The sequence below is a fragment of the Microcaecilia unicolor genome, chromosome 1 (genome assembly GCF_901765095.1).
Source record: "Microcaecilia unicolor chromosome 1, aMicUni1.1, whole genome shotgun sequence".
In the NCBI taxonomy this organism is placed as follows: Eukaryota; Metazoa; Chordata; class Amphibia; order Gymnophiona; family Siphonopidae; genus Microcaecilia; species Microcaecilia unicolor.
Window position 1 is genome coordinate 311,208,399 of NC_044031.1, and position 1,153,433 is coordinate 312,361,831.

Here is a 1,153,433-nt window from a genome sequence, read left to right on the forward strand (position 1 = left end):
TTCTCTCTTTTTCTGCTCCATTTCTTCATTGCTTTTGCCTCTCTCCTGTGTACTATATCACTGCCTTGACTGTGCTTTAAGAGATTTTCATTTGCCAGCACAGTTAAGCCGCCAGCACTAAATTCACCTTAAAGTCAACCAACCATCGATCAGTTTTCAAGGAAACTCAGAGAAGACAAAACTTGAAGCAGTCACATTAGACGCACACAAAGTCAATTTCAGAAATAACCATTTATTCATTACAATGTTCTGTTGCCATTGGTTGCAATAGTCTTTATACAGCTGTCCTGTATGTAACAGCAAAATGCTCTTGATTGGCAACTATGAGAAATGCTTTTGTCATGTTATAAATTTGGATCATTGACTGGAAGTTCCTTAGTAGGGTGGGAGGAGGCAACACCAAAGAGATGCCCTGGCCCCGGGTTTGGTTTGAAACACAAATTATTGCACAGAGACACGCAGGCACAGTTTGGTTTTAACGTTCATTTCGATTTGAACTACAATGGTATGAGACACATTTCAGACACCTCACCCGGGAAAGAAAAACAGAGGCTTTTCAAAGACACTGCCAACATATTTGGGAATAGGGCACATTTGTGAATTTTGATATGATCCACTCTGATTTAGTTTGATGAAACTCTTGCTATAGATTAAGCTGCGATAGTCTCATTAAAACAAAGTTTACAGTCCTATGTTCAAAGTATCTCAGAAATTCAAAAGCACTCAAGGATAGATATGAAAATGATCTTGCTACAGCTTCTGAATATCTGCAAACAGGAAAAACTGTTCAAAGCTTCGGTACTCATATTTCAGGTGATAATTTTGGAATGCCCCCTTGAAGTTGTTGTCATCCATCCACCTCCCCTCCATCCCAAACACAGCAGTAGTTTTAGATTAGATTGTAAGCTCTTTTGAGCAGGGACTGTCTCTTCATGTTCAAGTGTACAGTGCTGCATATGTCTTGCAGCGCTATAGAAATGATAAGTAGTAGTAGTAAGTTTGAGACAGCAAACCTATGGCTCTCATGGTCCATTCTCTAGTTAGTCCCAAGGAATAGGGGTGGACCAAAAACAAATTTGCAGCCAGTGTGTGTGTCTGTGTGTGGAGGGGGTAAATAAAACATCTTTATTGAGCACCACTTCTAATTGTAGACCTGACATGGGGCCATGTTTCGGCGGGAATTCCGCCTGCTTCAGGGGTCACAACTATATCCTCTGGTGGGTGCCAAAACCAACCCAACTCCTCAAAAGGAACAAAAACAAATCAATGTTACAGCTCAATGTACATCAAAACATCTTCACAAAGTTCTCAGTGCATCGGATGCCAGAGTGCTAGACACTGAGAATATGCATCTCCCAAATGTCCCATTAGTCTAGCTGAACTGTTGAAGGTCAGTTAAGTTGGACTAGTTTTTCCACCCCCCCCCCCCCCCCCCCCACAGTTCCAGCCCTCACTCAGTAGAAACCTTTATTGTACAGTAATCTTATACTTTGTGGAAATTCAGCTGTTTGGATATTTAAAGCAGCAAATGATAGGTTGTTTGTAATCAATCTAAGGAAGTCACAACTAAAGAAAATAATAATAAAATAAATAGTTCTTGGTTTCCCTACCAAGAAATTGGGGACAATAATACATGTTACGCAACTGAAAAGAATGGGGACAGACAACTCATGCAACAAAAAGAACAAACTGACAGCAGGCCATTCGCTGAGGAGGCTGTGTGGTTATGTGCTACACAGTTTAGAACTTAAGGTATCCACTATAAAACTGGGATATATATCAAAATATTATAGCCACATTCAGATTGATCAGTCTGATTCAGGCTGCCTATTAATTGATCGTTGGGTGACTCAGCCAGGTTCATTAAAGAACTACTGCATCAACAACTTGGTGCATACATAGAGAGGCACTTTCCTTCCTTCAATGGGCTAAAATGTAATAATAGCTATTTGCAAATGAAAGCTATTTTCTGTCTTTTCCCATGTGCAGCACTATGTTTTAGCACTACTCACCTGTAGGTTGATATTTCAGTTTGGCTGACTTAAGTTGAACTGCCTTTTGGTTAAACGTAAAAAATTTGTACACTCCTTGCTACTGGAAAGGAAGAAGCTTTCTAGTTTCTTTTTGAATAATAAAATATTTCTGTCATAACTGTTTTTGCAGTTTAGAATGAGGGAGAGGAGAAATGCAAGGAACAATTCCTGTCCATCAGCTACTTGCTACCTAACAGATTTTGAACCGAGTGATCCTAATACATTATTGGCACTACATTTAATGAATTGGAAATGCGCCAGAACACAACCTTACTTCACTCTCAGTACACATTCCACAGTAACAGTTATAGAAATGGTCGCTGTCCTGGATTTGCTTTGCCAGTCCTCAGGTACACCAATTTCTTTCTTTTTGTGAAGTCTCTTCCACCTACGTCATTGTGCACTGATGCTGCTGTTTCATAATCACAGTGCATGAATTTAGAAAGTAAACTTCCACTAGGATTGGAAAGTCCTAAAACTATATGCATGAAAGGCAGGACATTAGCCAAACCCCTAGTAAATAGTAGGACATTTCTGTATTTTTTGCCAGGAGGAGGGGAAGCCTTCCCCCCCCCCCCCCCTCCTTGGCAGACATTCCAGTTGCAACTGAAAATTTAACACTGAACGAATGAACACAGCTATTCATGGTTTACGGATCTGAACCTGATGCTAGATTTAACAAAAAAATGTTCATCCATCATTTTATAATCACACTAACATACTCTATAATCCAGAACACGATGTAATTATGCATACCTAGTTTCAGTGGCAGCCTCATGCCCAGCGTGACACTTAGGTATGGCCAGATACACAGAAAGGCACAACCTGTCACATTGTCTAGAGAGGGAAATGCAGTAGCAGAAAGAGCTGATTTGACATAAAATGCTACTGTAGACTCAGAAGGAAAAATGGAGCAGAATATTCAAAACAGAGAACATAAATTGTATTAAAAAAAAAAAAAGCTTAATTATAACAATACCTTTCTCTTTCTCCACACATACAAAGTATGATTTGTATATGGCTGGGACAATTTAAAGTCCCCCCCTTAAATCAGTTGGTCACAGTACTCATAAATAATTAAAATAAAGATGTAAAAAAAAAAGTCTTCACTGGATGACAAGAAGGTTTCTGTTTCCAAGGCAACTGGCTTCCTGGGGCCTAGAGGCTTATTTTGGTGATGCGCCACAGAGGCCGGGGAAAGCGGGGAGAAAGACGCAAGCTAACAAGTCTCAAGAATCCCTTTTTACAATCTCAACCACTGTTTCTAGCAAATCCCTTCCAACTTATCAAATGCATGCCATCCCAACATGGTTTTCTAAATATATATCTACACGTTTATGTCTCTGTTCTCTATCTTTTTGACAGCACAGCAGGGTCCCAATGCTTAGAACACAGGATCAGGACTCTGGGGAATGAGGAGGTGATTCCTAATCCTTGTTCTGCAACTCCTACATGGAATGTATCTTGGAAACATCATCTTACAGACTTGGTTTTCATTCCCAGTCCTGGGGGGGGGCTGCCAATGAATCAGGTTTTCAGGATGCTCCCAATGAATATGCATGAGAGAGATTTGCATACAACGGAGGCGTTGGGCATGCAAATCTTTCTCATGCATATTCATGATGGTTGTTCTGAAAACCTGGCCCAGGATCTTACAGTATCTATGCATGCTTTAGTGTATCCAACCATAACTGAGTTACACAAGATTAAAAATGTTCTTTTTTATTTTAACACGCACAGTACATATGTCAGACAAATGGCACATGGCTGTACATTCCAAAGTTTGATTTAATGATTACAATACCTGCATAGATCAGGGGTTCCCAACCCACTCCTTGGGACACACCTATCCAGTTGGGCTCGCAGGAGATCCATATTGAATATACATGAGATAGATTTATATCCCAAGAAGGCACTGTATGCAAATCTACCTCATGGATGTGCCCCAAGGACTGGGTTGAGAACCCCTGACATTGGTACAGGTTTGCTGCATACAGCTGTGAGCTTGATATGCCTGGAGCATGCACTAATTTCTCCAATGAAAAGCACTCTGATCTCCTACCTGCTTGAACTCTGGTATATACATTCAAATGTTGTGTTATGTCCATTCAAGTTCCAAAGCAAAGTGTGTATCTAAAGTTTGTGAAAGCCCCTTATACTCAGCAGCTCGCCATATTTTGGCCTTTATTCTGTAAAATACCTGAGACATGTACATGGTCAAAATTTGGAGATATTCAGTCTGTTGCATTTTGCTCATATTGTGCAAGAAAGATATCCAGGGTTCTTTGGGGGGGATATTTAGCACTAACCCCTGGAGATTTAGCCCTGTCTGTGATTATGCTTTTCTTTGAATTCTTCCCACTTTTACACAGTAGAATAGTGCTTCTCAACCCAATCCTTGGGGCACACCAGTCAGTCAGGTTTTCAGGATAACTACAATGCATATGTATGAGATAAATTTGCATACCAAGGAGGCAGTGCATGTACATCTATCTCATGTATATTCATTGTGGATATCCTGAAAACTTGGCTGGCTAGGTACACTGCAAGGAGTGGGTTGAGAAGCACTGCAGTAGGGTCCTGCATTTTAGCATTCATTACAACTCGTGACAGCCACAGGGATAAATAGACATTAAAACAAGCCTTGCCCTATTGACTGGCTCTCATTGCTCCATCTCAGAAAGGATGTGAAAGGCAATTCTATAAACTGGGTGCCCACATTACTCATGTGTTACACGTGTACATACAATCCCAGCACTTCATTCACGTATGTGCATACAATGCCACATATGTGGTAGCAGGGTGCCAAGCACTATTCTGCAAATCACCACTTATTTTAGAGTTGGTATTTGCAAAGGGGATGTACACAGGGACAGAGCATGAGTAGGCCATAAGAGGGGCTCCCACTGTAAGTTTCAAGTGTCCTTTCCACCTTTAGACACCCACATTCATTCCAATTCTATTGCTGCCTAAATGTTAAGTACACTTATACTGGGTTATATTTGTATATTCTTTAACCGAACCTAGGCACCTACCCTCCAATATGCAATTGGCAGCGGTGAGCATTTAAAATACCAGATAGTTTAGCCCCTAATATTCAAATTCTGGGCCATGTCTGGGCACCGACACTGAATATCGGGGGCTAAATGAGAGCGGGCTGGCTGCCAGAGCTTATGCAGCCCACACGATATTTAGCTGGGGCCCACATAAGATAAGCAGGTGAAATTAAATTCACCCTCTTATGTGGGCGTCAGCTGAATATTGCTGGCACCCTTATAAACCCTGGCTCCTCTCTAGTGCTGCTCCTGACTGGCCCACTTTTTTTTTTGGGGGGGGGGGGCAGTGGGGGGCTGGTCAGAGGCCATATTCAGCAGAACTCCCTGCTTTAGTGCCACTGAATATTGGACGGCAACCGACCATTTAAGTGGGCAGGAGCAGCTCCTGTCCACTTAAATTGCTTTGGATATCAGTCCCCTAGTTCTTTTATGGACCAGGCTCCTTCCACCTGCCCTTGGTGTGCCTAAATGGCTGCACCCACTTATAGAATTGCCACCACAATGGAACTAAAAAAGATTCAGAGAAAGGTGACCAAAAAAAAAAAAGATGACGGAGATGGAGTAGCTCCTCAATGAAGGGAGGCTGATCAGGTTAAGACTTTTCAGCTTGGAAAAGAGATGACTGAGAAGGGGATATAATGGAAGTTCATAAAATTCTGAGTGAGGTGGAACAGTTAAATAGGGGATGTTTCTTTAACCCTTCAAACAGTGCTAAAACAAGATGACACTATGAAACTAGCTCACTGAAAACAAATGGTAGAAAGCATTCTTTCCATGCAGCTCATAATTAAGCTGTGGAAGCTGTTGCCAAAGACAATCAAAGCAACCTATATAGCAGGATTCAAAGGAGGTTTTGACAAGTTCCTGGAGGAAAAGTCCATAAATATTATGAGCCACATAGAATTTGAAAAGCCATTGTGTTTCTCTGAAAATGAGATATAAAAAAATAGATCTAATTTTGGGATATGCTATGTATTTGAGACCTGGACTAGCCACTGTTGGAGAAACGATGCTGAGCTCAATTGGCCTTGGTCCGACTTAACTTGGCTCATCTAATGTTCTTATGACCCAAAATATTCATGTAGTTAAAGTGGCACTGCAATGAATGAAAAAAATTTTTTTTTGCATGTAATTGAAGATCTTCTTTTAAAAAGGATGTTTATATGTCACCTGGATCTTTTATATCAAGTCACCTTGGTGGAGCCATCTTTTTGTGTGTCCTCTTTCTGTCTTCCAGTCCCTGGCTGGCTGAGCACCAGAGGACATCAGGGAGAGAATGTGTACTACTTCAGGATGAGCTTCATTTTACATAGAACACAGAGATGGGAATTGAGATGTCCAGGCTGGCATGCGCTCAGTTCTGGTGATATTTTAGAAAGGGATCTGCGATTTAGAGTCTTTTCTAAAATACCTGCAGCAGTACATGTGTATTTGCTGGCAGTACTTGCAGGAGCAGCCATTTTACAAATATACACGTGGCAAAAAAAAAATCAAAGGAGGAAACGCAGCAACTTGGTATCACAGCTTACACATATGTCAGTCATTTTTGCCAACCTACACAATGACTTCAGTTAAATACAGAGGCCACCATCTTTTATTTATTTTCAATTTGGAGAGGGAAATAAACAATAGGGGATTAAAGACTAGGCCTCCCTTAATCCTTCTTGTATAGGGGCTGCCAAAAGTAGCACTTTTTAAAAACTATACATGCCAACGAGCAGATGTAAATCGCCATATGGAAATATTAGATCCTATATGTGTATTACCTTTCTGAAATGGGAAATATGTGTGTAGATTTTTGAACTGCTCAGGTCACACCCAACCTACTCTTCCAACACACCTCACTGCAATTCCTATATATTGTGGACATCCATGTGTAAATTGAGCCCTTTCTTAAAACAGCCAACCATTTACATGTGGATGTTGTTTCCATGCTTGAGTATTCTGTGTTCTTATACAGGAAATTACAAACTCATGCACACATTCAGACAAATATATAAAATAATCCATTAACTAGGCAAGTGCTTCTTCCAGGAAAAAACACCAACAGCATTTTTCAAAACCCTTTACTTTAGGAACTAGTGGCCTGTCTGAAAGCACCACCTCTGCCTGCTGAAATACAGGTGGGGGTGGGACATCCTGTAGACACTTGATTTTCAAATATATGCAAACTATTTTTCTCCAGCTTGCCCATCTACATTAGCAGCTGCTACAAATTATACAGAACATTGGGGTGGAAGTCTGGTTTCCCTTTGAAAATGAGAGGCAATATACATGGGGATTGCCCTCATTGTCTTCAGGGTTGTTTTTTTGCAGGGGCGATTTATTTGATTTACTGCCTGGAACAACTGCCTTCATCCCGGTCTGAAGTCTGTTTTTGGCGAGTGCTTTGGTTACAAATAGAAGTCAATTACATATATTGCCCCATTGAAAAGAAAATGCCTCACATTGCTTTAATCTTGTACTTAGGTTTGCAGATGGTGACAATAACTCAATAACATTACAGTCTCCAGCGAGACAAACCCTGTGCACACGTGCACACACACACACACAAGACCTCAACTGTCCTTTAATAAAGGGGTGGATTACTAGGTGTTTAACCACTGAACATCTACCAATGAGCTCCCGCCATTCCCTGATCAAAGCCCATTTCCCCTCCCTTGGCTTCTCCACAAAAGGCAGAGCTGCAGGGGAACACTAGCAATATTTTCCATCCCTTTGTGGAAACATCAGTTAAAATAACAGCTTTCCCGATGGGAAATCAGAGGACAATTTAGCAAAATACCATTATTGGGAGCACAGTGTTATTGCTTTATTATGTAGTGTGATTTATAACTGGAGGGACGAGCTGAGCGATTTTTTTTTAAGTAATCTAACATCTCTCAGCCTCAGGAGATAGCTAAAGAGATTTTTGGTGAATATGGGAATCTCAGAGCCCAAGGAGTGCTAGGCTTACCTGTCAGTGAGAGACATCTGGAAAGATCTAAACAGTAAGAGGGTAATTTTATGTAAGGGCACCTAAGATAATTGCACAGGAAGTTGCCTCTTTTATATGACCACATAGGTGCCTGTGTATCTTTATAAAATGCCAGCACAAATCTAGCCCACAGGGAAAGGTTTTTGATGATCTTAATTTCCATACTCCATACAATACTTTTGTACAATTTTGCCTAAGTATCACTGCACTATTGGAGTTTCACATGTGAGGGGATAGCAGAGTGATCCATAAACTACTCTGTAATGCGGCTCTCAGCCTGCTAGGGAAAAGGGCAGTATGGATGTACATAGGGAAGTATGGATATACATAGTATAAGAAGTCCAGGCTGCTACCCGTCCCACACAAAGTACATCTGTATCACACAGGCACATCTATGCCCACATCTTGGGCATATCTGTGTATTCAGCAGGTTAAAAAGCAGATTTGTAATCTTCCATGGTTTAGAAAGCCAATGATCACGGTGCCACAAACCATACACCTTTCTCCTTCAGAATACAAAACACCTCATCTGATCTAGGCATGTCACATAATCAGCTCTGTGATGGGCCGAACACTCTCTGACTTAATGCCACATTTTCATTCCCCATGTTTACAATGAGAAGCCTGAGGAATGCATTTCTTTATCAGTTTGCCAGATATTGGCGATAGCCTAAAGCAGAGAAAACAAAAATGATCTGTTCCAGTAAGCCAACCTGTCTGTCAAGTTGGGCTATGTGCCAGACGACTGCATTCATTGTTTTTAGCACAGTTCACATCATACCATCCCTGAGCACCCATCTTGAGCTCCACATACATCTCATATATACCCTTTCACAAAAAATATGAACTAGATAGGGCATTGGCAAATAATTCACTAGTGAGATTTTCATTTTAGCTTTACCGCATGTATAGAAGAATATTATATCTGTATCTATAAATGTATAGATATAGATATTTGTTGTATCTGAGCTTAAAGATACATTACCGTAAACCATTTTTTAAAATAGTTTTTCTTTTTTATGCCAATCTGGCACATTTTTTTATCAAAATTAATGCTAGTCATATAATATTCTCTAAAATGTGTTTTTGCATCTGGTGCCTTTGGGCTTCTAAACAAAGAGTTCATATCATCAGAATAACACCATTGCCAAAGAAATAAATAACAATAAAAAATAAAATAAAAAAACAATTCAGTTCTACTTTTTGTTCATAGCAGCTTTCTGAAAACATTCAAACATTTCTTTGCCAGATGGCTTGCGGTGAATAACCAGTCTCGACGGTCTCTTGCACATCACAGTCTTGCCTGTTCCTGGGTGCCATCAGGAAATAGACGGTTCATTCTCTTCAAAGGTTGCCCAGTGCTTATGTAGAGGTTGCTTGTGAAAAATATATACGTGTATTTCGCTCTGTGCAATTTCTCTGGACGGTCAACCTTTTATTTCACTTGTTAATCATTCCTTTGTCTAGAAATAAACAGATACAAGTGTGCCAAAAACTGCTCCTGTTCTTCCCATTTTATAAATTATTCAGTTTGCTTTTCCATTCTTTTTTTTTTTTTTTTTGGTGGTAGTTTAATATTTCTGGAAGCAATTTCTGGGACATCCCAAATAGAGGACATAAAAATAAACCAAACTAGAATTTTATGTACATATATACACCTATCTGTATTATGTCAGCTTATTTTTTTACTCTGTCTAGGTGTTCTTTATATACATATATAAAACACATAGATGGAGTAAATATCTCTGATGGTTTCTCTCCTTCTCCCCAAGCTGCCTGGCTTCCCACCTCCCTCATTCCCCGTTCTCTCTTTCCCATTCCCCCAGGTCTTGCTTTTAATTTTACTCACACATGTCCAGTCATGCTGCTTTATATTGCTTCACTCTCTCACGCAGTGAGGTAAAATAACTTATTTATGTATCTGTGTTTTTTTTTCCATGCCAGTGTGTTACTTGGCTCTGCATTATTTGCAGGAAGTGACTGATCTTGGCCCTCGCCTCTCAACCCCTTGGAATTCTCATCTGTTCCTTCTGCTAACACTGTTGCCAAACTCAACATTGGAGTTCAGGACAGAGCCACAGTTTGCTGGCATCCCCCTCTCTCCTCCTCCTAGCTTGTCTCCACTGTCCTGGCTCGGAGCCTTCCCTGAGGATTGGGCATCTTTGCAGAAGTCCGTGACCCAGGATGGCATGGAGAGGAAGCCTTGGGAGTCCACAGCATAAAATTGTTTTGAATCTTTGCTCCGAGAAGGGGCGGCTGTTAAGCTGCTGGTGCTGCTGCACTTTTTCATAATGCCAGATGATCCCAGGGAAGGAGGTGGAGAGAAGAGGGAGGTGAGAGACAGGCTGCTCAGTGTCTCTGACTGCTCGCTGGTGCCCCTTAGACTGATGCCTACACCTTCTTCATCGGAAGGGTCCATGGAGTCATGGAGGGTGCACCCGGGGCTGGTGCTGCCTCCGCTACTGTGGCTTCGCTGGTGTCTTCGGATGCTCTGGAGGTTGAAAATCTTTCGGCTTGGCCTGGTCTGCATTAGGGAGGTGGGAGAGAAAGGAAGAGAAGTCCTTTGGGAGGTGGTGACAGGACACAGCATTGGAAGGTCCAGGGTGCACTGAGGCGAGTCGCTCAAGTTCAAACTTTCTTCCAGTGTGGTCTGCAGGCTGCCCTCAGAGCTGCCACTGCCGCTGTCTAAGGAGGCATCGCTTTCAGTAGCCTGCAAATCATTGTGCAACAGAAAAACCACTATTGGTTATCTTACATAAAGGTTCACGGTTCAAATGTATTTGATATAGTACAAATCAGTAGCTGCCTAAGGGGGGAAGTTATCAATGCGAGCTACCATTAAGATGTGTTATTTTACTACTAACTCGTGCTATTTTAGCACAGGTTCCATTTTATATGCAATGAGCCCTAGGCTTATATCTACTAAAATGTGCTAGTAAATGGGCTTAGTAAGTGCTGATGCGCTACTCCCATTTCTAGCACGCCCAGGAAAGAGGGCAATTCCCAGTATTTCTCTTTCAGATTGTGCGTTAATGTTCATAATTGCACGCACAGCCTGAAAAATATTGATGGGGAAGCGCTTTGGGCTCCTGCATTATGGATGCACTAATCAGTTAGTGCATGATAGCTGGGACATACTAGCTGGTTAGTTTGTCCATGCCCATTCTCTGCCCCGGACATACCCTCTCCAGAAAATAAATAAATAATAAAAAAAGAAATACCATGCACTCAGCTCATGCAAACTAGTTACTTACTGTAAAACGCTTGAACACGCTTTGTGCCAAGTGTTTTCACGTGCGCTAAGCACACATTCCCCTGATTCTATAAAGGTCGCCAAAAATTGCATGTGCAAATTTAGGCACAAATAGAATAATAAGCAGTTATTGGTACTAATTAGATTTAATTGGGAACGACACATGTAAAGTTAGGCACAGAATCTGTGCCTAAAATTTACAAGTGGTCCAATAAAAGAGGCATGGAAATGGGAGGGTCATGGGCAGAACTGGGGCATGGTTTTGAGGGCACCCTGCCATAATAACCCTGACAAAAAAGCCCAGACAAAACAGCCCTTGACAAATGGCCCAGAACAAAACAGCCCTAGACAAAATAGCCCCCTAGAAAAAAATAACATCACAAAAAAAGATTATAAACTAGAAGTGAAATCTTCACTGATAAAGTATTAGTTAAGAGTTCCAACACAGTCTGTTTATCTTAACAAAGGCATTTACCCTAATAGACTGCGTTGGAACACTTAACCTAAAACTAGTTTTATCATTATTACCTATAAAATTACCTTGAATACAGGGATCCTGTACAAGTAAATTTGGGCAGATCCTCTTGAGTGCCGCAAGGTAAGTTTTCCCCCTGTCTGGCACTGTCCGGGTTACTTTGTCAGAGGCCATATTCTGGGCAGCCAGATCGGGCCCTTTTGTCAGGCTAATTTGTCAGGGGCTATATTGTGGGTCCCAGAAAACAGCAAGGCAACCGATCTGCAAAATCCAACGTGGAAAACAAACAAGCAGATCAGTATAATATCCCAAAAAAACTTTATTGAAGATACCGTGTATAAGACAAATGCCCGACACAGGCCGTGTTTTGCCCAATGATAGGGCTGCGTCAGGGGCTATAATAAACGATAAACATATTGAATTATAAAACATGTCAATTCTTAAAAGTATATACACGGTATCTTCAATAAAGTTTTTTTTGGATAGTATACTGATCTGCTTGTTTGTTTTCCACAGGGGCTATATTGTGGACAGGCCGTTTTGACAGTGGCTGTTATGTCAGGAGCTTTTTTGTCAGGGGAAATTTTGTGTTGGGGCTTTTTTTGACAGGGCTTTTTTTGACAGGGCTATTTTGACCGGGTACCAGTTTCGAGTTACATGCATAATTACAGAACAATGGTGCTCCGTGCATAAATTTAGACACAGGTATTTGCACCTCATTTTTCTTGGTGCAAATGGGTGTGTATTCTATAAACTGCACCAAACTTTAGGCGTGCCTTATAGAATACCATGTATGCGGGTATTTTTCAGCGCCAATTTTTTAGGCATCATATTAGAATATAAACCATTAGGGCTTAACATCCTTTAGCAGGCATACCCCCTAGTTACTAATAACAGGGGTTAACAGTAAAATAATACATGTTAATAGTAGCCCACACTGATAACTTCCCCTTTAAGTGATTTACAATGTACAAAGCAAAACATAAAACATGCATGTCACAATCCAGATAAACAGTTAGGGGTCCTTTTACTAAGGTGCGTCAAAAAATGGCCTGCGCTGGTATAGACGTGCACAGGTCCATTTTTCAGTGCGCCTGCAAAACAGGCTTTTCTTTTGGCCGAAAATGGACGTGCAGCAAAATAAAAATTGGAGTGCATCCATTTTGGGCCTGAGACCTTACTGCCACCCACTGACCTAGCGGTAAAGTCTCATGTGTTAACCGGGCGGTAATGGTCTACACATGTACAATGCTGATTATCGCTGGTTAGCACCACATGCTGGTGGACGCATGTAAAAAATGAAATTACCGCCTGGGCCTTGCGGTAGCCGTGCGATAGTTCAAAATTGATGCACGTAGGACACGGATATGCACCTACGCGTCTTAGTAAAAGGGCCCCTTAAACAGTAAAACGATGACAAAGGAAAAAAAGAAATAGCCAAACCAAATAAATGGCATTCAATGACAAAGAAAGGCAGGCAAGTCCCAAAGACTCTCAGGACTCCCAGGGGCCCCACGGCGCTTCCTGTCAATCCCTGCCATTGATCCTTTAAAAAGTCGCAGCGGCGGCAGTGAAAAAGCAGGCTTGCCTCTAACCTTTAAGCCTTCCCTTCTCTTTCAGTGTGCACTGTGCCGCCCTTCTATGATGCAATTTCCTGTTTCCATGTACCGCCCTGATATTCAACAGCACTATCTGGGTATGTACCATTAAAATTCAGGTTAGACCCAGTCAGCGTGACTTAACTGTCAAGGAGCCCTCTACATGGTTAAAGCATACTGAACATGGACCCCACAAATATTAGAAAAGTTGGTCCATGGACTTTGTTGGCTATAGGTTTACATGACTAGTAATTTCTTTGGTCTGACCACCCCCTTCCCCCATTTCAGCCTGATGAAGAGAGAAGCAAACAGGAGATGGTACTAAACACCCTGCACTGGTAGCAACAGAGCTCAGTAAATATCAAGTGCCGATGAGGAGTACATTATGCCTTTCTCATGCCTTTTTTTTTTTAATTTTACTTTGCTCTGAAGGGATGAGAATAGAAAATGCAGCTCTGTACAAAATATATCCCTACTTTTTTGGGGTAATGTATTTTGTAGACATGTATGGATTTATAGTTCTAACGTTAGATGTCTTAGTTAGTCCTCTATGATGGCTCTTTAGCAGCATCCTTTGTTTTGTATAGAATGCATTTTGCTGTGTTTATCCCCTACTTTTAAAAAAATATATTTTTAATGGAAATTTTCAGAATATATTTCTGAGCAATGATGACAGATTAGGAAAAATTTTAACTATATGAATTTTGGCACAATAACAAAATGTATAAAATATTGGTGACTAATTAACAGAAGAGAGAAAGACATTCAGTTTCTGGGCATCTTAAAATGTAAAGAAACACTTTCTATAAAGCATGTCATTTGGAAATCCTTAGTTCTGGATTACTCTCTTTCGGTCAAAAATAAAAACTAATTTGATTTTTAAAATTTCCATTTCTTTAAAACTAGTGATTAACCACTGGAAGGGTAACGCAAATTTATCGGTATACATGTGGTGGAACTGGGTTCTTTGGTACAGAAATTTATGAAAATATATTAGAAAGCAAATCTCCACTGAACAATTACATTTTTCGCAAATGAAAGAAACTGGATCCCCTTTTTGATATGTAGTATATCAAATTCTACAGACCCATTTAGGGGCCCTTTTACTAAGCTGCGTAAGCGTCTACGCATGCCCAACATGCGCCAATTCAGAACTACTGCCCGCGTGGTAATTTCATTTTTTATGCACGTCCACTACGTGCGCCGGAAAATATAGTTTATTTTCCGGAACTCAGCGCTAACCGGGCGGTAATCGGCATTGTATGCACACTGATGATTACCGCCCCGGTTAATGCGTGAGACCTTACCGCTAACTGAATGGGTGGCGTTAAGGTCTCAGATCCAAAATGGACATGCGCCAATTTTCATTTTGCTGCATATCCATTTTTGCCCAAAGTTTTCGTAAATGAAAGAAACTGGACCCCCTTTTTGATATGTAGTATATCAAATCCCACAGACTCACTTAGGGGCCCTTTTACTAAGCCGAGTAGGAGCCTACGCATGCCCAATGTGCACCGATTCATAACTACTGCCTGGCTACCACGTGGCCTGGGTGGTAATTTCATTTCTCACGCACGTCCACTACGTGCACCGGAAAATATAGTTTATTTTCCTGGGTATGGCACTAACCAGGTGATAATCGGCAATGTACGTGCGCTGACAATTACCGCCCAGTTAACGTGCGAGACCGTGTCGGTAAGGTCTCAGGCCCAAAATGGACGTGTGCCAATTTTCATTTTGCCACACGTCCATTTTTGGCCCCATAAAATGGTTCTGTGCGCGTCCTAAACATGCACCTACACTAGCGCAGGCCAATTAAAAGGACCCCTTAATTACTTGTTTTTGTTCATAGTTCATTGTTAAATGTACCACATTTACTCCATAGACAGAACATGCGGAAGCTACTGGAGGCAGAGAGCGGGAATCCAAAAAGGTACTCATACCTGTCTGAGAAGCGAGCAATTGACACTTGGAGACCGTAATGAAGCCCACGAGCCCTGCGGAGAGATTTTGGGAAGGCTGCTGTGGCAAGAGTCATTCTCATGAGCAGGCTGGGTGGAGGAGACCGCTGGATGGAAGAATTCTGCTGTCACAGGTGAGAGTGGGCTGGAGGTACCTGAGGAATGGGGAGCAGGGGAGACTGACAATAAAGTTGAGGTAGCAGGGTATGAATAGCAATAGTGCAGATGCTTACTACTGCCCACTGAGGACTGTCAACATCCATATACGAGACGTGTTTAAGGCAGATTTAAGGTTATCAGTATTAGCTTAAACTGCAACACTTACAGCATATAGTATTCCCAACTGGATGATTTTATGCAGTGAAAGAACCATTATAGTTTAGAGTAGCAACCGGAGAACTTAACGATATCTGGCATTGCACAAATCACCTATCATATTTTAGACAAAATCCTAAAATGTTGAACAATGCTGAGGTTTTTCTCTCTCCATTTTTGTACACATCTTTCTGTTTCTCTATTCCTGCCTATGTCCTGTTTGTATCTTTCTCAAATTCAATGTTTGCTGTTATTACCATAAAATCATAGTAAAGATTCTACAAGGTGTATTTGAATAATATTGTTGGTTTTTTTTCTGTTCTAAGGAAGCTGTTATAAGGTCCAGGTACTCATAGGTGCCAACATTTCAAAATGATTGGGGGTTTCAAATACAATACAAATTACCCCTCCCTGGACACAATGAAGGAGCTTGCTCAATTTTGGGAGTTCTCAGCACTCACTGGCACCCACAGAGCTGGCTTATATGCAGGCACTAAAATCATCTGGAGATACAATGGGGAAACACTGTTGAAATACAATGAAAACGTCACCTCCAAACTCCTCAGTCTTGGTTGAGTTCATCATTAATCCAAGACTAATTTAAGATGAAAACTGGAATACACAAACATTTTCAAACCTCTACAGTATTATAACAGGGAACAAAAATGGACACATTAGATGGGCCTGAAAGCCTCGATTCCCACTAAGCAGCTTTGAGCTGCACGGGAGTCTTCTGCTGATGCTTCTACCAGTGTGGGGAGGTGCGATGCTATTACGCTTTTAATTGCAAGGCCCTCATGACAGAGCAGGATTTCAATGCACCTCCCTCCATCGACAAGAACACTATCGGAGGACTCCCGTGGAGCTCAAAGCTGTTTAGAGGGAACCATGCTGACAGTCCTTATTTGCAGTTATATTCTATTTTAATATTCTTTGCGAGACTGGATCTTTTTCTTTATGTAAGCAACAGCACTGCAGGATAATAAATGCCACTTGTCCACTAGTAAAACAGTAACATTGCAAATGATGGCAGACAAAGACCTGTTTGGTCCTTCCAGTCTGCCCAACAAGGTGGCCAGTTATACCTGTCACTCTGTGCAAATTACACTCCTTCATAATTAAACACTGGTATCGTAAACAGGGCAGTTGGCAATTCACCTCCAGGCCAACCATATACAGACAGTTATATCTATTTAAGCCAAGTGGTATTTATTTATTTATTAATTAATGTATTTATACCCCACATTATCCCCACAAACATGCAGGCTCAATGTGGCTTACATAAACCTGGGGAGAGAGAGAGAGAGAGAACTCCGGGTGATATCAGATACATATGAGAACAGTAGAAGTAGAAGGGCAAAAAAGAAAGGATACTTTACATATAACAGTACAAAAGAATTGGACTAAACAGGATCCACGTATGCCAGCTGGCAGAGGCTATAGTCCTACATTGTTCCCGGAGAAAATGCTTTGGTATAGCAAATGAAATAAACAATATATGATTCAATAGTCCCCCTCCTCCCTCCTAGCTCTTAACCTTCATCACCTCCTTCCTGCCATTAACCCATCACCATTCCTCCTAAGTGCACCCCGTCTTCGTCGCCCAACCTCCCCCACCCTCCTCCGTACTCTCTTGCTCCTCCTCTTGCTATCCGCTGGTGACATTAATCCTAATCCAGGCCCCCCTCACCTGTCCTCCTCCTATCCATGCAAACGATTCCGTAATGTCTCCAATCTCGTCTCTATCCCCCTCCTCCCCCCTCTTCCCTCCCCTTCTCTTGTGCCCTCTGGAATGCCCATTCGGTCTGCAACAAACTGCCCTTCATCCACGATCTCTTCATCTCTCGTTCCCTTCAACTGCTCGCCCTAACTGAAACCTGGCTCTCCCCGGACGACTCGGCCTCAGTCGCGGCCCTTTGCCATGGAGGCTCTCTCTTCTCCCACACTCCCCGCCCAGTTGGCCGCGGTGGAGGCGTCGGGCTACTACTTTCGCTCTCCTGTAGTTTCCAACCCCTCCTCCTACCGCAGTCTCACTGCTTCTCATCCTTTGAAGCACACTCCAGCCGGCTATTTTACCCATTGCCACTCAGTGGCAGTCATTTACCGCCCCCCTAATAAATCCCTCTCTTCCTTCCTCACCGATTTCGATGCCTGGCTTTCCGTGTTTCTTGAACCCTCATCTCCGTCACTCATTCTCGGAGACTTTAACATACACGTTGATGACCAATCCGACCCTCACGCGTCTCAATTCCTCACTCTAACATCCTCCTTCAACCTCCAGCTATGCTCCACCGCCTCGACTCACCGAGACGGCCACTGTCTTGACCTCGTCCTCTCCTCCTCCGGCTCCCCCTCCAACTTCCACACTTCAGCTTTTCCTATCTCGGATCATCACCTGATCACCTTCACACTTCTTCACACCCCACCTCAGCCCCGTCCAACTCTAACCACTACCTCCAGGAACCTCCAGGCTATTGACCCTCCCACCTTATCCTCTTGTATCTCCAATCTCCTTCCCTCCATCTTGTCCTCCGAGTCTGTCGACAAGGCTGTCTCCGCATACAATGCAACTCTCTCCTCTGCTCTGGACACCCTCGCTCCATCCACCTCCCGTCCCACAAAGTGTACTAATCCCCAGCCTTGGCTGACCCCTTGTATCCGCTACCTTCGTTCCTGCACCCGATCTGCCGAACGCCTCTGGAGGAAATCTCGCACCCATTCAGATTTCCTTCACTACAAGTTCATGCTATCCTCCCTCCACTCTTCCCTATTCCTTGCCAAACAGGACTATTACACCCAACTGACCAATTCTCTCAGCTCCAACCCCCGTCGTCTCTTCGCCACCCTTAACTCCCTCCTCAAAGTGCCCTCCGCTCCTACCCCCCTCACTCTCCCCTCAATCACTGGCCGATTACTTCTGCGACAAGGTGCAAAAGATCAACCTTGAGTTCACTACCAAACCATCTCCTCCTTTTCACCCTCGACCAACCAAGCCAGGCCTCTTTCTCCTCCTTTCCAGACATCACCGAGGAGGAAACCGCTCGCCTTCTTTCCTGCTCGAAAAGTACCACCTGTTCCTCTGATCCCATCCCCACCAACTTACTTAACACCATCTCTCGTACTGTCATCCCGTCCATCTGTCATATCCTCAACCTCTCTCTCTCCACTGCAACTGTCCCTGACACCTTCAAGCACGCCGTAGTCACACCTCTCCTCAAAAAACCATCACTTGACCCTACCTGTCCCTCCAACTACCGCCCCATTTCCCTCCTACCCTTCCTCTCCAAAATACTTGAGCGTGCCGTTCACAGCCGCTGCCTTGATTTTCTCTCCTCTCATGCCATCCTTGATCCACTTCAATCCGGTTTTCGCCCTCTACACTCGACAGAAACAGCACTCTCTAAAGTCTGTAATGACCTGTTCCTTGCCAAATCCAGAGGCCACTACTCCATCCTCATCCTCCTCGATCTCTCCGCCGCTTTTGACACTGTCAATCATGATCTACTCCTTGCCACACTGTCCTCATTCGGGTTCCAGGGCTCTGTCCTCTCCTGGTTCTCCTCCTATCTCTCCCACCGCACCTTCAGAGTTCACTCCCATGGATCCTCCTCCACCCCCATCCCGCTATCTGTTGGTGTTCCCCAGGGATCTGTCCTTGGACCCCTTCTCTTCTCAATCTACACCTCTTCCCTGGGTTCCCTCATCTCATCTCATGGCTTCCAGTATCATCTCTATGCAGACGACACCCAGCTGTATCTCTCCACACCAGACATCACCGCGGAGACCCAGGCAAAGGTATCGGCCTGCTTAACCGACATTGCTACATGGATGTCCAACCGCCACCTGAAACTGAACATGTCCAAGACTGAGCTCATCGTCTTTCCACCAAAGCCCACTTCTCCTCTTCCTCCACTTTCTATCTCAGTGGATAACACCCTCATCCTCCCCGTCTCATCTGCCCGCAACCTCGGAGTCATCTTCGTCTCCTCCCTCTCCTTCTCGGCACACATCCAGCAGATAGCCAAGACCTGTCGCTTCTTCCTCTTCAACATCAGCAAAATTCGCCCTTTCCTCTCTGAACACACAACCCGAACTCTCGTCCACGCTCTCATTACCTCCCGACTTGACTACTGCAACTTACTCCTCACCGGACTCCCACTTAGCCATCTATCCCCCCTTCAATCTGTTCAGAACTCTGCTGCACGTCTTATATTCCGCCAGAACCGATATACTCATATCACCCCTCTTCTCAGGTCACTTCACTGGCTTCCAATCCGTTACCGCATTCAGTTCAAGCTCCTCCTTCTTATCTACAAATGTACTCAATCTGCTGCCCCTCACTACCTCTCTACCCTCATCTCCCCTTATGTTCCCATCCGAAACCTCCGTTCACAGGACAAATCCCTCCTCTCAGTACCCTTCTCCACCACTGCCAACTCCAGGCTCCGCCCATTCTGCCTCGCCTCACCCTATGCCTGGAACAACCTTCCTGAGCCCCTACGTCAAGCCCCCTCCCTGCCCATCTTCAAGTCTCTGCTTAAAACCCACCTCTTCAATGCTGCCTTCGGCACCTAACTCTTACCTTCAGGATATCTGGACTGCCCCAAATTGACTGCCCCCATCGTATCGTCTACTCACTTGTCCTTTAGATTGTAAGCTCTTTGAGCAGGGCCTGTTCTTTTATGTTAAATTGTACAGCGCTGCGTAACCCTAGCAGCGCTATAGAAATGTTAAGTAGTAGTAGTAGTAGTCCGGAGTGGGTTTATTATTATGGCTGCTGCACAGTCACATGCATTATCAATACACAATCCAACAATATTGCTAACTAACCACATTTTGCTCACTAATTTCAACCTTAAGATGTCTTCCCTTCCCTCACTGAGATACACAATCCCGGCGCTCATAGCATATGATATGAATGTGATATAAAATCCACACTTGATCCAGACTACTACTACAAATCATTTCTATCCAGACCTGCCTTTTTGCCATTTTCGGGACATAGACCGTAAGTCTGCCTGACAGTGGCCTTAATTCTTAACTACTAAATGTGATTATCTCTGGGGAAAAGGTGACTAAAGACTCCAGAAACAAAAAAGTGAGGTTGTAATGAATTCTTTTGGAGTGAACAATTTGTAATGTAACAGGCCAAACCCCATCCTTTTAAGTGAAAAAAATTAAAAAATGTACAGAAGTTCAAACGTAACTTTTTCAGACTGCTTATGGACCCTTGACATGAAACAAATCAGCCATTCTCAGCATTTTGAATCCACTACTTTAGTCACCTTGTCCCAGAGAAAGTCACAAATTTGCAACTGAAGCATCACTCCAGCCCATCATAGCATATCAGCAATATGTATACTATGAACAAGCTGTCAGCGGTGGACCTACCTTATATGGCAGCTGGGGCGAAGCATACCCCCTCCAAGCAAAGGGGTGCACGGAGTAGGCACACGCAGTCAGCTCTGGCGGTCCCCTGCCCCCTCAGACTTCAACTTCATGTTCCAGGGCAGCGGATCAGCAGAACTGACAGCGTGCACTTGCTCTGCACACCCCCTTGCAGCCGGCACCCAGGGTGGACCACTCCCGTCGCCTTGCCCTGGGTATGCCGGAGCAAGCTGTTCAAGTGTCTTGTCATGCCACTCTCTTTGGACTCTGAATTACTTTGGTGTATTCTGCTAAATGTGGTAGCTGGGCTCCAGAAGATTTGGTCTTTACATTTCAATAATGCAACAAAAGTTGTTATTAGGCCCAAGATAGAAAAGCAACACTGCTTATCTATAAACAGTTGTTCTCTGACAATAGCAATTCACCAGTCACACAAGGGGGTGATATCATTCTGACGAAACTGAAACAGAAATAGGTCAACTGTCAGATCCGGCACAGTTTTAAAAAATATATAAATTAAGTACCACTACCTTGATGGGCAGTGGTGCTGATTATATGTGGAAATTGCCCACTGCTGGGAGCTATACATGCAATGGTACATAAGTATTGCCTTACTGGGACAGACCGATGGTCCATCAAGCCCAGCATCCTGTTTCCAACAGTGGCCAATCCAGGTTAGAAGTACCTGGTAAGATCCTAAAACAATACATTTTATGCTGCTTATCCTAGAAATAAGCAGTGGATTTTCCTCAAGTCCATCTTAATAATGGCTTATGGACTTTTCTTTTAGGAAAACTGCTTTTACTACATTCTCTGGCAACGAATTCCAGATTAATTACACATTGAGTGAAGAAATATTTTCTCAGATCCGTTTTAAAATTACTACTTTGTAGCTTCATTGCATGCCCCTAGTCCCAGTATTTTTGGAAAGAGTAAACAAGCGATTCATGTCTATCTGTTCCATGCCACTCATTATTTTATAGATCTCTATCATATCACCCCTCAGCCGTCTTTTCTCCAAGCTGAAGAGCCCTAGTCGCTTTAGGCGTTCCCAAGTCATCCCATCCCCTTTATCATTTTCGTCGCCCTTCTCTGTACCTTTTCTAATTCCACTCGTATCTTTTTTGAGATGCTGTAATCAGAATTGCACACAGTATTTGAGGTGCAGTCGCACCATGGAGCGATACAAAGGCATTATAACACCCACATTTTTGTTTTCCATTAATTTCCTAATAATACATAACATTCTATTTGCTTTCTTAGCCGCAGCCACATACTGAGCAGCGGGTTTCAATGTATCATCAACGATCACCCCTAGATCCCTTTCCTGGTCGGTGACTCCTAATGTGGAACCTTGCATTACGTAGCTATAATTCGGGTTCCACTTTTCCACATGCATCACTTTGCACTTGCTCACATTAAACGTCATCTGCCATTTAGACGCCCAGTCTCTCAAGGTCCTCTTGTAATTTTTCATAAACCGCTTGCGATTTAACAACTTTGAATAACTTTGTGTCGTCAGCAAATTTAATTATCTCACTAGCTACTCCATCTCTAGATCATTTATAAATATGTTAAAAAGCAGAGGTCCTAGCACAGACCCCTCTACCCTTCCTCCAATGAGAATACTGACCACTTAAACCTACTCTCTTTCTATCTTTTAACCAGTTTTTAATCCACAATAGAACACTACCTCCTATCCCATGACTCTCCAATTTCCTCTGGAGTCTTTCATGAGCTATTTTGTCAAATGCTTTTTGAAAATCCAGACTCATCAGCTTTGAATATAATTTCTGGCACTAGTATCTCTCCCAAATCTTCCTTGATGAAGTCTGAAGCAAAGAATTAATCTCTCTGCTATGGCTTTGTCTTCCCTGAGTACCTCTTTTACACTTCAGTCATCTAGCGGTCAAACTGATTCTTTTGCCGGCTTCTTGCTTTTAATATACCTAAAAAAGTGTTTACTATGTGTTTTTGCCTCCAATGCAATATTTGTTCAAAGTCCCTCTTTACCTTCTTTATCAGCGCTTTGCATTTGATTTGCTATTCCTTATGCTGTTTCATATTATTTTCAGTCGAATCCTTCTTCCACTTTCTTAAGGATTTTTGTTTAGTTCTAATAGCTTCCCTTCACCTCACTTTTTAACCACGCGGCTGTCATTTGGTCTTCCTTCCTCTTTTTTTAATACACGGAACATATTTGGTCTGGGCTTCCAGGATAGTATTTTTGAACAGTATCCACACCTGATGTAAATTTTTGACCTTCGCAGCTGCTCCTCTAAGTTTTTTTTCACTGACCCATTTCATCACAATCTCCTTTTTGAAAATTAAATGCTAATGAATTGGATTTCCTATGTGTACTTACTCCAAAGCTGATATCAAATCTGATCATATTATGATCACTGGTATCAAGCGGCCCCAGCACCATTTCCTCCTGCACCAGATCATGTGCTCCACTAAGGCCTAGATCTAGAATTTTTCCTCCTCTTGTTGACTCCTGTACGAGCTGCTCCATAAAACAGTCCAGTTTGTTAGCGTCCCTAATTTCCTTTAACAATTCTATCTTGTTTCTTAGGCTTCTGGCATTTGCATATAGTCATTTCAGACTATGTTTGTTGTTCCTATCTACATCTTGCTTAGCGGATGACAGTGTTAATTTGCAATCTTTTATCTGATTTTGATTTAAAGACACCTGGGAGCTCATTTTCAAAAGAGAAAAATGTCTAAAAAGTGGCATAAATCTGCATTTGGACATTTTTCTCACAAAAACATCCAAATTGTTATTTTCAAAACCAATTTTTAGATGTTTTTCTATGAAGTCCGTCAGAAGTGCGTTCAAATCACAAGGTGGCGTGTAAGGGCTATATTAAGGGTGGGATCCGGGTGTTCCTAACACTTGGATGTTTTTGAGCCATAATAGAACAAAACAAAAGTGTCCAACTAAAACTAAGACGTTTTGAGCTAGACCTGTTTTTATAACGAATAAGGCATAAAAGGGTGCCCTAAATGACCAGATGACCACTGGAGGGAATCAGGGGTGACCCCCCCCCCCAATATCACCCCCCCAGTGGTCACTGACCTCCTCCCACAAATGTGAATAAAAATATGATTTAACAGCCTCTATGATGGCCTCAGATGTTAGAGCCAGGTCTATTAGAAAAGCATGCAGGTCCCTGGGTGGTTTTTTCAAGCTCACCCATTTGGGTTTCTGGGTTGGGCTGGGCGGGTGGGTTGGCTGGCTTTCCTTACCCCAAGCCTCAGGACGCCCTTCCTGAACCTATCTTAGCACGCCCTGGTGGTCTAGTGGCCTCTTTGGGGCAGAAAAGAACCCTATTCTTTCCAGTCTGCTGCTGCTGACCTGCTCGCTGCCGCCACTTCTTCAAAATGACTGCCGAGATTTCAAGCAGAAGTCTTGCGAGGCCACTGTATTAGCACATCTAAAATTTAGGCATCTGCATAACTTATAGCATACTATAAGTTCTGCTAGTAAGTGGAACCCCACCAATGTTCTGTCCATGTGTCTGCCCCCTGCATTTACATGCTGTCTACTATAAGTTAGGTGTGCTGTGACAAATTAATGCTTAAGTTCCCTGCTGGCACTTCCATGTGAAAGTGTATACTTATGTGCATAAGTGCTAGTATTATAGATATTTTACATGCAGAAGGGGTAGGTAATATGGGCACCTAGATTATAGAATTGCCTTTAGCATGTATTAGTTATGCAGTTTAAGTTAGGATTGCTTTTTTGAAGGCCTAAATTGAACTGCTAAGCTACAAGGTTAGCAGCTGAATATTATTATTATTATTATTGTTTGCATTTGTATCCCACATTTTCCCACCTCTTTGCGGGCTCAGTGTGGCTTACAATAAGATATGAATAATGAGAATACAGTTGTTACAAATTGGTTATGGGTTACATTGTACAAGTTATGCGAGATAATCGAAGTATCATTAGGAATATCACAATGGGACATCAACATTGAGACTTTGGGAGGACACAATGGGAAGCTTAAGGGCAGTGTTAAGACAAAGGGGCACATGGTGTACATATTTCTGTAAGTATATGTATGAGTAATGTGGAATTAGGGGGATGAGAGATCATAAGTGGATGTGTGATGCATTGATGTAAGTGAGTGTGGACTCTATGTGTCTTGGTTTTTTCCGTAAATTGTCTCAAACAGATGGGTCTTCAGTAATCTGTGGAAGGATGCTTGTTCGTGGATCGCTCTTAAGTTGCATGGCAGTGTGTTCCAACGCTGCGTGCTGCAATGAGGGCAATTCGCTAAGTGGGTGCCCTGCTCCTGCATGGTAAGAACTTATTCTACAACGACATCTCAAGCAAGTGCAAATGTCTGCGTCCAGGATGCACTTTCCATCACTTATGCTACTATTTTATAGAGACACGATAGGCACCTATGGTGCTCGTTTTCAAAAGAGAAAAACGTCTCAAAAGCGGCACAAAGTGGTAGATGGACACATTTCTCACCAAAATGTCTAAATCATGATTTTTGAAAAGTCAGAATTTGGACACTTTTCGCTGTGTCCAAATAGCAAGGGGGTGTGTTGGAGGCATTTTTTGGGCGGGAGATTGCCAGGACTTAGGCAGCTTACAATCTGAACGTTTTTCTGTGATAATGTAACAGAAAAAAAGGTCCAGGGCGCAAAAAAAAAAAGTTTTTATCTACACCTGTTTCAGTCATGATTAAGTCTGAAAAGGTGCCCTAACTGACCACTGGAGCGATTAAGGCATGTCTCCCCTTAATCCCCCAGTGGCCAATGACCTACTCCCACCCCCCAAAGATGTAACAGTGACAGTAGATACCAGACTATGACAGCTCCAGATATTATGGTCATTCCTAAGAAAGCAGCAAGCAAGTGGATGGAGCAGCCTAGTGGTCAGTGAAGAACAGGACCTAGATTAAATTCCCACTTTAACTCTTTAATTTCAGTACAAATATGTGTGCCCTTATTGAACATAGAGTGGAGGAGTGGCCTAGTGGTGGACTTTGGTCCTGGGGAACTGGGTTCGATTCCCACTGCAGGCACAGGCAGCTCCTTGTGACTCTGGGCAAGTCACTTAACCCTCCATTGCCCCAGGTACAAATAAGTACCTAAGCCGCATTGAGCCTGCCATGAGTGGGAAAGCGCAGGGTACAAATAAAAAAAAAAATACAGTGAGCCGATCTGCTTTGGTGTTCCTTGGTCGGCTGCCACCTGGGGCGGATCGCCGCTGTGCACCCCCCCCCCCATGTGCAGCATGACCCCCCCCCCACCCGGCGCATCACCTCCAAGCACCCCCCCCCCCCCAGGTGCACTGTTCTTACCTCCTGAGGTGCTGGGAGCAGCTGCGTGTCTGTCATCTCTGCCGGTTCCCTGCTCCCTCTGCCCCAGAACAGGAAATAACATCAGAGGGAGCAGGGAACCGGTGGAGCTGACAGCCGCTTGGCTGCTCCTTGCACCCTTCCTGCAGCGTGCACCCAGGGCGGACCGCCCCCACCGCCCTCGGTACGCCGCTGCCAATTTGCAATATCTGTGTCTAAAATAGAGATCTCTGACTCAGAGAGGAGGACAGTGGATTATTCATAATGATTAAGGGTCTTTAGAGATAACCACTGTGGTCATCCTGAGCTAGGACATGCAAGGAGGGAGACTTCAATGGGACAGGAGGGAATGGGGCCTATGATTTATTCAACTTATAAAACTGATCCATGCAGGTAACTGATTAGTCTAAATAGCACAGCTCACAGGAGCATAATATACGCTTAACCATAGAACATATTTTAAACACTTTTACAGTATTATATAGGCTCACTTAGCTATTCATTTCACAGCTAACTATACTGACTCTCACTCTCTGCATGTTCATTTTTATTGTTGTGATTGTTTTGCCTCGCCTTCTTTGTTGTTTAAAGAAACCCACAGAGAGATCAAAATTGCTCTGGAGAGGCAAAATTCAATGAAAAGCAAACTACTGAATGAGAAATACGCCTCACACTCACTAAGGAAAGGCTTAAGCGACTAGGGCTGTTCAGCTTGAAGAAGAGACAGCTGAGGGGTGATATGATAGACCTCTATAAAATACAGAGTGGAGTGGAACGGGTAGAGGCGAATCACTTGTTTACTCTTTTCAAAAATACTAGGACTTGGTGGGGGGAGGGTAAGTAGTAAATTTGAAATAAACTGGAGAAAATATTTCTTCACTCAACTTGTAATTAAACGTTGGAATTCGTTTCTGGAGAACGTGGTAAAAGCAGTTAGCTTAGCAGGGTTTAAAAAAGGTTTGGATAATTTCCTAAAAGAAAAGTCCATAAGCCATTATTAACACTCGACTTGGAAAAATCTATTGCTTATTCCTAGGATAAGCAGCATAAAATCTGTTTTACTGTTTTGGGATCTTGCCAGATACTTGTGACCTAGATTGGCCACTGTTGGAAACAGGATACTGGACTTGATGGACCTTTGGGCTATCCCAGTACGGCAACACTTATGTTCTTATACTGTCAGGATGATGCCACTCAGGAGGGTGATCGAAGGAACTGATTGTCTTTCAAGAATCTGGCTCTTTGTAACCTTCTTCCATCCAGTGGATCAGAACCAATCGTAGGACATATCTGCCACCTTTGCAATATGATCAGATCAAAAATATAATTCTCACCTGGTTTGTTCTGATGCTTCAGCCAGTTATCCCATGACTGGGCTGGGTCAAAGGCACAGTCTCCATTTCACATGACTGTTCTGAAGTTGGAGATCCTACTATACTTGTGAGGGGGAAGAAATTTTCATTATAACCTCCAATTCCAAGGGAGTCTGGACTGTCTTGATCATCCTGTGGAGATATGCAGTGATGTCTAATGAAAATATATCCACAGCAGCAGTAGGTTTTGTAAGGGCAAATGCAAAAATGTGATGTAGGTACATATTTCATAATATATACGGGCAAACATGTAGAGTATACATACATATTTATACCTTTTTCAAAGCAGGTACAAATTTGTAGGTCAGCAGTTGGAGCTGGTTCTGAGATTCTGTTTGATGAGGGCATATTGGTGCCCTGTTGCCTTTATAAAATAGTTTTAAAATTGCCTTTTTTGAACTACCCACATACAGTGGTGGAAATAAGTATTTGATCCCTTGCTGATTTTGTAAGTTTGCCCACTGACAAAGACATGAGCAGCCCATAATTGAAGGGTAGGTTATTGGTAACAGTGAGAGATAGCACATCACAAATTAAATCCGGAAAATCACATTGTGGAAAGTATATGAATTTATTTGCATTCTGCAGAGGGAAATAAGTATTTGATCCCCCACCAACCAGTAAGAGATCTGGCCCCTACAGACCAGGTAGATGCTCCAAATCAACTCGTTACCTGCATGACAGACAGCTGTCGGCAATGGTCACCTGTATGAAAGACACCTGTCCACAGACTCAGTGAATCAGTCAGACTCTAACCTCTACAAAATGGCCAAGAGCAAGGAGCTGTCTAAGGATGTCAGGGACAAGATCATACACCTGCACAAGGCTGGAATGGGCTACAAAACCATCAGTAAGACGCTGGGCGAGAAGGAGACAACTGTTGGTGCCATAGTAAGAAAATGGAAGAAGTACAAAATGACTGTCAATCGACAAAGATCTGGGGCTCCACGCAAAATCTCACCTCGTGGGGTATCCTTGATCATGAGGAAGGTTAGAAATCAGCCTACAACTACAAGGGGGGAACTTGTCAATGATCTCAAGGCAGCTGGGACCACTGTCACCACGAAAACCATTGGTAACACATTACGACATAACGGATTGCAATCCTGCAGTGCCCGCAAGGTCCCCCTGCTCCGGAAGGCACATGTGACGGCCCGTCTGAAGTTTGCCAGTGAACACCTGGATGATGCCGAGAGTGATTGGGAGAAGGTGCTGTGGTCAGATGAGACAAAAATTGAGCTCTTTGGCATGAACTCAACTCGCCGTGTTTGGAGGAAGAGAAATGCTGCCTATGACCCAAAGAACACCGTCCCCACTGTCAAGCATGGAGGTGGAAATGTTATGTTTTGGGGGTGTTTCTCTGCTAAGGGCACAGGACTACTTCACCGCATCAATGGGAGAATGGATGGGGCCATGTACCGTACAATTCTGAGTGACAACCTCCTTCCCTCCGCCAGGGCCTTAAAAATGGGTCGTGGCTGGGTCTTCCAGCACGACAATGACCCAAAACATACAGCCAAGGCAACAAAGGAGTGGCTCAGGAAGAAGCACATTAGGGTCATGGAGTGGCCTAGCCAGTCACCAGACCTTAATCCCATTGAAAACTTATGGAGGGAGCTGAAGCTGCGAGTTGCCAAGCGACAGCCCAGAACTCTTAATGATTTAGAGATGATCTGCAAAGAGGAGTGGACCAAAATTCCTTCTGACATGTGTGCAAACCTCATCATCAACTACAGAAGACGTCTGACCGCTGTGCTTGCCAACAAGGGTTTTGCCACCAAGTATTAGGTCTTGTTTGCCAGAGGGATTAAATACTTATTTCCCTCTGCAGAATGCAAATAAATTCATATACTTTCCACAATGTGATTTTCCGGATTTAATTTGTGATGTGCTATCTCTCACTGTTACCAATAACATACCCTTCAATTATGGGCTGCTCATGTCTTTGTCAGTGGGCAAACTTACAAAATCAGCAAGGGATCAAATACTTATTTCCCCCACTGTAAGTGTCCTGTTATAAAAATACAGAAATACACATATACAGCACCTTTTTTACCCATCGGCATCTACACCTGCTTTGAGTCACACATAACCCCTGGCTTGCTTCTCACTCAGATCTGGAGTTTGGAGGAATAGTATTTACCTCTCTAGTGTTCAAAAGAACTTCCTTTTCCAAAACCTTTGAGTTTCAGAGGGTGGCTCCCTAATCAGCTCCTGGTGAATGCACAGATTTAAAAAATCTGCCACTTGCACATCTGAATGGCAGTGGTATAGCTACGGGTGGGTCTGGGTGGGCACAGGCCCACCTAGCAGTGGCACCACACTCCCACTCCCCCCCTCTTCCTCCGACGACTCAGTATATGCCCTCATCTGTGAACCCTGATCTGGTGTATCTCAGAGACGGCCTCAGCAATTCATTTTCGCTTCCTGTGCCAGCCTGGCAGGCTTCCCTCTGCTGCATCTCACTCTCATTAACATCACTTCCTGTTTCCTTACTGGCGGAATATGGCAGAGGGAAGCATACCAGGCCGGCACAGGCAGCAAAAATGAATCACTGTGGTCACCTCTGAGGTACACTTGGGGGGGGGGGGGGGTTCAGAGACAGGGGGAATTACTGAATACAGGGGGGAAGGAGGAGCTGAGGGGAAGGTACCCCCCATTTTATATATCTATGGGGAGGGAGCACGGAAGGACTGATCCAAGTTAACTCTAGGCCCACCCAAAATACTAGGTCTAGCTATGCTACTGCTGAGTGGTACTACTTACAAGTGCAAGTTGCAAAAATCACATCTTATATGTGCAGTTTATGGAAAAAAACCCATTAGTGATGTCTCTTTTTCTTTATAAATTGGGATTTCTGTTATGCATGGCGCCAGATATATGTCTTTCTTCAGCAGCACTGTTTGTATTCTATGAATGTCTCAGTGCACACTGATCCTTTTATGAAATACTTCCATAGTTTTAAAATGTGGCCTTGGTTATCTATTTCGTCATCTAGAAGTTATCCTTCCTAAGGGCAATTTTCAATGCCCTAGACCCCTGTAAATGATTGAGTCTGAAAACTGTTCTTGATGTGGCTAAAATATATATGAGGAACACACGGATCACACACACACTTTAGCCAGGTTGTGAGGAGGCATTTCCAGAGGTGAGTTTGGGCCAGAGGAATAGAATACAAATATTTTCAGAAGTATGCAAGCTATTTTACCCCTCTTCACCATGCACACGAAAGAGCAAAGGCAAACTTTATGGCCACTTTTAGGATGGGTATTTTATACTAATCTTCCAAGAAAACGCTTATTATACTTTTTGAAAAGTAGTGAAACATACAGTATGAACATCACAAGGACTCATTTACTTTACAACTATGCAGTTTATTTGGAAACTGCCCTCTGTATGTAGACCATACAGCATCAGGGAACTGGATGCTTCAGAGGCCTTGGTCAGCTGGAATTTACTCATACTGTATAAATATTTTGGATGTTTTGACATTTTGGTTGCATGGTAAGTTTTACTTAAAAAATATATTTGTTTTAGAATAAATTTTTTTTTATTTAAATGCTCATTAGAGGCTTATGATGAGTTCAAAAAGTGTCCACAGGTTTGTGTGTAACCCAATGGGGGGGGGGGGAGGTTCTGTATGGAAGCATTGCTTCTTCTGTTCTGGTTATAAATAACATGGGGCAAAAGAGTTGCACTGTTAGAGGCAGAGTGAGCCTCTTTTTTTCTTCTTCCTATATACAGTGTGCTCTTGAACAGTGAAGAGACTGATGATCAGTCTTATACAGATAGAGAAGGAATCTGTGTTCCCCAGCATCTTTCCAAACCATAAAAAAAAAAAAGACTACAAGTTATTCAGGCATGTAAAATGTGTAGGTGCTTTATAATAAGATAATTGGTGCTACAACGAATGCCCCATCTAATGCTGGCTGGAGCAGACATGAGCCTCTCCCCCAGTACAAGAAGATGTTTAACACTGCACTTAATAGCCCACATACTGTAGCTAATTCCATTAACAGAAGTCACCACTCCATTGATTTCAACATTGTCTTAATTGCCTTCTCCAAATATGAGCAAATTCGTGTATGCAATGAGCAGAAGGTAAAGAATAACAAGCCCTGTAGAACTCCGGCCATGCATGACCCACGGCCGGAACAATTACTCTTGAACTCCGAGATGGTGAGCGGAGAAAATCTTTACATCAGCACCAATCAATTCAGTCCTTCTGAAATAGCCACTAGGGCCGTGAACCTCTAGGTGCTCTTCCAACGTAATTCAAAAAATGCTTACTGAAGTGTAATGTTATCATTTTCAGTGTGAAGAACCCTTTTATTTTACCTTCTTCCTTGTAATCTTACTCCTGGTTCTAAAGATAGTGAGGTTCCCTGTTAGCTCTGCAATTTTATAACACCAAGACTAAGTGAGAAATATGAAGAGCTGTCTATTTAAAACCCATTTTATACTCAACATAGGCAACAATGTGTTTTTATAAAACAGGGTCCAATATTCAGACTGTGGGAGGTAGCCGGGCAGCCTCTCGCGGTTAGTGCTCAGCAGAGGTGGCAAACAGGGCAATTGCCCTGGGCCCCTATACCATAGGGAGTCACAAACATGCCTCATTAAATGAGGCATAGGCTGAAGGCCAGCTTTTGGGCCCCCTCCCCCTTTTCTGTCCTGAGCCCAGATATTCAATGCTGGGCCGTTTCCAGTGACTGGCATTGACTATCCGGTATATTTTTGGCTGTTTAGAACATAGCTGATGAAGTCGATATTCAGCACTGGCTGGCTAAGTTCATAGCAGACAAAGATAGACCTGCTATTGACGCAGCCATCGAACTTAGCTGGTGATGCGTTGAAAATTGTCGGATAGCTGGTTATATATCAGGCGTAATAACTAGCTATCCGCTAAGTGCTAACTGAATATTCAGTGCGAGACAGCAGGCTACCTCCCGCTGAATATCGGCGGATAGCCAGCTAAGTACCATTTAAGCAGCCGGATGCCGTTCCCGGCTGGTTAATTGGTTTTGAGTATTGGCCGGCAGGTTCTCAGATCCAGCCTCAGTAGCACATAAATGTAAACACATACATTTTCACCTGGTCCAAATGGCGCCTGAGTGCCCAGATTCCTTTATAGTTGGCATTGGTGTGCCTAAAATCCATGCACTGCGGTTACACATACCGTAGACCTGGTGTAACTGCCGGCAAGGGCATGTACAGCTTCCAGTATTCTGCATGTTACATGTGGAAGTGGGAGACACACCCAAGTCCCGCCCCTCTCCTCCTTCATCTATGCCCCCTTGCAGTTATGCATGATAGCATGTACACACACCCTTACAGAATAGTGCATAGGGTGTCTGCATGTGTACATGGGAGACCCGCCCATGTCCCACCCTGCCTCTCCTCCATCTACACCCCTTAGAGTTATGCATGACAGCACATACAAACACCCTTATAGAATAGTGCGTAGGGTGCTTGCATGTGTAAGTGCTATTTCTCCCTGCATTTATGCATGCTGGGGGCACGGAAATGCAAGTACATATTTATAGAATTGCCCTTCACATGTGCATGATAACTGACATGTTTAAAACCTTTTTTTTTAATGGTTAAATATTTTTATTCATCCAAAGGTTAGCAACAGCAGTCTGCAAAAGTGACCAAGAAACAAATACAATAATGCATTTGGTGCAAGTTGAACAGTTTGGAAAATTGCAATTCCTCCATCTCCCCAATCCCCCCTCCCACCCATACACAATAAACTATCAGTGAGCAATTCCAATCCACCAAAGAACCTCTCTTCCTCCCTCCCTCCCATCTCCCCCCCTCCCCCCACACACTACAAATTATGATCAGGAGAATGGGTTCTTATTCCTCCTGATAAAGAGAAAACCTCAAGGGAAATCCTGAAATCCGTTAAAGATGCAATTTGTTTAACACAAAACCTTGTGCTCTAGGAGGCAATAGGGTAATATAGTCTAACCCAGAGAGACGAAAATGATTCTCTTCTCTTAAAGGAGTAATTAGCACTACATAGTTCCATCAACATTACAGTATGCAATTGAGCCCTTTAAGACCAAAACGAGGGTGGCTCACGTCCAACCCATACTTGTAAAATACATTTTTTCCATGACTTACGTGTCAACAATCATTTAAGTTTCAAGTTTATTATTTATTTACTATCCCTCCCTAGGAAGGCCTTCTGGTCGGCTTACAATCTAAAATAAAGGCGAAACAAGAAAGTAGAGAGATGGGGTTTAGACAAGACTTTCAGGATAGAGGGTAGAACTACACTAATAGATAGGATGGGGGGGGGGGGGGGGGGAAGAGGGAATGCCACAAGTATCTTAGAGATTTCTTCCAATTCTTTTTACCCACCTCTCGCAGACCAAATTCCCCATTGTGGTCCAGAAGGGCGCCTACAGAGGAGCAGGGTATTAGTTGTCCCACCACTCTGAAGAGAAAACTGAAAAGTCGCTTCCAAAAAATCCAAATAGAGGGACAGTTCCACATAGTATGAAAAAGGAGGCTTGTGGAATGTTGATTTAGCACAGGAAGGGGTAACCAAGAGACCCATGTGACTCGCTTGCCTGGGTGTCACATTAGCCTCAAGGAAGCACCCAAAATTGACACTCAACACAGCTGAATAGACAACAGCATGAATTTGTGCAATGGTGTGTGTAAGATCGAGGGTCACCTCTGTGCCCAGGTCCTCCACCCATTTCTGTTGTACAGTGTGAAAATTCGCCTACCCACTTTTCTGCAGTAGTCGATTATGTAGCTCTGAAATCAAGAACCGATGGTCCACAGAGGTGGACAGTCAATTCCGCAAAGTCATACTGTAGTGAGTGGTAAGTCTAGGTTTGGGAAGAGAGTTAATATAATGGGATAGTGGGTAATATGTAAATAAATCAGTGGGTTTAACAAAGGAGGTCTTGAGTAACTCAGAGAAAGGCAAGCGAGAGAGCCATTCTCCAGCAACACGTGCGTCAAATGTGATATCCCATTTAAGACCTTTTTTATACGTGTAAATGGTACCTAGGTTCTCTACAATTGACCCCTAAGTCTTCCTCTTTTTTGTTTAATAACCCTACTTTGTATTTTTACAGTTCTATAATGTATCTTTTTTATGCATCAGACCTAAAACTGCAGATCTTTCTCTAATTAGGGCCTTGAATTGGTAAAAGGATTTCCTTCTTCCGCTATTAAAAGGGAAATGTTAAAAGTATTCATTTGAACACCTAGGGAAATGTTGAACAGATATCTTAAGGAAATTTTTGGACTTAAAGAAGATACTATTCCCCCTTTTTCCCAGGTATATTATCTTCCAAATAAAACAACAGAAGCACAATCGTCTACTAACCAAGCTGAACTTCCTTTGGATGTTTCAGCCATTCTTGAATCCTCTGATGTGGATTTGGCTATTCCCTGTACTTTACTGGCAACTGTTGCGTTAACTTTGGATAAAGTATGAATCATGAAAATGTTCTTTAAAAACAAAGATAAAGAATTTATAGGTCTCAAAATATCAATATTCCCAGATGTAACAAAAGAGACTCAAAAACGACATAGGCAGTTTTTGCTGCTTAAGCAAGGAGTCCTTCAGATTGGAGCTACTTTTCACCTTCGATATCCGTGTAAATGCATAGTCAGATTCCAATCAGTTAAATATGTTTTTTTTGAGCCATCTCAGCTTACAGAATTCCTTGTAACCAAACGCTCTTTGGGATTTAGAGAATGTTAATGTTTATTGACATTTATTAGAGCTCTGTAAAGTAAAAGACACTTCTATGTTAGACAGGTTTCTAATTACTTTGGAATATGTTCTATTTTTTTTCTTTTTTTATTCCACTATTGGTAATCTTGGATCCAAAATGAGAACTTAAGTATATTTACATATTTAAATTTTTTTTGCCTTTTATTTTGCTATGTTCCTTATATTAATTATGTTTGTAATATACTTTTCTGTACAAGCTTAGGCTTGATAATGATTGTTTATCAATTATATTTGAAATTAAACAAACAAAAAAAAGTATTCATTTGTACTACACTGATTTTCGGAACACTGTGCTTTGTCACATTACCCCAGGATTTGGATTATAACTGAATGATCATCATTCAAAGCCTTTTTTGTGAGATCTTTATTGATCCCTAACACAGGCAAGAACGCCAAAACACAGGCTGTGTTGGGTCCTCAAATAAAATTTTGGTTTCTACTATCCTTGCCTCCAGTTGCTGTTTCATCGGAAGGCCACTTCATTGTTGATTTGGTTTGCTGCGCTTTGTGTTGCTAATTCCTTTTAGTCTTCTTATCCTATATAATAATTTCTACCTCCAACGTTCTGAAGCTGACTCCCGTGGCACTGAGGGTTCATAGGGTCCGTGCTGCCTCTAACCATCTGTCAAAGGCTGACCACTGAGAGGGAAGGGGACGCAGCATAGTTGCCAGGCAAAGCAACAAAACGTCAAACATGAGGGTGTCGTTGTCCCTCCCTTCCAGTTCCAGGCCCCCCTCCTTCCGATGTTTAAAAGTCATCTTCACTTACCAAGTCAGGGTTATGGCAGCCGCCAGCAGCGGTAAAAGGCGTGCAGGTTCGGCCCTTTTCTCTCTCTCAGCTGTGGTCCCGCCCTTGCGGAAACAGGAAATGAGGGCGGGACCACAGCTGAGAGAGAGAAAAGGGCCGAGCCTGCACGCCTTTTACCGCTGCTGGCGGCTGCCGTAACCCCAATAAAGTTAGTCAAGATGACTTCTAAACTTCATAGTGAGGGGGACTGGAACTGGAAGGGAGGGAGGAGGGACCCTGGAACTGGGAGGGAGGACCCTGGAACTGGGAGGGAACCTGAAACTTGGACAGAGGGAGGACCCTGAAACTCGGAGCGAGGGAGGGGGGGGGACGACCCTGAAACTCGGAGGGAGGGAAGGGGATGACCCTAGAACTCGGAGGGAGGGGGACGACCCTAGAACTCGGAGGGGGGAGGGGGGACAACCCTAGAACTCGGAGGGAGGGAAGGAGGGGGGACGACCCTAGAACTCGGAGGGAGGGAGGGAGGGGGGACGACCCTAGAACTCGAATGGAGGGAGGGAGGGGACGACGACCCTAGAACTCGGAGGGTTGCACACATTCTCAATCTCACACACATACTCTCTCACAGACACACTCGCACCCAGTCTCACTCACACACACACACTCGAACATTCACTCTCTCTCTCACACACAGTCACTCTCACACACACTCTCTCAAACATACACACTCCGAGGAAAACCTTGCTAGCGCCCGTTTCTTTCAGAAGTGGACCTTTTTTAATAGTATTCTCTATAAATTGCCCATCCGTGTCTGGATTGAAGTATGTGTGCGCTTCGACAAAGCAAACACTTTTAGCCAGAGTGAAGGAAATATTATGCGGGGAGGGGGAGAAAGAAACAGGAAGAGGGCAGGGTAGGAAAGCAATGCCTGCAGACTGAAACCACCTGTGCTGCTTTTTTTCTTTTTGTTTTGTCTGCATGAAAGGCAGGTATAGGAAAAAATGCTTGGGGGCCATCAAACCCACAGATAGTTTTCAGAATGAAACCAGCCATGCTGTCTCCAGTTAAAAATTAGCTACAAGGCACATGGGTGCAAAATACCCATGGACACCAAAACTTTGTGGTATGGGCTGTCTGAAAATCACCCCCTTAAAGTCCATCCCTTGCTGATAGCACCTGCCTCCTATGTCATCTTAAAAAAAGACAAAGGGAGACGGGGCCATGCAAAAGCTTAAAAAGCCAATTATTTTAAAAAGAAACACATTTTAGAGGGAATTCAATGAATAGCCCCAAAACTTAAGCGCTGAAAAAATTCTGTACTAAGCGCTATTTTACAAAGGGTGTGTGCATTACGTAGAATAACAGCGCAGATTCTGAGCCTAACTTTTGGGTGCCAGACTTATGTTTGCTGAAACCCGGTGTAAATGCTGGCACCCATTAGACACGGTTAGGCAATATTCTGTAATTTCATGCACAACTTTTTGGAATGCCCCCGACATGCCCATGGCCACACCCCCTTCTGAGATACACACCTTGGGAGTTAGGTTCTGTGCCTTATCGAATAGTGTTCATCCAGATGTGAACACAAATTATAATATGCGCCTATTAACATCAATGCACGCAGACTGAAACTACCTGTGCTGCTTTGTGTCTTTTTTTTTTTTGTCTGCATGAAAGGGAGGTGTAAGAAAAAGTGCAGGAATAGTCTGGCCCCACAATCTTTTTTCTCTGTTTTTGCTGCCACTATTTAAACAGCAGCAGCAGTGGTGGCGTATTGGATGGCAGTGGGGAGAGCCTGTTGTGCGTCTCCTGCTCCCTCAAGATTTTGGAGGGTGCCATGGCACCCATGGCTCCCCCACCCCCCCCCCCCCCCCCCCCCCCCCCCCCCGTTCCAACTTCTATGATCTACAGTTTTAATGAGTTACATCATGGTGCCTGACAGCTCATAAATGTGTCTGCGGAGACTCAAATCTGACCAAGCTCCCAATTAACAAATACATTTTACACTCTAATTTAACACTGAAAGTCAGAATTAGTTTACAATGAAATGCCATGCATAAGTTATGACAGAAGAAGTATAAGTCAAAACTAACCTTATTGGCAAGGTACTGACATTATAAATCTTCAGTCTTGCAAGATTATCTAATTGGCTCAGAAACAGAATGGAAATATACAATCTTCTATGTGATTTGTCCCTGTGACAACTGATGTACCTATTTAGACTGCTATTTTTTTTTAAGTAGTTTGGGGTAGGATGTGAGTAATCAGGGCCTGCCGATAGCAGATCCCCAACACCTCAGAGATGGATGGACCAGTTCTCAGAACCATCGAAGCGTGATGACCTTTGAAGACAGAGAGGCTCTCCACACACCAGCCAAGGAACACACATTAAACCTGTGTCCGGACTCCTCCCCCTGGGATCAATTGGGAGAAACTCGGAAAGCATTGCTGTCCTCCCCACATGGTAGCCCCTGACTTGAACAGGCCTCGAAACGTCGGATCAGATGTTCAACCCCACTTGCCAGGAGGTCTAGGAGGCGCCACCATCTACTTGTAAGACCCTTTTCCCCTTTGCATCCGAACCAAAAGCAGTCTACATATATCCTCTCAGAGACAAGGCCATTATAGTACCTAGAGGACTTCTGTTAGTTCAAAGCGCAACGCGTCCAGGGCACGTTGGAACCTTTACATGCCGTACGTTGTCTTCAGAATCAAATCCGAAGCAGACAAAACTCCTCCTAGGACTGCATATCCTAACAATAGCTAGCTACCTCAACAGGAGCCCTACCACAAGATGGCCACAACACTATACCCATACTATGCAACCCAAACCATACAGTCAGACACACCACCTTCCATCAAATAAAAAAAAATCGAACAAAGGAAAAGAACCACCCAAAAATCAAACACAGCAGTCGACAAAAAATGGACCAAACCAATCCAAGAAACCAAAGAAGCAGCAACTAGTGGAAATTCCCAAAAGCTCAACAACAGAAGAAAACTACCTTCCAATTCCAGTGGGATACATAAATGCTAGATCAACAGTAAATACAACAGAACTGTAAAGGACTGGATAATGGAGAAGACCTCGGACTAGATTTCCTCAACAAAACATGGATCCACAATAATGAAGATCCCATAATCTCAGACCTCTGCCCCCCAGGCTATAAAATTCTACACTGGACCAGAAAATGGAAAAAAAAAAGGGGGGGGGGCATCGCATGAATCTACAAATCCTTCTTCATGACGGAAACCATTGCCAAATCCATAACACCGCAACTCAAAATCACCTCGATCAGAAAATCCCCACTTAACCACCTATGTTGCATCATATTCAATAGACCAACAGGAAACTGGAGAGCAGCCCAGACAAACCTTATGGATTTTATCTCTAACACATGTGTAGCAAACCCAAATGTGATACTAATAGGAAGCATAAACCTACATCTAGAAGATCAACACACAGACAGCACAAGAGAATTCAACAAATTTCTTCAACTATGAGAATTCCAAAGGCCACCACTGACTCCAACCCACTTAAAGGCCATTCACTAGACAAACTAACATACAAACTATCAACAGATCAGAACTTCTCAATAAAGAACCAGAGATGAACAGAAACCCCCTGATCTGACCACTTTAAACTAAATATGACCCTTTATTGGAAACAGATGGGAATTCGCCAACCACAAAGCCGAACCTCATACAAAACAAGAGGAAAAACTGACACAACATTCTAGATCTCCATGTATGAAAATCAGTGGTCATCACCAACTAACTCCACAGAATTCCTCTCAGAATGGGACAAGATGCACTAACATCCTAGACAAAATAGCACTCATACAAACCAAAACCTCACAAAAACACAGTCCAATCCTGTGGTACAATGAGGAACTGAAAGAACTAAAAACCCATTGTAGAAGACAAAAATAAGCATTGAAGAAAAATAAAAATGAATCTACGATAGCCAAATGGAAGGAAACACAGAAGAAGTACAGACGCAAAATAAGACAAGCAAAAAGAAAATTCTACAAGGAACACATAGGTCCCAACTATAAAGACACAAGGAAATTATACAAGATAGTTAACAACCTACTTGACACCAAAACAGTGACAACACCTAACGAAGGTACCCCACCAGCAATTGAACTAGCCAGATATTTTGAATAGAAGATCATCAAACTACGAGAAAATCTACTTCAGGAAGATACCAACCTCACAACCTTTATAGACGAACTAGATCATCAACTAGAGGAAACACCAGTGGATAGGACTTGGACATCTTTCACCCATCTTTCCCCTGAGACAGTAGCTCAAACTTTAAGAAAGTTCTCTTCCACTTACTGCTTACTAGATACATGCCCCAACTATATTATGAAAGCACGCCCTAACCATTTCATTGAAGAACTCACAACCCACCTAAACTTTATGTTCCATATAGGACAATTCCCAACGGACAAGGGTAACATTCTGCTCACACCCATTCTAAAAGACACAAAGAAAACCCACCAATGATATCTCAAACTACAGACCAGTTGCATTCATACCACTAATGACCAAGACGATGGAAGGTACAGTGGCAAAACAACTAACGGAATAACCTCAACAAATACTCCATATTACATTAATCCCAGTCAGGCTTCAGACCCCACCATAGTACTGAAACAGTGCTGATCACACTTATGGAAAAATTCAAATATGAAATCGCAATAGGCAAAAACATCCTATTATTCCAGTTTGACATGTCGAGTGCATTTGACATGATGGACCACCAAATCTGTAGGAGGTTTCTGTGTAGAAGTTAGGAACTGGAGGGAAGACACATGGTTCAAGGGTTTCCTGATCACCAGGTCTTACCAAGTGAAGTCAAACTCCGTAATCTCTCCACCTTGGAAAGCGGAATGCAGAGTCCCACGGGGCTCACCACTCTCACCTATACTGTTCAACCTAATGATGGTCCCTCTGGCCAGGTCCTTATCCAAACAAGGCTCCAATCCCTTCATCTATGCTGATGATGTAACAATCTATTTTCCCTTCAAAAACAAATCAGCAGAAATCATCTCTAATATCACAAATAGCACAAAAACCATAGAATCGTGGCCTTCAGCCTTCAAGCTGAAATTGAATAGGGAAAAAACACACTGCCTCATACTCTCATCCCCATACAATATACTGACGTTACACAACCATCAATGCTTTGGGATCATTGCTCCCAATCTCAGGGATCCTAGGATTCACCATAGACTGCAACTTATCGCTCGAAAACCAGACTAAAGCCACCACAAAGAAAATGTTCCACATAATGTGAAAACTTAAACGCAAAAAGCAATACTTCCCAAGAGATGTTTTCCACAACATCATCCAAATGGCTCTAGTCCATGTGGATTACTGCAATGGAAAATCGCACATGCAAATTTGGGCAGGCACTTAATTTGTGTATGTAATTTAAATGAGCAAGCTAATTAGTGATAATTATTGGCTTTTTAACAAGCAATTATTAGCACTAATTAGATTTAATTGGTATTTATGCATGTACATTTAGGCATGGTATCTGCACCTAAAATGTACACACGATCTGAAAAAGGGTCGCGGAATAGGGGCATTTCTAAAATTTATGAGCATTGCTATAGAATAATGGGGATATGCACCTAATGTTGGCATGCACATTTGCACCATGTTTCAATTGGTGCAAATGGCCATGCTTAAAGTTAGGTGTGATTTCCAGGCATAAGCGCTATTCTATAAACCACGTTGAACTTTAAGGGCAGCTTATAGTATAGTGCTTTTTTGGGCACCATATATAGAATTTAACCTTATCCCTGGGAATCTATATATGGTGCCCTAATTTCTGTGCGGAAACCGAAGGATTCTATAACAATGCGCGTAACTTAATTGGTTAACTAGCTAATCAGCACTGTTAATTGGAAGTTAACAAGCAATTATCAGCACTAATTAGCATTAGCGTATTCTGTAACTTGTTGTGTGTAAATCCTGAGGCACATAGTTGAAAAGGGGATATGGCCATGGGTGGGACATGGGCGTTTCTAAAATCTATGCGTGTTTCAGAATACACCAGCCCTGTGCCTAATTTAAGCGTCGGAATTTACATGAAGTAATACAGTAAATGGTTGTGATTACATTTGGTCCAGTAGACAGGCGCTTGGGGTTATTCTATATACTGCACAGAAATGTAAACCTATTCTATAAAATTTAGGCGTACTTTACAGAATATGCCTAGGTGTATTTTTTTCCGCATGGAATTTTCAGGTGCTATATACAGAATCTAGCCTTATATGTATAAATCCACGATTGGGGCAAATCTATAAAGTGTGTCAAAAGTTACCACCAAAATACTGGGTACTAAGTACTAATTCTGTAACAGGATCTGGACACCTAAAGTCTGTTATAGAATCCTAGTAAAAGAGGTCCGTTTCCAACAGAAAGGAAACGGGCGCTAGCAAGGTTCCAGGACCCCCTCCCCCTCTCCGAGTTCCAGGACCCCCCGCCCCCTCTCCCCTCCTTCCCCTCTCCGAGTTCCAGGACCCCCTCCCCCTCTCCCCTCCTTCCCCTCTCCGAGTTCCAGGACCCCCTCCCCCTCTCCCCTCCTTCCCCTCTCCGAGTTCCAAAACTCCCCTCCCCCCCTGCTCTTCGAGTTCCAGGACCCCCCTCCCACCCCTCCTATTCGAGTTCCAGGACCGGCCCTCCCCTTCCAGTGGAGTTCCAGGACCCCCCCCCTCCCCCCTCTGTCGTTTCAGGACCCCATCCCCCCCTGTCATTTCAGGACCCCTCTCCCTCCCCCCTGTCGTTTCAGGACCCCTCTCCCCCCCTCTGTCGTTTGCTGCATGCAAATTATCTCATGAATATTCATTGTGGATATACTGAAAACCTGCCTGGCTGAGGTGCCTCCAGGACCAGTTTTGGGAACCAGTGTGTTAGAAAATACCAGCACAAATTTGCATATTTATATGCTTAAGTGCAAGGTGTGCAAAATCTCACAGATATTACTGCGAGACTGGTCCTGTGACAACAGGTGATGATGTTTTATTAAGGTGTATCCTGCTTCAAGAGAGGGAGACGGCTTGTTGGTGCTGCGGCTGTGGAATTGAGGTGCACCAGGGCGTAGAGCCAGGAGGCAGTGGGTGATACTAGAGGCATGTTCTAAAATCTCCCTCTCAAAAATTGGGCTCCCCTTGGCAGCTCTGCTTTACCCTGAAAGTGTTCCTTTACTGGAATTCCCAAAGTAAATATGAAAGTCTGTAAGGAGCCCTTACCTTCATCTCCTTTGTGTTTAATTGGCACACACTGTGATCATCTAAGCTCAGGTCATCAGCCAGTGCAGAAGAAGATTTGTCTGAGGTCAGGGAAAAGGCTTCCATTTCTGCCAACTGAACCTGAGGAAGGACAAATCGCGCAATGTTGGGTATGATAGACACTGGGAAGCTTAAGATCACTACAGACAGCCTAAGCCTCCTTTCTAATCCCTATCTCTAAAATTTTACTAACACCCTTACTTTTATGAGATCTAAAATTTTCAATCTAGTTACTATCAATATACTCCTTTAACACAGTAACTACGAATTAGATATATCACAATCCATTTTTTATTTTAATAATATCAAAAACTATCTTAATGAACATAAATGCTCTATCGCATTTTACTCAGTTTTCCTATTATCACATCATTCATACATTCCCATTCATACAACACAGCTGTCACAGCTTAACACTGTAGCGCAATACAAAGATAGTCTCTACATTAGATTACTAATGAAATTGCTTCCTCTCCACTGAGTCCTGTGAATCTTTTTCCTTTCCCTTTATGGATCCTTAACATTATAGATAAACAGTTCGTCATTTATCACCATTATCTTATAAAGAGTTCAGTCATTTAAACCCATATGCTTATTTTAAGCTCTATTAGCTCAATGCTGATCCATAAACCACTTATCTTGAAAGCAACTTTGTGATGTATTTCTGTCCTTGTTCTCCTGTAGTTTTTCTCTGTATTCTTTTCTCTATATTCCTCATACGTGTCCTGTCATTGCTTCAGACATCTGGTGGAGACCCACCCGGATTAAGCAGTCGATACTATGCTATAAGTTGAGCCCCTGAAGATGCTATCAGCGAAACGCATTAGAATGCGTAGGGTTTAACTCGGATTGAACAAGGGAACACAACAGTCTGTTCAATAAGCGATGGAAAGAAAGGAAAAGTCTACAGCTGGCCTGAGGATGTACAACGTACAGGGCACGTATGAGGAGTATAGAGAAAAGAATACAGAGAAAAACTACAGGAGAACAAGGACAGAAATACATCACGAAGTTGCTTTCAAGATAAGTGGTTTATGGATCAGCATTGAACTAATAGAGCTTAAAATAAGCATATGGATTTAAATGACTGAACTCTTTATAAGATAATGGTGATAAATGATGAACTGTTTATCTATAATGTTAAGGATCCATAAAGGGAAAGGAAAAAGATTCACAGGACTCAGTGGAGAGGAAGCAATTTCATTAGTAATCTAATGTAGAGACTATCTTTGTATTGCGCTACAGTGTTAAGCTTTGACAGCTGTGTTGTATGAATGGGAATGTATGAATGATGTGATAATAGGAAAACTGAGTAAAATGCGATAGAGCACTTATGTTTATTCATTAAGATGATAGTTTTTGATATTATTAAAATAAAAAAACGAATTGTGGTATATTTAATTTGTAGTTAGTGTGTTAAAAGAAAAAATTTATTAAGGGATATCATGACGTAGAACATCACAGATGACAACTGGTTGCAAAAGGAAACCAGATAGCTACGTGCAATATGATACTGTAGTGTATAAGGTTAAGTGCTGGTACTGGTGCCTTACTTATTCCTATATTGAACAGTGCTATCCTTTTAACTAGGGCCAGTGAAAATATGGCTGATTGGCGACCATATTGGGATTAGCGCTTCTCTGTTTAAAGTTAGGCCTTCTATTTACCAAGTTTAATTTTAAATGCGTAACTTCTAAGAGTTAAATATTGCCGCTCAATATACAGTTGCTGACTCCACATCTGTCCCTCTCCAATGTGAGCCCCTTCTTCTGCAGATAAAATCTGATCATTTAGCAAGTTAGACAGCCTAGCTTTAGCCATATAAGTGCTGAACATACACACATTAACATCTTATTTGTTGCTAATGTGTGTATTTGTCACTTGCTTTGAATGTTAGGCCCATTTCTCACATACAGTTTTTAGACACTTTCCCCCCCCCCCCCCCCCCCCCAACTGCCACAATTGTTTTTTTAGAGCTTTACTATAACCTCTGCTGAGCAACAGATTCATCTAAGCTCTTATCCCCTCCCTCCAAGCATTGCACTCAGAGCATAACTTGCTGCTGACATTTCCTTTCTTTATTCTTATTACTGCACATTTGTAATATTTTTGTATTGTACTTATTTGTTTCTTCTCTAGTGGGTTATTATTTTTTTAAACTTATTTTTACTATCAGCTGTCTGAATTTAAAGAGATCCTATGCTACTCTCAAGCTACAGTCTCCCAGGATAACCATCAACCTCCTGGACTGTGCATTTTTCTATTCTTTTTTTTCTCAGAAAATTTCTTGATTCGTCTTCCAAATATCAGGAAGGCACTTCCCCGCTCTTCTCCCCCTCCCCCAACTGGCACAGTAACCTCTTGGAGAATCACTACAGCCTCTGGTGAGCAAGAAATTATAGCTTCACCTAAATACTTATCTCAGAAGGTCAGCAAGAAGTACACTAACCCCCGGATTCTATATAGCACGTCTAGTGTTCTGCACTGAAATCAAAGCATATTCTGTAACAACATGCGTAACTTGATTGACAAGTCAATCAGCATTGTTAACAGCATTTAACGAGCAATAAGCACTAGTTGGCAATAATTAGAATGTATGTGTACAACTCCCTAAGCGTATTCTGTTAACGCACTGCACCTAAATTTTAATGCACACAGGCAAAAAGGGGTGTGATTACAGGAGGGAAATTGGGTGTTTTGTGGGCGTTTCAAAAATTTACATGTGTTATACAATATGGCCCTCTGCGCCTAAATCTGTGCTGGTATTTTACGCCACATTTACATTGGTGTAAATGGAGGCGTATAGTTTTAGGCACTAGGATATCAACTAAGCGCATTCTATATACCCACGCCTAAATCTAAGCACCACTTATAGAATATGCTTAGGTGGAAATGTTTTCCGCATGGATTTTCTAGGTACCATATATAGAATCTGGCCCTAAAGGGATAATATTCTGAAGGCCACCTAGGTATAAAGTCAGCAAGCAGTTTTGCAGCCATAGACTGATAAGTAATTTATAGACAAAACAACATAGTGACAACAGGACCCAATGATCCCCTGATTCTATATAGATCACCCAAATTTGGGTGTGGAGCCCAAATGCACAGGTAAAGTAATTAATCAATTGGGTGCTAACAACTAATTACTGATGCTAATTGGCACTAATTTGGGTTTATGCCCACATCTGCCAACGTACTATTGTATAACACTATGCGCACCAAGTGTCTCATGTGCAACCCAAAAGGAGGCGTGGTCATGGGAGGAGTATGGGCGGATCAGTGGCGTTCCAAATATTTAGGCGCAGTGTTATAGAATACTGGGCTTATGCGTCCAGGATTTGCACTAGGGTTCAGCAGGCAAAGTTGGGTGCAGGAATCCACTCTAAGCAACTATTCTACAAATAGCACTCAACCTGGAACACCCTTTACAGAATAACGCTTAGCGTGGAGTTTTCCCAGCATCATTTATAGAATTTACCCCTGAGTTTGCATCTTCTATTTCTGGCAGCAGAGGAAGGAGTGGGAGGGGTGTACACACAGATCAGAATATACCTTTCTAAGTAGGTACTTTACTCCCACACTTGGATCATAATCCTGGGGATGCCTCTTTTTAATTTAGGCAAAAGTTTGCCTATTGTAAACCCCATATGTATATTTGGCTGTGCTGGGGAGAGCAACTGTTAGACAGGCCAATTTACTGGGGTAAATCACTATTTATACAAGTAAATTGGTATGAAAATTATCTTCTAAGAGTGTAGCTGGCTGCTCTCTACTCCAGTGGCCAAGTGTGATCTCTGCTACAGTGCTAGCAAAATAGATCCTGAATCATTTTCAAACCAGAATCTCCCATTATGGAGCACACTTTACTAATCACTATACCACTGGGCTATGTGTTTTTAATTATATTCTCTTCTTTTTTGTTTTTTTTCCAGAAGATTTCATTACTCGTTTTCCACTTCTTATTAGACAGCTAAAATTGGTTGTAATTCCTTTCATCTAGCATTATTTGGGTATATCACAGTAATTATACTAATGATGGTAGTGCCTTCCACAGGTAGCAGATTAACATTTTTTGATCCAACTCTGCCTTCCAATTAGAAATGCAAATACCATATTAAAGGGGCTCCCCCAGATTCTGTATATCATTCCTCCTATGACTCCCTGTTCTTTCCTTCCCACCAGGAGTTTTCAATGCACCAAAGTTTGATTGTCCCTCCCTCAGGCCCTCTCAAAAGCAATTTTTAACCAGAAATTACTTTGTTTGGCAGTTTTTAAATTGGGATTTAAAATCTTAGAATGCTTTCGATAAAAATTAGGAACAGAAAAAAAAAACCCCAAGCAGCGTTTAGTATCCTAAGGCTCAGAAGATCCATTCAGGTCCAACTGATTCTTATTTCTCAAGATGTTTTAAGTTGATCAGAGGAAGACCAACCAAACTTCCTGAGGTATAGCTTTCTTTTTTATTCACTTGATTCTCAGAAAGGCTCAGTCTGATTCAGGATTTTCCTTACATTACTACAGGGTAATGGTGTCCTTGACCACTGTGCCTGAGCTTTCTAATCACCCTTTACTTCATATTTAAGTATATGGTATTGCAGACTTCTAAATGACTTTGCTATTTGTCAAATGCAGCAGCACCTTTTAAATATAATCCGCTTGGTACATCCCATTAATGATGTTAAATCTTATCACCCCTTACATGATCTTGAATATATTTTCTTTTCTCCATTTATGACCTTGGTTCCCCTTTCTTCACCCCATCCCTCATCTTCTCATAACCACAGAAGAAATATTACCTCCTGTTGGTCATGGTTACATTTCTCACACACAGGTGGCGATGAATAGTGATGGAAGACGGAGCCTGATAAGTTATCAATAATCATTAATTCCCCTTCAAACGAGTCCTTAATTATCAATGACACACTGTCCAGCCACAGGTTCTCCTAGAGGGATGGAAAGTTTTGGAAGCAGAAATCGTAAATGGGGAAGAGAGGGAAAGAAAACAAAAAGGTAATGTCTGGTACACACTGCAAGTTGAGGAGGCTTCTGTTTCCTCAAACGAAATAAGTCATTCTTAAAAAAAATGGTGAAGGATTTCACATAATAAAGACAGGCTCTCTCTGGAATCCAAAAGAAAAACCAGAGCTATAACAACAGATGTCATATTTAGGTGTCACTTCCCATTGCAATCTGAATCATGATTTACAATTGTGAAATATATATGGTTGAGTAGAATTCAGCAACTTTCACTGCAGATACATAATTAAATTATGAATCCACCCCTGCCCAAACTAATAAAAATTAAAATGACCTCCTTCAGCTCATAATTTAGTTTTCCTGCAAAAGGACCTGAGAATGCCTACCTGTGCAGGGGAATAACACTTTCGACTGATATGGCCCTCACTAGCTGGTCTCCCTCCTCTGGTGCCTATATCCAAGCCAGAGCCCGGTGACCCTGAGCCTTGGGAACAGAACCCATGAGCCAGTTCCATCTCAATTTCAGCATCCAGCTCAGCATCTTCCTGGGCCTCCTTATTGCTATCATCCAGATGCTTCATGAGTACAGCCACCACCACATTGATAAGCACGAACTGCGCAGTCAAGACAAAACTGACAAAGTAGAGTGGAGAGATGAACTGCAGATTGCTAAGGCAGCTGCGGTCATCGTTAGTGCAGTCGCGCAGAGTATCCTATGAAAAGAGGTAGAGGCCATAGTTTGACTCCAACTTGACACTGTTAAGACAAAGGACTTCAATATTCACATAAAGAACAATAGCACACGCTACGTCATTCATTGTCTGATTCACCCTCTATATCATGCTAACAGTTTTCTTCAACCATGCATCTTGAATTGCATGCATTTGTTGATGAATATACCTTCTTAATCAACACCTAGTTGTTCTAACTAACTCATGTGTCTCTTGCCTTCTATATATCATTTCTGCTTCGTCTTCCTTCAATAGCCCCTCGCTAGTCATTACCTTCATTATTCCATTCCAGTTGTCTCCAGTAGAAACCTGAAAGAGTGTCAGGAAAGCCATCCCAAAGTTTTCAAAGGTGGCATGACGGCTCATGCCCTCACATGGATTGTCATCATTGCACACTGAAAAAGCAGACATGGAACAGTTCCTCAAAATTAATGTCTATCACCAAATAATCTCACTGCATTCTATCATTGATGAAAAACAGTAACTTCAGTTTACCAATGCTTAAGAAGGCAGGCATCCAAACACTATGTGAATTCATTGTTTTGGAAAAATAGGTATCAAACATATAAACGGCAAGTGACCGACTCACCTGCAAATGCGCAGTACAGACTTCCCTCTCTGTCCCACCCTCGCGTCAAGACGTCAGAGGGCGTAACAGAGAGGGAAATCGACTCGGACTGTCGGATGCCATCGCCGCTGCCGCCTGGAAACGAACATCGCGCGAACCAACCTCCACCCTCCCCCCCCATCCCCGCTCCCACCCCCCTCCGTATCGGGTCCCCTGCACTGGCCTGACAGCACCTCTCACCTCCGTGTGGAAGCGCTGCAGGCAGCAGCAGAGTGATCTGCTGCTGCCTGTAGCGCTTTCACAAAGAAGTGAGAGGCGCTGTCAGGTCAGTGTAGGGGGCCCAGCACGGAAGGGGGAGGGAGCGGCGGCGAGCAGGGTAGCTGGAAATGGGGTGAGAGCAGGGCAGAGAGGAGGGCTGCAATACTCGCCCGTTTTTACGGGCTTAATGCCTAGTGTATATGTATATATGTATATATATATATACACACATATATATATATATTTATAAAAAGAGAGAGAGATCACACAAACACACACATATTTTAAAGCAAAGGACTTATATGTGTAACTTTGGAAGTTACAAGGATAAATCTTTGTGAATATTGGCCATATGTATCTATGCATAAATAAGTGTGTGTTTGTATGTAACAGGATATTTTATGTCAGTAGCTGGAGTAGCACGTGAATCATTTGCATTGGCATATCCCCAATGGAAAGTGCTTAAAAGAGTTCTGTATTTTTACTTTTACGCACTTTAAAAGGTTTAAGTGGTGAGGAATTATGGACTTGAGTATTTCTGAAAGACAGAAAAAAAGAGGGTCGCCAACTTTTACCTACAGCTATTGTCTGGAAAGAGTCCTCTTGAAAGTGATGCTCTCTCTTTGATTCCTCTTTTTTGGCTAGATCATTTTTAAATGATGTTTAGTTTGACTAATAAATTTATATTAAATCACTTATCACCTAAATTTATATCATAAGAAATACAAAAATCGGACACTTGACAAAGAGTTTCTAGCTAATTTGCAGATAGCTTTCAATTGTCAATTACTGATCTATGTTTAGCTGGTTGGGCGGTAGAATTAGGGGGATTATGATGATTATGTTAATATCAATAATGATTTAATTTGTATTTTGTATAATCCCTTGATGATATATTTCAGTGTAAATGTGTGAAGACTTGATATTATACTTGAAATTTGTATATGAAGGAACATTATGTCAGATATCTTCTTTAGTAATCATCTTCAACAATTGTTTGGTTAAGCAGATTATAGATGTCAAGTTAAATTAAATTATAATGGACTCTTAGAACATGATGTTTAATGCATTTTATAATATCCTGGCCTTCCGGTAAAAGATCATCTTGATTTCATAAGAGTTAGCACCTCCTTAACTGCTTGAACAAATAGTGAAGACAATAGTGAAAATAACAAAAGAAATCATCTAACAGTTCATAATTGAGTAAAAGGATAAAAGAGGAGCCCAGGTATGAGTCTATAAGGAGTATAAGCAGGGCGTTTTGGGGAATCAGCCTGGAACACAGTTATTTTTATTTTAAAAACTTCTAACCTACTTACAACCTATGCGGACACCATAATAACGTACATATTAAAAAAACAAATACAAAACAAGAAATCAAACTCAAGATGCTGCCATATAAATTTTCCATCAATACAGTTAGACTATAAGAACATAATTGCCATACTGAGTCATACCAAAGGTCCATCTAACCCAGTATCCTGCTTCCAACAGTGGTCAATCCAGGTCCCAAGTACCTGGCAGAAATTCAATTAGTAGCAACATTCCATGCTACCAACCTATCTCAATAACAGACTATGAACTATTCCTCAAGGAACCTGACCAAACCTTTTTTAAAACCAGATACGCTGTTACCACATCCTCTGGCAATGAGTTCCAAAGCTTTACTATTCTTTGAGTGAAAAAATATTTCCTCCAATTTTTTTTTTAGAAGTATTTCCATGTAATTTCATTGAGTGTCCCCTAAGGCCTTAAGAAAAAGCTGTGTTTTTAACAGTTTCTTAAATTGCAAAACACCAGCACTTAAATGTAACTAGCTAGATAGTGCATTCCACATCAGTGGTCCAACCTGAAGCTCTTGTCGCATCATAGTGCATGGTTGGAACCAAATCCAAAGTAAACTGAATGGCAAAATCATATCTTACTAGAAGAGACGCTGTTGACAGTCTTAATAAACCATGGTACCTTAGGATGAACGATAGACAAAACTTTGCATTGTACCCTATACTTTACCAGCAACCAATTCAGTTGTATTAACACCAGTATAATATGATCAAACATAGAGGCTCCCACAACTAATCTTGCATTCTATACAATTTGGAAAGCCTTGATCCTGTAGTCTGGAACACCCAAATAAAGGGCATTGCAATAATCTTTTTCAGTATAACATGCTTTTTATCACATTTCTAAAGTCAATTGGACATAGCATAGGCTTCAATCTAAACAACAGACATAGATGATAAAAAGCTGATTGTATTAGTTTCACAATCTATTCCTTCATTGTAAGCTGGGCATCCAAAATTACCCCCAACAATTCTCTCTCCTTTTTCACACATACATCGATCTCTCTCACATGAATAATCTGAGGCCAACATTCCTCCCTCATCCTCAGTAGTATAAAACTCTTTTCCCTACAGTTTTAAAACTTGAACTTTCTGCCACAGCCTACCCACATTAACAGATAGCCTCTAGAAGGCACAGCAGGACCTAATTCAGTATTCTTTCTCACCCGCCCTCCCCAGCTCTGGCCCACCTCTAGCACAAACCTTCATTTATAGTCTTAATTTATAGTCAGTTATTCTAATTTGGATAACAAGGGAGGAGTCCTCTTATAGAGTTTTAATTACATTTCATTACTTTCTAAGAAGCAAGCACTAAATAAATCACACAATATACCATATAATCTAAAGGCTCTTTTATATTAGTCTAATAACCTTACTACCTTAGCAAGTTTTAAATTATTAAAGAACTCAATAATATTAAGATGCAGATAGCAGTCCAGCAGCGAAAGGGGTGCTATCCAGTCTTTTGCATTGAGTGCCACATGTATAATTATCTCCCAGTTGGTGAGAGTTTATATGTGTGTGCCCGATGCAAAGAGCTCTTAGCTCTCAGAGAACAAGTCCATTCTCTTGAGGCTACAGCAGCAGACTTGGAGAAGCTGAGGGAGACAGAGAGGTACATAGAGGAGACCTACAGGGATGTTCTAGAGAAGTCTCACCTCCAGTCTGGGAGCCCCCCTTTGCTGCCTTGGGAGTTCTTAAAAAAGAAGAGCATCACCCTGGTGAAGTAAGAAATAATCTTGTTGCCACGACCTGCCCACAAGGTGACGCACTATCCTCTTGCACTGAGGCTAAGTCTCCAAGAACTTCTGCCCAGGCGGGAAGGGTTAGGACAGTTGTTTGTAATTGGTGATTCGATCATTAGGCATGTAGATAGCTGGGTGGCTGGTCAACATGAGGATCGCCCGGTCACTTGTCTACCTGATGTGAAGATGGCAGACCTCATGCATTACCTAGATATGATTTTAGATAGTGCTGGGGAGGAGACAGCTGTCTTGGTACATATGGGTACCAATGAAATAGGAAAATATGGACGGGAGGTTCTGGAAACCAAATAAAAGTTCTTAGGTAGAAAGCTGAAGTCCAGATCCTCATTCCACGCACAGAATTCAAGACGCAGGCAAAACTCCAGAGTCCAAAGTCTCAATGTGTGGTTGAGATGATGGTGCAGGGATGAGAGATTTAGATTTGTTAGGAACCAGGCAACATTCTGGAAAAGGGTGAGCTTGTACCAAAAGGATGGACGGCACTAACTTTTATAAAGGAGATAGAGCAGCTTTTAAACTAAAATGGGGGGAGGGGGAGGAGCCAACAGTCGCTCTGGAGTGCATGGTTCGGTGTGGAGTATCTATGAAGGATACTATTCAAACAGGATCTATAGGGAATCTCATTAGAGAGGTTTCAATAATGGTGAAAGAAAGCCAGCAGTGTCTAATGGGAGAACAGAGTAAAGGATGCAAATTATCCCTATCAACTTCAAAGTATCTTATAGATGCAAGGAAAAGACACAAGTGCCTGTATACAAATGCTAGAAGCCTAAAAAATAAGATGAGAGAGTTAGAGTATATAGTACTTTCATGAAACAACTAGCCACCCTCCTGGGGCTACCCTATGGCCACTTAGAAGGTCTATCCCCAGCATAGCTCAGATCCGCCTACATCTGCTGCTTGTGTTCTACTCTAGCACCATCCTCCTACTGACTGGGTCCCAACTGCCTCTGGACGAGTCTCCTGCTCTCAAATTATTCCCCGTGATTCCTAGGTTACTGGGGCCACATTCTCAGTGGTCCCACAGTTTCTAGAAAGCACCCACAGACCCAACACACAAATCACTAAGATTCTTAGTCAGTCCAGACAAGCAGAGGCAATAAATTAAAAATGTTTATTGTCATGAAAAATTGGAACAATGAACAGAAAAGGTGCAATCAGCAAACAATAACAGGTAACTGAAATATGGAACAATTATAACACTATCTAAACATTTGTTTACTATCTGAATAGCATTTGGGGAGATCAAGACATATAGCTGCACACAGGTTATCAAATATAACTGTTCACATGGCCTCAGCAAAGAGATCTTTCTTTCTCTTCTCCATGGCTAAGATTGGAGAAAAAGCCAGTATATCCTAGCTGAATTTGAGCTCCTGGGCCAATCAGAGCACAGAACACCATTTTTTTTTAAAAGTAGCTGGCCACATCACTGCAGGTTAACGTCTTCTCTGTGTTAAACTAAAGAAGGAACAGTCATTTCTCTATAGCAGCTGTATACATAAACATGCACCACCTGCTGGTCAAACTAGAGAAATACACTTCATGAAGTATTCTTGTAATTCATTCACCAAAAGCACTAAATGAAGAGGTTGATATAATAGGCATTTCAGAGACTTGGTGGAAGGAGAAGAATCAATGGGACACTGTGTTGACAGGGTACAAATTATATTGCAATGATAGAGGGGATCAAATTGGAGGGGTAGAGTAGTGCTATATGTTAAAGAGGGAGCTGAGTCAAACAAAATAAACATTCTACCTGACACAGATAGCAGCAAGGAATCATTATGGATAAAAATTCCATGTGCGGAGGGAAGGAGTATTCTTGTAGGGCTGTACTACCATCCACCAGGACAGAACAAACAGACAGAGGAAGAAAGAATTACAGCAATTAGGAAAGCTGGCAAATTGGACAACGGTATAATAATGGGTGATTTCAATTACCCCAATATTTACTGGATAAATGATACATCAGGGAGCGGCAGGGAGATAAAATTCCTAGATGTAATAAATGACTGCTTCTTGGAGTACCTGGTTCAGGAACAGACAAGAGGGGGAGCCATTTTAGATCTAGTACTTGGTAGAGTACAGTTTGAGCTACAATCTGGAATGAAGCCACAAAGGAAATCTACTGTAGAGCATTTCATTTTCAAAAGGGTGACTATGATAAAATGAGGAAAATGGTTAAAAAGAAGCTATTTCAAGCATGCTGACTTTAGTAAAATGGGGGAATACCTGAGGAAGGAGCTGATGGGCTGGGAGGACGAATGAGAAGTGGAAAGCAGTGGTCCACAATGAAGCGAATGCTACATACCTGTAGAAGGTATTCTCCGAGGACAGCAGGCTGATTGTTCTCATGAATGGGTGACGTCCACGGCAGCCCCTCCGACCGGAGATCTTCACTAGCAACAGCGTTTGCTAGCCCTCACGTGCGCATGCACCGTGCGCATGCGCGACCGTCTTCCTGCCCAAATGTGCTCGTGTTCGTCAGTCCAGTACATAGCAAAGAATTTAGTCAAGGGAAGACACAACTCCAAAGGGGAGGCGGGCGGGTTGGTGAGAACAATCAGCCTGCTGTCCTCGGAGAATACTTGCTACAGGTATGTAGCATTCGCTTTCTCCGAGGACAAGCAGGCTGCTTGTTCTCACGAATGGGGTAGCCCTAGCCCCCAGGCTCACTCAAAACAACAAACAGGGTCAATTGGGCCTCGCAACGGCGAGGACATAACAGAGATTGACCTAAACTTATCCAACTAACAGAGTGCAGCCTGGAACAGAATAAAAATGGGCCTATGGGGGTGGAGTTGGATTCAAAACCCCGAACAGATTCTGCAGCACCAACTGCCCGAACTGACTGTCGCGTCAGGTATCCTGCTGAAGGCAGTAATGAGATGTGAATGTGTGGACGGATGACCACATCGCAGCCTTGCAAATCTCTTCAATAGTGGCTGATTTCAAGTGGGCCACTGACGCCGCCATGGCTCTAACACTATGAGCCGTGACATGACCCTCAAGAGTCAGCCCAGTCTGGGCGTAAGCAAAGGAAATGCAATCTGCTAGCCAACTGGATATGGTGCGTTTCCCGACAGCCACTCCCCTTCTGTTGGGATCAAAAGAAACAAACAATTGGGCGGACTGTGGGGCTGTGTCCGCTCCAGATAGAAGGCCAATGCTGTTTTGCAGTCCAATGTGCAGCTGGCGTTCAGCAGGGCGGGTATGAGGATGGGGAAAGAATGTTGGCAAGACAATTGACTGATTCAGATGGAACTCTGATACCACCTTCTGCAAGAACCTAGGGTGAGTATGGAGGACTACTCTGTTATGATGAAATTTGGTATAAGGAGCATGAGCTACCAAGGCTTGAAGCTCACTAACTCTGCGAACTGAAGTAACTGCCACCAAGAAAATGACCTTCCAGGTCAAGTACTTCAGATGGCTTGAATTCAGTGGCTCAAAAGGAGGTTTCATCAGCTGGGTGAGAACGACATTGAGATCCCATGAAAACTGTAGGAGGTTTGATGGGGGGCTTTGACAAAAGCAAACGTCTCATGAAGCGAACTAAAGGCTGTCCCGAGATCGGCTTACCTTCCACACGGTAATGGTATGCACTGATCGCACTAAGATGAACTCTTACAGAGTTGGTCTTAAGACCAGACTCAGACAAGTGCAGAAGGTATTCAAGCAGGGTCTGTGTAGGACAAGAGCGAGGATCTAGGGCCTTGCTGTCACACCAGACGGCAAACCTCCGCCATAGAAATAAGTAACTCTTTTTAGTGGAATCTTTCCTGGAAGCAAGCAAGACCCAGGAGACACCCTCGGAGAGACCCAAGGCGGCAAAATCTACGCTCTCAACATCCAGGCTGTGAGAGCCAGAGGTTGGGATGCAGAAGCGCCCCCTGAGTAATGAGGGTCGGAAAACACTCCAATCTCCACGGTTCTTCGGAGGAAAACTCCAGAAGAAGAGGGAACCAGATCTGATGAGGCCAGAAAGAAGCGATCAGAATCATCATGCCTCGGTCTTGCCTGAGTTTCAGCAAAGTCTACCCCACCAAAGGTATGGGAGGATAAGCATACAGGAGGCCTTCCCCCCAATCCAGGAGGAAGGCATCCGAAGCTAGTCTGCCGTGGGCCTGAAGTCTGGAACAGAACTGAGGGACCTTGTGGTTGGCTCGGGTAGCAAAGAGATCCACCAAGGGGGTGCCCCACGCTTGGAAGATCTCGTGTACTACTTTGGAATTGAGCGACCACTCATGAGGTTGCATGATCCTGCTCAACCTGTTGGCCAGACTGTTGTTTACGTCTGCCAGATATGTGGCCTGAAGACACATGCCGTATCGGCGAGCCCAAAGTCACATTCTGATGGCCTCCTGACATAGAGGGCGAGATCCGGTGCTCCCCTGCTTGTTGATGTAGTACATGGCAACTTGGCTGCCTGTCTGAATTTGAATAATTTGGTGGGACAGCCGATCCCTGAAAGCCCTTAGAGCGTTCCAGACTGCTCGTAACTCCAGGAGATTGATCTGAAGACCTTGTTCCTGGAGGGACCAACTCCCTTGGGTGTGAAGCCCATCAACATGAGCTCCCCATCCCAGGAGAGATGCATCCGTTGTCAGCACTTTTTGCGGCTGAGGAATTTGGAAGGGACGTCCCAGAGTCAAATTGGACCGAATTGTCCACCACTGCAGGGATTGAAGAAAACTGGTGGACAGCTGGACTACATCCTCCAGAGCCCCAGCAGCTTGGTACCACTGGGAAGTTAGGGTCCACTGAGCTGATCTCATGTGAAGATGGGCCATGGGAATCACATGAACTGTGGAGGCCATATGGCCGAGTAATCTCAACATCTGCCGAGCTGTGATCTGCTGAGATGCCTGCACCCAGGAAACGAGGGACAGAAGATTGTCAGCCCTCGCTTCCGGAAGGTAGGCACGAGCTGACTGAGAATTCAGCACAGCTCCTATGAATATGAGTTGTTGAACTGGAAGAAGGTGGGACTTTGGATAATTTATCACAAACCCTAGTAGCTCCAGGAGTCGAATTGTCATCTGCATGGACTGTAGAGCTCCTGCCTTGGAGGTGATCTTCACCAGCCAAACGTCAAGGTAAGGGAACACGTGCACTCCCAGTCTGCGTAGAGATGCTGCTACGACAGCCAGGCATTTTGTGAACACCCTGGGCGTGGAGGCGAGACCAAAGGGTAGCACACAATACTGAAAGTGTCGTGTTCCCAGACAGAATCAAAGATACTGTCTGTGAGCTGGCAGTATCGGGATATGAGTGTAAGCATCCTTTAAGTCCAGAGAGCATAGCCAATCGTTTTCCTGAATCATGGGGAGAAGGGTGCCCAGGGAAAGCATCCTGAACTTTTCTCGGACCAGATATTTGTTCAGGGCCCTTATGTCTAGGATGGGACCCATCCCCCCTGTTTTCTTTTCCACAAGGAAGTACCTGGAATAGAATCCCAGCCCTTCTTGCTCCAGTGGCACGGGCTCGACCACATTGGCGCTGAGAAGGGCGGAGAATTCCTCTGCAAGTACCTGCTTGTGCTGGAAGCTGAAGGACTGAGCTCCCGGTGGGCAATTTGGAGGCTTTGTGATCAAATTGAGGGAGTATCCTAGCTGGACTATTTGAAGAACCCACTGGTCGGCGGTTATGAGAGGCCACCTTTGGTGAAAAAATTTTAACCTCCCCCCGACCGGTAGATCGTCCGGCACGGACACTTTGATTGCGGCTCTGCTCTGCTGGAGCCAGTCAAAAGCCCGTCCCTTGCTTTTGCTGGGGAGCTGCAGTGGCCTGTGGAGGTGCACGCGGTTGACGAGAAAGCGCGCTGGGGTTTGGCCTGGGCAGCAGGCTGGCGAGAGGGAGGATTGTACCTACACTTATTAGAAGAATAGGTAACAGTCCGCTTTCCCCCATAAAAACGTCTACCAGTTGAGGTAGATGCTGAAGGCGTCCGGCAGGAGAATTTGTCGAAAGCGGTGTCCCGCTGGTGGAGCTACTCTACCACCTGTTCGACCTTTTCACAAAAAATATTATCACCCCGGCAAGGAGAATCCGCTATACGCTGCTGGAGCCTATTCTCCAGGTCTGAGGCGCGCAGCCATGAGAGTCTGCGCATCACCACACCTTGAGCAGTGGCCCTGGACGCGACATCAAAAGTATCATAAACACCCCTGGCCAGGAATTTACAACACGCCTTCAGCTGCCTGACCACCTGCTGAAAAGGCTTGGCTTGCTCAGAGGGGAGCTTGTCCACCAAGTCCGCCAACTGCCGCACATTGTTCCACATATGAATGCTCGTGTAGAGCTGGTAGGACTGAATTTTGGAAATGAGCACTGAAGAATGGTAGGCCTTCCTCCCAAAAGAATCCAAGATTCTAGAGTCTTTGCCCGGGGGCGCCAAAGCATACTCTCTAGAACTCTTGACCTTCTTAAGGGCCAGATCCACCACACCAGAGTCGTGAGGCAACTGAGTCCGCATCAACTCCGGGTCCCCATGGATCCAATACTGGGATTCGATCTTCTTGGGAATGTGGGGATTAGTTAGTGGCTTCGCCCAGTTCGCCAGCAATGTCTTCTTGAGGACAATATGCATGGGTACTGTGGACGATTCCTTAGGTGGCGGATAGTCCAAAAGCTCAAACATTTCAGCCCTTGGCTCATCCTCCATAACCATAGGGAAGGGAATGGCCGTAGACATTTCCCGGACAAAGGCCGCGAAAGAGAGACTCTCGGGAGGAGAAAGCTGTCTTTCAGGAGAGGGAGTGGGATCAGAAGGAAGACCGTCAGACTCCTCATCTGAGAAATATCTGATGTCTTCCTCTGCCTCCCAAGAGGCTCTGCCTCCCACGAGGCCTCACCATCAGTATCGGACACCAGTTCATGAACTTCAGTCCGAAGCCGTGCCCGCCTCGACTCCGTAGGAATATGACTCCCGTACTGGCGGCGATGGAGCTCCCTCCATTGATGTCGTCAGGGAGTCCGCCTGGGAGGCAGCCGATGCCGGTACCGCTTGGGGGACCTCACCACGGACGAGGACCCAGCCATCACCTCAGTCGTCGGTACTGGCGGTGCAAGTACCCCCGGCACTGGTGGAGAAGGGCGCAACAGCTCTTCCAGGATCCCTGGAAGGATGGCCCTGAAGCTCTCGTTCAGAGTGGTTGTAGAAAGAGGCAAGGAGTCCGGTACCGGCGACGAGCTGCGAATCTGTCCAGGACGCGGAGGCGGTACCGGACTGTCCACAGGGGAGCGCCATCGACACCTCCTGAATGGAGGGTGAGCGGTCCTCCCGATGTCGACGCTTGGGTGCCGGAGGCACCGGCGACCCAGAGCTCTCGGTACCACGTCTGGAAGGCAACCGATGATGATTCTTCTTAGCCTTCACATGAAGCACGACACTGGTACCGAAGAGGACGTGGAATCCACACGTCTCCTGTGGGCCGGGTCCGAAAGAGGTCGATCCCGGGGGGTCTGTACCACAGGAGCCCTCGAGGCAGGCGGAGACCTAATCGAGGGCTCACCGCCACCAGCAGGGGAATGGACAGCCCTCACATGCGCTCCGGAAGACGAAATACCCTACGACGACATCGATACCACCGATGACCTCGGTATCGTAGACACTGGATCACCGGCAGAAGAGCTGGGTACCGCAGACGTCGACGCACCGGACGATGACCTCGGTACCGAAGATGTCGAAGCACCGGATGAGGCCCTGAACAAAAGCTTCCACTGGGCCAATCTCGCCGCCTGAGTCCGCTTCTTCAAGAGAAGACAGAGAGTACAGGCCTGGGGGCGATGCCCGGCCCCCAGACACTGAAGGCACGAAACGTGCCTATCAGTGAGGGAGATAGTCCGGCTGCACTTTTTGAAGCCGCTGGGAGGCTTTGAGGACATGGGCGGAAAAATCACGCCGGCGAAGTCAAAATTCGCGATGACTAATGGCACCAAAAAGTTAGAACAAACCCGTACGGGTGGCGAAAAAGGCAGCGCCTGACAACGAAAGGAAACTTACGGGAAAAACTCAAAATAAAAGGAAGTTTCTTTTTAAAAGTAAGAGACACACGACGGAAAATACAAAAATCGGACACTTCTGAACGGAAGAACGCTGCGAACAGACGCAAGGGGTCTCCTTGGGGCGCAGACCGACCAAAAAAAACAGCCGTCCTGAGCTGCGGAAAAAAAGAAGACTGACGAACACGAGCATGTTCGGGCGGGAAGACGGTCGCGCATGCGCATGGTGCATGCGCGGGCTAGCAAACGCTGTTGCTAGAGAAGATCTCCGGTCGTAGGGGCTGCAGTGGACGTCACCCATTCGTGAGAACAAGCAGCCTGCTTGTCCTCGGAGAAAAGAAGCTATAAATAGGGCCACAAACCTTTATGTAAGGAGAATAAATAAAAGCAAGAGAAAAAGGAAAAGATATGGTTCTCCAAGCAAGTGGTTGAGAAAATAAAGGCTAAACAGTTGGCGTTCCAGAAATACAGAAAAACTCAAGAAGAGGAACAAGGAGAGGAATACCGGATGAAACTGAAAGAAGCCAAGAGGGAGATACGTCTGGCGAAAGCGCAAGCGGAAGAACAAATGGCTAGAAAGGTGAGGAGGGGTGACAAAAATTTCTTCAGCTATATTAGTGAAAGGAGGAAGACTAAAAAGGGAATTGTGAGAGTGAACGATGCTGCGAACTGCTATGTAGATAATGATGAAGAAAAAGCAAATTTGCTATACAGATACTTTTGTTCTGTTTTCACAGAAGAAAATCCTGGAGGAGCACCATGATTGACTCGCAAAAGCACATATGAGAATGGAGTGGATATAGCACCGTTCACAGAAGAGTGTGTGTATGAACAACTTGAAAATCTAAAGGTGGACAAAGCCATGGGACCGGACGGGATCCACCACAGGATATTGAGGGAGCTCAGAGATGTTCTGGCGGGTCCTCTTAAAGATTTGTTTAATAAATCCTTGGAGACGGGAGAGGTTCTGTGGGAGTGGAGAATGGTGGATGTGGTCCGTCTTCACAAAAGTGGTGAAAGGGAAGAAACTGGAAACTACAGGCCGGTAAGCCTCACTTCGGTTATTGGAAAAGTAATGGAAGCGATGCTGAAGGAAAAGATAGTGAATTTCCTGGAAGCCAATAAGTTGCAAGATCCGAGACAACATGGTTTTACCAAGGGTAAATTGTGCCAAACGAATCTCATTGAATTCTTTGACTGGGTGGCCGGAGAACTGAATTGTGGACGTGCTATAGACGTAATCTACTTAGATTTCAGCAAACCTTTTGACACGGTTCCCCACAGGAGGCTCTTAAATAAAATAGACAGGCTGAAGATAGGACCAGACGTGGTGAACTGGATTAGGAACTGTTTGACGGACAGACGACAGAGGGTGGTGGTAAATGGAATGCGATCTGATGAGGGAAAGGTGAGCAGTGGAGTGCCTCAGGGATCGGTGCTGGGGCCGATTCTGTTCAATATATTTGTGAGTGACATTGCCAAAGGTTTAGAAGGTAAAGTTTGCCTTTTTGCAGATGATACTAAGATTTGTAACAGAGTGGACACCCGGGAGGGAGTGGAAAACATGAAAAAGGATCTGCAGAAGTTAGAAGAATGGTCTAAGGTTTGGCAATTAAAATTCAATGCGAAGAAATGCAAAGTGATGCACTTAGGAAATAGAAATCCACGGGAGACATATGTGTTAGGCGGTTAGAGTCTGATATGTACAGACGGGGACAGGGATCTTGGGGTGATAGAATCTGAGGATCTGAAGGTGACGAAACAGTGTGACAAGGCGGACGCCGTAGCTAGAAGGTTGCTAGGCTGTATAGACAGAGGTGTGACCAGCAGAAGAAAGGAGGTGTTGATGTCCCTGTATAAGTCGTTGGTGAGGCCCCACCTGAAGTACTGTGTTCAGTTTTGGAGGCCATATCTTGCTAAGGATGTAAAAAGAATTGAAGCGGTGCAAAGAAAAGCTACAAGAATGGTATGGGATTTGCGTTACAAGACGTACGAGGAGAGACTTGCTGACCTGAACATGTATACCCTGGAGGAAAGGAGAAACAGGGGTGATATGATACAGACGTTTTAATCCGCAAACGAACCTTTTCCAGAGATGGGAAGGCGGTAGAACTAGAGGACATGAAATGAGATTGAAGGGGGGCAGACTCAAGAAAAATGTCAGGAAATATTTTTTCACAGAGAGAGTGGTGGATACTTGGAATGCCCTCCCGTGGGAGGTGGTGGAGATGAAAACGGTAACGGAATTCAAAAATGCGTGGGATAAACATAAAGGAATCCTGTTCAGAAGGAATGGTTCCTCAGAAGCTTAGCGGAGATTGGGTGGCAGAGCCGGTGGCAGGAGGCGGGGCTAGTGGGTGGGAGGCAGGGCTAGTGCTGGGCATACTTCTACGGTCTGTGCCCTGAAAATGGCAGATACAAATCAGAGTCGGGTACACACATAAAGTAGCACATATGAATTTATCTTGTTGGGCAGACTGGATGGACCGTGCAGGTCTTTCTCTGCCATCATCTATGTATCAGGCATGGGCGTTGTTTAAAAATCCCATCTTGGAAGCCCAGAACAGATGCATTCCACATATTTACAAAGGTGGGAGGAAGAGAACAACAGCCAGCATGGTTAAAAGGTGCAGTAAAAAAAGGCTATTAGAGCCAAAACAATGTCCTTCAAAGAATGGAAAAAGGACCCAAATGATGAAAATAAGCAACATAAGCACTCAAGCTAAATGCAAAGCATTGATAAAGAAGGCTAAAATAGAATATGAAGAGGAACTTGCCACAGAGGCAAAAACTCACAGTAACAACTTTTTCAGATACATCAGAAGCAAAAAGCATGCGAGGAAATCTGTGGGATAAATGGGCACTCAGAAAGAACAAGGCCATAATGGAGAAAATTAATGAATTCTTTGCTTCAGTCTTTAGGGAAGAAGATGTAAGAGATCTACCTGTACTGTAAATGATTTTCAAGGGTAATGATGCATAAGAACTGAAAGAAATCTCAGTGAAACTGGAAGAAGTACTGAGTCAAATTGACAAATTAAAGAGTTGTAAATCACCTGGACTGGATGGCATGCATCCAAGGGCACTGAAAGAACTCAAACATGAGACTGTTGATCTGCTGTTCGTAATCTGTAATCGATCGCTAAAGCCATCCACAGTACCTGAAGATTGGAGGGTGGCCAGTGTCATGCTGATTTTTAAAAAGGGTTCCAGAGGTAATCTGGGAAAATATAGACTGGTAAACCTGACATCAGTGCCAGGTAAAATAGTGAAAACTATCATAAAGAATAAAATTATGGAACATATAAATAAACATGGTTTAATGGGACAGAGTCAGCATGTGTTCAGCCAAGGGAAGTCTTGTCTCACCAATTTGCTTCATTTTTTGAAGGTGTGAACAAACTTGGATAAAGGTGAGCTGGTTGATGTAGTGTATTTAGCTTTTCAGAAACCTTTCAGTAAAATTCCTCACGAGAGACTCCCAAGAAAATTAAATAGCCATGGCATAGGAGGCAATGTTCTGTTATGGAGTAGAAATTGGTTATTAGATAGAAAGCAGAGTACCCTCAATGGAGGAGGGTCAATAGTGGAGTGCCGCAGGGATTTGTACTGGGACCAGTGCAATTTAACATATTTATAAATGATCTGGAAATCGGAGCAATGAGTGAGGTAATTACATTTGCAGATGACACAAAACTATTCCAGGTTGTTCAAACATATGTGGACTATGAAAAATTGCAGGAAGACCTTAGGAAATTGGAAGACTGCACATGCAAATGGAAGAATAAATTTAATGTGGACAAATGCTAAGTGATACAAATTGGGAGGAATAATCTGAATCATAGTTACCTGATGCTAGGGTTCACCTTAGGAGTTTGCACCCAAGAAAAAGATCTAGGTGTTGTTGTAGACAATACGCTTAAAGCCTTTACCACACTCAGGCCATGTATATTGTTTCACTGCAGCATGGATTCTCTGGTGGACTGTGAGGCTGTCCTCAATGATGCTTTTACCACACTTTCTATATGCAATTGTTTTAACTTCTGAACGGATTCTATTCATTGCAAGACCTGTCCACCAGAGAATCCATGCTGCAGTGAAACAATATACATGCCCTGAGTGTGGTAAAGGCTTTATGCAGAAGGCAGACCTCAAAATACAGAAGAAAATCCACAATAGAGTGAAACCATTTACATGTTCTGAGTGTGGTAAAAGCTTTGGTTGGGAAAAAAGCCTCACACACCATCAGAGAATCCACATATACATGCACTGAGGAGGTAAAAGCTTCAGTTGCAATGTTATAAAAAATAGAAAGCTTGGCATCAGGTAGAATAATGGAAAAGTGATATCCCAGAGGGCACCCTAGGGGGCACTGCAGTGGACTTCGTAAAATGCTCACAGGTACACATCTCACCACTGCTCCCTTACCTTGTATGCTAAGCCCCACCCAAAACCCACTACCCTCAACTGTACACCACTACCATAGCCCTTATGGGTAAAGGGGGCACCTATATGTGGGTATGTACAGTGGGTTTCTGATGAGTTTTGGAGGGTTCACAGTTTCCTCCACAAGTGCAACAGGACTGATTCTATAGCAGTTTGAACTTTGTTATCCTCTGTGAATGCTTTCCTGTGACTGAAACTTTTCTTATGGTCTGTATCCTAATGGCTTGATTTTGTACGTTTTGCATTTGGGCGTTTTTTTATTCAAAAATGGACTGAAAAGCAAAACGTCCAAATCACAAAATGTTTTTCAAAACAGTATTTTCAAAAGAAAAAGATAGACATTTTTGTTTGTTGAAAATGACCTTCTTTCCTGTTCAGAATTTGGATGTTTTGTGTAAAACGTCCAAATTCAGATTTACATATCGAAAATGCCCCTCCACGACAGTTATGCGCGTAAATTCTAATTAATGACAATTAGTGTCAATAATTGCTTATGTGCAAATATCGGAACTGATTGGCTTGTTAAGCTAATTAAGTTGTGCATGCAAATCTAGAATATGACTGGATCTGCACACTATATAGAATCCAGGGGTATATGCCTTCCTAAAGCTATATTGAAAATTATCCAATCAATTATTCTCCTCCACAAATACCACTAGTTGTTTCAAAACAACTTTCTCAATAAACTTTCCCCACCAATGGGACTACAGAAATAGGTCTATAGTTTCCCACAATCATAGGATCTAATTTCTCAAGTTTTAACAATGGTTTTACTGTTGCTTGTTTTCACACAGCCAGAAGCTCACCTTCTGTAAGAGACTTATAAGCAATACAAGTTAATGCTGGAGAAATCCTATCAGATAATTGTTGTATAATTCCTGAAGAACAAGGATCAGATAAAAACCTAGTAGGAGTAATAGTAGAAACTATCTTTTCAATCTCTTGCTCACTGACTTGCTCAAATTGTACCCAACTTAATTCCAACACCTGTATATTCTGCTCATCCCACCTATCTGAAAATCTCCCACCTTCTTCTCTAAACTAACTATCTTATCCACCAAAATATCTGCATAGGCCATTTCATTAGGACATTAACTCTCATACTTATCCTTATACCCATCAATTAGATATTGTATCGTATGATACAGCTCACTTGGCCTATTCAAAGCACCATTAACTTTTCTATAATATTTATTTTTCACCCTTTCACAAAAGCTAAGATACTCAAATGTAATTTATAATTATAATAATCATCCTGATCACATGATTTTCTCCACTTTCTCTCAGCCTGTCTTAACTCTGTCTGTCAGAATTCTCACCGGTTCTGTCCTCCAAGGACACAGTTTATGTCTGTTGTTCTTTACCATCATTCTCATTGGAGGCACTTTATTCAAAGCACCACTTAAAGTTTTATTCCAGTTCTCCACTGATTCATGCTCTGTACTCATATCATCAATATTCAAGTTAGACACCAACTGATTACCCAAGTCCTTAATCTCAGATTGAGAACGGACATTTAACACCTCTTCACAAAACTGTGTATTTCCATTCTTCTTAATAAGTCGCAAAGCAAAAGATATTAACAAATGACCTGACCAAGCAACAGCTTTTACAACTGGCAACTGACATAAGGCTTGCATCAATCCTGGAGATAAAAAAAAGAGGACATCTAACACATGGCCTACACTACGAGTAGCTTCATTAATAATTTAAATGCAAAGCTGACAATAAATAAAAAAAGAACATGATCTCTCTTCAGAAACAGATCCTGCATAGGTGTACGGTGGCCTGACTGTTTGGGGAGGCTAAAGGTCAGGGGCAGTGCCAGGGGTGGGGGTGGGGCTTACATCCATAATTATCTGACAACACAGAAAAAAATAAGTAAAACAGTAACAAGTAATACCTTTTATTAAATTTAGATATTAGATATGTATCATATGTCAAAGAATAAAGTGGTTGCTGAAACAGTGATGGTTGAACAGTATAGTTGGAAGGAAAGTGCATTTCTACAGAATAGGCAGCCAGAACGTTTGGATGACACAAAAACACCAGTGCTAAGGTCCAATTTTCAGAGTGCAGAGATACCAAGGGTGTCCCATCCCAAATGTGAAAAGTACCACCCCAATTAGTGAGATTCAAGGTTAGCAAGTGAAAGTTGAGCTACTTCTGAGAATGCTATGAGCTAAATCAAGTCCAAATTCTAATATTAGGCATATTGAAAAGTAATACAAAACCTTAAAGTCACTCAGGACCCATAAAGCAAATTGACTGTAACATAAGATAGACATATATTTATTTTATTTGGATTTGCTCACACCTTTTTCAGTAGTAGCTCAAGGTGACTTACATTCAGGTACACTGGGTACTTCATGTTCACTAACTGACCAGCTGAAAGGCACTATTCAAAAAGTGTTCTTTAAACTGAAATTGATTAGACAATTAAAAGATTTTGTTGTCTTATTCAAATTTTAGAACAGCAGTGCAATGTTTGATCACACTACTGTTAGATTATTGTAATTCTCTGTGCCTAGGCCTACCAGTTTACAGAATATGTGCTTTACAGATAGCTCAAAATGTGGCTGCTGACTGCTAGCTAATGTCTTATGATTCGCTCATATAGGGCTAGATTCTATATATGGTGCCTTGCTTGATTTTAAAGATAAATTACATATTACTAATAATTGTTCTGCAAGTTCATTTTTTATTTCTATCAGTACTCTGGGGATGTATACCATCAGGACCAGGTAATTTGCTATTCTTGAGTTTGTCAAATAGTCCCATTACATTTTCCAGGTTTACAGAAATTTGTTTTATTTCCCCAACTCAACACCATTAAATATCATTTCTAGCACAGATCTCTCTCTCACATCTTCCTCAGTGAAGACCAAATCAAAGAATTCATTTAGTCTCTCCACTATGGCCTTGTCCTCCCTGAGTGCCCCCTTTACCCCTTGGTCATCTAGTGGTCCAACTGATTCATTTCTAGCAAACATACCTAAAAAAAAGTTTTAATTATGTGTTTTTGCCTCCAAGGCAATTTTCTTTTCAAAATCTCTCTTTTCCTTCCTTATTAGCACTTTATACTTGACTTTCTATTCCTTATGCTGTTTCCTATTATCATCAGTCCGTCCTTCCATTTTCTGAAGACTGTCCTTTTAGCTCTAATAACCTGGCCAAAAAGCATGTGGAGTGTAGGCATTATCTGGCTAGGGGTGCCTATGACACTTTTGATATTGCATCTATACTCTCTGGCATGGGTGTGGGATGCATAGACTCTCATGGATGCGTTTCAAGAGAGATTAGTGGATATGCCCTGCCGAGTGGACAATCTGTTTGGAGAAAAGGTGGAAGAGGTCCATTGACTCATTTAAAAATATACAGACACCATCCACACTCTGTCTCAGCATCCCCCATCTACGTCTTCTTCAACAAGAAGATTTTCGAGTGGGCCTAGGCAGCGATCCTATTACTTGCAGAGGCGGTTTCCGCTTCCTATTCGCTCTACTCAGGCTACCCAGGCCCAGTGTCCCAGGTCTCGCCAACCCCATCCCCAGAAGACTCAACTGGCTCCCCAGTCATAGCAGAGCAGGGGCTTTTGACTGGCTCCAGCAGAGCATAGCTACACTAAAGGTGACCATCCCGGACAGCTTACCAGTAAGGGGGAGGCTGAAATTTTATTATCACAGATGGCCCCTTGTAACCTCCAACTAGTGGGTTCTTTAAATAGTCCGTCTCGGTTATGCTGTGAATTGGTGTAAATGGCAATTATTTATTTTTTTTTACTTGTTACATTTGTAACCCACATTTTCCCACCTTTTTGCAGGCTCAATGTGGCTTACATATTACCGTTAACAGTGTTAGCCGATTCCGGCCTGAACAAATACATGGTATGAATGAATACAAAGTGATATTGTGGTAGAATGAGGTACGTTTGGTAGGTACAATTGGGGGGAACTTAGAGAGGGAAAGGTGGAAGAACGTGTCTCATCAGCTCTCAGCACAAGCCGGTACTTGTAGAGAAAATCTCTGCCCCTCTACAGGCTCAAGCATTCAAACTTGTGCCACGAGGGGAAGAAAGGAAGGCGTTCTATTCCAGGTACTTTCTTGTATCTACCCATATGCTTTAAAAGGAGCTCAGTCCCATCTCGTGTGCCTTTACAACTGGTTCCTCCTGGTGTCTCCTGGTTCCTGCTTTGCCAAGTTCTGCTTGTCTCATAGTTCCTGCTTGCTGAGTCCAGCTTGTCTCCTGGTTCCTGCTTGCAGAGTCCAGCTTGTCTCCTGGTTCCTGCTTTATCAACTCCAGCTTGTCTCCTGGTTCCTGCAGCTTGTCTCTTGGTTCCTGCTTTGTCAAGTCCAGCTTGTCTCTTGGTTCCTGCTTTGCCAAGTCCAGCCTGTCTCGATTCCTGCTTGCCAAGTTCCACTTGTCTCCTGGTTCCTGCTTTGTCAAGTTCCTGCCTTGCCAAGCTTCAGCCTTGTCTCCTAGCTTCCTGCTGTGCAAGCTCTTGTCCTGCCTCCTCTCCTTCTACTCTGGAACTGACCTGTCTGCTGTGGTTGAGAATCTGGCTATGGTCCTAGGGCTCATCATCCAGGATCACAACAGCTTGAGAAGGCCATGAGCTCGACAGAACAACTATCTGGGGCTCTGCAAATGTTGATCCATTAGACTGGAAATATCCAAGGGCTAAATGTAGCTCTAGTGGCAGCCTTGCCTCCTGTCACAGAACCAGGACTGGCTGTTGTCCCAAGTGGCATGGGGATCCGCGTCACCCCACCTTCTCGCTTTGATGGGAATCCAAAGACCTGCTGTGGGTTCCTGACTCAATGTCAAGCAAGAGACTTCGTTTCTGATAGGGCCAAAGTGGCCTATCTCATTTTCCTCTTTACTGGTCCTGCTCTTGCCTCAGCCTGAACTAAACAACCTGACCGAGTTTCTTGTCCACTTTTGTAGGTTTTTCGAAGAATCTGACAAAGCTACCTCAGTGGCCATGGAGCTACTGAACATGACAGGGGTCACAGACCCTTGATGACTATGCTGTTTCGTTCTAGAGCCTAACGGCTGAGCTGGAATGGAATAATGAGAGCCTAGCTGCTGTGTTTTGGCAAGGTGTATCCTCCCAGATTAAGGGCGAACTGGCTGGACGTGAGCTCCCTATGAATCTCGATGATCTAATTCTACTATGCATACGAATGGATATCTGCTTCCGTGAGAGAGCCCCAGAGTGCCAGGCTACTCGCAGGCCTATTCATAGTAACATAGTAACATAGTAGATGACGGCAGAAAAAGACCTGCACGGTCCATCCAGTCTGCCCACGATAAACTCATATGTGTATACCTTACCTTGATTTGTACCTGTCTTTTTCAGGGCACAGACCGTATAAGTCTGTCCAGCAGTATTTCCCGCCTCCCAACCACCAGTCCCGCCTCCCATCACCGGCTCTGGCACAGAACCCGTATAAGTCTGCCCTCCCCTATCCTAGCCTCTCAACCACCAACCCCTCTTCCCCCCGCCACCCAATTTCAGCTGAGCTTCTGTGGATCCATTCCTTCTGCACAGGATTCCTTTATGCCTATCCCATGTAAACATGCACCTCCCCCTTCGCAGTCTGCTTCACGTGCCAGCAATAGTGAACCTATGCTGGTGTAAAGGCTGGGGCTATCAGACCAAGAGAAGTAGCGGCAATGGGCACAGGATTTGTACTTGTACTACAGTGAGAAAGGGCACTATGCCCACCGCTGTCTTAAGAAGCCGGGAAGCTCGAAAGTGTAGTTCTGGCTGGGGAGGCAGGATTAGAACCTTCTTGGCAAACTCCCCACACTCAGTTATTAGTTCCAGCCATAATTGACCTGGAACCCAAGTTCTTCACAAAAGCATTCATAGATTCTGGAGCAGCATGCAACTTCATTGATGAGGTCTAGCATATTTTCACACAATACTTGCTTCGACCCATCCCCATGTCCTCTGTCTATGGGCACATTCAGGGGGCCATCAAGACCAAAACAGTCCCACTCAGTCTCCAGATTGGGGTATGGCACAGGGAGGCTATAACACTGTATGTTCTACAAACATAACCAACAAATTGACTGGGATCAGGGTCATATAGCAGCTTGGGGTCGGCCCTGTTAAGGACGGTGCTTGAGTTCCATTACGCTCGCCATGTCGATGGCTAGCTGAAATTCAGGAAGACCCTATCTTGGGCCTACCAGAAGTTTGTGGATGTATTCTCTAAACAATGGGCTAAGACCCTTCTATCTCAGTGAGCCTATGACTGTCCCATTGAGCTGTTGCCTGGGAAAATGTCCCCCTGGGGCAGAGTCTACCCGCTTTCGCACCCTGTGACCAATCTGCAGCAAGGGTTCATCTACATCTTAAAACGCCATCAGCCCAGTTTTCCCCTTGATTTCTGCTTGCCAAGCTTCAGTCTTGTTTCCTAGCTTCCTGCTGTGCCAAGCTCTTGTCCTGCCTCCTCTCCTTCTGCTCTGGAAGTGACCTGTCTCCATGGCAGAGAATCTTGCTACAGTCCTAGGGCTCACCATCCAGGATCACAATATTCTGGAATTATCCTCCAAAGATCCATGGAGCCTGGCCTGTTTTGTGACCCTCACCATGCAGAATGAGGGATCCCTTCTACATCCCAACCTCCAGTCTCTGGCCCTCATGGCTTGGATATTCAAAACGTAGAATTTAAATAACTGGGCTTGACTGAGGGTGTCTCTTGTTTCTTGTTGGCTTCCAGGAAAGATTCCACTAAGAAGTGTTACTCTTAAGTGGAGAAGGCTTGCCATCTGGTGTGGGGGCTAGGCCCTAGATCCTTCCTCTTGCTCTACACAAAAACTGCTTAAGTACCTCCTACATCTCTCCGAGTCTGCTTTGAAAACCAACTCTGTAAGGGTTCACCTCAGTGCAATTGGCGCTTGTCATCACCATGTCCATTTCTATACAGCTTTTAGTTGTTCGCTTCATGAGAGGTATGTTGTTAACAAAGCCCCCTACCAAACGTCCCACTGTGTCATGGGTTCTCAAGGTGGTTCTCTCCCAGCTGATGAAAGCTCCTTATCAGCCTCTGGATTCCTGTCATCTGAAGTATTTGACCTGGAAAGTTGTGCTTCTGGTGGCAGTCACTTCAGCTCGCAGAGTCAGTGAGTTCCAAGCCCTGGTAGCTCACCCGCCATATACCGAATTTCATCACAATATTCTCCGCACATGCCCTAAGTTCCTTTCTAAGGTATTGCTGGAGTTCCATCTTAACCAGTCAATTGTTCTGCAAACATTTTTACCAAAGTCTCATTCTCAACCTGATGAAAGTGTACTGCATACCATAGACTACAAGCAAGCCTTAGCCTTCTACCTGGAATGGACTAAAGCCCATAGACAGTCCACCCAGATTTTTGTTTCTTTTGACCCAAACAGGATGGGGGTGGCCATTGGCAAACGTACACTTTCAAATTCTTTCAGTTGCTCTGCATCATCACCCTTAAAAACCATTTCTGGTAGTTAGACCTCTTACATCTTCGGTAATGACTAAAGCAGAGTTCATTCAATCTCTTCACTGTGGCCTTGTCCTCCCTGAGTGCCCATTTTGCTTCTTCATGATCCTTCAAGGATCACCACTTTCACCAACCCTTTTCAATCTAATGATGACACCATTAGCCAAAACACTATCCAACCAAGGCCTTAATCCTTTTATTTATGTAGATGTCACGATTTATATCCCATTCAAACATGACCTAACAGAAATCACTAAAGAAATCAACTACAGCTCCCATATTATGAACTCATGGGCGGATGCTTTTCAACTAAAACCATAGCCCGGTATAAGAGGCTTGGGAAGGCTACACCTCTCCAGCCACAGCAGGATGGATCAACTGTTTCTACAGAAATGCTAAATAGTAGTAGTAGTTGAGTCCAATCTTAAATAGTAGCAGCTGCAGTGAAAGCCGTCTGTAGCCTTTTGTAACCAGTTGTAATTTGATTACCTGCTGGGACAGCAGAGCGGAGGGGGGGGGGGGGGGGGGTTGGCTGGACTTGTCCTGGGTTGCCATGGAGATATTTAACTAGGCTGAATTCCTGCACATGAGCACTTCATACCAAAGAGAGTTGCACTGACCCCTGAAATTTTAAAAGTGCTAAAAATAAGTTTTAAAAGTATTTGAAAGATCATTTTATTTTCATTATAGTGTTTGGAATATGTCCACTTTGAGAATCAGGTGCTCAACATTAAAAGTTTATATTTATTTACTTATGTATGGCATGTTATCCCACATTAAACATGAATTAGGATGTTTTGTGGCTCTACATGAGAATTGTGATATTATGATCCCTTGTTTCATATTGTTGACGGTCTGCATTTTCCGTATGGGTCATGGTATGTTGGTGTATTAGGTTCTGCCCAGTGTAATATTTATGGTACAGTAAGGTTCTGAGTGTGTTTTTGCACAAAGTTGTGCATAGTGTTTTCCAGTTGAGTGACTGTGGTTAGAATATGCTTTGAGCAACCACTTTTTTCTTTGACATATGATACATATCTAATATCTAAATTTAATATAAGGTATTAATTGTGACTTTTATTTTTATTTATTTATTTTTTCTGTGTGTTATCAGAAAATTATGGATTTAAGCTCCACCCCTGGCCCCACACCTAACCCTGCCCCTTTTAGCCTCCCCAAACAGTTGGGCCATCGACCGCCTATGACTAAAACTCAATGCAGATAAAACACAATGTCTCATCATTTCATCACAATACAATAAGTACAAACCCACTATTTTAAGTACCCCAAACTTTACCCTTCCTGTTTCAGAGAGTCTGAAAATTCTAGGAATTACAATCGATCAAAACCTTACACTAGAAAACCATGTGAAAAATACAACAAAGAAAATGTTTTATTCAATGTGGAAACTCAAAAGAATAAAACCTTTCTTCCTAAGAGAAACATTCTGCAGATTGGTACAATCATTGGTACTAAGCCAATTAGATTACTGCAATGCTATCTATGCCGGTTGTAAGGAGAAAATAATTTAAAAACTTCAAACTGCACAAAACACGGCTGCCAGACTCATATTTGGCAAAATGAAATATGAAAATGCCAGACCCTTAAGAGAAAAACTACATTGGCTTCCATGAAGAGAACGCATTGTATTCAAGATCTGCACCCTGGTTCATAAGATCATACACGGTGAAGCCCCGGGGTATATGTTAGGCCTCATAGATCTAGCAACTAGGAACTCCACTAATTCATCATGTACCTTCCTGAATCTTCACTATCCCAACTGTAAAGGACTAAAATATAAATTAACATATGCATCTAGTTTCTCCTATATAAGTACGCAAATCTGGAATGAATTACCAAAATTAATCAAAACTACTTACGACATAATAAATTTCCGTAAACTATTGAAAACCAATTTATTCAAGAAAGCATACCACAATAATTCATCCTACATGCCAATTAACAAAATGTACACTGTATATATACACAAAACATAACTCTTTATTTCCTAATTGTTTATATCAATTTTGTCATGTTTCGAAGTTTAATATTCCTGATTGTTCAAGCTAAGTTTTACTATGAATGAAGTTTAATCCAATACCTTTCATATCTCATTATAAAATGAACTGTTCTTACCTAAGTGGTAGTAGTAGTAGTAATCCATTCTGCCTCCTCTAACTTAACTATGTATTTCTCTTTTCCGGAACTGGTAATCACCATTACGGAACTATGTAAGCCACATTGAGCCTGCAAATAGGTGGGAAAATGTGGGATACAAATACTACAAATAAATAAATAACGGTCCCATGGATTTCCTCACAGGCTTTCTGCTTCTGATGTACCTGAAAAAGGTGTTACCATGAGTTTTTTGTCTTCCAGGCCCTGTTTTATTCTGTTCTAGGCTGCATCTACACAGCTAGTATTTATATAGTATCAGGTTAATTAGAATTTTAGTCTCAATGTTTCAGGACCTGATTATCCTAGCTTTGTTATTTTCAGGGAGCCTGGTAGCTAGGGAGTCACAGATGTGAAAATATGAAGGTCTGCTTGTCCTTGGAGAAAACAAAGATACTTACCTGTAGCAGATGTCTGAGCACAGCAGGCTGATTATTCTCACATACCCTCCTAACTCTCCTAGGAGTTGAATTTAGTTGTATTCTTTTTGCTTTTTCAACTGACAGGGGTACCTGCACTCACGTGTGGAAGAGAAGGCACCCGCGAATGCATGGTGGGCCGCTGCTAGAAGCTTCTACAATACTCGCTAGTCAATGTCTGAACCGGGCTCCGTCGAATGACATCACCCCAGATGTGAGAATAATCGATCTGCTGTCCTCAGAGAACATTTGCTACAGGTAAGTATTCTTGCTTTATGCGGCTGCACCCAAGCAGGCATAAATGTCAACAGCTTCAATCTAGGCATACTATTTGTCACTTTGCCTCTTGAATTTTATAAGACAGAGACAGATTTTATATCAGACATGGAGAGGGGAATTTACAACATGGAGAATTCCCATAGTATTTTAAAAGAGGCTCTACCAAACGTAGAGCACCTTGTCAAATAGGTGTGGGACTGCACATGAATATCTCCCTTTGACCAGAGATAGCAGCAATTAAAAAAAAAACTGCACATTGTTTTTATTTAGATTTTGCTCACACCTTTTTCAGTAGTAGCTCAAGGGGAGTTACATTCAGGTACACTGGATATTTCTTTGTCCCAGGAGGGCTCACAATCTAAGTTTGTACCTGAAGCAATGGAGGGTTAAGTGACTTGCTCAAGATCACAAGGAGCAGAAGTGGGATTTGAACCGGCCACCTCTGGATTGCAAGACCGGTACTCTAACCACTAGGCCACTCCTCCACTATACTGCATGTGCATGGAAACAGTTTTATAAATTCCCAACTCATTATCTGCCCGCACACTCTGATCATCCAATTGCTCCTCCCTGACTCCTCTGCAGCATTTAATTCCCCTTGACTCCCCTGTTCTTCTGATGCCCCAACAAGAAAATCCCCACCCAATCACCTTTCCCTTCTTCCACCTGACCCCAAGGAAACTTCCTTTCCATCCAACCTCCTCAGAAGACCCCCCCCCCCCAAACACACATACACACAAGACCCATCATCTCCTGATCCCAACCCAAGCCTTACTAAGGCGTTCCTGGTGTCTAGGGTGAGCAGAAGCAATCCCCAGTCGCTCATGCTCTCCATGATCTTAGTTTCAAAATGGCAGCCAAGATATCTATCTGACTGTAATCTTAAAGTATTACAACTATGGATTAGGCAGCAAGATTACAACTAAGGATCATGGCTTCCTGGAGGCAGGTATAAATGCCGACGCCCAGATTTTTTCACATCAATGTGGATTAACCTTGTAAGATGAGAAACCGGGCTGACTCAAGTGGTTTGGTACCCTATCTTTAGGTCTGCATCAGTTCCCTCGCTGTCCGCATTACCTTTCTTCCAACAAGTTCCACCCTGGCCGCCCATAGCAGCTCCCTTACAGTCAGTTCCTGCCCACCTAATGGTTAGTGCAGTGGGCTTTGATCCTGGCAACTTGGGTTTGATTCCCACTGCAGCTCCTTCTGACCTTGGGCAAGTCAGTTAACCCTCTATTCTCCTAGGTACAAAAACTTAGATTGTGAGCCCCCTAGGGATAGAAAAAGTACCTATAGGCACTGTGTATATCTAGTAATGCTATAGAAATGATTACTAGCAGTCAGCAAATCCAACCTGCCCACATGCATTAGTTCCAGCCAGCTGTTGCATGCCTACCCACATGCCTCAGCTGCTTACCTTTTAACATCTGCACTAGCATGCTGCTTTGCTATTTTCACGGTGTTCCCTTCCCTGCATTGCCGCAGGTTTAAACACGTTCTCGCATTTAAGTATGTAAATGTTCCAGAGGCAGCACAGGGAGAACACAGCGGTGACAGCAAAACAGCATGCTATGCTATCATCACTGTGAAGAGTGAGCTGGCGAGGCATGCTTTTGGTGCCCTTGAACTGTGGCACTCTGAGTCAGTGCCTCACCACACACAGGTGGAGGAATTCTATAAAGAGCGTCCAAAGTTGGTCGTAGGGAATATCCAAGCCAAATGCTTAGCTTGGCTTCAAGCACCCAACTTTGGGCACAAGAACTTACTCCTGCTGAAACCTGGTGTAAATGCCAGCACACAACCAATGGTAGCTGGGTGTATAAATTACCCTATTCTATAACACTGCGTCTAAATTTTGGGAATGCCCCCGACACCCTCAGGCCGTGTCCTTCCCCTGGCCACGCCCCCTTTTTGAGCAGTGCATAAGACAATTTAGGCGTGCAGTGTTATAGAATAGTGAATGGGCAGATCCGTGCGTCAGTCCTGACAGCCAATTGTCAATAATTAACAGCTCATTAACTAATTAGTTTGCATGTGGATTTGAGAGGGAGGCTTCTGAAATAAAGGTCATAGTTACGTATGTGTCTTTATCAAATAGAATAGAAATAGGCGCCTGCTTGGCTTACACACTCAGGCTATCTGTTATAATAACTACCCTCCACAAGACCATACATAGTTTTTTAAATTACTATTCTCTCTGGAAAAAGTTCAATCATTTCAATGAAATCTGTTGAACATTCTTTTGAACTCACTTGATTACCTAGTAATTAACGGATAGCTTAAGTAATTTTCTGCTGAAGAGTCTTACTGGTTCTTTTGTTGCAGCTTTTTGAATTGTTGGTTAATTTAATTTATATGTTTATTTTTAATTATAATATGTCATTAGCACTTCTGATTGTTGCTGTTGATTACATTTGTACATAGTGTTTTATCACTGTTTGCAAATTGCCTTAAGGCTTCTCAGATGATAAAGAAAAAGTAACAAGTTTAAATGAATAAACAAGTCGCTGCAATCTGTTTTTTTCTTTCTGTTTGTAGGTGTTCCTTTCTTTAGAGAGGGGTGGTTAACTCAAGGGAGCAGTTAATCAAGGTTTGATCTCTTATGGATTTTTTTAAAAATTTGTGGTATATCTCAAGGAGCCTTCATTTTTGCAAGAAACCGTATTAAATAGTTCTTCAATATGCAGACGTTGGCCTTGAGTAACTCAGATTGGGGGGGGGGTGGGGCTAATTTTATAAAACCAAGTTACTCACCTGTAGCAGGTGCTCTTCAAGGACAGCAGGCCAAGAATTCTCACAGCTGGGTGATATCATCCGATGGAGCCCGGTGCGAACGCTGACTAGCGAGACTGAGAACTTTCTAGTAGTACTGGTGCCTTCCCGCCCATCGTGCAAGCGCAGGTCCCTCAGCAATATACAATAGCTAAAGAATACAACTCCAAGGGGAGGAGGGAGGGTATGTGTCCTGCTGTCCTCAGAGAATACCTGCTACAGGTGAGAAACTTTGCTTTCTCCGAGGACAAGCAGGCCACGTATTCTCACAGCTGGGAATCCCTAGCTACCAGGCTCACCGAAAACAACATTAAGGACTTGAAACGTTGAGGTGTGGAAGTCAATTAACCTGAAAATATTCAAAAATTAACTCTGAAGATGCAGCCTGGAACTTAAAATTGGGTTGGGGGGAGGGGCTTTTGGATTCTAGACCCAAACAAATTTCTCAGGACTGCTTGCTTGAACCAGCTACCATGTCAGGTATCTTGCTCAAGGCAGTAATGAGATATGAACGTGTGTACAGATGACCACACATCTTTGCAAGTCACCTCTATGGAGGCTGACTTCAAGTGCCATGGCTCTGCCCAGCCTGGGCATAAGTAAAGGAGATGTAATCTGCTAGCCAATTAGAAATTGTGCGTTTGCCGATGGCTGTTTGCGTCAAAAGCTGGGTGGACTGTCTATGGGGATATGACTGAGGTCTATAAAATCCTGAGAAGTGTAGAATGGGCAAAAGTAAATCAATTTTTCACTCTTTCAAAAAGTGCAAAGACCAGGGGACACTCGATTAAATTACAAGGAAATTCTTTCAAAACAAATAGAAGGAAATATATTTTCACTCAAAAAATAGTTAAGCTCTAGAACTTGCTGACGGAGGATGTGTTAACAGCGGTTAGCATATTTGGATTAGAAAAAGGTTTGGACAAGTTCCTGGAAGAAAAGTCCATAGTCTGTTATTGAGATGGACATGGGGGAAGCCACTGCTTGCCCAGGATTGGTAGCAAGTAATGTTGCTACTAATTCAGTTTCTTCCAGGTACTTGTGACCTGCATTGGCCACTGTTGGAAGCAAGATAGTGGGCTACGTGGACCATTGGTCTGATCTGGTATGGCTATGCTTAAGTTCTTATTTGGATAGTGGCAGCCTGCTATCCACATAACTTATCCAAATATCTTAGAACAGCCTTCCTCATAATCTGGTAATTGGGCTCAAGCTCTATAAATCAAAGAATGTGCCTAGGGTGGCAGAAAATAGGGAGGAATTAAACCCCAGTGATCACTACTTTGTAATACATGTCCTGTCTCCCATCTTCTCAGTGCAAGACATTAGCCTTTTGCAACGCATTTCACACAGCAAATATTTTATCGCTCAATGGACACAGAACTCAACTTGTGGACGGTAACTCAATAAAGTCCATACTAACAGCTACATGCCATTATGTGCATAAATCATTTGAATAATAGCACATATGTGCATGAATACCAAAATTCCTCCTAAGCGCTAATCTGTAAATACTTATCTTACACTTATGTATTTTACAGGTAGGCGTATACATAGGCTGAGCATATATGGAACATGGGCAGGACTCATACTATACTGTAAGTTATATGCATACCAGAGAAACTTAGGTGCGCACACATCCCAGCTCTATGGCTGGCATAGTGTTCACACCTAACTTACAGGCACACATTTTTGCTGATAAGGACACGTAAAAGTGAATTGATCTTTCACTTTCAAAAAGTACAAAGACTAGGGGACACTCAATTAAATTACATGGAAATGCTTTTTAAAAAGAAATAGGAGGGAATATTTTTTCACTCAACAAATGGTTAAGCTCTGGAACTCATTGCTGGAGGATGTAGTAACAGCGGATAGCATAAGTACATAAGTAATGCCACACTGGGAAAAGACCAAGGGTCCATCGAGCCCAGCATCCTGTCCACGACAGCGGCCAATCCAGGCCAAGGGCACCTGGCGAGCTTCCCAAACGTACAAACATTCTATACATGTTATTCCCAGAATTGTGGATTTTTCCCAAGTCCATTTAGTAGCGGTTTATGGACTTGTCCTTAGGAAACCGTCTAACACCCTTTTAAACTCTGCCAAGCTAACCACCTTCACCACGTTCTCCGGTAACGAATTCCAGAGTTTAATTACGCGTTGGGTGAAGAAAAATTTTCTCCGATTTGTTTTAAATTTACTACACTGTAGTTTCATCGCATGCCCCCTAGTCCTAGTGTTTTTGGAAAGCTTGAACAGACGCTTCACATCCACCTGTTCCACTCCACTCACTATTTATCATGTCTCCCCTCAGCCGTCTCTTCTCCAAGCTGAAAAGCCCTAGCCTCCTTAGTCTTTCTTCATAGGGAAGTCGTCCCATCCCCGCTATCATTTTCGTCACCCTTCGCTGCATATCTGGGGTTCAAAAAAGGTTTGGACAAGCTCCTGAAGGAAAAGTTCTAAGTCTGTTATTGAGATAGACATAGGGAAGCCAATGCTTGTCTGTGGAATTGATAGCATGGAATGTTGCTACTAATTGGGTTTCTGTCAGGTACTTGTGACCAGGATTGGCCACTGTTGGAAGCAGGATATTGGGCTAGACGGACCATTGGTCTGACCCATTAGGGCTATTCTTATTTTCTTATGAAAGTAGGTGCCTACATTCCTTTACATAATAGACACCTTCCAGGCATACTCTGGTGCCTCTTTATAGGTGGCTAGTTATAGAATTTATTCCACAATCCTTATCCCTCTTTCAAACGTTCATGCAGAATTAAACAAACCTTTCTCCATCTTTTAAAACTGACAACGAAATGTGAAAAATGTTCAAAGGGGTCCAGACTTTCTGTAGCCACTCTACACACACACACACACACACACACACACACACACACATTAGTAAGAAAGAAGGAACTGTGGCATTAATAACAAGCTAAACAGATAAAATTCTTTTCATTCATTAGCTTTCCAAAATTGACTTCGATTTTTCTCTCTTATCTTATTGAAAGAAACGGCAGAGCATTGTTGTTACCCTGCTATAACCCCCTGGTTCAATTTCTGAAGAAAAACTAAACCTTCAATGAGCACTAATTAATGTTCTTAATCAACAAAGGTAACTCCATAAGAATTAGACGTTGTTGGCAAATTTGATAAGCAGACTGGATATTCCAAAATGAAAGAAAACTGATTGGTACTTGCTATAATTATTCTAAGGACCTGTTAAGACTCTGAAAAGAAAGTCAAAGCCAAAACCTGGTGAGAATCATGTGATCTTTGGAAATCAGCAAAAATATTTGAATTAATGTGTTTACCTTTATATAACTTTACACCTCAAATATGTTATTAACTTGTTTTTAATTGTAGGGATGACCTCCATTTCTGTCTCTGTCCAACTCTCCTGTGTTCCTTAGAAAAGACATCAGGCTTTATTTATTTAATTTATTTATTTAACTCTCTTTCTTGGCCTCCTTTTATTTTGATTAAAGTTAATCTATATAACCACAGAAATAAAGATCAACGAAGTGTAAGCAATACATTGTATTGGGACTAACAGTAATTTGCAACTAGCTTCAATATGCTCTTAGTGCATTTTGCACTAACCAAGAGACTATGGCATTTGTAACTTGACTGATGTAGGGTGGTGTCCATGAAATCACTGCTTCACAACACATTTTCCAGTAGTGGCAGCATCCTTGTCACATTTGGCTGTTGCCTGCACATCGATGGTGGGGGTTAGTCAGGCCACACAGTGAGTAGGAGAAAAGCTGCTTAGATGTCAACAGCCATTAGGCCTCATGATGTTACTGGCCTACAGTGCAAAACACTAAAATACCTCCTCCTTTCTTTTCCCTGCCTCAACAAGACAACTGGGAGGGGCCAAGGAGCTGCCCAATTGCCTGTCCATTAGATAATGGGAGGAACTATCAGCCAATTTGAAGCCTGAAGGTGGGCCAAGCTGGGTGGTGTGAAAGCTAATGAGGAGACACAGCCTGGGTGCTGACCTGCATTCTTTGCACCTTGTGCCATCAACAAATGTGCCACCCACTCACTCTCTTATTTTCTCCTTATAAGAGGTACAATATAACATCATGAATGTGATAGTCTGGCCAGTATGTATTACTTTATAAGTGCACTGCACTGGTGCTGACTTTCATTCATTAGCTTTGTCACAGCATTAGGGGTGGGAGAGCCTGAGCCTGGGCCATACTCAGATCAAGAAAGTCCTCACAGACATACTTATGCTTAGGAGCTAAGGCCTCCAGAAAGGTTCATTAACTGTAAGACCATAATTTTCAGGGGCCTTATGAAAGGACAAAGCTTTAACAGCAGCCTTAATTTCATTCTCCAAGATTTTGTTCTGCTCCTGGATCACATCTGGATGGTCTATCATACTAAGAAATTCAATAATCCAGCTGGGAGAGGCACTCACTTCACTAGCATACAAAGCTGTATAATAATTTTTAAAATGTGTTAGAATTCCTGCATCTGTGGACATGTGAAAGGAAAGTCTATAAATGGGCACCTGAATTTACAAACCACTTGCGTGTGCAAATGTACAGAATACTATCACTTTTGCAGTTAAGTGTACACATGCATGTAAGTAGCAGCAGGGTGACTAAGCACTTTTCTGCAGAGGTGTGCATAAGTGATGTGGAGGGGCATTTTCGAAAGAAACGTCCAAGTTGGGATTTGGATGTCTTTGTAAAACGTCCAAATCTGGGGGTGGGGAAAAGCGTATTTTCAAAATACCAAGGACGTCCTTAGATTTGGACATCTTTGACTTTTGGCGATTTTCAAAACCAAAGACATCCATATCTAAAACGTCCAAATGCAAGCCATTTGGATGTGGGAGAAGCCAACATTTGTACTGCACTGGTGCCCCTGACATGCCAGAACACCAACCGGGCACCCTAGGGGGCACTGCAGTGGACTTCATAAATTGCTCCCAGGTATACAGCTCCCTTACCGTGTGTGCTGAGCCCCCCCCCCCCAAACCCACTACCCCAGCCCTTATGCGTGAAGGGGGGCACCTAGATGTAGGTACAGAGGGTTTCTTGTGGGTTTTGGAGGGCTCGCTGTTTCCTCCAGAAACGTAACAGGTAGGGAGGGTATGAGCCTGGGTCCGCCTGTCTGAAGTGCACTGCACCCACTAAAACTGCTCCAGGGACCTGCATGCGCTGTCATGGACCTGAGTATGGCATCTGAGGCTGGCATACAGGCTGGCACAAAATATTTTTAAAGATGTTTTTTGAGGGTGTGAGGGGGGTTAGTGACCACTGGGGGAGTAACAGGAGGTCATCTCCGATTCCCTCTGGTGGTCATCTGGTCATTTCGGGCACCTTTTTGTGGAGTGGAGGAGTAGCCTAGTGGTTAGTGCAGTGGACTTTGATCCTAGGGAACTGAGTTTGATTCCCACTACAGCTCCTTGTGACTCTGGGCAAGTCACTTACCTCTCCATTGCCCCTGGGTCAAAATAAGTACCTGAATATATGTAAACCGTTTTGAATGTAGTTGCAAAAACCTCAGAAAGGCTTACATATATTCAAGTCCCATTTCCCTTCCCTTCCCCCTTATTCGTTAAAAAAACATGTCCAGGTGAAAATGTGCAAGTTTTACTTTAGGATGTCCCGGCTTTTTTCAATTATGGCTCAAAGACGTCCAAGTCCTGCCTTCACCATGCCTCCGACACACCCCCTTGAAATCTGGACGTCCTTGCGACTTCAGTTAGAGACGTCCAAAATCGGGTTTTGATTATACCAATTTCGACGTCTCTGGGAGATGGACGTCCATGTTCCAATTTAAGTCGAAAGATGGACGTCCATCTCTTTTGAAAATGAGCCTGATAGCACATAAAGGCAAGAGGGGCATTGACATGAGTGGAGCATGGGAGGGGCAGGGCTGCAACTTATTCATCTAATTTACAGAATACTGTGAGTTATGCATGCCCCTGCCGCATTTGTGCAACTGCAGCTAACTCTAGGTCTCTAACTGATATAGCTAAGAAATAAACAAGAGGCATACACATGTAGGCTTGCTGATGCCACATTACGTTAGCATTCTATAACCAAATCTGTGCGGTCAGATGCCGATATAGAACAGGCTCTCGCTGAGTGGCATCGGGTCACTTAAAAGGAGGCACCCATTCATAGAATGTCCTCCTATGTGATTAGAAATATCCACAAGGTACTCAATTCTTTCTCCTGTCTTTACCCCTTTAGATACTGAGGCCCCAATGCTCAAAGCTCCGGTGCTATTCCAAATAGCGCCGTAAAAATACCACTGGAAGAGCACAGAAGAACAACACCCTAATGCTCAACTCTAACGAGATGCAAATATAGGCACGCTCACAGGATTGTGCTTGGCGCATGCTCAGAAAAGTTCAGCAGTAAGCTAGGCTCCTATGCACATGCACCTGGTAAAACCTGAATCTGAAGCACACATTGGTGTCTGTTTTCTGTGGCCTAAATATAAGCGTTTTTAATTGGGTTTTTTTTTAGCTTGCCCGCTTATATTTACACGCAGGAAACAGACTCCAACATGTGCTTTCGCTTGGGTCTGCTGTTTCTCATGACCAGCGCTTAAGGGCTTGCAGGAGCTTACTTCTGCTTCCAAAAGCAATCAAAACTAGCAGATTTTGCAGAAAGAATCATGAGAGAAGTATGAGAATCATGGGAAATCCTCTCTTCCAGCATCCCAAATTCTGCTCCGACCTGGTGTTGTTTTTCGCAGCAGTAAGGCAGTTTTGTTTCAAGTGCTCTTTTCTGAGCATTGAGGAGGAATACAAAATGAGCTCATTAACACGAGCTTGACTACATTTGCATGCTATCTAAACTAGTGCCTGGTGCACTCGTCGCTTCCTGCGCTAGACCCCTCTATAACATTCAATGCAGGTAAGTGCAGGCGCTAGTATGGCGCTAATGGCCTCTAGCTTCCGCGTTTACTTTTGAGCACTGGGGCCTGAGCAAGCAAATGACCCTGCTTATTAGTCTCGTCATAGCAGTGTGCCTTTTGTGTGAATAGGAATATTCCTGCTCACTTACTCAAAATCAAATTATATCAGTACTTAAAAGTGTTGGAGCTGTAATGGAATTCGGATATTTCTTCCTTGCATGCTGCTCTAATCACTTTATTTCAGTCTCAAGTTCCTGAAGCTCTAAATGTTGACAATAATGGAGCCTGATGAAAAGGTGATAATGGCTCCACAGAGGACAGCATTAAAGACATCCCATCATGTTTCAAAGTATCTAGGGAGGGGGGAGGAGGGGGGGAATTACAGTGAAAGTAATAATTATGGTAGTCTGGCGATAAAATCTCCATGATACCGGAGTAAGAATAGGTGGAGGAATGGTCTGAGACAGAAATGGGAAGATTGTGAGTTTCCCAAACACTCTGCAAGAAATCATTAGTAAGGAAAAAAAAAAATAATCAGCTCTAGTATGAGTTTTATGGAGAAACGAAAAAAGTAAGATCCTTACCATTCAGGTGCTGGAGTCCCCAAGGGTCTTTCTTAATGGAATGTACTGTTTGCCATGTTTTAAAAGGTCAAAACTGGCAGTGAGACTGCCTATCATATATTATATCCACTGGTAGATTGAAGTCAACTCTCCCCGCCCCCCCCCCCCCCCCTAAAATCAAGGATGAGTTGTTAGCCTTTTTAATAGGGTTGGCTATGAAATGATAGAACTCAGGAGAATCCAATCCAGGGACATAAATGTTAACAAATAATATCTTATTCCCAATCATTTCAATTTCAACAGCAACCACCCTATTTCTTTAAGTAAAACAGCACTTTCTATCTCTTAATGGGGTTATTAAGATGTTTGGCTTTCGGAGAAATAATCCTATAGATAATGACGAGGTTGTCTTATACACCTAGAATTATATATCAATAATGAGAATAGATCAAAAGATTAGGGATGCTGTATGCTGAGGTTTACACTCCATAATGGTACACACAGAAGACAGGAGGAGGTACCTTGGATACTTCAAAAATAAACATATTACAATACAACATATGAACCCCTGTTTGCTGGTAGTGAGTACTGGTCATAAGCAGCATTTACCAGAACTAGAGACAACACAATTATCCATTGTGCTTCTTCTGCTGCACATGGTTGGGGGGGGGGGGGGGGGGGTGTATGATTAAGGTCTACAAAATCCTGAGTGGAGTGGTGTGGAGCGGGTGGAGGTGAATCGATTTTTCACTCATTCAAAAAGTACAAAGACCAGGGGACACTCAATGAAATTGCATGGAAATACTTTTAAAACAAATAGGAGGAAATATATTTTCACTCAAAGAATAGTTAAGCTCTGGAACTCATTGCCGGAGGATGTGGTAACAGCAATTAGCGTATCTAGGTTTTAAAAAGGTATGGAAAGTTCCTGGAGGAAAAGTCCATAGTCTGTTATTGAGCTGGATATGAGGGAAGCCACTGCTTGCCTGGGGACTGGTAGCATGGAATGTTGCTACTAATTGGGTTTCTGCCAGATCCCAATGACCTGGACTGGCCACTGCTGGAAACAGGATACTAGGCTAGACGGACCACTGGTCTGACCTAGTATGGCTATTTTTATGTTCTCGTGACATCTTATGCCTCCCCAGGAAAAAAATTCATCAGACTCTTCACCCAGAATCAACATTCACATGCACACACTCACAGAAGCACACATACTGCAAGGAAGCATCACCCCATGAGGAACACTATCTAGAGGTGTCTTGTGGGTAGGCAAAGGATAAGATGATAAAAGGCAAAATCACTCAGAAAACCACAACTGGGGCAACTCTATAAACTGACGCCTCAGTTTAGGCACTCCAATACCATGCGCATGGCACCAACTCTATAATGGAACCTTGTTGCCAAGATGCTGTTACAGAAAAGTAGTGTTATGTCAGAATTGGTACACCCATGTCAATGGCAGGTGTAGGTTGTCACTCCTAAGTGTGCCAAGTGATGTGGTATTTATACACTATGCACATAACTGGGAGACACACCCATGCTCCGCCCATGTGTACACCCTCTTGCAGTTTACACACTATGGGGCTGATGATCAAATTGCCCAGGCTGTTCCAAACAGCGCTGAAAAATTAGCACTGGAACAGCGGTGTGCATGCAAATTTGTGTGTGCTATTAGTTTTGATCATGGGGGTACTTCTGTGGGTAAAGGCGGCATACAAATAACATAAAATAAATAAATAAATAAATTGTGCCTGGGCATGTGTCCAAGGCACAGTCTTCCCACAGAAGTTGTTTGACAGGTCCAGGCTGTAAGAAAAAAAAGCAGTCTGGTGGACCTCTAGCTCCTGTAACCCCCTCAACACCAAAACCTGTCCCTGGTGGACCAGTGGGCAACCCTACCCCCACCTGCCCTGGTGGCCACCTAACCCCTCCATACCTTTAGAAGGGAGGAGAGAGTAGCACTCCCTCCTCCTGGGGCGCCGCCTTCAAAATGGCAATCAGGGCTTCAATACAGTATTGAAGCCCCACCCAGTGCATCCTAGGTACTCCCTTCTCCCTTCTAAAGGTACGGGGGGGGGGGGGGAGGGTTGGGGGCATTAGGCCACTAAGGTAGGTGGGGGTAGGGTTGCCCACTGGGCCACAAGGGACAGTTATTTGGTGTCAGGGGGTCAGGGGCCTAGAGATCCACCAGACCCCAAGATCCTGTGTCCGAATTCTGGACAGGGCTTCCCATTCCTTCTCAATGCTCCACAAACCCCAACGCCAGCTCTGAGCTGGAGTAGGGTTTCCCACAGCAGCAATGCCCTTGTTTGGTGCACTGCCCACTGAGCATTGAGGAGGAATGCCCTGTTTAGCATAAATTTGCATGCTACTTGTGGTCAGAGCCGGCAAGCGCAATGCTTCATGTGGTCTGATCACGGGGCGGGAGCAAATGCAGGTGCTAGTATGGCACTAATAGCTTCTAGAGCCCACGTTTGCTTCTGATCACCGGCCAATATGGCACTTAGCAGGGCTGGCTCAACCCGGTAAGCATGGCAGGGGGGCGCCAACCTCTGGAGGGTGCCACCACGCCATGCTTACCCTCGCCACTTACCTCAGCTCCCGGACCCCGACAGCAGCCCAGCCTTTGGTTTCCTGCTCCGGTACCCGCACCGCCCTGGGGGATTTAAATCTTGTATTTAAATTTACCTCCGACGTCGCAGCAGTTGCGCAGTGTCAGTGAAAGTGCTGCCCGACGTCTATAGCCTTCCCTTCGCTCATTCGTTCCCTCTCAGTGTCCCGCCCTCGCAAGGATATGATGTCAGAAGAAGGCGGGACACTGAGGGAACAAACGAGCTAAGGGAAGGCTGGAGGCGTCAGGCAGCACTTTCACTGATGCTGCGCAGCTGCTGCGATGGAGGTAAATTTAAATACAAGATTTAAACCAGAGAAGAAGGTGGGCAGGTGGACATGGGAGCGGGAGGGTAGGGGAGAGAGGAGCATTGATCGATGGACATGAATGGGAGGGCAGGGCCCAGGGAGAGAGGAGAAATTGTTGGACATGGAGGGGAGGGGGGCAGGGGAGAGAGGAGAATTGCTGAATATGGATGGATGGAGGAGGGAAGGGGAGAAAGGAGCATCGATGGACAAGGATGGACATGGATGGGACGGCAGGGCCCAGGGAGAGAGGAGAAATTGTTGGACATGGAGGGGATGGGGGAAGGGGAGAGAGGAGAATTGCTGAATATGGATGGATGGATGGAGGAGGGAAGGGGAGAAAGGAGCATCGATGGACAAGGATGGACATGGATGGGACGGCAGGGCCCAGGGAGAGAGGAGAAATTGCTGGACATGGAGGGGAGGGCAGGGGAGAGAGGAGAATTGCTGGATATGGATGGATGGAGGGAGGCAGCCGGGGAGAGAGGAGAATTGCTGGATATGGATGGATATATGGTTGAAGGGCAGGGGAGTTGCTGGACATGGGTGGATGGAGGGGAGGGCAGGGGAGAGGAGAGTTGCTGGACATGGATGGATGGAGGGGAGGGAAGGGAAAACAGGAAGGAGATGCACACGGATGGCGGGGAGGGAAGGGAAAACAGGAAGGAGATGCACACGGATGGCGGGGAGGGAAGGGAAGACAGGAAGGAGATGCACACGGATGGCGGGGAGGGAAGGGAAGACAGGAAGGAGATGCACACGGATGGAGGGGAGGGAAGGGAAGACAGGAAGGAGATGCACACGGATGGAGGGGAGGGAAAGGAAGACAGGAAGAAGATGCACACGGATGGAGGGGAGGGAAAGGAAGACAGGAAGAAGATGCACACGGATGGAGGGGAGGGAAAGGAAGACAGGAAGGAGATGCACACGGATGGAGGGAAGGGAAGACAGGAAGGAGATGCACACGGATGGAGGGGAGGGAAGGGAAGACAGGAAGGAGATGCACACGGATGGAGGGGAAAGAGAAGAAATTCTGGACATGGATGGAGGGGAGGGAAGACAGAGGAAGGAGATGCACATGGATGGAGGGGAAGGGGAGAGAAGAAATTCAGGACAGCTCCCTTCCCAGGTCTATTCATGGTGGTCCAGTGGAGGCAGGTCCATTTGTTCCTACCCCTAGTGGTAGCATCTTCAAAATGGCTGCTGTGACTACTACTACTACTACTACTACTACTACTATTTAGCATTTCTATAGCGCTGCAAGGCGTACGCAGCGCTGCACAGTCCCTGCTCAAAGAGCTTACAATCTAATAGACAAAAAAAAAAGTAAGCAAATCAAATCAATTAATGTGTACAGGAAGGAGGAGAGGAAGGTAGGTGGAGGCGAGTGGTTACGAGTCAAAAGCAATGTTAAATAGGTGGGCTTTCAGTCTAGATTTAAAGGTGGCCAAGGATGGGGCAAGACGTAGGGGCTCAGGAAGTTTATTCCAGGCGTAGGGTGCAGCGAGACAGAAGGCGCGAAGTCTGGAGTTGGCAGTAGTGGAGAAGGGAAAAAGTGGCCATAGGAATTCATTGCATGCTGTGACCTTGCGATACTACTGAAAAGGGTGTGAGCTAAATCTTAATATATAAATGAATACACAAACTTAAGTTTAACCAACCTGGGCAGAGGTGACCCTAGGAAGAGGGTTTGGGAAAAAGTTTCCATATAAAATACACACAACTGTGCATAATGTAAACTGGGAAATCTGTACATACTAATGCCAGGCGTAAAAGTGAGTGCAGTCTTTCCGTGGGATAATAAAGGAAAGTACAAATATGTTTTCCTTTTGGAAAATGGTGTAACTTACTAATGTAGTTGACTTACAAGTTAGATCTGTTAAACCATTATTCTCCAAATGTATATTATAATCTCTAGTTAATTATATTCTGCTCCCAGTTATTCCTCCCCCTACTAAAGCTATTTTGGGAAAAAGTGGCCATAGGAATTCATTGCATGGTTGTCCATTTTTCCCTTGGAATATCTAGGACTGCAAAATCAAGCTGGGAAGGTTTATAGACAATAAATATCCAAACTTTTCTAGGCACCTGTATCTCTGTAATATATGTGTACTGCAAAAGATAACATTCACTCTAGCAATCTGATTTTCTCTTCTCTTTTTAACTTCAATTTCCCCTGTACCCAAGAAATTCAGTTTACAAATGTGCTTTTCTCTGTCTCTCTGGGCTCTCAAATTGTGCTGTAATCCAATGACTTCTTAGATATGGGACATAAGAGGTTAAAAAGATGAAGAGATAACAAGGATCCAGTCAGTGTCTCTGAGAGTGACTTCCTGGCCGATAATGGATTGAAAGGAAAGTAGGGGGTGGGAAAAGTTAATTAAGAAAAATGTAATTGGGCAAAGTTATTAGCTTCCCACCCACGCACTGCATGTATCTAATTAGTTAATATCCTGTCACATAACCAGGACTCCAGTATACCTATTCCTCAGCCCAATCACAGAAAAAGGAATTACAGTTACTATACCCTGGTGACATAAAGGGAATGAGCTATGGTTAGTTAACTTCTCTCAGAAGCTATGAAACCAGTGGTCATTGCAGCCAAAGGGGTAAAGCTTTCACTTTTGTACTGTCTTGTGGGGTTTTGGCTGTTATATGGATACTGTCGGGCCAGAAATCTATCTAAACAGCTCAATACTATTTGTGCAATAAAGGGGTGAAGCAGGGTGGAGTGAGGACAGGCCATAAAATTATCTAGATAGTGGAGATATCCAGCCATTATCTAGAAAAGATAAAACATTTACAATAGACCTGTCTAATAGCAGGCCTAAACTATGAGGCCGATATTCAGACCGTTGGAGTTAGACCAGCTAACTCCCGCAGTTGGCGCTAAAGCGAAGTTACTTACCTGTAGCAGGTATTCTCCGAGGACAGAAGGCTGATTGTTCTCACATGTGGGTCGGCGTCCATGGTGGCCCCAGGAACGGAGATTTTTTTCTAGTAAAATCTGAAGAGCTTTGCGACAGCCAGCAAAGCACGGGACGGATGCACTACGCATGCGCGACCATCTTCCCACCTGCGCGCATCCGTTCCCGCCTCAGTTATATTAAAAGCATATAAAGAATAAAACAACTCCAAAGGGGAGGTGGGCGGGTTGCTGGGAACAATCAGCCTGCTGTCCTCGGAGAATACCTACTACAGGTAAGTAACTTCGCTTTCTCCGAGGACAAGCAGGCTGCTTGTTCTCACATGTGGGGTATCCCTAGCCCACAGGCTCATTCAAAATAACAAAGAAAGGTCAATTGGGCCTCGCAATGGCAAGGACAAAACAGAGATTGACCTACGAAGAAACAGCTAACAGAGTGCAGCCTGGAACAGAACAAAAATGGGCCAAGGGGGGTGGAGTTGGATTCTAGACCCCAAACAGATTCTGCAACACCGACTGCCGCGTTGGGAGTCCTGCTGAAGGCAGAAATGAGATGTGAATGTGTGGACAGATGACCACGTCGCAGCCTTGCAAATCTCTTCAATAGTGGCTGACTTCAAGTGAGCCACTGACGCTACCATGGCTCTAACACTATGACAGATCAGCTTGGGCATAAGTGAAGGAAATGCAATCTGCTAGCCAATTGGAGATTGTGCGTTTTCTGATGGCGACTCCCCTCCTGTTGGGATTGATTGAAAGAAACAAACAACTGGGCGGACTGTCTGAAGGGCTCTCTTGCAGTCCAAGATATGCAATCTGCTTTTGCCAGGGCGGGTATGCGGACGGTGAAAGAATGTTGGCAAGATAATTGACTGGTTCAGATAGAACTCCGACACCACCTTCGGCAGGAACTTAGGGTGTGTGCGGAGAAGTACTCTGTTGTGATGAAACCTGATATAAGGTGCATGCACTACCAAGGCCTGAAGCTCACTGACCCTACAAGCCACCAAGAAAATGACTTTCCAGGTCAAGTACTTCAGATGGCAGGAATTCAGTGGCTCAAAAGGAGCTTTCATCAGCTGGGTGAGAAAGACGTTGAGATCCCATGACACTGGTGCAGGTTTGACCGGGGGCTTTAACAAAAGCAAACCTCTCATGAAGCCAACAACTAAAGGATGTCCAGAGATAGGCTTACCCTCTACACGGCGATAAGCACTAATCGCACTAAGGTGAACTCTTACGGAGTTGGTCTTGAGACCAGACTCTGACAAGTGTAGAAGGTATTCAAGCAGGGTCTGTGTAGGACAAGAAAGAGGATCTAGGGCCTTGCTGTCACACCAGACGGCAAACCTCCTCCATTTGAAAGAGTAACACCTTTTCGTGGAATCTTTCCTGGAAGCAAGACTCGAGAGACACCCTCTGAAAGACCCAAGGAGGCGAATTCTAAGCTCTCAACATCCAGACCATGAGAGCCAGAGACTGGAGGTTGGGATGCAGAAGCGACCCCTCGTTCTGGGTGATGAGGGTTGGAAAACAATCCAATCTCCCTCCAGAAGAAGAGGGAACCAAATCTGACGCAGCCAGAAAGGAGCAATCAGAATCATGGTTCTACAGTCTTGCTTGAGTTTCAGCAAAGTCTTCCCTACTAGAGGTATGGGAGGATATGCACACAGAAAGCCTGTCCCCCAATGCAGGAGAAAGGCATCTGACGCTAGTCTGTCGTGGGCCTGAAGTCTGGAACAGAACTGAGGGACCTTGTGATTGATTTGAGTGGCAAAAAGATCCACCAAGAGGGTGCCCCACGCTTGGAAGATCTTGCGGATTACTCCCTTGTTCAGTGACCACTCATGAGGTTGCATTATCCTGCTCAGTCTGTCGGCCAGACTGTTGTTTATGTCTGCCAGATATGTGGCTTGCAGAAACATGCCGTGATGGCGCGCCCAGAGTCACATCTGGACGGCTTCCTGACACAGAGGGCGAGATCCAGTGCCCCCCTGCTTGTTGGTGTAATACATTGCAATCTGATTGTCTGTCTGAATCAATATGATTTGGTTGGACAGCCTTTAGAGCTGTGAAAGCCTTTAGAGCGTTCCAAATCACTCACAATTCCAGGAGATTGATCTGAAGACCTTTTTCCTGAAAGGACCAAGCTCCTTGAGTGTGAAGCCCATCCACATGAGCTCCCCACCATAGGAGGGATACATCCGTCGTCAGCACTTTTTGTGGCTGAGGAATTTGGAATAGACGTCCCAAGGTCAAATTGGTCCGAATCGTCCACCAATCCAGAATTCCGGAAGTCGGTGGATGATTGGATCACATCCTCTAGATCTCCCACAGCTTGATACCACTGGGAGGCCAGGGTCCACTGAGCTAATCTCATGTGCAGGTGTGCCATGGGAGTTACATGAACTGTGGAGGCCATGTGCCCCAGGAGTCTCAACATCTGCTGAGCTGTGATCTGTTGAGACGCGTATACTAAGGACACTAAGGACAGGAGGTTGTCCACCCTTGCCTCGGGAAGATAAGCACAAGCTGTCTTTGTGTTCAACAGAGCTTCAATGAATTCCAATTTCTGAACTGGGGTGAGATGGGACTTGGAATGATTTATCACGAACCCCAGAAGTTCTACTACCTGAATAGTCATTCGCATGGACTGCTGAGCACCTGCCTTCAAGGTGCTCTTCACCATCCAATCGTTGAGGTAAGGGAACACATGCACTCCCAGTCTGCGCAGTGACGCTGCAACTACTGCCAGGCACTTTGTGAACACCCTGGGCGCAGATGCCAGACGAAAGGGCAGTACACAGTACTGAAAGTGCTGAGTTCCCAGCCGAAATTGCAGATACTTCCTGTGAGTTGGAAGTATCGGGAACATGTGTGCAAGCATCCTTTAAGTCCAGAGAGCATAGCCAATCATTCTCTAGAATCATGGGAAGAAGGGTGCCCAGGGAAACCATCCTGAACTTTTCATGAACTAGAAATTTGTTCAGGCCCCTTAGATCTAGGATGGGACGCATCCCCCCTGTTTTCTTTTGTACAAGGAAGTACCTGGAATAGAATCCCAGCCCTTCTTCCCCTGGTGGAAAGGGCTCGACCGCACTGGCCTTTAGAAGGGCAGAGAGTTCCTCTGCAAGTACCTGCTTGTGCTGGGAACTATAAGAATGAGCTCCCGGTGGGCAATTTGGAGGTTTGGATTCCAGATTGAGGGTGTATCCTAACCTGACTATTTGAAGAACCCACTGGTCGGAGGTTATGAGAGGCCACTTTTGGTGAAAAAATATCAATCTCCACCCTTACCAGCAAGTCGTCCGGTACGGACACTTTTACTGAGGCTATTCTGAACTGGAGTCTGTCAAAAGCCCGTCCCTTGCTTTTGCTGGGGAGCAGAATGGGCCTTGGTTGCACGCTGTTGACGAGAATAAGCGCGTTGGGGCTGAGCCTGAACAGGCTGCTGAGAAACAGGAGTGTACCTACGCCTAGAATAGGTATAGGGGGCATTCCTCCTCCCACCAAAAAACCTCCTAGATGAGGAGGCAGTAGCAGAAGGCACCCGGTGGGAGAGAGAATCCATAGCATCATTATGCTTCTTGATTTGATCAACTAGATCCTCTACTTTTTCACCAAAAATATTGTCCCTCCAGCAAGTAACATCCGCCATCCGCTGCTGGACAGAGTGATCCAGGTCAGAGACACGCAGCCATGAGAGTCTGCACATCACTATACCTTGATCAGCAATCCTGGATGTCACATCAAAAGTGTCAAAAGTACCCCTGGCCAGGAACTTGCGACACGCCTTCTGCTGCCTGACCACCTGGCGAAAAGGCTCGGCCAGCTCCGTAGGGAGTGCATCAACCAAGCTGGACAGTTGACGTATCGAGTCCTGCAAGTGTACACTTGTGAAGAGCTGGAATGACTGGATCTTGGCAGCGAGCATAGTGGCCTGATATGTCTTCCTCCCAAAAGAATCAAGAGTCCTAGCTTCTCTGCCTGGGGGCACCGAAGCATAGTCTCTAGTACTCCTGGCTCTCTTGAGGGCGGAATCCACCATCATGGAATTGTGGGGTAACTGAGACCTCATCAACCCAGGTTCACCGAGGATCCGATACTGGGATTCAGCTTTTTTCGGGACCACGGGGCCAGACAGAGGGGCTGACCAGTTTCGCATAAGGGCTTCCTTCAGTACCTTATGCAGAGGAACTGTCACAGCCTCTTTAGGTGGAGAAGAATAATCCAAGATCTTGAGCATCTCAGTCCTGGGCTCATCCTCAACCTCCACAGGGAAGGGAATAGCCGTAGCCATTTCCCGGACAAAAGAGGAAAAGGACAAACTCTCTGGTGGAGATAGTTTCCTTTCTAGCGAAGGGATCAGAGGGAATCCCAAAGGACTCATCACAAGAGAAGTACCTGGGATCCTCATCTGATTCCCATGAGCGCTCCTGCTCAGTGTCGGATAAAACCTGAGTTAAGGTGCTTTGACACTGGACCTGCCTTGATGTCGAGGAACGATGTCCTCTATGGCGATGTCGAGAGGTCGATGCCCGGTCTGACTGTGGCGACACTCCCTCCACCGACGTCGAAGGGAGTCGATCTGGGTGGCAGCCAACGTCGCGGTCAGGGACCTCACCACAGGCAAAGGGCCAGACACTGCTGCTGCAGCAGCAGGTACAGAAGGAGCAAGCACCTCCGACACCAAAGCTGACTGTAGTAGCAGTCCCTCCAGAAGTTCTGGAAACAAGGCCTAGATGCGCTCGTCGAGAGCCGCCATCGGAGAAGGCTGCAAGGTCGGTGGGACAGGCGGCGTCAGAATCCTTGGAGGCTCGGGAGCACGTACTGGGCTGCCAGGAGACCGACGCATCGGCACCTCCTATATCGAGGGGGAGCGATCCTCTCAACGCCGACGCTTCTCGGGTGTCGACTCTCGATGCCCCGGAGCTCCCGGTAAAGTGTGTCGAAGGAGAATGATGACGGTGCTTCTTCGCCTTCACTCAACGCCCGTCATCAAGACTCCTTGGTACCGATGAGGACATGGAATCCTCACGTCTCCTCAGGGCCGGGTCTGACGAAGGGCAGTCCCGGGGGGCCTGCATAGCAGTAGGCCTCGAGACAGGTGGAGACCCACTTGATGCCTTGCTGCAAGTCAGTGAGACTGCAGATCACCAGTCTATAGGGTTAAGTCTAGGTAAGCCTATGAGGTGCAATAGATCAAAGCCAGAGAGGCGAAAATCCATCCGAGTGGCTAAACTGAGCTGGGACTGTGAGGTAAAAGAGATCCGAGTCAGAGATTATGGAGAGCTAAATCTGTGAAGATAACCATCACTGAGAGTGTGCAGACAAGCATAAAAGAGACCAGACCATGAGGTTAAGCACAAAAGAGAGGAGCGCCTCCTGCCCACTTAAATTGCCTGAGGCTGGCTAATCCCCAATATTTCAGCAGTACTGAACTGGGCAGTGCCACTGAATATCATCTCTGATCGCCCATTAAAAAAATGGGCAAGTCAGGGGCAGCACACGAGGTGGTGTTGAGGAGGATCCGGCAGTTATGCTCAAAAGCTGTCCCAATTCGGCCCACTTAGCTATGCGGGTACCGGCACTGAATAGGGGCATTGGGGGCGAGTTGCAGCAACCATTTGCAGATGGCAGCCACAAGGCATAGGAGTGAGGAGGTTTCACTTCTGCCCACCACACCCCCACTAGGACCACTAGGGATATAGGTAGGCCCAGGGGACTTGCCTAGACCTTGGGTGGGTGCTCGTTTGAGGGAAAGGAGGTGTTTGAGTCTGGTGGGCTGAGGGGAAGGGGTAGGAAGGAGGAGGACTTTTTGCGGGGGCTTGGAGGGGGACCAGGGATTCTTACAAGTTAAAAACTGTCTTATGCAGGCTCTGGCTGAATGTCGGTCGGGACCCGCATAGGCTGTGCTGGCCATCTCCACCAAAGTTACCATCCAGTATTCAGTGCCTGGACACGGCTTGGCACTGAATATCCAGAGCTAATCTAGCCAGTGACGATCAATATTTTAAAAACGGCTGACTGCCACCAGCTGAATACTGGCTGCTTTGAGTCTAACAAAGAAGTGGAGTGGAGAAGGGAATTTATGTTTTTGAGAACTATAATTTTCTCCAGAATAAAACAGAAGCACCAGAAAGCAAAGCATAATGAAACAGCATAGAGGAAAATAGCATGCAAAACTGCAGTACCACAGAACTGCTAGAGCTACAAGGACAGAGGTCTATATTCCACATTCATTAGCTGGAAACAAAAAGGGAAAATATATAGTACTTGTAGTTTGAAGAAATATCCACCAGGTAGTTGCACCTCAGGGTATTTTGAGCTGCACACTTTTTGATGCTGCTCTTGTGCGTTTGTTTTGTTGCTTTTGCCCCTCTTTTGGGTGCTACCCTGCTCCGCTGCTGGTAGGTTGGGGGGTGGTGGTGGGTAGGTTCCCGAGGGGGGGTGGTTCTTATTTGTCTTTTTCTCCCTTGCTTTTTTTTTCTCCTTTCTGTTCTTTCTGGGTTGTAAATGCTTAACATAGAAACATGACGGCAGATAAAGACCATATGACCCATTGAGTCTGCCCATCCTCTGTAACCCCTACTTCTTCCTGTTCCTAAGCGATCCCACATACTTATCCCATGCCTTTTAAAATTCTGGAACAGTCCTCGACTCCACCGGGATATTCAGGCCTCCACCGGGAGGCCATTCCACGCCTCCACCACCCTTTCTGTGAAATAATACTTCCTTAGGTTACTCCTAAGCCTATTCCCTCTTATCTTTGTCATATGCCCCCTCATTCCAGAGCTCTCCTTCATTATTTAAAAGGCTCTCTTCCTGTACATAAATGCCCTTGAGATATTTAAATGTTTCTATCATGTCTCCTTCTCTCCCTCCTCTCTTCCAGCGTATACATGTTGAGGTTCATAAGCCTGTCCCTATAATTTTTGCATTCAAGACCGCTTACTAATTTCGTAGCCGTCCTCTGGACCGACTCCATCCTTTTTATATCTTTCCGTATGTGCAGTCTCCAGAACTGCATGCAGTACTCCAAATGAGGCCTCACCAGAGACTTATACAATGACACTATCACCTCCTTTTTCCTGCTGGTCATGCCTCTCTTTATGCACCCAAGTTGGTATGCTCTGTATTGGTTGGTTTTTGTTTTTTTTTTTGGCAAAATTGTGAGGGCACTTGTAGTTCTTGTCTTTGTTTGATCTTTGCTTATTTATGACCCTGTTGTGTATTTTGCTTATACTTAATAAAGCCTTTCATAATTTTTTAAAAACATAGCTAAAATATACCAGCTTAGAAGCTAGCAGGACTATGAAGCCAAGGATCTGCATAGTGCACCATCACCATCCGCTGGAGACAGAGAAACTGAGTGTTCTAAGACTACACAATACTCTTAAGAGATGAATCACCAAGAACTATTTATTTCTCTGTGTCTAGCTACTGGTCAATAGGTATAGCCCACAAGTTCTGGACTGATCTGTGGGATGCCAAGGAAATCTATATTAATTTAAATGCTGGCATCAGTGGTTAAATTAATGCAGTTAGCACTGCTGCTTAAAACTGACCCCTTTATTTTTAGATTCTTAAAAATGTAGGACCTGATATTCAGTGCAAAGCCTAATCTGTGCATTGAAACGGAATATCCATGTCTTGCCTGGCCACTAGAAATTGCCCGGGTACCAGACAACATTCAGTGCCAGGACCCTGATAATTACCCAAGTAAATTGGCACAACTGTTTCTGCAAACTTACTTGCCTGGACAGGTATCCAGGAACTGGCACTGAATATCAGCAGCGACCGGATAACTGCCAGGTCTGCCCCAACTATACCCTTGGACCACCCTGGCACTGACTGGATAGCTCTATAGTGGTCTTCCTGGATTTTCAGCAGAAGAATCTAGTTATGTGCTGCTGAAAATCCATGGAATACCCAATCAGTGGGAGATAACTAGGTAGGAGCCTCTTCTATTCAGTTATCTCCTGCAGAATATTAGCTCTGTAATTTCTCCGCAAATTCTCTACCTAATCATCCATTCCCAAAACGTTCTATTAGAAAGACAATGCCCTCCCCCCCAAAAAAATCACTTACCCAGCTTGCCAAATAGCTCCACTCCCAAAGCAGCATAGATAAAGAAGAGCAGCATGAAAAGGAGGCCAAGGTTTCCTACCTAAGAATAAAAAAAGAAAACAGATATTTCTTATGAACCACCCGCAACCTAAAAAGCTATCAAAGTGGTGTACATTCAGGCACAGTATGTATTTTTCAGTCCTTGGAGGGCTCACAATCTGTGTTTAATCTGGGATAACACCTGGGTCACCCCAAACTGGACACAGTCAGCAAGAAAATCAGATACATTACATCCACAAACTGCACAGAACAAGGGCTTGGGGGGAGGGGGCTTTAGAACAGTGCTTTCCAGTTCAACTAGATGGATCCAGATTTTGTATAGTACAAAATTTCATGAAACATTTCCATACGCCAGCTGCAAAACAAAACATCACACTCAGGACAAGCTGACCACTTAGTTGCTGTTAGCAGGAAGGAAACGTTCTTAGACAGTGCTGGATACAGTGATCTTCACAATTTTTCAAAATAAATAACAGCTCTTTTAAGAAAAGCAATTTCATTCATTCATGCATTCAAACAGTCACTCTGGCTTGACTTTATGGAGCACATGTTTATTCAGCACACTGATATTGTTATGCTGCTTATTCAGTCTTCAGAGTATCCTGATTATTATAACAGGAAATATGTGAACGTGATGTGAAGAAATCTGTTTCACCCTAAATTTGTATATTTACTTACTTACTATATTTATATCTCGCCTACATCCAAAGCAAGTAACAATATTCACATACATAGTCTTAAACACATAACAATCACTAAGCATATGAAGCTAAAACATGATCAATAAAATGGTCATAACCAAAAAAAAGAAAAAAAACCCAAAGAGAACAAGAGTCAATCAGATAAATCTTCATGTAGTCAAAAAGGCCTTCACAAACAGATGCGCTTTTAGCAGCCGCTTGAATTGTTGAATGTCTTCATATGATCTCAGGTATACTTCAATTGCTGACTGTGGTGTTTAAAGTTATAACTGGATACCAGTGCTCAAAATCTGAGTTTAAACTGCTCACCAGAACTTATTTGTTTTCAAAATTTATATTCCCCACAATCTAAAATACTTGACAGATGACAATAAATAAAAACAAACATACACGATATCAATATGATATCACATACAATACATGACAAAACAAAATCTGCTACCTAACAAACATTCCTATTATATATCCCTTTCCATATTACTGACATTCAGTTTCAAATGCCCACTGAAATATAATGTTTTCAAAGCCATATCCAGGTGGCCAATATTCAGCACAGGTATCCGGATCAAACTATCTGGGTACGGGTACCAGAATAACTTCTGACTCCAACTTAGTTCACTTTCCAGCCTGCCCCAGCACTATTTGGTTTCTATCCACAAAACTGCTGCTGAATTACGGGCCTGTTCTCTCTATACCACTTTTCCATAAAAGTACATCAAAGCACTTTACAATAAAACTACAATAGTAACAGGTATAAAACAAAAAGTACATATCAGAGTACTTAAAAAGCAAAGAAGAGCAAATGAAAAGGGAAAATAAGGGGGTGGGGGTGTCAAAAGGCATCTGTGACAGTACTGCTTTCCCCATAATCCATCCCTAACCTGAAAGCTTGTGTAAAAATAAGATCTTTAGTCCCAATAGAACGGTTTGATATTTCCTGAAAACATGTTCCTTATTTATCTGCCTACCTATCTACAGTATCTATCTATGTGTGAATATGTGGAGAGCCTGGTTGAATCACGCTGACCAAGTGATTCCCGGATTTTCTGTAACACATAATTGGATAGTATTACTGAAAACTGAGGAGACCATCGTGGCACTAGCCGGTAAGTGCAGATGTGGTCTGGGGTTATAGTGTGGGTGAAGCCGAGGTTTACCTAAACAGCAGCGATTTTCAGTCTGCTAACTAGGTAAGTTCCTGGATAAAGCTAGGACAAGAAAAAGACTGTTCTGACTTTATCCAGGCAGTCATCTGGGTGTCGGTCTGAATTATCAGCTGGCCACCAGGAATGACCTGGATATTTATTTATTTGTTACATTTGTATCCCATGTTTTCCCACCTATTTGCAGGCTCAGTGTTCAATGTTGATGTCTGGATTAGGTCTAGCATTGAATCTCTAGGTCTGAGTGTGCTTGTGATAGTCAGCACTGTAAAAATTGCTGACCAACGTGGGCTGAATATCAGCCCCCCCCCCCCCCCCCCAAAAAAAAAGAGAGGGAATGAATATAGTGAATTATCTGTTCTTGGACAAATGTTGAATATTTTGTGACGGTCACTGGTTATTTTCTGGTGAATTTCAAGATCTACATTCTAAGACATGGTTGACCTTCCCACAAAATCTGAACCTCATCGATCCACTTTCATAAAAGTTGTTGTGCCTTTGGAGAGGCTGACAGACTGAACCACTAGACAGACTGACAGACTAGACTGGTGAACAGTAAAAACGATTTCTCTCTCTAGGGAGCCCTGCAGATTCTATAACGCCCAGGGGGCTAAGAACAAAGTGGTGTCAAGGAGGCAATACGTCTGAGCGGGTCCAAGGAATTATTTCTGACAGATCACCTTTCCCTCTGTATTTTGCCAGTAACATATACAACTACAAGCAGAAAGTTCATTAATTAGCCTAGGAGAGAAGTAAAAGTTTGTCCCATAGAGAAGAAATTGGCTTTGAGGGAGCATATGGAACTGTACTTGAGGCTTTGCTGATCCAGAGAACCTGTCAAAGAAAACTACTTTGCAGTTGTGGGTGAACAGGGATATCAAACTATAATCTTGAGGGGGGGGGGGGGGGGCTGCAAACCAGTCAGCAGTGGTGTACCAAGGGCAGAGCAGTGGGGACAGTCCGCCCTGGGTGCACGCTGCAAAGGGGTGCAGGGAGCAGTCAAGCGGCTGTCAGCTTCGCCGGTTCCCTGCTCCCTCTGGCATATACATGCATATAGAACATTAATAATAATAATAAATAGCAAATATTACTCTGACTTAAAAAGTAGATAGATATAACACATATAATGCTAGAAAGCATAAATGTAAAATATACAACATATCACATTTGCTTAAGCACAAAAAAGTAAAATATCACTCAAAACAACATAATATCTTAAAACTCATAAGACATCTATTCCCAATAAAACATACCAGAGAGAACATACATATATAACATAGTAGAAATGGAACACATACCTATGCTGTGATCACCACAAACATTCCAAGGGGATGGAGGTCTGGTGGACCCTCAGACCCCCCCCCCCCCCCCGAAAGGCAAGGCCCTGGTGGCCTAGTGCCCCTCCAAGCTCCCACACCCCCAGATACTGACACGGGGGAGGCTGGAGGTGCAATGGACCTCCAACCCCCAAAGCCCCCAACAGAAGAGAGGGCTGAAGGTCACCAGATTTTCAGCCCACACCTGATGGGCTAACCCACCCCACCCTGTGGTCTAGTGATCCTGAACCCTACCCACCCGTATCTTTGGATGCCAGAGAAGTGTAGATAATAACTACAGTCAAAGGGCAAAGGCCATAAATTGTGAGGCCCAAGAACTTATGATCTGATCTGATATCCTTACGGGCAAACAGGCCTGGGAAAGAAGCATAAATAAACATGAGAATGTGGTTTAGCAGGTGAGGGAAACCAGATAGTTTTGAAAAAAGACCACATGATCCCAAGTAAGTTAACTTGCTGAAGCCTTGTAAATCATTGTTAAACACAAGTGCTTAAAAATAGCTGTTTCAGTTCAGTACGTTGGAGTGATAGCTACAGAAAGCATATGTATGCAGTAGTTCTATCCTCCCATGAGAAAATATTAACTGTATCAATACTTGGTAAGTAAATAAATTACTTTTCTCATAAGCGACAACCTTGGTCTTTTATCTCTACAAATTGTGGATAACTGGTATATGTAGATTTGGAGAGGTGGTAAAAAGACCTAAACATTTACAGTGAATTAATTCATTCATTGGTAGACTCCCGACGTGGATTAGCGGGGAGCTTTATGGTGTTCGGATTCAAGCTGCAGGATTCCCGACACTCCAACAGTGTTGTTTAACACAAAGATTGGTAAGTGACATCTTTAAATTTTTTTTTAATGCTAGGTCCTATGTCACTATTGTCTGACTAGGTGTTTTAAAATAGCAATAATCCCTGGTAGGTCCTATGGTCTGATCAGCCGTGGCTGTTTATAAAACATCAGGGTATAACACAGAGTTCCTAGTAGATCCTAAGTCTCGTTTGTCAGAATAGGTGTTTTAAAATACTAGGTTTTTAATATACATATAATGGCTACACCCCTTGATCAGATAATTAAATACTTTCCTTTAGATAAAAAAGGACTTACTAAATTAAATAAAAATGGTATAAGTGGAATCAACAGCAAACTAATTTTTGCTGGCCACCAAATGGCTCATTTGAGGGTTCCCTATTGAAACAATTAATTGCTTACAATGAGAAACAGAATAAGGGAAAATCCCACCTGAAACATTTACAAGCTATTAATAACTGGATTTTGGTGGGTGAAAAACAATTAGCATCCCAAAATTTACCAGACGACACTAAATTTCCACCACCATTGCCCACAAATCCATCATGCCCTCCTTCATATGAGCTGGAATTGAAGAATTCTGTGCCCAGGGGATTGTCCCAAACTAAATTACTTCCCTGTGGCACGGCTGTAGGATATCAGAAGCTGTATCCTGATTTAATTGATATGACGGATGATACCAAGAAAATTCCCATAAACACCCAAACCACTACTACTGTCAAGATTGCGGGAGTCATGGATCTCATAGAATTGAATCCCGACGACCCAGAAGATACTGTTGAGACCGCCTCTAATGTGACGTCTCCCAGCCATTGCTCAGACCCATTAATCGATCGACCTATGCCTCATCGTACACCCGTGTATCCCAGGGGGACGCCCTTGGGACCCATGGGTTTAACATCGAGGTTTCAGGACATCGCTAACAAAATGCGAAATGATATGGATACCATTCGGCATAGTCTCACTAAATTACCTCCTTACCGTCCAAATCCCCATTCGGACGGTTACCGAGTACATAACCTCCCCCAGCGGGTTAATTTCTTGGGGACAGAACACCAGAATGTCAATGAATATGTTGCCCCACAGAAAAATTCCCCAAATACAACTAAAGTACTGCCTTTGCTTAATAAACAGTCTGGCGGTATAGCCCACACAGAATACACTCCATATTCTAATGTGAAATTAAGTAGTTTAATTGAACAACTCCCCGATTTATCCGCTGGCAGTACCAAATGGATTCATAAATTTGAGGCACTAACCATGGGCTCCACATCAGCCATAGGAGATATTAAAGCCCTTTTAGGACGTATACCACAGGCCAATGTAATTGATCTTTTCAACTCGTAACCTCTGATCTTTATGTCAGGGACACATTCTCTGAGATTAAGGGCCCTTTTTGGACAGCCGTCCGCAATCGTTATCCCACGCGCAAGGACTTTTCCGTCCTTACTTCCCAGCATTGGGAACCTAAAGAATCCATTGAACAATACAAGCTTAAATTACAACAACTATATAGAGAAGAGACAGAGGAGTGTTTTGATGCCTGAATAGTCTCCCTGTGTTTTACAATTTATTTAAAGAAACCTTACCTTCTAAAATCAAGGAAGTTCTAGATAATACAGTTGGTATTTCACAGAAGTGATGGCCAGAAATGAAAGAACACATTCTCCATCATTGTAGGTTATTCACAAAACAGAGTCAAAAACAGGGTAAAGAATTACAAAAATTGCAAACCCACCTTATGTCACTTCAGATCAAGCAGATAGAGCAGGAAAAACCTCCTAAACACAGGCTAGGGTCTATACCTATACCTAATGATGATCCTTTAATTTTTGATAGGTATGAGCAGTTTCCCCAACAACCCGAGGACTTTCCTCAAAATACAAACCCGATCATGTATATGAGGGGTAGAGGAAGAGGAAATTCTAGAGGACGTTTATGGTGATTTCCAGGGCGTGGCTGATTCAGCACCGGTCCCCAGGATTATCCCAGTCCGTCTCGCCGGCCTAATATCCAATGTTGGCAGTGCAATAATATTGGCCATTACGCCTCTGAGTGCAAGAGCGGGGGCCCTAATCACAAAACCCGATCACGATATCAGAATCCTGACTCACGCCCATCCTTTCCTTTATGGAATCCTGATAATCCAAATCAGCCCCAGTGTCTAGGAGTTGTTCACACTACTGCAGGATAAAGCGATCCCATGGTTACACTACATATTCAAGGTATTCCAGTTTCCTTTTTGGTTGATACTGGAGCCTCACTCACTGTTTTGGCCAATGCCCCACCACAGTTAGTAAAACGACTTAAATTATCTAAGGAAAACATTACCACTATGGGTTTTAATGTGCCTACTGATACACCGGTGTTAGAACCTATGACAGTACAATTTGCAGGCCAGGAAATAGTTGCTCCATTGTTATATGCACGCTTATGCCCTGTCAACCTTTTAGGATGAGATTTACTGACTCAATCTAAATTCCAGATTCATTTCGATTTACCTTTGCCTACTGTTAATACTTCCCTGATTTTTGCTGTTGCTACTTATGGGAATCGCCTGATTCACCCTATGGTGAAGTAAAAACTAAACCTCACCAAATAACATTACTAGATGGTTCTGATGGTCCCAAGATTAGTCAGTATCCGTTGAAATCTGAGGTGTTTTTTCTTCATTGCATACTCATACGTAAATGGAACCAGAGAGGTATATGGTCTCCTCTACTGGTCACCCTTTGAGTCATGTGCCTCTATGGAATAAAGTGTTCGAGGCGTTACAAGAACGCCATAAGAATAATTTACGTACAGCTATTACATGGATTAAAGCTCATCAAGAAAGCGTTTTTTCTTTTGAAATTAATGGTAATCACATGGCAGACTATTTGGCTAAGGAAGTTACAGAAATTCAACCAGACTGATTGATGGATAGTCAGACCAAACAAACCCAGATAATGCAGGGATTGGAGTTATATGAGGCACTGCAGGCTTCAGCTACCAAGACAGAATAGAGATTGTAGCAACAAGCAGGATGCAGTTTAAATTCCCATAGTCTATGGGTGTACCCTGCTGGACAAATTTGTGTAGCACAACAAAATTTATTTCTGTTACTCCATTCATTACATTATCCTTTGCATTTAAGTGCTAGTACTATGTATGATAACCTTGTTTCTAAAATCTGGGCACCACAAATGCTGTCAATGTGTCATACTGTCGTTAGTGGGTGTTAGAAATGTTTTTTGAACACTCCCAAACGTGGAACTGTGGAACCCCCAGGCCATTTACCAATTGTGCAAGGTCCTGGTTTGCACTGGTACTGTGATTTTACAGACATATTAATACCAGTCAAAGGAAAAAGATTTTTGTTAGTCTGTGCGGATGCTTTCTCTAAATGGGTTGAAGCGATTCCCTGCACCCGAGGTAATGGCCCAGGTTTTGTGCAATGATATAATCTCCAGATTTGGTATTCCCAGTAAAATTACTACTGATAATGGATCACACTTTGTTAATGAATTGATTCACACCTTGACTGCCAAATTAGAAATTACTCAGTGAGTATTTACAAACCCACCAGTAATGGCCTGGTTGAAAGATATAAGGGTTTGTTAAAAACAAAATTACGGCAGCTCATGGCAAATGGCATTGAAAACTGGCTAGATGCCTTGCCCCTTGCACTGCTTACTTTGCGTGCTACTCCTTCTCATGCATTAAAATTAACCCCTTTTCAATTGTGCACTGGACGTAGAATGCACCTCATTGCAGGTAATCTTGATCATTGCTTGCCAGATCCTTACTCGGTTTACTGGGATCAATTACAGAATGTGATAACCTCTTTGTCTTGCCATTCACAGGAAACGCCAGGCAAAAGGGGGGATGGTACAGCAAATCCCAAGGCCTTGAAAATAGGAGATCTAGTACACTGCAAACACTACACCCACAAAACTTGGAAAGACCCTGTTTATGTTAGACCTTTCCGTATTGAGGCCTTGTCAGCCACTGTGGCAAAATTACAGGATCATATGTCCAGGGTCCATTTGAAAGACATTCGCATCTATCATTGTCCTGATGCTTCCGACACAACCATGGCTGTAGACTCAGAATGCCATATCACTGACCCAGCAGTGTCTGGAACCACACAATAAATATTAAGTTCACTGTTATTGGACTCTTGTTTGTTCTTACCTTTGTTTTAGCATTAACTTTATTTTTATTTATTTGTTACATTTGTATCCCACATTTCCCCACCTATTTGTAGGCTCAATGTGGCTTACATAGTACCGGAGAGGCCTTTGCAGACTCCAGTGTTAACAAATACAAAGTGATGTGGTAAGATAAAGTTCATATGGCACAGCCACATTAGGAAATCGAACAGCGGAAGAGTTGTGTTATGTCCATTACGTACTTTAGTTTTGTTGTGCTTCCAAGATCAGGTATTTACGTTGGATCGGTAGGGTATGCCTTTTTAAACAGGTTGGTTTTTAATGTTTTCCGGAAGTTTAGGTGGTCGTATGTTGTTTTCAAGGCTTTTGGTAATGCGTTCCAGGAGAAACTGGATGCGTAGATTGATTTGTATTTAAGACCTTTGCAGCTTGGGTAGTGCAGATTTAGATATGTTCGTGTTGATTCGGATGTGTTTCTAGTTGGTAAGTCGATCAAGTCTGTCATGTATCCCAGGACTTCACCGTAGACAATTTTGTGAACCAGGGTGCAGATTTTGAAAGCAATACGCTCTTTGATTGTGAGACAGTGTAGTTTTTCACAGAAGGATTTTGCGCTTTCGAATCGCGTTTTTCCAAATATAAGCCTAGCTGCCGTGTTTTGAGCGGTTTGGAGTTTCTTTAAAGTTTGTTCTTTGCATCCCGCATAAATTCCATTGCAGTAGTCTACGTGGCTTTATACCATTGATTGTATCAGGTTGCGAAATGTTTCCCTCGGGAAGAATGGTTTCACGCGTTTGAGTTTCCACAATGAGTGGAACATTTTCTTTGTTGTGGATATAGCTTGGCTTTCCAGTGTTAAGTTGCGGTCCATTGTAACGCCGAAGATTTTCAGGCTGTCTGAGATAGGGAGGGTGTGACCTTGGGTGTCGATGATTATCGGGTTGTCCGTGTTGTGTTGGGATGAGAGGATGAGGCAGTGTGTTTTCTCTTTATTGAGCTTTAGTTGAAATGCATTTGCCCATGAGTCCATGATGTTCAAGCTGAGTTTGATTTTGTTAGTGATTTCTGTTAGTTTAGTTTTGCAAAGAATGAATATTGTGACATCGTCTGCACAGATGAAAGGGTTAAGGCCTTGGTTAGATAAGGACTTGGCTAGTGGGGTCATCATTAGGTTGAAGAGGATCGGTGATGGTGGTGATCGTTGTGGTACTCCACAGTCTCCTTTCCATGGTGATGATATGTTTGAGTTTGATTTTACTTGATATGTTCTTGTGGTTAGGAAATATTTGATCCAGATAAGTATGTTTCCACCAATCCCGAACTTATCTAGTAGTCTTATTAGTATATTATGGTTTACCATGTCGAATGCGCTGGACATGTCAAATTGGAGGAGAAGGATGTTTTTGCCTGTTGCTATTTCCTGCTTGAATTTGGCTAGGAGAGTGAGTAGTACTGTTTCGGTGCTGTGGAGGGGGCGAAATCCTGACTGTGATTCGTGTAATACTGAGAATTTACCTATATAATCTGTAAGTTGTTTGGTTACCATGCATTTCATCAGTTTGACTACCAACGGGATAGATGCTACTGGACGGTAATTAGTGATTTCATTTGTTTCTTTTCTTGGTATCTTTTGGTATTGGGGCGAGTAGGATATTGCCATTTTCCTTAGGGAAGAGACTTGCTGGAGCATGTAATTTAGGTGGGATGTGAGGTCTGCTATGAAGTGGTCAGGGGTGGTTTTCATTAGGTAGCTTGGACAGGTATCTAATTTACAGTGAGTGTTGGAGAACCTGCTGATCGCCTGGGTAACTGTTTCGACGGTCAGGAGGGCAAAGTTTGACCAGGTTCGATCAGCCGGGTATTCTTCATTAAGGAAGTTTTCGATGTCAGTGTTGTCCTGAGGTAGCATGTTGCGTAGGTTTACAATTTTTTCATTGAAATACTTGGCAAGCTTATCTGCAGATGGGATGTCGGTATTCGTTGTGGTGACCAAGTTGGTGTCTAGGAGTTTGTTCATGAGCTGGTATAATTTCTTCATGTCTTTGTAATCAGTCCCTATTTTAGTTTTATAGTATGATCTTTCGGTCCATCTTTACTAGAAAGACTCCACATTATATCTGTTCACTATTATATATTTGCTTACTATTATAGGACTTTTTACTTATTTTTACTTTAGTCATAGTTTTGTTATTATTAGACAAGAACTTTATTATTTTTGTTTAGAATAACCACTAGTATCATGCCATTTGTTTACTATTCACTCTTTTTATCTTGGCCACTCTTACCCACTCCAGTGATGTAGAGGGGGACTTTGACTCCCTTGTAACCATTAATTCAGATGACTTGGATCCCCAGGAGGTGGATAGATATTATGCTCTGGGACACTATCCAGTTAAGATTACTATAAAATCTAATGTAACTGACGAGACAGTCACGTTGCAATTGGATGTTTGTAGTATAGCCTCTTGTGGATCTTTAGAGTGGCAACGATGGTATTCTAAATTCTATGTTTACCTATGCACTTACACTGAAATGAGTAATTATGCATCTCCCTGTTCACAGTGGTCAAATGTATGGTGGTACACTGGACCCAATTATCCAATCAGTGGACACCACGCTTGGGATAACCCTTTACGTACTAACACGGATCCTATTGGCTGCTTTCGTACTGTGGTCACTTCTCCCTCACTATCCAATACTGTGCTGAGCAATCCCTTGATGCCCCAAATCCCTGAAACAAAAATTCCCATCAGAATTCTCAACGTAAGTAGTCTAAAGGAAACGTTTTCTCTTGAAACTGGTTATGGTGACACAAATTTGTGGATAGATTGGTTACGGTTCTCAACCCATAGTTTGAATTTATCTGATTGTTATGTTTGCTCCTCCTCTCGCCCTGAGCCCTTGGCTGTTCCTTTCCCTTTGAATCTTATAAACGATTATAATGGAACGATGTGCATGCTAAAATTGCTCCAAGATACTAAGAATAACGATAAATCTTTCCTTTTCCTCAGTTTACTATTTCCTGAATTACCCAAAGGTGCGAGGGTACCTCCGGTGTTTAAGACACCTGTTTCTGGGACAATATTCCAGACATGAATGTTGAGAAAAAATCAAAAATTCCTATTTTGTAGGAAATTTATCCTTATGTAATTCTAGTCCATTCCCCGGTGAGAAACTTGACTTTTCAAGCTTTTCACGTCCCCAAGCAGACATCTGGTGGTATTGTGGAACTAAAACCCTGTATCCCACTTTACTCTCTAACTGGTATTGGCAGTGTGCTTTGGTTCAGCTAGTAGTCCCACTCACCACAGCATCTTGACATATTGATAAACCAGTCCCCTCTAGAAGGAAAAGGGATCTTAAAGGCTCCTTGGATGATAGGATTTACATAGATTCTATAGGTGCTCCTAGGTGGGTGCCAGATGAATTTAAAGCTCGCAATCAAATTGCTGCACGTTTTGAATCTTCATTATTCTGGTGGTCTACTATTAACAAGAACGTTGACTGGATTAACTATATTTATTATAACCAACAGCGTTTCATTAATTATACTTGAGATGCAGTTGAAGGCATTGCTGCCCAATTGGATGCTACAAGCCGGATGGCTTGGGAAAACCGCTTAGTCCTTGATATGATATTGGCAAAAGGAGGAGGAGTTTGTATCATGCTAGGAGGACAATGTTGTAGCTTTATTCCTAACAATACTGCACCTGATGGGACCATAACTAAGGCTTTGCAAGGACTCACTACCTTAGCTGATGAACTTGCTGAGAATTCTGGTGTAGATACCACCTGAACTGGGTGGATGGATGTGTTGCTCACTTGATCACCAGAGACTGCTCAAAGACTAAAATACTACAGATTCTTTTAGATTCGTATTGGGTAAATAAAACTCTATTAGTACTTTAAATGGAGAGTGTATGTCATTGTTTCAACTACACAAAATCTAAAAAGTATTCAGCGTTGGTGTCTCAGCTTACAGCTCTTTGTGGATTTTGTGAGGGCAATTAACCTGAGTCCCTGAGGAAAGTATTGAAACCCGCGGTGTCGGGCGCAACCAGGGTAAGCCTATGTGGACTGTAAACTTCAGAGACATGGACATGGACTAAAAATAAGTTTCGTTTATTATTCATTGAGCACATTGATTTTGAGCACTCATGGGTGTTTGCAATAGCATCTTAAAAAATTCACAATTAAGAGATAGCCCTTTGAAGAGATGCTATGACATTAGGCAAAACAATCAATGATATTGCCTTTATAAGTGGTGTCTCCTGAGGGTTCTCTTTAAGAGTATATATAAAAATTTGCATAGATACAAAGAATAAACGAATAAAAGAAAGTAAAAGGTATTGCTATTAGCAGGCACTTAGTTATGGTCTTTGATTTTGTAGTTTATTATTGTTTCAACTACACAATGATTAAGAAATATACACACTAAGTCAGATTAGGAGATATGCACACTGATCAAACCATCTAACTAAAAGAAAGCTATAAAACAGATTATATACACACATACAACATCACTGGTCAGGAATCTCATGCCCTTATCTCATCAGATGGGAGGCCCATTGCAGCGAAAGCCCGGTCTCCTTATGACCAGGAACAAGTCCTCTGCGCAGTACATCTACCCACAGATGAGCCTCAGAGCTCCACTGCAAGAAGGCCCCCTTTTTATTAAGCTAAAACTTATCCAAGAATGTACATGAGGATTCAGTCATACGCTCTCAGTTCAGGTAAACAAACCACTGGCCAGGTGGCTTATCTCCTGAACCTCAAGCATACACCGCCTCCCTCCTGCACAAGCTGGCTTCTGAGACATTCCAACCTGTTCTTGAGATGTGCCTTATCTCATACATTATTCTTGAGATGCGCTTTATCTTATACATTGTTCTTGAGTGTGCCTTATCTCATACATTGTTCTTGAGATGTGCCTTACATTCCAGCCTGTTCTTTGAGATATACAAGGAAAGTCACTTTTGGTCAAAGACAGAAGATTTTAAAAATGTATTATCGATCAAAGCAAGACTGAAAAGCAATCCTTAATATTTTCCATCACAATGGACAATATCTTTGGGAAATGGAGAACCTTTATCTGGTTTAACCACACTGATAATTGTGATGGCTATATTTGTACTCCTGGGCTGTTGTGTAATACCTTGTACCAGAAGCTTAGTACAACATTTAATTGAAACTACTTTAAGTAAGAGAGAACCCATAGGACACTATGTTCTGTATGAAAAACTACATGTTAACACAGATTGCAGATTATGTTGATGATGTTTAAATCTTTTATGATTTCCTTTGTCTAGCATTGTTATCTTCCTCCAAGATCATTTAGATGGGAAGATATTGTAAGTAACTACTACTACTACTTATCATTTCTATAGCGCTACTAGACGTATGCAGCGCTGTACGCTTGAACATGAAGAGACAGTCCCTGCTCGACAGAGCTTACAATCTAATTAGGACAGACAAACAGGACAAACAAGAGATAAGGGAATATTAAAGTGAGGGTGATAAAATAAGGGTTCTAAACAAGTGAATACGGGTTAGGAATTAAAAGCAGCATCAAAAAGGTGGGCTTTTAGCTTAGATTTGAAGACGGCCAGAGATGGAGATTGACGTACCAGCTCAGGAAGTCTATTCCAGGCATATGGTGCAGCAAGATAAAAGGAACGGAATCTGGAATTAGCAGTGGAGGAGAAGGGTGAGGATAAGAGAGATTTACCCAGTGAGCGGAGTTCCCGGGGAGGACTGTAGGGAGAGATGAGAGTGGAGAGGTACTGAGGAGCTGCAGAGTGAATGCACTTATAGGTCAATAAGAAGAGTTTGAACAGTATGTGGAAACTTGGGGAGAGGGCTAATATGAGCATAACGACACTGGTGGAATATTAGTCGTGCAGCAGAATTTTGAACAGATTGAAGGCCAGGGGAAGGTTGCGGAGGGGCACATTTCACTATAACCACATTGTCGTGTTACACATAGCCCGATATCTGTAAAGGGGTTGACATGAACTGTAACTCACATCTACAATCCCTTTAACCCTAATATACATTTGAAAAAGAACCTATTGCTCCCCTCCAGAATGGATGGAACTACAGCAAGGGTTCAAAGCAGTGAAGCTATTTCTTTCGAAGGCCTTCAAGGGGGGGGGGGGACTGTAGATAATAAACACAGTTATGCACCCTGGAGTACAGTCAAAGGGCAAAGGCCATAAATCGTGAGGCCCAGGAACTTATGATCTAATATATCATTAGGGGCAAATAGGCCTGGGAAAGGAGGAAGCATAAACAAACATGAGAATGTGGTTTAGCAGATGAGGGAAACCAGATACTTTTGAAAAAAGACCAGATGATCCTGAGTAAGATAACTTGCTGAAGCCTTGTAAATCATTGTTAAACACAAGTCAATAAAAATAGCTATTTCAGTTCAGTATGTTGGAGTGATAGATACAGAATGCATATGTGTGAAGTAGTTCTATCCTCCCATGAGAAAATATTAATTGTATCAATACTTGGTAAATAAATAAATTACTTTTCTCATAAGTGCCAGCCTTGGTCTTTTATCTCTACAAATTGTGGGTAACTGGTGTATGTAGATTTGGAGAGGTGGTAAAAAGACCTAAACATTTACAGTGAATTAATTAATTCAGAAGAGAGTAGCACTCCCTCCTCCTTCCAGCCCTGCCTTCAAAATGGCAGCACCCTGCCCTGCTCAATGCATCCTGGAATGTGATAGGTGGGGCTTCCATACCATATAAGGGAGGTTATACTTTATACGGTATGGAAGCCCCGCCCAGTGCACCCCAGGATGCACTAGGCAGGGCATGGTGTCGCTATTTTGGAGGTGGCGTTGCAACGAGAAGGGAGTATCACTCCCTCCTCTGGCATCTAAAGATATGGGGGGAGGGTTCTGGGCTGCTAGACCAGAGTAAGGGTGTGCTCTGCAGCCTCTCTTCTTTTAGCAGGAGGTGTTGGGGGGAGGCTAGAGGTGTCGATGTATGGGGAGGTGAGGGAGCTTGGGGGAAACTAGTCACCAGGGTCTTGCATTTGGGGGGGGGGGGGCGGCACTGGACCTCGGGACTGATGGTGGCAGCCCGGGCTGCCTGGTATGGACTGGGCAGGGGGGGTGGAGAGGAAGAATATCGCTGTGACAAAACAGTGGGTTTGTAAGCCTGTAAACTGTAATAATTATTTCTTGAAGTGTATTTCTCTAGTTTGGCCAGCAGGTGGTGTATGTTTTATGTTTAAAGCTGTTATAGAGAAATGACTGTTTCTTCTTTAGTTTAACACAAAGAGGAAGTAACCTGTAGTGATGTGGCCAGCTACTTTTAGAAAATGTTGTTCTGGGCTTTGATTGGTCCAGGAGCTCAAATTCAGTCTGGAAATACTGGATTTTTCTCCAGTCTCAGTTTGGAAGTAGAGAGAGAAAGACCTCTTTACTGAGACCCTGTGAGCAGTTATATTCTGTAACTTGTGAACAGCTATATTTCCTGTACTTCACAGGCACTATCCAGGTAGTGATAAAATGTTTAGTTTTATAATTAATCCTTATTCAGTTACCTGTTATTTGCCTGTTCAATATTTTTTATGACAATACATTTTTTTAGTTTATTGACTCTGCTTGTCTGGACTAAGAATCCTGCTGGTTTGTGTGTTGGGTCTGTGAGTGCTTTCTAGGACCTATGGGACCACTGGGAGTGTGGCCCCAGTAACCTAGAAAACACCGGGTATAACTTGAGAGCGGGAGACTAGCCCAGAGGCAGTTTAGACCCAGTTGGTGGGAGGTGGGTGCTAGTGTACAGCACATGCCCAAGGTGCAGGCAGACCTGGACTGTGCTGGGGAGAGACTCACTAAGTAGCCAAAGGTTAGTCCCAGGTGAAGTAGCTAGGCATTTCGTGAAAAATACCTTAACCCTAATGCCAGCTCCGAGCTGGCATGGGGTAAGGCGCTATTCCACCCGTAAGATCAGAGCACAGTGCTCTAATCATAAGGGCGGAATACCGAACAGTTACATTTAAATGAGCTCTGTGGTATTCCCTGGCGTGCTTGCACCGGACCTCTCTGATCATTACGTGCTGGTAAATGTGGGCGCTAGTGGCCTGTAGCACCCGCATTTACCTTTGATCATTGGGGCATCAGAGCTTCAGTTCAGTCGTGTAGATTTTTGCAGAGACTGTTCCTGACAAGCATAGTCCAAGGGTGGGATCTGGATAGTTTGAACACCTGATCAGTGGGAGGTGGGCTAAAGATGCAGCTCTCTGCTGTGTCTGAGAAAAAAGACATTCTCAAACTGCTCTGAACTTGAACTGAATGTTTGTTTCTGGAAGGAATTTTAAATCTTTTCTGTTTTTTTGTGCATGAGTATCGGGACTCAGCAGTTGCTGTGCAGGACTGTACCAGAATGTGATTTCTCCACATTAACTCTTACTGTTGTTTTGAGGGTTACTCTTCTGAGTCTTATGCCAGGGTGCTGGGAAAGCTTGTGAATTTTTTGGACTCCTCAGCAAAAGCTTCTGAGCTACATCTGGCTTGGTAGAGGTTGGGAGGAGACAGGGCCACCGAGAGACAGAGCCGGTCCCAGGGCAGAGCTGCTGCAGCTGCTGCCCCCCCCCCCCCCACACACATTCAGGCTGTTACCGCCCCCTGCCTTTATGCATCGGTGCATCTGCTCTTCCCCGGCCTCCAAGGGGAGCCCAGCGCCGGGGTCTGTCTCTCTCCTGCCCCTGTGTGCTGGGTCCGGGTTATTGCATTATGAAGCGATACAAAGGCATTATAATATTCTTGGTCTAATTTTGCATCTCTTTCCTAATAATTCCTAGCATCCTTTTTTGGCCACCAACACACACTGGGCAGAAGATTGCAGCATATTGTCTATGACGACACCCAGATCTTTTTCTTGAATGCTAATTCCTACTATAGGTAAGTAACTTAGCTTTCTCCAAGGACAAGCAGGCACAATATTCTCACATGTGGGACTCACTAGATACCAGGCTCACAACATAAATGAATTTTTGGCAACTAAGTAGATAATGAGCCTGGTGGAAAAAAAGGGCTGGAGGGCTTGTCCAAACTGGCTGTCATGCCTAGAATGCTGCTCCAGGCAGTAGTAAGCAGTGAAGGCGTGGTTAGACCACATAGCCGCCTCGCAAATTTCTTCAATGGAGGCAGAGTGGACATGGGCTAATGAAGCCACCATGGCTCATATTGTGAAAGATTAGCCCAGTCAAGTATACATGTGGGAGACACAATCAGCCAGTCAAGTACATGTAGTACATTTGTTGATGGGTGTCCCTAATCTGTTAGGGTCGAAGGAGACAAAAAGCTGGGAGAACTTCCAATGAGGTTTTGTATGCTCCAGATAATAAGCTAGAGCACGCATGCAGTCTACGGTATGCAGTGCTGCTTCTCCAAGATGAGAGTGTGGCTTAGGGAAGAAGACAGGAAATACAATGGACTGATTGAGGTAGTTCCACCTCAATCAGATCACTTTAGGGAGGAATTTGGGGTAGGTTCAGAGAACCACCCTGTCGTAGTATAATCTAGTGTAAGGTGAGTTTGCCACAAGGGGAAGTTTGCTTACTCTTCTGGCAGAAGTAAGAGCTATTAAGAACACTGCCTTATATGAGGAACTTCAGAGAACAGGAATGACGTGGTTCAAAAGCAGGTTTCATGAGAGCTATGCAGATGACACTGAGATCCTAAACCACAGGCAGCTGGTTTGATAGGAGGTTGGTATGAAATAAACCTTTCATGAATCTTACTATCAAGGGATGAACAGAAACTGGTTTATTATCAACTTTGAAGTAAAACGTGATAATGGCACTCAAGTATACTCTGACAGAGTTAGTTTTGAGGCCAGAATCCGAAAGATGGAGGACATGCTCCATATGGGTATGCAGAGAGCTCCTAACAGGGTCAAGTGCTCTGACTGCACACCAGAGGGGAAAATGTTTCCACTTGAAACAGTAACATTTCTGTGTAGAAGTTTTCCTAGAGGCTAGGAGTATCCTACAGACTCCGTAAGGAAGGTTTAAGGAATGTAAATCTATGTCATCAGGAACAAGCCATCAGGACTAAAGAGCGAGTGTCTGGTTGAAGAAATTACCCCTTGTTCTGTGTTATTAGGGTTGAAAAAAGATCTACCCTCAATGGTTCCTTGGATGATAACTCTAGGAGAAGAGGGGAACAGATTTTACAGCCCTGTAGGGAGCAATTAGCATCATGGTCCCTTGGTCTCGACGCAGTTGAGAACAGTTTTCCCTATAAGAGGTAGTGAGAGGAAAGCGTATATAAGGTGTGTTCCCTGGTGGAGAAAGAAGGCATCTGGAGCTGTACAGTGGGAGAATATATCCTGGAACAAAAGTGGGGAAGCTTGTTGTTCTGAGAAGTGAACAGGTCTTGGGGTCCCCCCACTGCTGGAATATTCAATAAACTACAGAGATGCTGAGGGACCATTCGTGAGGCTGAAGAACTTAGTTTAATTTGTCTACCACACTTACAAGGTCCTGTGTGTCTCAATAGTGGGGGTCAAATAATTAAATAGTAAATAGTTCTCCACCAGTAAAGCGAGGGGACTGCTTAAATAAGTTTTAACAATTCACTCTTATAAAAGACCTCAGTGGTGACTGGTTTCATATAGAGACCCTTGTCCTATGACTCACCAAACTCATCAATGGTCTTTTACCACGCATGTATGCTGATGACTCCCAAATCTACCTTTCTACCCCTGATATCTCACCTTGCATCCAAACCAAAGTTTCAGCGTGCTTGTCTGACATTGCTGCCTGGATGTCTCAACGCCACCTGAAATTAAATATGACCAAAACCGAGCTTCTCATTTTCCCCCCCAAACCCACCTCCCCGCTCCCCCCGTTTTCTATTTCTGTTGATGGCTCTCTCATTCTCCCTGTCTCCTCAGCTCGAAATCTTGGGGTCATCTTTGACTCTTCTCTCTCCTTCTCTGCTCATATCCAGCAGACCGCCAAGACCTGTCGTTTCTTTCTTTACAACATCCGTAAAATCCACCCCTTTCTTTCCAAGCACTCTACCAAAACCCTCATCCACACCCTTGTCACCTCTCGTTTAGACTACTGCAATCTGCTTCTTGCTGGCCTCCCACTTAGTCACCTCTCCCCTATCCAGTCGGTTCAAAACTCTGCTGCCCGTCTCATCTTCCGCCAGGGTCGCTTTACTCATACTACCCCTCTCCTCAAGACCCTTCACTGGCTCCCTATCCGTTTTCGCATCCTGTTCAAACTTCTTCTACTAACCTATAAATGTATTCACTCTGCTGCTCCCCAGTATCTCTCCACACTCGTCCTTCCCTACACCCCTTCCCGTGCACTCCGCTCCATGGATAAATCCTTCTTATCTGTTCCCTTCTCCACTACTGCCAACTCCAGACTTCGCGCCTTCTGTCTCGCTGCACCCTACGCCTGGAATAAACTTCCTGAGCCCCTACGTCTTGCCCCATCCTTGGCCACCTTTAATCTAGACTGAAAGCCCACCTCTTTAACATTGCTTTTGACTCGTAACCACTTGTAACCACTCGCCTCCACCTACCCTCCTCTCTTCCTTCCCGTTCACATTAATTGATTTGATTTGCTTACTTTATTTATTTTTTGTCTATTAGATTGTAAGCTCTTTGAGCAGGGACTGTCTTTCTTCTATGTTTGTACAGCGCTGCGTATGCCTTGTAGCGCTATAGAAATGCTAATAGTAGTAGTAGTAGTAATGTAATTCTAAGCAAAATAAATACACATCTCAATAGTGGGACCCGCAACCAACATAGGCAATATTTCGCCAGAGGCTGCTTCAGGGTATGGTTCTCTAAGACTAAATTTATCATTCTTCTTCCATACATTTAAGAGGTCTTTTATAAAAGTGAATTGTAAAAACTTATTTAAGCACCCCCTCAACTTTATTGGTGGAGAACTATTTACAGCATTGGGTTTGATTTAGGTTCAATTTGTCTGCCACAGCATTCTGTTTGTGCCTAGGTAAACAGCTCTTATAGAGATGTTTCAAGAAGCTGCCCAAGTCTATATCTGGATTGCTTGCTGACAGAGGTGGTAAGAACCTGTTCCTCCTTGTTTGTTCGTGCGAACGACTATTACCTGATCGAGGATGCAGTCTTGGAAAGTTCTGAGGGCATTTCAGACTGCTCGCAATTCCAGGAGGTTGATATGATGTCGTTTCTCCCGTGGGGACCCTGTGTGTGGAGACCACTGGGGTGAGCACCCAAATCTACAATGGAGGCATCCATAGTAAGGACTGTGTGATATGGAGGGTGCTGAAACAAAAGACCCCCAGGTGAGATTCTGGGATATCATCCACCACTGAAGAGAGTGGTGTAGCTGTGGAGTGACTCAAATAGTATTCAAGTGGCTTGGGACCACTGAAAGGAGAGCATCCATTGTGGAGGTCGGAAGTGGAGTCGAGCCAATGGAGTTACATGGCCTGTTGAAGCCATGTGACTGAGTAGGCGGAACATCTGATGAGCAGACACTTGGGTGGATTTGAACACTTGAGCGGAGAGATGCAGTATGTTGTTTGCTCTTGTTTGAAGAAGGAAGGCTTGGCCTTGAGTAGTATTGAGGTATGAACTGGTTGAAGATGTGATTTGGGGTAATTTATCACAAACTTGAGGAGCCTTATGGTGGATAGAATGGAGGTGTGTGCCAACTCTTGTGAGGCTGCCTTGATTAACCAGTCATCAAGGTAGGGGAAGAAGTGTATGCCCCACCTGCAAAGAGTTGCAGCTACCACTATCGTAAAGACTCGAGGAGCTGAAGCCAAGCTGAACAGTAAGACTTTGTATTGATAATGCAGAGTCCTTCAGTGGAAGCGGAGGCACTTTCTGTGTGCAGGGAGAATAGGTATGTGTATGCCTCCATGAGATCTAGAGAGAAAGCCAGTCATTCATTTGTATCATGGAAAGGAAACCATGCAAAACTTTTCTTTGAGCAGAAACTAAGTCTCGCAGATCGAGAATTGGTCATACTCCTTCCGTCTTTTTTGATATGAGAAAGCATCTGGAAAACAAGGTGCCGGTACTCATTGTGGGGTACTCATATGACTCCACCCCTATTATAACCACACCCCTTATACCAGCCATAGCGCATATAAACAGATATCATTGAAAATATTATACTAGTATAGGAGAAAAAAATAATGTGATTTTTTTTCATTAGAAATAATTTCTGTAAGCTGTTACAGCTCCAGTATACCCAGTGCAAAATAAGACAGCAGATGTAAATTCTCAAATTGGACATATTCCAGACACTAAAATGAAAATAAAAGGATTTTTTTCTACCTTTGTTGTCCGGTGACTTTGTTTTTCTGATCATGTTGGCTCAGTATCCGATTATGCTGCTATCTGTCCTCTTAACTCCGTTTCCAGGGCTTCCTTTCCATTTATTTCTTTACTTTCCGTCTTTCTTCTTCATTTCTTGCCCTACATCCTTAAGTAAAAGCTGGGTCCTTCGCAGACTTGACTGTCCAGTGGATCCAGCTTCTGCCTATTTTCTACATCCATGTGCAGTTTTTCTCCTCTCTTCCTTTTCCCTCACCTCATCTCCTTCCTCACTCTTCCCTCGCCTCCATCCATGTCCAGCATTTCTTCTCTCTCCTCCATCCACCCATGTCTAGCAGCCCTCCTCTCCCCTGCCCTCCCCTCCATCCACCCATGTCCAGCAGCCCGCCTCCCTCCCCTACCCTCCCCTCCATCCACCCATGTCCAGCATTTCTTCTCTCCCTTCCCTCTCCTCCATCCATGTCCAGCAACCCTCCTCTCCCCCCTGCCCTCCCCTCCATCCACTCATGTCCAGCAAGCAACCCTCATCTGCCCCCTGCCCTCTCCTCCATCCACGCATGTCCAGCAACCCTCCTCTTCCCCCTGCTCCATCCACCCATGTCCAGCATTTCTTCTCTCCCTGCCATCCCCTCCATCCACCCATGTCCAGCAACCCTCCTCTGCCCCCTGTCCTCCCTTCCATCCACCCATGTCCAGCATTTCTCTTCTCTCCCTGCCCTCCCCTCCATCCACCCATGTCCAGCAACCCTCCTCTGCCCCCTGCCCTCCCTTCCATCCACCCATGTCCAGCAACCCTCCTCTCCCCCCTGCCCTCCCCTCCATCCACCCATGTCCAGCATTTCTTCTCTCTCCCTTCCCTCTCCTCCATCCACCCATGTCCAGCAACCCTCCTCTGCCCTCCCCTCCATCCACCCATGTCCAGCAACCCCCTCCCCTCCATCCACCCATGTCCAGCAACCCCCCTCCCCTCCATCCACCCATGTCTAGTGACCCTCCTGTCCCCCTGCCATCCACCTATGTCCAGAAACCCCCTCCCCTCCATCCACCCATGTCCAGTGACCCTCCTGTCCCCCTGCCATCCACCTATGTCCAGAAACCCCCCTCCCCTCCATCCACCTATGTCCAGCAACCCCCCGTCCCCCCTGCCCTCCACCCATGTCCAGCGACTCTCCTCGTTCCCCTGCTCCCCCTCCCTCCAGCCACCCATATCCATCTGAGCCCCCCTCCCCGACCCAGTCCCCACCTGCCTACCAGCTCCGTGCCGCCAGACAACCCTCTTCTGCCACCTGACCCGGCCGGCACCTTACCCAGCATTTAAAAAAATTTACGAAGCGGCGGCGCGGTGCCTCGCGTCGGAGCGTAAAAGAAGGAAAATCACTTCGTCGGCCGGCCTTCCCTCACTGTGTCCCGCCCTTGCAGAAGTTACATCAGAGGGCGGGACACAGTGAGGGAAGGCCGGCCGGCGAAGTGATTTTTCTTTTTTACTCTCAGACGCGAGGCACCGCGCCCCCGCTTCGTAGATTTTTTTAAAATGCTGGGTCAGGTGCCGCCCGGGTCGGGTGGCAGAAGGGTCGTCTGGCGGCACAGAGTACGCGGAGGGACCCTGTAGGCTAGCTCGGGGGAGGGAGGAAGGGAGGACAGCCAGCTCCAGCACAACGTCGGACCTACAAAAAAGGTGCTGGTATGCTGTACCGGCGCGTACCAGCACAAAAAAAGCACTGAATAAAACCCTCAACCCTTATCTGGCGAAAGAACTGGTTCTAATGCATTCCGCCAGAGGAGGGTGAAGAGTTCCTTTTGAAGCAGTGTCATCTGGAGGGAGTTCAAATGAGACTCTCTTGGAGGATGGTCAGGAGGTATTTTTTCCCCAATGCAGAGCGTAACCATGCTGTATGGTAAGTAGCATCCAATTGTCAGAGGTTATGAGAGGCCACCTCTGATGAAAAAGGATGACTCATCCTCCTACTGGTAGGTTGCTTGGCACAGACAACTGTATGGTGGCAATGCTATCTAGGAAGGAGTCAAAAACTGGGTTGTTGTTTAGACTAAGAAGGAGTCTGAGATTTTTTTACCCCACTACTGCCTCGGATGTGAGTGCTGAGGTGTAGCCCTTCAAGGTGGAGAATGAGTAGGAGTGTAATGATGCTTATACATATAGTAACTGGAGCGACAAAATCCCCCTGCAAATCTTCTAGAAGAAGAGATAACAGAAGTTTGTGGCCTGGATAGAGTTTATATAGTACCTGTATGTGTTTTAATTAGGTCAGCCACTTGTCACCAAACAAATTGTCTCCATGATAAGGGATGCCCGCTAGATGCTCCTAGATAGCAGACTTGAGGTTGGAGACCTTGAGCTAGGAAAGATGCCACATTGCTACTCCTAAGGCAAAAATGTGTGAAGAGATATCAAAGGCATGCCTTGTCAGATATTTATGACAATCCACAAGTTTCTTGTGAAGCTTATGGAACTCAGGGGGAAGGAATTCTACAAAGGACAGAGTACTCTGTACTAGAGATTTTAAATAAATTGTGGAATAAAGTTGATAATCTAATAAGTGATTGGTTAGCATTGAAGCATTCTGCCAAGAGTCCAATGTTCTAGCTTCTCTGCCTGGAGAAGCAGAAGCATGAGATCCATTTTAAAGCAGATTCCACAGCTAAGGAATAATGAAGTAGCTGAGTTGTTTCAAAACCAGTGCATTTCTGTATCCTATACATTGTATCAATTTTCTTTTGGGCAACTTGAACTGTCAATGGAGTCTTCCTGTTTTTGAACAGTATATTTTTCATAATTGTATGAAGTGGAACAGTGATTCCTTCTCTAGGAGGAGAGTCATAACCTAGAGCCTCAAAGAGTTTTGAACAAGGTTCTTGCTCTGTTTCTAATCTGAAAGTTATGGCTTGAGCCATCTCACAGACAAAGCCAGGAAAGGATATACTTTCTTCTGGAGACCTATGTCTCAGTTGGCGGAGAAGGATCAGATGGGATACCACAGAACTCTGAGAGGTCCTGTGGGTCTTAATCTGTCTGCCAGGAGGGGTCCGAGTCTGACTCTTCAAAGTGCTGCTCATGGAAAGTATGTGGAAAAGAGTGTCGAGGTTAGAGAAAGTTCCTCTGCCGATGTTGACGCACTTGTTGGTGGGGTTTGTACTGCCCTCAACGCTTGTCATCGAGCCGGTGTGCAGGACCTCTCCCGTGACTGTCTCTCAGATATACTGACGGGCTGGGCTCAGGCTGGCACAAACATCCTGTCAACCTGTATAGACTGTGAATGCAGTAGCCCCGAGAGCTCCTCCTTGAGCGTACCCAGGTTTCCTCCTGTAGTGTAGGTGTCAGTACTAGCTGAGAAAGCGGTGTGGATGCAGCTTGAGTTATAGCCTGTGCAGGCATAGGAGATCTCAAAACCTCAAAGGCTCTAGACGAGAAATTAGTTGGAGAGGAGAGTGGGTCACTGCAGCATGGACGCTTCCCATGCACTGAGAATGTTGATACAGGGGAGGTGTTGCAGAGTACCTGAAGGGAGAATGATGGTGATGCTTCTTAGGGTTTCTATGCTGAAAGTCCCTCGATGCACATAGTATCAACAAAGAGGACGCAGAGTCCTTACATGGTCGCAGTACCAAACCCAATGTCAGACCATCTCGATGTTGCATCGGTACATCCAATGTCAATGCAGGTTTTATGTCAAGTGCCAAATCCCCTGCCATACTTGAGGCAGATGTGGATGTTGATGCAGAACCAAAAAGATTTTCACACTGGACTCTGTGGGTTTTAAGGGTCCTCGCTTGCTTGCACAGAGACCACACTGTACGTTTCGGTGCTCTGGATGCAAGCACTGAACACACCAGTTATGGGGGGGTGTGCCTGAAATAATCCCATTACATCGAGTACACTTCTAAAATCCACTTGGCACCCTTGTTGACATGGAGGGAAAAACGGCCGACGCAAGGTCAAAAGGCTCTTTGGCCTGGGGAACTTGAATAGTCGCGTACCCCAAAATAGTTGATGTTGCCCTGGCAAAAGAAGGGCTCAGAGGCCCCAAAGGCCAAAAAATAAAAAATGAAAAATCATTTAAAAAATGAATGAACTGGACAAAATTAATACAGAAAAAGAAGAATATGAAGAACAAATATCCCGAAAAAGGGAAGGCACCAAAAAGAAGAAAGTTTGATGCACTTGTGAGGTTAGAAAACCAACTTCTCTGCTTCCTGGAAAACGACAGACTGCTGGTCCCGCACTCGCGTGTCAGGAGGAAAGGCACCCATGTAAACATGGTGGGGACACTGCCTCAGAGTTTTAAAGCGGCAGTGCACTATGACAGTGTCCGCACCGGGCTCTAAGGATGACATCCCCACATGTGAGAACATTATGCCTGCTCGTCCTCGGTGAATAAGTACCCAGAACAGGGGGTTACATATGTTTATGTTTATTACAGTCTTGATATACCGCCTTTGCTTTAAAAAAAGATCATAATTTTAAAAAGTAATCCCCAGAGGATGAAGGTATTAGGCTTCTTGTCAATAGAATTACATAAACTTAAGTGTACATGTGTCCTTCTTGGCAGGAAATGGTGAAACCTAAGATGAAACCCAAGGTGTTGTCAGGTGTAATTCACAATTGACTTAACTAACTACAATACACCACTACGCGTCCCTGACTATGAATGTCTTTTTTTCTCTTTTTTTTCTTCAACTGTTTGATCAGATTAATATGTTAAGATTACTATTCTTGTCATCTTTTTTAACACCAATTGTATTTTTGTAACCTGAAATGGCGTTGCCATTACAGGTATTTGTAAGCCACATTGAGCCTGCAAGTAGGTGGGAAAATGTGGGATACAAGTGCAATAAATAAATAAATAAATAAATTGAGCACTCCCAATATACCCATGCATGGTCAGTTTCAATCCATAGAAAACTAGATGTTGACTATAGTTTTTCTGAAAAGAGTAGTGCTATAATCTTACATCAATACTGTCGTTCTGTGCCACTGCTCCTTCATTAATACTCATCTCTTGAGGTTGAGGGAGACAACAGGCAATTGTGAGTGCAGGCTGCTTATCCATCAAGAAATCCTCTCTTGAACTAACTCACAGCTTGTTACCCAAGTGCTTGTGTATGCCAATCTCACTCAGAGAAGCAGCATTCTGAGCTGCAGGGAATCCTGCAATTAGTCTAGACTGAGATGACATTTCTTTTCAGACTCTGCAAGGATGGTTGGGTATGTCAACAGTGATCACAGAACTCACATCCCAAGTGTGGGAGATGGAGTCTGACTGATGAAGAAGGAAACACTGAGACAAAAAAAAAAGAAGAAAAGAAATATGAGGAGATTTTAAACAATAAGAGAATGGGAAAGAAGAAAGGAAGGAAAAGTTAAGACTGTGGGCAGAATTTGAAGGCATTTGCAGCCGATGAGGGTTTTTTTTAAAGCTTTGTTATGCTGTGGTGAGGAGAAAAAAGTTATAAGAACAGTGCTGAGAACATGCTTTTATTCTGAAACTGAAAAAAGGAGGTAGAATTTTGAGCTCTGAAGAAGTCTACTAGAGATAGTTCAGAATGCCCACACTTAGAAAACTGGATACAGGATACTGAAAAAGTGCACAACACTGCAGAAAAAGCCTTTGGATGCCTTTCTGAAAGTCAATGTTTGGTCAGTAATGATGCTAGTTACACAGGTATACAACAGGACGCACGGTTTATTGTGTAGGGAAAAGGTGTGTGTTCCGAAATTCTGAGCATTCCTTTCAAATGTGCATGTACTCTATTTTATAAAGGTGATACATATGTATACATTGGTACTTTTTGAAAAATTTTACTTATTAGTTTTTGAAAACACATTTACAAATATCCTCATTACACAACAACTTAACTTACAAAGTTACAGTATTCTTTTCATTTTTAACTACATCATCTACTCTTTTTACCTCTATCCCCCCTACAAACCTCACAACCCCACTGGTTTTACATCTGCTCAAAATCATGTGCAACCCTCAACTAACCTGACTTTTGAGACCTGGGGCTTGTGGAGGAGAGTGCTTGATGGTGGAGATTGGCTCATCTCTCTACCAAATCCACCTCCACTGGGAAAATATTTGCTTTTCTGAACGATTCTTTCTTTTCTGCATGTTGACAAAATTCAACATCATATATACATAAGTGTCACTAAATACACATATATGTCCCTGCAGTTTATAGAATTGTTCATCATATGAAAAAAAAAACCCACAGCATATTGTCACTATCCCCTCAATATTCAAAACCATTTAACCGGCCAGGTGCTGTTCCTGGCCGGTTAAATGGTACTTAGCCGGCTATCCATTATATTCAGCTGGAGACAGTGTGTATAAAATAATGAGTGGAATGGAATGGGTAGACGTGAATCGATTGTTTACTCTTTCCAAAAATACTAGGACTAGGGGGCACGCAATGAAGCTACAAGGTAGTAAATTTAAAACGAATCTGAGAAAATATTTCTTCACTCAACGTGTAATTAAACTCTGGAATTCGTTGCCAGAGAATGTAGTAAAAGCAGTTAGCTTAATGGGGTTTAAAAAATGGTTTGGATAGCTTCCTAAAAGAAAAGCCCATAAGCCATTATTAAAATGGGGAAAATCCACTGCTTATTTCTAGGATAAGCAGCATAAAATGTATTGTACTGTTTTAGGATCTTGCCATGTACTTGTGACCTGGATTGGCCACTGTTGGGAGCAGGAAGCTATGCTTGATGGACCTTTGGTCTGTCCCGGTATGGCAATATTTATGTACTTATGAATATTTCTGGTTAGCAGCTAGTGGACAGCTGGTGAGGTCAGAGGCTGGGTGTTTTGGCACCCTTATTCGCTGGTGCCCTGGGCCAGAGCCTCATCCGGTCAAATGGTTAAACCGGCCCTGTTCCTTCCCTACACACAATGGAAACCAAAGAGGGAGAGAGATAGTCAACCTGTAAAGAAGGGCTCTTCATAGTAAACTCCTTATTCTATAAACTGGCACCTAAGTACATGCATAAGTTATAGAATACTAGCATTTATGCATATCAATGATACCAATTATTGGCAGTTATATACATATGTGCTAGGCGCTATTCTATAAGGTACATGCCAAAGTCACTTACCTCCTAATTCTATTAAAGTTGCTAAAACTTGCATGTACAAATTTAGACAAGTGCTCAATTTGCGTGCACAATTTAACTGAATTATGAGCTAATTAGCACTGATAATTGGCTTAACCACCAATTATTAGCACTAATTAGATTTAATTGGAATTTATGCACGTAAACTGCGTCTAAATTTTATGCACGAATTGAAAAGGAAGGCGAGGAAATGGAGGTTCATGGGAGGAATGGCAGCATTCCTAACATTTATGTGCACTGTTACACTGTTATTGAATGGGGGGGGGGGGGGATTATGCATCTAATCTAGGTCCATACATTTGTTTCAGTTGGTACAAATGGCTGTGCCTAAAATTAGGCGCGATTCCCAGGCATAAGTGTTATTCTATAAACTGTGCTTAACTTTAAGTGTAGCTTATCAAAGAGTGCTTTTTCGGCGCTGATTTTTTCGTCATAACTGTGAGGGGGCATATTCGTAGATGGAGCACGGGTGGGCTATGGGCTTGTCGCCAAGCGATGCATGCAGTTTATACAATACTATTAGTTTCAAATGTTGCACTGTTCATTTGGTATGTGAACTTACACAAACCACTGATGTGTCATAAGTAAATGTGCCTATGTTTTGGAATACCAATATGATTCAAAAATGCTTAGGCGCATCCTGAAGCCACTGTAGAATGGGCATTATGTGTGCCCCATTGTAGCATGTACATCTTGGTGCCAGGTTATAGAATTGCCCCCTAGGTGACTCCTCCGTCCCTTAGGAAAAATGTACCATGAATAGCATTTGGACCGAAATAAAATTCAGGGGAGAGAGTGGACAAGTGCACTGCAGCCTTTCTGGGAAAAATACAACCATATCCTTAAAGCCAGCAGTAGATACTTGTGCTTTTCTGGTCTTGGAAGCATTTCTCCAGGGAACTGACTTGTGCTTTCACAGTCTGAGGAAAATGTTGCAGTACCAATAAACTTGACGGGGTGTGGGGGAAGAATCACGAAAACAAGGCACATGCTAGCCATTTGTGATAATTTCCAATGACTGCCTGATGGGAATAAGTTGTGAGAAGGGCCTTAAGTAGCTTATAACCAGACACCAACAGCAAAATACAGAGGGCCCAATACTTAAAAAAAAAAAAAATGAACCCTGAGCTCCTACATTTAAGTACCTAAGTTAGGCTCCCAAATTTGAGACCTATTTCCAGCCAAACTTAAGAGACTAAGGGGACGATATTCTGCCGGCGGGAGACAGCTCGCATAAGTGCCATGATTGGTGCTGACCCCGGATACTCAATGCTGGGCTATTTCCGCTGACCGGCATTGAATATCTGTTTTTGGCTAGTGCTAACTTAACTGGCTAAGTGAATATTCAGCGCTGGCCAGTTAACAGTGGGCAAAGATAGGACTGCTATTTATGTGGTCCAATTTGCCTGCTAAACTTACCCAGTCGGTGCTGAATATTGCTGGTTATCGCGTGATATAGTCAGTTAACTTTTCAACAATGACTGCGAATATTCAGCAGAGATACCCAGCTATCTCGCACTGAATATTCGCAGTCAGATGCCAAAACGTTATTTAATCAGTCAGTAGCCGTTTCTGACCGGTTAAATAGCTTTGAATATCGAGGGGGGGGGGGGGGGGGGGAGTAAGTTTTCAGCTGAAAATTAACTTTAAGTTATGTGGTCCATATTCAACAAGGTTTAATCGGGCAGGAGAGGCTTCTGCCTGGTTAAACCCCACTAAGCTGGCCAGCAGCAGATAGTCAGCAGGACTTAACTAGGTAGTGCCACTGGATATCTCTGTTACTGTCCATTCCCTAACTGGCTAGGTTAAAGGGTGGGCTAAGGGGGGAACTTGGGTGGAGAGCATTTAGTCTGTTAGTGGTGATATTCAGTCAGCTAACAGGCTAAATAAGCCCCTAAAGTTGGGAGAGCAAAAAGCTGTCAATGCCAGGATCTGAATCAGCAAACAGACGACGCAGACCAGCAGATAGTAAAGATAAGAAAGTGCCCAACGTGATCACGTTTCGCCTTCACAAGGTTGCATCAGGGGCAAACTATAGGGGATTCAAAATAATCCTTTCCCTGTTAGTTTAGAAGTATGAGCAAAACCTTGAATGGTGCTTTTTATGAGAAGACAAGCTGTTATTTTACTCATGTCATTAATTTTGAGTTTTAAGCTTGACATTTATATCATCTGCATCTTTACGATGTTTATACAGTCCAGTGTGATTGTATAAATTAGACTGCTGTTTGACAGACCCCTGATGAAGGCCTGCATGCCGAAACACGGCCCGTCTCAAGTATATCTTGTTAGCACCTCCTGCATGTTGGATTTGAAAAATAAATTTTTGCCATTGACCATCTTGGGATTTGTTCATGAAGTCTTCCACTCATGTGGTTCTTTGACTTTTTGTGGAAGTTTTGGTCTCCTGTTTTGTCTCTTGAGTTAATGAGGATTCACCACTAAGGTATAAACTTGGCTTAATGTAACTTGGCCTTGAGCTGAAATTTGGAAAAGGAGGGCAAATCCTTAAGAGCCAAACTAAACACATCCTCTCTGCAGGAGAAACGAGATTTGGGTGGTGCTTTGTGACTTCAGGAATGGCCAACCTGCGATCTATTAATTTATCTACTTTTCCAGATGTCTGGGAAGGCTGAGTTCACATGAGCCCTAGAGATTCATCCTCCTGTTCCAAATTTCAGCTCAAGGCCAGTTACAATAAGCAAAGTGATGACTCTCCATTTGACACCATTCTGGGTTTTGCTCATAACTAATAGGGGAAGGATTATTTGGATTCCCTATATTTTGCCCCTGATGCAGACTTTGTGAAGGTGAAACGTGATCACGTTAGGCACTTTGACTAAAACTTTTTATCTCTACTATCTGCTGGTCTGCTTTGACTGTTTGCTGATTGAGCACTCACAGATCATTGCCTCTCTGTGATTCTTCAATGCCAGGAGCTGTGCATGCCCCGGTACTGAATATTTCGGGTAAGGCCAGCCGACGGCTGGAAGAGGCTTACAAGCCACTTACCGCAGCAGGTTGAATATTACCTCCTATGCTTATAAATTTAGGCCTGCCATTCATTTGCCTAGATTTATAAACCCAATTTATGACCTTAGTGTTGAAAATCAGTGCTAAGCTCCTAATTTTTTTCTCCTGCCCTACATCCGCCCCGTTGCCATCCACTTTTTATGCTCCTAAATTTAGGAGGTTAGTGAAATTTTGAGAATATATTTAGGCACTCACCCTAGTAAATTTTAAAAAAGGCCAATTTAGGAGTATAACTTTCAGCTACAAGCATAAATCCTCTGAATATTGGTTCCAGAATGCCCATTTTCCTTACCTGTGGAAGAGCCTGGACTACAGTGTCTAGTAAGGCCCTCATCCCTGTTGCCATTTTCAACAGCTTCAGTACTAGCAAAACAAAAGGATATGGAAGAGGCATTTAATGTGACCAACACAGTGAACGTCTGTTACACAAAAACAGTAATTACAGATTTATGGGAGAGACAGTAATGGGCAACCCAATTTTCTTTTGCAACAGTCAAGATGCTTGGTTATGCATGCCTACCAATACTGAGAACACCTACTCTGAGAATTGTATAAGAACCTTCTGCAGTTTCCAGTCAGCCAGTATTTCTCAGTATCCCAGCAGATGGTGGGCATGCAGTCTGTGCAGGTCTGGTAAGCCTCATTTGGGGGGGGGGGGGGGGGGGGGAACGGTATTATTGTGGTTGTTTTGAACTCCTTCAGGGGTTTCTGTTTAAAACAAAAAAAACCTGATTTTGCAAGTTGACTGTTCTGTTGTCTGAGCTTCGGTGTTTCGGGGGGTGTTGGTCTATGGGGGCCATGTTTACCCCTTGGGGTGTTATACCTGGGTGGCCAGGTTCCTCCCCCCTCCTGGATTGAAGAGGACTGCAGTATGCCTCTGCTCCTGTATTCCAAAGGAGCTTTAAGTGCCCCTAAACAGCTCACGGCAACTAGCTGCAATTAAAAAAAAAAAAAGAAAGAAATTTGTGGAGGGCAGAGTGCTGATTGGGAGCCTCAAGCTCTGTGTAGAGGTATCCCTGCTTAACCTTTTTTTGGCAGCCTTTTTCCCCAGATGTTGCAGCATGCAATCCCTGTGGCTCAGCAGGGGTGTAGTCACAAAAAACACTTATCAAAGTCTCACTCCTTTCCCCTTTTCCGACTTTACCCCATTCCTATGGAAGATAGGGAGGGTTTCAAACCTCCTATAGTGGATGCAGGGGTCACTAAAAAGACCACTATCCCTATGGACAGAGGCATTGTGCTTAAGGACTCCGCTGAGATGTAGTTTTGACCTCTTGGTGCTGGTGGTCTGGTTGCAAGAGCTTGTTTCAGGTGGGGGGCCTTCAGCACACGAGAGGTTTAGGGACGCCTGTCGGTATTGCCTCAGTAGAACCAGTGGGACCCAGAGGAGTTGTTTTATTCAGCGAATGGAACCCTTTCATGGAGGTCATGAGAAGCTCCTGGGCAGGCCAGGAATTTGCTATGAAGGTGTCCGGGTCCTACATCTGGTGGCAGTAGGAGCATGGTTAAGGGATTTTTAACAGAGGTGGACCCAAGTTACCTCCGACCAGTGAGTCCTCAAGGTCATTCACAATGTACTAGGACCGGTGTTATTTAACATATTTATTAATGATCTTGAAATGGGAACGACAAGTGAGGTGATTAAATTTGCAGCTGGCACAAATCTATTCAAAGTTGTTACAATGCATGCGGATTGTGAAAAATTATAGGAAGACCTCAGGAAGTTGGAAGACTGGGCATCCAAATGGCAGATGAGATTTAATGTGGACAAGTACAAAGTGATGCACATTGGGAAGAATAATCCAAATCATAGTTATTTGATGCTAGGTTCCACCCTGTGAGTCAGCACCCAAGAAAACGATATAGGTGTTATCGTGGACAATACACTGAAATCTTCTGCCCAGTGTGTGGCAGCAGCAGCCATAAAAGCAAAGTCTGCTAGGAATTATTAGGAAAGGGATAGAAAATAAGACGAAGAATATTATAATGCCTCTCTATTGCTAAACGGTGTGACCACACCTTCAGTATTGTGTGCAATTCTGGTTACCGTATCTTAAAAAAAAAGATATAGCAGAATTAGAAAAGGTTCAAAGAGGGATGACCAAAATAATTAAGGTGATGGAACACCTCTCATATGAGGAAAGGCTTAAGAGGTTAGGACTCTTCAGCTTGGAAAAGAGATGGCTGAGGGGGGATATGATAGAGGTCTACAAATATACTGAGTGGTGTAGAATGGGTAAAATCAAATTTTTACACTTTCAAAAAGTACAAAGACTAGGGGACACTCAAGGAAGTGTATCAGTAGTTAGTGTATCTGGGTTTAAAAAAGGTTTGGATAAGTTCCTGGAGGAAAAGTCCATAGTCTGCTTTTGAGATAGAAACAGGGAAGCCACTGCTTGTCCCTGAGATCAGTAGCATGAATCTTGCTACTATCTGGGATTCTGTCAGGTACTGTATCTGTGACCTGAATTGGCCACTGTTGGAAGCAGGATACTGGGCTAGATGGACCACTAGCCCAGTATGGCTATTCTTATGTATGTTCTTATGAAAATTCTTCACCTCCTTGGATCTCACAGAGGCATATCTTCATATTCCGATTTACCAGGTCCATCAGAAGTTTCTATGTTTTGCTGTCTTAGGGATGCATTTTCAGTTTTCCATGCTTGCGACAGCCCCTCAAAGTTTTTCCAAGGTTATGGTGGTGGCGGCAGTGGCGCTTTGTAAAGAGGGTGTCACAGAATGCCTGTCACCCACCTGGGGTTATCCCTGCAGCCACTTAGGGGGGGGGGTCTGCCCTCAGCACTGCTTAGGTCCACCTGCACCTGAACATGTGCTCTACACTAGCACCCTCCTCCCAACAACTGGGTCTCAACTGCCTCTGGGAGAGTCTCCTGCTCTCAAGTTATCTCTGGTGTTTTCTAGGTTACTCGGGGCCATTCTCCCAGTGGTCCCACAGTTCCTAGAAAGCACTCACAGACCCAAACCATCAGGATTCTTAGTCAGTCCAGACAAGCAGAGTCAATAAACAAAAAAAAGGTTTATTGTCATAAAAATATTGAACAATGAACCATAAAAATAGGTGGAACAAAAACAGCACACAATAACAGGTAACTGAATATGGATCAAAACTATCTAATAATTTAGTCACTACCTGGATAATGCCTGGGGAGTACAGGAAATATAGCTGCTCACAGGTTACAGAATATAACTGCTCACAGGGTCTCATTAAGAGATCTTTCTCTCTCCTCTCCCTGGCTGAGACTGGGGAAACAACCAGTACAACCTGGCTGAATTTGAGCTCATGGGCCAATCAGAGCCCAGAACAACATTTTTAAAAAGTAGCTGGCCATATCATTGCAGGTTACTTCCTCTCTGCGTTAAACTAAAGAAGAAACAGTCATTATTCCCTGTGACAGCTTTAAACACAAACATGCACCACCTGCTGGCAAAACTAGAGAAATACACTTTATGAAATATTCTTATAATTCATATGCTAGAAAGTTCACCATTTCGCCACAGAGGGCATTCTAGTATATTCCTATTTGGACAATTGGTTGATTCAAACAAAATACTTTCAAGAAAGCAAGCAGGTTACTTTACAGGTGATGCAGTTTCTGGTGTCTCTGGGTTGGATTATGAATCCAGTCAAGAGTCACCTTTGCCCATGCAGGTCCTCGAATATTTGGGGTACAGTTCGGTAACAGGTGGGTCAAATTTTCCTTCTGACGGCGAGAATTCTTAAGCTGCAGGGTCAGGACCATGCTCTCTTCTCAGGGTGAACTCTCAGGCTGCTGAATTACCTTTAGGTTTTGGGGTTGCTGATGGCTACATTGGAAATGGTACCCTGGGCCAGGCCTCATATGCGTCCTCTACAGCAGTCCCTGCTCTCCCACTGGTCCCCTCAGCAACAGGACTTGGAGATGCAGCTTCCTCTCTAGGAAATACCAAGGCGCATCCTACAGTAGTGGCTCTGCAGGGCCACTTTCAAGAAGGACATGATCCTGGAGTGGATGGTAGTGACTATGGATGCCAGTCTCTTGGGCTGGGGAGCCCATTGTCTCGGACAGGTGGTGCAGGGATGCTGGATAGCGGAAGAGTCCTGATGTTCTATAAACTGACTAGAAACTTGGGTGATTTGTCTCGCTCTGTTGGAGTTCCAGCAACTGCTAAAATGAAGATCAGTAAGGGGGCTCACTGACAATGTCACAACTGTGGTCTACATCAATTGTCAGGGAGGCATGAGGAGTCATCTTGAGGCAGTGGAAACAGCAATCATGTTACGCTTGGTGGGAGATTAATATTCTTGACCTCTCTGTAGCTTATGCGGCAGGTAAAGACAATGTGCAAGCAGAAGTTCTGTGCAGATATACTCTGGATCTCAGGGAGTGGTCCCTGGGCAAGGAAGCCTTCAAGAGCATAGTTTTGCTTGGGGCTGGCTGATGATAGATCTGATGGCAACATCCAGCAATGCTTGTGTGCTCTGGTTCAACAGTCAATATTGGGAAGCTTGGTTGGAGGAGATCAATGCATTGCTTCTTCCATGGCTGGTCCAAGTCCTGCTGTTTGTCTTTGTCCCATGGCCATTGGTGGGTTGGGTCATTCAGTGAACAGAGTTGAATCCTGGCCTGGTGGTTCTGGTGGCTCCGGATTGGCCATGCAGGTCATAGAGCGGGTACCTGATGCATCTGGCAGCCGGTGCTCCTCTTTGGATGAATGGTCTGCTCTTTCAGGGTCCTATCAGAATTCCAGACCTGTCTCAATTCTTACTTACAGTCTGGCTCTTGAAAGGGTGCAGTTGCAGAAGAGAGGTTATTCTGCCACGGTAATTGCCATCATGCTATGGTCACAGAAATGGTCTACTTCCTTGGCCATTATAAGGATTTGGTGTAACTATGAATGCTTGTGTCAGGAAAAGGATTGTTTGCTTGTGCATGTATCGGTTGCGGAAATTTTAGATTTACTTCAAGATAGTTTGGACAGTTGTTTGGCCTTGGCCTCCCTGAAGATGCAGGTTGTGGCCTTGGCCTATTTCCATGAAAACATTTAGGGAAAGTCCTTGGCAATGATTGTGGATGTGGTGCATTTTCTTTGTGAAGGGGGGGAGAGAGGGGTAAGCCCTTCATTCCCTCATGGGACCTGAATCTCACGTTTGTGGCCTTGGTGGTTCCTGTTTTTGAGCTGCTGGCAAAATGTACCTGCAAGGATATCACTTTGAAGACTGTTTCTGGTTGCGATCTGTTTGGCTCAGAAAATGTCAGAATTGCAGGCCTTGTCATGTCAGAAGCCCTTCTTGCTTTTTTCCCTGGTAGAAGGTTTCTTTAAAGCCAGTTTTGGGAGATGCTGCTGGGGACGAGCAGCAGCATCATATGATGCGATTAGATGTGAAGTGAGTTTTGAAAGAGTATTTAAAGAGGACTGAGGAGTTTTGGTGTTTGGATAGTTTGTTTGTTTCCTCCACAGTGATCCCAACAAGGGAGCGGTGGCTTCAAAGGCGACTATAGCTACTGAAGAAAGCCATTATGTTAGCTTATCTCTTTAAGGGGCACTCTGCCCTGTAGGCTCTTAAGGCACACTCCACTAAGGGGTAGCTATCTTCTAGGCAGAGAGCAGTTTGATTCCACCACAGGACGTTTGTAGGGCAGCGGTGTGGTCTCCTTTGCACTCATTTGTGAAGCATTACAGGATTGATGTTCTGGAAAAGGAGGATGAAACCTTTGGTGAGGCTGTTTTGATTTCTGGTCTCCGGGACTCTCGCCTGTAATGTGCACTGCTTTGTTACTTCTCAAGCATCTTGACCAGTCTGGAGGATTGCTAAGGAAGGAGAAATTAGTTCTTATGTGCTAATTTTCCTTTATATCCTCCAGACCGGTCAAGAATCCGCTCTTCATTTGAAAGTGATGGGAGATACAGAAGTGCAAATGGTGGTTAGGGGGCCAGTGGTGGTTAAGGTTTCTGTCGGTGCTATGCTAGCTGTTTCTGGTTCTTTTTTTGACCTTATTCTGTTCTTTACTGCTGTAGATGTTTAATTAAAAAAAAAAAATCAGTTATTAAGAAGCACTTCTGCTAGGCAAGAGTACAGCTGAAGGTAGACTCACTTCATCTGCTTTGTTATAGAAATAAAGGCTGGCTGGGAACTGCATAGAGTTCTTATACAATTCTCAATCAGGTGTTCTCAGTCTCCTTCTGCTGTTAGGTGTGCAAAACCAACCATCTTTACTGGTTTGGATGGTCTAGAGGAAAGAAAATTAGCAGGTAAGACCTAGCAAATGCCCTGATGGCATGTGTTGGAATGACACTAGATGAAATCTAAAAGAGATCTGCACCTTGATCTCTCAGACAAAGACAGAAACTGCCAAATGACTAATGGTTGGCAATGAAGTTTCTTTGGTGCCAAGTCTTATCATAGATAAGCAGGTACTAATGAAATGGCAAGTACAGAAACTGAGTGTTACAGGGAGAATAAGGAAAAGGGAATGCAGGAGTTGGGTAAAATCCCAATTTGAACTATATACAGTCATTGTTTGGGGAAAAAAAATCAAATGTCAAATGTTGATCTGTAATCTATTCAGAATTTTAAATGAGTGGATTAAAATGAAGAGCTAATTAAAAAATAATAATTTTGAGAGTTAAAATTGGGTGTACATAATCCATTCCCTCTTAAAACTGAAAATATGTATTCCAAGGATAGAGTACAAAAATTTCAAAAGCTATTTACATTGAATGTGTATCTGTCTGCTTAGTCTTCAGTCATATATCTCTCTCCCTCACCCTTGCATTCTCAATCCTTTTACCATCTTTTCCTCAGTGTGTCCCACCAAGCCTTAATTATCCTCCTTAGTGCCTGCCCCTCTCATTAACCCTCTTGAGGCTCAATCATTGCTCTTCAGCCTTATTTTTAACCTGCTCTCAGCAGATTGATAGTAACATAGTAGCACAGTAAATGACAGCAGATGTAGGTACAGTTGAATCTACCACTCCATGCAGGTTACCTCCCTCTATAATCTCTCTTTTAAAAAAAATTTGTGTGAATCATTTATATTTTACTTTGCGTGGAAAAATTCTTGTCACCGTCTTACCATGACTGCACCCGAGTACAGCAGTGCCCGTGCCCAGCAGTGATGTCTTCCACCTCCACGCAGGCTCTGATCCTGGGGCACGCATGTGCACCACAGCTCCCAGATCTGATGGTGGAACGGTGGGGAGGGGGCACACCTGAGTACGTCTGGGTGGTGTCAGGGCCTTAGCACTCTTAAGGAAGCTCAACCCTGCTCATAGAGCCTCCGCAACAAGTCTGGTTCTTGCTTGCCTTGTTCTTGGTTCCAGCCAAGCTTCACTCCTGGTTCCTGCTCAACCTTGTCGATCCTGGTTCCTGCCAAAGCCTTGTTCCTGAGTTTCTGCCTGGCCTAGTCTCTGAGTTTTGGCCATACCAGTTTCATGCTTTTGTCTCTCTTCATGGGCCTTGAAGGTGATCTGTCTGCGCAGTAGGGACTGTGACTGTGGTCCAAGGGTTCACCACTCCAAAACACAATAACTTTTAGTTCATCCTTTTCCCATATAGGTTGCCAATCCCTTACCTCCCCAAACCCTTCCTCAGCCTCAGTAGCCTCTCAGCATTATTCTCCCCATTGGAGATCAGCTGTCCTCTAGCTTCAGCAGCTCATCCCAGCCTGAATTCCTTTGTGTGTTGGGAGAATGGGCAGGGAGAAGCTCCTTTCAACAACTGAAAAGAGATTCGAAACTGGGCTCTCAGCAGAGGGGTTGTCTGGCTACTTGGCAACTAACTCATAAGCTGACTGGATGATGAGAGCCTTTATAACAACACACTGGGATGCTTAATTGCTGTTCCCTTCTCCTCTCCTGCTCATGAGCATAACCCTTCTGTTTTAGATACAGAGCTTCCAACAAAATCTGCTTCCTGCCCTTACCCCTGGCAATGCGCAGCACTCTCATGATGCGGATGATGGTGGGGTTGATTGGCAGAGCTGCACTGATCTCAATCTCTTCAAGAGTGATGCCCATAACAGATAGAAGCACAATAGCCAAATCCAGCTGGTTCCACCTGAAAAACAAAACAAGTACCAGCTTTAAAATATTAATAAGCTGTGCTAAGGTTTGCAGTTAATGCACATTAACAGCAAAGGTTAACACACAGTAACTGCAAAAGCTTTTCCATTAATTACTGGGGGTGTTCCAAGTATTTTGAGGTAGGTGGCTGTGTTGTTAACACCAATCCATAGTCACTAACACACCACAGCATCTGCCACATTAGCAGTTAACTCATAATGACTTCTATGTTAACTGACCCTCTCAATTCCATACCTTCTAATATGAATTTCCATATGTAGAGAGTAATTTTATAACAAGGCATCTGGTTTTGGAGGACAGGTAGGTACCTCCTTAAGCACCAACGTGTCTTTATATGATACTAGCAGAAAAGAAATCACACCTTGAATTCAGGCATGGACATTTACTCCTGCTTGCGAGCATATGTAAATTTTCATGCACTGAGTATGCACGTAAATTAACATAATTTATCAACTACATGCGTACTTGTGAACTCCACCCAACTTTGTGCCTATACATGCCATTATATCGATGTCCACACTTTTATGATAGTTGCAATTCTATAAGAGGCCATTAGATGCATTGTCGCCCGGATTCTATATATGGTGCCCAAACTTGTGTGCGCAAATTTAGGTGAGCACCCAATTTGCACACATGATTAACAAGTCAAGTAGAACCACTAATTGGGTGCTACCAATTATTGGAATTAATTGGCAATAATTTGGATTTGCGCGTGCATCTTGCTAAGCGCTATTCTAAAAATATGCATGAATAAATCTTTTCGCATGCAATTGAAAGGAGGTGTGGCCATGGGAGGGGAATGGACCGGTCAGGGGTGTTCACTAAAGATGATCACAGTTTTACAGAATTTGGGGGATTTGTGCCTAATTTACACATGAGGATTTATACCAGGTTTCATTTGCTAAAAGTTAGGCGCAGATTCTAGTGCTACGGGTTACTCTATAAATGGTGCCCGACTCACAGTCCCATTTATAGAATAGTGCTCAACATGCATTTTTTTTTGGCAGCCAAATTTGGGAGCCTTTACTGAATCTAGTCCTATATGACCAAATATACGTGTAAAAGACTTTATAAAATTATTCCCTACGTTTTTAATGAAGCAATTAGCATGCACTAACTTTAAACTCACATTTAAACCTGCATTAAATATGTAATATAGTTTAGTAAATGGGTCGCCAACTAAAAGTACCCTTTCAACTCCATTCTTTTTTCCAGTTCCCTACACTCCAATCCCAACCTTGATTCTCCTCTTACGATTCATACACAACTTGCATGAGAAAATCAGCACGTCAGGTCTAATGTTTTCCTACAAAAGTGCCAAGTACTACAGCGACCCCCAATGGCTTGGGAAGGCAGAATGCTGAGCCACCCGAAGTGCCATTACTGTGGCCAGCCTGTAAGGCATCACTATAAATGTTATCTCAATAGCATTCTCAGTCTTGAACAACCATGGCTGCACAACCTTGAATTAGAACATCAGCTCAGGTCTTTCTATTATGTGGCATTATTAGCAGAGACCATTGAAGTTTGGAATTTGGAGTAATTCTTGCAGACTTTCACTGCTGTATGCTAAATTATGAGGAAAGATTTGTTACTTTATGCTCAAAGTAAACTCTAGTTAGTACTTGATTTCCTCATACTGATATTTTTCTTATTTCCTTTCTCCATTCCTCTTTGTGGGCTTGATTTTATAACAGGACCCCTATGTGAGAAGTCCAAGAATGGTGCCTGTTTTATAAAGACCAAAAGGCTCAGGCTCTGTTTTTCACTTTCTGGAGTTATATAACTATGACTTTCAAGGAAAACCATAAACACTTTATAAAGTTCCCCAAATTCCAGATAATCAGCATCAGCGTAGAGCTGGTCAATGAACAGAGTGCCCCTTTGCAGACTGGATTAAAGCTCTCGAGTTAAAGATGAGTATAAATAGTTAAAAATAGCGTTTGCAAGATACACATATCGAACAGTTTCATATAATAACAGGAAGGAGGTGGTCACGGAACCAATGAAGATTTAGTATATAAGACACTGTGTATGAGTGAATTGAGCACAGTGCATTAGCACTGAGGTTCATCGACCAGCTCTACACCGGTGCTGATAACTATGTGGAATGCGGTGCTAACTATGTGGAATTTGGGGAACTTTATAAGTGGTCATGTTTTATAAAGACAACATAGATACCTATATGCCTTCATAAAATGGGCTTCCTAGATCGAGCAGTAATAGTGCACAAATGCTGACGCACAAATTTATACAATGTCAAAGTTGGAAAAAGGCTCCTATTTTTTTATACAGGTGACTAAGAGGCTCATTTTTAAAGCACATAGACTTACAAAGTTACGTGCTATCCCCCCCCCCCCCTTTTTTTTTTTACAAAGCCACACAGTAATGCTGACACAGCCCATTCACTTTGAATGGGCTGTGTCTGCATTACCGTATTGGCAGCCGCTAGCATGGCTTTGAAAAAAAGGGGTGTATGTGGGTGGGTATGTAACTTTGAAAGTCTGTGCACTTTGAAAATGAGCACCATAGGCACCTATATGACTTCATAAAACAGACTCCCAGAGTCAGCCCCAATATTGTACAAATTCTCATGCACAAATTTTTTTTCAGAGCACCTATAAATTTGTGCATGAGAATTTGTACAATATTGGGGCTGACTCTGGGAGTCTGTTTTATGAAGTCATATAGGTGCCTATGGTGCTCATTTTCAAAGTGCACAGACTTTCAAAGTTACATACCCACCCACATACACCCCTTTTTTACAAAGCCATGCTAGCGGCTGCCAATACGGTAATGCAGACACAGCCCATTCAAAGTGAATGGGCTGTGTCAGCATTACTGTGTGGCTTTGTAAAAAAAGATTTTCTAAACTATGCAAGTACATACAAGATAGTACATGGCCACAATTACAATCTTGTATGTACTTGCATAGTTTAGAAAATCTTTGTACATTGCAACTCTATTCCCACTTCACCTGAACTACACCCTGGGAACACCTATACACTGTCCATTTAAAAGTGTGCCTACTTTTTATGTGTATATACCTGTGTATAATTTTATGAGTTTTTTTTCTCTCTTTTTTTTGTATCAATGAATATTTTATTTTCAAATGTAAACAACAAAGCATACAAGTAGAACTGTAAACTGAACCAGAAAACCTCCCACTTTGCCAATACCTTAGCACCCAATAAACATTTATGAGTTCTTTTTTCTGTGTATAAAAGATGCAGAAAACACTTTATAAAAAAATATTCCATTAAAATTATATTTTGATGATGGTCAATGTCGTTCCTGTTCAGAATGAAACATCCATATGACTTACAGCCTAGCAGGGTGTGATATCCCAGCATTACCCACCTATCCTTGAAGAAACGCCGAAGTCCGAATGCTACCAGTTTCAACACTGCTTCCAACACAAAGACGGTTGTGAACATGTAGTTACAGTACTTGAGAGCTATCTCTAGAGACTAGAGAGAGAGAGAGGAGAAAAAGGGGGTCAGAGGTCATATGTATTCTCATGTGGAAGTGTCCAATGCCAGAAATCTAGTCTACAGTACATACTATGGTCAGGTACATTTGGCAGGAAAAGTCTCCTTTGGAACAGGGTGTTGGTGAACACACACATCAGTACTGTAGCATCCACTGTGTCACTTTATCTATACTATGGTACCTTGAAATAAAAGTATAATTGCAGCTCTCCTCCCCCCCCCCAAAGAAACCCCTGAAAAATGGCTTCCAGTTAGGAGGTAGCACCAGAAGGCATTAGCCTATAATTGAGCCAATACTCAGTCATCACAGTGGACCATTTTTTTTTAAACACCAGCTACAGTGGTCAAAATGTTTCTTGATATTCAGAACCACTATCTAGGTAGTGGCTGCACTGAATAACCTGTTCTATTATCTGTATAAGTTATCCAGATAGCAGAACAAATGTTGTTTCTATCCAGATATGTTCTGGAACCACTCTGATTCTGCCTACGCTCATCTCTGGCATTACCTGCATAGTGCAGAGGCTACAGTATCTGTACAGATATTCGGAAGTATTATCCGGATAGTACTTCTGAATATCCCGGTCAATAGCACATATGGATAGCAAGTGCTGTTATCCTGATAATTCCCAAAGATATATACTGAACTTCCACAAATTTCACATCTGCCTCTGTAAACATCTCAATGAAGAGTATGAACTCTTCATTGAGATCTTTACAGGGGTGTCTCAGCTGCTTATCTTAGCTATATTGCCTAGTGAGGCTCCTCTTGATTTCTGCTCCTGGCTTGCCACTTTGGGTCTGTGCATAGCAGATAATGTACAGTTGCCTTTGGCTGAATCCAGCCTCTCTCATTTCTTTTGAGAAATATATGGAGTGGGTGCGATTGGGAGTAGTTCTCCCTTGAAACCTGGATATGAAACCTCGGCAATTGGATTTACAGACTTCACAAGCATTAATTTCTCTTGATGCTAAGCACAGTTTTTGCCAATTTGTAATTTTTTCTCAATATCCTTTGTAGCTTAGTAGTTTTTTTTGGACAGCTGATTAGTTGTGGAATTTTGTAAACCTTCTAGTTCTTATTTCTCCATCTAAGAAACCTGTTATATGAATGGTGCTCCATGATGGATTGTGAAATTGCAAATCCTGGTGCTCTGAGGTTTCTATTTTTCATATATAAGAACTTTTTACTAAGCTCCCTAGGAAACAGATATTTAGCGAAGTTATTTAAAATTTCCTTCATGTTTGGATTGCCTGCTATCCTCTGTTTTGCATTTTTCTGGTCTAAAATATTCCCCATGTCACAGTTTCTCTAGAAATTATGGTGAGAAAAGAGGAAACTTGAAGAATAAATTCCAAACTTTATTTGATGATATTAATAACCTAAGGCACTCAAGAGCAAAACAGCAGAGCACACGGAAAGCCAAAGGAGCAGGAAGATTCCACCTGAATCCCTGGCAAATACACATAGCTTCTTATAACATAATTAATACCGTCTGGTACATGCTCTATGCCCTGAGCTAAGGACCCAAGCAAGGACTCTTGCAGTCTCTAACTCATAATACGTACATTGTGATCAGACATTTGTAGGTACAATATGTAATAACTGGAAAAGCTAAAGCAAGAAAAGTAAGCATCTACAGAAACAGAAAACATTTCTGAAGTTAGAATAGAATGCTATCTGAGATAATGCTGCTCTAGACAGATTTCTATCTGATGCCCGATATATTTATTTATGTATTTATTATATTTGTATCCCACACTTTCCCACTAAAAGCAGGCTCAATGCGGCTTACATAGTAATAGGTAACACAGAATTTTGTTATGTAAAGTAGGAAATTAAGTATAACATAATAGAAGGATGGATGGGTAGTAAATGGATGGGTAGGTAGGTAGAGACAGGTGATAGAGAGAGGAGGGTAAGGTGGGAGATAGATTATGGGTCCATAATTCCCTTCCACTTGCATCACTCACCTTGTAGAGTAGGGATAATGAGGGTAATTCTATAAAAAAAGAGTCTATTTGGAGCATATTCTATAAAGGAATGTAGACACCTATTTTCTTGTATAGAATACTAGCATGGTAGGGCAAATATGTGAGTATGTTTTAGGCACAATCTCACACCAGCCATAAAGCTGGTGTAAATGCACGCACCTAGATTGCTAAAAAGCACATGTAAATTATAGCTCTCTATAATTTATGCATATGTGTGCTCTGCCCATGCTCCACCCAGACTCGGCTCATGTGTGCATCTACCTTCAAACTACACACCACTGCATTTACGCATGTATGCACATATACACACATATAAATACAATATTCTGTTCACTTATATGCACATGTATGTGCACACATACACTCAAATATACCATATTATACACATTCGGATTATTCTTTCCAATGTGCATCACCTGCAGATGATAATTGTTCAAGGTTGTTAAAACGTGCGGACTGTGAAATATTGCAGGAAGACCTTAGGAAATTGGAAGACTGGGCGTCCAAATGGCAGATGAAATTTAATGTGGACAAATGCAAGGTGATGCACATTGGAAAGAATAATCCGAATCACAGTTACCTGATGCTAGGGTCCAACTTGGGGGTCAGCGATCAAGAAAAAGATCTGGGTGTTGTTGTAGATAATAAGCTGAAATTGTCTGCTCAGTCTGCGGTAGCGGCCAAAAAAGCAAACAGGATGCTAGGAATTATTAGGAAAGGGATAGTGAATAAGACTGAAAATACTACAATGCCTTTGTATCGCTCCATGGTGCGTCTGAACCTTAAGTATTGTGTTCAGTTCTGGTCACTGTATCTTAAAAAAAATATAGCGGAATTAGAAAAGGATCAAAGAAGAGTGACTAAAATGACAAAGGGGGTGGAACACCTCTCGTATGAGGAAAGGCTAAAGAGGTTAGGGCTCTTCAGCTTGGAAAAGAGTCTGATGAGGGGAGATATAATTGAGGTCTACTAAATCCTGAGTGATGTAGAACGAGTAGAAGTAAATCCTTTTTTTACTCGTTACAAAAGTACAAAGACTAGGGGATACTCAAGGAAGTTACATGGAAATACTTTTAAAACAAATAGAAGGGAATATTTTTTCACTCAACGACTAGTAAAGCTCTGGAACTCTTTGCCAGAGGAGGTGGTAAGAGTGGTTAGCGTATCTGGGTTTAAAAAAGGTTTGGACAAATTCCTGGAAGAAAAGTTCACAGTGTGCTATTGAGAGACATGGGAAGCAACTGCTTGCCCTGAGATTTGGTAGCATGGAGTGTTCCCACGATTTGGATTTCTGCCAGGTACTTGTAACCTGGCTTGGCCACTGTTTGGAAAACAGGATAATGGGCTAGATGGACCAATGGTCTGACCCAGTATGGCTACTCTTATGATCTTATGTGCACACATACACAAATATGTACCATATTGTGCTCACTTATACCCATGTATGTGCACTCATACACATCATATTCTGCTCATTTATACACATGTGCACACCTACACATATATATAGATACCATATTCTGCTCACTTATACACATTGTGCACTCATACACACATATGATACGCTCTGGGCCTGTGGCAGGCTGTTGATCCTGGCGTGTTGCCTGTGCGGCCGCCTCCGGCATTCTGTGGCAATCCTCAGGCTGGGCGGCCTGTTTGCTGCTTGGCCTTGCGATGTTTGCTGATGCCGACTTCATATGTGTGTGCTGAAGACCTGCTCTTAAAAGAGCAGTAGTAAAGAATTCCGGGAAGCCGGTGGAGCACCACTTCCTGCCTTGGGGGAATTTGATTGAAGTTCTTGCCTCCCCTCATTGCCTTCGCAACAGGTCTCCTGCTTTGGTGAGATATGTATTGCAGTTGTTCCAGCCTCGTCTCCAATTCAAACCAGCCTTGTCTTCAGTTGTTCCAGCCTTGCCTTCAGTTGATCCAGCCTTATCTCCAGTTCAACCCAACCTTGCCTTCAGCTGCTCCGGCCTTGTCTCCAGTTCAACCCAACCTTGCCTTCAGCTGCTCCGGCCTTGTTTCCAGTTGTTCCAGTCTTATTTCCTGCCTTGTGCAGCTCCCAAGGGTTCTTTTCAGGGCTGCTCTCCTGACTTGTGCAGCCCCCCAAGCGCCCTTTTCAGGGCCACTTTCCAGTCTAGCCCGGCGCGGCATTTTCTGCTACATCTGCCTCCCCTGATCCTAGTCTAGTGACTCGCCTGTCGCCATTTGGGGCCTACCTTGCCATATGTTTGTGTAAGCAGTGTCAATGCAACTGCAGCCTAAGGGCTCACCCTACGAGTACGTGACACCAGCATGCTGAGACCACTTTTAGTGAGGTGGCAAAATGGCCACAATTTCTTTTTTTCCGTTAATGGCCATGTGCTAATTTCCCAATTAGTGTATGGTCATTATTGCGTGAGCCCTTATTGCCACCTATTCTGTAGGCAGTAAGGGCTCATGCACTAACCCCACACTAATCAGCAACACACAGCGATTTACTCGCGTTAACCAATTAGTGCAGGGTACGCCTACTTTCTGCCCTTAAATATGCCCCTATGCTAAAAAATATTTTATATTTTTTAGCGCGGGATTGGCATGCACCAGTCCCAGAACTATCGTGGAAAGCCTGAGCACGTCCCGTGGTAATGCCTTCTAGCACGCTTTAGTGCTTACCGCTGTTTAATAAAAGGGCACCTTACAGTATTAGTTACTCAGATATGAAGATGATTGGGCAAAATCATTCCAACTGAAACTGAACACTGAAAAAACACACTGCCTCATCCTCTCTTCTCAACATAACAAGTACAAACCCACAACGATAAATACCCCAGGACACACCCTCTCTTATCTCAGACAGCTTGAAAATACTCGGAGTCACACTCGACCGTAACCTTACTCTCAAGAGCCAAGTAAACTCTGTAATAAAGAAAATGTTCTATTCAATGTGGAAGCTCAAACAATTAAAACCTTTCTTCCCAAGGGAAACCTTTCGAAACCTAATTCAATCAATGGTCCTAAGATATGCAGATTATTGCAACGGAATCTACACGAGATACAAAGAACAACTAAGAAAAAAACTCCAGACCGCCCAAAATACAGCAGCCAGGTTGATATTCAGCAAAACACGCTTCAAAAGTGCCAAACCCCTTCGAGAAAAGCTGCATTGGCTCCCAAAGAACAGATCATCTCCAAAATCTGCGGATCATCTCCAAAATCTGCACTTTAGTCCACAAAATTATATATGGCATAGTCCCAGAATACATGATAGACCTCATAGATCTACCAATAAGAAACAGAGTTAGGTTGTCAAGATCATACCTAAACCTACACTACCCAAATTGCAAAGGACTGAAATACAAAAGAACCTATGCATCCGGCTTCTCCTACATAAGCGTACAACTATGAAATGGCCTCCCAAAAGCTGTGAAAACAATACATGACCACCTGAACTTCAGGAAATCACTAAAAACCAACCTCTTCAAAAAGGCCTACCCCAACGATCCTATGTAAACCTCTTCACCCAGAAACACAGCATGCCTAACGATCGTACTGGACCCTCCACATATACCTCATTTGATCACTATACAACCTTGTTATTTGCTATCAACCAATTGGGCAAACGCCTTGATGGTACTATGTAAGCCATATTGAGCCTGCAAATAGGTGGGAAAATGTGGGATACAAATGTAACATAGTAACATAGTAGATGACGGCAGAAAAAGACCTGCACGGTCCATCCAGTCTGCCGAACAAGACAAACATATGTGTAAACCTTACCTTGATTTGTACCTGCCTTGTTCAGGGCACAGACCGTACAAGTCTGCGCAGCAGTACTTCCCACCTCCCAACCACCAGTCCCACCTCCCACCACCGGCCCCGGCACAGACCGTACAAGTCTGCCCTCCACCATCCTCGCCTCCCAACCACCAACCCCTCTTCCCCCCACCTGCTCTGCCACCCAATTTCGGCTAAGCAACAAATAATAATAATAATTGGGTTCTAGTCCTTGGATGGTTTAAATTAGCGCCACATATTTTAGCCCTTCAGTGTGACGGCCTCAAGGGTGTCATTGTTTAAAATGTTACTATACAACATATTTATTTAAACACATATAACAGGCTACCCTCGATACAATTGATAACAGAGCTCTGCACATGAGACAAAAGATCAGACTGGAATTTAAAATAGGCCACTATAACAGACAAAGACCAGCACCATTCAATGTACGGTGCTGGTCTTTATCAGTTTCCACAGATATATCGATTTGAGGTCCTTCTTAAAACTCTGAAAATAAGTCTTGCTTTCTTATACAGAGCCATATAAGAACATGATGCTTTCCTATTTTTCTCCAACCTAATCTTGGAAGGAGGCAGCGGAACTAAAAGAGACTCCTGACAGGATTTTGGTGATTGTGATGGCTGAAAAGGCCCCACTGCTGAGGCCAAATAGAAAGGCAAACCAGTAAAATAAACTCTGAAGGTAAATAGAGTCTTCAGATTCTCACAGAGAAGGGAAGACAATGCTTGACCTTCAATAATGGTGTCACATGATCGAACTTCTTGGCATGATGTAAAAGCTTCCCTTTAGTATTCTGATGGGGCCATTTTACTATGCTACATTAAGCAGTTAACATGGAATTTAGCACATGCTGCTTGCACACCCCTGTGCTGAGTTCACACTTAGCACGCGTTAATCTCACATTAGCTGACACATGCAGAATTCAGGCAGGGAACAGGTGTGTGGAATGGTTGGAGAATGCACCTTACACTTAACAGTTAGTATGATTTGGAAACCTAACTGTGTTAATGCATGCTAAGTGTATTTTGTATGTGTTCACGGCAAAAGCAGATACTGGGAATGCCCACAAAAGTTAATACAGAGGTTCTGCTTTACCACATGCTCATTTTGATAACTATTACCAGTAACTGCAAAACTTTGTCATACTTTAGTAAAAGGGCCCTATAATGGGGGGGAGGGGGGTGTATATATGTGGTGTTGAGGGAGCATTCCAGAGAATCGGGGTCTGAAGCATGATGATTTGTGAAAGAAATCAGTGATAATGAAAGAGAAAAGATAATATTTATCAAAGCACAGTTTTCTTCTTGCTTACTCTGCACTATAGCAGAGAAGGTCAGAGGTAAGTTCCACTTCTTACTCATCATTGGACAGTTCTTTGCTTATTTACCTTTAAATGCTCGGCATCACAGGCTAGGATAGCTCCTGTCTTCTGAGACTCTCCACAGGTAAAGGGCATTGCATATGTAATAAGATTGTTTGAACACACTGAATCTAATTTACATATTAACTACAGTGTAAATTTGCATTAGGGTTGATGTCATCATATTGAAAATCTGACCTGTTAGGGCTTGTAGATCAGAAGAAATGGGAAGAATGTAGGATGAACTTAGGGGTTGTTCCAGGGAACAAAGGAAGTTGGAGGGGGAATATTGAAGAAGAAAATGTACAGAGAAATAAAAAAAGATAAAAAGTAAAACCAAGGAGAATGGCAGTGTGTGTGTGTGTGGGGGGGGGGGGGGGGGAGGATGGAGTAAAGAAGGTGAGAGATTAGTACAAAAAAAACAGAGAGAGAGGCTGAATTGAAACTGTAGGGACAGTGATAGACATGCAAGCCTATTAATTAGTACGGTCACGTTTTTTTCTGGATGTACTGAGGCAGAACACTGCCGACACTGCTCTCTATTTATATGGATGAAGCTGTTAAAGCAATTATGCACACCATCTTATGGAAATAATTTTGTGCAATTAAGTCAGGACAGCTCATAAGGTAAATGTAACCAAGCTAGTAAGTATTTTTTATCAGACAGTAAGGATATATATAGAGAGGCATTTTCAATATGGCGCCTAATTCTGATTTTGGATGGACATTTTGTGAAAAACATCCAAAAATCTAGTAGCGAACATGGCCATTTTCAAATTTAAAAAAGTCTAACTTTTTGTTTCAAACATGGCCATTTACTAGTCATTGTCGTGCTCAGTGTATCTATCTTTTAGGACCATTTTCAGATAAAAACAAAAGTCCAAGGGAAAAATGCACAAAAACAAGCCATTGGAGTGTGTGGGGGAGGGGGCCAGTATTCTTAGTAGACTGGCTACACAGACATCCCAGCAGAGCTCTGGGGCTCCCTTGGGGGCACTGGAATGGACTTCACATAAAAGGTCCCAGGTACACATCTCACCATTACCCCCATGCTTATATTGTATGGTGAGTCCTCCAAAACCCACCAAAACCTTACTGTACCCAACTATACACCACTACAATAGCCCTTATTGTCTGCAGGTGTCACCCAGCGACCACTAGGCTACTCCAGGGACCTGCTTTCTCCTCTAATAGGAATGGCCATAACTTCTGAAGCTGCCATAAAGGCTGGTATATACTGTGTCTTTCACATCTTTGTGGGGGGTGGGAGGGGATCAGTGCCTTAGTCTTTTCAGTGGTCATCTCGTCATTTAGGGCACCTTTTTGTGACTTAGGCATGATTGAAACAGTCTAGACCAAAATGCCCAACTTTTAGCCCTGGACACTTTTGCTTTGTTCCATTATGGCAGAAAAATGTCCAAGTTTTGTGAACGCCCAAATCCTGCCCACAGCATGCCCCCTTGTGATATGGATGCACTGCAAAGAAAAATCATGATTTGACTTTTTTCAGATAAAAACATCCAAATGCCACTGTATGCAGTTTTTGAGACGATGTTCACTTTTGAAAATGAGTCCCATAGTATAAAGAGAGAACAGAGATAGGTATATACAGAGAGACACATGGGGAAACTATGATAGATAGATAAGATACAGATGAATGACAAATGCATAGTTAAAGATAATGAAATAGAAAGATATAAATATATCTAGATAAACAGGCAGACACCTAGAGAGTTAGTCAGGGCCCGTCCCTCACACTCACTCACCATTGGCTGGTTATAGTGTTCCAGGGACATGGTGACGACGTTGAGGCAGATGATTATCGTGATGAAGATGTCCAGGTAGTGGCTGGTGCAGACCGAATGGATGAGAAGGCGGGCAGGGCAATAGGTGGCATAATAAGGCAAGCGCTGAGCTTCTGCATGAGCAGAGGGGGAAAAATACGGGAGAACAATGAAAGGGAAGAGGGGTGAGAGAAAGGGAGAAATATGAAGAAGGAAAGAGAAATTGAAAAATATAGGAGAAAAAAAAAGGAAAACAAGAAAAAAGCATAGGGGGAGGGGGGGGGGAGAAAGAAAACGAGAGAGAGAGAGAGAATAAGGTTAGTACTGCTTCAGCATGAGATGTCTCAGTGTGAAATGCCAGTCATTAAGGACTTCATGCCGTAAAAATAGAACTTAAAATCATAAAGAAATATGTATATGGCTCCAACACTGTCACAGAAGATCAGAGAACATGAGGATACATTATAATTAGGCCTTCTGGTTTTAGGTTTTAACTGGTAAAGACCGATAAACTTAATTAAATAAATACTGGAAAACCCTGCTTCCCTTAATACTCTCTCACCCCTCCCCTGCTTGTCTCATATCATCTACTCTTTTTTTTTTTGCCTTTTCTGTGCTAGTGACTTCTATATGATACAAATGTGCATATTGATTCAACTGAAAAAGGTCTCTAACAACGGTACCTGTAGCACAAAACCACCAATATTTTGTTTCTTCAAAAATCCTCACATTAGTTAGAAAATAAACATCTAAGGACAGAAACCCTGAGTATAAGGAAAACAGTGGTGAAATGGAGTCTAGGATAAGGAATATAATTATTGCAGAATCAAGACAGGAGACAGGGGTCCAGAAGCTCTGGGAGTGACAGTCAGGATGCTAAAGGGTCTCCACACTTTATCATATCTTGGGTGGCTGACAGCCTTCTGCTTTCTCCTTTCTTCCCAGGAGACTCTGAATATGATGAACAGAAATGACATGGAATGATGCAAATTACCTCCTGATATAAAGGACAGTTCTAAGAAACAATATCACCAAAACGTTCAAGATCACACAACACAATAATGAACTAAATGATGGCAGAAAAAGATAAAAATAGCCAATTTAGTCTGAACAGTTGTGATTCACACTGGGTAGATGAACATATTCAAATTCCCATATGGAATCAAACACTAACCCAACCTCCCCCCCCCTCCCCCATTTGCCTTCCATAAAATTTCCAAGCATGCCCTGATGCTGATAAAGCATGGGACTCCATCACCTCCACCGGTAGGCCACTTCAGACCTTGTCTCGTTCCTCAGTAATCCCTATAAGTTTCATACTAAATCCAGCATCCAGATTCCCTTCCATGTTTTATGACCAAGTTCTCTAATAATCCACGTAGCCACCAAAACTAGCAAAGCCACTGTCCAAAACATCTGGTCTTCCCATGTTTTCTGAATTTGGGGTTTCAAGCATGGTCATCCTATACAGGCATGGGCTGTTTGTTTATACTTTGAGCCCCATCTGTAGCATTATTTTGAAGGGCTTTGCTACCCCTCTTCTCTCCTACTTGAAAAAGAGAGGCCCAGAGACTCAAAATAGAAATTTAAGCATCCAATCTTGCCACGGGTGGCTAAAGCAGAGAGATACTGTTTGCCCTTAACCACTGCTTGGACACTGGATGATTACTTAGACTGAATAAGGAAAGTGAAAGGAACATATGTCCTTCATAATCAGAGCTCCCACCTATAGATGCAGTAAACGTACACCACAGCTTGTAAACCAGAGGACACCCCTAAATACTCTTCACATTCCTGTCACAAAAATTTAGATATACCTAGGAACAGGGCAGTGTGTGTTTGTACAGCATTCCATTACTAGCATTAAAATCAAAGTGACACACTGGTAAAAGTGCAAATCTAAAATTGCATTTATTTACTATCATGGCGCTTGCACCTCATCCAAAAGCAACCTTCGCTAGGTCTACAGTGCCATAGTTGTATGTCTGGATGCACATTGCCTTGAGTAATTGGTATGGAAAGCAATTTATATAGGGAGGTCTTTTACAAAGGTGCAGTAGTGTTTTTAGTGTGTTAAACGTTAGAAACACCCATAAGAATATTTTTAGCTCGCACTAAAAACGCTAGCACACCTTTGTAAAAGGATCCCAAAATGAGAAAAATCAGTAAAGCAGTTTGCTTTTCTAGCTCCTCATGGATTTTCTTCATTTTTAACCCTCTCCCTTCATCCATGAAGGATGGATAGACAAAAGAGTTACCCATTCCATTGATCCAATTTCCAACCAGCTGTGACAGAGAGTTGTAGTTTATACAATTCACTCATAAAGATGAGGCACATAGTATGACCCTAAATCTTTAAAACTGTCATTAAAATGTTACGGAAAAGAAACGTTAAAAGAGGTATAACTAAATAGGAGACAATAAATAACACTGGAACAGCAAAATTTCTATTTAGACTTTTCAATTTCCATCTCATGAAATCCTGACAGCATCCAGGCTAAAAAACAAATATAGAGTTATCACTGAAAAAAAAAAATTAAAAGGAACTGTGTCACTCAAATGCCAGATCGCTGCACTATGACATCAGAGATCATGCAAGTCAAATCCCCACATACCCCCACCCCTGATATTCAATCCGCGGTAGTCCATGGTTATAAAGTTGCTGACATCTGCAAGCTGAATTAGGCCCAGATATTCAATGCCAGGTTTAATCAAGGCACAGAATTGAATATCCGATTCATGTGTGGCTGCCAGCTGATATTCAGACCATTGCCCAGATAACTAAGCTTAGCTCGAAAGGTTGGTGCTTGGGCCGATTCTATTTTATTTGTGAGAGACATTGCTAAAGGGTTAGAAGGAAAGGGTTGCCTTTTAGCAGATGACACGAAGGTAGAGAACAGAGTGGATACCCTAGAGAGAGTAGAAACCAAGAGAAGAGATCTCCAAACATTAAAAGAATCGTCAAAGGTCTGGTAGTTAAAATTTAATTCAAGTGCAGAGTGATGTACTTGGGGTGCAGAAATCCAAAGGAGATGTACCAAATAAGTGGAGAGAGAATGAAAAGCACATCTCAGGAGAGGGACATTGGAGTGATGGTGTCTGAGGATCGCAAGGTGACGAAACAATGCGACAAGGTGGTGGCCATGGCCAGAAGGGTGTTAGGTTGCACAGAGAGGTATAACCAGCAGAAGAAAGGAGGTGTTGATGCCCCTGTATAAGTCACTGTGTTCAATTTTGGAAACCGTATCTTGCTAAGGATGTAAACAAACTTGAAGCAGTTCAGAGAAAGCGCCGAAAAAGGAGTGGAGTTTGAGTCACAAGACGTATGAGGCGAGACTTGATGACCGGAACATCTACAACCTGGAGGAAAGGAGAGACAGGGGTGATATGATACAGACTTTCAAATATTTGAAAGGTATTAATCTACAAACAAACTTTTTCCAGAGAGGGGAAGGTGGTGGAACTAGAGGACATGAATTAAGGTGGTGGGGGGAGGAACTCAGGAATAACATCAGGAAGTACTTTTTCACAGAGAGGGTGGTAGATACTTGGAATGTCCTCCTATGGGAAGTGGTGGAGATGAAAACAGTAATGGAATTCAAAAATGCTTGGGATAAACACAAAGGCAGTGGAGTTCCTTGGTCGGCTGCCACCCAGGGCAGATCGCCGCTGTGCACCTCCCCCCCCCCCCCCCGGTGCAGCGTCATCCGTCCCTCCCAGGTGCAGCACCACCCCCCCCCCCAGGTGCAGTGTTCCCCCCCCCCCGGTGCATTCTTCCTACCTGCAGGGAGCAGCCGTGCGGCTGTCGGCTCCGTTGGTTCCCTGCTCCCTCAGCCCCACAGCAGGAAGTAACAGCAGAGGGAGCAGGGAACCAGCAGAGCCGACAGCCGCGTGGCTACTCCCTGCACCCCTCCTGCCGCGTGCACCCGGGGCAAACAGTATCCACCGCCCCGCCCTTGGGGCACCACTGCACAAAGGAATCCTGGTTAGAAGGAATAGATCCAACAATGCTTAGCATTAGTCAGTGGCGTAGCCACAGGTGGGCCTGGGTGGGCCGGGGCCCACCCACTTAGGGCTCAGGCCCACCCAACAGTAGCACATGTTTAGCAGTAGCTGATGGGGATTCCAAACTCTACCAGCTGAAGATTTCCCTCTGATGGTATTGAAAATGGTGTGCTCCACGTTACTGGCACCTGTGGATGCTCAGTTTTCAGCGCATGCCTGCTGCAGACTGCCAAGGTGGAGAGAAACATTTTTCCACCAGCTTAGATATTTGGGGGGGGGGGGGGGGGGGAGGAGGAGAACACTTGGTGCCCACCCACTTCTTGCCTAGGCCCACCCAAAATCTGCTATCTGGCTACGCCCCTGGCATTAGTTAGATGGCAACACCAGAAATTGGGAAGCAAAGCCAGTGCCGGGCAGAATTCTACAGTCTGTGCTCTGATCATGGATGGGCAGATTTGGATGGGCTGCAGTTGAGGTTTCGATCAGAAGTTCAGAATTTGGAGAATAAGGACAGTGCTGGGCAGACTTCTATGGTCTATGTCCCAAAAACGGCAAGGACAAATCAAGATCAGGTATGCATATGAAATATCACATTGTACCTTATGCTATGAGTTTTCATTTTTGAGCAGACTGGATGGACCATCATCTACTATATTACTATGTTATTATCAGGCTTATTTTCGAAAGAGAAGGGCGCCCATCTTTCGACACAAATTAGGAGATGGGCGTCCTTCTCTCAGGGTCGCCCAAATCGGCATAATTGAAAGTCGATTTTGGGCATCCTCGACTGCTTTCCGTCGTGGGGACAACCAAAGTTCATGGGGGTGTGTCGGAAGCATAGCAAAGGCGGGACTGGGGCATGCACATGGGCGTCCTCGGCTGTTAATGGAAAAAAGAAGGGCGTCCCTGATGAACACTTGGCCGACTTTACTTGGTCCTTTTTTTTTTTACGACCAAGCCACAAAAATGTGCCCTAAATGACCAGATGACCACCGGAGGGAATCGGGGATGACCTCCCCCTACTCCCCCAGTGGTCACTAACCCCCTCCCACCCTAAAAAAATGTTTTTAAATGTTTTTTTCCAGCCTCTATGCCAGCCTCAAATATCATACCCAGCTCCATGACAGCAGTATGCAGGACCCTGGAGCAGTTTTAATGGGTACTGCAGTGCACTTCAGGCAGGCGGACCCAGGCCCATCCTCACCTACCTGTTAAACTTGGGGTGGTAAATGTGAGCCCTCCAAAACCTACCACAAACCCACTGTACCCACATCTAGGTGCCCCCCTTCATCCCTAAGGGCAATGGTAGTGGTGTACAGTTGTGGGGAGTGGGGTTTGGGGGGCTCAGCACACAAGGTAAGGGAGCTATGTACCTGGGAGCTTTTTCTGAAGTCCACTGCAGTGCCCCCTAGGGTGCCCGGTTGGTGTCCTGGCTTGTCAGGGGGACCAGTGCAGTACAAATGCTGGCTCCTCCCATGCCCAAATGGCTTGGATTTGGTCGTTTCTGAGATGGGCATCTTCGGTTTCCATTATCGCCGAAAATTGGGGACGACCATCTCTAGGGACGGCCATCTCTAAGGTCGACCTAAATGTTGAGATTTGGGCGTCTCCGACCATATTATCAAAACGAAAGATGCCGCCCATCTTGTTTCGATAATACGGGTTTCCCCGCCCCTTCGCAGGGACGTCCTGCAAGGACGCCCTCAGGAAAACTTGGGCGCCCCGTTCAATTATGCCCCTTCACGTATTATTAAGATGGACTTGGAAAAACCCACTGCTTATTTCTATGATAAACAGCATAAAATCTGTTTTACTGTTTTGGGATCTTGTCAGGTACTTGTGATCTGGATTGGCCACTGTAGGAAACAGAATACTGGGCTTGATGGACCTTCGGTCTGTCCCAGTATGGAAATGCTTATGTTCTTATGAGTTATCTGCAGCAGGGTCCATATGAATAAAATTGGCCCTGCAGCAGATAACTCGAACTGAGCTTTAGTAAAAGAGCCCCTAAGTGAATAGAAGTTAGGATAGCCTTTTTGCTGTCATAATTTTGTGGTCCTTTTACTAAACCACACTAAAAAGTGGTCGGTGGTAGTTATAGCGTGTGGGTCTCCTACGCGCTCCGGCCACTTTTTAGCGTGACTTGAAAATGGCCGAATTTCAATTTTTTTTCTATTAATGGCCATGCGCTAATTTCCAAATTAGCATGCGGCCATTACCACCTAAGCCCTTACCGCCTCAAGGGCTAATGTGCTACTCATACGGTAATTGGGCAGCACACAGCAATATGCCCATGTTGCCTGATTACTACCGGGAATGCCTATTTCCCACACCCAGCGCTAGAAAATAAAAGTAATTTTCTAGCACCGGAAATGGTGTGTGTCAAAATCAAAAACTACCGCAGGGCGCCTGGGCGTTCCCAAGGGTAGTGTTTTGCTGTGTGCTACCCATACGATAGCCCTACCACACCTTTGTAAAAAGGGCCCTTTTATCTGGGCACTGACCTTGTTAGCAGGCTTAAAATTGCCGCTAACCAGGTAAATCCTTGCTCTGCCTTGACTCTGTCCCCAGATAGTGCTGCTGTGGTCAGAGCTCATATTCAACAGCACTTTCCAGTTAAGTGTCACCGAATATCTGTGGCAGAGCCAGCCAAGGCAATTTAGCTGGATAGGAGCCTCTCCTGTCCACCTAAATCATGTTGAATATCTATCCCTTAGTTTTAGAATGTTATTTTATTTCTGGATGAGTTTTATATTTCATTTTAGTTTTACAGAAGCTCCAGCTTCTGTCACTTTCAGATTCCATGGGTGAAAAGCATGATTTGAGAACATTTACTATGGGCTGAAGACACATTCATAAGTGCACTATGAGGTGAATTGTTAGGAATTTGAACAGTAGGATAGCTATATGCCCAATCTGACGATTTATTGGAATCAACCAAGGACAAATATTTTTTAAATGTTTGAAAGCTACTTCAACTTTGGGGGAAGAGAGATTTTCAAAGGGTATAGCTAGACAACTTTGAGAGTTAGTCAGCTAAACTTCTGTAGATTCTGCAGATGAAGACCTCCCTTCTGGATGGCTAAATTTAACCACCTACTTTGACTAGGTATCCAAAAGGAATAGACCTAAAAAAACTGGTGGCCCTAGAGGTGAGGTTAGGTCAGGGAATGGAAGTTAGGTGTTCATATTTAGTAGAATCACTTGCACTCATAAACCAAGTTGGCTAAATGTAAGCTAATTTTCAGCTGCAAATCTAGGCATTTTGGTTTGGCTGAAAATGAGTTTAATCTACTCAGCCAAAATTTGTCCAGCTAAGTAAGGCATTCTGGATATTCTGAAAATTGATCTGATAAGGGAAGATAAAAAGAAAACAAACATACACCGCTGAGCAGATGAGATAACCTGCTAAATTTACCTGAACATCTCTCATTGAATTTCAGTTGCTCTTACCCAGTGCTTTTTTTCTATCGTAAATGGTGCCGGTACTAGAATACCAGGCCACCATTCAGGGGTGAGATGATCAGAGGGACCCAATCCATAACGGCCAGGCACCCTGCAACCAGTCACAGAATCTATGACAAGGCAGAATTGGTGTGTAGGGCCTGAGCTCTTTCATTAAAACCTGGGAACCATGGGTCAATTTTTGCAGACAATGAAAAAGGTGCCGGTACTCAGTACCCCCAAGTACCTTCTCAAAAAAAGCCCTGCTCTTACCCATCTAAAAGTGTGGTTGAATATTTTGCTAAATTTAGCTAAATTATCAGAACATGTGTCAAATTTTCCTAAAATGAAGTAACACACAGCGAGGGTTGAGGGTGGGCCTGCACAATAACAACACAGCTGGACAAAGGTGTAAAACTGAAACAAGTGCTTTATTAACAGAAATCTGAGGTCTGTTACATCACAGGGCCAGGAACACAAGGTGAAAAGTCAATTTGATTTAGTGAACACAGTCTTAACCAGGGCCTGTGACTGACAGGGCCCAAACACAGTCTGAAACTGTTGGCTGCCACGCCCCAAACACAGTCTGTAAGTTCTTCTCGTTCTCTGAGTTCCAGGTCTGACTCCAGCCAGACCCCAGAACAAGGCTTACAAGTCTCAAATCAAAAGTTGGCTTACCTCAGAGCCAAGTCATGGTTGCTAGATACAGGTTGTAGAGGCACCTGCTAGGGCTTCGGTTCTTCCTTCCCTGGGCCTCTTGAACCCCAGTTTGGCCCTACTACCTTTTAGACAACAAGGCAAGCGATCTGCAAGATCCAACATGGAGAATAAATGAGCAAAGTGACATCCAAAGGATTTTATTAGAGATATCATATATAATTAAGTTGCCCAACATAGGCCGTGTTTCACCCACAGAGGGCCTGTGTCGGGCAACTTTCTTATATATGATAGCTCTAATAAAATCCTTTGGATGTCACTTTGATCTGCTCGTTTATTCCCTACTACCTTTTATACTTCCTGGTTCTTGCACCTTCAGCACCACCCCTCCCATCTCACTTCCTCCCTGGGCAGGACTAAAGGTTTTAAGGTGGCTCAGGCTATCTGAGAGCCTATACTTAAGGGTGAGAGGCAGTGTTCTATATATTCCCTCAAAGGCAGGGCTGCCAAGGGGGCCGGATCACTGAGAGAAAGCATTTAGCCACACCTCTAGCTCCACCCCACTCCTCCCAGTCATGCTCTAGCTCCACTTCACCTCCCAGTCAAACCCCCAATGCCCACCCACTTTACTTCTTGACTCCTCTTCTGATGGACCTCTGTTGGCAGCAACAAGCAGCTTCCCTCTCAGGCAGTAGGGGATGGCTTAGTAAAATGTCATCTCCTGCTGCCGTGGGACCAGTCTTGCAAAATAAGAGCTGTGAGATTTTGCAGCTCTTATTGCAAGACTGGTTCCATGGTAGCAGGAGATGACATCTGTGCACCCCAGCAGGAGATGACCTGCGAAAGCAGGAGGTCTGGAGGTCTGCTCACAGAGGTCTTTTACAAGACCCATTTTATTCCTATGGATCCTGCTGCAGACAACATGTGCTAATCTTTAGTAAGAGACTCTCTTTGTTAGTGAACAGGCTCATTTATCGGGGGGGGGGGGGGGGGGGGGGGGGAGAGTTAATAAGCTGCAGTAAAATATGGCATTTTATCACATCTTGGTGTAACACAGTAGTAACTAACCTGTACAACAAAGGAGCACTGGGTAATGAATGCCTCAGTAAATGCATACTGCAACTTATGACCAGTCTCACAAAATTCGAGTCTGGGGGGGGGAGGGGTCACTAATTCACAGTCCAATACTCCCAGGGAGCCGCCTTAAAGTGGCCAGATCTTTTCAAAACAAACATATTCTCCCCCACCCCCCAACAGACCTGCCCTGGAAGAGATCCTCCTCCAAAGACCCCCACCTCCACAGTAGGCTCTCCCAAGCCCACCTCTATCAATTCCTGGTGGTCTAGGGGGTCTGGGCAGACACAATCCCCAGTCACTTCTGCCGCTGCTGGAGGTGAATTCAAAGTTGCAATACCAAAGTGCCACTAGAAGGGTAAAAGGCAAGCTTAATAATGAGGTGCTTTGCATGCTATGAATCTCATGATTATGCAGCCACTAATAACTAGAACAATCCACTCCACATACGTAAGTATAGCTTACAAAACTGAAGATGGAAAATACTCCAATGCTGATAATGTGCAAATCCTTTCTTTTCTTTATTCTTTCAAATTATATATTTTGTATATAAAATTTGAAAGGATAAAAAAAGAAGGGATCTGCACATTAATTATCAGCATTGGAGTATTTTCCACCCTCAGTTTTGTAAGTTATTCTCATTATTATGCAGCCCATCGTGACTTATACTAATAAATAACATGCTATTTTGCTGTTTAACATATTAAGGGGACAACAATAACACCCTAGTCTAAATGGGCCTATTAGCTAACAACACACATGACCATACACTAGTGCATTAATGAAATCTGATAAATGAAATAATGTGTGGAGGAGTAGCATGGAGGGTCATTTTATAACAATTTACATAGGCTGGGAGGTCAAGCAGGATTCTATTTTTAGCCAATATGTCTGCATAAGATAACCCTAGAAAATCTGCATAAATTGTGGCAAAGGAGTAGGTGTAAATGTTTGTGTGTATATTATAAAGGACATATGCAAATCGTGACTCCTCCCATGCACTGCCCAACATGCCTCCAAGCGAGTTTTGTGGGGTCATTTTATAAAAGGTCACTTAGGCTGAAAGGGCAAGAAGATGCCTAAGGCTCTTGTGTGTCAGGGCCAGCGGAATGTGGTAAACAGGGTATGCACGGCAGGGGGGTGCCAACATTTAGAGGCACCAGAAACTGCCGATACTTACCGGTTGCACTCCTGGTAGCTTGAAGTGATACTGCATGGTGTAGCTATCCTTACATGGAGCAAAACCACATGCATGCTGCCTTACACACTGCGCAGGATACTGACAAGGCAGAAGATGGAGTGCTGCACGACACAAAAGCAGAACGTGCATAGTACTTTTTTCTTTAGCAGAACGGGAGCAAAGCCACGAGACAGGAATACAACACAGTGCAGGGTGAACAACCAATCACAGCCGTATACCCTGTGCTGTGCCATCTGTGACCCTGAAATGACCAGTGCGAGGTTAGGGGCGGAGCGTATGCATGGAGCTGCGGAAGGGGTAGCCGGAAGTGATGGAGTGTGCTGTTTTGGCACGCTTATTCGAAGCTGTGTGTGGATAGAGGGACAGCAGCGGATGCCGATCCTGGTTCCCGTTCACTGTGGTCAGACACTATGGACGAGTACGAGGAGCTATATGGAGTGGAAGATGACTTTGAGAGTTGGTTTGAGGCCGAGCTGGAGGTGTTAGCAGAGCTGGAAGGTGAGCGGTGGCAGGGTGTCTCTTCCCTTTCCTTTCCCTGCAGACCCTTTTACCTGTGGTCTCTTGTTTCACTTTGTTGAGGGGGTCATCATGGGATAGGAGACAGCGTCCTATCAGTTAAAAGATAGAAGACAGGGGTGAAAAGGGGGAAGGGGCTGAAAAATGGGGCAGGGGGGAGGAGGGGCAAGGAATAAGAGAGAAAGGAGATGCTGGAACCGGGGGGGGGGGGGGGGGGGGGCACCAGAGTCCCTAGCACCAGCCCTGCTCTGTGTCTTTGTAAAATAGTAGGGGTAAAATAGCAGAAATCATAGTGGAAATGTCAATGTGTAAAGTAAGCATGCATGCACATTAAAGTACTGGATCAAAATGAGCCATGGTGGTCAGTGTTTTAACATCCAGCTGCCACAGTTACAAAAAAAAAAAAAAAAAAAGAAATCCAGACATTCAGTGTCAATATATGGATAGAGGTCAGTTATGAACATCCAGATTGGGTGGCCAGTGCCAGTACTACCCTGACAGCACTGATACTCAGCCCCCATCCAGATAGCTAACCGGATACAGTCAGGAAAGCCTTTTTGCTGTTCTAACTTTATCTGGTCATCTGATTATTCATTTGTTTGTTGCATTTGTATCCCACATTTCCCCACCTATTTGCAGGCTCAATGTGGCTTACATTTTTTATTTTTTTTGTTACATTTGTACCCCGCGCTTTCCCACTCATGGCAGGCTCAATGCGGCTTACATGGGGCAATGGAGGGTTAAGTGACTTGCCCAGAGTCACAAGGAGCTGCCTGTGCCTGAAGTGGGAATTGAACTCAGTTCCTCAGGACCAAAGTCCACCACCCTAACCACTAGGCCACTCAACATCGGCGTTCGTCAAGCCGGTAGAGAACAAATACAAAGTGGTATTATGGTACAATAAGGTTAATGTGTTACACACAAATTTGGGAATCGTAGAGAGGAAGAGTTGCATTATGTCCAATACTAGTTTTAGTTACTTGTGTAGCAGGGTTCAGGCAATTAGGTTGTGTCAGTAGGGTATGCCTTTTTGAATAGGTTGGTTTTTAGTGGACTGAGTATCACTGCCAACTTGGTAACTCCACGCACTGCCCTCACTCTTCCCATGGATAACTATTCAGATATTGCTGAAGTGGTCAGGAAAGATATTCAGCAGTACTGTCCACAAACTGACATTGAATATTGGACTCTAAATATATAAATTGCGACTCTCGCCTGAACTCTGCTCCAGAACACACCTACATTTGGGTGGCGTAAAAGTAGGCGTCTTTTTGGCAGTGCACCTACTGTTCTGCCTTGCAGTAATTTTATAAAAGCTGCTTCACGCATGGAAAATGTTTTAGAATTACCCTGTTAGTAATCAGGGAAATGGGTTGCAGATCCTGATTCTCCCACTGTGTGACTGTGGGTAAGTCGCTTCATCCTCCATTGCCTCAAGTACAAGTAGATTATAAGTAAGTTTGGGGCAGGGAAATGACTTGTGAAAATGAATATGTAATTTGGATTTAAAAAAAGGACAGTAATACATATAAAATCCAAATCAAGTAACTAAACAAATATATAAATACATAATATTTAATATAGGAAGTGGAGGAGTGGCCTAGTGGTTAGGATGGTGGACTTTGGTCCTGGGGAACTGAGTTCGATTCCCGGCACAGGCAGCATCTTGTGACTCTGGGCAAGTCACTTAACTCTCCATTGCCCGCTGCATTGAGCCTGCCATGAGTGGGAAAGCGCGGTGTACAAATGTAACAAAAAAAATAATAGACCCCCTTGATCCTGTGGAGGGCTAATTTTCTAACAAGGTGCCTAGAGAAGACAAGCAAATAGGCACCTGTTACGCCTAAATGCATGACTCATCAAAACACAATAACCCACTTCACTATCCTGAATTATTAGCATTGGGTTTGGACATGAGACATATTTTATAAACATATGTGCCCGTGTGCCTTTATAAAATCAGCTCAGGAAAACAGGTGCATGCATTTACACCTGCTCAGAGGCACCTGAAAATCTGTGTGTGTGTGTGTGTGTGTGTGTGTTGCCAAGAATAAGTGCACATGTGCCAACCCTACCCCAGATCCGTCTATTTTCCATCCTCAGGAATATATATATATATATATATATATATATATATATATATATATATATCACGTAAAATTGGATATTATGGGCCCTGTTTACTAAAGTGAGTTAGCGTTTTTAGCATGTCTACACTTAGCGCATGCGCTAACCATGTAGGCGCCTATTGGGATATTGTAGGCACGTACATGGTTAACACGCCTATAATGCTGCTTAGTAAACAGGGCCCTATGAGGTTGATAGTCAGCATGATGTATGCAGACAGGAGAGGCACCTGCCCACTTAAACCATGCTGAGCAGACTGAGCACTGATATTCAGCAGTAGTTAATCAGGCAGTGAATACTGGCTCTGACCATTGCATCACAATAATTCAAAAGAAGGAACCACTTCCCAACAAACACATGCACACGCCAAACCTTGAATGTGTAGAAGTGAACACTCAGCAAATTGTAATCAACTTTTGTTTTCTTTTTTATATGGAGGAAAAAGACCTCAGCAGTCAACACTAGGAGGTTGCTTTACGTAATTCTCCACTGTAGCTTCTCCTCACGACATGAATCAATCATTAGCTAAAGAACCTCTAATTTTTTAACCCCATGCACAATTTTAAGCAACAATTTTACTTTTTTAATAAACTAATCAATATCAATTGTTTAAATCTGCCATTACAAATTCACGCAGCGAGAACAAAACAGAAGCATTTAGCTCGTTCTTGTAGATCCTGACGGGTACCTATTTCATCAAAGACTTCGTCAGGGAATTTAAAAAATAAGTATAATCCCACACCGACAAGGCAAGATTATATTTTTGGAAAAATTCCCTTGATGGAGCCTACAGATAGGTGTTGCACATGTAATGTAGTGTAAGGCAATAGCAATCTGATGACAAAGTCATGCAAAACATGGGCTGTCATTGATGATTCTGGATTTGTATCTTGAATTTTAATTAACTTGGGGATAGAATTACTAAAAAGGAACTAACACACATTAATGCACATTAATGCAAACTCTATTTTATGCAGTGGGACCTATTTAGTAATAAGGTGAGTTAATGGCACTGGCATGCGCTAACACAGTAATGTACTTTAGTACATCTAGCCCTCAATTTGTGATTTTTTTGTTATTTGTTCGGTTGCTGTTTTTATGATAATTAATGTTTGGTTGTACCCCATTTAGAATGATTGTTAGAAAGGTAGGCTATGAGTAATTAAATGAAATGAAAAGCTTCTCACATATGATTTTTGAATGAGAAAAACATGCATGCAATCAAGATGGGTGAGTAGAAAGGGAAAGAAAGAGGATCCCCCTCTCCCTCCAAATCAGAGAAACAAAAATGCTAAGACACTCTCTTTTATCTGAGAAGATGGGTTAGTTTTCTTTCAAGAAAGTGAGATGTTTTTGGTTTACTTTCTGGAGTGCATGGATTTAATATTCACCGTGTTGGATGATTTTGGAGTTCACTGTGTGGTCCTATGACACTGTTCACACAGATAAAAATGGGTGGATGATGATAATTAAAAGGGGCAACCTTCAAACGATGCACATATGAATTTTCCAAGGGAAAACGTATCACTCTGCGAGTCGAGTAAGGAGAAGTACACCCACAAATTTGCACCTATCTTTGCATGTACTTTCCCAAATAAACTTATACGTATATTTTTGAAACAAAAAACTATTCATATAAATGTTCTCCTGTACCCATCATGACCCCAGGAATGCTTCTCTCGTGTGCCAGCAAAACCTAGGCATTCGATGGGGATATAACACAAATGTATATCCACAGAATTGCCAACTCACCGTGTATTATAACACTGGAGAGTAACATTTTTTGAAGAATTTGGACTTCTGGTTTTCTTGGAACTCCTTATTTGGGGTCTTCCACTCTTCGTTTGTTTGAATTTTAAAAGACTGCATTCTTGTATTTAAACCCTGTTTTATGTGTGGAAATGATTTTGAAAAACTGCCTTTGTCTCAGCAATATTCAAGAAAATAATGTTAAATTAATGTATAGTTGGGATAGGATTAGTCATTGGTATCCCTGAGCATCACCAGCATGCTGGTGACAACATGGTGCTAAAGGAATACTTAGACAGATATGGTGGAGTTGCCCTAAAGCTAGGGCTTTCTGGAAGAGTGTAGAATGTTGAATAAAAAGGCTTACGGGATTATTAGTTCCATGGGATCCAGGGATTATGTTGTTTAATAAAGAAATTCTGGATTTTAAACAAGCCCAAACAAGATTAATCAGACAGCTACTGCTGCAACCTGTTCAGAAACAGTATAACAAGTATCTAATAAACAAACCATGCTAAATTGACCTTGGGTGCTAGCTGGAAGGAGGTGGGAGTCCCTTTTTTGCAACTTTGGAGATCTAAGTTGCATTATGCATATCGCATGGAATAAAACAGCAATTCACCGTAATGCTTTAAAGAAGTGGGAACATGTACCGGCATGCTGTGGGATTCTAATTTTATTTAAAAGGAGTAGGTACAAGGTAGGTGGTATAGAGTAAACATGCGGGAGAGGGAGTTGGGAAGGGGATTTCAAAGTTGTTAGTTGTTTGAGAGTGCTAGGTGGTATTTGGTGGAGTATCAGTTACTTAAAAACATTTTTTTAAAGAGGAGTTACTTTAAGCAATTGGTTTTAAGTGGGGATGTGCTATTTGATTCTTGTGTCTCAAGTGACTTTGATATGGATTGTTGTTTTGGAAATATTGGCAAAGAAAGTTTGTAATACTTTTATTGTTTCATGATGGGCTATGTAATGTAATTGATTTATCAATAAAGACCTCCTTAAAATAAAAAAAGAAAAAGAAAATTGCCTTCATAGGCCCAACACTCAAAGCTCTGGTGCTAGAGGCAAGAGTGCACAACCCATAGCACAACAGCAGCACTGAAAATTAAACCCCGCAACAATGCCCAAAGCAAATGGAATGCAAATTTTATGTGCAATAGTAAAGCAAAAGGCGAGGAATGTGAATGCGCAAGTACACAAGAGCTGCACTTAGACCGCGAAACACCTGTGCGCGTGCAAAACAGGAAGTACATCGGCACCCTTCTTCCGTGCCATGAAATATAAGCCCCCTCCAAACTTTTGCCGTTTAAATCCCCTAAGAGGCTCACACCAAAGCGCAGGAAAATAGGCGCCAATGCCTGTCCTCAGCCCCGGCTTCACAAACATATTTTTTTCTTACTATCAGCAATATAAGCTGCACGGGCTTCTTTCTCCTTTCAAAACAAGCTAAAACCTGGCAATGTAATGTGAAAAACGCAGAAGAAATCCTCTCCAGAAAACCTGGACGCTATCCCTGACCTGATGGTATGTTTCAGTGTTAAGGCCAGTGTTAATTTCTGTGCTGTCTTCTGAACATTAGAGTAAATACATAATCACCCTGATCTGAATCTGTTTCAGTGCATTTAAATACAATTTGTACTAATCTTCAGTGCACAGATTAGCACATGCGCTGGAGGGTTTTGTGCAAGCTGCGCACATTAACATGCATACAGTTCCAGCGCTAATTGCTCCTAATGCTGGTGTTAGGTTTTGAGTATCTGGGCTACAGATTCCAATCAAGAATTAGAATCCTCTTTTTCCATGCTGCTTTTATATATAACAGTACATTTATGGCATTTGAGAGCAGACCAGAATATTATTCAAATTCTTAAAATATTGTTTTAGAAAAGTGATTGTGATGCCCTCAAAAACTTATAAGTGACTGTTTTAAATGTGTAAAACATATTCCCAGCCACTTGTATCTATCATGTCACATCGGGCTTCCCTATAAATCAGTTCAATAATATCCAAAATGATTAGTTCAACAAATCTCTTAACAAGTCAAAAAAGCTGTGTATGACTTATCTGTATAGGACATCCATGAGATATAGAATAACAGATCTCTCCTTCTCATATAATCATCATTGGGAGAACCCCCATTGATAGACAGTAGCTGTTTCTGTTTCCATCAAAACATAGGAACCAACAATTAATCGAATTTCCTGACTCAGATCTAAGTTTCACCACTTCAGTGGCTTCTTCAGGGGATAACTATTCAAAACCAAATATAATCTCTCTATATAAAAAGCAACACCAACGTTCTATGAAGCCTCCAGCCGGAAGTGTGAAGGGGGCGAGATATCCGGTTTCCCTATGAGTGTCTGCCCCGCCCTCTCTGTAACACAGTCAAGTGAAGGAAAACAGCAGAGCACGAAATCAAATCGCTGGCTCTGTAACAGTGAAGGACTCAGAGGGGGGAGGGGAGAGAGGCCACAGGGCAGGGACACACACACTCCCACATGCACACAGAAGAAAACATTGCTAGCCCCCGTTTCATTTGCATCAGAAACGGGGCTTTTTTACTAGTTAAATATAACATCCAACTTTTAACATACTAATCAAAAATATTTGTGGTACTTCTCTCAATTAATCTTTCCAGAGGAGGCAATGCGGCACAAATTTTGTTAAAGACAGAACAAAAATGTATTTTTGAGTGGAATACAAAGCCTCCAGTGGGGTTAAATAAAGATATAGAATGGTTTTCATTATAAACTGAATATGTTTGAATTTGCTGAGCCTCGGGAAGAGAATGACATGGGGATGGGGACCCATGGTAACCATGGGGATGGGGAAAAACTTTGTCCTTGTGTCATTTTCTACTTTGAACTGGGCTGTTATTTATGTTTGAGTGATGCCTACAACGATATTTTGATTTTTTTGGAAAAACAAGCAACCATGCTGGCCACAACTGCCAGAATTTGAATGGGGGATCCTGTACATCCTGCTACCAGGACATCTTCTTTCTATTATAGGAAGGACTGTGGAAGTCAGGACAGCTAGACTGAATCCTGAGATTGTTAATTTCTTATTCATCCATAGATTTAAAAATCATAACAGTGCTTCATAGGTCATATTTGACAGAGGAGTGGCCTAGTGGTTAGGGTGGTGGACTTTGGTCCTGAGGAACTGAGTTTGATTCCCGGCAAAGGCAGCTCCTTGTGACTCTGGGCAAGTCATTTAACCCTCCATTACCTGCCGCATAGAGCCTGCCATGAGTGGGAAAGCGCGGGGTACAAATGTAACAAAAATAAAATAAATAAAAATATTTCTCCTCTCTAAAGCATACAGAACAGTTTGTACTTTGTACCTTGGACATTTTAACAGGGAGGATTAGGAGTCCTTGGGGTAGTAGAAATCAGCTATTGTTGGGGTTGGAAGGGTAGAGAGTAGTGGTGGGGAGAAGGATTATTATAGCTGCTCATTGTTATTGTTTTCTATTTGTATTTTATACACAGTAGTTGCACAGCATATTGTTCCTTTTTATACTTTAATAAAAAGATTTAAATATAAAATCATAAGTGTTTGAGGCTTATGCAGATAAGGACAGAACCCACGGGGCGGGGATGGAGACTGGGCCTGCGGGGACGGGGTGGGGATGGAGACAGAACCCAGGGGGTTGGGGACAAATTTTGGGACAAATCCCCTTGTGATTCTCTAGCCTTGGGTTCAAAAGGAGGTTCGGCTTCTCTGTGTTCCCTGGGCGCCATCTTGAAGTGCTCTGCTTGCTGTGAGTCAGAAGAAATATTTTTGATTAGTATGTTAAAAATTGGATGTTATATTCAAATATATTTGGTTTTGAATATTTATCCCCTGAAGAAGCCATTGAAGTGGTGAAACTTGGATCCAAGTCGGGAAATTCGATTAATTGTTGGTTCGTATGTTTTGATGGAAACAGGAACAGCTAGTGTCTATCAATGGAGGTTCCTCCAATGATGATTATATAAGAAGGAGAGATGTTATTCTATATCGCATGGATGTCCTATACAGATAAGTTATACACAGCTTTTTTGACTTGTTAAGAGATTTGTCGAAGTGATCGTTTTGGATGTTATTGAACTGATTTATAGGGAAGCCCAATGTGCGATGAAAGATACAATTTGCTGGGAATGTATTTTACACATTTAAAATAGTCACTTATATGCTTCTGAGTACATTACAATCACTTTTTAAAAAAATATTTTAAGAATCTGAATAATATTCTGGTTTATAATTTAATACAATGTATGTTTATACCAGGAAAATACTCTAGATATTATACTTCCATATCTATTTTTTTAATTTAGAACAGAACCTATGGGTAAGTTTGCATTTATGTTTCCATATTTTCTTAACATTTTACTTTCTGGCAGTCACATTCCTGATTGTAATTCACAATAGGAGCAATTTTCAAAAGTCTGTGCACTGTTGCAAGTCCGTAGGCACTTTTAGTTGTGGGGTTTGCACTTGTTCTCAAAGGGAAAGTAATATGCTTTCCACTGCAAACTGCTTGGGAAAACGCAAATGCAGAGAGATGCACCCACAGATGCAGTGCTAAATTTCTGATAACCCCCATCCTGATGCATTATGGGAGCTTCAGCACAGATGTCAATAGATATAATGGGGAACTACAAATAATACACTGCTTTGGGATGTAATTTCAAAACCAGAACTGGCCAAAGTGTCTCCCTGTTGGAAATGGGTAACTTAACAGCTCTGTGCATCTTCTTTTTCTGTGGGTACCTGTATATAATAATAATATACAAACCGCTTTCATTGTACTACAGAAAGGCAGTATATCAAATCCCTTCCCCTAGTCTATACCCTGGTCTATACTTATCTAGATTAAGGTGAATGCATTGTTCATCCTCATACATACTTGGTTGGGAAACTTTCAGTCAGTTTGCCCCGGTCAGTATTGGCAACAGCGTACTTCTCCTACAATTCGACACGTCCAGCTCGTTCGACGTGGTAAACCATAAAATACTACTAAACATCCTAGAATACTTGGAGGATGCGTACTCAGCTGGATAAAGGGCTTCCTAACTGCAAGAACATACCAAGTAATATCAAACTCAAACACATCATCACCATGGAAACCAGAATGTGGAGTACCCCAAGGATCACCGCTTTCACCAACCCTATTCAACCTAATGATGACACCTCTAGCCAAATCGCTATCCATCCAAGGCCTTAATCCTAACATCAACGCAGACGATGTCATGATCTATATCCTGTTCAAACACGATCTAACAGAAATCACAAATGAAATCAAACATAGCCTCCAAATCATGAATTCATGGGCGGATGTATTTCAATTAAAACTCAATGCAGAAAAAACACAATGTCTCATCCTCTCATCACAATACAACACGAACAAACCCACCACTATAAACACCCCAGACTACACCCTTCCTATATCAGATAGCCTGAAAATTCTCAGAGTCACAATCGACCGAAATCTCACACTAGAAAGCCATGCGAAAAATACAACAAAGAAAATGTTCCATTCAATGTGGAAACTGAAAACAGTAAAATCTTTCTTCCCAAAGGAAATATTCCGCAGCCTGGTACAATCAATGGTACTAAGCCACCTAGATTACTGCAGTGCAATTTATGCCGGATGCAAAGAACAAATCATTAAGAAACTCCAAACTGCCCAAAACACAGCAGCTAGACTCATATTTGGAAAAATGAAATACGAAAGCGCCAAACCCCTAAGAGAAAAACTACACTGGCTCCCACTTAAAGAACATATTGCGTTCAAAATTTGCACCCTGCCTCATAAAATTATTCATGGAGAGGCCCCGGCCTATATGTCAGACCTCATAGACCTACCAACCAGGAACACAAAAAGGTCAGTACGCACATTACTGAATCTCCACTACCCCAGTTGCAAAGGACTAAAATATAAATCAACATATGCATCCAGTTTCTCATACATAAGCACCCAACAATGGAATGCACTACCAAACATCATAAAAACAATGCACGACCTAACAAACTTCTGAAAATCACTAAAAACCAACCTGTTCAAAAACGAATACCACAATGATCCAACCTAAATACCAGACAACGAAACTTATACCGGAACTGGACAAAACCAAACTCTCTACACTTGACTGCCTCATTTACTCTATCTCTAATGAACTTTAACGCAATTCCGCTTTATTTTTCATTGGGAAATGAACTCTTTATACCTGACTGCTTAATCTAATCTGTCACCTATGAACTTTAATGCAAGACCACTTTGTATTTCTCATTCCGGAAACGGCGACTGCCATTACGGCATAATGTAAGCCACATTGAGCCTGCAAATGGGTGGGAAAATGTGGGATACAAATGCAACAAATAAATAAATAAAATTTGAAACACCCTACCTAATGTACTACTATCTACAATGAACAACTATCTACAATTTAGAAAACACCTGAAAGCCCACTTTTACAGAACATCCTTCCCCAACAAACTCTCGTAGCCCACGCAACTATTCCAATAGCACTTTATAATTATGGGCTCCATCTAACCAAACCTGTCCCATTGCAACACAACGATTCTATACCACTAAACATTCACAAATCACGTGACAATACACTCTCCTTTCAATCACGCAACATGATTTTCCTTAGGTAACCTACAATCTACTCCTGAACCTTACTATGCAGCTCAACTTGCCTAATAACCTGTTACCCACTGGAACCTTACCAGGCAACCTGTTTTACTTTAAATAACCTGCACTTCACTTTTGAATCCTACTATGTAACCTGTTTTACTTAAACCAACCTGTAAGCCACATTGAACCTACCTAGGTGGGAAAATGTGGGGGTAATAAATAAATAAATAAATAAATAAAAATAGTCACTAGGTAAATGTAACTAGTTACTGTACTTAAGTAAAAGTTTTGCTACTTTTACTTGTAAAGTACAGGAAACATTTGTTACTTTTACCAAAGTAATACTTCCACCACTTTTTACTTCTTTTACCTAGTTATTTCTGATGCTTGCACTTAAAAGTAAAAAAAAGAAAAGAAGAAGCAACACGTAAATGATGATTGTTTGGCAAACTAAAACAGCAAAACCTAAAACAGGATTCTGCTATTGCAAACCTTGTCATGCAAACAGTGGATCCTCTCCTCTTAAATTTTGCTGTTCCTTGAATATAGCCTAAGAAAACAGTGAAGTTTCCTGTATTGTTTTTTTAATTAGTTACTGGTCTCCAGTCAAACTGAACAGTGATGAGTTGGGTCACTTTGAAGTGGAGATGAAGCTGAAGCTATGAACAGAGATATAGCTCTACCACAAAAGATTGCTATTCTTGTCTGGTCTTAAGACTGAAGGGTTCCCACACATTTGACATTCTTGCATCAATTCTTGAAGATTATCAAACATATTTTGCCATCAGATACAAAATTGTTAGAACAACAACAGACAATGATTCCAACTTCGTGAAAGCCTGATTAATTAGACAGCCTACTAGAACAGATGATAATGACAATGATGATGACAAAGTAGTCTTTGCTATAATGAAGTCAAGTGTTTCAGATAGAGATTCCCTTGGTCGATACCTGCAGACCCGGAGAGAACACATCAGTAGTACTGCAGCCTAGTCTGATTTGAAGGAACTTTTATCATCATACTGAACAATCTACTTCCTGCTAGTGCAGTTGTTGAACATCTTTTTAGCTGTGCTGGATTAATGACTCACAATGTCACGTGTATGAGTGACAGTGATTTTCAAAATTTAGTTTTATTAAAAGCAAAGTGGATTGAGTTGTAGAGCAATAAAGCTATTGGGATAAAAACGCTAACAATAGTTGCATCCATTGTAGTTGCAGAACTTTTACTTTTTACTCAAAAAGTATTACATTAGGCAGTAACTTTTTTACTTTCACTTAAGTAAATTTTTTCATTTGTTCTTCACTGTACTTTTACTTGAGTATTAAAATATACATTTATTTTTACTTAAATGCTTTGAACAACACTGGCCCTGGTAAGCAATGGTGTACCGATGGAGAGGGGTGGATGGAACCCTGGCTACCAGGTGCCAGCATTAGAGGAGGACCTGAAAGATCAAAAAGCAAAAGCATGGGCCCTTTGTGATTTATATGTTTGGGGTGGGGGTGGGGGGCAGCGAGAAATGTAAAAATTGGCCTTTGTGCGCTGGAGACCCATGGTACACTACTGCTGGTAAGTCAGGAAATTTACTAGGGCAAATGGCTTCTGAAAATTGTCCGCTGAGTATTCCGATTTCTCCAAAAAAAACATGCACACAATGGGGTAAGCCAGGGCTGGATCAGTCTGTAAGTAAGTGAAATGAAACTGAAGAATGTAATGGGCATCTAAAGGATTCTATTTATTCAATTGGCTGACATTGGCAACCTATTTCAATTTCCCCATAGGGCTGGCAAGCTCATTTTCAGAAAGAATCCCCTTGCTGAGTGTCCTTTGAAAAAATTTATCAAGCGGAAGATGCAGATACTTTGTTTCACGGGTACTTTGAAGTTAAATGAAATCTCTGCATGTGCTTTCACTCCCCTGAGCTAATCCCACCCACTTTTCATGCATGTAAAAGTGCACACACTGTGAAAAGCCGTTTCCTCACACTAAAGGGGGGAGAGGTCACTTTTCAAAGGGGAGTTTTACCCAGATGAACATGAATTTACCAATCTTAAAAGTTTTAAATATTGTCCCCTAGTAATATCAGCTGCTTTGACAATTCACCCTATGACTTAGCATATTCATCAGAACTGAAGTTCTTATTGTAGAACCAATTATTATAGCATTTATAGCATTATGAGACTGTTGCTTTGATTAGCCTTAACTTATAAAGATTCTTATGTGCAGCAAGATGGATTTTGGTGTGACATCGCCCCTTTGGAACCAAACAAGGAAATGAAAAAAAAAATTTTAAGAGAGGAGAAGGATTGCTTAGGAAAACATCGGCCTACGAACCAACCAAACACTTAGGTTTTTTCTTACTCCTGCGCTTTTTCTCCAGGCGCCTGAGTCGTTTCTCTTCACGCCGCCGTGCCTCCTCAGCCTCCTGGTGCTGCCGGCATTTGTGGAAGTTCTCCACCACTACACCAACAAACATGTTCAGCACGAAGAAGCTGACAATGAGCAGGAAGGAAATGAAGTAGAGTAACATCCAGGGGTTGTGGTTGGTCACTGGCTAGAAACAAAAACATCAAAATACATTTATTTATACCCCACATTATCCCAAATAAGTTCAGGTTCTGTATGACTTATATTAAACTTCAAAGCAAAGTACAATAAGGATTACACAAAGTAAAAGACAATAAGAGGTATAACATAATGACTCATTTGAAAATAACAAACTAGATAAGAGAATTACAATGGTCAACAGTGGCAAGGAATTCACTAAATAAAAAATGCTTCCAACAGTTTGTTTACAAAATTTTAGGTAATCATAACCATGCCTAATTGACTTTGGGAGGGAATTCCATTGCTTAGTAGCTTGGTATGAGAAACTGGCATCATGAATTGACTTGTAACGAAGATTCTTGCAATTCGGAAAATGGAGAAGTAGACAGTTTTGGGGTGGTAAGAACTCTCTGTACTATGTGAGGGTCTAAACCCTGTCTGAGAACTATGTAAGATAATTTGAGCCTGCAGATAGTCCATGAGCTGACTTGACACAGGCCTTCCATATCCTTAACGAATAGTGATTGGTTGGCCAGGTGGGTTCTAGGATTCCAAACGGTTTTAGGTTTTGTGTCAGTCTCTCATTCTTTGTCATTAATTGCAGGTTTTGGTTTACATATTGTAGGATCCTACTGGTTCCCTACTACGAAAGAAGTACCTCATAAAGAAGACATATTGCAGTTGGCTATAATAGATAGTGCAGGGGTTTTCAACCCAGTCCTTGGGGCACACCCAGCCAGTTGAGGTTTTCAGGATATCCCCGACTGGCTGGGTGTACCCCAAGGACTGGGTTGAAAACCTCTGAGATAGTGATATGATATTCCCTAGCATCCCCCTATAAAGTACACTCTAATGGTACATTCCATAATTTTAGATGCTGATTCACAGAAGGTTCTAGTGAGAGGAGTTTTAGTAAGAATACCACACTTTGGATGAGGCCTGCACATCTAACGTCTATGGGTCTTGAGGTCTCTATCAGTTTTGGAAGATAAAGTTGGGGGGTAGGTTAAGGCTTTCAGTTCCTGTTTCTTCTTCACATTTTATTTAGTATTTTTGGGCCAATGTAAGTTTGCTAGAACATGGTCTGGAAACCAGAAAGAGCCTCACCAATGAGGAGAGAAAAGGAGTTCTCACACAAATTAATCCAGGTGACCAGGTGCCAGAAATTTTGGGGAATGGACTTAACTATTCTTAGGCCATCCTGTCTTTGTTTTCTCTCACTCACGCAGCTGTCAGCTGAGGGGCCGATGCAGAAACCTGCATTAGAGCTGTGTATTGATAGCTTAGCACATGCGTCTACTGCAAACTAAATGCAGATTTTGCTCACCAATGCAGCAAACAAATGTTACACAAATAGGGCCTGTACAAAGCTTGTATGCTAATCAGGGAGAGCACACCGAAAGCATATGCATATGGTTCTGCACTCAGGGCACCTAGTGCTGGGTACATGTCTGAGCAGATAAACCTATCAGCACACATCTTTGCATGTGCTGAAATGCTAGACTGTGCATAAACTTTTTCAGTGCTGATATTTATGTGAAGAATAACATTCCAGCACATGCACAGATGTGTGCGATAAAATTTTTTTTCTGTTCAGACCTATACACAGTTGCAGTTGTCCCTTAGTGCAGAACTGTCACCTGCTCTGCTCTATCTTTTTGTAATGAGTGTTCTTCATAGAAGCCACAAAACGATTGGCAGGTCCCATATGTTCACAGGAAAAAGAAGAGCAGGCATTGAGTCCTCATAGACATTACAGAAGGAAATGAGCTAACCCTTCGATGCCTCCTCAGACGTGGCATTAAAGCTTCTGTGTTATGCCCAGTCTTAAAGTTTTCTATGCATTTTTGTGTATCAAGGTAATAGCCTCATTACCATTGATTTTAATACGCTATGTGCTGATGTCTAACACAAGGCTTTGCACAGAGTTAGCTTCCGCACAAAATCCTTGTCTACACCATGTGTCCATAAAATTGAGCCCAGGTGTCACACTAACCCTGCACTAACATCTGCACAAGCTTTCTGCATCAGCTCCTGAACAATGTGGCTGTTATCACTCTCCTTCCACTCCCCTTTCCCATGTCTCTTTAAGTATATTTATAAACAGTCTAAACTACCTTTCATGCATCTGATAAAGTGGCCTCTAGTCCTCCAAAGATCAATAAATTGGTTAGTTTATATGGTGCCACCTGCCTCTTATTTTTGTGAGGAAAAAGGGAGCAAGGAAGCTAGTCTGCTCTCAAAGAGGGGCTTCCTCTATTCTGATTTTTGGTAGGGGGAAATTTAATAAATAAGACAATCAAAAAAGAATATAAGTGATCACCTTTTTATTGGACTAAACACATTTTTAACTAGTTTTCAGAGCTTCAAACCTTCTTCCTTAGGGGAAAATCACTGGTCTAGCTGAAACAGTCCAGGTGAGGGTGGGCAATGTTCTTTTTTGCTTTTGTTCTTTATTTTTTTGACTTCAGGGGAGGACAGCTTGACCCATCTTTACAGTCTGTGTGGAGATCTGAAATAATGTTCTATAATCTTTGGAATTATTTTTTAAGAAAAGCTGGAGAACAAACTCGGTGCAACCCTGGTAAATATCTCTCTGAAGGACTAGAGAGGAAGTTCCCTTTGAAGGACTTACAGGTACCCAGTGCAATCTGTACATGTAATGACAGAGTCTGAAAATATCTGGCTTTTGATCTGGTGGACTATAACCTCTTAATATCTCATCTGGAGTCATTAGGTTTTATTGGGAATGTGCTTGCTTGGTTTAATTATTTTTTGACTTGGCTGCACTTTTGCTGTACTGGTGAGGTCTAATGTACCTCGGATGATAAGACTGAAATTTGGTGTTCCGAAGGGTGCAGCTCTGTCTCCTATCCTTTTTAACATTTTCCTAAGTCCATTATTTTTTAGAGTATTGTGTGCAATTCTGGAGACCACACCTACAGAAAGATATAAACAGGATGGAGTTGGTCCAGAGAGCGGCTACAAAACTGGTAAGCGGTTTCAGTCATAAAACACATAGGGACAGGCTTATCAACTTCAACATGTATATACTGGAAGAGAGGTGGGAGAGAAGGGATATCATAAAGACGTTTAAATACCTCAATGGCGTTAATATACAGGTGGTGAGCCTTTTTCAAATGAAGAAAAACTCTGGAATGAGGGGGCATTTAATGAAGTTAAGAGGAAATAGGCTTAGGAAGAACCTGAGAAAATAGTCTTTCATGGAAAGGATGGTGGATGTGTGGAATGGCCTCCCGGTGGAGGTCATGGAGACAAGGACTGTGTCCAAGTTTAAGAATGCATGGGACAGACATTTGGTATCCCTCAGGAAAAGGAGGAGATAGTGGTTACTGAGGATGGGCAGACTGGAAGGGCTATTTGGCCCTTATCTGCCGTCATATTTCTATGTATTCTATTAGTAGCTAGGTTCTCTACAGCTTCCCTAGCCTTAACTACATTCTGTGGCAACAAGCTCCGCAGTTTAATTATGCATTGAGTGAAAAACTACTTTCATAAATTTGTTCCGCATGCTATTCTTCCAGTAAATCGCTTATATTATATTTCTTCTAAATCATCTTCAGAGGAACCCCCAGGGCCTGGAGTTTGAGATTTAAATAACAGAGATTTTTTGAATGTATGTGAACTATTGGAAACTCCTTTATCAGAAGCTACTGAAAGAGCTAAGTTGGTAGTTTCATTTGTCTTTGAGCAGGATCTGAACTCTGTGATGCGGCTCTATCATCGTAATTCACAGACTCCATTTTGTGGGAATCTTTTCCCACAAAATGGAGTCTGTGAATTACGATGGATCTATCCAGATGTTACAAGGCAAACTCAAAAAAGAAGGAAACTCTTTTTTAGTTATGAGATCTGAGACGTTAGCCTTAGGTGCTACTTATTTATTAGCATATCCTTGTAAATGTATAGTTAAATATGTGGGAACTAGATATATGTCCCCCCCAGCTTATGATTTTCCTTGATATGAAAAAGCTAGTCAGTGTAGCCCTGTTTGTTGGGATTTATTATAGCAGAGGGGGGATGTTATTCATGTTAAGCCTTTTTCTTGAAATGAAGATTTGTTTCTTTTTCTTTCTTTGAATCTTCTTATCTTTTCTACATATCCCCTGGCTTAATTGTGATCTATTAGGATTGATATCTATGCTCAATAAATCTTGATTTTTTTCTTGTTATATAATTAATCCATGTTGCTTTTATAAACATCGAACATATCCCTCTCTCGGGTGTCTCTTCTCCAAGCAGCTAAACAGCCCTAACCTACTCAATCCTTCCTTCACAAGGGAGCCATTTCATAACCTTAATCATTTTGGTTGCCCTTCTCCATACCTCATTTAAGCTCTGCTATATCCTTTTTTCATATGGGGTGATCAGAAGTACACACAACAGAGAAAATGTTTCTAGGAGACCACAGTATATAAAACAACCTAGTGTTTCATGCCACTTCCCACAAGGTAGGTGTTTGCATTGTTATCACTACCAAAGTAGTTATCTGACATTGAAACCCTCTCTCACATATCATGGACTGCTATTCCTTGTGCTGCTCAGTGGGTAAAAGGAACAGAAAGGGAAGATTAAGTCTACAGTTCTGTCAATTGGGCTCTTTCCATATGATTTAAGCCACTTATTTTAAATAATGAGAAGTTCATTTATGATATTCAGATGGCATAATTTTATACCTGCTGGTCAACAGCCACAGCATCTAGTCCATTATACATGATATTCACCCAACCATCCTTTGACGCCAAGACAAAGAGTGACATAAGTGCCTGAAAGGCAAAGATAAACATTGTTATTCACCAGATTTATAACTACATGGAAAGTGGTCATCCCCAGTGCTTTACAACCATGTACATCATGTGGGTATACTTGGTGAATGGATATGTATTTTCTTCAAACAACTCTGACTCAAAGTACTAAGGGATATAAATATGTTCCAATTTCAATACATGTAGGAGCCCCAGGCTGGCCCAGTGGTCAGGAGCCTCCAAGTTCAATTCGCTGCTTGGCTGGGACAGGGCATGCTACAAAGGTAGATTTCATAACCCTGTGTTATGCAGGAAGTGAGCTGTAATCATGAAATAAGTGAGACTTATATAGCCAATAAGAGGTTTATGGTTGCCAGGTTCTGGAAGAAGTCAGACCACATGTTCTCCGGCCCATTATTGTTAGTATAATGATTCAATTCAATATATGTTTTTTTTTGTTTGTGTGTGTGTGTGTGTGTGTGTTTGTGGTCAATTCCTGGCCTGGTACCAATTAAACTAGAAGAAATAGCAGCAAGAGAGAATTGCTATGTAAAAAACAATATATGTAGGAATCTAAGACCAGATTCAGCCTAGGAGCACAATACTGGTAGAGTGGCCTAGAGTGTTCAACTCTATTTTTTCCTTTTTAAAAACATATCCAATGGACCAGAGGGCAGCATTTCTTATGCTTACCTGTCCTAGGTTGTCAAAGTTGTACTTGTGGTGAACCCACTTATAATTGGCTGCCTCACAGTCAGATCTGTTGGTAACATTCCGGACATCAACACCAAGGCAGTAATAGAATTTACCCTTGAACAGCTGAAAAGGATTAAAAGATGGGGCAGGGGGAATGTAAAGCAAAAGCAAAGGTTTTTCAAATTAAATTAGTTAATGGAATATAAGCAAATAAACTAAATTATCAGTTCCATATCATCCCTGCATTTTATTTACACACAAGAATACAGGTGTTCCCATACCCAAAAGAGGAAAACTCAATTCCATACCTGCACTCCAAGAATGCCAAAGATAATGAAAAAGGCACAGCAAATCAGTACAATATTCCCAATGGGTTTCAGAGAGGAGATGAGGGTTTCGACAACCAACTTCAGACCAGGAGCACGACTAATAACCCTGCAAAGAGAAGGGTGAGGGGTTTAAAGGCACCTTAAGGAAGGCAAACAACTTGGGGGGGGGGGGGGGGGGGGGGAGATGGTAATGATCAGACAAAATGTGCACCTGAGAGGTCGTAAGGTTCTAAGCAATCGAAGGACCCGAAGAACTCCCAGAATTTTGGCTCCTCCTGCTGAGGCCACTGACACGACAATATCAATAAGGGACACAAAGACAAGAAAACCATCTAGAATGTTCCAGCTGCTGCGAAGGTAGGCTTGGTCCCCAAAGTATAGGCCGAGAGAAACCACCTGCAAATGAATATGAAGCAGGAGAGAGAAATGAGGTGAGGAACAGAATAGCTTCTTTTTGTAATGCCATTCTAATGTAATAGCTCAGTTTACTCATGACTCTGTATGGGACAAACCTAAACCTAGTGTATATTACAACTGATCTAATGTCACACATACACAACAGAATTTGTGCCTTAACTGCTTAACAATGAGGAAAAGAGCTTCAGCCTTTACTGAGCACAGGACTTGAAATCAGAAGTAGATTAAGGTAGGCTAATTTAAAAAAAATGAAAACTACCTTCATCCAATCGCAGATTATTTTTCATTGTATTCTCAACACATATTTAGTTGGTACCGCAGGCTCTTCTAACACTGAGAGTGTGTTCCAAGTGTAACAAACTTGCCATCTCAATTGTTCATTAATTTTCCAAACATAATAAGGGGATAGGTGTATTAAGTATTAAACTAACGAACGAGACGACTGCTGACCCCAACAAGAATTAGTTAGCTTGTTTAAGGATAGTAAGGAAGAAAATCTAAGAGACAGTTCATTCAAAGCTGAACAAGCGTATTGGATTCCTTGCTCACTCCTCTCACCACTATGCCTCATGGTATAACCCTACATTCCTGTGCCTAATGCAGCAGGATTACCCCTAATTTCCTCCTCAGACAACAGGAAGCAACTTCATCCTAAGCCAATTCTACCATTGAAAATGGCTGGTCAAAATATGTTACTGCAATTATAGTGCCAGTATTCCCCTCTTCCCAGGCCAATGCTGCTTGAGCAGCACATTCAACCTTTGACAGTGGAGATGTTGAACCCACACCTCCTTACTTAAATTCAACTGGCCCCTTATCAATTATACTTCACCTTCAGTGTCATCTCAGCCACAAAGATAGCTGTAAAAATGTAATTGGAGACGCTCAGGAACATCCTTTCCTACGGAAAACAAGGAAAAAAGTAACCCACGCAACATAAGTAAAAATCTTACTATAAATATGTCCAACAGTTTTAGGCTCCTTACTGATGAGAAGAGGTTTTCTCTTTTGGAAGAGCCCTACAGAATAAATCAATCAGCTTCAATCTGCTAAACTGCTACAAGCTTTGATTTCTCTGATTTTCAATAGCCATAATTAAGACCTGAGGCACAACATGGAGAGAGGTAATATCAGTTATTCACATGCTCTTATGCCAAATGTAACATGACATCACCAAATGCATTTCAGAGCAAGGGTATAAATAATAAAATTACTCACACCCCCCCTAGAGTAATTTCAATCCATTATGACACATACTGTTAAGAATCACAGTTTTTGTTCGGTGCATGGGGGATGATAGCCTTGATGGGCTGATGATGTGTTGATTTACACACCAAATGAGAAGAAAGTGCTTATGCTCTGGTTCCAATTCTGTGTGGAGACCTATCCATGCAGCAAGAAAGTATCTGTATATAATATGTGTAAACCGCTTTACTTGTACCACAGAAAAGTGATATATCAAATCCATGATCATTTACCATTTACCCTAAGAAGGCTTTTTTCGACAAAATACTGTATGGCTACCAGTACCTTACTGTGCTAAATTTAAAACTCTGTTTGATTTTCAAGGTCCTCAGACAAAATGGGCCAGAGTACTTAAAGAATAAGTTAGCTCTTTACACCTCTAAGATCCTCTCAAGAAGCATCACCATCTGTCCCCTCATCCAAGGAAATTGTACAAAGTGATACTCATCTGCGAGCCTTCTTAGGAGTAGACCCCACGCTCTGGAATTTACTCCAGAGGGGCTACATATAACTCGAGACTACCTCTACTTCAGGAAGCAGGTGAAAGCCTGGCTCTTCTCCGAAGTCTTTAATGCATAGGGTTACTGACTATACACTCATTCTGCACCTGGACTAGCTTGCTACACACACTGTAACTTAAATCAGTTCCTTATCTCTTGCTTAACTATACAAAGATTTTGCCTCAAGTTTAGCTAACCATCAAATTATCCCAACTGATTCCATACCATGCATCTTGTTCCCCTCATATATCTACTCTTGGTCCCTCAGCTATATGGTAAGCCATATTGTAGAAAATCTTTAGCATCATATCTATGTTAGTTGAATGTTCTAATGCATGCTTAATAGGTGTATCATTAGTATTATGGTAACATTGTATTATATCTCTGGTATTTGAAATTCAGTGCTGTTAAATGTACATATTTTTGATACTGTTTCATGGTAGTTCTATTATTAGGTTTCAATGTATTTTTTTCAAATTTACCTCTTTATTGTATTTATATTTACACTTGTTTATTTTATTATTGTTATGCTGTTAACAAAATTGTAAGTTTTATATTAAACCGTACCTGCTGTACACCGCCTTGGGTGACTCTTCATAAAGGTGGTTAAAAAAATCCCAATAAATATTGCACATAATCCTGCAAATTCTATATAGTGCAATTAGAGTTGCGTGCACAAATCTAGGCATATTCTGATTTGCATGCCCAGCCCAATTGGATAACAAGCCAATCAGTACTGATAATTGGATGTTAATCAATTATCGGTATTAATTGGCACTAATTAGAATTTATACACATTATTCGCTAAGTGTATTCTATAAAGTAGTCCACGTAAATGTTACCATGGGGATCTCAAAAGTGGGTGTGGCCATGGTCCGAGAATGGGTGGGTCGTGGGCGTTCCTAAAATTTATGCGCAGAATAACCCTTTCTATGTCTAAAGTTAGGCGTGGGCATTTACACCAGCTTTTCACGGGTGTAAATGGCTATGTTTAAATTGTAGTCACGTGGATGGTACTCCACATATTCTATAAACTGTGCCTAACTTTAGGCGCAGTTTATAGAATACACATAGGCGCATTTTCCATTGACACCAATTTTTTCAGCACCAAATATAGAATCTGGCCCAATGTGTTACACAGTTACAATGCAAATGACTATCCCCCAGATTCTATATAGCACACCTAGAGATTTGCATTGAAATCCAAGCATATTCTATAACAACGCGCATAACTTAATTGGCTTAACAAGCTAATCAGCGTTGATAACAGCTCTTAACAAGCACTAATGAGCAAGAAAGGGACTAGCAAGCAGGAAGCAACCAGGAAGCATGCTCATATTGTGAACCTTTATGGTTACTCACACCTTGATACAGCATTACTAGCGAAACCTTGGCCGAAGTCGGTGTGTTTGACCGATGACCCACTTGTTGCTTTGTATCTGCACTTGAAAGCTAAGTTACTCTTTTGATTTTCACATGCTATATGGATCCCAAGCTGATTCTGTTGAGCTTTTAGCATCTTTTCATTCATTTTGGAACTAAAAGGGTTTTTGCCTATGATGATATAATTCCCAGCAGAAGTTTTCTCAACCCTCGGGCTGTGACATGTACCTAGCGTATTTGACACCCGGGGACGATCATTTAAAACCCCGTCCTCTATATGAAAATATTATTTTTTAGTAATAATCCACGATTCACACAACAAGGGTGTACCTAGGAAAGGCAGCATCTTAAACACTGCAGTGAGCACTAGAACACCCATTGTAAAACTAACCAAGACAGTAGTAAAAATGATCTGCCAACAGAAAACCATGTCTTTTTCACAAATATAGACCACCAATACATCCTCACCAAGTACAGAATAAGTAACCACAAACTAAAATTAAACTGAACCCACAAGAGGCCAGATCCTGCATACAATGCAACACCATAGAAACAATGATGCATGTCCCCTAGTACTATGCAAAATATAAAGATAGCAGACTTAAATTTGAAAAACTGACAAATACCAATCACCACTTTACAAATTAACAAATAGAAATAAAACAAAAAATAGAAAATAAGATAATACCATTTTATTGGACTAATACATTTTTCAATTAGCTTTCAGAGGCCAAAACCTCCTTCCTTAGGTCAGTAAAGTATACTGCTGTTACAGTCCTGTCCTGACCTAAGGATGGAGGTTTTGGTCTCTGAAAGTTAGTCAAAAATGTATTAAAATTACTCCAACAAAAAGATCACCTTATTTTCATTTTCTGTTTATCACTACAGCCACACTACTACTTTATTCTAAAGCAAATAAATAGATCAATCTTTTTTTCTACCTTTGTCATCTCTGGTTTTGGCTTTCCTCATCTTCTCTTCACTCTATCCCTTCCATTCAGCATCTGCTCTCTTTCTCTCTCCCTTTCATCCAGTGACTGTCTGCTTTCTCTGCCCCTTCCATCCACTGTCTGCCCTCTCCCCCTTTCCATATAGTGTCTGCCAGCTTTCTCTGCCCCTTCCATCCACTGCCTGCCTTTTCTTTCCCTTCTATCCAGCATGTGCCTCCCTCTCTCCTTTTTATATGATGCATTCCAACATCTCCCCTTCTCGCCATCTTTCTCTCTACTACTACTACTACTTATTTCTATAGCTCCACTCTCTGTTCCCCATCCATATCCATCTTGATCACCTCCTATTTGACTTTTTTCTCTCCATGTTCACTGTCATTCCCTCTTACTCCCTCTCTCTCCTATCCATAACCCCCCCCCCCTCTGTGTCTCTGTCCCTATTCCCTCATGATCAGCATTTGCTCTGTGTCCCCATCCCTTCCCATGTTCTTCACCCTTCTTTCTCCCTCTCTCCTGCACTCCAAACACAGGGCCAGTATCTCTCTCCTCTCTGCTTCATAGTACTGCATCTTGTTCTCCCCCTCCCCTGATCCAGCTTTTTCCCAGTCTCCTCTCCCTCATGCATCCCGCCTGTCTCTTCCCTCCCCTTCTTGCTTCCCTTAGATCTAGACTAGCATCACTCTCACTCCTTTCTCCACCCCTCTTTTCCCATTCCCCAGCCATTGCTTTCCTTCCTCTCTCCACCACCCTTTCCCCTTAGGTCTGGCAATAGCTGTCTCCACCCCCCCCCTTATCCCTTAGATGTGGCATCATATCCTCCTCTCTCCACCTCCCGTTCCCTTTGGTATGGCTGGCATCGCCCCCCCCCCCCCCCCGGGACTAGTGCGGTATCGCTCTCCACCTCCTCACTCCATGCCTGCTCCACTCCTGCATGCCTGATGCCTCCAAGCTTCCAGGCCCGATAAAAGTGTCTCAGCGATGAAAGTGCTGCCTTCTGCCTGCCCCGGAAGCACCCTCTGTACAGCTTCCTGATTAGGCTGGACACTGTCCAGAGAAGGCTTCCGGGGCTGGCCGAAGGCAGTACTTACATTGCTCATGCTGCTGCCAGAAGCCTCGAAGTTTAAAGATGTGCAGAATGGGGCGGACATGGAGCGAGAAGGGGAAGAGTGATACCGCACTAGTCGGGGGACGGGGGGGGGGGGGGGGGGGGGGGGGGAAGGACACCCATGCTGTGCTGCACCGGGGGCGGGGGTAAATACAGCAGCACTGCACCAGTCATTGGGGGGAGGGGGGATGAAGACGTCCATGGCAGCACCCCCTCATGAGCTGCACCCGGGGCGGTCTGCCCCCACCGCCCCGCCCTCGGTGCGCCACTGCTCCTCAGATCTACCAAGTTATCATTCTAAGCAACTGGCTCCGTAACAGAAAAAAAATCTACTACAAGCCTCTTGTAAATATAAAGGGGTCAATATTAAAAGCAATTTAACTGGGCAGAAAAGCCTCTGCCCAGTTAAATTGTCTATGCAGGGCTATCCACTGATATTCAGTAGCAGTTAACCGAATAGTGCGGCTGATTATCCGCACTAACTGCACCAACCGCATCCAGAGAATGGAGGTTTTGAAGGTGGAGTCTAGGTGGTGCCAGCATTTATCTGGGCACCAGCAACATTCAGTGGAGTCTACCAAGTAAGAGGCTGCTGTTTTTGTAGAAGGCCATGAATTTCTGCAGCAACATTGGTCTTTTGGGCCTCTACAAACATGAGGAACCAGAAACCATCTCTATATGGTTCTACTTTCTCCTGAAGTCGGAAATGATACCTCATGCATTAAATGAATCTTAGGTAGGAGATGTTCTCATAAGGGGACTCATTCAGGAAGATCTTGCAAGATTGGGCAGATGAAATTCAGTGCAGACGTGCAAAGTGATGTATACAGGGAAAAATAACCCAAATTATAGCTATGTGGATAAAACATTGAAATCTGTTGTTCAGTGCATGGCGACAGCCATAAAAGCAAACAAAATGTTAGGAATTATTAGGAAAGGAATAGACTAGCAAATAAAATAAAGAATATCATAATGCCTTTGAATCACTCTATGTTGCAACTGTACCTTGGTTGGCCTATCTCAGAAAAGATACAATGGAATTGGGAAAGAAAATGAGAATAACCAAACTGATAAAAAGGGATAGAAGGACTCTCATATGAGGAAAGGCTAAAGAGGTCAGGACTCTTCAACTTGAGAACAGATGGCTGAGGTTTCCAAAATTCTGAGTGAAGTAGAACAATTGCCATTTAACCATACCCTCTGTTTTCTGTACAATAATCAATTCCTAACCCACAACAGAACATTGCCTCCTAAATTTTCTCTGGAGTTTCTCATGAGGAACTATGTCAAAAGCTTTCTGAAAATCTAGATACACTACATTAACTAGGGATGAAATTACACATAGGAAGATCAATCAAAGGGAGTATATAGATAATTTGGAATGCAAAGATACATAATTTGAAGGCAACCCGGGCTTTGATTGGAAGCCAATGTAATGAGTAAAGGAGTGGTGATGCCTTGTTAAATCGTGAGACGTTACATACAAGTCGCGGCAGTTGTTTTGGGCAGTTTGTCGATTCTTTATGACCCTATCCTTACCTTCTGCATACACTGCATTACAATAATCAAACTGGGATAGTACTAGGGTTTGGGCTAAGTTTTGGAAAACTTCTTTTGAGAAAAGGGTCTAATTCTTTTCAACTTTCATAAAGTTTTAAAGACTTTCTTTATCACTAGAGATATTGTAGATTAAAAAAAAAGTGTTGATTGTAACACCTAGAATTTTCATGTTCTGTTCTAGTGGGAACTTACATTGATCTATAATGAATTCTTTGGCAAGGTATGAATGGAATGGATCAGCAAAGACTAGGAATTAGGTTTTTTTCCTATTTAGTTTCAATGTGAAGGTGGATGTCAACAATTCCATCAGGTTTAGCGTTCTGCTTTAAGAATATTTAAAATCTCACTTAAATTGTTATTGAAAGGTATGTAAATGGTCACCTCGTCTGCATAAATAAAGGTGTTGAAGCCATTTTCTTCTAGTTTCCTCCCAAGTAGAGCCATGATGATGTTAACGAGGATAGGAGATAATGGAGAACCTTGTGGCACACCACATACAGGAGTCCATGATAAGGAGACCTGTGACTTTCATTTGATATGCTTAACATGAGGAACCTTTGAATCATTGAAGGACTCTGCCACATACTCCCATGTTGTCAACTATTCTCACTAATATATCATGGTTTACCATATCAAAGGCACTGGACATATCAAATTGTGAGGATAAGAATTTTTCTGCCTTTACTAATTTCTCTCCCAAAATTAGATATTAAAGTTGTTAAGACTGTCTCAATGATGCAACAGAGTCTGAAACCGGATCGTGACTTATGTAATAATGAGAAGGAGTTTAGGAATTCTATAAGTTGTGCCACCATACCTTCCATTAATTTAGTAATCAGTGGAATCGATACTACTGCTCTGTAATTGGTCACATCATTTGTATCCCCCGATGGATTTTTAGGGATGGAAGTTAACATGATGCTATCTTTTGATTCAGGAAAGATGCCATGTTTGAATAAGTATGATTGTTACGTCTGTGTTCATCTCGCACTCTCTGGTGGCCAGAACCGGTGGCTGCTGTGGACCGTCACCCGTTCCAGATTTCAGCCCAGTCCGGTCCGGATCTTCCAGGCTGCCGGGTTTGTTTGTGCTGTTTGACCCTGCATAGCACCCGTAGCTGCCTGATGATTGCAGCAGCTGAGTTCCAACTGCTTCTGGGCTTATCAGCCATCTTGGAACATGTCTTCTTGCCTTTGCATTGCGTCTAAGGTCCTGGTATGTTGGTGCTTGTTGCACTTCTGCTAGTCCAGTTATTTGTCTGAGATTCTTGCCTCTTTCTAGTTAGTCTGTGTTTGGGTTAGTTTAGGTTTTACTTGTTTTCCTAGCCTTGTTTCTTGTTTGTATCTCAGTGTTTAGTTTCTGTTTGTGTGCTGGTTTGTGGCTGCTTGCAGCTTTTAGTTCTGTGTCTTGTTAGTCAGTGTGTTGTTCCCTGTTTCAGTGGCTGCTTGCAGCTTCCAGTTTCTGTCCCCTAGCTTGTCCTGTCCCTGCCTTGTGTTGTATTGTCTAGCCCAGTTTTCTGCCTTGCTGCCCATGTTCCTTCCTTTCCCCTCTGACACTCAGTCCCTGTGCTGCCTAGCTGTTATCCAGCTCCTGCCCTGTCCTGCAAAGTCCTGTCGGCCACCTGAAGCTGGGAGCTTAACTCCTGGTGGAAAGTGGCCAGGTACAGGTGAAGCCTAACTGTTGTCAGAGTTCTGCCTTGCCCCTGGTGTGGGGTGGTTTTGCCTGCCACTGCCGCTCCTCGGCAGTGGCCCAAGGGCTCACAACCCAGTTGCAGCTTTGAAAACGTGACAATGATAAATCTACTTATGACAGATCTAGCATTTACGTGAACTGTGGGAATAGGTACATATGACTGATAATGGATTGTGTGAGGTTTTATTTACATTACTTGATGGTTGATTTTAAGTTTAGTGTATTTGGTATTGTTATGATGGGCATTTCCACACACAGCTCTGGAATGAGAGGTAAAAACATTTTCTCTGGGAGGATGCCAGTTTGGCCTCTGCTGATTTGAGCGAATTAATGGGATGTTGTAGAATTCTATGGTAGGTTTGATTAATGGACCTGTAATCCAGTAACATAGCATTAAACAAGTGATCCAGCTCTTAAATAATACCATTGTGTGTGCTAAATGCTGGAATTTGATAAAAGAATTTTGAGAGGAATATAAAGACAGATTAATTCTCTAGATAATTAATCTAAAGTACGTTTGTACTCAGCGACAGGGTAGGTTGTGTGGCAGTGTATATACAAGAAAAGAGCATATAGACATGAAAGAGTTTATATGAGCAAAGTCTAAATCACAGTTTTTAGCTGAGTTAAAATATACAGTGTACAATTAAGATTTTTTTAAACCTTAAATCATAGTCAGTAACATGCTCAATTCAGATAACTCGATGAAATAAGATAAGGAAAAATAACGAAGTTGCTTTCAAAGTTGCGCACAAAGAGGCGTGACCTGCCCTTTTGGCACGCTTCTTTGGCGCAATGCCTCAGTGGCAGGCACGCTGTTCTAATCACCATGTGATGATGTCACTAACTGCTGTCACAATTTAAAAAGTTTAAATAATGCAGAGGGCAGATAACTCATAATGAAGCAGACATTTACGTGATACGTGCAGTTTATGTAATCTAAGTATTGTCGGACCAAACCCTGAGGTAGCATTTGCGGAATATGCCACATGTTGGTGCTGGCATCCATGTCTTGCCATGATTGAAATGACAAGTGTCAAAAGTCAAGCAAATGGGGAATATGCTGTTTTAAAGTATGAAGAAAATACTTGTGCTTTATGGAATGGATTGAAATTTAATACTTAGATGGAAAATTGTGACTATCTACCGTGTTTCCCCAAAAATAAGACAGTGTCTTATATTAATTTTTGCTCCCAAAGATGCGCTAGGTCTTATTTTCAGGGGATGTCTTATTCGGGAGTAGTAGGGGGACTGTGGCGGTCGGGAACAGTATTGAAGTGGGGGGTGGTATCCTGCAGGAGTAGGCCATGGCTCGCCTATCTGCCCACAGTGACCGCAGGACTCTAGTGGAGCAGAGCCGCCCTGGCTGGGCTGGGAATGGAGGAGGGGTATGCACTAGGGAAGGTAATGGAATGTGGGGCCGGGCTGCTCTGGCTGGGGGTCTCGGGAGGTTGTTAGAGGGCTTAGGGCGCAGGATCATCCCTACCGTATTACAATCGTTAAAAAAAAATTCTACGGTAGCTCCGTTCCCCGTTGGTGGTGCTTTATGCGCTCCTCCTGTACATTTGCAACACTTTCCATCCTTCTAGTCTGACTTAGCCCTTGGGCGATGGAGCAGCGCCAAAAGGGCTCAGTTACTCATTTTCTTTTCTTTCATTATTTCTGCAAGGGGGATGTTTCTTTTCTTTCCGGGCTCACTTACCAGTAGTTCATCTTCACAAAAGTGTGAAGAAGGATGGTAGGAGTCCGCTGAATGATAGATTTTCCACCTCAGTCTTGTTTCTTGCATTTCTTTAATGTTATTTCGTCTTTGGGTTGCAGCGAAAAAAATTAAGGTTTCTGTGTCCATGTCCCATCGGGGCCAAACAAAAACTTTGCTAGGTCTTACTTTCGGGGGAGGCCTTATATTTAGCAATTCAGCAAAACCTCTACTAGGTCTTATTTTCGGGGAAACAGGGTATTGAAGTAGCAATGGTGCATGCTGAAGATGAGATGTGTTAGTTCTTGTTTCAAAATTGTTGTGGGAATAATGCACACTACTTGGAATATTTACGTACTGGACTTATCCTATATAATAATTTGCACCTCCAACATTCTACGTCTGGATGCACATCCATTCCCACTCATTGCCCCACCCTCGTGTCAAAATGTAATGACGTCAGAGGGCGGAACAATGAGGGGGAAGGGAACGCCGGAGGCGAGATGATGTCAGGAGGAGAGAATCGCGGGACATCGAGGGGAGGGAGGAAGGGAAGAGGAGGGCAGGGCAGAGGAGAATTGATGGACATGGATGGGAGGAAAGTCATAGGTGCCCCGTATCCCCCCTACCACTACTACTTATTTCTAAAGTGCTACTAGACGTACGCAGCGCTGTACACTTGAACAAGGACAGACAAACAGGACAAACAAGAGATAAGGGAATATTAAAGTGAGGATGATAAAATAAGGGTTCTGAACAAGTGAATAAGCGTTAGGAGTTAAAAGCAGCATCAAAAAGGTGGGCTTTTAGCTTAGATTTGAAGACGGTCAGAGATGGAGCCTGACGTACCGGCTCAGGAAGTCTATTCCAGGCATATGGTGCAGCAAGATAAAAGGAACGGAGTCTGAAGTTAGCAGTGGAGGAGAAGGGTGCAGATAAGAGAGATTTAGCCAGTGAACGGAGTTCCCGGGGAGGAATGTATGGGGAGATGAGAGTGGAGAGGTACTGGGGAGATGAGAGTGGAGAGGTACTGAGGAGCTGCAGAGTGAATGCACTTATAGGTCATAAGAGGAGTTTGAACTGTATGCCCCCCCAAACGCAGGGATGGATGGAGGAGAGGGCAGGGGAGAATGGAGAGTTGCTGGACATGGATGGATGGAGGGGAGGGCAGGGGAGAGAGGAGAATTGCTGGACATGGATGGATGAATGGGGGCAGGGGACAGAGGAAATTTGCTGGATATGGGTGGATGGAGGAGAGGGCAGGGGAGAATGGAGAGTTCCTGGACATGAATGGAGGGGAGGGCAGGGGAGAGAGGAGAATTGCTGAACATGGATGGATGGATGAATGAACAATGCTACCACTAGTGTGAAGTCCTATCTCACCCTCCACTTCCCCAAATGTCAATGAATGAAATACAAAACCACATGCACAACAGGCTTCACCTATATCTACACCTTACCTAAAGTCCATGAACAACTATTTACAACTCAGAAAACACCTGAAAGCCTACTTTTACAGATCATCTTTCCCTAAATAACCAAACATGTCCCATCGCAACACAATGATCCTACACCACTAAACACTCACAAATCATGTGACAATACACTGTCCTTTCAATCACGCAACATGATTTTCCTTAGGTAACCTACAATCCACTCCTGAACCTTACATAGTCCAACTTACCTAAATAACTTGTTACCCACTGGACCCTTACCAGGCAAACTGTTTTACTTTAAATAACCTGTAATTTATTTATTTACTAGTAAAAAAGGCCCGTTTCTGACACAAATGAAACGGGCGCTAGCAAGGTTTTCCTCGGCTCCCCCTGCAGCTACCCATGTCCAGCGACCCTCCTCTCCCCCTGCGCCCACTGCAGCCACCCATGCCCAGCGACCCTCCTCTCTCCCCTGCCCCCTCCAGCCACCCATGTCCAGCGACCCCCTGCCCCCCTCCATCGACCCTCCTCTCTCCCCTGCCCCCCCCCTGCAGCCACCCCAGCGACCCTCCTCTCTCCCCTGCCCCCCTTCAGCCACCCATGTCCAGCAACCCTCCTCTGGACATGGATCAGCTGTGAGGCATGTTTTTTCCCCCCGGGTTCTGAAGTTGACATCATAATGGCTATGGTGATGTCAGCCTGATCTATGGAGCCTAGCAGACCAACTCGGAATGAGCCACGGTCCCAGGCAAGTCAGAAAGTTGGAGGTGAGAATTATTATATAGGATGCGTCATAATGGGTCTAGTGACATCAACTAGGGCTTCGGAGCCCATCTGTGAAGAAAGTTACGGACACAGGCAGGATTTTATTTATTTAGATTTTGCTCACACCTTTTTCAGTAGTAGCTCAAGTTGAGTTATATTCAGGTACTCTGGATATTTCTCTGTCCCGGGAGGGCTCACAATTTAAGTCTGTACCTGAGGCATTGGAGGGTTAAGTGACTTGCCCAAGATCACAAGGAGCAGCAGTGGGATTTGAACCGGCCACCTCTGGATTGCAAGACCAGTGCTCTAACCACTAGGCCACGCCTCCAGTTTTGAATTCTACTCTATAACCTGTTTTACTTGAACCAACCTATAAGCCACATTGAACCTACCCAGGTGGAAAAATGTGGGGTACAAATGCAATAAATAAAATAAAATGAATGGAGGTGGCAGGGAAGAGAGGAAATTTGCTGGATATGGGTGGATGGAGGAGAGGGCAGGGGAGAATGGAGAGTTGCTGGACATGGATGGATGGAGGGGAGGGACGAGAGGAGAAATGCTGGACATGTATTGACGGGAGGGAAGAGAGGAGAAATGCTAGACATGGATTGAGGGGAGGGAAGAAAGGAGAAATGCTGGCCATGGATTGAGTGGAGGAAGAGAGGAGAAATGCTGGCCATGGATGGAGTCTGCATGCTCTTTATCTTTCAAAAAAATACTATAAATAAGAATCACAAAAAAAGAAAGATTAAAACAAAAAAAAAACATAGATAAAACAATCCATATCTCATACTCCTGGAGCATATTACTCATTATACACCCTTCCCAATTATTACTTATCATGACAGAACATTTCTCCTAACGGTTCCCTTAAAAACATAATCACCATTACATGATAACCTTGCTAGCGCCCGTTTCATTTGTGTAAGAAACGGGCCTTTTTTACTAGTTTATTATAATAATATGAAATGATTGCAGTCACTTTTGGGGACATTTTGATACGAAGGGGATATTTGAGTGGAGTTATTTTGACCGATGAATGAATATACAGACGGCTATTTCATGTATTGAAGGCCATGCTTTTTTGACTGAAGTCTTTTTCCAGCACTTTTTCATTTTTTTTTCTGAGAGTTTGGGCAATCATGTTGGCCTTTGTTGTTCAACAGTGACTAACAACCTGTAACATTTGGATAGTGTTTGAAATGGAGTAACTGAAATCACCCATTATTATAGTATTGCCCAATTTGCCAGTTTTCCTAATTTCTGTAAACATTTCATCTGCCTGTTTATTTATTTATTTATTTATTTATTTACATCAATTTATATACCGTATCTTATTGCTACTGCAAGACAGAACGGTTTACAATTTATGTTTGTGCTTTCCTGGTGGATGGTAACACAGCCCTACCAGTGCACTCCTTCCCTTCACACATGGAATTTCTACCCATAAGGATTCAAACCTGCTATTTGTTTCAAGTTAATTGGGGATTTCATATCCCACACATTGCGGAAAATCATCAAGGCAGCTTACAATGTAAAACTGTAAAGAAAAGGGACCGGTGGGAGGATAAGACCTGACAACAGGGGTAGTGGGGGTTGAACTACAATTTCGATAGAACAGCAAAGAGCAGCACAAAAGGAGAACGTTGATTTTGTTTGACTCAATTCCTTTTTTAATATATAGCGCAACCCCACCCCCAAATTTAATCCACTCTATCACTGTGATACAATTTGTACCTTGTTAACACAGTGTCCCACTGATTGTCCTCCTTCCACCAGGTCTCTGAGATGTCTATTATATCTACTTCTTCATTTAGTGCTATATAAGCTAAATCTTCTCATTTTACTTTTTAGACTTCTAGCATTTGTATACAAACACTTCAAATTTTGTTTTTTCCTTGCATTTACAAAGTGCTTAGAAATTGACAAGGATAATCTGCATCCTTTACCCTGCTCTCTCCTTAAACACTCCTTGCTTTCTTTCACCATTGTTGAAAACACTATTGGGATTCCCTAAATGTCCTATTTCAATAGCATCCTTCAAGGATACTCCACACTGAACAATACGTTCCTGAGCGACTGTCAGCTTTCCCCCCTATTTTAGTTTAAAAGCTGCTCTATCTCCTTTTAAAATGTTATGTCCAGCAGCCTGGTTCCATGCCAGTTAAAATGGAGTCCATCCTTTCAGAATATACTCCCCCTTTCCCATAATGTTACCCAATTCCTAACAAATCAAAATCTCTCATATCTGCACCATCGTCTCAACCACGCATTGAAACTTCGAAGCTCTGCCTTCATCTTGGGTCCTGTGCATGAAGTTTGGCTACTGAGATCCTTGAACTGCATCCTTCATGATCTGTTTGAACGCCCCCCCCCCCCCCCCCAGTAACCTTCTCCAACTTAATCTAGATTTTATTCAATCTCAAATCTAAGGCTGAATTTACTACCACTCTTATCTTATTGAACAGTGATTTGCTACTGTCTACAACAGTCTCCCTTGGGGTCAATGCCTTCTTAGGCTCTGCAGGCCTTCCCATTTCTCTCTCTCTATTTTTGATGATTTGGAGACCATATACCACCACTTGCACAGTGCCATGGAGTGAGGGGAAAATCCACAGCTTTATAAGACCCCAATCAAATGTTTTAAAAATAAGATTTTCAACCAATGCAGGGAGATAGGCAGATTGTTTCCAGATCAGGTAGGAAACATATCGGCTTCTACTCACTGTATCACGTGGCATCTTATTTATCTGCACTGGGGCTACTTCAGCCTTTACCACAACCTCTTTAGTGAAATATTCTAACTTCAGTGTTTTACCAGTGTCTTTTGAAGATATCTTGCACAAGGTCCAGTTTAGAAGTTGCTTTATCTCCTCTTTAAACATTACTGCCAGCAGCATGGTTCAACCCTGAATAAGCAGAAGACCATCCTTTAGGAAAAAGCTCTCCCTTCCCCATAATTTTGCCTGATTCTTAACAAACCCTTTCTTCCTGCACTATTATCTCATCCACACATTAAGACTCAGGAGCTCTGCATGCCTCTGTGATCTTGTGAGTGAAATGGCGAACATTTCTGAGACCCACTACAATCTGGTTTTTGCCCTCTCCACTCAACCGAAACTGCGCTTACTAAAGTCTCCAATGACCTATTACTGGCTAAATCCAGAGGTCTCTATTCCATCCTCATTCTTCTTGATCTTTCCGCTGCTTTTCACACTGTCGATCACAGCATACTCCTCGATACCCTGTCCTCACTTGGATTCCAGGGCTCTGTCCTTTCCTGGTTCTCTTCCTACCTCTCCCTCCGCACTTTCAGTGTTCACTCTGGTGGATTCTCTTCTACTTCTATCCCTCTGCCTGTCGGCGTACCTCAGGGTTCTGTTCTTGGTCCCCTCCTCTTTTCTATCTACACTTCTTCCCTTGGTTCATTAATCTCATCCCATGGCTTTTTCTACCATCTCTATGCTGATGACTCCCAAATCTACCTTTCTACCCCTGATATCTCACCTTGCATCCAAACCAAAGTTTCAGCGTGCTTGTCTGACATTGCTGCCTGGATGTCTCAACGCCACCTGAAATTAAACATGACCAAAACCGAGCTTCTCATTTTTCCCCCCCAAACCCACCTCCCCACTCCCCCCGTTTTCTGTTTCTGTTGATGGCTCTCTCATTCTCCCTGTCTCCTCAGCTCGAAACCTTGGGGTCATCTTTGACTCTTCTCTCTCCTTCTCTGCTCATATCCAGCAGATCGCCAAGACCTGTCGTTTCTTTCTTTACAACATCCGTAAAATCCGCCCCTTTCTTTCCGAGCACTCTACCAAAACCCTCTCATCCACACCCTTGTCACCTCTCGTTTAGACTACTGCAATCTGCTTCTTGCTGGCCTCCCACTTAGTCACCTCTCCCCTCTCCAATTGGTTCAAAACTCTGCTGCCCGTCTCGTCTTCCGCCAGGGTCGCTTTACTCATACTACCCCCTCTCCTCAAGTCGCTTCACTGGCTCCCTATCCGTTTTCGCATCCTGTTCAAGAGGAACCCGAATTATAGCTACGTCTTGCAAGGTTCCGCGTTAGGAGTTACGGATCAAGAAAGGGATCTGGGTGTCGTCGTCGATGATACGCTGAAACCTTCTGCTCAGTGTGCTGCTGCGGCTAGGAAAGCGAATAGAATGTTGGGTGTTATTAAGAAGGGTATGGAGTCCAGGTGTGCGGATGTTATAATGCCGTTGTATCGCTCCATGGTGCGACCGCACCTGGAGTATTGTGTTCAGTACTGGTCTCCGTATCTCAAAAAAGATATAGTAGAATTGGAAAAGGTACAGCGAAGGGCGACGAAAATGATAGTGGGGATGGGACGACTTTCCTATGAAGAGAGGCTGAGAAGGCTAGGGCTTTTCAGCTTGGAGAAGAGACGGCTGAGGGGAGATATGATAGAAGTGTATAAAATAATGAGTGGAATGGATCGGGTGGATGTGAAGCGACTGTTCACGCTATCCAAAAATACTAGGACTAGAGGGCATGAGTTGAAGCTACAGTGTGGTAAATTTAAAACGAATCGGAGAAAATTTTTCTTCACCCAACGTGTAATTAGACTCTGGAATTCATTGCCGGAGAACGTGGTACGGGCGGTTAGCTTGACGGAGTTTAAAAAGGGGTTAGATAGATTCCTAAAGGACAAGTCCATAGACCGCTATTAAATGGACTGGAAAAATTCCTCATTTTTAGGTATAACTTGTCTGGAATGTTTTTACGTTTGGGGAGCGTGCCAGGTGCCCTTGACCTGGATTGGCCACTGTCGGTGACAGGATGCTGGGCTAGATGGACCTTTGGTCTTTCCCAGTATGGCACTACTTATGTACTTATGTACTTATGTACTTCTTCTACTAACCTATAAATGTACTCACTCTGCTGCTCCCCAGTATCTCTCCTCACTCGTCCTTCCCTACACCCCTTCCCGTGCACTCCGCTCCATGGATAAATCCTTCTTATCTGTTCCCTTCTCCACTACTGCCAACTCCAGACTTCGCGCCTTCTGTCTCGCTGCACCCTATGAATGGAATAAACTTCCTGAGCCCCTACGTCTTGCCCCATCCTTGGCCACCTTTAAATCTAGACTGAAAGCCCACCTCTTTAACACTGCTTTTGACTCATAACCACTCGCCTCCACCTACCCTCCTCTCCTCCTTCCTGTACACATTAATTGATTTGATTTGCTTACTTTATTTTTTGTCTATTAGATTGTAAGCTCTTGAGCAGGGACTGTCTTTCTTCTATGTTTGTGCAGCACTGCGTACGCCTTGTAGCGCTATAGAAATGCTAAATAGTAGTAGTAGTAATGCTACACTGGAGATTCTGGATTTCAATTTTTGACCTAAAGTTTTGTTTCCAGAATCTCTCTCCAGCACCTTCCTATATTATTGGTGCCCAGATGTACCACAACAACCAGCTTCTCCCCAGCACTCTTTAAAATCCTACCTAGGTGACATGTGAGGTCCATCACCTTCACATTAGGCATCCAAGTTACCAAGCAATCATGTATACCAATGATCTTGGAGGTCTCCCACCTAATCTAGCAAGCAGGGAGCCAGAAAAGCCACCAATACATGTACAGCCATTTTTCTCACTGAAGCCAGGTGGATAGTTCTTTGCTAATGAGAAGCAGTAATGTTCTGGGTAAACAAAAAGTGGTGAAACCTGAACTGATAAGCTGTGAACGCTTCCATGCGGGCTGAATTTCAGCTCTCTCATTGTCTTCCACTTGCTCCATCTTGTTACTACTATTGTGGTCCTCCATGAGGCCACAGCCTACAGATAAGACAGTCAACATTGCTTAGAACATGCACTATTTTAAACACAGGAATAACAGAGATCCATAAAAGAGCACCATCACATCCTGTCCTTTGACCCTTAACTCATTGGCCCATACCAAGAATGCACCATGTTCTCCAAGTTTCTGGTTTCCTTAAAGGGGATACTCCTCTGTCTGTCCTGGATTCTTTCTTGTTTTCCTCTCCCTACCCTCTGTCTCTTCTCATCCACATCGATATCTGGGATCACCTATCTATAAAACTTCCAAAAGAACAAACTAAACTGTAGTAGAGATACACAAAAGTTTGGAATACTTATTTATTTTGATTACACAAGATAAATTGACATAGCATGACATTTCTTAAATGTTTCTGAGTTAAAGGTCCATCAATCCTAGCATCTTGTTTCTGACAGTACCCAATTGGGGTCACAAGGAAGTACCCAGCAGATTCCAAAGAACATATCCATTTCTTGTGGTTTCCTCCCACTGATGAGTGGTATCATTCTGAGATCTATTTGGCTAATAATGATTTATGGACTTCTCTAGGAACTTGTCTATACCTCGTTTGAACCTAGATACACTAGACACCTTGACCACATCCTCTTGGAACAAATTCCACACTTTGATGGCTGAGTAAAAAAATTACTTTCTGCTATTATTTTTTTAGATTTGCTACCTGTTAGTTTCATGTTGTGCCCCCTAATCCTCATGATTTTGTAAACCTCTAATATTGCCTTTCAGAAGTCTCCTCTCTAAGAGACCCAGCTGTTAAGCCTTTCTTCATACAGGAGCTATTCCATTCACTTTATCATTCCGTTGCTCTTTTCTGTACTTTTTCAGATTCTGTCTTTTTTGACATGGAGTGACTAGAAATGTACATAGTATTCAAGATATGGTTGCATCATGCCATAAATCTACACAAAGGCATTATAACTTTCTCTGTTTTATTATCCATTCCTTTCCAACTAATTCCTAATGTTTTATATGCTTTTTTGACTATTACTACACACTGTGCTGAGGATTTCAAGGTACTGTTCCCTAATGACTCGTTTTCCTGGGTGGTAACTCCTAATCCAGAACCTAGCACTGAGTAACTATAGTTAGGCTTGCTTTTCCCTATGTGTATCACTTTGCATTTGTCCACGTTAAATTACATCTGCCATTTTGACGCCCACTTCTCCAGTCTGGCAAGGTCCTTCTGTAATTTCTCACAGTCTGTTTGTTTTTTTGTTTTTTTTAAACAACTCTGAATAATGTTGTGTCATCTGCAAGTTTGATTAATTCACTTGTTGCTCCCTTTTCCAGATCATAAATTAATATTAGGACTGATGCTGTATAAGAATTTTAATCGCGATTAATCACACGATTAAAAGGTATGTTATGTATTGTTTCCCCACTGGAGTGGAGGAGTAGCCTAGTGGTTAGTGCAGTGGACTTTGATCCTGGGGAACTGAGTTCAATTCCCACTGCAGCTCCTTGTGACTCTGGGCAAGTCACTTAACCCTCCATTGCCCCTGGTACAAAATAAGTACCTGAATATATGTAAACCGCTTTGAATGTAGTTGCAAAAACCTCAGAAAGGTGGTATGTCAGGTCCCATTCCCCCCCACCCCCTGCAGCTCCTTGTGACTCTGGGCAAGTCACTTAACCTTCCAGAGTCACAAGGAGCTGCAGGGGGAACAAAATAAATAAATAACACACCTTGAATTGCATAATTAATCGCAATTACAAATTTTAATCAAACTGCAGCCTTAAAAATAAAAGTAATGAAAAGACAAGAAATGCAATATACAAACTGAAAAATTACAAATTATAAAATCAAAAACTGCATGCAGAATAGCTATAAACAGCCTTACACTTTTCACAGCCTATTTCAGAAATGCAGGCCTAAATATGCTAAACAAAAGCAGTCCTGGTACATATACATAAGGCACTTCAAATTAAGGGGCCCTTTTACTAGTACATAAGTACATAAGTACATAAGTACATAAGTAGTGCCATACTGGGAAAGACCAAAGGTCCATCTAGCCCAGCATCCTGTCACCGACAGTGGCCAATCCAGGTCAAGGGCACCTGGCACGCTCCCCAAACGTAAAAACATTCCAGACAAGTTGTACCTAAAAATGAGGAATTTTTCCAGTCCATTTAATAGCGGTCTATGGACTTGTCCTTTAGGAATCTATCTAACCCCTTTTTAAACTCCGTCAAGCTAACCGCCCGTACCACGTTCTCCGGCAATGAATTCCAGAGTCTAATTACACGTTGGGTGAAGAAAAATTTTCTCCGATTCGTTTTAAATTTACCACACTGTAGCTTCAACTCATGCCCTCTAGTCCTAGTATTTTTGGATAGCGTGAACAGTCGCTTCACATCCACCCGATCCATTCCACTCATTATTTTATACACTTCTATCATATCTCCCCTCAGCCGTCTCTTCTCCAAGCTGAAAAGCCCTAGCCTTCTCAGCCTCTCTTCATAGGAAAGTCGTCCCATCCCCACTATCATTTTCGTCGCCCTTCGCTGTACCTTTTCCAATTCTACTATATCTTTTTTGAGATACGGAGACCAGTACTGAACACAATACTCCAGGTGCGGTCGCACCATGGAGCGATACAACGGCATTATAACATCCGCACACCTGGACTCCATACCCTTCTTAATAACACCCAACATTCTATTCGCTTTCCTAGCCGCAGCAGCACACTGAGCAGAAGGTTTCAGCGTATCATCGACGACGACACCCAGATCCCTTTCTTGATCCGTAACTCCTAACGCGGAACCTTGCAAGACGTAGCTATAATTCGGGTTCCTCTTACCCACATGCATCACTTTGCACTTGTCAACATTGAACTTCATCTGCCACTTGCACGCCCATTCTCCCAGTCTCGCAAGGTCCTCCTGTAATCGTTCACATTCCTCCTGCGACTTGACGACCCTGAATAATTTTGTGTCATCGGCGAATTTAATTACCTCACTAGTTATTCCCCATCTCTAGGTCATTTATAAATACATTAAAAAGCAACGGACCCAGCACAGACCCCTGCGGGACCCCACTAACTACCCTCCTCCACTGAGAATACTGGCCACGCAATCCTACTCTCTGCTTCCTATCTTTCAACCAGTTCTTAATCCATAATAATACCCTACCTCCGATTCCATGACTCTGCAATTTCTTCAGGAGTCTTTCGTGCGGCACTTGTCAAACGCCTTCTGAAAATCCAGATATACAATATCAACCGGCTCCCCATTGTCCACATGTTTGCTTACCCCCTCAAAAAAAATGCATTAGATTGGTGAGGCAAGACTTCCCTTCACTAAATCCGTGCTGACTTTGTCTCATCAGTCCATGTTTTTGTATATGCTCTGCAATTTTATTCTTAATAATAGCCTCCACCATCTTGCCCGGCACCGACGTCAGACTCACCGGTCTATAATTTCCCGGATCTCCTCTGGAACCCTTCTTAAAAATCGGAGTAACATTGGCTACCCTCCAGTCTTCCGGTATTACACTCGATTTTAGGGACAGATTGCATATTTCTAACAGTAGCTCCGCAAGTTCATTTTTTAGTTCTATTAATACTCTGGGATGAATACCATCAGGTCCCGGTGATTTACTACTCTTCAGCTTGCTGAACTGACCCATTACATCCTCCAAGGTTACAGAGAATTTGTTTAGTTTCTCCGATTCCCCCGCTTCAAATATTCTTTCCGGCACCGGTGTCCCCCCCAAATCCTCCTCGGTGAAGACCGAAGCAAAGAATTCGTTTAATTTCTCCGCTACGGCTTTGTCCTCCTTGATCGCCCCTTTAACACCATTTTCGTCCAGCGGCCCAACCGACTCTTTGGCCGGTTTCCTGCTTTTAATGTATCTAAAAAAGTTTTTACTATGTATTTTTGCTTCCAACGCTAATTTCTTCTCAAAGTCCTTTTTTGCCCTCCTTATCTCCGCTTTGCATTTGGCTTGGCATTCCTTATGATCTATCCTGTTACTTTCAGTTGGTTCTCTTCTCCACTTTCTGAAGGATTGTTTTTTGGCTCTAATGATTTCCTTTATCTTACTAAAGGTTTGTTGTGCGCCAATCTAGGTTTCTGTGGTAGCCTGGCGGTAGTTCCCACCCCCAGCGAGCGCCATTTCCAGCGCTACAAAAAATTTTTCTATTTTTGTAGTGCCAGTGGCTTACCTAGGGGGTTATCGGGCAGCACCAGGTTAGCATGGGTGCTCTTACCACCACCTCAACTGTTGGAGGTATGTGCTCCCTCCGAAATGGCCATGCGACAAGTGGTTCACTTACCACACGGCTATTTCTATTCCAAATAAAAAAGACAGCCTTTTACCCGCTGTGATAAAAGGCGGCCTCAGCATGCTTCAAAACACAAGCTGACACTAGCGCAGGTCCCCTTTTACCGCAGCTTAGTAAAAGAACTACTTAGTCCTTTCCATTAGGAAAACTGACCATTTAGTTGCACTCATTGTTTCCTATCTTTTAACCAGTTGGCAATCCACAGTATGACAGTGCCTACCCCACAACATTATATTTTGCTAAGGAGCCTCTCACTGGACACAGTTTTCAAATGCCTTCTGAAAATACAAATACACTGTATCAGCCATTTCTCCTTTACCCACATGCTTGTTTACACCTTCACTGAATTCTAAAAGGTTAGTAAGGCATGACCTCCCTTTTCTTATTCCATGTTTGCTATTTCCTATTAAGTCATGTTTATATGACCAGTTAATTTTGTTCTTAACAATATTTTTACCATTTTGCCTGCTACTGATGTCAGGTTTACTAGTCAGTAGTTAACCTGAATTGTCACTGGTGCCTTTTTTGAAAATTGGCATTACATTGGCAAAGATGGCCAGGAATTTTGGGTGAATACCATCAGAGCCCAGTGATTTGCTATGATGTGGTTTATCAATTTGCTCTAGCACCTTGCTCAGAGTCACCTTATTTAATAGGAATGCTTTTATACATTTATGTAATTAGGTGGCTGCTTTGCTATAGTATATTAGAAACTTTGCTGCAGAATTTTATAATTCTTGTCACAAAAACTACCCCGAGCTCCTGCAGGAAATCAGAAGCTCTACTTGTAACCAAGCTCCTGCAGGAATTCAGAAGCTCTAATTGTAACCAATCTAATTCTGTTTCCACCCACCAAGAATCTCTGTGTCATTTTATATTTATTATCTTGGTACGGCACCCATATCAGAAAGCCATATCAAATAAGAAATAACATAAAAGCATAGAAAAATGAATGCAGATAAAGACCATCTGGCCGATATTCTAAACTTTTTAACTGGCCTGGAATGGCTCCTGGCTGGTTACATAGCATTTTAGTACCTAACCGCGGATATTCAGTGGGGGATAACCGGATATCTTCCGCTGCATATCCACGGTTAGCAGCTGGCCGCTAAACCTTATATCGCACAACATAGAAAGGTGCGGATATTTAGCACCAAACTGGCTATACTTAGCGGTTAAAATAGGCCACATAAATAGTAGAGCTATCTGTAACCACTAAGCACTTAACTGGCTAGTGCTAAATATTTGCTTAACCAGTTAAGTTGCCACAGATGAAAATGAAACTGAATGTTCAATGCCGGTCACCGGAAACAGTCCAGCATTAAATATCTGGATTTAAGGCCGGCAGCGGACAGAAAAAGTACTTCCTGCTTCCAGCTGAATATCAGCATGCCATATGACCTATCTAGTCTGCCCATTCACACCATGTACTATCCCTTCCTCTCCCAATGTACTTGTTCCAATCTTTCTTGAATTCAGACACAGTCTTCATTTCCATCACCTCCACTGGGAAGCTATTCCATGAATTCACTACCTTTCCGTGAAGAATTATTTCCTTAGGTTACTCCTGAATCTGTCTCATTTGACCTTCAACCTATGACTCCTCATTCCAGAGCTTCCTTTCAATTGAAAGACTTGCCTCCTGTGAATTTATACCATAAAGATATTTAAACATTTATATCATATCTCCACTCTCCCACCTTTCTACCATATTGAGATCTTTAAGTCTGTCTCCATACACTTTATGACAAAGATCACTGGCCATTTTAGTAGCTGCCCTTTGGACCAACGCCATCCTGTCTATATCTTTATGAAGATGTGACTTCTAGAATTGTACATAGTACTCTAAATGAGGTCTCACCTCATTTATACAAATATACTATCATTTCCTTTTTCTTGCTGGCCATGTCTCTTCCTAAGCACTCAAGTATTCTTCTAGCTTTCACCATCAATTTTTCTATCTGTTTGGCCACCTTAAGATTATCACATACAATCATACCCAAGCCCTTTTTCATCCACAAAAGTATTTCATCTCTAAACTGTATGCTTCCTCGAGGTTTTGCAGCCCAAATGTATGATCCCGCATTTTTTATGATTAAACCTTAGATGCCAAATTCCAGACCATTCTTAAAGATTAATTAGGTCCCTCCTCATGTTATCCACACTATCAGGGGGTGTCTACCCTAGTGCAGATTTTGGTATTGTTCACAAAGAGGCAAACCTTACCAGAAAGCCCTTCTGAAATATCACTTACAAAAATGTCAGGAATAATCAGACTAAGAACCTAACCTTGCAACCCACCACTGGTAACATCCCTTTTCTCAGTGAGCTCCATTTACCACTACCCTCTGCTGCCTTCCACTCAACCCATTTGTAACTCAGTTAGTAGGTGAAGTTATCAACATGGGCTACTGTTAAGAAGGGATATTTTATCACAAGTAATGCTATTTTAGTACAGGGTCTCAGTGCATTAAATGGGACCCTGTGCTAAAATAGCATGACTTGTGGTAAAATAACTTGTCTGTAGCAGTAGGCCTACTTTGATAACTTCCCTCCCTTAGTCACTTTGGGGTCTATAACGAGAGCACTCTATTTATAATCCATCTATTCAGAACTGTGTCAAAGGCTTTGCTAAAATCTAAGTACACCACATCTAATGCCCTTCTTTGATCTAACTCTCTCATTAGTCAACTAGGTCTAGCTAAAATAAGGACGATAACTCAGCCTAAGACTTATTTACTGATACTGTAGTGTTTACACTTGATTGCCTGCCTTTCATTAACCATTAACACAGATTACAATTCCAACATGAAAAAGTTAAATATAGCTTTATACAAATTATGACATTTTACATTTTCAGTTTCAGCCTAATATATCTGCCACTCCTCCCATTACCCATCTAATCCTGGTTCACAATAAATTATCTTCATAAACTAATAGTATTGAGACCGAAAAGCCTGATTACAGAGTCATGCCTTCATCATTTCCGGAAAAAATTGTTATTTTTCTGTCTGAATAGCATGGGGAAGCTTATTCTAGAGGCAGTAGCTTGAACAATTGAACTAGAATAGAATCTACATGAATTGACAGCCATGATATCCTAGTTAAAGACCCTCGTCTAGGCATCTAACTGCAATCACTGCATGTGAATTTCAAATGTTAATAACTAACAAACTCACAAATAAATTCCAGCCCCCACCAGCAGAGGGTGATCATCATATACCAGTATCTATTCTTAGCCCATGCCTCTGGCACTTGGAGAGGGATTAGTGAATTGCTCTTGATTAGTTTCAACATCCTTTGCAGTGGAGGAATTCAGTTTGATTTAAATTATTTGTTCCATAGCTGACCCAGTTAGGCTCATGGTGCGTTCAAGCTGATTTGATTCTTATTTCCATTTTCAACCCTGTTCAATGAACCAGAATCAGGTGATTGCACCCATGTGTATGCCTGCCTGTCAAATACAGGCTATGTAAGATATTTAAGCTGATGTGATTCCTATTTCCATTTTCAACTCTGTTCATCGAACCAGAATCAGGTGACTGATTTGGACACTCACTTGTCATCCAAATTCTTTAAAATTACTACTGGAGCTTATAAGGCAGATGAGAAAAATGCTTTGCAAGAAATCTTCCTGCTTGCTCATCACTCAGCAAATCAATTGTTTTGGTGAGTCTGAACAAGATTTAAGGAAGCATGCAAACAATCTCGTATTAATATGTGAATTAAGTCACTTGAATTGAAAATTGAACTGAGCTAGACAAATCCAATTTGTCTGGAAAAATTAAGTTTATAGCTGATTAGGAATTTCAGCTAAACATTTGAGCCAGGATGAACCCATCTGAGCCAGAACCAGACTGCAGCCAGCTTCATGATCCCAAAAGCATTGACACGCATCGACAGCCTGTTCCAACAATGGAGAAAGCCCAGCTTACTTTACATTAAAATCTGATTCTCTGCTGCATGCTTTCATTTTTCTTTTATAACAGAGCACAGAAAACATATGTGATGACCCCCATATTTATGAGTTACTTCAAATAAAAATAATTAAAAGCAATGCATCAGACAGGAGCATTATAAATATTAGTTTACATTATCATAAGTAGTGCAAGGGATGCACTAAGCATTCATATAAATATCCCCCAGGAAAGCTCAGCATGACAGCTGCTTGCTTACTTAGTTTAATGAGTAAGACTGTAAGCTGGCTTTGGCTCTGTAGAGATCACAAATATATTCTGGCTTAACAGCCCTCTTGATACAGAAAAGGAGATCTACAAACACCAGAACGCACTGAGAGGAGAGTTAACAAGGGCTGGCCCTGGAATTTAACTAATTAAACTGTGTCAGTTATGCCTCATCCTCCGAATGACTGGTTGCTTGAAATCAAAGGGGGAAAAGGAAAGATTGTTCTCACCGTGCTCCTCTGCTCAATCTGGGGCCTTTCCAGTGCAATAGTGATACAGTTGAGGAAGATAAAAGCCAGTACAACGTAATCAAAAAGCTTGTGGGCAATAACTGTCTGGCACAGGATGCGGAACCTGAAGGAAAAGTGAAAACTAGAGAATCATGATTCAAGATTAAACTCATGACATTATTTAATGGCATTAATAAGAGGAGGTGAACGAGCAAGCACATTATTTCAGGTAGCGATCATTCCCTAGGTCAGGTAAAACTCCTTAATTAATTCATAACTGCTGCAGAGTTCTTGGGGATAAGCATAGGAGAGGAAACAGAAGTGTGTGGGGGTGGAGGAGGAGGAGGAATGTTGGGAATAGGATGGGAAAAGGGCGCATGCTGAGGAAAAGGAGAGAAGACAAGGAAGAAAACAGTGAGAGGAGGTGGTGGGGTAGATAGGGAGGAAGCAATGGGCAGAAGCTTGAGAGCAAAGGGAAGGAGGTAGACAGGTGGATGCTGGAAAAGGGGGGAAATGGAGGGTTGATGGTAGAAAGGGGTAAGAATGAGGGATGATATGGAAATAAATGAATAGGGGAAGGTGGTGGAAGGGAGGGAAAATAAAATAAGAGAATGGAAGTGTAAGAGGAAAATGGAGAGAAAATTTTGAGAGGAATAAGAAAAAGTAGACGTGAAGAAAAGAAAGATGGAGAGAATGGAAGAGAACATCAGAGTTTAGGTTGTTCGTGGTGATGTTACTGTAAAGTGGAAACAGTTCAAAGGGCAGGAAAGAAGAGGAGCTCCCTGCCTCTACCATTCAGTTTTCAAAATTATGTGCCCAGCAATAATCCAGATTCACAGAAGCACGGTAACAAAAAGGGGCATTGGCTAGCAGCATGTCTCCTTATAAATATCTGAGAGAGAGAGAGAGAGAGATCTACTGACACTGAACCTACCTGTTTTCAGGAGAGAACATGAACACAGACCAGTCTTGGCGTATCTCACACCAGTCTGGGCGATACACTTCAATCATCTTCTGGATGCGGAAACACAGGCTCTGAGGGTGAATACAGTGCAACACAGAATGAGTCACCATGATTGGATTTCATATACTACTACTACTATTTAACATTTCTAGAGCGCTACAAAGTGTACGCAGCGCTGTACAAACACAGAAGAAAGACAGTCCCTGCTCAAAGAGCTTACAATCTAAATAGACAAAAGTAAAGCATTTAATATTTAAGCAGTCAAGCACAAGAGAACAGTCACAGAAGGACTGAAGATGTTGAAGGGTGGTCAGTGTGATTAGGTGTAACTCTGGTTGGAGTAGTGGGAAAAGGTGATAGAAGAATAGAAATAGGTGAGGTAAACGTAATGAATGGGTTGATAGGGAGGTTATATAAGACATGTCACTCTAGAGGTGGGTGGGTAGAGGGGTAGATTAACAATCAAAATATAATGAGGTCAGTGTTCAAAGTCAATTTCGCACATAAACGGTTTTATGAATGGAAGTGGGGTTTTTGAAAATTGCCTATCACGTATGTGGATACAATTATGCAAGTATAACCAACATCCCAAACTGGGTATTTGATTATGAATCTATTTCATGCAGTTAAGATGTTTTGATTAAGTGCTGTTTAATCAATGTAGTGTATTTTTAATGGATATATATGCTGTTCACTGCAAGGAACAGTCCTTTAACTTGATCTGTAAGCAGGGCCGCCGAGAGACAGAACCGGGCCCGGGTCAGGGCTGCTGCCCCCCCCCCCCCCAGATCACTATCGCAATTGAAATACATTGTTGGCTGATGGGGATCCCAAGGCCCCGCCAGCAGAATACATCTTCCTCCAGCGCTGCTCTTCTGCCGATTGCCTGCCCCTGCTTTTTCTCTCAGGATATGCTTGGTTTCAAAGCCGAGTATGCGCACCTGAGAGAAAAAGCAACCAATCAGCTGGGCAGAACAGCAGCGCTGAAGGTGCTCCTATGGGTCCTCCCCAGCTTCCAAGGGGGGCTCAGCCGTGGCGCCGGAGTTTTCTCTCTCCTGCTCTTGTTGGGATGCGATCACTCAGGTTCCGTCAGAAGCAGGAGAGAAAGAGAGGACCCGGCGCCGGGCCCCACTTGGAGTCCCGGGCCCAGGGAATTTTGCCCCCCCTGCCCCTCAGCGGCCCTGTCTGCAAGATATAAATGTTAAATACACAAATAATAAATAATGCTTTCTTTTTGCTTATGGGGGAGGTGTTCTTTAAGTGGTGACTGAGCTGGAGAGTACACTTATGTATCTACTTTTGGATTTCCAAAGGGTGTTCCTACATGCAAATCCATGCACAGATTTTTCCCAGAGGCTTTACATCTAGCTGCAGTTTTTGAAATCTCAAAGTAATAGAGACAATTTTAATTAGCCTGTAAGCTTGCAGGCTTGTACTATATACACTTTGAGGTAAATTCTATGTACGTCGCTAAAGAGTTACATGCCAAAAAAAATAGGCGCTAAGGGCCCTTTTACTAAGCTGCGGTAGTGTGGGTGCATGCTGGGCCATTTTTTTTTTACCACAGCTGGGAAAAAAAGGTTTTTTTCTAAGGGGGCAGTAGAAAGCTGTGTGCTAAAATCAAAAGCAGCACACGGCTATTTACTGCCTGAGCCCTTACCACCACCCATTGACCTAGCAGTTAGGGCTCATGCGCTACTCGCGCAATAATCATGCAGTGCGCACCAATGTGGCTGCACTGCTGGTTACCACCAGGAACACCCCTCATGGTAGAAAATAGAATATTATTTTCTACAATGGGAACCAGCGTGTGCCAACTTTGGAATTACCGCTGGGCGCCCATGCTAACCTGGCGGTAGCGCTGATTTGGCATGTTCTACCCATGCATTAGCCCTACTACAGCTTAGTAAATGGGACCCTTTGCTAGTATTCGAAAATGGCAGAGCTGCACGCCAAGTCTGTTGTAGAATACTACTGTAAGTCCCCAGTTCCACGACAAACGTTAGTCGCAACCACTTATGCTATGTCTATGGCTGGTGTAAATGCTGGCTCCTAAATATTCTAAGTTCTACTGTGACTTCTAGGAGTTGTAAAAAATTGCTTCTTGTTGTTCCAACGATTAGGTCTGTTGGATTCAAAGCTGTATTTTCTCACTCTTTTCTGTTTTTGGCAGTTTGTTTATGAAATAATCTTCCTTTAGAAATACATTTGGTGAAATGTTATTCTTTTCGTACAGCTTTGAAAACCTGATTTTGAATTTTTGTTAAGACATGATTAATTTTAGATTTAAGTAATGTAGTTTTTATTTTTTTCTTGTATTTATATTGAATTTCTTTTGTAATTTCCTGGTGTTTTATATCAGTTTCTTCATATCTCATCCTTGAATCTCAAACTGAGGGAGTTGGCGGGTGATGTCTGCTATAACATAACATAGCATAAATGCGGCAGTTGGGCATGTAAGTGCAACTATTTTATAAAGTGCATAGAAGAATAGTCTGAATGCCCCTGACATGCCCATATGTTAATGCTCCCTTTTGCATTTGTGTGCAAGAGGAGTTAGGCATGCTGTATACAGAATAGGCTACATACAACATTATTGAAAAAGGGAATTTGCTGCTCACCACTCTAAGCACAAGGCTGCACCCCTGTTTTCTGTGTGGTGTGATACATTTACCTCATCCCTGCTCACTATTTAACTTTACCACTCCCATGTATAGCGCTACAGAGAATGTACACTAAGCATAATGCCATAACTTATAGATGAAACTCTTTCCCACCAAACAAAAGAATAAGCTAAAATGTGTTTACTACAGGAATTAATACTGTACTATAGCTGGTGCTTTAGTTCATTTTGGATAAAGACCTTTGTTTTCGGTGAATGTGCTACTCAATTAATCTTTGATGTGCTCTTAAAAAGCAGAAGTATCCACAACCCAGAACTACTAGTAAAAAGGAGGACAAGAGGTAGGAGAGAAAGAAGGAGCAAGTATAGATTAAAATGCAACAGCTTCCAACTTTAAATTTGCTGACATGCTAGACGGGCTACCTCCTTGGACGTACTGCATGTGTCTTCAATTAATTTTGAGTTTCTGCAGGGTTTTGAGAATGAGGGACAGCGGGGCAAAAGAATGATTCTTGCTCGCAAGAGGCAGCTTTGGAGGATGACTGTACCATTATGATAGGAAATCAGTAGGAACTAGAGCCTGGTGTCCAGTCACAGTGTAGGCAATTTCCTTTCTTTCATTCCCCACACTCTTTTCTCCTTTCTTGCCCTCCCATCTTCAATTTCCACCTCCTTGGATGGCATACCCAGGTGGATCTGGGAACTCCAGATAACTCAAGGGCTAGAGGAATGCCTTCTCTGAGGTACATCCTCAGTGCTGCTCATATAGGCAGTTGACTCCCTTTCCTGCCTGAACAGACCAGTTTCACGGAACAACCAAGCCAAACGTGCCTCAATAGATGCAGTGGTATACTGAGGCCAATAAGGAAGGTCCTGGATGCCAGACTGAAGATGGTGCTGCAGGAAGAACTGGAAGGTCAAAAAACAAAAGGTTTTTGTGATGTAGTGTGTATCAGGGGTGAAATTGTGGACACTGGTCTCTGGGCTTTGGAAACCTACAGTATGCTACTAGGGACGTGGGGAATTCCCTGCATGCAGTGTCCAGATCTACATCCTGAGCAATGGGGTGGCCATTTTTCCTTTTATTTTTACTATAAATAAAGCTTTAAGGAAGTCATTAGAATGCTACTTTGGACCCAAAAAAGGAGTTATTGGGTGGAACCAAATACCAACTTTTGAAAAAACAAACAAACCATGCATTTCAAATTTTGTGGCCACTATTAAAATCAGCTAAACTGGATCAGTTGGTAGCATTTACTAAATGGTTACAATACGCTATAGCTCAGTCCCCCTATTAATCTTCTCATTTGTGTCCATCAGACTCTAGATAATGGTCGTAATTTACAGCTGCATGATACTCACGTAATCAATCTCCTCCTCATCCTCCCCTTTTTCTTTGCGGCTGTTCATCTTTGGGAAGACCTCTTTGACAATGTTTGGAGTCTTCCCATTACAGTCCTGGTGGTCTGCAGGGATTGTGCTGCCCTTCTTGCTAGACCTCCGGTTAGGCAGAAGAGGTGTGGGCTCTGCTAAGTCTGAGTCCTTGGTATCCAGCGAGAGCGCCCGCCTGTGTTTTATGCTCAAATCTCTGTTACTTCGGGATCTATCTTGCTGCAGCTCATCTGGGGTCTGGTGATGTTCCCCGGAGAGAAGAGATTCATGTTCTGCTGAAGGAGGTCTTGGTTTCAAGCTGGGACGTCGACTCATGCTGTTCCAGCTTGAACGCCGACTCCCCCAAGCTCCTGTGCGGCTCCATGCCCCATAGTGAGAGCTGCGGGAACCAGACTACAAAAGGGAATCATATCACTGGTTAAGATTCCAACAAATCTCCCTCCAATACATCAGCATTCTCCCTACTGTTCTAGCACTGGGATCTTATATGTACAGGTCTACCCATGCTCCTCAGTCCTGACCTACAGAAACACTAGATATTCAAATACTGAGACAACACACAGAAAAATCTGACAATGCACCTCAGTCCTGACCTGAAGCACCCCATGCTAACTCAATTTGTCCATTTACTCACCAGTGATCTCTGATCATATGTCATTCTTCCCAGTGACATCACACTACTTTTTCTTGACCCAACAGCAATAAGGACCTGATCTCGTTGCAAGGAAATTCTTGAAGAGTTTGTGACCCCAGCTGTGATTGGCTGGTTAGAAGACGGAACAGGGTCAAGATGACCATTTGGAGTCATAGGGATTGGACCAAGCTTTGGGTCTAACAAGAAAAAGAGAAAAACACTATTAAATTCAATCATCATCCAATCAATACAATATTGAGGCAGGAACTTGCCAAAATGCTGGTGCAGTGTTGAGCAAACAAGTAGATATCTAATTAACTGAAATACTTTTATTTGAATTTCAAAATTTTAAAAAAATAATTTATTCTGATAAGCATGCAGATTTGCAAGGTACATCACTGACACGTGGTAGATTTAGTTTGGCTTTTGATTTATCTTTGGAGATCGAGATCACAGTCACTTCATTTCCATTTTCTCTGAAGCTTGAGGCTACTTGTACTTTCTTTGTGGGATCCCAGTTTTTTTTATGATGGACACATTTCAAAGCCATTGTGTGAACTTTTAGTTGTAGGATAAAGAGGTGTTTGGCCAGGGCAGAAGGAGCAATAGGTTGAGAGAGGATAACATAAGGGTGTAGGAGTTAGGCTCCTAAATTGGCCTCTCTGATTACATGAGCGTAGTTTGCCTACTTTGTTTGGGGGACACACACACACAGCCCTTACTCCAAGGCCTGCTGACACCAGATTGAACCGCCCCACCTGCTCAGTTGTAGCTGCAGCAGGGGAACATCTTTTTACTCTGGAGGGCCAAAATAAATACATAAACAAAATAAACCCCAAAGTCTGTTCTTGCCCCTCTTCCCTCCCAGTGCTGATGCTATGTGGGGCAAAGAATTGGTAGGGCTATGATCCCTGTGGCCCACCCCATTCTGCTGCCTATGTGCTCTCTCCCTTCCCTTCCCCCAGCACACTCTTTTCTCCCCACTGCCAGACACTAGGGATCCTTATATTAAGGTGTGCTAATGGATTTACTGCATGCTAAATGCTATGAAGTTAATAGGTATGAAATGGGCTTCTTAGCATTTACTAATCATTAACACGTGCTAAATCTGTTAGTGTACCTTAGTAAAAGTGAAGTAAAGGACCCTAAGTTTACTATCAGAAAACTCTGCAAACACACTCAGGAGCATACCATACTATAACAGCACCAAGTCCAAGTACTCAAAATGCACCAACTGTACCTATGATAAATCAGGGGCACAACCACAGGGGGCATAAGGGGCCTCCCCACTTTTGGCTCATACCTCCTCCATTTTAATGGCTGGCAGAGATGCCCAAGCCCCACCAGGCGAAAAGGTCACCTGCGTGAGTCCCCACACCTGCTGTCTGAGCAGCACTTACTTCAGCCATTACTTGTGCATGCTCAGTTTAGCGACTGACGCTGAACAGAGCATGCGCAAGAGTGTTGGCATCGGTGGTTGATGCACGCCGCCAACTTGAGCACTGCTCTGGTAGCACACATTTGGATGGTGAGGCTTGAGCATCCCCACCAGTAAGGGTATGTTTTAATGCGATGGGAAAGGGAGGGGGAGAAGGAGAGAATACTGATCCTCCTCAGTCCACCTCTGGGCCCCCCTCAAAATGGACTTCTGGCTATGTCAGTATATTTCTAGTTGGGAAAAGGAGACAAGTTGGACTGCTACAGATTCCTACATAAAACCTACATATTAACAGAATCCCTCACCTCAGTTACACATGGAAAATACAAAATAGAAGAGTGTGCAGCTCAAAAAACTTTCAATTCATGTTATTTCCCATGTCACTTATGGGAATATTTATTTTGTTCGGCATTTTTCATTATGGGAGAAATTTCGTTAAGAGTGTGTGCTCTTTCAAAAACAGTGCACACACTTTTTTTTTAATTTATATGAAGTCTTTATTAAACAGTAATAAAATACAATGGACTCTGAAACCAGGTCAACAGTGCACACTCTTTTAAAAGAGCACTACGTTTTCCAAAAGTGTGACCACTTTGCAAATAGTGCCCACTCTTTATGAAGAGTGTGAACTCGTAATGACACATGAAAAAAAACTAAAAATTTCACTTTTTCCTATCATTTTATTTACAATAGACATGAGACGATATGGGAAACATTGTTGACATTTTCCATATCTTTCCAAATGAATACATATCAGACTCTCACCTAGTACAATTAAGAAACTGCAAATTAGAAACAAATATGCAGACAAAAAAATGTAACTGAAACCCCAAGAAACACGGAAGAAAAACAAAAATGCATTTCCTCCTGTACAAAACAAAATACAAATAATGCAGATTTTCAACACTTATATTTTTCATTTTCTAAAAATGAAAAATAAATATTTTTTACCTTTGTTTGATCATTTTATTTTTCCAGTAGGGTTCAAACTGGTCCATCTTTAGCACTTCCTTGCATTTTTACTTATGTTTTTTCCAGGATATCATTTCCATTTTTTGTTTATTCACTCCTCCCGTTTTCTTCCATTCATCCCTCTGATATTCATCCTTTTGTTTCACCTTTTCCCCTCCATTTCTCTAACCTGCCTTTTTTTCTTCTTTTAGTTAGATTTTATTCTTCCTTTTCCACTTCCAGCCCTGAGTCCCTCCGCTTCATATATTTACTTCTCTAGTCCTCCCATTTCTACCTGTGTCTCTCATTACCATTTTTCAGCCACCTTATATTTCCCTAATTTCCATCCTCTGCATTCATATCCTATTCAGACCCGTATACCTCTACCTCTCATCCCCTCACCAACTCTCTTCCTTCCCTGTCACTCATCCCCTCTCCACCTCCAGTGTCTTTATTATGTCTTACCCCTTATACAGACTGCCATTCATAGTAACATAGTAAATGATGGCAGATAAAGACCTGAATGGTCCATCTAGTCTGTCCAACAAGATAAAGTCATTTTACATGGTATGTGATATTTTATATGTATACCTGAGATTGATTTTTCTTTGCCTTTCTCAGGGAACAGACCATAAAAGTCTGCCCAGCATTGTTCTTCAACTTTCCATATCTATTCAGTTACGATAAGGGTGTAGCCCGAAGAAGTCTGCCCAGCACCAGTTTTGCTTCCCAATTACCGATGTCGCCACCCAATCTCTGCTAAGATTCTGTAGATACATTCCTTCTAAATAAGGATTCCTTTACTTCCCCATTTTCACCTTAGCTCACCTCCTTAAAAACATGTCCCCTTCCTTTGTGTCTCACCCTTCATAGAACTCTGTCTCTCTCTCCCCTTTCCCCAGCATCCATTGCCCATCTATCTACCACCCCTAGGATCCATTCTCCTCTCTCTTCCCTAAATGTTACGTGGAGGGGCATTTTCGATAGAATGTCTAAATCAGAATTTGGACATTTTACAAAAACGTCCAAATTCTGAACAGGAAAGAAGGTCATTTTCGAAAAAGACAGACACTTATCTTTTGTGTTCGAAAATACTATGGACGTCTTGTGATTTGGACAGGGGTTTTTTTGGTCCATTTTCGAACAAAAAACATCCAAAACAGAGGAGGAGTGGCTTAATGGTTATAGTGCAGCGGGCTTTGATCCTGGCAACATGGGTTCAATTCTCACTGCTGCTCCTTGTCAAATGTACAAGGGGCATTTTTGGATATGACATCCAAGTCTGAATTTGGACGTTTTTTGTAAAACATCCAAAATCAGAACAAATTTTTTATATGTGATATTTTATATCATTTTCTACAAGAAAAAAGTCTCTCTTTTCCTTTTAAAAATGCTGTTTGGAAAAACATTTTGTGATTTGGATGTTCATTTTATTGTTTGGTCCTTTTTCAAACAAAAAACTTCCAAACACAAAACGTACAAAATACACAAGAAAATCTACAATAGAGTGAAACCATTCGCATGTTCTAAGCTTTGGTTGTAATGTAAATCTCAAAGCGCATCAGAAAGTCCACAAGGGAGAGAAACCATTTGCATGTATAGAGTCTGGTAAAAGCTTTGGTCAGAAGGTAAACCTCACAATGCACCAGATAATATAAACAGGAGTGAAACCATTTACATGTCCTGAGTGTGGTAAAAGCTTTGGTTGGAAAGAAAGCCTCACACAGCATCAGAGAATCCACACAGGGATGAAACCACTTACATGCACTGAGGCGGTAAAAGCTTCAGTTGTATTGGAACAGTTAATTAGGGAATGTACACTCTTGCTATGAAGTATGGGAAAATCGCACTCTGGTATTTAGATATATATAGTGAGACCTCCTTTTTATCTACAGATCTGAATTCAAAGCCCAACTCTACTGATAAACAATAGACACAAGGCTCAGATGTTATAAAAAAAAAAAAAATAGAAAGCTTGGCATCAGGTAGAATAGTGGAAAAGTGACATTCCAAGAAAGCAACAGGGCATCCTTGGGGGGGGGGGGGGGGGGGCACTGCAGTGGAGATTATAAAATGCCCCCAGGTACACATCTCACCATTGCTCCCTAAACTTGTTTGCTGAGCCCCCCAAAATCCACTACCCCCAACTGTACACCACTACCATACCCTTTCAGGTGAAGGGAGCACCAATACGTAGGTACAGTGGGTTTCTGGTGAGTTTTGGAGGACTCACAGTTTCCTCCACAAGTGTAACAGGTAGGGGGAGGTAGAAACCTGGGTCCACCTATCTGCAGTGCACTGCACCACTACTAGACTACTCTAGGGACCTGCATGCTATTCTAATGGACCAGAGTATAACATCAGAGTCTGGCAAGTAATATTTTAAATCACATTTTTGGGGGTGGGAGGGGGTTACTGACTACTGGGGGAGGAAGGGCATCTTTTTATGTGGAGTGGAGGAGCCTAGTGGTTAGCGCAATGGACTTTGATCCTGGGGTAGTGGGTTCAATTCCCACTGCAGCTATTATAAAAACAGGTCTAGCTCAAAACGTCTAAGTTTTAGTCCTGGATGGTTTTGTTTTGTTCCATTATGGCTGAAAGACGTCTAAGTCTTAGGAACGCTCAAGTCCTGTCTTGAACACACCCCTGGCAAGCCCCATTGAGATTTAGACGTCCTTCTGACGGACTTCAGACAAAAACGTCTAAAAATAGGTTTTGAAAATAATGATTTGGACCTTTTTGTAAGCTAAACATCCAAATGCAGACTTATGTCGCTTTTTGGACGTTTTTCTCTTTTGGAAATGAGCCCCATAGTAACACAGTAACATAGTAAATAACGGCAGATAAAGACCTGAACGGTCCATCCAGTCTGCCCAACAAGATAAACTCATTTTACATGGTATGTGATACTTTATATGTATACTCGAGTTTGATTTGTCCTTGCCTTTCTCAGGGCACAGACCATAAAAGTCTGCCCAGCACTGTTCCTATACTAAAAGTTGTGAAGCCCCTTAAAATTTACACTCCAGTCCATCCATATCTATTCAGCCACGATCATGGCGTAGACCGTAGAAGTCCATCCAGCACTGGTTTTACTTTCCAATTACTGGCATCGCCACCCAATCTCCGCTAAGATTCCGTAGATCCATTCCTTCTAAACAGGATTCTTTTGTGTTTATCCCACGAACATTTGAAATCCATTACCGTTTTCATCTCCACATTGCAGGATGGCTGCTGCATTATGTAAATCTACTAGGATGACTCAAGTAAGTGACATTTTTTTGAATGGTACATAAGGTGGAAGAATTGATTCATGAAGTGCTGCTTGATATAATGTATGGGTTTCACCTGTGTAGGTTTGTAGGGAATGATGTTGTGTGCCTTTTGAGAAAGCGCTAATGCGAAACTTAGCCAGAGTCAAGGACACACATTGGTGAAGATTTTGTTATAAGCAAAGGATGGACACTTCACAGACCAGCCAGGTTAACCTTTGAAAATCTTGAGGTTTACTGATTGGATTACTATTTTGATTAGTTAAGCTTAACCACAAAGAAAAATAGTGGAGCATGTTGACCTTTGAAATGGTGGTGTGAATAGAAGGACTATTGAGTCCCAGAGAGTTTACGCCTGACACACCTTTTCCTCCTCTCGTATAAAAGACTAAGTGGCTTCGGTAGTTTATGAATCTTGATGTTCTCGGGGGGGATTTCAAGAGTAATTGATTGATCGACTCTATAAGGGTGCAATCACGTGAGGAGTCCATTACTTTGTAGAGCAGAGTGGGTAATTATAACTGCATAAACCAATAGGAATAATTTGTATCGTTATTATGAGACTACATGTTAAGTTCATTAAATAATGTTTTAAGCACAAGTAAACTTCAAGTGTTTCAATTTTTCCACCTAGTACAATGAGAGTAAAATACAATAATTTAAAATGGTGAAAGAGGAGTTATATATATATATTGAGCCCCTGTGGTTTATAGAGTGTGAATATTGCACAGGTATATGAGAAGTTATTTCCCTGCTTTGGTAACGGTTATATTACCATTAAATTTTAACTGCCAGACCCTCAACCATTCTAATAACTTTTGGAGATCCCTTCTCATCGTTTCTACTCCCTCTAGAGTATCCACTCTATTGGCTATCTTTGTGTCATCTGCAAAAAGGCAAAACTTTCCTTCCAAACCTTCAGCAATATCTCCCACAAATACGTTAAACAGAATAGGCCCCAGCACCAATCCCTGAGGAACTCCACTGCTCACCTTCCTTTCCTCTGAGCGAATTCCATTTACCACCACCACTCTCTGCCACCTGTCGGTCAACCAGTTTCTTATCCAGTTCACCACTTTTGGTCCTAAGTTCAGCCCTTTCAGCTTATTCACAAGTCTTCTGTGGGGGTCTGTATCAAAGGCCACACTGTCTGTCCTCCTCTTCTTTCTCACTCCCCCAGCAACAACCTCCTTCTTCCACTGCCACCTGCTAGCATATTCCCCTTCTTCCAGATTCATCTTGTCTAAATTCAATCCCCAGCCACTGTATCAGCCTTCAGCCCCTTTCTCCCACCCCCAGTGTAAGATCCTTTTCCCTAAACCAGCACTGAACCCCAGCATCAGCCCTCAGACCAGTCGGTGACTCAGCTGTTTAGAGAGGCGAAAGTGGTTGGGGCTAGCTGAGATTATGGGGCGGGACCAGGTTCAAGATTTTGGTGGGCCTAGGTTGGGTATGGGGCGGAGTGGAACGGAAAGGAGTAAGTTAAAATCCTTGGAGTGGGGAGGGGGACAACAACATCTATGTCAGCAGTAAAAGGGCAGTGGGGCACGTTTGAATACACTCCAGGAATTATATGCCAAAAAATTAAAATACAACACATTAAACAAAACAATATTTGCAGTATTCTGGAAATATATGCACATACTTTAACACTTGACCCCCAGACCTAGCTCCCTAGTCCTGTTGACCATGTGAAGAGTGGCGCAGCAGAGTCACAAAGTTTTCACGGTGTTTCCTCAAATAAACTCCTAACCCCTATTCAGTTATTCAGTCTGTTTTATCTTTCCCACCTTAGTATTTTCCTTATCCCTTATTTGTCCTTAGACTGTACGCTCTGTCGAGCAAGGACGGTCTCTTCATATTCAAGTGTACAGCGCTGCGTACGTCTAGTAGCGCTATAAAAATGATAAATAGTAGAAGTAGTTGTAGTATATCTAATACCCTTGGGAAGCAGCAAGGCGTGACAATTACCAAACTGTAATATCTACCAAGGATTTTATGAAACAAAATTACATTTTTTTTTTACTTCTTGGTATCTGTTGGAGAGAGGGTTTAGCACATAATACAGTAGTATTAAAAAACATGACTAAAGTGAAAAATTATACATTTCTCCTGCTTACTGCAAAGTGACAGATGACTTGGTTACAAGATTTACCTTCGATTTCCTACAGGTATGGGTCCTCTGTGCTTCCCTTTGCTGTCCTTCATTCTGTGGTTCCTGCAGCATATATTGGGAGGCTGTTCTTGTCACACACCACTCTCTCTCTCAAGCTTCCCTAACAGCTCACTATCAACCACTAGACTGCAGTTTAGTAGGAGCACTCCACGAACACTATGGAAATTCTGTACAAGCACGCCTACATATAGGCACCTCGATGTAGTGCAGGGAGTACCTCAGGAGTGGACTGACCATTCAGGCAACCAGGCAATGCCTGAGGGCCCAGAGGCTCTTGGGGGCCCAGAGGCTCTGCCTGGTTGCCCACCGCTGCCACACATTACAGCCCTCCTCGGTCCTACCTTGAAAGGCCATAGTAGTCTAGTGTGCTCTGCAGGGGCAGGAAAGAATCCCACTCTTTCCTGCCCGCTCCCTGTACTCTGTCTGGCGGAGCCGGCGCTGCTGTGTTTTAAAAATGGCTGCCGAGACTGCTGAGAACCGCAAGACTACAGCGATAAGTCTCGGCGGCTATTTTGAAAGCACGGCAGTGCCAGGCACAGTGGCGATAGTGGGAAGAAAAGAGTGGGGTTCTTTCCTGCCCCCCAAGAAGCCATTAGACCACAACAGCCCTTCAAGATAGGCCCAGGGAGGGCCCACTTTGGCTCAGGATGTGTGGGAGGGGGTGGCAACTGTGGTGGTGAGGCGGCGGACAGTGGCCACGGGGGCTCCAATGACCTTTACTGCCCAGGGGCCCCGCCCATTGTCAGTTTGCCCCTGGAGTACCTAATGGCATCTGGGCACTCAGATTCTAGTACAGAATACTAGCATAAATCCACATCGGAATGCCTAGATGTACATGTGCCCATTTATGCCAGACTGATGGCAGGTGTCAATGGGTATACCTAAGTGCAACTAGCAATAATCTATAACAGTGATTCTCAAATCTGTCCTGAGTGAATCCCAGCCAGTTAGGGTTTCAGGATATCCACCATGAATATTCATGAGTTAGATTTACATGCACTACCTCCACTGCATGCAAATCTAACTGATGAATATTCATGGTGGATATCATTCTGGACAAGAAAGGGAGAAAAAAGAGGAGGCGGAATAGCTATAATTCACAAACCCGAATTCACCATCACAATCACGGGCGAATCTACCTCCCCGCAACTCGAAATTGCATCGACAAGAATTAACCATCCAAACTTAATAGGACACCTTAACACAGTCCTATTCTACAGGCCACCAGGAAAATGGCAAGACTCCCAAACACAACTCATGGATTTCATCTCGAACTCCTGCGTGTCTGCCTCAAACATCCTGATACTAGGAGACATCAACCTACACCTAGAAGATGACACCTTACTAAGCACACGAGAGTTCAAAGAATTCCTAAAACTCTGGGATCTGCAATCATCCAACATGCAACCAACTCACGAAAAAGGACACACACTGGATATCATAACGAACAAATTCGAATCGGACTCGACAATCATACTCACTGACACAAGATGGACACCTACATTATGGTCAGACCACTATAAAGCAAATGTCACTCTTTGCTGGCGAAAAACACATCTAAACACGACCAACAAACACGAGCGAACAACATACACAACCAGAGGAAAAATAGACCCCACAACATTCTGGCAACAGGTCTACCAGAACGAATGGACAACAAACGCGGACACCATCCAATTCCGCCAAGAATGGGACGATATATGCACAACAACGTTAGACAAAATCGCCCCAATCCAAACCAGAACATCACACAGGAAAAGAGCAAACCCATGGTTCACCGAAGAGCTGAAAAAACTTAAAACACAAGTCAGGCAACTAGAACGAGCCTGGAACAAAAAGAAAGACGAACAAATACTAAACGACTGGAAGTCACTTCGGAGAAAATACAAATACACCATAAAACAGACAAAAAGACTACATTACAAAACAATAATAGGACCAAACTACAAAGACACACATAAACTCTTCAACCTCGTGAACAAACTGCTAGACACCACACCAGTTACAAACAACGGCAAAGATATACCAGACGTCGACAACCTTGCGAAATACTTCAAGGAGAAAATCATACTCCTACGAAACAAAATACCCGCTAGTCCTATAGAATACGCCACTCTTCTAGACTGCCTAGATCCAGAAGAAGGAACACACCCAGCAGACAGAACCTGGACTGAATTCGAATTAATATCAGAAGACCTCATCTCTAAAACTCTCAAAAGATATGCCAAATCCAACTGCAAACTTGACACATGCCCAAATAACCTCATGAAATCTTCTCCTCAGCAATTCATAATAGACCTAATGAACCATATAAACTACATGCTACAAAACGGACTCTTCCCAAAAGAAAAAGGAAAAATCTTACTCACCCCAATTCCTAAAGATACTAAGAAAAACACAAGCGAAATTAGTTACCATTCCTTCGGTTATCTTGGTTATTAGTGGGATGGATGCTACTGGCCTGTAGTTGGTTATTTCGCTTGTGTTTTTCTTAGTATCTTTAGGAATTGGGGTGAGTAAGATTTTTCCTTTTTCTTTTGGGAAGAGTCCGTTTTTTAGCATGTAGTTTATATGGTTCGTTAGGTCACAAACTATCTAAACAAACACTCAATACTGCATGATGCCCAATCAGGATTCCGGTCGAAGCATAGCACAGAAACAGTATTAGTCACCCTTATGACTAAATTTAAACAAATAATAGCAACTGGCAATAATATACTCCTCCTACAATTTGACATGTCAAGCGCCTTCGACATGGTCGACCACGGAATCCTACTACACATACTTGAATACTTTGGCATTGGAGGAAATGTCCTGAACTGGTTCAAGGGGTTCCTAACTCTGCGTTCGTACCAAGTCACATCAAATTCAACCACGTCCAAGGCATGGACACCTGAATGTGGAGTTCCACAAGGATCACCTCTGTCACCTACTATTTTCAACCTAATGATGATCCCTTTAGCAAAACTCCTGTCAAACCATAACCTCAACCCATATATATACGCCGATGATGTGACAATATACATCCCTTTCAAACAAGACATCAAAGAGATCTCCAAAGAAATCAATCAAAGTCTATACATCATGAACACATGGGCAGATGCATTTCGTCTGAAATTAAATGCAGAAAAAACTCAATGCCTGATACTCACCTCCCAATACAACACAAATGAATTCAACGCGATAAACACACCAAACCTAAACCTTCCGATCTCAGAAACGCTCAGAATCCTTGGAGTCACTATCGACCGCCACTTGACACTCGAAACCCACGCAAATAACACAACTAAGAAGATGTTCTACTGCATGTGGAAATTGAAAAGGATAAGACCATTCTTCCCAAGATTTGTCTTTCGCAACCTAGTGCAATCCTTCGTGCTCAGCCATCTGGATTATTGCAACTCACTATATGCAGGCTGCAAACAGCAAACACTGAGGAAACTTCAAACAGCCAAGAATACAGCAGCCAGACTGATCTTCGGAAAACCAAAATATGAAAGGGCAACACCACTACGAGAGAAACTACACTGGCTTCCGCTTAGAGAACGCATCACTTTTAAGGTATGCACATTAGTCCACAAGATCATTAACGGTGAAGCCCCAGCCTACATGTCCGAGCTGATAGACCTACCACCCAGAAATGCTAAAAGATCAACCCGAACATACCTCAACCTCCACTTCTCTAATTGCAAGGGCGTGAAATACAAGACGCTACACGCGTCAACCTTTTCTCACATGAGCACACAGCTTTGGAATACACTGCCGCGCAACCTAAGAACGATTCACGAACAAGCTTCCTTCCGCAAATCATTGAAGACCCACCTGTTTGAAACAATCTACGGAAAGAGCCAAAACACATAGAGTCCAAACTCACTATTCATCAATGCATCACCCCCCTTAATTCCACATCACCCATACATGTACTCACAGAAATATGTACACCATATGTCTTTGTGCTTTACTACTGCCCTTAAGCTTCCCATTGTCTTCTTCCTAAGTTTCAATGTTGATGTCCCATTGTAATATACCTAACGATACTTCGATGGTCTCGCATAACCTGTACAATGTAACCCATAACCGAGCTGTACAATTGTATTTCCACTATTCATATCTTATTGTAAGCCACACTGAACCCGCAAAGAGGTGGGAAAATGTGGGATACAAATGCAATAAATAAATAAATAAATAAATATCCTGAAAACCTGACAGGCAGGGGTTCCCTCAGGACAGGTTTGGGAATCTATAAGTTGCATGTGTTTTTAGAAGACACGCCAATGTCCTGCCCATGTAATGCCCTCTTGGAACTGAGTGCTATTCCACTTACACCGCCCATATAGAATAGCACTAAGGGCTCTTGCACATATAAGTGTTAATTTCCTCTGCATTTATTCACACTAGGCCAGTGTAGGTGTGGTGCATAGTACAGAACTGCCCTTCACATGCATTATATATTAAGGCCCGTCTTTTTAGCCTGGTGTATATCGGTATGTTAGTTGTTTCCACTATCAGAAATCACCTGCCTCCTATTCCTGCCTCTCATCTTCCCCCTTCTCGATTTATCCTTTCCCCTTGTGTTAGGCTTTCCTATCATTGTATGGTGTTCCATTCTTTGAGTTATTTGTTTGTAAACGGCTTTGATTTGCTTTGAAACAAACAAACATTATTGACCAGCTTGGGACTAAACACCTTGGGTCTTAAAGGGAAGCCATTGCCTCTGTTGAAAAATTCACCCCTGTAGGCAAGAGTGCTTGTTATCGAGTATAATGAAGAGAGGACAGGGCCAGTGGTGGTTCAAGGGGCTGTGGCACCCTAAGCCAAATTTTGCTTTAGTGGTGCGCCCTGCCCCAACCCAATTTTTGCTTTTGAGGTGCCCCCTACCTGTCCATATAAGCTCCCTTCTAGCCAGCTCCCCTCAGTCCACATTGGCTCCCCACCTCTCCTTTGAAAACTAGTAAGAATGTGTTGTTTTGTTCTCACTGCTGTGCTTTCTCCACTGGTCCGAATGCAGTGACACAGGTTTAAACATGAGAAGGGGAAGTACCTGTTCCCACCTTCAAACCTGTGGCAGTGCCTGGGGCTGCACAGAGTGATGAGAGCAAAATAACCTGCTCTGTGAAGGGTGAGTCAGTGAGGCACGATTTGTGGCACCCTTGAGACTTGGTGCCCTAACCCTCATCTGGCTCGTGCCTTAAAACAGCCTTGGACTGGGCAAAATAAATATTATTTGTGTGCACATCTTGGACACAATGGAGGTAATTTCTTTCACATAAAAGGCCTCTCATAAAATTACCTCATGAGATATGTGCATAAAAGGACACACTAGGGCAAGAAGTTGAGTACTTGTATGTGAACTGGGTGTAGGCATTCCCAATGGAGGAATTTGGGTGGAACATGGACAGGCTCATGAAGTACAGGTGAAATGTTATAAAACATGCATCTTTGTGATCACTTCCTTACATTTACACCAGCTCCTGTATTTTTTGACGCAACTTTATACAGACATGTGGAACACATTTTAGAAAGGACATCCAACTCAGAATAAGGACGTCAAGATCAGTATGTCACTAGTGGAGGTAGTATTTTGGAACAGGATCTGCCAATGTACAGCCAGTTCTAAAATACATGAAAAATGGATTTCCATGTGCTTGCTATGTCCAGCATGAACATCCATTTTACAAACTGAAATGTCCAAATTATGAACAGGGTAAAACAAGGGACACGGACATCTGTGTGGCAGCATAGACATGTTCATCTTGTAAAATGGCCACACAGACATCCATATGGAGCAGAGGGGTAGCCTAATGGTTAGAACAGTGGATTGAGAATCCGAGGATCCAGATTTAAATCCCAAGTCAGCTGTTTGTGATTTTATTTTTTAAATTGTGAGCCCTCCGGGATCATAAAAATACCTACTGTACCTGAATGTACACTGCTTCAATAACCTTTAGGTTTTCAGGCTTCTCATACATTTAGGTACAGTAGCTATTTTTATGTTCCCCACAGGGCTCACAATTTAAAAAATAAAATCACAAACAGCTGACTTGGGATTTAAATCTGGATCCCCGGATTCTCAATCCACTGCTCTAACCATTAGGCTACCCCTCTGCTCCATATGGATGTCTGTGTGGCCATTTTACAAGATGAACATGTCTATGCTGCCACACAGATGTCCGTGTCCCTTGTTTTACCCTGTTCATAATTTGGACATTTCAGTTTGTAAAATGGATGTCTGTGTGACCATTTTACAAGATGGGATTTAAACTGGGGTCCGCTGGTACTCTGCTCTAACTATAAGGCTAGTCCTCCATTCTACACAGAGGTCTATTAAAAGCTAATAAATACAAAAATTGAGTAATATGAATGTCCATAGTTCCTGAAGCTGTCAAAGATGCTGTTATCTCTTGCCAATTTCATATTCAGGGGAAGGAGGGGTCAGCAGCCACTAGAGATTAAGGAGGTGACTGGCCTTAATCCGAGAACCTTTCTGTAACCTGGATACCTGATACATGCCAAGTATATTTAGACCCGACACATGCCAAGTATCAGGTCTAAATAACATCATCTTTTTGGACACAGACATCCCTTCCCTTTCTGAAATTGGACATCCATATTTTGACCCCTCCCTAGTCCTGACCAAAACATGCCCAGACCACACTCCCTTGTCATATGGATATACTGCAGCCGTATTCTAACTTTATAAAATTGAGATTTTTACGTCCATGCTGGTTTTCAGATGTTCAAGACACAAATAAAGCTTCTAAGGTTCCTAAGCCGAATACTGGCTTACCGCATCCTAACCTGGAACTACTGCCGGCCCAACGCGACTGCTGGCGGTAGTTCTGCTTCAAGTGTGCACCACTTCTAGCATGCCAGAGAAAGTTTTTATTTTCGAGCTCAGCGCTAACCCAGTGATAATCCATGGGAGCCCTTACCACCACCTCAATGAGTGGTGGTAAGTGCTAACCCCCGCATGGCCATGTGGTAAGAGTAATCTTACAGAGCAGAAGTAGCCTCCATGAAAAGTAAGGCAAACCAATGAAAGTAGAGGCTGACTGATAGACAGACCAACTCGGGAGATGATGTTGAAGACGTTTAATAAAACAACTTGCACAAAGGACCTGACACGGTCTGTGTTTCGGCGCAAAGAGCGCCTGCCTCAGGGGTCACAGATAAAATTCACACCATGTGTTAGCTTGGGGAATTCCCTCTTGAACATGTGTGTTGTTAAATAAAAAAAACAAACAAAAAAAACCCAAACATGTTAGCTCAGGGGATAATGCAAGTATAGCGTGCTGTTAAGGAAACCATCAACTCGTCGTGAGTTGATGGTTTCCTTAACGGCACGCTGTACTTGCATTCCTGAAGTAATTCTGAATCAAGGCTTCTAAGTTCAGAGACAGCTGTGGAAGAAAAGAACAGAGGAAAAGGAAGAATGAAAAACTTCCGGGGCCCTATTTCACCTTAAAAAAAGAAACATTATTCAGAACTCTAGAAAATCACAGAAAACTCCTTAATGAATTTAGTAGGAGTGTGCATGCATATGTTATTTGAGTTGTTTCACTTCATTTGGATTCTGTTCATTTCGGGTTTTTTGTTTTTTTGGGTGGGGGGGGGGGGGTGCTTAATTCTTTCTTAATTTGCTCCATTTTGTTATTAGCACACATTAAGGTCCTTTTACTATGCTGTGGTACACACTAATGTGTGCTTCCCGCAGGTTATAAAGCACTACCATGGGGGCGCACTCAGGAATCCTACAGTAGTTTTGGGATCAGCGTGATCTACCCATGCGCTAAAAAATAGAATTTTTTTAGAACTGGTGGTGTATCTGGGGGCAGAAAGCAGACGCCTTCTGCACTAATCGGTTAGCGCAGCTGCATCACCGTGCACTAACCAATTAGCATACGGTTAGCATGTGAGCCCTTACTGCCCAGAAAATAGATGGTAGTAAGGTCTCATGCGGTGATGGCCATGCGTTAATGGAGAAATTAGCACATGGCCATTAATAAGAAAAATGGAAAATGGGGCCATTTTACTGCCACGCTAAAAGGTGCTTCAGTGTGTGAGAAAGACCTATGCTAGGGATAGTACTGACCATTTTTTAGCGCTGCTTAGTAAAAGGGCCCCACTGTTGGCCAACACGTTATTAATGAAGCAGGAAAAAAAAAAAAAAAAAGGAAACAATGACTTTTTTGTTCACTTTGAAACTGATCAATTGTGTTTAGCATTTTGTTTGAAAGCAAATGCACATCGTTAGTTATTAGCGCATACCACTCCTTTTTGGACAACACTTGGGGTAGAAATGACTTGATAGAATCCTCAGATGTTTTTTTCTTGCTTTCACTGTCGGGAACTTAGGTCTGGAATACCAGCTGATTGTCTCAGAACTACCCCTCAAGGGCCCGGCTTCATGCAGCTTGATTTATCTGCGGCATTTGACTTAGGGGCCCCTATGTACACGCAAGGGACATAAGATTTCTTGATGAAATCAAGGACAGCTTCATGGAACAGCTAGTTCAGGAGCCGACAAGAGAAGGAAAAATACTAGACTTAGTCCTTAGTGGTGCTCATGATCTAGTGCAGGGGGTAACGATACGAGGGCCGCTTGATAACAGTGATCATAATATGATCGGTTTTGATATTGGCATTGAAGGAAGTGAAACTAGGAAATCAAGTACGCTAGCGTTTAACTATAGAAAAGGTGATTACGACAAAATGAGAAAAATGGTGAAAAAAAGACTGAAAGGAGCAGCTCGCAGAGTAAAAAACTTGCATCAGGCGTGGATGCTGTTTAAAAACACCATCCTGGAGGTTCAGGACAAATATATTCCACGTATTAGAAAAAAGGGAAAAAAGACTAAACGTCAGCCGGCGTGGCTAAACAGTAAGATAAAGGAAATCATTAGAGCCAAAAAACAATCCTTCAGAAAGTGGAGAAGAGAACCAACTGAAAGTAACAGGATAGATCATAAGGAATGCCAAGCCAAATGCAAAGCGGAGATAAGGAGGGCAAAAAAGGACTTTGAGAAGAAATTAGCGTTGGAAGCAAAAATACATAGTAAAAATTTTTTTAGATACATTAAAAGCAGGAAACCGGCCAAAGAGTCGGTTGGGCCGCTGGACGAAAATGGTGTTAAAGGGGCGATCAAGGAGGACAAAGCCGTAGCGGAGAAATTAAATGAATTCTTTGCTTCGGTCTTCACCGAGGAGGATTTGGGGGGGACACCGGTGCCAGAAAGAATATTTGAAGCGGGGGAGTCGGAGAAACTAAACAAATTCTCTGTAACCTTGGAGGATGTAATGGGTCAGTTCAGCAAGCTGAAGAGTAGTAAATCACCGGGACCTGATGGTATTCATCCCAGAGTATTAATAGAACTAAAAAATGAACTTGCGGAGCTACTGTTAGAAATATGCAATCTGTCCCTAAAATCGAGTGTAGTACCGGAAGACTGGAGGGTAGCCAATGTTACTCCGATTTTTAAGAAGGGTTCCAGAGGCGATCCGGGAAATTATAGACCGGTGAGTCTGACGTCGGTGCCGGGCAAGATGGTGGAGGCTATTATTAAGAATAAAATTGCAGAGCATATACAAAAACATGGACTGATGAGACAAAGTCAGCACGGATTTAGTGAAGGGAAGTCTTGCCTCACCAATCTAATGCATTTTTTTGAGGGGGTAAGCAAACATGTGGACAATGGGGAGCCGGTTGATACTGTATATCTGGATTTTCAGAAGGCGTTTGACAAAGTGCCGCACGAAAGACTCCTGAAGAAATTGCAGAGTCATGGAATCGGAGGTAGGGTATTATTATGGATTAAGAACTGGTTGAAAGATAGGAAGCAGAGAGTAGGATTGCGTGGCCAGTATTCTCAGTGGAGGAGGGTAGTTAGTGGGGTCCCGCAGGGGTCTGTGCTGGGTCCGTTGCTTTTTAATGTATTTATAAATGACCTAGAGATGGGAATAACTAGTGAGGTAATTAAATTCGCCGATGACACAAAATTATTCAGGGTCGTCAAGTCGCAGGAGGAATGTGAACGATTACAGGAGGACCTTGCGAGACTGGGAGAATGGGCGTGCAAGTGGCAGATGAAGTTCAATGTTGACAAGTGCAAAGTGATGCATGTGGGTAAGAGGAACCCGAATTATAGCTACGTCTTGCAAGGTTCCGCGTTAGGAGTTACGGATCAAGAAAGGGATCTGGGTGTCGTCGTCGATGATACGCTGAAACCTTCTGCTCAGTGTGCTGCTGCGGCTAGGAAAGCGAATAGAATGTTGGGTGTTATTAGGAAGGGTATGGAGTCCAGGTGTGCGGATGTTATAATGCCGTTGTATCGCTCCATGGTGCGACCGCACCTGGAGTATTGTGTTCAGTACTGGTCTCCGTATCTCAAAAAAGATATAGTAGAATTGGAAAAGGTACAGCGAAGGGCGACGAAAATGATAGTGGGGATGGGACGACTTTCCTATGAAGAGAGGCTGAGAAGGCTAGGGCTTTTCAGCTTGGAGAAGAGACGGCTGAGGGGAGATATGATAGAAGTGTATAAAATAATGAGTGGAATGGATCGGGTGGATGTGAAGCGACTGTTCACGCTATCCAAAAATACTAGGACTAGAGGGCATGAGTTGAAGCTACAGTGTGGTAAATTTAAAACGAATCGGAGAAAATTTTTCTTCACCCAACGTGTAATTAGACTCTGGAATTCGTTGCCGGAGAACGTGGTACGGGCGGTTAGCTTGACGGAGTTTAAAAAGGGGTTAGATAGATTCCTAAAGGACAAGTCCATAGACCGCTATTAAATGGACTTGGAAAAATTCCGCATTTTTAGGTATAACTTGTCTGGAATGTTTTTACGTTTGGGGAGCGTGCCAGGTGCCCTTGACCTGGATTGGCCACTGTCGGTGACAGGATGCTGGGCTAGATGGACCTTTGGTCTTTCCCAGTATGGCACTACTTATGTACTTATGTACTTATGTACTTTTACAAAGGCGCGCTGAAAATGGCCTGCAGTAGTGTAGAAGCATGTTTTGGGTGCGCACAGAATCGTTTTTCAGTGCACCTGTAAAAAATGCCTTTTTTAAATTTTTGCCAAAAATGGACATACGGCAAAATCAAAATTGCTACGCATCCACTTTGGGTCTGCGACCTTACCGCCAGCCATTGACCCTGCGGTAAAGTCTCAAACGGTAACCAGGTGGTAATGACCTACATGCACCAAATGCCACACGGCACACGTCTGATATACGTGTCCGAAAATAAACATTATTTTTCAGCGGTGCGTATCGGATGCGTGCCAAAAATGAAATTACCGCAAGAGCCATGCGGTAGCCGGTGATAACTACATTTTGGTACACATTGGGCACATGTAGAGCAGCTTAGTAAAAGGGCCCCTTAGTCAATCATGATGTTTTGCGCTATAGACTAAATGAAATAGGTGTTACCGACATAGTATTGGCATGATTTACACATTCCTAAAGAATAGATCTTTACAGGTGTCTTGAGAAAGGAAACTTTCAAAGGCCTGGCATATGTCCCACAGAGCTCTCTTCTCTCTCCTATATTATTTAACTTTTTCTTGAGCAGATTGTTGTGCCTTTTCAGAATCTCCAACTATTCTTATGCTTTCGGCATTTTAATACCGTTCCCTAACAAACACACCTTAGCGGAAAACTTTGTTTTTATGAATGTAGTTTTTGAAAAAATTAATCAATGGATGCTAGCTAACATACTATAAATAAACCCAGATAAAACAAATATACTATGGGTTGGAAAGCGGGAGGCCAATATGCCGAAAATGACCTTAGCAGTAGCTAATTCTGAAATTTTGCTACAGATATTGGGAGTGATAGCGGATTCAAATTTAACTAAGAAGAAGCAAATTAGTGGAATCGTTAGAAAAACTTTTGACAACCTCAAATTATTATGGAGAATTAACCAATTTTGGATCCACCACATAGAGACTATCATTTTAACTCAGCTAGACTACTGCATAACATTGCTAGGCTTACCTGATAAGCAACTGTGCATACTTCAGATTCTACAAAATGTTGTAAATTAATTTTAGTAGGCAAACCCACTGATCATTTAATTTCTATTAAAATGACATTGAGGCATATTTTCAAAGCACTTAGCCTCCCAAAGTTCCATAGAAACCTATGGAACTTACTCCCAAAGTGCTTTGAAAATAAGCCTGTTTGGCTTCTGATAAAAGCAAGAACTGATTTTACATTTGTGACTATTATTTTTTAAATTGTGTATGGTCTCACCCCTGAATACCCTGTTTCCCCGAAAGTAAGACACCCCCCAAAAATAAGACCTAGTAGAGGTTTTCCTGAATTGGTAGATATAAGGCCTCCCCCGAAAGTAAGACCTAGCAAATTTTTGTTTGAAAGCAGGGCCGCCGAGAACTGGACAAGGCCGCCCCCCCACCCGAGGTCGCCAGGCCCCCCCCCCCTCCACCCACCCTCTGTCGCTCCTGGAACTAACCTTAAACGCCTCCTTTCACCTTCGCAGCAAGCAGGGCAGACCTCTCCTTCCTTCCGTGCCCCGCCCTCGCGGACGTTACGTCAGGCGAGGGCGGGACACGGAAGGAAGAAGTGGCCTGCCCTGCTGCCGCTTGCTGCGAAGGTGAAAGGAGGCGTTTAAGGTTAGTTCCAGGAGCGACAGAGGGCGGGCAGGCCAACCCCGATGTTTCCCCGAAAAATAAGACAGCCCCTGAAAATAAGACCTAGCGCATTTTGGGGGGCAAAAATTAATATAAGACAGTGTCTTATTTTCGGGGAAACACGGTAGCTCAGCACCTCGATCTCCCTTTACTCCCCAAGCAGATCTTTGCGCTCTTATCAGTAAATTCAACTGACTATCCCATCAAACAATGTCAGTAAATTTTCACGAGACACAGATCAATAATAGGTAGAGAACCAGACTGGTGGTACAAGTTACCAAAAACTTTGGATCTGTAGACCTTTATCATCCTTTTCAATGTTATCTGAATGCTTATTTGTTTCATCAATATTTGCTAAGAAATTAGACGCGAGGGAGTTTTCCTACAGGTATTGTTTTGTTTTTTTTATTTATTTTTTTAGCAAGAACTATGTTATCCTTGGGATTTTAGCCCAATTTCTTATATTGTTATCTGCTTTGAGCCCTAATTGGTTAAGCGGAATATAAATATTTATATTAGATTAGATTAAATATGGCCTTAACCAAGATACCTTGTTTGTTTTGAAGCTCATATACATACATAATTGCTCTAAACTTTTAAATACAAGGCCTACAAGAAACCTTCGTAAACACAAACAGCTTAGTTGAATGCTTTAATAAAATCCTCCAAATTATGTTGATGAAAGTGATAAGCAGGGTGAGAACAACTGAAACGACCTCCATCCACTCTTAATGTTTGCAATTAGGAAAATTCCCAAGGCCTTAATGTAATTATCTGCATTTGAATTATTACAGCAATGACATCTCAGAGAAATATTAGATATTGCTAAGGAAATCTGGGAGTATTAGCCGAGTCTAGAATAAAATATTATTAAACTTATCACTCTAATGTAAGAGCAAATTGTAGAGGTGACCCCCACTGTATGACTGCACATGGGAAAACTTGACGTAATCAATACTACATTACAATAAAAGGCTGAAATCAAGTCATTTCATCTGTGAGAATATGTAGTGGTAGAAGTGAAGCGTATATACAGCTAACCCTATGACCCAAAGATGGCTATTTTGTGAGCGGTCAGGGGCAGAGTCAGCACCACTGTTCCCTCTAGACTGGGTGAGAGTCCTCCACATACAGGCAACCTGTGCAGGACCTCCAGGGATCCAGTCTGTCACTAGCAATTGAAAACACAATATTGAACCAACACCCTTCACCAGGGGGCGTAGCTACTAGGTGGGGCCATGGAAGCCTGGGCCTCCGCAAATTTCGTCCGAGCCCCCGGTTTTGCTGGTGGGGGTCCTGCATGTTCCTTTAAGTGAAACTAAGCATGCTCAGTTTCACGTAAAGGAGCGGGCACAGGAGGATGTCAGCAATAAGAAAGAGGAGGGCAGCAAACATGGCTGCGCTGGAGACCGATGCTGAAGAAGTCTTCGGGTGGCGGGTGTCTTTGCTTTTGCGGGGGGAGTGATGAGATGGTGAGGGGGAGCGGCGAGGCGGTGGGGGGCATACTAAAATGTGCCCCCCCCCCACCTCGGACTCTGGCCTCCTCCCACCGTGAGGTCTGGCTATACCCCTGCCCCTCACTGGCAGCAATGCAGTTAGATGATTCCAGTCCAGCTTAGTGGGAACAGTGGTCAGCATTTATGTGATGAAGTGTCAATATTCAGCACTTAGCCACCTAAGTTAAACAGCCATACTGGACTGCATAAAAGTTAGTCCGGTCAATATGCAGTGTTGTTTAGTCAGTTAGGGGATAAATATCGCACTAAACTGCATGAGAGATAGCCAGTCACATAAACTTGGATATTCAGTGCCGTTGCCTGGATATGGCCCAGCATTAAATATTCAGGAATAACGCCGGCAGCAGCTACAAAACACTCACTGCCGCCGGCTGAATATCTACCCCCTGGATGTAAACAAGCAAAACACATCCACTGCAATAAATTAGATTAACCTTGGAAAGTTGAGGATTCTATGTCAGGTGTTCAGCACTGCGTGCGTCCAGTAGCGCTATACAAATGTTAATAATAATAATAATTCTGTCATAGTGAAGGAGTAGATTATGGCAGATAAAGACCTGTACGGTCCATCCTGTCTGCCCAACAAGATAAACTCATAGTATAAGGTATAATACATATATTTGGTCTTGGTTTGTCCTTGCCATTTTCAGAGCACAGACCGTAGAAGTCTGCCCATCATTGGCCTTGTTTTTCAGTTACGGAAACTGAATTTGTCTAGCCACGATCAGGGCACAGACCACAGAAGTCTGCCGAGCACTGGCTTTACTTCCCAATTACTGATGTTGCCATCTAATCACTGCTAAGCTTGTTTGGTTCCATGCCTTTTACTACTACTACTATAAATCATTTCTATAGCGCTACCAGTCATACGCAGTGCTTCACAATTGAACATGAAGAAAAGACAGTCCCTGCTCAAAAGAGCTTACAATCTAAATCAGGACAGACGGACAGGACAAATAAGGGATAAGGGTAGGACAGACAGATAGGACACATAGGGAAAAGGGATATTGAAGAGAGGAAGACAAGATAAAGGTTACAAGCAGGTGACAAGTTAGGAATTAAAAGCAACATCAAACAGGTAGGCCTTTAGCCCGGATTTGAAGGGGGCCAGGGATGGAGCTTGACGTAATGGCTCAGGAAGTCTGTTCCAGGCATAAGGTGCGGTGAGATAAAAGAAACAGAGTCTGGAGTTAGCGATGGAGGAGAAGGGTGCAATTAGGAGAGATTTGCCTAGTGAACGGAGTTCCTGGGAAGGAGTGTAGGGAGAGATGAGGGTGGAGAGGTAGTGAGGTAGTGGGGTAGTGAGGGGCAGCAGAGTGAATGCACTTATAGGTTAATAAGAGGAGCTTGAACTGTATACGGAAACGGATAGGGAGCCAGTGAAGTGACTTCAGAAGAGGGCTGATATGGGCATAAGATTTCTTTGTGTTTATCCCATGCATTTTTGAATTCCGTTACCGTTTTCATCTCCACCACCTCCTGCAGGATGGCATTCCAGGTATCTACCACCCTCTCAGTGAAAAGTACTTCCTGACGTTATTCCTGAGATCCCACCTAGGCCTTTCCCTGAATATTTCACCTCTCTAATAGTAGCAGGGAAAAGTTCAGAGCCTGCAGTACCTGTGGGCATGGAAGTAGTAATAGTTTGTGAATGACTATTGGCACTAGGTAAGCACATGCTTCAAATGGAGTGTCTTAATAGTTAGAGCTCCCAAGTTACCCAGTCCTGGGAGGAAGTTTTAAGCCAGGCTTGGAGTTGACAACTATAAATTGGTGCATTAAGGGACATAAAGTGCTGATTTAAAAGGGTGGAATTTGGAACTACAAATAGCACATTGAACTGACAGGTAAGTTCAAAACAGGACTGACTAAAAGTCTCCCTCCTGGAAATGGGTCACTTGGAAGTTCTGAAACAGTGCGCTAAGAACCAGATAAAATGAGCAAGTCATTTTCACCCTCCATTGCCACTGTAGATGTCAAGAGTGGACTGCTCTAAGCATGAGATGTATGGGCAATGTGTCTGAGGTATAAGTGTACAACGTTTTATGTGTGTAAAAAACCTTTATAAATGGAAGAAGCAAAAAGAAAATATTTAGTTTTCTTTGGTGCTTGTGGAAGGATATAGACAGAGTGGAGGCAGTATTAGGGCAGTATTCAAAGAAATATGCCCAGCTAACTTAATAGTTAGCTACGTAAATTCACCAAGCTGAAAACCTCTCTTCACTTAGTATGTGCACGGGAAGATTTGTACCAATGGACGTCTCCATTCCAGCTCAAATTTGGAAAGGGAAGCTCTACTTATGAGAGACTAACCCCACCAGAGACACAGAAACATACACACATGCCTGTACTCTCACTCTTCACACATATGCGTTCTCTTGCACTTCAGTCACACACACTTGCACATGTATGCACTGTCACTTTTTACACATACATACAGACACACTCTCTTCTGTCTCTCTCTCCTGTTAGGGTTACCATATTTGCCATGAGAAAAAAAAGAGGACAGAAAATATAATTCAGCCATGCCCCTGTCATGCCCCCACCCCTTCCCATCACACCCCTGCACCACAATGTCACCTTGACCCCCTCCCCAGATTCCCTCTCTCTCCCTCATGTATATCCCCTTCTCAATCTTTTTTCTAGCCTCCCTCCGCCCACATGACTCCATTCACATCCCCTTCCCACCCTTCCTGTACTGTATCGTGTGACCTTGTGGTCTGTCCAGTGCTGCTGAAGACCTCTTGCTCCCAATGCCACTTCAAAATGGCTGCCGAGATTTCAAGAAGTGACCTTGCAAGACTTCTGCGGAAGTCTCGCAAGGCCACCGCTTGAACTGTTGGCAGCCACCTTGAAGCGGCGCCGGGAGCAAGAGGTCTGCAGCTGTACAGTGCAGGAAAGAGTGGGCTCTTTCCTGCCCTGAAGGGGCCACGAGACCACCAGGCCAGGATAATAAGGTAAAGGAGTGGAGGAGAGGATAGGACACCCTGAGGCCCGTCTGCCCGCCAGCCTGTCCATCCGACCGCAAACACAAACAAACGAGCAGGCTGGCAAACCCCACACAGATGCCCCACAGTGTCCTCAAAAAGAGGACATGTCCGGGTAAAACCGGTTATATGGTAATCCCTAGCTGCTGTTGCTCAAGTGATGTCAGTGCACCCCCTTCCCCAGTTCTCTCCATCTAAAGTTCTTGCATTTTCTTCCAGTATTTTTTCTCAACCTAATGCTTCCCCCTCCCCTCATTCCTCATACATTCTTCCTATTCCTTCTCAACAACCCCCTTAATCCCAAGGCAGTCACTGGCTTCAATAGCTACTTCCAGGGCTTCCAGGGTAGGTGACAGGTCCTGTACAGAGCTCAGACTCCTCCCTCCAGCCCTTGCATGTCAGCTCCTCCTTCCTGTGACTAATGCAGCCTTCCCATTGGTTGGATTCTACCACAGTCTCTGCACTCTCTGGAAGTAGGGGTGGGGGTGGGGAGGGGAAGGGCTAGGAAGAGTGGAAAGTTAATGAAGGCAAAACTGTGAAAAATATCCAAACATATTAACCATTCTTCTGGATTTCAGACATTTTATAAATCTGTTGAATCCTGAAAAAAATTCAGAGTTGGCCATTCTAGCCTCCTGAGTCCTAAACCCATCTGACCCAACCTTTGGGCTCTAGGCACATGCTTTACTTCAGCTCTGACTAGAAGAGCTGACCCTACAAATTCACAAGCCTCTGTGAATGATTTGTCTGATCAGAGATTTTATTCATGATTAATTTAGAAGACAGTCATATTATGACACATTATAGTCAGACCACCAACTATAAAAATAATGTATACCTTATAGAATCCTGGAAGTGAAGGAGGAAGTTAAGAAAATTCCAGAAATAAGGAAAACTAGCTCCATAGTACTGATCTCTGAACCACAGAATGATTTCCATGAATTAAATGAAATATCACCTTTGTTAAATGGATTTTCCAGTACCCCTTTTAAATCTAAGGCAACTAAGCATAAGGTGCCTTTTCTATACCAGAACAGTTTTTCCTTCTATAGAAGGCAATTTTATAATAGGCTGCCTAACTTGAGCAGCAGCAGGGACACACACACACTTATACCTACTATTTCATGTGCAGAAATTTCCTGGTTATTTTAAGCACATGCATGTGCATGTTATAAGGTATGCACATATGCACTAATGCCTCCTTGCAAAGTACTCCTGGTAATGTTTATAATAGGGTATTTCCGTTCATAAAACACCGTTGTATCCACAGAAATGCATTTTAAAATGACCCCTATAGAGCTAGTTTCTATATATGGCGCCTGAAAATTCTGAGTGGAAAACTAGGCGTATTATCTATAGTATGCCTAAATTATATAGAATAGGCTTAAATTTCCACACACTATATAGAATATGCCAAGTGCCTCTCTGCGTGACTAAATTTAGTTGTGGCCATTTACCCCATGTTTTACTTGGTGTAAATCCTGATGCCCAAGTATTCTATAATAATGCGAATAGATTTTAGAAATGCCCACGCCTATGGCCATGCCCCCTTTTCAACTATGCGATTTAGAATTACGTGCACCACTTTACAGAATACGCTTAGTGAATTCTGCACGTAAATCTTAATGCCAATTGGTGCCGATAACTGAATGTTAACATCCAATTAACAGTGCTGATAGCTGGATAACCAATTAAGTTACACGCATTGTTGTAGAATACGCTTTGATTTCTGTACGGAAATTAAGGCGCAATGTATAGAATCCTGGAGATAATGTCCTTCCATTTAGCCTGCATGGAGTCTTTGCTCCATTCTTAATGTTAATGGATAAAGTCTAAGGGATCGATTTTTAAAGCGATTTAGCTGGCCATAAACAGTTCCTGGCTGGTTTAATTGCCTATATGGGGTTACCCGCTAATTTTCAGCGACATTTAACCGGTTACTGCCAATGAAAATAACCAGTTAGCTCTGAACTGAAAACTGTCTATTTTGGGGGAGAGTTGGAACTTGGCTGGTTAAGTACCCATATTCACTGTTTAATCGGGCAGGTTAAGGGGCCCTTTTACTAAGATGCATGTCTATGCGTGTCTAATGCACGCCAGAATGGAGTTACCGCCAGGCTACAGCGTGGCTCTTGCGGTAATTTCATTTTTGGCACGCATCCGATATGTACATCTGAAAAATAATTTTTTTCAGGCACGCATATCAGACACGCGCCAAGTGGCATTTGACGTGCATAGGTCATTACCGGCTGGTTACTGCGTGAGACTTTACCGCTAGGTCAATGGCTAGCGGTAAGGTCTCAGACCCAAAATGTACGCGCAGCAATTTTCATTTTGCCGCACATCCATTTTCGGCAAAAATTTTAAAAAGGGGCTTTTGGCAAGATAGCGTCTATGAGAGGAGACGTGATGTGAGAACTCTAGAAATCCGCAAATGCGTCTTTTGCAAGGGGGCACTTTTTCTCCATTTTTAGATGGGGAAAAGGAAAGGGAAGTCTGGGGTGAAAGCCTCTCCTAACCCCGGAGGTAATCCCGCTCTCAAACAGACAACGCTTGACGAATTCAGAACTCCACCACCGAGAGTGCGAAGGCCTGCTTTGATTGATCCTACCTGCTTGTCAGGGGAATCCAGTGTTGAAGCGGCCTCTTTAAGTCCGCTTTTCCAACCTCCACCTCCGAGACCTGGTAGCAGTGTGATGACACCAGCTGAGCTCCGAAGTGAATTTTCCCGAAGCTGGTAATTCTGCCTCGAGGGCTGGGAGAGGACCTGTAGATTCATCAACCCCATTGGAATTAACATCACAGAGGGTAGAGATGGCTGAGGCCCTCCTTATTTCCTCTACTATGGGAGCTGCTCCTGAAAGTCCCGGTCTGATGGTAAAACCAGCGGTTGTAACACTTGATGTACTGTGGGAAGCTATCCAAGCTCTAACTGCCTCGCTTCAACAGGTAAATAACTCATTCAAACAGGAACTATTGGTTTTAAACCAATTTAAATTGTCCTCTAATGAAAAAATTCAAATAAATGAACAAAAAATTGTAACACATGATAGTGAAATAAAAAAATTGCAAAGTTCTGTTGGGACTCTTATCCAAGATAGGAATATCCTGGATAAAAGATTGTAATATCTGGACAATCAAACAAGAAAGAACAATCTAAGCTTCCTTAAATTTCCTAAATCACCGCTTATTGCTCCAATTGAAATGTTGAGGAAATACTTCAAAGAAATATTAGAAATTCCTAAAGAGGTATTCCCTCCAATAGTCAAAGCATTTTATATTACCAGGACTTCTACTTCTGTGGAGACACAACAATTGAATCTATCCGAATTCTTGGAAAGTTCTCTCGAGGCTATTACCGACCGGACAACGTTAATTGTTATGTTTGCTTTTGAGACTGACCGAAACAATATTTTGAGATTATATTTTAAGCACATGTCAGCACTATTCTATGGATCTAAAATACAAATATTCCCTGATCTCAATAGAGAAACTCAGAAAAGAAGAAGGCAATTTATGGGACTGAAATCAAGGATTCTTGAATTGAATGGGTCGTTTCTCTTAAAATTTCCCTGTAGATGCCTGATGTCCTTAAACACTGTTAATTATGCTTGCTTTGATCCTAAAAAACTACAGGACTTTATATTATCACATGAAGACGGAGCGGCTGGTAGTAAAGATACCCCCACAGTTTGAACACTGGAAATCGCTAGCTGACTATTCGCATTCCCCCTCTTAGTTTAAATGTATTTACTTAAATAATTTCTTAGTATCTTGCCAAAGAAATATTGTGGACAAACAAATGTGTTATTTTTTGGTTGATCTATTTTATATTACTAATAATATGTTATTTCCTTGTTCTCAAAACATTTATTCAATGTAAATGTATTAATGAAACTCATAAATAAAGGAAAGAAAAAAAATTTTAAAGGCTTTTTTTTTTTTACAGGTGCACTGAAAAATGATTCTGTGCGTTGCCCAAACAAGCGTCTACACTACCGCAGGCCATTTTTCAGTGCACCTTTGTAAAAGGGCCCCTAACTGCATAAAAAAGTCAGTCCTATCTTTATGCAGTAATCCATAACTGCTTAGGTGTTGAATATCACATGTAAGTGGCTAAGCACTAGCTGGTTTTAGAAACCTGGAAATTCAACACCAGTTCCTGAACATTTATTTATTTATTCAGAAGTTGCTATAACGCTTGAACTAACAAGTAGCACTAAACGGTTTACAGTCTAAAATTAAATATGGAAAAGAACTCCATTAATCATAGGACAGGACAGAAAGAAGAGACAAACGTACACAAGGTCAACAGATGTGCGCTGAGCCAAACCCGAACCCCCACAAGGTTAGCTTGCAAAAATGCCATGTTTTAACTTTTGTTTTAAACGCTTTTAAAGATAATGGCCCAGCACTGGATTTCCAGGTTTAATATCAATGGCACTTAGCAAAGCGCTGATTACTGGGCCCTTAATATCTATGCCCAATATGAAGCTGTGTGACTAGATGACATGGAGGGGCATTTTCAATATGACGTCTAAATCTGAATTTGGATGTTTTTCACAAAATGTCCAAATTTTGAACTGGAAAGAAGGTCATTTTTGAAAAAGGAAAACGTCTATTTTTTTTTTTTCAAAAATACTATGGACGTTTTGTACTTTGGACTTTTTTTTTTTTGGTCCATTTTGGGAAAAAAATGTCCAAGTGCAAAACATACAAAATCGAGCCATTGGGATGTAGTAGGAGCCAGCATTTTTAGTAGACTGTTCCCCCTGACATCCCAGGACAGCAATAGGGCACCCTACGGGGCAAAATGTTCCCATTGTTCCCTTACTTTGTCTGCTGAGCCCCCCCCCCCAAAACCCACTACCCCCCAACTGTACACCACTACCATAGCCCTTACAGGTGAAGGGGGCACCTATATGTGGGTACAGTGGGTTTCTGGTGAGTTTTGGAGGGCTCGCAGTTTCCTCCACAATTGTAACAGGTAGGGAGAGGTAGGAGGCTGGGTCCACCTGTCTGCAGTGCACTGCACCCACCACTAGACTACTCCAGGGACCTGCACGCTATTCTGAGGGACCTGAGTATATAACATCTGAGGGTGGCACAGAGACTGACAAGGTGGGGGGTGGGAGGCTGGCAAGTAATGTTTTTCATCACATTTTTGGGGGGGGGAGGGTGGGTGGGAAGGGGTTAGTGACCACTGGAGGAATAAGGGGAGGTCATTCCTGATTCCCTCCAGTGGTCATCTGGAGCAGTTTTTTGTGCCATATTCGTATTAAAAACAGGTCTAACTCAAAACGTAGTTTTAGTCCTGGACGTTTTTGTTTTGTTCCATTATGGCTGAAAAACGTCTTAGGAACGCCCAAGACCCGTCCTGAACACGCCCCTGAAACATCCCCTTGAGATTTGGACAGACTTCTGATGGATTTCATAGAAAAACATCTAAAAAGAGGTTTCGAAAATACTGATTTGAACATTTTTGTGAGAAAAACGTCCGAATGCAGACTTTTTTCTCTTTTGAAAATGAGCCTGAAAGTTATACATAGTCCTAATTGGAAGAACAATTTAAAGAAAGAATAAATGGAGTACTACAGAGTTAATAACTAATCCAAAAATGTATGCAGTGGGTTTGATGGATGCCACCTATCTGGATTATGTCATTGATGGTAAAGTGCTAAAACTTAAGAGGGTCTTTTACTTGGGCGCGCGCGCTCACGTTTTTGGCACACACTAAAATTGTGGGCACACTAAACGTTAGAAACGCCAATGCATTCCTATGGGAGTCTCTAATGTTTAGTGCGCCCACAATTTTAGCGCACGCTAAAAACTTGAGCGCACCTTAATAAAAGACGCCCTAAGGAAATAGAAAAGAAAAAATTTAGAGTTGACCATCCAGCTGATTTTCGAAAGAGATCGCCACCCATCTTCCGACACAAATCGGGAGATGGCTGGCGATCTCCTCAAGTCAGCCAAATCGGCATAATCGAAAGCCGATTTTGGGCGGCTTCAACTGCATTCCGTCGCGGGGCCAGCGAAAGTTCAAGGGGGCGTGTCGGCATGGTAGCGAAGGCGGGACGGGGGGCGTAGTTAAGAGATGGGCGTCCTCGCTTGATAATGGAAAAAAGAAAGACGGCCTTCACGAGAATTTGGTCCCTTTTTTTTCAGGTCCAAGCCCCAAAAAGCTGCCCGAACTGACCAGATGACCACCGGAAGGAATCGGGGATCACCTCCCCTGACTCCCCCAGTGGTCATGAACCCCCTCCCACACACATACAAAAAATTAAAACATTTTTTGCCAGCCTGTATGCGAGCCTCAAATGTCATACCCGGCTCCCTGACAGCAGTATGCAGGTCCCTGGAGCAGTTTGTAGTGGGTACAGTGCACTTCAGGCAGGTGGACCCAGGCCCATCCCTCCCTACCTGTTACACTTGTGGTAGTAACTGTGAGCCCTCCCAAAACCCACTGTACCTACATGTAGGTGCCCCCCTTCTGCCCTTAGGGCTATGGTAATGCTGTAGAGTTGTGGCCAGTGGGTTTTGGGGGGGATTTGGGGGGCTCAGCACACAAGGGACGGGTGCTATGCACCTGGAAGCTAATTGTTTTCTTTTTTAAATTTTTTACAAGTGCCCCCTAGGGTGCCCGGTTGGTGTCTTGGCATGTCAGGGGGGCCAGTGCACTACAAATGCTGGCTCCTCCCATGACCAAATGCCTTGCATTTCGCCGGGTTTGAGATGGCCGGGCCCGGTTTCCATTATGGCTGAAAATTGGAGCCCGCCATCTCAACATTTGACCTAAATGTTGAGATTTAGCCGGCCCCAACCGTATTATCGAAAGAAAAGATGGCCGGCTATCTTTTTTGAAAATACGCTTGGCTCCGCCCCTTTGCGGAGCCTGCCCCGAAGAGGGTCGCCCATCGATTTGGCCGGTGCCGTTCGATTATGCCCCTCCATGTCTCATCAATCAAAAGCTAGTGAGAGTCTTTTTTATATTTATGTATGTTTTTATTGTACTCCGCCCTGAATAAGGGCAGATCATAAGTAATAAATCTAATCTAATAATTGCAGACTATGATAAATTCATCTCAAATTTTTGTACCTGGGCAATCCTATTAGCATATGTAGTTAAGATATCCCAAATATAGGAGCATATTACCCCCCCCCCCCCCCTTTTTACAAAGCCATGCTAGCGGCTGCTGCTAATGCTGCATTACTGCAAAGCTTTGTAAAAAGGAGAGGGAGGGTTAATGTTAGAGTAAAAATATGTTATTCCCAGCAAACGCATGGTATTTATTAATATAACAGTTAATTGTGGTTTACATGCATTATTCAGCAATAATGCAGCTTAGCATTAAAATAAATCAGGCCTAATGCGAGGAAAGCAGCCTCTCCTGCCCAGTTAAACCCTTTTGAATATCAATCCTGTGATGTTTAATGTGGTATCTGTGTGAGTTTGATTTGATTTATTAAAATGTAATCATTTTTCCTTAAGAAATAACAAAGGGGGTCTTTTACTAAAGCTTAGCTCGAGTTATCTGCAGCAGGGCCCATAGGAATAAAATGGGCCCTGCTGCAGATAACTCGAGCTAAGCTTTAGTAAAAGACCCCCAAAGCGATGTACATAAAACAATATGAGCAAAGAGCTGAAAAGAATGCCAATATTTGATAGGAGAGAGGAAACAAAAGAAGAGAAAGGGAGATGTCTAAGCAGTAAAGACTACAGTACTAGTGGATTCTGGGAGAGCAGTCAGAGTCTAGGTGAATAGAGAAGGACTTCAAGTTTGGGGTAAGAGTGCTGTAAATTGATAAATGCTAGGAGAAAGTTCCAATGTTGCATTAATTTATGATGAGACCAATTTAGGTGAATAACTCTCAGAGGTATAAATCCTTTGGATATCTGGCCCTTAGTTTCTTTCGCTTTCCATTCAGCAAATAAATAAGCAATGTGGAACAGGGGCATTAACGACTGGGAAATGATCACAAATCTACTTAGAGAGATGAGGAAGTACTAAAGTACAGACACATACGAAAGCAGATATTTCAGTGAGACTCACCGGTTTATGCTCCAGAATACAGAAAAAAATAAACAATGGTTGACTATTCCCTGAGCCCCCATAAACTCTGCTCAATGTGTTTTTGGAGAGAGAGGGGGGGGGGGGGGGGGCATACTGAAAAACTGGAAGACAGCAAGCAGTGGTCCCATTCACAAAGGGGTCCTTTTACTAAGGTGTGCTGAAAAATGGCCTGCGGTAGTGTAGGCGCGGGTTTTGGGCGTGCATAGATCCATTTTTCAGCATGCCTGCAAAAAATGCCTTTTTAAACATTTTTGCCGAAAATGGACGTGCAGCAAAATAAAAATTGCCATGCATCCATTTTGGGTCTGAGATCTTACCGCCAGCCACTTACTTAGCAGTAAGGTTTCTCGCGTTAACTGTGCGGTAATCGCCTACGTGCGTCAAGTCAGTTACCTCCCGATTTTCACTGCGTGCCAGAAAATAATATGTATTTTCTGGCGCACATAGCAGATGCATGTAAAAAATGAAATTACCACATGGGCCACGTGGTAGCCGGGCGGAAACTCAGAATTGGCATGCATTGGGCGCATGTTGGCACCTACGTGGCTTAGTAAAAGGGCCCCAAAACTAGGAATAAGGGGACAGGCATAGTGGGCAAAGTTATTATGGAAATGTAGAAAAATTATAAAAGCAAGCTAAGAGGGCCTTTTACACAGCTGCACTAGCATTTTTAGCTCACAGAACAAATCAGCTGGCAGTAAACACTGAGATGCCCTTAGAAATATTATTATTATTATTAGGATTTATTTACTGCCTTTTTGAAGGAAATCACTCAAGGCGGTGTACAGTAAGAATAGATCAAACATGAGCAATAGGCAATTAGAGCAGTAAAAATATTCAAACAACAAAAGTATGGCATGGTATACTACTTGCAATGACAACACAATATGTACTAGAACATTATAATTGGTAGTGAAGGGTAAGGCAAAGTTGTAACATACAGATGAGTAAGAAAGTAGGAAGAATTAGAAAGTAAGGTAACTGATTTGAAGAAAGTTGCACATGAGGTCAGAGAGATGGTTAAATATCATCTCAGCTAGGGTAGGAGAGGATAAACATGTCCCGCTGCAGTATGTGCAGCCCGAGTCAATCCTTGTGTGTGTGAGTGAGACTAACAAGTTAGTTACTTATAATGAGCGTCTCAGCATTTACCGCCAGCTGATTTTTACTGCGAGCTAAAAATGCTAGTGCAGCTTTGTAAGTGTCATCAGCTGGAAAAAAAAAAAAGAGGTCAGTTTCCACCATATAAGGTAAAATTATGTATAATCATACCTGATAATTTTCTTTCCATTAATCATAGCTGATCAATCCATAGACTGGTGGGTTGTGTCCATCTACCAGCAGGTGGAGATAGAGAGCAAACTTTTGCCTCCCTATATGTGGTCATGTGCTGCCGGAAACTCCTCAGTATGTCAATATCAAAGCTCCATCCGCAGGACTCAGCACTTAGAGAATTACACCCACGAAGGGACACTCTGCCCAGCTCACCACCGCCGAAACGGGGGAGGGGAATTAACCCAGCTCATCCCCACACAAGTGGGGGAGGGGAATCCGTCCAGCTCATCCCCGCGGAGCGGGGGAGGGACACCACACCCGCCGATGCGGGGGGATCTGGCTTATCCTGCAACCGCGGGAGGAGCTGACTGACCCTAACACCGCCGAAGCGGGAGGGGTACAAAGCTGCCCTACAGCCGCACGAAGCGGGAGGGAGTGCCGGCAGAATTTTAAGTCTCAATCCAGCCCCGTAAAACGGAGGGGAGAGGAATGCAGCAGCTCACTGTAACACAAACTCGTCTCAACTCTTGAAGAATCCAAGTGAAAAAACTTGAACACGAAGTCTTTCTGAAGTAACTGAAGACTAAACTTGAACCTGAAATGCAACCAGAATAAAACCAGTACAGATATCTGGGAGGGACTATGGATTGATCAGCTATGATTAATGGAAAGAAAATTATCAGGTATGATTATACATAATTTTACCTTCCATATCATCAAGCTGATCAATCCATAGACTGGTGGGATGTACCGAAGCAGTACTCACCCAGGGTGGGACATTGAAATCCCTGACCTCAACACTGAAGCTCCAAACCGGGCCTCCGCCCGTGCAGCCACAGGCAAACGGTAATGCTTGGAGAATGTATGAGCCGAAGCCCAAGTTGCCGCCTTGCATATCTCTTCCAAGGAGACGGATCCGGCCTCTGCCATCGAGGCCGCCTGAGCTCTCGTGGAGTGAGCCTTCAGCTGGATAGGCGGCACCTTCCCCGCGGCCACATAAGCCGCCGCAATGGCTTCCTTGACCCATCTTGCCACTGTAGGCTTAGCAGCCTGCAGACCCTTACGAGGACCTGCAAACAGGACAAACAGATGATCCGATTTCCGGAAATCATTGGTCATTTCCAAGTATCTGATGATGACCCGTCTCACATCCAGATATTTAAGAGCAGAGAACTCCTCTGGGTAGTCCTCCCTACGAAAGGAAGGGAGACAGAGCTGCTGATTCACATGGAAGCGAGAAACAATCTTGGGCAGGAAGGAAGGCACTGTGCGAATAGTCACTCCTGCCTCAGTGAACTGCAGAAAAGGCTCTCGACATGAGAGCGCCTGGAGCTCGGAAACTCTTCTGGCTGAAGTGATAGCCACCAAAAAGACTGCTTTCAACGTCAGGTCTTTCAGAGATGCCCTCGACAAGGGTTCAAAAGGCGGCTTCTGCAATGCTCTTAGCACCAGGTTGAGATTCCACGCAGGCACCACTGAGTGCAGAGGAGGGCGCAGGTGATTAACTCCCTTGAGAAAGCGCACTACATCTGGCTGAGAAGCCAGGGAAGCACCCTTCAGGCGGCCCCTGAAGCAAGCCAGAGCCGCTACCTGGACTTTAAGGGAACTGAGCGACAGGCCTTTCTCCAGACCTTCTTGCAGGAACGCCAACACTGAAGAAATTGGAGCAGTGAAGGGAGAAAGTGAGCCTGCTTCACACCACGCTGCAAAGATACGCCAAACCCTGGCGTAAGCAGTAGAAGTAGAGCGCTTCCTCGCTCTCAACATAGTGGCGATGACCTTGTCTGAGAAGCCCTTCTTCCTCAGACGCTGCCGCTCAATAGCCAGGCCGTAAGACCAAAGGGGGAGGGATCCTCCATCACCACGGGACCCTGATGTAACAGGCCCTGCTCCACTGGCAGACGCAGAGGATCGTCCACTGAGAGCCTGATCAAGTCCGCAAACCAGGGACGCCTGGGCCAATCCGGACCCACCAGGATTACCCTGCCGGGGTGGCTTTGCCACCCGGTCTAGCACCCTGCCCAACATGGGCCAGGGCGGGAACACATAGAGGAGCTCTTGTGTCGGCCACTGTTGGAGAAGAGCATCTACTCCCAGGGATCGAGGGTCCCGTCCTCTGCTGAAGAAGCGCGGCACTTGGCAATTGGCCGATGACGCCATCAGATCTAGGCTCGGCTGGCCCCAGCGCTTCGTGATGTCCAAGAACGCCTGAGCAGATAGCTGCCACTCTCCGGGCTCCAAGGTATGGCGACTGAGAAAGTCCGCCTTGACATTCATGACTCCGGCAATGTGGGCCGCTGAAAGCTGCTCCAGGTTCGCTTCCGCCCACTGGCAAAGATACATAGCCTCCTTGGCTAGAGGGGCGCTCTTGGTACCTCCCTGGCGGTTGACATAGGCCACAGCCGTGGCATTGTCCGACAGGACCCGTACAGGCTTCCACACCAGTACCGGGATGAACTCCAAAAGCGCCAACCGAATGGCTCTGAGTTCCAGGAGGTTGATAGACCACTTTGCCTCTGCAGGAGACCAGAGCCCCTGCGCTGTCCTTCCCAAGCAGTGGGCTCCCCAGCCCGACAAAGAGGCGTCCGTCGTGACGACAATCCACTCTGGGGTCACCAGAGGCATTCCCGCAGACAATTTGTCTGTCTGCATCCACCAGCTCAGCGCCTTGCGCACTGCTGGGTCCAAGGGAAGTCGCACAGCATAATCCTCCGACATCGGAGTCCAGCGCTGCAGCAAGGAGTGTTGAAGTGGTCTCATATGAGCCCTGGCCCAGGGCACTACTTCCATCGTGGCCGTCATAGAGCCCAACAGCTGCACATAGTCCCAAGCCCGAAGAGGAGAGGCTCCCAGGAACTGGTCCACCTGAGCCTGAAGTTTGACAATCCGATTGCCTGGCAGGAACACTCTGCCCACCTGGGTGTCGAATCGAACTCCCAGGTACTCCAGGGACTGAGTCGGGCGCAGCTGGCTCTTCTCCCAGTTGATGATCCATCCCAGGGAGCTCAAAAGAGCAACTACCCGGTCCACAGCTTTGCCGCACTCTGCATAAGAGGGGGCTCGGATCAACCAGTCGTCCAGATAAGGATGGACTTGTACCCCTTCCTTTCGTAGGAAGGCCGCGATGACCACCATTACTTTGGAAAAGGTCCGCGGAGCAGTAGCCAACCCGAATGGGAGGGCTCTGAACTGGAAGTGTCGTCCCAGGACTGCAAAACGCAGAAAGCGTTGATGAGGAGGCCAGATGGGAATATGCAGGTACGCTTCCTTGATGTCCAAGGAAGCCAAGAACTCTCCTGCCTTCACTGCCGCTATAACAGAGCGGAGAGTCTCCATGCGAAAGTGCCGCACTTTCAAGGCCCGATTGACCCCTTTGAGGTCGAGGATAGGCCGGACAGAACCTCCTTTCTTTGGTACCACAAAGTAAATGGAGTAACGTCCCTGGCCAAGCTGACTTTCTGGCACCGGAACGACCGCGCCCAGGCGGATCAGATTGTCCAAGGTCTGCTGCACTGCCACAGCTTTGACCGGAGACTTGCAGGGAGAGAGTACAAACCCGTCTTTTAAGGGTCGGCAGAACTCTAGCTTGTAGCCGTCTCTGATGACTTCCAGCACCCACGCGTCTGAAGTTATTTTGGTCCACTCGCCCAGAAACGAGGACAGCCGTCCTCCAATCTGCACTGGGGCGTGGACCAAGACCCCGTCATTGGGTACGAGACCCTGGGGGAGGACCGGAGGAAGCACCTCCGGGACGGCGGTCTCTGCGAAAGGAATGCTGCTTGGGGGAGAAATTCCTCTTGAAGGAAGAGGGGGCAGAGGAACCCGATTTGCCCGGGCGGTACCGACGGGCTTCCTGCAACCGTCCTCTGGAGGTACCGGGACGAGTACTAGCCCGAGCCCTGACCTCTGGTAATTTCTTGCCCTTAGACGTGCCAAGATCGGTCACGATTTTGTCCAGCTCGACCCCAAAGAGCAGCTTGCCTTTAAAAGGCAATCTAGCCAGGCGGGATTTAGAGGCGTGGTCAGCAGACCAATGTTTCAGCCAAAGCCACCGCCGCGCAGAGATTGTCTGAGCCATGCCTTTAGCTGAGGCCCTCAAGACATCATACAACAAGTCTGCCAAATAGGCTAAGCCCGATTCCAGGGCCGGCCAATCAGCCCTCAAGGAATGATCCGAGGGGGAAGCCCGCTGCACCATAGTCAGGCACGCCCTGGCCACATAGGAGCCGCAAACTGAGGCCTGCAAATTTAAAGCAGCCGCCTCAAAGGACGACCTTAAGGCCGCCTCCAATCTTCTGTCTTGGGCGTCCTTTAGGGCCGTGCCACCTTCCACCGGCAACGCCGTTTTCTTAGTCACCGCAGTGATTAAAGAATCCACGGTAGGCCACAGATAGGCCTCACGTTCACTCACAGCCAAAGGATAGAGGCGGGACATAACCCTAGCCACTTTAAGGCTCGCTTCCGGGACATCCCATTGAGCCGAAATTAAGGTGTGCATGGCATCATGCACGTGGAAGGTTCTAGGCGGGCGCTTCGTCCCCAGCATAATGGCAGAGCCAACAGGGGCTGAGGGAGAGACGTCCTCCGGAGAGGAAATCTTCAAAGTGTCCATGGCCTGTAACAACAGGTTGGGCAAATCCTCTGGGCTAAAAAGCCGCGCTGCAGAGGGGTCATCCGCTCCATCCGAGCGGGGATCCGTCTCCTCCAAGGAATCCGCAAAGGACCGTTGGGAGACCTCAGACACGCTGCCCTCATCTACATCGGAGGAGACAAAGTCCTCCAAGGCCTGGGAATCAACCCGAGGGCGTTTACCTCTGGGAACCTCAACCTCTTTACCAGACGAGGGAGCAGGGGCAGCGTTTTGCATGAGGAAAGCCTGATGCAGCAGCAAAATAAACTCGGGGGAGAAACTCCCCAGACTGTGCACTTCCGCAGCCTGGGCAACAGCCCTAGACGCACCCTCAACCGGCGCTCGCAAGAGCGGGGGAGAGACATGCTGCGCATCCAAAATGGCGTCCGGCGCGACACTCCGCGAAGGAGCCGCGCGGGAAGAACGGCGCTTAACTTTAGCCGCTTTTGTGCCGTCGCCCAAATTAAGGGCGTTCATGGCATTAATGTCTCCAACCTCAAGGGCGGCCCACGAAGAAGCCGTCCGAGCCGCGTGGCCGGCCAAGATGGCGGAGGCGAGGAGCGGGGGATGGGCGTTTATGGCGGGAAAAACCGCCACGCCGGAGGAAGGACCGGGACATTCATCGGTCACGAAACTGTCACCCAACAAGGGCGAATCAGGCTGTAAGACCCCCGCATCCCCTCTAGAAGCGCACAAGCGATCCGGGGAGCGACCCTTTGCGCCCTCGCCCTCCGACGCCATAAGCCACGAGGAGAAGAATCGGGGAACCCCCTGCCCGCTATAAAAAGGTAAAAATTACCTGCTGTCCGCTCCGAGCTGTAACGAACTGGTGTCCCAGTGAGTAGCTGCAATGAACGTTTAAATAACGTCGAAATAAACGCCTTTAAGGACGTTTAAAATTTTTTTTTTTTTTTTTAACGGAGCCAGCGGGAGGGGGGAGAAAAGGAGGGACCTGGCACCACCAGGTTTGCACTTGCTCAAAAGAGCCCTCAACCCCAGGCACTCAACAAAACCTAAAAATTAGGCTTGGAGGCCTAGCCAGAGCTGCTGCTGTGTGTGACCACCACCTGCTGAGATAGAGAACATACAGTGGTGGAAATAAGTATTTGATCCCTTGCTGATTTTGTAAGTTTGCCCACTGACAAAGACATGAGCAGCCCATAATTGAAGGGTAGGTTATTGGTAACAGTGAGAGATAGCACATCACAAATTAAATCCGGAAAATCACATTGTGGAAAGTATATGAATTTATTTGCATTCTGCAGAGGGAAATAAGTATTTAATCCCTCTGGCAAACAAGACCTAATACTTGGTGGCAAAACCCTTGTTGGCAAGCACAGCGGTCAGACGTCTTCTGTAGTTGATGATGAGGTTTGCACACATGTCAGGAGGAATTTTGGTCCACTCCTCTTTGCAGATCATCTCTAAATCATTAAGAGTTCTGGGCTGTCGCTTGGCAACTCGCAGCTTCAGCTCCCTCCATAAGTTTTCAATGGGATTAAGGTCTGGTGACTGGCTAGGCCACTCCATGACCCTAATGTGCTTCTTCCTGAGCCACTCCTTTGTTGCCTTGGCTGTATGTTTTGGGTCATTGTCGTGCTGGAAGACCCAGCCACGACCCATTTTTAAGGCCCTGGCGGAGGGAAGGAGGTTGTCACTCAGAATTGTACGGTACATGGCCCCATCCATTCTCCCATTGATGCGGTGAAGTAGTCCTGTGCCCTTAGCAGAGAAACACCCCCAAAACATAACATTTCCACCTCCATGCTTGACAGTGGGGACGGTGTTCTTTGGGTCATAGGCAGCATTTCTCTTCCTCCAAACACGGCGAGTTGAGTTCATGCCAAAGAGCTCAATTTTTGTCTCATCTGACCACAGCACCTTCTCCCAATCACTCTCGGCATCATCCAGGTGTTCACTGGCAAACTTCAGACGGGCCGTCACATGTGCCTTCCGGAGCAGGGGGACCTTGCGGGCACTGCAGGATTGCAATCCGTTATGTCGTAATGTGTTACCAATGGTTTTCGTGGTGACAGTGGTCCCAGCTGCCTTGAGATCATTGACAAGTTCCCCCCTTGTAGTTGTAGGCTGATTTCTAACCTTCCTCATGATCAAGGATACCCCACGAGGTGAGATTTTGCGTGGAGCCCCAGATCTTTGTCGATTGACAGTCATTTTGTACTTCTTCCATTTTCTTACTATGGCACCAACAGTTGTCTCCTTCTCGCCCAGCGTCTTACTGATGGTTTTGTAGCCCATTCCAGCCTTGTGCAGGTGTATGATCTTGTCCCTGACATCCTTAGACAGCTCCTTGCTCTTGGCCATTTTGTAGAGGTTAGAGTCTGACTGATTCACTGAGTCTGTGGACAGGTGTCTTTCATACAGGTGACCATTGCCGACAGCTGTCTGTCATGCAGGTAACGAGTTGATTTGGAGCATCTACCTGGTCTGTAGGGGCCAGATCTCTTACTGGTTGGTGGGGGATCAAATACTTATTTCCCTCTGCAGAATGCAAATAAATTCATATACTTTCCACAATGTGATTTTCCGGATTTAATTTGTGATGTGCTATCTCTCACTGTTACCAATAACCTACCCTTCAATTATGGGCTGCTCATGTCTTTGTCAGTGGGCAAACTTACAAAATCAGCAAGGGATCAAATACTTATTTCCACCACTGTACTGAGGAGTTTCCGGCAGCACATGACCACATATAGGGAGGCAAAAATTTGCTCTCTATCTCCACCTGCTGGTAGATGGACACAACCCACCAGTCTATGGATTGATCAGCTTGATGATATGGAATAGGACCTTATCTTGAGTGCAGTGTTCTGTTCTTGAAGTTGGCTTTAACTTGCTGGCTCTGATTCACTGATGTGCTTGACAGTGAAGAGTTTGAGAGATTGCTGAATGGATTGTTTCTCCTTGGGGAGTTGGTGTACTTTTCCTGCATTTTTGTACCTTCCCAAAAGGTGCTATTTTTGAGAATGATTTTTGATTTTCTATACAGAGACCAGGGCACAACAGCACTTAGTACTTAACGTGGAGGGGCATAATCGAACGGCGGCGGCCATCTCCAGGGCCTGCGCCATAAGTGGGCGGAGCCAACCATATTTTCGAAAAAGATGGACGGCCATCTTTTTCTTCGCTAATACGGATGGGCCTGGCCAAATGTCAGAGTTTGCCGGGTTTGAGATGGCCGGCATCAGTTTTCGGCCATAATGGAAAATAATGCCGGCGATCTCAAACCCGGCCAAATCCAAGGCATTTGGTCATGGGAGGAGCCAGCATTTGTAGTGCACTGGCCCCCCTCACATGCCAGGACACCAACCGGGCACCCTAGGGGGCACTTCTAAAAATTAAAAAAAATAGCTCCCAGGTGCATAGCTCCCTTCCCTTGGTTGTTTAGCCCCCCAAATCCACCCCCAAAACGCACTCCCCACAACTCTACACCATTACCATTGCCCTAAGGGGTGAAGGGGGGCACCTACTTGTGGGTACAGTGGGTTTTGGGGGGGGGGGGCTTGCAGGGCTCAGCATTAACCACCACAAGTGGAACAGGTAGGGGGGATGGGACTGGGTCCACCTGCCTGAAGTGCACTGCACGCATTAAATACTGATCCAGGGACCTGCACACTGCTGTCAGGGAGCTGGGTATGACATTTCAGGCTGGCATAGAGGCTGGCAAAAAAGTTTTTTTTTTTTTTGGGGTGGGAGGGGGTTGGTGACCACTGGGGGAGTAAAGGGAGGTGATCCCCTATTCCCTCCGGTGGTCATTTGGTCACTTGGGGCTCCTTTTAGAAGCTTGGTCGTGAAAAAAAAAGGGACCAAGTAAAGCCGGCGAAATGCTCGTCAAGCCTGGCTTTTTTTTCCATTATTGGGCGAAGCCGGCCATCTCATGAGCACGCCCCCGTCCTGCCTTCACTACCCTACCGACATGCCCCCTTGATGTTTCGCCGGCTCCGCGAAGGAAAGCAGTTGAACCTGGCCAAAATCGGCTTTCGATTATACCGATTTGGCCGGGTTCAGGAGATCGCTGGCCATCTCCTGATTTGTGTCGGAAGATGGCCGGCGATCACTTTCGAAAATGAACTGGATAGTGACACAGTAGATGACGGCAGAAAAAGACCTGCACGGTCCATCCAGTCTGCCCAACACGATAAACTCATATGTGCTACTTTTTGAGTATATCTTACCTTGATTTGTATCTGCCGTTTTCAGGGCACAGACAGTAGAAGTCTGCCCAGCACTAGCCCCGCCTCCCAACCACCAGCCCCGCCTCCCTCCACCGGCTCTGCCACCCAATCTTGGCTAAGCTTCTGAGGTTCCATTCCTTCTGAACAGGATTCCTTTATGTTTATCACACACATGTATGAATTCAGTTACCATTTTCATCTCCACCACCTCTTCCCGCAGGAGGGCATTCCAAGTATCCACCACGCTCTCCATGAGTGTCCAATACGATCTTTGGTTTTGCTGTGTTGCAGATTTGAGGCATTTATGTTGAGTCGGTAGGGTATGCCTTATTGAACAGGTAAGTTTTTAGTGATTTCCTGAAGTTTAGATGGTCGTTGGTTGTTTTCACAGCTTTTGGCAGTGCATTCCATAGTTGTGTGCTTATATAGGAGAAGTTGGATGCATGGGTTGCTTTGTATTTGAGTCCTTTGCAGTTTGGGTAGTGGAGGTTTAGGTATGTTCGTGATAATCCAGTTCTGTTTCTGGTTGGAAGATCTATGAGATCTGTCATGTATCATGGGACTACACCGTAGATAATCTTGTGGACCAGGGTGCAGATTTTGAAGGTGATACGTTCTTTGATTGGGAGCCAGTGCAGTTTTTCTTGGAGGGGTTTGGCACTTTCAAATCGTGTTTTACCGAATATCAACCTGGCTGCTGTAAAATTTACATTCCACTAAAACCATGAAGTTCTAAGTGGATTCCAATAATAAAAAAACTAGAACTCTAGAAATTATATATAAAAACTGTTGAGTTATCTCTAAAAGAAACTCACATAATAAAAAAAAGTTTTCACTAATTTCTGAAAAGTATAGTAATGGAAACAAACTAAGTCCTTTGGTAATTCCTTCCATAGTTTTACGACCTGATTGCCAAGAGAAACCCAACATATTAGGGCATGGAGGAGTGGCCTAGTGGTTAGAGTGGTGGACTTTGGGCCTGGGGAACTGGGTTCAATTCCCACTGCAGGCACAGGCAGCTCCTTGTGACTCTGGGCAAGTCACTTAACCCTCCATTACCCCAGGTACAAATAAGTACCTGTATATAATATGTAAGCCACATTGAACCTGCTATGAGTGGGAAAGCACAGGGTACAAATGTAGGAAAAATAAAAATGTGTTACCTTCAGGTGTTGGAAGGAAAAAAAAAGAACCATTGCAACTTCTGCAATCCTAATAGACTGCTTGAACCAAAAAAGAGTAAACATATATGATGGTAGAAAGTCATATAATATTTTATGAAGAATACAGAGAAATTTAAAAATAATTCTCCCCTCCATTAGAAGCCAATGCAATTTCTGAAAAAAAAAAAAGTAAAATTCTTCCAACTTTAGGCAAAGAAAAAATTAATCTCGCAGAAATATTTTGTATAGTTTGCAACTTTCTGAATAAATTTTTAGAACACCTCAGGTACATTAAATTACAGTAGTCCACTTGTGCCAACAGCGCCTGTAGCAGCAGTCTGAATTAGTCCACCTGAAAATATTTACAAATGTGACAAGTACCAAAGAGATTTTTGATAGTATATTCTCTTAAAAGTATTTTCCAGAGAAAGGAATGGATGCCCACTTCATGGCCCAGAGAAGAGAGAAGCTGGTGAGGTACCAGGAGAAGAGATCTGACCAGTGGCCTACATTAATGAGGAAGTGGATTCGTAGAGAAACCTGCCAATACTTGACCTGCAGTAATTTACTTATTGTTGGTGCTACTTCATTTGAACTGCACCAGTAATTCTGCAGAATTTTATTCTTGCTGTTTTTTAAAATACCTTCTTTTAATAATAACTATCTTTTTAAGATGTAGAGTTGTGAAAATTGGTCTTTTTTCCTCAGTGTTTTGAGACACTGCTACTACTACTACTGCTTACCATTTCTATAGTGCTACTAGATGTATGCAGCGCTGTACACTTGAACATGAAGAGACAGTCCCTGCTCGACAGAGCTTACAATCTAATTAAGACAAACAGGACAAGTAAGGGATACGGGAATTACTAAGGTGGGAATGATAAAACATGGGTACTGAACAAGTGAGTGGGGTTAGGAGTTAAAAGAAGCATCAAAAAGGTGGGCTTTTAGCCTAGATTTGAAGACGGCCAGAGATGAAGCTTGACGTACTGGCTGAGGAAGTCTATTCCAGGCATATGGTACAGCAAGATAAAAGGAACGGAGTCTGGAGTTACCAGTGGAGGACAAGGGTGCAGATAGGAGAAATTTACCCAGTAAGCAGAGTTCCTGGGGAGGAGCGTATGGAGAGATAAGAGTTGAGAGGTACTTAGGAGCTGCAGAGTGAATGCACTTGTAAGTCAATAACAGGAGTTTGAACTGTATGCGGAAATGGATAGGGAGCCAATGAAGTGACTTGAGGAGAGGGCTACTATGAACATAGCGACACTGGTGGAATATAAGTCATGCAACACAATTTTGAACAGATTGAAGGGGAGAGAGATGGCTAAGTGGGAGACCTGTGAGAAGCAAGTTGCAATAGTCTACGCGAGAGGTGATAAGAGTGTGGATTATGGTTCTGGTAGTGTGCTCAGAAAAGAAAGGACAAATTTTGGTGATATTATAGAGAAAGAAACGACATGTTTCAGCAATCTGTTGAATATGTGCAGAGAGGGAGACAGAAGAATCAAAGTTGACCCCAAGATTCCGAGCTGATGAGACAGGGAGCATGAGAGTGTTATCCACAGAGATAGAGAATGGGGGAAGAGGACAGGTTGGTTTAGGGGAAAAGATAAGAAGCTCAGCATTGGTCATGTTTAGTTTCAGATGATGGTGAGACATCCAGGCAGCAATGACAGACAGGCAGGCTGATAATTTGGCCTGGATTCCTGCTGAAATTTCTGGTGTGGAGAGGTAGATCTGGGAGTCATCAGCATAAAAGGTGATACTGAAAACCATGGGACGAGATCAGAGTACTAAGGGGAGAAGTGCAGGTGGAGAAAAGAAGAGGTCCCAAGACAGAGCCCTGCGGTACACCAGCTGATAGTGGGATAGAAGTGGAGGAGGATCTACCACAATATACTTAAAAATGTGATGGAAGACATAAGATGAAAACCAGGAAAGAAGAGAGCCCTGAAATCCAAGTGAGGACAGCGTATCAAGGCGTAGGCAGTGATCAACAGTGTTAGAAGCAGCAGATAAATCAAGAAGGATGAGGATAGACCTTTGGATCTGGCCAGGAGCAGGTCATTGGAAACTTTAGTAAGTGCTTTCAGTTGAATGAAGAGGGCAAAAGCCAGATTGAAGTGGATCAAGAATAGCTTGAGATGAAAGAAAGTCAAGACAACGGTGGTGAACAGCACGTTCAAGTATCTTGGATAGGAAAGGGAGGAAGGAGATGGGGCGATAGTTGGAAGGACAGGTATGGTCCAATGTAGATTTTTTGAGGAGTGGTGGAACTACAGCACGTTTGAAGGCATCAGAACAGTCACAGTGGAAAGTGAAAGATTGAGGATATGACAAATAAAAGGAATGACAGTAGGAAAGGTAGTGCTAAGTAGATGGGTGGGAATAGGATCAAAGGATCAGGTAGTTAATTTTGAGGAGGACAGAAAATGTGCAGTTTCCTCTTCAGTGATTTCAGAAAAGGAAGAAAAGGAGACAGGGATCGAAGGAGGGTTGAGAGAATGGACTAAGGGAAGGAGAGGTAGAGGTGACTTGGTTGAGAATTCAAGGTTAATTTTGTGAACCTTATCTTGAAAGCACTCAGGCAGAGTCTTGGGAGAAAGTGAAGGGGGAGTTGGAGGTGAAGGCACTTTGAGAAGAGAGTTCAGTGTGGCAAAAAGACATCGAGGGTTTGAGCCAAGAGAATTTGCCAGCTGGAAGTAGTAGTCCTGTTTGGCAAGTGAAAGAGCAGGAAGGAGGTCAGCAACAATTTGAAATGTATGAAATCAGCATGGGAATAGTATTTCAGCCAAAGGCATTCAGCAGATTGGGCACAGGAACGTAGGTAGCAGATTCTAGAGGTTCGCCAAAGCTGGGGTTTAGTAGGCCTTACAGAATGGGGAATGGGAGGAGCGAGAGTATCCAGATCAGAGGAGAGAATAGTATTATAGGAAGAGACAGCCTCATTGACAGACTTGGATAACATAGTGGTACAGAAGAGATTTGAAACACTGGAGGACAGAGTAGAAGGGTCAACAAATGTACTGGTGAAGATTGGATGGGACTGGAGGAGGGAGGGTGTTTAAGTGTGAAAGTTATCAGATGATGGTCAGAGAGGGGAAGAGCTGAGGCGCAAACTGGAGAGTGAACAGTTGGAGAAGAAGATAAGATCAAGACAGTGGCCATTCTGGTGAGTGGAGGTAGTGGAACACAGTTGAAGATTGAAAGAGGATGTTAAAGCAAGAAACTGAGAAGCATAAGAGAGGGATCCTTAGCATGAATGATAAAATCCTCAAGAATGAGGGAAGGAGATGAAGGTCCAAGAAAGAAGGAAAGCCAGGAGTTAAAGTTAGTGAGAAAGGAAGAAAGGGACTTATCGGGGGTCGATAAATGACTGTTACTTGGAGAGGCAGAGGAGTGAATAGGCAGATGGAGTGGACTTTGAAGGAAGAAAAGCAGTGAGACTAAGGTGGAAGAAGAGGTTGAAATCTACAGGAGGGTGAAAAGTAGTAGCCCAACACCATCTCCACAGCCAACCAGGTGAAGAGTATAGGAGAAAAGGCAACCTCTGTGATACAGAGCTGCAGCTGAAGCAGAGTCTTCAGGGCAAAGCCAAGTCTCAGTTAGGGCAAGCAGATGGAGAGTATGAGAAATAACGAGGTCTTGGATGTAGGAAAGTTTGTTGAAGACAGCGCGGGTATTCCACAGAGCACATAAGAAAGGCAGGGAAGAAGGGGGAGGAGAGGAATGGAAATTAGATTTGAGACATTACAGTGTGACCTGTACGAACAGGATGAGAGCTGTGGAGAACCAGGATTGGGATATCCCCAGTGGAAAGCAAGAGAAGGAGCAAGAGGGTACGGAGAAGAGTAGGAGAGTCATGATGACACTGCCATCCCCACCCACTTAAACCCCTTAGTTGAGTTTTTACAGATTCTTTGTGTGCCCTCTGGGGTTGGCTAATTCATGACTCTCACCTCAATGAAAGAGGGGCTTCACATGTTTGAGTGTTCATCAGTAAATTCTGCAGTTTGACTACATGAACTACTTAATGCTTTTCCACTAAGATGTTGGGGAAGGGCCACTGAGGTCCTCAGTATAGGTGGAGTTGGATGTACAGAGGTCTGAAAAAAATTAGCTTTTCTCCCCATTTAAAGATTCAGTGTTTTCACCTGTTTATAGATGTAAGAGTCTGTGGGTTTTTTTTTTTTATTTTCATACTAATTTTCTATCTCACACCAGCATTCACAACCTGAGGAGGCAGGGTTGGCGGAATGCAGTAACCAGGGTTTGCAGGGAAGGGAGACAGCAATATTCGGGGGTGCCTGGCTCTAGCCTTCCCCAGCTGTCCTGCTCTTTTTCACTGCTGCTGCTCTGCTTCTAGTTAAAATGGTCTGGTGCGCCGGCACCGTGTACTCCTCTGAGTCACAAAATTAACTACTTCCGGTTTCGTGAAACCGGATGTAGTTAATCTGTGGCTCAAAGGAGACCACATTGCTGGCACCTGGTGAGCCAGACCCATTTGACTAGAGGCGGAGCTGGAGGTAGGAGCTGATCAAGGGGACAGGTGAGAGAATTTTCTATTTCTGTTGATGGCTCTCTCATTCTCCCTGTCTCCTCAGCTCGAAACCTTGGAGTCATCTTTGACTCTTCTCTCTCCTTCTCTGCTCATATCCAGCAGATTGCCAAGACCTGTCGTTTCTTTCTTTACAACATCCGTAAAATCCGCCCCTTTCTTTCCGAGCACTCTACCAAAACCCTCATCCACACCCTTGTCACTTCTCGTTTAGACTACTGCAATCTGCTTCTTGCTGGCCTCCCACTTAGTCACCTCTCCCCTCTCCAGTCGGTTCAAAACTCTGCTGCCCGTCTCATCTTCCGCCAGGGTCGCTTTACTCATACTACCCCTCTCCTCAAGACCCTTCACTGGCTCCCTATCCGTTTTCGCATCCTGTTCAAACTTCTTCTACTAACCTATAAATGTACTCACTCTGCTGCTCCCCAGTATCTCTCCACACTCGACCTTCCCTACACCCCTTCCCGTGCACTCCGCTCCATGGATAAATCCTTCTTATCTGTTCCCTTCTCCACTACTGCCAACTCCAGACTTCGCGCCTTCTGTCTCGCTGCACCCTACGCCTGGAATAAACTTCCTGAGCCCCTACGTCTTGCCCCATCCTTGGCCACCTTTAAATCTAGACTGAAAGCCCACCTCTTTAACATTGCTTTTGACTCGTAACCACTTGTAACCACTCGCCTCCACCTATCCTCCTCTCTTCCTCCCCGTTCACATTAATTGATTTGATTTGCTTACTTTATTTATTTTTTGTCTATTAGATTGTAAGCTCTTTGAGCAGGGACTGTCTTTCTTCTATGTTTGTGCAGCGCTGCGTATGCCTTGTAGCGCTATAGAAATGCTAAATAGTAGTAGTAGTAGAGAATGGAGCTGGAGCTCAAAAAGGGAATAGGTGGGAGAAGGGGGGAGGGGAGAAGAGAGAAAGGAGATTTTGGGTTGGGCTGGACTGGGGCAGGGGGGCGACTGATAATTTGCATGGGGACGCCATAGACTCTAGCACCGGCCCTATGGTGGGGGGGGGGGGGGGGGAATTATATTCATACAGACATTGGTGAGATGGAAACAGATCAGACAAGGACTACAAAATAGGACCTGCAACACAAACCTTAAGAGAGAGGCTTACAAAAGTCCAAATGTATTCACTGCAGGAAATAAAAGGGGATTAAGAATAAAACAGTCATTTAGTTTATTTCAATTTTGCACAATAAAAGAAAATCATGAATGAAGCTGAGGAGGACAGACTGAGAGGGAATAGTTCTGTACTGAGAGGGTGATAGAAGCTTCAAATAACCTAGTGGTAGAGGTAGGTTGAAACCAAATATGAGTCTTCTCAAAACCTCCTCGATTCAGAAATCAGAAATCACTATCTCTTATTGGGCTCCGAAACTCTATCCTGACCTGAATACCTCCATTGCCTCAGGTACAAACTTGGATTGTGAGCCCTCCTGGGACAGAGAAATATCCAGTGTACCTGAATGTAACGCACCTTGAGCTACTACTGAAAAAAGGTGTGAGCAAAATCTAAATAAATAAATAAATACCACCTTATAAATAGTTATACATAAATCACCTAAAATTCTTGTACACATAGAATCATGGTGTAAGGCAGCCTTTATCAATATTTTTGGGCTGTGACCATAGAAAAAATACGACTCCCCCCCCCCCCCCCCCCCCCCCCACCGAGGAACAGACTAAAGTTGTCTTTATATTGTGTCCACATCGAGGGTCACAACCCAGTTGGATTTTCAAGATTTCCACAATGAATGTGCATGAGATTGATCTGCATATACTGCTTCCATAGTATGCAAATAGATCTCATGCATATTCATTGTGGAAATCTTGAAAGCCTGACTGGGTTGTGGCCCTTGAGGACTGTGGATACCCACCCCTGGTCTAAGGTGTATTAAACCTGGTTATCCCTCCTGTTTCTGGCCTGTGCAACCTATCACATCTAAACTTGGATGGTAAGCTCTTGGTAGCAATCAAATGATTTATTTATTTGTTGCATTTGTATCCCACATTTTCTCACCAATTTGCAGGCTCAGTGTGGCTTACATTATGCCGTAATGGCGATCGCCATTTCCGGATACAGAAATAGAAGTGGTATTGCATTAAGGTGCATAAATGGTAAAGTAGAATACAAAGTGGTATTGCATTGAAGTTCCTAAATGATAGAGTGAATTATAGAATAAGTACATCAATCAACTATAGAAAGTTCATTCCCGGCATGAGAAATAAAGTGGTAGTGCGTATTGCGTAACTTTCAATAATAACAACGTAGGTTATCAGTCTAGTGTAGAGAGTTCAGTTTTTTCTAGTTCATTTAGAGTCTAGTTGTCTTGTATTTAGGATGGATCATTATGGCATGCCTTTTTGAACAGGTCAGTTTTCAGTAGTTTTTGGAAGATTGTTAGGTTGTGCATTGTTTTTATGGCCTTTGGTAGTGCGTTCCACAGTTGTGCGCTTATGTAGGAGAAGCTGGATGCATATGTGGATTTATATTTAAGTCCTTTGCAGCTGAGGTAGTGGAGATTCAAGAATGTGCGTGCTGATCTTTTTGTGTTCCTAGTTGGCAAGTCTACGAGGTCTGACATATAGACTGGGGCTTCACCGTGAACGATTTTGTGGACCAGGGTGCAAACTTTGAATGCAATTCGTTCTTTTAGTGGGAGCCAGTATAATTTTTCTCTTAGGGGTTTGGCGCTTTCATATTTCATTTTTCCAAATACGAGTCTGGCTGCTGTGTTTTGGGCAGTTTGCTGGAATAAACTCCCTGAGCCCATACGCCAGGCCCCCTCCCTGCCCATCTTCAAAGCCCACCTCTTCAATGTCGCCTTCGGCACCTAACCACCATACCTCTATTCAGGAAATCTAGACTGCCCCAACTTGACATTTCGCCCATTAGATTGTAAGCTCCTAGTAGCGCTCTAGAAATGTTTAGTAGTAGTAGTAGTAGTACTGTGTTTTGGGCAGTTTGGAGTTTCTTAATGATTTGTTCTTTGCATCCGGCATAGATGCCATTGCAGTAATCTAGGTGGCTTAGCACCACTGATTGTACCAGGCTGCGGAATATTTCCCTTGGGAAGAAAGGTTTTATTCTTTTGAGTTTCCACATTGAGTGGAACATTTTCTTTGCTGTATTTTTTGCATGGCTTTCAAGTGTGAGATTTCGGTCAATTGTGACTCAGAGAATTTTCAGATTGTCTGGAACAGGAAGGGTGTAGTCTGGGATGTTTATGGTGGTGGGTTTTTTCGTGTTATATTGTGAGGAGAGAATGAGACATTGTGTTTTTTCTGCGTTGAGCTTCAGTTGGAATGCATCCGCCCATGAATTCATTATTTGGAGGCTGTGTTTGATTTCATTTGTGAGTTCAGTTACATCGTGTCTGAATGGGATGTATATCGTGACATCGTCTGCGTAGATGTACGGATTAAGTCCTTGGTTGGATAGCGATTTGGCTAAAGGTGTCATCATTAAGTTAAAAAGGGTTGGTGAGAGCGGTGATCCTTGGGGTACTCCGCATTCAGGTTTCCATGGTGGTGATGTATTTGAATTTGATATGTTCTTGCGGTTAGGAAGCCATTGATCCATCTAAGTACGTTTCCTCCAATCCCGAAGTACTCTAGGATGTTCAATAGTATTTGGTGGCTAACCGTGTCGAACGCGCTGGACATGTCAAATTGTAGAAGTATACTACTGCTGGTTACAATTGTTTGTTTGAATTTGGTTAGCAGAGTGATTAGTACTGTTTCTGTGCTGTGGTTGGATCGAAATCCTGACTGTGATTCATGTAGTATTGAGAATTTGTTTAAGTAGTCGGTAAGTTGTTTGGTTACCATACTTTCCATTAGTTTGACTACCAGAGGGATGGATGCTACCGGGCGGTAGTTGGTTGTGCCATTTGTTTTTTTCTTTAAGTCTTTGGGTATAGGGGTAAATAGTATATTTCCTTTATCCTTGGGGAAGAGTCTATGTTGTAACATGTAGTTCAGGTGTGACATGATGTCTGTTATGAAGTGTTGGGGGGCGAATTTTATTAGGTTGTTGGGATAAACATCCAGTTTGCAGTGGGATTTGGTGAATCTGTTGATTGCTTGGGTGATGGTTTCATCGGTCAGAAGATTGAAGTTTGCCCAGGTTCGGTCTGCTGGGTATTCATCGGGAATTGGGTCCAGGCAGTCAATGAATTTTTCGTGATCGGTGGTATTAAGTGATAGCGTGGATCATAGTTTTATAATTTTCTCATTGAAGTATTTAGATAAAAATACAGTCAATCCTCAATTTAACAGACCCCGTTTAAACGGATTTCAGATTTAATGGACAAATTGCTGAAGGCTATGTGTGTATTATAATGACAGTGCTGACAATAATTATCCAATGGTCACGGCCGAGATTTCAGAATTCAGAACAATTAAAATTTATTTATATGTACACACAGTATATATATCAACACATTGTATATAATGTTCTTGCATGTAGGTACATTTGAGGTTTTAAAATATGAAAACTCCGTTGTACTTCAAAATATCTAAAATCTACTATTTTTCGGACATTTCAATTTAGCAGATAATTTGATTTAACAGATGCTTCCCTTCTCCAATTAGTCAGTTAAATCGATGGTTGATGTATTTTACTTTGGGAGTGTCTTTTCAGTTATATACCTGTGGACACATCACAGAAAGGAGGCAGGACACTAGAGTGTACAAAGTCTTCCAGGCTCAGCAATTCCTTCTCCCCAGTGGCTTGTTTACAAGGGACCTTCAGACAACCTTGGTGTATCTCATGCAGAGATTAAAGATTTTGTCTCCCAGACTGGGCAGATGTTTCATTTACTCCAAATTGGCTCATTGGATTCGAGCATTAGCATCTGAATTGCTGTTAAACATTCCCTGGAGCTGTAAGAGGTATATGAGAGAATTTAAAATACCAGTGCTCACAGTTGGTAGTTGGAAGTGTTTCTACAGAGCAGCAGAGGTTAGGGAATAAAGAGATTCTTTAAATATGAAGGCCAATAGAACATCCTGGATTTCAGAGTTTTGAGATGTATGGCTAAGAGTTCAGGGATCAGAGGCAAAAAAGGTATAGATTATACAAGTATACAGGTAAGGGGTAAGGGAAATGGATTACACATTAACCCCAAAGATTCTAAGCGGATAACAATATTCCTTCAGTCAAGGAAAACTATAGATCTTACAGAATGAGATCTTACATTATAATCTCATTTACCTTAATCCATCTCACTAAACAGCAATGTTTTCAATATCCTTCTAAAAGTATAGTAAGTTGTTAATCTTCTAATAGTTAAAGGTAAATTATTCCATAATTTTATACCCTGGTACGAGAAAGATGATTCTAACATCGATTTTGTTAAGGCGCCCTTAAAAGTAGGATAATTTAATTTTACACAATGACCAGATCATGCCGATGTAAAAGAAGAAGGAAAGTCTAAATAGTAAATCAACTTATCAAAACACTCGCTATATAGAGATTTAAACATCATATGAATAATTTTAAACTGAATTTGTGAATCAATTGGAAGCCAATGCAGCTCCCTCAACAAATGTGACACCCTATCATATCTTCCTAGACCATAAATCAGCCTTGCAGCCATATTTTGCAAAAACTGCAATCTATGCAACATTATTTTGCTACAGCCCCCAAACAATGAATTATAATAATCAAATTGTGGGAGTAAAACTGCTTGAGCAACTGCTGTAAAACTATTAAATTGTACTTTAGAGCAAATTGCTCTAAGTTGTTGAAGCCGAAAAAAGAATTTCTTGGCAAAGCTTTCACATGCAACTCAAATGTTAAGGAAGAGTCTAGTATGATGCCCAAAACTTTAGAATCATTCTCTATTGTTATCTCTCCTTAACAAGCTAATTAGCGTTCACAACAGAACTTAACAAGCAATAAAGAGAACTAATTGACAATAATTAGAATTTATGTGCACAACTCACTATGGGCCCTGTTTACTAAGCCACACTAGAGGCGCCTTAGAACTTTTAGCGCGTGCTAACTGTGTAGGCACCCGCAATATTCCTATCAGCGCCTACACAGCGCACATTTTGTGCACGCACTAAAAGCACTAGTGCACCTTAGTTAACAGGGCCCTAAATGTATTCTGTAATGCAGTATGCCTAAGTTCTAAAGTGTGCAGGCAAAGAGGGGCATGGTTAGAGGTGGGGAAATGGGCGCTTCATGGGCATTCCAAAATTTAACACACGTGGAGGGGCATAACACGTCGAACAGGGACGCCCATCTATAAGGGCGCCCAACTCCGGGGAAGGCACTGGGAAGGGGCGGAGCGAACCGTATTATCGAACAAGATGGGCGTCCATCTTTCGTTTCGGCCAAATCTCAACATTTAGGTCAACCTTAGAGATGGTCGACCTAAATGTTGAGATCGCCGGACTTAGATATGGCCGCCCTCGGTTTTCGCTGATAATGGAAAAACCGAGGCCGGCCATCTCAAAATCCAAACCATTTGGTTGTGGGAGGAGCCAGCATTTGTAGTGCACTGGTCCCCCTCACATGCCAGGACACCAACCAGGGACCCTAGGGGGCACTGCAGTGGACTTCATTAATTGCTCCCAGGTACATAGCTCCCTTCCCTTGGGTGCTGAGCCCCCCCAAATCCCTCCCAAAACCCACTCCCCACAACTGTACACCACTACCATAGCCCTTATGGGTGAAGGGGGGCACCTACATGTGGGTACAGTGGGTTTCAGGTGGGTTTTGGAGGGCTCACATTTACCACCACAAGTGTAACAGGTGGGGGGGGGGGGGGTGGGATGGGCCTGGGTCCGCCTACCTGAAGTGCACCGCACCCACTAAAACTGCTCCAGGGACCTGCATACTGCTGTCATAGAGCTGGGTATGACATTTCAGGCTGGCAAAAAAATGTTTTTAATTTTTTTTTAGGGTGGGAGGTGATCCCCGATTCCCTCCGGTGCTCATCTGGTCAGTTCAGACACCTTTTTGAGGCTTGGTCCTGAAAATAAATGGACCAAGTTGGCCAAATGCTCGTCAGGGCCACCCTTCTTTTTTCCATTATCGGCCGAGGGAGCCTATGTGTTAACCACGCCCCCGTCCCGCCTTCGCTATGCCTACGACACGCCCCCTTAAGCTTGCGCCGCTCCTGTGATGGACTGCAGTTGACGGCAGCCAAAATCAGCTTTCGATTATACCGATTTGGCCACCATTAGGACGCCCATCTCCGGATTTGTGTCGGAAGATGGGCGCCCTTCTCCTTCAAAAATAAGCAGGATAGTTATAGAATATGGCCCTCTAAAGGCCCTCTGTGCATAAATCTATATGTTGGGATTTACAATATATTTTCGTTGGTGTAAACGGATGCATGTAGTTTTAAGCACTGGGATATCAACTAAGCGTATTCTATATACCGTGCCTAAATCTAGGTGCCACTTATAGAATACGCTTAGGCAAGAATGTTTTCCACATGGATTTTTTAGGCGCCATATATAGAATCCCCCTCTATATGCAGGTACTTGCTCTGTTCCTAGTGACCTCACAATCTATGTTTTTTTTTTTTTTTTTTTGCAAGGCTCTCTTTGGTTTATTGCTGTGTAAATTCAGGGCAGCATGTCGTTGAGCTGGGGACAGAGGAGTTCCATCCCACCACCCAGCTTCTTTTGTGGTCAATGTTGCTATTGTTTTTATGTAGCAATATCTTTATTGTCATCATAAGCAAAAATGAAGGCATATAGTACAGCACTGAAATCCACACTACACCACTGCAAATAACAATGCAAGCTCTGGAGCACTGACCCCTCAAAAACTCCCCAAATCCACCCAACTCTCCTTACATTCCCCGCCGCCCCGATCCCCTCCTAACAGAGAGAATGCAAAACCTAGGAGGTTTAATAAAACAATATAAACCTCACAAGTTTGCTATTGCTTTCAATAGCGATTGCTATTTTGGTGTCACCAATATGGCAACAAGCTCTGACCACTGGCTTCAGCCCAGATAGGCTTATGCTGACTCCTGTTATCAACCCTCCTTGTTTTAAAGCTCGCTGGAGCTTGTAGAATAAGCACTACTGGTCTTTCCAGGGAATGCGTGTGCTTTAAAATGATGATTCCCATGGTAATAGCTTGAAAGACCACAGTCTAAGGTGGGCAGCAGGAGGCAGCAGACGTGGCTTGAAGCGCTTCTCTTCTCCTCTTTTCATTGAAAAGAAGAAACATGGAGATGCTAAGTCTCATTCATTAAGCATTTCACATACAGTTGAAGGCTATCTCACTCTGAGATGTAGTAAGCCCCTTCTCACAGGCATCAGACAGAACATTAATACTTGTGCACTGATCGTGATCGCTGCTTTGATGACTACTACTACTACTACTTATTTCTATAGCGCTACCAGACGTACGCAGCGCTTCACACTTGAACATGGAGAGACAGTCCCTGCTCAATAGAGCTTACAATCTAATTATGACAAACAAACAGGACAAGTAAGGGATAAAGGTTAGGACAGACAGGACATATTAGGGATAGGGGCCAGCTGAAGGTTTAGGTTTAGGAGTTAAAAGCAGCATCGAAGAGGTGGGTTTTTAGCCTAGATTTGAAGGTGGCCAGAGATGAGGCTTGGCGTAGTGGCTCAGGAAGTTTATTCCAGGCATACGGTGCAGCAAGATAGAAGGAACGGAGTCTGGAGTTAGCGGTGGAGGAGAAGGGTTCATATAAGAGAGATTTGCCCAGTGAGCGGAGTTCCCAGGGAGGAGTGTAGGGAAAGATGAGAGTGGAGAGGTACTGAGGAGCTGCAGAGTGAATGCATTTGTAAGTCAGTAAGAGGAAAATGTGAGAAAAGCCAGGTGCCCCCACCAACAGGAAGAAATCTGACACACTGCAGTTTAATCTCTTGCCTCTGGTGGCTGATTGGCTCATTCAGGGATCAATGCAGAAAGTTGCATGTTAGAGCTGTGTGCACGTTTTTTTTTTTTACACAAAACACAAACGATTTGCTCTCTGATACAGTAAACTAATGGAATGCAAATTATCACCATATTAAAAGAGGACAGGAGGGAAAGAAGAGAGACGCTGGCCTAGGCAGAGGAGGAGGGGAATGGAGTGATGGGTGAAATAATTAGATTGCAAGCTCTGTCGACCAGGGACTGTCTCTTCATCAAGTGTACAGTGCTGCGTACGTCTAGTAGAGCTATAGAAATGATAAGTAGTAGTAGTAGTAGATATGGTAAAAAGATGACTTGGGAGGGGAGAGAGAAAGGGAGGGAGCAGTGATGGAGACACATGGGTAATGCTAGATATGTGAGGGGGCATAAGAACACAAAAGGGTGATGCTGCAGAGTAGGGGAGGGATATGGGCACAGAGGGAAGAAGCTCAACATGGTAGGAGGACAGGGCAGATGTCATGTCCCTTACCTCAACACAAGCGGCGTCCTCGGGCTGTGCAGGGTCCTGGCAACACACACACTTGACTGGCTCAGCCTTGAGCCATGTCTGTGTACTACTTCTCTGGCTGCAGGCTCCTTGATTGCCTTGCTCTCATGCACCTGGATCTGCTCTCTCTGCCTGACTTCCAGGCTCTTTAATTGCCTTGCTACCATACACCTGTGTTGACTTTCTCTCTGCCTACCTGACCTATGGAAGCTCTCTTCTTCAGCTGGTTCCTGTGTACGTCAGAAAGCCTACACTATTTCTGGGACGCTTTCCCTCTGCCTCATTGCTTCGGCTTCTACTTGGGTAAGCGTTTCTCTTCAGCGTACTTTTCTGTTTGCTGCCTGCCTGTAAAGACCCTGCTTGTACCTGGATTACTCTTCTGTTTGCTGCCTGCCTGTAGGACCCTGCCTGGACCTGGTTATTCTCTTGTCTGCTGCCTGCCTGAATATGCTGCCTGGACCTGGTTTCTCTCTTGTCTGCTGCCTGCCTGAATATGCTGCCTGGACCTGGTTACTCTCTTGTCTGCTGCCTGCCTGGATATCCTGCCTGGACCTGGTTACTCTCGTCTGCTGCCTGTTGAATATCCTGCCTGGACCTGGTTATTCTCCTGTCTACTGCCTGCCTGAATATCTTGCCTGGACCTGGTGACTCCCGGGTCAGTTACCAGTCTGTATGCCTGCCTGGACTCAAGACACTCCTTTGCCTACTGCCTGGCACTCTGTTGTGACCCGCTCCTGAACTTCTTCCTTTTGCTCCCCTCTGGCTGGTCTCTCTGGGCACCCCTTTCTGGTCCTCTTTGTGTAAGTCCTGTCGGCCGCCCGCACGTGGGGGCTTAACTCCCGGGGAACAGCAGTCACCAAAGGTGAACTTCGGGGTTGCTCGGCTGCCAAGCAAAATCCAGGGCCAAAGTCCTCGTACCCGGGATCACTGCTCGGCACAGGGACTCACAAAGCTGACAGCAGAAGACAGAAGAGAAGCCCTCCACCCTATGCCTCCGCCACAGAAGTGTAAGCTACAGAAGCTGTACTTAGGTCCTTATTCTGCCCCCATTGCAGTCCTGCTGGCCGCAAACAAAGGCCCTGCCCACCTCGTGGAAGTGATGTCTTACCAGTATCTGTTAAAACTAAGCATTTACTAACGTGCTCCTTAGTGCACTCTGTGCACTCATGAGTGTCCACTGAGCTATTCCACTATAACCATATTTCATCTTATAAGGTCTATGGCACTTAGTCATTTGATCTTTCTCCTATCATATTTCACAGCAATGAAAGTCTTCCAACTAATCCCTGTGCACTAGGGCTAGCAACCAGAACACCACTCTATTTCACAAATTCTCCAGGTAAGGCATATGTAGCCAGATATAACAGCTTCCCTCAGCTTTCAAGGTCATTCCTTGTGACTTCAAATTGGACTTCTTAACGAGCATTTACTTAAAGGAAAACAATTTCTTGTGAGAGGCTTAAATTCTGACTTACTCATTGCATATTTCTAACATAAACTTTGTTTACTGATACTGATGTCTCTTCCTTAATACAGGCCTTTCCTCTTGGTTATCCCATTTCCTCCAGAATAGACTTTTTAGAAGGGGCGGTGGCTTGGCAGCCCTTTATGCCAATCAGTTCTCTATTTATCCTTTACCCTCTCTTCTGCAAATAAACTCTCTGGAAATGCTTCTGTTTAGACTTACTTCTGATCAGTCCATAGATTTTCTTCTCCTCCTACCAGTCCTTCTACCCGCTTCTTCCTCTGTACATGCAATTCATACAGCAATAAATCAACAGTGTCTCTTGGTCTGTCATCTGATAATATTAGGTGATTTTAATATGTATTTTGATGATATTCAAGCTCCTTATAGTGAGGATCTTCATAATTTGTTCCCAGATCTTTACACAGCCTGTACGGACGGGCTGTGACACACATGGCTGGTCACGCTCTAGATGCCATTTTGACCCCTCTTCCTAACAAGCACTCTTCAAACATTCTCTCCAATTCCTCTGTCCTGGACAGATTACTAAATTCTTCAGACTGAACTCAATTTGGCTAATCCACTTAAGCAGATTATAACAGCTCCTCACTCTGGCAAGGTATATCAAATATTATGCTCCCTTACACAAACCTATAAACAAACGTCAATGGCTAAATGTATTGTGACGGCAGATAATTTGGCCACTCATTTTTAAATAAAATTCTAACTACTTCAATTTCACTACTGCCACCCCATCAGACTGCTACCACACTGTCAAACAATAACACTTTAATTAATAATTCTGTATCAATCATGACTCACTCAAGTACTTATACTAAAATCTTTCATGCATTCTGTGATTTCCAATAGGCTTAGAAACTGGGTACATAACACAATTGCTGATTCTCTTTCCCACTGCACGTGTGCTCTTTTCAGGGAAGATGGCCTGAATACCCACTGGCACATGACAGCATGGGAACTGCTGCAATAGTCAGTTACCTTGGTAACATAGAGGTCATCATTTGAGGATTCAACAGGGTGAGATCATTCTTTTATGATGCAGGATGGTCTCAAGGTCTGATATCCAAACTAGTGGTAGACAGTGTTCCCTGTAAGGTGAGTGCATGAGCGATCACTCAAATAAACCAGGAGTGTCACTCACTTTGAGTCAACATTCGCTTACTAACGTCTCATTCCTCCCCGTCTTTCCCTCCACCGATGCCCCAATGCACCTCAAGTCATCAAGTAGGATACTCACAAATATTCATTGTGGATATCCTGAAAACCTGATGGTGTGCCCAGAGGACTGGGTTGGGAACAGCTGATCTATGGTCTCCCTTCTTCTGTTTATAACTGTATACTCCTTTTATATTTTTAGTTTCCTTTAATTTTTATTTATGGTTTTACTATTAACTGTTTTGGTTTTAGCACTGTACACCACTTTGATATATCTCAGACGAAAATCAGTATAGCAAGTTTGGAATACATTTGAAACTTAACTCAATTCATCTTGTTCCTACAGGGCATACATACATCATGAGGAGGGAGGAGTGGCCTAGTGGTTAGAGCACTGGGTTTGAAATCCAGAGGTGGCAGGTTCAAATCCCACTGCTGCTCCTTGTGATCTTGGGCAAGTCACTTAACCCTCCATTGCCTCAGGTACAAACTTAGATTGTGAGCCCTCCTGGGACAGAGAAAAATCCAGAGTACCTGAATATAACTCACCTTGAGCTACTACTGAAAAAGGTGTGAGCAAAATCTAAATAAATAAATAAAATACATAGCTAGACATTCATTCATTGAGTGGGCTGCTAGATGAGTAGAGAGACCATACTGCACCCATCTTGGTTTGACTCACAGAGGTAGTCACAGTGGCATGAGGGGGCTCAGCTTGTCCCTCTTAGGCAGGCAAGGAGGGCCAAGATGGAGCACCCTCAAGAATCTATTATTCATCACAGAGGAAATAATTTTGGTACTCTGACCTGTTTGCAGCTGATTTTTGTAGCCACTCTACTATCATGAAACTGTTTCAAGATTTGCTTATTATTTGATCCATCATCCCTCATTGACAATGCATGCAACATAAAATATAGAAAAGGGGTTAAAAGAAAGTAAATAGGGATGTGTTGGTGCTTCAACTAAGAGATGCTCATGCAGTGGTGTGCTGGTAAATTTTTAATAATGGGCTCTCTCTTCACGCATAACCAGCAATGCAATTTGGGGGGAGGGGCACGGGTTGATGGGGGAGGGCAACGCATTCCACTCTCTTTCCCCCATCCCTCGTGCGGGCGCGCTAGGCATACCTTTGATAGCAGGGATGCTGAGTCATGGACTGCCGCCACTCCTCACTGCTTGTTTCTGGCTCTAAACAGCATGCTAGGACTTCTTTTCTATGATCAGAAAACCCATCTGGTTTTCAGATCTGAAGAAGAACGGCTACCTTCGAAAGCTAAGCAACATATTGCTTATGCCAATTCCAAAGGACTCCAAGAAAAAGAATGGTGACCTTACCAATTATCGCCCTACTGCATCAATTCCACTTTTTGTAAAAATGATGGAGAGCATGGTGACGAAACAATTTACTATCTTGACAAGTTTTCTATTTTCCACAAATCTCAGTCAGGTTTCGTTCCCTTCACTGCACCGAAACCGTGCTCATCACTTTACTTAACAGCTTTCGGAAGGAAATAGCTCGAGGCAAAAGTATACTGTTACTACAGTTCGATATGTCAAGGGTTTTTGACATGGTTGATCACACCATACTACTGAACCTCCTCGACAGCATAGGAATCTGTGGACATGTTCATAGCTGGATTAAGGGCTTTCTCTCTTCTAGAACTTACCAAGTAATCGCCAACTCAGTTTTATCGCAGTCGTGGAAAACAGTTTGTGGAGTCCCTCAAGGCTCTGCACTATCGCCAGCACTCTTCAATATCATCATGATTCCACTGGCCAAGACCTTAAGTAAATTAGGTCTCAACTCGCATATCTATGCTGATGTTACTATTTATATTCCCTTCCGAAAAGACTTGTCAAAGATCTCTAGTGAAATTAACTGCTGTTTAAATACGATGTACTTTTGGGCATCTTCATTCAAATGCAAACTGAATGCTGACAAAACACACTGCCTCATATTATCGTCTCAGCACAACAAGTACAGACCTTCAACATTAATCACCCCCACCCTGAACCTTCCCATACTAGAAAGCCTCAAAATTTTAGGAGTCACCCTTGACCTCTCACTTACATTCGAAAAACACGTTAACTCCACCACAAAGAAGAAGTGGACAAATGCAAGGTGATGCACATTGGAAAGAATAATCTGAATCATAGTTACCTGATGCTAGGGTCCACTTAGGGGTTAGCACCCAAGAAAAAGATCTAGGTGGCATTGTAGATAATACACTGAAACCTTCTGCTCGATGTGCGGTGGCGACCAAAAAGCAAACATGATGCTGGGAATTATTAGAACGGGATGGTGAATATGACTGAAAATACTATAATGCCTCTGTATCGCTCCATGATTTATTTATTTGCACATTTATAATCCACTTTTTCCACAGGGATGCGGACCTCACCTTAAGTATTGTGTTTAGTTCTGGTCGCCGTATCTCATAAAAGATATAACAGAATTAGAAAAGGTTCAAAGAAGAGTGACCACAATGATAAAGGGGATGGAACTCCTCTTATATGAGGAAAGGCTACAGAGATTAGGTCTCTTCAGCTTGGAAAAGAGACGGATGAGGGGAGATATGATTGAGGTCTACAAAATTCTGAGTGGTGTAGAACGAGTAGAAGTGAACTGATTTTTTACTCATTTCAAAAGTACAAGGACTAGGGGACACTCAAGAAAGTTTCATTTTTAAAACAAATAGGAGAGAGAGGCAAGATGGCCGATCAGAGCAGACGCAGGTGTCTGAGCTCCTGACTTACCAGGCCCTTGATCGTTAGGAGGTTTGTTCCCTCGTGCAGGACATGGGGAAGCGGAAAGGAAAACCCAGGGTGTCGGCCTCTTTACTCCCTGGGAGTGTTCCCCCCTCGCGACAAACGGTTCTGGAACAATTCGGGGTTCAGCCACTGATCATGCGGCAACCCGCTACAGAATGCTCCGTAATAACATCGCCGGAGACCAGCGAGGAGGCGGTTTCGCTTAGCCCGCCTGGGAACATCAATCCTCCACAACCAGGAAGTAGAGTGACCCCGACGGTGAGAGCGGACGGGACGTCCGAAGTGGTCGATACTTCCCTGCCCTCAGGAGGCCTCGACGGTGGTCTTTCCCCAATCGGAGCGGAACAGCAAAGGGGTCCGGTGACTTCTACCCCATCTCCGATGGGAACTACTCCGGTATTATTGGAGGTAAAAAAAAACTAAAGTAGTGACTTTAGATGCCCTATGGGATGTTATCCAGGGAATGAACGCCATGCTTTCTCAGGTAACTCGTGACTTTTCACAAGATATTGATAAATTAAAGCACCAGCAAAATCAACTTGTGGACAATTTTCAAACTCAAGTAGTGCAAATTGAATCTTTGAGAACTGAACTTTCCACTTTAAAAAACTTTGCGGGAAACGTGGCGAAGGACAGAGATTCTGGCACGTAAGCTAGAATTTCTTGAGAATCAGGGGGAAAAAAATAATTTGAGGTTTATTAATTTTCCCAAGTCGCCATTAATTCCAGCTATGGACATGTTGAGAAAATATTTCAGAGAAATTCTGGGTATACCAGCAGAGGGATTTCCGCCTATTACCCGAACACAGTATATAACCGGGAGAACAGTGAATCCGCTGAATCCTCAGTCACAGCAACCAGAACTTAATATTACAGAGTTTCTAGAAAACTCATTGGAATTAATTACGGAAAGAACTACTCTTATCGTTTCATTTGCACTGGAAATGGACAAAACAAATATCTTTAAGCTTTATTTTAAATCTTTGAACAGTAAATTTCTTGGGCAAGCCATTCGAATTTTTCCAGATTTAAATAGGGAGACTCAAGCCCGTCGGCGAGAGTTTCTCGGTTTAAAATCCAAAACTTTAGCTTTGGGAGGATTGTTTAAATTAGTTTTTCCTTGTCGCTGTATGATAACATTAAAATCTGTTACATATATGTTTATGGATCCCAAGAAATTGAAGGAATTTTTGATTTCTAAAGAAAGTGTAGAATGTTCGACCCAGGTAACCCAATAGGGTGTGAGGACTCGCTGAAGTCTGGCTGCGGATTGCCTTCTTGATCCTGCTCTTATTTTTCTTTTTTTCCTAATATTTTTGCCTTGTATCTTGTCTTAAGTTGTGGTCTAAATGAAACTCATTTTTTCCAGTAAGTTGTGAAATTATTATATTTCTGTATCCAACATTTATTGTTTAAATAGATGGATGTTAAATAAAATATATAATAAATAAATAAATAAAACAAATAGGAGAAAATATTTTTTCACTCAACGAATAATTAAGCTCTGGAACTCTTTGCCGTAGGATGTAGTAACAGCGGTTAGTGTATATGGGTTAAAAAAAAGGTTTGGACAAGTTCCTGGAGGAAAGGTCCATAGTCTGCTATTGAGAAAGACATGGGGAAAGCTTGTCCAGGAATTGGTAGCATGGAATGTTGCCACGATTTGGGTTTCTGCCAGGTACTTGTGACCTGGCTTGGCCACTGTTGGAAACAGGATACTGGGCTAGATGGCCCATTGGTCTGACCCAGTATGGCTACTCTTGTGCTCTTAAATTAGTCCAATAAAAAAGGTATATCTTATTTTCTTTTCCATGTTTTGTTTTATTTCTATTTATTACCTTTAAAAGTGGACTAACATGGCTACTACACCATTTTACTAAAAAAATCCAGGAAATGTAGCATTTTTGAAGTTAAAATGATCTCTTTGGAACTGACAAAAAATAATTCAGAGATCTGGTTTATGTAGAACACTATGAACCATACAGTTGCACTTGCCTGTCATCTTCTGATCTTCTTAGCAATGGGTGAAATGATTACTTAGAGATGTTCTATAAGGAAACATGACCCCTAGAAGTAGTCCAATAAACTACCATTACTTACCATTAGGGGCACTATTTTGATGACTGTGCTGGACTGGGCAGAAGTGAGAGGGCATTGCTCCTGCCTGAAGACCCCCTTGTCTATCAATGGTCTAAATGGTAGGTCCCTTTGGGAGCTCTGGAGCTTTTTGTGGGGGGTGGAAGGGTCTGCAACCAGGAGGGTGGGGGGTGTCTTCTTTGGGGGTGGGGGCTCTCTGCCAGCTCCAGAAGCATCAGGTCATGGCTTTGCATCCTGATGTTCCCAGGCCGCTAAAATAACATTGCTTGCAAGGTGGTTCTCAAGCAGCATTATTCCTTTACCATGAGATTCAGCAACCTATGGGACTGAGATACTGCAGGTTGATGAATCCCATTATATATCAAGGTGCAGTGTCCCATTTATGGCTACACAGATCTGGTTGGACTGAAGTGGGCTTTGATAGCAATTCCAGTAGTTGAAAAGTAAGTCTGTGCTGGGCAGACTTCTACGGTCTGTACTCTAAAAATAAAAAAAGACAATTCAAAATTATGTACGAATATGTTATATCACATCATACCATGAGTTATCTTGTTGGGCACACTAGATAGACCATGCAGGTCTTTATCTACCATCATCTACTATGCTACTATGTTACTGTGATAACTTCTCCCCTTCATGCCCTTTATATCCCAATTAAAGACACTATCCTTTCCAGGAGCTCCTTGAAATATAACTCTTGACTATGAGCCTGCAATTCCACATTCTTAGCCATGGATTTAATGTGCAATAAATATTGGAATAGAAGAGGAATAAAATTTTAACAGTGCACTCCAAATGAACTCAAAGCCACCTCTGAAGGCTTGTAAAAAAAAAAAAAAAGAGGCTTCATTTCTGATATTTTCAAGGCATATCTTCTGGCCATTGTTCCACTTGGTATGGTCTGAAACTGCCTCAAGGATTGGTCTCAGTGGCTTGAGAAAACCTCCTCACCTAGCCATCTGAACATTCCTCCATCCAGTACAGCAATGGGAGCACAACTCAGAAATTCCCAGAAGTACAGTAGAGGAACCCATCCAGCTTAGCTCCGTCAGTGGGAGTCTCTACCCTCCCTTTCCTTTCAATAGGCATACAAGGAGGACTGGAAATCAACAAAGCAAGTAGAAGTACATAAGTACATAAGTAATGCCATACTGGGAAAAGATCAAGGGTCCATCGAGCCCAGCATCCTGTCCACGACAGCGGCCAATCCAGGCCAAGGGCACCTAGCAAGCTTCCCAAACGTACAAACATTCTATACATGTTATTCCTGGAATTGTGGATTTTTCCCAAGTCCATTTAGTAGCGGTTTATGGACTTGTCCTTTAGGAAACCGTCCAACCCCTTTTTAAACTCTGCTAAGCTAACCGCTGAAGAATGGTAACAGTGCCATGTTTGATCCTCCCCTACAAAAATTAAAAATATTTAATAAGTAAAATAATGAGTGAAAATACAGCAACAGCAGAAGTGGCCATAAACTTGTTATATTCATTTCCCTCAAAAGTAATGTTCTTAAACAAAACACATATGCTCTTTCATTTTCATGGAAACTTTTTGAACATGCATTCAAGATCACAAAACAAAAAAATGTTGTTTTACATTTCTGACACTAATTTGATGACTGGATGAAAAACTGTGAGCAATTAGGAAGTAAATATCCTTGTGTGCTGCCATGAAGAGACTTAGGTTCAGTTGTCAAGCCCAGCTTCTCCTCCCCAGAGCGTTCCAGGCCCAGGGACACTGCAGACAGGGCAGCCAACTGAGTCTAGCTTTTCAGCAAATGCTGAGGAGTAGCTCTGTATGTGAGAAATGATATCACGGCGACTGAAATGACAGGGACCTGGGGAAAAGAAGAAGCGATATGGATCACCTTAAAAAGAGATGATAGAACCTCAGTCCATGTGGGTGTTGTCTACAGACCCCCGACACAACTGGAAGAACTAGATAGGGATCTGATCGCGGATATTCAAAAGTTAGGAAAGAAGAGGGAGGTGCTGTTGCTGGGAGATTTCAATCTGCCGGATGTAGATTGGAAGGTTCCGTCGGCGAAATCGGAGTGAAGTAGACAGATCGTGGATGCTTTCCAAAGTGTTTTGCTCAGACAAATGGTGACGGAAACCCACGAGGGAGGGAGCGACGCTGGATCTGGTGCTCACAAATGGGGATAGCGTGTCAAATGTCCGAGTGGGTGCCCACCTGGGCGGCAGTGACCATCAAACGGTTTGGTTTGATATGACTGCTGAGGTGGAGGGCGGCCACTCAAAACTCAAAGTCCTGGATTTCAAGCGTGCTGACTTTACTAAAATGGGGGAATACCTGAGGAAGGAGCTGATGGCATGGGAGGAAGTACAAGAAGTGGAAGGACAGTGGTCCAGGCTGAAAGAAGCTATAAATAGGGCTACAAACCTTTATGTAAGGAAAGTAAATAAAAGCAAGAGAAAAAGGAAACCGATATGGTTCTCCAAGCAAGTGGCTGAGAAAATAAAGGCTAAAGAGTTGGCGTTCCAGAAATACACAAAAACTCAAGAACAGGAACATGGGAAGGAATACCGGAGGAAACTGAAAGAAGCCAAGAGAGAGATACGTCTGGCAAAAGCGCAAGCAGAAGAACAAATGGCTAGAAATGTAAGGAGGGGTGACAAAAGTTTCTTCAGGTATATTAGTGAAAGGAGAATGACTAAAAAGGGAATTGTGAGACTAAAAGATACTGCGAACCGCTATGTAGATAGTGATGAAGGAAAAGCAAATTTGCTAAATAGATACTTTTGTTCTGTTTTCACAGAAGAAAATCCTGGAGCAGGACCGCGATGGACTGGAAAAAGTACAAATGATAGTGGAGTGGACACAGCATCATTTACAGAAGAGAGTGTGTATGAACAACTTGTAAAGCTAAAGGTGGACAAAGCCATGGGACCGGACGGGATCCACCCCAGGATATTAAGGGAGCTCAGAGAGGTCCTGGTGGGTCCTCTTAAAGATTTGTTTAATAAATCCTTGGAGACGGGAGATGTTCCGAGGGATTGGAGAACGGCGGAGGTGGTCCCTCTTCACAAAAGTGGTGATAGGGAAGTAGCTGGAAACTACAGGACGGTAAGCCTCACTTCGGTTATTGGAAAAGTAATGGAAGCGATGCTGAAGGAAAGGATAGTGAATTTCCTGGAAGCCAATAAGTTGCAAGATCCGAGACAACATGGTTTTACCAAAGGGAAATCGTGCCAAACGAATCTCATTGAGTTTTTTGATTGGGTGACAGGAGAATTGAATCAGGGACGAGCTATGGACGTAATCTACTTAGATTTCAGCAAAGCTTTTGACACGGTTCCCCACAGGAGGCTTTTAAATAAACTGGATGGGCTGAAGATAGGACCTAAAGTGGTGAACTGGATTAGGAACTGGTTGAAGGACAGACGCCAGAGGGTGGTGGTGAATGGAGTTAGCTCGGAGGAGGGAAAGGTGAGTAGTGGAGTGCCTCAAGGATCGGTGCTGGGGCCGATTCTGTTCAATATATTTGTGAGTGACCTTGCCGAAGGGTTAGAAGGTAAAGTTTGCCTATTTGCGGATGATACTAAGATCTGTAACAGAGTGGACACCCCGGAGGGAGTGGAAAACATGAAAAAGGATTTGAAGAAGCTAGAACAATGGTCTAAGGTCTGGCAATTAAAATTCAATGCGAAGAAATGCAAAGTGATGCACTTAGGGAATAGAAATCCACGGGAGACGTATGTGTTAGGTGGCGAGAGTCTGATAGGTTCAGACGGGGAGAGGGACCTTGGGGTGATAGTATCTGAGGATTTGAAGGTGACGAAACAGTGTGACAAGGCGGTGGCTGTATCTAGAAGGTTGTTGGGCTGTATAGAGAGAGGTGTGACCAGCAGAAGAAAGGGGGTGTTGATGCCTCTGTATAAGTCGTTGGTGAGGCCCCATCTAGAGTATTGTGTTCAGTTTTGGAGGCCGTATCTTGCTAAGGATGTAAAAGGAATCGAAGCGGTGCAAAGAAAAGCTACGAGAATGGTATGGGATTTGCGTAACAAGACGTATGAGGAGAGACTTGCTGACCTGAACATGTATACCCTGGAGGAAAGGAGAAACAGGGGTGATATGATACAGACGTTCAAATATTTGAAAGGTATTAATCCGCAAACGAACCTTTTCCGGAGATACGAAGGCGGTAGAACGAGAGGACATGAAATGAGATTGAAGGGGGGGCAGACTCAAGAAAAATGTCAGGAAGTATTTCTTCACAGAGAGAGTGGTGGATGCTTGGAATGCCCTCCCGCGGGAGGTGGTGGAGAGGAAAACGGTAACGGAATTCAAAAATGCGTGGGATAAACATAAAGGAATCCTGTTCAGAAGGAAAGGATCCTCAGGAGCTTAACCGAGATTGGATAGCAGAGCCGGTAGTGGGAGGTGGGGCTGGAGGTTGGGAGGCGGGGATAGTGCGGGGCAGACTTATACGGTCTGTGCCAGAGCCAGTGGTGGGAGGCGGGACTGGAGGTTGGGAGGCAGGGATAGCGCTGGGCAGACTTATACGGTCTGTGCCAGAGCCGGTGGTGGGAGGCGGGGATAGTGCTGGGCAGACTTATACGGTCTATGCCAGAGCCGGTGGTTGGGAGGCGGGGCTAGTGCTGGGCAGACTTATACGGTCTGTGCCCTGAACAGCACAGGTACAAATCAAAGTAGGGTATACACAAAAGTAGCACACATGAGTTGTCTTGTTGGGCAGACTGGATGGACCGTGCAGGTCTTTTTCTGCCGTCATCTACTATGTTACTATGTTACTATGTCCTAGTATTACTCTGCTGCCTGCATGAACTTGTAGCCCTGGTGTCCTTGTGTTTTTGTAAGGAAAAAATCCACTAAATGTTCATGTAAGCAATGGATTTTAACCAGGGTGTCCTGAACATCTGGAGCCAGCTTGAAATCCTAGCTGCTGACAGTAGTTATACAATCTGTGGGGGAGGGATTTCTTAGTCATTACACAATGGTGAAACCTGGGGTCCAGACTCTGACTCTGTATTGTGTCCTAGAGGAAGCCTGCAGGCTGAGGCTTCTAGCCAAGGACTATTGCTGCCATGGCTGGGCTAGAAAAGAGACAGATAACATTTGGGGAAAAGACTGAGGTAGTCACTAATGAACAGAAAATCAAAAGGAGGAATAGCATCCTTCTACATCTCCCACAGTATTGTGTACTGTGTCTTGAGTACCACCTCCTCATCACATAGTAATATGCTCACTCCAGAGTCTGAGAGATCTGTTTTCACCTGTGTCTCCTTTGTTCTTCCTTTTCCCCCTTATATATCTAAACTAGCCGTTAAGCCTGTAAAAACAGGCGAGATTTCCAGCTACCCTCCTCGCCGCTGCTCCCTCCCCCCTCCGTGCCGGGCCCCCTGCACTGACCTGACAGCGCCTCTCACCTCCGTGTGAAAGCGCTGCAGGCAGCAGCAGATCACTCTGCTGCTGCCTGCAGCGCTTTCACACGGAGGTGAGAGGCGCTGTCAGGTCAGTGCAGAGGTCCCAATGCGGAGGGCAGGAGCGGCAGCAGGGATGGGGAGGGAGGTTGGTGCGCGCAATGTTCGTTTCCAGGCGGCAGCGTCCGACAGACTGACTCCGACTCCATTTCCCTCTCTGTTCCGCCCTCTGATGTCATCACGTCTTGACGCGAGGGCGGGACAGAGAGGGAAGTCTCTACTGCACATTTGCAGGTGAGTCGGTCACTTGCCGTTTATATGTTTGATAATGTCTTATCTTTTGTCCTTACCAGTTCAGCTGTCAAACAAAGCAAATTTGGTGATGACCATAAGACACTAAGATGAAGAAGGGAGGATTCCTGATGGAGAAATACTGTGCACCAAAGTAGGGAAGAGACATAGGGCAAATCTATACAAGCACTTTTAAACACTAGTCAGTCATGAGCTTATCAAGTCTGTCATAGTTTTTTTTACTTTTGCAAGGAGAAAACCCTCAGAAACCTATTGGATTTGCATAAATCCTAGGTTTACAATGGCAGGACTTTAATGCCGTTGTTAAGTTTCTATCATTGGGAAAAACTCCTTGTGTTTGCTTTATTGCTTTTCAACGTATTAGACTCAAATTGTCTCTCAAAATGTCTATGTGTGCATCTTGAATTTTGATAACACTCTATGCAATAGCGCCAAGAGAAAACAACTGCACTTAGCTTAAAATCTGACGGGGCCGCAGTTTCACCCGTGTGGCTTCTTCAGGAACATGTATTGTTGGATGTGGCTTATAGAGGTCTGTAAAAAACAAAACCAATTTGATAACAAAACACTTTGTTAACTAAGCTTTCTCTCTCTAACGTTGGTTCACTTACTTTCGGTAATTGTATTTCAAACAAAATGGCACCCGCGCATCACACACCGACTTCTCTCTTTAAATAAGCTACTCTGAACAGCTGACCTTAAAGAGATATGCCTGGGTGGTGTCTGCTAGTAGAATACGTGCCAATCTATTTTGCTGTTTAAACCCTCAGGTTCTAACGTATTCAATTTAAAAGTCCATCTTGCCTTAAATGCTGCATTCTGGATAAGGCAGAGGACAGAAATCAGAGAGAAGAAAACAAAAAACTGTTATTACAATGTAGGGAGGCAAGATGGACTATTTAAAGGGAGAAGTTGGTGTGTGACGCGCAGACGCCATTTTGTTTGAAATACAATTACCGAAAGTAAGTGAACCAACGTTAGAGAGAGAAAGCTTAGTTAACGAAGTGTTTTGTGATCAAATTGATTTTGTTTTTTTCAGACCTCTATACGCCACATCCAACAACGCACGTTCCTGAAGAAGCCACACGGGTGAAATGGTGGCCCTGTCAGACTTTAAGCTAAGTGCAGTTGTTTTCTCTTGGCGCTATTGCATAGAGTGTTATCAAGATTCAAGATGCACACATAGACGATTTGAGAGACAATTTGAGTCTAATACGTTGAAAAGCAATAAAGCAAACAAAAGGAGTTTTTCCCATGATAGAAACTTAACAACGGCATTAAAGCCCTGCCATTGTAAACCTAGGATTTATGCAAATCCAATAGGTTTCTGAGGGTTTTCTCCTTGCAAAAGTAAAAAAAACTATGACAGTCTTGATAACTACTACTACTATTTAGCATTTCTATAGCGCTACAAGGCATACGCAGCGCTGCACAAACATAGAAGAAAGACAGTCCCTGCTCAAAGAGCTTACAATCTAATAGACAAAAAATAAAGTAAGCAAATCAAATCAATTAATGTGAACGGGAAGGAAGAGAGGAGGGTAGGTGGAGGTGAGTGGTTACAAGTGGTTACGAGTCAAAAGCAATGTTAAAGAGGTGGGCTTTCAGTCTAGATTTAAAGGTGGCCAAGGATGGGGCAAGACGTAGGGGCTCAGGAAGTTTATTCCAGGCGTAGGGTGCAGCGAGACAGAAGGCGCGAAGTCTGGAGTTGGCAGTAGTGGAGAAGGGAACAGATAAGAAGGATTTATCCATGGAGCGGAGTGCACGGGAAGGGGTGTAGGGAAGGACGAGTGTGGAGAGATACTGGGGAGCAGCAGAGTGAGTACATTTATAGGTTAGTAGAAGAAGTTTGAACAGGATGCGAAAACGGATAGGGAGCCAGTGAAGGGTCTTGAGGAGAGGGGTAGTATGAGTAAAGCGACCCTGGCGGAAGATGAGACGGGCAGCAGAGTTTTGAACCGACTGGAGAGGGGAGAGGTGACTAAGTGGGAGGCCAGCAAGAAGCAGATTGCAGTAGTCTAAACGAGAGGTGACAAGGGTGTGGATGAGGGTTTTGGTAGAGTGCTCGAAAAGAAAGGGGCGGATTTTATGGATGTTGTAAAGAAAGAAACGACAGGTCTTGGCAATCTGCTGGATATGAGCAGAGAAGGAGAGAGAAGAGTCAAAGATGACCCCAAGATTTCGAGCTGAGGAGACAGGGAGAATGAGAGAGCCATCAACAGAAATAGAAAACGGGGGGAGCGGGGAGGTATATGGGGTATAAATGTTATAAATAAATAAATAATGGAATTCAAACATGCGTGGGATAAACACAAAGGAATCCTGTTTAGAAGGAATGGTTCCGCAGAATCTTAGTGGAGATAGGGTGGCGACGCCGGTAATTGGGAAACAAAATGGAAGCTGGGCGGACTTCTACGGTCTGGGCCCTGAGAAAGGCAAGGACAAATCAAGCTCAAGCTCATGATTGACTAGTGTTTAAAAGTGCTTGTATAGATTTACCTGATTATTACGCTAGTCACTTCTGCATAATTTTTCATAGTGTCGATAAGAGACATAGGGCAACCAAAGCAAGTGGGACTCCAGAGGTGGATAAGTAAAAGTCTTTGGCAATAAAGACTTTTACTTACCCACCTCTGGAGTCCCACTTGCTTTGGTTGCCCTACGTCCCTTCTCTACTTTGTTGGACAGTATTACTCCGTGGGGAATCCTTCCTTGTCCATCTTGGTGTCGGCTTACCAGCTGGGCAGTATACGCCTCTGTTCGAGTCTGTACTAGTGTAACTGCCCTTTCTGCCTCTCTCTATTTCTCCTGGTAATTCTGCTCATCTTCCTTTTTTTGGTGGCTGCGTGTATTTCCTGAAAATGGCTCTTTTTTCCCCACCTGTTTTAGCGGTCTTTTTCCCTTGTTAACTGACCCAACACAAATATCTACTCGCTCCAGTGAATTTTTCTGTGCTGCCCCCTTCTTATAGAACTCCGTGACATTATCTCTCTGCATAGAGCCATTTCTCCTCAAATGTAAGAAGGGCTATGGAGGTTAGTTGCTGGATATGGATGTTCAGAGCACAAGTATTTCTAATTGTCTTTCTCTACCTTTACTCAATTTAAATGGCATTCCCTTTTCTCTTCTGTTATTTGTATCATTTAAATAACGTTAATTTACTGTGCATTAGCGTGATCATTTTTAACGTGCAAAGATCGCTAGGTAGTAATACTAAAACTTCAGTAACATCAACATAGCTTAAGATAATTAAATGTTGTTTAATAGTAATAAATAAGTAGGATGAATAAATAAGTGGTTGCTGAGAAAACGGAAAAACACTCTAGGGGCTTACTCTTTTTTTTGCCTCACCCTATATATGGCCTTGTCCAGGATCCAGCTGTGAAACTTCAGCTTGGAGTCAGAGAGGAAACGGAGAAATCTGTCACACAGAGGGAACCAAAGGACTTTTCCAGGCAGCCTACAGGGTATGGTCAGTTATCCTTCCTATGGCCCAGGGGTGCGATAACCTTTTGGCATATGGTCTTAGCTATCTATCTATATCTATCATCAATATATATAAAACGCACCTCCAACGTTCCAATGAAGCCTCACTTACCCAACATTCTAAAAGTGAAGGGGGTGAGATCGCTTTGTGTCTGCCCCGCCCACGCGTCAAACGTGATGACGTTGAGGGCGGAGCAATGACACTCAACCAATCGCATCGCTCCGCCCTCAACGTCATCAAGTTGGACGCGAGGGACGAGCACACATCGAACACACGTTGCTAGGGACTTTTGGAGGCTTCAAAACAAGTACGCACCTCCCCCTCACCACCCCCCCCCCCAAGGTCGCCTATTCAGTTCGACTCTTCCCCTCTCCAAACACCCGCGACCGAGGTCGCTGCTTCCCCCATTCCCCCCCAAAAGGAACCCCCCCCCCGAGTTCGCAGCTTCCTCTCTCAAGCCCACCCTCCCCCGAGGTTGCCGTTTCACATATCCACCCTCCCCCCTCAAAGATCGCCGCTAATCTTAACAAAAAAAAAAAAAAAACACAGACAGCCTTCAGCCATTGGCTGTCTGCGCTGCAGCCACTCATCTCTCACTGGCTCTGGAGCACAGGAACACGAACTTCAAAACAACTTCCTGGTACCTGCGCTCCTACGGAGACAGAAAGAGGAGAGAGGAGCAGCAGCACAGCAAACAAATCAATGCATGAATGCTGCATGCACTGCCAGGGAGGCAGCACAGAAAAGAGGGAGGAGGGCTTGGGATGAAAAGGGGGGCTTGGGGGAGGGACAGCAGACTGGAATGTCGACGGTGAACACAGGGGGAGGAAAAGGAGCACAGAACGGGAAGGGGAATGCGCCACCTGCTTAAAACACTCACACATACACACACACACTCACTCTTTCAAACACATACACTCACTCTGAGGGGGGGGGGAGGGTGGCCTGGAACTTGGAGGGTGACTGGGGCGGTGAGAGGAGGGGAAAGAACAGCGGCACGGTAGGGGGAGAGGAATGCACCACCTGCTTAAAACACTCACACATACACAGAAACACACACACTCTTTCAAACACACACACTCTCTCCCTCAATCACTCACACACAAAGTCTACATATATCAAACGCACACTCACATTCTTACACACACAGCCTCACTCTGTCACACACACTCGCACATTCACTCAGTCTCTCTCTCACACACACTCTCACGATGAAAACCATGCTAGCGCCCGTTTCATTGGTCTCAGAAACGGGCCTTTTTTACTAGTGTATATATAAGAGAGAGAGTTAGATAGACATATATACATATAGATATACTATAGATATAGGTGTAGATTTAAGAAGGAGATAGAGCAGCTTTTAAACTAGAAATGGGGGGAAGGCTGACAGTCGCTCAAAAGAGCATGGTTCGGGATAAGGTATCTTTCAAAGATATCACCATAACAGGGAAGATAGAGTATCCTGATAGTGAGGTTGCAAAAGAGATTGTAGTAGATCGGGTATCTTTAAATAACAATAAAAATCAGACAAAAGATTGCCAAATAATACTGTCAAGTACTAAGCATGATGTATTTAGGAACAACAAACATAGTTTGAAATGTCTATATGCGAATGCCAGGAGCCTAAGAAATAAGATGGGGGAGTTGGAATATATTGCACTAAATGAAAAATTAGATATAATAGGCATCTCTGAGACCTGGTGGAAGGAGGATAACCAGTGGGACACTGTCATACCGGGGTACAAATTATATCGTAGTGATAGGGTGAATCGGATTGGTGGAGGGGTAGCATTGTATATTAACGAGAGCCTTGAATCAAATAGATTGAAAATTCTGCAGGAAACAAAACACTCCTTGGAATCACTGTGGATTGAAATTCCATGTGCAAAGGGGAAAAGGATAGTGATAGGAGTGTACTACAGTCCGCCTGGCCAGGACGAACAGACGGATGCGGAAATGTTAAAGGAAATCAGGGACGCAAACAAACTGGGCAACACAATAATAATGGGGGATTTCAATTACCCGCATATAGACTGGGTTAATGTAACATCTGTACACGCAAGGGACATAAGATTTCTTGATGAAATCAAGGACAGCTTCATGGAACAGCTAGTTCAGGAGCCGACAAGAGAAGGAAAAATACTAGACTTAGTCCTTAGTGGTGCTCATGATCTAGTGCAGGGGGTAACGATACGAGGGCCGCTTGATAACAGTGATCATAATATGATCGGTTTTGATATTGGCATTGAAGGAAGTGAAACTAGGAAATCAAGTACGCTAGCGTTTAACTATAGAAAAGGTGATTACGACAAAATGAGAAAAATGGTGAAAAAAAGACTGAAAGGAGCAGCTCGCAGAGTAAAAAACTTGCATCAGGCGTGGATGCTGTTTAAAAACACCATCCTGGAGGTTCAGGACAAATATATTCCACGTATTAGAAAAAAGGGAAAAAAGACTAAATGTCAGCCGGCGTGGCTAAACAGTAAGATAAAGGAAATCATTAGAGCCAAAAAAACAATCCTTCAGAAAGTGGAGAAGAGAACCAACTGAAAGTAACAGGATAGATCATAAGGAATGCCAAGCCAAATGCAAAGCGGAGATAAGGAGGGCAAAAAAGGACTTTGAGAAGAAATTAGCGTTGGAAGCAAAAATACATAGTAAAAATTTTTTTAGATACATTAAAAGCAGGAAACCGGCCAAAGAGTCGGTTGGGCCGCTGGACGAAAATGGTGTTAAAGGGGCGATCAAGGAGGACAAAGCCGTAGCGGAGAAATTAAATGAATTCTTTGCTTCGGTCTTCACCGAGGAGGATTTGGGGGGGACACCGGTGCCGGAAAGAATATTTGAAGCGGGGGAGTCGGAGAAACTAAACAAATTCTCTGTAACCTTGGAGGATGTAATGGGTCAGTTCAGCAAGCTGAAGAGTAGTAAATCACCGGGACCTGATGGTATTCATCCCAGAGTATTAATAGAACTAAAAAATGAACTTGCGGAGCTACTGTTAGAAATATGCAATCTGTCCCTAAAATCGAGTGTAGTACCGGAAGACTGGAGGGTAGCCAATGTTACTCCGATTTTTAAGAAGGGTTCCAGAGGAGATCCGGGAAATTATAGACCGGTGAGTCTGACGTCGGTGCCGGGCAAGATGGTGGAGGCTATTATTAAGAATAAAATTGCAGAGCATATACAAAAACATGGACTGATGAGACAAAGTCAGCACGGATTTAGTGAAGGGAAGTCTTGCCTCACCAATCTAATGCATTTTTTTGAGGGGGTAAGCAAACATGTGGACAATGGGGAGCCGGTTGATATTGTATATCTGGATTTTCAGAAGGCGTTTGACAAAGTGCCGCACGAAAGACTCCTGAAGAAATTGCAGAGTCATGGAATCGGAGGTAGGGTATTATTATGGATTAAGAACTGGTTGAAAGACAGGAAGCAGAGAGTAGGATTGCGTGGCCAGTATTCTCAGTGGAGGAGGGTAGTTAGTGGGGTCCCGCAGGGGTCTGTGCTGGGTCCGTTGCTTTTTAATGTATTTATAAATGACCTAGAGATGGGAATAACTAGTGAGGTAATTAAATTCGCCGATGACACAAAATTATTCAGGGTCGTCAAGTCGCAGGAGGAATGTGAACGATTACAGGAGGACCTTGCGAGACTGGGAGAATGGGCGTGCAAGTGGCAGATGAAGTTCAATGTTGACAAGTGCAAAGTGATGCATGTGGGTAAGAGGAACCCGAATTATAGCTACGTCTTGCAAGGTTCCGCGTTAGGAGTTACGGATCAAGAAAGGGATCTGGGTGTCGTCGTCGATGATACGCTGAAACCTTCTGCTCAGTGTGCTGCTGCGGCTAGGAAAGCGAATAGAATGTTGGGGGTTATTAGGAAGGGTATGGAGTCCAGGTGTGCGGATGTTATAATGCCGTTGTATCGCTCCATGGTGCGACCGCACCTGGAGTATTGTGTTCAGTACTGGTCTCCGTATCTCAAAAAAGATATAGTAGAATTGGAAAAGGTACAGCGAAGGGCGACGAAAATGATAGTGGGGATGGGACGACTTTCCTATGAAGAGAGGCTGAGAAGGCTAGGGCTTTTCAGCTTGGAGAAGAGACGGCTGAGGGGAGATATGATAGAAGTGTATAAAATAATGAGTGGAATGGATCGGGTGGATGTGAAGCGACTGTTCACGCTATCCAAAAATACTAAGACTAGAGGGCATGAGTTGAAGCTACAGTGTGGTAAATTTAAAACGAATCGGAGAAAATTTTTCTTCACCCAACGTGTAATTAGACTCTGGAATTCGTTGCCGGAGAACGTGGTACGGGCGGTTAGCTTGACGGAGTTTAAAAAGGGGTTAGATAGATTCCTAAAGGACAAGTCCATAGACCGCTATTAAATGGACTTGGAAAAATTCCGCATTTTTAGGTATAACTTGTCTGGAATGTTTTTACGTTTGGGGAGCGTGCCAGGTGCCCTTGACCTGGATTGGCCACTGTCGGTGACAGGATGCTGGGCTAGATGGACCTTTGGTCTTTCCCAGTATGGCACTACTTATGTACTTATGTACTTATGTATTTATAGAGATATAAAGATAGACATGCAGATATCTAGATACAGATATATGTATATAGATAATAGATGTAGATATATACATAAAGAGATATATATATATATATATATATATATATATATACAGTGGGGGAAATAAGTATTGATCCCTTGCTGATTTTGTAAGTTTGCCCACTGACAAAGACATGAGCAGCCCATAATTGAAGGGTAGGTTATTGGTAACAGTGAGAGATAGCACATCACAAATTAAATCTGGAAAATCACATTGTGGAAAGTATATGAATTTATTTGCATTCTGCAGAGGGAAATAAGTATTTGATCCCCCACCAACCAGTAAGAGATCTGGCCCCTACAGACCAGGTAGATGCTCCAAATCAACTCGTTACCTGCATGACAGACAGCTGTCGGCAATGGTCACCTGTATGAAAGACACCTGTCCACAGACTCAGTGAATCAGTCAGACTCTAACCTCTACAAAATGGCCAAGAGCAAGGAGCTGTCTAAGGATGTCAGGGACAAGATCATACACCTGCACAAGGCTGGAATGGGCTACAAAACCATCAGTAAGACGCTGGGCGAGAAGGAGACAACTGTTGGTGCCATAGTAAGAAAATGGAAGAAGTACAAAATGACTGTCAATCGACAAAGATCTGGGGCTCCACGCAAAATCTCACCTCGTGGGGTATCCTTGATCATGAGGAAGGTTAGAAATCAGCCTACAACTACAAGGGGGGAACTTGTCAATGATCTCAAGGCAGCTGGGACCACTGTCACCACGAAAACCATTGGTAACACATTACGACATAATGGATTGCAATCCTGCAGTGCCCGCAAGGTCCCCCTGCTCCGGAAGGCACATGTGACGGCCCGTCTGAAGTTTGCCAGTGAACACCTGGATGATGCCGAGAGTGATTGGGAGAAGGTGCTGTGGTCAGATGAGACAAAAATTGAGCACTTTGGCATGAACTCAACTCGCCGTGTTTGGAGGAAGAGAAATGCTGCCTATGACCCAAAGAACACCGTCCCCACTGTCAAGCATGGAGGTGGAAATGTTATGTTTTGGGGGTGTTTCTCTGCTAAGGGCACAGGACTACTTCACCGCATCAATGGGAGAATGGATGGGGCCATGTACCGTACAATTCTGAGTGACAACCTCCTTCCCTCCGCCAGGGCCTTAAAATGGGTCGTGGCTGGGTCTTCCAGCACGACAATGACCCAAAACATACAGCCAAGGCAACAAAGGAGTGGCTCAGGAAGAAGCACATTAGGGTCATGGAGTGGCCTAGCCAGTCACCAGACCTTAATCCCATTGAAAACTTATGGAGGGAGCTGAAGCTGCGAGTTGCCAAGCGACAGCCCAGAACTCTTAATGATTTAGAGATGATCTGCAAGAGGAGTGGACCAAAATTCCTCCTGACATGTGTGCAAACCTCATCATCAACTACAGAAGACGTCTGACCGCTGTGCTTGCCAACAAGGGTTTTGCCACCAAGTATTAGGTCTTGTTTGCCAGAGGGATCAAATACTTATTTCCCTCTGCAGAATGCAAATAAATTCATATACTTTCCACAATGTGATTTTCCGGATTTAATTTGTGATGTGCTATCTCTCACTGTTACCAATAACCTACCCTTCAATTATGGGCTGCTCATGTCTTTGTCAGTGGGCAAACTTACAAAATCAGCAAGGGATCAAATACTTATTTCCCCCACTGTATATATATATATATATATATATATAAAATTTATTTGTGACATTTATATCTCACATTATCCCAAACAAGTTTGAGTTCAATGTGGCTTACAGTAAACAGTATAGGATACATAACAAAGAATAATGCATAAGAAAGTAATTTTTTGTAAGGATCCAATTTTACAATACAATATCATAAACATACCGGGATAGCTATGGATGTTTAACATTTAGAAAATCTATTATGAATGAGAAATTGTACATGAAGCAAAGAGAAAGTAAATGGTAAATACAGTAACAACCAATTATAGATAAAGAAGATATAGATAGATACAGATAGATATAGATAGCTATAGATACAGATGTATCTAGATATATAGATAATGGGGATAATGGGGATACCAGCAACAACTGCAACCGAATGGAACAAAATACCAGTACACATCACAGGAAGAAGAAGCCCATTCCAACAACTGGAAGAGCCCAATCGCCACCTAAACAACAACGCAGTGGCCAAACAAACAACCAGCAACATGAAACCAAACATGAACACCACCCAACAAAACCACAACAGCAAAACAGGAAGACCACACAGACAACTACAAACTGTTAAAACCACCAACATTAAACACGACACGTATGTCCCAATACAAATAGGTTACATAAATGCGAGATCGGCAGTAAATAAGGCAACACTACTAAGCGACTGGATAGAAATGGAACAACTCGGACTACTGCTCATAACTGAAACATGGCTGCACCTTGAAGACTACCCTGCACTACTAGACCTAAGCCCACCAGGATACAAAATAATACATATCAACAGAATAAAAAAAAAGGGAGGAGGCATTAAAATAATATACAAGGAGGTCACGTGATGCTGTGAGAGAGCTAGACGTGTAGAGCTAGCTCTCCGAGGCCCCAACCCGAAAATTGAACTTTATAACTCTAAACGGGACAGTTCTGGCACAAATCCTGATAACTGCAAGGGAGTGGAGTGAATGGAAAAGTATTTGGAGAGTTCCCCGAGCGGAATGGTAGGCAAGGGAGTGAAACGCGAAAAGGAGAAAACGAAAGCGCTGGGAGCAAAAATGGAGGAGAAAAAACAACAGGAGGGACCAGTCTTCTCCGAGGAACAAGTCTCACAAATAATAGCTGCAGTTGGGAAAGCGCTGGAGCCACAAATCAATCGTTTAGAGGAGAGAATAGTAAGTATCGAAGCGTTACTTACTGACATCAATAGAAGAGCAGGAGAGCTAGAGAATCGGGTCTCCGCACTAGAGGATGCAGGCCCAGCAACAGAAACGGCAGTGGAACAGCTTCAAAAGAAAGTGAGCAGGATGGAGGAGAAAATGGACGACCTAGAAAACAGGTCTCGACGAGCGAATCTTCGAATCATAGGACTCCCAGAGGAAATAGGAGACAGAGATCTTCCGACAATACTAGAGAAGTGGCTGGCTGAAGAACTGGCCTTATCAGACACATTCGGGCCCTTATGCCTAGAAAGAGCGCACCGCGTGGGGAGACTTCAAGATGGCCGCCGAACTCCAAGAGCGGTCCTAATAAAAGTCCACAATTATACCCACAAGGTAGAAATTCTCAGGGGATATCGCCTGAAACGCGCCACACTGCAATATAAAGGGCATAAGATTCTAATATTCCAGGATTACTCAATGATGCTCCAGGAACAACGGAAGCAGTTTACTTCCTTGTGCAAGAAGCTTCACGAGCACAATATAAAATTTTTGCTGCTATATCCAGCGATTCTTAAAATACACCACAATAATCAGTGGAAATCGTTTACCGCCACTGAGGTTGCACAAGAATATGTGGCACAGTTATTGGATAAGTGAAACAGTTATCATCCAATGCTGAGACTGGTAATGTGGTTTGTTTGATAATGCAATATTAGTAGAAAATGCACAGAGTTTATAGTTCACTGTTAAACAAGATAACTGGAAGGAATGTTATAAATAATTGTCTAGTGAGAGTTAATGATATCATATAGGATAGGGTTGGGGCCGATGGCATTGAACATGACCTGGATATCTGACTCATTTGTGGGTCGGATGCATGTAAAGGGTAAAGAAGGGACGGGAGAGATAGGGGAAGGGGAGGGAAGGGAGGGAGGGGAAGGTAACTGGGGACAAGAATCTAATATAGTCTGGGAAGAGAGAAGAGATGGACGAATGAATAGTAACTGGGAATGGTGGACACCAAATAAACACACTGGAATGAATAGACTGGGCTTCCCTGGGGTGAGGCTGGGCGCCCTAGGGCTGAGATATAAAGCACTATACTCAGAAGAATCTTGGTACATAGATAATGGTTAGACAAAAAGGTAGATGTGTACGAATGGTATCTTGGAATGTTTGTGGCATTACTTCGCCAGCTAAGAGAACAAAAATTTTACAAGCTCTGAGAAGGCAACAAGCAGACATTGTTTGCCTCCAAGAAACGAGGCTCTCATCAGAGGAGCACAAAAAATTAATACGTTATTGGGTTGGGGAAGTGTATGATTCTCCTGCTGATGGGCGAAGAGGGGGAGTGGCCATTCTGTTTAGTAAATCCCTACAATACAATGCTAAGTTACTTTTTAAAGACGTAAAGGGCCGATTTGTGGGGCTTCAGGTAAATGTGCAGGGACGAGAGTTTTTATTGGTGGCCCTATATGCCCCTGTAGGGAACAAGACAGAACTGTTTGCACACCTATTGAAAGAATGCCAGAAATATCCAAACCTGCAACTGGTACTAGCTGGAGATATGAACGCGGTGATAGATCCAACATTAGACCGCACAGGGCAGGGATCCCATAGACCCACACATTCACCCACAAAATTAGAATTGTTCACAACAGCGTTGGGGGTGGTGGACCCTTGGAGACTCCTCCATTCGGAGGAGCTAGATTTTACACATATTTCCAGGGCACATAAAACACAATCTCGGCTGGATTATATTTTTGTGACACAGTACATTTTCCAACACATATCTGAAGCCACAATAGGGCCAGAGGGGATCTCCGACCACGTGATGATATGGGTGGACTTAGAGGCGCCTCACTACTTTCAGAGTGCACCACAATGGAGGTTCCCAACTTACCTATCATCTTCAAGGGAGTTTGTCACTTATCTACAATCTAAATGGCAAGAGTTTGAGTCCACGAATAGTCAGCATATAGAAGACCCCGTACTGTTCTGGTCAACTGCAAAAGCAGTAATCAGAGGGAGTATAATATCGTATGTCAGTGGGAGAAACCGTAGAATAACTTTTAAAATAGTGGAACTGGAAAATAAGTTGAGAGTTCTAAAAAAGAGATATACAAGACAGCCCACACAGAACACATATGAAAGTTTGACAGCCACTAGAGTGGCGCTCAACAGTCTCATACATGAGAAAACAACTAGAGCACTCCTCTACCAGAAATATAGATTCTTTAGATTTGGGGAGAAAACTGGGGGCATGATGGCGCGCTTAGCTAAAAGAATGCGGAGACCTCACTACATATCAGTGGTGAAGGATGAACACGGTACTCCCATTACAGATCTCGCAGAGATTGCTAAGATTTTTAGGAAGTATTTCGCAAAAGCATACACACCAGAGATCTCACAGAGATCAGAGGCGGAAATGAAGAAGTATATAGAACAATCAGGTATGCCACATTTACCAGAAGAGATGGCAGAATCACTTAACTCCCCAATCTCCACTAGGGAGATTCAGAGAGCCATCAAGACATTAAAGTACTCCTCGGCCCCTGGGCCAGATGGCTACACGGGAGAATTTTTTAAGATCTTGCAGAACCAGATTACTGGTCGCTTATTAGACTATTATGCAACAGTAGTAGAAGAAAAGAAATTCCCCCAACACACCAATACAGCGCTGATTAGCCTTATACCTAAACCAGGGAAGGATCCCATGCACCCGGGTTCTTATCGACCAATCTCATTGATCGATGTGGATATAAAGATCTTGTCTAAAATCTTAGAGAGATTGTCACCGATGATACCCCGGGTGATACAAGGAGACCAGGTGGGGTTCGTGAGGGGAAGGCAGTCTGTCATCAACGTTAGGAGACTCATAGCAGCATTACTGCATGGAGGGGCCAGCCGCAACCCATATCTGATCGTGAGTTTAGATGCAGAAAAGGCATTTGATAGGGTGGGCTGGCCTTTCCTGTTCACAACTTTACGGAGGGTGGGACTGCATGGGTGGTATCTGGATGCTATACAGGCTATGTATTCAACGCCCCAGGCTCGTGTGTTAGTAAATGGAGTGCAGACAGATTCCTTTCCCATTGGTCGTGGGACCAGACAGGGTTGCCCCCGGTCTCCCTCGCTGTTCCTTTTAGTGTTAGAACCATTATTATGCATGATCCATGCAGATGGGGATATAGGGGGAGTGTGTCTGAATGATTGTAAACTTAAAGTGCTCGCATATGCGGATGACCTCCTTGTTCTCTTAAGTGAACCACAGAGCTCCTTGTCCAGACTGCTCCCAAGTAATAGAGGAGTATGGTAATCTTTCGGGGTACAAATTGAACCTTATCAAATCCTTGGCAATGCCAATACAAGAGGAGACTCAATTGGCATGGAAAGGGTCATTTCCACTAACATGGGCAAGGGAACAAATTATTTATCTAGGGGTGACCATTACTGTTGATCCCATGAAATTATATGAGAAAAATGTAATTCCATTACTTATTGAAACAAAAAGATTGTTGGGTCTTTGGGGCGGGGTCCCCTTGGCGCTGGTGGGACGCATTTCATTATTTAACATGATGCTAGCGCCTCGCTGGCTGTATTTGTTTCAAATGCTACCACTGGCGCTGAGGAGAAAAGAAGAAAGAATATTACATAACGCTTTGCAAGGATTCTTATGGAGGGGACGGAAACCGAGATTGCCAGTTTCTAGTTTGCAGAAACCTAAAGAACAGGGAGGTATGGGACTAGCCAATATTAAATATCTGTCTGTAGCATGTGCCATGAGACACATACGAGATTGGATCGCAGAGACTAATGACTTTTCGGACAGAGCTGTAGAGGGGGCTTTGATGCCATCTGCACACCTCAGCTGGCTATTGCACACAATACCTGGAGCACGGGTTCAGGACATAAGGAACAATCCAATGCTGCGGTCGTCCAGAGCAGCCTGGAGGTGGCTCTGTCGGAGACATGGATTCTCTGCAGCGAGCACTCCGTATCTGCCCCTCAACCGCAATCCAGACTTTATAGCAGGTACAGAGTCGAGAGAGTTCCGACACTGGACAGTGCAAGGGATAAAATATATAAGCCAAATGATCACAGAGGAGGGAACTGTCAAACCCTTTACTGAACTTAGACAGTCTTTTGGCTTAAAGCACACTGATTGGCTTGCATATTTGCAGATAAAGCACTACATTACCTCCTTAGGGTGGTCTAATCTGACTGAGGATGTGCAGGATGTGTTGAGCGAAGCACTCACCTTAAACGCTAGTACTGCAGTACCACTGCGTTTTCATCACAGATACCTTAAGGATACGACTGAAGAAATAAATTTCAAGAAACTCATAGATCAATGGATTGAGGATTTACAAACTACCATAACAGAGGATCAATTTCGTCAGCACTTCACATCTATTCAAAGGAGAGAGACATTTCCAAGATACTGGGAATTACAGTATAAGTTTGCCTTAAGACTCCACATATCACCAAGGAGGGCATACAGAGCGAGGATGGATACAAAGGGAGCTTGCCCTAAATGCGCGCAGGACCTGGCCACCTTGGCACACATGTTTTGGCAGTGCCAAGACATTACCAGCTTTTGGACACAGGTCATGCGTACTGCATCTCAGCTCTGGAAGAAACCCGTTCCAGTTTCAGTGCTGATTCTATTTGAAGACTTCCAGCTGGAGGATAGACCCCCAGCGGGCTTGCTACAATTCTTACGCAAGTCAGTATTGATGGGGAAGAAAGTGATCCTATTGTATTGGAGAGAGGCGCATGGACCCTCGGTGTCAGTGTGGAGAACACACATGATAGATTTGGTAAAATTGGAGAGGTGTAGCTTGCAAAGGGCCTCATTTGCTGTGCAACGACAGTTTAAATATACGTGGCAGCGTTTTTTGATGACACTTTACCCAGTGGCACGTAAACGGCTTCTTTTCTCACCGGACTAGTCTCATGATAGAGGTTATCAGGAATGGGAAGGGGGGAGGGGAGGTGGGAAGGGGAAGGGGGAATGGGTGGGGGTGAAATTGTTGTAAATGATGACATGAATCTACAGTATTTGTATTTGCTTCTTTTCTTGTTCAATAAAATGTTTTAAATATAAAATAATATACAAATCCTCCTTCACAGCAGAACTTGTTGCTAAACTCACATCCTCAACAATCGAAATCCTGGCTACAAAATCACTGACAAAACACTAACTGACCAACTATGCATCACATTATTCTACCGCCCTCCAGGTAGCTGGACAAACGCCCAAGACGATTTCACGGACTTCGTATCAACCATCTGCACCAATCACCCAAATGTCCTACTAATAGGTGACATAAACATGCACCTAGAAAAACAAAATGACACAAACACCAGAACACTAATGAACTTCATAAAACAATGGAACTTCTCAAGGAGTCTCATCACACACAAAAGTATACCAATTAGAAATACAAGCCCACAGATTCTCAAAGAACCACCACCACATATTCACAAACCACACTTGGGAAGAGGTACCATGGTCAGAACACAGCAAGCTCACTTTCATACTACTATGGAAAGAAAATGGCAAGAAAAGAGACCCAAGAACCCAACACACATTCACAACCAGAAGAAAAGTAGACAACCACACATTCTGGACAGCAACAATGAACTCAATGACATACCACCCAAGGATAAACACTTCATAAGAAACTGGGATGAAAAAAGTGAAAACACACTAAACGAAATAGCACAACTCAAAACAAAAACAACCATGTCCCTGGTTTAATGACAAACTACTACAGATGAAGAAACTCTGTAGGAAACTTGAAAGCGCATGGGCCAAAAACAAACAAAACCATATGGAGAAAAGTCAAAAGAACATAAACAGCTTAAAGAAAGCAAATGCAGAGCACTACAGTACATATACGAACCTCGACCAGACCAATACGAAAAAAATATTCAAACTCATGAGCAAACTATTGAAAACCCAGAACATATTGGCGACAAGTGAAACACCATCAACTGCAAAGGAGCTTGCACAATACTTCAAAAACAAAATAACAAACACAAGATCAAACCTTGAAAAAGCACAAATAAATGTCACAGACTACCTGCAGGACTGTGAAACACACAACAGCCACGCCACAGCAGACAGAATATGGACCACGTTCAAACCACTCCAACTAGACACAGTAAAGACACTATTGACAAAATACGAGCATGCATACTGCCTACTTGACAAATGACCTAACTACATAACATAGTAACATAGTACACATGATGAAAAACCCACCAGACCGGTTCATTGAGTACCTCACCAAACACATCACATACATGTTTGAAAGAGGTCAATTTCCAACAGATAAAGGCAACATAGTACTGACACCTATCCCCAAAAACACTACCAGCAAGATGAGTGATATCATAAATTACAGACCAGTAGCCTCAATACTACTGACCAAAATGATGGAAGGTCTAGTAACACAGCAATTAATGGAATACTTGACAAAAATTTCAATGCTTCATAAATCCCAATCAGGTTTCAGACCACAGCACAGCACTGAAATTGTCATAGCCACCCTGATAACGAAATTCAGAAGCATAATATGCCAAGGGCAAAATGTATTACTACTAAAATTTGACATGTCAGGTGCATTCGACCTAGTAGACAACACCACACTAATGACACTGCTCAACATCATAGGAATCAGCAGTGTAGTGGCAACATGGTTCAATGGCTTCTTAAAGACCAGATCCTACATTGTAAAGATGTCCAACCAAACATCAACCTCATGGATCTCTGAGTGCAGGGTACCACAGGGATTGCAAATATCACTAATACTGTTCAATGTAATGATGGCACCACTTGGAAAAAAAACTGGAATTAATGGGTTTCAACCTACTTATATATGTAGATGACGTCACCATCTTCTTACCTTTTTAAAACAATATCACAAATATACAGACAAAATAAAAATAGGATTGGACTTCATGGAAGAATTGGCAATAACTTTCAAACTCAAACTGAACAGAGACAAAACCAAATTCCTAGTACTATCCAGCCCACACAACCCCACATCCTACCAAAAATTCACAATCAACCAACAAACATACCACATTGAAATACAACTTAAAATATTATGAATCATTCTAGACAAACATCTAACATTGGACAATCAAATATCAGCAGTAACATCAAAATGCTTCAGAACACTATAGAAACAGAAGGATACGAGACTATTTCCCTAGACAATCTTTCTGGATACTGATCCAATCAACGATACTATTGCAACTAGTCTACTGCAATGCAGCATACATAGGGTGCAAGGAAATCACACTAAAATCGCTGTTAACAGTCCAAAACACGGCAGCAAGACTGATTTTCAAGAAATCAAAATAAGAATGAACAACCCCACTGCTTCAAACACTACATTGGCTACTAGTCAAGGCAAGAATAGTTTTCAACGCAAGCACGCTAATCTTCAAAATACTATTCAGAATGGCACCCAAATATATGCTTAACATGATTGAACTATCCTCAAGAAATGCCAGCCCAGAAAACAGAACCTACTACATCAACCCAACTACAAAAACACCATCTACAAAACTATCTACACAGAAGGATTTAGCTACCTGGGTTCCAAATGGTAGAACTGTATACCAAAAACCATAAGAAGCATCACAAATCTCCTCCAATTCAGAAAAGAAATGAAAACCTACCTCTTGAAAATATTCTACAGCTAATCAAAAAAATATCTTTGCCTTCCTTTCACATCTACCTCTTCAAAAACTGTATGAATAAATATCACCAAAACTCTACAATCAAACACAAAATCTACCACTACCTTATCCTCTTCAAATCCATCCCTTCAAAAAAACTATGAATAACCACCCTCTTTACATTGCACAACACTACTGTAACTCCACCAAAATGTAAATTGTAAGCCTCTTTGAACCGAAACTTGTTTTTGGATAATAGTGGGATACAAGAATGCATAAAATATACATATCTATTTATATCTATACTATGACAACTATTGCTTAATTTTTTATTTATTGTAGATATGAGAATATGAGTGAAAATAGGGTATTGTGATGCTTTTTTGTTATGTTGTAGGTGTTGACCCCTGATGACGCTTTTGATAGCGAAACACAGTCTGTGTAGGGTCTCAAAGGCCCAACACATGCAGTTTATTTTATTTGTTACATTTGTATCCCACATTTTCAGGTTCAATGTGGCTTACATAATACCGTGAAGGCGTTCGCCAACACCGGTAGAGAAACAAATACAACAAGGTGTTGTGTTTGAATAAGGTTCACGTGTACAGACACATTTAGGAATCGTGAAGTTTATTTTCATTACAACCTGGAAAGCATTATGGTGGAAGATAACATCTGAGTTATACTGAGTTATAGTATCGAGCAATCATGGTGGAAGAATCACGTTGATTTTGATATATTTGCTGAAAACAGTGAGAGGCAAACTGAGACTTTATTGATTGACACAACCGGGAGGTGACTGCATCACCATACTGGAATGCTGAACAACAGGAACAACGGTGTGTCATCAAACGGTGTGTCATCATTTGATTTGTGTGCATAAAACTTACGGGACAATTATGATCTAAGGACTGGATCTGCACACGTGTGAACATTGTCAAAAGAAATATTCAGCTTTCTAATGTGTTATTGTGAAAGAATTGTGTAATCATTGATTGGCGATATGTGGTCTCCCTATTTTTGCAGTCTCTACCATTCAGTATCAAAACATTGTTGAATTACGGGTGTATGTTGATTTATGTGGATATGTGTTGATTGAATGCATGTGATGTGTTTGGGGAGTATGAGAGTGATGTATGAGTTGTTAATGGGAGTAATAAAATATTACTATTGATTTATGATCTACAATATATAAAACATTAAGCAATAGTTGTCAGAGATTCTGTAGTTTTACACAGTTACAGCTATTTGAAAATATTTATCCCTGTTTGCATTTATTTATATCTATACATAGTAACATAGTAGATGACGGCAGAAAAAGACCTGAACGGTCCACCCAGTCTGCCCAACAAGATAAACTCACATGTGCCATTTTTTGTGTATACCTTACCTTGATTTGTACCTGTCTTTTTCAGGGCACAGACCGTATAAGTCTGCCCAGCACTATCCCCGCCTCCCAACCACCCGCCCCGCCTCCCACCACCGGCTCTGGCACAGACCGTATAAGTCTGCCCAGCACTATCCCCACCTCCTAACCACCAGCCCTGCCTCCCACCACCGGCTAAGCTTACATATATCTATATCTATTTCATTTTTTTTGAAGAGATAGATTTGAAGAGGAAAAGGTAGTGGTAGATTTTGTGTTCAATTGTAGAGTTTTGATTATATTTATTCATATAGGTTTTGAAGAGGTAGATGTGAAAAGAAGGCAACAATATCTTTTTGATTAGCTATATTTATTTATTACATTTGTATCCCGCACAATTCCCACTCATTGCAAGCTCTATGCAGCTTACATAGTAACAAATCACAAAATTATGAAGTTAATAAAATCATGAAGTTAACAATGATTTAAAGTATTATATAAAAATAAAACAATTAGACTAAGGTAGGTAATAAGGAGTGGAGAGATAGTGAGGCAGGGAAGAAGAGGGGAGAGAAGCAGGGGAAAAGGAAGGAGGGAAAAAGTTTTCAGGAGGTAGGTTTTCATTTCTTTTCTGGGAGGAAATTTGTGATGGTTCTAATAGATTTTGGTATTAAAGTTCCACCATTTTAGAACCCAGGTAGCTATACATATTAGATAAGATATAGATAAATATAGATGTAGATATATATAGATGTAGACATAGATAATCTATAGCTATAGATGTAGATATATACATATAAACATTTTTTTAACCAATAAATTGTAATATATTTCCAAAATATGCATTCTTCTCTCATATTGCTAGCAAAACCTTCATGAGAACCCTTTTCTTTGTTTTGGGACCACTTTAGGGCAAAATCATACTCCAAAGAGATGAGACAAGCCATAAACTCTAACCAGAGTAATGATTAGCTAAACACCTTATTAGCTCTACAGAACCAGAATTGGTCTAATGCTGGCCCCGTGCCAAAATGGCAATTAGAATGCGGTACCTGGCCATAGTTAACGTGGGAGCACTTAGCATCCCCTCTTTAGGAGGCACTAACTGCTCCCGCATTAACTGCCATTAGCTAATTAGCATGTTGTAAGTGTAACATGCTAGATAGCTAACATTTCCATGCCTACTCTCTGCCCATGCCATGTACCCTTAAGGAAAAAATTCAGCGACATGTGGTTTAACGCGTGGAAGTAGGTAAACTACCACTAAACCCTTTAACACGGTCACATGGTAGCCTGCTTCTGCATGTTAACTGTGTGTTGTGCTTAATGCTTTTTAGCAAAAGTGCCCCATAGAAGCCTGTGTTCCTTTATAAAACAGTCTAAAAACAGGTGCCTGCCTATTCTCCAATCCATGGCAGCTCAGTTGTTCTTTGCTCACTCAACATACAGTATGAAGCTGCTCCTTCCCTGTTTCACTTACTTATTTTGTCATTTAAGAAATAGCTATGTTTATACTCCAGCCTTGACCTTGAATAATCAAAGAGCTCTTTAAACCAAAATTATCTTCTCAAATTAGAAATAACACTCTTTTAAAAATTTCAATTTAAGCAGATTGCAATCCTAAAAACAGAACAGCAAATGGCTATTACACCAACAAGCCCACATTAGCAAGAGAAATATGCCCATAACACAACCATTGCATGCTTTATTATACTGCAAGTAAGGAGTACTTTCACTAATGGGCAGAGAGATCTGTAATTTATATAAAATGTATTTTGTCTCCTTCTGACAAATTGTTTCCGAAATGTTAACACCCCTACAGTAAAAAAGAATGTATAAAAGTAATGGTTTTGTTACACCCAGTTTGTATACTGGGGATCATGGGATATCTTGTTATTACTGTACAAAGTTTAATAGCATTTGTATCTTTTGCATAAGGATTTTGAGGTTACCAATAAAATATACATTTAAATAAAAATAATACATTAAAAAAAATTAAATACAAGAAGAAAAAAAGTAAATCTCAATCTCCATCTACATCCCAATTCCCATTTACGCACCAGTACACAGGACTGGCACCTTTTTTCTGATTGTACTTTTTTATGGACTACAGTCAGCTGCAATTGTTTTTACAGTCTAAGGGCAGCCGGCCAACTACCTCCCCCAACCACAAACTCCCCCCTCCTCTGAAGGCCCTCTCCGGTCTTAAAAGTGCTGGTGCTCTAGTGGTCTCTTCAGGACAGGAGCGATCCCCACTACTGCCGCCCATGCCAGCTTCCCAATCAAACTGACTGCTACAAATTCAGCTCGCAAGACTGACAGAGCAGGTTGCAACAGCCATTTTGAGATTGGAACTGGCGTAGGCAGGAGAAATCAGTGCTGCCGCTTAAATTGTTTATTCAGTGTAGTTATATGTATAATTCAGATCACTGAATATATGGACAATGCAGTCACCATGCAAGCACTATCCATTTAGTTATTTGGCAGGCTTAAACTGAACATATAAGTAAATTCAGATATGGCTGAATATTGTTACTCTATGGATAATTTTTTGGTCCACCTTCGCTCTGCCCCAAATCCAGCCTCATATTACAGTACAATCTCGCTGATCCAACCATCCGGCATATCTGACAGATCTCCCAGTGACATCACCACGTCACTGTTAAGAAGCACACGGCTTCTCTGTTTTCTGGCATAGAGGGAAGTTTCGCACCTGATGCAATTAGTTTTGAACCCGGGGCCCTACTCTTACCGTACTGTTGTGAGCCAGAACCCTGCTTTTACTGTAAAACAGCACGGGACCCTGCTTTTACTGCACAGTGAGTTTTACTCTCGTTCTACAACATTTTTAATAGGTAATACTGAGGGTTTACCATTGTTCTCCATATTATCCAACTTTTCACTTATCCAACAACGGGTCGGTCCTGCTTACGTTGGATAATTGAGACTTTACTGTATATAGATAGCATCTGGCTGTACAGTCATATTTTTGGCCCAAGACTGTTTGTGTAAGTTCCAGAAATACATGGAGAGAAATTGTACATTCACTAGCCAGAAGAACACACACAAATTTGAATACAGTGTGTGTGAGCATAAGTGTATACACACATACCGACTCACATATATTTACTGTGTATATATAAAGCTTGGAGGTATTTTTAGAAAGGAGTTTTCATGTGTAATTGTTTTATTTACAGGCCTCTAATAAAATAGGTGGCGTCACTAGACAAAAGTATTTGGGGGTAGGGGCAAAGGGAAGGTGATGTGGGTATTGGGAGTGGCAAGCCAAAGTGACATTTCTGTACACCACGGCCCTCTTCTCCCCACCTTTAAATTAGCTATAAAAGAAACTACAAGAAAAAGGCCCACAGAAATCCCTGTAGGTAGTTTCAGTCATCCAGTAAATCAAGCATTATAACTATTTGAAAGTATTATTCCATGACTACTTTCATGTGGGAGTGAAGTCTAGAGACTATAGAGGATAGTACAGAATCTCAATATAAACCCCTCAACCCCTAGTTCTGTAACACACTCCATATTCAAAAATGAAGCTAAGACATTTACCTTTATAATTCAGCATAAAAAGTACAAATATTAAAACTGTAGTGTTATCTTAGGAACACACTCATCTTCCACTTCATCTGTTACTTTGCACAGTAACAGAAAACCCTGCATAAAAGACACTCAAACTATATAGCAAACACCATGCCAAATCAGCACTAACTCCCACGATTCGAACTGCAACAACCCTACCTCTGAAGAGGCAACACTGCAAATAATGCACCAGGCCGCACCAGGCCCTAGAACACCAATACATCTTCTAGTGGGGAAACACAAGTCAAACTGCTAGAGATCCCAGGAACACACACTAGCTGAATCCTTTACCTCGGTCACACATGCAGAATATGGAAAAAAACGTCATCTAATACAGAATAAAGGCCCACAAATTAGTAACAGAAATAAGCAAGGAAAAACTGAAATATAAACTCTCAAAATTCTACACTGATAGAAACTGAATGCATGACTCTGCTACACAATGCATGCATTGCCCACACTCTATGCCCTCAATGTCTTCTTATGGTTTTCCCAGTTGCTACTCTTGTCTGGCCTTCTTTATCCTGGGAGTTTTCTTAGCCTCACATTTCCTTTTCCCTATTTACTGCTGTGTCACTGCCTGTCCTGCTCTCTTGATTTGGTGCTGTCCAGTATTGTTGCTAGTGCCATCTAGCTGCTGCTACTGTGTCACTGCCTGACCTGATGCTGGACAGCCTGCTCTCTTCATTTGATGCCCTCCTGCATTGTTAGTGCCACTCTAGCTGCTGCTGCTGTGTCCCTGCTAGACTTCCACCACCTGGCCTGCTCTCTTCATTTGGTGTCCTGCTGTATGGTTGCAAGTACCACTCTTGCTGCTGCACCTGGTGTGATCAACTGCCCTGTTACTACATAGTAACATAGTAAATGACGGCAGATAAAGACCTGTACGGTCCATCCAGTCTGCCCAACAAGATAAACTCATTTACATGGTATGTGATACTTTATATGAATACCCGAGTTTGATTTGTCCTTGCCTTTCTCAGGGCACAGACCGTAGAAGTCTACCCAGCACTGTTCTTGTACTAAGTTCTGAAGCTAACGTCGAAGCCCCTAAAAATTTACACTCCAGCCCATCCCTATCTATTCAGTCACAATCAGGGCACAGACCGTAGAAGTCTGCCGAGCTCCCATTTTGTTTCCCAATTACCAGCATCGCCACCCAATCTCCGCTAAGATTCCACTGAACCATTCCTTCTAAACAGGATTCCTTTGTGTTTATCCCACGCACGTTTGAATTCCATTACCGCGGGAGGGCATGCCACATATCCACCACCCTCTCCGTGAAAAAATACTTCCTGACATTAGTCCTGAGTCTGCCCCCCTTCAACCTCAATCCATGTCCTCTAGTTCTACCGCATTCCCGTCTCCAAAAAAGGTTAATTTGCAGATTAACACCTTTCAAATATTTGAACATCTGTATCATGTCACCCCTGTTTCTCCTTTCTTCCAAGGTATACATGTTCAGGTCAGCAAGTCTCTCCTCATACGATTTGCAACACAAATCTCATACCATTTTTGTAGCTTTTCTTTGCACCGCTTCCACTCTTTTTACATCTTTAGCAAAATATGGCCTCCAAAACTGAACACAATACTCCAAGTGGGGCCTCACCAACAACTTGTAGAGGGGCATCAACACCTCTTTTCTTCTGATGGTTATGCCCCCCTCTCTACGCAGCTAGTTCCAAAAAGAAAAATAATTTAAAAAACAAAAAGTTGTCTCCGTCGTTAGCATTAATGTCTTTGGCTGTCCATGCCACTGACAATATGCTGTGCTCTGCTTTTGGTGATCTGGCTTCTTCAGGTCACTTTAGAGGCAACTATCCACTGGGATTGGCTGCCCTACCACTCTTGTTTACATTAGGATATTTTGTTTATGATTGGAGGAGTACTGCTAGGAACAGCATTAGCATCATATCTATGTTATTTGAATGTTCTAACATGTGCTTATTAAGGTATTTCATTTATATTGTGCTGACATAGTGAGTATCATATCCATGTGACTTAGGAGTCCTTTTATTAAGGTGCTCTAACAGATTTAGGGCCCTGTTTACTAAGGTGTGCTAGCATTTTAGCGCGCTAACACTAGAAAGATCTGTTTATTCCTATGGGTGTGTCTAGCATTAGTGAACACTAATTTTAGCATGCCTTAAAAATGCTAGCTCGCCTATAGCACAGCTTAGAGAACAGGGCCCTAGCGTTCGCCAACGATTAACATATGCTAAATGATAAGACGCCCATTATATTCCTATTGGCATATGATCATTTAGTGCGCCTTAGTAAAAGGACCTCTTAATGTTCTTTCATGCTGTCTGTTATGGTACTGTTTGCATTGTACTGACATTTATAATATTTCTGTGACATGATTGTTCTGTGATGCTGTTAAATGTATATAAACTGCTTCATGTAAGTTCTATTACTAGCTTTCAATTTGCTGTTTCCAAGTTTACTTCATTGATTGTATTTATGTTTATATTTGGTCATTTTACTATTGTTACGCTGTTAACAAAATTGTAAATTTTATGTTAAACTATACCTGTTGTACATTGCCTTGGATGAAGCTCTTCATAAAGGCAGTTAATAAATCCCAATATATAAGTAAGATTATTACAATTGTTTTCTTTATTTACCAAATACTCTACTTTTTTTTTTTTTTTGGGGGGGGGGGGGGGGGGAGAGGCTAAGGGCAATGGAGGAAACTGAAGGGTTTACAGTGCTGAAGGTTCACATATAGCAACTAATACTGCCAAGACTGTTCCACTCTGTTCTCTTTCCCTTGCTTTTCTTTAAATTGATGGCGCTCCTTTCTTTTAAATCTTTAATTTGTAAACCACTTTAAGCATCCCCATTGTAAAGAATACAGTAAATATTAATCAATAATACCCTTCCCAATGGCGTAATGGGGTCAGTGCAAAAAAGAAAAAAGAAGAAGAAAGGATTATTGTAAGAATCTGTTGTGCCCATATAAGTACAACAAAATGCCATGATTTAGCTAAGTATTTAAAGATGGGTGGTTGTATACAACTTTAGAAAATGTGCTTCTGAAACCCAAAGATGCCATTGAAATTCTTTGTTAACTTGTGCAAGCTGAATCGCTTCTTGGCCTTTTGGCTAAGATCAAGTGTAGTAACTTGTGCAAGCTGATGTTATTCAATGTGTTTTGAGGCATGAAATTGATGTGTGCATGTTGCCAGGTTTCTGTAATCTCTGTTCTTATAGGTTAAATGCTGCATGTGATCAATTCCCTCTAGTCACATTGATACCTGCCTCTTCATGTCTTTGCCCTAGGTAAAACCTTTGACCCTACCAGCCAATTCCAGAGCCCTAGACATTTTATTCTTTTGCACTCCTCCCTTTAGGGCAAAAATCTCCATCTTGGGATTAGAAAGCAAGCACTCCACAGCCTCTCTCTGTCTCCTCCTGGAATTCCCATCATTCTTTTCATCAGTTAATTCAAGGTCCATTCTTTCAGTTGTAATAGTAAGGGAAAATATACCATATATGGCTGCATCATAGGCGTAGTTTGACTGTTTCATTTGGGGGGGCAAAGGAAGGGGCGGGGCATATTAGCATATTCATTTGCATATATGTATATGCAAATTATGCTAATATGGAGGACGGAAGGGAGCAAGAGCTGGCTTTTTTGGGAATAACCAGTGTTCGTTTGCTGATGGATAGCAACTGAATCGGAGAGGCAGCGAGTTTGGCGGCAGGCAGTGGTGTTCTGGTAAATGTTTAACAACAGGCTCTCCCCCCGGTCCCCCTCTGCGCCCCCCCCCCCAAAATTGCAGAGCTGGCTATAGCCGGGGAGAGAGTCTGGGGGGGGGGGGGGGTATAAATAAGTAAATATAAACTTTTAATGTTGAGCACCTGATTCTCAAAGTGAACATATTCCAAACACTATAATGAAAATAAAATGATTTTTTTCTACCTTTGTGGTCCAGTATCTGATTCTGCTGCTATCTGTCCTCTTAACTCCGTTTCCAGGGCTTCCTTTCCATTTATTTCTTTCCTTTCCTCCTTTCTTCTTCATTTCTGGTCCTCAGCTTCTGCCTATTTTCTTCATCCATGTGCAGTTTTTCTCCTCTCTTCCTCTTCCCTCATCTCATCTCCTTCCTCACTCTTTCCTCCCCTCCATACATGTCCAGCATTTCTTTTCTCTCCCCTGCCCTCCATCCACCCATGTCCAGCGACCCTTCTCTCCCTTTGCCCTGCAAGCACCCATACTCAGCGACCCTCATGCCCCCATGCCCAGTGGCCCTCCTTTCCCCTGCCCTCCATCCACCCAGTCCAGCAGTGACCCTCCTCTCCCCTGTCCCCATGCCCAGTGACCCTCCTCTCCGCTGCCCTCTCTTCATCCCGCCCTCTCCCCGTTCCTTCTCCTCCCCCCCCCCCCCCCCGCAGCGAGCCAGTTCTGCTCCCTCCCTCCGGATCCGTCCCTCACCAACTTGATCTTCGAATTCTTCACCTGCCCGCTAGCGCTGACTCTCCCCTGCCGGTTCGCGCTTCAAAATGGCCGCCGAGACTTCAGCAGAAGTCTCGCGAGGCCGCCTCTGGAAGTCTCGGTGGCCATTTTTAAAGTGTGAACCAGCAGGGGAGAGAGCGCTAGTGGGCAGGCAAAGGATTCGAAGATCAGGTCGGTGAGAGACGGATCCGGAGGGAGGGAGGAGAGCCGGCTCACGGGGGAGGAGAAGGAACGGGGAGAGGGCGGGGCGAAGGGAGAGCTGCCTGGTGCCGGCCCTGCATTTGGGGGGGCATTGCCCCCCTCGCCCCCCCCCCCCCCCCCCAGTCTACGCCCATGGGCTGCATGTATGTTTCCCTTTGCTGTTCCTAATAGTGCAGCAGTGTCTGTATCTAGCTGGTGGCTGGCAGCCTTCTTTTCTGTCAGCCCATAACAGTAAATGATTGGTGGCTTTGTATTTTTTTTTTTTTTAGTCATCTGCAGATCTAGGATCTCTAGGCTTCACTTTTGATCTACTGTTCTTCCATTGTGTTTCCTGTACCTGTTCTAGTTCACAAGGTACTCAGAATGTCTGGCACCAGATCCTGCCAGGAGATTAAAGCAGTTTCTGGAAGGGAACCTGGAAACAGGGGAGGAGTTGGACTCTCTGCTAGTGGCAGTAGTATACTCCCCCGAAGAAGATTTAAACTCTGATTTTGCCACCAAAATCTGTCGGAACCTCTCTCGCCACTGACCATACCTGACAAAGAACAGTCCCATGCCTACCAATGCCTGCAGCTGGCATCTGAAAGCAAATAAATCAGCCAGTCTATACCCAACCGGTTAGACAGCTGTGGCACTTGTAAGGACAAACATTCATGGACTGGGGCAAGTGACAGATCCAATAAGGTTACTAGCTTGCTATAGTGAGGTAGTGCGGGGACCCTTCTCACCCCATTTAGTCTCTTAAGGGAAGGAGCAAGGAGATTGTCAAGATGCTTACCGTACCATCCAGGCAGCCCATACACTACTTCTACAGGACGCTACATGTAGGGCACAGTGGAGGAAAGAGCAAAATAAAGAAGCACCTTTACCTGTACCAGGGTACTGCAGATAAGGTGTCATATTTCAGGTAACCATCAACTTGTATAATTTTAACCATTCACTGAAGTATAACTGCCATCTGTTTGAATACCATCAGCCTACCCTGTGTAGCCTTAATTTTAGGAAGTGTGAGGAGGAATGGATTTCCAAGTGTAAATAAGTTGGCGTTCTACATGGCGTTCAATGTTCATGTGCTTCATTCATTGATAGTACAGTAAAATTCCAGTCTTTTTAAGTTACTTAATGGTGTGGTCTGGATTCTTGTGTGGATGGACAGTCTGATGCCTAGCTTGCCTGACCCTCGAGCCTTAAGGTTTGCCCCAGCCCTGGTCCCACCAAATAAATAACTTATGTGCCCCTTCTCCCTACTTCTGGGAAGTGTCTAGGCACCTCAACCAGGGGGCTTACAGAGTCATTCAGCATCCATCTGTCACGTCTGTGGCCGTGACCACCCTCATACTTACCCTGTTTCTGGGAGTCAGTGGCTGTGCTGGCTTCTGCTTGTCTCTGTGTCTGTCTTAGTTTCTCTCTGGCTCTGTGTGCTGATTGCCTTACTGGACCTCACCTGTGTGGGCTATGCCTCTTCCAAGATGGCTGCCGCCTCCTCTATGCCAGTATCCAAGATGGCTCCTGCTTGTCCTTCCTGTGGGCTCACTGCCTCTGTGTGTCAAGCCTCTGTTTGGAGGCAAGGAACTTCCTGCTTCTGTCCTGCTGGTGGTGACTCATCAGTGAGTTCCTTTATAAGGAAGGCCTGTGCTTGCAGTCAGTGCCTTCGCATGGTGTCATTGTCTAGTGTCATGCCCAGAGGCCTAAAGGTTAGTCAGTATGTTGCTGCGCTGCTTCTAAGCCTGTCTTCTGTGTGGGCTTCTTGCTCTTCTGTTTTGTACCTGTGGGCCGGTTGCCCTTCTGCCTTTAGTCTGTGTTTGGAGCCTGCAGCTCCGCCCGGGTTTCCCCGTCTGTGTTTGCAGCCTGCCCTACTCCTCCTTGCTTGTATATTCTGTGTGCACATCCTGAACCTTGTATATCCTGTGTGCACATGCTGGCTGCTAGTCCTTCTGCCTTCGCTGTGGAGGTAGCCTCTGCAGCTCAGCCCAGGTTCCTCATCTGTGTTTGCAGCCTGCCCTACTCCCTGCTTGTATATTCTGTGTGCACATCCTGAACCTTGTATATCCTGTGTGCACATCCTGGTCCCTGCTTGTTCGTCCTGAGTCCTGGTTTTGGCTAGCTAGTGTTATCCGGCTTTCCGCTCTGCCTAGCTGCCATCTTCCCTGTGTGCACATCCTGATCCTTGTATATCCTGGGTGCACATCCTGGTCCTTGCTTGTTGGTCCTGAGTCCTGGTTTTGGCTAGCTAGTGTTATCCGGCTTTCCGCTCTGCCTAGCTACCTTCTGTCCCGTGTGCCTACCTTGTACCTTGCTTGTATATCTGGTGTGCTTATCCGGATCCCTGCTTATGTATCCTGATTCCTGTATCTGTCTAGCCAGCGTGTATCTTCTGTGGAATTTACCCTGTTACCTGCCTCGACCTAGCTAGTGGGTCTGCCCTGTGGGTATTCCCTGTCTCCCCTTTTTTCCCTGATTGCATGTCTGCCCTAGTCCCTGCTCCTGATAAGCTTCTGTCTGTCTAGTCTGTCCGGTGTGTCTGGCTTAGCGGCTGCGTGCAGCGCTTAGTGCAGTCTAGTATAGTTTGTTCCCTCGTGTTTCCTAGACCCGGGGTCGGGTCCTCTGGAATCCAGTTCCACCTTGTCCTGAGTCCTGCCGGCCGCCTGCACGCTGGAGCTCAACTCCAGCGGAACGGTGGCTAAGTGCAGGTGAAGAGGTTCCTGTTCTGCTAGTTCCAGTTGCCTGCTTCCAATCCAGAGGTCCAGTCCGGCCCTTCCGTGTGTTCCACTCCAGGGTGGTCTTGCCTGCCTCTGCCGCTCCTCGGCAGGGGTCCAAGGACTCGCTATTCCCAGTTCCGCCTTGAGGACCCGACAGCATGCCAAGGCCCTCGAGAACGCGACACCATCCATTGTATTATATCTCTGTTATTTGAAATTCAATGTTGTTAAATATATATATTTTTTAATCCTGTTTCATGTTAGTCCTATTATTAAGTTTCAATTTACTGTTTTCAAGTTTACCTCATTTATTGTATTTATGTTTATATTTGGTCATTTTACTATTGTTATACTGTTAAGAAAATTGTAAGTTTTATGTTAAATTGTACCTGCTGTACACCACCTTGGGTGAATCTCTTCAGAAAAGTGGTTAATAAAGCCCAATAAATAAATAAATAATTTCAGCATCTAGCTTCAGTCAGTCAACTGAACAGCATTCAGTTATACATTTTGCAGAAAGATTTTTTTGTATTTGTATACAAGAATCAGTACCACACTCTTAGTTTCAACTACCTACACTATGTTCCTTGTTTATTTATTTGCAATAAACAGTTGGAAATTAAGAGACAGTCTTTTCCTTGGATGTCAACATTGTTTAGTGTTTCAACAGAATATGCAATATGCGAGCAGTACGTGTGCTATTTGGTGGTGGCATAAAAACTAACATGGGGATCCTTGTTCTATATGCAGGTCAAGACCAGGTAAGGAATAGAGTTGGCCATTGAAGGCCAGAAAGCGTTTCTCTCTAGGTTACAGAACTATCAATGAGCAACAGCTGGTTGATACTACTATGCCAAACTCGGTGCAACAGCAACTGAATCAGGTACGATTTCTCAGCTGTCACACAGAAAGATACCATCCCCTTCCAGCATGTTTCTGGGAGGAAGAACGGCAGATATGTCAAAAGAGGAAAACAGTGTCAAAAACGTTTATATTCTACTAACTGCACTTTCCTTAAAAGCTATTTCAAGGTATCAGAGCAGTTAATCTGTGGCACTTACCAGAACCTTCTTGAATGTCCCTGAATTTCTCACACTCCTCCATATTGAAAGAACTTCTCTCCTCATCAGAATATGATCTGTTTGCATCTCCCTGAAAGGTAAAGAAATAACTGTCCTTGAAATTCAACTCAATGGGAGGATAGATGGGAGAAGAGAGAGTGCCCTGAAAAAACTTTCAGAAACACTCTACCTGAATATTTACAATTTTCACATCACCTCATCAATCTCTGTTCCACTTCTTGCACTTTCTCTTTTATCTAGTTTGCTCTTCTCCCTAGTTCTTGTCCCTTTCCTTTTCACCCTGTTCCCCTCATTTACTCTCCCTTTTTTTACTAGAGATATAAATTTCCAAGAAATTTTCAGTTGAGTGCGAAAGCCCAAGGTCAAAACAGGAAGAAATGGTGAAATTGGGATATAATAATTATACTTGAGTAATAATATAATGCCTGGTGTGTATATTCATTTATTGAATATTGTTTGATAAACAATTATGATGTAATCAAATGTATAACATTATATCAAAAGAAATTCTACAAAGATGAAGAAATGAAATACATTTATGTAAAATGGGGGCTAAGATAATTTATTATCATAAATGTTAAACATGTGGACAGCCATGACTTCAACATGGATCATGGAAAAAGTGGTTTCTGTGACGTAAACAAACCATATACTATATAGCTTGTGCGTTGATGAATTTTAATATACCAGTAAAAAAAGAACAGAACAAAACAACTTTTAACATCTGTTTACAAGGGAAAGGAGAAAGGATTTATTATTAGGATTTATTTACCACCTTTTTGAAGGAATTCACTCAAGGCGGTGCACAGTAAGAATAGGTCAAACATGGGCAATAGGCAATTACAGCAGTAAATATATTCAAATAACAAAACAAAGCATAGTATGGTATACTACTTACAATGTCAACCCAATATGTAATAGGGCATTATAATTGATACTGAACGGTAAAGCATATAGATAGGAAGACAGTAGGAAGAGTTAGAAAGTAAGGTGACTGATTTAAAGAGAGTTGCACATGAGGTTGGACTTATCTCAGCTATGGTAGGAGTGGGTAAACATATCCTGCTGCCGTATGTGCAGCCTGAGTCACTCCTTGTGTGTGCGAGTGAGACTAACGAGTTAGTTACTTCTTCCATTAAAGGCCTGGTTGAAGAGCCAAGCTTTCACCTGCTTCCTGAAGTGAAGATAGTCTTGTGTTAAGCAGAGCTTTTCAGGCAGTGCATTCCAGAGTGTGGGGGCTACTCCAGAGGGCTTGCTTGTGGGTATCACATCGTGTAATGTCTTTTGGAGAGGGTGTGGTTAGTGAAAGTCCTTGGGAGGACCTTAGTGTCCCTTGGTGGTGTGTGAAGGATCATCCTATTTTTCAGGTACTCAGGGCCATTTCCTTTCAGGGCCTTGAAGATCAGACAGAGTTTTAAATTTAGCCCTGTATTGTACTGGTAGCCAATGAAGTTTTTGCAAAAATGGTGTGATGTAGTCACGTCGCTTGCAACCTTCTATGAGTCTTGCTTCTGCATTCTGAATCAACTGGAGCTGGTGCAGGCCCTTTTCAGTCAGACCACTGTATAGTGCATTGCAGTAATCCAGTCTTCATGTTATCATAGCATGCACAACTGGGATAAGATTTACCTTATCGATGTAAGGAGAGAGGCAGCATAGCTGCCTCAAGTAGTAGAAGCAGCTCTTGAAAGTTGCTTGGATTTAGGGAATCAAAGTGTTGAATCTAACTGTATTCCAAGGTTTATGATTTGTGTTTTGAGGGGGGTTCGTACTTCCCAAAAGGGATTTTGATGTCAGGTATATATCCACTTGTGTTAGGGACTCAGAGAAGCTCAGTTTTACTTGGGTTCAGGCAAAGTTTGTTGTGTTTAGCCCACCTTTCCGTGGTTGCAATCAAAGCGGTTTACCTATTATATACAATACTTATTTTATACCTGGGGCTAAGCGACTTGCCCAGACTCACAAGAAGCTGTAGTGGGAACTGAACAAAATTCCCCAGGTTCTCAGGCCGCTGCATTAATTAAGTTACTTCTCCACTTAAAGACCTGTTTACTAAAGTTCTCATTACAACTTTGAGATACCCAAGAAACGTTTCTCCACCTACTCAGGGTAAGGGGATGTAATATGCTACCTTTCTGTGATATGATCAAAGTGGTTTACATCTATTGTATGTAGGTGCTTTCTCTATCCCTAGTGGGCTCACACTCTACACTTTTGTACCTGAGAAGATGGAGAGTTGATTGACTTGCCCAAATCAAAGGGAACTACAGCTATAGTGGAAATTGAACCTAGTTTATGTATGTTTGTATGTATGTATGTATATTTATTTATGACATTTGTATCCCACATTTTCTTGAGACAAGTTCAAGTTCAATATGGTTCACATTGTAACAGAAACTAATTGCATAGAACATTTTATGACAAACTCAAAAACATCAATTATACAGTCAAGATAAATGGAAAATATGTTGATCAGGATATAGCAACCTATAGTTCTCCAGGTTCCCAGATGCCAATGCAACACTCGATGCAGATGGTAACATCGACACTGATATTGAGATTTTGGGCCTGGCTCAAAAATGTTTCTCTCATTCAGCCTCTCTGGCTAATGGTGTTTGGTTATGCTCAGGCCCCAAACACTTGGGACACCAAGAGCGGATGTTTTTGCCAGAGATGGTCCTATTGCATCGAAGATTCCCAGTGGCTTTAAGAGATGGAAAGAAAAACAGCTATGGCTAAATCAAAAGACTTGATGGTGCCAAAAAAGGGGCAAAGCACCAGAGAAAAATTAAGGGAAGAACCTGACCGAAGCTCAAGCCTAAACCTACAAAAGGGGAAAATAAACTAAAAATGAAAGGAAGAATACCCCAAACGAGGTACAAAATAAAACAAACTAAAAGAGAAACCAGGAAGGCACAAAAATAAGCTCTCATAGAAAACCAAACTGGCAGCTGTGGAGTAAGAAGAGAAAAACACCTCCACTCCTCACCGCATAAAAAAGAGAACTGGTGGTACTGCGCTCTCGCAGTGGGCAGGAAGGCACTTGCACACGTGCAGTAGAGTGTGGCACGTGCACCAAAGAGCTCTGTAAAAGCTTGTCACAAGTTCCGGACTGGGCAACCTGGATCGTGTTACCCCGTAAGTGAGAATCATAGGCCTGCTTGTCCTCTGAGAATATTAGTTACACTCACCCTTGCTGCATTTAGGTGTTATACCAGCTGTACGACTGGTGTAAACTGCAGACATGCTGTTACAAGGTTATGCTAGTATTTTATAACAGAATTTGGGCACCCAGATGCTGTTATCAAATAGGCACTACCCGGACAGTATCACAGTGCCTGCAAAGAGGCACCACTTATAGACTTGCCACTATTTGCATAACAATTCCTGACCTGTCTATTCCCTTCTACAATTCTAGCTTTTGCTAGAGAAAAAACTGTTTCCTCCCCCTCCCCCTTTTTTTTTTTTTTTTAACATATCTACACTTCAAACACCAACTTATCCTTCTCCCTGTGTCCCATACTGGAACCCTTCCCGCCCCGACTCATACCTCTGCTTGGAATCCTTCCACCAAGATAGCAACCAGCAGATTGAAAAGGACATAGTTGCCAAAGGTCATGAGCGCCACAAAATACAGTGCAGCCCACGGAGACGTGCTCGCCATCCCATTATACAACACCACATTCCAGTCCTCCTGGGTCAAGATCTGCAAGAAATGAAGAGCACCCAGTGTTGGAAAGCAACTCCTTTACTAACACTGAAATCAGTCTACTGAAATGGCCTTCTATAAATGAGGTTCTGCATAATTCAGCAATCAGAGAGAATTTTTCTGAATGGGTTATGGCAACCTAGAGTAATTTCAAGGCTGAGGTCTCAATGAACAGTGTTTGATTCCAGCTAAGGAGCTGAACTATATATGAGTATTCTGTATCCCCAACTTTTATTTACTGTAGTAATGAAGTCACAAGCTTTCAATATTAGGACCTTAACTGTAATACATGGCATCAAAGTGGTAGAATAGAGCAAACACAGACACTGAGTTCTGATGATATCATTCATCTGTACACCAGAAATCTATATTCCTAATTTAATTCACAAGGTAAAGGAATGTGGAATCCATTAAGAACAGGACTAATTTGAGTAACTGTGAAATTATGTCTTTATGGATGAGGGAAAAATGTAGCATGGGATAGAAAAGAGGTTGTCATCGCCTACTGCCATTTCTATAGGCATGAACAGCACTGTATACAAACATGGTCCACAGAGCTTAGAATCTATTCCAGATACTGTAGACCAGGGGTGGCCAACCGTGGCCCTTTACAGGTCGGATTTTCAGGATTTCCTCGATAAATATGCACGAGATCTATTTGCATACAATGGTGGCAGTGCATGCAAATAGATCTCATTCATATTCATTGGGGAAATCCTGAAAACCCAACTGGATTGCAGCCCTCGGGGACCAAGGTTGGACAACCCTGCTGTAGACAAACAGGATGAATAAGAGATTAGGAAGTTTTGTTTACTATGGGAATGATTAAAATAACATGAATATTAAACAGATGATTAAGGGGTAAGATTTAAAAGCAGCCTCAAAAAGGTGAGGTTTTAGTCCTGAATTAAAGAGAGCTAGAGAAAGAGCAAGATATATTGACTCAGGAAGTCATTTCCAGGTACGCAGTGCAACGAGATGGAAGGAACAGATTCTGGAGTTGGCAGTGGAGGAGAAGAGTACAGATAAGAGTGGCTTACCAAATAGAGGAGTTCCCAGGAAGGGGTGTAGGGACAGATAATGAGGAGATACTGCCACCTAGACCTGAAATATCTGGGAGTGATTATTTCCTTTAAGTACTCTCTTAGGATCCCCTTTTACTAAGCTGCATTAGATGCTAATACATGCTTTACTATGGCAGACTGGAGTGGAGGAGTGGCCTAGTGGTTAGGGTGGTGGACTTTGGTCCTGGGGAACTGAGTTCAATTCCCACTTCAGGCACAGGCAGCTCCTTGTGACTCTGGGCAAGTCACTTAACTCTCCATTGCCCCATGTAAGCCACATTGAGCCTGCCATGAGTAGGAAAGCACAGGGTACAAATGTAACTAAAAAAAAAAGATCAGGCATCCTGCAGTAAGTGCCAAATCAGCACACACTAACCACACACTAATTTCTTTTTTGAGGGGGCATGTTAGGGGGCGGACAGTAGACATTCCCTTACCATCTACAAAATGGGTGGTGGTAAGTGCTTAGACGCTAATTTTCTTAATGGCCGTGTGCTGATAATATTAGCACATGGCTATTAATACAACAAATAGGAAATCAGCCATTTTACGGCTGTGGTAAAAATAGCCTTAGCATGCAAGAAAAACTCGTGCAAGGGTGTGCTAAGGCCACTTTTTGCCGTAGGTTTGTAAAAGGATAACCTTTTTTGATAACCTTAAAAGGACCCATTAATTCCTTTTCTTTCTGGATTTAGGAAAGAAGCTAGGAGGTGGAGGAGTACGTTTCATATATTAGTTGATTAGGCAAGATACATATGGTTAGAAAGATTTGATTTCCATTACTTTTTGACCTATGTGCTTCCAATTGGTCTCCTTGGATACATCTTCTCTGTCCTAAAGAAAATTATGGGAAGTATCTGTAAAACAAAATGAAGGGCTCCAATTAGCTAAAGAGTTTTGTGAAGATCCTGCTGTCCATTTTGGATTATGGCACCAGTGAGTCAGGAACAACTGGTGATCACTCCTGCCCTATTTGGACCCAGGGATCAAATAAGATGAAAATGGAGGATGGGGTGGGAGGGAAGGAAGGTGAGCTCAGGAATTCTTTTTTAATAATCTGTGGTATGGGTTTAATGAGAGGAGAGAAGCGCAGGACCAGCTCTAAAGTGAACAGAAGAAAAGCAAACACGATTCCACTCATTTTTCTGATGTTTTCTTTAGAAACTGAAACAAAATGACATAGGGAATGTCACTGACAATTTCTTATATCATTTAAAACCAAAGCTCATCTGTATTTTCTGTATAGGGACTACATTCAAGAAAATGTTTAGGCTGGAGGGGTTCCCTTTCTATGTTTTACTCTCATTTTCACTATGACAGGATAATTATCCACAGTTAACAATATTGCTAACATGTAAAACTGAGTCTTCCTCAGACTGCTTGCCAGAAAAAGTAATTAGAGAGAAGAGGCTGGTATCTCTCAAGATACATGATAAGTGAGATCAGAATTTTGGATCAGAGGCAACTGGGGATGAAGGGCTTGGGGTATTCAGAGATATGTAGAAATCGCCAATATCTGCTAGTATTTATAAACAATAAATGTATTTTGCACATAGCACACCTCACACCACTTAGTCCAAAAGCAAAAAATGATGGACGTCGGAGAGAATGTAGAGAGAGATTTAGCATGGACTGTATGTTATAGTTCTATAGAACAATTTAGCATTTTTGGAGATCTCTTAGCAGCTTGTCTCCTTGTTGGCTGGGGAGCTGAGGACCCAGAAAGATAAGAAAAACAGAAAACGAATTGCCTGGCTATCAGAAACTGATTCAACAAATGGCTTTGGAAAGAGCTTGGCTCTTTTTATGCTTTTGAGCAGACGTTTTTCTCCTTTTATGTTGATGTTTATTAGAACTTGATATACTTCTTGACTTTGATAGAACATAGCAGTTTACATTAAAAAGTATCAAATATTTCTAAAATAAATTAAAAGAGGAACTCCATAAGTTTCTAACAGAAAAAAACCTAAAACTAGCTTCCAAGAATCAATCATACCAAATTAAATAAATATGTATTCTTCCCTCATTATCTAGTTCAATGTCAAAGATGTGTTTAAAAAAGAAAATCTTGAATTTTTTTAGATTTGCTTCAGTGCGAATGTATTTTGTTCCACTGGGACAGTGCTAACCAAAAGTAAGCCCTGGCTTGAGTTGATTCCCACTTGGCTCTAGTTCAGCAAGGTATGACCATTCTATGGTCCTATAAAGATCTTTGGTCCCTAGAAGGTGTATACAAGATAGCTAACGAGTGCAGGGAAAAAGGCTGATGTTCATAGTATGCGTTGTGTGCCATTGTCAACAACTTAAAACTTATTCTAAAGGATCTGGGTAGCCAGTGATACTTTAAAAACAAAAGAGTAATGGGAGAGAGAAATCAGCGTGAGTAAAAATGGATTTGTTAACTGAAAATAACAGTATAGGGTTGAGCAGCATGCACGACATGAAAAGACTATGAGAGTTTGTTATAGAGAATGATTCACAGTACTGTGGAGTTTAACATGGGAAGGCAGCCTGGAGAGTAGTCTTAATTTTTGGGAGTGTTATTTTGTTGGATAGGAGGGATTATTACTTGGAATAGAAAGGATCTCTCAACATGATTTTCATCAATCTTGTTGGACTAATAAAGCTAGTTATGTTTTATGGTTTGAAATTATTTCTTCTGGAACTTAAAATTTGTAATAATTTGTAATAAAGAAGTGGGATTGATGTTAACCTCCATGATCTGTATAAGTTTGGCGGTAGATGAAATGTTTAAATAAACATAAAACAAACACTGATACAATGTAAGCATGACCTTTGTTGTTAAATATTAATACATCATTTAAATATATGTAAAAATAATAACAGTAGTCTACCTTTTGGGACTGGCCACTGTTAGAGGAAGGATGCTGGACTCAATGGACCTTGGTCTGAGTTAGTATTGTTCTTCTTATGCACTTATGTAAGTCTACCACATGCTACCTTCCATACTACTCATAAAACGTATCCATGCTTCTTCGCTGCTCATGGCAGTACTGCGAGTAAGTTATGACAAGCATAGCATTTCACTTCTCTCCTCTCTTATTTGCTTATCCAACAGTGACTGTAATTTCCCTCCTCTAATCATTTTTCTTATACAATTTTGTTTTCCCTCCTACTGTTCCTGTCAAATCTCCCACCCCCAACACCTCTCACATTTACCTGAAACACTGTGACAATAGCCCAGAGCAGGGAGTCAAAGTTCTTTCTGTCAGGCACTGTGTCTCCAGAGTCCGTCTTCAGACTGAACTTGCAGCCAAAAATATGCATTCCCAGGATGCTGAGTCATAAGAGAGAGAGAGAGAGAGAGAAGGCAATGTTAAGATTATTATTAACAAGTACTGGTTAAAAGGTACAAGACCATCTGCTGGGAAAATATATATATATATATCCACAGAGCGAGTACAGCAAGGGCGACCAGCAGCTCTCTTAAGTTCCATTACGCACACAAGCAGCCCTTCCTATGCACCTTCTTTCTCACCTATGAATAAGACATTAAATCTTTCAATACCTATTCAACTGCCTTTCCACTGAAAGGTGGATGCACAGAATGGACTCATAGAAGAGATGTGGAAGCAAAACAGAAACAGAATTCAAGAAAGCCTGGGATAAAAACAGAAGATGCTTAGCAGTAACAGGACTTGTTTTGAGGGGGTACTTGGGGGTACTGAGTACCGGCACCCTTTCCATTGTCTGCTAAAATTGACCCATGGACCCCAAGTTTTAACGACAGTTTAGGCTCTACACACCAATTCTGCCGTGTCATAGATTCTGTGACTGGTTGCGGGGAGCCTGGGTATTGTGGGGTGGGTCCCTCAGTGATCACCCCACCCCTGAAGAGTGGCCTAGCATTTGAGTATCGGCACCTTTTTTGCTAGAAAAAAATGCACTGAGTAGTAAAGAGGTAAAGGCACAGGCAGATATCATTTATGGTCTACAGCATTGCAAAATGAAGCAAACTGGCTGGACTAGATGTGCGTTACAGCTCTTATCTGCCTCATATTCTAAGGGGTCAATATTCAAAGTGATTTAACTGGCCAAAAACAGCTCCTGGAAGGTTAAATCACTTGTTTGGGGATATCTGATGATATTCAGCAGCACTTAACTGGTTACTTGCACTGAATATCACCACAGACCACTAAACTCAAAGCCGACTATTTTGTGGGCGGTCCATGGGCAGAGTCGGAACTTATATGGTTAAATGCCGATATTCAGCGCTTAACTGCCTAAGTTAGTGGTTACATCGGACCATATAAAAGTCAGTCCTATCGTTATGCGGTGTCACTTATGCAGTTAAGTGCTGAATATCGTACTCAACTGCATATGACATACCAGGCCACATAAGCCTGGATTGCTGGCTGCATAAACCTGGATTTTCAATGCCAGTGCACAGACATGACCTGGCACTGAATATCCAATATCCAGGAATAATGCCGCTGGAGGCTAAAAAAATCACTCACCCCTACGGGCCCAATATTCAGACTGCAGTTGGTAGCCAGGCTGCCTCCCACGGTTGGCTGTCAGACCAGATATATAACGGGCCATTTCTGGTGACTGAATATCCAGGTGCTTTTTGGGCAGTTTAAATTTAACCAGCCAAGCAGATATTCAGCACTGGCTGGTTAAGTTGAAACTGCCCAAAGATAGGCCAGCCATCTTGGTGGCCTAATTTGGCTGCCAGACTAAGCTGGTGATGCACTAAATATCGACGGATAAGTTTCTATGTCTGACAATGTGTCAGATTTGTGTAGCCCCTGATCCCTGGAAGAGCGCCATGATCTCCTTGTTGTTCAGATAGTTCAGGGAGCTCTGCAGAGGATGTCTTCAGCCTGCAGGGCTTGGTAATCCCCCCTCAACAATACCAGTGATGTGGGTGGGTTGGCCTGAACCAAAAGTGTGTGGGTCCCTTCCCACCTAGGCCCATCCATGGCTATGCCATTGGTTTCAAGTCTCTTTTGATTCTAGACTTCTTAGTTTTCCTTCTTGCACAAACTATGCAGCCAAACAGCATTGTTTTGTTCCAAAAACAGATATTTACTTGGGTACTTCAGAAATGGTACTGACGTGCAAAAGAAAAACTCAGAGACCTCCCAATCTATAGTCTTCCTGTATTGGCACCTGGATACAAGCTGGTGATTCCTATTTCTCCATGAGTAAATACAGAGCAGTTTCCCAGAACAAGACTGAACCATGCTCTCACTCCTGTGGTTCCTGAGATTCCTCTCAACATAGGATTAAAGGACAAATCTCTGTCACCTCTGTTCTGAGTGCATAACTTCTTCAGTTGTACTTGGAGATTAGACTACTGCTAGTTGCAGATTAATCTTTGAACAAACTGGTATAGATACTCCTCTGAACACAAGAGTGTATGGGAATACTCACTGTAGAAGGACTCTGGAGCCACTGGGCAGACTTATATGGTCTGTGCCAGAGCCGGTGGTTGGGAGGCGGGGACAGTGCTGGGCAGACTTATACGGTCTGTGCCATGAAGAGCACAGGTACAAATCAAAGTAGGGTACACACAAAAAGTAGCACATATGAGTTATCTTGTTGGGCAGACTGGATGGACCGTGCAGGTCTTTTTCTGTCGTCATCTACTATGCTACTATGTTACAGCAGAAAACCATGTGGTAGAGCCGCATACTGATGGCTTACTGTGGTGATGCAGTAACCAATGAACATGGAAATGACTGTTGCATTATTGCTCAGTGCCAAAATGCTCCTCTTTCCTGTCAGTACATTCGCGGTGACTGCCTCAGGCACTGACAGGAAGGAGGACATTAATGAAAAAAGTTGCCAGATCTGCATCAGACCCAAAATCATGTAGTACCCCCCCCCCCCCCCCCATTCTAACCCCTCTTCCCTCCCTGATATTGTAGCTTTCTGTATCTGCCCCTGTGCCCTGTAGTCTAGTGGTCTCTCTCCCTCCCTCCCTCCCTCCCCCCAACTCAAACCCCTAACCCTCCATTTTAGATGGAAGGTGGAAACCAGAATTGAAACATCCAGGTTGGGATGCGTCAAATTCCAGTAGTATTTTAGAAAAGGATCTGCCAGCATGGGGTCTTTTCTAAAATAGATGGAGGAATGCACACGTATTTATCAGCTGTGTGTGGTGAGAGCAAAAATTTCACATTTGTATACATAGAAAACATAACAGAGGCAAGCAACTTGCACGTGTAAAAGTACTAATACTTAATTATATTTATATTTTTATATTATATTTATTTATATTTATTGCATTTGTATCCCACCTTTTCCCACCTATTTGTAGGCTCAAAGTGGCTTACAGAGTGTGGTTATGACATAATCATTTCATGATAACAGGTACAGTTCTTATAGTTTGAATGTTGGTAAGAGACGATAAGCATAGTCGTTTCATGATAACAAGTACAATTATTACTGTTTAAAGATTGGGTAAGGGAGGATAGATGGGAAGTGTTAGGTACGTTAGAGGTGAGCTGTGGTGATTGTGTGATTTGTAGAAGTAGTTTGTAGGCTATGTATTTTCCTTGTAGGCTTTTTGGAAGAGATGAGTTTTCAGAGATTAAATGTGTACAAGGCAAGAATAAGGCACAGGTAAACTAACAATGCTCCTCACCTGCTGTTTCCTCCTCTGTGGGGTTTCCTGTGCAGTGCCATTTATGGGAGTTTTAAAATGTAATTATGTTACACTTGTTTGCCTAAGGCCCACCAAAGAATTAATCCTTCCCTGCATGTGTAAAAGAGTATTTCAGAATCTAGACACTTAAGTGCCAAAACTTATACATGTATGTCTCCATTTTAGAAACTTACACGTATAAAGCTCCCAATTAGATGCCCTGTCAATTTTAAGGGGGAAAAACAATGGAGGATTAAGGAGGCGCCTCCCTCCTTAATCCCTCCTGTAAAGGGCTACCCAAAACCAGCACTTTCAGCGAACAGCTGTACATCCTGGTCTCTCTCTCATATATATATATATATATAGTCCCACATCAGGATTTACAGCTGTTCGCTGGCATGTATAAGTTTTGCCCTTTACAGGAGGGATTAAGGAGGGAGGCGCCTCCTTAATCCTCCATTGTTTTTCCCCCTTAAAATTGACAAGGGCAGAAAAAATTGTGACCACTGTTCCTAATTAGGAGCTTTATACGTGTAAGTTTCTAAAATGGAGATAGGACTTGATATACCACCTTTCTGAGGTTTTTGCAACTACATTCAAAGCGGTTTACATATATTCAGGTACTTATTTTGTACCAGGGGCAATGGAGGGTTAAGTGACTTGCCCAGAGTCACAAGGAGCTGCAGTGGGAATTGAACTCAGTTCCCCAGGATCAAAGTCCACTGCACTAACCACTAGGCTACTCCTATATATAAGGAGTATTTGGAACAATATAGGCCTTAATCTCACAGACCTTAGACACTTCCCAATGGTAAATTACTAAGTATCATAGTAAAACACTAGACCTCCTCTCTGACATCAATGTTAGGTATCTGGGAAAGCATACACATAGCTAATTAGGAAGAAGGGACTTTTACAATCTCCTTTACATGTGTGATGGTGGTTTGTAATGAAGGGGGGGGGGGGCACATGTGCACTGGGAACAGCAGCAGCATCTGCTCTTACTAGAGGCCATCTGGCTCAGCAGGCTGATACATGGATTGAAAGCCTTATTACTTATAGATCATAGATTCTAATCTGAATAGGATGATAATGGCTAAAAGTACCATCTGATAGACACCTTGAGACAACTCACACTACACCCCAATACGTCTACGTACCAATAGCATAAAAGTAGAAGCGCTCATTGGCGAAAACTCTATAAAGGGACACCTATTTGGAAGCTAGTCTATAAATTAAGTAGAATACTAGCACAACAGGGCAAATATATGCTTATATTTTAGGCATGACCACTTATACCAGCCATATAGTTGGGGTAAATGGACATACATAGATCACTTAAAAAAATCAGTGGTGTATCTAGCTTAGTTGCCACCCAAGGCGAAGCACCCCCCTCCTCCAGGCGCATCACCCCTGACCCCTCTTCCAAGCAAGGGGGTGCACTGAGCAGTTGCACAGCTCTTGGCTCTGCTAGTCCCCTGCCCTGGAACAGGAAGTTAATGTCAGAGGGGGCAGGGAACTGACAGAGACAACAGTCACACGACTGCTCACTGCACTCCCTTGCTGCCTGCACCTGGGATGGACCACACTCACCGCCCTACCCTCAGTACCCCACTGGTGTAAATTATAGCATTCTATAATTTATGTGTGTAACTGTGTAAACTGTCCAGACTCCAAAGTATCCACTACTGCCTTGGACCCTATATTATACATTAGTGTATCACTTGAATATTGGCTTTTACATGTGTGTGTATTCTGGTCATTTACACATGGTCTTGTTGTTCTCCTTATAGAATGTGTGTCCCTACTTTTTACATGTATATACTGGCACACAATTTTTGTGTGTTAAATATGTTTTACATTTGGAAAAAATCTTTATAAAATTACCCTTTATCCCCCAAATTCTATGAAGTTGGGTGCCTAAATTTATGCTTAAAACTAGATTCAGTAAATTGCACCCAAATTTGGGTGCCAAAAAAAAACTACACGTAGTGCTATTCTATAAATGGTGTTCCAAATTGGAGCTGATTTCCATGCCAAACTTTGCGCGTGAGAATTTACACCAACTGACCCCTGGTGTAAATCCCAGCATGTAAGTTAGGCGTGAATTCCCAGTATTCAGTAATACTGCACGCCAGGGCTGCCGACAGGAGGTTGGGGGGGGGGGGGGGGAAGATTCCCTGGGCCCGGCCTTCAAGAAGGACCTGGCTCCGGCGATCAAGAGAGACTGCTCTGCTGGCCAGGGGTCTTTCTTCTTGCTGCATTCCACTTATGTAGAAACAGGATGTTGCTTCACAGGAGGCGGTATGTGGCAGGAAGAAGGACCTGTGATCAGCAGAGCTGTCTCTCTTGATCTCTGCTGCAGGTAGGGAGATGGTTGCGGCAACATAGGAGACTGCTTGCCCCAGGCCCGGCTTTGTCTCTCCCTGGCCCTGTTGCATGAATCTTTACCTGATGCCTCTGACCTGCCCATGCCCCTCCTATAGCACACTATAAGATTTGCGTGATATAGAATTTGTGCATGGATCTTTATAGAATAGTGGTTAGCAAGGTGAGCACATAAATCCAAATTGTAGCTAATTAACGCCAATAATGGATTGTTAGCACCCAATTATTGGCACAAATTGGTTTGTGGAGGAGTGGAGGAGTAGCCTAATGGTTAGTGCAGTGAACTTTGATCCAGGGGAATTGAGTTCGATTCCCACTGCAGCTCCTTGTGAATCTGGGCATTGCCCCTGGTACAAAATAAGTAGCTGAATATATGTAAACCGCTTTGAAAGTAGTTGCAAAAACCTCAGAAAGGAAGTATATCAAGTCTCATTTCCCTTTCCCTATGTTAGCCAATGTAGTTGTATGTACATATCAGAATAGTGTGCAATTTTGCGTGCGTAAATTTGTGCGCCATTTATAGAATTGGCCTTTATGTGAACAATTTGCGCACACAAGTTATAGAACTGGGTCAGTTGGCTGCATAACTTAATTTAATAATGAGAAGCTCATTGGTATTAATGAGCAGTAATAGGTCATGAAAGACCTTGATTGGTGCTAATTGGCAGCAATTAGCAGTTTTGCATACAACTGCCCTTAGTCAATCCTACTATATAAATGAAGAGTGACCATGCTGCACATGCGCAGAACAGCGCAGCACGTCACAGATCACTCCCGACGTGGGTAGAGGCAGGACGGACCAGCACCACTACAGAAATCCAGAATGCCCGGGCAGCGGAGAGAACGCGAGCGAGCACGAGAGCCTTTAAAGGGATGCAGTCACAAAGGAATGTAACAGAACATCGGTAGGAGGGGGTTCTTTGTATCTGGTGCCTTGGCGAGGAAAGCTGGTGATGTGATTGGGGTGGGGGTGGGGGGGGGGGGGGAAATCAGCGGGTCTGGACCGCAGCTGCTGGGACAGGAATCCGGACGGCTCTGGCCGCAGGCGCTGGGTCTGGCTGGCTAGGGTTGGAGGGGGTGGGGAGAAGGAGGTGATAGAGGGGGGATACAGGATTCATGTGCTTCTCTCTCCGCCCCAGGAGCCAAACCCACCTGCTGCAGTCACAGGGACATAGGCAGGGGGAGCCTATAAAAAGCCCCAGAAGGAACCCGAGGCCTGAGAGAGACAGCGAGCCGGGGCCACATGTTTACCGGCACAGAGGCAGACAGAGGATGGCATATCTGTGGGGCTATGACAGTCACAACGGTGAGTGATTAGCAGGGGAGTTGCAGCTCAGCTCCTGGGGCCAGGGACCCGGGACTCAGCGTAAAGTGCAATACTGGGCTCCCTCTCTGCACTCACAGAGAAACTGGCAACAAGACCCATTAATTATAGTACTAATATCACAACACTTTATCCTATTCCATCCATCTCTCTCTCACACACACACTCTGTCTGTCTGTCTCTCTCACACACACACAGTCTCTCTCTCACATACACAGTCTCTCTCACATATACACACTCTCGCTCTGTCTCTCAACTCACTCACTCTGTCACACAGATGCACACACACACACTTTCTCTGTCTCACACACACACATACATATACACACTCTCACTCTCTCTGTCTCTCTCTTTCACACAGACGCACACACACTTTCTCTGTCTCTCACACACTCACTCTCACACACACACACTTTCTCTGTCTCTCTCTCTCTCTCACACACACACACACACACACACTTTCTCTGTCTCTCTCTCTCTCTCACACACACACATATATATATATATATATATATATATATATATACATACACACTCTCACTCTCTTTACATTTCAGAAATAAAAAATCTTGCCCGCTTTAATGGGCTTAACGGCTTGTATTCTAGAAGTTGTGTGTGAAAAATCTGACATGTGCAACTCCTAGGGGGTTGTGGGGGGATAGGCATGTCAGGGGTGTGCCCAGGCTGCGCATGCACAGGTTATAGAATACTATCGCTTATGCTGGGTCCATAAAGGGGGCATGGCCAAGAGAGAGTCATAGGCAGATCCGGGCGTTCCATTAATTTATGCACAATGTTGTAGGATAACGGGGATCCGTGCCTAATTTAGGCACAGGGATTTACATCAAAGTTTCATTGGTGTAAATGGTTGAGCCTAAATGTATTTGCGGTTCCCAGAATTAAGCACTATTCTATAAACGGCATTTAACTTTAAGCGCAGTTTATAGAACAGCGCTAAACACTTTTTTAGGCATCATTTATAGAATGTAGTCCTATATGCACACTGAATGCAGTTTTATAAGCTCCTATTTCCACACAAAGCACTGCTTTAGGGTAGAAATGGCTTATAAAATCTCTCCCCTATGTTAGGAAAATTAGTATTGAAACAGTATAATAGTCAGCATTGTGCTTGATGCTCTAGCACGCCTCCTCACCTGAAGATGAAGATGAAAAGCATGAGGAGCATGCAAAAGGTGGCCACGTTGTCCATTGTCTTCATCAGCACCACCAGCTGGCGCCGGAGTGCAGGCATGAACCGCACCAGTTTCAGGACCCTCAGGAGGCGGAACGTACGCAGGACCGACAAACCACCATCATTCTGCCCAATGATCTCCCACACACTGCAAGAGGACAGAGGAAGGAAGCGGGTGGGAGAAATAATGAGGGAAACAGAGGATGGATCCAGAGACCAAACGAGATGAGCGGGACACAGAGAAAGAAAGAAAAGGAGAGGAATAAGTGAGAGGGTAGAGAGAAAGACATTACTTTATAAAATCATTTCTATGTGTTTGCTTGCAATATTTTTGAAGTGTAGTTTTACAAACTTAAAGGGTAATACTATAACTTAGAGCCTACGCTTACATGTCACGTATGTCAGAGGCATCAAAATTGGCAGTTACGCATGTAAGCACACAATGCTATTCTATAAGGACATGGTAACTGCAAGGGGGCATATAAATGGGTGAAGCATTGATAGGCTATGGCCATACTTACAAACATAACTCAGAGCATACTGTGCTATGCACTTGGCATGGTGCACTTAGGCCTGTCTGGCATTAATGGTCATGCCTAAATTTAGGTAACAAAGACAAGAAGAGAAAAACTAATCTCCACAGCTCTCAGCACCCAGAAAGGACACAATGGAGATGATCAGTGAGAACAAAGCAGCCACCGATCGTGTACAGCAATCTTATTAACTTCTAAAAGAACTTGACACAGGCCGTGTTTCAGCTATACAGCCTGCATCAGGACACTGAAAAAGTAGAGGATGACATACAGCTCCAACATGTTGGGAGAACAAACAGTCTTTATTCCAAAGCACCAAATAAAGACCCAACATGGGTCTGTGTTTTGGCAGAAATATCGCCAGTGTCAAGGGTCTAATAAAATTGCTATCTACAAGATTAATCTTTTATATATGGTGCTAGAAAAAATGGAATCTACTGTGATGCATAAAATGTGAAATTCACAGTGGCACTTCCGCTAACGCTACCAAAAAGGCGGGTTTTAGCTGCTGCTTTGGAATGACGACTATTTGTTCTCCCAATATGTTGGAGCTGTATGTCATCCTCTACTTCTTTGGAGTTTTATCAGTTGTGTAGAGATGTTTCCTGTTTCTTTTTGATACACTGCATCAGAAGTCTGACATGGTCCAACAATCACCTTTGTCTATATAATGTATTTATAACATGTTTTTGGTATGTTGAATACAACAATGTACAACAGTTCTTTTATATGCTATACCTATGGACCATGTCAGACTCCTGATGCAGGCCATATAGCCTAAACACAGCCCGTGACAAGTGGTTTTAGAAGATAATAAAGATTGCTGTACACAATCGGCGGCTGCTTTGCTTTCACTGATCATCTCCACTGTGTCCTTTATGCATGCCTAAATTTAGGCACATCAATTTGGGTTTACGCTTGCATACCATAATAGCATCTTGGTCCACAGATGCCATTATAGAATTGGCACTCAGCATCATCAGGCCTACATGGAGGTGTCAGGTTATAGAATTGCTCTCTCAGTACTAATTTTTATAGTGCTACTGGAGGTGTGCAGTACTGTACCGTGGTAATAAGTGTTCAGGTACAAAATACCCTTGCTTTAAAGCATTTGCAATCTAATTGAGTGCCTGAGGCAATAGGAGGAAAAGTGATTTGGCCAAAGTCACAAGCAGGCTTATTTTCGAAAGAGAAGGACACCTATCTTTCGACACAAATCGGAAGATGGGCGTCCTTCTCACAGGGTCGCCCAAATCGGCATAATCGAAAGCCGATTTTGGGCGTCCCCAGCTGCTTTCCGTCGCGGGGACAACCAAAGTTCACGGGGGCGTGTCGGAAGCGTAGCGAAGGCGGGACTTGGGCATGCCTAACACATGGGCGTCCTTGACCCATAATGGAAAAAAAGGGCATCCCTGACAAGCACTTGGACAACTTTAACTGGTCCAGTTTTTCTTACGACCAAGGCACAAAAAGGTACCCAAACTGACCAGATGACCACTGGAGGGAATCGGGGATGACCTCCTCTTACTCCCCCATCCCACCCTCAAAAAAGAACTTTAAAAATATTTTGTGTCAGCCTCAAATGTCATACTGAGGTCCATCGCAGCAGTATGCAGGTCCCTGGAGCAGTGTTAGTGGGTGCAGTGCACTTCAGGCAGGCGGACCCAGGCCCATCCCCCCCCTACCTGTTACACTTGTGTTGGTAAATGTGAGTCCTCCAAAACCCACTGTACCCACATCTAGGTGCCTCCCTTTACCCTTAAGGGCTATGGTAGTGGTTTTTTTTTTTTGGGGGGGGGGGTTGGGGGGCTCAGCACACAAGGTAAGGGAGCTATGTACCTGGGAGCTTTTTCTGAAGTCCACTGCAGTGCCCCCTAGGGTGCCCGGTTGATGTCCTGGCATGTCAGGGGAACCAGTGCACTACGAATGCTGACTCCTCCCACGACCAAAGGACTTACCATTTGGTCGTTTCTGAGATGGGCGTCCTTAGTTTCCATTATCGCCAAAAATCAGAAACGACGGGACGACCTAAATGTTAAGATTTGGGCATTCCCGACCGTATTATCGAAATGAAAGATGGGCGTCCATCTTGTTTCAATAATACGGTTTTCCCCGCCCCTTCGCCAGGAAGTCCTGCGAGGACGCCCTCAGGAACACTTGGGCGCCCCTTTCGATTATGCCCCTCAAGGTGTGTCAGTGGCAGAGGTGGGATTAGAGCCCTGGCTTCCCCAGTTCTCAGCCAAATGACTTGCCACCACACCACTTCCTTTCCCCTGATTGTATTACAGCTGTGGTATTTTTTGTATTCAGTCACAGTAATGAAGAAAAGTTCAAGTTGGCAGAGAAAAAGGGAGGAAGGCATGGTTGCAACCTGCTTTTATAAAGTATGTCTAGTGGTATTATGGAAATGTTAAATAATAGTAGCAGAGACAGATGAAAATGTGTTGAGGTTTACTCTCTCTTGCTTGTGGAAGCACTTGTGCTCAGTACATTGCTGTCCTCCAAGTCCATGCATACATATGCAGCTTCTCCATTCTATATTCAAGATGGTATATAAGCAAGTGTGGGTACTTTTATTTACATGCACGTGCCTCTGTGCAAGTACATGTGTCAATCCATGACAATGAAGAGCTGAGCTGTAGCAAAGCTATGAAATTCAGATGTTTCAGCAGAATGAAGATCTGTGTTTGAAGGCAGCAGACACCAGAGCTGCCTTCTGTGATAAAAGTTATTTTCCACCCTCTGTGACTACTACCTTATATCTACTCTCTTTTCTGGATAAAGGAGAGCTGCCTCCTACTTTTACAACAAACACTGTGGAATTCCACCTATGCATATTTGCCAGTTTCACTTGGACTTCAACGCACGAGTTCAATGACAGAGAGAGACATTTTGTTTATTAGTGATAAAGTAGGTGATGATGGGCAGACCTAGCTGGTCCGGATTAATCCCCACTGCATGCATGAACTTGTAGTCATGCTTCCCCTTAAAGAGACTAAATTTCAGATCCGTAGATGCAATGATGGAAAAGCAGGACTGGCTTGAGTATTCCTTATGGCACATATACAGGACGTAGCGAGCTGTAATTATGACCTGTGTGATTCACCCAACATGGCACCCCTACCCCCTCAACCATCTCCCTCTTGAAACTTCCTGCCTGCCCTTAGCCCCCCTTGCGAGACTACCTCTATAGGTTGAGGCCACCATTTTGAACCTAAAGCTCACATGGGCAGCAGCAACTGGGAATCACTGCTGCTTGCCCTATCCTAGACAACTAGGGCATCCTTCAGGTAGGCCTGGGGGAGGGTCTTTGGGAGGGGTGGATGCTCTTAGGAGAAGGGGGCTTCTTCAGAGAAGGAGGCTTGTGTGAGGAGATCAATGCGCTTGGAGGGGGTGATGTAAGGAGAGGAAGGAGAGATGATGGCCAAGGAGGAGAAGCAATGAATGCGGTGCAATTTTGACACCCTGCCTTCATTTTGCCTTGTGTGTCCACACTGGCACTACATACCTCACTAAATCTGGCTTCTAAGGTTCACCACTGGGTCATGGCTGAAACTTCCTTCTCTATACCATGTAAAATGAGTTTATCTTGTTAGGCAGACTTGATGGACTGTACATGTCTTTATCTGCCGTCATTTACTATGTTCCTATGTACCAGAGATGATGAACACTGCCTCTGCAGCATCCCCAGCCAGGCCAAGAAGCAGATAGTGGGTCTAAAAATCGATCCATGCCTTTCGGTGCAGCACTATTGCTAAACTGGTCTTCATCTTCCCCTTATGACCTAGAGTCATCTGGCAGCCCTGACTAGCCAAGACATGCCTTATACCTCACTTCAGTACAGGTCAATTGAAAAATCAACGTTGTACTTTTAACTCTTGTGTTACACTTAACAACTCAAAGGCAGCAGGACAGAAAGTACAACTATCTCCATTGAATTGGGTCTTTTAATCAATGATATGACTAATAAATAAATCAGCTCAAGAACAGCAGATAATAAAACTGAATAGCACAGTCTGGAAAATAAATAAGTTGCCTTATATAATTCTTACCTTAGACTATGCACACAATTATAAGTCAGGCTGTAAAAGCGCTTATTTAAAAACAATATAGCTTTGTTTCTAGACATCATTTCTAATATTGCCTACTGAAAATGACTCATACAATTCAGGCTATGGCCATTCTGTTCTTAGAACCATCAGACAATGACCAATCAATTATCTGAAGACATCATGAGAAGGAGAAAACTCCTCCTGAACATTCTCAGTCATTTTTACTGAGCAGTAATGGAGGGGATAAAAAGCAAAATGTACCAATAAACCAACCAGTTATGACATAGAAGTGACAAAACAGACACGCACAATCATTTTTGCAGAGTAATATAACTAGAGTATCATATTGGGTTGTAATGAGCTGGTCTATATTTTCTACCATATAAAAGGAGCTCAGTGATAGCCAGGACGCAAGAAGAATTCAGCAATGAGAGAGAGCACAGCAGGGGTTTAAAGCTCCTCAGATCAAACAGGATGCAACTGGTTCCAAAAGAGTCCAGTTTAATGAAATGAGATGGTGACCTCAATGCAACCTTGCAGTGGAGAATGGTGTCAAACTTACCAGCAGCCTAAGTGGCAACTATGGGCAACTGAGTTGCTGGCCTCATCACAGAATCCAAGGACTAAATACACACAAATACTGAGACAAGTGCCATGACATGATATACATGTATGTACTATGTGCACATGTATGTAGGAAGTGGGAGGCATAGGACTTGCATCTGTCTACGTGACAATAAATCAGTATCTCTTAAATCAGGCTGCCTTTTGCCTCACTACCTTATGATAACTATGATGCCATCGAAGATGTTGTAGGGATTGCGCAGGTAATCAAAGAAGCCAAAAGCTGAGAGCTTGAGGATCATTTCCAGGGCGAACATACTGGTGAAGACAATATTGCTGATCTCCAGGACATTTGTCAGCTCCTCGGGCTGTTCAGGAACATAAAGAAAGAAGGGGAATTAGTAAGTGGAAAAATAAAGCTGAGGTGCATAACTCCTAGTTCATGTACCACTTCCCTTCTTATAAGGGTATTAAGTGTTATTGTGTAGTTCTCCTTCCAGTCTCTTCTTTGAATCTTTTTAGTTTTTTTCTTATTCTTTCCAACCCAATAGAATGCTGGAAAAAATTACACATGTGACGGGTAATTCTATAACAAGTCACTGCTTTTACACTCCAAATGTACAGAATACTGACATATAGGTGCTCAAGAGTACACTTACCCATGAAAATGTCATTTGGGTGCCTAAGTGGTATTTATAAATTGGTACTCAAATGGTATAGCACGCATTTGTAAGGGGGGGGTCTTCACATGGGCAAAGCATAGGCAGAGCAGACATTTAGGCAACTGTGCCTGCCACTGTCACATTTGGCCACCCCCATTTTTGCCAGGTCTATGGCAGATGTAAATGGGGCGCCTAAATGTACACTAATTTGGTGCACACAATGCACTAGTATTTAATAAAGACACTAGAGTACCCAAGTGGCAATATAGAATAGGGTTTCACCCCTCGTTACCAGAACTCCTAAATGGAGGTACCTTACTGTAGAATTTCCCCCAAGGGTTTGAAAAGAATATATCTCCATTTGCCTGTTTGAAGGCAAAATAATTCTCTAAAAATTTAACAAATCCAGTGGAGGAGGCAAACAGTCTGAAAATGGACCACATCAGGCAAGGGATTCCAGAAATAAAGCCCCACAAAAAATAGCCCAATGCACTTCTATTGAAGAAGCAGTTCCAGCAGCTGTACAGCATACAGCTGTTGATGCACTATTACAAAGCAGTTAGGAAATTGCAGACACACGGATACTCAACTCAGACACCCACAACACCCACCCATACATATATGCACACAAAGATACAAACATGCACATACGAATATGGAATATACATATAAAACATGCATACCCATAACACACATGTATCCAAACATATATGCAAGCAAAACATATACACACAGATTACACACATAAAAGACATATTAATGCACAAAACAGACACATACATATATGGACGGATTGAAAAGAGAGCCTTGAATCTGTCTCTATAAACAAAGAACAAAACTACCCATATTCCAATATCAACTTTTTCTTAAGTTTTTTGATCTTTGCAAACTCCCCCTCCCCCAATAAAATTTTTAAAAAATGCTAGGTGGTATGCTCCATGTATTTTTTTCCAGAAAAAAAAATCCACCAAGGAGAAAGAACACTGAATCCCACGGCAGTTACACAAGAATAATGGGCAGTGGAAAGAGGACCATGGACTCAAGAGACAAGGACAGCGATATAAAGCTTCTTTAAGCAAGTTTATTAGTTGGAGGCTTGACACAGTACCGTGTTTCAGCCACAGGCAAGCTTCAGGAGTCTTCACAACTTGGTTTGCTGTTTAAAGACTTCACTATACAGCATGCTTGAGCGACAATAGAAAAACTGGTCTTGAAAAACACCTTTTATGGTTTGCTAACAGAGATCCGTGATGTCTGTGTTGCATATAAAAGTTGCAAAATACAGTGCATTTTTTTCTACCACATACCCATTCCACCTGCTGCCATTCCCCTGTTCTTGCTGGGCTGGTTCATAATGATTCAGATACGTATTTCATTTTCTTTGTTCTAAATTCTACTGTGAAACTTAATGACTGAACCATACAATTTCTTAATGGTTGCCATGGGCGTAGTTTGACTGTTTAATACCGGAGGGGGGGGGGGGGAGAGAGGGAGGGGAGAGGATGGGGTGGACATATTAGCATATTCATTCGTGTGTGTGTATATATATATATATATATATATATATATATATATATACAGTGGGGGAAATAAGTATTTGATCCCTTGCTGATTTTGTAAGTTTGCCCACTGACAAAGACATGAGCAGCCCATAATTGAAGGGTAGGTTATTGGTAACAGTGAGAGATAGCACATCACAAATTAAATCCGGAAAATCACATTGTGGAAAGTATATGAATTTATTTGCATTCTGCAGAGGGAAAAAAGTATTTAATCCCTCTGGCAAACAAGACCTAATACTTGGTGGCAAAACCCTTGTTGGCAAGCACAGCGGTCAGACGTCTTCTGTAGTTGATGATGAGGTTTGCACACATGTCAGGAGGAATTTTGGTCCACTCTTCTTTGCAGATCATCTCTAAATCATTAAGAGTTCTGGGCTGTCGCTTGGCAACTCGCAGCTTCAGCTCCCTCCATAAGTTTTCAATGGGATTAAGGTCTGGTGACTGGCTAGGCCACTCCATGACCCTAATGTGCTTCTTCCTGAGCCACTCCTTTGTTGCCTTGGCTGTATGTTTTGGGTCATTGTCGTGCTGGAAGACCCAGCCACGACCCATTTTTAAGGCCCTGGCGGAGGGAAGGAGGTTGTCACTCAGAATTGTACGGTACATGGCCCCATCCATTCTCCCATTGATGCGGTGAAGTAGTCCTGTGCCCTTAGCAGAGAAACACCCCCAAAACATAACATTTCCACCTCCATGCTTGACAGTGGGGACGGTGTTCTTTGGGTCATAGGCAGCATTTCTCTTCCTCCAAACACGGCGAGTTGAGTTCATGCCAAAGAGCTCAATTTTTGTCTCATCTGACCACAGCACCTTCTCCCAATCACTCTCGGCATCATCCAGGTGTTCACTGGCAAACTTCAGACGGGCCGTCACATGTGCCTTCCGGAGCAGGGGGACTTGCGGGCACTGCAGGATTGCAATCCGTTATGTCGTAATGTGTTACCAATGGTTTTCGTGGTGACAGTGGTCCCAGCTGCCTTGAGATCATTGACAAGTTCCCCCCTTGTAGTTGTAGGCTGATTTCTAACCTTCCTCATGATCAAGGATACCCCACGAGGTGAGATTTTGCGTGGAGCCCCAGATCTTTGTCGATTGACAGTCATTTTGTACTTCTTCCATTTTCTTACTATGGCACCAACAGTTGTCTCCTTCTCGCCCAGCGTCTTACTGATGGTTTTGTAGCCCATTCCAGCCTTGTGCAGGTGTATGATCTTGTCCCTGACATCCTTAGACAGCTCCTTGCTCTTGGCCATTTTGTAGAGGTTAGAGTCTGACTGATTCACTGAGTCTGTGGACAGGTGTCTTTCATACAGGTGACCATTGCCGACAGCTGTCTGTCATGCAGGTAACGAGTTGATTTGGAGCATCTACCTGGTCTGTAGGGGCCAGATCTCTTACTGGTTGGTGGGGGATCAAATACTTATTTCCCTCTGCAGAATGCAAATAAATTCATATACTTTCCACAATGTGATTTTCCGGATTTAATTTGTGATGTGCTATCTCTCACTGTTACCAATAACCTACCCTTCAATTATGGGCTGCTCATGTCTTTGTCAGTGGGCAAACTTACAAAATCAGCAAGGGATCAAATACTTATTTCCCCCACTGTATATATATATATATATATATATATAAATTAATATGCTAATATGGAGGAAAACTCCATTAAGATTTATACCCCTGTAACCATGTTTAAACTGTGGTTCCTGATGAAGCCATGAAGTGGGTGAAACGATCTGGGCCCCGTTGAATGAAAGCTATCAGTTGTAGTGTGGGGTTACCAAGCCAGCTTTGAGAAAGCTAAGTTTATCTATGCTATGCTGTAGCTTGGAAAGAGTTTTCTTATATTCAGCAATGTTTTGAATTATTGGTTCTATTATGAACAGTCCTGATTGCAAATAGAATGTTAGGTATTATTAGGAAAGGAATGGAAAACAAAAGTGAGGACGTTATAATGCCTTTGTATTAGTCCATGGTGCCACCACACCTCGAATATTGTGTGCAATTCTGGTCGCCGCTTCTCAAAAAAGATATAGTAGAATTAGAAAAGGTACAGAGAAGGGCGACAAAAATGATAAAGGGAATGGGACGACTTACCTATGAGGAAAGGCTGAAGCAGCTAGGGCTCTTCAGCTTGGAGAAAAGACGGCTGAGGGGAGATATGACAGAGGTCTATAAAATAATGAGTGGAGTGGAACGGGTAGACGTGAATCGTTTGTTTACTCTGTCCAAAAATACTAGGACTAGGGGGCATGCGATGAAGCTATAAAGTAGTAAATTTAATATGAATCGGAGAAATTTTTTCTTCACTGAATGTGTAATTAAACTCTGGAATTCGTTGCCAGAGAATATGGTAAAAGCAGTTAGCTTAGCAGAGTTTTAAAAAGGTCTGGACGGCTTCCTAAAGGAAAAGTCCATAGACCATTATTAAATTGACTTGGGGAAAATCCACTGCTTATTTCTGGAATAAGCAGCATAAAATGTATTGAACTTCTTTGGGATCTTGTCAGGTACTTGTGACCTGGATTGGCCACTGTTGGAAACAGAATGCTGGGCTTGATGGACCTTTAGTCTGTCCCAGTGTGGTAATACTTATGTACATCACTTAGGGAGAAATTCTATAAATGTTGCCCAATGTTAGGCACCAAGAAGATCTGCGCTATGATAGTATTCTACAAAGGGCGCACACCTTTTATAGCATACCAGGGGCGTAGTCAAACAGCAAATTTTGGGTGCGCCTGAGTCCAAGGTGGGTGGGCATGGAATTCATGCCTCCCATCTCTGGACCCCCCTCTGCTCTACTTTGCACTGCTCTCTGTCCCACCCTCCACCTGCAAGCCCAAAATATTAAATGCCTGAGCAGGAGGGGATCTACAAACCTCAGCAGCTGAAGATTTCCACCTGCTCAGGCTGTCAGCGCTCTTCCAAACAGCAGCCAGCAGCACTTTCCTCGATCTGATGCCACAGTCAGAAGGCTGTGCATGCGCAAAAACTAAACAGAGGGGCTGGTGTTGGTGTCAGCTCAAGTCAAGTGCTGCCAGCTGCCATTTGGAAGAGAACCGGCTGTCTGAGGAGGAAATCTTCAGTTGGCGGGGTTTGAGAATCTCTGCCAGCCAAAGCAAGAGTGCCACAATTTTGGGTGGGCTTGAGTCCAAATAGGGTGGGCATTGGCCCACTCATGGCTACACCACTGTAGAATACTAACAGTGCAGGTCTCACAACTAACTTTGGGTGCCGCATTTACGACTGCTGTAACCTGATGTAAATGCTGGCAAGGAACTAATAGCAATTGGGCATGTAAATGACCCTATTCTATAACATCGCATCTAACCTCTGGGAGTACCTCTTGATCTGCTCTTGCCTCTCCTATGGACACACCCCTTTTGAGTTGCATGCCATAAAATTTAGGTGCACGTTATAGAATAGGGTGCAGAGCATATCCATGTGTAAACCAGTGGCGTAATGGGGGGGGGGGGTCTTGGGGGCCTGGGCTTCACCAATTTGGGTTCAGGGCCCTACAAGGTCTGCTGGTTTGGCTGTCTAGGGGCCCCAAGCCCCACCTTCAGAAGCTTTCCTGTTGCAATATTTGCTGCCATGCTGCCTACCCTGCTTTTCCCCCTCCCCCATTCACATGCTCATTTTTAGTGAAATTGAGCATATACGAGCTTCATAAAGCACAATTCCATTAAACATGAGTATGTTTGCTGGGGTGGGAAAGCAGGGCAGACAGCATAGCAGCAAATATCGCCGCAGGAAAGCTTCTACTGGTGGGGCTTGGGGACCCCCACCAGCCCAGATATGTGAGGTTTAGGCAGGGGTCAAGAGCAGTGGGGAGGCGGGGCAAAATATCCATACTCCAACTTTGGGCTCATGCCCCCTCCCACATCGAGGTCTGGCTACGCCTCTGGTGTAAACCCAAATGAGTGCCAATTAACACCAATTATTGATTAACGGCTCATTAGATACTTAGTTTGCACACAGATCTGGAATTCATTCCCAAATTGGGTGTCCAAATTTTGGTGATCTACATAAAATGTGGGGGTTAACCCTCCATTGTTTATTATTTTGAACTTGTTACACTGCCTAATCTGATGAACAGGTCTAGGTGGTGTATGATCCAAAAGAATCAATAATGGAAAGTAACACCAATTGGAATAGGACAGGAATTCACACAGCTATTCAAGGGCAAACATGAACTTACAAGCTGAGTAATCATAAGAACATGTGTTGCCATACTGGGGCAGACTTAAGGTCCATCAAGCCCTACATCCTGTTTCCAACAGTGGCCAATCCATATTACAAGTACCTGGGAAGATCCCAAAACAGTACAATACATTTTATGCTGCTTATCCTAGAAATAAGTAATGGATTTCCCCAAGTCCATCTTAATAATGGTTTATGGACTTTTCTTTTAGGAAGTTATCCGAAACTTTTTAAAATCCCGCTAAGATAACTGCTTTTAACACATTCTCGGGCAATGAATTCCGGAGTTTATACATGTTGGGTGAAGAAATATTTTCTCCGATTTGTTTTAAACTTACTATTTTGTAGTTTCACTGTGTGCCACCTAATATTACTAACAAGCGATTCACGTCTACCTGTTCCACTCCACTAATTATTTTATAGACATCTATCATATCTCCCTTCATCCGTCTTTTCTCTAAGCTGACTTTTCTCGATGTCTGGTCAAATGACTGAACCTAGTACTTAAATGCTATCTCTTAAATAATTGTTCGCTATGAATGGGCAGGGGAAGATCATTCCAGAGTTTAGGAGCCAAGAAAAAAAAATGTTGTGTGTCTAGTGGATTCATAATGTGCTTGTTTAGGGTTCAGGAGGATGAAATGATGAGAATCCAGTGATCTCAAGAACCATGTAGGAGTATAGGGAACCATCTAGGAGGATAGGTATAGTGAAACACCCAAATAGTAAGCCTTATGTGCTAAGCACAGAATCTTGAAAGAGATATGGTATTCTACAGGAAGCCAATAAAGATGACTATAAAGAGGTATGATATGGTTATGTTTACCAGCCTGACAAAGAAGCCTGGCAGCAGAATTTTGCAAAGTTTGAAGATGTTTAAACAGATATTTCTGCAACCAACTTAAACAGAGTTGCAATAGTCCAAGCAGAAAATCAGAAAGGCGTGAATGAGTGTGTGAGGTTTCCTTGCCTCTGATCATCCCTCCTCTGATCACCATCTTATAACTTTCACACTTAAATCTCCTCCCTCCCAGTCCCGTCCCTATCCTATCTAATTTATCTAGGAATCTTCACGATATTGACCCTTCATCTCTATCCTCCCATGTTTCAAACCTCCTCTCTACTGTGGCACCATCCACGTCTGTCAACGAGGCTGTTTCTTCTTACAACAATACTCTATCCTCTGCCTTAGACACTCTTGCACCTTTGATGACCCGCCCTGTAAGGCGTACAAAACCCCAACCTTGGCTGACTTCTAATATCCGCTACCTACGTTCCTGTACCCGCTCCGCCGAACGCCTCTGGCGGAAATCTCGGGCCCTTGCTGATTTCTTACACTTTAAGTTCATGCTGACCTCCTTCCAATCTGCTCTTTTACGTGCCAAACAGGATTATTATATCCAACTGACCAACTCTCTTGGCTCTAATCCTCGACTTCTCTTCACCACATTGAACTCTCTCCTCAAGGTGCCCCTCCCCCAACTCCCCCTTCATTATCTCCTCAGACCCTTGCTGAATTCTTTCACAACAAGGTTCAAAAGATAAACCTTGCTTTCTCTACCTCACCAGCTCTCCCTCCACTAGTCCGTTCCCCTCTCTCTCCTTCCCCTCATTCCCTTTCCTCCTTTCCTGAAGTTACTATTGAGGAAACTACACTTCTCCTTTCTTCCTCAAAATGTACCACCTGTTCCTCTGATCCCATTCCCACCCACCTTCTTAATGCCATCTCTCCTACTCTTATTCCTTTTATCTGTCACATTCTCAACCTCTCACTTTCCACTGCGACTGTCCCTGCTGCCTTTAAACATGCTGTGGTCACACCTCTCCTTAAGAAGCCTTCACTTGACCCTACTTGTCCCTCTAATTACCGACCCATCTCCCTCCTTCCTTTTCTCTCCAAATTACTTGAGCGTGCTGTTCACCGCCGCTGCCTTGATTTTCTCTCCTCACATGCTATTCTTGACCCATTACAATCTGGTTTTCGCCCTCTCCACTCAACCGAAACTGCGCTTACTAAAGTCTCCAATGACCTATTACTGGCTAAATCCAGAGGTCAATACTCCATCCTCATTCTTCTTGATCTTTCCGCTGCTTTTGACACTGTCGATCACAGCATACTTCTCGATACCCTGTCCTCACTTGGATTCCAGGGCTCTGTCCTTTCCTGGTTCTCTTCCTACCTCTCCCTCCGCACCTTTAGTGTTCACTCTGGTGGATCCTCTTCTACTTCTATCCCTCTGCCTGTCGGCGTACCTCAGGGTTCTGTTCTTGGTCCCCTCCTCTTTTCTATCTACACTTCTTCCCTTGGTTCATTAATCTCATCCCATGGCTTTTCCTATCATCTCTATGCTAATGACTCCCAAATCTACCTTTCTACCCCTGATATCTCACCTTGCATCCAAACCAAAGTTTCAGCGTGCTTGTCTGACATTGCTGCCTGGATGTCTCAACGCCACCTGAAATTAAATATGACCAAAACCGAGCTTCTCATTTTCCCCCCCAAACCCACCTCCCCGCTCCCCCCGTTTTCTATTTCTGTTGATGGCTCTCTCATTCTCCCTGTCTCCTCAGCTCGAAACCTTGGGGTCATCTTTGACTCTTCTCTCTCCTTCGCTGCTCATATCCAGCAGATTGCCAAGACCTGTCGTTTCTTTCTTTACAACATCCGTAAAATCCGCCCCTTTCTTTCCGAGCACTCTACCAAAACCCTCATCCACACCCTTGTCACCTCTCGTTTAGACTACTGCAATCTGCTTCTTGCTGGCCTCCCACTTAGTCACCTCTCCCCTCTCGGTTCAAAACTCTGCTGCCCGTCTCATCTTCCGCCAGGGTCGCTTTACTCATACTACCCCTCTCCTCAAGACCCTTCACTGGCTCCCTATCCGTTTTCGCATCCTGTTCAAACTTCTTCTACTAACCTATAAATGTATTCACTCTGCTGCTCCCCAGTATCTCTCCACACTCATCCTTCCCTACACCCCTTCCCGTGCACTCCGCTCCATGGATAAATCCTTCTTATCTGTTCCCTTCTCCACTACTGCCAACTCCAGACTACGCGCCTTCTGTCTCGCTGCACCCTACGCCTGGAATAAACTTCCTGAGCCCCTACGTCTTGCCCCATCCTTGGCCACCTTTAAATCTAGTCTGAAAGCCCACCTCTTTAACATTGCTTTTGACTCGTAACCACTTGTAACCACTCGCCTCCACCTACCCTCCTCTCTTCCTTCCCGTTCACATTAATTGATTTGATTTGCTTACTTTATTTATTTTTTGTCTATTAGATTGTAAGCTCTTTGAGCAGGGACTGTCTTTCTTCTATGTTTGTGCAGCGCTGCATATGCCTTGTAGCGCTATAGAAATGCTAAATAGTAGTAGTAGTAGTAGTAGTAGTAGTGAGGTGAAGGAAAACAGAAAACACTGCATAAATAGCGGAGTGTGCAGAGATGCAAAGCTGAGTTTGACAACTTCAGAAATCTGCTGCTGAAAGGATAACTGAGTCTAAGGGCGCTCACAAATACCAAAAGTTAGATACAGCAAGAATGGTAAGATCAAATAAAATAGGAATCAAACTAGGTTGAGACTGAAAGATAGAGAACCCTTCACCCAGCAGGCCACAGTTTAGGCATGTTGGAAAGGGACAAAGATCAGTGCTAACTGGAAAAGTAGGAAAAATAAGTAAAATGTCATCAACATAAACAACAGGCCTTAATGTAAAATATTTAAATGAGGGTGGCTAATAGACTTAAGTAGAGAGCAAAGCTGATAGTATGGAGCCCTGTGGAACCCCAAATGTAAGAGGATATGAGGTACAAACACCAGAGGCAGAATTAATTGAGAAAGAACAGTCCAGAATAAATTAGAAAAAACAAATGAAGACTGTCCTGATCAATTCAGTATCAGAGAAGTAGGCAAATAGGAGCAAGTTGTCCACTATTCAAAAGTGGATGAGAGATTAGTGAGACAATCAAAGCGATATTAATCATATCAAAGGTTGAGCTTAGATTGTAAATCTTGAGAGGGCAGAGAAATGCCTACTATAAATGTAACACACCTTGGTGTACCTTCTGAAAAAGTGTGAACTAAGTCCAAAATAGTAATAACAACGTCAAGAGACCAGAAGGTGCCATGAGAATTCTTTACCTTATGTACTTCCAGGTGCAAAATGAAATCCATGCATGTAGTTTAGGAGGCCTCTTTTAAATCCATGCCCAGTTGCCCCCTTTTCCCTCTGGTAAAAGGTATGCATGCTGTGGACTGATCTTGGATAATGGAGAACGGAAGATAGTGGTATTTCTGCTGGTTTAGTCTGAACATAAGAATAGCCAAACAAGGTCAGACCAATGGTCCATCTTGCCCAGTATCCTGTTTCCAACAGTGGCCAAGCCAGGTACAAATACCTGGCAGAAACCCATACAGTGGCACATTTCTATGTTACCAATCCCAGGGCAAGCAGTAGCTTCCCATGTCTGTCTCAATAACAGACCATGGACTTTTCCTCCAGGAATTTGTCCATACCTTTTTAAAACCCAGATACGCTACCCTTTGAAAATTGTCGCCTATCCCTTTAAGGATAAAATTCTCCAGAGTAGTGGTTCGATGCAATGCACACAAATTTATCTCATGCATGTTCAATGTGGATATCCTAAAAACCTGACTGGCTAGGTGTGTCCTGCGTACTGGGTTGAGAGCCCCTACTCCAGAGACCTGCTGCAAAATGAGAGGTCAGCAAGGGAATGTGTACACTATCACAGACTTGTTGGTTTAATTGTGCTATCAAATAACTGCAGTAGTCATTGAAGATGTCTGTGATTTCTTTGACCTGTAGAATCCAGGGAACCTGCCTGTCCCTAGCAATTGAAAGCACAATATTGAAACACCCCTATCCCTACTGACAGCAATGCAGTTGGAAGACTCCTGCTCAGCTTAGAGGGAACATAGTCTATAGGTCAAAGAAATCACTGACATCTTCAATAACTACTGTAGTTATTTGATAGCACAATTAAACCAATTCATCTGCAAGAAAATGATTCAACAATTTAAAAAAAAATCACAGGGATGATATTGAGCACATAGCAGTTGGTGTTTTTAAGCAGCTGATAGCTACAGGCTAAATTACACCTGGAGATTGAATAATGGGCCACATCTGGACTCCGGAATTAAATATCTGGCCCAGTACAATCACCTGGAAGGTATGCCGGTATGGCCGATATTCAGTGCTGTACCCGCCTACCTATCTAGGCAAAGTTAAGACAGCCTTTTGTGTGGTCCACTTGCCCGGTTAGGTATGCGGTTGCTGGCACTGAATAATATAGCTGGTGCCCACATATCTCCTGGTTCTGCCTCGACTCCACTCTCTGTCTGCCCTTGCTCTGCCTGGAGAGAGCTGCAGCAGGTTTTGTCAATATTAAGGGGCACTGACTGGTTCAGTGCAGCAGAATATTGCTGGACAGCCTGCTAAGCCTCTCTTGCAAAGATAAATCACTTTGAATATTAACTTCCATAAAGATTTATTTTCAAAGCCATTTAGTCAGGTAAAATTAAATGGCTCAAAATTGCCACCCTCCCCAATTTGCCTGGCTGAAAGTGTATTTGGGCTTTCACGAAACATACTCTTTTATCCACATTAAAAAGAGGTGTTCCCAGTGGCGTGTTTAGAATAAGGAAGTAAAACAGCGGATGTGATTGACATTTTTGAAAGTAAGCATGCTATTTTATGTTCACCTCTCTTCCCTGGCCTCCGCTGCTGCACAAATAGCTGCTGTTGGCTTTCAGTGTGCATACATTATACCAGCTAAGTTTTCAAAGGTAGGGTATCCACTTAGCTTTTGTTTGAAAATCAGCTACAAAAGCATCCAAATACTTTGCAATTATGCAAACTACTCCTGCCATAAGGATGCTTTTCAATATTATGGGCTTGGCTTAAAATTGCCCCTCTTCTGTCTGCCTCAAAGCAGAACAGGAGAATAAAACAGTACATCTACATTCGATGTGTGCTGTTTTGCAGTTCTCTGTGTGCTACGTGAACAAACAGGTAGAGAATGTGTACGTGATTTTAGCGTACGTACCTAGTGGTTCCTAACTTTCTCTTTACGACTATTATTATTTTAATAGATTTTTTTACATTTTATTTATGAACTTTTACTTATGTACCCAAGATAAATCCGGATATCAAGAAATACAAGTATCAAAGAAATGTATAAATACAAAGAAAGCAATCAAAATGATTACATCAGCAAAGGAAATCATCCATTTATAAACACACAACATGGGGTCAGAAACCCAAGACAGAAACTATGGGGTCCTTTTACTAAGATGCACCAAAAAGTGGCCTGCGCTGCTATAGACGTGTGTATTAGATGCGCACAGGTTTCATTTTTCAGCGCATCTAATACACACGTCTATAGCAGGCCTTTGGGGGGGGGGGGCGAAAATGGACGTGCGGCAAAATGAAAATTGACATGCGTCCATTTTGGGCCTGAGACCTTAACACCACCCATTAATTTAGCAGTAAGGTCTTGCGCATTAACCGGGTGGTAATCATCAACGCACATATAATGCCGATTACCACCTGCTTAGTGCCCTGTGCCGGAAAATTTCCGGTGCGCCTACTGGTCGCGTGTACAAAATGAAATTACCGCCCAGGCTTAGTAAAAGGACCCCTATTAAAGGAAAAAACTCAATACAACAAGAAACATTCCCTCCACAGATATTAAAAGTGAGTTCTCAGAGCCAGAAAGCCTTATGCCTCCTCTTGAGAAGCTCTGGATACATCAGACTCTTAGAACACAAAAAGCTAACAGTTCTAAATTTAGAGGTCGATATTCAAAGCGATTGAAGTGGGCAGAGAGGCTAAAATTGTTTGAGTTCAGACATCATTTAGCAACATTTAACTGGGTAGTACTGCTGAATATCAGCACAGATCTCTCCGTACTATCCTGATAGTGCTGAAGCAGCCCAGAGGCAGAGTCGGGGTGGAACTGGCATTTATCTTCAGTGCTGATGCCCACATACAGTAGCTAACAAGCACATAGAACCACATTAAAAACAGTCCTATCTTTGGCCCAGTTAGCTATCTGGGTACCAGCAATGACTATCAACCAGCATCCCAATAACCCAGGTATCGACCTGAATATACCTGTGGTCTCCTCTCCCAATTACAGCAAACTCCCCTCCCTCCCCCAAGAGCACTGCCCCCCAACAAAAGTCAAACCTCTCTCTATCTCTTTTCCTGAGCACTGGCCCACTCTCAAAGAACCTCATCCCCACCCCCTGTAGGCCCCCTTGGGCCTTCCTTAGTTCCTAGTAGTGTAGCATAGGAGGAAAAGGAGCAATTCCCCTTCATTGCTGTCCATGGGGGCTCCAGCTTCAAAATGGCTGCTGTGACCTCTAGTAGCAATCTCATGGTACTACCGCTAGTACTACAGAACTGCTACTAGCAGTCACTGCAACCATTCTGAGGTTGGAGCCCAGTGAGAGGGGATTGCTCCTACCCTTACTACATTAGACCCTCAGAGATCGTTAAGGTAGACCCAGGAGTCTACAGGGAGTGGAAGTGGGGAGGTCTTCTCAGGGCCACCGAAAGACTAAGAAAGGCCCAGGGAAAGGCCGCCCCACCGCCCTTGTCGTCGTCCCCCACCGCCACCGCAGTCCCCGGTCTCACCTGCCTGCCCTCAGCTCCGTCCGCCACCGGGCCCCCTGAACTAAAATCGACAGCGCCTCAGCTGAGTTCCGTTTGGAAAGGCCTCTCTTCGGGCCTTCCCTCACTATGTCCCGCCATCGTCTGATGTAACTTCCGGTTTCCACGAGGGTGGGGGCGAAGGGAGGCAATCTGCCTTTCCAAACGGAGCTCAGCTGAGGCGCTGCAGATTTTAATGCAAGGGGCCTGGTGGCGGACGGAGCTGACAGCAGGCAGGTGAGACCGGGGACTGCAGCGCCGGCGGCCTGACCCCGGCGTCAGGCCCCCCTTGGAGGCCCGAGGAATTTTGTCCCCCCTGTTCCCCCCTCTCAGCAGTCCTGGTCCTTCTTGGGTGGGACAGTGTCCAGGGCAGGAGGAAGGGAGGTGGACTCTTTTTGAAGGGCCCAATGTTCTTGAGGGTTATGTGGAGGGGCATTTTCAATATCAAGTCTAAGTTGGACTTTGGACGTTTTGCGAAAAACACCCAAAATCCGAATAGGAGAGAAGGTCATTTTCGAAAGAGAAAAACGTCTACCTTTTGTTTTCAAAAATACGGTTCTGAACTTTTTGTGGTTTGGACGTTTTGTTTTTTGGTCCATTTTTGAAAAAAAAAAAAAAGTTCAAGTGCAAAACGCACAAAATCAATCCATTGGGATGTAGGAGGAGCCAGCATTTTTAGTAGATTGATCCCCTTGACATCCCAGGACAGCAATAGGGCACCCTAGGGGGCACTGCAGTGGACTTCATAAAATGCTCCCGGGTACACATCTCACCATTGCTCCCTTACCTTGTGTGCTGAGCCCCCAAAACCCACTACCCCCAACTGTACACCACTACCATAGTCCTTACAGGTGAAGGGTGCACCTATATGTGGGTACAGTGGGTTTCTGGTGAGTTTTGGAGGGCTCACAGTTTCCTCCACAAGTGTAACAGGTAGGGGGAGGTAAAAGCCTTGGTTCACCTGTCTGCAGTGCACTGCACCCAACACTAGACTACTCCAGGGACCTGCATGCTGTTCTAATGGACCTGCGTGTAACATCTGAGGCTGGCAAGTAATGTTTTTCATCACATTTTTTGGGGGGTGGGAGGGCGTTAGTGACCACTGGGGGAATAAGGGGAGGTCATTCCTGATTCCTTCCAGTGGTCATCTGGTTATTTAGGGCACCTTTTTGTTCATTATTCGTTCTACTACTAATCATCGCTACTAGACGTACGCAGCACTGTATACTTGAACATGAAGAGACAGTCCCTGCTCAACAAAGCTTACGCTCTAATTAGGACAAACAGGATAAATAAGAGATAAGAGAATATTAAAGTAAGGATGATAAAATAAGGGTTCTGAACAAGTGAATAAGGGTTAGGAGTTAAAAGCAGCATCAAAAGGTGGGCTTGCGCTTTTAGCTTAGATTTGAAGATGGCCAGAGATGGAGCTTGACGTACCGGCTCAGGAAGTCTATTCCAGGCATATGGTGCAGCAAGATAAAAGGAAGAGAGTCTGGAATTAGCGGTGGAGGAGAAGGGTGCAGATAACAAAGATTTACCCAGTGAACAGAGTTCCCGGGGAGGAGTGTAGGGAGAGATGAGAGTGGAGAGGTACTGAGGAGCTGCAGAATGAATGCACTTAATAAGAGGAGTTTGAACTCTATGCGGAAACGGAAAGGGAGCCAGTGAAGTGACTTGAGGAGAGGGCTAATATGAGCATAGCGACATTGGCGGAATATTAGTCATGCAGCAGAAATTTGAACAGATTGACGAGGAGAGAGATGGCTAAGTGGGAGACCTGTGAGAAGCAAGTTGCAATAGTCTAAGCGAGAGGTGATATGAGTGTGGATGAGGGTTCTGGTAGTGTGCTCAGAAAGGAAAGGGCGCATTTTGGTGATATTATAGAGAAAGAAACGGCAGGTTTCAGCAGTCTGTTGAATATGTGCAGAGAAGGAGACAGAAGAGTCAAAGCTGACCCCAAGATTCCGAGCTGATGAGACAGGGAGCATGAGAGTGTTCTCCACAGAGATAGAGAATGGAGGAAGAGGACAGGTTGGTTTAGGGGAAAAGATAAGAAGCTCAGCCTTGGTCATGTTTAGTTTCAGATGATGGTAAGACATCCAGGCAGCAATGACACACAGGCAGGCTGATACTTTGGCCTGGATTCCTGCTGAAATTTCTGGTGTGGAGAGGTAGATCTGGGAGTCATCAGCATAAAGATGATACTGAAAACCATGGGATGAGATCAGAGTACCAAGGGAAGTATAGATGGAGAAAAGGTCCCAGGACAGATCCCTGAGGTACACCAACTGACAGTGGGATAGAAGTAGAGGAGGATCCATCAGAGTATACACTAAAAATACACTGGGAGAGATAAGAAGAAAACCAGGAAAGAACAGAGCCATGAAATCCAAGTGAGGACAGCTTATCAAGGAGTAGACTGTGATCAACAGTGTCAAAAGCAGTAGATAGATCGAGAAGGATGAGGATAGAATACAGCCGTTTGGATCTAGCCAGGAACAGGTCATTGGAGACTTTAGCAAGCGCTGTTTCGGTTGAATGAAGGGGGCGAAAGCCAGATTGAAGTGGATCAAGAATAGCTTGAGATGAAAGAAAGTCAAAAAAATGACGGTGAACAGCACGTTCAAGTATCTTGGATAGGAAAGGGAGGAGGGAGATGGGGCGATAGTTGGAAGGACAGGTAGGGTCTAATGAAGGTTTTTTAAGGAGTGGTGTGACTACAGCATGTTTGAAGGTATCAGAAACAGTCTCAGTGGAAAGGGAAAGATTGAGGATATGACAGATAAAGGGGATGACAGTAGGAGAGAGAGTGTTAAGTAGATGGGTGGGAATAGGATCACAGGAACAGATAGTTAGGTTCGAGGAGGAAAGAAGATGTGTAGTTTCCTCTTCAGTGATTTCAGAAAAGGAAGAAAAGGAGGCAGGGGTTGGAGGGTTGAGAGAATGGAGTAAGGGAAGGAGAGGTGGAGGTGACTTGGTTGAGAATTCAAGTTTAATCTTGTGAACCTTATCATGAAAGTACTCAGCCAGAGTCTGGGGAGAAAGTGAAGGGGGAGTTGGAGGTGAAGGCACTTTGAGGAGAGAGTTCAGTGTGGCAAAGAGACACCGAGGTTTTGAGCAAAGAGAATTTGTCAACTGGATGTAATAGTCCTGTTTGGCAAGTAAAAGAGCAGACTGGAAGGAGGTCAGCAAGAATTTGAAATGTATGAAGTCAGCATGGGCACGGGATTTCAGCCAAAAGTGTTCGGAAGAGCGGGCACAGGAACATAGGTAGCGGATTCTAGAGGTCAGCCAAGGCTGGGGGATTTGGTATGTTTTACAGAACGGGGAATGGGAGGAGCGAAAGTATCCAGAGCAGAGGAGAGAATAGCATTATAGGAAAAGACAGCCTCATTGACAGACTTGGATAACATAGTGGTAGAGAAGAGATTTGAAACACTGGAGGACAGAGTAGAAGGGTCAATAGCCTGAAGATTCTTAAATGTGTTGGTTAAGATTGGACGGGACTGGGGAGGAGGGTGTTTAAGTGTGAAAGTTATCAGATGATGGTCAGAGAGGGGAAGAGTTGAGGCACAGAAACTGGAGAGTGAGCTGTTTGAGAAGAGGATAAGATCAAGACAGTGGCCATTCTGGTGAGTAGGGGCAGTGAAGCACAGCTGAAGATTGAAAGAGGATGTTAAAGCAAGAAACTGAGAAGCATAAGAGTCAGAGGGATCATTAGCATGAATGTTAAAATCCCCAAGAATGAGAGGAGATGAAGGTTCAAGAAAGAAGGAAAGCCAGGCATCAAAGTCAGTGAGAAAGGAAGAAAGGGACTTATCAGGGGGTCGATAAATGACTGCTACTCAGAGAGGCAGAGGAGCGAATAGACAGATGGAGTGGACTTTGAAGGAAGAAAAGCAGTGAGACTGAGGTGGAAGAAGAGGTTGAAATCTACAAGAGGGTGAAAGTAGTAGCCCGACACCACCTCCGTGGCCAACCGGGCGAGGAGTATGGGAAAAAAAGATAACCTCCATGGCATAGGGCCGTGACTGAAGCAGAGTCTTCAGGGTAAAGCCAGGTTTTAGTTAGGGCAAACAGATGGCGAGTACGAGAGATAGAGAGGTCATGGATGTAGGAATGTTTGTTACAGACAGAGCGGGCATTCCACAGAGCACAAGAGAAAGGCAGAGAAGAAGAGGGAGGAGAGGAACAGAAATTAGATTGGAGATATCACGGTATGACCTACACAAATAGGATGAGAGCTGATGTGGAGGACCAGGACTGAGATTAATGTTCCCAGCAGAGAGCAGGAGAAGGAACAAGAGAGTACGGAGAAGAATAGGAGAGGTATGACGAGAGCAACGAAGGTGAGATGTACTCAGATAGAAAGGAGAGGGATAAGTGGAAGGAAGGAAAGGTTGAAGGTTGAGAGCTGAGAAGAAGGAAGATGAAAAAAGAGCTAGTGAGATGATGAATACAGAGGGTGGACAATGTGTCCCTGCAGTGTACAGTGGTTTCAGATGAAAGTGGTGGGAAGGAGGGTGACGGTGGCGGGGCTGCAGCAGGAGGTGAGAAGCCGGCACGCGGATGACGACGCGCATTCCTACGAGTTCAGGGAGTTCCGCAAAGTGTTCGACCTTCCGCGTGACGTCAACTCGGAGGCGATGAGCTGCAGGTGGTCCTCACCTCACCCTATGCTTGGAATAAAACTTCCTGAGCCTTACGCCAAGCCCCCTCCCTACCCATCTTCAAATCCTTGCTCAAAGCCCACCTCTTCAATGTTGCTTTCGGCACCTAACCTTTATACCTTTCAGGAAATCTAGACTGCCCCTATTTGACTGACTGTACATTTGTCCTTTCGATTGTAAGCTCCTTTGAACAGGGACTGTCCTTCTATGTTAAATTGTACAGCGCTGCGTAACCCTAGTAGCGCTTTAGAAATGTCAAGTAGTAGTAGTAGTAGATGGAGAAACAGATTAGGAAGGGACAGTAACAAGAAGAGAAAGTGTACTGGAGCCATAAGTAGTAACTGGGAGAAAGATAAATGTAAAGAAAAAAAATGTCCCGTGCGCTAGAGCGGAGACCACTTTCTCCCTGTTCTGAGTGCTGGAAACTGCTCTCCCAATGTACAAAGGAGCAGAAGACTTGAAGCAGGTGAAGAGCCCAGAAGGCAACACACATTCAAACAAGACAGTTAGTGATGCCACCCACCAGTATCTGCCCCACAGAGGCCGCTTTCCTCCCTGTTTTGAGTGCTGGAAACTGCTCTCCCAATGTACAAAGGAGCAGAGGACTTGAAGCAGGTGAAGAGCTCAGAAGGCAGCACACATTCAAATAACAATACAGTTAGTGATGTCACCCACCAGTATCTGATTTACAGAGGCCGCTGTCTCCTGTTCTAAAAACAGGTCTAGCTCAAAACGTCTTAGTTTTAGTTATGGACGTTTTGTTTTGTTCCATTATGGCTGAAAAGCATCTAAGTCTTAGGAACGTCCATGTCCCCACCTGAACATGCTCCTGATATGCCCTCTTGAGATTTGGACATACTTCTGACCGACTTCATAGAAAAACGTCTAAAATTAGTTTTAAAAATACTGATTTGGATGTGTTTGTGAGAAAAATGTCCAAATGTTGCTTTATGTCACTTTTTAGACGTTTTTCTGTTTCAAAAATAAGCCCAACAGCAACATAGTAAATGATGGCAGATAAAGGCCTGTATGGTCCATCCAGTCTTCCCAACAAGATAACTCATGGCATAACGTATGATGTGATACTACATATGTGTGCTTGATCTTCATTTGTCTTTGCCATTTTCAGAGCACAGACTGTAGACGTTTGCCCAGAACTGGCCTTGTTCTCCAACCACTAAAGTTGTCATCAAAGCTCCATTACAGCCTATTCAAACCTGTCATACCACAATCAGGGCACAGACTGTAGAAGTCTGCCTGGCACTGGCTTTGTTTCCTGATTACTGGTGTTGCCATCTAATCATTTCTAAGCTTGTTTGGTTCCATGTCTTCTCTATAGGATTCCTTTGAGTTAATCCCACGCATTTTTGAATTCCATTACAGTTTTCATCTCCACCACCTCCCGCAGGAGGGCATTCCAGGTATCTACAGCTCTCTCCATGAAAAAGTACTTACTGACATTGTTTCTGTTGAAGAAGGAAGCGAGAGGGGATTGAAATAGGGGGAAGGGGAGCCTAACCAGATATCCTTATGAGGGTCCCAGCCGCTATTGAGCCAAGATCCGCAAAAGTGTATTATTCAGGCCAGGACTTGCATAAGTATTGCCAGCTGCCTCCTATCTGGGGAGACCTGGATTTTCAATGTCAGTGCCCAGCATTGAATATCCCGGTCTAACTTAGCCAACGACAGTAAATATTTAGAGAAAAAAAAACACCATCATTAGCTGAATATTCCCTGGTTAAAATATAATTTATGTGTCCAGACCTTGTCAGACTTCAGGGCACAGGTGACTAATAAAGTCCATCTAGAGTGAGGTTCTATCTGTGAATCTTCTAATAAGTTTGTAAGATCTAGGCCAGCCATTCCCAGCCTAATCCTTGAGGCACACCCAGTCCCATTGGGTTTCAGGACATTCACAATGAATATGCATGAGATACAGTTGCATGCAAATCTAACTCATGAATATTCATTCTGGTTATCCTAAAAACCCAATGGGACTAGATGTGCCTCAAGGACTGGGTTGGAATGGCTGATATAGGCTGTTCTCAAACACCTCCATCAACTCCACCAGTATCTTCTCTGGCCTTACCAAACTCTTTTTTTTCTTTTATTTATCAATATTTCAATCATTAAACAAGCAAAAGAATACTACTTGCACAGAAAAGTATGATAACATTAAGCATATAGCAATATTAAATAAAGCATTAAAGAAATAAGAGAAAAAGAAAACTTTTCCGTTAATCATACTCAAGTCCACAAATAGACTCCAAGATTCCAAACAGTGGAGAATTAAGGAAATTGTAAATGTAAATTATAACCTAACGTGCTCCTGGAATCCTATTATAATACAAGAGCCAAACACTAGGTAGATCACCCCCCAGTGTTTCGTTTAGATGATACAAATGCTGCAAGATGGGAGGATTCATAGAAAACATATTTAACCAATCATTATCTATCACACATTTACAAGGGTAGTGTAAGAAAAAAAGTAGCCTCCAACAGAAGCAAATCCGGTTTCATCAGAAGAAATTGCTGATGTCTTTTCTGTGTATCTCTTGAAACATCCTGGAAAATTTGAATTCTCAGACCCATTTGAAAGTCTTTTCCTTATTTTTAAAGAACACTCTCATTATCCACATTTTATCTGGTGCCAACACCACTGTGGCTACCAAAGTTGATGCAGTAACTAAATCTGTGTCCAAAGTTTCTAGAAACATGGAAACATCCAATATTTGCTTATCTTGAGGTTGCTGGTTATCTACGGGTTTAGTAGGCAAATACACTTGCAAACGAGGAATACTTTCTTCAGCAAACCCCAATATTTCCTTAATATATATTTTTTTACATTTCACGTGGGGGAAACTGCAAATTGTTTAGGAAATTTTTTTTAAAAACGGAGATTATTACTCCTAGAATAATTTTCAAGCGATTCTGTTTTCCTCCTCAAATTAGACATATCTTTTACTATATTACTTTAAAATGACTGTATTTGTTGACTTACCAACACTCTTGGACAATTAAAAAGCTCTTTTTATTGAGAGGATTGATTTGATTGGAACCTACAAAACTTTTCTATAGTAGCATATCCTTTGAAGACACCAATCCAGACTGAGGGACGTTTAAAAATCTCACATTAAACCTCTTATTATAGTTCTCAAAGCTTTCCAACATTTGATGCACCAGTCCCAGATCTTTGAAGTGCTATCACACTTTCTCAGAACTTCTAATTGAGATGGTATTCCATCCACCTTTCCCTGCAGTTCTACACAATCCTTCTTGATAGAGTCCACATGCTCCTGAAGATTCTCTGCGATACTACAGACATCCTCACTATGCTGCACAATTAATTTCTCCATCCCTACTACTGCAAACCATATACTCTCCAAAGTAGACTGTGGGGGCGTATTGGCTAGTACGTTGTTATAGGCCACACGCCCGGCTCCTTCCACTCCGGGCTGACCTTACACAACCTGCCTATCTCCAAAAGGAGAGAAAGCTCTTCCAGCCTCTGATATTATCTCCCCCATGGGTAGTATCCCAGAGACTGCCCCATTCTCACTGGGCCTTGCCACAATCATCCGATATGAATGCAGTCTGTCTCAGGGAGGATCAAACCACTTTCTTCAGGACTCATGGAGACCTTGCTCTTGCTGTGCACCAGAGTCAAAACTCTTGACTCCCCAACCCAAACTTCTATTACCACAACCAGACTTCTGCTGCTCAATGCAGAAGATTCTATCAGCTGTTGACAGGGGGAGATAGATAATGTCCCATAACACAAGTAAAAGAATAAAAGGAAAAATATGTAAAATATCTGCACCTCATTAGATCTCAACAAACAAGAAAGGAGACTCTGAAAAATTAGATCAAATGTAGGAGAATAATAAAAAAAGAAACAACACAAAAGTAAGATATCACGGACCTTATTCTATAAAGGTTATGCTCCTAATTTACACTCATAAATTTAGGAGTGCAATTTATGCTCCTAAATGTTTGCTAAATCTATGAGCATAATAAGCCCTAAATTAGGAGCATAAATTTAGGAGCATAACCTTTATAGAATAAGGCCCCACATGCTAACACAGATACTATTATATATAGCTTGAGATAGAAAGAGATATTTCTCCAAAATGTTCACTGCATTGGGTTCCCATTTACTCTCTCTTAACTGCTTTAGGTCAAAGAATTCAAAACAGGTATTAGCATTCTTAATCACATATTCACATGGTAAACACAAAATATAAGATACCCCCAAAGAATGTGTCTTCTGGCAAAAAGAACAAAAAATAACTTTTGTTTGGAAAAACCCATCAAAAGTACAATTTCATAGCCATGTTTTTGTAAAAAACAAATGAAATTAGAAAGGTAGCTTTATTTACTTCTTCAACAGCAGACTTCTAACTTTGCTATCACATCTAAGCTATCTGATGAGGACAATATTTCAGCACTCTGACCCTCCACTACGTCATTCTTTTTCCAGGTACATATTAAATTTTATTATAAGTAGAATCCCAATCTCAGGCAGATTCAACACCTCCATTAAGTATCTTTTGAACATTTTTCTCAGTGACTGACTCAAATCTTGGAAAGTTGAAAAACAATAGGTTGAGACATCTGCACCCATTTCTATTTATTTCAACTATCGATGGACCAAGATCTTATCCTTAATCAGTTCAGCATTAACTTGTTTAGTTTCTTCCACAAGCTTCTTTGACAGTTTGGAACATAAGAGCATAAGCATTGCCATACTGGACAGACCGAAGGTCCATCAAGACCGGTATCCTGTATCCAACCCAGATCACAAGTACCTGGGCAAGATCCCAGAACAGTAAAACAGATTTTATTTATTTATTTTTATTATGACATTTCTACCCTGCATTTTTCCCAAGAAAGCTCAATTAAGAAGCATTAGAAGACAATTAATATTAAAACAAGAATACAACTATTAAAAATTGTTTCTATATTAGCTGAACACAGGTCTAAAGAAATGGGCCTTAAGCAAACTTCTAAATGACATATAATTGACTGAGTGTCTGATATACTTGGGTAATGAGTTCCAGAGTTTGGTAAGAAAAATTTGCATTATGAATAGTCAAGACTACTTTGGAAATTTGGCAATCAAAAGAAAAACTGACCAATTAAGATCCCAAAGATTTTCATTGCCTAATCCAAAGAATAAGTAACATTATCAATCTTAAAATTTGAGATGGTTATTGGATGATAAGGGCTAGTTACTATCATAAATTTCATTTTATTAGTATTATGTTTCAATTTAAAATTAAGAGCTGAGGATTCCATTAGTTGATACCTATTTTGATTTTGTTTGCAATCTCATGTTGCATTCCTTGAGGAATGGGATATAAATTGTATCACATGCAACAAAAAAGTGAGAAAAACGAATGATACCAAAAAATGCTTTATTATATTAAAAAAAACAACCCGACACGGCCATGTTTCGGCCCAAAGGCCTGCCTCAGGGGTCTCGAACAACCTAAACAGAACATTAAAGATAAAACATAACATTGAAAATGAATATATTGTATATTATGAAATAAACACATAAATATCAAGACTTAATCATTTTTCATAAATATGAAATTGAATAAAAATAAGCACCATATATACACATTATCCAAAACCATGACTTCTATGAGTTTTGTTCCATATCTCACGGTATCGTGAGGGTTTTCACCTCCTATTTTTGTTATATAAATTGTATCATCAGCAGCATATATGAATGCTGAAAATCCATTTGATTCTAGCACATAGCACATTGTTTAGTTATTTTCTGTTCAAATAATAGTACAATTGGTCTGCTGAAGGAACACATTCATTTATGGAGGGTTACCTGTTGAGTATTCAGCAATTAATTAACTAAAGCATACAGTTTTCTAGGGTTAATTGTTGTTTTGCCTATAATTTAGAGTAACAAGTAATTTTAGCTATGGAAATCATCAGTGGCGTAGCAAGGGCGGGGCGGTGGGGGCGGTCCACCCAGGTGTCAGCGGGTGGGGGGGTGCTCCGCTCCCGCTGCTCCCACCCTGTCCTGCCTTAAAACAAAAATTTTCAAAGCGCCTGAGGTGGCAGGCAGCGCCTGCCCTGCTAGTAAAAATCTCCTCGACGTCGCGTTGGGCCTTCCCACATTCAGTCCCACCCTCCTCTGAGGTAACTTCCTATTACCGCGAGGGTGGGGCGGGACTGAATGTGGGAAGGCCCGACGCGACGTCGAGAAGATTTTACTAGCAGGGCAGGCGCTGCATGCCACTTCGGCGCTTCGAAAAATTTTGTTTAAGGCAGGACAGGGTGGGAGTAGGACAACGGAGCTGGTAGGTGCGTCGGGTCGGGTGGGAGGGGGGACTCAGATGGAAGAAGGGGATTGGGGAGGGTGGGGGGGAGGGAGCCCAGATGGGTGCCCAGAGAGGGGAGAAGGGGATTGGGGAGGGTGGGGGAGCCCAGATGGGTGCCCAGAGGGAGAAGAGGATTGGGGAGGGTGGGGGTGCCCAGAGAGGGGAGAAGGGGATTGGGGGTACCCAGAGAGGGGAGAAGGGGATTGGGAGGGTTGCGGAGCCCAGATGGGTGCCCAGAGGGGAGAAGGGGATTGGGGAGGGTGGGACAGACCCTGGATGGAAGGGGGGAGTGTGAAAGAGGGCAGACCCTAGATGGATGGGAGAGGGAGGGCAGACGGATTGAAGGGGCAGAGAGAAAGAGGGCAGACTGGGGCAAATGGTGGATGGAAGGGGCAGAGATAGAGGACAGATGTGGATGGAAGGGAGATAGAGAGAGGGCAGATGTTGATGGAAGGGGGAGAGAAAAATGGCAGACTGGGGCAGATGGTGGATGGAAGGGGCAGAAATAGAGGGCATATGTGGATGGAAGGGAGAGAGAGGGCAGACAGTGATGGAAGGGGCAGAGAGAGAGGGCAGACAGTGGGTGGAAGGGGCAGAGAGAGAGGGCAGACAGTGGGGTGAAGGGACATTAGAGAGGGCAGACACTGGATGGCAGAGAGAGAGGGCAGACAGTGGGTGGAAGGGACATTAGAGAGGGCAGACACTGGATGGCAGAGAGAGAGAGCGCGAAGACAGATGCTGGATGGAAGGAAGACAGTGAAAAGAAGAGGAGGAAAGCAAAAACCAGAGACAACAAACTGTAAATATATATTTTATTATTTGCTTTAGGATATAGTAATGTAGCTGTGTTCATAAATGTTTATAAACAGAACATGTAAATAAGGTAATCTTTTATTGGACTAATTTAAATACATTTTGACTTAACTTTCAGAGAACAAAACCCCTTCCTCAGGTCAGGATAGCATACTGTAACAGCACTATACTGTATTGACCTGAGGAGGAGATTTTGGCCTCTGGAAGCTAAATGTATTAGTTCAATAAAATGGTATTTTATTTTCTGTATTTGTTTTATTTCTATTTGTTAATTGTAAAGTGGTGATTGGTACTTGTTTTTCAAATTTACATCTGCTGTCTTTATATTTTGCACAGTACTAGGGGACATTTTCTGTTTCTGTGGTGTTGCATTGTATGCAGAGTCTGGCATCTTGGGGGTTGTTTAATTTTTGTCTAAATAGAAAGTTTATTATTATTCTATAGTGGATTAGGGTCTATCTGTGTTTGTGAAAAGACATGGCTTTCAGTTGGCATTGACTGTGCAGGATCGACGATCTGTACTATTCTGTCTGGTTCGTTTTACAATAGGTGAATTGATGTTCTAGTGCTCACTGTAGGTTTTTCCTGTGTTGCTTATGGTATGGTAGAATTGCTCTATAGGTCCTGAGTGTTTGTATTCTCGGTATGCCTAGTACTGGATTTGGGGGGGGGGGGGGGGGGGGGTTGGGTGTTAAAAAATGACCGGCCCTGGGGCGTCAACTACCCTAGCTATGCCACTGCTTCCAAGGACTATTAAAGCGAATAAACAGCCAATCCAACTTCCAGAAGTCACTGCTGGCATGCAAATACCTAAGCATACATGTGCATACCTTCAAAAACCACAGAATCTTGTCTCTTCCCTTACACTCCTCCTTTGAAAATGATGGAAGAGAGCTTGTCTAGTTCAGATGGAAGAGTGAGAACCTTTGGCAAGAAGGTGGGAACTGGACGCAGGGAAATCAACTCATCAGAAAATGACAGGTAGGTCTCCTTGAAATTCTATAATAAACTCTGTAGAGATGCTAGGGGAATGTCTATTCAGTAGGCAGACCTGACCATTGGGTAGAACTTCATTCTGCAGAATGTTAGTTGTGCTAGATTGTTCATAAGTTTCTGATCTTCAAGGGATGGACAGCAGTTCAGAAAGTTCATATTTCTTCATGTGGTTCAAGGAGCACGACTTTGGTAATGGGTCTGCAGAAATTCTTTGCTGTTCCTTGTTTTCTGTTCCAGGGGCCAATTGTGTTTTGTTTGCCTGTCTTTGACTAAGACAAGGAGGCTTATTTTCAAAAGAGAAAAACGCCCAAATTCCGACTAAATCGGGAGATGGACGTCTTTCTCTTGTGGGTGCCCAATCGGTATAATTGAAAGCCGATTTTGGCCGTTTCCAACTGCACTCTGTCGCGGGAACGCATAAAGTTGACGGGGGCATGTCGGAGGCATGGTGAAGGCGGGACTGAGGCGTGGTTATCGGCTGAGCAGAGATGTGCGTGCTCGGCCGATAATGGAAAAAAGAAGGGCGTTTTTAGAGAGAATTTGTCACTTTTGTTGGACCCGTTTTTTTCACGAACAGGTCCCAAAAAAGTGCCCTAAATGACCAGATGACCACCGGAGGGAACCGGGGATGACCTCCCCTGACTCCCCCAGTGGTCACTAACCCCCTCCCACCAAAAAAAAAAAACGAATGTTAAACACTTTTTTCCCAACTTGTAAGCCAGCCTCAAATGTCATCCCCAGCTCCATGACAGCAGTATGCAGGTCCCCGAAGTAATTTTAGTTTAGTTAGTGCTGTGCGGGACCCATGCAGAGAGGAAAAATCGGAAGAAAAAAAAAAAAGCAAGTGCAGTCAGGGACGTCTAAATTACCAGGATAGTAAAAGGGGGAATTGAACCAGCAACCTTTTGATTACAAGCTCAGTGCTCTAGCCAGTGCACCACTGATTAGACATCCTTCCCTTTCCATTAAGTTCCTCCAAGTTTCTGTCAGCCAATCACCGCTGTTTAGCTGACACAGATGTCAGCTAAATGAGCTGTGATTGGCTGACAGAAACTTGGAGGGACTTAATGGAAAGGGAAGGATGTCTAATCAGTGGTGCACTGGCTAGAGCACTGAGCTTGTAATCAAAAGGTTGCTGGTTCAATTCCCCCTTTTACTATCTTTTAATTTTGACGTCCCTGACTGCACTTGCTTGCTTGTTTTTTTTTTTCTTCCGATTTTTCCTCTCTGCATGGGTCCCGCCGCAGCACCAACTAAAGTAAAATTGCTCTGGGGACCTGCATACTACTCTCATGGAGCTAGGTATGATATTGAGGCTGGCATAGAGGCATCTCAGGGGGACAGTGCACTACGAATGCTGGCCCCTCCCACAACCAAATGCCTTGGATTTGGTTCGTTTTTGAGCTGGGACACTTCGGTTCGATTATCGCTAAAAACAAAAATGCCCAGCTCAAAAAACGCCCTAATCCAATGTATTTCGAAAAAAAAGATGGACGTCCATTTTTTTCGAAATACAGTTCGGCCCGCCCCTTCACGGACCCGTTCTCAGAGATGGACGTTTTTACAAATGGGCGTTCGCGTTCGATTATGCCCATCATGGTCACCTTCATAGATGTTCAATTTACTGGTCTGACACTTGTTGTGAGTCTGCAGGGTTGGGGGGTATTCTCGTTTCAAGCGGATCCAGAAGATGTTGGCCAGGCTTTGGACTTGCTTCCATTGCCATCTGCAAAGATTTTTCTTGTCAAAGTCTTCAGGTTGGTTTGGGGTCACACCCATCTTTTGTGTCACAAGCATGGCTGGTGTTAGGATTAAGGGTGACTCTGGGTCAGAAGACACTGGCACAGGAAGTCTGGCATTGATGATAGCAGACACTTTTGCAAAGAGTGTAGTCAGAATGGGTGAAACGGACAGTCCCGTTTTCTGAGAGTATGGAATCCAGGATGTGACTAGCGATTTCAAACTCCTCCCTTATGAGAAGTGTGAGGGGGTTTGAGTATCCATTTGCAAACGCTATTCAATCAGATGCTTCTCAAACAGTATGACTGTTAATCTTCTCCGAGTACATTTTCACTTCCTTGCAGAAGCTTACAAAGTTGGACCCACAATCAGTCCGGATCTGCTTGGCTGGGCACACGAATTGAGATGAATCACCTGAGGGCATTTATGAAGCTTGAAGTGTCCATGGACTCAATAACCTTGATGTGGACAGCACAAATACTCAGGCAAGTGAACTTAACAGTCCATCACTTGCTGGTTGCACTTCCTCCTCTGGTTCCTCTTGAGATGACTGGAAATGGTCCAAAGATGTACAACCCCCACATAGGTGAATGATGGGTCAATACTGAGCCATTCAGGTGGTAGGTCTGCCATCTTTTGATCTGATATTTGATTTGCTCACATACCATGACAGAAAGTAACTGCAGCACTGAAATCCTAAGAAGTGAGAATAACATTAAACATATTTAGAGAAGCACTATAAAGAATATTGCGAGGCTACTGGTAGTAAGGGCTCACACACGCTACTTGTGGGGTAATCAGGCAGCACATGGCAATGTGATCGTGCTGCCGATTACCGCTGGAACGCCGCCCCCCTCCCCGTGGTAGAAAATAGAAAAATTATTTTCTACCATGGGAAACTGTGCACACCACTTCATAACTACAGCCGGATGCCCGCTCTACCCCAGCAGTAGGGTTGATTTGGCGTGCACTACCCATACAGTAGCCCATATGTCTGAAGGTGTAGTGGCCAGGGGTTTCTTGAAGATGGAGACCAGAGGCTTTTGATCAGTTTGAACAGTCATTTGTCTAGTGTAGACATAAGTATGAAAATGCTCCAGTGCATAAACTATGGCTAGAAGCTCTTTCTCAATTTGGGCATAATTTTGTTCTACCTTTATCAATGTTCAGGAAGCATACGCAAGAGATTTTCATTTGAAAAAGGCAGGCCTTAGATCATGCTGGCTAGCATCACCTTGGATCGTAGTATCCCAACACTGGGGGATTCCCTCAATATCTGCTTCAGCTCGTCTAACGCTGCGTCATGTCTCTCAAGTCACCAAATGAATTGTGTTTTCTAGCTCAAGCAGTTCTCTAATGTGTGAACATATTTCAGAAAATCCAGATACATCACTATCCCACATAATCTCGAGTACCCAAGTCTATCTGTAAGCGCAGGTATATTGTTTATCACTTCAACCTGCAAGGGAGCCGGCTGAAGTTCTTCTGCCAACAGCAGGCTAATTTGTACACAAAAGGAAGTGAAACTGGGGGTGAAGCCAGGGCTTAGAAGTAGGGGACGGCACCAGGGCTTGGAAGTAGGGCAGAGCCAAGGCTAGGAAGTAGGGGGCGGGGCCAAGGCCAGAAGCAAATTTACTCCAATACCACAATACTCATTTGTGCAGTAAAAAGAAAACATAGTATGTACATATACTTGGAAAATTCACAAATTTAATACATGTATTTTAAAGAATATCACCAATACAAATTGCAACATTATGAATAAAATCTAGACTAGTGTTTTCTCACATTACACATTTGATAAAACAGTGTTCTCCCAAAAATTTTGGCAGCCTGATGGCATGAAGGAATAGCTGGGTGGGAATGGAGGAATACAGCACAATATTATAAAAGTTTCTGTTATTTATAAATACAACTGCTCTATCTCTGCAAACACGTAGATATTTAGGGCCCTGTTTACTAAGATGCGCTGGTGTTTTTAGTGTGCACTAATGCTAGAGGACACCCATAGGGATAATATATAGGTGTCTCAAGTGTTAGAACGTGCTCATTTTTAGTGTGTGCTAAAAATGCACAGCTTAGTAAACAGGGCCCTTAAAGTAAATGCATAATTCAGGGCAAAAATGAATTGTGTAGTTTAATATTACTTAAGGGCCCTGTTTACTATGCAGCGTTAACCATGTACACGCCTTAACCATGTATGTGCCTACAATATCCCTATAGGTGCCTACACGGTTAGCGTGCACGCTAAGTGTAGCCGCGCTAAAAACACTAACGCACCTTAGTAAACAGGACCCTAAGGGGGGAAGTTATCAATGTGGGCTACCATGAAGATCAGTTATATATTACCACAAGTCATGCTGTTTAAGCATAGGGTTTCAGTACATAAAATGGGACCTGTGCTAAAATAGCATGACTTGCGGTAAAATAACCCACTTCCTCCACTGCTAACTCCAGACTCTGTTCCTTTTATCTTGTTGCACCATATGCCTGGAATAGACTTCCTGAGCCAGTATGTCAAGCTTAATCTCTCGTCGTCTTCAAATCTAAGCTAAAAGCCCACCTTTTTGATGCTGCTTTTAACTCCTAACCCTTATTCACGTGTTCAGAACCCTTATTTTATCATCCTCACTTTAATATTCCCTTATCTCGTGTTTGTCCTATCTGTCTGTCCTAATTAGATTGTAAGCTCTGTCAAGCAGGGACTGTCTCTTCATGTTCAAGTGTACAGCGCTGCGTACGTCTAGTAGCACTTTAGAAATTACTAGCCGTTGAGCCCGTGAAAACGGGCTACAATTGGAATGGGGGGGTTTCTGAGCCCCCCCCCCCCCGCTGCCCCTCCACCCGGCCCGAGCAGCACTGTAAACTTACATCAGCACGCAGCTGCAGCAGGCACATCAGCAAAGCTGCCGTCGGGGCGGGCTTCCTTCTCTGCCTGTGTCCCGCCCTCGTGTGACGTAACGTCGGCGAGGGTGGGACAAAGGCAGAGAAGGAAGCCCGACGGCAGCTTTGTTGATATGCCTGCTGCTGCGTGGTGATGTAAGTCCACAGCGCTCGGGCCAGATGGAGGGGCGGCGGCGACTCTGGGGGAGGGGGGAGGGGAAGCGGTTCCGACGTCTGCAGCATGCCAGTAGAGACTTCCCTCTCTGTCCCGCCCCCATCATCACGTATGAAGTGGGGGCGGGGCAGAGAGGGAAGTCTCAACTTGCGCATTTGCGAGTGAGTACGGTCACTCGCCGTTTATATGTTTGATAAGTAGTAGTACTTACGGTAGCCCACGTTGATAGCTTCCCCCCTTGATAATTTTTGTTCTACAAATAATATTGAAAACAAAAATGTTATATTGACAATATTATTTAAATAATAAACATATATATATATACACACACACACACACATAGGAAAAAGAAAACAATAATTATTAATACTGTACACATATGTTTTTTACAAGGCCCTTTGGTTGACACAGTATAGAAGTTCTTTATAAAGTGTAAACATACTCTGCATCCTCAAAAAAACAACCGCCCCTCCCCTGGGCAACAGATAAGAGCTTTTCTCTTTGAAAATCACCATACAAAAAACATTCTGATTCTCGTGTCATCTGGGCACATAATATAATCTCTCCACTATGAGGCACACTGTGAAATACAAAACCGACATAAAAATTCTCAGCTCAACATACATGTAGCAAACATGTCATACAACAGTAGCACTAATTACTATGAATCAAACAGCAAGAACCTTACCTATGAATAGGCAGCATTACAGGTATTATACTGCACCTAGAACACCAATACACTTACTGCTGGTCAAACAGAACAGTGGGACTGCTACAGATTTCTATGCAAACTACATGAAAACAGAATACCCCACCTTGGTCACAGCTAAAACATAGCTACATAGCTCTGTGGATCCATTGGGAGCTGAGAACCCCCCCAAGGACTGAGAACTTCATTCATTGTATCCGGGAAGGGGCTACTTGTATTATGTCTGGCACCTCCAATCATTTTGAAATACTGGCACTTCTGCACAGATAAACCCTAATGAAATACAGTCTACATATCAGAAACAGAAATGTGAAACAAAAATTGAACTAGTAACCGAAGAAGTTCAAACTCAGCATGTACCACAACACTGGAGAAAGAAAGACAAATTCATTTACTCTTGTTTTTAACACAATACAAAGCCATCCGCAATGCACATTTCCTAAAACTAACACATTCCAGTTCATAAATTCAGAATAAAAGTTTTTTCTACCTTTGATGATAAGCATTTTATTTTTATAATCGTGTTGGTTCCAGTAAGCTCCTCTTCTGTTTTCCTGTCTGTCTTCCTCTATTCAATTACATCTGTCTCTAACATATTGATCTTTCCCTGTTAGCTCTTCCTCCTTTCTTTTCTGAATTTGTCCACTCAAATTTCACCCCTTCTTCTCACCCTCCAGTCTCTACCTCCTTATTTTGCTGTTGTTGGGAGATTTCAATCTGCCGGATGTAGATTGGAAGGTTCTGTCTGCGGAATCGGAAAGAAGTAGAGAGATCGTGGATGCTTTTCAAAGTGCTTTGCTCAGACAAATGGTGACGGAACCCACGAGGGAGGGAGCGACACTAGATCTGGTACTCACAAATGGGGATAATGTGTCAAATGTCCGAGTGGGTGCCCACTTGGGCAGCAGTGACCATCAAACGGTTTGGTTTGATATGATGGCTGAAGAGGAGGGTGGCCACTCAAAACTCAAAGTCCTGGATTTCAAGCATGCTGACTTTAGTAAAATGGGGGAATACCTGAGGAAGGAGCTGATGGGATGGGAGGAAATACAAGAAGTGGAAGGACAGTGGTCCAGGCTGAAAGAAGCTATAAATAGGGCCACAAACCTTTATGTAAGGAAAGTAAATAAAAGCAAGAGAAAAAGGAAACCGATATGGTTCTCCAAGCAAGTGGCTGAGAAAATAAAGGCTAAAGAGTTCGCGTTCCAGAAATACAAAAAAAACTCAAGAAAAGGAACACGAGGAGGAATACCGGATGAAACTGAAAGAAGCCAAGAGAGAGATACGTCTGGTGAAAGCGCAAACGGAAGAACAAATGGCTAGAATGTATGGAGGGGTGGCAAAATTTTTCTTCAGGTATATTAGTGAAAGGAGAATGACTAAAAAGGGAATTGTGAGACTAAAAGATACTGTGAACCGCTATGTGGATAATGATGAAGAAAAAGCAAATTTGCTAAATAGATACTTCTGTTCTGTTTTCACAGAAGAAAATCCTGGAGAAGGACCGCGATGGACTGGGAAAAAAAAAAGTACAAATGAGATTGAAGTGGATAGAGCACAGTTCACGGAAGAGAGTGTGTATCAACAACTTGAAAAGCTAAAGGTGGACAAAGCCGTGGGACTGGATGGGATCCACCCTAGGATATTGAGGGAGCTCAGAGAGGTTCTGGCGGGTCCTCTTAAAGATTTGTTTAATATATCCTTGCAGACGGGAGAGGTTCCGAGGGATTGTAGAACGGCGGATGTGGTCCCTCTTCACAAAACTGGTGATAGGGAAGAAGCTGGAAACTACAGGCCGGTAAGCCTCACTTCGGTAATTGGAAAAAGTAATGGAAGCGATGCTGAAGGAAAGGATAGTGAATTTCCTGGAAGCCAATAAGTTGCAAGATCCGAGACAACATGGTTTTACCAAAGGGAAATCGTGCCAAACGAATCTCATTGAATTCTTTGATTGGGTGACAGAAGAATTGAATCAGGGACGAACTATGGACGTAATCTACTTGGATTTCAGCAAAGCTTTTGACACAGTTCCCCACAGGAAGCTCTTAAATAAACTGGATGGGCTGAAGATAGGACCCGAAGTGATGAACTGGATTAGGAACTGGTTGACGGACAGACGCCAGAGGGTGGTGGTGAAAGGAATTCGCTCGGAGGAGGGAAAGGTGAGTAGTGGAGTGCCTCAAGGATCGGTGCTGGGGCTGATTCTGTTCAATATATTTGTGAGTGACAATGCCGAAGAGTTAGAAGGTAAAGTTTGCCTATTTGCGGATGATACTAAGATCTGTAACACAGTGGACACCCCGGAGGGAGTGGAAAACATGAAAAAGGACCTACGGAAGCTAGAAGAATGGTCTAAGGTTTGGCAATTAAAATTCATTGCGAAGAAATGCAAAGTGATGCACTTAGGGAGTAGAAATCCACGGGAGACGTATGTGTTAGGCGGGGAGAGTCTGATAGGTACAGATGGGGAGAGGGATCTTGGGGTGATAGTATCTGAGGATTTGAAGGCGACGAAACAGTGTGACAAGGCAGTGGCCCTAGCTAGAAGGTTGTTAGGCTGTATAGAGAGAGGTGTGACCAGCAGAAGAAAGGGGGTGTTGATGCCCCTGTATAAGTCGTTGGTGAGGCCCCACCTGGAGTATTGTGTTCAGTTCTGGAGGCCGTATCTTGTTAAAGATGTAAAAAGAATTGAAGCGGTGCAAAAAAAAGCTACGAGAATGGTATGGGATTTGCGTTACAAGACGTATGAGGAGAGACTTGCGGACCTGAACATGTATACTCTGGAGGAAAGGAGAAACAGGGGTGATATGATACAGACGTTCAAATATTTGAAAGGTATTAATCTGCAAACGAACCTTTTCCAGAGATGTGAAGGTAGTAGAACGAGAGGACATGAAATGAGATTGAAGGGGGGCAGACTCAAGAAAAATGTCAGGAAGTATTTTTTCACGGAGAGAGTAGTGGATGCTTGGAATGCCCTCCCGTGGGAGGTGGTGGAAACGAAAACGGTAACTGAATTCAAACATGCGTGGGATAAACATAAAGGAATCCTGCTCAAAAGGAATGGATCCTAAAGAGCTTAGACGAGATTGGGCGGCAAAGCCGGTGGCGGGAGACGGAGATGGTGCTGGGCAGACTTATACGGTCTGTGCCAGAGCCAGTGGTGGGAGGCGGGACTGGTGGTTTGGAGACGGGGATAGTGCTGGGCAGACTTATACGGTCTGTGCCCTGAAAAGGACAGGTACAAATCAAGGTAAGGTATACACAAAAAGTAGCACATGTGAGTTTATCTTGTTGGGCAGACTGGATGGACCGTGCAGGTCTTTTTCTGCAGTCATCTACTATGTTACTATGTTTTACTTTTCACCTACTTATCAACTTTCCATCTCCATTTCTCAGTCCCTAGCTCTTCCATCCTAATCTCCTTGACAACCCCTTATGGCTTCTCCCACATAGTTCCATCATGGTTGGCATCTCCCTTCCTTCACTTTTGTAGCTCAGCATCTCTTCTCTCCTTATCCTTCCCTCCACTGCCCAGTATCTCATCTCCCCTTATAGTTAACACAGTAGTTCCCAAAAATGGTCCTGGAGGCACCCCAGCCAGTCAGGTTTTCAGTATATCCACAATGAATATTCATGAGATGGATCTGTAAGCAGTGGAGGCAGTGCATGCAAATCTCTCTCATGAATATTCATTGTGGGTATCCTGAAAACCTGACTGGCTGGGGTGCCTCCAGGACTAGGTTTGGTAGCCACTGATCTAACATCTTTCCTCTCTCTCCACTCCCCATTCTTGTAGCCAAATACCTTCCCCTCTCTCTCCCCCTACACATCTGTAGCCTAGCATTTCCTTTCCCTCCCTTTCCAACAATGCAGATTCTCCCCTTTCACCCCCATAATCAGCATACTCTTCTCTAAACTGTTTTCCTTCCCCCAAGTCAGAATCACCCCCACCCATTCTTCTCTTTCCCACCATATTCAGCAACTCCTCACTCTCTCTCATATCATATCTAAAATCCCACTGTCTTTTTCCCTTACCTTGTCTCCTATTTTCCCTTCTCTCCCCCACATGTCCCAGTATTTATCTTTCTCCCCCCCCCCCCCCCCACCCAGTCCAGCATTTCTCCTTCCATCTCCTTCTCCCTCCCCCAGCATTTTTCTTTATCCACCCTCCATGGACCAGCATTTTTTTCTTCTGCCTCCTCCATGGACCACGATTTTATTTTGCTCCTCCTCCTCCAAGGACCAGCATTTTTTCTCCCCCCCTCCCCCCAAGATGACAATCCAGCATTCTGACATCAAGCGATTTATCTGCCAGTTCCACAATATCTGAAGGATTGTTTCTGTATTTATTGCCCTTATAGGACTTTGAGCTCCGAGAAAACAATGCGTATTTCGCTTGATCGATATGTTGGTGTGAAATATAGTGATACAAGGCTTTCAACCTTTTCTATAGCTTGGATTTCCATGTGGAACTCTTTGAAGGGGCAGTTAAGTTTATGTATACAGGTTTCACAATTTAAACTCTATCTGAGGACCTCCTTATTGGCATTTACGTAACTTCAGACTGGAACAGTTGTAAATGGAGTGCAATCTGCAGCAGAGTTTTTACAATTTTTTTTAATGTTTTGTTTATTGTAATTTTGTACTTAATGTGGATTTGTTTGTATCTTGTAAACCGCTTCGATTGAGGCAGTATAGAAGTTTGTAAAATTTTTAAATAAATACATAAATAAATTCTTGCCTCTCAGCTCTTCTCTGTGTGCCAGTGGTCTTTGCTGCTGGAGGCAGCTAGCAGTGAACAGCAATTCAGACATGCTGTTTGCGCCCACCACAGAGCATTCTCTTTGATACTTCCTGCCTCTGCCGAAACAGGAAGTGCAGAAGAGAGAAGGCTCTGAGATCAGCATGAACAGCTTGTCTGAATCGCTGTTCACTGCCAGCTGCCTCCAGCAATGAAAACCACTTTTTAAAAGGTATACCTGGGGTGTTAAGAGGCAAGAAAAAATGTTGGGAAAAGTTGGACCTTGGCATGGGCAAGGAGAATGGGATGGTGACATCACTTCCAGCTACAAAAAAGTGCCGGAAACTCATTTCATCATGTTCCAGCACAAATTAAGCCCTGGCTGACAGCACATGTTCCATAAATAGAGACCTGCAGCTGAGATTTTTTTTTTTTTTGTTACATTTGTACCCCGCGCTTTCCCACTCATGGCAGGCTCAATGCGGCTTACATGGGGCAATGGAGGCTTAAGTGACTTGCCTAGAATCACAAGGAGCTGCCTGTGCCTGAAGTGGGAATCGAACTCAGTTCCTCAGTTCCCCAGTACCAACCACCCTAACCACTAGGCCACTCCATGCAACGTCTCTTGGTTTAAATGAATAAATTTTTGTCTGCTTTTGACTAAGATGGTTTTGAGATTACAATCATGGTCCACTTGAGCCCTCTCAATGGTATCTTTACAAAGACCAGCAGACTACCCCTCTCAGGCTGAACAGTGCTTCATGAAGGTGCTTTTGAAATTCTTCACCACGGATATTCCAAAGGGAAGTCTCAGCCACTTATATTTCACAAATGGAATCTCACATGCAGTCAATTTGCTGCTCTGTTCATCTAGAATCACATACCAGAAACCACTCTTAGCATCAAGGCAGGAAAAAATCCTTAGAATTGTATAAATTCAGGAGAATATCTTCCAGGGTTGACATGGTATAATGATTTTGACTGACAGCCCAGTTGAGTGGTTTCAGATCTAAGCATGTTCTGATCTTAGGTTTTCTGACCACCAGCAGTGCTGATTGGCAGATGTTGCAAAGGCATCTGGACTGACTGGACAGTGAGGGCTACTTCTAAGTGCAGCTGTCAATCCAATCTACCATACCCGGTGAAGACATCCAGAAAGTGGTCACATACCCAGGTGCTTGTCTACTTAGTGTTTGTTTCAGCAGCACCGAGGGTGAACACATGGTTGGTGTTTAGAGACAGAAGCTGCAATTGCTGACAGGCTTCAGCACTTCATAGGGGACATCTGTGTCATCAAGTGATGTAGAAATTTACGTTATAAATTGCTACTACTACTACTATAAATCTGATTGTCCCTAGGATTCATCATATTGGTTGTAATCATCTCCAATGTTTGTATCACTGGGTTGTTGAACATGTACACATCAGCTTCAGGAGACCAAGTAGCATATCACAATCTGAGAGTCTCTCTGTCTCTTCCGGCAAGAGATTTATCATAGCCCCTGTATCCAACTGGAACCTTACCTTGTCTCCAATCTCAAAATTTCTAGATAAGCTAAAAGACTGGATGAATTTTCATTTGGAGAGGGGAATGTTTCCTAAAAAAAAATTCCTAAAGCCTATCTCTCTAAGGATAGTAACTGTCAAACTGTGGCATCTATCCCTTTACTGGTTAAAATAATGTAAGGCTAGGTTACTGAACAACTAGTTAATTATTCGAAACATCATGAGCTCCTTCATGTTGCCCAGTCGAGTTTTAGAGCAAATTATAGCACTGAGACAGTGATTGGCGCTTTAGCAGCTGAAAGTAAAAGCACATTGAGTAAGAGACAATGTGCTGTAGTTTTACAATTCAACCTTTCCAGTGCTTTTGATTTAGTAGACTGGCAAATTATGATTAATATATGTTATCAATGTGGAATTCAAGAAAAGGCTTTTCACTTGGTCGCAGGGCTTTTTAACGAATCAATGCCATATGGTTAGGAAGATTGGCATCTTGTCTAATAAAAAGGTATTGAGTGACATTCTACAAGGTTCACTACACTCTCCTGTTTTATTTATTCTGTTAATGAGATCGTTAGGCATGATACTGGATAAAGCTAAATTTATGCACGTCATTTATGCGGATGATATAACCGTATTTTTGCCTTGCTCTCTATCTTGGGCAGAAACTCTGTTTCATATTCAGTTGTGTATGAATTTAATTGATTCTTGGATTTTTATCCATTGTCTAAAATTGAACAAAGAGAAAACTAAGTTTCTTTAGATAAGATCAAGTAACGATACTAGATATATATGCTATACTTTTTAACTGATGGGAATAAGTTCTCATTGGATTTACAATCAAAAATCTTAGGAGTGGAATTAGATAATCTTCTAACAATGCAACAACATGTATCTCTTAACCCTCAAGAAACTTTATCTTGTGTAACAGGTAGAGGAAGGTATGGGCCTGGGTCCACCTGTCTATAGTGCACTGCACCCACCAGTACAATACTCTGGGGACCCGCATGCTGCTCTAATGGACTTGGCTATAACATCTGAGACTGTCATAGACGCTAGTGAGTACTACTTTTATTCACATTTTGGGGGTGGGAGAGGGTCAGTGATGACTGGGGGAGTAAGGGAGGTTATCCTCGATTCCTTCCAGTAGTCATCTGGTCATTTAGGGCACCTTTTTGTGCCTTATTCATTCTGAAAACAAGTCTAGACCAAAACATTGAAGGTTTTGCCCTAGACGTTTTCATTTCATTCCATTGGCTGTAAAACGTGCAAATGTTAGGCACATCCTAAGCCCACTCATTGCATCACCACTGACACACACCCTTGTGACTTGGATGCACTGCAGACAAAATGCATAGACAAACGTCTGCAAAAAAGGTTTCAAAAATACCGATTTGGACGTTTTGAGAAGAAATCTGTCCAAATGGTGCTTTATGACACTTTTTGGATGTTTTTCTCTTTCGAAAATGAGCCCCTTAGTGTCACTACTGCACAGTTCTAAAACTTGGAGTCAGTTCCTTCTGAAATTCCCAACTGTCATCAAACTAAAAAAATCAAACATTTTTCTTCATCACTTCGATATCAAATGACTATGATCTGGAATTCATTACCTTTATTTTTACATCATTGCCAACATTATTATTTAGGAAAAATCTGAAAACTTTTCTCTTTTCACAGAGGTGTTTTTAGTCCTATAAATTTGGATTATATATGCTTTTTGGTTATTTTGCCTTGATTATTGTAAATTCCCAGATATATAAACCTGGCTTCTTGATTAGTGTGATCTGCCTCAGACATGATGTAACATAACATAACAAGCATGTGTATAACTTTCTCAAGGCTTTGTTTTTAACTCTTCTTAAGGCTAAAAAGCTTTCCCTATCATCTTTGTCATCAGCCAGAGAGTGTACATTGAGCTGGCTTCTGCATGCACTGGCAAAGTGATGCTTTTTCATGCACAGCTTGCATAGTTTCCCATACATAAGACATGCTTCCTTCTTTACATCATGGCTGCTGTTGAAGAAGCATACATCCTTCTGGCTGTCTTCTAGCTGCCTGAAGTCCCAGCATGCTTGTGGCTGCTGTAATCTGACTTGGGATAGGGCAGCTGCTGAACTTTTCACTCACTGATCGTGCCCTTCATGTGGCTAAAGTCAACCTCATTTGCACGGTATATTGTGATGGCATCATTCAGGGTTAGCCTTTTTGTCTGGAAGAACTTTCACTGCGTAGTCTCATCCCCGATGCCAATAACAATTCTATAACTTATGACCGAGTCTTCCAAATCTCCGTATTTGAACAACTTCATTACATTAAATTATTATTACAATATAAAAATTCTTATATTAGATGCTTATCTTCTGCTATTCTATTCTCTTACAGATCTTATATTCTGCTTTTATCCAAGTGGATGCAAAGCAGTACACAAAACTAGAAAGCTTTTCAAAGAGGGAATTACAATAGTCACAAATATCAGATCTTTTCGTTTTCAAAAAGATATGTTTTATTGCTTTCTGAAAAGATACACTAAATGAAATTATACAAATTTGAGAAGGAATGTCACTCCAAATATTTGTATTCTGATATTAAAAAGATTATTCCCATATTGACTTTAACCGTATAGGAAGGAAAATCTATGTAATCTTCTTGAATCTGATCTATTAACTGGAAATGTTGACAGCTGTACTATAGATATGTGTCCAAAGATTCATTGTTTTTCTGCAGCCTGTTATTTGACATACCTTTCATAAGTCACATTTGTTTATTCAATACAGTAATAATTTTTAACAGCGTCCAGGATTTTTTGTTCACATCAGTTTTGGCTACCTCACTCTCAAAGGTCATGATCTCATACAGCTAATATGCTTCTACACCAATGCATGCCAGGAGAATGGCAGCACATTTTTTCATTGGCTGGTCCTCAAGGGCAGTTGCAATTTCATAATTACATCATTGGCTTTTGAAACAATAAAAATTCATAGCACAATCCCCTGCTTAAACTTGGTAGTAGCAGAAGTAGAATCGATGTGTGACTTTCCATGGCTAATTTACTTCCGAGACTATGTAATGTATTCAGACACTCTCACGCCAGATAAACAGTCTCAACTACTTGCTTTATTATAACTCACACAGCAACAACAGGAAATTGATGTATTCTCTCCAGATGCACCCTCCACTTCTTAGAGGGCTCATAGAGACTTACACAACAGCCAACATGACCCATCACACCAAAAAGTACTGGAGCTGGTGTTTGGAAGGCTTCTGCCACAATATTTGACTTTGGATACTTGTTCCCATAGGAGCCAACTTTTCAAAATGATTGGGGGTGCTGAATTTTATTTTTAACAGGTGATGCATTCCCCTGCCCCATCCATCCCCTTCCCTCTCCTCCAAGTTCCAGGCCCCCCTCTCCTCCGAGTGCCAGTCCCAACCCTGACCTGACCTCTTCTCCCAAAACAGTCTTCTGCCGGTCCGTCCTCGCCTTCCTGCATGCCGCCCAGAATTTTAAACTCATCTTACCTCGGGGTCCCAGCGGCAGCTGTGAAAGGCAAGCAGGCTCGGTGCTTCGCCTTCCCTTCTCTCTCAGCTCTGGTCATGCCCTTGAGGAAACAGAAAATGAGAGCGGGACCACAGCTGAGAGAGAAGGAAAGGCTGAAGTGCAGAGCCTGCTCGCCTTTCACTGCTGCCGCCAGGACCCCGAGGTAAAATTCTGGGCGGCACGCAGGAAGGCAAGGATGAAACGGCGGAGAACTGAGGGAGAAGAGTGCGGGCACCTGGCAGGTAGGCTGGCTGGGAAGGGAAATTCCGACTTCCGGCGGGTGCAGAGCCGGTCCTAGGATTTCTGGCACCCTCCTGCAGCCTATTAGTCGGCGCCCCTACCCATCCAGGGGTGGGATCACTATGGCTCTGCCCTTACAGTAGTCACACTCCTTTTACCAGCCATGGCATCACTGAAAATATTACACCAGTACAGAAGAAAAATAACTTGCGCGTTTTTTTGTTGTTTTTATTATGTTTCAATTTGTTTATTAAATTTTTACATTTTAACAAGAATATACTTGTTATTGAAATACAGCCATAATAAAATTTATACAGAAATAATAACATTCCTTAAGAAAACTTCTTACAGAAGTAAAATCTACTTCAAAAATAGTATAATTTCTTAATTAATTATGATAATTATTGCTTCCTTAGACCTCATTTTTGAAGGAGACGAAAAAAAATAATTAGGTGGCGTAATATTCCCTTGTAGTATTACAATTGTTTAGAATCTAGAAAAGATTTAAGGGCTTCTGGTGAAAAAAATGTATATTTAACCTGACCCAGTCTCACAAGGCACTTGCATGGATAGGCCAGGAAAAACATCCCTCCTATCTCAACAGTTCTTGATTTCAATGCCAAAAAGGCTTTCCTCCTCTGCTGAGTTGATTTTGTAACATCAGGAAAAATCTGTACCTTAATACCCCCAAAACAGGTTTTTAAATTCTTAAAATACTGTTTCATTATGTTATTCAAGTCCTGTTCGAATATTAAAGACACTATCAATGTAGACCTTTCTGTTGTCTCATCAAGTGTTTGTTCAAGTATAGCTGAAATGTTTCCAGGATCTATATTCATAAGTTGAGCTTCTTGAGTTTTCCCAATCTCTCCTTTAGGAGTAGGAATATAATATAACTTATTAACAGGCGGTATAGCTTCCAGAGGCATTTTCAACACCTCGTTCAAATATCTCTTAAATAGATCTAGAGGAGTAATCCCTAGGAGTTTGGGAAAATTCAGTAAACGTAGATTTAGCCTTCTATTAAAGTTTTCAACTTGTTCCATTCGTCTCCGAAGTTCAACATTATCTTTCACCACATTTATTTTAAATTCTTGTAAAGAGTTTACATTCTTTTGAATAACAGTCAGTTTTTCAGCTGTTTCTTCTTTTAGCAGGTCTACCTTTGCATTTAACTCACCAAATCTCTTATTAAAGTTACTGACTTCACCCGATGTTTGTTGTAAAGTCATATCCATTCTGTTCAGCTTTACCCAAATCATTTCAAGATTTACCTCCTGCGTTTTCCTTGAGGTTCCTACGACCTCTGCTCCCAGCGTCTTCTGTGGAACTTCCCGACCCTCACCGTGGATCTCACCCGATACACTTCTGGTAGGGCGTTGATCCACATCGGTACTCGCCATCGATGCTGGGCAGGGAGGTTTACTAGTAGATGGTGGAGAAAGAGATACATCCTCTCCCAGCGGGACCTCCACTTCCCCAAGGAGCCCCGCTATGGGATCCACATCTCTGCTTGTTTTGGAAATCGGGCTGAAAAAACGCTCTAGTCCCGTCCGAGGCAATGAAGGAGTCTAGGTAGGTGGGGGAACTATCCTCGTCAACCCCTTCCTTTTAGTATGGGGCATATTGTCCACAAGAGTTTTCTCCCGGGCTGGTTCTCAGAGCGACTTTTCGGCGCTGCCTGTTACGCCGCCATCTTGAATCGTCTCCTCTTGTTTTGTTGTTGTTTTTATTATAAATAATTTCTGTAAGCTGTTACAGCTCCATTATACTCTAAATGACACAAACCAAATTAGCAAACAGACCATGAATTATGAGAACAGACAGTCTTGCCAACTCTGAAAAACAATGTGTTAGCAAAATCTCAGAATCTAACAAACAGATCCCTATTCAGACACTTGGCCTTGCAGTCAACACATGCAGAACAGAGATAGCCACTCTTCAAATTCTTCAAAAATTAACCTGAAATCCTAAGAAGTTAGACCCAGCATTCAGCACAATACCAGACAAACAGAAAGAAACACATTGCTATACATTGCAAAATAAGACAGCAGATGAAGCAGATGTAAATTCTCAAAGTGGACATATTCCAAACACTAAAATGAAAATAAAATGATTTTTTTCTACCTTTGTTGTCTGGTGACTTTGTTTTTCTGATCATGCTGGCCCAGTATCTGATTTTGCTGCTATCTGTCCTCTTAACTCTGTTTCCAGGGCTTCCTTTCCATTTATTTCTTTACTTTCCTCCTTTCTTCTTCATTTTTTGCTCTATATCCATAAGTAAAAGCTGGGTCCTCCACAGACTTGACTGTCCAGTGGATCCAGCTTCTGCCTATTTTCTCCATCCATGTGCAGTTTTTCTCCTCTCTTCCTTTTCCCTCATCTCATCGCCTTCCTCTCTCTTCCCTCCCCTCCATCCATGTCCAGCATTTCTTCTCTCTCCCCTCCATCCATGTGTATCTCCTTCCTATCTTCCCTTCCCTCCATCCATGTCCAACAATTCTCTCCCTGCCCTCCCTTCCATCCACATAGGTACAGCAACCCTCCTCTCTCTACTGCCCTCCCCTCTACCCATGTCCAGCAACTCTCCTCTCCCCTGCCCTCCCTTCCATCCACCCATGTCCAGCAACTCCCCTGCCCTCCATCCATAGCCAGTAATTCTCCTCTCTCCCCTGCTTCCCCCCTCCATCCATCCATATCCAGCAATTCTCCTCTCTCTCTCCCCTGCCCTCCCCTCACTCCATGTCCAGCAATTTCTCCTCTCTCCCTGGGTCCTGCCTTCCCATTCATGTCCATCAATGCTCCTATCTCCTCTTCCCTCCCCCATCCATCCATATCCAGCAATTCTCCTCTCTCCTCTGCCATCTCCTCCATGTCCAGCAATTTCTCCTCTCTCCCTGGGCCCTGCCCTCCCATCCATGTCCATCAATGCTCCTCTCCCCTGCCCACCTCCATCCATCCATATCAAGCAATTCTCCTGCCTTCCCTCCCTTCCCCTCCATGTCCAGCAATTTCTCCTCTCTCCCTGGACCCTGCCCTCCCATCCATGTCCATCGACCAATGCTTCTCTCTCCCCTGCCCTCCCGCTCCCATGTTCACCTGCCCATCCTCTTCTCTGGTTTAAATCTTGTATTTAAATTTACCTGCATCGCAGCAGCTGCGCAGCATCAGTGAAAGCGCTGCCCGCCGTCTCTAGCAGGCTGATTGTTCTCACGACTGGGTTGACGTCCACGGCAGCCCCCACCAACCGGAAGAAAACTTTGCGGGCGGTCCCGCACGCAGGGCATGCCCACCGCACATGCGCGGCTGTCTTCCCGCCCGTGCGCGACCATTCCCGCTCAGTTGAATGACAAGCAAACGAATTAGTAAAACGCAACTCCAAAGGGGAGGAGGGAGGGTAGGTGAGAACAATCAGCCTGCTGTCCTCGGAGAACACCTGCTACAGGTATGTATCATTCGCTTTCTCCGAGGACAAGCAGGCTGCTTGTTCTCACGACTGGGGTATCCCTAGCTCTCAGGCTCACTCAAAACAAGAACCCAGGTCAATTGAACCTCGCAATGGCGAGGGCATAACAGAAATTGACCTACGAAGAACAACTAACTGAGAGTGCAGCCTGAACAGAATAAAATCGAGTCCTGGAGGGTGGAGTTGGATTCAAACCCCAAACAGATTCTGCAGCACCTACTGCCCGAACCGACTGTCGCGTCGGGTATCTTGCTGGAGGCAGTAATGTGATGTGAATGTGTGGACAGATGAGCACGTCGCAGCCTTGCAAATCTCTTCAATAGTGGCCGACTTCAAGTGGGCCACTGACGCTGCCATGGCTCTAACACTATGAGCCGTGACATGACCCTCAAGAGCCAGCCCAGCCTGGGCATAAGTGAAGGAAATGCAATCTACTAGCCAATTGGAGATGGTGCGTTTCCGACAGCGACCCCCTTCCTTTTGGGGTCGAAAGAAATAAACAATTCGGCGGACTGTCTGTGGGGCTGTGTCCGCTCCAGATAGAAGGCCAACGCTCACTTGCAGTCCAATGTGTGCAACTGACGTTCAGCAGGGCGGGTATGTGGTCTGGGAAAGAATGTTGGCAAGACAATTGACTGGTTAAGATGGAACTCCGACACCACCTTTGGCAGAAACTTAGGGTGAGTGCGGAGTACTACTCTGTTATGATGAAATTTGGTATAAGGAGCATGAGCTACCAGGGCTTGAAGCTCACTGACTCTACGAGCTGAAGTAACTGCCACCAAGAAAATGACCTTCCAGGTCAAGTACTTCAGATGGCATGAATTCAGTGGCTCAAAAGGAGGTTTCATCAGCTGGGTGAGGACGACGTTGAGATCCCATGACACTGCAGGAGGCTTGACAGGGGGCCTTGACAAAATCAAGCCTCTCATGAATTGAACGACTAAAGGCTCTCCAGAGATGGCTTTACCCTCTACACGATGATGGTAAGCACTAATCGCACTAAGGTGATTCCTTACTGAGTTGGTCTTGAGACACCAGACTCTGATAAGTGCAGAAGGTATTCAAGCAGGTTCTGTGCAGGACAAGAACGAGGTTCTAGGGCCTTGCTCTCACACCAAACGACAAACCTCCTCCACTTGAAAAAGTAACTCTTTTTAGTGGAATCCTTTCTAGAGGCAAGCAAGATGCGGGAGACACCCTCAGACAGACCCAACGAAGCAAAGTCTACGCCCTCAACATCCAGGCCGTGAGAGCCAGAGACTGAAGGTTGGGGTGCAGAAGCGCTCCGTCGTTCTGTGAAATGAGAGTCGGAAAACACTCCAATCTCCACGGTTCTTCAGAGGACAACTCCAGAAGTAGAGGGAACCAGATCTGACGGGGCCAAAAAGGCGCTATCAGAATCATGGTGCCGTGGTCTTGCTTGAGCTTCAGTAAGGTCTTCCCCACCAAAGGTATGGGAGGATAAGCATACAGGAGGCCGGTCCCCCAATGGAGGAGAAAGGCATCCGACGCCAGCCTGCCATGTGCCTGTAGTCTGGAACAGAACAGAGGCAGCTTGTGGTTGGTCTGAGAGGCGAAAAGGTCCACCGAGGGAGTGCTCCACTCTCTGAAGATCTTGCGCACCACTCTGGAATGGAGCGACCACCCTTGCGGTTGCATGACTCTGCTCAGTCTGTCGGCCAGACTGTTGTTTACGCCTGCCAGGTACGTGGCTTGGAGAAGCATGCCGAACTGGTGAGCCCAACGCCACATCCCGACGGCTTCCTGATACAGGGGGCGAGATCCGGTGCCCCCCTGCTTGTTGATGTAGTACATTGCAACCTGATTGTCTGTCCGAATTTGGATGATTTGGTAGGACAGCCGATCTCTGAAGGCCTTCAGCGCGTTCCAGACCACTCGGAGCTCCAGGAGGTTGATCTGAAGATCCTGTTCCTGGAGGGACCACAGTCCCTGAGTGTGGAGCCCATTGACATGAGCTCCCCACCCCAGGCGAGATGCATCAGTCAGCACTTTCGTGGGCTGCGGAATTTGGAACGGACGTCCCAGGGTCAAATTGGTCCGAATGGTCCACCAGTGCAGCGAACTGCGGCAACTGATGGACAGGCGGATGACATCTTCTAGATTCCCGGTAGCTTGACACCACTGGGAAGCTAGGGTCCACTGAGCAGGTCTCATGTGAAGGCGAGTCATGGGAGTCACATGAACCGTGGAGGCCATATGACCCAGGAGTCTCAACATCTGCCGAGCTGTGACCTGCTGAGACGCTCTGGTCTGGGAAGCGAGGGACAGAAGATTCTGCACCCTTGCTTCAGGAAGAAAGGCCTGAGCCGTCTGAGAATTCAGCAGAGCTCCTATGAATTCCAGAGATTGGACTGGCTGGAGATGGGACTTCGGGTAGTTTATCACAAACCCCAGCAGCTCCAGAAGGTGGATAGTACACTGCATGGACCGAAGAGCTCCTGCCTCTGAGGTGCTCTTGACCAGCCAATCGTCGAGATACGGGAACACATGCACTCCCAGCTTGCGTAGATACGCCGCAACCACCATGAGACACTGCGTGAACACCCTGGGCACAGACGCGAGACCAAAGGGCAGCACACAATACTGAAAGTGCCGTGTTCCCAGACGGAATCGGAGATACTGTCTGTGAGCTGGCAGTATCGGGATGTGAGTGTAAGCGTCCTTTAAATCCAGGGAACATAGCCAATCGTCTTTCTGAATCATTGGCAGAAGGGTGCCCAAGGAAAGCATCCTGAACTTCTCTTTGACCAGGTATTTGTTCAGGCATCTCAGGTCTAGGATGGGGTGCACCCCCCCGTTTTCTTTTCCACAAGGAAGTACCTGGAATAGAATCCCTGCCCTTCCTGCCCGGGTGGCATGGGCTCGACCGCATTGGCGCTGAGAAGGGCGGAGAGTTCCTCTGCAAGTACCTGCTTGTGATGGGAGCTTAAGGATTGGGCTCCCGGTGGGCAATTTGGTGGAGTGGAGGCCAAATTCAGTGTGTATCCGCACCGCACTATTTGGAGAACCCACTGGTCGGAGGTTATCAGAGGCCACCTTTGGTGAAAAACTTTCAACCTCCCTCCGACCGGCAGGTTGTCCGGTACGGACACTTTGATGGCGGCTATGTTCCCATGGATCCAGTCAAAAGCTCGTCCCCGGCTTTTGCTGTGGAGGCGCAGGGGGCTGCTTAGGCGCACGCTGTTGACGGGAACGAGTGCGCTGGGACTGTCCCTGTGCCTGATGAGGCCTTCGGGCCGGCTGGGTGTACCTATGCTTGCTGTAGGCGTAGGAAGCAGCCTGCCGGGCCCGGGAAAAACGTCCACCTGCAGAGGTGGATACTGAAGGCGCCCGGTGGGAGAGCTTGTCGAGAGCGGTTTCCAGCTGGTGTAGTTGGTCCACTAACTGCTCGACCTTCTCACCGAAAATGTTATCCCCCCGGCAAGGGACATCCGCCAGTCGCTGCTGGGTGCGGTTGTCCAGGTCAGAGGCAAACAGCCATGAGAGTCTGCGCATCACTATACCTTGGGCCGCAGCTCGAGATGCCACATCACAGGTGTCATAGATACCCCTGGACAGGAACTTTCTGCACGCCTTCAGCTGCCTGACCACCTCCTGAAAAGGCCTGGACTGCTCCGGAGGGAGCTTGTCGACCAGGTACTCCAGTTACCTCACATTGTTCCGCATATGAATGCTCATGTAGAGCTGGTATGACTGGATGCGGGTCACGAGCATGGAAGATTGGTAGGCCTTCCTCCCAAACGAGTCCAGAGTGCGAGACTCCCGTCCCGGGGGCGCTGAGGCGGTATCCCTCGAACTCTGTGCTCTCTTGAGAGCAGAGTCCTCGACCGCCGAGTCATGAGGCAATTGAGGCCGCATCAACTCTGGGTCAGAGTGGATCCTGTATTGGGACTCCGCTTTCTTGGGGATGGTGGGGTTAGATAATGGCTTCAGCCAGTTCCGAAGCAGTGTCTCTTTGAGGACATTGTGCAACGGCACTGTGGAAGACTCTCTAGGTGGTGATGGATAGTCGAGGACCTCGAGCATCTCAGCCCTCGGCTCATCCACAGAGACCACGGGAAAGGGAATGCAAATAGACATATCCCTGACAAAGGAGGCAAAGGAGAGGCTCTCAGGGGGTGAGAGCTTCCTCTCCGATGAAGGAGTGGGGTCGGAGGGAAGGCCCACAGACTCCTCTGAGGAGAAATATCTGGGGTCCTCCTCCTCCCCCCACGAGGACTCTTCCTCGGTGTCGGACATGAGCTCTTGCAGCTCAGACCTCAACCGGGCCCTTCTCGTCTGCGAGGAACCACGTCCTCGGTGACGGCGTCGAGCGGTGGACTCCCGCGCCGGCGGGGACGAAGCTCCCTCCATCAACATCAACGGGGACTCCACCTGCGTGGCGGTCAACACCGGTGCCACAAGCGGTGTCGGAGGCCTCGGCATAGGGCTAGAGCACGCTGGCGCCTCCATCAACGGTGCCGGGGGCGCAAGCAGCCCCGGTGCCGGCAGAGCCTGGCGCATCAGCCCTTCCAGAATCCCCGGAAGGATGGCTCGGAGGCATTCGTCAAGGCCCGCTGTCGGGAAAGGCAGTGGGGCCGGTGTGGGTGTTGGTGCCGGAAGCTGCTCGGGTCCAGGAGACGGTACCGAAGTACCCGCGGACTGACGCAGCGATACCTCTTCAACCGAGGGGGAACGCTCCTCTCGGCACTGCCACTTCCTCGGCGTCGAGTCCTCCCTCGAGGTGCCAGAGCTGGCAATTCCGTGCGCCGTGGGCGATCGATGATGGTGCTTCTTGGCTTTCTTTCAGCGCCCGTCATCGGCGCCAGAGATGAAGAGGAGGTAGAACCCCCCCCCCCGGCCTCGAGGAATCGGATCCGACAGGGTTTGGTCCCGATTGCCCTGGGTAGAGGGATTGGCCGGGGCCAACTGCCCGCGCGGCCACTCACCGTCGCCGGCGGGCCAACGGTACCTGTACTCCTGGGGTCAGTGCCAGGGTCGGCGCCGATTTCGTCGACATCGGTACCGAAGATCCGGCCGTCGACACCGATGCCATCGAGGTCGACGTCAAAGGCCAGCGCAAGTTCCGAAAAGACGGTCCCTAAGAACTTTCCTCGCCACCTGTGTCCGCTTCCTTAAGCCAAGACACAAGGTGCACGTCTTGGTATTATGCTCCGGGCCGAGGCACTGGAGGCACCAAGCATGGGTATCGGTTTGCGAGATCTGCCGGCCGCACCGACCACACTTCTTGAATCCGCTCGGGGCCTTCGAGGACATCGATGGAAAAATTGCGTCGGCGAAGTCAAAGTCGTCGATGGTGGTGGTGAAAAAGCACACCCGAAAAAGAAACGACCGCGCGGCCACAACGAAGCGCCCTTGCAGCTAAGAACGATGAGGAGACTGGTCTTCTTCTTTTTTTTTTTTTTTACAATCAAAAGAAAGAAAAACGCGAACGCATACACGAAGAAGAAAAACCGCGGCTAGGCCGCGATCCGGTTTCCGGGGCTGACAGAGATTGAGACGATAACACATCTCTCTCCAGCGCGGAATCGAAAAAAACTGAGCGGGAACGGTCGCGCACGGGTGGGAAGACGGCCGTGCATGCGCGGTGGGCGTGCCCTGCGTGCGGGACCGCCCGCAAAGTTTTCTTCCGGTTGGTGGTGGCTGCCGTGGACGTCAACCCAGTCGTGAGAATAATCAGCCTGCTTGTCCTCGGAGAATATTAGTTTCGTTGTGTTGCAGGACTCAGGCGTTTAAGTGGGATCGTTAGGGTATGTTGCTTTTCAACTTTGATAATCTGATCCTCATATTGCCAGTCCCCCTCAAGCAATTACATATGCAAGAGTATCATAAGTGACATCACACACAGCAGGAAACCCAAATGGTGAGAATGCCAGAAAAGATATCAGACAACCGGACTCGACTAGTGCAAGCCAGCAACGAGGTCATCAAAGGTATCATACACATGTTTACCAGAAAAGTTACTGAAAACTTTAGTCAAGGTCTGGCTCTGGCCTGGCACTTTCAGAAGAGGTAAGCCACATTAGCAAGAAATATTTTAACTGAAATAGCACTCTAGGCCCCAAAGGGCAAACCAGTATTAATTCCTATCTTGTACAGTTGCAGGTAGGCATGGAGGCCAGTGAAGCAAGAGACAGCATGATCCATCATAACCACTAATCTTGACAGGGACAATGAGACAAAAGAGGAACCATAAGCAGAAAAAGAACCAATAGCACACCTACAAAAATGAGAGAACAGGGTAAATGAACAAGAGAGAGAAATTGGATACTGGCAGGAAGCAACAGGAAGGAAGAGAACATGAATGAAGAAAGACAAAAGCAAGGAGAAAGGGAGAAATGAACTAAGAGGGAGACAAGCTGGAAATGTGTTACAGAAAAGGGTGAAAATTAGCAAAATTCAGATGAGACAAGGGCACATAGCAAGTTAGGAAGAGAGGCATCAAACATATAAACGGCGAGTGACCGTACTCACTCGCAAATGCGCAGTAGAGACTTCCCTGTCTGTCCCGCCCCCGCGTCAATACGTGATGACGGGAGGGGCGGGACAGAGAGGGAAACTGCGCCGCCGAGGTTGCTACCCCTCCCCCCCCCACTCGGAGTCGCCGCCACCGCCACCCCTCCACCCGGCCCCTTCTTCCCTTCTGAACTTACACATCCATTCGCCGAACGCAGCAACGCACATCAGCTGAGCTGCCCCTTCCTTCTCTGCCTGTGTCCCGCCCTTGCTGACGTTACGTCACAGGAGGGAGGGGCCACAGGCAGAGAAGGAAGGGCCCACGGCAGCTCAGCTGATGTGCCTTGCTGCGTTCGGCGAATGGATGTGTAAGTTCAGAAGCGAAGAGAGGGCACGGCCGGGTGGAGGGGTGGCAGCAACGGCGGCGACTCCGAGGGGGGGGGGGAGCGGTGGTGACCTCGCAGGGGGGGGTGGGGGGGAAGGAAAACTCCAATACCAGCCCGTTTTTACGGGCTCAACGGCTAGTATAAAGAGAAAGAGTGTGGAGAGAGGGAAAAGTTAAAAATCAGGTAGGTGAGAGAAACAGCAATAAAAGAATGAATGCAATAATAGAGAAGAGAAAGGTAAAGAAAAAGAGAGATGGAACTGAAATACGATAAAGGAACTGAAATACGATAAAGAAACAAACTTAACAGATACTTCTAGTTTCTTTCCTCTTTCTTTGTGTGCATCTCTCATTCTAAGTTCATGGTTCTCATTAATATACACAGGCCCCCAATAATCAGCCGGCGGCAGACAGTGTGGTTAGCTGCTGGTGGCAGCATTGACTCCAGATATTCAACGCCAGGTCGTATCCGGCAACCAGTATTGAATATCTGCGGCAACGTAACCGGTTAAGCCAGTATTCAGCGCTAAGTGGTTAAAGCTAGGGCGCATAAATAGGAAACCTATCTTAAATGCTAAACTTAGCCAGCACTGAATATTTATGCTTAACCAGCTAAGTCACACAACATAGCCAGTTAGCAGCTAGCCGCTAAGTGCTAATATTCAGTGGAGATAACTGTTATCTTGCACTGAATATTAGAGGTTAGCCAGCTAAGTGCTATTTAACTGGCCAGCAATTATTCCTGGGCACGGAATATAGACTCCTGAGGCAGGCCTGTGGCCGAAACACAGTACTGTGTCGAGTCTGCATTAAAACTTATTGATCATACATCACAGCTTCCTGGAGTTATTGGTCCACTTTCCACTTCTTCACTTGTATTCTGACATTCGTGGGATTTTGTGTTCATCCACCCTGGTGGGTCACCTATCCTTTCACTGAATATTGGGCCCAGGGTGTCTCCCTGCCCCTTCCCCTCTTTTTTTTTTTTAATGATGTCATGGGTTACAAACCTAAAATTTACAATTAATCCCCACATCTTCCAAATAATTTTTTCCTCACTCTCTCTCTCACCCGTGTGTGCCCATTCTCTAAAGTCTCTTTCCTTATAGCAGATCTTCACTACAGTTAATGGACATCTGTTCATGTTAAACTGCTCTGCCCCACGTGCCCAGCACTGCTTTATAGCACTGCACACCTTCTGGTGGCAAAATTAATTTACACACACACACAGTAAAAAATGTTAATGATTTTCTTCTGTAAAATACAACAGATGTAATAGATTTCCCTCTGAGTGGCTCGTTGGGGTCTCATCAGAAGGTCCATTCTTTGCTCTTTGATGGGATACAGTGGGAATTGCAGACCTGCCAAACAATGAGCAATCATAAGGGCCCATGGCTAGGCAGTACACAGCTTCTGCACTTCCTATTAAAAAGAGTCATCTGAAGCTGGATATGTGACTTCTGCTGTCACGATGTCATAAAATCTGTCCCTGACTGCTTCATAGGAAACCTCACATTCCACCTAAACTACATGCTTTAGCAAGGCCTCTTCCCTAAGGAAAATGGCAATATCCTACTCACCCCAATACCAAAAGATACCAAGAAAAAAAACAAAAAAAATCACTAACTACCGCCCAGTAGCATCTATCCCACTGGTCGTCAAACTGATGGAAAGCATGGTAACCAAACAACTCACTGATTATATAAATAAATTCTCAATATTACATGAATCACAATCAGGATTCTGCCCCCTCCATAGCACTGAAACAGTACTAATTACTCTCCTAGCCAAATTCAAGCAGGAAATAGCAACAGGTAAAAGCATACTTCTCCAATTCGATATGTCTAGTGCATTCGACATGGTAAACCATAATATACTACTAAGACTACTAGATTACTTCGGGATTGGTGGAAATATACTTAGTTGGATCAAGGGTTTCCTAACCACTAGAACATATCAAGTGAAATCAAATTCAAACATATCATCACCATGGAAAGCAGACTGCAGAGTACCTCAAGGATCACCACTATCGCCGATCCTCTTCAACCTAATGATGACCCCACTAGCCAAGTCCTTAACCAACCAAGGCCTTAACCCTTTCATCTATGCAGACGATGTCACAATATACATCCCTTACAAACATGATCTGACAGAAATCACCAATGAAATCAAGCTCAGCTTGAACATCATGAACTCATGGGCAAATGCATTTCAACTAAAACTCAATGCAGAAAAAACACAGAGTCTCATCCTCTCATCCCATTACAATGTGGACAACCCCACAAATATAAACACCCCAGATTACACCCTCAATATCTCAGACAGCCTAAAAATCCTCGGCATTACAATCAACCAAAACCTTACACTAGAGAGCCAAGTGAAATCCACAACATATGGAAACTCAAACGTGTGAAACCATTCTTCCGGAGGGAAACATTTCGCAACCTGATACAATCAATGGTATTAAGCCATGTAGACTACTGCAATGGAATTTATGCAGGATGCAAAGAACAAATCTTAAAAAGAAACTTCAGACTGCTCAAAACACGGCAGCCAGGCTTATATTTGGAAAAACGCAATCTGAAAGCGCAAAACCCCTCCGAGAAAAACTGCACTGGCTCCCAATCAAAGAATGTATTGCTTTCAAAATCTGCACCCTGGTTCATAAAATTATCTACGGCGAAGCCCCGGGATACATGACAGACCTCATAGACCTACCAAACAGAAACACATCCAGATCCACACGAACATATCTAAATCTCCACTACCCAAGCTGCAAAGGCCTCAAATACAAATCAACTTATGCATCCACTTTTTCCTACATAAGCACACAACTGTGGAACGCATTACCAAAAGCCGTGAAAACTATGTATGACCACCTAAACTTCCGAAAATCACTAAAAACTAACCTGTTCAAAAAGGCATACCCTACTGATCCAACTTGCTCCTTCCTTCTTCCTTCTGAATTACAACTGTCATAGCGACATACTGATCACCGCTACTCTTTCCCCTTTTCTCACCTTGTTCTTTCCCTTTCTCTCTTACGATATTGATTGTTTGTTTGCAGAATTGTTGTTATGTTTTTGTAGACTGTTGTACACCACTTTGAGCCTGCCCATGGGTGGGAATATTGTGGGATATAAATGCTATAAATAAATAAACAAACTTAAATGCCTGGACTCTGCAACACAATGAAACCAAAGCACGTAATGGACATAACTCTTCCGCTCTACGATTTCCTAATGTGTCTGTTCCACACGAACCTTATCCTACCACAACATCATTTTGTATTTCTTCATACCAAAGTTGGTGACTGCCTCTCCGGTACTATGCAAGCCACATTGAGCCTGCAAATAGGTGGGAAAATGTGGGATACAAATGTAACAAATAAATAAATGCTGCTACCTGCAGAGGACATGGGTTTGGACTGCTCCATCTGTTGGTGCTCAGGAAGGGAGGGAAGAATGAACAGCAAGGGATACTGCTACTGTCATATGTCTTCCTGGTACACAAGGAGCAAAGAGGCAGTACATCCCAGAAGTGATACCCTTCCAACTCTTTGGCTGGTGAAGAATCCCTGAGCTGCCTGAGAATGCACTTTTATGGGACCGGGAGTAGTGGGGAATGCTGAGGAGTGGCCTAGTGGTTTGGGTGGTGGACTTTGGTCCAGGGGAACTGAGGAACTGAGTTCAATTCCCGGCACAGGCAGCTCCTTGTGACTCTGGGCAAGTCACTTAACCCTCCATTGCCTGCCGCAATGAGCCTGCCATGAGTGGGAAAGCGCGGGGTACAAATGTAACAAAATAAATAAATAAATGCAATGACATCTTGCCTTATCAAAACCCTGCCTCAGGTCACCCTTTCCCAACTAAACCACCTCCTATGTCTCCCCTAGGGAAAAGAAACGTGGACATTTCAGAGGAGGAGAAAAGAGGGGGGGGGGAGATTATAAAAAGAATAATTGATGCAAATAATATATCATATTAGCCATATTGGTTGATAGAAAACTGAAACTTGAAGAGGGTACATTAAGCCCTCCATCCAAGAGGCCATCTATAAATTCACTTCATTAGCTAATTACTTTAGAGAGATCTGCTGTCTTAATCAGTGGTTTTATCACTCATGTTATGGGAAAAGCCCTCATTCTCAATACTCAACGAGCAGTGATAATTAATTCTAGTGGACAGCCATAATGTTTAGCACTACTTCTCACTCCCTTGAAACATACATACTCCACCTCAATCCCTTCCCCACCCATACCCCCCCCCCCCCCAAACACACAGACACTCACCCACCACCATCACCACACACATGCGGGTGAATCAGAACACTTGCAATTCCCATTTAAACAGAGGGAGAGAGAGAGAGAGAGAGGCCTCAATTTTCATACATAATTACATTTGAATAACAAAAACAGCAAATGAAAAGGGAAGAGAGAGCTAGAGAGAGATGGGAAATGGAATAGCTGAGGATCTAATGACACTCATGCTGAAAGAGAGACCATATGCTAAATGGAGGTGACAATTTTCAACTGAATTGCCTGATTATGCCGCAGATAATGAAGAAAGGAAAAGATGATGGGATTTAAATACTGAATACTCCTTCACTCTCATTTTCTGATCCCTGTCTCTCCATCTCTAGCACACATTTTGTATCTTGTACTATCTCTCTCTTTGAGACTATATTCCCACCTCCACCCCCTTGTCTCTTTCTTGATGGCAGGAACTAATGCTTAAGAAATTACTTATTTCTTTTTTTCAGTATTTGGAAAGGTCAAGGATTTGTCTCTAATTATATCTGTTTCTCCATTCAAGCAGTCAGTTTTTAATCTTCCTTCAACCAGTTAGCCATTGTCTCTCTTCCTAACACAGAAAAAGGTAAAATAGAAAAGGGCACTGAGAAGGAGAGAAAGATGAAGAAAAAAATAAGTAGGAAGAGACCAAAGCAGTGGTTCCCAAACCTGGTCCTGAAGGCACTGCAGCCAGTCAGTTTTTTGGGATATCCACAATAAATATTCATGAGAGAGATTTGCATGCACTTCTCCTCCGGTTCTACAAACTATAGACCTGCATGGGAATGGGGTTCACGGGAATGGGGACGGAAGCACTTCTGCGGGGTTCCCATAGGGATGGAAGCAGTTCCTATGGGGTTCCTGTGGAGACGGAAGTAGTTCCTGTGGGGATCCTGTGGAAGTGTAAGCTGCACCTGCACCAGTCTCTCACCTACCAAGTATCAAGTTCTTTGACTGCTACCTCTTTCTCCTCCTTGCTATAACACTGCAGATGCAGAAAGTCTTCCTTTAACCCTCTCTTCCCCCAGGCTGGTGGGCAGCCCTCAGATCTGACACAGGAACCAGCAGAGGTCACCTGACCTACTGTTGCACATGTGATAACCTCTCAGCACACAGTGCCAGTGAATCAGAGACAATTCTTACATGTGCACACCAGAGTATTCCAAGTTCCATCTTCCATTCCTTCCTTGCCTGCAGTGCTGCGGCTCAAACCCAGATAGACAGAGAGCTGACTGACTTTTTTTTTTTTTTTAGATACAATTCAATTCATGCGGGGACAGATAGGGATGGGTTAAAGTCTTGCAGGGACGGGTGGGGACAGCTAAAATTCCAGCGGGGATGGGTTAGATTTCTGTCCCATGGAACTCTCTACTACAAACTTTGGAATCCAGCTAAATGTGGACCCTATGTCTACTGACTAGAAGGGCAGTTCTATAACAGGGCACCTATTTTTATTATTATCTACTATATTAAAACGCACCTCCAACGTTCTAAAGCTGACTACGTGGCTTCACTGAAGGGTTCGTAACTGTGTCACATCTCTCTCTGCTGCGCCCTCGCGTCAAAACGCGATGACGTCGAGGGCGGACCCCGCCCTCATGTCAAAACGTGATGACGTTGAGGGCGGGTAATCAGAAGGCAGGATTAAGGGAACGATTCAACGAACTCGAGACGGCCAGGGCTTTCAATAACGAGGGCAGGGGATACAGGATAATCGCTGGGTGGATGGAGGGGGGCATGGAACACAGGAGAATAGCTGGGTGGCTGGAGGGGGGCTTGTTGGATGGCTGGAGGGGGGGCAGGGGATACAGGACAATCGCTGGGTGGCTGGAGGAGGGGCAGGGGACACAGGAGAATAGCTGGGTGCCTGGAAGGGGGGGGCAGGGGACAGATGACAATCGCTGGGTGCCTGGAGGGGGGGAAGGGGACAGAGGACAATCGCTGGGTGGCTGAAGGGGGGGCAGGAGACAGAAGACAATCGCTGAGTGGCTGAAGGGGGGGCAGGAGACAGAGGACAATCGCTGGGTGGCTGCAGGAGGGGGGCAGGGGACAGAGGAGAATCGCTGGGTGCCTGAAGGGGGGAGGGGCAGGGGAGAGAGGAGAATCGATGGCTGGCTGGAGGGGGAGGCAGGGGACACAGGAGAATCGCTGGATGGCTCGAGGGGGGCAGGGGATAGAGGAAAATCGCTGGATGGCTCGAGGGGGCAGGGGATAGAGGAAAAAATCGCTGGGTGGCTGGAGGGGGGGGCAGGGGAGACAGGAGAATCGCTGGGTGGCTGGAGGGGGGGGGCAGGGGAGACAGGAGAATCGCTGGGTGGCTGGAGGGGGGGCCAGGGCAGAGAGGAGAATCGCTGGGTGGCTGCAGGGGACAGACGTCAATCACACACACTCTCTCTCTTACAGATACACTCGCACCCAGTCTAACTCTCTGTCACACACACACACACTCTCCCACGGTCCTGCAAACCACGCAGAGGGGGGGACAGGCAGGGGGTCCTGAGACCACAGGGGAGGGGGTCCTCATACCAGAGGGGGAGGGGGGAGATATCTCTGTGACACACACACTCTCTCGTTCACACAGTCTCTTACACAGTCTCTCACACTATGTCTCACACTGTATCACATTCACTCTCTATGTGTCACACACTCTCTCTCTCACACTCACTTTGTCTCACATACGCACTCCCACACACTCTCTCACACATACACACACTCTCTCTCTCTCACACACTCTCTCAAACATACACACGCCGAGGAAAACCTTCCTAGCGCCCGTTTCATTTCTGTCAGAAACGGGTCTTATTTACTAGTTATTAATAAAATTTGTCTAGACCACTCTAGCTTCCAAGGCAGAGAAGAGCAGTGTACAATCTAAAATTTCTTTAGAAAAGAAAAGAACTCCAATAATGACAGGAAAGATAATGAAGATACACACCTGTAGCAGGTATTCTCCGAGGACAGCAGGTTGAATATTCTCACTAATGGGTCGTTGTCCGCGACGGCCCAGGAGACCGGAAGAAATAAACTTCTAAAGCAAAAGGAACACTCTAGAACGCTCCGTCGCGCGGGCCGAATGCAGCACGCATGCGCGAACAGCTTCCCACCCGCGACGCGAGCGTCCCCTCATTCAGTTTAATAAACAGCAAAATATAAAACTAGAACAACTTCAATGGGGAGGAGGGAGGGTTGTGAGAATATTCAGCCTGTTGTCCTCAGAGAATACCTGCTACAGGTATGTATTTCATTTTCTCCGAGGAAAATCAGGCTCAATATTCTCAGTAATGGGGTATCCCTAGCCCCCAGGCTCACTCAAAACAATGAACATTGGTCAACTGGGCCTTGCAACGAGGACATAACATACATTGACCTGAAACCATAAACAACTAAGTGAGAGTGCAGCCTGCAACAGAACAGAAATGGGCCTAGGAGGGTGGAGTTGGATTCTAAACCCCGAACAGACTGTGGAGCACCGACTGCCCAACCCGACTGTCGCGTCGGGTATCCTGCTGAAGGCAGTAGTGAGATGTGAATGTGTGGCCTGATGACCACGTTGCAGCCTTGCAAATCTCTTCAATGGAAGCTGACCAAGTGAGCCACTGTCGCAGCCATGGCTCTAACATTATGAGCTGTGACATGGCCCTCTAAAGTCAGCCCAGCCTGGGCATAAGTGAAGGAAATGCAATCCGCCAGCCCAATTAGAGATGGTGTGTTTTCCGATGGCAACTCCCCTCCTGTTGGGATTGAAAGAAACAATCGGGCGGACTGTCTGTAGGGCTTTGTCCACTCCACGTAAAAGGCCAATGCTCTCTTACAGTCCAAGGTGTGCAACTTGTCTTCACCGGGGCGGGTATGTGGACGGGGAAAATGTTGGCAAGACAATTGACTGGTTCAGATGGAACTCAGACACCACCTTCGGCAAGAACTTAGGGTGAGTGCGGAGGATGAGTGCGGAGGACTACTCTGTTATGATGAAACTTGATATAAGATGCATGCACTACCAGGGCTTGGAGCTCACTGACTCTACGAGCTGAAGTAACAGCCACCAAGAAAATGACCTTCCAGGTCAAGTACTTCAGATGCCAGGATTTCAGTGGCTCAAAAAGAGCTTTCATCAGCTGGGTGAGAACGACGTTGAGATCCCATGACACTGGTGGAGGTTTGAATGGGGGCTTTGACAAAAGCAACCCTCTCATAAAACGAACTACTAAAGGCTGTCCAGAGATAGGCTGACCTTCTACACGCTGATAGTAAGCACTGACTGCACTAAGGTGAACCCTTTCTGAGTTGGTCTTGAGACCAGACTCTGACAAGTGTAGAAGGTATTCAAGCAGGGTTCGTGTAGGACAAGAGAAAGGATCTATGGCCTTGCTGTCACACCAGATGGCAAACTTCCTCCATTTGAAAGAATAACACTTTTTCGTGGAATCTTTTCTGGAAGCATGCAAGACTCGGGAGACACCCTCTGAAAGACCCAAGGAGGCAACCTCTAGGTTCTCAACATCCAGGCCATGACAGCCAGACTGGAGGTTGGGATGTAGAAGTGACCCCTCGTTCTGAGTGATGAGAGTTGGAAAACACTCCAATCTCCACAGTTCTTCGGAGGACAATTCCAGAAGAAGAGGGAGCCATATCTGACGGGGCAATCAGAATCATGGTGCCACGGTCTTGCTTAACTTTCAGCAAAGTCTTCCCTACTAGAGATATGGGAGGATACGCATACAGAAGGCCTGTCCCCCAATGAAGGAAAAAGGCATCTGACGCTAGTCTGTCATGGGCCTGAAGTCTGGAACAGAATTGAGGGATTTTATGATTGGTCTGAGTGGCAAAAAGATCCATCGAGGGGGTGCCCCACACTCGGAAGATCTTGTGGACAATGGACATGTTCAGTGACCATTCGTGAGGTTGCATGATCCTGCTCAACCTGTCGGCCAGACTGTTGTTTACGCCTGCCAGATACGTGGCCTGGAGAAGCATGCCGTGGTAGTGAGCCCAAAGCCACATCTTGATGGCTTCCTGACACAGAGGGCGAGATCCGGTGCCCCCCTGCTTGTTGGTGTAATACATTGCAACCTGATTGTCTGTCTGAATTGAAATGATTTGATTGGACAGCCAATCCCTGAAGGCCTTGAGAGCATTCCAGATCGCTCGTAATTCCAGGAGGTTGATCTGTAGACCCTTTTCCTGGAAGGACCAAGCTCCTTGAGTGTGAAGTCCATCTACATGGGCTCCCCACCCTAGAAGGGATGCATCCGGTCAGCACTTTTTGCGGCTGAGGAATTTGGAATGGACATCCCAAGGTCAGATTGGATCGAATGGTCCACCACTGAAGGGAACTGCAAAAATCGGTGGAAAGATGGATGATATCCTCTAGATCCCTTGTGGCTTGCCACCACTGGGAAGCTAGGGTCCATTGAGCTGATCTCATATGTAGGCGTGCCATGGGAGTTACATGAACTGTGGAAGCCATGTGCCCTAAGAGTCTCAACATCTGTCGAGCTATGATCTTTTGAGACGCTCGGGCCAAGGATACTAGGGCCAGGAGGTTGTCTGCCCTTGCCTGGGGGAGATAAGCTCGAGACGTCCGTGTGTCCAACAGAGCTCCAATGAATTCCAATTTCTGAACAGGGACAAGGTGGGACTTGGGATAATTGATTACAACCCCCAGTAGCTCTAACAGTGGAATACTCATCCACATGGACTGTAGAATCCCTGCCTCCGAGGTGCTCTTCACCAGCCAATCGTCGAGATAAAGAAAGACATGGATTCCCAGTCTGCGTAGCGATGCTATGACAACTGCCAAGCACTTTGTGAAAACCCTGGGCGCATACACAAATGGAGTGGAGGAGTGGCCTAGTGGTTAGGGTGGTGGACTTTGGTCCTGAGGAACTGAGTTCAATTCCCACTTCAGGCACAGGCAGCTCCTTGTGATTCTGGGAAAGTCACTTAACCCTTCATTGCCCCATGTAAGCCACATTGAGCCTGCCATGAGTGGGAAAGCACAGGGTACAAATGTAACAAAAAAAAAAAAAGGGCAGTACACAGTACTGAAAGTGCAAAGTTCCCATCAAAAATACTTGCTGGGAGTATAGGCATCTTTTAAGTCCAGAGAGCATAACCAATATTTTTCCTGAATCATGGGAAGAAGGGTGCCCAGGGAAACCATCCTGAACTTTTCTCGGACTAGGAATTTGTTCAGGGCCCTTAGGTCTAGGATGGGACGCATCCCCCGTTTTCTTTTGCACAAGAAAGTACCTGGAATAGAATCCCAGCCCTTCTTCCCCTGGTGGAACGGGTTCGACCACATTGGCCTTTAGAAGGGTGGAGAGTTCCTCTGTAAGTACCTGCTTGTGCTAGGAGCTGAAGGACTGAGCTCCTGGTGGGCAATTTGGAAGATTGGATACCAGATTGAGAGTGTATCCTAACTGGACTATTTGAAGAACCCACCTGTCGGAGGTTATAAGAGGCCACCGTTGGTGAAAAAAATATCAACGTTCCCCGCCCCGCCCCCCCCCCCCCCCCCCCCCCCCCCGACGGGCAAGTCGTCCGGCACAGACACTTTTTCTGAGGCTATGCTGAACTGGAGCCAGTCAAAAGCCCATCCCTTGCTTTTGCTGGGGAGCCCTCATTTAGCACAGAGAGGGGAATTCACACATCTAGTATAGTAAGTTTGTTTTGGTGAAAAATCGGCTCCGGTTATAGTTCGAAAGTGGCATTCTCTGTAAAAATAACTATGCACCACTTATGGGAGTTGTTTTAGTGTTCTGATAAGATCAGCCACCCTGATCCGGATGCCTAGCTCAGAATTCCATTTGTCTACTATAGGGTAAAATTATGTATCATACCTGATAATTTTCTTTCCATTAATCATAGCTGATCAATCCATAGACTGGTGGGTTGTGTCCATCTACCAGCAGGTGGCGATAGAGAGCAAACTTTTGCCTCCCTATATGTGGTCATGTGCTGCCGGAAACTCCTCAGTATGTCGATATCAAAGCTCCATCCGCAGGACTCAGAGAATTACACCCACGAAGGGACACTCTGCCCAGCTCACCACCGCCGAAACGGGGGAGGGGAATTAACCCAGCTCATCCCCACACAAGTGTGGGAGGGGAATCCGTCCAGCTCATCCCCGCGGAGTGAGGGAGGGACACCACCCCGCCGATGCGGGGGGATCTGGCTTATCCTGCAACCGCAACCGCGGGAGGAGCTGACTGACCCTAACACCGCCGAAGCGGGAGGGGTACAAAGCTGCCCTACAGCCGCACGAAGCGGGAGGGAGTGCCGGCAGAATTTTAAGTCTCAATCCAGCCCTGTAAAACGGAGGGGAGAGGAATGCAGCAGCTCACTGTAACACAAACTCGTCTCAACTCTTGAAGAATTCAATTGAAAAACTTGAACACGAAGTCCTCCTGAAGTAACTGAAGACTAAACTTGAACCTGAAATGCAACCAGGATATAAACAGTACAGATATCTGGGAGGGGCTATGGACTGATCAGCTATGATTAATGGAAAGAAAATTATCAGGTATGATACATAATTTTACCTTCCATATCATCATGCTGATCAATCCATAGACTGGTGGGATGTACCGAAGCAGTACTCACCCAGGGCGGGACATTGAAATCCCTGACCTCAACACTGAAGCTCCAAACCGGGCCTCCGCCCGTGCAGCCACAGTCAAGCGGTAATGCTTGGAGAATGTATGGGCCGATGCCCAAGTTGCCGCCTTGCATATCTCTTCCAAGGAGACGGACCCGGCCTCTGCCATCGAGGCCGCCTGATGTCTAGTGGAGTGAGCCTTCAGCTGGATAGGCGGCACCTTCCCCGCGGCCACATAAGCCGCTGCAATGGCTACCTTGACCCATCTTGCCACTGTAGGCTTAGCAGCCTGCAGACCCTTACGAGGACCTGTAAACAGGACAAACAGATGATCCGATTTCCGGAAATCATTGGTCACTTCCAAGTATCTGATGATGACTCGTCTCACATCCAGATATTTAAGAGCAGAGTATTCCTCTGGGTAGTCCTCCCTACGAAAGGAAGGGAGACAGAGCTGCTGATTCACATGAAAGCGAGAAACAATCTTGGGCAGGAAGGAAGGCACTGTGCGAATAGTCACTCCTGCCTCAGTGAACTGCAGAAAGGGCTCTCGACATGAGAGCGCCTGGAGCTCGGAAACTCTTCTGGCTGAAGTGATAGCCACCAAAAAGACTGCTTTCAACGTCAGGTCTTTCAGAGATACCCTCGACAAGGGTTCAAAAGGCGGCTTCTGTAATGCTCTTAGCACCAGGTTGAGATTCCACGCAGGCACCACTGAGTGCAGAGGAGGGCGCAGGTGATTAACTCCCTTGAGAAAACGCACCACATCTGGCTGCGAAGCCAGGGAAGCACCCTTCAGGCGGCCCCTGAAGCAAGCCAGGGCCGCTACCTGGACTTTAAGGGAACTGAGCGACAGGCCTTTCTCCAGACCTTCTTGCAGGAATGCCAGCACTGAAGAAATTGGAGCAGTGAATGGAGAAAATGAGCCTGCTTCACACCACGCTGCAAAGGTACGCCAAACCCTGGCCTAAGCAGTAGAAGTAGAGCGCTTCCTCGCTCTCAGCATAGTGGCGATGACCTTGTCTGAGAAGCCCTTCTTTCTCAGACGCTGCCGCTCAATAGCCAGGCCGTAAGACCAAAGGGGGAGGGATCCTCCATCACCACGGGACCCTGATGTAACAGGCCCTGCTCCACTGGCAGCCGCAGAGGATCGTCGACTGAGAGCCTGATCAAGTCCGCATACCAGGGACGTCTGGGCCAATCCGGACCCACCAGGATTATCCGGCCCGGATGCTTTGCCACCCGGTCTAGCACCCTGCCCAACATGGGCCAGGGCGGGAACACATAGAGAAGCTCTTGTGTCGGCCACTGTTGGAGAAGAGCATCTACTCCCAGGGATCGAGGGTCCCGTCCTCTGCTGAAAAAGCGCGGCACTTGGCAATTGGCCGATGACGCCATCAGATCTAGGCTCGGCTGGCCCCAGCGCTTCGTGATGCCCAAGAACGCCTGAGCAGATAGCTGCCACTCTCCGGGCTCCAAGGTATGGCGACTGAGAAAGTCCGCCTTGACATTCATGACTCCGGCAATGTGGGCCGCTGACAGCTGTTCCAGGTTCGCTTCCGCCCACTGGCATAGATTCATGGCCTCCTTGGCTAGAGGGGCGCTCTTGGTACCTCCCTGGCGGTTGACATAGGCCACAGCCGTGGCATTGTCCGACAGGACCCGTACTGGCTTCAACGCCAGTACCGGGATGAACTCCAACAGCGCCAACCGAATGGCTCTGAGTTCCAGGAGGTTGATAGACCACTTTGCCTCTGCAGGAGACCAGAGCCCCTGCGCTGTCCTTCCCAAGCAGTGGGCTCCCCAGCCCGACAAAGAGGCGTCTGTCGTGACGACAATCCACTCCGGGGTCACCAGAGGCATTCCTGCAGACAACTTGTCTGTCTGCGTCCACCAGCTCAGCGCTTTGCGCACTGCTGGGTCCAAGGGAAGGCGCACAGCATAACCCTCTGACATCGGAGTCCAGCGCTGCAGCAGATATTGTTGTAGTGGTCTCATATGAGCCCTGGCCCAGGGCACTACTTCCATCGTGGCCGTCATAGAGCCCAACAGCTGCACATAGTTCCAAGCCCGAAGAGGAGAGGCTACTAGGAACCGGTCCACCTGAGCCTGAAGCTTGACAATCCGATTGTCTGGCAGGAACACTCTGCCCACTTGGGTGTCGAATCGAACTCCCAGATACTCCAGGGACTGAGTCGGGCGCAGCTGGCTTTTCTCCCAGTTGATGATCCACCCCAGGGAGCTCAAAAGAGCAACCACCCAGTTCACAGCTTTGCCGCACTCTGCATAAGAGGGGGCTCGGATCAACCAGTCGTCCAGATAAGGATGGACTTGTACTCCTTCCTTCCTCAGGAAGGCCGCGATGACCACCATTACTTTGGAGAAGGTCCGCGGAGCAGTAGCCAACCCGAACGGGAGGGCTCTGAACTGGAAGTGTCGGCCCAGTACTGCAAAACGCAGAAAGCGTTGATGAGGAGGCCAGATGGGAATATGCAAGTACGCTTCCTTGATGTCCAAGGATGCCAGGAACTCTCCTGCCTTCACTGCCGCTATAACAGAGCGGAGGGTCCCCATGCGAAAGTGCCGAACTTTCAAGGCCCGATTGACCCCTTTGAGGTCGAGGATAGGCCGTACAGAACCTCCTTTCTTTGGTACCACAAAGTAAATGGAGTAACGTCCCTTGCCAAGCTGATTTTCTGGCACTGGAACGACCGCCCCCAGGCGGATCAGATTGTCCAAGGTCTGCTGCACTGCCACAGCTTTGACCGGAGACTTGCAGGGAGAGAGTACAAACCCGTCTTTTAAGGGTCGGCAGAACTCTAGCTTGTAGCCGTCTCTGATGACTTCCAGCACCCAAGTGTCTGAAGTTATGGTGGTCCACTCGCCCAGAAACGAGGACAGCCGTCCTCCAATCTGCACTGGGGCGTGGACCAAGGCCCCGTCATTGGGTACGAGACCCTGGGGGAGGACCGGAGGGAGCACCTCCGGGACGGCGGTCTCTGCGAAAGGAATGCTGCTTGGGGGAGAAGTTCCTCTTGAAGGAAGAGGGGGCAGAGGAGCCCGACCTGCCCGGGCGGTACCGACGGGCTTCCTGAACCGTCCTCTGGAGGTACCAGGGCGAGTACTAGCCCGAGCCCTGACCTCTGGTAACTTCTTGCCCTTAAACGTGCCGAGATCGGTCACGATTTTGTCCAGCTCGACCCCAAAGAGCAGCTTGCCTTTAAAAGGCAATCTAGCCAGGCGGGATTTAGAGGCGTGGTCAGCAGACCAATGCTTTAGCCAAAGCCACCGCCGCGCAGAGATTGTCTGAGCCATGCCTTTAGCTGAGGCCCTCAAGACATCATACAGCAAGTCTGCCAAATAGGCTAAGCCCGATTCCAGGGCCGGCCAATCAGCCCTCAAGGAATGATCCGAGCGGGAAGCCCGCTGCACCATAGTCAGGCACGCCCTGGCCACATAGGAGCCGCAAACTGAGGCCTGCAAACTTAAAGCAGCCGCCTCAAAGGACGACCTTAAGGCCGCCTCCAATCTTCTGTCTTGGGCGTCCTTTAGGGCCGTGCCACCTTCCACCGGCAACGCCGTTTTCTTAGTCACCGCAGTGATTAAAGAATCCACGGTAGGCCACAGATAGGCCTCACGTTCACTCTCAGGCAAAGGATAGAGGCGGGACATAGCCCTAGCCACTTTAAGGCTCGCTTCCGGGACATCCCATTGAGCCGAAATTAAGGTGCGCATGGCATCATGCACGTGGAAGGTTCTAGGCGGGCGTTTCATCCCCAGCATAATGGCAGAGCCAACAGGGGCTGAGGGAGAGACGTCCTCCAGAGAGGAAATCTACAAAATGCCCATGGCCTGCACTAACAGGTTGGGCAAATCCTCTGAGCTAAAGAGCCGCGCTGCAGAGGGGTCATCCGCTCCATCCGAGCGGGGATCCGTCTCCTCCAAGGAATCCGCAAAGGACCGTTGGGAGAACTCAGATACGCTGCCCTCATCTACATCGGAGGAGACAAAGTCCTCCAAGGCCTGGGAATCAACCCGAGGGCGTTTACCTCCGGGGGCCTCAACCTCTTTACCAGACGAGGGAGCAGGGGCAGCGTTGTGCAAAAGGAAGGCCTGATGCAGCAGCAAAATAAACTCGGGGGAGAAGCCCCCCAGACTGTGCACTTCCGCAGCCTGGGCTACAGCCCTAGACGCACCCTCAACCGGCGCTCGCAAGAGCGGGGGAGAGACATGCTGCGCATCCAAGATGGCGTCCGGCGCGACACTCCGCGAAGGAGCCGCGCGGGAAGAACGGCGCTTAACTTTAGCCGCCTTTGTGCCGTCGCCCAAATTAAGGGCGTTCATGGCATTAATGTCTCCTACCTCAAGGGCGGCCCAAGAAGAAGCCGTCCGAGTCGCGTGGCCGGCCAAGATGGCGGAGGCGAGCAGCGGGGGATGGGCGTTTATGGCGGGAAAAACCGCCACACCGGAGGAAGGACCGGGACACTCATCGGTCACGAAACTGTCACCCAACAAGGGCGAATCAGACTTTAAGACCCCCGCATCCCCTCTAGAAGCGCCCAAGCGATCCGGGGAGCGACTCTTTGCGCCCTCGCCCTCCGACGCCATATGCCACGTGGAGATCAATCGGGGAATCCCCTGCCCGCTATAAAAAGGTAAAAATTACCTGCTGTCCGCTCCGAGCTGTAACGACCTGGTGTCCCAGTGAGTAGCTGCAATAAACGTTTAAATAAACGTCGAAATAAACGCCTTTAAGGACGTTCAAAATTTTTTTTTTTTTTTTTTTTTTAACGGAGCCAGCGGGAGGGGGGAGAAAAGGAGGGACCTGGCGCCACCAGGTTTGCACTTGCTCAAGAAGAGCCCTCAACCCCAGGCACTCAACAAAACCTAAAAATTAGGCTTGGAGGCCTAGCCAGAGCTGCTGCTGTGTGTGACCACCACCTGCTGAGATAGAGAACATACAGGAGGAGTTTCCGGCAGCACATGACCACATATAGGGAGGCAAAAGTTTGCTCTCTATCTCCACCTGCTGGTAGATGGACACAACCCACCAGTCTATGGATTGATCAGCATGATGATATGGAATTTCATATTTCTTCTGTGTGTAAGAGCAGCCAGATCTAATATAATAAAACGCACCGTGAACATTCTGAGGACAAAGATTCTGAAGTCACAGCACACGATAAAGGGTTCATGGTTTCATGGTTTCATGGTGGTGAAGCCATCCGACATAACACGGACCTATCAGAAGGGACCTATCAGAAGGGGCTTGCCCACTAACAAAGCAGAACTGTTACCAGGCAACGGAATGCAACATAGAACTCACCTATCAGAAGAAAAAAAACAGAAGAAGGGAGGAGCATTCAGCTGTAGAATGCCTCATTGTCTGAGCAGCACAGAGAGCAGACGAACGCCGCTGGAAACAGAGAATATCCCAGCACTGGGTATGTACACAAATATTGTTGTTGGACCCGGGGAAACAGGAGTACAGCGTGCCCCTCGCCATCTGCAATGTGTGCCGCCACCTGCAAAAATTAAACCCGACCTAGCCTGCATCACAGACTGACCCAGGCCGGGGAGGAGTAGGGAAACACTCGGAACGTGTTTCCCTACTCCACCCCAGCCTAGGATTCGGTAGAGACTGGCTGGCAAACTGCTTGAATATACAAAACCGCTAACTCCTTCAATATACAAAACCGGAGGCAACAAAGAAAAAAAAGAAGCATGCCCCTCGCCATCTGCGACGTGTGCCGCCACCTGCAAAAATTAAACCCGACCTAGCCTGCATCACAGACTGACCCAGGCGGGGGGAGGAGTAGGGAAACTTCCCTACTCCTCCCCAGCCTAGGATTCGATAGAGACTGGCTGGCAAACTGCTTGAATATACAAAACCGCTAATTCCTTCAATATACAAAACCGTAGGCAACAAAGAAAAAAAAAAAAAAGAAGCGTGCCCCTCGCCATCTGCGACTTGTGCCGCCACCTGCAAAAATTAAACCCGACCTAGCCTGCATCACAGACTGACCCAGGCGGGAGGAGGAGTAGGGAAACTACCCTACTCCTCCCCAGCCTAGGATTCGGTACAGACTGGCTGGCAAACTGCTTGAATATACAAAACCGCTAACTCCTTCAATATACAAAACCGGAGGCAACAAAGAAAAAAAAAAACATTATCATGCACGTGTACATAACTGGAACACCTCCCCCCCCCCTTCACCTTCTCACGAACCAAGCAACCCAGGACGTGCAAAACCATTCCCCGCCTCTAAAAACCCGTCACCCACCTCGAGGATGCACACACCGCGCTGCTTTCCGCTGCGCATTTGTCCTGCATTCCTCCTGCATCGTTCCTACGCTGCTGCCCTATAACGAACCGAAAGAGTGGCGTACTCTCCCTTCTGCAAACCACACCACCCAAAACATGATGCCGCTGCTTGCCACAAGGACCAAAAATACCGTTAAAACCGACGGCCCCAGACAGTGCTGCTCTCCCGCCAACCAACAAAAAACATCCCCGGCATAAGGCAACCCCTAACCCACCTCAAGGATTCCCTGACCTCAATCACCCCGGGAAAAGACAGCGCCGCTTCATACAGTGCTTTCGTCTTCAAAGGAAAAACTACAGGAGAAAAAAAAAAACAAACTACATGCTAGCGCCCGTTTCATTTGGTTCGGAAACGGGCCTTTTTTACTAGTGTTTATATAAACTGGAAACTGATATTTCAGACTAGCCAACAGGTGTGAAAAAACAATAAGAAGATCAAAAATTCCAGTAGCACAATTATGTTTGAGCAACTGAGAAACATATTGAGAAACTGCATAAACACAAACATTTCCTGGTAAAACACCCAGAGTTTGTGATTTGAGATTAAAAAAGTTTCAAAGTGCCCACCTCTGAAAGTAAACCTGCAACATGTGCATAGTCGCTCTGTGCTTAACTAAAAAAAAATAGGAGTGTCCATGCTCGGTGTAAAATCCTGATTACCCAAAGTAAGCAGAAAGTCAGTATGGACTGAATTTTTATGCCAATAAGACAAAAGAATCTGCCAAGTAGCACGCATGGAATTGAGCAAAACACTTTGAATGGTCGTGATAGAGAGCTCCTAGGTGCATGTAGTAAAATATGTGTGTGTAAAGGCTTAAAAGATCTCATTCCATGATGAGTCAAGGAGTAAAAGTCTCCATTACCCAATCCTTCAGATGGCAAAGAAGACAGGCTAGATTATAAAGATGCATACTAGGGAGACCCAAACTACCAGTTGCCTAATTCCCATATAGAAACTCCAACCAAATCTTAGGTTTTCTCTCCTTCTATAAAATGTTTGTGAGTTATTTATTCAAAATTTGTAAATCATGCCATGTGACCCAGATTCAAACAAGCTGGAGGAGGTACAGCCAATGTGGGATTAGTGCCATATGATAAAGATTAATCCTCCCGTCTACCGACAATGCAAGAAAGTTCCAAATTGTAAACTGTTGCTTGGTATATTCCATAGGAGATTCAATATTACAGGAGTATAAAACTTGAGGATTAGCTGGGAGTTGTATACCATGATATCTACACCATGGCCCATCGTAATGTAAGATCTGCCCCGAGCTCCTATGGAGACTAGGAGATGTACGTAAAGCCTTAGATTTACTCATATTAAGCTTAAAACCCATAAAACTCTATATTCTTAATACAGAAAGGGATGTAGTAGGGTGTATCAAGTCAAGTGGACCATTAGGTCATTTGCAAATGTCAAGAATTTAAATTCAGTGTGTCCCACAACAATGCTTTTAATCTCCGAGTTGGCCAGAATCTCTCTGAAACTACCTACAATGCCATATTTTACTAAGACCTTGTACATGAACCCCAATCTACTCTGTCAAAAGTGTTTTTGGCATCAAAGCTAAGAAGCAAATATGATTCCCCTTGAGAATGGGCTGTCTCCAATGTGGTAAGAATCTGTTGAATATTTTTAACCAGGTCTTGCACAAAGCCCACCTGCAGAGTGGCAATAATCTTGGGAAGCTCCCGTGCCAGTCTATTAGACAGCACCGTGGCCAATAGTTTAGCCTCAAAGTATAGAAGCAAAATAGATCTATAATATTCAGGTATGGTAGGATCCTTACCCGGTTTAGGGAAAACTATGATTTGAGCTGGCCTCAGTTAATCAGGTAAACCTTTAGAATCTATAATCTCATTTAGCATTGCCGTAAGAGGTTTAGCAATATCTGACACCAGTTTATAAAACTCAGCTCAATAACCATAAGGGTCAGACGTCTTCTAGCACAAGCAACTATTAATAGCCCATGTGACCACATCCTCCATAATGGGACAGTTCAAATTACAGCCTGAGTAGTAGTTAGACTAGGTAGGTCGACACTTGGCAGATAGGTGTCCAGGTCCAACCCTTCGGTATTGTCCAATTGATAAAGATTCTGATAAAACTGTTTGAAAATTGTACTAATCTCCCTATCGGTATGTACTAAAAGCCCTTGATCATTTCATAGTGTTAAAATCCTTCAGGAACCCCTCCCTGACTTAGATAATCTGGCCAATAATCTTGCACTTTTATTCCCATACTTCTACTGCTTATATTGATAACAAATGGCTGACTTTTTTGTCAAATTATGAAGCAGTTCATTAAGAGCCATCTGAGTTGCCAGGAATGGAGCCTTATTGAGGGGAGAATTTCACAATTCTGTTGTATGCTAACCAATTTTTCCAATATGAGTATGGCATGATCTCTAAGCTTCTTCTTTGTGCTACAGTAAGTGATAATTTTGTCTACTACTACTAACCATTTCTGTAGCGCTACTACACATGCACAGTGCTGTATACAAGGTGCTTCCTCTGTCCCTAGTGGGCTCACAATCTAAGTTTTTGTACCTGGGGCAATGGTGGATTAAGTGACTTGCCCAAGGTCACAAGGAGATGCAGCAGGAACAGTAGATGCAGCAGTTTCCAGGATCAAAGACCGCTGCACTATTAGGCTACTCCTCCACTTTTCGGAGAACAGCTTTTGCTGGTGATTCAATCATTAGGCATCTAGATAGCTAGTGGCAGGTGGACATGAGGATCGCCTGGTCACATGCCTGCCTGGTGCAAAGGTGGTGGGGACCTCACGCATCACCTAGATAGGATTTTAGATAGTGCTGGGGAAGAGCCGGCTGTCTTGGTACATGTGGATGCCAATGACATAGGAAAATGTGGGAGGGAGGTTCTGAAGCCAAATTTAGGCTCTTAAGTAGAAAGCTGAAGTCCCGATTCTCCAGGGTAGCATTTTCAGAAATGCTCCCCATTCCACATGCAGGACCCAGCTCTAAAGTCTCAATGCATGGTTGAGATGATGGTACAGGGATGAGTGATTTAGATTTGTTAGGAACTGGGCAATATTCTGGGAAAGAGGGAGCCTATTCTGAAAGGATGGACTCCACCTTAACCGGGATGGAACCAGGCTTCTAGAACTAAATTTTACAATGAGATATAGAAGCTTTTAAACTAAAAGGTGGGGGGGGGGGGGGGAGCCAATAGTCGCCCGGGAGCCATGGTTCGGTGTGGAGTATCCTTGAAGGATACTATTGAAACAGGACATTTAAAGAATCTTAATAGAGAGGTTTTCAACAATGGTGAAAGAAAGCCAGGAGTGTTTACGGAGAGAGCAGGGTAAAGGATGCACATTATCCCCGTCAACTTCTAAGCAGTGTGTAGATGCAATGAAAAAACATAATTTGAAGTGCTTGTATACAAATACTAGAAGCCTAAAAAATAATATATGAGAGTTAGCGTATATAGCACTAAATGATGAGACTTGGTTGAAGGAGGACAATCAGTGGGGCACTGTATCAAATCAGAGTAGGGGACTGCGCTATACGGTAGAAAGGGAATTGAGTCAAACAAAATAAATATTCTATATGAAACAGGTAGCAGCATGGAATCATTATGGATAGAAATTCCATGGGTGAAAGGAAGGCATATTTTTGTAGGGCTGAATTCTATCAGAACAGAATTAACAAACAGATGAAGAAATGTTTACAGAAATTAGTAAAGCTAGTAAACTGGGCAAAGCTATAATAATGGGTGATTTTAATTACTCCAGTACTGACTGGATAAATGTTACATCAGGGAATGACAGGGAGATAAAATTCCTAGATGTAATAAATGACTGTTTCTTGGAGCAACTAGTCCACGAACCGACAAGAGGTGGAGCATTTTTAGATCTAGTCCTTAATGGAATGCAGGGCATAGTAAAAGAGGTAACATGATCAAGTTTGAGGTACTCTGGAATGAAGCCACAAAGGAAATGTACTGTAGCAGCATTTTTGAAACGGTTAAAAAGAAGCTAAAAGGATCAACTGCAAAGGTTAGGACACTAAATCATGCATGGACATTGATTTAAAAATACCATCTTGAAAGCTCAGACCAGATGCATTCCACACATTTGCAAAGGTTAAAAGGTGAAGTGAAAGAAGCTATTAGAGCCAAAAGGAATTACCTTCAAACAATGGAAAAAGGACTCAAAGAAAATAAGAAGCAACATAAGCACTGGCAAGTTAGAGACAAAGCATTGATAAAGAAGGCTAAAAGAGATTATGAAAAACTTGCTGCAGAGGCAAAAACTCACAGTAACAACTTTTTCAGGTACATCAGAAGCAGAAAGCCTGCGAGGGAATCTGTGAGCTACTACTACTACTACTTATCATTTCTATAGCGCTACCAGATGTACACAGCACTGTACACTTGAACATGAAGAGACAGTCCCTGCTTGACAGACCTTACAATATAATCAGGCCAAACAGGACAAATAAGGGAAGATGTACTGAGCCAAACTGACAAATTAAAGAGTAGTAAATCACCTGGACCGGATGGCATGCATCCAAGGGTATTGAAAAAACTCAAAGAAACTGCTGATCTGCTAATAGTAATCTGTAACCTGTTGTTAAAATTATCCATACTACTTAATTGGAGGGTGACTAATGGAATGCTGATTTTTAAAAAGGATTCCAGGGGTGATGCGGAAAATTGCAGAATGGTAAGCTTGACGTCTGTGCCAGGTAAAATACATTAGAATGCGGATTTTGCGAACACTGATCATCCAGATGTCCAATTATCCTGACCAATTATCCGCCAAATAATAGTGTACCTTCCCATCCAATCCTCAGGGTTCGCACAGCCGCATAGCACAGGAACAGGGACGCAGCAGAGAAAAGCCCTGCCCTTTCCAAGCCCTTTTCTGACTCATACACAGCAGAAATAGCCCTTTCAGCCTGTACGCGGCAGAGAAAACAGCCTTGCTCTTTCAGCTTGCGGGAACACGGCAGAGGAAACAGCCTTGCTCTTTCAGCTTGTGGGGACAAGGCAGAGAAAAGCCCTGCCCTTTCGTAACTCATATGGAGCAGAAAAAGCCCTTTCAGCAAATGAAAACAAAGCAAAAAAAGGGACGCTCTATCATTAAGAGAGAAAATTTATATTGTGGAGAAATTAAGAAAGGGAGTGTTGGGGAAAAATTTAGCAGAAGAATATGGTGTAGGAACATCAACAATATCTGACATAAAAAGACAAAGTGATGCTATTGTAAACTACGTCTCAGTTTTTGAAAAAGATGAACAGGGAGTTGTTCTAGAAAAAACATGAAAAAGTCACCTATTGAAAAGGTAGATAAAGCTCTATGGTTCCTGCAAAAAAGATCCTTGGGCCACCCAATTTCTGGGCCACTATTAGCTGAAAAGCCAATGTTAAATCAGCTTCACGGGGGTTCAGACTTCAAAGCCAGCACTGGATGGCTTCGAAATTTCAAGCACTGCCATGGAATAAGACTACATGATCGTGCAGTTGAGAAACAAAAATCAGACTAAAAGCAATTAAGAATTATTTCCTACTGTAGTGTACAGTAGTGTATATGTACAAGACATCCAGCACTGCACTTTACTTTCAAATACAGTCCTGTACAGTATTTCTTTTTTTAATTATAAATACAGTACACGTACTACAATTACAGAACTGTATTGTATGTTGTATTTTTTTTCTGTCAACTTATTGATGAAGATAAAATTAATGTTCAATACGCCATGCTGTGATTGAGTTTTCCTTACAAAATTTTGATATGTCCAATTATCCAGATTTATGATTATCCGGACCACCCTCTGCAAAAGATAGTCCGGATAACTGACGCTCTACAGTAGTGGAAACTATTATAAAGAATAACATCATAGAACACATAGATAAACATGGTTTAATGGGACAAAGCCAGCATGGTTTCAGCCAAGGGAAGTTTTGCCTCACCAATCTGTTTCATTTTTTTGAAGGCGTGAATAAACATGTGGATAATGGTGAGCCAGTTGATGTAGTGTATCTAGATTTTCAGAAAGCTTTTGGCAAAGTCCCTCATGAGAGACTCCTAAGAAAATTAAAAACTCATGGGATAAGAGGCAACGTTCTGTTGTGGATTAGGAATTGATTACTGGACAGAAGACAGAGGGTAGGGTTAAATCATGATTTCTCTCAATGGAGGAGCGTGAACGGTGGAGTGCAGCAGGGATCTGTACTGGGATCAGTGCTATTTAACATATTTAATAAATGATCCAGAAACTGGAACAAGTGAGGTGATTACATTGTCAGATGACACAAAACTATTCAAGGTTGTTAAAAAAACACATGCGGACTGTAAAAAATTGCTGGAAGACCTTAGGAAACTGGAAGACTTGGGCAAATGAAATTGAATGTGGACAAATGCAAAGTGATGCATATTGGGATGAACAGTCCAAATCATAGTTACCTGATGCTAAGGTCCACCTTGGGGTCAAGCACCCAAGAAAAAGACCAAGCTTTCATTGTAGATAACATGCAGAAATCTTCTGCCCAGTGTGTGGCAGTGGCCAAAAAAGCAAATAGGACGCTAGGAATTATTAGGCAAGGAATGGTAAACAAGACTGAGAATACTATAATGTCTTTGTATCGCTCTGTGGTGTGACCTCACCTACAGTATTGCGTTCAAGTCTGGTCGCTGTATTAAAAAAAAAAAAAGATATAGCAGAATTAGAAAAGGTTCAAAGAAGAGCAACCAAAATGATAAAGGAGATGGAACTCCTCTCATATGAGGAAAGGTTAAAGAGGTTAGGCTCTTCAGCTTGGAAAAGAGACAGCCGAGGGGAGACATGATTGAGGTCTACAAAATTATGAGTGTTATAGAATGAGTGGAAGTGAATTTATTTTTTACTCTTTCAAAAAGTACAAAGACTAGGGGGAACTCAATGAAGTTACATGGAAATACTTTTAAAACAAATAGGAAGAAATATTTTTTCATAATGAATAGTTAAGCTCCAGAACTCTTTGCCAGAAGATGTAGGGTAACAGCAATTAAGAGTATCTGGGTGTAAAAATGGTTTGGATAAGTTCCTGGAGGAAAAGTCCATAGTCTGCTATTGAGACAGACATGGGGAAGCCACTGCTTGCCCTGGGATTGGTTGCATGGAATGTTGCTAATATTTGGGTTTCTGCCAAGGGAAGTCCTGGATTGGCCACTGTTGGAAACAGGCTGCTGAGATAGATAGACAATTGGTCTGACCCAGTATGGCTATTCTTATGATCTTATGTTATGTTCTAAAATAAAACTGCATCCTGAGTGTATAAAGAATTAAACGTTTTATAATCAGCCCAGTTATTCTGTACAAATTTATAATATCTAAAGAGAATCTCCAATATATTGATCTCTCAATATTCCCTCCCAGTCGCATCTCCATCCATACAGAGGCATAATCAGAAATCTACATAGGCCCAATTATTGCCTCAGTGATACCAGAACACAAAGTCTATCCACTAAAACAATCTATTCTAGAATGTGTCATATGAGCTTGGGACATATGTGTGAAATCCCGATCCACAAGATAAAGTGTCCTCCGTATATCTAATATATACATAGTAACATATAGAAAATGACGGCAGAAAAAGACCTGCATGGTCCATCCAGTCTGCCCAACAAGATAAACTCATATGTGTATACCTTACCTTGATTTGTACCTGCCTTTTTCAGGGCACAGATTGTACAAGTCTGCCCAGCAGTATTTCCCGCCTCCCAACCACCAGTCCCGCCTCCCATCACTGGCTCTGGCACAGACCGTATAAGTCTGCCCAGCACTATCCTCGCCTCCCAACCACCAACCTCTCTTCCCCCACCTGCTCCGCCATCCAATTTTGGCTAAGCTTCTGAGGATCCATTCCTACTGCACAGGATTCCTTTATGCATATCCCACGCATGTTTGAATTCCGTTACCATTTTCATCTCCACCACCTCCCACGGGAGGGCATTCCAAGAATCCACCACCCTCTCCGTGAAGAAATACTTCCTGACATCTTTCCTGAATATCTAGATATCTAGATATCTGATATCTAGAGCTGCACACAGCAACGGAACCCCTTTAGTGGGATCCAGTTTGTTGTTTTGAGGGTTTGGTGTCTTATCTAATTCTGGTGATGAATAAGAGCTATAAGCTTATGACAGAACGATTTTTGAAAGACATTGGGCACACAGATATTGCAGAGTAAAAGAGGCTGTGTCACGGTCTTACCATGACTACTCCTCCTCCAATGCACTCCACTTTTTCCAGGGCCGCTTGTCACAGGCCTGCTAAGGTGCTGACCCCAACCCTTGCGGACTCTCAGAGGTGATGTCCTTCTGCAGCCGCACATGCCCTCCTTCAGGGGAGTGTACCTGCCTTCCACTGCCATTGGAGCTGGCAGCAAAACGTCAGAGGAGGGCCACGCCTGGACATCTCTGGGGCTGAGTACTGTTAAGGAAGCACAGCCCCCTTTCAATGCCTTCGCAACAAGCTAGCCTTGTTCCTGGTTCCTGCCAAAGTCTCATTCCTGGCTCTGGCAAAGTCTGCCAAGTTCCTGAGTTCCAGCTGTGCCTAGATCCAGAGTTCCAGCTGTGTCCAACCCCTGAGTTCCAGCCGTACCTAGCTCCTGAGCTTCAGTCTCACCTGGCTTCTGTTTCCTGCTTGGAACTCTCTCCTTCAGCCTTAGAAGCGATCTGTCTGTCCAGCTGGGCCTATGACTGGGGTCCAAGAGCTCACTACCATGAAACACAACATCAAAAAGCACTTGGGCCACTACTTAATGACTCTCAGGATCCACCACAATAGTCTTTTTTTCAGCTGTAAGGTTTTTTATGAAAGATAATAATGACCCTTGCTTTCTTACCCACGGCAGTATCCTCCATAATGTCACCAATCCACCAAGTTTTAGTTTCTGGTGTTCAGCTGAGTGAGATAAGTTTCCTGGAGCATGGGTATCTTAGCCTGTTTTTGTTTTGGTTTTTTTTAGAAAGACTTTACAAGATTTTCTTTTAGTGTGGAAGAGTTCCCTCCAACATAACATGTAAAACTTTTTATGGGCAACAGGTTATACTCAGCAAAAGATAGATAACTCTGAGAACATAAAATAGGGGGATCCTAATCTAGCCTCCAGCAACCCCCCCCCCCCCCCCCCCCACAGCAAGGAAAAAGAATCCAGATCCCATGTGTCATCCCAAGGACATATTTTAAATTGTAAGGAGCAATTTTGCATTTACACATTACAGACAATGGTACCGAAGGGTTTAAATGCTGAACTGGAGTGAATGTCACTAGTTTGACCAACGCAGATTTCTGATTGGTGGACTCTGAACCAGGTGATCCTATTTAGATGAAGAAACAAAACGCCACAGCCATCTTAACAGTGGAAACAAAACAGTCAGTATGACGGGTCTGGCAAAGACATCGGTATAGAATTTTCACCTTATTCAAAGAAAAGAAAAACATTTTTTGACGTTTTTCTCAATCCTTTGAAATCTTTAATGGAAGGGGTTTTTTTTTTTTTTTTTGCAGTTTTTCCTTGATACAGCGTTCAGCGAAACATGATTCATGTTGGAACAGAAAACCCCCAGCCAACATGATCAGATAAGTGTATTCAAACAATAATATATATATGAGAAAGCAAGGACTTATGAAGAAAAAGTTTTCAATTAAGCAGATTTTCAAAACCTTTTAAAAAAATGGACTAGTGACAATATGAGTATAAATTATTATTATTATTAGCATTTGTATAGCGCTACCAGACGCACGCAGCGCTGAACACCTGATACAAAGAGACAGTTCCTGCTCAAAAGAGCTTACAACCTAAATAATAGACAGACAGACAAGACAGTTACGGGTGAGGGAAGTAATGGGTGAGAAGGGAGGAAGGGACAAGGGGAGGGCAATTGTGGCTAGGAGCTAAAAGCAGCAGTGAAAAGGTGGGTTATTAGCATAGATTTGAAAACAGGTAGAGATGGAGCTAGACATATAGGTGCAGGAAGTCTATTCCAGGCATAAGGTGCCGCGAGAGAAAAGGAGCTAAGCCTGGAGTTAGCAGTGGAGGAGGATGACAAGAGAGACTTGTCCAGTGAGCAGAGTTCACGGGGAGGAATGTAGGGAGAGATGAGAGCGGATAGGTAATCTTGATGGTTAAAGACAGTGATTGCATTATCTGAGATAAAATAAATACAACATATTTTATATAATATGGGATATCTAACCTAGTATTTTATAGCATCTACATTGTGGACTTTGGGTTTGGGTAAAGCATTTGGTCACCTATTTAGCAGAGTTTATTGATTTACATTATAGCACATGATTCAGTGGATTTAATTGGTTATTCAGAAGAACAAGTCAAATTGATAATGAGGAGACCAGCTCTGCTAGATGAAGACACAAGATCCGCCATTCAGGATGCATGGTTTGAATTTCAGAATCTACAGAAACGATTGATTAGGGCTGAACTCCACGGGAGCATGTTAATTCAATACCTTAAAAAAAATCAATGATCCCCTGGGGTTAAAAATAATTAAAGAGCCAAAAACATTTGCTACAGATAAGAACTTTATGGATAAGTGGATAGCAATCCTCAACCATTGTAGTGTGATCTAATACTATTATTAGTGGAAACAACTAGTGCTATAGAGCCTGAATTGAAGATTAGGGTTGATGAATTGGAAGCAGAATTGTCCAACAAATTTAACTATGAGGAGTTTGACAAACAAATGACAGAGACTAAACAGATGTTGGGGAAAGTTAAAGAATCAGTGCAACAAGTCAAGATAAAGACATTTAAATGAGACAAAAGAAATTACCAAGCAGATCAAATGGAGGAGTGGCCTAGTGGTTACAGCACTGGTCTTGATATCCAGCGGTGACCAGTTCAAATCCCACTACTACTACTCACTTAACCCTCTATTGCCTCAGGTACAAAATTAGATTGTGAACCCCTGCAGGGACAGAAATACCCATTGTGTCTGAATGTAACTCATTTTGAGCCACTACTGAAAAAGGTGTGAGCAAAATACAAATAAAATATATATGGGCTAAAGAAAAACAGCCTAATCGAAGGAAGAAGAAATTAGTCTTTGAAGAGTCTTCAGGAGATTCTGAAGATGGAAATGATGATAAAAGTGAGGGGGTGACTTCTGGGAAGAAGGTGCCAGCAAAAAATATCAGTGGAGGAAAAGGTTGAATAAAAGAAGTATTGAAAATCCAAGATCAAACAACCAAGAGAGGAATATGAACAAGAATGAATCAACGTCACCAATAGTCACAGTGAGTACTGTGACACTGACTAAAAACCAGCTAGCAGTGTTACAATTTGGGTTGGGCTATGTGCCTACAGTGGAACATCACCCCTTTAATATGAGAATCGCTCTATTCCATTTTTTAAAATTACAGCTTAAAATTGATTTTTTGGACATACCACCAACTCTGGACATTTCTATTTGTAAACCACCATCTAGGTGGTATCCACCAAGGGCCATGAATCCAGTGGTATCTATTTTCAAGGATTTATTTGTTGCATTTGTATCCCACATTTTCCCACCTATTTGCAGGCTCAATGTGGCTTACATAGTGCCGTAATGGCGATCGCCATTTCCGGATTAAGAAGTACAGAGTGGTATTGTGTTAGAATTCATAGGTGACAGAGTAAATTAAGCAGTCAAGTATAAAGAGTTCAGTTTTGGCCAGTTCTGGTATAAGTTTCGTTGTCTGGTGTTTAGGATGGGTCATTGTGGTATGCCTTTTTGAACAGATTGGTTTTTAGTGATTTCCGGAAGTTTGTTAGATCATGCATTGTTTTCATGATGTTTGGTAGTGCATTCCATAGTTGCGTGCTTATATAGGAGAAGCTGTATGCATATTTTAGACCTCTGCAGTTAGGGTAGTGGAGATTCAGGTATGTATGTGTTGATGTTTTTGTGTTCCTGGTTGGTAAGTCTGTAAGGTCTGTCATGTAGACTGGGGCCTCGCCGTGAATTATTTTGTGAACCAGGGTGCAGATTATAAACGCAATGCGTTCTTTAAATGGGAGCCAGTGTAGTTTTTCTCTTAGTGGTCTAGCACTTTCGTATTTCGTTTTTCCGAATATGAGTCTGGCTGTGGTGTTTTGGGCAGTTTGGAGTTTCCTAATGATTTGTTCTTTGCATCCGGCATAAATTGCATTGCAATAATCTAGGTGGCTTAGCACCATTGATTACACCAGGCTGCGGAATATTTCCCTTGGGAAGAAAGGTTTTACTCTTTTGAGTTTCCACATTGAGTGTAATATTTTCTTTGTTGTATTTTTTGCTTGGTTTTCTAGTGTGAAATTTCGGTCGATTTTAACTCCGAGAATTTTCAGACTATCTGAAACAGGAAGGGTGTAGTCTGGGGTGTTTATAGTGGTGGGTTTGTTCGTGTCGTATTGTGATGCGAGGATGAAACTGTGTTTTTTCTGCGTTGAGTTTTAATTGAAACGCATCCGCCCAAGAATTCATGATGTGGAGGCTGTGTTTGATTTTGTTTGTGATTTCTGTTAGATCATGTTTAAACGGGATGTAGATCGTGACATCATCTGCGTAGATGTAATGGTTAAGGCCTTGGTTGGATAAGGATTTGGCCAGTGGTGTCATCATTAGGTTGAACAGGATCGGTGATAGCGGTGATCCTTGGGGTACTCCACATTCTGGTTTCCATGGTGATGATGTGTTCGAATTTGATATCACTTGGTATATTCTTGCGGTTAGGAAGCCATCGATCCAATTAAGTACACTTCCACCAACCCCAAAGTATTCTAGATATTTAGTAATATTTTATGGTCTACCTTGTCGAACGCACTAGACATGTAGAATTGTAGGAGAAGTACACTATTGCCAGCTGCGATTTCTTGTTTGAATTTGGTTAGGAGAATGATAAGTACTGTTTCGGTGCTATGGTTGGATCGAAATCCTGATTGTGATTCATGTAATATTGAGAATTTGTTTAGGTAGTCGGTGAGTTGCTTGGTTACCATGCTTTCCATTAGTTTGACTGCCAGAGGGATGGATGCTACCGGGTGGTAGTTGGTTATGTCGTTTGCTTTTTTCTTTGAGTCTTTAGGTACTGGGGTGAGTAATACGTTTTCTTTATCATTAGGGAAGACTCCGTGTTGTAGCATGTAGTTTAGGTGTGACGTGAGGTCTGCTATGAAGCGTTGAGGGGCGGATTTTATTAAGTTGATGGGACATATGTCCAGTTTGCAGTGGGATTTGGCGAACCTGTTGGATCGCTTGGGTGACGATATCATCGGTAAGTAGAGCGAAGTTTGTCCAGATTCAGTCAATGAATTTTTTGTGGTCAGTGGTGTTATGTGGTAACGTGTTTCGTAGTTTTATAATTTTCTCGTTGAAGTATTTAGCAAAGGTTTTCAGCTGATGGGGTGTCTGTATTGGTTGTGGTAACCGGTGTGGTATCTAGTAGTTTGTTCACGAGTTGGAAAAGTTTATGCGCATCTTTGTAGTCTGGTCCTATTTTGGTTTTATAGTAAGATCATTTGGTTTGTCTTATTGCATATTTGTATTTTCTTTGCATTTGTTTCCTTGCGTTAAATGTGTGTTCATCTTTTATTTTGTTCCATGCTCGTTCAAGCCTCCTAACTTGTGTTTTTAGTTTTTCAGTTCTTCGTTAAACCATGGTATCGAGTTGTGTCTTCGTGAGGTTCTTGTCTGTAGTGGTGCTATTTTGTCTAGTATGCTTCTGCATCTGTTGTCCCAGTCTAGGAGATAATGTTTCAAGTCCATTTGTGCTGTCCAATCATTATTGTAGATCTCTTGCCAGAATGTTACTGAGTTAACTTGGCATCTTGTGGTGTAGGCTGTGCGTTCTTGATTGTGGTATGAGCCTTTTTTTTGCCATTGTAGGGATAGGTTTAATTTGTGGTGGTCTGACCATGGTGTGTCTGTCCATTTTGTATCTGATAATATTAGGTTCAAGTCAGATGACAGTTTGTGTGTGATGAGGTCGAGTGTGTGTCCTTCGATATGGGTTTCTTGCATTTTTGGCCATTTAAGGTCCCATAATTGGAGGAAGTCCTTGCATTCACGTGCACTGGTTGATTTAGGGTCTTCTAGGTGTAGGTTTATGTCCCCTATTAGTAGATTGGAGTTAGATATACAGGTTTTTGATATGAAATCCATGAAGTGAGATTGGCATTCATGCCAGTTACCTGGTGGTCTCTAAAACAAGATAACGTTTAGGTGGTCAAGCAAGGTTGTATGTTGGATTCTAACTGAGTCGATTTCAAGTTGGGGTGTTATTGACTTGGCTATTGTTGTTACGATGAGGTGGGATGTGTAGATCAGTGCTATGCCTCCTCCTCTTTTTTCTTTTCTTGTCCAGTGAGTGATTTTATAGCCTGGGGGGGCATAGATCTAAAATTATGGGGTCCTTTTGGTCGTGGATCCAGGTTTCACTGATCAGTAGTATGTCGAGATTGTCTGACGTGATCCAGTTTATTATTGTTGTTGTTTTGTTGACTACTGATCTGGCATTTATGTATCCCACTTGAATTATTTGGTAGGGTTCATCTAAGTTCAAAGCTGTGTTGATTTTTGTTACTTGTCTGTTCTCATGTAGTGTGGGTTTGTTGTGTCCTTTCTTTCCTTTGTGTTGATTTTGTCTACGTATAGTAATTCTTCCATTGTTTTGGTTGTTGTTAGTTTGGTGAGATGTATTGTATTTGGACAGTCTATTTAACTTGTGTATTATGGGTATGTTGTTAGTATCTGTGAGAGGGGTAGTTAATGTATAGTGGATTAGGGATAAGGAGTAGACTATTAGGAGCAGTTTGGCGGTGTTCATTATGGTGTTGGTTTGTTTTGAGCTGTTAGATGATCGGGTTTGATGGTTGTGTTGTTGGGTGTTGTTCTTAGGACAGTGTCTGTGCGGTTTGGGGTGGCTTTGGAGCTCTATAGTGATGGTAAGTGGGTTGACTGGTTACAAATGACTAGTTTACTCACAGTTAGGTGTGCAGATGATTTTTTCCCATGGTTCTAAGGGTAGAGCTGTTTCAGTAAATGGAGGCAGAAGTCTGATGGTTGTGGTGTAGGGTGAGCAGGCAACTGGAGCGGGTAGGAGCAGTCCATGGTTGGATGTAGGAGAGTGCAGCACTCAGTTGCAAGGATGCGGAGGTTCCGCCGGTTCCCGTGGTTCTAGGGGTAAAGCTGGAGGTAGAAGTCTGATGGCTGTGGTGCAGGATGAGCAGGCAACTGGAGCGGTAGGGGCAGTCCAGGGCTGGATGGCAGGGGAGTGCAGCACTCAGTTGCAGGATGCAGAGATTCCGCAGTAAGAGTGCTCCTTCGGTGATTGGCAGTGTGAGTCAAAGAGCAGCAGTCACCGATCACCTCCCTCCGTGCGCATTACACCCCTGTTGTACGACTCCGCGCGCTCGCGTAGAATTCGTAGTGCAGTCAAATTCCCGATTGCCGCCTTGTCATTTTTGGAGTCCCGGTGTCAGCTGTTCCCAGTGCTGCTACTACAGGGCCGCTGTTGTGCCCGGCCGGCGTATGGTTGGGATCAGTCGCGTGGTCTCGGCAAGGTGAGACTTGGTTTCCGCTCTTTCCCTCAGTGGGCAGACGGGTGACGGGTGGGAGGACGAACTCGTTCTCGCAAGTGGGTGGTCGGGTGGGGGCAGAGCTGGACAGCAGGCGCCGCAGTCGCTGCCGGGTGGGTTCTACGTGGTCCTCCGTGTGGAGAGGTTCACTTGCCTCTCCCTGCTCCGGAGGTGAAGCAGTGTCGCTTGAAAACTCCTCCAGGGTTTCGGCGGTCGGATCGGCCTCGATCGCTGGTTGCTGCTCGATTAGCGGCGCCTCTTCCACCAGGCCCAGAGTTTGGAACCTGGAGCCTACATAGACGTGACCTGTTCGGTCGCCATCTTGCCCAGGATCTGGAAATAATTGAGAAGCAAAATAATAACAGGAGGATAAGTAATCTGACTGAGGCCAAGGTCAGATGTCTGCGAGAATTACAGGCTGCCATTAACATATTGGTGATGCGTGCAGATAAAGTGGGTGCCACGGTAGTCCACTCTAAGGAAATATATATTGAAGAAGCTCAGAGGCACATCAGACCAGTCCACTTACAAAAAGTTGAGTGAAGATCCGATAGCACAGTTGAAAGGGGAAATCAAGGATCTCGTGCTTCCAGCTCATGAGGGGCATCTTAACTTCTAAAGAAGCCAGTTTTTTGATGAAACAACAACCTAAATCCCTGAAAATCTATTTTGTACTAAATATTCATAAGAGTTTGGAGTATCCACCAGAACGTCCAATCGTGTCAACGAGAGACTCAGTTTTGGAACCATTATCGGTATCTATCGATAATTTTTTAAGACCAGAGGTTTCCAAAATTCCAGCACATTTATTTTTTTTTTGTTTTTGTTACATTTGTACCCTGCGCTTTCCCACTCATGGCAGGCTCAATGTGGCTTACATGGGGCAATGGAGGGTTAAGTGACTTGCCCAGAGTCACAAGGAGCTGCCTGTGCCTGAAGTGGGAATTGAACTCAGTTCCTCAGTTCCCCAGGACCAAAGTCCTCCACCCTAACCACTAAGCCACTCCACTTAAAAGACATCACCCATTTTTTGAATATTTTGGGGATGATGGAAGATCTACAGAAGTTTGCCTGGTTGGCTACCCTTGATGTAACAGATTTGAACACTATGATACCCCAATCAGGAGCACAGGAGATTATCCAATCTTCTTTAGAAAATCACCCCCAACCAACTCAGAAATCAACAGATTTTATTATGTAATTGGCAAAGTTGGTTATAACCCAAAATTATTTTTGGTATGAAGATTTCTTTCAGCAAACTCACGGGGTTGCAATTGGGGCTACTCTAGCCCCCATCAGTAGCCACCTTATATGTAGCTCGTTTTGAACATCCTCAACTTATTTCCAGTCAGTTCTCTTATGGAAATGTTTCCTAGATATATTTTTTTATTTGGAAGGGCACTGAAAAGGATCTGGCACAATTTGAAAAATTAATTCATTGGACACTAATTTAAAATTCACATTAAAATACAGTAATAAGAAAATTTTCTTCTTGGATGTTTGGGTTTTGAAAGGGTAAATTGAAGACAACATTATACAGGAAATCAGTGGAGCATAATGCTTTTTTACAATTTAACAGCTATCATCCTTACCATCTTAGGTACAATTTATAAGTCAGTTTTTGAGGTTACGTCGATTATGTACAAATTGGAAGATTTTAAACATTATGCAGGACAGTTAACCACATGATTTAAAGCTCATGGGTATCCTAAATAAAAATTGAGACAAGCTTATCAAAGAGCACTATACGCAGAGAGATTTATTACTCCAGGATAAGAGACCTGCACAGGAAGATTGTCTGGTTTGTGTTTTACCTTTTTCTAATATTACCAAAAAGGTAGTTCAATTTATGAGAACCCATTGGCATTTACTACAGCTACAGTATATCCTATTTTTGATGGGGAAGAACTATGGGTGAACTGTTATCACGGCAGAGATATTTTGAAACATCTAAGGCTGACACGGAATGTTCTCATGATCAATGTGGACATTGTCAATGGTGCGCTCTATCACAAGCATCTCCTAGACTCATAAATATACAGGTTGTACTATCAGGACTAAATTGTTTACCACCTGCAGCACTGCAAATGTTATATACATGATTGAATGTCCATGTCAACAAATATATATTGGATGTAGTAACTGTCCTGTTCGTTTGCGCCTTAGTGAGCATAAACCAAGAATTACCACTGAAAACATGCAAGCACCACTGGTGTCCCACTGGCAAAACAAACGTCATACAGTGCAAGATCTCAAATGGCAAGTGATAGATCAAGTTCAAGAGGGGTGGGAGAGAGGTCATTATGAATGCATATTAAATTATATGGAGCAATTTTGCGTTTACACATCACAGACACTGGTACCGAAGGATTTAAATGCTGAACTAGATTGGATGACACTAGTTGAACACAGCAGCTTTCTGATTGGTGGACTCTGAATCAGGTGATCCTACTTAAATGATAAAACAAAATGCTGCTGCCATCTTGACACTGGAAGCAAGATGTGGTCGGTATGACGGGTCTGGCTAAGACATTGGCATAGAATTATCATCTTATTCGAAGTAAAGAAAACATTTTTTGATGTTTTTCTCAATCCTATGAAGTCTTTAATGGAAGGTTCTGTTTTGCAGGGGTCTTTTCCTTGATACAGCGAAACATAACTCATGCCAGAGCAGAGAGCCCCCAGCCAACATGATCAGATAAGAGTATTGAAACGAAAATATATAAATGAGAAAGCAAGAACCTATGAAAAAAAGTTTTCAATTAAACAGATTTTCAAAACCTTAAAAAAAATGGACCAGTAATGATATGAGAGTATAAATCTTGATGGTTAAAAGACACTGATTCTGTTCTCTACTGAGGTCCAAAAAATACAGAAAAATTTATACAATACTGGATATCTAACCCAGTATTTTATAGCATCTACATTGTGGACTTTGAGTTTGGGTAATGCACTTGGTCGCCTATTTAGAAGAGCTCAGAGTGGTGCATCCCTTGGCCAGCAGAGATCTGCATGCCTTTCCCAAAAAACCCACAGTTCCAACTACACCCATCGACAGTTCCACAATTTCCCAACATATACCCGCTCATTCCCTCTGTCATCCCACCCCTCTCCATACAAAATAAATAACCAAAAAGCCTTTAAACCCAATTACTTTAAACTCCCCAACCCTCATCTTATAGAACAGCTCCACACTCAGGAACCAAGACTTCATGATGCCTTTCCACCCCATACCCCTCCCCCCCACCCAGGATAATTGGTCTAAAACATGAGAGGCAATCCCAACCCTTCCAAAGAAATGCATCACAACTTAGTCTGCTACAAAATTGTGCAGAAGAGTATTCATTGATATCCAGCTGCACAAAGCAATGCTTCAATGAAGGCTTCACCCCCACAAGCCAGGAAAGTGGGCAAAACTTACAAAAGAGATGATCACATTGTAAAATACTGGTGTAATGGGTTATACCTCAGTCCAAGTCTCCTGGCTAGTCAGACATTTATGAAGATGATCAGGGGGTACCCATGATCCAATAACTGCATGCATTAATCGGAGATGAAGAGATCATGTGACAACAAATCAAATATCAGGAACAGTACTAATAATCCAACTGATCTCCCATATAAGCTTCTCAGCCATAAAGCCCAATAAGGTGAGAGCATCACAAAAAATAAAAGCAGTCTCTGATAAGGTAAGCACCATATCATGTATCGGCCATATCTGCCTCTGAGCTGGGCCCAGTCATAATTGTGCAATTTGGCAAAGAAAAGCCCAAGTTTCTTCTACTGAGGAGAAAAACTTAGTCTCACCAGCATGATGAATCCTCAGTTTGGCAAGCTACAGGAGGGCAAATTTTACTTTTTGTGCTACGAGATTAGGCCACACTGAAGCAAAAACCCTATGCTGTTCAGTCACCCTTGCAGTGCAATCCTGGAAGCATAGTACCCTCCTGTTATTATAAGTCAGAGTGATCCCTGATCTGACAGCCTGTAATATAGCTTGTTTATAAGCATAGTTCAACAGCCAGAAAATGACTACTCTAGGCCTCTCTCACACCACTCGCACTATCCCCACATGATGCAGTCTCTCAATGCGCAGGGGGACCCAGCGTTCCGCTAGTATGAGGGTTTGCTTCAACCATAGATCTAAAAAGCCTCCCAGCTCTTTTTCCAAAATTGTCTCAAGGAGGCCAACTATCCAAATTGTTCCAACGTAGCCTATGTTTTAGTCATTCAGCTTATCTTCCAAAGCCTGGAGTCTACCATACTGCTGTTTCTGGGCCTCTTCCACCACATACATTGATCCTCCAGACCACAGGTATGTTGCTGGTAAGTAGCAAAGTCCTGAGATAGGCCATCCAATCTATCCTCGACATGAAGATAGGCCATCCAATCTATCCTTGACATGATCCAGCTTATCTCCCATTTTGCGTAGCCGCCAATCCAGTATACCTTCGATCACAGCTGTCACCTTCGCTGTCACCTCAGAAGTTCAGACAGCACTAAAAGAAGAGCTAGGCAGGCTCTGCGATGCCGTCATCTTAGGGTCAAGTTCCTTCTCTTATGTTTAGATTTATTGGACATAGTTGTTCAACGCCCATACCACAAGTGACTCTGCACACTCCAATCCCTGACAAGGCTATTATCTGGTAAAATCAGTCCAGGAATGAGGCATGGAGATGGGAGCTCCCTCCATTAGCTCCCAATCATGGCATCCTGGAAGTGCATGTAATGAATGTATAAATATTAACGACTACGCACCTATAGAATTGCCCCCTAGATGTCAATATTGCACTATGAGTGGGACTCCTTCCCCCAACCATTCCCTTCCCCACCCCATGCCCTATAAACCATGCCTCTGCATTTTCCCTTGCCCTGGCCAGCCTAGAGAGAAGACCTGGCCCAGGAATTAAACCAGGTCTACCATAGTACATGTCACTGGGCCAACCCAGAAAGCTGGAGCCAACGTTACAAATAAGTAGGTGAATGAAGTGGAGTATAAAGAAGAGGAAACTCTTAAGTGCCCTTCTCTTTCTTCATTCATCAAGGAATCTGTGACAGCACTGCATTCTCATATGCATTAAAATGCCCAATATGTAGCATAAATAGATCATTTCACAGATTCTCAAAGTCATAAGAAGGTCACTCAGGGGTAGAAGCAGCAAACCTCATGGTAGAGCTGTAGCTCTACTGCAAAATACCATGCAAAAAAATACTGCGGCATGCTATAATCAATGAGCATGTACATTAGTGTCACGTTAAAATTACAGCAATAATATGTAACTCATTGATAAATGTCACCAGGGCTGGTCTTAGGCAGAGGCGACCGAATAGGGCCCCGCGCGGCGCGCCTCAACTCTGCCTCGCTGCCAGACTGCTGCTGCTCACCTGCCCTCCACCCATGTCCAACGACACGACTCTCCTCGTTCCCCTGCTCCCCCTCCCTCCAGCCACCCAAGCCCCCCTCCCGTCTGAGCCCCCCCCCCTCCCCGACCCGCCAAACGACCCTCTCCTGCCACCCGACCTGGCGGCACCTCACCTGACCCAGCATTTTTTAAAAATCTACAAGCGGCGGTGCCTGCGTCTGAGTAAAAGAAGAAAAACCGCTTCGCAGTTCGTCCGTCGGCCGACCTTCCCTCATGTCCCGCCCTCTGATGTAACTTCCGCAAGGGCAGGACATGAGGGAAGGCCGGCTGATGGACAAACTGCGAAGCGGTTTTTCTTCTTTTACTCAGACGCAGGCACCGCCGCTTGGAGATTTTTTTTAAATGCTGGGTCAGGTGAGGTGCAGCCGGGTCAGGTGGCAGAAGAGGGACGTTTGGCGGGTCAGGGGGGCTCAGACAGGAGGGGGGCTCAGGTGGCTGGAGGGAGGGGGAGCAGGGGAACAAGGAGAGTCGCGTCTCTGGACATGGGTGGAGGGCAGGGGGGATGGGGAGACAGGAGGGTCACTGGACATGGGTAGATGGCAGGGGAGGGGGGTTTCTGGACATAGGTGGATGGCAGTTGGCAGGGGGGACAGGAGGGTCGCTGGACATGGGTGGATGGCAGGGGAGGGCAGGGAGGACAGGAGGGTCGCTGGACATGGGTAGATGGCAGGGGAGGGCAGGGAGGACAGGAGGGTCGCTGGACATGGGTGGATGGCAGGGTAGGGCAGGGAGGACAGGAGGGTCCCTGGACATGGGAGGGCAGGGAGGACAGGAGGGTCCCTGGACATGGGTAGATGGCAGAGGAGGGCAGGAGGGTCCCTGAACATGGGTAGATGGCAGGGGAGGGGGGTTTCTGGACATAGGTGGATGGCAGTTGGCAAGGGAGGGCAGGGGGGACAGGAGGGTCGCTGGACATGGGTGGATGGAGGGGAGGGGAGTTTCTGGACATAGGTAGATGGCAGGGGAGGGCATGGAGGACAGGAGGGTCGCTGGACATGGGTGGATGGCAGGGTAGGGGGGTTTCTGGACATAGGTGGATGGCAGGGGAGGACAGAGGGGACAGGGGGGTTGCTGGACGTAGATGGATGGCAGGGGGGACAGGAGGGTCGCTGGACATGGGCGGATGGAGGAGAGAGAAGAAATGCTGGACATGGATGGAGGCGAGGGAAGAGTGAGGAAGGAGATGAGGTGAGGGAAAAGGAAGAGAGGAGAAAAAGTGCACATGGATATAGAAAATAGGCAGAAGCAGGATCCACTGGACAGTCAAGTCTGCGGAGGACCCAGCTTTTACTTACGGTTGTAGGGCAAGAAATGAAGAAGAAAGGCGGAAAGTAAAGAAATAAATGGAAAGAAAGCCCTGGAAACGGAGTTAAGAGGACAGATAGCAGCACAATCGGATACTGAGCCAGCATGATCAGAAAAACAAAGTCACCAGACAACAAAGGTAGAAAAAACTTTTATTTAGGATTTATTAATTGGAATATGTCCGTTTTTGGAAATGTGCACCTGTGATTTTTTTCATGTAAGTTTCAATTTTTGTAGTATTGCTGCATGCTGAGTCTGACTTCTTGAGGTAACTTTCCAGTTCAGTATTTTGCCTTCATGTGTTTTTTAGGTGTGATCAAGGAAGGTGCAGTATTCTGCCAGTGTATAGTTTGCAGCCCTTTTTGTTTTTTCACTAGGTTGTGCACTGATGTTTTAGAGCCCGGTGTAATTACAGTTGCCTTTCCACGCCACGCATAAGGTTGTAGCTCGTCGTGCCCTTGGAATTAGTGCTGTTTATGGTTTGTTAAGGTTATGAGTGTGTTTTTGCACAAGTTTGTGTATAGTGTTTTGCAGTGGAGAGATTGTGTGTTGGCCTTACTAAGGTGGCACCAAACATCAGAAAGGGTGTAGAGCCTAAATCATGACACACTACCTCTAAAAGGGTGTTTTGTGGCTCTACATGAGAATTGTGATATTATGATCCCTTGCTAGCTTCATATTGTTGACGGTCTGCATTTTACGTATGGCTGGTATATTGGTGTATAAGGTATTAAATGTGTCTATTTTATTTTTACTTATTTTTTTTCTGTGTGTTGTCAGACAATTATGGATGACAGACAGAGTCGGAGTCTTCTTGAGTCAGAGAGTTGTGGTATATATTTTAAAACAATTTTAATACCTTGGTGGTCTATATGTTTTTATATTGTACACTTCACTTTATTATATATCCTTTCATTTCATTTTTATTTTATTACATATATGGGTTACAGAGTAATAGGGGAATTTGAAAGTACTGAATCTTTTCTTAATATTTTTCCTTTATTCTCCTTTGTTATGAGAATTTGAACTACTAATTGTAGTGGACTTGAACTGAATAATTTCTGGGGAGGGGAGGTTTCATGATAGCATTGTGCTTATTGTTTCAATCAGTTTTTTTGTACGTTTAGCTTCATTTGTCTTTATTTGAAATTTCATAAATAAAAAAATGTTCTAAAAATGGAATAATCTTATCAATGGGGTGGAGCTAGGGTGGGGCGGAGCTAGGATCGGGGCAGAGCTACAGTGGGGCGGGGCTAGGATGGGGCCCCACCAAATTGGTCTGCATAGGGCCCCGCACTTGCTAAGACCGGCCCTGAATGTCACCTTTCCTGTCAGTGCCTGAGGGGTGATTGGCTCAGGAACTGACAGGAAGAGTGACCTTTAGAAGCATAAACAAAAACAAAACATACCAGCATCTACCTCCCTCCCTCCCTTCTGAACCTATAATCCTGCTTAGACACCCCCTTACCTCCTCGACCCGATCCCCCTACTCACAATTAAAAGATTTTCTTGGTAGTCTAGTGCTGCCCCACCCACTGACACCCACTCCCACACTTATAACATTTCCTTGTTAGTCTAGTGATCCATCCTGAATGTGCAGGACAAGGCATCGCCATTTTTTTTCAAAATGACAGTGCTGGAGGCAGGAGTGAGTGGACATCACTTCTGCCTCTCCTGTTTGGTATGTGTTTCTTCTGTGTTTGTACAGCGCTGCGTACACTTTGTAGCGCTCTAGAAATGTTAAATAGTAGTAGTAGTAGTAGTATGGCGGGTGGGATCAGGAGGAAGTGTCAGGGGTGGGAGGGTGCTACTAGACACCAGGTAATTAATTTTTTTTTATTTAAGGAAAGGAGGTTGTGTTGGGGGGAGGGGTGTGCCACTACACTACCAGGGAAACCTTTTAATAGTGAGTGGGTGGGTTGGTTATGGTTGGGTCATCAGAGTGGGGTTGGGGGAGTCAGTTCAGGTTGGATCCTCAGGGAGGGAGCCACACCACCACCAGAAGAGCAGATGCAAGTATCTGAGGGAAGGTGATCAGGTTGAGGTGAGAGAGGGGGTGCTGGTAGGCACCCACTCCTCTCAACCAGCCCTTCTACATTGCCCTGGACCCTGGTGTAAATTTTTCTGTAGTAGTCACATGGCCAAAGCTTTTTTGTTGGTGTTGTTGCATGCCACAGGATAGCAAATGCACCACATTTGCATTTGTTTCATTATGGTGTGCAGTCAGGGTTTCTGTGCAAGTTAACATTCACACTGAAACTCTTTCTGCAATGTTATCCCACAGTAAAATATGCAAAACCCACGGTAACCATATGGGAAGTCTTCTGCTTTGGCCTTTCAGTGATCAAACCAGGTGCTCGCCTTGGTAGTATGGAGAGTTAACTGCTAGGTTATCAGGCCCCAGTTGTACAAGTTACAATAATACAGAATGCCAAATGCAAAAAAAGCAAAGTTTTTCCTCTGTGCTTGGCTTTGATTGAGCAGCAATAACATGTGACTTTTTTTTGGCTCAGTGCCCAGTTTGCCACTGGAAATAGTATTTGTGTCTTTAGGAAAGGCTGAAAAGCACACATCAGAGACTTGCAGAACCATCTCATTTGAACTTCACTCTCCAGCTGCTGTGGGCAAAGTGTTTATCAGATTCCCGGTGGACAAATTGTGCTAAACCAAATAGATTAAGGCTTCAGGCTGTTAACATGGGGAAGAATAAGACAAAGTGAATAAAGAGAGGGAGATGTATAGGCAAGCAGGATAAAAGAAAAGATGCATACTAAAGGAAAGGTGGTGAAAAAGAAAAGCTAAACAAAAGCTAAACAATTCCCTTACCTCTTAGTTGTTCTGTCTGTCCTACTTAGATTGTGAGCTCTTTGAGCAGGGACTGTCTTTTTATGCATGATGTACAGCGCTGTGTATGCCTTGTAGCGCTATAGGAGTGATAAGTGGTAGTAGAAAAAAAAAAGCTAAACAGAGAAAGAGATGAAAATAAGAGAGAGGAAAAAGACTGCAGAATGACAAGAATGGGAAAGGAGGTAACACGAAGATACTTATCTGTAGCAGGTATCCTATGAGGCCAGAAGGACTTATATTTTCACATGTGGGTAACATGATCCACATTGCCCAGTCTGGAGCTTGTGACAAGCTTTTATAGAGCTTTATCATGTTCAAAATCATAACGACTTCTTGCTCGTGTAGAATCAATTGTTATATCAATTTTTCACTCTCAAAGGGTTTAGTTAAATTGTCCATGTAACTCTCTAATAAAATAATATTTGAAACAAAATTATTTACTGCCACCGTTAGGTCCCGAAGCGCCTTCCAGATGGTATTCAATGTAACCTCCACGGGAGCCAAAAACTCCAAGTTGATTTCTCTTAGGTGTTTAGGAGTGGTTCCGCCGATTCGGGTTTTGCTGTGAACGTCCTCCGTTTCAGCATATACCTCTAACTCACTCCTCCACTCATTTGGACATGGTGGTTGAATAATTCGGGAGCGATGGAGTTGTTTTTTCCAGGTCCAAGAGCGTCAACGCCAACCCTTTCATCTGTGGGCAGTTCATCGTGCAGCGGTCCCGCACTTGCTGCTCAGGGGACAAAACGCTGGCCATCAGCGGCTGACCGCCAGTTGTCCCCTTCCTCTCAGTTAAGGTAACTGCAATTGCAGAGAGGAAATTTACGTAAAGATGACAAAACTTCAGAGGGCAGCTGGGCCACTGGGCATACGAACTTCAGGTCGCCATCTTACCACTCTCCCGTGATCACTGCTATTTTGAAATACTTCTTGTGGATGGCCAGATGCCAACTGACATTACAGAAAGGTTTACTGTCAGTGGACACAGTGGTGGGGGAGGTGCTGCGGGAGGTTTTTTTTCTGGCACGTTTGGAGCAGGAGAGGTTTGGGAGAGGGAGGTGGGAAGGGTATTGGAAGCATGTACGGTTGAAACTTGATTAGATAGGTATGTTTTTGTTATTTTAGTGGTTTTAGTTTTCTTTTTGAACTTTTGTATAAAAGTAGGTTTGTTGTAATTGGTTGCAAGTTTCTCCAATAAAAACATTCCCTAGCATCAGATGTGATTTAGATTATTCTTCCCATTGTGCATCACTTTGCATTTGCCCACATAAATTTCATCTGCCATTTTGGATGCCCAGTCTTCCAGTTTCCTAAGGTCTTCTTGCAATTTTTCACAATCCGCATGTGTTTTGACAGCTTTGAATAATTTGGTGTCATCTGCAAATTTAATCCCCTCACTCATCATTCCCATTTCCAGATCATTTATAAATATGTTAAATAGCACCAGACTCAGTACAGATCCCTGCGGCACTCCACTATTCTCCCTCCTCCATTGAGAAAAATGGCTGTTTAACCCTCCCCACTGTTTTCTGTCCAATAACCAATTCTTAATCCATAAAAAATAAAAATAAAGAGTGACATCACTCAGTGACTTATACACACAAGCATGTACATACTGGATTTCATAAAACTACACATACAACAATCATTAATTTAAGAAGCCATGGACCTGATATTCAAAAAAGGCCTAAATTTACACTTCTAAGTTAGGTCCCTAAATTTGTACCCTAATTTCAGGCAAACTTAAGAGGATAAGCTATCACCAGAGAGTACAGCTGCATTCACAGAATATTAACCAAAGACATTTTTTAAGATCATTTTTCCAATGCCTTCAGATCTATTGGTATATTGATCTATTGGATGATTTCTTTCTTGAGAAACAGCAACAAGACTCCTGAGGCAGGCCTTTGGCCAAAACACAGTGCTGTGTCATCTCCAACCATCAATAAGAGTCTTCAATCATCAATAAACAAAGTTTTATTGAATTTCTGAAATTTCTCTCATTTGTCCCTGGGGAGCCTGAGTCCACTTTCCACTGTTCCTTTATCCTTGCATTCTCCATGCGATTCCAGTATTCCTCCACTACGGTGGATCTTCCTTTTAAGTGTTCAATATCACATTTAACTGGACATGTGATAGGTCGTACAAATCCAGATATTCAATGCCGTTGTCTGGACATGACCCAGCACTAAGTATTTGGGGATAATGCTGGGAGTGGCCAAAAAAAAATTGCTGGCCATTGCTGTCTGAATATGTACCCTAAAAATGATAAGAGAATTCAAGAAGGCCTGGGCAAAGCTCAAGTTTCAAGCAGCATATCTCAAAAGCTAAGAAAAAGAAGTCAGATTAGATAGGTTTTTCAGTTGAGGAATGAAAAGAGGACAGAAAGGTGTGTGGAAAGACAAGGACATGGGTGAAACAACACGAGAGAGGGAAGAGCAAACAAAGGACCTATCCTTGGAAGTGGATATAGGGACAGGCCATTTGTAATAGAGTCCACTTTTAATTTTTCTGACATAGTTGACAATAAATGTACTTGAAAATTGTTTTAAAATTTAACCACTCCAGTGACCTTTTCTCAGCTCATGATATGATGCATGCATAAGGTGCAACAACTCTGGCTTGGTACTGTCCATTGTGCTGTAACCAGGGGTTAGCAACATCCTTGTCCATGGTGCTGTAAATAGCGACAGTAGCCAAGCAAACCCTGGATTCAATTGTTGGTGAAACACCAAAGGGTCAGTTTTCAAAGGATGTTACATTTTTACAAACAGCCAGTAAACATATAACTTTCTTATCCAAAGATATTCAAAAATATGGATAGAGTTGGGCCACAAATATGTATAACCAACTCCAGCTCTATCCCTATCATGAAGGACGGAGTGGATAATTTCCATATTTATTTTATATTTTTAATTGAAATGTTTATTAAATTTTAAATTTGCAACATACAGCACATCAAAGGGCCGAACGTTAGAAGAAAAAACTTGAGCGCTAAGCAAGTGTTCTAGAACAGCAAAGTTGAGCGCCGAAGCAGTTATAGAATACTAGTGTCATGATCTCGGATACTAGAGGTATTTGAGCCCTTGGGCTACTGCCGTTGAGCGGCAGCAGCAGGCAACCCCCCCCCCCCCCCGACCAGGACTGGGCAACATAACAGACAGGACAGAAGCTGCAAAGCAGGAACACACAGGACTAGAACTCCACTTCACCTGCACTTAGCCACCGTCCCCCAGGAGTTGAGCCCCTGGGTTCTGGCGTCCGGCAGGACTTACCGGAGACAGGAAAACACAGGGACTGGGACTCTAAAACAAGCTTGACAAAACAAGGACCTGTAAAACAGGACTGAGGGGACTTCCTCAGACAAAGAAATACCACACAAGCTTGCACCAAACAGCGACTCAAGGTAAGGCAGAGGGGACTAGAGAACCAACACAAAACAGGCAAGGCAGACAAACACCAGAGGGAACAAGACTAGGCATACAGATAAAAACCAAAACAAGGCCGAAGTGCTCCTAAGCACCAAAGGGAAAGCAGGGAAGCCGACAGGGAAAAGCAGAGGAGCCAACAAAGCAGAAAGTGCTCCAAAGTACTAAAAGGGAAAGCAGGGAAGCCAACAGGGAAAATCAGGGAAGCCTACAAAGCAGAAAGTGCTCCTAAGCACTAAACACTGACCGTGACCTTTGGCGTTTGCAAAGGCAAAGCAGAAAGTTCCAGGAAGCTAATAAGCCCATCAGCAGCTAAGGCTCAGCTGTAGCAATCTCAAGGGAGCTAAGGGTGAGGCTAGCTGCCAAACTTCCAAGCAAGACTGGAGAGCTACAATCTCCGGACCGGACCCAAAAAGGGAGTCCAGAAAGTCTATGGCAGCCACCGGTTCTGGCCACTAGAGGGTGAGAGGAGCACAAACCAAGAAAATAGTCACAAACGTGACAACTAGTATAAGTCAATATTTGAGCACCAAACTTTAGGCTCCAGCATTTACCCATGTCTAGGGTTACCATATGGCTCCAGAAAAAGGAGGACAGAGTGAGCCACTCCGGATTTTACTTCCATTGCTTTCAATGGAAGTAAAATCCAGACTGGCTCAATGTCAAAGGCTGGCGTAAATGCTTGTGCTTTAATACTGTCAGGTGTGCGTATAACTGACTATTCTACAACCTTAGCATGTAAGTGTCTGACACACCCCTGACCCGCTCATGCCCCTCCCATGATAACACCACCCTTTGCAGTTACTCACTAGAGAACTCAAGTGTAAATTTATAGAACAGTGACTAAGTGCTGTTAAGTGTGTAACTCACCACTTTATTTATTTCACATGCTTGATATACTGTATGGGGCCTAGCCAAGACTTACAAAAAACAAATTAAAAACTAGGGCAGAGAAGAAAAAGAGAAATGGAAGAACAAAAAGGGAAAAGGAATGGGGGGCAGGGGTGGACAACATGGAGTGAGAAGGGGCGAGGGAAGGAGACAGAGAAAAGAAAGGGAGGAAATCAGAAAAAAATAGGTCAAAAGGGAAGGGTTATGAAGGAGGGTCAAATGAAATTCTGAAAAGGTGAGTTTTTAGTGAAAAATCCAATGGTGGGTTAATCCTGAATGACGCTTTAGCTCACTCCAGAGTTTAGGACCTAAATAGCTAAAATCAGAATCTCGAGTACTGGTGAGACTTAAGGATTATTACTGGCCATTAATGACAATTAGCACCCAATTAAACAAGTACATTAGGCATTATTCTGTAGCCTGCCCTTGCAATTTTGCACACTAGTTGCAGAATTGTGCACCCAAGGTTATAGAATTAGGGGGGCAACTGTATATCAATATGAATATCAATTGTTTGCATACCAATGTATCCCCTAGAAAGGTTCGCCACAGTTCACAGCGAAACAGAAGCGTTTCCTAGGATTACATTAGCAGCTTTGAAGACATTTTATAAGGAAATGCAAAATTTTACATAAGGTGTTCATCATTAACACAAAGAAAAACAGAAAACCTTCTTTAGAATTACATTGGCAGCACAGAAGACATTTTTCATGTAGTAAAGAACATTAAATATAAGACATTATCATTAACACATAGAAGAGTTCATAATTTCCCATGGGCCGTTAATCTTCAAATAAGAAGGTTTTCAGTTTCTTTCTAAAGGTAAAATAGAGTTCGAGGCGTATTATGATCAGGAGGAAATTCCATAAAAGATGATATAATGAACTAACACTCATAGTGCTTGGAAAGCAGAATATCAAAAGTTGCTGTAGTCGTGCAGAGTGGCTAAATATGAAGTCTTTGAAAATATTAAACAGCATTTCTAAAGTTGATTTGCATTTAACTTGAACAAATAAACAAGCAATTTTGACTAGCACTGTTTTCTGAATAGGAAGACAGTGTAATAGTTGCAAGTATGAATTATAGGTCTCAAGTAAAAGCACAGTGATGGCGGCAATCAGTAGCAAACACATATTATACAGCTGATCGCTGCTGCTGAAAATTATCCCCCCCCCCCATTCATTAATAGCATCATGTTACAACCAGGTGATACATCTTAATTGGTTGCTCTAATCCAGGTGGCTTATTTTTTTTAATCAAGTATTTTATTTGATTTAAATCATTACTCATGTACAAGGTGACTCGATGCCACATGTCACTCACCTGCTCATGGTGCTCGATCCCCATGCTAATGGTGTTCACCAAGATAGCAATCATGATCCCACGGTTGAAGTACTTGCTGTCCACAATTCCCCGCAGCTTGATCCTCACTTCCCCCCAAAAGCTTTCACAGAAGCCCTCATCCCCTTCCTCTTCCTCTTCCTTTTCCAGGTCTGAGGCACCATCGCTGCTCTTGCTGTGACCACTGCCACACTCTTGGGCATCCTCCTGCTTGGATTGAGAGCTCTCTGGGACAGAAGGTTTCTGATAACCTTCCCATCGGCTCTTCTTGCACTGTGGGCAGCTGCTGAGATCAGAAGTCAGCGTCATGGCAATAGGTTGCACCAAAGCATGAGGTGTGTAGTCAGGATGGCTGTGCTTTTGGCAAAACCCTGTAAAATTCAAATAGACAATAAAATGAAGATTACAATTTCCTTTATTTAAAATGCAATTTATACCTTCTTGAACTGCTACAAGGATTTTGCACTCAGAGGTCTATTTCGAAAATATTTCAAAATTTCCAATGCCAGTGTATTCTATAACAGAAAAGGCCTGCTACAAGTTCCAGTATATAATGGGACAGAATGGGACTTGAACTTTGGTGGGAAGGAAAACCCAAACTGGAATCCCAAAGCAGAGGAGGGGTTCCAAAGCCCTGAGAGATGGAACCCTACAGGGAGGAAAGCAGGAGCAAAGTAAGAGTGGCAAACGGCAGGCATCCTCCCTCAGTCTTGCCAAGTCAGTATATATTGACCCCATAAGAAAGGGAGAGAGAGAGAGAGAGAGAGAGAGTAGCTCCCTCAGGCTAGATGGAGCAAACGGCCTACCCATCCTGGGGCACTGAGGAATTCAAAATAGATACTAGGCTGGGAATAAGGTACAGAGTCTGGAAAAGCCAAGACTGTGGCTGAGTCTGGACTGACTGCAAAGAAGGGAAGAGCCATTAACCCCAGGTTTTCTGGAGAGAAGTAGACAGTCTCAGGAAGGAAAGGGAGGTCATCTGACTGGAGAATAATGCCAGAAGAGCTCAGAACAGAAAGGTTGCAGGAGCTGGACCTCTGTTGGCATGTGTGGAAATGACAAAGGAAAAGGTACATGGCATATAATTAGCCTGTATACTAGGAGACTATCATGATGAAGTTAGGGTTACCATATTTGCCATGACAAAAAGGACACAAAATAAAATTCAGCCCCCACCACACCCCTACCCCATCCCCAACACGCCCCTGCGCAGCACAGTTACCTTAACCCCCCCCCCCCCCCCCCCAAGAAAGATTCTACAAAGAGTGAAAATACTGGTAAAGTAACAGACATGCATTTTCTTACATACTCTAAATAAAAAATGAAAAGGTGTACATTTTTAAGCATTTCATGTTCTCTTTTCTTTTCCCTCCCATCCATGAGCAGCATACCCCCCTCTCCTCTCCTCTTCTCTCCATCCCCTTCTATGCATTTCCCTCTTTCCCTCCCTCCCCCCATGTATGTCCACCTCCCCAATCTTTTTTTCCAGTCTTCCTTCATCCACCTTTTTTTTTTTTAATAGCTCCCTCCCATAGGTGGTCGGTGGCCCAACTGTTTGGGGAGGCTAAAGGGGGCGGGGTTAGGGGTGGGGCCAGGGGTGGAGCTTAAATCCATAATTGTCTGATAACACAGAAAAAAAAATAAAAATAAAAGTCACAATACCTTTTATTAAATTTAGATATTAGATACGTATCACGTCAAAGAATAAAGTGGTTGCTCAAAGCATATACTAAACAATCGCTCAACTGCAAAACACTATGCACATCTTTGTGCAAAAACACACTCAGAACCTTACTGTACCAAAAATATTACACTGGGCAGAACCTAATACACCATTAGGGGCTTACGTATAGCCCATTTAGTTATGTTTAAACAAAAGAGATCTGCATTAAAAAAATATATTTATTTTTATTTTGATCTATAAAACCACTTGTCCCTGAAACATGCCTAAAAACAGAATAATCCAGTTGTGTATCTAAAATGCAAATTCCTACAAATGAGATGACGTTAAAATGTGATTCCATGTGCCCCAATGAAAAGTGAGTTTAATTCTACTTCCATTTAATTTCAATATACAGTATTCTATCATCTTTATAACACCAGCTTCCCAAGGCAGAGTACAACAACAGTTAAGATAAACTCAGATAAACTCTCAGAAACAGAAACAGGATATATAAGCACAAACTACAGAGTTTATAATCGCTTTTTCTACCAGCTGCAATACCGTGCCTATTAACAGAAACAGCTTTAGCCTTGTTAAGGATCAACGATCAAGAACAACCTGGATGCAGCAGCTCAAAAGTTTGTTTGTTTTGTTTGGGCTGTCACGCTGGGGAAACACATTAACCAAATTGGCTTCCTTGTTTACTTACTGGGCTAGAAAGGTTCACTTCCACTCGTCTTGGGCAGCTCTTCCCCCCCCCCCCCCCCCTCCCGGAGTCTTGCATCTTTCTCCCTGTTTCTTCTGCTGCCTGCAGCTGCTGTCTCCCGTCGTCATTTTTACTGCCCTGAAGAGTTCTGCCTCAGCACCGGCGATTCAGAGTCAGCCTTCTGCCAGGGTCAGGGCTTCTCCTCAGGGGCGTCCTGGACTCTAATGTAACTTCCTCTTTTCCGCAGAGGTAGGAGTGAGACGCACCTGAAGAGAAAGCCCCGACACTGGCAGAAGGCTGACTCAATCGCCGCTGCCGAGGCAGAACTCTTCAGTGCAGTAAAAATGACGGCGGGCAGAAGAAGAAACACAAGATGGTCAGGGTCGGGCTGGGGAGGCTTAGCCTCCCCAAGCCTCTTATACGGGGTGCCTATGCTCCCTCCCTCCTTCCACCCACGTAACTCCATCCACATCCCCTCCCCTCCCTTATCGTGCCCTGGTAGTGTAGTGGCCTCTATGGGGCAAGAAAGAAGCCCACTCTTTCTTGCCTGGCGCTACCGCTGACCTGCTCGCTACCGGCGTTGCTTCAAATTGGCTGCCAAGACTTCAAGTGGTGACTTTGTAAGACTTCTGTGGAAGTCTTGCAAGGCTGCCACTTGAAGTCTCTGCAGCCATTTTGAAGCAGCGCCAGTAGTGAGCAGGTCAGCGGTAGCACCAGGACACGTTAAGGTACGTAAGAGGGGGGTACCCTGAGGCTTGCCCGCCCACAAGCCAGCCTGTACTACAAGGAACTGAAGCGCTACAGAAAACCTTGTACCCTAAAGCAGGGCCTATGTTAGAGGTAGGCAAACAGGGCAGTTGCCCTGGGCCCCCATGTCACTGGGGGCCCCCAAACCTGCCTGAAGTTGAAAGAGGGACAATCTGCAAGCAAACCCTGAATCATTGGAGCTGACTCTGTGGGTGCTTGAGCACCCCCAATATTGAGAAAATTCCTTGTATGTGTCCAAGGAGGGGTTATTTTCATTGGACTTAGCACCCCCAATAATTTTGAAAAGTTGGCTCCTATGCCCTGGATCCCATCATGTCTAGCACCTGCCCTGTCCTAAAGTTCGTCATGAGCACTATAGGTGTTCCTGACTGCATGCTGAATTACTCCCAGTAATAGAAATGGTTATGACCTAGAATTAACTGTAGAAATTCTGGGGCAATTTCTCCAGAAGGGTTAGTCTTGTGCATACCTTGACAGTAATGAACTTCACTTCAAAGGTATGTGGAATATGATCTCAGTCTCTCAAATGTACTGCTAACACTTGCTGTAGTACTTGCATCATGCAAAAGAAAGCTTCTTTCTGGAGTTCATAAGATGTAACATGTATAGCCAACTTATCCAGGTGCACTAGGAAGTTTTTTTTATCAAGCCTGTGGCACCCAAAATGCTACAAAAATATTTCTGTATTTTTCTACCACATTTTCTTGGATGCAGACTGCACTTCTTGGTACTTGAGGATCTTCCATCTCTCCATGCAATTCTCTGAATAATCGCTTGGGACCGACACCTCTATAATCAAAGTCATTCTGGTGTTTTTCCCGTTTACCACTATATCAGGTTTTTATCATTCGAGATGGGGATGTTCCAGGTGATCATAACCTCTTCCTTTTCGACAATTCTCTTAGGGCCATGATCTCAATGCTTTTCTATTACACCGATGTTGTAATGCTTAAAGAGTTTCCAGTGAATAAGATGTGCCACCTTGTCATGCTTTTCTGTATAAATATTTTCTGCCATCAGCACTTTGTAGCCAGTCACCAGATCAATAACTGTTTCTAGCTCATTCTTATACAACCTACAGATGTCTATTGCACCAGTTTTTTCAATGTCTGCTGTAAACCATCTCATGCATAATCCACTGTCCTAGGTTCCAACTATCAATCGTTCATCCTTAGGTTTCAATTCATCTATCCTTAACCATTCATGTGTCTGATGTTGATCCATGAATGGTTCTTGGAGTTGCATTTTGTATTTCCCAACATACTTATGCAATTGCCACGTGTTTCTCCTCTGCTGATCCAATTCTTTGAAGAGTTTTTCCTCTTCCTTCATACATTCTGTTGCTTTCTTCCTTTATGGTACCAATGGATTTTCTACCATTCCTTCTACTTATTGGAATGCTTGACCAAATTTCATGATTGGACTGGATTCTGCAAGTTTTCTTTGCTATTTCAACACCTTTTGTACATTGGGATCTGATGATACCATTAGGTAACCCTGGTGTCCTATGATAGTAGGTGTAATCTATTCTTATGAGACCCATCCCTCTTTCATATCAAGGAATGAACAGCCTGGGCATACACTGATTCTTATAGACAACCTCATGGGCATGGAGGAGTTTTCTCATTTCCATGGTCTTTAAGAGACCAGTCTACAATACCAAAGCTATATAAGAGTGTGCAGGAAGTTCCAGTTGATTAATAACCTGTATCTTATTCCTTGATGTTAATATACTCTTCAGTATCAGTTTTAGTCTCCTATAATATTCTTTACTGATGTTTTTCTCTCAACCCTTTCTGCTTGATAGTTGTTCCTTCCTCCACTCCTAGATATTTATATGCAGCTTCCTGTTCAAGTTCCTTTATATCACAGTAATCAGTCAGAGAGGTTAAAGAAAGTCCCCTTAGCACATTTGTGCAGCCCAAAAGTCATCTTGATGACATGTGAAAAGCTTTTCACCACTCAAAGTTCTGCTAATTGCTGGTCACTAGAACTGTGGAGTTTCAGGTCACCTATAAACAGTAAGTGTGATGTAACCTCTGGATTGTTGGCATCTTTTGGAGTAAGGCTAAACCCATAGTCCAAGGAGTTAATAAGAGTACTCAGTGGATTAAGTGCCAAACAAAACAGAAGCGGGGACAGGCTATGAAAGAACAGTACTGATCGAGCCTAATGCTTAACTTCAACTTTCTAGACCCATAATGGAAGATAAAAAGTCTCAGGAGACAGGGAAGAAGTTCCTCACAACAAAAATATTCTTGAAACATCTGTCCAAAAATAGACAACATGTTATGTGAAGTTAAGGGGGTAATATTACCACTGCCTTTGTTAACAAATTCTACAAGCGATTTTTCACAATGCTGGCTTTGACAAATTTGTAAAGTATACACAATTTTCCACTTTGAGAAATGCACACATTTATAACTGCTAAATTATATGCATTCATTTTCTGAGGTAAAACCCCAAAGAATGAGCATAAGTGAAAGCTCCTTCAAGCCGCAGGTGCACTTAAAAGCATACAGGCGTCATCTCCCTCATTCTACAAGAAGTCTCCTAAAATTAGGTGCCAGTTGCAGGAGCAAGTTATAGAGCAGCACTTATGCGCATGACTGCTGTAGTTACACAAGTATATGCTAGCTGCGCATTCAGTGGTATTTTATCATTTTAGTGTGCAATTCACTTACCCCTGGATTCTCCGTGACGAAATTTGGGCACAATCCTGAGACGCATGCACAACTTAAGGGTAATAATTGGGCACTAACAATCAGTTAATTGGCACCAATTAGGAGTGCTTTGAGAGAATGTTAGGTCTTTTCTCTTTAAATTTGTGATTTTTATTTTGTTAACTGCCGTGATCTGTCTAATCCAGGCGGTATGATAAATAAATATAAATATATACGTATGGTTGTGTGCAGAGGTGTAGCTAGGTGGGTCACCAAGGGAGTGACTGCTCCCCCAAATGGATTCTAACAGTACTAGCACCTATTTTTCATGTGATCTATCGCATGAAAAATAGACACCATCAGCAGTCCGCTCTCCATGCCCCTCCCCCCCCCCCCCCCCCCCGATGCCTCAACCTGGTGACGCTTCTGGCTGTGTGCTATTCTATAAGGAAGTGCACTTAACATATCTCAAAAGGGGATGTGGCCATAGGAAGAGTGTGGGCGTGTCAGGGGAATTAAGAATATTTGCGAGCATAGTTATAGAATACTGGATTACTGCGCCTAATTCGGGAAATACCATTTACACCAGGTTTCAGCAGGCATAAGTCTGGCACCCATAGTTACTACTACTACTTATTTCTATAGCGCTACTAGATGTACGCAGCACTGTACACTTGAATAAGAAGAGAAGTCTCTGCTCGACAGAGCTTACAATCTAATTAGGACAGACAAACAGAACAAATAAGAGGAAAATGGAATTACTAAGGTGGGGATGATAAAATAAGGGTACTGAACAAGTAAGGGTTAGGAGTTAAAAGCAGCATCAAAAAGGTGGGCTTTTAGCCTAGATTTGAATATGGCCAGAGATGGAGCTTGACGGACCGTCTCAGGAAGTTTATTCCAGGCATAAAAGGAACGGAGTCTGGAGTTATCGGTGGAGGAGAAGGGTGCAGATAAGAGAGATTTACCCAGTGAACAGAGTTCCCGGGGAGGAGTGTAGGGAGAGATGAGAGTATATTATATACTATCTAATATAACCCATAAAACCCTAGATGTTCTGTCAGCTGGAAAACTTATTCCTGAATAGAAAGACAACTCTATAGGCATTCCATCCAGAACATTACTGAACCATAGGATTTTAGATTTTGTATGGTAAACTTTAAATAACCAAGCAGGTAGGCAAATGATAAGTCAAGCCCTAAATCTGATTTGGAGGGTCATATGGCAAAAAATTCCATCTATGTCGTTTGCAACCAATACCTTTGACTGTGTAAACTGGAATGTTATGCTCTGGAGAAAATGTGCTTTGGGTAGAACTTTGTGGCTGGTTAATGGGTGGTACTCTGCAGAATTCCCTGTAGTAGAGGCATCTGACAAGGATGCCCGAGGTCTCCACTCTTACTTGCCTTATCCCTGGAACATTTGATGGAGAAGATCCAGCAAAGGGCAACTATAAGGGGTATTGCCAGTTAGGCATGATATCTGCGCTTAAGTGCTATTCTATTAAGGGCATGCACCCTTTGCAGAATCATGCTTAGTGCTGATTTTTTCTGGTGCTTAATTTGGAGCACCACTTATAGAATCCAGCCCTAAGGGTCAAAGTTTACATAAAGTGTCTTAAATGTAGGCATGCTAGAATAACATGCGTAGCACTATTCTATAAACCATGTCTATAGTAAGACATGGTTTTTGAATAATACATAGGCCAGGAGAATATGTGTACATTTACGCCACTGAAAACCTGTTGTAAATGCCCGTCTAAATGTACTCACGCTCCCTGAATTCTATAACAAAGCATGTAAATGTGATTGACACGCCTACACTCCTCCCATGGCTGTGTCCATTTTCAGCTGCAAATTCTTTGGAATTTCCATGTGCCTCTTTTTAGCATACACCTAAAAAGAAGCACACGTAAACTACAATTATTGCCAATTATTGATAATTGGTTATCGGCTAATTATCATGACTAACTGGCTCATTACTCAGTTGAGTAGTGTGTGTAAATTGGCTGCACATACAATTTAACACATGCTGTTTACTATGCCTTATATAGAATTCAGCCCTTAGAGTGCAAATGCAACGGTACATTCACAGGGGAAGGTGCATGGGCAGAGCATTCAAGTTATGCACTAAACTGCAGATTTTAGGAATGCATATTTACACCTGCTATTGACATGGCATAAGTGGGTGCACCTGAATGTTGGCGTATAAATGCCAACTTATACTAGTATTTTAGAATGAAATCTGGGCACCCAAATGTAATAGAATTTAGTGCTTAGTGCACTGTATCTTGGTGTTTTAACTTTTGCCACCCAGTTATAGAATTTCCCCTTACGAGGGTAAATTTTCTGCACCTAAAATAAAGTTTGGGTGGCAGAATACACATATAAAATACACAGAAGAATAGATAGAACTGGATTTTAAGCGATCTGTACATATACGTTCCAACTTGTAGTTTGGTTGCACTGGAATGGAGCTGTAATGTACATGTTTACCTTAAAAAATATGCGAGTACTCTAATTTATAACTTCTTTGGAACAGTATAAATTTGTGAACTGCTGGGTGCCTATTTTATAAAGACACATAGGTCCCTACATCGCTATTCTGGAATATGTGCTTTTTTTGAAAAAATTTTAGGCAACTTTCTTTCTGAGAAGCTCTGAGAGAAGAGGGCATTCTCGGGTAAGTGAACATTTTTTTTAATTTTTGCTTTGGTGATTTAAAGGTTGGGGTTTGAAAGAGGTAAGGTAAATTTATTCTTAAAGACAGAATTAAAAAAAACAACCCAACAAACTTTATTAACTAGTCTCCCTACCCTTTTCCCCATAGTTTTTAAATCTTGAACCACAGCATACAACATTAACAGCCTCTAGAAGGCACAGCAGGGACTAGTTCAGTCTTCATTAAAAAAAAAAAAAAAGAAGCAAGCTTTATTAACTAGTTTCCATAGAGTACAACCCCTTTTCCCCATAGTTTTAAACTGAAACTTTCTTCTAGAGGCAGAAACTTTACTGTAAACGTCAAGACTGAAAAAGATAGAAGGGCATAAACCTTTTCTTAGAAGAAAGTTGTTTTCTGTTCTTTGCTTGGAAGGTAGCAGTGCTACTGACTTGAATTAGGTGTTAAGGTGTGAAGAAGGTAGGACAGCTGCAAAGGTTACTAGGGCAATCTGATTACTTTGTTAGCTTCAAAGGTTCTTTATATTCATTCAATATCCCTAGTACCTTAAGACGTTTAAACACCACCACCATACACCCCCCCATTCTCTTTCCTTTGGCCTATTATACCTTGTTTACCTTTCCATGTTCAATTCACATTCTTAAACCTTACTATTACTATGTTATCGCAATTTATAATATTCTCCTTACAATATTTTGTAATTCTGTTTTCTATGTAGCCGCATTGAACCTGCCTTGTGTGGGAAAGCGCGGGGTACAAATGTAATAAATAATAATAATAACACAATAAAACTAAGATGAAGAAGAGAGGTGCTATCTAGTTTTTTTGCATTGAGTGTCACGTGTATGATTATTTCCCAGTTGGCGAGAGGTTATATGCATGTGCTCGATGCAAAAAGCAAGTTTGTTCTCTTGCGGCTTGAGTAGAAGATCCATAGAGATATATAGAAGAGGCCTACAGGGACATTGTAGAGAAGTTCCACTTCTACTCTGGCAGCTCCTATGCAGCCTTGGAGGAGGCCTAGGAGGACAGCATCACCCTGGTGAAGTAGGAAGTAATTCTGTAGCCAGGACCTGCCCACCAAGGGATGCAATATTCTCTTACACTGAGGATGTGTCTTCAAAGGGCCTTCTGTCCAGATGGGAAGGGTTAGGACATCTGTTTTTAGTTAGTGATTTGATCATTAGGCATGCAGATAGCTGGGTAGCTGGTGGGTGTGAGGATCGCCTGGTCACTTGCCTACCTGGTACAAAGCTGACAGACCTCATGCATCATCTACATAAGATCTTATACAGTGCTGTGGAAGATCCTGCTGTCTTCATACATTTGGGTACCAATGACATAGGAAAATGTGGGAGGGAGGTTCTGGAAGCCAAATTTAGGCTCTTAGAAAGCTGAAATCTAGATCCTCCAGGGTAGCATTTTCAGAAATACTCCCCATTCCATGCACAGGACCCAAGAGGCAGGTAGAGCTCCCCAGTCTCAATACATGGTTGAGACAATGGTGCAAGGATGAGGGATTTAGATTTATTAGGAAATGGACAACATTCTGGGAAAGGGGGAGCCTGTTTTGAAAAAGAGTGACCACCTAAACTGGGATGGAACCATGCTGCTGATGCTATTTAAAAGAGCAGCTTTTAAACTTGAATGGGGGAGGGGAAGCCGACAGCCACCCAGGAGCCCATGGTTCAGTGTTCAATATCTTCGAAGGATACTATTGAAACAGGACATTTAGGGAATCCCAACAGAGATGTTTCAATAATGGTGAAAGAAAGCCAAGATTGTTTAATGGGAGAACATAGTAAAGGGTGCAAAGTATCCCCGTCAACTTCAAAGCAGCTTGCAGATGTAAGGAAAAAATACAATTTGAAGTGTCTATATACAAATGTTAGAAGCCTAAAAAATAAGATGGGAGAATTGGAGTATATAGCACTAAAGGTAGATATAATAGGCATCTCAGGACAACCAATGGGACACTGTGTTATCAGGGTACAAATTATATTGCAATGATAGAGTGGATCAAATTGGAGGAGGGAATTGAGTCAAACAAAATAAATATTCTGCATGAAACAAATAGCAAGTGTGAAATACATCCTTGTGGATAGAAATTTTATTTATGTAATACATTTATACCCCACATTTTCCCACTAGTTGTAGGCTCAATGTGGCTTACACAGAACCGTAGGGTAGGCTACAGTTCAAAAAAGCACAACTAAACAAAGTAATAATAGGATATTAGGCATATATGTATCATATAAACAACAAAGAATAACAAGGGTAATACAAGGAAATAGGGTCCATGAATATTGCTGAATCCAGGAAGAAGTAAGATTAGATTGAGTCTGGGAAGTAAGCCTTATTGAACAGGATGGTCTTCAATAATTTTCTGAAATTTAAATAGTTGTGAGTTGATTTTAAGGATTTGGGTAAAGCATTCCATAGTTGTGTACCTATGAAGGAGAAGTTGGAGGCGTAGGAAGATTTATATTTAAGGCCAATGCAGTCTGGATAGTGTAAATTAAGGTAGGATCGGGAGGAGCTGGTACAGTTTCTGGGTGGTAAATCCACAAGATCTAACATGTATTCAGGAACATCTCCATAAATGATTCTGTGAATAAAGGTACAGACCTTAAAGGCAATACATTCTTTGATGGGAAGCCAGTGTAATATTTCACGAAGGGGCTCTACAGATTCAAATTTAGATTTACCAAAAATCAGTCTTGCCGCTGTGTTCTGTGTGTGAAGGGAAAGAGTATACTGATAGGGCTGTACTACTGTCCGCTAGGACAGAACGAACAGATGAACAAATGCTTACAGAAATTAGGAAAGCTCGCAAATTGGACAACATGATAATAATGGGTGATTTCAGTTGACTAGATAAATGCTATATCAGGCAGTGCTAGGGAGGTAAAATTCTTATATGTAATAAATGCTTCATGGAGCAACTGGTCCAAGAACCAACAAGAAAGGGAGCTATTTTAGATCTAGTCCTTAGTGGAATGCAGGGCATGGAATGAGAGGTAATAGTGTTGGATCAGCTGAGAAACAGTTATCATAATATGATTAAGTTTGAGCTGATATCTGAAGTGAAGTCACTAAAAAAAATCTACTGTAGCAGCATTCATTTTTTGAAAGGGTGACTATGACATAATGAGGAAAATGGTTAAAAAGAAGCGGAAAGGGTCGACCGCAAAGGATAGAACTTTGATTGTGAAAGCACAGACTAGATGTATTCAACGTATTAACAAAGGTGGAAAGAAGAGCAAACAGCCAGCATTGTTAAAAGGTAAAATGAAAGAGGCTATTAGGGCCAAAAGAGCATCCTTCAAAGAATGGAAAAAGGATCCAAACAAAGAAAATAAGAAGCAACATAAGCAGCGTCAAGCTGATACAGAAGGCTAGAAGAAAATATGAAAAAAACTTGCCATGATACAAAAACTCATAGTAATACCTTTTTCAGGTACATCAGAAGTAGAAAGCTTGTGAGGGACCATTAGATCATGAAGGAGCAAAAGGGGTGCTCAGGGAGGACAAGGCCATAGCAGAAAGACTGAATTAATTATTTGCTTCGGTCTTTATGGAAGAAGATGTAAGAGATCTACCTGTACTGGAAATGGTTTTTAAGGGTGATGATGTGGAGGAACTGAAAGGAATCTCAGTGAACCTGGAAGACATCGTGAGCCAGACAAAGAGTGATAAATCATCTGGACCAGATGGCATAAACCCATGGGTACTGAAAGAACTCAAACATGCAATTCCTCATCTGTTAGTGATCTGTAACCTATCATTAAAATCATCCACAGTACCTGAATATCGAAGGGTGGCCAATGTAATTCTGATTTTTAAAAGGGTTCCAGGAATGATCTGGGAAATTACAGACTGGTAAGATTGACTTCAGTGCCATGGAAAATAGTGGAAACTATTATAAAAAGAATAAAATTACAGAACACAGACAAACATGATTTAATGGGACAGAGTCAGAATGGGTTGGTTCAACTAAAGGAAGTCTTGCCTCACCAATTTGCTTCATTTCTTTGAAGGCAGAAATAAACATGAGGATAAAGTTGAGCTGGTTGATGTAGTGTATCTAGATTTTCAGAAAGCTTTTAACAAAGTTCCTCTTGAGAGACTCCTGAGAAAATTAGAAACTCATGGGACAGGAGGCAATGTCCTATGAATTAAGAATTAGTTATTGGACATAAATCAGAGGATAGGGTTAAAGGGTTAAAAGGACATTTTTCTCACTGGAGGAGGGTGAATACTGAAGTGCCAAAGGGATCTGTACTGGGACCGGTGCTATTTAATGAAGTTACATGGAAATATTTTTTAAAACAAATAGGAGGAAATCTGTTGTTGATTTTATAACTCCTTCAATTTGAACCACAGAACCTCCACTGCTCTTATGTCCGGAAAATTATAGACCGGTGAGCCTGACGTTGATGCCAGGCAAAATGGTAGAGACTATAATAAAGAACAAAATTACAGAGCATATTCAAAAGCATGGATTTTTTTGTTACATTTGTACCCCGCACTTTCCCACTCATGGCAGGCTCAATGTGGCTTACATGGGGCAATGGAGGGTTAAGTGACTTGCCCAGAGTCACAAGGAGCTGCCTGTGCCTGAAGTGGGAATCAAACTCAGTTCCTCAGGACCAAAGTCCACCACCCTAACCACTAGGCTACTCCCCCACTGAGACTATATGGATTTAGTGAAGGGAAATCATGCCTCACCAATCTATTACATTTCTTTGAAGGGGTGAACAAACATGTGGATAAACGCAAGCCGGTTGATGTTGTGTATCTGGATTTTCAAAAGCTGTTTGACAAAGTACCTCATGAAAATCTCCAGAAGAAATTGGAGAGTCATGGGATAGGAGGTAGTGTCCTATTCTGGATTAAAAACTGGTTAAAGGATAGAAAGAAAGTAGGGTTAAAATGGTCAGTATTCTCAATGGAGAAGGGTAGACAGTGGGGTTCCCCAGGGGTCTGTGCTGGGAACGCTGCTTTTTAACATATTTATAAATAATCTAGAGATGGGAGTATCTAGTGAGGTAATTAAATTTGCTGATGACACAATGTTATTCAAAGTTGTTAAATCGCAAGACGATTGTGAAAAATTATAAGAGGACCTTACAAGACTGGGAGACTGGGCGTCTAAATGGCAGATGACATTTAATGTGAACAAGTGCAAAGTGATGCATGTGGGAAAGAGGAACCTGAACTATAGCTACGTTGCACGTTAGGAGTAACCGACCAAGAAAGGGATTTTGTCGTCGTTGTTCATAATACTTTGAAACCCTCTGCTCAGTCTGCTGCGGCGGCTAAGAAAGCAAATAGAATGTTAGGTATTATTAGGAAAGAAATAGAAAACAAAAGTGAGGACATTATAATACCTTTGTATCGGTCCATGGTGTGACCACACCTCAAATATTGTGTTCAATTCTGGTCGCCACATCTTCAAAGTCACAGAGAAGGGCGACGAAAATGATAAAGGGGATGGGAACGATTTCCCTATGAAGAAAGGCTGAAGCATCTAGGGCTCTTCAGCTTGGAGAAAAGACGGCTGAGACCATTATTGAATGGACTTGGAGAAAATCCATTATTTCTGTGATAAGCAGTATAAAATGTATTGAACTTTTTTGAGATCTTGCCAGGTATTTATGACCTGGAGTGGCCACTATTGGAAAAAGGATGCTGGACTTGATGGGCCTTTGGTCTCTCCCAGTATGGCAATACTTATGTACCTATGTCCTTTCATCCCATCAGCTCTTTCTTCAGGTACCTCTCCATTTTAACAGTCAGTATGCTTAAAATCCAGGATTTTGAGCTTTGTGTATCTGCATTCCCCTTTACCTCTTTACAGTGTAATGATCACTGGGGGGGGGGGGGGGGCAGTTCTTCAGATGGGACCTTCCAATCTGTATCCAATAGGTTGAAATATCCCAGCAATAGCACCTCCCCTTTCATTCCCAACTTTTGGATGCCTATGACCAAATCATTCTCCAACTTTTCCGTATGTGTCGGAGGTCTGTAGACAACACCCATGGAAGGAGGTTCCATCTTGTCTTTCTAAGACAATCCATATTGCTTCTTCCTCTCCCCAGATCCCCTGCATTTCAGCTGCTTAGTATTGTTTTTCATTTATAAAGCTACTCCTCCACCTTTACAACCATCTTTCCTACATAGGACATAGCTTGGCATGTTTGTATGCCAGGAAAAAAAAAAAAGAGGAGGAAGGGTCCTTCATGCAAATGTAAGCAGCAAAACAAAAAAGTGAGGTGGACTCAAGGAGGATATCAAAATATAAAAGTCTTCTATTCTATAAGGCCTAAAACCGACCTGTCACAGCCATGTTTCGGCACAAAGGCCTGCTTGAGAGGTCAAGCGGATCTTGTGTTGTAATGATAAAACATAACTTAAAGAATATGTCAAGATCCTGGCTGGTTGTTTGCATTACAACAAGAATTTAAGTTAAGTTTTGTTGTTACAACACAAGAGATCCATCCACTTGACCCCTGAGGCAGGCCTTTGTGCCGAAACACAGCCGTGTCGGGTCAGTTTTATGCCTTTTAGAATAAGAGACTTTTATATTTTGATATCCTCCTAGAGTCCACCGCACTTTTTTGTTTTTATGTTTGTATTCCATTCATGGGAGTCCTTGAACCACTTCTCTGTGATGGAAACAATATCCAAGTCTGCCCGTAACATCCGGGCTTGTAGATCATGAACTTTGTTACACAGACTGCGACCATTTGTGTACACAGCTTTTCAGAGGAAAAGGAAACCGATATGACAAGTTGCTAGAAATATAAAGGCAAAAGAAGTGATGTTCATGAAATACAAAAGAATATAAGAAGAGAAACACAAAAGAGATTGCCAGATAAAACTGAAAGTGAAGAAAGAAATACAGCTGGCAAATGCTCTAGCAATAGAACAAATGGCAAAAAAACAAAGAAGGGTGATGACTTTTTTCAGGTATATTAGTGAATGGAGGAGGGCTAGAAATGGGATTGTAAGACAGAAAGATGCTTTGTGGAGAGTGATGAGCAAAAAGCAGATACTTGTGTTCTGTCTTCAGCAAAGAAAATCCTGAAGTAGGACCTCAGTCACTTGATAAAGGTACATTTGAAAATGAAGTTGATATTGCACCATTTATGGAAGGAAGAATTTATGAAAAACTGAAAATAGATAAAGCCATGTGGCCGGATGGGATCCATCCCAGAAACTTGAGAAAGGTCAGACGTTCTGCCCTCCTAAAACATTTAATAAATCCTTAGAGGAGATCACCTGAAGATGTGAAAGAGACAGGATGTGTCTTTGTCCCACTGGTAAGTCCCCCGCGGAATCTACTAGCATCTTTCATCATCACATTCAAGATTTATCTTGCCCGTGTACCTGGCATTGTCCCTGAATTGCATGTACAAATTTGTGTCCAAAGTTGGAGATCGAATGACCTCAAAATCCACAAAAAGATAAGGAGTGCGCACATCCTTGAGAGAACAAGATGGTGGAGGGGCCTTTGAGCCAGCTGGTGCTGTTGTCTTGGATCTTACACCAGCACTGTGTACTTTGGAACCTCAATTGGAGACTTTGTTGAGTTATATTTCTTCCCTGGAGTGACTGATTTCCAATTAGTTCCCGCACAGGAGAGGTTGAGACACACGTCTCTACAGTCAAGGATGATGTGCAGGCCTTCCAAAAGGAGCTTGCTGGGATGCAGGAGCAACTGAAAAGAGATGCTGACAACCTAAACCCCCTAAAATCACTCCCAGATGGGGAACCTGCGATGGTCAGATATCCCCGAAACCATTCTGGAATATTGGTTGTTATCCCATTGAAATCATGATTGGTGGATATTTTCCCCCTACAGGAGGGACTTGGGTTAGTGCATGCACACCACTTGGGCAGGAGAGTCATCTAGCAGTCCAACCAATTCTTTTGCCGGCTTCCTGCTTTTAATATACCTTTAAAAAAATTTTACTATGCGTTTTTGCCTCCAACACAATCTTTTTTTCAAAGTCCCTCTTAGCCTTCCTTATCAAGCAGAAGTCTTACAAGTCAGTTTGGGACCAGACTACATGATGGAGTACCTGTGCAACAATTTCAAGATAATTCAGTGGCACTTATGGGAAATGGGACTTGATATACTGCCTTTTTGAGGTTTTTGCAACTACATTCAAAGCGGTTTACATATATTCAGGTACTTATTTTATACCAGGGGCAATGGATGATTAAGTGACTTGCCCAGAGTCACAAGGAGCTGCAGTGGGAATTGAACTCAGTTCCCCACGATCAAAGTCCACTGCACTAACCACTAGGCTACTCCTCCACTCCTTTGGAGAAGTGCAGTCAGTTCACTGACTTTGCTCCAGCCATGTGGATAGATGCACTTCATGTTCCTTTATCCTGCTCTACTGAAAGTGTTCTCTGAAGGCCATTGGCATTCTTTCAACATTGTCACCAAAGCCCAGGATTTCTTTAATGCTTGCCCAGAACATTTACCACCATCTTCCTGAATACGTTTACATTTTGTTACAACTCTTACTCTCGTCTGATTTCGTATATTAGACTTCTAGTACCATATTCAACTACATCTGTGTTTTATATTGTCGCCATTGCTGCTTTGATATCAGTTTCCTGCTTTCTAAGAAACAGGCAAAGCCAACTCCAAAAGGCCAGGATCCACCGGAGGGGCGGGCAGAGGGTCCGAAGAACAGTGTGGAAGAGCTCTTTTAAGCATGTACGCCCTATACAGCATTAAAACAAAATCAGGGGAGAAAACCGCTCCCTGACCGCCAGGATCCTGCCCAGGGATATCAGCTCTATTATTACCCTCACTCAGAGAACCCCCCCCCCCCAGATTCAGGCCTCTCCGTCGCAATGGAGGCCGCGCCATGTGGAAAATCCAAAATGGCGTCCGCTGCCAGCTCAGAGCGCAAAAGATCGCCGCTCGCCATGCTCGGGCCGGCTCTACCGTCTGTACAGCACGAATTACAGAGCCCCACTGCTGATTTGCGCTTGCCACATTTAGAACAGCGCTTCACAGTCTCCGCAGCCATCGCCGAAAACGGCGGTAAAATTCAAAAATGGCGGTTCGCGCCAAAAACGTCCCGATTGCGGGCCCACCCCGAAGGAGTCAGAAAACACTCTTACCTCACTAGACCGAGTATCACAGCTCCGGTCCTGCAGAAGAATCTCAAGAAAAAAAACCTCTTTTCCAAGATCGCTGCGCTAAAGTGCGACGCGACTTTGATTAATTAATTTATTTATTTTTAACGCTGTGAGGAAAGCAGAGGCAAAAGAGGTAAATAAAAAAACACTCCGGAGGCTCAGATAAGTGGGAAAGGCAGGGAAAGGCGAACCAATGTGCCTGCATCCACTGAGTGGGAAAGGACAGGGAAAAGCAAGCTAATATGTGCACATCCACGGGGGCATGGGTAAGGCAGGGAAAGGGCTGACCTATGTGCCTTCAAAGTGAAGCTGCTATAGCCTCTAACACCCCGGCTAACAACTGGCAAGCCAGGAGCCACCCCCAGGCAGATTTTTGATGGAGCTCGAAGAAGCTGCAGCCACCCTGCTTGGGGAGATAGAGAATACTGAAGAGGCAGTGGCGCTAGCTGGCCATGAGGCACTGTGAAAAATTGAGTGCTCTCTATCTCCCCCTGCTGGTTGATGGACACAACCCATACGTAATGGCTTCATCTGCTTGATGACAAGGAAACCTTTTTTTAAACCCAGATATGCTAACCGCTGTTACCACATCCTCCAGCAACAAATTCCAGAGCTTAACTATTTGATGAGTGAAAAAATATTTCCTCCTATTTATTTTAAAAGTATTTCCATGTAACTTGCTTGAGAGTCCCCTAGTCTTTGTACTTTTGAAACAAGTAAAACATTGATTTACTTCTACTCGTGCTACACCACTTTGTAGACCTCACTCAATCATATCTCCCCTCATCGTTCTCTTTTCCAAGCTGAAAAGCCTCAACCTCTTTAGCCTTTCCTCATACGAGATTAGTTCCATCCCCTCTTAGGCTGCCATTCACAGTGCTGACGTCACTTCCTCTGACGCATCTAGATTTTAGAAGCCATTTACAGAATCTGGCTCTAACTGGATAATGCAGAGTTAATTCGGGAGCACGTAGCACCTCCTAAATAGGAGGCAGTATGTGCTCCTGCATTCATTGTTTGCAGATACTGTGTGGTAATGGGGACATTAGAACACACCTGCAATTAACACAACACAAAAAGCTCTAAATAGTCACATTCAGTCTGGGCTAAGTGCATAGGAAATTCCTACATGAAGTCCACATTTTACTGCAGCTTAGTAAAAGGATCCTATAGTCTTTGGCCGGATAAGTTATGCCAACATGGAACTGTGAAAATTCTGAGAGCCTTTTTCTCCTTTTAAGCCTTGCAGTCTGTATAACTGGCAATGTTTATCACCGAGAAGTGTTTTTCTCACTAATTTGTAACATTTAGAGGCTGCTATTCCTGACAGACATTCAGAGTGGTTTACAATATAAAATTGGATCACAATAAGAACTGAGCTCTTTTCGAAGCTTTTTACTAATTGCCCTGAGAAATACTAGAAAACAGTGCCTTACACATGTCAGATCTAAGTACAGGAAAGCTTTTTGTGAAGAGCAAAGTTACCTTCTTTGACATGTGTCAGTGTACGAAGGCAGGGTGGGTATGCAACACTTAACCCTGTCAAAATATCTGGAAACTGAAGTGCTAATCTCTAATGGGGTAACAAAAAACCCAGCAACAAAAAGGATAGCACAAGCATGCACAGACTCACTGAAAGCAGTTTCTAATATACTTAAGCAGTTCAGGAAGCAGTACACCAATGAAAGGCACATGCCTCAGAAAGTCCAGTAGGAAAGTTGCTGATGCCAGTTAATCCTTTGGCACAGAGAACACAGCAAGGGAAGAGGATGAATCGCTGAGAAACTTAGAAAGGTCCACCTAAACCAACCTCTCCTCTTCGCCCATTCTCTATTTCTGTGGATAACACTCTCATCCTTCCTGTCTCATCAACTCATAACCTTGGGGTCATCTTCGACTCCTCCCTCTCCTTCTCTGCATATATTCAGCAGACTGCTAAAACCTGTCGTTTCTTTCTCTATAATATCACCAAAATTCGCCCTTTCCTTTCTGAGCACACTACCAGAACCCTCATCCACTCTTATCACCTCTTGCTTAGACTATTGCAACTTGCTTCTCATAGGTCTCCCACTTAGCCATCTCTCTCCTCTTCAATCTGTTCAAAATTCTGCTGCACGACTAATATCCCACCAGTGCCCTTATGCTCATATTAGCCCTCTCCTCAAGTCACTTCACTGGCTTCCTATCCGTTTCCGCATATAGTTCAAACTCCTCTTATTGACTTATAAGTGCATTCACTCTGCAGCTCCTCAGTACCTCTCCACTTTCATCTCTCCCTACACTCCTCCTCGGGAACTCAGTTCACAGGGTAAATCTCTCTTATCTGCACCCTTCTCCTCCACTGCTAACTCCAGACTCCATTCCTTTTATCTTGCTGCACCATATGCCTGGAATAGACTTCCTGAGCCCACCTTTTTGATGTTGCTTTTAACTCCTAACCCTTATTCACTTGTTCAGAACCCTTATTTTACCAGCCTCACTTTAATATTCCCTTATCTCTTATTTGTCCTGTTTGTCCTAATTAGATTGTAAGCTCTGTCAAGCAGGGACTGTCTCTTCATGTTCAAGTGTACAGCGCTGCGTATGTCTAGCAGCGCTATAGAAATGATAAGTAGTAGTAGTAAAGGTCTATGAATTGGACACCTGGCACTTAGGTGCCACAAGGGCAAACCTGCCAAGTCTCCCTGCATTCAGTGGAAGACTTCCGCTTTCACAGTTCATCTCCCGCACTCGCACACCCAGTACTCCCACTCAGCAGCCTTTCCCTCCATTGGCAGTAGGAGATGTGTTAATAAGACGTCATCTCCTGCTACACCAGGACCAGTCTCATGATAAGAATTGCAAAATCTCAGAGCTCTTATCACAAGACTGCTTCCACTGCAGCAGGACACAATGTTTCATTAAGGTGTTTCCTGTTGTCAGAGGGGAAGGCAGCTTCTTGGTGCCATGGCCGCAGAATTATGGTATATGTCAGTGGGTGGAAATAGGAGGCAGAGTGGATGGGGCTCGGGGCATGTCCTAAAACCTTCCTCTCAAAAGCTGGGCCCCCAAGGCAGCTTGGCATGGGTAAATATAAAGTATCTTGGCTCTGGGACCCAAGCAAAACAGGAAAGAACCCTACACTCTAACTAATAGCATATTCATCCTTACAGAAGGGGAAAAGATTTAGGGGTCCTTTTACTAAGATGTGCTGAAAAATTACCTGCACTGGTGTATACATGTGCATTGGACATGCCAAGGTCCATTTTTCAATGCACCTGCAAAAAAGACCTTTTTTGGGGCCGAAAATTGACACACTGGAAAACAAAAATTGGCGCACTTCCATTTTGGGCCTGAGACTTTATCGCCACCCACTGACTTAGTGGTAAGGTCTCACGTGTTAACTGGGTGGTAATGGTCTCTACGTGTAGAATGTCAATTACCGCCCGGTTTCCGCCGCGCGCCAAAAAAAAAATTATTTTCTGGCACGTGTCGCAGACGCACGTAAAAATCAAAATTACTGCCTGGGCCATGAGGCAGCCAGGTGGTAACTCCGAATTGACATGCGTTGGGTGCACGTAGGCGCCTACATGGCTTAGTAAATGGGCCCCTTAGGCTTCACACATTCCACAGTTCAACATGCAAGAAAAGGTTTAAGCAAGAAGGCTAATAACAAGATGAGATTCATTAAGAACCTGGACTGGGATATACAGGTAAATAAATAAATCAAACCTTAAGGTCCTTATATGCCACCCCAATTCTATGTTTCTAAAAGTCACAAATGGTCCAGTTAAATAATCTCCCTTCCCATGCACAATGTCTTGGTTAGACCTCACATTGGACACTGTGAATCTATTCTGGTCTCTGCATTGCAGGAAAGATATCAAGCAGATTAAAAATGCAGCACAGAGCTGGAAGATTAATAAGTGGCATATCAAATCAAGTAAAGGCTAGAAGGAAAGATTGGCTACATTAAACACGCTTAGCCTAGAGCAAGGAAAACAGAAGAGGATATTATAGTCTTTAGAATCCTCAATAGGACTGACAGTGTGCAATGCAATGTATTTAGTCAATCTAAAACAGTCTAACAGGAACCTAAAATGTGAAATCTGAGAGGGGTTGGGATCATATTAGAAAGATACTTGTATGAAACAGACAGCCAGGAGGAAAGCGCTGGAGACAAGCAGATACTGCATGCATTCAAGTCAGAAGCCTATACAAATGTTTTAAATTATAGGATATAGAAGCAGACTGGTTGAGGTTTTGAGATTCTCAAAGATTTCAGTCAAGAGCAGCAGTTTTTTTCCTTTTTTTCGGTACCTCAATGATACTTTGACAAACCATGTACAGTGCCTCCTATCATTTAGCAAAACTCTTCACAGGATCTATAACTGGAATGATTACCATCATGATGGTAAGGGCACAATGACTGACATGCCTCTTTCTTGAGCCACTACGATAAATGCAAAATATTATTAACCGCAACAATTGATCCTGGGCAAGGATTTGTAAAGGTTGGCTCTTACACAGGTATCTCCTCTCCTTCCCGTTGATTCCCAGCTCAGGTTGGCTCTGCCGCCGGTTCTGCAAGCTGGTGTAGAGCCCCACAGTGCGGCGTTTCGCCTTGCGCAGGATGTGGCAGACATACTGGAAGATTTCCTCATAACAGTCGCCTGGCTCAGCATAGCTAGCCACAGTGCTGGAGGAAAGGTAGAGGGCTCTCTGCTCCTGCATCAGCTGGTGCTCCCGCTGCTTGGTCTCTGAGAACTGTGTTGCAATGACGACCAGGCACAAGTTAATCATAAAGAAGGAGCCCACCTGGAGTAGACAAACAAGCACAAAATAACAAGTTATTCCAAAGACTTGACCATAATGCAGAAAAGACCTAGCTCATTGCTACCTCTTTTAAAGCAATAACATGGCTTACTGTTGATATAGCCATGAAAGTAGATGCAATGTAAATGTACATATCAGGGGGGAAATCCCATAGGTATTTGGTTCACTGTTTACATTTATTTTTCATGCACACCCATTATCAAGTATCAAGTAATTACCTCATACTTTATTGAAAATTTAAAAAAAATTCCTTTATTGAAAACAGTCAGCATTAAAATTCTATAAAATCTTATCTAACACCTGAATAATAACACGACACTATCACATAACTATTTCTGTGAAAAAAACATGAATTAACTATACTTGAGTGGAGATGTACCGTACATGGAGTAAGAACAGAAATATTAGATGCTTAAATAGTTCTGTGGTTGTTTGAACCCACATGAATGAAGAATGAATGGTGAGAATGTGATAGAGCATTGGGTTAATATTATTCAAGTGTTAGATAAGATTTTATAGAATTTTAATGTTGAGAGTTTTCAATAAAGGAATTTTATGAATTTTCAATAAAGTGTGAGGTAGTTAACTTGATGGCTGACATTCTATATTGTAACTAAAGTGGAAAAGTGATACTCAGTACCTGATAAGCTCCCAAAAAAATAAAACAGATTTTATGCTGTTTATCCTAGAAATAAGCTGTGGATTTTCCCAAGTCCATCTTCATAATGGCTTATGGACTTTTCTTATAGGAAATTATCCAAATATTTTTAAACCCTGCTAAGCTAACTGCTTTTACCACATTCTCTGGCAATGTATTCCACAGTTTAATTTTGAGTGAAGAATTTTTTTTCCAATTTGTTCTAAATTTACTACTTAGTAGCTTCATTGCATGAACCCTAGTCCTTGTAATTCTGGAAAAAGCAAACAAGTGATTCACGTCTACCATTTCCACTCCATTCAGTATTTTATAGACTTCTATCAAATCTCCCCTCATCCATCTCTTCTCCAAGCTGAAGAGCCCTAGCCTCTTCAGCCTTTCCTCATAGGAAAGTTGTCCCATTCCTTTTATAATTTTATTTTGTTGCCCTTCTCTGTATCTTTTCTAATACTGCAATATCTTTTTTGAGATGTAGTGACCAAAATTGCAACACAATATTCGAAGCCTTATAATATTCTGCTTGATATCTAGTGGGGGGTTGGCGGAGATCACAAAATACCTGGGAGTAGATGTAAATACAAAATCAGAGGAAAATAATATAATAAAAATAGCATAAGAATAGGTTAATAATCCAAATGTAATTGTGCTCAAACCCCAGATCAGTGAATGATACATACCTGTAGCAGGTGTTCTCCGAGGACAGCAGGCTGATTGTTCTCACGACTGGGGTGACGTCCGCGGCAGCCCCCACCAACCGGAAAGAAGCTTCGCGGGACGGTCGGCACGCAGGGCACGCCCACCGCGCATGCGCGGCCGTCTTCCCGCCCGTGCGCGACCGCTCCCGCCAGTTGAATGACTAGCAAAAGATGAAACACACAACTCCAAGGGGAGGAGGGAGGGTAGGTGAGAACAATCAGCCTGCTGTCCTCGGAGAACACCTGCTACAGGTATGTATCATTCACTTTCTCCGAGGACAAGCAGGCTGCTTGTTCTCACGACTGGGGTATCCCTAGCTCTCAGGCTCACTCAAAACAAGAATCCAGGTCAATTGAACCTCGCAACGGCGAGGGTATAACAGAAATTGACCTACGAAGAACAACTAACTGAGTGCAGCCTGACCAGAATAAATTCGGGTCCTGGAGGGTGGAGTTGGATTTACACCCCAAACAGATTCTGCAGCACCGACTGCCCGAACCGACTGTCGCGTCGGGTATCCTGCTGGAGGCAGTAATGAGATGTGAATGTGTGGACAGATGACCACGTCGCAGCTTTGCAAATTTCTTCAATAGTGGCTGACTTCAGGTGGGCCACTGACGCTGCCATGGCTCTAACACTATGAGCCGTGACATGACCCTCAAGAGCCAGCCCAGCCTGGGCGTAAGTGAAGGAAATGCAATCTGCTAGCCAATTGGAGATGGTGCGTTTCCCGACAGCGACCCCTAGCCTGTTAGGGTCGAAAGAAACAAACAATTGGGCGGACTGTCTGTGGGGCTGTGTCCGCTCCAAGTAGAAGGCCAATGCTCTCTTGCAGTCCAATGTGTGCAACTGACGTTCAGCAGGGCGGGTATGCGGCCTGGGGAAGAATGTTGGCAAGACAATTGACTGGTTAAGATGGAACTCCGACACCACCTTCGGCAGGAACTTTGGGTGGGTGCGGAGCACTACTCTGTTGTGATGAAATTTGGTATATGGAGCATGAGCTACTAGGGCTTGAAGCTCACTGACCCTACGAGCTGAAGTAACTGCCACCAAGAAAATGACCTTCCAGGTCAAGTACTTCAGATGGCAGGTATTCAGTGGCTCAAAAGGAGGTTTCATCAGCTGGGTGAGGACGACGTTGAGATCCCATGACACTGTAGGAGGCTTGATAGGGGGCTTTGACAAAAGCAAGCCTCTCATGAATCGAACGACTAAAGGCTCTCCAGAGATGGCTTTACCTTCCACACGATAATGGTAAGCACTAATCGCACTAAGGTGATTCCTTACTGAGTTGGTCTTGAGGCCAGACTCTGATAAGTGTAGAAGGTATTCAAGCAGGCTCTGTGCAGGGCAAGAACGAGGTTCTAGGGCCTTGCTCTCACACCAAACGACAAACCTCCTCCACTTGAAAAAGTAACTCTTTTTAGTGGAATCCTTCCTAGAGGCAAGCAGGACCCGGGAGACACCCTCCGACAGACCCAACGCAGCGAAGTCTACGCCCTCAACATCCAGGCCGTGAGAGCCAGAGACTGAAGGTTGGGGTGCAGTAACGCTCCGTCGTTCTGCGAAATGAGAGTCGGAAAACACTCCAATCTCCACGGTTCTTCTGAGGACAACTCCAGAAGAAGAGGGAACCAGATCTGACGGGGCCAAAAGGGCGCTATCAGAATCATGGTGCCGCGGTCGTGCTTGAGCTTTAGTAAGATCTTCCCCACCAAAGGTATGGGAGGATAAGCATACAGGAGGCCGGTCCCCCAATGGAGGAGAAAGGCGTCCGACGCTAGCCTGCCGTGTGTCTGAAGTCTGGAACAGAACAGAGGCAGCTTGTGGTTGGTCTGAGAGGCGAAAAGGTCCACCGAGGGGGTGCCCCACTCTCGGAAGATCTTGCGTACCACTCTGGAATGGAGCGACCACTCGTGCGGTTGCATGACTCTGCTCAGTCTGTCGGCCAGACTGTTGTTTACGCCTGCCAGGTACGTGGCTTGGAGGAGCATGCCAAACTGGCACGCCCAGCGCCACAGCCCGACGGCTTCCTGACACAGGGGGCGAGATCCGGTGCCCCCCTGCTTGTTGACGTAATACATTGCAACCTGATTGTCTGTCCGAATTTGGATAATTTGGCAGGACAGCCGATCTCTGAAAGCCTTCAGCGCGTTCCAGATCGCTCGGAGCTCCAGGAGGTTGATCTGCAGATCCTTTTCCTGGAGGGACCACAGACCCTGGGTGTGAAGCCCATCGACATGAGCTCCCCAACCCAGGCGAGATGCATCCGTCGTCAGCACCTTCGTGGGCTGCGGAATTTGGAATGGACGTCCCAGAGTCAAATTGGTCCGGATGGTCCACCAGAGCAGTGAAGTGCGGCAACTGGTGGAGAGGCGGGTGACATCTTCTAGATTCCCGGTGGCTTGGAACCACTGGGAAGCTAGGGTCCATTGAGAAGATCTCATGTGAAGACGAGCCATGGGAGTCACATGAACTGTGGAGGCCATATGACCCAGAAGTCTCAACATCTGCCGAGCTGTGACCTGCTGAGACGCTCTGGCCTGCGAAGCGAGAGACAGGAGGTTGTTGGCCCTCGCTTCGGGAAGGAAGGCCTGAGCCGTCTGGGTATTCAGCAGAGCTCCTATGAATTCCAGAGACTGGGTTGGCTGGAGATGGGACTTTGGGTAATTTATCACAAACCCCAGCAGCTCCAGGAGTTGAATAGTGCACTGCATGGACCGGAGGGCTCCTGCCTCCGAGGTGTTCTTGACCAGCCAATCGTCGAGATATGGGAACACGTGCACTCCCAGCCTGCGTAGGTACGCCGCCACCACCACGAGGCACTTTCTAAACACTCGTGGGGCGGAGGCGAGCCCAAAGGGCAGCACACAATACTGAAAGTGCCGTGCGCCCAGGCGGAATCTGAGATACTGTCTGTGAGCTGGCAGTATCGGGATGTGAGTATATGCATCCTTTAAATCCAGGGAACATAGCCAATCGTTTTTCTGAATCATTGGCAGAAGGGTGCCCAAGGAAAGCATCCTGAACTTTTCTTTGACCAGGAATTTGTTCAGGCCTCTCAGGTCTAGGATGGGACGCATCCCCCCTGTTTTCTTTTCCACAAGGAAGTACCTGGAATAGAATCCCTGCCCTTCCTGCCCGGGTGGTACGGGCTCGACCGCATTGGCGCTGAGAAGGGCGGAGAGTTCCTCTGCAAGTACCTGCTTGTGATGGGAGCTGAAGGATTGAGCTCCCGGAGGACAATTTGGCGGCAGGGAGGCCAAATTCAGGGCGTATCCGCACCGCACTATTTGGAGAACCCACTGGTCGGAGGTTATGAGAGGCCACCTTTGGTGAAAAAATTTTAACCTCCCCCCGACCGGCAGATCGTCCGGTACGGACACTTTGAGGGCGGCTATGTTCCCGTGGATCCAGTCAAAAGCCCGTCCCTGGCTTTTGCTGTGGAGGCGCAGGGGGCTGCTTAGGCGCACGCTGTTGACGGGAACGAGCGCGCTGGGGCTGTCCCTGTGCCTGACGAGGCCTTCGGGCCGGCTGGTTGTACCTACGCTTTGCAAAAGAATAGGGTGCAGCCTGCCGGGCCCGGGAAAAACGTCCACCTGTGGAGGTGGATGCTGAAGGCGCCCGGTGGGAGAGTTTGTCGAGGGCGGTTTCCCGCTGATGCAGTTGGTCCACCATCTGCTCGACCTTCTCACCGAAAATGTTATCCCCCCGGCAAGGGACGTCGGCCAGTCTCTGCTGGGTGCGGTTGTCCAGGTCAGAGGCACGCAGCCATGAGAGCCTGCGCATCACTATACCTTGGGCCGCAGCACGAGATGCCACGTCACAGGTGTCATAGATACCCCTGGACAGGAACTTTCTGCACGCCTTCAGCTGCCTGACCACCTCCTGATAAGGCCTGGACTGCTCCGGCGGGAGCTTCTCGACCAGGTCCACCAGTTGTTGCACATAGGTCCGCATGTGAATGCTCATATAGAGCAGGTATGACTGGATGCGGGTCACGAGCATGGAGGATTGGTAGGCCTTCCTCCCAAACAAGTCCAGAGTGCGAGACTCACGCCCCGGGGGCGCCGAGGCGGTATCCCTCGAACTCCGTGCCCTCTTGAGAGCAGAATCCACGACCGCCGAGTCATGGGGCAATTGGGGCCGCATTAACTCTGGGTCGGAGTGGATCCTGTATTGGGACTCTGCTTTCTTGGGAATGGTGGGGTTAGTTAACGGTCGCACCCAGTTCCGAAGCAGTGTCTCTTTGAGGACATTGTGCAGCGGCACCGTGGAGGACTCTCTAGGTGGTGATGGATAGTCGAGGACCTCGAGCATCTCGGCCCTCGGCTCTTCCACAGAGACCACGGGGAAGGGAATGCTAATAGACATATCCCGCACAAAGGAGGCAAAGGAGAGACTCTCGGGAGGTGAGAGCTTCCTCTCCGGTGAAGGCGTGGGGTCCGAGGGAAGGCCCGTAGACTCCTCTGAGGAGAAATATCTAGGGTCCTCCTCTTCCCCCCACGAGTCCTCATCCTCGGTATCGGACATAAGCTCATGTAGCTGAGTCCTGAACCGGGCCCGGCTCGACGTCGAGGCACCAGGGTCTCGGTGTCGTCGAGCGGTGGACTCCCGCGCCGGCGGGGACGGAGCTCCCTCCATCGACGTCGACGGGGACTCCACCTGCGTGGCGGTCGAGACCGGCGCCGCAAGCGGCGGCAGTGTCGACGGCGCCGGCGCCACAGACATCGGCGCCGAGGGCGCAAGCACCCCCGGCGCCGGCACAGCCTGGCGCATCAGCCCTTCCAGGATCCCCGGAAGGATGGCTCTGAGGCACTCGTCCAGGCCCGCTGCCGGGAAAGGCGGTGGGGCCGGTAGGGGTGTCGGCGCCAGAAGCTGATGGGGGCCAGGAGACGGCACCGAGGTGCCGGAACCCCGACGCGTCGGTACCTCCACAAACGACGGGGACCTCTCCTCTCGACGAGTACGCTTCGGCGTCGCCTCCTCTCCGATATCCGGATGCACCGAGGGCGACCGGTGACGACGCTTCTTATCCTTCTTGCGATGCCCGTCACCGGCGCCGGAAGGCATGGAGGAGGAGGAGGTCGATCCCCCTCGGTCTCGAGGTACCGGGTCAGACAGGGTTCGGTCCCGTGGCCCACGAGCTGAGGGAGTGACCGGGGCCGACTGCCCACGCGGCCTCTCACCTCCACTCTCACCGGAGGACCGGCGGGCCGACGGGACCTGTTCTCCTGGGGTCGATGCCATCGGTGCCGATGTCTCGGGCATCGATACCGGTACCGAAGGACCGGGCGTTGATACCGATGCCGTCGAGGTCGACGTCGAGGGGCCGGCGCAAGTTCCAAAAAGACGGTCCCGCAGAACTTGCCTCGCAACCTGAGTCCGTTTCCGGAGACCGAGACACAGGGAACACGACTTGATATTGTGCTCCGGCCCGAGGCACTGGAGGCACCAAGCGTGGGTGTCGGTCTGCGAGATCGGCCGGCCGCAGCGACCACACTTTTTAAATCCACTCGGGACCTTCGAGGACATCGACGGAAAAATCGCGTCGGCGAAGTCAAAGTCGTCAATGGTGGCTGGAATCACACCTCGAAAAAAGAAACGACCGAGCGGCCACTAGGCCGCAACGTGGCGTCCCCGCTGGAAGCGAGGGAAAAGGGGAGCGCGTGCTCCACACGCTCAGGTTTTTTTTTTTTTTTTTTTGAAAAGTAAACCGGCGATAACCAAAAACAAGAGAGAAAAAGAAAAGCGACGATCCGCGTAAACGCGATCGAAATTCCAGCGGCTGAAACAGAGAGAGCGGCAAAGCACAACTCTCTCCAGACGCGGAAAAAAAGGAACTGGCGGGAGCGGTCGCGCACAGGGCGAGAAGACGGCCGCGCATGCGCGGTGGGCGTGCCCTGCGTGCCGACCGTCCCGCGAAGCTTCTTTCCGGTTGGTGGGGGCTGCCGCGGACGTCACCCCAGTCGTGAGAACAAGCAGCCAGCTTGTCCTCGGAGAACCAATATTATGTTAGCATCAATTAAATGAATATTTGGATAGACATAACCTACTTTACTTTTCACAATCCAGCTTCCATGCTGCTTTTATTACTGAAACTATGTTATGTTCTTTATTGGATTTTGCATGACTGTAAGTGAGGGCAAACGGCTACTCATTCCTCAATTTGATCTATCAAGCGCCGTTAGCTTGGTAGATCATACCATCTTTCTGTAAATTCTAGAATCCATGGGCATCTCGGGCCATGTTTTATCTTGGTTTCAAGGTTTTTATTTTATACAAAGTAGATCATATCGGGTTAAAAAAAAGTTGGGGGACTTTAATTCTTTCTCCTATTTTATTTAATGTTTTTGTACTTTCATTAGGATATGAATTAGAAGAGGCTGGTTATAAAAAGAATAGTTATGCAGATGGCAATACAGATTTAATCCTGTTTTATTATTTTTAACATGAAGTGCTGTTATTCATAATTGTATTTTACTGATTAAACCTCATCATCCAGGCTTCAAACTAAAGTTGAACACTGAAAAAACTAAATTTCTTCTTATTGATAAAAATCCTGATCCTAATTGCACATCACTCTCTACAGGACAACATAATTATACTCTCTCATCTACTGCAAACCTATCAGGAGTTTTTATTGATCAAACCTTGTCATTCGACGTTCAATTTAATTTTGTAACAAAAATCTTTTAATCTTGTGTGGAAACTCTGTAGGGTGCATTGATTTCTTTTTCCCTTAGATCAGTGTAGACTATTAGCTCAGGTTTTGATCCTTTCAATATTGGATTATTGCAACCTCATTTATTTAGCCACACCTATACATGTGTCAAAAAGGTTGCAAATGATCCAGAGTGGAGGAGTGGCCTAGTGGTTAGAACTGAGTTTGATTCCCACTTCAGGCACAGGCAGCTCCTTGTGACTCTGGGCAAGTCACTTAACCCTCCATTGCCCCAGGTACAAATAAGTACCTGTATACAATATGTAAGCTGCATTGAGCCTGCCCTGAGTGGGAAAGTGCAGGGTACAAATGTAACAAAAAAAAAATACAGTAGTTCAATCAATTTTTTCACTTAAAAAATTTGATAGCATTTCAGACTATTATATTGTTTTGTGTTGGTTTACTATTGAAGCCAGAGTTTATTTTAAAATTTTCTGGTTTATAAAATTCTGTATGGCTTAGCTCCAGGATATATGTATGATCACTTTTTTTCTCTGTCAAACACTGCTAGAAACTATCATTCTATAGCTTTCACATTTTTTAGTTTTCTTTCTATGAAGGGAAAAAAAGAGATTAAATTAATTATTTTCATATCAAGCTGCCAAGAATGGAAGGGAAATATTTTATTTATTTTCAGCACTTGATATACCACAAGTGATCCCAAAGGTGACTATCAGGCTTATTTTTGAAAGAGAAGGACGCCCATCTTTCTACACAAATCAGAAAATGGGCATCCTTCTCACAGGGTCGCCCAAATCGGCATAAACGAAAGCCAATTGTGGGCGTCCCCAACTGCTTTCTGTCGTGGTGACGACCAAAGTTCCCGGGGGCATGTCGGAGGCATTGCGAAGGCGGGACTTGGGCGTGCCAATACATGGGCGTCTTCAGCCCATAATCGAAAAAAGAAGGGCGCCCCCGAAGAGCACTTGGACAACTTTACTTAGTCCTTTTTTACGACCAAGCCATGAAAAGAGGTGCCCGAATTGACCAGATGACCACCAGAGGGAATCGGGGATGACCTCTCCTTACTCCCCCAGTGGTCACTAACCCCCTCCCACCCTCAAAAAAATTGTTTAAAAATATTTTTTGCCAGCCTCAAATATCATACTCAGGTCCATCACAGCAGTATGCAGGTCCCTGGAACAGTTTTAGTGGGTGCAGTGCACTTCAGACAGGCAGACCCAGACCCATCCCCCCCCACCTGTTTGGTGATAAATGTGAGCCCTCCAAAACACACCACAAACCCACTGTACCCACATCTAGGTGCCCCCCGTCACCCATAAGGGCTATGGTAATGGTGTACAGTTGTGGGGAGTGGGTTTTGAAGGGCTCAGCACACACGGTAAGGGAGCTATGCACCTTGGAGCAATTTCTGAAGTCCACTGCAGTGCCCCCTAGGGTGCTTGGTTGGTGTCCTGGCATGTCAAGGGGCCCAATGCACTACAAATGCTGGCTCCTCCCACAACCAAAGGGCTTGGATTTGGTCGTTTCTGAGATGGGCGTCCTCAGTTTCCATTATGGCCGAAAATCAGAAACGACCATCTCTAAGGACAACCTAAATTTCCAGATTTGCGCTGCCCCAACCATATTATCGAAACGAAAGATGGACATCCATCTTGTTTCGATAATACGGGTTTCCCCGCCCCTTCAGGAGGACATCCTGTGAGGACATCCTCAGAAAAACTTGGGCATCCCTTTCGATTACGTCCCTCCATGTGGTTTACAATTTCTATTATAGGTACTTTGCACTGTCCCTAATAGGCTCACAACCTAAGTTATATATTGTACCTGGAGCTATGGAGGGCTAATGGATTCTTTTAGAAAGGCATGGTAAAAAGTGGCCTGCAGCAGTGTGTGTGCATTTGGAAAAAAGTTTTTTTTATGTGCTGGGAAATTAAAACTAGAATGCACCTATTTATGGCCTGAGCCCTTAATGCCACCCATTGACTTAGTGATAAGGGCTCACATGTGGCTGACCAGGGTTGCACCTGCTTAGCTTCCTGCTTTTGCCACCTGACATGCACCTTTGCCACTTGGGTGGCCCCACATAGGGAAGGCTTAACTTGCCATTTATCTAATCTGTGATACACACCTCCACCAGGCATTTGGCCTCCAGAGAGGGGGGAGAGAGAGAAAGAGACTGATCCCATTCATATATTATCCAATTGGGTTGGGGTCTTTCTCTCCATTGGGCTCTTGAGATAGTTTCTTTTCATGCCCTCCAATCACTTTCACATGGACAATACAGCAAAAGGTTACACCACTGATTTTGGTGCCCATCCAGTGGCTGACCAGGGTTGCACCTGCTTAGCTTCCTGCTTTTGCCATCTGACATACACCTTTGCCACTTGGGTGGCCCCACATAGGGAGGGCTTAACTTGCCATTTATCTAATCTGGGATACACACCTCCACCAGGCATTTGGCCTCCAGAGAGGGGGGAGAGAGAGAAAGAGACTGATCCCATTCATATATTATATATTATCCAATTGGGTTGGGGTCTTTCTCTCCATTGGGCTCTTGAGATAGTTTCTTTTCATGCCCTCCAATCACTTTCACATGGACAATACAGCAAAAGGTTACACCACTGATTTTGGTCCCCTATGTTGCCCATCCAGTGGCTGACCAGGGTTGCACCTGCTTAGCTTCCTGCTTTTGCCACCTGACATACACCTTTGCCACTTGGGTGGCCCCACATAGGGAGGGCTTAACTTGCCATTTATCTAATCTGGGATACACACCTCCACCAGGCATTTGGCCTCCAGAGAGGGGGGAGAGAGAGAAAGAGACTGATCCCATTCATATATTATATATTATCCAATTGGGTTGGGGTCTTTCTCTCCATTGGGCTCTTGAGATAGTTTCTTTTCATGCTCTCCAATCACTTTCACATGGACAATACAGCAAAAGGTTACACCACTGATTTTGGTCCCTATGTTGCCCATCCAGTGGCTGACCAGGGTTGCACCTGCTTAGCTTCCTGCTTTTGCCATGTGACATACACCTTTGCCACTTGGGTGGCCCCACATAGGGAGGGCTTAACTTGCCATTTATCTAATCTGGGATACACACCTCCACCAGGCATTTGGCCTCCAGAGAGGGGGGAGAGAGAGAAAGAGACTGATCCCATTCATATATTATATATTATCCAATTGGGTTGGGGTCTTTCTCTCCATTGGGCTCTTGAGATAGTTTCTTTTCATGCCCTCCAATCACTTTCACATGGACAATACAGCAAAAGGTTACACCACTGATTTTGGTCCCCTATGTTGCCCATCCAGTGGCTGACCAGGGTTGCACCTGCTTAGCTTCCTGCTTTTGCCATGTGACATACACCTTTGCCACTTGGGTGGCCCCACATAGGGAGGGCTTAACTTGCCATTTATCTAATCTGGGATACACACCTCCACCAGGCATTTGGCCTCCAGAGAGGGGGGAGAGAGAGAAAGAGACTGATCCCATTCATATATTATATATTATCCAATTGGGTTGGGGTCTTTCTCTCCATTGGGCTCTTGAGATAGTTTCTTTTCATGCCCTCCAATCACTTTCACATGGACAATACAGCAAAAGGTTACACCACTGATTTTGGTCCCCTATGTTGCCCATCCAGTGGCTGACCAGGGTTGCACCTGCTTAGCTTCCTGCTTTTGCCACTGTGACATACACCTTTGCCACTTGGGTGGCCCCATATAGGGAGGCTTAACTTGCCATTTATCTAATCTGGGATACACACCTCCACCAGGCATTTGGCCTCCAGAGAGGGGGGAGAGAGAGAAAGAGACTGATCCCATTCATATATTATATATTATCCAATTGGGTTGGGGTCTTTCTCTCCATTGGGCTCTTGAGGTAGTTTCTTTTCATGCCCTCCAATCACTTTCACATGGACAATACAGCAAAAGGTTACACCACTGATTTTGGTCCCCTATGTTGCCCATCCAGTGGCTGACCAGGGTTGCACCTGCTTAGCTTCCTGCTTTTGCCACTGACATACACCTTTGCCACTTGGGTGGCCCCACATAGGGAGGGCTTAACTTGCCATTTATCTAATCTGGGATACACACCTCCACCAGGCATTTGGCCTCCAGAGAGGGGGGAGAGAGAGAAAGAGACTGATCCCATTCATATATTATATATTATCCAATTGGGTTGGGGTCTTTCTCTCCATTGGGCTCTTGAGATAGTTTCTTTTCATGCCCTCCAATCACTTTCACATGGACAATACAGCAAAAGGTTACACCACTGATTTTGGTCCCTATGTTGCCCATCCAGTGGCTGACCAGGGTTGCACCTGCTTAGCTTCCTGCTTTTGCCACTGACATACACCTTTGCCACTTGGGTGGCCCCACTATAGGGAAGGCTTAACTTGCCATTTATCTAATCTGGGATACACACCTCCACCAGGCATTTGGCCTCCAGAGAGGGGGGAGAGAGAGAAAGAGACTGATCCCATTCATATATTATATATTATCCAATTGGGTTGGGGTCTTTCTCTCCATTAGGCTCTTGAGATAGTTTCTTTTCATGCCCTCCAATCACTTTCACATGGACAATACAGCAAAAGGTTACACCACTGATTTTGGTCCCCTATGTTGCCCATCCAGTGGCTGACCAGGGTTGCACCTGCTTAGCTTCCTGCTTTTGCCACCTGACATACACCTTTGCCACTTGGGTGGCCCCACATAGGGAGGGCTTAACTTGCCATTTATCTAATCTGGGATACACACCTCCACCAGGCATTTGGCCTCCAGAGAGGGGGGAGAGAGAGAAAGAGACTGATCCCATTCATATATTATATATTATCCAATTGGGTTGGGGTCTTTCTCTCCATTGGGCTCTTGAGATAGTTTCTTTTCATGCCCTCCAATCACTTTCACATGGACAATACAGCAAAAGGTTACACCACTGATTTTGGTCCCCTATGTTGCCCATCCAGTGGCTGACCAGGGTTGCACCTGCTTAGCTTCCTGCTTTTGCCACTGTGACATACACCTTTGCCACTTGGGTGGCCCCATATAGGGAAGGCTTAACTTGCCATTTATCTAATCTGGGATACACACCTCCACCAGGCATTTGGCCTCCAGAGAGGGGGGAGAGAGAGAAAGAGACTGATCCCATTCATATATTATATATTATCCAATTGGGTTGGGGTCTTTCTCTCCATTGGGCTCTTGAGATAATTTCTTTTCATGCCCTCCAATCACTTTCACATGGACAATACAGCAAAAGGTTACACCACTGATTTTGGTCCCCTATGTTGCCCATCCAGTGGCTGACCAGGGTTGCACCTGCTTAGCTTCCTGCTTTTGCCACCTGACATACACCTTTGCCACTTGGGTGGTCCCACATAGGGAGGGCTTAACTTGCCATTTATCTAATCTGGGATACACACCTCCACCAGGCATTTGGCCTCCAGAGAGGGGGGAGAGAGAGAAAGAGACTGATCCCATTCATATATTATATATTATCCAATTGGGTTGGGGTCTTTCTCTCCATTGGGCTCTTGAGATAGTTTCTTTTCATGCCCTCCAATCACTTTCACATGGACAATACAGCAAAAGGTTACACCACTGATTTTGGTCCCCTATGTTGCCCATCCAGTGGCTGACCAGGGTTGCACCTACTTAGCTTCCTGCTTTTGCCATCTGAAATACACCTTTGCCACTTGAGTGGCCCCACATAGGGAGGGCTTAACTTGCCATTTATCTAATCTGGGATACACACCTCCACCAGGCATTTGGCCTCCAGAGAGGGGGGAGAGAGAGAAAGAGACTGATCCCATTCATATATTATATATTATCCAATTGGGTTGGGGTCTTTCTCTCCATTGGGCTCTTGAGATAGTTTCTTTTCATGCCCTCCAATCACTTTCACATGGACAATACAGCAAAAGGTTACACCACTGATTTTGGTTCTCTATGTTGCCCATCCAGTGGCTGACCAGGGTTGCACCTGCTTAGCTTCCTGCTTTTGCCATGTGACATACACCTTTGCCACTTGGGTGGCCCACATAGGGAGGCTTAACTTGCCATTTATCTAATCTGGGATACACACCTCCACCAGGCATTTGGCCTCCAGAGAGGGGGGAGAGAGAGAAAGAGACTGATCCCATTCATATATTATATATTATCCAATTGGGTTGGGGTCTTTCTCTCCATTGGGCTCTTGAGATAGTTTCTTTTCATGCCCTCCAATCACTTTCACATGGACAATACAGCAAAAGGTTACACCACTGATTTTGGTCCCTATGTTGCCCATCCAGTGGCTGACCAGGGTTGCACCTGCTTAGCTTCCTGCTTTTGCCACTGTGACATACACCTTTGCCACTTGGGTGGCCCCACATAGGGAGGGCTTAACTTGCCATTTATCTAATCTGGGATACACACCTCCACCAGGCATTTGGCCTCCAGAGAGGGGGGAGAGAGAGAAAGAGACTGATCCCATTCATATATTATATATTATCCAATTGGGTTGGGGTCTTTCTCTCCATTGGGCTCTTGAGATAGTTTCTTTTCATGCCCTCCAATCACTTTCACATGGACAATACAGCAAAAGGTTACACCACTGATTTTGGTCCCTATGTTGCCCATCCAGTGGCTGACCAGGGTTGCACCTGCTTAGCTTCCTGCTTTTGCCATGCTGACATACACCTTTGCCACTTGGGTGGTCCCACATAGGGAGGGCTTAACTTGCCATTTATCTAATCTGGGATACACACCTCCACCAGGCATTTGGCCTCCAGAGAGGGGGGAGAGAGAGAAAGAAACTGATCCCATTCATATATTATATATTATCCAATTGGGTTGGGGTCTTTCTCTCCATTGGGCTCTTGAGATAGTTTCTTTTCATGCCCTCCAATCACTTTCACATGGACAATACAGCAAAAGGTTACACCACTGATTTTGGTCCCCTATGTTGCCCATCCAGTGGCTGACCAGGGTTGCACCTGCTTAGCTTCCTGCTTTTGCCACTGTGACATACACCTTTGCCACTTGGGTGGCCCCACATAGGGAGGGCTTAACTTGCCATTTATCTAATCTGGGATACACACCTCCACCAGGCATTTGGCCTCCAGAGAGGGGGGAGAGAGAGAAAGAGACTGATCCCATTCATATATTATATATTATCCAATTGGGTTGGGGTCTTTCTCTCCATTGGGCTCTTGAGATAGTTTCTTTTCATGCCCTCCAATCACTTTCACATGGACAATACAGCAAAAGGTTACACCACTGATTTTGGTCCCCTATGTTGCCCATCCAGTGGCTGACCAGGGTTGCACCTGCTTAGCTTCCTGCTTTTGCCACCTGACATACACCTTTGCCACTTGGGTGGCCCACATAGGGAGGGCTTAACTTGCCATTTATCTAATCTGGGATACACACCTCCACCAGGCATTTGGCCTCCAGAGAGGGGGGAGAGAGAGAAAGAGACTGATCCCATTCATATATTATATATTATCCAATTGGGTTGGGGTCTTTCTCTCCATTGGGCTCTTGAGATAGTTTCTTTTCATGCCCTCCAATCACTTTCACATGGACAATACAGCAAAAGGTTACACCACTGATTTTGGTTCCCTATGTTGCCCATCCAGTGGCTGACCAGGGTTGCACCTGCTTAGCTTCCTGCTTTTGCCACCTGACATACACCTTTGCCACTTGAGTGGCCCCGCATAGGGAGGGCTTAACTTGCCATTTATCTAATCTGGGATACACACCTCCACCAGGCATTTGGCCTCCAGAGAGGGGGGAGAGAGAGAAAGAGACTGATCCCATTCATATATTATATATTATCCAATTGGGTTGGGGTCTTTCTCTCCATTGGGCTCTTGAGATAGTTTCTTTTCATGCCCTCCAATCACTTTCACATGGACAATACAGCAAAAGGTTGCACCACTGATTTTGGTCCCCTATGTTGCCCATCCAGTGGCTGACCAGGGTTGCACCTGCTTAGCTTCCTGCTTTTGCCATGTGACATACACCTTTGCCACTTGGGTGGCCCACATAGGGAGGCTTAACTTGCCATTTATCTAATCTGGGATACACACCTCCACCAGGCATTTGGCCTCCAGAGAGGGGGGAGAGAGAGAAAGAGACTGATCCCATTCATATATTATATATTATCCAATTGGGTTGGGGTCTTTCTCTCCATTGGGCTCTTGAGATAGTTTCTTTTCATGCCCTCCAATCACTTTCACATGGACAATACAGCAAAAGGTTACACCACTGATTTTGGTCCCCTATGTTGCCCATCCAGTGGCTGACCAGGGTTGCACCTGCTTAGCTTCCTGCTTTTGCCACTGGACATACACCTTTGCCACTTGGGTGGCCCCACATAGGGAGGCTTAACTTGCCATTTATCTAATCTGGGATACACACCTCCACCAGGCATTTGGCCTCCAGAGAGGGGGGAGAGAGAGAAAGAGACTGATCCCATTCATATATTATATATTATCCAATTGGGTTGGGGTCTTTCTCTCCATTGGGCTCTTGAGATAGTTTCTTTTCATGCCCTCCAATCACTTTCACATGGACAATACAGCAAAAGGTTACACCACTGATTTTGGTCCCTATGTTGCCCATCCAGTGGCTGACCAGGGTTGCACCTGCTTAGCTTCCTGCTTTTGCCATGTGACATACACCTTTGCCACTTGGGTGGCCCCATATAGGGAGGCTTAACTTGCCATTTATCTAATCTGGGATACACACCTCCACCAGGCATTTGGCCTCCAGAGAGGGGGGAGAGAGAGAAAGAGACTGATCCCAATCATATATTATATATTATCCAATTGGGTTGGGGTCTTTCTCTCCATTGGGCTCTTGAGATAGTTTCTTTTCATGCCCTCCAATCACTTTCACATGGACAATACAGCAAAAGGTTACACCACTGATTTTGGTCCCCTATGTTGCCCATCCAGTGGCTGACCAGGGTTGCACCTGCTTAGCTTCCTGCTTTTGCCACCTGACATACACCTTTGCCACTTGGGTGGCCCCATATAGGGAAGGCTTAACTTGCCATTTATCTAATCTGGGATACACACCTCCACCAGGCATTTGGCCTCCAGAGAGGGGGGAGAGAGAGAAAGAGACTGATCCCATTCATATATTATATATTATCCAATTGGGTTGGGGTCTTTCTCTCCATTGGGCTCTTGAGATAGTTTCTTTTCATGCCCTCCAATCACTTTCACATGGACAATACAGCAAAAGGTTACACCACTGATTTTGGTCCCCTATGTTGCCCATCCAGTGGCTGACCAGGGTTGCACCTGCTTAGCTTCCTGTTTTTGCCTCCTGACATACACCTTTGCCACTTGGGTGGCCCCACATAGGGTAGGCTTAACTTGCCATTTATCTAATCTGGGATACACACCTCCACCAGGCATTTGGCCTCCAGAGAGGGGGGAGAGAGAGAAAGAGACTGATCCCATTCATATATTATATATTATCCAATTGGGTTGGGGTCTTTCTCTCCATTGGTTCTTGAGATAGTTTCTTTTCATGCCCTCCAATCACTTTCACATGGACAATACAGCAAAAGGTTACACCACTGATTTTGGTCCCCTATGTTGCCCATCCAGTGGCTGACCAGGGTTGCACCTGCTTAGCTTCCTGCTTTTGCCATCGTGACATACACCTTTGCCACTTGGGTGGCCCCACATAGGGAGGGCTTAACTTGCCATTTATCTAATCTGGGATACACACCTCCACCAGGCATTTGGCCTCCAGAGAGGGGGGAGAGAGAGAAAGAAACTGATCCCATTCATATATTATATATTATCCAATTGGGTTGGGGTCTTTCTCTCCATTGGGCTCTTGAGATAGTTTCTTTTCATGCCCTCCAATCACTTTCACATGGACAATACAGCAAAAGGTTACACCACTGATTTTGGTCCCCTATGTTGCCCATCCAGTGGCTGACCAGGGTTGCACCTGCTTAGCTTCCTGCTTTTGCCACTGTGACATACACCTTTGCCACTTGGGTGGCCCACATAGGGAGGGCTTAACTTGCCATTTATCTAATCTGGGATACACACCTCCACCAGGCATTTGGCCTCCAGAGATGGGGGAGAGAGAGAAAGAGACTGATCCCATTCATATATTATATATTATCCAATTGGGTTGGGGTCTTTCTCTCCATTGGGCTCTTGAGATAGTTTCTTTTCATGCTCTCCAATCACTTTCACATGGACAATACAGCAAAAGGTTGCACCACTGATTTTGGTCCCCTATGTTGCCCATCCAGTGGCTGACCAGGGTTGCACCTGCTTAGCTTCCTGCTTTTGCCATGTGACATACACCTTTGCCACTTGGGTGGCCCACATAGGAGGGCTTAACTTGCCATTTATCTAATCTGGGATACACACCTCCACCAGGCATTTGGCCTCCAGAGAGGGGGGAGAGAGAGAAAGAGACTGATCCCATTCATATATTATATATTATCCAATTGGGTTGGGGTCTTTCTCTCCATTGGGCTCTTGAGATAGTTTCTTTTCATGCCCTCCAATCACTTTCACATGGACAATACAGCAAAAGGTTACACCACTGATTTTGGTCCCTATGTTGCCCATCCAGTGGCTGACCAGGGTTGCACCTGCTTAGCTTCCTGCTTTTGCCATGTGACATACACCTTTGCCACTTGGGTGGCCCCACATAGGGAGGGCTTAACTTGCCATTTATCTAATCTGGGATACACACCTCCACCAGGCATTTGGCCTCCAGAGAGGGGGGAGAGAGAGAAAGAGACTGATCCCATTCATATATTATATATTATCCAATTGGGTTGGGGTCTTTCTCTCCATTGGGCTCTTGAGATAGTTTCTTTTCATGCCCTCCAATCACTTTCACATGGACAATACAGCAAAAGGTTACACCACTGATTTTGGTCCCCTATGTTGCCCATCCAGTGGCTGACCAGGGTTGCACCTGCTTAGCTTCCTGCTTTTGCCACTGACATACACCTTTGCCACTTGGGTGGCCCCATATAGGGAAGGCTTAACTTGCCATTTATCTAATCTGGGATACACACCTCCACCAGGCATTTGGCCTCCAGAGAGGGGGGAGAGAGAGAAAGAGACTGATCCCATTCATATATTATATATTATCCAATTGGGTTGGGGTCTTTCTCTCCATTGGGCTCTTGAGATAGTTTCTTTTCATGCCCTCCAATCACTTTCACATGGACAATACAGCAAAAGGTTACACCACTGATTTTGGTCCCCTATGTTGCCCATCCAGTGGCTGACCAGGGTTGCACCTGCTTAGCTTCCTGCTTTTGCCACTGACATACACCTTTGCCACTTGGGTGGCCCACATAGGGAGGGCTTAACTTGCCATTTATCTAATCTGGGATACACACCTCCACCAGGCATTTGGCCTCCAGAGAGGGGGGAGAGAGAGAAAGAGACTGATCCCATTCATATATTATATATTATCCAATTGGGTTGGGGTCTTTCTCTCCATTAGGCTCTTGAGATAGTTTCTTTTCATGCCCTCCAATCACTTTCACATGGACAATACAGCAAAAGGTTACACCACTGATTTTGGTCCCCTATGTTGCCCATCCAGTGGCTGACCAGGGTTGCACCTGCTTAGCTTCCTGCTTTTGCCATCTGACATACACCTTTGCCACTTGGGTGGCCCCACATAGGGAGGGCTTAACTTGCCATTTATCTAATCTGGGATACACACCTCCACCAGGCATTTGGCCTCCAGAGAGGGGGGAGAGAGAGAAAGAGACTGATCCCATTCATATATTATATATTATCCAATTGGGTTGGGGTCTTTCTCTCCATTGGGCTCTTGAGATAGTTTCTTTTCATGCCCTCCAATCACTTTCACATGGACAATACAGCAAAAGGTTACACCACTGATTTTGGTCCCCTATGTTGCCCATCCAGTGGCTGACCAGGGTTGCACCTGCTTAGCTTCCTGTTTTTGCCTCCTGACATACACCTTTGCCACTTGGGTGGCCCCATATAGGGAGGCTTAACTTGCCATTTATCTAATCTGGGATACACACCTCCACCAGGCATTTGGCCTACAGAGAGGGGGGAGAGAGAGAAAGAGACTGATCCCATTCATATATTATATATTATCCAATTGGGTTGGGGTCTTTCTCTCCATTAGGCTCTTGAGATAGTTTCTTTTCATGCCCTCCAATCACTTTCACATGGACAATACAGCAAAAGGTTACACCACTGATTTTGGTCCCCTATGTTGCCCATCCAGTGGCTGACCAGGGTTGCACCTGCTTAGCTTCCTGCTTTTGCCATGTGACATACACCTTTGCCACTTGGGTGGCCCACATAGGGAGGGCTTAACTTGCCATTTATCTAATCTGGGATACACACCTCCACCAGGCATTTGGCCTCCAGAGAGGGGGGAGAGAGAGAAAGAGACTGATCCCATTCATATATTATATATTATCCAATTGGGTTGGGGTCTTTCTCTCCATTGGGCTCTTGAGATAGTTTCTTTTCATGCCCTCCAATCACTTTCACATGGACAATACAGCAAAAGGTTACACCACTGATTTTGGTCCCCTATGTTGCCCATCCAGTGGCTGACCAGGGTTGCACCTGCTTAGCTTCCTGTTTTTGCCTCCTGACATACACCTTTGCCACTTGGGTGGCCCCATATAGGGAGGGCTTAACTTGCCATTTATCTAATCTGGGATACACACCTCCACCAGGCATTTGGCCTCCAGAGAGGGGGGAGAGAGAGAAAGAGACTGATCCCATTCATATATTATATATTATCCAATTGGGTTGGGGTCTTTCTCTCCATTAGGCTCTTGAGATAGTTTCTTTTCATGCCCTCCAATCACTTTCACATGGACAATACAGCAAAAGGTTACACCACTGATTTTGGTCCCCTATGTTGCCCATCCAGTGGCTGACCAGGGTTGCACCTGCTTAGCTTCCTGCTTTTGCCACCTGACATACACCTTTGCCACTTGGGTGGCCCCACATAGGGAAGGCTTAACTTGCCATTTATCTAATCTGGGATACACACCTCCACCAGGCATTTGGCCTCCAGAGAGGGGGGAGAGAGAGAAAGAGACTGATCCCATTCATATATTATATATTATCCAATTGGGTTGGGGTCTTTCTCTCCATTGGGCTCTTGAGATAGTTTCTTTTCATGCCCTCCAATCACTTTCACATGGACAATACAGCAAAAGGTTACACCACTGATTTTGGTTCCCTATGTTGCCCATCCAGTGGCTGACCAGGGTTGCACCTGCTTAGCTTCCTGCTTTTGCCATGTGACATACACCTTTGCCACTTGGGTGGCCCCATATAGGGAGGCTTAACTTGCCATTTATCTAATCTGGGATACACACCTCCACCAGGCATTTGGCCTCCAGAGAGGGGGGAGAGAGAGAAAGAGACTGATCCCATTCATATATTATATATTATCCAATTGGGTTGGGGTCTTTCTCTCCATTGGGCTCTTGAGATAGTTTCTTTTCATGCCCTCCAATCACTTTCACATGGACAATACAGCAAAAGGTTACACCACTGATTTTGGTCCCCTATGTTGCCCATCCAGTGGCTGACCAGGGTTGCACCTGCTTAGCTTCCTGCTTTTGCCATGTGACATACACCTTTGCCACTTGGGTGGCCCCACATAGGGAAGGGCTTAACTTGCCATTTATCTAATCTGGGATACACACCTCCACCAGGCATTTGGCCTCCAGAGAGGGGGGAGAGAGAGAAAGAAACTGATCCCATTCATATATTATATATTATCCAATTGGGTTGGGGTCTTTCTCTCCATTGGGCTCTTGAGATAGTTTCTTTTCATGCCCTCCAATCACTTTCACATGGACAATACAGCAAAAGGTTACACCACTGATTTTGGTTCCCTATGTTGCCCATCCAGTGGCTGACCAGGGTTGCACCTGCTTAGCTTCCTGCTTTTGCCATGCTGACATACACCTTTGCCACTTGGGTGGTCCCACATAGGGAGGGCTTAACTTGCCATTTATCTAATCTGGGATACACACCTCCACCAGGCATTTGGCCTCCAGAGAGGGGGGAGAGAGAGAAAGAGACTGATCCCATTCATATATTATATATTATCCAATTGGGTTGGGGTCTTTCTCTCCATTGGGCTCTTGAGATAGTTTCTTTTCATGCCCTCCAATCACTTTCACATGGACAATACAGCAAAAGGTTACACCACTGATTTTGGTCCCCTATGTTGCCCATCCAGTGGCTGACCAGGGTTGCACCTGCTTAGCTTCCTGCTTTTGCCACCTGACATACACCTTTGCCACTTGGGTGGCCCCACATAGGGAGGGCTTAACTTGCCATTTATCTAATCTGGGATACACACCTCCACCAGGCATTTGGCCTCCAGAGAGGGGGGAGAGAGAGAAAGAGACTGATCCCATTCATATATTATATATTATCCAATTGGGTTGGGGTCTTTCTCTCCATTGGGCTCTTGAGATAGTTTCTTTTCATGCCCTCCAATCACTTTCACATGGACAATACAGCAAAAGGTTACACCATTGATTTTGGTCCCTATGTTGCCCATCCAGTGGCTGACCAGGGTTGCACCTGCTTAGCTTCCTGCTTTTGCCACTGTGACATACACCTTTGCCACTTGGGTGGCCCCATATAGGGAAGGCTTAACTTGCCATTTATCTAATCTGGGATACACACCTCCACCAGGCATTTGGCCTCCAGAGAGGGGGGAGAGAGAGAAAGAGACTGATCCCATTCATATATTATATATTATCCAATTGGGTTGGGGTCTTTCTCTCCATTAGGCTCTTGAGATAGTTTCTTTTCATGCCCTCCAATCACTTTCACATGGACAATACAGCAAAAGGTTACACCACTGATTTTGGTCCCCTATGTTGCCCATCCAGTGGCTGACCAGGGTTGCACCTGCTTAGCTTCCTGCTTTTGCCACCTGACATACACCTTTGCCACTTGGGTGGTCCCACATAGGGAGGGCTTAACTTGCCATTTATCTAATCTGGGATACACACCTCCACCAGGCATTTGGCCTCCAGAGAGGGGGGAGAGAGAGAAAGAGACTGATCCCATTCATATATTATATATTATCCAATTGGGTTGGGGTCTTTCTCTCCATTGGGCTCTTGAGATAGTTTCTTTTCATGCCCTCCAATCACTTTCACATGGACAATACAGCAAAAGGTTACACCATTGATTTTGGTGCCCATCCAGTGGCTGACCAGGGTTGCACCTGCTTAGCTTCCTGCTTTTGCCACCTGACATACACCTTTGCCACTTGGGTGGCCCCATATAGGGAAGGCTTAACTTGCCATTTATCTAATCTGGGATACACACCTCCACCAGGCATTTGGCCTCCAGAGAGGGGGGAGAGAGAGAAAGAGACTGATCCCATTCATATATTATATATTATCCAATTGGGTTGGGGTCTTTCTCTCCATTGGGCTCTTGAGATAGTTTCTTTTCATGCCCTCCAATCACTTTCACATGGACAATACAGCAAAAGGTTACACCACTGATTTTGGTCCCTATGTTGCCCATCCAGTGGCTGACCAGGGTTGCACCTGCTTAGCTTCCTGCTTTTGCCTCCTGACATACACCTTTGCCACTTGGGTGGCCCCACATAGGGAAGGCTTAACTTGCCATTTATCTAATCTGGGATACACACCTCCACCAGGCATTTGGCCTCCAGAGAGGGGGGAGAGAGAGAAAGAGACTGATCCCATTCATATATTATATATTATCCAATTGGGTTGGGGTCTTTCTCTCCATTAGGCTCTTGAGATAGTTTCTTTTCATGCCCTCCAATCACTTTCACATGGACAATACAGCAAAAGGTTACACCACTGATTTTGGTCCCCTATGTTGCCCATCCAGTGGCTGACCAGGGTTGCACCTGCTTAGCTTCCTGCTTTTGCCACCTGACATACACCTTTGCCACTTGGGTGGTCCCACATAGGGAGGGCTTAACTTGCCATTTATCTAATCTGGGATACACACCTCCACCAGGCATTTGGCCTCCAGAGAGGGGGGAGAGAGAGAAAGAAACTGATCCCATTCATATATTATATATTATATATTATCCAATTGGGTTGGGGTCTTTCTCTCCATTAGGCTCTTGAGATAGTTTCTTTTCATGCCCTCCAATCACTTTCACATGGACAATACAGCAAAAGGTTACACCACTGATTTTGGTCCCCTATGTTGCCCATCCAGTGGCTGACCAGGGTTGCACCTGCTTAGCTTCCTGCTTTTGCCACCTGACATACACCTTTGCCACTTGGGTGGTCCCACATAGGGAGGGCTTAACTTGCCATTTATCTAATCTGGGATACACACCTCCACCAGGCATTTGGCCTCCAGAGAGGGGGGAGAGAGAGAAAGAAACTGATCCCATTCATATATTATATATTATCCAATTGGGTTGGGGTCTTTCTCTCCATTGGGCTCTTGAGATAGTTTCTTTTCATGCCCTCCAATCACTTTCACATGGACAATACAGCAAAAGGTTACACCACTGATTTTGGTCCCTATGTTGCCCATCCAGTGGCTGACCAGGGTTGCACCTGCTTAGCTTCCTGCTTTTGCCACCTGACATACACCTTTGCCACTTGGGTGGCCCCATATAGGGAGGGCTTAACTTGCCATTTATCTAATCTGGGATACACACCTCCACCAGGCATTTGGCCTACAGAGAGGGGGGAGAGAGAGAAAGAGACTGATCCCAATCATATATTATATATTATCCAATTGGGTTGGGGTCTTTCTCTCCATTAGGCTCTTGAGATAGTTTCTTTTCATGCCCTCCAATCACTTTCACATGGACAATACAGCAAAAGGTTACACCACTGATTTTGGTCCCCTATGTTGCCCATCCAGTGGCTGACCAGGGTTGCACCTGCTTAGCTTCCTGCTTTTGCCACCTGACATACACCTTTGCCACTTGGGTGGCCCACATAGGGAGGGCTTAACTTGCCATTTATCTAATCTGGGATACACACCTCCACCAGGCATTTGGCCTCCAGAGAGGGGGGAGAGAGAGAAAGAAACTGATCCCATTCATATATTATATATTATCCAATTGGGTTGGGGTCTTTCTCTCCATTGGGCTCTTGAGATAGTTTCTTTTCATGCCCTCCAATCACTTTCACATGGACAATACAGCAAAAGGTTACACCACTGATTTTGGTCCCCTATGTTGCCCATCCAGTGGCTGACCAGGGTTGCACCTGCTTAGCTTCCTGCTTTTGCCACCTGACATACACCTTTGCCACTTGGGTGGCCCACATAGGGAGGGCTTAACTTGCCATTTATCTAATCTGGGATACACACCTCCACCAGGCATTTGGCCTCCAGAGAGGGGGGAGAGAGAGAAAGAAACTGATCCCATTCATATATTATATATTATCCAATTGGGTTGGGGTCTTTCTCTCCATTGGGCTCTTGAGATAGTTTCTTTTCATGCCCTCCAATCACTTTCACATGGACAATACAGCAAAAGGTTACACCACTGATTTTGGTCCCCTATGTTGCCCATCCAGTGGCTGACCAGGGTTGCACCTGCTTAGCTTTCTGCTTTTGCCACCTGACTTACACCTTTGCCACTTGGGTGGCCTCACATAGGGAGGGCTTAACTTGCCATTTATCTAATCTGGGATACACACCTCCACCAGGCATTTGGCCTCCAGAGAGGGGGGAGAGAGAGAAAGAGACTGATCCCATTCATATATTATATATTATATATTATCCAATTGGGTTGGGGTCTTTCTCTCCATTAGGCTCTTGAGATAGTTTCTTTTCATGCCCTCCAATCACTTTCACATGGACAATACAGCAAAAGGTTACACCACTGATTTTGGTCCCCTATGTTGCCCATCCAGTGGCTGACCAGGGTTGCACCTGCTTAGCTTCCTGCTTTTGCCACCTGACATACACCTTTGCCACTTGGGTGGTCCCACATAGGGAGGGCTTAACTTGCCATTTATCTAATCTGGGATACACACCTCCACCAGGCATTTGGCCTCCAGAGAGGGGGGAGAGAGAGAAAGAAACTGATCCCATTCATATATTATATATTATATATTATCCAATTGGGTTGGGGTCTTTCTCTCCATTAGGCTCTTGAGATAGTTTCTTTTCATGCCCTCCAATCACTTTCACATGGACAATACAGCAAAAGGTTACACCACTGATTTTGGTCCCCTATGTTGCCCATCCAGTGGCTGACCAGGGTTGCACCTGCTTAGCTTCCTGTTTTTGCCACCGTGACATACACCTTTGCCACTTGGGTGGTCCACATAGGGAGGGCTTAACTTGCCATTTATCTAATCTGGGATACACACCTCCACCAGGCATTTGGCCTCCAGAGAGGGGGGAGAGAGAGAAAGAAACTGATCCCATTCATATATTATATATTATCCAATTGGGTTGGGGTCTTTCTCTCCATTGGGCTCTTGAGATAGTTTCTTTTCATGCCCTCCAATCACTTTCACATGGACAATACAGCAAAAGGTTACACCATTGATTTTGGTGCCCATCCAGTGGCTGACCAGGGTTGCACCTGCTTAGCTTCCTGCTTTTGCCACCTGACATACACCTTTGCCACTTGGGTGGTCCCACATAGGGAGGGCTTAACTTGCCATTTATCTAATCTGGGATACACACCTCCACCAGGCATTTGGCCTCCAGAGAGGGGGGAGAGAGAGAAAGAGACTGATCCCATTCATATATTATATATTATCCAATTGGGTTGGGGTCTTTCTCTCCATTAGGCTCTTGAGATAGTTTCTTTTCATGCCCTCCAATCACTTTCACATGGACAATACAGCAAAAGGTTACACCACTGATTTTGGTCCCCTATGTTGCCCATCCAGTGGCTGACCAGGGTTGCACCTGCTTAGCTTCCTGTTTTTGCCTCCTGACATACACCTTTGCCACTTGGGTGGCCCCACATAGGGAAGGCTTAACTTGCCATTTATCTAATCTGTGATACACACCTCCACCAGGCATTTGGCCTCCAGAGAGGGGGGAGAGAGAGAAAGAGACTGATCCCATTCATATATTATATATTATATATTATCCAATTGGGTTGGGGTCTTTCTCTCCATTAGGCTCTTGAGATAGTTTCTTTTCATGCCCTCCAATCACTTTCACATGGACAATACAGCAAAAGGTTACACCACTGATTTTGGTCCCCTATGTTGCCCATCCAGTGGCTGACCAGGGTTGCACCTGCTTAGCTTCCTGTTTTTGCCCTCCTGACATATACCTTTGCCACTTGGGTGGCCCCACATAGGGAGGCTTAACTTGCCATTTATCTAATCTGGGATACACACCTCCACCAGGCATTTGGCCTCCAGAGAGGGGGGAGAGAGAGAAAGAGACTGATCCCATTCATATATTATATATTATCCAATTGGGTTGGGGTCTTTCTCTCCATTGGGCTCTTGAGATAGTTTCTTTTCATGCCCTCCAATCACTTTCACATGGACAATACAGCAAAAGGTTACACCACTGATTTTGGTCCCCTATGTTGCCCATCCAGTGGCTGACCAGGGTTGCACCTGCTTAGCTTCCTGCTTTTGCCTCCTGACATACACCTTTGCCACTTGGGTGGCCCCACATAGGGAAGGCTTAACTTGCCATTTATCTAATCTGTGATACACACCTCCACCAGGCATTTGGCCTCCAGAGAGGGGGGAGAGAGAGAAAGAGACTGATCCCATTCATATATTATATATTATCCAATTGGGTTGGGGTCTTTCTCTCCATTAGGCTCTTGAGATAGTTTCTTTTCATGCCCTCCAATCACTTTCACATGGACAATACAGCAAAAGGTTACACCACTGATTTTGGTCCCCTATGTTGCCCATCCAGTGGCTGACCAGGGTTGCACCTGCTTAGCTTCCTGCTTTTGCCACCTGACATACACCTTTGCCACTTGGGTGGCCCACATAGGGAAGGGCTTAACTTGCCATTTATCTAATCTGGGATACACACCTCCACCAGGCATTTGGCCTCCAGAGAGGGGGGAGAGAGAGAAAGAGACTGATCCCATTCATATATTATATATTATCCAATTGGGTTGGGGTCTTTCTCTCCATTAGGCTCTTGAGATAGTTTCTTTTCATGCCCTCCAATCACTTTCATATGGACAATACAGCAAAAGGTTACACCACTGATTTTGGTCCCCTATGTTGCCCATCCAGTGGCTGACCAGGGTTGCACCTGCTTAGCTTCCTGTTTTTGCCTCCTGACATACACCTTTGCCACTTGGGTGGCCCCACATAGGGAAGGCTTAACTTGCCATTTATCTAATCTGTGATACACACCTCCACCAGGCATTTGGCCTCCAGAGAGGGGGGAGAGAGAGAAAGAGACTGATCCCATTCATATATTATATATTATCCAATTGGGTTGGGGTCTTTCTCTCCATTAGGCTCTTGAGATAGTTTCTTTTCATGCCCTCCAATCACTTTCACATGGACAATACAGCAAAAGGTTACACCACTGATTTTGGTCCCCTATGTTGCCCATCCAGTGGCTGACCAGGGTTGCACCTGCTTAGCTTCCTGCTTTTGCCACCTGACATACACCTTGCCACTTGGGTGGCCCCACATAGGGAAGGCTTAACTTGCCATTTATCTAATCTGGGATACACACCTCCACCAGGCATTTGGCCTCCAGAGAGGGGGGAGAGAGAGAAAGAGACTGATCCCATTCATATATTATATATTATATATTATCCAATTGGGTTGGGGTCTTTCTCTCCATTGGGCTCTTGAGATAGTTTCTTTTCATGCCCTCCAATCACTTTCACATGGACAATACAGCAAAAGGTTACACCACTGATTTTGGTGCCCATCCAGTGGCTGACCAGGGTTGCACCTGCTTAGCTTCCTGCTTTTGCCACCTGACATACACCATTGCCACTTGGGTGACCCCACATAGGGAAGGCTTAACTTGCCATTTATCTAATCTGGGATACACACCTCCACCAGGCATTTGGCCTCCAGAGAGGGGGGAGAGAGAGAAAGAGACTGATCCCATTCATATATTATATATTATCCAATTGGGTTGGGGTCTTTCTCTCCATTGGGCTCTTGAGATAGTTTCTTTTCATGCCCTCCAATCACTTTCACATGGACAATACAGCAAAAGGTTACACCACTGATTTTGGTCCCCTATGTTGCCCATCCAGTGGCTGACCAGGGTTGCACCTGCTTAGCTTCCTGTTTTTGCCATGTGACATACACCTTCACCACTTGGGTGGCCCCATATAGGGAAGGCTTAACTTGCCATTTATCTAATCTGGGATACACACCTCCACCAGGCATTTGCCTCCAGAGAGGGGGGAGAGAGAGAAAGAGACTGACCCCATTCATATATTATATATTATCCAATTGGGTTGGGGTCTTTCTCTCCATTGGGCTCTTGAGATAGTTTCTTTTCATGCCCTCCAATCACTTTCAGATGGACAATCCAGCAAAAGGTTACACCACTGATTTTGGTTCCCTATGTTGCCCATCCAGTGGCTGACCAGGGTTGCACCTGCTTAGCTTCCTGTTTTGCCATGTGACATACACCTTCACCACTTGGGTGGCCCCATATAGGGAAGGCTTAACTTGCCATTTATCTAATCTGGGATACACACCTCCACCAGGCATTTGGCCTCCAGAGAGGGGGGAGAGAGAGAAAGAGACTGATCCCATTCATATATTATATTATATATTATCCAATTGGGTTGGGGTCTTTCTCTCCATTGGGCTCTTGAGATAGTTTCTTTTCATGCCCTCCAATCACTTTCACATGGACAATACAGCAAAAGGTTACACCACTGATTTTGGTCCGCTATGTTGCCCATCCACTGCCAGGAACACCCCCTCCCCCCACCCCCACGGTATTTTCTGCAGGACTTGGCCAGCACAAAACTCGGAATTACCGGCAGGCGCAAGTGCTAGCCCAGCGGTAGTGCTGATTTGATGCATACAACCAGCGTGTTAGCCCTCCCGCACCTTTGTAAAGGACCCCTAAGTTATTTACCCAGGGTCACATAGAGCTGCAGAGGGAATTGAACTTGGCTCCCCAGGATCTCAACCCACTGCCGACTGTCAGGCACTGCAGGAATTGAATCTGGTTTCCAAGGTCTGCAATCTGCTGCACTAACCATCTGGCCACTCCTCCACTCTATTAACTGATATCATGAGGGTTTCTTCTAGTTGTTTACACTTTAGAAAGCAGATAAAAACATTATTGTTTCATAGATACATTTTAAAATCATGTTGTATGTAACTCTGATGTAATGTAGCTCCCAGATTATGTCTGGTTATCTTTCTTATAACCCACTTAGAACTATTTAGGTACAAGCAGGCTACTATAATCCTAATGTAATGTAATGATAGCAAGGAACTTAATTTGTTTTTAGAATCTATAAAAATTTTCAGTTTAGGATCCCTCAAAATATGCTTGTCCGCCAAGTTTTATCATACATTTAACTGGAAAACACAAATAGAACTGTCAACCTAAAGACTGTACTTCTTGGCATAATGTAAAAAAAAAAAAAAAAAGCTCTTCTCTCTCAGAAGAGGTCGCCCTAAAGGTTATTAAATTTAAACCATCAGGGGAAACATTTTCAGCCGCATCACCAGATCTTTGCTCTTCCTTTTTTGTGTTTAAATAGAAGATAATACACCTTATGGAAGGGAGGTATAGCTTCTTCCATTATTCCAAGGGACTCCTTGAGGAACTTCTTAAAAAGGTTTCTACAGAGATGAGGCACCTCAGAAACAGATTCAAAGGGCAGCATGTAAGAGAAGAATTGATGCAGGCACAGTAACAGAGCAAAAGGTTCTCAAAATATTTCTTGCACCCAAAAAAAAACATCAAAATATCTTTAAATGGAGTGCACATACATATATACAGTGCACTCCATTTAAGTGCACGTCAGATAAGTGAATGCTTTAACTGCATGCCGTACTTCGGTCCCGTTTTTGGCGCCATTAATTTCTATGGGGACAAACTTCGGTTTAGCGCACCACTAATAAGTGAAAGATTCGCTTATATGCATGGTTTAAGACCACTCCTCTGCAGGAAAGACTCCGCATAAGCGCACACATGGAATATAGAAGCCGACTAGCGAGTGACAAAGGGGCAGTACATTTGAAATCTCGTTAACTGCCACAGGCAAAAGCAAAAGAACGTTGTAAGAATGTACACTGGAGTCGTCGTAGCACAACTGTAAGACTTTAACACTGGCTGAACGAATAGAAGTTCTTAAAAATTTAGAAAACAAAGTCAGGCATCTATTGCTAAAGAATATGGTGTCAATCCCAGTCAAATTTCACGCTATCTTTAAGCAGAAAGATCAGCTTCTGGAAGACTGGCAAAACAATACAAATCCACACCGGAAACGTAAACGGGCGGGAAAAGCTGAGGATGTAGAAGATGCTCTTCTTCAGTGGTTTTCTCAAGTCAGGAGCAGATAGTTTCCTGTCAGTGGTCCACTGCTTATGAAGAAAGCTAACCAGCTAGCTGAAAGTCTTGGACTAACTGAATTCAAAGCCACTGTTGGATGGTTGGAAAGATGGAAGGAGAGGAACAACATAAAATTCAAGAAACAGCATGGTGAAAAACAAGATGCTGATGACTTTGGTGCTGAAAATTGGGTTGTTTCAGTTCTTCCTACCATCTTGAACGAGTTTGCACCTCGTGACATTTTCAATGCTGACAAAAACGGTCTCTACTGGCGAGCGATTCCTGATGGAACACTTGCATTCAGACATGCCGAAACTACTGGAGGTAAAACAATTGAAGGACCGACTGACAATCCTCCTTTGCTGCAATATGGATGGGAGTGAGAAGTTGGAACCCCTCATCACTGGAAAAAGCAAACAGCCCCGTTGCTTCAAGAATATTAAGCGACTTCTTGTGTCATACGAGGCTAACGCAAATTCATGGATGACGGGAGAAATTTGGAAGCAGTGGCTAAAGAAGTTAGACACTAGAATGCGGGCAAAAAAGCATCAGATTTTGTTGCTTTGTGATAATTGTGTTGTACACAGTGATGATGTCAGGCTGTCAAACATCAAGGTGGTATTCCTGCCACCAAATACTACCTCTCTGATCCAACCTATGGATCAGGGTATGATAGCCAATTTCAAACAACATTATTGTGCTACGTCGTCTGATGTGCATTATGGATGACCAGACTGGCAAGGATAAACGTGCTGTTGAACTGGCTCGTAATCTATCACTTTGGATTCCCTACATATGTAGAAAGAAGCCTGGAATCATGTTTCACAGGCAACCATTGTGAACTGCTACAAACGAGCAAAGTTTGTTAGGGATGTGGAGAGGGACGAACCAGATGCAGCTCTTGCAAACGCATCAGATGAACAGGCTATTGACATCCCAGTCGCTGTTACTAAAGAGGAGTTTCATCACTACATAGCTGTTGATTATGATCTACAAACAGCTGACGACAGCACTGATGTCCAGATATGCGCCTACAAGCAGGCAACAGCTGATGAAACAGATGATGAAATGAGCAGCGAGGCACATGCTGACGAAATTCAACAACCTCCTGTCACTTCTGCAAGAGCACTGGAGAGTCTCAACACCGTGCGTGCCTATCTGGAGGCCACTGGATGTCAGTGCTATGATAGTTTTTACCATCTGGCAGACGTAGTCTATGGAACTCACAGACACAAGAGTGTATAGAGGACTATGACTGATTACTTCACGTAAGCCTAACGTCAGTTAACGGAGAAGGTATAACGTCAGTTAACGGAGACTGTATACTGTACATATAATAAACAGTACTGTACATATCTTTATCAGATGTCAAGCTTCTTTGGGTCACAACGGTTAAGTGCATGCTCCGGTTAACTGCATGTTGGTCCCAGACCCATGCACTTAAGCGGATTGCACTGTATGTATGTGTATATATATATATATATATATATATATATATATATATATATATATATATATATATATATATATTTTTTTTTTTTTTTTTTTTTTTTTAATATCCATTCCTCCTTCCCCCAGCAACAACTGCCTTTACAAGAAACAAAAATGACCCATTCCCCCTGCCCATCCCTCCCCCAATAACAAAATTAAACATCGGATATCTTTGATGACGCAGTCTGACAGAACAAAAGAAAAGAGCCAGTACCTAAGTTGCTATCTGGTGGTAGCATCTGCCACAGGCCACACGTGATGTGGATACAAAGGAAAGACAATGGCAGTGATATGCGTAGTAAGGTCTCTGAGAGAGGCAGAGTCCCTTCCAGCACAATATCCATGAGGCCACTGGGGAGGGAGGCATGCGCCACAGATGGCTCTCATCTTGGGCTTCTCCCATGGCCACACCCTCATCCCCACCCTCCCCTTCCATAAATGGTGGACAGCTGGCTGTAGAAGGGGCCAGGGCTGGGGGCCTAGCTGTTGGAGGCCTGGCTGCTGAAGTCCCTGGTGGTGGAGAGCCTGGTGAGGGGAAATTGGCTGGGGGGTATAGCGCTGGGAAGGATGGAGGAGGGGCCTGGTGCTGTGGATAGTCTGAGGAGCTGGGGGAGAAAGGTGACGAGGGTCATCTGGTTGCCCTCCCGAGTATGTTGCCTGCCTGCTTGGCTGTTACACAGGGAGATAAAGATAAAACGCCATTAAAAACATTTCCCCTTTCTTGTGCTATATTTCTACCTTGATTTCCTTAAGCTGCACATAATGCGTCAATGTCTGCTTCATCCTGATTACTGAAAATGATGCCCTACGTGCATTACTGCATTACGTGCAGCTTAAGGAGATCAAATAAATGTTTTTAATGGTGTTTTATCTTGGCACTGTTTTTTTCCTTTTTATAGTTTTGCCAGACCACACCCTGAAGCAGCATTTGCGAAACATGCCAGTGATCATGCCATCATTTGCTCTATATGTGGTTCTTTATATGGGGCACAGATTTTTAGGCGCCTCTTAAAGAATTTACCCCATAGTGAATATGAATGATATGTATTTGACTGCATCACCTCCATTTTATGCAAATAGATTTTATTAATTTTCATTGTGGAAATCCTGAATATCTAACAGGGTTAAGTTTGGAGGACTGAGTTTGGATATTCCTCTTTTAAAGGAATGTTCAGTTGAGGTGAGGGAGTATTTTGTTTTAGGGGAAAAGGCATGAGGAAAGGCTAAAGAGGTTAGGGCTCTTCAGCTTGGAAAAGAGATGGCTGAGGGGGGATTTGATTGAGGTCTATAAAATCCTGAGTGGTGTAGAATGGGTAGAAGTGGATCGATTTTTCACTCTTTCAAGAAGTACAAAGACCAGGGGACACAATTAAATGAAATGGAAATACTTTTAAAACAAATAGGAGAAAATAGTTTTTCACTCTACGAATAGTTAAGCTCTGGAACTCTTTGCCAGAGAACGTAGTAACAGCACCTAACTTTGGACAATCTTTTACTGAATTTCCCCCACTATTCTTCCCTGCAGCTGGAGTCTGAACATCCACTTAAGTGCATGTGGTCAATGTACAAACCCCCACCTCACCCCTTTTCCAGAGAATAGAGACAGACACCTTGAAACCCTGACTGCATCCTTCAAACAGAAAGGCTACAACCCCAAAATAATCTCCAAGAATATTGCCTCCTCCCTCAAAACACCCAGGGAAAATCTGCTACAGTACAAAAAAAAAAAGCCAACGACAGAATTCCCCTTGTAGTGACATACAACCCAGAGCTGGAGAAACTGAGGAAAATCATAAGAGACCTACAGCCACTACTTCAGGAAGATGAATTACTGAAAGAGATATTCCCATCCCCACCAGTGCTGGCCTTCCGACAGCCACCAAATTTAAAACACAAGCTGATCAGAAGTAAACTTCCAACACAGACGGAAAAAGAAAAGGGCACATTCCCATGTAACACAGCCAGCTGCAAACTATGCCAAAACATTTCACAAGACCCCACAGTCATTCACAAAGGAAAAATATTCAACATAAAAGACTATTTTACATGCTCATCTTCCAATGTGGTATATATCATTCAGTATCGACTACCCAAAGACTCCAGTATTTTTTCTTTATCACAAAAACATTTTATTGTATTGCAATGCCCGCTAACCTCACTAGCACTGCTGCCTACTATTAAAACCTCACACATTCACTCCTCCGCTCACCTTGCACACTTGTATTTAATTTAAATACAAAACAGTTGATTTTACATTTTAAACTGCATACTTATACTGTTTTGTATTGTGCATATGTTTTGCCATGCTTATACATTATATCATACTCAAATAATCAAAACTCAGTCCTGCCAGCTAAATGGTCCTTTTCCTACAAACACCACGCCTTCCACATGGATGCAGTGAAAATGTTTCCACATAAACGCTGGATGACTGTTCTTCATGCACAAACTCTGTACGTCCGTTAAACTTCCGTTGGCTGTTCAAATACGCCACCTCCAGTCATTAGTATGCATCACAATACAGGTGCTGTGTGCTCGGTGACTAACAACAGTCCACCATATCTGTTTCATGTTATGCCGGCTCCTCAATGCAGGACCGCATTTCACAAATCTTCCTCAGGAGGAACCACCATCAAATTTGTTCTACACCTCCAGTGGCTGTATGCCGGATTGAAACTCCCTTAGGGCTGAGCCACAGACGCCGCCCAGGATATCATTCAGTGTAAGAAATGTAACGAAGGATGCTATATTGGAGAAACAGACCAGATGCTTAAGACAAGATTCAATCTACACAGACATCACATGAAAATAGCCGGTGCCAGTCAGGCCCCCACCCCTGTGGGCCAACACTTCACAAGCATCCTTGGTCGCTCTCCCACTTTTTGCTTTCTTCCAACACTTCACAAGACCAGAACACTGCACCAGTGATTTCACAGTAAGAATACTGAAAAGTAATTTTAAAACAATACAGGAACGTAAGACCTTTGAAATAAAAATGATTGAATATTTTGACACCCAACAAACAGGACTTAATAAGGATCTGGGTTTTCTAACTCATTATAAAACATAAAGCTATATTTCTCTGTTTATTACCCTCCTCTCACCTACCAACACCCATTCTGTTAGAATATCAATGAAATGCTTTGATGTCCCCATGCATACCCCCACCCTCCCACTCTGTCAGATAGTCAAAGTAATGCTTTGATGTTTCTCTCATATATACTATCTGCTACCTCATTTGCTTATTTCCGATCTAATGAAGAAGGGCAACCTTCGAAAGCTAATCAAGAAATGTATTAAGTTATGTCCAATAAAAAAGGTATTATCTTATTTTCTTTTCCATGTTTTATTTTGTTTGATTTCTATTGATAACCTGTAGGTCCTGAAATAGCATTTGAAGATTTACCTTTAAACCTTTAATTCTATAATCTTAATGCCTAAATGTAAGCGTCATTTGCGCACCAAGATGACAGAACGCTAGCAGTCAGCGGTGTACCTAGGGTAGTTGACACCCGGGGCCGGTCATTTTTTAACATCCCCCCTCCAAAATCTAGTACTAGGCATGCCGAGAATACAAAAACACTCAGGACCTATAGAGCAATTCTAGCATACCATAAGCAGTAATTTCTACAAGTCACACAAGGAAAAGGAAAGCATCTTAAACACTACAGTGAGCATTAGAACATCAATTCACCTACTGTAAAACGAAACCAGGCAGAATAACACAGATCGTCCATCTTGCACAGTCAATGCCAACCGAAAGCCATGTCTTTTTCACAAACACAGATACACCCTAATCCACTATAGAATAAGCAATAACCTTTCTATTTAGACAAAATTAAACTGAACCCCCAAGATGCCAGACTCTGCATACAATGCAACACCACAGAAACAGAAAATGTCCCCTAGTACTGTGCAAAAACATAAAGACAGCAGATGTAAATTTGAAAAAACTAACAAGTACCAATCACCACTTTACAAATTAACAAATAGAAATAAAACAAATATAGAAAATAAAATAATACCATTTTATTGGACTAATACATTTAGCTTTCAGAGGCCAAAACATCCTTCCTCAGGTCAATACAATATAGTGCTGTTACAATATCCTATCCGGACCTGAGGAAGGGGGTTTTGTTCTCCGAAAGTTAGCCAAAATGTATTAAAATTAGTCCAATAAAAAGATTACCTTGTTTACATGTTCTATTATAAACATTAACACAGCTACAATACTACTTTATCCTAAAGCAAAAAAAAATATATATATATATTTTATTTACAGTTTGTTTTCTCTGGTTTCTGCTTTCTTCATCTTATTTTCTCCGTCTTCCTTCCATCCAGCATCTGTCTTTGTTCTCTCTCTGCCATCCAGTGTCTGCCCTCTCTGCTGTTGCCTCCATCCAATGTCTGCCCTCTCTCCCTGCGCCTTCCATCTACATCTGCCCTCTATCTCTGCCCCTTCCATCCACCATCTGCACCTGTCTGCCCTCTCTCTCTCTCCAACTTCCATTCACTGTCTGCCCTTTCTATCCCTTCCATCCACTGTCTGCCCTTTCTCTCTGCCCCTTCAATCCATCATTTGCCCTCCCTCTCCCATCCATCCAGAGTCTGCCCTCCCTCTCCTCCCCCTTCCATCCAGGATCTGTCCCCTCTCTCTGCCACTTTTTTTCAGCCCCCAGTTCCAGCCCCACTATCCCACCAGTCCCCAGTTTCAGCCCCAGTGCTTTTCTCCCACCAGTCCCAAGCTTTAACCCCCAGCCACTTCTCCCTGTCTCCTTTTCAGCCCCCAGTTCCCACAATTTCAGCCCCTGCTGCCTTTCAGCCCCCAGTCCCAGCCCCCTTCATCCACATGCCTTGCCCCCCTTTTCAGCCCGACCCATTCTCCCACCTGACCCAGGCTTGCCCCATTTTCCGTCATGACCCCTTCTCAGACCCCAGTTCTAGCCCCTTCTCCCATTTGAGAGCCCCCTCCTCCCATCTAAGAGCACCAGGGCCCCCCTCCGAAATTTAAGTCATACCTGGTCGGGGTTAAGGCGGCGTCGACAGCGGCAGTGAAAAGCATGCTGGCTCGGCGCGCTTTCAGCAGTCCCTTCTGTCTCTCAAGCTCTGGTCCCGCCCTTGCTCATTTCCTGTTTCCGCAAGGGCGGGACCAGAGCTTGAGAGACAGAAGGGAAGGCTGAAGGTGCGCCGAGCCAGCATTTTTCAGTGCCGCTGCCGACGCCGCCTTAACCCCGAGCAGGTATGACTTTTATTCGGAGGGGAGCTGGAACTGACTGAGGCGATGGCACGCGTGCCATAGGTTCACCATCACTGGGCTATACAATACTGTCAGTTATGCTCTAAAGTGTTATATTTAGACATGCACATTTACACCTGCTAGTAACATGAGGCAAGGGGGGGGGGGGTGCATAAATGTTAGCGCATAAATTCTGACTTATTCCAGTATTCTATAATGGAATCTGGGTGACTAGGTGCTGATAAATGCAGTTAGCTTAGCAGGGTCTAAAGAAGGCTTGGATAATTTCCTAAATGAAAAGTCCATAAGCCATTATTAAGATGGACTTGGGAAAATCCACTGCTTATTTCTAAGATAAGCAGGATAAAATCTGTTGTTTTGGGATCTTGCCAGGTACTTTTGACCTAGATTGGCCACTATTGGAAACAGGATATTGGGCTAGATGAACCATTGGTCTGACCCAGTATGGTTATTCTTATGTTCTTATGTATTAAGTGATTTCCCTCTTTGAAGACCTTAAATTGCTTTAAGGCATGAATTGAGCTCACTATGCACTATGCCAGTGGTTCCCAAACCTGGTCCTAGAGGCACCCCAGCCACAGGATATCCACAATGAATACTCATGAGAGATATTTATTTGTGGATATCCTGTAAACCTGACTGGCTGGACTGCCTCCAGGATCAGGTTTGTAAACCACTACATTTTGCAATGTTTTTGTTTTGATCTGTAGTAAAGAAGATTCGACTTAAAGGAATAATGCTCATCCCTCTCACAAGCTCCCTGTTATCTCGTAGCAAAGACTTTAGGTTAAAAGAACACTTAATCCTTCTATTATCTTGCAGGTATTTTGAAGTGGATATATAAGCCTAATGGAAGACAGCAAAAAAGAAAAGCAAGGTACTTTGGATTTCTACATCGGAATGGTGAAGGGGAAGAACGCTGTCTACAGACCCCTGTAAAACATTCCATCCTCATCTCAAATTCTGCAATATCCTATACATATTCTCCTTAGCTCCTATGCTCAAAGAACACCCAGAACAGGGGTATATGGTACAAAAAAAAAAAAAAAAAAAGAGATATTTTCATACAATGGAATGGAAAAATAGGATCTTGTTAACATTAAGGTACATGGTGAACATAGAGGTGCCCTTTAACAAAGCGGCGGTAAGCCCAGTGCAGGCTTACCGCTCGCTAAAAAGGAAGTACTGCTGGGCTACTGCATCAGCCCGGTAATAGTTCCCACCCCCAACACACTGTCATATCTGGCGCTACAAAAATATATTTATTTTTGTAGTGCTGGTGTGTACCTGGCGGTAATCGCACACTGCCTGGTTACCGCTGGGTTAGCATTGGAGCCCCTACTGCCACCTCAATGGGTGGCAGTAAGGGCCCCCCCCCCCCCCCAAAAAAAAAAAAAATGGCCACACGGCAAGTGCTTCACCTGCCGCATGGCCATTTCTTTAAAAAAAGAAAGACCTACATTTTACCTGCTGTGGTAAAAGGGGGCCTCAGTGCGCGCCAAAAACACACGCCAATGCCAGTGCAGGCCCACTTTTGCCACAGCTTGGTAAAAGGGGCCCATAATTTGAAATGTCTACTTAAGATCTTTTCACATCATACGTAAATTCAGTGAGGCTTTCTGTTTAGGTGGTGCCACTGAATATCCATGTACAACTTAAAATGTCTAAGTTGGATGTTCCAAGTTATACCTGTTATTTATTTCTGCATGCCATCTAGACATGTAGGGCTTAATATCCAGGGCTATTTAACCAGCAAGGAACGACTCCTGGCTGTTTAAATAGCACTTAGCTGGCTAAGCTCTAATATTCAGTGTGAGACAGTTTGTTATCTTAGCTGAATATTAGCACTTAGTGCATAGTGGTTAACCAACTATATCGCGCAATATAGCCGGCTATCTGTGAATATTCAAGTGCTGGCCGGCTAAGTTTAGCAGGCAAATCGGACCACCTAAATAGCAGCCCTATCTTTGCCCTCTATTAGTTTAACCGGCCAGTGCTGAATGTTCATATAGCCTGTTACAGCTAGCCAAAAGAATGCTGGATATTCAAAGCTGGTCGCCAGAAATGGCCTGGATTTGAATATCTGGGATTAGTGCTGGCAATGGCAGCTAACGTACGCTGCCGGCTGAATATCGAGGGGCTAGGGCAAGGTTCAGTAAATGGTGCACAAAATTCGGAACTGGAAAAAATTGGCGCTAAATGTGATTCTATAAAGGTGGCACATGCCCAAACTGAAATAATTCCTATATATTACTTTCTCTGTAGTTCTGGCAAATTGTTTTATCGCTTGTAAAATTTAAAATGGTTATAAATAAAAAATAAAAATAAAAGGTGGCACATGCCCTTTATAGAATTACACTTAGCGTTGATTCCCATGCCTAACTTTAGGCGCCAGACTTACAGATGCTGAAACCTGGTGTAAATGCGGGTGCCTAACTTAGGCACTCTGAGGCCGTATTCTATGATTCCGTGTGCAACTTTTCAGAATGACTGACACACTGAAGGTAGGGTTAAATGGTCATTTCTCTCAATGGAGGAGGGATCAGTACTGGGACTGGTGATATTTAACATATTTATAAATTATTTGGAAATCGGGACGACGAGTGAGGTAATTAAATTTGCCGATGACAAAAAACTATTCAAGATTGTTAAACCACATGTGGTCTGTGAAACATTGCAGGAAGACCTTAGGAAATTGGAAGACTGGGCATCCAAATGGTATATGAAATTAAATGTGGACCAATGTAACGTGATTCACATTGGAAAAAAATAATCTGAAACAATTACCTGATGCTAGGGTCCACCTTGGGGGCAGAACCCAAAAACTAGGTGTCGTTGTACATAATACCTGAAATCTTCTGCTCAGTATGCGATGGCGGCCAAAAAAGCAAACAGGATGCTAGGACTTATTAGGAAAAGGATGGTGAATAAGACTGAAAATACTATAATGCCTCTATATCGTTCCATGATGTGACCTCACCTTTATTGTGTTCAGTTCTGGTCACCATATCTCAAAAAAGGCATAGCACAATTAGAAAAGGTTCAAAGAAGAGCAACCGTCCTCTCGTATGAGGAAAGGCTAAAGAGGTTAGGGCTCTTCAGCTTGGAAAAGAGACGGATGAGGGAAGATATAATTGAAGTCTACAAAATCCTGAGTGGCGTAGAATGAGTAGAACTAAATCAATTTTTTACTCATTCCAAAAGTAGAAAGACTAGCGGACACTCAATGAAATTACATGGAAATACTTTTAAAACAAATAGGAGGAAATATTTTTTCATTCAAAGCTCTGTAACTCTTTGCCGGAGGATGAGGTAATAGCAGTTAGCGTATCTGGATTTTAAAATGGTTTGGACAAGTTCCTGGAGGAAAAGCCCATATTCTGCTGCTGTGATGGACATGGGGGAAGCCACTGCTTGCCCTGAGTTTGGTAGCACGGAATGTTGCTACTATTTGGGTTTCTGTAAGGTACTTGTGACCTGGATTGGTCACTCTTGGAAACAGGATACTGGGCTAGATGGACCATTGGTCTGACCCAGTATGGTTACTCTTATGCTCTTATGAGCCAGAAGTAAGGAATCGTGACAGGATTTAAAGGTAAAGGTAGCCTTTACTAAGTGAAGCCAGGATAGAGAGGATTTTTGGATAAGAATTTGTCTCTTTAGTTAACACATTAAAATAAGTAGGTGCTAATTATACAAATTTAAGTTCTTAAAAATAAGGTAATGTTATGAGTGAATATTGGGGGTGGGGTGGACTGAGTTTATCTGTTACCTTTATGTAAACTCCCTAAATCTATATATGGTGCTAAAAATTGCATGCATAAATTTAATTGACCAACGAGCCAATTAGTGTTGATAACTGGGCACTAAATCAATTATTGGTACTAATTGACAGTAATTTGGAATTTGTGTGTTCATCTTTATAGTCGTCTTACGAGGCCACCGCTTGAAGTCTGGGCAGCTACTTTAAACAAGCGGCGGCAGCAAGAGGATCAGTGGGCAGTAAAGAGTAGGAATTTTTCCTGCCCCGAAGCAAGCCACTAGACCACCAGGGTGATCCGAGGTATGTGCAGGGAGGGAAATCAAAGCTCGGATTGTTTTACCATTCTACGGGAACCCCACAGGACCCAGGTCCATCCCCACAGGATCCCTCAGACCTAGAGGAGATCCCCGCAGGATTCCCACTATCCCCATTCCCGTGCAGTTCTCTAGCATGTATCCTGGCACCAAATGTGCCCAAAAGGTGCCCAACTCTGCACCATTTATAGAATATAACAGGAGCTCATCTCAGCACCATTTATAGAATGGCACTTAGTGCTCATTTTCTGGGGTGCGATTTTTTGGCACTGTATTCAGAATCTATTCCATAAAGTTCTTTTGGAAGAAAGGTGGCTTTTCTACAGGAAACTGTATACGTTGCCTGATTGGATCAAAATGTATTCACTGCACAATGTTGATGTATGTTGGAAGGTATGCTATTATTAAAAAAAAATAAGGAGATTCGTGGGAAAGTGCTCTTCAGCATTAAGTAAAAGAATAAGTGCAAATAAGAATTTTAAAAATAACTGTAGGTTGACCTGTTAGAAAGTACTGCTGTGGCAATGGGAAGGTAAAATTATGTATCATACCTGATAATTTTCTTTCCATTAATCATAGCTGATCAATCCATAGACTGGTGGGTTGTGTCCATCTACCAGCAGGTGGAGATAGAGAGCAAACTTTTGCCTCCCTATATGTGGTCATGTGCTGCCGGAAACTCCTCAGTATGTCGATATCAAAGCTCCATCCGCAGGACTCAGCACTTAGAGAATTACACCCACAAAGGGATACTCTGCCCAGCTCACCACCGCCGAAACGGGGGAGGGGAATTAACCCAGCTCATCCCCAAACAAGTGGGGGAGGGGAATCCGTCCAGCTCATCCCCGCGGAGCGGGGGAAGGACACCACCCCGCCGATGCAGCCACAGTCAAGCGGTAATGCTTGGAGAATGTATGGGCCGATGCCCAAGTTGCCGCCTTGCATATCTCTTCCAAGGAGACGGACCCGGCCTCTGCCATCGAGGCCGCCTGAGCTCTAGTGGAGTGAGCCTTCAGCTGGATAGGCGGCACCTTCCCCGCGGCCACATAAGCCGCCGCAATGGCTTCCTTGACCCATCTTGCCACTGTAGGCTTAGCAGCCTGCAGACCCTTACGAGGACCTGCAAACAGGACAAACAGATGATCCGATTTCCGGAAATCATTGGTCACTTCCAAGTATCTGATGATGACTCGTCTCACATCCAGATATTTAAGAGCAGAGTATTCCTCTGGGTAGTCCTCCCTACGAAAGGAAGGGAGACAGAGCTGCTGATTCACATGGAAGCGAGAAACAATCTTGGGCAGGAAGGAAGGCACTGTGCGAATAGTCACTCCTGCCTCAGTGAACTGCAGAAAAGGCTCTCGACATGAGAGTGCCTGGAGCTCGGAAACTCTTCTGGCTGAAGTGATAGCCACCAAAAAGACTGCTTTCAACGTCAGGTCTTTCAGAGATGCCCTCGACAAGGGTTCAAAAGGCGGCTTCTGTAATGCTCTTAGCACCAGGTTGAGATTCCATGCAGGCACCACTGAGTGCAGAGGAGGGCGCAGGTGATTAACTCCCTTGAGAAAACGCACCACATCTGGCTGCGAAGCCAGGGAAGCACCCTTCAGGCGGCCCCTGAAGCAAGCCAGAGCCGCTACCTGGACTTTAAGGGAACTGAGCGACAGGCCTTTCTCCAGACCTTCTTGCAGGAATGCCAACACTGAAGAAATTGGAGCAGTGAATGGAGAAAATGAGCCTGCTTCACACCACGCTGCAAAGGTACGCCAAACCCTGGCGTAAGCAGTAGAAGTAGAGCGCTTCCTCGCTCTCAGCATAGTGGCGATGACCTTGTCTGAGAAGCCCTTCTTCCTCAGACGCTGCCGCTCAATAGCCAGGCCGTAAGACCAAAGGGGGAGGGATCCTCCATCACCACGGGACCCTGATGCAACAGGCCCTGCTCCACTGGCAGCCGCAGAGGGTGGTCCACTGAGAGCCTGATCAAGTCCGCATACCAGGGACGTCTGGGCCAGTCTGGACCCACCAGGATTATCCGGCCCGGATGCTTTGCCACCCGGTCTAGCACCCTGCCCATCATGGGCCAGGGCGGGAACACATAGAGAAGCTCCTGTGCCGGCCACTGTTGGAGAAGAGCATCTACTCCCAGGGATCGAGGGTCCCGTCCTCTGCTGAAAAAGCGCGGCACTTGGCAATTGGCCGATGACGCCATCAGGTCTAGGCTCGGCTGGCCCCAGCGCTTCGTGATGTCCAAGAACGCCTGAGCCGATAACTGCCACTCTCCGGGGTCCAAGGTATGGCGACTGAGAAAGTCCGCCTTGACATTCATGACTCCGGCAATGTGGGCCGCTGACAGCTGCTCCAGGCTCGCTTCCGCCCACTGGCATAAATTCATGGCCTCCTTGGCTAGAGGGGCGCTCTTGGTACCTCCTTGGCGGTTGACATAGGCCACAGCCGTGGCATTGTCCGACAGGACCCTTACTGGCTTCAACGCCAGAATCGGGAGGAACTGCAATAGCGCCAACCGAATGGCTCTGAGTTCCAGGAGGTTGATAGACCACTTTGCCTCTGCAGGAGACCAGAGCCCCTGCGCTGTCCTTCCCAAACAGTGGGCTCCCCAGCCCGTCAAAGAGGCGTCCGTCGTGACGACAATCCACTCCGGGGTTACAAGAGGCATCCCTGCAGACAACTTGTCTGTCTTCAGCCACCAGCTCAGCGCCTTGCGCACTGCTGGATCCAAGGGAAGGCGCACAGCATAATCCTCCGACACCGGAGTCCAGCGCTGCAGCAGAAAGTGTTGAAGTGGTCTCATATGAGCCCTGGACCAGGGCACTACATCCATCGTGGCCGTCATAGAGCCCAACAGCTGCACATAGTCCCAAGCCCGAAGGGGAGAGGCTACTAGGAACTGGTCCACCTGAGCCTGAAGTTTGACAATCCGATTGTCCGGCAGGAACACTCTGCCCACTTGGGTGTCGAATCGAACTCCCAGATACTCCAGGGACTGAGTTGGGCGCAGCTGGCTTTTCTCCCAGTTGATGATCCACCCCAGGGAGCTCAAAAGAGCAACCACCCGGTTCACAGCTTTGCCGCACTCTGCATAAGAGGGGGCTCGGATCAACCAGTCGTCCAGATAAGGATGGACTTGTACTCCTTCCTTCCTCAGGAAGGCCGCGATGACCACCATTACTTTGGAGAAGGTCCGCGGAGCAGTAGCCAACCCGAACGGGAGGGCTCTGAACTGGAAGTGTCGGCCCAGTACTGCAAAACGCAGAAAGCGTTGATGAGGAGGCCAGATGGGAATATGCAAGTACGCTTCCTTGATGTCCAAGGATGCCAGGAACTCTCCTGCCTTCACTGCCGCTATAACAGAGCGGAGGGTCTCCATGCGAAAGTGCCGAACTTTCAAGGCCCGATTGACCCCTTTGAGGTCGAGGATAGGCCGTACAGAACCTCCTTTCTTTGGTACCACAAAGTAAATGGAGTAACGTCCCTTGCCAAGCTGAATTTCTGGCACCGGAACGACCGCACCCAGGCGGATCAGATTGTCCAAGGTCTGCTGCACTGCCACAGCTTTGACCGGAGACTTGCAGGGAGAGAATACAAACCCGTCTTTTAAGGGTCGGCAGAACTCTAGCTTGTAGCCGTCTCTGATGACTTCTAGCACCCAAGCGTCTGAAGTTACTCTGATCCACTCGCCCAGAAACGAGGACAGGCGTCCTCCAATCTGCACTGGACCATGGACCAAGACCCCGTCATTGGGTACGAGACCCTGGGGGAGGACCGGAGGGCGTACCTCCGGGACGGCGGTCTCTGCGAAAGGAATGCTGCTTGGGGGAGAAGTTCCTTTTGAAGGAAGAGGGGGCAGAGGAGCCCGACTTGCCCGGGCGGTACCGACGGGCTTCCTGAAACCGTCCTCTGGAGATACCTGGGCGAGCACTGGCCCGAGCCCTGACCTCTGGTAACCTCTTGCCCTTAGACGTGCCGAGATCGGTCACGATTTTGTCCAGCTCGACCCCAAAGAGCAGCTTGCCTTTAAAAGACAACTTAGCCAGGCGGGACTTAGAGGCGTGGTCCGCAGACCAATGTTTCAGCCAAAGCCAGCGCCGCGCAGAGACTGTCTGAGCCATGCCTTTAGCCGAGGCTCTCAAGACATCATACAGTAAGTCTGCCAAATAAGCCAAGCTCGATTCCAGGGCCGGCCAGTCAACCCTCAAGGAAGGATCTGAGGGGGAAGCCCGCTGCACAATCGTCAGGCACGCCCTGGCCACGTAGGAGCCACAAACTGAGGTCTGCAAACTTAAGGCAGCCGCCTCGAAGGACGACCTTAAGGCCGCCTCCAATCTTCTGTCTTGGGCGTCCTTTAGGGCCGTGCCACCTTCCACCGGCAACGCCGTTTTCTTAGTCACCGCAGTGATTAAAGAATCCACGGTAGGCCAAAGAAAGGCCTCACGTTCACCTTCAGGCAAAGGATAGAGGCGGGACATAGCCCTAGCCACTTTGAGGCTCGCTTCCGGGACATCCCATTGAGCCGAAATGAAGGTGTGCATGGCATCATGCACGTGGAAGGTTCTAGGCGGGTGCTTCGTCCCCAGCATAATGGCGGAGCCAACAGGGGCTGAGGGAGAGACGACCTCCGGAGAGGAAATCTTTAAAATGCTCATGGCCTGCATTAACAGGTTGGGCAAATCCTCTGAGCGAAAGATCCGTGCTGCAGAGGGGTCATCCGCTCCATCCGAGCGGGAATCCGTCTCGTCCAAGGAATCCCCAAAGGACCATTGGGAGAACTCAGATACGCTGCCCTCATCAACATCAGAGGAAACAGCGTCCTCTAAGGCCTGGGAATCCACCCGAGGGCGTTTACTTCCGGGGGCCTCGACCCCTTTATCGGATAAAGGAGAAGGGGCAGCGTTCTGCATAAGGAAGGCCTGATGCAGCAGCAAAATAAACTCGGGGGAGAAACCCCCCAGACTGTGCACTTCAGCAGTCTGGGCCACAGCCCCAGACGCACCCTCAACCGGCGCTCGCAAGAGCGGGGGAGAAACATGCTGCGCATCCAAGATGGCGTCCGGCGCGACACTCCGCGAAGGAGCCGCGCGGGAAGAACGGCGCTTAACTTTAGCCGCTTTTTTGCCGTCGCCGAAATCAAGGGCGTCCATGGCATGAACGTCTCCCAGCTCAAGGGCGGCCCAAGAAGAAGCCGTCCGAGCAGAGTGGCCGGCCAAGATGGCGGAGGCGAGGAGCGGGGGATGGGCGTTTATGGCGGGAAAAACCGCCGCACCGGAGGAAGACCCGGGACACTGACCGGCCTCCGAACTGACACCCAACAAGGGCGAATCAGACTTTAATACCCCCGCATCCCCGCTAGTAGCGCACACGCGGTCCGGGGAGCGATTCTTCGCGCCCTCGCCCTCCGACGCCATAGGCCACGTGGAGATCAATCGGGGAACCCCCTGCCCGCTATAAAAAAGGTAAAAATTACCTGCTTCACGCTCCGAGCTGTAACGACCTGGTGTCCCAGTGAGTAGCTGCAATAAACGTTTAAATAAACGTCGAAATAAACGCCTTTAAGGACGTCCAAAATTATTATTTTTTTTTTTAACGGAGCCAGCGGGAGAGGGGAGAAAAGGAGGGACCTGGCGCCACCAGGTTTGCACTTGCTCAAGAAGAGCCCTCAACCCCAGGCACTCAACAAAACCTAAAAATTAGGCTTGGAGGCCTAGCCAGAGCTGCTGCTGTGTGTGACCACCACCTGCTGAGATAGAGAACATACTGAGGAGTTTCCGGCAGCACATGACCACATATAGGGAGGCAAAAGTTTGCTCTCTATCTCCACCTGCTGGTAGATGGACACAACCCACCAGTCTATGGATTGATCAGCATGATGATATGGAAATCTAGATTTGAGACCCTGGACCACTGGGGCCAGCCAGGCGTGGACACACATTAAGAGAGTAATGTGTTTAGGCCCAAGGGGGGGGTCAGAGGCAGCTGTCACTATGCTAGTGGCACCTACTGGCCCATAGAGCAGTGCCCTAAAGCTGCAGGCTGAAGATAGTGCCCCTCCAGTCTGTGGTATGTAAGAGTTACTTAGAACTACCCAAATATGCTGTCTGGAGAGGGGGAACTGAAGATGAATGAAGAAAATCAATAAAGGCAAAAAAAAATAATCTGCCTGATATTCAGCCATGGTGGTCAGTAATTGTTATAAACACTGGCCACCATGATTAAGCCAAGATCTGGGCATAACAGACAGAACCACAAGAATTTGGGTAACAAAGATATTCAGTGCAATTACATGACAGCCACCCACATATCTTAGGACAGCCTTTTTCCTGGTATCCAGATGCCAGCTAAATATCGCTAGTCTCCAAGTAATTCCTGGCTCCACCTCAGCACTATCTAGACAGCACTAGGGCAACCTGTAGAGATTGTCAGCCACATTATCCAGATAAAGCCACTTTATCCTTTAGATTGTAAGCTCCTTTAGATTGTAAGCTCCTTTGAGCAGGGACTGTCCTTCTATGTTAAATTGTACAGCGCTGCGTAACCCTAGTAGCTCTTTAGAAATGTCAAGTAGTAGTAGTAGAATCCAGGTATGGTCCCAATCAGCCTGCTACTTGGCTAGATAGCAGAATAACTGTTGAATTACTGTGCATCTCTGAGGGGGGAGGGAATACATTTTCTCCCTATGACTTGTGCGTATCCATGGGGTGATCCTGTTGTATAACATCTATACCAAACTTCAGTAAGACAACACTGCTATAAAAGTATGGTCGGAAGGAAAAAGATACATACACACTGGCCACTTGTCACCTAGGATAAAAAGGTGCCCACCTAGAGCTTACACACTGCGACTTATGATGGTGGTAGCAATAGCGCAAAACTTTCAAGAGAAGTCAACATCCGTGATGCAGCTGTAGGCCATTTTGACCTTGTCCGTGGACCCACTGCATCAGAAGATAACTACAGAAACTAGTGAAAAAGTTGAGAGGATTAAAAACTGTTAGGTGGATTCTTGAAGATAAAGAGAAGATAATGTATTGCTATTATAACACTATAAAGCCTGCATTTGATTACAGGGGGTGAACACAAAGAGCTCATCAGATAGGTTTGACTATGAGGCCAGATGTAATTTACTTCATTTACTAAAGCTTTATTTCACATTCTGGGGGTAATTTTCCAAAACATTTCCAAGGTATGACAGTGCACAAAAGAGCTTTTATAAAATTGCCCACCCAATAAGTGGGTAAATGTACACACAATTTCTCTGAGATAATTTTCAAAGTGGAAGTGCAAGCATACTTTTGCTGTGACAATCAAGTCAGCTATGAGAAAAGCATTACATGCTTTTTACCCATGTAAAGACCAATTATCCCTGCTATGTCTATGGGGGAAAAGCTTAGCAAATCAGTCCTTTAGGGTGAAAGTTGCTTGGGCTTGTCAACTGTATAGATGCCATAGAATTCTTTTTCTATTCAAGAGCAGAACTCAGAAAGTCTCATCCAAAAATTAAGCACAAAAACAATTAACTCCAAAGCTCTCCAGGTTCTTGCTGCAGGTTGGTTATGACTATTGATATGATCAGGTTATATCACAGACAACAATTTCCACCAGAACCCAGCACAAGTGGACTCCTGAATAACTAGGTGCCCTCCCGTAATTACAAACCTAAAAGGCAAAAAAACCAAAACAAAACTGGATATAGAGGTAAACAGGGCCAGTTCAAGAGGCTGTGGCGCCCTGGTCCAACGTTTGTTTTTGCGCCCCTCCCCTCCCCCCATGATCCTGCCTCCCACCTGTCCCATTCCCTACCCTGCCCCTTACCCACAGCAATTTTCACAATTCTTCCCTCACCCTACCCCCAAACAGCAACTTCCATGATTCTACCCCACCTCTCCCCGCACAGCAACCCCAGGTTCTCTCTCCCTCTCTCCTTCCCCCTCCCCACAATGGCCACCTTAGGTTCTCTCTCCCTCCCCCCACCCCAGGTTCTCCCTCCCTCCCTCCCCCCATGGCCAGCTGAGGTTCCCTCTTCCTCTCTCCCTCCCCACACACAGCCACACAAGGTTCCTTCTTCCTCTCTCCCTCCCCACACACAGCCACGCAAGGTTCCCTCTTCCTCTCTCCCATCACCCAGCCACGTCCACCCGCAGTTCTCTTAATTCCCCACCAGCGGTCTGGGGGAGGGGGGGAGAGATATTGGACCACATGTGGATGTGCGGGCGAGGAGGGAGGCATGCAGAAGTCAAATAATCACGATTAAATGTTTTAAGCACGATTAGTAACTAAAGTGTTAACCGTGGCATTAACCGCGATTAACGTGCAGCCCTAGTGGAAGCTAATCTTGACCTATAGGCCAGTGACGTCACAGGCTCGGATATTTGGCGCCCTGGACCAGAGCCTCACATGGTCCATAGATTAAGCCGGCCCTTTTGTAAAAGAGAAAAACACCAGAACGGCATTGATTAGAGGTGTCGATCCCAAGCAATTACTTAGTGAATCATGTGGAGAGACAGAAGATCCTCAAGTACCAAGAGAAAAGATACAGAAATATTTTCCAAAGGTTTGGTTTGGGTACCACAGGTTTTATCATTGAACTTCCAAGCGCACCTAGATAAGTTGCCTACCCATGTTACATCTTATGAACTCCAGAAAGAAGCTCTCTTTGGCACAATGAAAGTACTACAGCGAGTGTTAGCAGTAAATTTGACAGACTGACTGTGATCATCCTTCACATATCCTGGCTTAGGAGTGAGGTTCATTCCTGTCATGGTATGCACAAAAATAACCCATTTGGAGAAATTACCTTACCCCCTAAGTCTCCTTTACCATAACATATAGCCTTCAACAGCTTTAATGAGGGATGAAAGCTATCACTAGCCCGACATCCATAAAGAATCCCTCGTAAATCGGCTGGAGCTTCAAAAGACAGCATTAAGAAATAAACTGTACTGTTCCTGGCATTTTGTTGGCAAGCTCATGCTCAGCTGAGGCAGCGATAAATTAACAGAAGCAACAACAGCAAAGGTGACAAAAAAGTCCCAGAAGCAAGCGGTGTGGTGCAGAAACGTCATTGGTGGGTAACAAAGACTCAACATGAGCCATGTTTCAGCCGCAAGGCCTGCTTCAGGAGTCTACAAATAGAGCAAACAATACATACATACAACATTAAAATAAGGTAAAAATAATAACAAACAGGTAAAAAAAATCTAAAAAAACAAGTGGATCAACAGCTAAATAATATAACAGAATAAATAAAAATCAATGTAACTTGAGAACATCCAAAAAAATATAAATATGTATGATGAAAACATCCAAAGAGATACAGAAATATAAAAATAAAAGCAACTCAGTGAACCATCATAAATGTAAATAAAGCAAATAAAATAAGATGGCTTATTGAGTTACATTTATGATGGCTCAATGATTTGCTTATATTTTGTTGTATGTATGTATTGTTTGATTTGTAGACTCCTGAAGCAGGCCTTGTGGCTGAAACATGGCTCGTGTTGAGTCTTTGTTATCCACCAATAAAATGTCTGCACCATACCACCTGCTTCTGGAACTTTTTTGTTATTTTTGTTATTTTTTAAATACAAATCAATATTATGCATCTAGCTTCTCCTACATCAGCACGCAACTGTGGAATAAACTACCAAAGGCCTTAAAAGCAATGCAGGACTTAACAGCATTCCGGAAGTTACTAAAGACCAATCTGTTCAAGATGACATACCATAATAACCCATCACCACTGACCTAACATCTAACTGTATCACAACCTGATAAAACTGAATTCTCTTCACCTGATTGCTTCAATCAATTTGTCACCAATGAACATTTAACAATTTACCCCCTTATCTCTTATGCCGAAATGAACTGTTTATCTAACTTACTTTATATTGTACTTTAACATTTATGAACTTTATTGTAACACTACTTTGTATTTCTCATTCCGGAAATGGCGATCGCCATTACAGCATAATGTAAGCCACATTGAGCCTGCAAAAAGGTGGGAAAATGTGGGATACAAATGCAACAAATAAATAAATCTTTGCTGTTATTGCTTCTATTTGTTTTGTGCAAAGATTGGTTCTTCCCTTCTTTTGCACAGCAATAAATTAAACCATCTTCCTGATAAATACTCAAAGTACCCAAAGATTTTGTCCCGCACCAGCCAGCGAGAAAACTGTCCCTGGAGTGGAGCTGAAAAGAGAAGATTATGCTTCTGCTCCCACTGTAAAGCCTGCAGTATGAAAGCAGCCTTACAGGGCAAGAGGCTGCATAGATAAGTCAGGCAGGGATGCAAAGAGGACACTGTTTACCATGTCCCAGAAACATCTATACTTTGCTCAACTGCTCAGCCTTACCTCTTCTGCTACTCCCCCGCCCTTTGACTATCTGTTCATTCAAAGCAGCTCCCTGAATGATAAAAGGGAAGACCAGGGAAATGTAAAAACAACGAATATTTTGTCCATAAAATTTAGGATGGGTGACCCACCTTAGTGAAAGCCTAATTTAAAAGGCATTTTTGTAATGACTGACTGGGTCTCATTTGTTTTGTTTAAGAAAATTACCACTGCATCCCAGTGTAGTTTAAATTTAGAAAGCAACTGTAGTCCTCCCAGATTCTAGGTTTACCAGAGGAAATGCAGCTGTTTAATGAATACCACCATCATGGTACAGCTTATGTATTTATTGCATAATAGCTGGCTAGCAAGCCTATCTAGTCCTTAGAAGAGCATCCTATTTCTGTAACTAAGAGGTCACAAAGTTGGATTGCTTTTGTTGCATCCTGGAGAAATAGAACACACAGCACTATCCTCTGCAATACCTGTGGCTGCAGAAAATTCAAAGCAGTAGTGGTGCTCTGCCTAATGAACCTTTACACAGTCTGAACAGTCCCAAGAGATTTACTTTAAAGAGATCTTTCTTAATTATTGAATCCTAAAGGCTGATTCACAGTTAGAAAGTATGCACACATGTAGGAAAGGATTCAATAAATGGCACTGAAAATTTGGCACCATAACAACTGAGCGCTACAGACTATTCAGCGGGGACCTGATGCACTTTTTGGTGCAGTACTTATGCCTGCTAATAGCAGGTATGAACGCCAGCACACAACTCAGGCATGCTTGGGGTGAATTCTGTTAATCTGCATGCAAATTCTTGCAATGCCACCCTACAAGCCAGATATGCAGGACTGAAGTTAGGCACCGTGTTTTATAGAATAATGCGCAGAGAAATGCACACATACATTTTTAAGGTTGCCAATTATCAATTGAAAGTTAGCACCCAATTATTGTTTGAGCTCATTAGTCAATTTATTTGCATGCACATCTCTGACGTGTGCACAAAGTTGGGAACAGAAATATGGGCATGATATATAGAATCTAAGAGTTAGTAGTCACTTCTTATAAAGGCTGCCAAAATGTAGCATGCTGGGCGCAAATCTATACTATAAGAACATAAGCGCTACCATACTAGGACAGACTAAAAGTCTATTAAACTCAGTATTCTGTTACAAACAGTGGCCAATCCAGGTCACAAGTACCTGGCAAGATCCCAAAACAACAGATTTTATGCTGCTTATCCTAGAAATAAGCCGTGGATTTTCCCAAGTCCATCATAATAGTGGCTTATGGACTTTTCTTTTAGGAAATTATCCAAACATTTTTTAAGCCCTGCTAAGCTAACTACATTTACCAGCACCTAGTCACCCAGATACCATTATAGAAAACTGTCAGAAGTCAGCATTTATGCGCTAACGTTTATGTACACCCCCTTGCCCTATACTACCAGCAGGTATAAATGTGCATGCCTAAATGTAACACTTTAGAGCATAAATGACAGTATTGTATAGCCTATGCACATAAATATTTGACATGCCTATGCTCCGCCCATGCACCTTCCCTTGCATTGACGTACTCTAATTATAGAATACATGCCGAGCACGTGCCTAGCACTTTTGTGTGTGAATATTACATTTATGTGCATAAGTGCTAGTGTTCTATCATCTTAATGCACAAATGATGCTTACATTTAGGATTTACGATTATAGAATTAGGGGTTTAAAGGTAAATCTTCAAATGCTATTTCAGGACCTACAGGAACAGGGGTTGGCTGGGGGTTTGTACATCAACCACATGCACAAATGAATGTTCAGACTACAGCCGCAGGGAAGAATAGTGGGGGAAATTCAGTAAAAGGTCGCCCAAAGTTAGGTGCTGGGATGACATGTGCCAAGCACAGATTCTATAATATCAGTTCCACACAGAACTCTCTTTATAGAATACTAGTAAAAAAGGCCCGTTTCTGCCTGAAATGAAACGGGTGCTAGCAAGGGTTCCCCACTCCTTCCATTGCTGTCTCCCGAGTCCCACGCCCTCCTGTCGTCGGAGGCAGGCAAGGGACTCCCTTCCCCTCCCCTTACGCGACTATCCCTGGTGGTCTAGAGGTACCTCTTCGATCGGGGCAGGAAAGAAAGAGCCCCCTGTTTCTTGGTCGGAGCGCTGCTGCTAGCTGCCCTGCTGCATCCTGTGCTGGTCTGGCTCTTGGCGTTTCAAAATGGCCGCCGAGAGTTGAAGTCTCGCGAGGCTGCTTCAACTCTCGGCGGCCATTTTGAAACGCCGAGAGCCGGACTTACACAGGATGCAGCAGGGCAGCTAGAAGCAGCGTTCCGGCCAGGAAAGCGGGGGCTCTTTCTTTCCTGGCCTGAGCGAAGAGGTACCTCTAGACCACCAGGGATAGTCGCGTAAGGGGAGGGGATGTGACGGGGGGAGGGAAGGTGATGGGGGGAAGAGGGGGTGACCGGGGGCAGGGCGATAGCGTGAAAGGGGCGTGGCAAACGCGCAAAAGGGGCGGTGTGAGGGCGTGAAAGGGGCAGGGCAGCTAGCAGCAGCGTTCCAGCCAGAAAAGCGGGGGCTCTTTCATTCCTGGCCCGAGCGAAGAGGTACCTCTAGACCACCAGGGATAGTTGCGTAAGGGGAGGGGATGTGACAGGGGTGAGGGAAGGTGATGGGGGAAGAGGGGGCGACCAGGTGCGGGGCGATAGCGTGAAAGGGGCGTGGATGGCAAGAAAGGGGCGCGGTGAGGCCTTGAAATGGGCCGGGGCAAGTGTCTGCAGTGATTCGTTGGAAGGGGAGCAGTACCTCCTCGTTCGTTCATTTGCATTGTTCTGTATTTGTTCCGCCCTTGACGTCATCATGTGTGACGCAAGGGCGGGACATGGAGACATGGTGAGTGTTGTGGCTTCACCACCATAAACTTACGAACCGGTGTCTGAGTGGCTGCAGTGACGTCAGTGTCTTCAGAACGTTGAGGGTGAGTTTTATTATAGTAGATTAGACTGTCTGCATTTTTGCTCCTAATTTTAAGCATGAGCATTTAATTGTAGCGCAGTAGTTAGGTGTGGTAATAACAGTATTCTATAACTCCATGCCTAATTGCCAGGCATGCCCCTGATCCACCCATGCCCCTCCCATGGCCACACCCACTTTAGAGTTGAGCGCAATGGAAATTAGGCACGGGGGTTATAGAATAGGGCATAAGGCATTTCCATATGTAACTACTAACTGGCTCCAATTAACACTTCTTAAAGGTCAATTGATTGATCCTTAGCACCTATTAATAACTAATTAACCGATTAAGTTACATGTGGAAATAGAAATTGCGTGCAGAATTCTATGTCTAATGTCGGGCACCATATATTTATTACATTTGTACCCCACATTTTCCCACCTATTTGCAGGCTCAATGTGGCTTACATAGTGCTGTGGGGTGAAAGCCTCCTCCGGTGAAGAAACATAAGAGTGATGTTATTTTAAATGAAATAGATATGTACAGACACAAAAAAACAGAGAGAGGGAAGTTATATATAGTTCATTAAAGTTCATAACAAATTTGGGTTTCTTTGAATTGCTGGATTTAGGTAATTAAGTTGGGTCCTTAGAATATGCCTTTTCGAACGGTTTTTGGGATGCATTCCAGAGTTGTGTACTTATATATGAGAAGCTGGATCCATGAACTGATTTGTATTTGAGTCCTTTGCAACTAGGGTGGTGGAGACTTAAATAAGAGCGCGATGATCTGATTGAGTTTCTGGTTGGTAGGTCTATGAGGTCAGACATATACCCTGGGGTATCACTGTATATAATTTTATGGACCAGGGTACAAATTTTAAAAATAATACGTTCTCTAATTGGTAGCCAATGTAATTTTTCACGAAGGGTTTGGCCCTATCAAATCATGGTCTTCCAAATACAAGCCTGGCTGCCGTATTTTGAACAGTCTGAAGCTTCTTTATAAGATTTTCTTTGCATCCGGCATAAATTCCGTTACAATAGTCGGCATGGCTAAGGACCATTGATTGTACCAGATTGCAAAATATTGCCCTCGGGAAGAACGGTTTCACTCTTTTAAGTTTCCACATTGAGTGGAACATTTTCTTGATTGTAAACTTGGCTGTGAAATGTAAGAATCTTGGGTAGTGTGTATAATTTCAAAACATGCAGACACTTGGTAAGGTAATAAAAAAATACTTGCTGCACACTGCCTTGGGTGAATCTCTTCATAAAGGCAGTTAATAAATCCCAATAAAGAAATAAAATTAATAAAAAGGAGAAAATAACAGGGATGTGTAATGCATGTTACAAGCACTAACTTCACTTCTGACTTGCTTCATCTAAGCAGTGCTTTTTTTTTTTTAGGAAAAAAGGTGCCAGTACTCATACCATGCCAACCTTAAGGGCAGGGTCACTATCTATGGCTCTGCCCCCATAGTAGCCACACCCCCACATTAACCCCCATCCATTTTACTAGACATAGAGCATATAAAAATGTAGCATTGAAAATAGTACACGTCCCTAGGCCCAAAACAAGAACCCTGAAGATTGATTATCTAATATAATAATTCACACCTCCAACGTTCTGAAGCTGACTCCGTGGCAGTGTAGCCGTGTAGTGTTCGTAGGGTTCGTAATCAAACTCCCGATCACTGCCCCGCCCTCGAGGGAACTCTGTATATTTGCCAAGGAAAGAAGCACGACGTCAGAAGGAGAAGGGACCAACCACAGGCAATCGCTCTCGGTGCCCCGCTCTCCGAGGGCAGGGAAGGCTGTATGGTAACGCGACGTCAGAAGGAGAAGGGACCAACCACAGGCAATCGCACTCGCTATCAGTGCCCTGCCCTCGGAGGGAAGGGAAGGCTGCATAGTAACGCCGCGACCAGAGAACAGAGGACCAGGGTGGCAGGAAGCACACAAACCGCCTGACAGGACTCAAGAAAGTTGAACTCCGGAAGGGGAGAAAAACACTCCACGAAAAACACACTGAACTCGAAAGGTACAGACATCAAAGGAGGAGAAGGCAAGTGGACAGAATGGAAGGGGAGAACAATGTTTAATCACTCTCTCTCTCTTTCTCTCACTGACAGACACACACCCCGCCCCCCCCCCCCCCCCCAATGGATTCTAAAATTTGTATACTCTATACCTTTTAGAAAATCCTATAAATAAAATTCACTAACAAACAGACAGAAACAAAAGAATACAAGTACATAAAACAATATAAATCTCATTCTGCAGCATGATAGAACTCATAATACACCAGTGAAAATTATTGATTACCATCAGAGCACATTTCTCCTAACACTTCCCTTAAAAACACGAATGGCAGAAGGTGATTATCTTGCTAGCGCCCGTTTCATTTCAATGAGAAACGGGCTTTTTTTTTTTTTTTTACTAGTAAACTAATAAAAATGTAGACAAAAAAAATCAGCTGAAACCCCCCAAAACCAGACTCTGGTATGCAGGATAACACCAGAAAAACAAAAAAAATGTTCCCCTTGCAATAAAAATAGCAGACATAAATTTCAAATATTCCATTCACTACCCTGTTTCCCCGAAAGTAAGACATCCCCCGAAAATAAGACCTAGTAGAGGTTTTCCTGAATTGGTAGATATAAGGCCTCCCCCGAAAGTAAGACCTAGCAAATTTTTGTTTGAAAGCAGGGCCGCCGAGAGCCGGACAAAGCCGCCCCTGGGCCGCCCCCCCCCCCCACCCGAGGTCACTGAGCCCCCCCCTCCACCCACCCTCCATCGCTCCCGGAACTAACCTTAAACGCCTCCTTTCACCTTCGCAGCAAGCAGCAGCAGTGCAGACCTCTCCTTCCTTCTGTGCCCCGCCCTCGCGGACGTTACGTCAGGCGAGGGCGGGACACGGAAGGAAGGAGTGGCCTGCCCTGCTGCTGCTTGCTGCGAAGGTGAAAGGAGGCATTTAAGGTTAGTTCCGGGAGCGATGGAGGGCGGGCAGGCCAACCCGGATCCAACCCCGATGTTTCCCTGAAAAATAAGACAGGCCCTGAAAATAAGACCTAGCGCATTTTTGGGGGCAAAAATTAATATAAGACAGTGTCTTATTTTCGGGGAAACACGGTATATTACAAATTAACAACTACAAATAAAACAAACAAAATAAGCACAGCTACCACTTTATCTTAAAATAAAAATAAAATTCTTTTTTCTACCTTTGTTGTCTGGTCATGTACTTCTTTTCATTTATGTTGGTCCTAGTTTGTGGTTTCTACTTTCCTCATATTTTCTTAACTCTATTGCCAGGATTTCCTGTGTGTCATTTTTCTCTCCTCCTTTTCCTTTCAGCTTTCTTCGACTTTATTTTCTGCCTTTATCCACGTTTAGTTCTTTCTTACTATCCAATCTACAAGCATTTCTCCCCTTGCCCCCCCTCTCCTCATCCAGTATTTCTCCCATTTGTCTCCTCTTTCCTCATTCAGCATTTCTCCCCTTGCCTTCTCTTTCCATCCAGCATTTCTCTACTTGCCACTTATCTCCCCATCCAGTATTTCTCTACTTATCCCTTGCCCTCTCTCCCCATCCATCATTTCTCCTTTTGTCCCCTCTCCCCATCCAGCATTTCTCCCCTTTGTCCCAATCCAGCATTTCTCCCCTTGCCCTCTCTCTCCATCCAGCACTTCTCAACTTGCCCCTTACCTTCCCATCCATCATTTCTCCACTTGTCCCCTCTTTCCTAATCCAGCATTTCTCTTTGCCCCTTCTCCTTCCATCCAGTATTTCTCTTACTTGTCCCTTCTCTCCCCATCCAGTATTTCTCCCCTTGTCCTTTCTCCTCCCCATCCAGTATTTCTCCACCTGCCTCCCCTCACCCCATCCAGCAACTCCAGCAGCAGGAAAATCAAGAACAGAAAGGCACAAAGCCACACTGCTCAGACGCGCGCTGTCAGCTCTGCCGATCCCCTGCCCTTCTGATGTCAACTTCCTGTTCCGGGGCAGGGGATCGGCAGAGACAACAGCGCATGTCTCCTAGCACTGCAGCCCCATGCTTGCAATGCTGTGCCTGCGGCGCTGATGGTGCTGCTTCTTCTAGGAGTCGGATAAACAGATGTGGCCGCGGGAGATGGGGAGATGAGCAGGGTAGAGAATAAAAAGGTGCCGGTACGCCGTACTGGTGCGTACCGGCACAAAAAAAGCACTGCATAAGTACACATTTGATTTATGTGTTGTATTTGAAAATCACCTTGTGTGTGGGCTTAGACCTGGGGTGGACAACCTTGGTCCTCAAGGGCCACAATCCAATTGAGTTTTCAGGATCTATTTGCATGCATTGCCTCCATTGTATACAAACAGATCTCATGCATATTCACTGCCAAAAATTGGAATTCAAAAATAAAAATTATATAAGAAATCTTGGGATATCATCAAACCATTCTAGAACAATTTTCAAAGTACTATAACAGCTGTCACAGAGGAAGAAGGTTTATGGAAATATCTCTCCAGTTTCAACTTTAAAGATGTGTTTTTCTTTTTGTAGGAAGAAGTTCTCTGGACACTGGTTATAGAACTGGGAACTGCATACTGTGGACACTTACACATCTCTCTATATAAAAGGCAACACCAACGTTCTATGAAGCCTCCAGCCGGAAGTGTGAAGGGGGCGAGATATCCGGTTTCCCTATGAGTGTCTGCCCCGCCCTCTCTGTAACACAGTCAGTGAAGGAAAACAGCAGAGCACGAAATCAAATCGCTGGCTCTGTAACAGTGAAGGACTCAGAGGGGGGAGGGGAGAGAGGCCAGAGGGCAGGGACACACACTCCCACATGCACACAGAAGAAAACATTGCTAGCCCCCGTTTCATTTGCATCAGAAACGGGGCTTTTTTACTAGTATGTTATTAAATAATGAGGAAGTGCGATGATAGATAACAGTGACCTTAAAATAAGAAAAAAATATTCCCTTGAAGGTCATGTGGGTTTTCTGAGCAGATTCAATAGAAATCAAACAAAATAAAACATGGAAAAGAAAATAAGATGATACCTTTTTTATTGGACATAACTTAATACATTTCTTGATTAGCTTTCGAAGGTTGCCCTTCTTCGTCAGATCGGAAATAAGCAAATGTTATTTCCGATCTGACGAAGAAGGGCAACCTTCGAAAGCTAATCAAGAAATGTATTAAGTTATGTCCAATAAAAAAGGTATCATCTTATTTTCTTTTCCATGTTTTATTTTGTTTGATTTCTATTGATAACCTTAAGAGTGGACTAACACGGCTACCACACTCCTCTACTGAGCAGATTCACAAACATTTTTTTAAAGTTTATTATAGTCCTCGGGAAATTGTTCTAGAATGCATATTCACTAGGGAAATCCTGAAAACCTGACTGGATTGCGGCCCTTGAGGACTGAGGTTGCCTACCCCTGGCTTAGAAGAACATGTGTGACTTTGCTGTGAGGTGCAAGTGTATTACAGTAGTCTCGATTATCCGTATTTCGCTAATCCGACCATCCAGCATATACAATAGACACCCCCTCGATGACATCATCACGTTGCCATTAAAAGGTGCACAGCTTCTTTCCTGTTTTCTTGCAACACAAGCTGCATGGAAGCAATGTTTTTGACCTGAAACCATGCTTCTCTGCACAGGAACCATGCTTTGCAGCTGATGTGGAGGAGTGGTCTAGTGGTTAGGGTGGTGGACTCTGGTTCCCACTTCAGGCACAAGCAGCTCCTTGTGACTCTGGGCAAGTCACTTAACCCTCCATTTCCCCAGGTACAAATAAGTACCTGTATATGTAAGCCGCATTGAGTGGGAAAGTGTGGGGTACAAATGTAACAAAAATAATAAATGCTCCTTTTGTATCCCTCATCACCATTACGAAGCACACGGCTTCTCTTCCATTGAAGAACTTTTAAGCTGAGACCTTGATTTTACAGCATGCCTACAATTTTTGGCCAGTCATAAGAGGAAAAAAATTGTTTTGTCTATGCAGCTGAAACGTTTGCAGAAAGGAAGTGCTAAATAAAGTGAACATTAAAGATGTTTTAAGCTGAGATCTTGCTTATCTTGCTAGGGAACCATTTTTAATACGAGACTGTGCATTTGCAGAAATTTTTGGACCTGACACGGTGCATTATATGACCCAGGAGCCTACTTTTCCTGCCAGGGAACCACTTTTGATCTGAGACTGTGCTTTTGCAGTAAGTGAACCATGGTAAGAGTCTTGTGCACGAGTTTTATGCACTACAGTACTGTATGTATACTTATTCCTGTTTGTTCATGTACATTTACAGCACTTTCTTTATTCTTACTCTCATTCTTAGATCCAGATGGTTTCCAGTTTCAGTTCTGCTGTATTGATTTCTGCTTCAAACTGTTATTGACTGGAGAAGACAAAGCTGTGAGCTCTGCTCAGTTCACATTGTCTGGTGCAGAACACAACTCTAGTGAGGTTGAATATGCAGTAGATAAATATGGTTCCTTTGCTCGGTTCCGTATTTGTGCTCAAATTGCCTGCTGTACAATTTTTTTCATTTTTTTTGTTGCTGATTAGTGTTAATAAACAATATTTTTAAATTAAAGATACCTTGTGCTTGTTCTTTATGCACAAATCATGTTTTCCGTGCATTTTTTAAGGGGTTGCCATTGTTTTCCGTGTTATCTGATTTTTTCACATCCTACAGTGGGTCAGTCCCGTTTACTTTGGATAACTGAGACTATTGTATAACCAAATGCTAGCCCATATCGCTGTAGATCGTGCTCTGAGTGCTAGCCCCTGAAGCATGGCTTTCTAATGGCACAAAAGTTTTAAAATGCTACCTGGAAGGTTAAGGTTTACAACTATAGGCACTGAACCTTCATCACATACTCTGTGAAATTCTTTTTTTAAACAGCTTCCATCATAGAACAGCAGGAAGAGGGCAGAAAACAAAAGCAGAGCTTGATTTGAGCAGTGCTTTCAGATGTATTTTCCATTGTGTATGTTCCTCTCCCTCCTCCCCCATGCCATGCACACACACAGGTGGCCGACTGCTCTGCACATGGCCTCAATCAGTTGCCTTTTAAGTTTCAAAGAAGGCCAAGCAACATGCCAGCCGATTTGCATAGTCTTTGAACATGGGGCTGTGGCTACAACATTTACACATTTGCTTCCCCTCCACTACAATAGCATCCCCTCTGCGCACCCTTCAAAGCTTTGCTCCTCTCCACATAAAACAAGCATGATCATTAATTTTTCCATATTTTAAAGGGACACCCCCACTTACTGAAATAAAACTCTAAGCCAATGGAGTTCAGTAAGGGGAAGCCCCTGTCTTCTGAAATAACACTGACCTACTGCCATGCACCCTACTGAGGAACATTTAGCACTCTACCAAATCAAATGTCACCATGCACTGCTGAGAGAAAGATGTTCATTTATTCATACTTGTATTCCACAATTATCCAAAAATGGGTTTCAGCTCAATGTGGCTTACATTTAACAGTTGTTAGAGATTACATTTTTGAAGGTGTGGTCTCCAGAACTGTACAAAATATTCTAAATGAGATCTCACCAGAATCTTATAAAGAGGCATCATCACCTCAGAATCCACGTTCAGTCCACACCACAGAACAGGGATCCTCAAATCCAGTCTTCAAGATGCACAACTAAGCCTGGTTTTCAGGATTTCAACAATGAATATGTATGAGATCTATCTGCATGCAATGGAAGCAGTAAATGCAAATCTCAAACATATTCATTGTGAAAATCCTAAAAACCGGGCTGGGTTGTGGACCTCAAGGACTGAATTTGAGGGCCCCTGCCATAGAACATATGGTAAACCATGATGTAGAATGCAGAGATCGGAACTGGAATGCCCAGGTCAAGACGTGATCAGTTCTCATGATATTTTAGAAAAGGTTCTGCTGATGTAAAGCTTTTTCTAAAATTCCTGCAGGAGCACATATGTATTTTCTGGCAAGTGCAATGGAAGTGGTCATTGTATAAACCTACATGTGGGAAAAATCAATGGAGAAAATGTGGCAACTTACACATATAAGTGTCAGTACTTACATGTATTTGTCACCAAGGGACATGTATTCATTTGAAATGACATAAGAAATGTCAACAATATTTTCAACAAAGCGAAAAAGAAGCTCCTGGGCTGGTTACAGGGAAGCTGAATTAATCGCCACTGGCTATCTCAAAGACAGGTTTGAAGGCCAGGTTGAGTCAGTCCTGGTTTTACTGCACTGCCTGCAAGGACTCGAGAGTCTTGCTTTTCTTTGGGAAATAGAAACCATAAGACTGACCACTATGAGTCTCCTGATGCAGGTCAATCAGCCAAAACACAGCCCCTGTTGAGTCATTTTAGAAACACAAAAGAGAGGGTAAAACAGCACACAAACTAATACAACAACAAAAAGAAGCAACACTGGGCCTTCAAGATTGGGATAATCAATGCTCTCCTTTATTGTGAACTTGACCCGACACGGGACGTGTTTCGGCGCACAAGCGCCTGCTTCAGGGTTCTGACATAAAAACAACATGTAAATGTATCAGTTAGAACATACACATATTATGAAAAAGTTTTCCACCATAATAAATTCAAAATGCACGTATACCTATACATATATATTTAAAAACATATTAGTCAGACACACATATGTACATATAAAATCATAAAAACATGGATATTTACATAGAGTTATTTCTAAATACATTTTGAGGTTATCTTGATTTGTTATTCTTTATACTTTTTAAAAACCGGTTATCAATATTCGTACTATGCTCATATAAAATTGAACTTCGACTCCTCCCTCTCCTTCTCTGCACATATTCAGCAGACTGCTAAAACCTGTCGTTTCTCTCTATAATATCAGCAAAATTTGCCCTTTCCTTTCTGATCACACTACCAGAACCCTCATCCACGCTCTTATCACCTCTCGCTTAGACTATTGCAACTTGCTTCTCACAGGTCTCCCACTTAGCCATCTCTCTCCTCTTCAATCTGTTCAACATTCTGCTGCACGAATAATATTCCGCCAGGGTCGTTACACTCATATTAGCCTCTCCTCAAGTCAGTTCACTGGCTTCCTTTTTGGTTTCGCATACAGTCCAAACTCCTCTTATTGACCTTCACGTGCATTCACTCTGCAGCTCCTCAGTACCTCTCCACTCATCTCTCCCTACATTCCTCCCAGAGAACTCCGTTCACTGGGTAAATCTCTCTTATCTGCACCCTTCTCCTCCACTGCTAACTCCAGACTCTGCTCCTTTTATCTTGCTGCAGCACCATATGCCTGGAATAGACTTCCTGAGCCGGTACGTCAAGCTCCATCTCTGACCGTCTTCAAATCTAAGCTAACTCCTAACCCTTGCTCAGAACCCTTATTTTATCATCCTCACTTTAATATTCCCTTATCTCGTTTGTCCTGTTTGTCTGTCCTAATTAGATTGTAAGCTCTGTCGAGAAGGGACTGTCTCTTCATGTTCAAGTGTACAGTGCTGCAGAAATGATAAGTAGTAGTAATCTTTAAAGGGTACAAAAGACATCCTATATGTTATGTTATGAATTTTAGTGTGGTGTTATACGAAACATGGTCTGCCATTTGATCTCAGTGAGACAGTGCATATTGCTCCTTTTCCAAGTGAACATTTAAGTGTCTCTAACTATATTTATACATGGGGGATCATATCAAAAATGAAATAAAAATATACTAAAAATTAATAATACAAACTTAATAATGAAAAAATAAAATAATAAATAATTAAAAACAAACAGGAAATGTTCTTCTATTATCTATAATGTAATGAAAAATCTTAGCAGAAAATCTTGATTTTTGACTTTTCCAAAAAGTGTATAACCACACACAGTCAAAATACAATGCCTAACACAAATAAAAGGGGGGGCATGATAAATATATTCAGTCACATAACACAATGAAGTTCATATTGCACCATTTACAGAAGAAAGTGTTTATGAACAGCTTCAAAAACTGAAAGTGGACAAAGCCATGGGGCCGAATCGGATCCATCCCAGAATCTTGAGGGAGCTCAGAGAGGTTCTGACAGGTCCTCTTAAACATTTCGTATATAATAATTCTCACAATCAACGTTCTAATATGGGACTGCCTGTGTCCGTGCCTCCTGAGCTAGGCTCCAAAGCCCAGATGATGTCACTAACAGCTGATTCAAAGGCAAGTGGCAGGGAGCGGCGCAACAAAAAACTGCAAGCACGGCACCACAACCCCCCCCCCCCCTTGGCGCATCACCAAATCAACCCCCCAAGCACAAACACCCCCCTCCCCCCACCCGAAGCACATCTACACCCCCCACACACACATAAGTCACTCCCTCCCTCCCTGTTCAAGGCCCCCTCACGCCCCTCCCATCGAGATCCACACTGCACCCTCCCTCCGATTTCAACCCCCCCCCTTCCGCGATACTGACCCCTGGACCCCCCTGCCATGACACTCTCGGCCCCCCTTTCTGCCAAAAACCCTCCCCCGCCGCGTACCTGTGCTGACGGGGGACCCCAACCCCCGACAGCCGAAGTCCACTTCTCGACTGTGCGGCGTTGCTTGAAGAATGATCTGATCAAGTTTCTGTGCGTGCGTCAGACGCACGCACAGAAAGTTGATCAGATCAGATTCAGCAAGCAAGCAAAAACCACCAGCGCAGATGAGAAGAGGACTTCGGCTGTCGGGGTCCCCCGTCATCACAGGTATGGGACAGCGGAGGCGGGGGAGGGTTTTCGCCGGAAAGGGGGGGTGTTGAAATCGGAGGGAGGGTGGAGTCTGGAACTCGGTGGGAGGGGCGTGAGGATTCCTTGAACTGGGAGGGAGGGGGGCGTGGGTCTCGCAGGGGACAGAGCGAGACAGCGAGAGAGGGTTGGGGAATTACCTTGCTAGCGCCCGTTTCATTTCCTACCGAAACGGGCCTTTTTTTTTTTTTTTAACTAGTGTTTAATAAATCCTTGGAGACAAGGGAGGTTCCGCGGGATTGGAGAACAGCGGATGTGGTTCCTCTTCAGAAAAGTGAAGATAAAGAAGTGGGAAACTATAGGCTGGTAAGCCATACTTCAGTGGCTGGAAAGGTAATGGAGATGCTCCTCAAGGAAAAGATAGTAAGTTTCCTGGAATCCAACGGAATACAAGACCCGAAGCAACATGGCTTCACCAGACGAAAATTGTGCCACACAAATCTGATTGATTTCTTTGACTAGGTGACTAGAGAATTGTACTCCTGCCAGAATTCCGAGTGACTGTGGAGAGCAGCATTTGTGCAGAATTGCACATATATATACAGGATCTATGCTTTGAGGCTGGATGGATGGCCTCACTGCCACCTCTGAGCCTTGGTGGGCCCTCCCCAGCCCACAGCAAAGGCAGGCAGGCTGGTTGGCTGACTTCCCCGCCACCCTTCCAGGCCTACCTGGTGGTCTAGTGGCCTCTTGCCACCACTCTCTGGCTCGTGCCACTGCTTTTTCAAAATGGCCACCAAGACTTCAAGCGGTAAAGTCGTGAGACTGCCGCCACAGGTAGTCTCATCGGCCATTTGGAAAAAGTGGCACCATTAGCCAGAGAGCGGTGGCAGTGGACCAGGCAGGGAAGAGTGGGGTTCTTTCCTTCCCCGAAGAGGTACTCCCATGCAGCCACTACCTCATGGATGAGTGCAGGGGTGGGCTGAAAAACATATTGATGGCTTGTGGATACAGGCAAGGGGGGAACTTAAAAAAAAAAGTGGATGCTATATGTGGGTGGAGGGTGTTGTAACAAAAGGTGCTGTGTGTGTGTGTGTGTGTGTGTGTGTGTGTGTGTGTGTGTGTGTGTGTGAGAGAGAGAGAAGGGGCTGTAGAGGTGTATGCTATGTGGGTGTAGGGAAGGGGCTGGAAAAATATAGATGGTATCTGTGTACAAGGGGGCTGTTACATTGGTTAAATTATGATAAATTTGAAGAATTTGCTAATTTTTTGCATAGAATTTTGATTTTTTTTTTTTGGCGCAGATTTCTGGCAGGAGTAGAATTGGATAGAAGATATGTGCTGGACATCAGTAAAGCGAATGCTACATACCTGTAGAAGGTATTCTCCGAGGACAGCAGGCTGATTGTTCTCACAAATGGGTGACGTCCACGGCAGCCCCCTCCAATCGGAGATCTTCCAACAGCGTTTGCTAGTCCTCACGTGTGCCCGCGATGCGCGCATGCGCGGCCGTCTTCCCGCCCGAAATCGCTCGTGTTCGCTAGTCCCATACCAAGCAAAAACAAGACAAGAGAAGACACAACTCCAAAGGGGAGGCGGGCGGGTAGGTGAGAACAATCAGCCTGCTGTCCTCGGAGAATACCTTCTACAGGTATGTAGCATTCGCTTTCTCAGAGAACAAGCAGGCTGCTTGTTCTTACAAATGGGGTATCCCTAGCCTCCAGGCTCACTCAAAACAAGAAACGTGGTCAATTGGGCCTCGCAACGGCGAGGACATAACTGAGATTGACCTAAACTTTTCCAACTAACTGAGAGTGCAGCCTGGAACAGAATAATAATGGACCTAGGGGGGTGGAGTTGGAGTCTAAACCCCAAACAGATCCTGCATCACCGACTGCCCGAACCGACTGTCGCATCGGGAATCCTGCTGAAGGCAGTAGTGAGATGTGAATGTGTGGACAGATGACCACATCGCAGCTTTGCAAATCTCTTCAATAGTGGCTGACTTCAAGTGGGCCACTGACGCCGCCATGGCTCGAACACTATGACCCATGACATGACCCTCAAGAGTCAGCCCAGCCTGGGCGTAAGTGAAGAAAATGCAATCTGCTAGCCAACTGGATATGGTGTGTTTCCCCACAGCCACTCCTCTCCTGTTGGGATCAAAAGAAACAAAAAGTTGGGCGGACTGTCTGTGTGGGCTTGTCCGCTCCAGATAGAAGGCCAATGCTCGCTTGCAGTCCAATGTGTGCAGTTGACGTTCAGCAGGGCGGGTATGAGGACGGGGAAAGAATGTTGGCAAGACAATTGACTGGTTCAGATGGAACTCCGACACCACCTTCGGCAAGAACTTAGGGAGAGTGCAGAGGACTACCCTGTTATGATGAAATTTGGTATAAGGAGCATGAGCCACCAAGGCTTGAAGCTCACTGACCCTGCGAGCTGAAGTAACTGCCACCAAGAAAATGACCTTCCAGGTCAAGTACTTCAGATGACAGGAATCCAGTGGCTCAAAAGGAGGTTTCATCAGCTGGGTGAGAACGACATTGAGATCCCATGACACTGTAGGAGGTTTGAGTGGGGGCTTTGACAAAAGCAAACCTCTCATGAAGCGAACTACTAAAGGCTTTCCAGAGATCGGCTTACCTTCCACATGGTAATGGTATGCACTAATCGCACTAAGATGAACCCTTACAGAGTTGGTTTTAAGACCAGACTCAGATAAATGTAGAAGGTATTCAAGCAGGGTCTGTGTAGGACAAGAGTGAGGATCTAGGGCCTTGTCAGCACACCACACAGCAAACTGTCGCCAGAGGAAGAAGTAACTCCTCTTGGTAGAATCTTTCCTGGAAGCAAGCAAGACACGGGAGACACCCTCTGACAGACCCAAGGAGGCGAAGTCTACGCTCTGAACATCCAGGCCATGAGGGCCAGAGACCGGAGGTTGGGATGGAGAAGCGCCCCCTCATTCTGCGTGATGAGGGCTGGAAAGCAGTCCAATCTCCACGGTTCTTTGGAAGACAATTCCAGAAGAAGAGGGAACCAGATCTGACGAGGCCAAAAAGGAGCAATCAAAATCATGGTTCCCCTGTCTTGCTTGAGTTTCAGCAAAGTCCTCCCTATTAGAGGAATGGGAGGATACGCGTACAGGAGGCCTTCCCCCCAAAACCGAAGGAAAGCATCCGACGCCAGTCTGCCATGGGCCTGCAGCCTGGAACAGAACTGAGGGACCTTGTGATTGGTCTGAGTGGCAAAGAGGTCCACCAAGGAGGAGCCCCACACTTGGAAGATCTCACGAACCACTCTGGCATTGAGCGACCACTCATGCGGTTGCATGATCCTGCTCAACCTGTCGGCCAGACTGTTGTTTACGCCTGCCAGATACGTGGCCTAGAGCCACATGCCGAACCGGCGTGCCCAATGCCACATGCTGACGGCTTCCCGACACAGGGGGTGAGATCCGGTGCCCCCCTGCTTGTTGATGTAATACATCGCAACCTGGTTGTCTGTCTGAATTTGGATAATTTGATGGGACAGCCGATCCCTGAAAGCCTTCAGAGCGCTCGCAACTCCAGGAGGTTGATCTGTAGACCTTGTTCCTGGACGGACCAAGTCCCCTAGATGTGGAGCCCATCGACATACGCTCCCCACCCCAGGAGTGACGCGTCCTTGGTCAGCACCTTTTGTGGCTGAGGAATCTGGAAGGGACGTCCCAGGGTCAAATTGGATCGAATTGTCCACCAATGGAGGGAGAGGAGAAACCTCATGGACAAGAGGACCACGTCCTCTAAGCCCCAAGCAGCCTGGCACCACTGGGAGGCTAGGGTCCATTGAGCTGATCTCATAAAAAGGCGGGCCATGGGAGTCATGTGAACCGTGGAGGCCATGTGGCCGAGCAATCTCAACATCTGCCGAGCTGTGATCTGCTGAGACGCCCGCACCGAGGAGACAAGGACCAGCAGATTGTCGGCCCTGGTCTCTGGAAGGTAGGCACGAGCCGTCTGAGAATCCAGCAGAGTTCCTATGAATTCGAGTTTCTGAACTGGAAGAAGATGGGACTTTGGATAATTTATCACAAACCCTAGCAGCTCCAGGAGTCGAATAGTCACCTGCATGAACTGCTGAGCTCCTGCCTCGGAGGTGTTCTTTACCAGCAAATCGTCGAGGTACGGGAACACATGCACTCCCAGCCTGTGTAGAGAAGCCGCTACTACGGCCAGGCATTTGGTGAACACTCTGGGCGCGGAGGCGAGCCCAAAGGGTAGAACACAGTACTGAAAATGCCGTGTTCCCAGACGAAATCGAAGATACTGCCTGTGAGCTGGCAGAATCGGGATGTGCGTATAGGCATCCTTTAAGTCCAGAGAGCATAGCCAATCGTCCTGTTGAATCATGGGAAGAAGGGTGCCCAGGGAAAGCATCCTGAACTTTTCTCGGACCAGGTATTTGTTCAGGGCCCTTAGGTCTAGGATGGGACGCATCCCCCCTGTTTTCTTTTCCACAAGGAAGTACCTGGAATAGAATCCCAGCCCTTCTTGCCCCGGTGGCACAGGTTTGACCGCATTGGCGCTGAGAAGGGCGGAGAGTTCCTCTGCAAGTACCTGCCTGTGCTGAAAGCTGAAGGACTGAGCTCCCGGTGGGCAATTTGGAGGTTTGGAGGCCAAATTGAGGGAGTATCCTAGCCGTACTATTTGGAGAACCCACTGATCGGAGGTTACAAGAGGCCACCTTTGGTGAAAAAATTTTAACCTCCCTCTGACCGGGAGGTCATCCGGCACAGATACTGGGATGTCAGCTATGCTCTGGAGGAGCCAGTCAAAAGCCCGCCCGACGTTTGCTGGGGAGCCGCAGGGGCCTGCTGACGAGAGAGAGCGCGCTGGGGCTTAGCCTGAGCAGCAGGCTGGCGAGGAGGAGGATTGTACCTATGCTTGCCAGAAGAATAGGGGACCGTCCTCCTTCCCCCGTAAAAACGTCTACCCGAAGAGGTAGATGCTGAAGGCGGCCGGCGGGAGAACTTGTCGAAAGCGGTATCCCGCTGGTGGAGCTGTTCAACCACCTGTTCGTCCTTGTCCCCAAAAACATTGTCCCCCCGGCAAGGGGCATCCACAATCCGCTGCTGGATTCGATTTTCCAGGTCGGAGGCGCGCAGCCATGAGAGCCTGCGCATCACCACACCCTGTGCAGCGGCCCTGGATGCAACATCAAAAGAGTCAAAGACCCCCCTGGCCAGGAATTTCCTACACGCCTTCAGCTGCCTGACCACCTGCTGAAAGGGCTTGGCCTGCTCAGAAGGGAGCTTGTCCACCAAGTCTGCCAACTGCCGCACATTGTTCCGCATGTGTATGCTCGTGTAGAGCTGGTAGGACTGGATTTTGGCGATGAGCATTGCAGAATGGTAGGCCTTCCTCCCAAAGGAGTCCAAGGTTCTAGAGTCTTTGCCCGGGGGCGCCGAAGCATACTCTCTAGAACTCTTGGCCTTCTTGAGGGCCAGATCCACCACACCAGAGTCATGTGGCAACTGAGTCCGCATCAACTCCGGGTCCCCATGGATCCGATATTGAGATTCGATCTTCATGGGGATGTGGGGCGTAGTTAAGGGTTTCGTCCAATTCGCCAGCAATGTCTTCTTAAAGACATGATGCATGGGTACTGTGGACGATTCCTTAGGTGGCGAAGAATAGTCCAAGAGCTCCAGCATCTCGGCTCATCCTCCGTGACCACAGGCAAGGGAATTGCCGTAGACATTTCCCGGACAAAGGCCACGAAAGAGAGACTCTCCGGAGGAGAAAGCTGTCTTTCAGGCGAGGGAGTAGGATCAGAAGGAAGACCGTCAGACTCCTCGTCAGAGAAATATCCGACGCCTTCCTCTGCTTCCCACGAGGCCTCCTCATCAGTGTCGGACACCAGCTGGTGGACTTCGGTCCGAAGCTGCGCCCGCCTCGACTCCATGGAAACACGGCCACAGTGGGAGCGTCGAGAAGAGGACTCCCGTAACGGAGACGATGGAGCTCCCTCCATCAACGTCATCAGGGAGCCCTCCTGGGAGGCGGCCGGCACCGCAAGCGGTACCGGGGCGGGCGTTCTCACCGCAGACGAGGGCCCAGCCGTCGCCTCACTCGACGGCACCGGCGGCGCAAGCACCCCCAGTACCGGAGGATAAGGGCAAAACAGCTCCTCCAGGATACCCGGAAGGACGGCCCTGAGGCTCTCGTTCAGAGAGGCTGTGGAGAAAGGCGACGAGCTGCGACAAGCTGCGAATCTGTTCCGGGGATGGAGGCGGTACCGGGCTGTCCACAGGGGAACACATCGACACCTCCTGAATGGAGGGTGAGCGGTCCTCCCGATGTCGACGCTTGGGTGCCGGTGGCACCGGCGACCCAGAGCTCTCGGTACCACGCTTGGAGGGTGAACGATGCCGGTGCTTCTTTGCCTTAGCACGACGCACGGCACCCCCCGGTACCGAAGAGGAAGACATCGAATCCAAACGTTTCCTCGGGTCCGGGTCCGAAAAAGGTCAATCCCGGGGGGGCTGTACCGCGGGAGCCCTCGAGACAAGCGAAGACCTGCTCATGGGCTCACCGCCACCAGCAGGGGAATGGACAGCCCTCACCTGCACTCCAGACATCGAAGCACCCTCCGACGACATCCTCACGAGGAACGATCCCGGCCTCGCAGCTGCACCAGACGATGACTTCGATACCGAAGGCCTCGACGTCGATGCCGGTACCGATGAACGTGGTACCGGTCGATGATGGGCGCGGTACCGAAGGCTCCGATGCCGAGGACCGCGGAACGGAGAATGTCGACGCCCCGGATGAAGTCCCGAACAAACTGTTCCACTGGGCTAATCTCGCCGCCTGAGTTCTTCTCTTCAAAAGAAGACAGAGATTACAGGCCTGGGGATGGTGCCCAGCCCCCAAACACTGAAGGCAAGAAGCGTGCCTATCAGTGAGAGAGATTATCCGGCCGCACTGGGTGCACGGTTTGAAGCAGCTGGAAGGCTTCGATGACATGGGCGGAAAAATCACGCTGGCAAAATCGAAATCCGCGATGGTGAAAAAAGGCACCAAAAACTCACCAAAAAGCGAACGGGCGGCGAAAAAAGCCGCACTCGACCACGAAAGAAAACTTACGGGCCAACACTAGAAATAAAGGTAAAATTTAAAAGAGAAAAAAAGACCGCGAATCGCGAGGGATTTCCTAGGGGTGCGGAGCGACCGAAAAAACAGCCGTCCCGAGCCGCGGAAAAAAGGAGACTAGCGAACACGAGCGATTTCGAGCGGTAATGACCTACGCGTGCCAAATGCCACTTGGCGCGTGTCGATTACACGCGCCCAAAAAGAAAAAATATTTTTCAGATGCACATATCGGACGCATGCCAAAAATGAAATTAACGCAAGAGCCACGCAGTAGTCGGGCGGTAACTCCATTTTGGTGCGCATTGGGCATGCGCAGACACTTATGCAGCTTAGTAAAAGGAGCCCCAAAAGAGGAGTATGTGCTAGAGAATGAGACCGATACACACGGATCAGGAGAGAGGCCTTGGAGTGAAAGTGTCAGAGGATCTCAAGTTGGCAAAACAATGTGACAAAGAAGTGGCTGTTGCCCGAAGAATTCTAGGCTGCATACTACTAACCATTTCTAAAGCACTACTAGACGTACGCAGCGCTGTACACTTGAACATGAAGAGACAGTCCCTGCTCGACAGAGCTTACAATCTAATTAGGACAGACAAGCAGGACCAACAAGAGGTAAGGGAATATTAAAGTGAGGATGATAAAATAAGGGTTCTGAACAAGTGAATAAGGGTTAGGAGTTAAAAGCAGCATCAAAAAGGTGGGCTTTTAGCTTAGATTTGAAGACTGCCAGAGATGGAGCTTGACGTACCGGCTCAGGAAGTCTATTCCAGGCATATGGTGCAGCAAGATAAAAGGAACGGAGTCTGGAGTTAGCAGTGGAGGAGAAGGGTGCAGATAAGAGAGGAGTTCCCTGGGAGGAATGTAGGGAGAGATGAGAGTGGAGAGGTACTGAGGAGCTGCAGAGTGAATGCATTTGAAGGTCAATAAGAGAAGTTTGAACTGTATGCGGAAACGGATAGGAAGCCAGTGAAGTGACTTGAGGAGAGGGCTAATATGAGCATAACGACATTGGCAGAATATTAGTCATGCAGCAGAATTTTGAACAGATTGAAGAGGAGAGAGATGGCTAAGTGGGAGACCTGTGAGAAGCAAGTTGCAATAGTCTAAGCGAGAGGTGATAAGAGTGTAGATGAGGGTTCTGGTAGTGTGCTCAGAAAGGAAAGGGCAAATTTTGCTGATATTATAGAGAAAGAAACAACAGGTTTTAGCAGTCTGCTGAATATGTGCAGAGAAGGAGGCATAACCAGCAGAAGTAAGGAGGTGTTGATACCACTGTACAAGTCATTGGTGAGGCCTCACTTGGCTTACTGTGTCCAATGCTGGAGGCTGTATCTCTTGAAACACATAAATAGACTTGAGAAGGTTCAGAGGACAAAAATGGTAGTGTTTGTGCCATAAGACATGAGAAGAGACTGGAGGTCTTGACTATGTATATACTAGAGAAAAGAAGGAAGCAAAGCATTGAGAGTCTTGATGGGGCCTTCGAGAGGTGGGGGGGGGGGGGGGGGGGAGGGAAGAATCAGAAAACTAAAACAAGTTTATAAAATCTTGAAGTTTTATATTGTCACATGTTGAAGGTTAAGAACGATGTATAACGATGCATAATGGTGTATATTATGCAGAGATGGAGCGTGCTGTAAGGCCCATGTTACTTTGTGTCTCTTATTATATGTCTTAACTGTTAATAAAGACTTCATGCAAATAAAAAAAAAAACAAAAGGAAGCAAGAGGTGATATGATATAAACATTTAAGTATTAATGTACAAACAAACTTCGTCCTGAGATGTAGGGGCGGTAGAACTAGAGGACATGAATAGAGGTTGCAGGGAGATAAACTTAGGAGCAACGTCAGGAAATACCTTTTCACAGAGAGGGTAGTAGATGCCTGGTACGCCCTTCCAGGAGAGGTTGTAGAGTCAAAAACAGTGAGTGAATTCAAAAATGTGTAGGTTAGACATAGGGGATGCCTAAATAGAAAGAGGATGGAAATGAAACAAGGCTGTTGAGGTGTTATGTTGGCCGAAGCTGGACAGACTTCTACAGTCTGTGTCCTGCAAATGGTAAAAGACAGGTGAAGCTTTGGCAGCTCCAGTGTTGTAGATCACTTTATTGTCATGTGCTGTGAGCAAGGGTGCTTTGTAACTCAGGGGGGGAGGGGAAGACATCTTGACTGGTAAGTTGAATACTGTCAGCAATACTTGGGGATGATGTGTGGCTATAACCAAGACTCCATCATGTTTGGCTGCCTATATGCTTGGCATGGTGGAGACTTATTTATTTAACACATTTATATCCCACATATTCCCACTTAGTTGCAGGCTCAATGTGCCTTACATAATACCGTAAAGCTCCGGTTCAATAATACAGGTACATAATGAAGTAGAAAGCATGATAAGAAACATTAAGTATAAGCTACAAGAAATGAAGAGGGGGGTGGTAAAAAAAGTTTAGTATTGTCCATATTTAGCTGTGTCGCAGGAAGTAGAAAGTTAATCTGGATCAGGGGGATAGGCCTTCTTGAACAGGATGGATTTCAGTATTTTCCTGAAGTTAATAATCAGTGTTTAAGTTTGGGTGACGGGCCTGAACAGAGTGGCGGGCGCAGCTCTGGCCACTTTGTTGGGCAGACTGGATGAACCATTCAGGTCTTTATCTGCCAACATTTACTATGTTACTGTGTTTTAAATCCCAATAAGTAAATGAATAACACTAACAGAACCTGTTAGGACTTCTAGAAATTGGAGAATGCTGCAATTTGAATGTGCTCTACCTATACAGTTGTAAAACCATAAAGACCCAGAAAGGCTTTCAATGGTCAGACACAATAGCCCAGCAGTAACACTGCCAGACAGGACACCCAGCTTTAATACTCTCCCTGAAATCAAAACCACCTGGGAGTGCCAGCTAATGCTGAAGAGGTATACCTAATGACTGGATCAAAACAGCATTTGTGCTGGGATGCAGAGGAAACATCAGTCTGTCTCTCTAAGCCATAAAATGGCTGGCCTAAATTAGAAACTGGAGCAAGAGTAAACATGAGGGGAACCTCCACCAAGTAGTGAATAAACACTAATTGCACCACAGGGCCAAAGGAGCAGCAGAAAGTTACTGGGCAAAAAAAAAGGAAAAACAGAAAGAAGGATTTCTTAATTGCCAAAATGCTAAGAATTTAGATTTGAAGAAAGAATGTAATTGTGAACATCACTTCTATAGAAAGTAATTATGGGCCCTTTTTCTAAAATGCAAAAAAAAAAAAAAGGAGTTTAGTGTGTTTTGACATGGAACTTTCCTGTGTGTGAGCCCATTTTTAATGTGGCCATATAATAGGGCTTCTTTTTTTTTTACCAGTCCCACAATAATTTTTCTATTAGCACATGAGACCTTCCAAAAAAATTAACATGGGAGCATTTACTGCCTCCTTTTTAGGAGGCACTATGTGATCCTTCACTAACTCTGTGCTAACCAGTTAATGAGCGCTAATCAAAATGCAATTGCTGGTTAATGCCCATTCCCCACCTACAGAATTCCCTCCCCCTTCCAAGAAATAGTTGAAAAAATTCATTAACAAATGCAAAATCACCACAAAATGCTTTCATGCATTTTATGGTATTTTCCCACATGCTAAGTGCACGTTAGGGCTTAACACCCTTTACTAAAAGAGCCCCTATATTAACAAAGCTAGTGAAAATATAACTAGAGACATTTTAATTAAGGCCAAATCAGTCGAAAACAAGGAGTTCATGTTCAGCATTTTTGGTAAATGCCAGCTGCGGTGTTTAAAAATGTGTATATTCAGCAGTACTAAACTGATAGCACAGAATACATCTAGAAAGTTCTCACCACCAGTGACTGTATGCATAGTGGCAATATTCAGCTATTAGGAGGGCAATTTTCTAAACCTCTGTCTTAGATGTTGCATAAGATGTCGCTTACCTGGGCTTTCATCTGCTGTCTGCAATCTTAGAATATGCCACACTGCTCCGCGAGCCACCCAGTTCTATCGTCTCCCAGTTGCCACCAAGGAACTCCCTCTTATTCACTGTACCTGCCTTGCACTGCACATTTTTTGAGCCCTTACACCAATGAATGGTCTAACGCAAAGTCCCCATTAAAAAAAACTTTTCCCCCAAAAGGTATTTGAAATCGGTTTTGGAACAGTGCAACACTACACAATGAACTGTCTGATCATCTCAAACTGAAAGTTGGGTTAAACCCGTTTTAAATGTGTAGTTAAGTATTGTAAATGAGGGTAAGTTTGCATCTGTAACTTGCCATAAGGCAGTACATATCATCATTAATCAGATGCTGAGGGGTTAATAGTGATTCAATAAAAGGAGTGAGAGGCAATTCTGTAAAGGATGCCCACTATGCACAAATGTATAGAATACTAGCATTTATGAGTCTCACCGGCACCAATCATTGGCAGATATATGCACAAGTGGTAGGTACTGTTCTATAAACAATTGGGCCGAAAGACCGTGGGAGCCAACTTCCGCGGTCGGTGTTGACCCCAGATATTCAATGCCAGGTCATTTCCAGTGACCGACATTGAATATCTGGTTAATTTTGGGCCTGTTATATCGGCCGATATAACCGGCTATCTGCCAGCTACTAACTGGGGATATTCAGCGGGGGATCACCAGTTATGCTCCAATGAATATCGGCAGATAGCCAGTTAAGCGTTGTTTAACTGGTGAGCAGCCGTTCTGGCTGGTTAAATAGCACTGAATAAGAGGGGAGTGCACCTACATTACAAAGCGCACAACCACAAGGGGGCAGTAATGTGGGTTGAACATGAAGTGTCACTGGCGTTTCATTACACTGAGGGACATCCACTTATATCTGCTATTGAGATGACACAAGTGGCTGCACCCAAATTCTGGTGCACCAAAGCAACTTTGTGCAAGTATTCTTTAACGGCTCAGGTGCACCTTTAAGCCATTACAGAACTGGCGCTAAGGGCACCTCTTTCTGGCACCTACCATTTGGTGCCATTTTATAGAATTACCCTACTAGTGTTCTGCAAAAAACAAGGCAGCAACTGATCCCAGAGCCAAACCGCTTACAGTGATAAAAAAAGATCACTCATAATGAACCACCATTTCTGAAATATAACAAAGGAAACTCTGGCAACAGTTTTGAGTCTTGCCAAGGTGAGACTTCTCCAAGCACAGACTCAACACCAAGCCTCAGCTACAAAAAATATACAAGCCAGAGAACGAAAAAATAAATAAATAAATAAATAAACCAAGCAGTTAGTCAAAATAATGAAAAACACTATCTATCTGCTGGCAGTAATCTTGTACATGAAACTGGGTTTCTAAATCCATCTGGAATGGATTCTGATCTTGGAACACTCCTCGAGTTGCAGAGAATCAGAACTGAAGTTTTATGTGCCCTAGACTGGACTTAGGTACAGCTCTGTCATGACCCCATCCTCCTCAATGAGATGACACTTCAACAGCCAAACCTAATATACTGCAGACTGCTACTGATTTCAAGACCATCAAGTAGCACTGTTGTATTTTAGGGGCTGAAATACTTTAGCTACTTTTTGTTCAGTTCCTGATTTTAAAGATCTTTTTGGAGTAGATACTGGAGTGGAGGAGTAGCCTAGTGATCAGAGCAGAGGGCTAAGAACCAAAGAAAGCCAGTGCTTAAATCCCACTACTTCTTCTTGTGATCTTGGGCAAGTCACTTAGGGCCTGATTTTCGAAAGAGATCGCCGGCCATCTTCCGGGAAATGGCCGGTAATCTCCTGAAGTCGGCCAAATCAGTATAATTGAAAGCCGATTTTGGCCGGCTTCAACTGCGTTCCGTCGCAGGGCCGGCGAAAGTTCAAGGGGGCGTGTCAGCATGGTAGCGAAGGCGGGATGGGGGTGTGCGTTGAAATGGCCAGCTTCGTCCGATAATGGAAAAAAGAAAGCCGGCCTTCACGAGAAATTGGGGCGCTTTATTTGGACCCTTTTTTTTCAGGTCCCAAAAAAGTGCCCGAACTGACCAGATGACCACCGGAGGGAATCGGGGATCACCTCCCCTGACTCCCCCAGTGGTCACTAACCCCCTCCCACCCTCAAAAAAACAACTCAAAACTTTTTTTGCCAGCCTCAGGTCCATCGCAGCAGTATACAGGTCCCTGGAGCAATTTTAGTGGGTGCAGTGGACTTCAGGCAGGCGGACACAGGCCCATCCCCCCCTACCTTTTACACTTGTGGTAGTAAATGGGAGCCCTCCAACCCCCCCCCCCCCAAAACTCACTGTACCCACATGTAGGTGCCCCCCTTCACCCCTTAGGGCTATGGTAGTGGTGTATAGTTGTGGGTAGTGGGTTTTGGGGGGCTCAGCACCCAAGGTAAGGGAGCTATATAGGCACCTCACGTTAGGGTTAACACCGTAAGGGTTAACACCGTAAGGGGAATCGATAAACGTTAGTGCATATCATTATAATAGCCTTGCAGTGGTACTGCAACTCATTATAATGATTTGCATTCCGTTTTCGTTAGCTGCTACCGTGATCGGGAAATGGTGTTTAGTGCATGCCAGGGTTTACTACTTGCGCGTTAATGGCTCATTAAATTTAGTGCATCTGGCCCTGAATGTCTTTAAATTCTCGTCAGTGTCTTGATAGGTTAAAAGGCATGATTGTGTTTAGAATGTCTTTGTTTTAGAATACGTGGCTGTCTCTGGGAAAAGCTGACTAAAATCTCTGATCCAAAATGTTGAGAACAGACAACTTTCCATGCCACGGGTCCATAAGCAGTCTGAAAAAAAATACATGTTTCAAGTTCTGTGACTTTTTTATTTTTTTTTTTTCAAATAAAAGGATGGGGTTTAGACTGTCATATTACAAATTGTTTTCTCTAACATAATTCATTAAAACCTCATTTTTTGTTTCTGGTGACTTTAGTCACCTTTTCACAGAAATGGTCACATATCACTGTTGTCCATCTTAAGCTTTAACTAAAATGGAAGATTAGAAGCTTCTTAATACTTACTATAATAAGCAAGATAAAGTAGATGAAGTTGTAGAATGAATGGGCATCCATCACATAGTACATGATCTCTACCCAGCCCTCCAGTGTGATTACCTGCAGGAAGAAAGACAGATGAGAGAGAATATGAGACCCACATGGAAGAGACAAGGATGAAGACAAACACAGGAGCCCTTTTACAAAGGCGCACTGAAAAATCGTAGTGTAGACGCATGGTTTGGACGTGCACAGAATCATTTCTCAGCGTACCTGTAAAAAATGCCTTTTTAAAATTTTTGCCGAAAATGGAAGTGAAGCAACATGAAAATTGCTGCGTGTCCATTTTGGGTCTGAGACCTTACCACCATCTAGTGGTAAAGTCTCATGCTGTACCTGGGCGGTAATAACCTACGCACTTCAAATGTCACTTGGCGCACTGGCCAATACGTGCGTCTGAAAAAAAATGATTTTTTTTTATACGCACATATCGGACGCACACCAAAAATGAAATTACCACAACAGCCATGTGGTAGCCGGGCGGTAACTCCATTTTGTCACACATAGGGCGCACCTAGACACTTATGCGGTTTAGTAAAAGGGCCCCACATGGATAGAGAAAAGCAGATGTAGCAGAACCCAGTTTTGTTTTTATATATTTTGCCATTATTGTCATTACCTCCACAGCACTGAGGAAACACATAACACCAACACGAAATATTAAACTAGAGCACTGCCCAAAAGGAGAAGCTGATCCAGGCAGGCAATACAGACAGAAATGCTAGCAGCAATGTTTCAGGGTTTCATCAGAACCCATGTAATAGGTTCTTCCAAGGTGCTGTGTCTTGTGAGTGAAATCTTAAAGGTTAAAATGCCATCAACATACTGATGTCAATTAAGATGGAATGGTTGTCATTCTCAGTTGCATTTTCATTACAGATTGCACAAGATTAGAAGGTACATAAGTATTGCCACACTGGGAAAGACCCAAGGTCCATCAAGCTCAGCATCCTGTTTCCAACAGTGGCCAATCCAAGTCACAAGTACCTGGCAAGATCCCAAAACAGTACATTTTATGCTGCTTATCCTAGAAATAAGCAGTGGATTTCCCCCAAGTCCATTTTAAGAATGGTCTATGGAAATTTCCTTTAGGAAGCCAACCAAACCTTTTTTTAAACCCTGCTAAGCTAACTGCTTTTACTGCATTCTCTGGCAACAAGTTTGAGAGTTTAATTACACGTTGAGTGAAGAAATATGTTCTCCGATTCATTTTAAATTTACTACTTTGTAGCTTCCTTGCGTGCCCCCTAGTCCTAGTAATTTTGGAAAGAGTAAACAAGCGATCCACGTCTACCCGTTGCACTCCACTCATTATTTTATAGACCTCTATCATATCTCCCCTCAGCTGTCTTTTCTCCAAACTGAAGAGCCCTAGCCATTTTAGCCTTGCCTCATAGGAAAGTCGTCCCAACCCCTTTATCATTTTTGTTGCCCTTCTCGGTACCTTTTCTTCAGAGAATTATGATCATGTGTCAATTTTGATCAAATTACTGCAGCCTGTAGCCAAGTTCTGCTTCCAGAACTAGGGAAAACAAGAACTCTTATACTGCAAAATCTTCCTTGTTCCACGATGTAGCTATGAGATTTGAGGAATCCTTCCAGTATTGCCTTGTTCTAGTGCTACCATACAGCGTCTCCAGGGGTAGAAGGGCACCTCTTGCACTGCACTATTTCCCCATGTATGTTCTGTACCTTGGATAACTCCCAAAAGGGGCCTAAACATACATCCTACTTGGCCTGAAATACTATACTGATTTTGAAACTGAGACTGGCACTGAGCAGAAAAGCTACACAGAATTAGTAAACGTGACTCATTCCAACCACTTGGGAGTCCACTACTTCATGGAGGTACTTCATCAATCAGCAAAATGCGTCCACATTGGGTGTATTTTTTATTAAGAAACCTTGGAATTTCATTTTTGAGCCACTTTGACTCCTGGTGCTGTTATGAGAAGGAAAGGATTCCAAGGGCAACTTGGGTCTCCAGTGATTTTCCTGAGGAGGAAGAGAGACATGCCTTAAGGCCCACCTGAGCCACCAGCACTAAGGTGAAAGTAAAATGTTCAAAATTTAGCATGTTTCTTTTACACTGGGAGCAATTAGTTATTCTGCTGGTTTGAATGTTTATTTATTAAAATATTTATTACCCACACTATACAGTCATTCAGGATGGGGTAAAAAAGTAAAACATGCACAATAAAAAAAAAATGACAAAAATATAAAAATTATCCTACATGCGTATGTATAATAACCATGCTACACTTAAGCATGGTGGTTTTACTGCAAATTTTTCACTGGTTGATATTCAAAATGATTTAACTGGCAAGAAACAGCAGCTGATCAGTTAAATCGCTTGCTCGGGGCTATCTACTAAATTTCAGCAGCACATAACTGGTTACCAGTGAAAATTAGCGGTTAGTGCCTAAGTGAAAACCGGCCATTTTGGGGGCGTTCTGGAGGAGCAGTCAGTGCCTAGCCAGTTAAGGGCCAATATTCAGCACTTAACCAGCAAGAGTAACCACATAAAAAGTCAGTCCTATCTTTATGCAGTATCCCATAGCCAGTTACGTTCTGAATATCAGCTTAACTGACATACGGGCTCATTTTCAAAGCACTTAGCCTCCCAAAGTTCCATAGAAACCTATGGAACTTAGCCTCCCAAAGTGCTTTGAAAATATGCCTCATGTGTTAGTCGGCACCACATAAACTGGATATTCAGTGCTGAAGCCCAGACATGGCCCGGCATTGAATATCCAGGAGTAATGCCAGTGGCAGTCAGCAAAACATTCACTGCTGCCAGCTGAATATTTACCCCTCAGTGTCAAAATCTTTCCTATATCACATATAAACTGTAGCATGGAAAAATCCAGTGTAAATTGCCGTGCTATAGGAAAGAGCAGCTTATTATGTTGGCTCCTCTGTGCTCGTGTATCTTGTGAAACTGGAGTGGAGCTGCAGTGCAGGAGGGAAAGAGGGAGCCAAGCTAGTGAGGCAGAAGATGCAGTTACCAAAGGGGCCCTTTTACAAAGTGGTAGTACGTCCAACGTGGGCATTGGCAGTAGTTCCAGTCCCGGTGCGCACCATTTCCAGTGCTAGGGAAAACTGACCCCTGTTATATTAGCATGGCACTAACCCGGCAGTAATCAAGCAGCAAGTTTTTTTGTTTTGCTAAGATGCTACTGCCAAGAGATAAGGGCAGGTAGATGAAAGAAAATGGGGAGGGGAAAGGGAAGGAAGAAATATAGGTGCCCTTTTACTAAGCCACGTAGGTATCTACGTGCACCCAACGTGTGCCAATTTTGAGTGACCACCCGGTTACCACGTGGCCTTTGTGGTAATTTCATTTTTGACACGCGTCTGCTACATGCACCGGAAAATATTTTTATTTTCTGGCGCACAGGTGGTAATTGGGTAGTAATCGGCATTTTACATGTGTAGAACATTACTGCCTGGTTACCACATGAGACCTTACCGCTAAGTCAATGGCTGGCAGTAAGGTCTCAGAATCAAAATGGATGCACAGCAATTTTCATTTTGCCACATGTCCATTTTCGACAAAAATTTTAAAAAGGCATTTTTTTACAGGTGCGCTGAAAAATGATTCTGTGCACGCCCAAAACCCGCATCTACACTACCGCAGGCCATTTTTCAGTGTGCCTTTGTAAAAGGGCCCCATAGAGGGGGAGAACGTGGCTTGTTGTTCCACTTATTTTGTATGCCACCGTCACCGTGAATAAATATAATAATAGTTCTACCTGAAAAATGACAATCCAGGCGTAGCCAATGTTGTCAAAATTGATGGCCCCTTTGTGTGGGTTGGTGCTGCTGGTGCGGCAGATATTATAATACTGGTTCCAATTCACGCACATCCCACTGACATTGAAGTCCTGCCGAATGGCGTTGTAGTAATAATAATCCTCTTTGTCCAAGCAGCACTCGTGCCCTCGATCTTTCATCACTGGGATCTCGTGGCATCCCATGATGCCGTTGTCACCAGACAGGGAGCAGATGAACGGCATCTCATCATCTTCCTCGGGCTGGTAGTAAGGTGGGAGGGTGATATCCCCTTGTCTGAAGGCACACAGATATGACATGAGCAGGAACTGTCATTAAAGGTAAAGGAACAATAATCTATTTGCAAGACCCTAGTTTTCTATGATTCTGGCGCACAGAAAATCTTTATTTTAAATATCTTTGCATCAAAAAAGGCACTGTTGTTACACTGCTTAATGAAAACCAACAAAACTACTGGAAATGGCATGTAATTAAAAGGTTTCTTCAGCAAAGATAAACTCTATATTCCTGAGAGATTGCCTCTGGGAGGTTTAGCACAAATACAAACCCATCGAGCCGGCAGACTAAGCATGACAGGCAAAAATTACTTCTGGCTCCTATGAAACTACAATGGGCTGAAAACATTAGTGCACATAAACACCTGAAATGAAGCTGAGGAAGAGAAAGTGGCATTTAGGATGGAGCATTTGTCTATTACACGCATTCAACATTCTGAACCTTTATCATCAGCAAAATGAAGCCCACACTCTGCACTCCTTAAAATGTATGCCGGCAGAATTGACATTTCAATCTGGAAGGGTTTTGTGAAAGGTTTTCCCTACCCACAACCTTCAAAAAGTACTTCTAGACTGAATCATCATCAAGTGGTCAGCATGACCTCTGTTTCTGCCTACAAAATGCATCTGTTTTTTTTTTCTCTTTTGAAGCATGGAGACATCATTTGATGCTGCTTTTGAGGTGGCTTGCCTTTCTTTGGGACTGAGCACTGCTCTGTCTGCATTAAGGGTGATACAATTGGTTCTGGGATGAACTTTGAACACTAGACAAATATTGAAAAAGAAGTTAAATTTAAAAATTAAGCACATAGCCTTCCTTCTCTCCATCCCTGTCCCATTTACTACCATCATAACATATATAGGCCATCATTTCAGAAACATATCCATGTGCAAATAGTGCATTTACATAAATATTTTGCATACATGTAATAAATACAAATTTCAGAAAGTTGCTTTTCACACATGGATATGCACAGCATGTACAGATTTCAAGGGGGTATGGTTTGTGTTGCTTCGGAGGACCCCTATATTACAAAGGGAGCACATGTATCCTGGAAAATTTTCCACACAGGATTTAAAAACAATGCTCGGTTTTGCCCAGAGACTTACATGAGGGATTAAGGGACTCATTCTTTTCAATTTGTTGCTATTTATTCCACCTCCAAAATAAAACTAAGTTAAAAATGTGGTCTCACTACTTAGGAGCAGAGTTATCCGTGTGGGCTACCACTAAGATGGGTTATTTATTTCATTTGTATCCCACATTTCCCCACCTCTTTGCAGGCTCAATGTGGCTTACAATATAACATGATTAATGGAGTTGGTTAGAAATTAGACAGTGTTATAGAAAGATTTTGGGTCACATGGTAAAGATATACATGGTAGAAATATTAACAAGCAGATAATGTAATAAAAAATTTTAAGTGTATATAGAGGTAGAAATATAACTTGCACATAATATAAGACAGTGGAGTAGCCACAGGTGGGCTTGGGTGGGCCAGGGCCCACCCATTTACGGCTCAGGCCCACCCAACAGTAGCACATGTTAGTGGTAACTGGTGGGAATGCCAAGCTCCGCCAGCTAAAGATTTCCCCCTGATGATAACAAAAACGCTACTCTCCACAACACCGGCACCTGCGTATGCTCAGTTTTCAGTGCATTTCCAAGGTGGAAAGAAACGTTTTTCCACCAGCTGAGAATTTTTTTGGGGGGAGGAGGGGGAGAACACTTGGTGCCCACCCAATTCTTGCCTAGGCCCATCCAAAATCTGTTGTCTGGCTACGCCCCTGATATAAGACAGTTCTGAATGTCTGTGGAGGAGTTGTGTACATTCACATATGTTGGTCTTTGTGGTATGCCTTATCGAAGAGATAGGTCTTCAGTAGTTTATGGAAGTTTGTTAATTCGTAGATCGTTTTTAAATTGCGCGGCAGCTTTATGGTTGACCATGCCTTCCAGAGGCCGCAGCTATATTCTGAACATCTGAACAGCTCAAAGGGGAGGGGGAGGGGGAGGGGGGAAGGGGGGGATAGTCACATGAGAAATGGATTCCAATGTTTGTCTAATTTTTAGGTTAAGTTGTATTCATAAGTAAAGACAACAATAATTGTTAATCGGTCGGGGAGGGGCGGGAGAAGGGTAGTCTTGGCTAATGTTAAATGTGATGACGTGCAGACAGGTGCAAATTTGTTCAAGGTGATGTTATTGATATATGTCTTGTGCGTGGTTAAAAGACTGTACTGTTTCTTGTCTGTGCAATGTCATCAATAAAAACTATTGAATATAAATTGCGCGGCAGTGTGTTCCATAACTGTGTGCTCAGGTAAGAGAAGTTTGATGCATGCGTTAATTTGTATTTTAGGCCTTTGCAGCTGGGGAAGTGGAGGTTGAGGAATGTGCGGAATGATCTTTTAGCATTCCTGGGTGGTAGGTCTATCAGGTCTGACATGTAGGCTGGGGCATCTCCGTGAATGATTTTGTGAATGTGATGCGTTAAGTGGGAGCGAGTGTAGCTTTTCTCGTAGGGGTTTAGCACTTTCATATTTTGTTCTACCGAATATGAGTCTTGCTGCGGTGTTCTGGACTGTTTGAAGTTTGATTATTTGTTCTTTACAGCCAGCGTAGAGTGCGTTGCAGTAGTCTAGATGGCTGAGCACCATTGATTGTACCAGGTTCCGGAAAACGGTCCTTGGGAAGAAAGGTCTTACTCTTTTTAATTTCCACATTGAGTGGAACATCTTCTTAGTTGTGATTTTCACGTGGCTCTCAAGTGTTAGATGTCGACTGATGGTGACTCCAAGAATTTTGAGGGTGTCCGCAATTGGGAGGGACAGGTTTGGTGTGTTGATGGTAGTGAATTTGTTCGTGTTATGTTGAGAGGTGAGTATTAGGCATTGAGTTTTTTCTGCATTAAGTTTCAGCCGGAATGCATCCGCCCATGAATGCATGATGTGAAGACTATTTTACCACAGATCCCATTTTATGCAATGAGACCTTGTTACTAATATGTAGGGGTTAATGGTAAAATGATATCTCTTAATTTAACCCATGTTGACAAACTTCCCCCCTTAATTGGTGGCACTTACACATGTAGCTTTGCAAAATGAGGCAGCTACACACGGCACTTCTAAACTTCACACTTCTACATGTAAATAAAGACAAATTCACATGGAAGCTGCCAGATCTGTGCTGTTCATATTTTCACAAAGAAGCCCAAGCAGGAGTACAGGGTGACACAATGACCAATCCACCAGAGAGATGTAGTTCAAAGCAGATTTATTCAAGCACCAAAAAGAAAAGACCTGGCACGGACCGTGTTTCAGTGGATGCGGCCACCTGCCTCAGGGGTCAATATACACAACCTAAAACACTAAGACAACTGCGAGTAACATATCTGGTGCAGCAGCCTTCACAGCACAGCGGTGTGGAGAGTAACACACTGTGGAAAATTCACAGGTCAGCATTAGCTGTGGAGGCTGCTGCTGCTTCTAATGACTTTAGCTACAGCATCAGACATTACTCTCAGTCCCGAGGCAGGCAGCTGCGTCCACTGAAACACAGCACCATGTCAGGTCTTCTTGCTTTGGTGCTTGAATAAATTTGCTTTGAACTACATCTCCCTAGTGAATTGGTCATTGTGCCACCCTCTTGGGCTTCTTTGTGTGGATTTTTCTAGAGGGCATCTTCCTGCTTCTGCTGTGGACTGTTCATATTTTCAATATGTATCTTTGTGAAATGGAGGCTTGATAATGCATTCTGCCTTGGCACATCAAATTTAGACATCGAGAACTTTGTGGTCTCTCCAGAGCCATTTCTTATTGATAATATTCATACTGCTGTTATTTGTTTGAGGACCCCTGAGGAATGTCGCCGAAACACAGTCCGTGTTGGTTCCATTATATTTGTCTGTTCTACACTGGTTGTCCACTATTTTGAATAAAAGTTCTGTTTTATCACCCTGGTCTTTTTTGTGGTCATTCCCACCTTTTGTGTTCTGTTCGTTTATTTGTGGGAATGAACTGGTTCCTCCTTGGATTGTCTTATACTGGCTTCCACTCCACAGTCATGCAAATACACACGCACTCCTGCAGTTATTTTAGAAAAAGCTCTATGCTGGCAGATCTTTAAAAAAAAAAAAAAAAAAAACAACAACAGGAACTGAGCAAGTTCCAATCTGGACATCTCAATTCTGATTTCTACATTCCATGTACAATGAGGTTCCACGTGATTCACTACTATTACTATTTAGCATTTCTATAGTGCTACAAGGCGTACGCAGCGCTGCACAAACATAGAAGAAAGACAGTCCCTGCTCAAAGAGCTTACAATCTAATAGACAAAAAATAAAGCAAATCAAATCAATTAATGTGTACAGGAAGGAGGAGAGGAGAGGAGGTGGAGGCGAGTGGTTACAAGTGGTTACGAGTCAAAAGCAATGTTAAAGAGGTGGGCTTTCAGTCTAGATTTAAAGGTGGCCAGTGATGGGGCAAGACGTAGGAGCTCAGGAAGTTTATTCCAGGCGTAGGGTGCAGCGAGACAGAAGGCGTGAAGTCTGGAGTTGGCAGTAGTGGAGAAGGGAACAGATAAGAAGGATTTATCCATGGAGCGGAGTGCACGGGAAGGGGTGTAGGGATGGACGAGTGTGGAGAGATACTGGGGAGCAGCAGAGTGAATACATTTATAGGTTAGTAGAAGAAGTTTGAACAGAATGCGAAAACGGATAGGGAGCCAGTGAAGCGACTTGAGGAGAGGGGTAGTATGAGTAAAGTGACCCTGGCGGAAGACAAGACGGGCAGCAGAGTTTTGAACCGACTGGAGAGGGGAGAGGTGACCAAGTGGGAGGCCAGCAAGAAGCAGATTGCAGTAGTCTAAATGAGAAGTGACAAGGGTGTGGATGAGGTTTTTGGTAGAGTGCTCGGAAAGAAAGGGGTGGATTTTACGGATGTTGTAAAGAAAGAAACGACAGGTCTTAGCAATCTGCTGGATATCAGCAGAGAAGGAGAGAGAAGAGTCAAAGATGACCCCAAGGTTTCGAGCTGAGGAGACAGGGAGAATGAGAGAGCCATCAACAGAAATAGAAAACAGGGGGAGTGGGGAGGTGGGTTTGGGGGGAAAAATGAGAAGCTCGGTTTTGGTCATGTTTAATTTCAGGTGGCGTTGAGACATCCAGACAGCAATGTCAGACAAGCAAGCTGAAACTTTGGTTTGGATGCAAGGTGAGATATCAGGGGTAGAAAGGTAGATTTGGGAGTCATCAGCATAGAGATGGTAGGAAAAGCCAAGGGATGAGATTAATGAACCAAGGGAAGAAGTGTAGATAAAAAAGAGGAGGGGACCAAGAACAGAACCCTGAGGTACGCCGACAGGCAGAGGGATAGAAAGTAGAAGAGGATCCACCAGAGTGAACACTGAAGGTGCGGAGGGAGAGGTAGGAAGAGAACCAGGAAAGGACAGAGCCCTGGAATCCAAGTGAGGACAGGGTATCGAGGAGTATGCTGTGATCGACAGTGTCAAAAGCAGTGGAAAGATCAAGAAGAATGAGGATGGAATAGAGACCTCTGGATTTAGCCAGTAATAGGTCATTGGAGACTTTAGTAAGCGCAGTTTCGGTTGAGTTGAGAGGGCGAAAACCAGATTGTAGTGGGTCAAGAATAGCATGTGAGGAGAGAAAATCAAGGCAGCGGTGATGAACAGCACGCTCAAGTAATTTGGAGAGAAAAGGGTGGAGGGAGATGGGTCGGTAATTAGAGGGACAAGTAGGGTCAAGTGAAGGCTTCTTAAGGAGAGGTGTGACCACAGCATGTTTAAAGGCAGTAGGGACAGTTGCAGTGGAAAGTGAGAGGTTGAGAATGTGACAGATAAAAGGAATAAGAGCAGGTGAGATGGCATTAAGAAAGTGGGTGGGAATGGGATCAGAGGAACAGGTGGTACATTTTGAGGAAGAAAGGAGAAGTGTAGTTTCCTCAATAGTGACTTCAGGAAAGGAGGAAAAGGAATGATGGGGAAGGAGAGAGAGGGGAATGGACTAGTGGAGGGAGAGGTGGCGAGGTAGAGAATTCAAGGATTCAATGAGATTTGATGTAAGTACATATAAATAGTAAATGGGGTGTAAGGTCGTGGTTTTCAATATGCAATACTTTTTTTTTTTTTTTTTTTTTTGCCTTTTTCACTAAACAGAAGACAAATTGGGAACCATTATTCCTTTGAAATAGCTGCAAAAATCCACCATCACGTGACTGTAGAATTGCTTTGTTGCTCACTTTTGACATCAACCACACTACCATTATTTGAGGGCAATTTTCAAAAGTTTGGGTGTGGATAAAGCAACACTTTAGGTACAGAAACAGGCTTTTAAAAATTGTATGCCTGATATGCGTATAAGGTTACGCGGATAGAGTGAGGATGGGGGAAGGTTTACATTATTGCATACTTTTTAAAAATTTGACTGAATGCACAGAAATTAACCCAGAAATTTAGTACCTGTGAAAGAGTAGATAAGCACATAAATTCCCAGGGATAATTTTCAAAGTGATAGTACACATGTATCTTTGGTTTGAAAATTCTCTTAAGCATGCACAAGGAGAAGTATGTGGGTGGAGTAGCCTAATGGTTAGTGCAATGAGCTGAGATCCTGGGGAACTGGGTTTGATTTCCATTGCAGTGTCTTGTGACCCTGGGCAAGTCACTTAATCCTCCATTGCTCCAGGTATAAAAAAAAACACTTTAGATTGTGAACCCACTAGGAACAGAGAAAGTGCCTGCATTTAGGGCTAGATTCTATATATGGTGCCTGAAAACGCCACATGGAAAAAAAAAACACCTTGGCGTATTTTGTAAAGCAGTGTTTCCCAAGTCCAGTCCTGGAATACCCCTTCCAGTCAGTTTTCAAGATATCCACAATGAACATGCATGCACTTGATTTATTTATTACATTTGTACCCCACATTTTCCCACCTATTTGCAGGCTCAATGTGGCTTACATGGTACCATATAGGCTGTTGCCAGTTTGGCTGGTAACAGATACAGAGTTATGTTTTGAATAGATGAGGTAGGTTTGGATCAAGTATCATGGGGTCAAAAGAGGTGAAGATTATAAATTGTCCAGTACGATCAATTAGTTATGTTGTGTCGCTGGGTGCTGGGATAGGCTTTTTTAATAGGTGAGTCTTGAGTGATTTTCTGAAATTTAGGTGGTCATGGACTGTTCTCACTGTACTTGGGAGTCCGTTCCATAGTTGTGCGCTTATGTAGAAGTTGGATGCGTAGGTTGTTTTGTATTTTAGTCTTTTACAGATTGGGTAATGTATGTTTAGGTATGATCTTGATTTGATTCTGTTTCTGGTTGGTAGATCTATTAGGTCTATCATGATTTGCATACACTGCCTCCTTTATATGCAAATCTTTCATGCATATTCATTGTGGATATCCTGAAAACCTGACTGGCAAGGGGTACTCCAGGACCAGACTTAGGAAACAAGACAGCTACAGTAGTGAAAGTGTACCGGGAATGGGAAAAATCCTTATTAAATTCAAAACCTTTGTCAGGGGTTACACATATTTATTGGCAGAATGCAATTAAGTGGATGCTCTGCCACTCTCAAATTATGGTGCTTAGTTTAGAAGGGCTATTCTCATTTTAAACGTGAAAATGCCAGTATTGCAATGTTGAAATGGCATCCATGTTCCAAATGTGATTATATCGTGTGATGTACAGAGAGATGTACATTGATTGCCTGGCTACATTCAGATATCACAGTGCAGATAAGAGGTGGATCAAGGGTATGGTATGGGTGGTGCACAGATACCATAAAGGATAAACAAATGTTGAGGTCATCTATGTTTTGGGACTGCTTGCGTTCCTGGTGACTGCAGGACAGCTGAGTATGAATCCTTGGCCTGATTGTCATATCTGTCCACCTGTGTGTGTGCCTTTACCCAACATTAGTCTTTCATTGCGTTTTAACCTCATTTACCTCACCTTACCCCTCAGCAAATTTCCTGTTCTTAGTATTCCCCAAACCCTTTCCTCCCACCTGTGCCCCTTTCAACCTCCATCCGTATGCTTTCTCTGCCTCTTCGTGGGTTTGTCTGAGTGTGCCCTGCTGCCTCAATCTCTACGTCTGGCGTGTCAGTCAAATGGTCATATCCTCTTAACCCTGACCATTTGAGGTTATGACCATTTGAGAGGTTGAGGAGAGATCTGAAGTGGGAAGGACTATTTTATGAGTACATGAGTGCACTTTCACGTTTATTTTTCATTCCGGTGTATGGATTGTAACATGCTGTCAGGAGCAGTGCCCCGGGATACCATCTCCAGATAAGTACTTTGAAAATCAATAACTGATTGCCATATTTGCGACATAAAATTTTTTTTCTTTGATCTTGGAGGCAGGTAGGGACACAGTGCAGTGACGTATGAGTGATTACATATTATAGTTAATCATGCGGAGTGATTGCTAATATGCACAACTGAGCGCTGTAGTATTTACTAATATATTTATTAAGAATATGAGTTTGATGAGACTGAAGAGCATTTAAAAAAATATATATATAAAAAAATTAACCAAGGGTTTCTACTTGTAAAGCAAAACTAAATTTTAACTGCCAGACCCTGACCATTCTAACTTTGGAGATCCCTTCTCATTGTTTCTACTCCCTCCGGGGCATCCACTCTATTGGCTAACTTTGTGTCATCCGCAAAAAGGCAAACCTTTCCTTCCAAACCTTCAGCAATATCTCCCACAAATGCTCCTTTGAGCAGGGACCGTCCTTTTTGTTTATTTTGTACAGCGCTGCGTAACCCTAGTAGCGCTCTAGAAATGTTAAGTAGTAGTAGTAGTAATAAGTCCCAGCACCGACCCCTGAGGAACTCCACTGCTCACCTTCCTTTCCTCCAAGTGGATTCCATTTACCACCACCCTCTGCCATCTGTCGGTCAACCAGTTTCCTATCCCGTTCACTACTTTTGGTCCTAAGTTTAGCCCTCTAAGCTTATTCATGAATCTTCAGTGGGGGACCGTATCAAAGGCTTTGCTGAAATCCAAGTAGATTACATCTAGCACACATCCTTCAACCAGTTCTTTGGTCATCCAGTCAAAGAAGTTAAGATTCGTTTGGAAGGATTTCCCTTTGGTAAAGCCATGGTGCCTTGGATCTTGTAACCCGTTCACTTCTAGAAAGTTAACTATCCTTTCTTACAGCAGCGACTCCATTATTTCTCCTACCACTGACATGAGACTTACCGGTCTGTAGTTTCCTACTTCTTCCATGTCTCCACTTTTGTGAAGAGGGATCACATCCACTCGTCACCAATCCCACGGAACCTCTCCGGTCTCTAAAGATCTATTAAATAAATCTTTAAGAGGTCCCGCCAGGACCTCTCTGAGCTCCTTCAGTATCCTGGGATGTATCCCATCCGGCCCCATAACTTTGTCCACCTTCAGATTCTCAAGCTGTTTATAAATTCTTTCTTCCGTAAATGGCGCAATATCCACTCCATTCCCAGATATTCTCTTGGAGCCAACCGCGGTCCTTCGCCAGGATTTTCCTCTGTGAACACCGAAGAGCAGTAGTTATTTGCTTTATCCTCATCACATAGATACTCTCATTATCTTTCAACCTTACGATTCCATTCCTATCTTCTCTCCTTTCTCCAATATATCTGAAAAAGGTTTTGTCACCTCTCTTTACATCTTTAGCCATTTTTCTTCCGTTTGTGCTTTCGCTAGCCATATTTCCCTCTTTGCTTCTTTGAGATTAATCCAATAATCTTTTCCATGATCCTCTCATTGCGTTCTTCTGTATTTCTTGAACAAAGCCTCTTTTGCTCTTATTTTTCAGCTAGGTTTCCTGTTTCTCTTGTTTTTGCTTACTTTCCTTGCACCCTAGGTCTTAACCCTTTCATATATGCAGACGATGTCATAATACACATTCCGTACAAATCCAAACTGACTGAAATCATCAACGAAATCAAACTCAGCTTAACCATCATGGACTCATGTGTAAATGCATTCCAGCTAAAACTCAATAAAGAAAAAACACATTGTCTCATCCTCTCATCCCAACACAGTGCGAACAACCCCACAACTATCAACACCCCAGACTACACCCTTCCTATCTCAGACAGCCTGAAAATCCTTGGCGTTACAATAGACCGTAATTTAACACTAGAGAGCCAAGTGGCATCCATAACAAAGAAAATGTTCCACTCAATGTGGAAACTCAAAAGCTTGAAACAATTCTTCCCGTGGGAAACATTTCGCAACCTGGTACAATCAATGGTACTAAGCCAGACTACTGCAATGGAATTTATGCAGGATGCAACAAACAGACCTTAAAGAAGCTTCAGACCGCTCAGAACACGGCAGCTAGGCTTATATTTGGGAAAACACGATATGAAAGTGCAAAACCCGTCCGCAAAAAACTACACTGGCTCCCAATCAAAGAACGCATTGCACTGCCTTCAAAATCTGCACCCTGGTTCACAAAATTATCTACGGTGAAGCCCCTGGATACATGACACACTTGATCGGCTTACCAACTAGAAACACATCAGAATCAACACGAACATATCTAATTATGCACTACCCAAGCTGCAAAGGCCTCAAATACAAATCAACTTACGAGTCCAGCTTTTCCTACATAAGCACACAACTGTAGAACACATTACCAAAAGCCTTGAAAACGACGCACGACCACCTAAACTTCCTGAAAGCACTAAAAACTAACCTATTCAAAAAGGCATACCCTGCCGATCCAACCTAAATGCCTGATCTCTGCAACACACAAAACTAAAGTACGTAATGGACATAACTGAACTCTTCCATTGTACGATCCCCTAATTGTGGCTGTGCCACATGAACTTTATCCTACCACAACATCACTTTGTATTTGTTCTCACCGGAGCCAGCAAACGCCTCTCCAGTACTAGCCACATTGAGCCTACAATATGTGGGAAAATGTGGGATTCAAATGTAACAAAAAAATAAAGATCAGTTACCATATTTATAGTAGTTTTTAGCTTAGACCACTGATTTTTCCACTTCTTCTATGCCTTCCCATGTCAAGAGCTCATTCTTCAAGTATTCCCCCATTTTATCAAAATCAGTATGTCTGAAATCCAGTACTTTGCCCTTATATCAAACCATATCGTGTGATGATCACTATTACATAGGTGGGCACCCACCTGGATATTGGAAACACTTCATTTGTGAGCACTAGATCTGTCACCATTTGTCTGAGCAAAGCACTTTGACAGGCGTCCACAACCTCCCTACTTTCCGATTCTGCCGACGGGATGTTCCAATCCACATCAGACGAGCTGAAATCTCCCAACAGAAGAACCTCCCCTTTTATACCACTCTTTTGAATATCTTCTATCAGATCCTTGTCTAACTTCTCCATTGGTGCCAGAGGTCTGTAGATAACCCACATGTGGATTACAGGTTCCATCATCTCTTTCCAGGACGATCCATAGGTTTCTCAGGGTGTGCTGGTTTAGCTAGCTGTTTAGCACTACATTACTAAACAGCTTGCTAAACCAGCCCAATATCCAAAGGAAGACTCACTTTTCTTAATTTCCAACTGTGTATTGCAAATAACTAAAACAGATAACTTACTGCAGGCAAGTAGATAACAAGAGTGCTTCCCAGGTAGGATAAGACCTTGAAACTGGATGCTGAACTACTGCAAAGGTGGATATTAAACTTCAGTGAGAAAAGGATGATCTGTCTGTTGATTTGATTGATGCTAGATTTCAGTGAAAGAAGGATGTTACACATTGGGGAAAAAAAAAAAAAAAAAGAGGATATTTTTTCCAAAGGGAAGAAAGGGGCAGAGGCTGAGGACAGCATCCTCTTGAGTCCAAGATGGAGAATTCTGCTCTGTAGAGGAAAGGGAAGCAGAGAATACCCAAAGATCAGGTGGCTGAGGAGATGACTCTTGGAATGAAGCCTGAAATTGGCAGATTTCCCAGGAACTGGAAGAAATGGGTCACATACCAGATATGATCTATGAAAACAGAAATTACAAGTCCTACCAGGTAGTCACTGCTAGCTTGAATTGCATAATATAAATATAAACAAATGTAAACAAACACACAATTGTGAAGGCAGAACAGCTAATCTCAAAGGAGGTGGTTTGTGACTCCTATAGTAGTACCCACAGAGATATAGAGGAGCAATAGAACAGAGTGCAACGTCAAACCAGGGCCATCAGTGAGAGGACTCTAATCTGCTCAAAAGCCATTTCCAGAGCCACAAAGTCTATCACATATTCATAGCATGCTGAATGCTCCATAATTTTGTACTGAGGTGCAGTCAACCCCTTCCAGAAGGCATGGAGGTGCATGATCGGACACAGAGGAGGATGTCAAATCACTCACACAAGAGGAGCCAACCCATTCCCACCAGCTGGTTCAGGCACCAAGTAATCAGTATACAAAGACATTTTCAGTGATGCCGAGTATATTTCAGCAAATTGTGATGACAGTGCACTTCATTGTCTTATCCCCCCCCCCTCTCCAAAAAAAAAAAAAATAAACAAACAGCAGTGCTCAGTATCTTCCTTATCCCATCTCCCCACATGTGATATTTACTACCTTGTTCCCCCCTTCCCTTGCCCCTCCCATAACCTGGGGTGCTGGCTGGGGTGCTATTGCTCTCAGTGGATCTTTGGTGATACATCATCCAGCAGCCAAGCACGTTGTGCAGCCCCATGGAAGTCTGGGAATACAATGAGGCCTGTAGAGCACTGGAGTGTTCAGGCTGTGAATGTGATGGTAGAGAGATCAGACAGCTGGCAGCAGGATCAGGGGGCAAAGAGGTTGAGGACATGCCTGGCATATATTTGGAGGCTGCTCTTTTTATGGCTGTGTGTAGTTGACTGCCAATAGATATGAATCTTCCTGGTGGTGCTGTGGAGACAGGTTGAAGGGTGGTGAAGTATATGTATGTCTGTATGTTTGGGGGGGGGGGTCTGTTTGCATTGTTAGTTCCTGTGTTGATCTCTTATCTCCTTATACAGGACCTGGACCTCATGGGTGAGGTTATGCTTCACACTCACTCCTCTTCAGGCCTCATCTTTAGTATCAAAATCTGGCTGTTTATGGTCTCTAGACCAGTGCTTCCCTTCTATAGGCACACCTAGCCCAGTGGGGTTGTTAGGATGATCACAATGATTATGCATGAGATAGATATGCAGCATGTAGTGAGTCACCATGATATGCAAATTTATCTCATGCATATTCATTGTGGTCATCCTGGAAACCCATCTGGGTAAGTGGAGAGGCATGAGAACCACTGTTTCACACACAACATAACTTGAGAGGTGCACAGTCATGGATCCTTTCCTTTGTCTATAACTATACAGAGTGCTTTTTCAGCTGAAACTGAAATTCCCCCTCCCCCCCATCACAACCACTCCCTGCCTGCTACCTTCCCATCATCTAAAGGCCCTCCACTAAGCAAAGGCCCTCCCCGTCCCCACCTTTAGAAGTCCCATGTCAGCGTCTCAGTCAAAATGGCTGCTGTGTGACTTCCTATCCACTATATCCTAAGAAGTTATGTGTCTGAAGCCCTACTACATAAGTACATAACTATTGCCATACTGGGAAAGACCAAAGGTCCATCAAGCCCAGCATCCTGTTTCCAACAGTGGCCAATCCAGGTCACAAATACCTGGCAAGATCCCAAAAAAGTACAAAACATTTTATACTGCTTATCCCAGAAACAGTGGATTTTCCCCAAGTCCATTTAATAATGGTCTATGGACTTTTCCTTTAGGAAGCCGTCCAAACCTTTTAAAAACTCTACTAAGCTAACCACCTTTACCACATTCTCCGGCAACGAATTAAAAAAAAATTTTCCGATTAGTTTTAAATTTACTACATTGTAGCTTCATCGCATGCCCCCTAGTCCTAGTATTTTTGGAAAGCGTAAGCAGACGCTTCACATCTACCCATTCAACTCCATTCATTATTTTATAGACCTCTATCATATCTCCTCTCAGCCGCCTTTTCTCCAAGCTGAACAGTCAAGCGTTCAAGCAGTGACTTTGCAAGAATTCTGCGGAAGTCTCGCGAGGCTGCCACGTGAACTCTTGGCAGCTATTTTGAATTGGTGCCAGGAGAAAGAGTCTGCAGACGCGCCGACCAGGAAAGAGGGGGCTCTTTCCTGTCCCAAAGAGGTCTCTAGACCACTAAGGCACCACACTAAGGTAAAGGAGGGGACAGGAGGATAGGACACCCGCCTGCCTGTCTGCCCGCCAGCCTGCCTGTTCGTCCACAAACCTGGATAAACGGGCAGGCTAGCAAAATCCACCCGGTTGCCCATCCGTGTCCTCAAAAAGACGACATGTCCGGGTAAAACTGGATGTATGGTAACCCTAGGTTTGTCTGCAGGGGGGGTCATACCTCATCCTTTTTGCCCTTACCAGGAGAGTGCAACCAAAACAGTCTAATATTCATGCTAGGTCGCCTGCCATCTATCACTACCCAATTCTACCCGAGCATGATCCCAGCTCCTATCACTGCTCAGTGCCGGATGACCATGTCACCTCTCCCTGGGGGTTCAATGCACACTGCTCTGTGCAAGTTGGATATTTTGGGTCCCCTCTTTGACCCTCTCCCATTCTGAGAGCGTGGACATACAAGTTTCCATACTTTGACACTCAGACCTCCAGTTTCTTTTATCGTATCCTACTCCCATTCCACTACTCTTTTTGTTTACCAGCAGCTTACAGGCAGAGAGATTTCAGACATGCATATCCTCTCAGCAGAAAACTATTATGGTGACTTGCAAACCTTCAATCAAGCTGGTCATTTCTAGGTCCCTTTACTGTTCTCTGAAAGTGATGTGGCGGCACTCTAGTAACTGAGGATGGTGGTATAACCTCTGCTACCAACTGCGCTGTAAGTGTTCACACTATGGCATTATTGCTGATGAATTCATGCTCCTGATTCCTAATTCTTCCTTCCTGGCGAGAATGTTCCTCTCACCAGTGATGATCCTAAATGCCACTTTATCTTCTCTTTCTTCTTCTTCTACCACTTCTACACTGTGAAAATTGTTTTTTTTGGTGTGTTTTTTTTAACAGAGGACTTCATGGGTCACAAATTGTGGATCAGTCCATATCTAATACAGTCATCTAGTCAGTGCAGCAAAGAAGAAACTCCTACTAGAATCCTCCAACCCCCAGGTATGTATGGGACTCACATTGTGAAGTTCTCCTCCAGGAAGCAGCGGTTCCGGAGCAGGCCTGCCCACAGCTGCACACCGATGATTCCAAAGATGAAGAAAACAAAGAAGCAGAGAAGTAGCACATTCCCCAACATGGGCAGCGTGTCCAGAAGCAAGTTCACCAGAATTCGCATGCCTGTGGGGAGGAAAGGAAGGGTGGATGGATAGGCAGACCCAAGGAAAGTAGGGAGTACGAAGGAAAGAGAAAGAGAATTAAGAAAAAGTATAATTTGCTAATAAGACTAAAAAGAATAATGAGAGAATATTATTGAAATGGCCAATAACATCCGGCAAAAAATACAGCTGGACAACACAGAGAGTTTAATTCATTCATGTCTAGTACTTTACAAAGCTAAATGATGTTTGTTTAAACCAAATGCCTCACCTTGCCCTTAAAGCTCCTACATAACAGAAGAACTTATGTCCAAATGGGACATTGATGGCATATGTCTATGCTTGGGATGATGCAAGGGCCCCATGTGAACCTTCGACTTTGAACTCCTTCTCAATTAATTTTTTAGGTGTCCAAGCTCTCCTCCTGGAGATTTTCAGAATTAATCTGAATAATCATGATTGTTTAAATATCACCCCTCCCAGAACAACCCTGTACACATACATAATTGGACCTTGTCACAAAATGCCTAGTCACCTGCCTGGGGCTACCCCAAGGTCACTAACAGCATCTATCCCCAGCAAAGCTTAGGTCTGCCTGCATCTGCCGTTTGTGCTCTACACTAGCACCCTCCTCCCACTCCCTCTGAGTGAGTCTCCCACTCTCAAATTATCCCCAGTGATTCCTAGGTTATGGGGGCTACACTCCCAGTGGTCCCACAGCTCCTAGAAAGCACTGACAAACCCAACACACAAACCACCAGAACTCTTAGTCAGTCCAGACAAGCAGAGGCAATAAACTAAATATGTTTATTGTCATGAAAAATAAGAACAATGAACAGAAAAGGTGCAATCAGCAAAACAATAACACGTAACTGAAATGGATAACTTATAACACTATCTAAACATTTGTTTACTATCTGTCTGGGGAGTTCAGGACATATGGCTGCTCACAGGTTACCAAATATAACTGCTCACAGGGCCTCAGCAAACAGATCTCTCTCTCTCTCTTCTCCCTGGCTAAGACTGGGGTAAAAGCCAGTACATCCTAGATTAATTTGAGCTCCTGGGCCAATTTTTTCTTGAATACCGAGACTAAAAAAAGTCTTTTGCTCTTCCTTATTTGACCTTTGCATGTCCCCTTGCTCCTATGAGCCTTCAGCTATATTAGAACCAGAGATGGGATTCTGATACCATGGGTGGTCTTTCACAACTACTGAAGATTTTTCCCCATGTAGAGGTAATTTTATAGCAGAATACCTAAATGAGAAGAAAACCAGAAAAGTGCCTATTTTATAAAGGTATCATTGGTGTCTATGTGGCAGCCATAAGCAGCTCCAACGGCATGCAAATGCCAATGTGCAACTTTACACCTGCTTGAGAAAAGGTGTAAATGTGTTTTGTGTATTCTCTGCATGTACTCATATTTTATATATACACATGTACAACACAACTCCGCCTCCACTCTGCCCAAACTTTGCCCTTGAATACCTGCGCAGGGATCAATACCTACCTTTCTATCATCCCCCAGACTCTATAAATGGTGCTCAAACTTCCAAGCACAAATTTGGGTGCACAACAGATTTGCAAATGCAATTTAAGTGAATGAGCCAACTAGCACCAATAATTGGATGCTAACAATTACTGGTGTTAATTGGCAACAATTTGGATTTGCATGCATGGTGCTACATGCTATTCTATAAAGATGTGTGCGCAACTCTTGTAACACGTAATTTAAAAAGCGGTGTTGCCATGGGAAGGGCATTTACTAAAGATCCATGCACTATTATAGAATTCAGGTGATCCACGGCTAATTTACATGCAAGGATTTATACCAGGTTTCAGCTGGTGTAAATCCTCGTACCCAAATTTGAGCGTGGATCACAGCACTATGCAAATTCTATTAATGATGCCCAGCTCGGAGCACAGTTTATAGAATAATGCTCGGCACCCATTTTTTTAAAAAATCTAATCTCATATGTGGCCCACAATTTAACAGAACTTCTTTCTACATACAAAACAGACTTTACATGCAGAAAAAGCTTTACAAAATTAACTGTATATATGCTGATATACTAATCATTTGAGAAAACAGGAATCATTTGTGCAGGTAAAGAACTAGAATTCTGGCATATACAAACATAAGTGTGCTCATATGTGTGTACATGCCAAAAATCCACATACACACAGTTCTGCAAATATGTGCATATCTTACGTAGCGTATATTTGACAGGTGGGTGTACACACGAGCAGAGTGTGGGCAGACTAAAAACTTACATGCATAGCTTAAAAAGTTCTATAAAGTGCATGTGTATATCCTATGGCTGTCCATTTAACATGGTTAATCGCGATTAATCACGTTACGATTTCCGACTTGCACTAAGAATTTTAACTTGATTAATTGCATCATGCTGCTGTCTCCTATAAGGAGGAAGAAAAATGGCAGAAAGTTGAATGTGAAAGATGTTATAGGGGAAGAAGTGAAGGAGAGAGGAGGGGAGAAAAGAAATAGTGAGGAGAGAGGAGGCCCTGAAAATAGAGTTCAGAGAACAGACAGAGGAATAAGATAATTAGAAAAATAAAATCACTGGACAACAAAGGTAAGAGAAATGATTTTTATTTTCAGTTTAATAACTGAAGTACAATATGTCAGTTTTGAGAATTCTATATTTTGCACTATACAGGCAAAAATGTGAGGGCACTTTATGCGATTAATCATGCGATTACAAAGTTTAATCCCAACTAGCCGTGTGATTAAAATTTTTAATCGATGAATAGCCCTAGTACATCCCCAACTGGTTGCAAGCACTTACACCAACTCTGTGGCGCCTACTCTCCTTTATAGAACAGACACCCAAATCGAGATGGCCTTTCATAAAATTGTTCTCGTTAGGTACTTTCTTCCCGAACTGACTTACAGTCATTGCAATGACAGTGTTTAGCCTGGAATCACACACCAGAGCTCTTTTCAGGATCCTCTAATCACACCTCAGCAGCACTCCCGAACACAACCAACCCGTGGAGTGGAGACATGACTTCACCAGCAAACTGAACACCTTCTGCATTGCAGTGCACAGCATTACCACCAAACCACTGAGCTAGTCCAGCCTTTGCTCTTGGGTTTTTATTTTTCAATATTTTAAACATTTTTTGTACTATTAAGTATCTAATGTAAGCATCTACCGTGTTCACAAATCACACCACTTCTCTGATCTGAAAACTGGTTCCCCATCTCAGCACACACAAAAGTCAAGTTTCTAACCATATTGTTCTAAAACTGACTTCCTGGCGCTTTGAATTACGTCAGTTCCCTCCTTATATCTCCCCTCACCTCCTCCACTCCTCACACACTGAGCTGCTTCACCTCCCCCATCCTCTTCATTTCTATGCCTGGACAATATCACATGATCCACTTTAGCTACTTGGGAACTAAGCTCTGGAATTTCCCATCTCTACATCTCAGACAGGAAGCACCCTATGCCATTTTCACACTAGTCAAAACTCACTTTTTCCTTGAACTGTTTTGGTCAGTCCTCCTGATCTCTACCTTCTTTTATTCACTTTTTCTTTTATAATCTGTCCATTTTAAACTACATAAAAGCCACTGTCATGGTCTTTGTAGTATATCAAGACTCCATAAATGAGTAAGTGAGTAAATAATACTAGTGAATTATTCTTCTCATTCAGTGAACAGTGAAAAACAAGAGAAACATAAGAATTAAAGATACTAATAACCCTTAATAACCTTAATTAATAAACTGAATAAAAGTTTGCAGCATTAATGGTGTCCAATTGCTCAACCTTTCAAGTTAATAAACATCTATTTGTTAAGTGTAGTTTTTTTAATTTATTGAAAGAAGAGTATGCTTAGAAAAAAACAGCAATGTTGATTACAAGAATAATGAAAATGGGAAAATATTGGTCAGAAAACTGAAAGGTATTTTGGAAAATAATGCGTTCTTTCAACTACTACTACTATTACTACTATTTAGCATTTCTATAGCGCTACAAGGCATACGCAGCGCTGCACAAACATAGAAGAAAGACAGTCCCTGCTCAAAGAGCTTACAATCTAATAGACAAAAAATAAATAAAGTAAGCAAATCAAATCAATTAATGTGACCGGGAAGGAAGAGAGGAGGGTAGGTGGAGGCGAGTGGTTATGAGTCAAAAGCAATGTTAAAGAGGTGGGCTTTCAGTCTAGATTTAAAGGTGGCCAAGGATGGGGCAAGACGTAGGGGCTCAGGAAGTTTATTCCAGGCGTAGGGTGCAGCGAGACAGAAGGCGCGAAGTCTGGAGTTGGCAGTAGTGGAGAAGGGAACAGATAAGAAGGATTTATCCATGGAGCGGAGTGCACGGGAAGGGGTGTAGGGAAGGATGAGTGTGGAGAGATACTGGGGAGCAACAGAGTGAATACATTTATAGGTTAGTAGAAGAAGTTTGAACAGGATGCGAAAACGGATAGGGAGCCAGTGAAGGGTCTTGAGGAGAGGGGTAGTATGAGTAAAGCGACCCTGGCGGAAGACGAGACGGGCAGCAGAGTTTTGAACCGACTGGAGAGGGGAGAGGTGACTAAGTGGGAGGCCAGCAAGAAGCAGATTGCAGTAGTCTAAACGAGAGGTGACAAGGGTGTGGATGAGGGTTTTGGTAGAGTGCTCGGAAAGAAAGGGGCGGATTTTACGGATGTTGTAAAGAAAGAAACAACAGGTCTTGGCGGTCTGCTGGATATGAGCAGAGAAGGAGAGAGAAGAGTCAAAGATGACCCCAAGGTTTCGAGCTGAGGAGACAGGGAGAATGAGAGAGCCATCAACAGAAATAGAAAACGGGGGGAGCGGGGAGGTGGGTTTGGGGGGGAAAATGAGAAGCTCGGTTTTGGCCATATTTAATTTCAGGTGGCGTTGAGACATCCAGGCAGCAATGTCAGACAAGCACGCTGAAACTTTGGTTTGGATGCAAGGTGAGATATCAGGGGTAGAAAGGTAGATTTGGGAGTCATCAGCATAGAGATGGTAGGAAAAGCCATGGGATGAGATTAATGAACCAAGGGAAGAAGTGTAGATAGAAAAGAGGAGGGGACCAAGAACAGAACCCTGAGGTACGCCGACAGGCAGAGGGATAGAGGTAGAAGAGGATCCACCAGAGTGAACACTAAAGGTGCGGAGGGAGAGGTAGGAAGAGAACCAGGAAAGGACAGAGTCCTGGAATCCAAGTGAGGACAGGGTATCGAGAAGTATGCTGTGATCGACAGTGTCAAAAGCAGCGGAAAGATCAAGAAGAATGAGGATGGAATATTGACCTCTGGATTTAGCCAGTAATAGGTCATTGGAGACTTTAGTAAGCGCAGTTTCGGTTGAGTGGAGAGGGCGAAAACCAGATTGTAGTGGGTCAAGAATAGCATGTGAGGAGAGAAAATCAAGGCAGCGGCGGTGAACAGCACGCTCAAGTAATTTGGAGAGAAAAGGAAGGAGGGAGATGGGTCGGTAATTAGAGGGACAAGTAGGGTCAAGTGAAGGCTTCTTAAGGAGAGGTGTGACCACAGCATGTTTAAAGGCAGCAGGGACAGTCGCAGTGGAAAGTGAGAGGTTGAGAATGTGACAGATAAAAGGAATACGAGTAGGAGAGATGGCATTAAGAAGGTGGGTGGGAATGGGATCAGAGGTATTTTCTTTTTTTTTTTAAACTAGGGTTTCCACTAAGACATGAAAAGGAATACTACTACTAATCATTTCTGTAGCACTACTAGATGTACACAGTATATGTAAGTACTTTCTCTGTCCAAAGAGAGCTTACAAGTGACTTACCCAAGGTTACAAGGAGCTACTGTGGGAATTGAACACAGGAGGATTAAAGCCCACTGCACTAACCACTAGGCTACTCTTCTAGTATTTGTGGTTTATGATTTATTAGGTTTGATATGAGATGATATAACTAGTAAGGCAGTTTACAATAAAATCAAAATGAAACTAGGAAAAGAACTCCATTATATATAAGGCAGAGAAAAATAAGAAGGAAAAAAAAAGGAAGAAGGAAGGAAGGAGGTGAGGGACAGCATATAATGGCAGCACAATAATCCCTTAAACCTGCCCCCCCCCCTCCACAAACACACCAATGCCAACTTAAAAAGGTGAGTCTTTAATTCTGCCTCAAATTTTGGGAAGAAAGTTCTGTATGAAGGGAAAGGGGGAATGTATTCCAACGTAAAAGGGCTGTACAAAACAAGGCAGACTTGACAGCAGGCATGGAAACCGGAGAGACAAATAAGCAGCGATCATGGAGCAAATGAAGGGTTCTTCAAGGAATATGTGGTCTTGTCAGTAATGAGAGATAGGCAGGAATGCCAGAATTTAGGGCAGTGATGGGCAACCTTTTGAGCTTGGTGTGTCAAAATTCGCCAAAAAAACGAGCATAACTCGGGTGGTGTGTCACTTCGAGAAAAAAAAACATAATTTCACGATACTTATAGTTTAAATAACAAAAATGTATAATTGTAATATATAACTTTATTTAATAAACCAAAAACTAATTATTTAACTTACCTGCTTAGTGACTTCTTTGTTCATCTGTCAATCGGTTTCTTTTGTTGGTCTTGGTATTATTTAACTTGTGTGGGGTGCCGTGAACTAAGATAAGTGAGGGGGAGGGGGAATTCTTTAACTAATCTGCTTATTAGTGACTTTTTTGTTGCTGAATTTCATTGGCTAAATCTTCAATTGAAGGTTGGTATTTTGTACACTTCAAGCCCAAGCAAGCGCTACTAACTTCATCTTTCAATCTGTTTCTTTTGTTGGTTTTGATATTATTTAACGCTGAGAATAAGGTTTCACAAAAGTACGTAGAGGGAAAAATTGTGAGTAAAGCCATTGCTATATTTTTCAGGGTGCTAAAAGTGTCTGGTAATCGGATCCAGGCACCCCAAATTTCCTGGTAACTCAGATATTCTCTTAATAATTGCATCTTTATTCTGCATATCGTGAAATAGAACTGGTGCACATCTTAGGAGAGTTTCTTTAATAAATCCTCCCTCACTGAGTGCTTTTCCATGCTGAGCTATGGAGTGAGCAATGCTCAAACTTGCAGATGTTAAATTTGTAGAACCTTTTACAAATGTAAGGATGGAATTAGATTGGCTCTTATAAAAGTGTAGCTGCCTGGAAATGTATTCCTTCCTTTCATCCTCACTTTTTTTCAAGAGCTGGGAATGATTAGTTTCAAAATGTCTATTTATATTCCACGTTCTGCTTACTACCGTTTCAGTACATAGAACGCAAAATGATCTGCCATTTTTTTCTATAATGCCATACATCTCGGTCCATGTCTCTTGAAAGGGTCGGCTACTGCTACTACCACTTCCTTTACTTAACCTTGGTTTTTTATTTTTTGGGTTCTCCATCAGGGGGGCAGTGACAGAAGATAGAATTATAGATAGCCTGTTAGCCCTGCAGGCAATTAGGGGTTAACTAGCCTAACTGACCACCTTATGTAAATTAAGATGGCTGCCGCTATTTCTAATGGCGGGAAACGGCACCCATAGCACATGCCCTTGCCTCTCCCAGCCTCCCCCTCACCTATCTCAGTAATGATGGTCAATTAGAAATCCACGACACCCCAGAACAGTAGATTGGATGATGGTTGCTGTGGTTATGTGGTTGCTGGTAATGGCGATCACAGGGCCCTCAGAGATGCGTCCCCCACGGCATTCCGCCGCTCTCTGCTCCACCGGCCGGAAGTGAGGTCAAACGGCCGTGCAGGAGCCGGGGCAGAGGGAGCAGCAGGGAGGGAACGAGCGGAGGACTCGGAGGGAGTCAATAGGAGCGCACACGGGTAAACATGCACCGGGGGGGGGGGGGGGTGCATCGGCGATCCGCCCGGGTGTCAGCAAGGAACGCCACTGCTTCTCTGTATGCGGCCACATGCGGCCGCGTGTCATCGAAAATGGCTACGCGTGTCATAGGTTCGCCATCAGGGATTTAGGGCCTTATGGGTCAAAGTGAGCATCTTAAATTGAATTTGGTAACAGAATGGTAACCAGTGGTATTTAATCAGTAGATGGGGTTATATAATCAAATTTTGTTACATGTGAGAAGATCCATAGTGTAGTATTTTGGATAGTAAACTCCCTAATCGCCTGCTGGGTGCAAATTGGAAACAAGCGTTAGAGCCGAATACAGCATATTGGTTGAGCAGAGTTGGGGAGGTGATAACAACGGAGAAACTCACTGCAGAAAGGAAAGGTAATCTTGCATGTCTGACTTTGTAGGCCCTGAAGAGTTGTAGACTGGCTCTGGCTTAACCATTAGGCATAGGAGATGGAGACAGTTGTCCGGGAGCAGGGAGGAATGCCACACAAGCTCAAAGAACCATCAGAGCATACTTTTATCTGCAGGGAGAGCAGTTTTCAAAATACCCCATGTACCAAAGAAATAGCTTTTGGAAATTGCCCTCTGTGGGAGTAATTCATTCTGAAAATGACTGTTGTGAAATTGGGTCAGGGATATATACATAAAAAATAAGTGCAATACAAGTTACCACTTACTTTTACCCAATCATTTACTTTTTTTTTTTTTATACTTACTTTTACTGTGCTTAGGCTTTCCTGGGATGTAGTTTTAGGGTATAAGATGTGATTAAACACAGAGTACACTCACACATTTACACCTTCAAAGGGGTGTAAATTTGAATGAGAGAATTTATGCACTACTGAGGATCCTTGTAGGAGCCTATTTTGTAAAGACACCTGGAGAGGCATAATCGAACGGGGCACCTAAGTTGTCATGAGGGCGTCCTCGCAGGACGGCCCCGTAAAGGGGCGGGGCAAGCCATATTATCAAAACAAGATGGGCGTCCATCTTTCGTTTCAATAATACGGTCAGGGACGCCCAAATCATGAAATTTAGGTTGGCCTTAGAGATGGTCGTCCTTAGGTCGTTTTTGAGATGGTTGTCCCCGGCTTTCGGCAATAATGGAAACCGAGGACGCCCATCTCCAAAACGACCAAATCCAAGCTTTTTGGTCATGGGAGGAGCCAGCATTCATAGTACAGTGGTCCCACTCATATGCCAGGACACCAACTGTGCACCCTAGGGGGCACCACAGTGGACTTCACAAACTGCTCCCAGGTGCATAGCTCCCTTACCTTTGGTGCTGAGGCCCCCAAACCCCACGCCTCACAACTGTACATCTCTACCATAGCCCTAAGGGGTGAAGGGGGGCACAACATTTACCACCACAGGTGTAACAGGTGGGGGGATGGGCCTGAGTCCGCCTGCCTGAAGTGCATTGCACCCACTAAAAACTGCTCCAGGGACCTGCATACTGCTGTCATGGAGCTGAGTATGACATTTGAGACTGGCATAGAAGCTTGCAAAAAATGTTTTTTTTTAATTTTTGGGGGGTGGGAGGGGGTCGGTGACCACTGGGGGAGTAAGGGGAGGTCATCCTCGATTCCCTCCGGTGGTCATCTGGTCAGTTCGGGCACCTTTTCGAGGCTTGGTCGTGAAAAGAAATGGACCAAGTAAAGTCATCCAGATGCTCGTCAGGGACGCCCTTCTTTTTTCCATTATCGGCCAAGGACGCCCATCTCTAAATCACACACCCGTCCCCCTTCTGTATGGTGCCGACACCCCCCCCCCCCCCCCCCGTGAATTTTGGTCATCCCCGCAACGGAAAGCAGTTGAGGACACCCAATATCAACTTTCCATTATGCTGATCTCCCAATGTGTGTCGGAAGATGGGTGTCCTTCTCTTTCGAAAATGACCCCGATAGTAGGTCTTTTACAAAGCAGCGCTAGCATTTTTAGCTCAAGCTACAAATCAGCTGACATTAAACACTGAGACCCCATTATGTTCCTATGGGTGTTTCAGTGTTTAGCACAAGCTGATTTGCAGCACAAGCTAAAAACACTAGCGTTGCTTTGTAAAAGATCCCTTAAAGTACCTATTTTGCCTTTTTGTACATCGATGGCCTTTTATGAAATTACTTCCATTGGATATCATACTTTTCAAGTTTAATATTTCAAAGTATGAGGTCTGTGACAAAACAGTGGGATTTAAGCCTGTAAACTGCATTAATTTCTTGAAGTGTATTTCTCTACTTTGGCCAGCAGGTGGTTAAAGCTGTTACAGAGAAATGACTGTTCTTTCTTCAGTCTAACACAGATAAGAAGATGCAATATACTTTTGAAAACTTGTTGTTCTGGGCTCCCCTACTTGTTACAGATGGACCGACAATTAAAGAACGACAACGTGGATGCAGCCGCTCACAGGTTTGCTTGCAGTGTTTTGAGTGAATGGCGACGGCTGAGCAGGGGGTGGAAACAGAGATTAATCAAATGTCTTCCTTACTTACAGTGGACTAGATAGAAAGTGGAGTGGAAGTGAGCCTATTTACCGAAGTCGCAACGGCAAACAGTGGCAGAAAAGGCAGGAAGCAGGCAGGCTCACCTCCGTCCTTCACTTCCCTGCCCTCTCAACGTCCCGCCCTCGCGGAAAGGAAATGACATCAGAGAAAGGTGGGACGTGGAGAGAGCAGGGAAGCGAAGGACGGAGGCGAGCCTGCCTGCTTGCTGCCTTTACTGCCACCACCCACCGGTTCGCCGCTGTGACCGGTAAATAGAGAGTGGAGTGGAAGTGAGCCTATCTAGTCCACTGTAAGGAAGACATTTGATTAATCTCTGTTTCCACTCTCCTGCTCAGCCGTCGCTATTCACTCAAAACCCAGCAAGCAAACCTGTAAGCTGCTGCATCCACGTTGTCGTTCTTGATTGTCGGTCCATCTGTAACAAGTCTAACATTGTTTTTGTTGGATAGGTAGTGTCTTATGAGGTGGAAGAGAAAAAACAACTGAGTATCACTAAAACAACTTCAAAAATTATTGTAGCTAGTAGAAACAGCAATTATAAATTCTGTAGTTTGTGCTCATTTTTCTTCACTGTGCTTCTACTACTACTACTACTTAACATTTCTAAAGCGCTACCAGGGTTACGCAGTGCTGTACAATCTAACAAACAATTCAGATGGCCAGATGTCAGTGAGAATATTCTGTTTCCTGATGGTTCATCTTAACTGGTTGTAATCTACCTTGGGAAGCCTGGTGTTTATAAAGACGATGGAATATATTAAAATTAAATGGAAATAGTATTAAACTCTCCTTTCATTGGGGCACACGGAATCAAACTCTCCTTTCATTGGGGCACACGGAATCACATCTTCATCTGTTTTGTAGAAGTTTACCCTGGACATGGATGGGAGGGGAGGGCAGGGGATAGAGGAGAGTTGCTGGACATGGATTGATGAAGGGGAGGGCAGGAGAAATGCTGGACATGGATGGAGGAGAGGGAAGACAGGAAGGAGATGCACATGGATAGAGGGGAGGGGAGAGAGGAGGAAAGAAGGGACTGTCCTTGTTAAATTGTACAGCGCTGCATAACCCTGGTAGCGCTTTAGAAATGTTGGAGGGAAGGAAAGAGAGAGGAAGGAGATACACACAGATGGAGGGTTAGGGAGAGAGGAGATATGCTGGACTTGGATGGAGGAGAGGGAAGACAGAGGAAGGAGATGCACATGGATGGTGGGGAGGGGAGAATAGGAAGGAGATGCATAGTGACGGAGATGAGGGAAAGAGGAGCAAAAACTGCACATGGATGGAGAAAATAGGCAAAAACTGGATCCACTCTATACCTCCTCCAGTCAAGTCTGCGGAGGACCCAGCTTTTATCTATGGATGTAGAACAAGAAATGAAGAAGAAAGGAGGAAAGTAAAGAAATAAATGGAAAGGATGCCCTGGAAACGGAGTTAAGGGAACAGATAGAGAGCAGCAGAATCAAAGACTGGGACTGACATGATCAGGAAAAACAAAATCACCAGAAAACAAAGGTAGAAAAAAAATCATCTTATTTTCATTTTAGTGTTTGGAATATGTCCAATTTGAGAATTTACATCTGCTGTCTTATATTGCACTGGGTATACTGGAGTTGTAACAGCTTACAGAAATTATTTATAATGAAAAAAAAATCACATTATTTTTTTTCTCCTATACTAGTATAATACTTTCAATGATGTCTGTTTATATGTGCCATGGCTGGTGTAAGGGGTGTCGCTAATGTGGGTGTGGCTATCATAGGGGTGGAGCCATATGTGGTGACCCCGTTCATAATGAGTACTGGCACCTTTTTTTCTACCAAAAAAGCACTGGACACAACTATCCCACAGGTTCAGGAATAGTGGGAAGTTACGTAATGGAAAGCGTCATGGATTTGATATACTGCCTTTCTGTGGTCCAACCAAAATGGTTTACATTTATTTGTTGCATTTGTATCCCACATTTTCCCACCTATTTGCAGGCTCAATGTGGCTTACAATTTTCCGTCATGACATGTCATTTCAGAATACATATACAATTGGTAATATATATATAACATGAATGCTAAATGAACAGTTGGATAAAAAAAGGGAAAATATACAAATGGTATCACATATTGAACATGGATTGCATATTAAAATTAAACAATACAGTATAGGAAGAGTGTAATCCTATTGTTAAGTAAATGATGGTGAATTACAGTTCCAATTATAAGTCATTATGGTATGTCATATTATTATACACAGATGCTTTCTCTGTCCTTAGCGGGTTCACAATCTAAGTTTTTGTACCTGGGGCAATAGCGGGATAAGTGACTTGCCCAGGATCACAAGGAGTCACAGTGGGAATAAAACCCAGTTCCCTAGATTCTCAGCCTGCTGCACTGACCATTAAGCAACTCTTCTACTCCTCAGACCAGCCATAAAGAAGACAGAGAAATCTACTGACTTTCCATTACTTTTGAACACACAGCTATATGCACACTTTGGAAAGCAGCAAAGAGAAGCATGCGTACACACACACATACTCTCTCTCTTACCTACGTTGCCTCTTTAACCTCTTTCTTGCTCTGTCCTTTCAAGGGTCACACCCTCATTTTAAGCCACTTATTCCTCTTCACATCAGTGCCCTGCCAGCTCACTAAAATTACTTCCTTACTAGAAAAAGGAATTTTCAATCCTCTCACTGTCTATCTGCGCATTTCCTCCACCCAGAAATTAAAAAAAAAAAAAAAATCAATTTTCTTCTTTTACTTGTAATTTAGCAGGAGAAATTCTACACTTGATTTTTACTTTCATGTTATGGGATGTAGTATCACCAGCTGTTGGGTCATGCAATTTAACATTTCTAGTTTAAGATTTAATTTTAATATGTTTGAGGCAATATATTGTGTTATTACATAGCTTAATATTATGCATTTCATAAAAAAATGTACTTATATTGGAACAAGCCATAAAAGCATAGAAATGATGCATAAGAACATACAAATATAAACGTTGCCATACTGGGACAGACCGAAGGTCTATCAAGCCCAGTATCCCATTTCTAACAGTGGCCAATCCAGGTCACAAATACCTAGAAAGATCCCAAAAAGTAAAACAGATTTTATGCTGCTTATCCTAGGAATACTGTCAAACTACTGCAATGCTCATCTACTAGTAATACAATACAAAGAGTAGTAGAACGGTGGTAGGCTGATAAGGAGGCTGAGAGACTGTCCGGTGTGAGATTATCCCTTGACAAAGCTACTAAAGCGAAACAGGCACCTGTCGGGGTTGCAGATACACCTGGACACACAGATAAGTGTTGTAGAAGTCACCTCCGCTAGCACCAAATGATACGTATAGCCACCATAATGGACACTGTCGGATAAGAGGCATAATGTGTGGGACTTAAGAATTGTTGCAGTAACACAGTTAGTAAAAGAAACGAAAGAAAAAGTAAAAAATTATTTAAAAAAGACAAAAACTAAAAAATATGAGAGTTACTGATATATTTGCTTGACCACACATTGAGGAAGGTTGGGGGTTTGTCTATGATTACATTTGTCACAAATAGGGGTTCACCTCATTGGTGAAATGAAAGTAGCCCCGGTGACTATATGAGACGCTCCCCGAGAAACCCATTTGGAAAATATTGGTTACTCTTGCCTTAAATTCTACTACTCTTTGTATTATCCTAGGAATAAGCAGTAGATTTTTACAAGTTCACCTTAATAATGGCTTATGGCCTTTTCTTTTAGACATTATACAAACCTTTTTTAAACCCTGTAAAGATTGATTATAATCCAAGAGGAACTTAATTATGGAAACCACACAAACTGCATATTAGCATGACTAAGTGGTCATAACAATGTGAATACGTTACCTTTATGACAAAGACAGAAATTAAAAGACTCCATAAATAAATAATGGCTTTAATATTTCATTGTCTAAATCTGATCTGTGTTCAACATCTTGCATAATATTATTGAAAACTTTTTTCCTTGCAGCACCTGTGTCTCAATATTCAATTATGCAATAGTTAGAGGAAGTACCTAACCTCAAAATAGGCAAGGAAGCAGAGAGGCTCACTGACAGACATATTACACTGGGAGAGGTCAAAAGGACTAGTGCCTCTTCAAAGAACAGTGAATTGGCAGGCTTGGACCACCTCCTGGCCGACCTGTACAAATAAATTAGAGAACATTTAGTTCTAGAACTGGTTGATGTTTTATCATGGCTTCACTGTGAATACCAGTTTTCTTTTAAGAATCTTCTCTGTTGATTGTTCTAAAGAAAATAAAAGGCTTGATGTATTAACTATAGGCCTGTAGACCTAATAAATTTTGATTTTAAAATCTTGAGCGTACTTGGGGGTCACGTGATGCCATGCCCAGGAGTAGTCACTAAATATTGACTCTCCCACTTCTCCTTTTCTCATTCCTTCATTTGGTAATTCTCCCTAGCTCCCGACCTACCTATTGATGAGGAAATACCTAAGGCATCGAGTGGTAGCAGTTTTAACATCCCACAGTGAGCGGATGGCAGCTAAATTGCTCCGAAAAGACCACAACTGTCTTAATACAGGCAAGGAATAGAAAAAAAGTTGCAAATTGCCAATGGCAATGTTGAGAAAAATAATTTATTCACCACATTATTTTAAATAAGCCCGACACGGTCACGTTTCGCCCTCCTAAAAGCGTGCATCAGGAGCTGGTATATAACAACCCAGTGGTGCAGTAAAACCAATTCCGCGTACTGGACTAAAACTCCTCCTCTCCTGAGAAGCAGCAGCATTTCATGGTGAACCTTGAACCATGCTATGGTCTGGTTAGATTGGCAACTTGGCCCTCCTAGTGTTGGAAGAAACAGTTGGGCTTTCCTGGATGCTCTTTATAGTGATCCTAAATTTTGGGTCCGTTTACTTGAATGTTGGTGAACCTATAAATTGACTATCGGGTCCACGAGGACATTCCTGTTCTGTACTAGGAAATGGCGAAGGCTGTTCTGTGCAGGAAAATAATCAGTAGCTCTCTTTGAAAAAGTAGAGATCAGGACCTTTATAGGTTAGGATGTCTACTCACACTTCTTCATAGGTGTTAAGGGAGCTCTCACAATATTTCCGATAAGCAACACTTATTGGAAACACAAATAGCTCTGAGCGAGTTAATCTATCAGAGGGCTTGTAAATTGCAGGCATATTATACGTTTCAACTTTACAAACACGGTGATAAGGGCGGTAACCTACTTGCTAGACTTGTTTCCTCTAACACAGACCCTGCCAAGATCTTAACTTTGAAAAACCACAGGGGGACGAGGGTTCACACTGATGAGGAAATCTGTGCTATTTTCCAGGATTATTATATTAAACTTTATGCTAACCCAAAGGATGTAGGGCTATCAGGCCACCTTTACATCACTGATTTGGACTTGCTGGCTGGGTTCACATCAGGCTCTGCAACTTGGATTAAATAATTACATTTTCTGCCTATTTACAACCCAAAGTTTTATTTACTGCTGCTCAGTCTGTCTTGAGGCACCAGTCCTCAATTTTACTTTGAACTTCTTCCACTTATTTTGGATGGAGAAAGGAAATTTTATCTTCCCTTCATATTACATAGTAAAATAATGACATAGTAAATGACGGCAGATAAAAGACCTGAACGGTCCATCCAGTCTGCCCAACAAGATAAGCTCATTTTATATGGTATGGAATACTTTAAATGTATATCCCAGTTTAATTTGTCCCTGCCTTTCTCAGGGCACAGACTGTAGAAGTCCGCCCTGCACCAGTTTTATTCTCCAAATACCAGCGTTGCCACCCAATGTCCGCTAAGATTCCATAGATCCATTCCTTCTAAACAGGCTTCCTTTGTGTTTATCCCACGCATGTTTGAATTCCATTACCATTTTCATCTCCACCACCTCCCACGGGAGGGCATTCCACGTATCCACCACCCTCTCCGTGAAAAAATACTTCCTGACATTACTCCTGAGTCTGCCCCCCTTCAACCTCATGTCCTCTAGTTCTACCACCTTCCCATCTCCGGAAAAGGTTCATATGCGGATTAATACTTTTCAAATATTTGAACGTCTGTATTATATCACCCCTGTTTCTCCTTCCTCCAAGGTATACATGTTCAGGTCGGCAAGTCTCTCCTCGTATGGTTTGCAATGCAAATCCCATACCATTTTCGTAGCTTTTCTTTGCACCGCTTCCAGTCTTTTTACATCTTTAGCCAGATACAGCCTCCAAAACTGAACACAATACTCCAAGTGGGGCCTCACCAACGACCTGTAGAGGGGGCATCAACACCTCCTTTCTTCTGCTGGTTATAACCCTCTCTATGCAGTTTAGCATCCTTCTAGCCACGGCCGTCGCCTTGTCACATTGTTTCTTCACCTTCATATCCTCAGACACCAACACCCCAAGGTCTCTCTCCTAAATTGAGCTTGCTAATCTCTCCCCTCCTATTCGGTATTTCTCTTTTGGGTTTCTACACACCAAATGCATCACTCTGCACTTCCTGGCATTAAATTTTAACTTACTAAATATTCTGGGTTTTAAATAAATTTCGGTTTCTAATCAGTAAGCTGAAAACTATTACAGAAACCAGAAATTAGAAAATGTATTACTACATATTTAATACACATTTTTAGTATTAAAAATTTTTGTATATATATTTTTTGTTTTGATATGTATTTTGATTAAATTTTAACTGCCAGACCCTCAACCATTCTTCTAACTTTCGGAGATCCCTTCTCATAATTTCTACTCCCTCCAGGGTATCCACTCTATTGGCTATCTTTGTGTCATCCTCAAAAAGGCAAACCTTTCCTTTCAATCCTTCAGCAATATCTCTCACAAATATATTAAACAAAATGGGCCCCAGCATCGACCCCTGAGGAACTCCACTGCTCACCATCCTTTCCTCTGAGCGGATTCCATTTACCACCACCCTCTGCCACCTGTCGGTCAACCAGTTTTCTATCCAGTTCACCACTTGTGGTCCTAAGTTCAGCCCTTTCAGCTTATTCACGAGTCTTCTGTGGGGGACCTTATCAAAGGCTTTGCTGAAAACTAAGTAGATCTTGTAACTCTCTAATAACTCTCCTCATGAATCTAATATTACATCTAATAACTCTCCTCATGCCCTGTGATCGGAGCTGGATTTTTATTTACATCTAACCCTCCTGGACATAAAAAAAAGCCTACAGCAATCTGCATCAATTGGACCATCCCAGGATATCAGAAACACTAAAATTCATACCTGCAATACGTGAGTTAAAATTTTATTTTGACTGAATAATCTTATTTCTAAAATTCTGAATCTGTTAGATTCCTTAAAACTGAAGGCAAGTATCATCAAACCCCTCTGCAAAGCAATTCAAATAGAAGTGCTAAGTACAGCCATTTGTTCCTCTGTTGCTGGAAGCTTTTGATCTCACAGGCCTGGTCTGAACTTACAACTTTAAAAAGATCTGTTTCTTACAGAAATTATTTAAAGCCTTAACCCTGCATTTGCCAACTAGTAAGATTGCTGATCTACAGGGTGAACTCCACAGAGTGGACTGTAGTGCCACCCAGTGAAATTTTGCCTAAGTAGTTTGTGACACAAAAAATGTGCAATAGTCCCAAAGATCATGCAAGTATCCCAGTGGTATGTGGGAGAGGAAACCATAATCCCCACCAACCAAAGAGAAGGCAAAAGTGCAAGAGATCAAACACCTACATAAAAGTACTTAAAAGATCACCTCATTGCCACACCAAAGATACCCCCAAGCACCCTCAGACTGCCCTTGGGAACTATAAGACTGGTGAATGCCAGATCAGCTGCAAAGAAACCCTCAGTGATCTGTGGTGATATAAATGAACAGCATCTTGACATCCTAGGAATAAGCAAAACCTGGCTAGATGAAAGTGGGTGTTTAATACTGGCTGAACTATGCCCAAAAGGTTTAACATACATCAACCAAGACCAGGAAGACGGGGTGGAGGGGTAGCAGTCTTGATCTGGGATACAATCAAACTGCGCAGAATATCCATCCCCCAGCTACATGAATCAGAATCTCTTTTAATCCAACTTAAAGAGGAGAAACCAATCTGGCTGCTCATGGTATACAAAGCACCTCATAACACATTATCTATGTGAGAACTCCTAGACCTGATTAATCAAGTGACTCTGAATTACCCTAGGCTGGTGATCATGGGAGACTTCAATCTACATATCAAAACCCCAGATACCACCACAGCTGCCTTCTTGGACACGATGACAGCACTAGGATTTACACAGATGATCAATTCTCCAACCCACGAAAAGGGTCACATACTGGACCTGGTATTCTACAAAGAGGTGGATATCCCAGAATCCTGGGATAACAGTACAGAAATTAAACCCAAACTATCATGGTCAGACCATTATCTAATTAAATTCTCCCTAAGCGACCAACTGAAACAAATGGCACCTCCCAGAGTTTAGAGACAAAAAAAAGCTGACCACTGAGAATCTCCTAGAGGCCTTGGACTATCCACATGTGGATGAAAAGACAACTACAGTGTCAGAACAAGTTGACATCTGGAATACACACTTAGCCAAGACCTTAGAGAAAACACTACCACTAAAAAAGGTCGTATAACCCACTCATAAATGCTCACCTTGGTTTTCTGCAGAACTTCGGATCCCTAAATGCAAAGGACAAAAACTGGAAAGGAGATGGCACAAATCTCGCCTGGATAAAGACAATCTAAACAGTAGGAAGCACATGGCAAAGTACCGCCAAGCCTTAACAGCAACCAAAACACAGTATTTCTCTCGCTGCATTGAACAGGCTACCAATTCAACCAAGCAGTTGCTCAGTATAGTAAACAGCCTACTGCAGCCCTCCACAACAGAACCAGCCTGCCCAGTCGAAACTGAACTGCAATAATTTTGCTGCATACTTTGCCAATAAAATTATAAGTATCCACCAGGATTTACAGGCAATTCCACCCAGCCCCCAACCAGTCAACCAGGGGTGCACAAACTCTCCCTCTCCTGACAGAGACATATGGGACACTTTTAACCCAATGACAGAGGACAGCCTTGACAAAATCCTAAGAGACCTTCGACCAAATACCAATTCACTCGACTCCTGCTCATCAAAGATAGTGCAGCAGGAAAGTATGTGCCTCATAGAAAGCATAACAAAAATTGTAAATTCCTCTCTTTCTAATGGGCAACTACCAACAGCATTAAAAAGGGCAGTGGTTCATCCTTTGCTAAAGAAAAACAACCTTGAAAAGGACAAACTAGAAACTTAAAGGCCAGTATCCAACATCCCATTTCTAGGGAAACTTATAGAACAAAGTGTCTGTGTTCAACTTAATGATTGGCTAGAAAAGAGAAACTGGCTAGATCCATGTCAATCTGGATTGAGACCCAGCTGTGGAACAGAAACGATCCTCGTAAAGAAGATCTTCACAGAAATCGAGACAAGGGATTAGTCTCGATGTTAGCACTGCTAGATTTCTCAGCAGCTTTTGACACTGTGGATCAAGATATCATGCTAGTACGACTGGCACAAACAGGTATCAATGGAACAGTACTTGCCTGGTTCAGATCCTATCAGACAGGCAACAATCCATAATGTTTGGCAGCAACTCATCACCACCATGGACACTGAGCTGCGGGGTACCACAAGGATTGATACTGTCACCTATTCTGTTCAATATCTACCTGAAGCCACTAGCTGAGCTCATTCGGTCATTGGACACTCAGTTCCATCGGGAATGGAACTACATCTAGTTTGATTCCCACTGCAGCTCCTTATGACTCTGGGCAAGTCACTTAACCCTCCATTGTCCCTGGTACAAAAAAGTACCTGAATATACTATGTAAATCGCTTTGAATGTAATTGCAAAAACCACAGAAAGGTGGTATATCAAGTCCCATTTCTCTTTCCCATCTATACGGACGATGTGCAGCTACTCATACCCATTGAATCTGACTTAATTACAGCCTTGAATAACCTGATTACCTCTCTAACATCAATTCAAGAATTGAAACTTTGTCTGAACCCAAGTAAAACCAAGCTTCTCTGGGTCCCAAACACAAGTGGATACATACCTGACATCAAAATCCCTTTTGGGAAGTACAAACTGTCCTTCAAATCACAAGTCAGGAACCTTGGAATACAATTAGATTCTCAACACTTACTACGATGCCCCAAATCCAAGCAACTTTCAAGAGCTGCTTCTACTATTTGTAACAGCTATGCTGTCTCACTACTTACATCGAAAAGGTAAATCTTATCCCAGATGTGCATGCCACAATAACATCAAGACTGGATTACTGCAACATACTATATAATGGTCTGACTACAAAAGGCCTGCACCAGCTCCAGTTGATTCAGAATGCAGCAGCAAGACTCATAGAAGGTTGCAAGCGACATGACCACATCACACCATTTTTGCAAAAACTTCATTGGCTACCAGTACAATACAGGGCTAAATTTAAAACTCTATGCCTGATCTTCAAGGCCCTGAAAGGAAATGGCCCTGAGTAACTGAAAAATAGGATGATCCTCCACACACCAAGGACACTAAGGGCTTCCCAAGGACTTTCACTAAACACACCCTCTCCAAAAGACATTACACAATGTGATACCCGAAAGCCAGCCTTCTCCGGAGTAGCCCCCGCACTCTGGAATGCACTTCCTGAAAGACTCCACTTAACACAAGACTATCTCTATTTCAGGAAGAGGTGAAAGCTTGGCTCTTCAACCAGGCCTTTAATGAAAGAAGTAACTAACTTGTCAGTCTCACTCACACAAGGAGTGGCTCAGGCTGCACATACTGCAGCAGGACATGTTTATCCTCTTCTACCCTAGCTGAGATAATATTTAACCATCTCTCCGACCTCATGTGCAACCTTCTTTAAAATCAATCACCTTACTTTCTAACTCCTCCTACTTTCTTACATATCTATTTGTTACATCTTTGCTTTACCCTTCATTGAACCTGCTTTGAGTGGGAAAGCGAGGGGTAACATAGTAGATGATGACGGCAGAAAAAGACCTGCATGTCCACCCGGTCTGCCCAACAAGATAAACTCACATGTGCCATTTTTTGTGTATACCTTACCTTGATTTGTACCTTTTTCAGGGCACAGACCGTATAAGTCTGCCCAGCACTACCCCCGCCTCCCAATCACCCACCCCGCCACCGGCTCTGGCACAGACCGTATGTCTGCCCAGCACTATCCCCACCTCCCAACCACCAGCCCTGCCTCCCACCGCCAGCTAAGCTTCTGGGCATCCCTTCCTTCTGAGGAGGATTCCTTTATGTTTATCCCATGCATGTTTGAATTCCGTTACCGTTTTCCTCTCCACCACCTCCCGTGGGAGGGCATTCCAAGCATCCACCACTCTCTCCGTGAAAAAATACTTCCTGTCATTTTTCTTGAGTCTGCCCCCCTTCAATCTCATTTCATGTCCTCTAGTTCTACCGCCTTCCCCTCTCCGGAAAAGGTTCGTTTGCAGATTAATACTTTTCAAATATCTGAACGTCTGTATCATATCACCCCTGTTTCTCCTTTCCTCCAGGATATACATGTTCAGGTCAACAAGTCTCTCCTCATACGTCTTGTAACGCAAATCCCATACCATTTTCGTAGCTTTTCTTTGCACCGCTTCCATTTTTTTTTAACATCCTTCACAAGATACGGCCTCCAAAACTGAACACAATACTCCAGGTGGGGCCTCACCAACGTCTTATACAGGGGTATTAAAACCTCTTTTCTTCTGCTGGTCACATCTCTCTCTATACAGCCTAGCAATCTTCTAGCTAAGGCCACCGCCTTGTCACACTGTTTCGTCGCCTTCAGGTCCTCAGATACTATCACCCCAAGATCCCTCTCCCCATCCGTATCTATCAGACTCTCACCGCCTAACACATACGTCTCCCATGGATTTCTACTCCCTAAGTACATCACCTTGCATTTCTTCGCATTGAATTTTAATTGCCAAACGTTAGACCATTCTTCTAGCTTCCGCAGATCTTTTTTCATGCTTTCCACTCCCTCCGGGGTGTCCACTCTGTTGCAAATATTAGTGTCATCCGCAAAAAGGCAAACTTTACCTTGTAAGCCTTCGGCAATATCACTCACAAATATATTGAATAGAATCGGCCCCAGCACCGATCCCTGAGGCACTCCACTACTCACCTTTCTCTCCTCCGAGCGAACTCCATTTACCACCACCCTCTGGCGTCTGCCCGTCAGCCAGTTCCTAATTCAGTTCACCACTTCGGGTCCTATCTTCAGCCCTTCTAATAATAATAATAACTATCAATTACAATGTTCTAGTATGTATTGTGTTGACATTGTAAGTAGTATACCATGCCATACTTTGTATTGATTTTGAATATTTTTACTGCTGTAATTGCCTATTGCTCATGTTTGATCTATTCTTACTGTACACCACTGAGTGAATTCCTTCAAAAAGACAGAAAATAAACCCTAATAAAGAAATAAATACCCACTGACTGCATGATGTTAAATGCTCTTATTGCACCTGAGGAAGTGGAGTGAGCTATAAAACAGAGTCCTGGTCCCGACGGCTTCCATGCTGTTTTATAAGATATTGGGAGAGGTGGTGGTCAGTGTTTAGGCCAATGTATTTAATGCAATGATGGATACAGGATCGTTGCCTGAGCATCTTAATATGGCCCAAATTATTGTTTTGCCAAAACTGGGTCATGATCAGAAGGCCCCTGACTCCTATTGGCTGACTTTTGAATTATGAAGTGAAGCTTCTGGCCAAGGTCATGGCTAACCGCCTGGCCAGGGTCATCCCTTCTGTGATTTTTGACTCACAAGTGGATTTTGTCAAAGCTAGAACGATATCTAAAAATTTAAGGAGAATACTTACCTCACTGGAATATGGGCAACGTATTGGATGCCCCTCCTTATATAAAAAAGGAACCTAACCATGAACATTGGTTCAGGCCTAAAATGATTATAAAAACTGACAGGCCAGAGCTTGTGTGACACTGGCCTAAACTCCAGTGTGGCTCAACTCATGATCTGTTGAGACACCCTGGTGCAAGCAGAAATGAAGAAGGGGCGAGGATGGAAATCAGAGTAACATGGTGGTCACAGATGTTTTACTGAAAAATAGAACACGATAACTCCTAAGGAAGATGACTTATTCCAAGAAGAGCTAGTCCATTATTAGCCTTTCTGAGTACAAGCCAACTAATTATAATATAGCCAATCAGTGTTAACCAATATTATCATATATCCAGAAAGTGTGATTATTGTTACATTACCTATGTATGACCTGTTATGTTAATGAATGTATATAAGTGATTGAATTTCCTACTTCTTTGGAGACAGTCACAGCCAGTACCTTTGTGCAAGCAGGGCTGCTCTCCCATGAGAAACATCAATTGTATCTGCATTGGCACGTAATAATAAAAGAAATTGTTTTTTCTTATAAGGAATAAATTCCATTGCTTTCTCATACATAGCCATGGGTCTTTTATCTCTGCAAATTGGCTTTGGCTGGTAATGTGGGGTGGGGGTGAAAAAGACCCTAAATAATTTATACTTATGTATAGCAGTTCTGTACTCTCATGAGAAATTACTATTTGTTATCTATGCTTGGTAAGTAATAAACAATTGCATTTCGCATACGTACGTAGCCTTGGCTTATTTATTCCACCTATTAAGGGGTGGTTGGTCCATACTACTCCAGTATGGGATAAATAAACCTAAATAATTCACTTATTAATTAGCTTTGATGCAGAGAAGGCATTTGATAGAATGCATTTCGATTTCCTGTATGGTATTAGGTACCATTATGGTTTCACTGGCTGATTCCTCTCCATGATTCAAACACTTTATACTTCTCCACAGGTCACCATTATGATCAACAGGCTGTGTTCTGCATAATTTTCTATCTGCCGGAGAATGCGACAAGGTTGCATACTTTCACCTTTACTCTTTATCCTTATGTTGGACCATCTGATTTGGGAAATTCACTGTAATCCACAGATTGAAGGTCTTACTATTGGCTCTCAGGCATTTAACGTAGCAGCCTTCACCGATGACCTACTTGTTCACGTCGTCCACTTGCAGTGATCCTTGGAAGCGCTATTAGAGTTGTTTCAGGGGTATGGGGATTATGCCTTAAACTCAAGAAGCTGGAGGCACTACCCTCTTCCCTCACTGTGCAATGACAATGGGAGAGTTTCCTTTAATATTTAGGTATCCAGCTATCACTCTCCACCACACATCTTTATAACTTAAATATTACAAAATTAACTGCTGCCACAGAACGCCACCTAACTCAGTGGATGGATTTACCACTCTCCTTAATAGGCAGGATTAGTATTATTCATATGATTATTTTTCCTAAATGGCTGTATGTAATGCAAACTTTGCTGCTGCGGCTGCTTTAGAAGGATTTAAGAAGAATCAACTCGTTGCTATCTAAATTTTGTGGGGCCAAACAGAAACCTAAATTGAAATTTAATTTCTTGTTGGGAAACTGGAGGCAGGGTGGGTTGGGTTTGCCAAATTTGTGTGTTGTATAATCATGCCTGCTTGTTGAGACATATTTATGATTGGCTCTTCAATAGCACTATACACTGTCTTTAGAATGGGCCTATTATACCCCTTATAATGTTTGCAAGCCTCTCTCAAAAATGTACCTCCTTTTTTGATCTCTAGCCTTTTGTTGCATTCATTGAGAGAGGCTTGGAAACATCTGATTTCCCGGTTGGGTGGACTTCCTTCCCACCACTGATTTACTCCCTATTAGAGAAAATGTTGACTTTCATCCAGGCATGGACAATAGGACATTCTTAGCTTGGGACACTGCAAATATCACTGTTGGAACACATCATTGTAGGGGATAACTCTATTACTCCTTTTGAGGAACTCCAATTATATATTGGGGTGCACTGAGGGAATAGGTTTGTCTATTGCCAATTTAAGCAATACAAGGCCGATATTCAAACCACAGAGTTAGCTGGGCTAACTCTTGTGGTCACTGCTAAACCCGGATATTCAATGCCGGGCTGTTTCTGTTGACCGACATTGAACAACTGGTTTATTTTTGGCTTCTTAGAAGGCAACTGGCTAGGTTGATATTCAGAGCTAAGATTTCTCACATATTCACGCAGTGAAATATAGTTGCTAAAGTGCGGCTGAAAACAGTTATGTCAGTCGATACAACTGGTTATCTGCTAGCTGCTAACCAGTGATATTCAGCAGGTGGTAGCCGGCTATCCCCCATTGAATATCTCCGGATAGTCGGTTATGGGGTATTTAATTGTTGAGGTGCCAATCCTAGCTGGTTAAATGCTTTTGAATATCAGGGGGTATGTGTTCTCTTTGGATTGGCATGCCTTTAATCTCTGAGTTGGCTCTAAATTACAGGCCTTTTTAATGATATCTTGGAGAAGGAGGGTCTCGATCTCAGGTTTACACAGTGTGCTCATCAAATCAGAGGCTGTTAAAGATATGAATGAGATTAGAAGATGGGAATGTGATCTGGGTCAAGGGCTGGTTGGATGGGTATTGTTAAATAACAAAAAGGGTGTTCTGGGTTTAACGTCTAACGTTGACCTTAGAAAATGTTTTCTTCATACTTTATAGGGCCTTTTTCACTCTAATGCAATTATATAAGTCAGGTCAAATACAATCCCCTGTTTGTGGTAAATGCCTAGGCTCAGACAATACTTTCACTCTTTCTGAGCTAGCCCGCATATCCAGCAGTTTAAGAATGACATTGCATCTCAACTATAACAAGGAAACCCCTGCTGAATTCACCTGTCAATCTCCTATTGGATAAAGTGGGGACTAATACAGGAGCTCTAAAGGGGAGACTTTACTAATCCATAAATTATGTTTGGTAGCACGAAAATGTATTTTATAGTTGTGGACATCTCCTAAACCACCAGCCTATTGAAAATGGTGTAATCAGATTCATCAACTGCTTGTTTAGGAGGCTTGGGAGGCATGTGGTTCTTTTAGATGAAAGAAACGCCTTCTGACAATTTGAGATAACTACATCCAATATATGACACCAAGGGGGGAGAAGCCTGCTGCCAAATGCCTTGTAGTTTATTGTAGTGGATCTCCATGGCTGTTGTCCTACCCTTATGTAGTTCTCTCTCTCTTTCTGCTTATCCATTTTTTCCCTTTCTTTTTGATCACCAAAAGCCATAAGAAACAAGGCTAATGGTGACCTTGGACTTTCAGGTATGGGGGAGTGTATTATATTGAGGTTGATGAGTTCCTTTTCTTTTGGTGCTGTTTGCCTATTTCTTCAACTTGTTTTCTATATGTGTATAATTTAGGTTTTCGGGAAGCTTAACTGGGCTCATGCTATATCAATTCCAGTCTTCTTTGGGGGGGGGGGGGGGGGGGGTTAGGATAGGTACTGTTACATGAGAGGACCTTAGTGTCCTTGGAAGTGTAGAGGGTCATCCTGTTCTTCAAGTACTTGGGGCCATTTCCTTTAAGGGCCTTGAAGATCAGAGTTTTAAATTTAGCCCTATAATGTACTGGTAGCCAATTAAGTTTTTGCAAAAATGGTGTGATGTGGTCATGTCGCTTGCAACCTTCTATGAGTCTTGCTGCTGCATTCTGAATCAACTGGAGCTAGTACAGGCCCTTTGTAGTCAGACTGCTGTATAGTACATTGCAGTAATCCAGTCCTGATGTTATCATGGCATAAGTATTGCCATACTGGGAAAGACCAAAGGTCCATCTTGGCGGCAAGCATTCCAGCCTATGTATGCCTCCCAAAAGAATCCAAGGTTCTAGACTCTCTGCCCGGGGGCGCTGAGGCATAGTCTCTAGTACTCTTGGCTCTTCTGAGAGCAGAGTCCACCACCACAGAATCGTGAGGAAGTTGGGCCTTCACCATCACAGGTTCACCATGGACTCTGTACCGGGGCTCGGACTTCTTGTTGACAACTGAATTAGAGAGAGGGCAAGACCAATTCCACAACATCGCTTCCCTGAGTGTATTGTGCAGGGGGGCCGTTGCAACCTCTGCAGGTGGAGAAGGATAATCCAGGACCTCAAGCATCTCAGTCCTGGGCCCATCCACAACCTCCAAGGGAAATGGAATGTCCTTAGACATTTCCCGCACAAAAGATGAAAAAGTAAGTCTCTCAGGTGGAGACTGTCTGACTTCAATAGGTGGAGTAGGATCAGAAGGAAGCCCACAGGAGTCTTCCTCCGAAAAATACCTGGGGTCTTCCTCTTCTCCCCATGAACGCTCCTCTTCAGTATCGGACAGAAGCTCTCGAAGAGCAGCCTGAACCCGAGCCTGTCTCAACTTCGAGGATCGACATCCTTGTGGGGGATGTCGAGAAGTTGACCCCTGCCTGGACTCCAGCGAAGCTTCCTCCACCGACGTCGAGGGAGAGTCAACCCGGGTGGCAACCAGCTCCCCGAGGGCAGGGACCTCCTCACAGGAGATGGGCCAGACGCCGTCTCAGCAAGCACCTCCGGTACCGAAGCAGATGGACGGAGCAGTCCTTCCAGAATTCCTGGAAGAATGGCCCGGAGACGCTCATCGAGAGCTGCCATCAGAAAAGACTGTGGGGCCGGTGCAGGAGTCGGTGCCAGAATCTGAGGGGGCTCGACAGCCGGTACCAGGCTGCCAGACGACCTACGCATCGGCACCTCCTGAATGGAGGGTGAGCGGTCCTCCCGGCGCCGACACTTCTCAGGTGCCGACTCCCTCGGCTCCCTGGAACTCTCGGTACCGTGTCTGGAAGGAAATCGATGGCGATGCTTCTTAGCCTTCGCCTGATGCCCGTCATCGACACTCCTCGGTACCGATGAGGAGGACGTGGAATCCTCACGCCTCCTCGGGGCCGAGGTGGAGACCCACTCGATGCCTCGCTGCTCCCAGCTCAAAGTGGTCTCTCGGCAGCCATTACCTGGACTCTCAGTGCTGCTTCCCTCAACATCGATGCCGATGCCGAAGCCGCTGACCTCGGTACCGATGCCGAAGGACCGGACCGATCCGAGAAAAGTCTCTCGCGTTGAGCCTCTCGAGCCACCTTGGTCCTTTTCTTCATTAATTTACACAGCTTGAAAGCAACTTGAAGAGGATCGGCCCCGAGGCACTGGAGCCACCACGCGTGAGGGTCAGTAGACAAGATGGTCCGGTTGCAGCAAGTACAGCGCTTGAAGCTGCTGGGAGTCTTCGTTGACATGGGCGGGAAAATAGCTTCCGCAAAATCAAACGGCTCAATGGGGCCACTTAAAAAAAGCACAAAAGAGGGAAAAAAGACGCGGCCGAGCGACCTAAAGGCGGCCGCAACGAAAAAGAAAGGAAACCTGGAAAAAAAAAAAAAAAGAGAAAAATCTAAAAATTAAGGGAAAAACTTTTTTTTTAATTTGAAGTAACTATTAGAAAAAGAATAGAAAAAAGGACGCAATACACGCGAAAAAGCGATCTCCTGGGCAAAACTGATGAGGAGCAGCGAAAAAAACACCATCCCTTCGCAGTCGCGGAGAAAGAGAAACTGAGGGAAGTGTGCGGGTGTCACGGGCGGGAAGTCACTCGCGCATGTGCGGTGCGTTGTCCTCGTGCGCACCACACCGCTTCTAGAACTTTTGAAAGTTTTTTGTTTGACTTCCAGTCTCCTGGGCCGTCGCGGACGGCAACTCATGCGTGATAATGTCCAGCCTGCTTGTCCTCGGAGAACATAAACATACTGGGATAACTATGGATGTTTAACATTTAGCAAATCTATTATGAATGAGAAATTGTACATGAAGCAAAGAGAAAATTAATGGTTAATATAGTAATAAATCAATTCAGGTAATAATTAGTTGTTTGAGATATGGTTGCTCTTTGTGAGGGTTTGTTTGAATAGGAACGATTTGAGGATTTTGGGGAATCTAGTATATTCCTGTATATTTATTTTGGGTGGTAAAGATTTCCACCATTTGGTTCCTATGTAAGTGAAGTCTGCAGAGTGGACAGTTTTGTAGATCACTTTTTTGCAATTTGGGAGGAGTAGTCTGAGATAGTTTCTTGCCTCATATTTAGCGTTTCTTTGAGATAAGTTTATTAATGGTACCATATAGTCTGGAACTGTACCATTTAGGATTTGAAAGATAAAGGTACATAATTTGAAGGTGATTCTCACTTTGATGGGAAGCCAGTGTAATTTGATTAATAAAGGGGAGGCACTTTCAAAACATGAGATTTTGTATAAGAACCTAGCTAAAGTGTTTTGAGCTGTTTGGAGTTTTTCAACAGTTGCTCCTTACAGCCAGCATATAAAGCATTACAATAATTGGCATAATGTTAATGATTGTACTACCAGAAGTAGGATACTGGGTTAGATAGACCATTGGTCTGACCCAGTATGGCTATTCTTATGTTCTTAATGACACCCTAGCGAAATTCATTACAATTACAAATAAGGCCCAAGGCTACACACGTAGGATTAGAGCAACATACATTATGCTTGAATGCTTATGACATGCTGGTCTATATGAGAAACCTGTTAAGATTTCTCCATGTTCTGTTGAATTTACATAAAGATTTTGGACTTCTGGCTAGCTATTTCACTAACTTCAGAAGTAAATCTCTTTACTATTGGGTTAATATGATGTTGCAAACACACTGGGTATGGTTAGAATCAGGCCGCTCAACATTCAAATGGGTTTAGCCGGGCAGGAAAGGCTCCTGTCCAGTTAAACCCGCTGAGGGACCCGGTTCCTAATACTGAAGAGGCACTTACCGGTTAGTGAATATTGCTGCTAATCGATTATTTCCTAACCGGTTAGAATAGAGGCAGGCCAGGGCACAGCATGGGTAGAGTGCCTACTTAGCCAGTGAGCAGTGAATTTCAGTCCGATATCTGTATAAAGTTAGGACAGCAAAAAGGCTGTCCTAACTTTATGCACTAATGTTAACTGGGTGCCGGTCTGGACATCAGCTAGAGCCCGATTAACTTCCAGGTGACTGCAGATACCTGTATATTCAATGCCGGGAGCTGAGTATGACTTGGCATTGAAGATCCAGGGTCAGTTCAGCCCGCATTTGTGAGTGGCTGCGATGCTGCACACCGCCGTGGGGTGAATATTGGACCTTCAGTATTTGTGACACTATTGATTCTAATAAGAAACTTCTGATATCCATAGATCATCCATTTATTCAACATATAACTAAAAATTGGGAAACGGTGTAATTTAGCGAAGGATACTTCTTTGTTGTCTCCTATTACTCAGAAGAAGAGACAATATTATGATGAATACAGACTTTTGACCCTCCCTTTTTCAGTATTTCCAAACAAGGCATTTCTTGCTGTTTCCTGGCAATTAGGTCTTAATGTAATTGTTTGCTCTTGATATATGAAAACTTATTATTTGAAAAGCTAATTTCCCATTTGTACAAAGCCATGATAGAGATACTTTTTAACCATCCACCACTTGTAAAATAGAGGAAAGTTAACTGGCCCTCAGATTGTACAATCCTTTTGGATGCTTATTTAGGAAAATGCTCACAGTAGCTCTTTCTCTCTCACTCTCTCTGGTCAACACCCAATTAAAAGTGCTGCTGAGGTTATATATCACCCTGCAGAGAATTAATAAATGGAATCTAAACATGTTATTCCACTGCTGGAGAGGGTGCGAGGAGCAAGGATTGTTTCTCCATCTTTGGTAAAACTGCCTTTATATTCAAGAATGTTTTATCCATGGTTCAAAATCCACTCAGCAATTATAGTGGACAATATATCATTGGATGCCTTCATTTTTCTTTTGGGATTAGACAACCAGCATTATTTTGTTACAGAAAAGATACATCTAGGTCATAGCTTGCTGCTCTCTACTTAATGTACACTAGCTAAAGTTTAGAAAATAGAAACTCCGCCAACTAAATCAGAATAGTTACAAAAGATTTGGGATCCCTTTTTCCAATAATTCTAGGCATACTCACAGTACACACCTAGGGCTGAAATGTTTAGGAAGGGCCCTCTCTGATGTGCTAATTAAATAGTTGCTAAGGCTATTTGCGTGAGAGAGAGAGAGAGAGAGAGAGAGAGAAAGAGAGAGAGAGAGAATGAATGAATGGGGGAGCACAGGGGTTCGAGTCAACACTGGACACAGAGCTGTCTGTTTTCCTCATCCCCTGAGTACGAGGCAATCGGCTTTTTACTGTGTGGCTCCAACATTATGGAATTCACTACCATCTTCACTGTGCCTTGAGCTTTCATTCCCTAGATTCATGGCAGCCCTTAAAATCTGTTTATTTAAGGCCACCTTTGGAGATACTCAATGAGCTTGCTTATGCTGGCCCCGTCTGTACTACTTGAATGTGTCATGGTTATCTTTGTTTCTTTTATCTTGAATGATTGCTCTCTTCTTCTTCTCTTCCTTTCCTGTTTGTAATTTGGAGTTCCTTTCTGTTTCAAATATTGTCATTTGTATTGTAAACCACTATACCGTATTGTATGAACAGTAATATATCAAATAAATTGTAACCATAACCATATCCTGCAATCAGTAGGAGGAGCTGGTGAGCACAGTTTGTTACCTGCTTCTTGCTTCTCTGCTGGTTTTTCACTGTGATTGGAACTGTGCAAGACTGTCTGTAGTAATTATAATGTGGGGCCCAATATTTGCCTAGAGCCCACACAAGGGTTAATACTACCTTCATTATACTTCAATTGCAGGGGTATATTCTGCCACTCACCAGACCACTTTCAACAGCTGGTATCTCTTTAGAGACCGTTTATTAGATAGTCCGATATATGCTTTCTTAGATAAGGGGGAGGTCAGATGTTCCTTTAGTTCTTTATTTGATTTTTCCTATGTCTTGTTGAATGTTGCTTGCCTTAAGGGTCAGGAAGAACCTAAATGGTATCTCGTTTTCACTTGGAGATTTGGGGGGGGGGGGGGGGGGGGTCATAGGTGCTCCTCACATTTGATATGAAATCATTATCTCTTTGACTGAAGCTGTATGTAGACCTTTCATTGTGAACTATTTATTATTTGTTCTTTTGGTGATGTACCTATAAACTTGATTGAGGTAATGCTGTTATGTTCTGTAATAAGTCTAATAAAAGTAATTGAAATGTGTCTTTACAACACTAAATTAGAAAGATAAAAGACCAAAGTATATGGTAACATAAGAATAGCCATACTGGGTCAGACCAATAGTCGATCTAGACCAATATCCTGTTTCCAACAGTGGCCAATCCAGTCACAAGTACCTGGCAGAAACCTAATTAGTAGCACCATTCCAGGGCAAGCAGTGGCTTCCCCATATCTATCTCAATAGCAGACTGGATTTTTTTCTTCAGCAACTTGTCCAAACCTTTTTTAAACCCAGATAGACTAATCGTCATTACCACATCCTCCGGTAACGAGTTCCAGAACTTAACAAATTTTTGAGTGAAAAAAATATTTCCTCCTATTTGTTTTAAAAATGTTTCCATACAACTTCACTGAATGTCCCCTGGACTCTGTACTTTTTGAATAAGTGAAAAATCGATTCACCTCCACTCGCTCCACACCACTTGACCTTGACAGAAACACCTTTAGTGCAGCATGCCACTGGGGCTTTTCATATCCTCTCTTTAGCTGCAGCTATCTTTCTGTTTGCCATATATTGCACAAATTTGATGTGGTACATCTAAGTGAGAGGTTTCTGGACATAAATCGAAAGCACAAGGAAAACCTGGTTATCTTACATTCCAAAACAATCTTGCCTTTGTAGCTTGTTTTCTTTTCAATGCTGCTGGAGAAATTCAGTAAAGAAACATTTGCAGAAAAGAGGAGAAAAATATTACTTTCCACGCCTGAACAGAAGCACTGTTGGGCAACTAATGAGTCAAACTGTAGTCATTGTGAAGTACTCTAGTGGAATTTAAGGGGTGATGCTATTGAAGTCTACGGAGATGAATGACTCGGTGGGGAGGGTGCTGTGATCTCAAGTGTCACCTTCACATTGTAGGGAAGCTGAAAAGGCACTGTAGAAGTAAATAAGGTCTCTGTTGTATCTCTATTGTATTTGACAAATCTGCTCCTCCTACCTTGTCCCTAACCTCATTATCTTGTTGGGCTTTCTTCCAGTTAAATGCAATAATCAGGCAGAATGAGGCTAACTTCTGTTCTATATTTCCTAGGCTGCAGAAGTGCTCAAAAGTAAAAGGAATATCTTCTCACATTCCTCTCCTCATCTGAAACCAATTTTTTACATAACCCAGTTTCAAAAGCTGGTCTGGTGCTTACCACTTATGCCAAATTAGAGACCTGCATTTAATTCTTCTCTCAAACTCCTGAGGTTGAACTGATAATCTAAATCTCAAGAGGTGACAGAGCTGCTCAGATACACACACCTAATCAACAGCATTGGCTCCAGATAAAAGCAAAAACGTACTTTAAATTGACTATAGGGGTCAATATTCAAAGTGATCCAACGGCTTATAAGAACATAAGAGTAGCCATACTGGGTCAGACCAATGGTCCATCTAGCCCAGTATTCTGTTTCCAATAGTGGTCAAGCCAGGTCACAAGTTCCTGGCAGAAACCCAATTAGTAGCAATTAGTGGGCTCCTGTCCAGTTAAATCGCTTGTGTGATATGCATCAGTTCTTAACTGGTTAATGCCACTGAATATCAGCACTGACCACCAAACTGTAAACTGATATTTTGGGGGCAGACTGCCCACAAAGCGATTAAGGGGCCCTTTTACAAAGGCATGTAGGTGCCTATGCACGGCCAATCCACATCAAATTGGCACTACTGCCCGGCTACCGCATGCCCCAGGCAGTAATTCCATTTTTGGCATGCACCCAAAACACGAGGTAGAAAAGATTTTCTATCTTCTACCGCGGGGCCCTTACCCAGTGGTAATCTGCAGTTGGCGCATGCTGCATGCTTACCGCCTGGTTAGCGTGTGAGAACTTACCGCTAAGTCAATGGGTGGCGTTAAGGCCTCAGGCCAAAAATGGACGTGCACTGGTTTTCATTTTGCCGCACATCTTTTGTCCAGCACATTAAAAAAAATCCCCTTTTTCCAGGTGCACTCAGGAAATGGACCAGCACATGTCCATAACACGTGCCTAAGTTAACCAGACAAATCAGATTGCATAAAACACACTCCTGTCTTTGCCCAGTTTCGCTTAGGTGGTTAAGTGCTGAAAATTGCAATTCACTGGATAAAAGATAGCCGGCCGCATAAACCTGGATATTGAATGTCAGTACCAGGACATGGCCTGGCACTGAATATCCGAGGACAAAAAAAAATTTCTGACCGACACTAGCTGAATATCTCCCTCATAATTTTTTAAAAACTGATATGGTCTAGCTTCAGAATACCTTAGTACTCTGGTCTCCTTATATACGTTTTTCTTTCATGCTTCAGAGCCGAGTCGCTACACATCTGTAAAGCATTACGTTTTAAGTGTGCCTCACTGCTGTTTCATGACATTTTTTCTCCATGTGGGTAGTTTATTTTGAGCTTATCATCATTATCCATAGTTCATTGCATTCATAGGATCCCTGATGAAGGCCTGTGTACCAAAAACATGTTGGGTAGATGTTGGGTAGATGGACATATTTCATATTGCCAGTAAATAACTGGCCATTTTTATCGTTTGTCTTGTGGTTTTTGGTGACTTCCACTCTCGGGTTTTTTTTTTTTCTTGCTTCTTATATACATTACATTCTTCTCATTAAATCCAATTGGTTTTGCATCTAGTTCTAATTGTCATAAAACATCAATGAGACTTAGATGAATAGTAGCACGAGGACCAGACAATTACCAAAAACTTTGAGATCGGTAGAACTTTGCCATCTATGTAGGCGTTGTCTGAAAGAACATCTATTTTATCAATGTTTATCAAGAAAATAGGTATATATTTGGAATTTCTTTACAGGCAAATGTTTACTTTTAATGTGATTTGGAAATGTGTTTTCTTGTGACTTTAGGTTAGATTAGCCAAAGAGTGGTGCAGGAGGAGATATCAGATAGCTTCAATATCACAGGTATCACATAGGCTCATGGGATGTGGGAAGAAAAAGGAACTATTTTCCAGAAGTATGCACTGATGGCTCATGGATGAGAGGATGAGAGATGGATAGAAAAAAAAGTTAGGAAAACCATTCTTTCAAATCCAATTTTTCTCCCATCCTAACCCAGCTTCCAGACTTTCTGTGAGGCCAACTGGAGATAATTTCGGTGAAACAAGAGAAGAAAAACTAGACTGAACACATGGACCAGCTTCTAATTGGCTAATTAAAGATTCAGAAGCAGTTAATTACTTAAGATAGCAAAAAAAAAAAAAAAAAGAGAAAGAAAGAGAGAGAGAGAGAAGACTGGCTTTTTAGTGTATGATTAGGAACCTGGTTTCCCCCTCGAGGCTTTCAGTTAATCCCATTTTTATATGTGCTATCAGATAATTACTGATATTCTGGGGTCTGTAAATCTAAGCTCTTTTTACTGGTGATGAGGCCCTAGCTATGCCCCCCAGCACCTTTGCATTCATTTCCAGACACTTTCTTCACCCACTGCTCTTTCTCGTTATTATGCCTCATGCTTGGCTTCACACAGAAACACACAATGGAATCCCTGGAATAATTACTCAATAACAACATTACGGATTTCTCTGTTTTTAAGAAACTATTTCACACTAATGATTCTGGGGGCAACTGCATAACTGTTCCTGTTAGTGAAAAGCATGTAGTTTTCACTCTGTGGACTTTGCTAGCTTTTCAAAGTGAAATTATGGGCATGTTTTCAGTTTGAAAATAATCTGAGGACAACTGTGCATACCTGTTCCTTGGGGCACACAATTTTTCTGGGTTAAAATATGCACAAATGTTTGCATTTTAAAAATTTCAGAGGTGCACAGCTCTCCCCCAATCCTGCCCTTGAGAAGGTCTCCTCAAACAGCAGGCAGATTTCCATATTTACAAGGCAGCTTTAATAAGTCAATTTCTGCATTATCTACTCAACGAGATAGCTTTGAAAATGATCCTCCCTAATTTTTGTAATCTTTATGCCTTTTCTGGGTGAATGCATAAAGATTACCCTCAATGTTCTCCTTAAAAAGCAGGAGTTTAGGAATGGGGTTATTTTTAACAACTGGTGGTGGCTCACACTACATGGCATCAGTGCTGCAAGTTGAAGTACTAAACACATGGGTTTTGAACTCTCTGGGCTCAGTATATAATGCTGCTGCTCTGTCCAGGAAAACAGGCTCCACAACTATTCTCAACCCTGTCCTACAGGCAGCCAAAGAGGTCAGATTTTCGGGGTATTCATAACGACGATACATTGGGAATCCAACCCATGCAGATCTTTCTCAGTATATTCATAGTGGATGTCTTTAAAACCAGATTGGTTACAAGTGACTCCATTACAGACTTGAAATTCACAGTCACTCCTGCCTGTGCTGGCTCCAATCTCAAAATGGCTGCCATGACCTTCAGTGACAGTCTTGCAAGACTGCCACTAAAGGTCTCGGCAGCCATTTTGACAGCAAAGATGAAAGGGGCAGCTACCCTAGTTAGCTCACTAGATCAGTAAAAAAGGAATAGCGATAGTGACGAAAGTAGCTAAAGATTTTTAATGACAATTTCACAATGACACATTCTCTGGCAACGAATTCTAGGGTTTAATTACACATTGAGCGAAGAAAACTTTTCTCTGATTTGTTTTAAATTTACTGCGATGAAGCTACAATGTAGTAAATTTAAAACGAATCGGAGAAAATTTTTCTTCACTCAACATTTAATTAAACTCTGGAATTCGTTGCCAGAGAATGTGGTAAAGGAGAATAGCTTATCGGACATTAAAAAAGGTTTGGACGGCTTCCTAAAGGAAAAGTCCGTAAACCATTATTAAATGGACTTGGGGAAAATCCACTATTTCTCGGATACGCAGTATAAAATGTTTTGTACTTTTGGGGGATCTTGCCAGGTATTTGTGACCTGGATTGGCCACTGCTGGAAACAGGATGCTGGGCTTGATGGACCTTTGGTCTTTCCCAGTATGATAATACTTATGACAATTCCTCAGTCTGACTCAACTAGATCACCAAGGTTTAAGGTAAGCCTGGGGGTGGGGGGACCCTTTACAGGTGGATCTGGCTGGGGTGCTCCTCTTTTTGTATGGAGGAGGAGGAGGGAGGGACGGCTCTTCCTCTATAGGAAAGGAGGAAAGATGGAGCGATGGACATGGCTCCTCCAGGGAGAAGAGGAGGGACAGGGCCCAAACGGAAATGAAGCTGAATACAGACTTAAACTAGTGTTCTATAATGCTAATTATGTGTGTAATTGCAGATATAGAATTCACGCTTAGTGTCTAACTTTATGTGACCTTCAGAGAATTACCCCTTATGGACTAAATTCAATAAATGGTGCCTAAAACATCAACGCTGAAAAAAAAGCGAATGATACATACCTGTAGCAGGTGTTCTCCGAGAACAGCAGGCTGATTGTTCTCATGAATGGGTAGACATCCACGGCAGCCCCCTCCAACAGGAAGAAACGTCTCGCAGGAGGTCCCACACGCGGGGCACGCCTACCATGCATGCGTGGTCGTTTTCCTGCCCGTTCGCGACCGCTCCCACTCAGTTAAATGGCAAGCAAAGAAAGGAAAAAACACAACTCCAAAGGGGAGGAGGGAGGGTAGGTGAGAACAATCAGCCTGCTGTCCTCGGAGAACACCTGCTACAGGTATGTATCATTCGCTTTCTCCGAGGACAAGCAGGCTGCTTGTTCTCACAACTGGGGTATCCCTAGCTCCCAGGCTCACTCAAAACAACAAAGAGGGTCAATTGGGCCTCGCAACGGCGAGGACATAACAAAAATTGACCTACGAAGAACAACTAACTGGGAGTGCAGCCTGAACAGAATAAAACCGGGCCCAGGAGGGTGGAGTTGGATTTAAACCCCGAACAGATTCTGCAGCACCGACTGCCCAAACCGACTGTCGCGTCGGGTATCCTGCTGGAGGCAGTAATGAAATGTGAATGTGTGGACTGATGACCACGTCGCAGCCTTGAATATCTCTTCAATAGTGGCTGACTTCAAGTGGGCCACTGACGCCGCCATGGCTCTAACACTATGAGCCGTGACATGACCATCAAGAGTCAGCCCAGCCTGGGCGTAAGTGAAGGAAATGCAATCTGCTAGCCAATTGGAGATGGCGTGTTTCCCGACAGCGACCCCCTTCCTATTGGGGTCAAAAGAAACAAATTGGGCAGATTGTCTGTGGGGCTGTGTCCGCTCCAGGTAGAAGGCCAATGCTCTTTTGCAGTCCAATGTGCGCAACTGACGTTCAGCAGGGCGGGTGTGAGGACGGGGAAAAAATGTTGGCAAGACAATTGACTGGTTCAGATGGAACTCCGACACCACCTTTGGCAGGTACTTAGGGTTAGTGCAGAGGACTACGCTGTTATGATGGAATTTCGTATAAGAAGCATGAGCTACCAAGGCTTGAAGCTCACTGACTCTACGAGCTGAAGTAACTGCCACCAAGAAAATGACCTTCCAGGTCAAATACTTCATTTGGCAGGAATTCAGTGGCTCAAAAGGAGGTTTCACCAGCTGGGTGAGGACAACGTTGAGAGGACACTGCAGGAGGCTTGACAGGGAGCTTTGACAAAAGCAAACCTCTCATGAAGCGAATGACTAAAGGCTGTCCAGAGATGGGCTTACCCTCTACACGATAATGGTAAGCACTAATTGCACTAAGGTGGATCCTTACTGAGTTGGTCTTCAGACCAGACTCCGATAAGTGCAGAAGGTATTCAAGCAGGGTCTGGGCAGGACACGAGCGAGGTTCTAGGGCCTTGCTGTCACACCAGATGACAAACCTCCTCCACTTGAAAAAGTAACTCTTAGTGGAATCCTTCCTGGAAGCAAGCAAGACGTGGGAGACACCCTCGAGCAGGCCCAAGGCAGCAAAACCTACGCCCTCAACATCCAGGCCGTGAGAGCCAGAGACTGAAGGTTGGGGTGCAGAAGCGCTCCCTCGTTCTGCGAGATGAAGGAAGGAAAACACTCCAATCTCCACGGTTCTTCGGAGGATAACTCCAGAAGAAGAGAAAACCAGATCTGACGGGGCCAAAAGGGCACGATCAGAATCATGGTGCCGCGGTCTTGCTTGAGTTTCAATAAGGTCTTCCCCACCAAAGGTATGGGAGGATACGCATACAGGAGGCCCTCCCCCCAATGTAGGAGAAAGGCATCTGACACTAGTCTGCTGTGTGGCTTTAGGCTGGAACAGAACTGCTGCAGCTTGTGATTGGTCTGGGAGGTGAAAGGGTCCAACGAGGGGGTGCCCCGCTCTCGGAAGATCTTGCGTACCACCCTGGAATGGAGCAACCACTCGTGCGGTTGCATGAGTCTGCTCAGCCTGCCAATTAGCACTGACGATTGTTAGGGGCCAATTAGCAACATTAATTGGCTCATTATTCAATTAAATTGCACACACAATTTTTACTGTCCTTTATAGAATTTGGGGGGTATATGTGTATCTGCGTATTTTATCAAATACATGTGTCAAACTATCGCGCTCCAGCAAAAAACTGTGCCCCTGAGAAAAGCAGGTGTAATCTTTGGTACACCTACTTTTTGTGCAGTTTTCGTGTAGATTTATATGAGCCATTTTGTGGATGTAGAGTGAAACATGCTTGACAAGCAGGAAAAGATTTAGAAAATGACCCCATAGGCCAAAAGCAACTGAGAACATGCATGTGACTGAGTGCCCAGGTTCAGATGAACGTCCAGGTTAAACTACAGATGGCAAACACTTCCAAATAGATGGGAATATAAAGATAAAGGACATTATGTGTGGAGGACAGATCACTTATGAGCGATACACCTGTATTAACAATGTTCAGTCTCCAAGAAAATTCTAAAAAATGGATAATTGATTCAGAATAGGAAATATAAACTTTGAACATAAAGGGGCCCTTTGACTGAAATGTGTTAAGCCGTTAATGTGTGAATTAGCATGTGTTTTTACCTTGATGGCATGATAGTGCAAGCTAATGTATGTGTTACTAGGCTAATGTGTGTTACTTGTATGTTGTATTAAGGGGCTGAATTGGGCAGGTTATGGGTGGAGAATTTGCTTACTTTATTTTTGTCTATTAGATTGTAAGCTCTTTGAGCAGGGACTGTCTTCTATGTTTGTGCAGCGCTGCGTACGCCTTGTAGCGCTATAGAAATGCTAAATAGTAGTAGTAGTAGTAGCATGGACTGCACGTGGCAAATAGTCTAAAAGGGCAATTCTATAACAGTGAGCATATATAGATGTGCCAAGAGGGCACCTGACTGGACCACATTTTATAGGAAAGTGGGCATCTACTCTTCTTGTGTGCACATCCACCTAACATAGTAGATGACGGCAGAAAAAGACCTGCACGGTCCATCCAGTCTGCCCAACAAGATAACTCATATTTGCTGCTTTTTGTGTATACCCTACTTTGATTTGTACCTGTGCTCTTCAGGGCACAGACCGTATAAGTCTGCCCAGCACTATCCCCGCCTCCCAACCACCAGCCCCTCCTTCCAACCACCGGCTCTGGCACAGACCATATACGTCTGCCCAGCACTATCCTCACCTCCCAACCACCAGCCCTGCCTCCCAACCACCGGCTCTGGCACAGACCGTACAAGTCTGTCCAGCACTATCCCTGCCTCCCAACCACCAGTCCCGCTGCCCACCACCGGCTCTGGCACAGACCATATAAGTCTGCCCAGCACTATCCCCACCTCCCAACCACCAGCCCCGCCTCCCGATCTTGACTAAGCTCCTGAGGATCCATTCCTTCGGCACAGGATTCCTTTATGCTTATCCCACGCATGTTTGAATTCCATCACCGTTTTCATTTCCACAACCTCCCGCGGGAGGGCATTCCAAGCATCCACTACTCTCTCCGTGAAAAAATACTTCCTGACATTTTTCTTGAGTCTGCCCCTCTTCAATCTCATTTCATGTCCTCTCGTTCTACCATCTTCTCATCTCCGGAAAAGGTTCGTTTGCGGATTAATAAGGTGTGTGTATTTATAGAATAGTGCTTAGATGTACTATACTGTGTTATTTTAGTACTGTTCTTGCTTCTAAATTGACTGTGCCGGCTCCTTCTCTGGCTCGTCTGACCTCTGCTCACGATTGTGCTTTCTGTTGTTTTGTTCCATTCTGGTAGAATCAATTTCCTCTTCCCATCCATTCAGAGGAATGTTATAAGAAGTTCAAGGTCCTCTTGAATACCTGTTTTCCATCATGGGCAATTATCAAGTATCGATTTATTTTTGATATATCACAAAACAGTATAAAAATATGTCTATGTGGTTAACAAATCTGAAATGGGGGATGGGGACAATACAAGTCGAAGACTGGGGTATAAACCAAAGGATAAAAAGAAAAAGGGAATATTTGAAAGAAAAAATGAATTGCATGCAATAACACAATCTCATGGTTAGGATAACAATGATTGCACTCACCTTGAGTACTGCATTCAGTTCTGATCACCATATCTCAAAAAAGATATAGCAGAATTAGAAAAGGTTCAAAGAAGAATGACCAAAATGATAAAGGGAATGAAACTTCTCCCATATGAAAAAAAGCTTGGAAAAGAGATGGCTGAGGGGGGATATGATTGAGGTCTATAAAATCCTGAGTGGTTTAGAATGGGTAAAAGTGAATCGTTTTTTCACTCTTTCAAAAAATACAAAGACTAGGGGACACTCAATGAACTTTAAATACTTTAAAAACAAATAGGAAGAAATATTTTTTTCATTCAAAGAATAGTTAAGCTCTGGAACTCACTGCTGGAGGATGTGGTAACAGCAGTTAGTGTATATAGGTTTAAAAAAGTGTTTGGACAAGTTCCTGGAGGAAACGTCTATAGTCTGTTATTGAGATAGACATGTGGAAGCCACTGCTTGCCCTGGGATCAGTAGCATGGAATGTCACTACTATTTGGTTTTCTGACAGTACTTGTGACCTGGATTAGCCACTGTTGGAAGCAGGATACTGGGCCAGATGACCATTGGTCCTGACCCAATATGGCTATTCTTATATTCTTATAAATTAAATTTTACGTAAATGACCTAAGCACACTTTAAATAAGGCATGGAGAAGTGTAACAATACTGGCTGCCCTGTTGGACAGACTGGATAGAAAAAGCAAACAATGGAGAAAAACTCCTACGAATTTATACAAGTCTCAGGGAAGGAAGTACGGGAGAACCCATTAAATTCCGATGAACTACAGAGGTGAATAAATATACATAAAGTAGTATTTATTAACACACCAAAAAACAATGATAAAAAATATATAAACCAATAAAAAAGAAAAACAGATTGCCTAATTCAATTACATACAGAAAAAAAGTTTGCAATACACATAAAAATGTGGCCAGACAACACAGTTCTGTGTTTTCTGTCTGGCTCAGGAGTCACAAGATCTAGCCAAGACTTTAGAAGCACACAGCTTGACTCTTTGTTAACCCTTGAAGTGATTGCAGGTTGTTCTTCCTTTTTGCTCAACACATGCCAGTTCATTGACAATATCCCCTGGATTCTATACAGTGCAAATAAACTTGCGAGCGCAAATCTGGTCATATTCTAGAATTGTGCATGCAAGTTAATTGAATAATGAGTCAATGCCGATAGTTGCCAATTAACAAGCAATTGACACTATTTGACATTAGAATTTACACACACACACCTGTCTAACCATAAGGAGCCTAGTTGAAAAAGGGGCATGGCCATGGAATGGGCGGGTCATGGGCGTTTCTTAAAACTATGAGAGTTGTTATAAAATACACTCGGTCTGTGCCTAATTTAGGTGTAGGCGATTACACCAAATTTTACTTGGCATAACTGCCCGTGACTAAATTTAGTCGTGCGGATGGCTGTTACGCGTATTCTATCAACCGCGTCTAAATTTAGGCATGGTTGATGGAACATGCTTAGGCATATTTTTTTCAGTGCTGATTTCTTAGGCATGATATATAGAATCTAGCCCTATTTGCATATACCCAAGTCAGACACACTATGATCTAGATCATGCATCTCCTGAGGCAGGCATTTATCACTGAAAAACAGATCTGTGCCAAATCTGGCAACATTTTCATATGTATTGCAAACTTTTTTTCTATAAGTAATTGAATCAGGCAACCTGTTTTTGTATTTTAATGGCTTTAGAACATTATCATCATTGTTTTTTGGTCTGTTATATATATTCACTTCTGTAGTTCATGGGAATTTAACTGGTCCTCCCCTTCTGCCTTCCCCGAGACAGGTGGACTGGATAGACCATACAGGTCTTTATCTGCCATCATTTACTATGTTATACTACGTGCAGCATATTTTATAAAATGTATAGGCACAGGCATAAGTCTCCATCATCTTCAGAGTGAATTTGCATGTTTTTGGAGCTCGTTCTGGCTGCCTAATTTATATACATAACAGGTATTATCATTTGCCCCTTAACTTGCATTAGACAATAATGTGTGCTATATTACCGTAACATGTGTTAATATTAGTTACTGAGGGATACCTAATAAAGAGATGCAAAGCATACAAATATATGCACAACACCTCATACTATGTGCGCTGAATAAAGCAGCTTGCAAGGAATACAAGCTGTGTTGTTTTTCCTGGCCAGGAGCATCAGGACAATATGCTGGGGCACCATGATCCTGAGTTGCATTTTAAAGAAGCTAGGCAAGAATGGAGAATCTGCCCCTTCCTTTGAAATTCTCTCCACATCATATTCCCCCCCCCCCCCCCCCGCAGATAAAATAATTATTTGCATCTACCTAGTGGCTATATACCACCACATAAGTAGTTAACTTTTGGCCAGCTTCAGAAGCACCCCTAATGATACCTTTTGCTTGATAACTTTGCCCATTTAAGGACCTCTTTTACTAAGGAATAAATGGATGTCAATTAACGTTTAGCATGCCCTAAATATTAGCGTGCACTAAAAACGCTAGCGCGCCTTAGTAAAAGAGGCACTAAGTGATTTAAACAGTCAAAGGTATCTGCTTAAAAGCCTGCATATTTAAAAAAAAAAAAAAAACACATATACAGTTCGTGCTGCCACCCACCACCACCTAAGTGCTTTTCATTAAGTCATTCTATGGGTCACTAGGAGTTTGCTTTGGCTCTTTAGGTTGCTTCATGCTAAAATCTTGGCAAGTATTCTTAGTCGCCAATTACTCTGACTCCTATTCCATGAAAAGTCTGAGGCACACAGCATTACAAATGGCAATTACTACATTACTATGGGCATTTATATATGACCAAAACAATGCATCTCTTGCTGTCCCTTCAGGTTTTCCCATAGAAAAATGTGGATCCTGCATCTTGTTTAGCACTTGTGCTGGCAGGGACATGGAAATAATTATCTTCAGTTCCTTGAACAGGATTCCCATTACCATTTACAAATGATTGTCTTTTGTGGTTGTTTTTGTAATGCTCTCCTACATGTCCTTTGATGCTAGGCAGGGTTTTAGTTTTTAATAAGGCTGACATGTACATCGATGCTGCTTCCTGTTGTCTGAACTGTTCTCCGCACACCAGGAGAGAGTGGCCTTGACATACTTGAGTTTAAAAGCACATTTCTGCAGTTTTATGAAAAGCCTCTGAGCCCTGGGAGGGTGCATCTCCTAGTCTCTTGCTGGCAATTGCTTGTGATCAGTTTGAGTTCATACTGAAGTATGATCACTAAATTTATGCAACAAAGCCCAGGGAATCTTAGCTTAGTTTATTTTCCTGATCAGAGGCCAGTCTTGAACCATACGCCACAGGTCTTCATGTTTGCCCATAAGACTCGGGTAAGGATGCCTTCAAACTGAAAGCTAATCCAGAATGAAATGGATTTAGGTGAATTTAATTTTCATGACCTTCTAAACTCTTCTTAGAAAGGTTGTACAGTTCCTTGGTATTCCCCTGATTGATTACTGCAACAGTTCGTTAATTGATCTTCCGAAAACATCTTTAAGAGCTTTACAAGCAGCACAAAATGCTACTGCAAGGTGTACCTAGGTACACTCATATTACCCCTATCCTTAAAATGTTTCAGTGGCTACCAATAGAGCAATGAATTAAATTCAAGATTGTTTATGAAGCACTTCACCAAATGCTCTCACCCATTCTTGCCTCTAATTTGCAACTTTATCAGCCCACTAGGACTTTACGGTCAGGTTTTCAAGGTGTACTTGGTTCCATCTTTTCATCTTTTCATCCAACTTGAAACAAGCAAGAACTTTATGTTTAGAATTATGGGACCCAAACTATGGAATGAATTACCTGTATCTTTCCATAGTATTACTTCTTTTTAGCAGTTCAAAAACTAACTTAAAACATAGATGTTTCAAGAGGCATATGGTATTGAGACTCATTAGTTAGTGTACTCATTAGTGTATTTATCCTGATCATTATGTGATTTTAAAAACTTTTTGTTTGTATACTGTTGTACATGATAATTGTGTTAACTCTTCTGTTTTTTTAACCTGTTCAGAACCTTGGATGGAGCAAGATATAAATTTAGCACATGAGGTTTAAGCTATTAACTGCCCCTGAAAGACAATTATTAAGAAAGGAATGGAGAACAGAGATTATAATGACGTGGAGGGGCATAATCGAACGCCCATCTCCATGGGCGTCTATGTCCGAAAACGGGTATGTGAAGAGGAGGGACAGACCGTATTATCGAAATAGGCGTCCATCTTTCGTTTCGAAAATACGGTTTAGACGGACCAAATGCCATGGATTTGGTCCCTTCTGAGATGGGCGTTTGTTTTTTTTTTTTTTTTTTGCGATAATGAAAACTAAAAACACCCAGCTCAGAAACATCCCAATCCAAGCCATTTGGTCATGGGAGGGACAAATGTACAACACTACCATAGCTCTTAGGGGTGAAGGGGGCAACTACATGTGGGTACAGTGGGTTTTAGAGGCCTCCCATTTACCACCACAAGTGTTACGGGTGGGGGGGGGGGGATGGGCCTCTGTCTGCCTGCCTGAAGTGCACTGCAGTACCCACTAAAAGTGCTCCAGGGACAGGACTTGTTGCTGGTGTATAAGCTTGGCACAGCACTTCACACCTGAAGACTAATCTCGCTGAAAACGTCCTTTATTTGAATAAGCACCTTTATTCACAGTTAACTGCAGATCAGAGGTTGTGCCCCACTGGCAACGAGTATCGCTGGTACTGAGATTAGCAATAGGTCCGAGCTGGCAGAATGGTGTACAATGCCCTCTTTCACCAACATTCAAGGTAAGAATTAAGTGCTGTAACGTGGCTAACACATGAAAGGGATCTAAAAGTGTCTTACACAAATGGCCACTACCTCATGGACTACCGGAAACAAAACAGGGCACACTCTGACCCAGTAAGCAGAGGGAAAAGCACCATGGGAGTATAGCCTACCAACTACCAACATCGTGAGCATTTAACACAAGCTAGTGGAATCACAGAGCCCAATACTCTACACCCACCACAATGCATTGCTGATGTGACTCTGCAGTGCCCTTAATAGAAAAGGTGTCACACTCACCTGAGACCCACATCAGAACCAGGGAAAGGCTGTCAGAGGATAGAACACATTCTGCTGTCATGAAGGTGGGTATGGCATTTGAGGCTGGCATACAGGCTGGCAAAAAAAGTTTGTAAAGTGGGTTTTTTTTTGGTGGGAGGGGGTTAGTGACCACTGGGGGAGTCAGGGGAGGTCATCCCCGATTCCCTCCGGTGCTCATCTGGTCAGTTGGGGCACTTTTTTGGGACCTTGGACCTGAAAAAAAAAGAGTCCAAATAAAGCGGACCAAATTCTCGTCAAAAACGCCCTTCTTGTTTCGATTATCAGCTAAGGACGCCCATCTCTCCTTGGCAGATAACCACGCCTCAGTCCCGCCTTCACCACGCCTCCGACATGCCCCCGTCAACTTTGTCCGTTTCCGCGACTGAGTGAAGTTGAAGACGCACAAAATTGGCTTTCGATTATACCGATTTGGGCGCCCACGGGAGAAAGACACCCATCTCCCGATTTGGGTCGAAATATGGGCGGCCCATCACTTTCGATTATAAGGCGGTTTGTATCACTCTGTGGTGCAAAGATACCTCAAATAGTGTGTGCAACTGTGGTCACTGCATCACAAAAAAAGATATGGTGAAATCAATAAAAGGGATGGGACAACTTCCCTATGAGGAAAGGCTAAAGAGGCTAGGGCTCTTCAGCTGGGAGAAGAGATGGCAGAGGGGCGATATGATAGAGGTCTATAAAATCCTGAGTGGTTTAGAATGGGTAGATAATTGCTTGGGGTTTTTTTCCATTCTAAAAATACTAGAACTAGAGGTCATGCAATGAAGCTACGACATTCAAAACAAATTGGAGAAAATATTACTTCACTCAAGCTCTGGAATTCGTTGCCAGAGAATGTGGTACAAGCAGTTAGCTTAGCAGGGTTTAAAAAAAAGGTTTGGACAAGTTCCTAAATGAAAAGTCCATGAACCATTATTAAGATGAACTTGGGAAAATCCACTGCTTATTCCTGGGACAGGCACCATAAAATCTGTTTTACTTTTTTGGGATCTTGCCAGGTACTTGTGACCTTGATTGACCATAAGTGAAAACAGGATACTGGGCTTGATGGACTTATGTTTAGCAACAGCTGGTGCCTGATTGCATCTAGTTAATACATTTATAGAGACAACAGTCAGCAGTTAGGTGGCAGCCAACTTCATAATTCTGAATAATCTCTACCGAGGGGAGATCTGCAAAGTGATCGCAGAACTTCTGAGTAGCCAAAATGTAACTAAGTTGTGATTTGCTAACATATGTGAATAAAGATGAAGTGCAAGTGAAGCCGGAGTAGATATCCTGGGTAACCTGCCTGCACTGCAGTGATGCTCTCTTGCCATAGTACAGCAACCGTTAGCTCTGGACATATGTCCAAATGCACTGTACAGTTATTTTCAGATACTGCAAAGTTCTTCCTGTTGTAAACTAGAACTGGCAAACCTTTGCTGTCGACTTCTATTGCACACTATGCCCCAGTTTTTCTGGGGATCGCCACTAAAAATTGCTGAACATCAAATGCTTTGAAATGAGTTCAAAATCCTTCTTGATTTTGACAAAACAAATCTGCCTTTCTTTTATGGATGCGCTTTAAAGGGCATCTTCTTTGAAAAAGTCCTTTGTCCATGTATTTGTCTCTAGATACATCCTCTAAGTGAGGTTAACTGGATTGTCCAGCATAAAGCACATAAAATTGAAATTTCGTATTGCAACCCCCTTTGTATAGGGTTCAGGACCTTATCCTAGGAGAACTAAAGCTCTCAAGCAAGGTGTGATGAACTCTTGTCATGCAGAAGACTGGAACATGCCTAGAGAAAGTCTAAATTATTGTGAGCTAAATTATTTCTAGGATAAGAAGCATAAAATGTATTGTACTGTTTTCGGATCTTGCCAGGTACTTGTAACCTGGATTGGCCACTGTTGGAAACAGGATGCTGGGCTTGAAGGACCTTCGGTCTGTCCCAGTAATAACGCTTATGTTCATTATGGAAATGTAAGATGCTATAAACATGAACTTTCTAAGACTAGAAGGCAATATTATGCTATAGCAATTGGATCTAAATGCGGTAATCAGAAAACTCTGTTCAAGCTGTGGAATGAGCTAATTTCATGTCCATAATCTTCTTCAAAGATGGAATGACCTGAGGCCGAGATTATGGCCAATTATTTTTCTGAAAAGATTGGTACATAAAGATCCTCGAAGGGTGTCAATCTGCTTACTCCACCTCAGACCTGTCATCCTAACTTGGAGGATAGCCATTCTACACCAGCAGATAGAGACTGCTTCACTTTTTCAACAGTTTCCAAAACCTTTATAAGTTCCCTAGACACATATTCATCTTTGATTTTTAGAACTCTTCCTCTAGCTGCAGTGCATTTCAAAATAAGTACATCACTATCTAAAGTTGAGATTCTAACTCCACTCATAAAATCTCCATCTTTAGACCTCAATTTGCCATTTAACTACAGGCCAATTGCTAATACCCCATTAATTACAAAACGTTTTGAATTTATAATTTCAAAACAATTGATGGCCTACACTGATAAATTTTCTGTTTTACAGCCTTACCAATACGGGTTCCATCCTTTTCATAGTACAGAAGCCCTGCTACTGGCTTTAGCAACTAAGGTAAGGCATGTTCTTAGTATAGGCAGAAAGATCAAGTTGCAAAAGCACAGCCTATCAGCAGCTTTTTGACATGTTGGGACCATGATATCTTATTGATACTACTGACAGAATAAGGAATAGAAAGGACTGTTCTAAAATGGTTTCAAAAGTCTCTTCAGTGTCTCTCATACGTGGTGAAAGCATATAGGGTGTTCTCTCACAGTTTTGGTCCCCCAACTGTTGGTCCCCCCAGGGTTCACCACTGTCTCCAACAGGGAAATTAACAATAATGAGAGAGAAGACGCTAAAGTCAAAGGAAATGCTGAAGCCAGCTAGAACAATGCTCGCAATTCAGCTACAGGAAAGTCAAATCTGTACTTTCAATTCTTCCTTAGAGTAGAGTGATATGGTAGCCGTGTTAGTCCGCTTTTAAAGGTAATAAATAGAAAATAAAACAGAGAAAATAAAATAAGTTAATACCTTTTTTTTATTGGACTAACAATACATTTTTTTATTAACTTTCGAAGATAACCTTTCTTCTTCAGATCAGAAAGTCTGATCTGAAGAAGGGTTACATTTGAAAGCTAATCAAAAAATGTATTTAATTCTGCCTTAGGAACCACAAATTCTAATAGTTGCCTGGGATCACTAAAGACATAAGAATTATTCTGAAAGAAAATACAAGTACGTGGAAAGTGAAGCAAAAAAAACATCCCCGAGCCTGTGCCCGAGTGTGCAGGGCAAAGAATTCTTGACAACATCTCTGGGTATAAATCAGGAAAAATCTTAATCTTGGAGCCCAGGAACTCTTGATCCATATAAAGGACCTTACCTCTGTCCATCTCTAAAGCAAACATCACTAGAAGTGTAGTCATTGAGTTATAAGATCTAATGAAGATGATTCCCCAAAATATCCAATAGTTTTTAACATTATAAGCACTCTGAACACAGAAGTGTTGGACAAGGGTGAATCCCTTCATTCATGCGCAGATGACATTTTTATTGTTCGGAAAGTTGATTCTAATATAGGGGACCTTTTACTAAGCTGCTGCAAAAGGGGGCTTGCGCTGGTGTCAGTGCATGTTTTGACGCACGCTGAGGCCCCCTTTACCACAGTGGGTAAAAGGCTTGTTTTTTTTTTTTTAAAGAAATGGCTGTGCAGCAAGTGAAGCACTTGCCACGTGGCTATTCCGGGGGAGCACATACCGCCACCCACTGAGGTGGTAGTAAGGGCTCCTGCGCTAAACCGGTGGTAACCAGGCAGCGCACGACACTGCCCAATTACTGCCAGATAAACACCGGCGTTGCAAAAAGTTTTAAATTTTGTAGTGCCGGAAATAGCACTCGCTGGGGGTGGGAACTACTGCCAGGCTATGCTGACCGCCACTTAGTAAAAGACCCCCATAGATTTTAGTTCTTCTAAAATTTTAGCTTGCATTCAATCATGGGCTAGCAGTTTTCATTTGAATCTTAACCCTTCCAAGACCTTTGATTTGGAACCCAGATTCAGTCATTTCTAGATTTCATGACCCTTAATGCTACTGTTTTTCTTCCACTTGAATATACATCAAAAGTTTAGGGAATTATTTTGGATTCACTGCTCATATTTCAGCCCCCAGTGAATAGTGTAGTGCAAAAATGTGTTTAAAAAAAAATTAAAACAGTTGAGTGCTATACGTGCACTTTTTGAACACCACCATTTTGCAATCTTGACTCAATATATAGTGCTGTCTTACCTTGGCTGTTGTAGTTCACTTTGGGCCTCTTTTGCTAAACCACGCTAGTGATTCCCAGTGCGAAAAAAGCAACACAGCCCATTCAATATGAATAGGCTGCCTTGCATTTGCCATGTGGTAATCGCTAGAACGGTTTAGAAAAAGAGGCCCTTTATGTTGGAATCATGGTTGGTCTATTGACTAGACTACAGCTGGTCCAAAATACAACAGCATATATGATTTTTAAAAAGTAAAGATTTGATCATGCTTTACCCCCTTTTACCCCTCTCCTCAGGTCACTTCACTGGCTTCCAATCAGATACTGCATTCAATTCAAGCTTCTCCTTCTTACCTACAAATGCACTCAGTCTGCTGCCCCTCACTACCTCTCTACCCTCATCTCCCCTTACGTTCCCGCCCGTAACCTCCATTCACAGGACAAATCCCTCCTCTCAGTACCCTTCTCCACCACCGCTAACTCCAAGCTCCGCTCATTCTGCCTCGCCTCACCTTATGCTTGGAACAACCTTCCTGAGCCCTTACACCAAGCCCCCTCTCTGCCCATCTTCGTCTTTGCTTAAAGCCCACCTCTTCAAAGCTGCGTTCGGCACCTAACTCTTACCGTTCAGGAAATCCAGACTGCCCCAATCGGACTGACTGTTCACTTGTCTTTTAGATTGTAAGTTCTTTGAGCAGGGACTGTCCCTCTATGTTAAATTGTACAGCGCTGCGTAACCCTAGTAGCGCTTTAGAAATGTTAAATAGTAGTAGTAGTTTTAGAGAACTCCATTGGCTTTTGCTTCATAAGAGAATTGATTTTAAAATTTGTTTTGTTGTTTTTAAAACACATTCTGTTAAGATATACCAAAAGAGTTTCTTTCAATGGTATGTTGCTTTGTTGGAAAGCTACCTCGTAGGCAATCTTGGAATTTTATGTGTATGTATCCTTTCTTTAAAAGGGGTTCTAAAAAATTACGTGAGCAACCTTTATCAGGCAGCATCGATTTGGAATATACTCCCTGAGACTATTAGATACAACAAATCTTATTTTGTGTTTAGAAGTTTAAAAACTTTTTATTTTAAGGAAATTTGCTGTGATGTTTAGTTTAACTTTTTAAATTTAGTTACATATACTTTTTTTCTTCTGTTTATTCTTTATATGTAAACCACTTTGGGACCATTATAAGGGAAGAAATGGATATAATAATGACAAGTAGAATAGAATGATTGCACCACAGGTACTAGGAGTAAGCTGTCCACTCCATGTGGATTCTACCCAAAATCTGGGTTCAGTTACGAACCCTACAGAGAAAACAATCCTGAAGTGCTCTTCAAGTCTGGGTAGTAATTGTGGGCCACTATATTATCTTGCAGTTCACTCAGCAGTAAGGTGTGCAGACGACAGTGGCATAGCTAGGTGGGGCCACAGGGCCTGGCCCCCCAAAATTTGCTCTGGGCCCCTGCTTAGCTAGTGGGGGTCCCCAACCCATGCCAGCTGAAGAGTTCATCCAGCGCATGCTTAATTTCACTAAAAGGAGCATGCCCGACGTGAGGGGAAGAGAGAGCAGGGCAGTCAATGTGGCGGCGCTGGAGACCAGCACTGGACGGAGTCTTCAGCTGGTGGGGGTTGGGGCAGATGGGAATGCACAGCAGCTCTAAGTAGCACAAGGTGCTGGAAAGTACATAACAGCTGCTGCGGCAGCGATTTTTGGAGAATGTGAGGCAGCGGGTATAAAAATCATGGAGGGAGTACAGTGAACTTGTTGATGCAAAGATGGCAAGGAGTTCACAGAAACAGCTATAGCAAGGGATAGTGCAGAAATGCTGGTTGGCAGCGGCAACAGCAGCATCAAGGGGCAGTGGAGGGGACAGGGCAGCAGCAGTTGGCAATGTCACAGGTACCATCGTGTTTCAACAAAGTACTGTTTGTGTCTTCAAAAAAATAACGTTAAATCATAGACTGCTGGGTGCACTACCTCCCACCCACCCTAGTCAAAATACCCAGCATGCCTAAACGATTGAGCCGATCTTACAGCTTTCCTTGTTTCTTGGATCTATTCCTCTATATGTTGATCTTTATAACAGTTATTAATAATATTTAATAACAGTAATTTCCCTTTGGCACTTTTTCATCCCTCCCCCAAAACACAGATAAATATACACACATACATAGTTATTTCGTGTGTGACATATAAATACACTGCAATTATAAGGAAAATACCTCTGAAAGTATTTTATGATTTTCATATATATTCCTACACATCTATTTATTAACAGAGTCAGACAGAATAAGAGATAATGAATAGAGAGGAGAGAAAGGTATGACAGAAGAAATGATAATGCAGCCAGGACATGCCAGAAAGAAAAGATAAGATACATAAACAGGTCTGACAGAAAATAGATCCTGCAATGCACAAGGTATTTTTTGGATTTACATTCCAAATTTATAACTCACCTTTTACAAATTCAAGCTCAAGGCAAGTATATTCAGGTATAAAAGTGGTTTCCCTGCTCCAACAGGACTCGCATAATAAGATATATCTGAGGCAATGGAGGATGAAGTGACTTCTCAAGGTCAAAAGGAGAAGAAGGGAGACATGGGATTTGAAACCTGGTTTTGCTGGTTCTCAGCTTCCTGCTCTACCAGATCACTCCTCTACTCCAAAGAGAAAGACTTACACCACAAATGAGACTATTTTTTTAATGGGTAGTTGCACGCTGCTGCTGTTACGCTGCAGTGAGCAACATCCTTGCAACTTAACTTACAAGCCGAAGTACCAGTGTGGGCCAGCAACCATTTTACCGTGATTCTGTGGTGTTGGTCTTGTTTCCAGTCCCACTAGCTTGGCCTGAGCAATTATTGATCTCGCCTCCCTCTACTGCAACTGAAAAATGCTGAAAGAAGAGTGTATGCTGCTCCCACTGATAGAGATGGTCTGGACCCCGCCTGTATCTGTAATAAGTTCCCCTGGCTCTGGATAATGGAGTGGAACTGCAGAGCAACGGAGTGTCACTCCAATTACACCGTTATTGAGAAAACATTATTGATTTCTTTATCAGTGTCTGAAAGCCCTCAGGGGAAGAACTGAAGGGATTCTAAGGAGATGGGGAAGCAATAGAGGAGAAAGACAGGAAAGGAAAGAAAGACTAACACAGACAGCGAGCATGAACAGACAGTAGAGCAGCAGAGACATGGTGGACTGGGAACGAGCACTAGGTTACCAGTTCATATCTAGTGTGTGTCCATAAGGATACTGTGCTGCAGCAGGAAGGCCATTTCTAACAGAAAAGCCTGGACTGACTGACAAAGATGAGCCCTATGCATGGCATGTACACAAATTTATTAGTCACATTCTTGGCAGTATAAAACCTTTGTATCAGGAAACATGCTTAAGGGAGATGCTGTTTTATTTGTAGCATTTATACCCCACTCTTTCCCGCTCAATAGCAGGTTCAGTGCGGCTTACAATAAATGGGAACAAGGTGTAACAGAGATGATAATATATGGATACATCATTTTACAGAGATAACAGGTTGTATAGAGAATGAGAAGATGAAGAGATATGGGGCAGGATAAGGTGTGGTTAATGTGGGAAAATTAGGTTCTTACCGTGATAATTTTCTTTCCTTCAGTCATAGCAGATGCAGCCATTACAGATGGGTTGTGTCCATCAACCAGCAGAGGGAGATAGAGAGCACACTTTTTTCAGTGCCTCATACCAGCTTGCTCCACTGCCTCTCTTCAGTATTTGAAGCTTCCAAAGCAGTATGGCAAACCGCAATGGGAATAACATAAGCTTTCCTCATAGCGAACGATGGCCCTACAACAAAGGGCATTAACTCAGAATGGAGGGAATGAACCATCCTCCCGGAGGGCATAAACTCATCCTCCACTGAGACATAACTGGAGGGAATAAACTCATCCTCCAAAACATGAAACTGGAGGGAATTAAGTCATCCTCCTTTAATTGAACAAGAATCCTGAAGACTGTTTTCCGACTTTCTCCCAAGGACGGAATCTCCAGGAAACACAAACATAACCTGAAATAGATTTACAGCAGATAGCATCAGACAGGGAGGGATCATGGCTGCATCTGCTATGACTAAAGGAAAGAAAATTATCACGGTAAGAACCTAATTTTCCCTTCCTTGTCATCAAGCAGATGCAGCCATTACAGATGGGATGTATCAAAGCAATCCCTAGATAGGGTGGGAACAAGCCACACCACGCGCCAGCACTTGCGCTCCAAAATGTGCGTCCCTCCTGGCAGCCACATCCAGCCTGTAATGTCGGGCAAAAGAGAGCTTAGAAGCCCATGTTGCTGCACTACAAATCTCTTGAAGAGAGAGTGCTCCAGTTTCAGCCCAAGAAGAGGAAATTCCTCTAGTGGAATGCGCCTTTAAGGCATCAGGCGGAGGCCGGCCGGCAAGCAAATAAGCTGCAAAGATAGATTCTTTAAGCCAGCGGGCAATAGTGGCTTTAGACGCTGGAGACCCTCTGCGAGGACCTGATAGCAAAACAAACAGATGATCAGAGGTCCTGAAAGAGTTAGTAACTCGCAGATACTGCAGCAGAGTCCTGCGCACGTCCAACAGGTGCAATTGCCCAAAAGATTCTGGAAACTCCTCCTCGACAAAGGAGGGCAAGAAAATAGGTTGGTTTAGGTGAAACACTGAAACCACCTTAGGCAAGAAGGAAGGCACGGTCCGAACCGTGACCCCGGACTCTGAAAACTGCAGAAAAGGGTCTCTGCAGGACAGCGCCTGGAGCTGACACCCGTCTCGCCGAAGCAATGGCCACTAACAAGACGGCCTTCAGTGTCAAATCTTTCTCTGAAGCACGCCGAAGCGGTTCAAAGGGAGCACCCTGAAGGGCCTTCAGCACTAGCCCCAGGTTCCAAGCTGGACAAGGTGCACACACGGGAGGACGGAGCCGAAGCACCCCTCTAAGAAACCGTGCCACATCCGGATGAGCAGCTAAAGACACGCCTTCAACCTTGCCACGCAGGGAGGCCAACGCTGCCACTTGCACCCACAGGGAATTATAGGCCAAGCCTTTTTGTACACCATCCTGCAAAAAGTCCAGAATCGGCGAGACAGGAGCCTGCAGGGGTGTGATCTCTCTGGAAGCACACCAGACTTCAAACTGGCGCCAAATCCTGGCATAAGCCACGGAAGTGGAACGCTTGCAGGCTTGCAGGAGAGTGGTAATTACTTTATTGGAATAGCCTCTGCCTCTCAATTGCGCCCTCTCAATCACCAGGCCATAAGACCAACATGGCCGGCGTCCTCCATGGTCACCGGACCCTGTGACAACAGGTTGGGAACCAGAGGTAATTGAAGGGGATCCTCTATGAGCATCTGTCAGAGGTCCGCATACCAAGGCCTCCTGGGGCAATCCGGGGCAACGAGAACCACTTCTCCTGGATGCAGCCGAATCCGCAGGAGCACTCGAAGCTCTGACAATATCATAAAGGGCGTCAGCAAGAAAAGACAAGGCTGACTCCATCCGCGGAGCCACATCTGAAAAGGGCTCCACTCCATCACCGGGCTGTTCCACTGCCTGTTGCAACCAAGCCAGGCAGGCTCTAGCAGCATAACAACTGCATGCAGACGCCCGAATAGTGAGACCTGCAATTTCAAATGACCGTTTAAGTGCTGATTCCAGTCTACGGTCTTGAATATCCTTCAGGGCAACACCTCCTTCAACAGGGAGGGTAGTTCTCTTTGTCACAGCTGTGACTAGGGCATCCACTTTAGGCATAGCAAAGCGAGCCATATGCTCCTCACTCAGTGGGTATAATTGCCCCATAGCCCTGGAAACTTTCAAAGGTCCCTCGGGGTCAGCCCATTGAGCTGAAATAAGCTCTTGGATGGAGTCATGCAAAGGAAAGGCTCGAGCAGGCTTTTTGGTACTAGCCATCCTAGGATTCACAGAGGAGGCTGTGCCACTGGCAGGGTCCTCAATAGAGAGAGCCTGCAGGGCATCAGAAATAAGCGCTGGCAGCTCATCACGGTGGAAAATCCTCACCGCGGAGGGATCGTCCAGATCCTGAGTCACTTCTGCACCAGACTCTGGCTCCTCAGACCATGAAGGCCTGCCAGAGTCCTCCGAATCCTCGCAGCCCGACCACGGGGAGGGAAAAAGGAGGTGCAGCACTCTCTGAAGGGGAATGAGCCCTTCTGCGCTTCATATTCTGCCAATTATCAGGGAATAACGCCTCAGAGGGCATACCCAGGCTAGAATCCACCGGGGGGGGGGGGGGGCATTAGAAGAGGCCCATGCTGGGCTTTGTGGGAGAGCTCTTTTAAGCATGTATGCTTTATGTATTAATAAGACAAAATCAGGGGAGAAAAACTCACCCTGGGCACCCGGATCTCTGCCGGGGCTAGTAGCTCCCATATCAGCCTCACTCCGAGGCCTCCCCCCGGGCTGTGAGGAAAGCAGAGGTAAATAGAACTCCGGAGGGTCAGGTGAGTGGGAAAGGCATGGAAAGGGCGAACCTATGTGCCTGCATCCACTGTTGGTGGGGAAGGACAGGGAAAGCTAAGCAATGGGTCCACATCCACGGAGGTATGGGTAAGGCAGGGAAAGGGCGAACCTATGTGCCTTTAAAGTGAAGCTGCTATAGCCTCCAACACCCCTGCTAACAATTGGCAAAAGCACAGGAGCAACCTCCAGGCAGATTTTAGATGGAGCTCGAAGAAGCTGCAGCCACTCTGCTAGGGGAGATAGAGAATACTGAAGAGAGGCAGTGGAGCAAGCTGGTATGAGGCATTGAAAAAAGTGTGCTCTCTATCTCCCTCTGCTGGTTTATGGACACAACCCATCTGTAATGGCTGCATCTGCTTGATGACAAGGAATAGTGGTTTGGATTAGTGATGTGGTGAGCCGGTCGATATTGTGTATCTGGATTTTTAAAAGGCACTTGACAAAGTACCACATGAAAGAGTAGGGTTGAATGGTCAGTTTTCTCAATGGAGAAGGGTAGATTGTGTGGTTCCGAAGGGTCTGCAAAAATGATCTAGAGGGTAACTAGTGAGCTAATTAAATTTGCTGATGACACAAAGATATTCAAAGTTGTTAAATCTCAAGAGGATTGTGAAAAATTACAAGAGGACGTTATGAGATTGGGAGACTGGGCATCCAAATAGCAGATGTTGTTTAATGTGAGCAAGTGCAAAGTGATGCATGTGGGAAAGAGGAACCTGAACTGTAGGTACAGTACTTTATTGGGATTTTGATAAAAGATTTGCTTGGTATTTAAAGCACAGTGAATAGGGATAACAAGAATGCCAACTGCATTTATGCTCCGATATTCGTGAACCAAAGGCTGCCAGGAATTGGCAAGTGAGGTTACCATTAAGCACCATACCACAGATGCCAATGCTTCCCTTCTTTCTATTCCTTTTAATCTATCATTTGCTAAGGGGTGAATTCTTCAACTGCCAGCCCAAATGCATAATCCTTGGGTACCAGGACTTGTACCAAATGTACCAGGCTGCCAAAACATACTTTCCTATGCAGTTGCAGGAAGAACATTCTGAGCCCCTGCTCAAGAAAGGTGCCAAATAAACTTCAATAGGGAGTGGTTTATTAAAGGAAAGAAACCCAGTAGAAATAAAACTTTAGCTTTTGGAGGGTAGTATGGAACTCTGAGCTCAGGGAGGTGCCTTTTCTTCCTCCCTCAAAGGGGTCCACAGCTAGCAGCATGTAGAACTCCAGTGGGTGTGCTACCCCACTCTGGGGTCCATCTGAGCTTTAGATCATTACTAAAGAGGCTAAAGGAGAAGGAGAAAACATAGGGGTTGCCAGTCTGGTTCACAGAGGTCACGGTGCATATTAGAAGGGAAGAAGCCTGTTCTAAAAAAAAAAAAAAAAACTGAATGAAGGGTTGTCAGTCTGATCCACAGCTATCCCTTGAGGCATAGGGACAGGGCGACAGAGACAAAAGCAGGCCAAGGTCAAACACTCTTAGGGGGGACCCCATCCCGCTGCACTAAATGCAGGGGCATAGTCAGCAGTCCAAGGGGGGGGGGGGGGGGGAAGAGACTGGGGCCACCTTTTCCTTTTTACTCTCTCCCCAACTACACTCCCCCATTAAAATCATTACCTTTGCTGGCGGGGATGTCCAAGCCCCGCCAGCCAAATAGTTCCATGGTCTGAACCTCCCCTGGTGTAAGGAAGTAGGAAAGCATGCTCTCTAATCACCGACGCCAGCACTCCTTGCACATGCTCAGTTCATGCGCGCAAACTGAGCATGACCGGAGTGCTGGCGTTGGCTGCTAGAAAGCAAGCTGCCGACTTTCTAATACCAGGGGAGGTTCAGGCTTCAGAGCAATTTGGCTTGTGGGGCTTGGACAACCCACCAGCCATTCAAGGTACTGCAGATGGGTAGGCCAGAGCCTCCCATGCCACTGGGTCAGCCGGGTCCCCCTTCAAGGCTGTGCCGGGGAATTTTGTCCCCCTGCCCCCCCCCCCCCCCCATCATCCTGATCCAAGAGATACAGAGTGGAGTTACAGATGGAATACAGTGTTCACAGGGAAAGTATCTGGAATCTGGAAACTGCTGGCTTGATATTCAGCCGGTGGCACTCAGCTGAGTGTCAATGGTGTTATACCTTGAAATTCAATGCTGGGCCATGTCTGGACTCTGGCCCTGGAATTCTAGGAATATGGAGCTGGCAAAAACTGTGGATTTGGATAGGCTGGAGTGAGCTTTGTTGGCAACTCCAGTAGGTGGAACGTAAGGACACAGTCAGGCGGACTTCTACGGTCTATGTTCCAGAAACGCCAAAGAAAGACTTGTGATAAACTATATAATATCACATTCATTGCTGATTTATTTATGAATTGATAATGAGTGTGACTGTTAGGGAGACTGGATGGACCATTCAGGTCTTTATCTGCCGTCATTTACTATGTTACTGTAGTTAAGTGTGATATTTGGTGCTTCACCAGCTATAAAGAACCACATAAACATAAGACTGATTTTTATGGGGTCCCATTTATGTGGTTAATTTAGCTGGTTAAGTACTGAAAATTGACACTTTCCTGGCTAAGTGCCCCCAGAATGCCCCCAAAATAGCCACTTTCAGTTTGGCCGCTAACCAGGTATTTTCAGTGGCAATATTTTGTAGAAATGTAAAATATATATGTGAGGCCATAAGGTAGGGAAGTTACTAGTGAACTTAGTTTGATCAGGGAAGGCAAAACAGTATGCCACTTGGATTAGGATGGAGGGGGTGGTAAAGGCAAATAGGAGATCGTGTAAGCTTGTACTGATTTTACAAAAACATTTATAAGACAGAGGGTATGCAGGGAGAGGATAAGGAAGATATTTTAATGGAATTCAGCTACCCTAATGACAGAGAGGCGGCCACCCTATTGGACACACCAATTACTTTTAGTAAGGTACAGGGGATTATGAGAGAGATGAAGGTAGTCCAAGTGCCAGGACCAGATGGTTTCAGGGACTTTATAAGATTTTAGAAAACTGAATAGAATAGCCCCTACAACAGATGTTTCAAGCATGGGACAGTAGGGGAAGTGTCAAAATAGGACCCATATTATAGTTGTCCTGGGAAAGACCTTGAGTTAATCAGCTCTTATAGACCTTATTTGATATATCAAGATCTAAAGATTTTGACCTCTACTCTGCAGTCCAGCTTAATCAAGTATTACTTAAATTGGCGTATGCATATCAGACAGGGTTCATCCCAGACAGATATGCTTCGGTGAATATAATTTGGGTGATAATGGCATCAAGGGTGAAGAGCCCCAGGAGAACGGGGCAAGCGAGTTTAGATGCAGGACAAACATTTGTATGGAGCTGGACCTTGATTCTTTAACTGGATTCAGCTTTTGAACTACCAACTGGAAGTGCAGCTTATGAATAACTAGAAATTGACATAACCTTTTGCCCTTCAAAGAGAGGCACATCAGGATGCCTTTGTCCTCATTATTTATACTGACCCTAGAGCCTCTGGGTCAGAGCGACATAAGACATTACATGTATAAATCTAAGGGGCCGAGAACAAACAATGACAATGTATTTATTTGCTAAGGACATGCTTCTGTTTCTGGGAAATCCAGGGTGCCCATAGTAAGTTCAACAAGCCAGGCACTCTGCACCTGCTTTTGGCAAAGGGTAAAATTTCAATGGAAAACAATGTATGTAGATTTTAAAATATAATCTACTCATATTATTTTTTCTCCCATGACCTTAACACACTGTTAGGAACTCCTTCCTGCAGTCTGCCTAACAGTACACATCCCATGGAATACCACATATGCTTGCAGCTGAATAAAGGATGGTCATTTTTCAGCCAATTTACCACAGCAACATACAAGTAGTAAACAGCTTTCAAAATTGCCATTCCTTTATTTCATCTCCTCTCTGTTTCACAGCAGGTTAACTCACACACAGTCCAGATATAACACTCACTTGGCAGCTGAATCCGGTTCCACAGCAACCTTCCAGAACTTAGAATGCAGGAAGCAACCTCTTTAAAATGATTTACTGAGTGTCACTCCTGAGCCAGTGTCACTACCAACACTGCAGCAAATGGTCCCTATCCCCTATGACTCTTCCAGCCTCAACCATCCTGACAAATGAGAACTGAAGCTGGCATCTGATGGGCCGATGTTCAGATCTCTGGCACTATTTGGAACAGTGCCGATCAATACGGCAAGAGCAATGCAGAAAAATAACTCCCCAATGCGCAACCATAAAAAGATGCAAATGATAGGCATGCTGTTTGACTGAAAGCCAGGAGGAGGAACGTGGGTTTCTGTGATAAGCACAGCTCTTGTACTCATATACCAGGCAAACCTGGAAGCAAAGTACACATCAGTACCATCCTTCTGCACCTTTACATATAAGCTTTTCAAAAAAAAAATTTTCACCTGAAAAGCTTATATTTAAGTGCAGAAAACAGGTGCCAATATGTGCTTTCACTTTCAGGTTTGCTCTGATTCGCATACATTTGTCTCTCCTTACCAGCACGTAGAGGTTTGCACAGGCTTCCTTCTGCTTTCAAATCAAATAAAAACCGGCCGCTTTTAAAGAAAAAAATCATGAGAAATCCTCTCTTCAAACAGCCCAACACGTGCTCCGAGCTGGTGTTAGGTTTTCGCGGTAAGGACAGCTTTGTTCTGTGTGCTGTTCTATGAGCATTGGGAGGGAATAGGAAATGACCTCATTAACATTCGACTACATTTGCATATAATTTCCACTAATCTTTGGCGTGCACATTGTTTCCTGTGCTGGGGCTCTTTGAGTATTGCGAGCTTACTAACGCTGTGGCTAGTCTGGTGCTAATCGCCTCTAGCGCTGGCATCAGGTTTTGAGCATCAGACCATGAATTTGGGTATGAACACAGTAAGGTGGGCCCTTGTTCCATGCTTCCTGCAGTCTTTGCAAGAGAGGAACTGATGGCTTTCCATTCACTGCTAGAAAACTGCACTGCAATAAATTCTCCACAATGTCACTTGGCTCTGGTCTACCAAATCACATCTGTTTCTTCTTTAGGAAATGAGATTCTCTGGTGGCTAGGGGACAAAACTGAAACTGATAGAAAGGGAAAAGAGAGAGACTTGGCAAAGCACCACAGAACACTAGATTCCAACACTAATCACATGCCACACCAAGTCATCTCTTGGGATTATTTTTTGCCAGGGGCCTTTGTTTTCTCTATTAATGGGAGATGTCAAAAGACTTTGGCTCCCCATCCCCAACACCTTCAGGCAGGTTTGTTTGTTTGTTTGTTTTTAAAGAATAAAGAGGTTTTTTTTGTTTGTTTTTAAAGAACTGGCTTTATTTCTTCAGTGAATAAAAAGAACTTCTCCAGTAAAAATAAAAGATCTACAAGTGATTCCTTTAATCTTCTGCCATTAAAATCTCAAAAGACAGAAGGATTTTAAGTGTGAAGTGTTTGTAATGCCCATGTGAGATCTCCCTAGTTGTTGGGGGTCTACCAAAGTTCATCAGTATGTGATGCACACCTGAGAAGGTGGCCTGAATTAGCAGACCCATTTTGTTTAAAACAGCTTTTAAAAATTTCTGAACTTTTTTTCTTGTGTTTTTTATTAGATATTTCTACTAGTTTTGATATGGTGTGCATTTAATATTTTTAAGATTGAATGAGGAGAAAGAATGTCAGGGATTGCTGCAGGGATGGGGAAGAAGTGTGTATTAGGAAAGGGGATCCTACAGATGAAGGGGAGAAGCAGGGAAGCATGGGAGAAAAGGGAGTAAGGTAAAATTATGTATAATCATACCTGATAATTTTCTTTCCATTAATCATAGCTGATCAATCCATAGACTGGTGGGTTGTGTCCATCTACCAGCAGGTGGAGATAGAGAGCAAACTTTTGCCTCCCTATATGTGGTCATGTGCTGCCGGAAACTCCTCAGTATGTCGATATCAAAGCTCCATCCGCAGGACTCAGCACTTAGAGAATTACACCCACAAAGGGACACTCTGCCCAGCTCACCACCGCCGAAACGGGGGAGGGGAATTAACCCAGCTCATCCCCACACAAGTGGGGGAGGGGAATCCGTCCAGCTCATCCCCGCGGAGCGGGGGAGGGACACCACACCCGCCGATGCGGGGGGATCTGGCTTATCCTGCAACCGCAACCGCGGGAGGAGCTGACTGACCCTAACACCGCCGAAGCGGGAGGGGTACAAAGCTGCCCTACAGCCGCACGAAGCGGGAGGGAGTGCCGGCAGAATTTTAAGTCTCAATCCAGCCCCTAAAACGGAGGGGAGAGGAATGCAGCAGCTCACTGTAACACAAACTCGTCTTAACTCTTGAAGAATCCAAGTGAAAAAACTTGAACACGAAGTCTTTCTGAAGTAACTGAAGACTAAACTTGAACCTGAAATGCAACCAGAATAAAAACAGTACAGATACCTGGGAGGGGCTATGGATTGATCAGCTATGATTAATGGAAAGAAAATTATCAGGTATGATTATACATAATTTTACCTTCCATATCATCAAGCTGATCAATCCATAGACTGGTGGGATGTACCGAAGCAGTACTCACCCAGGGCGGGACATTGAAATCCCTGACCTCAACACTGAGCTCCAAACCGGGCCTCCGCCCGTGCAGCCACAGTCAAACGGTAATGCTTGGAGAATGTATGAGCCGAAGCCCAAGTTGCCGCCTTGCATATCTCTTCCAAGGAGACGGATCCGGCCTCTGCCATCGAGGCCGCCTGAGCTCTCGTGGAGTGAGCCTTCAGCTGGATAGGCGGCACCTTCCCCGCGGCCACATAAGCCGCTGCAATGGCTTCCTTGACCCATCTTGCCACTGTAGGCTTAGCAGCCTGCAGACCCTTACGAGGACCTGCAAACAGGACAAACAGATGATCCGATTTCCGGAAATCATTGGTCACTTCCAAGTATCTGATGATGACTCGTCTCACATCCAGATATTTAAGAGCAGAGTACTCCTCTGGGTAGTCCTCCCTACGAAAGGAAGGGAGACAGAGCTGCTGATTCACATGGAAGCGAGAAACAATCTTGGGCAGGAAGGAAGGCACTGTGCGAATAGTCACTCCTGCCTCAGTGAACTGCAGAAAAGGCTCTCGACATGAGAGCGCCTGGAGCTCGGAAACTCTTCTGGCTGAAGTGATAGCCACCAAAAAGACTGCTTTCAACGTCAGGTCTTTCAGAGATGCCCTCGACAAGGGTTCAAAAGGCGGCTTCTGCAATGCTCTTAGTACCAGGTTGAGATTCCACGCAGGCACCACTGAGTGCAGAGGAGGGCGCAGGTGATTAACTCCCTTGAGAAAGCGCACCACATCTGGCTGCGAAGCCAGGGAAGCACCCTTCAGGCGGCCCCTGAAGCAAGCCAGAGCCGCTACCTGGACTTTAAGGGAACTGAGCGACAGGCCTTTCTCCAGACCTTCTTGCAGGAACGCCAACACTGAAGAAATTGGAGCAGTGAAGGAAGAAAGTGAGCCTGCTTCACACCACGCTGCAAAGATACGCCAAACCCTGGCGTAAGCAGTAGAATTAGAGCGCGTCCTCGCTCTCAGCATACTGGCGATGACCTTGTCTGAGAAGCCCTTCTTCCTCAGACGCTGCCGCTCAATAGCCAGGCCGTAAGACCAAAGGGGGAGGGATCCTCCATCACCACGGGACCCTGATGTAACAGGCCCTGCTCCACTGGCAGCCGCAGAGGATCGTCGACTGAGAGCCTGATCAAGTCCGCATACCAGGGACGCCTGGGCCAATCCGGACCCACCAGGATTACCCTGCCGGGATGCTTTGCCACCCGGTCTAGCACCCTGCCCAACATGGGCCAGGGCGGGAACACATAGAGAAGCTCTTGTGTCGGCCACTGTTGGAGAAGAGCATCTACTCCCAGGGATCGAGGGTCCCGTCCTCTGCTGAAAAAGCGCGGCACTTGGCAATTGGCCGATGACGCCATCAGATCTAGGCTCGGCTGGCCCCAGCGCTTCGTGATGTCCAAGAACGCCTGAGCAGATAGCTGCCACTCTCCGGGCTCCAAGGTATGGCGACTGAGAAAGTCCGCCTTGACATTCATGACTCCGGCAATGTGGGCCGCTGAAAGCTGCTCCAGGTTCGCTTCCGCCCACTGGCAAAGATTCATAGCCTCCTTGGCTAGAGGGGCGCTCTTGGTACCTCCCTGGCGGTTGACATAGGCCACAGCCGTGGCATTGTCCGACAGGACCCGTACAGGCTTCAACACCAGTACCGGGATGAACTCCAAAAGCGCCAACCGAATGGCTCTGAGTTCCAGGAGGTTGATAGACCACTTTGCCTCTGCAGGAGACCAGAGCCCCTGCGCTGTCTTTCCCAAGCAGTGGGCTCCCCAGCCCGACAACGAGGCGTCCGTCGTGACGACAATCCACTCTGGGGTCACCAGAGGCATTCCCGCAGACAACTTGTCTGTCTGCATCCACCAGCTCAGCGCCTTGCGCACTGCTGGGTCCAAGAGAAGGCGCACAGCATAATCCTCCGACATCGGAGTCCAGCGCTGCAGCAAAGAGTGTTGAAGTGGTCTCATATGAGCCCTGGCCCAGGGCACAACTTCCATCGTGGCCGTCATAGAGCCCAACAGCTGCACATAGTCACAAGCCCGAAGGGGAGAGGCTACTAGGAACTGGTCCACCTGAGCCTGAAGTTTGACAATCCGATTGTCTGGCAGGAACACTCTGCCCACTTGGGTGTCGAATCGAACTCCCAGGTACTCCAGGGACTGAGTCGGGCGCAGCTGGCTCTTCTCCCAGTTGATGATCCATCCCAGGGAGCTCAAAAGAGCAACTACCCGGTCCACAGCTTTGCCGCACTCTGCATAAGAGGGGGCTCGGATCAACCAGTCGTCCAGATAAGGATGGACTTGTACCCCTTCCTTTCGTAGGAAGGCCGCGATGACCACCATTACTTTGGAAAAGGTCCGCGGAGCAGTAGCCAACCCGAAAGGGAGGGCTCTGAACTGGAAGTGTCGTCCCAGGACTGCAAAACGCAGAAAGCGTTGATGAGGAGGCCAGATGGGAATATGCAGGTACGCTTCCTTGATGTCCAAGGATGCCAGGAACTCTCCTGCCTTCACTGCCGCTATAACAGAGCGGAGGGTCTCCATGCGAAAGTGCCGCACTTTCAAGGCCCGATTGACCCCTTGAGGTCGAGGATAGGCCGGACAGAACCTCCTTTCTTTGGTACCACAAAGTAAATGGAGTAACGTCCCTTGCCAAGCTGACTTTCTGGCACCGGAACGACCGCGCCCAGGCGGATCAGATTGTCCAAGGTCTGCTGCACTGCCACAGCTTTGACCGGAGACTTGCAGGGAGAGAGTACAAACCCGTCTTTTAAGGGTCGGCAGAACTCTAGTTTGTAGCCGTCTCTGATGACTTCCAGCACCCACGCGTCTGAAGTTATTGTGGTCCACTCGCCCAGAAACGAGGACAGCCGTCCTCCAATCTGCACTGGGGCGTGGACCAAGACCCCGTCATTGGGTACGAGACCCTGGGGGAGGACCGGAGGGAGCACCTCCGGGACGGCGGTCTCTGCGAAAAGAATGCTGCTTGGGGGAGAAATTCCTCTTGAAGGAAGAGGGGGCAGAGGAACCCGACTTGCCCGGGCGGTACCGACGGGCTTCCTGCAACCGTCCTCTGGAGGTACCGGGACGAGTACTAGCCCGAGCCCTGACCTCTGGTAATTTCTTGCCCTTAGACGTGCCGAGATCGGTCACGATTTTGTCCAGCTCGACCCCAAAGAGCAGCTTGCCTTTAAAAGGCAACCTAGCCAGGCGGGATTTAGAGGCGTGGTCAGCAGACCAATGTTTCAGCCAAAGCCACCGCCGCGCAGAGATTGTCTGAGCCATGCCTTTCGCTGAGGCCCTCAAGACATCATACAGCAAGTCTGCCAAATAGGCTAAGCCCGATTCCAGGGCCGGCCAATCAGCCCTCAAGGAATGATCTGAGGGGGAAGCCCGCTGCACCATAGTCAGGCACGCCCTGGCCACATAGGAGCCGCAAACTGAGGCCTGCAAACTTAAAGCAGCCGCCTCAAAGGACGACCTTAAGGCCGCCTCCAATCTTCTGTCTTGGGCGTCCTTTAGGGCCGTGCCACCTTCCACCGGCAACGCCGTTTTCTTAGTCACCGCAGTGATTAAAGAATCCACGGTAGGCCACAGATAGGCCTCACGTTCACTCACAGCCAAAGGATAGAGGCGGGACATAGCCCTAGCCACTTTAAGGCTCGCTTCTGGGACATCCCATTGAGCCGAAATTAAGGTGTGCATGGCATCATGCACGTGGAAGGTTCTAGGCGGGCGCTTCGTCCCCAGCATAATGGCAGAGCCAACAGGGGCTGAGGGAGAGACGTCCTCCGGAGAGGAAATCTTCAAAGTGTCCATGGCCTGTAACAACAGGTTGGGCAAATCCTCTGGGCTAAAAAGCCGCGCTGCAGAGGGGTCATCCGCTCCATCCGAGCGGGGATCCGTCTCCTCCAAGGAATCCGTAAAGGACCGTTGGGAGACCTCAGACACGCTGCCCTCATCTACATCGGAGGAGACAAATTCCTCCAAGGCCTGGGAATCAACCCGAGGGCGTTTACCTCTGGGAACCTCAACCTCTTTACCAGACGAGGGAGCAGGGGCAGCGTTGTGCATGAGGAAGGCCTGATGCAGCAGCAAAACAAACTCGGGGGAGAAACCCCCCAGACTGTGCACTTCCGCAGCCTGGGCAACAGCCCTAGACGCACCCTCAACCGGCGCTCGCAATAGCGGGGGAGAGACATGCTGCGCATCCAAAATGGCGTCCGGCGCGAAACACCGCGAAGGAGCCGCGCGGGAAGAACGGCGCTTAACTTTAGCCGCTTCTGTGCCGTCGCCCAAATTAAGGGCATTCATGGCATTAATGTCTCCAACCTCAAGGGCGGCCCAAGAAGAAGCCGTCCGAGCCGCGTGGCCGGCCAAGATGGCGGAGGCGAGGAGCGGGGGATGGGCGTTTATGGCGGGAAAAACCGCCACGCCGGAGGAAGGACTGGGACATTCATCGGTCACGAAACTGTCACCCAACAAGGGCGAATCAGGCTTTAAGACCCCCGCATCCCCTCTAGAAGCACTCAAGCGACCCGGGGAGCGACCCTTTGCGCCCTCGCCCTCAGACGCCATATGCCACGAGGAGAAGAATCGGGGAACCCCCTGTCCGCTATAAAAAGGTAAAAATTACCTGCTGTCCGCTCCGAGTTGTAACGACCTGGTGTCCCAGTGAGTAGCTGCCATAGACGCTTAAATAAACGTCGAAATAAACGCCTTTAAGGACGTTCAAAATTTTTTTTTTTTTTTTTTTTAACGGAGCCAGCGGGAGGGGGGAGAAAAGGAGGGACCTGGCACCACCAGGTTTGCACTTGCTCAAAAGAGCCCTCAACCCCAGGCACTCAACAAAACCTAAAAATTAGGCTTGGAGGCCTAGCCAGAGCTGCTGCTGTGTGTGACAACCACCTGCTGAGATAGAGAACATACTGAGGAGTTTCCGGCAGCACATGACCACATATAGGGAGGCAAAAGTTTGCTCTCTATCTCCACCTGCTGGTAGATGGACACAACCCACCAGTCTATGGATTGATCAGCTTGATGATATGGAATAACTGTGGACAGATAGTAGAAGTGAATGTATCTGAGGGAGGTGAGAGGAGGAACAGAAACGAAGACTTTCTCTATTTCAGGAAGCAATAAAAGCTTGGTTTTTCTCCCGTCTTTAGTGAAAGAAGCAACTAACTAGCTACTCACACACACAAGGACATTAGCAGCACTTAACTGCAGCAGGACGGTAAAATTATGTATAATCATACCTGATAATTTTCTTTCCATTAATCATAGCTGATCAATCCATAGACTGGTGGTGGGTTGTGTCCATCTACCAGCAGGTGGAGATAGAGAGCAAACTTTTGCCTCCCTATATGTGGTCATGTGCTGCCGGAAACTCCTCAGTATGTCGATATCAAAGCTCCATCTGCAGGACTCAGCACTTAGAGAATTACACCCACAAAGGGACACTCTGCCCAGCTCACCACCGCCGAAACGGGGGAGGGGAATTAACCCAGCTCATCCCCACACAAGTGGGGGAGGGGAATTAACCCAGCTCATCCCCGTGGAGCGGGGGAGGGACACCACACCCGCCGATGCGGGGGGATCTGGCTTATCCTGCAACCGCAACCGCGGGAGGAGCTGACTGACCCTAGCACCGCCGAAGCGGGAGGGGTACAAAACTGCCCTACAACCGCACGAAGCGGGAGGGAGTGCCGGCAGAATTTATGTCTCAATCCAGCCCCGTAAAACGGAGGGGAGAGGAATGCAGCAGCTCACTGTAACACAAACTCGTCTCAACTCTTGAAGAATCCAAGTGAAAAAACTTGAACCCGAAGTCTTCCTGAAATAACTGAAGACTAAACTTGAACCTGAAATGCAACCAGCATAGAAACCATACAGATATCTGGGCGGGGCTATGGATTGATCAGCTATGATTAATGGAAAGAAAATTATCAGGTATGATTATACATAATTTTACCTTCCATATCATCAAGCTGATCAATCCATAGACTGGTGGGATGTACCGAAGCAGTACTCACCCAGGGCGGGACATAGAAATCCCTGAACTCAACACTGAAGCTCCACACCGGGCCTCCGCCCGTGCCGCCACAGTCAAGCGGTAATGCTTGGAGAATGTATGGGCCGATGCCCAAGTTGCCGCCTTGCATATCTCTTCCAAGGAGACAGATCCGGCCTCTGCCATCGAGGCCGCCTGAGCTCTAGTGGAGTGAGCCTTCAGCTGGATAGGCGGCACCTTCCCCGCGGCCACCTAAGCCGCGGCAATGACTTCCTTGACCCATCTTGCCACTGGAGGCTTAGCAGCCTGCAGACCCTTACGAGGACCTGCCAACAGGACAAACAGATGATCCGATTTCCGGAAATCATTGGTCACTTCCAAGTATCTGATGATGACTCGTCTCACATCCAGATATTTAAGAGCAGAGTACTCCTCTGGGTAGTCCTCCCTACGAAAGGAAGGGAGACAGAGCTGCTGATTCACATGGAAGCGAGAAACAATCTTGGGCAGGAAGGAAGGCACTGTGCGAATAGTCACTCCTGCCTCAGTGAACTGCAGAAAAGACTCTCGACATGAGAGTGCCTGGAGCTCGGAAACTCTTCTGGCTGAAGGATAGCCACCAAAAAGACTGCTTTCAACGTCAGGTCTTTCAGAGATGCCCTCAACAAGGGTTCAAAAGGCGGCTTCTGTAATGCTCTGAGCACCAGGTTAAAATTCCACGCAGGCACCATTGAGTGCAGAGGAGGGCGCAGGTGCTTAACTCCCTTGAGAAAACGCACCACATCTGGCTACGAAGCCAGGGAAGCACCCTTCAGGCGGTCCCTGAAGCAAGCCAGGGCCGCTACCTGGACTTAAAGGGAACTGAGCGACAGGCCTTTCTCCAGACCTTCTTGCAGGAATGCCAACACTGAAGAAATTGGAGCAGCGAATGAAGAAAATGAGCCTGCTTCGCCACGCTGCAAAGGTACGCCAAACCCTGGCGTAAGCAGTAAAAGTAGAGCGCTTCCTCGCTCTCAGCATAGTGGCGATGACCTTGTCTGAGAAGTCCTTCTTCCTCAGACGCTGCCGCTCAATAGCCAGGCCGTAAACCCAAAGGGGGAGGGATCCTCCATCACCACGGGACCCTGATGTAACAGACCCTGCTCCACTGGCAGCCCCACCAGGATTATCCAGCCCGGATGCTTTGCCAATCGGACTAGCACCCTGCCCAACATGGGCCAGGGCGGGAACACATAGAGAAGCTCTTGTGTTGGCCACTGTTAGAGGAGAGCATCGACTCCCAGAGATCGAGGGTCCCGTCCTCTGCTGAAAAAACGCGGCACTTGGCAACTGGCCAATGACGCCAATAGATCTAGGCTCGGCTGGCCCCAGCGCTTCGTGATATCCAAGAACGCCTGAGCCGATAACTGCCACTCTCCGGGATCCAAGGTATGGCGACTGAGAAAGTCCGCCTTGACATTCATGACTCCGGCAATGTGGGCTGCCGCCCACTGTCAGGCTCGCTACCGCCCACTGGCATAGATTCACGGCTGCCTTGGCTAGAGGGGCGCTCTTGGTACCTCCCTGGCGGTTGACATAGACCACAGCCGTGGCATTGTCCAACAGGACCCGTACTGGCTTCAACGCCAGTACCGGGATGAACTCCAAAAAACGCCAACCGAATGGCTCTGAGTTCCAGGAGGTTGATAGACCACTTTGCCTCTGCAGGAGACCAGAGCCCCTGCGCTGTCCTTCCCAAGAAGAGGGCTCCCCAGCCCGACAAAGAGGCGTCCGTCGTGACGACAATCCACTCCGGGGTCACCAGAGGCATTCCTGCAGACAACTTGTCTGTCTGCGTCCACCAGCTCAGCGCCTTGCGCACTGCTGGGTCCAAGGGAAGGCGCACAGCATAATCCTCCGACATCGGAGTCCAGCGCAGCAGCAGAGATTGTCGAAGTGGTCTCATATGAGCCCTGGCCCAGGGCACTACATCCATCGTGGCCGACATAGATCCCAACAGCTGCACATAGTCCCAAGTCCGAATAGGAGAGGCTACTAGGAACTAGTCCACCTGAGCCCGAAGCTTGACAATCCAATTGTCTGGCAGGAACACTCTGCCCACTTGGGTGTCGAATCGAACTCCCAGATGCTCCAGGGACTGAGTCGGGCGCAGCTGGCTTTTCTCCCAGTTGATGATCCACCTCAGGGAGCTCGAAAGAGCAACCACCCGGTTCACAGCTTTGCCGCACTCTGCATAAGAGGGGCTTGGATCAACCAGTCGTCCAGATAAGAATGGACTTGAACTCCTTCCTTCCACAGGAAGGCCGCGATGACCACCATTACTTTGGAGAAGGTCCGCGGAGCAGTAGCCAACCCGAACGGGAGGGCTCTGAACTGGAAGTGTCGACCAGTACTGCAAAACGCGTTGATGAGGAGGCCAGATGGGAATATGCAAGTACGCGTCCTTGAAGTCCAAGGATGCCAGGAACTCTCCTGCCTTCACTGCCGCTATAACAGAGCGGAGGGTCTCCATGCGAAAGTGCCGAACTTTCAAGGCCCAATGGACCCCTTGAGGTCGAGGATAGGCCGTACAGAACCTCCTTTCTTTGGAATCACAAAGAAAAAGGAGTAACGTCCCTTGCCAGGCTGATTCTCTGGCACCGGAACGACCGCCCCCAGGCGGAACAAATTGTCCAAGGTCTGCTGCACTACCACAGCTTTGACCGGAGACTTGCAGGGAGAGAGTACAAACCCGTCTTTTAAGGGTCGGCAGAACTCTAGCTTGTAGCCGTCTCTGATGACTTCCAGCACTCAAGCGTCTGAAGTTATTGTGGTCCACTCGCCCATAAACGAGGACAGCTGTCCTCCAATCTGCACTGAGGCGTGGACCAAGGCCCCGTCATTGGATACGAGACCCTGGGGGAGGACCGGAGGGAGCACCTCCGGGACGGCGGTCTCTGCGAAAGGAATGCTGCTTGGTGGAGAAGTTCCTCTTGAAGGAAGAGAGGGCAGAGGAGCCCGACCTGCCCGGGCGGTACCGACGGGCTTCCTGAGCCCGTCCTCTGGAGGTACCAGGGCGAGTACTAGCCCGAGCCCTGACCTCTGGTAACTTCTTGCCCTTAGACGTGCCGAGATCGGTCACGATTTTGTCCAGCTCGACCCCAAAGAGCAGCTTGCCTTTAAAAGGCAACCTAGCCAGGCGGGATTTAGAGGCATGGTCAGCAGACCAATGTTTCAGCCAAAGCCACCGCCGCGCAGAGATTGTCTGAGCCATGCCTTTAGCTGAGGCTCTCAAGACATCATACAGCAAGTCTGCCAAATAGGCTAAGCCCGATTCCAGGGCCGGCCAAACAGCCCTCAAGGAATGATCCGAGGGGGAAGCCCGCTGCACCATAGTCAGGCACGCCCTGGCCACATAGGAGCCGCAAACTGAGGCCTGCAAACTTAAAGCAGCCACCTCAAAGGACGACCTTAAGGCCGCCTCCAATCCTCTGTCTTGGGCGTCCTTTAGGGCCGTGCCACCTTCCACTGGTAACGCCGTTTTCTTAGTGACCGCAGTGATTAAAGAATCCACGGTAGGCCACAGAAAGGCCTCACGCTCACCTTCAGGCAAAGGATAGCGGCGGGACATAGCCCTAGCCACTTTAAGGCTCGCTTCCGGGACATCCCATTGAGCCGAAATTAAGGAGTGCATGGCATCATGCATGTGGAAGGTTCTAGGCGGGCGCTTCGTCCCCAGCATAATGGCAGAGCCAACAGGGGCTGAGGGAGAGACGTCCTCCGGAGAGGAAATCTTCAAAATGCCCATGGCCTGCACTAACAGGTTGGGCAAAACCTCTGAGCTAAAGAGCCGCTGCAGAGGGGTCATCCGCTCCATCCGAGCGGGGATCCGTCTCCTCCAAGGAATCCGCAAAGGACCGTTGGGAGACCTCAGACACGCTGCCCTCATCTACATCGGAGGAGACAAAGTCCTCCAAGGCCTGAGAATCAACCCGAGGGCGTTTACCTCTGGGAACCTCAACCTCTTTACCAGACGAGGGAGCAGGGGCAGCGTTTTGCATGAGGAAAGCCTGATGCAGCAGCAAAACAAACACGGGGGAGAAACCCCCCAGACTGTGCACTTCCGCAGCCTGGGCAACAGCCCTAGACGCACCCTCAACCGGCGCTCGCAAGAGCGAGGGAGAGACATGCTGCGCATCCAAAATGGCGTCCGGTGCGACACTCCGCGAAGGAGCCGCGCGGGAAGAACGGCACTTAACTTTAGCCGCTTTTGTGCCGTCGCCCAAATTAAGGGCGTTCATGGCATTAATGTCTCCAACCTCAAGGGCGGCCCACGAAGAAGCCGTCCGAGCCGCGTGGCCGGCCAAGATGGCGGAGGCGAGGAGCGGGGGATGGGCGTTTATGGCGGGAAAAACCGCCACGCCGGAGGAAGGACCGGGACATTCATCGGTCACGAAACTGTCACCCAACAAGGGCGAATCAGGCTGTAAGACCCCCGCATCCCCTCTAGAAGCGCTCAAGCGATCCGGAGAGCGACCCTTTGCGCCCTCGCCCTCCGACGCCATATGCCACGAGGAGAAGAATCGGGGAACCCCCTGCCCGCTATAAAAAGGTAAAAATTACCTGCTGTCCGCTCCGAGCTGTAACGAACTGGTGTCCCAGTGAGTAGCTGCAATGAACGTTTAAATAAACGTCGAAATAAACGCCTTTAAGGACGTTTAAAAATTTTTTTTTTTTTTTTTTAAACGGAGCCAGCGGGAGGGGGGAGAAAAGGAGGGACCTGGCACCACCAGGTTTGCACTTGCTCAAAAGAGCCCTCAACCCCAGGCACTCAACAAAACCTAAAAATTAGGCTTGGAGGCCTAGCCAGAGCTGCTGCTGTGTGTGACCACCACCTGCTGAGATAGAGAACATACTGAGGAGTTTCCGGCAGCACATGACCACATATAGGGAGGCAAAAGTTTGCTCTCTATCTCCACCTGCTGGTAGATGGACACAACCCACCACCAGTCTATGGATTGATCAGCTTGATGATATGGAATTGCTTATCATACATGTACCCTTTTTAACTCATTTTTTCCCTACACTAGTTACCCCTATCTTCTATCTAAACAAACACCTGTTACGCTATCTTCTCTGTCTATGTTGCACTGCCACTTACCCCTATGCTGTCTATTAAGATATTTTAATGTGTATTGTGTTGACATTGTAAGGAGTATACTATGCTATGTGTACTGTTATTTGAATATCTTTACTGTTGTAATGTTTATTGCCTATTTCTGAGTTACTACTGCTGTATATCACCTTGGGTAAATTTCTTCAAAAATGTAATACATAAATCCAAATCAATTAATAAATAACCAACTTCAAATCATGCCCAAGGCAAAGACACATCACTGCTCTAGTCAGAGTGTTTTTCTAGCAAAAAAGGTGCCACCTTTCAGGAGTGGGGTGATCACTGAGGGACACACCCCATAATAGCCAGGCCCCCTGCAACCAGTCACAGAATATATGACAAGGCAGAATTGGTGTGTAGAGCCTGAGTTCTATCATTAAAACTTGGGTTCCATGGGACAGTTTTAGCAGATAATGGAAAAGGTGCCGGTACTCAGTACCCCCTCAAAAAAAGCCCTGGCTCTAGTTCACCTTCATCCCCATCTCTACTGCCATACTTCCCCCAGAATTTACCTGGAACATGTGCTGCCAGAAGGTCCTGTGAGAATATCATGAGTAGGGTTGTCCACCAGGGGTGTAGCCAGGTGGCTGATTTTGGATGTGCCTGAGACCAAGGTGGGTGGGCACGAACTCTGCTCTCTGCCCGCCCACCAACTGAAAATATTAAATACCTGAGTTGGCGGGGATCCCCAAACCCTGCCTGCTGAAGATTTCCTTCCTCTTTGGACAGCCAGCGCCCTTCCAAATAGCAACCAGCAGCACTTACCTCTAGCTGATGCCAGCAGGCCATTCATGCTTAGTGCTTACACTTGTGGAGAGGGGCAGGTGTCGGCGACAGCTCAAGGCAAGTGCTGCCGGCTGCCATTTGGAAAGCGTGCTGACTGCATGAGAAGAATGAAATCTTCAACTGGCAGGATTAGGGGTCGCTGCCAGCCACTGCAAGAGAGCCACAATTTTGGGTGGGCCTGAGACCAAATTCAGGTCCACCTGTGGCTATGCCACTAGCCAGGGTCCACTTACTTCACATTTACCAACAGTCAGTACACAAAATATTGAAAAATACATGCTGTAAGCCAGTGATTTTCAAATCAGCCTCAGAACACATCCAGCCAGTTGGATTTTCAGGATATTGCCTAATGAATATGCATCAGATGCATTGCCTTCAATGAATCAGAAATTCATATGGTTGAAAAACACTGCTCTAAGCATTGTACAAGGCATGTCCACTGAGTGAGCGAGTGTGAGCTTGTATGGTAATGGTTGGGTGTCTCTAAGTGTGGAACAGAATCTAACATAGTAAACATAGTAGATGACAGCATAGACTTATATGGTCCATCTAGTCAGCCCAACAAGATAAATTCATAGCATAAGGTATGATGTGATACTTCATATGTATATGTAATCTTGATTTGTCCTTGCCATTTTTAGGGCACAGACTGTAGAAGTCTGCCTGGCACTGACCTTGTTCTAATACTTCTGAAGTTGGCACTGAAGCCCCACTCCAGTCCATCCACATCTGTCCAGCCACGATCAGGGCACAGACCGTAGAAGTCTGCCCAGCACTGGCCTTGTTCTCCAACTTCTGATGTGGGCTCTAGATGAATGTTCAGGAGTATGGCTTGTATATGGACATGAGTGGGATGTATGGAGGGTTTGTGTGAATGTGAGGGAGTATGTGTGCCTGCAAATGCATGGGTGTGTATATGGAGAGTGTACCTGTGAGTGCAAAAGCGTGTGATGGGGATGTGGGTGCAAGGGAAATTTGAATCTGTGGACCTGTGAATGTAAAGCAACTCCTTCCTTGTCCTCCCTTAGTTTGCTTTCCTTCCTTCAACTGAGCCTGTTGGAACAGACCAGACTTGTCCCCCTAACCCTTTGAACTCATCTTTACTTTCTTGACTATTTGACAATGGAGTTCCTTTTCCACCCCTCCCTGATCTATTCCTTCTCATCCTTAATTTCTAGCTTCCCTCTTACCTATATATTTTAGTATTGGAAGCCGCCTAGACATTTCTATTGATATGCAGGATACCAAGTTTTGAATAAACCTTGAAACCTTAAAAAGGGCCATGTGCTAGCGGCAGGGGCCTTTGTAGCACAGCGGGTAAAAAGGCTGAAAAAAAAGAGATGGCCATATGGTAAGACTGAACTTACCATATGGCCATGCGGGGGGGGGGGGGGGGAGCACTTATGTCACCCACTGAGGTGGCGGTAAGGGCTCCTGTGCTAACCCAGCAGTAATCCCCTTTGGAAATATTTTTCAAATATTTCTGCTAGCGCTGGAAATGCCACGGGCTGAGGGTGGAACTACCACGCCAACGTTGGGCTAGCAGCAGTTCCAGATTGCCAAGTGCTAAACCCACATTGGACTTACCGCCGCTTAGTAAAAAGGACCCCTAAGTGACTTGCTCAAGATCACAAGAAGCTGCAGTGGGATTTGAACTGGGCTCCCCTGCTCTAACCATTAGGCTCCTCCTCTACTCTTTGGGATTAGAGCATAGATATGACAGGTCTAGGATGCTTTGTGGGTTGTAGATAGAAAACACATGGCTAATTAAATGGGAGAGGTTATGGGAAACTGAGTAGGGGATGGGAAGTGATGGAGCATAGGACGATAAAAGAAAGATGGCAGCGGAGATAAAACACTTTAGCGCTTTCAAACTACATATATAGGGGCCCTTTTACTAAGCTACATTAGAAGTTAATGGAGGGGGCAGACAGTGGGCATTCCTGTGCTAATCAGCACAGCCACATTATCGTGTGCTAACTGGGATTACTGAATGAATTCTTACCACCTACAAAATGGAAGGAAGTAAGTGCTCACATCGTAAATATTTTAATGGCCATTAATACAACAAATAGAAAATTAGCCATTTTACAGCTGTGGTAAAAATGGCCTTAGCGCATGGGAAAAACCCGCAGAGGGCACACTAAGGCCACTTTTTACTGCAGCTTAGTAAAAGGACCCCATAGTTATTTACACAACACAAATATATTTGCAAGCAACAGATTAACGGAGGGAATGGTCTTTGAAAACATTTGCTTTGGTAGTGCAGATATCATACAGGTAGGTGTTCCAAGTCTGAACAGTGGCCTGGCTTCCAAAACTCACCAGTTATTTTGGCTTGTGTACAGTCCTTTGCTTTTAGCGTTGAAGCCCTGACAAACTCTGTCATCCAGCCACATGGAACGTGCACTACAGATATTTGTAGATGAGGTAATGGTCAAATAACATTTTCCATCAGAGTCAGAGCATCCAGATTATTTCTCAAGTCAACCCCTGTAGAGAAGTAGCCTAATGGTTAGTTTAATGGCCACGGGAACCGAGTGATTCCCACTGCAGCTTCTTGTGATTCTGGCCAAGTCACCTAACCCTCCATTGCTTCTGGTACAAAATAAGTACTAGTATATAAACCACTTTTGACTGTAGCCACAGAAAGGCAGTATATCAAATCCCACATCCCTTTTAGGAATGTACCTTCATTAAAAATGAAATAAAACATAATTCAATTTTCTTCCACACACAGCCAGATTAAAGTGGTAAAGTAGACATCTTCCATTTCCACCCTTCTGCCCCCCCCTTAATTTATTACATTTCAGGGGCACAAATAGTGCAGGAGAGATCTCCAGTCATTCCTGCCTCACTCTTATTGTGTTGATCATTAGCCAGTCTGATTTTGGAGCATTTATTGAACTAGTACAGTGGAAAGAGCATCATTTCTGCCCCATTTGGAGTCTAGGAATCTCCCAGGAGCCCCCTTCATCTTACAAGATCCTTAAGAGTATACATGGGACAAGAGGAATCCTCAGTTGCTCCTGCCTTGCCAATGATTTCGTCCATTTTTGAGTAGGACATCAATAGGGCAATGAAGGAAATGGGGATTACTCATGTCCCTTGTGGAAACTTCAAAGGTGGGAAAAGAAGCCTGGGGGAGGATTTTCTACCATTTTAACTAATGTTTAATCATGGGGGGGGGGGGGGAGAGAGAGATTACTTTTTGGTGTGTGATGCTAATAGTGCACTAAAAATCTAAATTAAAAAGAAAAAAAAGAAAGAAAAGAAAAGAGAAACATCTCCCTCCAAGAAACAAAAACAGAAACACTCCTTCTTATAGGCTCCTCTATCTCATACTTACAAAAAAAAAAAAAAAAGTATCTCAATTTTTATTTTATGGGCATGAAACTGATAGAAAAAATGATGCCAGTGATACAACATGTTTGCCTGTCTGCCACTGTACCTGAACCCTGCGTTGTACCACTCTCTGCTTTTCTAGTACTGGGAATCTCCAACCCCCCCACCCCCCCCCCCGTCCATGCCCCCACCCTGCACATGTACATACACACACTCCCCTCTCCAAAATCCTGACCTGCAGCATTCCTTTGCTTTAGTACTGGAATTTCACACAGTTTTGCCTCTGCACCTCAAACCTGACCTGCAGCACCCTGTTCTATTCCAGTACTAGGACCTCCCACATAGTGCCCTGCAGCACCCCATGCTATTCCAGCATTGGGAACCCCCACCACCCTACTCATGTACCTCAATCATGCCCTGCAGCACCCTTCCACCCCCCTCCACACAAACAGCTCTATCAATATACCTCAGTTCTGACTTGCAGTACTCCCCTGCCACCGAGATCCCGGCTCCCCCTCAGTCCAGCCCTGCAGCACTCCCTGCTATTCCACCACTGGTCTTTCTACTAATCAGAAATTAATTTTGAAATGTGAACTTCCCCATGAGAGACTAAATAAAAACCACTAACTACATTTCACTTAGGAGTTGAAATCCAGTCTCCAGCACTGAAAGGCTACTGCATTAATCCACTGCAGCACATTAGACAAGTCTTCCAGTGACATAAATTCTCTAGATATAAGACTCTGGAGGGTACTGCACAAATCAAGCTCCTCCATGACTAAGTCAATCACTTCACTCATTTATTAATTGCAGTATATCATTCCTGGTCTTTGACAGGGCAAAATGAGTACGGGCAGGGGAAAAGGGGTAACATGTTCTTTCCCATTCTCACCACACAAGCAGAAATCAATTCTAGTTTCTCAGCCTTCTCGCCAATTTAATAATTGAACAAGCCAAGTAGTGCCAATAATTGGATTTTTAGCAAACAATTGGCAATAATTAGATTTAATTGGAACATGTGCCTAAATTTTACACGCGAGTAAAAAAAAGGGTGCAGAAATAGGAGTGTCATGGGTGTGACAGGGGCGCTCCTAGCATTTATGAGCATTGTTATAGAATGAAGGTAGAATATAGTAGCATAGTAAATGACAGCAGATAAAGACCTGTACGGTCCCATCAAGTCTGCCCAAGATAAACTCATCATACATGGTATGCGATACTTTATATGTATACCCGAGTTTGATTTGTCCTTGCCATTTTCAGAGCACAGACTGTAGAGAAGTCTGCCCAGCACTGTTCTTCTACTAAAATTTCTGAAAAGACCCTTAAAATTTACACTCCAACCCATCGATAACTATTCAGTTACGATCAGACCATATAAATCTGCACAGTAATAGTTTTGCTTCCCAAATTACTGGTGTTATCACCCAATCTCTGCTAAGATTCTTTGGATCCATTCCTTCTAAACAGGATTCCTTTGTGTTTATCCCACGCATGTTTGAATTCCGTTACCATTTTCATCTCCTCTTATGCATCTAATGTTGGCATGTACATTTCCAGCACATTTCGGTTAGAGCAAATGGCCCTGCCTCAAATTAGGTGCGATTCCCTGTTGTAAGCGCTAGTCTATAAACCACACCTAACTTTAAGCATGGATTATAGAATAGCACTTTTTCAGTGACATATATACAATTCACCCCTTGGTATTTGAATGTAGGCACCAAGTTATAGAATGAGGGAGTATGGGGGTAATTCTATAACTGTGCATCTATCTATAGATGTGTCCAGTTTGCACCTGGTAAGAGCCTGTTCTATAAATGAACATAGGTGCCTACTTTACATTGTTGAATACTAGCATAGCAGCATAAATATGCACCCAATGCTTTTCAAATACGAGGGTGAGCTCGTAGTTGAAAAGCATTGCTCACCCTCGAGGTTTTTTTTTTTGCCGAGTATAGCTTTATTTTATCCCGGCCTATAGGGCACAGCAGCTTCTATTTAGACATACTTTTGATGACAAATACAACAAGTGAATATAACCATTGCACAAAATACTCCTGATGCAGGCATCATAGGCCGAAACACAGCTGTGCCAAGTCTTGTTCACCCTCCAATAAACAGTTATCTTTATCTGAAGAGTTGTCCACTTTTTTGAGTCATATTCGCTGTCTCGCCACACACTATATACTTTTGCAGAGATTTGTTTCTTCTGTTTCATATCATTCATGTAAGTTGCCCACCCTTGATCTAATACCACAGAGTTAGAAGCCATTAGATTAAGAGAACCTATTTTTCCCCCAAACCACTCTGAACAGCTATAGCAAATACACAGGAGGCACACATGGAGACACAGGAAGGAGCACACAAAGAAGATCAGCAGGTTCTTTCAAAGCAGAAACCCTTTTAGGGAGTGGGAGAAGAGGATTTCATGTATGATGACAATTGTTCCCAAACTTTTTCAGTTCAAGGCACCCTTAGTGTATAAGAAATTTTCTACGTGCCCCCCCGTGCTACACATCATGTGCCGTATCTCTCTCTCCCCCATTCACCATCTCTCCATTCCCTCCACCCCTATGTCCAACATTTTTCTCACCTCTCCATGCAGCATCTCACCCTCCCCTTGACCCCCATATACAAGATTTCACCCCCTCCCTCTCATGTCCAACACTTATGGCCCTCAATCCTCCTGCAGCATCTCTCCCTCCCTCCCAGGTTGCAATCTAATTCATGTTTAATGTGGGATAAAATGCCATAAGTAAATTAATAGACAGAAACTCTGAATGTTGAGCACCTGATTCTGTTTTACTGGTCCCTTACCAGCAGGTTAAAAAAAAAATCTCTGGCCGTATATAACGCTGCTAGAGTGTCCCTATAACCAGCCCCTCCAAATTACGATGTATAACAAATTACTACTCTACCTATAAATAGTTATAGTTTCTCTAGTGCTTCACAAGCTGGCTGGCAAGTTTGTAAATATAAATGAGATTAAATAAAAATGCTACCAACAATTCAGCACAACGAAGTGGTTGCTACAGCTCATATCTGATCCGCCTCCCTCCACCCTCCATCCCAGACTCACGCTTTCTGCGGCTCCTCCGGCTCTGTCCTCTCTGGTGGCGCCGCGGGTCCCTCTCTCATGATGATCTGCTCTCTCTGACTCTGAGAGCAGATTAGGAGGGGACCTGCCGCCAGAGACACTGTCGTTCATCTTCTGGCGTCTGTCAGGCCACGTGGAGAAGCCGCGATCAAGGGGGGCCGGGGGAGCACAAAGCCCACCACTAGCACTGCCGGCGATGAGTCACAGTGGACTGGAGAGAGACTCAACCACATAGTCACTCACTGCGCACAACAAAGCAAGCAAGCAGTGCCAATATACACGTCAGCAGGAACAGGCTGTTTCAGCCAATCCCAGGGGCCTTTCTTCAGCATGTCCCGCCCCCGAGGGCTGAAGAAAGGCTCCGGGATTGGCTGAAGCAGCAGTGCTTAAAAACAACTTAATCGCGCCAGTAGGTAGTACAAGAGGGGAGGCGGAGGGGCAAAAACTAACCAAAGGCGGTTTCCAATTCCTGTTAACCTCCCTCTGTTTGGGAAACGCTGTATGAAGAGAAGCGAAAGCACATTTTCTCAGCATCTTCGAAAGAAAGATAGGACAACATCAGCTTGGTACGGACAGTCCAGTACTAATGAGAATGGTGTTAAGAGTGAGTCAGAATAATCCCCCATTTCTGCTATGTATGGCTCTTTCAAGGGAGGGGCCCCATTAGGGGAGTATGATGTTACATATTGAGGGGAAACAAGGACTCAGCTCCTCAGCATCTTCAAAGGAACCGCACGGCAACATCGAGCTTGGCAGTGGCTTCATTTTGAACAGATAAGCTCACCAGTAATGGGAAACATCAATATATTCAGTATTATGGTGTCATCTACTAAGTTATGTTACAGCCAGAGGATTGACTGACATCAGAAACTGAGTAGGCCAAGGAGAACAGAAGCAATTTATACTGGAGTACACAATCCTTAATAGACGTTGAGTGCAGATGTTTTCAATATACAGATAGGCAAGCAGAGAAAAAGCGAAGTTGACGAGCTCTTAAATTATGAATTTTACAATCTGACTCGACACAGACCATGTTTTGGTGAAAGGACCTGTATCAGGCGTCTGTAACTCTCACACAGAGAACAAGGGTCTAAAAAATGGACATGATCTAAGACAATAGGGTCTTCAACCTTCCTAAGCTGAAATGGTCTATGTTAAAATATAAGCATCAAGAGCTGCTATTACAAATGCACTCAATCTGTAGCCCCTCACTACCTCTCTACCTTCATCTCCCCTTATGCTCCTACCCGTTACCTCAGCTCACAGGACAAATCCCTCCTCTCAGTACCCTTCTCCACCACCGCCAAGTCCAGACTCCGCCCTTTCTGCCTCGCCTCACCCTATGCTTGGAATAAACTCCCTGAGCCCATACGCCAAGCCCCCTCCCTACCCATCTTCAAATCCTTGCTCAAAGCCCACCTCTTCAATGTCGCTTTCGGCACCTAACCATTGTACCTCTATCCAGGAAATCTAGACTGCCTCAATCTTGATTGACTGCACTTTTTGTCCTTTAGATTGTAAGCTCCTTTGAGCAGGGACTGTCCTTCTTTGTTAATTGTACAGCGCTGCGCAACCCTGGTAGCGCTTTAGAAATGTTAAATGGTAGTAGTAAATTACAGGTAAACAAACGTAATGTATCAAGTGATTCTCCTGCTGAAATACAGTTCGTGACCTTTAATTATGAATTTTACAGGCTCATCAACTTTGCTTTTTCTCTCTGCTTCAATATACGGATGCCATCTCATGATGGTTTGTCTTGTGTTATTGCACCTTTAATTGTGAAATGCAGGGTGAAGGTGTGGCATGGACGTAGCATAGGCATGGAAACATTATTCTGTTAGCATATTCTAGGTAATGTGTGCCAACTGGATAGCAGTTGAGTTAACTTTGGATCACTTAGCACCTCCTACATGGGAGTCATTAAGTGCTCCTGCATTAAATCCTAGCAGTCAACATGCGCTAATGACTGTATTAGCACATGACCTGCATAAAACATACCCACAGAAAGAATGGCATTAGATTTCCAGTTAACACAGATTTTAGCAGGTGCTATCTTCAAATCCTAATGCCATTTAGTAAACATGTCCCTAAATAAATTTGACAAATGTAGCATCTATTGAGCTTTCCATTTGATTTACATAGGAGATAACTTTCAAAACTTCCAAGACTGGGAAAAGGCTGTATTTTGTAAATCACTGGTGAAATATACTAGAGGTTTAAAATTGAAGGGTGGATATTCCTTCGTCCACATCCAAAATATCCCTGGGCTACCTTCCAACCTGAGCTGTGACACATTTCAAATCAGTTGCCAATATGATAGCTGAAATGCAGAAAATTATCCTGACACTCACTGAGTAACTTAATTTTGGTACTCATTCTAATGTAGAAAACCATAAATAATTTCTTTCACATTCTTACGGTAAGTTGTTAAATCCCTGACTAAAGAATCAATAGAAACAGTTTGCTTGACCTTTCTCAGTGTTAAATAAATATACCTGTCATGGCCTAGATGCATAAATGGCTATATGTGATATAATATCAATCGGGTCCCAGTGACTACTGATCGATAATCCAAGGTAGCTAATCACATGGATATTAACTATAATAAAATGATTTAAGTATCAAAAAACAATATGGGAATGGTACAGAACCTTCCACCATCACTATCTAACGGTATATCAACTAATTTTGAAAGGAAAACCACCATCTTTATGTTTGATTAGTTAAAATAGAAAATATAAAAACAATTTTAAAGATAGGCTTGCACATCTTTTATGTTTATTAGCCAGCTTTTAATACCCATCTGAAAAGCTTGGTGCAAATATAATCTCTACCTAGGGTTACTATATTTGTGGAGACCAAAAAAAAGGACACAAAAAATAAAATGCCCTGTCCCAACTGCGTCACACCCCACCGTACAGTCACTTTGACCCCCCCCAAGAGCAGCATGTCCCCCTTTCTTTTCCATCCATGAGCAGAATGTCCCCCTCTCCTCTTCATCCCCTTCTATCCTTGTGTTCCCTCCCCCCTCCATGTACATCTCCATCATCACCAATATTTTTTCCAGCCCCTTCCTGCACCCACACTCCATCAACCTGTTTTTACAGCCCCCTCCCTCCACCCACCCACACGACTCTATCCACACACCTCCCCTCCTACCAGGAGTCAGGCCAGGGTTGCCTCCCCGAACCTACTGTAACGCTCCCTGCTGGTCTAGTAGCCTCTTTGAGGCAGGAAAGAACCCCACTCTTTCCTACCTGCTTCTGCTGATCTCCTTGCTGCCGCCACTCTTTCAAAATGACTATCTTGCGAGGCCACCACTTTTGAAGAAGCGATGGCAGCAGGCAGGAAAGGGTACTAGATCACCAGGTGCTGTTTAGCCCATTACAGCGTGTTACGATAAGTTCGTGGAGGGCACTTTGAGGCTCAGGAGGAGGGGAGGAAGGTGAGCCTGCCAGCCTGCCTGCAAACTCGGACAAACGGGCTGGCTGGAAAAATAATGCCTGGACCTCCAACAGTCCCTTGAAAAGAAAGACATGTCCGTGGAAATCCAATCTCTACCACAAATGTGTTTTGTCATTGCTCCCTGCATTGCAGGTCTGGTGACTTTACCATGTTGGAAGAAATTTAAGAGAAGAATTGTTCACGCTTACTCCTCGTCATACTTTCCAGCTGTCATATCTAACTGGAGCATATCGGAAACACTTCAATGATGTTGGCCCCAAGCTTTGGAATGAGCTTCTCTTGTGTCACGTCTGTGGCCGTGACCACCCTCATACTTACCCTGTTTCTGGGAGTCAGTGGCTGTGCTGGCTTCTGCTTGTCTCTGTGTCTGTCTCTGTCTTAGTTTCTCTCTGGCTCTGTGTGCTGATTGCCTTACTGGACCTCACCTGTGTGGGCTATGCCTCTTCCAAGATGGCTGCTGCCTCCTCTATGCCAGTATCCAAGATGGCTCCTGCTTGTCATTCCTGTGGGCTCACTTCCTCTGTGTGTCAAGCCTCTGTTTGGAGGCAAGGAACTTCCTGCTTCTGTCCTGCTGGTGGTGACTCATCAGTGAGTTCCTTTATAAGGAAGGCCTGTGCTTACAGTCAGTGCCTTCGCATGGTGTCATTGTCTGGTGTCATGCCCAGAGGCCGACAGGTTAGTTAGTGTGTTGCTGTGCTGCTTCTAAGCCTGTCTTCTGTGTGGGCTTCTTGCCCTTCGGTGTGGGCTTGCCCTTCTGCTTAGTACCTGTGGGCTTCTTGCCCTTCGGTGTGGGCTTGCCCTTCTGCTTAGTACCTGTGGGCTTCTTGCCCTTCGGTGTGGGCTAGTGCCCTTCGGTTCCCAGTACCTGTGGGCTGCTTGCCCTTCTGCGTGGGCTGCTAGCCTTCTGCCTTTAGTCTGTGTTTGCAGCCGGCCCTACCCCCTGCTTGTATATCCTGTGTGCACATCCTGGTCCTTGCTTGTTCATCCTGAGTCCTGGTTTTGGCTAGCTTGTTCATCCTGAGTCCTGGTTTTGGCTAGCTTGTTCATCCTGAGTCCTGGTTTTGGCTAGCTAGTGTTATCCGGCTTTCCGCTCTGCCTAGCTGCCATCTTCCCTGTGTGCATATCCTGATCCTTGTACATCCTGTGTGCACATCCTGGTCTTGGCTAGTTCGTCCTGAGTCCTGGTTTTGGCTAGCTAGTGTTATCCGGCTTTCCGCTCTGCCTAGCTGCCATCTTCCCCCTGTGTGCACATCCTGATCCTTGTATATCCTGGGTGCACATCCTGGTCTTTGCTTGTTGGTCCTGAGTCCTGGTTTTGGTTAGCTAGTGTTATCCGGCTTTCCGCTCTGTCTAGCTATCTTCTGTCCCGTGTGTCTACCTTGTACCTTGCTTGTATATCCGGTGTGCTTATCCGGATCCCTGCTTATGTATCCTGATTCCTGTATCTGTCTAGCTAGCGTGTATCTTCTGGGGGATTTATCCTGTTACCTGCCTCGACCTAGCTAGTGGGTTTGCCCTGGGGGTATTCCCAGTCTCCCCTTCTTCCTTGCTTGCATGTCTGCCCTAGTCCCTGCTCCTGCTCCTGATAAGCTTCTGTCTGTCTGGTGTGCCTGGCAGCGCTTAGTGCAGTCTAGTATTGTTCCCCTGTGTTTCCTAGACCCGAGGTGGGTCCTCTGGATCTTCAGTTCCGGCCTTGCCCTACAAGTCCTGTCGGCCGCCTGCATGCTAGAGCTCAACTCTAGCGGAAAGGTGGCTAAGTACAGGTGAAGCGGTTCCTGTTCTGCCGGTTCAGTTGCCTACTTCCAGTCCAGAGTTCCGGTCCGGTCCTTCCGGACGTCCAGTTCCAAGACGGTCTTGCCTGCCTCTGCCGCTCCGCGGCAGGGGCCCAAGGGCTCACAATTCCCAGTGCTGCCTTGAGGACCTGACAGTATGCCAAGGCCCTCAAGAACGTGACATCTTGATTATTAGAGCTGGGTTCTCGTTTCAAAACTTAAAGGTCACTCTCAAGACCTTTTTCTTTACATAGGCCCTCTAATCAACTGACCTGGGCTGATCTTGCAGCCAGCTTACATAGCACTATACCCTTGTGTTCCTGCCACTTCACCTTTCCCTTACGAATTAATGCTGTATTTCTTCCTTTAATGTGATCTTCCCTGATATTTGCTGTTTGTTTTTCCTTGTATTCTATGTCCTCCCTATTCTCCAGAATTTTTGTTTGTAAACTGCTTAGATGTTGTTTTATACTGATTTACTGTATATGAATTAATTAATTTATTTATTATTTTGCGCACACCTTTTTCAGTAGTTGCTCAAGGTGAGTTACATTCAGGCACACTGGGTATTTTCCCTGTCCCTGGAGGGCTTACAGTCTTAAGGGTCCTGTTTACTAAGCTGTGTTATATGCACGTTAGTGACCATGTACATGCGTTAACCGTGTACGCACCTACAATATCCCTATAGGCACCTACATGGGTAGCACGTGTGCTAATTGTAAGCGCGTTAAAAATGCTAAAGTACCTTAGTAAACAGGGCCCTAAGTTTGTACCTGTGGTAATGGAGGGCTACGTGACTTGCCCAAAATCACAAGGAGCAGCAGTGGGGTTTGAACTGGGCACTTCTGGATGTCGACTGGTGCTCTAACCACTAGGCCATTCCTCCACTCTAAAATAAATAAATAAAAATAAGCTTGAACTTGAACCTCACTATGATGCTATTTGTTGTGTAGGATGTTAGTCAGCATTGTATCTGCAGTTGGATATATGCCTCATTACTGCAATTCTTACCTCAGTGATACTTTACTAGATGGCCTATGTTATGAGTGGCCTTTGTTTTGTTCCATTATCTTATTAGTAATGAAAATGCATAAGTTTTTCTGTTAGCTCTGCTGTAAGAAGCTATAGAGACCCCCGGCCAGTAATCTTTACTGTTTTTCACATGGGGCCTACTTTGGTTTAAAAAAAAAAACCCAAAAAAGTGCAGTTTGAGAACCAGGAGTATCACAGGATCAAGTGGTCTGCACCCTGAGCAAGGAAGACAGTGGGCCACCCATCAATGATGCAGGTGGCTCAGCTGCTCAAGTGTACTTACAGCTACTTATTTAAATCAGGGAATCTATTTCCCCCAGTACACACTTTCCCCAATAATCTTTCTCCACCCAGCTCCTCTTCCTCTCACAACTTCTTTTTCTAATAATTGCAATGATCACCCCCATCCTACCAGTCTCAACCCCACTGCCTCTTCTACTAATTGACTTGTTCCATTCTGTCCCCAACTTGGCTCTCCCCCTACCTTCTTTGGAGGCTCACGGTTGTTGCTATTTTTCAAACAATTATGTTTTCACTAGTAAAAAAGGCCCGTTTCTGTTTTAAAGGAAACGGGCGCTAGCAAGGTTTTATTTGAATGTTTTTTTTTTGTAACCAAACAGTTGTTTGAAAAGTGTTATAATGAGAAGGAATATTTGTGTAGTTTGTATAATGTAGATGATGATCCATGAGTGTGTAATTGTTTTTTTTATGTGTAAATCATGGGTTGCCATGTTGTACCACCATGTGCAGTAATCCTCTTCCCATGTGCAGTAAGTTTTGTATTTTTTTTGTGTTTTTTGGTTAATTGGTAATTCACCAAACGGGTTTGTCTGTGTGTTTGTGCATTAACCCATGTGTTGTGTTGCTGTTAATTTATTTTTTGCATCTTCACATTGTGCGTTGCGTTCCTGTGTGTGTAATTTCACAAATGAAATGGGCACCATGAAGATTTTGCTCGTACTGTGTATGTGTGTGAGAGTGACTGTGTGAGAGAGACAGTGTGTGTGTGTGTGTGTGTGTGTGTGTGTGTGTGTGTGTGTGTGACACAGAGATAGTGTGTGTGTGTGTGTGTGTGTGTGCACCTCCATATCCTCCTCCTTCCGGCAAGCCCTTGCAGGATCACAGGGGTGGGCAGTGAGACAGTGTATGTGTGTGTGAGAGTGTGTGTGTGTGTTTGAGAGAGAGTGTGTGTGACAGTGACACACAGAGAGTGAAAGACTGTGTGTGTGTGTGTGTGTGTGTGAGAGAGAGAGAGAGAGAGTGTGTGTCTGTGTGTGACACTGAGCTACAGTGAGACAAAGTGTGTGTGTGATTGAGGTGCAGTTCCCCCCCCCCCCTTTCCGCTGGAAGTTCTGGCCCACACCCCCTCCTCTGTGAGTGCTATTGTAAGGTTGATCTGCATGAAGTGCCCCCCCCCCCTTTTCCATGTGAATTGCGCCCCCCTTCCGTTCGTCGCTGTAGATAATAGCCAGTAGGAGGACAGTTACCCATAACAGTTTCATGCTTCGTTGTAGGATTCAAGTGTTCATCATTTCCATTTCACAGCTGCCTGTCAGGTGCCTCTGTTATGGCAGCAGCAGTTGTATCTTCTGTCAGTGGTGGTTGGGGTGGGCGTTCGGTGATCGCTCCATTTCGCAGCTGTATCTTGTGCCAGTGGTGGTTCGGGAGGGCGTTCGGTGAGCGCTTCAGGGTCAGGAGGGCGGCAGTCGCGCAAGCTGCGTGTTGTTTTGAGGGTGGGCGGCAGTGGCGTCAGCTTTGAGGTTTTGTGAGGGCGGTTAGCGAGCGCGGCAGTTTCGGGAGGGTGGCAGCCAGTCTCAAGCCTCTTTCGGGGTTTTTTTTGCGCATGCCTCAGCTGTGTCGTTTCATGTCATAATGTGTCCGACGTCATCTGATCTACACAGCCTAGCAGACCACCTCTGAATGCGCCACGTCCCCAGGCACAGAACGTTGGAGGTGAGAATTATTATATAGGATTTGGCACAGCAAATCTCTCATCGGAGCAATAATAGATGGTCAGATCATTCTTTGTTAAGCTTTTCACTCATTTACTTCCCACTTGCATCAGCTTCAGGAAGCAGGTAAAAGAGTGGCTCTTCAACCAGGCCTTTAATGGAAGAAGTAACTAGCTTGTTAGTCTCACTCACACACCCACAGAGTGACATAGGCTGCACATATTGTAGCAAGACATGTTTATCCACTCCTACCCTAGCTGGGATAACATTTAGTCATCTCTCTGAACTCATGTGCAACTTTCTTTAAATTAGTCACCTTACTTTCTAATTCTTCTTACTCTTACCTATTTATATGTTCCATCTCTGATTTACCCTTTTTCTATCAATTAAAATGTTCTATTACGTATTATGTTGACATTGTAAGTAGTATATTATCAGCCTTATTTTCGAAAGTGATGGGCGCCCAGATTTCGACCCAAATCGGGAGATAGGCGCCCATCTCGCAAAGGCACCCAAATCGGTATAATCGAAAGCTGATTTTGGGCGTCAACTGCAATCTGTCGCGGAAACGGGCAAAGTTGACGGGGGCGTGTTGGAGGCGTGGTGAAGGCGGGACTGGGCGTGTTTATTGGCCGAGAAGAGATGGGTGCCTTCGGCCGATAATGGAAAAAAGAAAGGCGTTTTTAGCGCGAATTTCGGTCATTTTTATTGGACCCTTTTTTTTTTCACGAACAAGTCCCAAAAAAGTGCCTAAATGACCACATGACCACAGAAGGGAATCAGAGATGATCACCCCTGACTCCCCCAGTGGTCACTAACCCCCTCCCAGCATAAAAAAAACAACTTTAACAACTTTTTTTTTCCAGCCTGTATGCCAGCTCCATCACAGCAGTATGCAGGTCCCTGGAACAGTTGTTAGTGGGTGCAGTGGACTTCACCCAGGTGGAACCAGGCCCATCCCCCCCCCCCACCTGTTACACTTGTGGTGGTAAATGGGAGCCTTCCAAACCGCCCCCAAAACCCACTGTACCCACATGTAGGTGCCCCCCTTCAGCCATAAGTGCTATGGTAATGGTGTAGAGTTGTGGGCAGTGGGTTTGGGGGGGGGGGATTTGGGGGGGCTCAGCACCCAAGGGATGGGAGCTATGGACTTGGGAGGTATTTAAATTTTTTTTTTCTAATTGTTACAAGTGCCCCCTAGGGTGCCCGGTTGGTGTCCTGGCATGTGAGGGGGACCAGTGCACTACGAATCCTGGCCCCTCCCACGACCCAATGCCTTGGATTTGTTCGTTTTTGAGCTGGGCGCCTTCGGTTTCCATTATCTCTCCCGCCCCTTCACTTACCCGTTCGCGGACATAGACGCCCATGGAGATGGGCGTTTGCGTTCGATTATGCCCCACCACGTCATACTTCGTATTGTTATTTGAATATTTTTACTGCTGTAATTGCCTATTGCTCATGTTTGATCTATTCTTATTGTACACCGCCTTGAGTGAATTCCTTCAAAAAGGCGGTAAATAAATCCTAATAAATAAATTTTGAGTGAGAAATGTAATGAAGTAGATAGGATACTTTTGGAAGACAGGAAAAAAAGGTGCAGGTCTAGGTCCATACCAGCTTTAAAAAAAAAAAAAACCTCCCTGGTTATATACTATTAGCCGTTGAGCCCGTTAAAACGGGCTGGTATTGGGGTTTTCGGAAGTCGACGCTGCCCCCCCCCCCCCCCCGCGTGGTCGCCACCGCTCCAACACCCCACCCCCGGAGTCGCCGCCAGCCCTCCACCCGGCCCAGGCCCTCTGTCCGCTACTGAACTTACATCCATTTGCCGGAACGCAGCAGGGCAGAGAGATCAGCTGAGCTGCCGTCGGCTTTCCTTCTCTGCCTGTGTCCCGCCCTCGTGTGACGTAACGTCAGTGAGGGCGGGGCACAGGCAGGGAAGGAATGCGGACGGCAGCTCACTCAGCTGATGTGCGTTCCGGCGCATGGATGTAAGTTCAGTAGCAGAGAGAGGGCCTGAACCGGGTGGAGGGCTGGCGGCGGCGACACCGGGTGGGGGGAGTGGTAGCGGCGACCTCTGGCGTGGGGGGGGGGAGTGGTAGTGACCTCGGCGGCTTTGCACAGTTTCCCTCTCTGTCTCGCCCCCGTCATCACGTATTGACGCGGGGGCAGGACAGAGAGGGAAGTCTCTACTGCACATTTGTGAGTGAGTCAGTCACTCGCCGTTTATATGTTTGATAGAGTAGGGCTGTACTGAATATTCATATTTGATTCGTCCTCAAATACGTTATTTGTATTCGGCCAAAAAGTGATTTAAATTTGAATACAAATAATCAGGGGCTCTACTGTGCTAAATCCTATTGAAATAAACAGCTGGTCTCTGATTTCACACCGCTTTTTATGTTAGAACAGTGGCGTACCGAGGGCAGGGTGGTGGTCCGCCCCGGGTGCATGCTGCAGGAGGGGTGCAAGGAGCAGCAGCGTGGCTGTCAGCTTCGTTGGTTCCCTGCTCCCTCTGCTGCTACTTCCTGTTCCGGGGAAGAGGGAGCAGGGAACCTGCGGAGCCGACGGGTGCGTGGCTGCTCCCAGCACCCCAGCAGGTAAGAAGATTGCACCTGGGGGGGGGGGGGGGACGGAGGTGATGCGCCAGGGGGGCGGTGATGCGCTGAGGGGGATGCTGCACCTGGGGGGGGGGGGTGTCGTGCTGCACCTGGGGGGAACGGACGACGCTGCACCTGGGGTAGGGGGGTCCACAGTGGCAATCCGCCCCTGGTGGCAGCCGACCAAGGAACACCACTGTATTAGAACTCAGTGCTCATTATTCGTATTCGGCCAAATAGTAAAATATGCTATTCGGTACAGCTCTACTATAGAGACCAGGCAGGTGAGAGTTGAAGTGCAATAGTTTGCAGAGCGTTGACTGCTGCAGAGTTTACTGTGCATGAGCCAGTTGAGCTAAGCATTCTATGTCAGGTGTTTATTTCCACGTCTAATAAGTGTAAAGTTTAAATAGTATTTTGGAGCCTTGTGAGCTATAGATGTCTGTTCCTCCCTAGTTGGCAAAGGACCAAGAACAAATTCACAGTTAACACACACTCCCTACATTTCATCAGACGTGGACATGGCAGAAAGGAAGCAAAGAGGATCACTTACTGGGCACTCTGTTGATGGCCTTGAGTGGTCTCAGGACACGTACAGTGCGGATTGCTGACAGGTTAATGTTCTGGAGGTCCAGCGAATATTCTACCATCCTACAAGCAGAAAAAGGGAGAAGGTTCAAGAAATTTTACTCCTGGAACAAAGATAGAGAGAGAGAGACTCATCCAGGCAGGAACAAGACTAGGACATGAATGCAACTGAAGTCTTCTGCAATATGTTGTATCTATACCATTGGTGCTCTCACTCTGCTAGAGAAGTGTCCAGCACCATGTCGTCTTCTTAATGTCTTAGAGGTAAAATGTTTAATACGGCAGTGCAGTTATAGTTACAATTAGTTCATTTACAGCCCACCGTTTCCCATGAATATACAGTGGGGGAAATAAGTATTTGATCCCTTGCTGATTTTGTAAGTTTGCCCACTGACAAAGACATGAGCAGCCCATAATTGAAGGGTAGGTTATTGGTAACAGTGAGAGATAGCACATCACAAATTAAATCCGGAAAATCACATTGTGGAAAGTATATGAATTTATTTGCATTCTGCAGAGGGAAATAAGTATTTAATCCCTCTGGCAAACAAGACCTAATACTTGGTGGCAAAACCCTTGTTGGCAAGCACAGCGGTCAGACGTCTTCTGTAGTTGATGATGAGGTTTGCACACATGTCAGGAGGAATTTTGGTCCACTCCTCTTTGCAGATCATCTCTAAATCATTAAGAGTTCTGGGCTGTCGCTTGGCAACTCGCAGCTTCAGCTCCCTCCATAAGTTTTCAATGGGATTAAGGTCTGGTGACTGGCTAGGCCACTCCATGACCCTAATGTGCTTCTTCCTGAGCCACTCCTTTGTTGCCTTGGCTGTATGTTTTGGGTCATTGTCGTGCTGGAAGACCCAGCCACGACCCATTTTTAAGGCCCTGGCGGAGGGAAGGAGGTTGTCACTCAGAATTGTACGGTACATGGCCCCATCCATTCTCCCATTGATGCGGTGAAGTAGTCCTGTGCCCTTAGCAGAGAAACACCCCCAAAACATAACATTTCCACCCTCCATGCTTGACAGTGGGGACGGTGTTCTTTGGGTCATAGGCAGCATTTCTCTTCCTCCAAACACGGCGAGTTGAGTTCATGCCAAAGAGCTCAATTTTTGTCTCATCTGACCACAGCACCTTCTCCCAATCACTCTCGGCATCATCCAGGTGTTCACTGGCAAACTTCAGACGGGCCGTCACATGTGCCTTCCGGAGCAGGGGGACCTTGCGGGCACTGCAGGATTGCAATCCGTTATGTCGTAATGTGTTACCAATGGTTTTCGTGGTGACAGTGGTCCCAGCTGCCTTGAGATCATTGACAAGTTCCCCCCTTGTAGTTGTAGGCTGATTTCTAACCTTCCTCATGATCAAGGATACCCCACGAGGTGAGATTTTGCGTGGAGCCCCAGATCTTTGTCGATTGACAGTCATTTTGTACTTCTTCCATTTTCTTACTATGGCACCAACAGTTGTCTCCTTCTCGCCCAGCGTCTTACTGATGGTTTTGTAGCCCATTCCAGCCTTGTGCAGGTGTATGATCTTGTCCCTGACATCCTTAGACAGCTCCTTGCTCTTGGCCATTTTGTAGAGGTTAGAGTCTGACTGATTCACTGAGTCTGTGGACAGGTGTCTTTCATACAGGTGACCATTGCCGACAGCTGTCTGTCATGCAGGTAACGAGTTGATTTGGAGCATCTACCTGGTCTGTAGGGGCCAGATCTCTTACTGGTTGGTGGGGGATCAAATACTTATTTCCCTCTGCAGAATGCAAATAAATTCATATACTTTCCACAATGTGATTTTCCGGATTTAATTTGTGATGTGCTATCTCTCACTGTTACCAATAACCTACCCTTCAATTATGGGCTGCTCATGTCTTTGTCAGTGGGCAAACTTACAAAATCAGCAAGGGATCAAATACTTATTTCCCCCACTGTAGTTCACAGCGGATTATCTCAAGATTCTAGATCACAATAATCTAGGAAGTTACATAACACAAGAGCATAAAATAATAAACCTTAAAGCAGTGTCACATAATAGTAATAGTGATAAAATATAAAAGTAACTATAATCAGATTACTTCATTGTCACATAAATCTGAAACAATAGTGTGTTCAGACCTTTCTTAAAACATGGTATAGTTAGTAATATTTCTAAGATTATCTGGTAAGAGTTTCCAAACTTTTGCAGCTTGAAAAGCAAACAAAACGTTTCTTTGAGGTAATACCTTTAGGACTCGGGAGATCAAATAATGCTGATTTCCGGAGGTTATATAAATAACTCACCAATGTATAATGTACAAGAGTGATCATATATAATGGAATATATAATGGAACTTGTCCAAATACATTTTCCATAGCAAGCAGCCTAACAAAAAATAACCCTCGCCTCAACAGTCAACCAATGAGTTCTAATAAAATAGGGAGTGATTCTATCTGTTTTATGTAGAGTGAATATTAGGCGTAAAGCCACATTTTGAACTTTATAATTTTATAAAGCATTTAATGCATGAATGCTAGTAAATGTGCAGAAAATGTTTCTTATAAAATAATCCCTTGCATAAGTATTTTAAAATGTATTTATTAGGATTTATTTACCACCTTTTTGAAGGAATGCCCTGATAGGTAGATGCACACATACATGAGCTCAGGTGGACAATGCTCAGAGGCACAGTTTGGGCAGAGTGCAGGCAGAGCTGAGAACTACACGTGTCAGTTATAAAAGATACACCTATGTGCCTGCTTCCTCCATGTACATTTACACCTGCTCCTCTACCTGTGACTTTTCAGCAGCACCATATGGCTAGAGCTGCAGAAATTTCCTTCTAAATATTTCAGTGCTTTCTGGAATGTTCTGGGGTAGAGCGAGGGTCAGTTGAGGGCATATTGCCTAGCTATATGTACACTGGCAATCTTCAGCTGCTTTCCACATAGATAAGTGGCTTAATATAGCACAAAAATGCTGCTCTAAATTAAACTCAGAGCCGTATGGTGCCAAAATGCAGCGCACTGAGCATGAATTCTATAAAGCACCTGGGCAGCCAGATTCCATTAGAGAACAGTAGTGTTAAAATTTAGCTGCACCACTTACGCCATCAATAGCAGACAAATGCATGCATCTAAATATAGCACTTTAGAGTGTAAATTACAGTATTCTATAAGCTATGGGAGGGTCTTTTGCTAAGCCATGGTACTGTTTTTAAGCTTGTGATAGAAATCAGCTGATGGTAAATGGGTGTCTAAGCGTTTCCTGCTAGCTGATTTCTACAGTGAGCTAAAAACACTACTGCAACTTAGTAAAAGACCCTCTATGTGCATAAATGTGACACACACCCATGCCCTACCCATTTGCTTCCCTCTGTGCATTTCTACGTGCATTTGCATACTATTGGGGCAATTCTTTAAGCTGGCACCTAGAGGTATGCGGCACACAGGCACATCAAATGCACTGCTGATTGACAGGTGGGTACTTATCGGGCTCATTTTCATAAGAGAAAAACGTCCAAAAATGGCATGTCTGCATTTCAAAACCTATTTTTAGACGTTTTTCTCTGAAGTCTGCCAGAAGTGCGTCCAAATCTCAAGGGAGAGTGCCAGGGGCATGTTTCATGGTGGAACTTGGGCATTCCTAAAACGTTTTTCAGCCATAATGGAACAAAACAAAAATGTCCAGGACTAAAACATAGATGTTTTGAGCTAGACCTGCACCCAACACTAGACTACTCCAGGGACCTGCATGCTATTCTAATTGACCTGAGTATAACATCTGAGGCTGGCATAGAGGTTGGTAAGTAATGTTTTTCATTACATTTTGGGGGGATGGGAGGGGATTAGTGACCACTGGGGGTCCCCTTATTAGGGGAGGTCATTCCTGATTTTCTCCAGTGGTCACTGTTCGAAAATGCCCCTCCACACACATGTACTAGATGCTATTCCATAACATAATGCCTAAGTGCCACAGTAGCAGCATAGCCAGGAATTTTTAACAGGGGGTGCACCTCCCACCCCACCCCCTACCATACTTAAAATCACTTCTGCTCCAGTCTTTGCCCGGACAGTAGCACTCATAGGGTGCTTGCGTCCTGCGCTGGGGACTTCCTCCCCGAACCATCCCGCCCCTTCTGATGCAACTTCCTGTTTTATGAAGGATGAGACAGTTCAGAGAGAAAGTCCCACTGCAGGATCCAGGCAGCCTATGAGTGCCGCTGCCTGGGCAAAGAATGGAGCAGAGGTGATTTTAAGGCAGGGGGAGGGACCTAACAGGGGGTGCATATGCAACATGCATACCTTGAATAGATACGCCACTGTGCCACAGAGCCTAAATACAAGGGGGTGTACATGTGGGTGGAGCATGGGTGTGTCTCTCATTTACATGCATAATTTATAGAATACTAGAAATTACACCCATCACTTCATGCACTTAGCTACATCAACGTGCACCTACCATTGACATGGTGTAAGAAGGTGCACCTAAACATGGGCAACATGCACTAGTGTTGTATAGTGGAATCTCAGCACCAAGATGCCATTATAGAGTTGGCCCTAAGTGGACAGTATTGGGGTACCTAAACTAAGGTGCCAATTTATGGCATTGCCCCATATGCAACTTGCATGATCACATTATAGAATACCACCGAGTGCATACCCAGCATTTCCTCGAATGAATGTGATATTCACGTGCATTAATCTTAGTGCAGAAATAGCGCTTACCTTTTAGGCACCAATTGGAATTGGAGGGATAATGACTGAATATCACTGTCATAAGTACAGCTGCTGACTGTCAGTGGTCTATAGGTATATTCACTGCCACTGATGGTCCAGAGAGCAGCTCTTAAATATACAGGTTTTTTTTTCCTTTAAACTCTCTCACTGCTGTGGCTGAATATTGACCTGAGCTGGGGATGCTTCACAGGGAAATTACTTCATCTAGTACCAACCAATACAATGTGTTTTAAAATGCTTTTCACATAAGAAACATCATATCAGTTTGGGATAGAATCTTCATCTATTGCCACAGTAAAATCTCAATCTTTTCTCCTACCAGTCATTTTAAAGAGTTAGTATAGCTCAAACTAACCAGTGTCCTCTTACATTTCTCTAACTAGATATCATTTTTTAAAGTTTATATTTATTACATTTTTTTTTAAATAATCAAGCAGTGTGATTGTCATGTTAGTCTACTTGAATGAATGGAAAAACAAGAAATAATATTAGTTGATACCTTTTTAGTTAAGTAAACTAATATACTTCTTGACTAGCATTTGACAGTGACACCCTCTTCCTATGGTCTGAAAAGAATAAGCAAAAAAACCCTCGCCATTGTCAGAAAATATGAGAATCATAAAATACATTTCAGTGATACTGCAAAGATTGACAGGGGGATGAATCTGAATTTTGTGTTAGAGTGAAAGTGCAAATACAGAAATGATGGCAAGCGATTTTAGAAGACTTAGGAACTATTTGCATGTAAATTGGGTTACATGTATAGATAATTACTTAGGAACAGGCACTGTTTATTCACACAAGCAGCAGCATGCCCAGATTTCAAGGGATGTGTTCTGGGTGAGGTTTGAGCAGCGCTTTAAGTATACATGTGATCTATGATTTCTTGTTGGCATTCACACTTGCTTTGGGTCAAGTCTTGGCTAATTTCTCATTTGGATTTGGAGGAGAGCTTGGTGGTTGGGGGGGAGGGGAAAATGTGCTTACCTTTCTGGCATTCAGAACTACCTCTGATTGTATAAAAATGTATGTTTTACAGGACAGGCCCTTAATCAGTACTCTGTGGATGCGTAGGTTTACAAAATCCATCATTTGTATGTGCAAATGATGCCACTTATACATGTTAAGTAGCAGAATTATGTCATATACTTGCATGCAGTGCTACTTATATTGGCAAAACCTACCCCACCCTGTTTCCTTTGGGATGTGGTTCGTAAACCAGGCATTCCCAAATGGACATGACAAGCTGGTGCCAGCACATTCCCCATCTCCCCTCCCCCCCCTCGCCACTGGAGTCATATACCTTTCACCCTTTCACTGCCACGTCAAGATGGAGGCCTTGGAGAAGTGGTATAGCCACAGGGGGGTGCTCGGTGGCCTGGGCCCCCCACTATTGGGTCAAGACCCCACCACAACTGGAGTACCCTTTGACTGGCTGGTGAGGATGCCCAATCCCTCACCAGTTGATGAGATTCATTGCCAGAACTGCCCCAGTGCTGCCTCAGTAGGGAAGAAGTCAGTGGCACTCGCACATGCACAGTTTGCACATGAATTGAATATGTGTGAGGAGTGCCGATGTCAACAGCAGGAAAGGAGACCGCCAACTTCTTTCCTATAGGAGCAGCACTGGGGCAATTCTGGCAGTGGATCTCATCAGCTGGCGGGCATCCCCTCAAGCAAAGGTGAGGAATGCAGTGGTGGTGGGGTGAAGAGATAGGAAATGTATTGCCTCCCACAGTTCACCCCTGGGCCCCCACTAAAAGTCCAATCCCGGTTACGCCCCTGCCTTGGAGCTGCTGCACAGCTCTTCTGCCTTCTCAAAAGTCAAAGGAATGTCCCCTGACCCACACTGTGCTTTGCCATTAGAGTAAGCCTAAAGAGACATAATTGACAGAGAATACAGCATTGGTTAGCAACCTGCACTAATTCTTTCAGGCTGTATATATCTCTGATATGCCACTGAATAGCTCTGGTGAGCTTACCCATCTGTATGCTGGCTGTTACCACACCAATATAAAAGGAAACTCTAAAAGGTTAATCCCTGCTGCTGGCAAGGTTCACTTAAGGATCATAGCACAATAGTATGTTGTCAAGGGGGGTTGATCCTCATGTATGACCGACTCTGCGGGAGGGCTCTGGCTTGCAAACAGATATGTACATAGGTTGGCAATGGGGCACGTTGGCAAGTAAGGTGCCACATGCAGAATAATGATCTAGTCCCTTTCCCTCTGGTCAGTTTTAGAATGCCCAACTTAACTTGACTATCAATGGCTATATCGGCCAATCACAAACTGCTGGAGGTTGCCTTTTGTTTTTGTTTATTTAGCTACATACTATTTCCCCCACCCTCAGGGTAGCAAGGAAGGCCAGACCAAAGGAAGCCTGAAACAGAATAGTCTTGTATAGGTTCTCACAAATGGAAGCCAAGGACTTCTACATCTGTGCCAGAACAGACTGTGTTACCAGCCTGTACCTATCGAGATCTCTGGGATCACTATTGGGCTCATTTTCGAAAGAGAAGGACGTCCATCTTTCAACATAAATCGGAAGATGGACGTCCAAATCGGTATAATCGAAGCTTGATTTAGGACGTCTTCAACTGCACTCCGTTGCAAGGACGGCCAAAGTTCAAGGGGGCGTGTCAGAGGCATAGCGAAGGTGGGACTTGGGCGTGCCTAATACTTGAACGTCCTTGACCCATAATTGAAAAAAACAAGGATGTCCCTGACGAGCACTTGGACGTTTTCATCCGGACCTGTTTTTCTTACGACTAAGGCACAATAAGGTGCCCAAAATGACCAGATGACCACTGGAGGGAATCAAGAATGACCTCCCCTTACTCCCCCAGTGGTCACCAACACCCTCACACCATCACAAAACATCTTTAAAAATATTTTGTGCCAGCCTCAGATGTCATACTCAGGTCCATGACAGCAGTATGCAGGTCCCTGCAGCACTTTTAGTGGGTGCAATGCACTTCAGACAGGCGGACCCAGCCCCCCCCCCCCCCCCACCTGTTACATATGTGGAGGAAACAGCGAACCCACCACAAACCCACTGTACCCACATCTAGGTGCCCCCCTTCACCCATAAGGGCTATGGTAGTGGTGTACAGTTGTGGGTAGTGGGTTTTGGGGGGCTCAGCACACAAGGTAAGGGAGCTATGTTCCTGGGAGCAATTTATGAAGTCCACTGCAGTGCCCGGTTGGTGTCCTGGCATGTGAGGGGGACCAGTGCACTACAAACGCTGGCTTCTCCCACAACCAAATGGCTTGCATGTCGTCGTTTTTGACATGGATGTCTTTGGTTTTGAAAATCGCTGAAAATCAGAAACGTCCATGTTTAGGGACGTCCAAATCTAGGGACGGTGAAATTTAAGGATTTGGACGTCCCTGACAGTAGTTTCAAAATGAAAGATGGATGTCCATCTTGTTTCGAAAATACGGGTTTCCCCGCCCCTGGATTTGGACATTTTGCAAGGACGTCCAAATCGGAACTTGAACGTCCCTTTTGAAAATGCCCCTCCACGTCCCTAGCCTCTAAAGAGCGTCCTGACAACATATATGCTATCCATGTCAATGGCGCAAGCACTCGCCTGACGGTCATTGTCACTCATGGTAGGTTTCCAAGCTGCCACGAGTGGCTCAAAATCATCACACCAGTTTTGTCCACCTTTGGGGCAAGCTATCAGAAGAGACCAGGTATCAGCAACATTGTTTTGTAGCTTAGGAACCTGTCTAGAACAGGCCAGGAAATTCAACTGGAGTGCATTACAAGGATCTGTAAGAGCTCGGATATCTTGGGGCACTTTGCAAACAGACTATTTACAATGGCTATTCTGCTGGGCAGTGCTGTATCTAGCATATTTGGAACCTGGGGCAGATCATTACTTAACACCTCCCTTCTTAATATGACAACATTGAAAGAATAATTATGGCCAGAAGAGAAACGCAGACAGCCAGACCAAGAAAAATATTTTTTTTTGGGGGGGGCAGTATTTTATCACTGACATTGTTTAGATCTGCCGGCGCATAGTGAAAATAAAAGGCCAGTGGCATGCAGTGACATTTACAACAGATGATTCAGTAAATATGCCAAACAGCTCCAGCACCATAGAACATCAATACATCTATCGAGAAAACTGAACAAGACAAATTTATTTCAGCTCACTAAATATAAAAGTCATGCTAACAGAATACCTAGGCCTGGTCGCACAAACAGAACATAGATACTAAATACAGAATAACTGACCACAAACTAGAAATATAAATATGGAGACAGAAATTAAACTGAAACATCAAGAAGCCAGCCGTGCATGTAGCACAACACTAGAGAAATAGAAAGAGATGCATTTCCCCTCTGCTGTATAAAATATAAAGATAGCAGATGTCAGGGATGGTGTTTTTGGGAGGGGGGGGGGTGTAATCAGGGCAATTGCCCTTGACCCTCTGGCAAAAGAGGGGCTCCAAGCCTGCCTGAACCTGCACAACTTGGTGGTAGGCATTGAGGTCCCCTCCCATTCCTGAACCCCAGCCATGTCTAATACCATCTACCAGTTCTGACAGATATACACTCCAAAAACTGATATTTTCTCATCACTAAATGGAAAATAAAATTATTTTTTAATTTTCTTGTCTGGTCATTTTATATTAATTGTATTGGCCCCAGTCTCTTGTTTCTCTCTTATCTTAACTCTTGCCAGTGTCTCCTGTCCATTACATTTCTTCTTTCTCCATGTACATCCTCCTCCTCCTCCCCACCCCCGTTCAGCATCTCACTTCTTTGTGTCTCTGTCTTCCCCTATCCAGCATCTTCTTCTTTGTGTCCATATCCTTCCTCCTGTGTCTATCATTGCTCCTCTGTATCTCTATCCCCCATATCCAGCATCACTTCTGTGTCCCTGCCCCCTTGTTCATTATCATCCATGCTTCCCTATTCTCCTGTGTCCACATTACCCCTTTGTGTCCATATCACCACCCCCCCCATGTTCTGCATCACCCATGTGTCCCTGTCCCTCTGTTTCCTTACCCTCTCCCTGTCCAGCATTGTCCCTCTGTGTCCCTGTCCCCATACCCCCTCTGTGTCCAGCATTGTCCCTGTCTCCTTACCCTCTCCTTGTCTAGCATTGACCCTCTGTGTTTCTCTATGTTCTCCCCCATACCCAGCATCTACCTACTGTGTATTCTTATCCCTTCCCATATCTAGCTTCTCCTTTCTCTCTGCCCAACATGGTCCAGGATTTTTCCAATCTTTCCACCAATCCTCATGTAGTCCAGCATAGCTAGGTGGGGCGCCAGGGGAGCAGTTGCTCCCCCAAACGGAGTTCTGCCGGCGCCTATTTCTTTCTCGTCGTGTTGCATTGAAAATGTGTGCCGGTGCCGGCGGAAGTCCGATTTTGCACTGCTTTCGCTTCCCCCGCGCCGTCAACCTGGCTCCGCTTCTGAGTCCAGCATATCTGTCTCTCTCCTGTGCAACCCTCATCCCCCATCTAGGATTTTTTTCCTCCGTGGGTCCAGTATCTTTCCCCCTCCTCACTCCATTCCCTACACACCATCTCTCTCTGTCTCTTCCCTCCCTTCTCAAGATCCAGCATCTCTTCCCCCTCTATTCCTTTCATTCCCTGTAGTCCAGCATGTCTCTCTCTTATTCTCTCCTCCCATCCCTGATCTGGCATATGCCTCCTCTGGCATTTCTCCTATCCCTCTTACCCTTTCACAAGGTCCAGTATCTCTTTGTCCCCCTCCCCCTGGGTGCAGTGCTTCTTCCTTCTGCCCCTCCCTGCAAGTCCTCTCCTTTCCCTCCCCCATGGGTCCAGCACAGCTCCCTCTCTTCTCCCTGCCCCCCAGAGCAATGTCTCTTCCTTCTGCCTGTTTTCTGTGAGTCCACACACTTCTCTCTCTCATCCTCCTTCAGCCCCATGGGTCCTTCAAACCTCAGCTCTTTATGGCAATGGTAGCAATAACACACAGCCTTGGCCAATGCCAGAAGACTTCCCTCAGCCACAACCTGCCCCCTCTGACATAACTTCCTGTTTATGTGTGGGCAGAGGGAAGGCTTTTGGTGCTGGCCCAGTGTGTTATTACTTTGATGAGCCGAGGTCTGAAGGATTGGTGGTGGGGGGGGGGGGGTTAAGGGAGGAAGAGAGAAAGAAGTGTGGACCAATGGGAGGGGGGCAGAAGTGAGAGGCAAACTGCATCCATAGGGGGGTTGGCAGGCAGACAGTGCACCCCTTATTGCCTGCACAAAGAGTAAACCATCTCCACTGCCCCACCCTTGAAACACCACTGCCACCATTTTGTCTGGTTTAAGAAGCACCCTTATTGTTTTGACTATTTAAAGTCTTTCATTAAACAAGCACTGAACTGGATTGTGAGTTTGTGGAAATGGAAACAAGTGGCAGAATGAATGAACCCTGGGGTCAACCAGTGGCGTAGTCAAGGGTGGGCCTGGGTGGCACTTTGGGCTCAGGCCCACCCAGTAACAGCACACCTATGATGTGGCTGGCAGAGATCCCCAAGCCCCATCAGCCGAAAACTCCCAACAACTGTTCCTCCTGCATACGTTGTAAATAGCAGATCTTTGCCTGCAGCGAGCAGCGACTGTTACATACTGCTCGCACCAGCCCCACAGCCTTCCCTCTGATGTATTCCCGCCTATGCAGAAACAGGAAGTTGTATCAGAGGGAAGGCTGTGGGGCCAACATAAGCAGTGTGTATTAGTTGCTGCTTGCTGAAAGTGAAAATCTGCTATTTAAAAGGTATACGGGGAGGGGGGATGTTTGAGAGACCATATGGCATGCAGGCGAGAGAGGGCGAGACCAAATCATTTGTGGGACAAGGTGGAGTTCTTCTGCCCACCCATCTTGGGCCCAGGCCCACCCAAAATTGGGCATCTGGCTACGCCCCTGGGGTCAACAGCCTCACAACTTTAGCTGGTCCTGCCCAGAATCTTGCAATTCACAGGGGTGTAGACCATTGAGGAGTAGCCTAATGGTTGGAGCAGTTCGCTGAAAACTAGGGAAGACAGGGTTCAAATTCCACTGCACCTCCTTATGAGTTCGGGCAACTCACTTAGCCCTCCATAGCCTCAGCTACAAATTCAAAGGGCAATTCTATAACTAGTATATTTACATGTTTTTATGTAGCCCCTATGAAGTATGTGCCACAATGACGCTATACCAAGTGAGAGACCACAGACAACTGGGGCTACATAAAAACATGCAAAAATACTAAAGAGTGTGAAATGAACTGATACCAACTGGACAAGATGGCAAGGAGGCAATCATAAGAACCATGTGGGAGCCAAATCCCAAATTACAAACCAACTGGTGAAAGAATTCCAATGAATCAAAGCTAAGAAATAATCGACTGCCATCAGAAGCAGAAAAAAAATGGATTCCTTTACTCATATTTTGCCTCAGACTATCAGTGTAATAAATCTAGTGTAGAAGACAAGAGTAACTATCACTTGTCTTTCAAAATTCTGGATTCATCAGATGAATATACATACCAAAACTTAAACACAGCTACCACAAGAACAAGACAATCACCTCACTAAATGCCAATTATCACTGCATGAAGTCTCCCTACTTTCTAAGAGACTTTTATTTTGCCCTTCTAGTAAATTAGATGAAATTCAACTACACTCAGATCCACAAGAACATTTTAGAAAAAATTCTGCTGAAAGTACATGTATTTCTGCAAAAGAAAATACCTCCAAGTCGCTGGATTACAGTTTTGAAAAATAGTAATTATTTCTCCCTACCAAGTGGACGAAACAATAAGTTAGAGAACTACACAGTGTTTTTCAGACACAAAGGGACATCACGGCAAACAGAAGAAAATTATATACAACCTCTCTCTGCCATAAAAACATCCCTACAAATAACCCTGATGATATCAAACCAGCATACAAAGAAGGCTCTGTACTGACTATGGACACACATAGGTACATAGAAGAGGAACAGAAACAACTTGCAAACAGTACATATTACAGGAAGCTGAGATAACTACACTGACAAATCGAATCAATACCATTTCAAAGCAACTTCAGTCTGAACTGGAAACCCAACACCAAGCCAGTCTTTTATTGCTATTTTCTACATGCTGCTTAAAATTTATAAATGCTGGCAGATTGGAGCAAGATGGCAGCGGCAAGGCTGTGTGTGAGAGCTATGGTGTTTTTCCTGCTTCTGTTACCTGCTTTTCCTAATGGGCAAGACAAGGAAGGGAGTTTCCCGACCTAGTTTGTGTGGCACTTCGAGCATCGTAATGGCCGGCCCAAATGATAGATATGTTTGCTGCAGCCACTCTCTGGAGAAGACTTCAAATGGGCAGCTACTGAGAGATGCCATGTGTGTGGGAGATGGCTTTGGAAAGATCATTTAGCCCTGATAAGCGCAGAGCTCCAACACAACCCAGAACTGTTGTTCTTGAAGCTGCGGGAGATATGCAGAGTGGAAAGCAATATGTCGTCGGGCCTGCTGAGCCATTTTTGAAAGCATCTCCTTCAATCAAACACAGCAATGGAAAGATAAATATGGAGACTCTAACTCTGGAAACCTGTGTATGTCCAAAGAGTCTATGGTATTGGATTCAGACCAAAATTGCTTACAGTTCATTGGTGTCTATAGATAAACCTGAGGTAGTCACTCTTGAAACTTTATGGTTTGCTGTAGACAACTTAGGCAAAATACTTGTTGGTAAATTTCAAATGGTGGAAAATCAAGCAATGGAACTTTCTGGAATTATTACTGAGCATAAAACTTCAAAGACCAAGAGAAACATTTTCAGTGGCATAGCCACAGGTGGGCCCGGGAGGGCAGAAGCTCATTCTCTGTGAACTTAGGCCTACCTAGTAGCAGAACAGCTGTGATGTGGCTGGCGGGGATTCTCATGCCTCACCAGCTGAAGATTCCCAGCATCTCTCCCTCCCCTCCCCCCAGGTGATTGGGGTCTCTTAACTGCACTTTCCCAACCCCTGGTACCATTTAAATCCTTCAGCTCTTCATTGGCATTGAGCAGTGACTCATAACCACTACTTATGACAGCCCTGAGCCTTCCCTGTAACATAACTTCCTGTTCATGGGACCAGGAAGTTATTTCAGAGGAAAAGCTTGGGGACGGTGCAAGCAACAGGTATGACTTGTTACTCTCTGCCTGTGAAGAACTGAAGGATTTAAATGGTACCAGGGAGGAGAAAGGGGTGCAGTTAAGAGCCTGGAGGAGGGGAGGGAGAGATGCTAGGCAGGGGATGAGGTTTTTGGACCCACCCACTTTGGGCTCATGCCTGCCCAAAATTGGGTGTCTGGCTATGCCCCTGGTTTAGATTCCTTAGAATTGAAAGTTAACAAGTTAGACTCATTGGTGGTTTGGTAAAAGACAATTGTGGCGAAACGGGGAATTTTTCTGCTTGTAAATTATATTGTTTATGATGTGCATTTCCTTTGTTTGGCCAGCAGGTGGTGACTGTCTGTTGTTTGTACTGTTGTTACAGAACTATCAGTTTCTTCTTCCCATCAAGAAAGCTGTGAAGTAATTTTTTTTAGTCGCAGATAAGGGAGTAGAAAGAGAAGGTTCTCTTTTCCTGAGACCCTGTGAACAGTTAGACTTCATAACCTGTGAGCAGCTAAATCCTGAACTCCCCAGGTACTATTTAGGCAGTAGATGTTTAGATAGTTTTATATTTGATCCATATTCAGTTATCTGTTTATGCCTGTTCTTTTCCACCTGTTTATATGGTTCACTGTTCTATTCTGACAATAAACCTGATTAGTTTATTGACTCTGTTGTCCTGGATTGACTAAGAAACCTGGTGGTTTGTGTTTTGGTCTGTGGGTGCTTTCTGGGAACTGTGGGACCCCTGAGAATGTGGCCCCAGTAACCTATAAATCACCAAGGAATAAACTGAGAGTGGGTGACTCGCCCAGAGGCAAGTAAGACCTAGTCGATGGGGTAAAAAGTGCTAGTGTAGAGCACAAGTGACAAGTGCAGGTGAACCTGAGCTGTGCTGGGGACAGACCCTCCAGGCGGCTGCAAGTTTAGACCCAGGCGGATGGTTAGGCATTTTGTCACAACAATGTTGTGATCCAGAAGAAACTGGAGACAATGTAAAAGTTTTCCAGGATGAAAAACCTATGGTTTATTAATATTACAAGAAAAACTGACATTTCAGCTGAAGAAATATATGAATGAGGTATTATACATTGCTTTGGACTATTATCCTACTTTGAATAGAGTCTTTTATATTTCTGTTCCCCATCGTAGTAAAAATTATGATCACAGCAGAGGCAGAATTTGGAACTGATTTATCTATTGATAGTTTGAATGAGCCTGGTGTACAAATAACTTTTTTTTTCTACTTTGATTGCTATATTTAAGGTGGAAAATGAGAGATAAAGTTTTCACACTTTACTTTTTAGACATTGATTATAATTTTTTGGGGTCAGCACATGTAATTGTTTCCGGATGTGTCCAAGGCAACCTAAAGGAGGTGGAAACCTATGTGACCCCTGAAGAAGGTTTTTCCGAAACTTGGCCAGGTTGAGTCCTGTTTCCATTAAAGTTGACGCTTGGATAAACTCTTGCTGTGTTTGTCCTTCCTTGGATTCCTGCTGCTGTTTAGTTGTCTGCTCAAAGTTAAGCGGAAGCACTTACACCTGCTGAAACCTGGTGCAAATGCAGTAAACTGTCTCCTGTTTTGTTTCTGTCTAACTTTGGGCACCATTTACTGAATTCCCCCTTATATGCTTGCAAAAATTTTATTGCTTAAGATTTATTATTGTTCTTATTGCCTGAGTTTTTTCCTGTTCAAGCATTTTACTTGTCTAAGTTGTTTTGATTTCCAATAAAAATAATAATAAAAAATCCTGGCAGATCAATCATAAAATCCTACTGCCACCATCAAAAAGGAAAAAAATAGTACTTGTGGAACGCAGGTTTTTAACAGAGCATCTAAGTTAAAAGGACAGGAAGGCAATTAATTTTAGCCTATTTTAAAATGACACGTTGGGATTGATCCAAGATGGTGGCATAGCATTTAATTGCACCAGACGCGCCCAGTTACCTGATCGAAGCGCTGTTGGGAGCGGCTCCGGACCCCCGCAGATGATGGGGAAAAGGAGAGGGAAGGTGCGGGAGAATCCCTCAACCCCCACCGGGACCCAACTCCACCACCAGGTGACCTTGGATCAGTTTGGGTTAGCACCTGGACCCAGGCAAGTTTCTTCTCCTGCTGTCGGAGCCGGCGCATCAGCGCTGACCAGCAGTGTCGACGGGGTTTCCTTGTGCCCCGTCCAACGTGTGGCTCCCCCCCAGCCAGGAGAGACAGTGTGGAGTCAAGTCCGGCAGCTCAGGCTTCGAATGTAGAGGACCTGAATGTGCAGGGAGGGAACCTGCCCACGCTGGGAGAAACGGTTAGGAGCACCAGGCTGGAAGAACAACTAGCAATACAAATATTGCCATCACAGATAGTGAGTCCTTTGAAACAGTCTATTGATGCTCCCCTTCCTGTTTTTTCTTCGGGGTCTATAGTAAAACCAGCCATAGTGACAATAGAGTCACTCTGGGACCTGAAATTTAACATTCAATCTTCTTTACAAATACTGATAACTAAATAGTGAAATTAAGGTATTGTCTGAAGCAGCCATTATCCAGGCACAGGCAACTGCTCAACAATCCTCTGAATTGAAACTTTTAGATGAGAAAATTCAAAAATTAGAATCTGTTGGACAAGTCTCAATTAAAGAAAGAAAGTGTACCTTTCATCGTTTAGAATATTTAGAAAATCAATCCAGGAGGCTTAATTTGAGGCTGACAAATTTTCCTAGATCACCTTTAATTACACCTATAAAAATGGTTAAAAAATATTTGGTGGAAATACTAGGTATGGTTGGGGATTCTTTGCCTCCTATAACTCGGACGCAGTATTTACAAACTAATGCAAAATCTTTGCCTGAAACTTCTCAAACCCAAGTAGGAAAGGCTATCGGCCTTATTTTCGAAAGTGATGGGTGCCCATATTTCGACCCAAATCAGGATATGGGCGCCCATCTTGCAAAGGCGCCCAAATCGGTATAATTGAAAGCTGATTTTGGGCATCTTCAACTGCACTCCGTCGCGGGAATGAACAAAGTTGACGGGGGCGTGTCAGGCGTGGTGAAGGCGGGACTGGGGCGACAGCAGTATGCAGGTCCCTTGGAGCAGTTGTTAATGGGTGCAGTGGACGTCAGGCAGGAGGACCCAGGTCCATCCCCCCCTACTTGTTCCACTTGTGCGGGTTAATGTTGAGCCCTCCAACCCCCCCAACCCACTGTACCCACATGTAGGTGCCCCCCTGCACCCCTTAGGGCTATGGTAATGGTCTAGACTTGTGGGCAGTGGGTTTTGGGAGGGATTTGGGGGGGCTCAGCACACAAGGGAAGGGTGCTATGCACCTGGGAGCTATTTTAATTTTTTTAATTTGTAAAAGTGCCCCCTAGGGTGCCCAGTTGGTGTCCTGGCATGTCAGGGGGACCGGTGCACTATGAATCCTGGCCCCTCCCACAACCCAATGCCTTGGATTTGTTTGTTTTTGAGCTGGGCGCATTTGGTTTCCATTATCACTGAAAACTGATAGCGCCCAGCTCAAAAACACCCAAATCCTAGACATTTGCCCCGCAGAACCATATTATTGAAAAAAAGATGGGCACCCATCTTTTTTAAAAAATACGGTTTGTCCCGCCCTTTCACATGGCCGCCCACAGAGATAGGCACCCACTTTCAATTATGCTCCTCTATGAATCTCACATCTTTTTTGGAATCCTCATTAGAGGTAATTACTGTGAAAATGATGAGGCTACTGTAATGATGAGCTCCCACCTCAGGATCCCAGGTCCCTCTTTCACTCAGAGTGAGCTGGTTCTCAGTATGCAGATTTTATGCAAATTAGTATCCTACCCCTTTCTACTCGGGGTGACCTGGTTCTCAAAAAGGCAAACATAGTCAGGCCTTATCAACAGTCTTTTCACCACCAGGCCATAGGGCTCAGCCAGTCTTTCTCATGGGGATCCTCCTGCTTCAGCTACCAGCCCTCTTCTGCAGTGGCTAGCTCTCCTCTCCCCTCACACTCAGGTGGGGTATTAAGTGGTTAATGACCAAACAGGACCCAGCCCATAACCTGCTGCACCTGTTTCTATCCCCAGGACTCTCCCCGGTCCTAGCGACCTCCTGCTATACACCCCTTACTGGCTCCCTTTAGTGACTCACCCAGCCCTTCTCCCTGGACATTTTAGGGGATCAGCACCCTCTAGGGGCCTAACCAGGGTAGGACAGCCTCTTCCTTCTCACATTACGCAGAGAAATACTGTGGTGGTTTCCTTTGCTCTGGAGATAGATCGAGACGCAGTACTGAGACTTTTCTTTCGTCATTTGGATTCTCTATTCTTGGGGTCTAAAGTAAGAATTTATCCAGATTTGTCTAGAGAAACACAGAAAAGGCATAAAGCCTTTTTGGTTTTGCGCCCAAGGACTTTGGCATTAGGTGCAAATTTTGTACTTAAATTTCCTTGTACATGTCGTATATTATTTCAGTCTAAGCAATTTCAATTCTTTGACCCCAAGCAGTTAGAAGACTTTTTGCAGTCTAAAGAAGAGGTTAATGTTATTGTTTAGACACAGATGTACACTATAAGACAGCTTGGAGTAGGCTACCTGGGTAGCATTAATCTATTAATTATTTCCTAGATACAATGTTAAGCATTATTATTATTTTTCCTTTCTTGGATCCAAGTTACCTAATGTATAGTGGACGAAAGAGTTGAATATACTACTACTACTACTTAACATTCAGTTATGGATAACTTTGAATATTTTGTTAAGTGGCATTTCCAATTTCTTGTATTATTGCGCTATGAGTTGTATAATATATATAATTTAATAAAAATAATGTACATAAAATGACACATGGAGGGACATTTTTAATATGATGGTTAAGTCTGACTATGGATGTTTTGCACAAAACATCCAAAATCCAAATAGGAAAGTCATTTTCTAAAAAAAGGAAAACATTCAGGTTTTTTTTTTTTTTTTAAATACCACTTCGAACAAGGTTTTATGATTTGTGAGGTTTTGTTTTGTTTTTTTGGACCATTTTCGAAAACAAACCATCCAATTGAAAAACATAGAAAATAAAGCCATTGGGATGTAGGAGAGACCAGCATTTTTACTACACTGGTCCCCCAGACATCCCAGGAGAGCAATGAGGCACCCTAGGGGGTACTGCAGTGGACTTCAAATAAATGCTTCCAGGTACACATCTCACTGTTGCTCCCTTATCTTGTCTGCTGAGCCCGCAAAAACCCACTACCCCCAACTGTACACCACTATAACAGCCTTTATGGGTGAAAGGACACCAATATGTGGGTACAGTGGATTTCTGGTGAATTTTGGAGGGCATACAGTTTCCACCACTAGTGTAACAGGTAGAAGGATGTATGGGCCTGGGTCCATCTGTCTACAGTGCACTGCATCCACCACTAGACTACTCCAGGGGCCCATATGCTGATGTAATGGACCTGAGTATAACATCTGAGGCTGGCATAGAGGATGGTAAGTAATGTTTTAATTACATTTTTGGGGGTGGGGTTGGGAAGGGCTCAGTGACCACTGAGGGAGTAAGTGGAGTTCATTCCTGATTCCCTTCAGTGGTCATCTGGTCATTTAGGGCACCTATTTGTGCCTTATTCATTATAAAAACAGGTCTAGCTTAAACCATCTTAGTTTTAGTGCTGGACATTTTTGTTTTGTTCCATTATGGCTGAAAAACGTCCAAATCTTAGGAACATCCAAATCTCACCCTTAACACGCCCCCTTGAGATTTGGATGAACTACAGACAAACAGCATGGAAAAACATCTGAAAAATAAGTGTTGAAAATACCGATTTGGACATCTTTGTAAGAAAAACATACAAATGCTGCATTATGCCACTTTTTAGACATTTTTCTCTTTTGAAAATGAGCCCCGTAATAACCTATCATATAAGGAAGAACCAGCTTGCACCATGCGTACTTTAGGTGTGACAATTTTATAAGAGTCCATTTAAGTCTTCATTTTATGCATGAAAAAAGTTTTATGAAATTACCGTCATAGAGGGGATTATCAAATGTTTTGTATACAACACAAACCATGTCATACAAACACCACAGACTTTCTGCAGTAGAATGAGGCCTTAGCTCACCCTTATGTGGGTCTTTCTCACATGCTAAAACTATTTCTACTGTTGCCAGAAAATGGCCAATTTTCCATTTTCCAAATTAATAGCCACAAGCTAATGTTTCCATTGACGCGTGGCCATTACCAAAAATTTACATGATCCCCTTACTGCCACCTATTTTGTAGGTAGTAAGAGCTCATGCATTAATCCTGTGCTAATCAGTTAGCGCATCTTCATTGCTGCACACTAACCGATTAGCATAGAAACACCCTCTCTCCACCCTCAGACACAGCCCTCCCAGAAAAATTAAAAAATATGCTTTAGCACGTGGTTTGCTTGTGCAGGATGCAATCAAAGATACTGAATTGCATCAATAAGATTGAACTATGGTTACATCAAAACTAAATCCAGTTAAGACTGAGAGTCTTTTGTTAGGTACTGGTCCATCTACTATTGCTTCCATCACCTTGAATAGCAATGACAATTTGGCCATAGTTAACTCTTCCAATGTTTTAGGCTTTATATTTGATTCAGCATTAACCTGTGAAACTCAGATTAATAAATCTATACCAGAAATGCCTTTTTTTTAAAATTGAAACAGCTGAGGACAATTTATCTTAAAATTGGAAGTTTTAGTGCAAGCTTTATTTCTCAATTGGATTATGCTAATGCATTATATTCAGGAATTGCAACTTCTGCACAATACTGCAGTACGTCTGTTTTTTTTTTTTTTTTTTTTAGAAAGGCTGGGTTCGAATGTGTTACTCCATTGCTAATTTTAGTATATTGGTTGCCAGCTAAGGCATGCATAATGTACAAACTGGCTTGTTTGATGTTCAAAACGCTATACGGTTTAGCTCCTGAAGGTCTAATTGACCTAGTTCAGTATCCCTCACTTAGGGGCCCTTTTAGCAAATGGTGGTAAAAGGGAGCCCTGCAGTGGCATCAGTGCACTGGTTTGCAGCACACGGAGGCCCACTTTTATTACCACCTGTAAAAGGCTATAAAAAGAAAATAGCTGTTCAGTAAGTTAAACACTCCATTTCATGAGGGAAGCTGTAGGGGCTCAGATGGTAGCCCGGCAGTAACCGGGCAGTGCATAGTGCTGCCCGATTACTGCCAGGCATGCCCCCTGTGTTAGAAAATACAAAAGTATCTTCTAGTGCCCTAATCACTGCACACCAGAAGACAGAACTACTGCTGGTCTCCTGAGCAAGCTCAGCAGTAGGGCCAATTTGGCGCATGGCGACGGGGCAATATACCGCCGTTTCATAAAAGGGCCCCTTAGAGAAGAATTGAGTTTGAAAAAATCTCTTACAATGATGTTTCCTTCCTACAGGGCTGCAGGCTATAAAAAGATATTAGCATCATCATTTTCTTACAAGGTAGTTGAAATATGGAACAATCTTTCACTTGCTACAAGACAGCAGCTTTCTTATCATACTTTTCTCATAAGAGTCTTAAAACCAAATTGTTTAAAAATTTCTTGACTTAATGTCACTTGTTTTTCTTTGTTGTTTTAATAATTTGTAATTTTACTGTGTAACACTGTAGTTCCTATAGTTTTATAAACTACCCTGAACCCTTTTGGGTAGATGATACTATAGAAAGGTTATGTTAAATTAGATTAGATAAGCAAAAAAAAGGAGGTAAAAAACCTCACGGTACCATGAGATGTGAAACAAAAAGAAGTGAGGAGAAACCAAGGAAGATTAAAAAAAAAACCTTTATTGCGGAAACAGGAAATGAGGGCGGGACCAGAGCTGAGAGAGAAGGGAAGGCTGAAGCGCCGAGCCTGCTCGCATTTCACTGCTGCTGCCAGGACTGAGCGAGGCAAGGTAAGATGAGTTTTAAATTCTGGAAGGCAGGAAGGCGAGGACGGAGGACTCTTGTGGGAGAAGAGATCGGGCTGGGGTTGGGCCTGGAACTCGGAGGAGAGGGGGGCCTGAAACTCGGAGGAGAGGCAGGGGGGCTGGAACTCAGAGGGGAGGAGATGGGGGCCTGGAACTCAGAGGAGAGGAGGGGGGGGGGCTGAAAAGGGGCAGGTGGTGTTTGGGGCGAGTTACTGGACATGGAGGGGAGGGGAGAGAGGAGAAATCACTGGACTAGCAGCAGTACCTGGAGGACTAGCCAGTTAACTTAGAACAGGAAAAAAGCTCCGAATGTCAGCAGTCCCCAAGTAATACCCAGTGGCTCTCCAAGACCTGCATATTCACTGCTGGTGGCCAGATGATATGGCCTGGCACAGAATATCTAGGGCTAATCACCATGAGAAATACAATGGTGATCTTTGTACACAATTGAATTTTTAAGAGTCAGTTGCGGCACTGACAGGACCTCTAATGAAGGCATATGTGCTGAAACATGGCCTGTGTTGAGAATTTCTTGTCAGTGGATCCTGTATATTGTATTTGAAGATTTTACTATGAACACACCTTTTGAATTTGAAGATAAACTGTGGTTTTGGCCATCCTGGTACTTTGTCATGGTGTCTTCCACCTTTTTGTTTGACCTTTGATCCACTAAATCTGTTTGCTGTACCAGTGTTTCAGAGGGAGTTGTTGTTTTTTTTTAAATTCTATACCCTTCATTCTGCCCCCAAACTAAGCCCCTAGATACTTAATTGTTCCCCAAGCTGACTGACAGGTAAAAGGAGAAATGTCTGTCTCTGATACAAATGTATTTTTGGAAGTGCCTTGGGCTTACTCCAATTGCATTTATAACCTGCAATCTGAGAAAACTATCCTATCAGAGATGACAAGAATGGTATAGAGGAAATTATAACATAAACCATTGTTTCCCAAGTCAGTCCTGGAGTACCCCCTTGCCAGTCAGGTTTTCAGAATATCCATAATGAATATGCATACAGCAGCTTTGCCTACAATTGAGGCAATGTATGCAGATGAATCTCATGCATATTCATTGTGGATATCCTGAAAACCTGACTGGCAAGGGGGTACTCCAGGATCAACTTGGGAAACATTGGCATAAACCATACCAGCATCCACATAGGCAGAAAGTTTACACTCAGTTCTTTGAGTACTGATACCACAAATATTTCTGTCTGATAAAATATCAATAAGCAAAGGCTTCAATACTGTATTAAACAGGAGTGGGAATAGCAGAGAGCCCTGGTGGATGCCCAGTAAAGTCAAAATGCCCTAGAACATGCATTATTGACCAGTATCATGGTTTGCACATAAATCAGACCATATGAATTAATTTAGGACGGAACCAAATAATTTCCAATATATGGAATAAATATGACCATTTAATATAGCCAAAGTCTTTCTCAGCATTGAGCAACAATGCAACCTATGTCAGACCTATATCTTGGGCTATTGATAGAAGGTTACAAAATAAACAGGCATTATCAGAGGCTGAGCTCCTATTAATAAGTCCCTTCTGATCCCTGTATATAATTGAACACATTATTCTGTTCAATCTCAACACCAGTTTCCTAACATAGACTTTACAGTTCTGTTAATGAAAGAGATAAGTCTATAATTCCACACAAAAATAGGGTCATCTCCAGTTTTTCCAAATTAAATGGCGGGGCATGCCTGGCTTCCGGGATTGAATATCTATTATTTATTTATTTATTATTAGAATTTGTATCCCACATTTTCCCACCGATTTGCAGGCTCAATGTGGCTTACATTTGCCGTAATGGCGGTAGACATTTCCGGGTAACAGAGTACAAAAATCGTTGCATTAAGGTGCATACATACATGGTAAAGAAGAATACATTATGGTAGTGCATATTGATTCCTGCATGATAGATAGGATTGTAACATACATTAGGTCATCGACTGTAGAGAAACCATATTCAACATAAGGGTTAAAGTGAAAGAGGTTAGTCAGTCAAGTGATAAGAGTTCGATTTTTCTAGTTCATGTGTAGTCTCATTATTTAGTATTGAGGATGAATGTTATTGGTATGCCTTCTTGAATAGATCAGTTTTCAGTAGCCTTCGGAAGATAGTTAAATCTTGCGTTGTTTTTATGGCCTTCGGTAATGCGTTCCATAGTTGCGTGCAAATGTAGGAGAAACTGGTTGTGTATGTGGATTTATATTTTAATCCTTTACAGTTGGGGTAGTGGAGATTGAGGAATGAGCGTGCTGATCTTTTTGCGTTCCTAGTACATAAACCAGCATGTAAAATAAATAAATAATAATCTACTATAATAATTTCCACCGCCAACGTTCTGAAGCTGACTTGGTGGCTTCACTGAAATGAAGGGTTCGTAAGGTTCGTTAGGTTTGTCAGTCTGTCATCATCTCTCTCTGTCCCGCCCTCGCGTCAAAATGTGATGATGTCGAGGGCGGAACAGTGAGAGACGAGGCAACCAACCAACGTGTTTCCCTACTCCTCCCCCTGCCTGGGAATGAGCTGTCAGTGCACCGCTCCCTGCCACTTCAGAGCAAGTGGCAGGGAGTGGCGCATCGAAAAACTACAAACGCGCCACGCCAGAATCCCCCCCCCGGCGCATCACCCAAGCCCCCCCAGCACATCAAACACCCCGCCCCCAAAGCACATCAAACACTCCCTCCCCCCACCCGAAGCACATCAACAACCCCCCCCCCCAGCGCATCAAACCCCCTCGACACCAGCACATGCCAATAGTAACGCTGTCCGGCCGCTGCTGCTTTTCCTGTTGAGCAGCAGCGGACGCTACAAAAAGAAAAAAAGCGAAAAATGTTTTTAAACACAGCCCAAATCATTCGCAAATGCCCAAGTCTTAAAACGCAGTCTCTGCAGCCGCTCCTTCTCTCGCCTGTCACGTCACTGCGCTCCTCCGGGGTCTTACTCCAGGGGCAATGACGTGGAGGCGAGAGGAGAAGCGGCTGCAGAGACTGCGTTTTAAGACTCGGGTATTTCCGAATGATTTGGGCTGGGTTTAAAAATATTTATCACTTCTTTTCTTTTTGAAGTGGCTGCTGCTGCTCAACAGGAGAACCAGCAGTGGCCGGACAGCGTTACCACTTGCAGCTGCGGGTGGAGAGGGGGTTTAATGCGCCGGGGGGGAGGGGAGGGTCGCTGGATATGGGTAGCTGCAGGGGGGGCAGGGGGAGAGGAGGGTCACTGGACATGGATGGCTGGAGGGGGAGCAGGGGACAGGGGGGTGGGGAGGGGGGCCCTGCGAGAGGGGGGGTGGGGGCTCACACTCACTCACTCACTGTCTCTCACATACACTCTCTCTGACACACTCCCTGTCTATCACACTCTATCTCTCTCTCATACACACAGACACTCTGTCTCTCACACACTCTCTCTCACACAAACACACACACACACACATGCTGTCTCTGTCTCTCTCTCATTCTCTCTATGACACACACACTCCCATCTGACACACACACTCTCTCTCAAATATACACATTCCGAGGAAAACCTTGCTAGGGCCCGTTTCATTTGTGTCAGAAACGGGTCTTTTTTACTAGTAATTACATAATCCCAGCTGCCAATATTCAGCAGCATGTAACTGGCTAGTGCTGCTGGATATCAGTTCTAACTGGACATTCCCTAGCCGGCTAAGTTAGGGGTGGTCCTGGGGGCAAAGTTTCGTTTTCGCTTTTAAGCACGAGAGGGCTCTTCATAGAGCCGCGTTTTTGCAATTGCTGCGAACGGCGATTTTGTTTATACCATACGCTGGGGCATTGAATCTGACTTCAAGTACATCGTACTGTGTCCCCTTTTTGGACCCCTGAAGCAGGCGCTGTTTAGCGCCAAAACACGGCCCGTGTTGGGTCATCAATAAAGAACTCTTATTGTCCCAGTCTTGAAGACCCAGTGTTGCTCTTTTTGTCTGTATACTTTCTGTGTATGCTGTATTACCCTCTCTGTCTGCGTTACAGGCCCTTACTGACATGAGCTGAATATTGTGCTCCTGAAGTTTAGGAGCAAGGATTTCTACCAAATGCCTGATAAAATTTGACCAGAATGCTGTCCGTCCCTGGAGGTTTACATGATGGAAGCTTCTTAATAGCCTTTTCAATTTCTCCTTTGGTATTCTCCCTGTCTAGTAGTTTCCTACAATATTATGACACATCCATGTGATTCAAACCAGAGAGGTGGAAATTTTATAAGACAGGTGCTAACATGTGTGTGTTAGGCAGCGACAGACTGATCATTGGAACAATAGGGCAGTGCCTAAGGGTCCACATCAATAGAGTGTCCACTCTCCCCTAGCTTCCATCTAATCTTATCACTTTTGTTAGGTGGTTAGGGGCCCAGACCACTATCTGTCCATTCCTGGTGTGAGGCATATTTTTAGAATACTACATATTCACATATATATGCCGAAATTCCACCTAAGCACTATTTTGTGAATTTCACCTATCTTGCATAGTGCGTACTGCAAGGGGGGGTACACATGGGTAGAGCAGACATTATAAAATACTATACAGCAGATGTATATCCTCAGCATTTAGGTGCCCACAGTTACACACCAGATGTATGGCTGGCATAAGTATGCACTCCTATATTCTAGGCATGCACATACCTGGTTAGGCTAATATTCTATAAATGAAAGTAGACACTTACCTTCCTTTATAGAATTGCCCTTAAATTGTGCTAGAGTATCATGTTCAAAGGCAATTTATGAAGAGTTCAGCTGACAACAAAATTCCTGGAATTGCTGAGCTATTTCTACATCTGTCCTCACTTTATCTCACCCTGAGTAATAATGGTTTGCACCCCTTTTCTTTTCTGTCTCTCTTTTAAATGCATTGGCAATAAATGCCCGCCTTATTGTCTTCAACATAAAACAATGGCTTCTGAAGGAGGGTAGAAATGCTAGTTTCTTGACTCAGAAGTGCATTATAGGCATATTTACATTGCTTTAACCATATTTATAAGTCATGATCTTGCTTTAACATTCATAGATTTTCTAGAGTTTTCATTTCTTTTTATAAATCCAGGATCTTTTTATTATCTTTACATTTGCCAGCTGATTATGCAATATTTGTTCCTCTTATAGTTGCTTTGGTTGCATTCCCATTGTACATCAACTCTAAAGAATCCTTTGTATGGAAACATGACCGTTAGTAGTAGTGTCATGAGACTACTGCTAGGGGTCACCATTGCCGACGAGGGCAGAAGAGACTGGGGATCGCTCCTACCTGCCCACTAGACCCCAGGGATTTTTAAAGGTATGAAGGGGGGGGTACCTTCAGGGTGGTGGTGGGGACCTCAGGGGGCTGTTCTTAATTTGGAAGTTGAGGCTTCCGTGAGGGGTCTCACCTTAGGGGGGCCATTTGGGTGAAAGTACCTGCTTGGGGGGCTTGATTGGGGGCACAATAGGGAGGCATGTGAGAATCTAAAATCTAGGCAGGTTGCTTCCGGATGGTAAAATAACCCCAGGCTTTTATCTGATGAGATGTGCTGATTGTGTGGATTAAAGTGCCAGCCAGCCTTTTAGCTGTTGCTTGACTTGGTGCCAGACCCCAAACCACTCCAAAAACTCTTTTATGTAACCTGCCCTGATGCTCACTGGGCAACAGGGTTGCAGAAGTCACAGATTATTTATTTACTTAGATTTTGCTCACATCTTTTTCAGTAGTAGCTCAAGTTGAGTTATATTCAGATACTCTGGATATTTCTCTGTCCCAGGAGGGCTCACAATCTAAGTTTGTACCTGAGGCAATGGAGGGTGAAGTGACTTGCCCAAGATCACAAAGAGCAACAGCAAGATTTGAACCGGCCATCTTTGGATTGCAAGACCAGTGCTCTAACCACTAGGCCACTCCTCCACACATTAGTAATGTGGAGGGGCATTTTTGATATAATGTCAGGATGTTTTGCGCTGCACATCCCACATCCGAATAGCAAATGTAACCATTTAAAAAAAAGTTTTCAAAAATACCATTTGTAACAAGGCTTTGTGCTCTGTGCATTTATCTTTTCATGCCATTTAACAGAAAAACATACACAAGTGAAAAATGTAGAAAATCAAGCCACTGAGATGTAGGAGGGACCAGCATTTTTAGCAGACTGGTCCCCCAGACAGGGAGGCCGAGAGACTGAACAGGGCCCGGGACAAGGCCGCCTCAGCCCCCCCCAACCCCCCCAAGGATCACCGCCACCCCCCCCGCCTCCCACCAATCGCTACTGCTGTCGCCTCCCTCTCTTGCTCCCAGGCCGCTGGTGCCACATTCCCCAGTCTCCAACTACCTACCCTCAGCTCCCTTCTGTCTGCCATCTGATCCCCTTCATTTAAAAACAAAAATCTCGAAATCGGCAGCGCAGCGCCTTCTGTGTGAAAGTGGCAAATTCGCCTCAGGTGGGCCTTCCCTCACTGTGTCCAGCCGTCCTCTGATGTCACTTCCTATTTCCACAAGGGCGGGACATAGTGAGGGAAGGCACGCCCGAGGCGATCTGCCTCTTTCACACAGAAGGCGCTGCGTTGCCGATTTTTTTTAAATGCAGGGGACCGGTTGGCAGACAGAAGGGAGCTGAGGGTAGGCAGGTGGAAACTGGGGGCCACGGCGCCGGTGACCTGGGAGCAGGAGAGGGTGAGAGACCCCGGCCCTGGGCCCTCCTTGGAGTCCTGGGCCTGGGTAATTTTGCCTCCCCTGCCCCCCCTCTTGGCAGCCCTGCCCCCAGACATCCCAGGAGAGCAATAGGGCACCCTAGGGGGCACTGCTGTGGATTTCATATAAATGCTCCCAGGTACACATTTCACCATTGCTGAGCCCTCCAAAACCCACTACCCCTAACTGTATACCACTATAATAATCCTTATGGGTGAAGGGAGCATCTATATGTAGGTGCAGTGGATTTCTGGTGAGTTTTGGAGGACTCACAGTTTCTACCACAAATGTAACAGATAGGGGGAGGTATGGGCCTGGGTCCACCTATTTACAGTGCACTGCACCCATTACTATACTACTCCAGGGACCTGCATGCTGCTCCAATGGACCTGGCTATAACATCTGAGGCTGTCATAGAGGCTGGTGAGTATATTTTTAGTCATTTTTATTTTTTTTTTTTTTGGGGGGGGGGGGGTCAGTGACCACTGGGGGGAGTAAGGGGGGCTCATCCTGGAATCCCTCCAGTGGTCATTTAGGGCACCTTTTTGTGTCTTATTTGTTGTAAAAACAGGTCTAGACCAAAACGTTAAAGTTCCAGCCCTAGACGTTTTGGCTGTAAAATGTCCAAGCATTAGGCCCGCCCATAGGCGCCCGGTATAAGAGGCTTGGAGAGGCTAAGCCTCCCCTGCTGTGCTCTGAGGGGTTTAAATTGTTGATTTACCTCCATCCTCACAGCAGGAGCTGTAGTGAAAGCCCTCTAGCCTTGTGTAACCAGTTGTAGAAATTGGTTTATGGTTTGTTTATCTTACTGCTGGGAGAGGGGGGGGGGGGGCGTTGGCTGGAGGTGTCCTGGGTTGCCAGGGAGATATTTAACGAGGATGACTTCCTGACCTGCACTGAGGACAGATAGCAACAGAATCTGGGCCAGCATGATCAGAAAAAGTCACCAAACAAAGGTACAAAAGATCATTTTATTTTCATTATAGTGTTTGGAATATGTCCACTTTGAGAATCAGGTGCTCAACATTAAAAGTTTATATTTATTTACTTATTTATGGCATTTTATCCCACATTAATTAGGGTGTTTTGTGGCTCTACATGAGAATTGTGATGATATGATCCCTTGTTTCATATTGTTGACGGTCTGCATTTTCTGTATGGGTGGTATATTGGTGTATTAGGTTCTGCCCAGTGTAATATTTATGGTACAGTAAGGTTCTGAGTGTGTTTTTGCACAAAGTTGTGCATAGTGTTTTGCAGTTGAGCGATTGTGCTTAGAATATGCTTTGAGCAACCACTTTATTCTTTGACATATGATACATATCTAATATCTAAATTTAATAAAAGGTATTAATTGTGACTTTTATTTTTATTTATTTATTTTTTCTGTGTGTTATCAGACAATTATGGATTTAAGCTCCACCCCTGGCCCCACCCCAAACCCCGCCCCCTTTAGCCTCCCCAAACAGTTGGGCCACCGACCGCCTATGGGCCCACCCCAAACCCACCCTACTCCCACCTTCAAAACATTCCTGACATGCCCTCTTGTGATTTGGACACACTGCAAAAGAAATACATAGATAGATGTCTGCATAACAGGTTTTGAAAATAGCAATTTGGACATTTTGAGAAGAAATTAATTCAAAAGGTGATTTATGACATTTTTTGGATGTTTTTTCTCTTTTGAAAATGTGCCCCATAGTCATATACGAGTTGTAGATGGCAACATTCATTGCTTAGACCAAAAATTAAATATTTCCAAGACTTTTCAACTGCAGTCTTTGACACTGTGGAGCACCAATGATATGTGTATAAAGCAGTGTTTCTCAACTTGCCAAGTATCCCTTAAGTCTAACTGAGTACTCCTGTATATTCCAAAAACTGGTCATTTTATTTTTCTAATCACGTTGGTCCCAGTATCTGGTTTCTGTTTTCCTCTGTTTTCTCTTAACTCTCATGACAGGGTTTTCTGTCCATTTGACATTTCTTCTCTCGCTAGGTCCATCATCTTCCTTCTCTGTGTGCTTATCTTTCTGTATGCCCAGCATCTCTCTTCTCTGTGTGTCTTTCTCTCCCCCCTGGAATGCAGCATCTCCTCTCAATTTTGTGTGTGTGTGTCTCTCCCCCAGTCATACAGCATCTCCTCTCTGTGTGCATCTCTCACCTCCCCAAGACATGCAGCATCTCTTCTGTGTGTGCACCTCTCTCCCCCCCAGCCATCCAGAATCTTTCTCTTCCCACCCCATGATCCAACATCTCTGTCCCCCCCACTCATTACCCTTTTGTCTCACTGACCCCTCCATCCAATACTGTCCTTCTATCTCCCTTCCATCACCATACAACATTGCCTCATCTCTCTTTCTTTCTCTCTCCTCTCCCCCACATCCAATATCACCCAGTCTCTATCCCCTCCCACCATTGTCCTGTCTTTCTTCCCATCCCTCAATATTCAGGATTGCCTCATCTTTCTTCCCCATAATCCAGCATTACCCCATCTCTCTCTCTTCTACTCACCCCACTATCCAGTATCGCTCTGTTTCTTTCTCTCTGTTCTCCCTACCCCCATTAACTACCACCACTGCCTGTCTCTTTCCCTCTCCCTCCACTACCATCATCCATAATTGCCCCATCTTTTTCACTTTCCTCCACCACCCGTCCTCCAGTCACTCACTCCCTCATCAGCACCTCCATCTCCCATTCCCTCACCTATTGCCTCTCCAATTCCATGCTGCAGAGACATCAAAACCAGGCATGGGGCCATACGTGCACTCCTGGCACTTGTTCCAGTTCTCCCCCTCCGAAACAGGAAGTTAACATTTGGGGGTGGTGGTACTGGCATGGGCCACCAGTGGTGGACCAGTGGTCCTACACCTCATTTCAGTTTCTTTGCAGCATAGAATCAGGAAGGCAGCAGGTGAGTAGTTGAGAGGGTGAGCAAACAGGTGGGCAGCAGGGAGGGGAAAGTAGTATTCAGGCACCAGGTACAGTTTATTTTCTGCTACAGTCTTGCATACCTGTACCGCATGTTGAGAACCTATGGTATAAAGTATACTACTGCCAGTTTTCTCTGCATCAGAAGACACTGATCACTGCAGCACAGTGTCCAAAACTAAAGCAAAAACGGACTCTTTTCTTATTTGGTGCTGCCACCGGGGCAAGCATAGTCAGATGAAATCTCTGGCTGATATGATTCCCTACTGCCACAGTTAGCCTAGTCGAACATAGCACAGCTTGAACAATTTGCAGACATTCTCAGTTCATGATGCTGCCAGATGTCAGCTGTTGTTAGAGCCATATCAAATAAAAAGATACTATTGATGGTACCAACAATCCAATGTCAGTATTAGCAAGCTTCTCCATCGCCACTGATGTAACACACTTTCACACTGACCAGTTGCCATTGCATCTTAACTGTAATGAATGCAAGATACTATCAGTTATATTGCACAATGTATACTTCTGGTGCAAAAGATTGGACAGCCCCAATCTCATTGCTTAATAGCTGTCCACATTTTATTATTGGTAAGTTGCTTAGGAAGTGAGGATAGTTTTAAAGTCCCTTTAGTTTATTAGGAGGGGCATAATCGAAAGTTTGTCTGAGGACGTCCTCGCAGGACGTCCCCGTGAAGGGGCGGGGAAACCCATATTATTGAAACAAGATGGACTTCCATCTTTCATTTCGATAATACGGTCGTGGACGCTCAAATCTGAAAATTTAGGTCGACCTTGAGATGGTTGCCCTTAGACTTGGTTGTTTCTGATTTTCGGCGATTTTCAGAAAAGACCAAATCCAAGCCCTTTGGTCGTGGGAGGAGCCAGCATTCGTAATGCACTGGTCCCCTTCACATGCTAGGACACCAACCGGGCACCCTAGGGGGCACTGCAGTGGACTTCAGAAATTGCTCCCAGGTGCATAGCTCCCTTACCTTGTGTGCTGAGCCCCCAAATCCCACTACCCACAACTGTACACCACTACCATAGCCCTTATGGGTGAAGGGGGGCACCTAGATGTGGGTACAGTGGGTTTCTGGTGGGTTTTGGAGGGCTCACATTTACCACCACAAGTGTAACAAGTGGGGGGGGGGGGGGGATGGGCCTTGGTCCACCTGTCTGAAGTGCACTGCACCCATTAAAACTGCTCCAGGGACCTGCATACTGCTGCTATGGACCCGAGTATGACATTTGAGGCTGGCAAAAAATATTTTCAAAGAATTTTTTTGAGGGTGGGAGGGGGTTAGTGACCCATAGGGGGAGTAAGGGGAGATCACCGCAACGGAAAGCAGTTGGTCGGCTTTCGATTATGCTGATTTGGGCGTCCTTCTCTTTCAAAAATAAGCCTGTAGGTATATTTTATGCTACTATCGTGTTTGCTTCTCAATGAACTGTAAAATACCAACATTAATCTATTGCTAAGGATTATTCATTCGCTGATACACATTACCAATTAAACAGAAAAGCCTTTAAATAAAAGATCAAGCCCAGATTGACTGGGAGATGGGGGTGGGGGAGTGTAAATCAAACAGAGAGAGCTTTTTACTAGCCTATTGTTTAGCTGTCTTTTTAAAATAAATAAGTACAGCAGAGGGCCTGTTATTCAGCCGGCAACAATCAACATTTTGCTGACTGACACCGGTGCTATCCCCAGAAATTCAATGCCAGGCCATGTTTGGGCTCTGGGATTGAATTTCTGGTTATATGGAGAAGGCGAAAACATGGCATTTAAGTGCGATATTCCATACTTAGCTGGCTATGGTGAGCCCCAAAATGGACTAGATTCTATATATGATGCTTAAAAAATTGGCACCGAAATGAAATATGCCTAGGCATAATCTACGAAGTATGACTAAATATAGGCTTACTTTATAGAATAAGCCTAAATTTCTGTGTGGTGTATAGAATATGCCGAGTGCCCAACCGTGTGACTAAATTTAGTCACGGGCAGTTACGCCAAGTATAACTTGGTGTAAATGCTGACACCTAAACTAGGTGCGGACCGGGTGTATTCTATAACCGTGCACATAGATTTTATAAATGCCCTTGACCTGCCCATTCCACGATCCCTTTTCAACTGTGCAACTCAGAATTTACACACATCACGTTATAGAATATGCTTAGACAGTTCTGCACATACATTCTAATTAATGTTGATTACATAAGTACATAAGTATTGCCATACTGGGACAGACCGAAGGCCCATCAAGCCCAGTATCCTGTTTCCAACAGTGGCCAATCCAGGTCACAAGTACCTGGCAATAATTGTTTGGTAAGTAGCAATTAACGGTGCTAATTGGCTTGTTAGTTAAGTTACGCGTGCAAATCCAGAATGCGACTGGATTTGCATGCACACCTTTAGTCATGCTATATAGAGGAATAAGACTACATTTTATGTGGTCCTATTTATGTGGCTACCTTAGCCGATTAAGGGTCTTAATAGTGGCACTTTACCCGCCATGTGCTGACTCCGCCCCCAAAATAGTTGGTTTCATATTGCCTATTAACCGGACATTTTCAGCGGCACTATTTGGTTAAGTGATGCTAAATATGATTTAACTGTCCAGGAGCCATTTCAGGCCAGTTAAATCTCTCTGAATGTCAACCCCAGAATTTATCAGTTTAATCATAATCTCTCTTTTTGCAAGTTTTAGACAAAATTCCCCAGCAGGTGAATATTCACACATGCAGATTCCATACTAGCAGTCACAGCTCTCTCACAGCACATCTTTAGATAATGTGACAGCAAAAGCCAGAAGGATGTTTGAGTACATAGGGAGATGAATATCCAGCAGGAGAAAGGAGATGATGAGGTCTCACCAGAGACTTATACAGAGGCAGTATTTGGCGTACTGTATGCAGTTTTGGAGATCACACCTTCAAAAAGATATAAACCAGATGATGTTGATCGATAGGGCAGCTACTAAAATGGTCAGTGGTCTTTATCATAAAGTATATGGGGACTTAAAGATCTAAATATGTATATATTGGAAGAAAGGTGAGAAAGGGGAGTTACAAATATATTTAATACCTCCAGAATATAAATGCATAGGAGGGAGACTTCTCATCTTAAAGGAGGCTCTGAAATGAGAGATTATAGGATGAGGATGAAAGGGGTAGATTCAGGAAAAATGTAAGGGAATATTTATTTATTATTTATTTAGATTTTGCTCACACCTTTTCAGTAGTAGCTCAAGGTGAGTTACATTCAGGTACACTGGATATTTCTCTGTCCCAGGAGGGCTCACAATCTAAGTTTGTACTTAAGGCAGTGGAGGATTAAGTGACTTGCCCAAGATCACAAGGGGCAGCAGTGGGATTTGAACTGGCCACCTCTGGATTGCAAGGCCGGTGCTCTAACCACTAGGCCACTCCTCCACTCCAATATTGTAGTGTAATATATTTGTAGTGTAATATAATACATCACTTGTATTCCACCAACTCCCAAACCAAGGTTCAAAGCAGATCACAAGGAAATATAAACAGTATTAGAAAGAATAAGAAGGCATGGTTTACAACTTATAAGCTAATGAACACCAAAGTCTAATGGCTTGATAGGAAACCAAGTTCTCAAACAAATGTTTATAGCATAACCCAGATACTGAGGGGAAATAGACAGGTCAAGATCCAAATGCTCTGCTGGATGATCTATAATTAACAGGAAAAATAGGCTTACTAGATATTCTGGGCTAGTACCATCAAAAATTTTATATATCAAACACACCAGCTTAAACTCAGTCCTAGCCTGTACTGGCATCCAATGCAAATGAATACATGTTGGTGTTGCTCTATCATATTTCTTCAACTGAAAAGTAAATTAGGCAACAACATTCTGAAGCAGTTGAAGTTTGTTACAGAGTTTAATTGGGATAATTGAATATAAACTGTTATGTCTAAATGAGATAAAATGAGCACCTAAACTAGCAAAGCAAATTGCTCCTTTGTAAGTAGATAACGAATCATATGGAGTAAGTGAAGCTTTCAAAAGACAGCGCTGATGATATTATTAATTTATGGCCCTAAATGTCTGATGGGTGCTGACAGAATGGCCGCCTCAGCAGCTGTTAAGCTAGGCAGGGCCACCTGGACCAAGTAATCATCCACAATGCCCTCCTCCACTATAGTTTCAGGTATATATAGGGTTTTATAAAATTGAGTACTTACCTCACTAATTTGACGGGGATGCCTATGTTCCATGCCCTGTGGGTCTTGAATCATGGAAATATGGTTCCTGACGTTCCGTTGTTTCAATTTATAAGCCAGGAGTAGACTGGCTCTATTATTAGTCTCAAAGTGTTCCTCAATGCCTGCATTTGTTCAGCAATTCCTCAAGCTCCCGGTCACAAAGGGCACCCTGATTGGCCTCAAATTGTGCTAGTAACCCTCCAGACCCTCTGCCCTGCTTATGCTGTGTTTCCAACTGAGCCAATTGTTGCCTCATGGAATCTTGCTTTTGTGCCCAAAGCTTGTGGCGATAAGCCCCTAAAGAGATAAACCACCCTCTCAGAACAACCTTCAAACTTTCCCATAAAGAACGAGAAGAAATATCTGGCTGATCATTAAATTCAATATATTCTTTAAGGGCTGCCTCCAACTGTGCTATGTTCTGCGGGTCTAACAAGAGGCCATCATTAAACCTCCAGTATGGATGCCTTGAGCCACGACATCCTCCTGAACTGAAAACCAAACTGGGGCATGGTTGAACCTCAAATGAGGTTCAATGGTGACCTCCTGAACCCGCAGCAGAACTGACTTGTCAACCCCCTCAAAAATCAATTGTGGAGTGAGTATCATGTACCCCTGAATAACAGGTATAGTCCTGCCCATGCGGATAGAAATTTATTTATTTGTAACATTTGTATCCCACATTTTCCCACATATTAGCAGGCTCAATGTGGCTTACAAAATACCGTCATGGTGCATGTCAAGTACGGCAGGATTAAACAAATACAAAAATTAAAAGGGTCAGGTAGATGGAGGTAAATGGATACAATAAGGACGTGGAGTTTAAATTCCAAATTTCATTACAATGTATATAAAGATGCAGTAAAGGGTTGAGGTAATTAGTTGGAATCAAGAAGGTAGGCCTTGCAGAACAGGTAAGTCTTTAAAGTTCATTTAAAGTCTTGATGGGCGGGCATTATTTTAACACTCTTTGGTAATGCATTCCACATTCACATACTTAAGTATGAAAAACTTGATGCATAGGTTGACTTGTATCTGAGTCCAACGCAGCTTGGATAATGAAGGTTCAGGTAGGTACGTGAGGAACTGATTTAGTTTCTTGCTGGAAGATCTATTAAATCAATCATATATCCTGGGGCCTCACCGTAGATAATCTTGTGAACTAGAGAGCAAAGTTTGAAAGTTATGCGATCCCTGATAGGGAGCCAGTGTAGTCTCAATCGAAGAGGTGTAGCACTATCAAACCGTTGATTGTTGAATATCATTCTCGCAGCTGTGATTTGGGTTGTCTGTAGTTTTTTCATGAGTTGTTCTTTACAACCCGCATATATTCCATTACAGTCATCTGTGTGGCTCAACAACATTGATTGTGTCAGGTTACGGAATACATCCCTTGGAAAGTAAGGTTGCAATCGCTTAAGTTTCCACATAGAATAAAACATCTTTATAGTGGCATTAATGTGGCTCTCTAGTGTGAGGTGACTGTCAATAATGACTCCTAAGATTTTTAGGCTATCAGAAATAGGGAGAGAATAAGTAGGAGTGTTTAGGGTTGCAGGCTTGTAGTTCTTGTATGGGGAAGAGATGAGAAGACAATGTATTTTTTCGGTGTTTAATTTTAGCTGAAATGAATTAGCCCATGAATCCATGATGGTCAAGCAATGAGCAATGTCAGAGGAGATTTCCAAGAGGTCATTGCTGAAGGGAATAAAAATTGTGACATCATTAGCATAAATGAATGATTGGAAGGTCTGTTTAGATAAAAAGTTGGCCAATGGTGACATCATTATATTGAATAGGATAGGCGATAATGGAGAACCTTAGGGTACTCCACAAGAAATGACACCAAGGGTCAAACAGATCCCATTTAGAGAATAAAATTTTTAATTGATTCCTATCTTCATGGTCATAATGAACATTGGTGGCTGAATTATCCAAAGCTGTATCAGGGGTAAGGTTGAAGTCACCTCCTATGATGAGAGCTCCCTCAGATTGGATTCAATCACCCTACCAATCTCCAGATAGAATGCTTTCTGCTCTGAATTAAAGGTGTATATATTTACCAAAGTATACAGGTAAAGTTGAAGTTTGGTACATAGTTTAATTGGGATAATTGAATATAAACTGTTATGTCTAAATGAGATAAAGTGTACAGGGAGGGGGGCCCTATCGTCACATTTCAAAGAATGTAACACCCCTGTTTATCTTTATATCTTGTACCTCTAAATTAAGGGAGCACGCATACACTATTCCCACACTATCCAGCTTATTTTCGAAAGAGAAAAACGCCTATAGTGCGAACTAAATTGGGAGAGAGGTTTGTCTCGCAAAGGCGCCCAAATCGGTATAATCGAAAGCCGATTTTGGGCGTTTCCAACTGCACTCTGTCGCGGAAACGAATAAAGTTGATGGGGGCGTGGTGGAGGCGTGGTGGAGGCGGAACTGGGGCGTGATTATCAGCCGAGGAGAGATGGGCGTCTTTAGCTGATAATCGAAAAAAAGGCATTTTTACCGCGATTTTGGGTCACTTTTTTTGGACCCTTTTTATACGAACAAGTCCCAAAAAAGTGCTCCAACTGCCCAGATGACCACTGGAGGGAATCGGGGATGACCTCCCCGGACTCCCCCAGTGGTCACTAACCCCCTCTCACCAAAAAAACCCCACTTTAAAAACTTTTTTTCCAGCCTGTATGCCAGCCTCAAATGCCGTACCCACCTCCATGACAGCAGATTGTGTTTGATCCTGTCACAGCCTTTCCCTGGGTCAGATGTGGCTCTCGGGTGCACTACAGGGTCACATCAGCATTGCATTCTGATGGGTGTAGGGTATTGGGCTCCGTGATTTCATTAGCTTGTGTTACAGTCTCACAATGTTGGTAGTTGGTAGGCTCTTCTCCCATGGTGCTTTTCCCCCTGCCTACTGGGTCAGAGTGTGCCCTGTTGTGTTTCCTGTTGTAGTCCATGCAGTAGTGGCCATTGTTGTAAGCCAGTTTTAGTTCCCTTTCCTGTGTTAGCCACGTTAGACAACTTAGTTCTTACCTTGAATGTGGCTGAAAGAGGGCACTGTACACCATTCTGCCAGCTCTGACCTACTGCTCATCTCAGTACCAGGGAGACTCGTTGCCAGTGGGGCACAACCTCTGATCTGCAGTTAACTGTGAGTAAAGGCGGTTATTCCAATAAAGGACGTTTTCGGAGAGATTAGTCTTCAGGTGTCAACTGGTGTGCCAATGTTATATAGCAGCAATCAGTCCTAAAGGCCTGCGTGTTTGCAGGTCCCTGGAGCACTTTTAGTGGGTACCGCAGTGCACTTCAGCCAGGTGGACCCAGGCCCATCCCCCCCACCTGTAACACTTGTGCTGGTAAATGGGAGGCCTCCAAAACCCACTGTACCCACATGTAGGTGCCCCCTTCACCCCTAAGAGCTATGGTACTGTTGTACATTTGTGGGTAATGGGTTTTGGGGGAGGGGGTTGGGAGCTCAGCACCCGTGGTAAGGGAGCTATGCATGTGGGAGCTTTTTCTGAAGTCCACCGCACTGACCTAGGGTGCCCAGTTGGTGTCCTGGCATATCAGGGGGGCCAGTGTACTACCAATCCTGGCCCCTCCCACGACCAAATGGCTCGGATTAGGACGTTTTTGAGCTGGGCGTTTTTAGTTTCCATTATCGCTAAAAAAAACAAACGCCCAGCTCAAAAAGGTCCATTTTTTCGAAAATACGGTTCGGCCCGCCCCTTCACGGACCCGTTCTCGGAGATAAACGCCCATGGAGATAGGCGTTTCCGTTCGATTATGCCCCTCCACGTGTCTTAGCATTTGACCTATTAGAACCTAAATAGATGTAGGGATAACATTTATGGCGCAACAAATGTTCATGAGTGGGCTTAAAATTAGTTTCATGAATGAACTCCACCTCCACTTAAAAGCAAGCTGCCTCTTTAAAAAACAATTGGCGCTTCTGGGGTGTATTAAGGACTCGGACATTCAACATAAGCAAAACAATCTGATTAAGAGATCCTATGACAAAGTACATGATCTAGAGGATTATATGTTCCACAATGCTTGGTTAAAACAACATTAACAATCCAGACAGGTGTAGCTTCACACAATCCAGAAGAATATAAACCCAAACCTCCCGACTTTTCCCCCTTCTCCCAACCTTCCCTCCCATCACCCCTACCCCCTTCTCCTCCCCATGTGCCAATCTTTTTATTAGCGCACAGCTATTTATAAGATCCATGGCTTGGTTAAAGGACCCCAAAATAGGATGGACAGTGATCAAGTAAGCAAGAGGACATAATTTGCCTAATATAGAGGCAGCTCTAGAAACATTAATTGTAGAAAAAGAATTCCAAATTCTATCTGCAGGAATGGCTGTTGTAGAAGATTCATTAATAAATAAATAAGTGAATGAATCTAAATTAGGAATTAAAAAAAAGACCTAATTTGATTTATTTTATCAGCAAAATAAAGAGCTAAAGTGTCAGCCAAAGGAAAATTATCACTATTATCCAAATCTAAACAGGTAAAGAATGTAAAACTTCTAAATATACCAAGTAACGTTTGTGGTTTAATTTAGTAGAACCTATCTAAATAGCATAATAATCCCTCCTGGCTTTATTAAGGTCTTGCTTATATTGATTAATAGACTCTTTCCATATAATTTTCTTTTTGGGGTCACCAGTTCATCTCCAAAGATGTTCTAAGTGGCAACAAGAAGTCTTCAATTTTGATAGCTCCAATCCACGGAAGACAACGCTTTTTAGATTTAAATTTAGTTTATTTATTTGGATTTTGCTCACATCTTTTTCAGGGTAGCTCAAGGTGAGTTACATTCAGCTACACTGGGTATTTCCCTGTCCCTGGAGGGCTCACTATGTAATTTTGTACCTGAGGCAATGGAGGGTTAAGTGACTTGCCCAAGATCACAAGGAGCAGCAGTGGGATTTGAACTGGTTACCTCTGGATATCAGTACTGGTGCTCTAACCACTAGGCTACTCCTCCACTAAGTGGAGCTAAAGTATCTGTAATTGCAGAAACAATAGTAGACCAACTAGCTAGTAAAGAAGCAGGCGTGGATAAACTAAAATCCAATAGAGGAATCACATTTTTTCATAAAATATCTGAGTTAATTTTTTTCTGACTAATTTTGAAACTAATTGAACTGATTTTAGAAAGTATTTGAAAGATAATGTGAAATCTGACATAAAATAATCTGACCAAGGAATTAGTCGCCATTTAATATCTAAGACAGATATATCAGATGGTAAGTCTATGGATACATATTTCTTTATGGAAAGGGTAGTGGGTGCAAGAAACAGGCTTCCAGTGGAGGAGGTATAGATAAGGACATTATCTGAAATAAAGAAAGCCAAGAACAATCAGAAAAGATCTCTGAGGGAGAGGAAGTGATTGCAGAACTTAACTTATCTAGTCTACCTACTCAACGCCAATTAATATGAGGTGTTTTCCTATCATCATGTGTTTGTGTTTCTTTGGTAAGGGCTCTAAACACTGCCCTCTGGGAAATGCTCAGTTGTGTCCTACAGTCTTTCTTCCTGGCTTCTAGCAGTTTAATAAGATCAGCACCCAAGCAATTCAAAAAAGACATTACGAATCACGTAAATCACAGACTTCAAAATGAACTCTTTCCCACGGACAGAGGAAACATCCTACTTACTCCGTTACCGAAAGATGCTAAAAAAAGCACAATGGACCTAACCAACTATCGACCAGTAGCATCTATCCCACTCATAACCAAACTCATGGAAGGCATAGTAACAAAACAATTTACTGAATACCTAAATAAACACTCAATTCTCCACGAATCTCAATCAGGATTTCGATCAAATCACAGCACCGAAACTGTTCTAGTGTCTGCAATGAACTCATTTAAACAAGCAATTGCAACGGGCAACAATGTACTCCTCTTACAATTCGATATGTCCAGCGCCTTTGACATGGTAGACCATGAAATACTATTACATATACTAGAATACTTCGGAATAGGAGGCACAGTTCTCAAATGGTTCAAAGGATTCCTGACCACAAGATCATACCAAGTAACAATGAACGCGGACAGATCACCCCCATGGACACCGGAATGCAGAGTAACCCAAGGATCCCCCCTCTCACCAACTTTATTCAACTTGATGATAATACCTTTGGCTAAACTACTAGCAAATCAAAACCTCAACCCCTACATATATGCAGATGATGTCACAATTTCCATCCCATTCAGACATGACAAAGGAAATCACCAACAAGATCAACCAAAGCCTCCAAATAATGCACTCCTGGGCAGATGCATTCCAGCTGAAACTAAACGCAGAAAAAACACAATGTCTTGTTCTCACCTCAAAACATAACACAAAAAACTTCTTCACCATAACCACACCATACTGTTCTCTGCCTGTTTCCCAAAACTTGAAGATTCTAGGAGTCACCATTGATCGAAACCTTACTCTCGACGACCACGTGAAAAACATGACAAAAAAAATGTTCTACTCCATGTGGAAACTCAAAAGAGTAAAACCTTTCTTCCCGAGATACGTATTCCGTACCCTGGTACAGTCAATGGTAATAAGTCATAGTGATTACTGCAATGCACTGTATGCAGGCTGCAAAGAGGAGAACATCAAGAAACTCCAAACTGCCCAGAATACTGCAGCCAGACTCATATTTGGAAACCTAAATATGAAAGTGCAAAACCCTTAAGAGAGAAACTCCACTGGCTCCCACTTAAGGAACGTATTACATTTAAGATCTGCACACTGGTACACAAAATCATCCACGCAAACGCCCCAACTTACATGTTAAACCTTGTGGACCTACTTCCCAGAAACGCCACAAAATCATCCCGAAAATTTCTCGACCTGCACTTCCCCAGCTGCAAAGGACTAAAATACAAGCTGATGCATGATACCACCTTCTCGTACATGGGCACAAAGTTGTGGAATGCACTACCTAGTAACTTGAAAACAATCAACGAAACAACTATCTTTCGTAAATCCCTCAAGACATATCTCTTCAACAAAGCATACAATGAAAACCTAGAACCTTACTAATCCACTGCTGAAAACCTACCGTTCACTATACCTAATAAATGCCTCCCTTCTACTCTCTACTTCTTCCCTTAACTAATCTCCGTACAACAATAATTGTACCTGACATCCAAGAATAATTGTGTTAACAAAACTATGTAAGCCACTTTGAGTCTGCAAATAGGTGGGAAAAAGGTGGGATACAAATGCAATAAATAATAAATAATAATTGCTTCTTAAAGAGATCAGAAGGGGAATTCAAGATGGATGAGAAATGTACAAAACTGTGAGTGTACAGGGAAAGGAAATACTATCATAAGTACTAGGGCGAATGGCTTGTCTGGAGCCCACCCTTAATAAGGGGACAAGCCAACCCACCTTTTCCTGCACCTTGCGCTCAGTCCTGGTCTTCTGGGGTCTGAAAGGAAAGGCGAACCTTAACTCGGGCTGAATTCAGAGCTCGGGGGCATGGTTAGCCCTCATTGGGCTGGCTTATTTAGAATCTTGATGGCGGGAATCACCGGCCAATAGGGATGCAAATCTGAAGGGGAGGGTGGGTTAGACAGCACCAATATAAGGCTGGCCCCTCCGGGGACCAGGATCCTTCCTGCTCCCCAGAGTCTGCTTGCTCACGTGTTCCACTGCTCAATGTGAGTCATTCCTGTGCCGGGGCACCTCCAGAAGACTATGGCTATGCCTCAAAATAGCTGCCACTGCTCAGGGAACGAGCTGAGATTACTGCCAGCTCCAAGGGGCTGAAGAGATTGAGCCGAGCTCATGTGTGTTCGGGCTCACATATGCTGCGGCCCCATCAGCTGGTAAGTCCCTTCCGAAAGGGCATCGGAAGTGAAGTGAGCTAGTGGTGGGGTGCTTGACGTTTCATGCTCCTCCCATGGTTAAGGCTGCCACCTGACTTTAGGGTCGAAGGCCAGGAAGGAGTAACCATGGGGATTGGACAGGGCTCTGACTGGCAGATTACTAGGTTTAAATCTCTGTACTTCACAATATGGCGGGGCAGGAAGTCCTGCAAGTGGTGGGCTTCGGGGAAGGGTGATTGTTGATACTCGATTCCCTGGACTCCTCCCCCATTAAACAGGGAGCAAGTTCTGGCCTTAACAGCAGAGAACACAAATGCAACACTTCGGCAGGAAACTCTGGGTCGGTTTAGGGAAAGGAGGTTGCGATTCTCCATTCCCATGACTCCTGTTTGTGGGAGGGTCCCCGGCTTTGGTAGCTGGGCAGGATTGGGAGGCCAACCTGGAGGGGCAGAAGCCATTCAATCTGCATGGTTCCTGCCCCCCTCCCCCTTTCTCTATGGTGTTCCTAAATACATGAATAAATGCGTAAAGGTTTAAAAAAACAAACAAATAATGTGGAGTTGTAGCCTAATCGTTTGAGAAGCTGCCTATGAACAGCCGGGAACACGACGGTATCAGGTTCATAACCTTTAGATCCTGAGGGGTAGCTTAGTGGTCCCTGTAGTGGACACAATTTGATAGAGTTGATGTTTGTAGTAGCACACTGGCCTCTGATGCTATTGTGGTGAGCTCACCCGCCCATCCCGTCTTTGACTTTCGGAGGAGCCTGGAAGATGCAGGTCACTTTGCTTTGTCGCAGCTTAAGGGGGGAGTACCTGAGCTAGAGCCTGTGCAGAAGGAGGTCCTTCTGGACAGGGCCTTAATGTTCACCCTGCAGTGTTCATTGGGCCACAGCGCAATTACAGATGTGGAGGTCCACATCTTGATGGTTTAACCTAGCTGGCATGGTGGGTTAAGGCATGGCTCTTAATGCAGGTTCATCTGGTGGTGTACAGTGAGCCCCAACCCAATACAGACGTGGAGGTCCAAGTCTTGAGGGTTAAGCCTTGCTGATATGGTGGTTAAGCCAGGAATTGTAGGTATTAATGCTTTGGCTGGGACTTCTAGCTTTAAAAGGCAGGTAGTCAAGTGTTGCTACTGAATAAATAATGGTATCTGTTCTCCATTAGCTCAGGTTCCATACGTCACCAATAAGCAAAGCTGTGGTCTGTTTTATACCAAAGCAAGTTGTTGGTCTTATTTATTGATATATTGGTATTACAGTTATTGCATATTATATCTGAGGAAAAGGTGGTGATAGGTCTCGTATCCGTCCATTAGGTAAATGAAAAAGGAAGAGACTCAGAATATGAATGTGAAAAACTGGTGTTCGAAAGAACAGACATCGAAATCAGAGGTTTCTCAACTCTAGATCTCAAGGGCCACAAAAACCAGTGTAGCGGGCTGTCAAAATGTGCTTTCCCTTGCAGTAGCAAGAAGAACATTCTGGGCCCCTGTTGCAAAAGGTGCCGATCAAATCTGAATAGTGAGTGGTCTGTTCTGAGAAAGCAGTCCAATAGAACTGAAACTTAAGCTTCTGCAGCGAAGTATAAATCTGTGAGTTCAGGAAGGAAACTGTCTTTCTCTCCCAGAGGAGTGCATAGAAAGGAACATTAGAACTACAGGAGGTGGAGTTATCTCAGTCTTGGGCCCTGTAAATTCTAATTTCCTCTTTGCGCCCTCTTAATACCCTTCTCCAGGGACAAAGGGTCTGCGCTTCCACTATGTGTAGGGCCGCCTGCCTAAATCTTTCTGATATTCCATCCCGGTGATATTTCTGTATAGATACCAGAAGCCGTAAGTCTAGGATAATGTCCATGACCCTGACCTTCTGTCTATCTGGATCTAAGTATATCTTTGGCCATTTATGTTCCCATATATATGGTATTAGAAATCTATAAAAACTAGTGTAAAAAGTGTGTGTGAATCGTATGTGGCTTAGTTTCAAGTTAGAATGACAGGTAAAGAATTATTGGAAATAAAGACAGAGATAGATTTCAGAAAGAAGACTTTATTCTTACCAAGTTTTCCAATCAAGTACAGACATCAAACAGATTCTGGATTCAATGGCACAGAGCGCTGCCGTCCGAGAAGTGTTGGGGATGACTCCAACTCCCTGTCAAAATCTTACCTCTTTTATAGCCCCAAGTCCCAATACAAGTCTATTGTGAGGTACCTTTTTTTTTCTAATATTTCTCAATTTCTGAGATCATACTTTCGTATCCGGCCAGATGCGCATCTGTACCATCTGTCTTTCCGTTCTAGCTATTTCAAGAGATTGCCCCATATCCGTTAAAGTCAACATGTTTTTGGAACATTTTGTTTTTCTCATTTACCAAAATATCTTTATCAGTTTCACATCTTCCTTTTGTAATACCTTTCATAACATCTTATGATCTGTGTGCCATCTTATGGAAAATAAGTCCCATTTTATGAACCTCATTTTATTCCTTTTACCCATTATTCTTTCATTATAGGTGCTATATTCAATTAGAAAGTTGTACCTGGTTGTGTTAAGACTCATTGTTCAGACCTGCCTTTTGCAGATTCTCATATAAGAAATCATTAGCTTGTTATTTGGCCTAGTCAATACTTTTTCAGTTGCTTTAGGCTGTGTAGCTTAGCCCACCACTATTCCAGTGGTAGGTCTGAAGCTAGGCCACATATTAACATTCCCCTCTTCACCCTATCCCATAGGGTGACACCAGGGTTAATACACCATGGTACCATCCATTCCAGAAGGTATCCTATCAGGCCATCAAATTTTCTGAGTCTTACGATTAACTGGTACAGTCTAATTTGTTTTTGGTTTGAAATTACCATCTTGGCACCACTTCAATTATTTCAATACTTCTTATTTATATCTATGGTTATACAAAAACTTATAATTACTATAATAATATTTTTGATTCTACCCTTTAATATGCAGGTTCTAACTTATTCTTACCTATGTGAGTATATATATTGTTATCAATCATAAATTCTTTGGTTATATACTGATTATATCTTGAGTATACATTTGCATAGATTTGCATAGGTTATGTAAACATTTTGCTCATGTATCACTTCATCTTATAAAGCTTTATATGGTTATATTGTATCCCTGTGTGCTATTACCTGATTATACAGTTGCAGACATCTCTCTAGTGTCTCTAGCATTTGCATAGCGATTGGTCCTTCTCAGAGGGAGATAGTCCAATGTGTTATCTCCAGTGGTGTTGGGAAGGAGATTTTCGTACAGGACATATTGTCCTGCTGTTGTCTTTTTCATTATTGCAGTTTCAATTAAGCGTTCTACTAAGCCTCTAGCACAAGGGATTATGCAACATCCTACTAATACAAAAATTGCTACCACTATAATTATAGTAGTGGCTGCTGAAATGATAAATGTCTTCCATTTACCAAAAGCTTTATCCATCCAACCAGTCCAGGATGTGTCAACACCAGAGTTCTCTGCCAACTCTTGTGACAGTGAGGTTAAGCCTTCCAAAGCTCTGGTGATTGATCCATCTGGAGCAGTGTTGTTGGGGATAAAGGTGCAACACTGTGTACCTATCTTCCGGCACACTCCGCCCTCTGCTGCCAGAATCTGGTCAAGCACTAATCTGTTTTCTAACGTCATCCTGCTGGTGGCGTCTAATTGCGCTGCAATTCCTTGAACTGCATCTCTGGTATAATTCACAAATCTCTGCTGGTTGTAATATATATAGTTGATCCAGTCTAAATTCTTATTTATAGTAGCCCACCAAAAGAAAGCTGATTCGAATCCTGCAGCTATTTGGTTTCTGGCTTTGAACTCATCAGGAACCCCTCTTGGAACTCCAATTGCATCTATATAGACCCGATCATCAAAAGATCCAGGCATTGCATTTCTCTTCACTCGTGAGGAACAGCTGCTATAAGGAGGGAGCAAAGATGCTATTACAATTGGAATTACCAATTTGACTAAGGCACATCTGCCTGTCCAACTCCTGTGGAGTGTATGGTAGATAGTGTGGGTTCCACAGTACCACCATATGTCTGCTCTAGCTTGTGAAAAGTCTGTGAGATTCAGATTTCGCAGGGTCCCTTTTTCTAGGGTTGTGTTACAATTGGTCAAATTTCCTAGAAACCGTGTATTTTTCACCCCATATCGTTCCAGACATGTATGATATCTGGTAGCAGGATCTGGAATCCTGAATGCAGGTGGAACCCTCAGCCGAGGGGGTAAGTAGGGGTGGTGCTCGTCAAGATGTTGACAAGACTGATTCACTTCAGTTGTTACCTGAAGTAACTCTAGCATACACCAAAAACCATCTGGGTCATTGTGGAGATCTAAAGGAAAGGGAACTACTGTTGGTTCTGCTCTTGCATGGGAACAAAAATAACAGTTAGAGACATTCAAACTCTTTGTAGTATAATGCGCCCATTCAAGCCACAGGTTTGTCTCTCCAAATCCTGTTTCTAATGCCATTAAATCTTTGGAATTATTAATTGGCACGATCTGGTAAGGAATCTTTACTTCTGGGATTTTAGTTGGCATCAAAGGATTCTTTTCTGGTTGGGCTGGGGGTGGAACAATCTTAAATTTTCCAACGGGGTCTCTACCTGAGGCATCAATTCCTAAGGAATAAGTTCTGTATGTAACAGCCGTTACTCCTCTGAAAGTGATAGCCACTTGATTACATTTGGTCATTGGACAGAGGCCATTCACTCGCAATTTCATGATAGAAATGCTCTTTTTGAGATCTGGAATCTCACTACCTGAGTAGGGAATCCATGAACCTGTGTACCACCATACTTGTGCCCAACTTCCGCAATTGGAGAAGGGACACAGGTATACCTCAAAAGCTGACAAATATTGCTGTACAGGATGTTCCCCACACGTTGTGTAAGCACACACATCAAGGGTGATTGTGGTCGTATCTTTAGTTGTGGGTAATGTTATTTCGGGGATGGTAATAAACTGTTGCAGAAAACTTTCTAGATCCTTTGTTCCTTGTACCATAGGCATGGTGAGCACACACAATAGAAGGGCTAGGCACTTCATGTTGGTAGTTTTCATGGTTAAATGTAAGATCTGGACTGTACCAAAGGCAATTGGCGGTTAATGAAAATGAGTAACAAAATTAATGCTAGAGTCTTAACCAGAACTGCAATTGCTATAATTAATATTCCTACGTATACCAATGCTTGATATATCATTAGGAAGAATTTGGGTAGGGTGGGTAAATTCTAATAGCTCCTCTTTCAGTAGGGTCGGGGATTTCGAAAAGGCTATATACTTCCAAGGGTCTCAATCCAACCTCTCTAATGAACAGGAAGGGTATCCAGTCAGTGCCCAGTACAGCGTATGTGATCAACCAAAAATCTACAACGTCACCAGTTTCTGGTCTTATTAGGAGGTCGTCGGTTTGTTCAACTTGTAAACCTAAGGTTCCTCCAAACAGTACCAGAGTGTGTGTGACCGTTCGACTAGGACCTAGTGTCCAACTCTCAAATAAGGGTTCACACAATGTTTGAAATCGTGTAAAGGGGTCCCAGTTGGGATCGTCCTCTGGAGCTGGGTCCCAATGGGGATGTATTAATTCTCTTGGGTCAAAAAGGTACTCTGGGGGTTCAGGGATTAACTGTTCACCTAAATTAAAAGGTGACGGTGGGGGAGAATCAGGTGGAGAAGGCTGGTTATCTGGTCTGTTGTGGGACATATATTGATAGCTACTTTGGGATGTTGAGCTATCTGGGAGGACGAGTAGCTGGGACGGTGATATTTGGAGTGGCTAAGGTAGTATTCGTGGGAGGAGGAACGTCACTAGTAGGAACCAGAGGATAAGGAGGAGGGGTGGGTCGTAATCCAGGCAAGGTAATATTATCCCCAAAAGTAGTTGTAAGATTGGGGACAATATGGACCGAGCTACTGATATTATTGGGAACACTTGTAGAATGCAAAACAGGAGAATTAGTGAGGACAGGAGTAGTCGCAGAGTTTTCAATAGGCACTGTAGGATTGCCAGTTGAAAAGCCTGTTGTGGCAGATGTGTCGAACCAAGAGGTGGGATTACTGGTGGCAATGGGACTGATCTTTGTGAGCGTTTGGGGGGGTGTGTGTCCGAACAAGCGTGTGAGTGTGGTATACTGGAGGGGCTCTGTGTAGTCTGCATGGCTCCCTGTTCTAGGGGCTAAGGAGAAGGAAAAACCAGCACAGGGTTTGCCAGTCTGATCCTTGGTGCATACTGGAAGGAAAGAAAATCTGTGTCCAAAAAGACTGAACTAATCAGGGGTTGTCTATTTGGTCCACAGCTGTCCTCTGAGGCACAGAGTGCCATATATAAATGAGGAAGGCACTTTAGTAGCTACCTGCATACAATGGGGCCTCCGATACCATACATCTTGTGGAGAACAGGATTAATGGGGTCAGCGAAAGCGGTGTGGAAATGGATTTGCTTCTCGGCAAAAATCACCCCGTATCTGCCAATATGTGGGAACCCCGCTTTCAAGCCCGGCCTACTTTACCCAGCATTTCAGCGATGGAAACGGAATGGGATGGTGTACTTATCACAGGCCATCACCCTCGAGGGGAAGCTCAAATCCTTCCAAGAACTACAGATTGAGTTTGCATTGCTTCCATCGGACAAATTTCACTACCTCCAGCTAAAGCACTATGTACAGTCCTTGCCCTGGGAAGAACTGGCTGAGGATGTTCAGGAGGAACTGGCTTCGGCTTTTTCTCTGGCAGCACAGGAAAGGGTCCCACTTAAATTTCATCACAGACATATTAGAGACACTGCTGAGGAACTAGATTATGCTAAATTGCTGAACATGTGGCAGCAGGATATACCAATAGATCTGACAGTATCCCAGTTTAAAACACACGTTAACAATGCACAAACAGACTGCCATGGCTTCGCACTGGGAGATACAGTATAAAGTGGCGCTCCGCTTATATATCTCCCCAAGAGCCTTCCACAGTGGCGTACCAAGGGGGGGGGGGGCAGTGGGGGCGGTCCGCCCCGGGTGCACGCCGCTGAGGGGTGCCGCGGCGCGCGCCTGTCGGCTCAAAGTTTGCTAACTTTGCTCGTTCGCTGCAGCTCCCTCTACCCTGGAACAGGTTACTTCCTGTTCCGGGGCAGAAGGAGCTGCAGCAAACGAGCGAAGTTAGCAAACTCGGAGCCGACAGGCCTGCGCCGCGGACCCCCCCCCAGCGGCGTGCACCCGGGGGGGGTGTCATTTCACCGGGGGGGAGGGAGGTGTCATTTTGTAGGGGGGGGGGCGCATCGGCGATCCGCCCCGGGTGCCATCCAGGCTAGGAACACCACTGGCCTTCCATATGGGGCTCTCTCCTTGGGGGGAGTGTCCTAAGTGTGGGGAAGCTGGAGCCACTCTGGGGCATATGCTCTGGGTCTGCAGAGGCATAGTTCGATAGTGGACAGACTTGATTCAACATGTCTCAGGAGTTTGGAAGGCAAAGGGGAAATATGACTCAGGGCTACTGCTGGGACACCCGATACTCATCCATCCCATCCCAACGGGATTCACAGCTTTTGTTCACAAGACCATCATAGTTGCCAAACAAGTGATATTGTCCAAGTGGATACCCCGGCACTACCCCACATACTGCCAGTGGTGGACACAAATGATAACGCGTTTGCGGCTTGAAAGAGTGGGAGTAGTGGACTTTAAATTCAAAGCTGGTTTACAATTTCAGAACACCTGGAGCCCGTTCCTTAACACATTGACCCCGACAGCTAGGAGCAGACTGTTGAACTATTAACGGTACTCTTATGGTTGAACAAGAAGGGTTGAAAAAGGGGGGGGGGGGGAAGGGGGGAATAGAGAAGGGGGGGTAGAGGGAGGGGGACGGGGAAGGAGTTGGTGGGGAGGGATGTTGACAGAAATGAGTTTATGGTTACTGCGTTTTTGTATTGACACATTCTCTTTATTCAATAAAAAAGATTAAACATATAAATGAGGAAGGATTGGGTTATCGAGGAGTCCTAATCCTCATCCTCTGAAGGAAAGAGTAACAGAGTGAAGCCACTGTCAAAAAACAGTCAGGGAATGGACCTGAAAGTTGAAAGCAGTGGAATGAGCGCGGGGTACAAATGTAACAAAAAAAAAAAATGATAAGTGCTGATACTTTAAGTCAAAGGAGATAAAACCCACCTAGGTTCTTATCAACTTACCTGCTGTGAAGAGAAAACAAGCCCTGGGGAACATATGGACTGATGACCAGAAGCAAATGTGGGCACTAGAGGCTCTTAGTGCCAGACTAGCGCCCACATTTGCTAGCACTGAATGATCAAAAGGCTGTAGCACAGGAAACACCGAGCATGCCACAGCACAGTGAAAGAGGTATGCAAATTCATGCAAATTAAGTAATTACCAATTCCCTACCTACCAATGATCAGAAGAATAGCACCCAAACCCGAACTGCCTTACTGTCACAGAATTAATGCCAGCTCAGAGATGGTGTAAGGGTACAGGATAAGCCCCCTCCCCTCCTACTAGTCTTTCAACTGTTGCTCCTTGTAGATAAGCACATGGGCCAACCAATCCTGCTGCTGAAGGCAGGCTCTGGGCTCAGAGGCTGCTTCTGTGTACTTCAGAGTGCTAGTGCAGGGACACCAGCCTGTTTTTTCATCTTAGTTCCCCTCGTCTTCTCCTCTGGCTGCTCTGTGAAGTTTCTGGTTGACTGTTTCAGGGTAGAGTAGCTTTTGGGGTCTGTCTCTGTTGTACATCTGCAGCGGTTCTGCTGACTCTACACTGGCATTCCAGCTTTCTTCAGAGATTCTTGCAGGCAGAGAAGTACTGCTCATCCATTGGTTGCGGGCTGGGTTATGATGTAATTTAGGGTGGCTCTTGATAGGTTTCAGAAGTATTGCCAGATTGCAATCATAGCTTTGGAATGTTTCCCTGGAGTCATGCTCTGTCAGGCAAAATCCGGAACAGCACGCCAGAACAGCTCCCGAATGCTCAACGCTTACAGTGCGCCTATATTTGCATGTAATTAACATTGAGCATTCGAAAGTTGTTCTGGTGCACTGTTCCAGCGCTGTTTGAGTTTTGATCATCTGCACATCAGAGAGCTACAAAGAAGAAAGATGGAAGAAGTAAATGTGAGTGGAGTACAAAAGAACTGTTTGCAAGAGAGAGAGAGTTGAATAAAATCCTAGGTTTAACCACTGCTTAAAAGACCATAGTAACTGGTAAAGGGGAGAAGAGGAAGATTACTGACTAACATCAAGGGGGATAAAGACAAGGTAGAAGAGAATAAGGATTCTTACATTATACAGCCTGCAAGGAGGTGCGAAAGATGCAAGAGTCTGAAGTAGAGAGTACTGTTCAGAGGAGACAATTAACTGAGACTTTTTGATTCTTTTTTTTAACTACTTTCACTTTGCATTTATGGACTATTTGGATTATTACTATTTTTATATCCCGGCTTATTTGAGAGCCCAATAAATGGAATTTTATTATAACAGAACAATCTGATTTTACTGTGCCTGTCTAATACTGATCATTAATTTTTAAACCTACCATTAGAGACCCTTTAATTATCTCTGTGCATTGAAAGAGAGGTTTTGGGAGAATCATAATATATTTTGGTCATAGAACTTCAATGAATTGTTTCTGCACTGGCCACAGGGATTTCACTCAGCCCTACTATTTGAAAGGTCCGCTATACCAGGCCTACCAAGAGAGGAGGGGGCAAGATTTCTTGGGACTGGTATCCAAAGGGTGCCCAGTTGAGGGGGGGGGGGGGAAGGGAGGAGGGGTGGTGCCTTGGGGGCTTGGGCCCCCCACAACAAACTTCAGTACTCTGAATGGCTGCCAATGATTACCAAGACCGCCAGCCGAACTGTTCCGTGACCTGAACCTTCTCTGGTGTGAGGAAGTCAGTGGCATGCTTTATAGCTACCGAGGCTGGCACTCGTCATGCATGCTCACTTTGTGCGCATGAACTGAGCATGTGTGAGGAGTGCCGGTGTGAGTGTCTGTAAAGCACGCCGCTGTCTTCTTCACACTGGGGGAGATTTGATCTACGGAGCTCTTCATCTGTGGGGCTTGGGCACCCCTGCCAACAAAACGTAACATTTTTATGGGGGGGAGCAGGGAAGAATGTTTGCCCCCCTCCAAAACATGGGTTGCTGGCTGTGCCCCTGCTTTCGACTGTGACTGATGGTGAAGCGGGGAGGGGGGCACTTATGATTGTTTGCCCTGGGTATGGCTTCATCTCTTAATGGCCATTCACTACACCAGACTTCTTTATAGTCCTCTAGACCAGTGCTTCTCAATCCAGTCCTCCTGGCACACTCAGGCAGTTGGGTTTTCAGGACATCCACAATGAAATATGTATGAGATAAATTTGCATACACTGCCTCCTTGATAGGCAAATCTATCTCATTCATATTCATTGTGGATATCCTGAAAACACAGTTCAGTCCTGGAGTATTTCCCAGCCAGTCTGGTTTTTATGATATCCATAACTAATATCAATGCAATAGATTTGTATATAATGGAAGCAGTGCAATGATGTCTATCACAAAACTACACATTGTGGATATCCTGAAAATCAGAATGGCTTCAGCTTGAGAAATACTGTTTTAGACAGTGAAACTCATAGGTGTCCTATATAAGAGGCTTGGGGAGGCTAAGCCTCCCCAGCTACAACTGAAACCTTCAGTCACTTTCTCACCCATCTAGTATTGCCCCCTCTCTCTACCCACCCACCACCATGCAGCATCTTTCCTATCACCAGGTGTCTCCTCCACCAGGCTACCGTACTAATGTAAAACCCCTGGTGGTGGAGCAAGGTATTACACTGTTGTTAAATATGGTGATTTCCCCAAATAAACCCTACGCCAAACCATGGCATTTAACATTAAAAATACATTTTATTTTTCTATTTACTTGTAAGTATCAAGTAGTTATCAATTTAATTTCAAACTAGCAGATGACAACACAAATGCTTTAATTATAGGGCAACGAGACCAAACAGTTTTTCCTCCAGAACATCAGGAGCAATTTCAGATAAGAATAGATATTAGTCACCTAAGACAGTTGTTCAAAATCATTTACGCAAGTTCATTTCTGCAAGGCACTAAATTCTGTAAAGATTCTTTTTTTATCTTTCAGATTTTCCACCCGGAGACTTTCAAGGATCTCAAAAAGTAAGTTTTCCCCTACTCTCTTTTTTTCTTGTAGTTCTCTCCCATTTATTGTTCAGGTTTCCTTTACTATTTTCTCTTGTGTGCATATTTTTAATAGTTTCAGTCAGTCACGTAGCTGTTCTCTTTGTTTTCCCTCTGGCTGTCTTGAATGGTGGGCACTTTTTCTTCCAGGTGATGATCTCTATCATCCACTTTCTTCCAGTTCTTTTCCTACTAACCTATCTCAACCAACACGATTAAAAAAAAAAAAACTAGCTTTCTTGATGAGTACACACTTTTAAATGTGTTCTGCCTTAGCAAGTTATATTTTATGTCAGCTAGCTATTATTTCAAATTAAACAAATAATTGTAGAACGTTAGACTTCCCAACCTACAATATTAGCCCCTTACAGCTTTCACTCACAGTCACACCATGCCTCACATGTCACCGTTGAATCCTTTAAAGTTCTCCTGGTCAAAGCTCAATATACTTAACTCTTCACCAGGGGCGTAGCCAGATCTTGCGGTGGGAGAGGGCCAGAGCCTGAGGTGGAGGGGCACATTTTGGTCTGCCACCCAGCCGCTGCCCCCAAGCCACCTCCCTGCTCCCCTGACACCCTGCTGCTTCCTACCCACTGCTGAAGAAAATACCTTGGCTGGCAGGGGTCCCCAACCCCTGCCAGCTGAAGCATTGTCCAGCGCCAACCCTGGTGCCGCCGCGTTGCCTGCCCTATCTTCCCCTCATGTCCTGCATGCTCCTTTTAGTGAAATTGAGCAGCTTAAGGGGACATGAGGGGAAGACAGAGCAGGGCAGGCAATGCGGCGGCACCCGAGATCAGCGCTGGATAACGCTTCAGCTGACAGGGGTTGGGGACCCCTGCCAGCAAAACCAGGGGCCCACAGGAAATTGGGGGGGGGGGGCAGGCCCCCATGGCCCCACGTAGTTATGCTACTGCTCTTCACAAACATGTCTATTAAAATCTTTGCTAACTTCAACTCCATAAGCCAATTAACTCCAACTTCATAAAACTAACAGTTTTCATCACAAAACACTACACATACACCCAAACACATCTTCTCACCAACACAGCTCGTCACGTCTGTGGCCGTGACCACCCTCATTCTTACCCTGTTTCTGGGAGTCAGTGGCTGTGCTGGCTTCTGCTTGTCTCTGTGTCTGTCTCTGTCTTAGTTTCCCTCTGGCTTGTGTGCTGATTGCCCTACTGAACCTCACCTGTGTGGGCTATGCCTCTTCCAAGATGGCTGCCGACTCCTCGATGCCAGTATCCAAGATGGCTCCCGCTGTTCCTTCCTGTGGGCTGACTTCTCTGTGTGTCAAGCCTCTGTTTGGATGCAAGGTGATTGCTGCAGTGTGCCTCTGGTGTTGAAGGGCTTTATTAATCACTTAGAGACTACAGCCCTGGCCTTTGCTTTTCATCTAAGGGCCCTGGTATGTAGAGTGCTCTGTACACTGCTACATTGTTTGCTCTGTGTGAGTTTCTATGTTTGTGTAGCTAGCTTGGGCACAGCTTGCTTGTTAGCCTGTGTACAGCTTTGCTAGTTCTCTGTGTATGTTCCTAGTGTATGACTTGTTAGCTTGGGCACAGCTTTGTTTGTTAGCTTGTGTACAGCTTTACTAGTTCTCCTGAGATTGCTCTGTGTATGTTCCTAGTGTTTGACTAGCTAGCTTGGGCACAGCTTTGTTTGTTAGCTTGTGTACAGCTTTACTAGTTCTCCTGAGTTTGCTCTGTGTATGTTTCCAGTGTATGACTTGTTAGCTTGGGCACAGCTTTGCTTGTTAGCCTGTGTACAGCTTTACTAGTTCTCCTGAGATTGCTCTGTGTATGTTCCTAGTGTATGACTTGTTAGCTTGGGCACAGCTTTGCTTTGTCAGCCTGTGTACAGCTTTCCTGTGTTTGCTTAGAGTATGTTTCTTGTGTATGACTGGTTTGCTTGGGCATAGCTTTCCTATTAGCTTGTGTACAGTTTACTAGTCTTCTTGTGTTTAGCCTGCTGGTGTTCCCATGTGTGTTTTCTTTTGCTTCTGGAGCTTCAGCCCTTGTTCAGTCTGTTGCCAGTACTCCTTGATACTGAAGCTCCAGCCATAGTCTTGTTCCTTGACCTGTCCATTGCTTTGAACCTGCCTGCTGCCGGAACCCGGACATTCTCTGCCTGTCTGCCTTGCTTTCGCCTAGGTGCCTGGGGGCACTTCTGGATCCTGATTCCTGCTGTTCCTGCTTGCAAGTTTCAGTTCCGGTTTTTCCTGTAAGTCCTGCTGGCTGCCCGAACCTGAGGGCTCAACCCTCGGGGAAAGGTGGTTAAGCGTAGGTGAAGCCTAGGTCCAGGGTGTTCCAGTCCAGCGGGTTTCACTCCTGTATGTTCCAGTCCAGTGGGGCCACTCCAGTGTGTTCCAGTCCAGCGGGCTCCACTCCAGTGCGCACCCGTCCGGTGCATTCCAGTTCCGTGTATTCCTGTGTAGAACTCCAGTCCGGGGTTCCGGTCCAGTCTTGTCTCATCTCTACCTTGAAGGTGATCTTGCCTGCCACTGCCGCTCCACGGTAGTGGCCCAAGGACTCACGAACCCAGTGCTCCCGGGGAAGAAGCCTGACAGTATGCCAAGGTCCTCGAGAACGCGACACAGGTAAAAGCAGCAGCAGGAATGTTTCCCTGGTTACCAGGGCAACCAGCAGGCTCAGCAAGCACATAAATTCCTTCACTGACATCGACAACATTCCAAGGTAAAATTGGCATTATATCAAAAGAAGAACAAAAAAAAAATCCCTTAAATGATCCTAGCCTGTCAGAGTTCCCCTGGATCCTTCCACACCCCTCACAGGCTGCTAACCAACACTTTACCTGCTGCACAAATCTGTACAAATACCAAACTGCCCCCCTGTTTCTCCCAAAGTCCCAGGTCTGCCTACCTGCATGGAGAAGGGGCAGGGAGAGAAACCTGGTAGGGTGTTTTTTTTTAAACCCTGGTTACATTTTGGCTGGCAAAAACAGAAAAAATGTTTTTATAAAAAAAGAAAAAATGGAAACTGTAGGTGGACACAGTAAAAAGAGGGAAAGTGAAGCCGGGATAATAAGAATAAATAAAATCGGGGAAACAAGATGGCGCCATGAAGAGAACGCGGAAAGCGGTACTCCATTGTTTTTGAAAGCGCGTTTCTTGCCTCAATGCCTAAGAGGAGGGGCAAGCAGCGTGTGGGCACCGCAACACCTGCTGTACCGAAGGTCGGACCGATGGACCGCTTTACCGCCCTTGGACGCTCTTTGGGGCAAGATCCCTCACTGCTGGAAGGAGCGGTGGGAGGTGATCCACTCCTCCAGCCTGAGACTGACATCTTGTTTAGCCCTGATTCTCGGAGCCCACCACTCATGGCGGCGTTAGACCCGTGATGTGTTCTGGAGGCCCTGTGCGATGACGCTCAGGGAGTGCTTCCTGCTGCGGGTGCACATCACGGTGTAGGAGTGCTGGCTTCTTCCATCCAGGAAGCGGAGGTACGGGCAGGAGTCAGCGTTTTGCTGGACTCCAAAGCTGCAAGGGAGAGACAGTCCTTGGAAGGAACAGAGACAGAATTTGCTCCTCTCAGTAATTCTTATTTGTCTGAGAAACCACAAAAGATCACCCTAGATACCATTTGGGAAGCTCTTTTGGGACTGGAAACCTCTTTCTCACAAAAACTGATTTCTGTGAGCCAATATTCTAAGGCTCGCCTAGAAAAAATTACTATGCTAGAAACAAAAGGAATAACAATTGAAAAAAATATTGAAACTAACACTAGTAAAATAGGTAATCTTCAACAAGTTCATATGAGCCTTATTAAAGAAAATAAATTGTTGCAATATAAAATTGAAAACAAACAGAGAGCTAACACTTTGAATAGGCTTCCTGAGTCATTACGTCTAGCTCCATCCCTGGCTGCCTTCAAATCCGGGCTAAAGGCCTAGCTGTTTGATGCTGCTTTTGACTCCTGACTTGTAACTTTTATCTTATCCTTATGCGTCCTTCTGTCTGTCCTTCCCGTCTCCTTTTTGGTCCTGTTTGTCCTGAGTTAGATTGTAAGCTCTTTTGAGCAGATACTGTCTTCTTCATGTTCAATTGTAAAGTGCTGCGTACGACTGGTAGCGCTATAGAAGTGATTTATAGTAGTAGTAGTAGTTTGATAAACGTTCCCAAAATACCTTCTATAGCTCCTCTTATTACCTTCAAAAAATACTTACTGGAGATATTGAAGATTCCTGACAAGCATATCCATCAGTCTCTATTATTTGCCACCATATAAAAAGAAAGACACAAACCAACCCATTATGGAAGGAGCCGATGTTTTCTTTGATGTTCTAAATCTTACACAATTGATTGAAGAGGATGAGCTGGGTTCTAAACCAGCAACATTAATAGTAACATTTGTGTTACAACCTGACTGGGTATTAAAGCAATTTTTCCAACATAGGGAAGAACTTTTTATGACTTATAAGATCAGAGTGTTCCCAGATGTCGCTAGAACAACCCAAAACTTCGCCCTAGGGTTTTACAAATGGGTGGTCTATTTTGGTTGAATTTTCCTTGCAAATGTGTACTGAAAGTAAATTCGGTAAAATATGTATTTTATGATCCAATCCCTTTAACCTCTTTCTTAGATTCAAGGGCTGTGGTGTCTCCAGTTGCACAACCAGTAATAATATCTTCGTCTACTCCTTAGTAATATATGAATGGTCTGAGTTTCTCTTCTATTTCCTTTACTTATTTAAGTGAAATTTATATTTCCTAAAGTTGTACCTTGTTCTCCTTATTTGTGGACTACAGATCGGAAAGATTACTTATTTCCTGTATAAAATTGAGTAATATGATGTTAATATTTTCAATCTTCTTTGTATCTTTTCTTTATCAAGAGTGTTCTTGACTAATTTGTGAAAGCATAAACAACAAAAAAAGAATAAATAAATAAATAATGGATAGAGAAGCAGAAAAAGTTGGAAGAAAGTTGAAAGGAATACATCATTGTTAGAGCTGGATATAGTGAAGGAGGTGAAGAAGATAGGAGGGACAGTGAAAAATGGCAGATGGACAGGAGATGCTTGGAAAGAGAGTTAAAAAAAGATAGAAGAAAGTTGAAACCAGAGACTGGGACCAACAAAGGGCCTCTTTTACTGCAAGTGTGGTAAATGAGAGGAAGTCCATTCAATTCCTATAGGCTTCCTCTCATTTGCCGCGTGAGAATCGCTAGCATGGCTTTGTAAAAGAAGCCCATAATTAGAAAAATTAAATGGCCAGACAATGGTAAAAAAAAACCCAAAACTTATAAGATTAAGTAATGTGGTAGCTGTATTAGTCCACTGTAAAGGTTACTAAATAAAAAAAATAGAAAATAAGGTGATGATATATGTTATGTTATTTTATATTATTATGTTATGTTATGCCAGTTCTTATATTCTGCCTACACATATTCAGTTCAAGGACGTATTACAGTAATCAAGAGCTGGACCAGTCTATGCAGGAGCTACAAATAGCTAAAACAAACTAGTGACATATACTAAGCAGTGGATAAACCTGCCTTGCAGAATAAAAGAGCTTTTAAATGTTTTCTAAATTAAATGTCAACCTGTTCTGACACTGTAGTTGTCTTTATGTTTATTCAGACTTGATATACCGCCATTTCTTCAAACAAGGTCACAGTGTTTTACAATAACAAAATTAAAAACAATTAAAATGAAAAATACAATTAAACGAATGCCATAAATGTATAGGAAAGAAAACTACATTCATTCTAGAAAAGAAATAAATAGTAAACATAAAATAAATTTAAATTAAAAGTAATTAAAATTAACTTAAAATCGAAATTAATAATACAGATGCAATCCCTCTAGGCCCATCCACAGCATTTAGGACTCAAAAGCCAACTGAAAAAAAATGTTTTCAATTTAGATTTAAAAACCGAACAGAGAGGGTAAACAGCATACATAGAAAGTACACAAACAAAAAAAGCAACACTGGGCCTTCAAGACTGAGACAACAGGAGTATTTTATTAACAAGTGACCCGACACGGGCTGTGTTTCGGAGTTAAGCAACGCTTGCCTCAGGGGTCAGGGTCTGGATGTAATCTGTTTAAAATGATATATGTGTCCAATGTCTACACAATGATCTTTTACTGCCAAAATATGGTGAATATGTATTGATGAAAACAAATGTACAGAAAACTGCAACCACTGGTCTTCTAAAATATGTTGAAAAAACCCAGCTCAATTGAATAAACGAAAAGGAGTGGTAACATGAATGCCGTTCAAACACTCTCTTCACTCCAATAGCGCACCTGTTCCGCGCAGAGGGAGCAGCAGGGAGAGAACGAATGGACTCAGCCAACAGGCGCGTGGCACCCCCCCCCCCCAGCGGCATGCACCCGGGGCGGACCGCCCCCACCTTGGTACCCCAGTGCATATATATTTCCCTGCGTTCAACATCCCCCCCCCCCCCCCCCCGGCCCAATCTCAGCCTCCAAAAGTCTCCCAATTGCTCACCTTGAGTGCACTACAGAATCACAGTCTCCTCAACTTGTGCTATCTATGTAGTGCTGGATGGTTATGGTGGTGTTGCATGGGGGGGGGGGGGGGGGTGCAGAGCTCTGCAGGAACGGTCATCCTGGTCAGTTGGTTCCCTGAGAAGGGCTGGCTCCTGGCAGGCTCTACAGTGTCAGGGCTCAGGCTTTATTCCCCTCTCCTTTCTTTCAAGGTAGAATTGAAAGCCTACCTTTTCCAGGAAGCATTCTGCTAATATCAAACGCAGGTACTGTAGGACCTTTGGTCAAGTCCTTACCTAGTGTGTGTCTCTATTCCCCTACTTTCCTATCATGAATGTTGTACTTCATCCCCCTTACTCCTCTTGACTGTCTTCCATTCTCTTTTTCATTTCCCTTCCTTTTTTTCTTCTACTATTATGCAGTAGCGTAGCCAATTTTGGGTGGGCACAAAATTTTCTCTCTACCCCCTCCCCCAGCAAAACTTAGTCACACTAATCAGATGCCTTTGTCACACATGGGTAAAGTGCTGCTTTTCAGTGCATCAGGTTTCAGAAAATAATTTATTTAATAGCCTAACACCCTTTTCAATGAGCTTTCAGAGGCCAAAACCTCCTGCCGCAGGTCAGTATAATGCTGTTATGGTATCCTCTCCTGACCTAAGGAAGTATTGGTCTCTGAAACGTTATTAACATAGGTACCATATTACTTGATCCTAAATTAAAAATAAAATTATTTTCTTTACCTTTGTTGTATGGCCATTTACTTTTTCTCATTGTGTTGCTCCCAGTCTCTAGATTCTGCTTTCCTTCGTTTTCACTTAACTCTTCTGCGCCATTTGTCATTTTTCTCTCCTTTTTCTTTGCTTTCTTCAATATTTTTCAGCCTCTCTCTGTCCAGATTTAATGCATTCTTACTATCCATTCTTTAATTTCCTTCTTTTTCCTTCATCTACCTATGGCTTTTCATCTTTTTCTCACCCTTGTTCTCCCCATGCCCCTTCCTCTTATTCTCCAGTCTTTCTCTGCTCCCCTTTTCCATCCAGCAGCTCCCCTCTTTCTCTCCCCATCCTTCCAGTGTCTCCCCTCTTTCTCTCCCCATACTTCCAATGTCTCCCCTCTTTCTTTTTGCATCCTTCCATCCAGTGTCTCCTCATTCTCCCTACCCTTCCATCCAGCGTCTTCCCTCTTTCTCTCCCCATCCTTCCACCCATCTACCCTCTCTCCTGATCCTTCCATCTAATGTCTCTCTCCCCCTCCTTCTATCCAGTGTCTCTCTATCTCTCTACCCTTTTCTGTTCAGTGTCCCTTCTCTCTCAACATCCTTCCAGTATCTCCCCTTTCTCTCTGTATCCATTCATCCATCTCCCCCTTTCTCTCCCCATCCTTCCATCGTGTCTTTCTCTCCCCATCCTTCCATCTGTTTTCCCTCTTTCTCTCCCCATCCTTCCATCCGTCTACCCCCCTCTCCTGATTCTTCCATCCATTCTTCTCTCTATCCCCTTCTTTCCATCCAGGCTCGCCCACCCAACACAGACCTGCCAAGTCTCCCATGAAACACAGCGCCAGCTCCCATTTCCGGCCACTGCTGCTTCTCCTGTTGAGCAGCAACGGCCGCTACAAAAACAAAACAACCAAAAATGTTTTTAAAAGCAAGCGCGCCACCGCAGGCAGTCATCAGGCATTGGCTGTCAGCTCTGCAGCCGCTCCTCTCGCCTCTCACATCACTGCCCCTGGAGTAGGACCCCGAAGGAGCGCAGCGATGTGAGAGGCGAGAGGAGCGGCTGCAAAGCTGACAGCCAATGCCTGATGACTGCCTGCGGTGCTGCGCTTGCTTTTTAAAAACATTTTTGGTTGTTTTGTTTTTGTAGCGGCCGTTGCTGCTCAACAGGAGAAGCAGCAGTGGCTGGAAATGGAAGCTGGCGCCGCGTGTTTCGCGGGAGACTTGGCAGGTCTGTTGGGTGGGCGGTCCTGGATGGAAAGAAGGGGATAGAGAGAATGGATGGGCGGGCCTGGAGGGAAAGTGGCTGGGCCTGGGCCCGTCCAGGCCCACCCGTGGCTACGCCCCTGCTATTATGTAGACTGTAAGCTGCCTAGCTGGCATCGTTAATAGGTGGACTAGAAAGCACTGAATAAACTTGAAACCAATGAGATATTAGGTAATTTCAGCAGCTGTGGCATGGGGAAGCACTGGAAGACAGAGGTGAATGCTGAAGAGTGTTTGTATGTGTGTGTGGGTGGGGGGGGGGGGGAGAGGGAGAACAGTGAGAGGACAACAAGAGTGAGTGAGGCTGGGGGCACACAGAAGAGAGAGCAAGAGAGGCAGAGGAGATCAAGAACTGGGACAATGGGGGGGGGGGGCAGAAAAGGGGAAACAGCAAGAAAGTGCATGTCTGTTTGTGGGAGCACAGTACAAATGCAAAAGCATGTGTGAGTGAGGGTAGGGAAGGGACAGTAGGAAAGCAAGAAACTGTACTGACAATCTTTCTAATCAATGCTCCATCAGCTATGTAATAGGCATTATTTTAAAATACAGCTTATAAAAGCGAACTGGTACCAGGCTTCTGTATTCCTTACATGGGAGTGGGGTTGATATAGGACAAACAAAAGGGCATCCTCAAAAGTTTGCCCAGGGCATCTCCATAAGTGATTAAAGTGCACTGCCTGGAAGAAAACCCAAGTTGGGCAGGGAGACATGAAGCTGCCCTGAGCTGCAGGAAAAGAACACAGCAATATGAAGCTATTCTCACCACCCACGGATCTACTGCATTATATATTAGTGCTAGATGTTCTCAGGGACGCATTTCATCTTACTCAGCTTTTGAGATGGCTGAGCTGAAATGCTCATATTTTGTCCAAAGTGCTATACACATCTAATACACAGCTATCATTATGCAATTACTCTATCAACCTCAGAGGGATGAATGCACAAGCCAGTGATGCCGAGATTCGAAGCTGTAAAACTTACTTTACAGATGTTGCAGGGAGATGCCTAATACAGCTAGAGCCTTTACACCTACCGTTTCTAGGTCAAACAGGCAGGACTAGCAGTGTTAAAAACACGGCTAAAGAGCAGTAAGTTTTGCTTACGGCTTTGGCCATAGCCTATGTTGCACCAGCTGTACAGCATACTGGGGAGAAACAGTCTCAAAACTGTAACAACAATATTTCCCCATGAGACTTGGAAAGCACTTGAGAATCACTTACTAAGCTTCTATCGCTGACACATTTAAGGAGTCAATATTATAAAAACTGAGATAAGACAGCATACCTGAAACTGCCAGAAGATGGTATTAGGTCAATACCATTGACCAGCTGGTCAGGGTAGTGACAGAAATTGAGAAATTAAAAGAGCTTAGAAAAAAATGAGAAAGCACGTAACATGATTTCAATTATCCTGATATAGACTAGGTAAATTTATCCTCAGTGCAAAACAAGAAGAGATAAAGATTTCTGAATTTTATAATCGCCTTTTTGGGAGGTAAATATTCCTACAACTAATAAGAAGTGAACCAGTTGCTTCTTTAGTCCTTAGTGATTTACAAGGACTGGTTCAGAGTAACCAAAGCACTGCAGCAGCAACCACACAGTAGTCGAATTAATTGGCCTCATGGGAGATAAACTAGAAAAAAGAAAGTCCAATGCATTATTTTTATGGGACTGTTAGAGTTACCATATTTGCAGAGACAAGAAAAGAGGACACACAAAAAAGAAAATGTTGCCCCACCTCTGGCCGGCCCCCTGCCCTGTCCCCAGTCCTGCTCTGCACTCTGCCACACAGTCACCTTGACTCCCAAGAAAGCCAGTTTACATAAGGGGTGAAAATACTGGTAAACATAACAGAAATGCTTAGACTTTCTTTTTCCTGTGATCAGGGCCAGTGTTAGTATGGGGGCAAACACCAAACAGGGCATTTGCCCTGGGCCCTACAGCTCCAGGGGGCCCCCCACGGTTTGCCACCTCTTCCCATTCTTACCACCCCTATCCGAGGTCTCCCTCCCTTCCTTGCCTTCCTAACATTTCGTTTTTGTTGAAGTGGGGTGGGTAGGCAGTGCAACAGCAATTCTTATACATTGCCTGTGTCTGCCCTGGTGCTGTTGCTCTATTGTATTCCTCCCAGGCTGAAACAGGAAGTTGCACGCATTGCAACTTCCTGTTTCCGCTTGGGATGGAACATGGCAGACAAACAGCACCGGGGCAGACGCAGGCAGTGTATAAGCATCGCTGGTGTGCTACCGTACTGCTGACTCACCCCCCCCCCCCCCCACCATCAACAAAATGCAATGTAAGGAAGACAGGGAAGGAAGGGAGACCTCAGATAGGGGTAGCAAGAACAGGAGGAGGTGGCAGACCATGCCCTGGAGCTGTTTTTAAAGTAGACTGGCAGAGGGGTTTTAGAGATAGGGGGTCATGCCATAGTGGGATTGGGGGGAGGATATGGAAGAAGAAATGAAGGGCTCGGGAACAGAGGGGAGAAAGAAAGAGAGATGGCAAACAATAGGGTGGAGGGAAAAAGAGAGTGGGAAAGGTGTTGGACCCAGGAGTGGTGGGGAGGGAGGGAGAAATGCTAGATGGGAGGGCAGTTGGGAAGAAGGAGAAAGATGTTGGACCCAGGTAAGCAAGGGAGGGAGAGGCAGCTGCTGAAGAAAGGAAGGGTAGGAGGGAGAGATGCTGGCTCATGTGATGTGATGTGGGGTGGGGGAACAACAACAGGAAAGAGGGGGGAGGCAGCAGACAGGAAGAGAGGTGGGATAGGAAGATGAGAGTGTGGAGGAAAAGGGACAGGGAGAGGAGACACTGAGCTACAAGAATAGAGGGAGGGAGAGGGAAGGAAATAGTGGAAATGGTAGAACCATGTGGGAGAGGTCAAGAAGTGGTGGCAAGATAATCAGTGAGAGACGGATAGTGAATACAGAGGTAGAACTGTAGTAATGGAGGGTAGATGAATGGTGGAAGGGATTAGCAGCCTGGGGAAGAAGTGAGATGGGAAATGGGACAGCTAGGGAATGAGAGAAGAATAATAGGTAAGTTAATAGGTAGCTGAAAAGTCAAAAGAGGAAAGTTAATAGGTAGCAGAAAAGTCAAAAGAAGGAGAATGGTGAGAAAGAAGGTGAAAGCTGTGTGGACAGAGAGGCAAAAAGAAAAAGACCTAGAAAGGAAGGACAAAATATGTCAGAGACAGGTGTAATGAAGGAATAGAACGAAACTAGAGATAGAAGAAAAGACAAATTGACAAAAGTCACTAGAAAGAGAATTAGAAGGAAATTGGAGAAACTGGGACCAACATGGCGGAAAAATAAAATGTCCAGACATCAAAAGTAGAGAAAAGTGGTTTATTTTGAATGTATTAACTGGAATATGTTAACCTTGGGATATAGGTATCACAGATGTCTTTGTATTGTGTTCAGTGGCATAGCCAGACAGTTGATCTGGGGGAGGGGGCAGGGCTGAACTCAAAAGTGGGTGGGCACCAATTCCCCCCCCCCCCCCCAATGCAAAATATAAATATCTGAGCTGGCAGGGATCTCCAGGCCCCTCTACGTGAAGACTTCATCTTCCTTTGCCACTCTGACAGCCCAGCCAGAACTCTCTAAACTCTGTAGCCAGCAGCAGTGTCCCTAACCTGTTGTCGCCACTGCTGACCTACCCCTGTGAAGGTTTGGTTTTTCTGCATGCATTGTGGGGGAGGGGAGCAGCAGTGACAGCAGCAGCTTGAGGACACTGTCACCAGCTTTGAGAGCCCTGGCTGCCAGCTGGCACAGGTTGGGGATCCCTGCCAGCTACAGCATGGGTGATGGTTAATTCTGTGTTTGGGGTTCCTCCATGACTATGCCACTGATTGTGTTCAATACAAAAGGAAGTGCATTTCTGTTTTTATTTCTTCAGTGTTGCAGTTCTTGCCAAGTTTAACTTCTTGGGGGTTCCTAGTTCAATTTTGGTTTTCATATTTCTAATTTCTGATTCCTTGTTCTGTATTTGGTGAAGGTGTGTCTGTGTTTCGTGTGGGAATAAATTATGTAAAGTTGTTTTATGTGTGGCAGTAATGGTGGGTGGGGAGATTGGGGGGAGGTGTCCCTCCTTAATTTCTGCCCAGGGCCCCAGCATGTCTAAAACTGTCCCTGCCTGTAATGATGTGATATTCTGTATTTATCCTTTGCAAAGTTTTTTCTTTGTGTAATTATATTTGAAATGAAAAAAAAAATGAATGGAAATGCATTCTCTTCCATACTCTAAATACAAAATTAGAAAATATGTACATTTCCAAAAAAGCAAGCATCCATGAGTTGCATGTCCCTCTCTCCCTTCCCTTCCATCCATTAGCAGCTTGTCCCATTCTCTCCCTCTCATCCATGTGAAGCATATCAACCCCCTCCCCTCCAATCCCATCTATGTGCAGCATATCAACTGCCCTCCTAGGGTTAGCATATGTCCGGATTCCCCGGATTTAAATTGTACAGCACTGCGTAACCCTAGTAGCGCTTTAGAAATGTTAAGTAGTAGTAGTACCTGGACATGTCCTTTTTTCAGGGGAGTGTTGGGGTTTGGACGTTTTTTACCAGCCTGCCTGTTTGTCTGGGTTTCTAGGCAGACGGGTGGCCTGGCAGATGGACGGACAGATGGGCAGGCCTTCTCTCTCCCCAGCCTGAACCTACCGTAACATGCCCTGGTGGTCTAGTGGCATGCTGCCACTGCTTCTTTAAAATGGCTGCCGAGACTTCAAGAGGTGGCCTTGCGAGATTTCTGCAGAAGTATTGCGAGTCCACCGCTTGAAATCTCAGCAGCTATTTTAAAGAAGCAGTGGGCAGGAAAGAGTGCGGTTCTTTCCTGTCCCAAAGAGGTCCCTTGACCACCAAGGCTGTAAGGTAGGGAAGGGGACGGGGGGTTGATATGATACACATGGATGGGATAGGAGAGGAGGGGACAAGCTGCTCATAGATGGAAGGAAGAGAAGGGGACAAGTTGTATGTGGATGGAAAGGAAGGGGGAGGAGAGGGAGACATGCTGTACATGGAGAGAAGAGAAAGGAGAAGGGGAAGAGAAAAGGGAGGAAACGCTACATCTGAATAGAAGGGGATGGAAAGGAGAGGAGAGGGTGTCATGCTGCTTATGGATGGGAGGGAAAGGAAAGGGAGACATGCAACTCATGGATGCTTAATTTTTTTTGGAAATGTACATATTTTCTAATTTTGTATTTAGCAGAGTATGTTAGAAAATGCATTTCTGTTACTTTTACCAGTATTTTCACCGCTTATGGAATCTGGCTTTCTTGGGGGGGGGGGGGGGGGGAGGGAGTCAAAGTGAATGTGCAGCAGGGTGCGGTGCAGGGCTGGGGGTGGGACTGGGGTGGGCCAGGGTGGGGCTAGGGGCAGGGCAGTATTTTATTTTTTGTGCCCTCTTTTTTGTCTCCACAAATATTTATTTATTGCATTTGTATCCCACATTTTCCCACCGTATGGCAGGTTCAATGTGGCTTACATATTGCTAAACAGGCAGTTACAAAATTTAGATTTGTAGAAGTCTAGTACATAATACAGACATACAATAAACACTTAGGTTGATATATTAGCATATTGTGAGAGAGGTTAATATTATTGTTTTCCATTTCTGAACTTGGTAACCCTACCCCCTCCCCTCCTCTACCTTACAGCCCTGGTGTTCTAGGGACCTCTTTGGGGCAGGAAAGAACCCCACTCTTTCCTGCCCACTGCCGCCGCTTTTTAAAAATGGCTGCCAAGATTTCAACTGGAAGTCTTGGAAGGGCGCCACTTGAATTCTTGGCAGCCATTTTAAAGAAGTAGCAGCAGCAGGCCACTAGACCACGAGGGTGTGTTACAGTAGGTTCTGATGGGGGAGAGAGAAGGCTAGCCTATCCATCTGCCCACCCGCCAGCCAGCCCGTCCACCCAGAAATCCGGACAAACAGGCAGGCTGGTAAAACAAACCCGGACCCAACAGTCCCTTGAAAAAGAGGACATGTACAGGGGAATCCAGATGGATGGTAACCCTAGGGACCGTGGAAAACTTTTTTATTTCATTTGACCTGTTTGTAAATGTACTCTATATCTTCCCATCTATCCTAGTCTGTCTTTAAATGACAAGCTCGGTGAATGTATTCAAACAGGACATGTCAGTGGTGCATTTTATTTATTTATTAGAATTTATTTACTGCCTTTTTGAAGAAATTCACCCACGGTGGTATACAGCAAGAATCATAGGAGCCAACGTTTCAAAATGATTGGGGGTGCTGAATTTTTTTTTTAACAGGTGGCGCATTCCCCCGCCCCCTCCCTCCCCCTCGCTGCCCCCCTCCCCCAAGTTCCAGGCCCCCCTCCTCCGAATGCCAGTCCCAACCCCAGCCTGATCTCTTCTCCCACAACAGTCCTCCGCCGGTCCATCCTCGCCTTCCTGCATGCCGCCCAGAATTTTAAAACTCATCTTACCTCGGGGTCCCCGCGGCAGCAGTGAAAGGCGAGCAGGCTCGGTGCTTCAGCCTTCCCTTCTCTCTCAGCTCTGGTCACGCCCTTGCGGAAACAGAAAATGAGAGCGGGACCAGAGCTGAGAGAGAAGGGAAGGCTGAAGCGCCGAGCCTGCTCGCCTTTCACTGCTGCCGCTGGGACCCCGAGGTAAGATGAGTTTTAAAATTCTGGGCGGCACGCAGGAAGGCGAGGACGGACCGGCAGAGAACTGAAGGAGAAGAGGGCGGGTACCGGGCAGGTGGGTTGGCTGGGAAGGGAACTTCCGACTTCCGGCGGGTGCAGAGCTGGTCCTAGGATTTCTGGCACCCTCTTGCAGCCTATTAGTCGGTGCCCCTACCCATCCAGGGGTGGGATCACAGTAGTCACACCCCTTTTACCAGCCATGGCGTCATTGAAAATATTACACCAGTAAAGAAGAAAAATAACTTGTTTCTTTTTTGTTTTCATTATAAATAGTTTCTGTAAGCTGTTACAGCTCCATTATACTCTAAATGACACAAACCAAATTAGCATACGAGAACAGTCTTGCCAACTCTGAAAAACAATGTGTTAGCAAAATCTCAGAATCTAAGAAACAGATCCCTATTCAGACACTTGGCCTTGCAGTCACACATGCAGAACAGAGCTAGCCCCTCTTCAAATTCTTCAAAAATTAACCTGAAATCCTAAGAAGTTAGACCCTGCATGCAGCACAATACCAGACAAACAGAAAGAAACACATTGCTATACATTGCAAAATAAGACAGCAGATGTAGCAGATGTAAATTTTCAAAGTGGACATATTACAAACACTAAAATGAAAATAAAATGATTTTTTCTACCTTTGTCTGGTGACTTTGTTTTTCTGATTATGCTGGCCCAGTATCTGATTCTGCTGCTATCTGTCCTCTTAACTCCGTTTCCATGGCTTCATTTCCATTTATTTCTTTACTTTCCTCCTTTCTTCTTCATTTCTTGCTCTATATCCATAAGTAAAAGCTGGGTCCTCCTCTCTCCCTTGTCCTCCTCCATCCATCCATATCCAGCAATTCTCCTCTCTCCCCTGTCCTCCTCTCCACATCAAGCAATTTCTCCTCTCTCCCTGGGCCCTGTCCTCCCATCCATGTCCATCCGTGCTCCTCTGTCCCCTGCCCACCTCCATCCAGCCATATCAAGCAATTTCTACTCTCTCCCTGGGCCCTGTCCTCCAATCCATGTCTATCCGTGCTCCTCTGTCCCCTGCCCACCTCAGTCCAGCCATATCAAGCAATTTCTACTCTCTCCCTGTGCCCTGTCCTCCCATCCATGCTCCTCTGTCCCCTGCCCACCTCCATCCAGCCATATCAAGCAATTTCTCCTCTCTCCCTGGGCCCTCTCTTCCAAGCCATGTCCATCCATGCTCCTCTGTCCCCTGCCCACCTCCATCCAGCCATATCAAGCAATTTCTCCTCTCTCCCTGGGCCCTGTCCTCCAATCCATGTCCATCCGGGCTCCTCTGTCCCATGCTCACCTCCATACAGCCATATCAAGCAATTTCTCCTCTCTCCCTGGGCCCTGTCCTCCCATCCATGCTCCTCTGTCCCCTGCCCACCTCCATCCAGCCATATCAAGCAATTTCTCCTCTCTCCCTGGGCCCTGTCCTCCAATCCATGTCCATCCGGGCTCCTCTGTCCCCTGCCCACCTCCATCCAGCCATATCAAGTAATTTCTACTCTCTCCCTGGGCCCTGTCCTCCAATCCACGTCCATCCGTGCTCCTCTGTCCCCTGCCCACCTCCATCCATCCATCTCAAGCAATTCTCCTCCCTTCCCTCCCTGTACAGCAATTTCTCCACTCTCCCTGGGCCCTGCCCTCTCCTCCCATCCAGATCCATCCATCAATGCTTCGCTCTCCCCTGCCCTCCCGCTCCCATGTCCGTCTGCCCTACCCGCCCCTCTTCTCTAAATATTTTAAATTTACCTCCGTCGCAGCAGCTTAGCCTGCGCAGCGTCAGTGAAAGTGCTGCCCCCTAGCCTTCCCTTCGCTGGTTCGTTCGTTCCCTGTCAGTGTCCCGCCTTCTTCTGACATCTTTTCCGCGAGGGCGGGACACTGACAGGGAACAAACGAGCGAAGCGAAGGGAAGACTAGTGGGCAGCGCTTTCACTGACGCTGCCTAGGTGGTACGGTGCTGCGATGTCGGAGGAGTAAGCGGCGCCCCCCGCCCCTGCCTGGGCGGGTGAAAACATTGGGGGTGCTCAAGCACCCACAGCACCCACAGAGTCGGCGCCTATGGCAAGAATAAATAGAACATAGGCAGTAGTCAGTAACAGCACTAAAAATATTCAAATAAGAGTATATAGTATGTGAGGACTTGAACCTGCTGTCAACTGAGACACCTCCTATAGGTACATAACTTGGTTTCCTCTGCAGACAACCAGTATAGTAAATCATCACAGATGGAACTCTGTAGCTACAGCTACCTTCAACAAAAATGGAGGAAAAAATACAAGAAAAGTACTGCAACAGGCAGACACCAAACAAATTTGTACCAATATTACCAGCTTATTCACGCAATTTCCTCAGGCTACGCAAAGCAGCCTGATCATAAATAATGCTTGTATCACTAAATTTAATTAAGTTTAACCATATCCACCAAAGAAAACTACCAGGACATTTCCCACCATTTCATAGGGAATCTGAAAGCCTTGCTCATTGCAAAGGTAAGGGATGTCTCCTGAATGCCACTCGACAGTGAAGTATTCAAGAACCAGAGTCCAATAAAAAGGAGTCAAAATATAGATAGAAGATTTACCAGACACTACAGATCTTATGAACATTTTTTTTTGTATGATAGTGGAGAGTTCTCAGAGTATAGACTCACCCAAGTGAGACTACACCGAAATGTTTTATGTCTCTAGAGGTGGACAAGCTTCTCGATCATAGAACTTCTCCGTACTTTGTATTTTATTGTGTGAGCAAAACCACACACCCGTGCTCTTTTAATCAAATAATTTAATAAAAAAATATAAAAAAGTGTCTGAATAAATCAATTCTATCTATTGCTCCATTCAACCTCAGAATAAAACAATATCATCGGTTAGGCACTTATCATTGTAGTTAGTTGATTCCCTCCTGGGTGTTCAATATTTCATTCCAGTCGGGGGAATATCACAGTTGCTTTTTCTTTCCAAATGCCCTTCTGGGAACAAATCAAACCTTTGTAGTCCCCATGCAGTAGCGCACCTGCGCCCTCAACAAATTGTAAAGAGTCCGGGAACAAATCAAACTTAGGTTGTCCCCTCGCAGAAGCACTCCTGCGCCTTCAACAAATCATAAAGAGTCCAACTCTGCAGGGTTTTGCATAAAATATGATATGAACAAACTAAAGCAGGAAAAAGGTGCCTCTATTGTCAATGAAACTCTTCTCCATTCAGTCTGAGGAATATAACTTTTGACAGTGAAGCATTAAAATCATTGAGTACGGGGAAGCATAAAATCACATACTATTAATTGTAAAGGAAATTAGAATTAGTGAACAACTCCTTGATGGGTGCTTTTGTAAGTTGCATTAATTGGGTATTAAGATGCCAGGGTTCAAAACCTCACTCTGCCAAATTACTCTGTGTGACTCCAACCTGGCAGTTTTACATTCCTGCACTTCAGTTTCCACAGCTGTAATTAGGTAGTGTTAATATGCTGACACTATTCCTCCACTCCCCACTGAGTAGTGTGCACTAAACACAGAAACCAGCTGTCCTGACATCTAGCCCATCTGCACATCTGTTCTTGTGACTGTAAAAGGGGGCAGGAATACTGAAAGGGATGAAGAGATGAGCAAGGATGAAAAAAAAAAAAGAAAAGCAAGATCTAGTCACCTAAACCAGCTCTGCTGTTAAACTAAGAGATCTTGATTTAAAATGATGTCTCTGAGCTGGGGTCTTAGAAAGATATGACAAATGATGATTCTCCCCCAAATCTTTTCTATTGTGTGTATATGTTCTAGAAAAGAGCACATTAAGGTTTGTTAAACAGGGGAGGATATTATAAACAATATCACCTTATTTTTAGTCATTACCTTTCACTGCACTAGGATAGATAGCCTGATATTTCACTTTAATCCTAAATTGGCATTTATTTTTGAGGGACCAGAAGAAAGAACAGGGAACTATAGACAGCATCCATTTATTCCTTTTAAGATTAGAGTTTGAGGCCAAATGTTTAGGGTACTTAAAAGATCTTATGTATCTGCCTCCCTCCCCCATATTCTACATCGGCAGGGTGATCTGGCAATCCCATGAGAAGAATGTGTATGATTTCTACTTTTTTTCTAGGCTTTTTAAAAAATTTTGTTCCAGGTATAAATTTTGTCCCAATGGAAGTTTGTAATAACTTGATAGACAAAAACGTTTTTTTCTCATTTTACAGATTCATCATGATAAATAGTAATAGTGAGTTTGAGTTTAATCATTTGATGTATGCCTTTTGTGAATTTAGTAAAACAATTTGCAAATAAATGCTGTAAAAACATACATGTAAAGGAACGGACATCATAAAATCAATGAAAGAAACAATCATGACAGATAAGACAGACTTTAAAGTTCTTTGCAGAAGAATGGAGAGAACAAGCAAAATAATTAGACAACTGTGACATCAACAATGAGAGAACCTATATTTGGCCTGAAGCCTGCACAAACTGCCAAGTCTTCAGCCAAATTCTAAACTTAGAACACGTGATATTAACCACCTGGACACCAATGACCATCACACAGTAAGGCAAAGACTAGACATTAACTAAAAAATTGTGAGGAGTAAATATGTAAATTGTCTTCAAAAGAGAAATACTAATCAATAACTGAAGACAATATAACTTTAATATATGCAACAAAAAATATTTTAATCGATAATATAATCCAAACAATAAAACCGCACTCAAAAATTATGTGAAGATTAGTGCTCAGTGAAAAGTGCTCAATCTGTGAAAAAAAGGATTTTCATGTGGAGTGGCAACTTTAAGCCATCATAGAAGCAAGACTCATAGAAGGTTGCAAGCGACGTGACCACATCACACCATTTTTGCAAAAACTTCATTGGCAACCAGTACAATACAGGGCTAAATTTAAAACTCTATGTCTGATCTTCAAGGCCCTGAAAGGAAATGGCCACGAGTATCTGAAGAATAGGATGATCCTCCACACACCACCAAGGACACTAAGGTCCTCCCAAGGACTTTCACTAACTACACCCTCTCCAAACGACATTACACGATGTGATACCCGCAAGCAAGCCTTCTCCAGAGTAGCCCCCACACTCTGGAATGCATTGCCTGAAAGGTTCCGCTTAACACAAGACTACCTCTTCTTCAGGAAGCAGGTGAAAGCTTGGCTCTTCAATGGAAGAGCCTTTAATGGAAGAAGTAACTAACTTGTTAGTCTCACTCACACACACACACACACACACAAGGATTGACTCGGGCTGCACATACTGCAGTGGGACATGTTTATCCACTCCTACCCTAGCTGAGATGATATTTAACCATCTCTCTGACCTCATGTGCAACTTTCTTCAAATCAGTCACCTTCTTCCTACTTTCTTACTCATCTATACTTTACAACTTTGCCTTACCCTTCACTACCAATTATAATGTTCTATTACGTATTGTGTTGTCATTGCAAGTAGTATACCATGCCACACTTTCTATTGTTACTTGAAAATTTTTACTGCTGTAATTGCCTATTGCTCATGTTTGATCTATTCTTATTGTACACCGCCTTGAGTGAATTCCTTCAAAAAGGCGGTACATAAATCCTAATAAATAAATAGCACCTGGTCCATTGAAACAAGAAAACCTTCCAGGGAAGATGAATAGATACATAAAAAATAAATGACTTATCTTATTGTTGTTTCATATAAATTATAAAATGTCCCTTGGAGCTTGTGTGCAATTCAGAAAGCAATAAGTTGCCAGGTGTTGATGATAGCTGATATGCAAAACAGCCGAATCCAAACTCAAAATAAGTCCAACAAATAAAACAAATAGTTTGCTTCTCTCCTTGACACGATTGCGTTTCTCAAAAGCTTCATCAGGAGGAAAGACCTACAAAAGAAAAAAAAGACCAGCACTAAATGCTCAAAAATAACATACTAAAAACTTATACCTTAGAAAACTTCAAATCTAGAAACATTTTTGAAAAATTGTTTATAAACATCAATTGAATCAAACATGTTTGGCATCCTACTGAGAGGATAGCAGGTAACTGCCTACCGCCATATAACCAACAAATAGTAATGACTACTAGAATGTTTTATAATGAAAGTATCTACGTAATGACATAAATCGCAGGCGCAAATTTGTTAAATCAGATTCCAATGGGCCACTCAATTTCCCCACTGAGCCATCAAGGTTGAATTGTTTGATTCAATTGCTGTATTTTAAAACAAATTTTCAAAAATGTTTCCAAATTATTTGAAGTTTTGTAAAGTATAATTTTTTTGAGCATTTAGTGCAGGACTTTTTTTTCACATCTATTCATCTTGTCTGGAAGGTTTGATTGTGTTTCAATAGACCAGGTGCTACGATGGCTTAAAGTTGCCACTCCACATGAAAATTCTTTTTTCCACACATTGAGCACTTTTCACTGAGCACTAATCTTCGCATATTTTTGTGTGCGGTTTTATTGTTTGGATTATATTACTGATTAAAGATATTTTTTTTGTTGCACATATTAAGTTATATTGTCTTCAGTTATTGATTAGAAAGTCTAGACATACCAAGCTCAACGTTCTGGATTTCAAACACACCGAATTTAATAAATTGGGGATATACTTGAAAGAAGAGCTGGCAGAGTGGGAGGGGAAACAGAATAAAAGTGGGCTTAACGGAAAAGTGTTACAAGAATAGCAGCACATTTTTATGTAAGAAAAGTAAATAGAAGCATAAGGAAAAGTAAACCAATATGGCTCTCCAATGAAGTCACTGAAAAAGTAAGGGCAAAAAGGAAAGTGCTTATTAATACAGAGTATCACAAAAAAAAAGAGAAAAGAACATTGGGTAAATCTGAAAAAGACAAAGTAAAATCAGGATGGCAATAGCATGGGCAGACTTAGAAATAACTACTGATGCACGGTAAGGTGTCAAGACCTTTTTTTTATAGTATATCAGGGAAAGGAAGAATGCCACAGGTGGAACTTTAAGATGGAAAAAAAGCCATGGACCAATGTATGGCACGTAATGAGCAAAAAGAAGATATGCTAAACAAATACCTCCGCTCAGAATTCATAAAAAAAAGACCCTGAAGGAGGACAGCAGATGATTAGCAAAGGTACACATGGAAATGGAGTAGATATTGCACCATTCACAGAATAGTGTTTATAAATAACTTGTAGAACTGAAAGTGGACAAAAACATGGGATCAGATGAGATACTATACATTCCAGAATACTGAGGGAGCTCACAGAGGTCTGAGCAGGTCTAATAAAGGACATGTTAAAAAGAAATCTTTGGAGACAGGGGAGATTGCACAGAATTAGAGAAGGGCTGCCCTGGTCCTTGTGTACAAAAGATGTAACAGAAAAGATTTGGGAAACTATAGGCTGGCAAACTTTACCTCAGTGGTGGGAAAAGTAACAGAGATAATACTGAAGGAAAGGATAAGAAACTATTTTACAAGTCACTGGGCTGCAAGGTCCAAGACAACATTGCTTTTTATTATTAGTATTATTATTATTAACAGAGGCAAATTGTTCTAAACTAATCTTATTTCTTTCTTTCAGTGGGCTGCTAGACAACTAGATCAAGGGCATGCTCTGAATTATGGTCTATTTGGAGCTCAGTAAAGCCATTGACACTGTACCTCACAAGTGACTCGTGAAAAAACTGAACAGTCTGTCGATAGGTCCAAAAGTAATGAACTGGATTAGAAATTGGTTGACTGACAGACAACTGTGGGTAGTATGGAATTCAATCGGAGGTACAAAAGACAACTGGCGGAATGCATCTGGGAAAAATGTTGGGACTGATTCAGTTCAATATCTTTATGAATGATAATGTGGAAGGTTTGAAGAAAAAGTTTGCCTTTTTGCAGATGTCATAAAGATCTGCCACAGACTGGACATCCCTGAGGGAATAGACAAAATGAGAAGTGATCTACAAAAGCTGCAAAACTGGTCAAATGCTTGACGGTTTTGCTTTAGTGTGAAAAAATGCAGAGTGATTCACTGGGGCTGCAGAAATCCAAAATAGCTATAAATGATAGGGTAGAAGCTGATATGCTCAGATCATGAGAAACACCTTGGAGTGATAGTGTATAAGTAACTCAAGGCAGCAAAACAATATGACAAGGCAATGGCCAGTGCCAGGGGGATGCTTGGCTGCATAGAGAGAGGCATAACCAGCAAAGGAAAGGACATGTTAAATGCCCTGTTGAAGTCATTGGTGAAGCCTCACTTCAAATACTTTGTTCAGTTTTGGAGGCTGTGTCTCAGGAAGGATATTAAAAAGTTATGCTGTCTACAAGAAAACATTTAAAATGGTACAGGGTCTGTACCAGAAGACAAACCAAAATAGACCTGTGGACCTAAATATATGTAATTTAGAGGAAATGAGGAAAGGAAGCTGTAGAACTAGTGCATCTATGATATGAAACTGCAAGGTTTCAGAAGCTTCTTAGGAAATATGTTCTCACCAAAAGGGTGATAGATAATTGGAATGCCCTTCTGGAGATGGGTAGAGTAGTCTAATGCAGTGTTTCCCAAGTCCAGTCCTGGAGTACTCCTTGCCAGTCAGGTTTTCAGGATATCTACAATGAATATGCATCTGCATGCACTGCCTTCATTATATGCAAATCTCTTTCATGCATATTCATTGTGGATAGAAATAACAAGAGCAGATCAATAATAGATGCACATAAACCTTTATTTGTAGAAAAGCAAACTATTTCACCCGACACTGGCCGTGTTTCACCCAAAAGGGCTGCATCAGGGGCTACAAGATAACAGATAAACAAAATATAAATTAAAAACAAACATGATATAATGAAGAACAATACTATGACACAGGAAGAAAAAATGTGCAAAGGTAGGCTAAAATAAAACATATATGTGTATATAACACTGTTAAAAACCATAGACAATAGTTTTATTAATACAAATATATAAAACTGAATTTAAAACCAATAATAAATAATGGCAAATACATATCACATCAAGCAGGCACATGCTTTTCCACCACTAGAAGATTGTAAGCATAGCAATCAGTGGCAAACTACATGGTTCTGTCACTGCATGTCACCACTCAAAAACAAAGAAAGAATAACAATCACCTATGGTCAAAATCAAAATAAAACAACAATGCCATCTTTAAAGTTTTGAGCCACAGTGAAGAGTGTCGCCCCCTGACGCAACGATGTGCGAAAGAGGGAACACCTGTCGGGGTGCATGTTTGGTTGGCTTTTTATTTGAATGTGGGGTGTGTGCTGCAATGCCTTCATATTGGGGAAGACAGACTGCTAGTATAGAAGATGGGACAGCGTCAACGACTGGATAAGGACAAATATTTGCATGTGAAAGGCACAGCTATGGAATTGCTCTTCTAATATGAGATGTTGAGAATGTTGCAATTTGCCTTTTTGGTTTTTCACTAATTTGCTTTTTGATTTTTCACAGTTGTTTTGGTAGTGTTTTTTCTTGGGTCTTATGATGGTTTTTTGATGTGTGGTCGGTTTCAGCCCATGCTTTAGCAGAAGTCTCTCTTTTTTCTCCATTATTTGTAGTTGTCTGCATAGCAGCATTCTCTCATTTTCATTGTTGTTGTGTTTTGATTTTGACTGCATGTCAATATATATAGCAACCACTAATAAAGTATAAGTTTCACAGTAGAATTTATAACAAAGAGAATGAAGTGAACACCAGAATCACTAAGAGCCAGCCCAGCTGGATGGGGGCGGGGAACGGGATTTGATATACTATAATTCTGTGTTTACAATCAAAGTGGTTTACTTATTATATACAGGTACTTATATTGTACCTGGGGCAATGGAAGGTTAAAGGGCCCTTTTACTAAGCAGCAGTAGGACTAATGCGCGGGCAGCGGGCACCAAATCGACACTACCACTGGAGTAGCGCAGGCACCTGGCGGTAATTTTGAAGTTGGCACGCACTGTTTCCTGTTTTCTACCATGGGGGATGTTTTCTGGCAGTAATTGGCAGCGTGAGCACATTGGCGCACACTGCATGATTACTGTGCGGTTAGCACACGAGCCCTTACCGCTAGGTCAGTGGGTGGCGGTAAAAAGCAGTAAATAGCCACATGCTACTTTTAAAAAAGCCTTTTTTCCCAGCCACGGTAAAAATTGTCCAGAGCATGCCAATTTCACACATCCAAACTGCTGCAGGCCACTTTTTACCGCAGCTTAGTAAACGAACCCATAAGTGACGTGTCCAGAGCTGCGGTGGGAATTGAACCCAGTTCCCCTGGTTAATCACTTGAGCCCCCACCACATAGTACAACTTCTCTGTCATGCTACTAGATTTGATTCGGTCACCCTATTATTCATTCGTTACTATTGGCTTCCAGTATTGTTCAGAGTCCAGTCTGACAATCTTGTCTTCACTCATAAAGCTCTATATACAGACATTCTGGATTAATTAGCTGATTCAGTCATTCCTTACATGCCTGCTAGGGCAATTTTGTCCATGTCTGAACATCTGTTGGTACCTAGCATGACCTGAGCCAGACAGGAATTTACAAGATGCTCTTGGAGGAATTCTGTATAGGTCATCACCTAGAGTTAGGTGCTAGGATGATCCGTGCTAAGCTAGTAGTCTATAAAGGCCGTTTCATGTGGAATAGCCTTTATAGAATAGTAACTTATTGCACATTTTCTGCTGGATTCTATATAGTGTGCCTAGCTTTCTATGCTGAAATCTAAGCATATTCCATAACAACACGCATAACTTAATTGGCTAATCAGCATTCATAACAGCACTTATCAAGCAATAATGAGCACTAATTGGCAATAATTAGAATTTATGTGCAAAGCTCGCTAAGCGTATTCTATAATGAACTGTGCCTAAATCTGTAAAAACTACTTCCGATCATCTAACCTTCAGAAAAGCACTCAAGACCACCTTATTTGGAACAGCTTACGCTAAAGTCCTGCTGTTGCATCCCTAACTATTGAACTGTACCTATCTTAATGACATCGTCCATTTCCTTACCCCTTTCCCTTCTCTGTAATTACTTACTGATCACTCCTACTTCCATGTACTTGATTGTTTATGCCAAATTAATGTATGCCTTTTCAGCCCTTTACTGTTGTAAGCCACATTGGGCCTGCCCGCGGTTGGGAAAATGTGGGATATAAATGCTATAAATAAATAAATTCTAATGTACGCAGTTCAAAAGGGACATGGTTATGGGCGGGGAAATGGGCAATTTGTGGGCATTCTAAAACTTACGTGCATAGTTATAGAATATGGCCCAGTGCGTGTAAAATCTACATGCCAGGATTTACGCCACATTTTCATTGATGTAAATGGATGTGCATAGTTTTAGGTGCTGGGATATCAACTAAGCGTATTCTATATACCGCACCTAAATCTAGGTGCTGCTTAGCCAGAAATGTTTACCACATAGATTTTTTAAGTGTCATATACAGAATTTGTCCCTTTGCACCTAATTTTGGGAGCAAGCATTTATGCCTGCCAAAGGCTGGTGTAAATGCTGGCACCCAACTAAGTGGAGTGGAGTAGAATCCAACTGGAGTGCAGGAGTAGCCTAGTGGTTTGAGCAGCTGTCTTGACGTCCAGAGGTAGTGGGTTCAAATCCCACAGCTGATCCTTGTGATCTTGGGCAAGTCACTTAACCCTCCATTGCCTTAAGTACAGACTTGGATTGTGAACCCTCCTGGGACAGGGATATACCCAGTGTACCCAAATGTAACTCACCTTGAGCTACTACTGAAACAGGTGTGAGCAAAATCCAAAAATAATAGCAGCTGGGTGCACAGATTCAGGTATTCTATCACATTGTGCCTAATTTCTGTAAACACTCATGGCCGCACCCCCCTTTGGAGTTGCAAGCTATGAAAATTAGACATGCATGTTAAAGAATGGGGTGTAGGGCAGATCTGTGTGTAACTCCAAATGACTGCCAATTATTAATCGTTATCATCAATTTAGCTCATAACTTTTAAATTCACACACAAAACTGAGCACTTAACTTTGGGAGACCTATACAGAATCCCCCCTCCATGTTTTATTTCTTCGCTGAAATTCTGTCTCACTGTCTTTACAAGCTGATCCCTATTTTATGAAGTACAAGGTGGGGCTGAAAACTCATTTCTTTGAGCATGCTGATGGAGTAGTAGAATCAGGGTGATTTGGTAATTTTCTGTTGTTCTCAGGGGGACTCATGGTTATTAAGGGTTGGGGGGAGGAAGGTTGGTTGCATTTGTTTCTTGTGTGAATGTAATTCTTTGGTGTCTTATGGATGATTGGAGTACTTTCCTGTCTAGATCAATAGATTCCCTTTCCTTTTATTAGTATTGAACACTGCCTTTGACATGTCCGTTTAGAAAGATGGTATATCAAATTCTCAATAAACCATAAACCACCATTAATGCAAATCGCCTTGGGGAAAATTTCTTCAAAAAGGCAGTAAATAAATTCTAATAAACTCCCGCAAATGGGCTCTTATATGGTTCTGACTGCAGACGAAAACCAGTTGAGGAGGAAACAGCATGTAAGAAGCACTGACTGTGGACTAGAGGACAATGCACAGGGTGTGGGGAGAATAGAAGGGGCTCTAGTCACCCTTCCCCGGTTGCTTTTTCTTCCTGCCAGCAGCTGGCTTACTAGGGCAGAAATATGCTTTGGGAGCCATTTAGGGGGAGATTCTATATATGGTGCCTAGCGTTCCGTGCTGAAATCTAAGTGTATTCCATAACAACGTGCAAAACTTAACAAGCAAATCAGCATTATTAACAGCACCTAACAAGCAACAGTGGGCACTAATTGGCAATAATTAGAATTTACGTGCATAACTCGCTAAGAGTATGCAGTAACTCACTGCACCTAAATTCTAACGCCCACATCCAAAAAGGGGCATGGTTAAGGGCGGGGAAATGGGTGTTTCATGGGTATTCCCAAATTTACGCCCGTTGTTATAGAATACAGCCCAGTCCACGTAAATCTTTGTGCAGGGATTTTTGTCACCTTTTTGTTGGTGTAAAAGGATGCACGTAGTTTTAGGCACTGGGATATCAACTAAGCATATTCTATATACTGCACTTATTTATTTATTTATTTTTGGTACATTTATACCCCACATTATCCCCCAAAAGCGGGCTCAATGTGGCTTACAACAGTACAAATGGTACAATTCAGGGAGGGAACGGATTCAATAAAGTCAAAGGGAGGGGTAAGTACAAGTGGATAAGATAGGGATGAGGAAGACTAGGGTATAGCATTGGCAGTGGGATAAGCATTCTTGAATAAAAACGTCTTTAAGGATGTCTTGAAGAGCTGGTGGTCAACAGTCTCTTTCAGCTGCCTTGGTAGAGCATTCCAAGATTTCAGACTGATGTATGAGAAGGTTGATGCGTAAAGTAATTTATATTTAACATTCCTGCAACTTGGATAGTGTAAATTGAGGTAGGTTCGAGCAGCCACAGAAGCATTTCTGGAAGGCAGATGAATCGAATCTAGCATGTAAGCAGGGGCTTCCCCATAAATAATCTTGTGAGTCAACGTACAGATTTTGAAGGTCAGACGGTCTTTAATGGGGAGCCAATGCAGATTAAAACGAAGAGGGGAAGCATGGTCAAAGTGTGACTTGCCCAATATTAGCCTTGCAGCAGTGTTTTGAACTGTTTGGAGTTTCTTGAGGATGTAATCTTGGCAACCAACATAGATTCCACTGCAATAATCAATATGTGATAGGCCCAACCAATGAATAAGGGTTCTAAAGAGCTCTGTTGTGAGGAACTGCCTGATACGCTTCAAACTCCACATGGAATAAAACATTCTTTTTGTGATAAGCTTGACTTGGTTGTCTAGTATCAAGTGATTGTCCAACAAGACTCCAAGGACTTTCAGACAATTAGAGATCGGAAGCGTGTGATCCTTAGTGAATCTTATAGCATACGCTTAGCCGAAAATGATTTCTGCACGGATTTTGTAGGCACCATATACAGAATCTTCTCCTTAATGTGCACATATGAAAAGGCCCTTCCTAAATATCTGGGCCCTAGCTTGCTTTTGTCTTAATTATTCCCTGCAGGTATTCAGTGATGATACCTGGATAACTAATATGGCAGAGTTAGAGCTGTTTTTTTAAGTGGTCCTACTTGCCCTGTCTGTTATCTTGGCAGCAGCACTGAATATTGATGGTGCCTGGATCACTTCTAGGTCTGCTCTGGTATTAACCAGATAGCGCTGTAGCAGTCAAACATAATAGTCAGCAGCACTATCTAGTTAATACCAGAGCAGACCTAGAAGTGATCCAGGCACCAGTAATATTTCCGGGTTGGAAAAAATGTAAAAAATATGTTAAAAAGTAGTAATGTACATTAATAAGTTTTCAAACTTGAGAAAATTCTGAAAACATAGCAATGTCCCCCCCCCCCCCCCCCCCCCCCCCCCCCCGCACATCTTATAGCAGCAGCATGATCTAGATTAAAAGCCTTGAAATACCAAGGCTGGATTTCTGCTGCTCATGGTAATATTTTTCTGGAGTTTCTGGTAGTGCCAGAAATGCCGTGCGCTGGGGGCAGAACTACCGCCAGAGGCCCCCATTACACCTGTGGTAGTTCCAGGTTGCGCACGGCAACCCTTTAGTTAAAGGGCCCCAAAGATAGGACTGATTTTTATGTTGGCCAATTCATGACGTTAACCTGTCCAGTTAAGTTCTGAATATAGGCACTTAACCAGCCAAGTGCTCGCTGTACACTTGGAAATCAGCCATAATAGCTGGTTTTGAGTTCGGCACTAACAAGATATTTTCAGCAGTTCTAACCAATTAAGTGCCCCTGAAAATGACCAGTTAGCCCCAACCAGGCAATTTTACCGACCAGGAGCCATTTCTGGCATGTTAAATCACGTTGCATATCGACCCCTTCCTTTTTATACTACTTTGGCTGTAAAGATATGCATAGTTTATTATCCATAATGGGTTTTCAATCTCCTCCATGAATCCAGTTGCATGTGTAGTCAGTTTTGTTTGAAAACAGAGCAGGGGACCCAGGAAGTTAAGGTGCTATGTAGTAACATAGCAAATGACAGCTGATAAAGACCAAAGTGGCCTATCCAGCCTTCCTAGTAGTTTGGTTAGGGTTAGGCTTGTATAGTACACATTGGAATTTTTTAAAAAATCTGCATTAAATCAAGTTTGCATGCACTAAATATTTTAAGGCATGCTAATGAACAGAATCCATGTTAATGAATGCACATTGCTAGTACAGAAGATAGGTAAGACTAGAGCCACAGATGAGACCCTGGTCTGGCTCTGCTGTCTATCACAACCTATGTAGCCAATATCAAGAAAAATATCTTTGTAAAAATGAATTTATATTAATTAAAAACATTCTTTCCTTCTGCCTAACCATCAGATTCCCTAGTTACCGGTACCAGGAAACCAGATGAAATGGCCAGTACTAAGGAGCAAATTTATTATCTCATAAAGCACATTGCTGTGCAATTAGCTTGCTCCCTTTCTCTCCATCTACAGAAAAACTGTTTTGCTTCTCCTGTTTTTACAGTTACTTGCCTTTCTGCCCATCTCCTACCTTCCTTCTTTCCTTCCACTCTCTGCTCTCTGTAGGTCTCTCTTTAGTTTTCTCCTGCCACTTGTTTGCTCTCTTCTTTTAATTGCTTTACTACCCTCAATCAGCACAGGAAAATAAAGATATTCCATGCTCCCTTCACCAAGTGGGCAATGAAAAAAGTACTTGGGGGAGGTAGGGGTCAAAATGAAATTTGTTCCTGAAGAATTAACAGCACAGTCACCCTAATTCTATACATGACGCTTAAAATTGCGCAAATATGGGCACACATCCAATTTGTACCTGCAATTTAATTTATAAATGAGCCAATTAGCACCAATAATTGGATGTTAACAATCCATTATTGGCACTAATTGGCATTAATTAAAATTTGCATGCAAATCCTGTCATGATTATGACTGTTTTCCTGGTTTGTGCTCCCCTCGCCCTCTGGTGGCCAGTACCAGTGTCTGCTCTAGACTAGCTGTTGCTGTTTCCCAAGCCTGTGTCAGAGGCCGGTCCGGACTGGATCTTCCTGTCTGCCAGAATTGCTTGCCTTGTTTGTCCATAAGCAGCACCCGTACTTGTCTTGGGATTCCTGAAGCTGAGCCTCAGCAGGTGATAGTCTTTATTAAGCACCTGTGGGCTTTGCTACTTTGCCTTTGCATTGCCAAAGGTCTCTGGGTGAGTTGGTGTGCTCTGTTGCACTTCTGCCTAGTTTAGCTTCTTGTCTGAATTCCTTGTCTGGTTCTTGTTCAGTCTGTGTTGGTTAGCTTAAGTTTTATTACTTAACGTGCAAAAGTGGTTTACAAATATGTGGTAATAATCATTTATATAGGATGGAGGAAAAAGCCTCTGTAACCCCGGTCAAAGAAACCTCTGGTTGTATGACACATGGGATGGAGTTCATCATCAGCTGAAAAAAACCCTCCAAATTGTTTTCAACTTTGATTTAGATTTAAAGTCGTGTAATTGTTATAGCAAAGCATAAAGCACTTATCTTGTGTGTCCCGGACGGGGTCCCGTTTCCCCGTTAGGCTTTATCAAGGAACCAGACTTCTGGTCTTGCTTAGCTTATGCTGATATCTGTGAATTAGAACCACAATGGTGAGCCAACCTCCAATCTACCGGTAACTGAACTATTACTGAAAATACATGTGTAAGATACGTTAAAACATTTCCAGGATACATTGTAGCATTTCCTAGAACTCAAAATTGAAACACTTACTGATTTTTTAGGGGACAGACGAACCAGAAGAAGAAGAGGGTGAAGGGGAGGTTCCTCGAATACACAGAGAGGCAATCAGAATCGCCCCGTGATGCGGAATGGTGATAAATTTGTCCAGGTATGAATTAGCTCCCTCAGACCAAGTCCTTTTGACAAAAGGTTTATCCTAAGTCCCAGCTGAAAGTTTTGACGCTTTCCAGTTCAACATTGATCTGAAGAGGTTTATTAGAAGATTACAGCTGAAGATCTTCTTTGATAAGAACAAGACAGAATATGACAGGTCTAGAGTACATTTGAAATCAATATGGGTTCCCCCATTCCTTTAGACCGCATAGTAAGAATCTTTAAAGAAGTGGTCACACGAGAAGTGTTGTCCAACAGTCAGACGTTCTATTTTAAGGACAACTTGTCAAAAGAAGGGCAAGCCTCCATAAAATCATTAAGAAATAATGATCAAATAGTCATCAAAAGGCAGACAAAGGAGGCGCAGTGACTGTACTCAATCGAATTGACTACATTCAAGAAGTAGAGTCCCAATTGGCAGAAGAGGGGGATTTATAAATTACTCGATGAAAATTCCACTAAAAGACTTCAAAGTATGATTAAAGACATCACATTGGCAGGGTTTATGGAAGGGTTCCTGACCAAAAAAGAATATTTATTTTTGTACAGAGATTTTCCCGTTACCCCTGTATTATACTGCTTGCCCAAGATACATAAAAGATTACAAAATCCCCCTGGACGTCCTATTCTGTCCTCCCAGGGATCAATATTAGAACCACTCTCTACATTTGTAGATCATTTTCTAAAGCCTCTAGTAACCATCACCCCTTCCTACATAAGAGACACAAAACACTTTCTCTGCATGCTGGAAGATATCGTAATCCCCGCAGATGATATGATATTATTGGTGACTCTAGATATTAAGTCATTATACACGCCAATCCCTCAAGATGAAACCCTATTGATCATACAAAATATGCTGGATAAAAGACCACGACCCATGGGGGTACCTACAGAATTTTTAGTGAAGTTAGCCACTATGGCTCTTAAAGAAAATAATTTTTTGTTCCAAGATCAGTTTTATTTACAGACATCCGGTATAGCAATGGGTGCCACATTTGCACCATCAGTGGCAAACCTATTCATGACTAACTATGAGGATAGGTGGCTTACAATGTGTCCACAAAAAACCAGCATAATAACATGGCTACATTACATTGATGATTTATTTGGATGACTTCCTAAAGGAAAAGTCCATAGACTGTTATTACATGGACTTGGGGAAAATCCACTATTTCTGGGATAAGCAGTATAAAATGTTTTGTACTTTTTTGGGATCTTGCCAGGTATTTGTGACCTGGATTAGCCACTGTTGGAAACAGGATGCTGAGCTTGAAGGACCTTTGGTCTTTCCCAGTATGGCAATACTTATGTATGTACTTATTTTTTATTTGGAGAGGGGATGATATAAGCCTAGCACAGTTCACAGAATGGCTCAATAACAGATGCATTGAAATACAATTTACTCATGAAAGTTCCATCAATAATATTCATTTTTTGGATCTCAATATACAAAGACATGGCGACAATTGGAAGACGACTGTATTTAAAAAGGCAACAGACAGGAATACACTTTTGCAGTATGGTAGTTGTCACCCGAGAACCTTAAAAAACAGTCTTCCATATTCTCAATTTTTGAAGTATAGAAGAAACTGCACAGAAAAAAGAGACTTTAAGTCACAAGCTAAAAATCTTATGCATAATCTGGAGGACAGGGGTTATCCTTCTGCAGTCGTTAGGAAGGCATACACCAGAGCCAAACACAGTGCAAGAGATTACTTACTGATGGACAGACAAGCAGGTGTGAATGATGATAGTTTTGAAACATTTGTTTTGAAATTCTCTAGGGGAGGTGAAGAGGTGGGCAATATCATCAGAAAAAAATTGGGATATCGTACAGACCCATCCTTTATTTGCAAAAAGCAATTTATGCATAGCGTTTTCTAGAGGTACCAATTTAAAAGAAAGACTTTTAGTTCAGCACAATTAAAACTAGACTTGAATTTCACTGGACCAAGAGGCCACTTTAAATGTGGCGAATGTAGCACTTGTGGCATCACTACAGAATGTGATGAATTCACCAACCCAGTAGACTCAAAGAAATACCTGATTAACTCCCATACCAACTGTCAGTCGGACCGTGTTGTTTATATATTGCAGTGTCCTTGTCAGAGGTTCTATTTAGGAAAACCCACTAGACAATTGCACGTTCGGTTATTAGAGCATAAATCATGTCTGAAACGAAAACAACTGGGTTCCCCCCTAATAGAAATCTAAAAAAGGAAGCCACACAAAGTGTGGAGGTGCACTTAATCCCCACGAAACAATACAGGAAGAAAAAAGAGAAGAGTGGGGGAAGATGGGCTCTTTCCAATCAATAAGGGAGACGTATATTTGAAAAAAGTATAAAGTTTATTATAACAGGTCGACTCGACACAGCCGTGTTTCGGTGACGTAGTGCCTTCTTCAGGAGTCTACAAAGCCAAATATAAAACATAAATATGACTGTAAACTGTAAACAATGATCATAAAAGAATATTTATAGATATATTAACGTAGAAGTTTTTATTTGCAACACCACATCTCATTTGGTTTTGTTTTTAATTATGTTTTTAATTTTGTTTAATTTGTAATTACTTTTCGTGGAAACATTTCATGCATTTTTGTACTTATAAATTTATTTGATGTCTTTTTTTAATTATAATTCATAGATGTCTTCTACGTTAATATATCTATAAATATTCTTTTATGATCATTGTTGTTTACAGTTTACAGTCATATTTATGTTTTATATTTGGCTTTGTAGACTCCTGAAGAAGGCGCTATGTCGCCAAAACACGGCTGTGTCGAGTCGACCTGTTATAATAAACATTATACTTTTTTCAAATATACGTCTCCTTTATTGATTGGAAAGAGCCTATCTTCCCCCACTCTTCTCTTTTTTCTTCCCCCCTAATAGAGCATTGTAATGTCACCAAACATGAATTTTCACAGTTTCACTGCTTTGCGATTGAACAAATCAGGTCTGATATCAGAGGTGGAAATAGAGCCAAGTGTCTCCTGCAAGCTGAGCAGCGCTGGATCTTTAGGTTAAAATCTCTGGAGCCTAAAGGTCTCAACACTATGATCCAGTGGGCCACATTCTTTTAAAAACACTCAGTATAGTGTGATACCCCTTTAAAACATTGGTTGCTGTGCATTAATGAGCATTTATAAAATCAGGCGCCATTTTGAGCAGATTGCTTGAATAGCGGTAAAGGAAGCTAAGAGGCTTTTTAGTAAGTGTTTCAATTTTGAGTTCTAAGAAATGCTACAATGTATCCTGGAAATGTTTTAATGTATCTTACACAAGTATTTTCAGTAATAGTTTAGTTAACGGTAGATTGGAGGTTGGCTCACCATTGTGGTTCTAATTCACAGATATCAGCATAAGCTAGCTAAGCAAGACAAGAAGTCTGGTTCCTTGATAAAGCCTTACGGGGAAACGGGACCCCGTCGAGATGCACAAGATAAGTGCTTTATGCTTTGCTATAACAAGTACACGACTTTAAAACTAAATCAAAGTTGAAAACAATTTGGAGGTTTTTTCAGCTGATGAAGAACTCCACCCCATGTGTCATACAACCAGAGGTTTCTTTGACCGGGGTTACAGAGGCTTTTTCCTCCATCCTATATAAATGATTATTACCACATATTTGTAAACCACTTTTGCACGTTAAGTAATACATAAATTAACAACATTTTCTACAATGTTTCAATCAGAAAAGAATGTAACCCTTCATTGACCAGATCCACATTCTACTCCCTCAGCGTGGGCTCTGACCACCTTTGCTCATTTCGCAGCATCCTCTCCTCAGCTTGTCACCCCATCTCCCACTATCTGTGCTTGACCTGCTCCCCTCACTCCTCCTCCAGCTGCTGCTTTCCATTCATCTTGCATATCTCCTCCCCCCAATACCACCACCACCCTCCTATAGCTAAACCTATGAACTGCCTTGGAATTTGTGTTGCTGTCCCTGCAGTTCCCTCTTCTTTCTGCCAGTGTTGTGAACAAGTTGAAAACTTATGGGCAGCAGTTCCTCTAGGGAAGGGAGGGAAGGAACGTCACCTATTCTCATAACTATACTAGCTTACAGAATTGCCTTTTAAACTTGCTATTAATTCCAATAAAGCCACCATCACAGCCTCCCAGCACTCTATAAAACAATAACATCTTAAGATTCCTTAACATAGGTGTATGTAATGAGACACTTTTTATACTTGCAATTTTGCCTACTGGCTAACTAACTCATCCCCATCCTTGAAAATAGCCAACAATCTCCCCCCTCCCCCCCCCCCAACCTTGTCTAGCAGCGCTGCAAAACAAATTACCCTTTGGATAAAGCTGTAGCATCATTCTTTTTACAGTAAGTTTTGTGCTCTATAAACCTGATGAACCCCTCAGAATCTTCAACATCACATATTTTATTATTAAGAGGTTACTTGGCTTGTACTTTCTTGATCCACTCACAAAAAGCAAAGAACTGTCTCTGATGTTGAATAGTGCTCGTGCAGATCTTGCACAATAAATATCTTCTTCTCTTCAAAGGACAGTACAGCATGTTACTTAGCTTGCCTTAGAATCTCTGTGACCTGGGCATATCCAAGTGTCCACATTACAATAGGCCTGGGGAACCTAGCATCTTGTACTAGGCCTTGATGTGCTCACTCCACTTCAATCTCTTTTACTACAGTGGAAATCAAGAAGCTGTGGAACAAAGTCTCAATGAAGGAGATGGGTGGGGGCGGGGTGTGTGTCAATCCCTTCTCCATCCTTCGGGGTGTCCAAAATACAAACATTTCTGTAAAGGTTTGCAAAACCTCAACAGCCTTCAACCTTTTCTGCATGCCACCTAATGCCTCTGCCACACCAACACTCCAGCTTCCAAAGTTGCTACACATGTCTATAATGCCCCAGACTCCCCTTTAAGCACAGTAAATTCTAATTTTATTTCTGAGGTGGTGTCCTGTGTGTTTCATTTCATATCATATCTTTTAGGGCCAAAATCTATGTCATGATTGTACTGAGGGAAGGTTTGTCTGGTTTAGTCTTGGATTGTTCAGCAGCAGGACTTATCACCCTTCCAGTTACAGGATCAGTTTTAGGAATTTGTTGTAGGCTACTAGTGGTCATAAATACCTTAGGATGACAGTGAAAACAGTACCCCTAGAACAGATAATCTCAGATATTAGGCATGTTCCTCATGGAGCTTCTTAATCACATCACCATCTTGCTATATCTCACCAGCAACTCCCCCTCCCTCCACTACTCCCCTATTCTGTAATTAATAATATAAGAATTCAAGATAGCTGCTGAGTGCTAGGTGGTTGAGCACATCTCTTGCTGTTTTTGTTTTCCACAATAGGAAAGCAGAATGGTGGACAGAAATGGGGCTCTTCTCAGTCCTATGCTACTGCTGCCCCTGTTGTGGGACCAGGTGATAACTTTGTAAGCCATGCAGGAGGGTTTAGAATTGGTCCAGAGCAGTGCCCGCTAGAATCTGCCCCTGCAGATGGAGGGTAGGCATGATCCTTGGGGCTTGAAGTGACACTGAGCCCAGACACTCGAACCCCACCCCCTGCAGCTGAGAGCAATGTGTTTGCCTGCCCAAGTTGTGTAGTGCCTGCTGAAAGAAGTGTGGGCTGCTGGGGGGCAGGTAGGTCTTCATCAGGCAGCTGAGTTAGATAATACCATTGCAGGACAGAGGGATGGTTGAAGAACTAAGATGGAGGTAACCTGAAGCAGATCTTTGTGAGTGTTGGAGGTGTGCTCAAGGTAGAGGCCTCCAAAACAATTATTTTTGCTCAGGAACTGCCTACCTCACTATTGAATAAACCCACAGAAGTGACTTGGGATTCTATATGGCTTTCTATATCTGACTTGGCTAAAACACTTTCTCTAGGGATAATTTGGTTCCTCATAGTAATGAGATGGAAAACAAAGTAAACTCTTTAGAGCTGAAATTTTCTAATTTAAATTCTACTGCGGGAAAAATACAGTCTACTCAGAAGCCTCTTACTCGGATACAATCTATACAATCTGTTTGTGTCTCAAATGTATCAGCACTTCTCTTTAAGGTTTAGAATGCTGAGAACACTATTAGAAGTGTGAATTTAAAAATTATTAAACTTTCCTCAAGCTCAGAATGTATTAGCTAAAGACCTATTTAAGACATATCCATTGGAGACTCTTCATATTATACGGGCTTATTACTTGCCTACCTGGAAGAAAGAGAAATTGATGAACCATCTAGCGGTTTACCTGGGAGTTCCTGAACAACAATGGTTGTAACTGATAGAAATGTTTTGCTTAAATGATATTTCAGATCTAAAGAGAAACTTTTTATGGGCGTTAAAGTTTTGATGTTTCCAGATATATCTTGAGACTCAAAGAAGATGCAGACAGTTTTTGCTGCTTTGTCCAGGGATTATCCAGTTGGGAGCTTCTTTTTATCTGATGTTTCCATGTAAACGTATTGTAATTATGGGCCAGATTCTATAAATTGTGCTGATAATTTGGTACCAATACAATTTGAGGCTCAATGCTATTCTACAAAGGGCACTTTGGGATAAGCACTCTGTAGCAGTGGTTCCCAAACCTGGTCCTGGAGGCACCCCAGCCAGTCAGGTTTTCAGGATATCCACACGAGAGAGATTTGCATGCAGTGGAATCTCTCTCATTAATATTCATTGTGGATTGTGCAAGACGTCAGACTCAGAAACAGAACGAAGCCTTGCGCTGGAAGAAGAGGACCTCGGCTGGTGGGGGTTGGGGTCCCCCGCCAGCAAAGGTAGGCGACGGCAATGGCGGGTTGGCGGTGAGAGGGGGGTCAAGAGGGTCGTCGGCAGGGAAGTCCAGGGCCAAATCTATGGGGGCCCAGGCCCCCCGTGGCCCCACGTAGCTACGCCACTGGTGTGTGTATCACACTCACAAAGAATGAGGGGCTTGAAAGTTCACAGGACTCGGACTTTATCTATCTTGCACTATTAGATACTAGGCAAGAAAGTTCACATAAGAAGTTTAAAACCTGTCTGCTTCAAAAATACTGTGAAGAATCTTGAAGTCAAACCACCCCAGCTATTTTAATATTCTTACCGTCCTGTTTTTCTCAGGTTATATGTAAAGTATATTGGTCGGAATTATTGTGCTACCTTTTTCTCATTTCTACGTGGTAACCTGTTTGTGTTTAAAAAAGAAAAGGGATGGGGAAATTAGGCTCTATTCAAACAATGGGGGAGACGTATGGATTAGTTAAAACAATGATATGTTATGAATAGGTGACTCAACACAGCCCTTATGGATTTGAAATTGGTTATAATTTTGCTCTTGTTTTTTACATCTATATATGTTCATTTGGTTTTTATTCATATATATGTTCTGAGATGTTTATTTAGTATATACGTAATTGATATATGTATTTTGTATGCAGTATTTATGTATTATATCTGTTATTATATTTGTTTTTATAGACTCCTGAGGAAGGCGCTATGGCGCCGAAACACGGCTGTGTTGAGTCACCTATTCATAATAAATATCATTGTTTTAACTAATCCATACGTCTCCCCCATTGTTTGAATAGAGCCTATTTTCCCCACCCCTTTTCTGTTTTCTCCCCTTTGTCCTGTGGGGATCAAGTGCACCTCCACAATCCGTGTGGTTTTTCTTTAACCTGTTTGTGTTTCTCATTATTGTCTCATCATGACATTTTTGTAAACTGCTTTGTTGTATATATTTTGTAAACGAATCTGATATTCACTGTGAAAAGTGGTATACCAAATTTGCAGAAATAAAGTAATACACCCAGTTAAATGGGCTATTTGAAAATTGCTCACCTTTCCTATAGGTAAAATTACACACTGATGGTTCTTTGAGTTCTATGTGGCTGTCAGGATCTATTATTTTGCTACTAGTAAAAAAGGCCCGTTTCTGACACAAATGAAACGGGCGCTAGCAAGGTTTTCCTCGGAGTGTGTATGTTTGGGAGAGTGTATGTGAGAGTGACTGTTTGAGAGTCAGAGTGAAAGTGTGAGTGTGTGAGAGAGAGAGAGAGAATTGCTATGACTGCAGCTGTTATTTATTATTTATTGCATTTGTACCCCACATTATCCCACCTTTTTGCAGGCTCAATGTGGCTTACAGGGTGTTAATATGGTATAGTCATTACATAATCTTAGATACAGTTGGTAATAAACTGGGGGTAGAAGAGGAATAAGTTAGAAGGTGTTAGGTAAGGTCGTGTTAGAGGTGTTTTAAAGCGTTTGGGTGCTATACGGAGTAGTTTGTTTCATCAAGGATTATTTTTGTAGGCCTTGTTGAAGAGAAATGTCTTCAAAGATTTCCAAAAGCTGGTTAAGTTGTCCGTGGTTTTCAGGGTCATGGGCAGTGCGTTCCATAACTGTGTGCTTTTGTACGCAAAGGTAGTAGCATATGCCTGTTTATATTTAATTCCTTTACAGCTGGGTAAGTTCAAATTGAGGAACTTGCGGGCTGATCTTCTGGCATTTCTGGGTGGTAAGTCTATTAGGTTCAGCATGTAGAGTGGGGCCTCTGCGTGAATGATTTTGTATACGGTCGTGCAGATCTTGAACTCAATTCGTTCCTTGAGCGGGAGCCAGTGCAGTTTCTCTCTTAGGTGCTTTGCGCTTTCGTAGTTGGTTTTTCCAAAAATGAGACGCGCTGCGGTGTTCTGGGCTGTTTGGAGTTTTTTAATGGTCTGTTCTTTGCATCCTACGTACAGAGCGTTGCAATAGTCCAGGTGACTTATCACTAGTGACTGTACTAGGGTGCAGAAGACGTATCTAGGGAAAAAAGGTTTTATTCTTTTGAGTTTCCACATCGACTAGAACATTTTTTTCGTTGTGTTCTTCACTTGGGTATCAAGTGTGAGGTTTCGATCAATAGTGACTCCCAGAATTTTCAGATTTTCTGAGATGGGGAGTGTGCAGTAAGGTGTGGTTATGGTAGGGTAGTTGTTTGTGTTGTATTGGGAAGTGAGAACCAGACATTGAGTTTTTTCCGCGTTCAGTTTTAACTTGCTCCCCCCCTCCCCGAGGAAGCTGCTGCCCTACGTAATTGCCTAGTCTTGCCTAATGGTTGAACTGGCCCTGTCCACAGACTCTGCTTCTGCAGTGGCCAAGCTGGTATACAGTCTATCATGGGGTAATACCCTCAGGCTTCTCACCACTCACTCCATGAATCCACTTCACAAAGGTGACTTGGATTATAAATGTTCCTTCTGACATTAAGCTTGCAGTGGTTGGTGCTTTATTAAAATGCCAGCTCTGCGGGCAAGAAAAGCCCACATATTCAGAAGTAGTATCCAGATAGTGGCTGCTACTGAATATCCAGATCATGCCAGCAGATCATTGCCTTATCTGGATGGCAGCAATATTCAGCCAATATCCAGATAGGTTATCTGTATAGCCATTAGGAAAGCTTTTTTGCTGTCATTAATTATCCGGTTCGTTATCTGGAGAGTGGCACTGAAAATCACTGCTATCTGGATAAATTGTATTGGGCTGAACTCTGGCCCCCCTGTGCCCTGGTACTATCTGGGTAGTGCTGAAGCTGTCTGTAAAAACATTCAGGGGCCGCTGCTCAAACAGTGGCGATCCTTGGTCGGCTGCCACCTGGGGCAGATAGTCGCTGCGCACCCCCCTGGCACATCAACCCCCCCCCCCCCCCGGCATATCCCCCAAGCCCCCCCCCCCCCGGTGCATTCTTACCTGCTGGGAGCAGCCACGTGGCTGTCGGCTCTGCTGGTTTCCTGCTCCCTATGTCCCGGAACAGGAAGCCTGTTCCGGGGCAGAGGGAGCAGGGAGCCAGCGGAGCCAACAGCCGCGTGGCTGCTCCCTGCACCCCTCCAGCAGCATGCATCCGGGGTGGACCGCCCCTACCACCCTGCACTCAGTACGCCACTGTGCTCAAAAGTCCCTGTTAAAGGGAGGGGGGCGGAGCAAGATGGCGGCGGTACCATCTGTCTGCATCGGTGACTAGCTCAACGCTGCTGGAGATTGAAATTACTCTTGGGGTTTTTTCTTCAAAGATTTTTTATCTTTTCTTTTACCTCTATGATGCCGCATACCAAGAGAAAGGGGACCGTTAGACCGGCGGCCCAGTCGGTGCTAACATCAACGCCCGTCCAGCAGAAGCTTGATCAGTTCCTGACGCGACATTCCACTGTTCAGATTGGAGGTCCTGCTGATATTACGGCAGTAGGAGACGCCGAAATCTTGGGTATAGACACGTCGTTGTCTCCTCCAACTATTTGCCCACCTTTGCAACCGGCGACGCTCGACTTCGAGGGTGGAACGCCGATACCGGAAGTCAGAGTAAGCGCTCCACCGTTGGGCCAGAAAGTCGGCTTGTTTGCCGGGGCTTCCCTGCCATCGGAGCCAGAGGGCATAATTGCTTCTCAGGAGAGTCCAATAACATCTAAGGCCTCGAATGCAAAGGTAACGCTGGAGACGATATGGGAGGTGCTCCAGCGTTTGGATAACACGATGAGGACTTCAACTAGCAAGATTGATTTACTGACTGAAAAGGTACAGACTTTAAATACTGCATTTACTACAATGAAAAGTGAGGTCAATGAGCAAATAAATCTTTTGAATACTGATTCCACCAAAATGAAAGAAACAACTGTTAAGCTGATACAGGACAATACACTGATTCATAACAGACTTGAATATTTTGAAAACTTTAACCGAAGATTGAATCTTCGACTGTTAAATTTTCCTAGGATATCAGTGTATTCACCTATGGATATCTTTAAAAGATTTTTGGTGGAAAACCTAAAGTTTACCTCTGATAATATTCCACCTTTGAGTAAAATTTATTACGTACCATCAAAAAGATCAAACGATGAATTACAGATTCCGCAAGGTGACTTAAATGTTTCAGAACTTTTGGAAACCTCTTTGACCTCTAAAACTAATAGGCAAACCCTTTTGGTATCATTTGTGTTTCAACAGGACTTGGAGCTGGTGAGAAAACTGGCTCTAAGAAATTTACAAAACCCCTTTTATGGGGGAAAAATCTGGGTTTTCCCAGACGTCACTAAAGTTACACAAATAAAAAGAAAGGAATTTTTGCTGTTACGACCCGCAGTTTCGACATTGGGGGCCTCTTTTAATTTAAACTATCCGTGTAAATGCATTGTAAAATATATGGATGTAAAATATGTTTTCTTTGTACCGGATCACCTAAAACAATTTATTGGACAAAAGAATATTATGAAAGCTGTTTGAAGCCAATTTGTATTAACTCTAGGGAAAGTAATGAAGATTTACAGTGGTAATATCCGTTAGGCCTTACTTATTATTTACTATTTTTGATAATCTCTTCTCCTGAGTTATCGGCATACTCCCCCCGTTATGGTGGTCTAAGACAAGATGCTTATTTTTTTTTTTTTAATTTCTTCTTAGAAACTCTCTTTGTAAACCTAATTAATCTGTTTTTCTTGTACAAGTATTAAAGCTTGTAAAATGTTTAAAAGGATAAATAAAGGATTAAAAAAAAAAAAAAAGTCCCTGTTAAAAACCATGTCCATTTAGATCCACGGTAGAAGTTACCGATTTTGAAATAGCAAGTGATGCTCACAGGAAATCGCATGCAAATGAGATTCATGTACATTTATCAAGGAGCTCAGTAGGGGAAACGCCTAGAATATGCGTAGGGCAGTCTCTCGGTAAGTGGCCATGTTCTGCGCATGCCCAGGAACCCCTCTCCTGTACTCTTTCCTTTCCCCTGCAGAACTTGCTGGCTCCATTGTCCCCCATCTCCTTTCCCCTGCAGTGCTCTGATTCTGGCTCCAGCTTCCTCCTGCAGCTTACTTGCCTTCTCTCAGGCTGTCCCAGATGATTTTTGTTTGGGAATCTCCTCCTTGCTGAAGGCCCCCTCTCCCTCAGCTGACATCATAGGGGCTTTCCCCTAGCTGATTGGGTGTCTGCCCCTATGATGTCAGCTGGGAGGGGGCGGAGAAACAAGCAGACAGCCAGCATCAGTGTAATTTGCTATAGAAAAAAAATCTCCTCCTCCCCCCTGCTTGTTTCTTTACTCCTCTAAGCTGTTCTCTGCTCTCAGACAAGTTTTGCTATTGAAAAATGCAAGCAGAGTTCTTATCCCAGAAATTGCCCTCAAAACTCCAGACCTCACAGACAATTTTGCATGTTAAAGGTGGGCGCATTATCCTTACCTGCTACCGCAATCAGTAAGATGGACGCAGAACCCCTTTGTGCATTACAACATGCACATTAAACTGGATAGACCCAGTCAAAATTGGACGTTCCTAACATGGTAAGCTTTGTGCATCGGCCCCTCAGTGGTACTATCTAGACAGTGCCACTGAAAAATAATGCCACTGAATATCTGTCTCAGTGGCATTTATCCAGGTAGCAAATGCTTTTTGTTTTTTAAATTATTATTTTTATTAGTTTTGAAAATGCCACATCAAAGAGAATTCCTTGAAACACATCAAAAGCCGAAGTTACATATTAATTTGAGAGAGAAATCTTATATAATAGGAAAATATATATATATATTTAGGCTTCATATTAGATCACAATAGGGAGGAATCAATTCAGAAACACCAGAGGAAGCTGGATAAAAATAACATTCAACAAGAAAAAATAAGTGAAAGTCCCCTCATAAATTCAATAGGATGATTCAGAAGGTAGGAAATGGTTTTAAATATCAGTCATATAATTTGCTGGATGACAATAGCAAAACTCAAAGTGGAACAGGTAGATGTAAATCGCTTGTTTACTAAATACGACTAGTGGGCATGCAATGAAGCTACTATGTAATACATTTTAAACAAATAAGAGAAAATATTTCTTCACTCAACGTTTAATTAAATTCTGGAATTTGTTGTCAGAGAATGTGGTAAAAGCAGTTAGCTTAGCAGGGTTTTAAAAAGGTTTAGATAATTTCCTAAAAGAAAAGTCCATAATCCACTATTAAGGTGAACTTAGGAAAATCCACTGCATAAAATCTGTTTTATTCTTTTGGGATCTTACCAGGTACTTGTGACCTGGATTGGATAATATTGGAAACAGGATACTGAGCTTGATGGACCTCGAGTCTGTCCCCGTATGGCGATACTTATGTTCTTATGTAGGGGTCTCGGGATATTGATAAAACCCTCCAATGGACTTTCCATATTGCTATGGATTCTTCCTTTAGAATTCCTTCTTTTCTCTGTTCTGGCATTCCCCTTCTTATTGGAATCAGGAATGGATAAACTCCTTTCCACTCTTTCACTCTTACTAGCTCTTCTCTGGCTTTTGTATTATTAGGGCTATAATACCTTAACATTAGCCTAGATACTTACTCCGTCCTCTCCACATGTCTCCACCAGCACTTCTACGCTCTCTATAGACCAGTGATTCTCAGTCCAGTCCTCAGGTCACATCCAGCCTGTCAGGTTTTCAGGATATCCATAACGAATATGCATTAGATAGATATGTATACAGTGGAGGCAGTGCATGCAAATATATTTTATGCATATTTATTGTGGGCATCCTGAAAACCTGACTGGCTAGGTATGCCCCAAGGACTAGGTTAAAAACCACTACTTTAGATGTATCTTCTCCAAACACATGTGAACTCCCCGCCCGCATTCAGCAAGTCCACTCTCCGTCCCCTCTGGATCCTACTCTGGGTTTCCAGTTTTTTTGCACCTGCGGGTCTCTTGTCACTTCCGTTCGGCCTCAACTCAATTCCAGTCCAGGTCACCACCTTGCTTACTGGCTTCCCCTTCCTGGGTAGTTTAAGAATAACATGGTACCCCAAACTCTCTTCTTTTCTCGTAGTATTCATACTGGGATTAGGATAGTACCTAATATCCTTCTTTTTTTCTATTAGTCTGGGCCTTGTTCAGCATCCCCCTATTGACACTGGAGCCTACCCTTCCAGACATCAGCTTGGCAGAAAAAAGAGAAGACCAAAGACACCTGCCCTCCAGAACACTGCTGTAAATAACATCTGGAACCCATCTGGCTCCTCCCCTAGCTTCCCATGGTAAAGGAGAAAAACACCAGAATTGCACTGATTTATTTACAGAGTTGGTTCCAAGTGATTATTCTGTGAATCAGGTGGAGAGGGAGAAGATCATTAAATACTAAGAAATGCAGTCAGAGATCAAGAAAATGTGCAGAAAGATTCAATATTTCCCATTTTACTGGGAGCCACAGGCTTGATTAAAAGGAATTTTCAAGCACGCCTAAATAGGTTTCTATATATATTTCATCTTACTAACTCCAGAAGGAAGCTTTTTTTGGCATGATATAAGTACTATGCTTGTGTTAGCAGTAAATTTGAAAGACTAAAATCATACTGCACATACCCTGGTTTAGAAGTGAGGTTCATTACAGTCATGGCATGTGCAAAACTAACTCATTTGGAGACATTGTCCCCAGAGAGACAGAGCCAATCCAGCTAGAAAATTTCTGAACAAATACTAACCTATGCTAAGGTCAGGGCTTGTAGTACAAAAATATCCACTTCTGGCTAGGTCAGTTAATTACACCTGGGTCACAGACTTATGTGAATATTTTGGGAAGTTCAGCAGTAAAGGTCTTTTAGGTGAAAAGAACGCTTAGATCTGGAGTTTCTTTGAAAGAAGTGTAAGGAATTTTGAGTTGGTCTGGGAATTTTCTCTCTGGCGTGGTCATATTCTTTTCCTCAGCAACTGCTGCAGAGTGGATCAACCACCCCATCCCTAGATACCTGATTACATTCCAAAAGTATACACACAGTTCTACTCAGAAGGGGTATTTGCCTAATTAGTAGGTGCAAATTTGTGTGCATGATTTTCCTAGTCAGTTTTCAAAAGCAAATGTTTCTCTTTGATAACTGATGTAAAATCTGGAGGTTAAAAAAGCTCTTGGAAAACCTTATACCTGTGTCCTTGGTTTCAAAGTTTCCTTCCTCAAATCCAAGCCTTTTACAGCACAGAGAGGTCCTGAGGGCCATGGCACATTTTGGAATACTGGCAACTCTGCAGTAACATTACCTTCCAGAAGAAGACATTGCACGGCACAATGCAAAGGCCCTGACTGCTTCCATGTTTGGAAAAAGGGAGCATATTTTGTGGAAAAGGCTAAAAATATAAAGCTAATTAAAAGAACGTATACAACACCCCCCTGTGCAGCCTCGTACACAGTGGTGTGCTGGAGTGGGCTCTCATGGGCTCGTGAGAGCTATTTGTTTTTAAGAATGTTGGGAGCCAGTTGTTAAAGTACCCCCCCCCCCCCCTCCATGGCTATTTTAACAACTGGCTCCCAAAATGTGGGCTCAAGCCCCCTCCTGAATTCTCTTTTACTTTGCTGGCAGGGATGCTAAGCCCTGCTAGCCAAGCAAATAGACTGCTGCTGCTCCCCGTTCCTTGTTTCCAGCTCTAAGCAGCTGGCTGGGACATCTTGTGCATGTGAGAGAAGTCCCAGCAAGCTGCTCAGAGCCAGAAACGAGCAGCGGGGAGTGGTGGCAGTCCATTTATTGGTTGGTGGGGCTCGGCATCCCCGCCACCAAAAGTATGCCTAGCGTGCCCGCATGAGGAGGGGGGGGGGGAGAGGCATGCATTGCCCCCGCCAGTTCACCCTGGCCCCCCAAATTGAAGGCTGGCTATGTCTAGAGGGAGAGGCCATTGTTAAAAATTCACCAGCACACCCCTGCTCATACATCAACCCCCGACACTGCGAAGACAAGGCAGACGCAAATGGACAGTGTTGGCGTTCTGCAGGCAAGAGGAGAGCTCCGAGCAGATCTCCAAGAGGATGTGGATATACTCCAATCCGTGCTCAGGGATTAGGCTCATAAACTGATGGAATGAAGGAAGCTGGAACTTTTCTTCCTCCAGAGGTCATTCAGTTCCTTTGCCTAGTTGTTTTCAATTTGTTCCATCTCTTCTGGGACGCTTTACATTAGACTCTATATGGTAGTTTATTTTGGAACTTAGACAAGCGATTGTTCCACATAGGAACAGTCAGCGGTATACCTAGCTTAGTTGCCACCCGGAGCAGATTACCCCCCTCCTCTATGTGCGCACTGCTGGCTTTGCTAGTCCCTTGCCCTGGAAGAGAAAGTTGTCTTCAGAAGGGGCAGAAGACTGGCAGAGCCAACAGTTACACGCATGGAGACGGTGGCCCTGCTTTTGCTTGCACCCAGGCCAGTCTGCACCTACTGCTCTACCCTTGGTATGTCACTGTGAATAGTTTAACTTCTAATGTTAATGACCACCAAGTTAAAATTACAATTCTGTCTCTGATAGCTCTCTCTGAGAATGACAGTGGAAAACTGTTTCTTCTCCTTCTTCTATACAAACCCATTATGCCTACATTATGAAGAAAAATATACAACTTAGGTTAATAGTAGAGTTTTTGGAGAATGAGGCTAGACCGTTTAATTTGTGTGAATTTTCCTTGCTTGTCTTTGAGGTCACCAAGAGAGACTTTTATTTGGAATATGAATGAAGTTTTAAAGATACCACCTGAGATAATTCTACCTGTGAATAAAATGTATTAAAGTGCACGTCGGATAAGCGTATGCTCTGTTTAACTGCATACCGTACTTCGGTCCCATTTTTGGTGCCATCAATTTCTATGGGGACAAACTTTGGTTTAGCGCACCACTGATAAGTGCAAGATTCGCTTATATGCATGGTTTAAGACTGCTGCTCTGCAGGAAAGACTCCGCATAAGCACATGCATGGAATATGGAAGCCAATTGGCACGTAACAAAGGGGTGATAAATTTGAAATCTCATTGGTTAACTGCCACAGGCAGAATAGGCGAAAGAAAGTTGTTAGGGTGTACACTGGAGGAGTTGTTGTCATCACGCAACTGTAAGTCTTTAACACTGGCTGAACGAATAGAAGTTCTTAAAAAATTAGAAAACAAACAAAGAATATGGTGTCAATCCCAGTCAAATTTCACGTATCTTGAAGCAGAAAGATCAGCTTCTGGAAGACTGGCAAAACAATACAAATCCACACAGGAAACGTAAATGGGCGGGAAAAGCTGAGAATGTAGAAGATGCTCTTCTTCAGTGGTTTTCTCAAGTCAGGAGCAGATAGTTTCCTGTCAGTGGTCCACTGCTTATGGAGAAAGCTAATCAGCTAGCTGAAAGTCTTGGACTAACTGAATTCAAAGCCACTGTTGGATGGTTGGAAAGATGGAAGGAGAGGAACAGCATAAAATTCAAGAAACAGCATGGTGAAAAACAAGACACTGATGACTTTGGTGCTGTAAATTGGGTTGTTTCAGTTCTTCCTATCATTTTGAATGAGTTTGCACCTCGTGACATTTTCAATGCTGATGAAAACGGTCTCTACTGGCAAGCAATTCCTGATGGAACACTTGCATTCAAACATGCCGAAACTACAGGAAGTAAAACGTTGAATGACCGACTGACGATCCTCCTTTGCAGCAATATGGATGGGAGTGAGAAGTTGGAACCACTTGTCACTGGAAAGAGCAAACAGCTCTGTTGCTTCAAGAATGTTAAGCGACTTCCTGTGTCATACGAGGCTAACACAAATTCATGGATGATTGGGGAAATTTGGAAGCAGTGGCTAAAGAAGTTAGACGCTAGAATGAAGGCACAAAAGCGTCAGATTTTGTTGCTTTGTGATAATTGTGCTGCACACAGGGATGATGTTAGGCTGGCTAACGTCAAGGTGGTCTTCCTGCCACCAAGCACTACCTCTCTGATCCAACCTATAGATCAGGGCATAATAGCCAATTTAAAAAAACATTATCGGGCTCTTGTGCTACGTCATCTGATGAGCATTATGGATGACCAGACTGGCAAGGATAAACGTGCTGTTGAACTGGCTCATATTCTATCACTGTTGGATTCCCTACATGTGCAGAAAGAAGCCTGGAATCATGTTACACAGGCAACCATTGTGAACTGATACAAGCGAGCAAGCTTTGTTAATCTTACTGTACACCACCTTGAGTGAATTCCTTCAAAAAGGCGGTAAATAAATCCTAATAAATAAATAAAAGGATGTGGAGAGGGACAAAACAGATGCAGCTGTTGCAAATGCGTCAGATGAACAGGCTATTGACATCCGAGCTGGTGTTACTGAAGAGGAGTTTCATCACTATGTAGCTGGTGATTACGATCTACAAACAGCTGACGACAGCACTGATGTCGAGATATGCCCCTACACGCAGGCAACAGCTGATGAAACAGATGATGAAATGAGCAGCGAGGCACATGCTGACGAAATTCAACAACCTCCTGTCACTTTTGCAAGAGCACTGGAGAGTCTCAACACCAAGCGGGCCTATCTGGAGGCCACTGGATGTCAGCGCTATGACAGTTTTTACTGTCTGGCAGACGTAGTCTATGGAACTCACAGACACAATAGTGTACAGAGGACTATGACTGATTACTTCAAGTAAGCCTAATGTCAGTTAACGGAAACTATATAACGTCAGTTAACGGAGACTGTATACTGTACATATAATAAACAGTACTGTACATATGTTTATCAGATGTCAAGCTTCTTTGGGTCACAACGGTTAAGTGCATGCTCCGGTTAACTTACAAGGGCGGCCTCCAAGACTACAGCAGAAGTCTCGCGAGTCCGCCATTGGAAGTCTCGGCGGCCATTTTGAACAGTGATCCGGCAGCGGGGGAGGGTCAGTGCCAGCAGTGGGCAGGCAGGACCGGAGATCTCTCCTGCCTGCCCTGAAGAATTTGCTACAGAACCTGGGTGACTGGAGGGGAGGCAGGTGAGAGAGCAGGGTCGTTGGACATGGGTGGCTGGAGGGGGGGTAGGGGGAGAGGAGGGTCGCTGGACATGGGTGGATGCAGGGGGGGCAGGGGAGAGAGGAGGGTCGCTGGACATGGGTGGCTGGAGGGGGGGTAGGGGGAGAGGAGGGTCGCTGGACATGGGTGGCTGCAGGGGGAGAGGAGGATCGCTGGACATGGGTGGCTGGAGGGGGGCAGGGGAGAGGGAGGGGGTGGAAGGGGGTCCTCAGACCATAAAGGGGGAGGGGGTCCTGAGAGAGGGGGGTGGGGGAACACACTCACTCACTCTCTGTCTCTCACATACACTCTCTCCAACACACTCTATCTCTCTGTCACACACACATAGTCTCACACACACACTCTGTCTCTCTCTCTCATTCTCTCCCTGACACACACACTCCATCTCTCACACACAAACTCTCTCTTAAACATACACTCCGAGGAAAACCTTGCTAGCGCCCGTTTCATTTCTGACAGAAACGGGCCTTTTTTACTAGTTAGAATATAAGATATCAGTTTTGTTGTAGTCCCTTTCTCCATTAAGGGATTTTTCTTTTGTTCATTCAATTAGCTTATCCACAAATATTGTAGATTATAGTGCTTAAGGGTCTGATATTCAGCCAGTGACGGTGAGTGTTTTGCTCACTGCTGACTGTGTTATTCCCAGATATTGTGTGGACTTTGGATTTGAATATCCAGTTATTTTTAAGCTGGCTAACTCATAGCTGCTTAAGTCAATATTCAGCACTTTTGTGACCATGGGTTGCTGCATAAAAATAGGACAGACTTTTATGTGTTTCCATTTATGTGGTACACCTGGCCTCTTAAGGGATGAATATCAGCACTTATGCACTTTTTCACTGAGAGGGTGGTGGATATGTGGAATGCCCTCCCGTGGGAGGTGGTGGAAATGTAAACGGTAATGGAATTCAAACATGCGTAGGATAAACACAAAGGAATCCTGTTTAGAAGGAATGGTTCTGCGGAGTCTTAGTGGAGATTGGGTGAAGACCAGTGGTGTGCTGGTAAATGTTTAACAACAGGCTCTCTCCCCGGTCCCCCTCTGCGCCCCCCCCCCCCCCCAGATTGCAGAGCTGGCTATAGCTGGGGAGAGAGCCTTGGGGGGGCAATGCATTACTCCAGGAAAAAAAAAATTAAATGATCCCAGGTTCCAATCTAATTCATGTTTAATGTGCGATAAAATGCCATAAATAAGTAAATAAATATAAACTTTTAATGTTGAGCACCTGATTCTCAAAGTGAACATATTCCAAACACTATAATGAAAATAAAATGATTTTTTTCTACCTTTGTTGTCTGGTGACTGTTTTTCTGATCATGCTGGCCCAGTATCCGATTCTGCTGCTATCTGTCCTCTTAACTCAGTTTCCAGGGCTTCCTTTCAATTTATTTCTTTCCTTTCCTCCTTTCTTCTTCACTTCTGGTCCTCAGCGTCTGCCTATTTTCTTCATCCATGTGCAGTTTATCTCCTCTCTTTCTTTTCCCTCATCTCCTTCCTCACTCTTCCCTCCCCTCCATCCATGTCCAGCATTTCTTCTCTCTCCCCCCTCTCCATCCACCCATGTCCAGTGACCCTCCTCTCCCCTGCCCTGCATGCACCCATACCCAGTGACCCTCCTTTCCCCTGCCCTCCATCCACCCATGTCCAGCAGTGACCCTCCTGCCTCCTCTCCCCTGCCCTGCATGCACCCATGTCCAGAAGTAACCCTTCTCTCCCCTGCCCTGCATGCACCCATACCCAGTGACCCTCCTTTCCCCTGCCCTCTATCCACCCATGTCCAGCAGTGACCCTCCTGCCTCCTCTCCCCTGCCCTGCATGGACCCAGCCATACTCAGTGACCCTCCTTTCTCCTCCATCCACAAATGCCCAGCGACTCCCTTGTCTCCCCTGCCACCCCCTCCCGAGTTGTTGGTGAATTCTCCTCCCCTGCTCCCTCCCTCCCGATCCGATTCGGTCCCTCCCTCCCGATCCCTCACATCACCGACCCGACCTGATTCTTCGCATTCTTTGGGGCAGGTAGTCTTGCCTGCCCGCTGCCAGAACTGACTCTCCCCCACTGGCGCTGCCGGCCGGTTTGCACTTCAAAATGGCCGCCGAGACTTCAGCAGAAGTCTCGCGAGGCCGCCTCTGGAAGTCTCGGCGGCCATTTTTAAAGTGCAAACGGGCAGCGCTAGCAGGGGAGAGTCAGTTCTGGCAGTGTGCCCCGAAGAATGCGAAGACTCAGGTCGGGTCGGTGACGTGAAGGATCGGGAGGGACTGAATCGGATCGAGAGGGAGGGAGCCAGGGATCAGATTGGGAGGGACGGATGGGACCGGATTGGGAGGGAGGGAGGAGAAGAGCCGGCTCGCACGTTTCAACAACCGGCTCGCAAGAGCCGAGCAAAGTTAACAACCGGCTCTTGCGAGCCGGTGCAAGCCGGCTCCAGCACACCACTGGTGGCGACACCGTTAATTGGGAAACAAAACGGGAGCTGGGCAGACTTCTACGGTCTACGCCCTGATCGTGACTGGATAGGGATGTGCTGGAGTGTAATTTTTAAGAGGCTTCAACGTTAGCTTCAGAACTTAGTAGAAGAACAGTACTGTACTGGGCAGACTTCTACGGTCTGTGCCCTGAGAAAGGCAATGACAAATCAAACTTGGGTATACATATAAAGTATCACATACCATGTAAAATGAGTTTATCTTGTTGGGCACACTGGATGGACCATACAGGTCTTTATCTGCCATCATTTACTATGTTACTATGTTAAGCTGCCAAGTTCTGACTCTGCCCTTGCAATGCCCCCAAGATAGCCCACTTTGAGTTAGGCACTTACTTCAAATTTCAGCAGCACTTAGATGGTTTAGTGTCACTGAAAATTAGTGGCTTGCCCTGACCAAGCGATTTAACCAGTCAGTGGCTAGCTAAATCACTTTGAATATTGGCCCTTAATTTCCACTACATTGTTATCTTTATGTATTGTTTCGTTTCATTGCATTTTTCCTTACCAGCATGTTTGGTGATTTTTAATTTTCAAAAACTTGATAAATAAGACAACATATACATGCAGGTATTGTCTTAGGCATGAGCTCGATTCAAAATCCAGATCCACAAAATGCAAATCTTTGCTCATGGAGTTACTACAGCAAGCTGGCCAGCAACACTGCATGACTTGACTCATCAGATTGAAAACTCAAATTATTGTTGTATTTTGAACAGGGTGTAAAAAATGCATATGGACAGCTGAAAGGCCAACTCAAGCAGCTCACGTCGGGAGCATTTACTTCAAGTTCTGTGTGTGCCTTCCCAGTTCAGGCAGTTTAACTATTTCTAGAGTACAGAAACAAAAGAAAATATGAGACAATGAACAAAGAATAGTGTGAAAAGGAGGCTAGATTTCCATTTGATTTGTGAAAACAGACAATTCATACAGCAACACTAGTCCTGCATCATTAGAGAGGAGTAGCCAAATGGTTACTTCATAGCCTGATAACCAGGTGAACTGAGTTTGATTCCCACTGCAATTCCTTGTGACTCTGGGCAAGTCACTTAGGGGCCCTTTTAACAAGCTGCGGAAAAAAGGGCCCTGTGCTAGTGGCGGGGGCCGTTTTTCCCATGTGCCAGGGCCTTTTTAACGCAGCGGGTAAAAAAGCCCCAGACACACATGGCCATGTGGTAAGAGAACTCTTACCATATGGCCATGCAGCAGGGAGTCCTTACCACCACCCACTGAGGTGGCAATAAGGGCTCCCGCGCTAACCCAGTGGTAACCTGGCAGCATGCGCCGATGCCTGATTACCGCTGGGTTATCACCATGCAAGCTATTTCCAGGGGTTTTCTTTTTCCCCTGGAAATGGTGCGTGCTCAGAATGGGACTACTGCTGGCGGCCACGTTGGGCCAGCAGTAGTCCCAGAAAAGCGAGTGATAAGCCCACATTGGGCTTACTGCCACTCTGTAAAAGGGCCCCATAACCCTCCATTGCTCTGGGTACAAAATAAGTACCTGCATATAATATGTAAACTGCTTTGGTTGTAACTACAGAAAGATCGTATATCAAAAAAGATGGCATAACAAATCCCATCCCTTTTTCTGTTGAGGTACTTTAACTTTCCTTTATCTCATTCTCAATTTTTGTCCTTTTCAGTGTTCTAGTTCTCTTTGTCCTTTTTAATGTTCTAGTTCTCTAAGCCACTCCTCCATTTTTCATTGCCTCTTTTCCCTTTTTTGCCATATAGACTATTATTACCTGTTTCTATACCACTGATAGATATGCTACTGTATGTATACAATGCTGTAGAGTTATGCATAAGAGATGGTGCCTTCTCAATAGAGTTTAACATATTGTTAAGACACAGAGAAATGAGATTTTCTACTTAATACCCATACATGCCCCTGACTCCCAATTCATTGCCTTCTACTTTATTTCATCTTCTACCTAGAATAACCTTCCTGAATCAATGCATTGTGCTCGCTCTCTCTCTCTGGCCCTTTTCAGATCCTGCCTAACTACCCACTCTTTTGAGGTTGCTTTCAAATCCTAAACCCTACATCTTTAGATTCATAACCCTACTGATTTTAACCATGTTTACTGTAATATTTATTTGTAGCATTTGTAGCCCACATTTTCCCACCAATTTGCAGGCTCAATGTGGTTACATTATGCCATGATAATGTAAGCCACATTGAGCCTGCAAATTGGTGGGAAAATGTGGGATACAAATGCTACAAATAAATAAATATTACAGTAAACATGGTTAAAATCAGTAGGGTTATGAATCTAAAGATGTAGGGTTTAGGATTTGAAAGCAACTTCAAAACAGTGGGTAGTTAGGCAGGATCTGAGAAGGGACAGGGAGAGAGAGAGAGCGAGCACAATGCATTGATTCAGGAAGGTTATTCCAGGTAGAAGATGAAATAAAGTAGAAGGCAATGAATTGGGAGTCAGGGGCCATGTATGGGTATTAAATAGAGAATAAAAAGGGGACAAAGTTTGTCCCTGTTCCCCCTGAGCTCTGTCCCCGTCCCCGCGAGCTCTGTCAGATCCCATCCGCTCAAACCTCGAACAGTTATGATTTTATGTTTAAATCATTTTATTAAAGTATAAAAAGAAACGATATTCTGTACAACTGTCATTTTATAAATCACAAACAAGACAGAACAAGGAACAACAAAATTCCTGTCTCCCTTCCCCCCTCACAAATATCCTCTCCACTAGGAGGAAAACTGAACAAGCCAACTTACTACAAAATGCTACATAGAAAATTCATGGTAACAGAATATCTCGGTGACACACACACATAATGCCAAATACATAATAGCTGACCAAAAATGATAAACATAAGTTAAACCAAAACCCCAAGAAACCATACCAAAGAAATAGAAAGAGATGCATTTCCTCCTATATCGTGCAAAATATAAAGATCACACATGCCAGGGATGGTGTTAGGGGAGTGCAACTAGGACAACTGCCTCGTGGCCAGAGACAACCCTAAGCCTCCTGGAAGCTGAAGAAGGCACAACATGGTAGTGGGCTTTGGGGTCCCCTCCCAAATTTCTGCCCTGGGTTCTAGCCGCGTCAGGGTACACATTTCAAATCTGACATATTCTAATTACAAAATAGAAAATAATTATTTTCTACCTTTTGTTGTCTGGTCATTTATTTTTCAAATCATGTTGGTCCCAGGCTCTGATTTCTGTTTCTCTCTGTCTTCTCAACTCATTCTCCAGGGTCTCCTGCCCATTTGATATTTCTTCTTACTCCATGCTCACCATCCATCTTCCATCTCTGTGTACCTATCTTTCCCCATGTTCACCATCTGTCTTCTCTGTGTCCCCTATACTTCCCTGTCCAGCATCTCCTCTGTGTCCATCTCCCCGTATTCATCATCACCACCCTATGTCCCTATCCCCTCCACCTGTGCCCAGCATCACTTCTCTGTATTCCTATGCCCCCCACAAGTCTAACATCTCTCCTCTGCATTCCTATTCTCTCCCATGTCTAGTGTATTCCCTCTGTGTCCATGCACTCCCTCCTATGTCTAAGCATTGCCCCGCTGTATCCATATACAATTTGCATGCATCTCTCCTTTGTGTTCCTGTCCCTATGCTCCCCTCCATGCCCATCATCTCCCCTCTGTTTTTGTATACCTCCCTGTGTCCAGCTTCTCCCTTCTCTTCCTGCCCCACACACCAAGGTGTCTCCCTCCATCCCTCCACTGTGTGTTCATTATTTCACTCCCTTTTCCTTCATATCCTTGGCTCAACATCTCTTTCCCTTCCTCTCCCTTTTCTCCCTTTCCATCTGCAGGTCCAGCACCTCTGTTCCTTCCCTCCAGCATCCCCCCTCCAATGGGTCACACCTCTCTCCCTTTCTTCCAGCAACGCTCAAGGGTCCAGCACCTCTGTCCTTTCCCTCCAGCAGCCCTTCTGTCATTGGTCCAGCGCTTATCTCCCTGCCCCCAGCCCCCCATGGGTCCAGTGCCTACCTGCCCCCAGCCCCCCCATGGGCCCAGCGCCTCTCTCCCTTCCCACCAGCCCCCCATGGGTCCAGCGTTTCTCTCTCTCCCCCTTTCCTACCAGCAAGCCCGCTCTCCCTCCCCCCAATGGTCTAGCACCTCTCTTCCTTACCTCCATCCCGACCCCCCCCATGGTTCCAGCACCTTCCTCCATTCCATTCAGACCCCCCATGGGTCCACCAGCTACCCTTCTGCATTTCCAAAGCTCACCCTGTCAGGACATATTGTATTGCATTGATTTCAACTGCTTGTTGCCACCCCCAGAAACTGCCACTCCAGGTGACTGCCTAGACTTGTATAATAGTTAAGCCAGTCCTAACAGGAGTTGGAGGAGAAGGGCACAGGTGACAGTAGTTTGACCAATGAACAGCCACCACAGGAAGGATTTAAGAGAAGTAATATGAGAGGAGAGGTAACATGGAGCTGAAGAGTGAATGCATTTGTAGGTGAGGAGAAATTTAAATTTCATAAGGAAGTGGATGGAAATCCAATACAGTGACTCTGAAAGAGGGGTTACATTATTGTCATTTACAATATTACTGGAGGAATTAAGTAGTTGAATTTCAAACAGACTGGATAGGAGTCAGCTCTGTGGGTGTGAACTCCCAGTACTGCGCAAGCTCCTTCATTGTGTCCAGGGAGGGATAAATTGTATTGTGTTGGCAGCCCCAATCATTTGAAATGTTGGCATCTATACTTTTGATGGATCATTAGAGACATATGAGGATCAGGTTAATTAGTCTAATCAGGACAGGTATGAGAGAATGGAAAATAATTTTGTTATTGTATTCAAAATAAATACATCAGTTTTCAGAGATATTATAGAGAAGGACAAAACATTTTTAACTAGAATTTTGGATGTATGCAGAAAGAGAGGAGTTGAAGATGATAAACCCGTTTATGGGTTGAGTGGATTGGAAGGGTGACAATGCTGTCCTCAAAAATAGAAAGAAAGGTAACAACATGGCTTCATCCCAGATTACATGCATCATCTTGTTGAATTTCCCCTGCGTAATGCTTTCCTTGGAGTCAGGGATTACCTAAGACTCCGCTTTTCAAATTGTAAAAATGTTGTCTACAAATCAGTTCTTTCAGTAGACTTCACTTATCAGGGCACTAAATGTTGGAACTCTCTCCCAAAATCAACTAGGCATCAACATAATTACACGCAGTTTCATAAGATGTTCAAAATCAATGGTTTATGAATTCCAGGATTAATTAACTTGCATGTTGTCTTGCGTATGACTTATGAACTATGGCCTTACTTATCTGAATAGTGCACGCTGTATCTTCTCTTATCTGCCTATACCTCAAATATTGACTGAATTGTTGTAAACTTATTGTTGCCTACTTAATCTCAATTGTTAGCCACACTGAACTTGAGTATAACTTGGGGTAATGCGGGGTATCTTAAACAAACAAACAAACAAGGAAGTAGGGTTGGGAGGTAAAATAAGGAGGTTAGATTTCAGTGAAGAAATCCATTTAAACTTACATGGATTTTTAGTGGTGGAAAATATATAGGTGCTGTTGCTGAAAATCCACCATAAACGTTAAACATATTTGTTATTTAAAAGTTACTGTACACTTACATATGTAACAGGCTGCCAAAATGTTCTGTCATTGCAGTTGCAGAAAGAACATTCTGAGCTCCTGCTTTAAAAAAAAAATGCCAAAGTGTAACAATAAAACTACTACTACTACTATTTAACATTTCAAAAGCACTACCAGGGTTGCGCAGCGCTGTACAATTAACAAAGAAGGACAGTCCCTGCTCAAAGGAGCTTACAATCTAAAGGACAAAAAGTGCAGTCAATCAAGATTGAGGGAGTCTAGATTTCCTGGATAGAGGTACAATGGTTTGGTGCCGAAAGCGACATTGAAGAGGTGGGCTTTGAGCAAGGATTTGAAGATGGGTAGGGAGGGGGCTTGGTGTATGGGCGCAGGGAGTTTATTCCAAGCATAGGGTGAGGTGAGGCAGAAAAGGCAGAGTCTGGACTTGGCGGTGGTGGAGAAGAGTACTGAGAGGAGAGTCTGATCCAATAGGATTTGATTGAGCTTTTAGAGGGAAGTATAAAGTCCTAAATTAAGGGAGGAGCCTTGTCTTCCTCCCCCAGAGCCATATTTAGCTGTGTAAAACTGTAGAATATCTTTGGTTGGTTTCAAGATAACCGGCTAAAGTCTGAATATTGACTTAGCTGGTTATCTTGAAACCGGCCAAAAATAAACCAGATATTCAGTTCTGGTCACTGGAAATGGCTCGGCATTGAATATCCGGGCTCAGCTCTGACCGCAGGAGTTAGCCAGATCTAACTCCCGTGATCTGAAAACTGGCTTCAAAGTGCCTTTAAAAAATTACTTGAACTCAGGGCTTTTTTTGAAGGGGTACATGGGGGTACTGAGTACTGGCACCTTTTCCATTGTCTGCTAGAATTGACCCATGGACCCCAAGTTTTAATGGAAGAGCTCAGGCTCTACACACCAATTCTGCCTTGTCATAGATTCTGTGACTGGTTGCAGGGGGCCTGGCTATTGTGGGGTGGGTCCCTCAGTGATCACCCCACCCCTGAAGGGTGGCCTGGCATTTGAGTACCGGCACCTTTTTTGCTAGAAAAAATGCACTGTTTTAACTATTAGCACTAGTTTATAATGTCAGGCCTAAAGACCTCAGCTGCTCAAATTTGGGACATCTTGGGAACCCTACGTCAGCTAGGTGGTGCATCAGAGGTGTAGCTACCATTGAGTGAGCCCTGCAAAAAGCTCAGTGCAACCCTATGGTGGAGGCCGCCCTGTGGTAGCGGATGATTGATCGAAGTGCCCTCCTCTAACACATTAGCTCCTTGCTCTCTATCCCCATGGATTCATCAACTCTCTCCCCCTTTCTCCTGTGGGTTTAGCATCTTTCCCTCTCTCTCAACACCCCCAACCCTGTGATTCTCCACATGGCAGGTTTCCGGCAGCAACACCAATCAAAGCAGGGCCTTTTCTACTACTACTACTATTTAGCATTTCTATAGCGCTACAAGGCATATGCAGCGTCCCACCTCTCTGATGTAATTTCCTGTGGGTGGGATGTAGTCACTGATGCTGGCACCCCTCGCACAAAGTTCTTCTCCAACTCTTCCTCCAGAACACAACTACGTATTACACGTACCGGTACATGTGGAGAATTTTTATGAGGCCTTTAACATGAATAAAACAGCATTTACATTAAAAATGCCTTTATAAAATTTCCCATCCTCTACGGCATCATTGACTGGAAGTGCACCACATATTTCCATGCTCTTTAGATGGCCCGGGGTGCTCCACAGATGATGTCTTCCGCAGACAAAGCTTAGGGATCCCCACCAGCAACACCAACGAAGTGTGCTGCTGCTAGATGGTCATGAACCCAAAGTGGGTAGGCTCCTGCAGCACCCTCCTTGTGTGTCCTATTAATGACAGACAAAAAACTACAAAATTTTGTATTTTCTTCCTGCTGTTTTCATTTGCCTATCTCACTGCATGTCATTTTCAATGTTATTGACATTCCCCATGTAATGTCAAATGAATGCACATCCCTACTATGTATTACTTGAACATGTAAACAAGGGATTTTAAACCAAGAACCTGAGCAGAGATGCACTGCAAACCATGCAGCATTTCTATAAGTGCAATCCACTTTAAGTACAAAACTACGGTCCTAACTTAATAACACACATGGAATTTTAGCACAAACTTTTGTATACCACGAACTCTAAAATAAAACTCATGATCACTAGATGCAGTAAACTAATGTGCTAATGCACTGGACATTAAAAAAGCCAAATTAAAACAAAAGCCACAAAAACATAAACAAACATATGCATTAGACTTGGCATATATTTTTACATCAGGTTCCGTGTTAAAAAGAAGAAAAATGGAGGACTACTAGGCCCAATGGAGACAGCTTCCCCATGTACTCAAATAACCGGTGGTTATTTTAAGTGCCCCCTCCTTCTCCCCTTTCCCCCTCCCCCCCAGTAGCTCAGTGGGCCCCAAATCAGCCCCCTTCAAAATGCTATGGTTGATCCCTTCCAAGTTCAACCCTAACCCACCCCTAGACTAGGGGGCAGGAGCAATCACTACTTGTTCATACCCTAGCCCTGCCACGTTGAAAAATGGTAGCTTGTGATACTTAGCTATACATTGGAATATACTTCTAGGGGGATCAGTCTGCCAAATGAGGGACTGCTCTCATATCTGGCAAGCTGACTCCTAGCAATAATTTTTGGCATACTGCACAGTTATTTTCCCCCACTGCAATTTAGGAGGCAGGAGCAAAAGGGATTGTCCTGCTCCCCAATTTATGGTCCTTTTTTAATTAATTATTTTTGGGGGCAGATATAGGTTTCTAGGCCTGCTTGGTTACCATAGATTCAAAGTTTCCTATGGTGGGGCCTCTCACATAGGGGCTTACCTGGTCCTCCAGGCATTTGAGGCCCACCTTGCAGTTCCAAGTGGGAAGTATCTGGCTTAGGAGGTTTTTCATCAGGGGAGCCTCTGACTCCAGAGTCCTGGGCTTGGATGTTCTGTGACCTAGGGTTCCCAAGATGTCCCAAATTTGGGCGGCTCGGGTCTTTAGGGCTGACATTATAATCCAGTACTAATAGTTAAAGTCATTTTTTTTTTAAATGCACTTTGAGGCCAATTTTCAGACCACAGGAGTTAGACCGGCGCCAGGATATTCAATGTCGGGCCATTTCCAGTGACCGGCATTGAATATCCGGTTTATTTTTGGCCGGTTTCAAGATAATCAGCTAAGTCGATATTCAGACTTTAGCCGGTTATCTTGAAACCAAACAAAGATATTCCATGGTTTCACATGGCCAAATATGGCTGCTCAACTCGCTTAAAAAATTACAGATAGCCAGTTATACCGTGCGATATAACCAGCTAGCCGCTAACTGGGGATATTCAGTGGGAGATAGCTGGTTATCCCCCACTGAATGTCAGCGGATAGCCAGTTAAGCGCTATTTAACTGGTCAGCAGCCGTTCTGGCTGGTTAAATAGTGCTGAATATTGGGAGGTTTAAATTTAGCACCCTTGCTTTTATTGGAAGTAGTTCCACATGCAAGTTTTTTCCCATGGATTTGCATGAACATGTGCTAATCTCAAAATGCATTTTTCCACAGCAAAACCTGTATTAAATTCTAGGGTGGGGAAATACATGCTAAAACTCGACTTAAAAAGAGGACTAAGGTTGGTGTGCTTTACCACATTGGGGCCTATATACAGTCAGAGCTTAGCAACACTGATGAGCATGGGTTCTCCTTTAATGTGAGAACCACAAAACAGAGCTGAGACAACATCAGCAACCAAGTGATACTGAGGGAGCTCAGGGAGGTCCTGGTGGGACCTCTTAAAGATCTATTTAATAGATCTTTAGAGACGGGAGAGGTTCTGTGAGATTGGAGACGAGCGGATGTGGTCCCTCTTCACAAAAGTGGAGACAGGGAAGAAGTGGGAAACTACAGACCGATAAGTCTCACATCAGTGGTAGGAAAAATAATGGAGTCACTGCTGAAAGAAAGGATAGTTAACTTTCTAGAAGCCAATGGGTTACAGGACCCGAGGCAACATGGCCTTACCAAAGGAAAATCCTGCCAAACTAATCTCATTGACTTCTTTGACTGGGTGACAAAAGAAATGGATGAAGGCCGTGCGCTAGATGTAATCTACTTGGATTTTAGCAAAGCCTTTGATATGGTCCCCCACAGACTTGTGAATAAGCTGAAAGGGCTGAACTTAGGACCGAAAGTGGTGCTGGATAGAAAACTGGTTGACTGACAGGTGGCAGAGGGTGGTAGTAAATGGATTCCGCTCGGAGGGAAGGGATGGTGAGCAGTGGGGTTCCTCAGGGGTCGGTGCTGGGGCCCATTTTGTTTAATATATTTGTGAGAGATATTACTGAAGGATTGAAAGGAAAGGTTTGCCTTTTTTTTGTGGATGACACAAAGATATCCAATAGAGTGGATACCCTGGAGGGAGTAGAAATGATGGGAAGGGATCTCCAAAAGTTAGAAGAATGGTCGAGGGTCTGGAAGTTAAAAATTATAGACTGTTCTAGCTGGTATACTACCATATAGTGGAGTGGAGGTATGGAGTGCTATGATGGTGGCAATGGTGTTTATACATATCTCGAGTCTTTGAGTCGCAGTAAAACACCAAAAAACTGAGCACAATTTGAATTTTTATTCACATATACTTTTTTGCACAATAAGTTTGCTTCATAAGACAAACATTTAGTTTAGGTTGTGTTTTATTTTTTTCTTTGGTTTCTGTAAGAATTTCCAGTATACTGATTGGGAACCGAAAAAATAATCTTTAAATCCATAATTACTATCTTTCTTAGTTAAAAATTAATGTCAAGAAGTGCAGAGTGTTGCATTTGGGGTGTAGAAACCCAAAAGAGAGCTACTGAATAGGAGAGGAGAGATTAGTAAGCTCGACTGAGGAGAGAGATCTTGGGGTGTTGGTGTCAGAGGATATGAAGGTGAAGAAACAATGTGACAAGGCGACAGCCATGACCAGAAGGATGCTAGGCTGCATAGAGAGGGGTATAACCAGCAAAAGAAAGGGGGTGTTGATGCCTCTCTACAAGTCGTTGGTGAGGCCCCATTTGGAGTATTGTGTTCAGTTTTGGAGGCCGTATCTTGCTAAAGATGTAAAAAGACTGGAAGCGGTGCAAAGAAAAGCTACAAAAATGGTATGGGATTTGCGTTGCAAACCTTATGAGGAGAGACTTGCCGACCTGATACAGATGTTCAAATATTTGAAAGGTGTTAATCCGCAAACGAACCTTTTCTGGAGATGGGAAGGTGGGTGAAGGGGGGCAGACTCAAGAGTAATGTCAGAAAGTATTTTTTCACGGAAAAGGCGATAGATACGTGGAATGCCCTCCCACGGGAGGTGGTGGAGATGAAAACGGCAATTGAATTCAAACATGCGTGGTATAAAAATACAAAGGAATCCTGTTTAGAAGGAATGGATCTATGGAATCTTAGCGGAGATTGGGTGGCAACCCTGCTATTTGGAGAGTAAAACCGGTGCAGGGTGGACTTCTACGGTCTGTGCCCTGATCGTGACTGAATAGATATGGATGGGATGGAGTGTAAATTTTAAGGGGCTTCGACATTAGCTTCAGAATGTTTAGTACGGGAACAGTGCTGAGCAGACTTTTACAGTCTGTGCCCTGAGAAAGGCAGGGACAAATCAAACTCGGGTATACATATAAAATATAACATACCATGTAAAATGATTTTATCTTGTTGGGCAGACTGGATGGACCGTTCAGGTCTTTATCTGCAGTCATTTACTATGTTACTTTAACCAAGATAAGAATGTCTCACAACCTTCCAATGCCATGCTGCCGTCTCCGAGGGCATAATGGCAAAATCTGTCAAAAAGAAAAGGAAAGAAAAGGTTCACTGATTTTTCCCCACCCCGACAGCCAATTAACATGTCAGTAAAATGGAAAAAAATAAGGCTCTCTTGCTGAAGTGATGATGGCCCCTGTTTGGTTAATTTCCTCATCATGCTCTGTAATCATTCATCCCCTTCTTCAGCTTCAGCTGCTTCACTCCACAGACAGCAGAAGGGCAGCACTTTGCTAGCTCACCCGGGAAACTTTTCATTACCTCTGACAGATTATCTGCCCTTTCCCTAGATAGGCAGCAATGGAGGAGGAAAGGGCTGACTAAAACTGTCAGAGAGATGACGCTTGAAGAAGCCAATTATATGAGGCTCGGCAGTCCCCCATTAACTATAATGAAACAGATACTGGCTTTGCTGGGCAGAGGTTGAGGACAAAGGTGCAGTTTGGTTATTTGATTCAGTGCCATGTATCTGCATCTAAACAAGACATGCACCATCACCACCACCACACACACACACACCTCATTACACTCTTTAATTATTTGCTGTTTCATCTCTTGATCCGCAATGCTGGAATAGTTAGAGGACAGAGGCAATCAGGCTTCCTGACTTTTAAAGGTCTTTGTTCTTTTTCCCACACTGTTTTTCCTCCTAGATAATGTCTGTCTGGATTTAACTATGATTCTCCTCACATAAGTCCCCTATTTTATCTCCAACATTTTGGCAAAGCAAATTTTTTAATGTCATAAAATGCCAGGGATGCCACCACTTTTAGACCCGGAGTCAACAGGGCAGGAGCAGAAAGGGGAGCACTCCAGCGCCATCCCACTAAGCCCCATGAGCTCCCCTGGGTAAGTCCCGGGAGTGCAGGGGAGTTCTTTCAAGGTCCAGGGACGGGGGGGGGAGGGGGGCATCTTGAGAGTGGAGGGGCTTCTGATTTAAATCTAGATTAGAGGGGTCAGGGATCAGAGGCAATTGGATATGTGGGGAGTTGAACAGCAATGCAAAATGACTGGGGGGGGGGGGACATCAGCTAAGAATCCCAGAATTTATATGGGTGCTAGCTAATATTCAGTGCTGGCATCTGCATAGCTAACTGGATAAAATTAGGACTGCTTTTTGTGCAGTCCTACATGCCTAGTTTGCCATGGGGACACCAGCATCAAATATTGCCAGCTCCACCCAGACTCTGTCCTCAGAACACCCCTCTCCTGCCCAGTTTTGACTTGGCCAGTTAGTGCTGATATTCAGCAGCACTGCATGGTTAAGTGCCAAGAATATCGATGGCTAGCCCAATGAGCACGATTCAAGCAGGCACGGGCCTCTCCTGCCCTCTTAAATCGCTTTGAATATCGGGCCCTCAGCTTTTGGTGATTGCTTTTATATCTTGGCCTCTTCTCCAGAATATATTTTCTTAAACAGAGTTGTGTGTTATGTATATTTGTCTTGAGTAGAATGCAGAGAAGGGTAGTAACCACTTATTATAGTACTTAAGTACAATTGTTAGTACTTTTACTTGTAACCAGTTACATTTAAGCTGTACTTTTGTACTTTGTAACATAGTACAAATTTGGAAAGTAGTTGAAAAAAAAAAGTATTTTCCATCCCTCTGCTTCTCCCCTTCTACAGGCTTTCCAAGCGATCTCAGACGTGACTTGCAGCTGATTGGGCTCGATCTTCCAGTACCAAAAACAGCTGGAACCAGAAGTTCAGGCCCAATCAGATGCAGGCCAGGGTCTGACATCACCCTAGACCCGCTCTCTATACCTGGCCAGAACAGCTGTTGATTGGCTATTACTTTGTTGTTATCAGGCTCAGCTGCATCCCCAGCATGAACTGCACCTTCACTGCGTGCAGGGCCCACTCTCTCTCCTCTCCCATCCACTATGGCCCTGTAGCTCAGTCCTGTACCCTCCGTCCCGTTGCACCTCTGCTGGGCTTGCGCTAATAAACTACTATGGGAGATACGTGGGACCCTGCTCTCTGCTGTGCCGCTAGTGCTTCCTTTGGCAGGCCTGCCTCATCTCTTGTAAACTTCCAGGACTAGCGCAGGAAGCACTAGCGGCACCACAGAGAGCCAACTTCCGCATGTCTCCCATGGTAGTTTATTAGTGCAGGCCTGGCAGAGGTGTACGAGAGGGAGTGAGACTGTGCTGCAGGGTCACAGTGGATGGGAGGGAAGAGAGAGAAAGAAATTAGGCAAGACTGGATAGATGGGGAGAGAGAGATTGACAGAGAAATGGGGTGATATTGGAAAAAGGGAGAAGAGACAGAGGCTATGGGATAGGGAGAGTTAGAGAAATTGGGCAAGACTGGATAGGTGGGGAGTGAGAGAGAAACGAGGCAAGACTGGATAGGAGGGGGGAGAGAGATAGAGTGACAGAGAGAGATGAGGCAATACTGGATAAAAGGGGGGAGAGAGAGAGAGAGAGATGAGGCAATACTGGATAAAAGGGGGGAGAGAGAGGCTATGGGCTCTGGAGAATGAGGGAAATTGGGCAAAACTGGATAGATGAGGACATAGGAGTCAACTTTTCAAAATTTTTATTTATTTATTAGGATTTATTTACTGCCTTTTTGAAGAAATTCACTCAAGGCGGTGTACAGTAAGAACAGATCAAACAAGAGCAATTACAGCACAAAATGCCCTGGTGGTCCTATGGGACCGGTTTCTGCCCCCCTCCACCCCTGGCAGCCTACCTCTTTGTAGTGGTGGTAGTAGTTGGAGGAGGGCAGGACTAGCAATCCCTTCCTCCTCTTCGGGGGCCTTCTCAAAATGGTAGCATCCCGCCCTGCCCAGTGTATCCTGGGATGCGCTGGATGGGGCTTAACTTCCATATATGGGTTAAGCCCTGCCCAACATATCCCAGGATGCACCAGGCAGGGCTAGATGCTGCCGTTTTGGGAAGGTGCCTGAAGAGGAGGGAGAAAGTGCTAGTCCCGCCCTCCTCTAACTACCACCACCACTACGGAGAGGTAGGCCCCCGGGGGTGGAGGGGGGGCACACAGATAGTCCCACTGGACCACCAGGGCATTTTTGTGCGATGTGGGGTGGGTGGGAGAGGGGAAGCTAGCGGTCCCACTGGACCACCAGGGATTTTGTGCTTTGGGGGTAGGGGGCCTGGAGGTCCACCAGACCCCTAGGTCTTTTGTTTTGGAGGGGGGGGGCAGGCTTAGGTTTGACAGGTCTGGGATAAAATCCCAGACCTGTCAAACCTCTTCAGTGGGTGTCCCTCATTCCTCCCTCGTTAGCAAACCAGCTCCTAGTTGGTGTAAGGTTTGCAGCCGGAGCAGCACCCTTGTTCAGCATGCTGCCCACTGATCATGAAGGATGAATGCGGGAGACCCTTGTTTGCCTGCATTTGCGTGCAATTAGAGTTCAGAGTCGGCAAGCACATTATTACATGCACTTACCGGCTCTGATCATCGGGCGGAAACAAACACAGGCAAGTATGGCTCTGTTGGCCTCTAGCACCTGTGTTTGCGTCTGATCATCGGCCCATCAGTGTGATACTGGAAGTCTCTGTGGGGTTTATCTTGATTTGATACACCCTTTGAGTTATTTTACACTATTGGCTGCTCCCTGAAATGATCTTCTAAAGATTTAAATGAGCGGAGATTTTGATTCCCACTTGCCTTGAAGTACAGCCCTCCATATAAGACTCCTCATTTTACTGTACTGCTGCTGTTTAAATTCTCTGACTTAGCTAGACAGTGTTTCCTCCACTCTTCCTCTCACAGCAAGCTTCTGTATTCTCCTCTAGACAGCCTCTGGAGACTACTGAATTGAATCCAATTGAATATTTATATCCTGCCCTATACACTGTATAAGATCTAGGAGGTTACAGTGTTCCTAAAATGGCAAGATATACAGAATCACAGAATAAGAAAATATACCAACATAAAATTACAAACATCTAAAAATTATCAGTACCCTCTGAATAAAATATACTGCTCTCCCATTTGACCCCTCCTACTCCCCTGGGCAAGGATTCTCATTAGTTGCCTTAGATACAGTCTCCATATTAAAATCATTTCCATCTTGCTTTTGTTTGCCTACTTCCCTCATTAGTGTATTGCCTGAGACAGACTGCAGAAAGGCTTTGCTTGTTTTGAAAAGCTGGAGGACTGATTGGTGTCCTTTAGCTGCTTCAAGTTCCCTTTCTTTTACCTCTTTACATTTCTGACTGTCTGGCTTGTATTTATAGTCAAACAGGGGGGATGTGTGCAAGAGCCAGAGAAAAAGGGCAGAAATGAATTTCCCATCTGTGGAGTACCCTTTCGGTAGGGTGTGTGTCTGCAAAAGGGACACACCAAGCACGGGAGTGTATCATGCTATAGCACCTCCTGGGCGCATGCTGCAGTGGTACTTTCCTTATACTAACTTTTACAGAATCCTAGAGAAGGTAAAGGTAATAGAAGGAATTGTGGTAGTCTAACTCTCAGACTATGTTAAACGCTTTGATAATAACATAGTAACATAGTAAATGACGACAGATAAAGACCTGTATGGTCCATCCAGTCTGCCCAACAGGATAAACTCATTTTACATGGCATGCGATACTTTATATGTATACCCAAGTTTGATTTGTCCTTGCCATTATCAGGGCACAGACCACAGAAGTCTGCCCAGCACTGTTGTTGTACTAAAAGTTCTGAAGCTAATGTCAAAGCCCCTTAAAATTTACACTGAAGCCCATCCATATCTATTCAGTCACGATCAGGGCACAGACTGTAGAAGTCTGCCCTGCACTGGTTTTACTCTCCAAATACCGGTGTCACCACCCAATCTCCTCTAAGATTCAGTAGATCCGTTCCTTCTAAACAGGATTCCTTTGTGTTTATCCCACGCACATTTGAATCCCAACACTATTTTCATCTCCACCACCTCCCGTGGGAGGGCATTCCACCTATCTACCACCCACTCCGTGAAAAAATACTTCCTGACATTACTCCTGAGTCTGCCCCCCTTCAACCTCAATTCATGTCCTCTAGCTCTACCACCTTTCCGTCTCCAGAAAAGGTTTGTTTGCGGATTAATACCTTTCAAATATTTGAACGTCTGTATCATGCCACCCCAGTTTCTCCTTTCCTCCAAGGTATACCGGTTCAGGTCAGCAAGTCTCTCTTCGTACGGTTTGCAATGCAAATCCCATACCATTTTTGTAGCTTTTCTTTGCACCGCTTCCAGTCTTTTTACATCTTTAGCAAGATACGGCCTCCAAAACTGAACACAATATTCCAAGTGGGGCCTCACCAACGACTTGTAGAGGAACATCAACACCTCCTTTCTTCTGCTGGTTATACCCTTCTCTATGCAGCTTAGCATCCTTCTGGCCATGGCCGTCGCCTTGTCACATTGTTTCTTCACCTTCATATCCTCTGACACCAACGCCCCAAGGTTTCTCTCCTCAGTCGAACTTACTAATCTTTCCCCTCCTATTTGGTATCTTTCTTTTGGGTTTCTGCACCCCAAGTGCATCACTCTGCACTTCTTGGCATTAAATTTTAATTGTTATTGTTACACTCTGGGGAATTAATAACAATTCCGGTTTCTCAATTGGTAAACTCAAGAGAATATAGAAACCTAAATCCTTTATAAAAAAAAAAATAAATATATATATATATATATATATATATGATAATGCTCAGCACCGGGTGCATATCACTGAGCTGATAACTCATTAAATAGCACCTACGCCCATCATCATATAAGTACATAAGTACATAAGTAGTGCCATACTGGGAAAGACCAAAGGTCCATCTAGCCCAGCATCCTGTCACCGACAGTGGCCAATCCAGGTCAAGGGCACCTGGCACGCTCCCCAAACGTAAAAACATTCCAGACAAGTTATACCTAAAAATGCGGAATTTTTCCAAGTCCATTTAATAGCGGTCTATGGACTTGTCCTTTAGGAATCTATCTAACCCCTTTTTAAACTCCGTCAAGCTAACCGCCCGTACCACGTTCTCCGGCAACGAATTCCAGAGTCTAATTACACGTTGGGTGAAGAAAAATTTTCTCCGATTCGTTTTAAATTTACCACACTGTAGCTTCAACTCATGCCCTCTAGTCCTAGTATTTTTGGATAGCGTGAACAGTCACTTCACATCCACCCGATCCATTCCACTCATTATTTTATACACTTCTATCATATCTCCCCTCAGCCGTCTCTTCTCCAAGCTGAAAAGCCCTAGCCTTCTCAGCCTCTCTTCGTAGGAAAGTCGTCCCATCCCCACTATCATTTTCGTCGCCCTTCGCTGTACCTTTTCCAATTCTACTATATCTTTTTTGAGATACGGAGACCAGTACTGAACACAATACTCCAGGTGCGGTCGCACCATGGAGCGATACAACGGCATTATAACATCCGCACACCTGGACTCCATACCCTTCCTAATAACACCCAACATTCTATTCGCTTTCCTAGCCGCAGCAGCACACTGAGCAGAAGGTTTCAGCGTATCATCGACGACGACACCCAGATCCCTTTCTTGATCCGTAACTCCTAACGCGGAACCTTGCAAGACGTAGCTATAATTCGGGTTCCTCTTACCCACATGCATCACTTTGCACTTGTCAACATTGAACTTCATCTGCCACTTGCACGCCCATTCTCCCAGTCTCGCAAGGTCCTCCTGTAATCGTTCACATTCCTCCTGCGACTTGACGACCCTGAATAATTTTGTGTCATCGGCGAATTTAATTACCTCACTAGTTATTCCCATCTCTAGGTCATTTATAAATACATTAAAAAGCAACGGACCCAGCACAGACCCCTGCGGGACCCCACTAACTACCCTCCTCCACTGAGAATACTGGCCACGCAATCCTACTCTCTGCTTCCTATCTTTCAACCAGTTCTTAATCCATAATAATACCCTACCTCCGATTCCATGACTCTGCAATTTCTTCAGGAGTCTTTCGTGCGGCACTTTGTCAAACGCCTTCTGAAAATCCAGATATACAATATCAACCAGCTCCCCATTGTCCACATGTTTGCTTACCCCCTCAAAAAAATGCATTAGATTGGTGAGGCAAGACTTCCCTTCACTAAATCCGTGCTGACTTTGTCTCATCAGTCCATGTTTTTGTATATGCTCTGCAATTTTATTCTTAATAATAGCCTCCACCATCTTGCCCGGCACCGACGTCAGACTCACCGGTCTATAATTTCCCGGATCTCCTCTGGAACCCTTCTTAAAAATCGGAGTAACATTGGCTACCCTCCAGTCTTCCGGTACTACACTCGATTTTAGGGACAGATTGCATATTTCTAACAGTAGCTCCGCAAGTTCATTTTTTAGTTCTATTAATACTCTGGGATGAATACCATCAGGTCCCGGTGATTTACTACTCTTCAGCTTGCTGAACTGACCCATTACATCCTCCAAGGTTACAGAGAATTTGTTTAGTTTCTCCGACTCCCCCGCTTCAAATATTCTTTCCGGCACCGGTGTCCCCCCCAAATCCTCCTCGGTGAAGACCGAAGCAAAGAATTCATTTAATTTCTCCGCTACGGCTTTGTCCTCCTTGATCGCCCCTTTAACACCATTTTCGTCCAGCGGCCCAACCGACTCTTTGGCCGGTTTCCTGCTTTTAATGTATCTAAAAAATTTTTACTATGTATTTTTGCTTCCAACGCTAATTTCTTCTCAAAGTCCTTTTTTGCCCTCCTTATCTCCGCTTTGCATTTGGCTTGGCATTCCTTATGATCTATCCTGTTACTTTCAGTTGGTTCTCTTCTCCACTTTCTGAAGGATTGTTTTTTGGCTCTAATGATTTCCTTTATCTTACTGTTTAGCCACGGTTTAGTCTTTTTTCCCTTTTTTCTAATACGTGGAATATATTTGTCCTGAACCTCCAGGATGGTGTTTTTAAACAGCATCCACGCCTGATGCAAGTTTTTTACTCTGCGAGCTGCTCCTTTCAGTCTTTTTTTCACCATTTTTCTCATTTTGTCGTAATCACCTTTTCTATAGTTAAACGCTAGCGTACTTGATTTCCTAGTTTCACTTCCTTCAATGCCAATATCAAAACCGATCATATTATGATCACTGTTATCAAGCGGCCCTCTTGTTCTTAGTTCTTTAATGTGTCACAAACTTCTCCACTCTACTGTACCATTAAAGCTTTTATCTATATATCTATATCTATATATATGTCCCTGTCAGGGACCTCTATGTTAAACTGTAATTTTCTCATAGTATTTTCAAAAGTCCACTTATCTTGTAGGTGTATGTTGTCTCGGATAATCTCCGTGTGGTGCCATTTGGTGGGCTGTGGCTCAAGTCGTCAAATCTTTTTTTCTTTGCTTATTGTATGCTACCCAGTTCCATCTGTGAACAATGTTGTGCTATACTCCGATTTTTACATACGCTGATTTTTAAAAAAGGTTCCAGAGGAGATCTGGGAAATTATAGACCGATGAGTCTGACGTTGGTGCCGGGCAAAATGGTAGAGACTATTATTAAGAACAAAATTACAGAGCATATTCAAAAGCATGGATTAATGAGACAAAGTCAACATGGATTTAGTGAAGGGAAATCTTGCCTCACCAATCTACTACATTTCTTTGAAGGGGTGAACAAACATGTGAATAAAGGTGAGCTGGTTGATATTGTGTATCTGGATTTTCAGAAGGCGTTTGACAAAGTACCTCATGAAAGACTCCAGAGGAAATTGGAGAGTCATGGGATAGGAGGTAGTGTTCTATTGTGGATTAAAAACTGGTTAAAAGATAAAAACAGAGAGTAGGGTTAAATGGTCAGTATTCTAAATGAAGAAGGGTAGTTAGTGGGGTTCCCCAGGGGTCTATGCTGGGACTGCTGCTTTTTAACATATTTATAAATGACCTAGAGATGGGAGAAACTAGTAAGATAATTACATTTGCTGATGACACAAATTTATTCAAAGTCGTTAAATCGTGGGAGGATTCTGAAAAATTACAAGAGGACCTTACGAGACTGGGCGTCTAAATGGCAGATGACATTTAATGTGAGCAAGTGCAAAGTGATGCATGTGGGAAAGAGGAACCCAAATTACAGCTACGTCATGCAAGGTTCTACATTTGGAGTCACGAACCAAGAAAGGGATCTAGGTGTCGTCGTTAATGATACGTTGAAACCTTCTGCTCAGTGTGCTGTTGCGGCTAAGAAAGCAAATAGAATGTTAGGTATTATTAGGAAAGGAATGGAAAACAAAAATGAGGATGTTATAATGCCTTTGTATCGCTCCATGGTGCAACCGCACCTCAAATATTGTGTTCAATTGTGGTTGCCGCATCTCAAAAAAGATATAGAGGAATTAGAAAAGGTGCAGAGAAGGGTGACGAAAATGATAAAGGGGGATGAGACGACTTCCCTATGAGGAAAGGCCAAAGTGGCTAGGGTTCTTCAGTTTGGAGAAAAAGGCAGCTGAGGGGAGATATGATAGAGGTCTATAAAATAATGAGTGGAGTTGAACAGGTAGATGTGAAGCGTCTGTTTACACTTTCCAAAAATACTAGGACTAGGGGGCATGCGATGAAGCTACAATGTAGTAAATTTAAAATTAATCGGAAAAATGTTTCTTCACTCAATGTGTACTTAAACTCTGGAATTCGTTGCCAGAGAATGTGGTAAAGGTGGTTAGCTTAGCGGAGTTTTAAAAAGGTTTGGATGGCTTCCTAAAGGAAAAGTCCATAGACCATTATTAAATGGACTTGGGGAAAATCCACTATTTCTGGGATAAGCAGTATAAAATGTTTTGTACTTTTTATGGGATCTTGCCAGGTATTTGTGACCTGGATTGGCCACTGTTGGAAACAGGATGCTGGGCTTGATGGACCTTTGGTCTTTCCCAGTATGGCAATACTTATGTACTTATGTACACACTGTGCTCTCTATCCCGGTGCTTTCACTCCCGTTCCCACATGTGTTGGCGTTCTACCGAGCTGGAGTAGGCTGCAACATGGTCCACACTACAGGACAGCCAAAACATTTATTCGTTCCCCTGACGATGCGCATAGCGAAACATGTGAGCATGTTGGTTTGAGGGTTTCCTTTTAGTGATAACATATTTATTTATTTGTAAGATTTGCATCCCATATTTTCCCATCCACTAGCAGGCTTAATGTGGCTTACATATTCCCGTAAAGGCGATCGCCAAGTCCGATGGGGGTAGACAAATACGATTTGAAGTAAGGGTCAGGTAAAGGGAGGATATTAAGGTACAATAAGGGTCAAAGATAGTAAGGAACATATAATGTCCAATACAATCTAAGGTTTTGTTGTGTTGCAGAGTTGAGGCATTTAAGTTGGGTCGGTTGAGTAGGCCTTGCAGAACAAGTAGGTCTTTAATGATCTCCTGAAGTTTAGATGGTCACAGATCGTTTTCATAGTCTTTGGTAATGAAAGCCACATTCGTGTGCCTAAATAAGAGAAATTGGATGCATAAGCTGATTTATATCTGAGTTCTATGCAACTTGGATAATGGAGGTTCAAATAAGTACGTGATGCTCTGGTTCTGTTTCTAATCGGAAGATCAATCAAGTCAACCATGTAACCTGGGGTTTTACCATAGATAATCTTGTGGATCAAAGAGCAAATTTTGAAGGTAATACGTTCCTTGATAGGGAGCCAATGCAGTTTTAATCGGAGAGGTTTGGCACTATCAAATCGTGTTTTGCCTAATATCAACCTGACAGCTATGTTTTGGGCTGTCTGGAGTTTCTTCATAAGCTATTAAAATGGATGTTCTCAAGGTTCCCCTTTGTCGCATATAATATTTAATGTTTTGATGTCTTCTCTGGGATTTATTTTATTGGCAAAAAACATCCACTCCCTTCAATGCAGATGACATTCTAATATATCTTCATTTTAGTGAAAATGTTTATGATATCGGAGAACTTGTTTGGTTAAGTATTCTCAGGCTGAAGCTCAAAACTTTAATGTCAGTGCCAGAGGCAATCAGCGCCAGACTAGCACCAGCGTTAGTGAGCACAGAATACTCAGAAGGCTCTAGCGCAGGAGACAATGCGCGCATCAAAGATTAGCGCAAATATCATGCAAATGTAGTCAAACATATGTTAATGAGATAATTTCCTATTCCCTCTCAATGCTCGGTGAACAGTGCATAAAACAAAGCTGCCCTTAATGCTGAAAACCTAAAGCCAACTCAGAGCAGGCATTAGGGTGTTTGAAGAGAGGATTTCTCAAGATTCTTTCTTTAAAATCTGCCAGTGTTGATTCCTTTTGGAAGTGGAAGAAAGCCCATGCAAGCCTGTAAGCGCCGGTACTATTAAATAAATGCACGTGAGTCCGAGCAAACCCAAAAGTGAAAGCACACTTTGGCACCTGTTTCCTGCACATAAATATAAGCTTTCCAAGCACAAAAAAATTTAAAGCTTATATTTATAGGTGCTGAAAACAGGCGCTAATGTGTGCTTTGCTTTCGGGTTTGCCTGGCGCATGCGCACAAGAGCTGAGCTTACCGTGAAACTCTTTTGTGCATTCATCAAGCATGTTCCCCCCTTGTTTTCGCTTTTACAGTGCACATATAATTTGAATACCATTTCCTTTGAGCATTGATGAGCTAGTTTTCTGAGCTGTTCCAATGGTATGGATTTTGCGATGTTGGCTTTACCACGAGAGTTCTGTGTATCGGCCTCTGTTCCTTGAAAAATGGGCACATGATTACCAGATAAAGTTGAACAAAGACAAAAATAAATTTTTGCTATTAGGGCCACCAAATAATAGTTGAAAATAAATTGATTAAATTGAAGCCTTACTTAAAAATATAGTGGTTGACAGATATTTATCTTTTGATATACAAATAAAAGCCATCACCAAGAATGTTGTTTTCGATTAAAAAAAAAATTAAGATGCATCAGACATTGTTTTCAACAGGATAATTTTAGATGAATAGTACAGTCTTTAATTTTATCACAGATTGATTACTGCAATATACTGTATGCGGAATGTGGTGCTGATATGCGGAAGAAATTACACACTACAGAATGTGACAGCTGAAGGAAGTAATATAGAAGTTGAATTAAATAGAATTGTTAACAAGCACGCTGACCCTGGTGAAACTTTGAAGTGAAATGGGTCCCCATCAGGAAGTGCAGAGCATTTGGTAGATTTTTGAGATAAGTATGCTATATATGATGTTATAATAATTATTATTTGTTGCATTTGTATCCCATCTTATCCCACCTCTTTGCAGGCTCAAATCATGCATTTTTTAATAAAAGGATAAAAAGAAGAAATAGTATGTTGATGGTTCAATAAATATGGGGCCCTTTTACTAAGCCACATAAGCGTCTACGCATGCCCAATGCATGCCAAAATGGAGTTACCGCCCAACTACCGCGTAGCTCTTGCGGTAATTTAATTTTTGGCGCGCGTCCGATACACGTGTCTGAAAAATGTTTTTTATTTTCAGTCACGTGTAATGGACGCACACCAAGTGGCATTTGATGCACGTAGGTCATTACCACCAGGATTCTTTACCACTAGGTCAATGGCTGGTGGTAAGGTCTCAGACCCAAAATGGACGTGTGGCAATTTTGATTTTGCCGCACATCCATTTTCAGCAAAAAAAAAAAAAAAAGCTATTTTTTTTACAGGTGCACTAAAAAATGGATCAGCACGTGCCCAAAGTCCACGCCTACACTACCGCAAGCCATTTTCAGCGCACCTTAGTAAAAAGACCCCTATATTAGGTAGGGAGGAGGAGGTTTTTTGGCCAGTGATTGAAGCTTGTCTGCAGGGTGCTGTATACTCATTATGAACTGCAGACTTCTGAGGCCTTTTTCCTTCCGTATTTTGATAAGACTATAAGTGAAGTGAAACACAGGCATGTAGATCTACATTAGTTGAGATTTATAGTTCTGGTTTTGGAGGTGGATTTCTTTCGTGTGTTGTTATAAGTATTCTTATTTTCAGGGTCCATATTTGAAAAGGTTACTCTGCTGTTCATGAGATTACATCGGTTGCCAGTGGAGGCTAGACCAATTTTTAAGCTACGCACTTTAATTTTTTCTGTTGGCTCACAGTGAAGCACAGATTATATGAATAATTTACTTTTATTATCTAATCATAATAGATTGGGTACAGCCAGGCGATATTTAGAACTTACATATCCTAGCCCAGCACATATTAAGAATAAAGCCATCTTTAGGACTACATTTCAGTTTATATCATCACATAACAAAGGGAAAAACTTATTATGTATCGGAAACAATGAAACCAACAACACAAATCCTGTATATTTCTGTTTTAGCAATAATTACATTCTGATTCATTCTGTGCTTATGAGTGAAATTTTTTTTTATGTGCTCATAGATTCTCATAAGGACCATCACAGACCGACTAGGTCTTATAATGTCCACGGGCCACTAATTGCCACTAATCACACATGTTTTTCTTTATACAAGACCACAAAAGCTAAGTGATGTTTTATGATTGTTAGTTCATTTATAAGGTTGCACGTTATAGCGAGTAGAAAGAAAAACATGTGCGATAATTAGTGGCCCGTGGAGAATATAAGACCTAGTCGGTCTGTGATGGTCCTTAAGAGAACCTATGAGCACATACAAATTTTTTTCACTCATAAACACAGAATGAATCAGAATGCAATTATTGCTAAAATAGAAATATACGGGATTTGTATTGTGTGATTACATTTCAGTTTATGGCAGCCAAATGGTGGAATCAGTTACCTTTAAAACTCCAGAAACTGGATTATTTTGGAAATCGCTTAAATTGTTTTTATATACTAAATTTGTAATATCTAATAACTAGGGGGGTCCTTTTAATAAGCCATGGTAAAATGTGGCCTGTGCTAGTGTGGGCGTATGTTTTTGGCACGCGCTAAGCCATTTTTACCGTGGATGAGAATAAAGGCTTTTTTGAATGGGAGCAGTAAATGGCCGTGGGCTAAAATTAAAAGTAGCCTGCGACTATTTACTGCCTGAGCCCTTACCACCACCACTGACATAGCGGTAAGGCTTCACGTGCTGCACACCTGGTACTCATGCAGCAAGTGCCAACGTGGCCATGGTGCTGATTACCACCAGGAGTGCCCCCCTGGTAGAAAATAGAAAAATATTTTCTACCACGGGAAACAGCACATGCCAACTTTGACATGCTGCCGGGTGCGGATAGGTTATGTTATTTAGATTTAACTATTTTCCTGGGTATGTCCAGCTTCATAACATTGTGACCCACATTGAATTTCTAATTGGGAAGTTTGCCGGATATAAGAAACTAGTAAAAAAGGCTCGTTTCTCAAAGAAATGAAATAGGCGCTAGCAAGGTTTTCCTCGGAGTGTGTATGTTTGAGAGTGTGTGTGAGAGTGACTGTGAGAGAGAGAGAGAGAGAGAGAGAGAGAGAGAGAGAGAGAATGTGCGAGTGTGTGTGTGTGTGTGTATGACAGAGAGTGAGAGAGACTGGGTGCGAGTGTGTATGTGGGAGAGAGTGTGTGCCAGGGGGCCCCCTCCCTCCCTCCCTCCCAGTTCCAGTGTCCCCCCTCCCTCCGTGTTCCAGGGTCATCGTCCCCCCCGTCCCTCCGAGTTCCAGGGTCATCCCCCCCTCCATCCATCCGAGTTCCAGGGTCGTCCCCCCCTCCGTCCCTCTGAGTTCCAGGGTCGTCCCCTCCCTCCCTCCCTCCGAGTTCCAGGGTCATCCCCCTCCCTCTGAGTTTCAGGGTCCCCCTCTGAGTTCCAGGGTTGTTGTCCCTCCCTTCCAGTTCCAGGCCCCCTCCCTCCGCCCTTGCAGAAACAGGAAATGAGGGCGGGACCACAACTGAGAGAGAGAGAAGGGCCAAGCCTGCATGCGTTTTACCGCTGCTGCCGGTCCCGTAACCCTGACTTGGTAAGTGAAGATGACTTTTAAAGATCGGAGGGAGGGGGCCTGGAACTGGAAGGGAGGGAGAGAAGAAGGAAGGGACGATGACACCCTCATGCGTGTGACGTGCCCTTCCCTCTCACTGTTCCGCCCTCGACATCATCACGTTTTGACGCAAGGGCGGGACAGAGAGAGATGGTGACAGACTGACAAACCTTTCGAACGCTTTACTTCAAGTGTGCCACAGTCAGCTTCAGAACGTTGAAGGTGCTTTTTATTATAGTAGATTATGGGGGTCTATTACTAAGACGAGCTAGCATTTTTAGTGTGTACTAATGATCAGGATGTGCTAAACACTAGAGATGCCCATAGGAATATATTTATAACATCTAATACAGCTGGAATAGAAGATGGAGTGGCGTATAATAGAATGTCATCTGCATATGCAGATAGTTTTGCAGTAAGTAACTGACCTAGGGCCGCCGAGAGGGGGGGGGCAGGGGGGACAAAATTCCCCGTCGCAGTACCCTCCACCCGCCCCCCTCCGACCACCACCAGGCTGGGGCCCCCTGAATTCAAATCATAGTTCCTCACCTCGACCTTGCTCCGTGTGAAAGAAGCGCAGCAGCAGCAGATCGCCTCCCTTCGGGCCTTCCCTCCCTGTGTCCCGCGTAACTCGCGCGAGTTACACGGGACACAGGGAGGGAAGGCCCGAAGGGAGGCGATCTGCAGACTGCCGCTGCTGCGCTTCTTTTACATGGAACAAGGTCGAGGTGAGGCACTATGATTTGAATTCAGGGGGGCCCGGCCCGGCCCGGTAGTGGACAGAGGGGGATGGGTGGAGGGGGGGCAGCGACGACGACAACGACCTTGGGGGGGGGGCAGTCTCTCGGCGGCCCTGAACTGACCCAATCAATATGCCAGATATCAAAGGAAACAAACGACTTGCACTTAAAAGAGGTTCCAAGGCTAGACTGAAGAGCAGTGGGGAGAGGTGACAACCCTGTCGAGTACTCCTGGTTGGATAAAAAGAAGTGGAGGTAATATTATTGATCTGTATTTTAGTAGTGGGATTGGTATACAGAAATGTAATTATCCTAATGAAATCCACAGGAAAACCAAACCATTTCATCACTTGAAACAAGAACAAGATCAAACGCTTTTTCAGCGTCTAGCCCAATTGCTATGGCAGGAGAAGAGGACTGTTGAGCATGAGCTATAACATCTGTAAATATCCTAGTGTTGTTAGAGGAGTGTCTGCAATACATAAAACTAGACTGGTCCGAGTTTATTAACTTAGGGAGTACTAGTTGTAAACGTTCTGCTATAAGTTTTGCATAAATGTTGCCATCCAGGTTTATTAGGGATAAGGGCCTATAGTTTTGAACAAGTAATGGGTCTTTACCGGGCTTTGGAAGTAATGTTGGCTTATGTAAATGAGCCCTGAACATCACCTGACTGAGGGCCCGTTTTACTAAGCCATGTAAGCGCCTACATGTGCCCAACGTGTGCCAAATTGGAGTTACCGCCTGGTTACCGTGTGGCCCTTGTGGTAATTTCAATTATGGCGTGCGTCCGCTACACGCTTCTGAAAAATATTTTTTATTTTCTGGTGCATGTAGCGGATGTGCGCCAAGTGGCATCTGATGTGCGCAGGTCCTTAACGCCCAAATTCTTTACTGCTAGGTCTATGGCTGGCGGTAAGGTCTCAGACCCAAAATGGACGCGTGGCAATTTTGATTTTGCCGCACGTCCATTTTTTGGGGAAAAAGAGGCCTTTTTTACAGGTGCGCTGAAAAATAATTCTACGCACGCCCAAAACCCGTGCCTACACTACCGCAAGCCATTTTTCAGCGTGCCTTTGTAAAAGGACCCTGAGTTATGTGAGAAAAGAATGAGGTCAGTATAGGGGATAATACAGTTTTAAAAGCTAAATAGAACTCTACCGTAAGAACATCCAGCCCCAGAGCCTTTTTCAAGGCCATACCTTTTAGTGTGGAGCCATTTTCATTTCCAATAATAGGTTTGATTAAATCTAGATTGTCTGCATGATCCAGAGTAGGGTGTATTATAGCATCCAGAAAGGTGCAGGTGTCAGGAGGATTCTCCCCTAACTCTGATTTATATAGGGTTATATAAAATTCCTTAAAACATTCAGAAATAGTTTTAGGATCAGTTTGTAATTTGTTGTCAAGATCTAGGATTGCAGATACATGTTTCCTTTCAGATCTAGATTTCAGATATTGAGCCAGCAGGTGCCCATTCTTATTATTCTTTGCATAATAATGAGCCAACTGCATAAAAAAAATACTTTGTCAGCTTTTTTACTGAGAAGAGAATTATACGAATAGCTTGCTTTATTAAGATGGGATAGAGTACATATATCAGAAGGACTAGATTGATGTAATACTTCCAGAGATCTGATGAGATTCTCAAAGGATTCAATTTCTATATGCAATTTTTTGTTTATGGAAGCTGAGTATGATATTATCACACTTTGTATGTAGGCCTTAAAAGAGTCCAAGAGGGTTTACCAGGACATGTCCTATGAAGTGTTAAGGGTTCTTTTACTAAGGTACGCTGAAAAATACCCTGCGGTAGTGTAGACACATGTTTTGGGCGTGCGCAGAATTATTTTTCAGTGCACCTACAAAAAATGCCTTTTTTAAAACATTTTGCTAAAAATGGACATGCGGCAAAATGAAAATTGCTGCACGTCCATTTTGGGTCTGAGACCTTACCACCAGCCATTGATTGACCTAGCAGTAAAGTCTTACGTGGTAACCGGGCAGTAACTACCTACGAATGTCAAATGCCACTTGGTGCGCGTCCGACATGCGCGTCTGAAAATAAAAATTATTTTTTGGATGTGTGTATCAGACCCGTACCAAAAATGAAATTACCACAAAAGCCATGCAGTAGCCGGGTGGTAACTCCATTTTGGCGCAAGTTGGATGCGCGTAGACTCTTACGTGGCTTAGTAAAAGGGCCCCTCTGTAAGATAGTTAAATTATTTGAATATGCCTAATGATTTCATCATATTTATTGGGCAAATGACACCATGTGCAGAACATTTAGCAAAATTCTTTAGAGAGAAGATAGAGAATATTCAATGGGAGCTTGTTGGTGAATAGGATTCACATCATGAGACATCAATGTCCACTGCTGAATTACACGTTCCTGTAGATAGAATCTGGAATGTTATCCCCAGTTTCCTATTTGTACAATCATTCCTTGGTAAAGAAATTTGCATCTTCTCCCTATATCTTAGATAGTTGCCCTACATACTTTATGAAAGGCAGTGAGGGTGGTGGGCCTGGGCGGCAGGAGAATGGAGCTGGTAGGTGGTGAGGGACTCAGATGGGAGAAGGGTGTGGGGCTCTCAGGTGGGGGAAGGGTGGGATTGGGAGGGGGTTCTCAAATGGGAAGGAGACTGAGGTGGGGAGGGGGTTCATGGATGGGAGAAGCAGAAGGGGGTGGGGAGGGGGTTCTTGCATAGTTGAAGGGGACGGGTGGGGAGGGGACTGGGGTTCTTGGATGGGAGAGACTGGGGAGGGGGTTCTCGGATGGGAGAAGGGAACGGGTGGGGAGAGGACTGGGGTTCTTGAATGGGAGAAGGGGACTGAGGTGGGGAGGGGATTCAAGGATGAGAGACGGGGATGGGGAGGGGGTTCTTGGATGCTTGAAGGGGACGGGTGGGGAGGGGACTGGGGTTTTTGGATGGGAGAGACTGGGGAGGGGGTTCTCAGATGGGAGAAGGGGACGGGTGGGGAGGAGACTGGGGTTCTTGGATGGGAGAAGGGGACTGAGGTGGAGAGGGGGTTCTTGGATGGTTGAAGGGGATGGGTGGGGAGGGGGCTGGGGTTCTTGGATGGGAGAAGGGGACTGGGTCTGAGAAGGGGCAATATGGGAAAATGGGGGCCATGCCTGGGGCTGGTGGGAAAATGGGGTATGCGTGGGTCAGGTGGGAGAATGGTTCTGAAAAGGGGGGCCCTAATACAAGGCATGTGGATGAAGGGGGCTGGAACTGGGGGCTGAAAAGGAGGTTAGGTGGGATAAGAGGCTGGAGACTGAAAAGGGGCAGGGGCTGAAAAAGGGGGACTGGGGGCTGAAAAGGGGACAGGGAGAAGTGGCTGGGGGGCTGAAGCTCGGGACTGGTGGGAGAAAAGGGCTGGGGCTGAAATGGGGGACTGGTGGGATAGTGGGGCTGGAAATGGGGGCTGAAAAAAAGGGGCGGAGAGAGGGGCAGATCCTGGATGGGGGAGCAAGAGGGAGGGCAAACCCTGGATGGATGGGAGAGGGAGGGCAAATGGTGGATTGAAGGAGCAGAGAGAAAGGGCAGACTGGATGGAAGGGATAGAAAGGGCAGACAGTGAATGGATGGGGGAGAGAGAGAGGGCAGACAGGGGCAGATGGTAGATGGAAGGGGCAGAGATAGAGGGCAGATGTGGATGGAAGGGGCAGGAAGAGAGGGCAGACATTGGATGGAGGGGACAGCAGAGAGGGCAGACACTGGATGGCAGAGAGAGACCGAAGACAGATGCTGGATGGAAGGAAGACAGTGAAAAGAAGATGAGGAAAGCAGAAACCAGAGACAACAAACTGTAAATAAAATATATATTTAAATTTTTTTGCTTTAGGATAAAGTAGTATTGTAGATATGTTAATAAATGTTTATAATAGAACATGCAAACAAGGTAATCTTTTTATTGGACTAATTTTAATACATTTTGGCTAACTTTCGGAGAACAAAACCCCCTTCCTCAGGTCAGGATAGGATACTGTAACAGTACTATACTGTATTGACCTGAGGAAGGATGTTTTGGCCTCTGAAAGTTAAATATATTAGTTCAATAAAATGGTATTTTATTTTCTATATTTGTTTTATTTCTATTTGTTAATTTGTAAAGTGGTGATTGGTATTTGTTAGTTTTTTTCAAATTTACATCTGCTGTCTTTATATTTTGCACAGTACTAGGGGACATTTTCTGTTTCTGTGGTGTTGCATTGTATGCAGAGTCTGGCATCTTGGGGTTTCATTTTATTTTTTGTATAAATAAAAAGTTTATGATTACTTATTCTATAGTGGATTAGGGTGTATCTGTGTTTGTGAAAAAGACATGGCTTTCAGTTGGCACTGACTGCAGGATCGACAAGCCCTGGAGCTGGGGGCCTTGGAGCTCGGAGGGGAGGGGTGGTGGGCCCTGGAGCTAGGGTGGGGGCAGGGCTAGGGTGGGGCCCCATCAAATTGGTCTGCATAGGGCCCCGCACTTGCTAAGACCGGCCCTGCCACATAGCCAGGCCCCCTGCAACCAGTCACAGAATCTATGAGAAGACAGAATTGTTGTGTAGAGCCTGAGCTCTTTCATTAAAACTTGGGGACCATGGATCAATTTTAGCAGACAATGAAAAGGTGCTGGTACTCAGTACCTCCAAGTACCCCCTCAAAAAATGTGATAAAAATGTCCAATTGTATATAAAGATGAGAGAGAGAGAGAGAGAGAGAGAGAGATTATGTAGTGTGTGAAGAAAAAGTAAGCAAAATGTTATTTCCTACTTTATAAAACCTGAGAGATTTGTGAGCATGAAAATCTTAAGGTGATTACATAGACACAACATAATAAAAAATAAACTGCTTGTTGTGAAAACAATACTTACAATGGAAGCATCCTATTTAAAATATGCTGAGCTGTGGTGAAACATTAATTAAAGAAATAAAATTAAAGAAAAAAAGGGGGGGGGGCATTCTGTTGCATGGTACAGGATGAATGTAATATATTGTAATATACTGAAGCAACTTACTGACAGAAAAACCACCGCTAACACAGAGTGCTTAAAAACAGCAGTGAAACCTGCTGAAATGCAGGCTACAACAAAGATTTATGTTTTTCAGGACATTCTCTTTATGGTGCCAAAGGGGTTAATTTGTCACTGCAAACCCTATACAGTGGGGGAAATAAGTATTTGATCCCTTGCTGATTTTGTAAGTTTGCCCACTGACAAAGACATGAGCAGCCCATAATTGAAGGGTAGGTTATTGGTAACAGTGAGAGATAGCACATCACAAATTAAATCCGGAAAATCACATTGTGGAAAGTATATGAATTTATTTGCATTCTGCAGAGGGAAATAAGTATTTAATCCCTCTGGCAAACAAGACCTAATACTTGGTGGCAAAACCCTTGTTGGCAAGCACAGCGGTCAGACGTCTTCTGTAGTTGATGATGAGGTTTGCACACATGTCAGGAGGAATTTTGGTCCACTCCTCTTTGCAGATCATCTCTAAATCATTAAGAGTTCTGGCCTGTCGCTTGGCAACTCGCAGCTTCAGCTCCCTCCATAAGTTTTCAATGGGATTAAGGTCTGGTGACTGGCTAGGCCACTCCATGACCCTAATGTGCTTCTTCCTGAGCCACTCCTTTGTTGCCTTGGCTGTATGTTTTGGGTCATTGTCGTGCTGGAAGACCCAGCCACGACCCATTTTTAAGGCCCTGGCGGAGGGAAGGAGGTTGTCACTCAGAATTGTACGGTACATGGCCCCATCCATTCTCCCATTGATGCGGTGAAGTAGTCCTGTGCCCTTAGCAGAGAAACACCCCCAAAACATAACATTTCCACCTCCATGCTTGACAGTGGGGACGGTGTTCTTTGGGTCATAGGCAGCATTTCTCTTCCTCCAAACACGGCGAGTTGAGTTCATGCCAAAGAGCTCAATTTTTGTCTCATCTGACCACAGCACCTTCTCCCAATCACTCTCGGCATCATCCAGGTGTTCACTAGCAAACTTCAGACGGGCCGTCACATGTGCCTTCCGGAGCAGGGGGACCTTGCGGGCACTGCAGGATTGCAATCCGTTATGTCGTAATGTGTTACCAATGGTTTTCGTGGTGACAGTGGTCCCAGCTGCCTTGAGATCATTGACAAGTTCCCCCCTTGTAGTTGTAGGCTGATTTCTAACCTTCCTCATGATCAAGGATACCCCACGAGGTGAGATTTTGCGTGGAGCCCCAGATCTTTGTCGATTGACAGTCATTTTGTACTTCTTCCATTTTCTTACTATGGCACCAACAGTTGTCTCCTTCTCGCCCAGCGTCTTACTGATGGTTTTGTAGCCCATTCCAGCCTTGTGCAGGTGTATGATCTTGTCCCTGACATCCTTAGACAGCTCCTTGCTCTTGGCCATTTTGTAGAGGTTAGAGTCTGACTGATTCACTGAGTCTGTGGACAGGTGTCTTTCATACAGGTGACCATTGCCGACAGCTGTCTGTCATGCAGGTAACGAGTTGATTTGGAGCATCTACCTGGTCTGTAGGGGCCAGATCTCTTACTGGTTGGTGGGGGATCAAATACTTATTTCCCTCTGCAGAATGCAAATAAATTCATATACTTTCCACAATGTGATTTTCCGGATTTAATTTGTGATGTGCTATCTCTCACTGTTACCAATAACCTACCCTTCAATTATGGGCTGCTCATGTCTTTGTCAGTGGGCAAACTTACAAAATCAGCAAGGGATCAAATACTTATTTCCCCCACTGTATAATGTGCACTGTGCAACCAAAATTAAAATGTGATCTTGTGTGGCTGAGAAATATATATATATATATATATATATATATATATATATATATATATATATATATATATATAAACTTACAAGCTCTCTTAACCAATTTTATCTTAGTCTTATAAGTAGCAGTGGTGTAGCCAGACCAGACATTTTGGGTGAGCCCAGAGTTAACATAGGTAGGCACTACGCATATAGAGCAAGTTGTGCTTGATATACTCCTAAATAATGCCTTAGAGTGCACTTGATGACTGCTTTCTAAGTAAACAGTCTGCCCAACAGCTGCCCTGCATCAACATAAACCACATACACACTTATGGAATCCATTGAAACACTGATATTTAAAAAAAAAAAAAATAGATGCATTAATGATATTAACTCTGCTCACTGGTATCAATATGCACAGTTACGCCACTATGTACATAGTCTGGTAACTGTTGATAGGAGGGATTTTGAGGAAAACCCCTTTGATGAATGTCGGCCCTTGCCTGCGGTGACAAACGGTCTGGTAGGTCATTATGCTGGGAGTTTTAAAAAAGTTTTGGGGACCCATCCATATGAGGAGATAGTGAGCAGATGGTCCTGAGATTATGGAGATCAGCAGTTTAAAGCTCAGCTCCCGTTGGATAGAAAGTGCTAAATATAGGGAATTGCATTATAAGTTTTTACTATATATGTATATCCATCCCCAAAGAGCCAAATAAAAAAAAAAAGTTATCCAACCACAGGGGCTTGTTTGAAATGTTCTGCTCCAAACGCCTCCTATAAACTTTGTATATGGGAATGTCCTCAAATAAAGAATTTCTGGATGGCTCTCTGGACCCACTTGAGTGCTGCGTGTGGCAGCAGCTGGCCAGCGCTCCCCCATAGATCTCTCCTGGATTTGATGGATGGCATTGTCAGTACTCCTTTTGCGTAAGCCTGTTTGATGGCAAAATGCTGTATATTGTTACAGTGCATAAGTACACAAGTATTGCCATACTGGGACAGACCGAAAATGGGTGTGCAGCAAAATCAAAATTGCCACACGTCTATTTTGGGTTTGAAACCTTACCGCCAGCCATTGACCTAGCGGTAAACACTCACACGGTAGCTGGGCGGTAATAACCTACGTGCGCCAAATGCCAGTTGGCATGTGTCCGAAAATAAAAAATATTTTCGGATGCACGATTTTGGGCGTCCTCAACTGCTTTCCGTCGCAGGGTTGACCAAAGTTCACGGGGGCGTGTCGGAGGCATAACAAAGGCGGGACTGGGGCATGCCTTACACTTGGGCGTCCTTGACCGATAATAGAAAAAAGAAGGGCGTCCCTGACAAACACTTGGAAGACTTTACCTGGTCCTTTTTTTCTTACGACCAAGACACAAAAATGTGCCCTAAATGACCAGATAACCACCGGAGGGAATAGGGGATGACCTCCCCTTACTACCCCAGTGTTCACTAACCCCCTCCCACCCTCGAAAAATGGTTTAAATATTTTTTCCAGCCTCTATGCCAGCCTCAAATATCATACTCAGGTCCATCGCAGCAGTATGCAGGTCCCTGGAGCAGTTTTAGTGGGTGCAGTGCACTTCAGGCAGGCGGACCCCCCCCCCCCCCCACCTGTTACACTTGTGGTTATAAATGTGAGCCCTTCAAAACCCACCAGAAACCCACTTTACCCACATGTAGGTGCCCCCATTCACCCCTTAGGGCTATGGTAGTGGTGTGCAGTTGTGGGGAGTGGGTTTTGGGGGGGGGGCTCAGCACACAAGGTAAGGGAGCTATTTACCTGGGAGCAATTTCTGAAGTCCACTTCAGTGCCATCTCTAAGGATGACCATCTCTAACGTCGACCTAAATTTCGCGATTTGGGCCTCCCTGACCGTATTATCGAAACGAAAGATGGACGCCCATCTTGTTTCGATAATACGGGTTTCCCCGCCCCTTCGCCGGGACGTCCTGCAAGGACGTCCTCAGGAAAACTTGGGCGCCCCTTTCAATTATGTCCCTCTATGTTATCTTTCAACTTTGCTTTATAACAAGTAAAAATGCCTTATTTACTTTATTAATACAACAGGTAAATTACCTTTCAAGTAGCAGTTTAATTATATAGCCTGGAAATCTAATATAGAAAATGCCAACCCCTAACACTGCACACTGGACTATCATATTGTTAACTTATACATATATTTTGCATCCAGAGAAACCCCCATAGCCCCTCCTCTAAGAATGGATGCAAAGCAGAAGAAGCAGCTCACCATACAAAAAGAGAGTTCTGATTTTGGAGTAATCTCAGTAAAAACATAAACTCTTTCCAGTTCCAAGCATATTTATGTGGATTTTGCTCACACCTTTTTCAGTAGTAGCGCAAGGTGAGCTACATTCAGGTACACTGGGTATTTTCTCTGTCCCTTGAGGGCTTACAATCTAAGGGTCTTGTTTACTAAGCCGCACTACTACTACTACTACTATAAATCATTTCTATAGCGCTACCAGTCGTACACAGCGCTTCACAAATGAACATGAAGAAAAGACAGTCCCTGCTCAAAAGAGCTTACAATCTAAATCAGGACAGACAGGACCAATAAGGATAAAGGTAAGACAGACAGAAAGACACATAGGGAAAGGGACTATTGAAGAGAGGAGGACAAGATAAAGGTTACGAGTAAGTGACAAGTTAGGAGTCAAAAGCAGCATCAAACAGGTAGGCCTTAAGCCGGGCTTTGAAGGCATAAGGTGCGGCGAGACAAAAGGAACGGAGTCTGGAGTTAGCAATGGAGGAGAAGGGTGCAATTAGGAGAGATTTGCCTAGTGAACGGAGTTCCTGGGAGGGAGTGTAGGGAGAGATGAGGGTGGAAAGGTAGTAAGGGGCTGCAGAGTGAATACACTTATAAGTCAATAAGAGGAGTTTGAATTTTATACGGAAACGGATAGGGAGTCAGTGAAGTGACTTTGGGAGAGGGCTGATATGTGCATAACGATTCTGGTGAAATATTAGTCGTGCAGCAGAATTTTGAACAGATTGAAGAGGAGAGAGGTGGCTGAGTGGAAGACCTGTGAGAAGCAAGTTGCAGTAATCTAAGTGAGAGGTGATGAGAGTGTGGATGAGGGTTCTGGTAGCGTGTTCAGAAAGGAAAGGGCGAATTTTGGCAATATTATAAAGGAAGAAACAACACGTTTTAGCAATCTGTTGAATATGTGCAGAGAAGGAGAGGGATGAGTCAAAGATGATCCCAAGGTTACGGGCAGATGAGACAGGAAGAATGAGCGTGTTGTCGACAGAAATAGAGAATGGGGGAAGGGGAGAGGTTGGTTTAGGTGAGAAGATAAGGAGCTCAGTTTTGGACATATTGAGCTTCAGGTGGCGGTGAGACATCCAGGTAGCAATGTCAGAGAGGCAGGAAGATACCTTGGACTGGATTTCTGCCGAGATGTCTGGTGTGGAGAGGTAGATCTGGGAGTCATCAGCGTAACGGTGATAATGAAAACCGTGGGAAGAGATCAGAGCACCAAGGGAGGAAGTATAGATGGAGAAAAGGAGAGGTCCTAGGACGGATCCTTGAGGTACACCCACTGACAGTGGGATAGAGCACTTGAGGCGCATTAGCGTTTTTAGAATGTGCTAATGCGCTAAAAATGCTAGCGCACCTTTGTAAACAGGGCCCTTAAAGGTCCTTTTACCAAGTTGCGGGGAAAATGGCCCTACGCTGGCGGTGGGGCCGTTTTCCCCATGTGCCAGGACCTTTTTTATCGCAGTGGGTAAAAAGACCACAGGCACACATGGCCATGCAGTAAGAGAACTCTTAAGCGGAGCCCTTACAGTCACCCACTGAGGTGGGGCTATGGGCTCCCGCAATGCCTGATTACTACTGGGTTATTGTCAGACAAGCCATTCTCAGGGGTTTTCTTTTTCCCCTAGAGATAGCACACGCTTGGGGTGGAACAAGGCCATTTCTGGGACTATTGCCGGAGGCTGCGCTGGGCCTGCGCTAGTCTTGAAAGAGTGAGTCGTATGCCAACGTTGTACTTACCATCGCTCTGTAAAAGGCCCCCTTAGTTTGTACCTGAGGCAATGGAGTGTTAAGTGACTTGCCCAAGATCACAAGGAACAGCAGTGGGAATTGAACTGGGTACCTCTGGATGTCAAGGCTGGTTCATTAACCACTAGGCCACTCCTCCACTCATTGTGAAGTACCTGTTATACAAAGCCTACAGAAATCACTCAGGAAAAAGTTATTAGGTATGCAAATAGGGATGATAACCATGCAGGATTTTAAATACTAAATAAGCAACCTTAAATTCTACTTGGCAACCAATGTAAATTTCTCAACAATGGTGTTGCATGATCAAATCTACGACATCCAAATATCTGTTTTGCTGCAGTATTTTGTAAAAGCTGTAACCTGTTAAAAGGTTTTCCTCCCCCTCCTTTTTTTTTTTACAAAGGCATGCTAGTAGCTGCCAGTGTGATAATGCTGACACAGCCCATTCAAAGTGAACGGGCTGTGTTGGCATTGCCCTGTGTCAATTGCTATAGTGTGGCTTTCTAAAAAGGGGGGGGGGGGGGGGTTTGAGCGCAGTCATACATATAAAACATTACAATAATCTAATTGAGCTAGAATAATAGCCTGCACCAACACTCAAAAATGTTCAGGAAAAAAAAGCAGATCTAGTTACTTTCAATTGCCGTATTTTTTTTAAATTTTATTTATAAGAATTTAATTTTACAAGCACTAAAATAACTTGCCAGAAATACAGACAAAATAATACAAGAATTATTTCAATCAGGTAATTATAAACTCTTCCTTAGACCACAAAATAGGGAGAGTGAAACAAGACAAAGAAAACGTGGTATTAACCTGATTATCCCCAGTTATTTATTATCTGAATCATTATTCCACATTGATCGCCTGGTTGGATTCTTCAAACCCCAAACGGTGTATAGTCAATTTATTTTGTTGGAAACATACTTATTGTCCAATATTAGTGGAAATAATACAACTGATTTCATTTTTTCTATTTTAAAACCAGAAATTATTTAATAATACAAACACTTGAGTCTCTAATCCAATTCCCACTGATTAAGGTAATCCTAGTTTCACAGGCTTCACTCCTTTTGAATAAATATACTAAAAGGAATCATTTCAGAGGAAAAAACTTTAGGAGTCATACCCGGAACTCTGGGAAAACAACAATCTCAAATCAATTGACGTAATTTAAGAAATATCTTCTTACTTAGAAGATTTACCTGAGGTTCCAATATCAATTGAATATCTAAAATAACTCCCTGAACTCTGGAAGCTTTTTTTTTTTAATTTGTAATTGCTCACCAGAATGTAATAGTGACTTAAAATGGAACACTGAGTAAATCATTACTGAAAAATAAATGCTTTGTCTTGGATGCATTAAGCTTTAATAAGTGTCGATATGCTCATGAATGAATCATAGAAATGCAGTCTGAAACTGAGGGCTGCAAAGTCAAAAAAATCTGAAGTTGATGGAATCCATATAAATATATCATCATCATAAGATAACCAAAAGAACCGGAGTGGATCCAAAACCAAACCCAGAGGACTCATAAAAACATTAAATAAAATCGGAGAGAGTGGTAAACCCTGTGGAACACCGTATTTCGGACTCCAACTAATGAAAAATAATTGTTTTTCTTAACACAATACTGTGTTCCTGTGCTTTTCTTTTTCTTGCTTCCCCCCCTTCCTTCCCTTTCTCTTGCACCCCCACCCCACAGTCAGTATCTCTCTCCTACCCTTCCTCTCTAGGGTACAGCATCTCTCTCACTCTCTGTAGGTCCAGCATCTCTCACCATTTCCTCTCCAGTCTGGTCGCTTGCACCCCTCTGCTCAGCTCCCCATCCCAGCATCTCTCTATTTCTCTCTCTCTGCTACTCCATCTCTCCCTCATCCTTCATGGGTCCATAGTCTTTTTCTTCTCTTCCCTACCTCTCATTGAAGATCAGTCATCATTCTCTCCCAGCTCCCATGATCTGGCAATTCTCTTCCATCCCACCCCTTGCCCTCCATCTGGTATCTTTCTGTTTCCCACCCACACCCCCACACCCATGATTTGGCACCACTCTCTCCCCCATTCTCATAATGTTAAATTTCTTTTTCCCTTCCTTTCCCTTCCCCTGCCCCACTACCTGCTGGTGGGGCATCTCTTTCTCCCTCTGCTCCACTGCACAGTCTAGTATCTCTATCCCTTCTTTTCTCACTGCTCCCCTGCACTGTAGTCCTTTGACCTTTCTACAGCACCAGTGATTAAGGCAGCCTTGTTTCTTGCCAGCCCCAGCAGCCTTCCTTGTGCACAATTTCCTTTTCCCACAAAGGCAGAGCACTTCAGAAGGAAGGTTTCCAGGGCCAGCAGAAGACAAGGTTGCCTTGATCACTGATGCTCCAGAAGGTCGGAGAACTGCAGCATGGGGGGGGGGGGGGCAGGAGAGAAGGATGGAAGAGAGAGAGCGAGAGAGATGCCGGACTGCACTGGGGGTGGGATGCCGGCCAAATACACACACACACACAAACTGAGCCAGTACTTGCCATCCCATACTATCCCATAGCAATGCCTATGCACCCAACTGGGGGAAGGGTCTGGGTCCCTGTGGTCCCCTGTCACTGATAAGTAGACATCACTTCTCTCTATAGTGTTTTATTGACATTGTTTTTCTCTTTTTCCCCATGTCCTCTCTAGTCTACTGCATTTTTGTTTGAACTTTTGTAGTTCCTTATTTGACCATTTCTTTTTTTTTTTTTTCCATAGCTAAGGTATCTAAAATTGCTTCATTAATTTCATTCAATTTGTCCATTACCATCAATGCATTCTCATCTGGATTCTCTAATAATTGATCAACTTTTGCACAGAATGTATCCATCTCAATTTTCCCCCTTGCATCATAATAGTAAGTAAAGGAATTTTGGAACAAGATCCATGAGCACAATGAGAGCAAGAAAGAGCTACTGATAAAAGAGCCTTAATACTTCACTACGCTGACATACTCCCCGTCTTTTTGAGAAACATTTAAACATTAAAATCAGAACGGCATCTAATATCATCAACTTGCAAATGAAAATGTTAATTATGTAATTGTAACACTTTGCTCAATGCAATCTAGGAAAAGGGGATGGGAATCACAGTGGTTTACAAATTATATACAGGTACTAATCTAAGCAATTTTCAAATTTGTGTGTGAAGGCACTTAAAAGAGATTCCATGCACACAATAAAACACAACATATACACACAGAAAGCACAACACACAAACACATACTCACATGTGTTCTTCAATTTTCTGGCCTTTTCTTTTGGGTCTGCTTATTTCTGTTTGTGTTTCTGTAGTTTCCACTGATAGTGGCAAGACAGGAATTTCTGGCTGACCACAAACTGACAAGACCATTGCCATGACATCCCAACCAACTTGCTTGTTACAAACAAACTGACAAGACCCCGCCCCCCATTGTCATGACATCCCAACTGTTTGTTACTGAGCAGAGGTGTGGCAAGGACAGTAAGACCCTATCACAGGACTCCTATGTACTTGCAGGATTGCTGATTGGGTGATATATGAGGTGGTCCTTTGTGATGGGAAGGATGAGGAGTGGCCTAGTGGTTAGAGCACTGGTCTTGCAATCCAGAGGTGGCTGGTTCAAATCCCACTGCTGCTCCTTGTGATCTTGGGCAAGTCACTTAACCCTCCATTGCCTCAGTTACAAACTTAGATTGTGAACCCTCCTGGGACAGAGAAATATCCAGTGTACCTGAATGTAACTCACATTAAGCTACTACTGAAAAAGGTGTGAGCAAAATCTAAATAAATATAAGTAACTGCTCATCTAAAGAGACTCTGAAATAGCCCAGCTGGCAGGAGAGTTTCATATCCTTGCCACAGCCTATTCCCATAGAGGTTGTCCTTCCCCCTCCCCCCTTGTAAGAACTAATTCTTTACAGCTAAGAATCTTTCTTTCATCCTTTCTTTCTCTCTGTTCTGTGACCTTTTTATGACAGTGAGGAATAAAACTTTCCTTCCTATTGTCAAGGTTTGGAAATTATTCCCTGTCTTTGACAAGCTGCCTTTAGTGGTTCTGATATCTATTGGTACAATATAATGTGCCTTGTAAGCTGAGAGCAAAAATGCCTTAATGTACTGCTATGTTAGAATTTTGGAATCATTGGTGTGGCAGCTTTGTAGATTCCATGCCATGCGTTAAATGTCTCAGACTTTCTAACTCCTGATGCAAGTGATCATCGCCAAAACACAGTTCCATGTCAAATCTATGAGTTCATCTGATAATGTCCCATTGGCCCACTTAGGCACATTTGAGCACATCCGTTTATCTGGACTCTTATCTCCATTTGGACTATTGTTGTTAGTGACCTTTTGTAAACCAATAAATTGCTTTCATCTTTTATCCAGAGGAGCCCCCTCTTTTTGGTTGAGCCGTGGGGCCATTGGTCCACCCCTATTCTTTTTGTAGCTTGGTGACTTACCCCGTAGGGTTTTATTTTCCTCCTGTTTTTTTTTTCCTTTTTGTTATATGGCAAGATTAAGGCATTGGCAAACTATGCAATGCCTAGAGCTCAAATGTTGAACGGAGTCCTGCAAGGTGTACTCAGGACTCAGAATGCCAGGATTGCCATCTACCTGTGCTAACTCTAAACTGTACGCATGCACACACCTAGTGACATTACCAAGAACACACCATTTTTGGGCAGTGCACTGAGCAGGCCTAACAGATTGTACCACTGCTCCAGGCAAGCCTGTACAACACAGCAAAGTCCTCTGGATCCTTCTGGGAGAAACAATTTCAACTTGCTGCAAGGGTAATCGCAAAAAGGAAGTCATTCATATCGCACCACAGCTCCAGCCAGCCTGACATCTTAAAATGCTATGGCACGTATTTTCGAAGCATATGGATGTCTCAAAATGCGCAAATGGACATCCATGTCCTTGAAACATCCAAATTAGGCTGCCTCTCTGCTCTGCATGGATGCTTCTGTGGCCATCTTCTAAGAATGCTGCTATATTGACGTCCATGTCCTTGTTTCTCCCCACCCCACCCCTTCATAATTTAGACATTCTAGTTTATAAAATGGATATTCATGCTAGATGTCTCTGGCACAGAGCATCCATCTTACATATTTTCAAACAGGAGATCTTGATGTATTTCCTCTGTGAAAGTACCTGTGAGATGTTTGTCCATTTTGAATGTTATGAGCTGGACATCCTTTTGAAAATGCCTCTCCATAGCTATTCCATGCAATTTGTTGTACACCTCTGGATCCTTTTGGGGAGAATATGTTCAGCTTGCTGCTGGGGAGCCCTTAAAAATGCAAACCCGATGCTGATGACAAATTTGGTGCTCTCAGAAAGAAAAATCTTTAACCAAGAAGGGAATGGTTAACAGATCATACAGTTAACTGTATGCTAAGCCTGCCTATAGGTCTTTACAATGTCCAACTCAGACACATTTTTAATGCCTTAAAACAAGTGACGTTATTTGTGAAATATGCTTGATAGCAGCAGTTAATGAGGAGTGGAGTTCAGGGAACGAATGGCAAACATTCTGTTGGTTTAGAAGGAATAATAAGATTAAATGAAGTGCTGCAATAATATGAAACCATTAGCTGTACCTGACAGCAAAAATGAAAGGATGTAATTGCTACCCACCAGAGCCATAATAACATTATATTGGGCCTACAGCAAACATACATTTGTGGGTCTCTACAGTGGTCCCCCATTTACTTTTTTATTCAACCCTTCCCTCCCCCCAGTAGAGTCTCAATCACTCTTTGTTTGTCCCCTTCCTCCTCTAGAAATAGTGTAGAGAAAACTGCATGGTTTAATTCTGGGTATGGCAGCAGCAGGTTGTGAGTGAGCAGGGGGTCTGTGCAAGCAGATGCTTTGGAGTAATCTAGAGATTAGACTAGTGAGCTAAGAAGCCGTTTTCATCCTGCATTGCCTTTTGTACACGCCAGAGAGGATGTAAGAATGGACTGCCCCAAAGACTGATGTGAAAAACCAAAGAGAGGAAATGTGTCTGTCTGTGGTATAAATCTAGAAAGATGAAACTGTCAAAAAAGCTTCACAAATGGAATAAAAAAACTGAGAATGACATCTAGGGATCCTTTTATTAAGGCACGCTAACAGATTTAGTACATGCTAATGATTAGCATGCACTAAATAAGACAAGACGCCCATAGGAATATAATGCGTATCTTATCACAGCGCACGCTAATTGTTAGCGTGCCTTAGTAAAAGGACCCCTTAGTTTCCTTTGGTGCCCCTGAAAGGATGTAGACAGAGTGGAAACAGTATTAGAACAGTTTTCAGAAGAACTTGGCCCAGTAATTAAATAGTTACCGGGGTGCATTTCCAATTACTGTGCACATAGATACATTTGTAACAGTTGATGTGTCCAACTAAAATGTTCAAAGGAAAACACTGTTGAGTTGATATTGGCCACACCAGAGAAAGACAAAGAAATAAGCATGCATTCTCTTCTTCCTCATACATACACTCTGTTGATCATGAACTCAGTCTGTGCTCAGCCATGATCAACATTTGTTATCATGTAAAGTAATTGTAGTTGCTGACAGCTGTTTTCCTGAACCTACAACAGCCTCCTTTCCCATCTTCCCTCCCCCCCCCCCTTTTCCTCCCCCTTCTTAGCACCTCTCTCCTTCCAGGACACTTACAGGCAGCACTCCAAAAATAGTGCAAATTTAAGTACGCAATTACCTCTGATCATGGGGGAGAAGTGCAGGAGAATTGTGCCTGAGCATGCGCTCAGCACAATCCTGCCGCACTTGTTTGACAGGTCTGGGCTGTCAAAAGCCCAAGCCTGTCAAACACAGGGGCTGGAGGTCCATGGGACAACCAGGCCCCAACTACCCCTGCCCCGAGCAACGGGGGCTAGATGTCCGGCAGACCTCCAGTCTTCCCAATGATCCTCCCCCAGGTTCAGAGAGGGCTGGAAATCCGGTGGGTCCCCAGCCCCCCCTAACTCCCCCAGCAAAGGGTCCCTGGTGGCCTAGTGGGTGACCAACCAATCCTCCCCCCCCCCCCAGTGACAGGGGGGCTGGAGGTCCACTGGACCTCCGGTTCCCACCAACGATTCCCCCCAGGTTCAGGGATGGCTGGAGATCCAGTGGGTCTCCAGCCCCCCCTAGTCCCCCAGCAAGGGGTCCCTGGTGGTCCAGTCCCCCCTACCCCCTACCTTGTGTGTTGGAGGAGGGAGGGTAGCCTGCCTCCCTCCTCTTCCTGCGACGTCACAAAATGGCGGCGCCCAGCCCTGCCAATTGTATCCTGAGATGCGTTGAGCGGGGCTATGCAGGTTGGTTGGTTGCCCACTAGGCCACCAGGGTCCTTTTGCTGGGGGTGTTAGGGGGGGCTGGAGACCCACCGGATCTCCAGCCCTCCCTGAACTTGGGGGGGGGGGATCATCGGAGGACCGGAGGTCCGCCAGACCTCCAGCCCCCTGTCGCTGGCAGGTTTGCTGTTGGGGGGAATGGTGGTCTGCCAGCATGCAAATGCATGCTGGACAGGGCTCACCATTCATCTGCAAACCCTAACACCAGCGCGGAGCTGGCGCAGGGTTTGCCGCAGCCAGCGACCCAATCTTTGGCGCGCTGGCCGCTGATCATTGGGGATGAATATGTTTAGCCCTGTTTAGCATGCATTTGCATGCTAGTTGCGTTCAGAGCCCTCGAGCGCATGAAACAATGCGCTCGAGGACTCTGATCATGGGGCATTAGCAAATGCCAGTGCTAGTATGTTGCTAACAGCCTTTAGCGCCGGCTTTGCTTCTAATCATCCCCCTGTTAGTAGGTATCTGTAAGGTCAGCCCAGTGCCTCTTATACTCTTTCAGAGCTCAGTTCCCTCTCCCCCCCCCCCCCCCCCCCCCCCACACCATACGGAAGTATCACTTGAATAGAATAGAAACTTCCCTGGCTCACCCTCTCCCATCTTGTGACTAGAGCAAGCTTCCAGTGCTCTGCCCCCCCCCCCCCCCAACTGCCTTCCCATTGACTGGATCCTACCACATCTCTGCTGCTAGTGATATTAGAAGAAGGTGCGGCAGAGGGAAAGATTACAGAACTGCAGATAGAAGTTAAAAACTTTGAAAAACATCCATACATGTTACCGATCTATCTTCCAGACATTAATGGAATTATCTCTAGAGCCTTGAAAAAAGCCAGGCATTTAGCACTGTGTGCAAACAATTTCCGGGTATACTTCCCCCTGGGTGCCACTTGCTATTATGCAATATTGATAATTCATTAAAGAATGCATTGGAATACGTATTTATTAAAACGGTACCTTTGTTTTATTTTATTATTTATTTATTTATTCATTCATTCACAAGCATGTAAAACAGATATATCTCCATTCTTAGATGTCATGTACTGTGGGCTAGCCGGCAGTACATGTAAAATGGTGCCATGTAACATAGTAACATAGTAAATAATGGCAGATAAAGACCTGAATGGTCCATCCAGTCTGCCCAACAAGATAAACTCATTTTACATGGTATGTGATACTTTATATGTTTACCTGAGTTTGATTTGTCCTTGCCATTCTCAGGGCACAGACTGTAAAAGTCTGTTCAGCACTGTTCCTGTACTAAACATTCTGAAGCTAACGTTGAAGCCCCTTAAAATTTACACTCCAGTCCATCCATATCTATTTGGTTATAATCAGGGCGTAGCCCGTAGAAGTCTGCCCAGCACTGGTTTTGCTTCCCAATTACCGGTGTTGCCACCCTATCTCCACTACGATTCCGTAGATCCATTCCTTCTAAATAGGATTCCTTTGTATTTATCACACGCATGTTTGAATTCCATTACCGTTTTCATCTCCACCACCTCCAGCAGGAGGGCATTCCACGAATCTACCACCCTTTCCGTGAAAAAATACTTCCTGACATTACTCATGAGTCTGCCCCACTTCAACCTCAATTCATGTCCTCTATGTGGTACGGAAGCCCCTCCCCCTACCCACACACGCACATTTACAGCACAGACTTTGCACTTGCCGTGTGTCTATTTTTCTTGTTCATACACGGTTAAGTGCAAAACCTTACCACACTTTTATAAAAGGGCTCATAAGTCAACCTGACAAGGAAATTAAAAACAGAAACTAGGAAAGAATGGCTAAGCAGCAAGTGATTACAAACTTAGCTGCTCAAAATCAATTGACATCAGCTTCAATAATGTGATTCCAAGCAGGGCTGCATTTCTGAAGTAGGCTGTGAAAACTGTAAAGCTGTTTATTGCTATTCTGCATGCTGTTTTTGATTCTATAATTTGTAATTTGTCAATTTGTATTTTGTATTTCTTATCTTTTTATTACTTTTTATTTTTTTTAGGGCTGCATTTTGATTAAAATTTATAATCACGATTAAAGGTATATATATATTTTTTTCCTCACTGCAGCTCCTTTGTGACTCTGGGCCTTTTACAAAGGCGCCCTGAAAAATTGCTTGCAGTAGTGTAGGTGTGGGTTTTGGGTGTGCAGAATCATTTTTCAGTGCGCCTGTAAAAAAGGCCTTTTTAAAATTTCTGCCGAAAATGGATGTGCGGCAAAATGAAAATTGCCACACGTCCATTTTGGGTCTGAGACCTTACCGCCAGCCATTGACCTAGCGGTAAAGACTTTTGCGGTAACTGGGTGGTAATGACCTACGTGTGCCAAACGCCACTTGGCGCACGTCCGTTACACGTGCCCAAAAATAAAGAATATTTTCCAGATGCGCGTATCGGATGCGCGCCAAAAATGAAATTACCACAAGAGCCACGTGGTAGTCGGGCGGTAACTCCATTTTGGCACGCATTGGGTGCGCATCGACACTTACATGGCTTAGGAAAAGGACTCCTAAGTGACTTGTTCTGTGTCACAAGGCACTGCAGTGGGAAAGAAAATAAATACATCTTTAATCTGTGCGATTAAAATTTTAATTAAAAATGCAGCCCTAATTACAAGTTTTGTATCACAACAGCACTTGCATTGGAGTTGTTGCAACATTTAACAATGGAAGTGAAAATGCAGTCAGATAACTACAGCAGCAGAGAAAAAGTCTTATAATAAATACATGGTTTGAAAAGAAACAGTGAACATGCGCTACTAGAGATGCAAGAATAGATGTATTAGTAAACTTTAGAACTGATTTATATCCTGCTAACACCTCACCATTCTGGGAATTATATAAACCTAACATAAAATACCTCAAATCTAAAATAACTAAACGTCCCATAAGACATATTTCTTAAGTAAACATGTTTTAATCTCCCTTCTAAACGTAAGATACTGTTGAGGGAATACATTAAATTTACCAAAATCCCTTCAAAGTCTTGCTGCTTGAAAAGCCAATGATTTCTCAAAAACTGTTAAATGCTTTTTTTCTTTAACCAAAGCAAAGGCAAACAGCATGGTTTTGCCTGCTTGTCTAAGTCTCGAAGCAGCACCTAAACACAAATGGGACAAAAATTAATCTGGAATCAAAACTTAAAATCATATATGTTGAAAATAATCCTGATCTCTATTGGCAGCCATGTAATTTGACATAAAATGAGATATGCTATCATACTTGGAGAGTCCAAAAATCAGGCGGATCGTTGTATGTCACATTTCAGATTTCATGATGAACAAAAGGAAGCACTAGGTGGCAAAACTTCTGCAGAGCTGGAAAACTTGATTGTCAAGGTAAAAAGTATGAGTTTACAGATGACCAAACAAAAATTCTTGTACCACACATCAAGGGAATACCACAATTTGGGCTACTGTTAAAGACGAGCTATTTTACCACAAGTTCTGCTATTTTAGCACAGGGTCTCATTGCATAAAATGGGGCCTAGTGCTAAAATAGTCTGATTTGTGCTAAAATAACCTATCTTAACTGTAGCCCATGTTCATAACTTCCCCCCTAAATGGCACAGATTCGCTGTACTTTCAAAATGGAAGATGAATGAACTAGAACTGAATATAACATGGTCAAGGAAATCAGGTGTAAAGCCAAAATTTGTCATCATCATTATGGATTCAGATATCAGTAAACACACGCTGCACGTGAACGGGGTTAGCAGGAATCCTGTGGTTTCCGCGAGGATCCCCTCCATGTCCACAGGACTCCCATGGGGATGGACGCAGGTCCTGTGGGGTTTCTGTAGTAGAGTAGTGACAGGCCAGCCTACCTAACCTTTCCTTCTGCCATGGCAATTAAAATAGCACTAAAAGAAATTAATGGTTATTGTTGATAGCAATGAAATCCCCATAACCACTGAGAGGGGAAGTTATCAACATGGGCAACTTTTGAGTTATTTAATACTAGTGGAACCATGCCCGTTTCCTCAACAATGAAACGGGCCCTACGAAGGCTGTCATGTAAGCTTTTTTTTCTCTCTCCCCTGCCCTCCCCTCCATGTCCAGCAATTATCCCTCCACTCCATGTCCAGCGATTCTCCTCTTTCCTACCCTCCTATCCGTGTCCCGCGATTCTCTCCTCTACTGTCCTCCCATTCTATCCATGTCCATCAATTCTCCTCTGCCCTGCCCTGCCCTCCCCTTCCTCCCTCCCTCCCCTCGATGTCCTGCAATTCTCTCCTCCCCTCTATTTGTACCTGAACGTTCTCTGGCTGGCTGGCGCTGGCTTCCATTCCGTTCGTAACATCCCTCCTCACGTCAGCTTGCCTCCAGCGTTCCCTTCCCTCTCACTGTTCCGCCCTCTGACGTCATTACATCTTGACGCGAGGGCGGGACAGTGAGGGGGAATGGAACGCTGGAGGCTGGCTGACGTCAGGAGATGTTATGAACCCAGGCAGCCAGACATGAAATGTTGGAGGTGCAAATTATTATATAGGATGAGTTTATCTTGTTGGGCAGACTGGCTGGACCTTACAGGTCTTTCTTTGCTGTCATCTACTATGTTATGTTACCATGTTACCACAAGTTGGGTTATTTTATCACAGGGTATGGGCAGGGATGGAGGAAATTCCAGTGTGGACAGGCAAGGGTGGGTTAGATTGCAGTGGGGATGGATGAAATTTCTGTTCCTGTGTAACTCTCTAGTGGGAAACATACAGCAGGGGCGTAGCCACGGGTGGGCCTGGGTGGGCCCAGGCCCACCCAGTTTTGGTTCAGGCCCACCCAGCAGTGGAGGCAGCGGAGCGGAGGGAGCAGGCTGAGCTCCGATCCCGCATCTGCCTCCCCAGCCTGCCACTGCCCCGCCCCCCGCCGTACCTTTAAATATTACAGTTTTGCTGGAGTCGCGGGCAGCCGGCATTGAAGACATCGGCAGGCTTACACCGGTTCCAGCAGCCTTCCCTCTTCCCTCGTTGCAAGTCGGATGATGGCTCCGCCCTCTTCTGACGTATTTCCTGTATCTACGAGGGCGGAGCCATCATCCGACTTGCAACGAGGGAAGAGGGAAGGCTGCTGGAACCGGCGTAAGCCTGCCGATGTCTTCAATGCCGGCTGCCCGCGACTCCAGCAAAACTGTAATATTTAAAGGTACGGGGGGGGGCAGGAAGGAAACAGGGCAGACGGGAGAGGAGGGTTGCTGCACATGGTGGAAGAAGGGGAGAGGAGGGTTGCTGGATGGAGGGAAGGGGAGAGGAGGGTTGCTGGACATGGTGGAAGAAGGGGAGAGGAGGGTTGCTGGACATGGTGGAAGAAGGGAAGAGGAGGGTTGCTGGATGGAGGGAAGGGGAGAGGAGGGTTGCTGGACATGGTGGAAGAAGGGAAGAGGAGGGTTGCTGCACATGGTGGAAGAAGGGGAGAGGAGGGTTGCTGGATGGAGGGAAGGGGAGAGGAGGGTTGCTGGACATGGATGGAGGGAAGGACAGGGGAGAGGAGGGTTGCTGGACATGGATGGAAGAGAGTGAAGGGAGAGAGAAGAAATGCTGGACATGGATGGAGGGGATGGAAGAATGAGGAAGGAGATGAGATGAGGGAAAAGGAAGAGAGGAGAAAAACTGCACATGGATGAAGAAAATAGGCAGAAGCTGGATCCACTAGACAGTCAAGTCTGCAGAGGACCCAGCTTTTACTTATTGATATAGAGCAAGAAATGAAGAAGAAAGGAGGAAAGTAAAGAAATAAATGGAAAGGAAGCCCTGGAAACGGAGTTAAGAGGACAGATAGCAGCAGATTCGGATACTGGGCCAGCATGATCAGAAAAACAGTCACCAGACAACAAAGGTAGAAAAAAATCATTTTATTTTCATTATAGTGTTTGGAATATGTCCACTTTGAGAATCAGGTGCTCAACATTAAAAGTTTATATTTATTTACTTATTTATGGCATTTTATCCCACATTAAACATGAATTAAATTGGAACCTGGGATCATTTAATTTTTTTTTCCTGGAGACAGTAATGCATTGCCCCCCCCCCCCCCCAGGCTCTCTCCCCGGCTATAGCCAGCTCTGCAATTTTGAGGGGAGGTAGGGGGGGGGTGCAGAGGTGGACCGGGGAGAGAGCCTGTTGTTAAACATTTACCAGCACACCACTGTCTAGTGCCCACCCATCCAACCTGTTGGCCCACCCAAAAATTGACTTCTGGCTACGCCACTGACATACAGACAAAAAAAGCAAAAACATTTTAACAGTAGCTAACATGTATAACCCCACAAGCCAACAAAAAAAAAATGGAGGATATCCAGGTTTTAGAAGCACAAAACAAAGTAGATGCTGTCAACAGACTGCAAATAATGATGCATGGAAACACAACATCGTGTCTGCAAAACTTGCATAAATGGTAGTAATAAGAGAGTTGAATCAGTTTCGACTGCTCAAGCTTACAGGGCTGCAATGTTCAGACAGAAAATGGATAGTGGATTCAGGAGCAATGACTTACATAACATCTAAAAACAATTTACTCCAAAATTCCAAACTAGATGTAGAGAAAGTGAAATTGTCAAGTAACACATCAATCAATGTAAATCTATTGGAAATGTGATCATCTCAGAAAAATTATAACAGAAGAAAACACAGGAACTAAATGATGTGCTCTGTGTGCTGTGCCTACAAGGAAATTTATTATTGAGCAATCAACAAGTTGAAGAAGAACCGCACCATTAATTTATACAAAAAATGAAGCAAATATCCTTGACAGAAACTGGCAAGAGGTTTGCAGAGCTAAATTACAAGAAGGACGTCTATTACCTCATATCCAAGCAGAACAGCCAACATATGAAACTACAACAGCACTAAATATAATCCTTTCGAATAAAAAAGAAAAGCTATCATAAAAAAAGACTAGCAGCATAGATTGTCATGTAAATGAATACTACATAGAGATGTCATGAGGAAGACTAACACAGATCTTGAGTACAACTATCTGAGAGCATGTTATCAGAAAAAGCCTACATAAAAATATGTTTCAAGAAAAAACATTTTTTAGATAAAAGACAAACAGTCCAACCCCCCCCCCCCCCCATACTTGAAAATATTCACATTGACCTCGCTGGACTAGTGCCTGAAGGGGGTAATTTTGTAACAGGATGACTATTGGGCTCATTTTCGAAAGAGAAGGGCGCCCATCTTTCGACACAAATCGGGAGATGGGCGTCCTTCTCCCAGGGTCGCCCAAATTGGCATAATCGAAAGCCGATTTTGGGCGCCCTCAACTGCTTTCCATCGCGGGGATGACCAAAGTTCCCGGAGGCGTGTCAGAAGCATAGCGAAGGCAGGACTGGGGCGTGCTTAACACATGGGCATCCTCGGCCGATAATGGAAAAAAGAAGGGCGTCCCTGATGAACACTTGGCCGACTTTACTTGGTCCTTTTTTTTTACGACCAAGGCACAAAAAGGTGCCCGAACTGACCAGATGACCTCCCCTTACTCCTCCAGTGGTCACTAACCCCCTCCCACCCTCAAAAAAGAACTTTAAAAATATTTTCTGCCAGTCTCTATGCGAGCCTCAAATGTCATACTCAGGTCCATTGCAGCAGTATGCAGGTCCCTGGAGCAGTTTTAGTGGGTGCAGTGCACTTCAGGCAGACGGACCCAGCCCCATCCCCCCCACCTGTTACACTTGTAGTGGTAAATGTGAGCCCTCCAAAACCCATCAGAAACCCACTGTACCCACATCTAGGTGCCCCCCTTCATCCCTAGGGGCTATGGTAGTGGTGTACAGTTGTGGGGAGTGGGTTGGGGGGAGTATACAAGGTAAGGGAGCTATGCACCTGGGAGCTTTCTCTGAAGTCTACAGCAGTGCCCCCTAAGGTGCCCAGTTGGTGTTCTGGCATGTCAGGGGGACCAGTGCACTATGAATGCTGGTTCCTCCCATGACCAAATGGCTTGGATTTGGTCGTTTCTGAGATGGGCGTCCTCGGTTTCGCCGAAAATCGGAAAGGACCATCTCTAAGGTCAACCTAAATGTGGAGATTTGGGCATCCCTGACCGTATTATCGAAACGAAAGATGGCCGCCCATCTTGTTTCAATAATACGGGTTACCCCGCCCCTTCGCGGGGACGTCCTGTGAGGATACCCTCAGGAAAACTTAGGCGCCCTGTTCGATTATGCCCCTCCACGTGAAAAGTCCAAGAAGGAGCCTATTTTAGACCTGTGTTGAAATTAGCTGCTGACTTTATTCAGTGAGAAGGCACCATTTTGCATTTTACTCTGGTTAGTAATCATTTTACTTTTTTTTTGGGGGGGGGGGGGTAGAAGTAAGTTCAAATAAGCTAGACATATTGATGTGCTGTGTTTAATGTCATGTTATTTCCATTTATAGGATCATTGTTTATATCAACATATTGTTTTTTTTATCTATTAGATTTTTTTCTTTTGCATTCTAGATGGATGGGAAGGGGAGTGGGGGGTATCGTAAATTCTAATTTACAGTTCATGATGAATATCGACGTCATACTGCTGTTTATCTTTGCTTACTATTGTAGTTCTTGCTTCTTGTCTGTTCTTACATTTTATTCTTAATAAAACAAAGATTTAACATAAACCTGTTTTTGGAAAAGACTACACAGAGCACTTATGTCCATTTATAAAATACGTTGCACATTTACAGAATAGTGCTTAGGCAGAATTTTGGCATTTATATGCTATGTGCTCACAAATGTACATGTCATTATTCTAATGAGTATTACGAGAAAAGGGGAAACTAATCAATATGGTGACTATGCTGATGTTCCTCAATCAAACATTCAATATACTGAAAGGATGTGAAAAATATAGAGAAAGGGTCTGGCAGCATCAGATATAAAACAGTGGCCAGGCAATTAGGTCTCCTATAGCATTCAGCTATTCCAGACCTATGAGCCTACTGCATAATATCAATCACTTGCCAAGCCAGACCTAAGGTCCTTTAAACAATTGTACTTTATTTGAATACCATATGTGAACATGTGCTTAAAAATAAAAATGCAAAATTTGAACAAAATTTCAAATTGGAACAAAATATAGAATTGAAATGCTACCAAAATCTAAGGCACCCCAATGAAAATATAAAGATACAGACTACAGTGCACTCCATTTAAGTGCACGTCGGATAAGCACATGCTCTGCTTAACTGCATGCCGTACTTCGGTCCCGTTTTTGGCGCCATTAATTTCTATGGGGATGAACTTCAGTTTAGCACACCACTGATAAGTGAAAGATTCGCTTATATGCATGGTTTAAGACCGCTCCACTGCAGGAAAGACTCCGCATAAGCACACGCACGGAATATGGAAGCTGATTGGCGTGTGGCAAAGGGGCGGTAAATTTGAAATCTCGTTGGTTAACTGCCACAGGCAGAAGCGAAAGAATATTGTTAGAGTGTACACTGGAGTCGTCGTCGTCGCGCAACTGTAAGACTTTAACACTGGCTGAACGAATAGAAGTTCTTAAAAAATTAGAAAACAAACAAAGTCAAGCATCTATTGCTAAAGAATATGGTGTCAATCCCAGTCAAATTTCACGTATCTTGAAGCAGAAAGACCAGCTTCTGGAAGACTGGCAAAATAATACAAATCCACACCGGAAACGTAAACGGGCGGGAAAAGCTGAGGATGTAGAAGATGCTCTTCTTCGGTGGTTTTCTCATGTCAGGAGCAGACAGTTTCCTGTCAGTGGTCCACTGCTTATGGAGAAAGCTAATCAGCTAGCTGAAAGTCTTGGACTAACTGAATTCAAAGCCACTGTTGGATGGTTGGAAAGATGGAAGGAGAGGAACAACATAAAATTCAAGAAACAACATGGTGAAAAACAAGACGCTGATGACTTTGGTGCTGATAATTGGGTTGTTTCAGTTCTTCCTACCATCTTGAATGAGTTTGCACCTCGTGACATTTTCAATGCTGACGAAAACGGTCTGTACTGGCGAGCGATTCCTGATGGAACACTTGCATTCAAACAAGCCGAAACTACAGGAAGTAAAACGTTGAAGGACCGACTGACGATCCTCCTTTGCTGCAATATGGATGGGAGTGAGAAGTTGGAACCCCTCGTCATTGGAAAGAGCAAACAGCTCCGTTGCTTCAAGAATGTTAAGTGACTTCCTGTGTCATACGAGGCTAACGCAAATTCATGGATGACTGTGGAAATTTGGAAGCAGTGGCTAAAGAAGTTAGACACTAGAATGCGGGCACAAAAGCATCAGATTTTGTTGCTTTGTGATAATTGTGCTGCACACAGTGATGATGTCAGGCTGTCTAACGTCAAGGTGGTCTTCCTGCCACCAAACACTACCTCTCTGATCCAACCTATGGAGCAGGGCATAATAGCCAATTTCAAATAACATTATCGGGCTCTTGTGCTACGTCATCTGATGAGCGTTATGGATGACCAGACTGGCAAGGATAAACATGCTGTTGAACTGGCTTGTAATCTATCGCTGTTGGATTCCCTACATATGCAGAAAGAAGCCTGGAATCATGTTACACAGGCAACCATTGCGACCTGCTACAAGCGGGCAAGCTTTGTTAAGGATGTGGAGAGGGACAAAACAGATGCAGCTGTTGCAAACGTGTCAGATGAACAGGCTATTGACATCCCAGCTGGTGTTACTGAAGAGGAGTTTCATCACTACGCAGCTGTTGATTACTATCTACAAACAGCTGACAACAGCACTGATGTCGAGATATGCGCCTACACGTAGACAACTGCTGATGATGATAGAGATGATAAAATGAGCAGCGAGGCACATGCTGACGAAATTCAACAACCTTATGTCACTTTTGCAAGAGCGCTGGAGAGTCTCAACACCGTGCGGGCCTATCTGGAGGCCACTGGATCTCAGTGCTATGACAGTTTTTACCGTCTGGCAGATGTAGTCTATGGAACTCACAGACACAAGAGTGTACAGAGGACTATGACTGATTACTTCAAGTAAGCCTAACGTCAGTTAATGGAGACTGTATAACATCAGTTAACGGAGACTGTATACTGTACATATAATAAACAGTACTGTACATATGTTTATCAGATGCCAAGCTTCTTTGGGTCACAATGGTTAAGTGCACGCTTCGGTTAACTGCATGTATTTCTTTGGTCCCAGACCCTTGCACTTAAGCGGATTGCACTGTACTTATCTGCATAAGCAGAGTCAGCGCTGATGAAAGAACTTTTATTCTAATGACTGACATGTGTAATTGCCACATACAGGATAATGCATACTTTAGAGAATAATCCCCTATACACCTGCTCTGTACATATAGCTGCAGATACTGAGCTCCTATATGTCTAGCATATACATTTGGGCTGGATGTGCCAATACCAGGTATGACCTGGAACGTCCAGCCCAAACGTATCTTCTAGGCCAGTGGTTCCCAAACCTGGTCCTGGAGGCACCCCAGTCATCAAGTTTTCATAATATCCACAATGAATATTCATGAGAGAGATTTGCATGCACTGCCTCCTTGGTATGCAGATCTTTCTCATGAATATTCATTGTGGACATCATGAAAACCTGACTGGCTGAGGTGCCTGCAGGACCAGGTTTGAGACCCACTGACCTAGGCATATAAGCAGCCTATGTCAGCTCCTTCACATATAAAGTGTGCATATATTTGTATAGTAGCCCCTGGATTCTTTATAGCATGAACAAAATTGTTTGTGCAAATCTGGTCATATTCTGGATTGTGCACACAATTTAATTACTTAACAAGCCAAACAGCGCTGATAACTGCTGTTTAACAAGCAATTACTGATACTAATTGCCATTAATTAGAATTTATGTGCACAACTTGCTAGGTGTATTCTGTAAAGTGGTGCGCGTAAATTCTAATGCGCACTGCCAAAAAGAAGGCATGGAATGAATGGGTGGATCATGGGCATTTTGAAAATCTATATGCATGGTTATAGAACATACCAACTCCTCACCTAACTTAGGGGTCCTTTTACAAAGAGGCGGTAAGCTCAATGTGGGCTTACCGCTCGCTAAAAGTGAAGAACTAACGGGCTACCTAGCAGCTCAGCGGTAGTTCCCACTCCCAGCGCTTGTCATGTCAAGTGCTACAAAAATATTTTCATTTTTGTAGCTCCGGTGTGTACCCAGCGGTAACTGGGTAGTGCCGCGCACTGCCCGGTTACCGCCGGGTTAGTGCAGGAGCACTTACCACCACCTCAGTGGGTGGTGGTAAATACCCCTCCCCCCCAAATGGCTGCATGGCAAGTGCTTCACTTACCGCATGACCATTTCCTGAAAAAAACAAAGACCAGCCTTTACCCGCTGTGGTAAAAGGGGGCCTCAGCGTGCATCAAAAACAACATGCCCATGCCAGCGCAGGCCCCCTTTTGCTGGAACTTCATAAAAGGGACCCTTAGGTACCAGTATTTATACCAAATTTTACTTGTCATAAATGGATATGCCTAGAGTTAGAAACAGGTATGGCCACTAGCCATATTCTATAAACCATGCCTAAATCTAGGTGTGTTTTTCATAATACACCTAAGCGGAAATATTTTTGGTGCTGCTTTTTCAGGTGCCATATATAAAATCTAGTCCTAGGTGTGTATTTTCAGGACACACACTATGGAATTAATTCTCTACCATGGGTGTTAGCATTTACATGCTGATTATGTGCGTAAATGATTAGAACAAAAACATATAGAGAATACTATGGCTCGGCTTATATTTAGGACATCAAGATTTGAACCTGCTCTTCCATTGCTCGTGGATCTTCACTGGCTTCCTGTTAGGATGTGTGTTGTTTATAAGGCATGCAAAACAACTTTTCTAATTTTATATGGAGGTGTTCCAGAATATTTGACCGAGGGCCCCCTTTTACCAAGCTGTGGCAAAATGGGGCCTGTGCTGACATTGGCACATAATTTTGATGCGCACCAAGGCCCCCTTTTACCACAGTGGGTAAAAAGGTAGATCTTTCTTTTCTGCAGGAAATGACCGCACGGCAAGTAAAGCACTTGCCGAGTGGACATTTCGGGGAGACCCTTACCGCCACCCATTGAGATGGTAGTAAGGGCTCCCGCGCTAACCCAGTGGTATCCGCGCACTGCCTAATTACCACTGGGTAAACACTGGTGCTACAAAGATATATATATATTAGCCCAGTGGTACTTCCATTTTAGTGAGCGGTAAGTCTGCTTACCACCGCTTTGTAAAAGGGGTCCTGTACTTCTCAGTCGTACCCAAAGAAATAAAACTATCACTGTTATTAACGTATCCTAGTCCTAAAACATAATCTATAAATCAGTATTTCAAGGACAATTTTCATTTCAATTTGCTAAATGTGGAATGGTTTCCACTTTATATGAGATCATTAGGTTGCTACAGATTATTTAGGAAAGCTTTAAAAACGTATTTATTCCAGGTTTTTAGTAAAATTTGAGATGCAGTTTTATTGATTTTTCTGTAATTCTCTGGGGTTGTCCAATTCTATTTTTATTGTAAACCACATGGAGCTCTAATGGCACTTTGTGGGGTAAGTACCTACTGTATGTATATACTTGAATTAATGCCAAAAGTCCACCTAAGTGCTATTCAGTAAATAGCAAGCAGGCATTGCTTGTTGTTGCAGTAAAAGAAAAGTAAGCACATTGAAATATTACCTACCTTGGCCCTTTAACAAGATGAACTAGAGATTTCCTTCTGGATGACTATTGGGGCTCTTTTTCAAAAAAGAAAAATGTATAAAAAGTGGTATAAAACAGCATTTGGAAGTTTTTCTCATAAAAACGTCCAAGTCAGTATTTTCGAAACCTATTTTTAGACGTTTTTCTATGAAGTCCATCAGAAGTGCATTCAAATCACAAGTGGGCATTGTTGGGGGCCATTTCAAAAGTGGGATTAGGGCGTGCCTAGCACTTGGACATTTTTCAGTCATAATGGAAGAAAACAAAAATTCCAGGACTAAAACCAAGATGTTTTGGTCTGGACCTGTTTTCAGAATGAATAAGGCACAAAAAGATGCCCTAAATGACCAGATGGCCACTGTAGGGAATCAGGGGTGACCCCCCAATACCCCCCCCAGTGGTCACTGACCTCCTCACACCTCCAAAAATGTGAATAAAAATGACTTACCAGCCTCGATGAGAGCTGCAGATGTTATAGTCAGGTCTGTTAGAACAGTATGAAGGTCCCTGGAGTAGTGTAGTGGTCAGTGCAGAACATAGTGGGGAACCCAGGTCCCTAGCTTCTTCTACTTGTCACACTTGTGGTGGAAACTGTACCCCCCCCCCCCAAGGTCACCAAAACCCTACTGTACCCACATATAGGTGCCCCCTTCACCTATAAGGGCTTTTGTAATGATGTACAGTGGGGGTCAGTGGGTTTTGAGTTAGTTTTGGAAGGCTCAGGGGACAAGATAAGGAAGCAAAGATGAGAAGTGTACCTGGGAGCATTTTTATGAAGTGCACAGAAGTGCCCTCTAGGGCAGGGTAGGCAACTCCGGTTCTCGAGAGCCGCAGGTAGGTCAGATTTTCAGGATATCCACAATGAATATGCATGAACTTGATTTGCATACATTGCCTCCATGGTATGCAAATCTATCTCCTGCATAATTATTGTGGATATCCTGAAAACCTGACCTGCCTGCGGTTCTCGAGGACCAGAGTTGCCTACCCCTGCTCTAGGGTGACCCATTGCTCTCCTGGGATGTCTGGGGGACCAGTCTATTAAAAATGCTGGCTCCCAATGGCATGAATCTCTATGTTTTGCACCTATTCAATTTTTTTTTATAATGGATCAAAAAACAAAACGTTCAAATCACAAAAACTTGTTCAAAACAGTATTTTCGAAAAAAAAAAAAGATGGACGTTTTTCTTTTTTGAAAATGTCCTTCTTTCCTATTTGGATTTTGGACGTATCACAAATGCCCCTCTACATGTACCAGAGTGCATTGGGTGCTTTAGCTCAGAGCAGAGGGGCTGAGGCAGCATTAGAGAGGGGCTGAGTAGTCAGCAGTTTCTACCTTCTACTCTCTTTACCTTCAGGAGGGGTTCCATACTTTAGGGATTTGTCATACCCCAAGGGATTCCCCTTTACATTGGCTTCACTGGTAGATTCAATACTTTAGGGACCTCTATTACCCAAGGGTTTTCAGCCTGCAAATACTTTTGGGACTCTCACACACCCAAGGGATTTCACCCTGCATCTGCTTCACTCTACCCTCTTCTCTCCTTCTGCTTCTCTCTTCCCCTGGGACTCCTTCCCACTTGCCTAATCAATCACTGGCTTCTGCTACTACAACCAATCATTCTCCTTCCATTAGCTTCCCCCACACCCATACCAGCTGAGATGAGCATTAGACTACTGATGAGCTCCTGCACACAGGGTTTCCTATCTCTCTTTCGCCCTAGTGGCAGCCAATCTACACATCCTGCCAGCTTACACCCATGTCTTCCCCTATTGCAGCTAGGAGTCCAGTCCAGGTTCTTCATCTCACCCCCTGGCTCCTTGCCTGCAATGCCTTCTGGGACTTGTATTTCAACTGCCTTAACCCAACTATCCTGGATGTGACTCTATTACAGTTGGCACTTCATTGGTCAGTCCCCTTTTTGTTCTGTTTACTCTCCTTGTTTGGTTTTGCAAAGGGGTCATTTTGGCTCTTTTGTCTTTTTAACTGGAGAGCTAGGCCAGCAATAAGAGTGGAGGAATGGCCTAGTGGTTAGAGCACCAGTCTTGAAATCCAGAGGTGGCCAGTTCAAATCCCACTGCCACCCCTTGTGATCTTGGGCAAGTTACCTAACCCTCCATTGCCTCAGGTACAAACTTAGATTGTGAGTCCTCCTGGGACAGAGAAATATCCAGTGTACCTGAATGTAACTCACCTTGAGCTACTACTGAAAAAAGTATGAGCAAAATCTAAATAATAAGTAGAGTGTGCTGTTGTGCCAAGGGACAGGAATGTGTGCTGTGGCCCTGCAGTGGCCTGAGGATTTTGCTTTGAGTTTGCCTTCTTCCTCCCTGTGAATTGAACAGGACCCCTTGCCCAACACCTTCAATAAATTTTATTTGCCTTTACTTGCAACTGCTGTGTGGTCTTTCTTACCTGGGCTAGGCAACAGTTTTCATGGCAAGAAAACCATCATTAATGTTGTCAGAAATAATACTTGAATCTTATCACCCTCCATTGCTTTATGGAACTAATTCAGTGCTTTATTGAATTAACAGAATTTTCTACAGGGAAAAACATTGTAAAATTGTTCGCATAGAGTTTATAATTTAAACCTTAAAAAATGAAAAGTGCTTACAAATTGGAGTCATGTAAATGTTAAACAGAACGGCTGACAAAGCAGATCTCTGTGGCACTCCTGAGTCACGAATGACCCAAAAAGAAACATCTATACCTTGACAAACCTGAAACTATCGTGTTAAAAAAAAAGACTTAAACCATGCATGTAATTTTTCTGTTAAGTAATTAATCAAAACTGTATGATTAATTTAATTTAATTTTAGCATTTATAATCCATTTAACCGACACGTTCTAAGTATCAAAAGCAGCTGAGATGTCAAGGGTTTGATAATGTCTTTCAAAGATACCTCACTCCGAATCATGTGCTCTTCAGCAACTGTCAGCTTTTCCCCTCTTATTATGAAAGACACTGACAGTTTATATGCTAAAAACAGCTAACACTTCTTCACAAGTTAATGCCTGGGCAAGGTACTTAGAAATTAATGTCTGTTCCGTGGACCTTCTCTCAAAAATCACATAACACAGTATAATGCCCTCCTCAGGTAAAGGGAAATTTTCATCACAAAGGGAGAGGGGCTGCTGGCACAACTACCCTGTTCACCTCCTGGCTCATTAGTCCAGGTGGAGACATGGTAAGGGGGTCGACAGTGCCTATAAACATTCCCAACCCAAGCACCAGCTCTCTTTCCAGGTGGTCTGTTTAAAGGGTACCGTGGATCCAAAAGGAGTACTGACAACAAATAACTGCAGATCAGGATGAGAAAACAGCTTGGACTTTATTGAGTAAATCAAGTCGTAGTGAAAAATTAGTGGAGTTCACTTATTACAGATCAAATATCCAGGCATAAATTATATATAGAGAGAAAATAAAGAAGAGTTTTGGCTATACAAACGGGGAGGGGGGGGGGGGGGGGGGGAAATCCTAAACAAACAGCATTCCTGAATAGTAACCAATGCAGTTGTTTTGTTTTTTTTTTAAACATAGGACATGCACTTTTCCATTTACTCTCTCCCTTGATACCTCTAGCCTCTGCATTTTGGATTATTTGCAATTGTTTAAAACATTTACCTGTAAATTCCAAGTACAAAACATGGCAATAATCTAATAAGCTTATTAGATATGCATGAATATTCATGAGTCAGATTTGCATGCACTGCCTCAATTGCATGCAAATCCAACTCATGAATATTCATTGTGGTTATTCTGAAAACCTGACTGGCTGGGGTTCCAGGATTGGTTTGGGAACCACAGTGCTAAAGTATAGAGAACAGGTCAACAGAGACGGTGGGCCAAGGGGATAAACAGAGTTATTCATCCTGGAGAAGGGGCAAAGGAGGCTAGGGGGCTGCATTTACCAGAGTAGGGGAAGAAATACAAGCTAAGAGACAGCTGGAGAAAGTGGAATCTGAGGAGGCGGAAAGCTGTAAAAGGGAGGCTTTCATGCTTGGGAGAGGAGGCAGGCCCTATAGGGAATTTTGCACAAAAGTATAAGGAAAGGGGGTAATTCTATAGAGATTGCCTAAAGTTAGGCACTGGGATGATGCATGCCAATTGCAGCTTCTATAATGGCAGTGTGAGCGCAACTGCCATTACAGAATAGGCGTCAACACTTATGCTAGCCCAATGGGGTGTAAATGCTCACGTCTAACTGTAGGCAGTTAGGCGCATAAATGCCAGCACTCTATATCCTGAACATGCAACTGCCTAACACCCCCCCCCCCCCCGATCCACTCACGCCTCTCTTAGGTCCACACCCCCTTGAAGTTGTGCACTCTGGAATTAGAGCGTGCAACTATAGAATACCAGTTAAGGGCAGTTATGAGTGTAATGGTTAGTTGGTGCCAATTAAGGCCAATTAAATTCTATTATTCCTTGCTAACACCAATTATCAGTTCATTATTAAATTAAGTTATACAGGCAACTGACCTTATTCTGTAACTTGCATATACAAATTTGGGCATGCAACTTTCTAGAATTAGGGGAAAAGTGTGCAGGTCTGCAGATTTTTCAAATATCGTGCAGAACTTTCAATATTTTTGCACAGAATTCCTCATGGGTAGATTTTGCAGGTCCAGGCAGTGAAAGCCTACAGTGTAAGTGCTGTTGCCTCCCCCTGCTTGCCAGGACCCATCCTTTCCCTAAAGCAGGGGTTCTCCACGCAGTGCTTGGGACACAATTAGCCAGTCATGAATATGCATGAGAGAGATTTACACAGAATGGAGGTAGTGCATGAAAACTTATCTCATGCATATATATTTATTGTGGATATCCTGAAATTTTGACTGAAAGGATGTGCCCCAAGGATTGGGTTGCAAACCCCTGCTCTAGGATTGGTAAAGATACCCTATCCTTGGGCCAAAATAGTTTCCATGAAGGTAGTACTGAAGATATTATTCTTAAACAAAATGCACTGCTATACAGGTGATCTGGGTTGAATTTCCAGTCCCATGTTCTGCTTCATGGATGGATCAAGTCTAAGAATGATGCAGTAGCAAAGTTTACAGTTATTACACAGTGGCGATGCCTTTTGAGTCTGCCCACCAGTTTGCAGAGGGAGCCAGTCTTTACATGGTCCTGCAAGAGATTCTTCTAACATCCAGATATTGCCCATGATGCTTTTTAGCAGTCAGCAGTAGATCAGCAATCTCTATTGAAGAGTCCAGTTCCAATAACAGTCTGTACTCTGTATAGATATCCTTCCCCCTCCTGCAACACCTACTGTATTTTCTAAGAGCTGTTTTATGCAAGTAGATTGCCACATATGTGCTAAAATTACTTTATAAAATTATCCCAGTAGTGTTAGAGCTCCTTACTGAACCCCCTGCAATGATGTGGTCCTGAATCCAGCCACTAGGTGTCACCTTTAAACCAGTGTGTGTGTCTGTCTTCTGTTTCCTCTCCTCCCCCTTCCTGGTCACCTGGTATAGAGGTAGGGGTGAACAAAGGCTCCATAATATGGCCAGCTCCGACTGAGTTAAGAACTACTACTATCATGACTGAATAGATAGGGATGGGCTGGAGTGTAAATTTTAAGGGGCTTCGACGTTAGCTTCGGAACTTAGTACAAGAACAGTACTGGGCAGACTTCTATGGTCTGTGCCCTGAGAAAGGCAAGGACAAATCAAACTCGGGTATACATATAAGTAACATACCATGTAAAATGAGTTTATCTTGTTGGGCAGACTGGATGGACCGTACAGGTCTTTATCTGCCGTCATTTACTATGTTACCACGTTACTTTGGGAGTAATTCTAGAAGGTAAAACTTAGGCACAAATAATGGGGGAGATTCTATATATGATGCCTAAAAAACTGGCACAGAAGTCAGTGCCGACTAAGCGTATTCTGTAAGTGGCACCTAGTGTTAGGCACAGTATACAGAATACATTTAGTTGGCATCCTAGCACCTAAAATTACGCCAACGAAAATGTGGTGTAAATCCCAGAGCAAAGATTTAAGCACACTGGATCACATTCTATAACTATGTGCGTAAATTTCAAAATGCCCATGAAACACCCATTTCCATTCCCATAACCATGCCCCCTTTTGCCGGTGTGTGTTAGAAATTAGGCGCACTGCATTACAGAATGCGCTTTGTGAGTTGTGCACGTAAATTCTAATTGGTGCTCATTATTGCTTGTTATGTGCTGTTATCAGCGCTCAGCTCATTAAGCCAATTAAGTTATGCAGCACGGATCTCTAGGCATGCTATACAGAATCTGTGGGAATATCCATAAATGTCAGCATTTCAGTCATTCACGTGTTTAAGCAGGCTTTCATAAAATTCTGGCCAGCATAAAAAAAGCACGTGTTGTTTTCACGGTGCACATTTTCACTTTGAGTATGCGTATAACCTGTGGGTTATAGAAAGCTAAAATTTACATGCATTCCTGCTCAATGCAGGTATGGTCCTTTACAGCAGCTATAGGGCTTGTGGAAGCGATTGCGCCTTAAATGAAGGCGAGTTTTCAGCCGCGTATACTAGTATTTAAAAAGAAAAGCAGACACCGCCTATTCTTTATAAAAATAGGCTTTAAATAGGTACATTTTTGCTGCCTTCAACTAGGCAGCCAGTTACGAAATTATCCTCTTTTTAACCTGTCTGGGTTTAAGCCGTCTGTATACATTGTGTCTATCAGGAATTTCTGCTTATGGACAAAAGTGAAATCTATCTACTTATGTCTCATTCTCTCTTTTCTAGCAGTGTCAGATCCATGACCTTGTCTTGAGGAGTTAGTCAATTAAAAAGAAAACAACCATTTTTTTTTCATTTTGAATTCCCATTTCAGGACAGTCTGGCCTTTCTTTCCCTGTGTCTCCAGTCTATATTACTTTATTTCAAACCTGAAAAAGCTCAGAAGGCTCTACTCCCAAAGAAATCTAGAACGTTTCCAAAGGTTCTAGACAAGAACAAGAAGCTATAATGCCAAAAAATAGGACAGGGTGTCTGACCAGACAATACTGCTTTTCTATTAAGAATTTTGCCCAGCTCAGGGACTGTTAGTAACTACCATTCTAGAGCATCTTGAGCTCTGTAGGCATGTGTGCAGAATAGGAAAACAAGAGCTACACAAATTCCAGAATAGATGAAGACCACAGCTCAAGCAACACATTGTCCCATGATAGTGAAGTCATTTGCTTTTCTTATACACGCAGAGGAATATCAGCAGGGGGGAAGAAAATCTGAGAAAGCAACATGAGACACATATAAATAAAACTTTACCCAGAAATAAACATTTCTTTGCCACGGAAGCTGCATCTTCCCCTGAAAAAGTGCAGTGATGTCATCTCTGCTGCTGTTGCCATGGCAATGTTTCATTTTTAGCAACAAAAGACTTTCCCCCTTCAAACTGTCAGTTTGCGTGGGGTAGTCGGGGGGATCTGTTTAGCATAGCACCTTCCGCATTTTGTAGACAGTAAAATGCAGAAAAAATTAAGTTTGAGATTTACTTTATTTAAAAAAAAAAATAAAACTTCCTTTTGCTCCTTTGAGTTTTGAGCTCTGTTGAAACCAACCCTTACTGTATCCATTGCACCAATAGCCTTCTTCTGCAGCTACCCAGGGTTTTGCTGTCATTTTTCAACTCCCTCTCCTATATCCCAGGCTTCACGACTCACAGGTCCCTCCTGAACCTAGCTTGCATGCTTCTTTCATCCTGGCCAGTAGGTGTCATTGTTTTGCAGAACTTTACATGCTGTTGCCACTGTATTTATTTATGCATTTATGACATTTGTATCCCACATTATCCCGAACAGTCTTAGGTGCATTTGGGGGTGAATTCTATACATGGCACTGAAAAAAAAAACTCTTACTATAAGCCACGCTTTTCGATAAGCCACGCTTAAAGTTAGGTACAGTTTATAGACTAGTGCTTACGCCTGGGAATTGTGCCTAACGTTAGGTGTGGCCATTTGCACCAACTGAAACATGGTGCAAATGTACACATTTAAATTAGGTAAGTATCCCCCCTATTCTATAACAACGCACATAAATGCTGGGAACACCCCCGTTCTGCCCATGGCCCACACATTTCCACACCCCTTTTTTATTCACACGTAAAATTTAGGCACAGATCATGTGCCAGACTCCTATTAAATCTAATTAGTGCCAATAATTGCTTGTTTAAAAACCAATTATTGTCATTAATTAGCTTGTTCAATTAAATTACATGCGAAAATTGGGTATGTGCCCAAATTTGCACGCACAAGTTTTGGTGACTTTCATAGAATTAGGGAGTGAGGTGCATTTCAGCTTATGGATATACAATGGACTGTGCGGAATTAACACACCTTAGTAAAAGGATCCCATTATTTCTAGGCTATAATGCACTCATTGCAGTTTACAGCAATAAAATGAATAAAATAAAATCACAGCAAATACATGATTGTACAATTAAATGGTATGCAAGCAGCAGAATTTTCAATGCTTTCCAAAATTTAGAACCATAAATCTTGGAAGTAACTCATACCACCAAATAGGTACAGTTACTGAGATCATCCAATCCTGATTACATTTCAGTCCTCACTTCCCTAAAATATAGGATTATCAACAAATTTTCACTCCGTGATTGTAATAGACATAATTACGAAGTTTTTCTCTTATTAGCAAAAGTGCCTGCCCAGAACTTGCCTTACAGATTAACAACATTCTACATTTAAACCACAACTGCATAGGCAATAAATATAACTCTTGCAACATGGGTGTAATACGGGCACAGCTTCCAATGCCCCCAGTAATCCAAGCAGCAGCACTGCGGCAGCAACCTGGACCTGAGAACTGAAACTGGTTTTGTGAGGGAGCTACTGAGTAATTTTGCCAATCTTTTCTTTTTCTTTTTTTTTTAAGGGGATAAAAGATTTCTCACTGCCTGATTCTAGGAAGATTGTTTTTGCATATGTTTGGCATTTAGGAAAATGGATATTGTTGTTGTGGCTAAACAGATGGAGGCGTTTAAAAAAAAACTGAGCAAAAGGAGAAAAAAATTGATACAGCTGTCAGTGCATATCTGTTATAGCTTGGAGATGCTGTTTCACTACTGTTTCATCTTTATGTAGTCTCTTACTCCAAGAGGCGCTGTCACATAATCAGAATAGGTACTCCAAAATGATATAAAGGCAGTTTATGCACACTGCCACACACAGAGCCAATGTATGATGACAGTTGGTTTTTTTAATCAATTCCTCCCATCTTACTCCAGCTAGAGTTTTAAAATCTATATCAACCCATCTGGTCACTCCCTAATCTGCAAGGGCTCATAGGGAGTCCACCCACCAATCAGGGTTCCTTTTTTTGAGGGTCTTTTACTAAAACTTAACTCGCATTTTCTGCAGCAGGGCCCATTTTTTTTCCTATGGGACCTGCTCCAGATAACTCAAGCTAAGCTTTAGCAAAAAAAAAACCTTTGTTTGGCCCCAGCCTTACAGAATGAGCATTGTGATATAATTTGGATAGAAGAATCGTTGACAAAATATAAAAGATTATTAAAATCACAGGGTTTTTTTTTTATCCAAGCCTTTGGATTACTTAATGTCAGGGGTTAGGGTGGATGGAGAGACTTATTAAGGGTATCAGTACAATAGGCTTTACCATAGTTTCTTTGTATGAATGTTGTAATTCTGTCCTATTTTTATTTGGCATTCCTTTTCAATTTTCTGTTGAATTCATACTATAAACCATAGTGATTGTGAAAAAACAGGCAATTTTAATAAACAATCTTTTTTAAATCCCTCCCTTTCCTGCATGTCCCCCGGCCAAGAGTTTTGCTACACGCTCTCTGAAACTCTCTTCCCTTCCTGCTGGGAATGGAATGCATTGTGCCTGTACATATCCTCCTCTCACAGCTGATCCTGGGATAGGAGACTCTAACCCAAATCTTCTACAGTGCAACACACAGCTTCCTGAGCCACAGTAACAGCCCCAGCAAATGGCCTAATTAAGCTGATTTGGGCAATACTAGAGCACTTTTTCAGTTCAATGAATTCATTTTACTTCTTTGATCTGTTTTCTGGTACTGGATTTTTCAAGTCTTAATCTTGTTTATGCCTTGTAGTTACACATCTCTTTGATTTCCCTTGCCAGGTTAACTTGTGTATATCGCAGATAAACATAATTGCATTCTCCTAGAGGCAGCAGGGTAATCCAAATCAAAACAGCACAGGCTGGAACTAGGAAGACTCTCTTAACTAAGCAGCTTCACTGACCAATGGCACAACACACATACAGCCATTACCAGGACCTTACTGCAATCTTTAGGGATCTTATTCCTAGAGTGCAGTAAAGTACGCAGGGGCCCTTTTACAAAGCGGGCGGTAACTCAATGCCGAGGCCACTTACTACCATGGCTGAAAAACAGCTATTTTCACAATGAAGGTCATTAATGCCTGTGCGCTAATATAAAAATTAGCGCATGGACATTTATTGCCTGAGACCTTACTGCCTCCTATTTAGGAGGTGGTAATTAGCCAGCGTGTGCGCCAGGCACTTCTACTCCCCATCCCCATGCTAGGAAATACAGCATTATTTTCTGGCGCAGGAAACGGCATACAGCAAAAACTACTGGGTGCCTGGGCCACAGTAGCTCTGCTTAACACAAGACTATCTCTACTTCAGGAAGCAGGTGAAAGCTTGACTCTTCAACCAGGCCTTGAATGGAAGAAGTAACTAACTTGTTAGTCTCACTCACACACACAAGGAGTGACTCGGGCTACACATATTGCAGCAGGACATGTTTATCCACTCCTACCCTAGCTGAGATAATATTTAACCATCTTCTCTGATCTCATGTGCAACTTTCTTCAAATCAATGACCTTACTTTCTAACTCTTCCTACTTTCTTACCCATCTATATGTTACAACTTTGCCTTACCCTTCACCATCAATTAACCTTCACCATCAATTACGTATTGTGTTGACATTGCAAGTAGTATACCATGCCGTACTTTGTATTGTTTTTGAATATTTTTACTGCTGTAATTGCCTATTGCTCATGTTTGATCTATTCTTACTGTACACCACCTTGAGTGAATTCCTTCAAAATGGCGGTAAATAAATCCTAACAAATAAATAAATAAAATAAATAAAAGTCCTGTTTTGCCTCATACTACCCACACTTAGTAAAAGGGCCCCTAAATGAATAAAATTAGAACTGCATCCACTTGCTTGCTAAAACTCACAAAGCAAGGAACATCATCATAAAATATTTTATAGAAGGAACACCATAGCAGGTCATACAGTTCAAATAATATATATATTTTTTGGGTGCTGAAGACATTCTTCTATTCCAAGATTACAATACAGTGGACCTAAGGGACCCTTTTACAAAGCCGTGGGAGGGTTAATGCATGCCAAATCAGCATTACTGCTGGGATAGTGTGTGCGCCCAGCGGTAATTCTGAGTTTGGAGCGTGTCAAACCCCATGATAGAAAATTTTTATTTTTCTATTTTCTACTCTGAAGGGATTCCTGGCGGTAGTCAGCAGAGTGGCCATGTTGGCGTGCGCTGCATGGTTACCGCGCAGGTAGCGTGTGAGCCCTTACTGCTAGGTCAATGGCTAGCAGTAAGGGCTCAGGCTGTAAAAAATTGCACGCTAGTTTTAATTTTTGTGCACTCCTATTTTCTGGCCCATTAAAAAATGGCTTTTCCAGCCGCAGTAAAAAGTGGCCCAGCACATGCCAAAAAGATGCACCCACACTACTTACAGGCCACTTTTTATCGTGGCTTTGTAAAAAGACCCTAAATAAAAAGTACTCAAATAAATACTAGTAAGAAAATGAAAAGAAAGTACCCTCATCTTCCATTTACATCCTTATAATTTCTGCTTTGTAAAACCCTGAACTATGCTAATAAATGTACACAGCACACAGAAAAATATTCCCAAATCAATCTGAACATCTTCTGTGCAGCATGGAGAAAGATATTCTGCCATATGTGCAATGCAAGAATTTTACAGAATTATTAAAACTCATATAAATCATATTCCTGCACAGCTGTGCCTTGTTCAGCATATAATCATGCAAGTTTTGACTTAAGAACTCTCAGGATTGCAGAGCATCAGGAGGTGAATTTCTGGTGGCAGCTTTCGCCCATGATGATATATGGAAACTTACCTGTATGTCTTTATGTCTGTAAAGAGAAAACCCTAGGAGTAGCTCTGCTAGTTAATAAGAATGTTGCCTTTAAGTTAAAGCATGAGTTAATAGAACATCCTTAGGGAAGATATATGTTTTTGCAAGTGATGCTGCAGGGCAGGATCTTGGTGTTGGCTAATGTGTAATCATGATTTTGTATTGACACTTATATGTCGCTGTTCAGCACTGGTGGAGTTGCCAGTAGTGCTTGCTAGGGATTTTAATTTGGTCATGGACCCCTAAATGGATAAATCCTGCTGGAGTTTAGTTCTTGTGGATATGTGGCGCTCTTCACTCACATTCCATGTGCATTACGCTCGATCACCTAAATTTTCGGAAAGCACTAAAGACTGTCCTGTTCAGAAGAGCATACACCACCGACCCAACATAAAAATACTTGGCCACATGCGACACAATGTAACCACAGACCATAACGGACATTATCTGACTCTTCTTCCCCCTTTCCCTCTCTAACTTCCCCCCAACGCACCGACCATACATGTAACCACCTTAAGTCTACCTCATTCTACTACAATATCACTTTGTATTCATTCATACCATGTATTTGTTCAGATCATAATCGGCTAACACCATTAACGGTTATATGTAAGCCACATTGAGCCTGCAAAAGGTGGGAAAATGTGGGATACAAATGTAACAAATAATAATTATACATCAATGCCTAGAATAGACTATCTGTTCTTTGCATGTGGGCTGCTTACTAATGCCTTATGGGCTCACACTGGGCCTGTAGACATCTCCAAATAGACTCTATTATGGCTGGATATAGAGGACAGAGATGGGACTCAAGGAGAGTGTAGGTGGATGTTTCCCCACCATTTATATATGGATAATAAATGTAGACCCTTTTGAATCAATAAGTGGGAGGATTATTGCCATAAGAGTACATTCCATGTGGATGACTCAGTTTTTTTGGGGGAGGTGGCAAACGTTATGTGTGGAGGAGAAGTCATTTCATATGTTACAAGAAAGCAAAAAGGTATTGATCAGAACATTTTGCATTTGGAACAACAGTTGTGGAGAGAAAAGCAAATGTTTACTTCCCAAATTTATTGTGACTCAGGTATCTTCAATACCCTCATTCAGAAATAACATTTTTCACAGTCCACATGTGCTTTGGCAACTTTGAATAGTTCTGTGTCATCTGCAAATTTAATCACCTCACTCGTCGTTCCGATTTCCATTACTGTTAATGATGTTAACTCAAGGAAGCACAGCAGATGATCTGGGACAGCCTGCCAAAGGGACCAATCGATAAGGTTGTTAAGAACTTCCCAAAGCGACTGAAGGACTGTGTTAAAGCTGGGAGATTGACATTTTGAGTATTCACAGTGACTATGAAATTCTGAAACATTATTAATTGTATCATTTGAATGATGTTATTTTACTGTGCTTTAGCTTGAACCTTTTTAATGCACAAAAATCACTAGGTAGTAATGCTAAAATGTCAATAACATCAACACAGCTTAAGATAATTAAATGTTGTTTAATAGTAATATGTAAATATGATAAGTAAGTATGTAAAATTTCTCTATGAAATTCAAAGCGGTTGCTGTGAAAACTGCAAAAGTTGTAAGTGGTTACTTTTTTTTTGCCTCATCTTGTATAGGTCACCCAAATTTGGGTGTGGTTTCCAGATCTGCATGTAAACTAATTAGTCAAATAGGCATGAACAATTACAGGAGTTAGCAAGCACTTAATTAGTAGTAATAAGGAGGATCTGCCCTGTGCCCTATTCTATAACAAGTGTGCCACTCCAAAGGGGGCATGGTCATAGGAGGGGCACAGGTAGGTCAAGGGCATTTCCAGAAATTAGCCACAAAGAAGAACACAGACAGAGCACTGGAATACTGAAGAAAGAAACAAATATATGTATTTCCTCCTTTACCGAACAACAAAAATATGGAGATTTTCAAACCTGATTTTTTTTCAAGGACATTCCCAGAAATTAGGCGCAATGTTATAGAATAGCAACATTTGTGTGCCTAACTGCCGTAAGTTGGGTGCCAGTATTTACACCAGTCTTTGGCTGGCATAAATGCTCGTGCACAATATTAGGTGCAAAATGCAAGCTAAGATAGTATTCTATATAGGACATTCTGCAGAGTGCTCTTTACAGAATGCCCGCTTAGGGCTAAATTCTATATATGACACCTGAAAAATCCACGTGGTAATAATATATATCTAAGCATATTCTCTAAAGTACACCTAAATGTTATAAATAGGCTTAAATTTCCATGTGGTATATAGAATACGCTGAGCACCTTTCCATGCGACCAAATGTGGTCACATGTATTTAGAAACATCAAGAAAGAGAGGGTCCAAAAGTACACAAAATATAACAACAAAAAGAAAAAAAGCACAGAAGGGACTCCAGAACTGGAACGATGACACTGTCATTATTAAAATGACCCGACACGGGCCGTGTTTTGGCGCTCAACAGCACCTGCCTCAGGGGTCAAGATAAATGCTTTGCGAGTCTTACAACTGCTTCGTGTCAAGAAACCGCTTCCCTGTCAGAACAGAAGGAAATTCAGGGTCAAACTTGTTGCTCAAGCCAAACACCATGATGTGCCCAGCTCTCCGCAGCACTACCGGATCTGGCGTGTAGTGCAGCAGCCGCTCGTAGCTCACCATCCGCTCTACCCCCTCCTCTTCCTCTATTTAGGCCATATTTTACTTGCCGTAAATCCCGACACCTAAATTAGGTGCAGAGCGGGTGTATTCTATAACAACGCGCATAGATTTTAGAAACACCCATGGCCCGCCCATGGCCATGCCCCCTTTTCATCTATGTGACTTAGAATTTAGGCGCACCACCTTGCAGAATATGCTTAGTGAGTTCTGCGTGTAAATCTTAATACTTATAATTGCTTGCTAATGTCGAATTGACAGTGCTGATTATCTAGTTAACCAATTAAAGAAGTCTTTTACTAAGCTGCGGTAGTGTTTTTAGCTTGTGGTAGAAATCAGCTGGCGGTAAACGCCAAGACACCCATGGGCATCTTGGCGTTTACCGCCAGCTGATTTCTACTGTGAGCTACAAACGCTACTGCGGCTTAGTAAAAGACCCCCTGTTATGCTCATTGTTATAAAATATGCTTTGATTTCCACACGGAAATTAAGGCGTCATATATAGAAACCTGGGGTTAGTGTGGATCATCCCGGCACCTAACTTTGCATACCATTTATTGAATGTAGCCCTTAGGGGCAATTCTATAACAGGGCACCTCCATTTGGACACCCCAAAGTTATGTGAGGTGCACCAATTTTATAATGGCATCTGGGTGTTCCGATTTTGTTATAGAACACTAGCATAAACCCGCATTGGTGTGTCAAAATTTGGATGTGACCATTTAAACCAGGTCAACCAGGGGTGAATTCTATACATGGTGCCTAAAAAAATGGCACTGAAAAAGTGCTATTGTATAAGCCGCGCTTAAAGTTAGGTACGGTTTATAGAATAGTGCTTAGGCATGGAAGTTGTACATAAATTCAGGAGTCATCATTTGCACCAATGAAAACGTTGTGCAAATTCCTGCATCTGACTTTACATGTGGTGCCCCAAATACATGTGTAAGTCAAAACGTTGCCCTCAATCCACCCCAAAATGCCCATGACCTGCCCATTTCTGTGCCTCCTTTTTTGGGCTGTGTGTAAAATTTAGGTGTAGTTTCGGCACCTAAATTTACACAGGTAAATACCAATTAAATCTAATTAGTGCCAATAATTGCTTGTTAAGTCAATTATTGGCACTAATTCACTTTTTATTCAATTAAATTGCATGCCCAAATTTGTGCACACAATATTTGGTGACTTTTACAAAATTAGGGAGCTAGCAACTAGCACAAAAGAGCACCATGATTAGATGGTGTGCACTTGGCTGATGGGTGTGGGCAGAGCGTACAGGTACTGAATGTGTATAAATCAGTGGTTCCCAAACCTGATCTTGGAGGCACCCCAGCCAGTCAGATTTTCAGGATATCCACAATGAATATTCAAACAAACCCCTGACTTCGGGGAGCTCAAATATTTGTCTTTTGCAGATGAAGGGGCCCTTTTACCAAATAGCGGTAAAAAGTGGCCTTAGCACACCCTTATACAGGTCATTCCTACGCACTAAGGCCATTTTTACAGCTATTTTTTGTATTAATTGCCACAAGCTAATTTTTTTCATTAGCGCTTGGCCATTAGCACGTGAGCCCTACTGCCACCTATTTTGTAGGTGGTAGGTACTCGCACGTTAAACCACACTAATCGGTTAGTGCATGTCAATGCCCAGGCAGAGCATGCCTATTCTCCACCCCCAGGTCCGCCCCCAGTGCTAAAAAATAAATTTTATTTTTTAGCGTGTGGGAACTGTGCACATATCCCCAAATTACCATGGGATGCCTCAGCACCCCCTGTGGTAAGCCATTTTAGCTGCGGTCAGCATGTGTTATTGCTTACCACAGCTTTGTAAAAGGGCCCCAATATTTTTTTTCTTTTGACAAACCCATGGGACTAATTAGATGAAGATTTACAGGAATTTAATACACTGTGTCTGGAAAAAAAAAGTGAGCTGCCTAAAGATTTTGCAATGACAACCTCGAACTTGTACCAAATTAATTAAAATTTTATGTGCACAAAGTGACATTTATTTGTGTCACTGACACCAAATTAACATAGGAATCTCTTATCCCGTTTAAGAGATTTTTCATTTTTACAAACTGCTATCACAAATCTCAGTTGCTGACATGACTTAATTACTTACTTACTTATCTGTGATGTCACTGCATGTTGACAAACAAAAACAAAATGTTAAAAGAAGATCGAGTTTTAATGAACATACTCACGCTAGGGCTTACTAAGTCACTAGCGCAGCTGACTGCGCACTAGTGCCAACACAGCCCATTCACTTTGAATGGGCTGTGTCACCAGTGCCACGTGGAAGCCGCTTGTCTGGCTTAGTAAACAGACCCCTCAGAGTTGAAAAAGGATATGGTGCTAAAAGATTAATGGCTGAATTTCCGAGCAAAAACTGGTCTCTTATTTCTGTGAAACTCTAACTTTTAGGTAGTGTTATTTAAAATGTGACATCACAGTAATATTAAGGTGGATTTCTACAAAACCATACAACGTTGTTTGAAATAGATATCACTTTGTGCATGTAAAATTGTAATTAATTCGGTGCAGGTTTGCAGTAGTTATTCCAAAATGCTTAGGGGGCTCACTTTTTTGTAGACACAGTGTATATCTGGACAAATTTCAAGATTCAAATTTTAATTATTTTAGATCCAAGACAATCTCAGTACATGTTAGTAGGAATCGTGTGTCGGGAGCAGCTTTTCCACTTAGATGGTAGTCGCTTTTGGCATAATTCTACATGGAAGAGCATTTTTGATATGATGTGTAAGTCAGATTTTGGATGTTTAGTGCTATACATCCCAAATCCGAGTAGGAAATGAAACCATTTTTGAAAAAAAAAAAAAAAAAGTCTATCTTTTTTTTTCCTTCAAAAATACAGTTTGTAACAAAGTTTTGTGCTCTGTGCATTTATCTTTTCAGGCCATTTTGGGGAAAAATGTGTAAGTGAAAAATGTAGAAAATCATGCCATTGGGATGTAGAAGGGGCCAGCATGTTTAGCAGACACCAGTGGTCTCCCAGACCCCCCAGGAGAGTAATGGGGCACTCTATTGCTGTGGACTTTATATAAATGCTCCCAGGTACAATCTCACCATTGATCCCTTACCTTGTCTGCTGAGCCCCCTAAAACCCACCCAAAACCCACTACCCCCAACTGTATACCACTACAATAGCCCTTATGGGTGAAGGGCGCACCTATATGTGGGTACAGTGGATTTTTAATGAGTTTTGTAGGGCTCACAGTTTCCAGCACAAGTGTAACAGATAGGGGGAGGTATGGGCCTGGGTCCACCTATCTACAGTGCACTGTACCCATTACTATACTACTCCAGGGACCTGCATGCTGCTCTAATAGACCTGGCTATAACATCTGAGGCTGTCATAGAGGCTGGTGAGTACTATTTTTGCTCACATTTTTTGGTGGTGGGAGGGGGTCAGTGACAACTTGGGGAGTAAGGGGGGGGGGGGGTCATCCCTCCAGTAGTTATCTGGTCATTTAAGGCACCTTTTTGCATCTTATTCATTAGAAAAACAGGTCTAGACCAAAATGTTGAAGTTTTTGCCACAGATATTTTGGTTTTGTTTCATTACAGCTGTAAAACGTCTACAAAACAGGTTCCGAAAATACTGATTTGGATGTTATGAGAAGAAATCCGTCCAACAGGAGCTTTTTGACAATTTTTGGAAGTTTTTCTCGTTCGAAAATGAGCCCCATAGAGTGTTAAAAGTTAGGCACCTAACATTTGGCACTCAAATGGCAGTTAATGGAAGTTAAACACCAAACGGGGTGAAATGGTAATTAGGCGCCTAAGTGCACTTGGACGCTGTTCTATCACTTGGTGGCTAAGTGTTCTAGCATGCAACTTCAAAGGGGACATTCACATAGGCAGGTCATTGGCATTCCAACTATTTCAGTGCACGCTGTATTGAATACTGTCAGTTAGGCACCCAACTGCTGCATTTAGGTGCTCACACTTACATCTGTCAAAGAGCTGGCGTAAGTGGTGGTGCCTAAATTTAGGGCTTAATTGATGACTTACGCTAGTATTCTACAGTGCATTAGGCACATAAATTTGTGATTACAGAATACTAGCTTACCTTTGGATTCTGCATAGGATGCCCAAGATTTGTGCACAGATACTAGATCCGAGCATAAGCCAATTAGTCAATTAGGCACTAGCAATCGTTATGCTGTCAGTATATCATTTGGTTGATATCTGTCCAATACTATCCCATTCCCTCAAGTACAGAGGTAAGGAGAGAGGTGATAAACAGAAAACAAGGGACAGATAATAGACATGGAGGCATATTTTCAAAGCACTTTGGGAGGCTAAGTTCCATAGGTTTCTATGGAACTTTGGGAGGCTAAGTGCTTTGAAAATGAGCCTGAGAATGACCTAGGGACAGCATAGGCTATGAAGCAGTCTGGTTGGAACTAGCAGGCTATAACTTCCTAGAAACCAGCCTAACCAATGATGGTAGGTTGTTAGGAGATGGATATCATCCAACAAAGTTGATAATCAGAAAACAATGGGCAGATAAATGATGCAAAGCCTAACAACAAACAACGTAGGCCACATAATAGTTGGATCAGTGGCGTAGCCAGACTGCCAATTTTGGGTGGGCCTGAACCCAAAGTGGGTGGGCACAAACTTTTCTCTGTACCCCCCCCCCCCCCCTCCCCAGCAAAATTTAGTCACACTCAGATGCATTTGTCACACAGGGTAAAGTGCTGCTTTTCAGTGCATCAGATTTCAGACAATTTATTTAATAGCCTAATCCTTTTCAGTGAGCTTTCAGAGGCCAAAACCTCCTGCCTCAGGTCAGTATAATGCTGTTACGGTATCCTCTCCTGACCTAAGGAAGGAAGTATTGGTCTCTGAAACTCTATTAACACCATATTACTTTATCCTACATTAAAAATAAAATTATTTTCTTTACCTTTCTTGTATGGCCATTTACTTTTTCTCATTGTGTCGCTCCCAGTCTCTACATTCTGCTTTCCTTCGTTTTCACTTAACTCTTCTGCCACGGTTTCCTGGCCATTTCTCATTTTTCTCTCCTTTTTCTTTGCTTTCTTCAATATTTTTCTGCCTCTCTCTGTGTCCAGATTTAATTCATTCTTACTATCCATTCTTTAATTTCCTTCATCTACTTATGGCTTTTCATCTTTTTCTCACCCTTGTTCTCCCCATGCCCCTTCCTCTTATTCTCCAATCTTTCACTACTCCCCCTTTCCATGCAGCAGCTCTCCTCTTTCTCTCCCCATCCTTCCAGTGTCTCCCCTCTCTCTCCCCATCCTCCAATAGTCTCCCCTCTTTCTTTCTGCATCCTTCCATCCAGTGTCACCTCTTTCTCCCTACCCTTCCATCCAGCGTCTTCCCTCTTTCTCTACCCATCCTTCTACCCATCTACCCTCTCTCCTGATCCTTCCATCTAATGTCTCTCTCCCTCCTTCTAACCAGTGTCTATATCTCTACCCTTTTCTGTTCAGTGTCCCTTCTCTCTCCACATCCTTCCAGTCTCTCCCCTTTCTCTCTGCATCCTTCCATTCAGTGTCTCTCTCCCCACCCATCCGTTTTCCCTGTTTCTCTGCCATCCTTCCATCTTCTTCCATCTCTGTACCTCTATCTTCCTCCATGTTTAGTATCTCCTTTTCTCTGTGTCCCTATATTACTCTGTCCATCTTCTCCCCTCTCTTTGTCCCCAGTGCCGATATATTTCTACCCTCTCTGACCCTACCCCATCCAGCTTCTCTCCTCACTCCCTCCTCTTTCCAGCATCTGGTTTGGTTGCTTGATTTCCTGCCTCCCTCCCTCGAGCTGTAGGTTTAATATTCCCTTTTCCTTCATCTCCTTGGTCTGGTATCTCTGTTTCCCTTCCCTCCCTCCTTGTGCTGTACCAGCAGTTCTCTCCCTTCCCTCTAGTTCTCCTCCCATGTCCAGCAGCTCTCTCCCTTCCATCCAGATCCCCTCCTTCTCTTCCTCCCACATCTAACAGCTCTCTCCCTTCCACCCAGATCCCCTCCTCCTCTTCCTTTAGCAGCTCTCTCCCTTCCACTGTCCCCTCCTTCTCTTCCTCCCATATCCAGCAGCTCTTTCCCTTCCCTCCAGTCCCTTCCTCCTCTTCCTCCCTTGTCCAGCAGCTCTCCAACCCCTTCCTCCTCTCCCTCCCATGTCCAGCAGCTCTCTCCCTTCCATTCAGTCCCCTCCTCCCCTTCCTTCAGCAGCTCTCTCCCTTCCATCGTCCCCTCCTCCTCTTCCTCCCATGTCCAGGAGCTCTCCCCCTTTCCTCCAGTCCCTTCTTCCTCTTCCCAGCTTGTCCAGCAGCTCTCCAGCCCCTTTCTCCTCTCCCTCCCATGTCCAGCAGCTCTCTCCCTTCCATTCAGTCCCCTCCTCCCCTTCCTTCAGCAGCTCTCTCCCTTCCATCGTCCCCTCCTTCTCTTCCTCCCATGTCCAGCAGCTCTCTCCCTTCCCTCTAGTCATAGGCGGTCGGTGGCCCAACTGTTTGGGGAGGCTAAAGAGGGCGGGATTAGGGGTGGGGCCAGGGGTGGGGCTTAAATCCATAATTGTCTGATCACACACAGAAAAAAAAAAATAAATGTCACAATTAATACCTTTTATTAAATTTAGATATTAGCTATGTATCATATGTCAAAGAATAAAGTGGTTGCTCAAAGCATATACTAACCACAATCGCTCAACTGCAAAACACTATGCACAACTTTGTGCAAAAACACACTCTGAACCTTACTGTACCATAAATATTACACTGGGCAGAACCTAATACACCAATATACCACCCATACGGAAAATGCAGACCGTCAACAATATTGAAACAAGGGATCATAATATCACAATTCTCATGTAGAGCCACAAAACATCCTAATTCATGTTTAATGTGAGATAAAATGTCATAAATAAGTAAATCAACTTTTAATGTTGAACATCTAATTCTGAAAGTGGACATATTCCAAACACTATAATGAAAATAAAATTATCTTTTCTACCTTTGTTGTCTGGTGACTTTGTTTTTCTGATTGTGCTGGCCCAGTATCCGATTCTGCTGCTATCTGTCCTCTTAACTCCGTTTCCAGGGCTTCCTTTCCATTTATTTGTTTACTTTCCGCCTTTCTTCTTCATTTCTTGTCCTACATCCATAAGTAAAAGCTGGGTCCTCCGCAAACTTGACTGTCCAGTGGATCCAGCTTTTGCCTATTTTCTTCATCCTTGTGCAGTTTTTCTACTCTCTTCCTTTTCTGTTATCTCATCTCCTTCCTCACTCCTCCCTCCCCCTCCATGTCCAGCAACCCTCCTCTCCCCTTCCCTCCATCCAGAAACTCTCCTCTCCCCTTCTTCCACCATGTCCAGCAACCCTCCTCTCCTCTTCCCTCCATCCAGCAACCCTCCTCTCCCCTTCCCTCCACCATGTGCAGCAACCCTCCTCTCCTCTCCCGTCTGCCCTGTTTCCTTCCGCCCCCCCCGCCGCACCTTTAAATATTATAGTTTTGCTGGAGTCGCGGGCAGCCGGCATTGAAGACATCGGCAGGCTTACGCCGGTTCCAGCAGCCTTCCCTTCCCTCGTTGCAAGTCGGATGATGGCTCCGCCCTCTTCTGACGTATTTCCTGTTTCTACGAGGGCGGAGCCATCATCCGACTTGCAACGAGGGAAGGGAAGGCTGCTGGAACCGGCGTAAGCCTGCCGATGTCTTCAATGCCGGCTGCCCGCGACTCCAGCAAAACTATAATATTTAAAGGTACGGCGGCGGCGGGGCAGTGACGGGCTGGGGAGGCTTAGCCTCCCCAAGCCTCTTATACGGGGCGCCTATGCCTCTAGTCCCTTCCTCCTCTTCCTCCCTTGTCCAGCAGCTATCCAACCCCTTCCTCCTCTCCCTCCCATGTCTAGCAGCTCTCTCCCTTCCCTCCCTCTTCCAGAAGCTCTCCAGCCCCTTACTCCCACCTCCAGCAGCTCTCTTCCTTCCCAGTTCCCTCTAATCCCCTTCCTCCTACAAGTCTGACTCTGTCTCTGGCAAAAGTATCCCTTCCCCCCCAACCAACAAACCACAAATCCAGCACTTGCCCTCCAGGCCCACCCATCCAAATCCTTCATCGCTGTCGCTGCCTTTTCTCCCGCGGCTTCCGGGAGGCAGCTCCGCTCCTCTCTGCCGCGTCCATCCGGCCCTCTGATGCACTTCCTGTTTAGTAGGGCCGGATGGACGCGGCAGAGAGGAGCGGAGCTGCCTGTTTGAATAGCAGCGCAGCGTAGCGCTGCCGACGAGCGAAGAAACGAGCGGGGCGAAGCCTGGGAGAAGAGAAGCATAATTTCAGGGCAGGCACTGACAGGTAACGCTGATCGCTGCCTCCCGGAAGCCGCGGGAGAAAAGGCAGCGACAGCGATGAAGGATTTGGATGGGTGGGCCTGGAGGGCAAGTGGGTGGGCCTGGGCCCGTCCAGGCCCACCCGTGGCTACGCCCCTGAGTTGGATTGATACCAACAGACTACAATTCCTCAACCAGGTCAATGCTTCTAGATTGGTAATGGTTAGATATTCTCCAGCAAAGGATCCAGGCAGCCAGATGCTCAGGCAACAGTTTCACTAATTTTGATTGCTGTTCAGATTATTACAAAACTTCATGTAGCACAATGGTAGTGACCACAGGGGAAGGAAAGACTTATGTTTATTAATGGTATAGGATGGTAGAGAACCCTAGAGAAATTTTATTAAGTGCCAAGAATGCATGTACAGTAAATGGTGGTATTGTAATAATTTATGATGCAAGTGGTCACTTAGGGATCCTTTTAATAAGCTGCGGTAAAGTACTAACATGTGCTTAACGCAGCTTAAAATGCCTTACTGCGGGACATGCTCAGACATCCTACGGTACTTTTGGCATTGGTGCGCACTTCCAACGTGCTAAAAAATATATTTTATTGTTGGTGCTGTTAGCAGGTCGAAGGGCAGAGAAGTAGGTGTGTTCTAGTTGGTTAGTGCAACTACATCACCACAAGCTAACCGATTAGCGTGTGGTTAGTGAATGAACCCTTACCTCCTACAAAAGAGGTAGTGGTAAGGGCTCATGTGCTAGTGGCCATTAATTCAAAAAACAGAAAAACTCGGCCACTTTACCCATACAGTAAAAATGGCCCTAGTGCTTAGGAATGAGCCAAGTAAGGATGCTCTAAGCCCACTTTTTACTGCAGTTTGGTAAAAGGGCCCCATGACTTTTGATAAAACATTCAGTGTAAAAGTACACATATCTTCAAAGCACTTAGCCTTCCAAAGTTCCATAGGTTTCTATGGAACTTTGGAAGGCTAAGTGCTTTGAAAATATGCCTCACTGTCACTGAGGGCATGAACAGGGGCAACATTTGAGCACAGTAAGCAAGTAAGCGTGGGGGAGGGGCATTATAGAACACCATGGATCCGCACCTAACATGCTAGGATTTACACCAGGTTTAATTTGGTGTAAATCCTTGCATCCAAAGTTTGGCATGGAAATTGGCTCTAAGCAATATTCTATACATGGTGTGCAACTCAGAGCGCCGTTTATAAAATAGCACTCAGCGGAGACTTTTTGGGGTGCCATTTACTGAATCAAGTCCTATGTGCCTCCTAAATAGAAAAGCATGCAAGAAATTCTGCATTAAAATGTGTTAAGCCCAGATTTTAATGTGTTTTATTAAAAGGGTCCCTAAGTCTGATTACATAAAATGGCACAAGTTAGTGGTACAATAGCACATCTTAACTGCAGCCCTCATTGATAACAATGTCCCTGAGAATGATGTGAGCAAGAAACAAAACACAATATATGACCTGCTAATAAAATTAAGAGGCAAAGCAAAGAGCAAGAAAAGGCAATGCAGACTCAAAACCCTCACAAGATCAAACTAAGCAGACAGTGTGGACCCTGTCCAAAAAATCACTCACATAATTAAAGAAATATAAGTAAGCAAATAGGTTCTTAAACATAAATAATGATGGTTTAGCAGTAATTATGGCCCTTAGAAAACATGTTTTAATACAAAATATGAAAAGTAACAAAATGCTTATTTGTACAATGCTCTGACCCTTGTACTTTTCACATCAGAATGCCATTCTCAAGAGTAACTTCAGAAGATATCTTGTGCCTTTGAGTGTAAAACCTCGCTGGACACAATATTGGGAGTGCTCAGCACCCACTGAGCTGGCTCTTTCCTATGCCTTTGAGCAAAGGGGCTGCCCACAATTAAGTGTGAAAAAAATTATTTGTACATGTACTGCTGCCTATAAAGATGAATTCCACTAGGTGCTTTAACAGGATGTCAATAGAGTCCATGCAGTTGATGACATACAGGCAACCAGTTTTCCAGTCAAGAGGAAAATAACATTTATAAATCCCCTGTATCAGATTTCATGCTCAGGTTCCCTCCACAACCCCAAGACACTTTCTCAGAGCCATTCTTTATGGACAACAGGAATTACTACAGTAGCAGAAGCCACCTTCCATCCCTTCTCAAGACTTCCTGCATTCTGTTTACTTATTGATTTGGATTTAGCTCACATGTTTTTTAGTAGTAACTCAATGTGCATTACAGTCAGGCACACTAGATAGCAGTGGCGTAGCCAGACTGCCAATTTTGGATGGGCCTGAACCCAAAGTGGGTGGGCACAAAATTTTCTCTCTATCCCCCTCCCCCAGCAAAGTTTAGTCACACTAATCAGATGCATTTGTCACACAGGGTAGGATGCTGCTTTTCAGTGCATCAGATTTCAGACAATTTATTTAATAGCCTAACACCCTTTTCAGTGAGCTTTCAGAGGCCAAAACCTCCTGCCTCAGGTCAGTATAATGCTGTTACGGTATCCTCTCCTGACCTAAGGAAGGAAGTATTGGTCTCTGAAACTTTATTAACACCATATTACTTTATCCTAAATTAAAAATAAAACTATTTTCTTTACCTTTGTTGTATGGCCATTTACTTTTTCTCATTTTGTTGCTCCCAGTCTCTAGATTCTGCTTTCCTTCATTTTCGCTTAACTCTTCTGCCAGGGTTTCCTGGCCATTTGTCATTTTTCTCTCCTTTTTCTTTGCTTTCTTCAATATTTTTCTGCCTCTCTCTTTCTGTCCAGATTTAATTCATTCTTACTATCCATTCTTTAATTTCCTTAATCTACTTATGGCTTTTCATCTTTTTCTCACCCTTGTTCTCCCCATGCCCCTTCCTCTTATTCTCCAGTCTTTCACTACTCCCCTTTACCATCCAGCAGCTCTCCTCTTTCTCTCCCCATCCTTCCAGTGTCTCCCCTCTCTCTCCCCATCCTTCCAGTAGTCTCCCCTCTTTCTTTCTGCATCCTTCCATCCAGTGTCACCTCTTTCTCCCTACCCTTCCATCCAGCGTCTTCCCTCTTTCTCTCCCACCCATCTACCCTCTCTCCTGATCCTTCCATCTAATGTCTCTCTCTCCCTCCTTCTAACCAGTGTCTCTCTATCTCTCTACCCTTTTCTGTTCAGTGTCCCTTCTCTCTCTACATCCTTCCAATCTCTCCTCTTTCTCTCTGTATCCTTTCATCCATCTCCCCTCTTTCTCTCCCCATCCTTCCATCCAGTGTCTCTCTCCCCGTCCATCCAACTTGTTTCCCCTCTTTCTCTCCCATCCTTCCGTTTTCCCTCTTTCTCTCCCCATCCATCTTCCCTCTTTGTCTCCACAACCTTCCATCTGTTTTCCCTCTCCCGATTCTTCCATCCAGTGTCTTTCTCTTCCCATCCTTCCATCTGTTTTCCCTCTTTCTCTCCCATCCTTCCATCTGTTTTCCCTCTCCCGATTCTTCCATCCAGTGTCTTTCTCTCCCTATCCTTCCATCTGTTTTCCCTCTTTCTCTCCCCATCCTTCCATCTGTTTTCCCTCTTTGTCTCCCCATCCTTCCATCTGTTTTCCCTCTTTCTCTCCCCATCCTTCCATCTGTTTTCCCTCTCTCGATTCTTCCATCCAGTGTCTTTCTCTCCCCATCCTTCCATCTGTTTTCCCTCTTTCTCTCCCATCCTTCCTTCTGTTTTCCCTCTCCCAATTCTTCCATCTAGTGTCTTTCTCTCCCCATCCTTCCATCTGTTTTCCCTCTTTCTCTCCCATCCTTCCATCTGTTTTCCCTCTCCCGATTCAGGCCTGCCAGCGCCAGCCCCCATTACCGGCCACTGCTGCTTTTCCTGTTGAACAGCAGGGCCGGCGCTACAAAAAGAAGCGCTCAGCTGACTGATCTGAGCGCTAACGACAAAAAATGTTTTTAAAAAAAGTGCTGCACCACAGGCAGCCTTGAGGCATTGGCTGCTGGCTCTGCAGGCTCATCCCGTCTCTCACGTCACTGCCTCTGGAGCGACGCAGGGGCAGTGATGTAAGAGACGGGAGGAGCCTGCAGAGCCAGCAGCCAATGCCTCAACCCACCAAAAACCCACTGTACCCAAATCTAGGTGCCCCCCTTCATCCCTAAGGGCTATGGTAGTAGTGTACAGTTGTGGAGAGTGGGTTTGGGGGGGGGGGTTGGGGGGCTCAGCACACAAGGTAAGGGAGCTGTGCACCTGGGAGCTTTTTCTGAAGTCCACTGCAGTGCCCCCTAGGGTGCCCAGTTGGTGTCCTGGCATGTGAGGGGGACCAGTGCACTATGAATGCTGGCTCCTCCCACGACCAAATGGCTTGGATTTGGTCGTTTATGAGATGGGCGTCCTCAGTTTCCATTATTGCCGAAAATCAGGGACGACCATCTCTAAGGTCGACCTAAATGTGAAGATTTAGGTGTCCCCGACCGTATTATCGAAATGAAAGATGGCTGCCCAACTTGTTTCAATAATATGGGTTTTCCGCCCCTTCGCGAGGACGTCCTCAGGAAAACTTGGGCGCCCCGTTCGATTATGCCCCTCACTGTGTAACTTTCAGTATTCTGTAAGGTACCTGCAGAAGCTGCATATGTCCGGCCTATGCGCTACCCATGTGTACACCCCCTTGCAAATATACCCTGTGGAAGATAGCTGTGTGTTTACAGACTAGTGCTTAAATGGAATATTGGCATGTACATGCCTATGTGTGCACATACATGCATATGTGCAAGTATTCTAAACATTTATGTGTTTAACATGTATAGGCGTTAGCATCTATTGTATAGAAGTGTCCTGCACATGGGCAAATTAGCTCATTCTGTTAGCACACAAGCAGTGGCAGCCCTACCATTAGGCTAACTGAAGCGGGGGGCCTCAGGTGGCTGTCTTCCCCGAGTAGCATCTCCCCCTTCCTTCTTCCACCCCTTCCTGAGTTTACCTTCTTTTTCTATTTTCCAAAAGGCTGCGGTGGCAGCGATTCCCATATGCTGCCCTACTGTCAGCACCGGCCTCTTCTCTTTACTGTAGCCCACCTCTCTGATGTAACTCCTCAGAGGTGGGCCTCAATAGAGAAGAGGCTGGTGCTGGTGGCAGGGCAGCATATGGGAATCGCTGCCACTGCTGCCTCCGTCTTTTGGAAAGTGGAAAAAGAAGGTAAACTTGGGGAAGAGGGTGGAGGAAGGAAATTGGGAGATGCCAGACCATGGCCAAGGGGAGGTGGCATCTCATCCCTGCCTCAGGCGGCATCTTGCCTTGGGCCACCCCCGCGCATGAGTGTGGTAACTTTTCCTGTGCTTTCAAAGCACTTAATGACCCGACATGGGCCGTGTTTTGGTGAACAGCGCCTGTGTCAAGGGTCATATGACAACAAAAATCCAATATGGACATGCACAGTTGAAGGCAAGAAGTAGAAACATAATCCAAACAATGTATTTAAATCCCAATGTGGCTCAGGCCCTTCCAAACCTGCAACCCCCCCCCTCCCCCTGCCCATTAAATGGCTGTTGGGGATGTTGAAACCCCGCCAGCCAAAGAAATTCAGTGCCCGATCCGCCCCGCTCCTCCTTGTGCTGCTTCTGTAATGTGGAAGTCAGTGGTGTGCCTCGTCACTGATGTCAGAACTTCTCCTCACATATGCTCAGTTTGTGCAAGATCTGAGTATGCTCGAGGATTCCCAGAGTTGGTAGCTGGAGGCACGCCGCCGACTTCTGCATTTCAGCAGCAGCACAAGGAGGAGGGGGTGGCTCAAATATCAAATTTCTTTGGCCGGCAAGGCTTCAGCATCTTTGCCAGCAAAGGTATTTTTAATGGGCATGCGGGGGGGGGGGGGGGGGGGAGGGATACTTTGCCCCTCAGTCCAGCCCTGGGCCTTCCCCTCAGATTGGAAGGCTGGATACACCTCTGGCACACAGTATTTTATCACTCACTACCTGTCACTTCTGCAGGTAGTGTAGGTGCACTCAAAGTCTCCTTAAGAATTTAATACAGTGACACTCTATTCTAGAATGACATTTGGCACCTGGATTCCATTATAGCATACCAGCATAACCCACTATCGGTATACCTACTACTACTACTACTACTATTTAGCATTTCTATAGCGCTACAAGGCATACGCAGCGCTGTACAAACATAGAAGAAAGACAGTCCCTGCTCAAAGAGCTTACAATCTAATAGACAAAAAATAAATAAAGTAAGCAAATCAAATCAATTAATGTGAACGGGAAGGAAGAGAGGAGGGTAGGTGGAGGCGAGTGGTTACAAGTGGTTACGAGTCAAAAGCAATGTTAAAGAGGTGGGTTTTCAGTCTAGATTTAAAGGTGGCCAAGGATGGGGCAAGACGTAGGGGCTCAGGAAGTTTATTCATGCACCTGGTAGACTGCAGTCACATAACTGACAGTATTTTGTAAGTTACATATGTAACTTGGAGCCCAGCTCGTGCCCCACCCATATCCCCTATTTCTATAAAAGTTGTAAATATGGCGCATGCAAATTAATTAATGATCTAATTAGTGCCAATAACTGGCTTTTTACCAAGCAATTATTGGCACTAATTAGAATTAATTGGAATTTAGATGTATAAATGTAGGTGTGGAATCCACGTCTAAATTTTACACACATGAGTAAAAAAAAAAGGGGGTGTGGAAATGGGAGGGTCACAGACGGAACAGGGGCATTCCTAGCATTTACACACAATGTTATAGAATATGGGGATATGCACCTAATTTAGGTGCGTACATTTCCACCATGTATCAGTTGGTGCAAATGGCCATGGCTACAGTTAGGCATGATTCCTGAGCATAAGCGCTATTCTATAAACTGCACTTAACTTTAAGTGTGGCGTTTAAAATAGTGCTTTTACAGTGCAATATATTGAATTCACCCCATGGATGCCATTGTAGAACAGCATTTAGTTGCCCTGCTGTCACTTTTCAGAGATAAGTGTATGCTTATGTATGTAAATGACAGTATTTTGTACAAGTGTGTGCTCAAGTGGCACATACATGTGGCTGCCTTGTCATAGAATTACCCTTTTAGGGTCAGATTCTATATACGGCACTTTTAAAAAAATCCCATTTCCGCAAATATATATTCTATAAGTGACACCTAGATTTAAGCACAGTATATAGAATATGCTTAGTCAATATCCTAGCTCCTAAAACTACGCACATCCATTTACACCAAGGAAACATGGCGTAAATCCTGGCATGTAGATTTAGGCACAGTGGACCATATTCTATAACAATGTATGTAAATTTTGGAATTCCCGTGAAATGCCCATTTCCCCTCCCATAACCATGCCCCTTTTTGCCTAAGCTCATTTAAATTTAGGTGCAGTACATTACAGAAAACGCTTAGAGAGTTGTGTGCATAAATTCTAATTATTGCCAATTAGTGTCCATTATTGCTTGTTAAGTGCTGCTAATAACGCTGATTGTCTTGTTAAGCCAGTTAAGTTTACGCATATTGTTATAGAATATGCTTGGATTTCAGCGTGGAACCCTTGGCACGATATATAGAATCTGGGGGTTAATGCATAGTAAAGAACTTTCCTGTGTGGTTCCTCCAGAAGACATGCTGGACACAGTCCCAGCAGTTAGCACACAGCCTTTGCACTTAACCATGTGCCATACGAGCCAACGTTTCAAAATTTTTCGAGGTGCTCAACTAAGCACACATACCAAGTCTGTAAAACAAAGCATGATGGGTTGTGGACACAACTGGCCATGTTGTCTTTAAATGAAGGACACAACAGGTGTCACATACACAGGAAAGGACTTGACAGCAAAAGAAATTCAAGGGGAAGCAATGCATGACTCTATCCCCAGCTTAAACTCTTGTCCACAGTTTACATCCCTCCTTCCAGCTCATGTACACCACATGCATGCTATGCCTTCCTGGCCCATCTATTCAACCCACATTCTCCCCCTCCCAGCTAATCCTCAATAGTCCCTCTTCCCTTCCTAACCTGTGCTCACCATACATGCCTCTTCTCCCAGACCATCTCTACTACTTTCTTACCCCTTCTCAACTTTAATGTCTTCTTCCTTCTCTGATCTTCTTACTGTTTTTTCCTCACTTTTTTTTTCAAATGCTTACTTTACCTTGGTTTGGGGGTAGGGTGCTTAGCACCCCCACCATACCTGCTCCATTCCCCAGTCCTAAATTTCTTTGCTCCCTATTTCATCCTATCCTAACTTGCCCTCCCCCACCCTGGTCATTGCCCCTCCCCTGCAGGCTAGGCTCACCCATCCCTTATCCCTCCTCAGCAGATTCATTTCATGTTTCAAATTTCTTATTCCTATCAATATGGGTGTCTCTAGCATTAGCGCACACTAAAATGTTACTGCATCTACAGCGTGGCTTAGTAAACAGGGCCCATGGTTCTTAAGTGTTTTCTTGATGAAGGCTATCATGCTGAAACATGGCCTATGTTGAGGACATTCAGCTAGGACTAGCATTTTATTGTTTGACTACCTCCTGGTACCTAGTATTCTTCCACTCCTGTATTCTCTTTCAGTGGCGTTTCTGGGGGGGGCGGTGGGTGCGGTCTGCCCCGGGTGCACGCCGCTGGGGGGGGGGGTGCCGTGTGCGCCTGTCCGTCGTTCGTTCCATGCTCCCTCTGCCCCGGAACATTCCTGTTCCGGGGCAGAGGGAGCATGGAACGAACGACGGACAGGCGCGCGCAGCACCCCCCCCCCCCAGCGGCATGCACCCGGGCGGGGGGTTCTTTCGCAGGGGGGGGGGGGTCGCGGTGCACCGGCGATCCGCCCCGGGTGTCAGCCTCCCTATGAATGCCACTGTTCTCTTTGCTGACTTTTTTGTGGAAAGCATTTGTTTTCTTGTACTTTGCAGATACAACCAGCCAACAGGCTGCTAGGGGAGGTGGGAGCAGTAGCTAGGATGCAGAAGTTTCAAGTTTAAGTTTCAAGTTTATTAAGAACTTGCCATCCTGCTAGCGACTTACAGTCAGACCAATAAGAGAAGAAGAGAGGAGAATAAGGGACAGGAGAAGACAATATGGGGAGAAGGGGAAAGGGGGGTGAACTACAATAATCATGATAGAAAAGAGGGATGCACGAAGCACTTCCTTTTTGTGTTTCCCTGCAGTTCTGAAGCATGGAGGTTTTTGCTTCAAATCTACAGACTTACATGGAAGAATATTAGGGGTGCTCAGGCACCCACAGATCTGGCGCTTATGTCGTATGCTAAGATTTACACATGGCCCTATTTACCTAAATTTAGAAAGATTCACAGCTGAACTTAGTCACTAAAATTTAGGACTCTGAATTGTAGGCACTTAAATTTTATACCTGCAGTTCATTTGCCAAGATTGAGAACCTAAGTTAGATGTGTAGTGCTGGAAATCAGTACTAAGTGCTTATTCTCCCTCCCCCCCCCCCCCCCCCCCCCCTCCAAGCCAATCTAGAGCAACCTAAATTTAGATATTTACTGAAATAGACTCTTAAATTTAAGAGCGCTGCCACAGTCAGCTCTCTCTGGTGACCCCACTCTTGAAGATTCAGTTTTGGACAGTACTTCGCTCCAACTCTGGCCTAGACAGAAGGTTTGAAAATTAGGAAGGGGAGGGGGAAGGGAAGAAAGTTGGAGGAATTAATTTCTTTGGGATTATCAATAGAAAACAAACAAAATAAAACATGGAAAAGAAAGTGAATGATACATACCTGTAGCAGGTGTTCTCCGAGGACAGCAGGCTGATTGTTCTCACGACTGGGTGAAGTCCGCGGCAGCCCCCACCAACCGGAAGAAGCTTCGCGGGCGGTCCGCACGCAGGGCACGCCCACCGCGCATGCGCGGCCATCTTCCCGCCCGTGCGCGACCGTTCCCGCCAGTTGAATGACAAGCAAAAATGATGAAAACGCAACTCCAAAGGGGAGGAGGGAGGGTAGGTGAGAACAATCAGCCTGCTTTCCTCGGAGAACACCTGCTATAGGTACGTATCATTCACTTTCTCCGAGGACAAGCAGGCTGCTTGTTCTCACGACTGGGGTATCCCTAGCTCTCAGGCTCACTCAAAACAAGAACCCAGGTCAATTGAACCTCGCAACGGCGAGGATACAACAGAAAATTGACCTACGAAGAACAACTAACTGAGAGTGCAGCCTGATCAGAATAAATGCGGGTCCTGGAGGGTGGAGTTGGATTTACACCCCAAACAGATTCTGCAGCACCGACTACCCAAACCGACTGTCGCGTCGGGTGTCCTGCTGGAGGCAGTAATGTCATGTGAATGTGTGGACAGATGACCACGTCGCAGCCTTGCAGATCTCTTCAATAGTGGCTGACTTCAAGTGGGCCACTGACGCTGCCATGGCTCTAACACTATGAGCCGTGACATGACCCTCAAGAGCCAGCCCAGCCTGGGCATAAGTGAAGGAAATGCAATCTGCTAGCCAATTGGAGATGGTGCGTTTCCCGACAGCGACCCCTAGCCTGTTAGGGTCGAAAGAAACAAATAATTGGGCGGACTGTCTGTGGGGCTGTGTCCGCTCCAAGTAGAAGGCCAATGCTCTCTTGCAGTCCAATGTGTGCAACTGACGTTCAGCAGGGCGGGTATGCGGTCTGGGAAAGAATGTTGGCAAGACAATTGACTGGTTAAGATGGAACTCCGACACCACCTTCGGCAGGAACTTTGGGTGGGTGCGGAGCACTACTCTGTTGTGATGAAATTTGGTATATGGAGCATGAGCTACAAAGGCTTGAAGCTCACTGACCCTACGAGCTGAAGTAACTGCCACCAAGAAAATGACCTTCCAGGTCAAGTACTTCAGATGGCAGGTATTCAGTGGCTCAAAAGGAGGTTTCATCAGCTGGGTGAGGACGACGTTGAGATCCCCTGACACTGTAGGAGGCTTGATAGGGGGCTTTGACAAAAGCAAGCCTCTCATGAATCGAACGACTAAAGGCTCTCCAGAGATGGCTTTACCTTCCACACAATAATGGTAAGCACTAATCGCACTAAGGTGATTCCTTACTGAGTTGGTCTTGAGGCCAGACTCTGATAAGTGCAGAGGGTATTCAAGCAGGTTCTGTGCAGGGCAAGAACGAGGTTCTAGGGCCTTGCTCTCACACCAAACGACAAACCTCCTCCACTTGAAAAAGTAACTCTTTTTAGTGGAATCCTTCCTAGAGGCAAGCAAGACACGGGAGACACCCTCAGACAGACCCAACGCAGTGAAGTCTACGCCCTCAACATCCAGGCCGTGAGAGCCAGGGACTGAAGGTTGGGGTGCAGCAACGCTCCGTCGTTCTGCGAAATGAGAGTCGGAAAACACTCCAAGTTCCACGGTTCTTCGGAGGACAACTCCAGAAGAAGAGGGAACCAGATCTGACGGGGCCAAAAGGGCGCTATCAGAATCATGGTGCCGTGGTCTTGCTTGAGCTTCAGTAAGGTCTTCCCCACCAAAGGTATGGGAGGATAAGCATACAGGAGGCCGGTCCCCCAATGAAGGAGAAAGGCGTCCGACGCTAGCCTGCCGTGTGCCTGAAGTCTGGAACAGAACAGAGGCAGCTTGTGGTTGGTCTGAGAGGTGAAAAGGTCCACCGAGGGGGTGCCCCACTCTCGGAAGATCTTGCGTACCACTCTGGAATGAAGCGACCACTCGTGCAGTTGCATGACTCTGCTCAGCCTGTCGGCCAGACTGTTGTTTACACCTGCCAGGTATGTGGCTTGGAGGAGCATGCCGAACTGGCAAGCCCAACGCCACACCCCGACGGCTTCCTGACACAAGGGGCGAGATCCGGTGCCCCCCTGCTTGTTGGTGTAATACATTGCAACCTGATTGTCTGTCCGAATTTGGATAATTTGGCAGGACAGCCGATCTCTGAAAGCCTTCAGTGCGTTCCAGATCGCTCGGAGCTCCAGGAGGTTGATCTGCAGATCCTTTTCCTGGAGGGACCACAGACCCTGGGTGTGGAGCCCATCGACATGAGCTCCCCACCCCAGGCGAGATGCATCCGTCGTCAGCACTTTCGTGGGCTGTGGAATTTGGAATGGACGTCCCAGGGTCAAATTGGTCCGAATGGTCCACCAGAGCAGTGAAGTGCGGCAACTGGTGGAGAGGCGGATGACATCCTCTAGATTCCCGGTGGCTTGGAACCACTGGGAAGCTAGGGTCCATTGAGCAGATCTCATGTGAAGACGAGCCATGGGAGTCACATGGCCAATCGTCGAGATATGGGAACACGTGCACTCCCAGCTTGCGTAGATACGCCGCCACCACCACGAGGCACTTTGTAAACACCCGTGGGGAAGGCGAGCCCAAAGGGCAGCACACAGTACTGAAAGTGCCGTGCGCCCAGGCGGAATCTGAGATACTGTCTGTGAGCTGGCAGTATCGGGATGTGAGTGTATGCGTCCTTTAAATCCAGGGAACATAGCCAATCGTTTTTCTGAATCATTGGCAGAAGGGTGCCCAAGGAAAGCATCCTGAACTTTTCTTTGACCAAGAATTTGTTCAGGCCTCTCAGGTCTAGGATGGGGCGCATCCCCCCTGTTTTCTTTTCCACAAGGAAGTACCTGGAATAGAATCCCTGCCCTTCCTGCCCGGGTGGTACGGGCTCGACCGCATTGGCGCTGAGAAGGGCGGAGAGTTCCCCTGCAAGTACCTGCTTGTGCTGGGAGCTGAAGGATTGAGCTCCCGGAGGACAATTAGGTGGAAGGGAGGCCAAATTTAGGGCGTATCCGCACCGCACTATTTGGAGAACCCACTGGTCGGAGGTTATGAGAGGCCACCTTTGGTGAAAAAATTTTAACCTCCCTCCGACCGGCAGATCGTCCGGCACGGACACTTTGAGGGCGGCTATGTTCCCGTGGATCCAGTCAAAAGCCTGTCCCCGGCTTTTGCTGTGGAGGCGCAGGGGGCTGCTTAGGCCCACGCTGTTGACGAGAACGAGCACGCTGGGGCTGTCCCTGTGCCTGCCGAGGCCTTCGGGCCGGCTGTGTGTACCTACGCTTGGCAAAAGCATAGGGCGCAGCCTGCCGGGCCCGGGAAAAACGTCCACCTGCTGAGGTGGATGATGAAGGCGCCCGGTGGGAGAGCTTGTCGAGGGCGGTTTCCCGCTGATGCAGTTGGTCCACCAGCTGCTCGACCTTCTCGCCAAAAATATTATCCCCCCGGCAAGGGACGTCGGCCAGTCTCTGCTGGGTGTGGTTGTTCAGGTCAGAGGCACGCAGCCATGAGAGCCTGCGCATCACTATACCTTGGGCCGCAGCAAGAGATGCCACGTCACAGGTGTCATAGATACCCCTGGACAGGAACTTTCTGCACGCCTTCAGCTGCCTGACCACCTCCTGATAAGGCCTGGACTGCTCCGGCGGGAGCTTATCAACCAGGTCCGCCAGTTGCTTCACAGTGTTCCGCATGTGGATGCTCGTGTAGAGCTGGTAAGATTGGATGCGGGTCACGAGCATGGAAGATTGGTAGGCCTTCCTCCCAAACCAGAGTGCGAGACTCCCGCCCCGGGGGCTCCGAGGCGGTATCCCTCGAACTCCGTGCCCTCTTGAGAGCAGAATCCACGACCGCCGAGTCATGGGGCAATTGGGGCCGCGTTAACTCTGGGTCCGAGTGGATTCTGTACTGGGACTCTGCTTTCTTGGGAATGGTGGGATTAGATAATGGTCTCATCCAGTTCCGAAGCAGTGTCTCTTTGAGGACATTGTGCAACGGCACTGTGGAGGACTCTCTAGGTGGTGATGGATAGTCGAGGACCTCGAGCATCTCAGCCCTCGGCTCGTCCACAGAGACCACGGGGAAGAGAATGCATATAGACATATCCCTAACAAAGGAGGCAAAGGAGAGGCTCTCAGGAGGCGAGAGCTTCCTCTCCGGTGAAGGCGTGGAGTCAGAGGGGAGGCCCACAGACTCCTCTGAGGAGAAATATCTGGGGTCCTCCTCTTCCCCCCACGAGGCCTCTTCCTCGGTATCGGACATAAGCTCATGTAGCTGAGTCCTTAACCGGGCCCGGCTCGACGTCGAGGCACCGAGGCCTCGGTGTCGTCGAGCGGTGGACTCCCGCGCCGGCGGGGACGAAGCTCCCTCCATCGACGTCGACGGGGACTCCACCTGCGTGGCGGTCAAGACCGGCGCCGCAAGCGGCGGCGGTGTCGAAGGCCTCGGCACCGAGCTAGAGCTCGCCGGCGCCACAGTCAACGGTGCCGAGGGCGCAAGCACCCCCGGCGCCGGCACAGCCTGGCGCATCAGCCCTTCCAGGATCCCCGGAAGGATGGCTCGGAGGCACTCGTCCAGGCCCGCTGTCGGGAAAGACGGGGGGGCCGGTAGAGGCGTCGGTGCCGGAAGCTGCTTGGGTCCAGGAGACTGCACCGAAGTGCTGGGACCCTGACGTGTCGGTACCTCCACTACCGAGGGGGACCTCTCCTCTCGACGTGGACGCTTCGGCGTCGACTCCTCTCCGGCACCGAGGGCCGGGCGCACCGATGGGGACCGATGACGGTGCTTTTTCTGTTTTTTGCGGTGCCCGTCATCGGCGCCAGGTGGAACGGAGGAGGAGGAGGTCGATCCCCCTCGGTCTCGAGGGGCCGGGTCAGACAGGGTTCGGTCCCGTGGGCCATGGGCAGAGGGAGTGACCGGGGCCGATTGCCCACGCGGCCTCTCACCCCTACCGTCACCGGAGGACCGGCGGGCTGACGGGACCTGTACTCCGATGCCATCGGTGCCGATTTCGCGGACATCGATACCGGTACAGAAGAACCGGCCGTCGATACCGATGCCGTCGAGGTCGACGTCGAGGGGCCGGCGCAAGTTCCAAAAAGACAGTCCCGAAGAACTTGCCTCGCAACCTGAGTCCGTTTCCGGAGACCAAGACACAAAGAACACAACTTGATATTGTGCTCCGGCCCGAGGCACTGGAGGCACCAAGCGTGGGTGTCGGTCTGCGAGATAGGCCGGCCGCACCGACCACACTTCTTAAATCCACTCGGGACCTTCGAGGACATCGACGGAAAAATCGCGTAGGCGAAGTTAAAGTCGTCGATGGTGGCGGTAAATCACACCTCGAAAAATAAATCGACCGCGCGGCCACAAGGCCGCAACGCGACGCCCCCGCTAGAAAACGAGGGAAAAAAAACAAGCGCGTTCTCTCTTTTTTTTTTTTTTTTAAAAAGAAAAGAAAGGTCTGGAACACGCGGCAACCAGAAACAAAAAATTAACAAATTCGTGAACAACGCAACGGTTTTCCGGGGCTGACTAAGAGAGAGCGGCGATGCATGACTCTCTGCAGCGCAGAAAAGAAAAGACTGGCGGGAATGGTCGCGCACGGGCGGGAAGACGGCCGCGAATGCGCGGTGGGCGTGCCCTGCGTGCGGACCGCCCGCGAAGCTTCTTCCGGTTGGTGGGGGCTGCCGCGGACGTCACCCAGTCGTGAGAACAAGCAGCCTGCTTGTCCTCAGAGAAAATAAGATGATACCTTTTTTATTGGACATAACTTAATATATTTCTTGATTAGCTTTCGAAGATTGCCCTTCTTCGTCAGATCGGAAAGTGAAAAGGAAGAGGTCTGTATCTCCTAGATATCCCTGCTCCTAGATGTCAGTTGGAGACAGTTCTAACCACTTCTGTCATCACTGTGTATCCCCCCCCCCACCCCCCCCCCACCCCCGTTCCTAGCATTGCCTGTAATTAAGCCTGCCCCAATAAGCCTCAGTAGAACTTAATTAAAGAGATTATGGAAATGACTTCCCAAAACTCACATCTATATTATATTATTTCCCCCTCTTTTTTCTTCTCATTGGTGGATTACGTGGCCTTTATTTTGCTTGTTAATTCTTTTTCTTTCAAAGCCCTTGTTCTTTAGCTGTAAATCCTATCAGTGCACCCTCATTTATGAATACCGTGTCTGCTTGCCTGACTGCTTTCTTTTTCTAGCTTGTTTGTTTCCATTTCTGCCTTTTCTTTCTCTCTTGCTCTCTCTTTCTCTTGCCTGAAAGGTTTCTCTGTGTTCTATCCCATTAGGCTCTCACCTGGGTGCTTTTCTTGCCTGGCCCCCAATAATTGTCTATTTTCTCCCATATCTAGGTCATGTACTGCAGCAGTGTCTTGTGACTGAGGCAGCCCTGATTGACTCTTGCAGGGCCACCGGTTCTGCCCTTGGCTACTTTGAGGGTATTTCTATAAAGTGTGCACTAATGGTTATGCGCTGATTATACATGTAAATCAGTAGAATAATGGCACATATGTGTATACATACTAAAATCCCACTTAAGCACTATTCTGTAAATACAATTATTTCTTACATTGTGTGTATTTGACAGGTATATGTACACATAATCAAAGTCTGGGCAAAGCATGGGCAGGACTCACACTTATGCTCACAACTTACAGAATACTATAAATTACGAGCGAACCACTAGAACTTAAATGAACATATAGCTGGTGTAAGTGCAGTTGTACTAGTAGTATTCTATAAAGGAAAATAGGCTCCTACTGAAATTTTAGGGGTGTAACACCTGGGGGACTAGGTCCCTCACCTCCTCTCTTCCCCAGCCTTGAGTGCCTGAAATTAATTAATTAATTGTTGCTCAACAGACAGTTTGACTAGCAGTTTCCTATATCAGTGCTTCTTTGGTTTTTATTTACCCACTGTGGTTTACCTGAAAAAGAAAGGCTTTTGTTTTTGACTCTACTTTTGGATTTTCCTCACACCTTTTTCATAGTAGATCAAGGTGAGTTATATTCAGGTACACTGGTTATTTCCCTGTCCCTGAAGGGCTCACAATCTAAGTTTATACCTGAGGCAATGGAGGGTTAAGCAGGGGCGTAGCCAAACTTCGACAGGAGGGGGGGTCTAGAGCCCGAGGTGAGGGGGCACATTTTAGCCCCCCCTGGTGCCACCGACCCCCGCCACCATTGCCGACCCCCCCCCCCCCCCGACGCCACCAACAACTTTGACCCCCCCCCCCCGCCAACGACCATCTCGACCCCCCTCCCGTTGCCTACCTTCGCTGGCGGGGGACCCCAACCCCCCAGCAGCCGAGGTCCTCTTCTTCCAGCGCAAGGCTCCGTTCTGTTTCTGTGAGTCTGATGTCCTGCAAAGAACAAAGCCTTGTGCTGGAAGAAGAGGACCTCGGCTGCCGGGGGTTGGGGTCCCAGCAGCCGCATTGCTGGCTGATCTGCAAGGCTTTGTTCTGTTTCTGTACGTGCAGGACGTCAGATTCACAGAAACAGAACAAAGCCTTGCGCTGGATGAAGAGGACCTCGGTTGCCAGGGGTTGGGGTCCCAGCGGCCGCATTGCTGGCTGATATGCAAGGCTTCATTCTGTTTCTGTAAGTATGATGTCCTGCACATTGTACGTGCGGGACGTCAGACTCACAGAAACAGAACAAAACCTTGCACCGGAAGAAGAGGACCTCGGCTGGCGGGGGTTGGAGTCCCCTGCCAGCAAAAGTAGGTGATGGTGGCGGGGGGGAGGGGGGGGAGGGTTGGCGGTGGGGGGGGGGGGGGGGGTAGAGAAGGTCGTTGGCAGGGGGTCCTGGGCCAAATCTACGAGGACCCAGGCCCCCGTGGCCCCACGTAGCTACGCCACTGGAGTTAAGTATACTCTATTGTTTTTCAGTCCATCTTAATAATGGCTTATGGACTTTTCATTTAGGAAGATATCCAAACCTCTATTAAATCCCATTAAGATAACCACTTCTACCACGCTCTTTGGCAATGAATTACAGAGTTTAATTGCACGTTGAGTGAAGAAGTATTTTCTCTGAGTTGTTTTAAATTTACTACTTTGTAGCTTCATTGCATACCCCCTAGTCCTAATATTTTTGGAAACAGTTAACAAGCAATTCATGTCTACACATTGCACTCCACTCTTCATTTTAAAGACCTCTATCATATCTCCCCTCAGCCATCTTTTTTTCAAGCTGAAGAACCCTAGCCACTTTAGCCTTTCCTCATAGGGAAGTCATCCTAACCTCTTTATCATTTTGTCGCCCTGCGGAACCCCACTATCTACCTTTCTCCATTGAGAATACTGACCATTTAACCAGTGGCATTCCTAGGGGCGCTGACACCCGGGGCGGTCGCCGATGCGCCCCGCCCCCCCGGTGCAGCATGAACCCCCTCGTCACCCCCCCACTCCGGCGAAAGAACCCCCCCTGGCACACGCTGCTGGGGGGGTGGGTGCTGCGCGCCGGTCAGCTTCGTTGTTTCCATGCTCCCTCTGCCCCGGAACAGGAAGTAACCTGTTCTGGGGCATAGGGAGCATGGAAACAACGAAGCTGACCGGCGCACGGCACCCCCCCCCCCCCCAGTGGCGTGCACCCGGGGCGGGCTGCACCCACCGCCCCCCCCTTAGTACGCCACTGCATTTAACCCTTCTCTCTGTTTTCTATCTTTTAACCAGTTTTTAATCCACAATAGAACACTGCCTCCTATCCTATGACTTTCCAGTTTCCTCTGGAGTCTTTCATGAGGTACTTTTCAAAATGCCTTTTGAAAATCCAAATATACAATATCGATTTGCTCACTTTTATCCACATGTTTGTTCACCCCTTCAAAGAAATGTAGTAGATAGATGAGGCAAGATTTCCCTTCACTAAATCCACGTTGGCTTTGTCTCATTAATCCATGCTTATGTATATGCTCTGTAACTTTGTTCTTTATAATAGTCTGTACCATTTTGCCCATCACCAACATCAGACTCACTGGTCTGTAATTTCCCAGATTACCTCTGGCGTTATATTGGCCACCCTCCAATCTTCCGGTACCTTGCTTGATTTTAAAGATAAATTACATATTACGAACAATAGTTCTGCAAGCTCATTTTCAATTTTATCAATACTCTGGGATGTATACCATCCGGTCCAGGTGATTTGCTACTCTTCAATTTGTCAGAATGCCCCATAACATCTTCCAGGTTTACAAGGATTTGATTCAGTTTCTCTGACTCCTCAGTATTGAATACCATTTCTGGCACCGGTATCTCTTCCACATCTTCCTCGCTGAAGACTGAAGCAAAGCATTTAATTTCTCCGCTCTGGCCTTGTCTTCCCTGAGTGCCCCTTTTACCTCTCAGTCATCTAGTGGTCCAAACGATTCTTTTGCCAGTTTCTTGCTTTTAATAAACCTAAAAATGTTTTTACTATGCATTTTTGCCTCCAACACAATCTTCTTTTCAAAGTCTCTCTCTGCCTTCCTTATCATCACTTTGCATTTGACTTGCCATTCCTTATGCGGGTTCCTGTTATTTTCCGTTGAATCCTTCTTTCGTATTCTGAAGGATTTTCTTTTAGCTCTAATAGCTTCCTTCACCTCACATTTTAACCATACCAGCTGTCGTTTGGTCTTCCTTCCTCCTTTTTTTAATACATGGAATATATTTGGCCTGGGCTTCCAGGAAAGTATTTTTAACCTTCGCAGCTGCACCTCTAAATTTTGTTTTCACTGTTCTTCTCATTTTATCATAGTTTCCTTTTTGAAAGTTAAATGCTAACATATTAGATTTACTGTGCATACTTACTGCAGAAATTATATCAAATCCGATCATATTATGATCACTGTTATCAAGCGTCCCCAGCACCATTACCTCCTGCACCAGATCATGCGCTCCACTAAGGACTAGGTTTCAAATTGTTCCACTTCTTGTTGGCTCCTGAACCAGCTGCTCCATAAAACAGTCCTTGATTTCATCAAGGAATTTTACCTCTGTAGCTTTCCCTCATATTACATTTATCCTGTCAATATTGGGGTAATTGATATCGCCCATTATTATTGTGTTCCCTAGTTTGTTAGCCTCCCTAATTTCTGATAATATTTCTACATGTCTGTTCATCCTGGCCAGGTGGATGGTAGTACACTCCTATCACTATCCTTTTCCCCTTTACACAAGGAATTTCAATCCATAGGGATGCTAAGATGTGTTTTTTGTCCTGCAGAATTTTTAGTCTATTCGATTCAAGGCCCTCCCTAACATACAGTGCTACCTCTCCACCAATTCGATCCACCCTGTCACTGTGATATAATTTGTATCCTGGTATGACAGTGTTCCACTGGTTATCATCCTTCCATCAGGTCTCAGAGATGCCTATTATATCTATTTTTTCATTTTGTGCAATATATTCTAACTCTCCCATCTTATTTCTTAGGCTTCTGGCATTTGCATATAGACATTTCAAATCACATTTGTTGTTCCTATTTACATCTTGCTCAGCAGTTGACTGTGATAATGTGCAATCTTGAAAATCTGTCTGCTTTTTATTTAAAGAAACCTGGTCTACTATGGACTCTATTGCAACCTCACTATCAGGATGCTCTATTTTCCTTGTCCTGGTGATATGTTTGAAAGATACCTTATTTCGAACCATGCGCTTTTGAGTGACTGTTGGCCTTCCCCTAGTTTCTAGTTTAAAAGCTCTCTATCTCCTTTTTCAATGCCGATGCCAGCAGCCTGCGCCCACTCTGGTTAAGGTGGAGCCCATCCTTTCAGAATAGGCTCCCCCTTCCCCAGAATGTTGCCCAGTTCCTAACAAATCTAAAACCCTCCTCCCTGCACCATCACCACATCCACACATTGAGATTCCGGAGCTCTGCCTGACTCTTGGGACCTGTGTGTGGAATGGGGAGCATTTCTGAAAATGCTACCCTGGAGGATCTTGATTTCAGGTTTCTACCTAGGAGTCTAGATTTGACTTCCACAATCTCCCTCACACATTTTCCTATGTCATTGGTACCTACATGTACCAAGACTGCTGGCTCCTCCCGAGCACTGTCTAAAATCTTATCTAGGCAAGTGACCAAGTTATCCTCACATCCAGCAGCCACCCAGCTATCTACATGCCTAATAATCGAATCACCAACTACAACAGCCATCCTAACCCTTCCCTCCTGGGCAGAAGCTCCTGCCCTGGTGGGCTTGTCCTAGCTAAAGGATTACTTCCAATTTCACCAGGCTGATGCTCTCCTTTTACAGTTTACAGTTCACAGCACTGACCACTAGGCTACTCCTGGGAGCTGCTTGCTGCTCTGTTGGGTGTGAACAGTTTCAATTCTTAGTGGGGTGGGAGGGGGATAGCATCCACTGGGGTATTAAAGAGGAGTCAAGTCTTAATCCATCCAGTGATCACCTGGTCATTCAGAGCACCTTTTTTTCCCTAATTTGGACATGATTGAAGCAGGTCTACATAAAAACATACTTCTTTTTAGACTTCGATGTGTCTTCCTGTTCCATTATTGCTGAAAGACGTCTTAATTTGAGGCCCGTCCTAGTCTCATCTCCTTGTTATTTGGACGAACTCGGTGGAAAATGTCCAAATTCTGCCTTTTCAAAAATTGCGATTTAGATGTTTTGGGGTTTTTTTTGGCAGATGTACGTGATTTGGGCCATTTTGAGACATCTGTGGGTTTTTGGTGGGTTTTGGAGGGCTCACATTTACCACCACAAGCGTAACAGGTAGGGGGGATGGGCCTTGGTCCGGCTGACTGAAGTGCACTGCACCCACTAAAACTACTCCAGGGACCTGCATACTGCTGTCATGGAGCTGGGTATGACATTTGAGGCTGGCCAAAAAAATTTTTAAGCTTTTTTTTAGGGTGGGAGGGTTTTTTTTTTTACACACTGCATATATAACAGGCCAATCTTTAACCGCTAAGCATTTAACCAGTTAGCTCTGAATATCGGTGTTGATGTGGTCAACAATGAAACTGGATATTTAATGCTGGTCGATGGAAAAGGCTCAGCATTGAATATCCAGATGTAATGCCAGCGGTGGACAGCAAAAGCGCTGCCCTCTGCCAGCTGAATATGGGGGTAAGATTCTAGAATACTGTCAGTTACACACACAACTGCCACATTTTGTCACAGTCATTTGCACCAGCTACTGACATGACGTAAGCAACTGGGCCTAAATTTTGGCACATAATTGCCAATATAGAATTCACGCAATATAGAATTAGTGCGCAGCATCCTAACACCTAAATTATGGTGACCTTTCCAAACTTTCCCACTTGGGGAGTCCAGAATGAATAGATGAACAAGCAAGCCTAGAGAAAGCATGTTTAAAGTGGGGAGGAATGAAAGAGGAGGGAGGCGTGAGGACGAAAGACGAGGAGTGAAGGTCAAATAGGCAAGCCTGATGCTGGCCAACGAATAAAGAACCCTGAAGAAGGAGAGTTTAGGGATGATGGGAGCTGTTTGACGGTTGCCCTGCCTGAAAGCAGGTAAAAGCGTGCCTGTTGTTCACAGTGTGTATAAAATTAACCTACTGAGAGAAGGTATTACTGAGACAATGTGGGGGGGGGGGGGGGATGAAACACAAGAACAAGCATATATCACGTTTCCAACTCTATGCACTTTGTTCTCAATGCACAGAAAATGCATGTCTAAATGTCTACAGATAGTTTGTAGCCAAGACAAGCTTCAAAGTAAAAGTATGCACTTATTTTTCCTTTGAATAGGTTGAAAGCCTCATCGTTAAATGTACACACACACTCTGACTCAGTGCACACAGTCTGAAAATTACTCCATTAATATTAACATGCAGTAGGGAAGAGAGATGGAGATGTTGAGAAACAGGTGAAAAGACAACTAAGTTAAAAGGGAGGAGGCTATACAATGTAAAAATAATCTTTCTATATGTACACGATGACGCATTTTATAACTGGGTGCTAAAATCTAGATGCCCAAATTATTCAGGCTGTGAGTCTGCTCTACAAGAGCACTAACTCATGAAAGTGTTTTCATAGAATACTAGCGTGAATCATGCCCACGTATGCCATATCGATAGCAGGTGTAAATGCACTAATTCAGCATGTATCTTGAAAAAGTCACTGGGCACATAAATATTTCCAAATTACAACTTTTTCTAGCAGTCAGGATACAGTCCAATGCTTTTGTTCTGTTCACTTTTCCTCTGTCCAGTCTCTTGAAAATGATCTGCCATTTAACACAAGCTTGTTTTGTGGATTTTTAAATAATTTATATGTATTTGTATGCTTGCTTGTATGTTTCATTTCAAATATTCACTGGTATCCGCCAAGAATCACAAGCGATTGATGGAAAATGAATGTGAAATCGAGATTTTATCACAAAGATGGGATAGAATGTCACTGGCTCACATATTCTGAATAACACACCTTTTATTTTTCTGTCCGTTTTGCATATGGTGAGCACAAAGAAAAGCATCCTGCCTGAAGTCCAAACATAGTTCAAGAAGAAAATGGATGGAGAATAAGTGAACGCATGATCGATCTGCAGCTACACCAAGAGAAGAGTGCAGAATAAATGTCCTTGATACTGCTAGGGAGATACCCAAAATCTGAGTGATTCAAAATGCATTCAGATCTCACCACACATATTGACAATTTAGACTCAAGAAGCTTTTACAGCATAAGCTCCATGCCTGAACTGGTGATGGAAAAATAGTAGAGCAAAGGAGAAATAAAGAACAGCGCTGGTAATAGAATTGTTAGGAACAAGCAACTTTTCTGTAAAACGCAGTTAGAGAAAAGTTACTGAAGTATCCAAAAATGTCATCAAAGAGCAAGCAAATGTGACAAAAAGATAGAGAAATATTTCCAGTTCCATAGGGCACCACAGGTCTACATCTTTTTAATTCAAGTGTGTCTTGATGCGTCTATAGACATTACATCCCATGAACTCTATGAGAAGGATCTCTTTAGCATAATGCAAGCATTACAGTGAGCACTAGCAGAAAATGAGAGAAATTGGGATCATATCTCACTTACCCTGGCTTATGACTGATGTTCACTCCTGCCATGACAAATTTGGCACCAGAATCTATATTGTGCATATTTAGTCCCCTATAACAGCATTACTAGCATTAGTAAATAAGGGCCACACTGTGCTAAAAAGTGCTCTTAAGAGTGCCCTTACGTGAGTTTTTTCTGGTACTAAAGCCATTTTTACCACAGCCCTAACATGGCCAATTTTCTATTTATTAATGGCCATGTGCTAACGTAGCCATTAGTGCACAGCCATTCAAAAAAAATACCACGGAAGCAGATACCCCCTAATTCTATAAAGGTCACCAAAAATTACATGCACAAATTTGGGTGATCAACTTAACTGAATAACAAGCCAATCAGTGCCAATAATTGGCTTTTTAACAAGCCAATTGAAATCAATTAATATGTATGTGCATAAATTTAAATTTAGGCACATTCCAGAAAAGGGGGAGCGGAAATAGGAGGTTCATAGGCATTTTTTGGGCATAGTGTGGGTGTGATTTTGAGTTACACATGCAATTATAGAATAAGGGGGTTCACGAATAAATTTAGGGGGGGAGCAATTGTAGTACATTTTCATTGGTGCAAATAGATGCACCTAAATTTACGCATGACCCCTGCACTTGTGCTGTTCTATAAACCACACCTAACTTTAGGAACTGCTTAAGTGGGGGTTTTTAGACACAGTGTGCTGTAAGAGAGGATTTCCCAGGATTCTCATGCTTCTCTCATGAATATTTCTGCAAAATCTACCGGTTTTGATTGCTTTTGGAAGCAGAAGTAAGCCCCTGCAAGCCCTTAAGCGCTGGTCATGAGAAACAGCAGACCCAAGCGAAAGCATACTCTGTCTAAATTTAAAGTGTCTATGCTAAAAAAAAATTTTAAACGCCCTAAGTGAAAACACACATTGATTTCTGTTTCCTGCATCTAAATATAATTGTCCAAAATAAAATGCTTATATTTAGGCCACAAAAAACAGACGCCGAGGTGTGCATCACATTTGGGGTTTACCAGGTGCATGCGCACAGGAGCCAAGCTTATCACGGAACACTTCTGCGCATGCACTAAACACAATCCTCCGGTGCCAAAGCACAATCCTCCTGCCGAGCTCCCTAATGCTCAGTGCTATGAGTATGTCTATATTTGCATCTCATTAGCATTGAGCATTAGGGCATTGTTCTTCTGCGCTGTTCTGGTGCTATTTTTATAGCGCTAGAGCTTTGAACAGCGGGATGCTAGTGCATAACTGCAAAGGGGGTGTTAACATGGGAGGGTCAGGGGCGGGTCAGGGATATGTCAAGTACTTACTTGCATTACTAAGGTTACAGAATACTGTCAGTTATGCGCACAACTGACAATATTAAGGGGCAAACATTTACAGCAGCCTTTGACATAGGTAAATGCTCGAGTCTAAAATTAGGCACTCAAATATTGACTTATGCTAGTATTCTATAATGGCTTCATTGCCCAATTTTGCCGTCTTAGAACCAGGGGCTTAGCCAGGCCTTGATGGGAGGGGGGCCAGAGTCCAAGGTGGGGGGGCACATTTTGGCCCACCTCCCCGCCGCTGCCCTCCCGCTGCCATTTCCGCCTCCCTGCAGCCGCTACCGCCTCCCCGCCACCGCCCTCCTGCCGTCACATCCACCCCCCCCCCCCCGCCGCTGCTCCCACCCCCACCACCACTGTGAAGTTACCTTGGCTGGTGGGGGTCTCCAACCCCCGCCAGCTAAAGCGTTTGTCCAGTGCTGGTCTCACATTGCCTGGTGCCCTGTTCTGTTTTCAGTCACTGTGCACGCTTCTTTTAATGAAACTGCCAGCCAAACCCGGGGCCCCAGAGCCAACTTTGGGGGGCAGGCCCCTGTGGCCCCCTGTAGCTACGCCACTGACTAGAACACATGCTTAGTGCTCAGGGGGGTCTTTTACTAAAGCTTAGCTTGAGTTATCTGCAGCAGGGCCCATAGGAATAATATGGGCCCTATTGCAGATAACTCGAGCTAAGCTTTAGTAAAAGGCCCCCTCAATTTGTTAGCACCTAACTTTTGGCGTCCTTCCTTGAATCTATCTCCAGATGTTTAACAATATATTATTATACATGGGAATCAAATATATAATTTGTTTTTAACCAGACTGACATTAATGAGCCTACTTGAAAGCACAGATATTCATTGGAAACGATTTGGCATTTCACTGACGCTCATATTCAAGTATACACATTTTTAATTGCTGACAACACTAACTTGTTCTCCCCTCCTCTGACTCAGTATATTCTTTTCAATGAAATATACCTGTCATACAAATAATAACTATTAACTTTACAATACCCAAAGGTCAAATTAAGTGAAAATACCTCATATATATTAGGAGGTATCCAGTTTTAACTCACCAGCTTATATTTAACATGGCAATGCAAATTAATTTCTATCAGATCTTCTGTATGCATTATACACTGCATTTTTAAAGACGTAAAGAGCAAATTACCATCACATTCAAATGTGTAATAGACTATTAATATTGACGCAGACATTTTCAGTAGTGACTCATCAATAATGTTTGATGTGTTTATGGACTTTGGACATTAACAACCAGTCCTCCAATAATTATTACTTGCCAAAAAAACATATAAAAGATTAGTACTGTTGTCTAGCTCAAAGCTTTTATTTCTCAAAAATCATATGTCTAAAAATCAAACAAACTTTGAACCAGCACTTTTACATTCTAATAATTCACTGCATATAAGCATTAGAACCAGGAAATGGAACTGCCTGGGAATCCACCATTTTTAAAGGTCTTTTCTGTCTGAAAAAGGAGATTGAAAAGGTGTTTTATTAAACTTCACCCTGCAGTTTGAAAATAAATCTAATATAGGCATGGTATACTACTTGCAATGACAACACAATATGTACTAGAACCAGTGGTGTGCTGGTAAATGTTTAACAACAGGCTCTCTCCCCGGTCCCCCTCTGTGCCCCCCCAAATTGCAGAGTTGGCTATAGCTGGGGAGAGAGCATGGTGGGATGGCAATGCATTACTCCAGGGAAAAAAAAATTAAATGATCCCAGGTTTCAATCAAATTCATGTTTAATGTGCGATAAAATGCTATAAATAAGTAAATAAATATAAACTTTTAATGTTGAGCACCTGATTCTCAAAGTGAATATATTCCAAACACTATAATGAAAACAAAATGATTGTTTCTACCTTTGGTGACTGTTTTTCTGATCATGCTGGCCCAGTATCCGATTCTGCTGCTATCTGTCCTCTTAACTCCGTTTCTAGGGCTTCCTTTCCATTTATTTCTTTCCTTTCCTCCTTTCTTCTTCATTTCTGGTCCTCAGCTTCTGCCTATTTTCTTCATCCATGTGCAGTTTTTCTCCTCTCTTCCTTTTCCCTCATCTCATCTCCTTCCTCACTCTTCCCTCCCCTCCATCCATGTCCAGCATTTCTTCTCTCTCCCCTCCTCTCCCCTGCCCTCCATCCACCCATGTCCAGCGACCCTTCTCTCCCCCTGCCCTGCATGCACCCATGTCCAGCGACCCTTCTCTCCCTCTGCCCTGCATGCACCCATACCCAGCGACCCTCCTTTCCCCTGCCCTCCATCCACCCATGTCCAGTGACCCTCCTCTCCCCTGCCCTACAAGCACCCATACCCAGCGACTCTCCTCTCCCCTGCCCTGCATGCACCCATACCCAGTGACCCTCCTTTCCCCTGCCCTCCATCCACCCATGTCCAGCAGTGACCCTCCTCTCCCCTGCCCTGCATGCATTCATACCCAGCGACCCTTCTCTCCCTTCCATCCATCCACCCATGCCCAGCGACTCCCTTCTCTCCCCTGCCATCCCCTCCCGAGTTGTTCAGCGAATTCTCCTCCCTCCCTAAGGATCCGGTCCCTCACTGACCTGACTCTGAGTCACCCTGCCTTGTCCTTCGAATTCTTCAGGGCAGGCAGTCTTGCCTGCCCGCTGCTAGCGCTGACTCTCCCCCGCTGCCGGATCACGCTTCAAAATGGCCGCCGAGACTTACATGGGCGGCCTCCAAGACTTCAGCAGAAATCTCGCGAGGTCGCCTCTGGAAGTCTCAGCGGCCATTTTTAAAGTGCGAACCCGCAGCAGGGGAGAGTCAGCGCTGGCAGCAGGCAGGCAAGACTGCCCCGAAGAATTTGAAGAACAGGGCAGGGTGACTCAGAGTCAGGTCGGTGAGGGACCGGATCCGGAGGGAGGGAGGAGAGCCGGCTCGCGCTTTTTAACAACTGGCTCGCAAGTCGGAAGAAAATTTAACAACCGGCTCTTGCGAGCCGGCTCCAGCACACCACTGATTAGAACATTATAATTTGTAGTGAGGGGTAAGGCAAAGTTGTAACATATAGATGAGTAAGAAAGTAGGAAGAATTAGAAAGTAAGGTGATTGATTTGAAGAAAGTTGCACGTGAGGTCAGAGAGATGGTTAAATATTATCTCAGCTAGGGTAGGAGTGGATAAACATGTCCCACTGCAGTATGTGCAGCCCGAGTCAATCCTTGTGTGTGCGAGTGAGACTGACAAGTTAGTTACTTCTTCCATTAAAGGCTTGATTGAAGAGCCAAGCTTTCACTTGCTTCCTGAAGTAGAGGTAGTCTTGTGTTAAGCGGAGCCTTTCAGGCAATGCATTCCAGAGTGTGGGGGCTACTCTGGAGAAGGCTCGCTTGCAGGTATCACATCGTGTAATGTCTTTTGGAGAGGGTGTAGTTAGTGAAAGTCCTTGGGAGGACCTTAGTGTCTTTGGCGGTATGTGGAGGATCATCCTATTCATTAAGGGCCCCTTTTACTAAACCACATTAAACACTTTGGGGGCCTTTTACTAAAGCATAGATCGAGTTATCTGCAGCAGGGCCCATTTTATTCCTAAGGGCCCTGCTGCAGATAACTCGAGCTAATCTTTAGTAAAAGACCCCAAATCCTATAAACAGCACTGAAAAAAAACTACACTAAGGGACAGATTTTATATAAGGCACCAATGAAAGCGTATGAATATGGGACCGCCCATTTCCCCGCCCATAGCCATACCCCTTTTGAACTGCACACATTAGAATTTAGGTGTGCTCATTATTGATTGTTAAGTGCTGTTAAAAACGCTGATTGGCTTGTTAAGCCGATTAAGTTATGCACGTTGTTACACTAATCTCTAGGCACGCTATATATAATCATGTGGTAAGTGCTATTCTATAAGAGGCGCTGAAAGTTAGGTGCTATTTATAGAATAGTGCTGAGCACCGGGATTGGCACCTAACTTTAGATGCAAGGATTTGCCCCAAGTAAACTCTGGTGTAAATCCTTGCACCTAAATTTGAAGCGGATCCCCTTATTCCAGGGGTAGGCAACTCCGGTCCTCGAGAGCCGCAGGCAGGTCAGGTTTTCAGGATATCCACAATGAATATGCAGGCGATAGATTTGCAAACCATGGAGGCAGTGCTTGCAAATCTATCTCCTGCATATTCATTGTGGATATCCTGAAAACCTGACCTGCCTGGGGCTCCCGAGGACTGGAATTGCCTACCTCTGCCTTATTCTATAACAGCGCACATAAATTCAAGGAATGCCCCTGAACCGCCCATGACCCTCCCATGGCTGCACCCCATTTTTGGAACCACATATAAAATTTGCATGAGGAATCCCCATGACTACAAATCTGCAAATTTATGAGCCCTTTTACTAAAGGACACTGAAATCTGGGCTTAACCCATTCTAATGTGGGACTTTCCCACACTCTACACCCAGGTTTAACGCAATACTTTTTTAGGGCATTTTCCATGTTTTGAATTTTATGGCATGTGGTAATGTGAAAAACTTAATGCGATTTAACTCCATGTTTGACGGTCAGCTCGCATTTATGCAAATGTGCTAACTGGTTAATGCTTCCATGCCCATTCTCCACCCATGGCACACCCCCTGCAAAAAATATTTTGAAAAAATAGCTAATATGTGAGTTAGTAATACTACAAAATCCTTTAATGTGTTTGGCGGTAGCCTCTTTTACCACGATAAGTGTGCGTTAGGGCTTAACACCCTTCAGTAAAAGGGCCCCTTAATGCGGCACCTGTAATGGAAAAGGCTGGGAAATTTGCAGCTACCTCACATTAAATTCCTGCATTAAGTTGCAATAACTGCAAATGTTACCATGTTTTAATAAAAGGGCCCTTAAATCTTACTCCTAATTCATCATGAGAATATTAAACATTATGTAACTCAAAAATAGCTATAGAAATAGAGACAATCGTCACCACATTTTGAAACAACCCAAATTCAAAAACCTAAAAGAAGCTCATTATGATCCTTCTTAACATTTAGGGGTCCTTTTACTAAGGTGCACTAACAAATTTTAGCATGTGCTAAATGATAAGACACCCATTATATTCATTTTGGTGTCTTATCATTTAGCTTGTGCTAATCATTAGCATGCGCTAAACCTGGTAGTGCACCTTAGTAAAAGGATTCCTTAATTCATGATTTGTAATTAATTGTCTTTGGGCTTCTTTTACAAAAGCCATGCTAGTGATTTCTGTGCAGCAAATGAGAGGAAGCCCATTCAATTCCTATGGGCTTCCTCTCATTTGCCATGTGGAAATCACTTGCGCGGGTTTGTAAAAGAAGCCCTAAATCATTATAGCAGCCTATTTTTACTTTCATAAGGTTGTTAGAATTGATTCCTCACACTAAAATGGGAAAGTATAAAATTGCATATTAACCTAAAAAATAGCAACTAAAATTAGAAACTGTAAACAAAAACAGACTGTGGAATGTAAATTACCCATTTGCCATCTCATCCAAAATAAAAATCTAATTCACTGTTAATTCCATCAAGCAATATCAGAAATTTAAAGATTTTAAAATCAGAAGTACTCAAAAAGAATCACTTCATAACAATTGATTGGACATTATAAAAATATAACTATGAAAAATGATAAAAATAAAACATAAGACCCCCTGTTTACTATGCCACTCTAGCGGCTGCTGCACAGCAATGCCAACACAGCCCATTCAAAGTGAATGGGCTGTATTGGCATTAACGCATAGCAGCCGCTAGTGTGGCTTTAGTAAACAGGGGGAAAAGTGTCAACAATAGATCGTAAGAATAACAATATTTTTAAAAGACCATTAAAATGACTAAGAACAACAACAAAAAAGTAATAAAATGAAAAAAGAGACAAAAATGAAATTTAATGGTAATAGTTTAAGAAATCTTGATGGTATATTAAGATAAAAGTTAAAAAGAAAAGAACGCCAATGTAATAGAAAAGACACATTCATCCCAAACAGTCCAACGCTGGCTGCAAAGAGCAAATAATCAAGAAACTTCAGACAGCCCAGAACACTGCAGCTAGACTCATATTAGGCAAAACAAAATATGAAAGTGCTAGACCCCTACGAGAAAAGCTACACTGGCTCCCACTTAAAGAACGCATCACGTTCAAAATATGCACCCTAGTTCACAAAATCATTCATGGAGATGCCCCAGCCTACATGTCAGACCTGATAGACCTACCACCCAGGAACGCTAAAAAATCATCCCGCACATTCCTCAACCTTCACTTCCCTAACTGTAAAGGTCTAAAATACAAACTACCGCATGCGTCAACCTTTTCCTACTTGAGCACACAATTCTGGAACGCGCTGCTGCGCAACTTAAAAATGATCTATGAACTAACTAACTTTCGCAAACAACTGAAGAACCATCTCTTTAACAAGGCATACCACAAAGATCAACAAATGTGAACTCCTCCACATATATCCAGTATTGTCCTATAATATTTGCTTGTTATACTAATCTCATGCTTTTTCATTATCATGTTACCCAAGATCCTTCCATAATACTAAATGTCTATTTTATTATATATCTCCACTATTCATGATGTATTGTAAGCCACACTGAGCCTGCAAAGAGGTGGGAAAATGTGGGATACAAATGCAATAAATAAATAAATAAATAAACAAACATCCAGCCCCCAAAATACATTAAACAAATATTCAAAATTATTTAACACTCTCTGCAGGTTCCCTAAATAACTACCTCAAGAAAAATCCAAAAGCCTTCTGGAAAAATAAGTTTTCAAACATCCCTTAAACTGTCAGAGCAGCTTTTCCTCTCTCAGCAACAAGGGGAGCCGATTCCATAAAAGTGGGACCATGCCAAAAAATAGCACAATCCCTAGTAACCTTTAACTAGGCACTCAAATTAGCAGGGAGAGCTAACAAAGAGGAGGATCTGGTTCTCAAATTTCTTCTTGGCACATACATACCAATCATTGGAATCAGATATGAAGGAGAACCTCATTTAAAACCTTATGCACAATGGTCATAGTCTTATACAAGACTCTATAATCTACAGACAACCAATGATAAAGCAAGTAGAGCGGAGTAAAACGTTCCCTAAAACCAACTCCCCCTCCCCCCCCAAGGTCATATAGCTGCATTCTGCAATGTCCTTAATTTCTTACAAAGGTGTCAAGGCAATCCCAAATAGATTATATTTCCATAATCCAGCTTGGCTATGACTAAAGAATGTAAAAAGGTATGCAAATTATCAGAATCAAAATATGATCTTGCTGCACGGAGTATCCGTAAAACAACAAATCCCATACACACCACCCGGGATATCTGTTCTTCAAAACGCAAGGCAAAATCTAAAATGATTCCAAGATATCTAAATGAATCACAGAGCTACACTCAATCTTCAAAAAACTCGGGGATCTTCAACGGCCGCGCTAAGTGCCCAGATAACCAGCAAACTTTTGATTTCTCAACACTTAAAATCAAGCTATGTGCTTTCAGCCATTCAACTATTGCTTATAAAAACGCATTTAATAGGGTCATATCCACATTATTCAGGGAGGTAAAACCTACCAACAAAATATCATCAAATTGCCTGACACAGGCCGTGGTTCGCCCACCAAGGGCTGCGTCAGGGGATGCGATTTTACTTCAGTGTCATATACTAGACTTTCCCATAGGCCATGGAACTCAGCAGATGGAAGCAACCAGTGATTGGCTGCTACAAGAAGAAGAGAATGAAGATCTTGTAGCAGCCAATCACTGGTTGCTCCCATCTGCTGAGTTCCATGGCCTATGGGAAAGTCTAGTATATGACACTAAAGTAAAATCGCATCCCCTGACGCAGCCCTTGGTGGGCGAAACACGGCCTGCGTCTAGCAATTTATTTACATGCGGTATCTTCAATAAAATCTTTCTGATGTTATATTGATCTGCTGGCTTCTTTTTCCATATTGGATTTTGCAGATCATTTGCCTTGTTGTTTTTTGGAACAAAATATCATCTACATAAATGGAATACTGTTGTAGCAACTTTATCAAAGGAGCCAAAAATAAATTAAATAACACAGGTGAAAGGGAAGAACCCTAGGGCACCTCATAATGTATTTCATAAACAGAAGATTGTACTCTCTTACCCTGCTCAAAGAAAGTATGCCCTGTTAAAAATGACTGGAACCATCCTAAACCACTGATCACACAGCCCCAAAGATGCCAAATTTTTCAATAATAGATGATGGTCCAGTACATTAAAAGCAGAAGTCAAATCCAAGGAAACTGCTAATGTTACCTTCCCTGAGTCAATATGCACTCTCACCTCTGACAATAATAAGGTCAATAAGGTCTCAGTCCCATGGCCTTTACGAAAGCCTGACTGAAACGGGCTTAAAGCTTCTACTTCCTCAACGTGCTCCAATAATTCTACTTCCTCAATGTACTCCAATAATTGTTGCAAGAGCAATTTCTCTTGCACCTTTGCAAAAATGCCCAAGTTCAAAATTGGTCTATAGTTACTAACTTCTACACTAATCTTTCAATACCGGATGCACTGTCGCCTTTTTCGATTCCACTAGCATAACCCCCTCCTCCAAACTCCTCCAAACTCCTATATACATTGCATATATAATAGCTTCCAAATCATACTGCTCATCCTTCATCCAAGTCATAGGGATGAGTCTAGCCTCAATGTTCCTCCTAAGCCATTCAAACATTTTTCAAAAACATCCAACTGCAGAAGACTAAAAAGAGTGGAGGAGTAACCTAATGGTTAGAGCAATGGGCTAAGAACTAGAGTAACTCAGTTCAAATCCCACTGTAGCTCCTGGTAATCTTGGGCAGGTCACTTAACCCACCATTGCTTCAGTTACAAATTTAGAGGCCCTTTTACCAACGCTGTAGCGTGCTCTTACATGGGCCATTCCAGTGTTCTAAGGCCATTTTTACTGCCCCAGACATGATTCCTGTGCTACAAATAAATTATATTTTTTTAGCACATGGGAACCATATGCACATGGCAAAATTATTACTGGTCACCTCAGTGGGCCCTGCGGTATGTCATTTTTTGCTGTGGTAAGCACATATTAGTGCTTAACGCAGTTTCATAAAAGCACCCATCAGGCTGTGAGCCCTCTGGAGACAGGGAAATACCTACTGCGCCAACCCCTAAAAGGCAGATCACACAAGAGTGTTCTGGCGATAAAACAAAATCTTTATCATATGACATAATTTATTTAGGTCCTCTTTTACTAAACTGCCCTAGTGATTCTCAGTGTGGCAAATGACAGGAAGCCCATAGGAAACTAATGGGCTTCCTCTCATGTGCTATGCAGATTAGTAAAAGAGGCCCCTGTTTATTGGGATTTATTAACTGCCTTTATGAAGAGATTCACCCAGGATAAGTACATAAGTAATGCCACACTGGGAAAAGACCAAAGGTCCATCGAGCCCAGCATCCTGTCCATGACAGCGGCCAATCCAGGCGAAGGGCACCTGGCAAGCTTCCCAAAAGTACAAACATTCTATACATGTTATTCCTGGAATTGTGGATTTTTCCCAAGTCCATTTAGTAGTGGTTTATGGACTTGTCCTTTAGGAAACCGTCTAACCCCTTTTTAAACTCTGCTAAGCTAACTGCCTTCACCATGTTCTCCGACAACGAATTCCACAGTTTAATTATGCATTGGGTGAAGAAACATTTTCTCCGATTTGTTTTAAATTTACTACACTGTAGTTTCATTGCATGCTCCCTAGTCCTAGTATTTTTGGAAAGCGTGAACAGACGCTTCACATCCACCTGTTCCACTCCACTCATTATTTTATATCCCTCTATCATGTCTCCCCTCAGCCGTCTCTTCTCCAAGCTGAAAAGCCCTAGCCTCCTTAGTCTTTCTTCATAGTGAAGTCATCCCATCCCCGCTATCATTTTAGTCGCCCTTCGCTGCACCTTTTCCAATTTTACTATATCTTTCTTGAGATGCGGCGACCAGAATTGAACACAGTATTCAAGGATGGTGTACAGCAGGTACAATTTAACAAAAAAATTATAATTTTGTTAATAGCATAACAATAGTAAAAAGACCAAGTATAAACATAAATACAATCAACGAGGTAAACTTGGAGATAGTAAATTAAAATCTAGAAATGGACTAACATGAAATAGTATCAGAAATATACACATTCAACAGCACTGTAGAACAATCATATAACAGAAATATGATAAATGTCAGTACAATGCAAATGACACCATAATAGCATGGTATCCACCTTTTGGATGTCGATGAATAGGCACCAAACTGTAAACCGTTCAGGAACAAACTAAGAGTTCCTTTTACTACAGTGCGCTAATGAATTTAGAGAGCACTACATGAGCAGATGCTCATTATATTCTTATAGGATCTTATCATTAAGCGCGTGCTAGCGAAAAGGTGACGGTACTCAAATGCCTGGCCACACTTCAGGGGTGGGGTGATCACTGAGGGACCCACCCCACACTAGCCAAGCCCCCTGCAACCAGTCACAGAATCTATGACAAGATAGAATTGGTGTGTAGAGCCTGAGCTCTCTCATTAAAACTTGGGGACCATGGGTCAATTTTAGCAGACAATAGAAAAGGTGCCAGTACTCAGTACTCCCAAGTGTTGGATTATTTGTAGTAAATAATTAGCAGATTTTAGTACACACAGCTTCAGCTTTAGAAATGTTAATTTCTTTCTTCATCTCTCTCTCATTCACCCCTGAATAATTCACTGCTGAGTCACTTTAAAGTTGAAGTAACAAAACATCTGTTTACTCACAGTTTGTAGTTAGATTATAATCAGACAGGCTTATATATACATATTGCTATACATTTGTATTATCAGCTCCTTCCATGTGCTTAGATGGTAATGGATGCTCACACCACCATAGATCCTCTCAGGTTAGGAGAGAACATGAGCTCCATGTGCTCCATGTGCTGCATCTGCTGTGTCTAACCCCCACAGGAAGTTGCATAGCTGTGTGACCTCTCTAAGTAATTCACATCAGAGGTCACAGAGTAATCACAGAGAAATAATAGGTGACAGGCAATGCATGTAAAATACAATTACATTCCAACAAACCCCTTCTCATGCATAACTGTCATGCAATTATTTATTCATACAAAGTCCAAGCTTTATACGCAGATTCACAAAATGTTCTCTGGATAACGGTTTGGTCATGATGTCAGCTGTCATCTCACTGGTGTGACAATAGTGTAGACTGATGACCCCTTCTTTCGCCAACTCTCGCACGTTGTGGTATTTCGTTGCGATGTGCTTGGTGCGTGACTGAACCTTGTCATTCTGTGACAGTCGGATGCAGCTCTGATTATCTTCCATTATCTGGATTGGTCTCTTTTCAGCTATTCCAAAATCCAGCAAAAGTTTTTCAATCCACATCAGTTCTCTGCACGCTTCCGATACGGCCACATATTCAGCTTCTGTAGAAGACAAACTCACAATACTTTGTTTATGACTGGCCCATGAAATTTGTACATTTCCATACATAAACACATATCCACTTGTGGATTTATAATCAGAATGATCCCCTGCCCAATCTGAATCACAGTAACATATTAGTTTTGGATTACTATTGGCTGAAATCTTTAATTTACAATCAATGGTACCCTTTAAATACCTTACCATCCTTTTAACTGCAGTCCAATCTGATTTGGTAGGTGAGCTGACCCTTCTGCTCAAAATTCCTACTGCATTTGCTATATCAGCCCTGTATGTGGTAGCTAGATATAAAAGCTTACCTATGGCTGATCTATATTGGATGTTATCTGGTAAAGGTTCTCTTACTGTTTCATCCTTCAGAAAATCAGTGATCATGGGAGTGCTTACAACTTGGGCATCTTGCATACCTAAACTTTCAATAAGCTCATTTATTTTCTGCTTCTGGCTTAGAAGATAAGAACCATCATTTTGTTTCTCAATTTCTATACCAAGATAGTATGACACATTTCCAAGTTCTTTTATCTCAACATTGAGGTTTAAACACTTTACAATGTCCTTGTACTCTTGCTCACTTTTGCTTGCAATGAGCAGATCATCAACAAAAGCTAAAATGTATGCATATTGTCCATTTGTGCACCTAGTGTACAAACATTTATCTGCTTCACCTTGCTTAAATCCTAAATTTGTCAATATTTCATGCAATTTGTCATTCCAACATTCTGCACTTTGCTTTAATCCACAAAGACCTTTGTTTAATTTACACACTAGCTGTCTTTGTTTTGTATTTATGAAACCTGTTGGTTGTTCCATGTACAAGTCTTCAGTTATATCTTCATGAAAAAACGCTGTTTTCACATCAATGTGTTTGACTTGCATGCCTTTTGAGACTGCAATGCTCAGAAGTGTTCTGATTGTCGTGTGTTTCACTACAGGTGCAAACACTTCATCAAAATCTTCTCCATATTTTTGAAGATATCCCTTTGCCACTAATCTGGCTTTATACCTTTCCACTTTTCCTTGTGCATTCCTTTTTAACTTGAATACCCATTTGCATCCTATAGCTTTCTTGCCAGGAGGTAATTTTGTAAGAATCCAAGTATTATTTTTATCCAATGCATCAATTTCTTCTTGTGCAGCTTTATGCCATTCAGCAGCTTCTTCTGCTGGCATTTTCTCAATCTCATCCCATGTTAAGGGCTCTTGAGCTTCTGCTGACTTTGTTAAGTAAGACAGTCTTGGGGGTGGAACACCTTTGTTTTCCCTGGATGAGCGTCTGACAACAGGTTGGTCTGACCTTTTCGCATCCTCTAAATCTGAGAGTCCTTCTCCAATTGATTCCCCTTCTCCAACTGTACTGTCTTCTGCGATGATCCTTTCTGTGTCTGCTTCCTCTGCCTGTTCCTCGTTAGATACAGGTGAGTTGCTTTCAGACATCTGCCTTGGTATGGCATTTATATACACTGGCATGTCTACTATGGTTCTAGTTTCATATTCTGGATGATAAGGCTCATCTGGGATAATCCAGCCTTTATCAACCCTTTTGTTTTCATCAAAATATGTAACATGTCTTATGCCAACGATGCCAGTTTTCAGATTCAAAATTCTATATCCTTTGTGTCCTGGAGTATAGCCAACTAAAATGCCCCTTTCTGTTGTGGAATCCAGCTTATGCCTTCTTTGCTTTGGTACATGAGCATATGCTGTACTTCCAAATGTTCTTATGTGTGACAGGTTTGGCTTCCTACCATGCCATGTCTCATGTGGTGTGCGCTCAGCGCCTTTAGTTGGCATTCTGTTTTGTAGGTACACTGCTGTGAGAATGGCTTCCCCCCATAGTCTTTTAGGGAGATTGCTATCTGACAGCATACATCTGGTCATTTCCACAAGTGACCTAAATTTTCTCTCTGCAACAGAATTTTGCTCTGGTGTATAAGCTACTGTTGTGATATGCTGAATGCCTTCTTGTTCTAGAAATGTGCGCATGCTTCGTGAAGTGAACTCACCACCATTGTCGGTCTGAAGAACCTTTGGTTTTCTTTCAAATTTATTGCTCACCATGGCTACGTATTTCTTCAGCATGTCTGTGACTTGACTTTTTTCTTTCAGCAAATAGGCCACACAGTATCTAGAGAAATCATCCAAGAATATTAGCACAAATCTGTTATTTCCCAATGATGGGATATTAAACGGTCCACATAAGTCACTGTGTATTAAGTCCAGCACTTTATTACTCCTATTTCCTGTGTATGCAGGAAATGAGGGTCTCACACCTTTTTGAGTAACACAGTCTATGCATTTCTCCATTTTACCAGCATCTGCACTTATCTGAATGCCGGTGGCCAGTTGCTTACTGTAAAGATCCTGGATCACCTTAGAATCACGATGTCCCAGGCGGCGGTGCCAGATTTCCAGACTACATTTACCATCATTCTTCCTTACTTGCGCCATATGTGAGGCTTCACCTGAAATGCTCAGTTTATAAACATCATTATGCATAAAAGCTTCAGCATACACTTCATCATTTTTAGAGATTGTGCACTTACTGTTTTCAAAATGAATCGCAAATCCCTTCTTATCTAATGTAGATACACTAAGCATATTGCAAACTGCTTGGGGAATATACAAGACATCACTTACAGGAATTTCTTTAACTTCATTAGACACTTTGCATTTTAAGAATCCAATACCTTTTGCTTGGATCTTAGCAGTCCCTGCGTTTGCAGTTTTAAGAATTCCTTCTTCTGGACACATTTCCTGAAAGAAATCTTTACAATTGGTTAAATGGCATGTGCTCCCTGAATCCAAAATCCAAGTACTTTCATTTGAATTATTATTTACCATAGTCAAAGATTTTTCTGCCATTAGAAAGCCCTTGTGTTTATCTTTGTCCTTCATACATTTCCTGGTTTGAAAATTCTTTAGTTCCATTGGCTTAGGTGAGCTAGAGGGAGTGTTTTGTGTTTCCTTACACCATTTAGATACATGTCCCTCCTTTCCACATGAGTAGCAAATCAGCTTGCCCTTGGGTGGAGTTTTCCCATAGCTCCGCCTTCCTCTGTTCTTTGCCAAGAAATTTGTTTCATTTCTCTCTGACTTGCTTTGAGAACACATCTCCTCAGAATCATTTATTATGCATTCCTGCCTTAGTTTTGATGTTGTCTGTTCAAAAGATTGCCCTTCAATGGCCTCATTTACAGACCTAAAAACATCAAACTTCTTTGATAGTGAGGTAAAAAGAAATGCTCTTTTCAATGCATCACACATGGGAATTCCTGAAAGTTCTAGCTTTTGAAATGAAGACATAAGATGCATAATGTGATCATTACATTTACTTTTATCCCTTAATTTGGTTTCATTCAACTCTGCCAGCCAAATTGGTTGCTGCTTTGCATATGTAGTTGCATACATAGTTCTCAGTTTATATAAAATGTCCTTTGGTGTATCTTTTCCCTCCACTAATATGGCTTGTTTCTCTGAGAGAGCTTCCAAAGCATGCACTTCACATAATAGTTTGCATTGTCCCATTCAGCCATATTTTCAGCTGTTCTGTCTTGGTCTAAGCATATATCTAATCTTTTTGCTCGAAGGAAACATATGAATCTTAATTCCCACTGCTGATAATTAAACTCAGTTAATCTAGGCACCTTGAGAGAATAGAAAAATGGTGAATTTCTTCCCTCAGCCATTTTCTTAGCCTTCTGTCTGCTGTGTGGGGGGAGAGAGAGACAGACTGAATCTTTCCTTTAAAACTTAAGAGAAAAATGTGGCCTTTTTTTTTTCTGCCTGGTAATATTTCTCTTCTTTTTCAATTCCTGGCCCTGGGCCCATAACCCTTTTGTTGGATTATTTGTAGTAAATAATTAGCAGATTTTAGTACACACAGCTTCAGCTTTAGAAATGTTAATTTCTTTCTTCATCTCTCTCTCATTCACCCCTGAATAATTCACTGCTGAGTCACTTTAAAGTTGAAGTAACAAAACATCTGTTTACTCACAGTTTGTAGTTAGATTATAATCAGACAGGCTTATATATACATATTGCTATACATTTGTATTATCAGCTCCTTCCATGTGCTTAGATGGTAATGGATGCTCACACCACCATAGATCCTCTCAGGTTAGGAGAGAACATGAGCTCCATGTGCTCCATGTGCTGCATCTGCTGTGTCTAACCCCCACAGGAAGTTGCATAGCTGTGTGACCTCTCTAAGTAATTCACATCAGAGGTCACAGAGTAATCACAGAGAAATAATAGGTGACAGGCAATGCATGTAAAATACAAATAATCCAACACCAAGTACCCCCTCAAAAAAGCCCTGGCTAAATCTGTTAGTGCTCCTTAGTAAAAGGACCCCTAAAAGAATCAGATTTACCTCATCTGCTAGATTTCTTTGAAGAAGTAAATAAACATGTGGATAAAGGTGATCCGGTCAATATTGTGTATCTGGATTTTCAAAGGCATTTGACAAAGTACCTCATGAAAAATTCCTGAGGAAATTAGAAAATCATTGGACAGGAAGTAATGCCCTATTGTGGATTAAAAACTGGTTAAAAGATAGAAAACAGGAAGTAGGGTTAAATGGTCAGTATTCTCAACGGAGAAGGGTAAATAATGGGGTTCCCCAGGGATCTGTGCTGGGACTGCTGCTTTTCAACATATTTAAAATAACCTGGAAAGAGGTATAAATGGGACGACACAAATGGGACCCGTTTTACTAAAGTGCAGTAGGATTTGCAGTTACTGTAATTTTAATGTGAAAATTAAAGTTTAGTAACTGCAAAGTTTCTATGGTAAATTCAGGGGACATGATCAGCATCTGCCCTACAATTTGTCACAAGGGCAGATGGTTACTGGAAAAACAGTGCCTTACCTGCAGTGGCAGATAGAGCAGATTGCTCCCACACTATCTGCCATTGTAGGTAACGTGGTAGGTGCCCAGTCCAGCAATGAAAACTTATATCCAGGTATGCTGCGGCAATGCATCCCACAGCTATTGGGGCTCCTTTCTCCAATCCTCTCCCCCCCAAGGGTCTGATTCCCCTCCTTCACCAGTACTGCTCAGGTCAGAACCTCCTTCCAATCCTCAAAGTGCCATTCTCCTCCCCAACAATAGGCCACACTTCTCTGATGGTAATGGTAAACTACACCCCCTTTAGAGCCCAGTCCTCCTGGTATTTATCCAGAGGCCAGCACTGGTAGGGCAGTGGTCTAGGGCAGCAATGATCCTCCTCTGCTGCCACTCTGGTTGGTGCCAGGATTCAAAATGGTGCTGATGACTCCTAGCCGTATTTTCACAGTACTACCGCCAGGGCCATGGGCATAGTTTGACTGTTTCATTTGGGGGGGGGGGGTGCAAAAGTGTGGTGCTTGGTGCATTCACATATTCATTTGCATACAGGCATCTCACACATATTCATGATTACTCCAAAGGAAAAAACAAACAGGCCAAGATGGTCTGCCATTTTTTCTTCTCCTTCTCCATGTGTTCCTGCATCTCCCCTTCTCTCTCTCTCTCTCCTCCTTCCCCATTCAGCATTGTCCCTTGTTGCTCCCCACATCCACCTCATCCCCTCAAAACTGCCCTTTGTCAACCTATTCCCTTCTTTCCTGGTGTCCAGTATATCTCCCTCTCCCAACCCAAAACTGTGTGCCATCTTTCTTCTTCCTCCTTTGCCCCACATATTCCAGCATCCCCCTCTCTTCTTCCATGTCCAGCTTTATCCATTTTAGTCCGTCCCCACCATCCACTCCCTTCCCTCAAGCATGTTCTCGTCCTGTGGTTGGACTGAGTGCCTTACTGTCCCTCCCCTGCCTGACGTGTTCCAGGATCAATCTTTCTTTCTCTCTCTTCTTCTTCCCCATCCTTCTTTGTTCCTTCTTGCCCCCTCCATATGCGCTCCCTCCCCTCAAACCTGTCCTAGTTTCGCAGCTCCTTCCCAGTGCAGCCACTGTGAGCAAGAACTTGAAACAGCAGATGCAGAGCCTCGTGCTGTAGCGCTTCCAGCAGTAGGAAGTGCATTGGAGGGATCAGTCCAGCAGAGCCTCACTGGAAGCGCTGTTGCACAGGACTCTGTACCAGCTGGGAAGGAGCTGCAGGACTACAACAGATTTGAAGGGAAGGAGCAGCAAGAAGGGACAAAGAAGAACAGGGAAGAAGAAGGAGAGAGAGAGATACTGGAACACATTGAGCAGGGAAGGGGGAGTAAGGTACTCAGTCCAGCTGCGTTTTGGGGGGGGGCAATGCCCCCTCGCTCCCCCAAACTACACCCATGGCCAGGGTTCATCCTTCCTACAAGGGAGGGGAACAGGAGGAGAATGGTACTTCAGGGAGGGATCGGGAGGAGACTGACACTTCTGGGAAAATCAGGAAATGTCAGGAAGGGGAATGGGCAGCTGTGCTAACACACTGCCGATAGTGCTCTTACTGCATCCTCTTGAGGTGGCAGTAAATCCAGCTGCACTATTGGCAACTGTGACAGCTAGTGTGTGATACTGTCCCCTGCTGTCAGCCAGCCACTCCTTCACCTGCCCATGCCACAACCTTCTCCCGCTACCTACAGCATTAGGCAGCTAATATGGGATTTTTACCACAGTAGCTGCCTGTTTAATGCAGCAGACAATAGTGTGGATCTACACTGTTGTCTACTGTGACATGAACTCTAAGTTAACTGCTTAATGCAGCTTAGTAAAAAGGCCTCAAAGTTATGCAAAGTTGTTAAATCACAAGAGGAAGGTGAGAAATTGCAAAAGGACCTCACGAGACTAGGAGATGGTATCTAAATGGCAGATGAAATTTAATGTGGGCAATTACAAACTAATATATGTAGGAAAGAGGAACCCAAACTATAGTTACATAATGCAAGGACACAGGAAGTTGTGTCAGAGGAAGCAGGACACAGCAGAGGGAATGCTTCTGGGGCCAGCCAGAGGCAGCTTGCTTTCCTTATTGATGCTGCTAGCAGCCCGCAGAAGCGATGGAGGATCGCCGAAGGGGAGGAGGGAAGGATGAGAGTGATACAAGATCGCAAGGGGCAGGAGGAAGAGGATGAAAAAAATGCTGATCATACCTACCAAAACCAGGGTGGCAAAGGGGTGGCAAGCCATTTGTTTGGGGTGATACTTGCCACCCCATAGCTATGCCTCTGTTTCTATAGCCAGCACCGGGCCCGGGGAATCTTCTCACCCCCACCCCTCTTGGCAGCCCTGGTTTGACATTGAGAGGAGTGGAGGAGTGGCCTAGTGTTTAGAGCACCAGTCTTGCAATCCAGAGGTGGCTGGTTCAAATCCTGCTGCTGCTCCTTGTGATCTTGGGCAAGTCACCTAACCCTTCATTGTGAGCCCTCCTGGGACAGAGAAATATCCAGAGTACCTGAATGTAACTCACCTTGAGCTACTACTGAAAAAGGTGTGAGCAAAATCTAAATAAATAATAATAATTGAGACAGCATGGTGGTTGGGTGGAAGCATCTGGGATGAGGTTCAGGTAAAACTTTTTGTAAAAAAAGAAAATATTGTATGTTGCTCATTTAAATATTAGCACACAGTTGGGACATTATTTATGTTTTAAACTTTTCATGAACCTTTCATTTTTAAGACCAGTCTTAAGATTTTAGACTGTTGCTTGTTTTAGGGTTCATTGTGTAATAAACCTTTGCTACATTGTGAAACTTGCTGGAAGTCTCTTCCTATCCAACACTTGCGGAGTAATCACACACTTGCAGTTTCGACACTGGTATTCCTGACAAGACTGTAGTGTTTGGGAGGAAGTGTGACCCGGCTCAGAGGAAGACAGCCTACCTACCATTGGTCACTGTGATCAATACCCCTTTGGCTATTGCACTGAGCTGGGTCGGTGGTAAATCCTATGGGGCACTACAACTGCATTAAAACAGAAATATGTCTGGTCTACTTTTAGCAAAGTCCTCTCAATGCCACCTCTTTTCCATAATGGGTTAACGATGCGCCTAGCAAAAAAAAGCATCATTTATCAAAGGAATGTTTGAAATGTATGCAATGCTGAAACACTGGGGCTGTGGACAATTATCTTATGTTCAAACATACATGTACATAAAAAGACCCACATGGGCATCTTATAACATAGATTGCATTGGTAGTATTACCACAATTAGAATAGTGTCTGAAGTCATAGAAGCTTGGAGTGAAGTTTACAGCTTGGAGAGCACAGGCTGCACCTTTGGTGGGGGATCAGAGATTGGAGGTTGTACCTTCAGGGAGATTATTTATTTATTTGGATTTTACTCATACCTTTTTTCAGTAGCTCAAGGTGAGTTACATTCTGGTACACCAAGTATTTCCTTGTCCCTGGAGGGCTCACAATCTAATTTTGAACCTAAGGTAAGGGAGAGTTAAGTGACTTGCCCAAGATCACAAAGAGCAGCAGTGGGATTTGAACTGGCCACCTCTGAACCACTAGGCCACTCCCCAGAGGTTTGAACACAGGGAAGGGGGTGGGGAATCAGAGATAGACGGTTTGCAGGTTAGGGGGGTTTTTAGATGTCGGGGGGGGAGGGGCTGCCACCAATCCTCCAGTCGAAGCAGCCATGCTAACGGAGTGCCAATAAAGTGACAGCATTTGCTGCCTCATTTTGAGATGGGGTAAGTGCAGCAGTGCTATCGACAGTCATGACATGGTACTGACCTGCACACTTGCTGTCACAGCAGGCCACTCCTCTGACCCACCCAAGTCGCGCCCAGTCCCCACCCCTTACCTGCACTAAGCAACTAGCACAGGCTTTGTCCCATGCTGCTGGTTTTAACATACAGTAGACCAGTGGTTCCCAAACCTGGTCCTGGAAGCACCCCAGCCAGTCAGGTTTTTAGGATATCAACAATGAATATTTGTGAGAGAGATTTGCATGCAATATTAAAATTGAATCAACTCTGAAAACTTTTGATAATGTTCACCTAATTATGTATTTTTAATTTAAAATCTTCTACTTCCAAGAATTGCTAACCAGAGGGATCAGCATGGATGCTCTCTCAGAAGCTCTCATTATTTCATTAGAAAAGCCAGGTAAAGATTTGTTCTGTCCGAACTATAGACCTATTGCTCTTATTAATTTTGCATGTAAAATCTATGATAAGATTTTGGTTGTGAGATTTTCCATTGTGATGGATGATTTAATTCACCCTGATCAAAATAGGTTTCTTATATAGAGAAGGATTTAATAGCATTGAATGGGACAGGAAGGCCTGATGATTCAATAACAGTGAAGTACATAGAGGGAATAGTGGTTATTACTTTAGGGTGCAATCTAGTGATCAGATTAAGGGCCTGTGATCACAGGGTCTGTGAGGAGCTCTGGTGTATGGCTCCTGGACCAGTACTGTCACAGTAATCACCAAACTAAGGGCCTCATATATTAAAATGTGAAGTGACTTCACAGCAAAAAGCATAACAAAATAACAAGCCCTTTTAACAAACTGTGGTAAAAAGTAGCCTGAGCGTGCCCTTATGTGGGTCTTTCCTGCATACTAAGGCCATGTTTACTACAGAGATAAATGACCGAATTTCCTAGTTTCCCACTAATGGCCATGTGCTAATTTTCCCATTTTGTAGGACTCGTGTGCTAAACCTGCACTAATCAGTTAGCACGTGTCAATGTTGTGACTAACCAATTTGCATAGACACGCCTACTCTCTGCCCCCAGACATGCCCCTCTGCAAAAAAAAAATCTTTAAAATATTTGAGCACATGATTTGCGTGCACACATTCAAAAGATTACTGTGGGACACCTCAGTGCACCCCACAATATGCCATTTTAAGCTGCAGTAAGCATGCATAAGTGTTTACTACTGCTTTGTAAAAGGGCCTGTAAACCGTCTTAGCAGCTCTATTATCAGCAACAAAGTAGAAGAGTAAATTAGACAAAAAAGCTATAGGGAAGATGATAACCCCAACAAAATATTTCCATTTCCATTTGAGGTGGAGGAGTGGCCTAGTGGTTAGGGTGGTGGACTTTGGTCCTGGGGAACTGGGGAAGTGAGTTCGATTCCCACTTCAGGCACAGGCAGCTCCTTGTGACTCTGGGCAAGTCACTTAACCCTGCATTGCCCCAGGTACAAATAAGTACCTGTAAGCCACATTGAGCCTGCCATGAGTGGGAAAGCGCGGGGTACAAATGTAACAAAAAAATATATATATATATATATAACCGGAACACAATAAACAACAAAGTTCCAGATCTGTAAGCCCTAATGATAGAGGCAGAGTTAGACATTCTTGCTATTAGAGAGACATAGTTCAATGAGACCTGTGAATGGGACACAGCCATATCAAGCTACAATCTCTTTAGGAAAAGGATAGAGATAGCTGAAAAGATGGAGGTCTAGGCCTCTATGTGAAAATAATATTAAAAGTGGCTGCAATGCAGGGGGCCTTTTTGAAAGGAAGAAGCAGTATGGATCATCTTGGAAAGAGAAGATGGAACCTATCCACATGGGTATTATCTACAGACCTCCAAGTCAAACAGAAACAGGCCATACATATCCAAAAGCTGGGTATGAAAGAGGAGATGCTGTTGCTTAAGAAGTTTCAACCTGCCAGATATGGACTGGAATGTCCTGCTTGTAGAATCAGAAAAAAAGTAGAGAGATTGTGGATGCCTTTCAAGATGCTTTTCTCAGGCAAATAGTGATGGAAGCTGAGAGGGAAGGGGGGAAACTGTATCCGCAGCAGTAATCATCACACAGTGCAGTTTGATATAAGAGCTGGATTTGAAGCATGCTGGTTTCAATAAAATGGGGAAGTACCTGAAGAAAAAGCAGGCAGGACGGGAGAAGATAGAGGGTATGGACAGTGGACCAAACTATAAAAATGGGAATGAGAGAGAGAGAGAGAGAATACTGCAATTTTCAAAAGCCATTTACCCAAATAAAAAGTCACACTTTTATTTGCATTAGGAGGCAGTATTGCTTGAAGCTTGTTTAAGTCAGTGGAGGAAAATAGTGCATATGTATTTTGTATTTTCAAATCTATGCATGTTATTTTCTATAGAAAATGCACCTACTGGAAAAACTGGTGCAAATGCCAACAGTGCATTGTAACCATAACTATTTTCAAATTGAAAGTGCGCACATAATTTCCCACAGAACATTTGCTTAGGATTAAGGTTCATTCCTGATGTGGTATGCGCTAAGCTAACCCATTTGGAGAAATTGACCCCAAGGAAAAAAAAAATTGCAACCAAAGGTTTTACATCTAGGAGCACAGGTCTGAAAATTGCCCCCCTCCCCAATGTTGTGAACTACATTCAGATGCCAGTGTCAGATGTGCCGCCATAAGTACACTGGAGACAAAGATGATTGTCATTGTCAGTAGGGACTTTGTAGCTGCAGGAGGCCGTTACCACCAGTGGTGTTCCAGCTTTACATAATGGAAAAGGCTGCTTGCAACAGAACTGCATGCCAAAAAAAGAGAACACTGATAATGATGACTTTCTATGTTTAGTTCCATTTATTCATTCGATTGATCACCTTACGCGTCATGCACCAAAGCAATTTACAATAATACAATAGGAAACAAGGAGCTAGAAATTATTGAAAGAGATTAACGAGAGCAACAACACAGTTATAATCATGGAGAAAAATCTGAAAATAAAATAAGGAAAGGGCATAGGAAACATGCCAACTCCTGCTAACCCAGGAAATTTGTTACATATGTCTGCTAAAAAAGCCAGGTCTTTAGGCCAGATTTAAAAGAGGAATATGTAAAGCTGACCTAAGACATGAATGTAAAGAGTTCCAAAGATACGGTGACACATAGCTGAAGGCTAGCATCAAACAGATTTAAACCATATTCCTTTTGCTGGAGGGACAGCAAGAAAACAATAGAGTATCTAAGGAATTCTTGTGTATGGGAGTAGTGATTAAGGAAGTCAGCTAGATACTATGGAGTGCCTGTGAGGAGGGCCCTAAAGTTAAGGATTACACATAGTAGTAAATGATGGCAGTTTGCCCAACAAGATAAACTCATTTTACATGGTATGTGATACTTTATATGTATACCTGAGTTTGATTTGTCCTTGCCTTTCTCAGGGCACAGACCGTAGAAGTCTGCCCAGCTCCCATTTTGTTTCCCAATTACCAGCATCGCCACCCAATTTCCGCTAAGATTCCGCGGAACTATTCCTTCTAAACAGGATTCCTTTGTGTTTATCCCACGCACATTTGAATCCCATCACTATTTTCATCTCCACCACCTCCCGTGGGAGGGCATTCCACGTATCTACCACCCACTCCGTGAAAAAATACTTCCTGACATTACTCCTGAGTCTGCCCCCCTTCAACCTCAATTCATGTCCTCTAGCTCTACCACCTTTCCGTCTCCAGAAAAGGTTTGTTTGCGGATTAATACCTTTCAAATATTTGAATGTCTCTATCATGCCACCCCAGTTTCTCCTTTCCTCCAAGGTATACATGTTCAGGTCAGCAAGTCTCTCCTCGTACGGTTTGCAATGCAAATCTCATACCATTTTTGTAGCAAGGACTTCTCTATATTACAGGCTGCTGTTATAAGGATAGATTCCCCTATCAGTGGAACTATTTGGATGAATCTGCTGAAAATTCTTACAGGCTGCCCTGACAGTATCCAGAAGGTTTGAAGTTGGAGAACTGGCATTTATTTTATTATTGTTACATTTGTTCCCCATGCTTTCCCACTCATGGCAGGCTCAATGTGGCTTACATGTATAGCCCTGACTGAAATGTACACTTTTTAAGAAACTGCATGTGCTTTGGAGCAAGTGTAAATCCCGATATGGAAATTTTTCCTCATTTATGTCTATTCTCTTTATAAAATGGGGAATAAAATTGCATAGCTATAGGATTAGTGGCTAATATTGCTGTCTGTTTCTACTGTTAAATAGAATGGAGTGGAGGAGTGGCCTAGTGGTTAGGGTGGTGGACTTTGGTCCTGGGGAACTGAGGAACTGAGTTCGATTCCCACTTCAGGCACAGGCAGCTCCTTGTGACTCTGGGCAAGTCACTTAACCCTCCATTGCCCCATGTAAGCCACATTGAGCCTGCCATGAGTGGGAAAGCATGGGGTACAAATGTAACAAAAATAAAATAAATGCCAGTTCTCCAACTTCATACCTTCTGGATACTGTCAGGGCAGCCTGTAAGAATTTTCAGCAGATTCATCCAAATAGTTCTACTGATAGGGGAATCTATCCTTATAGCAGCAGCCTGTAATATAGAGAAGTCTTGCTACTTGACCTGACCATTGCCTGAATCTGATACTTGCTGCCTGCCTCGACTACTGCCGGAACCCGGACATTCCCTGCCTGTCTGCCTTGCTTTCGCCTAGGTGCCTGGGGGCACTTCTATATCCTGATTCCTGTTGTTCCTGCTTGCTAGTTCCAGTTCCGGTTTTCCTGTAAGCCCTGCCAGCTGCCCGAACCTGAGGGCTCAACCCTCGGGGGAATGGTGGCTAAGCGTAGCAGGGGCGTAGCTACGGGTGGGCCCAGGCCCACCCAATTTCAGTCCAGGCCTGCCCAGCGCCAGCCCCAGCTCCCATTGCCGGCCACTGCTGCTTTTCCTGATGAGCAGCAGGGCCGGCGCTACAAAAAGAAGAAGCGCTCAGCTGACTGAGCTGAGCGCCAATGCTAACGACGACTCGACGAGAAAAAATGTTTTTAAAAAAACGCGGCACCGCAGGCAGCCTCGAAGCATTGGCTGCTGGCTCTGCAGGCTCCGTCCGTCTCTTACGTCACTGCCCCTGGAGCGAAGCAGGGCAGTGACGTAAGAGATGGGAGGAGCCTGCAGAGCCAGCAGCCAATGCTTCGAGGCTGCCTGCGGTGCTGCGGTTTTTTTAAAACATATTTTCTCGTTGCGTTAGCATTGGCGCTCAGCTCAGTCAGCTGAGCGCTTCTTCTTTTTGTAGCGCCGGCCCTGCTGCTCATCAGGAAAAGCAGCAGTGGCCGGCAATGGGAGCTGGGGCTGGTGGGCCTGAATCGGGAGAGGGAAAACGGATGGCAGGATGGGGAGAAAGAGGGAAAATGGAAGGATGGGGAGAGAAAGAGGGAAAACAGATGGGAGGATGGCAGAGAAAGAGGGAAAACGGAAGGATGGGGAGAGAAAGAGGGAAAACAGATGGGAGGATGGCAGAGAAAGAGGGAAAACGGAAGGATGGGGAGAGAAAGAGGGAAAACAGATGGGAGGATGGCAGAAAAAGAGGGAAAACGGAAGAATGAGGAGAGAAAGGGAAAACAGATGGGAGGATGGCAGAGAAAGAGGGGAGATGGATGAAAGGATGCAGAGAAAAAGGGGAGAGACTGGAAGGATGTGGAGAGAGAAGGGACACTGAACAGAAAAGGATAGAGAGATAGACACTGGTTAGAAGGAGGGAGAGAGACATTAGATGGAAGGATCAGGAGATAGGGTAGATGGGTGGAAGGATGGGGAGAGAAAGAGGGAAGACGCTGGATGGAAGGGTAGGGAGAAAGAGGTGACACGATGGAAGGATGCAGAAAGAAAGAGGGGCGACTATTGGAAGGATGGGGAGACAGAGGGGAGAGACTGGAAGGATGGGGAGAGAAAGAGGAGAGCTGCTGCATGGAAAGGGGGAGTAGTGAAAGATTGGAGAATAAGAGGAAGGGGCACGGGGAGAACAAGGGTGAGAAAAAGATGAAAAGCCAGAAGTAGATGAAGGAAATTAAAGAATGGATAGTAAGAATGAATTAAATCTGGACACAGAGAGAGGCAGAAAAATATTGAAGAAAGCAAAGAAAAAGGAGAGAAAAATGACAAATGGCCAGGAAACCCTGGCAGAAGAGTTAAGTGAAAACGAAGGAAAGCAGAATCTAGAGATTGGGAGCAACACAATGAGAAAAAGTAAATGGCCATACAACAAAGGTAAAGAAAATAATTTTATTTTAAATTTAGGATAAAGTAATATGGTGTTAATAAAGTTTCAGAGACCAATACTTCCTTCCTTAGGTCAGGAGAGGATACCGTAACAGCATTATACTGACCTGAGGCAGGAGGTTTTGGCCTCTGAAAGCTCACTGAAAAGGATTAGGCTATTAAATAAATTGTCTGAAATCTGATGCACTGAAAAGCAGCACTTTACCCTGTGTGACAAATGCATCTGAGTGTGACTACATTTTGCTGGGGGGGGGGGGGAGGGGGTAGAGAGAAAATTTTGTGCCCACCCACTTTGGGTTCAGGCCCACCCAAAATTGGCAGTCTGGCTACGCCACTGAAGCGTAGGTGAAGCCTAGGTCTAGTGTGTTCCTGTCCAGCGGGTTCCGGTCCCGTGTGTTCCAGTCCAGTGGGCTCCACTCCAGTGTGTACCAGTCCAGTGGGTTCCAGTCCAGTGCGCACCCGTCTGGTGCGTTCCAGTCCTGTGTATTCCAGTGCAGAAATCCAGTCCGGGGTTCCAGTCCAGCCTTGCCTTGTCTCTGCTTTGAAGGTGACCTTGCCTGCCACTGCCGCTCCACGGTAGTGGTCCAAGGGCTCACAAACCCAGTGCTTCCAGGGAAGAAGCCTGACACTTGCATACATCTGCGATTGACCTGAGTATGACATTTGAGGCTGGCATAGAGGCTGGCACAAAAGATTTTTAAAGATGCTTTTTTGAGGGTGGGAGGGGGTTAGTGACCACTGGAGGAGTAAAAAGAGGTGATCCCCAATTCCCTCCGGTGGTCATCTGGTCAGTTTGGGCACCTTTTTGTGACTTGGTCGTAAGAAAAACAGGACCAGGTAAAGTCGTCTAAGTGCTTGTCAAGGATGCCCTTTTTTTCCCATTATGGGTCGAGGACACCCATTTGTTAGGCACGCCCAAGTCCCGCCTTCGTTACACCTCCGACATGCGCCCATGAACTTTGGTTGTCCCCACGACAGAAAGCAGTTGGGGACGCCCAAAATCGGCTTTCGATTATACCAATTTGGGCGACCCTGTGAGAAGGATGCCCATCTTCCGATTTGTGTTGAAAGATGGGCGTCCTTCTCTTTCGAAAATGAGCCTGCATATGTCCTTGTAATCTTTTATATATAGGCAAAACAAAATGTATGGTTAAGACAAGAGTCATCAAGCGCAGAAATATACAGTCAGCTCCATTAGTATCTCATTGGAACGATCTTCACCATACTATAGATGATATTAATTTTCTAGTTTTCAAACGAATTCAGCACAGATGGAGAGGAGGAGATGAAGATACCCTACTGTTACAAGAGGAACAACGTTTGATTTTTGAATTCAATACTGTAATCCCTAATGGCCTTAATGCAGAATTAGATTTAACAGTATTCCTTTAGTTGATTAGTAATTTATTTTTGCTTATACGCTTTTCATGTGAGCTTCCTCATGAGTTTAGATTCTATGATTCGGTATTTGCTTTTAGTCCCAGAATACAAATATGTGTTTTAGATGAGCTGGTGTACCATTACCCTGTTTGATATTAGTCTTTTATAGCCACATTAAAGAGTAGGGATAAGGCCATTTATTGGTTAGGATTCTAAACTCAGGTTGAATGTGCTGTTTTCTGCCGGGATGTTAACCTGCATTTATTAGATCTCTGTTCTTAAATTTGCTAATATTTTGTATAAGGATGATGTACTGTAATGTATTTATATGTATACACTTTCTCTATATATTTTTCCCTATGCTTAGTTTATAGTTTGCAAAACAATTGCACTATATTTATCTAGCATATTTGTCACTGTGTTGCCTTAGCGTACAGTAGCATCACGCTATATTTTGCTGACATTGAGGCTCTTAGCCTGCTTTGTTAATTTACAAGTGTATCAGCAGTTACAATAGCTTGAACGGCAACAATGCATACTTCAAGTTAGGAATCCTCTGATTTACTTTAAATTTTTATGGTAGCGAGATACTTTCATGCAGAGAGAGTCTCCATATGTGCTGCTTTTTAAAACATTTTTGTTACAAAATATCTATTTGCTAGCTACTGTTTTCACTGCTAAGTGCTACTTTGATGCATCATTTTCTTGCCTTGGTTCGGCGTCCTAATTAGCAGTTTACATGTTTTTAATACCAGGGGAGTATCTGCATGGAGCCATGGGGGCCTGGGCCCCTGCAGATTTCGCCCTGGACCCCCCTGCCGCCGTCACCTACCTTTGCTGGCGGGGGACCCCAACCCCCGCCAGCAGGGCCGGTCTTAGGCAGAGGCGACCAAGGCGGCTGCATAGGGCCCCGCGCCTAAGGGGGCCCCACTCAGCGTGCCTCAACTCTGCCTCGTGCCTCCGCTCCGACCCGGACCGGGACCGCATCGAGTCACTCAACCTCTCTCCAGCCATAGGCAGATAAAGCATTCCTGGCATACCTTGTACACTGTAGCACTGTGCTGGATCTTTTCTTAATATTTTTCCTTATTTTCTCTTTTGTTATGAGAATTGGAACTACTAATTGTAGTGGACTTGAACTGAATAATTTCTGGGGAGGGGAGGTTTCATGATGATAGCATTGTGCTTATTATTTCAATCAGTTATTTGTACAAGTTTAGCTTCATTTGTCTTTATTTGAAATTTCATAAATAAAAAAAATTTCTAAAAATGGAATAATCTTATCAATGGGGTGGAGCTAGGGTGGGGTCGGGGCTAGGATGGGGCCCCACCAAATTGGTCTGCACAGGGCCCCGCACTTGCTAAGACCGGCCCTGCCCGCCAGCTGAGGTCCACTTCCTCCTGCCGCTGCCTTTAAAAATATTCCTTCAGCTGGTGGGGGATCCCAACCCCCAACCCCCCCCAGCCGAGCCGAGGTCTTTTAAAGTTCTTTTTCGTCCTCCAGAGTCCGTGCTGTTCAAAGCTGTTCAAGGCAGCGGCAGGAGGAAGCGAACCTCGGCTGGCGGGGGTTGGGGTCCCCCGCCAGCAAAGGTAGGTGACAGTGACGATGGCAACGGGGGGCTTGAATGTGCCCCCTCACTCTGGCCTTGGCCCCTCCTACTGCCGCATTTCAGATACGCCTCTGTTTAATACGCTGTGCACTTTTACAATATAATCAGCTGTTTACTTGGTTCACCACGCTGTGCAGCTTAGTGCCACTTTCCCACCTTTTTTTGGCATCCTTATCAGCAGTTTTACTGAGTTAGGGTCCCTTTTACAAAGCGACAGTAAGCCCATCGCGGGCTTATCACTTGCTAAAAAGGAAGTACTGCTGGACTACTGCAGCATCCCGACAGTAGTTTCCACCCCCAGCACACCGTCATATCTGGCACTACAAAATTATATTTATTTTTGTAGCGCCAGTGTGTACCCGGCGGTAATCGGGCAGTGTCGCACACAGCCCGGTTACCGCCAGGTTACTGCGGGCGCCCTTACTGCCACCTCAGTGGGTGACAGTAAGGGCTCCCCCCTCTTTCTGCACAGCCATTTCCTCAAAAAAAAGAAAGACCTACCTTTTACCTGCTTCGGAAAAAGGGGGCTTTGGCGTGCATCAAAAACACATGCCAACACCTTTTATATATATCTAAAATTACATGCACTATTTTGTGTATTCATTGGATGAGTATTTTAGATTGGTTGTATTAATTTACTTCATTCTTTAGGTGCATTGAAATCTGGTGCTATATGAGAGCTAGAGTGTTGAATGCATCCATTTTGATTTTCTTTTTCATTTATGGATCTTCATTGTATTAATACAGTCTGTAGACATGGATTTTGTTGACAGTACATTTTAAAGTTTCTGTATGTTCTTTGACCTCCTTTTGATATGTTTTTTTACAAGATTTGAAACCTTTTCCTTTTCAGACTTTGTTGTATTGTTTAATCTTTTATGTTTTTAAAGTGTTGTAAATTTATTAATTGAATTTATTGTTTATGTATTCCTCTTTTGTATTTTTTAGGCATCTGCTCTGTGTGTCATTTTTTGATTTATATGTTTTTGATCTAGTATTTTTATCATATTTTATTTATTCTTTTGCTTTTGGTCTCCCCTTTCAGCTTCATTTTCAGGGGAGAGAGAGAGGGACAGCATTCACTGGGAGATTAAGGAGATTAATTCCTCCACTGGTCAGCTGCTCAATCAAGGCACCTTTTTGTACCCTGGACATGACTGGAAGAAGTCTAACTTAGGATGCCCTTTTTTTTTGTTTGGACAAGTTCCTGGAAGAGAAAAATCTATAAACTGCTATTGAGATAAACATTGGGAAAGCCACTGCATGTCTCTGGGATCAGCTGCATGAATCTTCCTACTATTTAAGATTCTGTGAAGTACTTGTGACCTGAATTGGCCAGTGCTGGAAGCAGGATACTGGGCTAAATGGACCATTGGTCTGAACCAGTATGGCTATTCTTATGTTCTACGATTCTTATGGTACTTTTACGCAAAAAAGTATTATGATAGGTAAAAGTTACAAAGTGATTGCCTACGTGAAAATCTTTTATGTGTGCTGTTCTATATTTTGTTTCCTAGATCTAGTCTTCTTCTCTACAGGTCAACCAGGGTTCACATGCTGCAGAGGAAGCATTCATAGATCTTGGAGGAAGAGGGGGAAGGGAGAGTTACGGTCATCATGCAATAGTGGCATCTGTAGCTGGATACAGAGGCCAGGATTATGCACATATTTTATAGGGGGGGGGAGGGGCAACATATAGTCAGGACATCAGGCTAAGGGGTCCTTTTACAAAGCTGTAGTAGAAATTGGCCTTAACATGCCCTTCTGCAGGTTTTTCCCCCGTGTGCTAAAGCCATTTTTATCTCAGCCGGAAAATAGATGAATTTCCATTTTCCAAACTGATGACCATGTGCTAATGGTATAAACAAATAAAACAGATCAATAATAATAAAAGAGAAATGGTTTATTGAACAAATTACCTGACAGGATCTTCATTATTTCAGGAGATGGAGTACTGACCATGTGAAGAGAAGTGCTGTATGTGTTTGCAATATAATTACTAATAGGGCTACATTGTGTTTACACCCCTTTTAGTTTTACCCCAGATGCAGACTGTGGGCAAAATGCGGCCACGTCAGGTAATTATTCAAGAAACCGCTTCTCTTTTATTATTATGGATCTGCTTTATTTGTTTGTATGTTATCTAAGGGTGAATCTTAGCCTCTTTCTGTTTGTTCATGTGCTAATGTTACTATTAGCACAGCCATTACCAAAACAGTAGTGTATGACCCCTTACGACCAACAATTTTGAAGGCATAAAGGGCTCACAGGCTAATCTTGCATTAATCAGTTAACAATGTAGATGCGCTAACTGATCAGTGCAGAAATTCCCACTCTCCACCTCCCAGACAAGCCCACACCCCGAAAAATTTAAAAATATATTTTAGCACAAGGTATGCATGCACACATTCAGAACTTACTGCGAAGACAACTCAGCGCATCCCGCGTTTTGCCCTTTTAAGCTGCAGTAACCACATACTAGTACTTACTGCAGCTTAGTAAAAGGAGCCCTAAAAGAGGTACTGAGTTGAGAACCTCTACATTACATAAGTCACAGATTTCATTACTACAATAGGTAAATACCGTATTTTTCGGACTATAAGACGCACCGGACCATAAGACACACCTAGGTTTTAGAGGAGGGAAATAGGAAAAAAAATGTTTCCTTTTTCCCTCCTCTAAAACCTAGGTGCTCCGGTGCGTCTTGTTCGAGTTTTGGATCGCCCTTCCCTACTTACGTGACGCGATGTTCCCTGGTGGTCTAGTGACGTCGGGGCAGGAAAGAGCCCCCTCTTTCCTGCCCAGCGCGCTGTTCTCCGTGCTCCTGACTGCTTCCTGACGGTCTCGGCGAGATTCAAAATGGCCGAGACCGTCAGGAAGCAGTCAGGAGCACGGAGAGCAGCGTGCTGGGCAGGAAAGAGGGGGCTCTTTTCTGCCCCGATGTCACTAGACCACCAGGGAACATCGCGTCACGTAAGTAGGGGAGGGCGATCCAAAACTCGCTACCTTCGGACTATAAGACGCACCCCCCATTTTCTTCCCAAATTTTTGGGGAAAAAAGTGCGTCTTATAGTCCGAAAAATACGGTACTTGCCATTCAATAAGGCAAGGGGGAAGGGAAGGGGAATGAGATTTGATATACTGCCTTTCTGAGGTTTTTGCAACTACATTCAAAGCAGTTTATATATATTCAGGTACTTATTTTTGTACCAGGGGCAATGGAGGGTTAAGTGACTTGCCCAGAGTCATAAGGAGCTGCAGTGGGAATTGAACTCAGTTCTCCAGGATCAAAGTCCACTGCACTAACCACTAGGCTACTCCTCTACTCTCCAAATCAAAGTGGGGCCCTATTGGATTGTGTATTACTTTCAAATACCTACTCCTTTGCTGAGTATAGCTTATACCAGTAAAACTCAATTCCACAAAAAGGAAGCAGTTATCTTTATAGTAAAAAAACAACAACAAAACCCCACAGCAGAGTCAGTAAAATAATCCAATACATCTATAATAATATAAATATATTTTGATAGTATGAGGCAACTGGGAAAAAAAATCAGGATCAATGGGATATATTCAGAGGCACACACAGTGCTCCGACAGAAGATTAAAAACAGAGATCACAAAATATAACAAGAAAGTCAAGCTACACATGTGGTTAAGAAAAGCAGTTCAGATGGGAATTTAATAGGAAAAAAATAAGGTACAAGAACCTGAACAGCTACACACAGCTGATATGAAACAAAGCCTTTGATAGTACAACATAGAAGAAAGAATAGCAAAATGGAAAAAGGGTAAAATAAGACTCTGAGAATTTCTTCAGATAGGTTACAGAGTATTAAAAAATGACAACAGAAAAAGGGCTGTAAACATCACACAAGGAGGAGGAGGAGGAGCAGCAGCAGAAAGTTAAGAGTCACTAAAGCAATATGGCAGATTATCAGCTAGGGAAGATGATGCTTCTCTTCTGAAAAGTTGCTACTTGAGCTGAGCTCAAAAAAAAAAAAAAAAATCACAAGGACCAGACAGGCTGCTCCTTTACTGCTGAAACAGTTGTTCACATACCTGGTAAAACCTGTGCCACTTATGTTCAATGAACCACTACGGGAGTCATTTTAGAAAGCTTTTTCTGTGTGTAAAGCCAGTTTTACACATGGAAAAGGCTTTCATTAAATTGTGCGACTACAAAAATGTGCAAAACAAAGCCACATAGAATCAATCCAACCGATATTCAGCGCTACTTAACTGGCCCAGAAATGGCTTCTGGCCAATTAAATAGCACTTAACTGTCAATCCCATTGAACATTCGTGGTGGGTACATAACAGCTAACCAGCTATATCATGTGATATAGCTGGCTATCCGCAAATATTCAAACGCTGGACAGCTAAGCTTTGTGGCCAAATCGGGCCATGTAAATAGCGGGCCCAGGGCCGGTCTTAGCAATTGTGGGGCCCTGTGCAGACCAGTTCAGTGGGGCCCCATGCCTGCACCCCCCTCGCACCCGCCACCATAAGCCATAATTTATCAGAGTTTAAAAGGAGGTTTAGAGCTCTCAGAACCACCTCGCCCCGTACCTTGATGTGCATCCACCTCGTTTCAGTACAGAGCAGCAAACAGCAGCATCGATTTTCATATCCTGTCAGGTGCCAAGCCCAGATCCTCCTCAGTGCTGCATCCCATCATTGCAAAAGCAGGAAGTGACATCAAAAGGCGGTGGGACGCAACAGCAAGGAGGCTCTGGGCTCAGCAGCTGACAGGATATGGAAATCACTCCCGCTGCCTGATGCGCTCTACTGAAATGTAGATGCAGGGAGGTGTTCCGAGACAGGAGGACACACGTGCCAGAGATGCAGGGCACTTAGAAGCGAGGGGCCCTGTGCGACCGCTCCTGTCGCCCATGCCCAAGACCGGCCCTGAGCAGGCCTATCTGTGGCTGCTATGAATTTAGCCAGCCAGCACTCATTATTAGCTGGCTAAGTTTATAGCAGCCAAAAATAATCCTGATGTTCAATACTGGTCACTGGAAATGGCCCAGCATTGAATATCTGGATTCAACATCAACTGTGGAAGGTAGCCGGGCTGTCTCCTGCAGTCTGAATATTGGCCCCTTTGTGCCTTCGTTTTGACATGAGCAGGGAAAACCTGGTCTGGCTTAGTTCTCTTTCTCTGTGTTTCTCTCCCTCCCAGACACAAGCAACATAGAACAGCTCTTAGAAATATGCCAAGGTGCTTTATTATAGATCTACTGAAAGAGATATTCCCATCCCCACCAGTGTTGGCCTTCCGACAGCCACCCAACTTAAAACACAAACTAGTTAAAAGCGAGCTTCTGATAGAAACTCAAAAAGAAGAGAGTGGTACACATCCTTGCAATATATCCAGCTGCAAACTATGCCAACACATTTCATAGGATCCCACAGTCATTCACAAAGGAAAAATATTCCGCATAAAGAAATCCTTCAGATGCTCATCTTCCAATGTGGTATATATCATTCAATGTAAAAAGTGTGAAGAAAGGTGCTATATGGGACAAACAAGCCAGATGCTAAAGACAAGATTTAATTTACATAGACATCATATGAAAAATGCCAGTGCCAACCAGAATGCCACCTCTGTGGGACAGCACTTTACAAAACCAGAACGCTGTATCAATGATGAGAATACTAAAAGGAAACTTTAAGACAATCCAGGGACGTAAGACCTTTGAAGTCAGAATGATTAAATATTTTGACACCCATCAGGCAAAACTTAACAAAGATCTGGGCTTTCTATCCCATTATCCTATATAATAATTCTCACAACCAACGTTCTAATATGTGACTGCCTGTGTCCGTGGCTCCTGGAGTTGCTGAGCTAGGCTCCGTAGCCAAGCTGACGTCACTCTCAGCTGATTCTCAGGCAGGGGGAGGAATAGGGAAACACGTGGAGCTGCTCCGCGTGTTTCCCTACTCCTCCCCCTGCCTGGGATTCAGCTGTGAGTGCGCCGCTCACTGCCACTTGCTCGGAGCAGGGGGGGCAGGGGGAGAGGAGGGTCACTGGACATGGATGGCTGGGGGGGGCAGGGGAGAGGGAGGTGGGGAGGGGGTCCTGAGACCAGACAGGTGGGGGTGGGGAGGGGGGCCCAACGAGAGGGAGGGTGGAGGCACACTGCCGCTCACTGCCACTTGCTCGGAGCAGGGGGGGCAGGGGGAGAGGAGGGTCACTGGACATGGATGGCTGGGGGGGGGCAGGGGAGAGGGAGGTGGGGAGGGGGTCCTGAGACCAGACAGGTGGGGGTGGGGAGGGGGGCCCAACGAGAGGGAGGGTGGAGGCACTGTCTCTCACATACACTCTTTCTGACACACTCTCTGTCTATCACACTCTCTCTCTGTCACACATACACAGTCTCACACACACAGACACTCTGTCTCTCACACACTCTCTCACACAAACACACACACATTCTGTCTCTGTCTCTCTCTTATTCTCTCTCTGACACGCACACTCCATCTTTCACACACACTCTCTCTCAAACATACACACTCCGAGGAAAACCTTGCTAGCGCCCGTTTCATTTGTGTCAGAAACAGGCCTTTTTTACTAGTAAACCATAAAATTCTACTACTTTGTCACCCTCTTATTACCATACATCTCTCTCTCTCATCCACCCAGCTCCCATGTTTCTCACCTTACCCACCCCACCCTCTTCCTGTGAGCCTGCCATTGGAATGCTTTGATGTTTCACTTATATATACTGTTATTTATCAACATTTGCTTATTTCTGATCTGAAGAAAAAGGGTTACCTTCGAAATCTAATCAAAAAATGTATTGTTAGTCCAATAAGAAAGGTATCATCTTATGTTCTTTTCTATGTTTTGTTTTATTTCTATTTATAGGCGCCAAATGTGTGGGTGCTGTGGGTGCTCAAGCACCCCCAAGGGGGTGTTTAGGCACTACTGGCTGCCATCCCGTCCCCTGCACTTCTGTCTTTCAATTTTGCGGGCCGCCGGCAGCATCAATGAGGTAAACACACTGCCTTCGGCGGCCCGGAAACTTTCCCTCTGCTACAATTTCCTGTCCTGTATAGGCAGGACGCTGCAACAGAGGGATAGCTTCTGGGGCTGCCAAAGGCAGTGTGCTTACCTCACGGATGCTGCCGGCAGCCCGGAAAATTGAAGAAGGGCAGAGCCAGAGATACAGGGAAGGGAGCCAGAACAGATGACATTAAAAAGCTGAAGCCAATTAGGTAACTCTACTTTTCCCTCTCCTCCACATAGCTGTCAGTCAAAGCAAGCAAATCTATGAGCCGCCGCTATATCTAACCACGTTGTTGTTCTTTATGGTAACATTTTTATTTGATCTCGCTCAGTTTTTCAAACATGCTGACTTTGCAGCATACGGATGTACACAGGGCAGGAGAATTATTGAGTAATTAATTCTAAATTGTAAATCATTGTGTCATTTGGGGAGGCTGGTTCTAGGTACTCTCTGTATTAATGCAGAGATGTTTTCACCTAGTAAAGGGCCACTGAAACAGATATCATGTTATGAGAATCTGGTGCTTACAAATCAGACTTACTATTTATAACTACAATTAAAAAAAAAAATACAAAACATTAATTAGGTTGAGACCTGGGAACATTTAATGTCTTTTTTTCCTGTACTTACATGAAAAGAAAAAGATGGCATGTGGGAACTTGCTCCTTTTTGTTTTATGGAACGAAGTGGTTATTATAAAAATGCACTTGCCTTTTTTTATTACTGCTATTTCACAGAGAGATATTGAATAATGAAGTAGGGACTTCCTTCATGCAGAAGTTCTATCCGGAGGCAGTCTAAATGTGCCAACATGTTCAGCACACTGTCGGTGGCCACCAAGTTCCTACAAAGTGAATTGTGTTCAGTCGAAAATAAATCTGTTGGCTCAGGCTACCTGCTATGTGAATATTCCATTATTATTGTTACCAAGTATTACATATTAAGGGTATTTACTTTAAACTTTGTTTTAATTCATTTATCCAGCCCTTGCATGCACGTGCTTTTGCTTTTTTAAACCCAAAGGTGAATTCTAAGGGTGGTTGAACAACTAGATATAAATTTTTGAATTAATTAATTGGAACATGTCAGATTTTGGAAATGCACATCTCTGATGTTTTCCATTTTAGTTAAGTTCTTGAGGTTTCTAGTCCAGTTCTTTTGCCTTCATAATTGATCTTTGGCAGTTAGTGCTATTATGGTATGGTAATGTTCTGAGTGTGTCTTTGCCCAGGTTGGTGTATACTGTTAAAGATGATGATAAGAAATGCTGTGGCACAAGTATTTACACTTGTACCATGCAACTACTTAGACAGCAGACTAATTTTGCACACCATTCATTTTTGATTTGGTATTGCTCTGTTATTGTTTTATCTGAATGTTGCAATAAAATATATTTTTAAAAAACCAAAACAAAAGAAAGGTGAATGTAGTCTAAGACATTTTTGGTGGTGGCAAGTGGAGGGAGAATATTGGGTTGCGTTCATTCAGCACCACCAATCATTTTGAAAAGTTGGCTCCAATGAACACAAGTGGGAGAAGTGGAATGGGTGGTCTGTGACTGCTTCTCTCAACACCACAGTTTACACACTCTGAGGTTACTATAACAGGGAGGTTATTTTAAGCCTATTGTATAAAGAAAAGTAGGTGCCTACTTTTCTTAACAGAATACTATCTCAAGTGGCAGAAAACGCACATACATCTAGGTGCAACATTTATACCAGCTCTATAGCTGGTGTAAATACCAGCACCTAGATGAATACATGAATGCATATAAATGATAGCATTCTAAAATTTACTTGTATACATGTGTGCTTCGCCCAAACTCCGTTCATGCGCATGTGCATTTGCAAAGTACATCCACGCATGGCATGTGATTTTCTACTAGTAAGTATTCTAAGGTGCTATCCTTGTCCCTTGAATAACTAAACCTTTAAGTACCTGGGTTACCCCCCAGACCAATTCGATGCAATGAGCCATAAAGATCAGCTGAGCTTTCAGACCAAGACCACTATCTCAAGCAGGAATGCCAGATCTGCCTGCAACATTACAGGCACAGCTGCATGAAGCAAGCACAGAATTACACCGAGTTGCACAAAAGTCTTCTAAAACCAAGGTTCCCTCTGAATGTTAACTGTGTTGGACATGTACACTGCTACCAGGTCCTACTGGGAATTGCATCCTAACCTAAATGCAACACACATACTAGGCCTCCTGAGGGCTACCAGATTACCTCAGCTTGATTCCATCAGTGAACATGCTACCTTCCTTGTTGGCACCTGGGGTGTCTTTTCCTAACCTAGCTTTGAGGTTTCTTTCTTTAAATGCTGTTATATATAGTGGTGCAGGCCAGGTCACTAGTAGTTAGCTCAAAGTAAACATTATACACTTTAGTCTTACCTTACATACTGACAAAAGCTCTTCCAAATGGCAAGATCTGCAAAAGGGACTGCTTGTACTGGAGTGTGGAAAAGAAATCTCTTTATTGGCTACCCTGTTTCCTTTTATCAATAACCACACTCCTCTACTTAACAATAACAATGCAAATTCTTCAATACTGTCTGATTCATCAGGCTGGAACATCATCAGAGTATGGAGAAAACTAGAAGGTCAAATACCTTCACATGAAAATGTTTCAACTCATAAAGATAACTATGTTCAGCAGAAATCTGCTAGTTGAGCAACATCAGCTCTATTGAAAACATGCTTTTGAGTAAATTAAACAGTAAAAGCGAAAAACAGAGAAAAATTCTTGAATGTATTCTGAACGTCATTATTTTCCTTTCTGAAAGAAGATTAGCTGTCTTTGGCACAAATCAACATATAGGTATCCCTGAAAATGGAAATTCTCCTGGAATTATTGAGCTTCTTACCAAGTATGACTCACTGTTTTCTGAACATGTTAAGCATGTTCAGGAAACACAACAGAGTCAGAAATGAATGCAGGTTCATTATCTTTCTCCAAGAAAACAAAATGAGTTCATTGACTTCTGTGGCACTTTGTGCAAACAACCATTCTAAATGAGATACGAAATGCAAAGTACTTTTCAATTATTCCTGATGCAGCTCCAAATTGTTCTCATAAGGAATGGACAACCTTAATCATTTTTATGTGAAAATTGCAAATAGTTTAAAAGTATCAGATGAAGAACATTTTCTTTTGTTCAACAGTTTCACACTCAAAAAGAAAAGCTGGAAAATAAATTGTTGCAAGAATTTTTGATTTAATCAAGAAATTTCAGTTAGATTCAGTTCTTTATTGGACAATCCTACAACAATGGATCCAATATGTTTGGGAAATAATGAGTGTACAAGCAGTTTGTTTAAAACACAATATAAACCTTATTTTCTCCAGCTCTGGAAGCCACATGCTGAATCTTATTGGGTTGACTGTGCCAAATCTTGAAAGAAAGCAGTCAGATTCTTTGAACTATCCTGTAAGGGGTAAATATTCAGCCAGCAGTGGTCAGCCTATTTTTAGCCGCTGCTGGTCTTATGCCCAGTTATTCAATACTGGTCACCGTCATTGAATATCCAGATTTCTGCAGCCAGCATTCTCTCTTACCTGGTTAAGTTTGATTTCAGCACTGAACCACCCAAGTGAAACCAAAGACAGGAGCCAGTTTTATGCGGTCTGATTTGTCTGGTTACCTTAGGGGCCCTTTTACTTACCACATGGCAATCCGGATCTACCGCCGGCCCAACACAGGCGCTGGTGGTAGTTCCATTCCCAGTGCAAGGCATTTTCGGCGCTAGCGGAAGTATTTGAAAAATATTTCCGCAGGGGTTTGCCCGTTGATAATCGGGCAGCATTGTGCTCTGGCCGGTTACTGCCAGGTTAGTTCAGGAGCTCTTACCGCCACTTCAATGGGTGGCAGTAAGTGCTCCCCTCACATGGCCATCTTACCGCATGACCATTTCAATTTTTTTTGGCTTTTTTGTGTGCTGCAGTAAAAAGAACCTCAGCACACGGCAGCTTAGTAAAAGGGCCCCTCAGGCAGTTAAGTGCTGAATATCGGCATTTAACTGCGTACGTATTGACTCTGTCGCTGGACCACCTATAAAATTGCCAGCTTTGGCTTTAGTGGTCAGTGCTGATATTCAGTGGTACTAAACAGTTAAGAACCACTGAATATCAGAGGACAGCCCCCACACAAGTGATTTATCCAAGCAGGAGCCTCACCTGCCTAGTTAAATCACTTAGAATATCGACCCCCTAAATGTACAATCTTTTCAGTAGCAGCCCTTGAAGATGGAAGAGTTTAAATAAGCATATGCCTATTTTATTCCATGGTATGTCAACAACCAGATGGTCTGCGTGAATCAATGGTGTAAAACCTGCTGCACAGCATTTAGGGGTCCTTTTACCAAGCGGCGGTAAAAAAAGGCCCTGCAGTAGTGGCAGTGGTCATTTTTCCCACATGCCAGGGCCCTTTTTACCGCAATGGGTAAAAAGCCCCTTAAAAAATGGCCATGCGGTAAGATTACTCTTACTGCGTGGCCAGATGGTGGTAAGGGCTCCTGTGGTAACCTGGGTTAGCGCTGTGGTAAAAATTACAAAACTATTTTTTCATTGCACCAGAAATGGTGCATGTCTGAGGTGGAACTACCACCAGAGGCCGCGGTGAGCCAGCGGTAGTTCCGGGTTGCCACACAGCACCCTTTAGTAAAAGGAACCCTTAGATTCTCTGAGAAATGCTTTGAAAGAACTTGGGGGGGGGGGGGGTCTTTTACTTAGGCGTGCTGGGTTCTTTTCAGTGCATGCTAAGAATAGGCACACGCTAAACGCTAAGACACCCATAGGAATACACTGGTGTCTCTAGCATTTAGCGCGTTCCTATTTTTAGCACGTGCTAAAAACACCAGCGTGCCTTAGTAAAAGACCCCCGTGAAGAGCTCACTCTCACTTCTCAAGGTCATACTGAACTGAAGTCAGTACGGAAGTATACATCAAAATTTGAAGAACTTATTTAAGATGATTCATGAAACTAACTTGTGATGAGAAACATGATGTTACACTTGATATTGAACGAGATTAACATCAAAGGCCTCCTTAAAGATATTCAACAGACTTGTTGCCAGTGGGATGCCATTCTTGGCTGAATCAATATTTTCTTTGAATTTTCTACCAGTCACAGCATCTCTACTTTATCAGATGCTGAAACCACTAAAGAACCAACATGTTCTTTGTTATAATTGATTCCATCAATTCTGGCCTTACTTGTTGATTAAGTCATTGCAACAGATTTGTATATCCTTTGGATTCCTTTGGCAATTCAGAGGGTTAAACACAGTTTCAGGAAAAGTATAACAAAGACATCTCAGCAGAAGTAGCTGATGAGTTGGTCTTCCCTCCCAAACCCACTTCTCCTCTCCCTCCACTCCCTATCTCTGTTGATAACACCCTCATCGTCCCCGTCTCATCTGCCCGCAACCTCGGAGTCATCTTCGACTCCTCCCTCTCCTTCTCTGCGCATATCCAGCAGACAGCCAAGACCTGTCGCTTCTTCCTCTATAACATTAGCAAAATTTGCCCTTTCCTCTCTGAGTACACCACCCGAACTCTCGTCCACTCTCTCATTACCTCTCGCCTTGACTACTGCAACCTACTCCTCACTGGCCTCCCACTTAGCCACCTATCCCCCCTTTAGTCCATCTAGAACTCTGCCGCACGTCTTATCTTCCGCCCCGACCGTTATACTCATATCACCCCTCTCCTCAAGTCACTTCACTGGCTTCCGATCAGGTACCGCATACAGTTCAAGCTTCTCCTATTAACCTACAAATGCACTCAATCTGCAGCCCCTCCTTACCTCTCTACCCTCATCTCCCTTACGTTCCTACCCGTAACCTCCGCTCTCAAGACAAATCCCTCCTTTCAGTACCCTTCTCCACCACCGCCAACTCCAGGCTCCGCCCGTTCTGCCTCGCCTCACCCCATGCCTGGAATAAACTCCTTGAGCCCGTACGCCAGGTCCCCTCCCTACCCATCTTCAAAGCCTTGCTCAAAGCCCACCTCTTCAATGTCACCTTCGGCACCTAACCACCATACCTCTATTCAGGAAATCTAGACTGCTCCAACTTGACATTTCGCCCATTAGATTGTAAGCTCTTTTGAGCAGGGACTGTCCTTTTTGTTAAACTGTACAGCGCTGCGTAACCCTAGTAGCGCTCTAGAAATGTTAAGTAGTAGTAGTAGTAGTCTTCCTCAAGCAAATATATTCCAACTTTAAATAACCTTGCATGCTAAAAAAAGCTCCAAGAAATCCTTGAACTTGGACCATCTCCTGTCTTTCTTAATAATGAAATTCCTGTACATATCTTTTTTAGCCTGCCTGCATCAGTGACTTCAGGTGAACATGTTTTCAATCATATTAAAGCAATTAAAATATATCACCATTCTATAATGGGACAGGAGCACCTCAATGGGCTGGCCATTGGACCTCAGGCACATTGAGTGAGAAAGATTTAGAGGCTGACCAAAACTGCTTTTTTCAGTTTTGGCAGACAGCAAAACTGCTATGCAAACTGTCTAAACACTTTTGGCCATAACTGAAACTTCTGCCAAAACTTATACTTGGTTTCGGCCAAAACTGAAACCAAAAACTAAAGTTTAGTTGTGTGAATGTGAACCAATGAGGGTCACTAAGGAAGGTCAGAGCTTGCAGCCCTCTGCTAAACCCACAGATTATTACCTTCCAAGCTGACAACTGGAAGACCCATTTTAACACAACTTGTCAACAAGTCTGGCATGTTTATGTTTCCAAATCAGTGCAGATGTAGTTAAATGGATGAATGGGACTTGCTATACTGCCATTCTATGGTTTTTGAAACTACATTCAAAGCAGTTTACATAGTAAATACAGGTACTTATTTGTACATGGGGGAATGGAGAGTTAAATGACTTATACAGTGCAGTGGCATTCCTAGGGGAGCTGACACCCGGGGTGGATCGCCGATGCGCCCCGCCCCCCGGGTGCAGCGCCCCCCGGTGCAGTGCGACCCCCCCTGGCGAAAGGACACCCCCCACCCCAGTGAAAGAACCCCCCCCCGGGTGCCCGCCGCTGGGGGGGTGCCACACGCCGGTCAGCTTCGTTCGTTTCCATGCTCCCTCTGCCCTGGAACAGGTTACTTCCTGTTCCGGGGCAGAGGGAGCATGGAAACGAACGAAGCTGACCGGTGTGCGGCACCCCGCCAGCGGCGTGCACCCGGGGCGGACCGCCCCCACCCCCCCCCCTTGGTATGCCACTGATACAGTGTTACAAGTAGCTGCAGTGGGGATCAAGCCCAGCTCCCCAGGATCAAGGTCTGCTGCACTAACCACTATGCTACTCTTCCACTCCAGCCTATGAAGTGGGAACTTTGTGAGAATGTGTAAAAAAAACCCCATGATTATCAGCTTTTTATGCTTACCCAAACTGTGCACAAGTACCAAGAGAAAGCAGCACTGAGAAGTTCCCCATTCTCTATCTAGTGATAAAACCGATTAAGGACAAGTGCGATATAGATTCTTACTAAAATAGGGTAAAGGAGTCCAGACACTGGTCTAAACTAGGGACATTATACCAGCCTGATACACAATCCAGATGAAAAAAGCACATTGATGGGAATGTGTGGACTATATGCTCTGAAAAATTACAATCAAGAGCAATACGTTTCTCAAATTATTTTCTAATACATAAACTTCATTTCATTGTAATATCATTTCCCTACTAACAATATAAGCTGACCAGGAGTTGTGCTTGAAAACAATCATTTCAGGCTCCTTTCTCATAGATTCTCACTTCTGCATGTCAGAAGTTTGATTAAAGCGCTGTGTCTTCATCATACCCAACAGAGCCTGGAAATCCTTTAGAATTACACAAATAGCACCCAAGTCAGAATATATGTATAATAATTTACGTGAGTCAGACGAGAAATTTAACAATGCTATTGCTTAAATTCTGTTGTGCTAGCGATCCTTAGTGTCCAGCACATATCTAATTTTTTGTTGTTTATTTTTTTTTTTTTTTTTTTTTTTAGCTTAGCTCCTTAGTGGCTCTTTCTGTATGCCTGCCTGGTTCAGTAAAATCCAGCATTTTACAGGTTCAAATCACCATTTGTGTGTTCCTTTGTGAAATAGTTATTCCTGGTGGACATGCTGCAAGTTACTTGTTTCTCCATTTCTTTGTACATATCTTAAAAAAGGTTTCATGTTGAGCAAACTTTTGTAAAATACTCAAGGAATTCTAAATATGCTGGTATAGACGGCCCATTTTCTAATTAGATACCGTATGCAAAATTGGGCTTTTAAAAAGCCTCGTAAGTAGTTTCCCAAGCAAGATGCTCTAGGCGATGGCTGACAGTAATTTTTGGCAGAATCCCTCATTAGTGATGCTATCAGGTGAGCAGTATGAAATGGTGTAGCTTATAAAGCAAGCACGTCAATTAAGCACTAAGGAATAAGCCATATGAAAATCTGCACGTGCTGGTTCAGATTATAAAGAAAACGTGAAGGCAGTGTTAGCAGTATATTGAGCTTCAGTATTCTTACAGGAAAATGCTATGTTTTGCCCCATCCTTGGCCACCTTTAAATCTAGACCGAAAGCCCACTTCTTTAACATTGCTTTTGACTCGTAACCACTTGTAACCACTCGCCTCCACCTACCCTCCTCGCCTCCTTCCTGTACACATTAATTGATTTGATTTGCTTACTTTATTTATTTCTTGTCTATTAGATTGTAAGCTCTTTGAGCAGGGACTGTCTTCTATGTTTGTGCAGCGCTGCGTACGCCTTGTAGCGCTATAGAAATGCTAAATAGTAGTAGTAGTAGTAGTAATTTAAATAATGAAAGACCATATTTTACCTCCAAGCAAAATAGCCTCTGTACACATGGTCCTCAGCTAATAAAAACTGAAACTAAAAGCTACAGTGCTTTTACAATGGCTGACTTTGTGCCAAATTTAGAGTGACAGCTAATGTCATACCTTATAAGCACATAAGAACATAAACATTGCCATTTTGAGACAGACGAAAGGTCCATCAAGCCCAGTATCCTGTTTCCAACAGTGGCCAATCCAGGTCACAAGTGCCTGGCAAGATCCAGGAACAGTAAAACAGATGTTACGCTGTTTATCCTTAAAATAAGTAGTGGATTTTCACAAGTTCATCCTAACAATGGGTTATGGACTCTTGTTTTAGGAAATTATCCAAACTGTTTAAAACTCTGTTCAATTAACTGCTTTTACTACATTCTCTGGCAACGAATTCCAGAGCCTAGAAGAAGGTTTAGTTTGGGGAAGGAAAGCTGTAGTTTGAGGAATTAGAAAAGGTAAGTAGTTATGATCATCACAATTTATAATACCCTTCCTACATTTCCTTATTTTACTGTATTCTCTACCATGTAAGATACTTTCTTTTACTTTGTAAGCCGCACTGGACCTGCTATATGTGGGAAAGAGTGGGGTACAAATGTAATAAATAAATAAATAAATAAATAAATGAAAATGATAAAGGGGATGGGACTACTTCCCTATGAGGAAAAGCTAAAGCGACTAGGGCTATTCAGCTTGGAGAAAAGGCAGCTGAGGGGAGATATGATAGAGGTCTATAAAATAATGAGTGGAGCGTCTGTTTATGCTTTCCAAAAATACTAGGACTAGGGGGCGGGCCAAGGAGGAAAGAAGGGAAGTCCCGAAGTCAAGCGGTCAGCTGTTGCTGCTGCGGCCGGTGCAGCGCCTTCACACGGGGGTGAGAGGTGCTGTGAGGGCCCAGTGGCAGATGGAGGGGGGTAGGTGGAGGGGGGAGCGGTGGCGGCGACGACCTCAGAGGGGCAGCAGGGGCGGGGCCAGGGGGTGCAGAGGATGGTGGGTAAGCTGTCATTTCAAGAGAGGGGGGAGCGGCGGCGGCGACCTCGGGTGGGGGGGTAACGCCGTTTATAAAGGATGTCCTTTAGCCACGTCGTTTTTTTTGTTTCTTTGTTTTATTTTTGATGTTCTTGGCATGTGCAGAGCAGCCAGCATAACGCTTGGCTGCTCTGCGCATGCTCTACTGGCCGATTCTCCGACCATTTTACGAGGGATTAGAGAATGCAAGTGAGCTGCAATGAGCAGCTCATTTGCATTCCCTTTTTTTGATGCATTGCTGTTCCCTACCGATTCGCTATGGAATTCGGTAGGGAACGGCTCTAACGACGACTTTAGTGCATCTGGCAATGAGGACAGCAGAATTCCAACACAGGCCCAGATGCATCAACCATACGTAAAAAAATTACAAACGTTAAAGTCCGAACCGAATTTTAAAAAACGAACAATGCTAAAAAAAAACAATTTGCACAAGTTCGGTGCGGATTTAAAAAGTACAATGTATCAATGCTGTTCGGTAATCGGCCCTTAAATCATGCGCAGAGCAGCCAAGCGTTATGCTGGCTGCTCTGCGCATGCCAGAACCGTCAGAACAACAACAACAAAACCCCCCAAAACACGTGGCTCCCCGCTGCATCCCTGAAAAATAAACATACCTTAAAAAAGGATCGGGAGGGGGCAAAGGCGCTCTTCAGAAGCGTCCTGTATGGACGGCCTTGCCCCCCCCCAGATTGCCGCTGTTCCACGCTTCCGCCCTTCACTAAATTAAAAACTGAAAATAAAAAGTTAAACTTTAGCAGCGCCGGGCCCCCCTCCCTTCCTGTGTTCATCTTCTTCTTTTCCCAACACTGCTCCACCTCCCGCCATCCTCCGCCCCTTGCTCCGCCCCCCCCCCGAGTTCGTCGCCGCCGTTCCCCCCCTCCAAAGGAAACTTACGTCAGAAGAAGGCGTGCACATGAGGAAGAAGGAGAGAGATGTCGGTGGAGGCAGAAGGGAGCGACGATCCGTTGTTTCATCTCGTGCAGCGCCTTCACACAAAAGTGAGAGGCCCTGCACGGCCGGTAAGGCGGAGGGGGGTCCTTTGGAGGGGGGGTACGGCGGCAACGAACTCGGGGGGGCGGAGCAAGGGGCGGAGGATGGCGGGAGGCGGAGCAGTGTTGGGAAAAGAAGAAGATGAACACAGGAAGTGAGGGGGGCCCGGCGCTGCTAAAGTTTAAGTTTTTATTTTCAGTTTTTAATTTAGTGAAGGGCGGAAGCGTGGAACAGCGGCAATCTGGGGGGGGGGGCAAGGCCGTCCATACAGGACGCTTCTGAAGAGCGCCTTTGCCCCCTCCCGATCCTTTTTTAAGGTATGTTAATTTTTTTAGTAATGCAGGGGAAAGCGGGGAGCCAGTGTTTGTGGTGTTTTTATTTTTTTTTCTCACTTTTCATGTTTAAACATGCCAGCTTTGATTTTTCTGGCACAGGGGGCAGAGGGGAGATGACAGCTCAAGCCTTTACGACTAGTCTGACCACACGTTAAATATGTTGCAGAAAATGATTCGGTTTAATCGTCGGTATTGTTAGTGCATCCCGAATCGCCCACATTACAATGGTAGTTACTCTGTTTTCGTTAGCTGCTTGCTTCGTTGGAAAAAGGCCTTTAATGCATGCAACGGTTGGGAATTTCGTTCGTTAAAGGGTTGTTAGAGGGTCGTTAAGGTTTAGTGCATCTAGTTCACAGTATGGTAGTAAGATTCAGTGCAATGCAGGAAAGGGTAGCTGAATGCTGCTGTGCAGCCAGTTCATGCAGAAGAGAAAATAGGGCTTCTCTTCCATTTTACCCCTGACGCAGCCTGAGGGCGAAACGTGGCCACGTCGGGTAACTTGTAATAAACCACTTCTTCTGTTACCCTCCTGTTCTATTTTTTTGTCTTTTTTGATCTGCTTTTTTTCAATTAATTTTCTACTACATGATGGCAACCAAGGCTGTGCTGTTCCTGTATCCTCTTTTGGCCAGGTTATCCCCATCTTTTGAGTCTGAACCAGAACTAGGAATAGAAATATCACAGAGACATAGGATTCTAACATATCAGGGTATGGGAAGTGTAATGCACCTAATATATACCCCATTCAAGCTTATTATTAGCTGTGTTTTCCATTCTAAATTAGCTGATTGATGTCACTGTGAGAGTCAGGGTATTAGAAAAATGCACTGTTCCATTAAGAAAGAAGAAGTCTGGGCATCATTGAGCAAAATAAAGTTTGGCATTGAGGAATAGCCTAGTGGTTACAGCAGCAGGACAAAAGCCAGGGTTCAAATCCCACTGATACTCCATGTGAACTTGGGCAGATCACCTGACCCTCCATTGCCTCAGGTACAAACAGACTTTAAGCCCTCTGAAGACAGAGAAATACCTAGCACACGTGAACATAACTCACCTTAAAAACTACTGACAAAGGTTGAGCTAAATCCAAATAAAAAAAAAAAAGCTGCCATTAATTTAGGGGCCTTTATATACCTCTGTTCTTTTGGCAGCACTGCTACATCTTTCCTTTGTAATGTCATCACAGAGAATTGTGTTATCATTACTATGATTTTCACTTACATGATGTGTGCAGCACTTGTACAGGGACAAACGCGGGGGGGATTTTCAAAAGCATTTCTGCAGGTAAAGTAGTGCTGTATAAGGGTAATTTATAAACCACTAGTAAAAAAGGCCCGTTTCTGCCTTTGATGAAATGGGCCCTAGCCGGCACCGGACTCCCTTCCCCTCCCCTTACGGTTGTGTCCCTGGTGGTGTAGAGGTACCTGTTCGGTCGGGGCAGGAAAGAAAGACCCCCTCTTTCCTGCCCGTAGCGGTGCTGGTAGGTGCCTTGCTGTATCGTGTGGGATTCCGGCTCTCAGCGTTTCAAAATGGCCGCCAAGAGTTGAAGTCTCACGAGGCAGCTTCAACTGTCGGCGGCCATTTTGAATCGCCGAGAGCCGGACTCAGACACGATGTTGCTGGGCAGCTAGCAGCAGTGCTCCGGGCCAGGAAACTGGGGATTCCTTCGTTCCTAGCCGTGCGAATAGGTACCGCTAGACCACCAGGGTCAGGGGCGTAAGGGGAGGGGAGGTGACAGGGGGAAGGGAAGGTGATGAGGGGAAGAGTTTGCTACCGGGTGCGGGGCGGTACGTTGAAAGGGGCGGTGCGATGGAGCAAAAGGGGGCAGGGTGATGGGCACGTCGTCGGCTGCAGGTATTTTTTGGAAGGGGAGGAGTAGGGAAACACGCTGTGCGCGCATACAACGTGCTGCGATGTCAGACTCTGAACTGGATTCAACGAATCAGCAGCGTTACTTACAGCATGGCCACGGAGGAGTCGAAGGAAGACAAAATATGAAGACTGCGGGTCGGACCTCGGCTGGCGGGGGTTGGGGCCCCCCGCCAGCAAAGGTAAGCAGCGGGGGAGGGTTGATGGCGGGGGGGGGGGGGGTTGGAGAGAGGCGGCGGCGGCGGGGGGGGGGGGGAGGGAGGCAAAAATGTGCCCCCCCTCTCTGGCTCTGGCCCCCCTACCGCCGGATTCCAGATACGCCCCTGCTCAGAACGTTGAGGGTGCGTTTTATTATAGTAGATTTTCACATGGAAAATGCCATTTTCCATGTGAAAATGGTCTCTTCTAAATTTGGTCATTCGTAAAATTATGCACACTGCAAGCCAGCATGTACCTTTTCTGTAGGCATGCATAGTGCCAGAGCCAGTAGGGCAAGGGTGCTCCATGTAGGTCCTTGAGGGCCGCAACCCAGTCAGGTTTTCAGGATTCCATAATGAATATGCATGAGATCTATTTGTATACGATGGAGGCAGTGCATGCAAATAGATCTCATGCCTATTCAATGTGGAAATCCTGAAATCCTGACTGGGTTGTGGCCCTCGAGGACCATGCACTAACCGATTAGCACAGAACACACCCACTCTCTGCCTCCAGATCCACCCCAGCACTAAAAAATACATTAAATTTTTTAGCACGTGGGTAGTGTGCACACATGCAAAGATTACCAGAGGATTCCTGAGTATGCCCCCGCGGTAAGCTCTTTTTTGATGCAGTAAGCACGTGTTAGTGCTCACCACAGCTTAGAAAAAGGACCCCTAAGTGACTGTGCACACACACAGACACACAAACACACAATTATTTTGAATATTCACTAGTATGCACACAGAGAAAAGTATGCACATGTGTGTGCTCATTCATAAAAGTATGCCCATACCCCCAAGTTCTATAAATGGCACTTTAAATTGTATATGCAAATTTCGGCATTCACCCAATTTGCACATGCAATTTAATTGAACAAGCCAATTAGCACCAATAATTGGAATTTTCACAAGCAATTACTGGTGCTAATTGTTTTTTTTTTCTTTTATTTGCATTTCAATTTTACAACAAAGATAAATCCTTGACAAGAAATTCAGATTAATAGTGCTAATTGGTTTTAATTAAAATTTAAGTGCCTAAATTTACATTCGGGATCACGCATGGGTCCAAAAATAGGGCGCAGGAATTCCCAGTTCTTTTGAACTCAGCACCACTTGGCAACAGTGATATAATAATAATAATTAAAAAAAAATAGAAGGCCTGATATTTAAAAGGATTTAACAAGGCAGGTTAAATCCCACCAAGTTAGCTATCCAGCAATATTCCGCAGCATTTAAGTTGTTAGTGCCACTGTGCCTCGAAAAAAAGACAAACGGTTATCTTTAACTTCTGCTGTCAACTTCTCCATTGAAACTGTCTCTCAAATTTATGTAACCCACTCTGCTTTCATGGATACTTATGATCTTTTCCAGTTCTTGACCTCACATTGTGCATTAAGCAATACACTTTTAGCTATTTGTTTACTTCGCAAAAGCAGATTAGGTGGATCTATATCCAATAAATACACTCCTAGATCTACTTGAATTTCAGTACCCAGGATAGATGGTCATGGCAGTGGTGTAGCCAGACCTCGACATGGGGGGGGGGGTCCTAGAGCCCAAAGTGGGGGGGGGGGCACATTTTGGCCAGCCTCCCCGCCAGTGTTGCCAGGTGGGCGGTTTTACCGCCCAATTGGGCGGTTTTCCGCGACCCGCCGCGGGAAATTTTTGCCCGCGGCGGGTTGCGGTTTTTTGGGCGGTTTTTAGGGCTTCCGGGCGGCTTTTTGGGCGGCTTTTTGATTTTTTTCGGCCGCGGGGGGCGGGGTTAGTGACGTTTTTGGGCGGGGTTAGTGACGTTTTGGGCGGGGCCGATGACGTGGGAGGCGGGGCCGATGACGTGGGAGGCGGGGCCGATGATGGGGAGGCGGGGCTGATGACGGGGAGGCGGGCCCGATGACGTGGGAGGCGGGGCCGGTGACGGCGGGGGCGGGGCCGGTGACGCGGGGGTGGGGGTGTCAGGGGCGGGGTTTGTGTTTGGGCGGGTTTTGGGCTGGTTTCTGGCCTGGATTGGGCTGGAAAAAAAATTTCTACCTGGCAACCCTGCTCCCCGCATGCTGCCATCTCCTCACATACCTTGACTGGCGGGGATCCCTAACACCCGCCAGCTGAAGCACTTGTCCAGCGCTGGTCTCTGCTCCATTGCCCTGCCCTGCTCTTCCCCTCATGTTGTGTGCATGCTTGTTTCAGTGAAACTGAGCACGTGCATCACACATGCTCAGTTTCACTAAAATGAGCATGCACGCGACATGAGGAGAAGAGCAGGGCAGGCAACGTGGCAGAGAGCCGGAGACCAGTGCTAGACAAATGCTTCAACTAGCAGGGGTTGAGGACCTCCACCAGCCAAACCAGGGGCCTCAGCGCCAATTTGGGGAGGCCTAGGCCCCCGTGGCCCGCCGTAGCTATGCCACTGGGTCACAGTGCTCATTTTCAAAGCAGATAGATTTACAAAGTTACATATAGGAACTTATAGAGGCATACATATGGGTGGTCCTGGGTGGGCAGAGGCCCACCCATTCTTGACTCAGGCCCAGCCAGCAGCAGCACCCCACATCAACATCTGCCCGCCTGTCACTGAACCATTGGCCATGACCCACCAGACAGGAAATGATGAAAGCAAGGGCGGGACCCAACCAATGGAAGCCTGCAGGGCAGGCAGAAATAATTGAATCACTGTAGGCTTCGGGGATGCCTGTAAGGTACACCAGGGAGGGACGGGGTTCAGCAACGGATGGGCAGATGCCGGAACGCTGCAGAGGAGGAGAGATATTGATGTGGGATACGTGAAAAAAGTCTATAATTTTTAAAAATATCTCAGGGGGGGGGGGGGGGTGACTGTAGAGTGCATTGGAAGGGCCCATCTAAGTTAGATCTGGGCTCATCCAAAATACTGGGTCTGGCTATGCCACTGGGAACTTATGTAACTTTGTAATAGGGTTACCATTTTGTGTCCTGTGAAAAAGAGGACACATGTCACGCCCCCTAACCCGCCCCCGCCAAGCCTCATGCTCCGCCCCTGCCACGCCCCCTTCAGGTCCTCGTTCCGCCCCTATTCCCCGCCCCCCCGTCACATAGTCCCCTCCCCTCCCCCGTCACATACCCCCCCCCCCCCTCACTTACTATCTAGCCCTGGTGGTCTAGTAGCGTCTTCTCTTCGGGGCAGGAAAGAGCCCCCTCTTTCCTGCCCGGAGCACTGCCTGCCCTTGCCTGCTGCATCCTCCTCGGTCTGGCTGGCCATTCAAAATGGCCACCGAGAGTTGAAGCGGCCTAGCGAGAGTTCAACTCTCGGCGGCCATTTTGAATCCCCAGCCAGACCGAGGATGATAGACAGGGGAGGCAGCGCTCCGGGCAGGAAGGAGGGGGCTCTTTCCTGCCCCGAAGACGTCACTAGACCACCAGGGAACATGGTAAGGAAGGGGAGGGTACGGGAGACCAGACCCACGGCGCCGATCGCCCGCCCACACGCTCACCGCACGCACCTGCCCGCACCCGCGCCCACGTTTGTCCAGAAATCCGGACAAACGTGGGCGCGGGCAAAATCCGCCGGACGCCCCGGACATGCCCTCAAAAAGAGGACATGTACGGGGAAATCCGGACGAATGGTAACCCTACTTTGTAAGGCTATGTGCTTTGAAAATGAGCCTCCATATGTACTGATCCTACCACAATTTCTCTAACAAAAACAGCAAGATCTCAGGGCACTGTTTAGGGATTTTTTGTGAAGTTACAAAAGATCAAATTAACACTCAGTTGAGTTCGAACTCTTGTGAGGGATTAGAACATGTAAAGGTATATTCCCATATTTGGGTTCAAAAACAGTCTGTTGATCCTACTTACCCAGACTTTTTCCCCAGTCTATTATATACCTCTGAACAGTCGACCTAGCATATAGTAACAAACAGCTAAGAGGTCCTTTTACGAAAATGCGTTAAGAAATGGTCTTGGTGTGTTTTAATGCTGTTCTTTCCTGCATGTTAAACTCGTTTTAACCCAGTCCAAATATAGGGCTTCTTCCTTTTTTATTTTTGCAGGTTCCATGCTTTGTCCATTAGTGCACAAGACCTGCCAAAATATTAATGTAGGAGTACTTACTGCCTTCTATTTACTGCCCCCAAGTTGTCCGCATTATCCAGTTAGTGCGCACTCGTGCGAACGCACTAGCTGGATAACACTTCCACACTCATTTTTTTGCCTCACACACTCCCTTCTGAAAAAAATAGCCAAAAATAAATATGCAAAGTAGTACAACATGCTCTAATGTGTTTTGCAGTAAGCCTTTTTTCCCATGTTAAGCATGTGTTAGTGCTTAACACTGTTCAGTAGAAGTGCCCCTATATTGACTAGAAATTAATTTTTTCACCCCTCCACCTACAAATAATTCTGCACTACAATAGATTCCCTTAATAGTTTCTGTTTGTTCCCCAGGAATCAATACAAAATGCTACATTTGACAATGCTGAAAGAAAGAAAGATGAGTGAACTCTTAAATTAGATTTTAATTCCTCTGCTGAAAAAATAAACAAGGGGTTCAATATAAAAAGCAATTTGACTGGCTAGAAATGGCTCATGGCAGGTTAAATTGCATGTGTGGGGTTATCTGCTAATATTCAGCGATACTTAACCAGTTATTGCCCCCAAATATCACCACAGACCACTAAACTGAGATCCAGCTATTTTGCGGGAATCTGCATTTATGACGTTAACCGCTGATAGTCAGCACTTAACCACCTAATTTAAATGACACACTGGACTGCATAAAACATGTGGTGTCACTTAGGTGTCCTTTTACTAAGCTGCAGTAAAAAGTGGCCTATGGTAGTGTGGGCGCATGTTTTTTGGCGCATGCTGGGCCACTTTTTACCACTGCTGGGAAAAACGGCTTTTTAAAATGGGAGCAGTAAATGGCCATGTGATAAAACTAAAAGTAGTGTGTGGCTATTTACTGCCTGAGCCCTTACCGCCACCCATTGGCCTAGTTGTAAGGGCTCAAGTGCTACATACACGGTACTCATGCAGAGCACACTAATGTGGTCACATTACTGATTACTACAGGGAATGCACCCAGCTAGGCTGATGGCATTGGCATTTAAAAAGGAGATAGAGTAGCTTCTGAACTAGAACCTGGGGGAAGGCTGACCATTGTTCAAAAGCGCATTGTTTGGAACAATGTATCTTTCAAAGATATCACCAAAACAGGGAAGATAGGATATCCCGATAGCGAGGTTACAATACAGACCATAGAAGACCAGCCAGCTTATTTTCGAAAGAGATCGCCGGCCATCTTCCGACACAAATCGGGAGATGCCCGCAATCTCCTGAAGTCGGCCAAATCGGTATAATCGAAAGCCGATTTTGGCCGGCTTCAACTGCTTTCCGTCGCGGAGCCGGCCAAACTTCAAGGGGGCGTGTCGGTAGGATAGTGAAGGCGGGACGGGGGTATGCTCACCAGATGGCCGGCTTCGCCCGATAATGAAAAAAAGAAAGCCGGCCTTGACAAGAATTTGGTCCGCTTTATTTGGTCCCCTTTTTTTAGGTCCAAGTCCCAAAAAAGTGCACGAACTGCCCAGATGACCACCGGAGGGAATTGGGGATGACCTCCCCTGACTCCCCCAGTGGTCACTAACTCCCTCCCACCCTCAAAAACCTATTTTTGCCAGCCTCTATGCCAGCCTCAAATGTCATACTCTGGTCCATCGCAGTAGTATGCAGGTCCCTGGAGCAGTTTTAGTGGGTGCAGTGGACTTCAGGCAGGTGGACCCAGGCCCATCCCCCCTACCTGTTACACTTGTGGAAACCCATTGTACACACATGTAGGTGCCCCCTTCATCCATTAGGGCTATGGTAGTGGTGGATAGTTGTGGGGAGTGGGTTTGGGGGGGGGGGTTGGGGGGCTCAGCACCCAAGGTAAGGGAGCTATGTACCTGGGAGCAATTTGTGAAGTCCACTGCAGTGCCCCCTAGGGTGCCCGGTTGGTGTCCTTGCATGTCAGGGGGACCAGTGCACTACGAATCTTGGCCCCTCCCACGACCAAATGCCTTGGATTTGGTCGTATTTGAGATGGCCGGCTTCGGTTTCCATTATGGCTGAAAACCGAGGCCAGCCATCTCTAAGTGCGGCAATCTCAATGTGTTCGATCTAAATGTTGAGATTTGGCCAGCCCTAACCGTATTATCGAAACGAAAGATGGCCGGCCATCTCATTTCGAAAATACGGTCGGCCCCGCCCCTTCACGGTGCCATCCTCAGAGATGGCTGGCCTTACAGATGGCTGGCTGCGTTCGAATATGCCCCTCCACGTGTCTTTAAAGAAAAAGCAGACAAAGGTTGCAAATTAACACTGCCAACTGCTGAGCAAGATGTAAATAGGAACAACAAACATAGTTTGAAATGTCTATATGCGAATGCCAGAAGCCTAAGAAATAAGCTCTTTGAGCAGGGACTGTCCTTCTATGTTTGAATTGTACAGCGCTGCGTAACCCTAGTAGCGCTTTAGAAATGGTTGTTGTTGTAAGATGGGAGAGTTAGAATATATTGCACTAAATGAAAAATTAGATATAATAGGCATCTCTGAGATCTGGTGTAAAGAGGATAAGCAGTGGGACACTGTCATAATAGGATACAAATTATATTATAGTGATAGGGTGGATCGAATTGGTGGAGGGGTAGCATCGGAGGTGTACTGAGAGTGGGGCGGTGGGGGCGGACTGCCCCAGGTGCAGATCAAAGGGGGGTGTTCCGCTCCCACTGCTCCATTGGTCCCTGCCTTTCCAACTTCGGCACCGTGTACCTTTCTGTAGGCAACCTCTGCCGCTGCGTCTCCTCCCATGTGGCTCCTCTCTCTCCATCCCTCGCCACCTTCCTGTGCAGCCTGCACCTTCCTGCGTACTACAAGTTTGATCCGGTTCCACCACAGCAGCTAGACTGCCATGTGGCAGTTCTGGAACAAAAGTGGTGCAGTCGCAGTGGCGGTATTCATTGCTAGGTACACTGGAGGATTGGGCCACTTGGGGTCTCCGACGTCTCTCTGCCCCAGAGAGATTGGTTGCTCTGTCCTGTGGCTGCCGACTCCACCCGTTTGAGTTCTTGTCACTTCTCATTCTGGAGCAGAACCAGCACCCACAGGTAATTAGGCCCTGTAGGGCGCGATTTTAATATTTTAATTTTATTATTCTGCCTTCCTCCTTGGCTTTTTTTTCCTTTACTTTTGTATTGCTGCTGCTAGTTTTGAGCAGGAGCAGCATGTAGCATGGGGGTGGACGTGAAAAGGAGAGAGGGGGCCAGGCCCGGGGACAAGATAGAGCACTGGATGATGGGACTGGGAGAGGGGGGCAGATGCTGGATGGAGGGGACAGAGAGAGGGAGCAGACAATGGTGGAAGGGAATGAAAGGGCAGATGCTGGATGGAGGGGACAGGGGGGCAAAAGCTGTTGGAAAAAGGGACAGAGAGAGGGAGTAGACGCTGCTGGAAAGGGACAGAGAGAAAGGGAGAAGACGCTGATGGAAGGGAAGGAAAGGGCAGACGCTGGATGGAGGGGGCAGACACTGGATGGAAAGGGGCAGAGAGAGAGAGAGAGAGAGAGAGAGCAGACGCTGATGGAAGGGAGGGAAAGGTCAGATGCTGGATGGAGGGGGGCAGGGGGCATACGCTGGATAGAAAGGAACAGAAAAGGGGATAGACACTGCTGGATGGAAAGCGGCAGAGAAAGGGGGTAGACACTGCTGGATGGAAAGGGGCAGACGCTGGATGGAAAGGAGCAGAGAGAGAGGGTAAACACTGGAAAGAAAGGGCAGACAATGGAAAGGGGCAGCGAGAGAAGGCAGACAATGGATCCGGATGGAAAGGGGCAGACGCTGGATGGAAAGGACAGAGTAAGGAGCAGATCAGGACAGCAGAAACCAGTGACAACAAAGGTAGATAAAAAAAGTATTTTTCTTTTTTTGCTTTAGGATAAAGTAGTATTATTGTTTTAATGAATATTTATAAATAGAAAATGGAAATAAGGTAATCTTTTTATTGGACTAATTTTAATACATTATGACTAACTTTCAGAGACCAAAATCCCCTTCTTCATGTCAGGACAGGATACTGTAACAGCAGTATACTGTACTGACCTAGGAAAGAGGTTTTGGTCTCTGAAAGCTAAATGTATTAGTCCAATAAAATGGTATTATCTTATCTTCCATGTTTGTTTTATTTCTATTTGTTAATTTGTAAAGTGGTGATGGCATTTGTTAGTTTTTTTTTCAAATTTACATCTGCTATCTTTACATCACTATCACTGTTTCTGCTTCTGTGGAGTTGCATTGTATGCAGAGTCTGACTTCTAGGGGCTTCAGTTTAAATTTTCTCTACATATTTCTATTTTTAGTTTGTGCTTATTCTATATTGAGTTAGTGTGTCTGTGAAAAAGAAATGGTTTTCTGTTGTCACTGCTTACGCAGGATTGACGATCTGTACTATTCTGACTGGTTTAGGTTTACAATAGGGGTTCTACTGCTCACTGCAATGTTTAAGATGCTGCCTTTTCCTAGGTACACCCTTGTTGTGTGCCTCATAGAAGTTGCAAGTGCTTATGGTATGGTAGAATTGCTCTGTAGGTCATGAGTGACATTTGTTGGGTTTTATATTGACAGTACATCTAGTACTAGATTTTGAATTTTGGATTTAGATTTTGGTACAGTACGTATTTTCCTGTTTCCTGGAGAGCTTACAATTTAACATAACACACATAACAGCTACTCTTATATACCACTGCCACCTCACAGTTCTAAGCAGTTAACAATTAAAAGAAGCTAGAATATATATCGAGGAATTACATAAAATACAGATTAAATTAAAAGGGGGAAACGTACAATTCAATTAACTAACACAGCTTCAAAAAAGTAAAGTTTTTAAAGAATTTCTAAAATCATTGTAATTATAAAAAAGTAAAAGACGGTTAGAAATCTCCATTCCTATTTTAAGCTGCTTGACTACATTAATGTAATTAAAAAGTATCAATCCTTTACTTTTCCTAATTTTGTATTGTGATATTTATTTTATGTTTGTTTTTACAGGCATGATTACATATGCAGGTTTCAATAAAAGAAAATGTTCACTATCTGTCTGTGTTTCTTTTCTGACTATTTATCTCAGTTCATGATTACTAATGATATTTTTTCATATGGGGGGGGGGGGGGGGGTATTAAACAATGATCAGCCCTGGGTGTCAAGTATGTTAGCTACGCCACTGGGTAGCATTGTATGTTAAGGAGGGCATTGAATCAAATAGATTGAAAATGCTGCAGGAAACAAAGCACATCTTGGAATCCCTATAGATAGAAATTCCATGTATAAAGGGGAAAAGGATGGTGATAGGCATGTACTACCATCCATCTGGCCAGGATGAACAGATGTAGAAATGTTATCAGAAATTAGGGAGCCTAACAAACTAGGGAAAACAATAATGGGTGATTTCAATTACCCTGATATTGACTGGGTAAATATAACAACATGGCATGCTATGAAGTAAAATTCCTTGACGAAATCAAAGCCTGCTTTATGGAGCAGCTGGTACAGAAGCAAACAAGAGGAGGAAAAATTCTAGCCTTAGTTCATAGTGGAGCGCATGATCTGGTGCAGGAGGTAATGGCGCTGGGATCGCTTGATAACCGTGATCATAATATGATCAGATTTGGTATCAGCTTTGGAGTAAGTACACACAGGAAATCCAATATGATAGCATTTAACTTTCAAAAAGGAAACTATGATAAAATTAGATAAAAGGAGCAGCTGTGAATGTGAAGCAGTGAAGGTCAAAAATATACATCAGGCGTGAATACTGTTCAAAAATATCATCCTGGAAGACAGGCCAATATATTCCATGTATTAAAAAAGTAGGAAGGAAGACCAAATAACAGCTGGCATGGTTAAAAAGTAAGGCGAAGGAAGCCGTTAGAGCTAAAAGAAAATCCTTCAGAAAGTGGAAGAAGGATCCGACTGAAAATAATAAGAAACAGCATAAGGAATGGCAAGTCAAATGCAAAGCGAATAGAATGTTGGGTGTTATTAGGAAGGGTATGGAGTCCAGGTGTGCGGATGTTATAATGCCGTTGTATCGCTCCATGGTGCGACCGCACCTGGAGTATTGTGTTCAGTACTGGTCTCCGTATCTCAAAAAAGATATAGTAGAATTGGAAAAGGTACAGCGAAGGGCGACGAAAATGATAGTGGGGATGGGACGACTTTCCTATGAAGAGAGGCTGAGAAGGCTAGGGCTTTTTAGCTTGGAGAAGAGACGGCTGAGGGGAGATATGATAGAAGTGTATAAAATAATGAGTGGAATGGATCGGGTGGATGTGAAGCGACTGTTCACGCTATCCAAAAATACTAGGACTAGAGAGCATGAGTTGAAGCTACAGTGTGGTAAATTTAAAACGAATCGGAGAAAATTTTTCTTCACCCAACGTGTAATTAGACTCTGGAATTCGTTGCCGGAGAACGTGGTATGGGCGGTTAGCTTGACGGAGTTTAAAAAGGGGTTAGATAGATTCCTAAAGGACAAGTCCATAGACCGCTATTAAATGGACTTGGAAAAATTCCGCATTTTTAGGTATAACTTGTCTGGAATGTTTTTACGTTTGGGGAGCGTGCCAGGTGCCCTTGACCTGGATTGGCCACTGTCGGTGACAGGATGCTGGGCTAGATGGACCTTTGGTCTTTCCCAGTATGGCACTACTTATGTACTTATGTACTGATAAGGAAGGCAAAGAGAGACTTTGAAAAAAAGACTGTGTTAGAAGCAAAAACATATAGTAAAAAATTTGGGGGGTATATTAAAAACAAGAAGCCAGCAAAAGAATCGGTTGGACTGCTAGATGACCAAGGAGTAAAAGGAGACCTCAGGGAACACAAAGTCATAGCGAGGAGATTAAATGAATTCTTTGCTTTGGTCTTCACCAAGGAAGATTTGGGAGAGATACTGTGACAGAAATGGTATTCAAATCTGATGAGTCAGAGAAACTGAATGAAATCTCTATAAACCTGGAATATGTAATGGGGCAATTTGACAAATTGAAGAGTAAGAAATCACCTGGACCAGATGGCATTCATCCCAGAGTTCTGATAGAATTGAAAATGAACTTCCAGAACTATTGTTAGTAATATGTAATTTATTTTTAAAATCAAGCATGGTACCAGAAGATTGGAGGGTGGCCAACGTAATGCCGATTTTTAAAAAAGGTTCCAGAGGGGATCCAGGAAATTATAGACCGATGAGCCTGATGTCTGTGTCGGGCAAAATGGTAGAGACTATTATAAAGAACAAAATTACAGAGCATATTCAAAACCATGGATTAAGGAGGCAAAGCCAACATGGATTTAGTGAAGTGAAATCTTGCCTTACCAATCTACTACATTTCTTTGAAGGGGTGAACAAACATGTGGATAAAGGTGAGCCAGTCGATATTATGTATCTGGATTTTCAAAGGGCATTTGACAAAGTACCTCATGAAAGACTCCAGAAGAAATTGGCAAGTGATGGGTTAGGAGGCAGTGTTCTACTGTGGATTAAAAACTGGTTAAAAGATAGAAAATAGAGAGTAGGGTTAAATGGTCAGTATTCTCAATGGAGAAGGGTAGATAGTGGGGTTCCCCAGGGGTCTGTGGTGGGACCGCTGCTTTTTAACATATTTATAAATGATCTAGACATGGGATTAACTAGTGAGGTAATTAAATTTGCTGACGACACAAAGCTATTCAAAGTTGTCAAATCGCAAGAGGATTATAAAAAATTACAAGAGGACCTTACGAGACTGGGTATCCAAATGGCAGATGGCGCTTAATGTAAGCAAGTGTAAAGCGATGCATGTGGGAAAGAGGAACCCAAATTATAGCTACGTAATGCAAGGTTCCACATCAGGAGTCACTGAGCAGGAAAGGGATCTAGGTGTCATTGTTGATACATTTAAACCCTCTGCTCAGTGTGTGGAGGTGGCTAACAGAGCAAATAGAATGTTAGGTATTATTAGGAAAGAAATGGAAAACAAAAATGAGGATGTTATAATGCCTTTGTATTGCTCCATTGTGCGACTACACCTTGAATATTGTGTGCAATTCTGGTCACCGCATCTCAAAAAAGATATAGGTGAATTAGAAAAGGTACAGAGAAGGGAGATGAAAATGATAAAGGGGATGGGACGACTTCTCTATGAAGAAAGGCTAAAGTGGCTAGGGCTCTTCCGTTTGGAGAAAAGACGGTTGAGGGGAGATACGATAGAGATCTATAAAATAATGAGTGTAGTGGAACAAGTAGACATGAATCGCTTGTTTACTCTTTCCAAAAATACTAGGACTAGGGGGCACGCAATGAAGATACAAAGTAGTACATTTAAAATGAATTGGAGAAAATATTTCTTCTCTCAACATGTAACTAAACTCTGGAATTCGTTGCCAGAAAATGTAGTAAAAGCAGTTAGCTTAGCATGGTTTAAAAAAGGTTTTGATCGCTTCCTAAAAGAAAAGTCTATAAGCCATTATTAAAATGGACTTGTGGAAAATTCACTGCTTATTTCTAGGATAAGCAGCATAAAATCTGGGATCTTGCCAGTTACTTCTGACCTGGATTGGCCACTGTTGGACACAGGATGCTGGGCTTGATGAACCTTCAGTCTATCCCAGTATTGCAATACTTACGTTCTTATTTTCTACTGTGGGAAACAGCACGCACCAACTTCAACATTACTACAGAGTGGGCACGGTAACTGGGTGGTAGTGTTGATTTGGCAAGCACTACAAGAATGGTAGCCCTACCACTGCTTTGTAAAAGGACCCCTCTGGTAATTAAGTGCTGAATATCACACTTAACCGCATAAGAGATAGTTGGCTGCATAAACCCGGACATTCAATGCAAGTGCCTGGACATGGCCTGGCATAGAATATCTGGGAATAACACAGTGGTGGCTACAAAAACACTCACTGCTGCCAGCTAAATATCTACCCCAAAGTTTTTAGAGGGTTTTTTGTCAATTTCTACCATAAAAGGTCACATTTCTTTTCTATACTGTTGAGATAAAAGTGACATGGAAGGAGACATCATAGCTGACATTTCCAACCAGTGACAGATAGTTTGCCATGGTTATGGTATAAAAGAATGTTCCAAAGGGGACCAATGAGGAGGAAAAATATCATTAAAGGAAAGTGCCAATAAGCCTCGAGAGTAAACCATATCAGCCTCTACATAAACTCACTGTAGCAAAGTTTGGGCCTCTTTACAAAGCCGTGCTACCAATTCTCGGTGCGGCAAATGAGAGGAAACCCATTCAATTCCTATGGGCTTCCTCTCATTTGCTGCACGGGAATTACTAGCACAGCTTTGTAAAAGAAGCCCTTAGCCTGTACCAGAAAAATAGTGTTTTTAAATAAGCATGTTGATAATAAATATTCACGTATATTTGGAAGGCCAAACCTCCAAGCTTTCTTGGGGTGATCAAGATGTTAAATCTGACTCTAGGGTTCTTATTTTGCCAAATAACTGTAGGAAGCCAGAAGCCATATTTGTAGTGTCTAGAGAAAAGATCCCTGGTAGATTAATAGGGAGGGCATTAAATAAAAATATCAATCTAGGAAGGGCTAGCATCTTAATTGTGTTTATCCTTCCTAGGTAAGATATACTGTAGCATAATCTCTCTAACTACCAAGTCTTTCTTCATACCTCATAATTTAAATCATACAGATTTGGCAAGTTCTAAGAAACTCAACATCCAGGTATTTAAATTTTGAGATTGAAATTGGGAAATATCAAGGATCATGTCCATAGCAATTTGTTTCCCACAAGGCACAAGTACTGATTTTGAATAATTAACTGTATATCCAAAACATTCTAAGAAATGTACTGGCATCTGCAATGAAATTCACCAATCATAAGAAAAAGCAAGTTGTCATCTTCGTACATGGAGACTGTATGTGTACTGACATCTATAATGATCCCTTAAATATCTTTAATGCTATGCACGAAGGGTATGTAGCCCCCAATTTTTCATTTTGTCTAGTTTCCCATATCATCAATGGGAATTTTCATTTTTGCTTGGAACAGTATCATCATTAGTACACATTCTTCCAGAAAGTGCACACTATTTACAGCACAGGAAAAAATCCAAAATTGCAGGTTTTTTTTTTGTCATTTTAGGAAACAAAAACAAAACAAGATATGACAAATGTCAGTGATATTTCTCATAGTGTTACTTTGTCACAAAGCCTTCTTTACATCAAGGGAATTGATTCCAAAGCTCCCATCATGATCATAAATACAATGTAGGATGTTTATCAATCACCTTATATTGGGGGGGGGGGGGGGGTCTTCCACGATGCCACAGTAGCATTTTTAGCTTGCTGTAGAAATCAGCTGATGGTAAATGCCGAGATGCCCATAGGAATATAATGGGCATCTCAGCATTTATCGCCAGCTGATTTCTACCATGAGCTAAATATGCTACTGCAGCTTAGTAAAAGATCCCCATTATCTGCACCATATCGTCCTTTAATAAATCCTGAGTGATCTGGATGAATACTCTTTAGGATATAGTTTTCAAAGGCTTAACATTTTGATAAAGATTTTACAATCAATGTTTAATAAAGAGAGAGTGACTTCAAAAAAAACACAGGGCTTCTTTCTTGCTAATTTGCACAATGTCAAAACTTAATATGCAAGAATCAATGAAATTGGTTATCTATAAGACAAATTTAAGGAGGGAAAAAACCTCAGATACTCAGTAAGCTTTGTAAAAGGGCCCCTAAGGAAATTAGCCCTTAAACCTTCATTTAAAGTTCTGACGAAAAGGAGCACTTTCATGAAGCCTATGCATGCCCCCAGAGCTGGTGCAAAAGCCAATGGAGAAATTTTTTAAAATAAGTTTATTCCTATTATAAAATGGAAATACACATATAAATGTTTGGTCTATTCAAACCACAGTCAAACAGGCCCCTTGAAACTTCTGCATCCTGGCCACAAATGTGTGTAAATACTGTTGTTGTTGTTTTTAAATTGCCCTATACTTTTGTAAATGCTGCTATTCTTGTGTATACACTTTCATAATATCCTTCATAGTCTGAAATGTAAATATATGTTGTTACAGATCCATCTATTCATATTTAGTGATCATTGAACAAACAAACTGAATTAAAGAAAACTTCACAGCTATTTATCTATTAAACATCTAGCTAACTGGTAAAGGGGCCCTTTTATAAAGCTGCAGCAAATCATGGCCTTAACGCACACTTAAGTGGGTCTTTCCACTACGCTAAGGCCATTTTTACTAAAGGGGTAAAATGGCCGATTTTCAGATTTTTCAGCTAATAGCCAAACACTAATTTTCCCATTAGCACATGGCCCCCTACCACCACCTATTTTGCAGGTGGTGCAGACTCACATGCTAAACCTGTGGTAATTGGTAAGCGCGCAGCAGTGCCAAGACGCTAACCGACTTAAATAGATGTGCCCACTCTCCACCCCAGGCACACCTCCTCCGTGAAAAACTTTCTAAAATATTTTAGTACGCAGTTTGCATGCGCACATTCAAAAATTACTGCAGGACACCTCAGCATGTCGAACAGTAGGCCATCTTAAGCTGCAGTATCTTTGTAAAAAGACTCCTAAATCTTTTTGAGTTGTAAGAAGGAAGAGGCTGTCCTACCCTGGTTAGGCCCCTAGAGGGCGTAGTTCCCCTAAAATGTCCAGGGAAAAGGGCTGGGTGAGTTGCTGAAGGGAGCCAGAAAGGGGAGGTATAGCTGGAGGTCGCTAGGACCGGGGCGAGTCCTGGAGGATAGCTGGAGGTCGCTAGGACCGGGGCGAGTCCTGGAGGATAGCTGGAGGTCGTTAGGACCGGGGAGAGTCCTGGGGATAGAAACAGGTGCAGCAGGTTATGGGCTGGGTCCTGTTTGGCTATTAACTACTTATACTCCTCCTGAGTTGTGAAGAGAGGAAGGAGAGCTGGCAGCTGGAAAAGAGAGCTGGTAACTAAAGCAAAGAGGAATCCCCATGAGAAGTACTGGCTGTGCCCTTTGGACTGGTGGTAGAACTGGGTGTTCCCAAGAAGGAAGCTGGCTGGGGGAAGAAGGCCCTAGAGTGCCAGGTAGAAGAACTATGGGTTCAAAGAGGTACTGTGTGTCCCAGCTGAAAAGCCTGTGTGTCTAGAACAGTGAAGAGGTACTGTGTGTCCCAGAGGAAAAGCCTGTGTGTCTAGAACAGTGAAGAGGGACTGTGTGTCCGGGGACTCTGTGTCCGGGGACTGAGTTAGTACTGAGCCCAAAGGCCTGTGCGAGAGGGCTCAGGGGGAAGAAATCTATGGATATTGAACTGTGCAAGAAGAAATGTTTGAAAGGGAAGATTGCACTGAGTATAAAGAAATGAAATGTTAAGCTGGAAGAACGGTTTAAGCTTGTGAAAGTGTTTTAAGCTAAAAGAAGTGTGCCACAGAGGCTGGAATAAAGTTGTGTATGAAAATAGCCTGATTGGTGAAACCTGACTATGTTTGCTTTTTGAGAAGCAGGTCACCCTGAGCAGAAAAGGGTGGTAGATTAATTTGCATAAATCTGCATACTGAGAACCAGCTCACCCTGAGTGAAAGAGGGACCTGGGATCCTGAGGTGGGAGCTTCATCATCATCACAGTAGCCTCATCATTTTCACAGAATGCACTAACTTGTTAAATTTTAACCAGACAACTGTAAGGAAGGCAAGAGGTGTTGTGGGTTGTGATTATTAAACTGAACAGTGCCAAATGTTCACTGCTAAGGGCCAGATTCTATATGGTGCGCCTAGAGATCCGTGCCGAAGTCCAGGCATATTCTATAATAATGTGCATAATTTAATTATAATTTAATTGGCTTAACAAGCTAATCAGCATATTTAACAGCACTAACTGGCAATAATTGGAATTTACGTTCAGAACTCGTTGAGCAGATTCTGTAATGAACTGTGCCTACATTCTAATGCGTGCAGTTCAAAAGGGGCATTGCTATGGGCGTGGAAATGGGCGTTTTGTGGGCGTTTCAAAATTTACACGCATAGTTATAGAATATGGCCCAGTGTACATAAATCTATGTGCAGGGATTTACGCCACATTTCCGTTGGTGTAAATGGACATGCATAGTTTTAGGCGCTGAGATATCAACTAAGTGTATACTATATACCATGCCTAAATTAGGTGATGTTTATAGAATACGCTTAGGCGGAAATGTTTACCACATGGATATTTTAGGCACCATATATAGAATCTGGCCCTTTCTGACTAACAATATCCAGGTAAGTAGCAGGTATAACTTAACCACCTATATTCAGCAGTGCTAACTTAAATTATATTTAAAAAAGGTATCAGATTAACAAGATAAGGCACTGCTGGATTTTGACTCCTAAACATTTACCTCCATCTGCCTAGAAAGAAAGTAAATCCTAAAGTTTTCCCCAGCTTCCATGAACATCTAAAATATCCCTACACCAGACTTGAGTTATTAAAGGGACTTTTAATTATTCTTCCAACGGCAAAACTGTAGGAAAGATTTAAATGAGGACAACTGTAGATAGGATTAATAGTTTCCTTTACTGGTGAATTGGCCACAAATTTAAGAAGTGGTTAGAAACATTGAAAATGACAGCAGATTAAGGCCATATGGCCCATCCAGTCTGCCCATCCATATCATCCACTATCTCTTCCTTCCCCTAAGAGATCCCACAATGCCTGTCCCATGCTTTCTTAAATTCAGATACAGTCCTTGTCTCCACCACCTCCACCGGGAGGTCATTTCACACATCCAGCACCTTTTCCCTAAAGAAGTATTTCCTTAGATTACTTCTGAGCCTAGCCCCTTTTAACCTCATGTTATCTCCTCTCATTACCCTAGAAACAATCTACTGTATGTATATAAGAAAAGGAGAACTTTTTTTTACAATGTACTATATTTTTCTAATGTTACTAACGAGAACCTTCACTCTGTTTTGCTATCCAGTTATCCCTTGCCATGGAACATTCAAATGTCACTACACAAAGCCTCTATGCCATTGCCACAATTTGTGTCACACTGTGCTCAGTAGAATCTACTTGTTCTGCTTTGAACGTTCATGAATTGATTTTATAGAACTTTCACAACATCACAATAGGAAATTAATTATAGAGCAGAGAAAAGACTAAACATGCCATCTTCCTTTTCCATCATTTTCCTTTGATGGCACAGAAAGACAACAAATTCAAAAGACCTGCTGCAAACCCCAGCCAATGACAGACTTTTAGGACAATCTCATGTCTCCGTATGTGACACCATAGACCAGTTCAGTTGCTCCATAATTCTGGCTGCCTTAGCAAGGAAGAAAGCATAAAAACTGGATCCTTACCCAGCCATGACGATGAAGAAGTCCAGTCGATTCCATGTGTCACCAAGGTAGCACTTCTTCCCAAAGATCCCCAGGGCTACCATCTTCACTACCATCTCCATGGCAAAGAAGATGAAGATGAAATCATCAAAAACCTGAGATAGAGTGAATACGAGGGAAAAAATGAATAATTTTAGCAAGAGCAGACATTTTAACTTTAGGCAGGATCATTTTGGAGCAGGTCCTCCAGGATGAGAAGCCTGTTTTTAGGCTATTTTATAAAAACACCTCTATGTCTTCGTAACATTGCTCCAGAAAAGCTGTAGAAATAGTAGCTGAAATGAAGCTGCAGACATTTACACCTGCTTGAGAGCAGGTATAAATAAATGTACGTGCATAAACTACATGCATATTTTATCCTACAAGCAGGCATAGTCAGGGCAGTGTGACTGACTCATACTTTATGAAATATGCACAAAAACTGTGACTTTGTCTGTGCTCCACCGAAAACGCAGCTCCAAATTTATCTACACCTGGCCTGTGTTCTTGTCACTGAGCATACACTTGTGGGGTGATTTAATAAGAGACATTTTATGCACCTATTCATGCATATATTTATTTATTTTATTAATTTATATGCCGTATAAAAATCTAAGGGGTCCTTTCACTGAAGTGCGCTAATGGATTTAGCAAGTGCGAAAGTATTAGTGTGTGTTAAGTGCCATGCAGCCCATAGGTGTACAATAGGTTGCATAGCATTTAGCGCACACTAATTGGTAGTGCGCACTAGCGCCTGTGTTTACAAAGGCGCGCTGTAGGTCCATTAATGTTTTTAATGCACGTCAAACACTAACGTGCCTATAGGAATATATTGGCGTGTTAGCGTTTAATGCACCTTAACTTTAAAGGCACGTTAAAAACGCTAGTGTGCCTTAATAAACATTCCCCTAAATATACTGGCACACCCTATAGTAAAAACATACATAAAATAAATACAAAACCACATATCGTAAACAACGTACAACAAAAAAAAAAAAATAAAACGGTGAGCTGGAAAGTCTCACATAAAAAAAATGTCTTTATAAAATTACCTATTTAAAACATTGTCACGTAAGTGCTTTCATTTAAGTTTCTGACCATGCTACATAGATAAATTCTAATGGAAGGGCCAGAGCATTTTGGGGATGGGTTCTACATTTATCCACAAATAGCAATCCTAAACTTTATACAGACAACTTGGGACCACACATTCATCACTTTGACAGACATGGAGACAATGGCTGAATACATGCATAAAGATAAACAGTTACACTATCCATATATCTTTATGTGGGTAGTACCTCGCTGAATTTCAGCCCTATATTTCTACCCATTGCATTCTAGGGCATACACAACGATGATTTTCATCTAGGCCATGCCAGACCACTGACCTGGCACCATTTGTTACTGAGCAGCAATATTTCAACTTGCCCCTTTTGTCCCATTGTAGCTGGAGTGGAATTGGAACCCTCTGCTGGCTCCAATCTTGTATCCCCCCCTTTTTTTTTCAGGAAAAGACCACTGGACTTACAGGCCTGAAAACAACAAGCCCCAGGAAACTCTAGGTATAAGGTTCTTCTTGACATATCTTTTTGTCTTTTTAAAATGGGTACTTTGTAAGAGGTATAGCTCAGATTTTCTCAACCTGGCCTTGTGTTGTTTTATATTATTAAATTAGAATCCCATGGCTTTGGTGCCTCATGTTCTCCATCTCAAAAGTGAGCAAGGAGTAAATAACCACAAAAAAGTTGTAAGATTAGGATCTATTTACTAGAACCTGGAGGGGCATTTTGAAAGGACATCCAAGTCAGAATAGGGACATTCAAATCAGAACATCCCAAATAGACGTCCATCTCTCATGTATTTTTAAACAGGATACAGCCTGATTGAAAATATGTGCGATGGACATACATGTAGCCAAGTGGTTAGTGCAGTGGACTGTAAACCAACTGAGTCAGGTTCAAATCCCACTCTTTTTTCTTTTTTTGTAATTGCGAGCCCTCCAGGAGCAAAAAAAAAAGCTACTGTACCATAGGAGCCAACTTTTCAAAATTATTGGGGTGCTAAGCCCAATGGAATTAACCCCTCCCTGGACACATACAGGGAACTTTCTCAGTATTGGGGGTGCTCAAGCACCCACAGCACCCATAATTGCAAAGGTGAGAAAATGTGAAAACCAGTGTGCGGGGAAGTGAAAAAAGCAAGCATCCCGGTAATATTGATGCCCCAGCTGTCGGGGGCCGCCTGGCTTCTGCTGGCCTCTGCTTCCCGAACTGGCTTGAGCCCTCTTCATTATGCCCCTCATCCAGTACCGCTTCCTCTACAATGGAACGGACTAACAGCTGATGAGCTCTTTCCTCCTGACAAGCTTCTCGGCCACTCTTAGCTTGAGACCGCCTTCTGCACTGCACTACCTCCACCTTCACTGTTTTGTCTACTGGAGTACCTGGAGAACAGTTCCTAGCCATGATGGGAAAATCTTCATCGTTATCTTCTGTGTCTCGGCGAGTCAAGATCTGATTTTGACCTATTTCTCTTTCCTTTCTTTTCCCTACCTGCTGCTCATTTGCTTAATTTTTGTATTTATTCTCCCTTCCCTTTTGCCTTCAACTGTCATTGTACTTCTTTTCTTTAGTTCATTGTAAGCCGCTTTGGGGCTGCATTCCGTGGCAAAAAGCGGGATATAAATGATCTAAAATAAACAAATAAATAGAGTCGGCTCCTATGCCTGAATGTACACCACTTCCATAGCTTTTAAGCTTGCAGGCAATGTTCCATCTAAGCAGAGCACATGAGCGATTGCTCATATATTTTAGGAGCGTCACTCACAGATTTTACATGGTTGCTCATAAAAATGTTTTTTTTGTGTGTGTGTGCTATATACAGAAATGCATTGCTAATACTGGCGCTCAAAAATTGTTGGTTTTTAAAACTTGTTGCTCACACGGAAAAAAACTTTGCACACACCAGGCCACTCCTTAAAGGAAACATTGCTTGCAGGTATTATATATTTAGGTACAGTAGGTATTTTCCTATTCCTGAAGGCTCACAATTTAACAAAAAAAAAAAAGGGGGGGGGGGAGTTGAAATAGGACTTGAACCTGGGTCCCTTGGTTTAAAGTCCATTGTACTAACCAGTAAAATCTACTACTCAGACCTGGTTCGTACTTTGTTAAGAATGCCTATAATAACTGAAGCTGTCATAGAGCCTGGTATCCCTTTCAGTCTCACTTTCAGGGGAGAGGGAGGGGGACAAGCGTGTAAGTGAATAATTGGCAATCATAAGCAATTAACTTTCTCTGTGCACCATGGGAAAAGAGCAGAAGATCTTAGTCCAGTTCTAAAGGAACAGCATGCCCAGATTCCTAAAATTATCACCACTGACATACTAACACAATTCAACATGGGCTCCTGGCTAGTCACACATTCAAGCCAGAAACCCGTGTTGAAATGCACATATAGGGGCCCTTTTACTAAGTCACGGTGGGCTCTACGCCCATGCACTGCACTCTCAAATGAGACTACTACCAGGCCAGCGCACCCTCAGATTTGGCGTGTGCCCATTGCGAGTGGACAAATTATTTATTTATTTCCTCCTATGTACGCCGGTTCTGGTGGTAATCGGCACGCGCTGACCGGTCCCCACACATGTAGCGCGTGAGCCTTTACTGCTAGATCAATGGGTGGCGTTAAGGGCATAGGCTGGTTTTGGGCACGCGCTGGTTTCATTTTTGCCGCAGGCCCTTTCCCGTCCCATTAAAAAAAGCCCTTTTTTATAGATATGTTAAAAACTGGCCCGGCACACGCCCAATATATGCACCTACACTACCGCAGGCCACTTTTTACCGCGGCTTAGTAAAAGGGCCCCATAGTGTTGGGCTTCTGTTTGTTTGATTTGTTATTGCCCCTGCTTTGAGAATTAGGGGACCAGAAGACATTGATTAAAGCAGGTACTGTCATAGTGGAAATGCAGGTATTGAAAAAGCAGGAAATCCTGAATTCACCTCTAGAAGTGACACCCAGCCTCCCTCCACTGGTAAGGCAGTGTGCGAGGGATGCCAGTTCTACTACTTCTTGTGCTTTTCTCTGGGTAAATACAGGACTTCATTTTCTTGTACCATCAACAATACATGCACTTTGGACAACAACAAATGTTTCTGCGTTCAATAATAAATACTAACCAGAGCTGGTTCAGTTTTCTCTATCTCTCTCTCTCTCTCTCTTTTTCATCTAAGTTTATCTCTTACCTGCAGAATCTGGCAGCGTTCAGATGAACAGTCAACATCTTCACAAGGCTGGAACATTCCAAGCGTGACACAGTTGAGAAGGATTACCATCATGCTGACACACTCGAACCATGTATGGGAGAAGGCAGTCAAGGAAAACCTTTTTCATTGAAAGAACTTCCTCTTCTTTAAGGAGATGGGGTAGATAGATAATGTTAGACAGCCCACCCTTAACCCTAGCCTGGCCTTCCTCTAATATACACAATTTGATATAGTACAATTAAGTTATAAATACCAGATGGAGAAGACAGAACAGTGCAATTTATCAGGTATGCCTCATTATCAGATAACCACCTAATGCAGAAGAGAACATAGATTGGGAGGGGAACTGGTGGGAAATACGCTTTACATATAGTGTGTGACTAGTTACCGTTTGTTAATTGTTTATGTGTCTAAGACAGGGCTGTTGATATCACCTCAAGAAATGAAGCTCGCTGCATTATGGTATTTGTCATTCAGTTAATACATGGTAAAGAACTTCTTATTGACTGGTTAAATTTTGTTAACACAGAGGCCTTGCAATTACAATGTGTTTAGCTGTGAACCTGTAAATATCTTAAGGCACTATAGTAAATAAGGACCCTTTATATTATTGTAAATTGAGCAGTTACATGTTATGATACTCTGATGGTGTTTTTTCTGTTGGTCACTGTTACTTCCCTTACTCACGTGAAAGTTATTTCACATGTACAAATGTTAACAATTTCAGAATTTAATTTCTATGCCTTCATGTATTCATTTCAATATTTTTATACAGATTTCATATAGCCTGGTACCATCAGTCAGACGTTTCTCAAACTCCTCTTTTGTAATATCATTCCCCTTGGATCAGCAAAATATTGCTTCTCTCATCATATTACCATGCTGTTCCAAGAAGTCATGATTTGCAACTGGAATTCAGCCGTGAGGTACGTGCCCATACATCTTATAAACTATTTTCTTGCCTTACTTAGATTTAGGGGACAAAAGGAAGAACAGAAGTGGCCACAGCCTAACAGAGCATATACCAGCCTTCACTAAAAGGAACCCTATCCGCTACCAACCAATTCGTCAGATCACTGGTAAGGAGTGGAGAGTGCCAGCAGACAGGGGACCTGATTTAGAAAGGAAGCACCTGTTAATAAAAGAGTAGTCAAGACAGCTAAACTTGGAATGTAATCCATGTTGAACTGTGGCCGATAATCAGCACTATTTAACTGGCCAGAAAAGACCGCTGACCAGTTAAAGAGCATTCTGGCACCTAACTGCTAATATTCAGAGTGAGGTAACCGGTTATCTCCACTGAATATTGGTGGTTAGTGCCGAAAAGATAGCCAGCTATATCATGCAATATTCAAAGCTTGTCTTCGGAGTACAGCACAAGAGACACGGTAGTGTGTTGATGTCTTGGAGCGTGAGCAGATGAGCACAAGTTTTTGGAGTCTTTACAAACGTATCAAACCCCTGAAGCAGCAACAGCGAAACGGGGACTTCCCTGTTGGGTTACAATTCAGCTACAGATCGGATGTTTGACACCAGTGTCGGGAGTCAAGATAAGTAACCTGTGGCATTTCGACAATAGCATATTGTAAAGCAGAAATACTTAACATACTTTTTGAGATAGATATACTCTGTGATCTCAAACTTGTATTGATCTGTGGGCGACAACGGACTCTTGTATCTTATAATAAACACAGTTAGTGTGATACTGTGAGTTTTGAGTTTCTTATAAACTTAACCGGCCAACACTGAATATTAACATAGCTGGTTAAGTTTGAGCTGGCCAACAAAACACTGGATATTCAATGCCAGTCACCAGAAATGGCCCAGCACTGAATATCCAGAGTCTGTGCCGATCATGGCACTTAGCTGGGCTGTCTTCCGTGGGCTGAATATCAGCCTCACTGTTACAGGGCATGAAATCTCAGAAGTTGACTGCAAGAACCAAGAAAAGATGTATACTTATCAAATGTGTCACCTTCCCCCCTTCCTTCCCTTTTTAGGCTATTCTTTTCCAACTCCCCCTTTCTAGTCCCTTTCCATCTTTCCCTTCCACTTTCATGTTCTTTGTCTCAGTTGTGTTATGTTAGCAGAAACGCATGCTAATTTTTAACGTTTTACATTACTCACACATTTAAAAAAGGTTTTAAGGCCTGATGTAGTAAACTAATCACATACTAATGCATTCAGCATTAACAAAAGCAGAGTATACATTTGAACTAAGCTTAGTGCATATGTTAAAATTTGCCAGATGCATTAGAGACAGTAGTGAAGTTAAGAGGTACAGTAACTTTATTATTATTTCTAAATTTTAACAAGTAGGGAAAGCATGCAGAGCATGGCTTATGGAAATGTTTCTATCCCTCTGCGTGTTTGTGTGTGTGTGTGTGTGTTCGGGGGAAGGAGTGTATATCTCTGTTTTGTATGTTATCTGTTTTGTGTTTGTGTGTCTATATCTGGTTTGTTTGTGTGTATATGTTTATCCTTTTGGGCTGCTATATCTGTGTGTATTGATATGCATGCACATATGTTTGTACGTCAGTGAATGTATGTTTGTGTGGGTGTGCTTGTGAATGCTTACATGTGTGTCTATGTGAGTGGGCATGTTAATGTATGTGTGCATGTGTATATTTTTATCTGTGCTGGTTCTCTATTTGCCTGTGATCAGGAAGGGAGATGAGAGAGGAGGGCTGTCTGAAAGTTGCAATTATGTGATTGCTATTATAGCACCCCCTTGTGAGTATCTGATTTTGGCTTCAGCAGCTTGGTATTTAAGTGGTTTGAATCATTTCTGAAGAACAGGCATTACTTAATTTTAAAGGACAGCAGATATTCTTCTTACTGGGAATCCCCTTGTAGAGCTCCCCAAGGCTCTTTCATCTCCCCACTCTTGTATAACCTGTACATGAGCTCCCTCGGTCAAAGATGACTGTACCCCAGCGAACTCATGTTATCATATGCAGATGATATTTTGATTCCTGTTGTTCAAGGTATAGATTCTTTATTCTGTCAAATTAACAACTGTATACATAGGGTTAAAGATTGGTTTACTAAGGTCAAACTTAGGTTAAATAATGACCAAATTTGTATAATTTTCCATGAACTCAGCCATGATTTCACAGGTGATTCTGGATGATGATGGGTCTCACTTTAAGGTTCCGAGAACCTCCAGAGTTCTGGGAGTGGTTCTGGATTCTTCATTAAACATGAAATCACAGATTAAGAGTTTAATTAGAAAAGTATATTTTAAACTGAAAACAGTTACATTTATTGAGATCCTCCTTCTTATATGGCCATTTCAGGATTATTGTGCAACTAATAATTTTATCATTATTGGACTATGGGAATTCCCGTTACTTGGGTCTGTTTTCTAAGCAACTCTCTAGAATCCAGATGATTCAAAATTCAGCTGCACAGCTGATATTCCAGAAAACTCGTTAGGATCGCATAACTCCTTTGTTGGATGCCCTGCACTGGTTGCCTGTGAGGGTCAGGTTGTCTTTAAAATGCTTTGTTTAGTGTTTATGTTTCTGGATGGTGCTTGCCCTGAAGACGGTTCCCAGTTGGTGAATCTGTTAAAATTAAGGACAACTTCTAAGAGTTGTAATTATTTATTGTTAGCTATTCCTTCTGCTAAAGGTGTATGGTTTAAAGCTGTTTTTTCCCCCTAAATCTTTCTTTTTTGCTGCAGTTCAGTACTGGAATAATCTTCCTTCTGAACTTCACTCGTCAAATACTTTTATTTTGAAAAGCCCTGAAAACATATTTGTTCACTAGGCCATGGGGCTTATAAACATTATTTTTAAGCTTGAATTTGTTTTATTATTTGTAATTTCTGATAATTCTTATCAGTCTCTTACTCTTTGCGTAGCTGCAACTCACCTTGCAACTCGTCATAAATGAGAGCTTTCAAGAGATAGTTAACATAACGTAACATAACATACTATTTCTTACCAGTTTTAATTTAATCTTTTAAGAAGGGAGTTTGCATGAGCTTTGACTTCCTCATATATCCCCTGACGCATCCCCTTTGTAGGGCAAAACAGGGCAACCTCGAGCTTTTTATGTGGTATTTTATCTTCAATAAGTGAACTTTTATCTGCCATTCCTGTTGTTTGCTTTTTTTCCTGCACTCCAGAATGAGAGCTGTCATAGATAGGATTCTGGCTTCAACAGACCTTGGTCTAACTCAGCATGGCTTTTCCTATGTTCTTAAATAGTTTCCTATAGAAACAGAGCTGTCTGTTTAATAAAGTCTGGCAAAAGATTTGCAGTGACTGAGGGTTAATAAGCAAAATTAAAGTGCAGTAACTGGGAGGTCAATGAGTTAACTGCTGGGGTATTCCCGGCATTTTGCCATTCAGGTAACACAGAGAAAATGTCTTTACCCCATGAACTGCAGATAATGTGAAAGTTAGATACACCTATTTAGGTGCACTGTGTTTTCTGCTGTGTTAACAATTAATGCATGCTGACTGCATGTTAACTGTAAAGTGTAGTCCCAGCCCATTCTCCACCCTGTTCTGTGTCAGCTATTAGTGCAGAAATTACCATGTGTTAACTGTGAAAGCATCCCTGTTAAACAGTGCATGCTAATTGCCCTGTTAACAGCTAAAGCAGCTTAACTAATGGGCCCCAGAGTGAAAGAAAAGATTCAATGAATTAGGCTTGTAAATTTCAATAGGGGCAGTGGACTTTATAGTAGGAAACAGCATCCAACTGGCTTTTATTTTATAAGCAAGAAGGGTTTTCTTAATTCCAGTTTTTTAAAAGCCTGAAGATCGTGGATGTACTGTGAAATATTTTACTGAACACCCTGTTGTGTGTGTTTCCTGCCTCCACTAATCCAAAAAGCAGCCTTGTATTTTTTTTTACATTATTTATACTTGTAATATGTGGAGGAGCATTTTCGAAAGGTCGTCCAAGTATGAATCAGGACACCCTCGTGAAGTCAGCCAAAATCAGGTAGGTATAATCGAAAAATAGCATGGACGCCCTTAGACATTCCATTATCGCAGCGTGAAACGCCCAAATCAGGGACGCCCAAAATATAGTAAAAAGGATGCCCATCTTCCAGAACCGCCAAAGGGCATCCCCAACATTCACTGTACTTGCCAACAAAGGTCCTTCGCCGGTTCTACGAGAAAGACGTCCTTATTACTATACTTTGGACTTCTCTGATGTACCTGGTTGTTCCACAAGTAAAGCGCATGTAGTTGCGGACATCCAGGTACGGGAAATATAAGGAACATTCATAAGTGCAAAGTCCAGTAACAAAGACGTGTTTCTCACAGAACTGCAGAAGGGTGTCCATCTTACTTGGTCCCACCTCATGTCCTTTGGGTCTTAAAAATGGCCACTGAGTTCTTTAGTGATAATATCACAGGAGTCAGGCTTACATATATTTTGTCATATATGAAAGCCTGAGCTCTAGCAGTAATATGATTTTACCACTAGAGTCTCGACAGCCATTTTGAAGACCCAGATGACCTGAGGCAGGAGTGAATGGGCATCACTTTTGTGGCAGTAGACACCAGTAAGCCTGAGGACTGGGTTAGGGGAGTGGGGGTGTGGGGACTTTTGTCCCAAGCCATTTTTGAGAGTCTTGGGCTTAGGGAGAAGAGTCTGGAGGAGGCTGCTACATGCTGGGCCTGTGCTCACATGTGGGGTCTCTCATGCTCTGGGTGGGTGGGGGGGGGAAGTGTCTTTGCTGATGGGGCTTCGGGGGTGTTGGGTTTGATGCTGGGGAGATTTGGTGCTATCAGGAGTGTTTGCGGGGGGTGTAATGAGAGGAGGCTGCTGATACTGGGATTGGGGAGCAGTGATTTTAGAAAGCTGTTCTACATCTATGTGGGGGGTAGGAAAACATTTCTTTCCATATGTCCAGCTTTCTAAAATCACTTTTACCCCTGGTTGTGGAGGGGCTTGGATGTGTAGCCTGAGCCTCTTGTAAAATAGTATAGGGAATTCCACACATCTTGACTTTTTGAATTCCCCTCTAAGTGTACTTTCTAAAAGCTGCCTCCATGTTAATAAAATGTACAAATACTGCCAGCCTGCTGTATTCACAGTTACAAATATTTTTGACTTTTCCCAGATAAAAGGGAGGGAAGTACCACCTGAAAACATCCTTCTTTCCTCAAGTGGAAGCACCAGGCACCAAACATTCAGGGACTGACATCCTAAATTCATGCAAGATTGGCCTCAGACCTAGGGATAGCATGCTTAGTAAAATATCATGGTTGACAGTAACGAAGGCGGAAGAGATGTCAAACTGTAGCAAAACCACCTCTACACCACTGTACAAAACTCAGCAGATCAGATTTTAAAAACAAAAGTAAGGTCACCATGCTATGGAAAGATCGGAACTGTGTTCACAATTATGCTGAAGATTATACCTCTCAATATAATTTGCTAACTGGGATCCTACCTCAAACTCAATCAGTGGAGGAGTAGCCTAGTGGTTAGTGCAGTGGACTTTGATCCTAGGGAACTGAGGTCAATTCCCGCTGCAGCTGCTTGTGACTCTGGGCAAGTCACTTAACCCTCCATTGCCCCTGGTACAAAATAAGTTCCTGAATATATGTAAACAGCTTTGAATGTAGTTGCAAAAACCTCAGAAAGGCAGTATTTCTAGTCCCATTTCCCTTTCCCTTAGCGAGAAATGCAATGTTTGCAATAGGTCTGAAATTAGAAACTAAGGCTGGATCTGTGTCAAGCTGCTTCAATATAGGCATCAAAGCTATATTCCCTATTTTTTTGAGGAAACCAACCCAGTTTCAATGCAGAATTGACAAACAGACCAAGCTATTTTAGCAGCTCTGTAGGAGGATCTCTCAGCAAATAAGATGGAATTACATCTACCTTGAGAGCCTGTTAACGAAAGGATTTTAAAAAAGACTGTGAAACATGGTCAATGTGGTCCACAATCTATCGGATGGAAGTTTTGCAAATGCTGCATTGACTAAATTTGATAAGCATCAGAATCCTGAGAGATCTTAAATGACTGATGAACAGTGAATACTTTGAAAGCAAAGTAATGCTTCCGCAGAAGGCTGGGCTGAAGTAAAAGAGTTAGGTAACAGTAAATTTTCTTGCAGCAAACCAAATAATTTCTACAGATTGGGTCTCTCAGTTACACTCCCAGCTGTGAATAATATGTTCTTCTGGCCAAATTTAAACCATTTTTACAATCACTCTGAGCAATCCTTCAACAGACCTTCTCTTCTTCATTCTTAGATTTCCACCAACACCATCTAGCCTACGACATTTCCTTTTAAGTTCTAATGATGCCAGATAGACACTCACAAGAGCCTTTTAATTGGCACTATAAGGCAGCCAGCACCCCTATAACAGTCCCTTTTTAGGAAGAAATGTGGCCATGTTGAGCTTTTTATGTAGTACTTGTAAAAAAGGCCCATTTCTGACACAAATGAAACGGGCGCTAGCAAGGTTTTCCTCGGAGTGTGTATGTTTGAGAGAGTGTATGTGAGAATGACTGTGTGTGAGAGAGAGAGTGAATGTGCAAGTGTGTGTGTGTGTGAGAGAGAGAGAGAGAGAGTGTGTGTGTGAGAATGAGAGTGTGTGCAAGTGCATATGTGAGAGACAGTGTGAGAGAGAGAGAGAGTGTGTTTCACACAGATACAGTGTGTGCGAGAGAGAGAGTGTGTGTGAGACACAGACTCTCTGTGAGACTGAGTATATGAGAGCAAGAGAGTGAGTGAGTGACTGTGTGACACATAGAGAGTGAATGTGATACAGTGTGAGACATAGAGTGTGTGAGAGACAGTGTGTGAGAGAGAGAAAGACATTGACTGTGAGAGAGTGTGTGAGAGTGTGTGTGTGATAGGGATACCTCCCCCCTCTCTGGTGTCAGGCCCCCCCTCTCTCCTTCTCTCTGGTGTCAGGCCTCCCTCTCTCTCTCTGGTGTCTGAGTGTTACTGTGTAGGACGCTGAGCTCTGGCTGTGCTTCAAGGAACTGACCAATCCTATTTAATAGAATGCAACTCCAACATTCTGAAGCTGAGAAACCTCGTGTGGTTGGCCACTTCTGCTTGTGACGAACCCGGAAGTACGTGATGTCAATTCAGGAGATGGATACAGAGAGCAGGAATGCCTCAGCCATTCAGTCAGCTTCAGAATGTTGGAGGTGCGTTTTATTAATTAGGGTTTTGTCTTCAATAAATGAACTTTAATAATCCATTCTGATCCAATATGCTTTGTTTCCTGCACATCTGCTGACTTCACATTGTTAGTGCCTCTTTTCTTCCTCCATCTCCTATTCTGGGCCACAAGTAACCTGGCAGATCCCAGAAAGTAGATCAATTTCTCACAGCTCATTTCCAGGGATGAGTAACGGCTCTTCCTAGCTAAAAACCACTCATGGACTTTTCCTCCAGGAACTTATCTAAACCTTTAGAAAAAAAATACTTTCTATGATTTATTTTCAGACTACTGGTTGTGGTCTTTATGAAGTGTCCTTTTGTTTTAGTGTTGTTTGGAAGAATTAACAATTGCCCCCTATTTCACTGTTCTTCTTCACTGATGATTTTATAAACTGCCAACATATTCTCTCTCACTTGCTTCTTTCCAAGGTGAAGAGCCCTAACCTTTTAGCCTTTCTTTATAACAGAGGTACTCCATCCCCTTCAATATTCTTGTTGCCGTTCTCTGAACCTTTTCTAGTTGCTCTCTTATCATTTACAGCATCTAGAAATTTTACCCCCTAGATTGCCCCAATGTGACATTTAACCAAAATACATATCAGATAAGTCTATGATTGTGATGTCAATTTTATAAGGCCTTCCTAATCTCTGTTAGCATCCTACAGTCTGGCCAGGTACAGGTTATATTTTATTAAAACTTGATATAGTGTTATTAGGCAATACTGATACAGCAGTTTACAATTAATACAATAGAATAAAAGACATGAGAGAAATTAATCCTGGTCTCAGAAAGAATAGAGTAAATGGAAGAGTTTATCGTGTGTCCCAGGTCTCTGTTCGCTCTGCTCTCACACTGTACTCTTTCCTGTCACCCTTGAGTAGAGGAGTGTGGTAGCCGTGTTAGTCCACTCTTAAGGTTATCAATAGAAATCAAACAAAATAAAACATGGAAAAGAAAATAAGATGATACCTTTTTTATTGGACATAACTTAATACATTTCTTGATTAGCTTTCGAAGGTTGCCCTTCTTCGTCAGATCGGAAATAAGCAAATGTGCTAGCTGACAGTGTATATAAGTGTCATCCTTGGAATTTTAGTCCATAAGGATTCCAGAGTAAAGTTTGCATTCTCTATAAATCAAGACTAAAAATTTGGCACTGAAAGGAAATTCACCTAAGCATATTCTATACAATACACCTTACTTTAGGCGTACTTTATAGAGTAATCCTAAATTTCCAAGTGGTATATAGAATACACCGAGCGGCCATGACAGTGACTTACTCTAGGTGCAGCCATTTATGCCATGTAAAACTTGGTATAAATACTGGTGTCTAGGTTAGGTGCAGGGAAGGTGAATTCTATAATCCCGCATGTAGTTTTCTGGAATGCCCACGACCCGCTCATTCCATGCCCATAGACACGCCCCCTTTTGGCAGCAATCATTAGAATTTAATGCACTGCTTTGCAGAATACACATAGTGGGTGGTGCGTAAATTCTAATTAATGCCAATTAGTGCTAATTGCTTGTTAACATCCAATTAGCAACACTAATTAGCTTAAGTAATTAAGTTATACATAGTAACATACATAGTACGTTACAGCAGATAAAGACTTGAACAGTCCATCCAGTCTGCCCAACAGTCACACTCATTATCAATTTATGATTAAATCAACAATGAAATCGTTATAGAATATGCTTTGATTTCCACGTGGCAATCTCAGCGCGAAATATAGAATCTGGGGGATGGTGTCATCTCTCCACTATTTTTATCTGCCTAGTCATGTTGATACAATTTGTGTAGCAACGATTTGGGTTTCTGCTAGGTACTTTTGACTTGGCTTGGCCACTGTTTGAAAAACAGGATACTGGGCTAGATGGACCATTGGTCTGACACAGTATGGCTACTCTTATGTTATATTCCCTGCTATCATGGAGGGGTATAATCGAACGGGGCCGGCCATCTATATGGCCGTCCATCTTCAAGGCCGGACCCGTAAAGCGGCGTCCCAACCGTATTATCGAAACAAGATAGCCTGCTATCTTTCATTTCGATAATACTGACAGAGCTGGCCAAATCTCAACATTTGGGCCGGTTTTCAGAGATAATGGAAACTAATGGCGGCGATCTCAAACCCGGCCAAATCCAAGGCATTTGGTCATGGGAGGAGCCAGAATTTGTAGTGCACTGGTCCCCCTGACATACCAGGACACCAACCGCGCACCCTAGGGGGCACTGCAGTGGACTTCAAAAATAGCTCCCAGGTGCATACCTCACTTACCTTGTGTGCTGAGCCCCCTAAATCCCCCCAAAACCCACTCCCCACAACTGTACACCACTACCATAGCCCTTATGGGTGAAGGGGGCACCTACATGTGGGTACAGTGGGTTTTTTTTTGGGGGGGGGGGGGTTGGAGGGTTCTGATTTACCACCACAAGTGTAACAGGTAGGGGGGGATGGGCCTGGGTCCATCTGCCTGAAGTGCACTGCACCCACTAAAAACTGCTCCAGGGACCTGCATAGTGCTGTCATGGAGCTGGGTATGACATTTGAGGCTGGCATAGAGACTGGCAAAAAAATGATTTTTAATTTTTTTTTTGGGTGGGAGGGGGTTGGTGACCACTGGGGGAGTAAGGGGAGGTGATCCCCGATTCCCTCCAGTGGTCATCTGGTCAATTGGGGCACTTTTTTGAGGCTTGGTCGTAAAAATAAATGAACCAAGTGAAGCTGGCGAAATGCTCGTCAGAGCCGGCCTTCTTTTTTCCATTATCGGGCGTAACCACGCCCTGTCCCGCCTTCCATACCCTGCTGACACACCCCCTTGAACTTTGTCCGGCCCTGCGATGGAAAACAGTTGAAGCTGGCCAAAATCGGCTTTCGATTATACCGATTTGGCCGGGTTTAGGAGATGGCCGGCCATCTCCCGATCTGTGTCAGGAAGATGGCCGGCCTTCTCGTTCGAAAATAAGTAGGCTAGTGTCCCATTGAATGTCCTCCTTTCTAAAGGTCTCTGAGATAGTTAATATCTCTATATCATTATTTATGACCATAAGTTCTATCAAATGTTATTTTTAGACTTCTGGCATTTACATATGCTATGTTTTTTTGTGGCTAGATTCTATATAAGGCACCATAAAAATCAATGCCAAAAAAACACACCTAGGTGTATTCTATAAACTACACCTAAAGTTAGATATGGTTTATTCAACACATCTAGCGCCCATCCATGTAATTAAATTTAGTCACATGTATTTATGCCAACTAAAACTTGGTGTAAACCCCAGTGACTAAGTTAGGTGCAGAGTGGCTATATTCTATATCAGTGTGAATAGATTTCAGAAATGCCCATGACCTGCCCATTCCACACCCATGGACATACACCCTTTTTGATTCGTCATCTTAGAATTTACGCGCAGAACTTTACATAATACGCCTAGCAAGTTCTGCACGTAAATTCTAATTAATGCCAGTTAGTGTCAATAATTGCCTGTGAAGTGGCAATTATTGGTGCTGACTGGCTTGTTAAGATAATTAAGTTGCGCACACAAATCAGAATACAACCTGATTTGCACGTGCAACTATATAGAATCCAGGGGTTTATGTCTGCTACTATTATTATTTGCAGTCACAACCTGCTTATTAGCTAATACAGGAGCTGTTATATTTGTGTATTATCTATCTGAGCTATTTCAGCCTTTGCCACAAACTCTCTATTAGGACAATTTGGCTTTATTGAAGATGTCTTTCTTTCTTTCCTTCCTTCCTTCCAATTTCATTTATAAGTTTTGAACAATACACAATTTAAAAGGGAAAACAATAAAAAGAGAAACCAATGCTGGTATTAAGGAAGTACAATTATGTAACAATATAGTGCAGTGAATCATAGGTTTATACAGAAAAATCAATACATTTTGAGTATAAAAGGTGAGTAGGCATACATTTTAAAGAGAGAAAAAAAAATAAGATATGGAGATAGTTAAGGATTAAGAGGAAGGAGAACAGTAAGAGTCTAGAGGCGACCAAGTCTTATGAAAAGCAGATAAAGATCCTCTTTTATGTGCTATTATTTCTTCATACTTTCTAAACAAACAAATGTGGGCCCCACCATTTGTAAAATGAGATGTTAGCATTATTTTTCCAGTGAAGTACAATAATATGAATGGCAAGTGCGATCATCATATTAAACAGTTTAGCATTTTCAGAGGTGATAGAAATGCTTCCCTTTCTAACTAAGTACTTCCGAACTATGATCTCCCAGGTTCTAGTTTAAAATTCTATCTCCTTTCCAAATATTAGTGCCAGCAGCCAGGTCCCAACCTGCTTAAGGTAGGGCCCATCCCATTGAAATACGCTCTATCTTTATCAGAATGCTCCCCATTTCCTAACACAGCTACAGCATTTTTCCTTGTACCATTATCTCTCTCATGCATTGACACTCCAGGGTTCTGCCTGCCTCTGAGGGCCTATATATAATGGACTAAATTCTATAAATGGCACTGAAAACTTGGCGCAAAAAAAAACACGATAAGCGCTATTCTATCAACGGCACTAAATGTTAGGCACTGTTTATAGAATAGCGCTTAGCACTGGAAACCACACCTAACTTTGGAGGCAAGGATTTATATCAGCTAAACCCTGTTGTAAATCTTTGTGCCTAAATTAGGTGTGGGTCCCCTTATTCTACAACAGCACGCATAAATTGTGGAAATGCCCTGATTCGCCCCTGACCCTCCTATGACCACACCCCCTTTTTGGAGCTGCACGTAAAACTTATACACAGATCCCAGCGCTTAAAAATGCAAACATAAATATTAATTCATGCCAGTTAGCCCCGATAATGGATTGGGCCAAATTATTGGCACTAATTGGCTCACTATTCAATTAAATTGTGTGGACAAATTAGAAGTATGCCCAAATTTGCAAACACAATTTTAAGTACCATTTATAGAATTTGGGGGAAAACGAAGAACATTATTTTGGAGAGCATAATCATGGAGTTCTGAATTTCAATATCCTACCTAATAGATACATTTGGGCTCTAGAACCTCCCTCCTTCACCTTTCTACATCACTGGCACCCATATATAGCAGAACAACTTCTTCTCAACACTCTCTAAGATCCTATCTAGGTGACCTCTAAGGTTCAGTACCTTTGCACCAGGCAAGTAAGATACCAAGAGATCCTCATGCCCACCAGTCACCCAGCTATCAACATTCATACTGACCAGTGGCGTTCCTAGGGGGGGGCGGTGGGTGCGGTCCGCCCCAGGTGCACGCCGCTGGGGGGGAGGGGGGTGTCGCACGCCTGTCTGCTCCGCTCGTTCCTTGCTCCCTCTGCCCCGGAACAGGTTACTTCCTGTTCCGGGACAGAGGGAGCATGGAACAAACGAAGCTGACAGGCGTGGGGCACCCCCCCCCCTCCCAGCAGGTAAAAATGCACCTGGGGGGGGGGTCGTTTCGCCGGGGGGGGGGGGGGGGGAGAGGTGTTGTATCGCTGGGGGGGGGGGGGGCCGCATCGGCGATCTGCCCCGGGTGTCAGCCGCCCTAGGAACGCCACTGATACTGACTGAGTTGCCTACTTCAGCAGCAGGCCTCCTTTTTCCTCCTGGGTGCACTCCCTGGAGTCACATCCTCAGTGTGAGAGGATAATGCAGCACTTGAAAGCAGGTTCTTTGCTTCAGATTGGAGTTAGAACTGTTCTACTCTGTCTCAGGGGCATAGCCAGACCTTGAGGTGGGAGGGGGCCAGAGCCCAAAGTGGGGGGGGGGAACATTTTGGTTGCCGCCCCCCTCCGCCCCCCCGCCCCCCCGCCGCCTCACCTCTCTCCTCCGCTGCCTCACCACCACCCACTGCTGCCACAAATACCTTGGCTGGCGGGGGTCCCCAACCAGCGCTGGTCTCCGGTGCTGCCGCATTGCCTGCCCTGCTCTCTCTTCCTCTCATGTCCGGCATGCTCCTTTTAGTGTAACTGAGCATGCTCAATTTCACTAAAGGGAGTGTGCCTGATGTGAGGGGAAGAGAAAGCAGGGCAGGTAATGCAGCGGTGCCACCGCAGACCAGTGGTGGACGAAGTGTTCGGCTGGTGGGAGTTGGTGGGAGTCCAGAGGAGATGTAGAGGGGGGCCCAGGCCCCCGTGGCCCCACCTAGCTCTGCCATTGCTCTGTCCTCAGTCTCTGTTTTTCTCAGTTCCACTGCTATTTCTACTTCTTAAGTTTAGGCTCATTCTCTCAGGCCGATGCTCAGAACTCCCGCTGTACTGCCAACAGTGCAAAACCCATACTGCCAGAACAGCACAGAAAACTAGCTCATCAATGCTCAAAGGAAATGGTATTCAAATTATGTGTGCTGTAGAAATAAAAGCACAGGGGGAACATGCTTGGCACATGCACAGAATAGTTTTGCGATGCTCAACTCTTGTGCACATGCACCAGGCAAACCCGAAAGTGAAGCACACATTAGTGCCTGTTTTCTGCACCTTTAAATATAAGCTCTTCACATTCTTTTTAAATTTGGAAGGCTTATATTTAAGCTCAAGAAACGGGCACCAATGTGTGCTTTCACTTTGGGTTTGTTCAGACTCCAGCACATTTATTTCTTAGTACTAGCACTTATAGGCTTGACAGAGGCTTTCTTCCACTTCCAAAAGAAAAAGTCAAAACCAGCAGATTTTAAAGAAAGAATTGTGATAAATCCTCTCTTCAAACACCGTAATGCCTGCTCTGAGCTAGTATTAAGTTTCCAGCAGTAAGGGCGGCTGTTTTGTTTGCTGTTCTCTTGAGCATTGGGAGGAAATAGAAATGACTTCATTAACATCCGTTTGACTACATTTGCATGCTATTTGCACTAATCTTTGGCGTGCACATTGTCTCCTGTGCTAGAGCCCTCTTAGCAATCTGCACTCACTAACGCCAGTGCTAGTATGTTGCAAATTCTATATCGGCAGTTGAACATGCAACTGCCATTATAGAATACTAGGGTAAGTCTGCATTTATGCAACTAACTTTACGCTCTCTCAATGGCTGGTGTAAATGCTCACACCTAACTGTAAAACTTAAAAAATCCCTCTCCTCTCTGGTGATCCAAATTGTAACCTCCTGTACAAACCAGGAGACTATCAGCCTTATTGTCAGAGGCTTGGTGAAGGCGGGACTGGGGCGTGTTTATCGGCCTAGGAGAAATGGGCGTGAATTTGGGTCATTTTTATTGGACCCCTTTTTTTCACGAACAAGTCCCAAAAAAGTGTCCTAAATGACCACATGACCACCAAAGGGAATCGGGGATGATCACCCCTGACTCCCCCAATGGTCACTAACCCCCTCCCAGCATAAAAAAACAACTTTAACAACTTTTTTTTCCAGCCTATATGCCAGCCTCAAATGCCATACCCAGCTCCATCACAGCAGTATGCAGGTCCCTGGAGCAGTTGTTAGTGGGTGCAGTGGACTTCAGCCAGCTGGAACCAGGCCCACCCCCCTCCCCCACCTGTTACACTTGTGGTGGTAAATGGGAGCCCTCCAAACCACCCCCAAAACCCACTGTACCCACATGTAGGTGCCCCCCTTCAGCCATAAGTGCTATGGTAATGGTGTAGAGTTGTGGGTAGTGGGTTTTGGGGAGGATTTGAGGGGCCCAGCACACAAGGGATGGACTTGGGAGGTTTTTAATTTTTTTTTCTAATTGTTACAAGTGCCCCCTAGGGTGCCCGGTTGGTGTCCTGGCATGTGAGGGGGACCAGTGCCCTACGAATCCTGGCCTCTCCCATGACCTAATGCCTTGGATTTGTTCGTTTTTGAGCTGGGTGCCTGAAAAACGAAACCGTACAGCTCAAATCCGCACAAATCCGATGCATTTGCCAGGCACAAACCGTATTATCGGAAAAAAAGATGGGCACCCATTTTTTTTCAAAAATACAGTCTGTCCCGCTCCTTCACGTACCCGTTCGTGGACATAGACGCCCATGGAGATGGGCGTTCGCGTTTGATTATGCCCCTCCACACCTGCTACAATATGCATGTCAAATATACATGTCAAATCATAAAAGAGGAATCCCCTCAGAAACTTTCACACCCACGTGGTAGTCTTATTCAGACCACTAATGGGTGAATTATTGCACTTCATTCATAGGGTAGCTCACTCATATGATTTAATGTGCAATAGCGTGCATAAATGTTTGAGAGTGCAAATAGTGCACATCTTTAAACTTGATAATTCAAACCAACTGAACCAGCCCAAAGCTTCAATCATAGCAACATATTTATGATAAAGAAAAAGTAAATCAAAGAATTTAACTTGTAAGCCCTGCTTCAATGAACTTTCAATGCATAGGGCTCCAATGCTTGAGGCGCTTTCAAACCGTCAGGACAAAACTGCTCTCCCCTGAGATAAGAAATCCGCACGACACCGAGGGTTTCAGAAGAACTTTCTTCAGGGACTTGGGTTAGAGTTGTCCTTACCCGATACTACCACCAGCAGTTAGACTCATAAATGCTAGAATTCTATAGCCCGTGAAATGCCCCCAACCCACCCATGCCTCTCCCAGGTCCATGCTCCCTTGGAGTTGCACACAACTTATGGAATACCAACTAAGATCAGTTCTGCATGCAAATGTCAATTAGTGCTCATTATAGCCAATAATTGATTGTTAAGGCCAATTAGTAACTAAATAATTTGTTAAGAGGTGCTTTTACTAAGCTGTGTTAGATGCTAACGAACACCTATTGCAGCTTAAAATGGCATACCTTAGGACATGCTCATGTGTCTTGTGGTAACTACAGAATTAGCGCACCCTAATCCAGGCACTAAATATTTTTTGTAATTTTTTGTGGAGGGGGCATATCAGGGAGTAGAGATTGGGAGTTCCTGTGCACACTAACTGGTTAGCACAGGAATACTCTCTGAGCTGTTACCACCTACAAAATGAGTGGTGGTAAGGGCTAATGCAGTAATTTTTAATTAATGGCAACATTGCGCATAGCCCATTAATTCAAAAAAATGGAAAACTGGCCGCTTTACTGCTGCAGTCAAAATGGCCTCAACACATGGGAAAAACCTGCTCGAGGGCATGCTGCCGCTGTTTCTTTAAAATGGCTGCCAATACTTCTGCAGAAATCATATGAGGCCACCGCTTGAAGTCTCCGCAGCCATTTTAAAGAGACAGCAGCAGCGAGCGGATCAACGGAAGCAGGCAGGAATGAGTGGGGATCTTTCCTACCTATAAGAGGCCTCTAGACCACCAGGATGTACTTATGATCAGAGAGGTCACCCAGGACTTGAGGAGAGTGGAGGTGAGGTGGGTGGATAGATGGGGGCATGGGTAGGAGGGAATGAGGGGGCTGGAAAAAGGGAGGGAGGGAGAGGGCTGGAAAATTTTTTGGTAAGGGAGATGTGCATGGATGGGAGGGGAAGGAAAGGAAAGGGGGCATGCTGCTTATGGATATTTGCTTTTTTGGAAATGTGCATCTTTTTAAATTTTTTATTTATCAGAGAAAGGAAGAAAATGCATTTATGTTACATTTGCCAGTATTTATAGAATCTGGCTTTCTTTGGAGGGGGGGGGGGGTGTCAAGGTGACTATGGGGTGAGGTGTGATGCGGTGCGGCGGGAGCCATGGTGGCTCCAAGAGAGCAATTTGTGGAAGGGGATACCTTTGGGGTCTCCGCAGTGGATTCTGGTAGTGACAGCAGTGCATCCTCTTTCTAAATGTTTTTTTTTGTGTATTTTCAAATTCCATAACATGTTTATTTATTTCTTCCAATATGGACTTACATTTTTAAATGTTTTCCAGTAAACGTTTTTTCACCATTTTAACGTCATATTGAAAATGCCCCTCTACATGTAGAGGAATCAGAGTCCCATAAGATATGATTACTTTTGCAATACTCACTTCACAAATTACAATCTTTAATACATAATTGTTGCACTCTGACCATAGAGCACAGTTCACACAGATGGTTCATTATAAATAACAATGTTTCTGTGACCACATGCAGCACTGAGCACACAAAATGACACCTTATGAAAAATGTTTTGAATAAAGTTCACAGTGAAAGCCAAGTTTTTAATACAAATAGCTCTATATCTGAACTCGATGCTTCTGGAAAAAGAAAGAGCAGATGGAGAGGATTTTGAAAAGTGGATGCGGGAAGAACTATTAAACGTAAAACAGCATGGGTGGCAACCCTTAGTTTACCTGAAGCCAAAACCAGTAACATTCTGTAATGGCATCTTTCACCAGGTTGTCCCTGGCCTAAAGGCACCAGAGACTTAAGTTTTTTTGCTTATAATCTTCTGATACTTATTGCTATACCTATAATTAAAGACTTCACTTTCCTCTCTCCTAAGCGGCATCAGCAAGATTCTAGCAGAGAACCTTGCCTGGTGATTTTAAATGAAGCTGTCAAAACTGCTGAAGCAAAGAACGCATGCTTGGGTACCCTCAAATCCAAGAGAACATCAATTAGTACAGCAAGACAGGATAGATACCTATTAGCCCTGATGACCCTTGATAAGTATACTGAGCTTCCAGCTCCATCAAGATGGCTTGGTTTAACATCCTGGTGGCATCAAGCATATGCAGGGATAACTATTAAACATTACTTTTCAGTTCTACAGTGTAAAGTCCCCACACTGTACAAGGTATTAGAGCCAAGAACACAGAAAGAAAGCATATTTTTGGGTGAGGAGGATCAGGGAATCTTGCTGCACTCAATCTCTATTGGGTATTTTTTTTTTTATCAAATAGTGAGCCTCTAGAATGGTAATTTACATCTATTCAAATCAGTCCAAGATAGATAAATTGGTGAGCTAAGTACCAAGTAGTTTAGCATCTTAGCAGAGATTAGGTGGCGACTCTAGTAATTGGGAAGCGAAACCGGTGCTGGGCAGATTTCTACGGTCTACGCCCTGATCATGACTGAATAGATAGGGATGGGCTTGAGTGTAAATTTTAAAGGGCTTCAACGTTAGCTTTAGTACAAGAACAGTGCTGGGTAGACTTCTACAGTTTGTGCCCTGAGAATGGCAAGACAAATCAAACTCGGGTATCAAACTTGGGTATATATATAAAGTATCGCATATCAAGTAAAATGAGTTTATCTTGTTGGGCAGACTGGATGGACCATACATATCTGCCGTCACTTACTATGTTACTATGTATCAGTGGCGTAGCTACGTGGGGCCTGAGGGGGCCGGGGCACCCGCAGATTCACCCCAGGACCCCCCTCCCGGCGAACCCGCCCCCGCCGCCGCCTACCTTTACTTTTGCTGGCGGGGGATCCCACTCCCCGCCAGCCGACGTCTTCTCAGTCCTTCCTGCACTTCAATTTGTTTGCTGACGTCCTGCACGTAATTATACGTGCAGGACGTCAGACTCAGAGAACAGTTCTGTTCTCTGAGTCTGACGTCCTGCACGTACAACGTGCAGGACGTCAGCAAACAAATTGAAGAACAGGAAGCGACTAAGAAGAAGACGTCGGCTGGCGGGGAGTGGGATCCCCCGCCAGCAAAAGTAAAGGTAGGCTGCAGCGGCGGCGGGTTCGCGGCGGGAGGGGGGGCGGCAATGTCGGCGGTGGGGGGGGGCGGCGCCGGGGGGAGGGTTAAAATGTGCCCCTCCCCCCGGGCTCGGACCCCTCTCCCACGGAAGGCTGGCTACGCCCCTGCTATGTATGTACAACTTTGTGTGGTATTTGTAAACCAAGATTTGTAAACCAAGCTAGCTAGTGCTCTATACCTTAAAATCTTGGTTTACAAAGGTATAGAGCACTAGCTAGCTTATTTTTGAAAGGGAAGGACGCCCATCTTCCGACACAAATCGGAAGATGGGCGTCCTTCTCTCAGGGTCGCCCAAATCGGTATAATCGAAAGCCGGTTTTGGGCGTTCCCAACTGCTTCCCGTCGTGGGGACGACCAAAGTTCCTGGGGGCATGTCAGAGGCATAGCGAATGCGGGACTGGGGCGTGCCTAACAGAGGGGCGTCCTCAAGCGATAATGGAAAAAAGGAGGGCGTCCCTGATGAACACTTGGCTGACTTTACTTGGTCCTTTTTTTTTTTACGACCAAGTCACAAAACTGTGCCCTAAATGACCAGATGACCACTGGAGGGAATCGGGGATGACCTCCCCTGACTCCCCTAGTGGTCACTAACCACCTCCCACCCCGAAAAAAAAACAACTTAAAAAACTTTTGTCTTTTTTTTTTTTTTTTTTTTTTTTTTTTTAGAGTATGGGTGAAGGACCTCCTTTGCTATGCTTCCGTCCCTGCGACGGCAGTTGAGGACGTCCTTTGCTATTTATTTATTTAGATTTTGCTCACACCTTTTTCAGTAGTAGCTCAAGGTGAGTTACATTCAAATACACTGCATATTTCTATGCCTCCGTCCCTGCAACGGCAGTTGAGGACGTCCTTCGATATGCCTTCGTCCGTGCGACGGCAGTTGAAGACGTCCTTCGTTATGCCTTAGTCCGTGCAATGGCAGTTGAAGACGTCCAAAATGTGGATATCTGTGAGAAGGACTACTATGCCTCTGACACCCCCTTTATTTATTTATTTGGATTTGGATCACAAGTAGCAGCAATGGGATTTGAACTGGCCACCTCTGGGTTGCAAAACCAGTGCTCTAACCACTAGGCCACTCCTCCACTCCACTCCATTCTCTTGAAATTTGGCCATTCCTGGGGGGGGGGCAGTATGCAGGTCCCTGGGGGGAGGTATGTGTGTGTCAGCGGAGGCATAACGAGGGTGTGGACGTACTTCTTTCAAACATTTTAGACGTCCTCAACTGCCCCCCCCCCCCCACAAGAATGGCCAAATTTCAAGGGAGTGGAGCAGAATAGAGTGGAGGAGTGGCCTAGTGGTTAGAGCACTGGTTTTGCAATCCAGAGGTGGACAGTTCAAATCCCACTATTGCTACTTGTGATCCAAAATCCAAATAAATAAATAAAAGGGGTGTCAGAGGCATAAATTAGTAACATAACATATAGCAGGCATGGACGTCCTTTTCACAAACATCCACATTTTGGATGTCCTTAACTGCCATAGCGAAGGACATCTTTAACTGCCTTCGCAGGGACAGAGGCATATCAAAGGACATCCTCAACTGCCATTGCAGGGACGAAGGCATAGAAATATCCAGTGTACCTGAATGTAACTCACCTAGAGCTACTACTGAAAAAGGTGTGCGCAAAATCTAAATAAATAAATAAATAGCGAAGGACATCCTCAATGTTTTTAAAGTTGTTTTTTTCGGGGTGGGAGGTGGTTAGTGACCACTGCATGCCTTTTTCCATTCAGTTAGTGCATCAGTTAGTCCACTGCAGTGCCCCCTAGGGTGCCCGGTTGGTGTCCTGGTATGTCAGGGGGGCCAGTGCACTACGAATGCTGGCTCCTCCCACGACCAAATGACTTGGATTTGGTCGTTTTTCAGATGGGCATCCTCAGTTTCCATTAGCGCCGAAAACTGGGGTTGACCATCTCTAAGGTCGACGTAAATGTTGAGATTTAAGCATCCCCAACCATATTATCGAAACGAAAGATGGACGCCCATCTTGTTTCGATAATACGGGTTTTCCTGCTCCTTCACCAGGACGTCCTTAGAGATGGGCGCCCTTAAAGATGGTCGTCCCCGTTCGATTATGCCCCTCTAGATAAACACTGCAGCAAAGGTGTTGCTCTTTTTGATTCTCACTGTTTTGCATGCTTTAACTATCTCTCAACAGTGTTTCGATAATACGGGTTTTCCTGCTCCTTCACCAGGACGTCCTTAGAGATGGGCGCCCTTAAAGATGGTCGTCCCCGTTCGATTATGCCCCTCTAGATAAACACTGCAGCAAAGGTGTTGCTCTTTTTGATTCTCACTGTTTTGCATGCTTTAACTATCTCTCAACAGTGTTCAAAAGAACAAAATCAGCCCAAATAAGTCAGCACGTCTATAAAGAAAACAGCACACAGCAATAAAATTATATTTCAAACAAATAAAAGAGAAACATAAACTAATAAAAAATGTAAACCCCCTATAAAACTAATCAAGTTGTAAAGTAAGGAGTGAACTGCCAAACGTGACCATGTTTACAAAAATGAAAATATTCTTACATGGCATGAATATCATTTGGCAATGTATCCAAAAGTGTTGGTGCTATACAAGAGATAGTTATCTTACTGGTTTCTATTAAGCAGACAAATTTTACAGCCAGAAAGGGGCATAATCGAAGGAGACATCCAAGTTTTCCTGAGGACGACCTCGCAAAACGTCCCGGTGGAGGGGCAGGGATACCCGTATTAACGAAACAAGATGGACGTCCATCTTTCGTTTTGATAATACAGTCGGGGACGCCCAAATCTTGACATTTAGGTCATCCTTAGAGATGGTCGTCCCTAGACTTGGTCATTTCTGATTTTCGGCGATAATGGAAACCAAGGACGCTCATCTCAGAAACAACCAAATGCAAGCCCTTTGGTCGTGGGAGGAGCCAGCATTCATAGTGCACTGGTCCCCCTGACATGCCACGACACCAACCAGGCACCCTAGGGAGCACTGCAGTGGACTTCGTAAATTGCTCCCAGGTACATAGCTCCCTTACCTTGTGTGCTGAGCCCCCCAAAACCCACTACCCACCACTGTACACCACTACCATAGCCCTTACGGGTGAAGGGGGGGCACCTAGATGTGGGTACAGTGGGTTTTGGAGGGCTCACATTTACCACCACAAGTGTAACAGGTAAGGGGGGATGGACCTGGGTCCGCCTGCCTGAAGTGTACTGCACCCACTAAAATTGCTCCATGGACCTGCATACTGCTCTGATGGACCTGAGTATGACATTTGAGGCTGGCATAGAGGCTGGCACAAAAGATTTTTACAGATATTTTTTTTGAGGGTAGGAGGGGGTTAGTGACCACTGGGGGAGTAAGGGGAGGTCATCCCCGATTCTCTCCGGTGGTCATCTGGTCAGTTCGGGCACCTTTTTGTGCCTTGGTCATAAGAAAACAGGACCAGGTAAAGTTGTCCAAGTGCTCGTCAGGGACGCCCTTTTTTTTCCATTATGTGTCGAGGACGCCCATGTGTTGGGCACGCCCAAGTCCCGTCTTCGCTACGCCTTCAACACGCCCCCATGAACTTTGGTTGTCCCTGCAACGGAAAGCAGTTGGGGACGCCCAAAATTGACTTTCGATTATGCCAACTTGGACGACCCTGTGAGAAGGATGCCCATCTTCCGAAATGTGTCGAAAGATGGGCATCCTTCTCTTTCGAAAATGAGCCTGAGAGGGTCCATAGATTTTAGCAAATTTTATGATATTAGCTGGAGGAAATATATCTGTAAGGAGACATCAAATACCCCTTACTAGTAGTCCTTTTGGAGACTAACCCCCCTGTTTACTACATCGTGCTAGCAGCTTAGTAAACAGGGCTGTCTTGGCATTGCCGCATGGCTTAGTAAACAGGGGGGGGGGGTAAATCGGTGCTTCCAACAAGTTTTGATGGGTGTGTTAATGCAAATCTTGCTTTAACTGTGAGAGATTAGTGATGCAAATCTGTTAGTATAAACCACTGTGGAGCAGTAGCCTAGTGGTTAGTGCAGCAGGCATTGATCCTGGGGAACGGGTTCAACTCTCACTTCATTTATGACTTTGGCCAAGTCACATCGCCCCAGGTACAAATAAGTACCTGTATATACTATGTAAACTGCTTTGAATATAGTTGCACAAACCACAGAAAGGTGGTACATTAAGTCCCATTCCCTTTCCCTTTGGAAGGGAATTTGTCCTTTTCCCCCTCATCCTTGGGCATGACTATGGCCAAGGTAAGACTAACACTTTTCAGCCCTGAAAAGTCAAAACACAGTAACTGTTGAGAATGTAAATATGAACATAAGTTTTAAAAAACTGATTTATCAATACATCCCCCTATCATTATGATATAATTTGTACCCCAGTATCATAGTGGCCCATCCTTAACCCTCCTTCCACCCGGTCTCTGAGATGCCCATCATTTCTATGTTGTCATCCAGTGCTATACATTCTCCCATCCTATTTTTGACTTGTCAGATTTGTATACAGACATTTTAAAGCATATGTTTGTTTGTTTGTTTGTTTGTTTGATCTGACAAGTCAGATCAAACAAACAAACAAACAAACAAACAAACATATAGCATCTTTTTGAAGAAGTCCACCCAAAGCAGTATACAGCAAGAATAATCTGGACATAGGCAACAGGCAACTACAACAGAAGAAAATATTCAAATAAAAGTACACATTATGGTATAGCATGCTATTTACAACGTCAAATCAATGCACATTAAAACATCTTAATGGACAGCATAGGGTGTAAGTGGAGGTGGAAGATACAGAAAGATTAGATAGATAATAACTGCATGTGGAGTCTCAGCTAGGGTAAGAGTGGATAAATAAGTCCTGCTATAGTATGTGCAGTCAGTGTTAGTCTTTGTCACTGTTCTCTCTAAGCTGAGCGGGAGTCCTCCACCTATAATTTTCTGCCAGTGGGTGGCATTGTGAGTTACGCACGGATCTGCCCTACACCCTATTCTATAACATGTGTGCCTAAATGTCGTGATTGTGTGCAACTCCAAAGGGGGTGTGGCCATGGGAGGGACATGGCAGGTCATAGAGTGGATAGAGGGACAGAATGAGTCAGAAAATGTTTTAATTAAAGATGGAAAGATATGGTCAAGAGGGGCGGTGGTTGGTCTCATATTTTTAATAGTAGAGGAGATAGTGAGAATAGCGGGACAGACGAATTTATCAAAACAGCTGCAAAGAAGGTGATGAGGAGAGGTGGGTGAGGGGGATGGGTTATTAGAGGTCATGGCAGCAAAGGCACATAAGGAAGTTAGTTTGTTTTCAAAATAGAATGCTAAGTTATGAGCTGATGGCATGATAGCTATAGAAGGAGTCAAGGTGGGTGGGATAGTGAGGGATTTAAGCACTCTATATAAGGTGGCAGTATTAGGGGCTTTAGAACTTTTGTCCGTATAATAGGTCCATTTGGTGGTCTTGTAGTTGTAGGCTGCTACTTTGACAATTGAGAGAGTGCTTGGGGTATGTTGGTATTTCTCTGTCTGAGGAGGGCTCACAATCGAAGTTTGTACATGAGGCAATGGAGGGTTAAGTGACTTGCCCAACATCACAAGCAGCAGCAGTGGGATTTGAACTGACCACCTCTGGCTGTCAAGAGCAGTGCTCTAACCACTAGGTTACTCCTCCACTAAGCTAGCATTCTATAAAGGTCGTTCTGTGCTGAGCACTCTTTATAGAATACTAACAGTGCGGATCATCCAAGTGCCTAACTTCGGGCACCATTTATTGAATCTACCCCCTAGTTACTAATAACCAGTGGCTTAGCTATGTGGGGCCACGTTGGTCCTGGACCCCCTTGCCGACGACCCTCTCGACCCCCCCTCCCGCCGCCAACCCTCCCCCGCCTAGTTTTGCTGGCGGGGGACCCCAACCCCCGCCAGCTGAGGTCCTCTTCTTCCAGCGCAAGGCTTCGTTTTGTTTCTGTGAGTCTGATGTCAGAAACAGAACGAAGCCTTGAACTGGAAGAAGAGGACCTCGGCTGGCGGGGGTTGGGGTCTCCCGCCAGCAAACGTAGGTGACGGCGGGAGGGGGGGGTCAAGAGGGTTGTCAGCAGGGGGGGGGTCAAAGTTCGTGGTGGCAGCGGGGGGGGGGGGGTCAGCAATGGCGAGGGAGCGGTGGCGCCAGGAGGGGGCTATAAAATGTGCCCCCTCACCTTGGGCTCTGGACCCCCCTCCCGCCGGTCTGGCTACGCCCCTGCTAATAACTGTGGTTAATAGTAAAACAGCATGTCTTAATGGTAGCCCACATCAATAACTTCTCCCTTAGTCCGCTAACCAGATAACTAATCCAGATTTATTCTAAGACTGTACCAACTCCACCCATTCACCAGTCTGGCACTATCCGAATAGTGCGTAAGCAATCTGTAATTATATTCAGAAGCAGTATCCAGACAACTCTTCTGAATATTCTGGTCAGCAGTGCTTTTCTGAATAGCAGGTGCTGGTGTTTGGATAAGTTCTTCTGGATATTGACTTGCAAAGTTATTGACTGATTTATTAGGATTTATTTACCATCTTTTTAAGAAATTCATCCAAGGTGATGTACAACAAAATGTTTGATATGCAAAGGAGATGAAGCAGCAGAGAATTCTAGAGAGACACACAGTGAATCTGAGTTAGGGACTGAGAAAAGCTACCATAAAATAATTGTATTTAAAATACGCCCATGTTCTAAATGTACGTGCTTTGTCAAGAAGGTATGCACTTTGTTGGTAGGTAGAGCTGGGGTGTGGTCTGGGTAGAGTGGACTGAGTTTGCAAGTACATGCTTTGATTATAAACGCTTTAATCAACATGCATACTTACGAACTCTACACAAGATAATTCATACCTGGTGTTATTGTCCATACCCGCATTCAAAGTGTGATTTCTCTGCCACTTATTTGATAAAGATGCATAGGTGCTATGGAGCTCATTTTCAAAAAAGAAAAACATCCAAAAAACGGCACAATGTGGCATTTGGACATTTTTCCCCCCTAAAACATCCAAATCACTAATTTTGAAATCCATTTTTTTCTATGCAGTTCATCTGAAGTGTTTCCAAATCACAAGGGGACATATTAGGGCTATGTTGGGGAGTAGGATTTGGGCATTCCTAACACATGAATGTTTTTCTGCCATAATGGAACAAAGCAAAAATGACCAGGGTTAAAATCTAGATGTTTTGGGTTAGACCTGTTTTAATAACTCACGTCACAAAAGGTGCCCCAGATGACCACTGGAGGGATTAAGGTATGACTGCTACCCTCTCCCTTACTCCCCCAGTGGTCACTGATCCCCTCCCACCCACCCAACCCCACCCCCAAATAAGTACAAGAAACAGTATATAACAGGCTCTATAACAGATGTTATGGCTAGTCCTATTAGAGCAGCTAGCAGGTCCCTGGAGTAGCCTAATGGTTGGTGCAGTGGACTTGTGGTGGAAAGTGTGAGCCCTCTAAAACCCACCAAAAATCTACTGTACCTACATATAGGTGACACTTGCAGGCATAAGGGCTATTGTAGTGGTGTACAGTAGGTTTTTGGTGGGGTCATCATATAATATAAGGGAGCAACGGTGAGATGTGTACCTGAGACCTTTTATGTGAAGTCCACTGCAGTGTCACCTAAGGTGCCCCACTGTTCTCCTGGGATGTCTGTGTGGTCAGGCTTCCAAGGAAGCTGGCCCTCCATACATTCCAATAGCTTGATTTTGTGTGTTTTTTCACTTGGACTTTTTTTTAAACAAAAAAAATAGATGCAACGAGGACAAAAACATCTAGCACATGATCATTTTTGAAAAAAAAAAAAAAGATAGACATCTTTCAGGTTCACAAATGGTTAGGTTCGCTACTGGATTTTTGGACGTTTTCTGCAAACCAACCAAAGTCAGATTTAGACGTCATATCAAAAATGCCCCTCCACATATCTTTATAAAATAGTGCCTAAGTAGGTGTCTACTTGGCCTCTTAACCCAGGCGCCCCGTTATAAAATTATCCTCCATATATGAATTTACATGTAGAAAAAGAAAATGATCTGGCTGGTTATTTTCAATGTATAAAACATTTCAGAGATCTCCTGGAAAATGCAGCAAACTTGTGGCACATCAGCTTCCAACACAATTCATAGTCAAGGCATCTCTTGACCTTTAATGTGATTCATTGAGTTTTATTAATAACCATGGCTTTATCTGAGGTTCTGAAGAGGAGAGCTTGAACATGCTTGATGATCTATGAATCATGGGGGGGGGGGGGGGGGGGACAACAATCTATAAAGCTTTTACAGCATGTAAAGTATGTTCTAAAAAACATGGAAAAGAACTTATAAAATTGGCATTTTAGAAACATGCTGACCGCCACTGGCTGAATATTACCGGGTGAGTTACTAGAAATTTTACATAGGCTCCCTTCTATTAAAATACCCCCCAATATATGTGTGGATCTTAAAAAGTAACATAAGGAGGATATTGTTAGCAAGTCTTCAATTTAATCTAGGAGATTCTTGAAGATGCATAATGAACTATCCTTAATGTTACTGGAATAAATCGATGGCAGTAGACTGGATGTTGAGATAATGGAATATGAGTGGTCTGGTTGTTTATATAAAATCAGTGCTGGAGAATGGTACAAAATCAATTCATGAATGTGGATATACATTATATACTGTATGCTAGTTAAAGGTAGTAAATGAAAGGATGGATGTTTACAAGGAAGAGAAGGAAAAATATGTCAGAAATAAAAGTGTGGAACTGGAAATGGCAGGTGATTCAATTTCTTAGAACTACTTCCACTACATAATGATAATGTTAGATCACTGTTTTTAGACCTGTTGGGAATAAAGTCTGTTGCAAAAAATGCAGGGTGGGGGAAGAAAACACCGGGAAACCGGTTTCTCTGATAAGCCTTCTGAATTCAGCTCCAGGGGTCGTCTGTTTGTTCGAGGGTAATTTTACAGTTTATAGTTAGTTCTGGGAGGATTAAATAGCTGAAACTGCAGAAGATTTGGTGCATGTTGGTGGTTGAGATTAAAGCAATGTTATATAATGATAGTAGGATAAGGTATGGTGAATGTTGAGTTCTCTCTTTTTTTTCCCTTATATTGTTATTCAATAAAAAGATTAAACATAAACTTGAATTTCAATCCATTGAGATATTATAAAGGCCTGGAATTATGCAGCTGTGCTATGGCAATAACATGCTAACACAGATGTGGGACTCTTTACCACAATGTATGAAAAATAATGAATGCAAAGCATACAAATGCAGGCACAACAGCCCATTAATATGCAAAATAAACAATGCATTTTGCATTAGACTTTGCAAGTTGCATTATTCAGTGAATATTAACACCTCCAGAGATGTTAACTTTCTCTAAAGGAGCACTGGCCCCCCATAATGCTTGAGCTGGTGCTCATACAGACCAAGTTAAAGGGGCCACCCAGGTAAAAATAACTGCCCTCCCACCTCTTAAAAACATGGGTTTCCCACTTATCATCCCACCCCTGGAACTCTTAAAAATGAAAATCTCCTCCCCCACCCAGAAACCTGAGCCTCCATTCCTAGTTATAATCACCATGACACTGGGCCTCCCCAACCCCACATCCATACAAAAACATACTCAGCCATCCCTGCATTAAAAAATGGTTTTACTGCATTTTAGAGCAGGACTAAGTAGTAAATTTAAAATGAATCAGAGAAAATATTTCATCATTCAACAAGTAATTAAACTCTGGAATTTGTTGCCAGAGAATGTGGTAAAAGCAATTAGCTTAGCAGGGTTTAAAAAAGTTTGGATAATTTCCTAAAAGACCATAAGCCATTATTAAGATAGACTTGGGAAAACTCACTGCATATTCTAGGATAAGCCATGTAAAATTTATTTATTTATTTATTTATTTATTAGGATTTATTCACTCAAGGCGGTGTACAGTAAGAATATATCAAACATGAGCAATAGGCAATTACAGCAGTAAAAATATTCAAGTAACAATACAAAGTATGGCATGGTATACTACTTGCAATGACTACACAATACGTAATAGAACATTATAATTGGTAGTGAAGGGTAAGGCAAAGTTGTAACATATAGATGAGTAAGAAAGTAGGAAGAATTAGAAAGTAAGGTGACTGATTTGAAGAAAGTTGCACATGAGGTCAGAGAGTTGGTTAAATATCATCTCAGCTTGGGTAGGAGTGGATAAACATATCCCGCTGCAGTATGTGCAGCCCGAGTCAATCCTTGTGTGTATGAGTGATGGGAACTGGGGAATGTGGGTAGGAATGAGGACTGAACTAGGCCCTGCTGTGCCTTCTACAGTCTATCTGTTAATGCTGTGGCAGAACATTAAAGTTTTAAAACTATGGGGAAAAGGGTATAGAGACTCGCTAATAAAGTTTGCTTCTTCTTTATTTTTTATCAATATCCTACAATTCCTCTTTCAAACCCAATCTTTAAGTTACCAAGCACAGAGCAAAATAATATCACTTACCCAGAGAGATGTCTTCTTCTCTCAGAACTTCACAGAAAGTTTTCCATTCACCAGGGTACAAGGCAGGGATATCCCCTATCCCCGCCTCTTTTTGTTTTATGTATGGAACATTTGGCCCTGACCCTGTTGGGGGACATGGTTATTACTGGCATTAGAGTGGGTGCAAATTTAAAGTGGCCTTATTTGCCAATGATTTATTAGTAGCCTTCACTCATCCTTTTCTAGCTTTACCTAAGTAGCGAGATAAAGCTCTGGATTTGATGTAAACCTTCAGCCATATATCTGATCTTTGGATCAATCATGATAAATCTGAAGCATTATGTCTGGCAGGGGATCTTGAACAAAACTGGCCAGGGTTTTTTTCCCTGAAATGGACAGGCAAGAAGTTGAGATATCTGGGTTCATGGATTCCTAAAGATCTTCGGAATGTATACGTATTTAATGTATCAAAGTTGTTGAATGATATGAATCACTGTGTACTCAATGAAAACATCTTTTTGTCCTCATGGGGTACAGTCCAGGTTCTTAAAATGGTGATTTTATTATATTTATTTATTTTATTTATTTCGCTAAATTAGCCCGCACATCATAACATCTGAGCGGGTTACAATAAAACAGACATAATCATAGTCACAAACATTGTTAAAACAAATAGACATTACAACTATATAAAATAATAAAAAAAATTTGAAGTGCAAACTAATGAAAAATGCAATCATTGCAATAACTGCATTTAGCTAGCGCAAGACAATCAAAACAGTCTAAACTCCCTGCTACCCAGAAAAAGCCTTACCAGACAACAAAGTCTTCAACTGCTTCCTAAACAAAGGCAAGGAAGAAATTTGATGCAATGGCAGCGGAAGAGATTCCACAATGAGGGGCCAACAACAGAGAAAATATGAGAACGAATTGTTTGCAAACGAACATCATGAAGGGAAGGAACTTGCAACAACACTTGAGCTTGAGTGAACAGACTGAACAGGACAGTACTCCTGCAACCTCTGAGTCAAGGCAAATGGAACATCATCATGTAAAGCTCTAAAAACCAACACCAGCAGCTTAAACTCAACCCGCCAAACTATAGGCATTTTGCCTAAATGGCTGTACCCGTTTCAACATTTGTCTATTATTATTAAGCAGAAAGATTTGGCAGCCTGAAATAAAATTATTTGCTCTTTTGTCTGGGGTGTACAGAGGCCTCGGGCCTTTCTTTGTCAGCTACAGTTGCTGCGGAGGGATGGTGGTTTGGGATTACCAGATCTCCAAGCGTATGACATTGAATGCCACTGGCACTATGTTTGGGATTGTTCCAGACATCTGAGTTTTTTGATGTGGCCTATGAAATTCAATTGGTCACCTCTTTGAGTTTGGCGTATGTTTTACATGCTAAATCAGCCAAATTTCTCCCTTGTAAAGACACATATTTTAGTGAAAGCGGTATGCTGGGCTTGGACTCTATTCCACAAGGTTTGGTTTACATTCTCACTGTTCCCATTATTTGCCCATTAGGAGCATGCAGATCTTCCCCCCAGGTATGATGCCCACTAGCATCACTCGGTGGATGCCATGGGGTTTGATACTAATAAAACATGTTGTAGAAGATGATGAACCCACGATGTTGTTACATGACTCCTAAAAGCGTGCTTTTGTTCTGGGCCCTATTGACTGGTATCCTTATCTCCAGTTACAACATTATGTTCAAGCTTTGTTCCAGACCTGTCAAGTAGACTTTACTGAATCTCCTTTTGATGATAGCTGGCACTTACCAGCGGTTCATAAGGATTTGGTGTGGAGATATTATAAAACCTTTAAAAACCCTTTACACTCTATCTCAATCCATCATATTGTCACTAGATGGATCAGTGATTTTGATTTTGAGAAGTATACTACTGACCAATTGCTATAGTCTGAAGGATGGTCCGCAACTAGTGGGAAGTATTCAGCTTAGGAATTACACTATAAATTTCTTTTGTGCATGTATATTCATTCTTCTCGAGCAATGAAGATGCGCTCCCCAATGACTGGGCTACAAAAAGTGTGGCCAGCCAGATACCTTGTAGAGGCACTATGTTTGGGATTGTCCCACTATCCATGCTTTTTGGAATACAGTCTGGAATTGTTATGTCTCATTAGCGCTGGATAGCTTCTCCCCAGTTGTCTGGATGACATAACCAACATTGTGTAGGGCATGCGGAAAAATCAATCTTTTTCCACCCTAGTAGTGAAACGTTGTAACTTACTCCAGTGGATAAAGGATTCTCTCCCAACTTTGACACAGTGTAAAAATCAAATGCATGAAGTCCTCACCATGGAGCAACTTTCCGAGGAAGATCGTGACTCTAAAGCTAAAAAACACTTTCCTAAGCTTTGGACTCTGTATTTACATACTCTTCCAGCCAGGGTCCATTCAGCCTTTTTGAATACCTTAGAACTCTAATGCTGGGGGTTGGACTTGGATGTTTTATTGCTGTTTGCTGAGGGGATGTATAGAGGGTTTGTTGTAGGGGGGTTTGGGACATTGATTTGGGGTGTGGGGAGTAGCCATTTGGGGGGGGGGGGGGGGGTTGACACAGAAATAGTAAATGTGTTTTGGCTGGGGTAATAATGAAACTGATGGTCACAGTGACGTACTTTACCTTTGCCAGCAATATTCTTACAAGTTGTGCTGTATCATTATGCACATTTTGTATTACTTGGTGACAATAAAATATATTGTCCCTTAAAATGATTTCTTAACAACTGAAAAGATAGGGCTGGATATTCAAAGAAATATACTCCTAAATTCTATATATGGCACTCAAAATTGCACACACAAATTTGGGTGTGTGCCCAATTCGCATATGCAATTTAATCAATTAGTGCCAATAACTGGGTGCTAACAATCAATTTTGTCGTTAATTGGCAATAATTTGGATTTACATGTCCATCTTGCTAAGTGCTATTCTATAAAGATGCGCACATAAATCTTTGAGTGTGCAACTGAAAAGAGGGTGTGGCCATGGGAGGAGCATGGGTGGATCAGGGGCATTCACTAAAGATTTGCACAGTGTTATACAATTTGGGGGATCCCGGCCTAATTTACATGTGAGGATTTACACCAGATTTCAGTTGGTGGAATTCCTCGCACCTAAAGTTGGGCGTGGATTCTGGTACTATGCATTACTCTATAAATGGCAGCCAACTCAGAGAACTATTTATGGAATAGTGCTTAGATCTCATTTTATCACCCAAATTTGGGTGCCATTTAAAAAAATCTAATCTATAGTGTATGCATTTAGCAGGATCCGCTTAACATATCAACCCCTTATCTGTTAATTTCAGTGCCACTATATAGTTTATAGTTTATTTCAATCTTCTAGACCACTGTAGCTCCTAAAGCAGTACAGAGCAGTGTACAGGCTAAAACCATTAAAACAGGAAAGGAACTCCAATTACTATTAGTAAAGGTCAACATTCACACCATGCAGTTTAGACAGACAAGCAAGGAGAATAGTAAAGGAAGGTCTGTAGCTGGTGAAGCTCATGCCATCTAATCAATCTGATCTTCCAAAACTCTGCCTAAAAAGCCAGGCCTTCAGGTTAGCCTTGAAAGTTTTAAAGGAATATTCACTATGAAGGGGAAGTGGGAGCTGGGCCTAGTAGATTTATAGTGGACAGTCTTGGAGCCGGGAAGGACAATGTGATGGTCATTGAGAGAGCGAAGGGTATGAGCAAGTGAGTAAAGGCTAGTAAGGCATGATAGGTAATCTGGAAGGCCAAAACGAACTGCCTTAAAGGTTAAGGGGGTCTTTTACTAAGGCATGCTGGCATTTTTAGCGCATGTTAAAAATAGGCGTGCGCTAAATGCTAAATAGCCCGTAGGAATACATTGGTGTCTTTAGCGTTTAGCGCATGCTTATTTTTAATGTGCGCTAAAAATGCCAGTGCGCCTTAGTAAAAGACCCCATAAGGCTGCTATCTAAAAGATTATACAATGATCAACAGGTAACCAGTGCTTTTGTTATAAAAAATGAGTGACACGATCCAAGCGACGGATGTGACACAGCATTCTGACAGCATTGTTCTGAAGAGTTTGCAATTGTTTTAAAGAAGATAAGGGTATATGGACAGTATCGCTCAGAATTCACTCTGACCGCCCTTTGCAAGCACAGAGTAAGAGTGGAGTGTGGGCACTCTGCCCTGCTATATTGCTAGCTGGTGATATTCAGCCAGAAAAGCTGTCTGAATTTAAATCACTCAGCTGTGCAAATAGCAGCATCACACAGTGCAGTTGTATGTTCAATGCCACCACTTCTTTAGAGAGAAGAACTGAACATATGTGGACTATTTAAATTCTGCAGCTGACATTTTAAACACACACCAACCACAGGATTTAAATATTGACCCGGTAGTTCCTTCATGCAGACACATACTTGATAGAATATTAAAATATTTCAAGACTTCTGAAACTTTTACATTATTTGTACCTAAGTACTGTAATTTCTACCTGGAAAATATGAGCAAACTGCCTTGAGCCTGGAAAGGTAGTCAAAACAAACTATTAATGAAACATGTATCTCAAGAGCAATAATTACAACCTTTTTTTGCTGTATCATTAGACAAGATATGTTGTATAATATGGCAGTAGTATCCTGCCAGGTGAGTTACTGTTATGTCACTAAATGGAAATTGTATTTTACAAGATTCTTCTGAATTCAGTAAAAATATACGAATATACATAATAAATTGTACTTAAATAGTGTCAGTAAGTTCCCAAAAGTATGTCCCTGGATTTTATATATGGCATTCAAAATTGTTCCCGCAAATTTGGATGCGCACCCAATTTGTGGACACAATTTAATTGAAAAATGAGCCAATTAGTGACAATAATTGGGTGGCAAGGTAATTATTGGTGTTTATTGGCAACAATATGGATTTACCCACGTATCTTGCTAACTGCTATACCATAAAGATGTGCACACAAATTCTATACCACGCAACTGAAAAGGGGGCATGGTCACAGAAGGGGCAGGGGTGATCACAAAAGATGTACACAGTATTATAGAATTTGGGGGATCTGCGTCTAAGTTGCACGCGAGGACTACACATAACAGGGCTTGGCAGACAATGGCATCAATTTTGTGGAATAGATTACTTCAGAAAATTTCATAAGCAAGGAAAAGCATGAGGGTCAATATTCAAAGCTAGTTACCCAGGTAGCAGAACCTCAGTGGTGTGCAATTGTGGCATTCAGGGGATTCATTGAATCCTCACTCCTGCCTCCACACCATCTGATTTGTTTTTGTAAGTTTGCAGAACCTCTCTTGCTCTCTTTTTCATCCCCTGCTAACCCCCCTCCCACAATCACAGCATTTCTCCCTTCAGTGTCTTTCCCTTTTCATTCCTTCTCACCCCCCTCCCTGCAACCCTTCATACCTGGCTCTCCTAATGCAGCAGCGAGTAACATAACCTGCCTGCATTTGAACCAAAGTCTTCCCTCTGTTGTGTCACCCCGCCCCTTGACTCACACAGAGGGAAAGCTTTGGTGGGCTGCAGGCTGTGTTACTCATTGATGCTGTTGGCAAAGTGAGGTTTGAAGGACTGTAGTGGGGGAGAGGAGGAAGAGGAAGGAAGAGGGAGAAACGCTGATGGGAGAAATTCTGGATCTGTGGGGGGGGGGGGGGGGAGGGAGAGACACTGAAGGGAGGAAGAAATGCTGGACTCACGGGGGTGAGTGAGGAGAAGAGACACCAAAGGGAAAATGCTGGATCCATGGGAAATGGGGGGGGGGGGGGGGTGAAGAGAAGAGACACTGAAAGGAGAAAGGGGGAAAAACCATGGAGGGAACAGGAAAGATGCAAGGGTCAAAAAGGATGTACTAGGGAGAAAGGGGGGGGGGGGAATTCCAGAACATGGGGAAGAATGAGAGTAAGAGGGAGATGCTGGACTGAAGTGGTTGGCAGAAAGACAGGATATACTGGACATACAGAAGGAGAGGATGATTCTGGATGGGCTGGAGAAGGGAGAGAGAGAGTTGGACCATGTTGGGAGAGGATAGGAAAAATGGTGGACCATTTTGGGGGGGGGGGAGAGAGATAAGGACATGAGAGAGATGCTAAATATGAGGGGTGCAAAGACACAGGATTTCAGAGGGATAATGAACGACATAGGGGGGAGGAGGAATCAACACAGAGGGGTAGTGCTGGATATGGGGGAGGATATGGCCACAGAAAGATAATGCTGGATATGGGTGGGAGAGGGGGATTGGGCATAGACAAAATGTTTGACACTGGGGAGCATAGAGACAGACACACGGGTGATGCTGAACACTGGGAGGAGGGTGGACAGGGCCACAGAGGGTGATGCTGGACACTGGAGGGAGTGGATAGGGACATAGAGGGGTGAAGGTGGATACCAAGGGATTGGGTGAATATGGACACTGAAGGGTGATGCTGGACACTGGGGAGGAGGGGTGGATAGAGACACATAGGGGTGATGGAGGAGGAGCTTAGGAACAGGGACACAGGGTATGCTGGATATGGGGCAGGGGAATAAGGACACAGAGGGGTGATGCTGGACGGGAGGATAGGGATATAGAGGCAACCTTAGTAGGGATGCTGGACATGAAAGGGAAAGGAACACTGGACACTGGAGAAGGAATCTGGACACAGAAGGGAGATGCTGGGTAGGGAAAGATAAGGACACAGAAGTGGGAACAAAAGAACATAAAAACGTAAGAATAGCCTTACTGGGTCAGACCAATGGTCCATCTAGCCCAGTATCCTGCTTCCAACAGTGACCAATCCAGGTCACAAGTACCTTGCAGAAACCCATAGGCGTAGACTGGGGGGGGCGATTGCCCCCCCAAACAACGATGAGGGGCCGCCGCGCCATTAGTTAAAAAAAAACAAAAACACATGCACGCACGCGCTCCTCTCCATCCGCTTGGCTTTCCTGCTCTCTCTGTCTGCGTCCCGCCTTCCTCTGACGTCAGAGGAAGGCGGGACGCAGACAGAGAGGGCAGGGAAGCCAAGCGGAGTAGCGGACGGAGAGGAGCGTGTCCGTCTACCCCTCTCTCTTCCTCCCTCCCTCCCTCCACCGCAGGCAGCAGTCTTTTCCAGCGTTCCTGGCAGCGGTAGCGATGTACACGCTGCCTTTGGCTCTGCCCCGAAGCCTTCTCTTCAAGTTCCTGTTCCCGCATAGGTGGGAACAGGAACTTGAAGAGAAGGCTTCCGGGGCAGACCGAAGGCAGCGTGTACATCGCTACCGCTGCCAGGAACGCTGAAAAGGCTGAAGACTGTTGCCTGCGGCGGAGGGAGGGAGGGAGGAAGAGAGGGGGTAAACGGAGTCACCATCTTGGACCTCGCGGGGGGGGGGGGAGCAGAGGGAAGATGGATGGGACTGGGAGGGGTGGGGAGCAGAGGGAAGGAGCAGGAGATGGATGGGACTGGGAGGGGTGGGAAGCAGAGGGAAGGAGCAGGAGATGGATGGGACTGGGTGGGGTGGGAAGCAGAGGGAAGGAGCAAGAGATGGATGGGACTGCGAGGGGTGGGGAGCAGAGGGAAGGAGCAAGAGATGGATGGGACTGGGAGGGGTGGGAAGCAGAGGGAAGGAGCAAGAGATGGATGGGACTGGGAGGGGTGGAAAGCAGAGGGAAGGAGCAAGAGATGGATGGGACTAGGAGGGGTGGGAAGCAGAGGGAAGGAGCAGGAGATGAATGGGACTGGGAGGGGTGGGAAGCAGAGGGAAGGAGCAAGAGATGGATGGGACTGGGAGGGGTGGGAAGCAGAGGGAAGGAGCAGGAGATGGATGGGACTGGGTGGGGTGGGAAGCAGAGGGAAGGAGCAAGAGATGGATGGGACTGCGAGGGGTGGGGAGCAGAAGGAAGGAGCAAGAGATGGATGGGACTGCGAGGGGTGGGGAGCAGAGGGAAGGAGCAAGAGATGGATGGGACTGCGAGGGGTGGGGAGCAGAGGGAAGGAGCAAGAGATGGATGGGACTGGGAGGGGTGGGAAGCAGAGGGAAGGAGCAGGAGATGGATGGGACTGGGAGGGGTGGGAAGCAGAGGGAAGGAGCAGGAGATGGATGGGACTGGGTGGGGTGGGAAGCAGAGGGAAGGAGCAAGAGATGGATGGGACTGCGAGGGGTGGGGAGCAGAAGGAAGGAGCAAGAGATGGATGGGACTGCGAGGGGTGGGGAGCAGAAGGAAGGAGCAAGAGATGGATGGAACTGCGAGGGGTGGGGAGCAGAGGGAAGGAGCAAGAGATGGATGGGACTGCGAGGGGTGGGGAGCAGAGGGAAGGAGCAAGAGATGGATGGGACTGCGAGGGGTGGGGAGCAGAGGGAAGGAGCAAGAGATGGATGGGACTGCGAGGGGTGGGGAGCAGAGGGAAGGAGCAAGAGATGGATGGGACTGCGAGGGGTGGGGAGCAGAAGGAAGGCGCAAGAGATGGATGGGACTGGGAGGGGTGGGGAGCAGAGGGAAGGAGCAAGAGATGGATGGGACTGCGAGGGGTGGGGAGCAGAGGGAAGGAGCAAGAGATGGATGGGACTGCGAGGGGTGGGAAGCAGAGGGAAGGAGCAAGAGATGGATGGGACTGCGAGGGGTGGGGAGCAGAAGGAAGGAGCAAGAGATGGATGGGACTGCGAGGGGTGGGGAGCAGAGGGAAGGAGCAAGAGATGGATGGGACTGCGAGGGGTGGGGAGCAGAAGGAAGGAGCAAGAGATGGATGGGACTGCGAGGGGTGGGGAGCAGAGGGAAGGAGCAAGAGATGGATGGGACTGCGAGGGGTGGGGAGCAGAGGGAAGGAGCAAGAGATGGATGGGACTGCGAGGGGTGGGGAGCAGAGGGAAGGAGCAAGAGATGGATGGGACTGCGAGGGGTGGGGAGCAGAAGGAAGGAGCAAGAGATGGATGGGACTGCGAGGGGTGGGGAGCAGAGGGAAGGAGCAAGAGATGGATGGAACTGCGAGGGGTGGGGAGCAGAGGGAAGGAGCAAGAGATGGATGGGACTGCGAGGGGTGGGGAGCAGAGGGAAGGAGCAAGAGATGGATGGGACTGCGAGGGGTGGGGAGCAGAAGGAAGGAGCAAGAGATGGATGGGACTGCGAGGGGTGGGGAGCAGAGGGAAGGAGCAAGAGATGGATGGGACTGCGAGGGGTGGGGAGCAGAAGGAAGGCGCAAGAGATGGATGGGACTGGGAGGGGTGGGGAGCAGAGGGAAGGAGCAAGAGATGGATGGGACTGCGAGGGGTGGGGAGCAGAGGGAAGGAGCAAGAGATGGATGGGACTGCGAGGGGTGGGAAGCAGAGGGAAGGAGCAAGAGATGGATGGGACTGCGAGGGGTGGGGAGCAGAAGGAAGGAGCAAGAGATGGATGGGACTGCGAGGGGTGGGGAGCAGAGGGAAGGAGCAAGAGATGGATGGGACTGCAAGGGGTGGGGAGCAGAGGGAAGGAGCAAGAGATGGATGGGACTGCGAGGGGTGGGGAGCAGAAGGAAGGAGCAAGAGATGGATGGGACTGCGAGGGGTGGGGAGCAGAGGGAAGGAGCAAGAGATGGATGGGACTGCGAGGGGTGGGGAGCAGAGGGAAGGAGCAAGAGATGGATGGGACTGCGAGGGGTGGGGAGCAGAGGGAAGCCTACTGGAAAGAAGACACTGAATAAAACAGAAGACACTGGGTCCAAAGCGAATAGAAAAACTAAATGATCAGACAACAAAGGTAGCTAAAAGTATTTTATTCATAATTTATTAATTGAAATGTGTCAGCTTTTTGAAATGTGCATCTGTGATATTTTGCCTGTAAATTCAATTCCTTCCTCCACATTAGCATATTCATTTGCATATGTATATATGCAAATGATATGCTAATATGCTCCGCCCATTCTTTGCCCCCCCCCAAATGAAACAGTCAAACTACGCCTATGCAGAAACCCAATTAGGTACAACACTCCATGCTAGCAATCCTGAGGCAAGCAGTGGGTTCTCCCATGTCCACCTCAATAAAAGACTGGACTTTTCCTCTAGGAACTTGTCCAAACCTTTTTAAAAACCCAGATATGCTAACCGCTGTTACCACATCCTCCAGCAAAGAGTTCCAGAGCTTAACTATTTTTTGAGTGAAAAAATATTTCCTATTTGTTTTAAAAGTATTCCCATGTAATTTCAAGTGTCTCCTGATCTTTGTACTTTTTGAAAGAGTGAAAAATCGCTTCACTTTTACCCATTCTACACCACTCATGATTTTATAGACCTCAGTCATATGCCCCTCAGCCGTCTCTTATCCAAGGGAATTCAGAAAGTCACCCCCAGAATAAACATCATGGCAGAGGGTCATCTAAATATAGAAAACCACCTAAACTCACTAAGCACATTGAAAGCAATGAGCACAAACGCTTGCAGTCTAGGTAAAAAGGTTCAAGACATGCAAGCCCTGATGTCTGAAGAAAACTTGGATATTGTTGCTATTACGGAGATGTGGTTCAATGATTCACATGAATGGGATGTGACTGTACCGGGCTACAATCTTTTTAGGAAAGATAGAGAGGGCCGAAGAGGTGAAGGACTGGCGCTGTGTTATGATTGTGGTCAGAACCCCTCTCAAACTTACCTTTTTCCTGGGGGTCGGCTTCTATCTGGCTTCTGTTTCTTTTGTCTGTCCTTTCTGAGCTAGCTCTCTCTCTCTATGCTGGCAGCTTCCAGCAGCATGACTCTAATTGTTTCACTTTACTACAGCTGTGTGTGTGGACTGAGTTAGCTCTACCTCTCTCTGGGTGTACTGGCTTCAAGTGCTTCACGGTGCTGCATTGGTGTGGGTTGGGCCTCTCTGGCTTTCAGTGTGCTATCTGCCTGGGTCTAGGGAGTGTGACATCATCAGGGAGGGCCTTGATAAGGAAGTGGTGTTCTTCCCTTCAGGGCCTTGGCAACGTTTGCTTTTGCTACAATTGCTATAGGGCCAGGTCAGTGTTAGTACAGTGTGCACTTGTGACTTGTATGTGTTTAGCTCCCCTGCTTTTTCCCTTGTGGCTCCCCTGCTTCCCCTTCTGTGGCTTTAGAAGCTCTTCTGTGCTTGGGGGTTAGTAGCCTTCTGTGTTTGGGGCTTTAGAAGCCTTCGGTGTTTGGTGCTTTGGAAGCACTTCTGGTTCTGCTGTGTATAAAGCACTTCTGCTTTGCTTGTGTTAGTTTCCCAGCTTTTCTCTCTTGGCTCCCCTGCTTTCCCTCTTGTTGTTGATAGAAGTACTTCAGGTTTTGGTGCTGTTAGGAGCACCTTTGGTAGTTTAGTGCTGTATAAGCTCTGTGATAGCTTTGTATTGTACCTTCCTTGCTTTTCCCTTGTGGCTTCCCTGCACTTCTGTTAGTGTAGGGCTTAGGGGCACCCCTGTTAGTTTCTGTTAGAAGCACTTCTGTGGGTTTAGTGCTTGGTTAGTTTAGTGCTGTGGGGCACAGCTGTAGCTTGGTGCTTAGGAAGCACCTTTGCTAGTTCTTGTGTTTTTTCTTCCTTGCTTTTCCCTTGTGGCTTCCCTGCACTTCTGTTAGTGTAGGGCGTAGGGGCACCCCTGTTAGTTTACTGTTAGGAACACTTCTGTTGGTTTAGGGCTTGGGAGCACTTAGGTCAGTTTAGGATTTAGGAGTACTTCTGTTTCCAGTCCTGGTCCCTGTGTCATCCGGTAAGTCCTGCCGGCCACTCGAACCCAAGGGCTCAACCCTTGGGGGGCAGTGGCTAAGTGCAGGTGAAGCTGTACGGACCAGTCCAGTGTGTGCTCCAGTCCAGTGTGTGTTCCGGTCCAGTGTGTGTTCCAGTATGGTGTGCTCCAGTCCAGTGTGTTCCGGTCCGGTGTGTCCTCCAGTCCGGGGGATTCCAGTCTGTGTGTTCCGGCTCGCTGGGCGGTGCCTGCAGTCCCTGCCGGTGCTGGTGTGCTTGCCCAGCGTTGGCTGGTGGGTTTTGCCTGCTGCTGTCGCTCCTCGTCAGCAGCCCAAGGGCTCACGTTTGCTCCAGAGCAAAGCCCCGCAGGCTCTGAACCTGAGAACCTGACACGCTGTATGTGAGAGACAATATCAGAGCGGCTGAAATACAGGGAACCTGGGGAAAGGAAGAAGCTTTATGGATCGTCCTAGAAAGAGATGGACCTGTATCCACACGGGGGTTATCTACAGGCCTCTGGCACAAACGGAGAAGCTAGACAAGGATCTGATAGAAGATATTCAAAAGATAGGTATGAAAGGGGAGGTGCTACTGTTGGGAAATTTCAACTTGTCTGATGTGGATTGGAACGCCCTGTCTGCGGAATCAGAAAGAAGTAGGGAGATTGTGGATGCCTGTCAAAGTGCCTTGCTCAGACAAATGGTGACAGAACCCATGAGGGAAGGTCAATGCTGGATCTAGTGCTCACGAATGGAAGAAGTGTTTCAAATATCCGGGTGGGTGCCCATCTATGTAATAATGATCATTACACAATATGGTTTGATATAAGGGCAGAGGTGGAGTGCAGACCCACAAAACTCAAAGTACTGGATCTCAGACGTACTGATTTTGATAAAATGGGGGAATACCTGAAGGAGCTGTAGGCGTGGGAAGGTATAAGAGAAGTGGAAAATCAGTGGTCAAAGCTAAAGGATGCTATAAATATAGCAACTGATCTTTATGCAAGGAAAGTAAACAAAAACAAGAAAAACAGGAAGCCTATATGGTTCTCTAAACAAGTAGCTGAAAAAAAAGAGGGTAGATTAATATGAAGGGATAGCTATGCTATTTATGACTATTTTGATATTGTGATATATGTTGTTGTTTTTATGGTTGTCTATGATAGTTAGGCTGTAAGTTGCTGTGGAGCATAAGGTCACAGTGGGGCTCATTTTCAAAGTACTTAGATAAATCTAAACACAATAAAGAGCAATCTAGGATATACAAAAAATAGGATGAAAATCTTAGACTTACAAAGTTCCATAGGCTACTATGGAACTTTGTATGTCTAAGTGCTTTGAAAATACGCCTAAGTGTCATCCAGATGAAAGAAATGAATGAATGCAGTAAATACAGTACAGGTGCTGGGAAGGTTAAGCATGCTTTAGAATGTGATGTATTTGGGAAAGGTGCAGTTTTAGAGCAAACTGGAGTCTTACTAGATTTCAATATCTTATGAAGGATGAGCATAAAAGACATTGCAACATATCAGTTTTCCAATAACACAGGTCTCCTCTTCACATGAAGAGCATATAAACTGGTCAATGCATGATGGGGCTGGGAGAAAGGATTGCTGGTCTCAAAGTCTATATAATGATAATGAAACTGTAATGCAATTGACCAAAGTTCTCACCATTGGGGGGGGGGGGGGGGGGAGGGGAGCAGTGCAGAAAATATCACAAGTTTCAACTGAAAGGGACAGGCAAGTTCTGTTGGACTCATATGAGGAAAGACTAAAAGAAGTTAGGGCTTTTCAGCTTGGAAAAGAGATATGATTAAGGTCTACAAAATCCTGAGCTGTGAAGAACAAGTAGAAGTGAATCGATTTTTTACTTGTTTCAAAAGTACAAAGAGTAGGGGACACTCACGGAAGTTACATAGAAATACTTTTAAAACAAATAGGAGGAAATATTTTTTCACTCAATGAATAGTTAAGCTCTGGAACTCTTTGCAGGAGAATGTGGTAAAAGCAGTTAGCGTATCTGGATTTAAAAAAGGTTTGGGCAAGCTCCTGGAGGAAAAGTCCATATTCTGCTATTGAGAAAGACACGGGGAACCTACTGCTTGCCCTGGGATTGGTAGCATGGAGTGCTGCCATGATTTGGGTTTCTGCCAGGTACTTGTGACCTGGCTTGGCCACTGTTGGAAGCAGGATACTGGGCTAGATGGACCATTGGTCTGACACAATATGGCTACTCTTACGTTCTTATGACCTGCCTGCTCCTCATGATTGAAACTACAAAATTGCTACATTACCCTCTCCCAATGGTAACAGCATATGTGGAGGACTTCTGTGCTCCTTAGAGAGAGCACTACGCTTGCCCTCTGTATGCTTCAGTTTGTTCACCTCTTACTAAGTTCTGATAACCTTGCTCCATCTGCCCTTCTGCCCCAACAATGTGTAAGTGCATGCATTCTAGACATGTCTGCATGAAATGCAATTTATTTGTAATGCCACTGCCATAAGAAAACACAGTGGGCCTGATATTCAACCGGCGGCAATCAGTGTTTTGCTGATTGCCGCTGGCGTTATACCTGGAAATTCAATGCTGGGCCATGTCCCAGTTTTGGCACTGAATTTCTAGATATATGGAACCTGCGGAAACATAGCCGGTAAAGTGTGATATATGGCACTTAACCAGCTATGAAGAACCACATAAAGATAGGACAGCATTTTGTGTGTGCCCAAATTTGGGTATGCACCCAATTGTCCTGCACAATTTGAGTAATGAGTCTGTTAGCACCAATAATTCAGCACTAACAATCAATCAATGGCTTTAATTGGCAACAACTTGGATTTACACAGGCATTTTGCTAAACATTATTCTATACCGGTGTGCGCATAAATTCTTTAGTATGAAACTGAAAAGGAGACATGGCCACGGGAGGGGCATGGGTGGGTGAGGCGCGTTCACTAAAGATGTGCACACTATTATAGAATTCAGGATAAGTGCCAGGGTTCAGTAGGTATAAATCCTCATGCCTAAAAGTTGGGTATAGATCCCAGTTTGTGCTATTTATAAATGGCGCCCGACTTGGAGCACCCTTTACAGAATAGCGCTTACCATGCATTTTTCAGCACCCAAATTGGGCACCATTTACTGAATTTAGTCCATTATGTGGTCCCATTTATGCGGTTAACTTAGCTGGTTATGTGCTGAAAATTGGTACTTAACTAGCTAAGGGGGTCTATTACTAAAGCTTAGCTCGAGTTATCTACAGCAGGGCCTATTTTATTCCTATGGGCCCAGCTGCAGAAAACTCAAGCTAAGCTTTAGTAAAAGACCCCCTAAGTGCCCTCAAATTAGCCAGTTTCAGCATGGGTACTAACTGGGCATTTCCAGCGGAACTATCCAATTAAGTACCACTGAAAATGCCCAGTTAGCCCTGAACAGGAGAGTTAAATGGCCAGGAGCCTCTCCCGGCTGCTTATAAATCACTTTGAATATTGGTACAGTCTCTCTTTCACAATTTGCCCCTCTTCCTAAAACAGGAAACTTGGAATATGTGGGTGCTCTATTATCCCAGATGATTAAATCAGTGATACACTTGTTGCTTCTTATTTTAGTAAAAATAACAAAAACAAGGTTCTCCTCTGATCATAACATGTCCTTGTTTGCAATTACTTATGTGCAGGAGTGTTCTGAGCTGAAATTGTGCCCTATGCAACATCCCCAGCCTTTCCATTGCACCACAGGGGAGACAATGAACAGGGAGCCCCGTCTCCCTTGCACCCTGTGCAGCTATACTGCTTAAACAGCCTGTGGGACGGCACTGCTCATGTACTGCCCAGATTATAGCGCTGCAGCCCCACAGGTGCTGGGGACCATACTGGTGACCAAACACAGGCTATTGGCTCTTGCTGAAAGAGCCTTCCTTGCTATACGAATGGCATGTTGAAGCATATTCTCCAGGTCACAGAAGCACAAAGTGAAGCTGAACAGCTGTGACAGCTGCTAACACAAGTGGAATTACTCTCAGCAGAGCAACTTACTGGGAGCCAGTTACCTGTTATTCACCGGGCACTGCTCTTCACAATAATCTTTTGGCTCCTAGCCATCTGTTATAAAGTGGGACACTGCACTTCAGCTTTTCATCAGTCTTTTTACATGCTTGTGCAGAGCCATTCATGATATTTCCTCTGGCCTGGTCCAGCTGTGGCATGGGTTTCTGTGCATCAAGCCTAGTCGTACATTTGTAATGGTACCTCGCATGTTGGAGGGACAGGGGGAATGAACTGATAGGGCAGTGATTCAATTCTAATTTGTAAATGTCAGATATGTCTGATTCTTCTTTCAGGGCGGCTGGGCTGGCAGCCTGTCTTCCTGTCACCATGGCAACCGCCAATGACCGCCAGTTTAATCTTCCTCTGAAACCCACCTGCACCACAGTTCATTTTCAACCACTGACAAAAATATTTATTCAGATTCAACATAATTCACCTGGAAGTCAACCTTTCCAATTAAGTTTTGAAATTCAAGCATGATTTCTAATTATGCTTTTTTCTTCTTGCTCACACTGCCTCACCCCGTCGCTTTCCCCATCCACATAACTCCCCCTATTTCTCATGCTCTTTTCTGGCAGGTGCTTCTGAAACTAAAACTTCCTGCTACTGAGCTTACATTTTAGCAAGGGGTGGACCAGAGTGGCATAACTAGTCTTGAAATGGGCTTGGTACCAGAAGAATGGTCACAGTACAGGCGGGATTTCAAAGACTCAATAACCTGAATAGGATAATCAGGGGCCTGAGGAGGAGGGTTAGGTTTCCAGTGAGAGTCTTCCATTTTCACAAAATAATAAAAAAAAAAATCAAGTTAAATAAAGTTACATCCAGTTTGCCTTGTTCTGAAATATTACAGAAAGTTTTATGTTGGCAAAAATGAAACTGAATCTGAGGTGGGTAAATAAAGGAGGGAAGCAGCCTCTGCTCTCATTTCAGAAGTAGAAGCAGATGCTCACAAACACAACGGTAACCTTATTTCTCAGAATTCTGTTTGATGATTTTCTTTTAATCCAAGGATTTAAAGTCTGTATATCTTATTTATGAAACCTGTTCAGCCTCAGTTTTATTGGCTTGCTTAAGATTATGCATGTTTTGTGAACTATGTAGGATTACTACTAGTAGGCAGTGTACAAGATCATAAATGAAATGAAATGAAACATACATCCACCTACCCATATCCCATACACAATAGCACCCCTCTTGCATTTCTTCTAAAGCCTAACTCACTTTCTTCTTCTTTTGGCCCCCTTTTTCTTTTAAAGAAGAATTAGGTACAATGAATGCACTTCTAGTGGGGAATATTGTGACAGGTCTTATACTCATACCGATATACTCATATCACCCCTCTCCTCAGGTCACTTCACTGGCTTCCGATCAGATACCGCATTCAATTCAAGCTTCTCCTTCTTACCTACAAATGCACTCAGTCTGCTGCCCCTCACTATCTTTCTACCCTCATCTCCCCTTACGTTCCCGCCCGTAACCTCCGTTCACAGGATAAATCCCTCCTCTCAGTACCCTTCTCCACCACCGCCAACTCCAGGCTCCGCTCCTTCTGCCTCGCCTCACCCTATGCTTGGAACAACCTTCCTGAGCCCTTACGCCAAGCCCCCTCCCTGCCCGTCTTCAAGTCTTTGCTTAAAGCCCACCTCTTCAATGCTGCGTTCGGCACCTAACCCTTACTGTTCAGTGAATCCAGACTGCCCCAATTTGACTGCCCCTATCGGACCGACCGTTCACTTGTCTATTAGATTGTAAGCTCTTTGGGCAGGGACTGTCTCTCTTTGTTAAATTGTACAGCGCTGCGTAACCCTAGTAGCGCTCTAGAAATGTTAAGTAGTAGTAGTAGTAGGTCTTGCTAGCTGTTGTATAAGTCTCTGTGATCTCTTAAGGAGCTAGAGGGTATACCTGGGTAGAATGCCTTACTTTCTGTTATTGCTGTGTTGAACCTATTAAAGCCAGATGTTGAATGCGTTTAAGTATGGGAAGGTTTTGGCATGTTACATGGTTTTATTTATTTATTTATTTTTATTTATTGCATTTGTATCCCACATTTTCCCACCTATTTGCAGGCTCAATGTGGCTTACAATGCTCTGTTATGGCGTTCGCCATTCCAGAGTAGGAGATGACAATTGGTGTTACATAGAGATCATGGATGACATAATAGCGTTGGATGAACAGATTTAGGAAGAAAACAGTTCAGAATATCAAGTAAAGTGATGATGTGTTACATTTACATTTCTAGTATCAGAAGTACTTCTGGTATCAGAAGTAAATTAGCAAAGGAAGGTAACACATCGCTACCAATACCAATTCCACTACCAAAGAGTTTGATAGGGGACTGCAGTATGAATTTTAAGCTTTTCAAGAAACAATGGCAAAATTATGGAAATTGCACCTGACCTGGAAGAGTAGCTGCAAATTCTCTGCCTTGGTTTTTACGGAAGAAGATGTAAGAGATCTACCTGAACAGAAATGATTTTCAAAGGTGACAATGCAGAGAAGTTGAAAGAAATCTTGGTGAACCTGGAAGATATATTGAGCCAAACTGACAAATGAAAGGGTAGTAAATCATTTTAACTGGATGGTATACCATGTAAGCCGCATTGAGCCTGCCATGAGTGGGAAAGCGTGGGGTACAAATGTAACAAAAAATAAAAAATATACACCCCAGAGTACTGAAATTGATGATGTGCTGTTAGTGATCTGTTAGTGATCTGTAACCTGTCATTAAAATCATCCATAGTACCTGAAGATTGGAAGATGGCCAATGATTTTTAAAAAGGGTTCTGGGGTGATCCGGGAAATTACAGACCAGTAAGCTTGACATCAGTGCCGGGCAAAATAGTGGAAAATATTATAAAGAATAAAATTACTGAACACATAGAAAAACATGGTTTAATGGGACAGAGTCAATAAGGATTCAGCCAAGGGAAGTCTTGCCTCACTAATTTGCTTCATTTATTTGAAAGAGTGAATACATATGTGGATAAATGTGAGTTGGCTGATGTAATGTATCTAGATTTTCAGAAAGCTTTTGACAAAGTCCCTCATGAAAGACTCCTAGGAAAATTAAAAAGCCATGGAATAGGAGGAAATGTTTTACTGTGGATTAGGAACTAGTTAATGGATAAAAAAAAAACAGAGGGTAGGGTTAAATGGCCATTTCTCTCATTGGAGGAGGGTGAATAGTGGACTGTCCCAGGGATCTGTACTGGGACCGGCGATATTTAACATATTTAGAAATGATTTAGAAATGGGAACGATGTGCGAAGTGATTAAATTTGAAGATGACACAAAACTATTCAAAGTTGTTAAAACACATGTGGACAGTGAAAAATTGCAGGAAGACCTTAGGAAATTAGAACAGTGGGCATCCAAATGGCAGATGAAATTTATTGGGGACAAATGCAAAGTGGTACACTTTGGGAAAATAATCCAAATCATAGTTACCACCTAGGGAGCAGTGGCATAGCCACGGGGAGGCCACAGAGGCCTGGGCTCCTTCACCTTCAGTTTGGGCCCCCTCTGCTTTCATGGTTGGCAAGGCTGACTGAAGTGAGCATGCGTGGGAGAGCTAGCATTAGCAGCTGAAGCGCAAGCTAAATTAAGTACTGCTCATTCAGTACAAGTAGAGCTTGTCTTCAGTTGGCAGGGCTTGGCATCCTCACCAGCAAAGGTAATATTTTGCGCGGCTGTGGCAGTGGTGGCAGGGGGGGGCAGTGAGCGAGAATACCAACCCCCTCAGTCTACCTTTGTGAATCCCCCAAAATGAACTACTCAGTGGCGTTCCTAGGGGGGCTGACACCCGGGGCGGATCGCCGATGCGCCCCGCTCCCCGGGTGCAGTGCCCCCCGGATGCAGCGTGACCCCCCACCCCCGGTGAAGGGACACCCCCCCGTGAAAGAACCCCCCGGGTGCACGCCGCTGGGGGGGGGGGGGTGCCGCGCATGCCTTTCCTTCCTTCGATCCATGCTCCCTCTGCCCTGGAACAGAAAGTAACCTGTTCCGGGGCAGAGGGAGGGAGGAAGGAAGGAAGGAAGGAAGGAAGGACAGGCACGCCTCCCCAGCGGCGTGCACCCGGGGCGGACCCGCCCCCTAGGAACGCCACTGGAACTACTAGCTATGCCCCTGCTTAGGAGTCAGTATTCAAGAAAAAGATCTAGGTGTCATCATGGAGAATATGCTGAAATCTCCAATCCAGTGTGAGGCAACAGCCAAAAAAACCAAACAGAATGCTAGGAATTATTATGAAAGGCATAGAAAATAAGACAAAGAATACAAAAGATGTAGTGGAATTAGAAAAGGCACAAAGAAGGACGATGAAAATGATTAAGGGGATCAAATGTCTCTCATATGAGGAAAGGCTTAAGAGGTTAGGGCTCTTCAGTTTGGAAAAGAGATGACTGAGGGGGGATATGATAGAGGTCTACAAAATCCTGAGTGGTGTAGAATGGGTAAACATGAAGCGATTGTTTATTCTTTCACTAAGTACTAAGGCTAGGGGACACTCAGTGAAGTTACATGGTAAGACTTTTAAAACGAGTAGGAGGAAATAGTGTTTCAAAATAGTTAAGTCCTGGATCATTACTAGATGATGTGATAAAAGCAGTTATCATATGCAGGTTTTAAAAAGGGTTGGACAAGTTTCTGGAGGAAATGTCCATAGTTTGCTAGTGAGATAGAAATGGGGAAAGCTACAGCTGTCCCTGGGATTGGTAACATGGAATGTTGCTACTATTTGGGATTCTACCTGGTACGTGTAATATGAATTGGCCACTGCTTGAAGCAAGATACTGGGCTAAATGGACCATCGGTCTGCCCCAGCATGGCTATTCTTATGAAAAAATGCTCTGCCATTCTTCCGGCATGTATTGGCACAGAAGCATCTGAGCTCTATGAGACCCTAACCTTTGAAAGCAATGCACATAAAGATTGATGCGAACAAAATCCTGGACGCTTTTGAAAATTACTGCGTCGGACAGACAAATGTGACTTTTGAAAGATATGTTCTGAATACTAGACTACAAGAAATGAATTAATTTTTTGACACATATCTACCAGAAGGTAAGGGGTAAATTCAATCCGGCCGATATTCAAAGCGATTTAAGCAGGCAGGCAGAAGTTCCTGTCTCCTTAAGCTGCCTGAGGCCACCTAACAGCCAATATTCAATGGCATTTAACTGGACAGTGGTTCTGAATATCGGCTTTCAGCAGCACAAGAAAAAGTGGGCATGTCAGGGGCAGTACATGGAGCCACAGGAGCCGGCTTTGTGGGTATTGTGGGTGCTTGAGCACCTCCAGTATTGAAAAAATTCCTTGTATGTGTCCAGGGAGGGGATATTTCCATTGGGCTTAACACCCCTAATAATTTTGAAAAGTTGGCTCCTATGAATGAAGCGGCATAGGGTAGGAGCCGAGGGTTATGTGGGTGCCAGCAATATTCAGTGCCAAGACCTGCATAGCTAAGTGGGTGAATTTAAGACAACTCAAAAGCTGTCCTAAATTCAACCACTTAGCTATGCAGGCCCTAGCACTGATTATTGGTTGGGACCTGCCTAAATACTGAAAGGCTCTATGGCGCTCTGGAAGCCCCCTCCTAGCCCCCATCCTTCCCTTCACCCTATCATCATTCATAATGAATCAACCTCTCTCCCCTCCACTGGAATAGCCCCCCATCTCCAACCCTCCCTGGTCTGTGTAGGCCACTTGAGCCTACTTCTTTATCCCTGGTGGTCCAGAAGGGTTGATGGGAGAAGGAGCGAAGCTCACTCCCTCTTGCAGCTCCCTTGAAGAAAATAGCTGTCATGATTTTTCTCAGCAGATTGTGGTACTTGTGTAGTATTGTGAGCTGCCACAAGAGGTCACGGCAGCCATTTTCCTCAAGGAGCAGGAGCGAATAGGCTTTGCTCCTGCTCCCTATCGACCCCACTGAACCGCCAAGAATACAGCAGTAGGCCCTGGGGGGAGGGGCTATTAACATGGGAGGGAGGGCTGGGGAGCTCTTCTGGGAGGGGAGGGGAAAGGAAGTTGTATCATTATACATGACAGCAGAGGGAAAGGAAGGAGAGGGGTTTTGCGGAGACCAGAACTAGGCTTCCAGGGTTCCATAGACCCTCTCAATAGTTAAGTGAGTCCCAGCTGATATTCAGCTGAACATTGTCCAGGACCTGCATAAGCTCCGGCATCCAGCATCAGCCAAATTAACCCCGGATATTCAACGCTGGGGCCCACATATTGCCCTGCACTGAATATCCAAGGCTAATTTAACCGGTCACGGTCAGCATTTAAAAAACATTGACCACCGCCAGTCAAATATCAGGGGGAATAACTTTAAGCAGTGGGTTGACGTGTGCTGACATGGTGTAAGTTCGCAGTTCTACACCTAACCTTAGGCATGAACATTAATGCCATGCCAAAGGCAGAGGTAAACTTTCACCTAACTGTTGGCAGTTATGTGCATTACTCCTAGTGTTCTATAACCTGCGCTTGTAACTCATAGGCACACCCCTGACCCACCCATACCCCTCCCTCAGCCATGTCCCCTAGACATTGTGCATGAAAGAAACTACACATTATAGAATAGCAACTACGGTCAGTTGTGCACACAACTGTCAATTGGTTAACACCAATTAGCACCAATTTATGCCAATAATTGGCTGTTAGCTACAATTAGCAGATAAATTATTAAATTAAGATGTGCATGTAACTGGTATTATTCTATAAGTGGGATACCCAAATTTGCATGCTAAGCATAATGCTGGGCGTAGAGGGGCATAATCGAAAGTGGGTGCCCATCTCCATGGGCGGCCATGCGAAGGGGCGGGACAAACCGTATTTTCGAAAAAAGATGGGCACCCATCTTTTTTCGATAATACGGGTTGTGCGGGGCAAATGCATAGGATTTGGGCGTTTTTGAGCTGGGCACTTTCGGTTTTCAGCGATAATGGAAACCGAAGGCGCCCAGCTCAAAAACGAACAAATCCAAGGCATTGGGTCGTGGGAGGGGCCAGGATTCGTAGTGCACTGGTCCCCCTCACATGCCAGGACACCAACTGGGCACCCTAGGGGGCACTTTTACAAATTAAAAAAAAAATTTAAATAGCACCCAGGTGCATAGCCCCCTTCCCTTGTGTGCTGAGCCCCCCAAATACCCCCCAAACCCACTGCCCACAAGTCTACACCATTACCATAGCCCTAAGGGGTGCAGGGGGGCACCTGCATGTGGGTACAGTGGGTTTTGGGGGGGGGGTTGGAGGGCTCAACATTAACCAGCACAAGTGGAACAGGTAGGAGGGGGATGGGCCTGGGTCCGCCTGCCTGACGTCCACTGCACCCACTAACAACTGCTCCAAGGGACCTGCATACTGCTGTCAGGGAGCTGGGTATGACATTTGAGGCTCACATACAGGCTGTCAAAAAAAGTTTTTAAAGTTCTTTTTTTGTGGTGGGAGGGGGTTAGTGACCACTGGGGGAGTCAGGGGAGGTCATCCCCGATTCCCTCAGGTGGTCATCTGGCCAGTTGGGGTACTTTTTTGGGACTTGGGTCGTGAAAAAAAGGGTCCAGCAAAAACGACCCAAATTCTCGCTTCTGCCGCCCTTTTTTTTTCGATTATCTACTACCACTACTTAACATTTCTAAAGCGCTACTAGGGTTACGCAGCGCTGTTCAATTAAACAAAGAAGTTATCGGTTGAAGGCGCCCATCTCTCCTCGGCCGATAAACACGCCCCAGTCCCGCCTTCACCACGCCTCCGACACGCTCCCGTCAACTTTGTTCGTTCCCATGATGGAGTGCAGTTGAAGACGCCCAAAATCGGCTTTCGATTATACCGATTATACCGATTTGGGCGCCTTTGCGAGATGGGCGCCCATCTCCCAATTTGGGTCGAAATATTGGTGCCCATCACTTTCGAAAATAAGGCTGTAAGCATAACGCTGGGCACCCAATTTTATTGAATTAGTAAGTGCCTAATAAAGTTGTGTGAGTATGAGATCTAGAGGACGCGATCATACAGGATAGAATTGTTATGGGCATCAGGGTTGATGCTACTCAGCAGAAGCTTCTCCAGAGACGAAGGCTAATCCTGAATGATACCAATTCAATATGCCACACGAACAAAGTTGCCACTAAACACATGAAGGATGTGATCAGCAAGGAACAAGTCTAGCAACTGTCCCAGCATAAGTCTGAGCACAGGTGACCACCAGTGTGCTGGCCGGAAGGGTATATGCTACTCCTGAAATGGCAGTCATACGGCAAAGAAGGAAGGAAGCAAGCCCTGTGTTTTGGAAACTCTGCATGAAAAAGAAAAATGGGGGAAATGAAATGACTAGGTTGTTGGTGACTGCCAGTGGGTATTTGAATTTTAGGAGGCTTCTAAAGTTTCAGAAATTTGTCACTGGAGGGTGATGGGTGGGTTGGGGGGTATAATCTGTTGTAATTCTGTTTTATATTGACTGTACTTCCTGGTTATGACTAGTTTCTTTTTTTGTGATCTGCATTAAATTGCAAGGTGTTTGCGGAATATAAGAATAAAGTTATTTTATATTATTCTGCAGAAGACAGTGTATACACAGTGGCTGATGACAGTGATGATAGAGAAAGCCTCCTGGCCTTAAGAAGAGGTAAAAACAAACACCTGAAGAAATTATACACACATTTATAGGTTAGGAGCAAGCTAGTGAGGTTCCATTTGGATACAGGAGCCAGGATTATTCTCTTGCCAGAAGAGATTGCCAGAGAAGCTCTTGGATTGGGATATGCTCCATGATTTCCTGAGGCTAATCTAATCTCTACATGTTTGACAACACAGGGCTACAAACAACCAGGATGATTATAAACAGCTTGATGAATCTTACCGACAATCACAGCTACAAAGTAGGTTTCTTTATTACAAGCAGACATAGACAGCCCTCGTTAGATGTTCTTGCACCAGTTAGGGATGTAGTATTGTGAAGTAAGGTAGGGCACTGTCCACAGAGGACTGAGCCCTTACATCAATTGCGATGTAAATTGCTTGTTTCAGAATGGAGGTGGAGGAAAACTAGGGATGTGGATGATTATGAAAGTTATAAGTTTATAAGAATATATGGTTGTTTCTGAGATGGAAAAGAGTAAGTATTATAGTATGAAGTTGAAGTGGAGTGGCCTAATGGTTAGTGCAGCCGGCTTTGATCCTCTCTACCTGGGTTCAATATCCACTGCTGCTCCTTGTGACGTTGGGCAAATCACTTAACTCTCCATTGCCCCAGGTACATAAACTTAGATTGTGAGCCCTCTAGGGATAAAGAAAGTACCTGCATATAATGTGTACAGTACTGCATACATCTAGTAGTGCTATAGAAATGAATAGTAGTAGTATTTATTTATTACATTTGTACCCCGCGCTTTCCCACTCATCGCAGGCTCAATGCGGCTTACATAGTAACAAGAGAATACAATCAATAGTAACAGAATCAACAAAGGGGTATGTGATAGGACAAATGATCAAGGAGGAGTAAATGGGATAGAAGAGGTATGAGAAAAAGGATAGGGATAGGTGAGGCGGTAGAGCGATTAAGGAGAGGATGGGAAGAGCATGGAGGGTAAGAAGGTTGGTAGGAGATGTTTCTGAGTCATTGTAGATAGTGGTTATTTGAACCGGTAGATAGATGATTAGCTTATGTTTGTTTATGATAGGTCAAGACACTTGGGTAAACCTGTTTGAATAGATGGGTTTTCAATTGTTTCCTAAAGGGAAGATATTCATTAATTGACCGAATGTATTTAGGTAGAGCATTCCAGAGTTGGGATCCCAGGAAGGAGAAGTTAGATGCATGGTAGGTTTTGTACTTTATTCTTTAAATAGGCCAAAATAATTATATGAGACATTTTGTTTTTCGGTGCAAAGTCATAAAAGTGCAAGTTCTGGGGCAGATCTGGATATGAATGATTTTGTGTAATTTCTGCTGAGTAAGATGAATTCTTTAGATGAGAAATTTGAGTCAATGGATATTTCTAAAGACAAAATGACCACAATAAAGGATGTCAATAGATGGGAGGAGTTTGAGAGAGTAGAAAAATGTGAAGCTATATCTGAAGCGGAAAAGGTTTCAGGAGGTGAAGGGGTAGGACAGCTAGTAGTTTTCAATATTTTATAAAGTGCTCTGGAATCCGGAGCCTGGCAATGCTACCTTTCTAGCCCCTCTTCTGGGTCTGCATATGAAACAGAAGAGCACAGTGGGTTCCAATTTCTGCATCACTGACTTTCTGCAAAATGTGGTGTGTCCCTCTCAGATTGAGAGAAGGCTTTGATTATCCACCTCAACAAAGATTTTGATGCCCAAAGGCAGGGCTGGAGGGTGACGGTAGAAAACCTCCTTTGAAGCTTGGAAAGCAGGGGGCCTGGAGACTGGAAGGCATGGGTGGGGCATTGGGCCAGAGTGCTATAGTGGTATCTGTTTGAAGTGGCACTGTATGATCCTTAGGTAAGTGGGAAAAGGCTCTCTTTAGAAACCGATCAAATTTTGGTTTCAGTTTCAGGGCCAAAACCGGTATGAAATCCATGTCCGGCCTTGTTTCAGTTTTGGCTAAAACTAGTTGTGCATTTATGGCTAGAATCAAGACAGTGTGCAGTCCCCACTCCCTCCCTCCTCCTCCCGACCAAAAAGAGCTCACCTTCTGGATCTACCTGCCAGTGGTGGCTCCGCTTATAAACCCACCCCTCACTGGCATCTCCTTCCAAACCCACCCACTCCGATGACAGCCTCCTCCTGGGACTACCATGTCATTGGTGGCTAGTGGGGGTAGGAACGAACCCCACTCATTCCTGCCTAGTTCGGTTCCAGTCTCAAAATGGTTGCCACAGCTTCAGTCTTGGAAGCCGGCCATGTGCAGAAGCGAGTGGGGATCACTCCTGTTCCCATTAGCCACCAATGCAAGGTAGGCTCAGGAGGAGGCTGCTACTGGGGGGTGGATTTCTAAGGGAGCTACTACCAGGGAGGGATTGGGTTTGCAAGGGGGGCTGCCATCAGGAGGATTGATTCGCGAGGAGGGCTGCTGCCAGCAGGTGGTTCCAGAAGGGGGTCATTTTTTGGTCAGGTGGGGGGGGGGGGGCGGGAGTGGGAGGTGTTCAGGGGGCAGGGCCAATTTTAGCATTGGCTTTAGTTTCAGTCAAAACCAAGTGGCTAATTTTGGTGGCAGATCAGTTTCGGCAGAAACCGAAGATCCTGGTTTCAATCGGGCTCTAGTTCACTTTTGGCTTGAGTACTTGACACCTTCAACATCTTTCGCTGTTGACTCTGTTGCTTATGTTTAAGTATGGACCTGCTTATGGACTTCTGAATAAAGCAATGGTTATCGTTTATAATTATAGTTTATTCAATATTTGATATACTGCTATTACAAAGGCCTTTGGTCACAACGATTTACAGTAAAACAATCAGAAAATAGAATAAAATCACTCTACAAGAACACCATTTATATATAGGAAAGTTAAGCAATCATACAAGAATTGTTTTGTACTTTAATGCTTTCATCACACAGCTCCTCTGAGCTGCCACAAGCATCATTACAGGAAATCCTCTGCACCCAGCATCGGATACTGTAGAGAAAAACAAACTTTTTTCCTCTTCAAGAATAAATACAAGGAGCAACAGATGACTGAACTTCTCCTTCACAAACCAGAACTCTTCAGAAAGCTAGGAGCCAGGAGTCCCAACCTTAGAACTTCCCAAGGGAGACTCTCTGAATCATCTCATGATAGACTGATGAGCCTCTTAAGCAGCACAACTATATTCACTTTACCTCTATCTTCACAAACCTCCCTGTCCCCACTGCTGCAAAGAATCCTCACAATAGAACGCTACTGCCACAATGCAACACTGTAGAAAAAGTGTTAGCAAGGTGAGGTGCTGTGTTTGTTGTACGTCACACATTATGGTTTAGCATAGTAAATGACAGCAGATAGACCTGTACAGTCGCATCCAGTCTGCCCAACAAGATAAACTCATTTTACATGGTATATGATACTTTATACCCGAGTTTGATTTGTCCTTGCCATTCTCAGGGCACAGACCGTAGAAGTCTGCTCAGCACTGTTCTTGTACTAAGTTCTGCATATCCTTACAGCCTTCTCCGGGGTGACACCCAGGTCCACTCTGATCCACTCAGGGCCTCCGCTCTAGGAGCGGCGCGCGGGGCATTTTTCTTTTTACATCTAATCTTCTTCCCAGTTGCTGAAGTACCTCAGTCGTTTATGGCCCCTATTCACATTCTCTTCCTAGCCCTGTCCCTTCCTAATCTTTTCCCTCACCCTCTACCTCTCTCCGCTACAGGAACTCACTGCCCATCCATCGACTTCATCACCTCACCTTCTCTCCTACCCTCTTCCTCCCTCTTGGCTTTTAATCTCCGTCTCTTTCTTCCCTCCATTTTGCCTTCCCCATTCCACCTACATACCTCTCGCCTTCAATGCCTTCGTGGCCACACCTCTCCTACTCTCCTCCGCTCTCTTTTACTCTCAGTCGGTGACATCAATCCCAATCCTGGCCCTCCTCACCAACTATTATCCCAACTCTACAGATCTCACCGCGACCTCTCTAACCTCATCCCTATTCCTCTACTCCCCTCCTCTTCTCTGCCCTTCTCTTGTGACCTATGGAATGCCTGCTCTATCTGTAACAAACTCCCCTATATCCAGGACCTCTTTATCTCGCGTCACCTCCATCTGCTCGCCATAACAGAAACCTGGCTCTGCCCTGATGACTCTGCTTCAGTCGCAGCCCTCTGCCATGGCGGTTATCTTTTTTCACATACTCCTCACCCTGCTGGTCATGGGGGGCGGTGTTGGACTACTTCTCTCTCCCTCCTCCAGATTTCAACCCCTTCTTCCACCTCAATCTCACTGTTTTTCCTCCTTTGAAGTTCACTCTATCTGCCTTTTCTCTCCTCTGCCTTTTTGAATAGCGGTCATTTATCGTCCCCCTGATAAGTCCCTTTCATCCTTTCTCAGTGACTTTGATGCCTGGCTTGCCTTCTTCCATGATCCTTTCTCCCCCTCTCTCATCCTTGGTGACTTTAATATTCCTGCTAATGATCCTTCCAACTCTTATATTTCCAAGTTGCTCGCTTTAACATCCTCCTTTAATCTCCAACTATGCTCGACCTCTCCCACTCATCAAAATGGTCACTGTCTTGATCTCATCTTCTCCTCCAACTGTTCACCCTCTAGTTTCCTTGCCTCTGATCTTCCCCTTTCTGATCTTATAACTTTCACACTTAAATCTCCTCCCTCCCAGTCCCGTCCTATCCTATCTAATTTATCTAGGAATCTTCTCGATATTGACCCTTCATCTCTATCCTCCCATGTTTCTAACCTCCTCTCTACTGTGGCACCATCCACGTCTGTCAACGAGGCTGTTTCTTCTTACAACAATACTCTATCCTCTGCCTTAGACACTCTTGCACCTTTGATGACCCACCCTATAAGGCGTACAAAACCCCAACCTTGGCTGACTTCTAATATCCACTACCTATGTTCCTGTACCCGCTCCGCCGAACGCCTCTGGCGGAAATCTCTTGCCCTTGCTGATTTCTTACACTTTAAGTTCATGCTGACCTCCTTCCAATCTGCTCTTTTACGTGCCAAACAGGATTATTATATCCAACTGACCAACTCTCTTGGCTCTAACCCTCGACTTCTCTTCACCACATTGAACTCTCTCCTCAAGGTGCTCCCTCCCCCAACTCCCCCTTCATTATCTCCTTAGACCCTTGCTGAATTCTTTCATGACAAGGTTCAAAAGATAAACCTTGAATTCTCCACCTCTCCCTCCACTAGTCCGTTCCCCTCTCTCTCCTTCCCCTCATTCCTTTTCCTCCTTTCCTGAAGTTACTATAGAGGAAACTACACTTCTCCTTTCTTCCTCAAAATGTACCACCTGTTCCTCTGATCCCATTCCCACCCACCTTCTTAATGCCATCTCACCTGCTCTTATTCCTTTTATCTGTCACATTCTCAACCTCTCACTTTCCACTGCAACTGTCCCTACTGTCTTTAAACATGCTGTGGTCTCACCTCTCCTTAAGAAGCCTTCACTCGACCCTACTCGTCCCTCTAATTACCGACCCATCTCCCTCCTCCCTTTTCTCTCCAAATTACTTGAGCGTGCTGTTCACCACCGCAATCTAGACTGAAAGCCCACCTCTTTAACATTGCTTTTGACTTGTAACCACTCGCCTCCACCTACCTCCTCTCCTCCTTCCTTAATTAATTTGATTTGCTTACTTTATTTTTTGTCTATTAGATTGTAAGCTCTTTGAGCAGGCACTGTCTTTCTTCTATGTTTGTGCAGCGCTGTGTACGCCTTGAAGCACTATAGAAATGCTAAATAGTAGTAGTAGTAAGTTCTGAAGCTAACGTCGAAACCCCTTAAAATTTACAATAATGTTTCACTTTATTCTTGTCAGACTACATATTCTTCTCCAATATGTGTGCGCTCCTCTGCACACTATGGGCTGGATTCAGTAAATGATGCTCAAAATTTGGTGCTGAAACAAATCACCACTGAACTGTGTTCTATAAAAGATGAAGTGGAGGAGTAGCCTAATGGTTAGTGCAGCAGGCTTTGATCCTGTTAATCTGGGTTTGATACCCCCTGCAGGACCTTGGGCAAGTCACTTAACTCTCAGTTGCCCCAGGTACAAAAAGTTAGATGATGAGCCATCTAGGAACAAAAAATGTACATGCATATAATGTGTACAGCACTACATAAGTGAGGTAGTAGCGCTATAGAAATTATTAGTAGTAGTAGTAATGTTCTGGAATCATCACCTTTTATAGAACAGTGCATAGCTCCAGGATCAGATGCAAATTGAGCACAGACCGGCAGTATTCTACAACACTTAGGCGCTATTATATAAATGGGTGTGTAAGTGTATTTTCACTTGGATCTGCAGCACCTTGCATCCATTATTACACTTTTTCGAATTGAAAATTCAGTGCAGAAGCAGCACCATATATAGAATTCCCTTGTTTGTGGCACATCATGGCCATTATTCTAGAAACGTATCCACACACAAATATTGGTAGTTATAAATGGATATCACACATATGCAAATACTCATTTCAGAAAGCCTATATTTACATGCAGAGATTTTAAAAGGGTGATTTGAACAGGACTAAAATTTATTCATCTGTTCCCTCTTCTACAAAGGGAATACGTGTGTACAAGAAAAAAATTTCCAAACCGGCTTTTATACCAACTCAAAGGCATACATAAGTTTTAAAAGAGTGCTTAGTTTGGCCAGGACTTTAAACAAGGGAGTCATTCTTCTTAATTGCACCTACTTTATTTCTTTCTCTAAAATGAAACCACGTTAACTTACCTTGTTGTTGTCTGCTATTAGTTATATGTCTTTTAGAAAACAACTCAAAACTATTTTAGTTAGGAAATATGTGTTGAATTCTGGAGTACAATATCTTTGTAAGATTTGCCAGACTTGTGTATTTTTATCTATAAATGTTTTTTTTTAAGCTTGTTGTAGGTTTGTTTAGTTTTGTATTTCCAGGTGACTCTCCAGCTTCTTGGTATTTTAATCCGTGTAAAAATCAAAGTTGACTGCGAAATATAAATTCTATTATCATTATTATAAACAATTTTTGCAATGTGTGTATTAGTTTCTTCCACTGTATATGCTGTCAAATATATGTGCACTCTTGAAAGTGTTTTAGAAGGCTCACGTATCCTTTTCTACAACACCACAGGAACTAAGCACACCCCGACCTGGACGTCTCAATTCCATTCTCTACATTCGATGTGAAATGTTTTTTTTCAGCAGTGACTTATGTTATTTATTTCAAAAACCTGATATTCTATACTATGAGTGTTTTATATACCACATGCATTCCACTTAGGATTTGTTGCAGTTAACAGACTAAGAAACTCAGCGACTGAGGAACATATAAATGGCAAACAACTCAATTACTTTTAAACAGTAATGTTAAGGTCAATTTCAAACAGGTATGTTTTCAAAGCTTTCCTAAAGTACAAAAATGAAGGTAAACATTTTATCTCCCATTTCAGTGGATTCCAAACTCTTGCCTCTTGGAATGAAAAGGAATGTTGATAAACAGATTTAAAACAAATATTCTACCGCTATTCACAAAAAAAGTAGAGAGGTGTGGTAGCTGTGTTAGTTCACTTTTAGAGGTAATCAATAGAAATAAAACAAAATAAAACATGGAAAAGAAAATAAGATTATACCTTTTTTACTGGACATAACTTAATACATTTACAGGGAAAATCTGCTACAGTATAAAGTAAAAAAAAGCCACAGACAGAATCCCCCTTATAGTGACATACAACCCAGAGTTGGAAAAATTAAGAAAAATCATAAGAGATCTGCAGTCTCTACTCCAGGAGGATGAATTACTGAAAGAGATATTCCCATCCCCACCAGTGCTGGCCTTCTGACAGTCACCCAACTTAAAACACAAGCTAATTAGAAGTAAGCTCCCAACACAGACTCAAAAAGAAAAGAATGGCACACATCCTTGCAATATATCCAGCTGCAAACTATGCCAAAATATCTCACAGGACCCCACGATCATTCACAAAGGAAAAATCTTTCACATGCTCATCTTCCAATGTGGTATATATCATTCAGTGTAAAAAGTGCGATGAAGGCTGCTACATTGGAGAAACAAGTCAGATGCTAAAGAAGAGATTTAATTTACATAGACATCATATGAAAAATGCCAGTACAAACAAAGATGTCACGCCTGTGGGACAGCACTTTACAAAACCTGTTCAGGGGCAGAGGGAGCATGAAAACGAAGAGCCGACAGATGCACGGCACCCCCCCCCAGCGGCGTGCACACAGGGCGGACCGCCCCCACTGCCCCCCCTTGGTACGCCACTGACTGTCATCTATCAACATTTGCTTATTTCCAATCTGACGAAGGGCAACCTTCGAAAGCTAATCAAGAAATTTATTAAGTTATGTCCAATAAAAAAGGTATAATCTTATTTTCTTTTCCATGTTTTATTTTGTTTTATTTCTATTGATTACCAAAAAAAGTAGCAAAGCAGGGTACAAAACAGGACACAGAGAAGTTCAAATAAAAAACTAAATAGGAAAGAAGGACAATAGAAGAAAAAGAAGAGAGAGAGAGAGAGAGAGAAGGGAAAGAATTATAGCCTTAGGTAGTGAATATCTATTGAAAAAGTCAGGTTTTCAAATGTCTTTTGAAAACAGGAAATGAGGGTTCAGTCCTAAGTTCCAGTGGTAATGTATTCCAGATTTTTGGGGCTACATATGACAATGTTGTGCCTCTAGCCATATTTGTGGAGTAATCTTGAAATTAACAGTCAATGTTTTCCCCAGTGTCAGCCAGACTGATGTGGTTCTAGTAAAGCTATCATAGGCCGCACAGTGACCTTCCTCAGCAGCTTCCTTAACATACGACAACTGACTCTGAAGGAATGGCCTGATAAAAGCAGTGTCTGGGTGGTGCCAAAGTGTTTACAATGATGAACCCAACAGTACCCCAAGGGATATTCAAACACATTGAAATTTTCTTTTAGCTCTCAACGTAGCCTAGCCTTTGAATAATTATCCTGGAGTTCTTTCAGCAGCAATGTGTTCAGCATGTTTAGACCTTTGCTTCAAATTCTTCATCATGGAGTACTCAAATCAGTGTGCTCTATTTCACTTTTTATGGGCCTTGTTAAGATAATTCTTCTTTTGCCACCAGAAAGGGTGTGAATATTTATGTTATCAAGATTTTTTTGATTCCATATTCATAAATACTTTTTTCAATATTTCTATAATTGTTCTTTCATATTGAAAACATAGAGTATTTTGTGTAGATTAGTGAAATAAATTACTACTGTAATGCATTTTGAATTGTTAACTTTTAGACAGCAGAATGTGAAACATAAATAAGGATGTGAAGTCTTTTACAAAGCAGGGCAACTGTCAAGCTTAGTGCTTCCCCCGACCACTATCACCTACACTGTGCTGCTGCCACCATGATGCCAGCTCCCAACATGGCTGCATTACTACTGCCCTCACAAAGGCAGCAGTCCCTTTCCCACTTCCATCTTAAAGGAGGCTATTAATCTGAACGGGAAGAGCAGGCCATTCCATTTGCTCATTCAGTTTATTTACGTTAGAAATATACCCTTACACTAGTCTCTCGTCTTTCACTCTGAAACACAAGTTTGATTTTATTTACTGCCCAACAAAAAAAGAAAACCAAACAATCCTATAAATATCAAATTGAAAAAGGAGGGGTGGGACTGACCAATGCGATGAGTTAGGATAAAAAAGCAAGTCTTTTTATTCATAGAAATACCTACTGTTTGCTTGAAGACAGCACATAAAAGAAAAGCAGCAAGCTTCATTTAACAGTGGACTCCACAGGTCTGTGTTTTTACCTATGCCTTCATCAGGAGTCCAAAGCTAAAATCAATATAAAATTGTGCTGTAAGGAGACAAGTGACGCTAGAGACTAGTAGGGCAGCAGAGCAGATTTTGAGAATCGCATTTGTACTGGAGCAAAAAGACTTACACTGCGTTCAGCTAAATTCAAAACGCCTCTATCAAACTGATCGCAGGTTCAAAGAAATTTGGTCATGTCACCCTTCTTAAAGGTGCGCATTGGTTGCCAATCTCACCTATAAGATTCTTCTCCTAGTTTTTTTTTTAATTAAGAGCTCTGGTTCCCCTTCTATCTTGGCACATATCCCGACTCCTTATTCTCCATCACATGCTCTTTATTCATCCCAACAGCATCTCCTGGTTATACCCTCATTCCGACATATTAGATATGATACGACGTGTCATTCTATTTTTTTCAGTCATTGGCCCCACCTTGTGAAATGCCCTACTTCTTCATCTCAGAATGCAGACCTCCTTAGCGAAATTTAAATCTGATCTTAAACCATTTATTTTTGAAGATGCTTTTATACTCTCCAGAGGCTGGTCATTGGGCTGAGTCTGCCGGCCAACTCAGGTTTGCTTCTTTAACCCCTCACTGTCTCCTACTATTGCCCATCTTTCCTGTCATTTATCATAGTTACAATTTCACCCTCCCATACTGTTCTCTTGCCCTATTTCTCTCTCTCTCTCTCTCTTCCTCTACTATTTTTAGAATTGTAAGCTGCTCAGACATTTGTTTGATGTGCGTGATAGCAAGTGATTAACAAACTTGGAAACTTGGAAGTTAAGTGCCAAAATAGGGGTAAATGGGGTTGATGCTGCTGTATCAACCCCAAGTAAAGTGAGAAATCTTCAGGTACATCAGTCCACTGTGGTGAGCTTGATTTCCCAGCGGTAATCAGTATCGCAGCCACATTGATGTAGACTGCCTGATTACCGCATGAGTAGCGCGTGAGCCCTTACCGCCAAGTAAATAGGTGGCAGTAAGGGCTCAGGCTGTAAATAGCCACAGGCTACTTTTAATATTAGTGCACAGCCATTTACTGCCCCATTTTAAAAAGGCCTTTTTACCCAACATGGTAAAAAATGGCCAACACACTAATTTCATGCATCCAAACTAGCGCAGGCCAGTTTTTACCACAGCTTAGCAAAAGGGCCCCTAAGTTAGCACCTCAGTGCTGTAAGTGCATAACTGGAAGGGGATCTATATGTGGGCAGAGAATGGGTGGGTCATAGGCATGTTGCCAAACAACATATACAACTTACAGAATACTATCAGTTGCATGCATTGACTGCCACTCCTAGGCATGCCCACTTACACCAGCCATTGATCTGGCATAAATGTTTGTGCCTAACATTTGGCATGCCAAAGCAGGTATGTGCTAGTATTGTATAATGATTTAGACACACCTAAGTACCATTACGGAATTGGCACCCAGTGTTAGGGTTACCATATGGCTCCAGAAAAAGGAGGACGGATTGGGCCAGCCGGGTTTTACTTCAATTGCTTTCAATGGAAGTAATTGAGCCAGCCGGGTTTTACTTCCATTGCTAAAGCAATGGAAGTAAAACCTGGTTGGCTCAATCCGTCCTCCTTTTCCTGGAGCCATATGGTAACCCTACCCAGCGTGCCCCATTGTGGCATCTAATTTGAGGCACCTAGTTATGGAATTGCTCACAATATGTTAATTCCATCTTGTTTATGTTCATGTTTATTTATATTAAATATACTCTAATATTGCAGGTGTCAAAAAGGTTTACACTAAAATTTAAAATTTAACTCATTTAGAATAAAGAAAAAGAACTCCATTTCTTCATATAGAACAGGAAAGGTAATATAAATGTTAATAGCTCAGAAATAAAATTAGGTACAGAGAAGTTGGGTAAATTGCTACGCCACCCTCCCAAAGGCCTAAATTTCTGAGAAAGTCATAGAAAATAAATATGTTATTAAAGGACACCTTGAATTTTTTTTTATAGTAAAGTTCTCCTCTGAGTTCGCAAAGAAGAGCGTTCCACAAGAATGGAGTCAACAAAAAAGGCTGATTGTCTTGTTCATTCCAGAAGGGCTTGTACAGGGAAGGAAACATTCTTGCTGGAACATTAAAAAAAAAAAAGAACCGAGGAAAACAAATATTGAGAGATACCCAAATAAAGAATTCTGAGTGTAAAAGTAATAATTTTATATTGAATCCCAAACTGAACCAAAAGCCAATGATATCGCTGAAATAAAAGGTTAACATGATCAAATTTCTTTGCACAAGATGAAGTGTCATATTCTGAACCATTTGTAATAGTTTAAGTTCAGATATAGGTAAACCTACATAAACCACATTAGCATAATCTAAATGTGAAGTAATTAAGGCATGAATAAATAATGTCTGTGCCTGAATGCCCAAATATGGACAAAGTGCATGAAACTGACAGAGACCCGCAAAACATGCTTTAACTGTCGCCAAGAAGAGTTGTAAAAGAAAGCTGATGATCAATTAAAACCCCAAATATTTATTAGATATACCTTTATTGATCCTTCCCATTTAAAAATGGGGTTTTTTGTAGATAAACTTGTTCTTTAAGGAAAAATTGCCTAATAAAATCCTTTTTTTTTTCTTTTCAGATTTGAGTTAGAAGCAGACTTACATAGGATTTTTCTTCCTGCCCATTGAGAATTAAATTGTTTTGCTTTGGGGGATTTTTCTTTCTTGGATGTTAGTCTTGTTGTTCCCTAGATATGGACTAGATCGAAAAGATTTTTTTTCTTTTTTGGGGGGGACAAGTACTCAATTGTTACATCGCATTTAGTCAATTCTGTTCATTTTCTTGATTTTTGCTTTTGCTTAATGTATATTTGGAAAGTTGAATAAAAAAAAACCCAAATACTTGAAGAGTCTGCTAGTATAAGTGAAGAATTACTAAGAGAAGGAGATTTTTATTGGACTGAAGGAATTGCCTATAATCCAAGAGGCAATTGATTTACTAGGATTAAGAATAAGTTTATGGAAGGAAAGCCAATTTGAAACCTGGTCAATACAATCTTGCATCTTCCATCTTCTTGCTGTATAGGGATCCTCTGTGTTTATGCTACGCCTTTTTGAATTCCATCAATGTTTTTGTCTCTACCATCTCCAAAAGGAGGGTATTCCAGACCCTTTCTTTGATCAAATATTCCATGATGTTGTTTTTACATTTAGCTCCTTACATTTCATGTCCACAATTTCTATACCTTCCCTGTCTTTGGAAAACATTTCTTCAAACCTTTCAAATAATTAAACATCTGTATCAAACCTCCCATGCCCCTCCTAGAGTATATGTATTCAGCAGTTTAGATCTCTTCTCCTGTGTCTTCTGGTGCAGAACCCTTACCATTTTGGTAGGGGGCCTTCCAACTTCTACTGAGGTAAAATCTGGAAGCATTTCAATGTGATAAACAACAACAATACCCTTCCCCAAACCACATTAAGTATCCTTCCTCTGCTCTCATACTGAATCAGAACTAATGAAATGAAAGTGTTAAGAACCAATGTTGGACAGTACTCTCTGGAAAGTATTATGTAACTGTTCTGCTCTTCTTGCATTTTTTACCCCCTTAGGCAATCAGTTACCTGGCTGCCATGTCAAGAAATACCATGCTTTCAAACTCCATCACCATCCTACAGTTTCATTTCCTGAAGAATCATGTCGATCAAACCAAAAAGGGATAAAAGGAGTCTACAAAATCACTTGATCTCTATGTTTTTTCCTTTTATTACTATAGACTATGATGTCACCATGTAAACAGCTTTAGCTGTGTCCCAAAATAGAATTGTACCTGAGATGTTCTGAGTTAAATTACTTAAAGTCCATCCATTTTTGGCGCAAATAGTCTAAAAAGTTCTGATCTGTATATAAATCCAAGGGGAAGCACCAGGATCTACCAGTCTCATTATTCACTAGCCCCTGCAGATCCACCCAGACTGGAGCATGATCAGATATTGCTATGGGGTCTATTGAAGCCTCCCTCAAAGCCGAACACAAAGTACTATCCAGAAGAAGATACTAAGTTCTAGAGTGGGTCATATGTGCTCTGGACAGGAGTGTGAAATCCCTGACCCTAGGAAGGAGAGTCCTCCAGACATCTATGACATCCAAACTAGAACACAAAAGAGGAATTCCTCTAGTGCAATCCAGTTTCTCTTTGTAAGGGTTATACATCTTATCAAGATCTGAATCTGCTACCATATTAAAGTCCCCCCCCCCCTCCCTATGATTTTGGTGTGTGTAACGTTGCATTGGAGCAAATGAAGCTCTGGAAAAAGCATTTGTTATATACATTGGGAGCGCACAAATTGCATAGAAGTAAGGGCATTCTATTCACTAGCACCTGGGCAATGATATATCTTCCCTCCAGGTCAACAATAATATTTTGCTTCTGTACCTGCAAAGATTTATGGAACATAATAATGGCCTCAGCCTTTTTCCCCTTAGCAGGGGCCTCAATATAATCACCCACCCACCAATTGCCAAGTTTACTATGTTCTGCTGTTGTCAAATGGGTTTCTTGTAGCATAACTATTGTAGCCTGCTTATGATAAAGGCTATGTAGGAGTTTTTTATGTTTAATTGGAGGTGATATACCACCCATATTCCAGGAGAATATCCATATCCCCAACAGGTAATATCCGGATGAGCGGAACAGAAATGGCAACACATGAAATAAGGGTTATAAAGCCGTTCCAGCCTCCAACATCCCAACCTGAGCCACCCCCACAAGGAGATCCACACCAGTTGCCAATCATCAACCATATTAAAGTAAATTAGGGTCTGAACTATCATCCCCACAGCAATATGCCAAGATACCCCAGAAATAGCAAACCATCCTTGAGAAGTATCACCCAGTAAGACTCAAAGCTGTACAGTAGCCCTCCTTCCCCACCTAACCCCCTCCCTCTACAATGCCCCACCCCACCCCAACTTCCAAGCCCCAGTAACCATTCGCCAATGTCAACGGTCAAGTCACCCATGATGCTATGCACTATCTCCATCTATAAGGCAGTATAATAAGACACACACAAACCATTTTTTATAGATCATATATAACTGAAACACCCTTTCCATAAAGATTGGCTGGCCCCAAATGTTGAGCATCACATCCAGAAACAGTCATGAATCAATTACAAAGGGGCATAACCAGGTCAAATGGTCCATAAGACCGAGTAATATTAATAAATAATTATAATAATAAAAAAATCACACACCAATGTTCAAGGGTTCTTGTCTTGAGAGCACAGCAGCGGATATCCCCATCAACAGAGAACAGTCAATGCCCCACACTCGATCTAAGTCTCATTAAAGGGAGCATGAATAGTCCTAAGAGAAGGCAAGAAACAATGTCAAACTATACAGGCCCCATATCCAATAAGGCAATAGGCATATCATCCAAGGAACCAAAGGTCTGCGACTAGGGAATGACCTGACAGACCATCATATCAAAGCTAAGCAGTCCAACCAAAGACCCACAAGGGGAAAATTGCAGGAAATCACCTAAGATGTTGTTATGTAGTGTGGTACAAATGGGTGCAAACACTTTATGACAATTTTGCACACTGATGGAATAATCTTGGAAGCATAATATTTTCTTCCTGTTATACTGTAGCTCTTTCCCAGCTCTAATCATTTGCATTACAAGAGGCTAGTGCGTAAAATTCAAGGTGCAGAAAATAACCGCCCTAGGGCAATTCTACACCACGCAGTTGGCCCCCAGTCTGTGTGCCCTCTCTATTCTGAAGAATTGTAAGGGCTCCTCAAGGTGAAGGGATTGAGGAATTCAAGTTTCCAAAAAGGAGCACGTTCTTCTCCACTAAGGATTGGAGGATGCCGACAAGCATCAAATTATTGCGCCAGGCTCTATTTTCAAGATTATTGACTTTTAGTTCTAGATCCTCTAAGTGTTTCAGGATCTGGGCTTGATCTTGAGTTAGGGAGTGGGTTGGTCCTCCAAATCATTCGTCTTCTGTTGGTGAGCATCAAATTCCAGCCGTTCATGGGCCCCCTCGGCTCTATCAAAGATTTGCTTTCTTTCTCAGCATTTTTGATGCCATCCAGCCAATAAAGCCTCCCGCTGATGTACCGCAGTGAACCGGGGCAACACTCCCGAGCAGCTCCCAAGACTGGTAAGTAGATTTTGTAGTGTAAAGAAGATTTAATAGCTGATAGGAAGGGGGCATGGAGGAGCCTCACAATTCAGTGACCGCTCTGTTCCATCATGTCACGAATACTGACCATTTAACCCTACTCTCTGTTTTCTATCTTTTCACCAGTTTTTAATCCACAATAAGACATTGGCTCCTATCCCATGACTGTTTAACTTCCTCAGGAGTCTTTCATGAGGTACTTTGTCAAATGCCTTTTGAAAATCCAGATACACAATATCGACTGGCTCACCTTTATCCACATGTTTGTTCACCCCTTCAAAGAAATGTAGTAGATTGGTGAGGTGTGATGGGGTTTATAGAACACTGCCTCTCACCCTTAAGAAAAGTCCAAAAACCCATGGGAGGCTGTTGGGTTGGGAGGATACAGAGGGCTGTGAAAGTAAATAATAGCATTGACTCCTGTGGGTACAGGTGGGGATGGAGGAGATTAATTCTGGGGATGGAATGGATCTTAGAGGGTATAGGTGGGTATGGGTTAGATTCCACTGGGGATGGACAAAGAAGGATGAAATTTCTGTCCCTGTGCAACTCTTTATTCTGCATGTATCAACCTTTTAGAATGCTGTCTTAGTGGGGAGGTTGGCCTATACAGAATTTTCCCCATAATAAACACATAAATGAGAGAGCTTTGTTTACAGAATTGCCCTTCACATGTGTATGTGCATATTTGATTAAACACTACATACATTGAAACTCCGCCTGTGCTCCACCCAAAATTTAGGTGAACATATAAACAGGAAAACACCTCTATGGGCATCTAAAGGAAACAGAAGAGCAGAGAATGCAACACAAGCTACAGCGTAAGGAGTGTTGAAAAAAAGGTTCCAACTCTGGAGTTCTTCAAAAAGCACCTTTATTTGCACCAAACAGGACCCGACATGGCTGGTTTGTGTGATTCATACAAACAACACTAAACTAGGACATCTCATTACTTGCACTACTGCCACAATTCACCAATCAGTGTAACTTTTGACCCGAGGGAGGCGGTTTGTCCACCAAAGACGGCCCCATGTTGAGTCCTGTTTGGTGCAAATAAAGGTGCTTTTTTGAAGAACTCCTGCGTTAGAACCCTTTTTCAGCACTCCCTATGCTGTAGCTTTTGTTGCATTCTCCACCTAAAATTTACCCTTGGGGAATGTCTGCATGCAGATAGCACTAATGTAGGTACACACTTTCCATGCAATTTTAGAAAAGTCCTTTCCTGTATGTAAAACAGGCTTTAGATAAAGAAAAACCTTTATACAATTACTCCTCTGATTTATAGTTTTTGAAAAGGCATACATATATGGAAACTGCAACAACAGACGAATTTTCCAGAATCTTCTGGGAGACTTCCCATCTGACTGCCCTTCCTCCCACAATCTGGAACAACTGCATAATCAAAAGGTCCACAGCAGCATCACAGCAGTTGCTGCAGGCACAAAGAAGCAGCAGGGCCCAGAGTAAGTTGTTGAAAGAACAGCAGTACAGAATCTGGGACAACAGCTGCATTCATAGAGCCAGCACTGATTTCTCTTCTCCCAAAATGTGCTTTCATATTGCAGCTTATGCTGGTCACGCTGACTCAGGAGCCCTAACACTGCAATGAGGGTGGAGAGGAACACTGTGACCCATCACCTGAAAAGTGAAAATCTGTTGAGGGAAAAACAGAGAAAGAGTGGGAGGGAATGAAAAAATAGCCAGGGAGGGAGGAAAGACAGAACCAGTGGGAATAAAGGGAGTGCAGTGCAGAATGTGTGAGACAGGGAGATGGAGTGGGGTGGGATGAGAGGCCTTTTAAGAAAATAATTTGTGCTGTATTAATTATGAGATATATGTTTCTGCAATTTATATTTTGTGCATATTTGATTAGTGTTGTTTTTTTAAATTCTGTACTGTTTCTATGATTAACAGATCGGATATTAGAAATGCTTTAATTAGGAAATTATTAGAAAAAAAATTGTTTTTCATAGAAAGGGCAATAGAGAAAAAGATGGAGTTTACAAGAATTAAGGATTCAGCTGCAAATGCTACACAATACAGCATCTTGTTTATTGTGTCATCCTGGAAGATTTGATTCTGTTATTCCTCATCTAAAGCGTTTCAGGCTCAATTTGTTTTTTAATTGGGCTATATGATTTTTAAAATCTTACATGGTTTGGCAGGGGCGTAACCAGATGCTCTATTTTGGGTGGGCCTGGGCCCAAGATGGGTGGGCAGAAGAACCCCGCCCTTTCCCACAGGTGATTTGGTCTCTCCTTCTCTCGCCTGCATGCCATATGGTCTCTCAAACATCCCCCCTCTCCCGCATACCTTTTAAATAGCAGATTTTCACCGGCAGCAAGCAGCAACTAATACACACTGCTCATGTTGGCCCCACTGCCTTCCCACTGATGTAAGTTCCTGTTTCCGCATAGGCAGGAATACGTCAGAGGGAAGGCTGTGGGGCCAGTGCGAGCAGTATGTATCAGTTGCTGCTTGCTGCAGGCGAAGATCTGCTATTTACAAGGTATGCAGGAGGGACAGATTTGGGGAGTTTTCAGCTGGTGGGGCTTGGGAATCCCTGCCAGCCACATTATAGGTGTGCTGCTACTGGGTGGGCCTGAGCCCAAAGTGGGTGGGCCTGGGCCCAACCGGGCTCACCCTTGGCTACGCCACTGTGGTTTGGTACCACCATATATAGGTCAGGTGATATTATTATAGCCTGCTAAGAGAGCAACTTGTATGTATGATCAACTGATGCTACACTTTTCCAAGGTTATGGGCCTCAAGTACATAATTATGCTAGTTTCATTGTTATTACTGTCTGCGCTTTTTTGGAATGACTTACCTTTAGAGTTACAGTTTATTGAATTTACTATATCACTAAGCTTTTTGTTTAAAAAGTTGAGGAATCAAACAAATTGACAATGAAAAACTCACTTATTTCAAAAATATTTTATCCCATTTTAATTTTTTTAGTTTTTGAAAGAACCTCAAGGATCTTTGGCGTCCTACCAGCACATTTAAATGGTTAAAGTGCTGTACTCAACTGATTGCTGCCAAAGCCTGAAAAGTAATATAAAAAAAAATAAGCCAGGTTAAGCCAGGTATCCACCCCCCTGTTATTAACACAGGAAGTCTGTGCCAAAGGAGAGGAAGGAAACATAGTTGGATCTGAAGTCCTGCTGCTTCAGCTCAGAAGTCCCATGCTTACATTTATTCTATTACTGCGGACTAGGCAGTCAGAATCCTTCTGGCCAACAGAGGCAAGGAGAGGTAAGGATGAGCAGGTCTGGAAAAAAAATCCCCCTGGCTGTTATTTTATTACAGTCTGCCCCTGGGGATTTAGATTTAATTACTTGTCTTTTTCAAATCTGAGCTCACAGTAAGTTACATTAAGGTGCAGTTGGAAGGATTTCTCAGAACGATTTGTAAAGTGGTTAATATGAAATGCTATAAGTCTTAGGAGAAAGGAAGGCAACCTTACGGTCAGTTTTGTCTGACATGCTATGACTGCAGAAACAAATAGCACAGGGATGGACAAGCTACAGCCCATGGCCAAAATCAACCTATGGAACCCTCTCAGATTCACTGGCTACGTTTTCCTCTACTAAACTGCTCCATGATGCTTTTGCTCCAATATGACCGTGTCTCATAGGGTGAACTTCCATCAACCCATCATGATCTGCTGCCATCAGCTCCTCCATATCTGGCTCTCTCCTACTCTGTTTCCTCTCACCCTCCCCTCCATTGAACTCCCCTGGCTATTTCTCTCTCTCCACCTTCATTTTCTTTCAAGTTCTGCACACTCAATCATTTATTTAGATCTTCCAGTTTCTCTGACAATTTATGTACACGGGGCTGGATTCAGTAAATGTTGCTCAAAATTCTGCAAAATAAAAATTGGTGCTCAGCATGATTCTTTAAAGGGTGGGCGCCCTTCATGCAATCTCATTTAGCACTGACTCCCATACCTAAGTGTAGGTGCCAGCAGCCCTACGATATTGAGGCAGGGGCCTCAGGCGGCAATCTCCAGGGAGCAGCACTCTCCCTTTCCCTCCTCAACTCTCTTCTCCATGTTTACCTCATTTTTTTCTTTTTCAAAAGGTAACAATGGCAGCGATTCCCATAGGTTGCCCTGCCACTGGCACAGGCCTCTTCTTCTTACTGTGGCCCGCCTCTTGAAGTAACTTCCTGTTTCTTCAGAGGCGGGATGCAATAGAGTGCAGAGGACAGTACCAGCAGCAGGGCAGCCTATGGGAATCGCTGCCACAGTCACCTTTTAGAAAACAAAAAAAATCAGGTAAACATGGGGAAGAGGGTTGAGAAGGGAAGATGCCAGACCGGATGCAGATGGAAGATTGCCTTAGGCCACCCCTGGGTTCCAGACTTATGCCTGATGGAAACTGATGTAAATGCTGGCACCCGTTAGATGCCCTGAGACCATATTCTATAATTATGCGTGCCACTGACACGACTATAGCCAGGCCCCCTTCTCAGTTACATGCCAGCCTTATAGAACAGAGCACAGCCAGATGTGTGTGCAATTGCAATGAATGCCATTTAACTTCCATAATTGGTTGTTAGCACAGTATTGATAATTAAAGGCTCGTTATTCAATTAAATCATGTGCGCATCTTGGGTGTGCGCACAATTGTAGGCACACAAATCTGGGTGATAGGGTGTAATTCTATAAGCAGCCACTTAGATTTAAGTAGCAAGCACATGCACAAATGCTGGTATGCTGATAATTAATGTGCACATGTGAATACATATGCTCATAACTGAAGAGTTTCTGGTTATGTGCTGTTAAGTACGCACCAATATGTGATAGCATGTCCTTAACAAGGTGGTTCCATACAGACATGTTCTTGGACCCTAAAAATAGGCTTCCATTTAAAGGATTCTCTCACAGCACTTGAGGAAAATTATGGTCGGAATGCTTGGATATATTTGAAGTGCATGAGTAGCGGTGGTTGTATGTGAGGAGGTTATATGAGTGCTGATAGAATCATTTATAAGATAAAAGACATACAATCTATTCTGCCCCAGCCAGTCTCTCTTTTTTTCTCTCTCACCTACCCTGTCCCCCTTTCTCAACTATCTGTTCTGTCCCAGATATACTCTTTTCTCAGCCTCGAGCCCTGTCCCCACTAGTTTCCTTCTCTTTGTCTCCACCCTATTTACCACTATGTCCCCTCCACTTTCCCTCTCTCATATCCTGTCCATCAGTCTCTCTCCTACAGCAGGCAGCCAGCAGCAGTTCTCTTGTGTTAAATTAACCAGTGACAATTCCTTCTCCTGTCTCCCTCCCTCTTCAGCTGCACAGGCCAATGACATTCCATGCTGTCTTCTCTCTTCAGTGCAAGTTCCTCTTTCACTCCATGGGGCACAGTGACATGACATCCCTGTGATTCTCCTCCTTCCTTCATTGCTGCCTATCACATCAACATTTCTTCCTCCTCCTCGTCCTTGTGAAACCTAGGAACTGAAACCCTGCTCCTCAGCATGGTGTGCACCTCTTCTGCCACTAAATCACAGGAGCTTACTTGGATATCATAAAACATGGTTCCATAGCTTAGTTTCCCAGTCCCCTTACAGCACCCGTTAAAGTGGGAGCCATGCCCAGCATTTCCACTACTTAAACTCATTGCTAATGGTCTTGGCCATGGCCTCAGTTGTGCTGCCTGCTGGCATTCTTAACTCGAGATTGTTCCTGACCTTGCTTTGTGTCTGAATTCTCTACCAGTTTGTGCTTTAGCCCTTATCCTGCATCTGATCTTGTGCCTGCTGGTGCTATGAACCTCTTGCCAAGGTTGTGATCTTGCTTCTTCATTTGTTTTCTGACCATTGCCCTCTCCTGCTCTAGGATGCACTCTGCCTAAGGCTTTCTCTCTGCTCCCTAACCTGGGCTTGCAACCAAACCCCTAGCAGCCACCCACACATAGAGGCTGAATCGAAAGGTGAGGTGGCTCCTGTAGGTGAACACCATGCCTCCTTGTAGAGTAAGGGTTTGCAAATGGAGGCATCACACTGCCCCTCTGTAGAAGCCAGCAACCAAAGGCCACTATTCGGTAGAGACAGGGTTGTGCTGGTACTTCGAGTTTGGGCCTGAGTTGTCTCAACATTTGTCTATGCAGATACATGAGGAAAAAGAACACCAAGAGAAACCAGACCTTACCTCCTGCCTTCCCACACGGAAAGACTCTAGACAACAGCAGCACATACTACCGTCCCCAGGGGTTCCTCAGACTCATCTCAGCATGAAGAGCAGTTCAATGCAGAAGATAGGGAACACTGTGCTAACAACCTGTTGCTTTCTGCCTTCTGCCTATGTTGATCTCTGTCCTGTCCCCCATGGCATTAGGGGCCATTTTTCCAACAGGGTGTACAAGAAAACTCCCTCCTTTAGCAACAAACAGATGCCAAAGATGCCAGCTGGCCACTTATTACTATACAAGATAAGCACAATATTTCACATAATAAAAAGAAATAGGCTTTATAGATTCCACAATATCTTATAATGGTACTTCGAATGAGACCTATTCTGCCCTTCAGTAGCAGAAAGAAATAAGTGCATTCTGGCTGATTTGTGAGAAAATGGAGAAAAACAAAAACCCCTCCTATCTTGCACTGATCTTTAATATTCAGCTTTTCCCCATTTATCTGGCTCTGTTCAATCATATTTCAACCCGCCTTCTCACCTTCCAGTCTTCAAGCTCCTTCTTTTTACTGCATCGTTCTTATTTTGTATCTGTTCCCTATATCTATATATATATATATATATTGCAAAGGTTCTCCTCAACCACACTGTATACCTCAGCTGGGTCTCACCCCCATTGCACATCAGAGGGACATCAGAGGGAGTGGGACCTGGCTGAGATATGCATGGTTGAGGAGAGCCATATCACTGCACTGTACTATGCTTCCACCAGAAGGAAGGAGCCAGGAGCAGTAAAGGGAGGTTTGGTGGGGTGGGGGGAGAGCGAAGAAGGGGAAAGAATTAGATGTTGGGCTGGAAGGGGGAAGAGAGAGGTGGAGATGGCTGGATAGAGAGAGAGAGAGAGAGAGAGAGAAGGCTGAACTGAAAGTGTGGAGGAGAGATGAAGATGATAATTTTTATGGTGAAAAATTGCCATGGGAAGGCCCTGCCCACCTGACCCCACCCTGTCATGCCTCACACACCTGACCCATCCCCACACAGCTGTCCCATAGTTGCAAGCCAAAAATCTGGTAACCCTAGTCATGTCTCCCTGGTCTGGCACAGAAGTAAAAAAAAAAAGAGCAGCATGGGGCTTGGAAAGCCAAACCTGGGCTCAGCATCTGCCAGTCCCACCCCCTCCAACCCCCTTCCTGTGTCAAAAGGGGAGGAACCAGCAGATGCTGAACGCATGCACAGACTCTGCGGTTCTGTGCTGCCCTTTTCTGCCATTTCTAATTTGTATTCATGGGTTCTTCTGCTGTCAAGAGTGCCTTCTAAACATATACACCCTCTCCCCACCTCAACTGAATGCACGAGACCTGGCAGGTCTGCAGAGCCATCAAAAATATCTGAATTTTCTTATTAAATCAGTATTGATAGTATCCCTTTAAAAGTGAAATTCTGATTTCTTTTTATCATAGTTTAGGATACACATGCAGCAGCCTTGAGAAAGAATATATAGATTTTATTTAGAGCCCCACCCTGATATTCCAAATCATAAAATTCTCCTTCAGGCTAATTTCCCCTGAATAATTGTTTTGCTTTATAAATGCACACAAATCAGTTTATAGTAATTTGCTCAAGATATTTCAGATGGTGAGTCCTATTCAGTTTCCTCCCACAGAAGAGAGGTGTTGATTACCCAATTTTCAGGTTTCTTACGGATATCAACTGCAAAACTAACAAAAGAGACTGTAAATAAAAAAAAATAATAAAAAAGATAATCTACCCTTTACTGGAGCCAGATAGCCATATCTGAAAGACCCCATCAAAAGAGAATCCTTTCAACATGTCTGTTTTACTAAATTGCTTTAAGGCCAGATTGACAGCATGTAAATTTGGAGTCCTGCATTTATCTATAAAGCAGTAGGTGCAGTAAATCCCTTTACATGCACAACCATAGCCCCACAGCCACCTGTAAGAATAATAGCCAAGTTCACTTTTTGGTTGTGCTACTGACACTGCTAACCAGGATGCCTGCTGGAATCAATTGTAATGGTGCTTTCACAATGGTCACAAAGGGCCTTTAAAAACGGGAACACAGTTTGTTTCATTAAAATAATCCTTTAATGGTGAACTTTGATTGAAGAAAGACCCGACACGGGCCATGTTTCGGTGCTGCCGCACCTGCGTCAGGGGTCTTCAGGAATTCTGGAATGGGAGCTTGAGAGTCCTGAGGAGCACAGCACCTGAAGACCCCTGACGCAGGTGCGGCAGCACCGAAACACGGCCCGTGTCGGGTCTTTCTTCAATCAAAGTTCACCATTAAAGGATTATTTTAATGAAAAAAACTGTGTTCCTTTCTGTGTTTAAAGGCCCTTTGTGCTCTTTCTTTTTGTTTGGTCTTTTTGTACTTGGTTCCCTCTCTTTGTTATACTGCTTTCACAATGGTACCAGAGTCAGAATTACCTTCTGAGTGGCTCTAGGCAATGGTGCTGGGAGTAATCTCCTACAAATCAATAGGAAGCCTCCCCTCCACCCCCAACACACACTCTCCGCTGTAGGTGCTGAGGAGTCAGACCTGCCTCTTTAAAGGTGCTGGATGAGGCCAGCGATGTGATTCTACAGTGCTCCAAATGCTACCTGTGCCTTTAATGGAACCTGTTCAACAGTCCATGTTCAGAAGAAAGTGGTGCCGAATAGAAGAAGCGACACACCTTTCAGTGGCATCCCTAGATGCCTACCTACACTGCCTAGTGGAAATTCCAAATCTGGGTGATATAAGACAGAAAGTAGTAGCTAGCCTTTTTCAAAAAGCCTCCAAATGATGTTCACATTTCTATTTACTCTTTGCCATGCACACATTTTGATAGTCAATTTACAAGTATACACATCTATACAGCAACATTCCTCATGCAGATGGAATAGTTGCATGTGATAAATTCTTAAAAGCATCTACCCTGGACCCCCAATATGCATCGGAAGCTTAAAGAACCTAGGGAAAACCTATTGCAACACAAAGAAAGAAAACCGCAGAGAGAGACCCGCCAGAATCTCTCTCAGCTCGCTCAGTACCCTGCGGTTGATCCAGTCCAATGACTTTGTCCACCTTCAGTTTCTCAAGTTGTTCATGAATGCTTCTTTTCCCATGAACGGTGCCAATATCTACTCCATCCTGATATGTACATTTGTCAGCTGATCGTGGTCTTCCAGAGAGATGCACTGGGCAAAAATGTTCAGTTTTGTTTTCAGTTTGTTTGGAGTTTTTTTTTTTTTTTGCTGCTTTTCAGATTTTTTTTCAGTTTGTTTCATATATTCATTTTATTAACACATTTCTAAAGCGCATTAAAACTTTTGAACATGCACAAACTGACTTAACATGTGTTAAATTGATTTAGCGCACACTAAATTTTAACAGCGACTGAATGTGCACTAACAAAAGCACCTGCATAGTTTTTAGTATGGAACAGGTTAGTGATGCATATGAGCTACTCAGATATGTAAAAGAATGTTTTCAGAGAGTCCACAGTCTTACTAAAGTATGCAGAATATAGGTCTTAGGTCAAAATGCAGGTTTCTACAAACCTGTTTCATTCGCTCTGAGTATAAATGCAGGGCATGAAAGGAGAAGGTCTGCTTTCCAGCTGGCCAGGAACCGAGCCACATTTCCATGGCAATTGCCATGTTCTCCATTTATCATTCAGCAAGAAGGTAGTACTTCCCTCCTCCCCTCTCCAAATTCATTAATTTGTTTTTTCCCCCCTTCTCTCTCTCTCTTTTTATTATTTGATGGCTGGAACGTCTCTGCTAATTAGTTTCTGTCAGAACAAGTCATGGAGGGAGGACGGCAGGGAAAATGCCAACTTTTTACATTTATAGATTCGTTAAGTTTTTTTTCTCCTATCTTTTCCAAAGAGTCTCACCTGGTCAGTCAGCCCCAGAGTAACAAGAACAGTGTGTCTCTGTTGGAAGTGCTGTATTGTAGAATACATTGGCCTTTGCCTGCACAAAAGGCTTTAAAATAAAGTTAAGATCAAATCCTTTTATGTAGCTACACATCCAGACCTCCTTCTAATAGAAAACTCATACAGGTCAGTTTGATTGACTGATTCTGGCTTTATTCTAGCAATATGGTCCCAATTCTTGACTCTGTGAAAAGTCTGAATTAATCTCTCAAATTCTCATCTTCTTGGCTTCAGAAATATAGCAACTCTTTGCTACCTACCATACTCCAAACTCAACTGTAAGTCTGTTGAGCTGAAACGATGTTTTTATCTTCTGGTCCGAGTAATTCCTATCATTACCATGCAGCAATCAGATGTTCTCTTGATGTCTCCTGATTGCTTTGTCTCTTCCATATTTCCTGTAACAAGTGACCAGACTTACTCCACAGCATATAGGGATGGAATAAGAACTGTTCTCCAGTCTGAAGGATCATCAACACCATGAAGCAAGAAAAATATTGAACAAAACCAATGCCAGGTTTAAGATTTTAGTACCCACAGGCAGAATAGAAGAGCAGAGTCGTGGTGCACTCATCACCATCCTTTTCAAGCAGCATGAGCACACAGCTGCAAAGCAAGCAGAACCAAGGTTTTCTTTGATTTGGGTATTTCTCTCCTAATTCTGTATAGTGTGCCAAAAGCTATGCACCAATTACACACCTAACTTTAGGCGCTCAAATGGAAGTTAGGTACCCAAACAGCAACATACCCGGGAATTTTTCACAGGGGGTGCATCTCGTCTCCCCCCACCCCCCATAATTTCAAACCACCTCCGCTCCCGTTTTTGACCGGGCAGCGGCAGCAGGACTCATAGCTTGCCTGTGGCCTGCACCAGGACTTCCTTTCTGAACTGCCCTGCCCTTCACAAAACAGAAGTTGCCTCAGAAAGGGCAGGACAGTTCAGAGACAGTATATATCAGGCTCTCTATGACAGCTGCAGATACAATGACCATTCCTCTTAGAGCAGCAAGCAGTTCCCTGGAGTAGCCTAGCAGTCGGTACAATGGACTGTAGAGAAGGGGGACCCTGGCCCATAATCCCACTCTAACTCATACACTTGTGGTGGAAAGTGTAAGCACCCCAAAATCACAAAATACCAACTAAACCCAGATATAGGTGATGCCTGCAGGCATAAGGGCTATTGTATAGATGTACAGTTGGGTACAGTATATTTTTTTGCTATTCCTGGAGGGCTCACCATACAATATAAGGGGATTATGATGTGATGTGTACCTGAGACCTTTTATGTGAAGTCCACTCTAGTACCCCTGGGCTGCCCCATTGCTCTGATGGAACATCTGTGTAGCCAGTTTAGTAAGACTGATAGTCCCCAGATATCCCAATGGCTTAATTTTGTGCATTTTTCCCTTGGATATTTTGTTTGAAAATGGTCCTTAAAGAAAGACGCACCAAGCACAAAAACATCTAAAATAGAGTGATTTTTGAACCAAAAAGACAGGCATTTTTCTGGTTAAAAAAAAGACCATATGTGGCATTGGAATTTTGGGCGTTTTTTGCAAAACATCCAGAAATCAGATTTGGACGTCATATCGAAAATGCCCCTTTTACTGTATTGGTTAGTGGCCAAAGCTTCCACAAAACAGGTACTTTGAATTCCCCTCTCCCTCTTTGAGGGATCTTCTGCCCAAAAAGATTGTATTTTGCTGCTTTGAGCTGTGCTATCTAGACCAAACCAGATACATGCTGGTTGAATACTGCATGTGTGTGACCCATTCCCCTCAATGAGTCTCCTTTCTTCCATGTCAAAAGCGTAAGATGCAACTTTAGACCCTTAATTCTTGTGAGTAATCTGTTATACACTTCAGTCTCAGGCAGGGATCTCCATTTTGTTTTTGTCTTTGCTGTTTTTTAATTATTATTTTTTTTAACTGCATATAGACAAACATACCCTCCTGTTTACAAAGTCACATGGCAATGCCAACATAACCCATTCAAAGTGAATGGGCTGTGTCAGCATTATCGCACCAGCAGCCGCTAGTACAGCTTTGTAAACAGGGGGGATAATTTGCAAAGAAAAATCTTTGCACAGAAAAGGAGCTCAAACCAAAATACAATCAAAAACATGATAAGGAAAATAACTACTTTAAGATACACAGTAAAGCTCTATGTGCTGTGGCCCAATTACTCTTGAACTTGCTTAACACACGGTCAGACCTTGGCTTCCTACGTTATAATTTTAACCTGTGGTTATCGATAACAAGCACTGCATGTGCTCTTTCAATGCACATGAACAGAAATCACAGAACTGTGACAAGTGAAAGGAATAGTAACATGCAGGTAGAGAGGACAGTGAATAAGGCAGTGGATCTATTTAACATAGTAACATAGTAGATGACGGCAGAAAAAGACCTGCACGGTCCATCCAGTCTGCCCAACGAGAAACCTATAAGTGTATACCTTACCTTGAATTTGTACCTGTCCCCTTCAGGGCACAGACCATACAAGTCTGCCCAGCCCAACCACCAGTCCCGCCTCCCATCAGCGGCTCTGGTACAGACCGTATAAGTCTGCCCTCCCCTATCCTCGCCTCCCAACCACCTCCCCCTCTTCCCCCCAACTGCTCTTGACTAATAAGGCTGAGAAAAAAACATCAACAATTATACACAGTGAACGAAAAGTTAGCAGCTATCAATCATGTATACAACGGAGTGACACGACACAAGCTGTATATCACGTGATCTTGGAATACCTGAATCCACATTGTGAGGATGGTTGAAACCCAAAGAAAAACTTCAGGATAAATTATGTATATTCTGATGCAAGACTTGTGTGAAAATAGGTCAGGAATGATACAAATCCAATATTAGATACAGCAACACCCACATGATTTGCCAAAGAAAAATCATAAGGAATGCCTTTACACGGACCAATCTGTGGTAATGTAAATGAGGGCACGTCTGGAGCTCGTGTAAGACAGAGCCACACAGTAGTAGCAGGTAAAAGAAAAGAACATTTATTAAAGCTTTTAGGTTCAAATAACAGGTAGGAGGAAAAAGGCACCATAAAACTACTCCATAAATGTAATTGTGTGGCCTGTTCCCACAGGGCCACTGTCTGTGTACCTTATTGCATCTCAGTACAGCAGCACCTTTTAACTTGTCCTTGGCCTGGTTCCTCAAAGTAACCAGGGAAGTCTCAGATCAAAGTACAAAATCTGCAAGATTCCAAGTGGAGCAGTTGCAGTTAATATAAGTGGTGGAGGCATATGCTGTGAAATGTTGCTGCTTACCTTCGGCCTTAAGTTTTATACTTTATGGACAATGTCCTCCTGGCTCCACCCCTCCCATGTCACTTCCTGCCTGGGTGGGACCTTAAGTTTTAATGTGGATCAGACACTGTGAGGAAGAGCTATCAAGGAAGAGGGGCAGTGTCCTAAAGACTCCCTCACATACTCTCCCCCTTAGAGCAATGATGCCCGATTGAGTGCCTGCCACTCCAAGGGGCCTCCCAACTAAGAAAAGGGCTGCCACTAACTCCCAGTGCTCCTAAAGTTATCCAGGAAGCTCTGAAGCCCCTCTCCTTCACCCAAGCAAGGCTTCCAAAGACTAGAACATAGACTGGGCAATTAACTCATAGCAGCCACTGGACCCCAACACACCAATGGCCTCAAGTGAGCTGGATTCTGGGCATGTGATATCAGCCACACTGGTAGGCAGCAGGGTGCAGGTTTCTCATACCACCATCTTCTCTAGTCATCCAGACAACCACTTCTCCCTCATCTTAATTTGTTTCACACTCTTCCCCACTTCCATCATATTCATTAACCAGCCCATCAGCTTCTGGGTCTGAATTCAGGGCTTCCTGATTATCCGCATCAAATCCATCATCATCTTTGCTCCCTCCGTTTGAGCATTCTGGCTACATCCTCCCCATGAGAAGTACTGATTTGTTTCAAAATAAGGTATTTAACATCTGAAACAGTGTGTTGCAATGCAGTCCAATGTTCGACTAGCGGAGCCTCTTTTTTCTGCAAACGTAAATTACTGGTATGTTCTGCTATATGCTGTTTGATCTTCCGTGTAGTGAACCCGATGTACCATTTATTGCAAGGGCACATGATACCATACACCACCTGAGATGATTCACAGAATGCTCAAACGGAGGGAGCAAAGATTCAATTGAATGGTTGTATGGATGACGTGTTATGGACGTCAGTGGTCTACTGCTATTTCTCTTGTGCGCAAGTGCTGGCGTTTTTTTGGTCAGCCACGGATGAGTAGGGTGGCGTTTCCATCCGGTAAGCCAGTCACGATTTTTTCTGGATTTATTATGATATACTGCTGAAATATAGCATGTTTTTGATATCTATATTTACCTTCCAGATTGAGAAGATTAGTTTGGTCCTTTTTCTGTAAGTTCTCCTGACGATGCGCTTCTAGCGAAACACACGTTGTGTTGAGAACAGAGAATGAAAACAGAGAATGAGAATAAGAACAAAGAATGATGAGAAATGAGAGAGCAAGATTGAACATGCGTGAATGATCTGCAATGAAATTTTAATCACGGACACGAATCACTCACGAGAGAGCGCCGACACTACTGAAGAGCACCAAGAAGTTTTTAGCTACAGCTTCATACCCCTCTAGCCCTAAGCTAAGTAACAGTCATTATTTTTTAAGGTGCTCCTTATATGCAAGTGATTGCTTTTCAATCTTATCCATTGCTTTAGTGGTGATAGGGAGGGCAGTGGTGCGATGATGCTGATTGTGCATGTTGCTTTTCATTAGTCCAGCCGCTGCAACATGATTGTTTACTGAGCACCCACTTGAATTTTAATCACATGCTATGTTTTGGTAGTCACGAGCTATTCACAGCAAAATAAAAATACAAAAATTATTTTTAGGGATGTACAACGGTTTCATGGTTATCTTTTTCTGCGACAGGCCCTTGTACGAGGGCTAAATGAAGCAACCCATAAAGGTCTACAGGTATCAGAAACTCAGCTCAAGGGACTTGCAATACCACCTGTGAGGTATTAGGGTCCATGGTTGACTCGTTCCTCCTGAACCTCAAGGAAACTCCACACAAGTCAACCTCGGTTTGCAATCCAACATGGATAGGCTCTGACCAATGCATGAACTGAAAATAAGAACATAAGAATAGACATACTGGGACAGACCAATGGTCCATCTAGCCCAGAATCCTGTTTCCAACAGTGGCCAATCCAGGTCACAAGTACCAGGCAAAAACCTAATTAGTAGCAATATTCCATGCTACCAATCCTGGGGCAAACAGTGGCTTCTCCCATGTCCATCTCAATAACAGACTATAGATTTTCCTCCAGGAACTTGTCCAAACTTTTTTTTAAAACTCAGATATTCTAACTGCTGTCACCATATCCTCCGGCAGCGAGTTCCAGAGCTTAACTATACTTTGAGAAAAAACATATTTTCTCCGATTTGTTTTAAATGTATTTCCATGTAATTTCATTGAGTGTCCCCTAGTATTTCTTCTTTTTGAAAAAGTGAAAAATTGATTCACTTCTACCCATTCTACACCACTTAGTACTACTACTAATACTTATCATTTTTATAGTGATACTAGACATACGCAGCGCTGTACACTTCAACATGAAGAGACAGTCCCTGCTCGACAGAGCTTACAATCTAATTAGGACAGACAAACAGGATAAATAAGAGATAAGGGAATATTAAAGTGAGGAAGATAAAATAGGGGTTCTGAACAAGTGAAAAAGGGTTAGGAGTTAAAAGCAGCATCAAAAAGGTGGGCTTTTAGCTTAGATTTGAAGATGGCCAGAGATGGAGCTTGACTTACCGGCTCAGGAAGTCTATTCCAGGCATATGGTGCAGCAAGAAAAAAGGAACGGAATCTGGAGTTAGCGGTGGAGGACAAGGGTGCGAGTTCCCGGGGAGGAGTGTAGGGCGAGATGAGAGTGGAGAGGTACTGAGGAACTGCAGAGTGAATGCACTTATAAGTCAATAAGAGGAGTTTGAACTGTATGTGGAAACAGAGGAAGCCAGTGAAGTGTCTTGAGGAGAGGGCTAATATGAGCATAACGACCCTGGCAGAATATTAGTCATGTAGCAGAATTTTGAACAGATTGAAGAGAAGAGAGATGGGTAAGTGGGAGACCTGTGAGAAGCAAGTTGCAATAGTCTAAGCGAGAGGTGATAAGAGTGTGGATGAGGGTTCTGGTACTGTGCTCAGAGAAGAAAGGGCAACTTTTGGTGATATTATAAAGAAAGAAACGACAGGTTTTAGCAGTCTGCTGAATATGTGCAGAGAAGGAGAGGGAGGAGTCGAAGATGACTGTCTTATCCACAAGGAAAGTGAGCCCTTAGGTCCCGTAAGGCCCCGAAGGACCTCAAAGGACAGCCGTGCAACCCCAAATCTTCACCCGCGGCGACCGCCGTTCACCAAGGGTTGAGCCCCCAGCTGCAGGTGGTCAACGGGACCAGGAACCGCGGGGTTGACGGACTGACCGGGACTGGAACCAGGAGAGAAGCGGGCAGGTGGAATAGAGACGTCCACAAACAGGCAACACATCAGGGCAGGCGGCTAGCAGAGTAGTCAGAGTCAGGCAAGAGGTCAAGGCAGGCAGCTAGCAGAGTAAACCAGGAAACAGTCCAAAAGTCCAAAATCAGCAACACCAGGAAACCAACTGAACACAGGAACCATGGAGACTGGCCTCGGGTAACAGAACCTGAAGCAACATCCTATCTCAGGCTCATTCCTTAAATACTGTTCGGCAGTCAGCCACCCAGCCCCCGTAGACATAGCCGGCCAATCAGAACTTGGTTATCGACAGAACCCTTCTGATTGGCTCTGACCGATCTCCCAAGCGGATCTATCATGCTGGCCTTCCAGTCTAACTCCTCTGAGGCGGAGCTTTGGGTTCTCGCGCCCAAAAATGAAGAAGACGCCGGCCATCGCACCTCGGCGCCATTTCCCTTACTGGCGCAAACACAGCCCCCGTAGCCGGCGATCGAGAGTCCGGCAGCCGCGATTGCTGGCCTCCGGCACGGACTGGGCAGCCATTACCATGGCGAGCCCCGGCTCCCCTCCATGGCCTCAAGAAAGCCGGCCTTCGTCGTGGTGGACGCCGGCTCCTGCTTCCCGCGGAGGAGCAGCCGGAGGGAGCGACAGATGTGACAATGACCCAAGGTTACGAGCTGATGAGACAGGAAGGATGAAAGTGTTATCCACAGAAATAGAGAATGGGGGAAGAGGAGAGGTTGGTTTAAGAGGAAAGTTAAGAAGCTCAGTCTTGGTCATGTTTAGTTTCAGATGGCGCTGAGACATCCAGGCAGCAATGTCAGACAGGCAGGCTGATACTTTGGCCTGGATTCCTGCTGAGATTTCTGGTGTAGAGAGGTAGATCTGGGAGTCATCAGCGTAAAGATGATAATGAAAACCATGGGATGAGATCAGAGTACCAAGGGAAGAAGAATAGATGGAGAAAAGAAGAGGTCCCAGGACAGATCCCTGAGGTACACCAACTGACAGTGGGATAGAAGTAGATCAGGATCCATCAGAGTATACACTAAAAGTACGCTGGGACAGATAAGAAGAAAACCAGGAAAGAACAGAGCTCTGAAATCCAAGTGAGGATCAAGGAGTAGGCTCTGATCAACAGTGTCAAAAGCAGCAGATAGATCGAGAAGGATGAGGCTAGAATAGAGCCCTTTGGATCTGGCCAGGAACAGGTCAGTGGAGACTTTAGCAAGCGCTGTTTCGGTTGAATGAGGGAGGCGAAAGCCAGATTGAAGTGGATCAAGAATAGCTTGAGACAGTATCTTGAATAGGAAAGGGAGGAGGGAGATGGGGCGATAGGTGGAAGGACAGGTAGGGTCCAATTAAGGTTTTTTAAGGAGTAGTATGACTACGGCATATTTGAAGGCATCAGGAACAGTCGCATTGGAAAGTGAAAGATTAAGGATATGACAGATAAAAGGGATGACAGTAGGAGAGATAGTGTTAAGTAGATGGGTGGGAATAGGATCAGAGGAACAGGTAGTTAGTTTTGAGGAGGAAAGAAGATGTGTAGTTTCCTCTTTAGTGATTTCAGAAAAGAAAGAAAAGGAGGCAGGGTTGGAGGGTTGAGAGAATGGACTAAGGGAAGGAGAGGTGGAGGTGACTTGGTTGAGAATTCAGGTTTAATCTTGTGAACCTTATCTTGAAAGTACTCAGCCAGAGTCTGGGGAGAAAGTGAAGAGGGAGTTGGAGGTGAAGGCACTTTGAGGAGAGAGTTCAGTGTGGCAAAGAGACGTCGAGGGTTTGAGCAAAGAGAATTTGTCAACTGGATGTAATAGTCCTGTTTGGCAAATAAAAGAGCAGACTGGAAAGAGGTCAGCAAGAATTTGAAATGTATGAAGTCAGCATGGGAACGGGATTTCAGCCAAAGGCGTTCAGCAGAACGGGCACAGGAATGTAGGTAGCGGATTCTAGAGGTCAGCCAAGGCTGGAGTTTGGTACGTTTTACAGAACGGGGAATGGGAGGATCGAGAGTATCCAGGATTTTATAGATCTCAATCATATCTCCCCTCAGCCGTCTCTTTTCCAAGCTGAAGAGCCATAACCTCTTTAGCCTTTCCTTATATGGGAGGAGTTTCATTCCCTTTTTTTGGTCACTCTTCTTTGTACCTTTTCTAATTTCACTATATCATTTTTGAGATTCAGCGAACAGAATTGAACGCAATACTCAAGTTGAGGTTGCACCATGGAGTATTACAGAGGCATTATAATATTCTTGGTCTTATTTTGCATCCCTTTCCTAATAATTCCTAGCATCCTGTTTGTTTTTTAGCCACCGCTGCACACTGCGCAGAAGATTTCAGTGTATTGTCTACAATGACACCTAGATCTTTTTTCCTGAGTGCTGACTCCTAATTTGGACCCCAGAATTAGGAAACTATGATGTGGATTATTCTTCCCAATGTGCATCACCTTGCATTTGTCACATTAAATTTCATCTGCCATTTGGATGCTCAGTCTTCCAGTTTCCTAAGGTCTTCCTGCAATTTTTCATAATCCGCATGTGTTTTGACAGCTTTGAATAGTTTTGTGTTATCTGCAAATTTAATAACCTCACTCATCATTCCATTTTCCAGATCATTTATATTAAATAGCACCGGTCTCAGTATAGATCCCTGTGGCACTCCACTATTCACACTCTTCCATTGAGAAAAATAGCTATTCAACCCTACCCACTGTTTTCTGTTCAATAACCAATTCCTTATCCACAGAAGGACATTGTCTCCAACCTCATGACTTTTTAATTTTCTCAGGAGTCTCTCATGAGGAACTTTGCCAAAAGCTTTATGAAAATTTAGATGCACTACATCAGCCAAGTCACATGTATCTACACTTTTATTCATGCCTTCAAAAAAAATGAAGCAAATTGGTGAGGCAAGACATCCCTTGGCTGAATTCATATTGACTCTGTCCCATTAAATCATGTTTGCCTATTTGTTTAGTAATCTTATTCTTTTTAATATTTTCCACTATTTTGCCTGGCTTACTGGTTTGTAAATTCCTGGATCACCCCTGAACCCTTTTTAAAAATCAATGTTACATTGGCTACCCTCCAATTTTCAAGTACTACAGATCACTAACAGCAGATCAGTAATTTTATGTTTGAGTTCTTTCAGTACCCTGGGGTGTACACCATCTGACCCAGGTGATTTATCATTCTTTAACTTGTCAATTTGGCTCAGTATGTCTTCCAGGTTCACTGAGATTTCTTTCAGTTCCTCTGTATCATCACTCTTGAATAACATTTTGGTACAGGTAGATCTCTTACATCTTCTTCTGTAAAGACCAAAGCAAAGAATTCATTCAATCTCTCCACTATGGCCTTATCCTCCCTGAGTGCCCCTTTTGCTCCTTCATGATCTAATGGTCCCGTGGATTACCTCACAGGCCTTCTGTACCAAGCCAGGACCTGATATGGGGCCGTGTTTTGGTGGACAGACCCACCTGCCTCAGGATGTGCTATCTTTTGAACACGTTCTGCAGGCAGCAGCGAGTCTTTGCTCACACATTGGATGTGCTTTGACCATTATATGCTTGATAGTACAACTCCTGTAGCTTGCTTGCACCATATGTTCTGCAAATCTGAATTGTTTGTGACCCCTGCGGCAGGCGGGTTTGTCTGCCAAAACACGTCCCATCGGGTCCTGGCTTGGTGCTTGTCTAATAAAGTTTGTATTTTTCATCTACCTGATGAACGAAGGTAATTGAGTCATCCCTGACTTTTCCTTGTGCATCGTGGACTTTTTGTAGGGGCTCCTTTCCTACCTTTTGTTTGAGGACATCCTCTTCCCAACCAATAAAATGCTGGATAGAAGAAAACTGGACACAGTGTTAAAAAAGAAAAACATCAGAACAGCATTTATTATAGAGGTGTCAGTCCCAAGCAATTACTCTGTTAATCACATGGAGAGAAGATCTTCACATACCAAGAAAGCAGTCCAAAAAATCAAGAAAATGTGGCAGAAAGATAGAAAAATCTTTATGTTGAAATGATTATAACATCATTTTTGAGTGAAATTCATTCTAGACTAGAACAAGGATATATTGCATTAGTTGTTTCACTTGATTTGTCCACAGCATTCGATCTGATAGATCATACTTTACAATTAAAGCAGCTAAAGAAAATTGGGATTTCAGGTACAACTTATAACTGGTTCGCTTCTTACCTGATGAACCGTTCGTTTAAAGTAATTCAAAATCAATCAATTTCTAATCCCTATTCCAGCTTTTATGGAGTACCACAAGGATCGGTGTTATCTCCTATGCTGTTTAATTTATTTGTTAGTCCACTTTCACTACTTAATCAGTCTCTAGGTATTAGCTCCTACTCATACGCTGATGATTCTCTCTTGATCCATTATGTTAAAGCAATAAACATTCATCTAACACTGATTCAAAATTGTCTTGTGGAGGTAGCCAATTGGCTTGCGAAACATAAATTAGTACTAAATCCAGATAAAACAATAACTTCATGGATAACGGGCCCTGGGCCTATTCCATCTTTAACACCTACTCTGTTTGGTAAACAAATACCTACGGTACAGTCATTTAGATATCTAGGTATAATTATTGACTCTTCCTTATCCTTCAGTGAGCAAATATCTGATGTGATAAAGAAATCCTTTTATCAACTGCGCAAACTACCCTCAATAAGAAATTCTCCAAATAAACCTTTATTATATACGTTAACTTATGCTTATATTACATCATGTTTAGACTATTGTAATATAGTTTATGCAGGTCTTTCAAAACTTAATTTAAAATGATTACAGATGATTCAAAATACAGCAGCACGCATTATTTATAGAGCTTCAAAATATGACAGGATTACTCCACTGTTATATCAACTGCACTGGCTCCCAATAGAAGCTAGGATAAAATTCAAATTCTTACACTGATACAGCATTTTATTTATCTAGTCCATCATATTTGTCTAATCTCACAATTCCTTATACACCAACTCGGACACTTCAGTCATTGACAGACAACAGACTGGTAATTCCATCTCCATCTAAAGTTAGATGGGAATCAACGCGAACATCTGAATTTTTCTTCTTAGCCCCTACACTCTAGAATTGTCTTCCTAAAGAGCGTAGGCTTGAAGATTCCTATACTCACTTTCGCAAAATTTTAAAAACACATTTTTTTTGAGATTCATTTGAAAATAATGTTTAATATAAAGACAAGAGAAGGAAGAGAAAGGAAAAGGAAAGAAAAAAAGGAAAAGGAGAGAAAAAAATAAAGAAAAATAATTACTTTTTTTTAAATTAAATGTTTTTATGATTATGATCATAGCTTGTGAAATTTGTATGAAGGATGTCTGTTTTTGCTGTGCTTTCCTATCACAAATGGATTTCAGAGTATGTTTATTTACCGTTTTTTAATGTTATATTTTAATGTTATATCACATTGTAAACCGCTCTGATTTAATTCTGTAACAAGTGACGGTCTAGTAAATGAATAAACGATAAAAATATTTTCCATGGGTGCCACAGATTTGATCAAAATGAATTTCCAGACACATCTGGATAGGTTGCCTATACATGTTACATCTTATAGATTCCAGATGAAAGCTCTCTTCGATATGATCTATAGTGAGCGTTAGCAGTAAATTTAAGAGCCTGAGATCAAACTCCCCATACCCTAGCTTAGCAGTGAGGTTCACTCCTGTTATAGTATGTGCAAAACTAACCCATCTGGAGAAATTGTCCATGTTAGAATCGAAGATACATCAATCAGAGGAAGCTGGATCCAACCAAAAAAGGAAACGCCTTTCCTGAGTCCAATGAGAGACATCCAGAAAGATCTGAAATCTTTCCACCCATAAAGAAAGCATCAAATAATCTAAATGCAGTAGAACCTCCTGGTCCTGAAGAATCTCAATTGTGGAAACAGAAAGCATTGCTTTCTTCCCCTCTCTGCCCCTGCAAGTAGCATTGCCTTTTTACCAATCCTTCAGTCACTAACATTCAACTGAAATATCAAAAGGAGGTCTCACCATACTTGTATTGGACCAGTCTCTGTGCAGAACTCTTGAGTTCCTTGTTTTATTTGTACTAAAAAAAAAGATGGAAAGTAAGAAAGCAAGTCTTCTCATATGGATGTTGCTCTGGTTGAGCTTGCTTGGCTGATAAAAACAGCCAATATTTTTTGAAGACAGTACAGAGGTTCTGACCACTAACCAGGAAACTGAAGTGGTTACTGAATTACTGATTCCTAGCTCAAGTATGCATACACACCTAACTTGTACCTCTGTGAATGAGCACATGTTTCTATACAAGTAGACAGGATAACACATGAACATTTGGCCAGGTGAAACATATGAAAAACTGATGCTAGATTAGGAAGCACCTTAATGGAAAGGCAAATGACCCTAATACCAAAAATGTTTCAGTATTAGTACACCCAGTTAACAGTGGAAAATTTGATTCCCAGAGAGCATCCCAAATACCTAGCTCAGTAGATTTAACTGATTTATGTCTAGAGCATCATTAGATTTCCAAATGATCTGATGGTTTTAGCCCATATTTATTTGCTGATATGGCTGAAGCCGTCAAAGTATTAAGAACATCCTCCTTGAAAGTGGAACTACCAGAAGCCAGAGGTATAGCTATGAGGGAGCCTTGGGTTCTTGGGCCTCTCCACTCTTGGTACATGCCCCCCTCTGTTCCCATATCATGTTCTACTTTGAAGTCTGTTAATGAACTGGACTGTTATTTATGTTTGAGTGATGAGGACAATGATATTTTGATTATTTTGGAAAAACAAGCAAAGATGTTGGCCACAACTAGCAAAATTTGCACAGGGGATTCTATACATCCTACTACCAGCACATCTAAGAAAACATCTATTTCAGGAAATACTGTGGAATACAGGAAAGCTAGACTGAATCCTGAGATTGCTGACGACTTTTTATTCATCCACAGATTAAAAAATCATAACAGTGCTTCATAGGGCATATTTCTCCCCTCTAGGGCATACAGAATGGGTTGTATTTTGTACCTCAGGACATTTTAACAGTATGGCTTAGGATTCCTTGGGGTAGTAGAAATCAGCTATTGTTGGGGTTGGAAGGGTAGAGGGTGGTGATGAGCTGAGTTATTCTAGCTGCTCGCTGTTAATATTGTTTTCTATTTGTAATTTATACACAATAGTTGCATAGCATATTGTTCATTTTTATACTTTAATAAAAAGATTTAAATATAAAATCATAATTGTTTGAGGCTTCTGCGGATGAGGACAAAGCCCACATGGAAGGGGAAAGGACGGGGACAGAACCTACGGGGGGGACAGGGTGGGAACAGAGACAGGACCTGTGGAGACAGAGTGGGGATGGAATCTGAACCTGCAGGAATGGGGTGGGGATGGAGACAAAATCCACAGGGACGGAGCGGGAATGGGGACAAACTTTGTCCCCGTGTCATTCTCTAATTCAGTTCACCCTTTTGTGCCTTATTCATTTTAAAAACAGGTGTAGCTCAAAACGTCTTAGTTTTAGTCCTGGTTGTTTTTGTTTTGTTCCATTATGGTTGAAAAACGACCAAATTTTAAGAACGCCCAGATTCCACCTTTATCACGCCCCTGGCATGCCTTGTGATTTGAACGCACTTCTGATGGATTTCATAGAAAAACATCTAAAAATTGGTTTTGAAAATACTAGTTTGTACGTTTTTGTGAGAAAAACGTCCAAATGCAGATTTATGCCACTTTTTGGACATTTTTCTCTTTTGAAAATGAGCTCCATAGTGTAATATGGAAATATATATGAAATGCATAATTTACAAACAAGTAAAATCATACAGATATACAAAAATTCATGAAATACAATGTGTAAGAGCAAATGTAATCTTATAAAATGAAAAAATGTAAAAGTGAACTATATCTGAACCTAAATATTAATACATCCCTCAAGTGGTGAACTACATGAATAAACAAAACAATCAGAAGGAAAAAAAGGTTGATTGAATCGGTACAATAAACAAGACATCTGTATATATTTTATGAAAAAAGGGGAAACAAAAATATGGACCGTAATGTAATGAATACAAGAAAACAAATGTTAATTTCTAAATCCTCAAGGTAGCAAAGTAAATTTAAAAAATGTATACTGATGCTGCAAATAGTATGCAAATGAAAGATATTAGTTAATACTAAAGAAAATCATACAAGCCAGAAGAATTAGTGGTCTAATGTTTAACCAAAAAAAATAATCAGTTTGCAAAATTTAATAGAATTCAAACTGACTTTGTTAGCTGTGTGAATGGGTAAATCTCCAACAGCTGGTTGTCTTAAAATGTTATAGTACAAAGTTGATCTAAAGTACATTGAAATGAACCATCAAAAATATATAAGTATCAACTATCTGCTAAAAAACTGTGGATCATTAACTAGGCAGGATATGCTCTTACATTTTACAACATTATATATTTGTATTAACCAGTTTTTTTTAATGTTTGTGTTTCAGACTCCTGAGGTAGGCCTGTGGCCAAAACACAGATCTGTGTCGAGTCTTTAATAAATTACTTTAGACACCAGTTTATTGTCCGGGTCTCTTGCATCATCAGCCCATTTCCCACTGTCTTTGTCCTGCTGCCCTTCTCATCATACAGCATCCCTCCAAACTATGAAAATCTGGCATTGGAAGAGGTCCTGCATTCACCTTCCAAGAAGAGAGTATTTTAGTATTTTCAAGTTATTAAAGGCAGATGCAGGAGAACTGGTCTTCTAGACTGGAGGCACAAAATAATTCTCTGCAATACAGTGAACTGGGAACTTGTATATTCACATGTTGTGCTGTTCTAGGCAAAGTAGACAGTAGCTTCAACAGCCAGCTTAAACCACACCCAAGTAGAAGCTTTACCAGTAGACTCTTGCTTCTTAAACAAATCTTCTTTATTGTACTACTAAGAATAAACAAAGAAAATCCAACTTATAAATCAGTTGCTTAGACAGAATTGTTACCTTCTGCACAGAGTCTGCATCTAGCCACTCCAGAGGCACAGAGCTGGCCAGAACCTTAGCCTAGCTGAGAGGAAAAGCTGTAACTCTCAAAAGAAATAAGGGAGAGAAACCCAAGGTAAATAAAAGGGGAATGACTTGGGAGATGGTGAAAAATCTTGATGGAATTACAGTAGATTAAGTAGCAGAGGTGTAAACAGACCTTGATTTGGGGGGGGGGGGCTGAGCCCAAAGAGGGGCACATTTTGCTCCATCTCCTTACTGCTCTGCCCCCATTGCAACCCCACATACCTGGGCTGGCAGGGGTCCCAAGCCCTACCAGCAGAAGCCTTCCTGTTGTGATACTCTTCGCCACGCTGCCTGCCCTGCTTTCCTGGCCTGGCGCACATACTCAGTTTTAATTAAATTGAGCATGCGTGCAAGGGAGGGGGAAGCAACATTGACTAATGCCGCAGGAAAGCTTCTGCTGGCGGGGCTTGAGGACCCCTGTCAGCCAAACCATCAGACTTTGGGGACCTGAACCAAATTGGGGGGCCCTGGCCCCCAAGCCTCTACCCCCATGGATATGCCACTGTTAAGGAGAGAGCAGCCTTAGAATAGCTGCTGATCACAACACATGCTAGCAAGACTGAGCTCTCTCACATAGCCTGCAGGGGCAGAGAGGGAAGACTGGTCCTAGCTCAGAGCTAACAGTCAGTAGGGAAAGCTCACAAGGAGTCAGTCCAGGGCCAGCATAAGTCAGTAAGCATGGCAGGGGGGAGTTAACCTCTGGAAGGCATCACAATCCATGCTTACCGCCATTGGTGGCTCACAGTTCCAGCCCCAGCTGCATCCCTCAGTCTCCACCTGCCCACCCTCAGCTCCCGCAACAGTCCCCTTTTTGTTCCTGCCACCCTGCATTTAAATCTGTTTTACCTCAAAGTCAAAGCAAAAGTGGCAGCGGTAGTGAAAGAAGCAGGCTCTCCTCGAGCCTTCCCTTCCCTCTCAGTGTCCTGCCTTCCTCTGATTTACTTTCCTATTTCTGCGAGGGCGAGACACTATGAGGGAAGGGAAGGCTCACGAGGAGCCTGCTTCTTTCACTGTCTGCTGCTGCCACTGCCGCTTTGACTTTGAGGTAAAACGGATTTAAGCTCAAGGTGGAAGGAACAAAAAGGGGGCTGTTGCGGGAGAAGAGGGTGGGCAGGTGGGGGGGCTGGGGTTGGAACTGGAATTAGCATCAACAGAGAAGGGGGCGAAGGCTGAAACTCGGGGTCTGAAAAGGGGGGCAGGTGGGTGGACATGACTGTCAATCACAGGATAACGCAAACTATAGGAAAAGCATTCCTAATACACAGTGCCATCAATAACACAGACAATGCAAATTAATACAGACAATTCTCATATTAAATATACATAACAATATACCCTAGCTCCACGAATATAAGGGCACAACACATGTGATCAGTTTAACTTGTAGGAAGGGCACTGCACAATTGGATCCTATGCTATCTTACAGTAAAAGAGGCATACAAGGATAAGAGTTTTGTTTGTTTGTTGTATGATGAGAATTTCAAAGTCAAAACGGAGACAAAACCTCATATGATGTGGGCAAGGATATGAGACTGGTGAAAAAGGGATGCTGGCGAAGTCAGGGAGGAACTTTCAGCGCTGCCTATTAACAAAGAGTGTAAATCCGGCGACTGTTTCAAAGAGGCCTTCCTCAGTCACGCTTGATATCTTTTGTCAATTTAAAAGAGGTGGGTGCACCTTTCACAACTGTCAGTTCTGACATACATGCTCCAAATGTACTGTCCCTTACCCAGTTTCAATATGCTGAAATAAATCTAATTCCAAACAACAGAATCCTCAGCATATGCAATGACACTCCTCTCCAGAGGGACTGTCAGAGGCCTTAGAGGTTCCATTCCCGTGTGAACCCAAATGGTGTTTGCTGGGCTGGGGAAATCAGAGAGGGCAGAAGTGACAACAGAGAATTAAACGCATAGGCCTGGCAGCAGCAAAGACTACAATTGCGGGGCAGTGGAAACAAAACACAGGGCCAACGATCTACAATTGGAGGGTAAAACTTAGAATAATAATAGAACTTGAAAAGTTGACTGACAGACGTAAGGGTAGATATAAACCCGAAGCGTCAGAATGGACACGGTTGGACGGGACGATATATTGAATAAAGACAAGGGGGAGGGGGTAATTCAGCACATTGAGGGGAAAGGGAAAGAGGGGAGGGAAGGGGAGGGGTAAGGGATGAGGGTGGAGTTTTAATGGGTACGAGGAGGGGGGGAGAAAATGTTTTGAAATGTTGAAAGCCACTTTGTTATACCTGTTGTATTAAGTTGGAGAGGCAGAAGCATATACTGTGGTTGTAATGTTATGATTAATAAAAACTTATAAATTGAAAAAACAAAAAACAACAGAGTCAGTGCCACCATGGTTTGAAAAATATCCACATACCTATGCAGCACAAGTGATACTTAAAGGTTTCCACAGTAGGCATCTTCTCAGGGCACATATACCCCTAATGCCAAATTTGCACCACATTTAGGGCTTAGAGAAATTTGCAGAGTGAATTAGATTTGGGCTACATGTTGGGCCCCTTAGATACATCTGTTAAAATGGTCTATGCACAATCTCCACTGGCCACGATGCCAAAGACAGAACTGGGTAAATTTTGATTGATCCCAAATCTGTCATATTTACACAGTGCATCTGTTACCAATTTCATTCCCTTTGAGGCTTGCAAGGTACTTTTATTTTGATCAAGCCATAGATTTTGTCACAGTGACAGGACCCATGCATGGATGATTATCATGGACATATTATCTGCTTCTGGCTCCTACCCTTACCTCCCACCTCCAGCTCTTTCCATTTGTTTGGTTTTGAACTCAGAGGACATTATTCCAGTAAATATTAGCTGCACAGTTTCCTGCTCATTATTTGAAATACTCCGTTGTTTTTTGCCTTAAGTTATTTTCCAGTGGGGGAGCGACAAAAAGTGTGACCCATTATTTAGATGATTTCTTATTTGTGGACATGATCCAGGTCTTTGGTGTGCTCCTGTCTAAGGAAACAACCATATTAAGTCTGTCATGCACTATTTCCTTTCTGGGCATCAACGCAGACACTGAGGTTACTATACAAGGAAAAATGAACTGGCACAGTGGGGTCCACAAAGCCGCAATGAGGCAAATACAGTCCTCTAATAAGTTTCCTGAAGTTTACCTGCAGAGTCAGCCCCATGGATCAGAGTCTCTCTGTTCAGGATCTAAATTATCCTTCCCATGCTTGAAAAAGATCCTGTAAAACTGAGAAGCTCTGCCCATTTTGTACTGTCATGTGTCAAAAGTGGCAAGTAGCTAACAGCCCACCTTGTATCCGTGAAATATTTTTACATTTCACAATTTTTGATGATGAAAGTCACCAATGACATTGTGTAACATGGTATGTAATTAGTTTATGCAGTCTATGATGTCACTTTTGACATCACAACCAGTATAGTAAACCATCACATAAATGGGTCACATTACTAATTAGGTAAGAATTGCACTTATGGCAGCTTTTCCTTAGAGATTTCTATGGGGTGGTCATATGGTAGTCTAATCCTGTCTCCCACATGGACCTTGATTGGTTTACTGATGTGGAGGGTGCTACATGCTTCAGAGCATACCTCCAAGGGTCACAGTCTGTCTTTGAATAGCCAAGAGGCTGGGTCTATTGTGGTCTCACAAACAATGTCACCTTCCTTGAGCTGCTCCCCATTGTGATTCCATTCATGATTTGAATCAAGCTGATCAGGCTGTAGTGGTACCTGCCAATAAGCAACTAGACAACTTAGTTGTGCCTGCTTTCCAAGTGGTTGATTTATATCTCAGATTGGCAAGGTGGGGCTGTTTTCCAGTATCCTATTCATTTGGCTTGTCATGTTTTCAGGGTGTAGCACTGCGCAGCAACTACTGAAGAACCAGGACTTGATGAAAACGATATCCAGATGCTGCAAAATAAACTGCTACCTTACAAGAAAACTGTGTCCACCCAGTGAAGTGCAAAACTTTCATCAGTCCTCCTGCCAATTCAGAAGTTATCATTTAAAGTTTTGTTCTTGAAATCCTCCAATCATTGGAAGCAGCCTCTTTGAAACCTTTATCTCAATGCTACCTCCTACACACTGAATTTAGTTAGATTATACTGGTTGTGATGTCACAAGTTGACATCATAGACAGTATAAATTACATACCATGTTACATGATATCATCGATGACTTTCACTTCACCATTGAAAATGTGAAATCACAGCTATTTAAATGTAAAAATATTTCAAGGATACAAGGCAGGCTGTTAACTACTTGCCACTTTTGACACATGACACTACAAAATGGTCAGAGCTTCTCAGTTTTACAGGATCTTTTTCGAGCAGGGCAAAGAGATCTGAAACAGAAAGAAAACTTCAAAAGTTAATGCCTTATTCAAAAAAGCAGGGAAGAGATGCATGTTAAAAGCAGGACTACACGGTCTGTCCATGATGGATGAGCGCTCGAGCTTTCCTGCCTTGTGGAAGTGCATGAAAAATTATTACCTGCTTCGTACCTGCCAGATGGCAAAGGGCCCGCATCCCAGTTTCTGAGTGGTTGTCAGGGCAACGCAAACCGACAGGGGAGGGAAGCTTCAAGTGTTGCCTAGTGCCAAAATCCCGCTTTCCTCAGCAGCAGTCTGTGTCCTGCAGCGTCCTGCAGTGCAGCTGATAAGGCACAGCGCCAGCCCTCCGCTGAGAAACAAGCTGACAGGCTTCACCCCAATTTCTCTTTTCTTTGTCAGCGTACGAGTTGTTTGAGTCGACTCCATTTCTCTTGGAATTAGCCCTTTTGACCTCCCTCCCGTTCATAATTCGCTGTGTGCCAGCTCTAAATTTCAGATAATGGTAATGAGGCCAGAGTACTCTTTAGAAATGCATACATTCCAGCAAAAGCACAGCTTCAGGAGAGTGGCTGGAGGGAGGGGGAAGAAGACAAGAAAAAGTTTCTTGCCTTGGTCACTGTAATGCGAGGTAGTGGTGTCTTCCATTAGCATAGGCAACCGTGACACCCTGTCCCAGCCCCTTAATACTCTGAACACAAGATGATAAATAACAACACATTCACTTTGGATTAAATGGGAACAACTTGGCCACAGCTTTATTAGAAGACATAACTGTATATAATATAGACAATCAAAACAGGATACCCGAGCCACACTGTAAGATCTTAAAAAGCTGCAGTTAAAGCACCCAGTCCGCCATCATAAGCAAGACTGGCAAATGCGCTATATGTGGCATACAGGACGCTCCTGCTGCGCAACAAGGTGCATCCAACCTCAGGTGCAGTGAAACCCATCTGCACCAAACCATAACTTGATGAATTAGCGCTCCTCCAATCACTCAGCCTTTGGTAGTCCAGCCCTTCACGGTGCTGCATTCGTAACATAATATAAATAATAAATAGAGTAAGGGGTAGGTGGGAGGGTAGGCTGCTCCTGTTCGTGTCCTCAGAGAAGAAAAAGGGAGTGTGCAGTAACTCTGTGGGCTTTAAGCCTATGGCTCCGGGCCCTCCCACCCTGCAGGGAGCCCCTCATGATGCGAAATTCTCTTTCAGTCACCATGGCTCCCTGCCTTTTGCAGCTCACCCTCCCCCTCAGCTGGGGCGTGGGTGCACAGGTGCACGGCGCCATGTTATGGGTAGCTCCGTGCACTGCGACCCTTCGCCTTAATCTTTAAAAGAGCAGCTCAAAGGAAAGGGTGGTTCCCAAACCTGGTCCTGGAAGCACCCTTGCCAGTCAATTTTTCAGTATACCCACAATGAATATTCATGATAGATTTCCATGCAGTGGAAGCAGTGCATGCAAATCTCTCTCAAGAATATTCATTGTGGGTATACTGACAACCTGACTGAATTGGGGGTGCCTCCAGGACAGGTTTGGGAACCACTAACTTAAGCTGATAAGAGAGAGACTCAGAGGATATGTTTCTCCACTAGAACTGTCTCATATGACAGGTAGGAGTAACATAAGTATATAATTGGCACAGATATGTTAGTAGTGGCAGAAGAGAGAGAGGAATAGGGCAACTAATTTGGGTGGACCAAGCGGTTTGCATCTGCCGACAGCTGCTCTTTTACTGTACTCCTGTTTTCTGGTGCCTCTTTGTGCTGTCACATCCGCCCTAACATTTTTATGTTTTCCAACAAATGAAGTGTTGGAAAAATTATGTAAAAGGTGTCTATGTCTGTCTGTCTATCTGTGGGCAAAATAATACATTAAAAAAATGTACAAAAAGTACTTGTTCCAAAAGTACAAAGACTAGAAGACGCTTAAGGAAGTTATATGAAAATACTTTTAAAACAATTAAGCTCTGGAACTCTTTGCCGGAGGATGTAGTAACAGCGGTTAGTGTATCTTGGTTTAAAAAATGTTTGGACAAGTTCCTGGAGGAAAAGTCCATAGTCTGCAACTGAGACAAACATGGGGAAGCTACTGTTTGCCCTGGGATTGGTAGCATGGAGTGTTGCCATGATTTGGGTTTCTGCCAGGTACTTGTGACCTGGCTTGGCCACTGTAGGAAACAGGATACAGGGCTAGATGGACCATTGGTCTGACCCAGTATGGCTACTCTTATGTTCTTATGTCAGCTAGTTCAGCTCACTGGAAGAAAACAGGAATATCTCTGGCAAGTTTGAAAATCAAAAACATTAATGAACCCTCATAAAATATCCCCATTACTACTGTGGGTTTGAGCAGAGGTGGGAACCTTATTTAATAGAAAGGCCATATCCCATTTTAGAGGGATCTCTTGATGCTGCAGGTTGTATTGCAGGTTGCACAAGAGTATTCAGGCAGTGGTGTCTCTAGACAGAAATATTTGAGGTGGTAACAGGGAGGCAAGCTAGATATTGGGGGAGGCAAGCCACAGTGACATTTAAATACATCATAACCATCCCTCCCTCACTTTTAAGTAAGCTATAAGAAAGTCCCAAGGGTCTTCTATTCATAAAGAATCCCACTAGGTAGTTTCAGCCACTAGGAAAACTACCATTGTAACTGACAGCCTTATTTCACAAACTCTTCTATATGGGAGTGAAATCCAAAGGTGCCAAGGTGTTCTGCTCTAGGAGGGAGACAGGACTTTTTGGCCAATCCTGGTTTTTAAAATTACACCCCAAAGCTGTGTGTGAATTATAGTCTCTGATTCTACCCAGTGGAATCCATGCTGCAGATCCTAGAATACATCATGAATGATGGGTCTGTCAGAATGCCAGAACTGGCCTTAAAGTTCCCAGTTGGAACTGGGTAATTTGGCACCTCTGCGAATAAACCTCTTCAGTTTTGTAACATACTCCATAGTCCTCAACAGTAGAGCTAGGACCCTTCCCCATAAAACTCACCATATAAAATTATTATTCAAATTGTTGTATCATCTCTGGAACAGTTGCAGTCTCCACCAATTGCCACTTTGTGAAATAACACAAAACCCTGCAAATAGAGACTCAACCTATATAGCAAACTTATCAAACCAAGAAACAGCCCTAATTCCCAGGACTCAAACTACAATAACCTTACCCATGGGGGGAAACAAAAGCATTGTAAATATTACACTGGGCCTTTGATTACCAATACACCTGCTACTGAGAAACTAGAGCAAGCTGCTTTGCTATTGATCCCTAGATAGAAACTACATATTAGCATGACACCTCACACATGCAAAACACAGCCAGATCCTCATCTAATACAGAGTAAGGAACTCCACATTATTCATAGAAAACGTGTGGACAAAAACTAAAATGGAAATATCAAAAAGCCAGACACTATAAGCAGTGCAATGCTAGAAACATCTACTATAATAAAACTCACCCTCAACGTTCTGAAGACAACGTTCTGAAGTCACTCAGTCACTCCCTGAAGGGTTCATGGATTCATGGTGGTGAAGCCACAACACTGACCATGTCTCTCTGCCCTGCCCTCGCATGACGGACCAATCAGAAAAAACACCCTCAACATTCTGAAACACAAAGGACCATCACAACACCGTTCCCAGGCAACACTAGGCAACGTAAGACGGACCAATCAGAGGAAACTACGTGACAATAAGGGAGGAGCATTCCCCAGCAGAATGGCTCATTATCTGTGCAGCACGGAGAGCACAGAACCACCGCTGGAAAAAAACAAAACAAAACAAAAAAAGACACACATCAACAACCTGCACACACACCGCACCCTCACACACTCACACACACACAAAATAACTCTGACACATACACACACACAAAAAAAAGCCACATGCTAGCGCCCGTTTCATTGGTTTTGGAAACGGGCCTTTTTTACTAGTACAACAGAAAGGATGCATAATTCCCAATGCTGACACATTCCAGCCACTAAAAATTTCAAGTAATTTTTTTTTTCTTTTCTACCCTTGTTCTCAGGGCAATTTATTTTTCCAATCAGACTCATTCTAGTCATTTTCTCTAATTTCCTTGCTCCTAAGGTCTCTCCTACAGTTTTCTTTACTGTAATACTGACATTTCCAATTCCAGGCTCCTGAAATAATAAATATTGTCTTTTTTGTTGTTGTTGGAGTATTTACTGTTTCAAAAATGGAGAGATTGGGTACATCATTAGGATACTCACTTAAGAGACAGTGCCCCTGAAAAATCTAGTCACAGAGAAAGGAGACCCCAATATATAGATCATACTCAGGTTGGAGCTTTCTGACCTGTTAAGTTTCTTCATTGATGAATTTACCTAATAGGCAGTACCATGTAATTCATTGCTTGATATCTGAAGCTTTACACCATTAACCAGCTGGGGCCACAGCCTCCTGCTCTTTGCATATCAACCCTAAGTGCAATCAAACCCACTCAGACACCACAGAACAATTATAATCATATACTTAGCTCTCCATTATCTGCAGGTGATAAGTCAGTCAAGGTAGATATTCAGGTGCAACTGTTTTTCATCAGATGACAATCAGACAGCAATTAAAAGATAGGCATGTAGGTCATCACAGTGATCTGCTGCAGCTATTATTCATCAGAGACCATCAAAGAGCTCTTAAAGACACAGGAACAGCAAGCTTATGGTGGGCCTTAGAGACAGTGTCTGTATGCAGAAGTCCCAAGCAAATCTGATAAGAAAAAGTCTCCTCAATAAAATATCTATCCATTAAAAAATGCCTTTCAAGTAAAAAAGTATGCAATGATCTTTATATCCTTATATACTTTTCCACTGGGGGTGGGGGGTTACTACAGACAATCAGAAAGTACTAAACATAAAAAAAACTTTTTTTTATCACAGGTACACCAAATAGATGGGAACTGGATATGTGTTCCTATTTCTGTGTTTAGCTATGTGCTTGCTCTAGGCATTGCTGATAAGAGAAATATTCAAGGAGAAAACATGCTTTTGTACCAGTTTGGGAAATCTTCCTTAGCCAACGCAGAGAATATGTGGTTTTAAAAAAGAAGTACTACAGCTATATCAGTCAGCCTAGGCCTTTTCCAGCTTGACTTTCAGTAATTATGATTTTTCCAGCCTGCATCATTTGACAATCCCATTGTAACAAAACCAGCACACAAAGCTAATATCACTATCATTTGGACAACAAAAAGATTTCAGGCAATTGCCAGACATAGACTTCCACTTATTGCTCCCAGGAGATCCGAGTCAAATGCTGCAAAACACCATTTCAGACACAGTCTAAAACAGTACTGATTGCAGCTTTTTAACTAAACATGAAGCCAATGTAGGTAGTGAAAAATTCCAAGCTGTCCCTTTTAGAGGCAGATGCATCAAGCAAACGTTAAAAAATCTAAATCGTTAAAGTCCCTAACGATTTTAAAAAAACGAAGAATGCACCAAAACAACAAGTCACACATGCTCGGATCGGTATTGAAAAGTACAATGTATGAAAGAATCACAATACACATCGGTAATCGGCCCCTAAAGCATGCGCAGAGCAGCCAATCGTTATGTTAGCTGCTCTGCGCATGCCACAAACAGCAAAACACAAGCACATGGCTCCCAAATCAAAACAAAAATAAAAAGGGGGGGGGGGCAAAGGCGCTCGTGAGGAGCGTCCTGTATGGCCGTCCTTGCCCCCCCCCACCCGAGGTCGCCGTTTCCCCCCCCCCCCCCCCCCCCCCCCGCACGAAAAAACTCAAATTTTAGCAGCCCCAGCCCCGGGCCGGCCCTCCTCCCTTCCTGTGTCTTCTCCCACACTAGCTCCGCCTCCCGCCATGCTCCGGTCCCGTGCCCCGCCCCCGCCGCCCCCCTTTGGTCGTGGCTGCCGCTCCCCCCCTCCAACGACCCCCCCCTTTGCCTTACCGGCCCGTGCAGCGCCTCTCACCTCTGCTGCACGGGCAAGAACAGCTGATCAGCGAGTCAGAGGGCCTCCGCAGACATCCCTTCTTTCTACCTACGTCAGAGGAGGGCGGGCCCAGGAAGAAAGAAGGGACATCTGAGGAGGCCCTCTGACTCGCCGATCAGCTGTTCTTGCCCGTGCAGCAGAGGTGAGAGGCGCTGCACGGGCCGGTAAGGCAAAGGGGGGGGTCGTTGGAGGGGGGGAGCGGCAGCCACGACCAAAGGGGGGGGGCGGCGGGGGCAGGGCACGGGACCGGAGCATGGCGGGAGGCGGAGCTAGTGTGGGAGAAGACACAGGAAGGGAGGAGGGCCGGCCTGGGGCTGCTAAAATTTGAGTTTTTTCGGGCGGGGGGGGGGGGGGGGGGGAACGGCGACCTCGGGGGGGGGGGGGGGGCAAGGACGGCCATACAGGACGCTCCTCATGAGCGCCTTTGCCCCCTCCCGATTTTTTTTTCCTTTGGTGCTGAGGGAGAGGGGAGCAGCAGCGACCTGGGGCATCAATAAAGGACGCCCCTGACGCGCGTTTTCGCCCCCCTAGTTATTTTTTTAAATACATTTCACTTTTAAACTTCTAGCTGACAGCCCTAATGAGAGGTACAGACCTCTCGTTATATTTCCTGCCTTTTTCCTGCGTAAAGGCAATCGGAAAAGGTTAGTGCATCTCGTTTCAATGGGATTTTTACACTAATTGCTCATCTCCATTCCGTTTTCGTTAGCTGCTAGCTTCCTCGGTAAAAGCCCTTTGATGCATGCAACGGATCAAAATTTCCTCGTTGGAGGGTCATTAAAGGCTCATTAAGCTTTACTGCATCTGCCTCTTAGTGCCTAAAATTTGTAAGTCACTAAGGAAAACTCCATGCTGCTACAGCAGTGGTTACCAAACCCGGTCCTGAAGGCATGCTAGCCAGTCAGGTTTTCAGGATGTCCACAATGAATATTCATGAGAGAGATTTGAATGCACTGTCTTCACTGCATGCAAATCTCTCATGAATATTCATTGTGGATATCCTGAAAACCTGACTGGCTAGGGTGCCTCCAGGACCAGGTTTGGGAACCACTGTTACACAGTGTAGGTGGCTTTGGCTCTTTACCAGGATCGTTGCCTGTATTCACTCCATCATATGTTATAGACTCTGGGTAAATTATTATGTAATAGGATAAACTTCTTCCTATTGGCCCATTTGTACACTGATAACTTTAGATATTGAATCTCTATATTCCAACATTCCTCAAACAGTATACCAGTGGTTTTCAAACCTGTCCTGGGGTACCACCAGCCAGTCAGGTTTTTAGGATATCCCTAATGAATATGCATATCCTATGTAATGAGTACACTCTATTTGAATCTAGTTACTAACATCAACTCGCTTCAAAAGTAACTACACATGTTTTTTCTAAAAAAAGTTTTATTTTAACATTATTATATATAATTTTTATTGAGTTTTTAATACTTGTACAGATATTATCAATACTGCAAAGTATAATACAGCCATTAAACAATAAGCTTTTAAATCAGGAAATCAAGAAAATATTCTCTTTATATAACATGACTTCCTTAGACCTCAATATGGAAGATAAGGGGGGGTAGGAATATAGTGAAGTTTAAACATAATATATACATAAATCATTATAATTTTAATTATGGTTCCGTATTCCTTTCTTCTTTATTACTCTACAGATTTCTTGCTGTCTAGGAAGGTCTGAAGTTGGTTAGGCAAATAATAGACATATTTTATCTGATTTAGTCTAATAATACATTTACAAGGGTAAGCCAGGAGAAATGAAGCCCCCAATTCCAAAACTTTTGGTCTCATAGAAAGAAATATTTTTCGTCTTTCTTGAGTAGACTTAGTCACGTCCGGGTAAAGCCAAATTTTTTGACCAGCAAACAAACGGTCAGTAGATTTAAAATATAAACGCATTATTGCATTTAAATCCTGCTGAAATACAAATGAAACAATTAATGTCCCTCTTTCTGTTACGTCTTCAATTGATTGTTCCAAAATATCTGTGACGTTTTGCAGGTCTATTAACTTCTCTAAATCTATTTTTTTCATTGTTGATGGTATATAATAAATTTTATTTAACGGTGGAAACACTTCTTGGGGAAATTTCAAATTTTCTTTTAAAAACCTGCAAAACATGTCATTCGGGGACACTCCCATCAATCTAGGAAAGTTCAGTATTCGAAGATTTAATCTCCTATTATAGTTCTCCATTTGCTCTATCTTCCTTCTTAAATCCATATTATCCTTTATCACTGCAATTTTAAATTCTTCAGTTTGTTTTGATTCTCCCTGCAAGGCCTCAATTTTCAAAGACAGATCTTGTTTCACCAGCTCATGGGAGTTCTTCACCTCCTGTATATTAACATTCAATATCTTTACCTCTTCAGAAGATTGTTTCAATATTTTGTCCATTTCTACCAACTTTAGCCAAATCTTCCCCAGGCTCACCTCCATCTCTCCGGCAACTGCAATGTTTTCTCCAGATTCGAGCTCCCCCCTGGGCTCCTCGGGATCGCCCCTTCTGGGTTCCACAGGGAGCCCCGTTCGAATTGCAGCAGCTGCAGGGCAAGGAGGCGTCATAGAGCTTGGCGGGGAGAGAGATGTTTCAATTTCCAGCGGGGGAACCGCTTCACCGGTTTCTCCCGCTATGGACTCCGCGTCACCACGTCGGGAAAGAGCAGGGAAGAAGCGCTCCAGGCCCACAGTTACTGGCGTGGACGTTCCAGAAGGTAGGGGATTCTTCCGAATCGTTCCCTTTCGTTTTGTATGCGGCATATTGTAATGAGGCAACTAGAAAAAACAAGTTTTAGCAACTGTAGAGCGGAGAGCACCTCAAACGTTACCGCTCACGGCGCCATCTTGACACGCCCCCCCTATTTTAACATTAAACAAAATTAAATATATGTATTTTATCAGTACAGTATCTCCTAGCCCATAAAGCCTCAATCACACTCATTCATGCCCTATCACACCCACTCATCCAGTGACCCTGTCACACTCACTCAACTAATCATTAAAATACAATTTTACTCTTTCCTTTGAAGAGATAGAATAGGAACATATACCTATTGTTTAGCCCAGTTACAAAAGAATACACCTGACTTATTCATGTTTATGACGCTTTAACTTAATGCCGTCAGGAAGTACAGAGCATGCTCAAGTGCATCTGTGGGAGGCCTGCTTTGGTTATACAGTATAGAGAGATTTATTTAGTGATTTATTAGGAATTTGAAGAGGGGTATGAGAGTATAGTGTTTCTATTATGCCATTATGTGTTTTTGTTTAGTTAAACCCCTGATGGCGCCTGTGTACAACGCAGCGACTGTGTCAGGTTTGACACTAGTTTTTATCGTTGGTCTCTGGTGCCACCGCATTTCCTGCCCTGTTCTCTCTTCCCCTCACGTCATGTCCGGCATATTCATTTTAATGAAAGAAAGGAGAGTCCCATGAATACCAAGAGAATGAAGATGGGAGAGAAGAAGAAAGTGATCTACAATAACAAAAGCAGAAAGGTCTAGAGAAACAAAAATGACAGAGAGACGTTGATCAAAAGAAACACATATAGAATCATTTAGAGCTAACAAAAAGGTCTCACTGCTATGGGCCCAACAAAAGTCGGCTTGATAGGGATGAAGAACATTGGTCTGCTCTAGAAAGTTGTCCTTGAAATAGTACAATCTCCTCTAGAATCTTAGAGGAGGATGGCAAGTTAGATATAGGACGGTAATTTGCAGTGGATGTAGGATCAAGTTGCAGTTTGTTAAGTAGTGGATTAACAAGGGTGTGCTTCCAGACAGAGGGGACAGTTCCATTTAAAAGACTGTTACAAAGGAGTGGAAGGATGTGAGGAGAAAGAGACAAGAACAGAAGAGTGACCAGATGAGCAGGCCAGGGATCTGCTTGGGAGGAGGTGAGGTTAAGTGTCTGCAGTGCATGAAATAATGAAGTGTGAAATGGAAGACTGAATTGATGCCAGGAGGCAAACAGGGGGAGGGGAAGAGGGAACAGATAACAGAGGCACAGAAAGGACAGAAGGCAAAGATGAAGAGGCCTGAGGAGGAGGTGAAAATGATTGACAGAAGGAAGAAATCTTGGAAAGCCAAAAATCAGCCAAAGTAGGAGTGGGAAGCAAGGAAGGATCATATGAAGGAGAAACAGTATAAGCAAGGGAGAGTTCCTGAAGAATGTGGAAAGCAACCTGTGGATGATAGACAGAGGCAAAAAAGTGTAAAATAAAGAATGCATGTTTGGCAAGAAGAAGCTCAGAACGGAACAAACAAAAAATCATGCGGAAGTTATTTTGGAGTTCTGCTACACGATGCTACCGCCAAAGACGTTCGGCACAATGGTCATATAGTCGAAGAAGACAGAGTTTGGGAGCGAACCAATGAGAGCCTGGACGAGAGGAAGCCATACTAGAGATTAAGGGGGCACGGTTATCAAAGAAATGCTGTAGTAAAGAATTGAGAGATGAGACCCGAGCAAAGAGAGAAAGAGATGTTCAAGTGTACAGCGCTGCGTACGTTTAGTAGCGCTATAGAAATGATTAGTAGTAGTAGTAGCTGGCGAAGGAGGGGAGAGCCAGTTAAGATCATCACAAACAAGATCAAGAACTGAGACTGACTGGGTACAGTGGGGAACGCAAAAAGTGGAAGATGCAGGTGGAGGCGCAGGGAGACAGAGAGAAAGGAACTAAACAGGTGATCAAACCAAGGAACAGAGAGAGCAGACATGGAGGAGGGGACCAAGGAAAGAGAAGAGGAAGTGAAAAAAAAGTAAAGAATATTATCAGCAGAGTCAGTAGGAAAGGAAACATGTTGAATAAGGTTAGCGGCTGAAGTTAAACTGAGGAAAGACGACAGACATGGGCAAGTTAATGTCATCTAAAATTAGTAGGGGGAATATACGGAAGCGCATTCAAAAACAAAAGAGGACTGGTGTAATATTTGCAATGCTGCCTTTTTATATGCAGCATGGCTAGTAACAGGGGTGCGGCTACTGTAGGAGGTGGAAACATGGATAATCACCCCCCCTCCCCAAAGCTGTCCCTGTATGAGAGCGGACACCTTTTTTCTAGGAAAAAAACCCCCACTGGACACCATCATTCTGATGCCCTTGAAATAGTCTCTTGATGAAATATGGACATTGTCAGGGGCTGAGAGGTTTTGACCCTCAGAACGGCAACCATTTTGCAGCAGAAAGCTGAAGAATCTTTCTTTGAGCTGTCAAGCTGGATAAATATCGATTTCCTTCATTTAAAGATCTATTTAGGGCAGTGGCCGTACCTAGGTTCGCTTCCACCCGGGAAGGGATGCTGCTATGCCCCCTGGCGCATCACCCACCTTCCCCTCCTCCGAAGCGCATCAGCCTTACCACCTGGGGGTGCATGGAGCAGTCGTATAGCTGTCGGCTCCGCCGGCTCCCTGTCTCAGAACAGGAAGTAATGTCAAAGGGGGGCAGAGAACTGGTGAAGCTGACAGCGCTGCAACTGCTCCATGCACCCCCTTGCTGCTTGCACCCAGGGTGGATCACCCTCATTGCCCCGCCCTTGGTAAGCTACAGATTCATGGTAAATTAATTTATGCTCTTTTTGGGCTATGTGTAATACTTATACCAACAGATGACTTATTGCCCATACACATGCTAGCCATACATGTAGTCAGAGATTATTAGGTACTATTCTTCATGAATTGTTTGTGAAGTCATCCACTAGAAATGTTATTCTTGTTGCTCTGTATGTGTATTTTCTCAAGTTTATAGAAGGAGAGTTTCTTAGCTAATATTCTCAACTTCCCTGGTCTTCCTTGATTTATTTGATACAGGAAAAGCTACAAAATCTGGCATTCCCATAGAATCTACTCATCCCCCCATAATTGCTGCAAGAGACTGGGGGCTGTGTCGGGTCTTGAAGGGCTGCCTATGAGTGGCAGTGATAGCTTATTCCTACTTTCCTGCCTTCCCCAGGCTAACCACTTAGCTAGAGGAAGAGAAGAGCAGCTGTATGTGTGACTGCATCCTCTTCCTCTGCCACCCAAGACCCAGTTCCATAAAACCATATGGTTCGAATCAGCAGTCAAGACTCTGGGCAGCAACCCAATGCACAGCTGCTCTCTTCCTACTTTTACATTATTGTGATCAGCATGTGGATAATGGATAGGGAAAACAGGAAAGGAAATTGGGGCTAGGAGGGGAAATAGAGGCTGAGGTAAGGATTAGGAAGAGAATTTGGCTAGAAAGGCTGGAGTGTAAAAGTTTATGTGAAAGAGGAGTTGTATGACAGCAGCTGTGCATATGTATGGGCACATAAGATGGGGATAGCAAAAAAAAAAAAAAAAAAGGGAGGACGGGGTGGGAGAGAAAGAGAAGTTAGGGACTTCTCCCATTCTGATCTCTTTGCCCAATCCTTCTCCTTGTCTCTCTTGGGAAAGGAGAAGGATCAATCATCCCAAAAGAATAAAACAAAAATATTCAGACACAAGACAAGACTGGAAAACTATTTTGGTTTCATAATTAAAACAAAAACACATTAATTATTCAAATAATTCTAAGTATTTAAATTGCCATATAATTGCAAAACCTTGCTGCAGAATTTTCAAATTGTTTCTAACCCAATTTGTTGCAGGAAAACTGAAGTCTGTGAACACAGGTAGCAACTTTTCAAAATGATCGAGAGTACTAAACACAATGCAAATTACCCCTCCTTGGACATAATGAATGAGGTTGTTCAATATTGGAGGTACTCATCACCCACTACTCCCGCAAGCTGGAAACTATTGGGCTCATTTTCAAAAGAGGACGTCCATCTTTTGACATAAATCGGAAGATGGACATCCTTCTCCCAGAGATGTCCAAATCGATATAATCAAAACCCGATTTTGGACGTCTCCAACTGCAGTCTGTCGCAAGGATGGCCAAAGTTCAAGGGGGCATGTCAGAGGCTTAGCAAAGACAGGACTTGGGCGTGCTTAACACTTCAACATCTTTGACCCATAATCGAAAAAAACAAGGACGTCCCTGACGAACACGTGCACGTTTTCACCCAGACCTGTTTTTCTTACGACTAAGGCACAAAAAGGTGTCCGAAATGACCAGATGACCACCGGAGAGAATCGTGGATGACCTCCTGTTACTCCCCCAGTGGTCACTAACCGCTTCCCATCCTCAAAAACCATCTTTAAAAATATGTCGTGCCAGCCTCTATGCCAGCCTCAGATGTCATACTCAGGTCCATGACAGCGCATGCAGGTCCCAGGAGCAGTTTTACTGGATACTTCAGGCAGGCAGATCCAGGCCCATACCCCCCTCCCCCACCTGTTACATTTGTGGAGGAAACAGCGAGGTCTCCAAAACCCACTGTACCCATATATAGGTGCCCCCTTCACCCTTAAGGGCTATGGTAGTGGTGTACAGTTGTGGGTAGTGGGTTTTGGGGGGCTCAGCACACAAGGTAAGGGAACTATGTTCCTGGGAGCATTTTATGAAGTCCACTACAGTGCCCCCAAGGGTGCCCGGTTGGTGTCCTGGCATGTCAGGGGGGGCCAGTGCACTACAAATGCTGGCTCCTCCCACACCCAAATGTCTTGCATTTGGACGTTTTTGACATGGACACCTTTGGTTTTGAAAATCGCTGGAAGTCAGAAATGTCCATGTCTAGGGACATCCAAATTTAAGGATTTGGACGTCTCTGACGGTATTTTCAAAACGAAAGATTGACGTCCATCTTATTTCGAAAATACGGGTTTCCCCGCTCCTGGATTTCGCTGTTTTGCAAGGACGTCCAAATCTCAACTTGGACTTTTCTTTCGAAAATGCACCTCTATGTCAATGAATAGCCTAATACTTTCCTTGGTAAGCACTAGTTACCCCCTTTTATATTTTTTTGTCTATAGATTAGTTGGCAACATCTGATAGTTCTCAAGATGACCGCCTCAACCAGAAATACACCTATAGTTATCCTTTCTACAAATCTGTTGGAAAGCATTCCTCTACATGTTCTTCTATTGCTTCTTTTATGGAATGCACATACAACATGTATTAAACAGAAAAGACTAAGGGGCTCATTTTCAAAGCACTTAGACTTACAAAGTTCCATAGGTTACTATGAGGCATACTTTCAAAGCACATAGGCTTACAAAGTTCCATCACGTAACTTTGTAAGTCTAAATGCTTTGAAACTATGCCTCCACGTCATTTGATTGAACTTGTATATAAAAATAAAATTTAAAAAAATCTAGGCAGTCTGTTGCCATCAGCAACTACAGAAATATTCAGAAATAAGTCCTGCCCAATCCTCAGTCTCCCCTGGTGACACTTGTGCCCCAGCTATTAATTGCTAATATAGACAGATCATGGCTGCCTTTGACCTAGACAGAAGCTCAGAAATAAAAGATTCTTATATATCTCCTTGTGTCAGTTCACCATGCTGTCCTCTGCCTCTAAAGCTACTCTTCATCAATATTTAATTTAACAGTTAAGGATACAATTAATATCTCTTGATGTTATACAAGCAAGTTACTCCCATCAAAACTTAAGGTGCTCAGAGCATGCCCGCAAACCGAGGAACTCCATCAGATAATTGCTGAACCAACTATCTGGCCAAAAGGTCAGGGAAATAGGGCATTTTGAAATATATACTGTGATCAATTTCTTTCTTTCTCTGGATTGGGAATTTTGTTTTGAGATAGGATATCTTTATATTTTCACTTCTGTACTGCAGAGAGGAAAATTCTAAGTGTCAGTCTGATTAGAAAAATGAATTGTGTTTATTTTGGGAGCACTGGCTGCCTGCATGGGGTTTCCTTCCCATACATGAAATATACCCTGATTGTGCAAATGGATCTTGATGGTGTCTTTGTGTTCCTGTCAGTCTTGATTTATGAGGCCTTTCTTCACTCAGGGGAGGAATTTGCATTTCAATTTCCTTCAGATGCACCTGAAGCTGCAGCTCTCTGAAAAAAAGAAAATGCAAAGCTGGCCTGGTTGGTTTTTCTGAAGCTCCATTTGCGCTGCCAGTAGGAAGCTCACATTGACTGATCTTTGGTCCTTACTTGTGACACCATTATAACAAGTGTTGCACAGTTAATATCCAGCGGTATGACCATGCAGCCAGAGCATAATCATACTTACCAGGAGTCAGTACTCAGCTGTTCTACCCAGCAAAACTTAAGTATGATCTACCAAGAATCAACACTCATGTGAGAGGACTTTACTATAAAGAGGTTCCTGTGCTCTCGAGCTTACAAAGAACTGAGTATTATACATCAGATATCTGGAGCTTTCCTTCCCTGGCTGGAGTAAAACCAGAAAGAGACGTTGCTTACTTTTGGACTCAATTATAGTCTGCAGGCAACTGTGGACAAATCCTGCAGTGGATTCCTTTGTACCAGGGCAGGGAAACCCAAAGGAAGTTGCTGGAATCAGTCCCTCTCAGTAGCAACAGGGCTCCCATGGGCTGTTTTGAACTCTGAAGGTTTCTGATGCAACTGGAGAGAAAGATTCAGTTGGGAGCTGGATGGAACCAAGGTACAGACTAGAGGTGGTGCAGCTGGGCTACAGAAATTCATAGGATTTAGCAACTGATTATCAGGGTTTCCAATATACAGAATGAACTGCTATAGAGCACAGAGTTGAGGCTCAAAGTAGACACAGACTAGGGACTTCCTCAGAAAAATGAAATCCATACTATTAATAAAAGGTAAAGTATACAAATCTCTCCCAGGATTGGAGTAGGAAGGAGGAGCCATTAAGTCCAGGAAGGGACTACTGTCCAAGCTGGGCTCCACAAAGATTGTTTTAGCATATGTTACACAGAGGCCATTTGATTGATACTGTATGTTCTCACCTCAGGTAAACATCTATTTAATATTAGAACTTTCAAGGAAATGCCAAGGAAACTAACATCTCCACCATATCCCGAGCTGTGTCATAAGAACATAAGAGTAGCCTTACTGGATCAGACCAATGGTCCATCTAGCCCAGTATCCTGTTTTCCAAACAGAGGCCAAGCCAGGTCACAAGTAGCTGGCAGAAACCCAAATTGTGGCAACACTCTATACTACAAATCCCAGGGCAAGCAGTTGCTTCCCATGTCTGTCTGAATAGCAGACCATGGGCTTTTCCTCCAGGAATTTGTCCAAACCTTTTTTAAACCCGGATACACTAACCGCTGTTACCTTCAGCAAAGAGTTCCAGAGCTTAACTATTCATTGAGTGAAAAAATATTTCCTCCTATTTGTTTTAAAAGTATTTCCATGTAACTTCCTTGAGTGTCCCCTAGTCTTTATACTTTTGGAACGAGTAAAAAATTAATTTACTTTTACTCGTTCTACACCACTCAGGATTTTGTAGACCTCAATCATATCCATCTCTTTTCCAAGCTGAAGAGCCCTAACCTCTTTAGCCTTTCCTCATACGAGAGGAATTCCATCCCCTTTATCATTTTGGTCGCTCTTATTTGAACTTTTTCTAATTCCGCTATATGTTTTTTGAGATACGGTGACCAGAACTGAATGCATTACTCAAGGTGCGGACGCACCATGGAGCGATACAAAGGCATTATAGTATTTTTGGTCTTATCATCCCTTTCCTAATAAATCCTAGCATCCTGTTTGCTTTTTTGGCTGCCACCACACACTGAGCAGAAGATTTCAGCGTATTATCTAAAACGACACCCAGATCTTTTTCTTGAGCACTGACCCCTAAGGTGGACCTCAGCATCAGGTTACTATGATTCAGATTATTTTTTCCAATGTGCATCACCTTGCATTTGTCCACAATGAATATGCATGAAAGAAATATGTATATAATGGAGGCAACATATGCAAATCAATGTATGCATATTCATTGTGGCTATCCTGAAAATCTGACTGGCAAGGGGATACTCCAGGACTGACTTTGGAAACGCTGTTCTAATGCATGCATATTAGGTGTATTATTAGTGTTATGCTAACATTGTATTATATCTCTGGTATTTGAATCCCAGTGCTGTTAAATCTGTATATTTTTGATAGTGTTTCATGGTAGTTCTATTATTAGTATTAATTTACTGTTTTCAAGTTCACCTCATTTTTTGTATTTATGTCTATTCTTGGTTATTTTACTACTGTTATGCTGTTAACAAAATTGTAAGTGTTATGTTAAACTGTACCTGCTGTATACTGCCTTGGGTGAATCTTCATAAAGGCATAAAGGCTCACCATTATCCACATGTTTATTCAGCATATCAGGATACCCACAGTGAATATGCATAAGATATATTTAAGCATGCACTGTCTCCTTGCTATGCAAATCTATCTCATGCATATTCATTATGTATATCCTGAAAATCTGACTAATCTAATCTAAATTGACATTTGTAACCTACTTTACCCCTATAAAGTTTCAAAGCGGCTAACAATGCAAATCAATACAGATACAAATCAAACATATATAAGTAAAACTAGCATAATAACTTAATACCTAAACATATCAAATAAAAAAGTTTTCCAATCCTTCGGAATGAATCATAAGAATACTGACATTTAAAACTTAGCGGTAAATCATTCCATACTCGAGAAGCTTGATATAAAAAGGAAGTTTGTAAAAATGAATTGAATTAAGTGCCTTTAAATAATGGGCTACCAAGGTCCATTCAATGTAGCAGTTGACTAGAATTTAATCTGGGTGAGCGCAGAACTAGTGGAGAAACCTGCAAAGGTATTAGAGCATGCCAGATCTTGAAAATTAAGCAACACACTTTAAAAAGTATTTGTGCTTGTAATGGCAGCCAGTGTAGTTCCTTGAGCAGAGGAGATGCATGTTCAAACTTGCTCTTCTTAAATATCATAAGGGCTGTCGTGTTTTGCAATAATTGCAGATGATTCCTTAACTTTATCGATATTTCCAAGTACAAAACATTACAGTAGTCCAATTGAGCCAATACAAAACTCCGAACTAGCAATCTAAAATGATGCTCAAGGAAATGTGATCTCATGGAGCGTAGCTGTCTTAATATCCAGAAAACCTTCCTGAATAAATTATCTATCTGTGGTTAAAAAAACAACTTAGCATCTAATATCACACCTAATACCCTTGATGAACATTCAACCTTTAATTTGTCATATTGTCCTATATAGATTTCATCTGGAAAACTACCCACTGGGGGGGAGGGGGATCTTTTACTAAGCGGCGATAAGCCCAACACAGGCTTACTGCTTGCTAAACTGGAAGTATTGCCGGGCTACCGCAGCAGCCCAGTGGTAGTTCCAACCCCCAAGCGTGCAAAAATATTTTGTAACGCCGGTGTTTACCCGGTGGTAATCGGGCAGTGCCGCACGCTGCCTGGTTACTGCCAGGTTAGCGCAGGAGCCCTTACCGCAACCTCAATGGGTGGCAGTAAGTGCTGCCCCCGAAATGGCCATGCAGCAAGTGCTTCATTTGCCGCACAGCCATTTCTTAAAAAAAATAACCAACAGCCTTTTACCTGCTGCGGTAAAAGGGGGCCTCAGCGTACATCAAAAAATGTTTGGTGCGCTGCTCGCTGATCATTGGAGAGAAATATGTTTAGCATGCATTTGCATGCTACTTGCGCTAAGAGCCCTTTTTTGCATGCATTTGCATGTTCATTGTGTTCGGAGCCCACGAGCACGTTGTTTCACGTGCTCAGGGGCTCTGATCATGGGGTGGTAGCAAACGCAAGCGCTAATGGCTTCTAGCACCCGCGTTTGCTTCTGATCATTGGCCCATGAGTTATGTGTTGGGACAGAGTATGGGGATGGCAGATGGTGGGTTTTTCTATGTCAAAATGTTGGAAATCCTAGCTGTACTTCTCTGTAGACATTTCTCACAGCAACAACCTCTGCAGTCATTTAGTATTCTCCAGTAAAACAGTACTACTTTGCAGCTGGGGAAAGATGATAGAGAGGTGATAGTGTCAATATTTCTAATTTGCAGCCTTAACTACTTTGCTAAAGATGCAGTTCCCCAAGAAGAACTAGTAAGAGGGGCCCATTTACTAGCTAGTGTTAATATGCCAATGTGCATTGTGGGCATTCTTTTATAAAGCATTTTCTACACATGGAAAAAAGTTCTTATAAAATTGTGCAGCTCAATACGTATGTACAAGTACATGCATTGACAAGACTGTGTGTATTTATATACACACCCACATATATGTGTGTTCCCGGGGGCATAGACAGGACAGAACAAAGGCAAAGGACAGTTTTATGAGGCCGAGTTTGGCCATATGCTACAGAAAGCAACCCAAGGGAAATGTTTGCTAACAGCATGCAGAGAAAGAGTAATTAAAGGTGACAGTCTAATTATCAGACTGGCAATAGACAAGCATGCATTTTCTGTAGAATCTTCATAGATAGCCCACACTTGTCTTAGAAATATTTTTCTCCTTCTTAACTGTTCAATATGCATACAAAGGGATTGTAAATGTCCCAGTTCATTGGCTATACCAGAGCTCATGGCACATACTAGCAAATCAAAAGTCAACCTTTTGGGACCAATCAAGTGCAAGGTAGAATCAGCAGATGAGACAGATGGTAGCTTGAATTTGTTCCCAGCAGACTGGATCCCTCTTGCTTGGTATGAAGTATCTGTCACGGTCACCGAGCTAATTATTAAGGATGTCCACATCCCTTTTCTCACCCCCTCCAACCAGGACTGTGGTCTGAAAACAATTTGCCCGCCCCCCCCCCCCCCCCCCCCCACCAAAACCTTACCTTCTGTCTTAGAACAATAGATTATGAAGAAACATTAACTGCAAGCAACCTCAAATCCTGCTCAACACTTACTTCCTGGGAGGGGTACTCTAAGATCAAAAAGAGCTCAGTGGCCACCTGATTTTTTCAGGAGTACAAAGTTTCTTGGATAGAGAAGCCTTAAACTCTCTTGTGAAGTGGAACTCCCTCTGTGGACTTGGCTTTTAAAAGGGCAAGATCTTTCATCTTTAGAACTAAAAAATAGTTGAGCAGATGCTTTGAATTGAACATGGCACCTTTGGTTGGACTTTGGGGTTGCAAAACATTTATTTTGTATCCTCAGTCTATTACCCTGAGTAATCATTTTATAAAATATGCATAGCCAACTTCTCACTAAGGGGGTGAGGGTGGCACCGAAGCAAGGTTCCCTCTTTACTGTGTTTGAGTGCAGTTGCAAGAATTTTTAATGGCCATGAAGAGCCCAGCTCCCATGACCACTGACTTCCTGTAGCTCACCATGCCCAGTTTCTGCCCTGCAGCTCACGGTGCTCCTGCTACTTCCATCAGTGAGTTGCAAGAGGGGAAAATATAAGAAAGCATGTGAAAAGGACAGCCATTAGGACTAGGCAACTCTTGTCGAAAGGTGACAGCTTGGAGATCACACTGATGGCACCGCCTTGGACATCTTGGGAATCTTTTGGGAGGAGAAAGGGAGGCAGAAAAGGGGAACTTATTGCCAGGGTTTTTGTTTTGCTTAGCTTGTCAGTCAATGACAGCAGAACACGTCTTGGCTATTTTGCTCTAGAACATTATTGATGTGGAACTACTACAGGAAGCTCTTGTATCCTCAAGACTCATATCTGACCCCTGATGCAGGCATTACTCCGAAATACGGGCCATATTGGGTTGGTCAATAAAATCCGCTTCCTATACTCCTTGGCTCCACCTTTTACTCCATCTGTGTCCCAATACACTCCTTTTTGGAGATAAGAAAGAAGCTGGCATTGGTGGATCTGAAAACTTGGAAGTACCTTACAGGGGAGTCTAGGTGGAAATCACTAAGTGGAAAATGTACAAGGCAGGTAAGAAAAGGGAGTGAGAATGAGAGAGAAAGAGAAGAAAGAGTCTAGGGTGACACGGTGACAAGTCTGCCGGGAAACAAAAACAAAACAACGCAGTGACTTTGGAGTTTCTTGACTGGTATAAGACACTTGTTAAGAGTAGAAAAACAATTACTTTCTGGAAGCAACAACATTTCATTAGTCTTGTGATTTCCTCTGAGTGTGCCTCATCAGAGTTTGTGAGCAAAAGACCTTTAAAAAGAACAATATAAGAGGTAGTAAGTCTGACTAGTGCAGTGTTTTAAAAGCTTGCTATTAAAAGCTATTAGTGGTGAATTTGAAAAACAAAAACAAAAATCCTCTCCAAGTTTTCTTTCAAGTAGTTTATTTTCTTTAAAGCCCTGGGGTGGTGTCTGTTGAAGAATTATGCAGCCTCCAATCAATGTTCTGTCTAAGGACCCACACAAAATCTCCCCAAAACACTCTTTGGTAGGAACACACTAATAAAATACAAAACCAAAGACCGTAAACTGAATGCCTGCAATAGCAGTACCTTTTACTTTTTTTTATTCATGTATTCTTTGTGTCTATACCAATTTTCTATATATATATACTCTTAAAGAGAACCCTCAGGAGACACCACTAATAAAGGCAATATCATTGATTATTTTGCCTAGTGGCATAGCATCTCTTCATAGGGCTATCTCTTAATTGTGAATTTAAGGTGCTATTGCAAACACACGAGTGCTCAAAATCAATGTGCTCAATAAATAATGAACGAAACTTATCTTTAGTCCATGTCTCTGAAGTTTACAGTCCACATAGGCTTCCCCTGATTGCGCCCGACACCGCAGGTTTCAATGCTTTCCTCAGGGACTCGGGTTAATTGACCTCACAAAATCCACAAAGACCTGTAAGCTGAGACACCAACGCTGAATACTTTTTCTGTCTAAGGACCGGCAATATTAATGTTATTTTTAGGGTGGTAATAATAAGAGTGTAATAATTTCCCTAATTTTGTCAACTTGTTATCACATGGGTTGAAAATTTTACACAGAAACTGTCAAACCTCAGAGGGTACATTGGCCTGGAGTTGCTGCGCAAAATAATTTTGCAAGAGTGCCTGTCACTTTAAAGGGGGAAACTCCAAAACCAGCAAACAGGGCACCAAAAATGAAAGAACCCCATAGTGCAACAACAGTGCAGAAAAGTAGCTAAGCAATGCTCAAAAGAAATCTTATGCAAATGATATATGCGGTTAATTGGCTGTAACAAACCAAAAACAAGGGGAGGACCATGCCTGGCACATGCACACAAAGAGTTTGCGATAAGTGAGGCTCTTGTGTACATGTCCAGACAAACCCAGAACTGCAAGGACACACCAGTACTGTTCTTCCACGCCAGTGCAAAAAAACTGGCGCCAATGTGTGCATTCACTTATGGTTTTGCTCGGACTCACATATATGTTTGTTTCTCACTAGTAGCAGAGTTGCACAGACATCCTTCTGCTTGGAAAAAGAAACCAAACTCACGGTATAATATGAGAAATTGACAAGAAATCTCCTCCTAAATTTTCAGTGTTATGGGCTATCATTTCCTTCTGCGTACTGCTGCACTTTCATTTGGCATTAGGAATGAATACTTTTGACCTCGTTAACATCCATTTAAATACATTTTGTGGATGTCTTTAGTGCACACGTTAACACTGGCGCTCAAGATCTCAGAGCATTTGGTACTGTATAACGTGCACATAAACCTGGCATTAACCACTTCTTAATGCCAGCGGTAGTTTTGCCCCTTAATGAGTGACAGAGGTTCTCGTAGAACATGAAAGTGAGACGAGAGCCTTTAAATGAATGTGATACACTCCTACTGAATGAGACTTGGGATGGGGCTATCTAACTTCAGAAATATCAACTCAATCCCTCTCCCCCAGGGATGCTCCCTTTTGCTTCCTAGGTCCTCTTAGAGCAGGAGTGATACCCAGTGAAAATCGCCTAATTGAGTCCTATGGTGAATAAGTGTGAGAATTTCAGCCTATAAAAGTAGTCACCAAGTAAAGATGTTGAAGTCAATAGTCAAAGAGTTTTGGCACCTAATGCTGACAAGTCAGGCTTCTAAATAGACCCATTTGAAAGTTTACTAAGCTTGAATGCCTAAATTTAAAAACTGAGTGACTACAGAGGTTAGTGCAGGTGTGCAATATTATCTAATGTGCGGTAAAACCCACTCTATGGCCCTTAGGAAGTGTTGGGCAAGTTACTTTGTAAAAATATCAATTTTTATTAAAGTTTCCCTCATTTCACCATGTCAAGGCAAAGACGATTTTTCAATCCACTTTTCCATATCAGGCTGTACAGATTTAGAATTCTCTTCCTTTGATGTATTTTTTGGAATATGCATCCTCCAGCCCCCCCTCCCCTTTCCCTCTTCTTTTCCTCTTTCCTCCCTCTCTCTTGTTTTCACTTAATTTGATTCTGAATGTAGATTGCTGCTTCTTACATGTGAGCTCCGGTATAGCCTTACTTTGTAAAATGTTACTTGTTGTTATGTTGTGAGCTCTTGATTGTATCTGTATCAAAAATCAATAAAAGAAATTAAACTGTAAAAAAAAATTCTCTTCCTTCTTTTCTCTTAAGAATTTGTGGTTATCTTTAGTTTAGGAAAGCCTTTAAGACATTTCTTTTTTAAAGAAATGTTATTCATTTGTGGTAACTGAGGTTATTTTTTTTTTAAGTATTGTATAATCTGGTTTAAACATTGTAATTCCTGATGTTTGTTCAGTTGTTACCTGCAGCGAACTTTGTGGTGTTTTGCGGATTATAAGACTGTAGTAATAATAATAATAATATGTGTAGGGACTGTCTTTTGTGTATGGTGTACAGCGCTGCGTATGCCTTGTAGCGCTATAGAAGTGATAAGTAGTAGTAGCAGTAAAGTTACTAGCTACTGCAAGGAAAGAAATATATTACAGTTACTAGTAACTTGTTTAATGAAAGTAATATTTATTTACTGGGATTTATTAACTGATTCACCCAAGGCGTTGTACAGCAGGTACAGTTTAACATAAATCTTTTGTTAACATAACAATAGTAAAATAACTAAGTATAAACATAAATACAATAATGAGCTAAACTTGAAAACAGTAAACTACCGTGAAACAGTATCAAAAATATACACATTTAACAGCACTGGAATTCAAATACCAGAGATATAATACAGCGTTACCATAACATTAATGAAACACCTAATAAGTATGCATTAGAACATTCAACTAACATAGATATGATGCTAATGAGTTTCTGCAATACAGTTTCTTACCATATAGCTCAGGGACTAAGTGCAGATATATGATGGGAACAAGATGCGTAGTACAGAGTCAGTTGGGATAATTCGATGGTTAGCTAAACTCAAGGCAAGTTCTTTGTATAGTTAAACAAGAGATAAAGAACTTATCTAAGTTACAATGTGTGTAGCAAGCTGGTCCAGGTGTAGAATGAGTGTATAGTCAGTTGCCCTATGTATTAAAGGCTTGGGAGAAAAGTCAGGCTTTCACCTGCTTTCTGAAGTAGAGGTAATCTCGAGTTCTACATAGCCCCTCTGGGAGTAAATTCCAGAGTGTGGGATCTACTCCTGAGAAGGCTCACTGGCGGGTATCACATTGTACAATTTATTTTGAAGAAGATACAGATAGTGATGATCCTTGAGAGGACCTTAGAGGTCTCAAAGGTGTGCAAAGGGCTATCTTATTCTTTAAGTAATCTGGCCCATTCTGTCTTTGGACCTTGAAAATCAAACATAGAGTTTGAAATTTAGCCCTGTAAGGTACTGGTAGCCAGTGTAGTTTATGCAGGAAGGGTGTGATGTGGTCGTCCTGCTTGCAGCCTTCTATCAGTCATGCTGTAGCATTCTGAATTAGTTGGAGCTGACACAAACTTTTTGGTTTGGCCAGTGTACAGGGAATTGCAGTAGTCTAGTTCTGATACTATCATGGCATGGACCACTGTGGTCAGATTCATCGTTTCAATATATGAAGAGAGATTTTGTAGCTGCCATAGGTGATAGAGAGAGTTTTTGAAGATAGCTTGAATTTGCGGGATCAGAGTGAGTGATGAGTCTAGCAGTATCCGAAGATTCCTGACTTGTGATCTTAGGGGGAGTTCATACTTCCCAAAAGATATTTTGAAGTTGGGTTTAGTACCCAAAGAATCTCTGTTTTACTTGTGTTCAGGCAGTTTGTTGTTGTTTGCACATTCCTGAGTTGCAGTTAGGCAGGCAGTCAGTTTACTCAGAGCTGTGAGTAGTTCTGGTTCAATGGGTAGAAGTAGTTGCACAGATACAGAATTTTGTGTCCATTGACTGAAGCAGCTCAGCCAGAGGCTTGAGGTAGATATTAAATAAAATGGTAGACAGTATGGCACCCTGTGGCACCCCACAGTTCAGTGGCCAAGGTAATGATGTACTGTAGCTGAACAGAACCAATTGTTGTCTATCTGACAAATAAGATTTGAACCAAGTAATTACTGTGCTACTGATACCTGTTTTTGCCAGTCTACAAAACATGATATTATGATCCATGGTGTCGAAGGCTGCTGAGAAATCAAGCAACACTAGTATCGAGACAGATCCTCTATCATGGTTTCTGTGCAGATCATCAAGAAGGGACATAAGAATTGTCTCTGTTCCACAGTGGCGTTCCTGGGGGGGGGGGGGGGGCTGGCACCTGGGGCGGATCGCCTATGCGCCCCCCCCCAGGTGCACGCCGCTGAGGGGGTGCCACGCGCGCCTGTCCTCCGTTGTTCCATGCTTCTTCTCTGCCCCAGAACAGGAAGTAACCTGTTCCGGGGCAGAGAAGAAGCATGGAACAACGGAGGACAGGCGCGCGCGGCACTCCCCCAGCAGCGTGCACCCAGGGCGGACCGCACCCACGCCACTGCTGTTCCATATCCAAGTCTGAAGCCAGACTGACATGGGTCTAGCCAATTACTTTCAATTAGCCAGTCATTGAGTTGACTGCAGACAGTCCATTCTATAAGTCTTGCCAGGAAAAGAATATTAAGAGACTAATTGGTATTTTTTGAGCTTGTCTGGTCCAGTGATCTCTTTTTCAGTAGGGGACGCACCACAGCTCTTTTTAGTGTTGTTGGCAGCTGCCCTTCCATAAGAGAGGAGTTCACAATTTTAGTGGCCCCTTCATTGAAACATGTGATCACTTGTTGTACAATTTTTGCTGGGCAGGGATCAAGAGGGCAGGTTGTAGATCTTTCAGGATATTTTCAAAAGCTTCCTCTGTGACCTGATTGAATTCCCAGATTACTGTGCATGGTGGGGAAGAGAAAGTATTCTCTTCATTAGCTGATAGGAGCTTTGATAGGACTGTCTGTAGGTCCTGATGAGACTATCTGTAGGTCCTGATGGAGACCTTTAATTTTGTTGGCGAAGTAAGTGGCAAAATCATTGCTGGTTAGTTGTGACTGGGAAGGCTGGTTCTGTTGCAGAGTTTGCAAGTAAGCCTCCTACCATTTTGAATAACTGCTTGGTTGAATTTGCAGCTTGTTCTTTATGCTGAGAAAAATATTGTTTTTTGGCTTTTTGTTAAGGTCTGGAGGTACATTGCCATGTGTTTCTTACAGTTGAGCCTGTCTTCATCTAGGTGAGATTTTTGCCATTTTCTTTCAGGTTGATGTCCTTGATATTTAAGGATCTGTAGTTCTGGGGAGAACCATGGGGAATGTTTGTGCAGCATAGAACCTTCTTTAGAGGGACCGTTTTTTCTAATGCCATTGCTAAGCATGCTTTCCAAATATCAACCTGTTCTGACACTGTCATCATCTTTTCATCCACATGGGGGTAGGACAAGGCCTCTAGGAAGTTTTCAGCAGTCAGATTTCTCATGTCTTGGATTTCCTTCCAAAATTTAATTGGGCCCATCTGTTTTATGTTAAGTTACTATGAAAGTAATAATTCTTGGATATAAACAGTTGTTTTGACATTACATAAAATTAATTCTAGCAACTGGAAATCCATCCATTATCAAATAAAACATATAAACAGAAAATGCTCAAATCCTCAAACATAGGAATCCAATACAATTAGAGAGCGATTTAAATCAAATAAGGGAAAATCATGAAAATAGCTGGCAAATGAGCAGTTCAGAAATCAAACATTATCTATATTCAGCAGTCCTCAGTGTGGCAGCACCAGGCAGAACCTTCTTCTGGCATCAATGCCAAGAAACAAAAACTTGTTCAATTAGAATGGTTGATCATAGGGTTCCAGTTTTGGAAGTGTCATTTAGAAATAGGCCTAAAGACAACAAAGGAGCAATTGCATTTCAAAATGTTTGTCTGTCATTCTGCATCTTCTTGAAGTCATAATTTGCCCATGCTGAAAGTCCTTTCAAGAGGAGCACTTGAAAGGTAAATCCGTGTTATACTTCAAAAACAGTGCCTTCATACTAGGAAACTGTGGTACAGTGATTACTTCATGAGAACCGTCATTTAGAAATAGGTCCAATTCAGCAGCAACATCACTTCTGTCACTGCCATCAACATTCAGAAGAAGTCATCTTTATCACCACAATTACTGCTGGATGAAGCTGGTGCAGTTTGTTTTGACGACAGTTTCACTGTCTTCATTGCCTCGAAAAGAAGTTCTTTGTATTTCAACTTTATTTCGCTGCCTTCAACCCAATGAAGATGAAACTGTGGCAGCATAACTGCAGCCAGAATCAAATCTTTGCAGTCACGATAATGACCAAAATGCTCATCAGGCCCGTGTGTTGAAGTGCATGAACCAGAGGTGAGGCATATTTAAGATCTGTACCAACTTTAGTCAACTTTGTTTTCAACATGACCAAAGTTGGCAGCAAAAAGCCCAAGTAACATTTAGCTTTACTTTGTAGGATGTCCAGAGAAGCTGCCAATGGACTCATGACATGGCAGTACTCGCCCAGAAAAATTATTTCATGCTGTCTAAATCCAGTCACTCCCAAAGCTGTGCACAATTCATTCAACAGACTATCTGAAATCATGTTTTTGTCAAAAATGGAATCAATTTTCTCAACACCACTGAAGAAACAATTCCACCACATTGCATTAGGAATGATCAGCTGCATATTGCATTTTTCTTGTACGATATCAGCTGTCTGAGCACTTTGACCTTTCTTGTTCCATAATGCTGCACACTTTGCCAATGAGCTTTAAAAAAATTCTTATACGCTGTATCATTACAAACATCTTCCAAGTCATTAACAGCTACCAAAGTTTAGAGTGTGTGCAGCAGCAAAGCTTACTACTTTTCTGCTATGTAGCGACCATCACCTATATTTGTAAAGACAGTCTCTTCTGATTCAGACTGAGGATTGAAAAACAAGCCATGATCAGCTGAGTCATCTGAAAACAAAATGAAGGTTTTGACAAAGTTAGAGTCATTGTCTGTGAAAGTCATTGTCACCTTAGTTGCCAGATTATATTTAAAGTGGACAGTCTCATGTATTGTGCTATGAGATCATAAGTGTGTTGCCCCTTTATTCGCTCACATGCAAGAGCATCAGAGTGGTAGTAGAGAGATGTTTTGTCTAACCAGTGAACAGTCACACCAAAGAAACTGCAATTATGGGCTGTTAGCGTTTCCTTCATTTTGCTAAATTTATCCTCAATATGTCCAACCAGAGTTTTCCAACTCATAACGGATCTCACTGGTTGTAACCCACTGACGAGCTTAACAAAAGCTGGCTGCTCGACAGCGCTGAATGCCTGCATATCTTCTATGACAATGTTCACGATAAGGTCATCCACGTCAGTCTGCGACACTTTGATGTCATGATTAAAATAAACAGTTGACTGAACAACATTTTGTTTCTTCACTGGCACTGACGCCACTTCATCACTCTCAGGTTTCTGGCTTATTGGACATAACTTACACCTAATATAAATATTTTCTTTATCACTTACTAAATCAAAAAAATTTGACATAAACAGAGCATTTAAATTTCAAAGACCTAGCCATCTTTATCACTTTGTGCTGCACGCTTGAACAATTTCACTCAAAAGGAAGTTTGCCAGAAACTGGAAGCAGTCCAACAATTGGATGGGTGTCACTAAAAAGTAACTATGGGGTCCGTTTACTAAGCTGCTGTAAACACTAATGCATGCTTACTGCAGGTGAAAATGCACTACCGCAAGGCATGCTCAGACACCCCATGGTAGTTTTAGCATGTGCGCGCATTACCCACATGCTAAAAGCTAGTTTTTAGCATTGGGAGTGGGTCTAGGGTGGAAAGTAGGCGTATTCTGTGCTAATTGGTTAGTGCAGCTACCTTGTTGTGTGCTAAGCGATTAGCATTTGGTTAGCGCATGAGCCCTTACGCCTACAAAATAGGTGGCGGTTGGGGCTCACGTGCTAATAGCCATACACTAATGGGAAAATTGTGCGTGCCAGCGAAAGGAGTAGTCTGACCAGCAGGGCTCTCCCGCGAAGAAACAGCAGGAAGAGTCTAAGCAATAGTAGTCACTGGAAAACAAGTCTCAATAAAGATGTGATCCAAAAAAAAGGTCAGTGTGTAATGCGCTAACCTGGCGGTAACAGGGTAGCAAGCGGCATTGCCTGATTACCGCTTGCAGCCCGGATATGACGGTGTGCTGGGGGTGGGAACTACGACCTTTTTAGCGAGCGGTGTCTGCATTGGGCTTACTGCCGCTTTGTAAAAGGGGCCCGTAGAAACTACAGTTATGTCATCAACCGTAGCTATGCCATTGTGTTGTGATCATCAGCTTCAGGGATTATCTCCTATTAATATACAGCATTTTCATTAGTCTGTGAGTCTCACTTTATCACAGCAATTACTCTGGGGTCCTTTTGCTGAGGTGCGCTAAGGGGGCCCTTTTATTAAGCTGCAGTAAAAGGGGACCTGCGCTAGTGGCGGTGGCCGTTTTCACCACACACACTGCAGCGGGTGAAAATAACCAATAATGAAATGGCTGTAAAGTAAGTTCGCGCTTGCGGTGCGACCATTTCAGGAGGGGGGAGCACTTACCGCCACCCATGGAGGTGGCAGCACGGTCTCCCGCACTAGCCCGACGGTAACTGGGCAGCGCACAATGCTGGGTAACCCCCTGCAGAAATATTTTTTCAATATTTCCGGTAGCACTAGAAATGGCGGCTGCTGGGGGTGGAACTACCGCCAGCACCCGTGTTGGGCCTGCGGTAGTTCCGGGTTGCCACACGGCAAGCCCGTTGCCGCATAACAACCCTTAAGTAAAAGGGCTCCTAAGAGATTTAGCGTGTGCTAATGATTAGCATCTGCTAAATACCGTGCAGCCCATAGGAATATAGTGGGCTGAATGGCTTTTGTTGTTGTTGTTTTTTTTTACTTTATCTTTATTGCATTTTTATAGATATCACAAGTACAACACTTGCTAAAAAAAGAGATCAGATTCCACAATATTTTACATAAGAAACAAAAACAAAATAATAATCAAAAATATATTTTCTGACACTACACTAGTCCACTACAAAAAGGAGATCTATTTCACAATACAAAGGAAATTAGAAATAAAAAAAAATAGGGATAAGACTAATTCCTAGTTAGTGACAACAAAATATCCTATATTCCAGTTGCTAGCACCCTAACCCACAGAGGAGCTAGTTGCAGAAAATCCAGCAGGAACTGCATCTGATTGGAACTCAAGAGTTTTGGAGGTCACTAAGGGGCCCTTTTACTAAGCCGCATATGGGCCTATCAGCCTTATTTTCGAAAGTGTTGGGTGCCCATATTTCGACCCAAATCAGGAGATGGGCGCCCATCTCGCAAAGGCGCCCAAATCGGTATAATCGAAAGCCGATATTGGGCATCTTCAACTGCAATGTGTTGTAGAAGCGGGCAAAGTTGACGGGGGTGTGTCAGAGGCGTGGTGAAGGCAAGACTGGGGCATGTTTATCGGCCGAGGAGAGATGCGCGCATTTGGCCGATAATCGAAAAAAGGCGTTTTTACCGTGAATTTGGGTCACTTTTTTTGGACCCTTTTTTTTCCACGAACAAGTCCCCAAAAAGTGCCCTAAATGACCAGATGACCACCGGAGGGAATCAGGGATCACCACCCCTGACTTTCCCAGTGGTCACTAACCCCCTCCCACCAAAAAAAACAAGTTTAACAACTTTTTTTCCAGCCTCAAATGCCATACCCAGCTCCATCACAGCAGTATGCAGGTCCCTGGAGCAGTTGTTAGTGGGTGCAGTGGACTTCACCCAGGTGGACCCAGGCCCATCTCCCCCTACCTGTTACACTTGTGGTGGTAAATGGGAGCGCTCTAAACCGCCCCCAAAACCCATTGTACCCACATCTAGGTGTCCCCTTCAGCCATAAGTGCTATGGTAATGGTGTAGAGTTGTGGGCAGTGGGTTTTGGGGGGGCTCAGCACCCAAGGGAAGGGAGCTATGGACTTGGGAGGTATTTAACTTTTTTTTTTACTTGTTAAAAGTGCCCCCTAGGGTGTCCGGTTGGTGTCCTGGCATGTGAGGGGGACCAGTGCATTACAAATCCTGGCCCCTCCCATGACCAAATGCCTTGGATTTGTTCATTTTTGAGCTGGGCGCCTTCGGTTTCCATCATTGCTGAAAAACAAAACCGCCCAGCTCAAATCTGCACAAATCCGATGCATTTGCCGGGCACAAACCGTATTGTCGAAAAAAAAGATGGGCTCCCATTTTTTTTTCAAAAATACGGTCTGTCCCACCCCTTCATGTACCCGTTCTCGGACATAGACGCCCATGGAGATGGGCGTTCACATTCGATTATGCCCCTCCACATGCGCTAAACGCGCACCAAATTGGAGTTACCGCCCGGTTACCACGTGATCCTTGCGGTAATTTCAATTTTGGTGCATGTCCACTACGTGCATCTGAAAAATATTTTTTTATTTTCTGGCGTGCGTAATGGGCGCGCAACAAGTGGCATTTGATGCATGTAGGTCATTACTGCCCAGATTCTTTACTGCTAGGTCAAGGGCTGACGGTAAGGTCTCAGACCCAAAATGGGCGTGCGGCAAGTTTTATTTTGTCGCACATCCATTTTCAGCAAAAAAATAAAAGAGGCCTTATTTACAGGTGCACTAAAAAATAGATCAGCACGTGCCCAAAACCCACGTCTACACTACCGTAAGCCATTTTTCAGCGCGCCTTTGTAAAAGGGCCCCTAGGTTCATAAAATATATAGTGAGCCTCCTTAAACATTTGCAAGGATAATGCATGAAAAACAAAGCTCCTAACATCAAACTGCAGGCTTTAAAATCATCTGGGAAAAGTTAAACCTTAGCATTAAGGAAAGTAGTAGCTTTAGAATGAAAAAACAAAATTTTTTTTAAAAAAAGCCAGTCTCTGTTAGGGTCAAGCACACAGGTAATCAAAGAATGGAAACCAAAGGGTCCGAGTCTGAGTGTTGAAGAAAATCTGTTAAGTCCAAGTATCCTAATAGATTGCGATCCTGGGTTCAAGTCCCACTGCAGCTCCTTGTCACCCTGTCATTGCCCTAGATAAAAAAATGTAAATTGTGAGCCCACTAGCGACGGAGAAAGTGCCTGCATATAACGTGTACAGCGCTGCATAGGTGCTATAGAAATGATTGATAGTAGTAGTTATATGACTCTCCTCCTGCAAGTAATGCGATTTACAACATTGTTTAAAGTGAGGGTGAAAGAGGTAGGATCAAACAATGTTAATGTTTTTCTATCTCCACCTGTGCCCTCAAAGCCCACCTGAGCTGCATGCATAGACATACTGGCTTTAACATAAAAAGCCAAAGCAGATCAGATAAGCTAAAAAGCACTACAACAAAGAAGAGAGAAAAAAATATTATTTTCATTTTAAATATTCTGTTGCCCCTAAAGTGATTAGAAGGGTACAGGCACATTTATGACTCTGTAATGGCTTTTATCTTCTGTGCTTATGCATTTTGCATTAAGACTTTAAACATGCCAGTTGGTTCCACAGAGTCTCTTGGGAGGCTTCTGTACATTCACTGAATGAAATTCTTCTTGCCTCTCCAGTAATTTTAATCTGCTCCCTCCATTGCCCCAGGACTAAGTTCTGATAGACTCTTTCTAGCCTCTGCTGTAATTGAAAACACCTCCTTTGATAGCGATACAACACTCACCCTGTCTATGAAGTCCCTGCTATTTGTCAAAACCTGTGTTTCCCTGAAGCACTGCACAGCCTGAACCCCAGCTGTTGATACAAGACTGTTCTTTCTCCTTGTAAACTTATGGCACTGTAGTGAAAATGAGCAGAGAACCAGGGAGGAAAGGATGGAGGGAGAAGATGTGAATCAACAGTGAGAGAAAAGATGAGAAGAGAGGAAAGAATGGAGGAGAGAAAGAGGCAGGCAGCTTGGAGAATATTTTGCAGAGTAAGAAAGAAGAAATGGAAATGAGAAGCAGGAGAATCAAGTATGGGGGACCCCCCCCCCCCCAAGAAACTGACTAATATTAAAGCAAAAGAATACTATGTCCTAGAGCAGTGGTATTCACTTCCAGTCCTTGAGGGCCACCAATGGGCTAGTTTTCAGGATATCCCTAATAACTATGCATATATAATCCTTTAATTATTGAAGTCTTTTTTATAACATCTCTAAAACAACTTTATTAACATCTTTTGATAACTTACTAACTTGCTGAAATCACCATGTGGCACAGCCCAAATCCCCGCTGAAGTCAACCATGTTAGCAAATTTTCGTCATATGGATAATGTTCAAATCCTTGCGCAAACAAGAGATAAAACATTTTTAAAAATTTGTTCCATCAAGATGAAACAATCAGTGAAGTAATGTACTGATCAATTCATGAAACAGTTCATAACCCTGGACTCAAATGTTCTTGAATATCCAATAGTCCAAAGTATTCTCAATCTTCCACACTGTCTGCTCAGTCATCCATACTGTCTTGTTAGTCCTGCACAAACTGGAAAACTTCACTCACAGCTTGTGATCCGTGTTCCAAACTTTATCAAAATATTGCCATCAATTTGATGGTAAGGTGATTTCGCTGTATTCTTATACCACTCATTTGACCACATTAGCAGTGTATATAATTTGATGACCCTCTGATTTATTATAAACTAGTAAAAAAGGCCCGTTTCTGACACACATGAAACGGGCGCTAGCAAGGTTTTCCTCGGAGTGTGTATGTTTCAGAGAGTGTATGTGAGAGTGACTGTGTGTGAGAGAGAGTGAATGTGCGAGTGTTTGTGTGTGTGTGTGAGAGAGAGAGAGTGTGAGTCTGGGTGCGAGTGTGTCTGTGAGAGAGAGAGAGTGTGTGTGTGAGAATGAGAGTGTGTCAAGTGCGTATGTGAGACACAGTGTGAGAGAGTGTGTTTCACACAGATACAGTGTGTGCGAGAGAGAGTGTGTGTGAAAACACAGACTCTCTGTGAGACTGAGTGTGAGACATAGAGTGTGTGAGAGAGAGAGTGTGTGTGTGACAGAGATACCTCCCCCCCTTCTCTGTTGTCATGGCCCCCTCCCTCCCTCTCTCTGGTGTTAGCCCCCCCCTCTCTCTCTGGTGTCTGAGCGTTACTGTGCAGGACGCTGAGCTCTGGCTGTGCTTCAAGGAACTGACCAATCCTATTTAATAGAATGCACCTCCAACATTCTGAAGCCGAGAAACCTCGTGTGGTTGGTCACTTCTGCTTGTGACGAACCCGGAAGTACGTGATGTCAATTCAGGAGATGGATACAGAGAGCAGGAATGCCTCAGCCATGCAGTCAGCTTCAGAATGTTGGAGGTGCGTTTTATTATATAGGATAGGACAAGCCTCATGTTGTTTTAAGACTAGATGCTGGATTTTGGAACATATTCCTCCTACCATTTGTGGTGGAGACATTAGAAGGATTTTGCATCAACTCGAGCAGTGTAAGATTTTTAAATTGCACACTGTGGAACCTGAAGAAAGCCACAGCAAGATGGCTAATACATTGGTTCCACTTATTCAGATGCAGCAAGACCTGGACAACTGCAGCAATCATGATACCAACTGCAGAAGCCTAAGAGAACAGAATGTAGTTTGTTTATAAGGTGAAGGAATAGCCTGTGCCATCTAAATATTTAAAACGCCCCTTTCAGCTATTTCTCCTCTCCTTAAATCTTACCCCATCCACTGCACCAATGCTTCTCAGGTGCCGAATCCCTTTACGCCCTTGAGCTCCCAGCACAATGAGTCGAGGACAACCAATGCCGATGTTTCTTGTCCTTCGCCTAGAGCACGGCATTGAGACTCCTCAGTGCCAATAAGGATGACATTGAATCATCACATTTCCTTGGGATCGAGTCTGACACTGGCTGATCCTGGGGGCCCTGTCCAGCAGTCAGCGTCAAAGCAGGTGAAAACCCACTCAATGTACTACTACTCCCAGTGCCCATGGGTCTCGAAGCAGCCATATGGACTAATGCTTCTGATGATGATGCAGTCTTCGATGTCGATGCGATGCCAAGGACTTGGACCTGGCTCCAAAAATCTTCTCACGTTCAGCCTCTCTAGGCACCTAAGTCCTCTTCTTCATCCAGACACAGTTGGCAGGGCTATGGTCAGGCCCTAGGCACTGAGGATACCAAGAATGGGTGTCTTTGCCAAAGATTGTCTGATTGCACTGGATACAGAGCTTAAAGCCACTGGGTACTTTAGTGGACATAAAACGAAAAACTTCTGCAGCCAAATCAAAAGACGTGATGGTGCCTGAAAAAAGGGGCAAGGGAAAGACCCGACCAAAGACTATACCTAAACACGGCCTAAGTCACAAACAATAAATGAAACTTTAAAAAATAGAAAAATGAACTAAAACTGTTTGGGAAGAGAAGGGGACTGAAGCCCTGAACAGGCACAACAAAAAAATTGCAAAAAAGCCGAAAAGGCACCAAAAAAAGTGAAGCTCTTCCGGGAGTGAAGAGAAAGCACAAACGTAACATCTCCTCACTGTGATACAAAAACAACTGCAGTAACCGCGCCCTTGTGGCAAATGGGAAGGCACCCGCGCATGTGCAGTGGAGCATGTCTCGCATTCCACAAAGCTCTGCAAAGCTTGTTATAAGTTCTGGACTAAGCAATGGAGCGCCGCATTACCCAATTGTGAGAATTAATGGCCTGCTTGTCCTTGGAGAAAATCCCTTTTTCTCAGTATTTTCTGCTTAAGGACCTTTTATTAAGCTCTCACGCAAAACAGAATTTACAGAACACCCACTGAACTGGAAATCACTCTTTTTAAACATACTCCTAGAATGGGTATTTTATCACAGATTTATAAAGCCTTGGAGACTGTCCCCGCTCAGAATTTATACCTTCACAGAATTTCATAGGAGCAATGGCTTGGGAAGGAGTTGGGGGAGAACATAGGGAATTAGATTCTATATATGGGGCCTGAAAAATCGGTGCCAAAAAAATTTCCACCTAGGCGTTTTATGTAAACCGCACCTATATTTAGGTGCAGTTGATAGAATATGCCTAGCAGACATGCCTGCACCTAACTCTACGCGCGTCCATTTACGCCAAGTACAACTTGGTGTAAATACTGGCGCCTAAGTTAGGCATGGAGCAGGTGTATTCTATAACTGTGATAGATTTTCGGAATTCCCATGGTCCACCTATTTCCACGCCCCCCCTTTTTGGCAGTGCGCATTAGAATTTACACGCACCACTTTACAGAATATGCCTACCAAATTGTGCACATAAATTCTAATTAATTGCTTGTTAAGTGGCAAGTAGTGCTGATTGGCTTGTTACGTAATTAAATTGCATGCACATATCCAGAATATGACTGGATTTGCATGCGCAATTTCAGTCGCACTGTATAGATTCTGGGGGATGGTCTTATACCTATGAATATATACAACACTGCTCCCCAATTACTAACTACAAACAGGTACAATTTAAACTTATATACAGATTATACTGGACTCCATCTTTAGTAGTACACACATCAGAACAAGGAAAGGGATCTTGTTGGCACCAATGTGGAAAACTTGGCACTTTGGAACATCTCTAGTGGGATTCTACAGTTGTTAAAGCATTCTGGGAAGAGATTTGAAACTCAATATTCCAGTGAATGGGTGAGCACTGGGTGAGTGATCCTTTGTTGTGCTTGCTAGGAGTACTCCCTTCTGAGGTGTATCAACACAGTGCTCAACCTCTTGCAGCCACCCTGGTCCTAGAGGCAAAATGGCGACAGCTCGTACCTGGAGGCATCCTGAAAGCCCAACGAAAGGAGCTAGGCTCTCCATTTGTGAGGAGCTTCATGTGTTTGAAAAGATAACATATGAGCTTTGTGGCTAGAGTCAGCACTTTCATGCTAAATGGGTTTCCATTCCCGATGGCACTGTTGGGTGAAAGATGATTGGAAGATTGTTGGACTGCTTAATGAAAGTTGAAACTGTATAGTTGTAAGCCTGATTATTATTATTTCTTTTTTTTTTGTGACATGTGCACACTGATTGCCTAGGTGGACATAGCTTGTGTAGGTAGGTGAGGTTTGAGGAGGGGGGAGTTATTATTTTAATTTGAAAAAAAAAATTGTTCACACCATTTCTGCTGATAATTTGATTCCTTAGAGAGTTCCATGTTACTGCTTTAAAGTGTACCATATTTTTGGTGTGTTAATAAAAATTATAGCGCAAAAGAAAAAGATTTAATTTTTAAGTCTATCCATGTTATTTTCTATAGACATTTTCCTGCATAAAAAGCAGGTACAGAAGTCCTAAATCTTATTTGTTCCCATCAATTTTGCACCTTGGCATGGAGTTTTTAAATTTACCCCCACAGTTATTTGTTATGAATTTCTACTGTCTCTTCTTGCTTTTAAATGGATCTTCCCTCCATTTGATGTCTTGAGAAATGTTTAATGGTATTAACTGTTACCTTACATGTTTGAATCACATCTTTTACTTTCCTGTGGCACTATGATTAAATTAATTTTCCCCATAAGAAATGTATACAAGATGTATATTACATTGCTCAAATACAGCAGGTTAAAGAACAAGAAAGTATGCCTACAATGACTGGAAAATGTGTGAAAGGAAAAATTCAAAATAACTTAATTCATTGGATATAAAACAAATTCAGTCAACTAATGCTACTGAACTGATTTTCTCATAAACCATCATGGCACACACTGCAGTGGCAAATGCTGAAGCATAGATGTGTTCCTCACCGCAAAGAAAACTGTTTTACTTCTAGGGAAGTCTGATCAGAACGCCTATAGTTTTCCTTCTGCTCTGCACCAAAATCACAACAGTAGTATGCTATAAAAGAACTACCACGTCAGCCTTCCTACAGTGGCATTTATACAGGAAAGCTCTTATAAGGTGCTCCAAGTTCACAGCGCCCTTCACTCCTTCTGACTCCCTCCTCAATATTTGCTACAGTGCTTTTTTACAAACAGCAACACAAATGAAAATAGATAAAACATGGACACAAAGCTGAGCTGCATGAAAGGCTGCATGAAATTGCATTGTGGTACCCTGTGCTGGTAGAAGGCACTAATGTAACAGCCTCCAGTAGAACCCGACAGAGTTTCAGTTTTGGCCATAAATACTTGTGCATTTTCAGCTGAAACTGAAATGTTCAGAATCCCCCCACCCCTGAAACAGAAGGAACACCCCCTCCCCACATAGATGAAACACCCTCCTCCCCAAACAGATGAAACACTCCCCCCCCCCCTCCCCTGGGCCTACTATTTCCTTGGTGGTATAGTGGCTAGCTGGAGCAGGAGTGAATCCCAGTCATTAAGTCCTTGGTCAAAATGCCTGCCAAGAACTCCAGCAGCAGTCTTGCAAGACTGCTGCTGGAGGTAGCGGCAGCAATCCTGAGATTGGACCTGGTACGCACAGGAACAATCAGTCACTCCTGATCAGTCTGGCTCCATTCTCAAAATGGCTGCCTCAGCAGCAGTCTCATGAGACTGCATCTGGATGTCCCAGCAGCCATTTTGATCAATGACTCAGAGTGGGCAGGAATGACTGGGAATCACTCCTACCCCAGCTAGCCACTACACCACTGATATTGTAGGCCTGGAAGGGGGCCTAAAGTGGATCTAGGAAGGGTTTGGACCTACAGGTGGGTCTGGGAGAAGGGCTCCCCCTCTTTGGAGGGGTGTGGGCTTACAGGTGGATTCAGGAGAGGGCTCCAGGTGATGAGCCTATGGGTGGGTCAGAAGGGGGGGGGGGGTCTTTCTCATCAGACAGGAAGGGAATGGGAGTTGTTCCTGTTCAGAGACCAGACTGGGGCAGAGCCACTAAGCAGCAAAGCAGATTTGGTTTTAGCTGAAACAGATAAACCTGGTTGTCCTCTAGCCTCCAGGGTGAAGAAATATCAGGGGCAAAAACTATTACCTGCTACCAGTCTGAGAGCTACTGTGATGGAACTAGGTCTAAAGAAAGCTACTGCTGCGATGGTCTTGAATTCAAAAGGAACCTTGCAAGCACAGAAGAGGCTACACAGGATGGGAGAACAACAGAATACATACTAAATATTAGGGAAAAAAATCAAGATGACAAAATAAAAAAAATCTATATATACAAAAGAAAAAAAGAAAATTAGCAAATATAAAAGAGAAATCTGAAACTGGACAAAAAATGAAAAAGTTCTACAAATAACAAAAAAACTAAGTAAAAAATTTAATTAAAAGCAAAGGTAAGATCCCCACAAAAAAAAGAGCCACTAAAAAGGTGACAAGGAAAAGCAGCTTTTTGCTGTAGCTCCCAAATTTCTAACTGGTGCCCAAGTTTGCTAAACATTTGTCTATATATTCAGGTCACTAATTTGTATTATGTTTGTGCCTGGGGGTACCACAGGAATCACCAATATCACCAATATTGCTCAATGTAATGATCGCGCCACTTAGAAAAAAGGACAAATTAGGTCTTACCTGCTAATTTGCTTTTCTTTAGTCCCTCAGGACCGGCCCAGAATGACTGATGGGTTCTGCACTCCTACCAGCAGTTGGGGACTGAGAAAACTGATTTTGAAGCAACCAATAAGAGCCATGCTCAGCCCCTTGGAAACCTCAGTATTCGCATAGCAAAGCAAAAGGAAAGAGAGACACTAGACATCTGTGCACCAGTCAGTTCATACAGCCACCTACCAACAAAGAGACCTTGCTGGCCACTGCTGAAACATTTTGACTACTCCAAACTGAGTCAGCAACATCATCAGTAATGTGCCTACGTGCAACCGCATAGAAACGGTTGAATAATTGGTCTCTTTGCAAATATAGACATATCCATATATATATATTTTTGTAATTTTTAAAAAAAATCAAACAGCTCCCCACAGAGACAAGAGCGAATGAAACTATCTCCAAGAACAAATCGGATACCGAATAGGGATGGATCTGGGTTGGTCTGGAGGGACTAAAGGAAAGCAAATTAGCAGGTAAGACCTAATTTCTCCTTCCTTAGTGTCCCTCCGGGCTGGCACAGAATGATTGATGGGAAGTATCAGAGCAGTAAACCACGGGAGGGACCAAACTAGAACCACTGCAAGATCCCGGTAAACGAAAACCAAGACCTGACGCACCTGGACATCTGTCCAACTATATCAAACAAATAATGATGTCCAAGACATCCGAACACTAGAGCTCAGTTCCCACCATGTGAGCCGCTAAAAGAGCAACCAGATGCAATTTTGTCCAGCTCATGAGTTGATCGGAGCACTAGAATATGCCTCGTCAGAGTTGCCAAAGAATGCTCCTGTCAATTGGAGACCTGAATCCTTTCAGATCAAGCAGAAGGAAGAAACTGTGACCCATAACAGCAGGAAAAGACCTGTCAAAATACTGAACAATGGATGCACAAGATAACTCTGGAACTAAGCACTCTCCCCCTATCACACAGAGGCAGTTACCATGTAGACTGCCCTGCCAACCTTCTCAAGGAATGACGTGCCTGCAGAACCCCAGACAGGTCCTAGAAGAATAAGGAGCATAGACTGGAAATACTAAGGAATGACCAGACTTTCTGAAGAAAGAAACTGGTACCCAATGTTCTCAAGGACCCAAGCCACCAAAAGAAAGAGAGCCCTGAGGCAGAGAGAAAGAGACAACCAACTAGGCCCCCTAACTCATCCATGAAATGGCTGTGAAGATAAAAGGGGAGAGAAAAGAGCACAAAGGAAGAAGCAGAGCAAGAATAAACTACGAGTGAAATCACAAAGAGTAAAGAAAGTCACTCGGGAGACAAAAGAGGTGAACACTGTCGCAAAAAGACCACACAGTCTCAGAAAGATTAGCAAAGAGTCACTCAAGGAGCAAACCAAAAGAAGCCAGCATGACCACCTGACTGAAAGGGGAAATGAGGTTATTCCCCCCAACCCAAAATACATATATATGTGGCACCTCTGAACAGCAGCGGGCCAGTCCATGGGTATAGGAGAGATGTCCCAGGGATCTCAAACTAAGACAAAAGCCAAAGAAGTAGAGCTTTGACAAGAGCAAGCATCTGAGCTAAGTCAACAGAAGAAGATCCCCAGTGTCTGAAAAACGGGTCCATCAGCGACAAGGCAGAAGGCATCAAAAGGCTGTACATGACCTAGTCATCGGCCCTGGAAAGAACTGTGAGTAGAAGAACTACTGAACTATTGATACGAAGAACCACCGAATATGGCCTAGAACATTTATGCAATCTTGTATCCCACTATTATTCAAAAACAAGTTTCTGTTCAAAGTGGTTTACAGTTTACATTTTGGTGGAGCTACCACTACCTTTTCCACTTCAAATCTAGCTCTTCAAAAACTCTATGAATAACCACATGAACTATAGATGCCCTCTTAACTTTGCAAAACATTATTGTAACTCCACCAAAATGTAAACCACTTTGAACAAAAACTTGTTTTTTTGATAATAGTGGGATACGAGAATGCATAAATAAATAAATAATGGGGATTAGGATGGGGGTTTCAATGTTATTGTAAGATTTTCTTAACTAGAACTATCTGGATATTTTTCATTAGCCAGCTGATATTCAGGAAAAGAAACAGAAACCTGTAGGAGTTACTTTCACTAACTGTTGCTCAAATAGATTTTACACACTCAGGCACTTCCTATTCTTAATAGGCAGGATTTTTTCTTAGGACAGAAATAACTGACCATGCCTCCTAGTTTGACTTGATTATAGCCTTCTTTGGTTTTCTTAATCCATAAGTGACAACACAAGGAAACAAATTCTCTAACAACCTCCCCCTCACACACAAAACTGATGAACAACCATAGCAGTTTAGTAAAGCATTGCTGTTCAGCACTTCATTCTGGACAGCTTTTGTGAAAGACAGAAGGTTACATCCAAATAGTTTTTTTTTCAATTTTTTAAAAATGTCTTAAGAACAAAAAAAGAAGAGGGATCCCCCCCCCCCCACCCCACCAAAAAAAAGTGTTATGGTAGCCTGCACTGCATTCATCAATTCCTCAACAAAAACGTGACTTTGGTCTGGACACAGTAAAACTTCAGTTACAGAGCCACAGAGGTTAATCTTAGAACATGATTTTTCCCAGTGAATAACAGTCACAAAAGATGCACTTTTTATGTCCACCTGATGAAACTGACTGCAGGGCCCACAGGGTGAAATCTCTGTGTGTCATAATTATTCCATTCAATAAGCAGAATTTTAATTCATCTCTCTCTCTCTCTCTCTCCCCCTTCCTCCTCACGCCTTCTGATTTTGTAAGGATTTTTCACCCATTCTGCCCTATGCAAAAAATAAAATCTGGCCCTCTTGTCTCTTTCTCTCTATTCTTCCTTTCTCACCTCCCACTCTTTATTTTCCTTTTAATTCAGCTTCTCTTTGCATTCCAGCTGGCTACTTTCTCCTTTTTGTAAGAGACCAGAAGGTCAATTTTCTAAATTATTCAGATAGATGAATTGACCTGGCTGAATATTACTCTCCTCTCCCAATCTATAATTACTTATAGGCTTTGGTAGCATGCATACTTTTAGGGGCCCTTTTACTAAGGTGTGCTGAAAAATGTCCTGAGCTGATGTTGGCACATGTTTTGAACGTGCGCAAGCCCATTTTTCAGCATGCCTGGGAAAAGGGCTTTTTTGTGGCTGAAAATGGGCATGAATTAAAACTAGTGCATATCCATTTTTGGTCTGAGACCTACCACCACCCATTGAGTTAGCGGTAAGGGCTCACGCACTAACCGAGTGGTAATCATCAGCATACGTAAACTGCCGATTACCGCAACACTGACAGACTACTCAGCGTTTTATTTTCTCTGTTATGCTGGCCGTGTAAGCGCTCCCTCCAACGCGCTGCTTCTTCTTTTTTTTTTTTTTTTACTTGCTAACAGACGGCTGAAAAATGCCAAAGCCCCACAAAGGAAAAAGAGAAACTAAACTCTCTCAGCGGAAACAGCGTGAAAAAACGCGTTTTTTAAAATATATCAGAAAGTTAAAGGCTGCCTCTCCCAGCCCCAGAATCTCTTCCCTTGAAGAGACTGGGTTCCAGTACAGCCCCGGACTCAAGGTCTACACTGATGCAGGGAAGAATTGGGGGGAGGGACTTGGCCTTCCAGGTGTAACACCCCCGAGGCCCCAGAGAAGCCCCCACGGACTTCTGCCTCACACCAAGGTTCCCAAAATTAGGTGCACAGACTGGACCTTTTTATTTTTTTTTAATTATAATTTAAGCAGAAATAGAAAGACAGAAAGAAAGGAGACTGATAGGGCTCACCACTTTCTGCCTGCTGGAGACTGAGAATACTGGATTCTTCTCTCTCTGGCAAGGGCTCTTATTGGCTCACTGGGATGTCAGAATTCTCAGTCTCCACCTGCTGGAAGGCGTGCACAACCCATCAGTCAAGCTCTGGGCCGGGCCGGAGGGACGCTAAGGAATAACATATTTTAATAGTAGACCACTTTGATAACCATGCCCCTACATAACAGACCTAACTAGATCTCAATGCATCAGATAGAAAACATTACACAACCTACTAGTTTAACTAGGATGGGGCCAACCCCTTGAAAAAGTTGAAAACATGACACTGCTTTAACAATGAATTCTCAGTGTCACTGGCAATCATTTTATGTTAATAATTAAATGGGTAGTTCAACCTCATCATTTATGTCCACTTATGATCTTTGCTGCTGTTTTTTGTACTAAAGTCTGGCAATAAGTCTTTTTGAAAGGTTAAGATAAATGACACTGCAGTATTCTAATTTCAGTAAGAGAACTGCTTAAGTCAAATATTGAAAAATATGACAGTATCTGCTTTACCATCTAAAGCATAAAAAGGTTTCTTGATTTTTGAAACCATCTGGTCATCTTTTGTAAGAATAACATCAATAATTAATACAAGATTACAGACTTTATAAAAAGCTATCCCTTGGATTCTATATATCACACCTTAATTTCCACGCAGAAACTGAAGTGTATTCCATAACAATGTGCGTAACTTAATTGATTAACTAACTAATCAGCACTGTTAATTGGATGTTAACAAGCAATCAGCACTAATTGGAATTGAGATTTATACACACAAGTTACTAAGTGTATTATACAACGTGGTGTGCCTAAATTCTAAGTCTCATAGTTCAAAAGGGGATGTGGCCATAGGTGTTGGCATTTCTAAAATCTATGCACATTATTACAGAATACACTCAATCTGCACCTAATTTAGGCATCGGGATTTACATCAAGTAAAACGTGGCCTAAATGGATGCGGCCAAATTTAGTTGCGTGGCAAGCTGTTTGGCATATTCTATATACAGCGCAGAAATTTAAGTCTATTCTATAAAATTTAGGCTACTTTAGAGAGTACACCTAGGCGTAATTTTTTTCCTTGCGGATTTTTCAGGCACCATATGTAGACTCCAGCCCTATATGGCTACTATTCCCCACAAAGGAGAATAAGCCATGTACAGGAATCTCAGCGCTACCAACCCATAACAACTCAATTATATCATGGTTTTTGTTTAATTGCTTAACATACATCCAGTCACAGATAACAGAAAGACATCGCCTTGTGGTATCAAATCTGGAATCTAGTGGCACTGGAAAAGGGACATACACCAGGATATTATCACCATAACTAAAATTTTGGTAATCCATCTCCCTAATGATAGACCCTAACAGCTGAAGAAATACATTAAGGGCCCTGTATATAAAGCCACACTAGAGGCGTGTTAGCATTTTTAGCATGCGCTAAGCATTAGCGCGGGCTAATTGTGTAGAAGCCTATAATATTCCTATGGATGTCTAGACAGCACATGCTAATTTTTAGCACATGCCAAAAATGCTAGCTCACCTTAGTAAACAGGGCCCTAAAAAGAATAAGCAGATAAAGATGATCCCTATGTGAGACCAATAACAAATTGCCAGGATTCAGATGTCTGGGAACCCTGTGTCATTTTCTCCTACAGTTCTCAAAGAAAGAAATGAACCACTGGAACACCACTTCTTTACTGTCAAAAGATTGTAGTCTATTCAAAAGCAGATAATTACCTATAAGCTCTAAAGCTGAAGGTGTGGTAGCCGTGTTAGTCCACTCTTAAAGGTTATCAATAGAAATCAAACAAAATAAAACATGGAAAAGAAAATAAGATGATACCTTTTTTATTGGACATAACTTAATACATTTCTTGATTAGCTTTCGAAGGTTGCCCTTCTTCGTCAGATCGGAAATAAGCAAATGTGTTAGCAGATAGTATATATAAGAGAAACATCAAAGCATTACTTTGACAGTCTGACAGAGTGACAGAGTGGGGGTATGCATGGGGACATCAAAGCATTTCATTGCTATTCTAACAGGATGGGTGTTGGTAGGTGAGAGGAGGGTGATAAACAGAGAAATAAACAGAGAAATACAACTTTATGGTTTATAATGGGCTAGAAAACCCAGATCCTTATTAAGTCCTGTCTGTTGGGTGTCAAAATATTCAATCATTCTTACTTCAAAGGTCTTACGTTCCTGTATTATTTTAAAATTACCTTTCAGTATTCTTACTGTGAAATCACTGGTGCAGTGTTCTGGTCTTGTAAAGTGTTGGCCCACAGGGGTGGGGACCTGACTGGCACCAGCTATTTTCATGTGATGTCTGTGCAGATTGAATCTTGTCTTAAGCATCTAGCCTGTTTCTCCAATATAGCATCCTTCGTTACATTTTTTACACTGAATGATATATACCACATTGGAAGATGAGCATGTAAAAGATTCCTTTATGTTGAATATTTTTCCCTTGTGAATGACTGTGGGGTCCTGTGAAATGTTTTGGCATAGCTTGCAGCTGGATATGTTACAGGGAAACGTGCCCTTTTCTTTTTCAGACTGTGTTGGGAGTTTACTGTTTATTTCTCTGTTTATCACCCTCCTCTCACCTACCAACACCCATCCTGTTAGAATAGCAATGAAATGTTTTGATGTCCCCATGCATACCCCCACCCTCCCACTCTGTCAGACTGTCAAAGTAATGCTTTGATGTTTCTCAAACTCTGTACCTTGGTCCACAAAATCATCCATGGTGACGCCCCAGCCTACATGTCGGACCTAACAGAACTACCACCCAGAAATGCAAAAAAATCCTCCCGCACATTCCTCAATCTTCATCCTCCCAAATGCAAAGGCTTGAAATATAAATCAATGCATGCATCAACCTTTTCCTATACAAGCACACAGCTCTGGAACTCACTGCCACGTAACCTGAAATCGGTCTACGAAATGACCAATTTCCGCAAACTCCTGAAAACTTATCTCTTCGACAAAATATATCATAAAGAACAACATGTGTAACTCTAATTTCTTTAAGATATCCAGGAATGTTCTTTAATGTCTTTTGCTTTCACACTATCATGCACCTAACGTTTATGGCTTTAACACTATCATGTATTTTACCATCATGTAACCAAAACCTGCTAAAACAAATGTATACTCTTTTCTATTTCCAATATTATGTATTTCACCATCATGTACCCAAAACTTGCTGTAAAACCAATGTACATTCTTTTCTATTTCCAGTATCCACGATGAATTGTAAGCCACATTGAGCCTGCAAAAAGGTGGGATAATGTGGGATACAAATGTAATAATAATAATAATAAATGTCAATTCTCCTCTCATTTCCACTATCCATGACTTATTGTAAGCCACATTGAGCCTGCAAAGAGGTGGGATAATGTGGGATATAAAATAAAAATAAATAAATAAATACTATCTGCTACCACATTTGCTTATTTCCGATCTGACGAAGAAGGGCAACTGTTATGATCATGGTCAGGACCCCTCTCAAACTTACCTTTTCCTGGTCAGCTTCTTAGCTGGCTTCCATTTCTTCTGTCTGTCCTGTCCGAGCTAGCCTCTCTATCTCTGTGCTGGCTGCTGCCAGCATGGGGTTAATTGTTTCTCTATACTGCAGCTGTGGGTGTGGACTGAGTTAGCTCTACCTCTCTCTGGGTGTACTGGCTTCAAGGGCTTCACGGTGCTGCACTGGTGTGGGTTGGGCCTCTCTGGGTTTCAGTGTGCTGTATGCCTGGGTCTAGGAAGTGTGACATCATCTGGGAGGGCCTTGATAAGGAAGTGGTGTTCCTTCCTTCAGGGCCTTCGCAACGTTTGCTTTAGGTAGGGTGGTGCAGTGTGCACTTCTGACTTTGTGTCTAGTTTCCCTGCTTGCTTTTGCTAAAGGTCCAGGTTAGTGTTAGTGCGGTGGCAATTTGGAATTATATCCATAACTTCAGCACAATGTAAGACTTAAATGGCCTTTTATGGTCTAACTAAGTATTCAAATGATGGAATTATAGGCTCAAACTTTATGTAACCAATATTCAATAGATATAATTGAAGAGAATAACTACTATATATTTCATATTATATGGCATTTTATCAAGAGGGAAAAGACCTCAGTGACTCTCATATCTCCTATATGGAGAATGTGAAACAACTCATAATATGAAAGAACCTCATGAGTTCACCATCATCCTATATAATAATTCTCACCTCCAACGTTCTAATGTGCCTGGGACCATGGCTCCCTCGGAGGTGGTCTGCTAGGCAGTTTAGAATGCACTGACGTCAGTAGTGTCACTAGCTGATTCCAAGGCAAGGGGAGGAGTAGGGAAACTACTCCTCCCCCTGCCTGGGAAACAACTCTCAGTCCCCCCCCTCGGCGCAGCACCCAAGCCCCTACCCCCCCTCGACGCATCACCCAAGACCCTCCCCCCGGCGCATCATCAAAGCCCATACCTCCCCCCCCCTTGGGCACATCAACTCCCTCGCCACCCACAGCCGCCAATACTAACACTGTCTGGCCGCTGCTGCTTCTCCTGTGGAGTAGCAGCAGCCGGTACAAAAAGAAAAAAGCCAAAAAAAGATTTTTAACCTGAAACGTAGCTCCGTAGACAGCCATCTGGCATTGGCTGTCGTCACTGCAGCCGCTTCTCCTCTTCCCTCCACGTCACTGCCCCTGCAGGAAGACCCCGGAGGAGCGCAGTGACGTCAGAGGGGAGAGGAGGAGCGGCTGCAGAGATGACAGCCAATGCCAGATGGCTGTCTACGGAGCCATATTTCAGGTTTAAAATCTTTTTTTACTTTTTTCTTTTTGTACTGGCTGCTGCTGCTCAACAGGAGATGCAGCAGCAGCCGGACAGCGTTAGTATTGGCGGCTGCGGGTGGCGAGGGGGTTGATGTGCCCGAGGGGGGGGGGGTAGGGGCTTGGGTGATGTGCTGGGGGGGGGTAGGGGTTTGGGTGATGCGCCGAGGGGGGAGGGGAGGGTCGCTGGACATGGGTGGCTGCAGGGGGGGCAGGGAAGAGGGAGGTGGGGAGGGGGTCCTGAGACCAGATGGGTGACTGCAGGGGAGGGCAGGGGAGACAGAAGGGACGCTGCAGGGAGGGCAGGGGGAGAGGAGGGTCACTGGACATGGGTGGCTACAGGGGGGGGCAGGGGAGAGAGGTGGGTCGCTGGACATGGGTGGCTACAGGGGGGGCAAGGGGAAAGTAGAGGAGGGTTGTTGGTCATGGGTGGCTGCAGGGGGGCAGGGGAGAGGAGGGTCGCTGGACATGGGTAGCTGCAGGGGGAGAGGAGGGTTGCTGGACATGGGTGGCTGCAGGGGGGGCAGGGGGAGAGGAGAGTCGCTGGACATGGGTGGCTGCAGGGGGAGCAGGGGAAAGAGGAGGGCCGCTGCACATGTGTGGCTGCAGGGGCAGAGGAGGGTTGGTGGGGAGGTGGTCCTGAGACCAGATGGGTGGCTGCAGGGGGGGCAGGGGAGACAGGAAGGACGCTGCAGGGGGGGGGGATTACCTTGCTAGCGCCCATTTCATTGCCTACCGAAACGGGCCTTTTATACTAGTTGTTCATAAAAACCATAATGTTAAGCTGGTAGTGTTAACCTCTAACTGATACTGTTACGATTGTGACTGTATTCCATGCCTACATTCACTTCGCCTCTAGGTGACCAGGCCCTATGGCTGCTGTGGACTGTCTTCTTCCTGTTTCCCAGATATGTTCCGGAGTTCATTCCAGTCCTGATGTTCCAGCACTCCAGACTTGCCCTGGTGTTTCTGCTGCCAAAGCCTCACCTGTGACCTCATCTGTAATTGCCTTTATTAAGCACCTGGGAACTTTCAGACTTGCCTTTGCAACAGAGGTCTTCAGATGAGTTTTTGTCTGTGAGTGCTTGTTGCAGTTGCAGCCCTGCTAGTTCTTGTCTTGTTGTCTTCAGTTTCAGTTCCCTTCCTGCTTGTGTCTGCCCTGGTTGACTTTAGCTTCAGTTCCCATCCTGCTTGTGGCTGCCCTGTTTGCTTTCAGCTTTCATTCCCGTCTAGCCTGTTCCAGTATCCTGAATCCTGTTCCAGTATCCTGAATCTTGTTCCAGCCAAGCCAAGTCCGTTCCAGTATCCTGTTCCTGTCAAGCCAAGTCCATTCCAGCATCTGGTTCCAGCCAAGCCAAGCCAAATCCGTTCCTGCATCCACTTCCAGCTGAGCCAAGCCAAATCTGTTCCAGCATCCGGTTCCAGTCGAGCCAAGTCCATTCCAGCATCTGGTTCCAGCCGAGACAAGCCAAGTCCGTTCCAGCATTCGGTTCCAGCCAAGCCAAGTCCGTTCCAGCATCTGGTTCCAGCCAAGCCAAGCCAAGTCCGTTCCAGCATCTGGTTCCAGTTAAGCCAAGCCAAGTCCGTTCCTGCATCCGCTTTCAGCCAGCCAAGTCAAGTCCTTTCCTGCATCCGCTTTCAGCCGAGCCAAGTCCGTTCCAGCATCTGGTTCCAGCCAAGCCAAGCCCATTCCTGCATCCGGATCCAGCCAAGTCAAGTCCATTCCGGAATTCTGTCCAGCCAAGCCTCTTTGCGAGTCCTGAATCTTGTACCAGCCTCTCTGTGTTTAGTCTCACTTCCTGTTGGGTGGTTCACCTGCTGCTACCGATCCCCGGCAGTGGCCCAAGGGCTCACTACTCCGGATCATTCCTCACAGTTGTGACAGATACATAATAGTGTACAACTTTCACCCGATATTTTTCTCCGTCAGATGCAAGGACTGTGGTGTGTTCCACACAGTGTGTTGCTAGCTCCTACACTGCTGTAATATGTCACAGTAGGGTTGGCTCCAGATGAAGCTATTTTAAGCGAAACGGATGGCTCCGTAGAGTCATTGAGTACAGTTCAATTTACTTTTTGAAAAGATAAGTTTGAAAGCAATTTCTACCGTTGTACAATATTGTGAAGCTGCTAAATAAGATTGTGGCACCTAACAGTGGTTGTTTTTAGTAACACAATTTAAAGGATTAAGGGTATTAATACATTAAGGGCCTTGTTTACTAAGCCACGTTATAGGCGCATTAGCGTCTTTAACGCACATTAACCATGTACATGCCTACAATATCCCTATAGGCATCTACACGGTTAGCACGCGCACTAATTGTAGGCACATTAAAAATGCTAACACACCTTAGTAAACAGGGCCCTAATTGTTAAGACACACAGTGTAAAAAGTATCACAAAAAATATTTAGAGGGTTTTTATGACCAATGATGGTGGTAACCTCGTGAGGTTCTTTCATATTGTGAGGTTCTTCCATATTGTCCATACAGGAGATATGAGAGCCACTAAGGTCTTTTCCCTCTTGATAAAATATCATATAATATGAAATATCTTATAGTGATTATTCTCTTCAATTATAGCTCTTTTGAATAATGTTGCTTTTATGGTCTAAGCCAGGGGTTCTCAACCCAGTCCTTGGGGCACACCTAGCCAGTCAGGTTTTCAGGATATCCACTATGAATATGCACAAGATAAATTTGCATGCACTACCTTAATTATATGCAAATCTATCTCATGCATATTCACTGTGGAGATCCTGAATACCTGACTGGTTAGGTGTGTCTTGAGGACTAAATGGAGAACTATACTAAACAACACAACAATCAAAATAGCCAATCACATAGTGATATTATAGGAGAAAACCCCTCAGAACCTATCGGACCACACGTCCTAGGTTTACAACATGCCAAAAAATGGCCGTTGATAGTTTCTATCATGGGGGTTATAAACTTTTCTCCACTAATTTTTTCTTTTCTTTTTTGATGTGCAAATAAAATGCCTCAGGGTTATTCATTTGTTCATGTAAACTATTAATTGTCTCTTGTGAAAAAATTTCCTCCTTAACTGGGATAAAAGTCTATAAATCAAATAATGTGCCAAGGATGGGTAGGAACCAAACACCACTGGTCACTACTTTACAGGAAAAGCTTTCTCTCCTCATCACACAGCAGAAGAATATCATTTTGCAAAGTACTTCAGCCAGTAAACACTTTATCACTCTGAATGCATTATTTCTCCTTTTCTTTTTCAAACTATCAAAGAAGCATTGCACATAATTAAGCAATACCTTTGGCTCTTTTCACATCTTCAAAGAGGCACCCAAATCATTAAACATACACACAAAATTAAACAATCTTTCTTCCTCTTTTAAAGCACAGTTTACAATGATGTGAAAAATCCACCTCCCCCTGCCCAATTTCCCCATTGATGCATATATGTCACACTAAATGGTTTCCGATCTTTAAACAAAATGTAATATTAGACAAAGGAAACCTGAGTAAACACATAATATAATTTTAAAATCATTACTTCACTTATTTAAGGAGCAAGTTACCCAATACTCATATCACCCATGTACAGGGCCGGATTTAGGTAGGCTGGGGCCCAGGGCAGAAATTAAGGAGGGGGCCCCTCCCCCAATCTCCCCACCCACCTTTGCTGCCACACATAAAACAACTTTAAATGTCATCTTCACAAAACACGGACAGGCTTTCACCAAATACAGAACAAGGGATCAGAAATTAGGTATAGAAATATGAACACCAAAATTGAAACACGACAAGTATTGCAAACTGAAGAAATAAAAACAGAAATGCATTGCCTTTATGTACTGAACACAATTGGTAGCATCACCACTTTGGACTTAGGCTCTCCAAAATTAGCCATCACCCTTGCTGTGGCTGGCAGGGATCCCCAAGCTGTGCCAGCTGAAGACCACCTCCTCTGGTCAGGCAGTCAGAGCTCATTGTGTCCTGAAGCTGCTGCCACCATTGCTGCCCCCCTCCATGCATGCTCAGTTTTCATGTATTTAGAAAAAAAAACAGCTTTCCTAGGCATGGGTCAGAGCTTGCAAGAGTTCTGGCTGTTGGTGCAGCAAAGGAAGAAAAAAAATAAATTCAAAATAAAACACTTTTTTCTACCTGTGTTGTCTGGACATTTTACTTTTCTATCACGTTGGTCCTAGTTTCTCTATCTGTCTTCTGCTAATTCTCTCACCAGCAACTTTTGTCCATTTGTCTTTTCTTCCCTCTCCTCTCTTGTTTTGTTCCTTCACTACACCTGTCTCTGACAGATTGATCCTTCCCTTACCTGTCTTATCTTCTTTTCAGCTTCTCTATCCACTCACGTTATATTCTCTCTCATCCTTCTTTTAACTTTTCAGCTACCTATTGACTTTCAATATTCTTCTCACATTCCCTAGCTGTCTCATTTCCCATCACTCCTTCCCCATGATGTTTCCTTCCATCTTTCAACTACCCACTATTACTATATTTCTACCTCTGTATTCACTATTCTCCTCTCACTCATTATCTGGCCACCCCTTCTTGGCCTGTCCCACATGATCCCGCCATTTCCAGTATTTCTCCTCCCTCCCTTTCCCTCCACTGTTGTAGCCCAGTACTTCCTTTCCCTCCCCCCTCCCCCACCATGGCCTAACATTTCCCTGTCCCTTTTTCTCCACACCTTTATCATCTTCCAGTCCCCTCTGTCTCCCCTCCATTGTCCAATATTGCTACCTCTCTCTTTCCTGTTGTTGTTCCCTCCCCTCTACTGCCTCTCCATTTCTTCCTTCCCTGGGTCCAACATCTTTCTCTTTCTTCCCAACTGCCCTCCAACCTAGCATCTCCCCTCCCTCCCCACCACTCCCAAGTCCAATATCTTTCCCTCTCTCTTCCTTCCCTTCACTCCACCGCCATTTCTCTCTCCTCCTCCCCCTGTTTCCAGGCTCATAATTTCTTCCTCCACCATCCCCTCCCCCAGTCTACTTTAAAAATAGCTCCAAGGGGCCCCCATGGTCCCCCATCTCTTCCTCTTTCTTTCCACCCCAATCCGAGGTCTCTCTCCCTTCCCTTACATCGTGCTTTTGCTGACAGGGGATCGTCAGTACAGCAGCGATTATGATATGCTACCTGTGACTGCCCCAGTGCTGCTGTTCCTCTGCAATGGTCCCAACAGGAAGTTGCATCAGAAGGGGGTGGAACATGGCAGAAGAACAGCATTGGAGCAGTCACAGCAGTGTATCAGAATTGCTGCTGCACTGATGATCCTGTCAACAAATACACGATGTAAGGTAGACAGGGAAGAGAGGGAGACTTCGAATCAGGGTGGCAAGAAGGGGGAAGAGATGGTAAACCGCAGGGGAGCTGCCCTGTTTGTCCCCCCTCCACCCCCACTAATGCTGACCCTGCCCATGTGAAAAAATAACCCTCTCTAAACATAATAACTGGTTGTACCACCTTTAGCATCAATAATTACAACCAAACGCTTCCTATAATGTGATATCGGTCTTTCACATCACTGTTAAGGAATCTTAGCCCACTCTTCTCTGAAGAACTGCTACAATTCAGACACAAATGTAGGTTTTTGTGCATGAACTGCTGATTTCAGATCCTGCCACAGGATCTCTATTGGGTTCAAGTCAGAACCTTAACTAGGCCATTTCTAAACTTGAATTGTGTTTCTCCTCAGCCAGTTCTAGTCGCCGTATCTCAAAAAAGATATAGTAGAATTAGAAAAGGTTCAAAGAAGAGTGACCAAAATGATAAAGGAGATGGAACTCCTCTCGTATGAGGAAAGGCTAAAGAGGTTAGGGCTCTTCAGGTTGGAAAATAGATGGCTGAGGGGAGATATGATTGAGGTCTACAAAATCATGAGTGGTGTAGAACGAGTAGAAGTAAATCGATTTTTTACTCATTACAAAAGTACGACTATGGGACACTCAAGGAAGTTACATGGAAATACTTTTAAAACAAATAGGAGGAAATATTGTTTCACTTACCGTGGAATGCTGTATTTGCTTTATGCCAGATATAGTGGGAGCTGTTTTGTACAAAGAGTGCCACTTTTGAATTGTCTGTCCACAGATCATCATCCCAAAAGGCTTGGGGGATCATACAGGTGTGTTTTTGCAAACATGAGAGATGAGCATTGATGTTACTTTTGGATAGCAGCTGTTTATGCTTTACTACATTCCCATAAATCCCATTTTTGCCCAGTCACTTTTTTATTGTACAGTCATGGACACTGATCTTAGCTGAGGCTAGAGGTACCTGCAAATCTTTCAATGCTCTTCTGGGAAGTTTTGTGACTTTCCAGATGAGATATCACAGTGCCCTTTGAGTAACTGTAGCAGGCGGCTATTTGGAGACAATACCTCTCACTAGCTTCAGAAATGGCTATGCAACCCATTCCAGACTGATATATTTGAACAACTTTTTTTTCTCATTTCTCCTGGAATTTTCTTTGACCATAGCATAGTGTTCTTCTAGTCTACAACACTCTCATGGTAAGATTTAGTATGTAGTAAGGTTTAGATTCAACAGGGCTGGCTGTAATCTAGCTTGGCTGTGCTGGTCAGTTGGTTGATTGAAAAACAAAGGGGGCAGTAACTTTTTCACTCAGTTGTTGGATAACTTTGTTCCTTAAATAAGAGCTTCCTTTACTAAGCCACACTAGTGATTCCACAAGGCAAATGAGAGCAAGGTCATAGGAACTCAATGTGCTTCTTCTCATTTGCCGCGCTGGGAATCGCTAGTGCGGCTTAGTAAAAGAGGCCCTAATGAAGCAATAGTTTAAAAACTGTGTTACGTGTTTTCTCAGGTTCCTTTTGAATAATATTTTGTTTACAGATCAGAAACCATTCGTTGTGAAGTGTGCAATAACAGTGGAAATCAGACAGGGGAGGGTGAAAGGCTTTGTCACATTACTGTAAGTCCTGCTCACCAGTGGTGTAGGAAGGGGGGGCGGTGGGGCGGTCCGCCCCAGGTGCACGCCGCTGGGGGGGGTGTCGTCTCCGTTGGTTCCTTGCTCCCTCTGCCCCGGAACAGGTTACTTCCTGTTCCGGGGCAGAGAGAGCAAGGAACCAATGGAGCCGACGCAGCTCCCAGCGATCTGAACTCGGGGGCGGATCGGCCCTCCCGCCAGCCCCTCGCTTCTAAACTAAGATCGCGGTCCAGGGGAGGGTGTGCGCCGGAGGGGGGGTGCGCGCCGAGGGGGGGGCTGTGCTGCACCCGGGGGGGTGTGTGCAGCGGTGACCCGCCCCGGGTGTCAGCCGCCCTCGCTACGGCACTGCTGCTCACTCCCCAGCACAGACAGCTTCTGCCATCTGCTCTTCATATCAATATCTACTTTGGGGAAGATAATGCTGGCCTCAAACTGGCACATTTAAGGCAGTGTATTTTTCCTACCAATAGACAAAAAAGAAACTGGAGCACTATGATATGTGTATCTCTTCCTCTGAGACCTGAACACAGAAAAAATAATCAGCATGACCAGCTGCCCCCTCCCCCAACCCTACAGAAGTATGAGTTGGAGTAGGGAGAAATTAGAAGAAATAGACTAAAAAGAAGAGAGAGGCAGGAGAAAAAGGCCAATAAGTTGCAGAGGGAAAGAACATTAAGATAAGTTAGTTACTGAGGAAAGAAAACAAAGAAATAAGGGTAAGTAAAATAAAAGTGAAAGGAATATGTGAGGAGGGACAGAACAAAGAAGAAAGCATAGAACAAAGAAAAATAAACATGTGACTTATTTATCTATTTGTTCATTCCATCTCATTTAGCAGGCTATAATCAAGAACAAGAAGGTGATATAAAAAAAGAAGAAACAGGGAAAGCAAAAGAAAAGATATCTTCACTGAAAGCATGGTGGATACCCAGAAAATTCCACCAGAAGTGATAGTAACCAAACAATGTGACAGAACCTAGGCACAAATAAAACAAATATAGAAATTGATAGTTAAGGGTAGGCAAGGGGGGAGGGGGGCGAGGAAGTAGGAAGAAGAAATGGGAGTTGCCTATACTTTGATTTAGAATTATATATGGCCTGTAACTTTCACAAATAATTTGCAAAATATAGCCTCGTTCTGGCACTGGGGTCCCTACCTCTAACAAGTTTTGAAGCATACACCTGCCCGCTGGATGATTTTATAAGGACCCACCTACTTTTAGACTGCAAGAACAAAAATAAAGGGCAAAGGTTTAACCACTTATGCATGTACATTACTTATAAAATACTGACTAGGGTAAGAGAATGTGCCTTGTTTGTACAGCATACATGTATGCAAATATCCCCAGATTCTGTAAAGGTGGTGGTGGGGGGGGGGGGGGGGCATATATCTGACTATCATGTAAATTTGGGCACACAAATTATAGAATAGTGTAGGTAGAGTGCCTAACGTAGTGGTCCTTTTGTCAAGCTGTGGGAAAAAGGGCCCTATAGTAGCAGCGGGGGACATTTTTCCTGCGCGCCAGGCCTTCTGTACAGCAGCAGGTAAAAAGCCCCCCCCCCCCAAAAAAAAATGGCCATTGCCGCAAGGCCATGCAGTGAGGAGCGCATACCGCCACCTACTGAGGTGACGGTAAGGGCTGCCGCAGTAATAGTGCAGCACACAGAGATGCCTGATTACTGCCAGGTTAGCACCGCACTAGTGAAAATGTTTTTTACCGGAGTACATGGTGCCTGCTCCTTCCAGAACTACCGCCAGCAGCCGCATTTGGCCAGCAGTACTTCCGTTTTACCGTGTGGTAAGCCCATGTTGGGCTTACTGCCACTTTATAAAAGATCCCCTTAATTGTTAAATTAGGTGCCAATTGTCATTGAGTGCCAATAATAGCTCTTCACTGATGTTAATTGGCATTAATTTGTAGTTACACGTGTAAAGGGGAAAAGGATAATGATAGGAGTGTACTACTGTCTGCCTGGCCAGGATGAACAGACAGATGCAGAAATGTTAAAGGAAATTAGGGACGCAAACAAACTAACAATGGGTTATTTCAATTACTCCGATATTGACTGGGTAAATGTAACATCGGGGCACGATAGGGAGGTAAAGTTCCTTGATGAAAACAAGGACAGCTTTATGGAGCAGCTGGTACAGGAGCCGACGAGAGAAGGAAAAATTCTAGACCTAGTCCTTAGAGGAGCGCATGATCTGGTGCAGGAGGTAATGGTGCTGGGGCCGCTTGATAACAGTGATCATAATATGATCGGATTTGATATTAGCTTTGAAGTAAGTATACATAGGAAATCAAATATGTTAGCGTTTAACTTTAAAAAAAGGAGACTATGATAAAATGAGAAGAACGGTGAAAAAAAAAACTTTACATCAGGCATGAATGCTGTTCAAAAACACCATCCTGGAAGCCCAGGCTAAATATATTCTGCGTATTAAAAAAGGAGGATGAAGACCAAACGACAGCCGGCGTGGTTAAAAAGTGAGGTGAAGGAAGCTATTAGAGCTAAAAGAAAATCCTTCAGAAAATGGAAGAAGGAACCGACTGAAAATAATAAGAAACAGCATTCAAGTCAAATGCAAAGCGCTGATAAGGAAGGCTAAGAGGGTCTTCAAAAAAAAGATTGTGTTGGAGGCAAAAACACATAGTAAAAATCTTTTTTAGGTATATTAAAAGCAGGAAGCCGGCAAAAGAATCGGTTGGACCGCTAGATGACTGAGGAGTAAAAGGGGCAATCAGGGAAGACAAAGCCATAGCGGAGAGATTAAATGAATTCTTTGCTTCGGTCTTCACCGAGGAAGATTTGGGTGGGATACCGGTGCCGGAAATGGTATTCGAAGCTGACGAGTCGGAGAAACTTAATCAATTCTCTGTAAACCTGGAGGATGTAATGGGGCAGTTCTACAAACTGAAGAGTAGCAAATCTCCTGGACTGGATGGTATTCATCCCAGAGTACTGATACAACTGAAAAATGAGCTTGCGGAGCTATTGTTAGTAATATGTAATTTATCCTTAAAATCGAATGTGGTACCGGAAGATTCGAGGGTGGCTAATGTAACGCCGATTTTTAAAAAAGGTTCCAGAGGAGAACCGGGAAATTATAGACTGGTGAGTCTGACGTCGGTGCCGGGGAAAATGGCAGAGACTATTATTAAGAACAAAATTACAGAGCATATTCAAAAGCATGGATGAGACGTGTCAACATGGATTTAGTGAAGGGAAATCTTGCCTCACCAATCTACTACATTTCTTTGAAGGGGTGAACAAACATGTGGATAAGGGTGAGCCGGTTGATATTGTGTATCTGGATTTTCAGAAGGCGTTTGACAAAGTACCTCATGAAAGACTCCAGAGGAAATTGGAGAGTCATGGGATAGGAGGTAGTGTTCTACTGTGGATTAAAAACTGGTTAAAAGATAGAAAACAGAGAGTAGGGTTAAATGGTCAGTATTCTCAATGGAGAAGGGTAGTTAGTGGGGTTCCCCAGGGGTCTGTGCTGGGACCACTGCTTTTTAACATATTTATAAATGACCTAGAGATGGGAGTAACTAGTGAGGTAATTAAATTTGCTGATGACACAAAGTTATTCAAAGTCGTTAAATCGCAGGAGGATTGTGAAAAATTACAAGAGGACCTTACGAGACTGGGCGTCTAAATGGCAGATGACGTTTAATGTGAGCAAGTGCAAAGTGATGCATGTAGGAAAGAGGAACCCGAATTATAGCTACATCATGCAAGGTTCCATGTTAGGAGTCACGGACCAAGAAAGGGATCTAGGTGTCGTTGATGATGATACGTTGAAACCTTCTACTCAGTGTGCTGCTGCGACTAAGAAAGCAAATAGAATGTTAGATATTATTAGGAAAGGAATGGAAAACAAAAATTAGGATGTTATAATGCCTTTGTGTTGCTCCATGGTGCGACCACACCTTGAATATTGTGTTCAATTCTGGTTGCCGCATCTCAAAAAAGATATAGTGGAATTAGAAAAGGTACAGAGAAGGGCAACGAAAATGATAAAGGGGATGGGACGACTTCCCTATGAAGAAAGGCTAAAGGGGCTAGGGCTCTTCAGCTTGGAGAAAAGGCAGCTGAGGGGAGATATGATAGAGGTCTATAAAATAATGAGTGGACTTGAATGGGTAGATGTGAAGTGTCTGTTTATGCTTTCCAAAAATACTAGGACTAGGGGGCGTGCAATGAAGCTACAATGTAGTAAATTTAAAACGAATTGGAGAAAATGTTTCTTCACTCAACGTGTAATTAAACTCTGGAATTCATTGCCAGAGAATGTGGTAAAGGCGGTTAGCTTAGCGGAGTTTTAAAAAGGTTTGGACGGCTTCCTAAAGGAAAAGTCCATAGACCATTATTAAATGGACTTGGGGAAAATCCACTATTTCTGGGATGTACTTTTTTGGGATCTTGCCAGGTATTTGTGACCTGGCTGGATTGGCCACTGTTGGAAACAGGATGATGGGCTTGATGAACCTTTGGTCTTTCCCTGTATGGCAATACTTATGCACTATTCAATGAACATCGCACAACTACAAAGGGGAAATGCCCATGAGCGGGTCAGGCGAATGTTTTGCAGCTGTATGCATAAATTACAGAATGCTATCACTTACACATGCAACTGCCAGCTTTAGGTGCCAGAATTTATACCAGCTTTTGACATGCCGACCTATGCCCTATTCTATCATGGCAAGTTTGCTTGCAATTACCATCATAGAATTGGTGCTTATCCCATAGTTCTGTAACAGTTGCCAAAAACTGTGCAAACAAATTTAAGCATGTGCCCAATTTGCACACGCAATTTAATTAGATAGCAAGATAATTAGCAAAAATAATTGGCTTTTTAACAAGCAATTATTGGCACAAATTAAATGTAATTGAGCTCCAAACAGTGGATGGAATACAGCAGATTCAGAGGATTGAACCTCATAAATAAAACCTTTTATAGGTCAACAATACAACAGTAATCTAATCTGGAGAAAAGTTCTATATGTGAATGGCAGACAAATGTTTGTCAAGCGGAAGATTCCAAGAGCAGCAAAAGCTAGCAAAAATTGAGCACTTAGCAGACATTACTAAGTGGAGTGGAACAGGTGGATGTGAAGCGTCTGTTCACGCTTTCCAAAAATACTAGGACTAGGGGGCATGCGATTAAACTACAGTGTAGTAAATTTAAAACAAATCGGAGAAAAGTTTTCTTCACCCAACGTGTAATTAAACTCTGGAATTCATTGCCGGAAAATGTGGTGAAGGCGGTTAGCTTAGCAGAGTTTAAAAAGGGGTTGGACGGTTTCCTAAAGGACAAGTCCATAAACCGCTACTAAACGGACTTGGAAAAATCCAAAATTCCAGGAATAACATGTATAGAATGTTTGTAAGTTTGGGAAGCTTGCCAGGTGCCCTTGGCCTGGATTGGCCGCTGTTGTGGACAAGATGCTGGGCTCGATGGACCCTTGGTCTTTTCCCAGTATGGCATTACTTATGTACTGGATTCAGTAGTTCTATACCTATGGTACCCTTCTATTAAAGGGTGTTAACAGGCTACCATATGACCAGATTAAAGGGTTTTGCGGTAGTTTCCCTGTTTCTGCACATTCAATTATACGTTAGTGAATTTTTCACTTAGACAGTGTGCAATTGCTGAATAGTGAGCATGGAAGTGTTAGCCAGCTAACATACTATGCTTACCGCACACTAAGGGCTGGATTCTATAAGCAAGCTGTGCTCAAAATAGAGCACTGGAAAAGATCAGCATCCACTCTATAGCAGTGGCGTAGCCAAGGATGGGCCTGGGTGGGCCTGAGCCCACCCATTTTGGGCTCAGGCCCACCCTGTAGCAGCAAACCTATGGTGTGGCTGGCAGGGATCCCCAAGCCCCACCAGCTGAAAACTCCCAACAACTGTCCCTCCTGCATACCTTGTAAATAGCAGATCTTCGCCTGCAGCGAGCAGCAACTGATACATACTGCTCGCATGGCCCCACAACCTTCCTTCTGACGTATTCCCACCTATTACGGAAACAGAAAGTTCCATCAGTAGGAAGGCTGTGGGGACAACATGAGCAGTGTGTATTAGTTGCTGCTCGCTGCTGGTGAAAATCTGCTGATTAAAAAGTGGGTGGGGGAATGTTTGAGAGACCATATGGCATGCAGGTGAGAGAGGGAGAGACGAAATCACTTGTACGACAAGGCGGAGTTCTTCTGCCCACCCATCTTGGGCCCAGGCCCACCCAAAATTGGATGTCTGGCTACGCCCCTGCTCTATAGAATCTCTTGGCTGTGATCCCTACACCCAGACTTTAAGTGCCATACTTATACCTTCTGAAACCTGGAACAAATGCTGGAACCCAAGTTGGGTGTGCTGGCCCAGTATTCTATAACTAAGAGTGTAACTTTTTTGAACGCCCCTGACACACCCATGCCAATACCATGGCCATGCATGCCTCTTTTTGAGTTCTGTGCTTTGGAAATATTGCGCTATGAGAGATAGACTTGCTGTCTTATAGAACAGAGTATGGCCAGATGTGCATGCATTTCTAATGGATGCCATTTGACTTCAATTATTGATGATTCTGAGCTTGTTATTCAATTAAATTTCCATACGCATTTCAGGAGCACATCCATATTTGGGCATGTGAAAGCACTGGGCACCTCCTAAATAGGATACAGTAAGTACTCTTGTGTTAATCGGGAGTAGGTACCATGCATTAGCCCAAATATTAACCCATGACCTGCAATAAATGATAGTGGGAATGCTGAATGCTAAAGTTCCACATTATAATGCATTAAGCCCAAACATTAATGTATTTTTGTAGAAGGGTTGCTGTAGGTAAGTCCCTGAGCATAACTATGGAACCCTCAAAATGCAAAACTCAGATCTTGGCTAACAGTAGGTCAGTGCTAACAGCACCAGGAGGGTAATTCTATAAGAGGGCACCTGTTTTTAGCTGCCAAGAATGTGCCTAATAGGCACCAGTTTTTATTTATAGAGTAACAGGTTAATTGCACGCATATTTTTATGCACAAGCACTTATGTCAGCCAAAAAGCTGGTATAAATGCTTGTCCCTAGACTGGGAAAATATACATATAGGGGGAAATTCTATACAAGGTGCCAAAAATTAGATGCTGATAAAAATCAGTGCTCAACATTATTCTATAAAGGCTGCTCTGAGATGAACATTCTTCATAGAATAGTGTTGATTGCTAAATTCTGTGCTCAACTTTGAGTGTGAGGACTTACGCCAGCTGAAACCTGTTGTAAATCCTGGCATGCAAGTTAGGCATGGATCCCCGCTATTCTCTAATACTACATGCATCTTTTGTGAACACTCCTGAGTCACCCATGCCCCTCCCATGGCCATGCCCCCTTTTGAGTTGCATACAATCCAATTTAGGCACCCACTGTTACAGGATAGCGCACAACCAGATTGAAACCCAAATCATAATTAATACCAATTAATTGCTTGTTAACTCTGATTATTAAATCATTGGAACCCATTATTTTGGATGCCAATCAGGGATCGGCACCCTTTTATGGAATCCAGGGGATAAATAATATTCTAGAAACATTTAAATACCTATGCAGCATAAATGCACAGGAGGCGAGTCTCTTTCATTGGAAAGGAAGCTCTGAGATGAGGAGGCAAAGGATGAAAGTGAAAGGATATAAACTCAGAAGTAACCTGAGGAAATACTTCTTCACAGAAAGGGTGGTGAATTCATAAAACGGCCTCCTGGTGGAAGTGGTGGAGACAAAAAATAGATCTGAATTCAGGAGAGGTTGGGACAATTTATAAGGGAGTGATAGGGAGAGTAAATGGCATGGATGGGCAGACTGGATAGGCTATATGGTCTTTATCTGTCTATATTTTTCTATGTTTCTAAGATACATACCCGAAGTGGGGAACAATACAAAATAGCCAAGAGGGGTAGCTCTATTTAAGCCAAATACTAACAGTGAAGGTGTGTAGCGGAAAGGTATATGATACCTTGCAGTAAAAGACGAACAACACTTTGAGGAACTAGAAAAAGTAAGAAAAGAGAGAAAAGATACGAACAAGTTTCATCACAGGCGAGTTTAATGCTAAATTGGAATTCTCGACATATGAGGACATTGCAGAAATATTTTTACACATGGTTTTCAGCATAGAAAGCTTGTTTTGCATTTGGAAAAGGCCTTTTATAAAATTGCACAGCTCTATTCACATGTATAAGTATGCATACCTACAGAATTACATGTAGGCATTCCTGGGGCAGAGGCAGAGCTAGAGTTTAAACACAGCTGCCGTGTTATAAAATTACCCCATGAGTCAGAAGGAAGAAGTAATGGAGAAAGTTAATATAAGGTTTAAATGAAGAGAGATCAGATACAACACACATGGATAGCAGCAGATGGCAAAAATTAAAAAATCAAATCATTTATATAATAACTTAAATAGATAAGTAGAGGCAATGTGAAAAACACACCAGGAGTAGACTGTGGATTAGACAACAACCCTGTCTTTCTTAAAATAAATAAGGGAAAGAAAAAAAGTGATGAAAAAAGACAAGAAACCAGAATGTCTCTAAAACATCAACATAAAATAAAGATTGCCAGAGCAGATTTATTTTAGTTGCTTACACTTGATTTCCACCATTCCTTATGCTTCAAATAAGATTGCAAATAAATACATGAAAAGCCTAGTTTTGCATAGGTCAACTATGGAAGCAAAAGGGATGCCCAAGTTAGGACACATACAATTTCCAGGGTATTTTATATGAACATGAAACCTTTTGTAAAATACCTAATTAAGTCTGTAGGAAGTACTCATATATCCTGCACTTTCATGGTGGGAACAGAGAATTTACAAATAAACATGTTGTAAAAGACAGCAACATCACTAGGGGCTCTGGATAAGTAACTGGTGATTTTGCAATCTATATATGTAGGTTCTGCCACTCACACAATATGTGGAGTGGAGGAGTAGCCTAATGGTTAGCAACAGTGGACTGAGAACCAGGGGAACTTAGTGTAATCCCCCATTGGTATTAGGAAAGGATTGGAAAACAAAAATGAGGACATTATAATGACTTTGTATCAGTCCATGGTGCGACCACACCTCGAATACTGTGTTCAATTCTGGTCACCACATCTCAAAAAAGATGTGGAGGGGCATAATCGAATGGGGCGCCCAAGTTTTCATGAGGGCGTCCTCGCAGGACAGACCCGTGAAGGGGCGGGGAAACCTTTATTATTGAAACAAGATGGGAGTCCATCTTTCATTTCAATAATATAGTTGGGGATGCCCAAATCTCAATATTTAGGTCGACCTTAGAGATGGTCAACCTAAATGTTGAGATGGTCGACCTTAGAGATGATCGACCTAAATATTAAGATGGTCGACCTTAGAGATGGTCGTCCCCGGTTTTCAGCCATAATGGAAACCAAGGACTCCCATCTCAAAAACGACCAAATCCAAGCCCTTTGGTCATGGGAGGAGCCAGAATTTGTAGTGCACTGGTCCCCCTCACATAGCCAGGACACCAACCAGGCACCCTAGGGGGCACTGCAGTGGGCCACAAATTGCTCCCAGGTGCATAGCTCCCTTATCTTGGATGCTGAGACCCCCAAAACCCACTACCCACAACTGTACACCACTACCATAGCCCTAAGGGGTACAGTCAGTTTCAGGTGGGTTTTGGAGGGCTCACATTTACCATCACAAGTGTAACAGGTAAGGAGGGGATGGGCCTGGGTCCACCTGCCTGAAGTGCACTGCACCCACTAAAACTGCTTCAGGGACCTGCATACTGCTGCTGGATATGACATTTGAGGCTGTAAAAAAAATTTTAAGTTTTTTTTAGGGTGGGAGGGGGTTAGTGACCACTGGGGGAGTAAGGGGAGGTCATCCCCAACACCCTCCAGTGGTCATCTGGTCAGTTCAGGCACCTTTTCATGGCTTGGTCGCAAGAAAAAATGGACCAAGTAGAGACGGCCAAGTGCTCGTCAGGGACGCCCTTATATGAGTGTAGCTACTTTATGAATGATAGGTTGTTCCACCAGCAACCAATGGTGAGCTTACAGAAGATGAGTGATATGGTGGGAAATAGGGGATCCCAGACCAGGAGCAGGAACAGGAATGATCTATTTGGAGCCAAAGGTGGTAGCCCGGAGAGGTACTCCTTTGGAAGGAGAGAACAGTGTGGACAGACAGGGAGGTCTGGTCTAAAAGAAGATCTACTTGTTGCACAAGTGCTGCAGGCACAGCCTTAGACGGTTATACCCAGAAGGGATGGGTATGGACAGGAGGAGTTGTAAATATATACATACTGTAGGATTATAAATTGCATTTAAGAAGATACACCATATTCCTGAGTTTGGCTCTGGACTGAGTTTTGCATTTGTATCAAGTTAGAATACAAACTGAATTTGATTTAAGCCTAAAATGGAATTGAAGTGCCTGTTGCAGAAGTTTAGTAAAGTTGCTGTTGCATAAAATACAAACTTTGGTGTGACGAGTATTTCTTTGAAGTGAGAGTGAAGTGATTGCTCCCAGACTATCAAAGATTACCCCAAGAAAGACCGGCGAAATATCCTACGGCCTACCAGAGTTAAGTCCAGCCTCGGCCTGTGCCCAAGCTCGAATGATAAACAGAACAAGTCCTGTGTGTGAAATGAACAGGACTAAGATTATATGTTTACTAAGGTGTGCTATAGGCGCGTTAGCATTTTTTAACATGCATAAATGGTGGACGTGTGTTAAACCCATAGGAATGTATAGGTGCATTAGCGTTTAACGCGCCTTTAAAGGCGCGTTAATGCTGACGCGCCTTAGTAAACATACCCCCTAAGAGATTTGTTTTGTAGCCCAGGTCAAGGAGAGCCCCACCCCAAGAGCTAGTCGGTGCCCCAGGACGCTGTGCTTGGAGTGTGACCCAGGTTATATTAGTTTGATTCCCACTGTAGCATCTTGTGTCCCTGGGCAGATCACTTAAACTTCCATTGCTCCAGGTACAAAAACTTAGATTGTGAGCACGGACAGAGAAAGAACCTGTATATATGTAAACCACAGAAAAGCAGTATATCAAATGCACAACCCATCCACTATGGGGCTCATTTTCGAAACAGAAAAATGTCCAAAAAAATGACCCAAAGCGGCATTTGGACTTTTTTCCCTAAAACATCCAAACTGTGTTTTCTAAACCCATTTTAAGATGTTTTTCTATGCAGTTCATCTGAAGGGCATCCAAATTACAAGATAGACACACTGAGTACAGCTAGCATATGGCCATTTTCGAAAAAAAAAAAAAAAAAGATAGATGTTTTTCAGGTTTAAAAATGGCCATGTTTGCTATTGGATTTTTGGATGTTTTCTGCAAAACGTCCAAAGTCAGATTTAGACACCATATTGAAAATGCCCCTCCACACACAAGTATGTGCTAGAGTTTACAAAGATGAGCATCAAAGGGGAGCTAATAACGGAGTCAAGCTACAAAACTCACATTTTAGGATTTTGTAGGTGGTTTTTAACGCCAGCGAGGTTATCACAATTGCCCCTCCTCCCCCATCACTCCTCCAAGCAACAGGTCCAAATAAGTATTTAGCTGACCCATGTGCCTCAGAACATATGTAAACTAGCCGTTCAGCCCGTAATAACGGGCTAGTATAGGGGGGGGTTGAAAGGCCCCCCACCCCGCCGCCGAGTTCGCCGCTGCCGCTCCCCCTCCGAGTTCATTCCCCCCCCCCCCCCCCGGAGCCGTCGCCACCCACCCACCTTCCACCCGGTCGGGCCCTTGCTCCGCTATTGAAACAGCGAGGGCACGCAGCACACAGCTCTAGTGCTGAGCTGCCGTGGCCTTCCTTCTTCTCTGCCTGTGTCCCGCCCTCGTGTGACGTAATGTCATCGAGGGCGGGACACAGGCAGAGAAGAAGAAGGAAGGCCAATGGCAGCTCAGCAGAGCTGTATGCTGCGTGCCCTCACTGTTTCAATAGCGGAGCGAGGGCCCGACCGGGTGGAAGGTGGGTGGTGGCGGCGACTCCGGGTGGGGGGAGCGTTAGCGACGGCGGTGTCCCTCGCAAATGCGCAGTAGAGACCCTCTCTGTTCCGCCCTCGTCATCACGTATTGACGCGGGGGCGGGGCAGAGAGGGTCTCTACTGCGCATTTGCGAGTGAGTACGACACTCGCCATTTATATATATTGATGATATTGATGTCTAGATTTTAAAAATTTTTTTTATTTATAACTAGTTTATATTACATCTCAAGTAGAACATTTGAGAACAGAAAACGTCATCTATTCCAAGAAACTAACATCAATCAAAAAACAAGAATGAAATTCAAATACGGACTTAGACAGCATATACAACCTCAATGAAAGGAAAAAGAAAAAAGTGAGAGAGAGGGGGCAAAAGAAAATGGAAAGGAGGATAACCTATTCCAATATATTAGGAAAATGAACAGGAAAATTCTTCTAGAGGCTATAGTTACATTAGCATTAATAGATAGAAGATTCCGTGCCCACCACATTCACTATGGGACAGGATTCTACAATCAGAACTGGAAGTTTCCTAGCCTCCATGAAATTACTTAAATGTCCTGGGTCAACAAAGGAGTGAACCTTAGCCCCCAATTTTACAACACATTTTTAAGGAAATTGTAGGAAATACGTATCTCCCAAGGTCAAAACATGAGGTTTAAGAACCATAAAGGCTTTTCTCCTCATTTGTGTGGCCCTGGAAAAACCATGAAATACATGAATTTCCTGATGTCTAGATTTTATGCAGTGGACTTTTATTACCTTTTCAAAATAAGAAATACACACATACTTCTCAGGGCTATGCAAACCATGCCCAGAACATGCTCTTTTGAAAATTGTGTATGCTGCAGACATACAATTGTAAGTAGCAACTTTCCTAAAATTACTACACAGATGTGTTGGGTCATTTACAAATGTAAAACCACTGTTTACTTGTGCAAACGCCAGGCAAGCTTTCTAAAATGACCTATGAAACATATACATGCATAAGCATTAAATCTAACCCCACTCAACCTCCAGCCACCCAACAAAACCCAACCCCATCTCTCAACCCTTAAAACAACTATGCTTCAACCCCATTCACCATTTCAACTCACTTAATGACTGCCAATTCTCCCATCTTGCAACCCATACATTTTCCTTCATAAACTCAACAGATTCAGCAGGTCAAATCATTTGTCCATATTACTCTCTTGCAGAAGACCAAATGATCATTCTTCTTCCGTATGTCAAGAGGCAAATCATTCCTGATAACCGACACAAAACAACTGAATGTAGACCGACACATTACAGTCAGCCAATTTGCCATTTATAACAAGACCATATTGTGATAACTTCAGTAAACGCCCTGGTTTATACCACAAAACCGCATCTGCCACTGAAAATAATCAACAGAACGTAAAATATGATCATGAATTTAACAGGGAGCCAATGAAGCTCATCTAGAATTGGTTTTATACGGTTTCACTTCTCAGTTCCTTTCAAAAGCCGCACGCCTGTATTTTGAAGTGATTGCAGCTGTTTTAAAGAGATAGCTGTAAGGCCTTGATAGACGACATTGCAATATCCTGTATGAACAGTTATTAATGAATAACTGAGGCCATAACTTTCCTATCCACAAATGAATGTATCTGATGAATTTGATGCAAATAATAAAATGTATTGTGGCCCACACTAAGAACCTGAATTGGCATATTAAGTTGTATATTTAATTTCACACTGAAACTATTCATACATATTTGGTGATCAACTTAATTCCCAATATCACAGGAAAAAAACAATACTGGTCTCTCTCTCCTGCTCACCAACAATGCTTCCAACCTATTCTGCATAAGTTTTAAAATGCCTGCCAAAAAGCTACTACTCCACAGCATTTGTTTAGTTGAGCTAACCCTGCTGTCTGTTCTTGTCCTATGCACACCACTAACAGATCATCATCCAAGCAGATACAAATCAACCTCAAAAATATTGTGTTACAGCTAGCTATGGTGCCATTTGAAAATTTAAAGGAACGATACAATGACTTCACCTCAGAGCAGTTCAACCTCTAATGTGTCAAGTAATTCCAATCTGGCAACAAGCCCCAGGTCTCCTAAACACAAACTCAAAAGGCCATGGTCAATGGATTGCAGTTGGCAGACAAATATAGTAAAATCGGCCTGGAACCTAATCCCTTCTCCACCTCCGCCTCCATCTGCATTCCATTGATCAGGGCAAAGAGTGCTGTCTCAGTGCTATGCCCTTTTTGAAATTCAAACTGGTTATCATTCAGAGCATCAATGTCTTCCAAATAGTCTTGCAGCTCTCAATATACTTCTTTCTTGATAACATTTGAGCTAAATAGGTGGTTTGAAATAAGACAGTAATGGATTCAAATTAAATGATCTTGAGGACAATGCCAACAGAATTTGGATAAGGATAAAGAACTGCATAGAAGCAACAGCAAAATCAATACATGAAAAAAGAAAAAAAAAACAGGGCTTTTTTTGAGGGAGTACTTGGAGGTACGGAGTACCAGCACTTTTCCATTGTCTGCTAATAGTGACCCATGATCCCCAAGTTTTAATGAAAGAGCTCAGGCTCTACACACCAATTCTGCCTTGTTGTAGATTCTGTGACTGGTTGCAGGGGGCCTGGCTATTGTGGGGTGTGTCCCTCAGTGATCACCCCAACCCGGTGGCCTGGCATTTGAGTACCAGCACCTTTTTTGCTAGAAAAAATGCACTGAAAAAAAAAAAAAAACAAGCATGCATGGATAACCCTTGAAATCAAATGAGAAGGAGAAATTATACTTGGCCAAGAGCCAGTTATACAGGTAAGCTGGTGTCATTAGACAGAGGTAAAATTACTGGAACAGGAAACCCTGTCTGGACTGCTTCTGCCCAAGGGTGCTTTGAAGAGTGACATGGGCTGGTAAACAGGAGACTGAGGGTATGAAAAAACCCTTTTATCTTATGGCACCTTATGCCTGGAACCGTCTTCCCGAACCCATACGTCTAGCTCCATCTCTACCTGTTTTTAAATCTATGCTGAAAGCTCACCTTTTCACTACTGCCTTTGGCTCCTAACTGCTACTCATTTGCCCTTCCCCCCCCCCCCCCCCCCCGTTCCTCTTTACCCTGTAATTCCCTTGCCCGTAATGTCTTGTCTGTCTGTTTTATCTAGATTGTAAGCTCTTTGAGCAGGGACTGTCTCTATGTCAGGTGTTCAGCACTGCATGCGTTTGGTAGTGCTATATAAATGCTATTAGTAGTAGTAGTAGTACCAGAGGCTGGGTATGTGTTGGCAGAGAAATATCTGCTCTGATTCTGTGTTTGGAACAGATAATTTAGTAGGGGGTTCAGTGGGAATGGATTTGTGTGAGTGAACTTGTGTGGGCTAAGTCAATACTGGTATTGTTTGGAATGTGTATGAAATAGGTAGAAAAAGGAGCTGGGAGTGCAAGCAAAAGATATCAGGCCTGTGCCAGATGGGATGCATCTGCTTTATGACTATTTTGAGAAGGAAGCTGATTTAGGGGTGGGGAGTGGAGTGGGGTGGGGCTGAAGGTTGGCAAGTATGGTTGTGTTTGTGTAGAAGCTGGTGTGGAAATATTAATTGTTACCTGATAATTTTCTTTCCATTAGTCCCAACAGGTGTCCCGCCCTACTTGAGGACTGCTTGGGTACATCCCACAAGTCTCTGGATTGATCTGTGGGAAGCTATGGAAGGCCCCCCCTGGATTTACTGTCTGTGGTTTTGTTTCAGGTGGTTCGTTTTTTCAGGTTTCGCTGTTCTGAATGTTCCTTCGTTTGATTGAAACAAATAAATCTGGAAATGGTGGAAGTATGTTTGGCATTTGGTCTGACAATGTCAGAAGAGTTTTCTATTGTTTCCATTCCACTGCGTTGGTATTGTTCATACTGAGGTTTACTTGGCTGCACAGGTCCCTTAATCTCCCAGTGGTCACTGATTCCCTCCCAGCCACCCTCAAAGATGTGTGTGACAGTAGATACTAGGCTCTATGACAGCTCCAGATATTATGGTCATTCCTAAGAAAGTAGCAAGTGGATGGAGCAGCCCAGGTCAGTGTACTGAACAGTGAACAACAGGATCCAGGTTCAATTCCCACTTTAACTCTTTCATTTCAGTACAAATATGTGAGCCCTCCTGAACACAGAAATACCTCCTGCACCTGAATTTATAAGTGACCTGCAAGTCTGAGGGCTATTGTAATGGTGAACCTTTAGGTATAGGTCACATGGCATTCAGTGCTCTTTAACCTGCCAGGAACGGCGCCTGGCCAGTTATATAGAACTTAACTGGCTATCTGTGAATATTCAGTGGTTATCCAGTTATCTCCTGCTGAATATTCACGGTCAGCGCTTATCGGATAACCGGATATATTACTACTACTACTACTATTTAGCATTTCTATAGTGCTACAAGGCTTACGCAGCACTGCACAAACATAGAAGACAGTCCCTGCTCAAAGAGCTTACAATCTAATAGACAAAAAATAAAGTAAGCAAATCAAATCAATTAATGTGTACAGGAAGGAGGAGAGGAGGGTAGGTGGAGGCGAGTGGTTACAAGTGGTTATGAGTCAAAAGCAATGTTAAAGAGGTGGGCTTTCAGTATAGATTTAAAGGTGGCCAAGGATGGGGCAAGACATAGGGGCTCAGGAAGTTTATTCCAGGCGTAGGGTGCAGCGAGTCAGAAGGCACGAAGTCTGGAGTTGGCAGTAGTGGAGAAGGGAACAGATAAGAAGGATTTATCCATGGAGCAGAGTGCACGGGAAGGGGTGTAGGGAAGGACGAGTGTGGAGAGATACTGGGGAGCAGCAGCGTGAGTACATTTATAGGTTAGTAGAAAAAGTTTGAACAGGATGCGAAAACAGATAGGGAGCCAGTGAAACGACTTGAGGAGAGGGGTAGAATGAGTAAAGTGACCCTGGCGGAAGACGAGACGGGCAGCAGAGTTTTGAACTGATTGGAGAGGGGAGAGGTGAGTAAGTGGGAGGCCAGCAAGAAGCAGATTGCAGTAGTCTAAACAAGAGGTGACAAGGGTGTGGATGAGGGTTTTGGTAGAGTGCTCGGAAAGAAAGGGGCGGATTTTACGGACGTTGTAAAGAGAGAAACGACAGGTCTTGGCGATCTGCTGGATATGAGCAGAGAAGGAGAGAGAAGAGTCAAAGATGACCCCAAGGTTTCGAGCTGAGGAGACAGGGAGAATGAGAGAGCCATCAACAGAAATAGAAAACGTGGGGAGGTGGGTTTGGGGGGAAAAATGAGAAGCTCGGTTTTAGTCATGTTTAATTTCAGGTGGCGTTGAGACATCCAGACAGCAATGTCAGACAAGCACGCTAAAACTTTGGTTTGGATGCAAGGTGAGATATCAGGGGTAGAAAGGTAGATTTGGGAGTCATCAGCATAGAGATGGTAGGAAAAGCCATGGGATGAGATTAATGAACCAAGGGAAGAAGTGTAGATAGAAAAGAGGAGGGGACCAAGAACAGAACCCTGAGGTACGCCGACAGGCAGAGGGATAGAAGTAGAAGAGGATCCACCAGAGTGAACACTAAAGGTGCGGAGGGAGAGGTAGGAAGAGAACCAGGAAAGGACAGAGCCCTGGAATCCAAGTGAGGACAGGGTATCGAGAAGTATGCTGTGATCGACAGTGTCAAAAGCAGCGGAAAGATCAAGAAGAATGAGGATGGAATATTGACCTCCAGATTTAGCCAGTAATAGGTCACTGGAGACTTTAATAAGCGCAGTTTCGGTTGAGTGAAGAGGGTGAAAACCAGATTGTAGTGGGTCAAGAATAGCATGTGAGGAGAGAAAATCAAACCAGCGGCGGTGAACAGCACGCTCAAGTAATTTGGAAAGAAAAGGGAGGAGGGAGATGGGTCGGTAATTAGAGGGACAAGTAGGGTCGAGTGAAGGCTTCTTAAGGAGAGGTGTGACCACAGCATGTTAAAGGCAGTAGGGACAGTTGCAGTGGAAAGTGAGAGGTTGAGAATGTGACAGATAAAAGGAATAAGAGCAGGTGAGATGGCATTAAGAAGGTGGGTGGGAATGGGATCAGAGGAACAGGTGGTACATTTTGAGGAAGAAAGAAGTGTAATTTCTTCTATAGTAACTTCAGGAAAGGAGGAAAAGGAATGAGGGGAAGGAGAGAGAGGGGAACGGACTAGTGGAGGGAGAGGTGGCGAGGTAGAGAATTCAAGGTTTATCTTTTGAACCTTGTCATGAAAGAATTCAGCAAGGGTCTGAGGAGATAATGAAGGGGGAGTTGGGGGAGGGAGCACCTTGAGGAGAGAGTTCAATGTGGTGAAGAGAAGTCGAGGGTTAGAGCCAAGAGAGTTGGTCAGTTGGTTATAATAATCCTGCTTGGAGCTTAAAAAAGCAGATTGGAAGGAGGTCAGCATGAACTTAAAGTGTAAGAAATCAGCAAGGGCCCGAGATTTCCACCAGAGGCGTTCGGCGGAGCGGGTACAGGAACGTAGGTAGCGGATATTAGAAGTCAGCCAAGGTTGGGGTTTTGTACGCCTTATAGGGCGGGTCATCAAAGGTGCAAGTGTTTCTAAGACAGAGGATAGAGTATTGTTGTAAGAAGAAACAGCCTCGTTGACAGACATGGATGGTGCCACAGTAGAGAGGAGGTTTGAAACATGGGAGGATAGAGATGAAGGGTCAATATCGTGAAGATTCCTAGATAAATTAGATAAGATAGGACGGGACTGGGAGGGAGGAGATTTAAGTGTGAAAGTTATAAGATCAGAAAGGGGAAGATCAGAGGCAAGGAAACTAGAGGGTGAACAGTTGGAGGAGAAGATGAGATCAAGACAGTGACCATTTTGATGAGTGGGAGAGGTGGAGCATAGTTGGAGATTAAAGGAGGATGTTAAAGCGAGTAACTTGGAAATATAAGAGTTGGAAGGATCATTAGCAGGAATATTAAAGTCACCAAGGATGAGAGAGGGGGAGGAAGGATCATGGAAGAAGGCAAGCCAGACATCAAAGTCACTGAGAAAGGATGAAAGGGAGTTATCAGGGGGACGATAAATGACCGCTATTCAAAGAGGCAGAGGAGAGAAAAGGCGGATAGAGTGAACTTCAAAGGAGGAAAAACAGTGAGATTGAGGTGGAAGAAGGGGTTGAAATCTGGAGGAGGGAGAGAGAAGTAGTCCAACACCGCCCCCCACGACCAGCAGGGTGAGGAGTATGTGAAAAAAGATAACCGCCATGGCAGAGGGCTGCGACTGAAGCAGAGTCATCGGGGCAGAGCCAGGTTTCTGTTATGGTGAGAAGATGGAGGTGACGCAAGATAAAGAGGTCCTGGATATAGGGGAGTTTGTTACAGATAGAGCAGGCATTCCATAGGGCGCAAGAGAAGGGCAGAGAAGAGGAGGGGAGTAGAGGAATAGAGATGAGGTTAGAGAGGTTGCGGTAAGATCTGTAGAGCTGGGATAATAGTTGGTGAGGAGGGCCAGGATTGGGATTGATGTCACCGGCTGAGAGTAAGAGAAGGAGTAAAAGAGAGCGGAGGAGAGTAGGAGAGGTGTGGCCACAAAGGCGTCGAAGGCGAGAGGTATTTAGGTGGAATGGGGAAGGCAAAATGGAGGGAAGAAAGAGACGGAGATTAAAAGCCAAGAGGGAGGAAGAGGATAGGAGAGAAGGTGAGGTGATGAAGTCGATGGATGGGCAGTGAGTTCCTGTAGCGGAGAGAGGTAGGGGTGAGGGAAAAGATTAGGAAGGGACAGGGCTAGGAAGAGAATGTGAATAGGGGCCATAAACGACTGAGGTACTTTAGCAACTGGGAAGAAGATTAGATGTAAAGAGAAAAATGCCCCGGCGCGCGGCACCTAGAGCCGAGGCCCTGAGTGGATCGGAGTGGACCTGGGTGTCACCCCGGAGAAGGCTGTAAGGATATGCAGATGAGCTGCAAGTCCTCCACCGCACCTGAAAGGCAGCCGGTGGTAGAGCTGGGCACCTCTCAGCTGAGGAAAGGCTTACCAGGGGTTAGGCCGAAGCCAGCATTCCTCCCCCTGAGGGTCGCCTGATATTGTGCAATATAGCCGGCTGTCTGTTAACAGCGCATTGCCAGCTAAGTTTGGCAGCCAAACTGGGCCACTGAAATAGCACTGAAACAGCAATTTAACTAGACAGTGCTGAATATTGATTTGGCTGGTTAAGTTGAAATTGGCCAAATATTAACCGGATATTCATCCTGTTGGTCATCGTGAAAGGCCTGGCATTGACAATTCAGGCTCAGCATCGACCGCAGGAGACAGCCTAGCTAACTCCCATGATCTGAATACCATCCCCAGTAGGTTTTCTCTGTTCCTAGAGGGTTTACCATACAATATTAAGGGATTTAGGTGGGATTTGTTTCTGGGTCCCTTTATGTGAAATCTACTGCACTGATCACTAGGCTGTCCCTCTGTACTGCTAGAATGTCTGTGTGGCCAGTTCACTAGTAATGCTGCCAGACAGACTTCCCTATGGCTTGTTTTTCTACATTTTTCCCTGAGACTTTTTTTTTGTTTCAAAAATGGTACTTACAGATAGACACGTTCAGCCTGAAAATGTCTAGGTCAAAGCCATAATCGAGCCAGAAATTTAGATGTTTTTCTGGTTCTATAATGGCCGTGAGCTAGATATTTTTTGAGATGGTTTCAGCAAAATGTCTCAATTCGGACTTTGACGTCATATCGAAAATGCCCCTCTAAACTATCAGCCTGATTTCGTGGAGGGGCATTTTCGAAAGGGACGTCCAAGTTGCGATTTGGACATCCTTGCAAAACGGTGAAATCCAGGGGCGGGGAAACCCGTATTTTTGAAACAAGATGGATGTCCATCTTTCGTTTCGAAAATACCGTCAGGGACATCCAAATCTTTAAATTTCGCTGTCCCTAGATTTGGATATTTCTGACTTTCGGCGATTTTCAAAACCAAAGACGTCCATGTCAAAAACGACCAAATGCAAGCCATTTGGTTTTGGGAGGAGCCAGCATTTGTAGTGTGGTCCCCCTGACATGCCAGGACACCAACCAGGCACCCTAGGGGGCACTGCAGTGGACTTCATAAATTGCTCCCAGGTACATAGCTCCCTTTCCTTGTGTGCTGAGCCCCCCAAAACCCACTACCCACAACTGTACACCACTACCTTAGCCCTTATGGGTGAAGGGGGGCACCTATATATGGGTACAGTGGGTTTGTGGTGGGTTTTGGAGAGCTCGCTATTCCCTCCACAAATGTAACAGGTAGGGGGGATGGGGCTGGGTCCGCCTGGCTGAAGTGCACTGCAGTACCCACTAAAACTGCTCCAGGGACCTGCATGCACTGTAAGACCTGAGTATGACATCTGAGGCTGGCATAGAGGCTGGCACAACATATTTTGAAAGATGTTTTTTGAGGGTGGGAGGGGATTAGTGACCACTGGGGGAGTAAGGGTAGGTCATCCCCAATTCCCTCTGGTGGTCATCTGGTCATTTTGGACAACTTTTTGTGCCTTAGTTGTAAGAAAAACAGGTCCGGGTAAAAACGTCCAAGTGTTCGTCAGGGACGTCCTTGCTTTTTTCGATTATGGGTCAAGGATGTCCAAGTGTTAGGCACGCCCAAGTCCCGCCTTCGCTATGCCTCCAACACGCCCCCTTGAACTTTGGCCAATCCACAAAGTTATACGCACATTTCAGTCAGCCCGCTATGTGTTCCAGCCTGAATGCTGACAATATTGGCTTAACTTTGTACAGATAACTTATTTATAGAGTCTTTTCTGCTATTCCTGCAATCAGAGCTGAACACCTAAGATATGTGGATAGTGGCTGAATATTGACACTATCCATATACTAGCCCCATTTTGGCTTGTAAGTTTAGCCATAAAACAATTTATTCATCTAAAACAAACCCATATAAGTACTAGCAATTTTTTTTTAAGAGAAAGTACACATGTAACCAGCACTCACTCCTGACCACACAAGTGCTTTTGAATACCATTACTGAGTCTAAAGAAGTTTTGTTATAATAAAGATATTAATTAGACTCCAAAAGTTATACAGGTCTCTGTCAGTACTAAATACAATGGCAATGAAGAACTACTGAGAAAGGAAAAACACAAAGAAATATAGAGAGGTCATCAGAAAGGTTATAGAGAAGCAAATGAAAGATTCTTTCAACAAAATATGAAGAACTTCAAAAACCGAACAAGTATAGATACCACCCCCTTCATTCTCCATGAAAAGATTAGAATAGTGTCATAATTGAAAAATAGGGAAGGTAATTTACTAAGGACAGAGGAAAATCTACTGAAAGATGGAAAGCGTATATCAGAAATGAATTATAATGATGATTGACAGATAGAACCCTTGATATCTACTAGCATAGAAAGTATAAGATGATCAGTGAAAAGAAGATACAAAATACATAACAGAACTTGACAGAAAAAAAAGAACCCAGAGCTCATCAAACACCTATGTAATTTTTGCTGAGGAAGAAAGTAAAAGAGCCACATACTGATGAATCAAGCATTCATCTCTGGAGAATATTTGGAAGAAGGATGAATACTCTCCTCCCTTTTATTCAGCTTATACACTGAGGGCCCGATATTCAGCCAGCAGCGATCAGCATTTTGCTGACTGCCGACGGCATTAAACCTGGAAATTGAATGCTGGGCCACGTCCGGGGACTGGCATTAAATTTCCAGATTTCCAAGAGCTGGCTAATGCATAGCTGGTTAAGGTACTCATTTTCAAAGTGCATAGACTTACAAAGCTACATAGGTTACCATGGAACTTTGTATGTCTATGTGCTTTGAAAATGAGCCTCTAAATGTAATATTCAGCACTTCATCAGCTATGGGTTACCACATAAAGATAGGACTGTCTTTCATGTGGCCCTATTTATGCTGTTAACCTGACCGGTTAAGAGCTGAATATTGGTACTTAACCAGCCAACTGCCGACTCCATCTCTGGAACACCCCCAAAATAGCCAGTTTTCAGTTTGACATTAACTGTTAATTTGTGTCACACTTGATATACTACCTTTCTGTAGATACAGTCAAAGCAGTTTATATATACTATTTATTTGCAGTTACTTTTCTGTTCCTTATGGGGTCACAATCTAAGGTTAATTGTACCTGGGCCAATGGAGGGTTAAGTGACTTGCCCAGGGTCACAAGGAGCTGCAATGGGAACCAAATCAAGTTCCCCAGGTTCTCAACCCATTGCACTCACCAAACACCTATATAATTTCTGCTGGTTAAGTACTGCTAAAAAGTAGCCATTAGCCCTGAACAGGCAACTTAACCTACCTTAACCTGCCAGGAGCTGTTTCTGGCCAGTTAAATCACTTTGAATATTGACTCCTTAATATTTAATCTCAAATGATCTGGAAGAACAGAAAGGTATCATTATCAATGGCAAAAAAACAGATAAAGACCTGAGGATTTTAATGAAGTTCTGTGAAGGGGAGGGAGGTTTATATAAGAATAGTGAAAGATTAATTAGATGATTTTTCTAATGGGGATTGGTTGAGTTAGAGTGGAATATGGAGTGGATTAATGGTGGAAGTGGAGAGAAAATTTTTGTACTGTTATGAAATATAATGCTGATGTTATGTATTGTATATTTATATGAGTCGCAATGAGCCTACTACTACTTAACATTTCTAGAGCGCTACTAGGGTTACGCAGCGCTGTACAGATTAACATAAATTGACATAAAGGACAGTCCCTGCTCCAAGGAGCTTACAATCTAAAGGGCGAAATGTCAAGTAGGGGTATGATGGTTAGGTGCCGAAGGCGACATTGAAGAGGTGGGTTTTGAGCAAGGCTTACAGTACCATCTGCAAATTTTAATAAATGAAAATGAAATGGAATAATATGTCACATTATGTTATGCTTACATACTTCTTTATGCTGAGGTTGATATCTAACAAGAGAAAAGACCTTTGGGAGATGATGCACTATGCATAACCTGTAAGGTGTGTAGAATAAAACTTGGCACTACCAAGTAAATACAGAGAAATATAACAAAAATAAAAGGAGGGAGGAAATGATCACTATGGGCTCCCAGAACAAGTCCCAATAGCATGTAAATGCTGATTCACAAATTTACATCTGCACCAAGACAGGTCTTCCTAACCCCCCTGTTTACAAAGCCAACAATTGGTCCAAAGCAGTTTACAAAAGAGAACGAATTACAGTAAAAACAGAGGTATGGTAGCCGTGTTCGTCCACTTTTAAAGGTAATCAATAGAAATAAAACAAAATAAAACATGGAAAAGAAAATAAGATGATACCTTTTTTTATTGGACATAACTTAATACATTCCTTGATTTAGAAGATTGCTCTTCTTTGTCAGATCGGAAATAAGCAAATGTTGGTAGATGACAGTATATATAAGTGAAACATCAAAGCATTTAAGTGGCAGTCTAACAGGATGGGGGTGGATAGGTGAGAGACAGGGAGATATGCATGGAGACAGGAGGGTGACAAAGCAGTACATTTTTATGGTTTATAATGGGCTAGAAAACCCAGATCTTTGTTAAGTCCTGTCTGGTGGGTGTCAAAATATTTAATCATTCTGACTTCAAAGGTCTTACGTTCCTGTATTGTTTACCTTTCAGGATTCTTACTATGAAATTATTGGTATAGTGTTCTAGTTTTGTAAAGTCCGCCCCACCTAACTGACAATATTCAGTGGAGATAATTAGTGCCAATTAGTGCCGATAATTGCTTAATATCCAATTATCAGCGTTGATTGCCTTGTTAACCAATTGAGTTGCATGCGCAAATCAGAATATGTCCAGATTTGCACACACAAGTCTAGTTGCACTATATAAAATTTGCAAGATAAGGTCTACAAAGGTATGTACCAAAGGAGAACTGGGTACTTCGACAATAGGGGGGGGGGGGGGGAGGAGGGGGGACAAAGGGACTTTCTTAACAATTTCTGGATTTTTTTTTCATTCTGATATTGTATTTTTATTCTTTCATAGTGTGATACTCTTTGCCATGACATAGATTTTCTCTCACCAACTTAGTTTGCCATTTCGAGCACAGGAATTTTGTGCATAGCTTTCTGGGAAGTGGGAAGGAGCAATAGAGAACTATTATTTTAGCACAATGATGTTTTGGGCATCATAAAGGCAGTTTATCCAATTTCAGCAGAGATCCATTGTCATGTGGGAGCAATCACAGAGTAGATGAAACAAGCCAAAATCACACATTTGCCACATCATAGCTCTCCCATTTAAGGCAATAAGTAATACAATGAATAATAAGCAGTGCTTAGTGTGTCAAACTAAATATGCCTTGTGGCAAAAAAATATTTTTTTATATAACATAGTCCCTTATATCACCATCTTGTAAGAATATCTAACATTTCAATCAACAAAAGTTTAAACAGTACATATCTTAAAATTAAAGGAGATTATACAGCAATGGTCCAATGAGATGCCCCGGTTTGAAATCTGCTTCAGGGAGTTAAGATACTCTTGTTGTCCGTTTCTGATTTCTCAAAATGTAAAATTTAATTAGGCCAAAAATCAGTGCACCTGGAGCTAGAAATCTCAGCAATATGCAACAAAGAGCACATAAGGGCCAATAAAATAAATCAGGGCACTAGATCATCCTTATAATATACACCATGTATTTCCCAAAATGCTTAAGTTTTGAATCAAGAGGGACAAGAAATGAAATCAAATCCCCTCAGTTCCTCCATCTTACACATAAGCTTGGCAGAAGGCACCTGCTGCTACTGGAAATCTTCCAGAGGGAGAGAACAATCTGGTACAATTGAAGAATCAATAAAAAGGAATTAAAAAAGATCTCAAGTGTGAAATAGTTATGATTTTTGGAAACCGTAATGATGTAGACAAGTGTCCCTCAGTGGCAGATCTGGAGAAGAGCCACTAAATACTAAGGGGGAAAGTTATCAAGGTGTGGTAAAAAGCGAACGTCTTCCTGCACTTTTCTTTACCACAGGAGTCACCAACTTGCGATGCCTCTAATGCAGGTTGCTGACTCCATGGCAAAAGACTAACGCTGCCAGCAAGCCACCTGGCACGCCGTGATAGTCCATTGGTTCGAGAGCATCGGGCCTCAAAGCACAGCCTGATGCTCATGGGTTGCATCTTAAAGTGGCAACACTGCTATGCCTCCACCCTCCAGGCATCCCTGTACCCTGGCCTACCCCAATAACAATCCCCCCCATTACAACTCTCCCAATAACAAGCCGCCCCCCCCCTACCAGCCCATACCTGCTGGTATAGGAGGTCCTGGGAAGAAGCAACTGGGGATCGCTCCTCTATACCACCAGATATGGGCCAGTAGCCCCGGGGATGGGGAATCTTTTGAGGGTGGAGTCTGATCAAATGGTTGCGATCAGGGGACTTGCTGTTGGTAGGGATTTGTAATGGGGGCAGGTACAGCCACACAGTCCCTTTAAGAAGTGATCCCTCTCAGTACAGTAAAATAACCACACCATAAGTCACGTTATAGAATTTACATAGTAATGAGCTGCTTTATGTATTTATCTGTTTTGTATCTTGCTGCTATTTACCCTTCTATGATTTAGTTACCACTATGTTACAGCAATTCAAGTTGTGTTAAGAGCTCATTAATACTCATTAAGGAGCAAATAATGCAATTTAGAACCCTAATGGACCTTGATAACTTCCCCCCTAAAGGGAGGGTGAAATGATGACCTGAATTTCCAGAACACAGAATAAGAAATCCCACTTGGTCAGCTCTCTCTAGCCACAATTATTAACCACAGCCTAGCATGAAATGCCTTCCCTGAGCTCTAGAGACAGGTTTTAGTTCAGCCTATCCTAAAAAAAGCCCTCTCTCAACAGTTCCTTTTTTTTTTTTTTTTTAGCAACTATCACCCAGTGACAAAGGTTTCTTTTCTTTCTAAGCCTGCTAAGAAAGTGATTTTCTCCCATCTTCTTGGCTATGGAGACATAACCTGCTCTCTTCACCTCTGCCAGTCTGGATTACGTTCTGACTGTACTACCAAGACCATCTTGACTATTGCTGGATAGGGATGAATGGAGGGGCCAGGTGACAGAGGAGCATGGATTGGAAGGGCAGGACTCAGGAAGAGGGGAATTGCTGGATAGGGATGAATGGAGGGCACAGATGGGCATGGATGCATATGGATTGCAGGGCAGGCCTCAGACAGAAAGGGGAATTGCTGGATAGGGATGAATGGAGGGACCAGGTGACAGAGGAGCATGGATTGGAAGGGCAGGACTCAGGGAGAGGGGAATTGCTGGATAGGGATGAATGGAGGGGACAGATGGGCATGGATGGATATGGATTGCACGGCAGGCCTCAGGGACAGATGGGAATTGCTGGATAGGGATGAATGGAGGGGGCAGGTGACAGAGGAACATGGATGGCCATGGATTGGGAGGGCAGGGCTCAGGGAGAGAGGGGAATTGCTGGAAAAGGATGAATGGAGGGGGCAGGGCACAGATGGGCATGGATTGGGAGGGCAGGGCTCACACTCTCTCTCTCATATACAATGTCTTTCTGACTCTCACTCTCACACACTCTATCTCACACTGTATCACATTCACTCACTCTCTATGTGCCACACACTCACTCACACACTCGCTTGCTCTCATACACTCACTCTCACAGAGAATCTGTGTCTCACACACACTCTCTCTCTCGCCCACACACACACACTCTCTCTCACACTGTGTCTCACATACACACTTGCACACACTCTCATTCTCACACACACACTCTGTCACAAACACACTCACACCCACACTCACTCTCTCTCTCACACACTCACACTTTCACTCTGACTCTCAAACAGTCACTCTCACATACACTCTCCGAGGAAAACCTTGCTAGCGCCCGTTTCATTTGTGTCAGAAACGGGCCTTTTTTACTAGTATATAATTAAAACAAACAAATTACAGAACAAGAATGCAGTGAAATAAGAGCAGACTCATACAAGTCGGCGCGCATCATAAGCTTGGCCCAGCAAATACTGCTTTTTAATATTGCCTTAAAGGAGGTAACATTTGCAATTTTAGGGTTAAAGGCAATTTGTTCCATTCTGTGGGTCCTGCCACAGAGAAGGTTCCAGTTCTGGTAACCTTCAGTCACAAGTCTCTCAATTTTGGAACAAGTGCACTTTATCTTTTGTGCCACAGGAAGCCAATGTAATTGCAGTAGCAAGTGAGATACATGTTCAGATGTTGAAAGCCCAGATATCAAGCCCACAGTGAAATTTTGCACAAGTTGTAAAGCATTGTACACACTCAACAGGAAGTCCTAGGTATACAATACTACTACTAATCATTTCTATAGTGCTACTAGATGTACACTGCACTGTACACATTATATACAGGTACTTTTTCTGTCACTAGAGGGCTCACAATCTAAGTTTTTGTACCTGGGGCAATGGAGGGTTAGGTGACTTGCCCAAGGTCACAAGGGGCTGCAGTGGGAATTGAACCCAACTTGCCAGGATCAAAGCCCACTGCACTAACCATTAGGCTACTCCTCCACTCCAATATTACAATCACCCAAAGAGCTACAAATCATAGCTTGCACTGCTCATAACTGTTCCACACTCCTATTCTAGAAGCAGCATTGCCTAATTTCTACAGTGCACAACTCCAAGGGGGCGTGACCAAGGGAGGAGCAGGGCCAGGTTAGAGGTGTGCCCAGCATTTAGGCACAATTTTAAAGAATACTTGAAATTACGTGCCTAAAAGCCAGTGGTTAGGTGCAAGTGATTATGAGGACTTAAGCTAACAATATATAATGGAAGCTGTTATAGAATTTGCGCTTAGCGCCATGTATCCTGCTGCCTAATTTAAGGCACCCTGTACCAGGGGATTAGCCAGACTTCGGCAGGAGGGGGGGTCCAGAGCCCGAGGTGAGGGGACACATTTTAGCACAAAAGCCTGCACGGCCGCGTTGCTGATCTGCAAGGGCAGGCTTCTGTTTCTGTGAGTCTGACTCACAAAAACAGAAGCCTGCCCTTGCAGATCAGCAATGCGGCCGCACCGGAGAAGAGGACTTCGGCTGGCAGGGGTTGGAGACCCCCGCCAGCAAAGGTACTTGACGGCAGTAGCGGAGGGTTGGCAGCAGGAGGGGCAGGGCCCCTTTCTTTCCGAGCACTCTACCAAAACCCTCATCCACACCCTTGTCACCTCTCGTTTAGACTACTGCAATCTGCTTCTTGCTGGCCTCCCACTTAGTCACCTCTCCCCTCTCCAATCGGTTCAAAACTCTGCTGCCCGTCTCGTCTTCCGCCAGGGTCGCTTTACTCATACTACCCCTCTCCTCAAGTCGCTTCACTGGCTCCCTATCCGTTTTCGCATCCTGTTCAAACTTCTTCTACTAACCTATAAATGTACTCACTCTGCTGCTCCCCAGTATCTCTCCACACTCGTCCTTCCCTACACCCCTTCCCGTGCACTCCGCTCCATGGATAAATCCTTCTTATCTGTTCCCTTCTCCACTACTGCCAACTCCAGACTTCGCGCCTTCTGTCTCGCTGCACCCTACGCCTGGAATAAACTTCCTGAGCCCCTACGTCTTGCCCCTTCCTTGGCCACCTTTAAATCTAGACTGAAAGCCCACCTCTTTAACATTGCTTTTGACTCGTAACCACTTGTAACCACCTGCCTCCACCTACCCTCCTCCTTCCTGTACACAATAATTGAGTTGATTTGCTTACTTTATTTTTTGTCTATTAGATTGTAAGCTCTTTGAGCAGGGACTGTCTTTCTTCTATGTTTGTGCAGCGCTGCGTATGCCTTGTAGCGCTATAGAAATGCTAAATAGTAGTAGTAGGGCCAAATCCACGGGGGCCCATGCCCCCATAGCTACGCCCCTGCCCTGTACTGAATCTACCCCCTAGTGTACACCAATCACTTTTCCCCTGATTTCTCACCCATGAATACTTGTAGGGGTTCTCAACCCAGTCCTCGGGACACATCAAGCCAGTCATGTTTTCAGAAGACCCACAATGAATATACATGAGAGAGATCTGCATATAATGGAGGTACTGCATGCAGATCTTTCATGCATATTAATTGTGGATATCCTGAAAGACTGACTGACTTACTTGGTGTGTCCTGAGGACTGGGTTAAGAACCCCTGCACTAAAACAGTGCCATCTTGGGTTACAGGCAGTTCCAACCACCTGACTATTCCATCTTTTCTTCATGATGTCCCATTAAGGAGCTGACCAATGCAATAATTGACTCTCAGCATTCGACGCCCAGGTGTCCGCTACAATTAAAGCCTCATTCTCCTCCCTTCAGCACACCCATTCTGTAAAGTGTTATCTCAACCCTCTTGGCTCTATCTTCTGTAACTGATTTTGTATCTCACTCTCCTCCTGCATTGACTATTGCATAAAGGTGGCAATCTCAGATTTGTTTATCTTCAGACCATTCAGAACTCAACTGTTAAACTTCTTTCCAATTCCCACAAGTTTGAATGAGTGACACCTTAATTCATAAATAACCACTGGCCCCTATCTACTGTTATTCACAGTTCATGATTCTCCTGCTCACCTATAGGGAATTTTATGGTAGACTGACTTTCTTATTCCAGTCTCACTCTCTTCAGTCCCAATCTGAACATTTGTTTATTATTTCCCCAATGCCCCACAGTTGACTGGAATCCACAAAAACATGTGGCTTTCTTTTTCTTTACCCCTTCTCTCTGGAATGCCCTCCACAATCGCTGTTTGAAAGAAGCCCTCCTATAAAAGATTCAAAACCGACCTTAAAACCCACTATTTTATTTCAGCTTCTTATTTGGGAGTCCCAAGGTAGACTTGTCAGCCTGGCCAATGGACAAGACAGACTGAGGTTCCTCATAGCCTACAATGTTCTCCAACATCTAGCCTTCCCCAATCTGTCCTCTGTTTCTTCTAATTTTCTGGTACGGCATTATAAATCACATTGGTGTGCCTACCAAAAAACAGTGCACAAGGTCTAACAAACAAACATGAACTTTCAGATGTCAGCAACACTAGATTTAACACTGAGCTTCAGAGAGTAATTTGAGGAAAGACTGGTAAGCAAGTGAGTAGAAGAGGAAAATGCCATTGTTCAATGCCATTCAATTTGTGTCAGGGCATTTACTAGTTTAAGAAGTAATGTGCGAGAAACAGGAGAAATTGCCTGCTAAGAGGGTCATTCCTAGGTACCCAAGGGAGGTCCAAAATGCAGGAATATTTAAAAAACAACAAAAAAGGCAACCTTTCAATCAAATATGCATCCAACTGAGAAAAAGAACAGAAACTTAAGCACAAAGTGCTGGGTTTTTGATAAGTCACAATTCCCTGTCATTGAATGCACCCCATGAACTTGATTATACTTCAGTAGTGTGTACTGTGGATATATTCACACCATGCTAATATTTTGAATTATTCTAACAATACCATGATAATTGTGCAATTCAACTGAGGAGAAAAAGAGGTTATTTTTACTGAAGTTTTCTTTAATACTTGACCCACTGCACTAAATTTGTTATACTATCTTATACTATCTTTGGCAACAGAACAGTCATAAGCAGAAAATATAATTGTACAAAAAAACCTCATCTTTGGAAATATGGAAGACATTTAATTCTCCAGTTTTTGTTCATTCATTTGCCTTTCCTCACCTGAGAACACAGGGTGATGTAACACTGCAACTATGTAACTATGTTGTGCTAGACACACACATATATAAACATATACACATACTCCATACTATCCTAGTCTTCCCTTCCCCATTCCTTTCTTCATCATAACCATCCCCATTTCCTTATCTATCTTCATTACTCCTTCCCATGTTAATTAACATATACATAAAGCATTCTATTATTATGTTACTAGTAAAAAAGGCCCGTTTCTGAAGGCAAGGAAATGGGCCCTAGGCAGGCAATTCCTCACCCCCCGCACTACGGCCCCCTCGACCCCCCCCCCCCGGACCGCCAAAAACCGCCCCCCGCCGCCATTTTGGACTACCTGTGCTGACGGGGGACCCAAACCCCCGACAGCCGAAGTGTTGTTGTGCCCTTCGCGTTGCTTCCTCAATCATCTTCTCTGGAAGTTCCTCTGCATGGGGGGGGGGGGGGGGGGTCAAAGGGTTCGTGGAAGGGGGGGTCGAGGGGGCCATAGCGTGGGGGGTGACAGATGATTCCGAGGCAGGGGGAGGAGTAGGGAAACACGCTGCGCGTGTTTCCCTACTCCTCCCCTTGCCTTGGAATCAGCTGTCATGATGTCAGTGACATCAGTGCGTGTCTGCCTAGCAGACCACCTCCAGCCTAGGGAGCCACGGTCCTAGGCATAGAATGTTGGAGGTGAGAATTATTATATAGGATAGTTCTTAATATTCTTCTTAATGAATCTAATAATTGTAATTCTGTTAACTATGTAAGCCGCATTGTACCTGCTTCTGTGGGAAAGTGCGGGGTACAAATGTAATAATAAATAAATAAATACATACATACACACACAGGAAGGAACTGAACAAATGGTGCCAATAAAGTTGAGCACTAAGCACTATTGTATAAAGGGAGCGTGTCCTTTATAGAATAGCATTTGGCACGGCGGGTGGGAAGACACTCATGTATGCACAGTGAGCGGGGATCCCGTGCCCACCCACCGGGCTCATACCCACCCACAATTGGGTATCTGGCTACACCCCTGTGGAGCACCCTATACCTGTTTCTGAGTTATCTTTCAGAGGAACTTCTATGCCAGGGCCTTGAAGGGAAATAATCTCCCCCTGTAAAGACCTTGCTTCCTTGGAGAAGAGTGTGCTGAGATCAAAGTGAAGAAAAGACTGGGCAGAAATTAATGTTCTATACGGGCCCTGAGAAATAAATCCAGTGATGGACTGGGATAACCCTGTTACACAAAGATAAGAATTATATCATAGCTCGATGTAAATGTATCAGCCAATACATTTAGAATTACTTATATCCCAGGTCAGGTAGAACAGCAAGTAAATAATCCAAAGAGATTAACTAAGGGGGGGGGGGGGGGGTCTTTTACTAAAGATTAGCTCAAGTTATCTGCAGCAGAGTCCATAGGAATAAAATGGGCCCTGCTGCAGATACAATAACGAGCTAATCTTTAGTTTAAAAAACCCCTAAGTGAATCACTTCATAAAGGCAATTAAAACATCTTATTACTTAAATAAATAAATATCTCCATTTCATCATCTAGCCAGCACTCTTTCCATAAGAAGATCCCTTTGGAACCTCATATTTCCTGATCTCTTATTCTAGAACTTCCTTTCCACTGAAAATGATTTGTCTCTTCTGTGTTAAATGTCTGTACTCTTCCCTTATCTCTCCACTCAGATATGCATATTTAGGTTTCTAAATCTTAATTCATAGGACTTTTGATGCAGACCATACTGCTACCACCCCTCAATCCGTGTCTGTCTATTTAAGATGTATCATCTCCAGAACTCAGTGCAGCAAGGGTCCTTTTTGCATTTCATTTGCTCAGGTAAAGCAGGGCTTTACTCACAGAAATGGGCTTCTTTTATTAGACTGCCTGCCTACCGCATGTATGGTAAAACTACCTACTGTTTGAGGTGGTATTCCCAGGGGCATAATAAGGGCAGGGTTTGCATTTATACCAATATTTTTATCCAGAAAAATGATGCACATCAAACAGTAGGTGTAACTATGAGGGGCATAATCGAACGCGAACGGCCATTTGTAAAAACGTCCATCTCCGAGAATGGGTCCGTGAAGGGGCGGGCCGAACTGTATTTTCGAAAAAAATGGACGTCCATCTTTTTTTTCGAAAATACATTGGATTAGGGCGTTTTTTGAGCTGGGCGTTTTTGTTTTTTAGCGATAATCGAAACCGAAGCGTCCCAGCTCAAAAACGACCAAATCCAAGGCATTTGGTCGTGGGAGGGGCCAGCATTCGTAGCGCACTGGTCCCCCTGAGATGCCTCTATGGCAGCCTCAAATATCATACCTAGCTCCATGACAGTAGTATGCAGGTCCCCAGAGCAATTTTACTTTAGTTGGTGCTGCGCGGGACCCATGCAGAGAGGAAAAATCGGAAGAAAAAAAAAACAAGCAAGCAAGTGCAGTCAGGGACGTCCAAATTAAAAGATAGTAAAAGGGGGAATTGAACCAGCAACCTTTTGATTACAAGCTCAGTGCTCTAGCCAGTGCACCACTGATTAGACGTCCTTCCTTTTCCATTAAGTCTCTCCAAGTTTCTGTCAGCCAATCACAGCTCATTTAGCTGACATCTGTGTCAGCTAAACAGCGGTGATTGGCTGACAGAAACTTGGAGAGACAATGTATGTCGGTTCCCCAACACCAAGGGTTAATTAAGGAGTCATTCTCCGACTTCTTAGCACCTACAATGCTGCACAAGTGTGATCTGTGATTTGGGAGCGGTAAACGGAGGATTCACATTTGACTTGAGAGTGATATATTTGGGACAAGCACAATCAGCCATAGTGCAGTGGCCACCTGGAAAGCAGGGCGTGAATCGCTGCATTATAAAGACTGAATAGTGTTTTAGCAATGGTGAACTGCAATGTGGAAACAATGTAAATACAACAAAATGTGAATGTCGTTTATTACTGTAAACATTGTTTAGTGCAGCATAGGGCAAGAAGGGCGGTAGGATGGCATGATTGGTATGTTTTAATATAATTCACATAATTCAAGCAATTAAAGTTTTTGTGATATAAATAGTACTGGAGTCATTTTGTAATAGTTTCTAAGTTTGGCTCTGGGAGTTGAGGTGTATCCCCTAATTAGTAGTATTGTTACCTAAATATATATGCCACCTGCAAGCCTGAAGGCTGTTGAAGTGGTGTACATTCAGGTACAATAGGTATTTTTCTGTTCCAGGAGGGCTCACAATTACAAAATGAAAGAGTTGAAGTGGGATTTGAACCTGGGTCTCTTGGGTTACAGTCCACTGCAGTAACCATTAGGCTGCTCCTTTACTCTGCATGGACATCTGTGTGACCGTTTTCTAAGAATGCTGCTATACAGACATTCATGTCATGTCCCTTGTTTTCCCCCATTCATAATTTCAGTTTGTAAAATGTTCATGCTGGACTTCTCCAGCACACGAACGTCCATCTCACGCATTTTCAAACAGGAAATCTCAATGTTTAAAAAATGCAAAATCTGTGTGCTAAGATAGTAATATATATTATTTTCCAGACTCAGTCAGTTTATTTACCATTTATACATTGTCACTGATTTTCACCATATACAGATTAGTCTTTACTCATACTCTGTTTTCAGATCTCCACAGATACTTTTGTTTGTAACATTTTTTTCACTGCAGTAGGTTCCTATATTTCTATAATATGCTGTTTCAGTATATATAGGTAAATATTCATGTAATATAATTGTTTTATATATATTGTTTCTATATCACAGATCTTATTTTTCTCTTTTATTTGATGTATTTATTGTTTTACCTCATGTGTTTGTATTTATCGTTTGCATTTTGCTATGTTTTAGACTCCTGGTGCAGGAACTTTGCCGAAACCCAGGTGACGTGTCAAGTCCTTTTTCAGAGTTGAATAAAGACTGTACTTTTTATCACACCTCCTTTGGTGTTTGGAAGAGTCCTGTTGATCACGCTACTCCCTTGTTTTGACTCTGCTAAGATAGTAATACATAATGGCATCTGGGTGCCCAGATTTGTTTATAGAATAGAGCCTGAGTTGGCATTTAGATGCCAACGTATAGGTGCCTGACTTTAGGCACCAAAGCTTACACCATGGAAAAGTCTGGTGTAAATATTGCCAATATTGGCAAAAACCATCTGCTGCCGCTAGCACAGGGCCCCTTTCACTGCAGCTTAGTAAAAGAGCCCCTCACTGCAGTTACCCTATTTTGGGTGCCTAACTTTTGTTTGTGCACCTACATAGAATTAGAGGGCTAGTGCAGTGTTTCTCAAGTCAGTCCTGCAGTACCCCCCTTGCCAGTCAGGTTTTCAGGATAACGTCAGACCAACAACAAGGGGTCCAAGTCTCCCGCAAAAAAAATGCAATAACAAAAACAACAAAGAGAGCAAAAGGAAACCAAAACAGACCAGACGAACACAAAGAGTAAGAGCACCAAACAGGTTTTATTGGGACCCTACGCGGTCCGTGTTTCGGCCAAACGGCCTTCTTCAGGGGTCTTCAAATTGACGTACACAGGTGTTCCTCCCGAATACTCAGAGTAAAAGGCATGAACACTGGTGCTATCTGAAATTGAGCCTAGGTGTAAAAACCTGTGTAGGGTCCCAATAAAATCTGTTTGGTGCTCTTACTCTTTAGGTTTTCAGGATATCCACAATGAATATGCAAGAAAGAGATTTGCGTATACAATTCATGCATATTCATTATGGATATCCTGAAACCCTGACTGGCAAGAGGATACTCCACAGTGGCGTAGCTACGTGGGGCCTGAGGGGGCCTGGGCCCCCATAGATTCCAGCCTGGACCCCCCTCCCGGCAAACCCGCCCCCGCCGCCACCTACCTTCACTTTTGCTGGCGGGGGACCCCACTCCCTGCCAGCTGACGTCCTCTCCATCCTGCTCCTGCTGTTGCATGCATTGCTGACGTCCTGCACGTTGTATGTGCGACGTCAGACTCAGACAACAGAACTCTGTTCTCAGAGTCTGACGTCCTCAATGCATGCAACAAGAGCAGGAGCAGGACGGAGAGGACGTCGGCTGGCGGGGAGTGGGGTCCCCCGCCAGCAAAAGTGAAGGTAGGCGGCGGCGGGGGAGGTTCGCGGCGGGAGGGGGGTCGGAAAAGACGTGGGGGGGTGGCAATGGCGGCGGGGGGGGGGGGGGGCGGCGCCGGGGTGAGGGCTAAAATGTGCCCCCTCCCCTCAGGCTTTCGACCCCCCTCCCACGGAAGTCTGGCTGTGCCCCTGATACTCCAGGACCAATTTGGGAAACACTGGGCTAAGTGCCTGCTCTTTGATCTAATTCTCTGGTACTACTAACCAGAGAAGTGTCAGCAAGAGGGATATTTAATGGCGCTAACCAGATACTGATGCTGAATAGAATTTCTGACTACCTTAGCGCAATCCAGACAATGGCTGGGCAGTCTATGGATGGAGCTTGATATTATCTGGTTAGTATTGATATTCAGACCACCAACCACAGGCTATCCTAACTTTGGGGCCCTTTTACTAAAGGGTTGGCAATGTGGCAACAGGCTTGCTGCGTGCCAATCCAGAACTACCGCTGGGCTACCGCGCCCACAGCGTGCATTATATCTGGCGCTACAGTCATTTTTTAGATTGTTATCGTGCTGGAACCTATCTGGCAGTAATTGGGCAACGCTGCATGCTGCCCGGTTACCGTCGAGTTAGCATAGGAGCCCTTACCGCCATCTCAATGGGTGGCGGTAAGGGCTCCCCACCGAAATGGCCTTGCGGTAAGCGGTTTACTTACAGTATGGCTATTTCTTTTCCACAAAAATTGCCAGCCTTTTAACCACTATGGTACAAGGGGGCCTTGGAGCATGTAAAAAAATATGCACTGATGCTGGCTGAGGCCCCTTTTTACAGCAGCTTAGTAAACGGACCCCCTTATCTAATTGGCTGTTTAATGGTCTGAATATTGCCACTAATTACTTAGCATTGCTGGTGTGCTCTGAAACTGGATAGTCAGCAGCAGCTACTCTCTGGCTACCAGCAATACAGATCCGGTGATATTTCAAAGTAGTGATCATCACTTTAAAAAACTGCTGACTGCTGCAGATTGAATACCAGGCATCTAGTATTTGTTTAGCATCCCCCCCTCCCTCCCCGTCTAACCCAGAAACAAAAGTAGAGAAGAACAAAAAACGGGAATGAGAAATTAAGCCTGATAAATCCAAATCCAAAAACATGTAGCACAAAGATATAAAGAATCTTTTTTTTAAATTCAGGCTTATTTTTTGTTTAGACCTCATGCTAATTGTCCTCTGTTCTGAAAGACTCAAAAACATGTCTCCTAAATTCTCACGTCCTCCTGTTTTGTGTCCCAAGGCAAGATCTATGCAGCAGATTTGTCTCAAATCGTGCTTCTAGTTTTCAAATATGCTATTGCTTTCTTTCACCTGCTTGTTTCCCCTCCCTCCACACGCACAGACATCTGATCTACTGAGAGAATAAAGAGATCAGACATTTTATGGCTTAGCATAAAGCTATAAAGTGGAACTCATAATAGCTATCAGGAGGCCACAGATAAATTATTTGTCCTTACAGTAAAGGCATTCAGAGCAGAGTGGAACAGATCAAGGCTACAAATCTAATTATATGCAATGGACAGTGTATCTATAAAAATAATAATCCATAATAATAGAATAATATACAGAAATACTTTTTGAAAGAAAAGGTGTTTATTGTGTGAAAGTCTCCTAGGGCTAAAGCAGTCAGCTGGGTTTTTCAAAAGGAGTTACAACCTTTACCAGTGACTTAACTATTCAAGCCACCCAATTTTCAAAGGCAATTATACAGATATCTAACCATATAAATAGAAAAAGACGCTTTAAATACTCATCTGTAAGCAGGAAAAAGCCTCAAGAAGCTCCCAGTTAATAGCTGAAAGAGCTGGACCTTCATCATTGGCAAAAAAAAAAAAAACCCTCCCTGGTAAACCACAAACAAAAAGATTGTAAAAAAAACAAAAACAGCTTTAAATACTTGGTATCAAGTCTCTTTCTTCCAGCTTTATAACAAATCCTGACCCTGATGCAGCATAACAAAACGCTGGCCTCCGTTGGTCACAGTCTGATTGTGATAAAACTGGAAGAAAGAAACTTGATAGCTAAGTATTTAAAGCTGTTTTATGACAAGCTTTTTCTTTGTTTGGTCTAGTGTTAGGGTGGTGGACTCTGGTCCTGGGAACCGGGGAACTGAGTTGATTCCCACTTCATGCACAGGCAGCACCTTGTGTAAGCCACATTGAGCCTGCCATGAGTGGGAAGCGCGGGATACAAATGTAACAAAAATAAAAAAATAAAAATAAAATAATTTGCAACTAGATTACCAGGGAGGTTATTTTTGCCAATGATGAAGAAGTCCTGCTCTTTCAGCTATTGGCTGGGAGCTTCTTGAACCTTTTTCCTCCTTTCTATAATTAATTTCATGCTTACAGACAATATTTAAAGAACCTTTTTTATTTATATGGTTAGACATTTCGTTGGATTCTTTTTCCATATTTATTTGTAGAATTATACAGATAATGCCAGCAAAACTCACTTTAACTCAGGGGTGTGCTGGTAATTTTTAACAACAGGCTCTTTCTCCGGACGTAGCCAGCTCTGCAGTTGGAAGGTCCAGGGGTGGCCGGGGGGGGGGGGGGGGAGCAAACACTTGCCTCTCTCCTCCTCCCTATGGAGAGTCCACCACTCCCAAGGTCTTGCTCTGAGCAGCATGCTGGAACTTCTCTCACATGCCGAGAAGTCCCAGCCTGCTGCCCAGAGCTGGAAACAAGGAGCGGGGGATTAGCAGTAGTCTATTTACTTGGCTGGCAGGGCTCAGTATCCCCACCAGCAAAGTAAAAGAGAATTCAGCAGGGGGCCCAAGCCCACATTTTGGGAGCCAGTTGTTAAAGTAGCCATGGAGGGCCCTACTTTAACAACCGGCTCCCAAAATTCTTAAAACTTAACAACCGGCTCTTGCAAGCCTGTGAGAAACCTGCTCCAGCACAACCACTGCTTTAACTGCTTCCAGCACTATGGGAAGAGTTTATAATTGGGCCCCCAGAAAAGATTGGCATGAAGTGCTATTCTATGAAGGGCGTGTGCCATTTATACAATAGCATTTAGCGCCAATTGTTTGGGCACCAGACTTATGCCTGCTGAAACCTGGTGTAAAGTCCAAATTCTATAGCAAGCAAGCACAGCAAAGATGATAACGAAACCACACAGTCAGTAAATGGTGCTGTAAAACTTTAATCAAAGCAAGGAATGACTTGCAATAATAATAATTGGTTTGTTTCTCACATTTGTAATACTCCACTGTCTGGGATATATATACAGTGGTGGAAATAAGTATTTGATCCCTTGCTGATTTTGTAAGTTTGCCCACTGACAAAGACATGAGCAGCCCATAATTGAAGGGTAGGTTATTAGTAACAGTGAGAGATAGCACATCACAAATTAAATCCGAAAATCACATTGTGGAAAGTATATGATTTATTTGCATTCTGCAGAGGAAATAAGTATTTAATCCTCTGGCAACAAGACCTAATACTTGGTGGCAAAACCCTTGTTGCAAGCACAGCGGTCAGACGTCTTCTGTAGTTATGTGATGATGATTGCACACGTCAGGAGGAATTTTGGTCCACTCCTCTTTGCAGATCATCTCTAAATCATTAAGAGTTCTGGGCTGTCGCTTGGCAACTCGCAGCTTCAGCTCCCTCCATAAGTTTTCAATGGGATTAAGGTCTGGTGACTGGCTAGGCCACTCCATGACCCTAATGTGCTTCTTCCTGAGCCACTCCTTTGTTGCCTTGGCTGTATGTTTTGGGTCATTGTCGTGCTGGAAGACCCAGCCACGACCCATTTTTAAGGCCCTGGCGGAGGGAAGGAGGTTGTCACTCAGAATTGTACGGTACATGGCCCCATCCATTCTCCCACTGATGCGGTGAAGTAGTCCTGTGCCCTTAGCAGAGAAACACCCCCAAAACATAACATTTCCACCTCCATGCTTGACAGTGGGGACGGTGTTCTTTGGGTCATAGGCAGCATTTCTCTTCCTCCAAACACGGCGAGTTGAGTTCATGCCAAAGAGCTCAATTTTTGTCTCATCTGACCACAGCACCTTCTCCCATCACTCTCCGCATCATCCAGGTGTTCACTGGCAAACTTCAGACGGGCCGTCACATGTGCCTTCCGGAGCATGGGGACCTTGCGGGCACTGGCAGGATTGCAATCCGTTATGTCGTAATGTGTTACCAATGGTTTTCGTGGTGACAGTGGTCCCAGCTGCCTTGAGATCATTGACAAGTTCCCCCCTTGTAGTTGTAGGCTGATTTCTAACCTTCCTCATGATCAAGGATACCCCACGAGGTGAGATTTTGCGTGGAGCCCCAGATCTTTGTCGATTGACAGTCATTTTGTACTTCTTCATTTTCTTACTATGGCACCAACAGTTGTCTCCTTCTCGCCCAGCGTCTTACTGATGGTTTTGTAGCCCATTCCAGCCTTGTGCAGGTGTATGATCTTGTCCCTGACATCCTTAGACAGCTCCTTGCTCTTGGCCATTTTGTAGAGGTTAGAGTCTGACTGATTCACTGAGTCTGTGGACAGGTGTCTTTCATACAGGTGACCATTGCCGACAGCTGTCTGTCATGCAGGTAACGAGTTGATTTGGAGCATCTGCCTGGTCTGTAGGGGCCAGATCTCTTACTGGTTGGTGGGGGATCAAATACTTATTTCCCTCTGCAGAATGCAAATAAATTCATATACTTTCCACAATGTGATTTTCCGGAGTTAATTTGTGATGTGCTATCTCTCACTGTTACCAGAACCTACCCTTCAATTATGGGCTGCTCATGTCTTTGTCAGTGGGCAAACTTACAAAATCAGCAAGGGATCAAATACTTATTTCCACCACTGTAAGTATTGCCATACTGGGAAAGACCAAAGGTCCATCGAGCCCAGCATCCTGTTTCCAACAGTGGCCAATCCAGGTCATAAATACCTGGCAAGATCCCCAAAATGTACAAAACATTTTATACTGCTTATCCCAGAAATAGTGGATTTTCCCCAAGTCCATTTATGCTTGAGGTCTATAAAATCCTGAATGGTATAGAACGAGCAGAAGTAAATCAATTTTTCACTAGTTCCTAAAGTACAAAGACTAGGGGGACACTCAAGAAAGTTACATGGAAATACTTTTAAACAAATAGGAAAAAATATTTTTTCACTCAACGAGTAGTTAAGCTCTGGAACTCTTTGCTGGAGGATGCAGTAACAGCAGTTAGCGTATCTGGGTTTTAAAAAGATTCGGACAATTTCCTGGAGGGAAAGTCCATAGTTTGATTTTGAGACAACCCTGGTGAAGCAACTGCTTGCCCCAGAATTGGTAGCATAGAATGTTGCTGCTAATTGAGTTTCTGCGAGACACCTGTGACCTGGCTTGGCCACTGTTTGGAAAACAGGATACTGGGCTAGATAGACCAATGATCTGACCCAGTATGGCTACTCTTATGCTCTTAAGCTGTGTCAATTAACGTTGAAAATTGGTTGTTAGCATCCATTTATTGATGGTTAACAGTCTAGTCAATTAATTTGTGCAAGCATCTCTCAGGAGCATGTCAAATTTCAGCACCATATTTGGAATCTGGGGGTATCTGGTATAGTGGTTGGGCAAAGTCTGGATGGGAACACAGAACTATATGTATTGTGGCAATAATTAGCCACTATACATACAGCCTAGGTGATCTACTTTAGGACTGCTGAATATCGTTGTTTTACATAAAGTCAGCGCCATTCTGCTGCACGACTAATATTCCACCAGTGTCGTTATGATCATAGTAGCCCTCTCCCCAAGTCACTTCACTGGCTTCCTATCCATTTCCGCATACAGTTCAAACTCCTCTTATTGACCTATAAGTGCATTCACTCTGCAGCTCCTCAGTACTTCTCCACTCTCATCTCTCCCTACATTCCTCCCCGGGAACTCCGTTCACTGGTAAATCTCTCTTATCTGCACCCTTCTCCTCCACCGCTAACTCCAGACTCCGTTCCTTTTATCTTGCTGCACCATATGCCTGGAATAGACTTCCTGAGCCGGTACATCAAGCTCCATCTCTGGCAGTCTTCAAATCTAAGCTAAAAGCCCACCTTTTTGATGCTGCTTTTAACTCCTAACCCTTGTTCACTTGTTCAGAACCCTTATTTTATCATCCTCAGTTTAATATTCCCTTACCTCTTGTTTGTCCTGTTTGTCTGTCCTAATTAGATTGTAAGCTCTGTCGAGCAGGGACTGTCTCTTCATGTTCAAGTGTACAGCGCTGCGAACGTCTAGTAGCGCTATAGAACTGATAAGTAGTAGTAGTAAGTAGTAGTAAGTATAAGGTATATTCGGGAACTTTATAGGTATATTCAGTGCTGCAGTGCCCAATATACCTATTTTCTTAAAGCTGTAATTGACATTTCAACAAATATGCTGATCTTTTTCCTTAATAGTTTTAATTTCTAATATAGTCCCTTTTATTTGCTATGCTAATTTTTGCTCACCCCACCCCCTTTTCAACTTGAGGATCTGAATAATAGTTTATTACTTCCTCCTTACTTTTGGAGTGAATGTTTCAACTCCTTATTCTTCTATGACTATTTGTTGATTCTATTCAAGGTTCTATACTTGATGTATATTTTGATGGAAAATTCTGTAAATATATAATAAAAAAAATACGCTGACTCCTGCCACTCAAAACTGACCCCAATATTGTTATAAGCACAGAGGATTTTTATTGGTGATTAAATGAAACTAAAGTCAGATTTCATAGTGGTACTGAAGTCAGAAGGGAGAACAGGAACATGAGACAGACCTTGCACAGAAACACAGAAGGGTGTCAGCAGATAAGGACTACCTGCTCCACTCAGTTAGTCCATTTGTGCCTGTTTACTGGCACTGTGCTGTCCTACCAGCCATAACCTGTGAAAATCAACTCCTGCAGAATTTTAAGAAACAATTCCCTATCAAACAAAAAAGCCCTATTTTGCACTGAATGCCACACACATGCTTTAACTCCTTCTACACACACAGGGGCCGCCTAACCCATAATACCCACAAAAAGATTCACACTTCACTGCATTCAGTTTCATGTGATGATTTTGCAGTCATAATAGCACCTTCTCCAAACAGTTGTTTAATCAGGCAATAACCGCATGCCAATCACCCTCTTTTATTTATTTATAATTTATTTTATTTACTTATAACCTGCCTATCGAATCTTCTAAACTCAACAAATAGTAGACATCATATTCACTCAAAAACTATTGTAAAGGGGGAAAATATTGTAATTGGGACATGATATTGATCATCAACACCAAATGCATAGGTGGAGCCCCCTAGTGACTATTATAATCATTGACAAAACCCCCCTCCTGCCTAAATCTGTGGATTATATCTTTTTATGTAATTATTTAATTTTATCTTTCTTTCACACTTCAAAATAAATCATTGTCAATACTCAAAAACCTAAACAGAATGACTGGCAATTCGCATAATGCTTTCAAGGTGCAGAATCACTTATCTGCAAGCTCATCGGCCCCCAACAGGCACCCGTTTCCCTGCTGCTTTTTCAAGAGATCTGAGCCAGTGGATACATATTGCTAATGTGCTCTTGATAAAATCCCCAACATTTCGGTACATATGAAAATGTCAGGATTGCTGGAGAGTCAAAATTATTGCTGGACATACTTATATTAATATGAAACCAGCTTGACATAATATTAAAGCCAGCTTCTCACCTCTGAGAACTTCCCCCCTCCCCTTCAGGATCAGAGGATGAAATGGACCAAATAGCCTAATTAGCCCTGTGTTTAATTGCTCTTGATCAGCATACTTTTTGTTCCATCTGGGAACAGGGCTCTCTCTAAGAACAAAGGTGGCCAGACATAGAGGCTCCATGACTAGTAACTTCAAAATGGACAACCTGTGAAATTGCTCATCTCTCCTTACTTCAAAGAAAAGTACACTGGAGTTGGCTGGGAAAGAAGATACGTTTTATGATCCCTTTGTTATGGACGTATAAAAACAGGCACATGGTGCCGGGGGCAGCTCCCCCCCCCCCTTCTCTCTGTCCAGGGCACTGCTCTCTGTCAGGGGGCATCTCTGCCCTCTCTCCCTGCAAGCAGAGCACACCGGGCTCTGCATGCACTACTTCTCTCTCTCTCTCTGTCTTTCCCCCTGCACACATATATACCTCTTGCAGCACAACCCTAAGGCTTCTCTCTTCCTCTGAACCAACACCCTATCCTTTCTTTCTCTTACTCTAAACACTGTGATAAACACAGTGTCTGCCCTTACTTGAGGAGGCCGCCAGAGGGCGCTCTCCCACTGAAAACCGGGGAAAATGCCCATTCTGGTCACTAGAGGGTGCTCCAGGGATCTAGCTGAGTGTTGACTTGCATGGGCCAGTAGAGGGAGCTCCAGAGAGATAGCTGGGGAGTGAGAAGAGACTTCTAGGCCCAGATCTTTCTGAACCAGAGGGGCGAGGTCTCAAGAGGTGGGGAGGGTTTATTGGACACCTCATAAATAGCTTCCTCTCAGTAGAGGAGGGAGGTTTGCCCGAAGGAGAAGAGATGAGAACCTGGAGACCCTGAGGCCTGGAGGAGGAGAGGGTCCTGAACTGATGGCAGCCTGAAGACATCAGGGGGGAAAGGGCAGGTACTTCCCAGACTCAGGGGGCTATGGTATGGATGGACTTGTGGTGAACTGTGTGTTCAAAGGAGGGTGGACGGTGTGTCCCAGGACTGTGTCCCCCAAGTACTGGCAAGAACTGTGTGTTCAAAGGGGGGAGGACTGTGTGTCACAAGTACTGAGAAAAGCAGGCTGCAAAGGCCTGGGGTTAGAAGTCCCAAAGTATTGGATGGTAGGACTGAGCCCAAGTATTTGTGGGGAGAGGCTCAGTGTGAAGACATGTGAAAATATAAAGTATTTAAGCTGGAAGAAGTGTGCCAAGGGGCTGGAACAAAGAGCTGCCTGAGGAATATGCGGTTGGTGAGGACTGTCTAATTTGTTTATTGAGAACCAGGTCACCCTGAGCGAGCAGGGGTAGCACACTAATCTGCATACAATTTGCATATTGAGAACCAGGTCACCCTGAGTGAACGAGGAGGCCCGAGTCACCAGAGTCCTAGAGAAGCTTTGAGGTGGTTCACTGAAGCAAAAGGCTGGTGAGGTCAGGCAGGAGCCACTAGAGGGCCGCTGCATACCTGAGAGCACCCCTGGGGGCTTACAACACAAACCCATTTTGAATCTCGCCGAGACCGTCAGAAAGCATTGAGGAGCACGGAGAGCAGCGCGATGGCAGGAAAGAGGGGGCTCTTTCCTGCCCCGACGTCACTAGACCACCAGGGAACATGGAATCGTGTAAGTACGGGACGGAGGTCCAAAACTCGGACAAGACGCACCGGAGCACCTAGGTTTTAGAGGAGGGAAAAAGGAAACATTTTTTTTTTCCTATTTCCCTCCTCTAAAACCTAGGTGCGTCTTATGGTCCGGTGCGTCTTATAGTCCGAAAAATACGGTAATATACTTTATATATACCCAAACCCATGTGGACTGTGTATTCTTTGAGAACCCACTGCCTCTGCGAACTGGACCCGGGACCAACCCTAGACAACGATTGCTGACATGAAACACTTGTTTACCAAAGATAAGGCTAATAAGCATCATATATAAAAAAAATTGAGAAGGCATATCTTGCATGAAATGTACAATAAACCTGTGGAATTTGTTGCTGGAAGGTCCAGTCAAGGCATTTAACATTGCTGGTCTTAAAAAAGATTTAGACAAGTGCTTGGAGGAAAAGGTTATAAATTATTAATAGCCATGTAGGTTTGGGGAAAGCCACCACTTATCCTTGAGTGTGAACAATCAGAAATGGATCTACTCCTTAGGATCATGCTAGATACTTGTGACCTGGACTAGCGATTGTCAGAGGCAGGATGCTGTGCTTGACAGACCTCTGGTTTGACCCAGTATGGCATGGCAAATGCGACAAAGCCCACAGAAACTGAATGGCCTTCATTGCATTTGCCACGCCAGAATCGCTAGCGTGGCTGTGTAAAAGAAGCCCTTAGTAGCATAATAAATGATGGCACATAAAGACCAATACAGCCTATCCAGTGTGCTCTTCAGTGATCAGTAATTTTTTCCACTTTGGATAGATACAGTTTTATATAATTAATAATAATAATAATAATAATAATAATTTTGAATACATTTTTTGCATCTGCTAAGTCCTTTGCAGAGAATTATTTTTTTTTAGATTAAATCTGAGCTAAATGTGATAATAAAATATTTACATTTTTACACCACCCTGTTAGTTCTTCACAATCTTTATCAACTGGGTATTAACAAGAACAGCTAATGCCAAATTGGCATCATTGAGAAGCAGCATCTGATGGTCTCTAGGGAGCCCTCCAGCCAAAGCGCTATCAGCATCATAGCAATTTGGCAGTGGAAATAAGACATTAAAACATTGGCCTATGATTCATGCGAGAACAGACCAATGTGGTTAATCCTTCCAATCCACCCACTTTTCCCCTCAGCAAAAAGAAACACAGAGACATGCACATACAATTAGGACTATGTCAAAATTTATATCAAAATTATGAAAGCAGCAGTGATACTGACGCTCTGAGCTGTGTCTTGTGATGCTGATTGTACATAGGGTACTGACATAGATAAGTTGTATGTGCTGCTTTATAGCACTGGCTGCTGTGATGGTACTAGTTCTGGTAGCAGCAAAGATAATGTTGCCGGCATTGTTACCAGTGTGTTTTTAGTGCTAGCTGTAGTGGTGACATGCTGCAGCTTCTTTATATGACCGTGTTGCAGGTGGTGACCAGCTGGCAACACTCTATGGTCTATGAATCTGGTCTATCAAAGGATCTTTTTTCCGTTCTGTGCCCATGGGAAAAATCTTGAATAAATCTGACTTCAAGACTCCATCTAGAGTACAGCGCGCAGTTCTGGAGACCACACCTATGGAAAGACATAAAGAGGATGGAGATAGTCCAGAGGCCGGCTACCAAATTGGTAAGCAGTCTCGGTCATAAAACATATAGTGATAGGTTCATGAACCTCAACATGCATACACTGGAAGACAGGCGGGAGAGAGGTAATATGATAGAAACGTTTAAATACCTCAGTGGCGTTAATGTACAGGAGGTGAGCCTTTTCCAAATGAAGGAAAACTCTGGAATGAGAGGGCATAGGATGAAGTTAAGAGAAAATAGGCTTAGGAGAAATCTAAGAAAATACTCTTTCACAGAAAGGGTGGTGGATGTGTGGAATGGCCTCCCGGTGGAGGTCAAAGAGACGAAGACTGTGTCGGAATTTAAGGCAGCTTGGGACAGGCGCGGAGGGATCCCTTAGGGAAAGGAGGACTTAGTGTGTACTGAGGAAGGGCAAACTGGATGGACCATTTGGCCTTTATCTGCCATCATGTTTCTCTCTCTTTCTCTTCTAATATACCCCCAGAAGAAGGTCCAACTTAGGGGAGCAAAACTTTAGTGGGGCAGCAATAGATAAGAGTTAACTTATGTATTAAGATTATCTGGTGGCTCCCATTGTGTGTATTTTTCCTACACAAGGAACATAAGTACATAAGTATCGCCATACTGGGAAAGACCAAAGGTCCATCAAGCCCAGCATCTTGTTTCCAACAGTGGCCAATCCAGGTCACAAATACCTGGCAAGACCCCAAAAAAGTACAAAACATTCTATGCTGCTTATCCCAGAAATAGTGGATTTTCCTCAAGTCCATTTAATAATGGTCTATGGACTTTTACTTTAGGAAGCCATACAAATCTTTTTTAAACTCCACTAAGCTAACTGCCTTTACCACATTCTCTGGCAACGAATTCCAGAGTTTAATTACATGTTAAGTGAAAATTTTCTCTGATTCGTTTTAAATTTACTACATTGTAGCTTCATCACATGCCCCTAGTCCTAGTATTTTTGGAAACATAAACAAATGCTTCACTTCTACCCATTCCACTCCACTCATTATTTTATAGACCTCTATCGTATCTCCCCTCAGCCGCCTTTTCTCCAAGCTGAAGAGCCCTAGTCGCTTTAGCCTTTCCTCATAGGGAAGTTGTCCTATCCCCTTTATCATTTTCGTCGCCCTTCTCTGTACCTTTTCTAATTCCACTATCTTTTTTGAGATGCGGCGACCAGAATTGAACACAATATTCAAGGTGCGGTCGCACCATGGAGCGATACAAAGGCATTATTACATCCTCATTTTTGTTTTCCATTCCTTTCCTAATAATACTTAACATTCTATTTGCTTTCTTAGCCGCAGCAGCACACTGAGCAGAAGGTTTCAACGTATCATCAACGACGACACGTAGATCCCTTCTTGGTTTGTGACTCCTAACGTGGAACCTTGCATGACGTAGCTATATTTCGGGTCCCTCTTTCCTACATCATGACTTTGCACTTGCTCACATTAAACGTCATCTGCCATTTAGACGCCCAGTCTCGTAAGGTCCTCTTGTAACTTTTCACAATTCTCCCACCATTTAACGACTTTGAATAACTTTGTGTCATCAGCAAATTTAATTACCTCACTAGTTACTCCCATCTCTAGGTCATTTAGAAATATGTTAAAAAGCAGTGGTCCCAGCACAGACCCCTGGGGAACTCCACTAACTACCCTTCTCCATCGAGAATACTGACCATGTATCCCTACTCCTTGTTTTCTATCTTTTAACCAGTTTTTAATCCACAATAGGACACTACCTCCCATGACTCTCCAATTTCCTCTGGAGTCTTTCATGAGGTACTTTGTCAAACGCCTTCTGAAAATCCAGATACACAATATCAACCGACTCACCTTTATCCACGTTTGCCCACCCCTTCAAAGAAATGTAGTAGATTGGTGAGGCAAGATTTCCCTTCAATAAATCCATGTTGACTCAAGTCTCATTAATCCATGCTTCGAATATGCTCTGTAATTTTGTTCTTTATAATAGTCTCTACCATTTGCCCGGCACTGACGTCAGACTCACCGGTCTATAATTTCCCGGATCTCCTCTGGAACCTTTTTTAAAAATCGGCGTTACATTGGCCACCCTCCAATCTTCCGGTACCACGCTCGATTTTAAGGATAAATTACATATTGCTAACAATAACTCCGCAAGTTCATTTTTCAGTTCTATCAGTACTCTGGGATGAATACCATCCGGGCCAGGAGATTTGCTACTCTTCAGTTTGTAGAACTGCCCCATTACATCCTCCAGGTTTACAGAGAATTCATTAAGTTTCTCTGACTCGTCAGCTTCAAATGCTATTTCCGGCACCAGTAGCCCACCCAAATCTTCCTCAGTGAAGACCGAAGCAAAGAATTCATTTAATCTCTCCGCTATGGCTTTGTCTTCCCTGATCACCCGTTTTACTCCTCGGTCATCTAGCAGTCCAACCGATTCTTTTGCTGGCTTCCTGCTTTTAATATAGCTAAAAAAAAAGTTTTACTATGTGTTTTGGCCTCCAACGCAATCTTTTTTTCGAAGTCCCTCTTAGCTTTCCTTATCAGCGCTTTGCATTTGACTTGACATTCCTTATGCTGTTTCTTATTATTTTCAGTCGGATCCTTCTTCCATTTTCTGAAGGATTTTCTTTTAGTTCTAATAGCTTCCTTCACCTCACTTTTTAACCACACCGGCTGTCGTTTGGTCTTCCGTCCTCCTTTTTTAATATGCGGAATATATTTGGCCTGGGTTTTCAGGATGGTGTTTTTGAACAGCATCTACACCTGATGTAAATTTTTGACCCTCGCAGCCGCTCCTCTAAGTTTTTTTCACCGTTCTGCTCATTTTATCACAGTCTCCTTTTTTAAAGTTAAACGCTAACGTATTTGATTTCCTATGTATACTTACTTCAAAGCTAATATCAAATCCGATCATATTATGATCACTGTTATCAAGCGGCCCCAGCACCACACACTTTCCTAATATTGCAGTGTATTTCATTAGCTTCTGTGAAGTCATGTTGAATGATGATGGCATGGAGTTCTATCTCGTGGCCATTCAGGGTATCTGTGAAATTGAGCAGTTGTCGAGAGCCTGGTTTCTAGTAAGTAGGCATGAAAGTCACAATAAAAATCTAACATTATTGGCATTATGTAAGCCACATTGAGCATGCAAATAGATGGGAAAATGTGGGATACAAATGTAACAAATAAATAAATTAGTCCAGTCGCAGCAGAAGTGAGGTAGTGAATTGGAATGGTTAGTGAATTATTTTTTCTTTGATGCCCTGTACCTCTGGAGAAATATAAACTGAATATAGATGTCAGAGAAGGGCTACCCTGTATTTGTTCACACCGGAGTCTGCAAAGGCCTCTCCGGTACTATGTAAGCCACATTGAGCCTACAAATAGGTGGGAAAATGTGGGATACAAATGTAACAAATAAATTACCTCCCGCACCAGATCATGCGCTCCATCAAGGACTAGGTCTAGAATTTTTCCTTCTTTTGTCGGCTCCTGTACCAGCTGCTCCATAAGCAGTCCTTGATTTCATCAAGGAATTTTACCTCCTTAGCGTGTCCCGATGTTACATTTACCCAGTCAATATCAGGGTAATTGAAATCACCCATTATTATTGTGTTGCCCAGTTTGTTTGCGTCCCTAATTTCCTTTAACATTTCTGCATCCGTCAGTCCATCCTGGTCAGGCGGACGGTAGTACACTCCTATCATTATCCTTTTCCCCTTTACACATGGAATTTCAATCCATAGTGATTCCACGAAGTGTTTTGTTTCCTGCAGAATTTTCAATCTATTTGATTCAAGGCTCTCGTTAATATACAGTGCTACCCCTCCACCAATTCGATCCACCCTATCACTACGATATAATTTGTACCCCGGTATGACAGTGTCCCACTGGTTAGCCTCCTTCCACCAGGTCTCAGAGATGCTTATTATATCTAATTTTTCATTAGTGCAATATATTCTAACTCTCCCATCTTATTTCTTAGGCTCCTGGCATTCGCATATGGACATTTCAAACTATGTTTGTTGTTCCTATTTACATCATGCATAGTACTTGACAGTATTAATTTGCAACCTTTTGTCTGATTTTTATTTAAGGACGCCTGATCTACTATGGTCTCTTTTACAACCTCACTATCAGGATACCCTATCTTCCCTGTTTTGGTGATATCTTTGAAAGATAACTTATCCCGAACCATGCGCTATTTTTGCATATGACATCTCTCTTTTTGGGGTTTACTATACAGGTTTTTCCTCATTTTTCAAGGGATACACAAAGGATGCGTGAAAAATTC

General features: G+C 43.9%; 1 protein-coding gene and 1 pseudogene across 1 annotated transcript; one reads left to right on the top strand and one right to left on the bottom strand.

Annotated features, from left to right (window-relative positions):
- Window positions 1-10,041: 10,041 nt before the first annotated feature.
- Window positions 10,042-945,775, bottom strand: LOC115473410 (voltage-dependent T-type calcium channel subunit alpha-1I-like). Its single transcript, XM_030208356.1, is given in 36 exon segments — window positions 10,042-10,776; window positions 15,336-15,532; window positions 27,712-27,759; window positions 27,762-27,882; window positions 43,541-43,660; window positions 48,376-48,522; window positions 48,943-49,269; window positions 49,561-49,682; window positions 100,203-100,281; window positions 132,187-132,257; window positions 139,820-139,953; window positions 143,340-143,449; window positions 152,372-152,523; window positions 176,156-176,348; window positions 181,039-181,128; window positions 181,801-181,926; window positions 182,112-182,238; window positions 182,344-182,528; window positions 183,382-183,450; window positions 209,407-209,530; window positions 210,341-210,441; window positions 214,356-214,778; window positions 215,020-215,216; window positions 318,594-318,684; window positions 322,165-322,320; window positions 326,568-326,685; window positions 334,870-335,055; window positions 340,273-340,424; window positions 441,854-442,242; window positions 464,027-464,318; window positions 544,839-544,931; window positions 548,627-548,942; window positions 564,155-564,314; window positions 658,382-658,479; window positions 941,406-941,539; window positions 945,671-945,775. Coding segments are annotated over 36 exon segments (6,234 nt in total). The 5' UTR covers window positions 945,764-945,775; the 3' UTR covers window positions 10,042-10,083.
- Window positions 313,259-313,397, top strand: LOC115460792 (annotated as a pseudogene).
- Window positions 945,776-1,153,433: the final 207,658 nt, after the last annotated feature.